The sequence below is a fragment of the Schistocerca americana genome, chromosome 2 (assembly GCF_021461395.2).
Source record: "Schistocerca americana isolate TAMUIC-IGC-003095 chromosome 2, iqSchAmer2.1, whole genome shotgun sequence".
In the NCBI taxonomy this organism is placed as follows: domain Eukaryota; kingdom Metazoa; phylum Arthropoda; class Insecta; order Orthoptera; family Acrididae; genus Schistocerca; species Schistocerca americana.
Genome location: NC_060120.1, coordinates 533,180,414 through 534,333,846, shown reverse-complemented (window position 1 = coordinate 534,333,846; position 1,153,433 = coordinate 533,180,414). Strand labels below are relative to the sequence as shown.

At 40.4% G+C, this 1,153,433-nt stretch overlaps 6 protein-coding genes and 1 pseudogene across 7 annotated transcripts in view; 4 read left to right on the top strand and 3 right to left on the bottom strand.

The window, feature by feature from the left end:
- The window catches only part of LOC124591951, a 4,938-nt gene extending 3,522 nt beyond the window's left edge, over positions 1–1,416 (top strand). The window contains exon 1 of the mRNA XM_047131783.1: positions 1–1,416. This exon is cut by the window's left edge and continues 3,522 nt beyond it. Within this exon, the coding sequence (XP_046987739.1) occupies positions 1–765 (765 nt within the window). The 3' untranslated portion in view covers positions 766–1,416.
- Positions 1,417–48,115: 46,699 nt separating this feature from the next.
- Positions 48,116–89,154, bottom strand: LOC124595111. Its single transcript, XM_047133708.1, has 6 exons — positions 88,776–89,154; positions 72,383–72,479; positions 66,217–66,376; positions 65,334–65,489; positions 63,274–63,434; positions 48,116–50,628 (listed from the first exon to the last, which is right to left on the bottom strand). The coding sequence occupies exons 1-6, from the start codon at positions 88,922–88,924 to the stop codon at positions 50,284–50,286; spliced, it is 1,068 nt and encodes a 355-aa protein (XP_046989664.1). The 5' UTR covers positions 88,925–89,154; the 3' UTR covers positions 48,116–50,283.
- Positions 89,155–201,411: 112,257 nt separating this feature from the next.
- LOC124593747 (mitochondrial uncoupling protein 4) lies at positions 201,412–633,381 on the bottom strand. The gene is made up of 8 exons (XM_047132083.1): positions 633,225–633,381; positions 632,905–633,132; positions 401,841–401,932; positions 361,676–361,863; positions 342,257–342,379; positions 302,524–302,721; positions 226,195–226,287; positions 201,412–201,880 (listed from the first exon to the last, which is right to left on the bottom strand). Exons 2-8 carry the CDS (start codon positions 632,999–633,001, stop codon positions 201,706–201,708), a joined length of 966 nt encoding a protein of 321 aa, XP_046988039.1. The 5' UTR covers positions 633,002–633,132; positions 633,225–633,381; the 3' UTR covers positions 201,412–201,705.
- Positions 633,372–679,071, top strand: LOC124593748 (growth factor receptor-bound protein 2). Its single transcript, XM_047132084.1, has 5 exons — positions 633,372–633,927; positions 634,979–635,076; positions 644,697–644,816; positions 658,969–659,134; positions 677,466–679,071. The coding sequence occupies exons 1-5, from the start codon at positions 633,850–633,852 to the stop codon at positions 677,637–677,639; spliced, it is 636 nt and encodes a 211-aa protein (XP_046988040.1). The 5' UTR covers positions 633,372–633,849; the 3' UTR covers positions 677,640–679,071.
- A 100,988-nt stretch (positions 679,072–780,059) lies between these two features.
- Positions 780,060–780,176, top strand: LOC124596821 (annotated as a pseudogene).
- Positions 780,177–803,257: 23,081 nt separating this feature from the next.
- On the top strand, positions 803,258–837,025 carry LOC124595977 (40S ribosomal protein SA). 2 transcript variants are annotated; one of them, XM_047134919.1, is made up of 7 exons: positions 803,258–803,403; positions 803,597–803,760; positions 803,888–804,093; positions 806,904–807,062; positions 819,984–820,112; positions 827,064–827,288; positions 836,889–837,025. In XM_047134919.1, exons 2-7 carry the CDS (start codon positions 803,628–803,630, stop codon positions 836,970–836,972), a joined length of 936 nt encoding a protein of 311 aa, XP_046990875.1. In that variant the 5' UTR covers positions 803,258–803,403; positions 803,597–803,627; the 3' UTR covers positions 836,973–837,025. The 2 variants fall into 2 exon arrangements, with proteins under 2 accessions (XP_046990875.1, XP_046990876.1); XM_047134920.1 differs by having other exon boundaries at positions 803,346–803,409.
- A 139,635-nt stretch (positions 837,026–976,660) lies between these two features.
- Positions 976,661–1,152,918, bottom strand: LOC124594150 (nuclear migration and anchoring protein unc-84-like). The gene is made up of 10 exons (XM_047132506.1): positions 1,152,793–1,152,918; positions 1,146,002–1,146,112; positions 1,145,737–1,145,889; positions 1,078,778–1,078,861; positions 1,078,410–1,078,693; positions 1,055,959–1,056,001; positions 1,013,209–1,013,295; positions 998,375–998,487; positions 976,819–976,986; positions 976,661–976,699 (listed from the first exon to the last, which is right to left on the bottom strand). Exons 1-10 carry the CDS (start codon positions 1,152,842–1,152,844, stop codon positions 976,661–976,663), a joined length of 1,134 nt encoding a protein of 377 aa, XP_046988462.1. The 5' UTR covers positions 1,152,845–1,152,918.
- Between the last annotated feature and the right edge of the window lie 515 nt (positions 1,152,919–1,153,433).

Here is a 1,153,433-nt window from a genome sequence, read left to right as displayed (position 1 = left end):
CCGCCACCTGCTGCGAGAAAACCTTGTCAAATGATTATTCCCAAAAATGTTTTTACTAGCTCTCCTAACTCAAAAAGTTTGTATACTTCTAAATCTTTCACAGACCTGAAAATTGTGTGTGTTGATGAGGATGCTTTGTGTAATGAATGTGAGGGGAGAGTAATGGAGGACAACCATTTTGCAACTGAAATATCTTGTGCATGTTGTTCGTATGCGACTTGTTGTACAAAGGCAATGATGGACCATGTGTTGATATTTCACCAAGACTCAATAAAGAACAGGTCACAGTTCAACATGGGCCGAGTAAGTAGATTAGAAAAACCCATGTACTGTGTGTGTGGGTTCACATCCTCCAGTGGAAATTGTTTAGCACGGCACTTAGCACTGTGTGATGAGAAGACAGCGTACCCAGTGCCATACTGCCCAAAAATTGTTGAATTGTCTTCTGCTTCTTTCCCTCCTCTTGTCACCCTTGATGATACGGATAATGTAAGTGAAGACCCAAGTGACCGTTGGCTTAAAGCATTTGTGCCCCCAAGGAAAGATGACAGTGACAATTCAAGAAGTGCACCAGATAAAAAATTACTAGAACCGCAAGAAAAGTTTACAGAACATAGTGAGCCACCAAGTGTCCTCAACATTTTAGGGCTGATGCAGAAACCATCCTCTGATGTAACTGTTGTAAACAGCAGTGCACCGAATTCCCCAAAGGTGGATGACAAACAGTTTGCTGACCAAGAAGAGAGAGAAACAGATCCTTCTTAAGACAGATGGGAGTATCTCATAAAGAAGTTGCATGAAGAAGGTAAATTTCCTTAGAAAGTGAAGTATGATTCCATAATAATATATGGACACACAAAATTACTTACAACCTCAGCTAGATATAGTGTCAGGTACCATGTGTGGTGTAATTTCATTTGTATTGTAATGATGTGGTGTCACTGAATTCAGCACAACATATGTTATGTGAGTTCTGTGTTGGTGTTAATTTTCATTGTGAATAGTTTTTGTATGACTGCATACATGTTCTACAGGACTTGAACCCTTTAAAAGGACCTCGCATGACGGCAGTGGTGTTATGTTGATTGTCTTTGTAGCGACAGAGAGGTTTATCACATTAGTGGATTAAATTCATTGCAGATTGATGTTGCTCTGTGCATAGTGTTAGTAGTGCTTATATACATATGTTCGATGAGTGTATTAGACTAAATGAGGCATCTTTTGTAAGTTTTTGTATGGTGTCATTCATTTGCAATTATTTAATATGAAGAGATATTTGAATCAGGCACATTTCTAATACAAATGTTTATTTTAGTTACAGTGCAGCTTTCTGCCAGATATTTGTCACTTTCATGTTTGAGAACATAAGGGGCAGTATTTATATATGTCAGTATTAATGTACAGATATTTTGTATGATATGTCACTTTTTACAATAAGATATTGGTAAATATTCTTATACAGTGTTTACATTCATTCATTTTGTCACACATCATGTTCTGTTAAATTAATCATGTGGGAGATGCAACAAAATTAAGCAGCTTCTTTAGAATATTTTCTATTAACAGCCAACTATTATTAACGTTAGGTGACTTTTATATCAGTATGTATGAATGACAAATTTTTGCCCGTATTTACTTTATATGTGATGCCATAGACTGAAAATAGAGAAGCTACAGCATTTTGAAAGGAAGGTATGGACTCAATTTGCCGTTGATGCCAGAGACAGAACACTGCTCCCTTGTAGCAAGGATGATGAAATAATTGCCTATAACATTTGTGGATGAACCAACCCAACATTCATCCCAGTGATTTAGTGAAACCAGTGTAATGCTATCATCATCATCAGTTATTTTACATCCAATGTTATATAAAGGCATTTGGACTTTTCCATCCTTTACAGTCTTCAGCTGTGTGCATCAGGGTTGTTCCTACATGTTTTTTAATGTACCGTACCCAAAATTTGTTCCAGTGTGTTCTCGTTCTTTTCTTATTTCACAGAATGCAGCAAAGAATATCCATGGTCTATCTGCCATGCATTTTCCTGGCTACACATCTCATCCATCTCCATTTCGTTTCAGTCACAATAACATGTTTTATCCCAGTCTGTTCCCTGGTTGTTTTGCTGCTTTTCTTGTGTTTTGTATTAACTGTCAGTGTATATTTTTCTTTTATGTGAAAACCTAAGTTTTATCACTAGACACCTGTGTCTCCCTGCCATGATTCAAAACTGATAATACATGAAATATGCGTCCTATTCAGAAAATCTCCTTGATTAAAATCTATTTTTATTTATTTTTTGTGGAAAGTTTTGGTCCATATCTTGTACTTCATAGACAGAAAGTGGAGTGTCTAAAGTTTCTTAATGCATGGCATGTTTATTCCCTATGAAATATAACAATTACTTCCTCTGAAGAAATTTTTAAATAATTTTGCAAGTGTCTTTTGGACTACTTTGCCTCTCATTTTAACCATTACAATTTAAACATGCTTATCTTCTGTGCCATAGTTTGTTTAATTTGGCGCAGTGTATCATTTCCCTATACCTCTTCAATATTTGGACTATTCTGTTAGTTTTCTTTTGTTTTGATTTCTTTATACCTGCATCATCTTTTGTTGTTTTCATATTTTTGTTAAATAATTGCTCTCTTTTGTCTATATGTATTGTTGTTGTTGTGGTCTTCAGTCCTGAGACTGGTTTGATGCAGCTCTCCATGCTATATGTATAAGCTTAATATTTTATTCATAAATTATAGAGGGCAACAATCAGTCGTCCTTTTTTTGCGGGTTCTGTTTGGCAAATCCACATTTCGGCTAGTGCCTAGCCATTATCAATGCACTATTTTCTAGTCTAGATGCATGTCAGTTCCCCCGTTGTTTGGGAATCAGTCACAGTTCTTTAAATACTACTGTATAAAAGCTTTTATACAATAGTATTCAAATAACTGTTACTTTTATATAGTAGTATTCAAAGAACTGTGACTGACGCCTGAACAACAGGGAACTGACATGCATCGAGACTAGGAAATAGGGCATTGATAATGGCTAGGCAAATAAAACCTACAAGAAAAGGATGACTGATTGGTGCACTCTATAATTTATAAATGACATCGCAGTCGCTGACTGCACCCACTTTCCTAATGGAAGGTAACCTCATTAATATTTTATGTTGCTGAACGTTTTACTTAATGGGATCCAATATACTTCCCTATTTTTGAACAAATTCTTTTTAACTATGTATATTTTTTCACATCTTACAAGTGACTTATCATTTGCAGTTTGAATGTGGTTTAGAATTGTCATATCCGAATAATCTCTTTATTGTTTGACAAAATATAATCAGTTTCACATTTGGTTCTTGGAAACTCTTTCCTAGAAGAATGCACCAGAGGCAAACGTGTTTTGTTGCTATTACCAATTTTTACGATTTTGTTATCTCATCAATGTTATATCAGGATGGGAATTAAAATTCTATTCATACCTGTTACAGCTCTAGAGACATAATAATTTTTTTGTCAAGTTTACTATTCAGTTACAAAGAAAGTTGTCATAAACCTGAAGGTTAAGGGGGACCACCTATGGTTTAGTGTGGACTCCAATTCATGGTGAAAAAAAGCCCCATTCACAGTAAGAAACATTGCCAAAGGCAAAGACATGATAAGTGACACTTAAAATGTGTAGGGCGACAGGGGAGGAGGGGTTCTTTTTCCAGGCCTTTAGCTCGGAGGTGTAGCAATCAGTAAGCTGCCAAACCATACCTTTACTGTTAATTACGTACTTGACATTTCATTGAATATGATAAATACTGCTTGTTAAAAGTTACAGCCAGTATGAACTACATAAATGGAGTTTTATTTATAACTGACATGATTTCTTACAGTGCTTATTGGATTATACAAAACCAGGTACTAAATATTCAGGGATAATGCAGGAATATCTATATACTTACTTTATTTTTCTGGAGGTTCCCATTTTCTTGTGTATATCTATGAAGACCTTGAAAAAAGACATTTTAATAGACTAAAGAAGTCCACTTTGTACCCAACATACGTATGCAGAGTAGAATCTTATTTATGTACGTTGTAGTGTAGTCATAGTACAGTGAAGACAAAAAGTGTGTGAGAGGGAGCAGATAAAGATGGTAAAAAATACAAGCTGAACATGACTTTGGAGCAGCTCATCATAGTGATAATTTGGTTTTAATTTTTTTCTATTTGGTATTTCCAGGACTATGGCAGTTGTTATTACTCTGCAAAATCCTTAGCTGAATAGTATGAGAAGAGTTGCAGCTTTCTTCTTCCAGCATACATATATAACATAGTAAATCCCATAATAAGTGTCTGTGGAAGCAGCTTAGCAGTAGTCATAAATTATTGTTACTGAAGTAGCCCGGAGTATTAGCTTCTGTCTTATAATGTGTAGCTTGACTTGTTCCACATTCTTGAAGGCCCTCCATCATTATGGATTGACAGAACATGATGTGTGATTGAATTCTAAATGGCCACTTTGTTAAAGAAAATGAAATCTGGTAGATAGATGAATTTAATATCCCTTTATTGGTAAAATACTGAAAAATAATCCATATTTGAACACCAGTAACAGTAGGTTCACAGGAACTGCCAAAGAGTCGACAGTGTAGCAGGGAGTACTATATCTACAAAAATTATTAACATATTATCCAACTGTGTGGCAAATCTGTACATGGCACTAAGAGCAGATTTTTTTTTTTTTTTTTTTTTTTTTTTTTTTTGAGACCCTGAGTTTCCAAGGAGCTGTATGGCAAATGACTCATTGAGATATAGAAACAGCAATTTGATTATTTCCTTTTATGTATAGCAATTACCCATTCCCTTTGCAAAATCTGCTGAGTTTTATGATGTTCTGACACACTATAGAATTATCGTATGACCCCTTTTTTTATATCTGATTGTAATAATATAGTATCACACAGTAGCTCAGAAAAGGGCATTTTTGGAAAAGAAAAAGCGAGTTTGTAATATTTGTTTAGATATGAAATAAAAAGAAGATAATATTGTAAAACTTAATACCTGCATATAGCATACTCTGCTAGTAAAGTAAAGAAAGAGAGCTGTCTAAAAGACTTCTTATATCCTCACTGCATAAGACCCTGTGGAAGAGTACCATTTTCACTCAGAATATCAGCATGCAGTCTGATGATCAGCAATTCGTCTCCTTACCCCACAGGTTTTATGGTGAAAACTATTTCCACCACCAGTCTTTAAACATGATGCCTTCACTAGAGTCCCACCTCCCTTAGGCATAACAATGCAAAGTATAGTTTTGGTCCTCACTTGATGAGTTACTGTACTTCACTACACTCATTAATGTGTTTAAAAATGCACCATTTAATTATAGTTGAGAGAGTGTACTACCATGAACCTTCTTGTTGTTGCGGTCTCTAGTACAAAGACTGGTTCTGACTCAGCTCTCCACATTAGTTAAGTTGTGCCATAAATTTCTTTTCTTCGTAGTTTGATACAGTACTTTCTCATTAGTTGTACGATCCACCTGTTTAATCTTGAGCATTCCTCTACACCACCACATCTTAAAAGTCTCTATTTTTTTTCTGAACTGCTAATCATCCATGTTTCACTTTTGTACAACACTACACCGCAGGCAGTGTACTTTCAGAAACAATAACTCTTAAATTTATATTTGATGTTACCAAATCCCTCTTCATAAATTCTTTCCTAGCTATAGGCAGTCAGCATTTTATTTGGTCTCTACAACAGCTGTCAACAATTACTTTGGTGACCAAATAACGAAAGTCACCTACTACTTATAGTGTCTCATTTCCTAAACTACTCATTTCCTAAACTAATTACCACAGCATCACATGATTTAATACATCTACACTCCATTACCCTTGTTTTACTTATGTTGATGCTCATCATATAGGCTAATCTCTTTTCAAGACACTATTCATTCCATTCAACTGCTCATGCAAGTCGTTTGCCGTCTCTGACAGAATTACAGTATCGTGGGCAGACCTCAGAGTCTTTATTTTTTCTGTATGATCTTTAATTTCTGTAAGACACTGCTTTCATTCAGTTTAGTGCATATGCTAGGATAAACACACAATGAAACTCATATACACTCAGACAAAAAATAGGATGCACCACAAAAGGAATTATCCGAATGGACCGGAAATCAGTAGATGTGATTCGACACGCAAGTCGCCAAAGTGGCATCAACTTGAAAGACTTGACCCAGGCGAACGGTATACCCAACAGGAGGCCTAGCCACACGGCATTTCCATTTTTTAGTAGATGTACATGTACAAACAAACAAATGAATGATTACAATTTCAGAAAAACTGGATGATTCATTCAAGAGAAAGTGCTTCACAAGTTGATCAAGTCAATAACACAGTGTTCCACCTCATGCCCTTAAGCATGCTCCATTGGTCATCGAAGCTCAATTCGAAGACCTGTATGGAGATGCTCCAGACAACGGTGGGATACCACCCTGACTGTCACCCACCGGGTGGCCTGACAACAACTTTTCATAGCGCGACCCCTCTGGTTGTCATCCACAGCACCCTTACACTACAGCATATGTTGACAATATTCCATACCTCGTTTTGTTACCCTTCATGGTAAGCCATCCTGGGCTCACATTTTAGAAAGATGCCCTCCCACACACAACGAGAGTGTTTACTGCTTGTCATTGTGCTCGTCAAACCCTGCCTTGGCCAGTGAGGCTACCGGATCACTACCCAATTGACAATGCTTGGACCATTGTGGTAGGGGTGACAACCATCTTGGGATTTTGACAATCTAACATGCCAGTTGGACAGAATTTGGCATGGTATCCCTTAGGAGGACATCCAACAGCTCATATCAATCAATGTCGAACTGAAAGACTGCTTGCATATGGGCTGGAAGAGGACCAACATGTTATTGACTTGTTCGGTTTGTGAAACTCTTTCTCTTGATAAACCATCAGATTTTTTCTGAAATTGTAATAATTTGCTTGTCTGTACATGTAAATCACATCTACTGATTTTTGGTCTATTAAGATAATACCTTCATGATACATCACCCACCCCCTCCCCTTTTTGAGTGTATTTACGTCCTCTAGAAAATTTTAGAAAAAAAATATTACACTTGCAGCAAAATATCACTACTTCATGGATTCCTCTACCATACTGTTTCTCCTTGTATATATCCAGATGAAAGATAAATGTTCTTTTTCAGAAATGACACTGTTACTTGACTTGGAAGTACCCAGTTCTAATCCTGCTGGTGGCAGAAATAGTTCATTACTGGTATATAGCCGGCAGGTGGAGAAAAATGGTGGCATAAAATTCCGGATCACCACACTGTGTTCCAGTATCCTGTGTTAAATTCCAAGCTAGTGCAGTGTGTCATGCAGGAATGCATGTGACACTGATACTTCGGTGATTTACTTGTTGCTGTTCGAGAGGAGTAGCATATATTCTGACAATGAGTTGTCCCCAATCCCTTCTCTCATTTTCATGTACTGCAAACATGACATTACACTGTACATGCACAATTCACAGTCAACTTAAACACTTATGATACAACTCACATTTTGCAAAGGATAGATGCTCACATTTGCAAAGAAAGAGAACCTACCCTAGAAGAGGCTGAACCTATCCCTCATGGTCTCCCAGTCAACCATCCCATATGACTTTACGAATGAAGTCATTTTTCTTTTTCCATTTAAGCATGCAGCTTTACTGTATGGTTAAATGATGATGGCATCCTCTTGGGTAAAATATTCCGGAGGTAAAATAGTCCCCCATTCGGATCTCCGGGCGGGGACTACTCAGGAGGACGTCGTTATCAGGAGAAAGAAAACTGGCATTCTACGGATCGGAGCGTGGGATGTCAGATCCCTTAATCGGGCAGGTAGGTTAGAAAATTTAAAGAGGGAAATGGATAGGTTAAAGTTAGATATAGTGGGAATTAGTGAAGTTCGGTGGCAGGAGGAACAAGATTTTTGGTCAGGTGAATACACGGTTATAAATACAAAATCAAATAGGGGTAATGCAGGAGTAGGTTTAATAATGAATAAAAAAATAGGAGTGCGGGTAATCCATTACAAACGGCATAGTGAACGGATTATTGTGGGCAAGATAGAATCGAAGCCCACGTCTACTACAGTAGTACAAGTTTATACGCCAACTAGCTCTGCAGATGATGAAGAAATTGATGAAATGTATGATGAGATAAAAGAAATTATTCAGGTAGTGAAGGGAGACGTAAATTTAATAGTCATGGGTGACTGGAATTCGGTAGTAGGAAAAGGAAGAGAAGGAAATGTAGTAGGTGAATATGGATTAGGGCTAAGAAATGAAAGAGGAAGCCGCCTGGTAGAATTTTGCACAGAGCATAACTTAATCATAGCTAACACTTGGTTCAAGAATCATGAAAGAAGGTTGTATACATGGAAGAACCCTGGAGATTCTAAGAGGTTTCAGATAAATTATATAATGGTAAGACAGAGATTTAGGAATCAGGTTTTAAATTGTAAGACATTTCCAGGGGCAGATGTTGACTCTGACCACAATCTATTGGTTATGAACTGTAGATTAAAACTGAAGAAACTGCAAAAAGGTAGGAATTTAAGCAGATGGGACCTGGATAAACTGAAAGAACCAGAGGTTGTACAGAGTTTCAGGGAGAGCATAAGGGAACAATTGACAGGAATGTGGGAAAGAAAAACAGTAGATGAAGAATGGGTAACTTTGAGGGATGAAATAGTGAAGGCAGCAGAGAATCAAGTAGGTAATAAGACAAGGGATAGTAGAAATCCTTGGATAACAGAAGAGATACTGAATTTAATTGATGAAAGGAGAAAATATAAAAATGAAGTAGGCAAAAAGGAATACAAACATCTCGAATGTAAGGATGTAGAGGCTTATCTCACAAGGGGTAAGATAGATCCTGCGTACAGGAAAATTAAAGTGACCTTTGGAGAAAAGAGAACCACTTGCATGAATATCAAGAGTTCAGATGGAAACTCAGTTCTAAGCAAAGAAGGGAAAGCAGAAAGGTGGAAGGAGTATATAGAGGGTCTATACAGGGGCAGTGTTCTTGAGGACAATATTATGGAAATGGAAGAGGATGTAGATGAAGATGAAATGGGAGATACGATACTGCGTGAAGAGTTTGACAGAGCACTGAAAGACGTAAGTCGAAACAAGGCCCCGGGAGTAGACAACATTCCATTAGAACTACTGACAGCCTTGGGAGAGCCAGTCCTGACAAAACTCTACCATCTGGTGAGCAAGATGTATGAGACAGGCAAAATTCCCTCAGACTTCAAGAAGATTGTAATAATTCCAATCCCAAAGAAAGCAGGTGTTGACAGATGTGAAAATTACCAAACTATCAGTTTAATAAGTCACAGCTGCAAAATACTAACGTGAATTCTTTACAGACGAATGGAAAAACTAGTAGAAGCTGACCTTGGGGAAGATCAGTTTGGATTCCGTAGAAATGTTGGAACACGTGAGGTAGTACTGACCCTACGACTTATCTTAGAAGAAAGATGAAGGAAAGGCCAACCTACGTTTCTAGCATTTGTAGACTGAGAGAAAACTTTTGACAATGTTGATTAGCAGTTATAAGAGTCGAGGGACATGAAAGGGAAGCAGTGGTTGGGAAGGGAGTGAGACAGAGTTGTAGCCTCTCCCCAATGTTATTCAATCTGTATATTGAGCAAGCAGTAAAGAAAACAAAAGAAAAGTTCGGAGTAGGCATTAAAATGCATGGCGAAGAAATAAAAACTTTGAAGTTTGCCGATGACATTGTAATTCTGTCGAAGACAGCAAAGGACTTGGAAGAGCAGTTGAACGGAATGGACAGTGTCTTGAAAGGAGGGTATAAGATGAACATCAACAAAAGCAAAACGAGGATAATGGAATGTAGTCGAATTAAGTCGGGTGATACTGACGGATTAGATTAGGAAATGAGACACTTAAAAGTAGTAAAGGAGTTTTGCTATTTGAGGAGCAAAATAACTGATGATGGTCGAAGTAGAGAGGATATAAAATGTAGACTGGCAATGGCAAGGAAAGCGTTTCTGAAGAAGAGAATTAACATCGATTTAAGTGTCAGGAAGTCGTTTCTGAAAGTACAGGGCTATCCACAAAGTACATTATGTTTTGGAATTAAAAATAAATAAAGTATTGGAATTTTTTTTATTATATACAGACGAAAGCCACACTTAAATACTACTCTTCTACATAGTTGCCATTTAAATTAAGGCACTTATCATAGCGATGGACGAGCTTGGAAATTCCTTCGTCGTAAAATTCGGCCGCCTGCGCCTTCAACCACGTAATGACTGTCTTTTGGGACAGAAAAGGTGTGATTTTTGTGGATTTCCTGGAAAGAGGCACTACAATAAACTCTCAAAGGTATTGCCAAATTCTGCACAACCTCAGAAGAGCAATACAAAACAAGCGCAGGGGGAAGTTGGGCTCAAAGATCTTGCTGATTCACGACAACGCCCGGACCCACACGGCAAATGCCACTCGTGAAGTTCTCGAATCTTATAAAAAAAAATTTCCAATACTTTATTTATTTTTAATTCCAAAACGTAATGTACTTTGGGGATAGCCCTCGTATTTGTATGGAGTGTGGCCATGTATGGAAGTGAAACATGGACGATGAATAGTTTAGACAAGAAGAGAATAGAAGCTTTCGAAATGTGGTGCTACAGAAGAATGCTGAAGATTAGTTGGGTAGATCACATAACTAATGAGGAGGTGTTGAAAAGGATTGGGGAGAAGAGAAGTTTGTGGCACAACTTGACTAGAAGAAGGGATCGGTTGGTAGGACATGTTCTGAGGCATCAAGGGATCACCAATTTAGTATTGGAGGGTAAAAATCGTAGTGGGAGACCAAGAGATGGATACACTAAGCAGATTCAGGAGGATGTAGGCTGCAGTAGGTACTGGGAGATGAAGAAGCTTGCACAGGATAGAGTAGCATGGAGAGCTCATCAAACCAGTCTCAGGACTGAAGACCACAACAACAACAATTTAATGTTTTACAGGTTGGTTGTGAATATTTGTGATGAATATAGTGAGCAATTCCTAGGATAAAAATAAGAAAATATTCCTCAGAATATATGTCCTACAGTGTGTCAAAAGTGAAAAGGAGGCATTTGCACAAAATGTGCTACAATATATCCAAACGGAAGCAAAGGAACACAGCAGTCAGTCGCAATCCCACTGGTTCATTATTGTTCTTGCATATCCATATTTCAGCTATAAATAGCCATCTCCAATGCTAAAATACAAGGAAATTACAGATTCAGAACTGATTTACATAAAACAAAAAATAAACCACCACATCAGCCAATGTAAATGATCCATCTTCCACCAGTCCGCCCCCCAGTAGCTGAGTGGTCAATGTGGCAGAATGTCAGTCCTAAGGGTCCGGGTTCGATTCCCAGCGGGGTCAGAGATTTTCTTCGCTCAGGGACTGGGTGTTGTGTTGACCTAATCATCACCATTTTGTCGCCATTGACGCACAAGTCACCAAAGTGGTGTCAAATAGAAAGACTTGCACCCGGCGAACAGTCTACTCTACGGGACGCCCTAGTCACACGACATTTACTTTTACATTTTCCATCAAACAAGTAAAACTTCATTCATCTATTAGTCTCAGGGGCTAAGTATAAAGCAATGTATTATATCGTTCTTTGCAAGCAGCGCACCACAGTTGGAGCTACACCATACATCACGTAAGAAATTTACATCAGTAAGGGCATTAGTATATTTTCATTAATTGCACCTGATTAAAGTAACCTTGTCATGGTGATCCACAGTATTTTGCTATGATGTTAACGGATCTGCAAAAAATGATTTTATGAACTTTTATTTTTTTAATTAATTGTTTAGTGCATTGCTTAATCCACTAAGGTAGTTTTTGTGAATTCCAATTGGTATGAACTATATTTTATCAAGATGATTTTCAAAGATATTTTTATTTCGAATATGATGTAGGTAACAATTCTGTAGGGGACTGTTGTATGAACCATACACCAGCAGTTATTTGGTGACATGTACTGCTGGGAGTTTGTTGGATTATAACTCACTCAAATGGTATATTGACTAAAATGAATCATTTCTGTTGGATGACATGGTATTTTACTTTTTGTTTTATGTAAATCAGTTCTGGTTCTGTAATTTCCTTGTATTTTAGCACTGAAGATGGCTACTTATTGCTGAAATCTGGATATGCAAGAAGTTTCCTTGTAATAATGTACAGTCACTATGCACAACAGTTCCATATGGAATCAAAGTTGGCATACTGCCATCTATGTCGCATACTACTCTAGTGATGAGTTTGTTGCATCTAATATCCTATACATAGTACAATATCATATACATTGACCCTGCTGTTACAAAAATTAAATACAGAAGAACTACTGAAAATTATTTCTCTGGTCATACAGCTTCTAGTGAGTAAAAACATAAAATAAAGTAAAAATAAATAAAAACAATTGTGCTAGGCAGTAAGGAAAGAGGCAAGCATCCTCAAGCACCACTGTAGTTTTGGCAGATGGCCTCTTATTTGGTATGCAGAATCAGCAGTAATACACAATGGTTGATGTTGAGTGCTGTCCAACTATCAGAATATTTTTGAATGAACAAGAATCTACAGATGCAGTAGCAAATTAAGCTTTACTTTGGAATGCTTTTAGAAGAAACATTTTTGGTGAGTATTTTTTAGCATGAAAAAGAGTAATGAATGTTACTAGCAAATAATTTGATTGGTAACACAAAGAATTTGAGCTTATCAGTCAAATGCAAGGATAAACCCAGGAGAAAGATCTGTGTTCTTATTGTCTGGTGCTTCGTCACTACACTTGATTTGGGAGACTTCTACCTCGGCTAGATCACTCAGGACTAAGGTTGTAAGTACAATCGATGAAATCAGAGTCTTTGCTGTTAAAACACATGTTTCAAGGGAACCCAGCTGTAACTAAATTGAAGCAACACCTGGAAATGATGTTGTCTTACATGATGTTTTGTGAAAGCCATTAGTTACTCAATGCCAACACGTCACCTGGTAATTGTGTGCCCTAAAGAGCTCATGTGAAAGTACAAGCCGTTGTGCCATTTGTCTCAAAGAATGAGGGTTATTTGGATAGTACGATAAGATTTCTTAAGAAACAAACCATCACAGATGTTTTCAAAAATCTTTTTATTTCAGTTTTTTAAAAGATTTACAAATTTATTTGAACATTTGTCACAACATTCTACAAGCTTTTGTATCCCTAAGTCAGACAACTGCTATCTGTGAGCATATCCAGTCTTCAACTGCTTCTTTCACCTTGTCATCTGTTCCAGAGTACTAGCTGCCAAGAAACTTCATTAGGTAGTGGAACAAGTAAAATTCACTCGGCACCAAGTATGGACTGCATGGTGGGTGGACAGTCTGTTCCCATCCAAGATATCTGATCAAATTTTGGGTGTGACTGGAGTCTGGCATTGTCATGCAGCAACAGAATTCCAGATGTCAAAAAGCCACATCACTTTAGTTAGTCAGGGTAGCAAAGTAAGTGGCTGTGTTTGTTGTTGTCACTTGCTGCATGAACTCAACTAAAATGCCTCTGTGTCTATCCCGAAACATGGGTGCCATAATCTTCAATGTTGATATTGTCTGATTGGTCTTGATTTTTGACTGATGATGATGTGACGCCATTCCACAACTGACATTTAGACTATGGATCATGTGAGAAACCTGCAGCTTGTCCCCAGTGACAATGTTCTGTAAAAATTGATCACCTTCCTAATGAAATTTCTCCAAAAAATGAAGAGCACAAGCAGTTCTTTCAATTTCATGTTTCTCAGTAAGCAGCCTGGAAACACAATGTATGTACAATTTGCTAAATTGCAAATTTTCAGAGAATTTTGTGCAAACAAAATTACAACATTAAAGTTGAAATTGTGAATCGCCAGTCTTCACAGATCTTTTCGTTTATGGCTTTGACCAAATCTGAGTTGAGTGACAGTCAGCCTGTTCGCAGTTCATCATGGATATTTTCCCATCCATCTTAAAAAGCTCTCACCCACTTGCATTGGGACCATACACTTGACGAATTTCCACTGCTGCAATGTTCCTTGCTGTCAAAAACTAAATCACTGACCGTATTTCACATCTGTCAAGCTGATTAATTGTTTTAATCATTGTGAACTGACACTTAAACAGCACATTGTGACAATACCAATTCAAATGGAAATGTTTAAGGAGCAAGTCATGCCAGGAGTAGGTGTGCATGCATGTTTCAGTGCTCACGTGATGGTCGATTATCTACAGTGATTCGGACTTTACTTTCTGAATAACCCTCGTAATAACAGTCACAGAAACAACTGTAAGGATGTCAATAAATGGATGTACTGTAAATCATGGTGTGTAATGGGAATATACAGTGTGTTTCAAAATGAATATTTGGGTTTTAAGGCTTTGTAACATTTATTATATTTAACTTACAATTATGAATAATACATCATGTGAAAGAGCAACTACAACAGTTTTTCTTAAAAGTTTTCAATGTCAGCACCATTGTCACATTGAGTTGATAGGCAAGTTCTTCCAAAACCTTGATCTCTATGTCTGTAGCAACTGTTACAACACTGCTGTTTCTGAAGTCGGATAGCTCAGCTGGTAGCAGAGACATATACACATCATCCTTTATGAACCACCAAAGGCATGGGGTCAGAACGTGTGTGAACATGAAAGTTCACTCAAACAGCAATACAATTAAAGACAAACAAAAGTTAACAGTGTTTCATCAGAACATAAGAGGCCTATACTGCAAGCTGGATCAGTTCACAGCAAATATAGAAGACACAAAAGGTATAAACAGTGCCCAAATTCTGTGTCTAACAGAACACCACATCACTGCTGGTATTGAAGTGGTCCCTATTCCCAACTATGTTTTGGCAACGTCTTATTGCAGGAACTATATGGACAAAGGAGGAGTAGCTGTATATGTAAAAAACAATGTCTTGTTCACGGCAATAGATGTACAAAGATTCTGCTTTGAGCTACATTTTGAAGTATGTGCTATAGAGGTGCCAGACACTGTCTCCAGATTAACAGTTGTGGCAGTTTACAGGGCACCATCTGGTAATTTTAAAGTGTTTGTTAAACAATTAGATACTCTTTTGTTGTACTTAAGTAGAAAAAATAGGGGCATGGTAGTTGTTGGGGATTTTTAATTCTCCCTGCAAGGTGGAGTTTGAAAATCTCATGGGCACATACAACCTTGTTCCTGTGGTTAGCTCGCCCACCAGAACCACAACCTCTTCCAGTACTCTCATTGATAACGTTTTTGTTGATCAGAGTAAAGTCAACCATATTAATATTGAAATGGTTATAATAGAGGGAAACATTCCACGTAGGAAATATATATCTAAAAACAAAGATGATGTGACTTACCAAATGAAAGTGCTGGCAGGTCGACAGACACACAAACAAACACAAACATACACACAAAAAATTCAAGCTTTCGCAACAAACTGTTGCCTCATCAGGAAAGAGGGAAGGAGAGGGGAAGACGAAAGGAAGTGGGTTTTAGAGGAGAGGGTAAGGAGTCATTCCAATCCCGGGAGCGGAAAGACTTACCTTAGGGGGAAAAAAGGACAGGTATACACTCGCACACACGCACATATCCATCCACACATACAGACACAAGCAGACATATGGATATGTGCGTGTGTGCGAGTGTATACCTGTCCTTTTTTCCCCCTAAGGTAAGTCTTTCCGCTCCCGGGATTGGAATGACTCCTTACCCTCTCCTCTAAAACCCACTTCCTTTCGTCTTCCCCTCTCCTTCCCTCTTTCCTGATGAGGCAACAGTTTGTTGCGAAAGCTTGAATTTTTTGTGTGTATGTTTGTGTGTCTGTCGACCTGCCAGCACTTTCATTTGGTAAGTCACATCATCTTTGTTTTTAGATTAATATTGAAATGGTTATAAATGGTCTGTCTGACCATGACGGACAACGAGTTACTTTCAACAGCTTGGGAATTCCTCTGAGTGATACCTCACTTAGATGGAAAACAGTAAGGAAAATAAGTGAGGAAGCTATTCAAACATTCAGATCATGTCTTCAGCATACTGACTGGACACCTGTTTATCTAACAGAAACTGCTAATTCAAAATACAATTTATTCACAAATGAGATAGCAGGTACCTTTGAAAGTGTATTTCCAAAAAAGTCAGAGTCCAACCTGCTAAGTCTGCAAAAAAACCATGGCTCACTAAGGGCATCATAGCTTCCTGTCAGAGAAAAAGACAACTCTACATAGCATCAAAGACTTCTAACAACCCTGCTCAGCTAAAACATTATAAACTCTACTGTAAAATTCTTGCCAAAGTAATTAAAAACTCTAAAAGTATGTGTATAGCATCTGAAATTACTAATTCTGAAAATAAAATTAAAACAATCTGGAATGTGATAAAGAGAGAAACAGGGACTGTAAACTACACGAAAGACAAAAATATTGTTTTAACTCTTGACAACTCAGAGATAACCAATAGTGAGGAAATTGCTGAAATCTTTAACCAACATTTTTTAACTGTCCCAACACAGATAGGTTGCCATGGTTCTGTAGATAAAGCTGCCTGTATAATGAAAAATAATTTTCCAGAACCTTTCAGTCAAATAAGTGTGCTTCCCATTACTGCCAATGAAATAAAAAAAATCATACAGTCTTTGAAAAATAAACATTCTGCTGGTATCGACGATATTCCAAGCAAGCTGTTGAAGGCTTGCTGTAGTGAAGTGGCCGAAGTTTTGTCTCACATCTGCAACACATCCATGCAACAAGGAGTGTTTCCAGACAGAATGAAATACTCTGTTGTCAGGCCCCTGTACAAAGCAGGGATGCTACAAATGTGTCAAACTATCGCCCTATCTCTCTATTAACAACATTTTCAAAAGTCCTAGAAAAAGCTCTGTACAACAGGATTGTGGCACACCTTGGTGACCTGAACATCATTAACAGTCAGCAGTTTGGTTTTCAAAAGGGAGTTTCAATAGATAACGCAATTTTCTCATTCACAAATGATGTTCTAGAGTCTATAAACAGCAAGAGGCTGCCAATTGGTGTCTTATGCGACCTATCAAAGTCGTTCGACTGTGTAGATCACCAGATACTCTTCAAGAAGGCCTGTCATTATGGAATTACAGGACCTGTAGGGAACTGGTTAAAATCGTACCTCGAAAATAGGAAGCAGAAGATTATTCTAGATGTTTCAGATAGTGTATCACAATATATAGTGGACTCTGAGTGGGGAATTGTGCAGCATGGAGTGCCACAGGGATCAGTGCTTGGGCCCTTGCTGTTCCTCATATATGTTAATGACCTGCCTTTATCCATCAATAACCAGTGTAAATTTACAATGTTCGCTGATGATACGAGCATTGTGGTGGATAATGTGTCAACTACTGACTTAGAATCCGAGGTCAATGATATCCTTAAAGAAGTTCTGGGTTGGTTTAGTATTAACTCCCTTTCAATAAACCTGAAAAAAACTAATTTTATCCAGTTCCAGACAACCCACAAAAACCCAAAAGAAATAGTTATCACACAGAATGATCAGATGATAAAGCAAGTGTACTTATCAAAATTCCTGGGCGTATACGTGGACAGTAGGCTGAACTGGGAACATCACATTCTACAAACACTAAAACGGCTGACGTCGGCAACATTTGCTTTACGAATTTTGTCACGCTTCAACGACATTACCATCTCAAAGTCAGCTTACTTTGGCTATTTTCATTCAGTCATGTGTTATGGCATCACCTTCTGGGGCAATACACCTGCCGCAAAGAAAATCCTCACAGCACAAAAAAGAGCAATAAGAATCATTTGTGGTGTACCCCCACGAACCTCATGTCGAAATCTTTTTAAACGACTTGAAATACTGACAGCAACATCTCAGTACATATATTCACTGATGTGCTTCATAATAAATAACCCCACTCTGTATGAAACGAATTGCCTACATCATGAACATAACACCAGAAGAAAAGAGGATTTCCACTGTGAGTTAAAGAACTTGACACTTATTCAGAAAGGGGTAAAGTACGCTGGAACGAAAATTTTCAATTCCCTACCCAACAGCATCAAAAGTATAAGGAGTAGTACATCAGTATTTAAACGTAGCTTGAAAAATTATTTACTTGAGACCTCACTTTATGCACTAGAGGAATTCTTTCACAGAAATAAGTAAAACCCAGATTGGAAAGATGTTTTTAAATTTTTTGACACTGTTTACTGTTAAACTAATGTAATAATGCCCTAATGTAAAAATTCCTGTTTTTCTCATTTCCATTTTTGGGTCACTTTTAAACCCAAAGTGGGAAGTTTTGATTACTGTTCAAGGTTAAAATAAATGCAATAATGCCCTAAATATGAAACTGCTATCTTCACATTTATGTTGACTAGTTTTTAAGCTAAAAAGTATGACTTTTGTGCACTGTTATTAATACTATAACAATGTCTTTATTCTATGTATTTTATTATGTATATTGACACGTTCCACATCTGAGTGACTTGCTCACATGTACAGATCTATGGAACAAGTATATAAATAAATAAATAAAAATAAATATAAAACGAACTCTGTCATCCAGTGCCTTGTGGCCAGTCCAACGATCGGGTACAACGTCGTTTAACCAGTCACATGCTGAGTTATGCCAGTGAGATGGCGCACCATTTTGCTGCCAAATAAAATTCTGCGGTTCAGCTTCTTCCATTTGAGGAAAGCGTCATAGTTCTAGAGCATGAAGATGAGTAACACCAGTTACATTTGTTTCGCTGAAAAAGTCGAGAGGAGTCTTGTTGCAACTGTACCATCTCATGAGGATTTGCTGATCCCCAGATACACACATTATGTGTGCTCTCATTTCCATTTAGGTGAAATGTCAGTTCACCACTGAAGACGACACGATCCAGAAAATTTTCATCTCATGCAGAAAAATTTCGTTTGCAAAGTTGTCACATAAACCTTAGTCTATAGACTTTAAAGCTTGTGACAACTGTGAACGGCAAGGACAATTTCTTGGGACTGTGCGTGATAGGCTCTCACTTGTTCATTATGTTTTTTATTCATTCTTGGTCATTTCATAATCTTCCCTTTGTGCACAGGTATACAAACAAATCTGTTTGAGTTGCTTTTTCATTTGATGTATTATTTATAATTGTAAGTTGGATGTAATAAGTGCTACCGAGCCTTAAAACCCGTATATTAATTTTGAAACGCCCCGTATTACTTGTTTTGCTTTACTCAAACTGTGGAAAATCCAGGATGGAATGTAACAATATTGTGAAAAGGAAAGTTGCTACTCATCACATAGCGAAGATGCTGAGTCGCAGATAGGCACAGTATTGCACCTATCTGCAACTCATCATCTCCGCTATGTGGTGAGTAGCAACTTTCCTTTTCATATTATTGTTTTGCTTTAAATACTTCAGAGTGAGTTACTAATTAATATTCTAAAGGGTGACGTTCACCATTTTTGCCGTGGTTCAAAATTTGTGGAAATAAAAGCAATTATGTTGTACTTTAATTCCATTCTTGCAGTCAGCACACCTAATCCTTCTATTTTATTAATTGCAGTTTGCCACAGTTGGGTGCAGTTTTGATAATTAATAAATTTAAATAACCTGAAAACTATATTCAGTGTCTAATGCTTCCCAATGTGGTGCTAACAGTTTGTTCACCACACACATTGCCTCGAGTAATTAATAAGGGAACTGGACAAAATATTATGTCATCCACTTAAAAGATCACTCTGATTACTTTGGAGTGTGGTAGGTTATGTAGAACTGGTACCAGTTGGTTATATGACCCACTACTGAGGTAAGTCATGGCAGTTAAGCGCACATATGTTAATTGTATGGAGTCAGCACAGTAATATGGATTGGTACGAAGACATGACGGAATAGCCGAAAGGAGCTATTGTGTTGGGACCTGCAAGTGCACCAATTCAGTGAATTGTTTAGCCAGCAGTGTTTGGAAGCGGTTGTTCAGGCTGGAAGTGGCTGTGTTATTTTGGAGTGTGTTTTCTGTACCATGATAAGGCCTACTCATTCAGGTCACCAGAATTCAGTATTCTCGGTGACCAAGTGTTTTGCTTTCTCTTATATATTTATATGAATAAAATGGGGACACTCCTGTCTTCTGATGACAACGGCATGCCCACAGGGCTGCAGCCATATGTTCTTGGTTTGACAAATCCTTGAGACTCCCAATCACAACTTGACTGGCTGTCTCAATGACCCGATCTTAATGCCACAGAAAATTCTTAGGACTATTTTGAACAACAGTTGAAACAACACTCAACATCCTCGTAGTATGGTAACTCTACATGATCCAGTCATCAATGAGTGGCTTCAGCTGAGTGTAGCATACTCAAAGAAATATAAGGACACCTTTTCTCAGTAAACTGAAGTCATAGGGATTATTGGCGGTGTTAGGATGATGTCTCCTGGAGGTGACAATTTTTTTTGCCCTGTGTTCTTGCTCACATATAAAAGAGAAACTGATCATAATAAATTTAAGGAGGTCTTTGCACACAAGAATCATGGAGCCCCATAGTAACAAAACTAAGAAAATCAGCCAATTTGAAAAATCATACATTTTGTTCAAAAATCATGAAAGATAGGAAGATATGAAGGATCTACAAGTTCAAGATATGAAGGATCTATAAGTTCTATTTGGGGACACCAAGTTGCAGCATTTCCAAACAAAATTTGCAAAAAAGTACAACAATAGTATTATTATTAAAAAAAGAAAGCTAGGTTTATGGTGACCATGGAAGTGAGTCCAGCAAAGTGTAGTAAGACAAGTGGGGGAAAAGAGAATATCTAGGCTAGTGTTATACACTAGTAAGAGGAAATGGAATTTTGGTAAGTGGGTAAAGACTGTATGTGAGATGGCAACTCATCCAGTGGCTAATTCATTTTCCCTGAAGAGAACACAGAAGTCAATTAATATAGTTATTAAGGCATTTAATAAACTGTTCACTTGGTCAGGGGAATGTTAAGTATCATTCAAATGTGACCATTGTATAAGAATCAAGCAGCAACTGACATGAAGCATTACAGACAAATATTATTGGCCTCAATTATTGCCAGAGTGCTCAAGAAAATTGTCATCAAATTTAATTGTTATTATATAAATATAACGTGCTAAACAATTTTTGGACCCTTTTCTTTCTTGTATATATTAATGATATAACACAGCCACAAAATGTGAAGTTAATACTGAGTAGTTAGTAACACAAATCATTGCTGTGGCCATGCAATACACACACAATGAATCACAGTATGGCATGTGTGTAAGACGGGCTCAGTGGTCAAGTGCTATGTTATGGAGTGAAAGGTGTTAGTAGAATGTATCCAGTCTGTAGGAAAGGGAAAAATTTACTTAAGTCACAAAACAGCCCACAGTAAGATTAGTGTGTCAGCACAGACATAAATAGTAAATACCAATACCAACACCTGTTCATGTGCCTGCACAGGCCAAATTACAGCCTCCGGTAAGCCAATGCCTTTCAGAGAAGGAGCTCCAAAGGCTTCAAAGACCGCCACTGTGCCGCCAGTAACCCCAAAAGAAAAGTTCTCACCTGCAGTGGTCCACTGAGTCACAAGTCATCCTTTCCCTTTTTTTTTTTTTTTTTTTTTTAAAAAAAAAAAAAAAAGAAAAGAAAGAAAGTTACCACAACAAGCAAGTCAAAGTCCAGGAGAGCAGAGGCTAAAGCAATATACATGAAATCAGCACTCGTGGGCACTCCAGCTTTCACAGTGAGCTGCAGACAGTAGAAGTTTTAAAAAGATTTTCATTGAGTTTACATAAAATTTGATCATAAAGTATTTTACAAATAATAATTATTATATGCTTTAACTTACTGTAAATCTGCTTTAAAAAGTAAGTTCCTTTCCTTCTTTATAGATTACCATTACTTTTGAACCAGTGGACAGTTACAAAATTTCACTGCTAAGAGAGATACAAAAGTGTACAGTAGGTAAAAAAGGTTGATTACCCCTGCTTTCAAGGATGTTTCAAGTCCCTCTAGCTCACCTCCGGTTGCAGTGGGCTCCCCACCAAGTTACAAGGGTAAAAAAAAAAGGAAGATTACACCAACAAACAATGGGCAGACCACAGTGGAATTTAAATGGCTCTAGAAATCAGGGGGAAGAACTGAAGTTCTTAGCAAAGGCTGAACTTGCATGTATATCCCTTCAAGAAATAAATTTCAAGGCTACTGACACCCTTGTGCTACAAGCTATCAGCTACATAGAAAATATGAGTGGCAAAAGGGCTTTGGAAGCTGTGGCACTGCTCATCATTGAAACACTTTACTTCTCACCTGTCACCCTACCACATTACAAGCAGTAGCTCTCACAGTACATGCAGTGTCATTCCAGGTCACAATTTGTTCCGTTTATCTCCAACCACAGGAACCCCTAGATAGGAAGACACTTCTCAAGCTGATCACCCATCTTTCCCTACTGTTCCTCCTTTTCAGACATTTCAATGCACAGAGTACTATATGGGACTGTAACTTGACCTGTTTCAGAATTCAAATGATTGAAAGTATATTCAGATCACAGAACTTATGCCTCCCAAAACAGGGAAAATGACACATTTTTGTCAGTAACAGGGTCATTTTTTGCCATTGATCTCACTGTTTGCTCTCACAGATTATGCTCAGTGGGAAATTATAGGCAACCAGTGACCACTTCCCAGTTACTGTCTGCCTTATACAAAGAACAGAGCCAGAAATGAAAACATCCAAGTGGATGTTCAGCAAGGTAAACTGGACACTAAAGACAGTTAGCTGTAGTTGAGCAGTGAGGCAGCATCCAGGATTGGGTAGACTGAATTACAAATAAGATCAACTGATTTATCCACACCAAAATCCTCAGGCTATCAAAGGAAAATAACCTGTTCCTGATGTAATGATCAGTGTCATTATGCAATAAGAAACAGGTGCAAAATGCTTGAAGATTCAGTCACATTCTATCTGAAGAAAATCATGTAGATTTTCAGCTAGCAATAGCCCAACAGACAGACAGTGAGAGCAGGAAGCAATCATGTTGTGAACTTCTTAAGTCTGTTAACTGGTCAACATCCACCTTCATAGTGCGAAAATCATTAAGGACGATCTCTGGGAAAAGGATGCCATGTCCATTAGCTGCCACATGAAACAATGGAGCCCTGAAAGTCACACTAGTGGAGATAGCCCAGATTGTGGCGCAGCTCTTTTATGGCAAAACATTGTCCATGAATCATGTTCCAGGTTTCCAGACCTACAGAGAGCAAGGGAGAGTCTACAAACCAATTTTAACGCCAACAATGAAGATACCTATGACCTACTCTTCTCAATGTGAGAAATGGACACAGTACTATCTGCAGCTTGTGTTGCCATCTATTGGTCAGACTTAACACATATGACATGCTGTAACATCTTATCCTTGGATCTAAGAAAATATTTCTTAACTTTTAAAGTCAAATGTGGAATGATAGTCAATATCCTGAACCTTGGAGGGAATCAATAGTGATTCAGTTCCTTATGGGAGAGAAGGACTGAGCTACTATTGTGTTGCTCTTACCAGCTGCATAGGAAAGACACTAGACTGGATGGTCAACTCCTGCATGCATGGACTCTAGAAAACTATTAAGCTGCTACCAATGTGGGCTCAGACAATATAATTCCACTCTTTAACAACCAAATCCTAATGGAGGCAACTGTGTGCATCACTAAGTAAGCAGCATTTAATAGCAATCTTTTTCAATATTGAAAAGGCGTATGACACTATTATCGTCTGTCAGTTGCATGAATAGGGATTTCATGGTCAACTCCCCATTTTTCTGCAGTCCTTCCTTGTTTAAATTCGGGTTTATAAATCTCAGTCCTACCATTATTAAATCTACCTGAAACCTTCCTTTGTCTCTAGGTATACTCTGTGTATGCAACAGTCTTTCACAATTTTTAAAGGATATGCTACAATGATTACATTGTACTCTGTGTAATATTCTACCAGACAGTTTCCCTTTTTCATTCCTTTGCCACAGTTAATTTTCTCCAACTATTTTTTTCCTATTATTGAATTCCAGTCCCCCAAAGAATTTAAAATGAGTTTTTAAAATTGCTTTCTCCAAAAACATTGTTTTTCCTCAAACATGTTTCAACTTCTTTCTGACACCTTCAGTGGATCTCATGTTATTTCTGAAAATGCATTAATTTTAAAAATGGAATTGTACAGGTGGATTTGCATTTAATCATTTTATGGATTGACAACATTACACATTTTCCATCATATTGTACATCTGTAGTGTGTTATTTGTGGGCCATAATTATACACACTGTTTTTTTTCCTCTTTTACTTCACTTTCACGTAGAATGGTAAACTTCCTTAAAGGAAAAAATTACAAAATACATTATGTCAAGCCATAAAATGATTAAAAATGGTTCAATCCTATCTTTAAAAGAAGCTACCAACCCCAGTCAGACGATCCATCAAATTACATTGTCATCTCCCTTAATCCTCGGAGTAATTTCTTTAACTATTTATATATTCTTTCAATCTCTTCAGCAACTGCGGAGATAAAAGGATATATAGTTCCTGGTAGTTATGAAATATAGCTTTTAGGGCCAAATAATGTCATTTCAGTGTCCGTGGAGGAGTATGCTTACCACCAAAGTAGTTTCTCCAAAAAGCATCGGAAACATATGTGTCACAAAATTAATTCTTCTTTTGTGGGCCTTTGGAAGTATACTTACCATCAACTAAGTGGTTTTACAAAAGTTTCAGGAATACATCTTACCACCTCTGGATGTGCCTGACACTGTACTAGGTGTATCAAACTTCTAAAACAACCACATTCTGTTTATTGTGAGACCACTGCTGTTGTCACTTGTGAGTTTAGCATACACTCCTTCATTTCTTCAGAGGGAAGCTAGGAAATCCACTTACCATCATACTTCTAACAGCTCACAGATGTTCCGTGAGAGATATACAAGGTCTGTTAAAAAAATTGCAGAACTTTGTCCACAATTTTTTTCTGCACTTACCGTTTACTTATTGTACATGGTCTTCTTTGAAGTACGCCCCTATACAACTCATACACCACTTGCTGGATCACATAAAGTGCCATCTGCAAATTTTCTTTTACTTCTGCAAATTTTTGTTCTTTCAACTGGGTTTTCAACTTTGGAAATAAAAAATGTCCCAGGGGCCGGGTCTGGAGAGTATGGAGGATGAGGCAGCACAGTGATTTCGTTTTGTGAGCAACAGTCACACACCAACAGGGATGAATGTGCAGATGCATTATCGTGTTGCACGAGCCATGAATTGCCTTACCTCCTTTCAGGCCCTTTCCTTCTCACATTTTCTCACAGGCATTGCAACACATCCACATAATACCATCGATTAACAGTTTACCTCTGTGGCACAAATTCATGATGAACTAATCCTTCAGAGTCAAAGGAAACTATCAGCATGGCTTTGACACTTGACCTGACAAGCTTTTTTGGTCTCTTTCCGGTCTTCACTCATGAGCTGTGGGATGAATTTGGTAGCAACATGATGCTTTCCAAGATGCTGTGTCATGACTTCATAACATGATATCCAAGTGAAATGTTACATTCTTCCAATGCAATCTCTCTAACAGTCAGTCTTTGATTGGCATGCATAATTTTGTCGACGTTCCTGACAACGGTAGATGTTGAAGGGTGTCCTGAATGAGGATAATCTTTAATTTCCATCCAGCCATTTTTAAACCATATGAACCATTCGTAACACTGAGTTTAGCCCCTGAAGCACTCATCACCATAGGCTTCCTGCCTCATTTGGTGTTTCTCCGTAAATGTTTTCTTGAGTTTCGCACAAAATTTAATGCAGACGTGTTGCTCCTCCAACTCTGCCAATTCAAAATTTGCAAACTGGTTGATACAACATACTACTCAGCACAGCACTGAACAATAACTGACAGACATAAAACAATGAAACTTCTGGGAGTTACACATTAAATACAGGAATGTGCAGGGGCACCAACCACATTTCATTCCAACCCACCATTGGCACGAAATTATGAATGTTCTGGGATTTTTTGAACAGACCTTGTACATACCGCCATAGTACTTGGTTCTAAATCACAAAAATATAGTCAGTGGGTCACAGTTCCAAGATGAAGAAAAAAAATTAATTTCAAAGATTAGCTACAAAAACTGCACCAGCAAAAGGGTTAAATTTCAGTTATTATGTATGGCAATAATTTTCTTTCAAAAAAATCAGTTACACATACCATACATAACAGATCGTGCTACACACACTAAATACTCAAGACCATTTACTCACAAAACTATAATCAATAACCAGTATCCAAATCTTAAAACAGGTCACTTAGTAGATTATCATTAAATATATCACTCAGTTTGAAGCTAAACTGGCAGCTTTTTATGCAGGTTGCATCTTCATTCATGGCACACTACTAAATATACTGTAGTAGACTTCTGCATCTATACACTTACTTTGCAAGACACTGTGAAGTACATAATAGAATGTACTTCCCATTCTATCAGGTATTAAGGTTTCTTCCCATTAGATATGCATATTGAGTGGAGGCAAATGACTAATTAAATGCCTCTATGCATGCTATAGACTAATGGATACATGGATTTAAAATTATTGGATCAATGGTCATCAGCGCCCTTTCTCCAGATTGTGCTACTGAAGTGTGAGCAATTATTCTTGTTAACACAAAAAGTAAACACCATATAACTGCAGCCATGTAATAAAAAATTTCATATAATATCTCCACTATGTAAATAGTACTAATAAAACAGTGGATGCCATTAAAATGGCTGGTTGAATGAAGAAATAGTAAGATGAGCCAGCCACTCAAAAAGACATTAAAACCATTGTCCAATTAAATTGGGGCAGAGTCCTGATGCCACACAAAATATCAATAATTTCCGTAACATTGTTTTGTCATTTCCTAAAATTGAGGGCAGGCCTCTCAGTAGGTCAAAGTCTTCCCCGTACAAAACACATGATGTGAAGACATGGTGCACCATGTGTGTGATGCTGCAAACACTGCATTCTGGTGGATCTTTCTGTCATTGGGCAGCGTCTGATATGAAAGCCCACGAGGACCACTTCATCCCTTCTTGGACGAAAGGCGGTGTGCCATGTTCAAATAGTTAGTTTGACCTACCGCAGCTTGTTGTTGGCCATTCCAGCCACTGTCTTTCCCACTCAGCCAGCACACCTTTGTTACTCAAGACATGATAGACTGTAGGGGAATGTTAAGGTGAACAGTGGTATTTTCTTGGCAGACTGCGTTTGCTACTCTGTCAGCATTCTCCTTGATTCTCATGTGTCCAGGGGACCCACCAGAAGGCCAACAATAACGGGCAGTCAGATGGAAATGAGACAGATGGGAAAAAGTATTCACCATAACTGTTAATAGGTTTATTCCACTGTCTGACAATCATTGCTTTCATGGGAAAATGTTTGCAGTTGGCTACAGAACCATGGTTGCACCACAGTGTGCACCTCTTTGTCCAAAGCAAACTGATAGCCACAGATGCCTTTCTTCAGGTCTCCAAAAATATGGAAATCATGTGGGGAGAGATCATCACTTTATGGAGGATGTGTAATAGCTTCCCAGCAAAACTTCTACAACATACTGAAAACAACCTTGGCAACATGGGGGCAGGCATTTTGTTGGCATGTTGTTTCAATTATGCTGATGAAGTTTTGTTTGGAATCTCTTACACATCCTCTTATACAGTCCTGATCTCTCCCCATGTGATTTCCATATTTTTGATTCCCTGAAGAAAGACATTTGTGGTGTCAATTTGCTTTGGATGAAGAGGTGGACAATTGTGTACAGGCATGCTTCTGTAGGCAACTGAAAACATTATTCCATGAAGGCACTTACCATCTTGTCTCACTGTGGGATAAATGTGTTAATAGTTATGGTGATTACTTTTGAAATAATAAACAGTTTACTTACTTTTTAGGATTCCATACCTTAGGCGGTAAAAACAGAACCCTTATAGGATCACTTTGTTGTCCATATATCTGACTGTCTGTCTATCTAACCTTTTTCTTGTGAATGGGTGTAGGTATCAAGTTGAAATTTATGTCACATGCTAAGGTCTACAGTCTCTTGGTAGTGTGAAAAATTTAAGCTTCTAAGTCAATCAAAAAATACAGGCATTTATGTCATATATTTCAAGACTCACAAACTCAATTATAAAAGTATATAGTGTGTTCCCCATTGACCTAGAATCATGAAATTATGCAAGAAGCACGATTTCACAGTACAAGTAAATTAAAAAGCCAGAAACTGGTTAATTTGTAATTATATCACATAAAAATGACTTTTTTGTGATTTGTTGGCCATCTGTCTGGGAGTGTAAATAATTTAAGCTTCAAAGTCAATGAGATAAAAAATGTGGCCATACACACAGTATAACATATTTTGATGCTCACAAACTCACTCATCAAAACTTACAGATGGACTTTCTATAGACATGTCAGCCTGGGTGGTTGAGCGATAAAGCACATGCCTGGAAATTGATAGGTCTTGGTATTGAATCTCACTCATACCACAGCTTTTTCAGTTTTTCTTTTAACCTAGACTTCATCTCTCAGCAATGTGAGGAGTTACCAGAAACAACACATGGTTCAAATTCCACATTCACAGTATGTCCCCTTTCCCCAGTTGGATAACTGGGGTACATTAGGGACATGCAAGCCACCAGTCTCATCCAATAGAAAGCTCATACCAGGCCATTGAGCCACACAAAATCATTATTATTATCTATATACATAATTAAGTTTGTCTCAAACCCTCAAAGCATGAATCCTACTTGTGCTTGTCCAGTTACATTTCCAACTGTCTTATTGTCATTTGGCTGCCCATTATATTTGATGTGCATATGCAAAAGGTGAATAGTGTCCTGGAACATCTGACTATCCTATCCACTGGGAACATATGCTGAATAGCCTATAAAGCACTAAGAGATACTGTGCAGACAAGGAACATCCTCCTCCAAGAAGTCTTGTGCACCAGTGTGTTCTTGACTGACCACAGCTCTGCATAGTACACAGAGAAGTGGCTTGGTATACATATTTTAATGATACAATGAGGGAAGATAATGGAACACCCAACATTATCCCCTTGCTTTCATCCACCAGTAAAAATCCAATGTGCTCACTACACTCTGGTAAAATGCTGTTAAAAACGCTTTTTAAAGCTATAGGCAGAGTGCTGATCTTGTTGTACTCTGCTATGTCCAAGTTAAGAGTATGCCTGCCAGCCATCCATGGAGGGTATTTGCTCAATCCCTGTTTAAGAACTGATGTGTCTGCTACATCAAGTTGCTCAAGATAGTCCTTCGCACAAACAGAAAAAGGCTTAGTTGCCTGGAAATTGGTAAACCTTGACCAGATGGATTGTTCAGCCCAGATACCAGCAACAGCATGTTTGGAGATGGACCTCACTTTGTATACTAATCATACCACGAGGAGAAGCAAGCTCACCACACTCAGCTAGAAATGGGACTGGTGTGGTAGGCTCTTGTGACCATTCTAATGCTTGCATGATAGACTACATCCAATATCTTTACATGGGAAGGTCTGTCTGAGCCATACATTGTGCTGCCTTAGTCAAATCCTGTGCACACATAGGTTCTATAGAAAGTGAGCAGCCAGGTCTGATGGGCTCCCCAATCTTATCGCTGACATTTTAAGATGTTTAGTGCCATCAGACATACACATTTTAGATCACTGAGATGTAGCAACCATGTTAACCTCTGCTTAAAGGTGAAGTATGTGACACAGAAAGTGGATTCTTCCCATTTCTTACATTTTTTTCCACTCCTATAAATAACCATTTTTTCCCACTGCATTCATCTGTTGGTATGTAACACTCACATAAATATCTCAAGTTCTTATTTAGACACGATTTCACTGGAATTTGTTGTTCAGATTATCATTTTAGTTGTTCATTTTACACTGATGTAATCAGTTTTCATTAGGGCACTCATAATTAGAAAACACTATTAACTGGTATTAGTACTGGTAGTCCTACTTCCCTGTTAAGAGTATTGAATTATAAGAAACTAATTAACTGAGGAGGTAATTAGCATTCAGGTTCTTAAGCAGTCCCTTTTTCCATAACAAATGTTGTCATAATCATGGTTAGATGTTGAACTTTGACTACATATTTTTGTCGCTTCAGTCTTTCTGTACAAAATTACATACAGCATTGATTAGTTAACTCACCAATTAATAATTTCACAGTTTACTTTAATTTGCAATATGACATTCATACATGTAAATATGGGGATCCACATGGTGTAAGAACAATTGTGACCATGTATTTTCCTAAATTTAAGACCAGCAAAATTTTCTATATGCAAAAATCACATTAGTGTTTGTAGTTCATACAAAACAGTAAAATACAGCCTAGCCAATTTTCAAAGCATAATGTAGTTCACAAAATAACAGTTTATTCTTACGATCATCTGCAAGTAGTCAAATGTCACACAAAATTGACAGTTTCCAGTTTGAAGGTTTACGAGTAAGACCTGTGTTGGGTATGTTCTCAGTGTTTACTCACTCCACAACTATGCAGATCATGTAAGCAAAAATGTGTGCACCAACATTTTCAAAACTCAAGACCTTTTATGTTTCAAGACTTTTGAGTGATTTCAGTAATCTAATTTTAACTGAACTGTGTTATGATTGTTGAGAAGTGTGGAATGTCACTGTCACTGAAACAAGTGATCGTTGGGCACGGCAGTGTTTATTATGGACTGAATTAAATGGCCTACCAAAGTTTAATCCACTGTAATAAATTACTATAGAATTGTTCTAAGAGTGAACTGTAACTTTTTCATGTAACTAACTTTGTCGCTGTAATTGTAGGTCCTGATCCAGTTCAGTGCACTAATAAATTTTTGGTCATCATTATTAATAATCAAGCTTTGTAAGGAATAGAAGTGTGTTATGCAGTCTAAGTGTTTATGTCATATATATTTTTGATCAAACACAATCCTGTACTCATTTAGACTTTCAGCAGTGTGGTGATCACGAGTGATGTTACCAAAGAGATACAGTGTGGTGATCAAGAGTGGTGTTACCAAAGAGATACTACAAAAACTAGGCCAGTATCATTACAGGCTCAAGAACAGCACTTACGTCTTAAAATCCAAGATGGTGCCCCTCAGTCAGCGTTCTGAGAAGGTAAAGGACTGCTGTGGATGATTAAAATACACGAAAACAGTTTTTTGCACAGAGAACTTAAAACAAACTTTATCAGCCCAATCCTGCAGCCTCTTAAAGGTCAACTGTAGTCTAATCTTGTCTTTGTGATCACTACAAGATGATCGATTATTAACACTTTACTTAAACAGAACTTGAAAAGTAAGGAAAATGTAACTGTAGATCAGAGAGCAAGTAACAAGAACTTAGTAATACTGTTTGTAATGATGCTAGAGTTATTAAATTAAAGAAATGACTTTAGGCTGATACAGCACCCCTGAATATGGCTATTAAATAAGAATGTAAAGAAAGATAGGCTGTTACTCCTCATTAGCAAGTACAACATGATTTCAGATTACCTGAGAGGTCAGCATGAAACTTTCATTTCTGAGACTGTTATCATTAACCATAAGTGGGCAAAGTTCAGGAGTACTGAACAAAACACTACAGACAGATGCTGATCAATGTTCTGTGGAATAAGAAAGAACTGCTGTGGTTCAACAGCTTTGTTAGGAAGCTGCTCCACAACCAAGCAGAAGTTAACTGCAAATTTTAAAAAAACCTAATAGAAAATGGATGGAGGGATGGACTTGTTGGGTGCTAAATGACTTGTTGATCAGCATTCTTTCACAAGATTGTAATACTGGCAACTGAGGAACACTGTTATGAAAATTAAAAGCAAAGGTCATATAACAATAGCCATTGTTGTTGTTGTTGTGGTCTTCAGTCCTGAGACTGGTTTGATGCAGCTCTCCATGCTACTCTATACTGTGCAAGCTTCTTCATCTCCCAGTACCTACTGCAACTCCATCAAACTATGTAATTAAAAAAGTTGTAGATCCCATAACATACCCTCTTTGCATACTGATAAACTGGATGCTCTCGAGTGGACACTTTCCAGAATGTCTCAAAAAAACAGTTGTCATACCATTATACAAAAAGGGTGACAAGTCCTGTATCAATAATTATAGACCAATTTCATTTGTGCCTATTCTTTCAAAAATAATAGAACATTGCATAATGCAGCAAATATGCATACACCTATCAGACAATAATATATTAAATGATTCTCAGTATGGATTCAGGTCAAACTTATCAACAGTCAAAGCAGTTGAAAACCTTATCTCTTTTGTACTAAGCGCATTTGAGTCAGAATTATCTGCTGAAGCCATTCTAATTGACTTGAGTAAGGGTTTCGACTCAGTTAACCACAAATTATTATTATATAAACTGTGTTGCTATGGAATCAAACACTTGGAACTCTCACTAATTGAATCATACCTCAGCAATAGAAAACAAATAGTAAAGCATAATGATCAACAGTCACAGACTTTAAGTATAAAACGAGGTGTTCCTCAGGGCTCAGTGCTTGGCCCTCTACTATTGATATTGTTTGTAAATGACTTTCCGAACAACTTACCCTGTAAATCTATCCTCTATGCTGATGACACAACATTAGCTAATTCTGGAAAGGATATAAACATATTGAAGGAGGAAAGTGAAGAGTGTCTCAAAATATCTAATATCTGGTTTAAAGCTAATGACTTATCTATGAACCATGAAAAGACTGTCAAGATAATCTTCAGTTTATCAAACAGTAACATGGAGTTATCATCTGTTAAACTACTAGGAATACACATTGACTCAAAATTAACTTGGGACACACATACAGATTATGTATGTCGAAAGCTATCACGAGTTATCTACCTACTAGCCAAACTACACACATGTGTTACACAAGATTTATTGCTTCAGTCATACTATGCCTTCTTTCATTGTCATCTACAATATGGCATTCTTTTATGGGGTAACTCTCCAGGAGCCAAAAAAATTTTCACTTGGCAGAAGAAAGCAATTAGACGTTTGTACGGAATCACTGACAACAAGACCTCATGTAGACCTTATTTTAGAGACTTAAAAATTCTCACAGTCCCATCTCTTTACATATATTGTTGCCTATTAAACATAAAAGAAAACTTAAACCACTATACTATAAGGAAATCAGTTCATCAACACAATACTCGACAAACAAATATGATTGATATACCCACAACCAGGCTTAAGAAAACCCAATGTAGCTATGAATACATAGGCATAAAATTATTCAACACTTTACCCGTACAGGCTCAATTGGTTTCAATGGATATTTTCAAAACTAAAACCAAAGTGTGGATGAAGAAAAATACTTTCTACAGTGTAGAAGAATTTCAGAATAGTTGTAAAGATGATCTAATTTATTGATAAACTAAGGCTTACTATTATGTATAGTTATGGATGTAGAGGCAGCTAGCTATAAGCTAATAGGGTACAACACTATCTTTTTTTTCCCATGTAATATTTTTGCTATATGAAACATAATGTACAAATAGCTATAATACTTCTGACAACATTGATTGCATGTTAATGCTGATAAATTATGGCCTACTGTTATGTATGGATCTAGGTGTAGAGGCTGTTGTAAGCTAATAGTTTACAACATTGCTATATTTTTACTATGTAATATTTTGGTATGTAAAACATAATGTACAAATAGCTGTAACTCTTCTGACGACATCGATTGCATGTAGGTGCTGAAAGATGGATAAAATAAATAAATAAAAATAAATAAACCTACATCCTTCTGAATCTGCTTGGTGTATTCATCTCTTGGTCTCCCTCTACGATTTCTACCCTCCACGCTGCCCTCCAATACTAAATTGGTGACCCCTTGATGCCTCAGAACATGTCCTACCAACCGATCCCTTCTTCTAGTCAAGTTGTGCCACAAACTTCTCTTCTCCCCAATCCTTTTCAACACCTCCTCATTAGTTATGTGATCTACCCATCTAATCTCCAGCATTCTTCTGTAGCACCACATTTCGAAAGCTTCTATTCTCTTCTTGTCTAAACTGTTTATCATCCATGTTTCACTTCCATACATGGCTACACTCCATACAAATACTTTCAGAAACGACTTTCTAACACTTAAATCAATACTCGATGTTAACAAATTTCTCTTCTTCTGAAACGCTTTCCTTCCCATTGCCAGTCTACATTTTATATCCTCTCTACTTCGGCCATCATCAGTTATTTTGCTCCCCAAATAGCAAAACTCCTTTACTACTTTAAGTGTCTCATTTCCTAATCTAATTCCCTCAGCATCACCCGACTTAATTCGACTACATTCCATTATCCTCGTTTTGCTTTTGTTGATGTTCATCTTATATCCTCCCTTCAAGACACCATCCATTCCGTTCAACTGCTCTTCCAAGTCCTTTGCTGTCTCTGACAGAATTACAATGTCATCGGCGAACCTCAAAGTTTTTATTTCTTCTCCATGGATTTTAATACCTACTCCAAATTTTTCTTTTGTTTCCTTCACTGCTTGCTCAATATACAGATTGAATAACACCGGGGAGAGGCTACAACCCTGTCTCACTCCCTTCCCAACCACTGCTTCCCTTTCATGCCCCTCAACTCTTATAACTGCCATTTGGTTTCTATAAAAATTGTAAATAGCGTTTCGTTCCCTATATTTTACCCCTGCCACCTTCAGAATTTGAAAGAGAGTATTCCAGTGAACATTGTCAAAAGCTTTCTCTAAGTCTACAAACGCTAGATAGCCATAGCAATAGTAAATGTCACATACAAGTTGAAGTAAATCTAGTCATATTTTTATCACATGTAAAAATAATTAACAAAACATTGGAGGTTAGTGAGAAGGGTGGCTGATCATGCAACTAAAAGAATGAGCCAGCCTCTATAAAACACATTAAAACCTCTGTCCAATTAAGCTGGGTGGGAGTTCTGATGCCTCACGAAATGTCAACATTTGTTGTTCCATTGCCTAAAATGGAGGGTCTAATGGCTTTTGATGACAATTTAAGTGTGAAGTAGATACACAGACTTCCACTTCTTTTATGAGATGACTTACCTGAGATGCTCGGCCGACCTTCTTTGCTGGCTAGCCTGCTGCTGCAAACTCTCTTTCTCTTTTTCTCCAAACCATGCTGCTAGGTACAGGAATTTCTTAAGACACTTTCTACTTATAAAAATAAGTAGACATACTAATTTTCATTTGCTTCAATTATCGATATATATTTAACCTTCAGACCTGTTACAAATCTCACTCTTCACATAAATACATACTCTGTAGTAAGTCTCTTGTGTCTCCAAACATCAGAAACAAAATAATTTACATGTAAGAGACAGGTGGCTTATACACCCTGTCCATTCTCAACATAAATCAGAAACACATCTTCCCTTCAACAAGGCTAAGACAAGAGTTTTTCTCAATAGTACCTTCTCAACTGTTCTCATTATTATAACAATTGTCACTGACACAATTAGCATAGAACAACATAGAAGCTCCATGGTTCTTCCATACACTTTCACTAAGACTTCCATGGATTGCCCGACAAGTACTTTTCGTTGCCGTTTGACCACCATGTCTACATTTTTCTCGCGACTGAATTTCACACCTGCACACAAAAATGTCATGCGCATTAGGTAGGATTCTATCATCCCACACACTTCCAAAATATCATGTGTTCGAGATGGTAGAAGGCTGAGTGGTTCTACAATTTACACTGAAATTCTCGAATCACTAAAAGGGTAAGTAAATGCCTTACCAAAAGCTTCCCTCCTATCAGCATACAATACACGTGGCATTAAAACATTGTGTACCAGACGTTTGATGCTGCACACACTGCATGAACAGGGAGAGCCACATGTGAAGCGTTCAGTGAATTTGAAAGTAAACTTCTTTATGTTGATCCGACAAAATCATAAGAACTTTTGATCTTATGTTAAATCAGTATACAGATCAAAGCCATCTATCCAGGCATTCTGTGGCCATAGTAACATAAAAAAGGACGACGACACAGAGAAAGCCAAAATATTAAATTCATTTCTCCAAATTACTTTCACTGAGATTTTCCCTTTATACTGTCACATGAAAGTCAAAATGGCACATACCAAAATAAGTGACTACAGGATAGGACATCAACATCATTCAACAGAGGAAAGGTAACTGGGCCTGATGGGATAACTACAGGATACTCCATAGAATGTGCAAGAGTACTTATTCCTCTTCTAGCACCAGTGCACTGTAGGAGCAAAGCCTTTCCTGCTATTCTAGAACACTTCTATTTTCAAGAATCTTCTCCAAACAAATGCACTAAACTATTGGTCTACATTACTGACATAAGTCAGTTCCAGAATTTTGTAATACATTTTATGCCCACATATTATGGCATTCTGGGAGATATCTCCTCTGTAGAAATCAACATAGATTCAGCAAACAACTGTGTGAAACCCAGCTCATTCTTCTCATCCATGAGACCCAGAAGACAGCAGATACTGGGGCCCAGGTTGATGCTGTGTTCCTTGGCTTCCAGGAGGCATTCAGTACAGTTAAAGTCACCTAATGAAAAAGTGCAAGCATACAGAATATCAGAACAGCTTTGTGACTGGGTGAAGAGTAACTAGCAAACTGAACACAGCTTGTCATCCATAACAGGGGGCAATCTTAAGACGCAAAAGTTCACTATGTGATCAAAAGTATCCGGACACCTGGCTGAAAATGACTTACAAGACAAGTTGATGCCACCCTCCATTGGTAATGCTGGAATTCAGTATGGTGTTGGCCGACCCTTAGCCTTGATGACAGCTTCAACTCTCGCAGGCATAAGTTCAAACAGGTGCTGCAGGGTTCCTTGGGGAATGACAGCCCATTCTCCATGGAGTGTTGCACTGAGGAGAGGTATCGTTGTCTGTTGGTGAGGCCTGGCATGAAGTCAGTGTTACAAAACATTCCAAAGGTGTTAAATAGGATTCAGATCAGGACTCTGTGCAGGCCAGTCCATTACATGGATGTTATTGTCATGTAACCACTCTGCCACAGGCCGTGCATTGTGAACAGGTGCTCAATCGTGTTGAAAGATGCAATTGCCATCCCCAAACTGCTCTTCAACAGTGGGAAGCAAGAAGGTGTTTAAAACTTCAATGCAGGTCTGTGTTCTGATAGTGCCAAAACAAGGGGTGCAAGCCCCCTCCACGAAAAAACATGACCACACCATAACACCACCGCCTCAGAATTTTACTGTTGGCACTACACACGCCGGCAGATGACTTTCACCAGGCATTTGCCATACCCACACCCTGCCATCGGATTTCCACATTGTGTACCGTGATTTGTCACTCCACATAATGTTTTTCCACTGTTCAATCGTCCAATGTTTATGCTCCTTACACTAAGCGAGGCATCATATGGCATTTACCGGTGTGATGTGTGAAATCCAAGTTTTCTCACCTCCTGCCGAACTGTTATAGTCCTTGCAGTGGATCCTGATGCAGTTTGGAATTCCCGTTACACATTACGACCCTCTTCAGCTGTCAGCGGTGTCCGTCAGTCAACAGACGAAGTCGGCCTGTATGCTTTTGTGCTGTACGTTATAACAATGCAGCCTCCCCCCAAGATTATTATGAAGTGTCCGATACCACCTTTTTTATATGCATCCAGGTTGTTATCGGACAATTACCTGCTTCCTAAGGCCTTGTATGTGCACCTATATAGGTATGAATTAATCCAATTTGCTAAAACACCAAATAGTCTTTGTAAAAACATACAGAATATTCTGGAAGGACATACCATTATCAACATTGTCAATAGATTGTTGTTGTTAACAAAATTATGTACAAACGCTAAATTAAATATCTAATTGAGAAATTAAAGCAATAAGTGTTTAACAATAAACAACTAGAGACTGCAGAGATGTTAGCATGAAACATCAAGGCTTCTAATTAAGAAAATGGTAATCTAAAACCCCAGTAACAGAAAACCTCACTATCTTGAGAAACAGCTTAAAAGTTATTACCAAGCGATGTATTTTCATTTGTTATCTATTTTATGTCCTCCTATGTCATAAATATTCTTTGTAATTACAATTCTAATTAACTCTGCAGTTGTTTACATCACACAACTTCTCGAATTCCAGAATTTGAGGCCTTATTTGTGAATTTTAAGTATGTAATTGAATAAAGCATGAGTTCTGTACTGTCATTGAATGTTAGTAACCAAATCCAAACTGTAATTAATTATGTAACTAAAATAATACAAGAGACATTATTGTAATTAAAGTTCAGATTGATTTTCTTATGGAACACTACAGATAATACTACAAAAATTATGTCATTCGATATTGTATTTTATACCTTATTCGGCTGTAACATCAGTTTTCTTAAGCTTTGTAAATTTTAATTGTAACATCAAAATTGAACACAATTAATAATGTGTTATTTTGAAATGTATAGTTAAAATTCTATATAAAGTGATGCAGCAATGCTGCGAGAGGTCGGTCAGTCAGTGTTTTGTTTATGTGTGGTATGTGCAGTTTGGTTGTCAACTAATGTAAATAAATTTTGTGAAGCTTGAAACTGTAGTGTTCAATCATCAATTAACCTCAGACAAACAAAATTGAAGTTAAGTGTTAATGATCCGAGGAGAAAGTTACAATGTGACCCTTCACTTTTTCACTTCACTATCACATTGGAAACAGTGGACCTAGGGCTGTTTAGGAGTGTGGAAATCTTGCATACAGATGTATGACACAAGTGACACCCAGTCACCTGACCACATTCAAAGCCCGTGATTTGCACGGAGCACCCCATTCTGCCCTCTCACGTTGTCTAATGACTACTGAGGTCGCTGATATGGAATACCTGGCAGTAGGTGTCAGCACAATGCACCTAATATGAAAAACGTATGTTTTGGGGGATGTCCAGATACTTTTGATCACATAGAGTAACTTCAGGGGTACTCCAAGGAAGTGTTATAGCACCATTAGTTTTCACAGTACATACAAATGATCTAGTGGATGATGTCAGAAGTTTCATGACGCTTTTTGCGGATGATGCTGTTATATGTAGAGATGTTGCAACACTAAAATACTATACTGAAATGCAAGAAGATCTGCAGAGAATTGACACTTGGTGCATGGGTTGTCATTGACACTCAAAATAAACAAATGAAACATGTTACAGATAAACAGTCACAAAGAGATATTTCAGTGTGATTACATAATTGCAGAACAGTCACTGGAAAGAGTCACATCCATTAAATGCCTTGTAGTTTCTGTATGGAGTGATCTGAAGTGGAACAACCACGTAAAACTAATCACAGATAAGGCAGATGCCAGACTGAGATTCATTGAAATAATTCTCAGGAAGTGTAGTCCATCCACAAGGAAAGTACCTTACAAAACTCAAGTTTAACCAATACTTGAATATTCCTGGTCAGTCTGGGATCAGTATCAGGCAGGATTGATAAATAAAATATAGAAGATCCAAGCAAGAGTAATTTCTGTCATCACAAGTTCATTTAGTAAGCACGGAACCATTAGAGGTATGCTCATCAATCTCCGGTGGCAGATACTAAAGGGAGCAGCTGTGTGTCAGGTGTGGTTTACTGTTAAAATTTTGAGAGTACACACTCTTGGAAGAGCCAGTCGATATATCGTTCCTTCTTACTTATATCCCACAGAAAGGGCATGAAGGTAAGATTTGAGACTTGAGCTCACACGTGGTTATCGACAATTGTTCTTCCCGTAGACCATTTGTGACTGGAACAGGGATTGTAGTACATAAAGGATCCTCTGCCAGATCCAGAAGACAACTACAAGAATATGGATCTATCAACACTCGTGTATTTAATAACTTACAAATTTGAATACTGTTTAGTAACAGCTGAAACCTGACTGCCAACAATAGTTTAGTCAAAATACACACATCGAAAAAGTTTTGCATCAACCTGTTCCCAGAACTCCTGAAGATAGACGTTGACAGTGGATGTTGTATCACAGACACAGTCCCTTTGACTGTTCAGAGATGTCACTAAATTTGCCCAAAGATCTAAACAAACATGCATGAGCAGTGCCTATTAGACGGAGGGGATCTGACAGCCAATCAGTTCCAGTCATTCCACCAGGAAGGAGGTACACGGCTCGTGTTGCCTGTAGTTCAACCATGCCTAGACGGTCAATACCATGGTTCGATAATGTCCACATTGTTACTTTGTGCCAGGAAGAGCTCTCAACAAGGGAAATGTCCAGGCACCTTGGAGTGAACCAAAGCGATGTTGTTCAGACATGGAGGAGATACAGAAACTTTCAATGACATGCCTCGCTCAGGCTGCCCAAGGGCTACTACCGCAGCGGATGACCGCTACCTACAGATTATGGCTCGGAGGAACCCTGACAGCAACGCCATTATGTTGAATAACACATTTCATGCAGCCACAGGAGACGTGTTATGACTCAAACTGTGCGCAATAGGCTGCTTGATGCGCAACTTCACTCCCGACGTTCATCTTTGCAACCACGACATCATGCATTGCGGTACAGATGGACCCAACAACATGCCGAATGGACTGCTCAGGGTTGGCATCACTTTCTCTTCACCGATGAGTGTCACATATTCCTTCAACCAGGCAGTTGTCGGACCACGTGTTTGGAGGCAACCTGGTCAGGCTGAACACCTTAGACACACTGTCCAGTGAGTGCAGCAAGGTGGAGGTTCCCTGATGTTTTGGGGAAGCATTATGTGGGGCCGATATAAGCCGCTGGTAGTAATGGAAGGCACCGTAACAGCTGTACGATACATGAATGCCATCCTCTGACCAATAGTGCAACCATATCGGCAGCATACTGGCAAGGCATTCGTCTTCAAGACGACAATTCGTGCACACACTGTGCACATCTTGTGAATGACTTCCTTCTGGATGACATCGCTCAACTAGAGTGGCCAGCATGTTCTCCAGACATGAACCCTATCGGACATGCCTGGGATAGATTGAAAAGAACTGTTTATGGACAACGTGACCCACCAACCTCTCTGAGGGATCTAAGCCGAAAAGCCATTGAGAACTGGGAACGAGGTGATGCAAAACTTTTTTTGATGTGTGTATGTTTCTCCGTATCCACCCTTGATACACTTATTTTACCAGTAGTGACTACTTACAGTCAGGAAATGCCTTATTTGAATGAAATGAACTGGCAGACTGCTGAATATATACGAAAGCTATCCTGAGAAAGTCAACTAACAAAGCTTCAATAACCAGCTTTAAATGACAACTCTAGGAATGTGTTACGAACCCCTATGTATTACTCACCTGGGGGTTGTGAAGATAAGATTAGAATAGTTACCGCACACACAGAGGCATTTTAAAGTTATTCTTCCTGTGCTCCATAAGAGAATGGACTGGGAAGAAATCCTAATAATTGATACACTGAGATGTATCCTCTGCCATGCACTTCATGGTGGTTTGCAGAATATAGATGTAGAAATAGGAGCACCAGGATAAGGCAAGACACCTGACATTGATCTGCTCATACCAAGATAATAACCCTGTTTCATAATACTTTTGCACAGAATGCCATAATCAGAAGTGCCCTTATGATAACAAAGGATTCCTTTCATGCAGATTACATCGTGATCTGTTGATTTTCAGCTACTCCTACTACTACTACTACAACTGCATAGTTCCACACATCAGAACTCCCATTACTTGCCTGTAAGGGAATAGAATGTTAGGTGATCCTCCTCCTGTATCTCTGTCCTTAATGACTGGAGTTGCTACAGGGTCATAAAACTTTTTTACACAACTGACTGATTTGCATACCACCTTCCTTATGGTGGGTTTCCAGTCCCAAGTAAAATGACACTGGCTTTGAAGTAATCTTTCTTCAAATCACTTATGAAATTCATACTCACACTAAAGAATGGCTCACCTTCATTTCTTGGAAATACCAATTCAATTATGTTGTTGCTGAATTTTTTTTATTCAGACATTGAGAAGCTTATTTTAGTTCTTAAATAACATACATGTATCTTATTAGTGCGATGATTAAATTTCTCAGGTTGTTTCAGCTAAACTGTTTCTTCCAAGTCACCTTTCAATTTAAAAAAAAAAAAAAAAAAAAAAAAAAAAAAAAAAAAAAAAAAAAAAAAAAAAAAAAAGCGCAATACACATGTCTATGTGGGCAAGTTTCATTTGTAGCAACATTTGTATGTGCAAGGAGCAGTTCGAAACCTTTTTCCACAACACAAGCGACTCATTCACCCTTTTCCCCCACCCCTCCCTCTTTTTCCTTGTAAATTTTCATGATGATAATTTTTGCAACTAATTATGGTACATCTGTATACTGAGAACCTCAAATGACCTTTACTAATTGTGACAGTTCCTGTACAGATACCTTATAGTTGTGGTGCCTCTGGTTCCCAAAGTGATGGATTGTGACATATGTTTAAGGCCCGTGTGTCACAGGACTAAAATTCTTTTCATAATTAACACATTTCTGGTGTGAAAAAGACTTTTAGATACCAGTCTAGCCTTAAATTGTCAGATGACCATCAGCATTACTTTTTATTTTGCAAGCTCATTTACACAAATGACACTTTCTCCTGGAAGGTCTAAAATTCAAGTCTCATTTTCTTTTAGTGCTTTTATTTCTTAATCTATTGGTTTCTTTCCACTTACCTTCTTGATCTTTGAAAGCACAAGCTACATAATCTTCAGGTCTTATTGGACGATAGAATGTTTCTCAGTCACATATGTATATTTTACTAAATTCTTCTCTCATAGAATCTTCATCAGTAATTTTGCAGTTCAGTATTAGCTCAGTCTTATCTTCAGTTTGAGTTGCCGAGTCTTTAAATGCTTGTTAGTGGAAGAGCTTCATCTTTCTTCTAGAGTAATTTTTTTTAAGTGACAACTTTTGGCCAAACATCATAGCCTTCCCTGACATAGCCACTCACAATTATTTCATAGCTGTCTCACCTGTCTTCTTTCCCCTTTGCAAACAGATACTTTGTCTTATATTTCTTGCCATATCACAATTCATATGGATGTCTTGTCCAATTTAAAACACATGTAGCTGAATTTCAGCCAAAAGATACTGTGGAATATTGCTGTAGAATCCATCATGACTAGCTGTTTCCACAATGGTATGATTCTTCCACTGTTGCCATTTTTCTGTTGTGTGTAGGGCATAGATGAACTATGCCCTCCTTATGAAGAATTTCTCTACACTTTTTCTTGTCAAACTCTCTTCTGTTATTGCTCAGAGGAATGTTAAACACAATGTTGACCAGCCAAACCTATATTCCCCTCTGATGGAATGAATATATCAAAATGTTGTATAATCTTTAAAAAGAACGATAAGTAGTACACAGATAAACAACTGTGTAAAGTAAAACAAACATCTGCAAAAATCAACTGTATTGGCTTGGTAACCACATTTCTTCGGGTGAAAGGAGTTTGTTTCACTTTGCTGTTCAGCTCCACATGACTATTTTGATGTCCAAATCTTTTATGATGCAACTTATGTCTTGATTGATTGCATTTACTACAACATGAAATTGAGGTCCAACACTTATTACAGGTAATTTGATAAGCTTCCAAAACAATATTATACCTTTACCGGTACAATATTTGAATGAATTTTAAGCCTACATTTTTCATCTCACTATAAAAATTCAATATCTGAATTTTAATAGTGAGCAGCAAGAAGAGAAAATAAAATCCTTTAAGTTTTTGGTACACACCATACATTCCACATACCAGTATATGCCAATTTACACATACCGTTGTTTCAGTATCTGTAGCTCCTTTATCACTTGCTTCAACAGTAGTTCCATCCATAGTTGTCCCAGTATGTGGAGGCAAAAATGGCCCAAATGCATTAAAATTTCTTTTGACATTGGTAATGTGACTTGTTGCTCCATTATCCACATACTGGCCTTCTTTATTGGAGTCAAATACAACCCAATTAATATTACAGCAAGCAGCCCCCTACACTATTTTTAACTTAAGATTTAGTCTTTGGTGGCCTTGCAATTCCTACCCACTTTCAACATTTTTTTATTGCAAGAGTTGTTTTTTAACAGTAACTGCTGATTATTTTATTCTTCAGCTTGAATTCTGTAGAACAATATATCTGTTCTTTGAAACAAAATGTGCTTGAAAATACGCTTATTTTTTTTTTATATTTGATAAAGCCCTTTCATAAGCTCACAATTGAATCACTTTTAGACATAAGCAGCCAAATGGATCTACACACAAAATATTCTTCCAGTAAAATATCCACAGTCCTTAATTCTCAATTATTCGTAACATCCTTGCTCATTTCTTACTTAAAACCATTATCCAAAGTTTTCAGTTTAAATACGTAAGTAACAATATGATCATAGGATTCTTCCCTTAAAATGAAAAAATTGCAAAAGTCACTGTATCTTCAGAAATACCATCATATTATTCATGCAATTTCATTGAAACTTCTCAAGCAGAAGCAAACCACACAATCTGTTTCAAAGTTTTTCAGTCATTTTTGTCATGAAAACATGTAATGTACTGTTAGCAGCTTCAGACACACTTCCAGAGTAATTTTATGTAGCATTTTTTCAGCTAAACTTGCATCTTATGCAACTGTATTTGGTTTCACTAACCTACATGCAATGTCAAATCCTCTTGCAATATCTCTGAAGCACACATTTACCTTGTAATTCCATGTAATTTCGAGATAGCCTTGATACATCCATTTCTGTGCCATCACCAAAAATGCAGCTTTATCACAAATTATGAAAAGGGAACCTTCTTTTGACTTCGTAAATCGCAGACACTTACATTTTAAATCAGTATGTGACAGGGTCCGTAATCTGTTATAACATTTGCACAGGGACCAAGAGGTTTCTTGTGAATAATGTCTTAAACACTTACCTGGCAAGGCACAGAAAAAAATAAAATAAAAAAGAAGAAAAAGTAATAGCTGCAGAATACAAAGTAGACCAGATGGACAGAATTCGTAATCTTACAAATAGAGTTTTAAATTTAATCCTAAGTATGGTCCCAACATATGTTGATCTTATGGTGAACCTGATAATCTATCTCTGTAGCCCCACACCCTATACATAAATATTCACATTATTTTGTTTGCTCTGCTCTCCAATTCTCATTTGTTATTTAGGATTGACAACATAATTTGGTGCGTACATCAGGAACAAAGTAATAATACTTCATAATCAGAGGTGTATCAGCAGTTCTGTGTGTGTGTGTGTGTGTGTGTGTGTGTGTGTGTGTGTGTGTGTGTGTGTGTGTGTGTGTGTGTGTGTTGCACTTAGTATCCGTTCTTTATGTTCCAATTCCAGTTCCATACTAATTACAAGCTTTACAGCTGTCAAATGACGCTATTGTCACTAACCCATGTGCAGAAATTTTGTGAATTAACATTAAAAAATATGATTTTAAACATTAATTAACATTTAATACACAAAGAGGGTTTATTATTTTTCATAGGAAGTATAGGATGCTGAGACTTGGTTAAAAACAATTCATATCTATGAGACTATTGTTTAAAGCAGAGTGTATGTCTGATCTGCTTCCAAACCCCTGGATTTACTTCAGCCAAATTGGCACAGAAACAGCAGGCTTCCCAAGTATCAACACTGTGCTACTTATCACAAAGATTTTAAACAAATTAAGTATTAGTTCAATTTTTAAAAAAGGTTGGAAAGTTAATGATTATGTTTGTGCTGGAAGAGTATTCCTGTAATCAGTCAAATGAAATAGGTAAACTAGGTTCTAGACGGGACTTCGACATACTATTCATTTTTCATATCGTATCAAGAACATATTACTTTCAATTTCCAGCACCGAGTCTAAAAATCTGCACCTCCTGATTTTCTGAATTATCATCCACCTTCCACTGACTGAGAAATACTAAGTATACTGGCAATTATCCATTACAGTACCACAATTTCCATGTGCAATAACCACACTTTATGACTATATTGACAGTATTTTCCTGATGCCTTATGATGGTCTAAAATTTAACTACAAATACTAATTGGCAAGTCCAGCTTTATAACAACAGCACATGTATGTAAAACCAGAATTATATTATTATTACATAAAACATATCATGTATGTCAAGTGTGACAATCACTGATATTTGGGAAACATGTTATTTCATTAAAAATGGCAGGTTTTCAAATGCAATACAGTCAGCTCGCACCAAATTGAAAAGTTTAACTGAATTCAATTTGTCTGGCTTCTCAGTCAAAACCCACACCTACTTCAGGAATGCCATATTATTAAAAAACAATTCTGTGTCCTATTAAGTAATTCCCTCCACAAGTTTACTTTTGCCTGCAAATTAATTCATATGGAGCTTCAATTTATCTCTTGATGATGGAGACTTTCCTGATAGTTCTTCAAGTGGTTTCAGGTACACAAACCATGGTTCCCGTTGTCAGGATCACATCATCTGAAGTTGTGTTTGAGTGCCTGCCACATATAGGTTATTGAAACAGCATCAAGTTTCAGTCTTGCTTTGCTGTAGCTGGAGTTGAGAAGAAAGGTTGATGATTTTAGCATTGTTAAACACTCCATGACACACGTTCTGACAGAATAATTGCTTAGTTGCTAGCTAAGTTCTTTGCTTTAGAGATTGTCATTGGAGACTTCAACATTATTATGTTATCAGTAAGTTATTCTGGATGAAACTGTTGTCCATAGTCATGCATTCTGATGGTAACAATGATACTACATAAACAATGACAGAAATCAGTTACGGAACACACACTTTCTTCAGGCAAAAAGCAGAAAACTGCAGTCGGATTATTAGTTTTGCCACATCTCACAAACAAACAGAGCAGCTTTTATTAGAAACTGGCAACACTAAGATCACTGTCTGTGTGCAAAACACATTCTGTCTTCAATACCAGTCCAAATATTTTACCACAGTGCCTGAAATGCTTTTGTGTGTGTGTGTGTGTGTGTGTGATATTGGTTTCATTTGAATTCTTGGGTGTGATGCAGGAATTTAAAAAAAAATATGTTTTAACTCAAATGCATTGGGCTTTCATGTGAAACAGAAAATCTTTTGCTACCACTGAAGTATATTCTGGCAAAAATGTGAGCAGAAATTCATCCCATTAAAAATGGGAGATAAAATTTTCAGTCATGAAATGTGATGATGTAACAATTGGCATAACGTGGGGTATTTCAGTCACACAATTTAATGACTGGTTGCTTGTAAAAGTGCAGCACACTTCAGTAGGCTTGGCGGAACAAACATTACAGCAAAATTCTGTAGCTGGTACTTCAGTACAATGTGAGTAAATTACTGACAGTTATTGATCTGGTTTTAAAATTTAATCCCACAATTTTGATTTACTCATCAATGATATCCTAACTTCGTCTAGGCACATATTCCAGCCCCCCCCCCCCCCCCCCCCCCAAAAAAAATCCCTCTGAATGTACACATTATAAAAGCTACAGCACAAGGAATCAAGGTGCTACTGACATATAAACACACTTGCAACAGTGATAAAGTAAAATCAAATGACGGATGCACCAGTAAGATTAATGAAAATTACACTCTAAAAATGTTGCACAGAGGCAGATGAGGAAAAGTGTGTTATGTGTGGAAGAAACATATTCTCCCATTACTACTTTATTTGGGTTTTTCTCCATGCCTCAAGTGCACGTAGATAGCTTACACACATTCCATAAGAAATGAACTATTGACATGCTGAGTTCACCAAAAATTAATATGCCCTGGAAGTGTGAGAAACTGCCACTGTGTGGACATTATGTTTTATCATAAGACATTATAAAGTGACTCATCGATAGTTTTGATTACTCCTCGTTTCTTCTCTCTTTTTTTTCTATTAATTTACATTCCTGTATGACAAATGTGTTGGAATGCTAACAGAATATAAAAAAAAATTTCAGTAATTTTCTAAAATTCATTTCATCACACAATTCTGGCTTCATAATTTTACTCTCTGCTTTCAGCAAAAAATTATAAGCTAATTTTGGTATTTTTATAATTCTTAAGTACAATATCATAAATAAAAAACAAAACTCTGTGTACTGACATATATACAATGATTCAACACCAAAACCATGTATCTTCCAAGTGGGTACATTTGTATTTCAACCGAGTTGCACGTGATGGAGTGATCTTGAACCAACCTTGCTTACTTGCTGATGAAAATATTTCATGTATTATTACCAATCAGGCTGGTGTTTAATAATTAAAACACACATGAAAATTAATCTTAGTTGCTGTTTCAGAGGAAAAAATAAAATAAAATAATTGCAAAGTATTGCTGATATTTGAAGATTAATGTTTACAAGAAAATTTTCAGAACTCGCCATAAAATTACAATCAACATGAAAGACAAAGTTTACAAGTGTAGCTGTAAATGCTGATTTCAACAGAACAGAGAAAAGAATGCAGGAATTGTGACAAACACTGGCAACCTATAATTACCATAACATTACTATTCTTATTAATATCATTATTCAGCTAGTCAATTCTAATTCTTTTTTTGTGTAATGCACAAGCTGTAGTGAAAGGCTTCTCAAATGTTTGACTGGAAGTGTGAAAAGTGAAAACAGCAATGGTGTGTGTGTGTGTGTGTGTGTGTGTGTGTGTGTGTGTGTGTGTGTGTGTGTGTCACACACATGAGCACGTAAGCATATGGGCATCCAGACCACCACTCTTTTTTTACATCAAAAATGAAAAACTACACAGAAACATCCCTGATTTGCGAGAAATTTTTGCAATGGTAGAGAGAGGGGGAAAGGGGGGGGGGGGGGGTAGAGAGAGAGAGAGAGAGAGAGAGAGAGAGAGAGAGAGAGGGAGGGTGGGGGGATACTTTGCAGTTTTTTAGATATTAGATACAAAAAGATGTATCAGAACACAGGCAACATGTGATATTTTACTTATCTCACTTAACTTCCAATATTTTTACAATACACAAAGTGAACTGTATAAACTGCAATGGTTTGCTGTAAAATTACCAATGAAAATAATTTATTTACAACCTTTTTATCAAATATTATAATACGTAATGCAGGTCTATTAAGTGTAACGTTGCAAGTGGTTCTCAATATCTGATCTCTTAACAAATTCATATTCACTTGAACAACCAAAGAAATTTTAGGAAAGGACACACAGCTCCACAATGTAATGTAACTGTTGAACATCACGACAACATGGTTGTAGCTGGTGCATCAGAAAATGAATTTTGTTTTTGCAATTGTTCATTTACATCAACTAGGATTTCGACTAGACCATTATGAAACATTTAATGTAACAACGGAATTGAAAAGCAATGTGTGATTTCATCCTGGCTGCAGGAACCGTTTTAATAATAATAATTATTATTAACTATTTTAACACACAAAACATGAAAAGTGGCTTTTTTCAGACATTCACCTGAAAAGGAAATGGTAGAGTGAAAAATAATAATAATAATAATAATAATGGACATGCAGATAAAATACTAAGAATGCTGGAATGTATAGTACACACACAAAAATAATTACTACTCTTCATGCATCATAGTTTTCTTTCCGACTCCTTGCAATGCGTTAACAACTGCATAAGATGGGTTTCCAACAGTGAACATAAAACACATCCATTTTAATAATACAGTAGCGTGCAGCTCTGCACAGGGCGCACAGTAGGGAGAAAATCCTCTGCTCCTTTACACCTCATTCACAACGTCCACCATATTCAAAATGTTAAAAAACTATCTGAGGAGTTTCATCATGCACTTTTCTGCACCATATTTTACACATTACATAAACCTATCGATCTGATGCCTGATGAAAGAGAAAATGACACTAACATTATGTACGGTGTATGTGACTGTTCCTTCTTACACCAATACGAGAAAGAAACTCAGGTAGAGATGTTTTGTTTTTGTGTGCTTTTTCTTTTACTTCAGTCTCTAATTTGATTTTATTTAGTAAGGTACTAAAAAAATCACTTTACTGTATACTGAGATAATGAAACCACAATGGTACATTTTCCCTTGATACTGTGATACAATTAGAAAAGTTTACTTATGATTTGTGACTGGAACACTGTCTTACTATGAGTTTCAATAAAATTATTAGAAAATATTATACTTGTGTCACTTTTCTTCTCCAATTTTCGTTTTTTTTGCAGGAGGTTCTTCAAGACTGCTAGTTGTCTCATCTCCCTCCTCTGTATCTGCTTTAGAAATGCTTCCTCTCTTGTTGTTACAAGCTACAATTGCTGTTGCAATTGCAGCAGAATCGTTCGTGCCTGAATCTGTGGTAGCAACCGAGTCATTGGTTGTTTCATCACAAAGAGGTCCAACAGTTGGTGTTGAGGGTTTGTCTAGTGAGTCTTCTGTGAACGATGTAGTAGTGTCATCCAGTGCATCAGCAGGCCCAGTTAAGTTTTTTCCGTTAGTCGAGTCTTGCGTGCTTTCATCAGAACTATTTTCTGGGTCCTGAAACATATACATCACATTAAATTTCTTTACTTTGGCAATTTTTCCACATCAAAACATGTACAGGTATGACGCACAACACACACACACACACACACACACACAAACTGTGTGTACTGAATGTAGACAAGTGTAATGTGTTGCAAATACATAGAAAGATAGATCCCTTATCATTTAGCTACAAAATAGCAGGTCAGCAACTGGAAGCAGTCAATTCCATAAATTATCTGGGAGTACGCATTAGGAGTGATTTAAAATGGAATGATCACATAAAGTTGATCGCCGGTAAAGCAGATGCCAGACTGAGATTCATGGGAAGAATCCTAAGGAAATGCAATCCGAAAACAAAGGAAGTAGGTTACAGTACGCTTGTTCACCCACTGCTTGAATACTGCTCAGCGGTGTGGGATCCGTTATCAGATAGGGTTGATGGAAGAGATAGAGAAGATCAAATGGAGAGCAGTGCGCTTCGTTACAGGATCATTTAGTAATCACGAATGCGTTACGGAGATGATAGATAAACTCCAGTGGAAGACTCTGCAGGAGCTCGGTACGGGCTTTTGTTAAAGTTTCGAGAACATACCTTCACCGAAGAGTCCAGCAGTATATTGCTCCCTCCTCCGTATATCTCGCGAAGAGACCATGAGGATAAAATCAGAGAGATTAGAGCCCACACAGAAGCATACCGACAATCCTTCTTTCCACGAACAATACGAGACTGGAATGGAAGGGAGAACCGATAGAGGTACTCAGGGTACCCTCCGCCACACACCGTCAGGTGGCTTGCGGAGTATGGATGTAGATGTAGATGTTCTCACACGTCCAGTAAAAAGTGTCCTTTCTCTCTCTCTCTCTTTTTTTCCCAATGCTCCTTTGTACAACACAACACAAAATAATTAATTATCTGCAAGTCTGTGCAACAGAGATGACTGAATCCGTAAAACAACTATGTAAATAGGTCAGCAATTTTACAGTTAATAAACTGTGGTGAAACTGAATTATTATGCAACTAAAGTAAAGGTGTCACGGTTGTTAAACATTTTTATGTGTGATTTTGAACCATTATCTCTCCTATGAGAAAGGCTGTATTTTCTGATTTCTGCCAACACGGTTCTCTACAACGAAGATGCTAAGAATGTGGCATCACAAATATACATACATTTGGGTGATAAAGCAATGTCGCCAGTAGTCAACGGATGGCAGGGCAATGCTCTTTTACCTGCGAAACTGCAGCTTTTAAGCACCTGGCCGAGTTACCGCCAGTGCGGACACTCATGGTCTGTTGGTGTGTACTAGAGTTCCTGGTTTGAAAGGTTAACACAATCTCTCCAAGGAAAATTTCAACTTGTCAGCACAAATAATCTGCGTAAGATGAAACTGAATTATCAGTGGGGGTGTTGTAATTTAACATAGACCAATTACATAATGAAACGTTTATAATGTTTTACAGTTGTTCACTCTTACCCTGCCCGCAGGAGGGGGAAAATCCATGCACCCTCCTAACACAGCCAACTGTAACTGTAACAACAAAGGGAGAGATGAGTTATGTAGCTCATATCAGTACCAAGGTGCCAATACAATACACTGGTACTTTCAGTACCACAGTGGTGGGAAGTAAGATTTTATTTTGGAAAAAAAAAAAAAAAAAAAAAAAAAAAAAAAAAAAAAAAAAAAAAAAAACACCACACACCCACACTGCTCATAGATCTGGCAGCAGCCCTTAGAATCTCTTTACTTCCTGATCTTGGTGTCATTTCTTACAAGGGAATAGTATTCCAGAATCAACCACACAATAGTCTTATAAACAATATCTTTCGTATGTATCCTGCGCTTACCCAGAATTATTCTCTGAAACCTGGATGCCCCATCAGTTTACTTACTAATAATTCTACGTATTGCTACCATCGCAGGGTACATACTTATCCTAGTATTGCTGTACTAACTTTTTCAACTACTTAAAAACACGGGCAACGAGCTGTTTGAGAATACTATGCCTTTGCTATGTAAATGAAATAGCCACAAATACAAGCTACATATTACAGTAAGTTTTTCCAATTTCTTTCTCATGGGATAATGGAACTGAAAAACTTATATCAAATGAATGCTGTTGGAGACCCATTCTTTCAGCACTGCACACTTTCACATATCACAAATAAATGTTTCTTACACTTACAATTAAAACAGCTCCCACCACAGTATGCACTACGCAATGGCCTAATGCAGTTTCGGCATATAATTAATTACTGAATATTAAGTATTTAAAGGCATTTCAGTCTGAAGTGTTTTATAACTTAATAGTCTTCTGTGATTGTAAATGCATAAAGGCTTGAATACTTCTGCTAATGTGTACCATCCTCAGTCATCTCAACGCTTGTTTGCATATACCTCCGGGTTTGAAAAATTGCCCAATATTTAAAACGAAATTGTTCACTTGTATTGCTTTCTGTAATTACACCAAATTTCAGATGTATAACAATCAACGAAATTTTGAAGAAATTTGGAGGAGAGCCTGAAAATAAAATTGTGACAGAAAAAGAAAATTAATTTTTCAATTTTGAATCAGTTTCATGAGTTGAAACTGACACAGAACCAAAATGGAGTTATTCACCAAAAACTAGAGTAGACTTCTCAATTTTTGCTGAAGGAGGTCATGATCTGAAGGTCTCAGATGGTTGGTTGGTTGGTTGGTTGGTGGATAGATGGACTAAACCACAGGGTCATCAGTTGCTTTTTCCAAATTCAAACAGGTTGTGGAGTAAAACCATTCCCCAAAGGAGTCTGGGAAGTAAAAAAGACGGAAAACTAACTGGGAAACACAATGAAAAAGAAAACACAATGAAAAAGAAAACAAAAGAGGCAAGACAAAAGGGGAGAATGTGCAAAAATAAGAAAAAAGCAGTAGGAGGTATTAAAAGATTGTGGCAGATGGCCAAGGCTGCCTGATCGCAAAAAGAAAAAAAGGATGAGCCAGCCACTCTGCAACACACTAAAATCTCCACCCTAAAAGACAAGGTTAGAGGAACACAGGTTGGGAAAAGACGAACATTAAGGCAAACAAAAAAAAAAGTGACTTTCAGAATATATAACAACTCTACCTTATTTGCAACATGAGGAATTTTTTGTAATATGCAACAGTAGCACTTCTTCACAAATAAAAAAAACTTTCTGAAGACACATTTGAAAAAACAATTGTTCTGAAAATTAATGTATAAACAATTCATCCCACATACGTTTTACAAAGAATTTGAGCAACAAAGGTTTTTGGATTTATGCAGTGCTTATTTATGTAGTAACAGACCAGCAAAATGATAGTACTTTTATATGCAATCATTTATTTGCAGGAAATATTTCTCACTAGCACCTCACATAGAAGACTTCAAGGGTAGTCACTATGAAAACTGTGCTCTAGTCTGAGGGGTAGTTAAACAGTTTGTAATAGAAACCAGCAAACTTTCTGGCATGGAAGTTCAGAACTTTCAAAGATAGTTACATCCTTCGTGAGTTAATGTTGAGTAACTTAATACAGCAGGAAAGTGGAGACTGGGGTTCTAATTGCGTATTTGTTTATAGTTTGCCCACATTCACGCAGGATAGACAAATGACAGGAAGACACAATACCATTATCCGTATCAAACAAGAAAACTGTGCAAGAGAGAAATTTAGACAGTATCATGCAAAAAAACTCAACCCAACACAACTAGTACATTTAAACTTCTCGAAAAAAGTTTTACGCTACCCTAATGATTTTAGTTGTTCACTGTTCCCAACTGGGCATGCTTGGGACCAGTTGTTGTTGCAGGAACACTCCTCCCCTTGCTCCAAAAACCTTGCTTGGAATCTTACCCCAACTTATTCTGCTGAGCCCTTACTGGAGAGTGGGAAGGCTTGAGAAGCAAAATCGAAAAGATCACACAGGTGGATGTTACAATTTTGCAATGCACGGGGTAAACCTACACAGTATGTTATCTTGTGCTAGATTTTAATTTCACGCATGAGCAGCTGCTAGATTTTTGCCCCCCTTTTCAGTTTTGATTCCATGCACCACCCCCCCCCCCCCCCCAAATCTAAGACCACAAACGTTTAAAGATATGCGGGCGAATATTTACTGTCTTGCCTTTCCATGTACCATGGATACTTAAAACCATAAATAGACTGAACAGTTTATTTTCACCACACCTTTTACTGGTTGTTTTCATGGGTGATTCTGTTACTTATTGTTGTTACTGGTAAGCAAAAGCTTTGTCCCAGTCTTCATTTGACTGTAGTTACATATAAAACTTTCAAGATAGTCCAGATATAATGGCTGACTAAGTAGTGAATGAAATTCAAACTAAAGTTTGTCTCACTAACATGTATAGTAATGTACATTGGTATGAAAACTTATGTTACTGGTAAAGGAGAATCAATTTTAATGCAGTCTGTGCAATGTAGCCTATCACAAAGAGAAAAATGAGAGGGTAAATTGAAATAAGTTTGATAATGTATAAAATGCATGTTTGACCATAAAATGCATGTTTGACCATCAGCTGACAGTCAAGCATGCATTTTATACATTAGTTGACAACTGATCGTAGTCACCTTCCAAAAAATATTCAGGATGGGATAAGACTGTAAGGAAGATTTTTGGAGCAGCAGGAGGAATATAATGTTGTTGATGTGAATCCATTGGTATGTTTTAACACACTCAATCAGTAATCTGTAAACAAACTGAAATGAATTTGGAGAATACATTTCAAAACAAATATTAATGATTGTACAAGACATGACTGAAAATGATATTTATTGTGAAACTTAAGCATTGCAAGGATTTGTCCACTTGATGGTAATAATTAAATCAATGTCATATGTTTAACTTCACAGTCAACACCCACCACAGTTGTAGAACTTTACACGCTAACAAGCTCTGCATCTGGGTAGAGTGTGAAAGAACGGATGACAAGATAAAACGAACAAGTCAGGTTGTTTATGGCAACAAAAATTTAACTGTGATGATATTCTCGGAATAAATAGCATGAAAAGGAAAAGAAAGAAATATAGTAGGAGAACATGGACTGGAAGAAAGGAATTAAATGGGCAGCCATCTGGAAGAATTTTGTACGGAGCACCATTTCATCATTGTTTAATTTAAACTTTGTTTAAAAAATCATGAAACTAAGTTGTATACTTGGAAGACTCCTAGAAACAATGCACAGCTTCATGTAGATTATACAAAGCTAGAATCAAACAATGGAAAATCCAGGATGGAATAACAAAAATATTATGAAAACAATACATTGCTACTCACCATATAGAGATGTTGAGTTGTGCAGACAGGCACAATAAAAACACTGTTATACAGGTACATTTGAGCTTTTGCTTAAATGTCTTCTTCTGAAGTAGAAACACACACACGCACACACAAAAGAGCACATCTCACACACACATGAGCACTGTCTCTGGCTGTTGTGCCAGATGGAAACAGCAATCTATGGATGGTGGGTGTAAGAAAGAGGCTGGGGCGGGGACGAGGGTGTACCAGGATTGGGAGGGGAAAGGTAAGTGCTACTTGTGGGAGCATGCAGGAACATAGTGGGCACAGGTTAGGCCTGCTAGGTGCAGTAGGGAGGTGTGACGGAGAGGGGGGGGGGGGGGGTCAAAGGGAGTGGAAAAGTAGAGGACAGTAAAAAGACTAGTGGATACGTTGGTGGAATACAAGGCTTTGTAGTGCTGGAGTGAGAGCAGTGTTGGTGATAGGAGGATAAGGACAGGAACTAAAAAATGTTGAGGTCAGGAGGATTACAGGAACATTGGATATATTATGCTTCCATAATTCCCCTGTCCTTCACCCACCCATATAACTTTACCTACTCCAACTCCATCACTACACAGACTTCTTTTACTCCATCAACACACCCACCAGTCTTTTACCCCCTCTGCTTGTCCCTTTTTCGCTCACCTCCCACCCACCATACCTATGACCTGCACCTAGCAGCTTTACCCTGTCCTACCAAGTCCCTACATGTTCCCACAAGCAGCTCTGTACTTTCCTACTTTCCTCCACCCCTGACTGGCCACCCTCCCCTCTTCTGCCCCTCTTACCCCCACAACCAACAGATTGCAAATCAGGTGCAGTTGCTGTATGCAGTCCAGCCTCAATGGCTGGAAATTGCTCATGTGCAAGAGTTACATTTGTGTGAATTTGTGTTTTCTGCTTTAGAAGAAGGCCATTTGGCTGAAGGCTCCAATATTTAACAGTCTTCCTGCTGTGCCTGCCTGCAACTCAGCAACTCCAATATATGGTGAATAAGCAATCTATACTTTTCACAATATTGTCATTATGCAAGGATAGGATAGACATATAACAACCACAAATAAAGCTGCAAACTATTTCCAGGGGATTTAATTTTACTGATCATGAACTGCAGTTTAAAACCGGAGAAATTGCAGAAAGGCAGGAAATTAAGCTGACGGGACTTATGTACTGAATTGAATTGACACGAAGAGAAAGTATAAAAGAGCATCAAATGAAGCATACGAATATAAAATACTGAAAAAATTACAGCGGAATGGATAGAGGAAGAAATGCAATGTTTTACAAGCAAGCATGACTATGGGATGCTGTCTGCAGCACAATTAGAAAGACCTTTGAAGGAAGAGAAGTATCTGTATGAATATCAGGAGCTCAGTTGGCAAGCCAGCACTATGCAAAGAAAGTGAAGCTGAAAGGTGGAAAGAAAGTATAAAACAGTTACACAATGGAAACAAATCTAAAGACAATATTATAGAAAGGGAAGAGTAAGTACAAGATGATAAGGTAGGAGATACGAACACGTAAGAAGAAACTGACAGAGCTCTGAAAGACCTAAGTTAAAACAAAGCATCTGGAATACATAAAATTTCCTTTGGTATTACTGAGATTCTTGGAAGAATATACCATAGCAAAATTACACTACCTAGTATGCAAGTTAATGAGTCAGGTGAAATATCCACAGACTTCAGGAAGAATGCTGTAACTCCAACTGAAAAGAGAGCAGGTGCTGACAGCAGGGCTGTAGCCAATCCCCATGTTGTTCGATCTGAACACTGAGTATGCAGTAAAGAAGACCGAACAAGAAATGAGGAGTTACAGTTCGAGAATAAAAAATAAAAACTTTAGGATTTATTGACGACATTGAGAATGCCAGAAATGGCAAATAATCTACAGGCAACTGGAATGAACAGTATCTTGAAAAAAGTTTGAAGATGAAAATAAAGAAAAATAAAACAATGGAATATAGGCTAACAAGGAGAGACCTGCTGTGGTGTGATCGAGTTTTTGAAACTATCTATATGGTGATGTATCACACTGCAGCCATTGACCCTGTTGGGCCCTTGTTTGTGAGTAATTGAAAAAAATTAATAATAATAATAATAATAATAATAAAATAAATAATAATCAGAAGTTTGTGTGACATTCAGCAGCGTTGAAAAAGTTGCATTATAGAGTCTGGTTGCATGGTATACTGGATAGGATAACAGCTATGCATAAAGGAGGTTATGGGTTCAAATCTCTTTCATCTGCGTTATTTTGTCCATAGTGCAATTAAATATTTAGGTTATGTTTTAAATTCTCGTATGACTATTACTGTGCAAAAAATAGCACATCTGGTAACAAAAATACATTTTTTTAGATCATTTCACAAACAGATAAGTTATTAAGTGTTTTGTTTTTTAACTGATTTGAATTTTCAAATAATTGGATATTGTAATAGATAAATATTATTGAATTCATATTCACAAAAATTCCAATTGGAAAAAGAATGATATAAAGAAAAAATGGAACAAATGAATATGTTCATTCGGTGATTAAAATGATGTGACAAAGGAATAGAAATAAAAAATTACTTTTAAACCAGTAACTGAATAAAAATAATAATTAAAGTAATTTCGATAAAGATTTAAAGAAAATTGTGCATCTGACAACATTAGAACCTGCAACCTCCAGCATGTGAAGATGTTATCCTATCCATTATACCACACAATCAGACTTTGTATTGCAACTTTTTTAACCCTACTGAGCGTGACATACAATTCCGATTTTTTTTTTTTTTTCATCAATTACTTGCAAATCAGGCTGAATGGCTACCGTGTGGTACCCGGGTTCTCAACTCACATCACCATAGTTTAAAAAAGTCGATTGCACCACAGGGGACTTCTTTTTGTAAGTAAATCTGGTGATGCTGCAAGAATTAGATTAAGAAATGAGACACTAAAAGTACAGATAAGTTTCTTATTTGGGCAAGAAAATGACTGGTTATGGCCAAAATACAGAAGATATAAAATGTAGACCAGCAGTAGCAAGACAAGCATTTCTGTAAATGCTGAATTTTTGTATGAATGTTAGAAAGAAAATGCTATGGGTTGCACTGCAAAAATGTGTAGTTTTGTTTTCTTTCTAGCAGTTAGATTTAACTATGATAGCAGACATTTAAACCAGTAGACAAATTTTTTCTCCCTTATATATTATTTCTCCTTATATACAGTTTAAAACAAAAATTCTATCCACAACTATATGCTGTTCCGTCTTTTTTCTCACAGTTGGTTTTAGCAGAAAACATAATTGTATTTATGGCTTATCAGCTTATAATTAGAATACTACTACAAAATCTGAATTGTTCACTAATTATTAACCCTATCCACTTGCAGATTAAAACTATGCAAAATACTGTCTATGAAGTTACTATCCCCACAGACCCAGCACCAGGAGAGGTCTCTCATATCCTGTATACCAACAAACCCAACCAATTTACCTATTTATTTTAAGCAGCTTCAATTCCCAATCTAGGTTTTGTTGGAAGTAATGATAAACAAGTCATGATTAGGGAGAGGGTGAAGGAGATGGACAAAGAGATGGGACAAAGGAGACTAGGACGTATATCCACTTACCATACATATCTAGTCATTGCAAAGGATTACCAAGTTCAGTAGTTTAATAAAAACTGCAAGTGTTAGGAAGTCTTTTCTGGAGGTATTTATCTTGTCATTGCACGGAAGTGAAACATGGACAACAGACAATTCAGACAAGAAGATACAAGCTATTGAAATGTGGTTATACTGAAGAATTAGAAAGACTGGATGTGTAGATTGAATAAAAAATAAGGAGGCACTGAAATGAACTTGTGACACAACTTGACTACAAGAAGGAGTCGCTTGATAGGACACATCTGAGGCAGTAAGGATTTGTCAATTTGGTAATGGAAGAAAGTGCTGGATGTAAAAATTGTGGAGGGAGACCAAGGCAGACTGAATACTGTAAGCAGGTTAAAATGGAAGTAGGCTGTAGTAGTCAGAGAAAGTGCAAAAGGCCTGCACAGGGTAGATTAGCATGAAGAGCTGCATCAAACCAGTCTTTGGACTTACGACCAGAACTACATCATCATCATTCATTAGACAAAGCAGTCCACCAAATATAGACTTCGTTGAATTTTAAATTTGATAATGGAAGTTAATTTGAAGTAGAATAATTAAAGTAGCAACACAGTTTGTTCCAACACGTAACAAGCATACTGAAACACAAGAGTAGAATACAATGTTAAGCATGTAACATTTCAAATTAGCTACTGGCATGATAATCTACTATACAGGATGTATATGCCGATAAAGGAAAACAAAAAATTACCAGATTTTTCCTGGATTTCCCAGTTAAAAATATACTTTTTCCTGGGTGAAAAAACATTTCTCCAGTTAGGCGACAATATACTTACTTTCCCTTGGAACTGTAAAACTTACCATCCTTTGAACAGTAAAGGCTTTATACACCGGCAAAGAACTTCCCCGTGCTTCAGGAACCAAAACCCAGCAGACAGACAAACATTTCTTGTAAAGATATGATGTGTAACAACATATACGCTGCATGAAAGTATAAATATGAATTCCCCCAAATCCAGCACATTAGTTTCCGAAGCACTGAAATCGAGACTGCGATGCGCTTTTATCAGCCAATCATAGCTCATGCCATCTATCTCGCCAGCAAATGACAGCAGATATTCAGAGCATATGACACTTGATGATGTCAACCAATAGCAACATCACTATTAAATAGCTTGAACACTCAAATAGGAAAGGTTCATGGTTTAAATTAATATACACACAGTATAGCTACAAGAAAAGCTAAGCTTTCACATATAACATCGGGCTTTTTTGTGTATGTAACACTTTAGATGCATCAAACACAAATGTGCCCATAAAATTTTAGGTGATGACATAATTGTCTGGTCTTCTAAGCCATTATTATTATTATTATTATTATTATTGAAGTGGCTCGTCCTCGAAGTGTTAAGTTTTGAATGAGAGTCGTACTTTTGTGACTAAGGAAATTCATTGCATGTTCTCACACACTTAACATAATCCATCTTGCATAAAAGAAAATTTACCTTGAAAGTAATGCTTCTCAAATCACCATTCACAATATTTCCCCGCAACCTGTTAGAAATAGGTTTGTTTGAGCAATTTCCAGAGTTCACCAAAAGACAGGCATTACTGCGTATGCGCAGCTACGATGACATAGGAAGCCAGTGTTTGCTGTTTGTTCTGCTCATTCATCCTTCGCTGCATTTCTAATTTGGAATTTTGTATGTAGTGGGACAACATACATCACATGACCCTATGCAACAGTATGCTGGATTGTTTGGAGGAGTACTTAGGATAATTGTTTTAACATATCCTATCCAAATAAGGAATGCAAAGCTAGAAAGCAGTCCTTGGACTAGTCTCCCCCCCCACCCCCGAACTCTGCTATACTGTTATGTAGCATTTCATGTCAAATTTACATTCACACAGTACTGCAAAAAGCTAGTAAGAAGGAGTACAAATTTCTTGCAAAAATAAAAAAAAGACAAGTTAGTTATATACACCAGAACGAAGAACAGTAAGCTCTTTGTGACTTTGTCAAAGTGCGCAAAAATTAACAATGTTACTTGAGAAGTCAAGAAACTGTATAACTGGCAGTTTATATTCTACTCCAGAAGTGAATATAAAGCCTTGTGGGAAGTTACAATGATAAGACACAGTGTACTCTCAATTTATAATTTGCAGAAGAATGTCATTCTGCAAATGAAGAAATAATGTCAAGTCTACAGGAGAAGATAGATACATGAATTCTGCTAAAACTTTTCAGTGGGGTTTTTGGGAAGCCAATTTTCTTTGAATACCATTACTCTATCATCTCATGTTTGGTTCTTTATTATGGTGTAATGCCATTCATGGAAGATGAGAATGCACATTTGAAATTCAGCAACAGTTGCAATTAGCTAATAGTATGCAATAAACACTTCATTTCAAATAAATTTACTACCTCTGCAGAAAAGATTAATGAAAGCCAAATTTCTCTCGCGAACCAACAAAAGTAACTTCATTGTTCCACAAAGCAGTTAATGTTTGACTACCAACAACATGAAAATAAAATAAAATTGGAAAACTGAAACTGGTAACATGTTTTAGTCTTCTCTAATTATATGAATGTATTTTAATTCATTTGGTAGCTCCCAGCCACTGAAATCTCTCGTTTTCATTTAATGTGAGAGCTGTAAACTAAGAGAGAACAGCAAAATCGTGACATGTACATGCAGGTCACATGGAGAATATGCCCTACCACCTCTGACTGCTCCGTGCATGTGCGAATCTGACACTTTGGATACGCCAGAAATTTTTTTTCCAAATGACACCTGGCTGCTCATTGCTACTGCTCAAATGGCCAACAGCCAAACTTCCAGTAGCAAGAAGTGGGAGAAGGCCCTGCTCATACGCAACTTCAGTTCTGTGCATGCACGTAAGCCCACTGGCAACTGCTCCAATCAATCTACTTTAAACAGTTGTGACACCACACTCTTCAAAATCAGTTTGTTATTACGAAGTATTGTATAGTCTTCATCCCAAAGTTTTTGACATATTTTGCCGTTGGCGGGTGCTTGTACATGCACTGTGTTTTATAGTTGTAAATGGCGCATTTTCTCCGTAACTTATGTTTTACATTCGTGATTTCCTCTCGTTTATGTTTTGCTGCTGCAGTATTATTCTGCAGAAGCAGGTTAAACTAACATTCTTTGTTAGAGTATCAGTTCTTACCACTCAAAATTATAAAAATTTAACTCAATACTAAAACAATGAAAAAATTCCCTGATTTATCCCTCTTTTCTCCTAGATCAAAAAATTCCCAGGTTTTTCCCAAATTTCCCAGTTATCTACGGGCAAATACACCCTGACTATAGGAATCTACTGTTCTATCATGTGCATCTGTTAGTTCACCTATAGCAACCAGCAATTGACCTGTATCTTCAGTAAAGCAATGCACCTTTTCATCACTCCTAAACTGTATCAGATTGGTTTGAGAGAAACACTAAATATGTAAGTGTGGTTGTCGGGCACCTCAGTTCACCTGACCTAAATCATATTGAGAACACCTGGAAGGTCTTCAGCAAGATCAAACTTCACACATTATGGGCAATTTTTGTTTTCGTGTGCTGCCTTGATAAGAAACAGACATGCCATCTGTAGTTGCAATACATATTCTGCTGTACAATCAATCCTACATCAAGGGTAATGTGAAGAGCATTAATGAGGAATTATACGGGAGAATAAAATTATCACTGCACATAAATGATGATCTGAAATATGACAAACGACATGTACCTGTGTTTTAAGAGTATCCCCATTTTTTTCTTCATGATTCGTAGTTCCATTTTCGTGTGGACCTGGCATCCCATCTAGAAGCTCTGGTTTCATTTCCGAAACAACATAGTGTGTCCATAGGGCCAGTTCTACTTGATGTGGATTCCAGGTACCGTTATTACCTGCAACAAAGATGTAATAGAAAGGTAACATTGAGTCACAAATATGGTATTTGACTGTTTTCTGGAAATTATCTTACATGGTTAATTATGACATTTTTGCTCCTAAAATTCTTTTTTCCTTCGTGAATTTCAATTTTTTAAAAATATTTTTAAGATATTCAAATATTTTGAAGGGCCACAAACACACTCCCTTTGAGTTATGCGACTGTGACTTTACTGGCTAGCACAGTGCTCCTATTGTCATAAAGCTCATTCACAACAATAACTTTTTTTAGAATTTACATTTCTGGGTTACAAATGGTTCATAGTACCATACAGTACATCTATAAAAACTTCTGAAAAATTGTTTTTGAGTATTCCAAAGAATGAGAAGATTCATTGAATCTGGCTGCAACTCACTTGCAGAGATCCAACTGAGATAGTGGTCACTATGTTTGTTTCTGTGAGGATAACATTGATATAAGTAAACACTCCATATGAACACATCACTTTTAACATATTAGATAGCATGCTGGACTGCTACTGTGACATTCACAAGATCATTCGTTATTATTATTGTTATTATTATTATTCATGTTCATTTTGCTTTTTGTACTACTGTCTCCTTACTTTATTCACAATAGGGTTAGGTAAGAACTTTAAATTATAGACATCATATTACATTATAATATTTATTTTCATCAATTAACTGCAATTTAAACTTGATCAATTTGAGAAGAATCACAAGTATGGTGTTGTGAAACCATAGTTCATACATGATATAACTCTTATTCTGCAGAATCTGGGAAATCATTTAATAACTACCAACTACATTATTCTTTCCAAACAAATTGTTGTAAACAATTTGCCACTTCCAACTGTCTCCATTGAGACCGTTGTAAAGCTGTACGATTTTTACGAAAGAAAACCTGAACACTGCTTGGGATCTATGAGTAAATGTTAGAAGACCAGGGAATTATAATACAGTGAAAGTTGGTCCCATTTAAGCACTTTTAAATCATAGAATTTTAGTAGCAGTTACGTATGCAGCAGAACAACAAACACTTTAAGGTTCTGTTGCATCAACTGCATATTTTACTGACAATTTCCTGGTGATATAATTAATGACCTGAAGTAACAGAAGAATTGGAATGTACAAAGCTGCTGAAGGCAAACTCAATGATGCTCTGCAGTTCCACGAGTGTTACTACGCTATCTGAAAATTTTAAAACAGAGGAAAGTAGTACCTCAAAAACAGTAGTAGCACTGGTAACAACCACAGTAGTTAACAATCAGAATGATCTTCTGAATCTTTTTGTTTTATTGAGCAGGCTCTCATAACTTACATGGTTGTTCAAGCAAATAATCCAGTTCCAGATATCCCCAATCTTAAGACAATTCTGTGGGTTATTGATGTGTCACAGTACTTCTGTGCAGTTTTCACATGTCTTACTTCTGGCATACAAAAATTCCAGGTAGTTTTCGAAGAACAAAGAGGCCATAAACACATCTACTTCTGGAAGGTTTTCACTATCAGCCTTCACAAAATTCCTTTCCACTGTTACAAGTTGTACATGTGGTTTTCATTACTAAATAACTAAACTGTGTCCAGAAAAAAATATGGACAAATCACTAGAACTTCAGCTAACACTCCAACACACATATAGCTTCGTCTTAATCCTAGCCTATGACATCACTATAGCTTCAGCCAATAAAGGAGTGCTTGCAATCAATCACGCTGTCAAATCTTTAATTACACAAAAATAACATTTTGTGTGAATATTGACCAAAAATGCTATTGGAATATTATAATAATTCAGAATAATAAGAATCCAAACCATATTTTTAAGAGAGGAAAATATCATACTGACAACAGTCACAAAATTGCTATTAGGATATGTTTCTCCAATTAACACATACTTTCTTTATTCAGCCTTTCAACTGCATTCTGTATATGTTGGACAAAGTTGAGGTACTCCTTCGTTGTGTAATCAATTCCTTCAATTTCAGGAATTGCCATTAGACATTCATCTGCCATAAAGGGAGCCTGGTCTGGAGCTACAGCTGCTAACAGAGCTATAACAAAAGCAAAATGGAAAACAGATTAGGGACAATTTGAAACATTAAATTAATGGAATGAAATTGCAGCAGAGTGCTCGAACTGTGACTTAGCTCAACACATTCTTTTTTAATAATTCCAAATTGAAATAACCCATAATACAGGAAAAAAAGAAAACAAGATAACTATTCACAATGTATTTTGCACTAGGACAATCCTACAGGAACAACTCACCTCCCTGTATACATGCAAATGAGTCTATTAGTCATTACTCACAACTAAACAGAATGTTAAAGTGTGAGGTGGGCTGGTTCAGTACAGATTAAAACCAGATTCGAGTGCAAGAAATATTTGACATGTTTCAACCCACTACTGATTCTGCTGTTTTGCACACAGTTTGGTGTCCATTGTCCAACAAACAAAAACCAATACCATCACAGTTTTTCTTTCTCCAGTAAAAAAAAAAAAAGTAACAAGTTCTTACATAAGATGCCTCTTTTTTAAATCCTTTCTATACTGCTTAAGGAAATATTTCTTGTGCAGCAATAAGTCACCATCTTCTCACACGACTTTGGTGAGAACTAAAAACAAAAACTTAAACTGACTAATTTGTGGAACAACTTCTAGGACTGAGGGAGGTACATATTTTGACATATTTGTTCGACAATTCTCATGCACAAGACACAAGGAGATAAAGAATGACATCTCACTAATCTAAAGATTGACTAAAAAAATTACACATACCTGAGGCCATTGTTGTCCCTACCCCCTTCAAGTTACTCAATGTTGTAATTGCAGACTCGAGATTAGGCAATTTCCGAAATGCCTTTCTGGTTTCCAGCATGACAGCACGTGGAGTGTTAACTTTCACCAGATATGACAGTTGCGGGTAGAATTTTCCCCGCTAAAAGAAAAAAGTGACATATAAAAGTATGCATATTACATGGCATGCAAAAGTCTTATAGTTTCATGTAATACATTACAAAATAAGGGAACACAGTGCATCTTTGCCACAAACACAAGTGCACTTTCACTTTAAAACACTGCAAATGCTTGTGGTATTTCTAAATACATTATTTCAATGTCCCTCCATTCATAATGCATGGAGGAGGGAGGGGGAGGGACAGGGAGAGGGATGGAGGGGAAGGGAGAAAAAATTAAAATTTTATTACCTATGAACCAAAACAACACTATTTCTCAACAAAATTGCCAAAAATTATATGTTGTTAATCACAATTTCTTGAGAACTAGAAACTTTTTATATTAAAACCTATTTTTTGGTATCTTGTATCAACCAAAAAAAAAAGAAACAACACTTCAGTGTTCAACTTCTTTAACACTACAGCAACACCCAAGTAAATGAATAGGTGCTTAGGCAATTCAACTTCCTCTTGGGAATGAATCAATAGCAGCCTCAAATGTCTTAGGATAGGTACTGGTAGAATGAAATACTTTTGGATTGAAGGAGACCCCTCACCAAAAAACATTACTCACAGAGCCATTGATAGCTACACACACACACACACACACACACACACACACAAAAGAAAACATGCTAGATTTTTGAGTAATATCTCTCTCTCTCTCTCTCTCTCTCTCTCTCTCTCTCTCTCTCTCTCTCTCTCTCATGCCCTACATAGATGGTGCCACATAGACACACCGGCTAGCCGGCTAAAGCTGCAATTCAGCAAGTGGGCTAGGTTGTGTTCAGTGGGTGGGGTTGGTAGTGGGAGAGACAGGCAAGAAGTAGGGAGAGTGGTTGGAGTGGGTAGCTAGCAGATCGGGGAGGGGGGGAGGGAGAGCGCGCAGCTGGTTTGCCAGCTAGTAATGTGAGAGGAAGGGGTGAGAGGTGCACAGGCTAGACATGTGATGCACGGTTGTCAGAGCTGGTGTGGAGCAGCGCACACTGAAATGATCTGGAGACATGAAATGGGAGGAGCTGAGACGATGGAGGAAGGGGATACTGTTAACAGGAGGGTGCAGGGACTACAGGTTTCTGGAGATTGAGGTCAAGACCATTATGGGAGCAAAGGATGTGTGGCAAGGATAATTGCCATCTATGTAGTTCAGAGAAACTGGTGGTGAGAAAAAGGATCCTGGTGGCTGGAATGTGAAGCAGCCATTGAAACAGAATCTATTATGCTCAGCCACATTTAGTGTCACTGCTTGATCAACTTTGCTTTTGGCAACAGTTCGGTTGTGGCCATTCATCCAGGTGGACAGCTGGTTGGTACTCGTGACATAAATGCTGTGCAGTGTTTGCAGCAGAGTTAGTGTATGACATCGCTGCTTTCACAGGTGACCCGGCCATGATGGGGGTAAGATAAACCTGTGACGGGGTCGGAGTATGAAGTGCTGGGATACGATTCTTGTGGCAAGGGGTTGGCATAGGGATGGACTAGGATGCTGGGTGTAGTTGAATTGGCGTAAGTTAATCCCTGACAGGGGCTGAGTGTGGCAGCTTCACGGATCTACCTCAACCAATAACTTGACACTATTTTGTAAACATCTCTATGGCAAAGCCTCCTATTGTCATAGATCTATACATGGCTGCTGTTTCAGCCTGCAGCTGTTAGCACTTCGCAGCCGAAAGCTGACAACATCAGTACAAGCCGTCGGGATCTTCTTATGCCATCTCAACTACAGGCTGAGTTGGTGACAGAACACAAATTTAGTAGGGGTGAGAAGGATGTTGGGTAGGATGTCCTTCATTTCAGGGTATCTGAAATATAACAGCCTGATGAAGGACGTGGTTCAGCTGTTCCAGCCCAATGTGTGATATTATTGGGTGATGAGAGGGGCACTAGGACAAAGCTGATTCTTGAGGACAGTGACAGGATTGGTGGCGTTTGTGGATACCCACCTGTGAAAGCCTTTGGAAGACCTTCAGCCTACTGGGCAAGAGAGTTATCGTCACTGCAGATATGTCGTCCATGGGTAGCTACTCTGTGTAGGAGGGATTTTTTTCGTGTGGATGGGATGGAAGCCATTGAAATTCAGGTACTGTTGATGGTTAGTTGCTCTAATGTGGACAGAGATGTGAATCAAGCCATCAGAGAGGTGGAAGTCAATGTCCAGGAAGATCGCACGTTGGGTTGAGGAGGACTAGATGAAGTGGGTGGGAAAGGGGTGTTGAGGTTGCGAAGGAATGAGGGTAAGGTGCCTTAGCCATGCAACCACAACATGAAGCTATTGTCAATGAACCAGAACCAGACTAGGGGGATGGTAATTTAGGGAGGCTAGGAAGGGTCCCTCGAGATGGCTCAAACAGATTAGCATATGAGGGTGCCCTGCAGTTGCCCTTGACTTAAACTTCCCTTCGGACAGAAAAGTAGTTGTGAGCCTGGACAAAGTTTGTAAGGTGTATAAGGAATGAGGAAGTGGGTTTGGAGTCCAAACACTGTTGGGATGGGTAGTGTTCGATAGTGTCAAAGCAAGGGGTATGAGGGATGTCTGTGTATAGAGAATTGGCATCAACAATTATGAGTAGGGATCCAGGAGGTAAAGGGGTGGGGATGACAGAGGTTGGAGAAGGAAATGATTAGTACTTTTGAAGTGCAACGATAGGTTCTGGGCAATTGGTTGGAAGTGTTGGTCAATGAGAATGGAAATTCTTTCAGTGGACAGCTATAATGGTGCATCCAAGATTATTGGGTGGGAAGTTTGGTGAGCATGTTGACAGTGGGTGTGCAGGATGTTGTTGGGGTGAGGAGGGAGATGGACTCAGGGGAGAGATTCTGGGAAGGGCCCATGGATTACAATAAGGACTGGAGGTTATATTGGGGTTCTGGGATGGGATGACTATGGAAGAGCTTGTAGGTGGCGAAATACAATGTTCCATTAAAAACATACTATAGGAAATCATAGGGGTCCCTTCATCATAAATGTTGACATTAAAAAGGGTTCTGCTTCTGAAAAAGATTGAGACACACTGTCGTACTTATATTAATAGATGGCACTAATTGTACATCAATAGATGGTACTAATTGTAAGTATGTGAAATGGGGCCTATAATGCAAACATGACCTCTTTGCATCTGCGATTCGTATGTTTCAGAGAACCTATATAAAGTAAGAAGCTGATAAAATTACCCATAGTTTGAAAGCATATGACTGGTGATGAAAGTGTTGATAAAAACAATGAAAACTATTTATTTAAATGAAGATCCAGAAAGAAGCAATCACAGAATTTTTTCACAACAAAGAAGCAGATTGTGGTACACTATTAAAAAAATTGTTACACTAAAATGACAAAATGAGCTCAATTTAGGAAAGATGAGTGAAAAACTGTGGCCATGTAGCTAATAAATCCTAATACTCAAATTTACAACATTAACCCTACTGTTCTGTTTGGGTCTTCAAAACCCAAAATTGTTATAACTTTCGTTTATCATCACTTAAATACCAAGGTAAGTTTATGAAATTCGGTGACTTTGGGCAAAAATGTACAAGCAACACACATATGAAAATACTATAAAATATTTTACGTAGTTTGGACATAAACCACAGTGAAATGTGTGACGTTCAAGTCATAATGACCCAACATAAATAAGCTGAATTAATTGAATCTTTACTGTTTCTGCTCAATTTGAATTGTGACAACACCACAATCGGATCAGTGACTGAGCAAGAAGAATTAGAAAATTCCTCCACAGATGATGGAACACTTTCCAATCTTCCAGTGTCACATCAGTAATGCATCTGAAAGCACATGTTCTGAAGACAGTGACAACACTAAAAACTGTATAAAATCGTGTACAGTCTTTTCTTTCTACTAATGGGAATATGGAATGGCAGTTACACCTAGCAGCATAACATGACCGCCTATCAGCTTAAAATGTCATCAAGAGTACCCCAAGAGTTACCAGGTATCGAACCGGCTGAATAAGTGATGTAAGAAGTTCATTTGAAGTAGCATTTTGTACGGTGCTTCAAAATGAAACTACAGATATACTGAGCACTGAGGGGCAGCGAGTATATGGTCGACAAGTGACTAATATTGATGATATGTGTATTTATGACTGCTATTCCTTGTGGGCTTATTTCAACCACATGGGGACTCTACAAAATATTTGGTGATAAGGATACAGGGCGGAACATATTTTGAGCAACCATATTCAATAAAACATTCTGTAAGGCATTTTGTGTCCGGTGTTTTGATAAGAAATCCATTAGAGAGAAAATACGAGATATTTATAGAATTGTTGCAATTTGTAGTATTTTAGAGACATGGGTAGAAGTCCTTTCCAAACTCTGTACTGTATTTACCCAATTGTAAGATGAGGTTCTCTCCTAAATTCATATTTAAAAAAACAGGGTCATCTTATATTTGCAGATTAAAATATTGCTGCTGAGGTCAACAATTTACGTTGTTCAATGGAGTGATTTTTATTTACAGATGAAGCTTTGAATTTTGAGGTCACATGCAGATTTATTTTGAAGCATTTGGAAGGCAGGTGTAAACAAATGATATTCATAATACAGGTTCAAGATTTCTTGATACAACAATGTGCTTGATACAGTATTGATGTTGCTCGAACAATCATGTGACATATGACTCACATGGTGCTAGTACAAGGGATACGCGAGAAACTATGAAATAGCCCAACGAAAGCGCTGGCAGGTCGATAGACACACAAACATACACACAAAATTCAAGCTTTCGCAACCAACAGTTGCTTCATCAGGAAAGAGGGAAGGAGAGGGAAAGACGAAAGGATGTGGGTTTTAAGGGAGAGGGTAAGGAGTCATTCCAATCCCGGGAGCGGAAAGACTTACCTTAGGGGGAAAAAAAGGACAGGTATGCGCGCGCGCGCACGCACACACATCCATCCGCACATACACAGACACAAGCAGACATTTGGGGGCAGTAGAACATGGTTGTGACTGATGCACAGTGAAATATAAACACTGTTGAAATTATATTGGAGTAACTAGTCTTTTGTTTCTGTTTACCATTTCCATTTCAACGCGACTAAAAATATTTGTGAACTTCTTACAGTTTGTGTTTGTGGTGCTAAATAAATAGTTATTTTAACAAGATCATAACACAGATATTCAGAAACCAACTGGAATTTACTTTAACTACCAATTATCTAGCAAAATACTTCCTACTTCCTAAGTTTCAAGAATCACCAACAGGTGAGGAATCTAGCAATATACTACAATGCCCAAACATTGCCCACACAGGGACAACTGTAATTGACAGATCCTAGACATGATTTTATGCAAATAATGTATTTGTCAATTATAACTGAGCACATTTGCTCATCATGAAAAGTTTTAGCAACAGCTGTGTATGTCCCACAAAGAGTATGTTAATTACAGAATTAATCAATCATTATTTCAATGCTCCGTATAGAAACAAAATGGAAAGTAGCCCTAATAAGTTTGACATTGGGAAGCATCCTCTGCCATGCAGTTCACTATTGTTTGCAAAGCATAGATGTAGACATTCAAATATAGAGAAATACGTTGAAATGTATCAAGATTTATTTCTACTTGGCACACACAGCAATGAGGATGCAAGAGCATACAGTGAACCCATGATAGAGAGAGAGAGAGAGAGAGAGAGAGAGAGAGAGAGAGAGAGAGAGAGAGAGAGAGAGAGAGAGAAAGAAGAAGAATTTAGCGGAACCACTACTGACTATATTTGTCCTTTCTCATTGAAAACATGCAAAGCACACCATGTTCCTTTACCTTCTCTGTTAACCAAATTGATAGAAATTACTTGTGTTCATAGTTAACACCTGAAAGTATTGAGAATATACGACGGAGATGTTTTTGAAAATACAGTAACTCTAATTTTCTTATACCTCTGAGTGTTCCTCATATTTGAGTAAGTGTCGACAGTACATCTTTACCATGAAGAAACTGTTCAAAAGCATGAATAAATTTCATTTGCAACTTACAGTTTGCTTCCATTTCATTGTCTGCACCAATTCTTCATGGATAAGGTAAGTGTCCTTTCCTCTTGCCTTTAGCTTCTTTGGGAGTTCATTCTGATACCTTGAAAATAAGACTGGAGTTGAATTGACAATTTCTTTCACATAAAGCAATATGAGGCCTACTGTAAATGTTTTAACATAATGTTTCTGTAACATGTAGTATTTGTCAACAAGTAATAATACTTTTGTAGGTTTGTTTGAACATGAAAGTTTCTTTTCAAGTGTATCCCTACTAATTAGTGGTGTCTGTAAATTAGTCCTCTTCATGGTTAGCACTCAGCATAAAAATAGGAACTATATATAAAATGGAATGCTTGCAGTTCAAAATGCATATCCCGAAGACTAGATTGTGGAACAGTATTCAGGAATCACCAATATCTAATCCCCCATAATGAAACTCTTGTCTTTTAAAGATGTAGTGAGGAAAAAAGGCGATGCAATGCTTGAAATGCAAGCAGTCTAAGAGGAGATTTTTCACAACAAATTTGTGCGAGCCATCTTAGAATACAGTTCAATTGTGTGGGACCAGCACCAAGTAGGACTAACAAGGGATATTGAACATCTACCATCTTCCCACTACATCTAACTTCAATCCATCCATTTCCCTTTTTAAATTTTCTAACCTACCTGCCCGATTAACACTTCAATCTGTAGAGCACCAGTTTTGTTTCTCCTTATGACGACATCCTCTTGCACGCATTATTGCAGCCAACATAGACAAGAAGCCCATACTTACCATAATAACACGAGTTTATATATGCCAACTAGCTATGCAAATGATTAGGAGATTGAAGAAATGCATGACCGGATAAAAGAAATTATTCAGATAGCTAAAAGAGATGAAAATTTAATTGTGATGGGGGACTGGAATTCTATAGTAGAAAAAGGAAGATAAGGAAAGTAGTACGTGAATATGGACTGGGGGAACAAAATGGAAGAGGATGCCACCTGACAGAATTTTGCACAGAGCACAATTTAATCATCACTAAAACTTGGTTTAAGAATCATGAAGAATGTGGTATATATGGAAGACTTCTGGAGACACAAGAAGACTTCAGATAAATTATATAATGGTAAGCCAGCAATTTCAGGAGCAGATTTCAAATTGTAAGACATTTCCAGGGGCAAATGCAGGCTCTGACCACAATTTGCTGGTTATGAACTGTAGATTAAAACTGAGGAAACTGAAAAATGGTAGGAAATCAAGGACGTGGGACTTGGATAAGTTGAAGGAACCTGAGAGTTACAGAACAAGCATTGGGCCTCAGATGACTAGAACAGTTGAAAGGAATACAGTAGAAGATGAATGGGTAGTTTTGAGAGGTGAAATACTGAAGGCAGCAGAGAATCAAATAGGAAAAAGACAAGGCCTAGTAGAAATCCTTGGATAATTGATGAGAGGAGCAAATATAAAAAGGCAGGACATGAAGCAGGTGGAAGGGAATATAAAGGTCTAAAAATGAGATTGGCAGAAAGTGCAAAATGGCTAGGCACTAACAGCTAGAGGACAAATGAAAGGAGTTAGAAGATAAGTATCACCAACAGTAAAATTAAAGAGGCCTTTGGAGAAGAGAGAAGCAGCTATAAGAACATCAAGAGCTCAGATGGGCAACCAGTCTTAAACAAAGAGGGGAAAATTGAAAGGTGGAATGAGTATATAGAGGGTCCATACACCCGAGGGATAAACTTAAGGAAAATATTACAGAAATGGAACAGGACATAGGCGAAGACAGTTATTTAGTTAGTTACACTTTCCATAGATCACTTGAACGATACTCTTATTGAAATTATCTGGAACAGACCAGTTTATAGGATACATATACACAATTAGTATTAACATTAATGAAAAAATGATCATTCCTAGTCCTACTAATGCGACTACACTTAATCTCTCACTGGTTACCAGTTTTTAAGAAGAAATTCATCAATGCAATACGAGTTGTCCAAGAAAAATGATTTTAAATTAGATTTAAAAATTGCTTTGCTACCTTTCAGACATTTTATATTACTGGGCAAATCAAAAATTTTTGTTTCTGTACACTCCTTCCTGAGCCACAGACAGCTTATCAAAGGGTAATAAATGTGTTGCAGGTATGCACATTACTGTTCTTCTCAAATTGTGAGGGATTATTTATGATTAACTTCATTAACGAATATGTGTATTCTGATGGTGCAGTTAAAATGCTTCGCTTCTTGAAGGGATACATACATTATGTCCATGAGTGAACACTATGTATTATTCCCCTGCTCACTTTTGTGCAATCAGTACTTTCTTTCTAAGTGATTAGTTACCCCAAAAATTCTTTCGTACAATGCCACTGTGTGAAAATATGCAAAATATGTCAAGCTGCTGTTGTTTCCAAGATAAGTAACTGCATGAAACACAAGAGTAGCTGAACTCCATTTTTTTCAAAAGCTCAGTAATATGCTTCTTCCAGTTTAAGTTGTCCTCAGTACGACCCAAAAATTTAGAGCATTCTACCCTGCTTACTGACTCGTACTCGTGTGCAAGATTAATTGTTTGTACGACTATTTTTTTTGTACAGAACTGAGTGAAGTGTTTTTTCTTTTCTTTTTTTTCCCCCTCCAAAATCTAGGAATAGTCTGTTATTAGAGAACAACTTAAAAATTCTTTTGAAAATATTGTTTACAACTCTTCTGCTGCTTTCTCTCTAGTGGTATTCACTATAACACTAGTACCATCTGCACCAATTTTCTTGTTGAATATTAAGTGGAAGGTCACTCATGTGTATAAGGAATAGGTGTGACCCAAAACTGAATGCTTGGATTTTTTCCCCAGTCACTAAAATTTTCTACCTTTCTGACATTGTCTGAATTATTCAGCATAACTTTTAGGATTCCGTTTGTTAAGTATGATTCAAATAACCTGTGTGTAAAGCCATCAATTCCGTAAAACATGAACTTTTGTAGGAGAATATCATAATCTACACAACCAAACACCTCAGAAAGAGCAGAATAAATACCAATTGGAAATATACTATTACTTAAGGCTTGTACCATTTGATGAATGAATGCATAAATAGCATCCTCACTTGAGCAAGGTGAGGGGAGAAGAATCTGACAGAGCACTGAAAGACCTGAGTTGAAACAAGTCAATGGGAACAGATGACATTCCACCAGAACTAACCACAGCTTTGGGAGAGCCAGCCAGGACAACTATTTTATATGGTTATATTAAAGCATGGTGTTAGTCCAAAAGAATAGACAATACACAGAATCTATAGCCGCGAAACATTATATGTAAATTGAAGGGGGATCACTGCATTCAGCTGCAACGAGATATTAAGAGGAATCGGCGGCGATGAGCAAAAATGTGTATCAGACCAGGATTCGAACCCCAGATCTCTCACTTACTAGGCAGGTGCGGAAATCACTGTGCCATCCAGGACACGGCATTATCACAACTACACGGAATATATGGTGTGCAAGATTCATCAGAAAATCTGAATACTAAGATTTCAAGAAGAATGTAATAGTTCCAGTTTCAAAGAAATCAATTACCGACCGGTGTAAAAATTATCAAACTATCAGTTGCAAATACTAACATGAATTCTTTATAGAAGAATGGAAAAAATTGGTAGAAACCAACCCTGCGAAAGATCACTTTGGTTTCCAGAGAATTGCATGAAAATTTGAGGAAAGACTGACGCCACGACTTATCTTAGAAGACAGGCTAAGGAAAGGCATACCTATGTTTATAGCCTTGTAGAATTAGAGAAAGCTTTTGTCAACGTTGACTGAGATACTCTTTTGCAAATTCTGTAGGTAGCAGGAAGAAAATACAGGGAGCAAAAGACTCTTCACAACTTCTACAGGAAACAGATGGGAGTTATAAAGAGTTAAGGGGCATGAAAGGGAAGCAGTGGTTGACAAGGCAGTAGATATGGTTGTAGCCTACCCCCAATATTATTCAATCTGTACACTGAGTAAAGATACAATAACGCGTGTGCTGATGACACTGTAATTCTGTCTGAGATGCAAAAGGATTCGGAAGAGCAATTGAATGGAACGGGCAGTGTCTTGAAAGGAAGATATAAGATAAACATCAACAAAAGCAAAACAAGGATAATGGAATGTAGTCCAACTAAATCTGGTGGTGCTTGCTATTTGGGCAACAAAATAACTGACGATTGCCAAAGCAGAAAGGATACAAAATGTACATTGGCAACAGTAAGAAAAACATTTATGAAGAGAAATTTGTTAAGAATTGAATGTAGACTTCATTAATGCTGTAGGAAAGTTCTTGTTGTATGTTCATACTTTAGGATTAAAGGAGATCACTCATAGAAAAGTAGAAGCATTGAATTGTCCATAGGCATTCACCAAAGAAGGAAAACTTGCCAGCTTTTGGAGATATCCTTTGAACACACGTGCGCGCACACACACACACACACACACACACACACACAAAATGAGTGGCACAAGGCGTTTGTCTGGAGTGTAGGAAGTGAGACATGGGATGATAAATAGTTTAGAAAAGAGGAGAAAATAAGCTTTTGAATTGTGGTGCTACAGGAGAAAGCTGAAAATTAAATGAAAAGACCTTGTAACTAATGAGGCGGTACTTAACAGAATTGGGGAAACAAGAAATTTGTGGCGAAACTTGACTGATGACTGAAAGAAGGAAGGTTGATAGGACACATTCTGTGGCACGAGTGAGTTAATATTCAGTGTGTTTATTAGTCAACCACGATATTATTGCACCTGAAAGTGAGCGTTATGTAGTTAGATTATCATGAGTCAACACGTAATTGAGGTTGACAGTATTTACACAACTGACCTGAAAGCATTGACAGTGTGATGTGTTTTCCTTAAACATTGCTGTACTTTATTACTGTAATGCCACTACATGTTTCCGAAAGTGACCAATTGCAATAGTGAGTTATAAGTATTATATGATGACTTGGAAAGAAGCTCAAACGGTTACACCACTATTTGTGTGACTCGGGGTGAAAAATAAAATTATCTTGTTTCTAAGAATGCGAGCAGTTTATTCAGTCCTGTTTAACTGATAGTGCTGGCTTCTGTAACTCTCAACGGACAAAGATAGTAACAGATGCCACTTGAATGCTTACTATGCTTCACGCCAGATTAGTTTACTTTTGAGATGGCCATTTAAAACTCATTTACTAACACACTGAATTTTACGAAGTTAAGCTCCAAGCGAACTCAAAATGCTGTTAAACTTTTCACACATTTCATCATATCAAGCTGAATCTGTGATAGAAACCAATTTGTACAGAGTTCCACATAACATACTATGTGCAACTGAACCCACTTGAGTGCATTTTTGTAGCTGTTCACCAGGATTTAATTAATCATTCCGATGCTTTTTCCCCCCTTTAATGTGATATTTTTTATTTGCAAATAGATTACAGCATTATCTTTGCTGATACTAAAATGGCTTCATGATGATGACAAATTCTCGATTTATGTCATAATTGCACACCAGAACAACTCAACAGCAGTTCTCTTTTCCCACCAGAAAAGGATCTAACAAACTATATATAGCCTTCACTTGTAATTACAGGTAAGCAAATGACAACTTGCAGCAACCAAGTTATCGAAACTATACTTTAAAATGTCATCTTCACCTTCTAAAACAATAGATTTTTACAGCAACAATACAAAACAACATCTGTAAAACTAAAATTTGACTAAATTTTGTAACAGTTAATTATTTTTTTCTTCTGCAAGACAATAAAAAAATGAAAAATTACACACTAAGCCAAATGCTATCCATATACTACAGACCAATGTGAAGTGTACTGCACTGCAGAGGGTGGCAAGTATTAGTATTTTGTCCCACTCAGTGTCTGGAGTGTAGAAAGAATGAATGTTTAAATCTCTCGGTGTGGTAATTAATCTAATCTTGTCTCGTCTTTGAGGCTCTCTGGAAGAACAGCATAGGAGTTAGTAGTATATGCCTAGAATCGTCACTTAATTTTTATTTTTGAAATTTTGTAACTAGACTTTTGCAGGGCAATTGGTAACATCTTCAAACCGTAATGAAGTATGTTAAATAAACTTACCAAACCTATCTTGAAAATTAACACTAAATATTCTATGGCTACTCTTGCACTAAAGTGCAAGCCACAGACTTGGGAGAATGGTGTGTCACATGGTACAATGTCCCTTGCTACTGTGCATCATCCCATAATCTACCTCCTCCCATATACACGACGACTATACTGTCCAAGATTCTTGTGAATGACACCCCCCCCCCCCCCCCCCCCTTAAACCAATCAATCTTGTGGATGACAAACTGAAATTGAGAATAGCAAGGCAAATGTGGGAGATGCTAAATTCATTTTCGAATGTTCTGTTACAAAGGAAAATAGAGTATAATTCTTGCACCATTGCAAATATGAGTGATAACTGATATTAACCTCAATGGTGTTGAGAAATAGCTGCAATCACTAAAACAGAACACGATGCCAGGGCAAAATGGAGTCCCTGTCAGGTTCAATACAGAATTTGCAACTGAGTTAGCACCCCTTGATTCATAATAAACCACAAACCTATCACGCAAATAAGGTAGCATAAATAATCCATCAAACTACTGCCCCTTGCTACTGTGCATCATCCCATCATCTACCTCCTCCAATATGCCTTAGAATTTCAGAACATATTCTTTGCTCAAATATAATGACGTATCTCAAACAGAATGACCTCCTCCATGCCATCCCATGTGGATTCTGTAAACATTGGTCACACAAAACCCAACTTGCCCTTTTCTCACACGATGTGCTCCTCAAAGATTTGAACCAAGGCAATATGTCTTTACTTCTGTAAAGCATTTGACTCTCTCCCAGTCAACGTTTACTAATGAAAGTATGATCAGAAGAGGCATCAAAAGAAATCTTTGACTGTTGAGGATTTCTTGGTAGAGAGGACACGGCATGTTCCTTTGATGGAGAATCACTGATAGATTCAGACCTGCCCAGAGAAGTGTACTGAGGCCCTAGCCATTCTTCTTGTGTGTTAATGACCTGGCAACAATATTAACAGCAACCTCATGCTTTTGGCAGATGAGTTACATGAAAAAAGCTGCATAAATATTCAGGCAGCTCATGATATGATTACAAAGTGGTGCAAATATTGTCACATGCTTTAGATGTTCAGAAATGTAAAATTGTGCGCTTCACAAAATACAAAAACACAACATCCTACAATTACAATATCAATGATCCACTACTGGAAATATTCAACCCATACAAATACCTGTGTGGGACACATCAAATAGATCTCACAGGAGTAACTCCATGTGAAATGACCTTCGTGTCCAATCTTTACCACACTTGCACTGTAAAAAATTTGTGCAGAAGGGACCTGCATGATTGTCTGCCAAATTTCAACCTTATCTGTAATTTGGTCTAGGTATTAGAGCTGTTTTCACAGGGCCACTTTTTCCACAACTAGATGCATTTGAAACAAATTCTTAAGCTTGGTAAACCTTTGTCCTGAGCTGATAAGAGCTAGGATCCCACAAAATGGTATCCTGATACAACTTTTTGTTCAGAACATGGAAACAACAGAATGCACTGCTCATAGTACAATCTCTCTCTAAACTTGCAGAAAAATTTTCCCATGACAAATCTTCCCTAAATAAACAGCAAGTATAAGGCTTCAGTTGTCAGTGCTCTGTCTGTCTGCCTGTCAGAAAACTGGCAAATCAAACTTTTCTGAAAATGTGTTCACTAGGTTAGTCATCTGTAAAGCATCAAAAATAGCAAATGTACCAAATTTGCCTATATTTGACTACATGTATCTTAAAACTGACACCTATGATGGTGTGATCATTGACACCACTGAAAAAGAGACAACTTAAAGACTTTTTTATTTTGGCGCCATTTCAGTTAAACACAAAAATGTGGCCAATAAACTAGTTGAAGCTGATGAAACCAATATTTCTCAAGCTCTGATTACAAGCTAATCAGCTGTTGGAATTTCAACCAATTGGTCATAACAACAAAGAAAGGCCATGGAAAGCAACAGATTAATTATTAAGAAAAATGCATCAGTTGGTGGATGCACAAGTGAGTAATGCAGTGGAAACAATGTCTCGATCACTTAGAACACCCGATCAAAGAAATTAAGAAAATTGAATGTAACCAACCATTAAGGGAAAAAAAAAAAAAATCACATTTTGATCTTACTTCTACACCTACATCCACACACTGCAAGCCACTGTATGGTGCATGGTTGAGGATACTTTGTGCCAATGTTAGTAATTTCATTTCCTGTTCCATTTACAAATGGAGTGGGGAGGAAAAACCACCTAAACGCTTTCACTTAAGCACAGATTTCTGTTCTCGTCTTTGTGGTCCTTATTGTCCTGCCGCTTGTCACAAATGCCAGTTCTCTAGACCTTTTCACTTAACTTTTGCGAAAAGGATGTCTTCTTCCCTTCAGGGACTCCCATTTTAGTTCATGGAGCATTTCCGTAACACCAGATGTTGACTGAACCTACTGGTAACAAAGCCAACAGCACACCTCTGAACTGCTGCTATGTCCTCCTCTAATCTGGATCTGGTGGGGCTCACAAACTCTATAGCACTACTCAAGAATGGGTCGCACAAATGGTCCATATGCAGTATCTTTTATAGATGAATTACAGTTTCCAAGAACTCTGTCCCTACAATTGACCTTCTGTGCTCACTCCACTTCAGTACCACCACCTCGACGACAATGACCACCACCACCACCACCACCACCACCACCACCACCACCACAGATCTCATGTAGCATATATGCTACACCCAACTCTCTTTTCTTTATATCTCAGGCAATTAACTAAACTTGCTGTGCCTGATTGTAGTGGGTGTACTTTTTTTGGATCACTTGTTTTTGTTTCTGCAAGCTCCTATTAGATTTCAACATCTCACTGAAGAAAGCTAGTTATTTTAGTGTAAGCAAAGCTTCAAGAAATACAGGTTATTTCTCCTTGGTTTATGCGATTTTAAAATAGATTGTGTTTAGAATATTCTGTGACACGCTGATATTCCGCACTGGGTCTACATTCAACAATTAACCATACTTTCACATTCACAAAAGCGAGTATCTGAGGAAGAAGAGTGAAGAAGAGGAGGAATGTGATAAAGAGGACGCATTTTCAATGAGGTGACACCTCAAAAAACCTAAGCCTCTTCCATCACTAACATCAAAGATGTTCCACACCATGCCTCTACCTGATATGATGAACAGATCCCACAAAACTTCATTTCGAATGTGGATTGCCCGGATATAAAGGTTCACATTTGTGTAGTGTACTAAACGCAAAATAAATCTTTGTTTCAAAGATAAAAGGAACTGATTTTTGCAATTCATAAAAAATAGCAGAATGGCCATACTCGAAGTGATTTCACAAGTAAATCATTCATGTTGTCCCACGTTAAGACATTTTTGAAACAAGATTGGCTGATTTTCACAGATAGAAGATGCACAACTGTGCAAGAGTGAAACTGTGCAGCAGTTGGAAATATACTCCAAAGATGAAGTACATGCGACACTATGATTCTTGAGGCAAACTGTCTAAATTGCACACAGTGAAATTCTAGCGGTACATGGACTGAATGCAATGTTGAGTCCAACTGTAGTGAAATGGAGTCAGCTATATAACAAATCCTGCACAGGTGTGGCAAGACATCGCGAGTACAGACTACATGTCCACGCAATCAAGGCACTGATTAGCAGCAATCTCAAATTTTCAGACGATTAACAAGTTCACACAGCAGTTATCGAATGGCTCCACGGTCAAAGAGCAGGTTTCCATTGTTGAGGAAATGAATGACTGCTAGGATTCCAGAATGAGATTTTCACTCTGCACCGGAGTGTGCGCTGATATGAAACTTCCTGGCAGATTAAAACTGTGTGCCCGACCGAGACTCGCACTCGGGACCTTTGCCTTTCGCGGGCAAGTGCTCCACCATCTGAGCTACCGAAGCACGACTCACGCCCGGTACTCACAGCTTTACTTCTGCCAGTATCTCGTCTGACGGGACGAGATACTGGCAGAAGTAAAGCTGTGAGTACCGGGCGTGAGTCGTGCTTCGGTAGCTCAGATGGTGGAGCACTTGCCCGCGAAAGGCAAAGGTCCCGAGTGCGAGTCTCGGTCGGGCACACAGTTTTAATCTGCCAGGAAGTTTCACTGCTGGGATTGTTTAGAGAGATTTGGTGACCATGTTGAAAAATAGTATAATGAGCCTGTGGTATTTTGAAGTGTAGTGCAACATTCAATAAAAGTTACTTGGCCTGCCACAACACTGCATAATTTAACTTTTGAAGTCCCCCTGCACGAAAAGTGTTCTGCCTACTTTCTGATATAGCACGATATTGTGGTAAATACATAAGGATATTTACGTGCTTTAACTGTCAGCTTGTAACTAAATGCCATCAAAAGAATTCCTGAAAACAAAAAGAATCTGAGAGACCTGATGTAGCATAGCCTACATGTGAAAAGCCCTAACATCTCGGTGCATCACAATGGTTTTTAAAAAAATATTTCTCTCTAGAAAGTGCACTGACAAGCAATATAAACTTTTGAGTCACATAATCTAAGCTCAGGAACAAGGAAGATACTTGTTTGAAGATACTGTATTCGAACTTGATCAGAGCTTATTCAATAAAAAAGACAATACGTAAAATTTTGTGTTTATGAAAAAATGGCCTCTACCAGGCACTTATGTGTGATTTGCAGAGTATCCACGTAGATAAATGGCAACAGTGGCATGGATGTTGCCATTGAAAAATATATTTTAACAGAATGGGAAAAAAATATCCATAAAAAGAAGCTTGCTGGGAATATAATGCAAGACTGCCACAACACAGCATAATTTAACTTTTGAAGTCCCCCTGCATGAAAAGTGTTCTGCCTATTTTCTGATATAGCACAATATTGTGGTAAATACATAAGGATATTTACGTGCTTTAATTGTCAGCTTGTAACTAAATTCCATCAAAAGAATTCCTGAAAACAAAAAGAATCTGAGAGACCTGATGTAGCATAGCCTACATGTGAAAAGCCCTAACATCTCGGTGCATCACAATGGTTTTTAAAAAAATATTTATCTCTAGAAAGTGCACTGACAAGCAATATAAACTTTTGAGTCACATAATCTAAGCTCAGGAACGAGGAAGATACTTGTTTGAAGATACTGTATTCGAACTTGATCAGAGCTTATTCAATAAAAAAGACAATACGTAAAATTTTGTGTTTATGAAAAAATGGAATCTACCAGGCACTTATGTGTGATTTGCAGAGTATCCATGTAGATAAATGGCAACAGTGGCATGGATGTTGCCATTGAAAAATATATTTTAACAGAATGGGAAAAAAATATCCATAAAAAGAAGCTTGCTGGGAAGATAATGCAAGATAACACAGAATTTCTTGAAAATGAAGAATTAGTTTAGAATGTAAGGGCAATAATGAATGTTTTCCCACTTGAATATATGGAGAAAAAGTTCAGAAGTACTTGTCACTATGCAATTTGAAAGAAATGTATTGGTATGGCCACCATGGACCAATGCAAGGATTAATAGCTCTTTCTTTAAATATAAGCAGTATTTTTGCATTAAGTGAAATGAAACCAAAATGAAAATAGATGTATCTAACAGACTTAACTGTAGGCCATTTTTTTCAGTGGTGTCAACGATTAAATCATCAGGTGCCAATTTTAAGATACATGGTTTCAAATCTACGAACAATTAGTTGCATTTGGAATTTTAAGTAACTTCAAAAGCTGATAATGTAGCGAATAAGTTGTATGGAAGCTCATAATTTACTAATTGTCTGTTCAGCGGAGCATGTGCAACAGTTAGAAGTAGAGGAAAAACAATGGCTTGAAAGATGGTACAGGACATGTTTACTCAGTTTTGAATTCATAATTTAGATTCAGAATTTTTTTTATCAATCTACTAATACAAATCATTTGGTTGCACAAATTTTCACCATGAAACTGATTTGAATCTGCGGAATACTTTATATTAATGTGAATTATAATCAAATGGTGTGTTTTAGTAACTATCAAAGTTCAGCAGCCTCAAGAGCCAATGAACAAGAGACTAAAACATTATAATTAATGATGCACTAGTACATAGCAATTTATTTTAGCACCACCTAAGACAGTCATCCATCTATGATTTTCCAATTACTACTACCATTGACTTCCTCAGTCATAAATGATTAAAGGACTTAAATAAAGGTCTGAATTTAATGTCAATCAATATATCTACTTAGCTGAACTCCGAGTCAGAGGGTCCCATCATCAGATAATGTGTGCCATATAGAACTTTGTAAGGCTACCACTTGGTCTGAATAATTCCAAGCTTTATATTCTAGCAACCATTATTTTTATAGCTTTTTTTTACACTACTAGTTTCACCACCTCAACAGAATCATTTTCTGGTCCTGTAGCTTGAACAACAAAAATAATCCAGTCACACACAAACACAACAAGGAAGCAACACACACATACATAACAAGGAAGCAACACACACGCACACACACCAAACTTTCGAACGTGCTGTACAAGAAAGCAGGCCCTCTGCTCCAACAATGTGATGTGCAGCTTATGAATACAATTATATATTCAACAAACCTTAAAAGGTATGTTATGTATGGAGCAGAGGACACAACCTATGTCTCACAACAATAAAAACAGAGGACTCTTATGTCACTGCTTAGCATTGAAAATCCAAACTGGTACCCACAAGTGGACTGCCTTAGTAACATTAAAATTTCATGGCAGATTTGGAAAATTTTCAGTTGGCTACAAGAAAGAGTAGTGCTGGTGAATACTAACATAAAATTGAGCCCAAAGAGTGGGGATGAGATGCTTTGCAATTGCGATAAGTCTAATATACACAGAATTTTCGAGTGTCCTTCACCGAATCAGGAAGTGCTACATTTGAAGGACTAGGAGATTAAAATAACTGTGCTGCTGATGTAGTTCAATACTGAAAGAAAATTGTAAAAAGTTGACGACTGTCAAACACAAAAAAGTTAAGAAAGAATGCATAGTATTTCAGTTAAACTGCACATACAATAAGGGTTCAACTTCCTTACAAAATCTTCACGCAAGTAGGCCTATCTTCAAAATAGAGTATGGATTGTGGCCAAAGTAAGATACACCACTAGTCAAATTTCTGAAGCAATAACAGTCTAAATATTTAACGCTGTCTTCATGCATGCATCACATTTAATGTCAAACACAGGGTGTCACGGTTGGTTGAAATCCATGTGTTTAGTGTTATATGAGATTTCTATATAAACCTTGCATTGCAAAGGGTGTACAATTGGAGGCATAATATAAGCTGCCATACTCCACTTGCCAACACTGTACCGAAATTGAATAAAGAACTCTGATTCAACTGAATGCACTGATCACTTACATAACAACACGGCCTGAAGAGGACACTTCATTTCCTAATGCACAACATAGTTTATCATTTATAATTATGAGAAGTAAGATTAGGAACAGAATATCCTGTGAGCAACATGGGCCACAAGCTTAGCTTGGGGAAGGGATAATTTCGTGCTTTAAAAACAACACAAAAACCTTTTGCTGTCAAGGCAGCTACACATGTATCTGCTAAGATAACAGACATGTATGATCAAGCATCATTTGAACAAAACAAATTGCTTAATGTTTGACTAATTTTCAATTAAGCAAGCTTGTAACAGCATAGCAATGACATGTGTACCAGTTTAGTGCAGGACTTTACAAGTCAATGCAAGTTGTGAGGCAGTCTTTGCAGCAACAACATGTTCACAGATACAAAGAAAATCAATTGTGAATTGCCAGTAGAGTTTAAGTTTTGAAAATCAGAGATTCTCTAGAGCATTAAATCCAAGGCCAACCATGACAAAATAAAACAATACTGCATAAAATATGTTTATACTAAAATATACAGCAAGTGACCCAGTTGCAGATGTATGTTATTCAATATGTACAGTACTCGATTACCAACTACAGCAAGGGGGGGGGGGGGGGGGGGGTCGCAATAAATGTACAGCTAAGAAGACCTTTGAAGTAAGCTAACACTAGTACTACAGATGTGTAAAAATATGTAGCCTATCTATTGTCTTCACATATCCTTCCCCTCACAAGAATTTGCTGTCAGTTCACCCACAAGTACTCCGTTAAAAGGGCTTAATGAGTGATACGACGTTAAAATTCACTTATTTGTTCAACCTGAAATGCATTAATGATGCTGATATATTCCCAACTCATCATAGGTTACAATGGTAGTAAGTTTTTTGTTACAGTAACTGGTCTTAACACCACAAACCAAAGTTTCTTTCCCTCTTTTCTTTGAGGCACAATCAGCACATTGTAGTCATCCAGGCAAGGCATACTTGAAACATTCACCAACACACTGACATCATGGAGGGAAGAGGGAGTGTTGCACATGTATGACGCCTGCAGTTAGTTACTTGGACTGAAGGAGAATGTCCTTAGATAACTCTCTGTAAGTGTTGTAAACTTTTTTTTTTATTTGCTTTTGCAAATGTTATTCAGGTATTTTCTTAAAATGGATCAGTACTCTGTTAAATGCTTTAGTTGTATTTCCCTGTAATGGACCATAATTGTTGAACGGCAGACAAAAATAGCGTTGATATGTTGAGCTGAAGTGTTCGTGTGATACAATGGAAATTTAAATCCGATTTGGACGCTCTGGGGACAATGCATAATATAAATATGCACATTTAGCAAACAAACAATTACAGTAAATCAGAAAACTGATCAGCAGCAATGCACTCCCTTCCGAACGCTACACCACTGCACAGTCATTCAGAGAGAATGTGTGAAGCTTACATGATAGATTTTAATGAGAATACATTTCTTGACAGTGCTTAGGATCTCTGGGGCTTAAAGTTGTTCCAACAATTTATTTTTATTGTAAAAGCTGAAACACTGTGAAAAAGAAAGGCGATTACGGTATATTGTTTAACTGTGATGCGAGGACGAAATCACTGCACATGTTTATACCAAAGTTGAGTTTCTGTGGCACGTAAATGTTCTGACACGTCCATGAAGTAAACAATTTATTTGGTGGAAAAAGCCTACCGTAAATTTCAACGTAAAGGGCACAAATCTGAACTCTTCGAAAAAAAAGAAAAAGAAAAAAAAACAACACACTTTGGTTTAAAATGATTCCCTAATTTCCACTGACTAATGTCCCAAGCATCCGATAGCAAAATTTGATTAATTACAGGGGAAAAAGGCCGGAAATCTGTACAGATAAATGAATTGTCTAATAGAAGTTGTAACGTACATAACCGTTACGATGCAGAATACAAAACAGAAACATAAAAAAATAAATATTGTTCTGCAACTAGCTGAAACCACATTCTAAAGAACGTCACATGGCCGTAAACGGTCAACCTCTAACAATGTCTCCAAAATGCTAAACATATCGCAACTTCAAGGCGAGAATGTTTGATTACTGCTTTCACTGACAAGAGACTAAAGGCTAAGAGTGTTAGAAATTAACCATTGACACTAATTTTCACTTAATACTCTTAACAGGGCCCTATATAATGTTAGGAACGAAGAATGGCTCTTACCAAACGACAAATTTAGTATCAATTTTGACGATGTTAACTTGCTTTTATTTCGGGATTAGCTGACACGCAGTAACTAAAGGTAAATGGCACGAATAAAATTATAATTTCGTTGTGGCTATTTAAAAGCCATCAGCTCTTTCTCTTTCAAGCTCGAAATGTTGCTTGTAAATATAGGTAATTTAAATTCTCTCTCGGAGCAAACATATTTAATCACGAACACGTTTACAGATGTCCAAAATAGATTTATTTCTAATAGCAATTTCATTTTTACAAATTCTTTGTTCAGTCTCCATTTTGGTTTGATGCATAAACTGTTATCAGGAGGTCAATGTTTAAGACCTTTTTACAAGTTGAACGGCAAACTACTTTCGGTCTTACAATTTACGATCAAGTACATAATAAATATAAGGGGTTGATACATGTTAATCCACGAGCATTCTAGAAAATTCAGCAGAAAAAGTGATTGTAACTTCAAGGCAAACGTCAGCTCCGCAGTCGACATGACGCTACCAACACCCGACCGCATAACGTAACTAACACACTGCGTCCTAACAACCCTTTAAGCGAAAATTGGTGATGCACGCCAGTTGACACTGATTCCCACGTGACACGGTTGGCATTTAATGACCGCGCTGAAGATCGAGACGTCCGGAGAGCATTCCTTGATCGAGAGTAGTCTGCTACGTGCAGCGTAATACAAAGCAAGGTTCAATGACATTGTTTCCTAAATATCAGCCAATATTTCTGTAAAATCGTACTCACCAGTTATCCAATTTTATCATCTCTTCAGGTTTTTTGTTTTTACTATCCGCCTTTGCCTTCAAAGCTTCCGGGTAGAGCTTCAAAACATGTGCAAACTGATTTGAAGTTCCCTTAGCGAAGAAAGTTGCTGTGTCTTTTACGGAAGCCATTGTGATAACTATAGTACACCAAACGCACGCAAGAGCGCACTACATTTACTATGGCAGCTGCCTTTTTACAAAATTGTTTTAAAATTCGAAACCATGCATCAAGTTGTGTACTCTGAATTAACACGGTCCCCAACAACGGCAGACATGAGGCGCTTCGAACACTTAACTAGCACAGGTTCTAGCCACGCGGCCGATGTCCGCAGCACTGCTTGAACTGCGCGTGCAGTAGAACTGACGCATCCTCAAAGAATTCTGTGATGATTTCGGCTGAAACTTGTAAAATAACCTAAACAATTGTAATATACTACTGTTCTATAGTTCATCCGCAAATTATTATATTAAAGGTATGCAAGGTCGGAAACGTAAAAATTAAGTTTTTTAAAAATTTGTGTAAAACGCAGCCTTCGTCATAAAAGCTCAGGCGGTTACGACAGAGAGAGAGCCCCGGCCACTCATATTTCTGTTGCATCGAATGTGGAATATGAACGCTAAAGGAGGAAAATTACATGAATCGCCTCATTTATCTATATCCTGACACTTAAGTAGAATAAATAATGAAGAGACTAAAATTACAAGACAAGTTATTCGCTGTCCAAATCGTTTCTGTTCAGTGAATTATATAAATAATGAGAAAATTAGCGCACAGAGATCTCAATTAAAGGTTGAATTAGTGTACAGGACTAATTTAAATTGTACGTTTATGAGTTACGTATGCATATTAACAAATTTGTTACTGCAACTTGAATAGTTTTCGCATAATTCACAAATGGAAATAAACTTAATTGTTTTAAAAGAGCTGTTGCCATGAGTATGTTGATAAACCAGTTTGACCATATGACGAGATTCGTTTGATAATCAAATTCAAGAAAATGATAAATGAACAATCGTAAATACAGACGCTGTTATGTGGAATCCGAAACTTCACACTAAACATCACAGATTAATAAATGACAAACTAAACAAATACAGCATGGTATTTCGACCAACGACAAAACAGTTGTGGGGGAATCATTAAGAAACGAAGCGAAACGAAAAAGCACCTCCAGTTTGAAGATATCAGTTTAGCATTGAAGCAGATTCCTTAGTTTTAGACAATTAGTAAGAACTTTATTCTCTTGTTGCCATTTGTAACGCTGGCTACAGTACTTTCATTCTAAACACTGTAAACGTACCGGTACCGTTTTTGGAGAGAGAATCTTGAAGTAAAAAAAAAAAAAATGAAAAAACCCTGTGTCTCAATTCGTGCTCCCATACCCTACATTTTCAAATAAATATAAATCTAAAACCAGGAGCGTTTTTTAAAAATGAATACCGTTAAGAACTAATATAAAATCCGAGTGAATAAACGTTTTGTGTTTATAAAATTTATTACTATGCCAATCATCGACCATGTACGTAACACGATCTCTCTCTCTCTCTCTCTCTCTCTCTCTCCCTCTCCCTCTCTCTCTCTCTGGTTCAGAGGACCAGTAAATAAATGTTCATTATAAATAAGGCCTTAGTGTGTCTGGTTCAGAGGACCAGTAAATAAATGTTCATTATAAATAAGGCCTTAGTGTGTGTGGTACCGTAGTATGGGACGTAGCCTACCCTCTGCTATGCAGATCAGTGATCTGTACGTGCTCATTTTCTCCCCATTCTATTCCCCTACGGAGTATGAGAAGAACAACTTGTTAAATTCCTCTGATCACTCTGTAATTAGTGCAGTTTTGTCATTATGGCCCCTTTGGGAGCAATTCATATGGGAATGTAGTGTCTCCTAGATTACTCACTTAATACTACTTCTTGAAGTTTGGTAAGTAGGTTTTCACAGAATATTTGGTCTGTATCTTCAAAGTATCCCCCAGTTCAGGTAGGCCCACTTCAACATTTCTGTCACACAGATAACCTGTCACTATCTATACTCCCCTTCTATGTATACATTCAACACTGTCTACTGGGGTTACTTTGGGCCAGTTTTTCATGTTTTCACTTACATATTAATTAATAAAAACATATAATAAATGGATTTTCAACATCAAAATTGAGTTTTAACCAATTAACAAAGTACAAAGCAGTAGCCTGTACCAACATTTTTAAAGAAATTCTCTTTTTTTATTTTTTCAATGTTTTTTAATGTTGGAACAAAGTAACCCCTGCTCAGGGCTACTCTGGACCTCTCACATATTTTAATACAAATTGAATACAGCTCACTTGTTAGACTACTGTAACTCGTTACACAATAAGCAGATAATGAAATGGCAAAAAAAAAAAAAAAAAAAAAAAAAAAAAAATTAAGAAAACAAAATTTTAGGCTAAATTTTATTTGAAAAACATGAAAAACCTTTATTTTTGTTCTACAGACTTTTTTTTTTAATGCTATTTTCTTATACCAACTCAAAATCAGCCATCTCAGGAACATTAAAGTGTCCTTGTTTCATGAGCTTAGGAGGGTTGATTTTTTTTTCTTCATGTTAGTCCACTCATAAACAAGAATATACTTTTTGTCAGGCCACTTCCAGGACTTTTTGGTTTTGCTCATACAGTCTACTGTAGAGCCTAACTCTCCCCCGTTACGTAGTTTTGTATCAAACTCAGATAGTGCTTTCCTTCATACATGACAATAACAAAGTCACCTTCTTTCAAGTTATGTTTTAATTATTCTAGGTCAGGTGCCAGTGGTTGATAGGCTCGATGGTACTGACTTCTTCATCGAATTCTTCAGATTCACTTTCAGTTAAGGAAGGTGTGAGCCATCATCAGAAGCACTGTCATCATGAAGACTGTAAGAACTAGAGTTATCTGGTTCTCTTGCTGGTTCTTGCTTTCTTTGACAGGCCCTTTTTTTCATCTTGGATGTAGAAGCTGATGCACCTTCAAAGTCCATTTCATTTTCGCTTGACTCGTCAGCCAACTTTGAACAAAAACTTTTCCCAGCTGGAACATCCAACTTCTTACGTTTCTGAGTTGGCCTAGCACTTTTTGTCACATTCGTCCTTTCTTCTGCAGGGTGTTGCATGAAACTTTCTCCAATTCGACTTTTCATAGGGTTGTTGAAGTTACCATGTTTAAGCAAGCACTCCAGTACTTTGGTTCATCAAAAGGTATGATATGTTTTTTTTTTTTTTTTTTTTTAAATCCAGATATCATATTTTCCTTCTTCTCTGCATACAAACAATCAACCAGCTGTTTTAGCAGTTTAGGAAATTGATCTTCAGGCAAGCCTGTCATTGACTTGGTTTTTTCCTTCCGCGAAGTCAATATCTTACACCACTCCCTTTTGATAGGGCCGTAGTAGGTGACGTCCAATGGTTGAATGATATGTGTCGAGTTTGGTGGCAGACACACAAACTTTACATCATTATCCTCACAAGCTTTTACAATTTCCGAGTTGATATGGGAACTTAAGTTGTCCCCAATCACAACCTTGACACCAGGCAGCTTTTTCAACTGAGGAAGTAAGGTGGTCATAAACCAGTCTTCAAATGTCCTGAATCAAACCACCCACTTTTTGTTCTGTTGTACTTGCGTCCTGCGAGACCACCTTTGGTCCATGTAGACCATAAACGCTCAGACTTGTACACCACATAGCGTGGTAAGATCTCCCCACAACCACTTCCACAAAACATTGAAGAAATACAAGACTTTGTTGACTCCATTATGTGTTCAACATGCCATTTTACAAATGATCTTGCTTTCTCCAGGATCATCTTGCAGGTTTGTCTCTTCATAAGTCCATATGTTCTCATCTGGAACATTACTGAGAACAGTTTGTTTGTTGTCAAAATAATAATTGACTACCAACTCATCAGTAGCAGCCCTTACTCATTTAATGTTGCTTGCTGTATGTGCTGTTAACTTAGGATGACGTTTTCTAAATGATGCTGCCCTATTGGGACATGGAAAGTTGTTTTTAAAACTCTTTACTGTATGCCCTTGTTTCTCAAGATAGTATTTTGTTGATTTTCTTAAATCAAGATGAGTGATAGGAAATCCATATATAGTTAACTTGTCAATATGTGCTTCAAAGGCTTGTCCTTCTTCTTGATTGAAGACTGTAGGATGGTCATGTTTTTTTGCAGGTAGGCCTACTGGTACCGGTAACCCATAGGTTTTAAGCTTATTTATTATTGTGCTTCTAGGTACATTGTAATACTGACTTGCACTTCATAGTGTTCTTACTCCACTTCGTATGTCCTTCTAAGGTCTCAGCATTATAATCAGCGTACTTTCTTGAACCTGGCTTTCTCTTGTAGGTTCTCATCATTCTGGATCAGCAACTGGAACAAAAACAACCAAAATAATATTGCACAACAGTAATGTATACAACAATGTTAGTAAAAATATTTTTGTTTTAATTTGGAAGTAAAAAACATGTAACGCAAATCGATGGGGCTACTTTAGTCCAAATTAGGCCTGGTAAAAAGTAGCCGTGAAAAACTAGTTTTTAGGTGAAGTTTACAAAAAGTTAAACATGTAATGTTAAAAAAAAAAAATAAGGAAAAACAATTATCACACATTGGCAACAGATTACGAAAGATGATATTTTGACACATACCTTGTTTTTATCTTGTTACTGAATTCATCCACGATGAAAATTTTGGAGGTAAACAAATCACACATCAAAACAAAAGTTTACAAAAATTCCAGTGTTGCCAATGGTAAAAATTTTAAATTACCCTGAACTATTTAAATACCCTCAAGTAGGGTATATATTTTAAACCCAAAAATACCAATATACCTTGTTTTGTTTGTTCAGCACAAAAATTTAAAACTTTTTTTTTGTGTTGGACTAAAGTAACCCTACAAGGACCAAAGAAACCCCAGTTGATGGTACACCTAGTTATTCCTATTTGATTTGGACCCAACACACTTGAGCAAAATTCTAGGATGGGAGTGTTTCGTAAGCAATCTCTTTTGCGAGCTGATTGCATTTTGCCATGATGCTACTAATGCATCAAAATCTGTTCTCTGCTTCACCTATGACAATGCCTATGTGGTCATTCAATTTCATATCGCTATAAATTCTTGCACCCAAGTGTTTGTATAAGTTAACTGATTCCATTTGTTACTCATTGATGTTGTAATCACAGGAAACAACTTTGTTTTCTTTTTGTGAAATTTACAGCTTTATATTTTTGAACTTTGAAATCTTATTAAGATCAGACTGAATACTGTGCAGCTTTTTTTTCAAACATTGCTCCACTGCAGATAACTGCATTATCTACAGAAAGCCTGAGACTGTCTGTCAGGTCATTAACATACATCATGAACAGCAAAGGACACAACACATTTCCCTGATGCATATCTAAATACTTGCACATCTGATGATGATTCTACATCCAAGGTAACATGCTGTGTCATCCCTACCAAGAGATTGTTCATTTAAACATAGATTTTATCTAAAAACAAAGATGATGTGACTTACCAAACGAAAGCGCTGGCACGTCGATAGACACACAAACAAACACAAACATACACACAAAATTCAAGCTTTCCCAACGAACTGTTGCCTCATCAGGAAAGAGGGAAGGAGAGGGAAAGACGAAAGGATGTGGGTTTTAAGGGAGAGGGTAAGGAGTCATTCCAATCCCGGGAGCGGAAAGACTTACCTTAGGGGGAAAAAAGGACGGGTATACACTCGCGCACACACACACATATCCATCCACACATATACAGACACAAGCAGAATATGTCTGCTTGTGTCTTTATATGTGTGGATGGATATGTGTGTGTGTGTGCGAGTGTATACCCGTCCTTTGTCTGCTTGTGTCTGTATATGTGTGTGGATGGATATGTGTGTGTGCGAGTGTATACCCGTCCTTTTTCCTCCTAAGGTAAGTCTTTCCGCTCCCGGGATTGGAATGACTCCTTACCCTCTCCCTTAAAACTCACATCCTTTCGTCTTTCCCTCTCCTTCCCTCTTTCCTGATGAGGCAACAGTTTGTTGCGAAAGCTTGAATTTTGTGTGTATGTTTGTGTTTGTTTGTGTGTCTATCGACATGCCAGTGCTTTCGTTTGGTAAGTCACATCATCTTTGTTTTTAGATACATTTTTTCCCACGTGGAATGTTTCCTTCTATTATAAACATAGATTTTGTTTGATACCACACATGATTATACTTTCATTAGTAAGCATTAGTGTGGTATGAGACTAATGCTTTTCAGAGGTAAAAAAATTCTTCATGAACTTGATGGTTTTGATCACAGGTTTGTTCAAACCATGGATAAGTGTCACAGAAATGCTGAGAGAAATGAACTGGCAGACACTTGAAGATACATGCAAACTACTTGCTATGTCTGTAGAACCAACTTCAAGTGATGAATATAGGAACATTTTTCAGCCACTTATATAACACTCACATAGGTGTTGCAAAGACAAAATTAGAGTAATTACAGCGCACACAGATGCATGTAAGCAATCATTCTTCCCACAATCCATATGTGAGTGAAACAGAAGAAAACCCAAATAATTGGTACAATGGAATGTACCCTCTGCCATGCACTTCACAGTTGTTTGTAGAGTGTAGATGTAGATCCATGACTTTCACAATGACTTGTGATAAAACCTCAAATTGATTTTCATATGACTGATGTTTTCAAAACCCATGCAAATTGGCATGGAGAAGGTCACTCTGCTTGAGGCACCAATTATGTTGTAATATTCTTCATCAAGTTGATGTCAGTGATATTTAACAGCATTTTTGTGGATCACTTCTGCTTCATTTGTTGTATACAGTTTTGAATTGTGCTTTCTTTCAACCACTGAGCACCATTTTATAAATGGGTAAAGTGTTGTAAACAACTTTGTACACAATGGTAAGGAGAGGTGGGCTACAGAGTGATGCAGCAACTGCCATTGTAGGGATGCTGGACAGGAGCAGAAATGAATAGTGAACACATAAATACAGTAAGCAGAAATTTTGTTTAACTTGTAGCTCTCTCCAAGAATTTTGAAGAAACTTTACAAAAGAACAAACAGCAATAAATCCCAACTATTACAAGAAGCAAACTGAAGCATATTCTGCAGTGTGAGGCTCCCCATACTGATGCACAAGCAAATCCTTGAAGGATGACTAAGACTCAAGACTGTGACTGAGACTTGTAGCTGCCGCAGCAGTAGAGTCACCGCCAATGAAGGCCTAGCTCAGTGGGCATGGCTCATTGGATCCACCAGGTCCCAGCACAACCATTATCGTTGTCTGTCAGAAATATGTTTCTGTTGCCAACTGTGAGATGCTGTCAATGGTGGTATTGATCTATGATACCACATAAAGTTATGAACAAGATTTAGAATCAACAGGGCAGAGACCAGTCACACCAGGGTCATGTGGTAGTTAGTGGACTGCATCGTCAGTGGCTTCGCAGCCACCTCTCTGCCAACAGACTACATGCACCAATGCTGAGCAAGCCTTCAGGGACATATTGCAGCCAAATTACAAGAACTAGATCATTGGCCCCAGCCCAGAATTTTCTGCATGACCCATTAATGCAGTCGTTACCCTGTCATCAGCACAGGGAAGCAGTATTTAAGGATGTGCAATCAGCTTGTCATTGTCAAACAGGTAGGTAGTAATGTAACATCAAGCCTTTGCTATTCCGCATTGCCCTTATTGACACAGATGCTTCTGCCTCAGCTGGGACACAAACTGCTACCTGCTGCCCAATGTCAAGGGAAACCCCACACTTGGCCACCATATCCAGAGCATGATGAGAGGATCCAGCCATCTCTACTCTCACTGATGTACCAACAAAAGACCACTACACTCTGAGCCTGATGTACTTGCAGCGCCAGCCAATGACCACAATGTCACCATGAGCACACTGATGTAAGAGCACAGCAGCGGAGGTGTGCAGTCAACAGCCAGAGACCACCACACCGGGGAAATACTGTCATAATCACTGCACCAACCACAATGATTGTAAACAAGTTTCCACTAAGAAACCATTGTAACCATCATCACTCCTTCTTCAGCTACACAACATTCTTCCTCAGAAAAGAATCATAGCCTGCTCTAAGCCATCAGAGCCATCCTGCTAGTGTTGTTGACTTCTGGACCTTCTCCAACTGCACCAATGTTATAATTCGTGTCAGAGCAACTGCTGAGGATAAAGATAAAGATTTAGATGGGCAACCAGATGACAGCAGCCAGAATAACGGATCTTCTACAGCAAGGGCTTCCTATGTAACAATATGGGTAAGTGTCAAATTCAAAGTTTTGTTTGAGCCTGTGTGGTTGTTTTCCCATCCTTTCTTCTTCACTTCTTTTTTTGGCTGTGCTGATATTTGGTTTGGTGTAAGTAGGCAATATTAAGAAGTTTTGATTCAGGACACTGTTCAGCAGTTAATAAATCAAGTAGCTCACTTACTGGCAGAATTAGAGCAGTTGAGGGAGGAAAGGAGGGATCAGTCATATCCTATACTCCAATTAAAGTAATTTTGTGATTGACAGATTGCAGTTGTGGGGATCAGTGTTGCCTTTGTGCAGCCAACTACACTTCACAATGTGCTGCATCTAACCTAGAAAATAGGGAACGCAGTAAGCAAATGGTGCTCGAGAAAGAACTATGATCGGATGGTGGCTGGACCCCTACCACTCGCTCGCTAAAACATCAATCACAAAGTAATTTTAATTGGAGTATAGTACACCAATCCTGGATAACAAAGTTGTGCATTAGCCACACTGATTTCAGGAAAATGGGGGGAATCTCTTTCGGTAATGTGGACACAGCTGCTAGGTTGGGAAATGGGAGCAATGAGCAGTTGTTGAATGTAGCCAAGTCCAAACTAGCAGGAGTTGCTAGGATATATGTAATATGCCATGAAAAGTTAAGGTAAGCACAGTTGTTCAGTATCTTCAGGGAAGGTCTGGTAGACAGATACGGGAGGAAAATACACTGAGGTACTGACAGAATGTTTTAAAAGCATGGGGAATCATAGAGAATGTTGTAGACTGTATTCAAGAAATTAATGTAAGTTCATATGAGCTCTCAGAAGATGATAATGCTAACTAGGCCATCTTGTAGGAAACTGAGCAGAGAGCTCTTGACACACTTTTACTGGGTTTGTAGCCAGAGAGGTTACAAAGAGTTCATGTGGAATTACTAAAAACTCTGAATGAAGCAGTAGAAACTAAGTTAGTGCTCACTGAAACTGATGTGCTTACCAAGCCACAGGAAAAAGTGGTCACATTTAGTGCACATGTTAAAGTTTTTAGATGTGGATGTATAGGGCATATGACATGTAATTGCAGAGAATAGCAGTGTCTGATTTGCAGACATGTTGGACATTCTGAGTGGGATCATAATAACAGAAACTTGCAGAGCAAGAAAGACAGTCACAAGATGGCTCATGCAATTTGCAGTTAAATTGGACAGGGAGTGGTGTGGTGACTGTGTAACACTCCCACTAAGAGTCAGCATAAGTTAAAAATCGGCGGAGGACTTTTTTCTGACCAGTTACATAAAAGGAAAATTGTATAAATTTGTATAAGATACTAGATCTTGGGTATCTGTGGCAAGTAAGTAAAATTAAATCATTAATTTAATTAAGTGATGTAGATGGGGAGTTGTGTAGATTCACTCTGTTCACCAGTAGTAGGTTCCACGTAGGAGAAGGTAACTTCCACATTGAGGTAGAAGCTATTCTTGTGCTCGGCAATAGTTATAAAGCCTTTCTCAGTTTAGATTTCCTGGTTGCACATCAAAGTTGACTTGGTATGGCATATAGTAGAACTGGATGGAGCACTGTTTCACCTATGACTGGAATACTATTACTGCTGCAAGGAATGCCCAAGACAATGGTTGGGCCATCTAAACTGCGTACAGGGGCCCTTAGAGTCAACTTGTGGGATATCATACCAGACAATACTGGAAACATAATCTGGATTGATGTATGAGCTTATCTGCTAGTGAATTGTCTGTATAGTGTTGAACTTTTTCTTGAAAATGAATAACTAGACAAGGAGAAATGTTTTGCATGGCTCAGTTTATTCTGTGTAAGGACAATTGCACGAAGCAAAGCAGTACCAGTCAGTACTGATAACTTTAGTCCTGAGGAGCTACAGTTGTCACATGGCACCCTGATAGCTAATTTACAACACATAGGGCTTTTTGAGTCTCCTGGTCCATTATCTACCACTCCACTAGCTCAACATCATATTCCCACTGGAAACAAAGTGGCTGTGTTCCTCAAACTCTACAGCCTGTCACTGAAGACCTTAACTCAACAGCTTCAAAACTGGACTATACAAACAAGAAGCACCTGTTGTCATTGTACTGAAAGAGATCATGTGCTGGCAGCAAAGCATTCTGGTTCTCTTGCGACTATTGCTACTTAAATCAGAAAACAGTGTTAGATGCCTACCCGAAGCCAAATGTAATAAAAATATTAGATAATCTGGACCAGTGGCAATATTTTACAACTATGGAGCTACAGAATTGATACTGTCAACTAGAGAAAGTCACTAAGATCATCCAGAGAGGATACTCAACCCCTTCTGATCGTTAGCAATATTGTCATATGCTGTTTTGGCTGAAAAATGCACCAGCTGCTCTGATTGTTAGATGGTGTATTGTGAAGATGAAAACCAAAGCTATGCATAGGCTACTTGATGATATAATGATATTTCCTGAAGATGTCTAGGAGCATATAGTGTTTTTATGTACCAAAAATGGGATTTACGTTTATCCTTGACTTGTTGGTGCCATAAAAAAAATTGCAGCGTCCACAACAGTAAAGAAATTGCAGTCGTTTCTAGGCCTAGCAGCTTTTTTTGAAAATGTTTTCCAAAATTTGCTGAATCTGTGAAACTCCTCATGCAGCTGTTAAGGAAAGGGTTAAAGTTCCATTGGTTACCAGACTGTGAAGCAGCATTTCTAAAACTAAAAGATTTGGCGAAGAGTTCTCGGGCTTCCAGCCAGGTGGCGGTGTCTTCAAACTGCGACATTTCGACGAGTGACATACTCATCATCTTCTGGCTTCGAGTATGTCACTCGTCGAAACGTCGCAGTTTGAAGACACCGCCACCCGGCTGGAAGCCCGAGAACTCTTCGCCAGCTGCATATGCCGGGAAAGCATACATTCACATTTACTAAAATATTTGTTAATATCTAGCCCAGTTCTTGTGTTTCCAGATTTCCAGGAGCAGTTCATGCTGTTCTATGACTCCAGCAGTTTCACCTTATGTCACGGGAGCATACAGTTCAAAAATCCCTGAGCGCTCAGGATTGTCCCTGCATGAATTTTTTGGTCAGAAGATGCTGTCTTCCTTTGAGTTTCATAAATCTCTCCCCTGGAAGTGATTTTTCGGCAGTCAAAATTTCTTTAAAAGTTTAAAAAGTACATGGTGACAGGTGAAAAAAACTGAAAGCCGAAGTTTTGGAATGACAAGACAGGATACATGCTAGAAAGTAGTATCATGTAGGTCAATGGGCTATGATGACCAAATCATATGTACCAAAAGGAAAAACTAAGAAAATTGTGACACATTATCAGTCCTCTTCCATGTGATAGAAATAGCTTTGCTACAGCACCTAACTTGCCTCACAATAGCCTACATCAGTCAAATTTGTCCTTTTAAGGTGACCACTCTTGACAGTATCTTTCGAAGAGGGGAGGAGAGAATCTTGGAAAAAGGGAGAAAGAGGAAGGTTAGTCAAGAAAAGCGAGACAGTTCTGTAGTCGCCCTGACACATCTCTACACACTTAGGCCACAAAAAAGAATAATGAACTAACAACAGGATTCCCTCTTCCTTTAGGGCACATGGTTGTACCCTGGATGAAGAGAAGTAGATTTTCAAAGAGTGGGTCTGCACTGGTTATACTCCATTACTCCATAACAAACAAAGCAGTCATTATTTGTGCTTGTTATGGGCAAGGCTTCCAAAAATCAAAGTATGGGAACACCAGAAAACAGAGAAGAGACCTGAATTTCAGAACTGGATAAAATCCCTGTTACTAAGAGATGAAAGGAAACACATTGGTAAAAGAAGCCAGCAAAGTTTGTGGAAAGACAAGTATAATGACAATAGAGCAGGAAACATCTTGGTGGAATGAAAGTGTGAGAGCAGTAATCTGGGAAAGAAATCTCTCCAGGAAACAGAGGGATCAGGAGAAAAATAAACCAGAACTTATTAGAGATGAGGCAAAGATCAGAAACCTCGAACAAATGTACCAAATCAAGAAACTGGAAGTTAAAAGAACAGTTGCAGAAGAAAAGACCAAGGCTTGGAAGATATTCACACAGAAACTGGAAGAGGACACTAGAAAAAAATAAGAAGCTGTTGTATAAGGTTATCAGAGGTCAAAGGAAACCAATGAATACCATGAAAGCACTTGAAGATGAAAATGGAAACCTGGTTAGGACAGAAAATGACGTGAGAGAAGTCATGAAAAATCATTTTGACCACCTATTAAATAGATCAGTTGAAGAACCAAATACAGAACTGGAAATCCACACTTACAATGAGGTACCTCACGTCACCTGGACAGAAACAGAGGCAGCCTTAAAATCTATGCCTAAAGGAAAATCTTCAGGTGTAGATGAACATAATACCTGCAGATTGGAGCATGGGTGTAATAATTCCCCTGTTTAAGAAAGGCAGCAGAATGAAACCCACCAATTATAGAGGAATAACCCTATTGTCTCATGGGCTAAAAATACTTGAGAAGATCATAGAAAAGAGACTGAGAACTATCATAGAACCACAGCTGGAGGTGGAACAATATGGCTTCAGAAGTAACAGATCAACAATAGATCTAATTTTTAGCACCAGAATGTTGATGGAAAAGTATTGGGAGAAAGGCAAGAACCTGGTCATTGTATTTATGGATTTAGAAAAAGCGTATGAAAGTGTTATAAGAGATAGGATCTGGGAATGCCTGAGGAAAACGAATCTGCCTGAAGGACTAATAAAAATATTCAGATGTTGTACAAAGACTGCACTAGCTGGGTACAAATTGGGGAAGCATTATCATCATGGTCTGAGACCAAGAGTGGAGTTCAGCAAGGAAATGCACTGTCCCCACTACTATTCATCAGTGTTACAGATACCATAATGAAGAATGCCAAGGAGAAGTCAGGTGAACTGAAGGCATTTGCCTTTGCTGATGACATCATGATTTGGGATGAAATGGAAGAGGAAGTACAGATCAGACTTGATGAATGGAAATTTCAGTTCCTGAAATATAATCGTAACATCAGCAAGACCAAGACAGTGGTGATGGCAGCCAACAGAGATGGGTAACCAGCAAGTGTAAAACTAGGAGATTACCAACTTGAGTGTGTGGACATTTTTCCTTACCTTGGATGTGTAATTTCCGGTGATGACTTGGTCAGAAATGAAATCACCAACAGAGTGAAAAAAGGATCTGAATTCTACCAACAAGTAAGATCCCTTTTATAGGAAGACTTGATCCCAAAACTGGCCAAACTGATGGTGTTTAACAGCTATTTCATATCAATACTGACCTATGGTATTGAAACATGCACCCTCACAAAAAGAGAATCATAAAGGCTGCAAGGAGCAGAGATGTCCATCTTGGTCTTCTGGGTGGTGGATCTAAGAAAGTTCAGGTTAAGGAATGTGGAGGTGAGGAAAGAAGCTGGAGTAAAAACATCCCTATTAGATCAAATTGGTGCATCTAGACTTTGATGGTACAGGCATGTGATGAGAATGGAGTCAACTAGAACAGCCAAAACAAATTTGGAAACACAGGTGGATGGGAAAAGACCTCGAACCTGATGGATGGACTTGATCAAGGATGATCTAGTGACCAGAGGATGTACAGTGGATGATGTTCTCCATAAACATGTGTATCTGGACAGCACGAAGTGGAAGAGGCTAATAGCAAGGCTGACAAAGTGGCACACAGTGAACAGAACTACATGGTCAGGGTTGTTAATAAGTGACAAACCAGACCATCCTTCCAATTACCCACCACCATAACAGTAAACATCACCCTCAATATATCCCACACATTGGTTTATGTACCTGATCTACCCATTTAAATTTTACCCACTGAAAACCTAACCTTCTGAAATAACATGTTAGATACAACCATGCTCAGCTCTGTACATCAGATGTTGACTCCTCAGCATGGTTTCATGTCACAACAGCACCAGCCAGAAGCAATTTGACAAAGGACAAAGTGCACCATGAACAAAGACTTTTGTGTAGAGTTAAAAGCTAGTAAAGTTGGACAGATAATGTAAATAGTGCAAAGGACAAAGTGATGCATGAAAGGAAGTGGAAAGGAGGAGCATAAACAAAGTAGTGTCTGTAATGGACAAGATGATGCATGAAAAGAAGTGGAAAGAAAAGGTGTAAACAAACTATGGTCTGTATTTAATTAAAGTGATGCATGAAAAGAAGTGGAAAGGAGAAGTGTAAACAAACTTTCTTCTTCTTCTGGTTCCTATCCACTCCAGATGTTGGCAACCATCTTGGCAGTGCTTTTCCTGTCACTTGCAGCTATAAATAGCTCTGTAGATGTTTTAGAGGTCCATGTTCTGGTATTCTTAAGCCAGGATATTCTTCTCCAGCCAACACTTCTCTTCCCTGGTAGTTTTCCTTGCAGGATGGTCTGGAGGAGATGGTATCTGTTGTTGCTCCTCATAATGTGTCCCAGGTACTGGATCTTTCTTGCTTTCACAGTGGACAGTACTTCTTTCTCTTTTTTCATTCTTCATAGAACCTCAATATTTGTGACATGTGCTGTTCATGGTATTCTTAACATTCTCCTGTACAGCCACATCTCAAAAACCTCCAGCCACTTACCAAACGATTCTGTCAGATTCCATGTTTCAACACCATAGAAGAGGGTGAAAAATATGTAGCAGCATAGAAGTCTGATCTCTATCATCATTGCTAAGCCATGATTCTTGAAAAGGTTACTCATCTTATTGAAGACAGCCCTGGCTTTTCCAATTCGAGTTCTCACCTCATCAGAAAGATCCCACTGGTCATTTATTGTAGAGCCAAGGTATGTGTATTTATGTACTCACTCTATATGAATTTGGCCTATCTTAATGTGACATGCAGGGACTCTGTTTTTACTGATTATCATTGTTTTCATTTTTAGAGTTGACATCTAGACCATATTCAGAAATTTTTTGTGCAAGTCTATCGACAAGGTACTGCAAACTATTCTCATTATCAGAAAATATTAGTGTGTTGTCAGCATATTGGATGTTGTTGACATATTTTCTGTTTAAGAGCACTCCCATCTCTACTTCATGAATAGCTTCCTTAAAGATGTGTTCTGAATAGATGTTGAAAATCAGTGGAGATAATATACAACCCTGCCTTACACTGTGTAGAATGTCTATGTCTTCTGCATTTTCTCTGTCCAGCCTCACAGAAACCAACTGGTTCCAATATAGGTTCACAATCAATGCTTCTTAAAATGTCAACAATCTTCTGGTGTTTTACTCTGTCGAAAGCTTTCTGATAATCAATAAGGCAGGCATAAATGTCACAATTCACATCTCTACACCTTTGAAATAGTACCTGGATACTAAATAATGCTTGCATATGCCAAATGCATTTCTGAAACCAAACTGTGTAGAAGAAATTTGCTCTTCATAGATCTTGTAAATTCTATGGTGAATGACCCTCAGAAAGATCTTTAGCAGGTGACTCATGAGGCTGATGGTCCTGTATTCACCACAAGTTTTAGCTCCAGGCTTTTTGGGCTATGTAATAAATTTGGATTTAAGCCATTCCCATGTTACCAGAGTCATAGATGTCATTGAATATTGCAGTCAACCATTTTAAATTATCCTCACAGAGCAGCTTGAGAATTTTGGCATTCACATTGTCGGGACCAGGTGATTTACCATCTTTCATTCCATTTATCACAGCTTGTACTTCTTCCAGCAGAATTCTATGTCCTGTTTTGCAATATATTTGAGGAAGTTCTGGCTGGCTGTCATAAAATAGTTGTTCTATGTATGTTTTCCATGTTTTTTTAAGCTCATCATGTCCAACTATTATTTTGCCTTCATTATTCACCAATCTGTTTCCTGTCCTTTTCCTGTAATTTCCTGACACTTCCCTGACTTTTTTTATGAATATTGAAACTATCATGCTTTAATTGTAATTTCTCTATTTCATTGCACTGTTCATGTATTTCTCTTCCCTAAGCTTCTCATATCCATTTCCTGATCTCCTTGTTGATATTCTTGTATTCATAAGGTTACTTTTTCACTTTCCTCCTTCTGTTCACCATTTTAAGCATCTCTTCAGTCATCCATGACTTCTTTTTGGTGACACTGGATTTCAGATGTTCTTCTTTAACTGATTCCACTATAGAGTTTATCTTTTTAATTTTCTCTTCAGTGCACAAGTTACCTGACAGACTCCGCATTTTCTCTTATGGGAGATTCTTTCGGTTTGTGGATATAATACATATTGACTTTTTTTCTTTTGAACACTCTTCATTCTGATTTTAAAGACACCAACTAGGGGAACGTGGCCTGAGTTAATGTCAGCACCTGGATAGGTTTTCATTGAGAGACAGCTTTTTCTATATCTTTGATTTATCAAGACATAATTGATCTGATTCTGGGTAATATTTTCATCTGAAGCTCTTGGGGGCTTCCAGGTGTAGAGATGTCTGGGTGGTAGTGTGAAGAATGTGTTAGTTATTACGAATCTCTACTCTCCTGCAAAAGCACTGAGTAGTTCACCTCTCTCATTCCTTACACCAAGTCCATAATGAACTATAATGTCGCCTTTGGATCCCCTTCCTATTTACGCATTAAAACCTCCCATAACTATTGTAAGACCTTTCTTCGGTAGTTGCTGCAAAACAAATGAGATTTGGGAATAAAATTCTGCAACTTCTTCATCATTATGGTCTGTTGTTGGAGCATAGACCTGAATAATGTTCAGTTGTATGGGTAGAGCACTTATTTGGAGTAACATCACTCTCTCTGAAACAGGTACACAATTAGTGACGCATTCTGTGATTGCTTTCAATGCTATAAATCCTACTCCAGACTTAAACTGTCCATCAATAAACTTCCAGCATCTGCTCGGTCACTGACCAGTAATATTTTCAAACATAAGATTTATGACTGGTTACTCAAACACCCATTTTATAAGATAACAGAATATTTTGAAATAATCATCGACATTAGTATATAAGAATATTCCTAAAAGAAAAGGAATTAAATTGTAAAAACTTTACTGTAAAGTTATTGTTAATTGTATATTTAATGTTCAGACCTATTCCGCTGTTAGTGGTCAATGGTGAATAAACTGAATACTGAATTACTAATTCCCATGATCTTAATGCTCATCCTTTCCATTTCTCAGAATGCATTGTTGGTTTTTCCAGCCTGAGCCACTGACTTCAGATTCCATGTGCTTATCTATATACTATCTTTCAGTGATAATCTCTTCTTTGTGACAGCATTGCTCAAAGCTGTCCCCCTCCCCCTGAGATCTGATTGGGGGCTTGAAACTCTGGAAAATTTGGTTTTGAACACAGCCAAAATGTGTAACTAGAGAAATCCATTCTTTAATGTGGTGGTTTCTCATTGCGTCCCACATTCTGATGCCATTGACCAATCTGGTTCTTCTGCCTTCAGAGATGATTTCTCATCCTAAGGACAACAGAGTGCCCTATCCTTTACCTGCTCATCCGCCCTCCACGGAGGCTATTGGCATTTGGTAGAAGGGGACCACTTATACTGGTAGTCACTTGATTTTGGACACAGTTTAACGTCTTGCCCAGGACAGACAAACTATGGTCTGTATTTAATTAAAATTGAGTGTGAACTTTCTTTGTGGAAGGGACGAATGTAAAGTGGTAAAGTTATAAATGAAATTTAGTTAGGTACCAGGGGACAATCAGCTACACCAGAGTTGGACACTGGTCAGTGGACTGTGTCATACATGGCTTAGCAACTGCATGAGGTTTAACAGACTACACATGCTGACACTGAGTGAGCCATCAGAGAAGCATTTCAGTCTACAACAACTGGGTCATTGGCCCCAGCCCAGATCTTTCTGAATGACCCCCTAACATGGACCTTACCATGACATCAGCATGGAGAAGTAGTATTTAAGGATGCTTGAAATAGCTCATCATCATCAAACAGTTGGCAGTAGTGTGACTTTGAGCCTGTGCTACTCTGAGTTGCCCCTATGATGCAGACACTTCTGCCTCATCTGACTGCCTACCACCTAAGCATCAAGGCACCAGGGGCAGCCCCACACTTGTCTACTGTCCTGAGAGTATGACGAGAGGATCCAGTCATCTCTGCCCTCTCCAGGGTACCAACAGAAGACAATTATACTCTGAGCCCTGGAGCAGGATGCAGCCTGACATCCTTGTAGTGACAGCCAATGGCCACACCATCACTGTAAATACAGTGATGCAACAGTGACCATATAAATGGAGGCATACAGTGAGCAGCCAGAGGTCACCACATCAGGGAAACACTGTCACAATCACTGTGACACCCACTAGTGATTGTAGACATGCCTTATTAGGGAAGTAATTGTAACCATAAGCAGTCCTTCAGCTACAAAACATCCTTTCTCAGCAGAAAATCCTAGCATTCACTAAACCATCAGTGCCATCCAGCATTGGTGTCCTATGGATCCTCTCCAACTGCATCAGTGTTATAGTTTTTGGTAGAGTGTTCTGGGATATAAAAAGGTTGAAATTGTGACAAACTCAGCCAAAAATTCTATTTAGAATCTGATATGGATTCCACCAGGTCAAGGGTTTTGTTCAGTCTAATGTTTTAGCTGCTTCTTAATGCTTCTGTTACTAATATCAGTATCATTCATTACAGTGAGAAACTGGGGTAGTACCCCCATATTTTGAACTGTAAAGGGCACCATCTCTCTCAGACCTACCACTCCCTGCTCTCCCACATGCTTCTACAAGCTTCCTAAAATCCATAAACCCAACCATCTAGGACACCCTATTGTGTCCGGCACCATCCTATTCATGGACCATCTAGAGGAATCCTTCCTAAACACCCAGAATCGTAAACTCCACACTTATTTCAGATTCATTGATGACATCTTTGCGATCTGGATCAAGGATGAGGACGCTCTATCCACATTCCTCCAGAATGTCAACAGCTTCTCCCCCATTCACTTCACCTGGTCCAATTCAACTCAACAAGCACCTTCCTAGATGTTGACCTCCCCCTCAAAGATAGCTACATCAGTACCTTTGTCCATATTGAACCTACTAACCACTGGCAAAACCTCCACTTCAACAGCTGCCACCTGTTCCATACCAAGAAATTCCTTCCATACAGCCTAGCCACCCATGCTCATCACATCTGCAGTGACAAACGATTCCTTTCGAAATACATCAAGAGTCTCACTGAGCCCTTTACAGACCATAATTATCCTCCAAACTTTGTACCAAAACAGATCACACATGCCTTATCTTTCCAGTCACCCACCATCTCCTAAAGTCTCACCGTCCGGCCACCGAGGAGCATTCCCCTCATAACCACCCTGGACTGGAGCAACTGAATTACATTCTGTGCCAGGGTTTCGTCTACCTCTCGTGGTGGCCTGAAATGAGAAGTGTCTGGCTCACTGTCCTTGGCACCCCTCCCACAGTGGTAGTCTGATGTCCACTGAATCCACACAGTATACTCATCCATTCCCACACAACCCCTGCTCCCAACCCCTTACCTCATGGCTCATATCCTTGTAACACACCTAGATATAAGACCTGTCCCAAACATCCTCCCACCACCACCCACTCCAATCCGGTCACAAACATACTTATCCCAAAAAGGCCTGTGAAACCGGTTATGTGATCTACAAGCTAAGCTGCAACCACTATGCTGCATTCTACGTGGGCGTGATAACCAAAAAGCTGTCTATCTGCGTGAATGGCCAAGAAACAATTGGACCACCCTGTTGCTGGCTAAGCTGCCCATGACATCCCTAAATTTCAATGACTGCTTCACAGCCTGTGCCATATGTATCCTTCCCACCAAAACCAACCTTTCTGAATTGTGCAGGTGGGAACTCTCCCTGCAATATATCCTAGGTTCCCATAACTCTCCTGGCCTCAACCTTCATTAGTCATTGTCCTCACCCATCTAGCCCTTCCCTGTTCCCATTCCAGCACAAACAGCTCTCTACTCTGCCATCACACCCAGTCTTTTTATTTCTCTCCTTTTCTGTTTTGTGAAACCAAGTGCTAGCCTTAGCCAGGTGATAGAAAACTTAGATCAGCTATGCAGGGACTTTTAGAAGGAAGTTCAGTAATTATAGTTGGGGGAGGAGGATCAGCTTGCCTATGAATCCAAGATAAAGTACTAGAAGAGACTTCGATAAAATAGGAGCACAAACTGGGCACACAAATGTGGGGTTTGTGGAGGTCTTTCAGCACCTAGATCGGCCCTGGGTAAACATTGCTGTAAGGCATGTTGACACTGATCTGAACAGGATGCTCTAGACACTGGCAAAATCTCACATAAGTGTTGTTCCAGTTGTTGGTATTGGTAGGTGGGGATACACTACACATGGCCTGCACCTAAATAGGAAGGGGAAAGATAAGTTAGCTCCTCTGTTAGCAGATACTATAAGGGGGGCCACAGTTACACAAGGGGTGATCCCTGTGGCTAATGGGACCATGGAGACAGGTTTTTTAGGTTAAAGCCTAAGTCCAGACAGACAACAATAAAGAAAATAGAATAAAAGAAACTTCATATACAGTAAATAGGGATAAAACTAAGGGTAGTATCAATTTACTTCACCAAAATATCAGGGGAATAAAAATAAAGTAGATGAGCTGTTGGTATGTTTAGATGATCTCAGAGATAAGAATGAGATTGATATACTTTGTCTATCTGAACACCATGTATTACTCCAATGACTTCCGGAAGTGTTGAAGCGGCAAGAAGAGGATCCCCATCTAGCCTAGTTGCAGTTCCTAAAATTACAACTCCAAAAATTATAGCAGAAACGCCATCACACTACAAGTCAACTCGCCCAACACGAAACAGGAAAGAACCACAACATTTTTTATGGCAAGTGATTCCAGAGAAATGTTGATTTCATCTTCTAAAACATCGCCCTGGAAAGAAAACTTCAATTGTAAAAGTGTTAAAAATGATATGTTATGTGCAGCTGTCGAACATAAGGTAGGCCAAAACAACCTAGTAAATAAGTCATCATCAACATTTATGCTCCTGCACCAAAATGTACAATCCTTATCAAATAAAGTTAGTGAGATAGAAATATTGTTATCAGATGAACTAAAAGAGGGCTTTACCCTTTCATCTTTTTTTTGTAGGAAAACCTCCATGCATGGAGGAACATGCATATATGTTAGAGAGGACGTCAAACATGATAATTTAAAGTTCACTAACCAGCTAGGGGAAGAGAAAAACTTCGAAATTTCTGCTACACAACTGACAAATTTAAATATAATTGTTATTTGCACATATAGAAGCCCAGATGGAAACATTACTACTTTCATTGAAAATCTTGAGAAGACACTTAACAGTATAAAAATAATTAGTAAAACAACCATCATATGTGGTGACTTTAATATAGATTTCAACAAGAACTCAAAAGACAGATTAAACCTTGAGGCCTTATTAAAAACCTACAATATACATACAACTATCAAATCCCCCACCAGAGTCACCAAATCGTCAAGCAGTGCTATAGATCAGATTCTAATAAATACAGATAAATATTTATACAAATCTGGAAATATGAAAACAGGTTTCAGTGGTCATTATGCACAGTTTATTGAATTCCCAGTAGAGACTGCAGGAAATACTGAACAACAAATGACAAGAAAAGGTAGAAGTTTTAGCAAGCACATTCTAGAACACTTCAGACACTTACTAAAAAAAGGAACATTGAATGATATAGACAACTATGAGGACACGTGTAAAAAGTTTGACATGTTCATGGAAATATTCTCCCATTATTTCAATATTTCTTTTCCAGTTAAAAACCAAACATTAAAAAAACTAGAAAAAGAAATGTTACATGGCTGACAAAATGCATTAAAATATCATATGCTGAAAAGAGGAGACTTTATGAAATCTCAAAAACACTAAATGTTACAGAAGAATTTCTGGTGTATTTCAAGAATTATAAGAGAGTGCTTCACAAAGTCTTAAAAGAAGCTAAAAAAACAACAAATGATCACCATATAAAAATGGCCAGGAACAAAATGAAAGCCATGTGGAAGATAGTCAGGGAACAAGTAGGAAATGAGACCTCCCAAAATGTAAATCTCCAGGTAATCCAAGATGGCAAAAAAATTACAAATCCAGAAGAAGTAGCCAATGCTTTTAATACATACTTTGCAAATATTAGTGAAAAATTACTCTCTGACATAAAATCTTCAAATAAAAAATCCTGCTACAACACCATCAAATCAAAATAGAAACTGCAACTCCCTATTTCTTACTCCAACCAACCCTAAGGAAATTCTACTATCAATTAGAGAGTTAAAAACAAAATGTTCAACAGGTGTGGATGAGATTCCAGATTATGTCATTAAAAATGTGGGTGACCTCATTGCAATACCAGTAGCCCACATTTTCAACAGTTCATTAACAAATGGAGTCTTTCCTTCCTGCTTAAAGACAGTGAAACTGAAACCACTGTTCAAAAAGGGTAAGAAAGAAGACACAGCCAATTATAGACCTATTGCCTTGCTATCTACATTTTCGAAAATACTAGAAAAAATTTTTCATAGGAGGTTGCTAGATTTTCTAGAAAAGAGCAAAATATTATCCACAACCCAACATGGCTTCCAGAAAGGCCGATCAATAGAAACAGCAATATATGAATTTCTGGGTGAAGTACTTGAAAACATTGATAGTGGACAAAAAGTAACTGGCATATGCCTTTATCTGTCTAAGGCTTTAGACCACACCCTATTGCTGCAGAAGCTTGAAAGAATTGGTATCAGAGGTATGCCTAACAATTGGCTTAGATTATATCTTACTGACTGCAAGCAAGTAGTAGAAATACATTTTCACAAAGAAAATAAATCAACAAGACACTATTCTGATTATAAAGCATTAAAATATGGAGTACCGCAGGGCTCGGTACTGGGCCCCATCCTATTTTCGATATATTTAAATGACCTAACATCAACCAACCAGTACCATAGCACTATCCAGTTTGCAGATGACACAAGCATATTAGTCAGTGGGAAGACTGCAGAGATACTACAGACAAGACTGTCTGAGGCACGAACAAATGTTGTAAACTGGTTCAACCAAAACAAACTAATAATAAATAAAAGTAAAACAGTAGCATTAAATTTTCATAATGTCAAGAGAAACACTGAAGAGGATATAAAAATTCAGATGTCAGGCACAGATATTGCAAGTGTGCCTAATACAAAATTTCTGGGGGTCTGGCTACAGGATAATCTTAGATGGGAAACTCACATTGACAACATATTAAAGAAGCTAAGTACCATGTGTTATTTAATGAGAGTGCTAGAAAACTGCTGTCATAAGGACTGTCTAATGACAGTTTACTATTCTAATATACATTCTATCCTAAAATATGGGATCACTTTCTGGGGTAACTCGCCATCCTGCCTAAAACTCTTCAGGATGCAAAAAAGAATTGTGAGAATCATGGCTGGAATAAAAAGGAACTAACCATGTAGACCATTATTTAAAAGGATGGGGATTCTTCCCCTTCCATGTATTTTCCTATTTGAAAGTGCAATGTTTATAAAGAAATATACAATAACAAATCCTAGTATCCTCTCCAAAAATGAATATGTTCATCATCATAATACAAGACAGAAAACTGACTTTCACGTACTCCGTACAAAAACCAGTTTGTGCCAAAAAGGAACATTACACCATGGAAAAATTATCTACAATAAATCTATAGGTATAAATAGTAGCATTTTGTGCCATTTAAGGGATTTCTTACACACATGTTCCACATTATAATGATCACTGTGAGATTGATCAATGGAACACATAACTAACTGACTACACTACTGGGCATTAAAATTGCTACACCACGAAGATGACATGCTACAGACGCAAAATTTAACCGACAGGAAGAAGATGCTGTGATATGCAAATGATTAGCTTTTCAGAGCATTCACACAAGGTTGGCACCAGTGGCGACACCTACAATGTGCTGACATGAGGAAAGTTTCCAACCAATTTCTCATACACAAACAGCAGTTGACTGGTGAAATGTTATTCTGATGCCACGTGTAAGGAGGAGAAATGTGTACCATCACGTTTCCGACTTTGATAAAGGTCGGATTGTAGCCTATCACGATTGCGGTTTATTGTGTTGCAACATTGCTGCTCATGTTGGTTGAGATCCAACGACTGTTAAAAGAGTATGGAATCGGTGGATTCAGGAAGGTAATACGGAACGCTATGCTGGATCCCAATGGCCTTGTATCACTAGCAGTCAAGATGACAGGCATCTTATCCACATGGCTGTAATGGATCGTGTAGTCACGTCTCGATCCCTGAGTCAACAGATGGGGATGTTTGCAAGACAACAACCATCTGCACGAACAGTTCGATGACGTTTGCAGCAGCATGGACTATCAGCTCGGAGACCATGGCTGCAGTTACCTTTGATGCTGCATCACAGACAGGAGCGCCTGCGATGGTGTACTCAATGACGAACCTGGGTGCACGAATGGCAAAACGTCATTTTTTCGGATGAATCCAGGTTCTATTTACAGCATCATGATGGTCACATCCGTATTTGGCAACATCGCGGTGAACGCACATTGGAAGCGTGTATTCGTCATTGCCATACTGGTGTATCACCCAGCGTGATGGTATGGGGTGCCATTGGTTACACGTCTTGGTCACCTCTTGCCCGCATTGACGGCACTTTGAACAATGGACGTTACATTTCAGATGTGTTATGACCTGTGGCTCTATCCTTCATTCGATCCCTGCAAAATCCTACATTTCAGCAGGATAATGCATGACCGCATGTTGCAGGTCCTGTATGGGCCTTTCTGAATACTGAAAATGTTTGACTGCTGCCCTGGCCAGCACATTCTCCAGACCTCTCACCAACTGAAAAGTCTGGTCAATGGTGGCCGACCAACTGGCTCATCACAATACGCCAATCACTACTATTTATGAACTGTGGTATTGTGTTGAAGCTGCGTGGGCAGCTGTACCTGTACACTCCATCCAAGCTCTGTTTGACTCAATGCCCAGACGTATCAAGGCCGTTATTATGGCCAGAGGTGGTTGTTCTGGGTACTGATTTCTCAGGATCTATGCACCAAAATTGCGTGGAAATGTAATCACATTGTCAGTTCTAGTATATTTGTCCAATGACTACCCATTTATCATCTGCATTTCTTCTTGGTGTAGCAATTTTAATGCCCAGTAGTGTAACTAACTAAATTATTGGAAGATCATTTATGTGAGTTAAATTCAAGAGCAGACTCAGGACCCAGTGCTAACACATATTGAAACTGCACATTATGTCCCCCTCCCCTCCCCACCCCCCAACCCCACCCATCACTCCCCATTCTGAAGTTAACTTAGTGTGTGTGACACAGTCTGTCTATGATGCACTCATTTATCTCTTATGAAGGTAAGACTCCATCCATGCAAGAGGAATGGCACTAATACCAGAACAGTTTGATCTGCCAGGCAGAAATTTGTGATCTGTGCACTCAAAGGTTTCATCAACAACACAAAACATACCAACAGGATGATTTTCCTTGTTTATTTCTGCTACCACTTTATTTGTGAGGTACTGGATTTGCTCTCTCTGTGGATAATCTTTAGTGAAATATTTACTGAGAGGCAGTTAACAAGTTGTGCTCAGTTAAATGAGTCAGCAGTCTATCATAAGCTACTTTTTCAAATATTTTTGAAAAGACTGGAAGGAGGGGTATAGGTCTGTAATTACCGTTGGTTTTCTCATCTCCCGATTTGTATGTGTGTGTGTTATTGCAGCATTACATTCAGTCTGATGGAAAATATGCTGTGAGTGATTAATTGATTATAAAAATAGCTTAAGGTGAATCTTATCAATGCAGTACAAGATTTTACTGTTATGCTAAAGAGACTACCATAGCCAGCAGAATTACAATTTTTTTTAATAATCTGATGAATCTGAATTTAGTAATCTTCTTACAGGATCACATTTTTGAAACAGATGTCATCATATCTGACACCTGTTTTCTAGTGGCCCGGCTAGCTGCATGGTCTAACATGCTGCTTTCCGAGCAGAAAGGCATGCCGACCCCTGGCACAAATCTGCCCGGCAGGTTAGAGGCGTGGTTCAGTGTGCTGGCCAGCCTGTGGATGGTTTTTAAGGCAGTTTTCCTTCTGCCTCAGCGAATGAGGGCTGGTTCCCCTTATTCTGCCTCAGTTACGCTATGTCGGCAATTGCTGCGCAAACAGTCTCGACGTATGCGTACACCATAATTATCCTACCACACAAACATTTGGGGATACACTCATCTGGTATGAGCCTCTTGTGGGATTGTGAACCACTGAGGGATACGGCGGGGATGAAGCCTCTCCGTCATTCCTAGGTTCCCAGTTCCGTACACAATACACAAATGTAGTGCTACGCCTTGAATTACAGTACAGCTTGTCTACCTTCCCTGCAAGAAAGGTCACAAACTGAGCACAGTTTCAGATGGAAAAGAATGGGTTGCATTTCAACTATTTGCATACAGCACATGTTTCAGGCAGTTGGAACAACAGAACCAACAGCAATTAGTACAACAAGCATCTTTGGACCAGGTCTAGGATCATCAAAGGCTCAAAGCAAAGAGTAAACAGGAAGAATGGGAGTACTGGGAAAGTGAGGCTAAGCTTCTGGAAGAACTGCAGAAATAGGAAAATCTGAAAGAGTTGAAGATAAAGCTCAGCAGCAGCACATGGATCACATTGGTATAATAAAGGAGAAGAAAGAATCACAAGTATTAAAAAAGCAAGAAGCAAAATCAATAGAAATCAAGCTAAACTGGAAGAACTTTGGTTGCAGAGACAGTGAACTGAGAGAAAATTCAAAATCAGAGAGTATGTATGTTTCACAGACAATAGTATCAGCTTAAGCTGAAAAAGAGGTTCATACATTATTAAAATGAGTGAAGGAATGTGTTAAATCATGGAAAGGATTATTGCAATGGAACAAAAGAACAAAAGAGCAGAGGAAGAAGAGAGTCAAAGAACAGCATTAAAACTATAGATGTTTTGAACCTGGCACCATTCAAATGAACATCTGGTAGAAGAGGAGAAGAGAGCTGCAGAAATGGGGTTAATTTTGATCAGGATGCACAGTTTATGTGGCGGAAAACAGAATTTTCACTGGAAAGGAGAGGAGAAGGCCAGAGAAGTGCTCCTATTACAGGATGGCCAGGCTGTACGTGATGACTCCAAAAAGTAAGTTGCACGTTATTATAGTACACCAAGTAACTCTTATTGAATGCTGCACTACGCACCAAAATGACGCAGATACATGACACTATTTTTCAACACAGTCACCAAGTCTCTGCAAACAACATTTGAAATGTTTAGACATGTTTCCCACAAGTATCATATGTTCTCGTGTACTTCAACTTCGAGTATGTTTACAGTTGCCATGCCATTTCACTCTCTGAGGCATCTGTTATCTGCCCCACAGCACAATTGTGTCTGTTGGAAACCAGGAACATGTGCTCTCTTGTGACAATCCATCACTCTTGTCTTGTGATGGTCTTAGTATGAGACAATGCTTGTTTCTTATCTTCTGAAGTCTGTACATATGTCAGCAGTTAGAAGAAAAAATATTTTTTATTTAAGATATTATGCTTCAGCCAGAAATCAAGACTTTTCATTTATATTTATATTTATTTCATTTCGTTTCATTAGAGAAAAGCCACACTTATAATAATTTCAAACACTGATTTAATTTGATTAATGTAGGGAGACAAAATTAGCAGTGATGTGAGTCAATTGTTGTCCATAACAATACTGAGTTAACTGTGTGGTTTTGCTCCCTGTGACTCTAGCAAACCCAACAGGTACCCTTAAAAAGTCGTAGGAGATCCTTTATTAGTTCCTTACTAGATGTGAGTTCTTCAGGACTTAATGAACTTAATATTCTGTGTCATTTGCTCTCCAATGCTTTGCACTGGAAAATTAGGGGTGGTGTGGTTTCATACTTCCCATCACAAAGTCTACACTTACAGGCTTCTTCCTGTATACTCATCATGTTCAGACGTTTCTTAAAGTTCCCATGGCCAGTTGTAAATCCTGCCATTAGTTTAATCTGTCCCCTGTCCATATCTAGGATAACAGAATTTCTCTTAGAACATTGGCTTGCCATGTTTTTGTTTTTGGATCATATATCAATATTCTACATACTGCCTAGCAAGATGGTAACATAGTTTTGATTTTATCATTGTGTTAGTGATAATTAGTACATGTTCCAGACCAATAAATAAAGTTTTCGGGCTGTTCTACCCAGTCTGTCACCTTGTTAATCGTCACTAATTCCTGAGTGACCAGGGCCCATCACAGTGGCTTCATGACATTCTGCAATGATCTTTGATCTCATTGCAGGGGCTGATAGAGATTTCAGAGATGCTTGGCTGTCTGAATAAATGTAGATGCTACATTGCTTGTAGCATCTATGCAAATTCTCCTCCATGCATATTCTGATAGTGAATATTTCCACCTGGAATACCATGGTCAGCATCCCTAGAGATATTGCTCTCTCTAGTCTATACTGTACACCGTACGCTGCAGGCCTGGTGTCTCCATCTGTTTTCGAATCATCTATAAACCACACTGTGTTTTCTGAACAGTATCATTATTGATTCTTCCACTGCTAACTTCTTCTAATTGTTATGCTGAAAAGTATTTTGAAGCACCTGAAGGTTATTGCATGGTTGGCTGGCCTTTTCCTGACCATTCCTGTATTTACCACACTCCCTATATTGGTGTGAGATTATTTCCAGTTTTTATCCTGTATGCCACTGCCACTGCCCCATTGTAACCCAAAGGTGTAATGGGGTCATGTCCAGCATGGTCTCCATCTCAGCAGTGGTGTGGAACAGTGAAATATATCAAGTGCCCCAATTTTTACCACAGGCACTTCTAGTGCTCGTAAGAGTACTTTTTGTTTTGAAACATATAGTCTTTATATGAGGGATCTGTGATAAATGTGCTGCATCTTACTTTTCAATCTTGGTTTGCTCACTGGACTTGTTATTCTGTTGTGCCACCTCTTCTTTCTCCTGTATTCTCCACCTGTTACTCTCTGGTGGCCAGTCAGCTAATCTTCGCTGGTTCTCGGGTCATTCGTAGTTTTTTCTGATTCCAGTTACTGTAATTGGTGAAGAAACAAAAAGGTTAGCACCATTCCATGGCATTCCAAAACCAGTTTCAGCAACAGCAGTTCCAACAACAATTTCAACTTTTTTTGGGTTGCCAAAAGGTGCAGGGTTCCCATCCTATCCAGCCTGTAGTCACTTCCCAGGCAGAGTGCTCCTCACCCCCATTTCCATCATTTATCAACACAAAGAAAGACTGGTACATGTATTTGCAATGGCTGAAACAGCACTTTGTCACTTTTCAGGTTTTGGATGACATTCTCCAATGGTCACTCTTCCTTTATTGGGCTCCCACAAAGATGTTTTTCTTCTTAAGTTGGCTCCACTCTCAAATTTGGTTGTTCATTGCTGTCCAATTATTATTTCATTATTATTATTATTATTCCATCTGTTCACATCACACCTCGAGTTCCAGCAATATCAGAAGCAAACTGGTTAGTCATACCACTTGCGGGTGACGTATTTGTAAGGCTTCAGTTGATGTCATTTCACTTGTACAAACCCATCTTTCAATAATTAATACACAGTCTCTGATCCAAGATATCATGGTCTAATTGGCTCCTGATCCAGAAGTTTTCACTGCAGTCCTCAAAATGGACAATCCTTCCTTAAGCAATATTCTGAAAATCTCGCACTCTATTGAGATTTCACAGGCAGCAAACGAATGCCTCATGGCTCGACGACATGTAGCAGCAGTCCATCCACCACCTATGGAGGGCTGGAGTGGGTGGGGGGAGAATGGGGAGCAGGGTGCCAGAGCAGGGGATGGGGTGATGGAATTCTCATAAGTCTTTTTCCCACCAGCGGTGTCGTAATTAACCAATTTCGGATGAATCCATGGCCTCTGGGCAGCCTTTCACACCCTTTCAACATAAGCAGTAGTCTCCCATCATGTCCTGACTGCTTCACAGCACACTCACATGTAGACTGCTCAGACTACTGGGTGCACTGCATCCATGTAGGAAAGATGGGCATCTCCATGCTGTCTGTCATCAACTTTCAGTACAGTTGGATGCCACCTGCACACACGCATCACGGGGTGGTGCATGAACTTCAGGCAGTTGTTTCTCAGGGCGATCCTTCCACCACTAAGTTGTTTATTGACTGCTTGATTGCAAACCAGGATGTCCACTTCCAGGGTGGACATAAGAGATACCGTTTCTTTGTTTAACTCCAAATGTATGCTTGTCTTGGCTCCCCTAACTTGGCCCCACCCTCCCATATATTGGTCCCTATGGTGACAGTTCAATTGTTCTCTGGTGTCAACTCACAGTCAGTGATACATACAAACAGGTCACCCAGCTGGTAACTCTGTTTATTGTCAATAGTCGCTCTGCAATCAACATCTTTAGCTCTCAGTACCTTCTTGCTTACTGTTCGGATTCCCCAAAACTAACAAGGTTCAGATCATCTCAGACAGGGTTCCTTTCCAGGAGCTCAAAGACCTCTGTGCTACTTCTGCACCTCTATTTGAACCTGTCCTGGGATGTGCCATGGATTTCCAGATCCATATACCCATACATCCAAATTCTGTCCCCTGTTTCTGCAGATGTGACCTCTACCTGTCTTTTTATCGGTAGCTATTAAGCAAGAATTTGATTGCCTCCTTGAATCTGTGGTAATTGAATCTGTCAAAACTACTGCTTCGGCCACACACATGGTAGTGGTCAAGAAACCCAGTGGCTCTCGCTGGCTATATGACAATTTTAATTTGACAATCAATACTGAGGCACAAGACGAATCCTACCCCATAGTGTTACCAGAGGACCTCCTCACAAAGTTCATTGGAGATGAATATTTTTCTAGAATAGACCTTGCCGACACATATTTGGAGAACCCTGGATGAGGAATAACAATGCATTATGGTCATCGATACCCCCTTTGTCTTATGTTAAAACCGGTGCTTACTCTTTGGGATCTCTTCCACTTCAGGGATTTTCCAGAGGTATCTAGAATAGTTAACCATGGTCATTCCTGCTTGTACTAAGCACCTCAGTGACTTAATTGCCACAGGCACTATGAGTCAGGACCACTTGCAAATTCTTCATACTCTCTTTACTACATTGTGTGATGCGGAGCTTAAGTGCTGCTAACACAAGTGTCTGCTTTTTCAAGAGCAAGTGGAATATCTTGGCCACTTGCTCAACAAAGGCGGGATCCAGCTCACTTACCACAATATTTCTGTCATTGTCTCTCTACCCTACCCTCAAAACTTAATGGAGCTACAGGCTTTTTTAGCAAAGGTCAATTATTATTCTAAGTTCCTTCCACAAGAAGCCCACATTATGCATGAGCTCTGTCAACTGCAAAAGATGGGCATTCAGTACAGGTGGACTGCTGCCTGTGAACATGCTTTCACACAGCTGAAGTGTCTGTTGCACTCTCCTCCCTGCCTTTCACCATTTACTTCATCCTGTCCACTGATTTTGGCATCGGATACTTCTCCCTCTGGCATTGGTGCAGTACTGGCACATAGAAATGGTGATAATACTGAACAACCAATTGCCTGTGCATCAAAGATGCTGACACCTGCTCAAAATAATTATTTGCAGGTCGAAAAAGAGGCTTTGGTGATCATCTTTGCCTTTAGGAAATCTGACATTTACCTATTTGGGACCAAGTTCACCTTCATTATGGATCACAAGCCACTAGTAGCTCTCTTTGGGCCCCACTCTCGGCTTCCACAGTGGACTGCATAATGACTCTTCCTCATCTCTAACATTTATGATGTTATATAAAAGCCCACAGCACAACACATAAATGCAGATACTCTTTCTTTGTGCCCTCAGGGTACAACCCAGAATTTGGCAGACAGGTATCTCTTGTTTCCAATTCATTGAGCAATGACAGCATGCCTTGAATGGGTTTGCCATTACAGCTACTCATATAGCTGCAGAGATGTGCTGCAACCTGAAATGTGACAGTCTAATAGAAACTTATTAAACATGTAAATTTAAATCATTAACAGTAATTTTGACATAGAGGTGTATGTAAATATGTACTTGTGAAAAAGCTGCAAAGAAAACAATTACGGAATTTTAATTACACTAATGTGTAGAAGTCCTTTAATTGGTAGTAATATTTTATATGATATGAATCTTCTGTAATTAGTAAATATAACAAGGGTATTGTTAACATTTGATACCTAGGCGTTTATACACGATACAAGTTATATAAAGATTAGAATTCACTTGTGTTTAATATATAAGAGTCAAGGTAATCATTGAAACATATCATTTGTTTTAGGATGAGAGTTCTAATTGTTAATTAATCAAAAATGTTTCTAAACAATGTCGAGGATTGTTCGGGATTGTTAAGAAAGTATAAATAGTTACAGCTATGTTGGCAAAGGGAGTCAGTCTGGTTTTGGTTTTTGAACAGTGTGCATGTAGCTGCTCCTTTTGTATTGTAAGTATTGTTTGCCTTTGTAATAATACTTTTATTTTGTTTTGAAAGTACAATAAAAACGAATAAACTTAAGACAAGATTAAACTAAATCAACTCTCCAGTAGTTGTGTTATAGTGACTGTCAATGTACTCAGGACGATGGCTTCGGCAAATTATGAGTAACTATGAACAACTACATTATTATGAGTAGTTAAGACAAGTTATAATTGGTGGAGGAGCTGGGATGCAGTGTAATTCTGTAAACTGATTTTGTATTTTGTTTGAGAGTTAACTCGCTTGTTGAAATAATATTCTACTTTTTTGAGAACAGGACAAACAAGAAAGTGAGTAACACTAGAAAGGACATAATGAAACTTATGTGAAAACGCAATTTTGACAACCAACTTTAAGTACAAAATTTACTGAATTTTTACATTCGGAAATTGTTTTTCATCTGAATTGTCATTATGGGGGGCAATAGGGAGGTTAATAACAATAGGGAAGCTGTTAGTACCGGGCGTGAGTCGTGCTTCGGTAGCTCAGTTGGTGGAGCACTTGCCCGCGAAAGGCAAAGGTCCCGAGTTCGAGTCTCGGTCGGGCACACAGTTTTAATCTGCCAGGAAGTTTCATATCAGCGCACACTCCGCTGCAGAGTGAAAATCTCATTCTGGGAACAATAGGGAAGTTGATGATAACAGGGGGATTAATGGAAATTTGCACAACAGTGTAGATATTACTGATAATAATGTAGTTAATCGAGACAATGAAATTGGAGAGGATAGTGATCACAGTAGTGTATGTTCACCCTTCTGTGGTTTTGAACCTAATGTATTAGCCTTGGATAGGTTAGTTCAATTTATGCAATAACAAAAACGATTGTTGGAAGAACAAAAACGGTCAATTGACGGACATAGAATCACTCTTGATCAAAAGCTTGATTGATTGATAAAAAATCAGATAATCAAGGAACTCAAATTCGCGAGACAAAAGAGAGTTTAGAAAAATGCTGGGAAGAAGTAGATGAAAATACCAGAAATGTGTCAACTATAGAAGGGGAAATTGTCACCTTGAAACAGGAATACAAAAAATTCGAAGAGAGACTCGATTCCATATGAAATTTCGAAAAAGTTGCTACTGTTGAAGTGTTACAATTAAAAAAGCTCAACAAAGATTTTGTAAAGAAATTCAAAGAAACAGACCACAATATACAAAATTTCACTAAAATTGCAAATGATAATTTCACAGAGTCAAAAGAAGATGTAGGCACTTGTTTAGGTGAAATTTTGAATTTCAAATCTAAATTTCAAGAAATCGATGACTCCGTTGCTGTGAAATCTTTCTGTAGTTGCAGCACATTGTGGAACAATATAAACATAAAAACATTTTCCTGGGGAGGGCAATACACATTCAGTTGATTTCATGTACATCTACATCTACATCTACATCTACATGATTACTCTGCCATTCACATTTAAGTGCTTGGCAGAGGGTTCATCGAACCACAATCATACGATCTCTCTACCATTCAATTCTCGAACAGCGCGCGAGAAAAACGAACACCTAAACCTTTCTGTTGGAGATCTGATTTCTCTTATTTCATTTTGATGATCATTCCTACCCATCAGATTACGCTGATACAATAGCTCCCTACTTAGAAATCATATACAACTGCTCGCTCACCGATAGATCTGTACCTACAGATTGGAAGATTGCGCAGGTCGCACCAGTGTTTAAGAAGGGTAGTAGGAGTAATCCATCAAACTACAGACCTATATCATTGACGTTGGTTTGCAGTAGGGTTTTGGAGCATATACTGTATTCAAACATTATGAATCACCTTGAAGGGAACGATCTATTGATACGTAATCAGCATGGTTTCAGAAAACATCGTTCTTGTGCAACGCAGCTAGCTCTTTATTCACACGAAGTAATGGCCGCTATTGATAGGGGATCTCAAGTTGATTCCATATTTCTAGATTTCCGGAAAGCTTTTAACACCGTTCCTCACAAGCGACTTCTAATCAAGCTGCGGGCCTATGGGTTATCATCTCAGTTGTGCGACTGGATTCGTGATTTCCTGTCAGGAAGGTCGCAGTTCGTAGTAATAGACGGCAAATCATTGAATAAAACTGAAGTAATATCAAGTGTTCCTCAGGGAAACGTCATGGGACCTCTGCTGTTCCTGATCTATATAAATGACCTGAGTGACAATCTGAGCAGTTCTCTTAGGTTGTTCGCAGATGATGCTGTAATTTACCATCTAGTAAGGTCATCCGAAGACCAGTATCAGTTGCAAAGCGATTTAGAAAAGATTGCTGTATGGTGTGGCAGGTGGCAGTTGACACTAAATAATGAAAAGTGTGAGGTGATCCACATGAGTTCGAAAAAGAAATCCGTTGGAACTCGATTACTTGATAAATACTACAATTCTCAAGGCTGTCAATTCAACTAACTACCTGGGTGTTAAAATTACGAACAACTTCAGTTAGAAAGACCACATAGATAATATTGTGGGGAAGGTGAGCCAAAGGTTGCGTTTCATTGGCAGGACACTTAGAAGATGCCACAAGTCTGCTAAAGAGACAGCTTACACTACACTCGTTTGTCCTCTGTTAGAATATTGCTGCGCGGTGTGGGATCCTTACCAGGTGGGATTGATGGAGGACATTGAAAGGGTGCAAAAAAAGGGCAGCTCATTTTGTATTATCACGTTATAGGGGAGAGAGTGTGGCAGATATGATACGCGAGTTGGGATGGATGTCATTAAAGCAAAGACGTTTTTCGTCGCGGCGAGATCTATTTGCGAAATTTCAGTCACCAACTTTCTCTTCCGAATGTGAAAATATTTTGTTGAGCCCAACCTACATAGGTAGGAATGATCATCAAAATACCTGATAAAAGATAATTTCACTGATAAAATGAGCGATGGTTTGAAAATTAAATTTTTAAAAAAGTTTTTAGATGGGGAGGCTTTGTCATGGGCGAACCAGTCAATCAAACCTGAAATGTCGTTTAATGAAGTAGAACGAGCTTTCATGAATAAATTCTGGTCAGAAACTAAACAAGCCAGAATTAAGTCAGAATTTTTGAATAGGCCAAATTTCAAACCGGGTAGTGGATGCATGAAAACCTTTTGTGAACAACAGTTAAGAACTTTAGTACATCTTGATAAACCACTCGATGAAATGATCCAAATAGATGCTTTAAAACGTAGATTGCCGAACAGGGAAGAGTGGAGTCTTGTCTACGGACCTGATGATGCAATTGAACAATTTCTTAAATATATAGATTAATTGGACTTAGCATGGGAGAGGAATGATAGATGTAATGACAAACCTGATGATTGCAGGAATAACAATAACAGAGCTGTTAATGATCATTTTAATAGCAGGTTTAGAAATGATGACAGAAGAAATGGGGAGAGGAATGATAAGCAGAGATCTGAGAACAGGAATTTCGAACCAAGAAATAGGCAGTGGGGGCAAAGTAACAAAGTAAGGGAAACAATAGTAACAATTTTGAAAACAGAAGAAATGGTCCAGTAAACTAAGACCTGCCTCTTTTGGAGCCTGGTGAAATGGGACAAACAGACATGGAAATTACAATCAGGCACATCGTAGTAATTTCAGAAGGGGAAGGGGCAGAACAAATAGAATGTACTAAAATTTTGTACCCAGAATACTACCTGAAGTGTATAGATTGAAGTTTGATAGGGAATTTTGGGAAATTTTTTTATCTGAAAACAAAGGTGAACAGAAAAGTAAAAAATCTGAATTTGAATTAGAAGAAAACATTTTGACAAATTTCTTTAACAGTAGTAATGCAATAGTAGCTGTTGATAGTGATGAGAGCAGATCTGATGAGTCTGGTTTAGTGAGAATGTTGAGTGACTGTGAAATGAGTGAAAATGCTGATACTGGTGCTGTATGTGTGGAAGATGATGTTCATGTGCTTGGCAATGGAAGTGAGAATGACAGAATAATTCCAGATGAAATTGCAGTAGATAATAAACAGGAAAATGTGGATGTGGTAGAACAAAGTAGTAACAGTATTGAGGTTGTTGAAGAAGTGTGTGAAGAGAGAAATGAGTTTGGTATTAAAAATAATATTTAACTTTACCTGACAATGTGCCGATCTTGTCACACTACCACTGACGTTCTCAGACCACTGTATTGTTGGTGTTGTACAGGCTACAATTGGATATATATAATAGAGGGAAACATTCCACGTTGGAAAAATATATCTAAAAACAAAGATGATGTGACTTACCAAACGAAAGTGCTGGCAGGTCGATAGACACACAAACATACACACAAAATTCAAGCTTTCGCAACCAACGGTTGCTTCTTCAGGAAAGAGGGAAGTAGAGGGGAAGATGAAAGAATGTGGGTTTTAAGGGAGAGGGTAAGGAGTCATTTCAATCCTGGGAGAGGAAAGACTTACCTTAGGGGTAAGTGTATACCTGTCCTTTTTTCCCCCTAAGGTAAGTCTTTCCGCTCCCGGGATTGGAATGACTCCTTACCCCCTCCCTTAAAACCCATATCATTTCGTCTTTCCCTCTCCTTCCCTCTTTCCTGACAAAGCAACCATTGGTAGCGAAAGCTTGAATTTTGTGTGTATGTTTGTGTTTGTTTGCGTGTCTATCGACCTGCCAGCGCTTTCGTATGTTAAGTCACATCATCTTTGTTTTTAGATATATTTTTCCCATGTGGAATATAAAAACAAAGATGATGTGACTTACCATACAAAAGCGCTGGCAGGTCGATAGACACACAAACAAACACAAACATACACACAAAATTCAACCATTGGTTGCGAAACCAATGGTTGCTCTGTCAGGAAAGAGGGAAGGAGAGGGAAAGACGAAATGATGTGGGTTTTAAGGGAGAGGGTAAGGAGTCATTCGAATCCCGGGAGCGGAAAGACTTACCTTAGGGGGAAAAATGGATATATAAAAAATAGAGGGAAACATTCCATGTGGGAAAAATATATCTAAAAACAAAGATGATGTGACTTACCAAACGAAGCGCTGGCAGGTCGATAGACACACACACAAACACACAAAAATCAAGCTTTCGCAACAAACTGTTGCCTCATCAGGAAAGAGGGAAGGAGAGGGAAAGACGAAAGGATGTGGGTTTTAAGGGAGAGGGTAAGGAGTCATTCCAATCCCGGGAGCGGATAGACTTACCTTAGGGGGAAAAAAGGACGGGTATACACTCGCACACACACACACACACACACATATCCATCCACACATATACAGACACAAGCAGACATATTTAAAGACAAAGAGTTTGGGCAGAGATGTCAGTCGAGGCGGAAGTGCAGAGGCAAAGATGTTGTTGAATGACAGGTGAGGTATGAGTGGCGGCAACTTGAAATTAGCGGAGATTGAGGCCTGGTGGGTAACGGGAAGAGAGGATATATTGAAGAGCAAGTTACCATCTCCGGAGTTCGGATAGGTTGGTGTTAGTGGGAAGTATCCAGATAACCCGGACGGTGTAACACTGTGCCAAGATGTGCTGGCCATGCACCAAGGCATGTTTAGCCACAGGGTGATCCTCATTACCAACAAACACTGTCTGCCTGTGTCCATTCATGCGAATGGACAGTTTGTTGCTGGTCATTCCCACATAGAATGTGTCACAGTGTAGGCAGGTCAGTTGGTAAATCACTTGGGTGCTTTCACACGTGGCTCTGCCTTTGATCGTGTACACCTTCCGGGTTACAGGACTGGAGTAGGTGGTGGTGGGAGGGTGCATGGGACAGGTTTTACACTGGGGGCGGTTACAAGGGTAGGAGCCAGAGGGTAGGGTAGGTGGTTTGGGGATTTCATAGGGATGAACTAACAGGTTATGAAGGTTAGGTGGACGGCGGAAAGACACTCTTGGTGGAGTGGGGAGGATTTCATGAAGGATGGATCTCATTTCAGGGCAGGATTTGAGGAAGTCGTATCCCTGCTGGAGAGCCACATTCGGAGTCTGGTCCAGTCCCGGAAAGTATCCTGTCACAAGTGGGGCACTTTTGTGGTTCTTCTGTGGGAGGTTCTGGGTTTGAGGGGATGAGGAAGTGGCTCTGGATATTTACTTCTGTACCAGGTCGGGAGGGTAGTTGCGGGATGCGAAAGCTGTTGTCAGGTTGTTGGTGTATTGGTTCAGGGATTCCGGACTGGAGCAGATTCGTTTGCCACGAAGACGTAAGCTGTAGGGAAGGGACCGTTTGATGTGGAATGGGTGGTAACACCAACCTATCCGAACTCCGGAGATGGTAACTTGCTCTTCAATATATCCTCTCTTCCCGTTACCCACCAGGCCTCAATCTCCGCTAATTTCAAGTTGCCGCCACTCATACCTCACCTGTCATTCAACAACATCTTTGCCTCTGCACTTCCGCCTCGACTGACATCTCTGCCCAAACTCTTTGTCTTTAAATATGTCTGCTTGTGTCTGTATATGTGTGGATGGATATGTGTGTGTGTGTGTGTGTGTGCGAGTGTATACCCGTCCTTTTTTCCCCCTAAGGTAAGTCTACCCGCTCCCGGGATTGGAATGATTCCTTACCCTCTCCCTTAAAACCCACATCCTTTCATCTTTCCCTCTCCTTCCCTCTTTCCTGATGAGGCAACAGTTTGTTGCGAAAGCTTGAATTTTGTGTGTTTGTGTGTGTGTTTATCGACCTGCCAGCGCTTCGTTTGGTAAGTCACATCATCTTTGTTTTTTTATATATATATATATATATAGACACACACACTTCAAATACATGTATAACAATTGAAAGGCATGTAAATTTACTTATGAAACGTACTGTTTATAAAGTTTTTTTGACATATTCCATCATTGTGTGTTACAAACATGAGCGGAGGAGGAACAACGAAATAAGAATTAAAAAAACTACAAAATTTTTTATTTTACCAAACACTGTTTAAAACAATAAATTATAAGGCACTCTGAGTAACATAACATGCTAATGACATATTTCAGTCTTATAATTAAAAAAATTGCAATAGCACCACATTAGCTGCAATTTTTACATGCAAATGTTGCACATTGTAGACAAATAGCCTTTTTGCATGTGTTACACGAATAACCCATGTTTCTCTTTAGTTTTGAAGGGCAGGTGTAGCAGGTTCGCCTATTTTTAGCTCCTTCTTCAGGGTCTGGTGCTTGTTCTTCCGGTACATCGGGTCCAAGAACTCTGATGATGGTCGTTCTTAATTCCTGTGGCAACTTGTTGTTCACAGCATGTCGTTTCATTTGAGGCAACGCTGAAGCTCATGCTAACATTTTCAGAAAAACTCCTCTTTCTATTGGCTTGGTAAATTGTGTGTTGTAGATCACATACGCATTTACCCCACTCAGATCGAAAATTCTGTAAAAAATTGCCATCAGCCATCGTCTTGTCCTTATGCTCGTCGAGCAAATTGCGCAATCCTTGTCGAGCTCATCCACATCTCCCTTCGTGGAATTGTAATAGGCAATAATTTCAGGTTTGTTTGTATGCCTATCTATTTCATTTGAATGGTGCATTGATGAAACTAATGTTTTTGTACCTGTGAAACCAAATAACGCAGACCCTTCTTCACGGTTTCTGTTTGGAAGAAATTAATTAGGTAATTCTTTTTTGTTTTTTTTTCATGGTTCTACCAACTCAATAGATGAAAACCAATTGTCAGCAGTAACATTGTGATGTGAGCCATAAATTGGTTTACATAAGTGGATAACAGATTGAGATGGTACCAAAAATTTTTCTTCTTCAGAAGATAAATTTTGACCATCGGAACCTTTTCCACAATAGATGTATCCATTGTAGAATAGCTGGTTTTGCTGTCTCACATACTCATAATTGTGATGCCGTATTTGGCAGGTTTTTGTGGCATGTACTGAAAAAAATAAGAAAGGTCTCAGAGAGGCACCAACACATCATCCACAGTGACACTTTCTCCTAAATTGTACAAGCTTTGGGAATTGGAAACAAATTTTTCAAATATGAATGATACAACTGCAAGCTTATCACTCAACAATATTTCCCTCCTGTCTGTTGCATCGTCGAATCGTAAACAGTGCAGTAGTACAAGAAATCTATTTTTGCTCATAATACACCTGAAAATTTCACGGCCAGAACCATCAGATGCCAAAATGTAGTCAGCATTTTCATGATTTGATTTGAAAACTGCCGAATAGAATAATATACCAAAAAACGCTCTCAGGTCTATAGAGTCTATTTCAGCGAGTTCAGGCCGATTTTCGCGTAAGAATTTCTTTTTATAAGCAGCTAGTTTTTCATTTGTCCATTTCAAAATTTCATTCATCATTTCAGTATCTATCAACTTGCACCAAATGGAAAGAGGATCATGCTTTTCATTTTTAGGCAACTTGGATGAGGGTAATTTCACAATAATATTATGCGCAGGAGCTCTAACTGCTCTGTTCGGTGGATTTTTCGACCACTTGTACCGCTAATAATAATAATAATAATAATAATAATAATAATAATAATAGGAGGAAACAAAACCAAATATTCAACACAAACCAAAAGAAATTTTACCAGACAATAGATAACACACACATTAAAATAGACAATCCACCAAACATAACAGACATGGAACACTTCTGGAGCAACATATGGTCAAACCCAGTACAACATAACAGGCATGCACGGTGGATACAAGCAGAAACAGACACATACAAGATGATACCACAAGTGCCTGAAGTGATAATTTTGCAACATGAAGTCACCTGAGCAATTAATTCTACTCACAACTGGAAAGCCCCTGGAAAAGATAAAACAGCAAATTTCTGGCTAAAGAAGTTCACCTCAACACATTCACATCTAACTAAATTATTTAACAGTTAGGCCTACATTGCAGACCCATACACATTCCCTGATACACTTACACATGGAATAACTTATCTGAAACCTAAAGATCAAGCAGACACATCAAACCCAGCTAAATATCACCCCATAACATGCCTACCAACAATATACAAAATATTAACTTCAGTCATTACACAGAAATTAATGACACATGCAACACAGAACTGTCATAAATTTAAGAACATAGACATTCATAAATTTTGCCTAGAACAGCATATGGAAGCATGTGCAACAGAATTAGAATTTCACAAAAAATCCTTCATAATATTAAGAGTATATCGAGCACCTGCAGGTAACTTTAATCTGTTTGTGAACCACCTTGAAGCTGTACTGGCCCATTTAACAACCAAAAACAAAGAAATAGTGGTTGCTGGTGATTTCAATGTAGATTTCCTTAAAGACTCTCCCAACAAGAACTTATTTGAGTTAGTAACACTATCATTCAACTTAATTCCCACTGTAAAGTTCCCCACTAGGATAGCCACTTGCTCACAAACAGCCATTGATAATATCTTTATAGAAAAGTCCAATGAAGAAAATTATATTACAAAACCAATAGTCAATGGCCTCTCAGACCATGACATGCAGTTCCTTCTGTTAAATGTTAATACTGAACAGGATATAAAATCTGTTAAATCTGAGCTCAGCAAGCCAAAAATTGATTATTTTAGGACACTCCTCAGAGACATTCACTGGACTGATGTTTACAGTGCTCATGGCATGAATGAAAAATATAACATTTTTGCTAATAAAGTGCTTACCTTATTCGAACACTGCTTTCCCCCAAAACTTACCAAGGTTAGAGCAAAGTCTACAAAGAAGCCATGGATTACTCAAGGAATAGGGGTATCTTGTAAAACAAAAAGAAAACTGTATCTGTCAATCTGAAACATTTCCAATGTTGATGCTATAGCACATTATTAGAAATACTGCAAAATATTAAAGACTGTAATACGGATGTCAAAGCAAATATATTACAAGGAAAAGATAGTCATATCAGATAACAAAATAAAGACAATATGGGATATAGTGAAGGAGGAGACCGGTAGAACCAGACATGAAGAGGAACAAATAGCATTAAGAGTAAATGATACATTGGTGACAGATGTGTATAGTGTTGCAGAACTTTTTAACAAACATTTTATAACTGTTACTGAAAAGATGGGGTTGTCAGGTTTGGTAGATGCTGCTATGGATTACCTTAGACCAGACATTTCAAGTAACTTCCATAATATGAATTTGACCCTCACTACCCCAACAGAAATAATGTCCATCATAAAATCTTTAAAATCAAAAACATCTAGTGGGTATGATGAAATATCAACAAAGTTAATTAAGGAATGTGATTCTGGGCTAAGTAACATATTAAGCTATCTGTGTAACCAGTCGTTTATTAGTGGAATATTTCCTGAATGGCTGAAATATGCTGAAGTTAAGCCACTGTTTAAGAAGGGAGATAAAGAAATAGCATCAAATTTCTGTCCAATTTCACGGTTGCCAGCATTCTCAAAAATTTTCGAAAAAGTAATGTACAGTCGTCTTTATAACCATCTTATCTCAAATAACATACTGTCAAAGTCACAGTTTGGATTTCTAAAAGGTTCTGATATTGAGAAGGCTATCTACACTTACAGTGAAAATGTGCTTAATTCATTAGACAAAAAATTGCAGGCAACTGGTATATTTTGTGATCTGTCAAAGGCATTTGACTGTGTAAATCACAATATCCTTTTAAGTAAACTAGAATATTATAACAGGAAATGCTGCAAAATGGTTCAAATCTTACATCTCTGGCAGGAAACAAAGGGTGTTATTAGGAAAGATACATGTATCAAGCTATCAGGCATCATCCAACTGGGAACTAATTACATGTGGGGTCCCACAAGGTTCCATTTTGGGGCCCTTGCTTTTTCTTGTGTATATCAATGACCTTTCATCAGTAACATTACCAGATGCCAAGTTTGTTTTGTTTGCCGATGATACAAACATTGTAATAAATAGCAAATCAAGTGTAGTCTTAGAAAGATCAGCCAATAAAATATTTGTGGACATTAATCACTGGTTCCTAGCCAATTCTTTGTCACTAAACTTTGAAAAAACACACTACATGCAGTTCAGAACTTGTAAGGTGTGTTCCAAGAGTATATGTCTAACATACGATGACAAGAACATAGAAGAAGTGGACAGTGTTAAATTCTTGGGATTACAGCTTGACAATAAATTCAACTGAGAGGAGGACACCACAGAAATGCTGAAGCGTCTTAACAAATCTCTGTTTGCAATTCGAATTTTGTCAGACATAAGGGATATAAAAATTAAAAAAGCTGGCATACTATGCTTACTTTCATTCCATAATGTCATATGGGATTATTTTTTGGGGTAATTCATCAAGCCAAGCTAAAGTTTTCCGGGCACAAAAACGTGCAGTGAGGGTTATATGTGGTGTGAACTCAAGAACATCCTGCAGAAGCCTGTTTAGGGAACTAGGGATACTAACTACTGCTTCCCAATATATTTATTCCTTAATGAAATTTGTCATTAAAAATATATAACTTTTTCAAACCAACAGCTCAATTCATGGAATCAATACTAGAAATAAGAATAATCTTCACAAGGATTTAAAGTCACTTAGTCTTGTACAAAAATGTGTGCATTATTCAGGAACACACATTTTCAATAACTTGCCAGCAGCCATAAAAAGCTTAACAACCAATGAAATTCAGTTTAAGAGAAGCCTAAAGGATTTATTGGTGGCCAACTCCTTCTACTCCATTGATGAATTTCTTAGTAAAACCAACTGATTTGTATATAAGTACAACATAACTTCTGCACAATTTCAGTGGAGTAATGTGTTCATTGAAAATTTTGTGTGTGTGTGTGTGTGTGTGTGTGTGTGTGTGTGTTAGTATAATCTAACTTCTGCACCATTTCAGTGCAGTAATGTGTTCATTGTAAATAAGTATTACAATAGTTGTATTACCTTATAAATAAATAAAAAACTTTTTTATTTTAAATTCGGTGCATTAGTATTTGTAAAATGACTCTTAGTGTTCATTAGAAAATGACGATCATTCCACTTGGGACCTGTGGAATGGTACATTAGCTTATTTGTTTTAGTTGTAAATATTTGTCATGTATTGTTGTTTTTCTGACATGTTCCACATCCTGAAGGACCTCCTCACTACGGATCAATTGGAATGAAAGTAAATCTAATCTAATCTAAGTTCAAAATTATAAATGAGGAACAAAAAGGCTGTTGCAAAGGAGCACGAGGATGTAAAGAGCAACTGATAATAGATGCAGAGGTGACATATGAAGCTAAAACTAAACGAAGGTCGCTACACTATGCATACATTGATTACCAAAAAGCTTTTGATAGTGTACCCCACTCATGGTTACTACAAATATTGGAAACATACAAAGTAGATTCTAAATTGATACAGTTCCTAAACATAGTAATGAAAAATTGGAAAACCACACTTAATATCCAAACAAATTCAAATAATATCACATGTTCCTAAACATAGTAATGAAAAATTGGAAAACCACACTTAATATCCAAACAAATTCAAATAATATCACATCACAGCCAATAGAGATTAAGCATGGAATATACCAAGGAGACTCGTTAAGTCCTTTCCGGTTCTGCCTTGCTCTGAACCCACTATCCAACATGCTAAATAATACAAATTATGGATACAATATTACTGGAACATACTCACACAAAATCACACATTTGCTATACATGGGTAATCTAAAACTACTGGCACCAACAAATCAACAACTCAACCAATTACTAAAGATAACAGAAGTATTCAGCAATGATATAAATATGGCTTTTGGAACAGACAAATGTAAGAAAAATAGCATAGTCAAGGGAAAACACACTAAACAAGAAGATTACATATTGGATAACCACAGCGACTGCATAGAAGCAATGGAAAAATCAGATGCCTATAAATATCTAGGATACAGACAAAAAATAGGAATAGATAATAGAAACATTAAAGAAGAACTAAAAGAAAAATATAGACAAAGACTAACAAAAATACCGAAAACAGAATTGACAGCAAGAAACAAGACAAAAGCTATAAATACTTATGCTATACCAATATTGACCTACTCATTTGGAGTAGTGAAATGGAGAAACACAGACCTAGAAGCACTCAATACACTTACATGACCACAATACCACAAATATAGAATACATCACATACATTCAGCAACAGAAAGATTTACATTAAGCAGAAAGGAAGGAGGAAGGGGATTTATCGACATAAAAAACCTAGATTATGGACGGGTAGACAGTTTAAGAAAATTCTTTCTAGAATGAGCAGAAACTAGCAAAATACACAAAGCAATCACTCATATAAATACATCGGCTACACCACTGCAATTTCATAACCACTTCTACAACCCTTTAGATCACATAACATCAACAGATATGAAGAAAGCAAATTGGAAAAAGAAAACACTACATGGCAAGCACCCGTATCATCTAACACAGCCACACATCGATCAAGACGCATCCAACACATGCCTAAGAAAAGGCTATATATACAGTGAGACAGAAGGATTCATGATTGCAATACAGGATCAAACAATAAACACCAGATATTACAGCAAGCATATTATTAAAGATCCCAATACCACATCAGATAAATGCAGACTTTGCAAACAACAAATAGAAACAGTAGATCACATCACAAGCGGATGTACAATACTAGCAAATACGGATACCCCAGAAGACATGACAATGTAGCAAAGATAATACATCAACAGCTTGCCTTGCAACATAAACTTATAAAACAACATGTTCCCACATACAAGTATGCACCACAAAATGTACTGGAGGATGATGAATACAAATTATACTGGAACAGAACCATTATAACAGATAAAACAACACCACATAACAAACCTGACATCATACTCACCTATAAAAAGAAGAAATTAACACAACTAATCGAAATATACATACACAATACAACAAACATACAAAAGAAAACAGGAGAAAAAATTGAAAAATACATCCTACTGGCTGAGGAAGTCAAGGACACATGGCATCAGGATAAAGTTGACATTATACCAATTATACTATCAACTACAGGAGTCATACCACACAATATCCACCAGTACATCAATGCAATATAGCTACATCCAAACTTATATATACAACTACAGAAATCTGTAATTATTGATACATGTTCAATTACCCGAAAGTGCCTAAATGCAATGTAACATATACCGTACAGTTAAAAGGAAGTCACGCTTGATCAAGGTCTGCTTCACTTTCCACTTTTGACCAGACATAATGTCTGAGAAAAGAAAGAAGAATAATAATAACGTTTATTTGTCCATGTTAACCTTACAGTCTTGGACGTCGTCATTTTTTGTACAATTATGTCAATATTATGTCATTCCAAGAATGAATATATGCATCAAGTAGTACATTGTATATCATTCCATGCAATAATGTTATAAACACATTATATATCACTCCATACAAATAATGATTATGTACATCAATTAGCCAATTATAACAAACCACCACTAATATACTGCAGTATGTAAAAGAATAAACTAACAGTACTGCAGCTCAGAATTCTTTTAATGAGTATAAACATCTTTCTATTAAAAAATTTTTCAACTTGCCCTTGAAAAGATTGCCTTGGAGTTGCTTTATATTTTTTGGCAACTTATTATAGAATTGTCTCCTAGTTACATATGGACTGTGGTCTGTAGCTTTCTTGTTAGCCCATATCCTATGATAGTCACTTTTGGCTTTAGTGTTGTAATTCTGGGTGTCACTGTTCTTTACACTATTTTCCTCATTCTCTTTTACAAACATTATGGTCTTAAATACGTACAATGAGTAACCAGTCAGTAATTTATAATTTTTGAAATAGTCCCTACAGGACTGGCGTTTGCTTTTATTAGCAATTATCCTAACTGCTCTCTTTTGAAGACTGAAAATGCAATCCATATAGACAGTGGGTGCCATAAAAACTATTTGAAATTCTTTGTATGGGATCTAGGTCTTTCTCTTCCTTTTCTGAAACAACCATTTCTGTATCATCATCAGAGACTATTTCTTTGTTCTCAGAGTTGTCTGGGGTCTATCCCACAACACTGAAGTCCGAATCTTCAGTTTCCTCTAACCAACGTTGCACAGTTGTTTCAAAATGTTCATTAGTAACACATATGTTTTGCTATTGGTCTTTTTTCGACCTTTTACTGCCAGACGGACTGGCTATTTCCATTTATTTATGTGTACAGTAACTATAAAGAAGAATGACAAAGTAACCCCTACGTTGTAAATAATTACACTAACGCTGATGTGCGGTCTGACAGACCGCCGTGAGCATTTAATTAGTTCTAACTCACCTGTCTAGTGGAAAAGCTGTTTCACTCACAGTTACGTGAGTTGCCTTGCACTTCTCAGAAGCTACTGAAATGGTGGTGTGATGGTGAGCGCGGGAAGTATTTAAATCACGTGACGGAAAACGCTCGCGGTCTCACAGACCGCACGTCAGCAGTTCCAGGTTAAGTGTGATGGTGATGTTTCTAATGAGAGTGATTCAGATGATGATGATAATGATGTTGATGATGATATGTTACTTACAGAAGCAGATGGGATGATATATGTAGAAGTTAAAGTTGATGATTTGACGCTGAATGATTCTGGAATTTCTGGTGTGTGTTTGAGTAACGAGTTAGAAACCAGTAGAGCAGTGCCTGATAGATTAAAGTTACCAGTTGATGTTAGTGATGATGTGTCTGAATGTGTTTGTGAAAATGGAAAAGAAGATCTAATTAGTGATAGAGTACTAAGTGTAGTCAATGACTATAGTAACAAATGTCAGTATGGTGATCAAAAGTGTAAGGTCTTAAGTGAAATTTGTCAAAGCGTGTACTCAGATGATAAAATTGCCATGAAAAATATGGAACAGTCTCCTGGTGGTAATGTGATTAGTAAATGTGTAGAATCTGTAGTAAAGGATAGGGAGTGTGATAAAGGGGCGAATTTTCGGGGACATAGAAGAGGATTTGTTATTTGAAAATGAGGTCAATGAAATAGGTAAAGAATTTGGAAGTCCATATAATGTAGTACAGATTAATGATTGGATAGGAAACTGTCTTCTGGATACAGGCAGCTGAATTACAGGAAATTCAAGGAAGCTAAGAAACAGGATCAAAAATAATTTTTAAAAAAATCACAGAACTTCCAGTAACAGAGGTAAGGATAAAAGGGGCAACAGGAAAAAGCAGTAAGTTGATTACCAGACAAGTCTTACTTGAATTTAAGATTAATGATGTACAATTTATACAAGGATTCTTAGTAATTGATGATTTGAATGAAAACTTGATACTAGGTATGAACTGGATTGTTAAGGCTAATGTAAATTTTATCTGGGGTGATATGAAAATAACATTTGTTGAACAAAAAGTGGAATTCATAGGGAAACGAGTATTGTAATGGAAGATCATGGTCTAAGTAGTCCGATTAGAGAGATGCAAGAGACTAAGGGTGATGGTTATTGTGAGGAAGGGGAAGAATTTGGTATTGATGAGGGTAGTGTTAATTATTACAGTAAACTAGTAGTTAAAAAGGTATCTGAAACTGAAAGCCTTAATGCAGATAACAGGAGAGAGCTTGAAAATTTTTTGTGGGATTACAATGACATATTTGATATAAAACCAGGTAGAGTAAAAGGGTAGCAATATAGACTAAAATTGAAAGCTCATGACCATTTTTTCATAAAACCGTATGCTCTCCCTATCTGTAAGAGAAAGGAGGTAGAAAGAGAACTTCAGAAAATGGAAAGGTGGAAAATAATAGAAAGAAGCTGTAGTTCTTACAATAACCCGTTAGTGGTAGTTTCCAAACAAGATGGAGGTATTCATTTAGTGCCCGACTCTAGACACCTGAATAAATATTTGGAGAGAGAAACTGATCGCCCTGAAAGTATAGATGAACTACTAAATAAGTTTGAAAATGTAAAGTACATGACTAGCCTTGACTTGACTTCTGGATTTCATCACATTGAATTAGAAAGAGATTCTAGAAAATACACTGCATTTTTGTTTAATGGGAAATGTTTTCAATATTGTGTTGTTGTACCATTCGTTTTAAATGTATCTGTGGCGGAATTTATTAGGGGATTGGACTTTGTTTTTGGTAAAGAACTCTTGGAAAAGTTAATTATTTATGTGGATGACGTTTTGGTATCAATTAAGACCTGGGAGGAACACATTCAAGTTTTAAAGGAAATTGGAGAGAAAATGAGACAGGGGGGTATGACTTTGAAATTAGAAAAATTTAAGTTTGCAATGAAGGAATTAAAATTTCTTGGTCACTGCATAAATGAAAAAGGGATTTTGCTTGACAGAGAAAATTCCCATAACTAGAAATAAAAAAGATTTAAAATCTTATTTTGGATTAGTAAGCTTCTACCGAAATTATGTGAAAACACAAGCACTTAATGCACCATGCTTGAACAACCTGTTAAGAAAAAATGCAGTGTGGGATTGGTCTGATGAATGTCAGATAGCTTTTGACAGAATTAAGAAATAATTGGCAGAAAGTGAAATCCTCCATAGACCTGATTTATCTTTACCATTTTGTTTGATGACAGACAGCTGTGATTATGGACTGGGGGTGCATTGATGCCAAGAGAAAGAAATTAATGGGAAAATTGAACATCATTCTATAGCATTTGCAAGCAGAACCTTACAAAAACATGAGAGACATTACATGATTACTGAAAAGGAACTTCGGCAATTCTATGGGGATTTAAAAAACTGAAAAATTATTTGTTTGGGCATGAAGTCAAATTTTATACAGACCATAAAGCATTAACCTACTTACGAGAGTGTAAATTGTATCATGGGAGAATTATGAAGCAGTCAATATTCTTACAGCAGTTTAAATACACAGTTCATTTTATAAAGGGTAAGGAAAATGTCATTGCTGATGCCCTGTCAAGAATGTCAGTGGGGAATGGAAATGATAATGGAAACAATAGTCAGGAGGGAAAGTTTAAAATAAGGTATTTTAAAAATGTCAAAGAGGAAAGTGAAATTAGAAAAATCTGTAATTTCAAAATGGTGATGATCATTGGAAGCTTGTTAAAAGTTATTTGGGGAAGAAAGGTCATGAGAAAGTACAAATGTATTACCAGGTCTTCAAAGATATTCTGTTTTATAGACATAGCACAGATAGTAATGCTTGGAAAGTTTGCTGGCCAGATTCTCACATAAATACTTTGATAAAGTACACACATGAAAGCTTCGGACACTGTAGCGCATTGAAATGTATTAAAAAAACACAAGAGTGTATATATTTTCATAATATGTCCACGAGGGTTAGGACCTTCCTCATGTGCTGTGATAGATGTCAAAGAACAAAAGTTAGTAACAAAACCAACAAGGGATTTTTACAAAATGTGGTACCACATAAACAGTTGGATTTGGTAGGGACAGATTTGCATGGTCAACTTCCAAAAGCTAAAGGGGGATTTCAGTATATTTTCATCATTGTAGATTTGTTTTCTAAATATGTGAAATTTTATCCTTTAAAGAAAGCAACTAGTAAAAAAATAGCTTCTATATTTGTAATGGACTACTTCATTAAAGTAGGTACACCTAAGGCCATTTTATCTGACAATGGGAGCCAATTTACTTCTAAACTTTGGAAGTAATTTGTAGAAGATCATAACCTCAGACATATCTTAATATCATCCTATTCACTTAAATGCAACCCAACTGAAAGGTACATGAGGGAAATTCGTAGATTGTGTAGAACTTACTGTCAGAAAGATCACACAAATTGGTTATGTTATGTATGTTACTGAATTTGTAGACATTATGAATAGCCTCCTCCCCCCATGAACCATGGACCTTGCCGTTGGTGGGGAGGCTTGCGTGCCTCAGTGATACAGATAGCCGTACCGTAGGTCCAACCACAACAGAGGGGTATCTGTTGAGAGGCCAGACAAACGTGTGGTTCCTGAAGAGCGGCAGCAGCCTTTTCAGTAGTTGCAGGGGCAACAGTCTGGATGATTGACTGATCTGGCCTTGTAACACTAACCAAAACAGCCTTGCTGTGCTGGTACTGCGTACGGCTGAAAGCAAGGGGAAACTACGGCCGTAATTTTTCCCGAGGGCATGCAGCTTTACTGTATGGTTAAATGATGATGGCGTCCTCTTGGGTAAAATATTCCAGAGGTAAAATAGTCCCCCATTTGGATCTCCGGGTGGGGACTACTAGAGAGGATGCCGTTATCAGGAGAAAGAAAACTGGTGTTCTACGGATTGGAGTGTGGAATGTCAGATCTCTTAATCGGGCAGGTAGGTTAGAAAATTTAAAAAGGGAAATGGATAGGTTAAAGTTAAATATAGTGGGAATTAGTGAAGTTCGGTGGCGGGAGGAACAAGACTTCTGGTCAGGTGATTACAGGGTTATAAACACAAAATCAAATAGGGGTAATGCAGGAGTAGGTTTAATAATGAATAGGAAAATAGGAATGCGGGTAAGCTACTACAAACAGCATAGTGAACGAATTATTGTGGCCAAGATAGATACGAAGCCCATGCCTACCACAGTAGTACAAGTTTATATGCCAACTAGCTCTGCAGATGATGAAGACATTGAAGAAATGTATGATGAAAGAAAAGAAATTATTCAGATAGTGAAGGGAGATGAAAATTTGATAGTGATGGGTGACTGGAATTCGTCAGTAGGAAAAGGGAGAGAAGCAAACGTAGTAGGTGCATATAGATTGGGGGTAAGAAACGAAAGAGGAAGCCACCTGGTAGAATTTTGCACAGAGCACAACCTAATCAAAGCTAACACTTGGTTCAAGAATCATAAAAGAAGATTGTATACATGGAAGAAGCCTGGAGATACTGACAGATTTCAGATAGATTATATAATGGTAAGACAGAGATTTAGGAACCAGGTTTTAAATTGTAAGACATTTCCAGGGGCAGATGTGGACTCTGACCACAATCTATTGTTTATGAACTGTAGATTAAAACTGAAGAAACTGCAAAAAGGTGGGAATTTAAGGAGATGAGACCAGGATAAACTGACTAAACCAGAGGTTGTACAGAGATTCAGGGAGAGCATAAGGGAACAATTGACAAGAATGGGGGAAAGAAATACAGTAGAAGATGAATGGGTAGCTTTGAGGGATGAAGTGGTGAAGGCAGCAGAGGCTCAAGTAGGTAAAAAGACGAGGACTAGTAGAAATCCTTGGGTAACAGAAGAAATATTGAATTTAATTGATGAAAGGAGAAAATATAAAAATGCAGTAAATGAAGCAGGCAAAAAGGAATACAAATGTCTCAAAAATGAAATCGACAGGAAGTGCAAAATGGCTAAGCAGGGATGGCTAGAGGATAAATGTAAGGATGTAGAAACTTATCTCACTAGGGGTAATATAAAAACTGCCTACAGGAAAATTAAAGAGACCTTTGGAGAAAAGAGAACCACTTGTATGAATATCAAGAGCTCAGATGGAAACCCAGTTCTAAGCAAAGAAGGGACAGCAGAAAGGTGGAAAGAGTATATAGAGGGTCTATACAAGGGCGATGTTCTTGAGGACAATATTATGGAACTGGAAGAGGATGTAGATGAAGATGAAATGGGAGATATGATACTGCGTGAAGAGTTTGACAGAGCACTGGAAGACCTGAGTCGCAACAAAGCTCCGGGAATAGACAACATTCCATTAGAACTACTGACAGCCTCGGGAGAGCCAGTCCTGACAAAACTCTACCATCTGGTGAGCAAGATGTATGAGACAGGCAAAATACCCTCATACTTCAAGAATAATATAATAATTCCAATCCCAAAGAAAGCAGGTGTTGACAGATGTGAAAATTACCGAACTATCACTTTAATAAGTCACAGCTGTAAAATACTAACGCGAATTCTTTACAGGCGAATGGAAAAACTGGTAGAAGCTGACCTCGGTGAAGGTCAGTTTGGATTCCGTAGAAATATTGGAACACGTGAGGCAATACTGACTCTACGACTTATCTTAGAAGCTAGATTAAGGAAAGGCAAACCTACGTTCCTAGCATTTGTAGACTTAGAGAAGGCTTTTGACAATGTTGACTGGGATACTCTCTTTCAAATTCTAAAGGTGGCAGGGGTAAAATACAGGGAGCGAAAAGCTATTTACAATTTGTACAGAAAGTAGACAGCAGTTATAAGAGTCGAGGGACATCAAAGGGAAACAGTGGTTGGGAAGGGAGTGAGACAGGGTTGTAGCCTATCCCTGATGTTATTCAATCTGTATATTGAGTAAGCAGTAAAGGAAACAAAAGGAAAGTTCAGAGTAGGTATTAAAATCCATGGAGAAGAAATAAAAACTTTGAGGTTCGCCGATGACATTGTAATTCTGTCAGAGACAGCAAAGGACTTGGAAGAGCAGTTGAATGGAATGGACAGTGCCTTGAAAGGAGGATATAAGATGAACATCAACAAAAGCAAAATGAGGATAATGGAATGTAGTCGAATTAAGGGGCTCCGGAACGCCCTATACTTGCAATGTTAAAATAACGCTTATAAATTACATCTTTCCTCACAAAGTATTTGAGGTAGGAAGTTGAACTTTTTACAGATTATTTATTGGAATATGGGCTACAACTTAACACAGGGATTTTACAAAATTTTAGTTCAGTTATTAAAGATGATTTTTTTTCAATTGTAATGAAAATTCACAACATTTTTTTTGAATTTTTTATTTATATATTCAAAAATATACAGTTTTTTTGGAAAAAGGCTGTGTTAAATTATGCAGAATGTACTGTGTAACATTTACTGAAAGTTTGAAACAAATATGTTTGGAAGATCCTTAGAAAACATGTAATTAGTATGAGAAAATAAAAGTTTTGAGAATCGAGCGACAAAGATTGGATTAACTTTTTAGTGCATTCCAGGTCCATAGGATGGATTATCTTCATCCTCTGCAAACTCCTCCTCCAGCTTCCTCTTGTTCCTCCTCCTGTTTACTCTTGCTTGTATTTCTAGACTCTTTACAGCCCTGTCTGCAGCCCGAAGGCATTCCTTGTCTAAAGCAAGCATCGCTCGTACCATGTTAGAACCTATCTTCATTCCCATATTTCTAAATACCTTGCACCTTACAATGTTGCCATCATTGAAAGTCGCAACAGCATCATACACACCAAAGTGAAGTGTTTCTATTCCAACAAATACAGTCTTGGGGATTCTCGACCATATAACACTATTTACACTTTCATTGGGGTTTTGAGTTTTTCCGTGAATACACTTTTTCAACAGTTCAGGTGCTGCTAAGTCTCTGAAAATAGGTTTTATCTCCTCCATTATTGCATGAGGCAGACTAAAATGTACCTGATGAACACGGACGTTAATAATAACACCATTTGACAGCAGTTTAACAGCGCCACAGTGGGTCACGCCCATGTAGAACACATTTCAAAAAAAATTTAAAAATAGTTGTAGTCTTCGGAATTGAATAAATTATATATCTATTAAAAGGCAATAGTCTGCAGATTCAGAAAATGCAAAAAAGTAAAAATTGAACTTTCCATGATTTTGAGCCTTTCCGGAGCCCCTTAAGTCAGGTGATGCTGAGGGAATTAGATTAGGAAATGAGACACTTAAAGTAGTAAAGGAGTTCTGTTATTTGGGGAGCAAAATAATTGATGATGGTCGAAGTAGAGAGTATATAAAATGTAGACTGACAATGGCAAGGAAAGAATTTCTTAAGAAGAGAAATTTGTTAACGTCAAGTATAGGTTGAAGTGTCAGGAAGTCGTTTCTGAAAGTATTTATATGGAGTGTAGCCATGTATGGAAGTGAAACATGGACAATAAATAGTTTGGACAAGAAGAGAATAGAAGCTTTTGAAATGTGCTGCTACAGACGAATGCTGAAGATTAGATGAGTAGATCACATAACTAATGAGGAAGTATTGAATAGGATTCAGGAAAAGAGAGGTTTGTGGCACAACTTAACTAGAAGAAGGGATTGGTTGGTAGGACATGTTCTGAGGCATCAAGGGATCACCAGTTTAGTATTGGAGGGCAGCGTGGAGGGTAAAAATCATAGAGGGAGACCAAGAGATGAATACACTAAGCAGATTCAGAAGGATGTAGGTTGCAGTAGGTACTGGGAGATGAAGAAGCTTGCACAGGATAGAGTAGCATGGAGAGCTGCATCAAACCAGTCTCAGGACCGAAGACCACAACAAACAACAACAATGAATAGCCTACAACATACTACCCCAGGATACTCTCCTTATGAGATCATGTTTGACCAAAAACCACCTTACTTAATCAAAGAACTTATAGTGTTTCCGGCTTGTAAAAGTATAACAGCAGCTGAAAGAGAGGAGATAGAAGAACTATGAAAGATTATTATAAAAAAAAGAAATGGCATGACAAACAGATAAAAAACACAGAATTCAAAGTTGGGGATCTAGTTTTGACAAAAAGTTACACCAAATCTAAAGCACTAAATAGAGAAGTAAAGAAATTTTTTGATATTTATATAGTACCATTTGAAATTGTTGAGAACCCACATCCAAATGCTTATCGACTTGTATATCCTCAGTCTAAAAGATTATTTGGACTCAGGAATGTTAAGCAGCTGAAATTATACAAACAGCCTTCGTCAGTCATTTACCATCACAAGAATAGTCTTTCCTCAGGAGGTTGCAAGCTCTTTTTACAATTTGGGGGTGGCGAACCCAAGGCTCCGAGCTGGTGTGGCTCTTTCCTTTTCAAGTCACATTCTCTCTTACTTATCTGTACAAACTCACCCTTTTCCATTATCTGATTTGGGCAAATAGTTAGAGACTGTATGCTAAAAGGAACTGGTGCACGTATTTTATACTAAGCAAGCTGCCTTTTTCTGGTTATCTGGATACGAGTACAAACTTTGGGCAGGTTTACAATGTGTGGTTTAGTAATGCAACATATGTATGAATTTTGAGGAGAGTTGGTGTAATATTCACTTATCATGTCTGTACAGTTACTCTCACTATGCTGATAAAGTTTTAATCTTATTGTGCTGATGATTTTGTGAAAAGTTGAGAAAATGTTTAGAGTGACTGTGAAGTTTACTTAAGATATCTGAGATATATAGAGGCAATTTACTACTTTACAAGTGAGATGTGATTACAATTAGGTTAGACTGTTTGTAGCCCTATATTTGTGTTCTCATTTGGTTGGTCCTGTTACGATACCTATTATGTGAAAGTCACTGGATAGCCATTGATTTACTATCAAGTATGAAAATACTTTGTCATGATCTTGTCCTTAACATGTATTAGATCTAATATGTAATTGGAAAAGGAACCTTTATCAGAAAGAAATTTATTACTTCTGTAATTCATCTGTGGAGTATGAAGAAAATGGAATTTATGTTGGAGACAGTTACTGGGACAGAAGTGTGCTGATTCCCAGGATTTAAGACTCACACAGTTTTATTTTCATGTAATTTTCTACCGCTTCAATGACCAAACCATTGGTAGTTTTATTTAATTATTCTTTTGCCATCTTAGTACAATAAAACAGGGATAATGTTTGCTAAGTACAATAAGATGGGGATGATGTTTGCTACATGTCTGGTATCTGTATAAGTCATAATTTCTCCTCAGTATAGATATGAGATGTTCTTTATTGCAATGTCTACACAAATCTGAACTGTTCAATACTGCTGTATGTTACAGCAGGTCAATGCTTTTCAATATATCCAAATGTTAGCTTACAATCTGATTCTTAATGAAAACTGATTAAATTTCTCCAATATCTCATTGAAAATATTCTGTTGACCTCTAATGATTCATGTGTAATGAGTAGAAAGGAAAAACTAAAGATTGAGGATTCGTATTCATAGTATAGTTGTGGTTCTTGCAGACATCTACTTTCAATTGATGTCTAGTTGATTCATTAATATGTAACTGATGAGGAAATATATATTTATCATACCTTTAAAGTGGCTGAACTAACCATTTTACTCCTAATATTAACCCATATTTAACCACTAGTACTTCACCCTATGCCTTAAGCTATGTTGGAATTTACCGTATCAGTGCCCAATTTTATTTACTGTCTGATCAGATGTTGCTACAAGTCTAATGTGGTGATGACCAACGAGAAATCTGTCAACTAGTTGTTGAGCAGTATGTATTCTGGAAGTAACCTGCTGGTACTTAATTGCCAATATAAATCTGATTCTACAGTGGCACGTGGCCATGGTGGCTCTCAGTCTCTACAAGAAGATGCTGAAAAATTTGAGACGACGACTTTCAAGCTACGAGAACAAGGTGCCTTTGACAGTTATTGTGGGCAAATCCCATTATCTGTCCTTGTGGTTTCCTGACCTGAAATTTTCATGTCGGTTCAGTTGTTCTAAAGTCTGAGTTTGACTTGTAAAGAAATGAGGACGTTTGGTCCTACTAGTGGTACAGTCATTATGTCTATGTGCATTTCAACAGTTGAAAACTGACATAATTTTTCCATGAAAATAGAAGTCTGAAAGGCTAACAATTACTATTTCTTGTAAATTGCTTGGCAACTACCTTTACATGGTACGACGCATACTATAATCATCTGTTTAATCTGGTCTGTCTAGACTTAATACAATGATATATTGTTACATGCAATATATTCATTTTTAATCACCTATTGTCAATGTGATTTCAAACTTATGAGTGTTTTTTCACACGCACTGCTGCCAGTAATATTATCTGCCTTTACTTAATACATTGATATACTGTTACATGCAACATGGTTCTCAGTAATCACTCATTATCAATTCTCTATTCCTTTCAAAAGAGACGCACTTACTGTAATTAATCTACAACTTACAGGCACAAAATTAGTACTACTGATGTATTGACATATACTATGATGTGCTGTCACAAGCAACCTAATTCTCTGTAATTATTCATTGTATTTGTGGTAAACTGCTCTCTTGTGGCATACAGCCTACCCCAGGTATTATTAACAGCAATAACATAACTATAATTGATTCTATCACTCTACTAATGTCTGTTTATTTATAAGTACTGCCACTTGAAACTTGCTTAATTTTGAAAATGTAACAAAAATTTCTTTTCTCATTATCACAGTTGACTCTGTGGTGTTTCATTAATACACTCCTGGAAATGGAAAAAAGAACACATTGGCACCGGTGTGTCAGACCCACCATTCTTGCTCCGGACACTGCGAGAGGGCTGTACAAGCAATGATCACACGCACGGCACAGCGGACACACCAGGAACCGCGGTGTTGGCCGTCGAATGGCGCTAGCTGCGCAGCATTTGTGCACCGCCGCCGTCAGTGTCAGCCAGTTTGCCGTGGCATACGGAGCTCCATCGCAGTCTTTAACACTGGTAGCATGCCGCGACAGCGTGGACGTGAACCGTATGTGCAGTTGACGGACTTTGAGCGAGGGCGTATAGTGGGCATGCGGGAGGCCGGGTGGACGTACCGCCGAATTGCTCAACACGTGGGGCGTGAGGTCTCCACAGTACATCGATGTTGTCGCCAGTGGTCGGAGGAAGGTGCACGTGGCCGTCGACCTGGGACCGGACCGCAGCGACGCACGGATGCACGCCAAGACCGTAGGATCCTACGCAGTGCCGTAGGGGACCGCACTGCCACTTCCCAGCAAATTAGGGACACTGTTGCTCCTGGGGTATCGGCGAGGACCATTCGCAACCGTCTCCATGAAGCTGGGCTACGGTCCCGCACACCGTTAGGCCGTCTTCCGCTCACGCACCAACATCGTGCAGCCCGCCTCCAGTGGTGTCGCGACAGGCGTGAATGGAGGGACGAATGGAGACGTGTCGTCTTCAGCGATGAGAGTCGCTTCTGCCTTGGTGCCAATGATGGTCGTATGCGTGTTTGGCGCCGTGCAGGTGAGCGCCACAATCAGGACTGCATACGACCGAGGCACACAGGGCCAACACCCAGCATCATGGTGTGGGGAGCGATCTCCTACACTGGCCGCACACCACTGGTGATCGTGGAGGGGACACTGAATAGTGCACGGTACATCCAAACCGTCATCGAACCCATCGTTCTACCATTCCTAGACCGGCAAGGGAACTTGCTGTTCCAACAGGACAATGCACGTCCGCATGTATCCCGTGCCACCCAAAATGCTCTAGAAGGTGTAAGTCAACTACCCTGGCCAGCAAGATCTCCGGATCTGTCCCCCATTGAGCATGTTTGGGACTGGATGAACCGTCGTCTCACGCGGTCCGCACGTCCAGCACGAACGCTGGTCCAACTGAGGCGCCAGGTGGAAATGGCATGGCAAGCCGTTCCACAGGACTACATCCAGCATCTCTACGATTGTCTCCATGGGAGAATAGCAGCCTGCATTGCTGCGAAAGGTGGATATACACTGTACTAGTGCCGACATTGTGCATGCTCTGTTGCCTGTGTCTATGTGCCTGTGGTTCTGTCAGTGTGATCATGTGATGTATCTGACCCCATGAATGTGTCAATAAAGTTTCCCCTTCCTGGGACAATGAATTCACGGTGTTCTTATTTCAATTTCCAGGAGTGTATATTGATGCATATGAAAGTGTTTCACATAATGTGAACATTGTGACACTTGGATGATCTGCCCTTGACTTTGTTTATTTTTTTTATACAAGATATTCTGTAATTCGATGCATTTGGCTACCTTATTTCCATATTCTCATGTTTATGTAATAATTTATGTTTGAGTGGCAACAGATATCAGAGGAACATAGTAATTCTGTACCTCGTTTAGGAATTTACATGTATATGTCTCAGACATATCACAGGTTTCAATGTTATATCTTTATGTAATTGATTATGTTTGATTAAACACAGATACTAGAGGGACTGCTTGTAAGTCAGCTGATAGGATCTAGCATTTGTTACTTGGTCAGCCAATACAGCTTTATATTTGTCATTTGCTCTGGCCAGCAGAGTGCTATTTGTTCACCCTTCATTGATCAATGAATAGGGAGTGTTGGGATTAATTTTCAGGGACTGGGAAGGTGAAGCTGTGGCAAGTTCATTCTGCAGGGAATACTGAACACTCTTCTTGCACTGGCACCACAATGAAGTACTGGAACAGTGGAGGTCCTGGGTAGGGGATTTCCTGTCTTTGGGGTCCGTCATCTTCTCTTCTTCAACTCCAACACCCCAAACCTTCTATTTCATTTCTTACTTCTCATTAGAGTACCAAGCTATCCTTCCCTCTGCCCACACGCATATGTCTCTATTGCTGAGACCCTTCCAATTTACCGTGTGAGCTTTATTAAGCGACTAAAGCCTATTTTATAGGAGGATTCGGGGAACAAGCTTGCATTTCTGCGTTATTAGATGTAACGATACTCTGTCATACTGCATTATTTTTTATGTCTGATTTTGTTGTATGATGTCACCCAAACAGTAAATATTTACTTATGTATTTACTTTGCTATATACTAGCATCTGAATCTTCTATTTCATTATTATTTCTCATTTGAGTACCAAATTATCCTTGTCGCTGTTCACATGCATATGCCCTTATGGCTGACACTCGTCTCATTTACCTTGTCAGCCTATTAAATGACTAAAGCCTGTTTTATAGGAGGAACCAGGAAACAAGATTGCATTTCTGTGATATTAGATGTAACTATTCTCAGTCATACTATATTATTTATTTATGTCTGATTTTGTTGTATGTTGTCACTGAACTGATAAACATTTTACTTGTGTATTTATTTTGCTACATACCAGCACTCAAAGTTGTGAACACTTATTAATATTTATAATTATTGTGAGGAATGGCTCACTTATTAATATTTGTAATTATCACGAGGAATGGTTCATTTATTAATATTTGTAATTATCGAGAGGTATGGCTCACTTACACTACTCTCTATATTTATCGATGTCTAAGGCTGTTGTACGTAATTTTTTTTCCTCTTGCTATGTACCAGCACTCGAAATTGTGAACACTCACTTATGTGCAAGTATGCTTTGTCACTATATTGTCGTGAGGAATGACTTGCTTAAACTATTCTCTGTCACATAATTAATCTGTGAGGTGTATCATTTTTTCTTCTTCAACTGCAACACTCCGAATTTTCTATTTCATTTCTTACTTATCATCAGAGTAAAAAGCTATTCTTTCCCCATCCACATGCATATACCTCTATTGATGAGCTCATTCTAATTTACTGTGTCCAACACTTGTCATTGTTGACTAAAGCCTATTTTATAGGAGAATCTGAAAAACAAGCTAGTATTATTTCTGCACTATTGAAGATACTGAATTTACTTAACTATCTTTTATATATATAATAGAGGGAAACATTCCACATGGGAAAAATATATATAAAAAACAAAGATGCTGTGACTTACCAAACGAGAAAGCGCTGGTAGGTAGACACAATAAAAAACACACAAACACACACACAAATTTCAAGCTTTCGCAACCCAAGGTTGTTTCATCAGGAAAGAGGGAAGGAGAGGGAAAGATGAAAGGATATGGGTTTTAAGGGAGAGGGTAAGGAGTCATTCCAATCCTGGACATATGTCTCCCTGTGTCTGTATATGTGCGGATGGATGTGTGTGTGTGTGCACGAGTGTATACCTGTCCTTTTTTCCCCCTAAGGTAAGTCTTTCCGCTCCTGGGGTTGGAATGACTCCTTACCCTCTCCCTTAAAACCCACATCCTTTCGTCTTCCCTCTCCTTCCCTCTTTCCTGATGAAACAACCTTGGGTTGCGAAATGCTCAAACCAACTTACCAATTTATAAAACCTATTCATATTTTGTCATGATGTACCAGTCATTTAGGATTCATTTATTGTGTATCCACACCTAAGTGGTGAACACTTATCAATGTATAATACCTAACCAGGTTTTTTCATGATGTACCAATCATTTATAATTCATTTATTGTGTGTTTTCACCCAAGTGCTGAACACTTACGTGTATATAAGGCCCACCCACATACTTGTTGGTGCTGTTTCAATTACTTATAAAACACAACTAATATGATGTATTAGTCACTTATTCAAGTTATTGTATATTGTCACTCAAAGTAATATGTAACCGCACTCTTATGTCTCATTCTGTTATTGTCAGCACTTACTGTAAAGGGAAAAGCAATAACTGTGTTGTGCAAATATTCCTGAAAAATACATTAATTAATGTTTGGATGATTGGAAAGGATGGGGGTGAAGTATCAGAAGTGTCTTGACAAATGAAAAATGGAAAGATTGGACATTGGTCAGACATTTCGTTCTGTATATGTAGGGTGAATTATGTTAACTGCTGAGGAACTATACTCTAAGAATTTATCTGTACTATATTATAATATATTTGTTATTCAATACTATACGTAAATGTCAATATAAATTGCAGAGAACAGTGCTGTAGCACTTTAAAAAAAAATTTGTACTAGTATGATTTTAGTGATATGTTATGAAAGAGCAAGTTAAAATTACAATATGAGATTTAAGACAGGAAATCTTTTATGAACAGTTGGAATTTTGCTGAATTGAACTATTCTATTCAAAACAATCAATTACACAATATATATGATAGTCATAAGGATTGGAGTATGAGTCACATTTCAGGTTTTGCAATGAAGAACTTCCAACGAGCAGAGATCTAGAGTGTACTTCAGTTCAGCGCTCTTCATTGCACATAGAGGAGACTGAACACTTTGTTATATTATGATCTAATACTTGGTGTACTTTCCAAAGACAGGAGGTGGCTAAATACAAACCAATATGGATTTTGAGTATTGTAGTATCTGGTACTAACATTCGTTCCACAATGCATCGCCAATATTGAGAAATTGTTATTCACACCAGTGTCTCCATTGCACTCAGAAGAACCTGGAGGATCTAATGACAGACATAAATATACAGAAACAAGGCCAATTCAGATAACTTCCAATAGATAATTTTCTGACTCAAATAGATCCTCATATTCATGCTGTAATACAAGCTGCAGACAAATTCTGCGAATTAACTTGTTCTTTCTTTGTGCTATTAATTAATATTTTGTTTAATCTAGTTGAATCTTATACAAAATAATTTATGATAATTTTACATATTTGGTTGCACATATCTTTCACGAATTGTTTGTTAATCCAGTTGATTGTAAAATGAGGACTGTTACCTAGATCTGTCAACTTTCAGTTGGACAAATCCTTTCGGGGGTTGTTGAAACATAACCATCTAATAGAAACTTATTAAACACGTAAATTTAAATCATAACCAGTAATTTCTGTCATAGAGGTGTATGGAAATATGTACTTGTGAAAAAGCTACAAAGAAAACAATTACGTAATCTTAATTACACTAATGTGTAGAAGTCCATTAATTGGTAGGAACATTTTATATGATATGAATCTTCTGTAATTAGTAAATATAACAAGGGTATTGTTAACATTTGATACCTAGGCATTTATACATGATACAAGTTATATAGAGATTAGAATTCACTCGTGTTTAATATATAATAGTCAAGGTAATCATTGAAACATTTCATTTGTTTTAGGATGAGAGTTTTAATTGTTATATAATCAAAAATGTTTCTAAACAATGCCAAGGATTGTTCGAGATTGTTAAGAAAATATAAATAGTTACAGCCATATTGACAAAGGGAGTCAGTCTGGTTTTGGTTTTTGAGCAGTGAGCATGTAGCTGCTCCTTTTGTACTGTAAGTGTTGTTTGCTTTTGTAATAATACTTTTGTTTTGAGAGTATAATAAAAATAAATAAACTTTAAACAAGATTAAACTTAATCAACTCTCCAGTAGATGTGTTACAGTGACTGTCAATGTACTCAGGACGACAGCTGCGGAAAATTATGAGTAACTATGAACAACCCCGTTATTACGAGTAGTAAAGACAAGTTATAGACCCTATCTAGTAATGTATCATGAATTATGTGCTCTGTGGGTGGCCCACCTCTTTTTCCCAGTCCACTGAGCTCCAGGCCTTGGCTCACCTCTCCCATTATTTTTCAGTTGTCTCTAATGTTCTCCTGCTTGACACGGAGCTGGATTCTTACCACATCATCAACCCGTCTACTCTGCATCAAAGGTTCTACAACTACTCCATCATGGCCATTGGGATCTGTCACAGATGAAGCCCTTGCAAGGTGACATGCCTACTGGCTGAAACTGAACAAAACTGTGGAGGCCATGGTGTACAACTGTTTTGCTTGTGCCTTGCACCAGGCTGTTCCACCCCAGTCTTTCACTCCTCTAGCCCACTCCCTGTTACTTCTGGGACCACATTCATCTGGTCTTTGTTGACCTCTGTTGGGGATCTATGTGGCTCATTGTTGAGCATGCTTTCTTTAACTACCCATGTGTGGTGAGCTTGGCATCCACCACTGCTGACACAACTCTCATGCTCTCTTCCAGATTCTGGCCATCAAAGATCTCCCCATCACCATTTCACCACTCTTCCAATGGCAAAGTGTAGTGTACAGTGCATACATTTAAGCAACAAATGTTGAAAACACTGGATACATCCACCACCACCACAGCTGTGCTCACACAGTTTCTGAGCACCTACAGGACCACCCCTGGCCATGACTGTTGCCCAGCAGAGGTCCTCAATGGGTGGCAGCCACATACTCTCTTACATCTCCTGGCCCCATAGCCCATGGAACCCAGGACTTGGCATGTCAGGTGCTTTTTGCCGGGCTTAGTTGTGAGGGCAAACACTTATGGGTTACAACCCTGTGGATGCCAGGCATGGTGGTTGCTGCCCACAGGCAGTGCATTATGGTAGTGGACACTCTGAGAGGTTAGGAATGTTGGAATACCAACCAGCTCCATCCACACCTACCAATTGTACCAGCACTGCTGATTCAGTCTGTCCTGGAACACATACCTTTGCTGCTCCTGCGCCCGCACAGTTACAGCTCGCACTCTTGGACACCAACAGCAGTTCCTGAGGACACAAGAATGGATGTGGAGGTCTTATTATGACCTTTGCCCACTCAGCCATCATCACCCAGGCCATCGCTGCACCCCAGTGCAATGCCAGGCAGCCCAGTTTTTCTTCCCAGCTGATGGGATTCTGTGCCAGCCCTCAACCTGTGCAACCTATTCACCTTTTCCGGCATTGTCCAGGGCAGATCCAGCCCTACATGCCCATTTCAGGCAGAGGGATCTGGTACCTAGCCAGACAAGTTTGAAGGCCCATTGGACAGAATGGAAGTTGATGACAGCTGCTAGGTGGTGTGGCTGCATCTCCAGGCACTGTTGTCACCCCTCTGAGTGCTGGCCTATCAGCAACCACTACTTCCCTTTAAATCTTGCAGTGTAGTGACTCTGCAGGCAGTTGTGATTTCTGTGTGCTACAGTATTGATCTTGCCACACATCATTGTCTTAGTTCTGAATTTATTAGATCTTTTGCCATCTCCATTGTTTGTCATTCTCCTGTGTTGTCCACCTGTTAATCTCTGGTGGCTCACAGTTGAAGCTCTTGGCCAGTCAGCCAGTCTCCACTGGTTCTTGATTGTTCCCAGTTTTATGTGATTCTGGTCACCATAGTGTCGCATCCAGGGCTACTCCTAGATATGTCAGTGTTTCCTGTACTGGCAGAGTTTCATCAAGGATCTTGATATTCCAGCATGTATGCTGAAGTTTTACTTGGCCTCTAGTGTGTAACTCTTCAATGACTTTGTTCACCACTAGATTCCAAAGTAGTGAGGGCAAAACTCCTCCTTACAGAGACCACCTTATGATGATGGTCCCCATTTTCTCATTCGGCATGGCGGCTTCTACCTTTCCACTACTTAGCATGATCTTAATCCACTCTGAATGTGGTGGTCTCAATGCCATGCTCTTCTGCAACTCTAACCATGGATTTGAAGGCTCTATTGCTGAAAGTCTCCTCAACCTTGAGAAAGATGCAGACAGCAATTTTCTGAAAGTGCAGAGATTTCCCACCTTCCAAACAAGCTCCTCATGACTTGAATGGTTGTAACATTCTCACCATCAGCTGAATCCTTCCTTGTAAAAAAAAAAAAAAAAAAAAAAAAAAAAAAAAACAGTATCTCTTCTGGTCTGTATTACCTCCCAGGGTGCATTGAGGGAAGTGAGTCTTGAGAAGCACAGCCAGTCTCTCACTTGCTGTCCTTGTATACCCACCATCCTCCTTCCTCAGAGTGCCTGCTGGATTACATGGCATTCTAGTGAGGATTTTATGAAGTCTAATGTAAGTGGTTGTACCTTACACTTCTGCACAGAATACCTTGATTGCTTGATTGCAAGGTTGTATTTGACAAGGACGTCCCAATATTTTACTCATTGTCCTTCCTTTCTTGCAAGATTGAACAGTCTTCTTACCTGCTTCCTTTGCAGTTCCAGAGTTTTGTTCCACCAAGATACCTATTTTCTGTTTGTGCACTTGGAACTTGGTGATTTCCTCATTATCTGTTGGAATCTTTATTGAAGTTCTGACTTCAGATACACATGAGTTTAGGTCTTTCCTACATGAGTCCCAGTCTGTTTTCCTTGGACTTGTATAGGTAATGGTGTGTTTAAGACCCTTTTCAACCTCAAACATAATATACATATGATCAGATAAGGATGGCTCCATTGCCACATGCCATTGTTTGATGTAAGTAGCCCAGAAATCACACCAATTATGTCTTCCTTTCCACAATATTAAGAGAAGGATAGATTGCTATTCACCATAAAGATGGAACATTAAGTCGCAGACAGGCACAACGAAAACACTGTTACACATTAAACTTTTAGCCAAAGCCTTCTTCAGAAAAGAAAACACACACACACACACACACACACACACACACACACACACACACACACGTGCACGCGCGCGCGTTCGCGCGCACGCACACAAGCAAGCATGTCTTATGACCACAATCTCCAGCTGCTCCAGTCAGAATGCAACTGTTACGTTGAAAGAAAGCAGAAATCCAGAGTGGGGCAGGAAAGGTGATGAATCGCAGGGTATGGGTGAAGGGAGAGAAGAGTGCTGTATGGTGGGGCACACAGGAATTAGATGGTGGCAAGACAAGGCTGCTAGGCACAGCATCAGTTAGCTGTGGGGAAGGGAGGGGAGAGGGGGGATGAGGAGTGGAGAAACGGGAAAGACTGGTGAGTGTGTTGGCAGAGACAACACGCAATGAGGGGGAATGATTGTGAATTGGGAGGAGTGGAAACCATTGGGTGCAGATTGTAGGGATAGTAGGTTACTATAGGTTGAGGCCGGAATAATATTGATGGCAGAGGAAGTGTTGTAAGGATATCTCCCCTCTGTGCAGTTCAGAACAGCTGGTGGTGGAAGGGAGGATCCATATGGCCCAGGTTGTGAAGCAGCCAGTGAAATCAAACATGTTATGTTCAGCTGCATGTTCTGCCACAGGGTAGTCCACTTTGCTCTGGATCAGAGTTTGGCAGTGGCATTTATCCTGGCGGACAGTTGATTGGTAGTCATATCAATACAAAAAGCTGTGCAATGATTGAAGCAGAACTAGTATGTAACAAGGCTGCTTTCACAGGTGGCCTGGCCTCTGATGGGGTAGAATAAGTCTGAGACAGGACTGGAAGTGCTGACTGAGTGGACAGTGCAGGTCTTGCACCTGGGTTTTCCACAGGGATATGATCACTGCAGTTGGGATTGGGAGTGTCATAGGAATGGACTAGGATGTTGTGGAGGTTGGGTGGGCAATGGTACACCACTTTAGGAGGGATGGGAAGAATTTTAGGTAGGACATCCCACATTTCAGAGCATAATATATAATCAAAGCCTTGAGGAAGGATTTGGTTAAATTGTTCCAGTCATGGTGGTGTTGGGGAATGAAGTGGGTGCTACTTTGCAACTGGATCTTTGGGGTGGTGGGAGGATTGGGGATATGTGGGAGTATGGTATGGGAAACCTGTTTGTGGACTAGATCTGTGGGCTAGTGCTTGTCTGTGAAGGTATTTGTGAGAAACTTCAGCATATTGGCAAGAGTTTTCTTGTTACTGGAGGTACACTATCCCTGGGTGGCTAAGCTGTATTGGAGGGAGTTTTTAGCATGGAAGGGATAGCAGCTGTTGACATGCAGGTAATGTTGGTGGTTGGGAGGGCTTAATGTGGACAGAGGTGTGGATGGAGCCTTGAGAGAGGTCAACATCCAGTGCCATGCTGGGCTGAAGAGTACCATGTGAAGCAGATGGGAGAGAAGGTGCTGATGTTGTGAAGGAATAAGGATAAGGTGTTTTGGCCCTGAGTTCAAATCATGAATATATAATCAATGAACCTGAACAATGCCTGGAGTTTGGGGTTTTTGGAGACTAGGAAATTTTCCTCTAAATGGCCTATAAACAGGTTGGCATAGGAGGTTGCCATGCCACACCCCTGTCCACATTAAACCCCCCAACCACCAACAGTTCCCGCATTTTGACAGCTGCCATCCCTTTCACACCAAAAAATCCCTCCCATACAACCTGGCTTTAAGGAGGTGGCATACCTGCAGTGACAAGAACTCCTTCGCTCAGTATGATCAAGGTCTCATACAAGGCCTTCACAGACAGTCACTATCCCCCAGACCTAGCCCACAATCAGATTCCCCATGCCATATCCCCTTACATCCCCAATCCTCCCACCACCACCAAGAATCAGCTACAAAGGAGCACCCCCTGCATCACCCGATACCATCATAGATTGGAACAACTGAACCACATCCTTTATTAGGGCTTTGATTATCATGCCCAGATGTGAGAGACTCCCTATCAAAGATCCTTCCCACTTCTTCTAAAATGTTGTTCTGTCACCACCTAACCTCCACAACATCCTAATCCATACCTGTGTCTTTTCAAATCTCAATGCCTTGCTATAGAGATCATATCCCTGTGGAAGCCTCATATGCATGACCTGCCCAAACTACCCATCCTGCACTTTGTATTTCAGTCCTGTAACAGGCTTATCCTACCCCATCAGAGGCTGTGTTACCTATAAAAGCATCTGCATCATATACCGGCTCTGCTGCAATCATTGCGCAGCTTTTTGTACTGATATGACTACTGCCAGCTCTCCACCAGGATGAATGGCCACTGCTGAACTGTGGCTGAGAGCATAGTGGACCACCCTTTGCAGCTGAATATAATATGTTTAATTTCAATGACTGCTTCACAGTTTGGGCCATCTGGGTCCTCCCCTACACAACAATTTTTCTTGACTGCACCGGTGGGAGTTACCTTTACAACACATCCTCCAGTCCCAAAATTATCCCAGCCTCAACCTACAGTAACCTACTGTCCCCCCACCCCCATCCATCAGTTTCTGTTCCCTACGTCGTATCACTTCCTCCTAATTCACATTCCCTCACCCTCTTTGTGTGCCACTCTCTGCCAACACACCCACCAGTCTTTTACCTCTCTCTGATCCTCTCCTTTTTAGCTGTCTGTTGCCCCCCCCCCCCCCCTCCCTCCCCATCCAGTACATCCTCCTGATAATGCACCTGGCAGCCCCGTCAGGCCATCATCTAGTTCCTATGTGCTCCACCAGACAGTGCTCTTCTTGCCCCCACCCTCTTTCCCTCCCACCTGTACCCTGCTTTCCATCCCCCTTTCCCATCCCTCCCTGGATTGTTGCTTTCACTCAACACAACAGTTGCATTCAAGAGATGTGTGCATGAGGTTTACTTGTTTGTTGAATGGGTGTGTGTGTATTTTCTTTTCTGAAGAAGGCTTTGGCTGAAAGCTCATGGTGTAACAGTCTTTTCATTGTGCCTATCTGCAGCTCAACATGTCATTTTTATGGTGAGTAGCAATCTTTTGTTGCCATGATTTGTTGATATTCTGACCTGGACTTTTCACTGTTTGACTTCCTCCCTTTGTCTATTCCCCAAGGAAGGTTCCCCTATTCAAGATTTCCAGATTAATTTCTAGATGATATTCGAGTTCGAGTAGGTGCTCACCTCTGCTGTTCGTATCACTGCTTGACCACTCCAGGTTGTGGGCATTGGCATCATAACCAACTAACTTTAGTTCATTCTGCTGTGAACTGCTGTCTACTCATGTCGACAGTTCCTGGAAAGAAGGAGTACTGCCCTTGTAAGGAAGGTAAGTTGAGGCTAATAAAATTTCCCTCATGCTTTCTTCCTGATGTTGTTTCATTCTGATTGTCACTAAACCCTGGAATAGTAGTCTGCCACCTACATCTACATCTACATACATACTCCGCAATCCACCATACGGTGCGTGGCGGAGGGTACCTCGTACCACAACTAGCATCTTCTCTCCCTGTTCCACTCCAAAACAGAACGAGGGAAAAATGACTGCCTATATGCCTCTGTACGAGCCCTAATCTCTCTTATCTTATCTTTGTGGTCTTTCCGCGAAATGTAAGTTGGCGGCAGTAAAATTGTACTGCAGTCGGCCTCAAATGCTGATTCTCTAAATTTCCTCAGCAGCAATTCTCAAAAAGAATGCCTCCTTTCCTCTAGAGACTTCCACCCGAGTTCCTGAAGCATTTCCGTAACACTCACGTGATGATCAAACCTACCAGTAACAAATCTAGCAGCCCACCTCTGAATTGCTTCTATGTCCTCCCTCAATCTGACCTGATAGGGATTCCAAATGCTCGAGCAGTACTCAAGAATAGATTGTATTAGTGTTTTATAAGTGGTCTCCTTTACAGATGAACCACATCTTCCCAAAATTCTACCAATGAACTGAAGACGACTATCCGCCTTCCCGACAACTGCCATTACATGCTTGTCCCACTTTATATCACTCTGCAATGTTATGCCCAAATATTTAATAGATGTGACTGTGTCAAGCACTACACTACTAATGGAGTATTCAAACATTACAGGATTCTTTTTCCTATTCATCTGCATTAATTTACATTTATCTATATTTAGAGTTAGCTGCCATTCTTTACACCAATCACAAATTCTGTCCAAGTCATCTTGTATCCTCCTACAGCATGAATGAAACTCTGTTATTGAAACAAAGGGATGTTCTTGAGTTCTTTACATTTCTAGCACAAATAAACTTACATCCAGTTACTCTGAGGCCTTGGAAAGCCTCTTTTGTATAGATAGAGTTCCTGGTTAAGGGCCACATATTCCTCCTGTCTTCTAAGAAGGTGACTCAGTGTGGCAGTTGCTCCTTTACTATATTGCAGGTTTATGTGCAACAGTTGTACCCTCCAACTTGCCACCATGGTTGATTCCGATGTGTCTGATTATCTTGATGGAAACCTGAAAGACTCCCAAGCAATGGTGGCTCATAGATGTACATTCTGGATGTTCACAAATTTTTAAATTCGGAAAAATATGAGAGTGTGAAATTAATAGCATCTGCTGTATAACAGTTAGGCTTATCAACATATTTATACAACTTCAGCCACTGTCAATAATAATAATAATAATAAAAGTAATAATAATAAATAATAATAATAACAGTAACAATAATAACAATATGCATCACTTGTCTGAAAAAAGGAAGAATTGTTTATGTGGAATTTTGCTTTTTGTACTTAATTAAGTACAGTTTATGGCAAGAATGAAATAATGTTTAAGCTTTTGCTTCTCTCCATTTTATGTTTTTATGTAACTGGGAGTTTTGTGCTTTTTTATTTTTTGGAGGAATGTACAAGATCCCTATTTCACATATTAGCTAACGAATAAACTTATGGGCTGAAAATGAGGCATTCTTATGTTGCACCAACACAACAACTTGTGCTTATTATTCAATTCTTTGTTAAATGTTTGTCTGTACTCATGCTTATTTGATTTTGACACTTGATCAGACAATGGATCTGGTCTCGAATGCCCTAGTTTCTTTGTGACTGTCTTTCCCTAGTAATTTTATTTTCTGTTAGCATTGGATACAATTTCAACAAAAGTTTATGTTGACAGTCCACAGGAAAGCTGATTACTGCACAGTATGCAACCAATTCCAAACACAAATTGCCGTTTGCAGAAATGGTGAAATTCAAGTAGTACTATTTACCAGCAAGGTCACTTTACTAGAAAAAAAATGAGGCACTGAGAGTGGTAAGGGCCAAAAGCACGCGGTGTTTGATACCCAATTTTTAACTGTATGTCAGAGAAACCATTGAGACAGCTTTATGTGAACATACAGATATACATGCAATGTGGGCCTACAGTCCTGATAAACCTGGCTCACTACAAGATCAACAGACATCAGAAGCATAAATAAATGCTAAAGTCTCACAATTGACAATGACATGCTTTATGGTTCTCAGCACCTCAAATGGGTTACTCTATGATAAAATCAAAAACTTAATATACTATAGCTCATTCAGAAACCCACAAAATATTTCTATTGGTATAACTATAACATATACTAATGTCCAACCTAATTTTACTATATAGTGAGTGAATTTGCATATCTGTAGAGTGTACTACTACCTAGAAAGATTAATGCCAACTGAACATGGATAAAAGTCTGCTGTAGTGTGCTACCACTTGGTGGCATTGACATGAAGTTGTAGTTGAGTGGTAAGGGCTAGCAGTGCATGCCGTGAACCATGCACATTGTTTATCAAATCCATGCTTATTTGTCCTGTAAGTCAATTATGTCATTCGAGTTGTGCATGCACAATAGCTCCTTAAAACATGCACAAATGAAGGTGTGCTTGCAACCCTGATGTCAAGTTTCACAGAGTCTAAAGGAGCAACATGTAGCATAGCATGGTAGATTTAGTGCCATGTATTTCAGATTACCACATCTACATTACGTTTAATAGCATTCAAAGGAAAATAGCCAATAAATCTGTAATGTGTCAAAAGTCAGGCTCTTGTGGCCTTACACAGCAGCCACCACTGCTCCCAAGTACAATTTCTGGTTGTAATGGAATTTCTCAACACACTTTCTTTTCCAAGAAGTATGGAAGTATGTGGTATACCATAAATTAAAGTAATGACTATTATGAAACACTGTTGATAAAATACTTTGTGTTTTGTATAACAATTCACAAAGATAAAACTGATAAAAAAGATGCCTATGTTAATGAAATAACTGTTTGTATGTCTTTGGTCAAGAAACATCTATTGTACATGTACATCTTTGTAAATGTATTTATGTATATTACTGGATCTGTAAACAAGTAGTTGGACTGGCAGTGGAGGAAGTTGTGTAGTTATGAAGTAACATGTAATACATATTTTGGAATCTGTATGTAACTGGCATGAGCTGTTAAACAGCAGATTGAGTTGGTTTTGTCTGGAACAAGTATGATTAATGTTTATTTTGCAATGGAAGTTTACTTTGTGATTTGGAAAAAAAAAAACAATGAAACAATTGACGAAGAAGCAGATGTCCAAATCATTTTGCCAATCCTAATCATACTCACTAGAAATGAGCAATTTTACTTACCTTGAGCCACAGTATTATATGAGCAAGAAATTCATCAGTGAGCAGTGTGAGGCATTGAGCACTTATCATTCTTCCACAAAAATTAACTGCATACTTAGCGATAAAAGCTAAATAAATGCAATAGTTTGGAACTTTATTTCTGTCTATTGTTCACTCGAGTAGAGAGAGGAAGTTGTTCAAGGTCTTGTTCTTGCAGTGCCATCAAGGATATTTCTCCACCTTCCACTGCAAGAGTTTGGCCGTTCAATTCAATCTTTCAGCTAATAACCCTCCCATCCTCTGTAGAGTCCTTCCGGTTCTACATCCATACTTTCTTAAACAGAATCTTTGGAGAAGCACCCATAAGAAGTTTCAGTACCCAAATTAATATCTTTGAGGTCTTGAAGAGCTCAGCTGCTGTCTTGATCTCCTTAAGCCAATCCACTGTTCTCATTCCCTTCAAAGAAAAAGAGACAGCCTTATCTGGATAGACCCTCCTGAAGTTGAGGCCTTGGCTTGCATCATCCCCAATCCTCATGAGAGAGCTGTCTGAGCAAGCTCTACCAACCACGAGGCGATGTTGACCAGTAGATATCCCCGTCGAACAACTGCCAGTGACGGTTTCCACTTCTTAGCCTCATCTACCAGTAGATCCAATTGCAGAAACAGTTTCCATTGCTTTCATTCCCAATGCTTGGGTGTTTGAGGTCTCATAAAGTATCTCTGTTTATGTTTTATTTTTCTCCATGTTCTCCATTTTGGTCCCATGAGAAAGGGCATTTATTTGGGCAAAATTGGAGAACCCCACATGGTGCAAGGCTAATTACACTGGGATGTCGCATGGTATCCCAGAGGCTCTGTTAATGATGCATCTTCCCATGTGCCGTGCAGCCATCAACACAGGCTGCATCACACTTGGGTTGGGTATCTGGAAAATTGGGGGAGAATTATAGGAAAGCATATAAGAGAGATGGGATTTTGTAGGACACTTTTCATCTGGTTCACCTGCTGAAGCCTGTCTGGCATAGGAGAATCTTCCAGCAATTGTGCTGCAGCTGGCATAGCTTTCAGCTTCATGTGAACATGTAAGCCTCTCCATTTGCATGGTCAGTACTTTGACAAGATGGTGTTAGTCAGGGATGATTTGTAACATTAAATATATCTGTGTTGTTCAATATCTCAAAACTCTCACTGTGGCTTCATGAGTATGAAATTACACAATTATATTATTATTTAGCTTCATTGTTGACTTGTAACAGACAAAGGAAGATTTTAATGGCTTTCTCCAGAGATTCTTCATCATTATAGGTGTTACAGGACATACTGTCTTTCTTATACACACCTATCATTTCCCTATTCTCTTGCCCACAGAAAATGAATTACATATACATCTTCTTCACAAGTGGATGAAAATAACGGTTGCACAACCTGTGATGATGCCTACCTCTGTTGTCCATTAAGCCCTAAGACTTACTGATCAAAGTCTTGTGGAACAACTGTAAATTGATTCCTAGGAAGTGTGCTAATGATGTATGCTACACAAATTTTCAAGTTAAGTGACTTTTTTCCACATTTGTTGTCACCACAAACATTACGAAGACCAAATCCAGTTACACGTAAAATGTTATATGCAAATAGATACTATCAATTTACTATAGAAAAAATAATATTAATGACATAATCATGCTATCAAATCACAGATACTCCTAAGCACAGTGTTAACAGAACACAGAGCCTGTGCAGTACTGAAACAGTACGCTCATTCAAAAGAAGTTTGTATAAAACCGTATGCTTTATTGAAGCTGACATGTTGAGTCACGTGTATATCTTGAGTGGTGGCTGATTTTTGTGCAACATTATGAGTTGGGACTCTTGCAGATATGTTACAGAGGTGTTACTTGATTGCTTGCTGGTCATGGACTGACTATTTTAGGGTGGTATGAGTGATATAAAGATAGGCATATGAACATGTTGTGATTTCTTAAACTATATTTTATTTGATAAGTGACTAAGTTATATTTTGCTAATTCAGATGGACTATATGTATAACAGCAATCTTCAAATAACTTACGGGATTGCTGCCAGGTGACATCGTTGACCACCGCCGATATTTTGGCAGGAGCACACCCTGCCATTATCAAGGCATTTGTGCCTTGATAATGGCACGGTGTGCTCCTGTCGAAATATCGGTGGTGTTCGACAACATCACCTGGCAGCAAACCCGTAAGTTATCTGAAAATTCAATTCACCGGAAAAAGTTAAGGTCTCAAACAGCAATTTGTTTACAAAATATGTTGTAGTTTAGAAAAATACAAAAGATCATTGAACCATGTTAAGCATCCATACTGGGAGTAGCCCATTTACAAATACAGGTACCTTTTTTGATTTATGCCAATTTAAGCTAATTCTTAGTTAATGGCTCAATTACCTATTGAATGGTGTCATTCATTCCTGGAAATTTAGAGCGACCAAAGCATGGTGGTAACAGTTGGAATTTAATAATCACAGTGGCTAAATTTGCAATGAAAAACGTAGGTATGTTTGAACTTTAACATTAATTATCTGTTACGTTATTTAGTTTCAGTAGACTCAAAATGTGTTTCTATGAAATCTGAATGTCGATCTTTCTAGTGAGTGGTGTCATCATTATTAAATCTATCCATCAGCTCAAATGTTTTTCCCATTACATACTGACATAGACTTATCAATTAGGCATCACTTTTGATAAGCATGGCTTTAAACAAAACTAAATACATCCTTGTAATTAGCTGCTCTGAGACTAACTGGAACAATGAAATTGAATGAAGTCTGGTCTAGGTAATAATGGAATGGATTCATCTCTACACTACATACAGGGCTACGTACATGGAATAGAAAATTAGAACCAAACAGCAATTTAAAAAATGATTATTAGTAGGGGTGTACTAGGAGCAGATGAGAGTTTCCAGCTTGCTTTGTTTCATCACCACCACATTGGTCTATACGGGCAGATATTGAGATATAGTTGACTTGTTAACTCATTGTCACAGAACTGGTTTTTAAACTCTTGATCATAATAAATAAGGGCAATTCTATTAATCAGACAGTTATTAGACTGTCACATCTATGTATGCTATCAGAACTGTCACTGGTTGAGCTATGGATCCATTTTCCAGCCACTTTTCTCAGTATCTGTGGGTTTACTTGTCCTCAGCACTCAGATACATGGAAAAAGATACAAAACATCTGAATTACCACAGCAATACAACTTATTTCTAAACCTGAAACAAAATGAGTCAGCTCCTCTTCTGAATGAAGTAAAGAGTACTATTACACACAACAACTATATTTACGGTACTGAGAACTATTTTCTGGCTTATAATTTTTTAAAACAAAGATCAAAATGATCAGAGTTACCAGACTGTACCAAAAGTCTCTGAAATTACGAATGATTGTTGCTCATTCCTGTCAGAATACCACAAATTCAGTTCATTCATTGTCACTGGTTCATTATCTGTATATTTTTCTTTAGTGTTTTATTACTAAAAACTATTAGTACCAAAGACATAAACAGTAAGTTTTAATACTATAGAAAGTAAAATATGCAGAACCATATAGTTAACAGCCTGCCAAAGTATTAATATTTTATTTAATGCCATGAATTGCAGGTATAACTCCAATGCCGCATTAGCTCACTCAGACGTTTTATCACGAAAAAACCATGTTTGTTTACACACAGTTACACTTCATTATCTGCTGTGATGTTTCTATGTCATAAAAAAATTGTAAAGAAAATGGAGATCATTGTAAAAATTTGTTAAATGAAATCCATATTTATTGGAGGAACATACCTGTGACTTATATAACAGAGTAGAATATTTGAAGTTGCCAGAGAATCATTGCTGTGATATTTAATGATTCTGTTTTCTCTCACTCTCCCCTGTTCCTTTTGCTCAAGATAGTTCCTCATTCTTCTTCTTACAAATGTTTGAGTGAGCAAAACTCTTGATTTGTGTGGGAAGTGGAGCTCAATGTTACACAAACTACAAATGAAAAATATGTAGTGTGAAGTAAACAAATGTTCGTGTGTTAATGAATTACTGCAAATAATAATCCACGACAGTTTTCAAGTCAAGAAGATTTAGCAACGAAAATGTTCAATTTGCCTCCATTATGGCTGTACAAGAGTAACTGCTGGAAGTTGTGTGATGCCATAGACTGCATAGGGAAATCACAAGTAGATACAAAGTAAAAGGTCAAACTTTACAGTATTTATAAGCACTGCATCATGTGAATGCATTAAGAACTGATACACAGAGCTTCTCAACATAGACAACTTACCAATCTTCATAATATTACATAAAATGTGAACATTTTATCATTAGTAATTAATGTTTTTCCCTGTTGCAATTATTAATATAATACACTAATCATATCTGATTTCTTATTAAATTCTTTCCTTACAAACCTATTGACTGTACATTTGAAAGCTTAAATTACTACAAAGACAGGGTCCCTAACAACTTCTTCAATTGATGCTGCTTCACATAATACTACTTCATAACCTCATTACAACTTAATTAACTCATTATTTTCTTATTTACTCATATTTTGTCATTCCCTTTGACACCATTACCTTCTAACTATTTATTACTCCATTATTTCATTTGGCTACTTCTTTACTACACAACTCAGTTCATTACCTCACACTTCTTTATTACATTATTACACTTTGCACCTGTGCTTTGTTTCTTACACCAGAAAAAAAAATCTACAAAAATTACATTTTACAGCAACAGACTACCATTATTTAAGAAAACTTTACTGTTTATTACCTTTTTACTACACTTCAGTGCACTATGTGAGGTTATCAATTCCTTTTGTAATACTTATTTTGCTCTCATCATGACTAAAGGCTCTCTCATCACAAACATTTCTTTTCCATAACCCTTATTTCCTCCCCCCATGAACCATGGACCTTGCTGTTGGTGGGGAGGCTTGCGTGCCTCAACGATACAGATAGCCGTACCGTAGGTGCAACCACAACGGAGGGCTATCTGTTGAGAGGCCAGACAAACGTGTGGTTCCGTTTCTCTTTTCGTAAAAACTCTTTTCTCTTATTTTGCTTTGTTTTATTATTATTATTTGCGTAACAACGCATATACGAAAAGAATCGCGAAATACCTTTTATTAATGCTGTGCCATGAATTTCTTTATAATCATTAATTTTCAATAAAACAGAATATATCGGGTTCTTATTGTTCTGTAACTGGCTTTCTATTAAAGGAACATTTTTCGTTACTGTAACTCACTATAAAAGTCAACATATCTTCCCTACTTTATAGTTATTGAAAATGAAAAATTATTTTGTTATGAAATATTTATGTTACAGTTCGGAAAGATTGTTCATCATCAAAATAATTTTGCAGTGGATTTTTGTTAAGAGTAAAACACCAATAATTACCACGACTAGCACAAGAACATGAGACTATTGTCGGAAAAAAATACGTTTTCACTATAAGGTTTGCCAGACAAGAACTAAGCACAGCGAAATTCCTATTATGTTACGAAGGTAAATTATCTTTTTTGTACTGTTAGTAATATATTATCAGCAGCCCGCGTCAACCTGCAAAATACGTCAAATCTGCTGCTCTGCTCTGCAAGTCCGGAAGCTGAAAGAGATGATTTTATTTCACTATTACCTTCCCGCTTCTTTGCGGTATGATCGATTTCTTTTTATGCAGTTTGAATGCGTCGCGGCAGCGGCTCGTTCGTTCGTAGCGCAGCTCTGCACCACGGATAATATTTAAATAACTGAAAATATCTCAAAAGGATGGGATAATATTCCAAGCAAGCTACTACAAATAATAATGCAAGGCTTCATTAAATAACTCTATTCAAAACATTCAAATATGTTAACTAATACACACCTTTTACAATGAGTACGTAATGGCGTACATCTATCGACCTTGACGAAAGAAGACTACGTTAGCATATACTACAGCGTCACAGGCTATCTTACTCGTACAACTCCAAGAAGACAGAGAAATTAATGTTCGTTCTGTATTATTTATACTAGTGGTATATTCTTATCTTTGTATGATATTTATCGTCTGTGCGGTTTCAGTACTCGCCGACACAGATATTATCTAAAATAAATAATAATAAAAAAAATACATAATTCCATACAATAACAGAATATGATGCACTATGTTCTCTCTTTACTACAAAATATGTCCTTTGCTAATAGACGTTACAGAGGCCAGACAAACGTGTGGTTCCTGAAGAGGGGCAGCAACCTTTTCAGTAGTTGCAGGGGCAACGGTCTGGATGATTGACTGATCTGGCCTTGTAACACTAACCAAAACGGCCTTGCTGTTGTGGTACTGCGAACGGCTGGAAGCACGGGGAAACTACAGCCGTAATTTTTCCCGAGGGCATGCAGCTTTACTGTATGGTTAAATGATGATGGCATCCTCTTGGGTAAAATATTCCGGAGGTAAAATAGTCCCCCATTCGGATCTCCGGGCGGGGACTACTCAGGAGGACGTCGTTATCAGGAGAAAGAAAACTGGCATTCTACGGATCGGAGCGTGGAATGTCAGATCCCTTAATCGGGCAGGAAAGTTAAAAAATTTAAAAAGGGAAATGAATAGGTTAAAGTTAGATATAGTGGGAATTAGTGAAGTTCGGTGGAAGGAGGAACAAGACTTTTGGTCAGGTGATTACAGGGTTATAAATACAAAATCAAATAGGGGTAATTCGGGAGAAGGTTTAATAATGAATAAAAAAATAGGAGAACGAGTAAGCTACTAAAAACAGCACAGTGAACATATTATAGTGGCCAAGATTGACACGAAGCCCATGCCTGCAACAGTAGTACAAGTTTATATGCCAACTAGCTCTGCAGATGACGAAGAAATTGAAGAAATGTATGATGAGATAAAAGAAATTATTCAGGTAGTGAAGGGAGATGAAAATTTAATAGTCATGGGTGACTGGAATTCGACAGTAGCAAAAGGGAGAGAAGGAAACATAGTAGGTGAATATGGATTGGGGCTAAGAAATGAAAGAGGAAGCCGTCTGGTAGAATTTTGCACAGAGCATAACTTAATCATAGCTAACACTTGGTTCAAGAATCATAAAAGAAGGTTGTAGACATGGAAGAATCCTGGAGATACTAAAAGGTATCGGATAGATTATATAGTGGTAAGACAGAGATTTAGGAACCAGGTTTTAAATTGTAGGACATTTACAGGGGCAGATGTGAACTCTGACCACAATCTATTGTTTATGAACTGTAGATTAAAACTGAAGCAACTGCAAAAAGGTGGGAATTTAAGGAGATGGGACCTGGATAAACTGACTAAACCAGAGGTTGTACAGAGTTTCAGGGACAGCGTAAGGGAACAATTGACAGGAATGGGGGAAAGAAATACAGTAGAAGATGAATGGGTAGCTCTGAGGGATGAAGTGGTGAAGGCAGCAGAGGATCAAGTAGGTTAAAAGACGAGGACTAGTAGAAATCCTTGGGTAACAGAAGAAATATTGAATTTAATTGATGAAAGGAGAAAATATAAAAATGCAGTAAATGACACAGGCAAAAAGGAATACAAACGTCTCAAAAATGAGATCGACAGGAAGTGCAAAATTGCTAAGCAGGCATGGCTAGAGGACAAATGTAAGGATGTAGAGGCTTATCTCACTAGGGGTAAGATAGATATAGCCTACAGGAAAATTAAAGAGACCTTTGGAGAAAAGAGAGCCACTTGTATGAATATCAACAACTCAGATGGAAACCCAGTTCTAAGCAAAGAGGGGAAAGCAGAAAGGTGGAAGGAGTATATATAGAGGGTCCATACAAGGGTGATGTCCTTGAGGACAATATTATGGAAATGGAAGAGGATGTAGATGAAGATGAAATAGGAGATACGATACTGCATGAAGAGTTTGTCAGAGCACTGAAAGACCTGAGTCGAAACAAGGCCCCAGGTGTAGACAACATTCCATTAGAACTACTGACGGCCTTGGGAGAGCCAGTCCTGACAAAACTCTACCATCTGGTGAGCAAGATGTACGAGACAGGTGAAATATCCTCAGACTTCAAGAAGAATATAATAATTCTAATCCCAAAGAATGCAGGTGTTGACAGATGTGAAAATTACCGAACTATCAGTTTAATAAGTCACAGCTGCAAAATACTAACGCGAATTATTTACAGACGAATGGAAAAACTGGTAGAAGCCGACCTCGGGGAAGATCAGTTTGGATTCCATAGAAATGTTGGAACACGTGAGGCAATACTGACCCTACGACTTATCTTAGAGGTAAGATTAAGCAAAGGCAAACCTACGTTTCTAGCATTCGTAGACTTAGAGAAAGCTTTTGACAATGTTGACTGGAATACTCTCTTTCAAATTCTAAAGGTGGCAGGGGTAATATACAGAGAGCGAAAGGCTATTTACAATTTGTACAGAAAGCAGATGGCAGTTATAAGAGTCGAGGGGCATGAAAGGGAAGCAGTGGTTGGGAAGGGAGTGAGACAGGGTTGTAGCCTCTCCCCAATGTTATTCAATCTGTACATTGAGTAAGCAGTAAAGGAAACAAGAAAAATTAGGAGTAGGTAATAAAATCCAGGGAGAAGAAATAAAAACTTTGAGGTTCGCCGATGGCATTGTAATTCTGTCAGAGACAGCAAAGGACTTGGAAGAGCAGTTGAACGGAATGGACAGTGTCTTGAAAGGAGGATATAAGATGAACATCAACAAAAGCAAAACGAGGATAATGGAACATAGTCGAATTAAGTCGGGTGATGCTGAGGGAATTAGATTAGGAAATGAGACACTTAAAGTAGTAAAGGAGTTTTGCTATTTGGGGAGCAAAATAAATGATGATGGTCGAAGTAGAGAGGATATAAAATGTAGACTGGCAATGGCAAGAAAAGCGTTTCTAAAGAAGAGGAACTTGTTAACATTGAATATAGATTTAAGTGTCAGGAAGTCGTTTCTGAAAGTATTTGTATGGAGTGTAGCCATGTATGGAAGTGAATAGTTTGGACAAGAAGAGAATAGAAGCTTTCAAATGTGGTGCTACAGAAGAATGTTGAAGATTAGGTGGGTAGATCACGTAACTAATGAGGAGGTATTGAATAGGATTGGGGAGAAGAGAATTTTGTGGCACAACTTGACTAGAAGAAGGGATCGGTTGGTAGGACATGTCCTGAGGCATCAAGGGATCACATATTTAGCATTGTAGGGCAGCATGGTGGGTAAAAATCATAGAGGGAGACCAAGAGATGAATACACTAAGCAGATTCAGAAGGATGTAGGGTGCAGCAGGTACTGGGAGATGAAGGAGCTTGCACAGGATACATTAGCATGGAGAGCTGCATCAAACCAGTCTCAGGACTGAAGACCACAACAACAACGACAACAACCCTTATTTGTATGCAACAGAACTTATTTCATTTCAAAATTATTTAGCTTAGGCTGAAGAACCATATGGTGATATCCAGAATGAGATTTTCGCTCTGCAGCGGAGTGTGCGCTGATATGAAACTTCCTGGCAGATTAAAACTGTGTGCCCGACCGAGACTCGAACTCGGGACCTTTGCCTTTCGTGGGCAAGTGCTCTACCATCTGAGCTACCAAAGCACGACACATGCCCGGTCCTCACAGCTTTACTTCTGCCACTATCTCATCTCCTACCTGTGAGGACCAGGCGTGAGTCGTGCTTCGGTAGCTCAGATGGTAGAGCACTTGCCCGCGAAAGGCAAAGGTCCTGAGTTCGAGTCTCGGTCGGGCACACAGTTTTAATCTGCCAGGAAGTTTCATATCAGCGCACACTCCGCTGCAGAGCGAAATTTTCACTCTGCAGCGGAGTGTGCGCTGATATGAAACTTCCTGGCAGATTAAAACTGTGTGCCCGACCGAGACTCGAACTCGGGACCTTTGCCTTTCGTGGGCAAGTGCTCTACCATCTGAGCTACCAAAGCACGACACATGCCCGGTCCTCACAGCTTTACTTCTGCCACTATCTCATCTCCTACCTGTGAGGACCAGGCGTGAGTCGTGCTTCGGTAGCTCAGATGGTAGAGCACTTGCCCGCGAAAGGCAAAGGTCCTGAGTTCGAGTCTCGGTTGGGTACACAGTTTTAATCTGCCAGGAAGTTTCATATCAGCGCACACTCCGCTGCAGAGTGAAAATTCTCATTCTGGAAACATCTCCCAGGCTGTAGCTAAGCCACGTCTCCACAATATCCTTTCTTTCAGGAGTGCTAGTTCTGCAAGGTTCGCAGGAGAACTTCTGTAAAGTTTGGAAGGTAGGAGACAAGATACTGACAGAAGTAAAGCTGTGAGGACCGGGCGTGAGTCGTGCTTCGGTAGCTCTGATGGTAGAGCACTTGCCCACGAAAGGCAAAGGTCCCGAGTTCGAGTCTCGGTCGGGCACACAGTTTTACTCTACCAGGAAGTTTCATATGGTGATATATTTTAGAAGCAGTGGCACATTACTACAACAATCTGATTTTATTTTTTACTTTGAACTAAACAAAATGACTGTAAATTTTGTTTTCACTGCTGCTGTGTTATTGGCGTAACTTCATATATCATTAAGCTGGAATTTTTTACCATTATTCATGCAAATTTTTTAACATCATTAAATCAAAACATAGATAACACCTTTCTCCACAACGTTTAATTGACATAGTATTTAAACAACATATGCTTCCATCCTGTGACATATTATTGGCCTACATTAACACAGAAATGCAATAATATATGTAAGAAATAAACATATTATAAAATTATGATATTTTCATATATTTTAATCTTAATACGCTTGAAAAGATACACAAATGAATTCCTCTTTCCACCTTGTGTAATTTATCATACAGACATGTATTTTCCTGGACAAAAAAATATGCTATAAGAAATTAATTTCTCCCATAAGCTTACCTAGACCTCAATTTCTGCACTTACTGAAGGCTCCCTCAGCACTAAATAGTTACTCGGTGATGTAATTACACTAAACCCCGGAGTTAATTCTTTCTTCACCAGGTGTACTAACAATTATTAACTTGTGCAAAACACAAAAAGTGAAAGGAATAATATCCCTGAGTTTTGAAAAATAACAGAAACAATAAAACAATCAGTGTAGAGATTATCACCTCAGGCATATTATCAGTCAAGAGGGAGTGAGAACAGATCCTCATCTATATCTAATTCTACATGTACATGTACATCTGCATCTACATTCTGTAAACCAACATGAAGTGCAAGCCAGAGGGTACATCCCATAGCACCAGTTATTGGGGTTTCTTCCCATTCCCTTCACATATGGAGTGTGGGAAGAGTGATTGTTTGAATAGCTCTGTGCATGCAGTACTTAGTCTAATATTATCCTCACGATACCCATGTGAGTGATTTGTAGAGGGTGCTAATATATTCATAGAGTCATAATTTAAAACCAGTTCTTGAAACTTCCTTAAATAGATTTTGTCAGGATTGTTCACATCTATCTTCAAGAGCCTTCCAGTTCATTTCCTTCACTATTTCTGTGACTCACTCCCATGGATAAAAAAAAAACCTGCAACTATTCGTGCTGCCCTTCTCTGTATGCATTCAATATCCCCTGTTAGTCCTATTGGTATGAGTCCCACACTCTTAAGAAATGTACTAGAACTGGTCGCATGAGTGGTTTGTAAGCAATCTCCTTTGTAGACTTATTGCACCTCCCCAGTATTCTACCAATAAACCTGCTTTTCCCAGAACTGAGTCTATGTGATCATTCCATTTCATATCTCTACAAAATGTTATGCCCAGATATTTGAATGAGTTGGCCGATTCCAGCATTGACTCATTGATATTATATTCATAGGATATTACATTTTTTCATTTGGCAAAATGTGCAATTTTACATTTCTGAACATTTAAAGGAAGTTGCCAATTTTTGCACCACTTTGAAATCTTATCAAGATCTGACTCAATATTTATGCAGCTTCTTTCAGACAATACGAGGTGCATTCAAGTTCTAAGGCCTCCAATTTGTTTTCTCCGGACTGGAAAGAGATAGAAACATGTGCATTGCTTTAAAATGAGGCCACGTTCATTGTCAATATGTCCCAGAGATGGCAGCACCGTACGGCAGATGGAATTTTATCGCCAGCGGCGAGAATGAGAACTGTTTTAAATACTTAAAATGGCGACGTTTTCCTTACTTGAACAGCGTGCAATCATTTGTTTTCTGAATTTGCGTGGTGTGTAACCAACTGAAATTCATCGACAGTTGAAGGAGACATGTGGTGATGGAGTTATGGATGTGTCGAAAGTGCATTCATGGGTGCGACAGTTCAATGAAGGCAGAACATCGTGTGACAACAAACCGAAACAACCTCGGGCTCGCACAAGCCGGTCTGACGACATGATCGAGAAAATGGAGAGAATTGTTTTGGGGGATCGCCGAATGACTGTTGAACAGATCACCTCCAGATTTGGCATTTCTGTGGGTTCTGTGCACACAATCCTGCATGACGACCTGAAAATGCGAAAAGTGTCATCCAGGTGGGTGCCACGAATGCTGATGGACGACCACATGGCCGCCTGTGTGGCATGTTGCCAAGCAATGTTGACGCACAACGACAGCATGAATGGGACTTTCTTTTCATTGGTTGTGGCAATGGATGAGACGTGGATGCCATTTTTCAATCCAGAAACAAAGCGCCAGTCAGCTCAATGGAAGCACACAGATTCACCGCTACCAAAAAAATTTCGGGTAACCGCCAGTGCTGAAAAAATAATGGTGTCCATGTTCTGGGACAGCGAGGGCGTAATCCTTACCCATTGCGTTCCAAAGGGCACTACGGTAACAGGTGCATCCTACGAAAATGTTTTGAAGAACAAATTCCTTCCCGCACTGCAACAAAAACGTCCGGGAAGGGCTGCGCGTGTGCTGTTTCACCAAGACAACGCACCCGCACATCGAGCTAACATTACGCAACAGTTTCTTCGTGATAACAACTTTGAAGTGATTCCTCATGCTCCCTACTCACCTGACCTGGCTCCTAGTGACTTTTGGCTTTTTCCAACAATGAAAGACACTCTCTGTGGCCGCACATTCACCAGCCGTGCTGCTATTGCCTCAGCGATTTTCCAGTGGTCAAAACGACTCCTAAAGAAGCCTTAGCCGCTGCCATGGAATCATGGCATCAGCGTTGTGAAAAATGTGTACGTCTGCAGGGCGATTACAACGAGAAGTAACGCCAATTTCATTGATTTCGGGTGAGTAGTCAGTTAGAAAAAAAATCGGAGGCCTTAGAACTTGAATGCACCTCGTACTTCATTGTAGATAACTGCATCATCTGCAGATAACTGCATCATCTGCAAAAAGCCTGATACTATTAATATTATCTGCAAGGTCATTAACATGCAAGATGAACAACAAGGGTCTTAACATGCTTCTCTGGGGCACACATGAAGTTATAAACAGGCAGAATACCGTGCTGCATTCGCCGATGACTATATAAGTCAATAAGTGTCTGACAAAGTTGTTAGATCGGTTACTGCTACAACAATGGCAGATTATCAAGATTAAAGTGAGTTTAAATGTAGTGTTATAGTCAGCACACGAGCAATGGGATACATCATCTCCATGGTGGTGATGAAATGGGGATTTCCTCACACTAACATTTCACGAGTTTACCGTAAATATCACGAATTCGATAAAACATCAGATCTCCAACATCGCTGAGACCAGAAAAAGGTCCTGCAAGAACAAGACCAATGATGACTGAAGACAATCATTCAACATGACAAGTGCAACCCTTCTGAAAAATGCTGCAGATTTCAATGCTGGGCCATCAACAAGAATCAGCATGCAAACCATTCAATGAAACATCATCAATATGGATTTTCGGAGCCAAAGGCCCACTCGTGTATCCTTGATGACTGCATGACACAAAGCTTTATGCCTCACCTAGGCCTGTCAACGCTGACATTGGACTGCTGATGACTGGAAACATGTTGCCTGGTTGGACAAGTCTGGTTTCAAATTGTATCAACTGGATTGACACGTACAGGTATGGAGACAACCTCATGAATCCGTGGACCCTGAATGTCAGCAGGGGACTGTTCAAGCTGTAATTGTGTGGGGCATGTGCAGTTGATATGGAACCCCTGATATGTCTAGATACTACTCTGACAGGTGACATGTACATAAGCATATTGCCTAAGCACCTGCATCCATTCATGTCCATTTTGCATTCTGACAGACTTGGGCAATTCCAGCAGGAAAATGCAACACCCCCAACTGTCCCGAATTGTTACAGAGTGACTCCAGGAACACTCTTCTGAGCTTCAACACTTCCGCTGGTCACCAAACTCCTCAGATATGAGCATTATTGAATATATCTGGGATGCCTTGCAACGTGCTGTTCAGAAGAGATCACTCCCTTGTACTCTTACAGATTTATGGACAGCCCTGCAGGATTCATGGTGTCAATTCCCTCCAGGACTGCTTCAGACTTTAGTTGAGTGCGTACCACACTGCGTTGTGGCACTTCTGCATGCTAATGGGCGCCCTACATTATATGAGGCAGGTGTACCAGTTTCTTTGGCTCTTCTGTGTATGTCTGACAATGACTCTTCCATCCAAGATAACATGCTGTGTCTTCCGTGCCAAAAAGTTCTCAGTCCAGTTACAAATTTCGATACCTTGTTACATTTGAGCACAGAATAGTTTCTTAGATTCTGCATCAAGTTGTTGTCAAGGATACTGAACCGTAGTTTTGTGGATCACATTACTACCCTTCATGTAGATGGGTGTGACCTGTGCTTATTTCTAAGAACTGGGCATGGTTTTTTGTTCAAAGGATCTATGATAGATTATAGTAGAAGAGGGGCTAAGTCAACCTCAAATTCAGTATAGAATCTGACAGGGATTCCATCAAGCCCTGGAGCTTCGTTCAATTTTAATGGCTTCAGCTGTTTCTCAACACCACTAACACTAGTACTTATTTCATTCACCTTTTCAGTGGCTTGAGGATTAAATTGGGGCAGTTCTCCTGGGTTTTCCTTTGTAAAGAAACATTTGAAAACAAAGTTAAGCATTTATGCTTTTGCTTTGTTACCCTCAATTTCAGTTCCTGTCTCATTCACTAGGACTGGACAATGGCTTTGATACCATTAAAAGCCTTTATACACAACCATAATTTCTTTTGGTTTTGTGAAGTACTATTTGACAATATTCTACCACGTTAGTCACTGAGGTCATCATAAATTGCCCTCTTGACAGCCAAACACATTTTGTTCAGCATATCTTTATCTGCAGCCCTATACTTTGTTTTGCAGCTATTATGCTGTAATCTCTGCTCCTTCTGTAGCTTCTTTTCAGTGACAGTATACCCTAAAGGTTCACTCCCATATTCTGAACTGTTCTACTGAGCACATATCTATCCATATGTGGTCTATTATTCTTTTAAACTTGAGCTATAGTTCCTCTACATGATCCTTCCCTGCTGTAAGTTTCAAGTTCCTTATTGAGATATGACATTACTATTTTTTATCTAGTTTATGGAACTTATATATCTTTCTGCTCAGTTTAGTTGACTATCGTAATTTGGTAATTGTTGTTATCCCAACCACATCATGGTCACTGATACCAGTTTTAATGTGGACATCCGCAAAGAGCTCAGGTCTTTTTGTTGCTATTAGATCAAAATATTTCCATCAGGAGCAAGGTTCCAAACTATCTGTTCTAGGTTGTCTTCAGAGGAGGCATTTAGTAATGTTTCTCAGGATGTCTTATCATGCCCACCACTAACAAAACTATAATTTTCCCAATTAATTGTTGGCTGATTGAAGTCTCCAATGGAGCTTACAGTATTATTAGGGAACTTATGAATAAGTGAAATGAGATTTCCTCTCGGGTTTTGGTCACATCTGGAGATAAGTCTGGTGGGCAATAGATGTATCCAGTTACCAATTTATGCCCACCTCTGATACTGAGTCTTGCCCAAACAATTTCACATGCAACTTCAGTTTCTATCCCAGTGGATTTGAGTTTCTTATCTCCAGCAACAAATACTCAATCTCTACTTCCCATTCACCTATCCTTTTGATATTCACCTAAATTTCCCCCCAAAATCTTCCTGTTATCAATTTCAGGTTTCAACCAGCTTTCTGTACCTGGTATTATCTGAGCTTCACTTCTACTCAGGAACACTTCAAACTCTGGCACTTTGTTGTGAATGCTTCGGCCATTAACCATTAGGATTTTAATACTCTCACCTGTGGGAGGCATATCTTTTGATCTTACACTGATACTTCTGTTTTTCCTAGAGCTGTCATTATCTGGATTGGATGGTGAGTCACCTAATCTAAAAAACACTTGCGTGCACTCCACACAGTGTCAACTGCCTGAGTAGCAGCGTCTGCTGTGTAATGCACACCTGACCTATTTGGGGGACACTACAGTTCCCAAACGTATGGCACAAGTCCAGGAAGTTGCTGCCTAGCTTTCCACAGAACCTTTGAAGCCTCTAGTTCAGTCCTTCCATTTGACTTGGAACCAAAGGGCCACGATCAGTTCTGGGAAAAGACAATGCTGCAAATTGTGAGCTTTGTTGAAATTCCAGGGACAAGGCTGGACTTCTCAACCTTCTCTGCCAGTCACTGAAATGGCCAAAGTATGACCTCAGAGCCCAGATGACAGGCATCATTTGTTCCAATATGTGTCACAATTTGCAGTTGGTTGCACCCTGTGAGTGCACCTGGTGTCTATTCCTGTCCCTTGCTGCCATATTCCTAAGGAGTACCATCATCCACTGTATGTTTGAACTGCTGTCAATTAATAGGCCCCTATCCTTTTGTGTTTGCCTCCTCTTGACACCAGACAAAACAGGTTTCCTCAAAACAGGGGAAGTGAGTTTCATTGGCTCAGTTTTGGTTCAGTGAAAGACAGGATATCAAACTTGTTGGTTAGGCAGATCTTTACAACATGCTGAGTCCTCCCTGGTCTCTGTCCACCCAGTACAGGACACCTAAATCTATCACTGACACACAACTCACAGTCAAGTGGATGAGTAATGACAGATCCTGCACTTTCCACAGAGGAGACGGGATACACCGGAGAGGATAATATTTTAGGTACCTCTGGTACCGCTGTCACAGGTACACAACTGTCAAAAGCTCTTCCAGTATCAGACTTGCAGCAACTGCCAATTCTTTGACAGTTGTCAGGGTGTTTTCATGCTACTTATGCATGTCAACCAACTCATCCCATGTTTGAGAACAACATGCACAGTGGAGCTGCATTTTGGGTGGCGCAATGAATTACAGGGAAATGAACAAATAACTTTAAATTAAGCCTGCTGATTATCTTTTAACCTGTTGAGCTAAAAATTTGCTAATTTCCTATAAGACTTGGTGCAAATACACTAAACAAGATTCCTGTTAAGGCAACACAAAAACCTGTGGAAAAAAATGACTAGTTTCCCCAAATGTTTTGAGGTTAAATATAGTTGTTAGCAAATTTGAAGACCAAGTCATTTTATGATAAATCTAGGTAATATACGGGACAACTCCTCTTTAAGGGAAAACTAGATATAACACAGTATGTTAGTTAGAAATTTACTACAGTAACTCAATCACATATGGTGATTCACTACAAATTTCTCTTAGATTATTCAAAGGGCAATGGTAGCTTCTAAAAATCCTAAAAAATGCATGTTTATTTGCACTGATGTACAATGAAATTCAGGGATGATGTATTCTTTGGTACTAAATGTGAACCACAAATGCTGATTTGCTATGAAATAAGTTACATATTCAAAACATCCATACCATTGACTTAAGAAAATATAGTTTCACGTCAGCTGTGCATGATTTTGCAACACCGTGAACAACAAAACAGTTGCAATCATTTATTGGCTTATGTAACTATTATTATAAATTTGTAAAGTGATTTGCCGAAGTTGCACAACCATTAACTCAGTTACTTTGGAAGGGAGTTAAGTTTCAGTGGACAGCAGAATATCAAGAAGAATGTTAGAAATTGAAGGAAAAACTTATGTCAGATCCTATGTTAGTGTTCACTGAGTTGAAGAAGGAATTCATATTGTCCTGCGATGCAAGTGACAGTGCATTAGGCTGTATTCTGAGGTGGAATTACAACATTAAGGAACATCCGGTGGCAAACACATCTAAACAGTTGAACAAGGCTGAATTAAATCATTCAGTATCCAAAAAAGAGATACTGGCAGTAATATGTGAAAGTTCTAATTTTTGTTGTTATTTGTATGGTTGGAAATTTAAAGTCATAACAGATCATGCATCTGGGAAGTAATTTGTTATCCCTAAAACACGTAAGTTGGTTAACAAGATGAGCACCCAAGTTGAGCAAGTCTGATTAGAAGTGGTTCACATGCCAGGAGTAAAGCATTCAAATGCAGATACTCTAGGTGGAAAAGTAGCCATATTACAGGAATAAGGTAGGAGTCAGAAGATTGGGAAAAGACACAGACAATGGTTAGTGAATGCTAAATGTTTAACTCTTGAATGGGTGCACCATTTTTCATAACACGAGCAGGCACGCAGCGCACTTTGTGCACATGTGAAGAATAGCTGTCTTTATATTACCAACATAAACATGAATGAGCAAAATCACAGTTTAATCTTAAAATAAACTTACATAATATAAGCAAAAGCACTGTTTTATTAAACAATAATGAACTAAAGTTTAATTATATAACTCTGTTGCCATGGGCAGGTGATACCGAGACAATAATGACCCACTTGAAGCAGTAAACAGTGCAGTTGCATCAGATCTGAGCCAACTATCTATTTGATTACTAATTATCTCATAGACAACAGCCTCATTGTTGGATTTTGCTGCTAGCTCATAATCTGAGTCATTTTCTTGCATGGGTCATAAATTTGTTCCTGGTCTAGCTTGCTTTTTAGTTTATATTAATGCTGCTTACTTGGACGTATGAGGACACAATTTATTACTGTGTTAGCCAAAGCAATAATGAAGGAATAAATGTGGGTTTTCAATTGTGAAATAACAATGAAACCACACAAAATTGTTTTATTTGTGGTTGGCGCTCTTTATACACAGGAGCACCTGCTCACGGGATAAGGTGCCTCCTCACTTAGTAAACCACAGGGGATTACATTGCAGGTTGATGAAGTGTGGTCTGCACATTGCCATTCCTGTAACACTCAGAACTGAAGTCATGGGGAAGAAGCACAACTGATAAACGAGGTGCAGAAAGGGTTTGGTGGAAAACATGGTGTAGTGATGTAGAGCAATACATAAAAAATGGCATCCCGTGTACAGAAAGAGAAGATTTAAGTTATCAGAAAATACAATTACAGAGGTTACCAGAAGCTGAAAAACCATTTCAAATAATACAGCTTGATGTATTAGAACCTTTCAACAGACCTCCAGCTGGTAATAAATCATGGTCACAATTCCAGATCAGAAAGCTAGTACTATGTCATTGGCAACAGTAAACAACTGATTACTAAAGTTTGGTGTACCAGAGAGCATAATCACAGATCAAGGGGCTAACTTTATGTCCATTATGGTAAAAAAGTTATGTCATTTACTGTGAATCGATAAGCTACATTCCAGGCTGTTCCATTTACAAGAGTATGGATGAACAAAAAGTGATCACCACACAATATCAAAAACAATAAGCTATTACACAAGTAGCAGACATATAGACTGGGACACCTACTTAAATTTTGTAGTCACCACATATAAATCGAAAGTCTACACAGGAACAAGTCTTTCATCATACATAGTAGTGTAATGCCAGAAAATACAATAACCTTTTGATGTGATTCAACAAAAATTGTGGACACATAGGGAACTGGTAAAACAATGTGCAAAATGGTTAAGACAAGTTTGACAAAGGATAAAATGAGACAACACCAAAGCTTTGGAAAACTAGAAACATGTTTGACATCACGCGAGTAAACTGCTGCAATAACGGACAGGATAGGGCTGTTGAAATTGCTAGCAAATCCTTATATCCTAAAGTGCAAAACAAAAAAGTTTTTAATAAAGTATCAGGAACCATACCAGGTCATCAAAGTGACTTCACCAGTAAATGTAAAACTACGTCTACTGACTAAGACATCTGTAGTCCATGTCGATAGAGTAGAGCCATTTAAAGGAGTGATAAGACAATTACTGCAGGTACCCTCACCATTACCAGAAAAGGAGAAATTGCCTAAGAAAGGAAAAGGTACACATAAAGTGCCATATAAACTTAGATTTAAGGGAAAAATAGGGTGAATCTACAAGTTTTGGTTAGTGTTGAAACTGTTTTCTGCTTGTAAGCTCGAGCAATTGGAAACTGGGACTATGAATGATTTATGGTCATAAATTTTTGGAAGATTTCACTTTGTTTCAAAACCTATCAAATCTGTCAACATTTTCCTACAGGCTGACAGAAGCGTAGTGCTCAGTTGTATGTTACTTGGATTGTATGTGAAAGAGGTATATTTATATCCATTATTATCTCAAAAAGTAAACTTACGTAATTAATTTTTTGTTTATTTGCAGATACATTTGTGCAGTCAGAAATGAAGTCTGTTTAATACAACCATTTAACATGCTACAGCCAACCCTCACTATCTTGTTATTTCAAATGTACAATCATGATTACACAATAAGTGTATACAAATTTATCAACTTTTTACATTTGGTAAAGGATTTCACATTTTTTTATTAGAGATATACTTTTTTCAATCATTAACATTGTGGTGTGATTGTTTCCACTCAAGTAGCTTAATAGATATTAGAATCTGAAGCTATTATCATTTCATTACCATGCAAAAATACTGAAGGGAAGCATGAAAACAGAAGTGATGAATTCAGATACCTTGAAAGGACCAAACTGCCAACTGTACCATCTGTACACAACTTTTGTCGCCCATGGTTTCCGTGGGAAGATACGCAAGAAGGGATCACATCACAACCACAAGGAGGGCTGCATTTGTGACCTATGCCACAAGACATATCCCAAATACAGGGTGTAAATAAAGCCTGGGAACACTTTCAATTATTTATTGTGCAAGAACCAAACATTGGACCGATATCATACATATGTCATTTTAAAGAGAAACCCTGAAAGTTTTTTTTCATGTATACCACCACACCGTAGTTAAGTAATTTGTTGGTAGTCAGCGCTAGTTGCAAACATGATGAGTTCAGTTGTGAAGCAAACTTTCTGTGTGTTGTAGTTTGACAAAAACAAGCTACAGCTGTTCAACAGATTTTTAGAACCAAGAACAGTAAGAAGCCACCAACAAGGAAGGCCATTTAAAACTGGCACAAAAAATGTATTATGATAGGTTGCTTGTGCCCGGGAAAGAGAAGTAGACGTCCCAGTGTGAGTGAAGTGAATGTGGAGCACATATGAGAGACATTCATAAGGAGTCCAAAGAAATCGGTGTGTCATGTACCCCTTAACTCAAAGTGGCTCCAATGACAGTGTGGAAAGTCCTGCGACAGAAGCTGTCTATGAAACCATTCAAATTGGAGCTAGTGCCGAAGCTCAATTATGACCTGAACACAGAGCTGCTGCATCAATGGATCGGTGGTGCTACAGAAAGGGACAACTGTTTCATGAAATGGCCCCCCCCCCGATCACCAGATCTCACTTTTTTCTGGGGGGACACATTAAAGATCTGGTGTATGTACCACCTCTACCATGTGGTGTAGCAGAGCTCCGGGAGAGAATATGGGAAGTGACTGCCACAGTCGATGATGCCATGCTGGGACAGGTATGGCAAGAATTCAATTACTGTATTGACGTCTGCCAGGTCACTCGTGGTTCGCATATCTTGGAGTTCCTCTTCAAAATGCAATATGTATGACATCTGTACAATGTTTAGTTCTTGTGCAATAAATAATTGAAAGTGTTGTGTTCCCGGACTTTAGGTGTGAAAACAGTACTCAGCCACTAAGCACGTTAACAAAATACTGGTGGAAGCATATGTAACCATTGTACACACAGTGTTTTGTAAAGTTATTACTATCAAAAACACATGTGTTAAAATTGTACTCTAAGAACCAACAACATACTCAGCTTTGTACACGGCCTGTTCCTGATTCTGAGAATGCGATTTGTTCAGGTTAATTTCTGTTATTCAGAAGTTATTAATCAAATAACATACAACTTCAAGACACCATCCATTTTTATACCATCTAATATTTCAAAATTATGTTCTAATAATATTCTAGCCAAAATTTTCTGAACATGGTGATGTCCTCAGATATCCCATATACTGATTTTTAAAGGAAATATTCAAACTTCAAACTTTGGTTAACAAAATTATGAATGGTGGCTCTCTTAGAAGCCAGGGAAGTTTTTTTAAATTTAAAGGTATAGTATCATTATGATATCAAAAAATAGTGCCTTGTGTTTCTGTAAAATGCAAGGATACAAAACATTTGGTACATGAAGTAATTGGTTCTAAAAATCCGACCTGGTGGTCTTTATATATTCTCTCATTTATATTATTAATTAATGTATCATTTTCTTATAATTGACTAAAAACTGTCAAGTGACACATTGCTGCCAGAGGGTAAGACTATAAATAGCTGGACATGAGTGATGAATCTGTGAACTCATGAGAGCAAAACCTACTGGAACATTGCAAAGTTTGCTGTGCAGAATTGTTGAGAACTGTGTAATGACAATGTTGGGGAAGAAAATTAACTGCTGAACCACTAACTGTGCGCATCTACTCCTGTGAATGAGTATCGAACAGTAAACTGTTGTGGTGTATGTATTTTGAGAACATTTTAGGGCATTGTCAGGGGTATATATGTTGTAGGAATAAATTGCCCATAAAATTGAAATGCCATGTGTCTGTGTTTTTAATGGACATACCTACAACTTTACAATTCAATGCAGTTCTACTAATGAGATTTTGCATTTGGAGTTCACAGCAACAACTGGAAGACAAAGAAGCTTGAGATGATAACAAATGCCCAGCAAAAACTTTCCAAGTACACACTGAAATCGCCACATCACAGTACTGTAGTACACCACTACAGGAGCCATAACAAAATGGCACAGTCCATTGAAAAAGTGAAGAAAGTGCTGTAATTTGTTTTCTGCATTTGAAGGGGAATAATGCTGCAATAACTCATGCCAAGTTGGTGGAAGTGTACTGAAATAAGCACCATCATATGACAATGGTTACATGGAACATAAACTTCCAGTGTAGTCAAACATCTGTATAATGAAGAACGAAGCAGCAGAACATTTCTCTTTGCTGTGAAGAACTGGGATTTACAGGAGGAGTGGAGGCCCTGGGGCTCCAGAATGTTTTATCATGACCAGGTGGTAGTGCAAAAAATTAAAATCAGTCATGGATCAGTTCTGGACATCTTGCACAACATTTTGAACATGAACTGTCGAACTGAGGCAGAAGTGGAAATCTTGCAGCTGTGTCAGTCCAGTCCAAGTGATTTCTTTAGCTGCCTAATAACTACAGATTATAAAGGCACATTTGCATGCCAAGCGTGAGTTTCCTCGGAAACGCGAAATATTAATTAAATAAATAATCAGTGACAAATAAATAAAGCCTATGGCACACAACTGCAGCGCTGTGTCGCTGATAAAACAAAAGCACAATTACGTTACTCTTATGTTTGATTAAGAAAGGGAGAGCTCTGGTTGAAGTGGTGCGAGAAGCACGTATTTTATTTTATTGTCTGGCACACCGCCATATTTCATGTTATAGAAGAATACTGCGAGTTGCAACCACACTAGGCACTCGATTCTGTAAAGAATTTATATTTATAAAAGTAAGTAGGATTATGAACTGTAGGCTTATTCATTGAATATATCTGATTTAACTAACTGTGTAACTTTTTTATGTTTAGTAGACAATCACCTCTGTACGACGTATTGGCATGGCTGGCAAATTATTGTAATATTGAGATTTAGATTATGAGTCCGCACCTACCGCAGCAGTCTTTGGAAACGATTTAATTACGAAGTCCGATTATTCAGTTTTATTTCACGGTCAACTACGAGTAACATTGCCTTTACGAAAAAGCCATTGTCAAGCGTCTGTTACCGAATAATTAAACGTCCACATTCCAGATAAGCAAATACAATTGCAATCACAATCACCATCATACAGATAGAATAATTAACATATTTAAAAATAATTAATATTTTATTTTATTTTATTTATTTTATAAGATGAGTGCTGGGTGTACCACTAAGAACCCAAGACAAAGGAGCAAAGCAAGCAATGAAAATGTGGTTTCATCACCAATGAAAAAGATGAATGAACCATCATGAGGCAAAGGCATGCCGAGAGTTTTTTACGACTACCGTAGTATGGTTGTAAGGGGCTAACCATCGCAGGAGCATAATACCAAAATCTTCTGATGAGATAATGGGAGACTATCAAGACAAAAGCTGCAGGAACACATTGAAGGGAATGTATTTGCTTGCCAAACGTGCCCCCAGGTGAATCTGCACAGGGCAGATTCACACATGTTGCTTCCTTTGGATATAAAATTTTACATCATCTCCTCACATTCTCCTACATTGACAGCTACTAACTACTTTTTCCTTCCTCCAATGATGAAACCACTGTGTGGAAAGCGTTTCCAGATTAACAAGTTGGTTTTCAAGGTTAAACATTTCCTCAACAGCAAAATGCACATCACGTCATCCAGTGTTGGGAAAAATGTGTCACACTTAAGAGTGAATATACAGAACAGGATTAACACCAACACCAAGCTTCATAGCCATAGCTTGATTTCTTTGAGATGATAATTACAATTATTGGGTTCAGCTCTATTTTTGGCTGACTGACTTTTGCTTGACATGTCTGTTGTGACTAAGTAAATGACGCTTATACTGACTCTCCCCCCATGAACCATGGACTTTGCCACTGGTGGGGATGCTTGCGTGCCTCAGCAATACAGATAGCTGTACCGTAGGTGCAACCACAATGGAGGGGTATCTGTTGAGAGGCCAGAAAAATGTGTGGTTCCTGAAGAGGGGCAGCAGCCTTTTCAGTAGTTGCAGGAGCAACAGTCTAGATGATTGACTGATCTGGCCTTGTAACACTAACCAAAATGGCCTTGCTGTTCTGGTACTGTGAACGGCTGAAAGCGAGGGGAAACTACAGCCGTAATTTTTCTTGAGGGCATCCAGCTTTACTGTATGATTAAATGATGATGGCGTCCTCTTGGGTAAAATATTCCGGAGGTAAAATAGTCCCCCATTCGGATTTATGGGCAGGGCTACTCAAGAGGACGTCGTTATTAGGAGAAAGAATACTGGCGTTCTATGGATCGGAGCGTGGAATGTCAGATCCCTTAATCGGGCAGGTAGGTTAGAAAATTTAAAAAGGGAAATGAATAGGTTAAAGTTAGATATAGTGGGAATTAGTGAAGTTTGATGGCAGGACAAACAAGACTTTTGGTCAGGTGAATACACAGTTATAAATACAAAATCAAATATGGGTAATGCAGGAGTAGGTTTAATAATGAACTAAAAAAATAGGAGTACAGGTAAGCTAATACAAACAGCACAGTGAATGCATTATTGTGGCCAAGATAGACACAAAGCCCCCACCTACTACAGTAGTACAAGTTTATATGCCAACTAGCTCTGCAGATGACGAAGAAATTGATGAAATGTATGATGAGATAAAAGAAATTATTCGGGTAGTGAAGGGAGACAAAAATGTAATAGTCATGGGTGACTGGAATTCGAGAGTAGGAAAAGGGAGAAAAGGAAACATAGTAGGTGAATATGGATTGAGGCTAAGAAATAAAAGAGGAAGCTGCCTGTTAGAATTTTGTGCAGAGCATAACTTAATCATAGCTAACACTTGGTTCAAGAATCATGAAAGAAGGTTGTATACATGGAAGAACCCTGGAGATACTAAAAGGTATCAGATAGATTACATGGTAAGACAGAGATTTAGGAACCAGGTTTTAAATTGTTAGACATTTCCAGGGGCAGATGTTGACTCTGACTACAATCTATTGGTTATGAACTGTAGATTAAAACTGAAGAGACTGCAAAAAGGTGGGAATTTAAGGAGATGGGACCTGGATAAACTGACTAAACCAGAGGTTGTACAGAGTTTCAGGGACAGCGTAAGGGAACAATTGACAGGAATTGGGGAAAGAAATACAGTAGAAGATGAATGGGTAGCTTTGAGGGATGAAATAGTGAAGGCAGCAGAGGATCAAATAGGTACAAAGACGAGGGCTAGTAGAAACCCTTGGGTAACAGAAGAAATATTGAATTTAATTGATGAAAGGAGAAAATATAAAAATGCAGTAAATGAAGCAGGCTAAAAGGAATACAAACGTCTCAAAAATGAAATCGACAGGAAGTGCAAAATGGCTAAGCAGGGATGGCTAGAGGACAAATGTAAGGATGTAGAGGCTTATCTCACTAGGGGTAAGATAGATACTGCCTAAAGGAAAATTAAAGAGACCTTTGGAGAAAAGAGAACCACTTGCATGAATATCAAGAGCTTTGATGGAAATCCAGTTCTAAGCAAAGAAGGAAAGCAGAAAGGTGGAAGGAGTATATAGAGGGTCTATACAAGGGCAATGTTCTTGAGGACAATATTATGGAAATGGAAGAGGATGTAGATGAAGATGAAATGGGAGATACATCTACATCTACATTTATACTCCACAAGCCACCCAATGGTGTGTGGCGGAGGGCACTTTACGTGACACTGTCATTACCTCCCTTTCCTGTTCCAGTCGCGTATGGTTTGCGGGAAGAACGACTGTCTGAAAGCCATCGTGCGCGCTCTAATCTCTCTAATTTTACATTCGTGATCTCCACAGGATGTATAAGTAGGGGGAAGCAAAATATTCGATACCTCATCCAGAAACGCACCCTCTCGAATCCTGGCGAGCAAGCTACACCGCGATGCAGAGCGCCTCTCTTGCAGAGTCTGCCACTTGAGTTTATTAAACATCTCTGTGACGAAACGCGCCGCTCTTCTTTGGATCTTCTCTACCTCCTCCGTCAACCCGATCTGGTACGGATCCCACACTGATGAGCAATACTCAAGTATAGGTCGAACGAGTGTTTTGTAAGCCACCTCCTTTGTTGATGGACTACATTTTCTAAGCACTCTCTCAATGAATCTCAACCTGGTACCCACCTTACCAACAATTAATTTTATATGATCATTCCACTTCAAATCGTTCCGCACGCATACTCCCAGATATTTTACAGAAGTAACTGCTACCAGTGTTTGTTCCGCTATCATATAATCATACAATAAAGGATCCTTCTTTCTGTGTATTCGCAATACATTACATTTGTCTATGTTAAGGGACAGTTGCCACTCCCTGCACCAAGTGGCTATCCGCTGCAGATCTTCCTGCATTTCGCTACAATTTTCTAATGCTGCAACTTCTCTGTATACTACAGCATCATCCACGAAAAGCCGCATGGAACTTCCGACACTATCTACTAGGTCATTTATATATATTGTGAAAAGCAATGGTTCCATAACACTCCCCTGTGGCATGCCAGAGGTTACTTTAACGTCTGTAGACGTCTCTCCATTGATAACAACATGCTGTGTTCTGTTTGCTAAAAACTCTTCAATCCAGCCACACAGCTAGTCTGATATTCCGTAGGCTCTTACTTTGTTTATCAGGCGACAGTGCAGAACTGTATCGAACGCCTTCCGAAGTCAAGGAAAATAGCATCTACCTGGGAGCCTGTATCTAATATTTTCTGGGTCTCATGAACAAATAAAGCGAGTTGGGTCTCACACGATTGCTGTTTCCAGAATCCATGTTGATTCCAACATAGTAGATTCTGGGTTTCCAAAAACGACATGATACTCGAGCAAAAAACATGTTCTAAAATACGATACTGCATGGAGAGTTAGACAGAGCACTGAAAGACCTGAGTCGAAACAAGGCCCCTGGAGTAGACAACATTCCATTAGAACTACTGACAGCCTGAGGAGATCCAGTCCTGACAAAACTCTACCATCTGGTGAGCAAGATGTATGAGACAGGCGAAGTACCCTCAGACTTCAAGAAGAATATAATAATTCCAATCCCAAAGAAAGCAGGTGTTGACAGATGTGAAAATTACTGAACTATCAGTTTAATAAGTCACAGCTGCAAAATAGTAATGCAAATTCTTTACAGACAAATGGAAAAACTGATAGAAGCTGACCTCCGGGAACATCAGTTTGGATTCCGTGGAAATGTTGGAACACGTGAGACAATACTGACCCTACGACTTATCTTAGAGGAAAGATTAAGGAAAGGCAAACCTACATTTCTAGCATTTGTAGACTTAGATAAAGCTTTTGACAATGTTGACTGGAATACTCTCTTTCAAATTCTAAAGGTGGCAGGGGTAATATACAGAGAGCGAAAGGCTATTTACAATTTGTACAGAAAGCAGATGGCAGTTATAAGAGTCGAGGGGCATGAAAGGGAAGCAGTGGTTGGGAAGGGAGTGAGACAGGGTTGTAGCCTCTCCCTGATGTTATTCAATCTGTATATTGAGCAAGCAATAAAGGAAACAAAAGAAAAGTTCAGAGTATGTATTAAAATCCATGGAGAAGAAATAAAAACTTTGAGGTTCGTCGATGACATTGTAATTCTGTCAGAGACATCAAAGGACTTGCGAGAGCAGTTGAACGGAATGGACAGTGTCTTGAAAGGAGGGTATAAGATGAACATCAACAAAAGCAAAACGAGGATAATGGAATGTAGTCGAATTAAGTCATGTGATGCTGAGGGAATTAGATTAGGAAATGAGACACTTAAAGTAGTAAAGGAGTTTTGCTATTTGGGGGAGCAAAGTAACTGATGATGGTCGAAGTAGAGAGGATATAAAATGTAGACTGGCAATGACAAGGAAAGCGTTTCTGGAGAAGAAAAATTTGTTAACATCGAGTATAGATTTAAATGTCAGGAAGTTGTTTCTGAAAGTATTTATATAGAGTGTAGCCATGTATGGAAGTGAAACATGGACGATAAATAGTTTAGACAAGAAGAGAATAGAAGCTTTCGAAATGTGGTACTACAGAAAAATGCTGAAGATTAGATGGGTAGATCACATAACTAATGAGGAGGTATTGAATAGAATAGGGGAGAAGAGGAGCTTGTGGCACAACTTGACTAGAAGAAGGGATCAGTTGGTAGGACATGTTCTGAGACATCGAGGGATCACCGATTTAGTGTTGGAGGGCAGCGTGGAGGGTAAAAATCGTAGAGGGAGACCAAGAGATGAATACACTAAGCAGATGCAGAAGGATGTAGGCTGCAGTAGGTACTGGGAGATGATGAAGCTTGCACAGGATAGAGTAGCATGGAGAGCTGCATCAAACCAGTCTCAGGACTGAAGACTACAACAATAACTACATACTGACTCACTGAAACTTTAGTAGGAATGCATGCCTTATGTCTCTCTTATAAATCGATAGGACAGAAATGCCAGAGTTTGGGACTCCAATCCTTGACATAAAAAGGAGTTTATTACAGGCTACATCTTAGTAACACCATATAACAGCATGCTGGTGAGGAGTGTATGTTACCAACAAATTCACAGGAAACAAAGAATACGCATAACACATTGGAAAACATATAAAAGCATAAAAACACAGGCTGCAATGCACTTGCTAAGAACACTGCATTGCACCATATACTACGCAACTGATTTTCACTTTAGCATGTGGTGGCTGACATGTTGGCTGCTACACCACTGCTGGGTGGAAGCAGAGCTTCGGCATCAAGGGATCAGACTGGGCTATGTGCTCGGTGGCCAGAGCAATTCGCCCGTTTTGGAGGAAGAACAGTGTGGGGAAGTGGGTGCTATAGTGCCACCAGTGCTATACTGGTTGGGCATCTTCGTTGAGGTGCTGTCAGTGATGTGTAATGGAAGATATACACTGATTTAATGTGGATCAATGAGACAGTTGTAGCCTTACTGTTCATTAGAATGCCCATTGTTCATGCATATCATTGGAGAACTTTATATGGGGCAGAATATGGGACTTGCAGTGATAGTTAAGTGCCTTCCATACAGAGCATAACATGTGAACAATTGCTTGAGATATTAGTGCATGAAGAAGGCCAATGTGCCACTCCACGAAGCTTTTGGAGGGCAGATCTCTCAAATGAAACAAAAACTCTGACTGATCTTGAGCAGCTGTCTCTGTTGTGTGTGTGTGTGTGTGTGTGTGTGTGTGTGTGTGTGTGTGTGTGTTTGTTTTGACAAAATCACCAGGCTAGCACAGTGTCTCACCATAATGCAATTCTGCCACTGACAAACCAAGGTCAGCCTTGAATGTTCTTCACAAGCTGAGTAGTAACATTGGTAGTGTCAAAAATCATGTCTCTTCATGGCACATTAGCACTGCCTTCAAACAATAGTGTCAGCATTTGATCATCTTGTTGCTTGCCGGTTGGTAGTTAGTAGTCTTATGGTGGGTATAACATCAAACCTCAGCCAGCTGAGTAAATAGATCAAACTGAAACTGAGATGCAGCAGATATCAGAATCTCTCCAACCATGTTGAAGCAAAGGCAGAAGATACTGTCCCACCTGTGATATTATCAATCAATAATGCTTCAGGTCAATGGTAATAATGGTCAATCATTGTTAATAATTACCTCTTCTTGTTAAATGAGGGAAGCGGTCCAACAAAGTCCAAATGTACAGGGTGTCCCAGCTATCTTGTCCACCCAAAATATCTCTGGAACAATAACAGCTATTGGAAAATGACTTTCACCGGTATCGATGTAGGGCTGGGGCCCATGAATGTACATATTTGGAAACATTCTAAAACGAAAGCATATGTGTTTTTTAACACAAACTTATGTTTTTTTAAATGGACCTCCTATATTTTTTCTTCAGCAATCCGTAGCATGACAAAGCACATACACAATGTACAGTCGTTCTGCCTGAACAGCATTTCGTCCACCTATAACAGGGTACAGTACAGGTATGTAGAGTAGGGTAGAAAACAGACATATTAACATAATAATCATAATGTTCGCTAACAGTACTATCAACAAACAAGCAATCTCATAACGTATTTCCCGTCAACGTACATTCTCCATAGATCAGCAGCATTTCTACCATATCTTCATGTGTGTACATTATACTGTACAGTATAAGTTCCACAACACAACGTTTATTCACAATGTGTACTACCTCCGTGCCGTCACTAGATTACTCTGATGCATGACTACACTGGCAAGTGCTGTACTGCATGCCAAACAACAACAAATGGGATGCTTGAAGGGTGGTGGAGTACAGGAGTTTGCATGGGTCACAAATCATAAATAAGGCGAAGTGGTAACTGTGGCAGTAGTGGGAACTACGTTGGACACTTGACTAGGTAGAGCCAGGCCCTGCGCGACAGGCACAATGGATCATATAACGCATTGGATAAACCTTATTTTGGGTGTGCAGGATAAATAAGACAACCTGACAGGTGTACCCCGATCGGTACTGGTTCATATTGTGTACGTAGATACGTAAACCGTGCAAGAGGGAAACCATTATGTGCTTATGAGAGTTGATGGCAGCAGACCGTATTATTCGTTTTGGACCTATGGAGGTGTGATTACACATGTCAATCACATCACGATTCGGGCAGCATGGGGTTCACGCATGAGCCTCAGGACGTGCGTTAGCAGTGCATGTCGGGTGTTTCAAGCGTCAACTTCGCATCTTAATATCTCGGGATGTAATGGGAATATTGTGATGCAATCAACGCCATTGTGTATTGCTTTGTCATGCTATGGATTGCTGAAGAAAAAATATAAAAGGTCCATTTAAAAAAAACATAAGTTTGTGTTAAAAAACACATATGGTTTTGTTTTAGAATGTTTCCAAATATGTACATTCATGGGCCCCAGCCCTACATTGATACTGGTGAAAGTCGTTTTCCAATAGCTGTTATTGTTCCAGAGATATTTTGGGTGGACAAGATAGCTGGGACACCCTGTATATGGGCAAAGTGAGTGTTGGTATCTGAGCCATTTGGGGCTTGGACACAGCAGGCAATCATGCAGCGTTGACACAGGAGACAAGATCTGATCCATTCCCAACAGTCTTTCTGCATGTCCAGCCACATGAAATGCTGAGACACTGGATGAAAGGTTGGATGCCACCTGGATGGCACAACTCGTGGACACTGTTAAAAGCTTGTCTTCTGAATGCTGTTGGCAGAAAGGGGTGAAGTCAGTTGGGAGAGACATAGCAGTACAGTCATGTCCCTCACCTGGAATATCAATTAAGTGTAGCTTCAATGCTGATGTGGCATGATTGACATACATATGGAGTTCATTGTCTTTCCACTACACTTGAGCAAATATGGAAAAATCTATCAAACTGGAGACACTGTTGACCCACGATAAACAATCTGCAATGATGATGTTGATCCCAGATATGTGCTTAATGTCCTTTGTGAATTGAGTCACGAATTCCAAATAAACTGTCTGCTGAGTATTTAGTGCTGTTCTCCCTGAATGTAAATGTATAAATTGTGAACACTCTTGCTTCAACTTGAGGACAAAAATATGTTATCACTTGGTACACAGCTAGGAGCTCACAATTGTGTGTGCCCCATTTCCTCTATGATTTGTGTGAGTACAGCACTAGTGGTTTTGCAGAATTGTCCAACCACTGCTGTAGTGCGGTGTCGATGGCAGTCTGGCTTACATCCATGACTATACCTAGTGGCGTGTTGAGCCGTGAGTGTGCCAGAAGTGCCGCATCGGCCAAGCTTTTCTTTGTCATCTCACATACTGAGTACTTATCGTTTGTTCACTTCACCAGAGACTTGCTGATAATGTCACCATCTAAAGTTCCTGTAACTCTCCCCCATGAGGAAAGTGTTGTCTATAGAAATTCATTACAACCAAGAAGCATTGTTAATGCTTTGACTGTAGATGGCTGGGGTAGTTGTAGAACAATGTGCACCTTCTCAGGCAGAGGAAGGAAGCCTGCAACAGAGATATTATGATCGAGGAACATCACCTGCCCAAAGAGACACTTGGCCATGATTCAGGATGAGTCTGTATCATTCCAATCATTTGAATACCTTCTACAGATGCTGTCAATGTCACACTATAATATCACTGAGGTACACAAAACAGTGTGGTAGCCCTTGGAGAATGGAGCCTATAAATCTTTGCTAAATTTCAATGGCATTATGTGACCCAAATGTCAGGGACACATTTTAAAATATAAAATAAACCAACCGGCATTATTATGGTAGTATTGCTATGTCTTGGCTGGCTACCGGTATCTGAGTATATGCCTTTGCACAGTCCAGAATTCTGAATATAGCAGCACCAGGTAGTGCATAATTATAATCCCTCAAAAGCAGTATAGGGTATTCATCAAGACTCTTAATGAGTTAAGCATGTGATAATCATTCCACAGGTCCCAGGCTCCACCTTTCTTTGGCAACAAGTACAATGCTGAGGACCATGAACTTTTAGATGGCCACAATATGCTTTCATGTATCATAGAATCAAATTCAGCTTTCACCATTGCTAAGCAGTTCAGAGTAAAACATCCTTGCTGACACTCTACAGGGGGTCCATCTGTCATCTTTATGTGGTGCACTGTGACATGCAGTATGTGCTTAGGAGCACCAGGCAGCCTGGTCAAGTTTGTGTAGTTACTCAAGAACTCTGTGTACTCAACCCCAGAAGACTGCGTCAATTTGGCACTGTGAATTGCTACACTGCAGTGGAAACTGTTGACTGCTAAGCCAGTGACAACCCCCACCATGTGAGTGTTCACGTCTGAAAGTAGTTGGTCGTGCTACAAGAATTGTCTTAGTGATGTCCATGATGGTGAAGTGCCACATGTACAGGCAGCACAGTCTAAGGTTGATCTCCGTCCACTGAGAACCATACGTTGTGACTGAGGAGTTGTTAGCGGCCATCAGAAGGAAGGCAGTTGATGGCTGGCAATGAAGCATGAACATTTGAGGTAGGATGCTCAAATCTGATCCAGTATCTACTAAGAATTTCATGCTGGAACCTCTGTTAGCGACAAGCAGGCAGTTGGAGGACATTTGGCAATTGGTTGCACCTGCTACTGACCACCAGTTGCATTTGGGTGAGAGCACGGTGATGAACACTTCTGAACAACTGGCAATTGGTTGCACCTACTACTGACCACTGGTTGCACTTAGGTGAGAGCATGGTGTTGAACACTTCTTCGCCTGACAGCGGTGGTACCAGCACATCTACATGTCACCTTATTGAGTGGTGACACCAACCGTTTGACCTTTGCTGCGAGTGAGTCATGGTTAGCCCATGCTACTGCACTGTTGTCCTGCACTGACTACAATGACCTGAAAGTTGCAATTGGGTCTTGTATTCGATTAGCCTGCTGCACCATGGAATCCAGCAGCACATCAATCTGCAAGGGAAGTATGTATTTTATATGCAGTGGCAAATGACTGTTCCATAGCGTGTGCAACATGTTATCCAATACAGTGATTGTGTCAACCTTACTGCATGGGTGTCGCAGGTACTGGGATGGTTTTCTGTTGCCAATCTCATCCTGAGTAAAACCTTACTTTATGTGATCCTCTTAGAATGCAGCCACTTGTTGTATCAATTCTTACTTGAGCTTAGGGTACGAGTCTATTTCCGGTGGCACCGTAATTATGTCTTGCACGCCAGTAGCAAATCAATGGGCGAGCTGGCTTACTATGGGTGTGAACTTAATCATGTTGGCTGTTATCTCTGTGCAACAAAAACTCATTGGTGCTTGCATGGACCAAAGAACAGGGTTATCTGACCAGAATGTTGGAAGGCAGACTGCTCTTCTCGATGCTTTTGGTTCTTTGGCCACTGTGCAATTCTTCTGAAATTCCGCTGATCACATTGGGGCCACCAATTATTGGGTTCAACTCTGCTTTTGACTAACCAATTATCACTTGATGCTTTAATAGTGACTAAGTGCATGACACATGCACTGATTCTTTGAAAATTTATTATGAATGCAAGCCTGACGTCTCTCTTCAAAATGGGCACGACAGAAATGCTGTACTTCAGAACTCTAATTCTTCACATAAAAAGGAGTTGATTACAGGCTACAAGTCAGTAACACCAGGTAACAGAAAGTGGGTGAGAAGCATACATTAGCAACAAATTCACAAACAAACAAAAAAAAGCATAAAAACATAGTACCCTTGGCAACTGGGCATGGAACTGCTTAGACAGCTACAATTCACTTGCTAAGAACACTATGTATCACTGTACACTACACAACATTGAACTTCGTATCAGCACATGGTGGCTGATATGTACTCATCACATGTCTGAACTTGTGGTTGTGCTCAGAACGCACCTGTCAGTGGCAGTACAGCTGTTCAGTGGAAATATTGCTTCTGTTTTAAAAAGAATTAAAAATTATTTCCAGGTTACTACTCTGCAAGGAAGACTTAATACATTACCTGAATTGCAAACATGCATAATTTATTGAGATGACATAACTGATGACTTGTGCCAGTTGATGATCTCAATATTTTATCTGATACTGCCTTATTCTCAATAGGAAGAGTAGTTGTAGTGAAGACAGAGACACACAGGATGTATAATGATGTTTAAATCTGATACACAAATGTCAGAAAACAACATGAGATGAAGTTGCAGGAATAATCTCCTAGCACTTGCTGTAAGAATCAAAATTAACTCCGAAGCAGCCAAAGTGGCCAAAAGGTAATCAAGATGTGCACCAGCTTAATAAGCAGATTTGTCTTCTGGATTGCATTAAAACTGTACTGCTGGAAAAACTGAAATGTCTGTGCACCTATAATATTACCATCTAATTCTGTACAACTTGATTTATTACATCTTATCTTGAAGTTCTTTGTAGATTATTTTGCATCATGCACTGGCTTCAAATGCCAGAGACTGTGATCATCTGTGTGTGAATTGCATTTGCATGAGTGTGTGTCTGTTATTTTTTTCAATAAAGGCCTTGTTGGACAAAAGCTCATTTTGTGGCAGTCTTTTTGTCTCCGCCATATGGTGAGTAGCAACTATCCATTTGAAAATATTGTTAAATTCCATCCTGGATTTTCCATTGTTTGATAAACATACTTTTTATGTATTTCTAATTTTTGTATATATTTGCATTTATAAATATTTGGAATGAATAAAGAAATATGAGCTACATTCCTCACCTGTCTACAGTACATCATGGGATGAGTGTATGAGAGATCATTGATAGTGATCCACTAGTTGGATGGGTATGTTAAGTTCTATGACCACCTCGCTGCTTCTTAACAGGAGCGAGCTATATAGAAGCTTCAGCTTTCACTCTCCTTGTTTTCATTCCCCATCTACCCATAACAAATTACACTAAGGAAGCACTCATTATAATAATCCACAGGGTCATTATACATCTGGTACATCATTAACATGATGGAAGAAAACAAATGCCAACTAATGTAGTCTGTGACAATGACCAGTACAGCAATGCATGGTTACTACATTCTCTTCAATGCTCATTCATCTTGATACTCTTACTGTTATGTCTGATCAAATATATTTGGAGTGTATCAGTTTTTAAGAATGTTTTTAAATTCTTGTAGAGAGCACAAAGTACAGTGTCATAATGTTTCTACTTCAGTGATTGAAATAACTTCTAGAAATTTTATTGCTAACTGCATTTTCACATTTATTTTCATTAATGTATCTGAAACCATGTAGCTTTGTTGAAAAGCCTGCACAGAGCACTGAAAGTTTCTATTTTTTCTTTCTAACAAGATATTGTTCACATTCAGCATCCTTCTCACTTTCAGTTTTAGTGTCATCACCCCCCCCCCCACCCCCCCCAACCTCCAACCTCCCACCTCCCCCCACCCCCCATGACTGTATTTTAAAATATATGCTCACATCCATAAGGAAAAGATTTTTCAGTTCACCAAAAACATTGTATTATGATAAATTCGTTGGAGCTAAACCATTCAAAATGTTTGGAGTGTATTCTGATAAAAAATTTTAATGAGAAGAAACAGTTATTGAATTTCTCAATTTTTTTCACATAATTGCAATTTTGATGAAACAAAAACCACTTCAACTGGAGCAAGGGGAGAAACTGTTGGCTGAACATTTTTGAAGGAACAGATTAAATATATTTGGGTGACCAGAAAGATGTTTGAACCTTGTTCTTCCTTAATGAAAATCTATTGTATTGATTACCCTGCCACCAAATTTGGTCATTTTGCATAAATAGAAACTTCTGAGTTAATACAAAGGATATCAAGATGACAAACTGAAAACAATTCAAAATGCTTATACTGTATTAAAAACAGAGCAATACTGACATTTTAAATTGACTTCTGGGAAATGAATAGGATACTGAATCAGTACATGATTTCAAGCAAATAATTACTCTCACAACACTCAAAATACTAACATGCCAAAATTGTATTCTTTTTTAAAGCCCAATAAAAACTTTCATTATATGAACTGAGAAGAGGAAAGTTGATAAATTTGAATTTTTTATTCATCTATCAACTACAAAACAAATATATATATATATATACACATATATATTCATATTAAAAATACAACAGAAGCAACAATGATATAAAAACAGTTCTCAACAACACACAGGCTGAGTCAGGTATAATGTTGCTTACAATTTTCTTACAAATAGCAAGCAGTCCAATAAACATTCACATTCAAATAAACTGCAAGAATATCTTGCCAGGTCACAACAAGTACTTAATAAAAGACATATTAAAATAGCTATCTGTGAAATTACTTTATGATATACAAATTTCCTTTTTGACAGGTGAGCTTAACCACACACTAAAATTATAATGCTGTTGCATTTCAATCTCCCTTTTTTTTCTTTTCTTCATTTTGTAGCGATTAATGAATTTTAAAGGATATTTTATCCTGCCTGAGATTACACAATGACGTGAAACATGCAGACACAACATTCAGTGATGAGAAAAAAAAAAAAAAAAAAAAAAACATGGAAGTATGTTACCCTCTGGGAGCAGAAATCCCTATACACTGTCTATGGCTGTACCATAGTTCTCATTATATGATGACCACGTGTTTTTCTAGTACTTTTGAGGAAACCAACACTTGTATTTATACTTGCAATAAAAAGTTAAAAATAACAACTGTAACAGAATGTTGGCACTAACTTGTGATTTGATACAAATCGGATCATATCTAATAGTACACACCAGGAATGTCCAGAAAAGTCTCTGTTCATTTATTTATATTCCTGGAGAAAATAATACTACAGATTATTTGATCACTCAATATTCTCAGACATTGGACCCTGATAACAATAATTTTGCTTGGAATTCTACACCAGATTTATCTTTGTAGTAGTATTTTATACACAGTAGAGCATAAATCAGGTGCAACAGGTGAAGTGTGGTTGTAACATCCAGTTCAGTTTACCTTAAGAGATTAATTTACAGGAGTCTTGTGTATTAAACAGGCAAACTGTTTACTGTGCTCTTATTTACATTTTTTCAAATAATAAATACCTCCTTGCATTATTTTGCTGCTAATGAATAATTATGAAAATTTGTATTTGATAAATGATACCTATAACTTTTGTAATTTTCTGATACAACTGATGAAACTCTATGAAGAGTAGTGTCTGCAGCTGGGGTAGCTGATACTACTTTACAGAAATATTTTGTGGCCTTCACAGCCTGTATGAACTTTTGTGCAGAACATACTAAAACATAATGTAACTATGAACAAAGTTATGAACAAAATTACTATTGTACAGTACACACAAAATAATGAAAGTTGTAGAGAGTGGTAATAATACACTGCTTTCTTATTCAGAAAGCTGAACCACCTATGGTATGTCGTATTTGCTCAAAAGACAACCAGAAAGTTAAGGACCATGGAGCCATGCGAATCCACACTGGAAGAAAACCTTTGTAGAGTGCCAAAAATCCTTCATTTTGAACTGTTTTCACCAAGCAATCAAGTGAAGACTTGTAGACTATCCCTCTGAAACAAAAGAAAGTGAAACATTTAATTTTAGGTGCTGAAATATGTTATAAAGCCAGGAGTTTTTTTCAAGACACAAAGATGGCCTCCAAAAAATTCCTGTACATTACAATCAAAATGTATTTTTTAAATTTCTGTTCCAATGAGTGGTTATGGTGTAGGAAGAGTGGGTGAAAGTAATATAGGCATGTGGATGTGTATGTTACTCAGACCAAAATGTGACTAGTAAGTTCAATTGATCCCACCTCAAGGAAAACCAGTACCTCACAAAACTGCAGAATAACTGCTGGATAAAGTCAGATGTTGGTATGCACTGCTGAAAAAGTCTATGTATGCTGATGAATACATTTAGGAAAAAGTGATTGTCAAACTATAAATAAATCCAAAGTATTCTGTCCGGAGAACCAAGAGTAAATCAAAAGTTCTTCAATAAAGCATTCAAGACATTCTGAGGAAGGATAAATTTCATTAATTCACACTATAACTTACATGTCCCTATCAAAAAATGCTCCTGGCAGCAGACTGTTAATGTGTGCTTTGTTTTCAAAGTAGATAAATGATTACTTTTCTCTGTTGGCACTAATTTTCATATCACTAGAGAGGTCAACAGACAGCAGCTGTACTATTTGTCCAAGAACAAACCTTCTTGATACAAACATCACAAACAGTAGAGGTCAAACTGAGTTACAGACTGTTGTAGTATAGGGGATAATCATATCACTGGCTCACAATTTTCAAAGACACTATGGATGGTAAAACTATCTGATAATGTTGAGGGAAAAATTGATAGCTGAAGTTAGACAAGACTGAAACATATACAGTAAGATATATGCCCATACAGTATGATACTTTCTAGACAACACATCAGAATAAGTGTTAGTCAAAGATGAGCTTTTAAATGGACCCTATCCTCATCAGATTTGAATCTGATAGATTACACTTTCTGATATTGTCAGATTCTCTCACTTACAGCATAAAGATTTAAATGTAGATCATTGCGGTAAAAGCACTGAAGATTTATGCATATCTCTTGGTCTACTCATTTGTGGAATTATACAGACAGGACATTGAACACAAATTGCACTTTAATATATGGTGGAGGACACAGGCATCTGTGGAGTGGGGGTGGAAGTGGTAGGAGGGGGGGCAGGGGGGGGGGGGGGGGGGGGGAGCAAAACTAAAATTGCCATTTTGAATTTAATCGGTTGGTCAGTTTTGAGACTAAGATAACATAATGCTACAATTGGCTAGACAAGAGATTTAGCAGAAAAACTGCTACACATGTATAAGAACTCTGAAATGAATAAAATAGACTTCACAGCATATGTGCAGGCGAATCAGCTCACTCCAAAAACCACCTGTTCTGTGAAATAAAAATGTGGATAAGCGTCATATACTCTGGAATGGTTTATGATTCTTGAGGGACATTCTACACCAACACACTAGGTTTTGCTCTTCGCAGGCTTCTTCCTTCCTAAACAATTACAGTATACAACTGCAAAACTACAGACAGCAAACTAAACTGTAGAGAGACTACATTGCAAGACAGACCAAGTGCAAATCTTGTCTACAGGACAACATTATCAAATAAACACATCTATTCTCAGCTAGTCTTAGGATCTTCTTTCTGTCATTCATCACTGCTTTTACCTATGGCAGTGATTTCTGTATATGAAAAATGACAAGTTGACTTGTGTTTCAGAGTCACATCAAACTGCAGCTCACCTATAATTGGCTGCAAGTCATTTCAAAGGTCAGAGGAAGACAAGAGCATATAATCTGCAATAGGACTGTAAGTAGTAAAGCACCACGGTGTTCAAACCATCCATAGGAACAAGCACAGCTTTACTTTCTTAAATTAATTAGAGAAGCCATTCTGCAAGAATACAACATATTAAAATAAAAAAAACTAAATAAACGTGATAAAACAAGAAGTGCTGGAGTTCAGCAGTCCTGCAGTGTCAGATTGAAATCTATGGAACAAAAACATGTCGTTATAGCAATGTGTGTGTTTTGTTAGTACTATAGCGCCCTGGAGCATGGGAGGCAATGTTAGGTGATGACAGTAGGTCTGCATGGTCAGATCTAGCTGATTCACAGTGCATGTGTGGTTGAGCAGTGGCTGGGAATGACGGCCTGTGGGATGCCCAGAGGTGCCAGTGAAACATTATTAACAAAATACATCTTTATTACTGAAAAATACACAGTTGTCTGGAGTCTCATGCTGCTTCCTGCAGTGAAACAGAAGTACACCCTGCCAGGAATGTGCCAATACCAACTCATGGCATGCAGTCTCGTCCTGCAGGGGAACAGTGGCATCAGCACCAAGTGACATGAGGGGGCCACTGGCGATGCCAGTGGTGTGGCATCACGTGTTCTGGCCATGGCTTTTAGCAGTTACAGAAAAAGAGTACTGGGGATTGCCTGATCACACCATAGACTGTGTGCAAACTCAAGGCAGGACAACAACAGTCAGCATTGAAGTCTGCTCATAGGAATAGAGGGTGGGCGGTAGCAGTTCCAAGTCCCCACGATGATGAATGATAAAGTGCTCCCTGGATCCAGTGGTTAGGCCCCAGGAGGCACATTGGATGATGGTGCCCACAGCTTCCCATCAGTCTTGAATAGGATGGTAGTGCTGCAGCTCACAGTGGTTATGTTCCCTTGGGCTCACTATTCCATCAAAGACTGTAGATGTAATGTAAATGGATAGATTTAAAAAAATTATCACCAAGGAGTGGCAGGGGAAAACATGAACACACACACACACACACACACACACACACACACACACACACACACACACACCACCACCACCTGGTGAGGAATGACTACTAGTATGATACACACACAATGTGTGTAATATCAATGAGCATGCTGTCCGTGTGTAGAAAGGGGAAGGCACGTGATCCATCTAAGTTTGACCGAGGGCAGATTTTGATGGCCTGGAGGCTCCCCACAAGCATTTCCGAAACTGCATGGCTTTTTGGGTGTTCAAGGATTGCTGTGGTGAGTGTCTTCAACACATGAGGAAACCAAAGTGAAACCACATCCAGACATCATGGGGTTGGGCAGTCACCACTCATGACAGATGTTGGATGTCTTAGGCTGGGTGGACTGGTAAAACAGGACAGGTGGTGAACTATGGCAGAACTAACATCAGACTTTAATGCTGCGCAGAATACAAGTGTGTCTTAATACACAGTGCCCCAAACACTACTAATGATGGGCGTCCACAGGTGACGACTCATGCATGTGCAAATGTTAACGCTACAACATTGGCAACTCAACTGAAATGGGCATGTGACCATTGGCACCGGACATTGACACTGTGGCAGAGCATTGCATGGTCTGATGAATCCCAATGCCTTCTTCATCATGCCAATGGGATGGCACAAATCTATCATCTTCCAGGGGAACAGCACCTTGAGCCTTGCACTGCAGAACAGAGACAAGCTGATGATGGCTCCATTATGCTCTGGGGAACATTCACATTGGTATCCACGGATCCAGTGGAGTTCGTGCAAGGCACCATGATGGCCAAGGAGAATTGCACACTGGGTTGCATACCACGTACACCCCTTCATGTTGACCATATTTCCCAACTGCAACACCATTTTTCAACAAGATAATGCGTCATGTCATAAGGCCAGGAGTGTGATGGAGTGGTTCAAGGAAAACAGTGGTGAGTTTGAATTGATGTGCTGGCCCCACAACTCACGAGATGTGAACCCAGTCAAACACTTTTTGAATGTGATTGAAAGTGGCATCACACCTCATCAGTCCTTCCATGGAATTTATGGAAATTAGGTGACTTGTGTGCACAGATGTGGCGGCAACTCTCTCCAGCAGCCCACCAAGGCCTCATTGCTTCCATGCCAGAACACATCACTGCTATTATCTGTGCAAAAGCTGGACATACTGGCTATTAGTTCTGGCTGATCAGTGTATGTGGTAGACAAGTGAGGCATGGCTGTTATGTTCTAGAGCATGCTGTGCAACAGGATATTGTATACTGCCAGTGTACACCCTCTATCTATGCCCATTCATCCTAACCAGTAACTTGGTGGTAATCATAGCAATGTAGAAGGCTCAACAGTGTTTACAAAACAGCTGGTACATGATGTGTGAGATTTCACAGGTGGCTCTCCATTTGATAGTATGTTTTGCTAGTTACAGGGGTGCTGTAGGTGGAGGTAGAAGGGTGCACAGGGCAAGACTTACATAGGGGATGGTTACAAGAGTAGAAGCCACAGGGTAGGGAACTGGGTGCAGAAGGAGCATAGGGTCTGACCAGGATATTGTGGAGATTGGGGGACAACAGAAAGCTATTCTAGGTTTGGTGGACCTGATTTCAGGGCATGATTTTAGTAATTCATAGCCTTGTTGAAGTAGCTGGTTAATATATTCAATAGAAGGATGGCACCAACTGACAAGAAGTGTGCTCCTAAGGTTCTTTTTTTTCCAAGGGATGAGTTGTACCAGGATTGGATGTGATGGCCTGGGAAATTTGCTTTTGAGGTAGGCTGGTGGGGTAATTGCATCCAGTGAAGGCTGGTGTGAGAATGGTGGTGTTTTGCAGTAAGGAGTTTTCATCTTAACAAGTATGTTTGCCTCAAATGCCAAGGCTGTACAGGAGGAAACATTTGATGTTGCAAGAATGGCAACTGTTGCTTGCTAGTAAGTCAATTAGTAAGTGAATTGTGTGTCTGGCCCTCTGCAGGGGTGAGGTCAATGTCATGGAAAGTGAAATGAGACTTGGAATACAACCATGCGAAATTTAATTGGGAGAATGTATTTACATATTTCAAAAATTTTAACAACTCAGCATCCTCATGCGTCCACATCGCGAAGATGTCATCAATGTATCTAAAACAGAACAGTGGTTGAAGGCTAATGGAACCCAGAAAACTCCCTTCCAAGTGACCCATGAAAAGGTTGGCACAGAAAGCAGCCGTCCATGTTCCCATGGCTGTGCCCCTGATCTGTTTGTGTATCTGTCTCTCAAAGGTAAAGTAGTTTTTTTGTAAATATAAAATTGATTAAGGGAATAATAGGTTTGGAATCACGTAACTGCTGGTTGAGGTAATGTTCAGCAGCAGACAGGCCATGTACATGGGGAAGATTGGTATTAGGGAGTTAGCATCAGTGGTGATAGGTGTGGTTTTGGATAACTTGTAACTGTATGGCTGAAATGGTAAAAAGAGATGCAGGAGATTTAATGTTGTACGGGGTGCAGATGAAATGTTGGATGTATCCAGTTTGGTATTGCAGCTGTGGGATGATGGTAGGTATTTGATAGGCAAGGAGAGGTACTGAGAACACCAGTGACTAAGAAACTGATGAAGTAAAGTAGAGCATATCATGTTTCTGGTTGAATCCAACTTAACTAATTACGGACAGGATTGATATTGTCACAGAAGAAGCTGAGTAGCACAGTCACTGTGGTGTAGTGGTTATGATACTAGACTGTTGCATGGAGGGTTGTGAGTTCAAAACTCACCTGAATTGTTAAAATTTTAATCTCTATATTTAGTTCGAGTACATTCTAGAAGTATCCACAAATGTAAAGAATCAGTGTACAGGAATGTTGTGTAACTGTATATATACCGTATGTGTTCTGGCTGGAGGCAGTTCGCTCTCCGTTCTTGTATGTGCAAGTGATGGATAAACCTTTGTTAAGTGAAGTTAGTGTTTGTCATTCACCTAATTACACCTTCTTCTACGTGACATTATTCTGAAGGAGACTCTGGGTATTGGAACTTGTGATAGCACACATTATTGACAACACAGTGGCTCCCATCAGGCCAAGACAGAGCCACCGTATACGTGGTGAGGAACCCGAGTTTAGCCACATTCAACAGACTGCAATCTATCGGAGACAGAAGAAGAAGAGGATGTCACAATGATAGCAACTGTGTGGCACCACATGAGACATCCTTCCAGGTTCTCTGGTGATGATGGCCAAGATCCAAACAAGTGGCTGAAGGTATATGAGCGTATAGCCAAATTTAACAAATGGGATGACACCGTGTGTTTGGCTAACATATTCTTCTACTTGGAGGGCACTGTCAACAATGGTATGAGAACAATGGGAAGAAGTTCACAAGCTGGGAAGCATTCCAGGCAGAACTGTGCAAGTATTTCGGTGACACACAACGACAGAATTGCAAGGCTGAAGATAAATTAATGTGCAGGGCACAGCGTCCAGGAGAAACAACAGCATCCTACATTCAAGAGGTCTTGGAGCTGTGTAAAATAGTGGATCTTTGAATGAAGGAGGAAGATAAGGTTGCACATCTCATGAAGGGTGTTGCTGAGGACATGTATCAAGCCCTACTTCTGAAGGAAGTTTCGACAGCAGCTGACTTCATAAATGATGTCAGTATATTGTGACAATGCACAAAAATGAATTACACACAAGAAGTCTGAACAGTTTCCAAATGTCGTATCAATGTCTGTGATGGAGGAAGCAACTGGTTCCACTAGTGTTCTTCATCAGATAGAGAGAGAGGAGGTTCAGAAGGTACTTGGATTGAACGGCGAGCAAACAGACCGAGATGCTTCAAGAGGTCATAAGGGAGGAAGTGGAACAGACATTGAACCTAATCTCTCATCCTTAATTTCCCTTTAAAACAGTAAAAAAAGTCAAGACCCAGGCAAAGTTACGTTCCTACAATGCGACATGAGGACCTGTTTGGCAACCAAGGAAGACTGATGTCAGGAGGACCCAGGATAATCAATCAGTATGTTTCCACTGCGGATGACTGGAACATCTGGTGTGCTATTGTCGAGAAAGCCAGTGGATATTTGATGATGCCTGCGCCAGAAGACAGCAGACCGATTGTAGCCGAAGCCAATTCTGAGATGATGAAGATAAACTGGAAGATGTAGGTGCAGGACGATGTAGGTCACCATCGCCGCAAGATAGCCACTGGAGAGGATGCTCCCCAAACACACCGATCAAGGTCCCCATTGCTGTTTAGAAGCTCCAGCCGATCACCGAGCCACCACAACCTGGAAAACTAAAGGGTGCGACCTTCCTTGGATGTAAGGCTGCTGAAGAGAAAAATCCTCTGCCACCGATCTCTAGAAAAACGATAGGAAACTATGTTGATATCCTCATGGATAGCTGACCACCCCAAGCTCTTGTGGACTCTGGAGGATCATATTCAGTCATTTCGGGGAAGTACCATTGCCAGTTGCAGAAAACCATATTCATCAACAACAAAACATCTCTGCTGAAGGTGGCTAATGGGAAATATGTAAAACCTACAGCAAGATGTGTCACTCATGTGGGTATAAGTGGCCGTACACAGCCTTTAGAATTCATCATCTTACAAGAGTGTAGTCATGACGTCATTCTTGGATGGGACTTTTTGAAAGCTTCTCAGGCAATTATAGATTTTGGTCGCTCAAAGATTATGCTGTGGACAGGAAGATGTGCATCCGAGTGTGTGGAAACTGTGTGCTGGATGAAGTGATCATTCCTGCAGTCAGCGCTAGAAAGGTAACAGTCATATGTCATGCCATGCATCAACCCATGGATCTTATAGTGGAATGTAAGAGAAGAATATCACTGAAGAACAGCTTGGTCATCCCAGCCTCTGTCGTCTCATTTAAGAACGGATTCGGTGAATTGTGGATAGTTAACTGTCAACGAGAACCGCAGAGCCTTCCAAGATGCATGTGCCTAGCAAAAACTAAGCCATTAATTGCAGAACAGCTGAGCATCATAGAAACCTCCCATGCCTAGTCTGTGGGTGAAATTAATGCTACCACTAGGAGACAAGATCTTCAAGCTTGACTATCACCAGAGCTCATTACGGAACAACAGAAGAAGCTACTTGCCATTCTTCAAGAGTTCTCTGAATGCTTCAATCCACAGGTGAAGAGCAAATTAGACAACTCGATGGTGAAACACTGGATTACTACTGGAGACCATCGAGCAATAAGCCAGAGAGCATACCATGTGTCAGCAACAGAACGTCGAATAATTCGCGATGTGATACAGAAAATGATAAAGAATGACATCATTCAGCCTTTGCAGAGCCCACGGTCATCACCAGTGGTTCTCGTCAGGAAGAGGGATGGCAGTTGGCACTTTTGTGTTGATTACAGGAAGTTTAATAAGATAACTAAAATGGACGTTTACCCCCTTCCACAAATTGACAATACACTAGATTGTCTGAAGGGGGCTAAGTTTCTCTCAACCATGGACATGTACTCAGGATACTAGCAAATCGAAGTAGATGAGGCCGATTGTGAGAAAACTGCTTTCATAACACCTGAGGGCCTGTGTGAGATTAAGGTAATACTGTTTGGTTTATGTACTGCACCGGCAACTTTTGAATGGACGATGGATAATCTTCTAAGTCACATAAAGTGGACGATGTGTCTTTGTTACTTAGATGACAGTGTTCTCAGAGACATTTGATGAACACATAAGTAGACTGAGAGCCATTCTTAAGTGTCTCCAACAAGGCAGACTGAAACTTAATCCAAGAAAGTGTCTCTTTGGAGAAAAAGAAATCAAAATACTTGGACACCTTGTGTCAAATGAAGGTGTGCAGCCAGAGCCAGAAAAGGTGAGATCTATAACAGAATTTCCTATTCCTAAAAGTATTACAGATGTGAGAAGCTTCCTTGGATTATGTTCTTATTACCGTTGTTTTATCAAAGACTTTTGTATCAAAGCCAGGCCACTCCAAGAGATGTTAAAAGTCGATGCTAAATTTATCCCGGGTGGTGCTCAACAAGATTCTTTCGATATGCTGCAAAAGCTCTGATGATTGATCCTGTAATTGGTCTGTGTGATGAGAGAGCACCTACAGAACTACACACACATGCCAGTGGGTATGGGATCAGTGCTGTTCTAGCACACATTTCTGATGGAAAAGAGAAGGTTATATAGCCTATGCTTCTAGAACACTTACAAAAGCCAAGATAAACTACTCAACTACAGAAAGAGAATGCCTTGCTGTGATCTGGGCCTTGTGCAGATTTCGACAGTATCTCTATGGAAGGCCATTCACAGTTGTTACAGACCATCATTCACTTTGTTGGTTGACAGATCTTAAGGATCCAACAGGACAACTTGCCAGGTGGGCACTACATCTTCAAGAGTATGACATTACCACAGTGTACAAAAGTGGAAGAAAACACCAAGATGCCAACTGCCTCTCAAGAAACCCAGTGCAAGACCATCAAGACTTTGATGAAGATAGTGACTGTCTCACTGCACTCTAGGATCTCTCTGCTAAGCAGAAGGATGCTAAGATTTCTCAAATTATGCTTGCCATTTATCAGTCAGAGGATGCAAAAGGACAATTTAAGGTAGTTTATGTATTACTTTGCAAGAAAAACTGATCCGTTTGGAAAGAGATGGCTACCAGTGATTCCTAAACACATGCGCTTATATGTTCTACAGAAATTCCATGATACACCTGAGGGCAGACATTTTGGATTAATTAAGACATACAATAGGATCCGCAAGAGATTTTTCTGGCCAGGTTTATTTAGGAGTGTCCATCGCTATATGTCGCACTGTCGAGAGTGCCAGAGGGACAACATGTGCTAGTGGCAATAGATGGATTATTGTTTGCACTGATTATCTGCCATGCTATGCCATTACAAAAGCCGTGAAAACAGCAGAAGCATTCAAGGTAGCCAAATTCATTGTGGAAGACATTGTATTAAAACACAGTGCCCCAAGGTCATTAATTATGGATTGAGGGAAAGTTTTCCAATCAAATCTTGTGACAGAGATAAACTGTTGGTGCAACATTACTCATCACATGATGACTGCCTACCATCCGCAAACTAACGGGCTTACTGAAGCCTTAATAAGACCTTGGCCGACATGCTATCAATGTTTGTCAATGTTGAGCAGAGCAACTGGGATGAGGTGCTACCTTTTGTGATGTTTGCCTACAACACCACCAAACAAGACACCACAGGATATATGCCATTTTTCCTGGAGAATGTATGTGAGGCGACTACAACATGGATATTGTGTTTCCGTCACATCCTGATGATGTGGACAACAACTACATCAGCCAGGTGTTAACCAGAGCTGAGGAAGCTTGGCAGTTAGCTCGACTCTGCATGCCGCAGGCTCAAGAAAAAGATCGCCGAAGGTATGACGCCTGGTGACCTCATCAGGATCTTCACTCCTGTTCAGAAGGTTGGTCTCTCTGAGAAGCTCCTCAGGAGCTACTTTGGACCTTATAAGGTTGTAAAACAGTTTTCTGATGTTACTTATGAAGTTGAAGATTTCAACCTCGACGCAAGACGATGAAAGATCGGAGATACGGTCCGCATCCTTCGAATGAAGCCCTATAAGGATCCTGCAACCCAGTGTAAATTCAAAGATCCAGTAACAGGCAATAAGCAGACAGGTGATGAAGAACAAACGGCTAAGGAAGTTCTACGAAGATCACCGCCAGAGTGAACATCAGTCATCAGAAGTCGGAGTATGAAGGACTGATGACTCACTTCTGGACTAGAAGGATGTAGCACTGAGACGCTGTTCTCTTAAGGAGGGAGCAATTTTGTAGAAGAAGCTGAGTATCACAGTCACTGTGGTGTAGTGGTTATGATACTAGACTGTTACATGGAGGGTCATGAGTTCAAAACTCATCTGAACTGTAAAATTTTAATTTCCATATTTGGTTAGAGTACATCATTTATCTAATTACACCTTCTTCTACATGACAATATGATCAAACAACTGAATGTTGCACACATACCTTACAAGATTCATCACTAGTTTGAGTCATCTGGCGTTTTCACTATTTGTGTCACACTGAACTACACCACAGAAGTAAAGATTTGACAGGTCAAAAGACTGGACTATTTTTTGTTTGATTTAAGATGTAAATATTTCTCTAAATTTTTGGATTGTACATAAGCAGGACAGAGATTTCTTGCAAGCTGCAGCAGTTTGTTCTGCCCAATTTAGATGCTCATACAAGATTATGCCAAGGCCTTTAACTATTTTTAGAAATGAGAAACACTGGAGAAACTGTTTCATGAAAATATCTGCTGATCAACTTCTGGTGAGGCATTAGGATGACATAGTTTAAATGTCAGTTTTTAGCCCATCAGTTTACAGAACAAAGACTTTCCTTTATATCTGATAAGCGGAAGCAATGATCTTAAGATTGGCACTTATGTGCAACTGGATGTCATCAGCTTATAAGTGGTAGTTACAAGAGTAAAGTACAGGTGAAAAATCATTCATGCACAGTGAGAAAGGCAATGGAACAAGGATAAAACACTGGAACTCCAGAGAGCACATTTTTCCATGATGACTTCTCCAATCCAAAGTGACCTATTGACATGTGATTTTTAGGTAGCTGTCAAACTGCAGTATTATACTGTTTGAGAAATTCAGTTTTTTCATTTTAATAATTAATATATTATTAACCACATCAAAAGCCTTGTTGAAATCAAGCACACTGGTCACTTCTTGTCTGTCCATGGTGTGTTTGATGTTGCCAGTCACTTTGATTTATGTAGTAGTTGTACTATGGAGTTTTTAGAAGCCTGACTGATATCTATCATGGAAGTTATAAGTTTTCAGGTAATCAGTCAGCTGTTCATGAACAATGTAATCCAGTGCTGCAGATAATATGCTAATCAGCCTATAGTCATCTTGTGATTTAGGATTATCATTCTTGAATACTGGTTTCAGGAATACCAGTTATCATTCTTGAGTATTGATTTCAGAAATACCAATCTCTTGTTCAAGCTATCATGTGCTCGTATGTGAGTCAGTGTAACATAGGTGGGAACAGTAACTTTGGTAGCTTTATCTGTGCAAGTTCTACAATGAATGTGTTGCATTGGTTGAAATTTTCTGTTTCCCGAAGTACAACAACAAGAAGAGAAAACATTCATCAGGAAGGTGAGTTCTTGACAAGATATTGCTCTTTGCAGTGTACTTCTGCCTGAGCAGCATTACACCTGCCGGCAACCCCAATAAAAGAAAAGTAATAATGATGCAGTTTTTAATCAACAATTGTACTGTAGTGTAATGACCATATATGAGCATATTAGTGTGAGCCTGAGAAATGTATTGCAGTAGTGCTTACAGGAGGCAAGCATAGGATGACGTTCAATAAGGTTGTTGCAATGTTATGAGCCAAGTAAGCTTGTTGAATCAGTGAACTCAACTGTACTGCACAGACTAGCACAGCAAGGGGCAAGGACTATTCCCACACTAACACTGGCAGTAGTGTTTTAGGATACATGCATATGCACAAGTGTGTCATTCATTTTTAATAGAATTATTCTGAGTCTTGCAGTGCAATAAGGACAGTAGGGCTGTGCCAGATGAGGATGCGACATGTACATGCCAGTGGGACTCACCAGTTTGAGGCCACAGCAGGGTAACAACTCTATGCTCTAAATCCCTCCCCAGACATAGTATTACAGTGCAGCTGGTCATCCTGAGTCATCTCCAGCAGCATGGCCAATTCCTGCCCAGGGGGCAGCAGGTCACAACCCATACACACGAGCTGGCATCTACTATTACCTGACACACATCTAACAAGGGAACCTCCCCATCGCACCCCCCTCAGATTTAGTTATAAGTTGGCACAGTGGATAGGCCTTGATAAACTGAACACAGATCAATTGACAAAAGAGGAAGAAGTTGTGTGGAACTGTTAAAAAATAAGCAAAATATACAAACTGAGTAGTCCATGTGCAATATATGCAACATCACGGAGAAAGGGAGCTCAGGAGCGCCGTGGTCCCGTGGTAGCGTGAGCAGCTGCAGAACGAGAGGTCCTTGGTTCAATTCTTCCCTCGAGTGAAAATTTTACTTTCTTTATTTTTGCATAGTTATTATCTGTCTGTTCATTCATTGACGTCTCTGTTCACTGTAATAAGTTTAGTGTCTGTGTTTTGCGACCGCACCGCAAAACCGTGCGATTAGTAGACGAAAGGACATGCCTCTCCAATGGGAACCGAAAACATTTGATCGCAAGGTCATAGGTCAACCGATTCCTCCACAGAAAAACACATCTGATATATTCTATACGACACTGGTGACGGCATGTGGGTCACATGACAGGAATATGTTGTCGACCCACCTAACTTGTACACTTGGCAAATGGGTAAAAAGATTCTTCTACCTTGCCCGATTTAGGTTCTCTTGTGGATGTCATAATCACTCCCAAAAAAGTGATGAAAACATAAGAGTTTGTCACATAAACTGAAAATAAAAAATTAAACTTTTCACCCGATGGAAGATTTGAACCAAGGGTCTTTCGTTCCACAGCTGCTCACGTTACCACGAGACCACGGCGCTCCTGCGTTCCCAGTGTCCTTGATATTGCATATCTTCCCATGAATTACTTAGTTTGTATATTTTGCTTATTTTTTCACAGTTCCACACAACTTCTTCCTGTTTTCTCAATTGATCTGTGTTCAGTTTTTCAAGGCCTATCCACTGTGCCAACTTATAACTAAATCTGAGAAGGGTGCGATGGGGAGGTTCCCTTGTAATTGTGCTGGGAACCCACTGATGTGACACAGCTAGGCAGCACTCGGGACCATGGGAGGTACAGGATCCTCAAAAACATGCCCTTGGTATGGACACGGCATGGCTGCTTATGTAATGAGTTTGCCAGAGATCAGTGGAATAACCAGGTCAGCCAGTCCAGCAGAATTCAGTGGCCAGTCGGCCACTGTCCCGGTATATCAAGCAGTACAGATAGGTCAATAAAAGAACTTGTTACATTTGCAGTTGCTTTTCTCTGGAGCCTGGGCTCCTACCTAGCTTCAATTACCTGCTCACACAATCCTGGCTCATAGCCAACCCACCCTGCACCAGGGGACACTATAATTTGGAGGAGTCGGATCTTTGAGCCTATCTCAGTAATGTAGGGATGCAGTTTCATCAACACATGGTGCAGTGAGTGCCGTCTTCCTAGCCCCCTCCCCCCCACCACCAGCTATGACATGGAAAGTCAGTGGATATTGTAGTTGTAAGTTCAGTGTGTGACAGGTAAATGTAGATGGTATTTTGAGGAGGTGTAAATGTAATGTTAGTTTTCACATGGTTGATGTGGGAAATGTGAGTCTCACGGGTAAGAAGTATGGCTCATTATCTAGTAGTATATAACATGTTAGCCATGAGTAATGATTGTGGAGGTGAAACTAGGTTTAGTTATTGTTTCAGTGCGTAGTAGTCATTACGATCAACCACTCAGGTGTGAGAAGTTATGGTAAGAAGTAATATGTTAGTGTTACAGGTAACTGTTCTCATAATTTGTTTTCCACAGAGCAAGGAATATGGTTTGGATTTAAGCATGCAATGTAGTGAGAAGTGTTGAGACAGTGGTGTGTCTAAATGTTTTTTTATTTGTGTTTGTGTGTCAAGAATGGTGGGGTCAGGCCAACACCAGAAGTTGTGGCTACTCTACAAGCACAGCGCATGCTGGGGCTTGTTGTCCACTCCATCACTGGTGCTGTTACTGCTGCTGTGACTGAAAAAATACTGCAAACTCTGGAGGTGAATGCGAGCAAGGTCTGTGCTCTGAACAAATCATTAAAAGAAACTGAGGATAGGGTATGAAACTGGTCAAGAAGGCTGCTCATTAATAGTACACTCTGTTTTTATTCTGTTGATCTTGCTTTTGGTACTATTGTGCATGTACTAGCACCTCCCAGAAAAAACCACTGCTCAGTACATATTGAGACTTCATATTGAGACTTCAGTCACATTAATCTATCTGAACTTGCAACTGAGATGCAAGAAATAGTCTGAGGGACATCTTCTATTCCTGCTCAGACATGAGCAAAAACTTCATGGATTTACTAACAAACTTAAACAACTATATGACAAATATCCTCACTCAAAGACTAGCAAAGTAAGACAGAAACCTGGACCTTGGCTAACTGAACAACTAAAATAGCTCATGAATCTCAGAGCTGCATATTGGGCATAAAAACAGTGCCCCACACCTAAAAACCAGACAGTTTACAAGCAGAACAGGAAAAGAGCTGTTCTTTGGAAAAACCTATGTGATCTGGTGTAGGCAAAGTAAAAGCTGCAGCTGATCCAACTGTCCCAGCTGAAGAAGTGCACCAGTACTTTACATTACCTACAACCACAACTGAGCCACAAATGAATCAGCAACTCATGGGGCTTAATAGTTGTAGCCACAGTACTTGCAATATGATGAAAAAAGCCATCATGCATATCAGATCAGCATCTACTGGACATGATGGCACCACAGTCCAAATGATGGTTATTACTGACTCACTATTGCCATCCACTACAACACATAACTTCAGCCACTCCTCAACCAGAAGTGTTTTCCCAGAGACAGGGAACAGGAATTAGTGAAGCCACTATCTGAAAAGGATATTGTCATTGCACCCTCTGATTGGCAAAATATTTGCATTCTTCCTTAACTGTCCAAGCCCTTAAAATATATATTCCATGAGAAACTAACAATTTATCTAACCACAAACAACCTACTGGACAGATACAAACAGGTTTCTGTAAACATTGCAGCACCACTTTTGCCTCATTAAAGATAACAGATGACCTGAAGTTTCCATGCATAAAATGTGACTATCATGTGCTTCTTAGACTACAGGACTGTCGATTTCAACATTTTACTTGTCAAACTTAGCAGCCTAAATTTCTCACCAAGTGCAGTGCAGTAGTTTTGCACATAACTGGCATCTCATCTGCAATGCATCATGTCTGACACCATGAAGTCACAATGGAGGCAGGTAGTATAACACATCCATCAAGGTTTTGTATTACATCCTACACCCTTTTTCACTGTATGTCAATGATGTGTCATAAGCTTTTTCCTACTGTAAATACCACATGTACGCTGATGACCTCCAGTTGTATCTAGCAATAAGTGCAAAACCAATAAATATGAAAACAGTTATTGAGAATCTCAGTGCCAACCTATGTACACTATTAAAATGGTTGCAAGATACAGGGTTAAAGATCAACACATCCAAAACACAAGCTGTATTGGTTGGTCATCTTAGGCTCATTAGCCCAAATTATCAGGAACCCCTGCCATCTTTAACCCTAAATGGGACAAATATCAATGCTCTCCTTCACCAAAGAATCTAGGAGAAATAATAGATGAAAATCTAAATTGGACTGAGCATGTAACTGTACTGTGCAAGAAGGCATCAGCAACTCTCTGTGCCCTACAAAAATATAAAATGCTCTTCCTTCTTGACCTGAAAAAGAAACTTGTATAAATACTTACACTTTCCATTACTGATTACAGCAATTTTATCCTGCAAGGCTTTTCACAGAAAAGCTCAAGGTGCCTGGAACTATGGCTATGTCATTATATCTGTGACATTTGACTCTCTGATTGTATTTCACCATCATATGCACAGCTACACTGGTTGCATGCAGACAAGCACAGATTTCCACACCCTCTGTCTTCTGTCTTATCAACGTACACTGTCCCCTATCTCTCTCCTTGACCTCACTGCTCTTGTCTGAACAACATGACAGAAACCCCCATTTTCATCAGATCAAAAGTCTCTCTTTCCCACTCCATTGTTCAGTCACTTTCTCTAAGTCACTCTCAGCAGGAGGAACCTCACTCTGAAATACTCATTCACATTATATTAGATAACTGAATAACATCTCCAAATTCAAAAGAAAGTTAATAAAATATCTACTAAAGCAACAATAAATATTACCATCTCTGGTAAACTCTTGTTATCCCTGTACATCAGGGACGGCCATGACATGCCGAACTACACATATGCAGTGGGTGGACCACGGACAAGCCAAGGCCCAGTCTTTCACTTGGCTTTGCTTGGATTTCACAAAGAGAGGCAGTCTGGTGATCTAGCACAGCAATCTTTTAAAATGAATGGGAATGACAAAAGAGAGGGATGAGAATTCTCAGTTCACACAAGCAAGAGGTATTGCCTATTTGCTACAAAATGACATTACAATACCATGCAGAAAAAAATTTAAAGGTTTAGTTGACAATGAAAGAGCAGAAATTTACAACAATCAACAGATGGGATTCAGTGTTTCACACATCAAAAAAGCAATTTGCACTAAATTTGCAGGTGTGGAGCACATGAAGAAATCGGTCGTATGAACAGTAAAATTTCTGAAGGCCCATGTCAGCTGCAACAGTTTTCAATGGAACTGAATGAAGAGTATGGAGACTTTATGCATGGTGTCTCACCCTAACTCTGCCACCTCAAATATCTCTGGAACAACAATAGCTATTCAAAAACAGTTTTCACCAGCATGAATGTATGGCAGGGGCTTAGGAAACCAAATACTACATCTACATTTACATCTACATCTACATCTACATCTACGCGAAATTTTAAAATATAAACAAATGCTATTTTCAACACAAACTTGTGTATTTTTAAATGAACAACCCCTATTATTTTGTATGCAAACAATAGCATGAAAAATCACAAAAATAATGGTGTTGGTTGCATCGCAATATGTCACTTACATCCTGGGCATAGAAGCTTTCGAAATGTGGGGCTACAGAAGAATGCTGAAGATTACATGGGTAGATCACATTACTACTGAGGACGTATTGAATAGAATTTGGGAGAAGAGGAGTTTGTGGTACAACTTGACTAGAAAAAGGGATCGGTTGGTAGGACATGTTCTGAGGCATCAAGGGATCACCAATTTAGTACTGGAGGGCAACGTGGAGGGTAAAAATCATAGAGGGAGACCAAAAGATGAATACACTAAGCAGACTCAGAAGGATGTAGGCTGCAGTAGGTACTGGGAGATGAAGAAGTTTGCACAGGATAGAGTAGCATGGAGAGCTGCATCAAACCAGTCTCAGGACTGAAGACCACAACAACAACAACATCTTGAGAAGTTGCAAAGTAAAGTTGATGCTTGAAATAAATGAAGTGCACACTAGTGCACATCCTGAGATTCAAGCGTGCACCTCACGTTGCTGGCATGGGCGTACCCAGTGAGGGGTAGGGGGCGCAGCTGCCCCTGCCCCCCCTAGAAGATATTCGCAATTTTTTACTAGTTTACTGTTTTATTTAATAAGAAATGCTGCATGTTTTCTCAGATTGTACAAGGGCATTCTTGCATTTAAAATGTTTATTAAAAGCAGTTTTTCACTGGTTTACTGTTTTATTTAATAAGAAGTACTGTATGTTGTCTCGAGTCCTTGTTTCTTGAGACTAGTATGACCTGCCCCCCCCCCCCCCCCCCCCCCCCATTTCAGATCCTGGGTACGCCCTTCGTTGCCGGTAATCATGATGTGATTGATGTGCTACATCAGTGGAATGTTAATGTATAGTGTGGTATTGTATGACAACATTTCATTGATGGTACTCCTAAAGGGGGATAATTTAGCCCCTTCTTGAGCTGCACCTTACTTGACCTGGTCCACCTCTTATAATGTGTCAAATAATGCAGTATCAGAATGATGGATGTCCTGCGCATATTGTTTATTGTTGCAAAATGACAACTAGAGGTACAATTAGTGGTAACACACTTGGTTTCATGTGTCTAAACCTCATAAGTTCTGAAATATGTGGCTTGTAAAGGATAGCAACAGTGTCACAGTTTCTGACGTAATGCATCACATGTAGCACTGTGCTCAGAGCAGGGGTTGCCTGCACTGGTGCCTGTATCCTGCTGTAAACATACCAATATCACCATGGCACGCTCTACCTTCAGTGTACAAGTGTCTCCTAATCTGGTCTGCTGAACTGCTCTCATACTATAACATAATTCACATATGTTGCTACATTAAAACCTGTTTTCTTGTGGCTCATTACATTTGCCATCATCTAGTCAATACACCAGCTTTCAGTAATGAAGAAAAACTAGATATTATTTTAATTTATGGCGAATGTCACAGAAATGCAACCACAGCTGTGACACTGTATGCTGAAAGCTACCCAAATCAGCTGGGTCTGTCACATCGAACCATTGGCAACATCTGCAAGACACTCAGGGAAACAGGAAGCTGGGCTCCCACAAAATGTCAACGTACAATGCCAGCGACTGGCAATGGAAACAAAATTGCATGAGGTGTAGGAATAAGCCACAGTAGTGTGTGCAGAATCTTGTATCGGCATTGGTTTCACCCATTCCATATCTCACTGTACCAAGAACTGTATGGGAATGACTTTGAATCCTGCATTGCATTCTGTCATTTTCCCTTTGAACAGTTGCAAGGTAATCCAGTATTCCTAAGCAATACGTTGTTTACGGACGAGGCTTCATTTACAAATGTAATGTGAATCTGCAGAACACGCACTACTGGTGCATGCAAAATCCCCACTGGGTTCGCCAAGTTGCTCATCAATGACAGTGGAGTGTCAATGTTTGGTGCGGTATCATTGCTAACTGTAATGTAGGTCCCTATTTTTGCTGTGGAACATTGAATGGACAGCAATATGCATTTCTTCAACACACACTAGTGCTCCTCATGGAGGATCTGGGATTGGAAACTTGTCTATCAATGTGGTTCCAGCATGATGGATGTCCTGCACATGATGCAAAAGTTGTCAGAGACATTCTAGATGTGACATTTCCAAATACGTGGGTGGGGCGGGGAGGTACTGTGCGATGCTCAGCACGGTCCCCCGACTTGACGCCATTAGACTTCTGTCTCTGGAGCACAGTCAAAGGCAGTGTATCAAGACCCCCAGTGACAGTAGAGCATATGCAACATTGTATTACTGTGGCACGTGCAGCAATATCTGTAGAAACCCTGCAATCTGTGCAACGCTCTCTTGTTACCCATCTGCAAATGTGTATTGATGCAAACGAAGGGCACTTTGAACATATGTTGACGTGACACAGTTTCATTGGTCAAGATGTGAGTGTGTTTCCTATGCTGGCTGTAATGCACAACAATACAGTTTCTGTGGGTGACAGGGCACTAGTAAATGTGTTTAGCAAAGTGATTTCAAATGTGTTATCTCTAATTGTAGCTCTAGTTGTCATTTCACTAGAGTAAACATACATTTACAATTTGAAAAACGTAACTTTGCATTGGATGTGTTACTTGTTTATTTTTGTGGACTGTGCATACCTTCCCATTGTGTAAGCCCCTAACACAGGCAGTGTGAGGTGCACACTTGAGTCTCAAGATTTGCGCTAGCTCTTTGATTCATTTATTTCAAACATCAACTTCGCTTCACAATTTCTCTGGATGTAATTGACGTATTGTGATGCTACCAACACCATTATTTTTGGGATTTTTCATGCTATTGATTGCATATAAAATTATAGGGGGTGTCCATTTAAAAATACACAAGTTTGTGTTGAAAATGGTATTTGTTTACATTTTAAAATTTCACATAGTATTTGGTTTCCTAAGCCCCTGCCATACGTTCATGCTGGTGAAAACTGTTTTTGAATATACTGTTGTTCCAGGGATATTTGAGGTGGCAGAGTTAGGTGAGACACCCTGTATATTACTACAATGTACATTGGTTAAGTCAGGGGCATGCCTGGAATGATTTTTCAATTTAAAGCTCACTATTGTTGAATTTATGAAGGAAAAAGGAGTTCAGGAACGAAACGTAGGGCATCTGGAACGGAGTGCAGACTTCACATTTTAAGTGGACTTGACTGCATACTGCCCACAGTAAGAGACTGCATGGTAACTTCTTTAGAGACTGCATGGTGTGCTGTTAGAAGGCTTAGGCCTGTCCCACCCCTCATTAAATCGACCAAGACTTATACGAATAATTGTAAGAACAGTTATTATTATTATTATTATTATGTTCTTTAAGTTTGTTTTTGGGTTTTCAGAAATACTGTGGGAAGAAAGTTTATTTATGTTGCAGATAACATGGAAGATGTTGCCCAATGATCACCACAAAAGTTCGACATAGCGGCAAGTGGGCAAGAAATAAAATGAAGAATGAGATTTTCACTCTGCAGCGGAGTGTGTGCTGATATGAAACTCCCTGGCAGATTAAAACTGTGTGCCCGACTGGGACTCGAACTCAGGACCTTTGCCTTTCGCGGGCAAGTGCTCTAACATCTGAGCTACCGAAGCACAACTCACGCCCGGTACTCACAGCTTTACTTCTGCCAGTATCCGTCTCCTACCTTCCAAACTTTACAGAAGCTCTCCTGCGAACCTTGCAGAACTAGCACTCCTGAAAGAAAGGATACTGCGGAGACATGGCTTAGCCACAGCCTGGGAGATGTTTCCAGAATGAGATTTTCACTCTGCAGCGGAATAAAATGAATGTTGCAAACTACCGCGAGCCATGGAAGAGCCTGGGCTGTGAGGGCATCGAGCCTCCTAGGTCATTGTTGGACAACGTCAAAGGAAGAGATATTGTGCTTTCTCTTTGTAAACAGATCGATCGAGTCTTGATAGGTTCATGTAAAACGTATAGGCGGGTGACACTTTACATGGGACCCAATGCCTGTAATACTTCCAAAGTTATTAAAAAGTTGTTAAACGGCAAAACCAATAGTTCATCATTTATATAGATATAAAGTAGTAAAGATATAGGAAAGGAAGAGTTTCGGCATCAGAACAAAAAGTGATACATCGCTCAGCAACGAAGAAGGACATAAACGTGGTGAAAACAAATCAGTTGATAAAATAGTAAGTCTGTAATTAAGCATAAAGCCACGTAACACTGCAATGGTAACTTCTATCTGATTTGATAGGGATGCATTTAAATAGAAAACTGTATTGTAGAAGGGACACATTCTGCGAAAGACAGCCCAGTTCCCTATGCTCATTGGCATTAAAGAAAACACAAGGTTTGAATAATTCATTGTTTCCTTGAAGGAATTACAATGACAGTTTTATAAAGATTTTGAGGACATTGTCAATCTTACATCTGTCCCAAGACCATTTGAGTCCCCATGCATGTGCAGATCTAACTGGCTGGCCTTCAAGATAATTTCAGTTTCCATGACAAATCTTTTTTCATTAAAACTGTTCAGGACATCTACATTGCTTTCCTTAGGAAGACTTTCCAGGTTTCCATATTGAGGCTGCAGAAGTACTATAACATTTCAATCAATATTTTTGTGTGAAAGACCTTTGTTTGATTATGACAGTAAATGTCACAATCATGTGGCAAATTGAGTCCAAAATTCTGTGAAATTGTCTGTGTATGTCCGTATGTCAACAATTTGTAGCAGATAAAAATTATATTATGTCTTCAGCACACCAAAGATAATTAAATAATACTGAAAATTTGTTTTGTTTGTTACCTATATTGTTGAGAAATGTGAAACATAAAATCAAATAGTACACTGTGTGACTGCACTGTCATTTAAATGCAGTGCATTCACAGTCTTCCCTTGTTCTCCCTCCTTACACTCAGACAGCGTGTCTTGGCAGAGGGGGAAATAGGAAGCAAGGCTGGGTGCTTTGGCACTAGTTCTAGGGCCGAAATCTTGGCCTCCCTTGTTGTGCAACCTTGTTTCTGACCAGATCTTCCTTATTTCCCAGTATTCGTAGCTGGTGCAGTCTGTATTCATAGCTGGTGCAGTCTCCTTAAATTTTCTTTTCCCATAACTAACTTTATCAGAAAACATCTATTTTGTACACATGTAAATTCTTTCTATACCTGCCCTTTTATTGTTATTATTATTACTACTATTATCACCAATGCACACTACCATGCACATCAGCCATCATTTGACATTGCTGGACAGGCAGGTGTCTCAGCATGTTGGGCATCCGCCACTATGATGCACCCAGGAAGTGCCTGGGACAGTAGCAGATACAAGACACTGCTGGTGCAGACAATGAAAGGTCAGCATACGTAATGAGTCCACCAGTTCTCGGTGAAATGACTGCATCAGCATTGTGGTGTGTGCAAGCAGCCAGCCCAGCAGAGTTCAGAGGCCAGCTGCCACTGACTCGGTCAATCAACCAGTACATATGTGACAATAAAAAAACTTGTTGCAATTGCAACTGCCTTTCTCTGGTGCCTCCAGGGTGCCCTCGCCATCTTCTTCACTCGCTTGTGCCATCTTGGTTTGTGGTTGCCCACTCTGCATCAAGGTACGCTATAGCACAAAACATATTATTTGAAAGTACTACAGTGCTGTACCATGATGTAAGTAAGAAAATATTATAGCAATTACTATTTCGCTAACTTACATTCTTCACAGGTGAATAGATTTTGTACTTTCTTTTTGATGGTATACATTGTGCTCATATGTGCCTTCCACTTCAGACTGTTGACTATGTGAGTGATGACCCTTTTCCTTATGTTTCCATTTGTTTACTGTCAACTTTAGCCAGTGGATAAGTTATATTACTCTGTGTACTTCCACTGTGTGATAGTAAGGAGGGGAAATAGATTACCGAATAAATAGTGCAAAGTGTTGTTTAAAATGACATATTACTCCAGACAAAGTTAAAAGTGAGGTAATTGTGCTGGTTAACATCCCCCTGGTAACTAAAGAGCATCTGTTTAATAGATTTTTTATTTTGCCTCTGTACAAAAGTCATTTTGAGCAGAGAGAATAAATTTATATAAAGTAATTTAGAAGCAACACCCACAACTATCAGTATGTGTAGATTAATACCAGTCATAATTTGTCATTAATGTACTTTACAGAAGTAGTCTGCAAAGGGTGCTTCTGTCTGTTATGCATAACCTGAATCATTCCACATTCTTAAAGCCTCTCCTTCATGATGGGTTTTACAGAATACAATATGAGAATGAATAAATGAATTTACGAATGAAAGCAAAAGAAGACCACTGCATGGAGCCAAGTTTTATAGGAGGTAGCTTGGAACAGTACTTACTCCAAGATCTCTAATACGTGAGAAATACAGCCCCATTTCAGAAATTTTTAATGTTCCTACAAACCTTTCATAAAAGTTTTCTTTGTTTGATACTCAGGCACAAAAGTAAATCCCAAAAACAGAATTGCATTCTGGAAAATCAGCTTTCAGAGTGAAATGTAAAAACAATAAGTTCTCTTACCACGAACAGACAGCAGCAAAATGGGCCACAAAAAGTTTTAAAACAATTAGGGTAATTTATGTGTATTCCTGGACACTGAACAATCCAGCTGACTCTGCAACATTGATGTAGAATCACTTAACAGTTACAGTGGCAACCCCATGTTGTATTTCTAACAGCTCTTCCTTTATAGTTGGCATAAAGTATTATCTCCTTTACTTGAGGGGCCCATCTTTTAGACCACCACAAAGGCAGATGTTACAGATAAAGTACATCACAAAAGTTAGGAGATATTATGATTATAACATTGTGCAGGGACAACAATATTATGATGATTATATATAATAGTAAATGAAATATAATCATATACTTACTTTCCACTTGCATCTGTAGGTTGATTCATGATACGTGTCTTTACAACATCAGCTGGTGTGCCCATAGTAGCAGCCACAAGTCCAGCACATCCACTAAAAGTAAATAAAGATGTTGTCTGTTTGACACTAAGTGACAATAAAAATGCCCTTGAAAATAAATTCTGAACATGAAAACATCCAGCAATTAATAAAGACTTCAGTCATATACAGGTTGGATTCTCTATTGATCCACACTTGGTGAAAACAACAGAATCAGCTCATATCTACAGTCACTACAAGCTGTGGGAGTATGCATAAGAAAGATACGCATTAAGCAGTACTTAAAATTTCTACACTGTTTCTTCCATTATTGGTCAGCATTAAACTGCATTAACGGATCTTACAGGCAATATAATCTTAACATATAAAATAATAGATGAACTGCATAGTATAGTACTTATGAAAGAAAAAGTTTTTGTGTTCTGAAATAGTACCTTTGTAAAAGTTATTCACCACTTCATTGACCAACCACTTTTTACAAATAAATACTATCTTCCAAAATGAGATTTTCACACTGCAGTGGAGCATGCGCCAATATGAAACTTCCTGTGTGACGGACCAAGACTTGAACTCGGGGCCTATGCCTTTAGCAAGCAAGTGCTCTACCATTTGAGCTACCCAAGGATGACTCATGCCCCTTCCTCACAGCTTTACTTCTGCCAGTACCTCGTCTCCTACCTTCCAAACTTCACAGAAGATCTCTTGTGAAACTTGCAGAACTAGCACTCCTGGAAGAAAGGATATTCTGCCTGGGGGATATTTCCAGAATGAGATTTTCACTCTGCAGTAGAGTGTGCACTGATATGAAACTTCCTGGCAGATTAAAACTGTGTGCTGGACCAAGACTTGAACTCGGGACCTATGCCTTTCACGGGGCAAGTGCTCTACCATCTGAGCTAGCCAAGCATGACTCACATCCCATCCTCACAGCTTTACTTTTGCCAGTACCTCATCTCCTACCTTCCAAACTTCACATAAGCTCTCCTGGTCTCGAGTTCAAGTCTTGGTCTGGCACACAGTTTTAATCTGCCATGAAGTTTCAAATACTATCTTATAAATTCATATGAAAGAAAGTGGCTACTCACCTGCATTTATTAACACAAACAAAATCAAAGGCTTAGAACATTAGGAAAAGGATAAGATTTCAATCACTGGCAGAAACAGTTAAATAGTATACTTTGGCTCAAGCAGATTCATATTCACAAAAACTGAAAAAAAGGAAGGAATAACTTTGTGCTTGAAACTGAGGTGAAGGCAATAATAAATTGTGCCATTATGATAGAAGTACAGACAATGAACCTTCAGACAAAACCATCTCCATATTATCAGCACTGAAATTCTTTATTTAAAATTACAATCAACAGTCAACATGGTTACCAAACAGTGCATCCAAATGCTGCTGTGACCAGGTTAATCAATCAAAAGCCAAATTCAGGAAACATGCCAAAGTGCAGGAAAAAATAGACAGAATGCAACAATGGCAAAGATGGTCACAATATGTAAGACTCTGATCATAAAGAAACAAAAAATAATACAACATAAGGAAAACATATACTTGCTAACATAAAACTGACGTTGGGCACTGAAAGAAAGTAATAATAATAATAATAATAATAATATCAAATCTGAATTCTACTGACTGCCAGTTGCATTATCATCTTACTGCAAGCACAACACAAAATAGGGAAAATTTTATTAATGAGCAACAAACACTAGGAAAGACAAGGAAATAAAACAATGTATGCAATTGTTATTTGTCTCCTAATGTTTACCTTGAATCTCTTTCCATCTCAAAACTGAACAATGTGTTTCTTTATTCATAAAATGTCAGTCCAATTCCCTTCCTTCTCCCATCCTACCTTTATGAAGAAGCTATTAGCTAAAAATGCTAGATTTTCTTGTCTTCAGTAGTTTCACATTTCCTTCAGAGCTAATCATGAATCTGGGTTTACCACTTGGTAAATTGGCAGTTTTTCACATTATCATAATATCTTCTTTCTCGAGTTCCTCATTTTACAATAAAAAGCACAAGATGACATTGAAAAAAGACAGGACTTCATAATCTGATAAGAATACCAAAACCATGCAAAAAATATAAAAAGAAGCAACTGCTTACACAAAGCAAAGTTTTGAAGAGAGGAAGAGTAAGCAATAACAAGGAAACAGAAAGGGACAAACAAGAGCAAAGAAAAGAAAGAATAAAATCTGTAAATGATAGAAGCAGATGGGAGAGAACAACAACTAAACTGGCTATCGAGAATAAACAACAAACAAAAAGAAGATGTGTAGAAGGGTGATAGCCAGAGACAACAACTCAAGACAAAGGCAAAAGACAACTTCCATTTTTGTGTCCCTCTTTAGAGGCTCTGATATATCATTTCTCAGTCGGACTATTTGGTATGGTAATAAAAGGTCATTTCAGACTTTTTAGCAACTAGAGCAAAATATTCTGTTACTGTCTGTTTTCACATGGATCAGGCATACTGACTGTGGGGAACAAAGTGAGCACCTTATTAATGAAAATTCTTTTACTACATGTTTCAGTCCAGGGTCACAGAAATGGTATCACAATCAGTTTCAACTCCTTAGACAAGTCATCATCGGATGGCAATGAGACTCAGATCTGCAGCTGCTTCTACTACCACCTGATGATGATTTCATATGAAGCTGGAACAAGTTACAATACCGTTTGCGTGCACCAAACCTGTCAAAATGTAATGTAATCATTTTGGTTAAATTTTTATTTATTTGTGTGGCTCATGGACTGGTGAAAGACTTTTTAGTTGGTGCAACTTTGCAAGCTTGTATGTTAAGTGCCTTAGGTGTAATTCTTTTTGGGTACCCAAGTGCGATATACATGTGCAGATTGTAATGTCACAATTTTTGGTGATTGGCTGGAAATACCTGGTGCCACTTGGGTTCTGAACACATTTCTGTCATGAAGAGAACTGGGCTTGATTGTGGGTGGTACATGGTGGCGCACATAAAACTGGCCCCTGCGCTGAATGGAATATGAATGAAGAAAATCAACATCCATCATCACTTTCTTACATTTTTATTGTACTGTTTTGTTATTAACTATGTAATTAACAGTTTAAGTAATGGTTTTACTTTTATTAGTTTAATAAGCATATTTTAGAAAGGAATTTAAAGCCTGTGTTCAAAATGTTCTCCGCCAACATCCAAGCAAAGTTGTGCATGTCGAGGCATGTTAATGAAAACTCTTTTCACTACTTTTTGAGGAATGTTAAAAAATTTTAATGTGTCAAGTGTTCTGGGATTGTTGTGGTAGACTCTAGCCTTTAGAAATCCCCAGAAGTAAAAGTCAGTCACATGTTGACAAGTCGGGAGAGCGGGATGGCCACAAGCCCTTACTAATGGTACTCTCTTCTGTAAAATCTGTACGTATATGAACTAAGGACAAATCCGACGTATGAGAAGTTGCCCCCATCTTGCTGTAAATATGCACAACATTTTTCGTTTGGAGTTAATAGAGCCGAAAATTCATTGTAGAGTTGCAAGTAAACATGTGTGTTGACAGTTTCGTTGAAGAACAATGGCCCAATAATTCTGTTACCAGATACAGCACACCATACACCAATTTTTAAATCATGTAACAGCTTTTGAAGTATGCCATGGGGATTCTCTGTGGCCCAGTGTCTTGTGAATTAACATAACCCAAAAAATGAAACCAGGCTTCATCCGTCGAAAAAAGGAAGAACGGATCACGCTGTCCCCCAGCGATGTTTTCCAACAATCAATTAGAGTAATGTGTACGCTTACCCTTGTCCACTTCTTTTATTTGCTGAACAACGCTCACTCGGTAAGGTTTCATTTTTAAGCCATGAAGGATGCGTTGACATTATCTCTGAGATATTCGATATTGCTGTGATAATCGTCGTGTTGATTTGTAGGGGCTTCTTTCAATGTGTGCCGTCACGTTTGCCACAACTTCAGGTGTACGTACAGTCGGTGCCTTATTTCTCTTTGAATTAACAACACTGCCAGTCGAACACCATTTTCTCACTAGATTCTGAATCATTGATTTTGCAGGAATGTTACTTTCTGGAAACTTTTCATGAAAAGTGTCATGAACTACTTTAATGAATTCAGACTACACATATTCTTCAACAATGAACACATGTTCTTCAATGGTGTAAGGCATGACAATGACGTATGTGGTTTATAACTACTACTTTCCATATGAACTACTCACACGCTACTGCTGTTGGAAGGTGGCAAAGGAACTGACAAGTTAGTAATGCTACTCACACGCATTCGCATTCCAGTTCAGGCCAGTTTTATTTGTGCCACTCTGTACAATCTATTGGGATCAGCAGCCTCTGACTGCAGATTGTGTTATGTGCTATATGATGAACTCACTCTTATGTGTTCTGTGGTTGCTCCCTTTACATTAGGGAAGTGCTGTGGTTACCTGCTTATGTCTGGATACAGGGAGTAACCTGAAACAGCCAGTTATTAAATCAATGTTGACAACGATCAGACGGAAGAGAGAGGATGGCACCCAGCACTGGTAAATTAGCCTATTCCACCACAATAATGGGGTCCAATAGATTTAATATCCCCAACCATTAGTGGTATCACCATCAATATTGTCACAGTCCCTCATGCCCTGACACATTAGAGGGAGGTCTGGAAACCAATCCCAAACGTTGGGTGCAGCACCGTTATTAGGACCTTCATGTCAACACCTCTTTTCCTTTTGCAAACCAAAACAGTTTTTAATCATATCAAAAGTATTGTACATTAAAATTGTTCCAAATGTGCAAATCCACAACCACAATTTTGTGCAAAACTAATCTTGTAAGTATTTCAAGGTAGACACTATCTTCAGTATATGTACCTTACATAAGTACACATCATGTCAAAAGAAAACTGTAAAAAAAACATAATTAGAGTATGTGTAAGTGCTGACTTGTCATTTGCATAGGTTTGCAACTTTATTCAGTTTAGCACATTCACATTCAAACAGAAAAGTCTAATTTAAAAAACAAAAGAATACGTACTGCACAAGTGGCTCTATACAGTGCAACAACTGTTGAAGCATTGTCATACATTTAGTCTTTGCATCTCATAAGCACTGTCTAACTGTTTCAGTTCAGAATATTTTAGTTACTTATATGTTCTACCAGTCATATTTCTGACAGCTCACTAACGCGCAGAGGTAACTTATTTTCTAAGAAAAAAAAAATGGCTACATACTAACAATTTATATGACTGGCATTTACATTACTTGTAATCCAGATTTAAATTTAGTACCCAAGTCTCTTCAAAAGTCCCTCAAGGGAATAGGCTGCTTTTTCTACCTGCACTGTTAACTCACAAGAATGAAGATAAAAACAGTTTCTTTTTGCAAGCATGCTTCACTCCATTCTGTGCAGAAATAATTTTAAGTAGTGAATAGAGGACACCATTTTAATTCAGATATTGTCGACAGCATGCTACCAATTACACCGTCCAACCACATCTTGCTGACAACAGACACAAAGTGTCAACTTGTCACAGGGTCCCTTCATCACAGGGTATCACAGGGTGTTCCTCACCCCCCCCCCCCCCCCCCCAACACTTTCCATTCCAAATTCTGCAAAGATCTCAGCAGTTCTATAATATTAGCGGCTCCGACAAAGTCAATATAGAGAGGAGCTTGACTTATCCACAGCTTTGTAGTTGTTGCTGTGAATGAAGTCTCTTACTCTATGCAAAGTACATGCGATGGGTTGATTGTATGTGACAGGTTAAACATTTCAGCGTACTGGGATTTGAACCTGGACCCTTGTCTTAGCCAAGCAGCATGCTACCAATTATGCCCTAACCTACATAATTTCTCCTGCAGGTCCTAGTCTTGCAACAGTATGGGAGTGTTGAAATGCACTTGACAAGCTGAAACTTTGAGTCAGTTGTGGAAGTTCAGTGTTATGGTCTCTGTGCTCAACTGAACTACAACCCCCAGATTTCTTCCTATGGAAGTAGTATAATTATTCTTCTCAGCCTATGAATGTGGAAAAACTGATAGCTGCTCTTGCAGCTATGGGCACAGCCGTATTGCAAAGAATTCAGTGATGCTGGGTCATGAAAGTCTTACTTAGCGCACCTTCTCAAAAGGTAAGATATGTTTTGTGAAAGATATGCTCTCACTGTATGTGTATTTATGATATTGTAGCACATTGCTGACATATTATATGTAGCCACTCACAATGAACGTAGTGTGAATGAATGGTAGGCTTTGAATGAAATCATGGTAAACATCTCCATTTTGATATGTTTTGATGTTATTTATGGTCAAAGAACTGAAATTTTAGTTAGCATTCTTCGTGAATGTTTCTGACTTAACTGAACAGTCATTGTTATGACCACTACTAAAAATACGAGGCGTGTTTTTTAAATAAGTACCGTTTTGCCACACTGCGGTCGCAGCGCTGCGGTCGGCATTCTGCGCATGCGCACTGGGTACCTACATCTGTTGTCTATGCACTGGTGCCATTACAGTCTGATTCTTCCTTGTTTCTGTTGTGTACTGAGTGTTTAAGATGCCTCCGATAATCGTGAGTCCCACCGACTGTGAAGTAAGAGCTGTTATAATATTTCTTAGTGCTAAAGGCCTAAAAGCGATCAATATTCATCATGAGATCTGTGCTGTTTACGTAGAAAACTTTATGAGTGATGGAATGGTAAGAAAGTGGGTGAGAGCATTTAAAGATGACCTCACAAATGTGCACGATGAACAACGGAGTGGGCATCCTTCGGTCGTTAATGAAAGTTTGGTGCAGGACGTGGACAATAAGGTGAGAAAAAACAGACGCTTTACGATTTCCTCCTTGTGGGATGACTTTTCTAATGTTTCTTGTAGTGTTTTGTATGGCATTGTGACCGAGCAGTTGAATTACTGAAAATTGTGTGCACATTCGGTACCGCAAATGTTGATGGATGTGCACAAAACCAAACCTTTAGACAGTGCATTGACTTTCCTTGAGCAGTACCACACAATGATGATGATTTCTAAAGCCAAATTGTTACAGGCAATGAAACATGGGTGGCATACGTCACACCACAATCAAAGCGACAGTCCATAGAATGGCGGCATGCAGATTCACCCAGAAAAGTGAAGTTTAAGCAAACAGTTTCTACCCGGAAAATCATGTGCACAGTTTTTTTGGGACAGAAAAGGAGTATTGCTTGTGGAATTTCTGCCTCGTAATGAGACAATCAATGCAGCAGCTTAATGTAAGACGTTGCACAATCTGCAGCATTCAATACAGAACAAAAGACGTAGCAAGTTGAGCAAGGGCATTGTTTTGCTGCAAGACAATGCCCGTCCGCATGTGGAGAATCAGACCAAAAATCTCACCAATTACATCTTTTTGATGGGAAACTCTAGATCAGGGCCGGCCAAACGCTGCACAGTGTGCAGACGTGCGGAAGTGCTGCACATGTGCGCATGCATGATACAGCGAGCGACAGCGACATCTGTTATTAGACATGTGTCCTAAATGAACGGCAGTGGCTCCACTTCTCTGTTTATGTGGTACAAGCAAGAGCGCAACATACTCAGTCTCGTTTACCCCTGGTGACCGTAACCTTAACAGAGAAGTACTGAGAAATGGCAGGTACTGTGAAAAAGCAAAGGACGGGAGATCTATGTTCTCAGTTGTTTAAAAATGACTGGGAACTGCAATTCTTTTTTGTAGCCATTGGCGAAAACTCACAGTGTTTGCTGTGCCGCTGAATAATAGGCAGACAGCGTAAGTTTTCAATTGAAAATCACTACAATACGTATCACAAAGACGAGTGTAATGTACTCAACAGTGAAGAACGGCAAGCAGAATTAAATGTCCTTAAGAAAATGGATGAGACACATCTACTCGATTTTACCGTACGTCAAAGTAACTGATACTTCTTGAACTCTTAGTTTCATGTGTTACATTTATGTCTGTTTTACTGTACGCTGTACAATGTACTGTTTTCAATTTTCCAGAATGACAACTACACTAAATCTTCACTGCGAGCAAGTTTTAAAATCGCATTAAGAATTGCACAATCTGGGAAACCCTTTTCCAAAGGGGAGTTTGTGAAAGGGTGTCTGATTGATGCTGCAGAACTTGTGTGCCCCATGAACGTTAGCAGGTTTCAAGAAATCAGTCTATCCAAACAAACAGTGACAAGACGTATCAGTGCTATGGCCGGCTTTGTGTACAGACAGCTAATAAATAAGGCTAAAGACTTTGTTGCTTTCTCTGTTGTGCTCGATGAAGTAACACATCTTACAGATACAGCCCAGGTTGCGATATATATACGTGGTGTTGATAAAGCACTTTGTGTAACAGAGGACATTCTGCACTTAGTACCTTTGAAAGGGACTACTATAGGTGCGGACTTACTCCAAGCTGTCGAGCAAGCGATTGATGGTGTCGGTATGGACTGGAATCGGTTAGTCTCAGTGACCACAGATGGAGCGCCATCAATGCAAGGCCATCAGAGACGACTCATAGCATGGATGTGCAAAACCTAGGGTGCACAGATGAGACGTTGTATGGAATTCACTGTTTTCTGCATCGAGAGGCACTTTGTGCAAAATCAGTAACGTTAGCAAACGTCATGCAAATTGTTGTGCGTACTATAAACTATCCGAAGACACATGGGCTTACGCATCACCAGTTTCAGCGGTTCCTGGAGGAATTAGGAGCGGCGTACGGCGACATACCTTACTATACTGAAGTACGCTGGCTCAGTCGAGATAAAATGCTGAAAATATTTTTTGATTTACGTTTGGTCATAGTAACATTCTTACATGAGAAGGGAAAAAGTGAACCTATCTTGGAACACCCTTGTTGGATATCAGACCTTGCATTTCTCGTGGACATTATGCCTCACATGAACAGCCTGTACGTCAGTTTGCAAGGTGAAAATAATTTCATTTCTGACATGTTGGAAAAAGTAAATGCCTTTGAAAGGAAGCTTGCACTTTGGGAGAGCCAGCTATTGACAGAAAACACTGCACATTTCCCGACTCTTGGACTGGTCCATGAAAGTGCTAGATTTCAAGAATACGTGTCAATAATTGTAAAAATTAAGGAACAATTTCGAGCACGATTTGCAAATGTTACGAGTTTGTCTCCTGTCATTCGCCTCTTTGCTCGACCGTTCTCATCGTCAGTTGAAGAGGCTCTGAATGATCTACAGATGGAACTGATCGACCTACATTACAATACAAGACTGAAGGACAAGTTCCTTGCAGTGCGAAGTACAAAAGAATTCTACGAAACTTTTTCACAACAAGAATTTCCATGCATGCACCAAGAAGCCGCAAGAGTTATGTCCGTGTTCGGGTCGACATCTACATCTACATCTACATGACTCTTCTGCAATTCACATTTAAGTGCTCGGCAGAGGGTTCATCGAACCACAATCATACTATCTCTCTACCATTCCACTCCCGAACAGTGCGTGGGAAAAACGAACACCTAAATCTTTCTGTTCGAGCTCTGATTTCTCTTATTTTATTTTTATGATCATTCCTACCTATGTAGGTTGGGCTCAACAAAATATTTTCGCATTCGGAAGAGAAATTTCGTAAATAGATCTTGCCGCGACGAAAAATGTCTTTGCTGTAATGACTTCCATCCCTATTCGCATATCATATCTGCCACACTCTCTCCCCCGTTACGTGATAATACAAAACGAGCTGCCCTTTTTTGCACCCTTTCGATGTCCTCCGTCAATCCCACCTGGTAAGGATCCCACACCGCGCAGCAATATTCTAACAGAGGACAAATGAGTGTAGTGTAAGCTGTCTCTTTAGTGGACTTGTTGCATCTTCTAAGTGTCCTGCCAATGAAATGCAACCTTTGGCTCGCCTTCCTCACAATATTATCTATGTGGTCTTTCCAACTGAAGTTGTTCGTAATTTTAACACCCAGGTACTTAGTTGAATTGACAGCCTTGAGAATTGTACTATTTATCGAGTAATCGAATTCCAACGGATTTCTTTTGGAACTCATGTGAATCACCTCACACTTTTCGTTATTTAGTGTCAACTGCCACCTGCCACACCATACAGCAATCTTTTCTAAATCACTTTGCAACCGATACTGGTCTTCGGATGACCTTACTAGACGGTAAATTACAGCATCATCTGCGAACAACCTAAGAGAACTGCTCAGATTGTTACCCAGGTCATTTATATAGATCAGGAACAGCAGAGGTCCCAGGATGCTTTCCTGGGGAACACCTGATATCACTTCAGTTTTACTCGATGATTTGCCGTCTATTACTACGAACTGCGACCTATCTGACAGGAAATCACGAATCCAGTCACACAACTGAGACAATACCCCATAGGCCCACAGCTTGATTAGAAGTCGCTTGTGAGGAACGTTGTCAAAAGCTTTGCGGAAATCTAGAAATATGGAATCAACTTGAGATCACCTGTCGATAGCGACTATTGCTTCGTGCAAATAAAGAGCTAGCTGCGTTGCACAAGAAAGATGTTTTCTGAAATCATGCTGATTACGTATCAATAGATCATTCCCTTCAAGGTGATTCATAATGTTTGAATACAGTATATGCTCCAAAACCCTACTGCAAACTGACGTCAATGATATAGGTCTGTAGTTAGATGGATTACTCCTACTACCCATCTTAAACACTGGTGCGACCTGCGCAATTTTCCAATCTGTAGGTACAGATCTATTGGTGAGCAAGCAGTTGTATATGATTGCTAAGTAGGGAGCTATTGTATCAGCGTAATCTGAAAGGAACCTAATCGGTATACAATCTGGACCTGAAGATTTGTCCGTATCAAGCGAGTTGAGATGCTTCGCAACCCCAAATGTATCTACATCTAAGAAACTCATGCTAGCAGCTGTTCATGTTTCAAATTCTGGAATATTCCATTCATCTTCCCTGGTGAACGAATTTCGGAAAACTGCGTTCAATAACTCCACTTTAGCGGCACAGTCATCGGTAATAGTGCCATCGGCACTGTAACTGAGGGCACCGAGAATTATTTATAGGAAACCTTGCATTAGTTTAATGTTATTTGAAATCATGAATAAGGTTCATTGGAAATCGCTAAGTGCTCTCTTTCTTAAATACTAGATCAAAAACATTTTTCGTGTTTACGTGCAGTCAGTCAAGCTGCCTTAATAAAAACCTATGGTTGTTAACTGTATTACTTGTCTTACTGGGTTAAACTGTTAAAACTAGACGTCTCAATGAGTAGACTGTGACAGTATTTTAAATGTTTAATAAGCGAAATACCTTCCCATGGTTGACTTGCAAGCTGGGGAAAGAACACTAGAATGCACCGGTACAGAGTATCCCAGCAAGTGGATAAAGCGCCATCTGTGCGTAGAAACATGCACTACATGGACGCTGACCACTGCGGCGTGCCACACTGTGACCCGGAAGTTGCACACGTGCAGGAGCACCGAACGCGTGCAGAATTTCTGGCCGGTCCTGCTCTAGATCATCCTCCGTACAGCCCCGATCTTGCACCAAGTGACTACCATCTGTTCCTGCTCTTGAAGAAACACCTGGGCAGTCAGCGTCTTCAAGATGATGACGAAGTCAAAACAGTGGTGATGCAGTGGTTACCAAGTCAGGTGGCAGCCTTCTATGAGGAGGGTATTCAAAAACTGGTACAACGTTATGACAGGTGCCTCAATATTGACGGAAATTATGTAGAAAAGTAGATTAAGGTACAGACTTTCATGTAAAAATAAAAGTATTGAAATATCGTAGCATGTCTTTCTTAATTTCAAAATGGTACTTACTTAAAAAACACACCTCGTATGTAGCTGTAGGATATCCATGGTTTAAGGAACATTGTACACTACAGTATTATTGGGCATAAATAAATCAGCAAATAAAAACAGATATCGCATCACACAGAAGCAAACCCCAAACATCAAGAATTCCAACCGAAAATTCTACTCACTACACTAACTGGCCAGTGCTATGACAGTGAATGTAGATACTACTCATACAGCCATGTAATTACAGTACTGACACTGAGCACATCTTACATAATTGCTTTATTAGGTCACTAAAATCAACAGGTCACTTGTTAAACATTACATTTGGCAACATGTTTTGTGCATAGTCCATCATCAAAACACCTGGCAAATGAAACACAATTGTATACATGAAATTAAGAGTAAAATAATTAAAAACATTCACAACTAAGTTTACATACCACATAAAATGTCTTAATACATAGTATTGTACTAGAAAATTACATTCTCGACTCCAGTGCTCAACTGATGGGATATTGCCATTTCCAAAGGTGACCACCAATGCCTGCCACAAGGTGGCATAGTTGTACAGGTACAATGACATTGAAAGTATTCATTATAATAGAGAAACAAATTAATATTAAAAATAGTATCAGAAAAAATGTAAAGATAATATAGGAAAATGCCTATAAAAATTAAAATCAATGGTAAATAAACAAAAGGACATCAAAGAATCATTTAAAGTTATGAAGGGAGGAGCATATTGGGAGAATCATAAACAAATTGTAATTCATACAAATGATACCCAATAACATACAGCATTGTCAAGTCTAAAAATAATCATCTAAGGTTCTTAGGAAATGCACATAAACAAAAACGGGGTGAGGGAGGAAGGAAGACATCAGGAATGGGGAGAAGGATCTTTATTAACTAATTTCCGATGATTACGGTTCATAATCATGTAAAATTTTGTACAAGACATCACAGTCACCTTTGAGTGTAAAAATTATTTATTTGCACTGTTGCAATTTTGGCTGTATGGCCATTACCAAGTAGTATCATTGTGCTTCAACACGTATCATAATCTTCTGACACACACACACAGAGAGAGAGAGAGAGAGAGAGAGAGAGAGAGAGAGAGAGAGAGAGAGCAAGGGGGGGGGGGGGGGGGGGGGGGAGAAGATTTTTAGATTTTTAACATGCGGTGAAGCACAGTTGTACCAATTTATAATGGACATACAGTCAATAATTTTTAAATTCGGAGGTGACTGTGATGCCTTTTACGACATATCTTTATTGAGTTATGGTGCTATGTACTAACAAACTTCACAAAACAATGAAATATCTAAAATTGTTACATAGTACATGCAATTAAAAAATGTCAGTAAAAATGCAGATAATATTAAACCTATAATGAAACTGTAGAGAGGACAGATACTGCGGATTTGTTAGGCAATGAACCACATGTATACAGTGCAAAAGTGAAAATATTGCAACATCAGGGTAGGAGGGAACGCAAAATAAAACGTACCAAAAACTAGGATACATGAGGTATGGCAGGCATAGACTGAAGCATCTTTATTGACTTAAATGATATTGCATTAACAAGGTTAATATACAACACATAAACTTAAAATATTTATAAATCTGTTTACAAAAGACAAACCGGTAATGGATGTCATAATGTTTAACAAGCCTTGTACAACATAACAGATAAGTACAGGGAAATTATATTCATTTATGAAATCTTGAAAAGCATTCTACAATGAAAAACAATCCCTGGTTGGTCAGAGTTCAAAAAGGCATCAGTAATCAAAGAGGCCAAAAATTGGAGGGTGTTTCATTTTGATGGGATGTATCATAAGCCATGTAGGATCAAAGGGTATGTTAGATGCTGATTTAGCTGACCAATATATGCCTTAGTATCTAGCAACATAACAGACTTACTAAGCATGAATAATTAAAATATAACACTGATGGAAGGCATGAAAATGCATTTAAGAACCAGTCAGATAAAGTGACAAGTCCCCTATGTGATTAAAGTTAGCCAAAATAGTGAGGTGAAACATCTCCAAAAATTTTGTACAACTAGTGGATCCCATGAACTTGGGCATTGATCAGTTATAGATACTCATGCAAAACGTAAGCCTATCACATCATCTCTTAGTTGGATTACAGAACAGAAAATAGTTGGCACTAGCTATGATACACACGAGCACTGACACAATTGAGCAAGCATGTGTGTCATTGGTGAGGACATATTTTTGTCCAAATCTTATCAAAGATATTAAAGAATAAATGCCAACTGGAGCCTGTGTGACTGTTAGTAAGTGGATGATGGCAGGTTGATTGATGAACATAAATTTGATTATTCAAGAATATTTAGATCCATCCACTAAGACTCAAAATGCACACTTTTCATACTTTCATCTGTAGGATGCATCACATAGTGCTTGTCCTTTAAGTGGCACTCAAGAGCACTGTTATTTTTGTATGTGTGCTCTCTCCATCTGGGTGTGAAATCTCAACTCATTTGGCTGACAGATGCTATTGTAAAAACCACAGTGAATACTAGAGATCTGTGAATGTTTAAATTTATCTATTTTATCATCAGGGCTATGGGGAAAAATCAGTGTGAGTTTTTTGTGGATGAAAAAACCTACTCATCCCTACTCTTTTCAAATGTTTATGCAGTTTTGTCACAACATGGGCCATAGCACAACATGGCTACGTGTTTAAACTTGTCACTGGCTATTGAGGCTTGACACTACTTCTACTAAGTATGTTCACTCCCATCTTCTGGATATGTTTTTCTTCAATCCATTGGCTATCCTCACTTGAACAATTATATCAATTTCTTTATTAGTAGCTTCCACAGTAAGTCGCAATTTAGATAAACCTTAACATGAAATAAAAATATGTGCTCTTACGAATGGTACGCTGGTATGAATCTTCACCAATAATTACGTTATTGGCTGCAAATTTATGGAAAAGTCAACACCAGTTTTGATTGTTCCCTTATAATCCACAGACTGAGATAATTCAAGCATCCTTCCTCCTCAATTACTCATACATTTGATTAAGGATATATGCAAGTCCTTCAATCTCTTCATTATTGCCACAGTAAAGGATGAAAATTTGATCAACATATCCACAATTCATAGTAAGGTTTTTCTAACTTTTTTGTGGCACTCATAAAACTTATTCTCAGGGTCATTTACAAATTGATAAAGATACCTATCAGAATGTCTGAGAGGCTACAGCCCATAGCTAAACCACCATTCTGGTGATAAATCTTGCCATTTAACTGTGCAGGAGACCAGGAGCAGAATGAGCGTGTTGGAAGGGAGGCCAGCTTGTAATGAAAGAGAGAATCAAAACAAACTTTTGATTGTATTCTGACAGTGTAGTGCACATGGGGTCTCACTGTGGGGGCAGAGCTGAAGGATAGCTGTTTTTCTAGGAGTTGGGCCATAATAAAGGAACAGGGAGCTGGCAGTTCATATGTTGGTATCTAGTGCTGATGAGCAGAGAGACAGAGCTAGACAGAACCAGCTGTCTGCTCTCTGTGGCAGCTAGATCACAATGGGGAGTCTCCTCTGAATGACATATGGATTACAGATAGCGAATCAACTACTGTGCCCAGGACCCTCCAATGACTGAACACGTGACCCACCTCTACACTACCTGTTGACTGAAGAGTGACATGGAACCACCAGTTTATTCAGAAGAGACAACAAAAAAGTGACATGATGTTGGATTCAGCAACTTAAAATCAGCTCTCTCCTGAAAGGCAGGTAGGCTTGAATGCAGGCACAGATTGAAAGCTACACAGAGAGTGAAGTCTTAGCTAAGATTGTTTAAACAAGTTTTTTCTTAAACTAAATCCTAACTATTCCTGGGCTGGCAAGGTCATCTTGCACAGAACTTAAGACAAGGTCAGCTGCATAAGCTCAATAAATTCCGAAGTCTCAACCAAGATTGATAGTGTTTCTTCAGTAGGAATATTGGTACACAGGTTGGTTGTGTCAAATGATGTGAGAAAGCTCCCTCTGGTAGAACAACACTCCTTAGAAGGGCTGAAATTTCATAACTGTTTTGAACACTTTAAGACTGAAAGAATATAAGTCGACTTTAAATAATTTAATTTGGCATTGAAGCTTAGACTACTTTGGACTCACTGTACTAAGCCTTGTCTTACTGAACTCTGAATCAAACCAGAAATTAGAATCACTTATACATTTCATAAAGTCATTATTAAATTCATGCCTATTCCAGTTTTTTGGTGCATTTTAGTCTACAACACCTCCTATCCTGACACTGAAATATTTTAACTTTTAACCTACATACATGTGATTCATCGTGGCCCCTTCCATACTTTCATTATAGGCTTAATAATGTCAGCCTCTTTTAATGACATTTGTCAATGCATGAACTACTTAACAATTTTAGATGTTTCATTATTTTGTAGTTTTTGCTATCACAGTGGCACCATAAGTCAATAAATATATTCCTCACCATACCTGATGTATCCTCTCTTTCCTCTTCCTATTTTGGTTCACCTGCATTGTTAAAGAACCTCAGGTGATTGCTTCTTTATTATGTTAGAATCAACAATTTTGCATGTTATTGGCTCTCATCTGTGCTGGTCTGTGAGTGTCCCAATATGCTTCACCCTGTCACCCTTTCGCTATCAGCCCTCAAATCAAACATGTGAATTACTAATGTACTTTTGTTCATACATGTCTGACTATTGTTTTTAATTTTTCTTATAGAATTTGCACCTACTGTCTACCCACCTGGTGGCAGGCATTGATAGTTTTTGAAATGGTTGCCTGACATCATTTGAACATTGATGTTTAGAATGCAATTACATGACACAGCAGAGCAAACTTAACAGAGAGTGTTTTTAAATATTTTTACTCTTATTGGCATGCATATGTTGTGCTTGCACTTACATGGCAATTATGTTACATTTGGTAGATATGCTGTTGATTGGCTACTCCTGAAATACTGAGAGTTTGCATTATGGGTGACAGACACCCTGTGTTACTTTATTTGTAAATTTAAGATTAGAGTGTAGGCAAATTTCTATTCTTTGATGTCAGTTTTCTATACAGACAAGCAAAAGTAAAATGCATTCCTGTCCACATGTAGCAGCAATATATTGTAATGTAAAATGAGGCTGGCAGCTTAAGATATGTGCTTCAAAATGACTTAAGGTTTATATTGGCCAGTCACATAGATAATAAACAGAATATAGCTTGACTGCACCATGTTTTCATTCTCAAAATTTTCTATAAAACAATAGGCATGAAACAAAATTTTCTTAGAGACATTTTTGTACAGCTAGAATGCGTTTTAAGGGCAATTCATATCCACGTAATTTAAATAAGTTGGAATTGAATAAAGGCAGGGTGTGTAGGGGGATTTGGGGGCAGGGGGGGGGGGGGGGGAGATCCAGAGAGAACAGGTTATAAAGCAGCCAGTGAAATGTTGGGTATTTTCTTTACATATATAGTAGTTACACAATGACTGAGAATTATACATAGGTGAGGTAGTAAACAAGGCATGTACCAGTCGCGCACTTTATACTGGCCCTTCTGTGGTCGGTGGAAGTTGACCCACTTTTTACCCATCCATAATGTTTATAGTTCCTGCCAACATTAGCTTCATGCAGCATTATTGTACACCATAAAAATAAGTAGCTGTTGTGAATATAATGTTGATCCGTGAGCCGTGTTGCGCATAGTGATTGTCAATATTATTTACAAAAATGGGTGAAAATGCTGTAATTGATCATTTTAGTGACTCACCGTAAACAGTTATGTCACTTCTAACCTGCATTAACCTGTTACATATTCATTCCTTTTATAAGCTGTAAGCTGGCTTCTCTGGGACAAAGAGTCAAGACTTGCCTCAGTGGCGAATGTGCTACGAGCTGGTCAAAAGTATATGCTTCCAGTGTCCTCGGCTCAGGGCTGAGGTAAAAGTGTGCAGTCAGTAAGTATCTGCACATTTTAATGATGACACCTTACAATGCAAAAAAAGGGTACACAGGAGATATCCTGCAAACCCCAATTGGAGTATGTAGAAATGATATGGCACCCCCAGTGACAATATCTGTTGAAGCAGACAGTAGGCCAACAGAGAGTAGTTATGTATGTAAAGGAAGACTACAGAAGGACATTACAGAAATGGCTAGAAAACTCACACACAAAGATGAGTAAGAGCCAAACATGGGGGAATTTACCAAGTATATGTGGGTGAGGATGAATGGGAAGACATAGGACACAGGGTGTTCATTGATAAAGTTTTATGGGTAGTGAAGATCAGGAGTACAAAATAAAAGTGAAATCATGGAACAATAATGGAGGGAAATACTCTTATGTTGGGAAAGGTATAAAGGAATGGAACAACTTTAATGGCATATCCTTAGTCCATCCCAGAAAGCATTACAAAATTTAAACACTTCCTCTGACAGTGGCACAACAACCAAGAATATGAGCAACAGGAAAAGTATAAATTTCATTTCTCCTATTATTGTATAACAAAATAGCGATGTAAAGTAATTATGACACGACAAATTTTGTGTTACCATCTTGGCAACAGTCACATTTGTAAGCAAATAAAAATATCTACCTATCTAAGTAAATGAAATGACTGTTCCTACGATCTCTCCAAGTAATTCAGTGCTGATTATCTTCTCTGCAGGTTAGTATGATGGAGGACAGAAAAGTGGTAGTCAAGACCAGACACTTGAGTGAAGAGGAAAAAAAGTAAAAATGCTTGATCCTATTCTGGGTTAGTAAATTTCCTCCTGTTTCAGCTGGTGGAATTGGTATGAGTCGGCCAGGTGGTTTCTGATGAACTGCCTTTCTCCTCTGGCACTCTTGACAGTGTGACACATAGTGACGGACACTCCTAAATAACCTGGTCAGAAAAATCTCTTGTGGATCCTATCGTATGTCTTAATAAACTACTGGCCATTAAAATTGCTACACCAAGAAGAAATGCAGATGATAAACGGGTATTCACTGGACAAATATATTATACTAGAACTGACATGTGATTACATTTTCATGCAATTTGGGTGCACAGATCCTGAGAAATCAGTACCCAGAACAACCACCTCTGGCCATAATAACAGCCTTGATACGCCTGGGCATTGAGTCAAACAGAGCTTGGATGGTATCTACAGGTACAGCTGCCCAAGCAGCTTCAACACGATACCACAGTTCATAAAGAGTAGTGACTGGCGTATTGTGACGAACCAGTTGCTCGGCCACCATTGAAGAGATGTTTTCAATTGGTGAGAGATCTGGAGAATGTGCTGGCCAGAGCAGCAGTCAAACATTTTCTGTATCCAGAAATGGCTGTTCAGGACCTGCAACATGCGGTCACGCATTATCCAGCTGAAATGTAGGGTTTCTCAGAGATCGAATAAAGGGTAGAGCCACGAGTTGTAACACATCTGAAATGTAACGTCCACTGTTCAAAGTGCCATCAATGCGAACAAGAGGTGACCAAGATGTGTAACCAATGGTACCCCATACAATCACGCCGGGTGATACGCCAGTATGGCAATGACGAATACACGCTTCCAATGTGCGTTCACCGTGATGTCGCCAAAACACGGATGTGACTATCATGATGCTGTAAACAGAAGATGGATTCATCTGAAAAAATGACATTTTGCCATTCGTGCACCCAGGTTCGTCGTTGAGTACACCATCGTAGGCACTCCTGTCTTTGATGCAGTGTCAAGGCTAACCACAGCCATGGCCTCCGAGCTGATAGAACTAGATTCTAACATTTTACATAAAAAGCTTAACATGTCCTTAGTGGTATTTCCTTATTATCTTCCACTCATTGTAATGAAAATTGTGAGTGTGTCTTTTTGAATATCGAGTGCTGTGATAAACATAATTTGTATATCATCACCAGTTTAACACTGCAGTTACATTAGTGCATTCTATAAATTTTGGCAGTAGTATCCTCACTCAGAAAATGATTCTCACTAATTTCAGTTAACACCTACATGAATAAAGGTGTACATTTGTGAAATTTCTGAGGTGTGTAAGTGTCATGCCAAATGTATCTTATACTAAATCAATGGTTCTAAGCTGCAGTTGTGCATACTACAAATTTTGGCACAAATATACAGGGCTATTACAAATGATTGAAGCGATTTCATAAATTGAAGTGTTTAAATTCTGTAATGCTTTCTGGAATGGACTAAGGATATACCATTAAAGTTGTTCCATTCCTTTATACCTTTCCGAAATAAGAGTATTTCCCTCCATTCATTGACATATGGTCACGACACACTACAGATACGTAGAAAAACTCATAAAGTTTTGTTCGGCTGAGGCCGCACTTCAGGTTTCTGCCGCCAGAGCGCTCGAGAGCGCAGTGAGACAAAATGGCGACAAGAGCCGAGAGAGAGGATGTCGTGCTTGAAATGCACTCACATCAGTAAGTCATAACAGTGCAACGACACTTCAGGACGAAGTTCAACAAAGATCCACCAACTGCTAACTCCATTCGGCGATGGTACGTGCAGTTTAAAGCTTCTGGATGCCTCTGTAATGGGAAATCAATGGGTCGGCCTGCAGTGAGCGAAGAAACGGTTGAACGCGTGCAGGCAAGTTTCATGCATAGCCTGTGGAAGTCAACGAATAAAGCAAGCAGGGAGCTAAACGTACCACAGCCGACGGTTTGGAAAATCTTACGGAAATAGCTAAAGCAGAAGCCTTACCGTTTACAATTGCTACAAGCCCTGACACCCGATGACAAAGTCAAACGCTTTGAATTTCCGGCGCGGTTGCAACAGCTCATGGAAGAGGATGCGTCCAGTGCGAAACTTGTTTTCAGTGATGAAGCAACATTTTTTCTTAATGGTGAAGTGAACAGACACAATGTGCGAATCTGGGCGGTAGAGAATCCTCACACATTCGTGCAGCAAATTCGCAATTCACCAAAAGTTAACATGTTTTGTGCAATCTCACGGTTTAAAGTTTACGGCCCCTTTTTCTTCTGTGAAAAAAACGTTACAGGACACGTGTATCTGGACATGCTGGAAAATTCGCTCATGCCACAACTGGAGACCGACAGCGCCGACTTCAGCTTTCAACAGGATGGTGCTCCACCGCACTTCCATCATGATGTTCAGCATTTCTTAAACAGGAGGTTGGAAAACCGATGGATCGGTTGTGGTGGAGATCATGATCAGCAATTCAAGTCATGGCCTCCACGCTCTCCCAACTTAACCCCATGCAATTTCTTTCTGTGGGGTTATGTGAAAGATTCAGTGTTTAAACCTCCTCTACCAAGAAATGTGCCAGAACTGCGAGCTCGCATCAACGATGCTTTCGAACTCATTGATGGGGACATCCTGCGCCGAGTGTGAGAGGAACTTGATTATCGGCTTGATGTCTGCCAAATCACTAAAGGGGCACATATCAAACATTTGTGAATGCCTAAAAAAACTTTTTGAGTTTTTGTATGTGTGTGCAAAGCATTGTGAAAATATCTCAAATAATAAAGTTATTGTAGAGCTGTGAAATTGCTTCAATCATTTGTAATAACCCTGTATGGTTTGGAAAACTTTTCCCTTTACATGCAGTGCAGGCAGATACTTATTGTAATACTTCCACCTTTTTCTGTTTGTTGACATGTATATTCTGTGGAAGTGGTTGAAAGTTTATCATCACAATGTGAACAGTTTACAAGGTCTTCTGCTGTGGCATAATAGTGTGTTCTGCACAGTTGTAACAATCACATACTGTTCACTAACTTTCCCCCTTCAAAAGCATTTTATGTTACTTGAATTTGTCAAAAATTTCCAGTTTTTTTCATGTTTGATAGTCATCACAATCTCAGTCAAGGGAAAGGGTGGAGTACTTTGAGACTCAAAGTCTCAAGTAGTTTCATGGAATCAGTAAATTTTATTCCATAGTTTGCTCTTGACATAACAGGAATTGCTTCATTGGTGTTGATTGTTTCAGTTGTTAAAGGGAACTGGTAATCTTTGTAGCATGATATATCCAGAAATTACAAGGGAATCAGTAAGTTTTGTTCAATGTTATTTGTTTCCTGTTTAGAAAAAACTTGTCCAAGGCACAATGCAGCACCACTGTGAATACTGTTCTCAGGCACAGTATTAGTTAGTTGCACTTCATAATCAGCTGAAATCTCCCAGTTAGTTGGAAGCTGCTGTGAGAGAGTGTGATTGAGTACATTACTGAAAGATTTGTACCAAAGCTACTGCAAGGCACTTCAAGTACTATCCTCCTTTGGATACCATCTATTCTCCAGGAAATGCAGGACCTACACAAACATGTCCACTTGATTTTTAGTGGCAAGTCTAGTGGTCCAGTATAAGGGAGCGAGGGACTACAGAGAGCTCACAAACTACAATCATCCCTCTAACTGGTAATTATGAGATGTTGTTTTCCAAAGAAGCAGAAACACAGTTAGTGTGACATACAACAAGATGACATAAGCCGTGGTATAGCAATATGCACATATGCAGGTGGTGGTAATATCATGTACTCAAGGTATATTAGGGCAGTGCAATGGTAGAGCTGGCATTTGTACTCAGGTGATTCATGTGAAGAGGTTTCTGACATGTTTATGGATACATGATGGGAATTAACAGACTGAATGTGGAATGGCAGTTGGAGCTAGATGCATGAGACATTCTAGTTTTGAAATTGTTAGGGAATTCAGTATTCCTAAATCCATAGTGTGCCGAGAATACCAAATTTCACGCATTGCTTCTCAACATGAAAAGTGCAGTGGCCAACAGATGCGTTTACTTGGAATGGACTGGGTCCTCTGGTCCATCTGAACCAATCATTGACTGGAAATGGTTATTTTTGGCTACTTGGAGACCATTTGTAACCATTCTTGGACTTCATAGTACCAAACAACAATGGAATTTTTACGGATGACAATGCGCCTTGTCACCAGGCCACAACTGTTTGCAATTGGTTTGAAGAACATTCTGCAAAATTAAAGTGAATGATTTGTCCACCCAGATCACCTAACATGAATCCCATAGAACATCTGTGAGACATAATCAAGAGGTCAATTTGTGCGCTTTTGCAAATGCAGACAGCTACAGCAGCAGCATGGCTCAATATTCATGGCTTCCCACGACTTGTTGAGTCCATGTCACACAATGTTGCTGCACTACACTGGGCAAAATGAGGTCTGACTCAGTATTAGGACATATCACACAGCTTTTGTCACATCAGTATTTGCCTCCTGTTGGAAAGCCTGCTGTGTACCTTGTCAGGAGGAACCAAGCAAAAGCACTGTTAATCACCAGTCATAGGAGAATCGCATTTATGGTGAAGAGTGGTATATTAAAAGAAATGACAGTAGAGGATGAGAAGAATTACTTTTTGCACCCAGTGAGTATGCCTGGGAGGGGCCTCACTCAAGAACTGAAGAATCTGCTCATGCAGCTACTGAGGGGAGAGTGGGCATACACTTATGACTGGTTCCTTCTGCTGACAACCAGATTCACTTCCAGGTCTAACTGAAAACTTTTAAAGAAAACGCTAGCTTGCTAATACGCCTGTTCCCTAGCAATACATTCATCATTGTAGGAGGCTTTAATTATCTATCATTCAAATGACATAATTACTGTTTTGTTGTGATGAGTGTCAAGAGACTTCTAAGTGCATCATCCGAAAACTATCAAGAACAAATAGCTTGGAAGCAGCACACCCAATCTTTTTGAGGAAGTTCACACAGAAACCGGTATCAGTGACCATGAGGCATTTGTAGGGACACTGATTACCAAAGTACAATGGGTGGAGATTACACTCAACAACCGAGCTAGGTTAATAGTTGGCTCCTTTTACCGAACTCCCGACTCAGCAGCATTAGTGGCAGAACAACTGAGAGAAAATTTGGAATACATTTCACATAAATTTTCTCAGCATGTTATAGTCTTAGGTGGAGATTTCAATTTACCCGATACAGACTGGGACACTCAAATGTTTAGGACGGGTGGTAGGGACAGAGCATCGAGTGACATTATACTGAGTGCACTATCCGAAAATTACCTTGAGCAATTAAACAGGGAACCAACTCGTGGAGATAACATCTTGGACCTACTGATAACAAACAGACCCGAACTTTTCGACTCTGTAAGTGCAGAACAGGGAATCAGTAATCACAAGGCCGTTGCAGCATCCCTGAATATGGAAATTAATAGGAATATAAAAAAAGGGAGGAAGGTTTATCTGTTTAGCAAGAGTAATAGAAGGCAGATTTCAGACTACCTAACAGATCAAAATGAAAATTTCTGTTCCGACACTGACAATGTTGAGTGTTTATGGAAAAAGTTCAAGGCAATCGTAAAATGCGTTTTAGACAGGTACGTGCCGAGTAAAACTGTGAGAGATGGGAAAAACCCACCGGGGCTCAACAACAAAGTTAGGAAACTACTGTGAAAGCAAAGAGAGCTTCACTCCAAGTGTAAACACAGCCAAAACCTCTTAGACAAACAGAAGCTAAACGATGTCAAAGTTAGCGTAAGGAGGGCTATGCGTGAAGCGTTCTGTGAATTCAAAAGTAAAATTCTATGTACCAACTTGACAGAAAATCCTAGGAAGTTCTGGTCTTATGTTAAATCAGTAAGTGGCTCGAAACAGCATATCCAGACACTCCGGGACGATGATGGCATTGAAACAGAGGATGACACGCGTAAAGCTGAAATACTAAACACCTTTTTCCAAAGCTTTTTCACAGAGGAAGACCGCACTGCAGTTCCTTCTCTAAATCCTCGCACAAACGAAAAAATGGCCGACATCGAAATAAGTGTCCAAGGAATAGAAAAGCAACTGGAATCACTCAACAGAGGAAAGTCCACTGGACCTGACGGGATACCAATTCGATTCTACACAGAGTACGCGAAAGAACTTGCCCCCCTTCTAACAGCTGTGTACCGCAAGTCTCTAGAGGAACGGAATGTTCCAAACGATTGGAAAAGAGCACAGGTGGTCCCAGTCTTCAAGAAGGGTCATTGAGCAGATGCGCAAAACTATAGACCTATATCTCTGACGTCGATCTGTTCTAGAATTTTAGAACATGTTTTTTACTCGCGTACCATGTCATTTTTGGAAACCCAGAATCTACTCTGTAGGAATCAACATGGATTCCAGAAACAGCGATCGTGTGAGACCCAACTCGCTTTATTTGTTCATGAGACCCAGAAAATATTAGATACAGGCACCCAGGTAGATGCTATTTTCCTTGACTTCCGGAAGGTGTTCGATACAGTTCCGCACTGTTGCCTGATAAACAAAGTAAGAGCCTACGGAATATCAGACCAGCTGTGTGGCTGGATTGAAGAGTTTTTAGCAAACAGAACACAGCATGTTGTTATCAATGGGGAGACGTCTACAGACGTTAAAGTAACCTCTGGCGTGGCACAGGGGAGTGTTATGGGACCATTGCTATTCACAATATATATAAATGACTTGGTAGATAGTGTCGGAAGTTCCATGCGGCTTCTCGCAGATGATGCTGTAGTATACAGAGAAGTTGCAGCATTAGAAAACTGTAGCGAAATGCAGGAAGATCTGCAGCGGATAGGCACTTGGTGCAGGGAGTGGCAACTGACCCTTAACATAGACAAATGTCATGTATTGCGAATACATAGAAAGAAGGATCCTTTATTGTATCATTATATGATAGCGGAACAAACACTGGTAGCAGTTACTTCTGTAAAATATCTGGGAGTATGCGTGCGGAACGATTTGAAGTGGAATGATCATATAAAATTAATTGTTGGTAAGGCGGGTGCCAGGTTGAGATTCATTGGGAGAGTACTTAGAAAATGTAGTCCATCAACAAAGGAGGTGGCTTACAAAACACTCGTTCGACCTATACTTGAGTATTGCTCATCAGTGTGGGATCCGTACCAGATCAGGTTGACGGAGGAGAGAGAGAAAATTCAAAGAAGAGCGGCACGTTTCGTCACAGGGTTATTTGGTAACCATGATAGCGTTACGGAGATGTTTAGCAAACTCAAGTGGCAGACTCTGCAAGAGAGGCGCTCTGCATCGCGGTGTAGCTTGCTCGCCAGGTTTTGAGAGGGTGCGTTTCTGGATGAGGTATCGAATATATTGCTTCTCCCTACTTATACCTCCCAAGGAGATCACGAATGTAAAATTATAGAGATTCGAGCACGTATGGAGGCTCTCAGACAGTCGTTCTTCCCGCGAACCATACGCGACTGGAACAGGAAAGGGAGGTAATGACAGTGGCACGTAAAGTGCCCTCCGCTACACACCGTTGGGTGGCTTGCAGAGTATAAATGTAGATGTAGATGTATGTAGGAAGATTTATATGCTCATTAAACTAGATAAAAAGGCAGCAGTGTAATATCTCAAGCAGGAGATAGCTCTGGGCAGCAGCATTTGTGGGACCTGTGGCTTAAACAGTTACACCACAGCATCATCAGCAAACTGCTGCAGATTGCTCTTACACAGTCTGTCAGATCATTTATGAACATAGAGAATAATAGCAGTCCTATCACACTTCCATGGGACAAGCCTGATGATACGCTTGTCTCTGATGAACACCCACAATCAAGGACAACATACTGGGCTCTATTACTTAAGAAGTCTTCGAGCCTCTCACGTATCTGAGAACCTACTCCAGATGCTAGTATCTTCACTAACAATCCGCAATGGGGCACCATGTCGAATGCTTTTGAGAAATCTAGGAATAAGGAATCGGTCTGTTATCCATCATCCATAGTTCACATAGGATATCATGCAAGAAAGGGCAAACCTAGTTTCACTTGAGTGATGCTTTCTAAATCCATGCTGATTTGTTGGCAAAAGTAAATCACAAGGCTGTGGAGGAGCTATAGGTAGAGATATGCCAAAGGAAATGCGTTTGGTTGTCAAACATCAATGACTATCACAACAGGATCTTATCTGAGGAACTCTCACAAAATCCAAAGAAATTCTGGTCACATCTAAAGCCATTCAGTGGCACCAAAACTAGTGACCACACACTCACACATGTCACAGAAACTGTAATTCAGTAGAGCAAAATCATAAATACTGAACTCCATTTTGAAACGTTCCTTTACAAAGGGGGATCAAGGAGTACTGCTGTACTTTAATTCTTATAGTAGTGAATAGATATTGCTGTCAATTTTAACATTTGAAGCTTTGTGTCAACAAAGCTTCAAATGTTAAAATTGAGCAACATCCCAATGTACAATGGAATCACACTGTAAGATTTTGTGGCTGACTTAGTGTCTTTCTTGACCACAATATATCACAGACTTTTCCACAAAAAATTGTATTCGAGAGCTGTAAGAAAGCAAGGGTCACACAGACACACCTGACATAGAATCTTAGAACATATCATATGCTCAAATGTAATGAGGTATCCCAAACACAGTTTTCTCCTCCATGGTAGCCAGCATGGATTCCAAAAACATTAGTCAGATGAAACCCAACTTCTGCCTTCCTCACATGAGATTCTGAAAGCCATGGACCAATAAAATCAGGCATATGCAGTATTTCTTGACATCTGAAATGTATTTGGCTCAGAATCACACCAACAATAAGGTGGTTAAGAATCATAACAATGTATCTACAAAATTCGTCATTCAGAGATACCTGCTTCACCACTGTCTTAATGTTACATCTGGGAAACTTGAAACAATGTAAACACAATAAGTATCATGACGTATCACAATTATCTGCAACATGAACTTTGGTGGTAACAATGAGAGCATGTATTATTATTATTATTATTATTATTAACAAAAAATGATTGTGTGTGGCATCAAATGAAGCTTGCAACAGAACTGAGGCTTTCTTGGTAGGGAGGATACAGAATGTTGTCTTGGGTAGGCAGTTATACACAGATGTAGAAGTAACTTCATGCATACCACAGGGAAGTGTGTTAAAACACTTGCTTTTCATGTTGCATATTATTAGCTGGCAGACAATATTAACACTTGTTGTTGTTGTTGTTGTTATCATCATATATAGTCCAAAAATTGGTTCGATGTAGCTCTCCATTCTAATCTGTCCTGTCCAGTTCTCCCCCTCTCTACATAACAGCTACAAACAATAGAATTCTCTGCAGCTCCTAGTTCTCTCCGTTACCAGGATGTGTCTATCAACTGATCCCTACTTTTAGTACAGTTTTTCCATAAATTCTTTCCTCCCCAATTTAATTCAGTACTTCTGCATTAGTTATCTGACCTACACATCCAATCCGTAGCATTCTTCTTGACGTGGGAGACTATGTTTTGCATTTTATGAAGTATACAACTTTAAATTTTTCAACATTTAGAGTGCCCTTTTCATCATCCAGTACCACCCCACACTGGACCAACTGAACCACATCTTTCATCAGGGCTTTGGCTGTGTATCATCATGGCCTGAATGAGGGACATTGTATCCAAAATCCTTCCCAACCCTCCTAAAGTAGTGTTCCATTGGCCACCCAACTTCCACAATTTCCTAGTCCATCCTATGACACTCCCAACACTAACCTCTTGCAATAAGGATTATATCACTTAGAAAGAACCAGGTGCAATACCTGTCCAATACCACCACCCCCCAGCCCCCCCCCCTCCCCGCCCCCCCCCCCCCCACAGTTTCTATTCCAGTCATGTCACTTATCTTACCCCATCAAAATCTAGGCCACCTGTAAAGCAGCCATGTTTTATACCAGCTCCACTGAAATCATTGCACAGCTTTCTATATCAGTATAACTACAAACCACCTGTCCATCAGGATGAACAGACACCACCAAACTGTGGCCAAGAGCAAAGTAGACCATCCTGTGGAACAACATGCAGCTGAACATAATGTGCTTCAGTTCAACTGCTGCTTCACAAAACTGTACCCTCTGGATTCTGTCCTCTAACACAAGCTTTTCTGAACTGTACAGATCAGAGTTATCTTTGCAACACATTCTCCACTCCTGAAATTACCCTGACCACAACCTACGATAACCCTATGTCCCCACATTCTCCACCCAACACAGTTTCCACCCCCTCATCCTATCACCTCCTCCTCTTTCACATTTTCTCACTCTCTTCGTGTGCCACTCTCTGTCAGTGCACCCATCCATCCTTTCCCCTTCCCTGCTTCTCTCCTTTTCCACCCCACCAATTCCCTGCTATCCCACCACCTTCCCCCGCTCCACACTAGAATGCTATTCACGTGACAGTTGCATTCCGGTCCAAGCTGCCGTTGGTAATGGCCATGCGTGCATGAGGTCTGTTTGCTTGTGTGACTGTATGTCTTTCATTTTTTTTGCTGAAAAAGGCTATCAATGTGTAACAGTCTTTTCATTGTGTCCATCTTCTACTCAACATGTCAGCTTTACAGTGAGCAGCAATCTATCCTTTTCCTAACACTGTTGAATGTTTATACAGCATTTATCCAAAAGTACTTCATTATGGATACCTGCATCATCTGCATAAAGTCTGAGTCTCTGATATTAATAGTAAGCTCACACTTATTTCAGATGATGCCACACATGTAGCTTAACTAAGAGAAAATAAGAGAAAACACACACACACACACACACACACACACACACACACACACACACACACAACATACGATCTGAAATGAAATACTATCTGAAAGTAGCAGCTCAAATATTCCATCAGATTTTGACAAACTTCCAAAGCGACACAAAGACTGGCAACTTACCTTAAATGTTGAGGAATATAAAACTGTGCCCTTCTCAAAATGCAAAAATGTAGTATCCTATAACTACAGTACCAGTTACTCATAACTCGAATCAGTAAACTCATTCAAATACACGAATGTAGCAATTTGTGGGGATATAAAATGAAGTGATCACATAGACTCACTTATAGGTAAAGCAGGTTGTAGACTTTGCTTCATTGGCAGGATGAGAGGAGTTGGGCTGTGAGGTAAAAATACAGCATTGTGCAGAAGAGACAGAGGCTGTGCTGGGCTGAATCCTGGTCACTCTGGGGAAATCAGCTATCTTGGAAGTGAGCAAAAGGGGGCTCACTAAGTGACGTGTAGCGGCTCATTAGAGATGCGGAGCTTTTGGCTAGACCTCTGCTAATTTGGAATTGTGGAATGCACCTTGGCTTGAAACTACATAACCAAGTGCAGATAGCATTTGACTGTGCTGCATTACTTGTAACTTGTTGCACCATACTAGTCTTGATGCATGAAATAAAATCTGGTGTGCAGTAAATGTATGACTCTAGCACACAAGTACTAGCATGAATGTGAATACATCCCATACTCAACCATTAAGTGAGTAAATTATTGATTGGCTTATAATTGTAAAGGCACCCAGGAGATTGCAACATTTAACATCTCGATAATAATGTCAATCAGTAGAATAAATTAATGTTTAATTCATTGGTTTGCTATTATTCCAAACAATTAAAACAGAATCCCATATTTATAATGAGAATGAAAATCAGAGAAGTAATTATCAGAGAAAGAGAGAATGATAAATAAGCTAGAAGCATTAGAAGGAGAAACTTTTTATTAACCCTCAACATGACTAGGAATCTTTCTACTTGTTCCACTAGCAAAGATATTTTAATGAAATGAACCTTCCCCGTAACAGGAGCCTTTCAAGTATGTACAGGAATCACTCACCATATCGACGATGTTTCATTGAATGGTTCACACAGTGACACTTGTTCATGGCACAGCATCGAAATCTCTAGCAAGCAGCAGAAGGATCACACTTCTGTCACACTAATGATTCTCTTCAGTCATCATTGGTCCCATTCTTACAGGATCTTTTTCTGGCTGCAGTGATGTGAGAGATTTGGTGTTTTACCGGATTTCTAGAATTCACAGTACACTCGTGAAATGATAGGATCATACCAACTTCATTGCAATCTCAGAGATGCTGTGTCCCGTCACTCATGCACCAACTATAACACCACGTTCAAACTCACTTAAATCTTGATAACCTGCCATTATAGCAGCAGCAGTAACCAATCTAACAACTGCACCAGACACTTGTCATCTTATATTGGTGTTGCCAACTGCAGCACCATATTCTGCCTGTTTACGTATCTCTGCATTTGAATATGCATGCCTATACCAGTTTCTTTTGTGCCTCGGTGTAGTTGTATATTCATCCTAACATGAATTCTCAGTTATCCCAAAGTTACCCCAAAAATGTACAAGGGGCAGTCATAAAGTTTTAATAATTATCTTGGGAAAAAAACAAGCTGTGACCGTGAAACTTAGTGAAGATGTCAGTCCTCAGCTACATATTCAACCTTTAAATTGGCATTTTTCTCAACAATCAATGACTTGGCAAAAAGCTCATGTCCAGGATGAGCTGTGTCACTGTCATGGAAGTAAACCAACTCCTTGGACAGATTCCCACAATGATTCTTCTTGACAGTGTGTGTCATCAGTATGTGTCATCAGGAGATTTCAGCAACTTGCTTCTGTGACAGTTCATCCCATACCAACACAATCTGCTAATACCACACTATGGTAGTCCTAAAAGACATTTGGTATCACTGTGCATGATGATGGTTGGCTCTTTGTCTTTTTTGGAAGTAGTGATTTCACATGTTTATCCTACTTACTTTGTTCCTTTGTCTTGGGATCACAGTGATAAACCCAGCACATACCCATGGTGATTAGGTGGCTAATGACATATCCACTGTTGTTCAGTTTGGAGGGTTTCTTGAATGGGTTTGACCAGTCATGGAACCCAGAATCCAGTGGGAAACATCTTTATCACGTTCAAAATGTAATGCAAGATGATGAAAACACATTCATGATTGGTTTTCACATTTTCAACTATTATCTCAATTAATATACATTGATTTTCAAGGAACAGGGCATCTACTTCTCTTACAATTTCTAGTTTCACCACAGAGAGATGGTCTGCAATTTTGTTATTCACCATTTGAGCTTATTTGACTGCACAGGAAACATCTGTGCCATGTAATCACTGAGTCACTGATGATGCATTATTGCCATATACTTTCACCAACTCAGCGTGGATTGTTGCAGCATTGCCTCCCACCCTTTCTTCTTCTTCTTCTTCGGCATTTTCCTCTAGGACTTAGCCATTTTCGTTCTTTCATTCCAATCATCTGGTCTTAGATTTCTGTATTCTGTTGCTTTCTGTGCATATTTTTTTTCCATCTTAGCAATGGCCTTCTCCTTCTTCTTCTTCTTCTTCTTCTGTGCAGCACCCAGTACAAAGTCTTCCTTGGCCACCTATAGTTCAGTAGTCTCTGTCCGTGGCCATATCACTGAAGTGCTCTACTCTCCTCATTCCACATACTATCTGGACAAATTAACTGTAGTCATCTTCTCACACAGTCCATTTCCACTGTTCTAATTTTCTTCCTAACTTTCCTTCTTTGATGAATTACCACTTAATACACCACTTTATGATTGTGCTATGTCATTTTGTTTTGGTTCCACTAGCAGCATGAGGATTTACTATGGTATGAGAATTTAATTTTTTACTAAGACTGTAGAAATGTACCTACAAATAAACAAAAATTTATTTACATTACTTTGTCTTTTCAAGGTGATGAAAAAATTTTTTATTACCCTTGTAAGATTCTCTATCTCATCAAGATAACAGTCAGATTTTTCTAATCACTTGTCTTTTTCAACTTAAGCTATTGCTCTGCTAATAATGGTTTCACTGTTAACATCATAATGAACTTGTGTTGTTTGCCTGCTTTACTTCTTTGTTGATTGTCCTCGGTGTCAACATACTGCATAGCTATACTCGCTCAAAAATAGGAGGATGGAAGTTTAACACTGACTACTTTAAATGATGTATCCGACAGTTGCACAGTTGTGTTTCACTTCATTCTTTACTTTCAGTGTTCACAACCCCACAATATTACATGGTTAATATGGCCAGTTAACTATTGGCAAATTTTGATAAGCCTCATTAATAGGTTGCAGGCAAACATCAGCCTAATGCTACAATAGTTTAATGTTGAATATCTATGAGCCATAAAAACCAAACTACACAGTTCACAGTTCTTGCAGAATAATATGGTACTTATTGAACAGACACTGTCATTGTTTTAACACATGGCCGATTTGTTTTACACTTATTTCACAGTTAAGTTGATGCATTGTTGTTGATCTAACCAATATGGGTTCCTCGCCTGAAACTTGGCTGTGAACTGACTGCCTCAGAACCAAAAATCGGGCCTTTATATATCATCACAATAGGTACTGAAACTATACCTTGTTTGATGTTTAATTTACAGAAATTACAATTAAAATATAACTCATTAAATTAACTGAATACATAGAAAAATTGGTTCTCTTTAACAGTTTCTTCTACCACAAGGGTTAAGTAGAATTATTTGTTTGAATGATGAAATTATTGACAAAACTGGTAATTACTTAGGAATTAATCAAGGGCTGGCTTAACTAGCATGTTTTCAAATAGAGCCAAATAAATACTTAACGAATGCCAGTGTTCCAAATGTTTACATTTAGTAGAGAATTTACATTTGTTTATAAGTCAACAACAGAATTTGAGTTACAAAACAATTACTGATTTTGCCCTATTACAAAAGATATTAACTAGGAATAGTCAAAATAAATTAGGAAATTGATGAAATACACAAAGCTAGATCCGGTGTTATATTGTTTAAAACTGAGGACCAACCTTTCTCTTTCATGAAAACGCAGATTATACTTACGTATGTTAATGGTAATCAGTTAAAATGAAAAAAAATGAATTTAAGAAGGCAGATGGCAAAACGAGAGGAAATAAAAATATCCCAGCTTGCTTCATCACAAACTGTACACATGAAATTATGCATTCTGATCAGTATTTTGCGTGAAATCTGAGACAAAATTCCATCATATCTTATTACATTGTTGTTATTTACTAATCTATCATCTTTACATAGTTGAATAGGTTATTTTTTGGCCTTTTCAGTCTGTGAAATAATTTAACAGAAGGATTAATAAACAGTTGACACTTATGAATGAGTTTTGGGAACTGGAATTCATGACAGCATTTAATTTTACATTACCATTTATTTACCACAATTACCAACAGGAAATTAACATTACTTTGACTCATTAATCAATTTTACAAGAGCCATGAGCTTTCTGATGTGTGTGTGTGTGTGTGTGTGTGTGTGTGTGTGTGTGTGTGTGTGAGTGAGTGTGTGTGTGTGTGTGTGTGTGTGTGTGAGAGGGGGGGGGGGAGGAGTAACATTATTCAAATAATTCTGACAATTCATTAGCAGTAAGGTCATGCATTGTTTTGGTGAAAGCAGAGACCATCTCTATAGTGTTCATGATGTAAGTTCATGTATCATTCACCAGTCACACATGCTGGTGGAACTCCAAGGAGTGAATTCCATCTTGTGTAAATATTCACCACATTAGAATACTTTCATTACTTGCTTAAGTGATAAATTATTGAGAGAGGGAAGAATTGTCTAATTTTTTTATATATTCTGTAACCAATTCATGGGGGTATGAATGTGTACAGAGACTTGTCAGTCTGTTCATCTTTCATCCATGGATTAATCCCCCACAATGGCTAGTTGATACTTGTGCCCTGTGTCATGTAGTGAGCGAAGGTACATCAGTGTCTGGTTTCAGTATCCTGGAGTGAGATGGTGCTTCTGAATGATATAGCTGCTTATTAGTTGCAGTTGTCCAGCATTGCATCAGACAGTGATTTAACTGCACTGTGGCTCATGTAACCACCTACAATGTGCTACAGCCAATGGCTCTCCTGTCCTCAACACATTGCTACTAATGCACTTAACACTGGTGGCGTTTTCCCTAAACAGGCACACTGACATCCAATATTTTTGGTTCAGTATAAGAGAAATCCCCAACTCTATTAGTGAGTTTCCTGGAAAAAATGGAGGAACTGCTACAAGATGTCTGTTTCTGGCTCATTTCTGTTGCAACCTGTTCAGCAATGGAGAGAGCAACTGCAGCTTGCTTGGTAACTAATTATCAGTCTCATTTTACCTTAGCATGAATGTTTCACCTAAATTTACATCAAATAAATGTGTCACTTGCAACTCAGAATACAGCTACTAATAATATCCACTTTCAGTGAGCTACTAGTGCCTTAAATATATGCCTGCAGTTGTTGTCGGGGAATAAAAATAATTCATATACATTATCACAAAACCTCAAGTATCCAAATGAAGTCTACTACTCAAATAACTGCAACTCATGTGAAATTTCCCTCTCATTTTAGTGTTCAACAGTGTGAGGTAGCACAGTGGTTAAGACCCTTAACTTTGTTAAGGTACACTACTGACAAGTTAGTTTTTATAAAATTTCCTTTAAATTTAAATAGTTTACAGAAATATGACATCAGAATTCAAAGAACAGTACTCAAAAACTCTTAATTTTAACACAGTTAACCTGTAGGGTAAAGCCATAGCATCATATATTACGATTTGGTATGTTCATTCCTTGTTTGGAAGTTCAGTGTTAGCTGTGAGGAACGAAGCCAATAGTAGCACTATTCCTTGTGGTATAGGGTGAACCTCTCGAATCTTGTGATGCCAAACACAGTACTAAATTTATTTCACCTGCCTGAATTAGATGGTACAACAACTCTCCCTGAATATGTTGCTGAAAGTGCAGCAAATAGAATCAGCATTCAAAAATTACCAAAAACTTCTTAAACCAGTAATGAAAGTCTGTACCATCTTTCATATCTGAAGGTATTTATGTGAGTGATTGGGGAAGAAAACCATAGCTGCACCGATTACATTAATGAGAATGTAATGTTTTAAATCAAGTGTTTCTTTTCTGTAAGGCCAATTGATGTGGTGAATCAGTATTGTACTGGGCAGAGAACTGTGGCTACATGTAAATGAAGAGTTTTAAGATAGACTTGTAAATTGTTGGCAAACAAATAAAAAGTTATACACAGGTAGAACTATTCAATTTTGAAAAATGTATAACACAAAGCTGTACTATATTCGTTTGTTATTACTACTGCTTTCAATCAAACTGACACATCGGTATGAATGCAAAACAATAGCTTGTTTTTGAATGGGCCTCACCTTCATATTAATGAATTTTTATTTTGCTGGATGTGTGCAATTCTAATGAAATGTGTTCCCATTTATCAATTACTATGACATGCGAGTAATATTGTTCATTCTTTCATCCCAAGATGCAGTTTTATGACCAAAACCAGTAGTAGTAATAGATGAATACAATACAGCTTTGTGTCATGCATTTTTCAAATCACATTACTACTGTCAATAACTGCATGAAGAAAATGTTTGACAATAATTCAAGTCTGTAAAGTCTGAGACAATGACTTTTTAGGTGGAAATTTTTAACTAAAATGTTGTTGTTGTTCTGGTCTTCAGTCCAGAGACTGGTTTGATGCAGCTCTCCATTCTACTCTATCCTGTGCAAGCTTCTTCATCTCCCAGTACCTACTGCAACCTACCTCCTCCTGAATCTGCTTAGTGTATTCATCTCTTGGTCTCACTCTATGATTTTTACCCTCCACGCTGTCCTCCTACACTAAATTGGTGCTCTCAATGCCTCGGAACATGTCCTACCAACAGACAAATCCCATCTTCTAGTCAAGTTGTGCCACAAATTTCTCTTCTCCCCAATTCTATTCAATACCTCCTCATTAGTTATGTGATCTATTCATCTGATCTTCAGCATTCTACTGTAGCACCACATTTCGAAAACTTCTATTCTCTTCTTGTCCAAACTATTTATCATCCATGTTTCACTGCTACACTCCATACAAATAGTTTCAGAAACGACTTCCAGACACTTAAGTCTATACTCGATGTTAACGAATTTCTCTTCTTCAGAAACGCTTTCCTTGTCATTGCCATTCCATTCAATTGCTCTTCCAGGTCCTTTGCTGTCTTTGACAGAATTACAATGTCATCGGTGAACCTCAAAGTTTTTATTTCTTCTCCATGGATTCCTACTCCAAATTTTTCTTTTGTTTCCTTTACTGCTTGCTCAATGTACAGATTGAATAACATTGGGGAGAGGCTACAACCCTGTCTCTCTCTTTTCCCAACCACTGCTTCCCTTTCACACCCCTTGACTCTTATAACTGCCATCTGGTTTCTGTACAAATTGTAAATAGCCTTTCACTCCCTCTATTTCAGAATTTGAAAGAGAAAATTCCAGTCAACATTGTCAAAAGCTTTTTCTAAGTCTACAAATGCTAGAAACGTAGGTTTGCCTTTCCTTAATCTATCTTCTAAGCTAAGTCTTAGGGTCAGTATTGCCTCACATCTTCCAACATTTCTACGGAATCCAAACTGATCTTCCCTAACGTCAGCTTCTACCAGCTTTTCCATTCATCTGTAAAGAATTCGCGTTAGTATTTTGCAACCATGACTTATTAAACTGATGGTTCGGTAATTTTCACATCTGTCAACACCTACTTTCTTTGGGATTGGAATTATTATATTCTTCTTGAAGTCTGAAGGTATTTTGCCTGTTTCATACATCTAGAGTTTTGTCAGGGCTGTCTCTCCCAAGGCTGTCCGTAATTCTAATGGAATGTTGTCTACTCCCGGGACCTTGTTTCAACTTAGGTCTTTCAGTCCTCTGTCAAACTCTTCACACAGTATCATATCTCCCATTTCATCTTCCTCTACATCCTCTTCTATTTCTGTGATATTGTCCTCAAGTACACCGCCCTTGTATAGACTCTCCATATACTCCTTCCACCTTTCTGCTTTCCCTTCTTTGCTTAGAACTGGGTTTTCATCTGAGCTCTTGATATTCATACAAGTGGTTCTCTTTTCCCCAAAGGTCTCTTTAATTTTCCTGTAGGCAGTATCTATATAACCCGTAGTGAGATATGCCTCTACATCCATACATTTGTCCTCTAGCCACCCCTGCTTAGCCATTTTGCACTTCCTGTCGATCTTATTTTTTAGACATTTGTATTCCTTTTTGCCAGCTTCATTTACTGTATTTTTATATTTTCTCCTTTCATCAATTAAATTCAATATATCTGCTGTTACCAAGAATTTCTACTAGTCCGCATCTTTTTACCTACTTGATCCCCTGCTGCCTTCACTATTTCATCCTTCTTGCACCGTATTTCTTTCTCCCATTCCTGTCAATCGTTCCCTAATGCTTTCCCTGAAACTATCTACAACCTCTGGTTCTTCAAGTTTATCCAGGTCCCATCTCCTTAAATTCCCACCTTTTTGCAGTTTCTTCAGTTTTAATCTACAGTTCATAACCAATAGATTGTGGTCAAAGTCCACATCTGCCTCTGGAAATCTCTTACAAATTAAAACCTGTTTCCTAAATCTCTGTGTTACCATTACATAATCTATCTGAAACTTTCCAGTATCTCCAGGCCTCTTCCAAGTATACAGCCTTCTCTCATTATTCTTGAACCAAGTGTTAGCTATGATTAAGTTATGCACTGTGCAAAATTCTACCAGGTGGCTACCTCTTCATTTCTTACCCCCATTCCATATTCACCTACCATGTTTCCTTCCTTTTCCTACTATCGAATTCCAGTCACCCACTACTATTAAATTTTTGTCTCCCTTCACTATCTGAATAATTTCTTTTATCTCACCATACATTTCATCAATCTCTTCGTCATCTGCGAAGCTACTTGGCATATAAACTTGTACTGCTGTGGTAGGAATGGGCTTCATGTCTATCTTGGCCACAATAATGCATTCACTATGCTGTTTGTAGAAGCTTACCCGCACTCCTATTTTTTTATTCATTATTAAACCTACTCCTGCATTACCCCTATTTGATTTTGTATTTATAACTCGTATTCACCTGACCAGAAGTCTTGTTCCTCCTGCCACCGGACTTCACTAATTCCACCTATATCTAACTTTAACCTATCAATTTCCCTTTTTAAATTTTCTAACCTACCTGCCTGATTAAGTGATCTGACATTCCATGCTCTGATCTGTAGAATGCCAGTTTTCTTTCTCCTGATAATGATGTCCTCGTGAGTTGTTCCTGCCCAGAGATCCAAATAGAGCAGTAAAGCTGCATGCCATCAGGAAAAATTACAGCTGTAATTTCCCCTTGCTTTCAGCTGTTCACAGTAACAGCACAGCAAGGCCATTTTGGTTAGTGTTACAAGGCCAGATCAGTCAATCATCCAGACTGTTGCCCCTACAACTACTGAAAAGGCTGCTGCCTCTCTTCAGGAACCACACATTTGTCTGGCCTCTCAACAGATTCCCCTCTGTTGTGGTTGCACCTACTGTATGGCTATCTGTGTCACTGAGGCATGCAAGCCTCCCCATCAACACCCACCAGGGTAGCTGAGAGCGCTAATGCACTGCTTCCTGGACTCTGGTAGGCGCGCTGGCCCTGGATCGAATCTGCCCTGTGGATTTACAATGAGGGCTGGCATGCCGGCCAACCTGGATGGGTTTTTTAGGCAGTTTTCCACATCCTGCTAGGTGAATACCAGGCTGGTCCCCACATTCCATCTCAGTTACATGTCTCGCAGACATTTGAAACATGTTTGCACTATTCCACGGATTACACTAGACACAGACAGCTGGGGTACACTCATTCCATTGTGGAGGGGGGCAGGGGAGTGGGGGGGGGGGGACTTTGTACTGGGTGCTGCACAGAAGAAGAAGAAGAAGAAGAAGAAGAAGAAGAAGGAGAAGGCCATTGCTAAGATGGAAAAAAATATGCACAGAAAGCAACAGAATACAGAAATCTAAGACCAGATGATTGGAATGAAAGAACGAAAATGGTTAAGTCCTAGAGGAAGTGTAGTGGATGGTAGTGGGAATATGTATGGGCCAGGTCTTACAGCTTTGTATTTTACAAGGATATGAGCCATGGGGCAATGAGTTGGGAGCAGGGTAGAATAAAGATGGACAACGATACCTCATAGGTTGAGTGAGTGGTGGAATAGCACTGTGGGATGAGTAGGGAGGATAGTGGGCATGTTATTTCTCATTGCAGGGCATGACAAGTGATAGTCAAAACCTTGCTGAGAATGTGAATCAGTTGCTCCATTCCTTGGTGGTACTGAGACCCAGGGGAAGTGCTCCTTTGTAGCTAATCAGTGGGTGTTTAAGGGAGGGGACTGTGACTGAGGAACTGAGGAAACAAGACATAGGAGGTCTGTTACTGAACAAGGAGGAGAGGTTAATTTCGGTCTGCAAAGGCCTCAGTGAAACCCTCAGCATATATGGGGAGGAACTGCTAATCAATGCAGGTATGATGAGCATGGGTGGCTAGTGTTTATGGAAGAGACTTCTTGGCTTTTAATGGATGGCATCTATCAAAAAGGAGATATGTTGATGGTTAGTATGTTTCATATTGACTCCAGTCTCACATACATCTTCTGCACCACAGCTCACCTGTATAATTTTCCCCCCTGTCTGCTTCCTTCCCTGCTCCCCCCCCCCCCCCCCCCTCCTCTCAGCACAATTCTCCTGATGTTGCATCTAGCATCGTCCCACCATCCTGCCCCAACCATGTCTCTGCACACTCCCATAGGTGGCACTAGGGCATTTTCCCCCACCCCAACCATGCTCTCCTTCCCTTTTACCATACCAAAACTCTTCTGTACCCTGTTACCCACCCCCAGCCAAAACTGCTACTCACCACAGTGGCACCAGAGCACCCAGAGATGAAAATGGCTCTCTCTCTCTCTCTCTCTCTGTGTGTGTGTGTGTGTGTGTGTGTGTGTGTGTGTGTGATATGATGAAGTACTCTGTCTGAAAACCAAGCTGGTTCTGGAAGGTGGCACAAGAGATATGCTGAAGAATTGTTTTAAGCACTGTCTTTTATTCTTAAGATTAACTGTTGGATCTGGTGCACAAGAGATTCTATGAAGTATTGAATTTACACTAAATTACAGCAACTGGCAGTTGCTGCTTTCACTTTATTATACCTGCCTCAAATGCTAAAAAAAGTAAATACTGAATTCACCAGGAAACTACTCACTGGCCCAGAAATATAGCAGAAACTTGATATAATGGCAACCAGTTTATAAATTTTGTACACCTGTCTTGTAAATTCAACAATGTTTGTACTTCTTGATCATCATTGTGGAATAGTTTACCTAAGTTTTCTCACTGTTAAGTAGTAACAAGAAAGATCCAATTTTTTTTAAATTTCAGGTTATTAAATAATTAAGACAGTGCCCCAGTGTTGTGATTTTCAACATACCAAGCTGATAAAGACTATGAAACACTCATTGTTATTAATGAAACAAGTTAACTGTACAGTACTATGCACTGCAACTCAAGCAAAGGACTACGGTAAATGGAAAGCACAGCCTACCAGTAGCGCATGTGCATAAAACATGTAAAACACAGTAATTTCAAGTGTGGCACTAACTAATTTATGTTTCAAGACTTTGGCTGAAGCAACCTTCTTTTTAGCCTAAGTAGATATTTGAGTATGGACAGTGACTGAGGAGACTAGTACAATGATGAATGTCATTATAAAGTTAATGTATGAATGTATATTTACATTTGCAGTAAACTTTACTTGTGTAAATGTTCTTTAAATAATGTGGTTTGCAAACTTTATGGTAAGGATTCCATATTTAAAAATGGTTAGTACTTTGTTTGTTCAGTCATGTAAATAGTATATTAATTGCTGATTATTAAAAATTTACTTCTCCTGTAATAATTTCTTTATTTACTTTATTTCACAGCACAACTGGTTGTGAAATATCAAACTTAATTATCAAATGATATGGGTGACCTATAAGATAAAAAGTTCATTTTGACTGATTTAATGGAAAAAAGAGAAAAGAAAATGAGAGAGAAACAAAGATGTTAGGAAATGAAAGGCGAGAGGATAAGCAAGATTCGTAAGTATGACTTAATAAGTTAACAGAGAATGTCAATAGTCAAATTGCTCAGATGTTGACATTTACCAAAAGAAAATTAATGAAAAAGCTAGGTACCCAGTTCTAAAGATAAATTTATCATAAAATATTAACACCAAATGCTTTGGTATCAGAACTGATTGTAGAGCACCAAAACACAGATAAAATAGATTACAAAATATTGCTGAAGCATTTACTCAAGAGGTCAAAAAAAGTAAAGTCAGTGCATTCAACAGGGACTTCATTTTTTACATTGAAGAGTAGATAGTGTTATAACAGAAGGGCAAGATTGGATGATCAGATTAATGAAAGAATGTTACCTATCAGTTGATAATTTAATGTCGTGAGTGTCATATGTAGAAAAGTAGAAAATGGATTTCTGCACAGTGTAGATCGGCACCTCCACATAGTGTTTGTGAAGATGGAAACAAATTATAACCCACAAATTTGCGGGAAAGGATCAACAGGTAGCCAAAAGCACATAAATCAAAATGGAAACTATCATTGATGGGAAGAATTTTGTTTTCATATGGAAAAATTATTTACTCAAGAATTTCCAAAACTTCAAGAACAAAGGAAGAATTCTCTCATATTATTGTTGTGAGCTTTTCAATGTAATATACTACATCATGAGTTTTAGCTTGCACAAACCATTCACAAAGGTTTTGGCTGCAAGGTGCTCAAAAATATTTAAATATTGGGACCAGATATTTCTTCAGTCATAGTATGTATGTAGGAATTTAGCTGAGAGGCATCTTAACAAAGCTCATTCTCTTGATGGAATAAATGAGGCTCCCCTTATTATTTTAATTCAGTGATGATCATGAGAGGCCAGAGAATAACTTGAGAAAATGTTAAAACTGGATGAATTTCTAGATCAGCTTCACTATATGGATCTGTTTAATGGTTGTGTAAATAGATGGGATTAGATTAATAGTATTCTGGTGCCGCAAGTGGCAAACAGTGAGGCATGTCCAGGAAATTAGTTGTGGAGAAAAAAAGTAACAGAAGGAATAGTCAGATTCACCCTATATGGCCTGAAAGACATGAGACAGAAAGCAATTACTGTCAGAAATGTTAGAGAATATCATACCTCCAGAGAGAAGAGACAGTTGGGAAAGTGAAGGAGTCACAGGTTGAGACTGTATGTGATTCAACTCTTAAACATAGTTCAGAAATATGATTTAAACCATGACCAATTGCAATTCACTGATTGTCTCAGCAAAAAAAACTCTGTCTGCAATTTGACCTTTATATGCTGCCAAGGAGGAAACAAATGCTTACAGAATGGAAATAGATAAGAAGGCTCCGTCTAAACATACCATAATGAGTTAAGTTCACAAGGGTGAACTTACTTGTAGATATGAGTTGTATTAATAGCTCAATATATGCAATCTTTTTAACCAGATAAATGGCACTAATTTTATATACACAGACAAGGCTGCTTTCTTTATTGTTTATTTTTATTTTGGCCATACTGGTACTAGCTACAGACCTGTCAAGAGCAGCCAAATAATTTATTATTGTGCCCTCATAGAATTTACGTTCTTTTTCTTCGAATGTTGTCATTGTGTTACAGATAAGCCAGCTGCTTCAACTGTAACACAAAATATAGCTCTGCAGAAATTCTACAAAGGCACAATAATAAATTTTTCAACCAATGAAGACAGGATGCAGCCCAACATTTGTCCATCAAAATAAAAAATAAACAATAACAGAAACAGCTTTCTCCATGTGTATATAAATAATGTCATCCATTAATTTCATACTGGCAGTAGAACTTTACAAACACAAAATGTCTTGGATCAAAGTTAAAAACCAGAGGATGTAAATAGGTTTCAACTTTGAGTAACTAGGCTAAAAAACATTTTAAAAATATGAGATGTGTTCAAAAAGTAGGTGACTTTATATTTTTATGAAAAAATATTTATTTATTCATCAATATTCATGTTGTCCTCTTCAAAGTAATCCCCCTCAGATACAATACACTTGTGCCAAGGCTTCTTCCAACCCTCAAAGCACTTCTCATAAGCACTTTTTGGTACAGCCTTAAGTATTTCCAGTGATGCAGTTTTTATTTCCTCAGTCATTGAAAATTTTCATCCTTTCATAGGTATCTTCAGTTTTGGGAACAGGAAATAGTTGCAGGGGGCAAAATCTGTTGAATATGGTGGCTGAGGCATGACTGTCATGTTGTTTTTCGCAAAAAAAATGTCTCACAAGCAACAATGAATGAACAGGTGCATTGTCATGATGCAAAAGCCATGAACTGTTTTCCACAATTCTGGACATTTTTGCATATTGCTTCTCACACACAGCGAATAACATCAATGTAATACTTCTTATTGACCGAACAACCTTGAGGCAAAAATTCCTGGTGCACTATGCCACAGTAATTGAAAAAAACAGTGAGCAAACGTTGGTATTTGATCAAATTCGGCTTGCTTTTTATGGTCTTGTCTCTCCGGGATGCTCACACTGGGTGATTGGGCTGAACAGAACTGCAACACCACAAGATGATTGGGCTTTGGTTCCAACAGCACAACCCTAAACCCAAGTTTTGTCACCAGTTATGACCCTTTCCAGCAAATCAGGATCATCATTGATATCATTAAAGAGCTCCTGAGCGATGCTCAAGCGATGGTTCTTCTGAACAAAATTGAGAAGTTTAGGAACAAACTTCACCAACACATGTCTCGTTTCCATAATATCCATAAAAATTGCATGACACAAGCCAACTGATAAGCCATCATCCTCAGCAACTTCTCTTATGGTAACCTGACAATTTTCCGAAACAATTTTCTTCACAGATTCAACATTATTATCTGTTGTTGATGTGCCTGGATGTCCAGAGTGAGATTCATCCTCAGCATCTTCATGGCCACCTTGAAAGAGCTGTACGGCTCATAAACTTTATTTTTTAGCAGAGTAATCATATGCCACTGTCAATATTTCAAATGTTTTAGAGCACTTGGTTCCATTTTTCACACAAAATTTGATGCAAATTGTTTGCTCCATTTTTTTATAATAATCAAAAATCACCAAGTGCACTAAAACATGTCCAACCTTTCTATCTGTCAAAAACAAACAAAGTATCTTCTGGTAAACCTTCCGGGATGTAAGGTCATCCGGTCGTGAAAGCCTTCATACTACAAACAAAGTATGCTGTAGACTTGAAATTGCGAACATATGTTTGGGACATGTGTACCAACATAACAGAAAAAAAGATTGATAATCAAATGTACGTCACCCAGGCAATTTTAAAATTCACCTTACTTTTTGAACAGCCTATGTATATCTGAAGCAGGCTGTATAATATTCTAATTAGGGAATATGTGTAAAAATATACAGGAGGTGGACAAAAACATGGAAACACCAAAAACATATTACCAGGCTTAATATGGTATACCATTCTTCCTAGAAAACAGTGGCAAATTCAGCTAATGATGGTGGAAGTGCACAGCAATCATTCACCCTTCTCTCCTAAATAAACCACACATGCTCAAATAATATTGAGATCTTGTGACTGTGATGCCCAGAGAGATGTGAAAATTTATCCACATTCTCACAAAATCAGTCCCAGAAGAAGTGAACTGTGTGAAGAGAGTGCCCTTCATCTTGGTACAAAGCATCACCACTAGCAAACAAATATTGCGCTGTGGGATGGACCTCATCAGCCAAAACAATCCATCACAATAATGTGACCTCATAGAGTACCCATGGGACCCATGGAATACTGTGATATGACTGCCAAAATCATGACCAAAAACCCCCTGTGTTTCACTCTTAGGACATATTCACTCTTAGGACATACACTCAGCCTGAGGTCGAAAATGATATGCAATAAGACTTAAACATCCAAATGATTTTTTCCATTGCTCCACAGTCCAGATTTTATGGCTTTAGCACCATGTTTTCCTGTTATGGGAGGCATTTTAATCACAGATGGCTGGTTTTGAAATTCAAGCTCACCCCACAATTCTTTGCTTTTGGAGCTTCCTTCATGTTGTTTTGGCACTGAAGTGTTTGTGAGTGTGACATTCAGCTGTTGCAGCTGTTGTCCTCTTATTTTTCTTCACAATCATCTTCAATGACCATCTGTTATGGCCATTCAGCATGCACCTTTCTCTGGATTATGACATAGTAGATGATGTTTTTCTGCTTTCCCAGTACGTAGTATAGATTTTGGTATGGTTCCTCTTGAAATATCAAACATTTCAGTTACCTACTGAAGCACCCATTATATGAACACCAACAATTTTCTCAAGTTCAGATTCATTTGGCTCCAATACAATGCACTCACAACCATACAGAGCACTGTTCTGACCACGACTGATACAACATATTGAAGACATTGCACAGATGTTGCTCATGATCAAATACAATAGTGCAACTTACAGGCTTCGCTAGCATCTGCATTTATGTTCAAGCATGGATTTATCATGCTGTTTCCATATATTTGTCCAACCCCTGTATACATTTTACCTTAATTAGTGGTACACGTCCAACTTGAACTAATTTGGATGGTGAGGAATGAAGTAAACATATTATTTGGGAATGAGAAAAATAGAAAAACATGTGAAGGGCAAAACGGAGAAGTAGGATTCAATTGCAAGTGTAACGAGATTCTACAAGGGGCTGCAGAAAATTTTGAAGACCACAAAGTGGCATGCACAGAAAAATCAGGAACAAAATTAATCCAAAAAAGAATGTATCACCGAGGATCTAATGGAGAGTGCAAAAGCCAACCAACTAGAGTGACTTATGAAGGCATTCCATCAATATGAACTAGTATTTACTGATAAACCAAGAAGAACAGCTACTATGAACATAAATTAAAAAATTGAAGGAGAATACAAAATTTTTCATATCATCCTATCCAAAACAACTGAGCAATAAAGAGAAAGTATGGACCACATGAACAAACTCGTGGCCTGGAACACACTGGAAAGATCCAAAAGGCCTTCTTGCAATTCTGTAGTTCTGGTGAAAGAAGATGAATGAGAGTTTTATTTAGTGTTAGAAGCACAAATCTTAAATCAATTTGTTGAAATGGAAAGAGATCAGCCAAAAGTTAAAAGAACTGTTACCAAAGTTTTCAGAGGTTAAGTGGTCAATGGACCCTCCTGCTGGCGATTGGCAGGTGCTAGATGTATTTTAGTTTGTAGAATTCTACATAATTCTTTTTCAAGGAAAAATGTTATAAGTTTAAAGTTTTGCCTTTTGGGCTCAATATCGTCATCACAAAACTCATATGAGCACTACATGGGTCTTTGGCAGAGTATATATTATCAAGAGCCATCTTGCGCATATATGATGTCCTTATCACAAAAAGGAAAAACAAGAAATAAATAAAACTTACAAAGAACATATCAATACACTACAGGTGACATTACGTAGGTAGGAAGAAGATGATAAATATTACAGTTACAGCAGAAAAAGTGAACTTAAGTTTTTGGTTCATGTAATCAGTATGGGAAGAGTAAGGCTGAAACCAAAGAAAATGTAATCAGTTGCTGATTATCCTTCATCATAATCAAACAGACTTTCTAGGTTTAGTTTGTTTCTGTTGTACGCACACAATAAGAAGACTCTCAACAAAATGGCTGATGGGAGTACCTGAACCAATGGAGATCCAATGTTGGCAGCTATAGAATCCTTTCCAGTTGCTACTTACTTAGATGGTTGGTGACACTGTTCAGTGCATCTAACAAGACAAAAAATAAGATTATTTCAAAATCAATTACACATAATATCCCAAAAATCATTAATTCTGTGAGTTACTTCTGGTTCTGTAAACACAGCACCCTAAACTTAGTGCTGTCTGCTAGTTACTGTTGGGAGCAACCACAGAGCAATCTATAGCATTCAGTGTCATCTGATTGTAATCAGTTCAGATACTCTCATCATCAACCCCACAGAATGTCTTCAGAGAGAGTACATACAGTATCATCTATTTATACCAACCATATATTAAATTTGACACATATGACTCAACTTGTAAAGAAAGGATAACGCTGGAAATAACTTGAACAACATTAGGAAAGTATGAATCATTGGTCTTGCAGCAAAAGAAATTAATAAAATCTTCTTGGGCTTCCAGCTGTGTCTGGTAGCTGACATCCCATGAGCTTTCGACTGAGCTCTACTTGGTCATTTTCAAGTGGTAAATGTTATTTACCATTAGGTGATGGCTGAGAAGAGCTCAGTTGAAAGCTTGAGGAATTTTGACCACCAGATGCAGCTTGATGCCCAATAAGATTTAATTAATATCAGAAAAACTGTAAAAGGACTGACGGAATATTACAGGACAACCAAATTTTACACTGATCTAAATGAATAAATCTGGCTACATGATGAACTGGTGTACAGCAGCTTCCTATTAAATAAAGCTTGCATTTCAACCTTGAGCATGGTCAAAGCACTACAACAGTCATACCACAGAAAAAACAAGTGAGGACTCTTGAATTAGAGAAATATTAGAGAAGGTAGAAACATAAAATAATCTTAGGATGAAAGAAATATTTAAAGTGAAGTAGTTACTGTTCATTAAGTGAAAAAATCTCTTGGATGTTCTGTACCCCTAGTAAAATGTAGAGCTCTTGATTAAATATGTACTGAGGGTGGGTAATTTGGTGCAAATAGTTGCTAAAAAGAGTTTAGCATGCAAGTTAATAAAAGAGTGTGAGTTATGTCAAGAAGGGGAGTGCACATTAAAAATAATATTACAGATGCTCCATTGTGTCAGAACATCTTTGAGGCCTTGAGACAGTAGTTTTGTATTGATCATTACCAAACAATAAGGGATAAGTATTGTATATTCTTCTAATGCTGCAAATAATTTTGAAATTAGAGAAATTCTATAATTAAGTTAAAGCAAGTAGTAAAATCATAGTAGGAGTCCATATGGATAAGTACCTTAAGACAACATATTATTGTCATGTAATAAGTCACATTTTGAAATGGAGAATTCTCAGAAGCATGAATGCCATTCCATTGATTTGGTAATTGTAAATTGTGAATGTTTACATTTGTGAATGCCATTCCACTGAAAACAGACTTATATTTCATGAATGCCATCCCACTGATTTATTAGCAGTGAATTGGAAGTGTTTATATTTTTAAATACCAATCCATTGAAAACAGTGTACACTAGACAGTTGCTCCAGCCAGTCTAGCCAATAGCCCTACATGAGAGGGGTGGGCAGAGACAATAGGGCAGCAAGCTATGACTAAAGTACAGTAGCCTCCTGCCAATCTACAAGTGAATAGCTCCTAGGCGGAACATAAGGCTTAATCTCTTATGTGATCCTGTTTGACTAGGTTAATCATTATGGGACCAGAGTTTGATAGACGGTTCTTTAGAATTAATTTGTAAACAACACTAAAGATTATATTAATTTTCTGGAACTTATGAGTTTAAAACAGTGTCTGTTGTGAAACATTACAGTACACTGTGAGCAACTTCTTATTCGATTCTGTTTGACTGGGTTAATCATTACAGGACTAGAGTTTGTTAGGTGGTGCTTTTTTGTGTGTGTTCTCCTGCTGCCGCTTGGTGAGTAGATATTTTTATCAATCCAATTACATTATATAGTCAAAAATTCATTATTTTCATTGTTATATCTACAGGGGAAAAGGTTAGGAATACTAATTTTTAAATTTAACACTCAGAGTATTTCATTCAAGAAGTGTTGTGTGTGAACATTCAATGCTGTTTCATATGTATAGTAAGAGCAGACATACACAATGATCACAACAAGTAAGAAGCTTCGAAATTCTACTGGATGACCTACAGAAATCGAGTACCAAAGTCTCACCATTTGAGACCATTGGAAGGAGTATAGGAGAGCCAGAATTGAAACTTATTAAATTGGCAGGAAGTGATAAATGAGAAATAATCAAGTAACAGATGCAGGGTTAATCAAAAAGGACTAGACAACTTTGGAATGATATAGAATTATTAAGATAACTTTCAGAATAAGTAGATGTGTCATTTTGGGGCAAACAACCTCAAGTTTGATTCAAATATTGCGTCAATACCCCATTCTGTCACCAGGAGTGCCAGTGTACTACACAGTTAAAATGACTACTTTCACTGGTGTGGTGCATGCTCACGAAGTGTTTTGGTTTCATGAAACAAGCTCTGCAACAGCTGTTCAGAGAAATTTCATATGAAATATGCTAAAGAACCTCCAAGCTGGCGTACAGTTTACCCTTGGCACAAAGATTTTGTTGAGACAGGCCGTTCACTGCAACATGATAAATCACTAGTCGCCCATATGTCACTGGTACTGTGTATCTGGATATGGTTGAAAACTTTTTAATCCCACAGATCAATGAAGATGACCGAGATGGGATGCTTTACTACCAGCAAGGTAGTGCACTATCTCATTTCCTCGTGGAAGTTTCCTCGATAATCGCTTCCCATGTCAGTGTATTGGTCATGAAAGGTCAATTGCATGGCCACCTTGCTTTCCAGATTTGACACTATTGGATTTCTTTCTATGGGGCTTCAATAAAGACCGTGTGTATGTTCGTTCCCAACCAAACAACTTAGCTGACTTGAAAATTCGAATCTACACTGCCATTGCACAGGTTGTGCCCAATTTGCTGCAATGAGTGTGGGAAGAAACTGATTACCATTGGGATGTTTGCTATACCACAGATGGTAATCACAACATAACACAATGCAACAATTCAAAGAACTAAAATGACACTTGACACTCTTATGTGAAACTTGAGGTTGTTTGCAACAAAATGACACGTCTACCCATTCTATAACTTATCTCAATAAATTTCTATATTGTTCCAAAGCTGTTAAATCCTTTTTCATTCTCCTTGTATAATAAAGACAAATCTAAAATGGAGAGCTAATGAGCATTAGTAAAAGTGTAACCATAAAGGAAGAAGCACCAGCTTGCCAAATAGATGACAAAGTACTATAAAAATTACACAAGCAAGATGATTAAATGTGCAAATGTTTTTAAACATTCTCCCTCTTGTACCATTTGCAGTTGCTGAAATCTGACTCCCAAATCCATTTATTCTATAAGAACCAGTGACAAGACAGGCCTCGGTTTATAAAGTACACATGATATATGAAAATATTTGAAGGCAATGCAACTGAAACTTTAACAGAAATGGAACAGGCAGAACTGATGTGATGCGAGAAGACCAACTCATGTTGCAGCATTGTGAGCATTAGAATGAGAAGGCAGTGGAGATAACTGGTGAATCTAGGACAAGAATGGAAGCTGCCTGACAAGGATCTTGCAAGAAGAAAATATATTTTTATGTCTGCATTCCTACAGCATGCAGCAATGGAAATGCATATAGATATGCACATGGGACAGTAAGAGGAACACTGACCTATGCTTGAAGGGAAAGTTGCATATGACAAATGCAGTTTAATTCTCGATTCCAAGAGCACGTTTGGCCTGACTCGGGACAGAATTTGGGTACCAAATGGATTAACATACATTATTAGGTGGGTGTACAATGGTGAAGAATGTGGAAAAAATAGGTGAAAGAAAAGTACTTATTTTTGTATAAAAAATATTCATTTTTCACAATGAATCACAGTGATAGGAGGAATAAATACAGACTTTTTATTGGGATTAGACTGTTTGCTCAAGCATGAGCAGTGGAGCATTAGTCAGGATGCAAGAGTTAGCAAATGCAATGAGCTTGGCACATTAAGGAATCACACACCTGGGTGCAAGAAAATCGATCAAGTTAGATATGAATGGTGTCCAAATTTACAATGAGTAATAATAGTTTTAGCTCATTTCTGAAATGAGTGCTTGCAACATCATACATTATGTGATCCTCCTTCTCCATGACTGATAAGTATGAAATATTTCATGAAGACAACAGATAATGCTGTCTGTGTTCCTGATTATTAATGTGGAAGATGAGGTCTGAATATCAATGGATGACATAATCAATAAGTCTAGCTGCTATTTTGACTGAAGAATGCGCCATGTGCAAATCTTCAATAGGTTCAATAGTATTAGTAGTTGGTTAATTGGTTAAGTGTTTTATTATAATCTGTAGTGGTAGAAAGTAGTGTAGTGAAGAAAAAGTGAATGTTTTGTAACAAGTGGTTGAGAACACAGGAGAAACATGATAGAGCCTTGTACTTTAGGATGAATAGAGAAATAAGAAAAGACATTAGCAAAAGGAAAAGTGAAACACTGGAGGATAAATGTGGAGAAGTTGATCAGGAAAAAACCAATACAAACGTCTCAAAAATGAGATCGACAGGAAGTGCAAAATGGCTAAGCAGGGATGGATAGAGGAAAAATGTAAGGATGTAGAGGTGCATATCACTACGAGTAAGACAGATACTGCCTACAGAAAAATTAAAGAGACCTTTGGAGAAAAGAGAACCACTTATATGAGTATCAAGGGCTCAGATGGAAACCCAGTTCTAAGCAAAGAAGGGAAAGCAGAAAGTTGGAAGGAGTATATAGAGGGTCTATACAAGGGCGATGTTCTTGAGGACTATATTATAGAAATGGAAGAGAATGTAGATGAAGATGAAATAGGAGATATGATACTGCGTGAAGATTTTGACAGAGCACTGAAAGATCTGAGTCGAAACAAGGCACTGGGAGTAGACAACATTCCATTAGAATTACTGACAGCCTTGGGAGGGCCAGGCCCAACAAAACTCTACCATCTGGTGAGCAAGATGTATCAGACAGGCAAAATACTCTCAGACTTCAAGAAGAATATAAAATTCCAATCCGAAAGAAAGCAGGTGTTGACAGATATGAAAATTACCGAACTATCAGTTTAATAAGCCATGGCTGCAAAATACTAACACGAATTCTTTAATACTAACACGAATTCTTTACAGATGAATGGAAAAACTGCTAGAAGCCGACCTCGGGGAAGATCAGTTTGGATTCCGAAGAAATGTTTGAACACGTGAGGCAATACTGACCCTACAACTTATGTTGGAACATAGATTAAGGAAAGCAAACCTAAGTTTCTAGCATTTGTAGACTTGGAGAAAGCTTTTGACAATGTTGACTGGAACACTCTCTTTCGAATTCTGAAGGTGGCAGTGGTAAAATACAGGGAGCGAAAGGCTATTTACAATTTGTACAGAAACCAGATGGCAGGTATAAGAGGCGAAGGGCATGAAAGGGAAGCAGTGGTTGGGAAAAGAGTGAGACAGGGTTGTAGCCTATCCCTGATGTTATTCAATCTGTATATTGAGCAAGCAGTAAAAGAAACAAAAGAAAAATTTGGAGTAGGAATTAAAATCCATGGAGAAGAAATAAAAACTTTGAGGTCCGCCAATGACATTGCAATTCTGTCAGAGACAGCAAAGGACCTGGAAGAGCAGCTGAACGGAATGGACAGTATCTTGAAAGGAGGATATAAGATGAATATCGACAAAAGCAAAACGAGGAAAATGGAATGTAGTCAAATTAAATCGGGCGATGCTGCGGGAATTAGATTAGGAGATGAAATCTTTAAAGTAGTAAATGAGTTTTGGTATTTGGGGAGCAAAATAACTGATGATGGTTGAAGTAGAGAGGATATAAAATGTAGACTGGCAATGCCAAGGAAAGCATTCCTGAAGAAGAGAAATTTGTTAACATCGAGTATACACTTAAGTGTAAGGGAGGCGTTTCTGAAAGTACTTGTATGGAGTGTAGCCATGTATGGAAGTGAAACGAGGACAATAAATAGTTTACACAAGAAGAGAATAGAAGCTTTCAAAATGTGGTGCTACAGAAGAATACTGAAGATTAGATAGGTAGATCACATAACTAATGAGGAGGTATTGAATAGAATTGGGGAGAAGAGGAGCTTGTGGCACAACTCGACTAGAAGAAGGGATCGGTTGTTAGGGCATATTCTGAGGGATCAAAGGATCACAAATTTAGTATTGGAAAGCAGCATGGAGGGTAAAAATCATAGAGGGAGACCAAGAGATGAATACACTAAGCAGATTCATAAGGATGCAGGTTGCAGTAGGTACTGGAAAATGAAAAAGCTTGCACAGGATAGAGTAGCATGGAGAGCTGCATCAAACCAGTTTCAGGACTGAAGACCACAACAACAACAAATTGGTCAGTGCACTAGGGGGGGTGGGGGCACAAAAGTGACAGCAGCATGGATAACGATTGAAGGACTGAGGAAAGAAGTAAAAGAATGAGCAAATATGCTGATTATCAGTCTGGTAGAGTGGGAGATCCAATCAGAGGCCTGTTAACAGAAGACAAGACAGAGAACAAGGAAATGAAGTAGGAGAAACAGGAGGGTCAATAAGTAGAGAAAATAACTAAAAAAGAGTTACTGAAGGCAGCTACACAAATGGAAATTAGAAAATCACTAGGGTCTGGAAACGTACCTGTGGCAGTAAAGAGATATGAACCAAGCATTCTGTATGAATATCTAAGCAAGTTATTTAATAAATGTATGTAAGATGGGGAGGAAATTCCAGCAGAGTGAAACTTAGTGTATCTAAGCCCCACACATAAAAAAGAAAGCAAGAAAGTATGCAGCAATTATTGTGGCATAAGTGTTACAAGTACAATTAGCAGGCTGTATGGGAGGGCTTTAAAATCAAGAATGGAGAAGTTTGTAAATGAAGTGGAAGAAGAAAGTGGCTTTAGAAGAGGCAGGTCATCTGTAGATAACATCTTTACCCTGAGACAGACCGTGGAGAAGAGATTAAAAAGGAATGCATGAAGTTATTTGATTTTCATAGATATCAAGTAAACATAAGACACAGTGCAACTAAAACTATTGTTCAAGGTGCTGTGGCCAGGGGAACTGCCAAAACTTTCTTTAAGAGACATCATAAACCTCTACAAGTCAGCAGAATGTCTCATTAAAGTAGGGAAAAAGTTCCTAGAGAGGCCTTCAGAATAATTAAAGAGCTGAAGTAATGGTGCTGTCTGTCTCCCACACTCTTTAAGATGTATGTACAGATGAAGCTGGATCTGTACTGTAGAAAGTGCATGGGCATAGTGATTGAAGTAGGGAAGCAGTGTATGGACACACTTTCTACGCTGATAATCAGATCACTGCAGCAAATAATGAACAGGATATATCTTACATACTTAGGAAGTTGTTGGAGGGGTATAAAAAGTGGGGTTTGAAAATTAATTTAGTCAAGACAGAATATCTAAGTTGCAGAGAAGAGGGTAGTAACCTGCATCGCGGTGTAGCTTGCTGTCCAGGTTTCGAGAAGGTGCGTTTCTGGATGAGGTACCGAATATGTTGCTTCCCCCTACTTATACCTCCCGAGGAGATCACGAATTTAAAATTAGAGAGATTCGAGTGTGCACGGAGGCTTCCCGGCAGTTGTTCTTCCCGCGAACCATATGCAACTGGAAGAGGAAAGGGAGGTAATGACAGTGGCACATAAAGTGCCCTCCGCCACACACTGTTGGGTGGCTTGTGGAGTATAAATGTAGATGTAGATGTAGATGTAGATGGATGCCTTATTAAAGTGTGTAAAGAGTTTGAGGGCCTGGGTAATATCCTATCAGATGATGGAAGATGTGACAGAGATATTCAATAATGGAGCAGACAGGGAATGGTGACTATTCAAAAATGAAACCCTATACATTGGTCCTCAAAATGAGTTTACAGGTTAAAATTCATTTACATATACCCATCACTGAACCAACAAAAAGCTATGGGAATGAGTGCTGGGAACTCAAAGAAGGAAATATAAAGGGACTTAGCATTAGACATGTACCACCTGAGGATAGCCCATAGAATTTGCTGACTTGACCATTTAAGAAATGAGGAAGTAAGAGAAGGTACACATTATACACCCTTTGTCAGAAGAGCTCCAGGACAGGTTTTTTTGAAAAAATAGAAAATTGCACCTGCCAAGTAATGATAGTAGCTCCTACTGAAGTAGTCCTTCTGGCTATCTATACACAGTTGCCAACGTTTCTGGAGGTCTTGAAAGCAAGCAAGGAAGTTTTCAACTGTGATGCTTGTAAGATCATTTGTCACAGTCCATTGGAGGTCTGCAATCTCTTGAGGAAGCTTTCCTTTCAGTTGTCTTTTCACTCAGAGAAACAAGACAAAATTTTAAGGTGAGAGGGCAGATGAACATGGCAGATGTGGAATATCAGTAGCAGAATATCTGGTCAGATACTCAGTAGCAGATAAAGTAGTATGGGGTCTTGCATTTTTATGCAGTAAGAACCAGTCCTGAGAATGCCATAAATCAGGTTGGTGACATCAAACTGCTTGTTGCAAATATTTCAAAACTTTGATGTAAAGAGTTTGGTTCACTGTTTGACCTGGAGGAACATACTCATGGTGAACTATCAAAGAATATAATCAACACTGTCTTTGTTTTTGAAGGCTGTCGTTTGGCTTTTTTCAAGACTGGTGTTCCAGGACTCCGGCAATCGGCACTTTGACGCTTCATGTGAGGGTCACACTGGTATCACCATCTTTCACCCCCAGCAATAATCTTTGTCAGAAATGTGAGATGACATCTAGCTCTTTCCAGTAGTTAAAAAAAAATCTTCATTTTTTCCTCTTTCTGTTCAATCTGTTAGCGTGAGTGAGGACTAGTTTTGCAATAAGTTTCCATATCCCTAAATCTTCATGTAGAGTCTTATGACAGGCATCATGATTCAAATTAAGCTTCCTGATGTTGTATGCACAGTTATGTGATGGTCTTCTAGCAATACCTGCCTTACACATTTCACATTTGCGTTGGTATGTACTGCAGATGAGCAACCAGCTCTAGGATCATCTTGCACTGAATCTTTGCCTTCACAAAACACATTGTGCCACTCAGAAACACAATTTCTTGAAAGTGTCTTGCCTGCATATGCTTGCATAACCATGTCCAGATTTCACTAAGAACTTTCCTGAGCTTAATGCAGAAGTCAATTTTCACCCTTTGTTCACAATCAGCATCCATTGTGTCACCATAACTAATGTGCCAAGAACCCAAAAAGTGTATTGCTAAGCACAGCCCTGTAACCTAGTGACTTTGTGCAGAAACATGGCCAAGGTCATTTCAAGGATGCACACATACCAGGTAACATAGAATCAACACTTGTTCCTTTTTAGTATTGCAAATGTGGAAATAAAAAAAACCTGCCCTGGAACTTTTCTGACAAATGGAGTAGTATTGTGGATAAATAAGAAGAATGACTGCTAGGATGGTTTTGACAAGTCACAAGAATGGATGAAGACAGACGGCTCATGAGAGTACTTTCATGGCAACCTTCTGTAAGATCAACAAGAAGAAGAGGAAGACCAGGGAAAGCATGGCTGAGTGGTTTCCTAGAACTGATGGAGAGAAGAGGAATGGAAGGGGATGAGGAAGAATGGTGAGGTTGAGGCATTTGGTGATAGGGGCGTGGGATGCAGTGACAGCTTTAGGACTCCCACAACAAGGAAGAAGTGGTAGAGGTAGTAGCTGTATTAGCAGTTTTGTGTCCACTGATTATGAATACAAAAGTAATTAATTGGTACAATATTTATTTTTATAAGTTTTCTATTACAATCGTTTGTTCATTCTATGGTGCATTTATTTTTCTTACAGCACTTTTGATATGAAATATTGAGAGTGAAGGCTGCTTTCTTGTTGGTGAGTTATTGGGATATACATCAAAACATGTTGTTGTTCAATGGTTCCTGTGTTTCTTTTTTATTATAATTTCTTTCCCAGTCATTGTGGACTAATAGGATACAATACTACTTTTAAACCACAATAGAAGAGAGTAAAATATAAGTTTATCTAGTGATAGTTAAATTTGCTGATGGGTAAATGAAAAGCACATAAGCCGATTTGTTTCATTTATATACAAAATGGATTAATGTTTTAAATGTTTGTATGATGATAACAACCCATGAAACTGTGCACATTATTTTGAAAAAACACATGGCAGATATACAGTCTGTAAAACTTTTAGTAAGCCAAGATGCCCTTGTTTCATTTACTAGGTGTTGGACGAATTCTACATATCATGTTACTTCTTGTGGCTGCCCATCTTTGCATAACTGAAGTGCAGACATATTCAGTTTAGTTCCCTATTCATTACTATAAATAAGTACCACATATGAACATGAGCATCTTTGTAATGTGCTTTCATGAAACTTTGTAAATTTCACATGACATTTCTACCATAGCTGTGATCACCAAAAAACTCCAAGTTATCAGTCCTGATGCAACTGCTTTCCATTGCCCCCCCCCCCTTTATTTTTTGGAGAAAATGTCAATTTGTTATTTCCCTAATCACATCATGATCATTGGACAATACTTCAATCATCCAATAGTCGACCAGAATAATCGTAGTTTTGATAGTGGTGAGCATGACAAGACAACCTGTGACACATTACTAAATCCCTTTTCTGAAAACTACCTAGCACAGATAATTAAGAACCCCAATCAATGGTGGAAATATATCACATCTGATGCAACAAACAGAACTTTCCTCTTTCAGTACGTCCACATCGAAACTGGTAACAGCAACTATGAGACAGTTGTAGCAACATGAATACCAAAGTAAAAGGGCAACAAAAAGAAGTAGAAAAATTTATGTTTTCTGAAAACTAGACAAAGAAGCAGTAGTGTCCTTTCTCAGTGAGGAACTTGAAACTTTTAGCTCAGGACAGGAGCATTTGGAGGAACTATGGCTCACATTTAAAAGAATGGTTGACCATGCACTGGATAGATATATATGCAGTAGAACACTACATATTGAGAAGATCCTCTGTGGTACACAGTCACCATAAAGAACCTTCTGAAGAAACAGATACTACTGCATAACCGGTATAAAACAAAGCATAGGTCTACAGATAGATAGATGCTGAACGAAAAACATTTGGCAGTCAGGAAAGTAATGTTTAAAGCCTTCAATAACTGCCATAGCAGAATATTGTCAAAAGATCTTTCACAAATCCCAAAGAAATTGTGGTTGTCTGTGAAGGCCGTTAATGGCACCAAAGTTAGTGTCCAGACACTCATGGATGAGCAAGAACTAAAACTGAGATTAGCATCACTCAAGCAGAAATGCTTAAGTATGTTCTCAAATGTTCTTTTACAATGAAAATTCTGGAGTGTTGCCCCTATTCAACCTTCATACTACCAAAAAGATGAGTGAAATAGACATTAGTGCTAGGGGCAATGAGAAACAACTGAAATTGTTAAAACTGAACAAAGGCCAGGGCCCACTGGAATTCTTATCTCTTTCTATACCCAATTTGCAGCTGAGTTAGCCACCCTGTTAACTATAATCTATTGTAGATCCCTTGAGCAAAAAATAGTGTCCAGTAGTTGGAAGAAAGCACATGTCACACTTGTCTACAAGAAGAGTAGCAGAAATGATCTGTGAAACTACTGTCCAACAGCACTGACATCCATTTATTGAAGAATCCTAGAACATATTCTGAGCTCGAACATAATGACGTACCTAGAAAAGAATGACGTCCTCCAGGCCAACCAACATGGATTTCAAAAACAAAGATAATGTGAAACCCAATTTGCACTTTTATTACAAAACATCCTGAAAGTAATGGATCAAGACAGTTAGATAGTTGCAGTATTTTTTTATTTCTGAAAAGCATTTGACTCTGTACCATACTTATGCTTATCACCAAAAGTATGACTCTATGAGGTATTAGGTGATATTTGTGGCTGGGATGAGGATTTCTTAGCAGGGAGAACATGGCATGTTATCTTGGATGGAGAGTTATTGACAGATGTAGAAGTAACTTTGAGTGTACCTTTGGGAGGTGTGTTTGCTCTTTTGCTGTTCATGTTGTATATTAATGATGTTGCAGACAATATTAATACTAATCTCAGACTTTTTGTAGATGCAGTTATCTGCAGTGAGCTACAGTCTGAATGTAGCTGTACAAATATTCAGTCAGACTTTGATAAAATTTCAAAGTGGTACAAAGATTGGCATTTTGCTTTAAACATTCAGAAATGTAAAATTGTGCACTTCACAAAATGAAAAAAAAAAAAAAAAAATGGTATCCTCTGAATATAACATCACCAAGTCACAGCTGGAATTGGTATATGCATAAAAATCCTGGGTGTAACACTTAGAAGGGACATGAAATAAAACAATAATATAGGCTCAGTCATGAGTAAAGCAGGTAGCTGACTTCAGTCTATTGGTAGAATAACAGGGAAATGCATCAGTCGACAGAGGAGATTGCTTGCAAATCACTTCTGTGGACCATCCTGAATATTGCTCAAGAGTGTGGGATCTGTACAAGATAGGACTTACAAGGGATATTGAATGTACACAGAGAAGAGCAGCACAAATGGTCACAGGTATGTTTGACCCACATGAGTGTGTCACAGAGATGATGAAAGAACTGAATTGGAAAACTTGAACGGATGCAAGCTATCCTGATAAAGTCTACTAACAAAGTTTCAAGAACCAGTTTTAAATGATGACTCTAGGAATATACTACAGCTCAATACATATTGCTCCTATAGGGATCATGAGGACAAGATCAGATTAACTACAACATAAACAGAGACATTTAAGCAATCATTCTTCCTGGCCTCCATACGTGAATGCAATGGGGAAAAGTCCTAATAACTGGTACAGTTGGATGTACCCTCTGCCATGCACTTCAGAGTGGTTTGCAGAGTACAGATGCAGATGAAGATGTCATCATGGGGTTTTACATATGGTGCTTGTTTTTGGAGACATTCAACAATGACATCACTCTACTAGAGCACTGAAAAGAGCAAGTTACTCCTATTTTCACAGTAAAAGCAAATAAAGAAACAAATTAATTTCTGATAGGTTTTACTTTTGTATTTTAAACAGTTACTGACACTTGCTCTCATAAATTCATCTGCTTTGTTCTCATAACTTCAAGTGCTTTTTCTCCTGCCAAGAACTTTGTTTTTATTTGTACATGTTAGTGACTGGGTATATCTCCTTTCTTTGCAAGGACAATGTTCAATAAATATAATTTTCACATAGTTTCACTGCAGTACACTGTTTGTTCAGAATGCATGAACACAGTGTCCATGCTTGTGTCACTGCATCCATGTTAGACTGGTTCTGCCCTTTGTTCTCTCCTGCTGACTGTTCATTCAAACAAATTTTTCTATAACATTACTGCCTGTGTACAGTGAGAGTATGGCAATACTCAAGGGTCTACTGTATCAAAAAAAAATAATTATTTGTCATAAATTTTTCACAAACATGGGCCGACCAGGATGAACAGTTGAAGACTGTCAAACCGGGGAACCAAACTTACACCACTGTATTGGTCCAGTATCACCGCTTTCTACGATGTACAAGCCAGATAGCCAGGAACACGGAAACTGACATCCACGATCAGAGCAAACTAATAAACTACTAAATGGCTGTATGTCAATGGATCAGAATCAGGTGGACATAGGGATCCAAGTCCTGAATGGTCAGTGAAGCCTCAGCTCCAGTTTCTGCAAATTCCTGGAACATGGAACATGACCATGTACTGTGAAATACTGGTCTGACTTAGTTACAAATTCAGTCAAGGGTGTGGTTTTCATCACCATAAAATTATTTGTGTTCTGATGACAAGAACATTAAAAGAGAGAGGAAGCGGCTTGTTAATCCCCAGGAAATTGGTCACTGTTTTGATTGCCCTGTCTACAAGGTTTTCTGCTGTGAAATTATTTAGATTTATTAGCTTTAATATGCAAATTTGACAGTTTTCTTGCCCAACATATACATATTGACAAAAATAAAGGAAAGGGACATACGTCATTTTTGCCAAAAGCAACATGCAAGGAAGTTACTCATCCTACTGTATCAAGTACAAGGGGCTACATTATTTGTGAAAGTAAGAGATGCAAGTGCTATTCGGTTTCATTGGATTCCACTTCTGACAGATCACACGTATACTGACTCTGATAGCGTGCTTAGCCCTGCCATCTGGGCCAGTGGAAATATTTGTAAGTTTCTTGGAAATGAAAGGCCATAATGCTGAGCAACTTGCACAAATCTTACTAGATTTTTTAAATGAGAATGGTACTAATATTAAATATTGTCATAGATAAAGCTGTGACAGTGCCAGCAACACGAATGGGAAACACAGTGCCTTAGAAACACAAATTAAGAAGATAAATAAAAACACAGAATACAGTCCCTGATTTGCACATTCATTGAATTTGGCTGCCAAGTGCGCTGCAGAATGCTGTACAGAAACATCCACTTTCTTCGATTTTGTTGAAAGCCTGCACACATTTTTTTCTGCTTCTACCTATGGGTGGGGCATTCTTTTGAAAGCATTGAAAGAAACTAGTTCAAAAATTCTAATTTTGGAAAGGTTGTTTGGCGCTAGTTGGTAATTAGGCTTATGGACTAGTTTTGAAGAGGGTTAGTTGGAAACAGTAATAATACCTATTGCTTGGAATGAAATCCTAAAATGCTTGCAAGCAATTAGTGCTTCACTGCAGTTGCTGGATCAAGACCTTAACCTTTATAAATCATTACATGGGTATGTCCAAGCAATGCAGTCCACATTTTCAGATGTGGAAGCAAAAGCCTAAGTGCTGACCAGCTGTGAAGAATGTAAGCAACAGACATCAAGGTGGCACAAGCAAAATACAAAGTATGACCATTTCAGCAGCTTTACTATACTCAATGAAGTTGAAGAAAATCAAAAATCTGGAGAACATTTTGAAATTCAGGTTTTTATTATCATACCTAATATTGGGTATTAGCTAAATGCATGGAAGCATACCATCAAATGACTAGTGTATTTGGAATTCTCTGGCAATTTAAGTCTTTAACAACAGAATATAACTTGAAAAGAACTCCAATTATAGTCAGTGCTTACCCAGACAATTTGAAAGAAAGTCTAGGGGATGAATGGTGCAGTTTGCCGAGCTGCTAAAAACAGATCTGACTGCTGCTATTGACAGCATAAATCACGAGCACCTGAAACTGCAGTTTTATATACTTTTAATAGAATATTCATTAGAATTGTGTTTTCCATATGTAAACATTTACTTGTCTTTGATGATCACCAGTTGCAGTGAAGAATAGTTGTCCCTCCCTCCTTAGAGAAAATTATTCAGTACGTGTTAGCTCTAAATTTTCCCAAATTAAATTGAGAAAATATTTTTTGTAAAGTGCTGTTTTATTTTATATTCTAAACTTTGAGGCCTAAAGCAATCCAAGGGCCTCTTCTTAGCATTTGCTATGGACCCCACACTGGCTTGATTCTGTGATGAGCATGAGGTGGAATTTTTATTCAGTTCACCAAAAGATACTGCTCGAATACTATGTAATTGAGTGAGAGTTAGATCTAGATATAATAACTGATGATGGAGGGGGTCAGCTGGTCAAAGGAGCAATGAGTGTGTGAGTTTAGGTTTTCTAAGCATATCATGATTTTGAAATGTTCTCTGCTAGTCAGTGGGGTGGCATTGTCCATATGGAGTGATTTACTGATTTTTTGCCATCTTCAGGTGGTCCTGATGACTGACTGTCTTCTGTTGGGTGCCATCTTATATACATCCTCCATCTACTGTCTAATTTGGGCTGCCATATCTGGGTGCAACTTTACTGGGGATGGAATAAAAGAAGGGGGAAGTGTTTGGCTGGATAAATCCATAGATCCAGATACATGAGAAGCTGATGTACAGTGGATTCCTACTAAATAAAGCTTGGGTCTCAACCTTGAGCATTCTTAGTGCACAACAACTGTCTGTGGGAAGATCCACTCACACCATTCCAATTGAGGAGCTGAGATCACACCATGTAGATGCACCTCCTCCACATGACTTCATCCCAATCCATGCAGTGGCGGTGTAAAGATTTAAGCGATCCTTGTACTGGATGTTAAAGCAATCATGGACTCTGAGCTATTCAACTTTTACAAGGTCACAGTGTGGGATTTCATGTTCCACAGCTTTCTGATGTGTAAAAGACTGTGTAAGCAAAGTCAGATTTTTTGCTTTGTGGAGAAGAATGTGGCTAATGAGGTGTAAGATGGCATTCTACGTCATAAGTGGAACTTTGGAGGCACCATTGTGGATTATACTGTTTACAGATGAAGCCGATATTTGGAGGGTTTTATATTATAACTCATATCCTATGAATATATGCTGTTTCAAAGCACCAGCACATTCAGAATGTCACAAAAACATTTTGTTTTGGGTATGACTTACAAAATGTCAGGAAATGTTATACTGGTTGTTAAAGTATTTTCAAATTTGGTTGGTTGTGTGTTATGGAACTACGCTGTTTCAAGAAAACAATGTCTTGCAGATTTATCAAAAACATGTTGATCTTAGTTCAGTTTGTTATAATTAAATGGCATACTGGCAGTTAAGGTCTTCAGGATATTGTAATATCAAAGACATAGTCATAATGATTATAATGATTATGCAATGTTAAAAGTTCTCAACATAGTCATACATGACACCAGTTCTCCATCTTACAATGAATGAAGTCATGTGGTTCTGAAGTCACATATAACTGGTTCCCATCCTGCTATCTACAAATATTTGTTTTGCTCCTTTTCCTGTTTTCTAAAAGATTCTGGGACTACTGTATTAATCTGATAGAAGTATGTTCTGTAATATTCAGTGTTACATACATACAAGAGCACTATCTCTCAGAAGTGAGGTGGTTTGATTTTGTGAATGTGCCTAGGAACAAAGATTGACCAATTGAAAGCTTGCTTCCTATGTCACTGCCTTATCTGATCACAATTCAGTGTGTTTGTATTTATTTATTCATTTAAAAACTTTACAACTTGGGGTATTCACGTTTCTTTTATAAGCAAAGTATCTACAAGAGAGCTCTCACAACATGCAGTACATTTCATATTACATACATTTGTGAATGTTGCACCCCATTACTCATGATATGTCACACAAAAAATATCCATGCAGACATAAAGTCAATGAAGCCTTCTATAAAAATGGAAATACACTGCCTCACAAAAAAAGTGAAGTGCCTAGAACACATGGTTGGATGTCAGTATAACTTTGTACACATACACACCATCAATGGGTATGTAAATGAGTAACAGTTGCAATTCTCTCTGACAGATTAGAACAGTCATCAGACTGCATTAGTGTTGTTTGTGTTTAGTGTTGTTATCTGGCATGGTAGAGTATACAGTATGGTCAGAAACAGTCTGAGAAGCTTGGAAGGGTGTTCCAGGGCAGGTTGTGCTGAGAAATAATTGTTAAGAAGAAAATTCAATATGTTGCAAGTTAGCCAATCAGACCATTGTGCATGTAAATTCAAGCAGCCCACGAGAGACAGTTAGTTTCAGTTGTTTTCATAGAGAAGACAATAGTGCACGAGACTACTCAGCTTATGGCTCAAGTTCAGTCTTTACTGCCATCCCATGTCCTGCTACTGTATCACTCTCTTGTTCAGTTTTAGAAAAAGAAGAATACATTTGGCAACACTGTCTCTGGCAGGCTGTTTGAATTTTTGTGTGCATGGCTGGCTCACTTCAATGTTAATTAACTCAGAAATGGTGCAAGATATCAAATTTTTTTCATAACAATTATTTTTCAGCACAGCTTGCACTGCAACAACCTTCCAAGCTTTTCAGACTGTTTCTGACTACCCGGTGTAAGGGATGTGAACAGCGCCAGATGTCGAGTGGTCAGTGCAACAAACACGAAATGCTGTGTACTCACATGAGACAGAGTAACCAAAGTTTGAAAGGGGTCTTATTTTGGATCTCCATTTGCCCAGCTGGTTGAAGTGTGCAGTATCCAAATTTTTGGGGAATTCTGATGTGACAGTGGCCTGATGTTGGACTGCATGGCAATGTAAGGGCAGTCATACTTGTAAAAAACTGAGCACTATGGGACTTAACTGCTGAGGTCACCAGTCCCATAGAACATAGAAGTACTTAAACCTAACTAACCTAAGGACATCACACACATCCATGCCCGATGCAGGATTCGAACCTGCGACCGTAGCGGTCTCGCGGTTCCAGACTGTAGCGCCTAGAACCGCTCGGCCACTCCGGCTGGCTACAAGGGATGATTTCTGTATTGTTCACCAAGCATGTTATAAGCCCTTCACATCTGTGCCTGCCATCAGAGAATATATAAAGGACTTCCTGCAACATCCTGTGTCATTCCATACCATTGGCCAGAGACTATCATCAGCCCGACTGGGAAATTACTGTCCCATGTGTAGGTTGTTGTTAATATCACAACACATACAGCTTGATTTGGAGTGGTGCCATGATGGGGGTGTTGCCATTATGTAGAAGTATGGACTGCTGATGAATAGTATCACATTGTGTCATCGATGAATCACAGTTCCGCTCTACCCCAGATGACCATGGTTGGTGCATATAGCAGTGACCTGGTGAGAGATCTCATTCTTCAGTGTTTTGGAAAGGCACAGTGGTGTTTCTCCTGGCGTTATGGTGTGGTGAGCCATCAGGCATATCAGGTCACAGCTGGCAGTGACTGACAGAACTCTGGCAGCACAACACTATGTTATGAGCATCCTGGATCCTCACGTTACCTCTCATGCAACAGTATCATGGCGCCATTTTTAACAGAACACAGAACAACACTTGTCCACACATGGCACAGGTCTCTTTGGACTGTTTGTGTGATGTTGAGGTACTCCCATGACCAGCAAAAGACACAGATTTGTCCACGATAGTTCATGCATGGGAGCAGCCCGGACGTCAACTCTGTCTCAGTGTCATTAACTATGACATACAGTGCCATTTACAACAAGTCATCTTGCTTCAGGAGAGGATGCAACAGTTTTATGACCCCTTTCCCAATCAGGTCAGTACATACATCCATGCCAGAGAGGAAACATTGTTATAGTAATACCTAGGTTCACACTACAAAGTTCCTTGGTAATATGGCTCAATTTTATAGCCACTGAAATAGTATTACCTACCCTCTTAAACTGTGAAGTTTCATTTTGTTTCTGCCTCCTCTTCTGGGTGGTTTTTTGTTTTTATCAGGTAGTGCATATTGTCTGACCATTAAAGTTTAGGTTAATGTAGGAAAGAAATATGGACCCCACATGCAATTACTAATCTCATTTTCACTTAACACATTCATCACATCAAAAATTGTGTATTGGCCATCAGTCTGGTCGCGTCTACTTATTTTATGTGTCACCTTGGTCAACAGATTAAGAAATATTCTCTATTCCATTGTTTTTCTTACTGTTGTTTTAATGTTCACCATGGGTACTATGTGACGTTCATAACTGAAGTGGGATCAAATTTTAGATCAAATATGGGCTCTTGGAATAGCTTTCAGAAACAAACCTAAATGCAAACAAAATGGAGCGCTGTGAGACAAGTCAGACTATTTCACAACCTCCTTCCCAAAAAGTGACGTAACCTGCAGCTATGAGGACACATGTGCATAATAGAATATCATCACAACTACGTGTAAAGTATCCAGATTGATACAAGAAGAAATTTACCAAATTTAGAGATTTGTAAGGAATCTGAGACTCTTCAAGGGATTTAAATCTATCAAAATTATCTGAATTATATTGTGCTAAAAAGTAAGCAGTATTTCATTGCAGTATGTAAAATGTAGCAAACAGCACATAAGTGTTTGCTGAAAAATGAAATTTGTCAATTCCATGCAAAAGATCTTGAACTGCACATCTATATAACTTACATTACCAAGTTGCTACAGACCTCAATAATCCAACAGTTCTCAGTCACCTAACAGGAAAAATAGAACAAACAACAAAGGAAATGTCAAATGAAGAACATAAATGGACATAAAGAAAATAGCTGCTCTGGTACTGAATCAATACACAACTCTATACACATAGCTTGCAAATTAAAAAAAAAGGAGAGAGAGAGAGAGAGAGAGAGAGAGAGAGAGAGAGAGAGAGAGAGAGAAATGTACATTTTACTTCATGACAATAAATCTAACATATACGGTACTGGAGAAAGCAGAGCACAAACTGTTAGAAGACTAGATTTGAATATTATTTTACCACACACAGAATATCAGGTAAATGAAAACGGAAGAGGAAAAGTCTTGTTACAAACCAAAAAATAAAAGCAATATGTTGAATTCAAGGGCGCTTTGACAAGAACTGCAAAACAAATCCTGTAATTAAAGGGCTTATTACTAGAAGTGATATATATATATATAAAAAAATAAGACAAATATGCCGTAAGAATAATACCACAGGTATCTGACAGAGAAGAGAAATTTAAGAATTATGAAGATGCACTTATTTTACTCTAAAATGACCTGTTTGTAGAAATGAAACAGGACTAAAATATTCATTTGTGGATCAGTCATGTGTACACAATTTGAGTTCCATTCCTGAAACTATTTGGACACCACACATTTCATGCACTGAACAAGAATACTCCTGTGCTCTCTTCATATGTCTGTTCTGATGTGTTATATGCTGGCACATCTTGATTTAAGTAGCAAGAAACGGTGGAGAACACAAAATTAACAAATAATAATGATTTTTCTGTTCCATAAAGGCAATAAAAGGAAGGAAAATAGAGTACAATGTCTGAGAAAGTGAAAAAAATTCAAAAGTCAGGCTGTAGTGCTGGGACAAAGTAGCTGTGTGTGTGTCTTTGTGTTCTGAAAAAGACATGTTTGTAAGTAGAGTTGCTGTGTTTCAGATCTTGTTTATGTGTGTATCTACTAATCTGTAGAACTACTGCATGATAAGTGGTAATCTTTCTTCATTTCTATCTTCATTTTGGTACTTAGATGGAATCAAATACATAGTAAGCTAATTCCAATAAAAATAACCCCAAATTTCATAATTACATTGTTTCATAGTATGGAAATAAGACGATTATAAACAAAAAAAAGTGTCACCACACAGCCTACTTGATAGAGCTGCTCCATAAATGTACGAATGTAGGATACAAATACAAGAAAATTAGTTGTACTATACAGCAAGACTTGCCTAGATATCTGTTATCACTTACAGTAGAGTGTATGCTGTTTTGAAATTTCCTTGCAGATTAAACTATATGCCAGATTGGAAATAAAACCCAGAATATTGTCTTTTGCAGGACTTGCTCTTTCCGACTGAGCTACCCAGATACCACCCTCATGGCTTCTCTTTTGCCAGTACCTCTCTCTCGCCTTCCAAACTTCAGAGAAGCTCTCCATCCTATCTTGCTGGACTGGTGTTCCTGGAAGTAAGGACATTGTGGAAAAATGGCTTAAGACACAGACTTGGATAGCAGAAGGAGGATTCTGGGAGAATTAAGCTGAGAGAGCAGGTCTTAAAATCATACCTGCGTAGTTTAGTCAGTAAGAGAATTGCCTGCAAAAGGTGAGGTCTTGGATTTGAGCCTTGCTTGAGCATACAGTTCTAATCTGCCAGAAAGCTTGAACTGTAAAGGATCTGTTATCAGATAGGTTATGATTTTCTAGTGTAAGGGTGTTTTTGAATAGGTGCTCTCCTTCAGTTCAGATAAAGATATCTGGAGGGGACACCACAGCATTAATGTGAGACCCAAAGAAAGGCTCCCACAGTTGAGACAACTGCCAAAGCAGATGAGTTCACAAAATAGTAAGTACAGAAACTGGCTAAACTGACCTGCCCAGATACCCATGAATGTTAAAGCACCCTTCCAGGATGGGTAGGTGCATCAGTTCCACATCAAATCCACCCAGAGGATCATGGGCGAGGGTCATTGTGGCAGCTAGTCTGAACTTGGTTTTTAGACATTTTCTCACAATCCATTAGGTGAACACTTGGTTGATGCACGGTCTCACCTCAGTTACACAATTGACAAACATCTCAAAAACCTTTGCTCACTTGCACATGAATACCACTACATGCCGAGAGTTGGGGGTACTCATATTCTGTCCCAGGGGGTAAGTGGTGAAAGGAAGGGCATCTGACCACCCTTACACCAACCTTGCAAAATCTGTACATAACAAAGCTGAACCTGTGCCAGTGCAGGACAAATGCACATGCAGAAAAAGAAGACAGAAGGATGGCTAAAACTCAAATTTTACAGTAATTAGATATTTGGGGTAAATCTAAATGTATATCAAAAAGATAGATTGAAATCAAGCAATGGAAAATCCAGGACGGAACGTAACAATATTAGAGAAGGAAAGTTGCTACTCACCATACAGCGGAGATGCTGAGTCGCGATAGGCACAACAAAAAGATTCACACAATTATAGCTTTTAGCCATAAAGGCCTTTGTCAGCAATAGACACACACACACACACACACACACACACACACACACACACAAGAACGAAACTTGCACACATGTCTGCAGTCTCAGACAACTGAAACCACTGGCAGGGTGGTTTCAGTTGTCTGAGACTGCAGACGGCTGTGCAAGTTTCATGTGTGTGTGTGTGTGTGTGTGTGTGTGTGTGTGTGTGTCTGTGTGTGTGTATCTATTGCTGACAAAGGCCTTAATGGCCGAAATCTATAATTGTGTGAATCTTTTTGTTGTGCCTATCACAACCCAGCATCTCTGCTACATGGTGAGTCGCAACTTTCCTTCTCTAAAAAGATAGGTTGATGACACGTGAAAGTGGTGTTTTCTTCACGGGAAACAGGAAATTCAAATCTACTGAGAAAATAACAGAAGCTACATATGAGATCATTTGGGCCAAACTCAGTATCAACAGTGGGCATAAACTTATGATGGGTTCTCCAATTGCCAATTAAATTCACCTCCAGATGTAAGATAAAAACCTTAAGGAAGACTTTGGCTTGCTAATACATATGTTCCCCAAACATATTGCCATCACTGAAGGAGACTTCAACCAACTAATAATCAAACGGTATAATTACAGTGGGGCATGACAAAACATTGAAAAAATGGTACTTATCAAAAGACATCTCACAAAACCCAGAGAAATTCAGGTCATATGCAAAGTCACGCAGTGGCATGAAAGTTAGTATCCAGACACTCATGGAAAACAAAAGGAATGAAAATTAAGGGTGTCACAGCAAATGCTGAAATTCTGAGCTGTTCTTTTACAAAGGTGGATCAAGGAGCAATGCCTCACTTCAGTTCTTGCAGCACTGCAAAGATGAGTAACATAGATAATGGTACCAATAGCAATGAAAAACAGCTCAGATCACTAAAATTGAGAAGAGTCCAAGGAGCAGTGGAGTCCCTGTCAGATTCAAATCTGTGTCTGAATTGAGGATTTCTTGGTAGGAAGGAGGCAGAATATTATCTTGGACGGAAGTCATCAACAGATGAAGAACTTGTCTTGTTGTATATTAATGACTTGATTGACAATATTAACAATAAATTCACATCATACAATGTAGGCTTTCACGGCCGGTGTTGTCTTCAGTTAAAACTTCTGGGCTGAGAGGCCGTGGTCGATGTATAAAATTTCCACCTGACATTTCGTCTCCATCTGCGGGAGACATCTTCTGAGGTCGTCTGGCTACTGCCACTGAGGCTCCAGGTACTCTTGTATTTGTAGAGTGTATAGAGGGCACCACCATTTGTCACATGATGCTGACGGTATGCCTATCTTTGGAAGGCATCATCATTCTCGATTAAGAGTAATCGATTGTCATTCTGCTGGTGCAACGTCGACATCCATATTTTGTCTAAATTTAAAACTTCCTCTTTCCTGTTAAAAGGATAAGATACAGTAAAATGGACAGAGAGGCATTTGAGTAGACATTCTTCCCACACTCCACACACGAGTGGAACAGGATGAAACCTCAATATACGGCAAAATTGGAAGTGCTGTCTTTCCTGTCATGTACTTCTCAGTGTTTTTCAGAATATGATTGCATATGTAGAATCCAGATACACATTCCTATTCCTAGCTAAAATACAACCCAACATCCTGTTCCTTAACTGCTGCCTAATACATGGAATTTCCCTTCCTCAAATTGCCTAACCAAATTCCCTTCTTGGCAGGCAACCATCCTTTCTCATTGATCTCCTGATTCTACCAAGCTCTATCCCTCATAAATCTAATACTAGAGAAACAAATTTCCAAGAATCGTGCACCTATGAAACATTCTTTATCCCTCTATAAAATACCACTATTGTTCTATCTCAATTACCTACACCCCATCTCTCAAACTGAAATCCTTGCTAGCAACTGAAAGTGTATTCTAAAGACCAGTTCTCAGTTTTCTCGAATTAACTATCAACCTACTTCAACAGCAAAATACTAATGTCCAACATTTCTTGTCCTACTCATAATAAACTGGAGACAGGGTTGTAGCAGCATAACGTGATAGAAAAGCAGCAATGGTTTATGAGGCTTGCAGGGAAAGTACATTGGGTATGTGATGAAATAAGAGGTTGGAATTAAGAGGAAGGGGATAGTGGGTGGGGGGACAGAACAGGGGAAGAAGGAAACAGCAGGGGAGACTATGTGGGGGTGGATCAATGGATACATGAATCAAACTAGGCTGATGAGAAGGGATCTGTTGAGAAGGGTTGGATAGGAGGAAAGGCACGGGACAGGGTTGGAGATGGATGTGGGTGTAAGTGTAAGGGATGGAGTAATAGATGACAAGATGACTGTCTAATCAAAGGAAGTGTTCTGATGTAAGTTCAAATCTACACAATTTAGAGAAGCTGGTACTTGAGGGGGAAATTCAGATTGTATTTAATGAAGTCAAATAATCAAGCCTGCTGTGCTCAGCAACTTGATCTGCCACTTGGTGATCAGCTGTGCTCTGTTCGTCTGTGGACATTCATGTGGGTGGATAGCTGGTTGAAGTACATGTACACATAAACACCTGTGCAAAGTTTCATACATAACATGACTGGTTTCGCAGCTGGGGCTGTCTCTGAATCAAGTTGCTTTGTAGACTGAATGGTCATCGGTAAACTGCTTTGGAGATACTTGAAAGATTTTGAAATAAATATTCAATCACTTTTATGTAGGCAATTTCACTTTACAGGTGACTATTAATATCTACTTCTGGTACATGTATGGCATGTCATTTGTCTCAGATAGCTTTTGTATGATTATTAATAAGATGACCATCTGCTAAACTTTCCAGCTATTATCTTCATTATGATTGGTATGGTTGTGTCTGCACCCTGGATTTCAATGCTCTGCAGACATTTCAGTCTTCAACAGCCCTTTAAGTCCTCAGTATACCATTTGTGCAAGTCAAAAGAGTAGGAGCAGGTCAAGCCATGGTTTGTGTGACTCCATACAAATGAAGTTACTCATCTTGAGTTTAATATTACTCCTGCAGGTTGTAAGGTGTTATATTGGTGGTATCTTCATGAAAAAGTGTGATGTTTTATGTATTCCTCTACCGGAATACTCAATAACAATGTGTATTTCCACACAAAAGGAGAAAACGCACACAAAAGGAAGGGACAGTTAAATTCTCATAGCGCTGCAGCACAAGGTGATGAGCTATTGCCTTGGATGGTTTAGACAGGGTGAATGTGAATAGGCAAGTAGTAGGGACAAATGAGGGCTAGGGAAAATGTGTAACAACAGGTGAAGACTAGGGATTAGAGACAATTTGTGAGGATTTTGGTCTAGGGTACGGGATACAGGGGTAGGGGGAGAGCAGAATAAAAGGAGACTGCTGATAAAAGACTGTGCAGTGTGCTGTATTGACTTTTAAATTTAGCAAGATTAATGTGCAGAAATTATCAAAAATAATCTATCCAGACCATTAAAAAATGTTAGACTAAATAATCATTTCATATAAAAGTGCAGGACACAAGAATATTAAAACATTAAAAACAGCCTACTGTAGCAGAATATAATAACTTAACACAACCAGACACACAAATTCTTTCATTTATCCTGACTCTCTCAATAAGAATTATAAACAAGCTACGCAAAACCAATAAGCAAAAAGATTAATAGAAAATGTAGTTTAATGAACTTAAACAAACAGGCCAGTAGTTGTAATCCTTGATGTGAATGATGATGAAATAAACTGGATAATTGTTCTCAGAGCAGGACCGTACCCCTCTGCACTGGAATTTTAAAGCAAAGTACAGCAGAGCGTCGATTATCTGAAGTAATTGGGGGACATGGGTGTTCGGAAAACTGGTTTGTTCGGATAATCGAACTGTACATGTTTATTTGCCAAAAAGAAGTACTGTACAGTAAATTTATTCATAAAAACAGGCATCTCGTACTTGTCCCTCATAGAAAGGACAACACGTTTACGTTTAAGCATTTTGTATCGTCAAGTTCACTTCTTCATGCAGCAGCACACAAGTGGTCGTAACAGAGAACAGAAGGTGACTGTTTGCACCGTGAGAAGCTCTTCTTGGGCGCGCCCAATCCTTCAAACTGCGCGGAGCGGCACGCCTCAACTCTAAGCTGGCATAGCTGTTGCTGTGAACAGCTTTGATACTGCCGCTACTTCTACTGCCAGTGCCAAGCCGACAGAAGTGTGCTGATTGTTGAAACACAGCGACTGGCGGCTTGGCCGGTCAGCAGCGCCTTGTGAAAGCCCCATTAGAAGCAATGCTACGCCAAAGGTGGCCCAGTGGGGTGACTACTGTGGGGAACTTGGTTTGGGAGTCAGGGGGATGATGGACAGTAGGGTGGGAGAGTAGCAAGTGCGAGCGAGTACACAGTTCGGTTAAGCGGTCGTTCCGTTGACCGATGTTCGGATAATCGACGCTCTACTGTTGTTGGTGCCTCCAACTTTTTTGTCTTGCATCTTTATGCCAAATGGTATGAGGGAGACATCTTAGATAGATTTAATACATATTAAAAGTCCTCCCTACCTTAATCAATATAAGTGCAGCTATTAGACAGGTAAAGTGGGGGAGGGGGTTCAAACAATGATCACTGGTGGGAAACAATTCTTATCATATGCCTATCATCCAGCCTGTGCTCTGCTTCCAGTAATAGAGTGTAACAGTTGATAACTGTTCATAATAAAATTGAGAGAAATTGTACTGTTTTACTTTTGTTTATTGTAATTCATGAAATGAATGAAAGTTACTAATATTCCCTCAAATTACTATAAATCATTTCACAGCCCTAGGCACTTAAAATATTCCACCAAAAACATTTACGACCTCTAATTATCATCACAGCAGGTGCGAATGAGCCATGTCCGCCTTTTTCAAGATCCCATCACTTCATGCTGACTGAAAACCATGCACAGTCCCAACTGCACTAATTATGGCACCTGACAACAGTTGCAGTTGGCATAAAGTGCAAGCATCCAAAATGTTCTAGGAACTCAGCAATATTTGCAGCTCTAGATGTGAGATCCTGAGTTGGTCACTGGTAAGGACATTCATACTGCTATCCTTACAATATGGCAATTTACCACATTACAAAATATACCCATTTTACTTTTTTATGTAATTCTTGTTCTGTCCTGGTCAGATAAATTTTAACAGTGTTTCAATAGTTTTTGGATAGTTATTCAATGTCTTCAGTCTGACAGATCTTTTAACAGACAGTAGAGATGACTAGTGACGTGAATATCAAACCCCAAACAAAACCCATGGTTGTAAATAAGCCAATGTCTGTCAGTGCACAGTGCACAACTCTACACAAACGTTTTGTGGGGGATATGTAACTGAGAATTAAACTGTGACAGTACAAAAATGGATAATCAATGTATGGTCATCAAATCACTCTAAGTGAAAGACATTACCATTCTAATTTTGATTTTCAGTTAATTGTAAGTCCTCAATGTCACATGGCTAGTTTGTCTCCAATGGAATTTTTTGGATTTGCTGTTTCATACAATGTGCCACAACAAACAGTAGTTAACTAGAAGGGTCAAAGCAACACACTCAGTCCATAACAGCACAACTCCTGCTTTTGCATAAATTTTTTTTTTCTTTGCTTAACCTTTCTCCAGCTCTGGATACAAGTAACTGTTCTTTACCTTCTGTTGAGTGCTCAGAAAATGTTTTGTTTCTGAGAACATCTGTGACATTGTTTTTAATAGCTAGTGTATGTTTTCTTTCCTCAACAATACTCAGTTTCAACTCTTCTGGATGTAATATGAAATCTTTTAACTACTCTACAAAAAATTCTTACCTAGTCTAACACCTGAACACATTCACAAAAACATCTTGCAGTCAAACATTGAATAATAATGCAGGAATAACAAAACGAGCATAATGAAAAATCAAAGACTGCTGATAAGCTGGTTGGTTGGTTTGTAGATTGAAGGGACTAAACTGTGGGTTATCAGTCCCTGTTGCTAAGTGTTTGAGTCACAGTCATTGTGTGACATGAGGGAATTTATAAACAATCCAGTCCATGAGAAGAAGAGAAACTTGTTTCTAACATAAATGCAAAACACTCTTGTGCCTACTTAACTTTAGTTATTTTCACAGTTTTTGTTGTAATCCAGTACAAGAATCCAGCCTCACAAAAAGTTCTGTTGTAGAGCCCTCAACTGATAGTACTAAAAATGAATAAATCCATGGATGGTAAAGAGCACATACAAAATTAGTATCTATAGTAAGGTAAGTCCCTGCAGAATGTAAATACTTTAGGAGCAAAGGAGACCTTTCACCAAATAGCAGAATGTTGAGTCATCAATGACTCAAGACTCCAGCTATTCAGTCAGTGGTCTTCTTTACTCTTAAAGTATTTACATACAGACTCTATATTCCCACTTAAAGATTGTGCCATAAAAAGAAAAGACATTAAACCTGTATTGTATTTTAAACATTATGATTCTCATAATTCATTACATTTTTTATTAAGTTACTAATTAACAAATACCTGGAAAGCATGTGAGTTAGATGGCTATCTGGTAGTGATGTGTGAGTAAGTATAAACTGCTTTGCAGAATCATATGTTGTGAGATCACCAAGATTTACAAGAGCTGCTCTCTGAACATTTGGTATTGAGCCTTTCCATAGACCTCTGATGCCACCTTTTGCCAGTATCTTCTGAAATGCGTGCAGTGTGCCATGAACTCTGAAAATAAATGTGAAGCATCTTGCTTTGTACAATGATTATACTTAAAAATAATAAATGCCATACTAATCACACACTTCTACTTGGCCCCTGAGAGGAGGATGCTGGGAGTGGAAGCTTGCAATCGGCTAGGAGCACATGGGCTACTGAGACAAGCCTCGCATTCTCCTCCCAGAGCAGCCATTTTACAGTTTATATAAGAAATAAATTTGTAATAAGTTAATGCATCGTAGAAGGGACACAAAAGTTGCTGGTGAGTTGCCACAAGAATCAGGCACCAGGTACAGCCTCTTTACTCATTTTGGTAAATAATATTAACAATCACTAAGCACACTACCACACATGGATCAACACTATATTCATAATGGCTACTTATTGTTATGTTGCACAATACTGTTACCCGTATGTAGCTAATGTTGGCAGTGACTGTAAATATTCTGGAGCAGCTCGAAGTCAGCTGACTTCCACTAATCACTTAGGGGTCAAGTAAAAATATGCAATCAGTACAAAGCATGCACCCATCTTATCTACAACACACTTCAGTTTAATCTTATCCTAAACAATGTTACACAACAGTGACTGAATTTTTCATTAAGTTACAAACCTTCAACATGTCCATCACACCACAGAAGAATGTAATGGTATTACAAGCAAAAAATCTATCGGTCATGCATTGGCAGCAGTAAAGCATGTTTGAGTGAAGAGAAAACTGTTTTCCATATTCCGAATCCAGATTTCAAAATCACTGATATCTAAATGTGAGAAACATTTTAAATATAGTTGTGGCAACACTGACGTGCCATAACATCTCTGGCATGCAAAAAATCTTTGGGCCAAGGCGGCCATTATGTTCTGTCTATGTGATACTTTCGATGTGTAATGACATACATCTGAGGAAGTGTGACAATAAATGTGCTCATTGCTTTAACAAGTGGATTAACAGGTTGTTATTTATAATGATAAGGACCCAAATCCTCACACTGGTGACCCCGCTGACAGTTTGTGACACTCTTCCAGTGTTCTACCTGAGTTCAATAACAATAACAATCGTGTGTGTACGAGTGAACCGCCTGTATCGTCATGTGGCATACGCTACGAGGTGTACCGCCATACAATTTCTACGGTCAGAATCCGACCATGCCACCCACCTGCACTACGCATGGACTCTATACATCAAACATTTCGAGGCCATCTGACCTGCGAGTGGATTGCAGTACCACAACACTCAAAAGACAATGCGTACGTACCACCCACCACCTTGCCTCAAGATCGTTCTTTCGAAGATACAGGACAAAGTGTGAAAAGAGATCCAGACATTCCACTGCTAATTTCGCACGCTCAGGAGTGCGCAACCCCCCTCAGAAATTTGCATCAACTTTTGGAGCAGTGCCACTACACGGTTGCTACATCATCCGCGCTGCAAATCGGTTCCACGCCTGGCTACGCACAGCCTCAATTTTCTGATCGAACTGAACAGTGTATAGTCAATATGACCTCTCCTAGTACCTCGACCGATCCGAAGGGTGTAACAGATTACGAGACCCTGGGCCTACACCCCCCCTCCCCCCCTCCTCGGCAGACGCCATATTGACTGCTCCCACACCTGTGGCTCTTACACACCTAGTGGTCATGGATTCCAAACCAACTAAGTTACCTAAACTGCCAACTTTTGCAAAAACGTAGCCCAACACATGGTTCGCATTAGTCGACTCTATATTCACCACCACAGGCATTGACTCACCCTTCGTGTGTTTGGTGGGACATTTGCATGACCATTTGGATTTGATTAGCGACATTGTGATCAGCCCCCCCCCCCCCCCCCCCCTTTCTTCACCGAAATACACGAAGGCGAAAAGACTCATTTGTGAAAGACTTTCTTGAGCTCTGAACAACATTATTCATCATATCATTCACGAGGAACACCGGCATGACCTCACCCAATCAGGACTATGGCGACGAATCCACGTCCTCGCACCTGTGGATTTGCTACCCGATACAGTGTTATGGTCGATGTGGCTCATCAAAATGCCAGAAGCACTATAACTACAGCTCCTGCCGCTCACCAACAGCATCTTGGACGAGAAGCTTTCGGTTGCGGATCGAGCTTTCAGGATTATTAACAGGCGAGCACACAGCATGAAGAATGGAGGTAGCAATCTCAACAGCACGCCACCCCTCCTTCCCCCTCCAGGATTCGAGCGAGCTCAATTCCTCAACAATCACGCTATGGCAGTGGTGACATCTGCCTGCCATCACGGGGAACCAGATACAGCCTCCATGGCATCTGTCATGACAACCGACATCGCACTGCAGCACTCCACAACAGACACAGCCGACACCAGGAGCTCTACATCACCCCTGCCTAACGCAGCCTGGCCGCTGTGTTGGTTCCACACCAACTTCGGTGACGCGGCCAGGAAATGTCGCAGCCATTGCACAGCGGGAAATGTAGCTCATGAGGTGCCATAGGTGCAGCATCTCGCACACAGGAAAAAAGATGCCTTACAGCAGCAACAGCATCTAACACGGTAAGCGCCGACGGTTGTCTATTCGCACTTGACCTCGTCTCAGGAACTAAATTCCTCGTTGACAGTGGTGCTGATATGAGTGTAATACCCCCGGCTCTCACACCTACCATGTTAACTTCCTCACCCAGACTGTTCTGCGCAGCTAATGACTCTCATATCAAAGTGTTAGGTACAACACCCTTAACGCTCAAACTGTCAAAATTGAAGCTTTCGTGGACTTTTCACGTGGCACAGATGACTTGTTTGGCCTTAGGCATTGACTTTCTGTGACACCATAAATTTTCTCTAGACATTCTGCGAAGTACATTAGTCCACCAACCTTCACAAAAGACTACCGCCCTCATGGCCACTGTGTCTGTATCACCCATTCGGTCAATAAACATTGACATTTCCCTATTGCAGACTGCCAAGTTAACTAGTAAAAGTTGCGACGTGCTACTACAATGACAAGAAATCAGTGAACTCAAGCAAACGCAGGCCAAGCTCACCTCCCTTATCAAGCGTACCAAACAGACATTACAGAGCATGAAATCTGAACTCGCCTCACTTCGAGGTATTCGCTCTTCGCACAAACTGGCATGCGCTCAAATCATTGACTCATTGCATGAGTGTTTGAATGCTAATGATGCACCCCGCGTGCGTAGCATGTTATCAATCACAAGCGGTGCATGTCACAAACTCAATACGACTGAGGGCCCTCTGGTCAGACACTGACCATGACGCCTGAATCCACACAAATTCAAAGTGGCGAAAGCAATCATCTCGGAGCTATTAAAAGCAGGCATTGTACGCCCATCCTCCAGTGACTGGTCGTCACCAATTCATCTCACACCAAAGAAGGATGGTTCCTACAGACACTGTGGTGACTATAGACATCTCAATGACCGCACAATCATGGACAATTATCCGGTATCGAACATTCAGGACTTCGCTTCTCAGTTGGCAGGCGCTAAAATTTTCAGTGTGGTATACTGTGAGAAAGCGTATCACCAAATACCAATGTACGAACAAGATATCCCTAAAATGGCCATCACCACACCCTTCGGCCTCTTCGAATACATTTATATGCCTTTCAGATTGACAAACGCTGCCCAAACCTGGCAGATGTTCTTAGATACAGTGTTACGACCCCTACCTTTCTGCTACGTGTACCTGGCCGACATTTTGATCTTTTCTTCCTCTCCGAGTGCTGTTTGACACATTACAATCCCACGGTGTGATTGTCAACAAATACAAACTGAGACAGGATTCTGTTGTTTTTCTGGGACACATAGTTTCAGCCGATGGTATCCGGCCCACACAAGAGAAAATAGACATTATTAAACGGCTGCCGATACCAGAAACATACCATGAACTCCGCCGGTTCTTAAGAATGATCAATTTTTTCCGCTGCCACATTCCAAGAGCCACCGAACTACAGGTCCCCCTCTCAGATGCACTGCATGGGCCACAAACGTCAGGTGACAGGCGCATGCCGTAGACAGAGGTTGTGTGAGCGTCTTTCAAAAAACTCAAAACCACACTCGCGGAAGCCATCACGTTTGCCCACCCACACCGGGATGCTACACTTTCGCTCACCATGGACGCTAGCGAAATATCTATTGGCGCAGTACTTCAACAACACAGAGGAGAGGTGGTGCAACCTCTTAAGTTCTTTTAAAAAAAACTCTCTCTCTCTCAGTGCAAATGGTCCGCTTTCGACAGAGAGCTCTTAGCTGTCTACGAAGCCATTAGATATTTCCACGAAGACGTTGAGGGACACCCCCCTCACGAACTTTACAGACCACAAACCTCTCGCCCAAGGACTCACAAACCTTCCAGCCGACCCACCTCCTAGGAGGTTCCGTTATTTCAACCTCATTTCACAATACACAACTAATGTACAATGCGTTCGGGGATCCAACAACATAGCCGCTGATTATTTCTCCCACATCTAGGGCATATCTTCCTCAATTAACTTCAATGCTCTTGCTCAAGTGCAAACAAATGATGACTCCTTGGCGAGCCTTTTATCTGACAATAATCACTCTCTGTGCCTGGCGCACAAGACGATCCCCGGTACATGCTCGGAGCTATGGTGTGACACTTCCACTCGCGTGCCACACCCCCTCGTCCCCTCCTCTTTGCGTCGATCAGTGTTTGATGCACTGCACAGTCTCGCCCACCCCAGCATTTGCGCAACTACACGCATCATCATTGCCGAGCGTTTCGTATGGCCTTCGCTTCGCAAAGACTGTCGGGACTGATGTCACACTTGTATTTAGTGCCAGCGGTCCAAAGTCGGATGCCACTGCACGCCCCCCTCAGACGTCTTCCGCTCTCCTTCTGGCCGACATCCACATCGACATTGTCGGCCCCCTTCCCCAGGTGGATGGTTACTGATACTTGCTTACTTTTATTGACAGAACAACTAGATGGGTCGAGGCAACCCCTCTAGCCAATATTTCGGACGAAACAGTTGCCAACGCTGTCCTCTCCACATGGGTGGCACGTTTTGGCTGCCCCGAAATCATTACTACAGACCAAGGCCGTCAATTCAAGGCTGTCCTCTTCACAAAAATGTGCGAGCTCTTCGGTGTAGGCCACATTCACACGACAGCCTACTACCCCCAATCAAACGGCTTAGTGGACCGATGGCACAGCACATTAAAGACATTGCTAATGTGCCACAATGAACGGTGGTTACACACCCTCCTGTGGGTACTGCTAGGCCTCCGTTCTGTATATAAAGATGACCTGCAGTGCTCGGTGGCTGAACTGCTCTATGGTGAGCCGTTGACTCTACCAGCCAAGTTTGTTGAGCCTTCACCGCTCCAAGATACCATTGAATACCCCGTGCTAATCGAGAACAAACGACAGATGATACGAGTGCAGAGAGCACCTGCTCCAAAAGCACACACCCCACCTAAAACATTCGTGCAGCAGCAGTTAGCCACATGTGAAGCTGTGACGCTTAGGGACAATACAGTGCGTGCCGCCCTGCCCGCATACACAGGCCCTTACAGGGTACTTAGGCACTCATCGAATACATTCAACATCTGTATCAAAGGCAAACCCTTGACAGTGTCAGTGTCTCAACTCAAGCTGGCTTGGGTCACTGCAGACGACAACACCTCCAGCAACCCGATGCCACCGACCACGACTGATAATAACCTCCACACCGCTGCTTCCTCAAGGGACGACACGCCGGCCACGCCCCCTTCCCCAATGCTGGGAACCCTCACTGGGCAGAGTCCAGGGTCCACACCCTTCACCCCACCCTCTCCTGCTATGCCCGTCACACACTTCTCACCCGACATTCAACAACCAACTACCGTCTCCATCGACATCTCACACTTTTCACCGTCTGACATCTGTATAACTACCACAAATGATTCTCTCTTAGTCATCCACGCTCCCCCCCACTCGGCCGACAATGACACCTTCCAACTTTCCGTTCTCCATTCCTCACCAATCCCCGATTCCTTAGATCCTTCCCTCATTGAATCTTTCATTGACGCCATGGGGACACTGTACGTGTTGTACCCCTTGACTCCGTCTATTCCCCCCCACCCCTGTCACCTCACAAACCGGTCGCCGCATACTCCCACCGATGTGGCACTGTGATTACATTTTTCCATCCAAAAGGGCTCGAACCCCGGCCCCGCCCTGGCCAGTTACCCCTCCGGATGAAGAAGGCGCGACACCTGCACACTCCCCCCACAACAGCCAGAGCCTCGTACTCCGCACAGCAGGGGGGTGGGGGAGTGCCTCTGTGGCAACACTGACGTGCCATAACATCTCTGGTGGGCAAAAACTCTTTGGGCCAAGGCGGCCATTATGTTCTGTCTATGTGATACTTTTGATATATAATGACATATATCTGAAGTGTGACAATAAATGTGCTCATTGTTTTAACAAGTGGATCAATGGGTTGTTATTTATAATGATAAGGACCCAAACTCCCACATAGTTATAATTACTAAAGATGATTATACCATGCAGGATAACTAAACCCTATAGTCTCTGAATTTAAAACAGTCATTTAGCAAATAAGTATATCACATGATATACCTCCATTATTATTCCTTTCATTATTATTCCATTATTTATGTTGGTATGAGTTAGAAAGTGCTAAGAGAAAAGATAGCATTCTGATTTACTGCCTGCTATCTTACTGCAAATCATTTGCAGCTCTACATTCAATGAGTGGCACACACAATTATCATACATGTAAATTTTAAAAAATCTTCACTTGCAGCTGCAGGAGATAAGGAGATGAGACCAAAAAGATATTTTTCAGTGCACACAAAGATGAATAGATACAAAAAATAATTGTTAATAATAGAAAAAAAGCAATAAAAGATTCAGGAAAGAAAAGAGAGAAAAATAAACAATAAAGAAAACAGACCAAGGAGAACTGTGAGAAAAGTGATACAAACAGTGCTACCAACCCGTTTCAGTCATCCCAAGTTTCTTAAAAATATGTTAATATCTGATGTATGGGCAACTATGCAACTATTTTGAAAATTGTGACCTGGTCTTTGATAGTCAACTTAGATTCTGGCAAGGAAAAAAAATGAGCCCACTGCCCTAAAATTTGTTAACAAAGGACTAGCTGCTTTTTGAAAATAAGAAACAATGTCAGTGGTGTAATACAGTTAGAGTAAAGACTTGATTGTATTTCCATGACATATTGTTCATTAAATCTAACAATGGAATATCCAGGATGGAATGTAACAATACTACATCTACATCTACATCTACATCCATACTCCGCAAGCCACCTGACGGTGTGTGGCGGAGGGTAGAAGGAAAGCTGCTACTCATCATGTAGCAGAGACGCAGAGTCACAACAGGAACAACAAAAAGATTCACACAATTATAGCTTTCAGCCATTAAGGCCTTTGTCAGCAGTAGACACACACACACACACACACACACACACACACACACACACACACACACGTCTGAGGCTGCAGACGTGTGTGCAAGTTGCGTTTGCATGAGTGTGTGTGCATGTGTGTATGGGTGTCTACTGCTGACAAAGGCCTTAATGGTCGAAAGCTATAATTGTGTGAATCTTTTTGTTGTGCCTATCGTGACTCAGCGTCTCCGCTATATGGTGAGTAGCAACTTTCCTTCTCTGTTATTGTTCATTTAATCTGAATTTTATGGTCTAGATGACTTACTGTTGGTTGTAATTGATTCTTATTACATAACAGGAGCAGTTAGTCTTGGTTAAAAGCAGACAACATGCTGTGGCAGAAAAGGTGTGGCACAAAGTTCAGTCCTTGGATCAAACTTCTTCTTAGTTGCAATAAATGATTTGTCTAGCTGCATAAAGCTTCAGTCAGTTATCTGCTAGGTGAATGATATTATACTAATTAACATACACCATAACACTACAGAGCTGCATCTCGCAATGCTAAAAACAATGGACTGAGTAATGAACTGGTACGTATCAAATAAACACCTGCTCAATCTTGGAAAAACTCAAGAACTCCTGCTATGATTCATAGAAATAGACAGGAAACTGGTAAAACACTTAGCAATTTGTGTCAATTTCAAACTAAATTTACATTAAAGTTACAATAATTGTCAATGATATAAACCATAGGAAAATGCATCTACAATAATGTGTAAAGTGGACCAAAGGAACACTGTTACACTCTCTTTAATACTCACTGTCATAAACTTCTCTCTTTAATTATTTTAAAATTTTGTACATGGCTGGAGCAGCACTGTAGGATGAAATCTTCTTGTAGAAATAATAAAACAGCCAATCAGCTGCAAACAGAGTGGCTGTTTATTATTTCTGCAAGAAGATGTTTAATTATTGTAGTCATAAATCTCTACATACATCTCAAAATGCTTAATGTAAAGAGCAACTTAAAATGGTATGACACCAGATATGACAGCCACCAACACAAGGAACAAAGTAGAGTCACACATACCAAGATACAGACTGTTGGTGATAGGAAAAGGTAGGGGTTCATATGTTACCTATATATGTGGTGAATTGTGGCTGAAGAATCTTGAATTCTGTGATTTTTAAAAGTACATATTTAAGTAAATTTACACAAACAAGCAGACACAACAGGACACGAACAGTGATAAAATAAGAGAAAAGGTGTTCAAAAATGGAAAAAAGACTAATAATCCAGTCATTGACAATAGATTACAAGCTGTTGGAGCCAGTGGCTCCTTCTTCTGGCAGAAGAGTTGAAGGTGAAGGAAGAAGGTTGAAGGAAAAGGACCGGAGAGGTTTAGGGGAAGGGGTACAGTTCAGAAAAGTCACCCAGAACCCTGAGTCAGGGGAGATTTACAGGACGGGATGAGAAGGAAAGACTCATTGTTGGGGACAGAACTGGACCCTTCAACTCTTCTACCAAAGACTACTGGCACCACCACCAACAGCCATTAGTTTCAAATATACAACCAGAGATTACTAAATTCATCATGTCACTAAAAAGCGTTAATTCTACTGGCTGTGACGATGTTTCTAGGAGAATATTAATATCATTTGCTGACGTTATGGGACTACCCTTTGTAATCATCAATGATTCGGGGCACACTTTCTGGCAAACTTAAGAATTTTGTGGTAATACTCATTTACAAAACTGAAAATCAGCTAATTAGTCTACATTTCACTGAAGGTTACCCACAGAAAAAGCAATACATTACCTCACAACTGAAGTGCTAGGTGACCTAAACGAGAAAAATTACCCTGTTGGTACATTTTATGACCTTGTCAAAGTCTTGGACCACAAAATTCTACTTGTCAACTTAGGTGCTATGGCATTAATAGCACCCTTCTTGCATGTATGGAGTATTCCTTCATAACAGAAAGCAGAGGGTATCAAAATAGACAGTATCTCATGTCAGGCACAAATATAACTTCAGAATGAGGGACCATAACATACAGAGTGCTACAAGGACTGATATTAGGCCCACTCTTGTTTCTAACCTACATCAATAATCTTTCAGTGACTTTAAAGGTTGGTTCAAAAGCTATAATGTTTACTGATGGCACAAGCATACTACTCAAGGGTCCAAACTCAAACCTAAATGGCACAGCCAAAATGATGGCTGAACCGGCCTATAAGTGGTTCACAGCTAAAGTCTGTCTTAATCTCATAAGGACTGACATAACACAACTTAAAAATAGCAGACTATTAGTACCAAAAATTGACATTAGTACTTATCTACTAAATGAAAGGCGCTATGAAAAATTCTTTGGGATAGAATTGGAAAACAAGTTAAAATGGAGTCAACATACAGATAAATTAATCAAGAAACTCAGTTTGCCACACTATGCCTTAGAGGCATCTCTCATTCTGTTGGCCTAGAGACAAGACAGTTAGTTTATTTTGTATATTTTCTTATTGTCTTATGGAATTATCTTCTGGAGCAGTGCACCTAAAGTAAATAAAGCATTTATTCAGCAAAAGCAAGCAGTAAGAACATTCTGAAAAGTAGAATGTCTTTTTAAGGATCATAGTATTCTTATATTCACTTCCCAATACAATGGCTCCTTAGGTGTTTTTGTTACTTACTTACTTACTTATTTTTACTCCTCAGCTCTACAGCCCTTGAAAGGCCTTGGCCTGCATCACAATATCCTGCCATTCTATCCAGTCAATGGTTTTCAGTCTCCATCCTCTGACACACAGTTTTTTTACGTCTTCTTCAATTCTGTCCACTCATCTCTTTCTGGGATGTATCTTCCATCATCTGTCTCCAGCCTTGTCACGAAAAATCTTCTTACATGTTCTGTCTTCCTCCATTCTGAGCAATTGTCCTGCCCACCACAGTCTTCTCACTTTAATAATAGTGACAAGTCAGGTTCTTCAAAAAGTTGTTCTAGTTCTGCATTCGTATGGATGTGCCAACCTTCTTGATTATATATTGGGCCAAATATTTTATGAAGAACCTTTCCCTCCACAGATGCTAAGGACCCTTTCCTCACCTGCAGTCATGGTCCATGTCTCGGCACCATACATAACAACTGGCTTTATAATTGTTTTGTAAATGATGATTTAAGATTTTCAGGATATAAGTGAGCTCTAAGCATGGGTAGTGTGGCAAAGTAGCATCTGTTGCATGTTGGTATTCTAGCTTTCTCCTCACTGCTGATGTCATTTGTCTCTGTGATAGTCAATCCGAGGTACTTGAAATCTCTCACCCTTTCAAACTCCTTGTTGGCTATACTGAGATTTGGTAGGTGTCACTGGTTGGCATTGCCACATATTTAGTCTTTTCAACATTGACTACCAGGCCAAGTTCCTTTGTACCTCTCTTCAGCTGTTGATAGGCATCAGCAAGCACAGCAGTGTTTCATATGAGTAACGCCACATTGGCTGCAGAGGCTAGGTACTGCAGTGAACAATTATAAATGGTTCCTCCTCTGCTTAACTCTATCTGACTTATGACTTTTTCTAGGCAGAGGTTGAATAGCAGTGAGGAGATATTCTCAACCTGTCTCAATCCCTTCTTCACTTCTACTTCTCTGGAGGTTTTTGCCCTGTATTTTTACTTTACAGTTGGTTTCAGTGAGCGTCATCATAGTAAGTTTAATGAGCTTCTAAGGTATTCCAGCCTTTTGCATCACATTTTGCAATGGCACTCTTGAGATGCTATATAGGCCAGTTTAAAATCAATACAAAGCTGGTGTATGTTTATTTGGTGTTCACAATATTTTTCAAGTAGTATGTATAACATGAATATTTGGTCAGTAGTTGACCTATTTCTTCTAAAGCTACTCTGATAGTCTCCAATTCTCTTTTCCATATAGGGAGCAAGCCTTCTAGTTGGGATCTTGGTGAACACTTTATATGTAGTATATAGCATGGAGATTCCTCGATAGTTCTGGCAGTTTAATTTCTCTCCTTTTTTATGTATGGGGCACATAATAGCAGTTTTCCACTCCACCAACATGCCCTCCTCCTGCCAGATGCTCAGTATTACTGTACGCATTGGTTTCCACAGTGTTTCCCCACCTTATTTGAGAAGTTCTGCCTGGATCTGATTTTCTCCAGGCGCCTTATTGTTCTTTAAGGTCTTAATGGCTTGTATCACTTCCTCCAATTTGTGTTCTGGTGTTAAGATCTCTAGTCCATAATAAGTTATTTCCACCAGCTCTTCTTGTTCTAATCCTTCTACTTCTGGGTTCAGTAACTCTTGGGGGCACTCTGCCCATTTGTCAAATATTTTATTACTCTCCCCTATCGAATCCCCTTCCTTACTCCTACATATATTTGTCCTGGCTTGAAAGCCGGCCTTTCCTTCTCTAATCCTCTGTTAATTTCACATACTTACTTCTGTTCTCATATCTGTTCAATTTCTTCCAATTTTTTTCTTTTCTAGTGCTCTTTTCTTCTGTCTGCAAACCCTCTTAGCTACATGGTGCCCTCATTATATTCATTCAGAATTGCTCTAGTCCTTCTCTGAAATAATTTCATTCATGAAACTTCCTGGCAGATTAAAACTGTGTGCCCGACCGAGACTCGAACTCGGGACCTTTGCCTTTCGCGGGCAAGTGCTCTACCATCTGAGCTACCGAAGCACGACTCACGCCCGGTACTCACAGCTTTACTTCTGCCAGTATCTCGTCTCCTACCTTCCAAACTTAACAGAAGCTCTTCTGCGAACCTTGCAGAACTAGCACTCCTGAAAGAAAGGATATAGCGGAGATATGGCTTAGCCACAGCCTGGGGGATGTTTCCAGAATGAGATTTTCACTCTGCAGCGGAGTGTGCGCTGATATGAAACTTCCTGGCAGATTAAAACTGTGTGCCCGACCGAGACTCGAACTCGGGACCTTTGCCTTTCGCGGGCAAGTGCTCTACCATCTGAGCTACCGAAGCACGACTCACGCCCGGTACTCACAGCTTTACTTCTGCCAGTATCTCGTCTCCTACCTTCCAAACTTAACAGAAGCTCTTCTGCGAACCTTGCAGAACTAGCACTCCTGAAAGAAAGGATATAGCGGAGATATGGCTTAGCCACAGCCTGGGGGATGTTTCCAGAATGAGATTTTCACTCTGCAGCGGAGTGTGCGCTGATATGAAACTTCCTGGCAGATTAAAACTGTGTGCCCGACCGAGACTCGAACTCGGGACCTTTGCCTTTCGCGGGCAAGTGCTCTACCATCTGAGCTACCGAAGCACGACTCACGCCCGGTACTCACAGCTTTACTTCTGCCAGTATCTCGTCTCCTACCTTCCAAACTTAACAGAAGCTCTTCTGCGAACCTTGCAGAACTAGCACTCCTGAAAGAAAGGATATAGCGGAGATATGGCTTAGCCACAGCCTGGGGGATGTTTCCAGAATGAGATTTTCACTCTGCAGCGGAGTGTGCGCTGATATGAAACTTCCTGGCAGATTAAAACTGTGTGCCCGACCGAGACTCGAACTCGGGACCTTTGCCTTTCGCGGGCAAGTGCTCTACCATCTGAGCTACCGAAGCACGACTCACGCCCGGTACTCACAGCTTTACTTCTGCCAGTATCTCGTCTCCTACCTTCCAAACTTAACAGAAGCTCTTCTGCGAACCTTGCAGAACTAGCACTCCTGAAAGAAAGGATATAGCGGAGATATGGCTTAGCCACAGCCTGGGGGATGTTTCCAGAATGAGATTTTCACTCTGCAGCGGAGTGTGCGCTGATATGAAACTTCCTGGCAGATTAAAACTGTGTGCTCGACCGAGACTCGAACTCGGGACCTTTGCCTTTCGCGGGCAAGTGCTCTACCATCTGAGCTACCGAAGCACGACTCACGCCCGGTACTCACAGCTTTACTTCTGCCAGTATCTCGTCTCCTACCTTCCAAACTTAACAGAAGCTCTTCTGCGAACCTTGCAGAACTAGCACTCCTGAAAGAAAGGATATAGCGGAGATATGGCTTAGCCACAGCCTGGGGGATGTTTCCAGAATGAGATTTTCACTCTGCAGCGGAGTGTGCGCTGATATGAAACTTCCTGGCAGATTAAAACTGTGTGCCCGACCGAGACTCGAACTCGGGACCTTTGCCTTTCGCGGGCAAGTGCTCTACCATCTGAGCTACCGAAGCACGACTCACGCCCGGTACTCACAGCTTTACTTCTGCCAGTATCTCGTCTCCTACCTTCCAAACTTAACAGAAGCTCTTCTGCGAACCTTGCAGAACTAGCACTCCTGAAAGAAAGGATATAGCGGAGATATGGCTTAGCCACAGCCTGGGGGATGTTTCCAGAATGAGATTTTCACTCTGCAGCGGAGTGTGCGCTGATATGAAACTTCCTGGCAGATTAAAACTGTGTGCCCGACCGAGACTCGAACTCGGGACCTTTGCCTTTCGCGGGCAAGTGCTCTACCATCTGAGCTACCGAAGCACGACTCACGCCCGGTACTCACAGCTTTACTTCTGCCAGTATCTCGTCTCCTACCTTCCAAACTTAACAGAAGCTCTTCTGCGAACCTTGCAGAACTAGCACTCCTGAAAGAAAGGATATAGCGGAGATATGGCTTAGCCACAGCCTGGGGGATGTTTCCAGAATGAGATTTTCACTCTGCAGCGGAGTGTGCGCTGATATGAAACTTCCTGGCAGATTAAAACTGTGTGCCCGACCGAGACTCGAACTCGGGACCTTTGCCTTTCGCGGGCAAGTGCTCTACCATCTGAGCTACCGAAGCACGACTCACGCCCGGTACTCACAGCTTTACTTCTGCCAGTATCTCGTCTCCTACCTTCCAAACTTAACAGAAGCTCTTCTGCGAACCTTGCAGAACTAGCACTCCTGAAAGAAAGGATATAGCGGAGATATGGCTTAGCCACAGCCTGGGGGATGTTTCCAGAATGAGATTTTCACTCTGCAGCGGAGTGTGCGCTGATATGAAACTTCCTGGCAGATTAAAACTGTGTGCCCGACCGAGACTCGAACTCGGGACCTTTGCCTTTCGCGGGCAAGTGCTCTACCATCTGAGCTACCGAAGCACGACTCACGCCCGGTACTCACAGCTTTACTTCTGCCAGTATCTCGTCTCCTACCTTCCAAACTTAACAGAAGCTCTTCTGCGAACCTTGCAGAACTAGCACTCCTGAAAGAAAGGATATAGCGGAGATATGGCTTAGCCACAGCCTGGGGGATGTTTCCAGAATGAGATTTTCACTCTGCAGCGGAGTGTGCGCTGATATGAAACTTCCTGGCAGATTAAAACTGTGTGCCCGACCGAGACTCGAACTCGGGACCTTTGCCTTTCGCGGGCAAGTGCTCTACCATCTGAGCTACCGAAGCACGACTCACGCCCGGTACTCACAGCTTTACTTCTACCAGTATCTCGTCTCCTACCTTCCAAACTTAACAGAAGCTCTTCTGCGAACCTTGCAGAACTAGCACTCCTGAAAGAAAGGATATAGCGGAGATATGGCTTAGCCACAGCCTGGGGGATGTTTCCAGAATGAGATTTTCACTCTGCAGCGGAGTGTGCGCTGATATGAAACTTCCTGGCAGATTAAAACTGTGTGCCCGACCGAGACTCGAACTCGGGACCTTTGCCTTTCGCGGGCAAGTGCTCTACCATCTGAGCTACCGAAGCACGACTCACGCCCGGTACTCACAGCTTTACTTCTGCCAGTATCTCGTTCTGGAAACATCCCCCAGGCTGTGGCTAAGCCATATCTCCGCTATATCCTTTCTTTCAGGAGTGCTAGTTCTGCAAGGTTCGCAGAAGAGCTTCTGTTAAGTTTGGAAGGTAGGAGACGAGATACTGGCAGAAGTAAAGCTGTGAGTACCGGGCGTGAGTCGTGCTTCGGTAGCTCAGATGGTAGAGCACTTGCCCGCGAAAGGCAAAGGTCCCGAGTTCGAGTCTCGGTCGGGCACACAGTTTTAATCTGCCAGGAAGTTTCATATCAGCGCACACTCCGCTGCAGAGTGAAAATCTCATTCTGGAAACATCCCCCAGGCTGTGGCTAAGCCATATCTCCGCTATATCCTTTCTTTCAGGAGTGCTAGTTCTGCAAGGTTCGCAGAAGAGCTTCTGTTAAGTTTGGAAGGTAGGAGACGAGATACTGGCAGAAGTAAAGCTGTGAGTACCGGGCGTGAGTCGTGCTTCGGTAGCTCAGATGGTAGAGCACTTGCCCGCGAAAGGCAAAGGTCCCGAGTTCGAGTCTCGGTCGGGCACACAGTTTTAATCTGCCAGGAAGTTTCATATCAGCGCACACTCCGCTGCAGAGTGAAAATCTCATTCTGGAAACATCCCCCAGGCTGTGGCTAAGCCATATCTCCGCTATATCCTTTCTTTCAGGAGTGCTAGTTCTGCAAGGTTCGCAGAAGAGCTTCTGTTAAGTTTGGAAGGTAGGAGACGAGATACTGGCAGAAGTAAAGCTGTGAGTACCGGGCGTGAGTCGTGCTTCGGTAGCTCAGATGGTAGAGCACTTGCCCGCGAAAGGCAAAGGTCCCGAGTTCGAGTCTCGGTCGGGCACACAGTTTTAATCTGCCAGGAAGTTTCATATCAGCGCACACTCCGCTGCAGAGTGAAAATCTCATTCTGGAAACATCCCCCAGGCTGTGGCTAAGCCATATCTCCGCTATATCCTTTCTTTCAGGAGTGCTAGTTCTGCAAGGTTCGCAGAAGAGCTTCTGTTAAGTTTGGAAGGTAGGAGACGAGATACTGGCAGAAGTAAAGCTGTGAGTACCGGGCGTGAGTCGTGCTTCGGTAGCTCAGATGGTAGAGCACTTGCCCGCGAAAGGCAAAGGTCCCGAGTTCGAGTCTCGGTCGGGCACACAGTTTTAATCTGCCAGGAAGTTTCATATCAGCGCACACTCCGCTGCAGAGTGAAAATCTCATTCTGGAAACATCCCCCAGGCTGTGGCTAAGCCATATCTCCGCTATATCCTTTCTTTCAGGAGTGCTAGTTCTGCAAGGTTCGCAGAAGAGCTTCTGTTAAGTTTGGAAGGTAGGAGACGAGATACTGGCAGAAGTAAAGCTGTGAGTACCGGGCGTGAGTCGTGCTTCGGTAGCTCAGATGGTAGAGCACTTGCCCGCGAAAGGCAAAGGTCCCGAGTTCGAGTCTCGGTCGGGCACACAGTTTTAATCTGCCAGGAAGTTTCATATCAGCACACACTCCGCTGCAGAGTGAAAATCTCATTCTGGAAACATCCCCCAGGCTGTGGCTAAGCCATATCTCCGCTATATCCTTTCTTTCAGGAGTGCTAGTTCTGCAAGGTTCGCAGAAGAGCTTCTGTTAAGTTTGGAAGGTAGGAGACGAGATACTGGCAGAAGTAAAGCTGTGAGTACCGGGCGTGAGTCGTGCTTCGGTAGCTCAGATGGTAGAGCACTTGCCCGCGAAAGGCAAAGGTCCCGAGTTCGAGTCTCGGTCGGGCACACAGTTTTAATCTGCCAGGAAGTTTCATATCAGCGCACACTCCGCTGCAGAGTGAAAATCTCATTCTGGAAACATCCCCCAGGCTGTGGCTAAGCCATATCTCCGCTATATCCTTTCTTTCAGGAGTGCTAGTTCTGCAAGGTTCGCAGAAGAGCTTCTGTTAAGTTTGGAAGGTAGGAGACGAGATACTGGCAGAAGTAAAGCTGTGAGTACCGGGCGTGAGTCGTGCTTCGGTAGCTCAGATGGTAGAGCACTTGCCCGCGAAAGGCAAAGGTCCCGAGTTCGAGTCTCGGTCGGGCACACAGTTTTAATCTGCCAGGAAGTTTCATATCAGCGCACACTCCGCTGCAGAGTGAAAATCTCATTCTGGAAACATCCCCCAGGCTGTGGCTAAGCCATATCTCCGCTATATCCTTTCTTTCAGGAGTGCTAGTTCTGCAAGGTTCGCAGAAGAGCTTCTGTTAAGTTTGGAAGGTAGGAGACGAGATACTGGCAGAAGTAAAGCTGTGAGTACCGGGCGTGAGTCATGCTTCGGTAGCTCAGATGGTAGAGCACTTGCCCGCGAAAGGCAAAGGTCCCGAGTTCGAGTCTCGGTCGGGCACACAGTTTTAATCTGCCAGGAAGTTTCATATCAGCGCACACTCCGCTGCAGAGTGAAAATCTCATTCTGGAAACATCCCCCAGGCTGTGGCTAAGCCATATCTCCGCTATATCCTTTCTTTCAGGAGTGCTAGTTCTGCAAGGTTCGCAGAAGAGCTTCTGTTAAGTTTGGAAGGTAGGAGACGAGATACTGGCAGAAGTAAAGCTGTGAGTACCGGGCGTGAGTCGTGCTTCGGTAGCTCAGATGGTAGAGCACTTGCCCGCGAAAGGCAAAGGTCCCGAGTTCGAGTCTCGGTCGGGCACACAGTTTTAATCTGCCAGGAAGTTTCATATCAGCGCACACTCCGCTGCAGAGTGAAAATCTCATTCTGGAATTTCATTCATGCTCTGTTACACTCCACAATTCTTCTCATATATTCTTCATCAAATCAATCTGCCTTCCTTTGAACCCGTGTGTGTCCCAAAACCTCTCCAGCTGCCTCAACAATAGCAGTCTTACATCATTTCCACATTATTTCTATATGTTCATTTGACGTGTTGGTATTGTTCTTAAACTATTCTTCAATCATCTGATATGCTCTCCAAATTTCTTGTAACTTCAGTTTCTTAATGTCAAAACTCTTTTGTTTGTGGCCTTTCTGTTTACCCAATAGTGAGGTCCTTTGCCTGTACTTAATTCTCAATAGATAGTCAGCTCCACGTTGGCTCCCAACATCCATTATGTCTGATCCATCCCTCCGATCAATCAATATATGGTCTATCTGATTTCTAGTTTGTCCATCTGGTGACATTCATGATTCTGTATGTATCTTTTTATGTAGAAAGCATGTACAGCTGACAGTCATGTTTTAATTTGTAGCAAAATCTACAACCCTAATTCCATTATCATTTGATATTTCAGGGAGGCTATGTCTTCCTATAGTTGGCTGATAGGCCTCTTCTTTTCCTATTTTTGCACTCCAGAAGCCTGATCATATAACTTCTCTACCTTGCTCAAAAAACTCATCGTCCTGTTGTTCAACTGCCTCCTCTGTGGCTGCATGTGCATTTCTAATTGTTATGTTGAAATACTGTCCCTTTAATCTTAATATGGGCATCCATTCACTGAATGGTTTGAAGCATATCACAACATGTTTCAGTTCATTAGCAGCCACGAAACCTGTTCTAAAGGTATTCGTCCTCCTGCCACTATAGAATATAGTGAAATTTCCCCAGTCCATTAAGTCACTTCCAGTCCACCTAATTTCCTGTACAGCAAATAGTTTTATATCATTGTTGTTTACTTGCATTATCAGCTGATGTAATGTAGAGCTCCAGCTTGGTACAGGCTCCACACATTCCATGTTAGTAGGTACAAATCTCTTTTCCTTTATTGTTTGCTGGGGTCATCAAAATATCTGTCTGGTTTATTCCTTTGTTAGCATCCACAACAACTGATTTTTACAGGGAAAGACTGTTAATATTCTGCCCAAGCATTTGAGGTGTTGTCCCTTACAGCTCGTTGGGTAGCTGGTTCCATTTTCAGTAGATCCTTCTATTGACTGCAAGGTAGCAGTTGATGGTTGGGGGCTCCTCTGCCTTTCTTCCAAGCCATTGGCCCTCATACCTGCTGGTTTTGGTCCGCCTCAGGTATTTTATTTATTTCACTGGTCCCCTCCATATCTGAAGAGCATTCCATGATCTGCCACTTTGAGAGGTGGCTGATGGGGGGACCAGCAACCCCACATGGGAGGGTTTTTTGTTGCTGATAATAAAAATCAGTTTCAGCTGAACTGCATTTTAACAGTCACGATACCAGGCAAAAAAATAATTTCCTTGTATACTTGTCCTCCCTGTCTGGGGCTATATACTTCAGTGTGGAGATTTTCAACAAGCTCCAGTCTAACAAAGCAAGAAACTGGGAATCCCTAACAATTTAAATAAAACAAAAAAAAACATATCTCACTAAATACTCTTTCAACAAATTATCTGAATGTTTAGATTCAAGGACTGAAAAGTTCTGTTAACTACATGTCAATTAGTTATGAAGCCACATGTCAAGTAGTAATGTAGTGTACAGAGCACTAAGTACTTGTAGACATTTTTTTTAAGTACCATTTTAATCAAGTAAATATTACAGTACGTAATGATAGACTGCTACTCACTGTAAAGATTACATGTTGAGTTGCAGACAGGCACACTGAAAATATTGTTACGCACTGAGCTTTCAACCAGAACATTTTTCAGAAAGGAAACACATGCACATTCACACAAGCAAGCACACCTCACACACACATGATCACAACATCCAGCCACTATCGCCACAGTGCAGCTATGTCATGTCAAAAGGAAGCAGCAATCCAGAGTGGGGCAGTGTAGGGGGAGATACATCAGGGTACAGGTGGGGGGAGTGTAGTCAGTGACACAAATTGAGGGGAGAGGGTGCCAATATAAAAAGCTGTCAAATTTATGTAGCAGAGGTGGTGTATGACATGGCTGCTTTCTTTCACATGTGGCCTGATCTCCGATGCAGTAGGATAAGCCTCCAGAAGTGTGTATAAAAAGGGATCTCAGTAAAAGTAAAACAGATTTATTCCACAGTAAATTAAGTATAATAAGCTGGCCTGTAGACCACAATAGTTCAAGCTCAATAAACTATGACAAATTCTTAAATTGTTTCTTAGAGGTATTTAATTAATCATTTCCTCATAGATATAAGCAAAAGAAAGTAAGTGGTAAACTCAAATGGATTACAACAGGAATAAAAATTTCTAGTGCCAGAAAGAGAGAGCTCCACAATAAGTTAAAATCAAACGGAAATCCGGATTTTGTTATTTATGTCAAACAGTATAAAGCTGTATTTAGGAAAGTTGTAGTGACAGCTAAAAAAATGGCAAATAATAAATTCATACAAGAACATAGAAATAAAACAAAAGCAGTGAGGTCAGTTGGTCAGTCTGAATTAGGAGACAAAGTAAAAATTCATGAGATTTTGAAAATTAGACATGAAAATGAAATTATAGTAAACCCTGTTCAGATGTCAAGTTGTTTCAATGAATTCTTCCTAAATGTAGTAAGATCGGATGTGGATATGACATTCTATCACAGCATCACAAACTTGGAAACAGCCAGAACACATATGTTAAACAATTTGAAAAAATCACCCAAAGAGATGTGGAAAAGGAAATATTGTCTCTAAAAAACAAAACCTCACATGGGTGGGATGAAACAACATCATCTGTAATCAAGTATGTGTACGATATTATTTCTCAACCACTGTCAACTATTATAAATCAATCTTTTGAACAGGGATGCTTTCCAGATGTATTGAAATATGCTGAGATCAAACCTCTATTCAAGAAAGGACCGACAGAAGATATGGGGAATTACCGCACTATCTCTCTCTTGCTGGTCTTCTCTAAAGTGTTTGAAAAGTTTGCAGCAAAACAAATGAATAACTTTCTTACCGTAAATGATATAATTTTTAAAGACCAATTCAGATTCCAACAGGGTAAAAGCACTGTGAATGCTATAAATGAGTTTATTTAAAAAATATGCTCCACGTTAGATAAAGGTAGAAAGGTCACAGGAATATTCTGTGATCTAACTAAAGCTTTTGATTCAGTGAACCATGCATTACTCCTCCACAAATTACAGATGTATGGAATCAGGAACACTGCTTTAAAATGGCTTAGCTCTTACCTGTCAGGTAGAAAACAAAGAGAAATTTTAACTTCAAATGGAACCAATTATTCATCAGACTGGAAAACAGTTCCCACAAGGTTCGATATAGGGTCCCTATCTGTTTCTTTTTTACGTAAATGACCTTGCTATTGATGTTCATTCAGTCTTATTTGCTGATGATACATCAGTTCTAATTGAAAATGAAGTATCTGAAAATATTCCAGAAAAAGCCAAAAATACTTTAGAAAAACTTGAATCTTGGTTCTATCAAAATGGACTAAAACTAAATGTAGCTAAAACCAAAATGATGCAATTTGGAGCTAAATCAGTAGAAAGGAGTGAAATAAAGATAACTTTCAATGATCAAGATATCACAGAAGCAAACCAAGTGAAGTTCTTAGGCCTAAATCTTGCAAAAATTTAAATTGGAAGGTACACAAAGTTGTCAGGTGCCACAAACATGGATACCAGAAAGATAGTTTATCACTGCTACTTTGAGTCAGTTATTCATTATGGCATAATCTTCTGGGAAAATTCAGCAAATGTCACTAGGCTCCTAGTATTACAAAAGAAAGTAATTAGAAACATGTGTGTTGCAAAAAAACGGGAATCCTGTTGACCACTGTTAAAAAATTTAAAAATACTATCTATCTCCTCACTTTATATATATGAGATGGTGGTGTTCCTATACAAAAATCAACATACACTAGACCCTTTCCATTTTGACCACAACTACAGCATTTGCCACAGAGATAACTTCAAACTTCCAACACACTGTTTAAAACTTTATGCCCAAACGCCAGAGTATAAGGGGTTAAAAATTTTCAATAAAATAAAAGGCAGTAATAAATTTAAAATGGAGATTGGTTCACTGAAAAGATTGCTCTTTACTCTTCTGGTGGAAAAATGTTGTTATTCTGTTGATGAATTCATCGAGTGCAGCTTCACAGTCTGAACACAGGGATTGCATTACATGTATTATTTTATGTACATGTGTAGCTGTAACTTAGAAATGTAAAATATAAAGTAAACTTTTGTATTTCTCTTAAAAAAGTGAAAAAAGTTTCTTTTGTAAACCTTGAGGTGTCTCCTGTACATCAAATCAAATGATTTGAAAATTGTACGTAATGAGATGAATAAATCACATATAATATATCACAGGACTGGAACAGGATGTGCTGGATGGGTGAATTGGACAGGTCATGCATCTGGGTCTTCCACAGAGATATGATCTCTGGGGCAAGGGATTAGGATTGGGAGTGGCACTGGGATGGATTCCAAAGTGCGCATCATTTATGACGGCGGCCGAGTTTAGGTTCGTTCTGCGCATCTGATATCACAAAACACAGTCAGCCAATGAACAGAGAATGATGTTGCCAGAGCTCGACTGCAGTACAGAGCACGGACAAGTGTCTTCAGTTTTAGAAACGTTCAGTTATAAATAAAGTAACTGAACGAAAGCAATGTCTTGATAGCAGTATTTATTTTATAGAAAGTTTGGAAAAAGCATTCTTTATACCAAATGCTAAGCAATGTCTTGATAGCAGAATTTATTTTATAGAAAGTTTGGAAAAAGCATTCTTTATACCAAATGCTAAGCAATGTCTTGATAGCAGTATTTATTTTATAGAAAGTTTGGAAAAAGCATTCTTTATACCAAATGCTTCATATTCTATTAATTAATTAAACCAAACAAGCAATAAGTCTCCTAATACAGGCAATAGCAAGGAAAGGTGTTTGTATCATTCTCACTAACCGCTTTTTCGCAATAAAGAACAGTGGTAATTGTTTATTTCCTATTGTACTTCGATGAAACATGAGTAATTCATAGTCATACCAACAGTGTTTGTCGGTATTTTGCATCCTAGTTTAAAGTCCTCCAGGAACTATGTTGAATGGTGAACTGCGTTAGCATAATGGTTAAAGTGTTTGGCCGCTAAGCGAAAGGTTCCGAGTTCTAACCTTGTTCTGTGATTAATATTTTCTTTATTTAAAAACAATATCGAAGTGTCTTACCTCATGAATTTTATTCGTTTGAATGTAATTTTTTGAAATTTCTAGTGGCAACTGAAATCAACCATACGGAAAGTATACACTATGGACTTTTACCTCTGTAAACTCTTCAAAATTTTGTGCAGCGGTTTACTACATTTAATGCAGCACATCTCGTGGTCGTACGGTAGCATTCTCGCTTCCCGCGACTGGGTTCGATTCCCGGCAGGGTCAGCGATTTTCTCTGCCTCGTGATGACTGGGTGTTGTGTGATGTCCTTAGCTTAGTTAGGTTTAAGTAGTTCTAAGTTCTAGGGCACTGATGACCATAGATGTTAAGTCCCATAGTGCTCAGAGCCATTTGAACCATTTAATGCTGCACAATAACTGCGTTGAACATCGAAACAAAATTAAGTCATTTATGGGGGGAAGGTAACAGTCAAGAAAATGTGTAAAAATCAAATTTTTGGGCCAAATGGTTTTTGTGAAATCGAATGACAAGTGTGTCAAAGCAGTCGTAACACCATGTGTCTGCAGTGCAGTGGTGACAAAATCGCGCACAGTGCGGAATGCGGGGAGCACGTCTCTGTAGCAGCGAAAGGGTTAATGCGGCTGTGGTGGCTTTACTTCATAAATTGCGTGCTCCCCCCTAAACATAAGTTTGCTTGGCGCGTCCAACTGGCAACGCAGCTACCTCCCGCGTCTGGGCAGGCATGCGCGAACCGCCAAGATAAAAGAATTGAACTATAGGATGTCATTGAGGTTGAGTGACTGATGGAACACCACCTTAGGAGGGGTGAGAAGGATCTTGGGTTGGATGTCCTTCATTTCAGGGCAAAGTCCATGCAAAAGATGGGGCTCAACTGTTCCAATCTGGGGTGGTTTCAGATGATAAACGGGACACTCCTTTGTGGCCAGTTCTTGGATGTGGTGGGAGGATTGGGGATGTGAGGAGAAATGAGACATGAGATCTGTCTGCAGACTGGGTCCTGGGGATAGCGGCTGTCTGAGAAGGACTTGCTGAGACTCTCAGCATATGGGGCAAGGAAGTTTTTGTCACTACAGATATGCATGCCATCCTCAGGAGGCCAGGCAGTATGTGAGGAATTTTTTGGTGTGGAAGTGATGACAGCTGTCAAAATGCAGATACTATTTGTGGTTGATGGGTTTAATGTAGACAGAGATGTGGATGGAGTATCAGAGAGGTGGAGGTCAATGGCCTGGAAGGTGGCATGCTTGGTTGAGGAGGACCAGGTGACGTGGGTTGTGGATTGGAAAGAGGGTGCTGAGGCTGCAAAGGAATGAGGATACGATGCCTTGTTCGTGATTACAGATCATGATGATATTGTCAATGAACCTGAACTAGACCAGGGGTTTGCAGTTTTGCGAGGCTAGGAAGATTTCTTCAAAATGGCACGTAATCAGTTTGGCATAGGAGGGTGCATGTGGGTGTCCATGGCTGTGCCATGGATCTGTTTGTTGCATTCTGGCTGGAGAAGCCAGAAATAGCAGTTGTGTGTGTGTGTCCTTTCTAAAGAAAACTTTGGCTGAAAGCTCAATGGGTAACAATACTTTTGTTGAGACTGTCTGCAACTCAAAGTGTCATCTTTACTGTGAGTATCAATCTATCCTTTTCATAATACTGTTGATATTCCAACCTGGACTTTTCTTTCTTTGAAATATTAAGCTACTAACAGTAGACAAACAGTAGCTACACAGCAAAATTGAGGACACAGCAGCTTTTTTCAGTGTAGCATCTTCATTACTAATTGACTCAATAAAATCTAAATGGCATAGTATAATTAGCATTAAGCAGTAATACTGACAGTTTACTGTTAATGCAGCGCAAAGAATAAGTTCTACAATTTTCTTGTCTTTTGTTAATGTATACCATGACCTGTTCCACATCTCTGAATATCCTTTCTGTAGTAAGGATCTATGGACACTAAGAGTGAATGAATAGCAACAGTACAATTTATTCATATGCAACAATGTATTACACAGGGCAGTATTTCCTCTGGCAAGAAAGTTTGGCAGGTGGTGAAGTAAATCTCGTTAAGACAGGAGAAGATGCCATGGTCCTTGAAGCCTGTATAAAGCAGTAGTAGTATGTAAATGAACAGTTACTGAGAGAAACGGAGCAAGTAATAGTTCACAGTGCTTGTCAGGAAATGCACAATAACCAAGCGAGATGGTGTGGTGGTTAGTACACTGGAGTTGCATTTGGAAGGACAATGTCAAACCCATGTCCTGCCATCCTGATTTAGGATTTCCATGATTTCCCTACATTGCTTCAGGCAAATGCCAGGATGGTTCCTTTGAAAGGGCACAGCTGACTTCCTTCCCCATCCTTCCATAATCCAATGGGACCAATGACCTCACTGTTTGGTCCCCTCCCCCAAATCAACAAACCAATCAAAGGTACAATAATGAGAAACTGATTCTGACTTACATGCAGTGTGGGTATGATGTTCTCAGGCTAACACATAAACTAAAGCAATTGCTTATGCCACAATTTGATTTTATGTGATGGAGTGACTTCTCATGCATCAAAAAAATCTATGAAAGCTGCTAATCACAAGGCGCTATTATGTTATCAAATTGATACTTCACAGCATGGCAGTAGCCAATTGGATAATCTGGGTACAGATTTAGATGCACTTGACACTGAGTACCACCTAGCATGTCTTAAAACATTTCACCAATCCCCCGTAACTGGTTAAAAAGGAAAGTCACACCATGTATGTGTTGACAAAGCAATGTAAATTATTTCTTGCAGAAAATAGCAAGGAATGCCATTTTTGAGTATGGAATTTACTCAGTCTGGTAAATGAAGACAATCATACAGATATGAGATCTGCAAAAAGGCACCTGAAGGAGAAAATGAGAAAATAAGAAAAGGTTATAAGTTCTCCAATTCACCAAAAGAGTGAACCATCGCTTTCAGGAACACTGACCACAAAATGCTATAAGAACGGAAGGATGAGAGGCCTTCATTAATAAAGGCTTAGACCTGTGAAAATTGCTGGAAAGATCATTTTGGAGGATATTCTCTCTCAAATTTTCAGTGGTTACGTTTACCCCTCATTCAATAATTTCTTTTTTTTGGGGGGGGGGGGGGGGGGGGGAATGGGAAAGGGGGGGGTCCAGGGTCCATGATCTGTTGTCCTACAAACACTGCTTCCCTTACTTTGCACTATTATTTTGACAAACTGGATCCACTAGGTTCATCTTTGCTCAGGTGCACACCATTATGATAGCAGTGTGGTCAAAATCTTTCATCTACCATTGTGATTGCAGTAGCCACATATATCTACAAACGTTTGTATCCAAACTTTTTCTGAATATTTTAGCAACTTTACAATTTGCAGTTCCTTATGATGAAGCTGCTAGACTCAAAATATACTACATTCTGTGAGTTAAGAAGGCTACAATCAAACAGTCAGCCAGTCCATTCAACCAGTATATCTTTGACAATGCTGACTTTAATGTTAACTTGCTGGATGGGTATTAAATTTTTCACACCATGGTTGTAACAATGGGCATGACCCCCTTGGAGTTGCAGTAATCAGTGAACCAGAAGTATGTTGTTTGAAAGTGAACTCAGTATCCAGTTTAACATTTTTATGACGGAGTGAGTGTCGTAGCGGCCCCTTAGCAGTTAGAGGGCCCACACAACAAACAAGCAAGGTGGGCTGCCGACCTCCCTTCAAGAGCTCATATCAAAACATCACCAGTGAATGTAAACATCAACAGACTTTCCGCATAAACATGGCACTACTTTGTGAAAAGCCATGTGACAGAGATCCACCAATTGGAACTAATGTGACTAAGTGTAGCACTCCGGAGAATTGGTGTTATAAGTATGCCAGCAGAGTCACACCAGCAGTGCGTACTTACAGCTAGGACAGCTCCGGCCAATACCTAAAAGGGCTCTATCCCAGTAGACACTCGCCATAGTCTTCCATAGAAATTTGTATCTTGTTGGGCATAACACCATTTGGGAATTGTGTAGCATAGTATTTTGGTTGTTGTTATTCCTTTTCATTGTCTTGTAACTTTCATCTGGCTTTTGCCACCACAAGAATTATTGTGTTTCTTGTTCTTCTTGAGTTTGGAGAATAGTGCACATCAAGAAGGCATTTTAGTTAAATAAGGTGTGTTCAAACTTGATCATTAGTCCTTTCCTGCCAACTGCAGGACACTACAGTGAGACTTGTGCTCTACTATGAAAGGGATAATTGGTATGGCTTGCAGTTTACAAGTAAAGCCATATCACATACTGACCAATAGAGGATTAAAAACAATCAAATGTATGATGGCTTAGGTTTAGGTTTGAAACCAGTACATATCTGCTCAGCTGCTGACTTGCTAGGCCTAACGCAGGTGAGGTTCTTCTTTCACTGTTTATTCCCTTAGCCTTTGAAGATCCCTTTTTCTCCACAAGGCACTGGAGTCCCCTTCCTCTTCTAATTATCCCCAGGAAGGATGGGTTGCCTCATCCATTCTTCTGAAGGCCTTCTCCTCTGCCCAAGGTGCCGTTTAGATCTTCATCTGTAACCCTGGTCATGGGTTCCATGTTATACCCCGTGAAGCTGGGTCCCTGCCTGAACTTAGCCATCCTTTCACACCAACCTACTGATGTGGAGGATGTCCACCCTTGCAGCATGGATGTGCCAGGCAAGAATTATTCAAGTGGTTGACAGGGAAGGTGTCCTATCTCCCTTGAGCTGGGTTAATGGTTGTGGGAAAGTTTGGAAGACCTAAAAGGGCCAAAGTACCAAACTGATAAAGTCAAGATGCTATACCAAAAGTGTTACAGCTGTGTTCAAGTAGGCAACAGATGATCAGAACGGTTTAAAATAAAGAGAAGTGTGCAACAAGGAAGTGCCCTATCACCACTCCTGTTTGTAATAGTAATGGACAAGATCATAAAACCTATAAAGAAAATAAGACAGTGAACCAAATGCCCTGGTTTTTGCTGATGATTTGATAGTATGGGGAGAGAGAGAAGCTGAAGCAGAGAAGAAACTTAATGACTGGAACAAAACGTTCAAAAATTTCACACAAAAAAATAAATAAAACACAGACAGTAGAAATTACCATCAACATGCAAATAACAACTTCAAATATATTCCTAGAAGCAGTCAAAGGAGAATCTGTTTCACATTTCACATTCCTAGGAAGCATGATCTCAAAAGACAACACCATTAAGCAGGAAATACTCAGCAGGACACAGAAAACATCTAATTTTTAGAGTCAAATCAGAAATATTCTCTGGGATGGTAAAATGCCATGAAAAGCAAAAGCAACCATGTATCACACCTATTTCATACCAATCCTAATATATGGTTTAGAAACATGTACCCTAATAAACAAAGACCTCAGCAGAATTCAGGCTACAGAAATGAGATTCATTATAACTGTGACCCAGACAACTAGAAAGGACAAAATCGGGAATGAGGTGAATAGAAAAGTACCTGGTATTGAGGTTCCTGTTACCAGTGTCATAAAGAAATGCAGGCTTCATTGGTATGGGCAAATAATGAGGATGAACAGCCAAAGACCTGCCAGAAGGTATTTCAATCTGAACCTTGTAGGAAGCAGACCACAGGGAACACAAAGAAAATGCTGGATAGAGACTGTAAGATCAGACATGGAGGAGAAAGGTCACAAATGGGAAGGTGTCTTGGAACAGAAGTGTATGAACACAGAAGGAGATGGCAAGCACTTGTACACCACCCCCAGGAAACTGGAATTGGAAAACTATGATGATGATGATGATGATGATGATGATGCATACAATATCAACATCATATCTTCACAGAATATTGTGCCAGCTGCCTCTGATTTGTCTAGTAAATTAGATAAAAAATCAGTAGTGACATATCTCAATGAGGAACTTGAAACTTTCAGCACAGGTCAGGAGCATGTAGAGGAACTCTTGCTCAAATTTAAAAGAATAGTTGACCATGTACTGGATAGATATGTACCCAGTAGAACAGTTCATAGTGGGAGGGAACCTCCTTGATACACAGTCACTATAAAGAAACATTTAAGGAAGTAGAGATAACTGCGTAATAGGTGCAAAGCAAAACATAGGGCTATAGATAGAGAGATGCTGAATGAAACATGTTTGGCTGTCAAGAGAGTAATGCATGATGCCTTCAATAACTACAGTAGCAGAATATAGTCAAATTACGCTTCACAAAACCCAAAGAAATTCTGGTCGAATGTAAAGGCCATTAGTGGCACCAAAGTTAGCATCCAGTCCCTAGCAAATGAGACAAGAATTGAAACTGTGGGTGGCAAAGTAAAAGCTGAAATGCTTAACTTCATTTTCAAATGTTCCTTAATGAAGGAAATCTCAGGAGAGTTGCCCCAACTTAATTCTCACACCACTGAAAAGATAAATGAAATAAGTATAAATATCGATGGTGTTAACAAACAACTGAAATTATTAAAACTGAACAAATCTCCAGGCCCCAATTGACTCCCTATCAGGTTCTATACTGAATTTGTGGCTGAGTTAACCCCTCTTCTATCTATTATCTACTTTGGATCCCTTGAACAAAAAACCATGCTCAGTTCTTGGAAAAAGGTACAGGTCACATCCGTCTACAAGAAGGGCGGTAGAAGTGATCCACAAAATGGTAGAAGTGATCCACAAAACTACTGTGCAATATCCTTGACATAAATTTGTTGTTAGTTAGAACACATTATGAGCTTAAACATTATGAGGTATCTTGAGCAAAATGACCTCCTCAATGCCAACCAGCATGGAAACCCAACTTGCACTTTTCTCACATGACATACTTGAGCTTTGGTCAAGAAAACCAGATAGATTCATTGTTCTTGATTTCCAAAAAGCATTTGACTTACTACCATCTACGCTTATTGTCAAAAGTATGATAATATGGGGTATCAAGTGAAATTTATGACTGGATTGAGGACACAGCATGTTATTTTGGATGGAGAGTCATCGTCAGATGCAGAAGTAACTTCGGGCATGCCCCAGGGAAGTGTGCTGGGACCATTTCTATTCATGTTCTATATTCATGTCCTTGCAGGCAACATAATAGAAAAATCAGGCTTTTTGCAGATGATGCAGTTATCTATAATGAAGTAATATCTGAAACAAGCTGCATAAGTATTCAATCAGATCTTGATAAGATTTCAAAGTGGTGCATAGATAAGCAACTTCTAAATGTTCATAAATATAAAATTTTGCAGTTCACAAAATGAAAAAATGTAGTATCCTACAATTATAACATCACGGGATCACTGTTGGAATCGGCCAACTCATACAAATACCTGGGTGTAATACTTTGTAGGGATATGAGATGAAATTATCACATAGGTTCAGTCGCGCATAAAGCAGGTGATAAACTTCGGTTTGTTGGTAGATTACTGGGGAAGGGCCATCAGTCTACAAAAGAGATTGCTTACAAATCACTCATGTGACCTGTTCTAGAATATTGCTCAAGTGCGTGGGACCCATACCAGATAGGACTAACAAGTAATGTTGAACGTATACAGACAAGGGGATCATGAATCGCCACAGGTTGTTTAATCCATGGGAGAGTGTGACTGACATACTGAAAGAACTGAACTGTCAGACTCTTGAAGACAAACATAAACAATCCTGAGAAAGTCTATCAATAAAGTTTCAAGAACCAGGTTTAAACGATTACACCAGGAATATCCTACAGCCAACACAAACTGCTCACACAGGGATCATGAGAATAAGATCAGAATAGTTACTGCATGCACAGAGGCATTGAAACAATAATTCTTCCTGCTCTCCATACATGAATGGAACAGGAAGAAACCTTAATAACTGGTACAATGGGATGTACCCTCTGCCATACACCTCATGGTGGTTTGCAGAGTATAGACGTACATGTAGATGAAATGACCTGGATTTATGGGAATATCTGTATTCTAATCATCAGTACTAAGATGGAATAGTTTTATGGAGGAGGAACATCTGATAAGAATTATGAACGTTCCAAAATAGTATGTTCCCTTTCTTTCATCAGCACACCTCCAAGCAAAAGCAAAATGAAACTTCCTGGCAGATTAAAACTTTGTGCTGGATGTTTGCCGGACCGAGACTTGAACTTTGGACCTTTGTCTTTCGCAGGCAAGTGTCTACCAACTGAGCTATCCACGCACAACTCATGACCCGTCCTCACAGCTTTATTTCTGCCAGTATCTCATCTCCTACCTTCCAAACTCCACAGAAGCTCTCCTGCGAACCTTGCAGAACTAACACTCCTGGAAGAAAGGATATTGCAGAGACATGCCTTAGCCAAGGTAGGAGATGAGGTACTGGTGAAAATAAAGCTGTGAGGACAGGTTGTGAGTCGTGCTTGGGTAGCTCAGTTGGTAGAGCACTAGCCTGTGAAAGGCAAAGGTCCTAAGTTTGAGTCTCAGTCCAGCACACAGTTTTAATATGCCAGGAAGTTTCATACCGGTGCACATTCCATTGCAGAGCAAAAATTTCATTCTGGAAGTGCAATATGGTATTTACATCCATCCTTGCTACAAATAACAAATGCAAGTAAATAAATCAGAAAACTCGCACATTAATTTTGATCAACCAGTCTACTGGAAGGATTCAGATGTGGTAGCAGACGTTTTACTTCCAAACTAAGCAATGTCATTATGAGATTAGACGGTTTCCATCTGTCGATGTCTTTTATGGGTGCAATTGTGACAATTATGGCTGTGAGTGAATTGAGAGAACTTTTCTGCATGATTTACACTGGAAGCAGTATCGATAAGATACTAGGGCTGTTTGGGCACACATCCTCACACAGGCTGTTTGGCTGGTTTAAGCACTGAATGCCTAGATTTGACTGAAGGAGAGTTTCCTGCACTGGACAGAGTTATCACTTGTCCTTATAAATCATTATTCAAAGAGTTTCATGTTGTGACTGTCAAATTGTCAGAAACATTGTTGAAAACTGAAAATGGTGGTGCTTCAGCTATGGCATAGCATGTAACCCTGTGAAATAACTTCATTAAAACTGAATGTATGGGAGAATGGAACCTGCACATCAAATTTATTAAAGAATATTTTTACTCAGTATTTAAATAGGAAATTTAACATTCTTAAGAAAGATCCAAGGGCTTTCTGTTATAGGATGCAAGGGAAAAGTATATAGACAAAACCTGGAAAAATGCTAAAATTTCATTGTTTTGTGTCTCCCTCAGAGTTAGCACAGAGTTTGCAAGGACAACAACTTTTATTCAAGACTTCAGATCATTATATACAGCATACTAAAAAATTCTGAAAATGCAATTTTTTAAAGGTTCATTGTACCTGTCAACTTGACTACACGGGATAACAGTTATCAAGACAAACTAAAGCACAGTGTCTGACATAGACAACAACACATATCACATCATGTCTATTCTGTAAGATGATTTTACATGTCATTCAAATACACCTCTTTTTTTTACTTTCAGTTAAATATACAACTGACATCAAGATATATATGTTGGGGCACTACTACTTTTTCCCTGTCTTGCTGTTGTAGAAAACTTGCCCATCCTTTGTTATGTCTTAATATGGCTGTATTATGAGGGCATCTTGAACAATGCTTAGACATGATCTCACAGAGATATGTCTAAGCATTGGGAGACTCCCAATGTGAAATAGCTATAAGACTTAAACAGGTAACACTTGATGGATGCATTTGATACTTTTTTCCAGGTGTGTTTACCTCGGTATCATGAGGGTATAGGAATCATGTAGCACAAAATAGGGTATTGATCTGTTTCTCTGTCTATCTAGAATCCTAAATTTTGTATACAGTAACTTTCCATTGTGTATTTAAACCCTCCATAATATCTGTTATTATTCACAGTGTTGTATAAAACACCTCAAACAAATGTTCCAAAAACACAAAGCAATTATACAGAACAATAGACAGAACTATTCAAAGGGAATTTTTTGCAAGTTCCCCCCATCTAGCAGAGAACCTACTTAATTGAAAATAAAAACAAGTCAAAATAACCACGCTTAGTATCAGCTGGAGTGATCTATGAAAAGCTGAAAACCATATTAAATAAAAACAGAAAAGTTGTCAAACTGCAAAAAACGACATTGGAAGTCAAAATGAATTTAAAAGGAACCAAGTGTCACTAACTGAGGAAGACTTTCAAAATGACACTATCAGGAACTTCCATTAAAACTTCTGAAAAAAACCTCCAGACTTACCAACCGTCTCAACTGTGCTTAAGAAATGAAAATCGAAAAATTACATGTACATGCATGCTCCGCAAGCCACCTTATGGTGTAAATTCCCTTCTTGTTCCTCTCAAACAGAGCAAGGAAAAAATGACTTTCAATACATCATAATATGAGCTATAATTTCTCTTATCTTTTTGGTCCTTATGTGAAATGTACGTTGACAGCAGCAGAAAAATTCTGCAGTCAGCTTCAACTGCTAGTTCTCTAAATTTTCTCAACAGTGTTCCTCAAAAAGAACATTGTCTTCCCTCCATGGATTCCTATTTTAGTTACCATGGCATCTCCATAACACTTGCATGTTGATCGAACCAACCAGTAAAACATCTAGCAATCTGCCTTCGAATTGCTTCATGGGGATCCCAAACACTTAGGCAGTATTTAAGAATGGGCCATGCTAGTGTTCTATATGTGATCTCCTTTACAGATAATCCACACTTTGCTAAAATTCCCCCAATAAACTGAAGTCCATTAATTGACTTTCCTACTATTATCTTTACATGCTTGTTTCATTTCACATCACTCTGCAATGTTACACCTAGATATTTAACTGACATGACTGTGTCAAGCAGTGCATTACTAATGCTGTATTGGGATGTTTCAGTATTATTTTTCCTACTCATCTGCATTAACTTACATGTTTTTACATTTACAGCTAGCTGCTTTTCATCACACCAACTAGAAATTTTGTCTAAGTCATCTTGCATCCTCCTACAGTCAGTCAATGATGACACCTTCCTGTACACCACAGCATCATCAGCAAACAACTGCATACTGCTTTCCTGTTCACCACAGCATCATCAGAAAACAGCCACAGATTGCTCTTACCCCATCTGTCAGATCATTTATGAACGTAGAGAATAATAGCAGTCCTATCACACTTCCAATGGGCAATCCTGATGATATGCTTGTCTCTAATGAAAACTCACTATCTACTACATCTACATCTACATTGATACTCCGCAAGCCACCCAACGGTGTGTGGCGGAGGGCACTTTACGTGCCACTGTCATTACCTCCCTTTCCTGTTCCAGTCACGTATGGTTCGCGGAAAGAACGACTGTCTGAAAGCCTCCGTGCGCGCTCTAATCTCTCTAATTTTACATTCGTGATCTCCTCGGGAAGTATAAGTAGGGGGAAGCAATATATTCGATACCTCATCCAGAAACGCACCCTCTCGAAACCTGGCGAGCAAGCTACACCGCGATGCAGAGCGCCTCTCTTGCATTATCAAGGACAACATATTGGGCTCTATTACTTAAGAAGTCTTTGAGCCTCTCATATTTCTGAGAACCTACTCCAGGTGCTAGTATCTTCACTAACAAACCTCAATGGGTCACCATGTCAAATGCTTTTCAGAAATCTAGGAATATGGAATCTGCCTGTTGTCCTTCATCCATAGTTTGTAGGATATCATGTGAGAAAGGGCAAACCAAGTTTCACACGAGTGGTGCTTTCTAAATCCATGCTGATTTGTGGACAAAAGATTTTGTATCTCTACAACATTTATTAATTCAGACTGAGAATGTGTTTCAGAATTCTGCAGCAACTGATGGTAAGGATATTGCTTTGTAATTTGCAGATCTGTTCTTTTACCATTTGTATATAAAGGAGTCACCTGCACTGCTTTCCAAGGTGCTTGGGACTTTACATTGGATAAGAAATTCACAATAAATTCAAGATACATAATGGGCTAATGCAATAGAGTACTTTTTGTAAAGCCGAAATGCAGTTCCATTCAGACCTGGCAACTTATTTATTTTCAACTCTTTCAGTTGTTTCTCTATACCATGAATGTGTATTACTACGTCCTCCATATGGATATCTATGCAATGCTCCACCAACGGTATGTTTGTACAATCCTTCTGTGTGAATGATTCCTTAAATGCAAAATTTAAAACTTGAGCTTTCCTTTTGCTATCCTCTACTGTCATCCCAAACTAGTCGATGAGTAACTAGATAGAAGCCTTCACCCTGCTTAGTGATTCTAAATAGGTCCAGAATTTTTTTTGCATTCTCCATCAGATCTTTTGCTAAGACACAATGGTGGTAGTTTATGCTTTGCGTATCGGTCTTTTTACAGACACACAAATCTATACCAACATTTGGCTGTCATCATTTGCACACCCTCTTTTTAACCAAGAGGAATTTCTAATTTTCATTATAAAACCATGATGGATCTGTTCCATACTTAATGCACTTATTCAGCACATACTTCTCCAGGGCACAATTTACAATCTCTTTACATTTTGCCCATAACTCCTATACATCCATCATACTAGAACTAAATGATGTCCATTCTCAGTCTAAGTGGTATGCTGACAACCGCTTATCTACTCGTTCTAGCAAAAACACTCTCCAAGCCTTGTTGAGTGATTTATTAACTTTAGTGACCATTGATGCTATGGTGACATCATGATCACTAATCCCTGTCTCCATATTGACAACATCAATAAGGTCATGCCTATTTGTAGCTACAAGGTTTAAAATATTTCCATTGTGTGTGCGTAGTCTAACTATCTTTTCAAGACAGGTTTGGAAAATGTATTTAAAATTACCTCACAAAACTGCCTGTCCGTACCCCCTACACTGAATCCATAGACTCCACATCTATACCCAATAAATCAATATCGTCTCCAACTGACATATGGGTATTTCCGCACTTCTGAGCATGGACATTCTTTCAATGACTGTAAAATTGCCATGGCCAGATTGGGTGGTCAGTTAAGACATTAGACAGTTAGTCTGATTTCACCTAGACCTGACAGTCACATTCAAATTCAAACTCAACAGAGAAAATATTTTTATTGACTGCAATAAACATTCTCCCTCCTATGGCATCTCATCTGTCTTTCCAATATACATTCCATGACTCACTAAACATTTCATAGACTTTTACGCTGGTTTTCAATCAGCCCTCAGTTCCGAGAATAATCTGACTGCAACCAGTTTTGTGGAGGGCAGTAAATTTGGGACTTCGTTATGAATACTTTGACAATCTACTGATATAAAATTCTGGCAGGTGATGTGTCTTTACTTTGCATGTTATCTAATTTCACTATCCATGAAATTAACCCTGAACAATATAGCATTGCTTCTTGAAAAAAGTAATGTAATTCAACTTATCAATATGTAACTACAATGGAACCGCTATACGTGCTCATAGAATTGTATAAGAAAAAGATTTCTTTGTTTCACATTCTTGTCTCCTCCTTTATGTTCCTGGTCTTGTTGGTTCTGATGTCCTATCTGATGATCACATAGAGATCACAGTCGATAAATAATTACTATAATTATCTGTAGTATTATTATCAATTTTGTCAAATATATATGCAATTATTTATGGTAGAATGTGTTTTTTGTTGGTAGCAAAATGTACCTTCTCTGACCCATAATCATCATTTACGTAATAATTAAATGTTGCCCTGGCCATTTTGTCTAAGTTAATTGTTGTAGCGATGCCATTAATGATAAAATGATAAAAATGCTTTTAATAGTCATTCCTTGCATGGAGTATTAAAGATAATAATCTTAATAATTACAGAATGGCATCTTGTAATATTTTCCATTTCATTTTTTAGGCCAGAGGTACAGTTTTATGAATAATAATTTTTGTTAATGTATACGCTGACATTGCACATAGGCAGCTATACTGGAGCATCAAGCCTCACAGAAAAAGAAATAATTAAGCAGTTTATTTAACTGGTTTATGCATAACATAAAAGAAAGATTTTTTTTAATCCATTGTGAGTAAGATGGATGTCTTCACATTGGAATACGTATGATATTTCTGGTGATAGCGCCCTGAGAAAAAATTAGCCATGTCCTTTAACCAACAAAAGAGAATTTTTAACAAAACATTTTCATTTCCAATTATCAGAATAATTTATTCCATTCTCTTTTGAAAAAAGCTTACGCATTAGCAACCGTGAAAACTGTGGAATATTAGCAAGCTATTTTAAGATGATGTAAAGTTGTGACAAACCAAGAGCAAAATTTCTAGAAAGAAATACAGGATGCACTTACACAAACTGAGACCACCTGCCAGAATGGATGAAATCTAGAATATCATTAAAGATTTAAAGAATGATGATGCCCCATAGGGAAGATTCAGTAACAGCTGAAAGATAGAAAATTGCATGTGCTGGAACAGCCAAGAAGATACACAGAGTCTTTCAAAAAGTCTGGGAAATAGAAGCTACACTGAAAGATTGGAAAACAGCATTAATTCATTCAATCCACACAAAAAAGATATAAAATGGACCCCAAAAGCTGTAGAGGAATTTGCCTCATTCCAGTGACTTACAAAGTTCTTTCGAAATCAGTCTGGAAAGCCAACTGGATCAGCAATTATGAGAGTACAAAGGAGGGTTTAGAATAGTATGATTCTGCCGAACAAATTTTAAACCTTACATTTATAATCAGGTAAAAAAGAATGAGAACCAAAAGCATTTTAATATAACATTTGTAGACTTAAAAAAAAAAAAAAAAACGTGATTTGACTGACAAGGAAACATTAATCAACACCTTAAAAGAGTTTGGAAACTTCTGAGGCTTTTAAGATCAAAATTGATGTAAGACAAGGAGATGGGTTGTCCCCAGTGCTGTTCAACTGTGTACTAGAAAATGTTATCAGGGAATAGAGGAAAAGAACAGAAAAAGAAGATGGAATTTTAACAAGCATAACCAGGAGAAAAGGGGTACTCTGAGTATTGATTTTTTGGCTTTTTCAGACAATCCTGCCATCTTAGCTGAATCTATAGAAAATGGAACAATGCAGATAAATCTCCAATAAGACACAGTTTCAAAAACTGCATATTTTTTTGAAAAAGTGAAGTATACGGCAGATGCAAAGGAGGCACCAAAATACAGGATAACTGATTGTGGAAGATTAAAAAAGGCTACAAAATTTTAACATCTAGGTGAAATAATACAACCAAATGTGCTTGACAACAAAGAAGGTAATTGAGAAAGGGCAAGGAATATTGAGGTGGCCTTTCAGTTAACAAAAAGCCAGTATAACAAGAAATTTATTTCCATAAATGAAAACTACAGCACTACAACAATGTCATTCGATCAAAATGGCTTTATACATCACAAATACTTCTGTTAAATAAAGCCACACAATTAGGTGAGATAGAAAAGGAACGAAAAATAATCAGGAAAATTTTGGGACCAAAATGTGACAATGGGAAATTAAGAAGTACTAATGAAGTTCATGAGAAAATACAATGTAGATTAGACACAATGAGGGAGAGAAGAGTTGTATTCCATGGACATTTACAAAGGCTAGAAAAAAAGAATAACAAAAAGAATTTTTAATTTTTTTGACAGAACCTGACAACTTTGACAGTCAAAGAAGATTACGCAGAGCTGAGGGATGTGGAAATAATGGAGGAAGAAATAGGACAGAGAGAAAAGTTCATAACAAAAGTAAAAGGTATCAAGGGCTCCCAGGAGAAAACAAAGAAAAAGACAGGTGCAATGCAGACAGAAGAAGAAGGAGAAAAATAGGGAAAGAATGAAACACTGCAGGAAAGAATTAAACATTACTGGAAAGAAACAAAGGAGAAAATAAAGAAGACTTAAGTTACTTCATGTGCTCCTTAGTCAGCCAAACCAACAAAAAAAGTTAATAATAATAAGACCATCATATAATTGTTATCAGAAGTGCTGCAGTTCACAGATGTTTCTCTAGTTTGGTAGCTAAAAATGTAATGAGCTTAGAAATTGCTTTAAGAAATAAAGTAACAGACTACTGTTGTGAAACTATAAAAAAAGAGTAAGATGACAAAACAAGACCAATATGAGCAGCATAGCAAAGCAAATAAGACCATTTACTTCTATAAGAAAGGAACATTTACAAGCAATACTATGCTTGGTATTAAGTAAAAGAAGAACTTCATCTGTTCATCACTATTGCCCATTCTAGTAGTGGTCTGAATATGTAACAAAAACTGGTGCTATCACATGCAATTACTATATCAGACAGGTGTTCCACTGAGTATTACAGTTACTTTTGGTTATGCCAAGTCAAGTTCTATGGCTTGTGACACAAGAGTAACCCTAAGCTTGTCTATCAACTTTGCTTGTATGTGCTTATAAAGCACATGAACTATCAGTTAATGCAGAACATGGTAACTCACCTTGGTGGTTTACCGAGTAGTCTTCTCTTCCCTTCCATTTGGATCTGTACCTTTACAAGGTCTGTAGGGCTAGCGACAAATTGTGCCAATGCTCCAGATGTAACACCACTAATGGCTGATTTCCTTTAAACAAATCATACAAATAATGGAAGAAAAATAAAAAACCATATTAAGTAGGATATAACTCTTGGGGGAAAACACAGTAACAGATGAAAGTAAATACTGAACATATTACTTCAGAATTCGATATTTTTCTTGGGGTCACTATACTATAAATTAAAGAAGGAAAAATTTTGGGAAATTAAAAACATGATTCTTCCTGGTTTATACATATATGAATCTCTAATCTTCCCTAAGTCATCTCAAGACTTCTCTACACTAAATATTGAAGTTTACAACTATGAAACAACAAATAAATATTATTTTCATATAATGGAAAGTCCAGGTTGGAATCTATCCTTTCCATAATTGTTGACTTTTTTAATGTCATTCACACAAAAGCCTTGTACCAGAAAAGTTTACTGCACCTTCGAAAACCTCTGTTCAGTGCTATGCCTACCTGACATCATTATTTATCTCAAAATGGACATCCATTTTAACAACATTAACATATAAAATGTTTTCTGTCAACCATTTGTAGACTTACTTGGTTATCCTCTTGACTCTGTCTGATATCCTTTAGTTTAGCCTTTAATCTTAGGTTAACTTGGTTGTGTCCAAGAACCAGTTAATGTGATATACAAAATTTGATGTTTCCATAATTTTGAATATGATTTTGTTCCTGTGATATAGTCTGTAATTATGTCCTTGAATTTCTGTCATGAAAATAAATGTCCATTCGTTTATAGGGGATGACAATTAATGGAAAAAAAACTGCTTTAGTGTCCCTTGTATAATTTTACAGCCTACACAGTCTTAGGCCTTGGTCAAGTTGCAACACTCCTTATACAGCTCTGACTCTTCATTTCTGAGGTCATATTACACTTTCCTTACAAAGAATCCTTCACTGAAGCCAAACAGGGAGAAAACAGACAAATTATTCTTAATAAAGACCATCAGTTTTCTGTTGACAGCTAGTTCTCTATTTAAGGAAATAAACACTGAAAGAAATAACATATATTTGCAATTACTGATTATTTGCTTAACCCCATTTCTATTGAGAACTGCTGCTTCTGCATATTTTGATCTGTCCAGAAATATGCCTTGAGCCACTTGTGGATTACAAAGATAGCAAAAGTGGGAGACAGTGTCCTGTCAAATCAGCATAAGATTCCCTGCTAAAATCATGTTGGAGCTGGAAGGATTATTTTTTTCCCACATCATCATGAATTTTTGCTTGGTGTGAGACTCTAATGTATCCATGTTTGGCAGTTTGAAATTAGTTCCTATCACTGTTCCCATGTTGCTGTTATAAGTAATCACCTAGGTTAGTGAACAGTGACTTTAATATGTTTTCATTTCTGCACTACTATTGCCTTGATACTGAAACTTATTAATGTCACTTTATTATTTATTTCTTGTTTAATAATGCTCCAGGTTATTAATACTTTAGGATTAGTTATTTCATTTCTTGTTGTTACAAGAAGAAAATGGAGAAATTTGTGGTAATGTTTCAATTCTTGATTAGAACATATTCTCTGAACAAAAATGAACTCTCTCAACCTATTACAAGACACTTTAATTCCACATGTTTATTTATGCCTTCATCTACTTCTGTCCAGTCTTACCATTAACTGTTTCCAGGATGCACAGGATTCAGAGTGCTGTAGAAATATGTATAAGAGGGAAATAAATTTCTATTCTTCACAAATCTCTTTCTGTTCATCTTTCTATAAATTATTTATGTAAAGTATTTTCTTTCTGTTATCTAAAACTAGTTGGGCAACACATTTACTGGTCAATAAAATTCTTCTGGGTATGTGACTGCATTGTCACTGTATAAAGTTTTCCAACATTTTGGCCGCTGCCACAAATGGCCTTTCAGAGTATTTTTGCTAATTTATTGTTGATAACAAGTTCATTATGATAAGGCAATTCACTGTGTATTGTTTTAAATGCAAAATCTGAAAGTAATTAAATCTAAAATTATGCTCTAGGACCTCCTAAAATCAGCTGGAACTTTAATATAAAATTATTGCCAAGTATCATGATGAAAAACACCAGCTGTCCAACTGCTTCAAGAAAGTAAAATAATTGCCATTAGTAGTATATATGCAATCAATATCCCTAGTTTGCAGGTTTCTGCTATTTAAAGAGCTACAGAACGCAGTATCAACTAGACTCTACAGTCAAAGATTTAAACTACTTTTTTCTGTATATAGCCACAGTCCATTTCTTTCCACTAGTTTTCATCCATTTTAGTGTATCAGGCAAGTTTCATATGAGAATAACATCTCTTATTTTGTCGTATTGGTATGAGACCGACCCTCAGACTCTGATGATATAGTTGCTGAACAGTTCAGAGAAAATTTGAGTCTCATAACAAATAAATACCCCGCTCGTATGGTTATAGTTGGTGGGGACTTCAACCTTCCCTTGATATGTTGGCAAAAATACTTGTTCAAAACCGGTGGTAGGCAGAAAACATCTTCCGAGATTGTCCTAAATGCTTTCTCCGAAAATTATTTCGAGCAGTTACTCCACGAACCCACGCGAATTGTAAATGGTTGCGAAAACACACTTGACCTCTTAGCCACAAACAATCCAGAGCTGATAGAGAGCATCATGACTGATACAGGGATTAGTGATCACAAGGTCGTTGTAGCTAGGCTCAATACCGTTTCTTCCAAATCCACCAGAAACAAACGCAAAATAATTTTATTTAAAAAAGTGGATAAAGTGTCACTAGAAGCCTTCCTAAGAGGCAATCTCCATTCCTTCCGAACTGACCATGCAAATGTAGACGAGATGTGGCTCAAATTCAGAGATATAGTAGCAACAGCAATTGAGAGATTCATACCTCATAAATTGGTAAGAGATGGAACTGATCCCCCGTGGTACACAAAACAGGTCCGAACGCTGTTGCAGAGGCAACGGAAAAAGCATGCGAAGTTCAGAAGAAAGTGAAACCCCGAAGATTGGCTAAAATTTACAGACGCACGAAATTTGGCACGGACTTCAACGCAAGATGCCTTTAATAGGTTCCACAACGAAACACTGTCTCGAAATTTGGTAGAAAATCCGAAGAAATTCTGGTCGTATGTAAAGTACACAAGCGGCAAGACGCAGTCAATACCTTCGCTGCACAGTGACGATGGTACTGTTACCGACGACTGTGCCGTTAAAGCGGAGTTATTGAACGCAGTTTTCCGAAATTCCTCCACCGGGGAAGATGAATGGAATATTCCAGAATTTGAAACACGAACAGCTGCTAGCATGAGTTTCTTAGAAGTAAATACCTTAGGGGTTGCGAAGCAACTCAAATCACTTGATACGGACAAGTCTTCAGGTCCAGATTGTATACCGATTACGTTCCTTTCAGATTACACTGATACAATAGCTCCCTACTTAGCAATCATATACAACCGCTCGCTCACCGATAGATCTGTAACTACAGATTGGAAAATTGCGCAGGTCGCACCAGTGTTTAAGAGGGTATTAGGAGTAATCCATTGAACTACAGACCTATATCATTGACGTCGGTTTGCAGTAGGGTTTTGGAGCATATACTGTATTCAAACATTATGAATCACCTTGAAGGGAATGATCTATTGATACGTAATCAGCATGGTTTCAGAAAACATCGTTCTTGTGCAACGCAGCTAGCTCTTTATTCGCATGAAGTAATGGCCGCTATCGACAGGGGATCTCAAGTTGATTCCGTATTTCTAGATTTCCGGAAAGCTTTTGACACTATTCCTCACAAGCGACTTCTAATCAAGCTGTGGGCCTATGGCGTATCGTCTCAGTTGTGCGACTGGATTCATGATTTCCTGTCAGAAAGGTCGCAGTTCGTAGTAATAGATGGCAAATCATCGAGTAAAACTGAAGTGATATCAAGTGTTCCTCAGGGAAACGTCCTGGGACCTCTGCTGTTCCTGATCTATATAAATGACCTGGGTGACAATCTGAGCAGTTCTCTTAGGTTGTTCGCAGATGATGCTGTAATTTACCATCTAGTAAGGTCATCCGAAGACCAGTATCAGTTGCAAAGTGATTTAGAAAAGATTGCTGTATGGTGTGGCAGGTGGCAGGTGGCAGTTGACGCTAAATAATGAAAAGTGTGAGGTGATCCACATGAGTTCCAAAAGAAATCCGTTGGAATTTGATTACTCGATAAATAGTACAATTCTCAAGGCTGTCAATTCAACTAAGTACCTGGGTTTTAAAATTATGAACAACTTCAGTTGGAAAGACCACATAGATAATATTGTGGGGAAGGCGAGCCAAAGGTTGCGTTTCATTGGCAGGACACTTAGAAGATGCAACAAGTCCACTAAAGATACAGCTTACACTACACTCATTTGTCCTCTGTTAGAATATTGCTGCGTGGTGTGGGATCCTTACCAGGTGGGATTGACGGAGGACATCGAAAGGGTGCAAAAAAGGGCAGCTCGTTTTGTATTATCACGTAATAGGGGAGAGAGTGTGGCAGATATGATACGCAAGTTGGGATGGAAGTCATTAAAGCAAAGACGTTTTTCGTCGCGGCGAGATCTATTTACGAAATTTCAGTCACCAACTTTCTCTTCCGAATGCGAAAATATTTTGTTGAGCCCAACCTACACAGGTAGGAATGATCATCAAAATAAAATAAGAGAAATCAGAGGTCGAACAGAAAGGTTTAGGTGCTCGTTTTTCCCGTGAGCTGTTCGGGATTGGAATGGTAGAGAGATAGTATGATTGTGGTTCGACGAACCCTCTGCCAAGCACTTAAATGTGAATTGCAGAGTAGTCATGTAGATGTAGAAGAGAGAATTTCGCCAAAATGAGAATTCACTGAAGACAACTATAAAATTATGAAGCAGAAGTTCTGGCCATTTCCCACCTTCAGGAGGCAAAACAGCAGTACAGCTGACAGGCATATATAAAAATATATGAAACAACCCTAGCTTTTGGAGAGGCAGTTTCTTCCTCAGTGGGGAGAGAGAAATAGGTTGGAAAAGTTTAAAAAGTAAGAACAGATCATTTAGACCACAGGATGAGAGGAATTCACGTGTTGGGGGGATGGTTGAAGACAGACGAAAGTGGGAGGGGGGGGGGGGGGCAGTCAGAAAGAATAGGAAGCCAAACGCAGCCCTAGCTGTCCAATACTGCTACATGAAGTCTCCCATAAAAGACGCCAACCATTTCCTACAAACAAATCAGCCAGACTGTTATTGAAATCACAATGGCCCATCCCATGTCAATCTTTTCATGAGCACATACAAGAGGCATCTGTCAAGACCCAGAAGCTGGGTATTGTTACATTCCATCCTGGATTTTACATGTTTTCAAAATATTTTCGAATCATGGCACTGAAGTGGGACATGGGCACCAGTCCAGTATTCACCCAGTTGGATGTGGGGAAACCACCTACAAACAACATCCACATTGGCCGGTACTGTGGCTCTCATCATGAGTCCATCAGACAAATTTGATCTAGAGATGGCACACCTCCATGAATCTCAGAAGCAGTATGCTAATAAATCCTACAATATCAGAGGCAGGGCAACTTCTGAAACCATGCACGTTGTTTATCAATTGCCTTGTGTCCACTGTACATCATTTTACACAGGAATGACTATCACTAAAATGGTTGAGTGCACAGTGACATCAGAACCACCTGCCTAGGGGACACCCAGTACGCATTTGCTGAACATGTTCTATAGCATGACAGGTGAAATGAGTGTCTGCTACACTGCATGTGCTATTTGGATCCTCCCATGCTCACTAGTTTCTATGAGCTCTGGAAATGGGAACATGCCCTGCAATACATCCTTGATCCCAACACCCTTATGGACTTAACCTCTGTTAACACATTTTCCCTTTCTTCATTATCATCATGTTTGAATCATATTTCTACATGCTTTTGCCTGCATGCACATATTTTTAGAGGTCTTTTCTGTTACCCAACACTCCTCACAACCACTAAATGTCTTCATCTGCACATTTCTCATGTCATTTCCCTTTTCCCCAATGCCATCACTGTCACGATGGTCCCCAGCTCCATCTTTCTGCACCAGTCCCGAAAAGCATCCCTTTCCTTGCCTAAAACCCAGTACCACATCCTGTTCCTTAAATGTTGCCTAAATCAAGGAACCTCCCCCTCCCCACAACTGCAAAACCATGCAAGTCCCTGGCTCTCACAAACTCGGTACGGCAAAAACATGTCTCCATTCACAGGCAACTCAGAAACACCTATGCTCCTTCTGCAAGAAACTGCTGCTGTGCAATCCCCACTACATATATCACATCTCTGAAATTTAATCACTTGCTTTCCATTACCTGGAAGAGCATTCCAGACACCACCTCCATATGTTATCCAACCTGCTGACCCAACTGCCACCTTGGGGTGCCACTATCCATGCCCCTATCCTACCCACTGTGTTTCTCCTCATCAACCTCTCATAACACCAAGAGCCTGCCTAGCAGACCTTTTCAATTTGCCACATCCCTCCAAACTCCCTACTGACACTCCACATGCAGAGCCCAAACAATTCCAGAACACTGTTGTTAACTTTTCCACCAAAATCCTCAGCCCCACAGAAGTTTCAGTTCCATCCAAAGACCTCAGATTTAGCCTTGCACTCAAATTTAACCTTGCTGGGCTTATCCAAGACCTATTCTTCTTCTCTCAATCCCTGCAATGGAAACACATCTTTCCCACCAACACCTTCAACCAAAGGCAAACTAATTTCAACAATAAATCCTGCCTCTCCCAATTCATACCACCATCTAACTGTGATCCTCTCCCACCCTCATCTGATCACACCATGATCACCTTCCATAAATTCCTTACTTCCAACTTGGCCTCGCTACCATTCCTCTGATCCCTTCCTAAGAACACCAACTTTTCAGCAGAGGAAAGGAGAGCTATAGACAGTCTCAAAAGAGATCCTGAGCTAATCAGCCTCCATGCAAACAAAGATTCCACCACTGTCATGATGAATCACAGTGACTAAATGGCAGAAGGCCACTGCCAATTGTGTGAGTTGTTACCTGTCAGAGTGATCCTGTCCCAGAAGTCAAACATAGCCTCCAATCCCTCCTTCAAGCTTAGGGCCTTCCCAAAACCTCTCCTCAAATCTACTTCCCTACTCAACCCTGCAACACCCTGCATACCCACTTTCGATATGCTCCACTAAATTTACAATCCAACAATTCTGGACACCCCATTGTAGCTTGTTACTGTGCCCCACTGAAAAGATTTTAGTCCTCATAGATCAGCACCTTCAACAAATTGTCTGTAATCTAGCCTCCCATGTGAAAGATACCATCCATTTCCTTCACCGACTCTCCATCATCCACACCCCTTTACCTTCGAGTTCACTACTGGTCACTGTTGATGCCTCTTCCCTATACACCAAAATCCCTCATGTCCATGGTCTTTTTGCAATTGAACAATATCTTTCTTAAGATCCTTTTGACTTGAAATCTACTACCTCATTTCTCCTACACTTTACTAAATTTATCCTATCTCACAACTACTTCTCGTTAGAAGGTAAGGTACACAAACAAATCCATGGCACAGCTGTGGGCACCCGCATGGCATTGCCCTATGCCAACCTGTTTATGGGACATCTAGATGGTGATTTCCCTAAATCGCTTTACACAAATCCCTTTGAAAGGGCATGGCCAATTTCCTTCCCCAGTCTTCCCTAATCTGAGCTTGTGCTCTGTCTCTAATGACCTTGTTGTTGATGGGGTGTTAATAACTAATCTCTTCTCCATTTATAGGACATTTTCCTTGCCTCCCAAAACCCCAAACCCTTGATCTGGTTCAAGTTCATTGATATTCTCATTTCTTCACAAACTCAAAACTTTCTCTCCCATCTGCTTCTCCAAGTCCTACTCAGCCAAATATACCACATTTCCAGGTGTTGAACACCTCCTCTCTGATGGCTCCATCCACATCTCTGTCCACATCAAACCCCCCCAATAATACCTACATTTTGACAGCTGCCATCGCTTCCACAACAAAAAATCCCACCCATATATTCTTGCCATGCAGCGATGGCATAACTGCAGTGATAAGAACTCCCTTTCCCAGTATGCTGAATGTCTCATCAAGGCCTTCACAGACAGGTAGTATCCCCAGGACCAAATCCACAAACAGATTTCTCATACCATTTCCCCCACATTCCTAATCCTCCCATCACCCTCCAACAGCCAGCTAAAAAAGAGTGCTCTCTTCGTCACTCAATACTGCCCCAGACTAAAACATCTGAATTGCATCCTTCATCAGAGTTTTGATTATCTATGATCATGCCCTGAAATGAGGGACATCATACCCAAGAGCCTTCGCACCCCTTCTGAAGTGGTGTTCCGTCAACCACCCGACCTCCACAACATCCTTGTCCCTCCCTATGCCACTCACAATCCCAATCCCTTGCCACAGGGATCAAATCTCTGTCTAAGACCCAGGTGCAAAACCTGTCCAATCCACCCACCCAGCACTTCCTATTCCTGTCCTGTCACAGGATTATCTTAACCCATCAAAGGCCAGGCCGCCTGTAACAGCATCCATGTTTGTACTAGCTCTGCTAACAAGCACTGCACAGCTTTTTTATATTTGTATGACTGCCAACCAGATGTCCACTAGGATGAGCGGCCACTGCCAAACTGTGGCCAAGAACAAATTAGACCACCATGCGTCACAATGGCACACCATGCAGTTGAACAAAACATGGTTGATTCCAATGGTTGCTTTACAACTCAGGCCATCTGGATCTTCCCCTCTATCACCAGTCTTTCTGAACTATGCAGATGGAAGTTATTCTTACAACACATTCTCCACTCCTGAAATTATTCCTGCCTCAACCTACAGTAACCTACTGTCCCACACTCTCCATCCAACAGCTTCTGCCCCCTCATGTTATCGCCGTCTCCTTTTTCACATTCCCTCATCCTGTTTGTATGCTGCTGTTTGTGAATCTTGCCACCTGTTCTTTCCCCCTTCCCTCCTCTTCTCCTATTCCATTCCCCATTTTGCCCCCTCCCCCCCTCCTTTCCCCTCATCCCATCTTGCAACACTGAGCCTGGCAGTCTCTAGTCCCTGCACACCCTGTCAGACAGCAATCTTCTCTCTCCCCCCACCCATACCCTACTTTCCCTCCCCCTTCCACATCCTACTCCAGATTGCTATTCACATGACAGTCGCATTCCGGTTGATGCTGCCGGTGGAAGCAGTCATTTTGCATAACATATGCTTGCTTGTGTGAATATGTATATGTTTTCTTTGCTGAAGAAGGCTTTGGCTGAAAGCTATAGTGTGTAACAGTCTTTTTGTGGGCCTGTCTGCAACTCAGCAGGTCATCTTTATGGCTAATAGCAAACTATCCTCTTCCTAATAATAAATGTCTTAAATGTCTAAAAGACAAAGGTGTTATCACATAAAAGTCACAGGAAAGTTTAATATTTGTAAGTACCCATTATATAATGTAATTGAATAGATTAAAAATCTACCCACCAAGCCGTGGCAGAACACACACATAAAAGAAGGTTATAAGACAGTGGCTCCTCCTTCAGGCACAAGGGTTGAAGGGCAAGGAAGAGGGTCAAAGGAAAAGGACTGGAGAGATCTAAAAAAAAGGGGTAGATTTTGGGAAAGTCACCCAGAACTGCAGGTCTGTGGTGACTTACCAGACCGGGTGAGGAGGAAAGACTGATTGTAGGCACTGCACCAGATGACATTTGGAAACCTGAGAGCTTAAAGGTGGAAGACAGGGTAATATGCAAGAGTTAATAAGAGCGAAACGCAAAGTTCACTGTGTGAAACAAGTGGAAGGGGAACGGCGAAAAATAGACAAGTCAGTAAATGAAAGATGTACAAAACTAAAACAGAATGAAGAAAGGTGTAGTTACTGTGCAGAAAGGCCGAGACTGAACGAATTAATGTAAATTAAGGCCAGGTGGGTGGCGAGAACCAAGGATGTGTTGTTGTGCTAGTTCCCACCTATGGAGTTCTGAAAAACTGGTGTTGCGGGAAGAAACTAGATCGTGCATGTGGTGAAATGGGCACCAAGGTCACAATTCTAATGTTGTAGAGCATGTTCTGCAATAGGATATTGTATGTTGCCAGTATACACCCTCTGCCTATGCCTATTCATCCTAACTGATAATTTGGTGGTAATCATGTCGATATTTGGCCTTTTATATTGGCATGACTACCACCAAATTATCAGTTAGCATGAATGGGCATAGGCAGAGGGTATATACTGGCAAAACACAATACCCTGTTGCAAATCATCCTCTACAGCATGACAATTGTGACATCAGTGCCTATTTCACCACACGTGCCATCTGCATTCTTTCCCCAGACACCAGTTTCTCAGAACTCTGCTGGTGGGAACTAGCGCTCCAACACATCCTTGGTTCTTGCCACCCACCTGGCCTTAATTTACATTAATTTGTTTGGTCTCAGCCTTTCTTCACAGTAGCCATACCTTTCTTCACTTTGTTTTAGTTTTGTACATCTTTCATTTTCTGACCTGTCTATTTTTTGCCATCCCCCTCCAACCTCTATCACATACAACACACTTAGTTTTCTTTGCTTTTGTTAACTCATGTATGATGTTTTAGCAGTAACGTCTGTCTTGCATATTACCCTACCTTCCACTATTAAGCTCTCAGATTTTCAAATCTCATCCAGTGGTCTTTCCTTATCATCTCATCTGGTAAGTCTCCCCTGACCTGGGGTTCCAGGTGACTTTTCTGAATGCTACCCCTTTTCCTAAACCTCATCAGTCCTTTCCCTTTGGCCCTCTTCCTTCCCCTTCAACCCCTCTGCCTGAAGAAGGAACAGTGCCTCCAAAACTTGCCTAATTATAACCCTTTTTATGTATGTGTTCCACCATTGCACGGTGTGTAGATTTTTTAATTATCCGATAATCTTCTTCTTCTCCTTGCGTTACGGCTTCTGTAGGACCATGGGTAGGCCCTTCGTGGACTGCATTTTCCTCTTCTTCTCCCACAACCTCTTCATTCTTTCTCTTCTTCTCTCCCACTCTTCTTCCGAGATCTTCGGTTTCCGTTTCTCCTGGCGGCTCCACTGGTGACATTCTAATCTTTTCCTGTATCCTTCTCTGTCACTGATCTCCGGCATATTTGTTCCTTCAATTTTCCTTACCTTCGACCTTGATCCCCAATCTATCCAATTATATTATATATCTAAAAACAAAGATGATGTAACTTACCAAAAGAAAGCGCTGGCAGGTCGATAGACACACAAACAAACACAAACATACACACAAAATTCAAGCTTTCGCGACAAACTGTTGCCTCATCAGGAAAGAGGAAAGGAGAGGGAAAGACGAAAGGATGTGGTTGAAGAGCATGTTCCGCTACAGGCAACCACCAAGTGAAGTTTTTGGATACCGAAGTTTTATCTACAATGTTAAATTACTATCCACGGCTATATAGAGAAGCTATTGAAATTTATAAACATCACGATAATTTTAATAGGAAAGAGGAGGCTATGAAACTTAGCGATATACGGACAGTGGCTCTACAAAATTGCTAACAATTTTTATCTTTGACAAGGTGGTAATCAATAGTCAACCTTGTCTTTGCTATGGATTATCACTGCTCATCACGTGTCACCTGAACCACGCCCCCTTTCTTACAATATACAAATCGCTCTCAGACACCCGACCAGTCAGTCGGCAAGACTCAGCAGAGCAGCGCCTCTGAGGAAGTCCAGCGCAGCCTGAACGAAACGTAAGGAGCAGAAAAGTTCTTGGACCACGACTTCACATCCCGAAAAGTATATCAACAGCTATCCCAGAAAATACTCCATGGCATTACTGAGAGGAAATATTCATTTGATTCCAAGACAAGCAATCATATGAAGAGCAAAAGTAGCTGAACTCAATTGTTTGAGCAGCTTGGAAATATGTTTCTTCAAGTTCAAATTTTCGTCAGTATTTGCACATGAAAATTTCAAACATTCTACCCTATTTACTGACTCCTGCTGGCAAGCTACATTGATTGCTGGTGTGACTCTGTTTGTTGTACAGAACTGAATATAGTGTTTTGTAGTTACTCCTGTCGATGCCTTTCAATCCAGCCAGCAACTCCACAGCAGAGTGCTGCAGGCTGCCATCCCGCCAGGGCACATGCAACTCAACTGCACAGCACAATCATGCCTGTAGCAGCTGTTGTGTTATCTTGTGGCATCACATCCTATGGCTGCAATAGCTTGCCTCCATGAGCCATGTGACATTATTGTAATTTCCTGGTATTCTTCCACTTGGCAGCTTTATTGAGTGCTGCCCAGCCAGTTCCCATTCAGTCAGCATTGGAGGGCTCTTAGCTGAAGTGCTCTGGGGTAGGATCTAACTGCATAAGTGGACCCTCAAGCAGAGTTCCATTTGTTGGAGCACATCACACACCAGTTTGAGCCTACAGCCTCACATACTGCATTCAAACTGCCAAGTCCTAGCAAGTGCTTCGGCCACAGACTATAACCATGTATGGATGTTTCCCGGCTTTGTCACTGCTATCTGATTTAGGACAGACAGTGTACTTAACTCAGTGGCCATGTTAGCATAGTGGAGCGGCTCACTCATTCCAGAAACTGTCACTGCGTTCGGTACCAACCCCTATCAGACCAGGACAATATTTAGTGGTAATTAGGCCATAAGCTGTTTTCTCTTACACTTCCATGAAGTACTGTGTAATAAAGTTCAATTGTTCTTTTGGTTACCTGGGCACATCTGTTCATTGTACGATGCACCTCCCACAACAGGATTCGCTAATGGCAGTGAAATAAAAACTTATTTCCGGTAAGGCTCTCGTCTCAGCAGTGGCATCTAGGGTACACTTTTCAGCAATAACGGTTTTGGTTCTGGGACTTCATACCCTATGTCTTTCTGTTCAAGTGGGTAGCCTTCCTCTGTGTGTTTGTGTGCCCCTGCATGGTATTTTGCATGCTTCTGTTCCACATTCAGACATAGACCACTTGTTGTTGGCCATTTACTTTGACTTATTTGCATTTGTACATCCCTTGCCACATGGAGTGGCCGTGCAGTTTGAAGCGCCACGTCACGGATCGCGCAGCCCCTCCCACCAGAGGTTCATGTCCTCCCTCAGGCATGGATGTATGCGTTGTTCCTGGCATAAGTTAGTTTAAGTCAGTTTAAGTAGACATTTGAACATTTTTTGTACATCCTATCCTTATGTTCTGTGGCACTTCAGCTAGTTGGTTTCACTATCTGTTGCTTTTGGGCCACAAACAGTCACTGCATCTGCCATGTTTTCAAATTCTTTGTTAACGCAATTTTTTGCGAGAAACACTGCTTTGTGTGCATTACTATTTGGTCTTAGGTTAGAGTGCTCAGCTCTTCAATTGTGAGTTCACAATTTTCATTCTGTCAGGTTCCATGATTATATGCCTTTTATTACTTTTTTTCCTTGTTTCTGTCTAGTGGACATGCACATTCTTTCATTTGTAACAGTGTTTCTCTCACTTAGACACCTGTGCTGTTAAAGTCTCCATTCTGTTTCTATTGCCTTCCTGTAAATACTGGGGACTCTTTCACATGACTGATGACTTGACTCAGTGAGTACATTTTTGGATCTGAGTGGTCTGCATGGACATGGATTACCTAGTGTTCTAGTTGCTGTGGTCTCCTACTGTGAAAAGATATCTACACTCTTCACCAAAACTAACTATCTGAATTAACAATTCTCAACGTGAAGATGATGGTGTGAAACATCGAAACATGTAGTGACAAAATAAACAATTGACTGACAGAAAACAGTTGTATTTGTAATTTCAAATGATCACAGAACACAAGCTTTCACAACCAGTATTTGCATAGTTGTTGATATTTGTTTCAGAGGCATAAGACCATCATCCAAGGTATAATTCTCTGCCTAGCATTTCGTCTTCCAATACTGGAGACATCATCCAATGCTTTAATGATACAGAAATCAGTTAAAGACCTGAACAAGCTCTTTATACACTCCTGGAAATTGAAATAAGAACACCATGAATTCATTGTCCCAGGAAGGGGAAACTTTATTCACACATTCCTGGGGTCAGATACATCACATGATCACACTGACAGAACCACAGGCACATAGACACAGGCAACAGACCATGCACAATGTCGGCACTAGTACAGTGTATATCCACCTTTCGCAGCAATGCAGGCTGCTATTCTCCCATGGAGACGATCGTAGAGATGCTGGATGTAGTCCTGTGGAACGGCTTGCCATGCCATTTCCACCTGGCGCCTCAGTTGGACCAGCGTTCGTGCTGGACGTGCAGACCGCGTGAGACGACGCTTCATCCAGTCCCAAACATGCTCAATGGGGGACAGATTCGGAGATCTTGCTGGCCAGGGTAGTTGACTTACACCTTCTAGAGCACGTCGGGTGGCACGGGATACATGCGGATGTGCATTGTCCTGTTGGAACAGCAAGTTCCCTTGCCGGTCTAGGAATGGTAGAACGATGGGTTCGATGACGGTTTGGATGTACCGTGCACTATTCAGTGTCCCCTCGACGATCACCAGTGGTGTACGGCCAGTGTAGGAGATCGCTCCCCACACCATGATGCCGGGTGTTGGCCCTGTGTGCCTCGGTCGTATGCAGTCCTGATTGTGGCGCTCACCTGCACGGCGCCAAACACGCATACGACCATCATTGGCACCAAGGCAGAAGCGACTCTCATCGCTGAAGACGACACGTCTGCATTCGTCCCTCCATTCACGCCTGTCGCGACACCACTGGAGGCGGGCTGCACGATGTTGGGGCGTGAGCGGAAGACGGCCTAACGGTGTGCGGGACCGTACCCCAGCTTCATGGAGATGGTTGCGAATGGTCCTCCCCGATACCCCAGGAGCAACAGTGTCCCTAATTTGCTGGGAAGTGGCGGTGCGGTCCCCTACGGCACTGCGTAGGATCCTACGGTCTTGGCGTGCATCCGTGCGTCGCTGCGGTCCGGTCCCAGGTCGACGGGCACGTGCACCTTCCGCCGACCACTGGCGACAACATCGATGTACTGTGGAGACCTCACGCCCCACGTGTTGAGCAATTCGGCGGTATGTCCACCCGGCCTCCCGCATGCCCACTATACGCCCTCGCTCAAAGTCCGTCAACTGCACATACGGTTCACGTCCACGCTGTCGCGGCATGCTACCAGTGTTAAAGACTGCGATGGAGCTCCGTATGGCACGGAAAACTGGCTGACACTGACGGCGGCGGTGCACAAATGCTGCGCAGCTAGCGCCATTCGACGGCCAACACCGCGGTTCCTGGTGTGTCCGCTGTGCCGTGCGTGTGATCATTGCTTGTACAGCCCTCTCGCAGTGTCCGGAGCGAGTATGGTGGATCTGACACACCGGTGTCAATGTGTTCTTTTTTCCATTTCCAGGAGTGTATGTATTGTCTTGGTAAGACAGATAAATCAGCAGTAACAAATCAAGTGCCAGAAGCGAGAAACCCCAAATTTGTTTCCCTGATGCTGTGGTTTTAGCAAGAGCTATTAATTACTATGCTGGGGTGTACAAAGAGGCCATAGAAATTGGTAATGTCTCCAGAACTGGATGATGAAATGTTATGCAGAGAATTACGTCTGTGTGTGTACTCAGTAATCATGCAGGAAAATCCCTGTGGTGAAGCTGGCTGACATAATTTGCCCATTTGTCATGACTGATCCAGCAGCAGAACCCTCATTGATTCAATTTGTGCTATCATGGGGTTATCTATACAGCAGTTGCTCCACGCCTTTACTCATTTGTTTTATTGTGCGATGGCAGCACCTCTTCAAGTGCAGGGCATGTAATCAGAGCATCTGCTCCCATTACAGCTCTAAGGTGTGCCTCTGAGCTTCCCTTCCAGCAGCTTGACTGTCCTAACAGCACCTCATCCCCAGTGTGCATGGCACAGACTTCGTCTCCTCTGGAGTGCAAAGGTGCCCTGGATTCATGGCCCACCTCCTTCACATAGTTGAGACATTTCCTCCAGGCCTCTGCATTCCCTGTTGATTGTCTTCTGCCCTCCACCAGCAGTTCAGCCCCCCGCACTAAACCTGCAGGCTCTGGTACCAACACCTCTCCTGCCCCAATGCCTCCCTGGCCCCACCACCTCTTCCGGTTTCAGCACCATCAGTGTCTTCATTGCTGATGACAGCACCCTTCAGGTTCCAACACCACCAGCACCATCAGGCCCTGGCACCCCTTCACGTTCCAGCACCATGGGACCCATTGCCTCTTCAGGGTCCAACACCACAAGTGCCCTCATTTCCCAGCCCTCAAGTTGCTAGCCTTCTGTCAGTGCTCCCTCCATCAGACCTCTTGTGCTTCTTGTGCCCTCGGCTCCTGCCCCCTTTGTGACCTCCCCTTCTCATCCAAAGGGGACATCGCTCTGTCCTCTATTGACTCCTCTGTTCACCCCTTGTCCCCACCAGAGATATTGGTTCAGCCCCCTTTTCTGCCTATTGCCAACGTTCAGCCTGCATCTTCAGAGCCTTGCTTCCTCTCCCGAGATTTTCCGTTCACAGTGTGGGTCACACTCACCTCATGCACTTGGCTTCTCTTCCAATAGGCAACTCTGTGCCACTCAACATGCCTTCCCCTGCACCCTGCTCTGCACTACTCCTTCCTGGTCTTTGGCCCCAGACGTCTCCAGTCCTGGTTATCTCTACTGACCTCCAGAGGCTTCTACTCTCCCCATAATGTCCACCTCTTTGGGATTTCAATTTGACTTTCCCAGCACTCCTGTTCTCTGGTCGTAGAAGTGTTGTTGCAATCCTGGTGGCATGTTCGGCCTTTTTCCAACAATGATCTTGCGTGATTCCTGTTTCCCAGGTTCATTTCCACCATATCCTCCTCAGGAAAGAGGGAATGTTGTATCCTTGACAGGTACCTCTGTCACCACCATAGACTACACAGCAAGATGGCTACACCCCCTCCTCCATAGGGAAGAGGGATGTAACAACTCTGGCCAATGCCTTTCAATCCACCAACTACACAGCAAAGCCTGCAGCAACTGTTGTGGTATCTGATGGTGCCACATCTGCTGGAAACAGCACTAATTCACATCTGTGAGCCACAAGACATTATCACGATTTCCTGGTACTTTTCCACTGGACAGTTCTAAATGACACCACTCAGCCGCTTGCCAGTCACCAGTCAGTCAACATCGCGAGTTCACAACTATGCTGCCTTGAGCCTTGAGCCAGGAGCCAACTGCACTAACAGTGCCACAGTCAGAGTTTCATTTGTTGGAGCACAGTGCACACCAGTTGCAGCCTACAGCCTCATATAATGTATCCAAAACATCAAGTCTTGAAGAGTGCTTCAACCATGGACCACACTCATGTACAGATATTTCTGGGCTACATCAGTGCTAACAAATTTAGCACAGCCAGTATGCTCAACTTAGTGGCTACATTAGCATAATGCTGCAGTTCGTACATTCAAAAAACTGTCATTGTGTTTGGTCAAACTTCATCATGCCAGGACAATCTTTACTATTAATACTTCAGAAACAGTTCCATGTAATAATTGCTTGAGGTACAGTGTAATGAAGTCCTATTGTTCTTTTGGCTACCTGGGTACATCTAGTCATTGTAGCATGCACCTCCCACTATGGGATTCAACAGTTTTTCCAAAATTTATGGAGAGTCCATTTACAGACAACCATTTAATGATTCTTTGAAAAACAGCATTAACATATCTTTGGTTGCTGTATTTCTTATGTGATTTATTATAACACTATAATCATCTGGAAAGAGTATCATTTTTGCTTGATAAATATTAAGTGGAAGGTCATTCACAAATGTAACAAAAAGAAGTTTTAATTATTTAGCACAATGTTTTGCCATCTGTTTGTTAAGTATGATTCAAACCCATCCCATGAAACCTCAGTTTTTCTAAGAGATAACTTAATCCGTACAATTAAACATCTTTGAAAGATCATGTAAACCACCAACTGGTGATATTTTATTATTCACGGCTTGTAATATTTGATGAGTGAATGATATGAAAAAAGTTAGATGTTATGCAGTTGATGATGTATATGTGTATGTACAATGTACAGAATATAATTATAAAAGGTCTTTGTACACTATTCAAGAGTAATAGAATATATCAAGAGTGAAGTCACTTGTATAATTTAAAGATACAGAATTATGATCAGAAAATGGAAAAACTGTCACATTGTGATTCTTCTGTAGTCTAAAAATTGATACAAGTATTTTCTAGACACTCTTGTTCTCATGTGGGCCTAATTTTCACTTATTACAATATCATAAAGTACCCATCTATTGTCTCAATACACTTAACAGTTTGTTCAGTTTTTCTAAAACTACACTGAATATTATAGAAAAATAACTTTATGCTCTGTTGGAACTACACCATAAATTTTCAATCTATTCTAGAGTTGTGTTTTAATTTTTAAACACGTGATGCATGCTTAAGGAAAACTTAATGCAGACATTCAACTTTGAATCTGAAGTAAGATACTTGTAGGTTAGAGTTTACTGTCTTGTGGATTTCAGGGTCATTACCCTTCAGGCTCTTGAATAACTCTTGCTTGGTCAGGCAAGGATGGGGTGAAAATTAGCTGTAGCATTTTTCAGGGAACCAGCATTGTTGTCATCTTGAATGAGCTAAGAAAACTAAGCAAATAGAAAATCTGCACTCATCCAGAATGTTCTTCTGAATACTAAAATGAGTTTCTAAATGTTCTCCTATTCGCCATGGTATGGCCATGTCTTCCCTAAGCTTGTGAACTCATTTACCCTGACAGCTGAAAGAAAACTCTTATTCGTGGTGTAGCTTTCCATTTCTCATAAACCCAAATCATTGCTAAAGTTTAAAGAATACCACCTACAATCGACTGGAGATTTAACCCCAAACATTTCAGTTGATAGTTTTATACTTACCCATCTATATTGTTGGACATGTCAATATGCAGTGAATGTGACTACAGCTATAAGAATTATTAAACTAATCACAACTGTGTCAAAATTAGTATCAACAAAGCTTTTCATGGTATCACATTAAATATAAATAAGTATGGTCCCTGAAGCATATTAAAACAATTCATGGTTGCTATGCAACTAACTGCATGTGGCATTTCCTCTGAGCTTCAGTAGTCATGTTAAATTTTAAGTTTAGTAAAAATAAAATAAAAAGTAATGCAAAATGTACACATTACTTTATGAACAAATGCAACAGTTCAGTTTAAACTACAGCTTTTTTGGCCACATCACAGAACTGTCAGTTTACTGTAATGACTTTTATATCATTGTAATTAACATACCAAACAGGAAAAGATCCGTCCAGATCTTTGTGAAAAAGTTGATCACGCATTTTCTCATATGTGACAATACGGATGCCAGAGTACACTACATGTCTGTAGATAGCTGGTGTTACTCCTTGCCACAGTTTCAAAAAGCCCTCTTCTCGAACAATTCCAACACCAGTTTGCAGCATTCCCCTGTAAGGGCCCTTAAAATTACAAGAAAGGGTAATAGTTATCTTCTGATTGTAACATGAAGTGATATGGAGACATGAAAACATCATGACACAGAACATACTGCACTGACAGGGGGAAACTAACAAGGGGAAAAAGACATATTAAGCATCACGAATGTTTTGACATAAAGGCTTCCTTTGTTAAAAGAGATTTTGTCAAAAGAGGGCAACTTTTATAAAAAATACTGAGCCTTTGGTGACAGTAGAATATCTTGTACTCTTAAATGTACAAGTAGTTAACAACATCATGTCTCTTCATTCACAATCAAACAGCATTCATTTACTTCACTACTTGGGTATTCCTTCCTATTTGTATGACATATGATTAATATGTCAGCTGATTAAAGCTTTAGTATTAGACTGATGATGACAACAATGATTACAATCATAAGTGTTATGACAGTAGTAGTTGTTTGCTAGGCATATGGTCCCTAGTTTCTACACTTAAATATTTACACTGAATGGTGTAAAAACACATATACATACATTAATATACATTTCAAAAGTATCACAATAATAATTTTCTAAAAATATTATAAAACAGAACTAATAGAAAAAGAAAAGACATTAAAATACTGTAACTAGCAAAAAATACAGAAAGACAAGTTATCTATGACAATTATAGCTATAATAATCAACTATAGTTGATGCAGAGACAGAACTAACATCTCACACCTCACACATCAGAGGGAGAGGGAGAGGGAGAGGGAGAGGGAGAGGGAGAGGGAGAGGGAGAGGGAGAGGGAGAGGGAGAGGGAGAGGGAGAGGGATGGTGGAATACAATATACAGGGTGTTTCAAAAATGACCGGTATATTTGAAACGGCAGTAAAAACTAAACGAGCAGCGATAGAAATACACCGTTTGTTGCAATATGCTTGGGACAACAGTACATTTTCAGGCAGACAAACTTTCGAAATTACAGTAGTTACAATTTTCAACAACAGATGGCGCTGCAGTCTGGGAAACTCTATAGTACGATATTTTCCACATATCCACCATGCGTAGCAATAATATGGCGTAGTCTCTGAATGAAATTACCCGAAACCTTTGACAACGTGTCTGGCGGAATGGCTTCACATGCAGATGAGATGTACTGCTTCAGCTGTTCAATTGTTTCTGGATTCTGGTGGTACACCTGGTCTTTCAAGTGTCCCCACAGAAAGAAGTCACAGGGGTTCACGTCTGGCGAATAGGGAGGCCAATCCACGCCGCCTCCTGTATGTTTCGGATAGCCCAAAGCAATCACACGATCATCGAAATATTCATTCAGGAAATTAAAGACGTCGGCCGTGCGATGTGGCCGGGCACCATCTTGCATAAACCACAAGGTGTTCGCAGTGTCGTCTAAGGCAGTTTGTACCGCCACAAATTCACGAAGAATGTCCAGATAGCGTGATGCAGTAATCGTTTCGGATCTGAAAAATGGGCCAATGATTCCTTTGGAAGAAATGGCGGCCCAGACCAGTACTTTTTGAGGATGCAGGGACGATGGGACTGCAACATGGGGCTTTTCGGTTCCCCATATGCGCCAGTTCTGTTTATTGACAAAGCCGTCCAGGTAAAAATAAGCTTCGTCAGTAAACCAAATGCTGCCCACATGCATATCGCCATCATCAATCCTGTGCACTATATCGTTAGCGAATGTCTCTCATGCAGCAATGGTAGCGGCGCTGAGGGGTTGCCGCGTTTGAATTTTGTATGGATAGAGGTGTAAACTCTGGCGCATGAGACGATACGTGGACGTTGGCGTCATTTGGACCGCAGCTGCAACACGGCGAACGGAAACCCAAGGCCGCTGTTGGATCACCTGCTGCACTAGCTGCGCGTTGCCCTCTGTGGTTGCCGTACGCAGTCGCCCTACCTTTCCAGCACGTTCATCCGTCACGTTCCCAGTCCGTTGAAATTTTTCAAACAGATCCTTTATTGTATCGCTTTTCGGTCCTTTGGTTACATTAAACCTCCGTTGAAAACTTCGTCTTGTTGCAACAACACTGTGTTCTAGGCACTGGAATTCCAACACCAGAAAAATCCTCTGTTCTAAGGAATAAAACATGTTGTCTACAGCGCACTTGCACGTTGTGAACAGCACACGCTTACAGCAGAAAGACGACATACAGAATGGCGCACCCACAGACTGCGTTGTCTTCTATATCTTTCACATCACTTGCAGCGCCATCTGTTGTTGAAAATTGTAACTACTGTAATTTCGAAAGTTTGTCCGCCTGAAAATGTACTGTTGTCCCAAGCATATTGCAATAAACGGTGTATTTCTATCACTGCTCGTTTAGTTTTTATTGCCGTTTCAAATATACCGGTCATTTTTGAAACACCCTGTAGGACTGTTGATATTTTTGAATATAGATATTTAAAAATATATCATTATCGAGAGAAAAAGCATCAACATATTGATGGAAAAAAATATCAACATATCAGCCCATAACAGTATTGGCTTCACATTGTAAATATACTGAAAGTTTTAGAGCTGTGTGTTTAAGTATTGATTTATTATTAGATATTCTATACATCAACATACTAGCAGCCTGCTTATCCCCCTTAGAGCAAGAATTGAAAAAAAACAACAATGCATGTGCATGTTTGGTGATAACTACTTTGCTAACAATGTTAACTGCATGAAGGTGGCACATATCAGATTTGTGTGGAACACTTCACGTCCACTTCCCTAGTTTTTCATTTTTGCCAATGCCAACTGCCAAACTGTATGGTGAAGCTAAATGTTCAGCTTCTGTTGGTAGCGCCAAGCACTGATTACATCGGCATTTCCCCTCATGTGTCTCTGCCCACCGCAATGACCAATCTAGTCGTTTAGATTGTGTTCATCATTTTCAGCATCTTTTTTGAAGAATGCCAATGTGAAGAAATAGTACACTAGTTGCATTAAAAATTGTTTTTTTTAACAGAACTGGTGTGCTATTTCTTTACATTGGTAATCTTGTTATCCAATTCACACTGCCACACCCATTGCAATTGGACTACTACTTTTGTGCCACATACACTTGCTTCACACATTCAAAGAAAAGACTGGATGTGATGAAAGCTCAAAAAGTAGTATGTTCTACTACAGTTTCAAAAGAACAACTTCAAATAAGCACAAAAAACTGTGAAAGAAGGAGAAGCAATTGTGAAGGCAGAAGGGTGCAGGGGAGAGGCTCCTGAGAAACAGATCCAGCAGAGGTTCTGGTGGTCCAGGCAAGTGAAATTGCATTAACAGAAGATGTGGTGGAATGAAAGTTAAAACCTACATAGTTCAGAGGAGTTGGTACTGGAGGGATGATCCAGCTAGTACATGTATTAAATTCCCTCTTGCTGGAAATGGTATTTTGGTTCAGTAAATGGGTGACCGAGTTAGCAGTTAGTCACAGCACAGTTTGGTGGTAGCCATTCATGCATGTAGATAGTGGGTTGGCTGTCATAGCCAATGCTTCATGCCAATTGTGGCACAGCTTGTATATGGCAGGGCAGCTTTCACACATGATCCAATTGCTGTTCAAGTAATAAAGGCCTGTGACTGATCAGCCACAGGGACTGGTGGGCTGAGGCATATTATTCACCTGAGTTACTCACATGACAATAACCTTTTGGATACAGGACTGGAAACAAGACTGGACAGGCTCGGGTAATGTATAAGCAGTGTGCTGTAATAAAGTATTTCATACTATAGCCTCATGTAATAAGATAGATAAAAAATTTACTCACAAAGTGCCAGCAGGAGAACACGCATATAAAGATATTGAAATCTGCAAGCTTTCAGAGCCAGTGCCTCCTTCTTCTGGCATAAGTTCAGAAGAGTTACTCAGAACTCTGAGTCAGGGGAGACTTACCCATCTGATAAGTCTCCCCTGACCTGGGGTCCTGGATGAATTTTTTTCAACTCTCCCCATTCCTTAAACCCCACCAGTCCTGTTCCTTCACCCCTCTTCCTTCCCCTTCAACACTTCTGTCAGAAGAGGGAGTCACTAGCTTCAAAAGCTTAAAAATTTCAATATCTTTGTATGTGTGTTCCCCTGCCATAGCTTGGTGAATACATTTTTTACTCTACACAATTACATTATATTTTCAGAAATTAATTATTTTTCATTAATATATGATAGCATCAGTCATCATCTACATTTTTGGTTCATACTATTCTGGCAGTAGTATCCTCATTCAGACAATCATTCCCCTAATTTCAGTGTATGTCTATGTGAATAAAGTTATATTTTTGTAAGCTTATGAGTGTTGCCCACAACATGTTTTGTTGTAAATATACATTTGATAGTTACAGTTGTACCTTCTACAAATTTCAGCAGCAATAGCTGGTTTGTGGAAGCACTTTTTCCCTTAATCACAGAGCAGCTGTTACATAATTAGTGCAATAATTCCACCTTTTTTCCACTCACTGACGATTGTGTTCCAAGGAAGTGACTGACATATATGACTGTAAAATAAACATATCTCTTAGACAGCCAAAATTTATGGTGTAACACTGTGTTGTGTGCCTGCTGTAACTGCCATATGATGTTCCATTTAGTTTTCCCCTTCCAATTTCACAGAATGAAGGGGCTGACAAGTGTGAATATACCTGACTATTAGTGTAATAAGTCATGTTTGCAAAATACTGACACAAATTATTTATAGAAGAACAGAAAAACTGGTAGAGGCCGATCATAGGAAAGATCAGCTTGGGTTTCAGAGAAATAGGAACACATGAGGCAGTACTGACTCTACAACTTATCTTAGGAGACAGGTTAAAGAAAGGCAAACCTACATTTATAGTATTTGTGGATTTACAGTAGACTTTTGACATTATTAACCAGAATATACTCTCTGAAATTTTTAACAGTTGCAAGGGAGTGAAAGGTTAGTCATATCTTGTATAGGAATCAGACTGTAATGACAACAGTTGAAGAACATGAAAGAGAAGTGGTAGTTGAAAAAGTAGTAAGTAAGGGTTGTAGCCTACTCCCTATGTTGTTCAATCTATACCCTGAGCAAGAAGTAAGAAAACCATAGAGAAATTTGGAGGGAGGATTAAAGATCAGGCAGAATAAATAAAAACTGTCATTTGTTGGTGACATTGTAATTCTCTCAGAGTTGGCAAAGGACATGAAGAACAGATGAACATAGTGTGTAGCCTCTTGAAAGGAGATTATAACAAGACTATCAACCAACACCCATGAACCATGGACCTTGCCATTGGTGGGGAGGCTTGCGTGCCTCAGCGATACAGATAGCCATACCGTAGGTGCAACTACAATGGAGTGTTATCTGTTGAGAGGCCAGACAAACGTATGGTTCCCAAAGAGGGGCAGCAGACTTTTCAGTAGTTGCAGGGGCAACAGTCTGTATGATTGACTGTGCTGGTACTGCAAATGGCTGAAAGCAAGGGGAAACTACAACCATAATTGATTCTGAGGGCATGCAGCTTTACTGTATGGTTAAATGATAATGGCGTTGTCCTGGGTAAAATATTCCAGAGGTGAAATAATCCCCCATCGGATATCCAGGCAGAGACTACTCAGGAGGGTGTTGTTATCAGGAGAAAGAAAACTGGCATTCTACAGATCAGAGGGTGGCATGTCAGATCCCTTAACTGGACAGGTAGGTTAGAAAATTTAAAAATGGAAATGGATACATTGAAGTTAGGTATAGTGGGAATTAGTGAAATTCAGTGGAAAGAGAAACAATACTTCTGGCAAGGTGAATACCGGGTTATAAATGCAAAATCAAGTAGGGGTAATGGAGGAGCAGGTTTAATAATGAATAAAAAAAGTGGAATAGGTAAGCTACTATGAACCTGCATACTGAATGAATTATTGCAGCCAAGATAGACACAAAGCCCAAGTTTACCACAGTAGTACACGTTTATATGCAAAATAGCTCTGTAGATGATGAAACGACTGAAGATATGTATGACACGATAAAAGAAATTATTCAGATAGTTAATGGTCATGAGGGACTGGAATTTGATAGTTGGGTAAGGAAGAGAAGGAAAAGTAGTAAGTGAATATGGACTGCCGATACGGAATGAAAGAGGAAGCTGCCTGGTAGAATTTTGCGCAGAGCATAACTTAATCATAGCTATCACTTGGTTTAAGAATCATGAAAGAAGGTGGTATGAGTGGAAGAGGCCTGGAGACACTGGAAGATTTCAGACAGATTATATAACAGTAAGACAGAGATTTAGGAACAAGATTTTAAATTGTAAGACATTTCCAGGGGCAGATGTGGACTCTAACCACAGTTTAATGGTTATGAACTGCACACTAAAACTGAAGAAACTGCAAAAAGGCAGGAATATAAGGAGATGGGACCTGGATAAACTGAAAGAACCAGAGGTTGTAAAGAGTTTCAGAGAGAGTGTTAGGGAATGATGACCAATATGGGGGAAAGAAAGAATAGAACAAGAATGGGTAGCTATGAGAGATGAAACAGTGAAGGCAGCAGAGAATCAAGTAGATAAAAAGACGAGGGCTAGTAGAGTTCCTTGGGTAACAGAAGAGACAATGAATTTAATTGATGAAAGGAGAAAATTTAAAAATGAAGTAGAAAGGAATACAAATGTTTAAAAAATGAGATTAACAGGAAGTGCAAAATGGCTAAGCAAGGATGGCTAGAGGACAAATGTAAGGATGTAGACGCACATATCTCTAGGGGTAAGATAGATACTGCCTACAGGAAAATTAAAGAGACCTTTGGATAAAATTAACTTGTATAAACATCAAGACCTGTGATGGAAAACCAGTCCTAAGAAAAGAATGGAAAACAAAAATATGGAAGGAGTATACAGAGCGTCTATATAAGGGCAATGTACTAGAGGACAATATTATAGAAATGGAAGAGGATGTAGATGAAGATGAAATGGGAGCTATGATACTGCCTGAAGAATTTGACAGAGCACTGAAAGATCTAAGTCAAAAAAAGGCCTGGGAGTAGATAATATTCCATTAGAACTACTGATGGCCTTGGGAGAGCCAGCCATGACAAAACTCTACCATCTGGTGAGAAAGATGTATGACACAGGTGAAATATCCTCGGACTTCAAGAAGAATATAAGAATTCCAATCCCAAAGAGAGCAGGTGCTGACAGGTGCGAAAATCTCCAAACTATGGCTACAAAATACTAACATGAATTCTTTACAGATGAACGGAAAAACTGGTAGTAGTTGACCACAGAGAAGATCAATTTGGATTCCATGTTGGAAAACGTGAGGCAATACTGACCCAATGCCTTATCTAATAATACAGAGTAAGGAAAGGTGAACCTACATTTCTACCATTTGTAGAGTTAGAGAAAGCTTTTGACAATGTTGACTGGAATACTCTTTTTCAAATTCTGATGGTGGCAGGTGTAAAATATTGGGAACAAAAGGCTATTTATGATCTATATAGAAACCAGATGGCAGTTATAAGAGTCAAGGGGCATGAAAGGGAAGCCGCAGTAGAGAAGGAAGTGGGACGGGGTTGTAGCCTATCACCAATGTTATTCAATCTGTATACTGAGCAAGCAGTAAAGGAAACAAAAGAAAAATTTGAAGAAGGAATTAAAATCCATGGAGAAGAAATAAAACATTTGAGGTTTGCTGATGACATTGTACTTCTGTAAGAGACAGCACAGGACCTGGAAGAGCAGTTAAATGGAATGGACAATATCTTGAAAGGAGGATATAAGATGAAGATAAACAAAAGCAAAACGGGGATAATGGAATGTAGTTGAATTAAATCAGGTGGTGTTCAGGGAATTAGATTAGGAAATGACACACTTAAAGTAGTAGATGAGTTTTGCTGTTTGGGCAGCAAAATAAATAAAGATGTTAAATGTAGAGAGGATATAAAATGTAGACTGGCAATGGCAAGGAAAGCGTTTCTGAAGAATAGAAATTTGTTAACATTGAGCATAGATTTAAGTATGAGGGAGTCTTTTCTGAAAGTATTTGTATGGAGTGTAGCCATGTAGGGAAGTGAAACATAGATGATAACTAGTTTAGACAAAAAGAGAATAGAAGCTTTTGAAATGTGGTGCTACAAAAGAATGCTGAAGATTAGATGGTTACATCATGTAACTAACGAGGAGGTACTGAACAGAATTGGGGAGAAGAGGAATTTGTGGCACAACCTGATTGAAAGACAGGATCGATTGGAAGGACACGTTCTGAAGCATCAAGGGATCACCAATTTAGGATCAGAGGGAAGTGTGGAGGGTAAAAATCGTAGAGGGAGACCAAGAGATGAGTACACTAAGCAGATTCAGAAGAACATAGGTTGCAGTAGTTATTTGGAGATGAAGAAGCTTGCACAGGATAGAGTAGCATGGAGAGCTGCATCAAACCAGTCTCTGGACTGAAGACCACAACAACAACATCAACAATAGTACTGGAATGTAGTCAAACTAAATCGACCATTGCAGAGGGAATGAAACTAGCAAGTGAGGCACTAAGTGTAGTAGATGAGTTTAGAGTTGTTAAGTCTTTTGTAACCACTTTTTGACAAGTTGCCTATTGGCTTCTGTTTTGTGTTCCTCAGCCAACGTTTGTTTGATAATTTTTCTGATGTTTTGCCAGCACAAGTGGCTGGCATTGCCGAAGTTTCACCGTCCATTGGCGGTTGTGGACTGGAGTCACGCCAACATCAAGGGCTCTCGTGTGGTTAATTCCGCTGCTGTTCTCCTGATGCTACCTGCAACAGTCATTCTCTGCAACACAGGAACCCAGGATCCATACGCCCTGAAGCTTTCTTCTTTTGTCTTAAAGCTATTGCCTTGCTTGTGTATTTCTATAGCTTCCCTGAACAATAAGGTGTAATGGCTCTCCTCTATCGCAAGACATCCTCATTGGTGAGTTTCATTATGTGCTTGGTCTCACACAGCATGTGCTCCACTGTGGCCAATTTCTCTACTTGCCCCAACCTGCAATGCCGCTTATGTTCAGGGATCCTGGGTTTCACTGATCATCCAGTCATTCCAACATAGACTGAGTTGTAAAAAGTTTTAGTTTCTTAGCTTATCACTCAAATGTCCTGAGTCCTTTATCAGGGTGTATACATGGACAAGGAAAAAAAATTCCTGGATTTCCCGGTTAAAAATACATTTTCTCCCGGGTGAAAAAACACGTTTTCCGTGTTAAGTGACATTATATTTTCCATGCGAAACTTATCAATTCTTTGAATGGTTATGATTTTATACACGGACGTTGAATTTCCCAGCACTATAGAAAACGAAACTCAGGAAAAAAGACACGTTTTGGAAATATCTTTGATGTACAACAACATGTACGCTGTGTATTTTCGTATTACGAAAGTATACATTGGAATTCCACCAAACACCGCATGCTACTTTGCGAATCATTGAAATCGAGATTGCGATGCGCTTCTGTAAGCCAGTTATGGCTCATGTCACGTGATCTCGCCAGCCGATGACAGCGGGTATTCAGAGCATAGGACACGTGATATATTTAGTCAACAGCAACATTACGTTGCACGAACACACAAACAGAGAAAGTTAATAGTTTAAATTAATATACATAGTGTTGCTACAAGAAAAGCGGGTCTAGTGTAGCAGGGGATACAACCCGTCGGCTTTGAACAATGACGTCACAAGTCGCCAGAGAGCATGTATTACAAAGATGAAAGAGCTGAGGAGAATGTTGAGAAACAAAGGAATGTAAGAGAGATAAACATTGATCTTGTCAAAAGCCGAGAAGCGATTCTTCTTAGTGTTGTAGCTCCCTTCAGAGAAGCTTCTCGCGGAACCTGAGGAATCATGACGTCATATCATGGCATGACGTCGTCTCTCATGCAAGCCAATATCGCTGGTAGTTTTCGAAATGCGGATATTCTTTGAACATGGCATGCTGATGCCTTGTGGATTTGTGTATGATGGGGGGATTTGTGTGCGTTAAAGCTTTCAATCACGGAAAAAAATTGATAATACTTGCTGCAAAAGGACGTGTTTGCAGACGAGAAAGGATAGTTTATATTCCAGACAATGGACGGTAAGTAACTTCCGTTAGTAATCTTATCATGCGCAAGAAAAGTAAAATGTATGGTAAATCTACAGAAATTTCATTCTTTGTGCCTATAGTATTCTGATGCATTATGTTACTCAGTAAAGTTTCTTTCAATGCATCTGTGTGGATTATTTGTGGTAACGGCGTATTCTCATAACAAATGGCTTCGGTATTTAAGTTGCAATCATCGTAACTTTTTCCTGATCAAAAATTGTGTAGTAACTGTATTCTAACAGTAACCTGCACATTTAAAAACTTTTGAATATTCACAATTAATCATTGATCATAGTCAGTATTTTTGACAGTAAAATAGATATGAATTGCAGTGACTGAATCCAGATTTGTGAGTGGTGTAATGTGTTTTTGTAATGGATGTTTCAGAGTTTCTGAAGTGAAAGTCCAAGGAAGAGAAGACAACGAGAAGTAGCTTTTTTTGTCTGTTTCATGGTTTATAGGCCTACTGGGGAAACTCGCCATGTAAAAAAACGAGTAACGCATCCAGCTTGGTACCTCCATGGTGATGTGGAAATCCGAGCATTGTTAACAAAGAAATTAAATCTGTGTGTGTCTTTCTTTTGATTCCTTTATCATGTTGCTTATAGTAGACCAAATTTAATTAAAATACCCAGGTGATAATTTCAACATAAATTGGACTATGTGCATAGCTGCTTCTCACAAGCAAAGTATAAATATTCACCATCCTATGGCATGCGTGTTCACTAGTCAGTTATGGCAAAAGAAATCACTGACTCAAAGCATAATTTGCTTGGTAGACATAATTGGAAATGGCCTTTTTAGTTATAAGTTTACATTATTAGATTATAGTACTCCCTGAGAGATTATCTTCTGCATTTCTTGGCCCTGACATGATTAGGTCTGGAATACAGCATTAAGTGTGCTGCTCTGCTGTCAGCAGCGTGGTAGTCAATGTATTAAGCAGTCGTTTAGGAACTAGTGTGAAGTATATGCATCTCTACAGCCTTGGCTAAAAAGATACAGCTAGAATGCTAATTACTGTTTCAGGAATTATCCTTTACACAGTTAAATATATTATGTTAAATATGTATCTAAAACTGAATTCATGAATAACTTTGTAGTCATTTAAATAAAAATACTGCAAACCGAAAAATTGTCTTGAAATGGTAAGGGATATCAAATATAAGTAAATATTTTTCCTCGGTAAGATTAAAGTGTAAAATTGCTGATACCTGGTTGTTACCATGAGATCAGTGCTGGCCCCAGCAGAGCAATCTGCTGTGACCACCGGCACCTTCATGCCAGCCAACGGGTTAATACACAAAACAGGGCAGTGCAAGACTGGTCCGTAATTGTCATTGGTTCAAGCAACTAAAATTAAATTTCTGAGGTATGCTGCAACTGTGTTATTGGTATATTCCCCAGCATGATTTAAAATCTTTGCATTGAAATGGCACTGACAGTGTGTAATATATTTTGCAACCGAGAATAGATAAAAATTTATGTGGGAATTTATTTCAAGAACCCCTTTCAAACCAAACCTGACAATTATATTGACACACCAGTAAACCCACCTGAATGGCACATTGGGTTGCACAAGCATTAGCTGTAGAATAGGTAATTTACACAGAAAACTTTTCATACAAATTTTATTGTAAAGCACACTGAAGTTAAGGGAAAGATGCAATGCCTAGATGAGATAAACATGGACACACAATAACTCGTTTTGCTCAGATATATGGAAAATTAACTGTAGTATTATATGATATATGACATATAACACATCTGAGGTGCAAATTTGTGGAGAGGAGAGATTACATTGAACCTGTTGTGTATGGTGCATATTTTTTTGCAGTGCTGGGATGATGTCATCCAGATTTCAAAATTAGGGGTCTTGTAATGAAACTCTCATCAGTTTTAATATTTAAAAATAAACACGCCTGAAAAAGGAAGCTGAATAGGACTTTAAATTAAATAGCAAAAATTTTCTTGTTTTGCACATTCACTGCAGCTGACACTTAAAAGCTCGTGGCTAGTAGCTCTTATTGACCTTTGTGTCAGCCACAGTGAACATGTTGAAGATTTCGAAGTAACAAAGTAGTTGTTGACATTCTGGTATTAATGGATGGCAGCAGGAAACACAGCAATGAAATAATGTGAATGACTTAAACCAGGAATTAAACAAGTCTACATAGCTTTGAACACAGTCATTTCACACTTCTTAGTCACTGCATATTTGTGTGCTATAACTAATACAACAACCTTTCATTTTCTTATCTTTCATCTGGGACACATGTCACATCTTACTTATTTTCCTAGAGCAACTCTAGGTTTACTAGATCCACATTTCAGAATTCTGGTAATTGTAGTCCTACTTCATGCTGAAAGTGTGGGTTGATAGCCGTCTCTTCAGATATGATCTCATCAACTGCCATTTCAGAAACTTGAAGGAAAAATGTGATTATTAAATTTTCTGTCAGTGATGAATGTATCACTAATGTATATACCACACAAATATTCATGATGCTATAGAATAGTGCAGGGCCATCTTCTGGAACACCTGCTGGGTAGACTAAACAGTGCACTTCGCATCCAGTGCATCAATTTCTTCATATGTAGTATCATAGTACACTACTATCTCAGGCTTGATTGTTGCGGTGCTCAGTGAAACAGCATTATGCCTTGAAGACACTAAACTAACAGCCTTCTTAAGTTTTTGAATGAAGGATATAAGTAAGTAATATATCCAAAAACAATTAAGTTTTACATTTTGCTGTAAGAAACTCGTTTTGAATCTTTCCTTTTATTATTATTTTGTACATGTGTGACCTTTTTGTGTCCTCTTCCCAGTTTGACAAGTACATCTGATTTACTTAATGAGGATAATTATGGTTACAAACAAAAAAAAAGAAAAAAACATGTGGTGACAATGCAACCTGCGAACAAAGATCATCTTCCAAAACTTTACGAGCCTAGGAAGTAAGCACAATGATTTGGACATAATAGCATGTTTTAATAAACCAGATGTTTCAGTTATTACTGAGCACTGGTATACCAAAAAAGAACCTTATTACGCACCAATTAACAAAAAATTTCTGCTCGTCTTTCAGTAGGGATATCAAACCTTATGGTGATGTTGCAAAAGTGCCAACAGTTGGTGCTCAATTCCTTATATGTTGAAGGTGTTACTGAACTTTCTGCGATAAGCTATAGATGGGAAAGCTAATCTCTATCAATTGCTTGTAGAGAGAGATAGTAAATACTCTGGGAAAACAGCTGGGTAATAATGCTGATAATTGTTCACAGTTTAATAAAACCTTATCTAACACAAATCAGTTTTCACTCTTAAGAATGGCGAATGGCATACACTGATCTAAAATTACTGATATGTAATACGGGGTACCCAGGACTTTGTACTGGGATACTTTCTTTTGTCGATTTATGTAAATGACAAAATACTGCTCCCCAAATTCAAGGATAGTTCTGTATGCTGATGCTACATCTATTGCATGCAAGTGTAAAGGTCATGAGCAACTACAAAAACTATGAAACTGTATTACAAATGAAATAATTCAGTATTTCTATGAAAGTCATCTCATTGTCAGCACAAGATAGCAGCAGTAATGGATTTTCACCCCACAAGACAGATTTTGAAATTCAGTTGTGCACTGGAACTGATATTGTCATCAAAGAAAACTACTGCTTGGTTACAGTTAAACTTTCTATATTTAACATGTTATAACATAGAAACTAATTACTGTACAAGAACACAACATGGTAGCATTAATGTCAAGGACATGAGCAAGAGAAATAATGCAGAATCAATTCAATTTTAATGTTTCCAGAATGAGAAACATCCCCCAGGCTGTGGCTAAGCCATGTCTCCGCTATATCCTTTCTTTCAGGAGTACTAGTTCTGCAAGGTTCGCAGGAGAGCTTCTGTAAAGTTTGGAAGGTAGGAGACGAGATACTGGCAGAAGTAAAGCTGTGAGTACCGAGCGTGAGTCGTTCTTCGGTAGCTCAGATGGTAGAGCACTTGCTCGCGAAAGGCAAAGGTCCCGAGTTCGAGTCTCGGTCGGGCACACAGTTTTAATCTGCCAGGAAGTTTCACTTTTAATGTGCTGCTACAGTACACCACACCAGTACCATTACTGGTGACGGTGATGGAGGCTGCTATGAAAAGCTTGCGATTTTATTCAAATCTGATGTGGCAAGTTAACAAAACTTTTTATCCATGTGAGTAAAATTATTGTGTAAAATTGATAGCGCAGCTTCTTACAGAAGTCTTTTCAGAGCCCTTCGGAGTCTTTCACTTACATGTCAACATATTTACTCCCTAATAGTATTTGTTGTTCATAATAGGGGTAATTTTACTCTGTTCAGTGAAATGAACTTGCAAAATACTGGAAGTAAAAACAATGTCCATGTAGGCTATACATCCCTGCCTACGATTCAGAATGGAATATCACATTCTGATTGAAAGTCTTTAACAGGTTGCTGCTAGACGTCAGGCAGAAAACTGAAAATCCTAAGGTAATAAAAAAATACAAAGTAAAAAAAATATTTTATTACCTTCTCCTTCTATAACTATAATTAAACATAATGTTTCGACTCACGAATGCAATTGCTAGTTAATGTTAACACTAAGGTTCAAATTAACAGGATTTTAACGTTACCATTATATGAACTGCTGACAGTACTCATTGTAAAATTATGAAATGACTTGTGCAAAGTATGAGAGAAAAAGAGCACTTAAAAAAAAAAAAAAAAAACCAACCTTTCTAGCTTTCAGGGTTGTTACTTCCTTCCTCTGGGAAGATGAATATAGTTTGTGACTGGAAATGAGGGGAAGATCACTTACACCACCCGTATAGAACAATTATGTGACACATTCATGAGTACTGCTCCAATGTTTGAGATCCAGGTCAGATTTAAGCAACACATTGAAGCAACTCAGAGTCTGGATGCTATATAGGTTACCAGTAGTTTCAAACTATGTGTGAGTATAATGAGAATCCCTGGAGGGAAAATAATGTTCTTTTTGTACAACACTATCGAGAAAATTTAGAAGGCATGAGAAATCTGGGTTCGGATGGTAGATGGCCTTTCTTCCCTCTCTCTGTTTGCGAGTGGAACAGGAAAGAAAATGATTTGTAGTGGTACAAGGTACCCTCCACCAGGTACCATTTGGTTGCTTGTGTAGTATGTATGTACGAGGATTATTCCAAAAGTAAGGTCCGATTCGCCGTAACTATTGAAATTTGGCGCCAATGACAAAACACGCATTCGCGCCGACTCCCGGCAAGCCTTGCGCGTCAAACGCCGCCATTCGCTTTGTTACTGTTGCTGAGTGTAGTTCACAGTGTCACTTTACAATGTTTAAGACAATTGATCAGCCCGCCGATTGTGAAGTAAGGGCAGTGATACGGTTTTTGTCTGCAAGAAACAATTCAGCGGCGGAAATCCATCGGCAGATTACTGAAGTGTACGGTCCTAATATAATGAGCGACAGTAAAGTGCGCAAGTGGGTGCGAGCTTTTAATGAAGGACGGGATAATGTGCACGATGAACCACGGTGTGGCCGACCATCAGTGATTTCAGACGATTTGGTCAATACGGTTGACAAAAAAATTCGTGAAGATCGCCGATTCACTATTACAGACGTAGACATGCATTTTCCGAATGTGAGTAGAACAACTTTGTACAGAATTGTGTCTGAACATTTGAAGTTTCACAAATTGTGTGCCCGTTGGGTTCCCAGGCTGCTTACTGAGCCCCAACGAATGAAAAGAATGGCTTTTGCTCTTGATTTTTTGGAGCGATATCATAAGGAAGGTGACAGTCTTTTAGACAATGTTGTCACAGGGGATGAGACATGGGTTTCTCACATCACTCCAGAGTCTAAACGTCAGTCAATGCAATGGCGTCACACGTCATCGCCAGTCAAGGTCAAGGCAAAGCAGACAATCTCAACACGTAAGGTTATGGCGACTGTGTTCTGGGATAGACGTGGAGTATTGTTAGTCGACTTTATGGAGAGAGGAACAACGATTAATAAAGCCGCCTACTGCGCTACCCTGACTAAACTTCGACGTGCAATCCAGAATAAGCGACGTGGTCTTTTGTCGTCTGGAATCTTGTTGTTGCATGACAATGACAGACCCCACACTGCAAATGAAACGCAAGCTCTGATCAAGAAATTTGGATGGGAACAGATGGACCATCCTCCTTACAGTCCGGACCTGGCGCCAAGTGATTTCCACCTGTTCCGTTACTTAAAGGAGTTTCTCGGCGGCAAGCGCTTCGACACAGATGATGAAGTGAAAGAACCAGTTAGGGACTGGTTATCGTCACAGGCGGCCGATTTCTATAACATGGGCATTCAAAAGCTTGTTGAACGATGTGACAAATGTTTAAATAAGTATGGAAGTTATGTAGAAAAATAGATAAAGATGTAAGGAATGTAAATAAAACAATTGTTTTGAAAAAACATTTTAGTTTTGATTTTTTTTTTATAACCGGACCTTACTTTTGGAATAACCCTCGTACATCAAAATACGGAAGAAAATTGTGACTGCCTACTACATTAAGAAGTAATAGTTGAACTAACCTAAGCTTTGTGATTTACTTCAAATGTTTTGTCCCACTGATACACTCTGACAATCAGTGACTTGCATCTATAGCAGTCTTACAATTTGGAGATGTCAGTAGGCTTACTGCTTGGATCTATTAATATTCCCTCATCGAGCTCTTTTTATCTTAAGATCACATAAACTGGATTTTTGAGAAACTACATACAGGGAGATGTGATTGGCATATAGCTGTTTGTTTACAGAAAAACAGCGATCAAAATTTAAGCATATCGGTAACACACACTGGGCAAGAGCACATATCTGGGCTAGAGCACTATACTGTATTTCGCCCCCTTCCCCCCCTTTCCCTAGAAACCATGGCTGGAGTAATAACTATTTGTAGCATAGTCTGACGTCTACATTAGGTTGAAAAGCGATAATTTCGTCGACAGTTGTGGAACACAGCGAATGAGAAATAACGGTTGTGATAACAGACAGACGTGTGGCTTTGCCTAATATTTGTTTGCGGCGTATTTAAATGCACTTTCCCACATTTAATGCATTTCTCATAATAAAAAAATAAAACTACTGGGTCATCCCCAAAAAACATATATTAGAAAATGAACAATCATCCGACGTGATATTGTACACAAACTGGAAAAATGCAATGGGCGTTCCACTACGTATCCTTTACCATATTTGATTTGTTTTTCCGCATTTGCTACTGCTGGTATGGGTTCAAAGACAAATTCGTGCTGCAAACGTCTCAGTGGTAGTTAGCCTACATTGGTAAGCTGCAGTTAATGCGTTAAAAACATTTATACACATTGTCCTCAATGCGTAATATGTGTTATGCTATAAATCACTCTGCCTTTCGACCAATAATTTGTTATCAATTGGCTTCAATCAATCACGTAAGACTCTAATGTGTAACTTTGACTACGCTGCGGATTATTATGTCACCATAATCCAGATTATTCGCATTCAAACCTTCTTTCTACATTTAATTCTGTTAATGGAAGCTTCATTCAAACAATCTGGATTGATTTTACGTTCCAAAACAATAGCTGATGGCAAGTCTGTACAAACCATGGAGGTAAATATATTCTACCTCCATGGTACAAACGCTCTGGCCACCGTGTGACGTCACTTACGTCAACAGAGTTGTTTACAGGTCTAGTCACCAGGCAGCGCTGTCACGCTTTCAGCCTTACTGATGACGTCATGAAGCGATTCCTCGGGGCCCGCGAGACGCACGTCTCCCTTCAGTAGCTGATAAGTGTTTTTTGGCTTAAAAAAAAAAATCTCACGAGCTGGAATAAACTGATCCTACTTTATTAAGCAATCAATAAAAAAACTAAACTAAAACATAACTGCAAAAGCTGTCATTGTTCAAAGCCGACGGGTTGTATCCCCTGCTTCACTAGACCCAGAAAAGCAAAGCTTTCACATATAATTTTGGTCTCTAAGGTTAATAAGCTGCAAGAGAAGCTAATCTTATGCATATAATGTTGATCTTTTTTGCGAGTGTTACATTTTAAGATATATCACACAAATGTGCCAGTAAAATTTTTAATTGTGACATAAATGTCTGATCTTCAGGGTACGAAATTCTTCTAAATGGGTCGTCATCAAAGAGTTGATTTTTAAATGAGAGTCAAAAGCTCTGTGATTTAAGAAATTCATGGAACATTTTCGCACATAGTTCAACTTACGTAAATGGATATTTACTTTGAAAGTAACGCCTTTCAAACCACCATTCACAATATTTTCCCGCGACTTTTTAGAAATTGGTTCGTTTCAGCAGTTGCCAGAGAGCGCAGCAACAGGCGACAACGCGCTTGCGCAACTACCATGATGTTACAAGCCCGTATGTACGTACGTGTAAAACATTGAAAGATCATACATTATGTCATAAAAGAAACAAGACATCAGAGGATACTCCAAGAGCATCGGAATTTCGTGAACCATTCTGAAAAGTGCACATTTAAAGTGCATAGCCTACTTAAAGTGCACATTCGTATGTCCAGATTCCCAATGAAGTAGACCTCGACCTGATATTAAGTTTTTTAGTGTGGTTTTCGGGATTTAAATTTTCCTGGAGCACCGTACTGTATACATCATGTTTGGGTCTTTTTTTTATTATGGCATAATGCCATACGTGCTAGAAGATGAAAACGTACACTTTAAATGCCGTGAACAGTTGAAACCGTGGAATTAAACATTTCGTTTCAAATACATTGACTGCCTCTGCGGAAAAGGTTAATAAAAGTCAAATTTCTTTAGCAAACAGACAAAAATAACTCCACTGTCCGAAAGTTGAGAATAAAATAAAATCTGAAACTAATAACATATTTTAGCCTTCCGTAATTATGTGAACGTATTTTAATTCACTTGATAGCCCCCGGCCACAGATATCCGTTTTGTTTTCATTTGACGTGAGAGTAAACGAAGGAGAAACAGCAAAATCACTAAATGTAAACACGGGTCACGTGGAAACTACCCACAATAACTCAAGCTGCTCTGCGCATCAGTCCCGGATCTACGATATTTACTAACCGGGTCAATACTAAAAAAAATCGAATTTTCAAAAATATGTTCATCTTGTAGCGCACACATCTTTCTGAAGAGTTTGAAACATCGAACATAGGTGGTCGAGGAAATGTAAGACACGTTGTTTGGTCGTAAGTGTGCCAAAGTGCAGTGCCACGTCTCTTCAGACAGCGTTCTTCTATCGCACGTCACTGAATTTCGCTCTGTGGTATTGAAACGTGTATATTTTGTAATGGATACCATGAAACTATATTCAGGACAGTGGAAATTAAAACGTCCTGTGGTGCCCCTCCTTCTCCCAGTCAGCCGGTTTGACAGCCCGCCCCTAAGGGAAAAAACATTCGCAATTAATAGCGAATGGGATTATTTGTAATCGGGAGAACAAGAACTCTTCAGAAAATTTGCACTCTTTATTGCCTGTTAACTAACACCTTGCTGTTTTGTGTGACATAAAATTAAATATAGGACACACAAAACCAATAAAGACAAGAGGCGAGCATGAAAGTACAGATTTCTTCATTCTTAGCTTCTAGCATTTTTTTCTCTCTAATCGTACTGCAGCTTTCCTTTCTGCGAAAGAATCTATTACCTCATCAAAGTTCATCAAACGTTTTGCTACATGAAAAATCGAAATGTCGTTACCTAACACTGAAAAAGCTGTTAATACAAACAATACCCAAGACTGGTGGGGTTTCTCGATCTGATTACGTCTATTTTGTCACTGTCTGCTAGATAAAACAAAATAGGCCTTTCTAATATTGCAGCAATTTTGTAACACACATCTAATAAACGAGACTGTTTTGGCACAAATGGTCATTTTTATAACACGACAGAATATACCAGAAAGTACCAATGTCAAATGCCTATTAGGCCTACTACAAGCAAAAAGCTTTATATTAGGGAATAGTTTCACATTTCATTCATACGCACCAGTGTCTCAAGCATGAGATCGAAAAGTAGTATTACGCAATTTTTATATTAATTTGGAATTGTCTTATTCTTCCATAATTTGTGTGATGTCACCGTTTCTTCTCCTTCCTCATTCTAACAATCAATCTTGTCATCACCAATTCTGTAGCTATTCCTGCCACTGTCAAATTTTGTTCGCCGATTAACTTCACTAACCCTAGCAGAATCACAGGTTTAGTTTTAGTTATCCCGCGATTATTCTCCGGTTAGGCGTTGTTACATTTTCGTACAAGACGTTTTCCGCGTTACTTCCTGAATATAACTTAAACGGCTGACAACTGGTCCTTACTAGTGTAACGATCTGGCCAAAAATTTTCTGTAAAAATTTCATTTTTTTGGATACACCGAGTAGATAATACGTAATCTTTCTCGCCTGTTATTCCTGTTAGCCGTTTATTTCCATTCTGGCTGGCTCTGAGCACTATGGGACTCAACTGCTGTGGTCATTAGTCCCCTAGAACTTAGAACTACTTAAACCTAACTAACCTAAGGACATCACACACATCCATGCCCGAGGCAGGATTCGAACCTGCGACCGTAGCAGTCGCACGGTTCCGGACTGCGCGCCTAGAACCGCGAGACCACCGCGGCCGGCTATTTCCATTCTGGTAGTCTGAATCTATGGATTTCGCTAGTAATGATAACAACGCTGATCATTGGCAAACCCAATCAACCACATAATCAGACAACGATTGGCATTCATCCGTTCGGCTTTACTCCCTCAGCTCGTATAGCCCCGTCCCCTTTTGTCTGCGGAAAGTTTATTTCTAGATGCGACGAGGATTCTCCTGACAGACACATCACATACACTATGCACGCATTCAAAAATCAACTTAAGATTCATTCAGAAATCAACTTAAAATGTGTTCAAAAATTTTCAAAAACCAACAGGGATGCTTTTCAAAATTATATGAATCTTTGTTAGACCAACGTGCGCTGGATGCTAAGCGCTTTGTGAAACAAGTTCTTTTTCCCTCGCGATTATGAATTTAGCTCCCCTTTACCCCGGTAGCATCTGGTTGCTTGCTGCGACTGCTTGCACAGCCAATAGCCACATTCCTGTAGCCAGAAGTGGGAGAATCTACAACTCAATCGCGGCTCAACTGCGTATGCGCATGAGCACGCTCGTAACTGCTAAAACGAATCTAAAGCCCGCTCCACACACAACGATCTGTCTGCGCAGACACTGGCGCAGATGACTGTACATGCAAAAGATCGCTGCAAACGTGGTGTGTTCAAACGACACAAACCCCAATCTACTACTCGCCCGCCATCTGTCGGTGTAGAAAAGAAATATCAGTGACAAGCGACAACGCTCCCCGTAAACGTCAAAAATTTAATTCAGTTATTCTGAAATATAGACATGGAGGAAGTTCTGTTGTGGACTGTGTTCGCAACTTGTATTGCAAAAAACATTCAGATCAACCGCAGGAAACAGAGAAAGCGGTCAAAATGGTGTAGACAGTGGTTGCTAAAGCGAAAGCAGTTTTCTCACGTACATTTACTGAGAGAGTTGCAGGGCGAACCTGTTTTGTTTTACATTACCCTGTGTTCCATTTCCTGCCACATTGACACTCCAATTTCATCTTCAGTTGTACTCCTGCTTGATCACTAAGAAAGCCAAGAAGATCAAAATATCATAACGTTGGCTGGTATACTTGATCTACTCTTACACCAGATCTTCTAGATTTCTGAACTTTGGATAACTCTTTTCGGTAAACAGTTCGCTGACAGACTTAATTTACTTGACTTGCCTTCATGTACTCATCCTTCAGGACAGCGTAAATAGCTTCACATGTGTTGGGTATTATTTTACTCAACGCTTGTTTCGATATTGCAGTTGAAAATTCCAAATCCTTGTAGCTCCTTCCTGTTGCTAGGAATCTTAGTGTTACCACCAGCCGTTCATGAGGAGAAATTGCCCTTCTCGTGCAAGTATTTTTTCTCATAATATGAGGGGTTACAAGCTTTAAGAGATAATTATAACTTTCGACATCCATCTGCAAATAATTTCGCCAGTTCGCAACGAATTTATTTTTTTTATTACCGTTTCTCTATTTGACGAGGCGTCAAGTGCCCGCAATTTTTCAATTAGAGCATTGTATGCTGCTGTCTTTTTGTCTCGGTCACTATATTCTTTACTTTTAATCTTTCACAAACATGGGTGGTTTCTATATATTTTAATGAATTCACTTACTAACTCTCGAGAACAATGACGAGTATCAGCCATTTTAATTCACTATGCGCACAAATACAAACACTAGACTGAGCAAACAGCTGTTTCGCGCCAGATTTGCGGCGATCTCCTGTCCATACGCTCCAACTTGTCTGCGCAGATGTGGTATGAACCCACAGATTTGAGAGGTTTCGCTCAAACCTCCAACTCCAACTTTCAGGTTTGCACACACCTCAGGTTGGTGCATATCTTCTGTCCACACGCAACGATCTGTCTGCGCAGATGTGATGTGCGCAGACATCTGCGCAGACAGATCGTTGCGTGTGGACGGGCCTAAATGTAAACAGTTGTGACTTCACGCTCATCGGAGGTAATTTGTTGTTATGAAGCATTGCACAGTCTTCCTAAAGCCTTTGACACATTTTGCTGTTCGCACACGCTTGCATGAGCACTGTGTGGCGTCGTCGTATATGGGCACTGTGTGGCGTCGTCGTATATGGAGCATTTCCTTTGCAATTTAAGTTATTTTCGTTTTTTTCTCTCATTTATGTTTTATTGATGAAGTATTATTCTGCAGTAGCAGGATACAGTAACATCCTTCGTTAGAGTATCGGTTCTTACCAGTCAAAATTACAAAAATTTAACAGAAAACTAAAACAATGAAAATATCCCGGAATTGTAAAAAATTCCCGGGTTTTTTCCGGATGAAAAAATTCCCGGGTTTTTCCCGGATCTCCCGGTTGTCCCGGGTCGTATACACCCTGTTTATGTATGTATCAGCCTTTCCTACATGCAGTTGGAGCAGAGGGGGCAACTTTATATGTTGGTGAGCCAGGCAGGCTGACAATCAATCTTAATGGAACATTATTCTTATGGATCTTTGGTAATCCGTACAGCCAAGGTGGCAGGGCTTTCGTGTTGCATAGATTCCTCTGTATGTCTGCTGAGAAAGAAGACAACTCGATTAGCTGATTCATATTCCATGTGAGCTGCTGCTTTGTATCTGAGCTTAGTTTTCAGTATGTCTCTGGATCTAATAGGTCCCAGATCTTTGGCTCATAATCTTCTGTCTTCATTACAGCAATTGCATTTACCAATATAGTCTTGTTAGCATTAAGACTCTTGATAGTTTGTAACTCTTCTTTTTTCAGATTGCATGCTGTTGGTTTCACTTAGTGCAGCATACCGGGGGTTCAGTGCGTATTTCCTCAGTTTCCACACAAGAAAGGGGGCAAATGGCCACTTTCTATTATCAATGATATCCTCCATATGCAATGTTCTCAGAATGATAGATAAATTCCCTCCTTTTTGAAGGACAGACTGTCCCTCTTTAGTCAACTATCTGTCATTGAGACTGACCACCATGCATCACATGTCAGAAATCACCTTGTCAATCTGCTTCCCGCATCTTGCAAACATTTTCTTCTGTCACTCGGTGCAGAAGTCAAGTTTGTTCTGCATGCTCCTGTGAGTGATGCTGTCAGTCCCATCTCAGATGTCTCCATGCAAGCTGCTACTTAGTCAGTAGAAGATGTCCAAACGTCCCCACCTGCTTTTGCCAAGTATCTCCATGTTTCATGAATTCACTCGTGAAGAAAAGCTCGTTCCATTCTTTCATAGATGTGATGTGCTTGGATGGTAGTGATTAGGCACTTACATTTCCTGACAAGGTAAAAAGGCGAGAGAGGACATCACATGTGCTTTCTTCTCCCATCAACAATCAAGGAGTTGGTACAATCTGCAAATCCCCTCCCTGAAGAGGCATAGTACAAAATTTGTTGACAAGTTGCCCATTGGCTTCTGTCTCGGGTTGTTCGGCCAACGTTTGTTTGATCTGACATTTTGCCTGCAGAAGTGGCTGGTATTGTCGGAGCTTCACCATCCATTGCCGTTGTAGGAGTGGACTTGTGCTCACAGCTGAAGATTTATGTACCTGGCACACAATGTCCAAAGGCTTTCCTGTGGTCATTTCTACTGTGGATCTCCTCTTGCTACCTGCAACATTCGTTCTCTGAAGCACAGGAATCCAGGATCCATTCAACTTGAGGCTTTCTTCTTTCTTGCTGAAGCTATCACCATGTTTGTGTATTTCTACAGCTTCCCTGAACAAGCCAGTGGAATGACTCTTCTCTACAGCACGGACTTCCATATCAGCGAGTTTCGCTATGAGCTTGGTCTCTCACAGTGCATCATCTGCCTGGCCAATTTCTCTACCTGCCTAAACCTGCAATTCTGCTTTTGTTCAGGACCCTGTTGTTAACTGATCATCCTGTCATTCCAACTTATGTTTTTCCACATGTACATGGTATTCAACATATTCCTGACATTGCAAGTGGGTCCCTTTTCTCCTTCACTGATCTGAGACACTCTTTGATCTTCTTCGTCAGTTTATATAAATAGTCTTTATGCTGTGTTTGCAGAATATACAGCTGATTGTGTCCATCACTCTGGGAATGTACGGTAGAAAGGCCATACCCATCATTTGTTTTTCTGATGTGTGTAATTACATGACACTTCTTATGTAATTGATAGAGCACCCAATGCTCCTCAGCACACTTTGTAGGTGGTGCATCTGGCAGCTGAGATGCTGTGGCTCACATATTCATCTTGCTCATATTATGTGTGTGTTAATCATGCCTCTTTTCTAGCTCAGGTGGTGATTTGATAGTCTGTGCAGATATCAGTGCATGTGTATTGGTTTTTGATTCATGCTATGTCCCAGGTTTCCACAATCCCTCATGACCAGCACATCTATAAGGGGTAGCTGTTGACCCCTTTCTACCTCCATGGTAAATTTTATGTTGGCATGGAAACTGTTTGAGTGTCTTAGGAAGTCACTAAGCTGTTCCTCACCATGGTTCCATACAATAAAGGTTTTGTCGACGTATCTGTACCACACTTTAGGTCACAAGGTGTTAAGTCCAGTGCCTGTGCTTTGAAATGTTCCATGAAGAAGTTAGCCACCACTGGGCTAAGTGAGCGACCAATGCTCATGCCTTCCAGCTGTTTGTAGAAGTTGCCATTCCACGTGAAATGGCTCATAATAAGATATCTTGCCAGAATATGGAGCCAATGTGTGCCAGAAAATCATTGATCACCCTTTAGTAAACAAAGAAACAACATCAAAGCTGACCAGGATGTGCTGGTCACAAGGGACAATGAAAACTTGGGACACAGCATGTATCAAAAACTGACACACATAGACCAATATCTGCACAAGCTATCAAACCATCACCTGAGCCAAAAAAGAGACATGATTAACACACTCTTAACACAAGCAAGATGAATATGTGAGCTGCAATATCTCAGAAGCAAGATGCAACACATGGAAAGCATTCTGAGGAGCAATGAGTACTCCACCAGTTACATAAGAAGTGTCACAGAATTGAACTCTTGGTGACGTGACACATCAGAAAAAGAAAAGTTGTTCATGGCCTTTCTGCCATATATTTCCAGAGTGATGGACAGAATTGGCTGTATATTGTGTGAAGATGGCATAAAGATTATTTAAAAATTGACAAAGAAGAACAAAAAGTATATCAGATCTGCAAAGGAGAAAAAGGACCCACTTGCAACGTCGGGAATACACCGAATATCACGTAAATGTGGAAAAGTCTATGTTTGAGTGACTGGATGATGGATTAAAGCCAGGATCACTGAACATAAGTGGTATTGCAAGTTGGGGCAGGTAGAGAGGAGGTGGAGGATGCTCTATGTGAGACTTATCACATAGTGAAATTCACCAACAAGGAAGTTATGGCTGTAGAAAGCGAGTTATTACATCCACTTGGTCAGGGAAGCTCTAGAAATACAAACATGACACTAGCTTCAATAAGAAAGGAGAAAGCCTTTAAGTGAATGGATCCTGGATTCCCGTGCTGAAGAGAATGACCACTGCAGGTAGCAAGGGAAGAACTGCAGCAGAAATTACCATGGGAAAGCCCTTGGATGTTGACTTGTCAGGTATACACAATCTGTGAAAGTGAGCATGACTGCGGTCCACCATCAGTGATGGAGGGTGAAGCTTTGATGATGCTGGCCACTCATGCTGGCAACACGTCAGAAAAATTATCAAACAAACGTCGGCCGAAGAACTCGAGATAGAAGCCAACAAGCAATTTGTCACAGTGGATGAGCTTTGCTATTTGGACAGCAAAGTGACTGATGATGGCTGAAGTAGAGAAGATACAAAATGCCAACTGTATATAGCAAGAAAAGTATTTCTGAAATTTGTTAACATCTAATATAAATTTTGGTAGTGAGAAGGCTTTTCTTAAGATATTTGTCTTGAGTGTAGCCTAATGCTCAAGTGAAATGTGGACAACAAGTAGAAAAGAACAGAACGTAAGCTTTTTAAATGTGGTGCTACTGAATAACGTTGACAATTAGATGGGTAGGTGGAATAACTAATGAGAAGGTACTGAACTCAATCTGATAAAAATAAATTTGTGGTAAAACTTGACCAATGAAGTGATATGTTAATGTTTCACGCCCTGAGTCATTAAGCAATCTTCAGTTTGGTAATGGGAGATAAAAAGTGGGGGGGGGGGGGGGGGGCAACATCAAGGTTTGACTACAACAAGCAGTTCAAATTGATATAAGTTGCATACTTATTTACTTATTTGGAGATGAAGAGTCTTGCAGAGGATACTGTAGCATGGAGAGCTGAAGGAAATATGTCTTTGGACTGAGGACCACAACAATAATACATTAGATTAGATCAGATCAGATTTACTCCCATTCCAATTGATCGGGAGTGAGGAGGTCCTCCAGGATGTAGAACATTTCAGAAAAGCAATAATACATGAAAAATATTTTCAACTAAAACAATTAGCTGATCTACCTTCCACAGGTCCCAAGTGGAATGATCATCTCTCTCTTTGTTTTTTTATGAACACTGTATGAAAGCATCATTTTACAACACTAAGATCGCATTAATGTACTGAATTTAAAATTTTAAAAAATGTTTTTTTTTTATTTATAAGGTAATAAACATATAATAGAACTACTACAATATTTATTTACAATGAACACATTGCTGCACTGAAATGTTGCAGAAGTTAGATTGTACTTTATATCTATATGGTACACACACACACACACACACACACACACACACACACACACACACCATCGGCAAACAAAACGAACTTGGCATCTGGCAATGTTAAAGTCATTGATATACACAAGAAAAAGCAAGAGCTCTAAGATGGAACCTTGTGGGACCCCACATGTAATTAGTTCCCAGTTGGATGATGCCTGATAGCTCAATACATGTCTCTTTCCTAGTAACACCCTTTGTTTCCTGCCCGAGATATAAGATTTGAACCATTTTGCAGCATTTCCTTTTACACCATAATATTCTAATTTACTTAAAAGGATATGCCTTCGACAGATCACAGAATATACCAGTTGCCTGCAGTTTTTGTCTAAGTAAATTTTCACTGTAAGTGTAGATAGCCTTCTCAATATCAGAACCCTTTAGAAATCTGAACTGCCTCTTTGACAGTATGTTATTTCTGATAAGATGGTTATAAAGCCGATTGTACATTACCTTTCCTAAAAATTTTGAGAATGCTGGCAAAAAAGAAATTGAATGGAAATTTGATGTTATTTCTTCATCTCCCTTCTTAAACAGTGGCTTAACTTCAGCATATTTCAACCATTCAGGAAATATTCCACAGATAATTGACTGGTTACACCGATAGCTTAATCTTCATCTTCTCTTCAGGTATTAGGCAGGAATCGCCTGTCACGGTACCCATCCCTGCTGCGGTCTTCCTCTGTCTCTTCTCCCTTGACATTTATAATTTCTTGCCTTTAAGGGAAGGCTCCTCACTCTCAATTCCTAGTAGACGTTCATTCCATTTTCTTCTGTAATCTCAAATTTTATCATTGAGGCAAAAGATTTGCAGTTCTTCTCTAATATCTTGATTTCTTAGCCTGTCTTCTCATGTGCAACCTTTAACACCTCTAAGGAATTTCATTTCTTGTGCCTGAATCTGGCTGCCTTACTGCTTGGTAATCACCCATGTCTCACTTCCATAGAGCAGTGTGGGAACTGCAACAGTTCTGTGAAATTTAATTTGAGTGTCTTTCCTGGTTTTGTTTTTTAGGTTCCTGTTGATTGTTCCACATACCCAACTGAATTTCACATCCAAGGTAACTGAAATGGTTTACTTGCTCTAAACTCTTCTAATCTATTTTGGTTCTGATTGGTTCTTTCCCCCTGAAGGCCATTGTCTTAGTTTTTTCTTTTGAAATTTCCATGTTAAATTTTGCAGTTATTTGTTTTAGCAAGTAGATTCCTTTCTGAAGGTCATCTTCCTTATCTGCTAGGATCACTGCATCATCAGCATATAGTAAATTATTTAAAAGAATGTTCCTGTCTAAGTAGATGCCTTTCTGAAATTCTGATTTCCTTGTATGTATTATTTCATTAATGTAGATATTGAACAAAGTTGGAGAGATGCAGCAGCCTTGTCATACCCCTTTGTTAGTTGGTACCTCATTAGTTGTTTTCCATTGAGACCTAGAGTGATATTTGTGTCTTGATATAGACTTTTTATCGTATTTATTAGATGCTTTGGATATCCGCGATTCGTCATTATTTCCAAAAGTTTCTGTCTATTGACATTGTCAAAAGCTTTTTTAAAGTCAATAAAAGCAATGTGCGTTTCTTCATTATACTCTCTCCATTTTTCTATTATTTGCTGTAGAATAAAAACTGTACCTATTGTGGAGCATCGTTTCCTAAAACACATTTGTTCCTCATGCAGTACTGCTTCTGCTATGTTTTTAAGTCTTGTATTTAAAATCTTAGCATATACTTTCCATGACAAGTTCAGTCAACCTATTCCTTTGTAATTACTGCATAGGCTTTTATTTCCTTTTTAAAAAATTGATATTACTCTAGCTGTTTTCCAGTCTTTGGGAATACTCTTCTTCTTCCAACATTTGTTGAAGAGATGTAGCAGTCGTTGGTGTAGCGTCATTGCTCCATATTTTAATAATTCAGCATTAATGCTGTCTTTTCCTGTTGCTTTTCTGTTCTTAAGTGATGTTAGTACAGATGTTAATTCATCAGACTGTATTTCACCTAATCCTTTCTTGTCTAGTTGTTCAATTTCAGTTTCTTGTGCTGTATGATCATACCACAATTCATTGTAATGATTTGTCCACTGTTCTTCTTCAATACTATTTATTTGTATCTCCTCTCTTTCTGATGTGTTTAAGGTTTTTAAAACCTTATATGCCATTTGTTGTCTTCCGTGGTTATCATGTTCAATATTAGAAATAAACCTATCCCACTGTTGACGATGTGCTTTCCTTACTATACATTTAGCGTTATTTCTTTTCTCCTTATAGTATTGTTTGTTCTCAAGAGTGGGGTTGCTTAAGTGTTTTATATATGCATCCTGTTTTTCTTTGACAGCTTTAACTATATCCTCAATCCAAATTTTTAGGCCTCTTCTTTTCTGTATTCTTTTCTTTTTACCAAGAGCTTCTCCTGCTGCTCTGCATACAATATTCTTTAGAGTATGCCATTCTTCTTCTATATTGTCTTTAGTTCGTAAGTTTGCTAGTTCTTCATTTAATCTCCTTTGGTACAGGTGTCTGATACTGTCCTCTTCAAGAAAGTATACCTTATAACTGCTTTGATCTTGTTGGTTTGTTACCTGTTTAGTTATTTTCTTCCATTTTGTAAAAAGATCTATTCTGGAGATAAGTAAGAAATGATCTGATCCTATATCTTATCCACTATACACTCTTGCATCCCTTACTTGGCCCACTAGATTCTCATTTACTAAGATTTAGTCAATTATTGATCTAAGACCTCTGCTGGCCCAAGTATACTTGTGTATAATCTTTTTCTTAAAAAGTGAATTTGTGATATTTAAATTGTTGTAAGTGGCAAAATCTCTTAGTAATTTTCCATTTTCATTACATATTGGTTCTCCAAATGGACCTATAATGTTTGTTACTGGTATATTTCCTATTCTGGCATTGAAATCACCCATCATAATAATCTGATCAGTAGCACTGTATTTACTCAGAGTCTTCTGTGGTTCTTCACAGAAGCATTCAGACTCATCTTTTTTCCCTTTTCATGTGCATAGCTTAATATGTTACTTAACTCAGAATCACATTCTTTAATTAACTTTGTTGATATTTCATCATACCCACTAGATGTTTTCAATTTTCAAGATTTTATGATGGACATTACTTCTGCTGGGGTGGTGACAGTGAAATTCATATTATGGAAGTTACTTGAAATGTCTAGTCTGAGGTATCCCATGGCAGCATCTACAGAACCTGACAACCCCAACTTTTCAGTAACAGTTATAAAATGTTTGTTAAAAAGTTCTGGAACACTATACACATCTGTCACCAATGTATCATTTACTCTTAATGCTATTTGCCCCTCTTCATGTCTGGTTCTACCGGTGTCCTCCTTCACTATATCCCATATTGCCTTTATTTTGTTATCTGATATGACTATCTTTTCCTTGTAATATATTTACTTTGATGTCTGTATTACCGTCTTTAATAGAAGTTATGTTAATGTGTGTCAGGCAATGGGAACTTGAATTCTTCTAGCATAACAGACCAAGAAATCAAAAGAGAATCAGAAATCTTATTTCAAGTTGTTTGTTTACTGTTCTGAAAAATCAATGCACCAACAACGATGTATCTCCACTGTGAATGGTGTTCGTGGGCTAGCTGTAGCTCTGCATACCATTATGAAGTGCATGGCAGATGTTACTTCCTGTACCATATACTACGGCTTCTTCTCATTCCATTTGTGTATGAAGCACGGGAAGAGTCAAAGCTTAAATGCCTTTGTGTTTACTTAATTACTTGCTCTATACAGGCAATATGTAGGGGTTATAGTATATTCCTACATTCCTTAGTAAATTCTGGTTATCAAAACTTTGTAACTAGGCTTTTGTGGGATGGTTGATATCAATCTTCATGGACGTGTAAAAGTAAAAACAGATCAACTTTCAGCTGGTTAGACAGTGTTGATTAGTGGGTCTTTTCTTACATGACTGAAAATGCTGGTGGTGTCTTTTCCACTATTTGTTTTTGGACACTCAGTATATCTTGCAGACTTTGCAACACAGATGCCCACAGTGTAACACAGCTGACCAGGTACCAGTATTTGTATCCTAGCAACTCTGTCTGTCGGTTTCTCTGCTTATCCTCTAATTTATTTCCTGGTTCAAGGACATATGAAGAATGAAAATTGAAAGGTTCTGAGTGCCAAATCTCACATAATACATACAACGGACAACACAGTATAAAACATAATCCAGCAGGATTCACAAATTGTGGTGGGTGATTCTCTAAATATCAGGCATATTTCAGTACAGCAGAAAAGCTTGGCAAAGAGAACTGGTTATATACTAGTGACTGCAGCTTGATTATATTGTTTCTCAAGTGGAGATTGACATCATAAACATTCAACAGAACTAGATCTGAAAGCCTTCTTCCAAAGTTCTTCCAAGTTCAAAAGCTATATATGTGCAGGAGAATAAAAAAATAATTGTACATAACTTATTTGTATCCAATAAACTGAGAAGGTATCCTGAGACCATCATGGAAAAAATAATACGACAAATTAGAAAACACTTTATTAAGACTGTTCTAACAGCCATACCAAGAGACCGAGTGTTTCTGTGTAATAAGGAAGTTTTTACAAGATAATTCTTCTAAAGAAGGAAATAACACCCAGCTACTCTTAATAATACAAATAGCATTTTTATCAGTGGTTGTTGGCTTTTTTTTTCAGTGACTAATGTAAACAACAATGACAGCAATATTCAAATGAACAGTTGTCTGAAGATGAACCTGTCAGCTCGAAACCAATAGAGGCATTACTTGTGCAAGTAAACAGCATTATTAACAGTGGCTGGTTGCTGTTTCTGTGCCTGCAGGAATCAACTTTTATTTTTTACACAGTCACAGTCTCAAAACTGTCTTATTTTGATAAAATAGTAGTTACAAATTTTTTGTTAAAGTGCCATTAACACTGAGGCAACACATTTTATTTGTGACAACACAAGTACAGAAATACAGCATTAAGTTTTTAATTGGTACAGCTGTGGTCAGGAAAAATTAGTTGTCACATCTTTCAGATTTTGGCACTTCAAAGAGAAGCACAGCTTGGCACAAAGATTATGCACCATCTACTAACACATGTTTTAAAGACTTCCTCCATGGTTTGGCACCTGAATCAAATCGAGGGACATGCAACAGAGTACTGAGACCAAAATAGCACTGAAAGTACCTTTAGTGAAAAAAAAAAAAAAAAAAAAAAACCAGAACCTTTTCAATTTCCACTCTCCACATATCCATTTTCTTTTTTAATAGATCTTTTTCAAATCTTTGAAGGACCACTAACAGGCATTCGGTACAAACTGAGGATGACCAGTCTTTCAAGTATTCAGACCATTTTGTATCACAAATGTCCATGCATAATGCAAATTTCCTAATTGTTAATGTGATACAAATTTTACTATTCTGCTGTCAGAGAGATAAACAATTTATCAATGTGATATACATCAGTTGTTTTTGACAATAAGGTCAATACTGCTTTCTCTAGTAGTACAACTTGTAATCCGATGAGGCCAACTTAACACAGAGGGATGCGTGCTGTTATATCATTCTCAACATGCCTTGACTTGCAAAAATCAACAGCACTTAAAAATTACAATGACTCAGATATATCTAATGGTAGTCTGTGATTGCTATCTTATTACAGTTGTGGCAACACATATCTGTTACTATTACTTGCACTGCCACTGCTATTTAGTCTCAAGGAAGGAAAAAAGATTCAGATTTACCATCTGACATGCAATGAGATAATTTCTCCTTTGTGCTTAGTATTCCCAAGAATAACTGTAAGTCAAAAATTTTCTAACACTATAGTCATTTCGATGTACAATGAGATAGGAATGATGATGGAAATAGGATCACATTTGAGGAAGTGGAGAAAATGGTCAATAGATTGCAGTGCAATAAAGCAGCTGGGGTGGATGAAATTAAGTTGGAAGTCATCAAATACAGTGGAATGTCAGGTCTTAAATGGCTACACAGGATAATTGAAATGGTGTGGGAGTCAGGAAAGGTTCCATCAGACTGGACGAAAGCAGTAATCACACCAATCTTTAAACATGAAAACAGAAAAGATTGTAACAACTACAGAGGTATCTCTTTAATCAGCATTTTGGGTAAAATCTTCTCAGGTATTAATGAAAGGAAAGTGCGAGTATAAGCTGAGGACAAATTGGATGAAAATCAGTGTGGGTTTAGGCCTCTTAGAGGTTGTCAGGACTAGATCTTTAGCTTATGGCAAATAATGGAGAAATGTTATGAGTGGAACAGGGAATTGTATCTATGCTTTATAGATCTAGAAAAGGCGTTATGACCAGGTTCCTAGGAGGAAGTTATTGTCTGTTCTGCGAGATTATGGAATAGGAGGCAAACTTTTGCAAGCAATTAAAGGTCTTTACAAAGATAGTCAGGCAGCAGTTAGAGTTGACGGTAAATTGAGTTCATGGTTCAGAGTAGTTTCAGGGGTAAGACAAGGCTGCAACCTGTCTCCACTGTTGTTCATATTATTTATGGACCATATGTTGAAAACAATAGACTGGTTGGGTGAGATTAAGATATGTGAACACAAAATAAGCAGTCTCGCATATGCGGATGACTTAGTTGTAATGGCAGATTTGATTGAAAGTTTGCAAAGTAATATTTTAGAGCTAGATCAGAAATGTAAGGATTATGGTATGAAGATTAGCATCTCCAAAATGAAAGTAATAACAGTGGGAAAGAGATATAAATGGATTGTGTGCCAAATAGGAGGAACAAAGTTAGAACAGGTTAGAACAAGTACTTGTTGTTGTTGTTGTTGTGGTCTTCAGTCCTGAGACTGGTTTGATGCAGCTCTCCATGCTACTCTATCCTGTGCAAGCCTCTTCATCTCCCAGTACCTACTGCAACCTACATCCTTCTGAATCTGCTTAGTGTATTCATCTCTTGGTCTCCCTCTACGATTTTTACCCTCCACGCTGCCCTCCAATACTAAATTGGTGATCCCTTGATGCCTCAGAACATGTCCTACCAACCGAAACATTTCGAAAGTACTTAGGATGCATATTCTCACAGGATGGCAACATAGTGAAAGAACAGGAAGCGAGGTGTAGCAAAGCTAATGCAGTGAGTGCTCAGCTATGATCTACTCTCTTCTGCAAGAAGGAAGTCAGTACCAAGACTAAGTTATCTGTGCACCGTTCAATCTTTCGACCAACTTTGTGGTATGGGAGCAAAAGCCAGGTGGGCTCAGGTTACTTTATCAATAAGGTTGAGGTTACGGATATGAAAGTAGCTAGGATGATTGCAGGTACTAGTAAATGGGAACAATGGCAGGAAGGTGTCCACAAAGAGGAAATCAAAGAAAAACTGGGAATGAACTCTATAGATGTAGCAGTCAGAGTGAACAGGCTTAGATGGTGGGGTCATGTTACATGCATGGGAGAAGCAAGGTTACCCAAGAGACTCATGGGTTCAGCAGTAGAGGTAGGAGGAGTCGGGGTAGACCAAGGAGAAGGTACCTGGATTCAGTTAAGAATGATTTTGAAGTAACAGGCTTAACATCAGAAGAGGCACCAATGTTAGCACTGAATAGGGGATCATGGAGGAATTTTATAAGGGGGACTATGCTCCAGACTGAATGCTGAAAGGCATAATCAGTCTTAAATGATGATGATGATGTTGATGATGATGATGATGATTGTAGCCATGATTGTTTGTGAAACGTACTATAACTAATCTTGGAATTTTAATCATTGCAATTCCCAAGACACATAACACTCACAAAAAACACACATTAAACAGCCAAAGGTTCAAATGCTGTTTCCTTTGTGGGCGAATTTTAATTCTTAATTATGTTTGCATTGAATGTATCGCCAGAAATTTGAATTTCAAGCAGCAAGATTTATGTAATATTCCATTTCTGGATGTACATCCTGTTATATTTGGTGGATGTGACGTAAATCTGAAAAAATCCATCTGAAGCTAGGGTCATATTATTCTGACATAATTGTTTATGAGGGGCATTGCCCATTTGCTACAAGTAGTGTAAATACCAGAATATGTCTTGCATGATGCAAGCACAGTGTCAGTCCCCATATTCAAGCACATAGGTATCAAATATTATTTTTTTAAAGAAAAAAATTGAGACATCTTTAGTCAAAGTGCTATATTTTCTAAATTTGTTTATCTAGCTATCTAGCTTCCTTCCTTCCATCCATCCATCCATCCATTCATCATGTTCCACAGATCCTGCTGAGAAAGAGAACCTTCAAGGATATGGAATGAATCAAGGTATATAATAATGAAAGACAAAGACCATGGTCACTTTAAGGCCCAAGTAACACAAGCAGCTGCTTAGGGAGGCAAGCTGAAAGGACCACCACAGATGCACAAGTGCAAGATTTGTATACAGTGTGTATCATAATTAGCAGCAAAAACTGACATGATTGGAGGTATACAATGACAGAAGTAAATAGAATACCCTCTAGTAAAAATGACCCTGCAAACAAGTCATTTGTGAGATAATTCTGAATATATACTTACAAGCTTCAATTGAGTTCAGCATCAAATATAGTCCTAGTTAGTATAAATGTATTTGAAATGTAAACTTTTTGATTAAGTTTCCATCTAATTGGGCTTGAATTTTTTTTTTTTTTTCAAGACATGTCATAGCATAGCCATATCTAGAAGGATCAAAAAGTACAGACTTCTGATTTTCTTGCTCCCACACTTTCCAGTTGTGCCTGATTATCAACTTTTCACCTGTACAGTAGGGATAAGAACACCTTATCAGTTTATTTAACACTTTTAAAACTGAATTTTGATTGCAGGAATGGCCATTTTCCTCAAACATTTTTAACTGATTTGCTGACTAATAACATGCATCATGCTCTTGTACAAAGAGCCATAGCCAAATAACTGATGTTACTTCCCTGTAAATAAAAGAAGGAAAAGATTTACTCTTGCAAACTGCAAATGAAAATTGTCTAACAAAAGAGAAATCCACAAAGAATGGCTCATTTATTCTGTTTAAAAAATTTGATTCCTTTTATTAGAAACTTTTTAATGCCGATACTATCTCACCTGCAGATATGTTAGGGCTTACAGACTTGAAAAACATATCTGGAATTCTAGTCCAATACAAAAAAATTCAAACCATATTAATGCATACTAACATGTTGAGAGTTATGCTTGCATTTGTGTCCTGACAAATGCTTGGTGACGCAAATCAGAGACTCATTCAGCCTGAGACTCAACACCAATATGAAGTATGAGTGTCATTCAATAATTCACAAAATCCCTTTTTTGTCAAAGCAGGGTGGTTTTATTTACGATTTAAACACACTAAATTGTTCCCCAGTTCTTTGGTTATTTATCAGTGTAGTTTCTGTTCAGTTCTGTAGCCTTCATCCACCGTAATGTAAGAGCCCATGCGCCTTTATGCACCATTCTACAAGCAACCATCTCAACCAAGCTCATGTGCAGCAACAATTTTCCCATCATTGTGACAGTGCTCCCCATGGAATCCATTCTTCAGTGGGCCAAAGAGATGGAAGTTTGATGTTGCAAGATCTGCGCTGTAGGACCGATGTGGAAGAACAGCCCACCGAAGTTTTGTGCTCTTTTGATCTCCTTTTGTGCTGGCTTGGTGTGTGGCCTTGGGTTATCATGGAGAAGTGGAAATTGTTTGCATTTTTGTGACCATAAACACATTGTAATTGTTTTTCCAATTTCCTATGAGTCTCACAATAGAATTCATAGTTGGTCATTTGACCATGAGGGACGACATCGAACAGAATGATCCCTTTTGAGTCCCAGGAGATTGTAGCCATAACTTTACACCTGAGTGTGCTGTTTTGAACTGCTTCTCAAAGGACATGTGTGTTGACATTCCATGGTCTGCCAGTTTGTTTCAGTCTCAAAGTAGTGAATCCATATTTCATTGCCAGTGACACTGTTTGGCAAGAAATGATCAGCATCGGCTTCATAATGAGCAAGCAAATTGGTGTACATTTTCCTTCTTTCATCTTATTCCATATCTGCTTTTTGCTTGGAATGCACCGTAGTTGCAGATTCCATTATGAAGACTGCTTATAACAATGCCATCTACTTGGAGTCACTGGGAATATATGAGATGACACAGGAATGTTCAAGGATGTCGCAAACAAAATCACAATTTTTTAAAATCCAAATGGCCAAGAAAAAATGTATGTTACATTACTTATTGAATGTCCTTCATATTAAAAGGCTGCTGTGCCAAAAACAGTTCCTGTGGGCACAGGAGTCTGCATTGCTAGGAAGAACAGATATTCTCTGTAAAGAAAATAGATGAGTACTGTCTCATGAAACAAATGTTCAGTATCTCAGTAAAGTCATGCGAAATGAATTCATCACTCTGTTATTAACACTTATTAAGGATTACCATTTAGATTAGATTGTACTCCTGATGTGAATCTCACAGAACAAATGTCAATGGCCATTTGTTTTGTCCGGGCAGAGCCTTATGAAAAATTAATTATCCAAGAACATTTAATCTAATTACAGAAACTAGTGGTGAATGTTTAATCACAATTCTCTTAAATGAGTTGATAAGATAGCAGATTCGTTTGAAAAATATGTGAGACCAAGAATATGATAACAGTTCAGATATGAATGGGAAAATATGTCAGTTCAAAAAATAATTAAAGACACTAATCCTCCAGCATTTTTTTTTGCGTGTGAGTCTCATTTGTTAAACCTTGTTGTGAATGATTCAGCACTGTCATGTCATGTTTCTGACCTCCTTTTTTCAGTCAATAGTGAATCAATGAATAAACTATAGAATTAAAAATTTATATTGGTAAACTAAAAAAGTATCATAAATTTTATGTACTCATTCTTTCCATTCCATTTAATAGGTGCCCAGTTTCAAGGTATAATAATACAACAGATCTAGTTCTTTCTGTTTTTATTTAAAGCTTTTATGGCACTAAGGAATTTCTTTAAAAGAAAATGATTTTTTATAATTTTAATATTTATCATTGGAATAAGGTTCAGAAATCTATTTGTTGCAGAGGAATATCTATATAGTACGTATTTTAAAAGAAAAATCTGTTTCCACAGTCACTTGATTTAGACTTATTTTTAAAGTTTTTATCAAGAGAATAAGGAAAGAGAAATAATGTCTGAATGAGTGAGTAAGGTATCAGAGATACAAATGATATGTAGCTTGTCTGGGAAAATGTTCTTCAACCAGCCCTGACAGTAACATAAAAGAAACTTCACCTGTATTGGTCTGTTAACAATAATCTATCACTATACTACTTAATGCTATTTGCACTTTTGCCATCTAGATTTAGTTGAGTAAATTAGTAAGGAAGCTGTTGCACTGAAAAAGCTACTTCATCCTCAGAAACACTACAGAGCCCCTGTTTAACCTGTTATTAATATGTATTCAATTTCATTTGTATTTTTCACGGAAAATATTTTTACATTAAATACTGAAACCTATCAACAGTTCATTATTACTTCTCATGCAGCTTCATAACAAATATTGCTACTTGCCACACAACTAACAGAGCTAAACCTGAATCTTGATATTCAGATATTTTTTTGGAAAATTTCAAGAAATTGTAAAAATCTAAAAACTTGTATTAATTTATCTTCATTAATAATCTATGGGAAGAAATGGGTAGCTGTGTGACATACAGAAGTTTGGCTCAGTCCATGGAGAACTTTTGGATAACCTAAGTGGTAAGGCGACGACTTGCAACAAGCAGGAAATTCGGGTTCGAGTCCTCGCCTGGTACAAATTTTCACTTGTCACTTTAGGTAGTACATCTATACATATTACAGTCATGTTGAATTCCATGAATTAATTTCAAGCATAAAAGTATTGGTCTGGAATGGTCCTTAAGGAGTCTCTTGCTCAGAAAGAGAAATAAAACAAATGTGTGAGGTCAATTATGGGAATGGTAAAATAGCAAAATGGAGTTTTTCAGCATCTTGCAATCGATAAATGCTTGTTTTAAGATTACAACTTGGCAATGAAAGAGAGAAGTTAGTAATGGAAATGGATTGGCTCACCTTTAATAATGAAGGACAGTATGTTACTCTGAAACTGGAAAAATTATGCTGACATGAATGACGTAAATTTTCCTCTTAGTATTGACAAAATCTAGTGGCAAGCATGCCACTAGGCAAGATCACGTAATATGGCATAATCTCAAGAAATAGCACATGCTGACTATTCAGGCTTTTGTGCAATGAAAGAACTACTGCAGCGGAAATGTTTTCACAATCATGGCAAGAAAATTGCTGAACTCTATTAATTTTTTTAAAAATCTGAACGCCAGAATTTCTACAAATAGTTTAACAATTTCATACATCAAACATATCTTATGAGAGGATTGCACATAAATATGCAGATCTCAAGTCTCCTATATTTTCTTTCTGTTAAAATATACATATTTTATGGACTTGCATACTATTCTAGGTGATTTCTCTTTAGTGAACATTCCAAGCATATGTAACATAATCTATATTTTTAATCCTCAAAGGAAACCTATAAATAAATGTAGCAGTATACTGTACATTCTAAAATATTGCATATAGCCACTTACATTTAAGTTTCCGTTTCCTGCTGCTGCTGCCGCTGCCGCCTTTTCCCCTTGTATTTGCAGCCTGGTTTTAGTTAAGTCCAAGGGGTATGTGACTGATGAAGAGAGAAATGATAAACTGTTTTAAATACACTGAATAACACCATGTTGATATCAAAGACATAAAGCATTTTAAAAATTTCAGGTTGAAAGACTCACTCTCTCTCTCTCTCTCTCTCTCTCTCTCTCTGTCTGTCTGTCTGTCTGTGTGTGTGTGTGTTTTTTTTTTTCTTTCTTTTTTTTTTTTTTTTTTTTTTTCAGAAAGTAATAACTTGCACCGAGGTGACAAACATCATGGGATAGCGATATGTACATACACATATGGTGGTAGTTTGCACACACAAGGTATAAAAGGGCAATGCATTCGCAGAGCTGTCATACGTGCTCAGGTGATTCATGTGAAAAGGTTTACAATGTGATTATAGTCATGTGACAGAAATCAACAGACTTTGAACACAGAATGGCAGTTGGTGTTAGACGCATGGGACATTCTGTTTCGGAGATCGTTAGGGAATTCAATATTCTGAGGACCACAGTGTCAAGAGCGTTGTGAGAAAAACAAATTTCAGGCATTACCTCTCATCATGGATAACACAGTACCCGACAGTCTTCACTTAACAACCGAAACAGTGGTGTTAGCGTAGAGTTTTCAGTTCTAACAGAAGGGCAACACTGTGTGAAATAACAGCAGAAATCAATGTGGGACATACGATAAACACATCCATTATGACAGTGTGGTGAAATTTGGCATTAATGGGCTATGGCTGCAGATGACCAATGTGAGTGCCTTTGCTAACAGCATAACATCATCCGCAGCGCCTCTCCTGGGCTTGTGACCATATTGGATGGACCCTACATCCGGAAAACCATGGCCTGATCAGATGATTCCCAATTTCAGTTGGCAAGAGCTGATAAAAGTGTGATGCAGACCACACAAAGCCATTGACCCAAGCTGTCAGCAAGGCACTGTGCACGCTGGTGGTGGCTCCAAAATGGTGTGGGCTTCATTTACATGGAATGGACTGGGTCCTCTGATCACTGACTGGAAATGGTTATGTTCAGCTACTTGGAGACCATTTGCAGACATTCATGGACTTCATGTTCCCAAAGAATGAAGGAATTGTTATGCATGACTATGCACAATGTCACTGGGCCACAACTGTTCACAATTGGTTTGAAAAATATTCTGGACAATTCAGGCAAATGATTTGGCCACCCAGGTCACCCAACATGAATTCCATTGGACATTTATGGGGGATAGTTGAGAGGTGACTTTGTATGCAAAATCCTGCACTGGCAACACTTCTGCAATTATGGACAGCTAGAAAGGCAGTATGGCTCAATATTTCTGCAGGGGACTTCCAAAAAATTGTTCAAGTCCATGTCATTTCAAGCTGCTGCACTATGCCAGGCAAAAGGATGTCCAACACAATATTAGGAAGTATCTCATGACTTAATTGTCCCCTCTGTGTAGATTGAAGCAGACTGCTATGTTCTCTAAAGAATGCAATAAATGGAAAGAAAGGCCAAATGGCATCTGCATACAAATGCAGAGACAGTAAAATAATCGATTTTGTTTCATGAGAAAATGAAAGAAAGTCTGTAGTAATCTTACACTAAAAAGAACAAATGTATCAAAACTGGCAAATTCAGAGTATAGCAGTGACCTTCCACATAATGATTTAGACATGTAGTGAAAATTCCCTTGATGATAGCAACACTATAATCACACATAAAACTTCTAAAGTCCTAGCAGAGAAGGCAAATAGAACCCTTAAGGATGTTTACAATTGGTCAACATGCAATAATCCAGCTATGAACTAACAGATAACTAAACACATAAACTTCAAAATGGGGAAAAATACACTGACAAACTCTTTGGGGATGAATACTAAGTGACAGTTGAAATGGAATAAGCACACAATAACTCCAGTAAAAGAGAATGTCATCAGCATATTATGCCCTTACATTCCTGTATTCAGAGTATAACAGCAAGTAGTCTGTAGATACATACGATCCATTTACAGGGTGTTTCTGTAAGAGTATGCAAAAATTTAACGGGGAATAGAGGATGCTCCACCGAACAATCTGAGGTAGGGAACCTGGGCTCAAAGAAGCCAACTTAAGGAGATAATATGAATAAATTCAAATTCTTGTGTACTTTTTTATTTATGTTAGTTACAGTTAACTGCAAATACCATCACTGACACAATGAATGTACCATTTGTACTGTATCTTACAAAATGTGCTGAAACCCTTGGCTATCAACCTCAATGCAAGCGTGACATTGGCAAACAAGATTCTGATGCACCCTGTCAAATACCCCCGGTCTGTTTCAAATTACATCAAAGGCAGCTACTATTCTGGTACCGTATTTACTCGAATCCAAGCCGCACTTTTTTTCCGGTTTTTGTAATCCAAAAAACCGCCTGCGGCTTAGAATCGAGTGCAAAGAAGCGGAAGTTCTGAAAATCGTTGGTGCGTGCCGCCACAACTTACTTCTGCCGTCGAATATGTGTAACGCTACAGAGGCATGCTTTTTAGGCACAAAGATAAATACTGGCACCAAATCCTCTGCGTCAGTAAATAAATTACAAAAATAGGTGGAAGACGAGCTTTTTTTTCTCCGTCCCGAATTTCGACCACTGCATTTTCATTTTCATACATTATCCAACAAAGTAAATACAAATTGTGTATTGTTCATCTTCGAATGTAGCAGCTTTTCAATGTACTACGTAAATCCGACTGGCAAGACTGTTTGCAATGTTTGTCAATATGGCCAATTCTACGTTTTGAATTTTTTCCTACCTGTGAGAAGAGATGGTTGCTAATGGGAACTTTTATGAATTGTGAATCACATGCAGTATTCTCTTCACCGTAGGAATAGTACGAATATAAACATTTTGCCATGTATTCTTTCGTGTTTGCTGCTATCTCATTTAAATCCTGTCTGCCTAATAAATTACGAAACTAGGGTGAGACAACAGCAAACGCGGGAGTATACACATATCATGTCATGTTTATATTCGTACTATTCTTATGCCTAATAGTGATACAGTCAGAAATGAAGCACAGCAATTGACTAGATTTTTAAATCTAAGATGACTCTAATTTCTGTGCAGAATGTAATGTACTAAAGAGGCGCCTGCAAAGATTTTCAAACGGAGAAAAATTTTCGCTAACTCTCGATCAGAACATCTATCATGCGCAGTAGTAGTAGTAGTTTATTCATCCAGAGACAATGTACATTGCATGGATTATTAAGGTTCTTGTTGATCATTATCAAAGAAAGCAGCAGTGTAAGTAACAACAAATAGCAATCTCTTGCCATTGTTTCGCTAATGAGACGATTCCTCTCTTTTTTTTTAATTGTAAGCGGCGTTAGTGCGCACAAAAGCAAGCCATGCCGCGAGCGGCGACAGGCCGTAAACACGCACTATCTGAATGCGACAAACAATGCATGACACCGTACTGTAATGCATTTTCAGCTTAGAGTGACGTAAAAACCTATAACAAAGAAAACGGCGCTTATCAGATCAAAGAAAAATAAGCAATCAAACCAGACGAAGCACGTGAAAAAGGAAGGGTACCCGTATAAATACGGACGGAGCGCCTGACGCATAGCAATGGCTACCTGCTAAAGCTTAACTGCTAAGGTTACGACTCGAACCAAACTACTGTAGCTGTATCGGCATACATTCGACCTAAATTGTGTCTCATATTACAATGGACCAACTTTGTTTCGATTTGGAGACGCGGCCTAAAACTTCTCTCTCCCCTTGAATTTCGAGTCTCAAATTTCAGGTGCGGCTTAGATTCGGGAATTTTTTTTTCCTTGATATCGAGTCTCATTTTTTCTGGTGCGGCTTAGATTCGAGTGCGGCTTAGATTCGAGTAAATATGGTAACTAATTCTATCTCCATACCCATTTGGATCTCAATCACAAGTGATTTTAAATATACCCATTATTTTCTATGAAAAATAATCAAGGGGATTCAGGTCAGGTGACCTCACAGGCCATGGAATAAGTGCTCCGCTTCCGATCCAGTGACCAGGAAATACAGTGTTGAGATGGTTGCGGACATCCACAGTGAAGTGAGACAATGCACCATAATGTTGTATCCATGTCCTCTCACAAACAGCGAAGAGTACCTTCTCCAACAACTCGGGTAGAACCTCAAGTACAGGTGGCCATTCAGATGGCCAGGTACAGAATATGGCCCAATATCAGCCCTGATATTCACAGCGAAACATACTTAATGGTGTGACTCTACTACAGTGTTACAGTTTTCCTCATTCAACTGTAGTATTTCAAACAGTTGTTTTAAATACCATTGGATCAAATAAGGCCTCATCAGTGAACAGCATGATTTGGAGGAAATCTTGTCAATCAATACATAGTTGGAGCAACCACTGACACAACGCGACTCTTTGTGCAAAGTCATCACAAGCATTGCATGGACTTATTGTAGGTGATATAGATGCAGTTGTTCATGGAGTACTCGCCACATGCTAGTATGTGCAGTGTCCATTTAATGTGCGGTATGAGTACTTCTAGTGGGGTCTGCTGCAATATGACTGGCTAAGTTTCACGGAAGCTCAAAATTTAGCGTACACATCAATGTGAGATGCTTTTAATAATTTCCACACTGAAGTATTGTCTCAAAATATGGTAGAAAACAGAAAGAGATTCTGGTCTTATGTAAAGTACACCAGTGGCAAAAAACAGTCAATACCGTCACTGCACAGTAGCAATGGAAATGTTACCGATGACGGTGCCACTAAAGCGGAGTTACTAAATACAGTTTTCTGTAATTTCTTCAGGAAAGAAGACGAAGTAAATATTCCAGAATTCGAAACCAGAACAGCTGTTAGCATGAGTGACATAAAAGTAGTTATCTTAGGTGTTGCGAAACAACTCAAACAACTTAAGAAAGGCAAGTCTTCCGGTCCAGATGGTATATCAATCAGGTTCCTCTCAAAATATGCAGACATAATAGTGCCTTTCTTAGCAATCATAAACAAATGCTCACTTGACAAAAGGTCTGTTCCTAAAGACTGGAAAGTACCACAGGTCACACCAATATTCAAGGAGGGAAATAGGAGTAACCCACAGAATTACAGAACCATATCACTGACCTCAATTTGCAGTAGGATTTTGGAGCATATACTGTACTCAAACATTATGAATCACCTTGAAGAAAATGACTTATTGATACATAGCCAACACGGATTCAGAAAATATCGTTCTTGTGCAACACAGCTAGCTTTTTATTCCCATGAAGTAATGAGTGCTGTCGACAGGGGATCTCAGATCAAGTCCATATTCCTAGATTTCCAGAAGGCTTTTGATACCGTTCCTCACAAGCAACTATTAATCAAAGTGTGTGCATACGGAGTATCCTGTCAATTGTGTGACTGGATTCGTGATTTCCTCTCAGAGAGGTCACAGTTCGTAGTGAAAAATCACACAAATCTAAGGACTGTCAATTTGACTAAATACCTAGGAATTACTGTTATGAGCAACTTAAATTGGAAAGACCACATACATAATATTGTGGGGAAGGTGAAACAAAGACTGCGATTTGTTGGCAGAACACTTAGAAGATGCGACAAACCTACTAAAGAGACAGCCTACATTACACTTGTCCATCCTCTGCTGGAATATTGCTGTGTGGTATGGGATCCTTACCAGGTAGGATTGATGGAGGACATTGAAAAAGTGCAAAGAAGGGCAACTTGTTTCATGTTATCGCACAATAGGGGTGAGAGTGTCACTGATATGATACGCGAGTTGGGGTGGCAGTCACTGAAACAAAGGCGGTTTTCTTTGCAGCGACATCTATTTACAAAATTTCAATCACCAACTTTCTCTTCTGAATGAGTAAATATTTTGTTGACACCCACCTATGTAGGGAGAAATGATCATCACAATAAAATAAGAGAAATCAGAGCTCGAACGGAAAGATTTAGGTGTTCCTTTTTCCCACGCGCCATTCAAGAGTGGAATAGTAGAGCAGTAGTATGAAATTGGTTCGATGAACTCTCTGCCAGGCCCTTAAGTGTGAATTGCAGAGTAACCATGTAGATGTAGATGTAAACAGTGTCTGGGACGAATGTACAAAATATGGATACAACTTTTTATTCAGAGAATTTGGCAATATAAGAACTAAAACCAATCATTACACATATGAAAAAAACTGTTTAAAGAGTTGTTTGTCCTAACCACAAGTACTATATTGGAGATCTATGCAAAACGGAACAGCAACACCTCAAGCACCTTGGGCATGCTTACTATCTACATGGCCCCTGCATGCCTCAGTATCACAAGTTTTCCATGTTTAGTCAGGAATGGACACTAGGCAGCAGTACGATGCTGGTAGAAGCCACCACTTCTGAGGGACCTATTCACATCTGCACAACATGTGATGAGAAAATAGTATCATGAGTATTCTGCCATTGATAGCTATAAAGGCCAGTGCATGGACTGCATGATCCAGTTCTTTCGGCTTCAGGAGCCTCTCCTGGCCTCCAGGCTGGTGCTGATCACCTCATCGTCTCAGTATGCTCTCAAAGTCCATCCTAGGGACAAACTCTGCTGTTCTTACTTTCATCATTATTTCCTCTGTGGATTTAGACTGCATTAAGGACAGAGTTTTTGCGTCGGTGTTGGACCTAATAGGAAATATACTAGAAAAAGTCATGCAACTTTTAGATAGCAACTTTGTCAAGCCACTGTAACAATACCTAGTGAGATGTGTTTCATGTGCCTTTTGTTCTTACCATCAAAGCAGGCATATTTTGTTGTCAATAAACTTGTTAAAACTTGATCACTGTTTTCCCTGTGTCCTCATGATGGATATTTCAATAAGTATATCTAAGAAGCCATTATACACATTAAGAAAAATATTAGTAATTATTATGCTAACAGCTTGATCCATAATCATGAACTAATAGCCAAAGCTAATTTATTCATATAGCACATGCTACAGGTCCTGTGCTGTCAGATGCCCCACACCACAACACTTATTTTGATGGAGGAAAATTAACCACTGGCAGTTTTGAATAAAAAATTAAACTTTTAAGGATTGTGTGAACATGACTGTGCTGCATTTTCAAAGCACTAGAAACATAAATTTGATGCAATTTTTAACATTTGAATAACACATGCGACATTAGTGTTCCGGAACAATAACAGAAGAAAATTACAGGAATCATCACAGTTACAAACACTGGAGAGAAATGTGGAAACAGTTCGGTAATTGTTGTAATGCAGAAACAGAGCTATTTATCTGATGTGCAAAAGAGCATGATCATTGACTTTCAGGCCAATGGAGGAAACATTTCCAAAACCACCAAGTTTGTAAACAGTTTGTGCCACTGTGGTTAAGGTATACCATAATGGTGAAATGGTGCTATCCAAACCCGGCACTGAGGCAACTGGGGTGAACTGTGGCCCCTAAATGATAACGGTGAATGAATGCTGTGGAGATGTATCCAGAATTATAAACTTTCTAAGTTCCATTTCGCTTTTTGATAAAGATCTGGATGAAAAAAATCAATTTTGAAACAGTCTGCTTTAATCAGCACACAAAATGTTGGCCAAATGTCAGTTCAGCTTGCCAGTAATTACACCAGCAATAAAAATCTGCAACACAAGCTACCCTATTCTTCTCACATAGTGAAGACAAGGAACACATTGCTCAGATGGCCAGTATCTGTTATACACAGCCTAAATAGGTGCTGGTCCAAACATTTTACTTCTGTAAAATCAAGTTAGAAACAGAAAGGAAACTGATGCTGCTGTCCTGTATAAGAAGAAGAAGCAGCAGCAGTAGTAGTGTACAATCTTGCCCCAACAATGATCTGCTGTTGCAGCACCCACTAGAAGAAATAGTGATTCCATTGAGTACCACGTGCAGAAGGCTCCATACATTTATTGGTGTTCTTTTGAGTGTTCAGCCAAGTTAGTGACTCCATTTTATGTACAATACAGGATTAATAACTTGGTTGAACAAAAAAAGAATCCTAGAGATGACATCACTCCAAGAAGTTTTTATGCATATGAGGTGATGAGGCAGGTTTGTACTGCTCAATGCTTGTCATGGGAGGAAGTGTCTGCAGTGTGTTTGCCAATATGAACATAGCACCACAGATCAATGGAGATCTGATTTCTGTAGAGAGGTGATGTTACTGGCTTACTTATCAATTTCAATGCTTATTTACGGCACAGTATCTCATTTGGCTGTATAAGGCTGAGTGAACCATGTTCCGGATCTTTCCTTCCCAAAAAAAAATCCAAGGTGAGCATCGAACCCAAGATGTTCATCTTTGAAGCAAACAAAGCTGACCTCTAGATCATTGATATGGTTTTCACATAAATAACGACATGTGGTAAGAAAATTCCGCTAATGTTTATGGAATTAAAAGTTCCCTAAAATCCCACTCCAAATGAGGGCAGAAGCAGAAGAAATGAAAACCTTAACAAGAGCAACATTTGCTGAAGCACTAAAAACATCATCATCTGCTATTGTAAATATTAAAATGTCATCAGCTGCCACAGCTAGTATAAACAATCAATCAGCATCATCCACTTCAAGTAGGAAAAGCAAAAGAAACAAGAAACCTGTGGTACAACAGGATTTTTGGTATCCAGCCATAATGAAAACTCCAAGATAACAGTGTTAAACAAAAGGAGAAATACCACCCGTGCTCACTCCCCTGTTCTAAAGATTATGACTCTAAATGTGCAGTGCCTCAAGAACAAATATTGTGAACTTGAAATAGCAGTAAGTAACACCCAACCTGATGTCTTGTGTATTACTGAACATTGGTGTAAGGACCAAGAAATTAGTAGTATTCACATTAATCCATTTAAACTGGCAAATAATTACAGTAGGAAAATTGCAAAAGGTGGTGGAGTCGGTATTTACCTTAGACAAGAGTTAGAATTTAAGAAGAGATGTGAAGCAGAGAACTTAAGTATTGAAAAGTGTTTTGAAGCAGGTGCCGTCCAGCTATATGGCCTGATGAAAAAAGTCATAGTCATAACAGTGTATAGATCACCATGTGGAAACATAGAAGTCTTTTTTGATAAATTAGAATTGTTGCTAAATACTATTTACAAAAAAGAAACTGTGATTATTCTTTGTGGTGATTTCAATATTAATCTTCTAGTTGAAAGTCAACAAAAAAGGCAATTTTTGGACATATTAAAGAGTTTCAACATGTCACCACACATAAACAATTCAACTAGAATAACAAACACCTCCAATAGCCTCATAGATAACATTTTCTCAAATATGTCAGAAACTGACATAGAGGTAACAAACATAGATTTAGGATTGTCTGACCACAATGCTCTCACCATTGAAATCCCTTTAAGGTCGAAGGAAGATAAAGGTGTAAATAATATTTACAAAAGAAACTTCTCTGTGGACAGCTGTAATCAGTTCATAAGTATCTTAGAAAATGAAAATTGGTTAGATGTTATGAAACAGTCAAGTACAGATGAGGCATATAGTGTATTTGCATCGATTTATATGATGAACTTTGAGATGTGTTTTCCAAAGAAACTGACCAGAATCAAGTCTACTGGATACGTAAAATCAAGTTCTTGGATGGCTCTTGGAATTAAGAAATCATGTGAAAACATGAAAAAACTGAATTCAGAGTTGAGGGAGTGTACAAATATTGATTTTATAGAATATGTAAAGAGGTATAGGAAAATATACCACAGAGTAATTGCAAATGCAAAGTTATTAAGTAATAATATGGAAATAAAACAGTCCAGAAATAAAACTAAAATAGCATGGGAAATTGTGAGAAAAGAAGCCGGGGTACCTACCAAAGACAAGGAAATTATTCTAAAAGATGAGGAGAATAAAATGGTAGATAAATATGCCATGCCTAATTATATAAATAATTACTTTTTAAATGTACCCCAGACATTAAGCAGGAATCTTGGGGAGCAGATTAAGATTGAAGCACCCAAGGCAGCCAGCAGTATGATGGCAGTTCCAACAAACGAAAAGGAAGTTTTAAAAGTGATTAAAAGTCTGAAGTCCAAGATGTCAGCTGGAGTAGATGAGGTGCCAATAATATTAGTAAAGAAAACAGCTAATCAGATAGTGAAACCATTGGCGCACATAGCAAACTTGTCAATGGCTGAGGGCGTGTTTCCACAAAAACTGAAAATTTCTAAAGTCATTCCCCTGTTAAAAAAGGGTGATAAACTTAAAATAGAAAACTACAGACCTGTCTCACTCCTCTCAACTTTCTCTAAAGTTTTAGAGATACTAATAAAATATAGAGTCACACATTATCTTAATATGCACAACCTGATAAACGGTAATCAGCATGGATTTCAAGCTGGGAGAAGTACCGAAACAGCTGTACTAGAATACACAAAAGAAATAATCACTAAATTGGAAGAGGGAAATAGTGTAGTTGGGATAAATCTAGATTTGTCAAAAGCCTTTGACACTGTTGACCACAGCATACTTTTGAAAAAGCTTGAAGCTATAGTTATCAGAGGACCGGTAAAAAAGTGGTTTGAGTCTTATCTGGAAAAGAGGATGCAGATGGTTGAAATTACAGCACCAAATATTAATCAAAAAATTAAACTAAGATCAGATCCAAGGGAGGCCACAGTAGGAGTACCCCAAGGAAGTGTATTAGGCCCCTTGCTGTTCCTCATTTACATTAACGATATTCAGGTGTCAGAGAGAAAAGCTAGAATCATGTTATTTTCTGATGATACTAGTTTAATAGTTAGTGATACGAAGCAGTCATTGCACAGTACTGTGAACCATGTCCTACAAGATATACAAAAATGGTTTAGTGCTAACAAGCTAACACTGAATGCAAAAAAAAAACTAATTATGTGCAATATGGAAAAATAAGTGAACAGGACGACCTGAATCCCACCATGGAGGGCAAACAACATGAAAGAGTACAGTGTGCAAAATTCCTGGGTATGCACATTGATGAGAAGATTAATTGGAAGGACCATGTGGTGAACTTAGCACTAAAACTAAATTCAGCATGTTTTGTGCTTAGAATAATTTCAAGAGTTTGTAGTAATGACTGTACCAGATTAGTATATTTTGGCTATTTTCAGTCCATTGCATCCTATGAGATAGTATTCTGGGGAAAAACAAATTGTTGTCTAAATGAGATTTTCAAATTACAAAAACGTGCTATTCGGATAATGACCCACAGCCCACCTCAAACACATTGTAGGCCCATTTTTAAAGCATTGAAAATTTTAACAATTCCATCATTATACATTCTGAAATGTCTGTTGGTGATCAAAAGAAATCAGGACAAAATGAAAGCCAATACAGACTTCCATAATTACGATACACGGCAATGTAAAGATCTCCACATACAAGCTGTAACAAGGACCCGAAGCCAGAAACATGTATGTAATCAAGGCATCAAACTTTTTAATGCACTACCAAAACATATCAAAGAGCTGGAAAATGAGGATAAATTTAAAACTGTTCTAAAGAACCACATGCTTGACATATGCTATTACAGCATAAGCGAATATCTCTGCGCAACTGTATAAAATATATGCTTAAGTTAATGTGACAAATGAAATTACATCAGTGCATAATAAATTATGTTATAAAAACACTTATTAGTTGTATATTGTATTAAACATAAGATAAATTAATATGAATTCAGCACAGATACAAATTTTGTAAAGTTATTATATAGTTGTTAAAATGTACCCTGACAAATCCTATATCACAAATGTGATCATTGGGATGATAATAAATAAATAAATAAATAAATAAATAAATAATAATAATAATAATAATAATATATGAGAACAGGGTTGTGCTTTGCAATTTGTAAAATGTGAATCAGTTGTTAAGTTACAATGTCCATTCCGTGGCTCATTAAACACACAACTGGCTCACCAAATAAATTTATGAGTGGCTTTGAAAACTGATGGAAGATACTGCATGCAAATTTAATTTTCAGAATAATGAAAGGAACTAAAAAAAAGGGAGAACCTCCCCATTCAGTCCATGTTTCACTACCATACAATGCTGTGTTCCAAACATATGTTCACAGAAAGTTCTTCCTAAAATTGAGACGAATGTGTCATACTAGTGGATTTCTATTGGCCAGGAATGCCCTTTTTGTCAGTGATAGCCTACTTTTTATGTCGTCTTTGGTCATTTTGCTACCAAGGTAGTAGAATTCCTTAATTTTGTCCTGTCTTGCGATCCCCAAGTCTGATGTTAAGTTTTTTGTTGTTCTCATTTATGCTACTTCTCATTGCTTTTGTCTTTCTTTGATTTACTCTCAATCCATCTTCTGTACTCATTCTACTGTTCATCCTATTCACTATGTTCTGTAATACTTCTTCAATTTCACACAGGATAGCAATGTCATCAGCGAATCTTATCACTGATATCCTTTCACCCTGATTTTTAATCCTTCCCTTATGACTTTTTCTTATATTTCAATATGTCTGTGCTTGCGGAAATAAAACAAGAAGTTAATTTCATCCATTCTAGTTAGGTATTGTTGGAGCCGAGACTGACTTGCATTCATAAAATATGAATGGAATGTCACAAATCATTGTTTGTATTAGAAGGCACAGTGTATTCCTGATCCTGAAGATCCCTCTGCAGATTTTTAATTTCATCATCTTCAGGTGCTCAAATTCATTATCTTGTTATTACTCGTATTTGTACAGAGCAGCTCCCCCCATTCTGCTCATATTATCAGATATACAGAATGAAGCACCATACGCATAATTTATGTTGTAAAACAGAGTTTCCACATTAGAATTCTTTGTGTTACACTTTTTAATATTCTGAATATCTATGTAACAAATAAACACAAATACCATAACAGGAACAAAATAGCAACACCAAAAAATACTTAACATAGAGCAGTGGTTCCTAACCTGGGGGTAATTACCTCCTGAGGAGTAAAATGAAATTTTCTGAGGAGTAAAAACTAAATGGTTCGATTCTGTTTCACTCATGGAACTAAATTATTTTCAAAAGATCATTTCTACTATCGCAGTTTTGTATGACTAATATTAATTACATGAGTTATCAACAATTACATTTTCTCAATTAGTAGCATTAATCTGGTGCAGATTACAGGTTCCTCACATAGTCACCCCACCCCCCCCTCTCCCCCGCTACAGATGTATGTTGTGCTTTGTCCTGTGCATTTCTGATGGTAAAATTGAGACATATATGTAACAAATGCTAAATATGTCAAGAAAATGTCTTCTCCAAGTTGTAGTCATCCTGCAGTCATCCAGAAATTGGTTCATTACTCACTTCAAAACAAAACAAATGGATTAATAGATAGCACAACACAACAGTAACTATATAAGGCCGTGGACAATATTATTATTAGATTGGTTAGAAATAAAGCATTAACAATCTTAAGTTGTCCATTTGTGCCAGTTCAGAAGTAAGGAGTCCAGCAGTCAAGTGATTCACAAACAGTAAGTATAATGCACACATCTGAACTTGTTTGATTTTAAATGGGATTGCTGTGTGCAGGTAAAGCAAGTGCCACAATGGAGAGGAGTATGTTTTGTTGCAAGTGTCTACCCTCCTGTGGATAGTTAGCTTTCTTATCCAAGAAGGAGTTGTGGGTAGCACTTGTGATGCACCACAAATTGCTTCATCATTCATTCATTCATTCATTCATTCATTCATTCACACACACACACACACACACACACACACACCATATTCTAAAGCTAGCTAGCGCTCTCTCTCATATATATATATATATATATATATATATATATATATATATATAACACACATTCCGTGTGTGTGTGTGTGTGTGTGTGTTATATTATATATACATGAGAGAGAGAGAGAGAGAGAGAGAGAGAGAGAGAGAGAGAGAGAGAGAGAGAGAGCGCGCTAGCTAGCTTTAGAATATGCTAAATGAAACGACACGTGGGAGTGTCTGTCGACACAACCATGGAATTGATAATGACCTACTGTGGTGTATTTTAAAAAGGAATGTCTTGCGGCTCTTTAAATAACATGTGCGCGGAAAAGCTACTCCTGAGGAGATCCGCTTGCAAGAAAAGGCGAGCCGTAAAAATAACGCGCCCCGTTTACTCACTACTCAAAATAGCCGGTGTCCATTGATCGCGTCCTCATCCCGTAAGTTGTACCCTCAGTTACGGATCATTTACTCCAACATCCATCACGGTGCACATCGGCAGGTTCCATCGCAAGGAGCACTCTCCCAGTAAAACATGTCCTCTGAAAGTCTGATGAACTACGTTTCGATCACAAAGACCGCTCTGCGAATAAAATATGTTCTCTGAAGCTCCGATGAACTACGTACAAGGGTCCCCTTGTTGTGCCCAGAGTGGTCTAGGGTGAATCAAGAATATTAGCAAATGCTAATTTTTCAGGCGCTTCATTATGCATGACGTCATATCTCCTGAACTAACAGTCGTACAATGATATACTTTTTGCAAGTACATTCAGTGTTGCGCTGCGGCTATTTGTTTATACCGTCTGCAAAACGTGCCGCGGACAGAATTAGTAGTAAAGGAGTAATAAATTAAAACGTCACATCGAGTGCTAAGTGCTCTCACCCTCACTCTCTCTCTCTCTCTCTCTCTCTCTCTCTCTCTCTCTCTCTCTCAAATACTGAGTGAATACAGTCTAAGAGGTACATGAAACGTATTCACAGCTGCAAATATGGACAACCATCAGCTATATAATGGAATGACGGCAATAAAAAATTGTGCTGTACGAGGACTCGAACCCGGAATTCCATTTATCACGAGCAGTCGCCTTACCACTACGCTCCCCGAACATGTTTCACAGTCATCCCAAAACTTCCTTATGTCGTCAACCATGTGTGTACAACCTGCATGCGTACATCCATTATGTATGCACGCATGTCCGAAGGTACAGACACTGGAGCGACAGCAGCCGTTATGAAATACTGGGAACCATCAGCTGTAGAATGGTATGAAGACAATGAAAATTTGCGCCGGACCTGGACTCGAACCCGGATTTCCTGCTTATTGCGAGCAGTCGCCTTACCATTAGGCTATCCTAGTGCGACACACAGCCAGATGCAAACCCCCAAACGTCGTCAACCATGCGTCCACACCGAGCGAGGTGGCCCAATGGTTAGCACACTGGACAACGGTTCAAACCCGCGTCCGGCCATCCTGATTTAAGTTTTCCGTGATTTCCCTAAATCACTCCAGGCAAATGTCGAAATGGTTTCTTTGAAAGGGCACGGCCAATTTCCTTCCCGTTCCTTCCCTAATCTGATGGTCCCCTTCCCCAAACCATCCAACCAACCATGTGTCCATAACCTGTACTCTTACATCCATTATATAGATCTCTGTACAGCGGAGGCATTTTATTTGTATGTCGCAGACCTGGTATGGACCGATAAATATTGTATGTTTGAGCCCTACTTTAAATATTATGATGTGAATGCACGATGCGAGACTGGCGGGCCTCCTTCCATTAAACTGTACTGTGTTCGTCGTAAAATGGAAAATAATAATAATAAATGATTTTTTCTACTCAAAGTATATTTTTAAAACAATAGTAATATAGTTTGTAAACACAATTATTAAAATGAGATACACTTGAGCCTCGCTGCACCATTACCGAAGAGCCAAAGAAACTGGTACATCTGCCTGATATCGTGTAGGGCCCCCGCGAACACGCAGAAGAGCCGCAGCACAACGTGGCATGGACTCGACAATGTCTGAAGTAGTGCTGGAGGGATTTGACTCCATGAATCCTGCAGGGCTGTTCATACATCCGTAAGAGTACGAGGGGATGGAGATCGCTTCTGAGCAGCACATTGCAAGGCATCTCAGATATGCTCAATAATGTTCATATCTGGGGAGTTTGGCGGCCAGCGGAAGTGTTTAAACTCAGAAGAGCGTTCCTGGAGGCACTCTGTAGCAATTCTGGACTTGTGGGGTGTCGCATTGTCCTGCTGGAATTGCCCAAGTCCGTCGGAATGCACAATGGACATGAATGGATGCAGGTGGTCAGACAGGATGCTTACGTATGTGACACGCAGGCCTATCAGGGGTCCCATACCACTCCAACTGCACACGACCCACACCATTACAGAGCCTCCACCAGCTTGAACAATCCCCTGCTGACATGCTGGGTCCATGGATTCATGAGGTTTTCTTCATATTCGTACACGTCCATCCGCTCGATACAATTTGAGACGAGACTCGTTCGACCAGGCAACATGTTTCCAGTCATGAACAGTCCAATGTCGATCTTGACTGTCCCATGCGAGACGTAAAGCTTTGTGTCGTGCAGTCATCAAGGGTATACGAGCGGACCTTCGGCTCCGAAGCTCATATCGATGATGTTTCGTTCAATGGTTCGCATGCTGACGCTTGATGGCCCAGCTTTGAAATCTGCAGCAATTTGCGGAAAGGTTGCACTTCTGCCCCGTTGAACAATTCTCTTCATTCGTCGTTGGTCCCGTTTATGCAGGACCTTTTTCCAGCCGCAGCGACGTCGGAGATTTGATGTTTTGCCAGATTCCTGATATTCACGGTATATTCGCAAATTGGTCGTACGGGAAAATCCCCGCTTCTCCGCTGCCTAGGAGATGCTGTGTCCCATCGCTCGTGCGCTGACTACAACACCGTGTTCAAACTCACTTAAATCTTGATAACCTGCTATTGTAGCAGCAGTAACCTATCTAACAACTGCGCCAGATACTTGTCGTCTTATATAGGCGTTGCCGACCGCTGTGCCGTATTCTGCCTGTTTACGTATCTGTATTTGAATACGCATGCCTATACCAGTTTCCCCGGCGCTTCAGTGTACATGAACCGCCGTATACAGGCTCCAGTGGTCAATTATAGGCCCCAATGAGCTGCTAGTCTGCAACTGTCAACCATGGCTCCATACCAAGACAGTCGTTTGGACACGTCGGAGGCAGCGGTGGTGGCGGTGACGTTGGGGGCAGCACCAGGGACGGTGGCGGTGGCACAGCAGGCGGTGCATGAGCGCTCTGACTCCCGTTAAGAAGCTATATATTCTTTTAATTGATGGTTGGTAGTGCATGGGTGGGAGCCTGACAAACAGTTCTGTAGAAAACACACCATGTTTTACAGAGTTTTCACATAAAAAATTCGGAGGCATTGGTTTTCAGCACTCCCTCATACAACCGCTCGACGAAAGATCAGTACTTAAAGATTGGAAAGTTGCTGAGGTCACACCAATACTCAGGGAAGGAAATTGGAGTAATTCGCTGCATTACAGACCCATATTTCTAACGTCGACATACAGTAGGATTTTGGAACACAAGAAAAATTTCTGGGTTCGAACGTTAGGAATCACCTCGAAGATAACGATTTACTGACATGATTCAGAAAACATCGCTTTTGTCAAACACAACTAGCTGTTTATTTGCACGAAATAACGAGTGCTGTCGACAGGGAGTCTCAGACTGATTCCATATTTGTAGGTTTCCAGAAGGCTTTTGACACCGTTCCTTACAAGCGACTTCTAATCAAATTGCGTTCCTACGGGGTATCGTCTCAGTTGTGCGACTGGATTTGTGATTTCCTGTCAGAAAGATCACGGTTCGTAGTAACCGACGGAAAGTTACTCAGCAAAACGGAAGTGATATCTGGCGTTCTCGAGGGAAATATTATAGGCCCCCTGATTTTACTAATACATTTAAAAGATTTAGGAGACAATGAGATCAGCCCTCATAGATTGTTTGCAGATGATGCTCTCATTTAACGTCTTGTTAAGTCATCAGAAGATAAAAAACCAACTACAAAATGATTTTGACAAGATATGTGCGTGATGCGAAAATTTGACTCTAAATAATGAGAAGAATGACGTCATCCACATGACTACTAAAAGGAAACCGCCAAATTTCTATTACACGATAAATCACACCACTCCAAAGAATGTGAATTCCACTAAATACCTTGGGATTGCAAACACGAATAACTTAAATTGGAACTATCACATAGATAATGTTGAAGGGAAAGCGAACCAAGTACTGCGATTTATCGACAGAACACTTAGAAGATGCAGCACGTCTACTAAAGAAACTGCCTACTGTACGCTTGTCCGTCGTCTTCTGGAGTGTTGCTGCGTGATGACGGATATGAATCAGATAGGACTGACGGAGGATATCGAAAAACTTCGAAGAAGGGCAACTCGTTTTGTACTATAGCGAAACACGGGTGAGAGTGTCACGGATACGATATACGAGTTGGGGTGGCAATAATTTAAAAATGCGTTTTTCGTTACTGCAGGGTTTTCTCATGAAATTTTAATCACCAACTTTCTCCTCCGAATGCGAAAATATTTTGTTGGTGGCCATCTACATAGGGAAAATGATTGTGATAAAAAAGAGAAATCAGAGCCCTCACGGGAAGATTTAAGTTCCGTTTTTCCGTCGCGCTATTCGAGACTGGAACGGTGAGGAAGTAGCTTGAATGTAGTTTGATGAACACTCTGCCAGGTACATAATTGTGAATTGCAGAGTAGTCATGTAGATATAGATTTTATTTTGAATCTTAGTCTCTAATTTATACAGTTACGGCTTATGAAGTTTGCAATTATGTGTCTTCCCACCGTTATACAGAACACTGCCTCAAAATTTGCAAGAAGTCAACATTACTTTCTTTCAGCTACTATAAAAATGGGAAATATTCATACAATTGTTCCGAACATAAAACTCTTGTACAGCACGGACGTAAAATTAAGCAAGATATTTGAGAGCCCTAGCAGTCGCGGACTACCTTCGAAGTTTTCTACACATGGCTGGACGGATTTATCACTGACGTCCACCTAGTATCCACACACATCAAAAAAATGTTTTGCATCACCCAGTTCACAGAACTTCTGAAGATTGACATTGACTATGGATATTGTATCACAGACACAGTCCCTCTGACTGTTCAGAGATGTCACTAAACCCGCCAAATATGAGCAGCGCCTGTTAGACGGAGGGGGTACGACAGCCGATCAGTTCCAGTCATTCGACCAGGAAGGTGGTACATGGGTACACGACTCGTGTTGTCTGTAGTTCAACCATGCCTAGACGGTCAAGTACCGCGGTTCGATTGTGTACGCATTGTCACTTTGGGCCAGGAAGGGCTCTCAACAACGGAAATGTCCACCGCAACTTCACTCCCGACGCCCATGGCGAGGTGCATCTTTGCAACCACGACACCCTGCAGCGCGGTACAGATGGTCCCAACAACATGCCGAATGGATCGCTCAGGATTGGCATCGCTTTCTCTTCACCGATGAGTGTCGCATACGCCTTCAACCAGACAATCGTCGGAGACGTGTTTTGAGGCAACGACCCGGTCAGGTTGAACGCCTTACACACACTTTCCAGCGAGTGTAGAAAGGGGGGGGGGTGGCATTTTGTGGGCCCGTACGCCGCTGGTGGTCACGGAATGCGCCGTAACGGCTGTACGATACGTGAATTCCATCCTCCGACCGATAGTGCAACCATATTGGCAGCATATTGGCGAGGAATTCATCTTCATGGACGACAATTCGATGCCCCACCGTGCACATCTTGTGAATGACTTCCTTCGGGATAACGACATCGCTCGACTGTAGTGGCGAGCATGTTCTCCAGACATGAACCCTATCGAACATGCCTGGGATAGATTTAGAAGGGCTGTCTATGGTTGACGTGACCCACCAACCACTCTGAGGGATCTATGCCGAATCGCCGTTGAGGAGTGGGACAATCTGGACCAAGGATGCCTTGATGAACTTGTGGATAGTATGCCACGGCGAATACAGGCATGCATCAATGCAAGCGGACGTGCTACTGTGTATCAGAGGTAGCGGTGTGTACAGCAATCTGGACCACCACGTCTGAAGGTCACGCTGTACAGTGGTACAACATGCAATGCGTCGTTTTCATGAGCAATAAAAAAGGTGGGTTTATGTTGATCTCTATACCAATTTTCTGTGGAGGTTCCGGAGCTCTCGCAACGGAGGTGGTGTAAAACTTTCTTTGATGTGTGTATATGAGGAATGTCACGCACATTTCATCATGTTATTAAATTGCAGACAGGAAAACTGCTAGCGTACTGCTGACTGCAACTTCAAAATAATTTCACGATGGTAGCCATGAATCTGTTATGTTCTGCCCGCTACAATTTCGGAAGCATCTTCTGTCTTAACATATGAAGTACAAACGCCGTAGTAGTTGGACTCTGAAATGTCTGTAATTATTTGTGAGGGTGACATTGAAATGTTGGCAACAATTATCCAAAATTTTTAAGCCCTGACCAAGAAGGTTCTTAGAATAGGGGGTTTGAACTCCGCTCCTCTTGAATGCGTACCAAGTTGCTTGACCACTGCGCCCAGCGCGAGTTGTAATGTGTGACGATTTATAAGAACATATTTCGCTCCTCCTTTTCTACATTAACACGACTGTTCCACTCAGCTACGAGTCAGCAGAACCTGGGTAGCGTTTCTACGAGTGCTCTGTGGTTTCTGGCAGCAGCAGCAGCAGCTTCCAGAAAAAAACTGCGAAGTATTTAGCACAGAACATCCTAAGACATTTCACTAGACCGAAAAATTTCCTTAAATCAACATGTTTTCCGTGGAGATCGGGTCACATCGGAATTCGGGGCAAAGAATACGTTGACTGGCTTGCCAAAAACGTGTAATGACGTACTATCAGCTGCTAGCATTTAAGGCAAATGCCAGCGCTATTTTTCTGATCTCAAGTGAGAGAACAACAAATTAATAGCAGACCAAACGGTTACAAACAAAACGAGACACCTGTCGAAGTTACCACCATCGTCGAATTTTGTTAGGAAATTTGTGGTAAGATCTTATGGGACCAAACTGCTGAGGTCATCGGTCCCTAACCTTACACACTACCAAATCTAACTAACTTACGCTAAGGACAACACACACACACACACACACACACACACACACACACACACAAACGCGCGCGCGCCAGAGACTCGAACCTCCGACGGGGTGGAGCCGCGCGAACCGTGGCAAGGGGCCTTAACCCGCTCGGCTATCCCGCGCGACGAATTTTGTTTAAAATGTAACAAACAAATGAAAAACATTACATTAAAACCTCAAAATTGTTGATCACTTGTAAGTTCTTTGAACAATCAAGCTTGTATAAGTATTAGTAACTTCATTAGAATTAGAAAAATGGATCTTTAATTGTGATTTAATGTTTATTAGTAAAACATAAAGTAGCTTCAATTTAACTTTGTCTCGTGCTTTCTGACTTTTCTAACTGGCGGACTAGACACTGCCTGGATTTATTTTAAATAAATAAATAAAGTATTAAACAGGTAACAACCACCCAGATTGCTCACGAGAATTATTGGGATTGAACTACAAATGGCACGAAGTAACTGGAATAAATAGTTCATTAATGAGTATTTGCAGTTTTGTATTAGGTAGTTATTTACATTAACCCTCAGTTGTTAGACATACAATGCAGATTAAATGTTTGCTCTAGGCTTTTCCATTCATTAGGTCTTGTGCTAAACAGATCCACGTTTTACCTGGATGTTTTCTAATGTATAGGTTGATTATAATTAAACTTTCGCTACTTGAAAACGCCCCCATGAAAAATGTGTGATCGTAGGACAATGAAACTTTGTGAAAAAATTTGCAAGGACATGCGGAAGAGAAGTAACGAATAAACCTCTGAAAGAAATACATTTTCATTTTCACATCAGAGAGCAACACTTGTTAATTGCGTATTACGTTTACGTTCCAGGTTACAAACGTTGCTTAATGTGACGACCGTCGGCATAAACGGCAGCCTGGAACTCCATTAGATATATCATTTCTCAACTGTTCGCAGCACTTTCCGATCGGTGGGCATGGAATGTTCAACTGTTGTGACACAGATCGTGCGCTCCTTGAAGATCGCACATTGTGTCCGGCATGCTCAGCCATGGCAACAGCAAATTTTTAAACAATTTGTGGCGCAAACAGCCGTCAGCATCTCCCAAGAGCAATTCCCAAATTGTCAGTTAATTCGAACTTCCGAATCATGATCTTCAACCCCGGTGGGGAAAAATAACCTCTCCGTATTCCTCTAACGAGTGGAGCAGTAGCATTATTGATGTTGATTTAAGGAAACAGCTTTACGAGTAAAACCTCGCTTACCTCGTCCACACCCTTGTTGACTATTTGCAACTGTAACGCACATTGGTGCGTGTGTTTCAATCGTACATGAGTTACGTCGCCATACCAGTACCGGCGTCAACGGCAAGTCGTGACGCTGACACAATTAGCAACGCAAATCCTGCAGCGCACAGTCTGAACATCATTCTTGTCAAGTTGGATCCCATACGATAAGTAGTTTTCCGTCCACACTGGCTCAAGCAGCGAAAGTTTAACTACTATCACCATGTAAATCATTCACAATCTATTAGGTCCTCGTCTCTCTGTTGTCGTAACTCATGGAATCCACAAAGGCCTTCCATAACCAATCTACGATCCATTCGCGTGGCTACATGTTTTGCCCAGACTCATTTCATACTCATAACGATCAAGATTCCGTCTTCAGTTCCAGTCTATTCCCTAACCCTTTGTCAGTTCTTCTCCTAACTATCACAGTAATTATCACCATGCATCTTTCCATTACTAACTGAGCAGTCGACAACTTTAGAATAGGCCAAAAAGATTTCGGGTTTGCAGCCGGTCGTCGTAAACTTCATTGCACGATATTTCGGCTGGACAACTGCCAGCCATCTTCAGGTGAGCCGATCAGTCCTTGCCACGGTTTGGATTAGACTTCGTCAAGTCTAATCCAAGCCGTGGCACTCGATCTGTCTCTCTGTTTTCGAGTGACAAGTTCTGCAGAGGAATAGCTGAAGTCCGAAGATTTGACAATTAGCATCTCGATTGCCCAAGGGGGTACCGCAGACATGAAGAAACCTAGAGTTAGCCATCAGATGACTTATTTCAAAGTCTTAGGTAAGGGTGTGTCAAATTTATTTTTTAGGAAAACCTCCCCATTTAATTTTTAAATTGATATGGTTTCTCAGCTTCGAGTCTTATGTCAACTGATAACTGAGTATAATACAGACCCCATTGTGGGTTCCATAATTAATAAAATTATTATTTTGTGTTGGAGATGGATTTTTATGATTTTTTTTTTTGTTTTTTTTTTGCCACACTGTCACTAAGGAGTCGTACATGTACTGGACTGCAACATGCAAAAGGCTTTTCCAAATTTTATGAACGATGCTCGGATCATAAATTCTGTGAATTAATTTTTTAAGTTTTATGATGTATGTACAAGAGGTTTGCCGAAATAAGATGAGAGAAGCTGGATGTTTACACTGAAGGTACACATGTTCTACCATTATTAATAACAGTCAAAAATAATTGACATCGAATAGCTGTTTAATCCAGCTACGTGATAGTCACGTACATGCAGACATTGACTCCGAGTGAGCAATCGGCTACGTATTTTTTCTTTTTTTTTCGTTTGAATGACAGCACTCCTTATATATCTTTTCAGTTCAAAACTAGGCTGATGTGTAGTGCGTACGTGAGGCTGACTAAAACCAGAGATTTAATTTCTTTTATTTGTAGCAAAATCGTCAATATCACTTCTCTTTTCAGTGTTTTTCTGAGTACTAAATTTTCTTTTCTTCCTAAATATAATTTTATGAGATTCCTTGAAGCAACTAATCCCACGGAAGAATGCAGGAAGTTCTTTTCGTCGTATATCGTTAATAAGCCATAGTCATTCAGGGTAATACAATCGACCCAGGTGAAAAGAAGTTCCAGATTGTTTACTACAAGCTGTGCATAAAAATTACAACAAATATGAATACATAAAGATCTATATCAGACAGTACACAACTGCCGCAAGCACGCTCAATAGCGCCAAGAGGCGAACTGCCAGCCAAGCACTGCAACATAGTAATGCATCACGCCCTGAAATGCAGCCAAACTTCCCAACGAACCATATATTCACCTAAGCTGGCAGCAATGATTGCTAGCAGCTGGCAGCAATTATAAATTGCATCATTTGTACAGAACAGCACTGGAGGATATTGTAATGAAATGAGAGCAAGGACACACAGTTTGTGAAAATAAACAAACACGTTACTGGTTATTTGTAAAGGACGAAAAAGATACGAACTCAAAACAAAAGCGTGATAATAGCATCGTACGCATAAATGGGCGTCTATAGTCCCAGGGTAATGGGGAATGCTGTGAATTGATTTTCTGCAAGATAGTCTGTTCGTTCCCATCACGTTTATCAAAGGTCGGTTATCGCTATGTTTACCTTTCTCATTCTGGTCACGCTATTCCTGCCATCGATCCGTTAATGATGTATTGGTCGATATCTCTATTGACACAGTGACTTCTTCACTATTTGTAAAACGTCGGAGAGGGCACTGGGTACGCATGGCAGGAGCTGCATTCGGCCTCCGTCCAGCCATCCAACTTTTCATGGGTTCTGTAAGTCTATGAAGAGGAGTAGCGGGGTGGTTGCTTTGACAAGGATATACCTGATTTTCTTCCCCATCATTATCTTAACCGACTTTGTGCGCAGTCTCTAACGACCTCGTCGTTTACAATACGTTGACCCTAATCAATTTTCTTCAATCACTTACCAGTTTTTTCTCATACTTTTCTTTATTTCTAATTACTACCCCTTTTCTACAATACGTACAAAATTTTTCAGTGTCTGTCAACAAATATGCCGTGGTTGCAATTCATTAGACATTTAATACGACTAGAATGAAAACTTCGTTCATGTGTCACGAGGCTACAACTCAAGATGACGCCACTTTTTACTGCGAATGTGTCAGTTCCTCGGCGACGGATGACATTAACAGTCTACGCCGAGCGATATATTGGCAAAATCAAAGCAACGGTTTGCATTAGTCTCATCATTTCTCATACACGGCTTTATCTTCGCAAACGCATATCACTTGGTCTTTAACCGTTCCTATGCGGCGTTTCAGAGTAACTCGTGATTTTCTGTTATTTTTGTCTCGCTCATCGCAGTAAATAAAATAGCATTTTCTTTCGATGTTACATATTTGTTGATTTATTTGGAATATGTCGTATTCGAATAGTAGCAAACTAAAATCGTGAAACAGTGTCTGTCTCGTCATTGACTAATGAAAAGGGGAAACTATAAAGTCACTCACGTTATTCAATAATTTGGAGTCTGTTCCCTAGCAAAGAATCACCAAGATCAATTAAAATTACAGGCCCTGAAAGAATGTGAAATAATTTTAAAAAATCGGGTATTTAGCGATTTACAGATTTCACTTAGAGCACGGTACTTTCACATTCTGTACAACTGTCTTCCTTATACCGTCAACACTGACGAGATCAGCTCATCACTTGACGAAGTTGACAACTTACTGTTATTGGCCTACTCAGCCAAGAACAAAAGAGATCGCACAGGGGAAAAATCATGCAGTCGCAAATTTTTGTACAGTGGTAGTGGAAGGAGGGAAGTTTTAAAGACCACTATTTTAGGTTTCTCTTGAATGAGCCGAAAACCGCGGCTTCTAGAGAAAATATTCCCCAATACAAGTTTAAACTACACTAAATTTCCTACAGAAAAGAACCTACTCATTTTTCTCTAGGACTAATAGTTGTCGCGTTGAAGGGAAGGAAAAATAGCCGATTATTAAAAATGCTGTTTGCTGCTAAATGAAGTGGGTTAAGAACAAGTATTAAATGTGCATACCACGTATAATCTCCCCCCAAGAACCATGGACCTTGCCGTTGGTGGGGAGGCTTGCGTGCCTCAGCGATACAGATAGCCGTACCGTAGGTGCAACCACAACGGAGGGGTATCTGTTGAGAGGCCAGACACACGTGTGGTTCCTGAAAAGGAGCAGCAGCCTTTTCAGTAGTTGCAGGGACAACAGTCTGGATGATTTACTGATCTGGCCTTGTAACACTAACCAAAACGGCCTTGCTGTGCTGGTACTGCGAACGTCTGAAAGCAAGGGGAAACTACGGCCGTAATTTTTCCCGAGGGCATGCAGCTTTACTGTATAATTAAATGATGATGGCGTCCTCTTGGGAAAAATATTCCCCCATTCGGATCTCCGGGCGGGGACTACTCAAGAGGACGTCGTTATCGGGAGAAAGAAAACTGGCGTTCTACGGATCGCAGCGTGGAATGTCAGATCCCTTAATCGGGCAGGTAGGTTAGAAAATTTAAAAAGGGAAATGGATAGGTTAAAGTTAGATATAGTGGGAATTAGTGAAGTTCGGTGGCAGGAGGAACAAGACTTCTGGTCAGGTGAATACAGGGTTATTAATACAAAATCAACTAAGGGTAATGCAGGAGTCGGTTTAATAATGAATAAAAAAAATAGGAGTGCTGGTAAGCTACTACCAACAGCATAGTGAACGCATTATTGTGGCCAAGATAGACATGAAGCCCACGCCTATTGCAGTAGTACAAGTTTATATGCCAGATGACGAAGAAATTGAAGAAATGTATGATGAAATAAAAGAAATTATTCAGATAGTGAAGGGAGACGAAAATTTAATAGTCATGGGTGACTGGAATTCGGTGGTAGAAAAAGGGAGAGAAGGAAACATAGTAGGTGAATATGGACTGGGGCTAAGAAATGAAAGAGGAAGCCGCCTGATAGAATTTTGCACATAGCACAACTTAATCATAGCTAACACTTGGTTCAAGAATCATAAAAGAACGTTGTATACATGGAAGAAGCCGGGAGATACTGACAGGTTTCAGATAGATTACATAATGGTAAGACAGAGATTTAGGAACCAGGCATTGAATTGTAAGACATTTCCAGGCCCAGATGTGGACTCTGACCACAATCTATTGGTTATGAACTGTAGATTAAAACTGAAGAAACTGCAAAAAGGTGGAAATTTAAGGAGATGGGACCTGGATAAACTGAAAGAACCAGAGGTTGTACAGAGTTTCAGGGAGAGCGTAAGGGAACAATTGACAGGAACGGTGGAAAGCGATACAGTAGAAGAAGAATGGGTAGGTTTGAGAGATGAAGTAGTGAAGGCAGCAGAGGACCTAGTAGGTAAAAAGACGAGGGCTAGTAGAAATCCTTGAGTAACAGAAGAATACTGAATTTAATTGATGAAAGGAGGAAATATAAAAATGCAGTAAATGAAGCAGGCTAAAACGAATACAAACGTCTCAAAAACGAGATCGACAGGAAGTGCAAAATGGCTAAGCAGGGATGGCTAGAGGACAAATGTAAGGACGTAGAGGATTATCTCAATAGGGGTAAGATAGATACTGACTACAGGAATATTAAAGAGACCTTTGGAGAAAAAAGAACCACTTGTATGAATATCAAGAGCTCAGATGGAAACCCAGTTCTAAGCAAAGAAGGGAAAGCAGAAAGGTGGAGGGAGTATATAGAGGGTCTATACAAGGGCGATGTACTTGAGGACAATATTATGGAAATGGAAGAAGATGTAGGTGAAGATGAAATGGGAATACGACACTGCATGAAGAGTTTGTCAGAGCACTGAAAGACCTAAGTCGAAACAAGGCCCCGGGAGTAGACAACATCCCATTAGAACTACTGACAGCCTTGGGAGAGCCAGTCCTGACAAAACTCTACCATCTGGTGAGCAAGATGTATGAGACAGGCGAAATACCCTCAGACTTCAAGAAGAATATAATAATTCCAATCCCAAAGAAAGCAGGTGTTGACAGAAGTGAAAATTACCGAACTATCAGTTTAATAAGTCACGGCTACAAAATACTAACACGAATTCTTTACAGACGAATGGAAAAACTAGTAGAAGGCGACCTCGGGGAAGATCAGTTTGGATTCCGTAGAAATATTGGAACACGTGAGGCAATACTGACCCTACGACTTATCTTAGAAGCTAGATTAAGGAAAGGTAAACCTACGTTTCTTGCATTTGTAGACTTAGAGAAAGCTTTTGACAGCGTTGACTGGAATACTCTCTATCAGATTCTGAAGGTGGCAGGGGTAAAATACAGGGAACAAAAGGCTATTTACAATTTGTACAGAAACCAGATGGCAGTTATAAGAGTCGAGGTGCATGAAAGGAAAGCAGCGGTTGGGAAGGGAGTGAGACAGGGTTGTAGCCTAACCCCGATGTTATTCAATCTGTATATTGAGCAAGCAGTAAAGGAAAGAAAGAACATCGAGTATAGATTTAAGTGTAAGGAAGTCGTTTCTGATAGTATTTGTATGGAGTGTAGCCATGTATGGAAGTGAAACATGGACGATAAATAGTTTGGACAAGAAGAGAATAGAAGCTTTGGAAATGTGGTGCTACAGAAGAATGCTGAAGATCAGGTGGATAGATCATATAACTAATGAGGAGGTATTGAATAGGATTGGGGAGAAGAGAAGTTTGTGGCACAACTTAACTAGAAGAAGGGATCGGTTGGTAGGACATGTTCTGAGACGTCGAGGGATCACCAATTTAGTATTGGAGGGCAGCGTGGAGCGCAAAAATCGTAGAGGGAGACCAAGAGGTGAATACACTAAGCAGATTCAGAAGGATGTAGGCTGCAGTAGGTACCGTTAGATGAAGAAGCTTGCACAGGATAGAGTAGGATGGAGAGCTGCATCAAACCAGTCTCAGGACTGAAGTCCTCAACAACAACAACAACAACACGTAAGAGTGCAGTAGCGCCGAATTAAGGAATAAATTGTGTTCTGAGGGTGTAAAAGGGCGGAGGGAGCGGGGACAGTGGGTAAAAGTGTGAGGGAAGATAGGTCGCCCGATTGTGCTCAAATACTCGTACTTTTCTCCTCCGTAGGTCTGTAGACTGAAGAGGGAGAAAGTGATTCCCCACTCTACCTATCTCAATACGTCACAAGACGTAATTACAGGGTGTTTCACAAAGTTAAATCGGCCCTCTGCGGCGTGTCTTACGACGTGGTGTACGGTGGTCATGCAAGTCGAATTGTCGCTCTCGGCGTTCCAGAGACCTACCGGTACGAACATGGTTACAGACTCTTTACATTTTACAATGTTGGCCATAGACAGGCTTAACTGTGAAATGTGTAAATATCAATAGTATTTCTTCATACCTGTGGTATAATGTATCTTCTACTTTTCACAGGCTGTACAGTGTACAAGGTTTTTTATGGATGGTTGTGACTGTGTACGTACGTAGTCGGTGACGTAGCTTTCTGTCCAAAATACTTAACTTCCACGCCGGCCGAAGTGGCCGTGCGGTTAAAGGCGCTGCAGTCTGGAACCGCAAGACCGCTACGGTCGCAGGTTCGAATCCTGCCTCGGGCATGGATGTTTGTGATGTCCTTAGGTTAGTTAGGTTTAACTAGTTCTAAGTTCTAGGGGACTAATGACCTCAGCAGTTGAGTCCCATAGTGCTCAGAGCCATTTGAACCTTTTTTTTTTTAACTTCCACAAAAATAAGGCACTGAGTTAGATTAATGTAATTTTTAATTTATGGAGACAGTTTCAGGTTTTCAGTGAAATGTACCCCTAAAGAACTTTCACGCTAGACTTTGTAACCCAAACGATATGTCACCTTAACTGATTACGCCTCAGTTACATCGCGAACAACTTAATCCACAGCAATATATTAATCAGGTTTAAATGATGAAAAGAAGGTAAGTCTATTCAGTAAACAATTAAAGGAATAATGCTATTTTAACTTTGGCTTACTCCCTGAGATGTCTTACGTACCTTCAGAGGTTGGGGAGTACTCACATGGAGTATGCGTGCGGCGGTTGTATACGACGACTTTAGTTTTAAAATGAAAGTACAACAGACTGGCTTCACTTACAAGACCGAAAGATCCATTCAGTCAACTAAAACACTAAAGAGTGGTTTCAGCTGAAAGAACGAATACATGCTTCAACCAACAGAAAAACTGCAGACTGATTTCACTTGAAGAGAAAGAATGAAGAATTCATTCAATGTTTCATACTAGATCCACTACTGTTTCTTGTGTATATTAATGACCTGTCATCTGTTACATTACCAGATGCCAAGTTTGTCTTATTTGCAGATGATACAAACATTGCAATAAATAGTAAATCAAATATAAATTTAGAAAGGGCAGCTAATCAAATTTTTACTGACATTAATAAGTGGTTCATAGCCAATTCACTGTCATTAAACTTTGAGAAGACCCACTATATGCAGTTCAGAACTTACAAGAGATTTCCTTCTGGTGAGTGTATAAAATATGATGACATGGAAATAGGAGAAGTTGAGAGTGTAAAATTCTTGGGATTACAACTTGATAATAAATTAATAAATTCAGTTGGGAGCAACATACTAACGAACTGCTACAGCGCCTAAACAAGTCTGTGTTTGCAATGCGAATGATGTCAGACATAGGAGATATAAATATAAAAAAATGGCATACTTTGCTTATTTTCTCTCTATTATGTCATATGGTATCATATTTTGGGGTAACTCCACAAACAGAGAAAAAAATTTTAGAGTAGAGAAGCGTATAATAAGAGTAATGAGTAGTGTAAATCCAAGAACATCATGTCGAAACCTATTCAAAGAATTGGGCATATTAACCACGGCTCCTCAGTATATTTATTCCTTAATGAAATTTGTTGTAAATAATACATCTCTTTTCCAACTAACTGCTTAGTACACAGTATCAATACTAGGAATAAGAACAATATACATAAAGATTTAAAATCACTTACTCTTGCCCAGAAAGGAGTCCAGTATTCAGCAACGCATATTTTCAATATGTTACCAGCAACCATTAAGAGTTTAGTTTCAGACAAGGCACAATTTAAACATAATTTAAAAGAATTTTTGGTGGCCAACTCCTTCTATTCCATCCATGAGTTTCTCAACAAGTGCAGTAGACTATTTTAATGAAAATTTATTATACTTTAATTTTTGACAATACTTGGTTGTAACACCTACTGTGTGATTGATGGATGTATGGAAAGCAGATGTAAGTCTTAAGTCTGTAAATAGTGGAAGTTTAATTTTAAATTTTGTGCATAATCTGACAGTTCTTAAATGAGGATCACTGAAATGAATAATTTACTTTAATTTTTGACAATACTTGGTTGTAATAGACAAGAAACTAGCAAATGTCTGAAAAATGGATTTAAAGAAAGCAGATGTAAGTATTAAACCTGTAAATATTAGAAGTTTAAATTTAATTCATGTACATAATTTTACTGTTTATTGACTGAGGATCATTAAAATGAATGAAACTCAAGTTTTTCTAATTACATTTTTGTAATGTGTTTATCTGACATGTTCCACACCCAGGATGATTCCCTCTTTTATGGGTCTATGGAATGAATAATTAATCTAATCTAATCTGTAAAACTACAGCTGACCGTGTCGATCATTTTCGTTCGGTTTTTCCCGTAGACTGGTCTCACTCAAAAGAATGAATAAATAATTCTCTCGTTCCGCAAAACTGCATCCGTATGAGACGATTGTTTTCCAGCAACCGACTAAGTCAACTGTGGGGTTGTTGCCGTCACTATCTGTAACCAGTTGTGTAGACTACAGCGCTGTTCGTTCTCCAGTCACAGCCGCCCAGGCATACCGGCAAACGGGCACAGGACGTTACACAATATCTGTGTAGATCTCCCAAAGGTCGACCAGCTAGTAAGCCGGAAATAAGTGGCAGCACGCGAAGTGTGTGCTGCGCCAAGTTCCAAATAGAAGGGCTCGCACTCAGTTGCGCCAGGCGTCACTACGGAGGAACACGCAGCCAGCACCGACGCACGAAGCACAAACCGAAATTCCATCAGGTCTGGGAGCGCGTGATGACTCCGGCACCGCCAACGTGCATCCACAGGCTTGCGCATACTGAGGGGCGTACTCTGTCACTAACACAATACATTGTGTCTACATACAAAACCTGCAAATACATGACGAGCATGATCTTGTTAGGGAGGATGCAGCATGATATCTTGGACAGAGAGTCGTCAACTCATGTAGAAGTAACATCACTTGTGGTCCCAAGGTAGTGTGTTTGGACCCTTGCCATTCATGTTGTACATTAAGGACCTGGCAGACAATATTAACGGCAACATCAGACGTTTCACAGTTGAAACAGTTATTTATAGTGAACTCTAACTTCTGACCGAGTTACATCCAAGAATGAAACAAGACTGGGGCCTGTTCATGGTTTGGTCAGTCATATCATGGTATTCCAGGGGGCCCATGGGTGCTCTGCAAGGTCGCATTACTGCCAAAGATTCTTTTACCATGTGCGCTGATCAGGTCCATCCTATGGGACAATGATTGTTCCCCAACGGTGATGCTGTGTTTCAAGCTGAGAGGGCCCCTGTTCACACAGCTCGCATCGTGCAGGACTAGTTTTGTGAGCACAAGAACGAACTGTCGCATCTTTCTTCCCCAGGCTCAATATTATTGAGTCTCTGTGGTCTACTTTAGAGATAAGAGTGTTTGACTGCTATCCACCTCCATCATCCTTACCTGACCTTACTACTAATTTGCAGGAAGAATTATGTAAGATTTCTTTGAAGGTCATGCAGGACCTGTACTTTTCCAGTCCAAGAGAGGACTGGAAGCTGTTTTGAATGCCAACGGTCTTCGTACACAATATTAGATACGGTAATGTGTTCTGTCTGTGGTATTTCCTTATTTTTTTGCCCACCCCTGTATATGAAATGCAATGATCACATAGGCTCACTTGCAAATAAACCAGGTGGTCGATTTCGGTTCACTGATAGCATGTTTGGAAAATGCAGTCAGTCTAAAAAAAAAAAGAAAAAAAACTCTTGCGATACATGGTAAATTGGGTTAGATGTACTTTTTGTTCCAATAGACCCATAGTTTGAAGAGCTTGTGGGACGCAGAACACGTCAGAAAAACAAGAATACACAATAAATATGAGGGTTGGATCTTTAATAGTGGCAACTATTTATTTAAGCTCGTACAAAATAGATACGTGTTTCAAAGTTTTACTGACCTTCGAAGTAATCACCAGCATTGTGTATAACCCGCAGCCAGCGATGTGGAAGTCGTAAGATACTCTTAGCAGTGCCAGTTGTGTTGACAGTTCGAGTTGCGCGGTCTATTGGCCGATGAATTTGTAGCAGTTGCGAAGCGAATGCCGTGAAGTGTTTTCTTCAGTTTAGAAATCGAGTTGAACTTACGAGGGCTCAAGTCAGGGGAGTGCAGTAGGTGGTATAGCACTTAGCAGCCCCATCAGTCAAACAAATCAGTAACAACTTGCACTGTACGTGCTTGAGCATTGTCCTGCAAAATGATGGTCATGCCCTGCAGAAAGTGTCATCACTTCTGTCTCAAAGCTGGTCGTAGGTTGTGTTCCAAAAATGAACAGCATAAAGACAGAAGTGATGACACATTCTGCAGGGCCTGACTATCATTTTGCAGGACAATGCTCAAGCACGTACAGTGCAAGCTGTTACTGATTTGTTTGACTGATGGGGCTGCTAAGTGCTGTACCACCTACTGCGCTCCCATGACTTGAGCCCTCGTAAGTTCAACTCGATTTCTAAACTGAAGGAAACACTTCACGGCATTCGCTTCAGAACTGCTACAAATTCGTCGGGCAATAGACGGCGCCGCTCGAACTGTCAACACAACTGGCACTGCTAACAGTATCCTACGACTTCCACATCGCTGGCAACGGATTATACACAATGCTGGCGACTACTCTGAAGGTCATTAAAACCTTGAAACACGTATCTATTTTGTACGAGCTGTAAATAAACATGTAGTTGCCACGATTAAAGTTCCAACCCTCGTATTTACAAAGAAAAAAACATATTTTATTCAATCTTCCACTGAACCCAAGTGAAATGGTCCTCAAGGATCTAAAATAAGCCAAAAAACCTTCAATTTATTTTCACGTGAAAGGTGATAAATAAATTATCACAAAGAATGTAAATATCCAATACATTGTGGCATGTATGACAGTTATTAGGCTATTGTAACGATGCATCATCAGATAGAAAAATCATTATATACTACTTATTTTGCGATTTCATTACTGCACTGAATTTGTGTAAATGAAATTGTACTAATGTACACTACTGGCCGTTAAAATTGCTACACCAAGAAGAAACGCAGATGATAAATGGGTATTCATTGGACAGATATATTATACTAGAACTGACATGTGATTACATTTTCACGCAATTTGGGTGCGTAGATCATGAGAAACCAGTACCTGGAACAACCACCTCTGGCCGTAATAACGCCCTTGATACGCTTGGGCATTGAGTCAAACAGGGCTTGGATGGCGTGTACAGGTACAGCTGCCCATGCAGCTCCAACACGATACCACAGTTCATTAAGAGTAGTGACCAGCGTATTGTGACGAGCCAGTTGCTCGGCCACCATTGACCAGACGTTTTCAATTGGTGAGAGATCTAGAGAATGTGCTGGTCAGGGCAGCAGTCGAACATTTTCTGTATCCAGAAAGGCCCGTACAGGACCTGCAACATGCAGTCGTGCATTATCCTGCTGAAATGTAGGGTTTCGCATGGATCGTATGAAGGGTAGAGCCACGGGTCGTAACACATCTGAAATGTAATGTCCACTGTTCAAATTGCCGTCAGCGCGAACAAGAGGTGAACCGAGACGTGTAACCAATGGCACCCCATACCATCACACCGGGTGATACGCCAGTATGGCGATGACAAATACACGCTTGTAATATGTGTTCACCGCGATGTCGCCAAACACGGATGCGACCATCATGATGCTGTGAACACAAACTGGATTCATCCGAAAAAATGACGTTTTTGCCATTCGTGCACCCAGGTTCGCCGTTGAGTACACCATCGCAGGCGCTCCTGTCTGTGATGCAGCGTCAAGGGTAACCGCAGCCATGGTCTCCGAGCTGATAGTCCATGCTGCTGCAAACGTCGTCGAATTGTACGTGCCGGCCGGGGTGGCCAAGCGGTTCTAGGCACTACAGTCTGGAACCGCGCGACCACTACGGTCGGAGGTTCGAATCCTGCCTCGGGCATGGATGTGTGTGATGTCCTTAGGTTAGTTAGGTTTAAGTAGTTCTAAGTTCTAGGGGACTGATGACCTTAGAAGTTAAGTCCCATAGTGCTCAGAGCCATTTTTTTTTTTTTAATTGTTCGTGCAGATGGTTGTTGTCTTGCAAATGTCCCCATCGACTGCTAGTGATACGGGGCCGTCGGGATCCAGCACGGCGTTCCGTATTACCCTCCTGAAACCACCGATTCCACATTCTGCTAACAGTCATTGGATCTCGACCAACGCGAGCAGCAATGTCGCGATACGATAAACCGCAATCGCGATAGGCTACAATGCGACCTTTCTCAAAGTCGGAAACGTGATGGTACGCATTTCTCCTCCTTACACGAGGCATCACAATAACGTTTCACCAGGCAACGCCGGTCAACTGCTGTTAGTGTATGAGAAATCGCTTGGAAACTTTTCGCATGTCAGCACGTTGTAGGTGTCGCCACCGACGCCAACCTTCTTTGAATGCTCTGAAAAGCTCATCATTTGCATATCACAGCATCTTCCACCCGTCGGTTAAATTTCGCGTCTGTAGCACGTCATCTTCGAGGTGTAGCAATTTTAATGGTCAGTAGTGTATCATTACTTGGTATTATTAGTAAAACACACACACCATATATATAAAATCAGCTGGTTCTACGAAGACGTTAATAAATGGAGTAAGAGGAGTTAGCCACGAATAAATCCTTTAAGCTCCTCTTAAACTGACATTTATTAGTTGTCAATTTTTTTATGGGTGCTGAGAAGTTATTGAAAATGTGTTTTATTGCATAACAGACCCCTTTCTGGACCAAAGTATGTGACTTTAAATCTTTGTGAATATTATTCTTATTTGCAGGAGTCTCTTAATTCCATCAATTGTGCTGCTAGTTTGAAAAGAGATATACACTGACGGGAAAACAATCCTAACACCAAGGAAGTGTCGTACGAGATGGATGAAAGTTGGTAGGTGTGTTTCTGCACCTGAGAAATGGCATATTCAAATTTGGCGCAAGACGCATAAGAGTGGCGCTATTAGCGCCACTATAACGATGCAAATCAGGTTTGCTTTAAATATGCGCTGTAATGAGCGTGAGGGTTGTGATGAGTTGTTGATAGTCGAAAATGTCTTTAAGACAGCACAGACTTCATTATCAACAGCTCACCGTGTTTCCACAAGGTCGTGTAAAAGGGCAATGAGAAGCTGGATGTTGCTCCCGCGATATTGAAAAGAGACTTGGCAGGAATGTAGACACTGTATATGATTGCTGACAGCAGCGGCCACGGGAGTGTACGGTGGCAAGAAGAATGGGCTCTGAATGGCCACGTGACACTATCGAGAGAGAAGACCGTCGTGTTCGACATATAGTTGTGGTGCATCAGACTGTGTCTGCAGCAGTAATTTGAGCAGCTCTTGGCACCGCAGTGACACAACGCGCTGTTACAAATCGGTTACCTCAAGGACAGCTCCGTGCATTCTGCTGACCCCTAACCACATCCGTTTGCCACTTCAGTGGTGTAAAGTGAGAGCTTGTTGGAGAGCAGAGTGTGTTGTGTATTTTGATGAGGCAGAAGCCTCCGTACCACGATGGCTGTGTATTGGTTACAAGGAGGTGTGCGCCTGCAACCAACCTATCTGCGTGCTAGACACACTGGGCCTACACCTGGAGTTCTGGCCTGGGGTGCCAATTTGTATGACAGCAATGATTATCCGACGCAACCCGACTGCAAATCTCTACGTCAATCTGATGATTCGACCTGTTGTGCTGCCATTTCAGGAGGTGTTTTCCAACAACGCTCGCCCGTATACCGCTATTGTAGCCCAACAGACTCTACAGTGTGTCGACATGTTGCCTTGGCCCGCTCGATCACCAGATCTGTCTCAAATCGAGGCCGTATGGGACATCATCAGACAACTCTAGCGTCATCCACAACCAGCACTAACGGTCCCATTATTGACCGACTAAGTACAACTGGCATGGAACTGCATCCCACAAAAGTGACATCCGGCACCTGTACAACACAATGCATGCACATTTGCACGCTTGCATTTAACATTGTGGCGGTTACAATCACATACAACCGCTCACTCGACGAAAAATCCGTGCCCAAAGACCGGAAAGTTGTACAGGTCACACCAATATTCAAGAAAGGTATCAGGAGTAAAATCCACTGAATTAAAGGCCCATGTCATTAACTTCGATGTGCAGCAGGATTTTGGAACATACATATATTGTGTTCGAGCATTATGGCTTATCAAGAAGAGAACCGTCTACTGACACACAGTCAACATGGATTTAGAAAACATCGTTCTTGTGAAACATTAGCTCTTTACACACACGAAGTGCTGAGTGCTATTGACAAGGTTTAGATTTCCAAAAGGCTTTTGATACTGTACTACACAAGCGGCTTGTATTGAATTTACGTGCATATGGAATATCGTCTCAGTTATGTGACTAGATCCGTGATTTCATGTCAGAGGTCGCAGTTCGTAGTAACCGACGGAAAGTCATCGAGTTAAACAGAAGTGATCTCTGCGTTCCCCAAGATAGCGTTATTGGCTCTTTGCTGTTCCTAATTGAATCGCTTCATGCAGGAAGGGCTTCAGTCACAAAATTGTTAAAATGAGATTATGATAGAAATCGTATCTTTATGGCTGTTCCCACCATTCTGAGCAAAAATATATTCTGTCCAGTGCTTGGAAATACACAAACTGAAGCTTCTTGTTTTGAGTTATATGCAGAAAAGAATTCAGTTCAGGACTGAAGCCCTTGGAAAGCAACTGCATTTCAGCCACGAAGTTGGACACTTCACATGGAAATATTAAATTCAATGGGAAGGGCATGTTGGTTAAATGTATGTTGTCCAAGACGCGACGCACACTAGCGACTGCGACGGGTCGCTACGTGACGTCAGAAGTTGCCTGCTGGCGCATGCGCAGTTCGAGTTTGGGATGCTACGCGCGACTGTTGCGGCAGCTGCCGCAGCACTGCACCAGTGAGCAGTGTTGCGACGGAAGTCGGACAACACAAAGACGTACGGCTGCCAGAAAGATGTCGAGCCAGTCAAGGAAAACTGAAATGAGCCACTCACAGGATGTGATGCTCTGTGAGCTGGTCTCGCAACATCCTTGCCTTTACGATTTGAAGAACCCTAAATATAGAGACACTATGTTCAGAGACAGAATTTGGGAAGAAATTGGTGCACAGTTGAAACTGGCAGGTGAGTGAAATATATAATATTTTCCCATTAATGCAAATTTTTCAGGCCTGTTATGAAAATCAGTATAATCCATGCAGATGTAGAATTAGAATGATGAAAATGAACTTGAAGGTCAATTTTCGCATTACTCTTTTTTGTGACGATAAAAATAGAAAACGGCAGGTACATTATAAAATGAACAATGTAAAGTACAACGAGAAAGTTACATTTTACAATACCTTCACTTTGAAAGTAAACGGTAGATTGGTGTCTTGATGATACCTTCTAGTTGTGAAAAACCACCACCAGATTGTTGTACAGCTTTCTGTAATCAATAGATGTTCGTTTTTGAGGAAGGCGTTTCTCAACAGATTGCGCAAACAGTATGCTGCAATAAGTAATTTGTCACATTCACTTCAATTCATTGGTAGAAGATGGTGCTCAAAAAACTTGTGCCAAAAGTGCACTACTGTTTTACAAGGCCCTTCTGGTCTGACACAGTTCACAATTGAAATTCGTCTTTTGTAAATCCTGGAGTCATCTTTTGAGTGCAGCTTGGCAAGATTAAATGTTCATGTCATCCATAACGATGTATGCTGTCAGAAAATAAGAATATGGAAGTTCATTTGGATGGGAATAAAGAGTCAGTCGGCTATGAAAGTTGCCTTAGCTTGTTAGCTTGTTTCTGCATGGGAGAAACTAACAAGTATAATTTGGGGAAATTTTGTGAACAAGCACGGACATTATTTCTTCCACATTTCTGCCAGTGTATACTGCAGACGTTCAGAATGAAAATTCTAGAGATGTTTAGGGTGTAACCCTATCTTGTTGTCAAGAACTTGAAACAATGCAATGACGCTATCGTGCGCTTATTGTTAATAAACTTATCTTTCATTGGAATTTTAGGTGAAATGTGCAAAAACAGATGGAGGAATATTCGGGGCTCGTATCAGATAAATAAACGAGAAAGAAAGCTTGGAACAGGTTCAGATGCCTCAGCAAAACCAAGAAAATGGGTTCTGCTTGATCACTTGGCTTTAAGAAACCTACATTTCGTGGCTTTTTAAATGAAATTGTCAAGAGCATATGGAGAAATATTAGTAACTCATACCGGAGAAATATATGACATAAAATGGTTTCATTAGCTCCAAATGTCAGCGAAACAAAACAAATGCATTCTCTATCGTGTGATGACCACACGATTCTAGTTGCGCGTCGACAGAACTGGCGGCTAGTCGCGTCGCTCCCGGAGATATATGAGCCCAAATCTCGGAAACGGAGATCGATATCATTCTGATCTCAACTTTAAAAATAATTTCGATATGTTAGCTTCTTTTCATCGGCAACGATGTATGACCTAACGTGAACCATACGTAAAGTAGCCAGCGACCACATTTTTCACTGTACACAATTCAAATTTTATGCAGTAGGTTACTTGTAAATTAAGTATCGAAATAACTGTGACGAATATCGGAAAAACAGACACCTCATTATCAAGCTGTGATGTGAAACTGTAAGATACGCAAACATCAATTTTTTGTGCCTTTTACTTTCCTCACAATTGATAGAGAAGTAATATACAGCGAAAAAAAAAACACGCAAAACCGGAAGAGATACTTTTCAATTTTTTAAAGTAAAAGGAGAATCTGTATCGAAAAACTAACTCTGGGAGCCGATGTAACCTTGTTGCATTAACATACAGTATTTTTTACAGCAAGAAAATCGGAATTCTTATTTTTCTTATGTATTTGAATCCGCCGCCGCCGACCGGAGCTTGGGAAACAGCGACGACTCCAGTCGTGTTGCGGCCGTGTCGCGTCTGCCAGGGTGGGGAAAGAGGAGGGGGCAACGTCGCAGTCGCAGCCAACTGTCGCGTCTTGCACAACGTAACTTAACCTGCACAACTTATTCAGTGGAGGGAAACAGCTGAAACTGTCCGTTGTTAACCTACACATTCGTTTATCGACAATATTTCTAGTTCTATTTCCTAAAGCGATGGAAGGCGCCACTGTATCACGATAAGAAGAAAGTAGACAAGGGAAGAAAAGGAATCATTCAACATGGAAGAGGAATATTTCAAAAACAGCAAAGCTAAAAGGCAAAGAATATATTAATTATAAAGGACGACGCATACCAGCTAAACTTACAAGATGTGACTGCAGGTAATTTTTAATTATATTAGATGTTACTGACAGTTTTTTGAACACTGTAACTAGTGTTTGGGCTAAACTTTATTATGGATCGTCCATGACGCTGCTCTTGTTCACCGTGCACATTTTGGCATCGCCTCTGCTAGTATGGCAGTCAATTGAGACTATGTTTCTATATAGGATTCCTTTATGTTTTCACGTGCAAGAGGTTCAAGTGCGCTTTCAAGACATCAGAGCAGATGAAAAGGAATCTATTTTAGTACGGCTTCATAACTTGCCTTCTAAGGCATATGTTTATATTGTTTATATTCAGTCACTTACGGACATACATAACGTCAAGCGACGTCGACCTAGAAAAGACGATTCAATTCGACAAGTCGACAAAGTATTTACCTACCATGTAATTGTGGGTAACACTAAAAGGAGGTATGTTACAAAGCATTTCTGGCTCTTCTAGCCGTGATGACTGGGTGTTGTGTCGTGTCCTTAGGTTAGTTAGGTTTAAGTAGTTCTAAGTTTGATGACCATAGATGTTAAGTCCCATACTCAGAGCGATTTGAACCATTTCTGGCTCTTCTAGCTCTAAGTGACAAGAGAGCGAAACGACTCAGAAAGCTGTCTACATCAGATCAGAGTCCACATGATAAAAGAGGGAAAACTCCCAGTGTAAACGCTTTGTCAGCCGAAGTCAGACAACTCATGAGAGAACACATTAATAGCTACCCAGTAAGAGAAAGCCACTACAGTGGTACAACAACTAAGTATTTAGACGCAAGACTCAATATTAAGTTGATATATAAAATGTTCAAGCAGAAACATACTGACGTTAAATATAGTTACCAGACTTGTGCTTTGTTTTTCAATGGAAACTACTCCCTGTCATTTGGGCGACCTCAGGTAGATGCATGATGCTTGCGCGAAGAATTAAGATTCTTAATCCCCATATTAATGATGCGGCAAAACGGTGTACAGTGGCTGAGTTGATGGTGCACAAGAGATGGGCTACAAAATTCTATACTAAACTTGAAGCGGAAACTAAATGAAAGATAAACATCATGTATTATCTCCTTCAATAGATTTTATGCAGAACATTCAGTTACCAGCGATACCTGTCCAGGAAACTTTTTACATGCGCCAACTGACTACTAGTGTGTTTTGCATTCATGATATCGAGTAAAATAAAGCTAAAATATACATTTATCACGAGGAAATTGACAGGAAAGGATGTAATGAGATATGTTCTTTCTTGTATAATTACCTGCAGGACATTCTTGCTGAAACTACAGAGCTACATTTGTATACCGATAACTGTGCAGGGCAGAACAAGAACCATACTTTAGTAAGGCTGCTTATATTTTTAACAGACACTGGCCGATTTAAACAAATCGAGCAATTCTTTCCAGTCAGAGGTCATTCTTTTCTGCCCTGTGACAGGGATTTTGCTACAATCAAACGCACCCTTAGAAGGCATGATCGACTATACTGTGTGCATAAAATAACCAAACTGATCATAGAAAGTATACCGATAACTGTGCAGGGCAGAACAAGAACCATACTTTAGTAAGGCTGCTTATATTTTTAACAGACACTGGCCGATTTAAACAAATCGAGCAATTCTTTCCAGTCAGAGGTCATTCTTTTCTGCCCTGTGACAGGGATTTTGCTACAATCAAACGCACCCTTAGAAGGCATGATCGACTATACTGTGTGCATAAAATAACCAAACTGATCATAGAAAGTAGAACATCTACATCTACATCTACATCTATACTCCGCGAGCCACCTTACGGTGTGACGGTGTGTGGCGGAGGGTACTTATTGTACCACTATCTGATCCCCCCTTCCCTGTTCCATTCACGAATTGTGCGTGGGAAGAACGACTGCTTGTAAGTCTCCGTATTTGCTCTAATTTCTCGGATCTTTTCGTTGTGATCATTACGCGAGATATATGTGGGCGGTAGTAATATGTTGCCCATCTCTTCCCGGAATGTGCTCTCTCGTAATTTCGATAATAAACCTCTCCGTATTGCGTAACGCCTTTCTTGAAGTGTCCGCCACTGGAGCTTGTTCAGCATCTCCGTAACGCTCTCGCGCTGACTAAATGTCCCCATGACGAATCGCGCTGCTTTTCGCTGGATCATGTCTATCTCTTCTATTAATCCAACCTGGTAAGGGTCCCATACTGATGAGCAATACTCAAGAATCGGACGAACAAGCGTTTTGTAAGCTACTTCTTTCGTCGGTGAGTCACATTTTCTTAGAATTCTTCCTATGAATCTCAACCTGGCGCCTGCTTTTCCCACTATTTGTTTTATGTGATCATTCCACTTCAGATCGCTCCGGATAGTAACTCCTAAGTATTTTACGGTCGTTACCGCTTCCAATGATTTACCACCTATGGCATAATCGTACTGGAATGGATTTCTGCCCCTATGTATGCGCATTATATTACATTTATCTACGTTTAGGGAAAGCTGCCAGCTGTCGCACCATGCATTAATCCTCTGCAGGTCCTCCTGGAGTACGTACGAGTCTTCTGATGTTGCTACTTTCTTGTAGACAACCGTGTCATCTGCAAATAGCCTCACGGAGCTACCGATGTTGTCAACTAAGTCATTTATGTATATTGTAAACAATAAAGGTCCTATCACGCTTCCCTGCGGTACTCCCGAAATTACCTCTACATCTGCAGATTTTGAACCGTTAAGAATGACATGTTGTGTTCTTTCTTCTAGGAAATCCTGAATCCAATCACAAACCTGGTCCGATATTCCGTAAGCTCGTATTTTTTTCACTAAACGTAAGTGCGGAACCGTATCAAATGCCTTCCTGAAGTCCAGGAATACGGCATCAATCTGCTCGCCAGTGTCTACGGCACTGTGAATTTCTTGGGCAAATAGGGCGAGCTGAGTTTCACATGATCTCTGTTTGCGGAATCCATGTTGGTTATGATGAAGGAGATTTGTATTATCTAAGAACGTCATAATACGAGAACACAAAACATGTTCCATTATTCTACAACAGATTGACGTAAGCGAAATAGGCCTATAATTATTCGCATCTGATTTATGACCCTTCTTGAAAATGGGAACGACCTGCGCTTTCTTCCAGTCGCTAGGTACTTTACGTTCTTCCAGCGATCTACGATAAATTGCTGATAGAAAGGGGGCAAGTTCTTTAGCATAATCACTGTAGAATCTTAAGGGTATCTCGTCTGGTCCGGATGCTTTTCCGCTACTAAGTGATAGCAGTTGTTTTTCAATTCCGATATCGTTTATTTCAATATTTTCCATTTTGGCGTCCGTGCGACGGCTGAAGTCAGGGACCGTGCTACGATTTTCCGCAGTGAAACAGTTTCGGAACACTGAATTCAGTATTTCTGCCTTTCTGAAGTATGTGAAGTGAAAACAGAGGATATCAAGGACTGGTGGCCAATTCTTTATAAAAGAAACTACATATCAGAAGAAACTATACCGAAGTCAGTACCACGAGACCAGAAAGTACATTTTGGAATCAGTACAATGATGCACTTTTCATAAAGTAGCCAACTCTGTGGATGTATAATAACACCCCAGTGTATTGATAGTATTGTGAAACACGCATTCCATCTGTCTCAACTTGGCCATATGTCACATTCTACTTTTCCACCCAACTGTGCATATCCCATGGGGAAAGTTCCAATAAAAGCAGCAAAAATAAAGGACAATACTAGATTACTACCTTATATACCAAATGAGCATGAAGAACTCTGCCACGAACTGACACATTGGCCCACAAGTGACGTTGTAAACAGTGAAGATCAAGATGACTAAAGAAACTCAAAATGATGTATTGAATTGTTTTTCTTCTCAGTTATTTTCTCAATAAATAATGATTGAAAACCAGTTGTTTTGCTTTATCTAATGCTCATGATCCTTTCACATTCCTAAACTATAAGCATATCCTCAAAGTTATAAAGGAATCATTATATTTTCCTCAAGAAACTACAAAAAGCGTGAAAATCTATTTTGGTCCATGCAAAAAGGACCTCAGTCCATCACCTAAAAACATTTTTTTCCTAAATTGAAACACTTTAAATGCCTGTAAACTCTGTAAGTACCTTGATACTCGGTCGATAAATAACATATATTTTTTCTCGTAGCTTTGATCTTATACTATAGTGTCTAGATTGTTTTTTATTTAGTTTTCTCAAAACTAGGTATAATGGACTGAGGCCCCTTCTGCATGGAGCGATTCATACATATAAACGATTTAGGAAACAATCTGAGCAGCCCTCTTAGGTTGTTTGCAGAAGATGCTGTCGTTTATCGTCTAGTAAACTCATCAAGAGATCAAAACGAATTAGAAAAGATATTTGTATGGTGCAAAAATTGAAAATTGTCCCAAAATAATGAAAAGTGCGAGGTCATCCAGATGAGTGCTAAAAGGAATCCGTTAAACTTCACTTGCACGATAAATCAGTCTAATCTAAAGGCCGTAAATTCAACTAAATACCTAGGAATTACTGTTATGAAAAATTTAAATTGGAAAGAACACACAGAAAATGTTGTGGGGAAGGCAATCCGAAGACTGCGTTTTATTGGCAGATCACTTAGAAAATGTAACAGGCCTATTAAAGAGACTGCCTACACTACGCTTGTCCGTCCTCTATTGGAGTACTGCTGCGCGGTCTGGGATCCTTACCAGGTAGGATTAACGGAGTACATCGAGAAAGTTCAACGAAAAGCAGCACGTTTTGTATTATCGCGAAATAAGGGAGAGACTGTCAGGGGCAAGATACAGCAGTTGGGATGGAAACCATGAAAACAAAGGCGTTTTTTGTTGCGGTGGAATCTACTCACGAAATTTCTATCACCAACTTTGTCATCTGAATGCGAAAATATTTTGCTGACGTCGACCTACGTAGGGAGAAACGATCATCACAATAAAATATGGGAAATTAGAGCTCGCACAGAAAGATATAGATGTTCGTTTTTTCCGTGCGCTGTTCGGGAGTGGAATAATAGAGAACTATTGTGGAGGTGGTTCGATGAACCCTCTGCCAGGCACTTAAGTGAGATTTGCCGAGTGTCCATGTGGATGTAGATGTAGACACCGGTTATTAATGTACCAGCAGTTCACATTTACAATGGCTTATCTCGCGCTTACATTAACCTGTAATCTTGCAATTTTAATCACTTACGTATGTTACCTAGGCAAATGTAATCCAGAAATTTCATTACTCTACATTAATTATTTCTTGGTGATGGGAATTTTTTTGCATCAGTGTACTTTTAATGACAAAATTCATTGCGGAATAAATATACTGGGATTATTATCACATTTTGTCACACATAAGACTGACAGAGGATACTGAACGTATACAAAGAAGAGCTGCACGAATGGCCACGGGTTTATTTGACCCAGGTGCAAGCGTCACGGTGATGCTGAAATAAGTGGCAGACGCTTGAAAAGAGGCGCAGATTATCCCGTGGAAGACTGCTTACAAAGTTTCAACAGTCAGCTTCAAGTGTGGAATATAGGGATATTCTACATACTGCAACCTCCTGCGTGTCACTGTTGTAGGAATCACGAAAACAAGATTAGATTGGCTACTTCTTCCCTCGCAGCAGACGTGAATGGAACGGTAAGAAGCTGTAATAACTGGTGCAATGGAGTGTACGTTCTGCTATGCACTTCACAGTGGTTTACAGTCAAGCCGTTATACATACTACGTACTGTAAACGACAATTGTTTGTTACTTAGACAGCCATGTCCAAGATTAGTGCTCCTGCACTTCAGATACGACGTTTTAAAGTAGGAGTTTCGATAAGATAGTGTTGTTGCCAGGTACGGACAAACCAGTCAACAAACAATAGTTTTTGTATTCTAGCAATGCCTGTTCTACATCGACAATTTTCTTCTGGTATACTTTAGATCTGACCAAAATGACATAAAATGCCTGTTATAATGGGCTCGCTTTCGGTGGGAGGTTAAGCCACAAGGACTCGTTAAACGTATTGAGAGTGGTGGCACGAAGTTACGGTAGTGTGAAAAACACCGAGAACATAGTACATATACTCTACATTCAAAAATTGTTGCTGGTGTAGCTCTTAGTTTGTTTATTTATCCACAGAAAATTTTACAATGATGTCTTACAATCTTATCAGCTTAATACGACAATGAAACATAATTAAAAATTAACAAACATGCAGGCATATAATTATTTACAGATCTTGTTGATACTAAAACTAATGTTATACTATTTATGCACATATCACACACATGCCTTATGCTAACATCAGGATCATGATGACTTTCCCACTTATCCATTATACAAGTATACTTTGTGCTTTCCCACTTGCCTGTCAAATACTGAAGCACGATCCCGCTATAATAAAATTATGGATTCAAGAATGCGATAGGAGGTTAGCATTTTGCATCATAGATTTTGGCTATACAATTTTCCAACGACATGCGTCATACTCTTACAGTATATTGTGGAAAGACGTGTGTGGCATATTTTGACCGGGAGTCTGTTTGTGGGAGTTCGGCCGCATGGTGCAAATCTTTTTATTTGACGCCACTTCGGCGACTTGAGTGTCGATTATGATGAAATGACGAGGAGGATTACACGACATCCAGTCCCCGAGCGGAGAAAATCTACCCAGCCGAAAATCGAACCCGGGCATCACTCATTGCATTCGGCGACGCTGACCATGCACATAAGGAGGCGGATTGTGGAAACGTATGGTTTATTTTTAATTTTTCCTAACATTGTCATCAAAGCCTGCATTGTAGTATTAAAATAATGTTTTACTGCAGTGTATGTGTTACTGTAAAAGTAAGATGAGTGGTAAATCCTAGAATTAACTGGTGAAACCTAAGATGGCGTGGTAAAAGTCAGGAATTTCTTATTATATGCATCGATTTCGAACTTTTACCAAGAGACGTTGGTAAATCTTAGGATGTAGCCAAACCAACAGGTATTCATTTTAAAAAATCAGCTTAGCAGTTTATTGAAATAGTTCGTATTTATTGTAAATTTGTGTATTTTAAAATTCTTGCAATCCAATATGATTACAATGAGCAATATTCCATATTAATGAAAAGTGTTGTAAGAAATGTTACCTTGTGAACCTTAATTCTTGTTGCAACCAGGCTGTCTATTGTGACATTGCTAATTACATAATATGGAAGACGACTTACACAAGCACTTTTTAGCTGAACACTTTTTTAAGCAATTGTACTTTTTGAACAATTATCCTCCAACAATTGGCAACCATTTCCCGTAGACTAATTTCTGCTCTTGCTACTTCTTCAACGTTGATAAAATTTTCCTTGCACAATGCAAATTGGTTCCTAGTGAACAATGACTTCAGTTTACCAGCTTTGGTACCAAGGTCATAAAATTCGTCATCCTGAATGTTTATCACTACTGCTATTACAGATTTTGCATCAATTTTTTTTCCCCTGTGTACATCCGGTGCTTTAATTCTCCGGTTCTGTCCAACTGAAGGTTTTGGAATTTTGTTACATGAGGCTGCTTTCATTTTCTTTGCCTGCAATTGAAGCCCTTCTTTGGCAGCTTCTCGGGTCCGTTTCACTTTATTAATACTGTTGGAAGCTGTCAGCGTCTCCTCACAACCATCAGCTGGTACCGGTGTCTCGTTGTTAACTGTCGTCAAATGCTGCCTCTCTGGTGCTTCCTCACATGCTTTCTACCCCCGTTCCTTCTGTTCCAGTACTTGAATCACTGGCATCAATTCCCCGGCCGTCATTTTCTGTTTCTTGTGAGTCAGTGGAAGCGGTATTTAACATTGTTTCCAAGTCTTCTTGGTATACAAGTATGAACTTCGACTTATTGTCTGGGTTTGCCTGCATGTCGATTAAGTCGACTTGGCATCGTGAATTCATTTCACTGAGTATGAGAGGTATCACTACAGCACCCCTTTTCAGTGTTTTTTGCTTTTTCTGACATGGTTCACGTAATCTCAAACAGGTAACGATTGATTCAACAGTCACATTCTTGTACTTAGATCCAGTTCGACAATCATCCGTGTTCGGCCCCCTTGGCCTATAGCAATGTGGATCTCATGCAGTACGTTAAACAGTTCATCAAAACGAACGTAATAGCGAATTTCTTCTTTTCCGGCACACACTGGTGCTATGAGTTTCTCTTCACCTCCCATGTTGAGAGCATCATATCGCTTCAAACGTCTGTAGTGAACAGATTTTTTTATTGGAAATGATTTTTGCATTTTTGACTTCACTTAACAGAATATTATATCACTTAAAAGTTCGTAAAATTTGTTACGCATACTCATTCTGATGCAAAACTGCAGAAGAAACACCACTAAAACGAATTGCAGAGATGATCATACTCACGAAGCACGACACTGACTAAAACTACGCTGAGGTGAGAAGACAGAACTGGATCTTCGATCCACTGTTTACCAGTTTGCATTGGCAAATCCTAAGATTTACCAATGTCTCTTCGTAAAAGTTCGAAATCTATGCACATAATAAGAAATTTCGGATTCTTACCACACCGCGATGGCGAATATTAGGTTTCACCGACTAATTCTAGGATTTACCAATTACCTTAGTTTTACAGTAACATATGCATTATTTTAACACCTATGCTTCAACGTCCTTTTCAAACTTCATTTTTAATCCTGTTAGTTTTACTTACTATTTTCATCTCCTAGTGTAGTCTAGTACACAATTTCATTCCTTGGTACAAAAGACTGTTTTGAGTCCGTTGTTTAATTTTTCACGTTATGAGTAAGTTCAGATCAGCTCTTTTTTGACGGTTATGAATAGACCTGTTAATCTAATAATTATCAATATCTTCCTTAACTTTCTGACAGGCGCGCGTAATGTCACTTGAGCAGGCGCGCGTTGTTAACTTTACAACACGGATATTTTTAAGAAAAAGTAAGCCCGTACTGGACAAACTATTAAGTGCGGACGCACAGGAAAACGACCAAAATTGTGAAAACAAATTATTGGTCCTTCATTTGCCACATTGTAGTGAAATTTCAATTCCTGAATATTACGTTCCAATTCTGTTCCTAAGTGTGATAAAAATAATAATTGGCAAAAGCTTGCATGGTGCCACACCCCTTTCTTGCTCGGTATTTCCTCGTATTATTTATTACTGCGGCCTTTTCTTCTCTTTTTGTGCAATCGCCTTGCATGAAATGTTCGAGCAGTACATGATTAAGACTGTGGAAATCGTCACTGTAACTGATTTTGTATTCTTTGGTTTACGGTCTTTGTTTACAAGAGCCTGCAAAGGAGTCAAGTTTACGAAAGTTGTGTGTGCATCTGTTATTACAATCTCCAGCATTCCTCGTTCGAGAAAAGTGTAATTACTACACTTTTTATAATCTTGGCAGACTACGGCCTCCACAGGGGCTACGATTTGATCCAGGAGCTTTCACACTGTTAATATTGAAGGAAATCGATAACAGGAGAATTGCTGCAGCTGGCCTTATTGCTACTCAGTTTGAAAATCAAATTACCCAAAAGAGACAAGCAAAGAAAATACCGCTTCAGAATGAAAAGAAGTATGCCTATGGTTTGCACTTGTTTGTCCACAAAAGATAAGGCCTTATACAAACACTGTCAAGTCTTTGATTCGGGTTTCCCGTAGCTTACATTTTGGATAGTTTATATACCTTTTTCCTTACGAACCGCTGACATTAGAATACTTAAATTTTGTATACAACTAGTCAATACTATAGTGAAATATTCTATGGAAGGAATTTTCATTTAATACAATAGTAAGGCATTTATGTAAGAAGTAAGCCCTACGGTTGGGTAAGTTTTTCTCACCGATATACACTCCTGGAAATGGAAAAAAGAACACATTGACACCGGTGTGTCAGACCCACCATACTTGCTCCGGACACTGCGAGAGGGCTGTACAAGCAATGATCACACGCACGGCACAGCGGACACACCAGGAACCGCGGTATTGGCCGTCGAATGGCGCTAGCTGCGCAGCATTTGTGCACCGCCGCCTTCAGTGTCAGCCAGTTTGCCGTGGCATATGGAGCTCCATCGCAGTCTTTAACACTGGTAGCATGCCGCGACAGCGTGGACGTGAACCGTATGTGCAGTTGACGGACTTTGAGCGAGGGCGTATAGTGGGCATGCGGGAGGCCGGGTGGAAGTACCGCCGAATTGCTCAACACGTGGGGCGTGAGGTCTCCACAGTACATCGATGTTGTCGCCAGTGGTCGGCGGAAGGTGCACGTGCCCGTCGACCTGGGACCGGACCGCAGCGACGCACGGATGCACGCCAAGACCGTAGGATCCTACGCAGTGCCGTAGGGGACCGCACCGCCACTTCCCAGCAAATTAGGGACACTGTTGCTCCTGGGGTATCGGCGAGGACCATTCGCAACCGTCTCCATGAAGCTGGGCTACGGTCCCGCACACCGTTACGCCGTCTTCCGCTCACGCCCCAACATCGTGCAGCCCGCCTCCAGTGGTGTCGCGATAGGCGTGAATGGAGGGACGAATGGAGACGTGTCGTCTTCAGCGATGAGAGTCGCTTCTGCCTTGGTGCCAATGATGGTCGTATGCGTGTTTGGCGCCGTGCAGGTGAGCGCCACAATCAGGACTGCATACGACCGAGGCACACCGGGCCAACACCCGGCATCATGGTGTGGGGAGCGATCTCCTACATTGGCCGTACACCACTGGTGATCGTCGAGGGGACACTGAATAGTGCACGGTACATCCAAACCGTCATCGAACCCATCGTTCTACCATTCCTAGACCGGCAAGGGAACTTGCTGTTCCAACAGGACAATGCACGTCCGCATGTATCCCGTGCCACCCAACGTGCTCTAGAAGGTGTAAGTCAACTACCCTGGCCAGCAAGATCTCCGGATCTGTCCCCCATTGAGCATGTTTGGGACTGGATGAAGCGTCGTCTCACGCGGTCTGCACGTCCAGCACGAACGCTGGTCCAACTGAGGCGCCAGGTGGAAATGGCATGGCAAGCCGTTCCACAGGACTACATCCAGCATCTCTACGATCGTCTCCATGGGAGAATAGCAGCTTGCATTGCTGCGAAAGGTGGATATACACTGTACTAGTGCCGACATTGTGCATGCTCTGTTGCCTGTGTCTATGTGCCTGTGGTTCTGTCAGTGTGATCATGTGATGTATCTGACCCCAGTAATGTGTCAATAAAGTTTCTCCTTCCTGGGACAATGAATTCACGGTGTTCTTATTTCAATTTCCAGGAGTGTATTTGGAGAGCTGTAAAAATCAAAAAAAGGCATCAAAATCCTGTTCAATCAGTATTTGTAATAATAGTATATCAAATTTTGTACAAAAATGCATTAATTTGGTTCTAACAGATTTGTCGAGAAAGAAACATGTGCACGCACCTTGTTAAAAAAATTTCAGTTGTTTATCATTAAAAAATGTATGACGCCAATGGGCATGAGAGCTTATGTATATATGTAGATAACATTTCTTAACAACTCTGCCAAATATAATAACTACATCTTGAGAACTTTGGCCTTTATAACGGTTTTTTTTTTTTGCTCTTCGAAGTACTGCAATTTCGCATACGTCCCCATTAAACGCTAGCTGTTACCCGCGACTGTGTTCGCATACACACACACACACACACACACACACACACACACACACATATATATATATATATATATATATATATATATATAGGGCTATTACAAATGATTGAAGCGATTTCATAAATTCACTGTAGCTCCATTCATTGAGATATGGTCACGACACACTACACATACGTAGAAAACTCAAAGTTTTGTTCGGCTGAAGCCGCACTTCAGGTTTCTGCCGCCAGAGTGCTCGAGAGCGCAGTGAGACAAAATGGCGACAGGAGCTGAGAAAGCGTATGTCGTGCTTGAAATGCAGTCAGTCATAACAGTGCAACGACACTTCAGGACGAAGTTCAACAAAGATCCACTAACTGCTAACTCCATTCGGCGATGGTATGCGCAGTTTAAAGCTTCTGGATGCGTCTGTAAGGGGAAATCAACGGGTCGGCCTGCAGTGACCGAAGAAACGGTTGAACGCGTGCGGGCAAGTTTCACGCGTAGCCCCCGGAAGTCGACGAATAAAGCAAGCAGGGAGCTAAACGTACCACAGCCGACGGTTTGGAAAATCTTATGGAAAAGGCTAAAGCAGAAGCCTTACCGTTTACAATTGCTACAAGCCCTGACACCCGATGACAAAGTCAAACGCTACGAATTTTCGGCGCGGTTGCAACAGCTCATGGAAGAGGATGCGTTCAGTGTGAAACTTGTTTTCAGTGATGAAGCAACATTTTTTCTTAATGGTGAAGTGAACAGACACAATGTGCGAATCTGGGCGGTAGAGAATCCTCACTCATTCGTGCAGCAAATTCGAAATTCTCCAAAAGTTAATGTGTTTTGTGCAATCTCACAGTTTAAAGTTTACGGCCCCGTTTTCTTCTGTGAAAAAAACGTCACAGGACACATGTATCTGGACATGCTGGCAAATTGGCTCACGCCACAACTGGAGACCGACAGCGCCGACTTCAGCTTTCAACAGGATGGTGCTCCACCGCACTTCCATCGTGATGTTCGGCATTTCTTAAACAGGAGATTGGAAAACCGATGGATCGGTCGTGGTGGAGATCATGATCAGCAATTCATGTTATGGCCTCCACGCTCTCCCGACTTAACCCCATGCGATTTCTTTCTGTGGGGTTATGTGAAAGATTCAGTGTTTAAACCTCCTCTACCAAGAAACGTGCCAGGACTGCGAGCTCGCATCAACGATGCTTTCGAACTCATTGAAGGGGACATGCTGCGCCGAGTGTGGGAGGAACTTGATTATCAGCTTGATGTCTGCCGAATCACTGAAGGGGCACAAATCGAACATTTGTGAATGCCTAAAAAAACTTTTTGAGTTTTTGTATGTGTGTGCAAAGCATTGTGAAAATATCTCAAATAATAAAGTTATTGTAGAGCTGTGAAATCGCTTCAATCATTTGTAATAAATATATATATACACTCCTGGAAATGGAAAAAAGAACACATTGACACCGGTGTGTCAGACCCACCATACTTGCTCCGGACACTGCGAGAGGGCTGTACAAGCAATGATCACACGCACGGCACAGCGGACACACCAGGAACCGCGGTGTTGGCCGTCGAATGGCGCTAGCTGCGCAGCATTTGTGCACCGCCGCCGTCAGTGTCAGCCAGTTTGCCGTGGCATACGGAGCTCCATCGCAGTCTTTAACACTGGTAGCATGCCGCGACAGCGTGGACGTGAACCGTATGTGCAGTTGACGGACTTTGAGCCAGGGCGTATAGTGGGCATGCGGGAGGCCGGGTGGACGTACCGCCGAATTGCTCAACACGTGGGGCGTCAGGTCTCCACAGTACATCGATGTTGTCGCCAGTGGTCGGCGGAAGGTGCACGTGCCCGTCGACCTGGGACCGGACCGCAGCGACGCACGGATGCACGCCAAGACCGTAGGATCCTACGCAGTGCCGTAGGGGACCGCACCGCCACTTCCCAGCAAATTAGGGACACTGTTGCTCCTGGGGTATCGGCGAGGACCATTCGCAACCGTCTCCATGAAGCTGGGCTACGGTCCCGCACACCGTTACGCCGTCTTCCGCTCACGCCCCAACATCGTGCAGCCCGCCTCCAGTGGTGTCGCGACAGGCGTGAATGGAGGGACGAATGGAGACGTGTCGTCTTCAGCGATGAGAGTCGCTTCTGCCTTGGTGCCAATGATGGTCGTATGCGTGTTTGGCGCCGTGCAGGTGAGCGCCACAATCAGGACTGCATACGACCGAGGCACACAGGGCCAACACCCGGCACCATGGTGTGGGGAGTGATCTCCTACACTGGCCGTACACCACTGGTGATCGTCGAGGGGACACTGAATAGTGCACGGTACATCCAAACCGTCATCGAACCCATCGTTCTACCATTCCTAGACCGGCAAGGGAACTTGCTGTTCCAACAGGACAATGCACGTCCGCATGTATCCCGTGGCATCCAACGTGCTCTAGAAGGTGTAAGTCAACTACCCTGGCCAGCAAGATCTCCGGATCTGTCCCCCATTGAGCATGTTTGGGACTGGATGAAGCGTCGTCTCACGCGGTCTGCACGTCCAGCACGAACGCTGGTCCAACTGAGGCGCCAGGTGGAAATGGCATGGCAAGCCGTTCCACTGGACTACATCCAGCATCTCTACGATCGTCTCCATGGGAGAATAGCAGCCTGCATTGCTGCGAAAGGTGGATATACACTGTACTAGTGCCGACATTGTGCATGCTCTGTTGCCTGTGTCTATGTGCCTGTGGTTCTGTCAGTGTGATCATGTGATGTATCTGACCCCAGGAATGTGTCACTAAAGTTTCCCCTTCCTGGGACAATGAATTCACGGTGTTCTTATTTCAATTTCCAGGAGTGTATAAACACACACACACAGTGCTTAGCAGAAAAAATACGACGCGTCTGGGAATCGAACTCGGGGCTCCGTTAGCAAGGGTCATCACCGCTAACCAAAAGACCAATAGCTCTCGAAGTTTAACACTACATTTGTTACTATGAGTGATGGTAACGGTACTTTAATAAAATGAGTGCTTCCTAAAATTATTTAATAGCATTAAAGAAGAAAAAGTAAATAATTTGTAATTCGATGCAGCGTAACGTTTATAACATTTGTACGCGCATCAGTGGGAGTTGCCTCAGGTTTCTGCTTGTTACTCGCGGCTGTGCTCGCATATCATAACCAAAAAGAGCCTCACGAAAAGCCTCCCACGTTCTACATGTAATGGCACGTCTTTCTCCGTTTGTCATGTAGCTTTTAAAGTTCGTTGCTATTGTTGTGAGTCTTTTATGTCGGATGTCGTCATGGCATCCCTGACTGATGAGGAGGACATCGTCATGGATTTTGATACCTCTTCCCCAGAACCTGGCAGCCCCTCTGCTGCCACTCGCTCTACAAGTGCCTCACCAGCGCGGCGCAAAGACAGGGGGGAATCTAAACCGAAACGCTGATATGGCTCCCATACTTCAGTGGAATCTGAATGGAGTCAGACCTCGCCTTGCAGAATTGCGGCTGTTAGTACAGGCAAACCCCATTTGCATCTCTTTGCAAGAGACACATTTTAAAGAGACTGACACGCCTGTACTTACGGGATATCGCATGTACAGGAAAGACGACCTGACTGGTAATAGGGCTCAGGGTGGGGTGGCAGTGTTCATTAAGGACACATTCCACTCCTCACCTGTGACCTTAACCACGACGCTACAAGCGGTTGCAGCTCGGATCCTGGCCCAGGTTCATGTTACAGTGTGCTCCTTGTATTTACCACCCACTGAGCTCCTTGACAGTGAAGCCCTTTCACGGCTCATTGATCAGCTGCCCCGTCCCTTTCTCATTTTAGGAGACTTTAATGCTCATAATGCATTATGGGGTTCCAACAAAACCTGCCCCAGAGGCCAGATGATTGAGCAGTTGCTCAAGACTTCCGACGTCATACTGCTGAGCACAGGTCAGGCCACGCATTTTAGCACCGCTTCAGGTTCGTCTTCTGCCATAGACCTCTCTATTTGTTCGCCTGTGCTTGCGGACATTGCTCAGTGGGTCGTCGACGACGACCTTCATGGCAGCGACCATTACCCTATCTGGCTCCATCTGCCAGTTGAAATGGGTCGTGTCGCACAGCCGCCGAAATGGTTGTTCCGGAAGGGAAACTGGACGCTCTACCGGCAGTTGGCTGTTTTTGAACGATGTGAAGGCGTCCAGGATTGGGTGGATCACATTACGGCGGTGATGCACCATGCCGCTGATGTATCCATACCAAAGTCAAAGGGAACACCTGTGAGGCAGCCTGTCCCTTGGTGGAATGACGACTGTCGTACCGCCATCAGAGACAGGCGGGCGGCTTTGAGGAGATTCCGTCGGTGCCCCACTGCTGCGCATCTGACAACTTTCCGGATAGCACGGGCGCGGGCGAGGAAAATCGTTCAGGAGAGTAAACGGAGGTCTTGGCGCGAGTTCCTGAACTCCATCAATAGGTCCACATCTTCAAGCAAAGTATGGGAAGCCATTAGGAGGATCTCAAGGCGATACTCTCGACCGCCACTAGCCGCTATACGTGAGCGGGGGTGTCTCCTAACATCTCCGAGAGACATCGCCCGGGCGTTGGCAGAATCTTTTCAAACTATTACGGCCGATTCTAGTCAGGACCCCGAATTTCTGCGCTATCGGGGTACACAGGAGAGGGCTGGTTTTGATTTCCGTTCACAGAACACTGAGGAATACAACCAGCCTTTCTCTTTGTGGGAGTTGGACTCTGCACTGTCCATATCTCGGGATACCGCACCTGGTCCAGACCTGATATCGTATAGCATGCTGCAGCAGTTGGATCTGCGGTCAAAGGAAGTCCTCCTTCAACTTTTTAATGAAATTTGGAAGACAGGCGACTTTCCTAGCTCGTGGAAAGAATCGATTTTAATTCCGCTTTTAAAACCAGGGAAGGATCGGACCGAACCCAGTAGCTACCGTAGCATTAGTCTCACGAGCTGCGTCGGAAAGACATTTGAGCGTATGGTCAATAGGCGCCTGGTGTGGGTTCTCGAATCTAGATCCTTACTTACCCGCTGCCAGTGTGGATTCAGGAGGTATCATTCCACCCTAAATAACCTGATCCTACTCGAAACAGCGATACAAGCTGCTTTCCTACGTAAGCAACACCTTATCGGGGTTTTCTTCGACCTGGAGAAGGCGTACGATACTACCTGGAGGCATACCATTTTGCGGCAGCTTTATGAGTGGGGTTTCCGTGGGCGTTTACCCACACTCATCCGATCCTTTCTGTCGGACAGGTATTTTAAGTACAAGGTTGGGAATGTCCTGTCTGACCGTTTTAAGCAGGAGAACGGTGTCCCTCAAGGAAGTGTCCTCAGTGTGACAGCTTTCGCAATTGCCATCAATAGTATTGCGTCCACAGTACGACGGCCCGTGCAGTGCTCCTTGTTTGTGGACGATTTCTCCATTTTCTGTGCGTCTTCCTCCGTCACAGCTGCTACACGCCAATTACAGCTGACACTCGTGCGATTGGAGGAATGGTCTAAGACCACGGGCTTTAAATTCTCTTTGGAGAAGACCATTTGTGTAGATTTTAACCGTTCCCGTTCTCTTTTTAATCTCCCTGTTTTAAAACTAGGAGACACTGTTCTCCCCTTTATGGAGAAAGTGAAATATCTCGGGCTTATTTTTGATGAGAAGCTCACATGGTTGCCACACTTAAAGGATCTAAAGGTCCGCTGTTTCAAGGCTTTAAACGTCCTTAAATGCGTCAGTCATAGATCCTGGGGCGCTGACAGGGCACGTCTGCTCCAACTTTATAAGGCCTTTGTGCGACCTCGACTGGAATACGGATGTCAAGCTTATGGCTCTGCAAGACCTTCCTACCTCAAAATGTTGGATGTGATTAACCATGAGGGTATTAGGCTTTCAACGGGGGCTTATCGCACGAGTCCGGTTGCTAGTCTGTGTGTCGAGGCGGGAGAGCCTCCGCTGTCCATTCGGCGTCTTCTCCTCGTGGTACGGCACGCGTACAGGACCAAGTCCACTCCTCTTTCATTGGCGTCCGACACTTTTTCCCAGCCGGCACTGGCACGTCTCTTCCGCCACCGTCCGGCGGCAACAAAGCCGTTTGGCATCCGTGCAAAGGAGAGTCTCGAGTCGGTACACCTGGAGGGCATTAAGGTCCTCCACCAGGAATGGAGTAGGGGATCTCCCTGGCGACTACAAAGGCCAAGATTACTTCTTGATCTGGCTGCTTACAGGAAGTATTGTACCCCGGACCACCTTTTTAAAATTAAACTTACTGAGATTTTAGAACGCCATTCCGATTTTACTACTGTTTACACGGATGGTTCTAAACAGGGGGATTTTATAGGCTGCTCTGCTGTGTTTCCCGATACTGTCCATCGGATAGGGCTCCCAGAGCAGTTCTCAGTTTACTATGCAGAACTGTTTGCCATTCTGCAAGCATTAGAGCATATGCGCCGACATCGTGGCACGAAATTCATCATCTGCTCCGATTCCCAAAGTGCTCTACACGCTCTTGAACAGATGTACCCAGCAGATCGGATGGTGCAAGAGGTGCAGGACGCACTCCTGCTCTTGCAACAGCAGGGTAAGGATGTGATTTTCTGCTGGGTTCCAGGGCACATAGGGATTCCTGGAAATGAACTTGCAGATGCGGCTGCCAAGGAGGCTTGCTCCATCACACCTCCTGCTCGCTGTTCCGTCCCCCTGCAGGCCATTACGTCTTTCGTGACTCGGAAGGTCATGCGTTGGTGGGAGGCTCAGTGGCTGGACGTGAGGGATAATAAGTTGCGAGCGGTGAAGGATTCTGTCCGACCGTGGCTTACCTCCTTCCGACAACGACGAGCTGAGGAAGTAGCCCTTACACGGCTTAGAATAGGACATTGTCCATTGACACATGGTTTTCTGTTACGTCGTGAGGAGCCACCAACGTGTCAGACATGTGGGACACAGCTGTCGACACGACATATTTTAACTGAGTGTGTTTTATATGCGGGTTTGAGGGAAGATTTAAGTTTCCCACCAGACCTGCCCTCTATTTTAACTAATAATGAGGCGAGTGTGGCTAGAGTTTTACGTTTTTGTGTGATGTCTGGACTTCTTCCCAAAATATTGGGATTGAGATCTTAATGTGCTGTCCAGTGGTTTGGTCACCCATTATTTTTAAGTGGTCACTCAGCCACCGTTTCTTCCTTTTCCCTGTTTGTACTGCTCTTTTATTTTTAGTTTTATCTCCCTGTTTTGATGTGCTGTGTCCAATCTTGCAATTTGAACAATACCACTTCTCTCACGATTCGGCTCTGAATTGAACTTTTGGGAACGGGCGCTGATAACCTCGCTGTTGTGCGCCCTAAAACACTAATCATCATCATCATCATCAAGAAGTTATAAGAGACGCGCGACGCTCAGCGGCTGAAATGGGACAGGATTGTGACCGATATTTGTATACGTCCACGCATTAAACATTTGTAGGACTGTAAAAGTTTTGTAGTCATTACGTTGAATCGTACTATATAGAACATGTCAAACAATAAGATCATGTTCACAAACATTGTGAAGTTCAACAGTTAAAGAGTAAATAGCTTTTTCTCAGTGTAATTATTGTTCTACGTTTCCCATCAGAGTTTCGAACCAATAAATATCTACATACTTTTTAAACTAGCCTATGTTCTTTCTCAGTGTTCAAGCTATTTCCACGCCAAATTTCAACATGGCTTCGTCGTAAAAGCTTAACAGACAGTTACTTTCGCATTTATAATATCAATATGCATATTGAAGAAAACATTTTACACATACTATCAACACCTACTATAATAAAAACTTTAGCCCTTCAGTTTCTTTTCATAACATTGTAGTAAAGTTTGCAATTGTTACAACAACAGGCGCGCGTTGTTCCTTTTATAACACTGAACTCTTCGTTGCGTACAATTCAGAAAACTAACCGAGAAGGCTAAACAAAGAAACTTGAGCCGTTTTAGTACAGTCCAGTAAGCATCAACTATGGAATACATTACAGCGGTTGCATAATAGCTCAAGTTTAACCACCGATAAGGCATAAAAACCGCATCTGGTGTACTTTTTACAAAACCGCCCCCGCCAGAGGGTTGTGCTTAATTTCTTGGCATATGTACCCAGATTGTCTCGAGAGTCCCCGTCAGTATAAAGCGATTTTTCCAATGAGCCCGATTATTGTTTAAAGTTATTAATTCTTACAGCCCTTTTCCTAGTTTAAACATTACAGCCATATGTTGTGCGACTGATCCCAAAAAAATGTTACGGAAGCTAAGGAGAGGGTGTAAACAGAAGTACTGGGTGTACATAAAGTCCGGGAAGTTTCAATTATTTATTGAACGAGAACATTGTACAGATATCATACACATGTCATTTTGAAGGGAAAGCCTGAAAGTTTTTTTCATGTATACCGCCACAGCGTAGTTTGGTAATTTGCCGATAGTCAGCGCTAGTTGCAAACATGGCGAGTTCAGGTGCGGAGCGAGCTTTCTGTGTGTTGGAGTTCGACAAAAACAAGGGTGCTACAGCTGTTCAACGGATGTTTAGAACCAAGTACGGTAAGAAGCCACCAACAAGGAAGGCCATTTACCACTGGCACAACAAATTCGTTAGGACGGGTTGCTTCTGGCCGGCAAAGAGAAGCGGAGTCCCAGTGTGAGTGAAGTGAATGTGGAGCGCGTACGAGACACATTCATAAGGAGTCCAAAGAAATCGGTGCGTTGTGCTTACTGTGAACTCGAAATGGTTCCAATGAAAGTGTGGATAGTCCTGCGATAGAAGCTGCCTATGAAGTCATTCAAACTGGAGCTAGTGCAGAAGCTCAATGACGACGACAAAGACAAGAGTTTTGAGTTTTGTTCGTAGTTGCAACAACTGAATGAGGAGGGGGATGGTATTGTTGATCACTTAATTTTTAGCAACGAAGCCACTTTTCACACTAATGGGAAAGTGAACAGATATAATTGTCGAATCTGGGGTACAAAGCATCCACACGAATGCACTGAATTTGAGCGTGATTCCCCAAAGGTAAATGTTTTTTGGGCCTTGTCACGTCGAAAACTGTCAGGGCCATTCTTCTTCGCCGAGAGCACTGTCACTGGATATTCCTCCTTGGACATGTTGCAGCAATGGCTGATGCCTCAAAAGTAATTGGACTCTCTGTTCATATTTCAACAGGATTGGGCTCCACCCCATTTTCATCGTGAATTTCTTGGGTACCTAAACACGGAGATGCCGCATCGATGAATCGGCCGTGCTACAGAAGGGGACAGCTGTTTCATGAAATGGCCTCACCGACCACCAGATCTCACTCCGTGTGACTTTTTTTTGTGGGGACATATTAAAGATCTGGTGTATGTACCGCCTCTACCACGTGATGTAGCAGAGCACCAAGAAAGAATACGGGAAGTGACTGCCACAGTCGACGATGCCATGCTGGGACGGGTATGGCAAGAATTCGATTACCGAGTTGACGTCTGACGGATCACCCATGAGTTTCTCTTCAAAATGCAATATGTATGACATCTGTACAATGTTTAGTTCTTGTGCAATAAATAATTGAAAATGTTCCGAGACCCTGTATTATAGGAGTACAATACATTTGTTATTTGAAACTGATGACGGAACTGTAGGGGCATACCATGCTGACGATATTCTCTTTGCTCTTCGCTAGTATCTTCGTGTACTCATTTCACTTCAATAGACAATGAATATCCACTCCTAAAAATGCTATTTTTGTCACACAGTTCATGGAATTAAAGTGATAGTATTATTTTCACGCTTTCAAACTAAAATTTTGCCGTTTCTTTAGTTAACGCACAGCATTCGTTTATTTGTTAGTGATCGTGATTGGAAAAGAGAGCAGATTACTACTGTTTACAGACAAGAGAAAAAGAACGTGTGTGAAAAGTTACTGGCCACTACCAATGACGTCCATTTGTTGCAGGATCATAGAGCATGCACTATATTCAGCTCAAAAGTTATGACATTCCTGGACGAAAACAAGTTTCTCTTGATGATTCAGCAATTATTCTAGAAAAACCTCTAGTATGGAACACTAGTTGTTTTATTCATTCACGACTTAACGCAAGCAGCACATGCAGATGATCGTGTAGGGTTTATCTTCCTAGATTTTGCGACTACTAACCAGGATATGATCATACGGAGTATCTTCGAAAGTATGTGACTAACAGCCCAGTACGTTACACTGGACAGCGAATGCTCCATCTAAAAAACATGAAGCACCCAGATGGGGCGCGGAAACGAAATGAATCTGATGTTATTGAGTGATTACAAAATCGAGTCAAATTGACGAAGAATGTGGCAGTACGAACAGACTTATCAATATGACGTTGCATCATTTATGGCCTGGATGCAAAAGCTGTTGTATCCTCTCCTGAGGCAAGGCAGCCCACAACTGTTGTAACTGGAGCTTGATACACTGGAGACTGGCGCAGGGACAGTTTTGACCGAGTTGGCTCCACAAATGCTGTATCGAGGACAGATTTGACCGAGTTGGCCCCACAAATGCTGTATCGGGGACAGATATGGTGATCTTACTAGCCGTGGAAGTCCCTGAGTATCACGTAGACAATTCATAGTGCCACGTGTGGACGAGTACTGTCCTGTTCAAAAATAGTATGAGAGGCTACACATGACGACGCTGAATGTCTGTCACGTACCGTTGCCTCATCAGAGTTCCCTCAGTCACCATTACCTGTGATCTGAAATCATACCACGACGCTAGAAGTAACCCGGCTGTGCCTCTCCGGAACATTGGAAGAAGGGACCGCTTCCCATGTCGCCGCATAACTCGCCGACGATGTTCAACTGAGGTAAGCAAAACCCACGCCAAACGCATCCGTTTGCGTTGTAGTGCTAATACACCACTGGCCATTAAAATTGCTACACCACGAAGATGACGTGCTACAGACGCGAAATTTAACCGACAGGTAGAAGATGCTGTGATATGCAAATTATTAGCTTTTAAGAGCATTCACACAAGGTTGACGCCGGTGGCGACATCTACAACGTGCTGACATGAGGATAGTTTCCAACCAATTTCTCATACACTAACAGCAGTTGACCGGCGTTGCCTGGTGAAACGTTGTGATGCCTCGTGTAAGGAGGAGAAATGCGTACCATCACGTTTCCGACTTTGATAAAGGTCGGATTGTAGCCTGTCGCGAAACGCGGTTTATCGTATCGCGACATAGCTGCTCGCGTTGGTCGAGATCCAATGACAGCTAGCAGAATATGGAATCGGTGGGTTCAGGAGGGTAATACGGAACGTCGTGCTGGATCCCAACGGCCTTGTATCACTAGCAGTCGAGATGACAGGCATCTTATCCGCATGGCTGTAAGGGATCGTGCAGCCACGTCTCGATCCCCGATTCAACAGATGGGGACATTTGCAAGACAACAACCATCTGCACGAACCAGCAGCATGGACTATCAGCTCGGAGACCATGGCTGCGGTTACCCTTGACGCTGCATCACAGACAGGAGCGCCTGCGATTGATGCACTCAACGACGAACCTGGGTGCACGAATGGCAAAACGTCATTTTTTCGGATGAATCCAGTTTGTGTTCACAGCATCATGATGGTCGCATCCGTGTTGGCGACATCGCGGTGAACACATATTACAAGCGTGTATTTGTCATCGCCATACTGGCGTATCACCCGGTGTGATGGTATGGGGTGCCATTGGTTACACGTCTCGGTCACCTCTTGTTCGCACTGACGGCACTTTGAACAGTGGACATTACATTTCAGATGTGTTACGACCCGTGGCTCTACCCTTCATACGATCCCTGCGAAACCCTACATTTCAGCAGGATAATGCACGACCGCATGTTGCAGGTCCTGTACGGGCCTTTCTGGATACAGAAAATGTTCGACTGCTGCCCTGACCAGCACATTCTCTAGATCTCTCAGCAACTGAAAACGTCTGGTCAATGGTGGCCGAGCAACTGGCTCGTCACAATACACCAGTCACTACTCTTGTTGACTGTGGTATCGTGTTGGAGCTGCATGGGCAGCTGTACCTGTACACGCCATCTAAGCTCTGTTTGACTCAATGCCCAGGCGTATCAAGGGCGTTATTACGGCCAGAGGTGGTGGTTCTGGGTACTGATTTCTCAGGATCTATGCACCCAAACTGCGTCAAAATGTAATCACATGTCAGTTCTAGTATAATATATTTGTGCAATGAACACCCGTTTATCATCTGCATTTCTTCTTGGTGTAGCAATTTTAATGGCCAGTAGTGTAGTAGCCTACGCAAGTGACGGTAATTTCCTAACCCGGCTATTACTAGTCTCCGACCAAAGGTGCGGGATGACACTGAATGTTTTGGGGAGTCCATTACCTGTCCTAGGGCGGCCGATGCAGATGCGAAAGGGTTACAATGTGCTTGATGCACAATACGCCTATCCTCCCTTGTGATCAGACGTGGTCAACGCGTGTGCCTGCCGTCACTTTTCCATACATTCCAGCATCGGGCCACCGTACCTTCGAATGCTCGCTAATATGACGACTGCACGATTCGGCCAATGGACACTGGCAATGAGCTCCCTCTGAAACTCTGCAAGGCGCTGACAGCGCTCCCACATACTGGTACGTGGCACCTTTGTGTCATTGACAGTGATCACTCGATATGCAACGCTGTTCACGCCCTTTATATAACCTACCAGGCTCGCTTACAACGCTAAAGCACTCTGGTGGCGGTTCTGTCACAGAGAACTGTAACTCTACAATCTTTTATGTACCCGTCGAGGGACTGCACCTGTACGAAGTTACATGATGTCCGACCGTGTCTTCTGTCTCTTTTACTCTTTTTTTTTTTTGCAAGGTAACATATACAACCGATTTATGAGATACGATTAGTTGCGGTATAATGTCGTTCACTCACGATGCTTTTGTCGACAGAAGTATCGTCGTTGGACGATGTAATGAAACGCTTAATGAATGGCTCTGACTTTAAAAGTGGACAGATGTAAAATAATCCCTATAACAAAGATACCCTATTAGAAGATCAATGTGAACTTCTGGGCGAGTCACGTCGTCTAAGTATTTAGGGATAATACTATGAAGCGATATTAAATAGGCCGATCATGTAGAAACAGTATTAACGAAGGCGAATAAAATACTTAGATTTGTTGAAAGGATTCTCGAAAAGGGCAGTGCAGCTGTAAAGGAAACAATACGGAAGACGCTAGTACGACCAATCCTGGAGTACTGTTGCAGCATTAGGATTCCCAAGTAGGCATGCCAATAGATAGCGAAAGTACTAGCGTCCTAACAGAACGGTGTAGCCCTTATAATGTTTAACAGCAATGCTCAGGGAATTTAAATGTGAAGAAAGTCGACGAAATTCTCGTGAACTCCTGTATTAAGGACCCCGTATTCGAGGTAGACCGTGCGGACATTCTGCTATCATCACAGTATATTTAGAACAGGGATCAACCACAAGAGTAAGATAAGAGAGATTAGAGGACTTACAGACGCATAGGTTTCCCTGGCTCAATAGGCGAATGGCACAGGGAATCGCTAGTATTGGTACGAGATACCGTGCGCTATGTTCTTTAGTGTGCGCATTGTAGATACACCAACTGTTAACATCTTTCAGGATTTCATTTGCTTTCTCTACTAGAACTACAGGTCTTTTCATTTCTAATTACAACGTTTGATGTCTTCCGCCAAGAGAATGACGACGAATGTCCGATTCTGAAGTTCTCTTGAGCAGTCATTTGGAAAAAAAAAAAAAAATGATTCCGCGTCTTCTGTCAGATCGAATATTACGATCTTGGATCTTGGCTGCACAGTGAACTTTCTCTCAACCAGCAGTCACACACAGCGAAAGGCTTTACGTCGCGTGGAGATACAAATCAATTCACGTAAGCAACTGTTACGTACGTACGAGCAAAAAATCGTGTGGCCAACACCAAGACATCGTAAGATTCACTCTGTGAATTGGTTAATAAAAGGGACAGTATCTCTCCACCATCGACTTATGGTAGAAACAATAAAAGAAATTGTAAGGCGAAAGAGCGTTGTAAAGTTGCCTCTGAGAAAAAGGTTGGTTGGTTGATCTGGGAGAGAGGACCAAACATCAAAGTCATCGGTCCCATCGGATTAGGGAAGAATGGGGAAGGCAGTCGGCCGTGCTTAATTAAAGGAACCATCTCGGAATTTGCCTGAAGCGATTTAGGAAAATCACGGAAAACCTAAATCAGAATGGCCGGACGCGAGTTTGAACCGTCGCCCTCCTGAATGCGAGTCCAGTGTGCTAACCACTGCGCTCTCTCGCTCGGTGAGAGAAAGGCAAAGAAACCACTCGTGTTGTGCGGAAAACCTGTTCTTTCCAGACGTCAAGACGCATATAATACCATTAAGCTCATAACAGTATCGAGGCAAATAAACGTTACCGCGAAGGCGCATGGGCCATTAAAACTCCGACAAGAGCAAACTGAGGCTTCGATACGTTAAACTACGACACAACACGTGTGATGGAGTTTTTTCGGTCTCGTTGTTGGTATGAATGCGCTGCAGGATTTGCGTTGTTATTAGTGTTAGTGTCATGACTTGCCGTTCGGCGCCGGTAATGGTACGGCGACCTAACGGCTGAAACAATTATCAGTGCGCATTATATATGCAGACAGTCAAAATGCGTCTGGAGAAGGTGGACCTGTTACATCAAAGCAACAGCAATAGTGCTGCTGCTCTCCGCATAGTATCGACGCTGTAAAGGAATACGGAGAGGTCCTCTTCCCGCAGTGAGGTTTAAGAACACGATTCGGAGGTTCGAATTTACTGGCGATTTGGAAACTGCTCCCAAGAAAGGCCGACGGTCAATTAAAAACTGAAGTAATTACTGTTGCCATGGTTGAGTATTTTCCTTGAAATGCACGATCTTCACGCAGTGCACGAGCTGTGTCACTATCGTGCGAAAAGTACTGCAAACAATTTGTGAAATGGTGTCTCTAGAGTGGTTCCTGGCTGCCGTGGATACAGAAAGTAGTCACATTGAGTAACGTTTGTAACCTGGAACGTAAATATGGTACGCAATTAACAAATATTACCTCTCATGTGTAAATTAAAACGTGTTTCTTTCAGGGGTTTATTCGATGTTTCTTTCAGGGGTTTATTCGATATTTCACTTCCGCGTGTTCTTACAAAGGTTTCCACAAAAAAGCGAAAATTTAATTCTAATTACCCCGTAAACAAAATGAGCTAGGAATGTCCAAGTGAGCTCTCTGACAGTGACAAGTCTAATGTAAGTACTGCCCTAAGTCAACGACTCCGACACAAACTTCCATATAAGACACTCGTATTCGTGAGGATCGCGGTTCAAATACCCCTACGACCATTAAGATTCAGGTGAGCCATGGTTTCCTTAAATCGCTTAAGGCAAATACTGGGAGTTCCGGCCAATTTCCACCCACTTCTGTTCAGTATGCTGTACCTTCCTTCCTCATAGAAAAAAGAAGGAAGCAACTGTATAGTAACTCTTTATTTAATTTTTCAGAGATGTCCTTTAACAAACCACCTAGTATAATTTATCTGTTACTGAGCTGTCTAAGAAGGAAATGCTGTATGAGAAAAGCGAATAGACGATGAGAGTTTGCAGTTTTCGTTAGAGACATTACCATTTTTCTAAGAAGAAGATCGCTACTATTTCCTATATGGCGAGTAAAGAAACAGGATGGCTGAGAACAACAGAAACTACATAGAAGTGAAAGGAAGGGACGTTAAATGCGACTGTACTGTTGGAGTTCTATTCTCGTGATATATGGGAATAGCAGAAGTCAATGCTTCGGGCACGAACGCTTATTGAACCGTCTGGGCTGGTGACGTCAGCAGCTGGTAGCCGGACTGAATTACCTTCGGATCGAAGGTAGTTGGGAAGTCGGGTCGGGGTTTTATCTCAGCGTTATCAGTCATGCTTCAGATGTAGATGTAAATGAAATGTGCCATCTTTCGGAAATTAACCGTACCTCTGTTTTTAGAAGAGCTGATTACACTTATTCAAAATGATTCATCCAGCAAAAAAAGTTGGCTCGCGTTGTCAGCTTGATAAACTCCAGAAAACAATTTGCTACCTGTGCCATAATGGTTACAAGCTTGTAAGTAATAGTTAGCGAACCATTTGAGTAACGCCTTAGCTTACTATTAAAAAACAGAAAGACACAGAACGCTTCAGATATAGAATTTCGTAGTTTGAGTAACAAATCTGGAATTTCGCGTCGTGTAACGCACGTGTGAGGAAAGATGATTTTGTGTTGTGTTCGTAAATACGAAGACTGATTTGATGCAGTGTCCACGCTAGTCTGCCGTATACAAGGCCTGCGTCAGTTTCAATCTTTTATTGTAGCGTAGCTTTTGTCTTCGACTACAGCTTTTATATTCATTTTTCACATGGATAATTCCTTGATGCCTCAGACTGTGACGTATTTCTTCTTTTAGTCAAGTTGTGCCATAACTTTCTTTTTTCTCCAAATTCGATCCAGGACCTCAACATTAGTTATACGACGTACCCAGTAACCTGTAGTCTCTCATTTAAAAAAAAAAAAAGCTTTTTTTATCTGAACTGTTTATCTCCACATTACACTCTCGTACAAAACTATACCCCAGGTACATACCTTCAAAAAATACTTCTTAACATTTACACTCTGTCTTAAAAATTTCTTTTTTTCATAAAATCACTTTTTCTGCTATTAGCAATTTGCATTTTATTTCCTTTCTATTTCGGCCATTTGTCACTTATTTTGTTGCCCAAATACCAAAAGTCAGTTACTGAATTTGGTGTTTTCTAATCTAATTCCTTCAGCGTTAATTAACTTAAGATGACTGCATTTTATTACCGTTGTTCCATATTTGTTATGTTCATCCATTCCGTTCAAAAGTTCTTTCACATTTCTGACAGAATTACAATGTCATTTAAAACTTCCCTGAGCTTCAGAGTGTGTGTGTGTGTGTGTGTGTGTGTGTGTGTGTGTGTGTTTGATAAGAGCGCTCAGCGGTGAGGTTATCAGCGCCCGTCCCTGAACTTTAATTACCTTTCCAAATTTCTCCTTAGTTTGCTTAGGGATCACTTTGCGAAGAGGAATTTTTGAGAACGCTGCAACGTACACATTTCGGGTTAGAGCTTCTAAGTTATTTTCTGTAGCCGTTCCAAGTAAATGATCGACGATGACTACGTCTTGCGACCCGTGTAACGATCATGATAGTGCCATGTTCACTGTGCTTTTTGTTATTTTGTCGTCCTTGGAAGACTTTCGCCTTTAGATTTCCTCTCCTTCAGCAGCTTGTGTGCTTATTACCTAGTGCGCTGCTGTTTAAAGAGCAGTGTCGGCTGGTGATGGGAACAGCCGTATGAAAACAATAGATTTGGTTCTAGATTTACGTACCGTTTGGGTTACTGATTCATTCTTTTGAGTGGAAACAATCTGTGGAAGCAACCGAATGGAAACAGTCGTCGTAGTCCGGCGCATTCAGTTTTGCTATCGTTAAGCCAGTATTTTTTAGAAACATAATTTTGATTCGTCTCTGCCTGAAATAAGATTCGTGTATAACTGAAAAAAAATCTATGTAAATGAAATCACTCAAACTCGGAGATTGATTTGAGTGAAAACATTCTTATAGCTACTAACTCTCAGAGATCTGTCGGTCGGTTGTCTCACATTAAGCGAAATCACTCAGTTCCGGAGAGTGAATGAAAAACATTCATACAGCTGACGTAGCAGCAGAGACAAGTTTCATTCGGCTAAAGAAAACTAATGTAAGAAAAAACGATCGACAGGCCATTCCGTAATTAAAACCAGTCAGGTTTTTCGTCAGGCTTTTCCATCGAAAAATATGGACTAACTTACAATGGATCCTTGAATAGTGGGTAGCGTGTTATCAGATACTCACTGTGCGAGAGCACTGTTGTGTGGGCACTACTGACTACGCTACCATAGTTTGCCACTTCTATTTAATTTGATACAGAAACGCCATCAGCCGATTCTAAACAATTGCAAAAGTTGTCAATTTTGATGACGCGCAAATACACCGTTTGCAACGCGACAAACATCAATGCGATAGTCGAACTCTTGCCATACAACCCATCGTCGACATTAGCGACTGTTTCACTTACCCTTCGTGGCAGTTCTTCTAAGTTAAGAAACAGTGGAAGCTGCAACACAGAGTCTTTCAGATAATCCATATCGAGACAGTCATGTAAATGCAGTATTTCTCGGTTTCCGAAATGCGTTTCACTCAGTACCACATCTACGCTCATTATCAAACGCACGATCGTGTGGGTAATCAAACGATGATGAATTTTTTTGGTAGGAAGAACGCAGTAAGTTATCTTGAACAGTCATCGACAGATGTAGAACTTCGGGTGTGCCTCAGTGAGGAGTGTTGGGACCCTTGCTTTTCATGTTCTAAATTAATGACCTCGCGGACAATACTAGTATCACCCTCAGACTTTTCGTTAATGATGCAGTAATCTATAATGAAGTACTATCTCAAAGATGCTGCATAAATATTCAGTCAGTTCGTGATAAGGTTTTAAGTGGTACAAAGATTGACAACTTGCTTTAATGTTCAGAAATGTAAAACTGTGCACTTCACAAAACGAAAAAACGAAGTATCCAATGATTATCATGTCAATGAGTCACATTTGGAATCAGCCAACTCATAGAAAAACGAAGGTGTAACATTTCGTAGGGATATAAAGTGGATTGATCACATAAGCTCAGCCGCGAGTAAAGTAGATGGTAGACTTCGGTTTATTGACAGAATACTGGGGAAATGCAATCAGCGTGCAAACGAATTTGCTTATAAATCACTCGTATGACCCATCTTAGAATATTGTTCAAGTTTATGGGACTCCTGTATTAACAGGAGATACTGAACGTGTACAGAGATGGGCACGAATGGTTGTAAGTTTGTTGACCTGCAGGAGAGTCACATAGACGTTGAAAGAACTGAACTGTCCGACTCTTGAAGGTGCCAGAAAAGCAGCCTGAGCAAGATAACTTGCAAAGTTTCAAGAATCGGCTTTAAATTATGACTCTAGGAATATACACAGCCCCCTACATATCGTTACTGCAGGTGTCGTCTGGTCAAGATTAGACTAACTACAGCGCGCACAGAAGCACTTAAACGATAATTATTCACGAACTCCAGTCGTGAATGGAATGGGAAACAGCCCTAATAACTGGTATAGTGGGACGTACCCTCTGCCACGTATTTGGCAGTGGTTTACAGCGTATAGATGTAGATGTAGAAGAAGAAATTATATGGAGTTATGTCAAGTGACATGAGGGGTCCTGAAAGAAGAGGAGAGTCATTGTACCAATAATGGTTTATTTTGTCTGTTGAAGCTTTTACCTGAGATTTGGCGAGAAATCGCCACCGAATCGTCACAATTGACTCACATCTAGTGCATTTAACGACACACGTCTCCCCTCTATACGCCATGTACTGACACGTCTGCCCCCTCCTCGTGCGCTCTGCTACTACGCCAAGACAAGTATTACTAATCGAAACTTGGAGAGATGTTTTATCCACTAATACGTTTTATACTTTTCACGCAGTCGTCTTCTGAAATCCCGGAGCTATTTATGTTGGCTCCACACACTGTAAAGAAAACAGTCAAGTTAACAATGACGTTACATTAGCAGTTTATAAGTTTGTGTATTATGGGAACTAAAGACGACTGGGGCCGGCCGAAGTGGCCGAGCGGTTCTAGGCGCTACAGTCTGGAACCGCGCGACCGATACGGTCGCAGGTTCGAATCCTGCCTCGGGCACGGATGTGTGTGATGTCCTTGGGTTAGTTAGGTTTAAGTAGTTCTAAGTTCTAGGCGACTGATGACCTCAGAAGTTAAGTCCCATAGTGCTCAGATCCATTTGAACCATTTTTGAAGACGACTGGACGGACTGGAAAATAAACGAATAGTACAGCAAAAATTCCTCTAGTGCTTGCGGTAAGCTAACTAGGGTATTCAAAAGAAAGAATTCCAATGTACCTGATACGGAAAATTCACGATCGTTGCGTATCACCATTTCGGATCTTTGGCAGTGATTCAAGAAATTTTAATGGGAAAATCCTTTCAAAAGCTGAGGATTGTTCACTTACGAACGGAATGACACATGTTGCGAATTACTGATAAATATAGGAAAGGAACAAGTGGATTAGGGAACGGAATACAGAGGAAAATGAAATGAAGGTACGTGGGAGATGTGTCCAGACTAATGGATGGTAGATGTACCACAGAAGTACGTTGTTGGGTTCCAAGAGATAAAAAAATACGGGGATGATGAACTAACTTGAGGTGGCAAAAAGATATTAAAAACCATATAGTAGCAGGAGGGACGTGTGCCGCTGAGGTCAACAGGAATAGCTTACCCAGCAGTGGACGTCAAATTATGAAAGTAACTGAATGGTACTGATGTTTCACTTTAAGTCATGCGCTACACTTGCGAAACGGCTGAAAAAGAAATTTGTAATACAAAACTTGAGTTGGTCGAAGGAAACATGCTTTGAACTTATAAAATATCTCCCATTTGAAACGTTGCGTTGAAGAATAACTGGCACGGGAAGCCGAAGCCATAATTTATTACCAAGAGAGGCAGATAAAACGGGAGGAGCAGTCGTACTGAAGAACGAAAGTCGAGTTTGTTGCAACTGGTCTCTACACAAAAAGTGGACTTAATACAAATAACACTCCTTTTGTAACACTAACTTATCAATACCAGGGACGATCCAGAACCTTTCACAAAGGCAATTGCTCACGAACTTACAGAAACATACTATCCTCTTTTATATGATCTTTAATTGTTCACTTTTTTTGCGGCTCTAAATTCAGGCCAAGCATGACAAATGTTGCCTGCTGTGGCACGTGACGGTAAATGTGTCTGCAGGAAGAGACGGCCTCGATTTCGTAAGGTGATTATGACAAAGATAAGGCGGCTACCAAGCAGTTAACCGTCTTCTGTCCTCGTGCATTAAGCAGCAGCTGACAGTGTATACCATTTAAGTGCATTGGTCTTGTCGGTAGTCGATACCTAATTTTGCTCTCTTGATATCCTCAGTGTGCCCCCTGCCGCCGTTGGATAAGCAGCTGCAGCAGCAAGTCGTATACTCCTAGCTCACTCATTTGTTACATAGTTTAATTCTTAATTTCTTTGCGTGTTTTTGGTTCTTGCATTGTTTAATTCATAAATTTCGGGCGTATTATAGTATTTGAGAGTTGTAGCATCGCGTTTTAGTACCTGAATAGTGTAAATTCGCGTAGTCGTTTGTCTACTGTTTTGTTTTGAACGGCCAGTGTCGGTTGGTCGCAGTCAGTGTGCCCCCTGCCGCCGTTGGATAAGCAGCTGCAGCAGCAAGTCGTATACTCCTAGCTCACTCATTTGTTACATAGTTTAATTCTTAATTTCTTTGCGTGTTTTTGGTTCTTGCATTGTTTAATTCATAAATTTCGGGCGTATTATAGTATTTGAGAGTTGTAGCATCGCGTTTTAGTACCTGAATAGTGTAAATTCGCGTAGTCGTTTGTCTACTGTTTTGTTTTGAACGGCCAGTGTCGGTTGGTCGCAGTCAGTGTGCCTCCTGCCGCCGTTGGATAAGCAGCTGCAGCAGCAAGTCGTATACTCCTAGCTCACTCATTTGTTACATAGTTTAATTCTTAATTTCTTTGCGTGTTTTTGGTTCTTGCATTGTTTAATTCATAAATTTCGGGTGTATTATAGTATTTGAGAGTTGTAGCATCGCGTTTTAGTACCTGAATAGTGTAATTTCGCTTAGTCTCCTTCCGCCGCCGAGCAGTGTCAGCAGTGCGCAAGTAGCAGCATTACTGGATTCACTAGGCAATCTTGTATTTTAATTACCGTTTAAATTTTGTCGATTTGTTTGCGCTCTCTGTAGATTAGTTCAGACGTTCTTAGCAAAACAGTTTTTAGCATGGATAGGGACTGCAACTGCTGTGTTCGGATGCAGGCTGAGTTGGCATCCCTTCGCTCCCAGCTTCAGGCAGTGTTGGCTTCGGTCACACAGCTTGAGGCTGTTGCCAATGGGCATCACTGTGGGGGTCGGGATGGGGGTTTGTCGGGGACGGCCAGCTCGTCCCACGCATCCCCTGATCGGACTACGACTGTGGTTGCCCGGGATACTGCCCGCATTGAGGCTGATCCCTCACCTGTGGTAGAGTGGGAGGTCGTTTCAAGGTGTGGCAGGGGGCGAAAGACATTCCGGAGGGCTGAACGGAAAGCCTCTCCAGTTTGTCTGACGAACCGGTTTCAGGCTCTGTCTCAGGCTGATACTGATCTTCGGCCTGACATGGCTGCTTGTCCTGTTCCAGAGGTTGCCCCTCAGTCTGCAAGATCCGGGCAGTCGCAGAGGGTGGGCTTACTGGTAGTTGGGAGCTCCAACGTCAGGCGCGTTATGGGGCCCCTTAGGGAAATGGCAGCAAGAGAGGGGAAGAAAACCAATGTGCACTCCGTGTGCATACCGGGGGGAGTCATTCCAGATGTGGAAAGGGTCCTTCCGGATGCCATGAAGGGTACAGGGTGCACCCATCTGCAGGTGGTCGCTCATGTCGGCACCAATGATGTGTGTCGCTATGGATCGGAGGAAATCCTCTCTGGCTTCCGGCGGCTATCTGATTTGGTGAAGACTGCCAGTCTCGCTAGCGGGATGAAAGCAGAGCTCACCATCTGCAGCATCGTCGACAGGACTGACTGCGGACCTTTGGTACAGAGCCGAGTGGAGGGTCTGAATCAGAGGCTGAGACGGTTCTGCGACCGTGTGGGCTGCAGATTCCTCGACTTGCGCCATAGGGTGGTGGGGTTTCGGGTTCCGCTGGATAGGTCAGGAGTCCACTACACGCAACAAGCGGCTACACGGGTAGCAGGGGTTGTGTGGCGTGGGCTGGGCGGTTTTTTAGGTTAGATGGCCTTGGGCAAGTACAGAAAGGGCAACAGCCTCAACGGGTGCGGGGCAAAGTCAGGACATGCGGGGACCAAGCAGCAATCGGTATTGTAACTGTCAACTGTCGAAGCTGCGTTGGTAAAGTACCGGAACTTCAAGCGCTGATAGAAAGCACCGAAGCTGAAATCGTTATAGGTACAGAAAGCTGGCTTAAGCCAGAGATAAATTCTGCCGAAATTTTTACAAAGGTACAGACGGTGTTTAGAAAGGATAGATTGCATGCAACCGGTGGTGGAGTGTTCATCGCTGTTAGTAGTAGTTTATCCTGTAGTGAAGTAGAAGTGGATAGTTCCTGTGAATTATTATGGGTGGAGGTTACACTAAACAACCGAACTAAGTTAGTAATTGGCTCCTTTTACCGACCTCCCGACTCAGCAGCATTAGTGGCAGAACAACTGAGAGAAAATTTGGAATACATTTCACATAAATTTTCTCAGCATGTTATAGTCTTAGGTGGAGATTTCAATTTACCAGATATAGACTGGGACACTCAGATGTTTAGGACGGGTGGTAGGGACAGAGCATCGAGTGACATTATACTGAGTGCACTATCCGAAAATTACCTCGAGCAATTAAACAGAGAACCGACTCGTGGAGATAACATATTGGACCTACTGATAACAAACAGACCCGAACTTTTCGAATCTGTATGTACAGAACAGGGAATCAGTGATCATAAGGCCGTAGCAGCATCCCTGAATATGGAAGTTAATAGGAATATAAAAAAAGGGAGGAAGGTTTATCTGTTTAGCAAGATTAATAGAAGGCAGATTTCAGACTACCTAACGGATCAAAACGAAAATTTCTGTTCCGACACTGACAATGTTGAGTGTTTATGGAAAAAGTTCAAGGCAATCGTAAAATGCGTTTTAGACAGGTACGTGCCGAGTAAAACTGTGAGGGACGGGAAAAACCCACCGTGGTACAACAACAAAGTTAGGAAACTACTGCGAAAGCAAAGAGAGCTCCACTCCAAGTTTAAACGCAGCCAAAACCTCTCAGACAAACAGAAGCTAAACGATGTCAAAGTTAGCGTAAGGAGGGCTATGCGTGAAGCGTTCATTGAATTCGAAAGTAAAATTCTATGTACCGACTTGACAGAAAATCCTAGGAAGTTCTGGTCTTACGTTAAATCAGTAAGTGGCTCGAAACAGCATATCCAGACACTACGGGATGATGATGGCATTGAAACAGAGGATGACACGCGTAAAGCTGAAATACTAAACACCTTTTTCCAAAGCTGTTTCACAGAGGAATACCGCACTGCAGTTCCTTCTCTAAATCCTCGCACAAACGAAAAAATGGCTGACATCGAAATAAGTGTCCAAGGAATAGAAAAGCAACTGGAATCACTCAATAGAGGAAAGTCCACTGGACCTGACGGGATACCAATTCGATTCTACACAGAGTACGCGAAAGAACTTGCCCCCCTTCTAACAGCCGTGTACCGCAAGTCTCTAGAGGAACGGAGGGTTCCAAATGATTGGAAAAGAGCACAGATAGTCCCAGTCTTCAAGAAGGGTCGTCGAGCAGATGCGCAAAACTATAGACCTATATCTCTTACGTCGATCTCTTGTAGAATTTTAGAACATGTTTTTTGCTCTCGTATCATGTCATTTCTGGAAACCCAGAATCTACTATGTAGGAATCAACATGGATTCCGGAAACAGCGATCGTGTGAGACCCAACTCGCCTTATTTGTTCATGAGACCCAGAAAATATTAGATACAGGCTCCCAGGTAGATGCTATTTTTCTTGACTTCCGGAAGGCGTTCGATACAGTTCCGCACTGTCGCCTGATAAACAAAGTAAGAGCCTACGGAATATCAGACCAGCTGTGTGGCTGGATTGAAGAGTTTTTAGCAAACAGAACACAGCATGTTGTTATCAATGGAGAGACGTCTACAGACGTTAAAGTAACCTCTGGCGTGCCACAGGGGAGTGTTATGGGACCATTGCTTTTCACAATATATATAAATGACTTAGTAGATAGTGTCGGAAGTTCCATGCGGCTTTTCGCGGATGATGCTGTAGTATACAGAGAAGTTGCTGCATTAGAAAATTGTAGCGAAATACAGGAAGATCTGCAGCGGATAGGCACTTGGTGCAGGGAGTGGCAACTGACCCTTAACATAGACAAATGTAATGTATTGCGAATACATAGAAAGAAGGATCCTTTATTGTATGATTATATGATAGCGGAACAAACACTGGTAGCAGTTACTTCTGTAAAATATCTGGGAGTATGCGTACGGAACGATTTGAAGTGGAATGATCATATAAAACTAATTGTTGGTAAGGCGGGTACCAGGTTGAGATTCATTGGGAGAGTGCTTAGAAAATGTAGTCCATCAACAAAGGAGGTGGCTTACAAAACACTCGTTCGACCTATACTTGAGTATTGCTCATCAGTGTGGGATCCGTACCAGGTCGGGTTGACGGAGGAGATAGAGAAGATCCAAAGAAGAGCGGCGCGTTTCGTCACTGGGTTATTTGGTAACCGTGATAGCGTTACGGAGATGTTTAATAAACTCAAGTGGCAGACTCTGCAAGAGAGGCGCTCTGCATCGCGGTGTAGCTTGCTCGCCAGGTTTCGAGAGGGTGCGTTTCTGGATGAGGTATCGAATATATTGCTTCCCCCTACTTATACTTCCCGAGGAGATCACGAATGTAAAATTAGAGAGATTAGAGCGCGCACGGAGGCTTTCAGACAGTCGTTCTTCCCGCGAACCATACGCGACTGGAACAGGAAAGGGAGGTAATGACAGTGGCACGTAAAGTGCCCTCCGCCACACACCGTTGGGTGGCTTGCGGAGTATCAATGTAGATGTAGATGTAGATTCAAATGTAAGGTTTTTGAGGAGAAAACAGAAAGAAACAGACATGCACAGTGTCGTGTGCAGATAGATGTACAGTATACGGCTGCAGCCATTTTCAGTAAACTACCACAAGAATTCAAACATCTTGTCAGAAATCCACGCGTTTTCAAATCGAAACTGAGGAGTTTTTTCATGGGTCACTCCTATTCTGTGGAGGAGTGCCTTGAAAAATTAAGCTGGTTCTTGTTGTATTGTTGATTGCCTTTACTTAAACTTATGGCTTGACTTTTTTCGGGTTCATAAATATTTTATTTTTATCTATTATTACTTTTATGTTGTAATTTCATGTACGGACGCGTTCCATGACCTTGGAGATTTGCTCCTCAATTTGGTCCTACGGAACATGACGTGTAAATAAATCAATCTTGAAACACACGGAACTTACATAGGATCTTCAAACTAATATCGCGTCGTTTTCTTTCAACCTGAAAAATAATTTCCGATCAGCCACAGCTTATTGGGTTTAATTATTACTTAGCTGACATCGTAACGCTCTGTTCCTCATCACACCACTGTAAGATTTTCTGCTATCCTCATCTGGAACATTGGCAACAAGCGAGATTAACGGTTACACAGGAGCAGTCAGTTGTTATAATACAGCTTCGGTTGTGATTAGTCTTTCAAAATATAAAAAATGTTACTGGTACTACAGCGATTATCCCGAAATCACTGACCGCCCAGAGTGGTATCATGTTGTCGAAGGAACGAGGGGCACGTGACTCTCAAACGTCCCGTCGATGTTATCAGAAACGGCATGTCATTAGGGACCACCCTAAATTTCATCTGAAGAGATTTTAGAAATCAATGAAAATTTAAAACGGCATGCGCAAATGAAGATTTGAAGTTCGGTCTTGCAGAATGTTAGTCCGGCGCCTCACTGCCACCTTATGCGGCTGAGTTATCGTCATATTCTTCATATAAAACTGCAGTGTATTTTTTCTTACATTATACCTATGGCTGCGCTATTTCACATACCTTTAAACACAGATCTTTGTAATGACACAGTTAAGCCAAGACATCAAAATATTTCTAACACACACACTTTCAAAACATAGAGCCAAACCATAATTTTTATTCGTTTATTTGTTAATTTCATTTGATAATTCAGTTTGAGATATTTTGATGTTTGCGCCAATGTTCTTTAAATTTAACAAGTAACATCATCTGTTAGTGGCGTAGGAAACTGTTCATATATACGTTTTTATTTTCACTCAGAGCGAAGTTGTAAATGTTATTATTTTTGCGATAAATTCTCTCAAAGTTTAAGCAATACAGCAACAGAAAACTGTGTAGTGAGTAAATTAAAGCGTGTAAACATTTTTCATCGCGGTTGTAAGAGAGCTGCAATGGCTAGGCAAAGACTTCATTTAATTTTTTGTAACCACGGAGTTATACCTCCACGATTGTAACAGCCTCGGGCAGCCTATGTATGGCTCTTAATGTTGCTTAAAATGCAGTAGTATGAAGACGTAATATCTGGAAGAAGAGCGCGGCTTATAATTGCTGAGGCGATGTATTAATGAGAGAAGTAGTAGTTTGTTGTCCTGGATGACGAGATGTGCGAGTGCGTGCTGAAAATTAATGCCTTCGAATTTTGTGTGTGAAATGTCTAAAAGCTTTTTAAGTAAACAAACGTTATTAACATTCTACATATCAATCTGTCTCTGGAGGGCTCCGAATTGTAGCGTGCAACAAGGCAGTACACATATAACTATGTCGGTGCACGAGAAACAGCATGCTGTAACCGAGTTTCGGATTCGAAGAGTTCGTCCACACATGTAGCACCCTCTCCTTCAGCATGACAATGTGGTCTGGCATATATTCGATGTTTGCAACAGGTTAGAATATAAATTTCTCGGCCGGGCACAGAGACGGCGTATACAGGGAAAATTTATTTTTTACTATCTTAGTACGTGTTTTGCAATGACGCACGTCAAGTGCCAGTTGTGTCTGAGGAGCTGTACCGTTTAGACGGTTTTAGATGTAGTCGCTCGAATCGATTAACTGAATCTTTAATATTAATCGTTTCGAAAGGTCTATAGATAGTGTACATTCACAAAAAGTAAGTGTTGGTTCATGTGGAGTCTACTCATTATGCGGATTCAGGTCCGCCCATTACAGCTAACCTCTCTATGTCCGAACACGTATCAGCGCAACTGTGAGATTAATTAGCGAGTTAACAAATCATTTTATAGACGAAAGTCTTTTTGCTGCGTGAAAATGCTGATCTGTTGCAGAGATATAGACAGAAACAGGGTACTGACTACCCGTTCATTTTCAACAGTTGAGTAACGGGAGGCTGGATTTAACATGCCATCTTTCTGAGATGTGATGAACGTCCGAAAGTTCCAACCCCACATCCAAACTTTGAGAAAGATTAAAATATGATAGAGAGCGATTAAAATTCTGACAGAAGGTACTAGGTAGCCTCCCACTGTTGAACACTGGAAACGGCACCCAGCCATCTATCCAGCATCTCACAAGACTCAGGCCGAACGCTGCCCCGTCGCTCTGCCGCCTCCAGGCCGTCGCCCCTCCCCGCAGTCCGCTCGCTATATTTGAAATCGCCCGTCTGCTGATCCTGGCCGTGCTTCGGGATTTCCGGGCTAAATTGCGAAGCAGCCTTAGGCCTGTCCCACATAGCCGGTTTCCGCTGTATGGTGAACTGCACCGATGCCAAGGCTGCTGTTGACCACGTTCCAGCTGTGTAGCGGATCGCCCAGCTAGATACTGACTTGCATGCAGTCATTAGCGACATGCACGCCGTCATTGGCGTAAGAACACTTTTATAAATGACAGTATTTCGAAGATGCTATTGGAGTGTTTTAATAAATACCTTATTTCTCGTATGAAAACTTCAAATTTTCAATTCGCGCGGTTTTTACCATCGTAATGTATCTCAGTCGATTTTGAAAGAAATATTCTGAACAGAAAAAACCTGATTACTTTTTTACACATGACAGGTTAACACCTAATAAACATCTTTTCGTATTTCATCATTGGCAATGTGAAAACTCACCTTCAGTCGAACTTACGCACTTGATTCACAAAAGATGGTGTATTCAAAATGTGTGATTGCGTTTAACATATTGGTCGCTACGTTTTAGACCATGCATTGTACATGTAGCTCAAGGTTCGAAAAGGATTATAAACTTGGAAATATATAAATATCTGCCTCCGTTTATGAGTAAGGCGAGGCATCGAGGGTCGGCGGTGGGCTTCCTCAGCTGCAGAGCAACTGTTGGCTTCAGCTCTCCACTGTCATTTGTTCGTTGCGACATTCGTAGCTGAGCGTTCAACGAAGGTGAAATTATAAGTGTTCAACTACTTTATGTGTTCTTTATCGACGAAACAACATGAGAGAATACATTCGATTTATTCCACTGATCAAAAGGGAGAATTGTTCGACTTTCATACATTCTCTGTGACAAAGTGTGAAACCAAGTGCAGATAAATACTGTGTATGTGTGTGTACAATTTCAAAATGTACATTATAGGAACGGATTTGCCATGGACATCATGGTGCAGTGCACCACCACCACCACCACCACCACGACCACCACCACCGTCCGGATAATGTTCTTGTAACTCCATCTGATGATCAGCCTTCCGTGGCTCGAAAGCTAGATATTGGTACAATAAATCGTATCAAAAGTAAAAAAAAGACTGGTTGCATATTTACATCCAAATAAATCGCCAATTTAAATCACAGTTGCACTTCGTCATCCATTATGAATATACTCAAAATATTACCTTTAAGATGCAACGACTGATCTTTTCTACATGCAGTGGACATGTTGCAGCTCAAACGACATAAATATTTCGGTTTTTTATTTTATTTATTTTTTTAATCTAGTTATCATAGAGGCTTGGAGTCGACTTAAATGAAGTTGTAGATATCACTACACGTTGGTACTAGTCCACATAAAAATCAGTCAATACATTCAGTTAGCTAGAAGTAACGATTTCTACATCTTATACAGAGTGAATATTGCTGTTGTTGTTGTTGTTGTTGTGGTCTTCAGTCCTGAGACTGGTTTGATGCAGCTCTACATGCTACTCTATCTTGTGCAAGCTTCATCATCTCCCAGTACTTACTGCAACCTACATCCTTCTCAATCTGCTTAACGTATTGATATCTTGGTCTCCCGCTACGGTCTCCCGCTACGATTTTTACCCTCCACACTGCCCTCCAGTGCTAAATTTGTGATCTCTTGCTGCCTCAGAACATGTCCTACCAACCGGTCCCTTCTTCTTGTCAAGTTGTGCCACAAACTCCTCTTCTCCCCAATTCTGTTCCATACCTCCTCATTAGTTATGTGATCTACCCATCTAATCTTCAGCATTCTTCTGTAGCACCACATTTTGAAAGCTTCTATTCTCTTCTTGTCCAAACTATTTATCGTCCATGTTTCACTTCCATACATGGCTACACTCCATACAAACACTTTCAGAAACGACTTCCTGACACTTAAATCTATACTCGATGTTAACGAATTTCTCTTCTTCAGAAACGCTTTCCTTGCCATTGCCAGTCTACATTTTACATCCTATCTAATTCGAGCATCATCAGTTATTTTGCTCCTCAAATAGCAAAAAATGGTTCAAATGGCTCTGAGCACTATGCGACTTAACTTCTGAGGTCATCAGTCGCCTAGAACTTAGAACTACTTAAACCTAACTAACCTAAGGACATCACACACATCCATGCCCGAGGCAGGATTCTAACCTGCGACCGTAGGGGTCGCTCGGTTCCAGACGGTAGCGCCTAGAACCGCACGGCCACTCCGGCCGGTCCCAAATAGCAAAACTCCTTTACTACTTCAAGCGTGTCATTTCCTAATCTAATTCCCTCAGCATCACCCGACTTAATTCGATTACATACCATTATCCTCGTTTTGCTTTTGTTGATGTTCTTCTTATATCCTCCTTTCAAGACGCTGTCCATTCCGTTCAACTGCCCTTCCAAGCCTGTCTCTGACAGAATTGCAATGTCATCAGCTCCAGGTATAGATCCAGTGTGTCTAGCACACACACAGGTCGCCTGCAGGCTCTCAAGTGGCCTCCTCCTAACCAACAAAAGGCCAACGCTGTTACCAAAGCTGAACCAGCTTTCGTCACAAAACAAAACAGACCTGCCTGCACCCTGTCCTCCAATCAAATCTGTAACCTGCCCTCCAATGAGCTCTCGCTTGACACCACTGGAGTCGCAAATGACGGTGGTTAGGGGTCAGTTGCATGCCCGCTACAGGGCGTCTGGCTCAGAGTTGTCCAAGACGCAACCGATCTGTAACAGTTCACTGTGATGGTAACTGCTGCCCAAATTCCTGCTGCAGATACAGTGCGATGCGACAGTGCACACTCCGAACCGATGGTCTTCCCTCTCGGCAGTGCTACGCGGCAGTTCAAATGGCTCTAAGCACTATGAGACTTAACATCTGCCGTCATCAGTCCCCTAGACCTAGAATTACTTAAACCTAAATAACCTAAGGACATCACACACATCCATGCCCGAGGCAGGATTCGAATCTGCGACCGTAGCTGCCGCGTGCTTCCGGACTGAAGCGCCTAGAACCGCTCGACCACAGTGGCCGGTTCTGCGTGGCAGTCCGGAGCCCGGTTTGTTGCGAACGTACTTTCTCGCGACCACCGCTGCCGACGATCAGTACATCCCTGCCAAGTCTTTCTGCAATATCGCAGCGAAGTGCTGATGGTGCCGTCGTTGTCGCCTTACAGGCATTCTTGACGGACGTCAACTCTCCACGTCCAGTCTCAAAGGCAACTAACGCTCACGACCGTTACAGCGCGTATTTAAAGCAGACCTGATTTTCACCCTCATAATAGCGATCCCAGCGCCACAATTATGCGACTGGTGCGAAATTTGCGAAATCTGATTAGACATCGTCTTTCTGATGTCGAAACACGACTACTAACTTTCACTTATGTCGCACAACTCCTTGCTGGTGTTGCGAATTTTTTCCGTCAGTGTATTTACTGTTCTTTCTGGAGTCGCACTGTGTAAAACAGCGGCGAATCAGACATTTGCCGATTTGAAATACATGCGACATACGGACCGCGGGCGTAGCCGCCGACAAGAAACTCTTGTACGACACATTTTTGATGCGATCTAAGTGTTCGGGTTATACAATATGCTGACTTGAAAAGGGGATATCGACTACACAAAGAAAGGCAGCACGTATTGTCTCAGGCTTTTTGTGCTCAAGAAAAGGTGTCAGAGAATGCTAAACAGAAGTATTCGATCGAAGACAGGCGCAAAATATATTGTTAAACTTTCCTGCATAATTTTATCAAATAGTTGATCGTGAAATAATTCGGAAAAATTTCTCACCGTTTTACAGCCATTGCAAATCGCATAAGAAACTCGTGTATTATCGGAACAAGAAGTACCATTAACTTAGTCTTATGACATGTTTTCTTTTACACTTGTTACGCCATATTCACGATATCACAGAGTTCTCACGAGAAAATAAAATCCAAATATTTTAGTCGTATTTGTTTGTAGCTCTAATGTAGTTTTGTATATCTGTTTCATTCTCAATAAATAAGACTGTCGTCTTTAATGGTCACCATCCCGTAGTTAGTGAGGCACAGCGAAGAAATCTGCAGTCGCTGTAGTAAAATTTAACTGTCGCTATAAGAGAAAAGCAGAATCAAAATTGAAACAAATGGCCTTCCGATTACGAAGACGTCTTAATATTGTCTCCCACAGTTAATCAATCCTCTAACTGAATACCTTGTCAGAAAGGCTGTCAACCAGTACAGGATTACTTAAGCTCCCTAGTAGTGATAAGTTGCTTATGGAAGTAACTCATAGATAAATAAACAACACCAATGAGATTGCGTGGCATTCACGTGTTGTGGTGCACAATCAGTTTAAGCAAGGTCGAGATAAATTACGGTAAATTAAAATCGAAAACGGAAAAGCCGATTTTCAAAGACTTCGCTTGGTTTTTGTCTCCATTCAGTTTGAGATTAACGTCAAATGTTGCCTCATAAAGATATCAGCATGAACACTTGTTTTTCAGAAGAATGTCAATATTTTTCACACTTCTGGTGGCAACGTGGATAAAGATAGTATTAACATCTTTCTCTCAAGTATCGCACTGACAGAACACAACATCCGTCTAGAACGGACCCATTCGTCCAGAGACCACTCTTGTGTTCTGACGTCACTGAATCACTCTGTGTGGAAATTATGTCGCAAACACGGCTCGTCAGACGCTTTTACAGTTTGCCTGTTGCTCTTATGAAGTAAAATGTGTTACAAATTCACTACGACAAACTGCACTTGACATGTCCCAGATAGTCGAATAATACACAAAGCACTGCATGTAATTTTATAAAACAAGTACACCAAAACGTTAAGTAAGTCTCGTGTCGAGGAAGAAATGGTTTGAGCGGGAAGCCCTCAGTATTCACGTTCGCAAACTAAAACCCAGGCGACGGATAGAAAAAAAAGAAACATATTTCCCCATAATGCGTAAAGATGTTCATGTCAATCACCGTTGAAATAACTGTTGCATATGTGGAATGTACTCCCATGATAAATTTAACCATTCACATTTCTTTCTGGTTCTGTATAATGAAATACCAGTCTGTAAATAAGCGCACACAGGAAACTCGGAAATCCAAGACTTCGAAAATAAATTTAAAACTACTTCGTTTGACTACATAAATCGCAATATCCTTTCAAGTAAACTACTTTGTAATATTACTTCGTAACACGAGACGCTGCCAAATTTTTCAAATCACATCTCTCTATGGTAGGAAACAAAGAGGGTAAAGAGTCCTAGGCTATCAAGCATCATCCACTTGGGAACTGATTACATATGGTGTCCCTCAAGGCTCTGTCTCAGGGCCCTCACTTTTTCTCGTGTAAATCAGTTACATTTGATCACTAACTTTACCAGATGCCAAATTTGTTTTGGTTGCAGATAATAAATGCCTTGCAATACATAGATAACGAAGTATAGTTACAGGAAGGTCAGTTAATCAAATTTTTGTCGCTAAACTTGGATAAAACAAATTTATGCAGTTCCGAACTTGCAAGAAGCCTTCCCCCCCACCCCAGTATATGCCCAAAATAAAACGGCACGCTGATAGAATAGAGTAACTTTGTTAAATTCTTGAGATTTCAACTTGAGAAAATTCAACTACGAGGTACATTCACAGCCCTACTGAAGCGACTACAGAAATATTTATTTGCAGTGCGGATGCAATGCGGAATTTGTCAGAAATGTGTGATGTAAAAATAGAATAAAAGTTAACATACTTCGCTTACTTTTATTCCATAAAGTCACATGGGGTCATTTTTTGCTATGGCTTATCAAGCCAAGCTAAAGCTACCCAAGTCCAAAAACGTCTGGTGTCAAAAGCGTACGGCAGAGTTCTGTTCAAGGAACTGGGGATCCTAACTCTGCGTATTTCTTAATGAAATTTGTCATAAATCATGTGTTTCCTTTTTCAGACCAACAGTTCAGGTCATGGAATCAGTACTACAAACATGACTAATTTTCACAAAGATTCAAAGTTACTTACAGTGTTCCAGAAATGTTTCCATTAAAGAAGATGAAACACTGCCAGCAACTTCAAAAAGCCATAAAAAGTTTAACTACTGTAAAAATTTAGTGCAAGAGGAGACTAAAGGATTTATTGATAGTCAACTCTCACTCCACTGACGAATTTCTTAGTACAACCGACTGCTATGCCTACACTATTAATAACAGTGCTACGAGCTGTACTGCAAGCAGTGTGATGTAGCAGCGTCACTGGCTGACATGCTGCGGGTCGCCAGTTCAAACTCGCCCACTCGCACTTATTCGTTATTTAGTATTTATAAGTTCTGGAAGAGTCTCGAAATTTGTAACGGTTATATATTCTGGATTATTCTAATGTTGTATACATAGCGACACTCTCAGTCCAGCAGTTCAGTTCTGCTTTGGCTGTATGTTGATCATTGCAATACAAGTGTGTTTAGTGCTAGGTGTTATACTTCACGGATGATTCTGCTTTTCGATTGGGATTTGATTCTGGTTACGACGTGGCATTGTATCATGGTGACACCTAGTACTTCATAACATCTACATCACCGTGGTTCCAATTAGTCAACGTAAAAGCCATTGCCTCTACAGATGGGAACAGTAATACAAGCAATACATCTTTCCCATGATTCATATATTCAGGAGACCGATGGATTCCGAAACATCAGTAACTCAGTTGCAGATCAGTCATCGATCACTGTTTTCTGGAGACGCTGGTCCGGACCTGACGATATGGTCGAGAGGATTCGATCTATTCGCCAAATAAAACATGTGGGATGACTTGATGTACTTGACGAAAGTGTACTTTTACTTGGACAGACAAACCAACAGTGGTGCAAGAACGACGAAGATAAAACTCAACAGCTAGAATAAATTCCAGGTCGAACTGAAGAAACCGTTTAGTAACACTCAGCAGTAAGTCCACTTAGTGGAAGAACAACTGAAGAACATGGCCCAACGTCATGGGGAAACGACTCAGTCCTACATATGGAATGTTTTAGCCGTTGCCACATTGTGAAGACAAAAATGATAAAAGCTGACAAAACATCACACCTGCTAAAAGGGGTCACTGAAGACATGTACCATGCCCTCTTGGTAAAGGATGTCATATGACAGAGGAATTCGTAAAGTGCCGTCACTGTATCAGGGAAATGCAACAGAAAGGAGTCAGACGAAACATATATGGCCAACAGCTAAATGTGGTCCCCATGGTAGTCGTGGAAGACAATTATGATCTATCCTCTCTCAACGCCAGATTGTAAGAGAAGAGATACAGCATTTTATAACAGGCAGAACTGGTGGATCAAGTAAGCAAGAGTTAGAACCCATGAACGTCGACACTACACGGCTTGAGGTGACAGAGAATTTTGAAGAAGACCAGTAGAAATCTAAGCATCAATCCGCACCACCAGTCGACAGCGTCATGAAAAATGGACTTGGCCCACTCATACTTAACTTCATGCTTCCATCCTTCCCTTTACCGCTGCTGGCATCTGAACAAGAAATAAAAATATTGGGGCACCTAGTGAATGGCGATGGAATCTATCCTGATCTATGAAAATGGTTGCTCATCATCCCAGCTCATCTATAGCCAGTTATCCTGAAGTTTCTCCGCGGCACTTGGGATCAGTGAAGACGCTATACAGAATCCGACACAGGTATCACTGGCCAGGATTTTACCGATCCATTAGACACTATGTGAATCCTAGCCAGGGATGGAAGCAGGTGCCGTGTTTACCTACAGGGAATATGATAACAATTCTGTCTGCAGCAGCACCACTCCACCAAATTGGAATCAACCTCTTGATTAGGTTCCCGCAGTTGACAAATGGGAAGCGACTAGTAATAGTCTGCGTTGACTAATTTATCCACTACATTGTCACCAAAGCTGTGCCGACTGGAAAAGCTCCAGAAATTACAAGGATCCTCGTAGAAGACACCAATTAGATGTGCAGAGCGCACTGTGTGATAATTTTTCATTGTGGGAAAGATTTGCAGTCAAGATTAGTACCAGATCTAATTTCATGTTGTGAGATCACTCACAGCTGACTACTGTCTGCCAAGTACATACGAGTAACCTCACAAAATATTTTAAAAACACGTTGGAAGATATTTTCTCAATGTACACTGATGTCGAATAAAGAGACTGGGTAGAACACCGTCCATCATGACATTCACATACAACACAGCCAAGGAAGACACTGCAGGATTCACATCATTCATTCTGCTCTACTGTTCCTAGTCCGAAACAACAATGTATACACTGTCCCCATTTCAACCACACGAACTCATGACTATGTGAAACACCTGATCACAAGGACAGCAGAATAAAGACAGTTGGCGTACGTACAGATCATGGACGCCTAACAGAATGACCAAGAGCACTATAACACTAACACCGGCCAGTGAGACACAGCCCGAGAGACTTGGTACGGATTTTTACACCTGTGCAGAAAGTGAGACTACTGGAAAAGTTACTAATCTGCTGCTATGAGCCGTACCGGGTCCTTCATCACTTGTTTGACATCGCATACGGTGTCAAGGATTAAGACACTTCACCAAGACGACAAAAACGCAGAGATGTTGTCCTTGTTCAAATGACTCTGAGCACCATGGGACTTAACTTCTGAGGTCATCAGTCCCCTAGAACTTAGAACTACTTAATTCTAACTAACCTAAGGACATCACACATCCATGTCCGAGGCAGGAATCGAACCTGCGACCGTAGTGGTCGCGCGGTTCCAATTTGAAGCGCCTAGAACCGCTCGGCCACTCCGGCCGGCTGTTGTCCTTGTCCTCAACATGAAGCCCTACTACCGTCCCGAAGCGCACACCGACGATGAGGGCTTCTCGCTCAAGCAAACTGAAGACCCACTCGATGATCGTGATGCTTCAACAAGAGGGACTACCATAATGCTCGTCATAGTGAAGAAGATGCGACAAGACGACCAGAACACGGGGATCTGACACGCACAGCCATATAGAAGAGCACTGAATAGATCTAAAACTGGAGTGCTGTAGTTGCCTCCAACGAGAAACTTCAGAAACAAGAGGGTCGCTGTTTCTCCAGGAGAGGGAACAATGCCACGAGCTGTGCTACATCCATTGTGGCATAGCAGGTAGCGTCGCTGGCTGGTGTGCCGGGGACCACCAGCTCAAACCCGACCATCTGCAGTTACACTAGCTGGCAAAAAAGTGAAGCATCCAGAAGGGTAGGAGAAAACGAAATGAAACTTCGTGGTTGAAAGGTTATGTGATGTTAGTTTGGTGATCACACGATGGAGTCAAATTTATGAAGAACTTGGCAGTATGAGTCCATTTATCAATATGACATTACACACCCCCTGGGCAGGAGGAATGGACTGATTCAGTTAGGAAGATGTCATAAAGCCATTGTATCCTCTCCTAGGCAAGCTGGTCCACAACTGTTGTAAATGGTCCTCGACATTCTGGATACAGACATGGGACAGAATTGATGTCTGAGCTCGTTCCAAGGGATGTGCTGCTGAGGACACACCAAGGAATCTTGCTGGCCACAGGAGTACTTTAACATCACGAGTGAAGTTCATAGAGACACATGCTATGTACGAACTTGTTCTGTTGAAAAAGGGCATCACAATATTGTCGGATGAAAGGTAAGACGTGAGGATGTAGAAACGTCGGTGATGTATCTTTGTGTTGTCAGAGTTTCCTTAGTCACTGCCAGTCGTGACATGAAATCATTGATGGCTTCCTATATAGTGATTCCAGGAATAACACTGTTGTGCCTCTTCAAAACGTTGTAAGAATGGGACGTCTTCCCTGGTTGTCACTGTACTCGCCGACAATGGTCATCTAGGGTAGCGTATAATCTCTGAACACACGCCATTCTTCAGCAGTCCTTACTACACCGTATAACAGCACTACTATAAACACCGCATTTTGTGTTGTGGTGTTAATGGTAGCCTACGTGTCTGATGGTAATTCCCTAGCTGCTGTTAGTCTCCGTCCAATGGTGGAAGATCACATAGAATGTCACAGACAGTCTGTTACTTATTCTCGAAGGACAGGAGCAGATGTGGTTACGATGTGCTTGATGTACAACACAGTGATCCATCCTTGTGGTGGATATACGAAGTCGACCAGAACTTTGACGACGAGTATGCCTGTCCTTATGTTCTCATAAAGTACAAAATCAGGCCACTGACAACATCCGAATGCCCCACAAATCTGGATATTGCACAATTCGACCAGCGGCCAAATTCACAATGAGGCCACTTTCAAAATTTGTGAGGAGCTGATAGCACTGTCTCTTACGAGTTCACGGCATATCGGTGCTCAACGGCCCTCACAGTGATCACTCAACATATGGCGCTGTTAATGCCCCTTATATACCCTACCAGGTCTGGTAACAACGATAATATACTCTGGTGGCGGTTCGGTCGCAGAGAACTGTTACTCTATAACCATTCTCGAAATTTGTAATGTTTGTATATTCGGGAATATTCCTTGTTTGTATAAAAGGTTCAAATGGCTCTGAGCACTATGGGACTGAACATCTGAGGTCATCAGTCCCCTAGAACTTAGAACTACTTAAACCTAACTAACCTAAGGACATCACACACATCCATGCCAGAGGCAGGATTCGAACCTGCGACCGTAGCATGTTTGTATAAAGAGCCGCAGTCTCCACCCAAGAATTCAGTCCTGTTCTGGATGTATGTTGTTGTTTTTAATAAATGTTCTTTCATTATTACGTGTTTTACTGCACTGATAACATTGTTTTCGGATTTGGACATGATTTTGATTACGACGTGGCAATATCAAAAACTAGTTTTCCTTACAATTGTACCATTACTGCTCTGAGGATAAATAGAGGTGCTGCAATACTATTTTCTTTTTGATGTTGTGTGGCTACAGCTCGAACTGCTTGCTGAAGACAAATAAAAATTATTTTGAGGTACAGAGATGGGTTTGTTGAACCACCCTTCTGTAAAACTCTGCAATGTTAATCACTGTAAATATTTCAGAAGAAATGGTACAATGTAAAAGCGAATTATGATCAACAGATCCGCAAGAGTCTTAAATGAGCTATTATTTAACAAAAAAGCAAAAGCTGCTCGAACAATGTATGTTCAGACATGCAGTACGCATGTGGTTGTATTTCCAAAAACTGAAGTAGTTTTGTTGTTCTCCTATTCGCCATGGAAGTTAAAATGTGAAGCTTCAATGATGTGACTAAAACAGAGCAGACTGCAACAACATGCACAGGTTATAACGGCAACATGTGAACATTCATTTTCAGTGTTTCTGCATTACAGTAGCCAAATATCAAAAGCCAAAGTGACCACATAATGAAGATGTTTGCCATGAGCTGTTCTATTCAGCTGTATTTTAATGCTTTCATTGAAACTCTATATGTCAACTTCCATTACGAATAATGGAAGAACGTCGACAACTCACAGGGGAATGGCCGATCCGATAAGTCGAACCCGCTCGTGAAATTTTTTTGTACGGGAAGATCATACTGAAAGAAACACAATATCAAAATTTTAGCTGCTAACATACACTGCAAGTATTTTTTTAAAATGTTGAAAATTGCCAATTTGCAGCTCGCCAGGCGGCTGGAGAAGTGTGCACCCCTGCCGTAGCTGCAACAGACAGCGTATGCGCAACACTGCGGGCACATATCCTTGGTTGATGGCACGTCGGTGAACAATAACCTGGCACAAAGGGATCGAAATTTGTAAGGCGAATTTCAGTTTCCGTTGATAGTTTCACTGACACAATAAATTGCTGACCGTTACCATTCGCTCGAATTTGCAACTCTTTAATATTAATAACAATTAGCCGTTACCTTTGTGACATCGGTAAAGTGTTAACAACTTAGACAAAACTGAATTAATTTTCTTTGTGATTTCTTCGTTTATGCTTCCTAATAACTCCTGTCTTTGTGCAGGTTCCAGAGCTTCACAGTAATGTGTATGTTTCAACCTAGATGAAATATGCAGAACGTGGTATGCAAACGAAATCACTTGCTCCTGCTGAAGACCTACATGTCTGTTATTTATTGGTTAATTTCTTGTACATTAAAACGAATGATGTCAACATTTCCTTAGAAATTGCGGAACTATTAGAAGTCCGTGAATTGTGGTTTGAACGATGATGCGCTAATTAAAGTCAAGAACAAAACTAAAGTACCTTCCCAGCCTAAGGAAACCGTGTACAGTAACGTTTTCAGTGAAAAAGAAAAGATGGTAACTTTTTTGGTTGAACGAATGAGGTAGAAAACGGTTATAAGCAGTCCGAAAAGCCGGTTTCATTTCGTAAAATCTGAACATGAACTGTATGAATGGAAGAATGATTTATATGAAGTACGAAATACGCACCAAACCTGAAAATCGCAAAAGCGTAAAAGAAGAACTATTCGAAAGCTTTAAAACTGCTCTTGAGAGTCGGTGCACAATCACCTTGGGAGGTCTATGAGACTGGTCGGTCTGATTTCCAAGTGATTCGAACATGATATATTTCCAGGCTTCTTTGAGCAGGTTAAATAGACTCAGGAAATCATACGAAAAGAAAATCGCTGAATTACGAAGTTCATCTCTACATCTACTACATCTACAGACATACTCCGCAATCCACCATACGGTGCGTGGCGGAGGGTACCTCGTACCACAACTAGCATCTTCTCTCCCTGTTCCACTCCCAAACAGAACGAGGGAAAAATGACTACCTATATGTCTCTGTACGAGCCCTAATCTCTCTTATCTTTGTGGTTTTTCCGCGAAATATAAGTTGGCGGCAGTAAAATTGTACTGCAGTCAGCCTCAAACGCTGGTTCTCTAAATTTCCTCAGTAGCGATTCAGGAAAAGAACGCCTCCTTTCCTCTAGAGACTTCCACCCGAGTCCCTGAAGCATTTCCGTAACACTCGCGTGATGATCAAACCTACCAGTAACAAATCTAGCAGCCCGCCTCTGAATTACTTCTATGTCCTCCCTCAATCCGACCTGATAGGGATCCCAAACGCTCGAGCAATACTCAAGAATAGGTCGTATTAGTGTTTTATAAGCGGTCTCCTTTACAGATGAATCACATCTTCCCAAAATTCTACCAATGAACCGAAGACGACTATTCGCCTTCCCCACAACTGCCATTACATGCTCGTCCCACTTCATATCGTTCTGCAATGTTACGCCCAAATATTTAATCGACGTGACTGTGTCAAGCGCTGCACTACTAATGGAGTATTCAAACATTACGGGATTCTTTTTCCTATTCATCTGCATTAATTTACATTTATCTATATTTAGAGTTAGCTGCCATTCTTTACACCAATCACAAATCCTGTCCAAGTCATCTTGTATCCTCCTACAGTCACTCAACGACGACACCTTCCCGTACACCACAGCATCATCAGTAAACAGCCGCACATTGCTATCCAACCTATCCATAAGATCATTTATGTAGATAGAAAACAACAGCGCACCTACCACACTTCCCTGGGGCACTCCAGATGATACCCTCACCTCCGATGAACACTCACCAACGAGGACAACGTACTGGGTTCTATTACTTACCTCAAGTAAATGTGTAGTGGAAATGCCATTAATAGCTGATACTACAGAAAAAAATCGTAGCTAAAGTGACGACGAAGCTTCTTCTTATCCACTAAGATGTGTATAAAGCCAGTCAGTCAGGTTGTGCGCAAGAAATGCGTGCAGACCACACTTCATAATTTTGAGCGATTTTTTTTTAAAGCCAGAGTCGCTTGTACAGTCGATGAACGCTATGACATATTCTTATACAACAATGTCAGTAATGAATATCATTCGATTACTGTTTCCACATCTTTTTGTCTGTCTTCGGTAACATCAGACCAAATTAGGGCAAAAATTAAAAAACAAGGACGGTTTCTATGCAAAAGTCTTGCAATCGACGTAGCAAAATCTGGCAGATTTGGACAGAATAATTTTCAATGTCACATCCCAAAGTCGTGTTACCAGTCGCAGAAAATAATTCACTACTTTTGTTAGACTCTTGGCCTGGACATAATGACACCTATGTCTTTAGGACGACGACGAAAAAATTGTTAATATAATTCGGATCCACCCGAACTAAGTGTTCTCACGATGAAAAATTTTCAACATTTTTATGAAGACTACAGAGCATAAACAAGGAAATGTTTCATTGTTAATAAAATTTACATTATTCAAAAATTACCACGAAAACTACGCTAAAGGAATTGCTATAATATATTTGACATCAACAAATTAAAGTACTGATTGATGGAAGTCGTCTGTAATGAAACATCATACACTGCCTTGATTTTTTTTTGCTTTGTATGTCACTTGTGTAACATCTACATCTGCAGCAGTTCAGCTGCCGATATGGACTGCAAGCTATTCAAGAAATTAATGATTAAGGGTTTTTGGTATGGTTTAATTGCTTAAAATTCGCGCGCGTGCACTTTGGACTTCACGCTACATGACACAACGTTCGCTTGTCACAGCTACGCCAGCTTATTCACCGATTCACGCGCTAGACAGGAAGGACTGCACAAATTGTTGTTACAAGCGGTTCTTCGCGCAGCGAAAATGAGTAACTTCAACATTTCATACAAAATACGTGCAGTAGTAGTTGTACCCCAACTGTTAACAGCCCCCCTCCTCTCTGCTAAATTGGCGTTGGCGTCGGCATATGGCTACGGCCACTCTTACGCTTATCTCTGTCGTACACACGCACACACACACACACACACACACACACACACACACACACACACACACACAGAATGGGATAGAGAACCTGTCGTTAATCTCAGTCACTCAGTAATGGCACATTTAACACTTGCAGACTTTCCCAAAGAGGGGCTAAATCCACGATGCCACGATGCAGCGACGCAGTTTTGAGATCATATAGCAAAGTGAGGGTTCGAAGGGGAAAGGGGGGACTGTGATGAGGGTCATGAAACACATCCCTGCCCCCGAGAGAAAGAAATTATTGAAAGGTCATATTTTTACACAGCTCAACGTCCAGATTTAACAGTTAGCCATCGGGAATAAAATGGTATGAAAGACACGAATCTCGAAAATCTCAAGGAATTATAAAAACTACAAGCTATGTTTAACACAGGATGATTTTCAATTGTTTAAGAGAGGGTCTGCCCTGACTGAGAATATTAGGGCCAGCGAAAGGCTTGACTGAGATGCTGACTATACCTTTTGTCAGAGGCCGGATGTAGTAGGTTCTCCGGTGCCCGGGGCAACATTTTAATCCCCGCACCCCCGCCTTATTGCCGCAATGACAGAGTATGAGACCTAATATGCTCAAAAAAATTGTGATTATATTAAGTTCTTTTATTAACGAACAGGAGAGGAGATTGATACGAATTAAATCGTACATTAATTCAGATACAGATGTAAATTTTAAAAAGCCGTGAAAGCCAAGCCTTAAGTTAAAAATCAACTTGACCAATCAGTATTTTTAAACAATTCAATATATTAAATGCTGAATAGAGAAAATAAACGCAGATTAACAAAGTCAGATATAATTTTAAAATACCCCGGTTTTCTCAACATTCACGAATGAGCCAAAACATTATGACCTCTGCCCATAGCGAGGTTTTACGCTGCCTGGTGGCGCTGCGGGCGCGTGAGAAGTATATTACCGGAGCAGAGACGAATGGGAAATCATTCTAGCAACGATAAGTCGCGCAAATGCTGAAATCCGCCAACTTGAGCGAGTTTGACAAAGGCCAGATTGTTGTGGCCCAGTGCTGGGATCGAGCATCTGGGAAACGGCGAAGCTGGTCTGCTGTTCGCGTTCTACTGTAGTGACGATCTATGGAAAGTGGTTGAAGAGTACTGAAACCACGAGTAGGTGGCAAGAAGTTGAACGTTCATACCTCAACACAGAACATAGGGATCGGAGGCTTGCACGCTCTCTAAAATAGGATAGGCGGCGATCTGTGGCAGATCTGACGACAGAGCAGGGTTGGCGCAGGCACAAATGTTTTGGAGTACATAGTTCAGCGCACAGTACTGAACACGGTTTTCTGCAGGAGAGGACGCCTACGTGTTCCCATGTTGACTCATTAACATCGTCAGCTATGATTACGGCGGGCACGGGATTATCGAGATTGGACTGCGGATCAATGGTATCGTGTCGCCTAGCCGAATGAATCCCTTTATTGTTAAACAAGATTGATAGTCGTGTCCACATACGCCGTCATCCAGGCGAACGGCTGTTCGAAACATCCAGCACGCCACGGGCGCAGGCCTGTAGGAGCAGTATTACGTTGTGGGGGACGTTCACCCGGGCTTCCACGGGACCTGCCGTAGTAATCGAAGGCACCATGACAGATGTGGACTACGTGACCCTTATGAGGGATCACCTGTAACCCCTCAGGCTTGATGTATTCCCCAGTGGCAATGGCACCATGCAGAAGGATGACTGCTCGTGTGACAAGGCCAGAATCGTGCTGCAATGGTTTGAGACGCATGATAGTGAACTAATGTTGATGTCTTGGCTATCAAATCCCCGTTATCTGAATCCGATGAAACCCAACTGCGACGCTCGGCTCCGAGCCCACAAACCAACTCCCGTAAATTAAGGGAAGTGTATGACTTGTGCGTAGGCGTCTGGTACTATAAACTTCTGGAAACCTATCAAGTATTTGTCGAATCCATAGCACGCACACCCACTGCTGAATTGTGTTCCAGAGGTGGACTAACAAACTTTTAAGTAGGTAGTCATAATGTTTTCGCTAATCAGTGTAAGCATTTCATTATTGGCAAAATAAATAACGCCCAGAGTTAGACTTAAGGCCTTAGATAAATATAATTCCTACAAATAATTAGTATGAACTCTCCTTTAGGTAGACGATTCAACCATTAATAAACAAATAAAATTATACCTCCACAGTAAAAGAGAAATAATTAAAAAGATTATTTTGTAATATGTAATTTTAGTAACAATCTTCTAAGTAAAATACTTGAAAAATGACATCTCGATATATTTACTGAAACAAAGAAGCAATGTGAATCAAGACTGTAACCCAAAACTTAATTTTACGAGCATTTCTTTCTGCAAAAATATTAATAATAGCTTCGTATGAGATCTTTAACTGATCTTCACCACTGATAATAAAATTGTGAGTTGTTGTGTCATCCTGTTTCTGTTTCCAAAACTTCTTTCATTTGATGAATCTGAAACAGGCGTTGTTAAAAAATTCCAAAGTGCTGTTGTCGCATTTGGATATGTATCCTGCAGTCCATTTTGACAAATTAAGGTCAAAATTTTTGCAGGAGTTGCTGCTTCCATGGATGGTATTAAATTAAGAGCATGGTACTTGAAATTGTGTAGTTTTATTATTAAGTTCCTAAGGCCCGGCGTTGTTCAAGCACATGGAATATCAACACGAGTCAGACGCCATCAAAACGGTTAGTTGCTCACCAAGAGTGTGACATTAACACTTCTGTGTCTGAGTGCGAGCGAGCTCAGCAAAAAAGTGTAAGACGAGAACAGACCAATCTACCTACTTTACTCTCATAACATTATGTAATAGGCACTATGTAGAATGCAACAATGTATATCAGGGATCTGATGAAACAGTTATGATACCGAAAAAAACTGAAACAGCAAAACTGAAGACTGTTGACAAGTCATGATGTAGGACAACAATTCCGTCATTACAAATGACATCATACAGCAAAGCTGCTCGCCCCACTAGCCTAATGCCTGTTGATAAGTAGAATCAATGCTGTTCATGTCGCTTGCACTCGATTCCCTGATTATTATACTGTAACATCTTGTGTGTGGCTGTTCCAGTATTTGTCACACTCTTGCTGCCTGATGTGATGACCACTGATCTGTAGCCACAGATGACTACATACCAACATCCAATACTGAAGAAGCCAGTGATTAGTAGTCCACAGGTCTACCAACACTGTTCCAGTTCAGGGCATGAATTGCTCCGAAACTTCAGCATGGTTTGGGTCAGGCGGCCTAATGAACTGGCGGGCCATGGTCAGCATTCAACATGACATCAAGGCATCCGAAATCGTGGCCAGTCTGATGGGACAACACAGGCAGTGTCCTGAGAGGGACAAACTACTATCAGGACAGCATGTGAGCCAAACGCAGGCGATACAAGTTCGCGTCCACATCCATACAGTCCATTTGATGGGGAGTGCTTTCCGAACCAACGAGCGGGCAACCCGGCAAATCCAAGTCACCAGCCTGGTGTCTTGGCTGCTGCGGCAACTTTGGCAACCCTCAGTCTGCCTCTGGATTCAGCAGATTCCATTTTGGCTTACGAAGCCACCAGCCACTGCGGAAGACGCGGTAACAATATGCATTCTGAGGAATAAAAGTAGTAATATTTAATCTTGTTTTATTGCGTCTGACGACGCCACACAGGTTCCTCGGCCTTCTTCTTAAGAAGCAGTAGAGGTTTGCAGCCTGCAAGTGGGTGACCTCTACAGTCTGTTATTCCGACGTCCTTGCTGTGGAACTCTTTTTTCAGCTACCCTATCCCAGTTATCATCTCCACAATTTTCGTTGATTATCCTCCTCCTTTTTGTTTCCACATGTCTCTGAAATGAGGATCCACATTGAGTTTTTCAGCTCTAGTCTTAGCTTCCAAGATAATATCTGTTACAGTTGTAGCGTTTGTTAGAGTTTCCTGAAACCCCTCGATAAGCTGGGTGATTTGGTTAACAGATTGGTCAATGGTGATATCTTCTTTTGTAAACTTTTGTTTGCAATATCAAACTGTGTTAGTTGCTTGAACTAAAAACAAGAAGCTGTAATAAACAAAAGTACTGACTTTTTCAAAAGGTTTGCAGCTTCTGTTTTGGTCTCATGAGTGGATGTTGTACTAGGTAGTTCGATTAAATCGTAGATTATCTCTTTGAGATGTTTGTACACAACTGTTACAGCTTTCCCCTTTGTTGACCGTCTAGTAGAACTTCGTAGTTCCGAGACAAGACACACATACGAGGTGTGGCTCTAAAATAACGGGGCTGTTACTATAAAAGAAATTATTTGAAAACCATAAATATTTAGCTATTGTCACACTCAGTATACCCCACTCCTCTAGCCCTACAACGCTCCATGCGAATCTTCCATTGGTGGAAACAGTGCTTGAAGTCTTCCTCCGTGAGCTCCTTGATGATGCGTGTCGGTATTTCTTTCAGTTCCTTTTAACGCAGAGTTCACCTTGAGGAAGAGATAAAAGTCACACAGTGCTACATCAGGCGAATAAAGTGGGTGGTCTAACAGTGGAATGCTGTACTTCGCTAAAATACTACTAACAGGCAATGCGGAATGAGCCGGTGTATTGTCGTGATGCAGAACCCGTTGCCTGTTCTTCCATAGTTCGGATCACTTTTTTCTTATTTTCTCCTGAGTTGAGAAGAACTTCAAGATAGTAAACTTAATTATAGTTTGATCTTCAGGAACCAAGGGAAGGTATACAATTCCATTAATGCCGAAAGAAAAAAAAATCACCTTCACTTTGAATCTTTATTTGTTCATTCGAGCCTTTTTTGTTCCAGTTGAAGTTGGGCTCCTCCAGTGTATGGACTGGCGCTCAGTTTCTGGATCATAAGTTAACCCCCTCCCCGCATGGACCTTGCCCTTGGTGGGGAGGCTTGCGTGCCTCAGCGATGCAGATAGCCGTACCGTAGGTGCAACCACAATGGAGGGGTATCTGTTGAGAGCCCAGACAAATGTGTGGTTCCCGAAGAGGGGCAGCAGACTTTTCAGTAGTTGCAGGGACAACAGTCTGTATGATTGACTAATGTGGCCTTGCAACATTGCTATGCTGGTACTGCGAACGGCTGAAAGCAAGGGGGAAACTACAGCCATAATTTTTCCTGAGGGCATGCAGCTTTACTGTACAGTTAAATGATGATGGCATCCTCTTGGGTACAATATTCCGGAGGCAAAATAGACCCCCATTCGGATCTTCGGGCGGGGACTACTCAGGAGGGCGTCGTTAACAGGAGAAAGAGAACTGGCGTTCTACGGATCGGAGCGTGGAATGTCAGATCCCTTAATCGAGCCGGTAGGAAAGAAAATTTAAAAAGGGAAATGGATAGGTTAAAGTTAGATATAGTGGGAATTAGTGAAGTTTGCTGGCAGGAGGAACAAGACTTCTGGTCAGGTGAATACAGAGTTATAAATACAAAATCAAATAGGGGTAATGCAGGAGTAGGTTTAAAATGAATAAAAAATACGAGTGCAGGTAAGCTACCACAAAAAGCATAGCGAACGCATTATTGTGGCCAACATAGACACGAAGTCCACGCCTACCACCACAGTACAAGTTTACATTCCAACTAGCTCCGCAGATGACGAAGAGATTGATGAGATAAATAAAATTATTCAGACAGTGAAGGGAGACGAAAATTCAATAGTCATGGGCGACAGGAATTCGATAGTAGGAAAAGGAAAAGAAGGAAAGGTAGTAGGTGAATATGGAATGGGGGTAAGAAATGAAAGAGGAAGCCGCCTGGTAGAATTTTACACAGAGCATAACTTAATCATACCTAACACTTGGTTCAAAAATTATGAAAGAAGGTTGTAAACATCGAAGAGACCGGGAGATACTGGAAGGTTTCAGATATTTAATGGTAAGACAGAGATTTAGGAAGTAGGTTTTAAATTGTAAGACATTTCCAGTGGACTCTGACCCAATCATGAACTGTTAAAGCTGAAGAAACTGCAAAAAAGTGGTAATTTAAAGAGATGGAACCTGGACAAAATGACAGAACCAGAGGCTGTAGAGATTTTCAGGGAGAGCATTACGGAACGATTGACAGGTATGGGGGAAAGAAATACAGTAGAAGAAGAATGGGTAGCTTTGATGGATGAAATAGTGAAGGCAGGAGAGGATCAAGTAGGTAAAAAGACGAGGGCTAGTAGAAATCCTTGGGTAACAAAAGATACATTGAATTTAATTGATGACTGGAGAAAATATAAATCTACAGTAAATGAAGCAGGGAAAAAGGAATACAAACGTCTCAAAAATGAGATTGACAGAAAGTGCAAAATGGCTAAGCAGGGATGGCTAGAGGACATGTAAGGATGTAGAGGCATATCTCACTAGGGGTAAGATAGATACTGCCTAGAGGAAAATTAAAGAGACCTTTGGAGAAAAGAGAACCAGTTGTATGAATATCGAGAGCTCGGAAGCACAGTTCTAAGCAAAAAAGGGAAAGCAGAGAGGTGGAAGGAGTATATAGAGGGCTTATACAAGGGCGATGTACTTGAGGACAATATTACGGAAATGGAAGAAGATGTAGATGAAGATGAAATAGGAGACATGATACTGCGTGAAGTGTTTGACCGAGCACTGAAAGGCCTAAGTCGAAACAAGGCTCCTCGAGTAGACATCGTTCCATTAGATTTACTGACAGCCTTGGAAGAGCCAGCCCAGAGAAAACTCTACCATCTGGTGAGCAGGATATATGAGACAGGCGAAATACCCTCAGACTTCAAGAAGAATATAATAATTCCAATCCCAAAGAAAGCAGGTGTTGACAGATGTGAAAATTACTATCAGTTTAATAAGTCACGACTGCAAATACTAACGCGAATTCTTTACAGACGAATGGAAAAACTGCTAGAAGCCGACCTCGGGGAAGATCAGTTTGGATTCCGTAGAAATATTGGAACACGTGAGGCATTATGATCCTGCGGCTTATCTTAGAAGCTAGATTAAGAAAAGGCAAACCTACGTTTCTAGCATTTGTAGACTTAGAGAAAGCTTTTGACAATGTTGACTGGAATACTCTCTTTCAAATTCTGAAGGTGGCAGGGGTAAAATACAGGACGCGAAAGGCTATTTACAATTTATACAGAAACCAGGTGGCAGTTATAAGAGTCGAGAGTTATAGCCTATCCCCGATATTATTCAATCTACTTGCTCAATATATGAGCAAGCAGTAAAGGAAACAAAAGAAAAGTTCGGAATAGGTATTAAAATCCATGGAGAAGAAATAAAAAATTTGAGGTTCGCCAATGACATTGTAATTCTGTCAGAGACAGCAAAGGATCTGGAAGAACAGTTGGACGGAATGGACAGTGTCTTGAAAGGAGGATATAGGATGAATATCAACAAAAGCAAAACAAGGATAATGGAATGTAGTCGAATTAAGTCGGGTGATGCTGAGGGAATTAGATAGGAAATTAGATCAGGAATTGAGTAGCAGATGAGTTTTGTTATTTGGGCAGAAAAATAACTGATGATGGTCGAAGTAGAGAGGATAAAAATGTCGACTGGCACTTGCAAGGAAAGCGTTTCTGAAAAAGAGAAATTTGTTAACATCGAGTATAGATTTAAGCGTCAGGAAGTCGTTTCTGAAAGTATTTCTATGGAGTGTAGCCACGTATGGAAGTGAAACATGGATGATAAATAGTTTGGACAAGAAGAGAATAGAAGCTTTAGAAATGTGATGCTACAGAAGAATGCTGAAGATTAGATGGGTAGATCACATAACTAATTAGGAGGTATTGAATAGAATTGGAGAGAAGTGAAGTTTGTGACACAACTTGACTAGAAGAAGGGATCAGTTGGTAGGACATGTTCTGAGGCATCAAGGGATCACCAATTTAGTATTGGAGGGCAGCGTGGAGGGTAAAAATCGTAGAGGGAGACCAAGAGATGAATACACTAAGCAGATTCAGAAGGATGTAGGTTGCAGTAGGTACTGGGAGATGAAGAAGCTTACACGGGATAGAGTAGCATGGAGAGCTGCATCAAACCAGTCTCTGGACTGAAGACCATAACAACAACAAGTTAAAAACCAAGAGTCGTCAAATGTTGTTATTCTTTCCAAGATATTAGGATAATGTTGAGTGGTACTCAAAGAGTCAGTACAAACATCTTCACGAGCTCCTTTTTGTTCGATCTTGAGAATTCACGGCACTGATTTCATGCACACATTTCTCATGTTTAACTGGTTACGTAAAATTTGCATTACACATTCTTTGTCAGTTCCTACAGTTACAGCAATCGATCGAATACTCAACCGACAGTCAATCAGGTTACCTACTTTTTCGATATTTTCGGTCTTTTTTGATGTTGAAGGGCGTCCCAGGACGTGATTCATCTTTAACGCCTTCTCGGCCTTCTTGGTAACGCTTGAACCACTCAGGAACTTTTAGTACTAGATCGGTTTCAGTAGCAGTTTTTCCAAGTGTCATGTGAAACTGCACGACAATTCGTTGCTCTATTATTACACTTATCACTTTTCTTACACAAACGAAGGCCACGGCCAAACCGATTTGTCTACAGGCACCAGATATGCCGCATTCGACTAAGTAGGCTTCACGGTTCACAGCTATTTGGTCGTTCATCTTTGTCATTCTTACTATGTGACATCATCAATCCCGTTATTTTATTGCCACACCTCGTACTTCAGCATAATCTCCCATCTGTTAGTAGGCGACACAAAGAATAAATGGAGGCTGCTCGGTATTACAAAATAAGTTTCTGCCTCGTGCGATCCACTTGCAGCATTCACTCCCAAACAAGTTAAATGAATCCCCAGCGCACTGCACAGAGTATGCTAACTTATTTTCTTCTTGTAAACTAGACTGAACATCTTTGCACTTTTCGTGAGCACCATTATCTAAAGACTGGCCTTTTGGCCTGGATAATCTTCAAACTCGAACCTATCATTTTCGATTTCCTGCAATATTACCTCAGAAAATGCCTATCCTGTCGTTTCACTAATCGTTAGAAGGTTTATGAGACTTTCAAAACTCTCTCTACCACTTTCATTGAATTTTACATATCTGATTAATCTTCGACATCTGCTCAAAATGACTTACATCAGAAGTGCAGTCAAATATGATACAAAAATATTTTGCTTCTTTAATATCACTCACTGTTTGTTCCATTATTTTGGACCAATTATATCCAACAATTAATCTTTGATGACTGATGATAAATAGAGGACTTGACCTTTTTTGTGACGATTTACGTGCTCTCTCCGTGCAGGATGACAGTGAGAACTTCCCACATATTGGATCAGCAAAGTCAAGGCTTTCATCTGAACCTGTAAAAGAACTGCCCTGTTTTGCCAAAGCAGATCACATTAGCATGACAACCAAAATCGATTTCCAATGCTTCTTCTCCTCAGATATTTGTTGTTGCAACTCTTTATCAATACCACTTTTATTTAGAAAAGCCTCTTAATTTCTTCCAAGAACAAAACCGTATTTGGGGCTCAATGAGTTTTCCTGTAACGGAATCCTTTCATTTTACTTTTTCCACAGAGTGAGACCCACGCTTAGCCTATGAGAAAGGTTCTTCTGAAATAATTTATCATGAAACAGTTTGCATGGTATGAAAAACGAAGCGTCTCTCGATTTACTATAGGCTTACCAAGATCCGTACACCGTTTGTCCATTAGTAAGCTGTTTATAAAATCACAGATTTCTTTCCTCATTAAGAGAACTTACGACTAGTTCAGTTTGCCTTCGCTTAGTAATTTTTCGACAATCAGGCATCTCTCTATGAAACCCTTACTGACCAGGTCCTTGGATCCTCATACTTGATACTCCTCTGTTGATACGTATTCGAACATAGTTTCACTAACTTCCTGTGTAGCTCCGCAGACATCTGAAATAAAAATATAACCGAAGCTCAACTTCCATTCGACAAGCTAAAAGCCCTGCGACAAGGTATTTATATTTAAGAATTACGGGAAGCAGAGTAACGAAAGACGGAGCGATTAGTGCTTCTCTTAGCTGCGAGTGATAACCAGCTGCCGAAAGCAGCCGAGCTCTTACGTCCGAAGCCGAATTTGTGCACACATTTCTCACAAAGCTTTCAGCATCCACTATTGAAAGGTTGCCAGATTGACAAAGCATACTAAATTGAGTAAAAAAAGAAAAAAACATTAATGGAGTGGATGGAGAAGAAAGAAAGACTGTTTTATGATACATAAGTAATTGTGAGGTTTAAAATGCTAATAAGGACAATATTTATAAGTAGGTACTTGTTTGTTTGTTTGTTTTGTTTTTGGGGAAGGAGACCAGACAGCGAGGTCATCAGTCTCATCGGATTAGGGAAGGACAGGGAAGGAAGTCGGCCGTGCCCTTTGAAAGGAACCATCCCGGCATTTGCCTGGAGCGATTTAGGGAAATCACGCAAAACCTAAATCAGGATGGCCGGACGCGGGATTGAACCGTCGTCCTCCCGAATGCGAGTCCAGTGTTTAACCTTTACGCATGAATATGACTGTAACATCTTCACTGACACTTGATGGCTGATGTAACTACGTCGTGAACTAATGTTGCCTTTAAGTTAAATTTACAACAGTCAACGAAATGGCGAGGTATTTTACCTGTTGATTCATGTTAAATGGATTTTTGCAAAGCTATTTCAACCGTATCTCGATTAGTATTTCCATAACATAATGCAACTGCAGCATTTCATATATATTTGGGAAAGTGTGACCACTTCACGAATATATCAAACCCTTGTAATATGAGTATAAATAAACTTAACTTGACTGACATCAAATATCTGACTAACAATTCACTCACGTTCTATATTTCATATCAACCTAGTTGATTTTAATGACGAAGATTTTTGTGCCTCCTCTTCCCTTTCGTTGGCTTTCCTGCAGAAAGCTGCTCCCGATAGCTTTTTTTAATTCTTTCCACATACCACAACAAATAATATTCTAATATTTGTTACTGATTTATTGCTGTAATTGAAATAAATAATCAGCATTAAAACTGTTAGGGCTACTTTAACTTAAAACACCAAGAATGCGTCACCTCAACAGCAAAAAAACAGAAAAAAAACGAAACATAGAACAAAGAACGAAACACTGCCAGACTGATTACGATTGCAAGAATCGATAGTATACGCAAAATAAATTTACAGTTTGTGTTCCTGCCACTGTAGCGTGCATGTCGCAACAGTGTTGCATAGACAAATTTAATGTCAGTGGTCGGTAGATGATAGGAAACTCCGTCAGTAATTGTAACCTAAACAGTGAATACGCAACCGAGGCGATATGTCTCTATTTAAAAGTTGTAAAATGCTCAGGAATACTAATAACAGTACTTGCAATTATTACTAATATAACGTTTTTTATGCTGTAACTTACACTAAGGTTAGTAGTGTTCGTTTGTGTATCTCTTTAAAAAAACCATAATAATTATTCTCACTTCTGCCCTTTCTGCCCCCCCTTAACTTTGAGCTCGGGCAACACGCCCGCCTCCCTACCCACTAGATCCCCCACTGCCTGCTGTTAATAACAAATTCCACATGGATCGTGAGTTGACAGGTGAAACCAGCAAACCACGGGAAGCGGAGTATTGGACGACAGGAAGGGGAAGCGCTAGGTTAACTTCCGAACGTATGAGGAAAAAAAATGGTTCAAATGGCTCTGAGCACTATGGGACTCAACTGCTGAGGTCATTAGTCCCCTAGAACTTAGAACTAGTTAAACCTAACTAACCTAAGGACATCACAAACATCCATGCCCGAGGCAGGATTCGAACCTGCGACCGTAGCGGTCTTGCGGTTCCAGACTGCAGCGCCTTTAACCGCACGACCACTTCGGCCGGCACGTTTGAGGAAAGGAGTAAAAGAAACGCCATTAATATCAATTAACAAGCAAGCATAGTCACAGTCGGCAGGTCTGTGCTCATAATGTTTGTGCTTGGCGACATATCGATAATGATGAGAATACAATTGGATTTTACACTGTGTAAAGTATGAAGTTCTGAAAGTTGACAAAATTTGTGGTTATCATAGTTCTTAAATTAATTGCACGGAACATGGACATCATGAAATTTCGGGCGTACTCTTTTTAAATGCAATATTTCTCTGAACTGCAGTTTTTATAAAGCTATGTATAGAGCGCTAACGTAAACAGTTTATTATAATAATAGAACGTTTCACATATTTTATTGTAATCAAACCATTTATCATTGCTATATTAAAAATTTTAATATATTTTATTTTTATTATGTTATTGCTAGAGTCGTAGACATTAGTGGCAAATCAGAAGTGTGGGTGAGGGGAAGTTATTAAGAGTTGACGGGGTGGGTGGCGGGGGGGGGGGGGGGGAGGAGCAGAATCACAATCTGACACCCCCCTCCAGCAACCGTGTCATTAGCGCCTGCCATGAAATCTACTGAGAGCGCTGTGTTTGAACACACATGACACGACAGAGGACGAAGGTGTAGGGCGATGCAGAGCGGAAGGTGTCGATTAGTCAGCTGCCGGTCTGTGTCAGAGGGGTCCGATGCGTGGCTGCGGTCGTTGGCGCCTTCCGGGAAGTGCAAGCAGCTGAATGTCAAATTCGTGGTGGTTCTGCTCACGCTCTCTCCAAGTCTTCCTTGTAATTAGAAAAATAATAGGTTCACTTTCTTCCTCTCACTAGAAAGCTTTATTCCGTATACGTGAAGTTCACAGAATACAGGCTACCTTACGCGAACTGTACTTTATAATTACTCATTCATGTACAGGAGTGCATACGAACTGTGAATGAGAGAGTTACACACTGTCTGAGGTAATACTCTTCAAAAGCTACGGCGTCAAGAACTATACTTTTCATCCATCTGGCCATCGTTTTTCTTCAATGCGTTGCTGTGATGATCAGAAAAAGAACTGTTGAAAATAATACCAATTTCATAGCTAGAATGAGTGTTGTTGTTGTTGCTGTTGTTGTGTTTATTACCCATTCCCTCCATAGGCTGCCATCTGTTATCAAAATGGCGATTTCTTAATGATTGAGGTTGTGTCCTATCAACATGTCCCTTCCATTAGTCAGATTACATCATAAACTACTTCTTTCCCCAATTCGATTCATCAGCACATTTTCATTGCTTATTGCACCCACACACCAACTTCAACCTTCTGCTGCAGCGTCACTTTTCAAAAGCTTATATTTTCTTCTTGTCTGAGCTACTTAAAATCCACGTTTCACTTCCGTTCAATCCAGACACACATGTTCAGAAAGCACCTGCTAACATTTAAAATATTAGAAGCTAACAAATTTCTGTTTTTAGTAATGTTTTTGTCGCTATTGCCAGTATGCATACCATAGCTTCTCCACTTTGGCTATGGTCAGTTACTTTGCTGCCCAAACACCAAAACACATCTGCGGCTTTTAATGTTTCATTTCTTAATTTAATTCCCTCTCCAAAGCTTGATTTAATTAGATTACCGTTGTCTTGATTTTGTTCATTTGTATTGCCGCTTTTCAAACCGCTATCGATTCCCTTCAACTGCGCTTCCAAGAATTCAACGATAGATGGTGTATGTCGAGTTGTGCTGTCTTAACAGAAACAACAATTTATGATACATCGTTTCATCCCAAAACAGTAGCAGAACTATTTTCAATTAATAATGCATTCTGCAGTTAAAATTTATGTGTTGTATTGTATGTTAACCGGGGACCTAGAAACGACGGAGAGGCTCCGTCTCCGCCGCAGCCGCAGTGGTTCACAACACCAAGGCGACTACCGCAGTCCACTTCATCCCTCCGCCGCCCCACACCGAACCCAGGGTTATTGTGCGGTTCGGCCCCCGGTGGACCCCCCAGGAAACGTCTCACACCAGACGAGTGTAACCCCTATGTTTGCTTGGCAGAGAAATGGTGGTGTACGCGTACGTGGAGAACTTGTTTGCGTAGCAATCGCCGAGATAGTATAACTGAGGCGGAATAAGGGGAACCAGCCCGCATTCGCCGAGGCAGATGGAAAACCACTGAAAACCATCCACAGACTGGTCGGTTCACCGGACTTCGACACAAATCCGCCGGGCGGATTCGTGCCGGGGACCAGGCGCTCCTCCCCGCCCGGAAAGCCGTGCGTTAGACCGCACGGCCAGCGGGCGGGCAAATTAATGTGTTAGTTACTTATACATAAGGACCTGCAAAAGTGGAGGCGAAGGGAGCGGGAATTACACTGAAGGCCCAAGGAAACTGGTACCCCTGCATAATATCGTGTAGGGTCCACGCGAGACGCAGAAGTGCCGCAACACGACGTGGTATGGACTTCACTAATGTCTAAACTAGTGCTGGAGGGAACTGACACCATGAGGCCGGCGAGGCTGTCCATAAATTCGTAGGAGTTGGTTGGTTGGTTGGTTTGGGGAAGCAGACCAGACAGCGTGGTCATCGGTCTCATCGGATTAGGGAAGGATGGGGAAGGAAGTCGGCCGTGCCCTTTCAGAGGAACCATCCCGGCATTTGCCTGGAGTGATTTAGGGAAATCACGGAAAACCTAAATCAGGATGGCCGGAGGCGGGATTGAACCGTCGTCCTCCCGAATGCGAGTCCAGTGTCTCGTAGGAGTACTAGGGGGTGGAGATCTCCTCTGAACAACACGTTGCAAGGCATCTCAGATATGCTCAATAATGTTCATGTCTGGGGTGTTTGGCGGGCAGCGGAAGTGTTTGAACTCAGAAGAGTATTCCTGGAGCCACTCAGTAGCAATTCTGGACGTGCGGATTGTCGCATTATCCTGCTGGAATTGCCAAAGTCCGTCGGAATGCACAATGGACATCAATGGCTGCAGGTGATCACACAAGATGCTTTTACGTGTCACCTGTCAGAGTCATATCTAGACGTTTCAGGGATCCCATATCACTTCAACTGCACACGCCCCACACCACTACAGAGCCTCCACCAGCTTGAACAGCCCCCTGCTGACATGCAGAGTCCATAGATTCATAGGTTGTCTCCATACCAGTACAAGTCCATCCGTTCGATACAATGTGAAACGAGACTCATCCGATCAGGCGACATGTTTCTAGTTATTAACAGTCCAATGGTGTTGACGGGCCCAGGGGAGGCGTAAAGCTTTGTGTCGTGCAGCCATCAAGGGTACACGAGCGGACCTTCGGCTCCGAAAGCTCATATCGATGAAGTTTCGTTGAATGGTTCGCACGCTGTTACTTGTTGATGGTCCAGCTTTGACATCTGCAGCAATTTGCGGAAGGGTTGCACTTCTGTCCCGTTGAACGATTATCTTCAGTCGTGGTTGGTCCCGTTCTTGCGGGATCTTTTTCCGGCCGCAGCAATGTCGGAGATTTGATGTTTTACCAGATTCGTGATATTCACGGTACACTCGTGAAATCGTCGTACTGGAAAATCCGCACTTCATCGCTACCTGGGAGATGCTGTGTCCCATCGCACGTGTGCCGACTATAACACCACGATCAAACGCACTTAAATCTTGATAACCTGCCACTGTAGCTGCAGTAACCGATCTAACAACTGCGCCACACGCTTGTTGTCATATACAGGCGTTGCCGAACGCAGCGCCGTATTCCGCTCGTTTACGTATCACTGTTTTTGAATACGCATGCCTATACCAGTTTCTTTGGCGCTTCAGTGTGTATTATAATAGGTTGCTACGATGGAGGGACAAAGTGAATTGAAGCGAGGTTATGTAGAAAAATAATGTATCTTTCTGTTTTATGTCATTAGAATAAATATTCTTTTTCTCAAAAGTTCCTTTACTCTCTGACTTCCCCTTGTACATTTCACTGTCCCTGAGATTACAAGCTAGCTAATTTCTCTTGGGAGATTCCAGGAATATAAAATTTTAGCCTTCGAGTATTTATTTTTTCAATTACGTACTACCAAAATAAACATCCTCGAAAATTTCAACTTCAAATACGTACATCTGTGCATTCTCGTAGTTCGGGATCTAATGGAAGATACCATTTCTTCTCCCTCCGATAGACGCTATAAGCTGGGTTTCAAACGTAATTACACAAAAAGTTTATGTAACGCAATATTTACAACTCTGTGACATTAACATTATATTTCGTCTGGTAGCTGTAGTGGACCCTGCGTGTCTATAAATTCCGGTATGAATTGTGGTTTCGATCCTTCGTTAATGAACCAATATGGCGCACATAAATTGCTCCAAAACTGCTTTCCACCACCCTGATGACTTGCATGATATATATTTTTTGATTGGAAATCTCCTTCCTCAGTAATATTTTACCCTGCGCTGCGTACCTGTGTTACGAAATAAAAATAAACCGAAGCCAGTGTCGTTCAGTATAGGACCCAGTGTCACCAATCGTGAACGGAACAATGTGTTTACAAATGCTGTTCAATGTGCTGGAAGGGTATTTTCAAGCTTACTTATCAGACCGTATCCGGATTGTAATTTAAAAACAAGAAATGTTGTCACTTCCGAATATTCAGTCGCTATAGTGACATACATATGCCGATATGCAGGTGATCCAAAACTTTATTTTAGTATGATGCAAAACGACAGCTGGAGTTGCGAATAAAGTACATATTTATTCAGTGGGTGACAGGTTTCAGGTTAATACCTTTTTTGAAGTAACCAAGTCCTAGAAAGGTAAATTTACATTAAATAATGCCAAAACATTGATGCCCGGTCCCAAGTGAACATTCACGTTCATTAACATGAATTTAGCAGTTACCCATGAGAGACAAAGCACTGAAGATCTGCCTTTTAGTGGTCATTCGTGGTCTACAACGCTAGCTAATGGCTGCTACTCGCAAATTACGACTCCCAGGGTCCGCAACTCGTGGTCTTGCAGTAGCGTTCTCGCTTCCCGCGCACGGGGTCCCGGGTTCGATTCCCGGGATTTTCTCTGCCTCGTGTTTACTGGGTGTTGTGTGTCTTTCATCATCATTTCATCCCCATCGACACCCAAGTCGCCGAAGTGGCGTCAATTCGAAAGACTTGCACCAGGCGAACGGTCTACCCGACGGAAGGCATTTCCATTTATGACTCCCAGGAACCGGTAACAGATTTAAATAGAACTGAGCGCTATTTTTTGGAGGCTACCGGGAGGACTGTATAGACGCAGATTGTATGCAAACGTCTCCGCACGATCAATTTGGCCTGTAAGAGTTCGTTACGAACAACAGTGTAAAACCACGAGCACTCTTGAGGACAGAGGTGGGTGAGTGAGTACCTGAAATTGAACCGGTCCACTGGCATCGGGATCACTTCAACAAGTATACGTATACGACTTGTTTCAAACCGAATGAGCAACATAGAAGACTGTAGATGCGGCCACGTAACAATGCACTATTCCGATGTGCAACCCATGGGCTCAACAGGGAGGCGCTGAGTCTTGTTTTGGGAGGACATGTAAGGCCGTCGGACGCCTCTAGGCGGAGGGTGATTTAAGGCTGTGCAGGGCAGAGACAGGATCCGCCAATTTATCTTCAAAGCCTATAGGCAGCATTTCGACTACGGGTTCGTCCTTCAAGACGATAATGTGAGACACCCTGCTCGCCTCTCGAACGCCTCGCTCCAGGAGGCAGAAATAATACGAATGGAATGAATGGCCCTCGGTATATGCTGATGTGAACCCGATTCAGCTTTCTTGGGACCGGCAGAACCTTGTAGTGCGTCATCGCAGGAACTCGCCTCACACAATGGATTATTTCAGTGCGGCCACCGTTGAAGAACTTATGGACAGCTTGCGAGGGAGATGCCAAGCAATTTCCAACACACAGAGATGAGCAACACTGAATCCAAAGCTACTTGGCAACACGTTTTGATTTCACGGAAGCTCCATAGCTTCAAATATATTGTCTTCGTTTAGGTTATTTTTTTTATTTAAAAGTACAGTTATTTTTTACTATCTCAAAGGGTTTGTTTCTCAGTCCCTGCGCACTTTCAAACTATCCCACCCCCTCTCACCTCCTCCCCTCGTTCACAGTACACACGTGGTGCAAAATGTTTTCTGAGCAGTTTACCTTTCGTTGCTGGTTATACACAGGGCACCCCACGTAATATGAACGTCTCAACAGCTCAAGATATCTTGTAACACTGACGAGTATTTCTTTGTACGTTAATACATGTTTACATCCACAGAGATGCTAAAGCAATTACAATTATTGAAATCTAACTATACATGAAGTGTCTAATATCGAAATGGGCCAAGCTGCAAAATTTACAAAAATGAGTTAAAGTTATCAATTTAAAGTGCAAGTATATCACTGTCCGGTGAAACAAGGATATGCTTCAAAATCGTCCATGCTTTCATGTTACAGAACATTGAATTATTGGTCGTGCAAAAGAGTGAGTTAAGTTTTGCAAGCATTGAATTGATATCTGGCCACTTGAAGAAACAAGCATCAGACTTAATGTCGTAGCATTTTTATCTGGAATCTTGTGTTGTTAGATTACGCAACAATGAGACCATATCAGCAGACAAAATAATTCCTTATACTGGACATCTTTTGGAGTCATAATATTTCACTTGTAAACTGGTAAAAATAAAAATAAGAACAGAACGGTTGTAGAAATGCTCTCAAATTAGTTCCTGACTAACGCTTCCGACTCGGTCCAATATACAAATGCACGTAATTTTCCAACTTATAGGTCAATAATTTCTACCTCCAGACAGTGGTTTTAGATGTACTGAAAAAGAAGTTAGGAGGCATGACATTTGCACAGACCCAGATTAATATGAGCAAATGTTATCTAACCATGGAACTATTTTCGTATGGGTGTGAATTGTGAGTTGTGAGTTGAATGACTGGAAATCTCAGGCTGCTGATGTATTGAAGGAGCCTCCTTAATTTCATTTTCCATTTATTACTATCAAAAGAATTATTATGAAAAGAGGCGAGGTATTTTACTATGATGATATTGGGAAGTATCAAAATTTGTGTAAAAGATTGGCTGGTTCAAAAGGCATCTCAGACAGTGACAAAGGCATTGTATTGTATTGCATTGAACTGGGGACCTAGAAACGACGGAGAGGCTTCGTCCCCGCCGTAGCCCTCAGTGGTACACAACCCCACAACAGCCTACAGCAGTCTGCTCACCCCACCGCCACCCCACACCGAACCTAGGATTTTTGTATGGTTCGGTCCCCAGTGGACCCACCCGGGAACGTCTTACACCAGACGAATGTAACCCCAAATAGTTGCGTGGTTGTGTACGTATGTACGTGGAGGCAGTGTTTGCGCAGCAATCGCCGACATAGTGTAACTGAGGCGGAATCGGGGGAAACAGCCCGCATTCGCCGAGGCAGATGATAAACCATCCACAGACTGGCCGGCACTCCGGACCTCGGCACTAATGCGCCGGGCGGATTCGTGCCGGGGACCGGCACGCCTTCGCGTTCGGAACGCGAACCGGCGGGCGACAAAGGCATTACTCTTCCGAAACAAAAAAATTACATAAATATGCTTCTTAGAAACATTTTGGCCCCACATGGTAAGATTTTCAATCAGGACAGTTTTATAAAACAATATTAGATAGTGAAACAGTTTGTACTAGTAATGAGAGTTCCGAAGTCTGCGTCAATGCTCCACGTTGCTTCAGGAGCAATGCCTGATATTGTAATCTAAAAGGAGAGCAAATTGAGGACCCAAAACAACAGCATCACTCAGTGTGACAAGTGTCTATCATAATAATGATTCTATTAACATACTCGATTATTTGCAGATCATTTTCTTTATATTGCGTTCAAAATCTAAGCGAACTACAAACTTTTAGTGAGAGGAATCCTGTTTTGTATTCTCAGTTTTCTGGTCTTGTTCTCGGTATGTTATTATCCAGTTTACGTTGAAATGCTACATGTAGAAGCAAAAACTGGACTAAATAGTTCAGCTGAAGCAAGAGAATATATTAAAATGTCATTCCACAAAACTTTAAGCAACTATGTAGTTGTAGCACTAATATACTTCAATGAAATTAGAAGATTTATAAAATTTCTAAAACATATAAGCTCATGTGACGTTGACGGAATTTCAAACAGAATTTATAAACTTGTTCCAGCTTAATATGAAATGTCCTTAGTGATGTATTCAACGTTACATTGGCACAGGGAATTTTTCCAGATAGGTTAAAATACGAAGTTATTAAACCTCTTCATAAGAAACGTGACATGACAGGCTTAAACAGTTATCATCTAATATCCTTACTGACATATTTTTCCAAAATACTCGAAGAAGTTATCTAGTCAAGAGCTGGCCCACACTTAAGTGGAAACAATTTACTTAGCGTATCAATTTTGGATTCCAGAATGGTTGCTCGACTAAGAATGTTAGTTATACGTTCACTCATCAGGCAGTACAAGCCATAAATAATAATATAATGACCGATGGTATTTTTTGTGACTTTTTCAAGGCATTTGATTATGTAAATCATTTACTCTCTTACAAAAACCAAAGTTTTATGCAATTGATGGCTTTAAGCACAGCTGGCTTCAATTACACTTAAACAGAATGCAAAAGGTTGTGCTGAATAATTTAAATAGCGAAAGGGTAGGAAGTTTCAAAGACTGTGGAGAAATCTTAGAGAGATTCCCAAGGGGTTTAATTTTGGGTCCACTCGTATTCCTTGTACAAGTCGTTCATTTAACAGAAGACCTCGAAATTTCTCGAAAACTACACATCGAATCAAAAAAGTCCTGATTACAATTTGTTTGTCTCTGACTGGGACGTCCAACGTCACCACACTCGACGCCACCACACACCGTGCGTGTGTGGGTGAGTGGCGGGAGGCAATTTTGAAATCTTCAACGGGAAGCCCCGTCGTTTTCTTGCAGATTAAGATTCTACAGCAAACTCTACGTACGTTTTGTATGGAGCATATTCTTCGTTTCCCCACAGAAGGCGCCCCAATCGAAGAAATAGAAATGGGAACTCAATCGTAATTTACGACATGCTACTCAATGGCCCTTGAATATCCAAAGGTATGTGGACCCCACCTCAATGCCCCGATGGTAGGACAGGCCAGTTTCATAACTTGTGATTCGAAACTCGACTCGCAACATTGTGTTTCCCCGACATATCGAACAGGGGACTGCTTGACCCGCAGCCGTAACCGTGTAGCAAATTTCGACTTATCATAACAGAAGTACACTGCAATCGGAGCTCACATGTCGTGCAGACATAGAATGGAAAGAGGCTCCAAACATTACAGTACTTGCGCAGTGTTTATTGCCAGCACACCTACCTTTCATTCGCATTCGGGAGGATGACGGTTCAATCCCGCGTCCAGCCATCCTGATTTAGGTTTTCCGTGATTTCCCTAAATCGCTCCAGGCAAATGCCGGGATGGTTCCTTTCAAAGGGCACGGCCGACTTCCTTCCCCGTCCTTCCCTAATCCGATGAGACCGATGGCCTCGCTGTCTGGTCTCCTTCCCCAAAGAATCCAACCCCCCCTACCTATCATTTGGAGAACAGACGTGCAAGTGGACGATGAATGTTGCAACCACAGAAGAAAAATGATTCTTATTTACACTGTTGCCTCATATGCCGAGTGTCGTTCGTTCTTTTACAAGGTTGTCAACGCCTTTATGTTTGACGGCAGTGCACAGACCCCGCAAAAGGGAAAAAAGCAAACGTGTTCCAGGAAAACCTAATAAAAGAGCTGTGCTAGCGGCAGTGCACCACAACCCACGGATACGCGTCCGGCAATTACACAGCGATTTCGGTATGTCCGTAGGTAGTAGCGTCACAATACTGCATCGTCATAGGTATCATCCACATCACGTGTCACTGCATTAAGAACTTCATGGCGCCGATTTCCATAACCGGGTAGTGTTTTGCGAATGGGAACGTCAACAAATGCAAACAACCCCCACGCTCTTTACCGAGGTACTGTTTTCTGATGGGTATACATTCACAGATCACTATGGTGTTAATAGGCGTAATACGAGTTACTGGAGAGCAGACAAGGCTAAGTTGACGATCGACGTCCTGGGTCGGATAACGTATGGTGCTGCATCAAGGGGAACAAACTCATTGGTCGGTATTTTATCGATGGCATGTTAAATGGACTTGAAATAGCGAACGTTTTTGGAATAAGAACTACCGGTACTGTTGCAGAATGTTGCCCTGGACGTTCGACGACGTGTGTCTTTTTAGCATGACGGTTGACCAGCGCAATTACGCAATTGAAGCACGGTGGTATTACACCGTGCTTACACTGGTCGGTAGACAGGCACAAATGGCCCTGTCAATTGGCCCGCTAGCTCGCAGGATTTGACGCCGCCAGATATCTTTCTGTGGGGAATTGTGGACCAGCAAGTGCCAAAAGGCCCTGAAGACTTGGTCGGCCGCATCAGAAATGCCTGTGTTGACATCCCCGTAGATATGTTTCTGTCCTGTGTACGGTCATTTGAAAAGCGGACCACTAAGTGTATTGAAGTTGGCGGAGCTACATTCGAACACTAACTCCAACTGGAAAAGTAGGGTAGCGTTCGCCTCGAGCCACGGTCACAGTGGCGCGTCGAGTAGTCCTCCTCCGATCTGTCGGAGGAATACAACGTTGCGAATGGGGTTTCTAATTAGAAGTTACGAAATACTGGCACGTCCTACCCTCGCACTATGGAGGTAGAGTCCACATGCCATTGGATATTCACGGGCCATTGAGTAACAAGTCGTAAATTACGATAGGGTTCCCATTTCTATTTCTTCGATTGGGGCGCCTTCTGCGGGGAAACTAAGAATTTACTCCAGGCAAAACGTACATAGATTATGCTGTAGAATCGTAATCTGCAAGAAAAAACGGGGCTTCCCGTTGAAGATTTCAAAGTTCCTTCCCGTCACCCACGCACAGTGTGGGATAGGGTGGGGTTCGAGTGTGGGATCACAGACCAACAAATTGGAATTATAACTTTTTTTGATCCGATGTGTAGTTTTCGAGATATTTCAATGTTCTCAGTTAAAATGAACACCCTATATATGTAAGTTGCCTTCCAAATAAGCACAGCTGGTACATTTTGCAGATGACGCTAGTGTTATACTAAATCCCATTAGAGAGAAAGCAACGGTAAAGTAAATGATGTTTTCCGAAGAAGTATAAGTGTTTCTTAGAAAATGGACCCTCTCTAAATAAAAAAAACCACACTATATTCTGTTCTGTACACAAATGGTCATACCAACAATTGATGTAGCACATGCGCAGGTGTCGTTATACAGGACAGAATGCTCCAAATGTTTGGGTGTACATATTGATGAAAACTTGAATTGGGAGAGGCACATTACTGAGCATCGCAAACAACTGCTACTTTTGCCCTTCGTATAATTGCTGATCTTAGAAACAAACAGATCAACCGCCTAAAATATTTTACAAACTTGCTCTCAATAATGTCTTATGAAATAATCCTCTGGGGTAGCTCATCACTTAGAAAGGAAGTAATGATTACACAAAAGCAAGCCGTAAGAATAACATGTGATCTTCATCCATGGACTTCACGTAGATATTCATCAAGGATCTGAGCATTTCAAGTGCGCTGCCACAATACACATATTCACTAATGAAATTCATGCTAGATAATCCATTACAATTTAAGAAGAATAGTGAGTTCATACCAACAACGCCTAAGTAAAAAAAAAAAAAAAACATCTTTATTACCGATTATTAAAGTTGTCAGTGGCTCAAAAAGGAGTTGAATATACAGCAACAAAAACTTTTGGTCATTTGCCCAATAACAAAGTGTCTGAGACGTAGTAAAGCACGTTTTAAAACTAACTTAAAATCATTCCTCCTGAACAATTCTTTCAATTCCATTGACGAATTTTTACTCAAGAACGGTAGCAGTTTCTAACGAAAAGTTGTGTAATTGCACGCGTAGGACCAAAACAATAGTGTGTTCATTAATGTTAACTCTCATCACGTATGCATATCCTGTAAACTGTTCCATATCATTTCAATGAAACAATCGTTCACATGAAGTATGTAAGTTACTAACAAACTAACTAATTTATTAACAGAGTTTCTTTATGCCTCTACTATAACTGTCACATTTCCATACTACTTGACTGACACATGATACCACGTAAACACAGATCGCTTCGAAGACCAAAGTGCAGAATATTTCACTAAGTCAAGTCGATTTAGGCACATTCATGTTATTCAAATAAGTTACGTTTTATTAAAATAGCTTTCGTCGTAAAGTTATCACGGTAAGTTGTAATTCATTTGTTTTAGTGTAGTGCGTACTTTAATGGTGCGAGGGAAGACTTCCCAAACAAAATGCTAGATAGCTTTTATTTGCGAAATCATCGGGCGGCAGGTAGGAGTTATAGCGCAGTAGCAACACTTCATGTAATTGGTCGTTTTCCTGAGAGGTGTCTCGGCTGTTGGCAACACATTTCAGCTGCGATGGACACAAACTTGGGGCGCAGTTCGTAGCGCACAATACCATTTTTATCTGTTCACACCGCCCTTTGCTCGAGGAAATGTCTTTTGTTAGGGCTAAACATCTAACATCTTCTTAAGAAGTTAATACACGGGCATCATATTCCGTCATCAGTTACAATAACGTCTAGGAATGCTCAATGAACGAACGTTCAAGCAAATGAAGTAGTAGACACCCCTTTGATTTTTGTTGTTTTGAATTACAGCATGTAGTGCTGCTACACTCAAACACTGTATCTTGGCTTTCTAATGTGGATGTTGAACAAGGTTCAATTGTCGGAGTTCATTACATACACTCCAATGGGAAAAAAAGACTACGCACCACGAAGGGATGGAAGTTGGTAGCTGTGATGTAAACGCACAGACAAACAAATGATTAAAATTTCAGAAAAAAAGGACGGTTTATTCAAGAGAAAAAGCTTCATAAATTGAGCAAGTGAATAACGCGTTGGTCCTACTCTGGCTCTTCAGTAAGCATTATTCGGTTTGACATTGATTGATAAAGTTGTTTGATGTCCTCCGGAGGGATACTGTTCCAAATTCTGTCCAATTGGTGTGTTTGATCATCGAACTCCCGGGCTGGTTAAAGGGCCCTGCTCATAATACTGCAATCGTTCTCAATTGGGGAGACATCCAGCAAACTTGCTGGCCAAGGTAGGGTTCGGCAAGCATGAAGGCAAGCAGTAGAAACTCTTGCGTGTTCGGGCGGGCGTTGTGTGGAGGTCTCCAGACCTGAGACTGGTTTGATGCAGCTCTCCATGCTACTCTATCCTGTGCAAGCTTCTTCATCTCCCAGTACCTACCGCAACCTACATCCTTCTGAATCTGCTTAGTGTATTCATCTCCTGGTCTCCCTCTACGATTTTTACCCTCCACGCTGCCCTCCAGTACTAAATTGGTGATGCCTTGATGCCTCAGAACATGTCCTACCAACCGATCCCTTCTTCTAGTCAAGTTGTGCCACAAACTTCTCCCCAATCCTATTCAATACTTCCTCATTAGTTATGTGATCTACCCATCTAATCTTAAGCATTCTTCTGCAGCACCACATTTCAAAAGCTTCTATTCTCTTCTTGTCCAAACCATTTATCGTCCATGTTTCACTTCCATACATGGCTACACTCCATACAAATACTTTCAGAAATGACTTCCTGACACTTAAATCTATACTCGATGTTAACAAATTGCCCTTCTTCAGAAACGCTTTCCTTGCCATTGCCAGTCTACATTTTATATCCTCTCTACTTCGACCATCATCAGTTATTTCGCTCCCCAAATAGCAAAACTCCTTTACTGCTTTAAGTGTCTCATTTCCTTATCTAATTCCCTCAGCATCACTCGACTTAATTCGTCTACATTCCATTATCCTCGATTTGCTTTTGTTGATGTTCATCTTATATCTTCCTTTCAAAACACTATCCATTCCGTTCAACTGCTCTTCCAAGTCCTTTGCTGTCTCTGACAGAATTACAATGTCATCGGCGAACCTCAAAGTTTTTATTTCTTCTCCATGGATTTTAATACCTACTCCGAATATTTCTTTTGTTTCCTTCACTGCTTGCTCGATATATGGATTGAATAACATCGGGGAGAGACTACAACCCTGTCTCACTCCCTTCCCAACCACTGCTTCCCTTGCATGTCCCTCCACTCTTATAACGGCCATCTGGTTCCTGTACAAATTGCAAGTAGCCTTTCGCTCCCTGTATTTTACCTCCGCCACCTTTAGAATTTGAAAGAGAGTATTCCAGTCAACATTGTCAAAAGCTTTCTCTAAGTCTACAAATGCTAGAAACGTAGGTTTGCCCTTCCTTAATCTAGCTTCTAAGATAAATCGTAGGGTCAGTATTGCCTCACGTGTTCCAACATTTCTACGGAATCCAAACTGATCTTCCCCGAGGTCGGCTTCTACTAGTTTTTCCATTCGTCTGTAAAGAATTCGTGTTAGTATTTTTCAGCCGTGACTTATTAAACTGATAGTTCGGTAATTGTCACATCTGTCAACACCTGCTTTCTTTGGGATTGGAATTATTATATTCTTCTTGAAGTCTGAGGGCATTTCGCCTGTTTCATACATCTTGCTCACCAGATGGTGGAGTTTTGTCAGGACCGGCTCTCCCAAGGCCGTCAGTAGTTCCAATGGAATGTTGTCTACTCCCGGGGCCTTGTTTCGACTCAGGTCTTTCAGTGCTCTGTCAAACTCTTCACGCAGTATCGTATTTCCCATTTCATCTTCATCTACATCCTCTTCCATTTCCATAATATTGTCCTCAAGTACATCGCCCTTGTATAGACTCTCTATATACTCCCTCCACCTTTCTGCTTTCCCAGCTTTGCTTAGAACTGGGTTTCCATCTGAGCTCTTGATATTCGTACAAGTGGCTCTCCTTTCTCCAAAGGTCTCTTTAATTTTCCTATAGGCTGTATCTGTCTTACCCCTAGTGAGATAAGCCTCTACATCCTGACATTTGTCCTCTAGCCATCCCTGCTTAGCAATTTTGCACTTCCTGTCGATCTCGTTTTTGAGACGTTTGTATTCCTTTTAGCCTGCTTCATTTACTGCATTTTTATATTTTCTCCTTTCGTCAATTAAATTCAATATATCTTCTGTTACCCAAGGATTTCTACTAGCCCTCGTCTTTTTACCTACTTGATCCTGTGCTGCCTTCACTACTTCATCCCTCAATGCTACCCATTCTTCTTCTACTGTATTTCTTTCCCCCATTCCTGTCAACTGTTCCCTTATGCTCTCCCTGAAACTCTGTACAACCTCTGGTTTAGTCAGTTTATCCAGGTCCCATCTCCTTAAATTCCCAACTTTTTGCAGTTTCTTCAGTTTTAATCTACAGTTCATAACCAATAGAGTGTGGTCAGAGTCCACATCTGCCTCTGGAAATGTCTTACAATTTAAAACCTGGTTCCTAAATCTCTGTCTTACCATTATATAATCTAGCTGAAACCTATCAGTATCTCCCGGCTTCTTCCATGTATCCAACGTTCTTTTATGAGTCTTGAACCAAGTGTTAGCTATGATTAAGTTGTGCTCTGTGCAAAATTCTACCAGACGGCTTCCTCTTTCATTTCTTAGCCCCAATCCATATTCACCTACTACGTTTCCTTCTCTCCCTTTTCCTACTACCGAATTCCAGTCACCCATGACTATTAAATTTTCCCCTTCACTATCTGAATAATTTCTTTTATTTCATCATACATTTCTTCAATTCCTTCGTCATCTGCGGAGCTAGTTGGCATATAAACTTGTAGTACTGTAGTAGGCGTGGGCTTCGTATCTATCTTGGCCACAATAATGCGTTCACTATGCTGTTTATAGTAGCTAACCCGCATTCCTATTTTCCTATTCATTATTAAACCTACTCCTGCATTACCCCTATTTGATTTTGTGTTTATAAGCCTGTAGTCACCTGACCAGAAGTCTTGTTCCTCCTGCCACCGAACTTCACTAATTCCCATTGTATCTAATTTTAACCTATCCATTTCCCTTTTTAAATTTTCTAACCTACCTGCCCGATTAAGGGATGTGACATTCAACGCTCCGATCCGTAGGACGCCAGTTTTCTTTCTCCTCATAACGACATCCTCTTGAGTAGTCCCCGCCCGGAGATCCGAATGGGGGACTATTTTACCTCCGTAATATTTTACCCAAGAGGACGCCATCATCATTTAACCATACAGTAAAGCTGCATGCCCTGAGGAAAAATTACGGCCGTAGTTTCCCCTTGCTTTCAGCCGTTCCCAGTACCAGGACAGTAAGGCCGTTTTGGTTAGTGTTACAAGGCCAGATCAGTAAATCATCCAGACTGTTGTCCCTGCAACTACTGAAAAGGCTGCTGCCCCTCTTCAGGAACCACACGTTTGTCTGGCCTCTCAACAGATACCCCTCCGTTGTGGTTGCACCTACGGTACGGCTAACTGTATCGCTGAGGCACGCAAGCCTCCCCACCAACGCCAAGGTCCATGGTTCATGGGTGAGACGGCGGTGGCCGGGGGAGGGGGGGGGGGGGGGGAGCGGGCGGGCGTTATCTAACTGAAATGTAAGCCCTGAATGGCTTTCCATGAAGGGCAACCCACTGGGGGCATAGAAATCGTCGACGTATCGCTGTGCTGTAAGTATGACAACGAAAGGGGGCTTGTTATGAAATGAAATAGCACCGCAGACCAACACTCCTGGTTGCCGGGCCATATTTCGCCGTTGTTTGGGGCGTCTCTAGGCACGTCTACGCTGGTCATCGGGGCTCATTCGAAGTGGGACTCATCACTGGAGACAATTCAATTCCAGTCAATGAGATTCCAGGTCGAAGACATGTCTGGAGACGCCCCATACAGCAGTAGAATACCAACCTGGCAATTACAGCATAGCGGCACATTGACGATATTCTACGCCCCGTTTTGTTACCCTTCATGGCAATCCACCCTGAGTTTACATATGAGCAAGATAACGCCCGCCCGCTTACAGCGAGAGTTTCTACTGCATGTCTTCGTGCTTGCCAAACCCTACCTTGGCCAGCAAAGTCGCCGGATTTCTTTGGAGCAATGTGGTCAGGGCCCTCTAACCAGCTAAGGATTTTGACAATCTAACGCGTCAATTGGGCAGAATCCCTCAGAAGGATATCCAACAACACTACCAATCAATGCTAAGCCCAATAACTGCTTACATAAGGGCCAGAGGTGGACCAACGCGTTATTGAGTTGCTCGGTTAGTGAAGCCCTTTCTCTTGAATAAATCATCTAATTCTTCTGAAATTGTTATCATTGGTTTTTCTGTACGTGTACATCACATCTAAAGATTTCCGTCCCATTATGACAATTCCTTTGTGGTGCTTTTTTTTGTCCTAGACTGTATGTCAATTATCGAGACTTCCTGAATGTCGAAGTCAGTCATCCTAAAACGATCTTTCTGGAGGGAAGGAAACCTTTCTCTAACGCAGTTTGTCCGATAGCACTCGCCTCACATTTGATACAAATGTTTGTAGCTGCTTTTGCTGTTGTCACCCTTCTATAAAACCAAGAGTGGACAGTATATCGCAAATGCTAGACCTTTTACGACTTGTGCCTCTGTTTTGCAACGCTTTGCTAGCATTCATAGGATTCAAGTATGCAAAATCCAGCACGTAACTACAAGAGAAATACTAGGACTTCAAATAACAAAAGGTACTTGGTAAATATACTCATAGCATGATATGCGTGTTGTGCTACTGCATAGTGCTTACTCACCTTAACAAAATTATTTCCTGTGGAAAATAAAAAGACAACGATAAAAAATTTTATGCTTGCCACTGTGAGAGAAGAATCGTGCCCTGCGTGGGCCACGTCGCGGTCACCTAGGCCCAGACGGACAATGGCTCGCGTCAGGCAGTCACCGGCAGTTTGTCACGGTAAAGTACGGAAGCGCTGGAGCATAAAATGTTCTGTCGTGTCGTAGATAAGATCTTTTGGGGAAATGATCCTGGAAAGTCTTGCTATTACTGGTGAGTTAAAATGTTAAACTGTTTTTGAGGTTGCATCAGACTGATACTTTTAGCAGACAGACGAGTTGCGGATGAAGAAAAAAGGAAGCAGCTAGCTGGAATTCTGCGTCTACACTGCCCGACCTTTACCACTGCACCAGGAGCAGACACAGCACTAAAACATCTCGAGCGGAATTCAACACTTCCTTCAGAAACTTCCACATCTTGAAGTGCTGCCATATTGTACCGATGTCTCGGCTTGGAATTCTGAGGGGAAGGCAGTTTTACTGGCATCTTAAGTGAACGACTCGACATAGTCTCTGCGATAGCTGGCTGGCGGCCAGGTTTTATTTCAAAGACTGTACTTCACACAGAAAGGAATAATTTACCACTTTTCATAAACTACCTTTAACATTCACGTCTTCTGTGTTAACTGTAACTGCCCACTGTTTGCGTCTTTCTTCAGTTATAGGAAAGCCTAGCGCTGTGATACCACCTCCACTACAGTTTTTATAGTCAATAGCAAAACAGTGTTGAATTGCTGTTTACAGTTCTTAGAAATTATATATCATGTATTAGTTACTTTCATTAAATCCCTAAAACGTAATTCTTTTATCTGTGTTACATTACATAAAGTGAACCGACAAAGAACATGTAAAAGTGCAACAACACTTGTCGTATTTCTATCTGCAGATAATTATGCCACGGAGCCGGTACTGAGAGAATTAAAATAGGTCTACAACAGCACTATGTTCACTGCTGTAGGTACAGTAAAACACAAGGCAAGTAAAAACATGGCGCCCTGAGTTCTCAGCCAAACATTGTCAGTATCAACATTCACCACTATTTCTTTATGTGGGTTCTCCATCGGCAATCCATGCTCAGAGGCTTTCAATGAATGAGAGGCCTGGAGAAGGTGCTGGCCAGGGCATCGATGAAATACCCTCTTTATCGAGGTTTATTTGGACATCACGGGCAACACTTGGATTCTGTTATGTTGTTGAAAGATAACATCACAGAGACCTCGAAGATATGGCATTGTCACTGCCCTTAACACGTCAGGTATATAACGGCTGCTATCCAGATCACCGGATATTTGCACCAGAGGTGATCGTATTGTGTACCCAATGCTACTTCATGTCGTTACGCTATTACTATGACAGTACGACAATACTGAATGCAATCTGGCAACATTCCTTCTCCTCGGAGTCTACAGGCGGATATACTCATCGTGATAATGCTTGCAGAACCGAAACTCGCCTGAAAAAACGAAATGGTGCCACAACTGTGTCCATGGTTGTCGGACGCGCCACTGCTGGCGCGCCTCTCTCTGTTACTGCATCAAAGCAAGCCACAACAATAGTCGCCGTGCTGACAGTTCGTGGTGTCCCAGACGACGTCGCCTGCGGCAAGCTTATTTCCTAACCCGTAGGTGTCGTGGCTGTACAATGCCGGACGGGTGAGCGATAAATACGAATACTAATGTGCTCTCAGGCAACAGTCGAGTGTGGGCACTGAAATCCTGAACGGTCCTTTTGGACCGATGAATTCAATATTCGCATGACAACGTGGAATCTCGGTCAACGAGAGCAGCAATATCGGGGATCGATAAAGTGCAGTCTCTAAAGGCAATGGTCCTGGCACTGTCGAATTGCGTCACCTGGAGGTAGTGCCAGGATCATTGCCCTTCTTACAAGAGGCTTAACACTATATTCTGCCGGCCGAAGTGGCCGCGCGGTTCTGGCGCTGCAGTCTGGAACCGCGAGACCGCTACGGTCGCAGGTTCGAATCCTGCCTCGGGCATGGATGTGTGTGATGTCCTTAGGTTAGTTAGGTTTAACTAGTTCTAAGTTCTAGGGGACTAATGACCTCAGCAGTTGAGTCCCATAGTGCTCAAAGCCATTTGAACCACTATATTCTGACAGACAACCAACCTTCAAATGCGATTAATGAATGAGAGACGTGCTGCCCGATCTTTCCTTATATGTTGTTGTTGTTGTTGTTGTTGTTATTGTTGTGGTCTTCAGTCCTGAGACTGGTTTGATGCAGCTAACCATGCTACTCTATCCTGTACAAGCTTCATCATCTCCCAGTACCTACTGCAGCCTACATCCTTCTGAATCTCCTTGGTGTATTCATCTCTTGGTCTCCCTCTACGATTTTTACCCTCCACACTGCGCTCCAGTGCTAAATTGGTGATCCCTTGATGCCTCAGAAAATGTCCTACCAATCGATCCCTTCTTCTAGTCAAGTTGTGCCACAAACTTCTCTTCTCCCCAATCCTATTCAGTACCTCCACATTAGTTATGTGATCTACCCATCGAATCTTCAGCATCCTTCTGTAGCACCACATTTCGAAAGCTTCTATTCTCTTCTTGTCCAAACTATTTATCGTCCATGTTTCACTTCCATACATGGCTACACTCCATACAAATACTTTCAGAAATGACTTCCTGACACTTAGGCCGGCCGCGGTGGTCTAGCGGTTCTAGGCGCTCAGTCCGGAGCCGCGCGACTGCTACGGTCGCAGGTTCGAATCCTGCCTCGGGCAAGGATGTGTGTGATGTCCTTAGGTTAGTTAGGTTTAAGTAGTTCTAAGTTCTAGGGGACTGATGACCATAGATGATAAGTCGCATAGTGCTCAGAGCCAACCTGACACTTAAATCTATACTCGATGTTAACAAATTTCTCTTCTTCAGAAACGCTTTCCTTGCCATTGCCAGTCTACATTTTATATCCTCTCTACTTCGACCATCATCAGTTATTTTGCTCCCCAAATAGCAAAACTCCTTTACTACTTTAATGTCTCATTTCCTAATCTAATACCCTCCGCATCACCCGACTAAACTCGACAACATTCCATTATCCTCGTTTTGCTTTTGTCGATATTCATCTTATATCCTCCTTTCAAGATACTGTCCATTCCGTTCAGCTGCTCTTCCAGGTCCTTTGCTGTCTCTGACAGAATTGCAATGTCATTGGCGGACCTCAAAGTTTTTATTTCTTCTCCATGGATTTTAATACCTACTCCGAATTTTTCTTTTGTTTCCTTCACTGCTTGCTCAATATACAGATTGAATAACATTGGGGATAGGCTACAACCCTGTCTCACTCCCTTCCCAGCCGCTGCTTTCCTTTCATGCTCCTCGACTCTTATAACTGCCATCTGGTTTCTGTACAAATTGTAAATAGCCTTTTGTTCCCTGTATTTTACCCCTGCCAGCTTCAGAATTTGAAAGAGAGTATTCCAATCAACATTGTCAAAAGCTTTCTCTAAGTCTACAAATGCTAGAAACGTAGGTTTGCCTTTTCTTAATCTTTCTTCTAAGATAAGTGGTAGGGTCAGTATTGCCTCACGTGTTCCAACATTTCTACGGAATCCAAACTGACCTTCCCCGAGGTCTGCTTCTACTAGCTTTTCCATTCGTCTGTAAAGAATTCGTGTTAGTATTTTGCAGCTGTGACTTACTAAACTGATAGTTGAGTAATGTTAGCATCTGTCAACACCTGCTTTCTTTGGGATTGGAATTATTATATTCTTCTTGAAGTCTGAGGGCATTTCGCCTGTTTCATACATCTTGCTCACCAGATGGTGGAGTTTTGTCAGGACTGGCTGTCCCAAGGCTGTCAGTAGTTCTAACGGAATGTTGTCTACTCCCGGGGCCTTGTTTCGACTTTCCTTGTGTAAAGAATGTAAATGACGTTACTCCTAGCTCCTTTGTGCAGTTGCACAGAAATGCCTAGGGAAAGGAAACACGGCAATTTGACATCTGTTACATGAGGTCTTCTTGGTGTTTTAGTTTCAACTGACAGCAGTGAAGGTTAGGTGTTAGAGCCGATCGTTTAATTTCAGCCGGCCTGTGAAACGGCAGCTCAGGTGGCGGGTTTCTGTGGGGGAGGCGCGCTGAGCCGTTCCGCGCTGGATAGCAGCAGGGGGACGCCTTCCTGTGGTGCGGCGCTCGATAAAACGGCGTGGCGTGGCGTGGCGTGGCTGGCGACGTCCCCAAAGCTTCGGGCCGCTCCCCTGCCGTTAGGACGCCAGTCTGCCCACTCCTTTCCAGTACGGCTAAGCTGCCTCGTAAACACCACCGACTGGGAGAAATCACGCTTGTGTGGTCGCGGGTCTGGAAGAATCCGGCGCTACTTTTTGCGCTTATACATTCAGGCTGCAAGCAAGCTTCAGTTCCTCCAGCGCACAAACACACAAACAAAGGCGCCCGAGCGAAAACATATGCTTCTACATCGCTTCAAATGTGTGCATACTTTGGCTGCTAATGAATTATTAATAATTATTAGCTTTAGCATGCGCCGAGGCATTGATAGCAGGAATAATTTTAAAAGAATTTATATTTCTGTCAGAAAGTACGGGTCAGTTAACTGAACACAGTGACACATACGGCTATTGTTATTTAATGCATAGAGACATCATTGATAAGAACTTAAAACAAAGATCGAAAAAGTTTTTAACTTACTTTACAGGCGTACTATATGAATCCCCTAGGCCACACAAACATCATTTACGTGATCATCCGGTTCACGCCATATATCCTGAAGCTCATGAGCAGTTAGTTACCGACGCGAGGGCATTGCAGATGTCTATTTTAGAATTCTGGAATTATTATCGGAAAAGGAGGCACACGCACAAAGTGTTTCGCATAACCCCATAAAAAGAAAAAGCTATGGGTGTCCAGATGGCTAGGTGGTCGTCATGTCCAGCATGATCGATCCAACTGTTTGGAAGATGTTGAATTACAAATGTGCGAAACTCCCCTCCCCCCTCCCAGTGTGTGTAGGTGGGTATTCAGTCTTACTGAAAGATGTAATCTGTGAAATGAGTCTGAAGTTAAGGCATCAGAATCGAATCGGCGAGGAAAAAGCTTCATCGTACAATTTGACTAGGAAAAGGGATAGGTTGATCGAACACGTCCTGTGGCATCTTCCTTTGGTCATGGTTGGAAATGTGGCGGCTAAACTTTGTAGAGTTACACCACGCCTTGACTACAGCAAGAAGGTTCAAGAGGATGCAGGTCGCAGTAGTTACACGGAAATGAGATTTCAATGGTACGGAGTTACGCCAAACCATTGTTCAATGTGATGAGCCTTTGAATCCAAATTTCTACGCATCTCTTTGATAACTAGTCTAGTCACCTTTCTTTTATATTTATTCTTCATCTTTTATTCATTAACAACGTTATTAATTAACATATTACGAGTGTTTATTTTCATACGTGTCTCACAGTCAAAAAAAAAAACATAGTGTGCAGAATATCTTCGAAGGTCTTAGATCGGACGCGATTTTTCCTCGGAACAGACTTTCTTGGTCTCTGTTGTTTCCTTTTCTTCCCACTGCCTGCCTTCAACGGAGTTGTTCTCAGGCTGTATGTAGATTGCATTGTAATTGTGGAAGTCTTTCCGATCAGAGAGGAGGGCATAAAGCTGTTGCTGCTCTCGCCCTATATGTAGCTCATGCAGTTTCAGGTTTCGGAGCAGATTAAGGAGTGGAGTACATTATATGCCGCTTTTATTCGTGAACAAAAGGTCTGATTTTTTTGAAGAGGTATATTTATAGGACTAAGCATGGTCCTGCAGAATTAACAGTTGCACGAAATTCTTTGAAGTAAGCCTGCAAGTCACAATGAGTAATGCTGTGTGGTTTTTCTTCCGAATATCGAATTTCTTCCTTCTGTAGGGAGGCGGTCATTCTCATTGTTTAATCTGCACATTCCATCTGGCTTCTGTACTGGGACTACACTCATCAGAACAGTAAAACTCCTTGTTCTTGCTGAACAGGTCCTTCGGCAAACCAGTACCAATGTCACCTTTTATTCGTAAATATATATTTTTTGTAACGTAACTTACATACTGTATTTTACAATTTCGAAAGCCACAAAAAATGAAAAAGCATCAATTTATACTCGTATCTGGATTTTTAAGGATTTTTCGGAAAGTAACCGTCGACAAATGACACCTTTTCACATGAAAACAAGAAATATTTCTTTAGGAGTTATGTACTTGCAAATAAATACCTTAAATATCGTGCCAACAGGAAAGCAGGTCACAACTAGTAAAAAATTCTAGATACAAAGATGGTAAGTGAAAATTCAAACACACCTTCACTGTTCATAAGGAAAACCATATGCCTCAAAAAACAAAGTGTATAAAATTATCTTCATGCGCAGGGAACGAAGCTGACACAGTGATGAAAGTAGATCCTAAACTGCGAGCACGTTCAACAGTAAACGTATAGGAAAAGAGGGAATTACTACTAGTTAACAGTGTCTTACACCAGGACTCGCTAACATATGCGTTGGCAACAAACTAGGACGGGCTGCAAAAACATAAAACAAGGTTGACTTGGGCCAGAAAATACTTCGGCAGTAAAAACATAACTGGTTGCACATGGCACTCTGCATTACGACAGCGGTGTGATCAGCTGACATCGAGTTGCTCCCAGTTTAAAGAATGTAAGCATGCATTTCATTCCCGTAGCAGGAGGTATACACACAGCAAAAAAAGATTTGCGTCACCTCGGTTCCAAGAGTTCCGGAACCTGCACAGAAAATGGGAATAGAGATCACATAAACATCATTTCCGCCGTTTTTATTGCTCATGAAAACCACACATGGCATGTTGTACCTTCCTGTACACACCGGTACCTCTAATACCAGTTGCATTGATGCATGCCTGTATTCGTCGTGCCATACTATCCAGAAGTTCATCAAAGCACTGTTGGTCCAGATTGTCCCACTCCTCAACGACGATTCGGCGTAGATCCCTCAGAGTGGTTGCGTAACGTCGTCGATAAACAGCACTTTTCAATCTATCCCAGACATGTTCGATAGGGTTCATGTCTGGAGAACATGCTGGCCACCCCAGTCGAGCGATGTCGTTATCCTGAAGGAAGTCATTCACAAGATGTGCACGATGGGGGCGCGAATTGTCGTCCATGAAGACGAATTCCTCGCCAATATGCTACCGATATGGTTGCACTATCGATCGGAGGATGGCATTCACGTACCGTACAGCCGTTGCGGAACCTTCCATGACCATCAGCGGCGTACGTCGGCCCCACGTAACGCCATCACAAATCAGGGAACCTCCACCATGCTGCACTCGCTGGACAGTGTGTCTAAGGCTTTCTGCCTGAGAGTGTTATTGCCTCCAAATACGTCTCCGACGATTGTCTGGTTGAAGGCATATGCGACATTCATCGGTGAAGAGAACGTGATGCCAATCCTGAGCGGTCCTTTCGGCATGTTGTTGGAGCCATCTGTACCGCACTGCATTGTGTCGTGGTTGCAAAGATGGACCTCGCCATGGGCGTTGGGTGTGAAGTTGCGCATCATGCAGCCTATTGCGCACAGTTTTGAGTCGTAACACGACGTCCTGTGGCTGCACGAAAAGCATTATTCAATATGGTGGCGTTGCTGTCAGGGTTCCTCCGAGCCATAATCTGTAGGTAGCGGTCACCCTTGTTGAGGCCTCTTCCCAGCACAAAGTAACAATGCGGACGCGATCGACCCGCGGTATTCACCGTCTAAGGCATGTTTGAACTGCAGACAACACGAGCCGTGAACCCCCTTCCTGGTGGACCCGACTGGAACTGATCGGCTGTCGGTCCCCCTCCGTCTAATAGGCGCTGCTCCTGCATGGTTGTTAACATTTTTGTGCGGGTTTAGTGACATCTCTGAACAGTAAGAGGGACTGTGTCTGTGATACAATATCCAAAGTTAACGTCTATCTTCAGGAGTTCTGGGAACCGAGGTGACGCAAAACTTTTTTTGGTGTGTGTAAATATCATTAAATTAGCGATTACGGAGTGAGGGAAAATTAAAACGATAACATCCATCATGAGTGCTCTTTTTATGCACCTGAGAAATTTACGGGGACAGTGGCTTCATACGTTCAACATGCTTCTGAAAATGGACCGGACCGAGTAAAAAAAAAAAAAAAAAAAAAAAAAAAATAGATAATCGGAAAGTATTGTGAAGCGTTCACGGAGAAAAACCATAAGAAATACTTCTGCTAGCTGTTTATTCTTAAACTACAGTTAGATCGTTGCTGCTGTAATGAATAATTTGATAACATTGCACACTCTACTCTATAGAGATTGGTTCGGCGAATCTCACCTTTCCACACGAACATTCATGGGTGGGATGGATGCGAATGAACTGTTGTAAAGTTACAGGTATTGGCTAGTATTACTTTATTGATACGTAAAACAGATAAATTCAAAAGAATTATGGCTTTTTTAAGTTGATGTGCCTAAATTGTTTCTGTAACGCCATATCGGAGACTCATATTGTTAACAGGATTCAAGGAAGACATGTCATCATTTTAGCTGAGATTTAAATGTTAGAAATGGTTTTAAGAACAGGAGCTATTTTGTCAAGTGCGAAAAATGTTCAAAGTTGTTACATCCCCCCACTGAAAGGTAATTTCTTCGTACAACACTTCTGCTACGCCATGAAAACAGGCAGACGACGAATGTTAGCCAAAATCAGATTGAAGGGTGTGAAACGTATGCCATGAAGTGAAAAATCAGTTCTTCCAAAACTCAGATTTTGTTTCAGTGAAATCTATTCTGTCGCTCCACATCAGAATTTTGTTTTCAGTATACTCTGCGGTGACTAGGTGGGATTGCGGGTTGGAGGAAGAGACTACGCACCATTGAATAACGAGCTTGGCTATTGAGCCTCGCCGGCCGAAGTGGCCGTGCGGTTAAAGGCGCTGCAGTCTGGAACCGCGAGACCGCTACGGTCGCAGGTTCGAATCCTGCCTCGGGCATGGATGTTTGTGCTGTCCTTAGGTTAGTTAGGTTTAACTAGTTCTAAGTTCTAGGGGACTAATGACCTCAGCAGTTAAGTCCCATAGTGCTCAGAGCCATTTTTTTATTGAGCCTATTGTATCGATAAAAGAAATTCATCTGGTAGAAAGGCTGCAAGGCCGCAATTCAATTTGTATAACCTTCCACGCTACGCCAGTAAGCTGTGGGATTTATTTCGCTTCCAGGCCCCGGTGTCTGCAAATACAGCATGTCTATTTCTCTTCATATAACACCCAAGATAATCCTTTACAGATGGAACCAGCTTATAATTGGTCCTAGAATAACAGGCAATAAGTTATCTTATCAGAAAGTCACCATACTTGTGTCTCACTACTGTTATTTTCTTGTTTACATCTAAACCACACAAACCATCACAATTTAAAAAAAAGAAAGAAAGAAATCGTTACCTGCTTCTAAACTGTAAGTTCCTGCTCATATGAAATCTAACGTGATTTAAAATTATTAACGTTTGATGTTGCGTATAATACCACGTACAGAAATTTTAGATCCCCACGAGTAAAATAAAAATGATACAATTTAACAATTATACTATGGGCTTCTAGCGAAGTTTTAAAATGATGGCCGGCCGCGGTGGCCGTGCGGTTCTAGGCGCTGCAGTCCGGAACCGCGGGACTGCTACGGTCGCAAGTTCGAATCCTGCCTCTGGCATGGGTGTGTGTGATGTCCTTAGGTTAGTTAGGTTTAAGTAGTTCTAAGTTCTAGGGGACTGATGACCTCAGATGTTCAGTCGCATAGTGCTCAGAGCCATTTGAACCATTTTTAAAATGATAACTGTTAAATATTTGAACATCTGTTGTGATAGACTGAAAAAAGTTCCGCTTGCACCGAACACATTAAATGAAACATAGTAGCTACTATCCTATACAATAGATGTTGCTCTCGTCAAAAAAACTGCTCGCAGACCGTTCGTGACGCGCTCGGCTTACTGAGAAATGACTTCAAAATGACGAGTCACTCGATGCGACCACGTCAGCCGACAAATTTGAAAGCGCCATACTGATTTTGTTGTAGTTCGTTGTATTTGCAATATAACTTGCTTTTTATGACAGTATACCATTCCAAGGCAACGGTGCATTAAAAATTTTTCACAAATATGTCACCTTTGGCTTGTTTTCTTACAATTAAATGTCAATTAATAAGTGGTAAAAGCCTTCAGGAGACCCCATGATTAACGATAATATTGTTGGGAGTTGCGAGTATTCACTGTGGTAATGTGGTTAGAGACAAGTTATTGTGTCAAAGGGAGTAGGTTTGCACCCTGCTGTATGCTTTTTCTTTTCTTTTTTTCACTTTCGCGTTCGTAACTGATTCTGGGACTTTCTTTTTAACGTAATACTAGTACGTTCTGCAATATTCGATGTTGTTTACAGACCAGAGCGTGCTCGATCAGGAGTAAGCTTCTTCGATTTCGTGACTTCAGTCAAATTAAAAAATGAAGGATTAAATTTTGCGAGTGAAACGACCAGATATGATATATGTATTCTTCCTTGTTGAATATATTTAGATTTTTGCAGCAGATATGTTGCAATTTCCAAGGGTCCACTCACCATGGGAGAATCTTGCGTCAATGTCACACTCGGCTTACTGGAAGTGTGCTGCTGGACACGTACACATAATTTTGACGCCACTTCAGAGTTGGCCGAGCTCTTCACGAACGCGACCCTACTTGCCCCGCACAGCACTTCACGTACCCACTGCGTGAGGTCACATCCATCTGCTACAGAGGGTGCGTTCACCATAGATCATAGATAACGTAGACCGAGTTTTTTTTTCATTTATAGCTGAAACGAAACACTGCTTTAACAATTGAACGAATTGTAGATTACTATTACACATACATTAACACAATAAACCTAATTTCTCCGAAAATCCTGATATTAATGGGGTGGTATCGTTTTTATATGTGGCCCGGTATAACGTATTTATAATTCCTTTTACCAGCAACAGAATTACATTTCTTCAGTGAGTATCTGATTTTGTTATGCTATAAGTCTTCTAGTTGACCTCTTCCACAGCAGTAGAAGACAAAATACCAATCTGGTAGGCAGCATTACTTTTCTGACGTTCCCTCAACGTTACATGTGAAATGAAATCCGTATCTATCCACAATGTCCGGTTTTTACCCAAATGAATCGTTTATATTTTATGCATTTTGCTTAATGTAGTACAAATGGAATGAAATTATAAGTAAAAGTGATTGAAACTTGTGCATAATAATTTTTTTACAGTCATATCGATAACAGTACAAACAAAATGAATCTTACAGATAATATACAGAAGTAGACGATGTTTCTTGGGCATTTCTCTGAGTTGGTCGTTTTCTCGTTTTTCCTTTACGTGCTAAGGGCACAGGAAAATCAAAACGAGATGGTACAGTATCTGACTTCAATTTCCTTCAGATACCAAAGACCTCAGTATCAAAACATTCCGGCTGAAGTGTTTGCTACATAATATTGCGTGTGGTCGTTCGGTTTAAAATTCTCACTTTTCAAAACAAAAATTCAAACATTCGTTCACAATTCGTCTTTAGGGAAACTGTAACCAGTTCTGAGACTACTTAACAACGAGCTATGAAAATGAAGGTTGCAATTAATATTTCATAAATTTCCGCACGTATTTTTACAGGACAGGTATACGGTATAGTGACCTTTATCATTCACTTCGTGATATTTAGGCACAAATAAATCCTGTCCAATAGAAACCGATTCGCAAATGTATTATAAATCTTTTTGGTTTACTAAAAGAACTTTAGCTGTGAAATACAATATTGCTTCCTTTTACGTATCTTTCGGTACAGTCAAACATTGTACAAGCTCTCACCATTCTAATAAGGAAACCGCAACTAAGAATACTACAGTTAAGATAAATTAAACTGTATTCCAGAAGTCGAATCCAAATACATATAGAGAGCGCACGCAATCGCAGAAACTCGGCTTCCTGATTGGAGCTTTCTGCCTCAGTCATGTAACGTAGACATTGGTTTCAGTATAATGACGTCATGCGCAGTACATGTTATATATGGTTTACAGAGTGCACTACACTACTTCAACTTAAAATATATCTCTGACCACATATTTAACTACTTGTTACATTTCAGTGGAGGTTGTGACTCTTATTGCCACAAAGTCAAAGCTATTTGTTGGGTTTTTGTGTTTATAGCAGAAGCGGACACGTGGAGGACAGAAGACCGACCACAGTGCTTATAGTAACCTAAACAGGATAGTCAGAATTGAGTTTCCAGTGCGTCTAAAGTGGAAGTTTGTACCCATTGTGTATTGTCAGTCTACAATTGAGCATGAACTTTTAATGTGAAAACCATGCAAGAACAGAGGGCTTTAGAGCGAGAACAGATGCATATTGAGAATTACTAGGAGACACAGGGAAACAAACAAATGGGTCATCGAACAGCCCGCAGTGGAAGTTATTGTGACTGGAATGGAGAATGATATGGAGGCCGGCAAGACATGTAGCGAGGCAAATCACGGCCCTTTGGACATTCTTTGTTGGATTCCAAGAAATAAGGAAAGATGGAAGATGGGTAGATGGCATTAGAAAGAATGCGGGAGCAATATGCTGGTAACTGTAATGCTTAGACAAGTGTGGAAGCGGCCTCTATGCAGCAGTGGATGTTAAATGGGTAATGATACAAGATCTACATAATTTTTCATGTCTCGTTACATACGTTCATATTTCCATACTGTTGTTTGGCAATTCAAACTGTAAAAATATCACGCAAGCATTGATAATTGTCGTCTTGAGGAAATTTGGATGGGCCAATAGGACTGTTGCTAGATCAGTCCTATCGCCAGAGTTAACGTCCCACTACCTTTCTCCCTTCATTTGGAGGCAAAAGCATATGTCACTCCAATTGCCACCTTAGCTGAGCTGAAAAAACGAACAAGTGATGCGTTTGACGACGTGAAACAGATTCCTGCAATGCTACACAGATGTGGATGGTTATTACTGCTAATGCATCAAGCATTTAATAAGCCGGGGACAGAACGTTTGACATCTGTTGTAACCACCTTGAAAACTGCTATAATTCAGCATGATATTTCCTAGCATCCCACTTAGTAAACGAATCGACTTCATTTACTTCCGGTATGATGGACGTGGAAGAATTATGGGCAAATTTTAAACACATTATAAATCACGCATTGTACAAGTATGTGCCGAAAAAGTGGGTGACGGACGGAAAAGACCCACCATGGTGTAACAGCGCAATTCGGAGAATGCTCAGGAAGCAAAGACAGTTGCACTCGCGGTACAAGAAAGATCGGGAGAATGAGGACAGGCAAAAGTTAGTAGAGATTCGTGCTGCTGTAAAAGGAGCGACGCGCGAAGCATACAACCACTACCACCGTCATACCTTAGCAAAAGATCTTGCTGAAAACCCAAGGAAATTCTGGTCTTACGTAAAATCGGTAAGCGGGTCTAAGGCTTCCATCCAGTCACTCACTGATCAGTCTGGCCTGGCAACGGAAGAGAGCAAAACGAAAGCTGATATTTTAAATTTAGCATTTGAGAAATCTTCCACGCAGGAGGATCGTACAAACATATCGCCGTTTGAGCCTCGTACAGATTCCCATATGGAGGACATAGTGATAGATATCCCTGGGGTTGTGAAGCAGCAGAATGGGTTGAAAATAAATAAATCACCAGGTCCTAATGGGATTCCTATTCGGTTTTACAGAGAGTACTCCACTGCATTGGCTCCTTACTTAGCTTGCATTTATGGCGAATCTCTTGCCCAACGTAAAGTCCCGAGCGACTGGAAAAAAGCGCAGGTGACGCCTGTGTATAAGAAGGGTAGAAGGACGGATCCCCAAAATTACAGACCAATATCCTTAACATAGGTTTGTTGCAGGATTCTCGAACATATTCTCAGTTCGAATATAATGAAATTCCTTGAGACAGAGAAGTTGCTGCCCATGCATCAGCACGGCTTTAGAAAGCATCGCTCCTGCCAAACGCAACTTTCCCTTTTTTTCACATGATATCTTGCGAACCATGGATGAAAGGTATCAGACGGATGCCATATTCCTTGACTTCCGGAAAGCGTTTGACTCGGCGCCCACTGCAGACTCCTAGCTAAGGTACAAGCATATGGGATTGGTTCCCAATTACGTGAGTGGCTCGAAGACTTCTTAAGTAATAGAACCCAGTACGTTGTCCTCGATGGTGAGTGTTCATCGGAGGTGAGGGTATCATCTGGAGTGCCCCAGGGAAGTGTGGTAGGTCCGCTGTTGTTTTCTATCTACATAAATGATCTTTTGGATAGGGTGGATATCAATGTGCTGTTTGCTGATGATGCTGTGGTGTACGGGAAGGTGTCGTCGTTGAGTGGCTGTAGGGGGATACAAGATGACTTGGACAGGATTTGTGATTGGTGTAAAGAATGGCAGCTAACTCTAAATATAGATAAATGTAAATTAATGCAGATGAATAGGAAAAAGAATCCCGTAATGTTTGAATACTCCATTAGTAGTGCAGCGCTTGACACAGTCACGTCGATTAAATATTTGGGCGTAACATTGCAGAACGATATGAAGTGGGACGAGCATGTAATGGCAGTTGTGGGGAAGGCGAATAGTCGTCTTCGGTTCATTGGTAGAATTTTGGGAAGATGTGATTCATCTGTAAAGGAGACCGCTTATAAAACACTAATACGACCTATTCTTGAGTATTGCTCGAGCGTTTGGGATCCCTATCAGGTCGGATTGAGGGAGGACATAGAAGTAATTCAGAGGCGGGCTGCTAGATTTGTTACTGGTAGGTTTGATCATCACGCGAGTGTTACGGAAATGCTTCAGGGACTCGGGTGGAAGTCTCTAGAGGAAAGGAGGCGTTCTTTTCCTGAATCGCTACTGAGGAAATTTAGAGAACCAGCGTTTGAGGCTGACTGCAGTACAATTTTACTGCCGCCAACTTATATTTCGCGGAAAGACCACAAAGATAAGAGAGATTAGGGCTCGTACAGAGACATATAGGTAGTCATTTTTCCCTCGTTCTGTTTGGGAGTGGAACAGGGAGAGAAGATGCTAGTTGTGGTACGAGGTACCCTCCGCCACGCACCGTATGGTGGACTGCGGAGTATGTATGTAGATTTAGATGTAGACATCAGAACATCATGCAACTCACAAGGAAAATGGATATCTTCCTCAATAGAAAATTATCCTATGTGTGTGTAACCCGTCGTTCCTCTAAGTTTGTCATTACTGTTCTCAAAACCACTTTTTTTTTTTCTTTTTCGTTCATTACTCTTCTGACTGTATGGGGCCGGCATAAATTCCTTTCCTGTCCTAACATCTTCATCTCAGAGTAGCACTTCCAGCCTACCTCCTCAATTATTTGCTGGATGTAGTCCAGTCTCTCTCTTCCCCTACAGTTTTGTCCTCTACAGCTGCCTCTAGTACCATGGAAGTTATTCCCTGAAACATGTCCTATCATCCTGCTCCTTTTTATTGTCATTGTTTTCCACATATCCCTTTCTTATTCTCTTCTGCAGGGAACCATCTTATTTCTTATCTTGACAGTCCACCCAATTCTGTAACAGCACATTTCAGCGCTTTTTATTCTCTTCTTGTCTGGCTTCCTCACAGTCCACAACTCATTAACATAAAATGTTATGCTCCAAACGTACATTCTCATAAATTTCTTTAGCAAACTGAGGCCTATGTTCCTTCTTCTTTTGGCCAGGAATGTCATCTTTTCCTGTGCTGTTCTGCTTTCCGTGTCGTTCTTGCTTCGTACGCCATTTGTTATTCTGCTTCCAATGTAGAAAAGATCTTGCGTTCGTCTACTTCGTGGTCACGAATTCTGCTACTCCTCATTAGTTTCGTCTTTTTCGGTTTACTCTCAATCCATGTTCTATACTCATCAGATTGTCCATTCAGTTCAGTGGGTCCTGAAGTTCTTCTCTTTCACTGATGATAACAATGCCATCAGTGAACGTTATAATTCATATCCTTTCATTCGGTATTATAATTGCACTGTTTCTGAACCACCTTCTATTTTCGTCATTGCTTCTTCGATACCCCAATACAGAAGGTAATTTATAGTAGGCAAGAGCTTACTTCAGGTTGAAGAGCAAGAACATCAAAACAGAAGCTTTACCTCTCATCCAGGAGCACGACGCCACAGCGTTATTCCACTTCACTTATTGTTGCTAAACAGAAATGGCCTTCTGTGAGAGTTTCAATAGACACCGTTCTCGTCACTTTCTTCAGGCCTTCGCACCCTCTCATACGTCTTCGAGTACCCACGCATTTGTCTTTCAAATAGCCGCGCGGGATTAGCCGAGCAGTCTAGGCGCTGCAGTCGTGGACTGTGCGGCTGGTCCCGGCGGAGGTTCGAGTCCTCCCTCGGGCATGGAAGTGTGTGTTTGTCCTTAGGATAATTTCGGTTAAGTAGTGTGTAAGCTTAGGGACTGATGACCTTAGCAGTTAGTCCCATAAGATTTCACACACATTTGAACATTTCTTTCAAATATTAGGTCACTATCTCTGACCTACACCATCAGTTTCGCTGTCGTGCAGTGCAGCAAGAAAAAAAGAAATAGGGATTTTACGTCTCGTCGACGACCACTAAAAGATATCAAACAGCTGCCTTCCTTTGAAGATACAATTTCCACTCTTCTCTATCTTTACAATTTCAATTTCTATACTGAAAGAAGTCACGGTCTTGTTTGTGTCTCTTTTTTATGGCTTATACTCCAACACTAAGGTGCAGCCTAATTTATGAGCAGGTGTACGCAATATAAGCAGAAGTGTACGTAACGCTTTGTTTCTCAGGCGCCGGCCAAGTAACTGTAGACGTATAGTATGTACTTTTGCTTATGTGTGCTTTCCACATCTCCTCCTAAACCACTGGACCTGTTTCAACCAAACTTGGTAGACATACCTTGTACTAGTAGGCGTGGGAGTAATAACCATGTGTCTGTCTTAATTCAGGAGATATGACGTCATAAACAATTAGATTTGTCAAAAACCGCTGCACCATGCATGACGTTTAAATTTATTACTTCTGTGCTACTAATCCTATTCGCAATACATTTCGCAGACAGTATCCACATATGAAGCAAAATTCACCTAAAAACTTATATCAAGGTAAAACACATACTTCAGGAGATATGACGTCATAAACACTGAGATGCGTGAAAAAATTTCGTACCATGCATGAAGTTTTCATACATTTATTCTTTACTTCTAAAACACTCCTACAGCTGAGTCAGCTTACGGAAATACCTGACACCCGACAGTGCTTTTGACAGCTTTTTGACTGTGAAGCGCAAACGGCCTTAGGCAAAAACAACAGCCGTCTATAGAGCTATGAAGAGGCGTAGGCACAGAGACGTTTACAAATCGCATTGTAGATACGCGAAGCAGCTGCCCCCAGCGTATAGAAACTGCACATTTCTAACAGAAAATTGATAAAATGAATACACGGACAATGCCGGGTTTGTCATTTGAAACTCTTTGAATGCAGTGTATCGCCAAATTGTACATTTTGCTTTCTGCTCCGTTAGATGGGCTATTACAACGTCCTAGGTGGGCTGCCTCATACTACTACTTAATGGAAATTGCTTTCCGTAAAGCACGCCAATCTTGATCCTAAAGTTCTTTCCAGTTCTGCTCTTCGGCGAGTACTGGAACTTTTTTTTCTCCTATTCTGGTCACTGCCCGCTAACAAGCCTCATGATTAGCATGGGGACGCTGAGAGGTATCTTGTTGAGAGATTCCTTGGTAGCATCCTTGAAACGAGACCACTGCTCCAAGGTGATGTCTAAGCGTCTTCTAGAAACGCATCACGGGGTACATTTTTGCTGCAGCCAACGAACAAAATAAAGTAAATTACAATATAAACTACATACGAATTTTTGCCTTCGTTTCACAGTGCTGTTTATATCTTATAATACTACGGGCTTCAGATTAGAAGCGCAATATGTGGGGTACGACGCAGCGAAAGATGTAATATCCCACGTTCTTTTGTACGATATCGTAACGAAAACAAAGCCAGTAAGATTTTTACTATCATCATGACCATTAGTTCGCCGTAGCCCCTATAGCTCTGTGGTCAGCAAATTTTACCATGAGCTACGAATGCAGGCGACGTAAATTTATTAGTTGAAGACTGACTTTTCGCTCAGTTGGCGCGTTGGAGGGAGGGAGGGAGGGAGGGAGGGAGGGAGGGAGAGAGAGCTCCGTCATTACATGCTGGCACAGCTAAGGTACGAGGCTTTTGTTACAGCTAACAAAAGACGCACGCATTTAGAGCTTTACCAAGCTCAATAACGCTGTAGACGCTTCTGCGTACCACAGAGAGCGCCACTGACGCATGCTAGCAACCTGTACCTGTCACCGTTGCGTTATGACATTCTTGCGGAAGCTCCTTTTCTGCATTTTATTCATTTTCCTTGCGGTTCTCTTCAGTGTTCCGCGTTCATCCTCAACTATATTAATTCATGTAGCCAGTAACAAGGGATTACTTACATTACATTATTGACGTTAATCCTTACACACATCGAAAATTTAAAGGCACCCACTCTTCTTTAAGTAGGAGATGTGGGAGCCAGTCCTTAAGATATGATGTAATCGAAAGCTATGACCGCATTTGGATTTCACTTAAAACATCAAATTAATTCAAAATCAACTTCATTTTGGGATATACGAGGAAGGTTGACAGAACCCTGGGCGATCACTGCATTCTTTTATGGCTAATATTGTGTCACGCTTGAAGAAAAAAAAAAGTAAGTAAGTAAGTAAGTGTGTTACGTTCTCGCTACAATTTCACTTTATCGGTCCCCCAATTTTAAGGGTGAAAAGCCTGGTAACCGAAATGTCATCGATCTATCACTACAGGAAGCTTTTGATGAGGTACTACTAGCATATTCTTTACTGCAGACCAGTCCCAAAAAAGTCTTCTCTGCGTTATTTTGTCCATGCTGGGTTTTTTGTCATTTTTCTGCTAGATCTTTACCACTCATCTAATTATCGTAACCCATGTCTGTCACAGGATCTGATTGTTGGCATCTGTCATTGGAAAACCTGGGAACATAGGAACGAGTACTTTTTCAGTCAAAAGAAAACAATAAGGTCACTAGCGCAGTCAAGACACATCAGGAAAAGTACGTATAAAAATGCAGGCTCGAGAAAGAAGGTTATAATTTATTTTCCGTCGATATCGAACTCATTACAGAAGGGGAACTGGCAAAGCTGCACAACGATGACCAGTCATGTAGGTATTTCAGTGCAGTTATTAAGAGAAACTATGCAAACCTTAAATCAGGCTTTATTAACAGCAGCGCCCCTTCGCTTGATATGCATGATCGAGTCAACAAGATCCTCTTGACGAACTTTACAATTAGTTCCATGGAGATGAGAGAATTTATTAATTAATCGACGTTTGTCTCCAAGGGTGACACGAAACTAGTTCAGAAAGACGCAATCACACCGTTTGTTAGCTGGCCCCTTTAGAGGCGAAGATACAGTTCCGTCGATACAGTAAGTCTCACTACCACGACGTAATGTTTAGAACATAATGGTCTATATGAATCCTATTTTTTTATTCTTTAAGGAAGTATTTTCCCATAATCGCACTCAAATTTCTTCCTACTTTAATTACCCACCAACATATTTTATGCGGAAACCATTCAATAAACTCATAGTTTCGGCTAAAGAACAAAAGATTCACTTCAGGAATTATTACGAGGGACGAAAAAATGGGTTCAGGAACATAATGGAAAGGAAAACATTAGTACGACAGTAACGAACACGAAATGGAGTTGCGCAGGACATATTGCCATACGAATGGATGGCAGATGGACCAATGACGTTATTTGCTGGATTCACACACTTAACGAACGACCGAAACGAAGACCTAATGAAAGGCGGATATATATTGGGAAACCAATGAGGAGCGATGTTGATGCATGGCGGCCGTTATCCAATACTGAACGCCTAATGGCAGTTGCATTGCGTAGTTCGAATGTTTTCAATAAACAGTAATTGTACTGAGGTATTCCTCATCATAAAATGCTTATGTTCACTCTCTTGCAACTAGTCGTTACGTCGAGAATTTGTGCTCTTGACTGGTTAAGATAAACTTGCACAACGACTTGTCAAATGACGTACAGTGGACCCTGGCTTTAACTACCTTCGTGGAACGTTCTTCTGAGCTCCATGTACAGCAGTATACTTGCGTTCTCCGTCACTGGCCAGAGCGAGAATCTGACATCAATATTCGGTGGCTAAGAGCCTACAATTTGTACTGCTATTGGGGCGACTGGACGGCAGTTACCAAACGATTCATCAGCCTTTCAATAAGTACCGCAGTTTCTGAACAGTTGATTTCTCACCTGGGAATAGTCAGTTGAGAGAATGCCATCCGATGAAGAACTTTTCTCCTTGCACTTCAGCTAAAAAAAGAAAATCGAAGGGTTCGGAACACGGAAAAACATGCTACGTATACTACTCGACTGATTAGAGGTCAATATTACACACTGACGATCTGAATGCATACCCCAATAATTTTTCCAGTTATCTTCGCATGTCAAAATTGTCCGCAGCTCGTGGTCGTGCGGTAGCGTTCTCGCTTCCCATGCTCGGGTTCCCGGGTTCTGTTCCCGGCGGGGTCAGGGACTTTCTCTGCCTCGTGATGACTGGGTGTTGTGTGATGTCCTTAGGTTAGTTAGGTTTAAGTAGTTCTAAGTTCTAGGGGACTGATGATCATAGATGTCAAGTCCCATAGTGCTCAGAGCCATTTGAACCATGTCAAAACTGCCATTTTATGACTACCTAAAGCAAGATGTAACGGGAGTCAACGAGAAAAGAAGCAAGTGTTTTGAAGCAGAAGAAAAGTTTATGCTCCTACAAGTAATTCATGCCATAGTCGTTACTTTTTTTCTCCTAATACATCTTCTGCAGTTATCTATGATTTTGAGAAATATTCGTTAACGACTGATAGCAGCTCCATAAGCTCGAATTGAGAAAGTATGGCAAAGGAAAGTGACTAATACCATCCAAAGCAAGCATTTGCCTTAAACGATCACGAAAATCTAGATGGCTGGATCAGGATCTGAACGGCCGTCGTCCGAATTAGGAGCCCAGTATGTTACAACCTAAGAGATAGAATACCATAGAGAGGCAACACCGCGACCAGAGCGAAGCAAAATGAACAACCCTCCGCCATGTTTTCAGAAGTGAAAACAAAGGGGCATGGTACATGATAGTGCGTAAAGAGATTACGAAACCTAGGGTAAAGCAGTAAATTGACATATTCATGTAAAGTTAAACATGTGGCAGTTCTTTCTGTGCTGGTGCATGATACAAATGTACAAAACCACAATAAGTAATATTTTTAAGCAGTTCTCATTTGAAATAAAAAACATTCATAGTTCTCTCACTTCTGTGCGTGCAGTTATGTGCTGCGTAAGCGTTAGGCATGTTTTCAAAAAGGAATTTAGCAACTACTTATCTTACAAGTTGGCACACGTACTACTCGATTTCAAAACAACCACAGAATGCCTTCCGAAAATATGGTTGCTGGTGGCACATCGAGGCACTGCGGAGAGCGCTAAATACCGTGCCACAGCCTCTCTATGTATTCTTTACCTCTTTGGTTACCACTCTGCCATCTCTCTCGGTTATGACAAGAAGAGATTCTTGGAAATGGAATACCTGGTTATTTGTCGGCAGATTGTGTGAAATACCCCTGTAAGCAACTCGCCGTCCACTTGGACACAGGAAATGTCGGTCTTTAGAGAATGACTGCGATAGGGCTGCATAAATGCTCCAAGGACGAAGCTAGGAAATGGGGAGACTAAATGAATCTGACATCCTTGAAGGAATTTTCCCGCTGCCAGAAACGTGTGACAACGAAGCATGGAAGTTCTGATCGGAACGTGTTTATGGATAAATAGTTTGGCAGACGAACGATGTGACACCAAGATGACTTAGCAGAAGTCACGAATTATAACCCAAATCCCAATTGGCTGGAGAATGTATGACGTGATATCCAAAAATTTCCAAAACATAATAATTAAAATTATTAATTCTTATCTAGATCTGATTCCACATTATCACCTTCGAAGTAGTTTTCTTGAGAACGAATATACCAGTCCCAAGGCCACAAACATTTTCAAATTGCATCCTGGAAGACTTTATTTGTTAGGGTATGTGAGTACCCTCTGCAAATCTCGGCCCCTTCAACGTGTTTTTCATCTTCGGGAACAGCAATAAATCACACTGATAAGTACAGCTGATGGGGAACACGTGTTTTTGGTAAAAAAAAAATCCTGAATAGCATAGTACGTATGCGGTCGTAGTCATCCACACCCCACTTCTCTTGAGGTGCTCTGTTAATGTCCTCCCTCAAACGTCTTAGAACATGTCGGGAGAACTCATTATTGACCGCCTGACCAGGTGGGACCAACACTTTATGAACAATCCCGTCAGTGTTTAAAAAAGAACAGATCAACCAGGATCTAAGGTTTCTTTTGAACTATCGAGCTGGATCGGGCCCAGGTGAAGGCCTCTATCACGACGATTGCTGCTTACTTTCAAGGTCTTATTTCAGGAAGCCAAACCAAAGAAGTGAAACTCGCGGTCTGCCGCCGTTGATGAGTCGACGGCTACATGCAGAGCCCACGAGCTAGAGTCCTTACTGAATATGGTGGCGGATGTGCAGTGAAGGGAAAAAAAATGGGAGCATAGGTTTCAGTTTGGAACGGCACTTTCTTTCCAGTGCTCGGCTTTTCCCCCAATAGCGTCTGCCTGTGCGCGACTCCCACCACTATTGCACTCCCACACTTGCCCTACACCAACTGCTCCTCTACCAGCCACGATATTCTACGCGCACTCTACCGGGTTCATAGCGCGTCATCAAACGAGTGGAAATGGTTGTAATCGTCTACCCTCTGTAACTCTCGTCCCACTACGGACCAGAACTTGTAATTCTGTATAACATTTATGTCTAGTGTATTATTATTATTATTATTGTTATTATTAGTTGTTGTTGTTGTTGTTGTCGTCGTCGTCGTCGTCGTCGTCGTCGTCTTTAATCCGAAAACTAGTCTGACGTAGCTCTCCACGCTATTTCTTCTGTGCAAACCTCTTCATGTCAGTGTAACGACTTTAACATACACCTATTTGAACCTGATACACTCCATACAAATATTTCTCTTGGTCAGAAATGCTTTTCTTGATATTGCCAATAAGCATTTTATATCCCCTCTACTTCGATCATCGTTAGTTATTTTGCTGTTTAAATAGCAAAACTAATTGACTACTTTTAGTGGTTTATTTCCTAACCTAATCCTGTCAGCATCACCTGGTTCAATTCGACTGCATACCATTACTCCTGTTTCAGATTTGTTTATTTTCATCTTATAACATCTTATCAAGACACTATCTACTCATTGTAAGAATTTTGTCATGCTATTTTATGATCATTTTCAATGGGTCAACACATGTACTTGCAAACATGACATTTTCATTGCTTGATCTTCCAGGCTTCCTGTCATGTTCTTATAGTCTTTCTCTCTCAATTTTATCCACACCATCACATTTTTTAACAAGCTTCTAGTAACCAGTCTGGCTTCCATATCAAAGAATTAAATGAATCTTTTATCACAGGCAAGTAACAAACAAATGTAGGGACTCAATATCCGTGTTAGTAAACAGAAATAAATACACTTGAGTTTTCATTGAAATTTTATAGATTACGTATATTTATCTTTTCTGCATTTATTGGGACATAGTATAATGAAATGTGTGTCCCATTTTATATCATCACCTTACATATTTAAGAAGCAACATACCCTAGAAATATTTACTGTCAAATTTTTTATTAATAATTATGAATCCCTGAGATGAAAAATGACAATAATAATATATAACTTGCACTGATAAAATTGTATAAACGTCAACTCTCTAAATTACTAAATTAAACCAGAAGAGAGTGAAGAATTTTCCATATTTATTTACATTTTCTTATAGAAACAATGGCACATGTAAACGCAATCAATCACAATTATTACGAATAAAAAAACAGCTGGTACAAAAGCAAAGGAATGTGGCTTTTGGCCATAAATATGAGCCGTTTCACTGTGGGAAGTCATTACAGTCTGTAACTGACTAACAACAACATCAAAAGTGCCAACTGAAACACCACAGACGAAACTTCATAATAGAAATGATGGTTCATAATGGCCTTATATGCGATCCTGGTTTGACCCCAATGATCCTAGAGATATGGATTTAAGACGCTTGTTTTACTTTTTTCCCGTCATGTTGGTGTGTGCTCATTATAGCTGCATTCTGATGAATAGTTTTTTCTTCCTTCTCCTCTTCCTCTTTTTCGGCTGTTGCAGATGTGATGGGTGTATGTGGACTTGAGGTAGCACAGCTGATCCATGACATGCTTGCAACTGGGGTGTGGGATGTTCCTCAGAGGTTACCCACTAGCGACTAGTTTGTGTCAACAACCACCAATCCACTAGCATATTGTACATCTTGAAGCTAATGAGGTTTTTTTTTTTTTTTTTTTTTTTTTTTTTTTTTTTTTTTACATATGGTTATACGAGAATGAATCAGAAAGTCTTTGCCACTACCTTTTGGCCAAATTATGGCTGTAAATGCGAAGTCAACAATCCATTCCCAGTGATGACCTTTCTTGGATCGGCCTAGTCTTATCTGCGAGTAGTTCTACAGTACAGCGCTGCTGGCAATTGTTGAGGATAGCGGTTGTGCTTCCCAAGTCCATGGCATACGAACAACGAAGTGTGATTCGTTTTCCGTGGAGCATGGAGCAAGGGACAAGTTCCCATCGAAATGCACAGAGCAATGCAGCCCACCTATCGGGAAAAGTGTCTTCTTTCAAGGAGTTGAGGTGGTAGTGGTGGTGGTATGAGTTCACAAAAGGCCATGAACACTTACTTGTGAATGAGCATTTAGGGAGGCCATGATCGGTTCCCACTGCTGACATGTCCCATGCGGATGCAATGAAGAAAGTGGACTCGCTTGTGCACCTCAAAGAAATTTTCTGGGAGCTCGGTCTCTTGTAAGATGTGATTACGAAACTGTTCATGGGTTGTTAGACTATAAGAAAGTTTCATGTTGGTGGATGCCTGAGCTGTTGGATTACATGATGAAAGACAAGCGAATGATTGCTTCGCTGAATCACGCGCAACAATATATGGAGGGGGATGACAGTTTCCTGGACAATACTGTTACTGGCAATGGAACGTGGATACTGTATTTCATGCTGGAATCGAAGCAGAAGAGCACTGTGTGGAAACATACAGGTTCGCCTATGACAAAAACATTTCCTTCAGTGCCATCGGTCGGGTAAGTGGCATTAACTGTGTTCTCGGATCACCATGGACTGCTCCTGCTGGATTTCATAGCACTATACGTAACAATCAATGCTAAGAGTTATTGGCCGGCCGTAGTGGCCGAGCGGTTCTAGGCGCTACAGTCTGGGACCGCGCGACCGCTACGGTCGCAGGTTCGAATCCTGCCTCGGGCATGGATGTGTGTGATGTCCTTTGGTAGGTTAGGTTTAAGTAGTTCTAAGTTCCAGGTGACTGATGACCTCAGAAGTTAAGTCCCATAGTGTTCAGAGCCATTTGAACAGCTATTGTTCCACACTGTCATGCCTGCGGGCTGTAATCAGATGTGGAGAATGTGATTGTCCTCCATGACGAAGCGAGGCCACATGTGGCAATCAGAACTACCAACAAGCTCTAGTAATTTCACTGGGGAATCTGGACCACCTGCCGTACGTTCCATACCTCGCCCCCTAGTGATTTCCACGTTTTGGCCTGCTGAAGAAGTTCTTGACAGAACAGCGATTTGCATGCAATGATAAGCCAAGAAAGCACTACAATGGTGATTCCACAGTCAGCTGGACGAATTCTACCACAGGGTCATCTCAAATTCAGTTATGTGATAGGGCATTTTCTGAACCTGTGTGGGGACCAAGTCGAAAAATAGTGTGAAGTACATACAATAGTACATATATTTGTAATTACCTGTATATACCTTATTTCAGACAATAAAAAAATAGGAGCAAAAACTTCCCGATTCTCCCTTGTACGATCGACGTGATATGCACAGTTAAACCAAGATTCATACTCCCTGTGACACACAACTATCCACCACCATAGTGCACAATGATCACTTACACATGCACAGAGTTTACTGTTACAGAGGACTGGCAGCACTCTAGCCCCAGCTCAGGGACCCTGATTTTGTCAAACCATTACTCAACCAAAGGCTGACCGTCATATGGTGCTGGCTATTTGACGCCATATGATGCTGGTCCTCAGGGCAAGCCTCTGCTAAAGCAGTGCAAATGTGAGTGTAGAACTGTAAAACGAGAGGTAGAAGCGGGTCATATGTGGTGATGAATGGGTTCTGGACCAGAAAATTTTTCCACAGTACTTAATTATAGCTATGTTTCTATGTGGACAGAGTGGACGATACTGTTTCGTCTTCAATACTGACTCAGTGCTGGATGACTACAATTTCGGTTGGTTTGCGGTTAAGAGACTATTTTGGTTTGTTGGGGGTTAAGAGGCTAAACAGTAATGTCATATGTACTTCGGTCAAGAGAGAGTTGGCTCTCAGCACTATGGCACTCAACTTCTGAGGTCATCAGTCCCCTAGAACTTAGAACTACTTAAACCTAACTAACCTAAGGACATCACACACATACATGCCCGAGGCAGGATTCGAACCTGCGACCGTAGCGGTCGCGCGGTTCCAGACTGTAGCGCCTAGAACCGCTCCGCCACTCCGGCCGGCTCAAGAGAGAGTTGATCCATAGTTAGTGACATCAGCCAAATATTTGATCGACTTTTGAAAGTATGTAGAAATGGTAAAATTGACGTGTTAAAAGTAATATTGAAGTCACAACTGCGAAATAATTTAAAGAGAAGTAATGGGTAGGGTCGACGTGTAGTTCAGAGCAGACGATGGGTCTCTCAGTGCCCATCTGTGGAGAGAGAAAACCCCTGCCATCGCAGTTAAGCACATAGGTAGTTAAGAGTAAAGAATGTCTTCTACCTTGCAGATTCGTAATAGTAAAACAGGGAAATCTAAAAACTTAATGGATATCATTTGGACTGACAGTAATAGAATAAGGCGAGAGAAACAATTATGTCAGTAGATGGGTGGAGCAACGCAAATGTCCCTTGGTACTCAGCATGCAATTGGGGCCGTCCCTACCACAGCCATCCCATTCTCAATACATTATACTCAAAGTATTAAAGAGAGGAACAGAATGCACTATTCATCATAGTGCTACCGCTAAAATGCAAAACAGGATGTTACAGAAAAAAGGGGTAAATGCATCTAAAGCCAATTAAAATGGACTAAAAGAGAAAGACCAAGGCAGCTGGCAAACACGAAGTACCACAGACACAGCATGCAGTGAGAGATGACCCAACCCCAATCACTTTGCCCCCACTCCGAAAATAGCTTAAAATGTTATATTTCAGAATAAAAACCGCTTTCACAGAGAAAACAGAGAACCAGTTCAAATGACCTTGAGTTGAGAAATCCGCCAATATTAGAGGCAAAGAATCTGAAAGCCCTGACCTGGGATGCAAAGAAAGACAACTGACGGGCAGTACAACAGAGTTCAGAGAAAAAGTCATGAATAGCAGATAGCACAGAGTCACAAGAGTAACAGTGAGCAATATCCTGAGACTGCTCACTGAATCACTGCAATTTTAAATACATTCAAGAGAGGCCTGTTTAATCAGATGTAGGGTTCTCTTAATGACCATCAGACCCACCATAAAAATACTCCACATTCCCGGCAACAAATTTTGTTTCTGACTGGCAGGAGATTCAAGAGTGTGTCCTGCCCATAGATGGTTTTAGGGCTGTCAATGTAAATGTTAGTAGCGTCCTGATGCTCCTGAAGAACTGAAAAGGTACCCCTTGAGCGCGAGGTCGCAAAAGGCCAATGATGGTGACAGCATTGAATGCCCCAAATATTGTCTACCATGCAACCACAATATTGGCTGTTCATGACAACATGGAGCAGGGACTGGAGATATCCAATGGTAAGCACAGCATGAGGTTATGGAGCGTAGTCAAACTGCTTAGTTAATAAGTAACTCAGGACAGTGCTACAGTGCTCGTCGTGTTGATACAAAGCAGAGTGATGGCAACGATAAACAAAGCAAATATTGCGTTATATCTGCAACAACAGTTATGGAAGTAGTTATTTCGTCAAAAAGGAACACAAGGAATTTCACAGAGAGAGAAAGAAGTGGCAGATGAAATGTTAGCCTTTCTGCAAGATGAGCCAGTGGAACGCGTGGTGTTGTATACACTCAACTGTGTGGGCAACGTGCATGAGGAGTACAACGATGGTGATATGTGCTTAACAAGTGAAAGTGATACTGAAACAGGTCTTGAACCGTGTAGTTCATCATGCTTATCACATAACGAGCCACAAATCCCGTCTCCAGTGAAATAAAGGACAATCATTTCGATTGTCGAAGGAGATGGTACTAAATGTATTTATGTACATGGAAGATCACCGCAGCATAGTAAAAATCCAGTTACAAACACTTTTTGAAGCAATAGGAGTGCTTAATGCATAAGAAGAACTATGGGTATTTAGGGGAGGACTAGGCACAATTGTTACAAAAACTGGTGTTTGCTCGTTTCAAGGATGCTTGATACAATTAACATGATATGCATGATAGTGACCTACTACGTTATGCACATCAAATTGTGTGCGACATCTGTTGCAGTGATTTCAAGGGTAGCAGTGGACTGTTGCATAACTTCAAACAGTGCTACAGAATTGGAAGAATTAAGATAACGAAATTTCATAGAAAGCATCAAATTGACGATGCACTGGGAAGTGCGGAATCGGCCCGAAAATTTGTAGATGAGATAAACAAACTTATCCCAGCATTCAGTAAGAAATTTGTTGTCACTCTGACCAAACGGGATTTGGAGAGGAAATGCATATGAAAGAAACCCTGCGAATTAGAGGTGCCTAGAGTGTTGAATGAACATCAACGAATATCAATACCTTAATGCACTTGTATACAATTATGTCAACTGTTAATCTGGATGGTAAATTGGCTGGAAAGGTATTTACCATACTGCAAGAAGTTGGAGGTGCTTTGCCCCCAACGATTCATTCTCATGAGTGGGATCTAGCGGGGAAATGGGCATAGATAACTACAATTATGGTATGAGCACTGCCTTTGGCCAATAGCAGGTTAAAATAACTTATTTTTCCTTGATTTTTGGTCTGCATATAAAAATCATGCTCCTTTAGAGCAAACTACCCCTCCTGATAAGCATTTGTTTCTGCAATTCATACCACCTGGAACCACTGGACAAATTCAGGGTCTGGATGTTTGTTTTCTCCATGCCTATAAAACATTATTGCGCTATCTACAGCTATGCCTTAAATGATAGCCAGTTTCATGATAAGCTCCACGACAGACTGTTTCACATTCAGATGCATGCCATCACAAACCATCAGTCCTCATCACCCCGTTGCTCCAATATGATTCTATATGCATTCTTTAAGAGTGGTTACCTAGCTGAACGTACTGCATGGTTTTTAACTCGGAAAGAGTTTGCCTTTGATCTTGACGGTGTACACGTTTGGAGTCACTGTGCCACGACATTTTTCTTTTGGTGTTCATGGTGCTAGTTAATCACTTGCTTTGAATATTTCTTGAATGTGGAATGCATACATCCCATAGACGGTTGATCTCTGTACTTCCCGGACACTCATTTTCTGTCGCCCTCCTGATGCACATGGTGAGTCATTAGCTGCTAATATTTTTCCTGTCATAACTCCTAACCGACACTTTCAAAGGAGTCTTATTAGAGACTGAACTTGAGACCTCACGCTCAGGGACTCCTTGTGAGAGGAACCGACGCGAAAAGGTCATGGGGGCGACAAACTTTAGGTCCTTCAAATCAATCAGTCCTCATTCGTGGTTTGAGTACTAACCATCAGAGAATCTTGAGATGCATTCCAAATGGTAATTCCACCTGAGGTGTCAGGGGATCGAACTTGATGAATTGGATGTTGAGAAAATTGTTAGCTGGCGATTCTACAAGTGAGAGAGAAATGGTACCATCATGACTGTCTAAGTGTGGGAGAGAGAGAGAGTGCCATCAGAATGGAAAACGAAAGATCCACACTTCTACATGGAGACTGTCTACAGGACTAGTTCTGAAGATGTCAATGGATTTTATTACTCAATGATGAAGGTCTGGGCACAAAAATTTCAAAATTGAGGGTGTCGTCGAGTTATAAACCTGGCAAGTCGGGACGGAACCAGTGCCCAATAAACACAAAGGAGAGCTGAGCAATAGACACCCACAGAGGTGTGTGCAAAGAATCAGAGTGTGCTAAGTTTTCACACACATTTAATGTTTAAATGACGAATACGAAACATCCATTTCAGTTGTTTACCAAAGATGAATCCCAATAATCGGATATATACAATAATGTCCATTAGCTGAGAGTTCTAGGTCAGGATGGACTATGGTATAACGACAGAAATGCATGAATCATACTTTCAGCTGAGAGAACTGGAAGCTATGGGAAAGGGTCCGAGAAGAGCCCCTTTGGATGACATCTTGGGGCTGATGCTGAGCCAAAGCTCTTGACTGGGAGCTATACCGCATCCAAAATTCATCGACAAACAGCAACAGAAGTCACTAGCCCACTGAAGGTGACGAGGAAAAGTGTAACGCTCATCACAGAGCCCTGGGGGCTGCTGTTCACATGGACCCATCAGGACACAACTGGCGTATTGACTCTAATCATATACAACTACTTACTTACTCCTTGGCGTTACAGCCCTTGTAGGGCCTTGGCCTCCCAGACAGTCTCCTCCCACTCTTCTCTGCTAGCTGCCTTGGCTCTCCATCTTCTAACTCCCATGCTTCTCAAGTCCTCATCCACGTTGTCTAGCCATGTGGCCCTTGGTCTGCCCCCTTATAGTACGTCCAACGGGCTTTCCTTTCAAAACTTTCTTGAATGTGCTGTTCTCCACCCTTCTTTCTACATGTCCCAACCAACGTAGTCTATTACTCTTTATTTCTGCCACAATATCAGGTTTATTGTACAACTCTCTGATGTCATTATTTCTGATTCTCCAAAAACTTCTATCATTCAATGGCCTGTAGACTTTCCTAAGTATCTTCCTTTCCCATCTCAGCAACAACTCCGCATCATTTTGTGTCATAGTCCAGGTCTCCGAACCATACATCACCACAGGTCTAACTACTGTACGATACACAGTCAGCTTCAGATTCCTGCTAAGGCTCCTTGCTTTAAACACTTTAACCAGTGCAAAGTAGCTCCTGTTACCAACTGTGATCCTTGCATGTATTTCCTCCATCATATCATTATTCTCAGTTAGCAGTGACCCAAGATATTTATAGTTCTCACAGCATTCGTATTCTTTTCCATTCAAAGTCATGCTTCTTTCTCCTTCACTATATCTTTTCCTAGATACTACCATATATTTGGTCTTTGACTGATTAATGGTCAGCCACATCTCTGTACCATATCTTTCTACTTTTTCAAGCTTTTCTTCCAGGTCCTGTTTCCTACTGGATAACAAATCAATATCATCTGCATAAGCTGAAACTGTACTGGGCAGAAAGAAGCAGTCGAGAACCCAGAGCTGGTTTGATGCAGACTGCAGGAGGAAGACAGAAGACAGAAATGAGGCAAGAAAAAGAATGCTGCAGAGGAGAACTACAGGTACTGCGAAGAATACCAGGAGAAGAGAAGGGAAGCAGATAAGGAATGTATGAGGAAAAAGGGAGACTATGAAAAATGGTGGATTGATGAGTTAGAAGAAAGAAATACTGCTTAAGAAAAAAGAAAATTCTATATGAGGGTTAAAGATGTAAGTTTTCTGTAAAGATAAGGAGGGAAATCTGATTGGAGCAAAAGATCAGATTTTAGACAGATGGGTGGAGTATTTTAGTGAACCACTGAGTGCAGAATTGGAAAACGAAGGTGGAGTTGATGCCGATATGGACAAGAGGTGGAGCAAGACGTAAACAGAGATGAAGAACACCAGGGATCAGTAGCAGAACCCACACTGGAAGAACTTAAAGTTAGTATCACGACTCTTAAAAACAATAAAGCTCCAGAAGAAGACAATATTACAGCAGAAATGATAAAATATGGAGGAGAAAAACTAGTAAGGGTTTTACGTGAGATTATGGTGGGAATATGGCGGAAAGAAAATATGCCGAAACAGTAGAGTACAGCAATACTCTGCCCTATACACAAGAAACATGACAAAGCTGACTGCAGGAACTGTAGAGGAATTACACTGCTCTGTATAGTAATCAAATATTGGGAAAGCTCATGGCTGGGCGGTTAAGAACATATGCAGAAGACTATATAGGAGACTACCAGTGTGGTTTCAGAACTAATAGATCCACTACACATCAGATCCTCACTATCAGACAGATCATTAAAAAATGTTATGAATATAACATCGATGTCCACCAGCTGTTCATTGATTTCAAACAAGCTTATTATAGTATCAAAAAGAGATCAACTTTGGAAGGCAATGAAAGAGGCAAGAGTCCCTAACAAACTGATACGATTGGCTCAAATGACTTTGAGAAGAACAATGTGCAAAGTACAGATCGAGGGCACTTTATCAAAGGCATTTGAAGTTAACCAAGGACTGTGGCAGGGTGATGTGCTCTCCACTATTTTGTTTAATATCGCCTTGGAGAGTGTAATGCGAAAGACACAAAGCAACAAACCTGAGGGAACACTGTTTAATAGAGCGCGTACGTGGAATCATATTCAACTAGGGGAATAAAAACTGACAGAAATTGGCAGAGTGCCTCGAAAACACCACTCATGGAGTGTAAGTAGAATGTGAGGCTACCAAATGTTGTTGTATGCCTTCCATAGGTCAGAAAAGACTGGAAAGATATGTTGGTATTTAGGAAAAGCCTGTCGGAGTGCTGTTTGCAACCTAACCAGATGGTTGGTTGTGTATCGTTCCTTCCATACACCACACTGATAGGGGAACAAAAGGCTCTATGATTTAAGAATCCAGCGTAATATTTAGGCTTCCGTCTTTTCATGTAGTTTGCAGAGCATATTGGTGAGGCTAATCGATTGGTAGCTGGTGGTGCATGTTAGGTTTTTGCCTAGTTTAAGGATTGGGATGATGATACTATTATGTCATTGTGAAAGGAAAATACATATAAGCCAAATACACTTGCAGACCCTGAGTAGTCTTCCAGTAACATTCAATGGTTGAATCTTCTTGTTTTTTGCAAATATAATCACGGTTTGGTGCTACATTGTGTGATGAGTCAAGAGCCTGAAGCAATACCAAATATCTGAAAGGTTTATTATATAATTAGGCATAGTAGGGGTACAGGATAGGGGGATATCTTCAACCTGTCTTACATGCATTAAAAATGGCGCCGATGCCATTACAAAATGGGTTGCAAATTATTTGGCCAGAACTGACGCCTCAGTAGATGCTTGAAGGAGGTGGTCCAGAGCAGTTGTTGAACTTTGGCAGCCCAGTGGACTATGGAACTTGGGTCATGCTTGGGACCAAAAGGCACACAATTCCATGAAGGAGATGTGGTGCACTCAGCATTCCTTCTTACTATGTTCAATTAAATAGCGAGTCTTAGAACAGATCCACATGAAAGTGATGAGGATAGTCTGAAGGGTGTCACTTCAGATGTTACAGGTACCAGTGACATCCTGAATAGCTGTTGCCAAGTCTTTGGCCCACCATGACACTGGCCAGCTGTGGAGTGTTCCTGTAGAAAGAGGGATAACAGTTCCAGCAGCATGGGTGATAGCACTGGAGGCATCTCTCATAACCTCGCTAATGCAATCTGACAGATGTGGGGCAAAGGTGATAGCAGAGATATGCAACTGCCAGTTGGCTCATCTAAGAGCCGAGTGACATAACTGGTCCATGGGGAGGTAACAAGGCACTGACAGGATCACCATAAAGGGGACACTGTCACAGAGATCGTTGCACATTGATCTTTGCACTGAAGTCATGGGCTTGGGAAAGAGACTGTAAATCCGATAGCCAAAAAGGTGCTGTGGATGGCACTAATGTGGGTAGGAGTACTGTCACTGAGGACACACATACCTAGACAGGAAACTAGCTGGTCAATTAGAAGGCCCCTACTAGGCAACAAGGTACTTCCCTACACGAATTGGTGCACATTCAGATCTCCAAGTAGGAGAAAATGTGAGAGATAATTGCTTAAATAAGGTGGTTTCTCAAGACAAGTGCCCTGCCTGGGAGTAAATTAAAATTACAAATGAAGATCACCTGGGTTATTTGCACTCTAACTGTTGTTGCTTCTAACATGGTACAGAAGGGAATACACTCACTCACTGACATCTTTCCAAAGCACTGTACAGACCCCTCGTGATGGTCTTTCAAGGACAGTACGGTTCTGACTATGCATGGTAACTTCAGTTGTTAGAGAATGATCATCAGTGAAGCACATCTCTTGGAGAGCAACACATATCACAGAACAAGAAGAAATTAGTTCTATCTCTGGCAGGCGACAGTAAAGTCTATAGTAGTTCCATTGGATCGTCACATTGAGGGTGTCCTGGTTAGGTGTGAAGGGGTCAGGAGGACAAGTCAGACCCCATATTTGATCACTGTGTCACTGATATGATTGCAACAACACCAATGAATACTGGTTTGGAGTCTGAAGATGTGGGGGAACCCGGCGCTTCTGATGTCATTATAGATGCCAGTTCCTGAGATTTTTTCCTCTTTCTCTTTCAAAACTTTTAGTGGTCGACTGTCTTGTTATGGCTTATCCGTTATGGGTATAGAAACTGAAAAAGAGCAGGCAGTACTGGAACCCATAGTCTGTGGCTCCTTTGTCTACTGGTTGGTGTCAGGTTGCTGATCTGTGGATCACTGTGTTGAGGAGTCCCAAAAGGGAGCATTGTCACATTTATGTGAAGTGGCCAGCGACAGTCTCCACAAAGTGGTCATACACTATGTGATCAAAAGCATCCACGCACCCCAGAAACATACGTTTTTCATATTAGGTACATTGTGCTGCCACCTACTACCAGCTACTCCATATCAGCGACCTCAGTAGTCACTAGACATCGTGAAAGAGCAGAATGGGGTGCTCTGCAGAATTCACAAACTTCGAACGTGGTCAGGTGATTAGGTGTCACTCGTGTCATACATCTGTACTCGAGGTCTCCACACTCCTAAACATCCCTAGATCCACTGTTTCCAACGTTATAGTGAAGTGGAAACGTGAAGGGTCACATACAGCACGAAAGCGTACAGTCCGACCTGGTCTGTTGATTGACAGAAACCGCTGACATCTGAAGAGCGTCGTAATGTGTAATAGGCAGACATTTATCCAAATTATCACACAGGAATTCCAAACTGCACAAGAATCCACTGAAAGTACTATGACAGGCAGGAGGTGAGAAGACTTTGATTTCGTGGTCGAGCAGCTGCTCATAAGCCACACATCACGCCAGCAAATGCCAAAGGACACCTCGCTTGATTTAAGGAGCGCAAACATTGGAAGATTGATTGGATGATTGGAAAAACGTTGTGTGGAGTGACGAATCACGGTACACAGTGTGGCGATCCGATAGCAGGGTGTGGGTATGGCGGTGAATGTCATATGCCAGCGTGTGTAGTGCCAACAGTAAAATTCGGAGGCGGTGGTGTTATAGTGTGGTTGTGTTTTTCTGGGAGGGGGCTTCCACCCCTTGTTGTTTTGCGTGGCACTATCACAGCACAGGCCTTCATTGATGTATTAAGCACCTTCTTGCTTCCCACTGGTGAAGAGCAATTCGGGGATGGCGATTGCATCTTTCATCATAATGCACGCCCTGTGGCGGAGTGGTTACACGACAATAACATCCCTGTAATGGAGTCCCGCACAGAGTCCTGACCTGAATACTAGAGAACACCTTTGGGATATTTTGGAACGCCGACTTCGTGTTACGCCTCACCGACCGACATCGATACCTCACCTCAGTGCAACACTCCGTGAAGACTGGGCTACCATTCCCCATGAAACCTTCCAGCACCTGATTGAACGTATGCCTGCGAGAGTGGAAGCTGTCATCGAGGCTAAGGGTGAGCCAACACCATACTGATTTCCAGCATTACCAATGGAGGGCGCCACGAACTTCTAAATCATTTTCAGCTAGGTGTCCGGATACTTTTGATCACATAGTGTATATATACCAGGAAGACATATGGCCAAAGCACTGGCATTTAAAGCACTGAATTAGGGGTTGGAAATACAGTGTTGTATCACAGTGGTAACATGATTTTCACATTTTCTGGAAGCGAGTCCCCATATAAAGCGACTATGAATGCGCCAGTGTCCAATTTGTTTTTGTCTGGCAGGCCTCGATGTACATGACATATGAAGTAGACCACTCACCTCAACAAAAGTTCGCGTAGTTCTTTGTATATCTGCAGTATTAGATCCCAGTGATACATTAATCCCCATACCATGTTTAGATTCTTATGGGTGTTATGGTAGCATATATCACCAAATTGTTCACATGAGAGTAATGATCAGAACTGGGTAGGATTTTCCATTTTACTTAAGGCAGATCCATTTACAAATTTGCTAAGGGAAGAGAGTAAGCCAAATGCGATTTCATTTTTTTCTTTTAATCCGCGCCTATTTGGGTGTGAACCAGGAATTGAGGGGAGCAACTGCTTGCAAGTTGCTTGGTTTTGTTTTACGTCCATCGCGCTGCCAGGGAGGGAAAGTTCTAGGATCGTAACGATCTGCACTGAACTGCAGTCAGTCTGGAGAGACTGCTGGAGCCTCATGGCCACTGGTTGATAACTTCAGTCGTTTCAAAAAGCCAAATATTCGCCACGATATCGCTTAATCCGAACAAGGGCTCCACCATGAACACCACACGGTCAGAGTAAATGCCACCTGGTGTGATGGCCAGTGCCCGAAGTCCCAGAGTCCCAAAATGGACAGGCATCTAGTCCTTGGCATGTGCATCGAGTGACAGCTCATTCGTCAATAGTAGGATCGCAATGTGGTCAGCGAACTACCAACGTCAGGTACAGGATGACCCTCTACTCTGACTGGCTACCATGCTGGGTACTGGAAGACCTTCCCCATACTACCTTTACACTCTGTAAGAGAATTTGGAGAAGGTTGGGATCAAACTCAGATTTGCCAATTGAACATAAGTTAACCGAAATATGACATGTAAAATAAAGGGAAGAAAGTCAGAAAAGCTACATTCAAACTTCTACACGCAAGCTAGCTTGTAAGCAGCACATCTGTCGTACAGAATGAGTCTGAGGAAATATATAGTCGAAAGGTAAAATTTTAGTACAGAAAAGGAGAAAGTATTGCAATGGGTTGGGGCCAATTTCTCACCATAACGAGTCCATTAAGTAGGAGGATAACAGTTTCTGTGGATGGTTGGACATCATATGCTGCAGGCTGGACTGGTGGCTTCCACTACCCACAAACTTCTCGAACTGCAGGTGTCACATGAGCCGAACCTAGTGACTGATGTACTGACTGGCAAAAATAGTGTTCTTGGGCAAGTCCTGCTTCGATTTGTCCATGATAATTTAACGCCACCCAATAGTCATTCGATCCATATGTTAATTTAAAATCAATAGAGCAGTACGAGACTGGTCTGTACAGCACACGAAAGTTCAGTCATCTCTCCTATAAACAGAAAGCAATCTAGTACTGAGGCACTTTAAGCTATTCCACACACAAATTATAACTGCTTTATATTGTACGTAGAGCATCCAACATCTCCAGCGGATTTCTTCTGGTACTGTCTTCTGTAGTTTAACATCATGTAGACCTGTGATCCATTGAGCTCAGTGTCATTGTAAAGAAGACCAATATAGGTGCTCTGGCTGCGTGGCGCCCATGGAGAAGCCCTTGTTCGGATTAGGCTATATCAAGGCGAATATTTGGCGTCATAAAACGACCAAAGGTATCAGCCATTGGCCATGAGGCTCCAGCAGTCTCTTCAGACAGATCTGTCGTATTGTCTCCTGCCTAATTTCACTGAGAGATAAATTTCGTTTTCGAAGAGAGTCACCCACAAAGTTACACTGCAAGTAGCATTAGGTTCGTTGATGATGTAGCTTTCAAATCTCTGTGAGTATCGATGGTGGAAATACGTCTCAACTGCATAGGTTTTTCAAACATGCTTTGTTTTGGCCATTTTGTACGGTAAACTACCAACATTTCACAACTTATAGCCAGTTACACTTACAAAAAACCGACTGTTATGAATACATATCTCAGCAGCCAACGCAGTAGCCAAGATGTGACAGGAAAATGGTGTACTTCACACTATCACAAATGTATCTTCGTTTTATGGGGTCTAACGTCTAGAGGGGATGCAAATTCATTTTTCAGTTGCTTCTATCTAACCCAAAGCAATCGACGCCCATGTAGTGGCTTTTCTCAGGTTTTACTTTGTAGGTTAGGAGAAGTAGCGTGAAAGTCTTGCACTTACAAACAGTTGTAGACATGGCAGAGTAGAACTTTTGATTTGGGCTGCAAATGTCCTACAGCTGAATATACATAAACGACCGACATATACATCAAACATTTACAAGAGATTTTAGATCGTTTCTGATGAACTGTAAGGGTGCATGCACAGGAAAATTTGCTATAACAATTCATAAAGACGCGTGAGTCGATGTGGCTCAGTTGGCAGAGTACTTGCAGTATTAGTAGTAGTAGTAGTAGTAGTCATAGTAGTAGTAGAAGAAGAATGAAACGGTATGTTCCATGGCGAATTCAGTAAGGTGCTGGAAATAAATCCATACTACAGATTTCAATCGGTTCCCAACAACTGTAGCAGTAGATTCATAACCATGGATTCTTGGGTAGCTGTACCACAGTGACCCACTCGTTCTTTTGATGGATGACAATAGTGGTGGCTCGTGTAAAATTATACCAACAACATGCAGTGTGGTGGCCTGTAGCCTTTAACTTACAATGGTAGCAATAGTAACTAAATTGAATATATTAATTTCAAATGTATAAATTTAAATTGTTTAAATATATTTAAATTTTATAATTAATAGTTCAGCACTGTGAAGAATAAAATAAGATGAAAAAATTGGTATCTGCAGGAATCAAACCATGGTCCACGAATTACTAGTCTATGGTGGTGGTGGTAGTTAGTGTTTAACGTCCCGTCGACAACGAGGTCATTAGAGACGGAGCGCAAGCTCGGGGTAGGGAAGGATTGGGAAGGAAATCGGCCGTGCCGTTTCAAAGGAACCATCCCGGCATTTGCCTGAAACGATTTAGGGAAATCACGGAAAACCTAAATCAGGATGGCCGGAGACGGGATGGAACCGTCGTCCTCCCGAATGCGAGTCCAGTGTGCTAACCACTGCGCCACCTCGCTCGGTACTACTAGTCTATGCTTCAGACCACTTGCCCATGGTGGAGTCATGACAACAATGCTTTAAAAATCTGTTATATTCTACACTTGCAAAATGCACTTCACGCAATTTCAAAGAAAATTACTATCTTTTGAATTCAGTACAGTGTGACAAATGACTGACTTCAGGTTAAATATTTGGTCAGATCATTTTCTGACCTACCTAAAATCACCTTGATATTCAGCTCAATTACACTCCAGTTTTGTTTCTACCATGTTTAGTGCAATCTTGGCAAATACATTACATGCTAATGCTTGCAAAGAAATTCCTCTGTCGTTGTTAACATCTTGTTTATTGCTTCCATGGTTCTCAGGTGTACTGTTGGATCCAATTGTCGAAGGTCTACAGAATTTTGGCAAATAATTGTTCCACCATCTGCACCAGCTGATGATGGTGGAATGGTTATTCGCCGAAATATCATGGACCTTCGACAATTGGATCCAGCAGTACACCCAAGAACATTAGAAGCAGCACACACGCAGGGGAAACCCCAGATCACATATTTTGTTTATTGCTTTTCTTATGTAGTGGATGTATCAAGGCCATCTTCAACTCTCCTGGGAGTTTTCCTGTTTCCAAAATTTTCTCAAAGATTAATTTTAGCTTATTTTTCTTTTATTTTTAGCAGAGACGCCTCAAACGTTCTGCTGTAGTAGAGTCTTCTCCACTGGCTTAATAAGGTTTCAACGATTTATTCGATTTCTTTGATAGTTGGAGGTAAATCTAGATACTCATAAATGTTTGAGTATTCGAGCTTATCTTTTTGTTCTGGACAGTTCAGAAGCTGATGAAAATATTTCACAAGTATTTCGAAATTTTCAGTGTTAAGTAAGGCAAATCAGTGAGCTTCATCCCATACCCCTCTGTTGTTAGATTTACATTTGAAATACATCTACCTAACTCTTTAAATCTCACTTTCTCCTCCAAAAATCTACTGGAAAAGGGCCTCTTTAGCAGGTCGTCTACAGAAAACACTTTCATACTAAATTTCTTCGTATACTCGCTTGTTTTACCACCATCTAGCCAATAGCCTTTCCACTTACAAGGGTAGTAATCTTCATTAAATCGAATATAATAATGTTATGTATGTAAACTAAACAGTTATTTTTAATTTTTATAATAATCGGTTTAACATTGCGAGGAATAAAATAAAATGAAAAAAATGTTGGAATCAATGGAAATTAAACACAAGTCCACAGTTCACCAGTCTGGGCTTTACACCACTCGACCATGGTGCCAGCACAACAGCAGACATATAAAAAGTCCTCATACTCTACACATGCATAACATGCTACACGCAATTTAAGAGAAAAACACTGCCTTGGTGCTGTGAGCAATATAGCACTTCTAGCGCCAGAAGGGATGACATGACATCAGAACATGTGCAATAGGAATACAGACAGCTGTATCGCTTCTCTGAGTTGATCGTACCATGGCTGACTGTCATTTCAGAGTTCGACACTGGTTTCTAGTTATTGTAGAGACAGTGCTACAAAACATGTTTTCGTACATTTTATTTGCGTAGCAGCATGGATTCGAAAAAGAATGGTGTAATATTTGTGTGATTTCCGGCTCGCATTCGAAAAGAAATGACAAAATTTTAGTGTGATTTCTGGCTCGCATTTGAAGCGAAATGGTATAATTTTAGTGTGATATTTACAGTGTGCTGTAGCACATAACAGCCGGCGCCACGGGGCACTATATTATTTTTTAATCAACACTGATTTTCACTGTAGGTACAGCTTGGTGTGATGGAAATTTGATACCAATGTAGACAAAACATTAAACTCCAATCATCCTTCTTATAAACAGAATGTGATCAAATGTCCAGGCTAGCACTGCTGGTCGTGGTGGCCGAGCGGTTCTAGACGCTACAGTCTGGAACCGCGCGACCGCTACGGTCGCAGGTTCGAATCCTGCCTTGGGCATGGATGTGTGTGATGTCCTTAGCTTAGTTAAGTTTAAGTAGTTCTAAGTTCTAGGGGACTGATGACCTCAGAAGTTAAGTCCCATAGTCCTCAGAGCCATTTGAACCAGGATGAACTGCATTTTTAAGTGACTACTCCCCCTAGAGTCCAGTCTTACTTACCATCAAGAATATATTGAAGCAGTGCGCAGAACTGCCTCCAGACACGCTCAATGATACACACAATTGTTCCCAGACTTTGACTTTCCATTACTTCCAATATCTACGCCAGTAGCATCACATAGTGCACCAATGAATATCTTGTTATAAGACTGTCATGAAACAGAGAGTTCAATTTAGTATTAGTTTACGAAAATCCATGATTTGCTGACATGGGAGTAGTGCTGTCAGATTATGATTGATATCAATTACATCCGAATACAGCACGAACTGCGATGTTCAACTCTTAGGCACTGATAGTGTTACTGGATTACACTTCGTAAGAATTAAGAAAGATTAGTGTAAACATACTTCAACAACGAGTATACTACGCAGTACATTCACTTTCAGAAACCTAATGCATGTCAGCAAAACCACCCAGCATGTGATATCCTTACATGTACAGATTTTATGGAATCGTCTGGTAAAATCCTATACAGCTCACTCATCAAAACACTTCAGAAAAAGTCTCTGCTATGAATTTCTAGTGTGTTATTCACATGTGACATTCCAACACAGTAACCCTTCTTAGTAGCATAATGGTATTTTTATGACACTGTCCGCCCTACAGGTACTAACCTGCATGGTTCTAAGTTTAGAATCCAGGATGGCGATTTATGACATCAGAATCCAATATGGCCATCAAAGATGGTGGATTAGGGGATAAGGGCGCACCCTGCAACGTTACCTGTCCAAAATAGTTCCTTCATTCTTCTGTGCCACTGTAGTCATCTACCCCCACCACTCATCTTCCATGTCTAGGCTTACTAGCTCTCAAGCAGACCCACCACTCGTGCTATCTAATTCATAGTGAAAGGCTGATCATCAGAAATGCACTATCTCCATACTGAAAAAAAAAAAAAATACTTGTACAGTTGATTATAAGTACTAAACCTTTCCTCTCCCTCAATGTTTATTATTCGTTTGTGTGTGTGTGTGTGTGTGTGTGTGTGTGTGTGTGTGTGTGTGTGTGTGCGGGCGCGCGCGCGTGTGTGCGGGCGCGCGCGCGTGTGTGCGGGCGCGCGCGCGTGTGTGCGGGCGCGCGCGCGTGTGTGCGCGGGCGCGCGCGCGTGTGTGCGCGGGCGCGCGCGCGTGTGTGTGTGCGTGCGTGTGGAGGTGCATGTTTTTCATGGTTTTCTTTTAGTCCTCCCTTATTTCAGCAGCCCCCTGACATATTCAATGCAGTGCCTGGTACGTTTGAGTAACAGCAGCAGCTGCAGAAATCAGATCAGCATGCAGACAAGTTCTTTGAAGCAACACTCAATATATTGGAGCAGAAGACAGAACTATTTCCAGACTTTGAGCTCCCGCTATATCCAACACCTGTACCACTCATTGAGCCTCGCCTAATTCATTACACAGTGCTGTTGCTCAACATTGCTTACCAACTGACCACCAATAGATTGAAGCTAGTATATGCTGATTTAGGACGCGACACAGACTTCAAAGTTATAGTACAAAGAGAGAATGCCTGACAAGGTCCAAAGTTCAAGTTCAGTGATATGGAGTGGGATCAACTGAGCATTAAGCTGAAATATATCAAGCATTGCATGACAGCCAAGTACAATCTAGTCCCTCGAGGCATCAAACTTCACCAGCAACAATGCAGCCATCGTCATCATGATTGGGGGTGATATAATGAAGTTAACATCTCAAGAACAAACACGATGTGTATAGTTAAAGCGGCCAATTATCATGAACCTGTGTGGTCTGTACAATGCAAAATGAAGCGCCACGGAGAAACTTAGCCTGTGGTAAAGGTATGTTAAACCATTCTTTGATTATAGTGTCTAGCATCTATTGGAACATGAAGTTCATGATGGTTATGAGGAGCAGGGGGAGGACTAGCAGTTAAATGCATGTATAAGTGTATGTATGTGTGCTATACCTAAGTCTTCTAGTGTTACTCCTACAGGCAAAAATTCCATACAAGAGGAGTTTACAGATGGAATTCCTAACAAGCAACCCCTACAATGTCCGCTTGCGAAAGGCCAGTGATGTTTACAGCATTCAACGCCCCACATATTGTCTACCACGCCACCACAATATTGGCTACTCATGGCAGTAGGAAGTGGGACTGGAGGTATCCAATGGTGAGTAAAGCATGAGGCTACAGTTGTACTTAGTTGACAAGTATCTCGTAACAATGCTGCAGCGCTCATGGTGTTGATACAAATCAGAGCGATGGCAACGATAAACAAAGCAAACATTGCATTATATCTGGCAACTGTTTCTGCAGAGTTGATATTTCGTCTGGAAGGAACTCAAGGAATTTCACGGAGTGAGAAAGAAGCGGTAGATAAAATATTAGCGTCTCTGCAAGATGAGTCAGTGCAACGTGTGGTGTCCTATACTCTCGACTGTGACGAAAATGTATCTGAGGAGTATAAGTATGACAATATTTACTTAACAAGTACGAGTGATACTTAAATAGGTGTCGAGCCATGTAGCTTAACATCCTTGTCAGACAGGGAGCCACAAATCGCATCCCCAGTGAAACACTGTAAAAGGCAATCATTGTCCAAGGAGCAGATATTAAATATGATTACATACATGGAAGATCGTATGCAGCATAGTAAAAAACAATTCTGAATTTTTTAACAAGTCCGCAGCAATATGAACGTGTAGTGCATAACAAAAATACAGGTATTCGACGGAGAAAAAGACGCAGTAGTTAGAAAGACTGGTGATTCCGCATTTCAAGAATGCTTGATATAATTTACAGGATGTTCATGACACAGATTACAGTGATTTCAAGGGAAGCAGTGGATGGTTGCGCAGCTTCAAACAGTACTACAGAATTGGAAGACGTAAGATAATGAAATATATATGTTGTTGCTGTGGTCTTCAGTCCTGAGACTGGTTTGATGCAGCTCTCCATGCTACTCTATCCTGTGCAAGCTTCTTCATCTCCCAGTACCTACTGCAGCCTTCATCCTTCTGAATCTGCTTAGTGTTTTCATCTCCTGGTCTCCCTCTGCGATTTTTACCCTCCACGCTGCCCTCCAGTACTATATTTGTGATCCCTTGATGCCTCAGAACATGTCCTACCAACTGATCCCTTCTTCTGGTCAAGTTGTGCCACAAACTCCTCCCCAATTCTATTCAATACCTCCTAATTAGGTATGTGATCTAACCATCTAATCTTCAGTATTCCTCTGTAGCACCACATTTCGAAAGCTTCTATTCTCTTCTTGTCCAAACTATTTATTGTCCATGTTTCACTTCCATACATGGCTACACTCCATACAAATACTTTCAGAAACGACTTCCTGACACTTAAATCTATACTCGACATTAGCACATTTCTCTTGTTCAGAAAAGCTTTCCTTGCCATTGCCAGTCTAATATTTTATATCCTCTCTACTTCGACCATCATAAGTTATTTTGCTCCCCAAATAGCAAAACTCCTTTACTACTTTAATGTCTCATTTCCTAATCTAATTCCCTCAGCATCACCCGACTTAATTCGACTACATTCCATTATCCTTGTTTGCTTTTGTTGATGTTCATCTTATACCCTCCTTTCAAGACACTATCCATTCCGTTCAACTGCTCTTCCAAGTCCTTTGCTGTCTCTGACAGAATTACAATGTCATCAGCGAACCTCTAAAGTTTTTATTTCTTCTCCATGGATTTTAATACCTACTCCGAATTTTTCTTTTGTTTCCTTTACTGCTTGCTCAATATACAGATTGAATAGCATCTCGGAGAGGCTACAACCCTGTCTCACTCCCTTCCTAACCACTGCTTCCCTTTCATGTCCCTCGACTCTTATACCTGCCATCTGCTTTCTGTACAATTTGTAAATAGCCTTTCGCTCCCTGTATTTTACCACTGCCACCTTCAGAATTTGAAAGAGAGTATTACAGTTAACATTGTCAAAAGCTTTCTCTAAGTCTACAAATGCCAGAAACGTAGGTTTGCCTTTCCGTAATCTTTCTTCTCAGATAAGTCGTAGGGTCAGTATTGCCTCACGTGTTCCAATATTTCTACGGAATCCAAATTGATCTTCCCCGAGGTCGGCTTCTACCAGTTTTTCCATTCGTCTGTAAAGAATTCGCGTTAGTATTTGCAGCCGTGACTTATTAAACTGATAGTTTGGCAATTTTCACATCTGTCAACACCTGCTTTCTTTGGGATTCGAATGATTATATTCTTCTTGAAGTCTGAGGGTATTTCGCCTGTTTGATACATCTTGCTCACCAGATGGTAGAGTTTTGTCAGGACTGGATCTCCCAAGGCTGTCAGTAGTTCTAATGGAATGTTGTCTACTCCCGGGGCCTTGTTTCGACTTACGTCTTTCAGTGCTCTGTCGAACTCTTCACGCAGTATCGTATCTCCCATTTCATCTTCATCTAAATCCTATTCCATTTCCATAATATTGTCCTCAAGAACATCACTCCTGTATAGACCCTCTATATACTCCTTCCACCTCTCTGCTTTCCCTTCTTTGCTTAGAACTGGGTTTCCATCTCAGCTCTTGATATTCATGCAAGTGGTTCTCCTTTCTCCAAAGGTCTCTTTAATTTTCCTGTGGGCAGTATCTATCTTAGCCCTCGTGCGATAAGCCTCTACATCCTTACATTTGTCCTCTAGCCATCCCTGCTTAGCCATTTTGCACTTCCTATCGATCTTATTTTTGAGACGTTTGTATGCCTTTTTGCCTGCTTCACTTACTGCATTTTTGTATTTTCTCCTTTCATCAATTAAATTCAGTATCTCTTCTGTTACCCAAGGATTTCTACTAGCCCTCGTCTTTTTACCTACTTGATCCTCTGCTACCTTCACTATTTCATCTATCAAAGCTACCCATTCTTCTTCTACTGTATTTCTTTCCCCCATTCCTGTCAATTGTTCCCTTATGCTCTCACTGAAACTCTCTACAACCTCTGGTTTAGTCAGTTTATACAGGTCCCATCTCCTTAAATTCCCAACTTTTTGCAGTTTCTTCAGTCTTAAACTACAGTTCATAACCAATAGATTGTGATCAGAGTCCACATCTGCCCCTGGAAATGTTTTACAATTTAAAACCTGGTTCCTAAATCTCTGTCTTACCATTATATAATCTATCTGAAACCTTCCAGTATATCCAGGCCTCTTCGATGTATACAACCTTCTTTCATGATTTTTGAACCAAGTGTTAGCTATGATTATGTTAGGCTCTGTGCAAAATTCTACAAGGCGGCTTCCTCTTTCATTTCTTACCCGCAATCCATATTCACCTACTACGTTTCCTTCTCTTCCTCCTCCTACTGTCGAATTCCAGTCACCCATGACTTAAATTTTCGTCTCCCTTCACTACCTGAATAATTTCTTTTATCTCATCATACATTTCATCAATTGTTCAAATAACGTACGGGTTTGCTGCCGAGTGACGTCGTCGAACACCGCCGACATTTCGACAGGAGCACACCCTGCGATTCTCAAGGCACAAATGCAAGGAAGAAAAAATGTGCAAGCAAATTTAATACCTCGGTTCCTATAGGAGAAACAAGGAATATACCACACACAGAACAAGTGTCAACACAACCGAAGATAACCAACATCAGAAATATCGATGGTTACTATTAATCAACAGATGAGGTAGCACTAATTTTGTCCCTCTGTTTTTTGATGAGAGACAGAGCCAGATTCCAAGCAGCATTTAAACAAAATCCACCATCTCTGTTAATAAGGTTGCTTGATAGTCTGATTTCAACAGCTTCCTTAATAACACTATCCCAATAGCTTGACGTGCAAGCCAGAATCTCCGTGTTCTTGTATTCCATAGGATGACCGGTGTCAAGGCAATGTTCTGCAATAGCGGATTTGCTCGGCTGTTGTAAGCGTGTGTGACGCTTATGTTCAATACACCGGTCTTCCACAGTCCTGATTGTCTGACCAATATATGACATGCCACAACTGCAAGGAATACGATAGATCCCAGCCTTACGCAAACCAAGATCATCTTCTACGGACGCCAACAGGGCCTTAATCTTGGAAGGTGGTCGAAAAACACATTTCACATCATATTTCCGCAAAATACGGCCAATCCTGTTGGAAATGCTTCCTGCGTAAGGCAAAAAGGCCGTAGACTTAGGTGCCACTTCGTTGCTATCGTCACTCACCCGTTGCACAGAAGACTGATGGCGGAACGCACGTTTGATCTGCCTCTCACTATAAACATTCCGACGAAAGGTGACTTCGAGATGTGCTAGCTCAGCTGTCAAACTTTCAGGGTCTGAGATAACGTGGGCCCTGTGAACCAAGGTGCGAAGCACTCCTTCACGCTGAGCTGGATGGTGACAACTATCAGCTCGCAGATACAAGTCAGTGTGGGTGGGCTTCCTATAAACAAAATGTCCCAACGTACCATCAGTCTTCCTTTTGACCAACACATCAAGGAAGGGAAGGCATCCATTCTTTTCTGCCTCCATAGTGAACTGAATATTCGGGTGTATTGAATTCAGATGTTCCAAAAACCGGTTTAAATTCTCACTACCATGAGGCCACACAACAAAAGTATCATCTACATATCTGAAAAAACACGCAGGTTTCAAGGTCGCTGACTCCAATGCACGTTCCTCTAAGTCCTCCATAAACAAATTGGCCACAATAGGTTACAACGGGCTTCCCATTGCAACTCCATCAGTCTGTTCGTAGTACTGACCATTGAATAAAAAGTAAGTGGAAGTCAGCACATGTCGAAACAAATTTGTTAACTCGACACCAAACTTAACCTCAATTAGCTGCAACGAGTCAGAGAGAGGAACGCGAGTGAAAAGAGAAACCACATCAAAATTGATTAAAATATCAGAGTCATTCAAACGCAATCCCTGCAATCGACGTAAGAAATCTGCAGAGTTCTTAATGTGGTGTTCACACCTACCTACTAGTGGGCTCAACAAACTAGCAAGATGTTTAACTACACGATATGTCGGAGCACCAATATTAGAAACGATAGGCCTCAACGGGACAGCCTCTTTATGGACCTTAGGGAGGCCGTATAATCTAGGTGGTACAGCACACTAAGAATTAAGACTCGGAAGGTAGTTTATAAACAGCCTGTTCGATAGAACTAATAAAATCAACGACTGGTAAACTCTTAGGCGTCGGTGCGAAGTTCAAAGATTTGTTTCTCCTCTATGAACCGAGGTATTAAATTTGCTTGCAAATTTTTTTTTTCTTGCATTTGTGCCTTGAGAATGGCAGGCTGTGCTGCTGTCGAAATATCGGCGGTGTTCGACGACGTCACCCGGCAGCAAACCCGTACGTTATTTGAACATTCGATTCGCCGGGAAAAGTTAAGGTCTCACATTTCATCAATTTCTTCGTCATCTGCAGAGCTAGTTGGCATATAAACTTGTACTACTGTAGTAGGCGTGGGCTTCGAGTCTATCTTGGCCACAATAATGCGCTCACTATGCTCTTTGCAGTAGCTTACCCGCACTCCTACTTTTTTTATTCATTATTAAACCTACTCCTGCATTACCCCTATTTGATTTTGTATTTATAACCCTGTATTCACCTGACCAAAAGTCTTGTTCCTCCTGCCACCGAACTTCACTAATTCCTACTATATCTAATTTTAACCTATCCATTTCCCTTTTTAAATTTTCTAACCTACCTGCCCGATTAAGGGATCTGACATTCCACGCTCCAATCCATAGAACGCCAGTCTTCTTTCTCCTGATAACGACGTCCTCCTGAGTAGTCCCCGCCCGGAGATCGAATGGGGGACTATTTTACCTCCGGAATATTTTACCCAAGAGGACGCCATCATCATTTAATCATACAGTAAAGCTGCATGCCCTTGGGAATATATATATATATATATATATATATATATATATATATATATATATATAGGGTGAGTCACCTAACGTTACCGCTGGACATATTTCGTAAACCACATCAAATACTGACGAACCGATTCCACAGACCGAACGTGAGGAGAGGCGCTAGTGTAGTGTAATTGATTAATACAAACCATACAAAAATGCACGGAAGTATGCTTTTTAACACAAACCTACGTTTTTTTTAACTGGAACCCCGTTAGTTTTGTTAGCACATCTGAACATATGTTAATTACATCTGGAGATATTGTAACATAAAGTTGACGCTTGGGTACCACTCCTCCGCTGTTCGATCGTGTGTATCGGAGAGCACTGCAACATACATCGCGTTTCTACAGAATGATCTGCCAACGTTGCTCGAAAATGTCCCACTGGAAACGCGTCGATGTATGTGGTATCAGCATGATGGTGCACCTGCACATTCCGCAATTAACACTAGGCTGACCCTTGACAGGATGTTCGACGGACGTTTCATACGACGTGGAGGATGCATATGCATAAATTGGCCAGCCCGTTCTCCTGATCTTACACCTCTGGACTTCTTTCTGTGGGGTACGTTAAAGGAGAATGTGTACCGTGATGTGCCTACAACCCCAGAGCATATGAAACAACGTATTGTGGCAGCCTGCGGCGACATTACACCAGATGTACTGCGGCGTGTACGACATTCATTACGCCAGAGATCTCAATTGTGTGCAGCAAATGCTGGCCATCACATTGAACATCTATTGGCCTGACATGTCGGGACACACTCTATTCCACTCCGTAATTGAAAACGGAAACCACGTGTGTACGTGTACCTCACCCCTCAGGGTAATGTACATGTGCGTCAGTGAAAAAGACCAATAAAAAGGTGTTAGCATGTGGACGTAATGTGCTGTTCCAGTCTCTTCTGTACCTAAGGTCCATCACCGTTCCCTTTGGATCCCTACGTAATTCGGTGCTCTCCGATACACACGATCGAACAGCGGAGGAGTGGTACTGTGTGTGTGTGTAGCTTATGGGCGGCATTGTTTTCAGCGCCCTTACACTCACTAAAACAAACAAATATGGTTAAAACCTCGAAAACTGTTCCACACTCGTACAATCGAATCGACCACAATACAACTCAATCTCACATGTGCTAAAACAATGGAAAAAGAGTAAAAATTGCTGTACATGACGTTACAAACAAGCAAACGACAAAGGAGCTAAATAAAGGCACAGGGATATATCACTGGCTGACCACTTACAATCAATATGGGCGAGACAGTCACCCTGTTAACACATTAAAACTATCTCCCTAAAATCATGGGAAAAATGTAGGACAACTCACAAAACTTTAAAACTAGAACATTCATTTGAACGTGACTTAAAATAGAGGGCAGATTCGTTGGCAAATTGGCCATGGCCCCCTGATTGGAAATTAAAAAAACAGTCCAAAAAAAATGGCGCACAATGACTTGCACGCCACAAGCACCTTACACTGGAGGGTCCTCTTGCCAGAGGAAGAAGCCGTGCACCATACTGCTGTGCCCTACGCAGTCGAACTAAGAAGGATCTTGTTCCATTGATATGGCTGGAACGAGATATGCCATGGCTGCATTGCGGGCCTAATTAGATGGAGCTTATTATCTGTCATTTTCAGCCACTCATCCTCCCACCAATGCAAGACTTTGGAGTTCAGCAATGTGGTTACAGCATGCAGAGAGATGGCACACTGAAATAGCTGAGGATGACATACCTCACTGGCTGCTAGATCTCCCCTTTCATTCCCACAAAACTAACATGCCCTGGTACCCAGCAGAAGGACACGTCTTTTCCCAGTCGTTGCAGCTGGAAGAGGTCATCCTGGATATGCTGGACTACTTTATCTGCTGGGTGAAAACGTTGAAGAGAGTGAAGGGCACTCAGAGAATCGGAACAGAGAAGAAATTTAGCACTGTAAGAACGTCTCATCTGCTTCAATGCCCACAAGATCATACATAATTCTGCATCGAAGACAGTAGAGCCTTGAGACAGTTGGACCTTGAGGACACGATATGGGAAAACAACAGGGCAACCAACTGATTCCCCCTGTTTAGACCCATCTGCAAAGACAGCTACATAGTTGTGGCGCTCACATAAAATGACAGAAAATAACGGATTAAAAACAGAAACAGGAGTGCAATCTCTCTTGCCCTGCACTACACCTAAATTACTCTGGGCCTTTGCAGTAACCAGGGCGGCAGATGGTTAAAACCCCGGATTTGGGATTGTACCTGCTCCACATCAAGTGGCTCCAGCACACACTGCACATGGATCCCAAACTGCAGTTTTGCTTGTGGATGGTTGGAGAAAAGGTGTTCCACAGGTAGACAAGCCTGGTATACAATTGAAGTCGGAGCTGTGAGGAACTTACATCCCCAATCCACCATCAGGCGCTGCTACCAGATGGCGAGTGTTGGTTGCCTGGTCTCAGTACAGAAACTATGAGACTGGTCCTATAAGCACCGACAGCCAGCCGGATCTCCTCACTGTGGACAGCGTCAGTAATCTTCAAGTAAGAAGGCTTCACCAATCCATACAAAATGCATATTAACAGAATCTTCCGTCGGTTCTTGGTAGAACAACATTATAATAATAAATGAAAAGCACCAGTTTGCTTTTGTTCTACAATATTATTTTTATTGCTAACCGGTTTTCGGCTTACAAGGCCATCTTCAGCAATAAAAATAATATTGTAGAACAAAAGCAAACTGGTGCTTTTCATTTATTATCATACAAAATGCACTCATAGTCCAAGTGTGAAAGCACAAAAGCCCTTTAAAACTGGAGCAGACGCGCCTTATCTGCTCCCCAAGTCAGGAGGTTAAAGCACTTTATGATGTTCAGTGCCTTGAGGATTCTGGCTTTCAGGTCTCTCAAAAAATGGCTCTGAGTACTATGGGACTTAACTTCTGAAGTCATCAGTCCCCTAAAACTTAGAACTACTTAAATCTAACTAACCTAAGGACATCACACACATCCGTGCCCGAGCCATGATTCGAACCTGCGACCGTAGTGGTCGCGCGGTTCCAGACTGTAACGCCTAGAACCGCTCGGCTTCAGGTCTCTCAGGTATGGCAATCACGACAATTTGGAGTAAAAAATCAGTCACAGTAAACTCACCAAGTCTCTAAAGTGAATGTTGAAGAATATGCCGATACAGTGATGTTTATGTAGGAAAGCCTGCTCAATAGTCGCCTCTAGCAGGGTCAGGTTGTCGACATTGGACCGAAATCTCCGGAATCCACACTGAGAATGTCTAAGGAGTTGCCTGATCTCTAACAACCAGATCAGACGACCACTAACCATTTGCTCAGGGTCTTTCCTACACAGCTCATTAACTCTCCGTTAGAAAGATGAATCCTCTACCACCAGCACAAATGCGGGGTGCAGTACACCCCAATACCTACAACTATCCTGCCTTATAGATTTTCCGTGTAAGACCTCTACTGCATTATTGTTTTACGTTTCGTTTATTTTTCGCACTTTATTATAGCTTCAGAACATTTTACAATGAAAAAATTGCGTGTCTTGATAATATTCTACAACGAACAACTTATTTATCTTTATAACATTTGACAATGAACACATTAGTGCTTACATAATAAACCCAACATATAATAAACGTCCAAATTCTATAACTGTGCCTGTGTTCGTTCTTCACAATTGCCTTCAGGTCGGTGGCAGGTGATGGCAGGTGTTTCATCTTGAGAGATGCAGATTGGACAAAGGAAGCTCGCATTTTTGGCAAAACAAATGTACTGACTGCATGCTTTCATATGTGGTTCGTCTTTCTGTCCCTCTTGCGGCCGCACGGTCTACATCTTGAATTCTTCTTCACCCTTTTTTGGCGGAGGGGGCGTCACGGCTTGGGTGCTGGAACCAGGAAAGAAGCCATTGAGGCGCTGCTGCAATGGTTTAGGAAGCTGCCTGGATACCTCCTGGAGCTTGTAAAGGTGACCTCAAAGAACGGCGAGGACGAGGGTTTTGAGGAATTGTGGACATGTAAGGGTTGCCCAAGGTAAACTGCAGAAGTAGATTCCTTGCACATTGATTCCAGCGACGTCGAGTAGCGAGCAGAAGATTCTGAGTGGCCATCTTCTGCACGTTGGCTCACATCGAAAGTTGCGCACAATTGATTGACGTGTCGATACTGCCTTTGGTGTTATTGTAGTAGGCGGTCACCTCAGGCTGCTTCTTGTTCCCAGTCGACTAGCCTATATGATCGTCATGGTGAAAGATGGAGAGAAAAATCACAACCTCCTCCTTTTTTGGAACATAGAACACCAGTGTGATCTGGTTACTAAATCCGAACATGATGCTGCATACTGGGTGACCAACGGTCTGAGCGAATGCCCTAGGGATTTCTTTTTTGTTTTTGTCCTAACCATTTCACTGAAGGATATCTTGTGCTTGTGTAGCAATGTAGTGGGCATTGGAACACTGGTGTACCAGTTGTCCACCATTAGGTTTCTTCCTGATCCAGATATCTTGGCTATGAAGCGTTCAATCACAACAGATAGGGAGTTGCTCTTGGGGAAACCTCCGTCAGGTAGCCTTCCGACGTACAGCTCCATGCAGGAAGTGTAGACAACCTTGCAATCACACATGGCGAAGATCTTGATGCCGTACTTGACTGGCTTTGTTGGGATGTGTAGAATGAAAGAGCACTGGCCAGTTTCTCATCGGCTGCAACATTGCTACTGAGGATGTAGCTGTCCTGGCAGTTCTTACTGAACTGTTCGAAGACTTCATGGGTTGGACAGAGTTTATCCTGTGCACACCAAGACTGTCGAGTACTGAAAGAATCAAACCTGAGACAGCACAGGAGGAATCTGATTCCTGTCATGGTCATTGTCAGGGGGAAGGTCTCAACACCAGTCCCATCGGTGGGCCAGAAGTTTGCCTGATTCATTCACCAGCTTTGAATCCCACCATTAGACAGAGAAGCCCAAGGAGAGCCATGACCTCAGGTATGTCCATTTTCCGATACAGGCTATATGTCTTGGTCTCGTAGTTTTCAGTACATGTCTCTATCTTATTGTTAGTGCAGGCGACAATGATCATGGCAATCTTTGGTGTAATGTAAAGACGAAGGGCTTCCTCGGGAGTCTTTGCATTCCTTGCATTTCTCGCCAATCCAAGAGCTTCTTTGATGATGCTCCAAGAGCTTCTTTGATGATGTTCCAAGACCTAGTCCTAACCTCCATTCAGCCTAGTGGATTCTTCATCCACTTGGTGATGCCATCCTTGCCAAAGCAGAAGTCGTCACACCTGATATGGTCGTCAGTTCCATCGTCACTGGCATCCTCATTTGAGTCAGTGTCGTGTTCACTCTCTGCAGTTTGACCATCAGGCTCCTCACTCCCATCACGCTGTTGGTGATCCTAGACATTCTCAGCATCGTCCTCCTTTTCTTCCACGTTCTGCAGTAGCTTCTTCAGCCCACCGCTTTCTCATCCATATGACGACATCTAAAATATAATATAATATGCACAATTGTAATATACTATAGTTAGATAATTATAATGCAGTACAATGTAATACAATAGACGAATACCAGTGGCCCTCTTATAAAACAATTGTTATTTACATCAGAAATTATAAGAAAGCTGTAATAATATTTTATGATATAGTATTACGGGACTACAAAGTGTATGTCACTTAAATCTGGTGCACCAGTGATGAAAATCCAGGCAACAAGCTTGGGAAGGTGGGCTACAGTAAACCCCAACAGAGTTTACAAGGATGTTTACCCATCACGTTCTAGTGCATGAATGAGGAAAACGCATGGAGCCCACTTTGGTAAATGCCACACACAGCTATCTGGAAGCTCAGCAGTGCCCATGACCCATCTCTGTTTTATACATGAAAGTTGGTGGGGCCTGCTGCACCCGGCTTTCTACCGCAGGGTTAATGCAATATTCCAATAACTACTGGGGCATGTGCGGTTCTTTCCTGGTTTGAGGAAGGGTATCAAAATTGCCTATCTCCATGGGTCTGGGAACTGACCTGACTGTCATATCACATTAAAACATTCGAGGAGGATTTTTTTAACACTGCTGGAAAATGTCAAAGCATGCAGTATCAGATCCAATCGTAACCAGGTGCAGTATCAAAAGTTTCAGACAGTGCTGATTCTAGCTCCGACATAGAGAAAGGGCAGTTATAAGACTGAGAACCATGGGACCTGAAATCCAATTTGCCCCACTCTACAGTCGCATGGTAGCAACGAAACACCGGATCTAGGTGGGCATTGGCAGTAGATTTCACAAAATGCCCTGCCAGCATCTGAGCAATGTCTCTGGGCATTGCTTGAAGACACCCCTGTTTCAGCACTGCTGCTATCGTTAAACGCTTGTGTTTACAGGAAATTCCCCATACAGATTCCCATACTTGTGTAGAACAACTGGAATGGTTGATACAGCCCATGACCTTTTCTTCGTCTCCTTAATTACACATTGAGCCTTGGTTATTGTGACTCAAGAGACTATGAAGCTGTCTGCTGTTGGTCGGGATTTAAACTGTCTACGAGCTGCACACCTGTCCCAGATTGCTGAACAGCACTCATCTGTGCACTAAGATACACGTTGCCTCCTACGATGACCTGAGGACTTTGCGATGGATAAGCCAGTGACATGATGGATCACTCGTGTAATGTGGTCCATCCATTACTGGGCACTGTCACAATGTTCAAACAAAACTAGCTGGGTGAACAGTGTCTGTTTCGCCCTGCTGACCATACCTTTTGGTGGCTTCTCTTCAGGTAATGCTCCATTCAAAAGGTGAATGCGGACTGGATAGTGGTCACTGGAATGAAGGTCGTCAATGACTTCCCCCACGAGAGTTGGAGAGCAGAAGGAGATGTTGATGGCTGAGAATGGCCCAATAGCAGCAAAAAAAGGGGGGGAGCTACCTGTGTTGAGGATACACAGCTCATGAGACATCTTGAGGCTCTCCAAAACCCAACCCTGAGGGTAAGTATATGATGGGCATCGAAGTCTCACAGTACAAGAAATGGTCATGGGAGTTGTTTTACAAGATCTGTGGGAGCCTTTGAGTGTGCAGCATCTTGTGGAGGCAGACATAGGGAGCAAACAGTGATCCTCTAGCACAAATGAATTTCAGCAGAAATGGATTGCAGGTCAGTAGCCAGGGGGAGAGTAGAGGAGTGGTATGCATTATGGACAAACACAGCAATTTCTCCCTTGGCTCTGTTCCCAATCAGGCCATTTTTTCGGTGAAGGGTATAGCCCCATAGCACAGGGGTCATTGGCTTTAAAATGTGTTTCTTGCAAACATAGGAACAGGGGACATTCGTGTGCTAGCAATTTCAGTTCCTCCACATCACGAATCCAATAACGTTCCATTGTAATACGGGAGTCATCTATCCTAGAGATTATACTTTCACACTGTCTTTCTACCGGGGTGGGGAGTACATAACGGATGGATTCTCGGTCTTGGGGTCAGATGGTTTCCCCAGCCTGACATCAAGGTCCAATAGCTCTTCCAAAGAAACAAGAGAGACGTCAGGAAGATGACACTGACATCACCTGATTGTTAATTCCTCATTCTGCCGGTAGTGGACGCTTGGGTTTTGATTTTTTTGTCCTGGTTTGGCTTTGGAGCCACAACCACAGGAGCGATAGTGGCATCACTGCACGGTGAACCCCATACTTGTTTGATGTTTCGGGAGGAAGTATAGGCTATAAAGTTGCAGTGCGGTAAAGCAGATCCTATGGCATTTTGTTACTGCAGGTTGCATATGTTCAGCAGCTAACTTGATTGGTTTATGACCCTTCTCCATCCTCTTAATCTATTGTTATTTGACTTATCTCCATGGGATGATTTATGACCCTCTGGAGACAATCTATCCTTCTGAGAATACCCCACCCCCTCCCCCTCCCTTACCTCTCTGGGTAATCCCCAACAATCCTCCTCCCTCATCGCCGATACAAGCACACTTCTGATAGAAAATTAATCGACTAATAATTGACTAATTACTTGTTCTGTCCCCTCCTGGGAAATCTCCAAGTCCTCCTCCCCCCATCCCCACCCAGTACCGTAACTGCCGTTCTGCGAAGACTGTTCTGTACCAATCTTACTCAAGTCACCTGTCCAATGACACAGTCTCTCTCTAGATGCTTTCATGTGAGGAGTTTAGCACTCGTTATTGGTGCATAGTAAATAGTAGCTTGATACATTTTTGAGTGTTATGGTGATGCAACAGACGATTAAGAAGAAGGTTTGCTAGCATGGGAAATATCTAGCAGTGGCATGATGGTGTTGCAAATGTTGTCTTAGTATCATGTTTCTCACTGAAATCACTTTTTAAATTTGGTCAGATGGGCGATTTTTATATCGAGCTTACAATACTGGCGATGTGCACCTGTACTTCCGGTCTGTTAATACTCACCACCATGATTACCGTCTGCATTGAATGTCACAGTATTTGCGTGGATCGTGATGCAACAGACCTCTGCTTTCACTCCCTCAACTGTGGAAGTTCTGCAGATTTTTTCAGATCCGCTTCCGCATCTGATTCCCCGTTTTTATATCGGAAGTTTACCCAAACTTTCAGCAATGGCGAGATTTTTGATCCACGCACTTGTTGGCCCAATGTGCCGTCTGCTGTGCAGACGGGTGTTCGTTGGGTGGGACGTGTAGCAAGCCAACATGTGCCCTTAGTGGTTGTTGCGTTTACTGGATTATTGCACAGTGATCTCTGCCGATCGCCATTGAAGTACAGTGTTTTCTCGCTCGTCAGTCTATTTTGTATTGCTGTATAATACAGTATTACTATGGTGTACAGTGTTTTTTAGTCAACAGTTCTATGCTGTAACATTAGTTAATTTTAATTATTATAGGGTGAGTTCTGTCCACTGCTAGTGCAAAGCTGTTTTATCCAAATGATTCACAATACGATAACATTTTAAAGAGCTCACCCCACCCTTAGTTTTCGTTTGGTCATGTTGGTACAAGTCAATATATAACGTGCCTTTTCTCGTTTCTGCCAGAATTTAACAATACAAGCATGCAACAGTATGTATCATGTAATAAATACACCGCTGTAGTACATGAGCTGCACACGAGTGTATGTTGACAGCACTGCACAAAATTTAAACTGGTTTTACATCCCTGCCCCTCATACGATCTGAGGTGAGTCCTTAAAAAAGTTATCGCACTCTAACGTTTCTAAGTATATTATCTTCCATTCATTTATGGAAGAGTGGTGGTACTCGCGTAACTGTTTACAATTTGAAGCAATATCAGTCACATTACAATTACTTAGTAAAATGTTAATTTGTTTATTGCATTTTATTCTCCATACTGCATACCAGTTGTTAGTAACTGTTCTAAAATAAACACTAATGATGGTACATAAATTACTCAAACCTAGTAAGCAATAGGAAGAATAAAATCCAATATTTATGAATTAACACCATACTGAGAAACTGGGGCATTATACATTATTTATACATTGATTCAGAAACGTTTCTTTTACAATTGTCGATTTAGCTGGGCGCACTACGAATTACTGATGAGTTCTACTTAACAATTTGGAATTTTATTTTTGTATTACTTTTTATTATTTAGTTTCTTGGGGTATTTCACTATTTTTATTGTGTCGCTGTTATAGGTTTCTTTTATTCCAACCAAAAGGTGCTAAAGAACAACTTACATTGCTACAAAGTCTGCAAGTAAATGATTATTCGGATTCCTCACACTGATGTCTCAACAAATGGATCATGTTATTGCTAAAATGATGCCCTCTAGAACTTATCGTTTAACGTTGTCAAGGGTACCCGCTTTTGCAGAATAGTGAATGCTGCTCTTCCAATGTATCATTTAAAAGGTCGTGCTTTTTCTTTTTACTTCGTATTTGTGCAATAACTTGTACAATAAGCTGGCAAGAAAAATCATAAATTTACTTGAAGAATCTGAAAAAATATTTTTCACAACTGACATATGGTCTGATTACATTCTGGAACTTCATTACTTAGTTTGATTTCTCGTGTTATTTCTAAGGATTTTCACAAGGTGTCTATAATTCTGAAATGTGAAGTCATGACTGGGCGCCATACCGGCGACGTAATATCGACAGAATTTGAAACGATACTTCAAGAATGGGTATAAATCACCAAGTAGTGCACGGTCTTATTCGTGGTCGTGTCTCTAACATGATTAAAGCATTACAGTTGTCTGCCTTTGATGATGTGAATCGTGTAATATATCAAACACAATTTTGCATACGAGCTGCTGTGGAATCACAGGAGTGGCTCCTACAGCTCACTCCTAAACACAAAAAAATTGCCACCCATCCCTTGGTCGTACAAACCAAGCTGGAAAAATGCAAAAGGGAACACCTTAATCAGCCAACCTTATCTGTCATTCAGGATTGCCCAACATGGTAAATATTATTAAATATATAAAAATGAATTATAATTTTATGGTATACCTTCGGTGTAAGCATATTGCGTTTTCTTTTTATGAAAAATCCTGTCTGTTAATTTAATTTCTTCTATTTCCAGCTGGCACACCACGTTCTATATGAGGGAACGATTTTCAAAGATCAAGGATTCGCCAATTTTGTACTTATGTTCAAATCCGGTCATGAGGGCCTCCACTAGGTTTGAATAAATGTTCAAATATTTGTAGAAGTAATGAAACCATTCGAAGAAGTTACTAGAATCTTAAGCAGTTCTCAAGTGAAAATTGCATCAGTTATACCGCAAAATCAAGTTCTTGAGACTTCTTTACACCCAGAAGAAACAAAAACTAATACTTCAGAACAATTGCAAAATTAAGTGATGAAGTGAATTCAAGCATAATATTTGGAAAACTGTCCCAAAACGATAAGTACACAATTGCAATGTACTTAAACCTGTGATACAAGACAAAATTTTTCAATGGCAGCATCACAGAGCAAGTTGAGTTCCAAATACTTAATTTGATGAGATGAAGCCAGAGATCCAAACTCATCACAAGGCGACTGCATACCTAGTAGCTCTAAATGATGTAGCTTTGAAATTGACAATCATCCTTCAACAAGTTGTGGCTTAATAATAGAATTTCAATTAGAAACAACGTTGCAAACGTTAGAATTCATGTCAAATGTTAACAAAGATCAGCAAGACCTGACGATGACTAATGATAACAGCAATCTGCTTTTGATGCGCAATCAAACCTACTGGTGTACAAAAAGGAAGAGAGAGTGAAAGTAATATAGTCATTGCAATCGTGTTTTTAATAGCTAGTCACATAAAAGACGATTACATCTCTCTTCCTAAGACACACTGGTACCACTCGGAAGAGAAATAAATGAAGCATGTCCATCCATTGCGGAGTTTTGCTAAATATTGCTTGTTGCAACCAGCATTCAGTTATTGGTGAAGTATTACACTTAGTAGGCATTGTGTGATAGATTCACTGTGATCGGTGGCTTTTAAAATGTGTGTTCGGGTGTAAAATTAATGTGGTTAGTGTTCTGGCCTGTGCAAAGAAAACGTCTATGTCCAGTCATAAAGCAGGTATGGATCTGGAAAATTGCCATTTCAGCGCATTGATTACCGTAAGAGGCATAAACGATTTTATGTGGAAAATTATGCCCAGTCATAAGGAGGGTATAGATACTGCAATGTGAGATTCATCCCAGAACCACAGCCATCAGGAGGAAATATTTCCAATACTTCGCTCCATTATCGAATGTCGCCAGTTTGGGGCTGCAATCGTAATATTTAATTGTCATTACAGTGATAAATATGTGACTGGTTTCCTAGGACGACTCTCCTACTGGTGACACCGCCCTCTGGACAGCTGTATATTGAACTAATACTCCATATGCGTTCGGCGTTCTTTGCGATCGCATGTGTTGTAGTATTCTCAATGGAAAATTGAGCAATTCAGTGTCAATCACTGCCAAGTGTTGCCCTGGGACGTATTGATAAGAGCCAAATTCCTAACACTCGAATCATTCTTGGGTGCCATCTATGGGCGAGCTGGTGCATCCTGGCAGACATACACATCCACGAAAGCAGCTGCAATCACAGCGGCAGTTTTCTCCGGCCCCTGAGCGTTGGCGCTGACAGTGTAAGAGGGTATGGGTGCACTGCATGTGGAAATCTGGGAGTTGAGTAGGTCATATGGATGAGTGTTTTCAGTTATCTTGTGCATCTGGCCGTGACAACTACTAGGACTGTGGTTTAGTGCTTCTCAATAGATTGCAATGCGTGCTGTCTTGCAGTGGTATTTTTTGTTGTTACTATCCTATCACATGGTACACACTTTACTCCTCCTTATTTGTTCTGGTATAGCTGAGAGAATAAACTTAGGAACTCTATATTGCTTTATAAAATACACTTAGCAGATCTTTAATGGTCGGGAATTCCACTACTGTGACAGTACAAATTCACGCTGAAATTTGAAATTCCAAATATCATTTTATACAGAACTGATTCCAATCAAGATGTCAAATTCCCGATTGGTGAACTTATTGTTTCCAGGAGTGTTACTGTGAGCACAGACATGAATCCAACCCATCCACAAATTGTTTAAGGACATAGCATGCAACTGAGCTGAAATTTGAAATTCTTAGCTACCTCCAACATAATGGACTTCCTACCAAACGGTGTAATTGTGTCAGTATCCACCAACAAGGGGCAATAGGGGCAAGGGAAAAAGGCAAATCCAAAAGGGTTTGGAAACCAGGCACTTGCAGGATCGAATTCTCCCAAATATACCAGTCCTAGTATCCACGAACAAGATGCAAGGAAAAACTGTCCCACACAGATGGGATCGATTTAATTACTTAGTCAATCAATCTGATAGAGATTACTTTGTTCAGGACAAAATAGGAATAGTGTGGCACACAACAGTCACTGTCTGGACAAGAAGTTGGGGCAGGGAGGGGGAGGGGGGGAGGGAGGGAGGGAGGGAGGGAGGGAGGGAGGGAGGGAGGGAGAGAGAGAGAGAGAGAGAGAGAGGGGGGGGGGAAGGGGCATATGCTTCGACAGGAATTTCTCAGGTGTCAATATCAAAAGAGTTGCCACCACCTAATGCTTAGTTCAGAATCGTGAGATCAAAGGTGGCCAACATCCAGTCCGTGGTTGGTAGTATTTAATATCATGATCTGTAATTAGGACATTGTGTGGTTTTTAACCTCTATGGCAGCATCTGCCGACAGACTTGTGGGATGTCCCATACAGTGGCTACTACACCACTCTTCTTTCCATTCCTTGGTGCTTACAGTTATCATGTGATGGGAAGCTAGGGTAGGAGTGTGCAGACATGATTTTTACACAATTAGGAGAACCCTGTCTTCCACGAACTGATTACATAAAGAATATGTATCAATATAAGTACAGGGCCCTCTGGGTATTGGTACCTACCAGCAGCCCATCCATTCCACTGGGAAGTGGGAGAGAAAACTTGAATTTCATGTTGCGAGGTCCTTCCTCTCAAGTGCAGAGTGAATCTTGTTCCCAACTGTTTCTGGAAAGGGTTGGATGGGGCTAGGGGTGGGGGTGGGGGGATGTGGGATATCATCTGGTGGTGGCACTGTGAACTAGCTTAGCCAGTAACTACACTGATGGTGAGTATGTAGAGCAGCTGGTGTGGAAGGTGTGGGTCTGGGAACAAAACAGGAAGTGATCTGGTATCAAATTTCAAAGGAAGCCGATATCCAGTATCATGCATTCCTCTGTGGGCGATTGGCACCTCCCAGTCATGTGAGCGAGGCTCAAAGGGTTGCCAGCAATTGGGTGCATGTGGTGTAGAGTGGTGCGCATGCGAAAACGCGATCATCACCACTGAGTTGAGCCAGCAGACCAACCCAACTCAGTGCACGATCTCACATGCGATGTGTGCTTTCTTGTGTGATCAGAAAAAGCGCCATCATAAGCTATATGTGAGATGTGTGATTATCAAAATTGTTGTAAGACCTCTGTTTTGCCAGATATGATTATTGTAATCTGTACGGGTTAGGATCAAGACAATCAAAAGTGTCAATATTTCCATAAGGGGTGGAGTGGGTAACTCGGGGACCGAGGGTTCAAATAACAAAAGAGGCAGTATTCCAACAAAGGATTTTAACTTAACTGTGTGAGGAAGAACACATGACATCAAAAGAATGGATGATCTGTTTCCCAACGAATTTTTGATTAGTTTCATTAATTTGATATTAGGAGTGGTCCAGAGTTTCCCAGAGAGGAGGGGGATGGGTGGGGTCCTATGTTCTTCCACACCAACAGCTCAGTGACTCTTCCATCAAATTTTTTGTGGAAGGGGTGGGGAGGGAGGGGCCGATGGGTGGGATGTCCTCTGGTGGTGGCACTGTGCACTATCTCAGTGGATCCCTGCACATCAAGATTAGCACACACAAACGGAAATTTTCCAACATGACAACATGTCCAATCTGCAGCAGTTTAATTACATAACCAGGATATATAGTTGCTGAACATGGTAATACTTGCACCTTCAAAACCAACAGCTCTGCACAGACTGAGCTATTTCTCCACCAGTTTTTTTTCTGGGAGATTCGCCTAGAGAGGAGGGGGTAGTTAATTGATCAGTTTATTTAATTAGTCAATTAATTTGATATCAGAAGTATTCTTTTATCAGTGAGGGTGTGGGGGATGGTTTGGGATTACCCAGAGAGGTGAGGTTGGCGGAGGAGATCTCTCAGATGGACAAATATCCACAGTGGGTCATAAATCAACCCTCAGGCTGGTCACAAACCAATCAAGTAGACACCTGAATGTATGCAATCCGCACTAACAACATGCCTCAGATCCTACTTTGCCCTACTACTTGAAGTAACTGCAACAGCACAAGTACACTGACAAACGCAGGTACCTGTGCTAACCGTAGCTACCTCAGTTCGTGTACTGGCTGTTTAACAACTGACACAAAGGAGTAGGAAAAGTCAGGTGCTGCGTGGGATTTTATGAATCTTTTCTTCACCATAGGTGATCTGCTTGTGGTTTTAATCTCCTGTTCTTCAAGTAAGACACAGCGCTCCTTACTCTAGGCAAGGCATGTCGCAGAACAATTCACACACTTTGGAAGAGATGAACATTAGACTCCTTCATGGAGGGGCAGCCTTACCACAGTTGCCACAAGTGGCTTCTCCGTTACGTCCAAGAGTGGACTGCCCAAAGTCATATTGTGTTGGGGACATAGGGTCACACAGTTAAGCGAAGAAAACCTGCATTAATATGTTCTCAGAATTTTGTGCTATTAAAGGTGATGATGGATGAGTCAGATTTAACCAGATGCTTCCACCCTTTTCATAATATTCTGCACATCTACAATGCCTTCTTGGGCCCATTCGACTTTCAGGTCTTCTTTGGGGATGTCCTCCAGGTCTTGCATGTCACAACACCTTTATTGAAGTTTAATGTGGTGTCAAGCTCAGTCTGAATGGCACACTCTGCGAGGGTTTTGGCCTTCTGCAGGTTCGCCACTTGTTGGTAACCTGACATTTCCACCCAATGAGTCAAATTTCGTAACTGTTTAACTAATTTTAAAGCACCTGCAATTCCTCTAAACCATTTTGTATGTAAAATGGTGACACTTTGTCGAAACTTCCCTGCTTACTTTTAAACAATAAAAACACATTCTGGCATCGTCGCAATCCGGGCAGTCAAGCAAAGATCCCCATTCCCTGTGACACACAATGTTCCACTGTTGGACCGCATGATGGTCGAGCACGGCCAGAGATTATGGTGACAAAGGAGTGGCAGTGCTTACCAGTTCACAGCCCAGAAACCCCAACGTCGCCAATCCCTTAGCCAGCAAATAAATGGTGAGCCCCTGGGGGTTCAAAGAAGCATCAACTTGATGATGCACAACAAACTGCAGAACCGACCCAAAAATTTGTAGATGAGATAAACAAACTCATGTCATCGTTCAGTAATGAATTTGTTTTCAACTTCGACCAACTGGGACTTGAAGAGGAAGTGAGTATGGAAGGAGACTGGAAATTAGAGGTACCAAGTGAGTTTTATGAAGATCAGCTACCATCAATGCCTTAATGCGTTTGTATAGAATCATGCTGACTGTTAATGTGGATGGTAAATTGGTTGCAAAGTTATTTATTGTGATGCAAGAAGTTTGAAGTGTGCTGCCCCTTATGATTCTTTCTTGTGCGTGTGATCTTGCTCGGGCAGTAAGAAATATATACATCACAGCAACCAAGAGTGGGAATATGGGCGTAAGGGAACTACAACTATGGTATGAGCATGTTTTTGGCCAATAGCTCGTCAAAATAACTTGCATCTTCTTGATTCCTGGTCTGTGTATGAAAATCATACTCCTTTAGACCAAACTATCCATCCAGAAAAAAAGAGTATGAAATTGCAATTCATACCACTTGCAACCACCGGACAAATTCAGGATCTGGATGTTTTTTTTTCCATGCCTATAAAACATTATCACACTGAAACTTCCTGGCAGATCAAAACTGCGTGCCGAGCCAAGACTCAAACTCGGGACATTTGCCTTTTGTGGGCAAGTGCTCTGCGAACTGAGCTACCTGAGCACGACTTGGGCCCGCCTTCACAGCTTCAATACTGCCAGTACCTCGACTCCTACCTTCCAAACTTCACAGTAGCTCTTCCGTGAACCTTACAGAACTAGCACTCCTGGAAGAAAGGATATTCCAGAGACATGGCTTAGCCACACCCTGGGGGATGTTTCCAGAATGAGATTTTCATTCTGCAGGGTAGTGTGCGCTGATGTGAAACTTCCTGGCAGATTAAAACTGTGTCCCAGACCGACTCAAACTCGGGTCCTTTTCATAGCTAAGTTGGTAGAGCACATGCCCGTGAAAGGCAAAGGTCCCGAGTTCGAGTCACGATCCGGCACACAGTTTTAATCTGCCAGGAAGTTTCATATTGTCACACATTCTGCTGCAGAGTGAAAATCTCATTCTGGAAACATCCTCCAGGCTGTGGCTAAGCCGTGTCTCTGCTATATCGTTGCTTCCAGAAGTGCTAGTTCTGCAAGGTTCGTAGAAGAGCTTCTCTGAAGTTTGGAAGGTAGGAGATGAGGTACTGGTGGAACTGAAGCTGTGAGGACAGGTTGTGAGTCATGCTAGGATAGCTCAGTTGGTAGATCACTTGCCTGTGAAAAGCAAAGGCCCTGAGTTCGAGTCTTGGTCCAGCACACAGTTTTAATCTGCTAGGAAGTTTCATGTCAGTGCACATTATCACACTACCACCAGCCATGCCTTAAAGGATAGCCAGTTCCATTATAAGCACCACGACAGACTGTTTCGCATTCGGATGCATGCTATCACATTCCATCAGTTCTCATCACTCCATAACACAAATACGATTCTATATGCATTCCTTAAGAGAGGATACCAAGTTGAATGTGCTGCACGGTTTGTATCTCTCAAGGCATTTGCGTTCAGTCTTGATGGTGCAAACCTTTGTAATCACTGTGGCACACCATTTTTCATTCAGTGATTGTGTTACAAGATAATGGTGTTTTTTCAACATTTATTGAATGTCAACAATGTCCACTCTGTGTAGTACATACATCCCATAGAGGGTTGATCTCTGCATCCTCCCAGACACTCATTTTCTGTCGTCGCCCTGGTGCACATGGTGCGACATTATCAGTGAATATTATTTTCTATCATAACTGTTAATAACACTTTCAAATGAGACTTAGTAATGACTGAACTTGAGATCTCTCACTCAAGGAGTTTCTTGTAAGTCTATTACTGCTCCAACTGGTTTTTATGAAATACATGCTGGAATCAAAGCATATAAAAGCAATTATTTGGACAGTATTGCAGAAAGATGAATAGGATTGACGGAGAAAAAAAATAGAATTTTTTTAACAATGTAGATTTATTTTTCACAGTTCACAAAGTACTACTGTATATTAATAATGTACAAAAGTTGTATCAAAATACATAATAATAAATATTTCTTATGAGTAGTAATATGTTTTATACCAACATACACATATGCTAAGAGACTTAACAATTACGATATTAGAGAGAGAGCCTTAGTAGATCATACATATGCAATATCAGAGATAACTTACAGATCAGTTGTTGCTATATCAAAGATACTTTGAACATTTACGGCCTTCACAGTCACATACTATTCAGTAGATAATACACTTGATGCATCAACACTAAGAACCATTACACATTCCTTAAGTTTAATATTAGCTGTGTCCCTTACTGTAATTAATATGTCTTTGTTCCAACATACACTCCTGGAAATTGAAATAAGAACACCGTGAATTCATCGCCCCAGGAAGGGGAAACTTTATTGACACGTTCCTGGGGTCAGATACATCACATGATCACACTGACAGAACCACAGGCACATAGACACAGGCAACAGAGCATGCACAATGTCGGCACTAGTACAGTGTATATCCACCTTTCGCAGCAATGCAGGCTGCTATTCTCCCATGGAGACGATCGTAGAGATGCTAGATGTGGTCCTGTGGAACGGCTTGCCATGCCATTTCCACCTGGCACCTCAGTTGGACCAGCGTTCGTGCTGGACGTGCAGACCGCATGAGACGACGCTTCATCCAGTCCCAAACATGCTCAATGGGGGACAGATCCGGAGATCTTGCTGGCCAGGGTAGTTGACTTACACCTTCTAGAGCACGTTGGGTGGCACGGGATACATGCGGACGTGCATTGTCCTGTTGGAACAGCAAGTTCCCTTGCCGGTCTAGGAATGGTAGAATGATGGGTTCGATGACGGTTTGGATGTACCGTGCACTATTCAGTGTCCCCTCGACGATCACCAGTGGTGTACGGCCAGTGTAGGAGATCGCTCCCCACACCATGATGCCGGGTGTTGGCCCTGTGTGCCTCGGTCGTATGCAGTCCTGATTGTGGCGCTCACCTGCACGGCGCCAAACACGCATACGACCATCATTGGCACCAAGGCAGAAGCGACTCTCATCGCTGAAGACGACACGTCTCCATTCGTCCCTCCATTCACGCCTGTCGCGACACCACTGGAGGCGGGCTGCACGATGTTGGGGCGTGAGCGGAAGACGGCCTAACGGTGTGCGGGACCGTAGCCCAGCTTCATGGAGACGGTTGCGAATGGTCCTCGCCGATACCCCAGGAGCAACAGTGTCCCTAATTTGCTGGGAAGTGGCGGTGCGGTCCCCTACGGCACTGCGTAGGATCCTACGGTCTTGGCGTGCATCCGTGCGTCGCTGCGGTCCGGTCCCAGGTCGACGGGCACGTGCACCTTCCGCCGACCACTGGCGACAACATCGATGTACTGTGGAGACCTCACGCCCCACGTGTTGAGCAATTCGGCGGTACGTCCACCCGGCCTCCCGCATGCCCACTACACGCCCTCGCTCAAAGTCCGTCAACTGCACATACGGTTCACGTCCACGCTGTCGCGGCATGCTACCAGTGTTAAAGACTGCGATGGAGCTCCGTATGCCACGGCAAACTGGCTGACACTGACGGCGGCGGTGCACAAATGCTGCGCAGCTAGCGCCATTCGACAGCCAACACCGCGGTCCCTGGTGTGTCCGCTGTGCCGTGCGTGTGATCATTGCTTGTACAGCCCTCTCGCAGTGTCTGGAGCAAGTATGGTGGGTCTGACACACCGGTGTCAATGTGTTCTTTTTTCCATTTCCAGGAGTGTATAATATCTATAAAGAGTCCTTTTCACGAAATTTACTGTATATATGACATCTATGGCATTCATTCAGTGACAAAATTTTTCACAGGTTTTCAGTATGTCTATGGAAGTGACTAAGATCACCGGTTTCAATGGACCATAACATGCAGCATGAATTATTATTATTTCTTTCTTGTCTCAGACGTTATGTCTGGTTAAAAATGGAAGGTGACGCGGACCTTGATCAAGCGTGACTTCCTTTTAACTGTACGGTATATGTTACATTGCATTTAGGAACTTTCTGGTAATTGAACAAGTGTCAATAATTACAGATTTCTGTAGTTGTATATATAAGTTTGGATGTAGCTGTATTGCATTGATGTACTGGTGGATATTGTGTGGTATGACTCCTGTAGTTGATAGTATAATTGGTATAATGTCAACTTCATCCTGATGCCACATGTCCTTGACTTCTCAGCCAGTTGGATGTATTTTTCAACTTTTTCTCCTGTTTTCTTTTGTATATTTGTTGTATTGGGTATGGATATTTCGATTAGTTGTAAATCAGACTAAGAGCAGCCGACCAGTTGCAAAGGATAAAGTAATCTTTACCTAGGTTTCAATAGATATAAATCTATCTTCTTCAGAAGACGGCAGTATTATAACAACATGAAGTGATATGTCCTTATCGTTTAGGCAAACATCTGCATAGTTACATTAATTATATAAAATATAGCCCTGAAAACAGGGTTTGTCAGACAAATAAAATAGGTACATAGAAGTTGCAGAGCGCCTTAGGCAGATGTTTGCCTAAACGATAAGGACATATCACTTCATGTTGTTATAATACTGCCGTCTTCTGAAGAAGATAGATTTATATCTATTGAAACCTAGGTAAAGATTACTTTATCCTTTGCAACTGGTCGGCTGCTCTTAGTCTGATTTACGTGGAACCGTTGCTGTAGCGCAGCTATGTTTAAAGTACTCGATTAGTTGTGTTAATTTCTTCTTTTTATTGGTGAGTATGATGTCAGGTTTGTTATGTGGTGTTGTTTCATCTGTTATAATGGTTCTGTTCCAGTATAATTTGTATTCATTGTTCTCCAGTACATTTTGTGGTGCATACTTGTATGTGGGAAAATGTTGTTTTATAAGTTTATGTTGTAAGGCAAGCTATTGATGTATTATTTTTGCTACATTGTCATGTCTTCTGGGGTATTCTGTATTTCCTAGTATTGTACATCCGCTTGTGATGTGATCTACTGTTTCTATTTGTTGTTTGCAAAGTCTGCATTTATCTGTTGTGGTATTGGGATCTTTAATAATATGCTTGCTGTGATATCTGGTGTTTATTGTTTGATCCTGTATTGCAATCATGAATCCTTCCATCTCACTGTATATATTGCCTTTTCTTAGCCATGTGTTGGATGCGTCTTGATCGATGTGTGGCTGTGTTAGATGATACGGGTGCTTGCCATGTAGTGTTTTCTTTTTCCAATTTACTTTCTTCGTATCTGTTGATGTTATGTGATCTAAAGGGTTTTAGAAGTGGTTATGAAATTGCAGTGGTGTAGCCGACGTATTTATATGAGTGATTGCTTTGTGTATTTTGCTAGTTTCTGCTCGTTCTATAAAGAATTTTCTTAAATTGTCTACCTGTCCATAATGTAGGTTTTTTATGTCGATAAATCCCCTTCCTCCTTCCTTTCTGCTTAATGTGAATCTTTCAGTTGCTGAATGTATGTGATGTATTCTATATTTGTGGCATTGTGATCGTGTAAGTGTATTGAGTGCTTCTAGGTCTGTGTTACTCCATTTCACTACTCCAAATGAGTAGGTCAATATTGGTATGGCATAAGTATTTATAGCTTTTGTCTTGTTTCTTGCTGTCAATTCTGTTTTCAGTATTTTTGTTAGTCTTTGTCTATATTTTTCTTTTAGGTCTTCTTTAATGTTTGTATTATCTATTGCTATTTTTTGTCTGTATCCTAGACATTTATAGGCATCCGTTTTTTCCATCGCTTCTATGCAGTCGCTGTGGTTATCCAATATGTAATCTTCTTGTTTAGTGTGTTTTCCCTTGACTATGCTATTTTTCTTACATTTGTCTGTTCCAAAAGCCATATTTATATCATTGATGAATACTTCTGTTATCTTTAGTAATTGGTTGAGTTGTTGATTTGTTGCTGCCAGTAGTTTTAGATCATCCATGTATAGCAGATGTGTGATTTTGTGTGGGCATGTTCCAGTAATATTGTATCCATAATTTGTATTATTTAGCATGTTGGATAGTGGGTTCAGAGCAAGGCAGAACCAGAAAGGACTTAATGAGTCTCCTTGGTATGTTCCACACTTAATCTGTGTTGGCTGTGATGTGATATTATTTGAATCTGTTTGGATATTAAGTGTGGTTTTTTTCATTACTATGTTTAGGAACTGTATCAATTTAGGATCTACTTTGTATATTTCCAATATTTGTAGTAACCATGAGTGGGGTACACTATCAAAAGCTTTTTGGTAATCAATGTATGCATAGTGTAGCGACCTTTGTTTGGTTTTAGCTTGATATGTCACCTCTGCATCTATTATCAGTTGCTCTTTACATCCTCGTGCTCCTTTGCAACAGCCTTTTTTGTTCTTCATTTATAATTTTGTTCTGTGTTGTATGTGTCATTAATTTCTGTGTAATGACTGAAGTTAATATTTTGTATATTGTTGATAGGCATGTTATGGGGCGATATTTAGCTGGGTTTGCTGTGTCTGCTTGATCTTTAGGTTTTAGATAAGTTATTCCATGTGTAAGTGTATCAGGGAATGTGTATGGGTCTGCAATGTAACTGTTAAATAATTTAGTTAGATGTGAATGTGTTGAGGTGAATTTCTTAAGCCAGAAATTTGCTATTTTATCTTTTCCAGGGGCTTTCCAATTGTGAGTAGAATTAATTGCTTGGGTGACTTCATGTTGCAAAATTATCACTTCAGGCATTTGTGGTATCATCTTGTATGTATCTGTTTCTGCTTGTATCCACTGTGCATGCCTGTTATGTTGTACCGGGTTTGACCATATGTTGCTCCAGAAGTGTTCCATGTCTGTTATGTTTGGCGGATTGTCTATTTTAATGTGTGTGTTATCTATTGTCTGGTAAAATTTCTTTTGGTTTGTGTTGAATGTTTGGTTTTGTTTCCTTCTGTGTTCACTTTTTTTGTATCTTCTAAGTCGTTTGGCCAATGCTTGTAATTTCTGCTTCTTTTCATCTAATTGCTCTATCACTTATTATTATTATTATTATTATTATTATTATTATTATTGTTGTTGTTGTTGTTGTTGTTAAACAATGCAAAATGTGTATACTTCATACACATACTTCAAAACCCAAGATGACAACACCACCTGTGCCATGTGCTTTATGTCGTGTACTGTAGTATGATGAACCACAATCATAATTCCAGTTATACATAGGCGTTGAACAAATTATGAACAGTGAACCACATAAGGCGTTTGTGGGAGGAAGGGAGATTGCCCCCTCACAAGTATCACCTATCCCAGCTGTGTAATTCCAGAATCACACTTGTGTACAGCTCTACATTATACCATCCAGCTAATGTGCTGTACTACCCCTTCCAGAACTATGATTTGGTACAGCATTATACAGTCTGGATAATGGGCTGTACTGCCCCATTTGAAATCGCATTCAGGAACACTTACTATACCACATATTATACCATTTGGCTATTGCTCTGTAGTATCCTGTTCGAAATCATGTTCAAGTACACAGCCCAACCACTGTGCTGTACTACCTGTACGTAAGGGAGGTAGGATAAGGCCTCCCATGGGAAGGTGACAAACAAAATAATGTAACTCAGCTACGTATGTGTTTACAACAGAACAGCATAAACACTCAACCTCCACAGCAGTCCATGTACATTTGTGTCTTTTTTAGAATTGATTTTGTCAGTATTATGTGGTGCTGACATTTGGAAGAAGTATAGCTTTTAGGTTTTCTGGCTGGTTTGAAGTTCTGTATCACTGTTGGATTATAAGAAAATGGCAACCCATATATGGTAATGCAGCAACAACAGCATACATACACTTTTAGATTTCCTTGTGATACCAGGAAAAATATGAAAAATACATAAAAAATGGAAAAAACGATAAATTGTCAAAAAAAGTTGTAAAAATGTCAAAAATGTAGTAAAATCCCGATATGGCATTGTCATACATGACGGATTAGCACTAAAAACTACTGCTCAGTGTTTGTCTAATTTTTAAAACCATATAGTCTGCATTTAACCATTTTTTCAAATGTTCTCACTAGCAGTGATCAGTTGTGGGAAATTTACTGCTTTTGACACATGCACAATTGAGTGCTTGGGAGAGTGAATGTATGTTGTAGAGACACAATCAAAGACACAATCAGTGCAGATATTGCAAATATCTTGTCATCAGTGGGGCCCTGTGACCTTCTGTTGCCATTTGGTGGTTTAATGTTTAACATTTTATCACCATACTTTTTTTAAAACAATCAAAAATGGTTCAAATGGCTCTGAGCACTATGGGACTTAACATCTACGGTCATCAGTCCCCTAGAACTTAGAACTACTTGAACCTAACTAACCTAAGGACATCACACACATCCATGCCCGAGGCAGGATTCGAACCTGCGACCGTAGCAGTCGCGCGGCTCCGGACTGAGCGCCTAGAACCGCTAGACCACCGCGGCCGCTAAAACAGTCAATTACACTCTTGCTATAAGTGGACCTGGGCGACTTTAAAGTGAGTTTCCTCCATTGTTGTGTGTTTCAGGCAGCACCATGCACACAGAAAAAAAGCCACATCCACACAACCCTTGGAGCTGGAGTATCCACACCACATCACATCACATACATGAAATAGTGTGTAATTACATCCACACTCAGCGGGTACGATCGAAAGTGCTGCCATCTTCGATCTTTACTGTTAAGGTTTTTTTGCTTCCAATGCAAATAATCGATTAAACTATGTTTGACATGTGTGGTCTAATGCAAATTTTATCTATTTGTCTACAATTTTAATTATTTAACGTGGGTATTGGTTATACAAACTCACGCTGTTGTGCTTGTATAAAATAATGTATTCTGAGATGTTTATTACTCCAGATGATGCACAAGTGCTGAATTGGGGACCTAAGTCTAGATTGTGCATATTATTTTATCAAAATACATGTCTTAATTCTCCTTAAAATGATATTAAAGTCACCCATACATTATGATGTCCCTCCATGCTAGGATAACATATGGTTGTCATGTTTGAGAGTGGCATCTCACATTTTTATAGACATCAGGCTGATAGTTAAATAATAAATATATGTTACTAAGTATGCATCTTTGGTGCATACAGGGTGTTACAAAAAGGTACGGCCAAACTTTCAGGAAACATTCCTCACACACAGAGAAAGAAAATATGTTATGTGGACATGTGTCCAGAAACACTTACTTTCCACGTTAGAGCTCATTTTATTATTTCTCTTCAAATCACATTAATCATGGAATGGAAACACACAGCAACAGAACGTACCAGCGTGACTTCAAACACTTTGTTACAGGAAATGTTCAAAATGTCCTCCGTTAGTGAGGATACATGCATCCACTCTCCGTCGCATGGAATCCCTGATGCGCTGATGCAGCCCTGGAGAATGGCGTACTGTATCACAGCCGTCCACAATACCAGCGCGAAGAGTCTCTACATTTGGTACCGGGGTTGCGTAGACAAGAGCTTTCAAATGCCCCCATAAATGAAAGTCAAGAGGGTTGAGGTCAGGAGAGCGTGGAGGCCATGGAATTGGTCCGCCTCTACCAATCCATCGGTCACCAAACCTGTTGTTGAGAAGCGTACGAACACTTCGACTGAAATGTGCAGGAGCTCCATCGTGCATGAACCACATGTTGTGTCATACTTGTAAAGGCACATGTTCTAGCAGCACAGGTAGAGTATCCCGTATGAAATCATAACAACGTGCTCCATTGAGCGTAGGTGGAAGAACATGAGGCCCAATCAAGACATCACCAACAATGCCTGCCCAAACATTCACAGAAAATCTGTGTTGATGACATGATTGCACAGTTGCGTGCGGATTCTCGTCAGCCCACACATGTTGATTATGAAAATTTACAATTTGATAACGTTGGAATGAAGCCTCATCTGTAAAGTGAACATTTGCACTGAAATGAGGATTGACACATTGTTGGATGAACCATTCGCAGAAGTGTACCCGTGGAGGTCAATCAGCTGCTGATAGTCCCTGCACACGCTGTACATGGTACGGAAACAACTGGTTCTCCCGTAGCACTCTCCATACAGTGACATGGTCAACGTTACCTTGTACAGCAGTAACTTGTCTGACACTGACATTAGGGTTATCGTCAACTGCACGAAGAATTGCCTCGTCCATTTCAGGTGTCCTCGTCGTTCTTGGTCTTCCCCAGTCGCGAGTCATAGGCTGCAATGTTCCGTGCTCCCTAAGACGCCGATCAATTGCTTCGAACGTCTTCCTGTCGGGACACCTTTGTTCAGGAAATCTGTCTCGATACAAATGTACCGCGCCACGGCTATTGCCCCGGGCTAATCAATGCATCAAATGGGCATCTGCCAACTCCGCATTTGTAAACATTGCACTGACTACAAAAACACGCTCATGATGAACACTAACCTGTTGATGCTACGTACTGATGTGCCTGATGCTAGTACTGTAGAGCAATGAGTCGCATGTCAACACAAGCACCGAAGTCAACATTACCTTCCTTCAATTGGGCCGACTGGCAGTGAATCGAGGAAGTACAGTACATACTGACGAAACTAAAATGAGCTCTAACACGGAAATTAAGCGTTGCCGGACACATGTCCACATAACATATTTTCTTTATTTGTGTGTGAGGAATGTTTCCTGAAAGTTTGGCCGTACCTTTTTATAACACCCTGTATACAAAACGCCTGTGTGTTTAATCTATGCTTCCACACTATTTGTTGCATGATGTGCACATTGTATATGTGTAACTACTTTAGTAGCATGAGGCATAGATGCATGCTCCTGACCATGCCCCTGTGTATGCCCTGCTCGGAAGCAGTGCTGTGCAAACTGATGAATCATGCATTGGAACAGCTGGGGAGTGGGGAGAGCAAGGCACACACTGAAAGCTATACATACCCAAACAGGCAAACACATGAGGGCAGATGATGTTCTTGTACATATTATAGCTTACTTACTCCCCATCAGCCCTCATAACAAAACTACTGGTGTGTGTGTGTGTGTGTTTTGGGGTTGATGGAAACTCAATGGCGATGTTATCAGCATCCTTACAAATATTAAAAGAAGGAACTGTGGATATAAGGGCTAAAAGCGTTCTCTCACTCACTCACTCCTACCTAACTTGCACTGACACACACAATAGCTCCATCTCACATGTCGTAAAACAAAGGTGCTACATCTGAGATGAAAATGTAATTAAAATGACAGGGGAGCTAAAATAATGGCACATGGAAATGTGATTGGCTGGCCACTTACAAAAAAACCTGAATGAGCCAGTCACCCTCTTAATACATTAAGAACATCTCCCTAAAATTTTGCAAACAAGTAGGATAGCTCACAAAACCTTGAAACTCTAATCATATTCATTTCAATGTCACTTAAAATTGAGGACAGATCTGTTGGCAAATCTGCTGTTGCCCTCTGGTCTGAAAATAAAACACAGTCTAGGAAAATGTGGTGAACAGTGAACTGTAAGCAACGAGCACCACATTGGAGGGCCCTCTCGCTGGAGCAAGATGCCACGTATCAGAGGGCTATGGCCTATGTGAAGACGAGTAAGGAGGACCTCATCTCGTCCTTGTGGCTGGAAGGAAGTATACCATAGCTGTGCTGAAGGCTTTACGAAACACAGTTCATTACCTGTCACTTCCAGTCAGTCATCCTCCTACCAATGCAGGACTCTGGAGCTCAAGAGTGAGGTTACAGCACGCAGAGTGATGGTACATTGAACTGAAGATCACAACATGCCTCCTTGCATGTTACATCCACCCTTCCATTCCCGCAATATCCATGCACCCTGGTACCCTGCAGAAAGACACCACCTTCCCCAGTCGTTGCAGTTGGAGGAAGGAATCCTGAATATTCTGGACTGCTTTATCTGCTGGGTACAAACGTTGTAGGGAGTGAATGGCACACAAAAGAATCAGGACAGACAAGGAATTTATCACTCGAAGCATGACTCATCTGCTCCAATGTCCGCAAAATCACATATAATTCTGTGTCATGAGGCAGTTGGACCTTGACAACATGATAAAGGAAACAACAGAGCAACCAATGAAGTCCTCCTCTTTAGGCCAAACCATAAATACAGCTACAGAGCTGTGGTGCTCAGTAATAATGTCACAAAAATGTAAACACACAAGCAGGAGTGCAATCTCTCCTACACTGCACTACATTTAAATGACTCTGGGGCTCTGCAGTAACCAGGGTGGCAGGCAATTAAAACTCTGGATTTGGGATTTTACTTGCTCCATACCAAGTGACTCCAACACACACAGCACATCGATCCCAAACAACCTTGTTGCTCATGGATGTTTGGAGAAAAGACATTCCAGAGGCAGATGAGCGGCAGTGCAGTATGTAGGTGAATTTGGAGCTGTGAGAAATTTACATGGCTAATGCACCATGAAGAGCTGCTGCCAGATGGAAAGTGGTGGATCCCCAGCCTCAGCATAGACACTAGGAATGGGACTGTTCCTATAAGAACCTGTGGCCAGTCTATTCCCCTCATAGGGGATAGTGCCAACAATCTTCAAGTAAGAGGGCCTCGTTGATCCATATACTGTGCATGAAATCCCCATAAAACTGGATCAGACATGCCCTGTCTCTTCCCCAAACCTGTGTTTAAGACAGTTTAAAATATTCAGTGCCATCTGTGTTCTGGCTTTCAGATCTCTCAAGTGCTTTAAGTACGAAATTTTGGATTAAAAAGTGAGGCTCAGAAACCTCGCTGAGTCTTTAAAATGTAAAACGATGTTTCTCTTATGTAAGCCAGGCAAATTAAAAATATGACGAGAATGATTAAAATGAAAACACACATATTTATCTGCAGAAAATTTAAAATCCATCTTTGCAGTCCACTCATCTAACCTCTGCGCTGTAAGTTGCAAGTGATTAGTAGCTGTTGCAACACTAGAGGAGTCTGCAGCTCATGGTCGTGCGGTAGCGTTCTCGCTTCCCACGCCCGGGTTCGATTCCCGGTGGGGTCAGGGATTTTCTCTGCCTCGTGATGACTGGGTGTTGTGTGCTGTCCTTAGGTTGGTTAGGTTTAACTAGTTCTAAGTTCTAGGGGACTGATGACCATAGATGTTAAGTCCCATAGTGCTCAGAGCCATTTGAACCATTTGAACACTAGAGGAGGAACAGATAACTGCAAAATCGTCCACAAATAAGGAGCATTGTACAGGACTCCTTACCATAGAAGTGATATTGTATACACCTGTGGCAAAAATGGTAACCCTTAACAACACGCCCTGTGGGACACTACTCCTGTTCAAAATGATCTGACAGTGTGTCACCAACTCAGCATCTACCAAACAGCTTTAACAGTAAAGACTGTATGAAAATAGGGAGGTGGATACGATAGCCCCATTGATGCAGCTGTGCAAGAATAGTGTCTCCAAGTAGTATTGTATGTCTCAATGATACCAAAGAATACATAGAGACATTGATGTTTACATAATAAAGCCCGCTGAATAGCCGCCTTTAGCAGGAGTGAGGTAGCAAAAGTTTGTTTGTTGTGTTGTGGTGGGTTAACAGTAATTATGTGTCTTTCTTATTCTGCCTGGGAGCATTGGATGATCCCTGCTGTTGCCAGTGTTTCATGGAGGTCCACTCCTGATGGTGGACAGAATAAGAAAGATGCTACCCATGCACAGGCTCTAGTATTAGAAAGGGGATGGTTGGGGTGAGCGTATTTCTTATTGGTCCAGAAAGAAACGGGAAGCCGAGGGGGCCTGCTTGGCTCTTAAACTGTAGGCAACACTTATCTGCAAAGTCGTCCACATATCACCTGTGCCTGCGAGTTATGAGTGGTTTGTTGTGGCGGAATGCCCCCTCTCTGAATGTCTTTTGTGCCACGCAGCAGGTTGGTTGCATCAGAGACTGTTACACATACATATTGTTAAAATAATGAAGGCGTTTCTACTGTTCCTGGGGAAATGATTTGGTCTCATTCATAGTCAGGGATTCAGTGGTAACCACAGCTGCTCAAGGAGTTGCAATCGCTGCAAGCATCCCACTTGGTGCATTCGATCCACATTATCTGGTGACTACAGGGGCGAGTTCCTCGTAATCTAGATGTACATCTGTAGCAGTGTGATAACTGTTATATATACAGTATTTACACATGTCTTTGGTTGACAGTCTTGGGAACTGATAAACCTCAAAATTTTCATATGACTTCCCACACTAGTGTCGTACGTTTTGTTAACATTTACTGGAACTTGTCATGACATCATTATTTGTACATGCACACACACGTGCGCGCGCGCACACATACACACACACACACACACACACACACACACACACACACACACACACACACACACGCACGCGCACACACGCACGCGCGCGCGCGCACGCACGCACGCACACACTTGTAATGCAGGGACGACTTAGCATGAGTTTGTATATCAAGTTTTGGTATTTCTAATAATTCACCTCGATGCGTGGAAAGACTAACATTTGCAGAACACCTGATAATTCACAAGATTCACATGTGGAAACGATGTCATGCTCTGCAGATGCATATTTTTAGCGCTGTGCTAATTCGCATACAGTGTCTTTGGTTGGAAATTGGCAGTCAACACGACATTACAGCGATGTGACATCAACGCAATGTTGTGACGTGACTCGACGCAACATGGCACGATGTTGACACACCACGATTTGACGTGATGTGATTTTGAAGTGAAATCGAAAGCAGTGGGGCAGAGCTTGCGTAACTGGATAAAATAAATAAAATTTTCGCAAAATTGTGGAAAATATGTAAAATTGTGGAAAATATGTAAAATTGTGGAAAATATGTAAAATTGTGGAAAATATGTAAAATTGTGGAAAATATGTAAAATTGTGGAAAATACGGAAAAATGGAAATACTTACATATCAGTCTGAATGAGGTCTCTGCTGTCGCCTCGAATCACGAAAATCAAATAAATTTAATATTTTATTAACAAATAGACCTTGTGCGACATAATTTAATGTAACTACAATAATTCGTTATTAACGAAGACACACATGCCAATATTTTCCATATGATGCACAGCTCCATAGTGAAGCCACCCGCTAAAGTGCCTTAATTGTGAAAGGCTGATGACCTCGATGTTGAGCGCCCATAAGCCCCAATACACACACACACACACACACACACACAGATGAGGACGGGGGGGGGGGGGGGGGCGTGCTGTAATCTCACTGACCCAGGGGGTGAAGGGCCGAGGAGATGGAGGGTTTCACTGGATGACCTAGATCAATTGCCAGTTGGTTCCTGGGAGGGAGAAATAGAGGGTGACCTTGAATATTAGTCGCCCAAATATGTAAACTGACACCATAAATCCTTATCCGTGACCTTGAGTTAATATTGTTATTGTGGCGAGAAATCACGCCGATTACCTGTTCCCAATTGGCTGGCACTGTCAAATTTTCACCCTCCACTGTCCTCCCCCAGTATTGGACAGCTATTCTTTGTAAATGCCAGCAACTTTTATTGGCGAAACATCAGAAAAATCATTAATGAAACGCTGGTCGAAGATCCCGAGATGATCACCCTTCACTCTCTGAAATGTGATCTTGGTCTGCTACAGTATATCGTCCTCAATTGTGCCGAGCAATCTAAAGCACTGATCAGCCAATAACATCGCCTACCAGAAGGAGCAAACGGTATATCCAGTAATCAACACATTGCTTCTGGCAATGGAACCTATTTCACGTTTGAGACTAGGAGTACTTATTGTGATTTGATGTGGCGAGAACAGTATGGGTATTTTATTCATGGACGAACAAGTTAGTGACACAATCAATACTGCTGAAGAGACGAAGTCAGAAAAAAGGAAAGCTATCTTTTTCATCCTTCAAGAACTGTGAAGCACCAACATGCTGTTTCGAGACAAAAATGACAAGTTTCAAATGACTTTTGACATTGTTTTTTTTCTGATCGTCCAGGTTTCAGGCACCACGAAAATCTGACGCAAAGGCCAGTACAATAGCCATGGTAGTCCAGAGAAATTGATCCAAAGGGGGGCACGATACTAAAATTGCATTTCTGATATAACTGATTCCTCAAGTTTGAGACCACAATGTATCCTAAGAACTAACCTTGATAGGAATAACACAAAACTTATTGTGTTTCAACCGAGTGATAGGCATCCATCGAAACTGTAAGCGTTAGTATACGGTAAGTACATATTTTGCACTATTAATATGGGTATATGTATGCCACTATTTTTTATTCAACTATCTGAGATTATGTCCTTATTATGATTCAATTCGAGTCATTCACAAGAAATATTTTGATTCATATAACAAAAATTTTATGCTGTAAATAAAAATTTTGGAGAGGAATCAAGAAAACACGCCAAATTAACACTCATCAAAGAGAAACACAAACTTGAAACATACACATATTTCCATCACGCTCGACAACGCTACTAGAATCGCAGACAACCACGCTAAAAATACACATGAATTTTGTAATACGTACGAAAGTCCATACAATCATATTCCGAGAGGGTACAAGTGCCCCTTCCCCGTTCGAAAATGCCTATGAATATAGGTAGCATAACGTATAGGTTTCCCAACATACTACGAGAATTAAGTGCAAAAGTCATTTACTCAGGAAAATGAGCGTAGGAGAGTAGATGCAGGAATCTTGTATGGCCAATTTTTCCAGGTCAGAAAAACTGGCGACCTGTTATGCAGTGTTAAGTGCGTATCTGTGTCGTGTGTACGACTGTGATCAGTGCTTGTACAATGTAGTGTCGGATTAGTGTTGTTATGGATTAAAGGAATGGAGAGGGTGAAACTCTGTGCCGCACTCAGCCTATTATTCTCGAATAACACCACGGGGGACTTGGAGCTTATCATCCCCATCCGATGGAGGATAACAATCAACATGCCCTCACTCCACGAGACACCGCGAAGAGGTTTAGAATTTAATCCCTGGACATTAGATGCAAAGCCTGGGAATTTATGGAATCATCTCTGCTTCCCTTGCCATCCAAATACTTGCAGTGGAAATTTTCCACTGTCAGGATTCGAACCGGTGTACCTTCAAGTCGAGCACCACCGTGTACAAGCGTATGCTAATGACCTCGTGTAGGGAGAGCGTGCCACGAGAGTATTAATAGCAATTCAAATGTAAGGGGTAGTCGAATGAAAATAAGACAGATGGAGAAAAATAAGTTCTGTATACTGCTCATTATTTCGAAAGTAATCGCCACTGTGAGGCAAGACGGTCAGTGCCTTTATGGAAAAATGTTTGGAGCTGCCTACAGAGCCATGATTATACACAGGCGTGCACCTCTACGTCCTAAGTAAATCGACGGCATTGAACGTCTTTTCTTCAGGGCCCCAAACATGTAGAAATCACATGGGGAAAAATCGGGACTGCATGGAGTATATGTAAGAGCTTCCCAACGAAACTTCCGCGGAGTAGACGAAGCAACCTTGGCAACAAGTGCGCCCTCCATACAGTCCAGATCTCTCCCCGCGCGAATTCCATACTTTTGGAACCCAGGATAAGAAATTCGAGGCTGTTGATTTGTTCGTACGAAGAGGTTGTCGCCTGTGTACAATCTTGGTTCCATACGCAACTGCGAACATTTTTCCGTGAAGGTACTGACTGTCTTGTCTTACAGTGGGATAAATGTACAAATTATTATGATGAGTACTTTTGGAATAATAAGTACTTTAATTTCACGCTCAAGAAACCGTTTACGCAGGAGAATCGTACAAACATACCGTCGTTTGACCGTCGAACAGACCTCGGTATGGACGACATAGTAATCAGCATTCGTGGCGTAGAGAAACAAAGAGTACTCTATAGCATTGGTCCCTTACCAAGTTTGCATATATCGCGAATCTCTCATCCAGTGCAAAGTCCCAAAAAACTGGCTCTGAGCACTATGGGACTCAACTGCTGAGGTCATTAGTCCCCTAGAACTTAGAACTAGTTAAACCTAACTAACCTAAGGACATCACAAACATCCATGCCCGAGGCAGGATTCGAACCTGCGACCGTAGCGTGCAAAGTCCCAAGTGACTGGAAAAAAACGCAGAAGGTCAAAAGGACAGAACCGCAAAATTACAGACTAATATGCTTAGCATCGGTTTTCTGCAAAATCCTTCTCAGTTCAAATACAATAAATTTTCTTGAGACCGAGAAGCTTATGTCCACGGATCAGTATGGTTTTAGAAAGCATCACTGGTGCAAAACTCAGCTTGTCCTTTTCTCACATAATATACTGCGAACTACGGGTGAAGGCCAACAGGCAGATTCCATTTCTGGATTTCCGGAAAGTGTTTGACATGGTGCCTCACTGCAAGGTGGTAAAGAAGGTACGGGCATATGGAATAGGCTCACAGATACGTGAGTGGCTCGAAGACTTATTAAGTAATAGAACCCAGTAAGCGGTCCTTAACAGTGAGTGTTCATCAGAGACCACGGTATCGTCAGGAGTGCTTTTGATAGGACTGCTGTTGTTCTTTATGTATATAAATGATTTGGTAAACGGGTGGGCAGCAATCTACGGTTGTTTGCTGATGATGCTGTGGTGTACGGTGAGGTGATGAAGATGAGTAGCTGTATGAGGATAGAAGATGACGCAGCCAAAATTTCTAGTTGGTGCAATGAATGACAGCTAGCTCTAAATGTAGAAAAAGGTAAGTTAATGCGGATGAGTAGGGAGAACAAACCTGCAATGTTCGGATTTAGCATTATTAGCGTCCCGCTTGACACAGTCACGTCGTTTGAATATCTGGGCGTAACGCTGCAAAGCTACATGAAACGGAACGAGCATGTGAGGATTGTGGAAGGGAAGGTGAACGGCCGACTTCGGTTTATTGGGGCGGTTCTACGAAAGTGTGATTCATCTGTAAAGTAGGACGCATACAGGACGCTATAGTGTGACCTATTCTTGAGTACTGCCCAAATGTTTGGGATCCGTACCACGTCGGATTGAAGGATGGCATCGAAGCAATTCAGAGGCGGGCTGACAGATTTGTTACTGGTAGGTTTCAACAACATGCAAGTGTTAGGTCATGCTTCAGAAACTGAAATGGGAATCTCTGGAGGGAAAGCTACATTCTTTTCGAAGAATACTATTAAGAACATTTAGAGAACCGGCATTTGAGTCTGACTGCAGAACGATGCTAATGCCTCCAACATACATTGCGCCTAACGTCCATGAAGATAAGATGCGAAAAATTAGGGCACATAAGAAGGCATATAGACAGTAGTTTTCCTCTCGCTCTATTTGCGAATGGAACAGGAGAGGAAATGACCAGTAGTGGTACGGGGTACCCTTCGGCACGCACCGTACGGTGGATTTCAGAGCATCTATGCAAATGTTGACAGAGTTTACTTTTTTTTCCATCTGTCTCTTTTTCATTTAACTGTTTCTCATACATCAGTTCTTTTTTTCGTGGAATAAGTACTAACACTCAAAGACATTTTCTCTATTTTCTCTCATTTTCTTAGCGTATCTCTCAAAGGTTAATAAGCACTTAAAGTTTCTGGGATTGTCAGACGATAAAGTATGATAATATATGTAATAAAAATTAAACTTAGGTTTCATGTTGTTGCACGAGAACTGAAAATGAAGCTTGAAATCCAAAATCGGATGTTTAATAACTTTTACAGGGCGAAGAGAGACTGTATACCACATACTACAGTATTTTCTATTTAAAGAAGTTATCTATAAAATATATTACAAAATTTGTATGAGAAATAGAGACAGATTTAGAATATGAGTGATTTTACGTTTCATTGACATCAATGACGACTTCATGTAAAAAAAGAAATGGTTCCGAGGTGTCAAAAGCCTCTCTGAACTTAAGTCTATGATATGACAGCCACACAAAAATTATTATTCCATCACTTCTTTCAGTAAATCTGGTGTAACAGTTATTTTACAACCACCAGCGCTCATATTTTCCTCTTGAAATACCGCTGAGTCCGGATATTTGATAAATCGCTGTACACAGTTCTTGAAAGGTAATAAAGACAATAAACAGTGTAGTACAGGCTGTATTCGGCGGAACTGCATTGTAAAGAATATTACTGCTGCTTCTATATTTTTTTACAAATATAAAAGGCAATCGAAAAGTTTCGTTCAAGGGCGTTGCTCCTGCGTATATGTAACACGGCGCGACTCCGATGTGCGTGTATGAGCACGAATATGTAGCCAAGGGCACACTTCGGTAATCGCGTCTTTTCGACGTGCATGTGGAAACGTGAACTATGGCGACGAAATTACCAAATGCGTCCAAAAAGGGCCAACGTGCTGGTACGGATCCCACACCGCGCAGCAGTATTCTAAAAGAGGACTGACAAGCGTAGTGTAGGCAGTCTCTATAGTAGATCTGTTACATTTTCTGAGTGTCCTGCCAATAAAACGCAGACTTTGGCCTTCCCCACAACATTTTCTATGTGTTCCTTCCAATTTAAGTTGTTCGTAATTATAATACCTATGTATTTAGTTGAATTTACGACCTTTAGATTTGACTGATTAATCGTGTAACCGAAGTTTAACGGATTCCTTTTAGCACTCATGTGGATGACCTCACACTTTTCGTTACTTTGGGTCAATTGTCAATTTTCGCACCTTACAGACACCTGTATATTTTCAAAATCGTTTTGCAATTTGGTTCCATCTTTTTATGACTTTACTAGTCGATAAACGACAGCGTCATCTTCAAATAACCTAAGAAGCCTGCTCAGATTGTCTCCCAAATCGTTTTTATAGGCAAGGAACAGCACAGCTCCTATAACACTACCTTGCCAAACGCCAGAAATCACTTTCGTTTTACTCGATGACCTTCCGTCAATTACTACGAACTTGGGCTCTCTGACATTAAATAATGAATCCTGTCACATAACTGAGACGATATTCCATAAGCACGCAATTTCACTACAAGCCGGTAGTGTGGTACAGTGTCAAAAGCTTTCCGGAAATCCAGAAATACGGAGTCAATCTGAAATCCCTTGTCAATAGCACTGAACACATCGTGCGAGTAAAGAGCTACTTGTGGTTCACAACAACGATGTTTTCTATGTCCGTGTTGACAGTGTGTCAATGGACCGTTTTCATCGAGGTAATTCATAATGTTCGAACACAATATATGTTCCAAAATCTTTCTGCATATGGACGTTAATGATATGGGTCTGTAATTTAGTGGATTACTCCTACTACCTTTCCTGAATATTGATGTGGCCTGTGCCGTTTTCCAGTCTTTGGGTACGGATCTTTCGTCAAACGAACGGTTGTATATGATTGTTAAGTATGGGGCTATTGCATCCGCATACTCTAAAAGGAACCCCATTTATATACAACCTGGACCGGAAGACTTGCTTTTATTAAGTGATTTAAGTTGGTTCACTACTCCAAGGATATCAACTTCTAAGTTACTCATATTGGCAGCTTTTCTCGATTCAAATTCTGGAATATTTACTTTGTCTTCTTTGGTGAAGTAATTTCGGAAAGCTGTGTTTAGTATCTATGCTTTGGCAACACTGTCTTTGGTAGTATATCCATTGCTTCCGCGCAGGTTAGGCATTGTTTGTGCCTTGCCGCTCGCATACTTCACATACGACCAGAATCTTTTTGGATTTTCTGTCACGTTTCACGACAAAGTTTCGTTGTAGACACTATTATTAAGCATCTCGCATTAAAGTCCGCGCTAAATTTCGAACTTCTGTAAAAGGGCGCAAATCTTGGAGATTGTGCGTCCCTTTAAATTTGGCATGTTTTTTTCGTTGTTTCTGCAACAGTGTGCTGACCCGTCTTGTGTACCAACGAGGATCTCAGCTACGTTGTTTGTTAATTCGTTTGGTGTAAGCCTCTCAATTGCTGTCGTACTATTTCTTTGATTCAAGCCACATCTGGTCTACACTACACTGTTAATTTGGAAGGAGTGGATATTGTCTCTCAGGAAGGCGTCACGTGAATTTTATCTGCTTTTTTGAATAGATATATTTTTCGTTTATTTTTGGAGAATATGGGGGTTACAATATTCAATCTCGCTACGACAATCCTGTGTTCGCTAATCCCTGTATCTGATGCTCGTTATTAGCTCAGGATTTTGTTGCTAAGAGGTCTAGCGTGTTTTCACAACCGCTTATTATTGGCGTGGGCTGATGAACAAGCTGTTCGAAATAATTTTCAGAGAATGCGTTTAGCACAATTTCGGATGATGTTTTATGGGTACCTCCGGAATTCGCTTCTACATTCTTCGTCATTTTAATCCCGTGGTCCCACCAGCAATTTATTGAATTTTTATTTGTCACCTGTCTTTCCAACCATCAAGCACAACAAGTACGTTAACTCCGGGCGAGTATTACATCTTCCATTCATAATTCACTCACACATTATTTTGTAGGTTTCATCGTGACAGAAGAAAAACCTGATGGATGTGAAACTCGTACAAATATACACTGCTACTGAGATGGAGTTTCGATGGACTGGAAATGGAAATGTCGTGTGGCTAGGGCCTCCCGTCGGGTAGACCGTTCGCCTGGTGCAGGTCTTTAGATTTGCCGCCACTTCGGCGACCTGCGCGTCGATGGGGATGAAATGATGATGATTAGGACAACACAACACCCAGTCCCTGAGCGGAGAAAATCTCCGACCCAGCCGGGAATCGAACCCGGGCCCTTAGGATTGACAGTCTGTCACGCTGACCACTCAGCTACCGGGGCGGACTCGATGGACTGATTCTGTGGACAACGATAACTCAAAAGTGAAGTCACATAGCATGAATGGCTGGGAGATCCCGAAGGGCAGGTTCAGCCTCCTAATTGGAAACGTTTTTCCTATCCATCCTGCCCACAGGCAGCTTTCCGTCGCCAAGTATGAATGCCGTGTGCGTAAGTATATATGTTAAATCTAGGTGACTAATGTGCGTGTGTGTATAATCCGTTCATCATAAGAATAAAGCTGATGTAAACAAACACAATCGCGATGATTGGTCAGAAGGCGTGGCACACGTACACTCGTGCTGTTACGCTTTTCAAAGTAGGTCCTACTTATGCATCAGATATATTATTACTAAATTACGTTAAATGATACTTTTAAGATATTCAAATGTATTAACATCCATCAACGATTTTTTAATCACGCTTTAGCTACGTAGCTTTTATTTCAAAAATCGTGTACACAGTCTTCGTTCTGTTGTGCTCTGATTGTCGCGCTGTTAATGGGCAGTATGAAAATGGTTGAGGCTGCTTTCTGTTCCGCAGTGAACCACGCGTATGGAATGCGGTTAAAAAGTGCTGAGAAATAGGCTGTTTTTAATGTTTTTCATAAATTCACGGAGATAATCGGCTTTAAAAGTTTCCCCAGCCACTGCATGTACTACAGTTAATACCCACAACTCGTAATTAGAAAACTCGTCGTTATTTTTTATGAATAATGCACGTATTTTTGTTTCTAATTATATATTGGACGCGAAATTCCTGTTTTCATTTACAATTCTTATCGATGTTTTATGAAAGACTTCATAAAAGTTTCTGAAATTAAGAAAACATAATTTTTAAGGCAAAAATGATCCTCTTTATTTGGTCTACGTCCACCGTTTTATACGAGAGGTAAATAAGTATCGTAGAAACATGAAATACAATCATTTTTACAGCATCTAGCACATGATACAAATGCTGCATATTTACATTTGCTACTGTACCATTACAGTATGAACCCAACAGAACTGATCTGGAGCAAAGTTGCGGGATTTGCCCGATAAGTAATAAGACTTAAGTTCCCAGACGTACTGGAACTAACGCACGCTGCTTTTTCACGTCACTGCCGTATGCTAGCGGGATATACAGGGCTATTACAAATGATTGAAGCGATTTCAAAAATTCACTGTAGCTCCATTCATTGACATATGGTCACGACACACTACAGATACGTAGAAAAACTCATAAAGTTTTGTTCGGCTGAAGCCGCACTACAGGTTTCTGCCGCCAGAGCGCTCGAGAGAGCAGTGAGACAAAATGGCGACAAGAGCTGAGAAAGCATATGTCGTGCTTGAAATGCACTCACATCAGTCAGTCATAACAGTGCAACGACACTTCAGGGCGAAGTTCAACAAAGATCCACCAACTGCTAACTCCATTCGGCAATGGTATGCGCAGTTTAAAGCTTCTGGATGCCTCTGTAAGGGGAAATCAATGGGTCGGCCTGCAGTGAGCGAAGAAACGGTTGAACGCGTGCAGGCAAGTTTCATGCATAGCCTGTGGAAGTCAACGAATAAAGCAAGCAGGGAGCTAAACGTACCACAGCCGACGGTTTGGAAAATCTTACGGAAATGGCTAAAGCAGAAGCCTTACCGTTTACAATTGCTACAAGCCCTGACACCCGATGACAAAGTCAAACGATTTGAATTTCCGGCGCGGTTGCAACAGCTCATGGAAGAGGATGCGTCCAGTGCGAAACTTGTTTTCAGTGATGAAGCAACATTTTTTCTTAATGGTGAAGTGAACAGACACAATGTGCGAATCTGGGCGGTAGAGAATCCTCACGAATTCGTGCAGCAAATTCGCAATTCACCAAAAGTTAACATGTTTTGTGCAATCTCACGGTTTAAAGTTTACGGCCCCTTTTTCTTCTGTGAAAAAAACGTTACAGGACACGTGTATCTGGACATGCTGGAAAATTGGCTCATGCCACAACTGGAGACCGACAGCGCCGACTTCAGCTTTCAACAGGATGGTGCTCCACCGCACTTCCATCATGATGTTCGGCATTTCTTAAACAGGAGATCGGAAAACCGATGGATCGGTGATGGTGGAGATCATGATCAGCAATTCATGCCATGGCCTCCACGCTCTCCTGACTTAACCCCATGCGATTTCTTTCTGTGGGGTTATGTGAAAGATTCAGTGTTTAAACCTCCTCTACCAAGAAACGTGCCAGAACTGCGAGCTGGCATCAACGATGCTTTCGAACTCATTGATGGGGACATGCTGCGCCGAGTGTGGGAGGAACTTTATTATCAGCTTGATGTCTGCCGAATCACTAAAGGGGCACATATCGAACATTTGTGAACGCCTAAAAAAACTTTTGAGTTTTTGTATGTGTGTGCAAAGCATTGTGAAAATATCTCAAATAATAAAGTTATTGTAGAGCTGTGAAATCGCTTCAATCATTTGTAATAACCCTGTAGAATGGCTCGTCATAAAAGAAGAGAAAATATGGCGCCTGGTTGGCTTCGTTGATTCTGTTGTTGACAGGTTCGTTATCAACGTAGTAGATGACACTTCCAGAACTCAAAATGTATTTCTCGGATTCGGATAAGGAAGGAGCTGAGAGATTACCAGACTACTAATTAATACCTTCAGTGGCTTCAGTATTCACCAGGACGGTGAAATCCTGCAATATGATTTTGCACTACACACAGCTCGCTGTGAAAAATTACCCTATGTTTAACTTAGAAATTTTCATCAATCTCGTTTGCAATCAGAGTGCTATGTCAGGTGAGAACGAGTGAATTCCGTCTGGTCACATAAGCGTGCAGTAGTGTTGGAGTTTCTCTGAATATTATTTCATTCTCTTTAAAAATTAAATAACATTTGAAGCTATATTGCTTCTTTGTTCATCTTTTTTTACGTCTGAACTGCAACTGCTTACATCACTGCAGGTTAGTTGGACCGCTGGATCGTACTTCACTGTACTGGTCACAGCTTGGCTACCTCTCCACTGAAACGAAATCCAATGAGATTCAAGCAAACGCGGAAGAATACATGGTGTAATGTTTACATCAGTTTTATTCTTATGATGAACAGATTATGTCTACATGTCGTGTTGATGTTGGAGATGATGAGAAAAGGAAGAGATTGAAACCCGGTGGCTATTCCTCTTGAAGGGCACCAAGAGGGCCTCGGAGTTTAATGTCCCCTCTTCGACGGACGTATCACCATCAACAGAGGAAAATTGTCCACAGCACGCGGCGTACCTGGACGGTCGCCAACCCAATTACTGACCACGCTCGACAGTGCTTAACTTCGGTGATTCGACAGGAGCCGGTGTATCAACTCGGCACGGCTCGTGTATCAACTCGGCACGGCCGTTGAAATGACAGTGCCATTAAACATAGGTGGCTTATGTTATTTGCCAAAGACACTTCCTACTTCGAAATAACTACCGCTATTGTGATTTTGTTATTCAGATATTATAAACAGTGGGCAATTTGATTGCTATTATGTAGTAATTATGTATCATATAATGGTACACTTGTTTGAAATGAACAATGCTTTCTACATTGGGGACTAGAATTTGCAAATCTATAGCTGAAATAACTTATGAAGGGGTGGCTAATGAAACATAACTACCCAATTACTTTTAAATCTACGCCGAAACTCAGTTCTCTGTCTTCTGTTTGTGTACTTAAAAAAAAATTATTTTCAAATCTAGTATTGTTTTCGTATATACAAATACAGTTTATTTGAAAGTGATTTACATGTCACGTCTAATACAAAAAAGTGTATGTACTAATATGTACAACTAACTGCCCAAAAATTGCCATATATTGTGGTTTTAGGAGGGTTGGTCCTTTCCGTGCGTTTACATCTCTGCAACACGGTTGTGGTTAACATGATCTTTTCGGTATCTCATGATGAAATAAAGCAGTGGGAAGTGTGGGTGAATTAAGGAGAACCGCATAAGTCAAATGCGACTCAATTATAAACTAGTTTGCCGCTAAACAGCAAGTTAATCGCAGCTCAGCACCAGTGCGCAAATCTGTCGCCTGCATGTCCGAGTTCACACCATGTTCAAGAGATTTTTTTTCTTTTTCTCTCGTCGTAAATCAACAAGGGAAAGAAGTGTAGAGAACAGCATGAAACACACACTCCAGAGCCAACATTTTTTACGTATCTCGTGTCAATTTATGCAAACATACCAGACAAATATTCTTATTACACTGGTTTCATCTTCAAACACACGTTTTTGGCACGTAAGTTTCGCATACGTGATGCTGGATATTTAGGCATATGACAGTGTACAACTAAATAGTTGTTTGAGGGTCTTCACGTAAGTGACCACTACACACATCAAAATAATTTTTGCATCACCTCGGTTCCGAAACCTATACAAAAAATTAGAATAGAGATCAACACAAACATCATCCCCGCCGTTTTTATTGCTCATGAAAACCACATATTGCATTTTTACCACCATACAGCGAGACCTTCAGAGGTGGTGGTCCAGATTTCTGTACACACCGGTACTTCTAATACCCAGTAGCACGTCTTCTTGCATTGATGCATGCCTATATTCGTTGTGCCATACTATCCACAAGTTCATCAAGGCACTGTCGGTCCAGACTGTCCCACTCCTGAACGGCGATTTGGCATACATCCCTCAGAGTGGTTGGTGAGTCACGTCGTCCATAAAGAGCCCTTTCCAATCTATCCCAGGCATGTTAGATAGCGTTCATGTCTGGAGAACATGCTGGCCACTCTAGTCGAGCGATGTCGTTATCCTGAAGGAAGTCATTCACAAGATGTGCACAATGGGGCCGCGAATTGTCATCCATGAAGACGAATGCCTCGCCAATATGCTGCCAATATGGTTGCACTATCGGTCGAAGGATGGCATTCACGTATTGTACGGCCTTTAAGGCACCTTCCATGACCACCAGCAGCGTATGTCAGCCCCATATAATGCCACTCCAAAACAGCAGGGAACCTCCACCTTGCTGCACTCACTGGACAGTGTGTCTACGGCATTCAGTCTGACCGGGTTGCCTCCAAACACTTCTCCGACGATTGTCTGGTTGAAGACATGCGACACTCATCGGTGAAGAGAACATTATGCCAATCCTGAGTGGTCCATCAACTTGGACACGGAAAGAACTAAGTGACAGGAAATTCTGGATAAAAATCAGGAGCGGGGCTCTGATACCCCACTCATCTAATGAATCAAGGACATGATGTCGCCAGGTGGTGTCACATGCTTTTCGTAAATAAAAAGAGACTGCAACAAGGTGTCGGTGCCTGGAAAAGGCTGTTCGGTTGGCAGACTCAAGGGACGCAAGATTATCAGTGGTAGAGTGACCCAAATGAAACTAGCCCTGGCACGGAGCAAGTAGGCCATGTGACTCCAGAACCTAACCCAACTGCCGACACACAATATGTTCCAGCAGCTTACAAAGAACGTAGGTGAGGCTGATGGGCTGATAGCTATCCACATCAAGCGGGTTTTTGCCAGATTTGAGCACTGGTACGATGGCGCTCTCCCGCCACTGCACCAGATCCGGTTGCAGAGGATGAGGAGATATCGCTTGCAGTCAGATGAGAGATGTTTAATCATCTGACTGTGGATCTATTCTGGCCCAAGAGCTGTGTTGGGGCAACGTGCAAGGGCACTGAGGAGCTCCCACTCTGTAAATGGGGCATTATAGGAGTCACTGTGGCGTGTAGTGAATGAGTGCAAAAGGCTGGGGGGTAATTCTCCGATGCAGAGGCTCAAGCTTAGTGCTCGGCGTCGTGTTTGCGTTGGTAGATAACATGCCATTTATATTAACACCAGGAACACCTGTAGGGGCCTGGTACCCGAAAACACGTTTGATCTTTCCCCAGACTTGGGAAGGTGACATATGGCACCCAATGGTCGAGACAAATCTCTCCCACCACTTCTGCTTCCATCGTTCGATACTGTCAGGGTTCCTCCGAGCTGTAATCTGTAGGTAACAGTCATCCACTGCAGTAGTAGCCAGAACAACATCGCTTTGGTTCACTCTGAGATGCCTGGACACTTCCCTTGTTGAGAGCCCTTCTTGGCACAAAGTAACAATGCGAATGCGATTGAAGTGTGTTCTTGACCGTCTAGGCAGGGTTGAACTACAGACAAAATGCGCCGTGTACCTATCTCCTACCTAGCGGAATGACCTGAACTTATTGGCTGTCAGACCCCCTCCATATAATAGGTGTTGCTCATGCAAGGTTGTTTACATCTTTGGGCAGATTTAGTGACATCTCTGAACAGTCAAAGGGCCTGCGTCTGTGATACAATATCCACAGTCAACGTCTATCTTCAGGAGTTCTAGGAAATGGGGTTATGCAAAACTTTTTTTGATGCGTGTACTTAGAGAGGTGACAGCCATTCTCGTTATCTGGAGAAGGAAGGACGATTAGGGTTTAAGGTCCTGTCAAAATGAAGGCCACTGGAGACTGATCACACGCCCATATTGGGTAAGGATAAGAAGAAACAGTGTGTGTTCTTTCAAAGGAACAATCTCTACACTCGCCATAATCGACTTAGGTAAACCAGGGAAAACCTAAATCTGGACGGTCTGACTGGGAATGCAACAGTAGTATCTTGACCATTGCACCATTCTAATTTGTATTCGTTTGGAAAAAATTGAAGCACAACAGCGTTCTGATGACAGCATTTGCGAATTAAGTTCATTATGATAGCCACAGACCCATGTGAGATTGTCTGAGGCAGAATTGGTATGCTTCTTTGCAGAGGGCTAACAACCCATTCTAATCAGTACATCACCATGAAATGTTACCCAGTATTTTCGTATGCTACACAACAGGTATTAACCAATTTCAGCAGTGTCGCTAGGACAATCTTTGGTTATACTACGATCCTGTGAGTGTCTGCAATCGAATTCCCAGACTGGCCCTCAGCAAATGTCTCACTGAAATGAGGCAGATTATGAGACGCGGTTTTCTGAAAGTATATGTATGGAGTGTAGCCATGTATGGAAGTGAAACATGGACGATAAATAGTTTAGACAAGAAGAGAATAGAAGCTTTCGAAATGTGGTGCTACAGAAGAATGCTGAAGATTAAGATGGGTAGATCACATAACTAGTGAGGAGGTATTGAATAGGATTGGGGAGAAGAGGAGTTTGTGGCACAACTTGACTAGAGGAAGGGATCGGTTGGTAGGAGGTATTGAATAGGATTGGGGAGAAGAGGAGTTTGTGGCACAACTTGACTAGAGGAAGGGATCGGTTGGTAGGACATGTTCTGAGGCATCAAGGGATCACCAGTTTAGTACTGGAGGGCAGTGTGGAGGGCAAAAATCATAGAGGGAGACCAAGAGATGGATACACTAAGCAGATTCAGAAGGATGTAGGCTGCAGTACGTACTGGAAGATGAAGAAGCTTGCACAGGATAGAGTAGCATGGAGAGCTGCATCAAACCAGTCTCAGGACTGAAGACCACAACAACACAATGAGACGCGGTTGACTATGTGATTCTCCATAAACAGTAGATGCAATCTGTGAAGGTGTTTTCACCTGGGGAGATATTAATGTTGGGTATGACCTATTTTGCCACACCTAAGGTGTCAATAGTTCGTCAGTTGCACTACGTAGATCTCACTGGTAGTGCGTGGACTATTCTGATCTACAGTTCAACCTAGCCCTTTCAGGGGCTAAAAATACTGATAAAAGTAAAAGAAAGAGGAAGGTAAATTGGGGCCTAACATGCTACCACGAAGAAGTCATTAGAGAGAGAGCACAAGCTCATATTGCAGAAGGAAGTAAGACGTGTCCTTTTCAAGTAACCATGCCGGCATTTTTCTTAACTGGTTTATAAAAACCACAGAAAACCTAAACCTGAATTTGGGATTCAAACCACTGAACTCCCAAATGCCAGTCCACTGTGCTGTTTCTTTGGGTACAAGCTGTAAATGCGGTACCAGAATATTCAGTACTTGCAATATCATGGGATATATAAAGCTCATGAGCACAGAGCAACAGGAATGTATTTTCTTAGTATAGTCATTATCTAAATGTTCTATTTAGAGGACTAAGGGCTTGGTGATAAAATGGTGGAATGCTTTACATTGTAGTGTAAGCAGGGCTGGGCCTCTGCATAGTCGGTCACTCCTGTTTCCATCATAGCATTTGCGCCCTGCTGGCCCTTGGCCACACCATGACTTTACACGCCATGTTTGGCTTCAGCGCTGGTTACAAACATTCTATTTACAGGCTTGATGCCAGCAGGCAATACCAGGAACCATTATCATTCACAGGCAGCGCATGCAGTACCTACGGAGGCACTGCTGTCCTGAGGACTACCTCACGTCTGCGGGTCACTTGGTCATAAAGGACCCGAGGATATTCTCTGCCTACAGTGTACTTAAGCTGTGGTGCAACATCCAGTAGGAAGTTGCAGTCACGACTCAACTCACGCCAGCCACTATGGTTTCCCATCTGTTGGACATTTTACCAAGTCTGTACCACATCGCTTCACTCTACTACACCGCCGAGCAGCTACCAACAATCTTCCAGGGCATTCACTGCTACTGTGTTGTGCTACAGTGATTATTGGCTCAATATGTCTGTGGACTTTGATTTATACTTACCTCTGATCAAGGATCATCATTTCTGTATTACTGTCTTATATGGGACTTAATGTTCCTGTGGTGATGCTGCAATTATGTATATTGTCAGAGTATCTTCGTCGTGCTGTTTACTGTCATCATACTGGGCTGCACCTGAGATTTGGATATGCTACGTTATCTGGACTTCAGTCTCAGTTATGCTACAGATCTACAGTGCTGCACTAGGCCATAAAGTGCAGCTGACTTGGTATTGTCTCTGGCTGTGGCTTCCCTGTTATCATATTCTGTGTTGTCTTGTGTTTGGCTCAATAAACAAGGTAACTGTCCAGTAGCCATTTATACTGTGTGTCACAATATACATGATCTCTTTACATTTTTCTACTATCAGCACAATTTCTGTACTTCGCCATTACTGTCAATATGACAGGTTCGAGAGAAACAAAAAACTGTAGTGTGCAGCCTGAAGTGTTCATTGGATGTAAGTTGAAGATTTAAGAAAGGGACTTCTTTGGATTCTAAGCAGTTATTTGTGCATTAAACAGCCAAAATATTGTAACCATCTGCTTAATAGTGAGTTCGTTCATCTTTGTGATGTAATACAGCAGTGATTCTAGTGATATGGATTCACCAAGTCCTCGGTAGGCTTCCAGAGATACGTGGCACCACACGTCTACACACAAGTCACATAATTCCTGTAAATTACAGACCAGTGGTTTGTAGGCATGAAGCGGCGCCCGATATCATTCACGATGAGTTCCATCAAATTCAGATTATATGACTTTGATGGCCAAGACATTAACCTGAATTCACTTTGATGCTCCTCAAGTTTCTGTAGCACGTTTCTGACCTTGTGACACAGCCAGTTATCCTGCTATAAGATGTCATCGACATTGGGCAAGACATCTGTGTAGCATGAAGGGCTGCTGGTGGTCCACAATGATGTGTACATGGGCCACAGCTGCCCTGGTGCCTTTGAGTACTACCACAGATCCCTTGGCAGCACAAATGAATATCCTCTAGAGCATAATACTGCCTCGTATCTGCAGCATGGAGCAGGTTTCGAGCAGCCATTCACATGGCTGACAGTGTATCCGGACATGACCATCAACCCGCTGTGACAAGAAACGTGACTGATCGAAAAAGGCGACACGTTTCCACTGATACATGGTAAAATCTCAATGATACGGTGACTCATGTCGATTGAGTGACACAGGAACTACAGGTCACTTGCTGTGGAAAATTGTGTTCAACGATGTGAACAGTGTGCTCCAAAACACTTGTGCCTATACCAGCATTGTACTTTATCGTCACATTTGCCACAGATCGCCACCTATTCTGCTTCATAGAGTGGGCAAGCCTCTGGCATCACCTTTCAAGTGTTATGGACCTGCAGAAGATGATGAGGATGAAGTGAAAGATGAATCTTCTGGTCGACTAGAACAGAAATTAGAAAGTATACAAAGGCAAAATGTGAAGACAGCTTAGGGGGAAAGTGGGAAAAGAAGACGCCTTTAGACAGACAATAGGAAAGGAAAGCCTGCACGGTATGTTGAATAAAAATTGGACAAAGACTTACTGACTCTGCCCAATCCTAATGAAGAGTACATGCCTCCAGAGAAGAATCCTAAGTGGCGTGGTGTTCAGCAGATGTTACCACCTGCAATAAAATCGACCATGTAGTAATTAACAAGGGATGTGCATCTGACATCTTTAAGGTTGACATTGTCATATGTTAAGAGTAAAATACAGGTAATGCATTGCAGTCTTTAGATCTGGATTGATAAGGAAAACGTCATAAGATACAATGTTTCCAAATTAAAAGAGAAGGAGGCATCTGAAACGTGTCAAGCAGAACTGCAGAAGACATTTGAGATAAACAAAACTGAGACTGGAAAGAAATCAAAGGAAACTGGAGTACAATGACAGATGTCCCACAAGAAACTGAAGATGATGTTTTGAACAGAATACATGGTGGAAGGGACAGGATGGTTTGACAAAGATTGTAAAAAGGCAATGACAGAGGGAAATGAGGCAAGAAAGAAAATGAAAACAGGGCAACACAATCTAATACAGAAGAATTCACAAATAAAAGGAAAAGGCAGACAGAATCTGTAGAAGAAAGAAATGAAAAGCAGAGAAGAAATGGATTACAGAGCTAGAAGAAAAGTATAACGACCAAGATGTAAGAAGTTCTACAAAATAGTTTAGGAAGAAAGACTTTCAACTACATACTGTATTCTGTGCACATGTAGGAAATTTTGTAGGGGGTGGAGAAAAGATTCTAGACAGATGGGCTGAATATTTCAGTGAACTGCTGATCTTTACTTCAGAGACAGTAATACTGAAAGAAAATTAGAGAGAGTAATCAACCATGGAAAAATATTAGCCATGTTGAAATACCTGTACCCACACTAACAACAGAGGAAGTTAGGTTGGCAATCAAAAGCACCCAGGGAATGATGACATTTCAGCAGAGATGATAAAGGCTATGGAATTTCCACATAAACTAATCAGACTGATACCAGGTGGTTGTATGCAAAAGTGCAAGTACTCACAGAGATTATGGGGGGGTCATAATTAATGTATGACACCGAAACTTGGTAGACATTCTAATGCTTTAATGCAGAACCGATTTACGCTGGAAAAAATTAGTCCAATTTTAGTCACCAGGTGCAAATCTGGCACTGTGTATGCAAGAAAGATATAATATAGAAATGTTTCCATATGTAATAGATTAGGGACAGGTGTGGGCAGACAAGGTCAAGCAAGTGAGAAAAGCATAATGTTAATTTCATTATTTACTGCTGCTCATGCAATTTGCTCAACATGAGCACTGGAGACAGAAACAAGATGCTGCACCCATTAACACGACATGATCAAAAATTGCTCGCAGCAGTTATGGTGGAATATGAGCAATGTGTTCCTGTATAATGGCCTTCAGACAGGGTAGGGAGCAAACATTTCCCTGGTAAATGCGCTCATTTTGATATGCTCAGAGCCAAAAGTCACATGGATTCAGATCAGGCGATCTAGCAGGCCGCGAATCTGGACGACCTCTGAAAATAACATGTTAAGACGATCTTTCACTGGGGGAGCGACACGAAAGGTTGCCCCATCTTGCACGAAAACTGTGGCTTCCACACACTTGCGCTCATTAGAAGCAGAAATTGCATACTGGACTAGGAGGCCTCAATAACATGCAGATGTCACAGTACATCTGACAGGCCCTCTGGTGTATTCTCTTCAGAGAATGGACTGAAAATAAAGGTAACTGTGAATCCACACCACTCAATCACATACAGCAAGTACAATGGTTCTTTGTGTACAACACGTGGTTTAGCAATACCCCAAATTCAGCAGTTCTGTGTTTCCAATGCACCCTGTAGTGTAAAATGTGATTTGTCACTCCATCTTGTATGGGTACCAGTGCAAAATAGACTATATAACTCTCTATACTGTTGACCTTGGGATGACAAAAGGCCCTCATCAGCATGAAATGACGAGTGAAAGTAGAAGGACAAACCCACTAAAGAATTTGAAATTAACCAAAGTTTATGGTAAGGGGTGTGGTATCCACACTACTTTTCAACACAGTGTTACAGGGGTAAGAAGGGTGTCATTCTGTTCAACTTGTGAAACAAAAACCGGCATAAGCCAACAATGCTGTATACTGTCTAGATATCCGAAGTACTAGAAGAAGAGTTTGGTGGACTAGAAAAGAGGCAGGAGAATTGGAGTTTTAGGTACATGACACCAAAACACAGTATCTTTCCACTTCCAGAAGAAATGCTGCTGTTAAACAGAAATACATGTAGTTGAATGATGTAAACAATGACAGATGTGAGAAGTTCCAGTACTTCAGAAATCAAGTGGAGCGGATTAAAACGGTTGAACTATGTAGAGTGAATGTTACAGGACAGGGCTGTCATAAAGGTCTGCAGATGAAATCCAAATGGCAGAAGGTGCAGATGGACACAATGGAAATGATGGCTCAAAGACTTGAGAAAGATGGGAGTAAGAAGATGGAGGAAACGAGCAGATCATCAAGATTTGGCTTTGATCATCAGAGAGCTCAAGACGCTACATGGACTGTAGCACCTAGGAGCAGTAAGCAAGTAAGCCTCCGATGTCCATGTTCCGCAGTGAGACGTGCCTGCCCAATCCATGGTGCTAGGTCCTAACCATCAGCAATTTATTAAAATCGCTTATGTCAGCAGACATCCCAATTTGCTGCCTGCATCATCAATAGAATGATTTTCCATTCACCTATGGTCACTTCAATACTATCCTTATCGCATCATGTGCCCGCAACACCACCAGGGTGCATTCAATCTCGTGGTGCGCAGCAACCATAACATTTTGATTCACCGGAGTAGGTGTAAGAATTCTAAGATCTTTAAAAGGGTAAGTCAAACTGGACTATTAGCTCAATAAATTATCCTAATAGCTCATTATTGCAGAGTAAATATTGTATAAAACTGTAGCTGCATTGTCCCATCAGGTAGTTGCTTCAGTGACTGGCCACATTTGCAGTAAAACAATATATCAGTATCATAGCAGAAATTGCTGGGACCCTTTTATTTATGATTACTTATACTGTAGCCTCGTATGCAGCTATGTTCATCTTTCAGTAGATGAGACAATATCAACCCTAATTAGTTGAAGTATTTAACTGTTTGTCCACCTGTAACTCATTGATTGGCTTTTTTGTGTCCTTTGAACTAAGCACAAAACCCTACTCTCATCTCTCTTCTTAGAAAGACAGAGTTTATCCACGTACTCTGCTCTGTGCCATCCTATTGCCACTAATACACTCAATACAGAGTGATTCCTTTGCTCTCAACCCGCCTTGTGAAATTAATAAAGAATTTACCTTTCAGGGGCATTTATATCGAAGTTTCATATTTTAATTACATCACTGATCTAATTCTCATACATAATTCACTTGCAATGTAGACCAAGTATTTGTGACTCCCTTTACAATCATGTACTGAGCAGGGTGGCTACACCAGTCTTCATGTACTGCACACGCATTAAGGAGGAGTAGACTTTATTTCCTATCTAGCAATCCTGACAGGTTTTCCAAAGGTTCCTCAAGTTGCTAATGTGAACACTGGGATGGTTCCTTTGATTAGGCCATTGCCAGCTTCCTGCTGTGTCCTCACCTGATCGTATCCTTCTTTGTTAATGTTTTATGTTTGTATAAATATATGTGATCCATAATGTGTTGGACATGCTCAGTACTGTTGTAGTGAACAGACTATGGGAGAATAAATAAATAAAACACAGTTAGGTAGCATTGAAAAATTACTTAATCATTACTTCAAGATGGTTACCAAAGTTCAAGAAAAATTCTGTAATACACAAATTCTAATAACCATATTCATTCTACTACAGGTTCTGTAAGACACTTGCAAGGTCAACATTCTGAAATGATGACAATGTTATAATCAGTGACGACCTGCTCACTTGTACTAAAATATTGTGGAAATCATTACTATTATATCTACTTTGTCAATCAAGCAATAGGTACCACACTATCACTAAAGCAGTTTGCAACACTGATGGTTCATAGTGGTTATCGCCTAACTTTGAGGTAGACCTACATTTGAATGACATCATTTCTGCAATGGCTCACGCAAATTGTGTGACAACAGAATCAAAGTCCCACTGTTTTAAAACTGAAAACATTCTTGAAATCACGGTTTGGAAATTGTCACTGCCCAACAATCTGCAACAGTTGTTACCCCTCGTCTGAAATTATCATCATGAAACCTATTTATTAATGCAAGAGTAAATTATTGTTTGTGTGAAATTTTAATGTTTTAAAAAATATCTCTCATCAGTCCCTCTTGGTGATTTTGATTGTCACTGGATGTAGCTGTCGTGGCTGACTCACTTGGGAGCATTAGATAACAGACATATCACACTTCAGTTGGATTAGTCCAGGTGTGGTCCATCACAATGAAAGAACATGAACAACCTCAGTTTGAAAGAAGCCTTGATACATGAATTCAATACGATCCAATTTGTCCTGATAGCTACCAGTCACACTACAGTGCATAGTGATGATGATAAAGTATCTTAACAGCAGCATATGATAATAAGAAAACATACTGAGTATTGAAAAATTAGTGGCAAATTTTATGCTCCTTCATTGAGTGGGTTTTCAATCTTCCCAGAAAACACAAAACTTGTTTATTACTAGATTACGTGAGTAACATGGGCTGTCTAGATTACTCCTGGAATTTTTCCCGATGAAATAATACACAATTATATACCCTCGATTCAATTTTGGATGAAACTTTTTACCAAGGACACTGCCTGTAAATGTTTACTCCAAACAACGATCATCTAAAAAAACTAAAAATAAGTAAAATCTATTACCATAGGGGTACAAACACCATAACATATTGCTTATACTTTACAGAAATAATAATATGGTTCCTTCAATAGCAACCCAATTTCCACATTAAAAATACTGTCTCAGTCACATTTCATTTAACCCATCAGTTGTTGTAACTCACTCATTCCGGAAGACTGTCACCACCAGATTCTCTCTTATAGACAGTAACGACGGATGTCTGCTGACATATGTTATAACAGTTAATGTAGAAAAGTACAGTGCACTGCAGATAATCTTGAGTGAACAAATTCTGCCAATATATTACTACATTAAATTGCGCCAGAGTGCGGCAATTGCATATTATATAAAAGGATTACGAACACCACCTGCAAGAATGTAAAGAAATTGGTCATAAGTATTTATTTTTAGAACAAAAATGCCACTGGACCATGGTTACTCAAATAAGTTTGCAAATTACATTTATTCATAAGAATAGGCTATAATAATTTGCCTGTTATCAATTGCAAAATTCTCATCCAGTCATTTGCTAGGATGTTTAAATTGTGGTTGCTACGAGACAAATAGAACTGGCAGGCAAATGTATATGAGAGAGACACCTGTAATGCATTTTGTTTGGGCAGTGATTGTTCTGTTGTCGGTGAAGCTGATTGTGCACTGTGGACTGTTAGTGGAGCGTCATAGCAGAATGAAGGGAATGGGTGTGCATACTGCAGATGGCTGGCCTTATCTCTGGTGGCGCATATCCGGTCAGCAGTGTGTGTCTTTGGCTGCTACTGGCACTCTATGTCCATCTCAGATGCCCACTAGGAAGTGTTGCTGTTGCCGCCTCGACCACAAATGTCTCCAAGGTGATCTCTCTGAATTCTCCTGAGCTATATCCCTTGGTGTGGCACAAACTGCTGACACTTATTCTTCTTCTTGACAATCATATTATTGTTCACTATCATTGTTAAACATTTTTGTACTCTCCACAATTCCCAGATTCCCCATGATAAGAAGGGAGGACCACATGCAGACCTTACTGTGGATACAATTTCCTCACTGGGCAAGCTCCATGTTGCCAGTTACGAATAGATATCCTATGTCCCGTACATTTATCACCATCAACTCCCCCTCCTCTGCTAAAATCTCCTTCCGCTTCAGTGTGACCATTCCCATACTTCTTCTCAACAAGAGAGACATGGAGACAGTAAAAAGGCTTGTTATAGCAAGCATTCTTTTCCTTAGCAAACTGGGTACCACACATTTCACATAAGCATCTCACATCCTGTAGAGGCATTCAATTGCCCCCTTTGGTCTGATGTCGCGTCCCTTCTGCTCAACAGCACTGAAAAATGTTGTGGCCTACAGTAGGGTGTATATCCAGGAGGGATGGGGGTCTCTCTTCGGCCCATCGGCTGCCTGCCACAGAAGATCAGGTGTGTGGGTGGCTAGGTTGCTATAATTAGGTGCAATACAATCTCTCATTTTATAAATGCACGATTTCTATCAAAATAATTAGGATTAACCGAATTTATTTTTCAAACATGTCCAAGAAAATGCACGCTCCGTACTTAATAGCATTGATATCAATGATATACTAATGTGTAACCCTCTTTTCACATTGCCAATAAAATCATCCTGTATCCACTGAGTGAGGTGGTGCAGTGATTAGCACACTGGACTCGCATTCAGGAGAATGACGGTTCAAACCTGTGACCAGTCATCTCGATTTAGGTTTTCCGAGATTTCCCTACATCACTTCAGGCAAATGCCAGGATGGTTCCTTCAAAAGGGCACAGCCGACTTCCCTCACCATCCTTCCCTAATCCGATGGGATCGATGGCCTCACTGCTCGGTCCTCTCCCAAGAACCAACCAATCAACGAACCAATTATCCTGTATCCTTTAAGAATATTCTCACATGTAAGCAAAAGGAAGTTAGGGCACACATGAAAAACAACAGATTATTATTTAATAATCAATCTAATGATAAAGTGGTGGCTATCTTTTTACAGTTTTCAATTAAACAGTGGTAATTATGGAGAATAATAATCATTTATTATAGTCGTGTCACAAAAAGGCATTAGGAGCATTGTACAGAAAAACATTATTTTAGCAATATATTGAGTAAATCAGCTACTGTTAAGACTTTTAACTATGAATATGCCCAGTTTCAAGACATTAAATATCGATATCCTTTGATATGTGCCTCATTACGTCTGATGGCTAAAAAATCAGGCAAAATTATACAGTTCAGTGAAGCACTACCATTTTTTTTTTTTTTTTTTTTTTTTTTTTTTTTAAAAAAAATGTTACAACCACAGATGATTGTCTCTAAACAGATTGTGTGGGTAAATGAAACAAAAAAGTCATAACGGTAAATATAAAACGATTTATTCAATGTCTTTCTGAATTACTTCAACTACTGACCTTCATAGCATCATCAAGCTGAACAAAACCTGGGAAGACTACATTTTATTTATTTTTGTTTATCCAAAGTTCATATCACAATGATACATGAATTTTCATGGCAATAAAATGGAACGCTATAGCTCAAAATATGTACACAGAATACATAAATATCCCCTATGAGGGTAGAACTGGTGGACATCTGTGAAAGGATCATTTATGTACTGTGTGCCCAGCATATAAGTACGATCTGTGTGTTTATTAGCAAAACGGACATGCTTGCTACATATGCCGAATAAAAAGTGGTGAAAAGAGAATACACTTATTGTATAGGTATTGAACCGATGTTAGTGAAAAAATGCTCCTGATGTAAAACTTAAGCACCCCACATAAAATTAATTTGTTTAAAAAACATATATACTGTTTACCTTCCTACTCAATAGCATTTTTTCTTTTCCTCAAACAGACAAACATTTGTTTTGGATGTCTTCCATTAATTTATCTGCTATTAGCTTCGTGGTGTCTTTACTCTAAAACTTAAGATTAACTGTATTAATGATTTTCTTGTTTAAATTCCTATTACATATAACGTATTGTAATCTTTATCACTGAATGCAGTTTCCATCTTCAAGACCTTCTTACGGAACTGTAGCATAGTCCAGTAGATTCACATCAATTTCTTATTTTAGTATTAAAAACGATAAAATTGTAAGTTACTGAAAGAAAACTTACCAACTTCTGCTATACTGGCAGCAACAACTGACACGATGTATGTGCACCAAAAGGTATCTGCATACGACGTTTTCGGGGGGACGGGGGGAGGCACCATTCTGCGGCGATCATGTATTCAGCTGAGTTATTCAGAAAGCGTCACACCGTAGAACATACGTGTTTACTACTAGACGCCAAGTTTGTTTTTGTGTTCACGATCAGCTGATCAACGCCCGGTGTGACCCATCACTTGTAATAAAAATTATAAACCACATATTTAGATGTATTTGAGAAAAGTATTTAAACGGAATAACGACAACGTGTCTGTAACTCTCGCTTACCATTTCCTGTCGAAGACGTACTAATTTGTACCTCAAAGCTACGGAGCAGAAGTACAGTACTTCGACACTCGTTTGTTCTATTCCAAAGCCCTTCCAGCCGTACTACAGAAATGAAAGGCAACACAGCCCCGACCAAAGTATCAGTGTGACAATTGAAACATCTTTGAACTTTATTTCTGACAGTTATCAAAATACATATTAGTTTTAATCGCTAAACAGTTATAATACTGGCCTTATTTACATAACAAACTTTCGATTGCGATAATACCACGTCCATCAACAGAAGTCTGTTGACGGGCGCAAGGTATTCCCTTTCGATAGTTCAGGAATGGTAATGGATGCCAGTGGGGGAATAAGTGATGGCTGAAGTATTGTTTTTCAATTAGCTGTATGAAAATATCTTCGGTACCCAGTGTTATGGGAATTCAGAAACTGTAAATGTCATTACTTTCAGTTTCTGCAGTGTCAAATAGTATCATTGTGCCAGGTTTGTAGTTAATGCCTAAAGCACGCTTTCAAGCGTTGGAAGGTTTAGTTCCATGAAGTCTTAGGTACAGTTGTACAGTGAACGCACAGGTGGTATTTTAGTATAATTAGGCTGACGTGATTTGAAAATTCTTTTGCAATGGAAGCATTAGCAAAACATGATTTCAATGCCACTGCAGACGACGAACTGAGCTTTCGAAAAGGACAAGTCTTGAAGGTTCGTATATAATTATTTTTTTAAAAGACTGAATAGTATTTTAGGATGTGTATGTTAGAATTTGTTTTTATTGAAGGTACGTCGACAATTCAAAGGTGTTAGACCGACGCTGCATTGAAAGTTAAGGCAATTCCGTAAAATGAGGAATTTACTGTTTCCTGCAAATACTGTTAGCCCCTTTTATGTAATTCCAACCCCTCTGTCGGGTACTTACTTCACAAGTTATGGACAGTGTTAAAACAGGTACAGAGAGACTGACCCATCAAGGAGGACGTCAACAAAAACTTGTTTTAACGATTTAAACTAGATCCTTTGTCACTAGATTTATTACATATTTGATTTCTTTCATTGTCTCTTACATTTACATGTTACGAATGTTATCAGGGACCTGAATGTCAACATGAAAGTTTACACATAGTATCATGCTCTAGGTAGTAGTTTTCTTAAAATGGTTATTAACGATTCTGTCAACACTTTCAGTATTTATATTAGGTGACAAGTTTCAAACCTCACAGTTTGATTTTCAAGCCTAGCCTACTGAGGCAGCAATGACAACTTGATCTTAATAATAAACATCAAAGCGGCAACACATATTTTGTAAATGTTTTCAGAATGAATGCCACAATCCACATGTCTCTCTTACCAACTCAAAATCAAACAAACATCAGTTTGATTTTGACTCAGCAAGATTCATGTATGGATTGTGGCATTCATTCTGCAAACATTTATAAAGCATGTGTTGCCACTTTGATGTTCATTAGTAAAATCAGGCACTGTCAGTGCAGCCTCAGTAGACCATGCTTGAAAATGAATCTATAAGTGTTTAAACTAGTCACCTAATATAAACCCTGCAAGTTTTCACAGAATTGTTAATAAATGCTTTGAGAAATTTAATAAAGTTGCTCGTTCCCTGTCAACAAAATACTGAAACTGAAAAAAAGGTAGCATAGTAGTTTTATTAGCCCGATTTTAGTCATACCATATATTAAGTTGTATTGAAGTTCTCACAGGTGTTTATTAAATATTTTGTTTTATTGCTTCATTTTCACAGATCCTAAATATGGAAGATGACATGAACTGGTACCGAGCTGAACTAGATGGCAGGGAAGGATTAATACCAAGTAATTACATAGAAATGAAAACTCATGAGTAAGTCGGATCAGTTAAGATGACATGGCTGCCATTTGGGTTTTACTCCTCATAATACTTACTGAACTGCCTCTTTTTCTCCTTGCTTTTGTTGTGGTGCAAGCTCATATATATTTGTGCTGTGTTGTGAAGGACTTCATTCTGTACATTTCACTAACTCTTTTTCCCTAAATATCTTCATATATAATTGTATACAGATTTGGCATGTAATGAATACTGATGTGATGGTGTGAAGTACACAGTTCCTTGGATTTATTAGCACTATTTCATTTAATTGCAGGCTTTCTAAATTGATATTAAGTTTCATGGTGCAGTGTAACTGCAATTTATCAATCTTGTTTAACTATATTTCAGTGTCTGTCAAATCTGGAAATGTTAAGAGAGCTAGTACTTTTCTTGTCTGCTATGTTATATGCCTACACAGTTGTCTTAAAAATGTCTTTTACGTTACCTGATAATTCGTTGAGCAGCTACAACATTCATAAGTTTACCACATGAAATGAGTTTGCTGTTTGGAGGATGACTTTTTTGTGTGTTTGGACGTTTAATTGCAGTGCTTGTAGTGAAGTGGGAAATGAACTGTTTCACAGAAAAGTATTTACATGAATTCAGTGGCTTGTGCTATTATGTATCTGATTTCAAAACGAGAGAATGTATGTTGATGCATCAAGCTGGCACATTGACTCAGTAACAGACTTGGTCTGGAGGACTAAGGCTTAAATGGAGATCTGGCCACCCCCTTCTCAGTTATTCTGAGATTTGGCAAATTGCAGCAAATTACTGTCAGTGTCTATATTCTTGGGACATAAGTGTGGTTAGCATGATTGAGTTATCACACCTGGGTTACAAGTAATAGCTATTTGTTTGTTCAGCATATTTTACTGCCACACAATAATAAAGTATTGTAATGAACTGTGCATTTGTCCTTCCTCCATACTTTTTAAATGAAAGTGACACAGTATGTGCTTTTGTCGCTATTTGATATACTCACTATAAATATGATCAGTGAAGCCAGTTCAACAGTGTTGTTTAGAAGTCTCCCATATTATATTTAGAACCAGAGGAGCAGTAACTCTTTACATTGAATGAGACGCATCTGTTCAAAGATAGGGCTGTATTTTGGCAGTACTTGATGAATGTGTAGACATTTAGTGGATATAGGTTTAGACATCAGTTTGTGAATAAAGTTATTTGGGTATTTGTTGCTTATTTCGTAGTAGACTCTGCTTTCAATAGAAGGATATAAGTCATATTTTCACAGTTCTACAGGAAACAAAAAACAAACTTCAAATGACACCAAACTACATTTTTGTGGCAGGTTTGACATTTTTCCTGTCTATGGTGTAGTTTTATAAATCCGTCTGATTAGTATCTCTTCAATCTCCTAGAATGTGTATTAGTAGAAGTGCTACACTTATGACTTAAAGCTTTTGGATCAATTGTATTATAACTTATATCCATTTTTAAGAGAACGGGAAGGTGTAATTCTACACTTTGAAGAGTTTCACAGGAAGGAGTAGACAATGTTTTCACTACTGCTGATCTTTAAAGAAGCGTACATCACTTACACAGATGTTCTGTTGTGTTGTACGGAAGAAAAAAGAAATCATTTTTATGGTGTATAACACTAAGAGAACTCTAATAACATTATAAGGGGCAACTAGAAAACCACAAGTTAAATGTGCTTTTAGATCTGCTTTAAGTTTTCATTTAGGGTAAGTTCATAACATTGTTCTCAATAGGTTATTTGAACTTTGATTCTGGCACACACTCACCCTAACAAACTTCTCCAGAATTGTATGATGGGTTGTCTGGGAAAGCATTACTAGTATCATCTGTTGACAACATGTTATGGTAGTATGAATTGAATTCATCAAGCACTAGAAGCAGCAATTCAATAGGATCTTATTTCTTCTCTCTGTTGATAGAGCCAGGGTTGTGCATAACAACCAAATCCTCTTCACAGAATACCCATCCTCTTAAAGGCCTGTGACACTTTCAGTGTTCCCCATATTTTCTTTTATAACTCTTATCCAGTTCACATTCTTCATAATAAAATTTTCCCCATGGTCATCATATATCTACATTTATAATGAGCATTTAAAATATCTTGCCTCACTAGTTGGAGGCGGTCCTGAAGTTGGGAAATAGGGAGTTTCAAACTTTCCTTTGAGTTTTGAATTAAAGAATGATCAATGTTGCACTCCATATGCATGTAGCCTTCCACTAAAAATTTGTGGCCAATAACGTCTAGTGATGGGTGATGTTTAATAACTGATTATAGTACTGTAGTTGCATGCCGTTTTCATGCTCTCATCACCACATGTCAGACAGCATAGTGCACTGCGTAGTGTCTGAAAGTAAACCATGATGTCATCAGGTCAGTTTCTTAGCCAGCCTTATTTTCACTTCACATGGGACATGGTTCTTGTATTTTCTTGACATCGTGTACTGTCAGATTGGAAGTCCTCAGAAGTTGGTTGTAGGACACAACACTTTCAAGCAGAGGGTAGGCAGACACTGCTGCATGTGACAAGTGGCCACTACTGTACTATTAACAGTTAAAATACTTTCTTTTATCTTGTATGCCACGTCATGTAACTTGCGGTGAACAGTCATTTCATTCTGAAGCTCCAAAATATCTGTTGTTTTGAAGAAAGAGAAATCCACATAACGAAGTTTACCACGAGTATGACAAGTATTCTTCATTGGTTTCTTTATACAACTTTTCATCTGCTGAAACAGTAACTTCTGGTACACATTTAAACTTTCAGGCGGTTATTATTCAATACACATGCAGGTGTAATCTTCATACATTTCTTTGTTAGTGTTTCGTAAGGTGTGGGGTACCTTTCGTTAAAGTTTCTCTTGCATAATGTCTTGAATGATGGTAGCGTAAGCTTGTGTTGCCTAACTTGTTTGATTTGCATTTAGTAACAACAGTGGCTATAAACATGTAACTAATATCCAGAGTCCTAATCAAATATACTTTAGAAATGGGAAGCATTTGACCTTTGGCCTGCTGGTGATGCCAGTGGATTAAGAATCTCCTTCTCTGCTTATTACTATCTTCAATTCTCTTTCTGTCTGCTTTCATACAGTTTTGATGAGTGAACAACATAGACAGTATATTTGAATAATCAAACATATCCCAAAATTTAAAAAATTCTGTCCCTTTTATTTTCTGTAAAACATTCTGTACATTTATATCGACATTAGTAATAAAATTATCCTCTGACCACATATTGCATTGTTTCTGTGCTTCTTAGCCTTTGGACCTTCTGTTTCAGTATCACCTTCTGTAGATTTATCAGACATGCACCCTTGCTCATACTGAAAAAGAGTCAATTAACTGGACTAATTATTGCCATAAGTCAATCAGATAATTGAAAATCTGGATAACTGAATGTCTGAAGAAAAGTGATTTTTGTATTATTAATTCTAGAAAGTTAATGTATGTCACATGTGAATGGTTTTCTTTTAACTACATTTTCATATGGTTATCTTTCCAAGGTTAATACATAATGCTAGGTGTTTATTCTAAACAATAAAGACTATTTAAACTTATTAAAATCAACAGAAATCAGTGTTTATTAAGAGTTAAGAGAGACATTTTTATGTCTCTATGTATATGTTCTTAAAATTAACTAACACGCTGAAACGTTAATTGTGAAATACCTGACAAAGGTCTCGCAAATAGTCATTTGACACAAACAGTGTTTTATTTTAATTGTAGTAAACTCGTGGTATTACACTTTGTCTGTTTCTTGAACCATTTGAAAGCTTTTTCCAGGGTTTCAAATGCTTCCGCTTGAGATGATCCTGCTTTATTATCTGCATCTATTTGTATGTATTCTTCTGTTTCATATTCTTGCAAATCCTGCTGTTCATTTGCCTGCATTAGGGCTTCAACAAGTTTGTTATCTGACACGATCTGAAAACCTTGATAATTACTGTCACAAGTGAGACTGTATTTCCTATTAGCAGCATCACATTCCTGGAATATTTGTGTTTGTCATTAGCTCACTTACATTCTCCAAAACAGAGTCATCCATATCGGTTATTGAATTTCCATATTCCTGTTTTAGTATTCTATTTATAATTGTGTTCAGAGTCTTCCTTTCATTCAAATCCTACAAATCTATAAATGTGTAACAACACTCCTGTAAAAGGATGTCACATTAGGAGCCAAAAGTTTTACTGTAAACATTCCATTCTCTCTCTCTCTCTCTCTCTCTCTCTCTCTCTCTCTCTCTCTCTCTCAAAGCTGAACCAAAGGATGGTTTGGTTGGTGCATTATCCAGGAAAAGTAGAGCTTTTCCATGTTTACCAGTTGCATTTTTAATTTTTTTTGACTTCAGGAAAAAATATGTTCTCATGTCAGTCAGTGAATATTCCAGTGTTCATCCATATGCTTTTTTAAAATTATTTTTATAAACTAAAGGAACTCTGATATTTTTTGAAGCATCTGGTAGCATTTGCACAAACTAATATTGTTACTCAGTAATTAAAACTTCCAGGCTAAGAGGCCGTGGTCCAATAGTAGAAATACTTCTCCCTGACGTTTGGTTACCAGCTGTGGGCAACGAAACGTCAGGGAGAAGTATTTCTACTATTGGACCACGGCCTCTTAGCCCGGAAGTTTTAATTACTGAAGACGCCGGCCGTGAAAGCCTACACGCTATGATTAATATTGTTACTATATATTGGAGCTGGAAGCTAAAGATTTTGACAGTAATGATTTCCCATTTAATCTGGTTTCATCAGCATTGCAAACAAAGTGCAAGTTATGGTCATTTTTATCCATCTCTGTTTTAAAACCATCTTTAAAAGAATTTTTTGCATCTATTTCAGCTGATTTTTTTCCACCTTATACTTCCAATTCATGAATTCCATGATGAGATTTAAATCTGTATGACAATCCATTACGTCCCACAAATGATTCACTGCTACCTGATTTTTCTTAAAAAGAAAAAAAATCTGCATTGCCTTTTCACATAGCAAGGAACCAGATACTGTTGCCCAGTTGACTGCTTTTGTAAAAATCAACAATACAAAGATCGTTACAAAAGTCCATTTTTTCCCCTCCATCATGTTTACTTCCGTCTTCTTTATCAAGTTTGCAGATGTACTTCAAAATTGGATTGGTTTTCTTCTTAATATCGCTTGTCATAGAAGAGCCTACAACATATTTACCAGCTAAATCATGACCAGTTTATCCTTTTTGTAATGAATCAATGTTTATTTTATCTCTAAGCAATGACACAGCCCTCCCACACTTTGACATTTTCAAGCAAAGTCGCAACACGACACAGCAGCATAATGATTGGCAACCTAACTCAAACAATAATGAAATGTGTAGGGCAGAGACCGAGTGGCAGCGTGACGTGTCCGTGTACACTTGGACTAGACTGCAAAGATATTTGCTCACATTTGACTATCCAAATAATTAAGATCTTGATGATGGCCATATATGCTTTTGCTGACATTAAGTTATCACTATTCCCTGTAAGAGACCAGTGTTACCTCAGTTTTACCTATTTTTGGACTTAGGCCGTTTTACCTGAAGAAGAGTTTGTTGAATGTCACTCTTTAACGTTATTCTAGGAACAGTGTACTTTTTGCTTACAAAAATGAGTTAGAAGATTTTTTTTTTTTATTGTGCTTATAGTTTAGAGTATGTTGAACTCAGGTTTTCTCCAGAATCCTTGGGGACAACTTTTTGTGGTTAAAAAAAAAAAAAAAAAAAAAAAAAAAAAAAAAAAAAAAAAAAAAAAGAAGTGGTGCTTTCTTAGGTTTTCTACTATTACTCGAAAATTATGTATCATACTGAAAATTTTATTCTTACCTGAATGAAAGTGCATTAAATATTGTGTCGAATGACCTACTTAAATATCTAAATCAGTGCAGCTGTTTTGCCATAATCAGTTGTCAGAGTTCATTCGTTTTTACCAACTTGGCTAAAAAGTAGGCTCCAATGCTTGTAACTCAAAAACGGCTACTCCAAATGAAGTATGTCAGGTTATTAAAGTTGTACAGCATGAAATTTCATTTTAGGTACTGTTAAGCATTCGTACACTTGAAGACCAACATAATTCAATTTTGTTGTTCTCTTTTAAGTCAAAGTTATTCAATGAAATTAAATTTCCAGTGGGAAGACTGCTCCCTATGAGCACATGTGTGTTCTCTATGCATATCGTTCTAATTTTCTTTGTTCAGGTGTAGTTTTGTTCATTTTTATCCAAGTCTTAATTGCTAAGAGTGGGTTGCTAAAATGAAAGCCAAGTAGATAGTAATGGCCAATACATATTGAGGTTTGGGTAATATAAAAATTGTACAAATGAACAAATAAGAGGGCATGACAACATTAAAAAATAAAAATAAAAAACAATTTAAATATCAGAGATTAACATTTTATTAAATTTCAGTTCCATCAAGGTCATTTGGGAGGCTGCAGCAGATGTCAATCCAACATCCAATCTTTGGGATCCGTTGCGGCACCTTCATCAACTTCCTTGTCCTGGAACAAATGTTCTCTCCTTTCCTCATCCTTGACAAGCCCAATTTCTGGGGTGTTCCCTCAAGATAAGCCACAACAGTGTTCAAACATCGAGGAGCAGTTCACTCCAGATCTGTGACATCCACATACTGCTGTGAATCCTGTTTTGCATGTCCAGGAAATGTCTCCAGTAACATGTGTTTTTTCCCCCCAGCCCCGGTGGCATGGATCAGTTCTCTTCCACAGCCAAGATTGTACCTGATGGTTGGATCACAGTCAGTGCCACCTCGCTGAGTCCAATGTTGGCAGTAGCCTTCATGTCTGAAAGATTTTCTCAGGGCAGACTTTAAAAAATGTTGTACCTGGGCTTGTCCAAAGTCATGCAGCTGGAACTCCCAGACAGTGCTAACATCGGCTGTTCTTCTGCTTGTGCTATTAAGTCTTGACAGATTGGAGGTATAATAAATCCAGCAGCTTGCACTTTGAGGTGTGGCTGTTGCTCCATAATGTTTACTATTTTCCATTTTCCTTGGCCAGGAAAAGAGGATGGTGTATCACATCCTGTGAAGGCATGGCTGAAAAGTGCAAATGCAGGGTCGAATTTGACAGAATTACAGGAGTATCACACTCCTGCTGATTACCCTCTCCCCGGTTTATGTTAGTACAAGTTGTTGTTGTTGTTTCCTTGACCAATTAGTAGAATAAACACACCAATGTCCTCACTTAAGATTGCCGTCAGATTCAGCAGCTTGGTAAATAGCTGTTTCCGCAATTAATGAAGCCACATCTTCTTCTGCCTGTAGCACTTGAATACCCCCCCCCCCCCCCCCCATCCTCAAATTTCCTCATGAGTATAAAAATCAAATGCTTCATGTTGCTCCATTTGTGAGAAACTTTTCCTGTGCAGCTGTAGTATTCATATCTTCATTAAAAATTATATCTGTTGAAGAGACTGGTGTTTTAAATCTATGATATCATTCAGAAGATCTTGTTCCCCTTTGCAAAGATTCACTTGGGTAGACAAAAATTCAGAAGTTGAACATCTTCTGTCTTGATCAGTATTCTTCTCAGACTCCATAGCTGTGAGGGAGGGAGATTGCGCCGCGCGGGATTAGCCGAGTGGTCTAAGGTGCTGCAGTCATGTACTGTGCGGCTGATCCCGGCGGAGGTTCGAGTCCTCCCTCGGGCATGGGTGGGTGTGTGTGTGTGTGTTTGTACTTAGGATAATTTAGGTTAAGTAGTGTGTAAGCTTAGGAACTGATCACCTTAGCAGTTAAGTCCCATAAGATTTCACACACATTTTAACATTTTTGAGGGAGACTGCATGATTCCTCCCTTGGAATGGGAAGTATTCAACCCTGCAATCATGCAGGAGTTAAATTCATAGATATCAGAGATGAGCTGGATGTATCCTTCACTGGTATGTTAGGTTGCTCAGGTTGTGCAAATGAGGACGTCTCTAATAGGGAAGCCTTACTCAATCAACAGTGAATATAGAAATGGCCGTGGCCTTACTGCAGAAATGAATATGACAAAGCAACTCACTTTTTTCCACTTATCTAAGAGTTCATAGTTTGTTTTTCAAAATGAACAGGCCATAGAAATCGAGCAATGATTCAGGGATCACTGATTGGACATCTGACAAGAAATCATCAGGTGGGGTTTGGGGGGGGTGGGGGGGGGATATTGCACTGATCATAGACCTGTGTACACATGTCCTCAAGAAGCATATTTGCAGCAGCATGTGCAATTCTCAAACACTCTTCATATAGATCTGATAGCATACTGTGATTGAAACTATAGACTGAATCACACTACGGTGCTCCTTTTATCTCTGTCAACAATCATTATTTCTTCACCATAATTCCGGAAGAGTTGAGTTTTTATGGTCCTTACATCTACTTCCCAGCTATTCGTGATATGGTTCTTTATCACCTGCAAAGTAAACTGGCGCCCTTGTGATTGTTCGATGTAGGAAGAAATTATTTCCATTTCTTCATCTATCTGTGTGGGTCCAGGGCTTCCTCATTTTCCTCCATCCATCGTTGGCCAGTAAAAATCCCCCTGACAAAACCTTTGATACTGAGCATTTTTAGCTCAAAGGTCCTCATTGCAGATACATTACACATTTTGTGAGCCCAGTTATCACATCGTCTCTCAGCAGCCTCAATAACAGTATCTGTTAATTCAAGTTTCATCACTTTACAAACAATATTTTGCTTTGTGTAGGGAAGTCTGCTAAGTTTCTCCCAATTAGCACTGGTCTTTGCCACAGTAAAAGCAGTGTTTATTAAAATCAAATACCTTCTTGTATGATTGAAGATTCGATGTTGACGGTGCAGGGCCATACTGTACTTCTTCCAACAAGCAGTGTGCACTTCAGCTTCAGTCAGAACAATTAATAACTTTTGATGTGATTCGATTTTTCCTGTCTTACTGGATTGTAGTAGCATTTTCAGTCCTTTCTGTTTCACTTTAACCACATCCATCTGCTAAATGGAATTACTATGACTTTCAAGTGTATGAACACGCAGTAGTGCCAAAAACTGAAAAACTAGATGCTTTTGTAACATGAAATTTCATGCTCTGCAGCTTTGACAGCTTGACACTTTTCATTTGGAGTAGCCATTTTTGAGTTACAGGCATTGGAGCCGACTTTCTAGCTATGCTGGTAAAAATGAATGAACTTTGACAGCTAATTGGGACCAGCAGCTGCACCAATTTTGACATTTAAGTAGGTCATTCAACACAAAATTTAATGCCCTTTCATTTTGATAAGAATAACATTTTCAGTAGGATGCATAGTTTCCAAGCAATAGGCGAAAACCTCAAAAAATTGGCAAAATTTCTTGCCCCCCCCCCCCCCCCCCAACAAAAAAAATTGTTCTGAGGGTTTTCGAGATCAAAAAGTTGGATTCGACGACTCTCAGCTATATAAACAAGATAAAAAAATCTTCTACCTCATTTTTTACAAGCAAAACGCTTTTTTGCAACATCGTTACTGGACTGCGTGAGTTGGACAGCTTCCACTTTCACTTTCATGTGTAGCTATCCCAAACTTGAATGTTTGTTTATTTATAAACTTGTGATGTAATTACACCTGAACTGTTCTGTCTTTCAGCTGGTATTATGGAAGAATAACAAGAGCGGATGCTGAGAAGCTTTTACTAAACAAGCATGAAGGAGCATTCCTCATTCGTGTTAGTGAAAGTTCTCCAGGAGATTTCTCTCTTTCAGTGAAGTAAGTTTCTCATCAACCTTCTCATGTTTCTCACAGAATCAGTTCTGTATAACTTTTTATATTCTGAAAAGAATTAGGAATTGAAATGTAAATATTACCCAGTTTGTATGACAAAACCGTTATTGCCCTATAAGTTATATTTATATGCTCTTCACTGCTCACATTACACACCCCTTTTCTTTTATTAACTAGTATGTGAGTATAGTCCTGATTATGGTCTTTCCTCAAAATAATAAATTGATTTATTGGGTGTCTTCTTACAACTGATTATGTCAGTCTAAGTTAAGGTATATTTTTAGAGATCCAGGAGCTAGAAGAATGGGACATGGATCACTATTTCTAGAGATGAATGTTTTTGTATTATAGTTTATGTATGTGCTCACTCTGTTTCAGTGTATTTGTGACTGATTAACCCATTTCTTGAAAGTTAGATTGGACAGTTACTATTTACTGTATATTTATCAATATATTTGTATTGAAATTTGAAAGATAAAACTATATGTTTAGTTTTCATTTCACCATTTGTAAAAAAGCAACTCCTCGCGCAAGCAGCAGAGTTTATTCACAACAAGAGATGCATATACAAGATGCTACTAGGAACAGTGCAAGCTATCTGCAGTTTGTTTTCCCAAGCAAAGTCTAGTCCAAACCATATCCACATTCCGTATATTGCAACCAGTGGCCACAAGAATAACACCTGATGATACCTGGTGCTCACTGCAGTGCTCACATCATCATGCACGAAGAAGGCAGTCAGATTGTCCCTGAGCTGGCTTCTGTGCCAGAGTCTGGAGTGACCGGTGCAGCTGAGTATCAGTAACATCTTGAGTAATGATGCTGTAGTTGTCGTTAGTAATCTTGCGCCAGCTTCTTAGTTTCCATGATAATATTGGGTAATGTCATCGCATTGTCATAGTGTCCTTAAGTATACAACAACCATAAATAAACATTGTCAATGTCAATAAAATTCACCAGCAGCAAGTACTTTAAGATATTATTTTATTTTATTATGAAGGCTATGTGTTTCAGCATTTCATTGTGTCATCTTCAGGCCCCATATGCATCCATCCAAATAAACGAACTTGTTGTACAGCGCCATAAATCACTGGATATTGTGAATTCAATCGTTAGACAATTGCTTCATTCAAAAATGTGATAAAACAAGTTCATTTATTTGGATATACCCATATGGGGCCTGACAGTGGTAGCCTTCACAATAAAATAAAATAATATCTTAAAGTACATGGCTGTTGGTGAATTTTATTGACATTGACAATTACTTAATCAGTTGATGTCCCCTGGCCATGATAGACCAACAGAGATAAATGACCATGTTATCAGCAATATAAGGAAAAGATAGATTGCCACACATTGTAAAGATGAAATGTTTAGTTACAGACAGGCACTCTGAAGAGACACTTACACATTAGCTTTTGCCCAAAGTCTTCTGAAGAAAAGCAAACACACATACAGATTCATTGACACAAGTAAGCACACCTCACGCACTCTTGACTGCCATCTCTTGACAGCTTGGACCAGAATGCAACGGTCATGTAGAACGGAAGCAGCAGTTTGGTCTGGAGGGGGCAGAGAAGGGGAAGGGACAGTAGGATTGGGGGAGGGGGGGGGAGAGAAGAGTGCTGTTTGGCGGAGGGTGCAGGGATTAGACTGCCAGCAAGCACAGCGTCGGGAGGCTGTGGGACAGGGAAATGGGGAGTGAAAAAGGAAGCAGCGAGGAAGGGGAAAGATGGGCGGGTTCGTTAGCCGAGGGCAGCACACAAATATTGTGAGGGGATGAGAATAGGGAGGTGGCGATTGGACAGACAGGGTGGAAACTGTTGGATGTAGGATGTGGGGACAGTAGGTTATCATAGGTTGAATGCAGGATAATTTTGAAAGTGGAGAAAGTATTTTTAGAATAACCCCGATCTGTGCAGTTCAGAAAATCTGGTGGTGGGAAGGAGGCTCCAGATGTCTTGGATAGTGAAGCCATTGAAATCAGGCATTTTATGTTCAGCTGAATGTTGTGCCACAGGGTGGTCTGCTTTGCTCTTGGCCACAGTTTGGCAGTGGCCATTCATTTTGGACGGGTGGTTGGTAATCATGCCAATATAAAAAGTTGTGCAGTGGTTGCAGCAGAGCTGGTAAATGATATGGCTGCTTTCACAGGTGGCTCATCCTCTTTTGGGGTAGGATACACTTGTGACAGGACTAAAATAGTAATGCAGGGTGGGTAGATTGGACAGTCTCGCACATTGGTCTTCCACAGAGATATGATTCCTGTAGCAAGGGCTTGCAATTGGGAGTGGCATAGGGATGGCTATGGTGTTGTGGAGGTTGGATGGGCGATAGAATGTCGCTGTAGGAGGGGTGGGTAGGACTCCCTCATTTCAGGGCATGATGATAGGTAATAAAAGCCCTGATGAAGGATGTGGCTCAGTTGTTCCAGTCTGCAGTGGTATTGGTTGACAAAGGGGGCACTACTTTGTAGCTTGTTCTTGGGGGTGGTAGAAGGAGTGGGGGTTGTTTGGGGAAACAGCATGGGAGATCCAATTAGTTCTGTCCGTGAAGGCATTGGTGAAACCCTCAGCATTCTGGGCAAGAGAGTTCTTGTCATTGTAGATACACTGTCCCTGGATGACAAGGCTGTATGGGAGCGATCTTTTTGGTGTGGAAGGGGGCAGCATCAGTCAAAATTCAGGTACTGTTGGTGAGTTTAATGTGGAAAGAGGTGTGCATGGAGCCATCAAAGACGAGGTGGTCAGAGTCCAGGAAGGTGGCAGTCTGAGTTGAGGAAGATCAGATGAAGCAGATGGGAGAGCAGGTGGTGAGATTGTGAAGCAGTGAGGATAGGATGTATTGGCCTTGAGTCCAGATCATGAAGATATCATCAGTGAACCTGAACCAGACTAGGGAGTTGACATTTTTGGAGACTAGGGAGTTCTCCTCCGGATGGCCCATAAATAGGTTGGCATAGGAGGCTAGTAAGCAGATGCCCATGGGTGTGCTGCAGGTTTGTTTGTATACCTTCCTTTCAAAGGAGAAATAGTTATGAGTTAGGAGAAAGTTAGTAAGGAGTATGAGGGACAAGGTAGTCGATTTGGAGTCTGAAGAATATTGGGAAAGGTAGTGTTCAATAGCAGCGAGACCATGGATGTGAGGGATGTCAGTGTATAGGGAAGTGGCATCGACAGTGATGAGTAGGGATCCAGGAGGTAAAGGGATGGGGATGATGAAGAGTCAGTGAAGTAAGTGGTGGTATCTTCAATGTGGGAGGCTTTATTATGGGCAATAGGTCTGAGCTGTTGGTTAGTGAGGGCCAAAATCCTTCCAGTGGGGGCACAATAATCAGCTACAATGGGGTGCTCAGGATTGTTGAGTTTGTGCATTTTGAGGAGCATGTAGAAGGTGGGTGTTTGGGGTGTCATAGAGGTGAGCTGGGAAATGGATTCAGGGGAGAGGTTCTGGGAAGGGCCTAAGGATTTAAGCAGGGACTGGGTCACTGTGACAGAGGTTATAGGTGTTGGGGTCAGATAATTGGCAGGGATCTTGTGCCAGGTAGTCACTGCGTTTAATAACAACAGAGGTGGAATGTTTATCTGCAGTAGAATGATTAAGTCAGGATTTGTTTTGGCTGCCCTTTCTTCTGCTGAAAGATTGGTATTCTGAGGAAGGGATTTGGGGAAGGGTGGTGAGGCCAAGTTGGAGATAAGGAATTCCTAGAAGGTGACCTGGTGGTGGTTAGGTGGGAGGGGGTGAGGATCATGGTTGGTTGGTGGTATGAACTGGGGGAGGCAGGGTTCAGTGTTGGGATTAGGTTGGCTCTGGTTGGAGGGATTTATCTCAAAGAAGTGTTTCCATTGCATAGGTTGGGAGAAGGAGAATAGGTCTTTGACAAGTCAAACACAGTGGAATTCGGGTGTAGGAGTAAAGGACTGAAACTTTTGTGGGGCTGAAGGTTTTGGTGGAAAGATTAAAACAGTGTTAGGGGACTGTTTTGGCTCTGGATTTGGTGGAGTGTTGATAGGGTTCTTTTGGGGATATGGGAAGTTCAAAAGATCAGTTAAGTAGGGTCTGAATGCTATGAGGGGTTGATGAGGAGGAGCACAGTGGATAGGATAGCAGTTGAAGAGCAAGGGATTCAGTTTCCGAGATGTGATGTATGTAGCAGGGACTGCTCAGTAGCTGTATCTTAAGGATGGAACAGCAGTGTTTTTTAGATGCCTGTGCCATGGAGATGTGTTTTTGCTGTATCAGATTTGTGAGGGCCAGGGGCTGGCAGAATCTGAAAAGGTGAATGTCATAGGGAAAGGAGGGGTAGGATCCAGAGAAAGGAATTTTTATAGTTACCCTCTTGGGGTAGGGGGCAGGAGATTCAATGGTTTAGGCAGGGTTTCAGCCAAGAGAACGGGTACTTTTCTAAACTGGTGCAGAAAGGTAGAGCAGGGTCGGTGTGTGGACAGAGGAGTGATGCAGAAATGGGCAAATGAAGGTATTAGATGGTTGTAATGGGAGCTGGATAACAGAAAATATGCCTAAAAATTATGGAAATACAGTATAACCCCACTTTTACGTTACCGGAATTAACATTTTCCCGCCATTTACGACATTTTTTATCGGTTCCATCAAATTTCCTATGCCCACAGTGTTAATTTGCACCTGATTTTGCGTCAACATATTAATAATTTTCCCGCAATTTACGCATCACAAAAAAATGTTTGTGGAGAAAATATGATGCTGGCATAATGTTGGCTGTCCAGTAGTGTTTACAAATATTAAGTGGTTAAGTTTCTTGACACCAGGGCACTCTATTCAGTGGATTTGAACAGGTAAATGAGTAAAAGTTGTAACAATTCGTGCTGTATCTCCCGCCGCTGCCAAGCTCTACTTGGCATGGTGGCTGATGGGAGTAACAAGGTTCATTTGGATGAAGATATCGGGACCAATCACGACCATTTTCAGACTATCTCTATTGCGGAAATGCAGTTTCGTCATTATTGTGGTCATCGTGACACCTTTGTCGAACCGTATTTAGCGTGTTTTGGCGTATGGCCACCTGAAGTGCTAGTTGACACCGTCACCCACTTTGTGTTGTTCAAATGTTTTAGTGTAAACCACAGTCTAACATGTTAGACTGTGGTGTAAACACAGCGCCGCTTACATATTGTATTGATGCTGAGCAAAACATGTTTCAAGACTTTATTCTTGTTGTCATGTGCAGTATTTACTTATGTATTTTTTGTAATGTTACACAAACAAACAATGTGAGTGATAGTTTGCATATGTCTGTGTGGTTTTCTACATAACTGATGAGGCACAGTACTTGATAACCTCAAAAAGGCGAGTACAGTGCAAGAGACGCAGAATAACACATATTCAAACATCATACAAAATACTTATTTACATATTTGCACTTGATAATGATAAAAAACTCTCGAAACGCATCGTTAAGCATGAAAAAATACATAACTAGTGCAATATTTAAATAATGAATGACAGCTGCTGGCTTTCCAAAAACATCGATTATGATGTCTGAAATTAAATCAAACGTTTCCACTTCCCAGACAGTTATCAATTCCAGTTACATCAGTGGTTTTTATTAGATAATAAACCTTTATTAGAATATAAAGTCCCTGAAAACTCTTTCGATGCCTGTTATGTACATATATCATACATAAAGTGCAAGGGGGTATCCTATACGTAACTTTTACAGCTTAAAACATTATTTCTCACATTTTACAGTTTCCCGCTTTTTACACCATTTTTTGAAGTCCCTTAAAAAGTGTAAAAGTGGGTTTTCACTGTACTCACACCAATACATAAAAAGTTCACACCAATACATAAAAATGCTTAAAAATATGTATAAATGCATAAAAAAATGTATAAATGTAATATGTACAAATACACACAAATATGTAATAATGCATAAAACTGTGTAAGAATATGCACAAATATGTTGAAAATGTACAGAAGCACCAGAGAAAAGGGACGGATGTGGTATGGGGGATCATTTAGGTTGAGGATCACCAGTTCGTTTGGCTTGAGTAGGTGCAGAAAATGAAATGCTAAAACATGGGATGAATGAGGGAGGAAAAGAGCAGTTAGGGGAAAGACGGACAGGTGCATTGGCAGAAGGCGGCACACAATGAGGGTGAGGGGTGCAAATAGGGAGGAGGTGATAGGGCAGAAGGGATGGAAACTGTTGGGTGGAGGGTGTGGGGACGGTAGATTACCATAGGTTGAGGCTGGGATAGTTTTTGAAGCAAAGAATATATTTTAAGGATAATTCCCCTCTGCACAGTTCAGAAAAGCTGTTAGTGGAAGGGAGGATCCAAATGGCTCGGGTAGTGAAGCAGCCATTGAAATTGAGCATATAACGTACAGCTGCATGTGGTGCCACGTGGTGGTTTACTTTGCTTGTGGCCACAGTTTGGTGGTGGCCTTTCAACCTGAAGGAAAGCTGGTTGGCTCATTGACCGAGATCTCCAGCCAACTGCCTATAAACTAGCCTTCCATGTCCAAGATACCAACTACTAAAGCTGGTTGGCTCATTGACCGAGATCTCCAGCCAACTGCCCATAAACTAGCCTGTGCTGCATTTCCATCTCCACCCCTTCCTCTCATGGATCCCTACTTGTAACTGTTGACACCAATTCTCTGGCCATGAACATCCCTCATGCCCATGGTCTTACCACTATTGAAGACTATCTCCCTCAGCATCTTTCAGACTCCAAATCACTACCTCATTGCTTATACATCTTACTAACTTCATCCTAAGTCACAACTACTTCTCCTTTGAAGAGAAGGTATACAAACAAATCTGCAGCACAACCATAGGCACCCAAATGGCACCCTCCTATGCCAACATGTTTATAATCCATCTAGAAGAGACCATCCTAGCCTCCAAAAACACTAAAATGCTAGTCTGGTTCAAGTTCATTGATGATATCTTCATGGTCTGGACTAAGGGCCAATACATCCTATGTTCACTCCTTCACAACCTCAACACCTTCTCTCCCATTTGCTTTACCCGGTCCTCCTCACCCCAGCGTGCCACCTTCTGGACATTGAGCAACACCTCTTTGATGGCTCCATCCACACCTCTGTCCACATTAAACTCAGCAACCAACACTATGTGCATTTCAACGGCTGTCATCCCTTCCACAACAAAAAATACCTTCCAAACAGCCTGTCTACCTGGTGTATGTGCAGTGACAAGAACTTCCTTGCCCAATACACTGATGATCTCACCAAGAGGCCATCCATAAATTACGCCACACGAATTTCGTACTTTTTGGAGCCTTCCCCACCCAACAACACCCCCCTCCCGACCATGTCATAGGCGGTCACATTTGTGTGCCCCCCCCCCCCCCCCCTCCCTCCCCTAGTGTGATGTAACATATTTTGCAGTTTTAAATTTAGAAATAATTAACTTAAAACAGAATTTCCAAAATTATTTATATATGTCTACATAAAATATTTTTTTTATAAAATCAAGAATAAATAAAACATTTTAGAAAATTTTAAAAACATACCAAATCAAATGAACGATACCAAAATTTAATCATCTTGCGTCCAAGGACTTTGAACCCATTTGTTTATATTATTTATGGTTGGCATTGCAGGCACTTCGTTCTCAGTATGGGTAATGTTAGGAACGTTTGATATGTCCACATCATTTTCACCCAACTATATAGCATTATCGTTGTTTATCAAACCAATAGCTTCCGTGATACACGTAGCTACAATTCTTTGAGGAAGAATCTTCATGATGGGCAAAGCCTTTAGTTGGCTGTTATATGTTTGAATGTGTTGGTTAATGGCTTTGTATGATGAAAAGTATGTGCTACAGATGTCACAAGATCATTTAAATAAGTATGGAGCGACCTCAGGGCAATAGCCATTATGCAGAACTTGCTTCAAATGTGATGTGTGACGCTTGGAGATCTGAAGATAGCTGTAGTAACAGCAGAGTAAATTTACCTTCAGAGTCATCATTTCTTTTGGTTTCATACAGTCTGATGTCTGTTTAATGAAAACAGGTGATGGTGAAAATCCCTCTCGTAGTATTCGTCACAGGCTGGACAGTGGTACCCTGCAACATGCGACAAGCTTACATTTTACAGTTTGTAAAAAATATTGTGATTCACATATGTGATTTGTGTGACAAGTAGCATCATTTTACAAGTCCTAATCTGTATGATATCCAGTCTGGTATCTGTTGACACAATGTACTCAGCAACCACAGGAAAATTATCAGTGGCTCCAAATATTAGCCAGCACAATGCCTGCACTCTCAAAGCTCCATTTTTCTAGCTCCAAGCTAGTAGTTTGATTACTGGAATCAAGATGAGAACTGAAACTGTCATATTTAAGCACAACACCAGTAATTTTGTGAGTAAAAGGCACCATTCGCCACTCCACTCTGTTAAATGTGCTTCTCCTTGGAGCATTTATGGCAGTGTAAACAGGATCCAAGTCAAAATCTATTAAATGCTCTGATAGACTTTCCTGTTTATTGCACAATGTGCTCACTCTGATTATTTTCTACACTTCTCTCTTTCTGCTACATGATTTTTAACACTTTGTCCCCAGCTTTCAGTGTAGGGCAGACTGTTAATCAAAATGTTCATTTACAAAAAGTAGTTGTCAACAAAATTGATTCTGTCTGTTCCAAATAGTGATTAATAGGTTGTAGGAAGAAAGACATAAATGAAATTGATTAAAGGATTCAAATGAACTTGCAGTTGTAGAGTGGTGCTATCAGAGGTAATGGAAAACTAAACGGAGGTTAACTTGAAGTGAATCCAGTCAATTAAATGTAGTTTGCAGTCAGATGTGAATAAATCATTAGACAGTAGCAATGAGGAAAAGCGAAAAGAACTATTTAAAAAGGGAAAATCAAGGATAGTTAGTTATCTGTTCCATTGATCAATAGCACGGAAAAACCATTATGATGTGGAACGTGTCAGATTTACTAGAAGTACACGCAGGAAACAAGTTTTTTTCTCTTTCTTTTTGTTTACATTATAGTGTTATACCTAAATATTTCTGTTATCTATCTCATTCCCTTAAATGGCACAAAATGCATATATTATATCTCCAGATTTATTTACTCATATTCAGGAATTCATCTGTGGTATAGAATGAGTTGTCAAGGAGGTATGATTTCAATTTCTTTTTGAAACTATTACTGCTGTCTGTCAGACATTTTATTTCATTTGGTAATTTATCAAAAAGTTTTCAAGCAGCATATTTTACCCGTTTCTGTGCCAAAGATAGGTTAAATAAAGGATAGTGTAGGTCTTTCTTTTTTCTGGTACTGTAATCATGAATGTCACTGTTGATTTTAAACTGGCCCATATTGTTGAGAAAAAATTTTCATTACTGAGTAAATGTACTGTGAAGCAGTTGTAAGAATTCCTAACCTTTTAAACAGATGCGTACAAGATTTGTGACTATGAACCCCACACATTATTCTAACTACTTTCTTCTGAGCAGTGAATACCTTTTGCCTAAATGTTGGGTTGCTCCAGAATATTAATCCGTATGACATCAGAGAGTGGAAGCATGCAAAGTATGTTAGCTTACTAATTTCTACATCCTCAAAATTGGCAATTATTCTGACTGCAAAAGTTGCTGAACCTAGTCGCTTTAGGAGATCCAAAATATGAATTTTCCAATTAAGATTCTCATATATATGTACACCCAAAAACTTAGTGTGCTCTACCCTGGCTACTGACTTCTTTTGATGTGTTATGTTTATTGAAGGAATTATACTTTCTGCTGCAGAAAATTGGATATACTGTGTTTTTTCAAAGTTCAGAGCAAGCCCATTCGCAGAAAACCAATTAATAATTTTTCCAAAGACCTTATTTGTATCATTTTCTATCAGACTTTCTTTTACTGGATTAATAATTATGCTTGTATCATCAGCAAACAGTGTCAGTTCAGCATCTTGTTTCACATAAGAAGGGAGGTCATTCACATATATCAAGAACAGGAGGGGACTCATGATCGAACCTTGTGGAACACCTAGTGTAGTTTCAACCCAGTTAGATGAAGTGGCAAACTCCTTTGAATCACTTGAAGCATATAAAGAGACATTTTGCTTCCTGTTCTGTAGATATGACTTTAACCACTCATATTCTGTTCCATTTATACCATAGAATTGTAATTTCTCTAACATAATGTCATGGTTCACACGATCAGATGCTTTGGCTAAGTCACAGAATATTCCTACTGGTGACATTTTACTATTTAAAGACTCTATTATGTGGACAGTGAAATTGTATATTACTGTCTTAGTGGAACAGCATTTCTGAAATTCAAATTGTGATTTACTAAGTATCCCATTCCTGTTGAGATGGCTAACTACTCTTGAGTACATTACTTTCTCAAAGATTTTTGAAAATGCTGTAAGCAAGAATACTGGCCAGTAATTATTGACATCTGTGGTTTCCCCCTTTTTGTAGAGAGGCCTGACAATGGCATATTTTAACCTGTCTGGAAAAATACTGAGTCACTGATGCATTACATACGTGACTCAAAACATCAGCTGTAATTGCTCCACATTGTTTTAATAACTTGTTAAAGATGTCATGTACTCCAACAGAACATCTATTTTTCAAAGATTTAATAATTTTCCTTATTTCACAAGAGGTTGTTAGATGAAACTTAATCTGACTAAATTTTTTCAAAACTGACTCCTCCATGTACTGGCTGGCTTTTTCTTTTGAACTATTCTTGCCAATTTTTTCTCCTACATTTAAGAAATGATTGTTAAATACATTGGCTACGTGTGTACTGTTGGTTACGACGGTCTCATTCTCTTTAACAGTAATACTACCTACCCCAGTGGTTACTTTTCCTGTCTCCCTTCTAACATCATTCCATATTGATTTGATTTTATTGCTGGAGTTGTTAATTTCTTCTCTAACATACATATTTCTTGATTTCCTTACAACTTTTCTCAGTATGTTACAATAATTTTTGTAGTGTAAAACTACTATTGGATCTTTATTAGTTCTTGCTGCCTCATACAGTTTTATTTTTCTTTCTGAAGACACTTTAATATCTGTAGTAATCCAAGGTTTCTTTGAAAAGTTTGTGGTGTTACATTTAGTAATTTTCTTTGGAAAACAATGTTCAAAAAAGGATGTAAATTTATCAAGAAATATGCTGCATTTATCATTAGCATTTGGCTCCTTATGTACGTCTTCCCCGTTTACATTTCCTAAACTTTCTCTGAAGTGATCTATAGATAGTGGGCTGAGCACCCTCACACTCTTACTTAATGATTTCTGAAGTGTACACCCTGAGAGGTTTTGTAAGTTAATCAGTTGTGCATCATGGTCAGTTAATCCATTTACCACAGGGAGAGTATGTGTTTGTTCTACATTCTCTTGCTGTACGAGAGATTTACATTAAAAAATTGCAAAAAGAAGTTGTAGAACATTAAAGGTATGGAGAGCAAAAAATATTTTTACTGTTACCAGTATATTAAAAAACTTATGTACAGGATAGAGTTTTATAGTGCAGAGTTACAGTTGGGAAAATTGCATCATAGACTAGTATATGAATCCATAACTGAAAAAGTCAAAAAGTACACCAGATTCATTGTATTGAAAATGAAAGCCACACAAAAGGAGAATACTAGCTAATATTATGAAACAGTTACCTCCCAAATTGAACCAAAACAACCCAAGGAAACACACATTCTACACATATCCTTTATAACATCGAAATAATAATCACTGCAGAAGAAGAGGCAATTCTCAGCAAATGATTGAAGCATGAGGTTCAAGCTCCACTGGACCAAAAGAACTGAGAGAAGCTCATCATTAATGTATCACAGATTTCGACAGACACGTTTAAGAAGAAAAAATTACAGAATAGCTGACTAAACAGTGACTAGTAACAGTAAACTTGTTGCTTCATTCAGTATAGATAACAGCCACCGTAAAGTCTAACCTAAAATTTAATATAACTTGTTTGGATCACAGAGCTTCAATTAATGTATTTCATTTAAATCATGTACTTACCAGTTTCTTGATTCTCATTTTCTTCACTGTGGTGGTGCTGTCCTGTGTCAATGCATTGTGCAAGCAAAATTGCGAAATGGTGATGCTTAACATTTTCAGGTTTTTCATTTGAGATTGTTGCTAAAAATTGTTCTGGTTTTAGCAGGTTTCATTCTCAGGTTAAAGATTTCGCTCTTCTGACAGAACACAAATTTATTTGTATCCTTAGATTTTACACACCTGTCCTTTCTATTTAATTCATTAGTTTTTCTTTTACTCAATCAGTGACTTCATTATAAATTTTCATACTGTTACACCAAACTATCTATTGAGTTCTGTTTCACTGCTGTCATTTTTAATGATACCAAACCTGTATTGATTTGGCTTGGATGTGTGCCATCATTACCAACTCAGATAGTTTCTTTATTGTTTTTGAACATGAGGACAGTTGATAACAACTTAGAACGTTTTGCATTATTGCTACATAATTTCTCTTTTAAGTTTATATTGATACTGCTCCCTTTCCCCATCCTCCTAAATGTACTTAATCAAGGCATGCTTTTGCGTTATAATACCCTAAAATTTTACCACCTCCTCTTGTGATTACTGAAAAGTACATTTGCTATTACTGGTTGAAATCTATTGCAGACCTCAAGGAGAATTTCTCCTCTGTGATTTCTACTATCTGGCTTGTAGAGTGCACACGGAATAAGATGGCCGGTAGGTGGACAGTTGGCGGGGCCTGCGTGACGAGAGAAGTAGTTATGGTGTTGCAGACAGCTGCACGGAAATGGTGACTACTGGAGGGGCAGTACTATTCTAAACTGAACCCTGCATTTACATTTTTTGTAAATACGTAGTGGAGCCCCTACACGACCACAAGTGCATGGTGGCCACTCAAAAAGCTCTACTGTCACATCTGCTTTGGTTGGTACCAAAAAACAATCCCACTGAAAATGCAACAAAAGCAGCATTTCATTTTCGCCTGGCTTTTTAACCATTTGTAACTTACAAAGAAGCAAAAAGGAATTTTTTTTTTTTTTTTTTCCTGTAAAATCATTCAGAAAGACTGCAGGGCTTGCACCTCGATTCTGTCTCTGCGATGTGAATGCTACTCTCCTTCAGTCCCTTCCTCTTTTATAGCATTACAAATCTCCATGATTATTAGATGTTAATTTTCTTTTAAATACCCTCTCCCTCCCCTTCCCTCTCTCCCTCCCTCCTACCCCTCCCTCCCCCTCCGCCACTCCCTCACCCTCCCCCTCCGCCACTCCCTCCACCACTCCCTCACCCTCCCCCTCCATCATCTGATTGTGACATCAGCGTGTATACCCGAACTACACATGTTGGCATTAATTTGCTGTCCATTCTGATGAGAATAATGCTGTCACTGAACTTTTCACAGTAACACACTCTTTGGCTTATTTTGTAACAAATCTTCATCTCTTTATATCATTTTTTCTGCTATTACTATGACCCTATACATTTGTCTGGCCATAAGTCTTCAGTCTTTTCATTTCATTTCACTGATTTCTACTATATCTAGATTGCATCATTGAATTTCCCTTTTATGATTTTCTAACTTCTCTGCCATATTCATACTTCTGACATTCCATGCTTTGTGTCTCGGAATGTTACTGTTTTATTGATTTTTCAGTATTTGGTTCATTTTCATCCCCCCCCCCCCCCTCCCCCTCTTGTTGACCCCTCTCTGGGATCTGAATGGGGGGCCTAATCTAAAATAGTTTTTCAGGGAATATATAACCATGACTTTCTTTTCAGGGCACAATCCCTGTGTCTTGACTGCAGTGATTCCCATAACCTTCTACAGCCACATACTGTTGATAATTGCTGATCGTTACATCTTTAGGGGCTGTTTACCATCTGAAGGGCAAGAGAGTGCCCTAAAATTCTGTAGTCCACTCTCTTTGTGACCATCTGCTTGTATTATAAATGGTTAATGTACTTCAAGAAACATTACTTATTATTGAGATATGCATACCCACTAGCCCTCTCCTCTTCCGTCACTCCAATCCATGACTGTATCCTCCTTCCCCTCTGTTCTGCTCAGCAACCCATCCTCTTGATTTACAATGTTCCTATAGATTTGTAATAAATATTTTTTTCAGGTGTTCGGATGGAGTTCAGCATTTTAAGGTACTTCGTGATGCTCAAGGGAAATTTTTCCTTTGGGTAGTTAAATTCAACAGTTTGAATGAGCTGGTGGAATACCATAGAACTGCTTCTGTTTCGAGATCTCAAGAGGTGAAGCTCAGAGACATGGTTCCAGAAGAGGTAGGAATCCATATTACCATCAGTTTTCCTCCAATCATTTCTTGAACATGTAGACACAATGTTTTATGTTAGAGTTCTTTCATCAAATGATGAATGAGTTGAAGTGTTTGGGCATTGCAAACAACATTTTGTATTTGTTGTAAAACACTAAGTCTTACTTAAGAAAATTATTTTAGTACATGAATTTCAGAAATGCCTAGCAAATTAGCTGTCAATTCTCAGTTTGTGTAAATGATTATCTTCTGTTTGTGCTTCTGACAAGGGTACAAAATAACTCACTTCGCTTCCACATGATGGTGTACCACACTACTCCATAGTTCGTTTTGGTTGTATGTTACTTACCAGAAGTGATACAAGATCTAGAGAAGATCCATAGAAGTGCAGAGCATTTTGTCGTAGGTTCATTTAGCAACCACAAAAGTGCCGTGGAGATGCTCAGCTAACTCCTATGGCAGATCCTACAAGAGAGGCATATTCGTCATCATGTGGTTTCTTGTAAAAATTCCAAGTGGGTACACTCCTAAAAGAATCAACCGACATGTAGCTTCCTTCTACATATCTTACAAAAAGACCTTGGAGGAAAGATTAGAGAAGTTTTAGTTCGCACAGAGGCTTGTTCTTCTTGCAGACCATTCATGACTGAAAAAGGAAGAAGGGGGAGGGGAGGGGCGTGACTGGTACACAGAGTACCATCTGCCACACGTCATAAGGTGTCTTGCAGGGTGTAGATGTAGTAAAGTTTGCACAAATGAAAAAAGTATAGCCATTATAGTTGCTGCCCCTTACTATATTATCAGGATAATTTCTGCATTTAGTGATCATTGCCAGTAACATAAAATTGGCGGCAGTTCTGCTGTAACCCTGTGATATCAGAATTGAATAGAAACTCCATCCTGTCAATTAACTACTGCTTGATCTTCCTACTTTTATGCATTTTGTCACATTAAGTATCAAGGGAGTTGGACACCCACTTTTCACTTGTTTCCATTTCTTAAAAGGCCTGCATTTAATACAGGGTATCCCGCATATAACCGGTATGCCTGAGATTCAAGTAACAATGAACCAACTAAAAAGGAATAGATAAGAGTAATGTAAAAAAAATTATGGTTACCTGTTTATAAGAGATACTGGAAGTGATGGATATGGGCATTTAGGCATTGCTGACTTCATATGATGATGTTACCAGCAACACTATGTAGTTCTGCAGGTGTAATGTAGTTAATTTCTCTAGTAGTGTTCCATTTAAGATTGTCTAGTGTTCAAGGATTATCAGCATGCACTTCGCTTTTTAGTGTGCCCCAGAAATAAAAATCACATGACATGTCTGGGAATCTTGGGGACCAGAGGGTCTACTGACAAGTCCGTCTTCAGGGAACACGTTGTTGATGTGAGTTATGCTTTGGTTGGATACGTGTGCAAAGAAAGAGTCAAAGATCTCTAGATATCTATCACTGTTTAAGGTGTAACTGAAAATTGTGGGACCAATAATGTGTGTGGTGGAAACACAATTATGGGAGTTTACATAACCTGACAAATGAAACCATCTGACATGAAATAAAAAGTGTCCAAGTAACTGTTACAGCAATTTATGTTAACAGCCAGTTACAGTAATGAACGCTTTTCTCCTAATTATCAAATTTCATCTCTTGCATGTAGTCATGCAATAGGCTTTTAATTTTATATCGTTTAATACACAATGACATGAGGTACATGATACGCAAGCCTACTTTGATAACCTTCTTACTGATTTGCGGGGACTTCTTGTAATGTTCATGCGAATTCTGTCTGTAGTTTCAGGCGTCCTCACTGTTGGTCACCTATTCCTCTGCACATTCTGAACAAATCGTATAGCCCTCCATTTCTTGTACAGATCTCGAATAGTGCTGGCCGTAGGATTTTACTACCTGGATACTTCGCTACGTTCTTGATGGAGCCTCTCTTTATGTAACACTCCACAATATCAATTCCCTGTCCTGATGCAGACTGCCCTACTTACTGGTATGCAAGGTGTACCGATATTTTGTTGGACACCCTATGAAAGAATTTCTTCTCATTTTCCAGTAACAGCCTCCCAGCCTTTTTTCTGCATAGATACACAGGTACTTTAGTAGATAATCTGATAGAAATCATTTTTATCATTTCCCTGTCAGTGATATATAAGTGAGACACAATACTGTAAAAACTATTCAGCTTCCTACAGTGATAGAATTCAGCTCAGTGTCCATGGCTTATGTCAGCAGCCTGTAAGTTTCATGCATTACTCTAATGGCTACAATTTTAGTGACATCCAAAAATTTCTAGTTTTGAGTCTTTTACCTCTGACGTGATGTGTTGACCTTTATTAATTTATAGACAATTGCTGTTGTGTAATATTGAGTATCTCAAATCTAATGCAAAAGTGTGCAGATTCTGTCGCTTATCATAAATTGTGCAGTTGAGTTATATTGCTTATACACAAATGCAGTCTCTAGAAAGCACACTCACATATTGTGGTTAAAAATTGTATCTGTTTATTATGATGTTTTCACCTTCCTGTGTTTATCTTGTTAATGATTTTTATCATTTAATTGAGAAAATAATGATTGCAGAACTGTAAGTACCACCCACAAAACTGCTTTCCCTGTTGCCTAGTGTCACCTCCCACCCCAACCCCCCAAAAGCAAAGGACTGTTTTCTGGCTAGATTTATTTGGTCCACAACAGTTTCCTCTCCTGTGTCAGTAGCATCTCCAAATATTAGTAACCCCCCCCCCCCCTCCCCCTTCCTGGGGACTCCCCAATATGTGGCAGGTTTGTGCTTTGCTACCACTGGCCCCTGCCTGTGCAGATTCATTTCCCTCCCATGCTGCATGTCTATCCTCTTGACTATTCTTTTTTCCCTCCCTTGGGGAACATGTCTCGGATGTTGTGGAAATGTTTTCTGCATATTCAGTAGCCGATATCAGATCTGTCTCTCCACTGGTTTTTCATTCCTTTTTTCTTTCTTCGTTCCCCTTCTCCTATCCTTCCTCAGCTTTGTCATTCGCGGTTCCTCCTTTTCCTCTTCTGCCCTGTGTGTTACAGAAGGCCAGCCCGTGCACCTGACCCTTGCGTCTGACAGGTAACAAGTGACTGGGTAATTACAATTCCCAGCCCTGAGTTGACAGGAAGGGTTTGCACACCCCCTAGTATGGGCCAGGCCCAGGGAGGGATGATTGCCTGAGCTGCTACCTTCCCAAATTGCCAATTGGTCTCTCTGTCAGGTGTTCAGGAGGTGTTGTCTGAGGTGTGGACAATCGCCTAAAGCTGGTGCTTCCCACTCTGATGGGGATCCCCAGTTGGAAGAAGTGCGCCATCGGAGACGCTGACGGTCATGGGGAATTTTCTCACAATGAGCCTATCATCTTCTTCAGTCAGTGTCTACCAGACGTAAATGGAGTGAGGCTAATGATTCAAAGACCGTCCCAGCTGCACCATGGTTCAGCGCAGTTTCATGTATTGAAGACTGTCTGTCTTTTTCTACAGTAAATCCGTTTATTATTCAGAAAGGTGTTGATGCAGTTGCTGGCCCCGTGAAATCCTGCTCTCATTCATGAAATCACACTTTGCTTTTGGAGACTACATCTGATTCTCAAGCACAGCAACTGCTTGCAGCTTTGCTCCTCCACGGCTGTCCTGTTCGTGTTTAGGCCCATCAAATGCTGAATTCTTTCCATGGTGTTATTTATACTAGGCTGCTTGATGGTCTTACTGAAGCAGAAATCCAAATGCGCATCTCTGATCAGGTTGTCATTGCAGTCAATCGGGTGATGAAAAAGGCAGATGCATCGTTAGTGCCCACACGCACTCCTTTTCTCACATTTGATAGAGTGGTGCTTCAGTCAAAGATCAAAGCAAGCTATGAAGTCTGACTGCACATTCTGAACCAGATGCGCTGCTACCAATGTCATCATTAAATCCAAACTCGAATGTCCTGTCGACATCCGGCCAAATGCGTAACCTGTGGTAGGGATGCTAACGAGCGATTGTCCGCCTCCTCTTCCTCACTGAATCAACTGCAGTGGTGACCATGCTGCCTCCTTCCTACATTGTCCCGTGTATCTCAATGTATGGGCTGTCCAGGAGATCCGGATCAAGGAAAATGTGCCTTATCCGGTCGCTCGCAAGTTGTTGGCTAGTCGGAATCCCTGAATTCTACCATCCGGCACTTACAGTACTGTTCTTGCTGCATCTTACTCCAAGAAGGACATGTGACCTCAAATTCAGCACTGTGGTTGTGAAATTGCCCAGTGTGATGGTAGCATTCCCATAGACTCCTCCAGCTGTACAAGTCACCAAACCTTTGCCTCATGCGGCGAAGTCACCTGCTACACAACTGGCAGACCAGATAGGACGGAAGGAATACTCCCGTGAAGAATTTCTGACATCCCTCCAGCCAACGAACATCTGAGTCTTTGTCTACCAACTGGAAAGCGCCCAAGAAGTCAAGTGGTTTTCTCCTTCGCCGACTTGAAAATCCTCTTCGATGGTGTAGGCAGTGTGCACCACCAACAGTTTTTCTGTCCTGGACTCTGCAGATCGACAGAGGAAGAATGCCTATGCCTCTGCAGATCTCATGGAGCAGGATCTTCCAGTCTCTGCACTCTGCAGCAGTGAGTCTTAAAAGGCTGGCACTCGGCAGCCATCGAGGTGACGTCCTTTCATATTTTTCCCTCCGCCCCTTTCCACATTGTGACTCTCCTCCAACGGGATGTTCACGGCCTTCGATCACACAAAATTGCATCCTCACAACTGCTTTGAGCTCTCACTTTTCTTCCGAGTCCGCTTCAACCTTCCCCTGAGGACGTCACCCATCTCGTGGGGGAATCATGTTACTCATCCGGGATGATGTTCATAGTCAACCCATCTCCCTGACTACCCGGCTTCAAGCTGTTGCAGTCCACATTTTCCTTCCTCACTTGAGCTTTTCCCTTTGTGCCGTCTACATCCCTCCGTCATTCAGTATCACCAGGGTACTTCCTCCAGCTTATTAGGCAACTCCCTCTCCACTCTCTGCTGTTCAGTGGCTTTAATATGCACCATCCCCTTTTGGGCTTGCACAGAACCTCTCAGAGAGGTGCCCTGTTGGCTGACCTTCTCAATCACCTCAATGTCATCTGCCTTAACATGGGAGCACCCGTGTTCCTATCAGACTCCACTCACGCCTATTCCCATTTGGACCTCTCCTTTGGCACTGCCCAGCTTATCCATCATTTTGATTGGTCTGTTCTTTCTGACACGAACTCGAGTGACCATTTCCCGTGTGCTACCTGATTGCTTACTCCTACTCCACCTTTGTACACACTCAAATTGCAGCTTTCTAAGGCCAACTGGAGGCTTTACTCCTCCCTGGCGACCTTCGACAAACCACATTTCCCTGGTTGTGGTGAGTGGGTAGAATATCTTACAAATGTTATCCTTACCACCACAGAATATTCCATTCCTCACATTTCCTCTTTGCCACATCATGTCCTGGTTCCTAGGTGGACTTAGGCGTGCTACGGTGCAATTCACGTGCGAAGTCGTGTTCTCCATGTTTTTAACCATCATCTTACGGTGGCCAACTGGATTTATTACAAATAGTTGCATGCACAGTGTTGTCACAGTCTTCAGGATAGCAGAAAAGCTAGCTGGGTCTCTTTTACTAGTTCTTTTAACAGTTCCATACTGTCTTCTGTCATGTGGGCCAACCTCCAGTGGCTGGCTAGGACCAAGGTCCATTCCCCAATTTCTGGCCTGGTAGTAGCAGACGATGTCATAGTGGACCCTACTGCTCTCTCCAACACATTGGGCCACTATTTTGTGGAGATTTCGAGCTCCACCCACTGTCACCCGGTCTTTCTCCATCAGAAACAAGTGGAGGCGGCTTGGGTGATACCCTTCTCTTCTCAAAATCATGGGTGCTACAATGCCACCTTTACTATGAGGGAGCAAGATCATGATCTCACTTCATCCTGATCCTCCACCCCTGGGCCAGATGAGGTTCACATTCAGCCGTTACATAACCTTTCTTGGGCAAGGTATTTCTCCAACATACGTACAGTCTCATCTGGGTAGAGGGCACGTTTCCCAGATGATGGTGTGAAGCCATTGTTATACCCATTCCTAAGCCTGGCAAGGACAAACACCTTCCTTCTGGTTATCGTCCCATTTCTCTCACCAGCTGATGGAACGCATGATTCATGCCAGGCTGATATGGTGGCTCGAGTCTTACAACTTACCAACCAGTGGACAATGTGGATTTTGAGCACGCTTTTCTGCGGTTGATCATCTCATCACTTTGTCAACCCATCTCATGAATGGTTTTCTGTCGAAATACCAGATTGTGGCCGTATTTTTCGATTTTGAGAAAACCTACGACACCTGCTCGAGGACTGGTATCCTCTGTACTCTCTACATGCGGGCCTTCCATGGCCACATACCCCGTTTCCTTCAGGAATTTTTAAAAGACCGAGTTTTCAAAGTATGTGTGAGTTTTGCCTTGTTGGACACCTTTATCCAGGAGAACGGTGTGCCTCAAAGTTCTATCCTTAACGTCATCCCCTTTGCTGTCACCATTAAACTTTTATGGCCTGTCTCCCACTGGGCATCTCCGGCTCCCTTTTCGTTGACAGTTTTGCGAATTATAGCAGTTCTCCACAGACTTGTTTCCTTGAGTGGCATCTTCAGCGATGTCTCGATCGTCTATACTCATCATCGACAGTGGCTTTAGATTTTCCACTGACAAAACCATTTGTATGAATTTCTGGTGGAGCATTTGTCAAACAGTGTAAGGTCCAGGATGGATTGTAACAATATTATGAAAAGGAATGTTGCTGCTCACCATATAGTGGAGATGCTGAGTTGCAGATAGGCACAACAAAAAGACTGTCACAAATAAGCTTTTGGCCAACAAGGCCTTTGTCGAAAATAGATGACACACACGCGCACATATGCAAACGCAGCTCACAGACACGATTGCAGCCTCTGGCAGCTGAAGGGTGGCTTCAGCTGCCAGAGACTGCAGCCATGCGTGTATGAGTTGCATTTGCGCGCACTCTCGTACTTGTTTGTTTGTTTGTTTGTTTGTTTGTGTGTGTGTGTGTGTGTGTGTGTGTGTGTGTGTGTGTGTGTGTGATCTATTTTTGACCTTGTTGGCTGAAGAATTATTTGTGACAGTCTTTTTGTTGTGCCTATCAACTCAGCATCTCCCCCATGTGGCGGTGCAATTGTTTTCTTCCACCGTCTTTACGTATTGGGCTTGTTGCTCTTCCGTTTGTTGAAACTACAAAATTCCTGGGACTCATGCTCGATAGAAAACTTTCTTGGTCCCATATGTCTTTCTTGGCTGCCCGCTGTACGCGGTCTCTCAATGTCCTATGTGTCCTCAGCGGTACTTCCTGGGGAGTGAATCAGACCACCCTCCTCCATTTGTGTCAGTCCCTTGTCAGTTAGAAACTAGACTATGAGTGTTTCGTTTATGCATCTACACGCCCGTCCCTCTTACGCTGTCTCAATACTATCCACCATAATGGTATCTGTTTAGCTATTGGCATCTTTTACACTAGCCCGGTTGAGAGTCTGTATGCCAAATCAGCCAAACTACCTCTCAATTCCCTTCAGAGTTCTGTACGCCTTTAGCCCCATAGAGCAACGGGTACAGGGAAGCTGTCACTTGCCCACTCTTGATGGAGCCACTGTGATATTTATGTGAGTTCCTGGTCACGTCCTTCTGACGGGAAATGCGGCTACTGATGCTGCTCCCAAGGCTGCAGTCCTCATACCTCAGCCCACTAGTTCTTCCACTCCCCCGATGAGCTTTGTTTTGCCGTCTGTTAGCAGGTGGTGTCACTTTCGCATTACCATTGGTCCTCCCGTGATGGGAACAAGCTCCAGGGAATTAAGCCAACAGCTTGGATGACTTCCTCTTGGCCCTTTTGCTGCAAGGAGATCATTTTTGCTAGGTTGAGTCTTTTTAGCCATCGCCATTTTTTAAGTAGTGCTCCGCCACCACTATGTGCTCATTGCTCTCAACTTCTAACAGTTCGCCATTTCCTGACGGAATGACTTTTTTTTTTAACAACTTACGTTCTCATTTATGTTTGCCATCTGAGTTACTAGCCATTTTAGCGAACGATGTGTGGGCTTTCATCAGTGTTTTACTTTTTATCCATCGTAGCAGTATGGTGAAGGACATTTAATCTTCAGTTCTGGACATCCGGTGTGTGTGTGTGTGTGTGTGTGTGTGTGTGTGTGTGTGTGTGTGTGTGTATGGGGGGGGGGGGGGGGGGGTTTATAGACCTCTCTCTCCACATCCCTGATTTTAGATGTCTTTCCTTCTGTCAGTTGGGCTTAATGTGCAGTCATTTTTAACTCCTTTTTTTCTCTTCATGTTCTATGCTTGCGACATGGGCACATAAGACCTTAATAGTTTTTGTGCACTAAAACCAAACAAACAAGTATTGGTTACATCCTAAATCCTCAGTCATTTGTTGTTTATATTCCAATCTCTGTCTTACCATAAAAATTTTTATTTCTACAGCTCCCTCTTGTGCCGTGGAGGTCATTCCCTGATGTCTGTCATCCTCCCCTTACCATTTTTCCACGTATTCCTTTGCTCACCAATTCTGCAGTGCTCGACCTATTTCCTTATAGACCAGCCTCTTTAACCCCAGTGCAGTGTCAGGAGCTAGAATAGACCCATGGCCCTTCCTTGCCTGTTGTAAGGGAGCAATTAACAGGAATCTTTTTATTTGGTTACTTTTTACCTTGGTATTTTAACTATACTTTGAACTTGCAAAGGTTTTGGCTCTTTTCACTTTTTTATTGGTTTTTCCCCTCACCTTTTTTGGCTTTTTAAATTCTGGTCTCCATGTTAGGTTTGATGTCCACATTCCAAATTTTACAGAAGTGTGGACCGTTTGGGGAAGGACGCCTTACTGTGCGATGTTCTTTTTTGCACCTACCAATTAAGTGGACCTACCTCTGCACCCAAATCCAGTGCAGTAGCTAGTCTGTCATCATGGAGTTGTCATGTACCGTCATGATGGTAGCCCCTACAACGCCGAGATTGCACTGAGCTGTAACCTCCCCGTCAACCAAGTAAGGTGCCTATCAAATTTGGGGTACTGGGACTCTGGGCAAGGGCTACTTTGCCAGGTGGCCTTGGACTTGATGGGATGGCACCTGTGGGGACAGCCTCTGATCGGAGCGAGTGGCATCAGGGCGAATGATCCACAATGAAATGGATCAAACTTAATGGTGGCCATGCCAACACGGCCGTCTCAGCAGTCAGGAACAGAGACTTTAATGCAGGGATTAACAACCAGTGGCATTTCTGTCTTTGACCATGCCTCAAGACAAGAGCCACATAGGAGAAATGGAAGTGGACAGTTTGCCAAATTCATGCTTTGTTCCCGGACTGATGGTGGATCTTTCGCTACAACGAAGACACTGTTTTTTGTTGAAAATATTGAAGGCCAGTTTTGGGAGATAGCAGCAGTAGAAAAGATGAGAAATGGATCTTTGCTGGTAAAAACATCGCATCCCAACCAATCACAGACACTTCAGGCCTGTGTAAAGATAGGAGTTATACCAGTCACCATCTCTTCTCATAACAAGCTCAATAGAATTCAAGGTTTTTATCTTCCATCGGGACCTAATGCCATAAACTGATAAAAAGCTGCATACTAATCTGGTGCGGTATGGAATCCATTTCGTTTGCCGCATCCAGAAGAGATCCAGTGGTAGTAGGCACTGGATCTTTTATCCTGCCATTCAGCGACAACATCCTACTGCTGCTACAGGGTTAAGGTCATGGTTTATAGGTGTGATGTCGGGTCTTATTTTCCTCCTCCAGTGAGATGTTTAAGGTGCCAGAGGTTCGGACACATGTCGTGCTGTTCTAAGGAGGCTACCTGTGTGGCATGTGGACAGACAGCTCATGAGGGCAGCCCTAGTGACCAACCCCACAATGTGTCAACTGTCTGGAACCACATCCTCCCTGTTACCTCAATGCTCAGTGTTTGAGAAAGAAGAAAATTTAATGGTACAAAACACTTGACTACCTGTCTTGTAAAGATGCAAAGGAAAAGTTTGAAAGACTTCATCTGACTATATGATCTCAAATTTTGCGATTGTTGTGTCACAGTTCACACCTCACGTGATGACAAGGTCTCGCATGACACGTCCTTACCCTTGTCATATTCCAGGGCCTGCCTCAGAGTTGAGGGAAGGAATGTCAGATCACTGTACCCCTGTAGCAGCAGTGGTTCCCAGAGATGCCTAGTCATCCTCTAGGGTCGTCAGGGATGAGGACACCGGTTAAGGTGCCCCCTCTGAAGACAAGGACCAGCAGCTGCAGGCTGTGGGTTGAAGAAAAGTATGTTCCTCTATACTCCCAGAAGATAAAATGGAGAAATCTTCACAGAAGTTGAAGTCTCACAAAGATAAGAAGGATAAGCAGAAAGATAAAACTACAGGGCTATTACAAATGATTGAAGTGATTTCATAAATTCACTGTAGCTCCATTCATTGACATATGGTCACGACACACTACAGATACGTAGAAAAACTCATAAAGTTTTGTTCGGCTGAAGCCACACTTCAGGTTTCTGCCGCCAGAGCGCTCGAGAGCATAGTGAGACAAAATGGCGACAGGAGCTGAGAAAGCGTACGTCGTGCTTGAAATGCACTCACATCAGTCAGTCATAACAGTGCAACGACACTTCAGGGCGAAGTTCAACAAAGATCCACCAACTGCTAACTCCATTCGGCAATGGTATGTGCAGTTTAAAGCTTCTGGATGCCTCTGTAAGGGGAAATCAACGGGTCGGCTTGCAGTGAGCGAAGAAACGGTTGAACGCGTGCGGGCAAGTTTCACGCGTAGCCCGCGGAAGTTGACGAATAAAGCAAGCAGGGAGCTAAACGTACCACAGCCGACGGTTTGGAAAACCTTACGGAAAAGGCTAAAGCAGAAGCCTTACCATTTACAATTGCTACAAGCTCTGACACCCGATGACAAAGTCAAACGCTTTGAATTTTCGGCATGGTTGCAACAGCTCATGGAAGAGGATGCGTTCAGTGCGAAACTTGTTTTCAGTGATGAAGCAACATTTTTTTCTTAATGGTGAAGTGAACAGACACAATGTCCGAATCTGGGCGGTAGAGAATCCTCACGCATTCGTGCAGCAAATTCGCAATTCACCAAAAGTTAACATGTTTTGTGCAATCTCACAGTTTAAAGTTTGCGGCCCCTTTTTCTTCTGCGAAAAAAACGTTACAGGACACGTGTATCTGGACATGCTGGAAAATTGGCTCATGCCACAACTGGAGACCGACAGCGCCGACTTCATCTTTCAACAGGATGGTGCTCCACCGCACTTCCATCATGATGTTCGACATTTCTTAAACAGGAGATTGGAAAACCGATGGATCGGTCGTGGTGGAGATCATGATCAGCAATTCATGTTATGGCCTCCACGCTCTCCCGACTTAACCCCATGCAATTTCTTTCTGTGGGGTTATGTTAAAGATTCACTGTTTAAACCTCCTCTACCAAGAAACGTGCCAGAACTGCGAGCTCGCATTAACGATGCTTTCGAACTCATTAATGGGGACATGCTGTGCCGAGTGTGGGAGGAACTTGATTATCGGCTTGGTGTCTACCGAATCACTAAAGGGGCACATATCGAACATTTGTGAATGCCTAAAAAAACTTTTTGAGTTTTTGTATGTGTGTGCAAAGCATTGTGAAAATATCTCAAATAATAAAGTTATTGTAGAGCTGTGAAATCGCTTCAATCGTTTGTAATAACCCTGTACTTTCTGAGGCTTTGGATATTCCAGTCCCTACCTCTGCGAAGGTTGAACCTATGCTGTTTGATGATGTAACAGGCAATCAGGTGGACTGCGACCTGGTAATGAAATAATTAGACCCATTCTTTTCTTTTGCACTTTCTCAGACCTGCAATGGAACTGTAACAGCTACTATTGCCATCTGACCAAACTCCTTCATGTACTGGCTACTTACTCCATATTTGGCATAGTACTTCAGGAAACATGGTTTACGGTAATGCATTTCCCTGCTCTAAACTACAAACCTTTCTGTACCAATCACATTAATGTCGAGAGAGCTTCTGGTAGGGTACGCCTCATACAATCTGATATTTTTAGGGAGTAGGTGCCTCTTACCACTGAACTAGAGGCCTTGGTCGTTAATGTCTACCTGTTAGTTCAGTTAACAATATGTAATGTTTATCTACTCCCAGGTGGACCTTTCCTTCATCATGAGCAGTTACCTTCCCCCCTCGTTTTACTGGGGGGCTTAAATGCCCATAATCCTCTGTGGATCGGAGACACTAGGTCTTGCAGAGGCTGGGTACTAGAACGCCACCTTTCATAACCGGATGTCTGCCTACTCAACATTGGAGCCGCAACACATTTCAATGCAGCTCACGGAACATACTTGACTGTTGATCTTACAGTTTGCACCCCTGATTCAGTGGTTTGTCCTCGGCGATCTTTGTGACAGCAAGCATCTTCCTATTATTCTCTCCCTCTCCACTCAGACATCTGGAACATGCTCCATGTTGGTTGCTTTGGAAAGCTGACTGGCAGGCTTTCTCCTCTACAGCCACTTTTGCAGCCAGTCACGCAACGGATATTGACAAAGTGCTACAAGTTACTATTGATACTGTTATTCGTGCTGCAGCAGCGATCCCCTACTCCTCTGGCTCAACCCGATGACCGCTGGTGCCATGGTGGTCTGAAGATACAGCCTCAGCTATCAGGGAACGCTGCAGAGTGCTTCAACAGAACAAACACCATCCTTACGTGGATTTTAATAGCATTAAAGATACTCCAGGCAAAAGCACTGTTTGTAATAATAAAAAAAAGAAGCAGGGGTGTTGGGAGCAATCAATATGTATCAGCCATGCGATCCCATCAACTCTGTCGCTTATGCAGCCATCCACCACACACAGCACTTCCTGGCATGCCTTGACAATGGTAAGTCCTGCACTGATCCCTTGTTCTTACCAGCTGTTTTGCAGCTCACTTCGATGAAGTGTCCGTTTGCAGTAATTACCACTCTCATTTCCTGACCCTGAAACATCTTACTGAGTGCCACCCGCTATCCTTCCATGCGCATGGCTTTCTATCAAACAACACTCCTTTTAGTGAATGGGAGCTACACAGCACTTTGGCATACTGACAACATGAAACATATCCTCGGACTTTTTAATCATATTTGGCAGGAAGAAGAATTTCCCTCTCAATAGTGGGAAGGCATTATTATTCTTGTCCTGCAACTGGGAAAGGACTCACTTATTTTAACTAACTGCTGGCCAGTCTCTCTGTTGAATGGGCTGTGTCAGCTATACGAACAAATGGCCAACCGCCGTCGTCGTTGGTGCCACAATTCCAAAGTGGCTTTCGAACTTTCTGGTCCATCAAAGATCACTTGGTTCATCTGGAATCTGCATTGTATCACCAACATTTGATTGCTTCTTTAGTCTTGTATTCCTAGAGCTCCCCTTCAACACACTCCGTGGTCCATACCCAGTCCTGTGGTACGGATGGACCTATTTTGTGGCGCCAAGAAGGATGCTGATCTTACACATCTCCGACAACTATTTTGTTTGATCCTCTACAATTATTTTAATTCAGTATGCATCTACACAGACAGATTGAAAGTCAGCAACAGGGTTGGTTACACTTTTGCACATGCAAGGGGACACAAGACACACACGTTCCCAAGTGGCTGCAATGTATACACTGTAGAGTTGGTTGCCTCTCTCAGGCTGCGCAGTATATCAAATCCCTTGCCAAAACAAACTTTCTGATCTGTAGCGACTCCATGAGTTGCTTAAAAGGTATATTCCTGTGCTGTCCCAAAAATCTTCTGGTCACTAACATCCAGGACCTACTGGTTAACCTCTGCAGTTCTGGATAGAAGGTGACCTTCATATGGACACCAAGCCACATAGGCATTCCAGGAAATTAACATGCTGAGCGTCTAGCTAAAGATACCACTACAGGAGATCAACTTGATGTCAGAATACTGGGCCCAGACTTACAGTTACAACTTAAACATAATATTTTGAGGCTCTGGGAATTGGAAAGGCAGGCTCGTATGATCCACAATGAGTTAACAGCAATTAAGGAGCCCACTAAGGTGTGCATACATCTTTCTAGGCGTATTGGAAAGATGCCATTGTGTTGTGCTGACTATGCATTGGCCACGTGAGTCGCCCATGAGTTGCTTCTGTGTCGGAAGGATCATCCTTACAGCAGCAGCAGTAGTAGTCTACTGATGATAGTGCATGTTGAGTGTGCCCTGTTGGCCGATATGCGGCATGCTCTGCACTTGCCTACCTAACTCCCTCTGATGCTTACAGATGATGAGACAGCCACTGCCAAAGTGTCGCATTTCCGGAGGGAAAGCAGATTTTACAGTGAACTATAATAGTCCCCCACGTTCAGTGTGTGTGTGTGTGTGTGTGTGTGTGTGTGTGTGTGTGTGTGTGTGTGTGTGGGCGCGCGCGTGCAGCGGGGGATTCCCGCTGTGGCAGATACCCCCCGTGCGACTGCTGGTTACTTTCTTCCCCCTTCACCTTGTTGTGCCTTTAGACCCTCTTGTGCATGATGCTGCCTGGGTTATCTCAATTTTCTTTTACCTGTCATGTTACACCTACTGTCATGCCCTTTTTTTTATTTTTGACTTGCTTAGGTAGTTGTAGCAACCAAGACCTCACTTTTTTTTTTTTTTTTTTTTACGTGTTTCACAAAATGGAGGGTCTGATGAACTAATAGTTTAGTCCCTTTAATCACACAATCACCACTACCAGCCTCTTTAGTTTTCCTTCACAACACCACATAGCAAATGCTGTGTTTTCTTTTCCAGTTTTCCCTCGTGTGTTACTCCAGATATGCATTCTTGGAAAATATATGTTAGTTTGTTTATTTTCAAATTAAGGACTATGTTTGAGATTTTTTTGTTGTCAAAGAATTATGTGTAACCCTGGGCTAGTCTGTTGCTTCTATAGTTCTTGTTTCATATGGTATGCACTACTTTGATTCTAAGGTAGCAGAATTCCTTCTCTTTGTCTACTGTGTCCCAGATGATGATAAGTTAGTCATTAATCTCATTTCAACTCCTCCTCATTACCTAATCTTTCTTTGATTTGCTCTCAATCTATATTCTGTGTTCAGAGGAATATTTACTCCACTGAACTGTGCAAGATCACCATTGCTGCATCTTGATCAATATGAGAACAAGTACGACCTCTATGATATGCAGCAACAGACAGTTAAGCATCTCGGGGCTCAACAATGAGTTTTATGGTTGCTTGTTTTTGAACATGCACCAGCACAGCAGTCTTTCAAGTGGAGTCTGCAGATGTGGACTGCCACGAACACTCGGTCAGCAGAAATATTCGAAAAAAAGCCAAGTGGTAAACTGAATTTCATTGTCACATGTCACTAGAATATTGAACAGTAAATTGCAATTAAGGATTGTCACCAAAGATTGTAGCATTCATAAGAGTTGAACTTTATGATTTTGTTGACATAATTCAATAATATGTTTCAATAAGGTGTATAATTAACTAATAGTCATCTAAATGATGAAAAACTGCACCAGTTACTTTTTTTACGCTTAGCACAAGGTGTTTTGGAAATTTTGTGATTTTTCAGTTGCATTTGTTTACATAAATACTTCTTACGATGTTTGCATGTGTGATTTTCTGCCTGTCTTCCACTGTAGTTGTCTTTTTGAGGTTAAATAGCAGTCAGAGAATCAGATGAATGAATGATGGAATGTTTTTTATATGCTGATGTTAGAGGTAATGTTTCTGTTTTTCTACTTTGCGTATTCTGTCTCTTCCATTACACAGATTCTCTCTCTCTCTCTCTCTCTCTCTCTCTCTCTCTCTCTCTCTCTCTCTCTCTCACACACACACACACACACACACACACACACACACACACACACACCATCACTTACATTGTTTGTTTTTGTAATCATAACTTGCTATAGAGATACTGTGATAGTACTGTCCCAGCATGATCCTGTTGTACTTGGCCCCCCTGTGGCCGTTACCAGAAACACACGGTGACTTTACAGTAAAAAAGTACAGTGGTGGTGCCTAAGGAAGACATACTGTGCTGCGAATGATAGCAAGACAGTTGTGCATGCATTATCAAGTGTTTCAGCGTGTCCTTGTGAAATATCGTGATAGAAACTCACATTAGCAAATTGCCCTCGCTCCCAGGTGCAAAAATATCATGGTCGACTAATGTGATTTCACAAAGAGGTGTTACATTTTCTGTGGATTCATTAGATACATAACGCTGTAGTTATAATTTTTTTTTTACCATTTTTGACTGTTTCCATTTTTGTCGTAGATGTTGAGTAGAGTCTTTGGGGTAGTGTATATATTTACATAATTACTACAGTTATCAGATGCGGCAGAGAAATTTGAGGAAAAAAAAACTCTATCTAGTTTGTCACTATGTTTTTCAAATGTTTCTCCCATGTATGATAACTGTAGTAATTCCTTAAATATGTACATTACTCCATAAACTCTACACAACATCTACAACAAACATAACTGACAATTCCAGTGTCAGTAATGATGAAATCTATTTTATAATTTACAACTACATGTATCTAATGAATCCACAGAAAATGTAACATCTCTATGTACAAACCCTTTGTGAAACCATAAAACCATACTGTCATAATATCTGTATAGCATGTTTTGATTATAAAAATGAACAGCGTAAGTGATGATTTGCATGTGTGAGATATTCTGTGTAATGGAGGAGCCACAATATTTGTGAGTACAAAAACAGTGACACTACATCTAACATCATCAGTGTATAAAAATCATTCCAGGATTCATTTGTCTGATTTTCCAACTGCAGTATAACCTCATAAAGACAACTACAATGCAAGAGAGGTATAAAATCACACATGCAGACAACACAAGAAATATTTATGTAAAACAACTTGAAAATGAGAATAAATTCTCGAAATGCTTTGTGGTAAGCATGAAAAAATAAGAAAATTGTGATGTTTTACGTTATTTGAATCATGAATGATGTAGTTGCAGGCTTTCCAGAGAATCTTGTTATTGATATCCTTTCAACCTGTATTTTATTCCAGCTCCTGAAACTTACTTTTATTGCCTATTGTGCTTCTCCGCTAAACAGGTGGAACAGCAGAGAAGAAAGACTGCATCCAGTCCAACTTTTGATTTCGAAATCTGTCTCTCATCATTATGTAATCGTACAAGTATATTCCAGTGACTGACATTTTCCAAGTATACATTCTCTTGTTTATTTTTGAACAATTTACATGCTATTACAGGTACTGCCTGAAACTTATTTCAGAACTCGAGGAGCCTTTTGTGGTCTCATTCCTACTGCCAAACCCATATTTTCCAAAATCTAGCTTCTATTCTTCCCCCTACTGTAATGATTAGGTTGCCTTCTCTTTACATATAATAGGTGAATAGAGCTGAAACTGCCTTCTGTTTTTGTCAAAAGTTGCCGTTTCTTTGTATGTATATAAAAACCCTCAAAAATTGTGCACGGCTTCACTCAGAACATCTCTGTCACCTCTAGTATGCCCTTGTTTCCTTTTGACCTTAGAAATGTCTTAACCAGTTTAGTGTGGATTCTGTATTATGTAGCAATGCCGCATTTTTCACTTTAACAGGAGTGAAAGGTGCTCCTGATCCTTTTCAGCTATTCCTCTGCCGCCTCGCTAGGTCATCATTTGCAACTTATAGTTGGCTTCTAGAGTCAACACAAAGACAACTTGATCCAGGACTTGCTGATAGTACTGTCTTGAAAGAACAATCTATATAGCAGTTCAGTAGTATTGCCTCATCCAATTAAAAATATAGGGCATTCTGTTACGTTATTGACAACAGATTGTCTTAAGTGCATTTTGAGTGATTTTAATAATCTGTAGAGCTTGGTGGCTAAGTGAGTGCCAGACTACAAATCCAGATGTTAGCATTTCAAGTCAGTCAGTCCTAAGAATTTTTCCTGCCACTAATTATTTCTTTCTTCGGCAATGATCTTTGTGTGAAACTTGCCAAAATTCACCTTAGTTTTAAGTGCATGTTAAACTGTAGCTCCACCTGTAATCCATACTATCTGCAGTAGAACTGTGTGTAATAAAGCACTGCAGCATTGAAAACGTTTTAATTCATGAAAGATTTAGTTTTTAGTAGTTACTGAATGTAGATCTGTAGTTTGCCATAACAATTTCTTGCCCCCAGCTTTGTCATGTGTTTTACGTAAGTTATGTTACATTACAGTGCCTGGTGCAAGCATTGTATGACTTCACCCCACAAGAACCAGGAGAACTGGAATTTCGTAGAGGCGATGTAATAACTGTGACGGACCGTACAGACCAGCATTGGTGGCATGGAGAAATTGGAGCACGTAGAGGCCTATTCCCAGCTACTTACGTTGCTCCATACCATTCATAGCTGATTTTATACATACGTCTAGCCTACAGGCTATAACTCTCCTTATAGGAAAGTAATATGAACATTGTAAGTTGTGTGGAAGATGTAAACTTGCATTATTATTAATTTTATTTTATTTTCATAAGCTTTATGTTGTCATTCTAATTTCTGTCATAATTTTATATGGATTGTTAAATATTCATAAAAACCATGTGATTCCTAAATATACATTATCTCTGAAGTGGCCTTTGTAGTTGTCTGAAAGTGAGCTTTTTAATCATTGAACTAATCATCAGAAATATTCTTAATTTTCACAATCCAGAAATGTTCCTTGGCTGTTTTACATGATTAGGCACAAGAAACATACATACCGTGCTGCATTCTGCATTCCTTAAATTTTAAAATGCTGCCCTTATATTACGACATTGAAAAACTGTCATGAATCTTGTAAATTTCTGCCAGTTTTATTAAAGTATTTTGTATATTTTTCCCAGACCTATTGTATTTGTACTGGAGTACTCTGTCCAAATATTTAGGACGTTATTAATATAAATTTTAGTCTACGCGTGTATGTGTGTGTGCGTACTTTTGTATATAATTCCCTTCTGGACAGTAAACATTGAACGATCATGTAAACTTGTTGTTGATATCAGTGATACTGTAAGTGAACAGATGGCCTTAATTGTAAGTGCTTGTGTGTGTGTGTGTGTGTGTGTGTGTGTGTGTGTGTGTGTGTGTGTGTGCGTGCGTGCGTGTGTGTGTGTGTGTAAGAGAGGCAGAATAAGGTGTTAATTGACATCTACATAACTTCTGTTATAGACTGATAAATGATAAAATTGTGAAAGTGCTTGTTGTACACATGTCATCCAATTGAGGCTAAGCCCAGTTCAAGTACTGTATCAGTGAAAGCAGATTGTAATGCTGTATGTTTAAGGCAGTCTCCCATGTGAATATTTTATTTTTCTCTCTTTAATGACATCCTTTTTACTCTAGTGGCAGGTGGTTGTGTTTTAAAGATTGCAGGTTTTGTTGTGTTAGCATGTGCTAGTAACTTGAGAACCTTATGTTGTTTTAATGTTTTAATTACTTTTGCATAGTGTTCCAATTGGTAAAGTGACAATTTACTTTTTAAAGGAAAGTTAAATGTGTGTGGAATATTTTATGTTATATAAGTGACTGCAATGCAAAGGACACATCACTATGCAGTATACATACTTCTCACCATGCAGTATACATACTTCATATTGCCCTATAGATTTTATCATCATACAGTTTTTTTCAGCAACCCAGCCCTAAAGCTCTTTTTTGTTTGCAGGTAACTTGCCTGTATCCCCAATTTGAAGCAGTAGTTTATTGTATCTTTTGTACACAGGATTTAATATGCAGTTCTCCACCAACTTCCCTACACTAATTTAAATTACTGAAGTTCTTGATAATTCTCATTATTTTCATGTGTTGGATTTCACACACTTTTATGTTCTATCTTTTTTTTTTTTTTTTTTTTTTTTTTTTTTTTTTTTTTTTTTTGTGATTTCCTTCTCCCTCCTTCTGCTGAGACTTTGTATATACATCTTATATTATACACTGTGATACTTTTTCCAGCCATTCCAGTGCATCATCCTGGCAGCAGTGTAAATGAGTAGCAGTTCTTCTTTTCAGAGAAATTAAAAATTTCTTTTATTTTATTTCCTGGGATAAATCAGTGTCTTGTGTTGCCCCATCATTGTAAATTGTGTAGAGAATCTCTTGCATCTTAGTTTCCTCTGCATTGTTACTTACCTTGTGAAGAGACCTTGTTAGGAATATCTTTTGTATACAATTCATCATGCTCATTAGTTTGCACAATTTTCAGTTGTTATTTTAGTTGAACGATACAGGATTTATGTACAATGCCTACACCAGAGTCCTTGTAAGTGCAATATATGTTGTTTCAAAGCAATCTTGTTACAACTGGTGTGGTTTAATATTCAACAATGTTAAATACTACCTGCAAGGTAGAAGATACAATTCACCATGGTAAAACGACTTTTATTATGGACACTTTTGTGCAGTTCTCTCATTAGCTGGTTTATTTTAAGTAATCAGTATTATTACAGTTGATTATACCAAACTGAAATATTGATACATTAGAAGAAGATCAGGTCTGACAGAATCAGCTTAACTTGCAACTCATTTAAGTAACAAACTTGTGCAACATTTTCCAAATTGGCAGTTAATGACATTTGATGGCTTCCAAAATTCTCACCAAATGGAAAATTGTAGTAATATTGATAATTTAAAAGAAAATACATCAATTTCTTCTTTATGACTGATAACAGTTTTTAAATTTACTCTCTAAAATGTTGAATCTGAGCACAATCCAATAACATTATGTGCAGTGCTGCAGGTAAAATCACATATTTTGTTTTTTAAGACCTCACTTGTGGTGATTGTCCCTAAACTAGGTTCTGATTTCACACTAAAATATGTTCCACGCCCTTCACTGGAGCTATTTCATGAATAATTTCAGTGTATTGCTATGTCAAAGCAAAGTGTGTGAGGGATCAATATATGAAAGGGGTAAATTGCTACTCATTGTAAAGATACAATGTTAAGTTGCAGACAGGGGCAACGAAAAGACTGTTACACATTTAGCTTTTGGCCAAAGCCTTCTTTAGAATAGACCCTACACTGCTGTCTCTGGCTGCTTTAGCCAGAATGTGTAGAAGTCTTTTCATTGTGCATGTCTGCAACTCAACAGGTTGTTGTTACAGTGAGCAGCACTGTAACCTTTTCATGATGGTTGATATTCCAACCTGAACTTTCCATTGTTTGAAGAGTCAATATAGTTAATCCCAAGGACAAATACAAGTTACAGACAAAAAGATACCAGTTTGTGGACTGTGTTTATTTATATTGAGAGTTTCATTTAATTTGATTTAATTTTTTAGTAGTGCTAAGCCACTGAGAAAATGATTTCAGTCTAAACTTAATTTCAATATTTGTTTTGTAGGTATGTGTTTGTTTTATGAGAGAATAATACACTGTTTCTTGATATCCTATTAATGATAGCAAATTTTGTTAGATTAATACCCATTTGAACACCTTTCATATTATTCAGTTTGTAGTTGAATCTGCTTTCAGTCTTCATTTGCCTGTAAATGTTTAATTTTTAGTTTTGGCAGTTAAATTTAGTATTTGTTTTAAACTGATTTGTAAAAGTAACTACTTTGGTTACACTTTATATGTACATAGTGTATTGCTTGATATTCAACAACAAACAAAGCTGGTCATACAGTGCATACTTTCATAGCTGATATTTTATTCTCTTGGGTGATTGGCTTGGGAGAAAATTATACCTACAATTCTCCCATGAGTCCCAGAAGACCACATGTTGCCAAGAAACAAAGGAAAACGTTTCTGATAATTGTGTGATGTTCTTTGATTAATGTAGAATCATGGGCACATTTCTTGCTTTTGCTAACACTGATAACAAAAACCTATGAGTGCCATGTACAAGTAGAAGTCAAACAAGAATGTTAAAAACCAATATTTTTGTACTGATGTACAAGAAATTCATTATTTTTTACTGTTTTCCATTGTATTCGGGATAAGTTCTCCAGTGTATATAAAATGCTTGAATTACTTACAAAATGTGCTTAACAGTAGCTTATGTTTACATTGGCATACTCTGTGATCAGAACTGCTCCTTCCAGTTACTCTTTGAGTAGCCTAAATATGGAATCACTGGTGGTGATGTGTAATGAGTATTGCGGATACAAAAAGACTTGGTTATTGCAATTAATTAATGGGAAATACAAGGCCTTACCTGTTGCAAAACTACTTTTTCAGAAAGTAATTGAAATTTTGTTTGAGGCCAAAGATGGACATTTATGAAATCAGAATAATGGTGTAGGTTTAACCATTCAGCACTAGTACTTGAAGTACGTGCCTTGACCATATTCATAAAATTTCAACATAATAGTCACTGAAGACAATGGTTTTATATTTTGAAAAGGAGTAACATCATATTTTCCTTGGTTGGTGGATGTGAAAAAGGGGGAATCCACTTTTCTCCAGTTTTCACTGAGTTGTATTTTTGAGAATGTGATTGATAGAATGCATATCTGAAATTGATCATGCATCTTTACACTGGTGTAATGAATACATTTGCATGTCAGTGCTCTGTTGACACCTTTGGACAGCGATGTAATTAAACACTGTGAACTTAAATAATAATTACATGATATTTTGAATTTTTATTACAAGCTTGAAACTTTTTCTTGTGTGAATAAATCTCAGCAAATTGTATTTTCAGTAAAGTTTTATTCATTGCTGCAAGTGAAATTTATTGGGATCTACTTAGGATATGGAATAATCAAGAGTATAGGTCTAAAATTGTTTTATTTCTGTATCAATGAACAGAATAGCTTTCTTTTATTTGTGCTCATTAATCCTACTGTCACTAGTTACTGTCACTGCCAGTATGTGGATGAATAAACACAAAATTCATGTATAGGGGCTCAAGTTAATGTATCAGTGATAATTTTTACACATTATTTGAAGGTGGTGGTGACATCAATTGAGAAAAATGGGCATGCACTGTGAACAAGTGTATATCTGTAAGACTATGGTTTCTTTAAGTGAAATTTTTAATAATCACAACAATAATTGTTGTAGTGAATGTAAAACTCAAAAATATTTCAACTGCAACAGCTCTGAAGTACATCCAGATGCTATTCTAGAAAACCCTTACTAAATACTTCTATCTATCTCTTATTCTCTGTAATCTGTTAATTGATTACTATACTAATGTAGCAGTGAGACTTTTACACACACTAATGCCCTAAATTTATTAAACAATTTCAACAAAAAACTGATCTAATATATAAAAACAGTAAAATAAATTTATTAAGAGCAACAACAGCATGTCAAATTCTCATATTTCATGTTGCAGCTGTAGTTGACAAATTTATGTGACAAGTTCAAACTGTCTGCCAGGCCAGGGTTTGAATCAAGATCCCTGCCTATTGTCAACACAGTGTTGCCAACACAGTGGTGGAATAACCCACAAACCTCTTGCACTCTTACTCAGAGTTCCAACTTGTCACATTCTCCTCCCCTAAAGTTACCCTATGATCCTGTGTGACTAGAGCATTCAAAACAAATGATGTTGCAGTAGTAGTTTAGCTTTCGCACAGCACTATATATTTCATTTCCAAATGCACTGTGGGCTTAGACTTAATGGTATTTATGAACTTCATGTATCAAAAATTTTAACTTCTATGAAGCTGTGCATATGTGGACAGAAGCTGTATCACAATACCAGTGAGCTTTTTTTGGTACTACAAACTGCCTGTCTACATTTCAGGAGTCTTGTGACTGAAAATCATAATGTACAACTCTCACCCTGAACACTTAATAATATGATAGTGGTTTTTATTTCTGTCTATTTGATATAATAAGAGAAACTGGCCTACAAGTGTATCTTCATTTACCACCATAAACTCACAGAAGAGGACATGATGTAGGTCTTTGATTACTCAGAAGTAAATAGAAAGAACTTTTGCAGCATCTACTGAACCAATGTCATTAATGCTTTCAGATAAACCTCAAAATACTTGACCCAGCATTAAGTACATGGCAGTTAATGCTGCTTCTCTATTTTTGTGTGTTAAATTCTATACAATTGTTGCAAGTGATCAAATTTACCATTATCATAATTAACAAGCTGTAATGCTTGCAGTGAAATAAAAATTATTGTTTTAACTTAAAGCACAAGTGGAAAACTTAGGAGTTTATTAATATACAGAGCTGACGACATAATTTCGTATAGAAGTGTTTTAGCTGCCTGATATAGATGTATAACAGTGTATGGGGATTGCTTGTGTTTAAATTTTTTCTTTTCACAAATTCTTGCAATATTTTTCCAATTTCCATCACTTAATATGTTTTAAGTCCTCAGTGTTAAAACATAACCATTTTCAAGGAATATCATTGTAAGTTAAGATCACCTCGTGGAAGAGAACTGTTACACTAAAAACAAATACATGCAGAAGTTGTCATAATAGCCAAATATTTATGTCTTTCTCATGTGACTGCACCACATAGTGAAGGAACAGGTGTAAAATACATATATGATTCCTAAGACTGAGTGTAGTCCTTCATGGCCTCAGTGGCTTGCTTTCTTATGTGAGAGTTGAACCAGCTGGCATGGAAAGTGCCCATTTCCTCATAAGTGTCATAGATTGCAATGTGTTTGTGAACTTATGAACGACTTGTCTTTTTCTAATAAGTGACAGTGGCTTCAAATGTGCATTGCATAACTGAAGAGATTTTTATGTTGTTTGTTTATGCACTCTTGGGAGAGAGAATGGTGCCATTACTGTTTCCTTTGCTTAAGGCTTTTTTTTCCAACATTAATGGATGCAAATACTCCAGATGAATATCAATAAGTTAATTTGAAATGAGCAGGTATTTAATTTTCTGCTCTTAGGCAAGGTGTCTTATGTTAATTGTAACAGCAAATAAGAGATTACTTTAGACTTTTAACGGCTTAATACTGGAATAACATGCTTGCTTGTAATTGCTGTGGCCTATGTTACCTAATTCATCTAAGTGTAGTTTATTAAAAATTTGACTGAATGGTTATAACATTTTTGTGAGTTTATACTGTACAACTTCTTTTTGCTTGGAGTATATCTCATTATGTTTATTACATAATTGTTATTTCTCATAGTTGTATAAAGTGTTTTAGCTATTTATATATTTTTCATTGTGGCAGTATTGTTGTTTCACTTTTAAAATAATCACAGTGTAACATTTTCTCGCAGTAATTCAAACTATTCTTTGTGCTTGTTACACTGAGTTCTTTTTAGCCATGCGAGATCTACATTTAACTGATCACTGCTGAAATGTTATTTTTATGTCATACTTGTACAGAAAGGCATGAAGTGGTGAGTGTTTTATTGTTAAACATGGTTATGTCAGTTGAAAAACATAAAATTTTGGTCACTGCTATATAAAATACTACTTCTAGTTTTGAACCATATGAGGAATGTACAAGTGGTTTTCTGTGCTGCAGATAAGTATTGCTGATTTGAAGCAGTTTTGGCATGTGAGACATCATTTTTTAACATAAATGTCATCTTGATTAAGTGGTGTGTTGAACCGATTTGTTGACTGAGAGAAAATTTAAAAAAATCAACTGGTGCTTCCTGTTATCAAGAGCTATGTGAACTGATTTTTAATCTGTTGCAGTTGTGTAGGTGACGGGTACATTATAATGCTGCAAAAATTCATTTGCATTTAAGAAATTTCTCTTTTGTGTATGTTCTTTACATGCACACACACTGCTACTAATGTCAGACAGTATTGTTTATGATGTTAGTACTACAGTTTACAGTGTTCCTGAACCAGAATACGCATTTCTTTTACTATAGTAATTTCTGTCAAATTTATTGTTTATGTTCACAGCTTTCTCGTAACTGGCGCAAAGTTAATATGGTTGAATGTGTGTACCTCCTAATTTGCAATAAAACTGAATGCATTTATGATTAGTTTAACTATATGTGTACAATTGATCCCTCATTACCATTCATTGTGTCTTGTCTTTTACTTTATCACCGTATCTTCTCCTACTCCAGCCAGTCTCTCAGATATCATCTTGCCCCCCCTCCCCCTTTCTCCCTGTGACTGATTAAAGCTATGTGCTGGATCAGGTCTCTTAACGCAAAACATTGCTTTCCTCGGACAATTGTCTTATCAACTGAGCTATCTAGGCACAAATCACAACTTGCCTTCACAGCTTCACTTCTGTCAGTACCTCATCTCCTACTATCCAGACTTCACAGAAGTTCTCCTGGAAGAAAGGTCTGGCAACGCAATTTTAATCTGCTAGGAAGATTCAAAACAGCATACACTCTGCTACAGAAAGCACCCTTTGTTCTTATTTTGGATTACACATAAGTTTTGATGAGTTCATCGTATTTATTCAAATATTTATCGTTACTTGCTGGGTGGGTCACAGACATAGCACAATAATTATTTCCCACAGTGTTGTTGTTGTTGATGACTTTTTCTATAGGGAATTTCAGTTGGTACACAACTAAATATATGACTATATATCTGAAGTAAAGAAAGCTTAATGCATGTGAAAAATTACTATTCTTGGTAAACAAAAAATTCCAAACTAAACAATCCCTGAAGAAAGTTCAATATTCATGAGAGTTACTCAGGAAGTGACAGCAGAGAATTATAAAAGCTACAGCAGGACACTGGGAAAGGGTATGAAATCTTGATAAGGGCCATAAAATTAATGTCAGATAGCTCACATAATGTGGTGGCTTCTGCCTGTAGAAAAAACTGCTGGTGGGTTATGTTTTAGGATTCACCATCAAGTATGTTGTACTTTTGCTAATTTCACCCAGTGACTTATGTATGGGAAAAACATTAATTCATATGCATAAATGAAATAGGATTTACATAAATGCTTGGAAGCACAAAAATAGTGTCTTTTGAATGATATACATTGAAATAGGTATCAATGTAGGAGGAAAATGGTGATTGATTTAATCATATGCTAAAGAAAACCTGGAAGATGAAGAATGACATTGTTGTGTGGATCTGTAGCAGTAATATCCTTGAAGAGTGAGGGAGGAATTGTTGGTCTTTGTTTGCAAATGATACATGGATGGACAAATCATTGTGTCATAAAGGTATCAAGTTTGCCTTATTGGATTATCTAACTATAAGTAACTTGTGGGATGATGGGCACTAAAGAAGATACCACATACTGAAGGACAGAGATGGTTTCTAAATAGGGCACAGTCCTAATAAGCACAGTGGAAAAAAAAACTGACATTCAGAAGGCATCATACTAATATGGTGTAACATCACCTCTGGCCTTGATGATGACCTCGGTTCAGTGGGGAAGACTGATTGAAAGGTTCTTCAGGTATGTTATATCCAGATGAAGCACTGACTGATGATTAGATTCCATAGAGCTATCACTGAGTTCTTTTAAGTATTATTATTCTGTTTCACTCAATATTCCAAATAGACCCTGACGCTCTTTGTGTGCTTAAGATTGGGTGATTTAGCAGAACAAATGAGATTTGATGAGGTATATGGAACTAAATTTCAGAGACAGGAATACACTGACAAAACTTTTATTACATCTTATGACATGCAGCAAAATGTAAAGAAAGATAAGCGGATACACAAAGAATAAACAAAAGGGGTCACACCCATGGAACATCTGCATAAATGCAACTTCAGCACCATCAGATGTCTTATGTGGGGAGATGCGAAAACAAAATTTCAACATTCACACTGTGTGAGCATATTAAAATCAATTTTTGGCTACATTCGAACTTGTACGCAGCATCACAAACATATCCTTGCTTAGTTAAAATTCCTGCATATTGTTTTTCTATAGGACTGTACTAGATAATGATTACTCCTTCTTCATAGTTCTCTCGTATGAAATGATATCTGATATCAATGTGTTTCGATCTTTCATGAAATTACGCATTTTTTTTATGAGTCTTATTGAGCTCTGATTATCCACATAGATTTTTGTTGCTCCATCACATTGATTTCTAAAATGTCTCGGAAACTTTTGCAACCACGTCAGATCTTTTACAGTCATGCTGGCTGCCACATATTCCACTTCTGTGCTACTTAAAGTCACAATTCCCTGAGGCTGAGAGCACACCACGGTATCGGTCCACTAGAGGAAACAAAGCCGAAAGTAGATTGCCTTGTTTCAATATCTCAGGCATAATCCGCGTCGCTATACCTGAACAGAATCATGTTGTCTCCACTCTTTTTGTACAGGATACCAAAGTCTTTCGTGCCCTTTAAGTACATGAAAATGCATGTGACGGCATGACAATGACTCTCATCATAATTGTTCAAGTATTTGCTGTTAAAGCCAGAACTGGTTGAGTAACTGTCGCAAGAAATAAAAATGAACCAACTTCTTCTCCGAATGGAAATTTCGCGATAATTGGCACTTCACATTTGGATCCACCAGAACAGATACGGGATTCAAATTTTCCATTTTAAAACGTTTCTAGATTCGCGTTGCATGTGCTGTTTAGTGCACAAACAATGTTTTTTTCTTTCCTTTTTCGCTCAATGTCCTTTCCACAAAAGACTCTACGTTGCTCTCTTTGAAATCAAACTCCTTCAAGAATTGATGAAAGATTGATTCCAACAACGTGAGGCCTGCTTTAAACTGTACATTGACTTTTTAAGCTTGCATACATATTTGTTGTCGTCCAACATTATACCTAGTGATACCATCTTAACAATTTCCTCATTCAGCTTTCTGTATGAAAGGCGGTTTTTGCATCAAACTGTAACTTTTCAAAATCTTTGGCCGGAGTCACTAGCAAAGTGCATTGTGTGTCGTATCTCGCTACTGGCAAGAAAGTTTCGTTTTAGTGCAGTCCAGGACGTTGACTAAATCCTTGAGTGACTAGTTGAGGTTTGTATCGGAGACAATTTTTATTTTTCACTGCTTGAATTGTGAAAACACTAAGGGAGCCGCCAAGCTTAATGCCCCCACCCGACGGACGGATCACCATCAACAGTGACATGTCCTCACTTCAAGAGAGAGTACGGAGAGGTTTGGCGCTTAAACCAGAACATTGGCACAAAGTCTGATGATCGGGAACTTTACACCACTTCTCTTCCTCTTGCCAACCAAATACTGGCAGTGAAAATTTTTCCCACCACCAAGATTTTTTTAACGATTTTCGGTAATTTTATTTTAATTTTTTTTTTTTTTTTATATTTACTTTTTTTAAAGTTCCATGTACTTGAATCAAACGAAGAAGTTAAAGTGGAATGCTTCAGTAGTGAAAGAAAAAGAAACAAAGTTTTTAAGACAATGTCTCCCATTTTATTCAAGTAGATAACAAGAATTACAACAGGACTAAAGACACTATTATAAAAAAAAATACATTTTTAAAGATAACACTGTCCAGATGAAACTATGTTTGAAAGTGTCACTGAGAGAGTGGATACACTGTACACAATTTTCATTTGGCGTCTAATGTCTTCATATCATTATTCTTTCTTATCTTTTCATATTTCCGTTTATTGTAACAAATCTGAGTATGAAGTTTAGTCACGTGGAAAAATTATGTATATACTACAAACAGCCAACAATTTGGTAATAAATCATCTAGTTTCAGTGAAGGTAGACATAAGAGTCGAAAACTTAAAGAGGGAAATTTCTGACTGATACTTTCTCAATTTAGAAAGACCCTTACATAATAGGAGTAGTTTGAGTGTCAATTTCAAAGTGTCTTTCTGTATCCGTAGTCTAAAGCAGCTGACAGAAAATTTTGAAATGAATATAGGTAGCTGTTTACTGATTGTATTTTATTGTGTTGTATTCAAAAATAGAAAGGTATGAAACAGCATCACTATGTTGTTGGTCTATTACGGCGAAGACCACGTGGCCTAACAGTCGCACCATCGTGTTGTGTTTCGGGCTCGGGAGCGGTTTAAAGTCAGGCCCAAGGATACTACTGACTGTCACGAATGCAGGTGTGGTTCGATTAATGATGCCACCATTACGTAGCATATTTCCCAGACTGTTGATACATCAGGGCATTGGAAGCGGTGCTCTCATGTGTCAGGCCTGTTACATTTACCACAGTTTGCTGAGATCAGTAGTTTAATGTCTGCGAGACGCTTGTTCGTTGGTATCATATTATTTACTAGTTAGCACCAAAGTGCATTCACATCTGATAACAATATTGGATTGTTGATGCTGGGCCACTCTTGTCGCCAGTTCACAGTGAGTAGTCAGGATTTGAAGCGGCTTGCCCACAGGTTGAGCGCCGAGGCACAAGCTTGCGTTGGCGACCTCGGGTACGGAGTTTCCTCTGGGTCTTCATACACAGTCTGTTCAACACAAACTTCTCGAATTCCTTAAAGTATTTGCTACTCGACTACGATACTTCACTGGAAGCTTTGACTGTTCACTCGAATTATTTTGTGTGTCCAAATTACAAGAAATATCTGAGATCCTAGTATTGGAAGTATCAGTGGAGCTAAAAATATAAGCAAATGTATTTTAACACACACAAAATGATCTCACATCCTAAATCAAGAGCAGGTGTGTATGTGTGTAGCATATGTCTTTTGTATTAATACAGAACACTCACATTTACTTTATCCTGTGTAGTAGTACAGCGTTCTGGCAAAAACTATCAAAATTTAATTTTCTTGGATACATTTCACGTCATTCTGGGCCTATTTGAGTGGATTATTACATCGGTAAGATAACACGTAATCTTATCAGTTATTCCTTTTAAATGTTCGCTTTCGTTATTGAAGTTTAAATGTACAGATTTCGCAACTAAGTATAATAATGCTAATTACTCTCAAGCCCAAACAACCACATAAGCAAACAGCAATCGTCGCTCGACGTTGAACCGTTTGGGTTTATTTCACCGTGTGTTGCTCCGTCCCATTTTTGTCTGTGGGAAAGCCTTTTTTTCTAGATGCGACGGGGATTCCTCTGGGAGAGACGTCACGTACAGTATGCACGCGTTGAAAAATCAACTTAGGAAGTGTTTAAAAACCAACTAGGATACATTTCAAATCAAATGAACAGACGATAGAACAACATTCGACGAAGGGCGTGTTGTGAAACAATTTTTTTTTTTTTTTTTTTTTTTCAGAAATACGAATTTGGTCTTCTTGAAGTTGCCACCCGAGGCACACATCCCGGTTTGGCCCCTATAAATCAAGGGCTGAAGTGTAGCATGGCATAGCGCTGTTACGTTGTTTCAGCAGACTAATCGGTACGCATGAGAAAGCATGCGCTATCTAATATGTTCAAAACCGCCGCGCATAAAAACAGGATTCTTGTGGCGCCATGCTTGGGGTTCTATTGGTGATAGAAAGGTAGGGTCTATTGCAGGGCCGGCCAAACGCTGCACAGTGTACTGTAGTGGTGGGCAGGAAATCGCGTATGTTAGAAATCACAGTGACTGAGAAGTCACAGATATCACAGTAGCAACTTTGCAGAATCTAACTGCGATTTCAGTCACAGTTAGCAGTCGCAAGTGGTATTTCACATTCAACGACGTGAGCCATCTATTGGTCGAATTTAGCACTGCTTTCTGCGATTTCAGTGACAAGTCGCAACTAAGAGTCGCAAGTAGCAACTAAAAAGCGCAGTTAACAGTGCCATCTGTTGGCCAAAGTTCGTACTACGTCCATCTCTGCGATACGGTATCGAGTCTAACTGCGATTTCCGTGACAAGTCGCTACTAGGAGTCGCAAGTAACGTGCGTCTCGCGGGCCCCGAGGAATCGCTTCATGACGTCATCAGAAAGGCTGAAAGCGTGACAGCGCTGCCTGGTGACTAGACCTGTTAACAACTCTGTTGACGTAAGTGACGTCAAAACAGCGTTTATACAGACCTGCCTTCAGCTGTTGTTTTGGAACGTCAAATCGATCCGGATTGTTTGAATGAATCTTCCGTTAACAGAATTAAATGTAGAAAGAAGATTTGAATGCGAATAATCTCGATTATAGTGACATAATAATCCGCAGCGTAGTCAAAGTTACATATTAGAGTCTTACGTGATTGATTGAAGCCAACTGATTACAAATTATTGGTCGAAAGGCAGAGTGATTTATAGCATAACACATATTACGCATTAAGGACAATGTGTCTAAATGTTTTTAACACATTAACTGCAGCTTACTAATGTAGACTAACTACCACTGAGACGTTTGCAGCACGAATTTGTCTTTGAACCCATACCAGCAGTAGCATATGCGGAAAAACGAATCAAATATGGTAAAGGATACGTAGTGGAACGCCCATTGCATTTTTCGAGCTTGTGTACGATATCTGTACGTAATATGCATCAAAACACGTCAGATGCTTGTTCATATTCAAATATATGTTTTTGTGGATGACCTAGAAGTTTTATTATTTTTTTAATTATGAGAAATGCGTTAAATGTGGGAAAATACATTTAAATATGCCGCAAACAAATATTAGGCAAAGCCACACGTCTGTCTGTTGCCACAACCTTTGTTTCTCATTCGCTGTGTTCCACAACTGTCAACGAAATTATCTCTTTTCACCCTAATCTATACCTTAGACTATGCTACAAATAAATTTATAACTCCAGCCAAGGTTTCTAGGGAAAAGGGGGGGAGGGGGCGAAATAGCCAAGGTTTCTAGGGAAAATGGGGGGGGGGAAGGGGGCGAAATCCAGTATAGTGCTCTAGCCCAGATATGTGCTCTTGCCCAGTGTCTGTTACCGATATGCTTAAATTTTGTATCGTTGTTTTTCTGTAAACAGCTATATGCCATCTACCTGTGTGTAGTTTCTCAAAAATCCAGTTTACGTGATCTTAAGATAAAAAGAGCTCACTGAGGGAATATTAATAGATTTAAGCAATACTGACATCTCCAAATTGTAAGACTGCTATAGATGCAAGTCACTGACTGTCAGAGTGTATCAGTGGGAGAAAACATTTGAAGTAAATCACGAAGCTTTAGGTTAGTTCAACTATTACTTCTTAATGTAGTAAGCAGTCACAATTAACTTCCGTATTTTGATGTATATACATACTACACAAGCAACCAAATGGTACCTGGTGGAGGGTACCTTGTACCACTACAAATCACTCTTTCCTGTTCCACTCGCAAATAGAGAGAGGGAAGAAAGGCTATCTACTATCCGAGCCCTGTTTTCTCATGCCCTCTAAATTTTCTCAATAGTGTTATAAAACAAGAACATTGTTTCACCTCCAGCGATCCTCACATGAGTTTGCCAAGCATCTTCATAATACTCGCACATAGTTTGAAACTACTGGAAACCTATCTAACGTCCAACCTCAGAGTTGCTTCAGTGTGTTGCTTAAATCTGACCTGGATCTCAAACATTGGAGCAATACTCATGAATGTGTCAAATAAGTGTTCTATACGGGTGGTGTAAGTGATCTTCCCCTCATTTTCAGTCACAAAAGATATTCATCTTCACAGAGGAAGGAAGTAATGACCGTGACAGCTAGAAATGTTTTTTTTTATTCAAGTTCTGTTTTTCTCTCATACTTCGTACAAAGCAATGAGTACTGTCAGCCCTGCATAAAATGATAAAATTAAAATCCTGTTAATTTGAACTGTAGTGTTAACTAGCATATGCATCCTTGAGTCGAAACATTACGTTTAATTATAATTATAGAAGGAGAGACTAATAAAATAATTTTTTTATTTTGTATTTTTTTTAATATCTTAGGATATTCAGTTTTCTGTCTGATGGTTAGCAGCAACCTATTGAAGACTTTCGATCCAAATGTGAAATTCCATTCTGAATCGTAGGCATGGATGTATAGTCTACATGGACATTGTTTTTACTTCCAGTATTTTGCAAGTTCATTTAACTGAATGGAGTAAAATTACCCCTATTATGGACAACAAATACTATTAGGGAGTAAATATGTTGACATGTAAGTGAAAGACTCCGAAGGGCCCTGAAGAGACTTCTGTAAGAAGCTGCGCTATCGATTTTACACAATACTTTTACTCACATGGATAAAAAGTTCTGTTGACTTGCCACATCAGATTTGAATAAAACTGCAAGCTTTTCATAACAGCCTCCATCACCATCATCAGTAATGGTACTGATATGTAATGGTATGGTGTACTGTAGCAGCACATTAAGTGTTTCAATTGAATTGATTCTGCATTATTTCTCTTCCCCATGTCCTTGACATTAATGCTACCAAGTTATGTTCTTGTACGGTAATTAGTTTCCACATTATAACATGTTAAATATAGAAAGTTTAACTGTAACCAAGCAGTAGTTTTCTTTGATGACAATATCAGTTCCAGTGCACAACTGAATTTCAAAATCTGTCTTGTGGGGTGAAAATCCATTACTGCTGCAATCTTGTGCTGACAATGAGATGATTTTCGTAGAAATACCGAATTATTTCATTTGTAATACAGTTTCATAGTTTTTGTAGTTGCTCATGATCTTTACACTTGCGTGCAATGGATGTAGCATCGGCATACAGAGCTATCCTTGAATTTGGGGAGCAGTATTTTGTCATTTACATAAATCAACAAAAGTATCCCAGTACAAAGTCCTGGGTACCCTGTATTACATATCAGCAATGTTAGATCTGTGTGTGTCACTCACCATCCTTAAGAGTGAAAACTGATTTGTGTTAGATAAGGTTTTATTAAACTGTGAACAATTATCAGCATAATTACCCAGCTGTTTTCCCAGAGTGTTTACTATCTCTCTCTACAAGCAACTGATAGAGATTAGCTAAAAAAATATCTGTACTTTCAGATGGAGGTCTTTCTATATCTAAAATTATGTTTCCTTTCCCATCTATAGCTTATCGCAGAAAGTTCAGTAACACCTTCAACACGTAAGGAATTACATCTTTGAGCACCAATTATTGCCACTTTTTGCAACATCACCATAAGGTTTGATATCCCTACTGAAAGATGAGCAGAAATTCTTTGTTAATGGGTGCGTAATAAGATTCTTTTTTGGTATACCAGTGCTCAGTAATAACTGAAACATCTGGTTTATTAAAACATGCTATTATGTCCAAATCATTGTGCTTATTTCCTAGGCTCGTAAAGTTTTGGAGGATTATCTTGGTTTGCAGGTTGCATTGTATCCACATATTTCTTTTTCTTTTTTTTTTCTTTTTGTTACCATAAATATCCCCATTAAGCAAATCATATGTGCTTGTCAAGCTGGGAAGAGGAAACAAAAAGGCCACACATGTACAAAATAATAATAAAAGGAAAGATTCCAAAAGAGTTCCTGACAGCAAAATGTAAAACTTAATTGTTTTTGGGTATTTTACTTACTTATATCCTTCATTCAAAAAACTTAAGAAGGCTGTTAGCTTAGTGTCTTCAAGGCATAATGCTGCTGAGCATCGCAACAATCAAGTCTGAGATAGTAGTGTAATATGATACTACCTATGAAGAAATTGATGCACTGGATGTGAAGTGCACAGTTTAGTCTACCCAGCAGGTGTTCCAGAAGATGTCCCTGCACTGTTCTATACCAGCATGAATATACCTATCATTAGTGATATTCATCACTGACAAAAAATTGAATAATCACGTTTTTGCTTCAAGTTTCTGAAATGGCAGTTGATGCGATCATACCTGAAGAGACAGCTATCAACCCACACTTTCAGCATGAGGTAGGACTAGCAGTTACCAGAATTCTGAAATGTGGATCTTGTAAACCTAGAGTTGCTCTAGGAAAACAAGTAAGATATGACACGTGTCCCAGATCAAAGATGAGAAAATAAAAGGTTGCTGTATTAGTTATAGCATACAAATATGCAGTGAATAACAAGTTTGAAATGACTGTTCGTCGGCTGGAGTGGCCGAGCGGTTCTAGGCGCTACAGTCTGGAACCATGCGACCACTACGGTCGCAGGTTCAAATCCCGCCTTGGGCATGGATGTGTGTGATGTCCTTAGGTTAGTTAGGTTTACGTAGTTCTAAGTTCTAGGGTACTGATGACCTCAGAAGTTAAATCCCATGGTGCTCAGAGCCATTTGAACCAACCATTTTTTGACTGTGTTCAAAGCTATGTAGACTTGTTTAATTCCTGGTTTAAGTAATTCACATTATTTCATTGCTGTTTGCTGCTGTCATCCATTAATACCTGAATGTCAACAACTACTTTGTTACTTTAAAACCTTCAACATATTCACTGTGGCTGACACAAAGGTCAATAAGAGCTACTAACACCGTGCTTTTAAGTGTCATCCGCAGTGAATGTGCAAAACAAGAACATTTTTGCAATTTAATTGAAAGTCCTAATTCAGCTTCCTTTTTCAGGCATGTTTATTTTTAAATATTAAAACTGATGAGAGTTTCATTACTAGACCACTAATTTTGAAATCTGGATGACATTATCCCAGCACTGCAAGAAAATGTGCACCATACACAACAGGTTCAATGCAATCTCTCCTCTCCACAAATTTGCACCTCAGATGTGTTGTAAGTCATATAATACTACAGTTAGTTTTCCATATATCTGAGCAAAACCAGTTCTTGTGTGTCCAAGTTTATCTCATCTAGACATTGCACCTTTCCCTTAAATTTAGTGTGCTTTACAATAAAATTTGTATGAAAAGTTTTCCGTGTAAATTACCTATTCTACACCTACAGCTAATGCTTGTGTAACCCAGTGTGCCATTCAGGTGGGTTTCCTTGTGTGTCAATATAATTGTCAGGTTCGGTATGAGAGGGTTTCTTGAAATATATTCCCACATAAATTTTTTAGTATCTATTCTCATTTGCAAAATATATTACGCACTGTCAGTGCCATTTCAATGCAAAAATTTTAAATCATGCTGGGGAATATACCAATAACACAGTTCCAGCACACCTCAGAAATTTGATTTTAGTTGCTTCAACCAATGAGAATCACGGACCAAGTCTTGCACTGCCCTGTTTTGTGTATTAACCCGTTGGCTGGCATGAAGGTGCTGGTGGTCACAGCAGACTGCTCTGCTGGGGCCAGCAGTGATATGGTAACAACCAGGTATCAGCAATTTTACACTTTAATCTTACTGAGGAAAAATATTTACTTATATTTGATATTCCTTGCCATTTCCAGACTATTTTTGGGTCTGCGGTATTTTTATTTAAATGTCTTACAAAACCAAACGATTAAATGACTACAAAGTTATTCATGAATTCATTTTTAGATACATATTTAACTGTGTAAAGGATAATTCCTGAAACAGTAATTAGCATTCTAGCTGTTCTTTTTAGCCACGACTGTACAGATTCATATACTTCACACTCAAAGTTCCTAAATGCCTGCTTAACACATTGACTACCATGCTGCTCACAGCAGAGCAGGACACTTAATGCTTTATGCCTGACCTGGTGGTGAAACATCCATTACTAATCATGTCAGGATCAAGAAATGCATAAGTTAATCTCTCTGGGAGTACTGTAATCCAAAAATGTAAAATTATAACTAAAAAGGCCATTTCCAATTATGTCTACCAAGCAAATTGTGCTTTCAGTCAGTGATTTCTTTTGCCATAAATGACTAGTGAACACACATGCCTGAGGAAGGTAAATGTTCATACTATGCCTCTGAGAAGAAGCAAAGCCATTAGAAACAGCTGTGCCCTTAGTCCAATTTATGTTGAAACTATCACTTGGGTATTTTAATTAAATTTGGTCTACTATAAGCAACATGGTAAAGGAATCAAAAGAAACACACACACACTGAATTAATTTCTTTATTAGCAACGCTCGGATTTCCACATCACCATAGAGGTACCAAGCTTGATGCGTTACTCGTTTTTTTACATGGCGAGTTTCCCCAGTAGGCCTATAAACCATGAAACACACAAAAAGCTACTTCTCGCTGTCTTCTCTTCTTTGGATTTTCACTTCAGAAACTGAAACATCCATTACAAAAACAGATTACATCACTCACAAATCTGGATTCAGTCACTGCAATTCATACCTATTTTACTGTAAAAAATACTGACTATGATGAACGATGTAATTTTGAACATTCAAAAGTTTTCAAATGTGCAGGTTACTGACGTTAGAATAGTTACTACACAATTTTTGATCACGAAAAAGTTACGATGATTGCAACTTAAATACCGAAGCCATTTGTTATGAGAATTCGCCGTTACCACAAATAATCCACATAGATGCATTGAACGAAACTTTACTGGGTAACATAATGCATCAGAATACTATAGGAACAAATAATGAAATTTCAGTACATTTACCACACACTTTACTTCTCTTGAGCATTATAAGATTACTAACGGAAGTTACTTACCATCCATTGTCTGGAATATAAACTATCCTTTCTCCTCTGCAAGCATCTGATTTTGCAGCAAGTATTGTCAATTTTTTTCCGTGATTGAAAAGCTTTAACGCACACAAATCACAAAACCCGCCATTATACACCCACAAGGCATTAGCATGTCATGTTCAAAGAATATCCGCGTTTCGAAAACTACCAGCGATATTGGCTAGCGTGAGAGACGACGTCATGTCATGATGTGACGTCATGATTCCTCGGGGCCCGCGAGACGCTTCTGTCGCAAGTAGCAACTAGAAAGCGCGGTTAACAGTGCCATCTGTTGCCAAAGTTCGTACTACGTTCATCTCTGCGATACGGTATCGAGTCTAACTGCGATTTCCGTGACAAGTCGCAAGTAGCAACTAAAAAGCGCAGTTAACACTGCCATCTGTTGAGCAAAGTTCATACTACGCTATTCGCTACCGAGTCAAACTGCGATTTCTGTGACAAATCGCAACTAAGAGTCGCAAGTAGCAACTAAAAAGCGCAGTTAACATACTTTTCCTAGTGTCATCTGTTGACCGACGTACGTACTTCGTTATGAGAGCCTTGTGCCTCACGAGATCGGTGGGCTGTGTGTGCATATGAAGGGCTTATTTCAATAGTGGTACAAGTCCATTTTTGATCATTTTGAGATACAGAGTCGTAAAGTTAAATGAGCGCTGAAAAATCTGCAGTTGAGATACCAGAAATATTCAAGCATATGGCTTCTTGCTAGAGATGAACCTTTATTTATGTTTGTTTGGATCACTAATTTCAGAAGCATTATAGACAGAAAAGTGGAGGTAATGGACTTGTACCACTATTGAAATAAGCCCTTCATATTATATGACGACATGCACATTCAGCATCAGTTATGGTTGGTCAAATACTGCTGTGACTCTGAATGTATTATATTAATAAGAAGCAACATTGCCTTTTTCTCCTGAAAATATCAAGTAACGTAACAAATGTGTTTGATTCTGCTTCCAATATGACAGTTTTGGTTAATACTCCACATGCCTACAGGACTTTGCAGTGTTAACACAGCAGAACTCAGACATCTGTATAAGTGTAGAGAAATGAAAACAGTCATATGAATGCCTCACTTTTGTTCCGACACAGTTCAAGACTCGGGAGAAAAGTTTACACCTGGTGTTCTACATGGCAACTTCACACACAAGAACTTTTTGCTGACACTACTACCACCTACATAAGTAAGCTTTTCCTGTGTTACTTTCAAGTAATGCACTTAAGCTATTCCTGATTTAACTGGAAGATCTGTACTTCCCACTTTCATATCAACAGCCTGAAAATGCATATTGTAGACGTCGGGATATGTTACAGGTCAGTGTCACACCAAGATTGTGGACAAAGGGGGAGGGGGGGGGGGGGGCGGCATGTCACTCTCCAACAAGTGTTTACCAATAAGTAAGTGGCGGAAAATTATGGGTATAGGACGGCTTAAACATGTGGAAAATGAGATTTTTATTATTCACTCACTCTATTTGACATTTGTTATTCCTTTAAAATCGCACAACAACTTCAATAAAACACAGTTTAATCATTCACACACTTATTTCACAATTATTTCACTTTTAAACTGCAAATCCTCTAAGAGCTGTCTTGAATCTTCACGAGTCTCTCTCAACAGCCTTGATGTGGATAGATACGTACAGCAACCAGTAATCAGAGTCAGAACTGTGTCTGCAAAAACACAAGGATTATTAAACAATTTTTGCTGTCATTAATTACTAGCAATATAATTGACAGAGTAGATTGCTAATATTTGCTATAATGAATATCACATTTGCAAGAACGATCTCACTGAAGTAATTAAGTCCATCGAAACGCTTAGAAACTAACTTCTCGTCTGACGAAAACGGTCTAAAGACGCAGTGGCAATTTCTTCAGATCTGTTGACAATGATATTTTGAGTTATCACTTTACTGAGTGACTGAAATGTAGTTCGGGTACCTGTGAACATAACAATATGTTAGAATTCATTTTCTAAATACGAACTATTACGGTACTGTACGGCTACTTACATATTAATTACACTATTAATATTTTCACAGTTGTTTCTTTAATACAAAATTAAAGCCAACGGAAGAAAAAACGTAAAACATACTTGCCAATGACAGGACTGTACAGACGTGCGGAAGTGCTGCACGTGAGCAACAGTGAGCGACAGCGACATCTGTTATTAGATGTATGTCCTAAATGAACGGCGGCGGCTCCACTGCCCTGTCTATGTGGTACAAGCAAGAGCGCAACATACCCAGTCTCGTTTACCCCTGGTGACCGTAACCTTAACAGAGAACTACTGCGAAATGGCAGGTACTGTGAAAAAGCAAAAGACGGGAGATCTATGTTCTCAGTCGTTTAAAAATGACTGGGAACTGCAATTATTTTTTGTAGCCGTTGGTGAAAACAAACAGTGTTTGCTGTGCCGCCGAATAATAGGCGGCCAGCGTAAGTTTTCAATTGAAAGACGCTACAATACATATCACAAAGACGAGTGTAGTGTACTCAACAGTGAAGAACGGCAAGCAAAATTAAATGTCCGTAAGAAAATGGATGAGACAAATCAACTCGATTTTACTGTACGTCAAAGTAACTGACACTTCTTGAACTCTTAGTTTCTTGTGTTACATTTATGTCTAATTTACTGTACTGTACTGTTTTTCAATTTTCCAGAATGACAACCACGCTAAATCTTTACTGCGAGGAAGTTTTAAAATCGCATTAAGAATTGCACTATCTGGTAAACCCTTTTCCGAAGGGGAGTTTGTGAAAGGGTGTCTGATTGATGCTGCAGAACATGTGTGTCACACTAGAACATGTGTGTCACACGAACGTTAGCAGGTTTCAAGAAATCTGTCCATCCAAACAAACAGTGACAAGACGTATCAGTGCTTTGGCCGGCGATGTGCACAGGCAGTTAATAAATAAGGCTAAAGACTTGCGCTTCATGCGCTCTATGAAGCAACAGATCTTACAGATACAGCCCAGGTTGTGATATACATACGAGGTGTCGATAAAGCACTTTGTGTAACAGAGGACTTTTGGACTTAGTACCTTTGAAAGGGCCTACTACAGGTGCGGACTTACTCCAAGCTGTCGAGCAAGCGATTGATGGTGTCGGTATGGACTGGAATCGGTTAGTCTCAGTGACCAGAGATGGAGCACCATCAATGCAAGGCCATCAGAGAGGACTCATAGCACGGATGCGCAAAAAGCTAGGGCGCACGAGACGTTGTATGGAATTCACTGCATTCTGCATCGAGAGCGCTTTGTGCAAAATCAGTAACGTTAGCAAACGTCATGCAAATTGTTGTGCGTGCTGTAAACTATCTGAAGACACATGGGCTTACGCATCGCCATTTTGGGGGGTTCTTGGAGGAATTAGGAGCGGAGTACGGCGACATACCTTACTATACCGAAGTACGCTAGCTCAGTTGAGGTAAAATGCTGAAAATAAGTTTTGGTTTACGTTTGGTCATAGTAACATTCTTACAGGAGAAGGGAAAAAGTGAACCTATGTTGGAAGACCCTTGTTGGATATCAGACCTTGCCTTTTCTCGTGGACATTACGTCTCACATGAACAGCCTGAACGTCAGTTTGCAAGGTAAAAATAATTTAATTTCTGCCATGTTGGAAAAAGTAAATGCCTTTGAAAGGAAGCTTGCGCTTTGGGAGAACCAGCTATTGAACAAAAACACTGCACATTTCCCGACTCTTGGACTGGTCCATGAAAGTGCTAGATTTCAAGAATACGCGTCAATAATTGTAAAAATTAAGGAACAATTTCGAGCACGATTTGCAGATGTTACGAGTTTGTCTCTAGTCATTTACCTCTTTGCTCGACCGTTTTCACGTCAGTTGAAGATGCTCCGAATGATCTACAGATGGAACTGATCGACCTACAGTGCAATACAAGACTAAAGGACAAGTTCTTTGCAGTGCGAAGTACAAAAGAATTATACGAAAATTTTTCACAACAAGAATTTCCACGCCTGCACCAAGAAGCCGCGAGAGTTATGTCCATGTTCGGGTTGAGTTATGTTTGTGAAAGGTTTTCCTCAGTCATGAAAATGTATAAATCAAGGTTTCGATCAGGCATAAGTGATGAAAATCTTCGCAACTCCTTGCGTTTGTCAATGAGCCGTGCGTATGTGCCCGATATTAACTATATCATTTCTCACGACCAGTGATAAACGTGTTTGAATTTATTCCTTTCGTTATTAAAAATTATTGATTACTGACTGTGTATTATTGCCTCATTCTTCTCCATGTTACATTATTATCAGGAAAATTGGTCATTAAACCAATTGTTCCAATGTATACTTACATTAGGGTTTTTTTTATGTGTGAAGGGCTACACTGAGCTGAAGCCGTTAAAACATGACATTCATCTAATTGTCGGTTATTATGCAGATTTCGGACGGAACTGATGAAAGATGTAGCAATAATGGTATTGAAATAACAGGTGATCATCGAGAGGTTTGCGGTTATCACTCTGTTCAGAGGTCAGTGAGACAAAAATAACGTGGGTGTAACTGAGGGCACCGATAATTTGTTATAGGAAACCTTGCATTAGTTAAATGTTATTTGAAATCATGAATAAGGTTCGTTGGAAGTCGCTAAGTGCTCTCTTTCTTAAATGCTAGATCAAAAACATTACGCATATTTACGTGCAGTCAGTCAAGCTGCCTTAATAAAAACCTACGGTTGTTAACTGTATTACTTGTCTTACTGGGTTAAACTGTTAACATAAAAGTAGACGTCTCAGTGAGTAGACTGTGACAGTATTTTAAATGTTTAATACGCAAAATACCTTCCCATGGTTGCCTTGCAAGCTGTGGAAAGATCACTAGAACGCGCCGGTACTAAGTATCCCAGCAAGTGGATAAAGCGACATCTGTGCGTAGAAACATGCACTAGATGAACGCTGACGGCTGCGGCGTGCACGCTGTGACCCGGAAGTCGCACATGTGCAGTAGCACCGCACCCGTGCAGAATTTCTGGCCGGCCCTGGTCTAGTGTTTTGGACAGCCCTTGGGCTAGGGACCATCTGTATACCCAGCAGAAGGATCGTCTTAGTTAGAATGACCAGATGCAACTGTTTAAAAAGGAGGACAAAGGAAGAAAAAAGAGGACACATCAAACGGGTCAACTGCAGATGAGGATACAACCAGTCAACTTTGGACTAGTCACGTGACTGCCGGGAATTATCGGTAAAGCTAGTAGTTAATTGTTACTGATGGTCAGTTGGTGGTTAACTGAGCAATATAAAAAAATTAAAAACATTGATTTTGGTGACAGTGTGGCGTCAATTGTTTTGTTATGTCAACAACACGGAATTGTTTACAAAGCGAAAAACGTAAACCCATTCACCTCCCTTCATTCGACGCATCGCTACCAACCTCTACAATTCAAGCAGCAGCTGACGACATGTAAATTGCACTTTAACCTTCCGAAAACAAATAAATTGAATGACTATGAAACAATGAAATAAAACCATGACAGTTAATCAGTCGAGTTATTTCTTACCTTTATTGGCCACTGAGACGAACGTTCCAGATCCACATATCTTACATTCCGCTTCAAATTCATTTCTCACTTTCTTAAAGCCGTATTTGCAGAAAAGGACATCAGAAAATGTACACTTTCGTTTAGGCATAGCCAAATATTTTACGTAACTCACTCGGTTAAAAATTACACTCACAAAGCACACGTGCACTACAGGAAGCCTTGCCAATACAAAGCGAAGAAACGAAACGAAAATTTTAAATAATCGATATTTTCATTTGCTTATAGGTAGATCAACGACAACATCGACGATCCTGGTGCCTTCTACTAACACCGCCTTCGTGGTTGTTTATCACGAAGGCAGTGCCAATACTTGAAGTATTTAAGAAAAGAGCAATAGAACGGGACGAATTGTAAATTTAACTGTATTACGCTCAACTTTGCGAAAAAGCCGGACACTGTAAAAATCCGCCCGGACCGCGGACAAAGGGCTAAAAAGGAGGACATGTCCGGATTAATCCGGACATCTGGTCACCCTAGTCTTAGTATCGCTGTCATACAGTACAGGGTCAAATTATGAATATCTCACACTTCCTCCTGTTTAGGTAAATTGAGCAAATCGGTTGGTTGCTTTTGAATTTGATGAGGACTATGGTGAAGGCATTAGTCCATGAGCGGTTCTGTACCATTTTTTCGTACCAAAATCAAGCCGCAAAGTCCAAGACGGTTACCCACAGCAAATGGCTGAAAGTTTTACGATGTATTCCAAAGATCCCAACCTCGATTAACCTTGAAATTTTTTTTTATATTTTTATCCGTTTCCGAGAGTTCAAAGCTACTTTACGTGCATGCGTAAAATACGTACCCAAAATCCGGTGTGAGGCGAAATCAAAATAATAAGTAACCGCATCAAATTGCTCGAGTTTTAATGTTATATTCTCTAGACATTTATCTAGAAGTGCCATCTTCCCGTTTTCAAATATCTTCGAGAAACACCTGAAAAAGTATCATTTGGGTACGAAAACCGAGTCGTATTTTCCAAGAGGGCTAAACACAGCTAATGGGTGCAATTTTTACGATATATTCCTAAGATCTCGATCTCGAATATTCTTGAAAACTTTCTTGATATCTTTATCCGTTCCGAGATATAAGGGTACAAAGTTACACTACTTGTAAAAGTAAAATTTGTGAAATTAAAATCCAGTATGAGGCAGAAACGCAGTTTATAGAGTGATGCAGCAGACATAAATATGCTGTAAAGTACATCCATTATCATCAGAAGGATTCTGGGAATTCCAGTTGTAATACTGAAGCATATACAAAACTTTTGCGCTTGTAAAATCTGGTCTGACGTGTAAAATTAGGTTTTGTTTAATTTCAGTTCCACATAAGAAAACTTTAAAAATTTTACTAATCCAAAAAAAGATCTTTTCGTATGAGTGACATGCCAGCTGCCTCAGGGAAAAGAAGGGAACCAGCAGAAAAATGTTCCCATCGGAGCACAAAAAGGTGAGTATGCATTTTTCCACTCGTATCTTCTTGCTAGAAAGTTCATGTTCTACATCATTATTTGTGTGCTATTATTAAACTAAAATACGATGATTTAGTCAAATGATTTCAGCCATCTCTGTGTTATGGCAAATATAGGAAAATCTGTAAAAATGTAAAATGAAGCACATAATGATGTATAACTATATGCCGAAGCTAGTGAATTTCTGATACGGCTATTGAAAAGTTGACACTTCAGCACGCAAAACGGAGTCGCAGACTGAGATTCAAGAAATTACTCCACCAGCTAGTAGTACTCAGCAATGACGAAAATGAATTTTGAACACTTGTCGGTATAGCAAGATAAAATATCGCCATAATGAGATACTATGTCGTCTAAACTGACAAAATTGTCAACTGATCTATCAAATTAGTCATTGCAACAGGATGCCATTACAACTGAAATTTCGGAAAGGAAAACCGCATATCAGGACGTTGCTAAGGCCATACAAAAAATAACAGATGAACAAACTAATTTTAAATAATATGCTTGGAAGCTAAATGCAAAAGTAGGTAATTTTTCTGCTGAACAGGAGGTTACGGGGAAAGGAACAGTTTGAAATGTAGAGGGAAGTTTTTCACAGGACTTTTCCAAGTGTATTTCTTATAAGACCACCCAGACTGTTTTAGCGATCTGATCTTTATACCGTCCTGGGCCCGATGGCTCCCAAAATATGGGCTTCCTGCAGGATGCAGGGCACTTCAGTACTACACTCGCCACAACTGTTAGCTCACAACATGTCTCCTTGGTGCCAGCAGATGCCCCACATAAAAAAATGTGCAAATAGCTTTCCATCGTTTAGGATGCAAAATAGACGTTGCCTCTTCAGTGGAGCTTGGGCTGCACATAGTATACTAGTCGAAACTTCTACCTGGCTTCTCCTCCCCTTTTCTTAGTGGCAGTGCTTGCCCTTTGAAGAGGTCTGCAGTCCCCCTAATGGCCAGACACTAACTCGTTCTCTCCTGTTTAGCTGGCCTCTGTGCTGAACGTGTAGTCAGTAGGATTCTCTACTACATATTTAAACAGTGTTCAGGGTGGCACATAGCAGACAGAAACACTTCAATAATGAAGGGAATTGCGCGCGGAGTCAGAATAGAATGAGAGTGAGCACCTGGTGGCTTGTGGTGCTGAAGGCATCTGCGCAATTGTCATACACTGTCACTAGGTCACTGTGTTTCCTCCTACAACTGCTGTCGGAGATCTTGGCTGGCACCCAACACCTAAGTGGTAGTCCAGTAAGTTACCAAGCCCCTTTGTCCATGGGGGAGTGACAAGCTACATCTCAAGATGGCAAACCCCATCTGGCTGGGCATGGTTGTCTGCCAACATCCAATCACTGCAGGCAGCCTACAAGCAGAGCAAGGTGAGTGCAGGGCCATGGGTCTTATACAGAGAGGTAGAAGGCGTGAACAGCTCAGGAGCAGGAGGGGATGGAGCAGAAGGCACAATGGAGGAAAAGTAAAGGTCAGTGTTGACGTTGTGGTTTGGTGACTGCTGGATGGCCTGGTCGAGGAGCAGCCTGGTCCCCTGCTGCAGCTACAGCTGATTTTGATGGCGAATCTCTGTCCTTTCCCCTGTGTCTAGAATGAACACATGAAGGCGCTGCTGCCACTGGATGACTGTAAGAATCCACCTGTCCTAGTGTCCAAACCTCCACACTCACACATGGTGTCCAGCTGTAAACAGGGAGACAGCATCACAGACATCCCCAACAGGCAGCATGAGGTGGAGAAATGTGAGAGGCTGAGGGCCATGGAGGAATTCCTCTGAACTCTTCTCCCCTATTGTTGTCGACCTGTATGAACTGAAAAAAACGTAACGGCATTAACTGGAGAAGCGTTGACCATACATTTCTGCATCTGTGTTGTGAACGTGCTCACAAGCGTCTTGGCCTCACTATTTCACTAGGGGTAGAAAGGCAGTAACAAAACTTGGTGAATGCCTCTGTGGTGGCAGAACTCACTGAAAATCTGGAAATAGTGTTGCTTGTCAGTATTCAACATCAACATTAGAAGAAGACCTTCAATAGCAGATTCTGCTGATTGCAGTGACTGTAGCTTCTGCACTAATGCACAGACAACTGACCATGTATGGAAAGTCTAAATATGTATTACTGGCAGTCAGCCAAGTATTACCCAAGATGGGTCCCACAAAGCTGATTGGAACCTAATCCAGAGAGCAAGAGGGCCTTGGGCAGGATGAGAACATCTACTGGGGCACTGCCGGCTGTTGTTCACACTGAGAACAGCTGTGAACAAGATGCTCGAGCTGCCAGTCTATGCCCGGCCAGGACACATGATGCTGGGCAGACAGTTTATTGCACTCCCTAGTGACCTTCATGCAGGAGCCATAGTATTGTCAGGCACAAAGATTCTGGTCAGGACGAACTGGTGGCAAAGGTCAAAATAATGGCGCTATGAATTGGAGTTCCGACTGGGAATGTGGTTGGGCCAGCCGTGTTGGATGTACTACCACACCTATTGTAAGATGGTGCCTTTCGCCGTTGCTGCCACCATATGTCTTGCTGTGATACGGAAAGCATCCGCAGCCTGTTGAGTTTTGTCCAGATGGAAACACAAGATCTCATCTTGATTGAACTCTAAGTCAGATCCCACTGGGAGATGGTCGATGCAAAAATGACTGGATGTTCTGAGTCATCTGCATATCTATAAGCCATGGTGGCTGCCATGCCCCTTTCAGAGGCATCAAATGCCACCATCAAATGTTTACCCAGTTGAAACTTGAGAAACGTTGGGCTGATAAAGAGGCCTGCTTCAAAGCCTTGAAGGCCTACGCACATACTTATGATCAGATGATAGGGGCGCCCTTCTTCCACAGTTCATTTAGTGAGTGTGTAACCAACACTACAGCTAGGATGAATTTGTCATAATATGCGATTTTCCTGAAGAAAGACTGGAGCTTCTTGATATTACCAGGTCGAGGAAGAGTGATGTCGGCTACAACCATCTTCTTTCTGGGTTGAATACCATCATGGGCGATAACGTGACCTAGGTATGCCGCTAATGGTTGGAGAAAAACTGATTTCTCAAGGTTGTATTTGAGGCCTGTGGACTGGAGGGCATGAAAAAACCAAAGCAATTTTGCTATGTGTTCTGTTGTTGTTGGCCCCATCACCACATTGTCATCAAGGTAATGTATGCATCCTGGGACATTTTACAGCAGCTAGTCAACGAATGTTTGATAAATGACAGGAGCACTGGCCAACCCTAAAACTAAACATTTGAACCTATACAACCTTACTCCGTGTTTACTATGAAGACATTCTGTTATTCTTCATCTACAGGTAATAAGCAAGCTTCAGAGAGATTGATTTTTGGAACCTGCTGTCCTCCCACGAGTGCAGAGAAAAGTTTGTCTGGTTTTGGAATGGGACACAGGACTATCTGTGACTGGGAATTCACTGTAATCTTAAAATTCCTACGCAGGCGCAGTTTTCCCGATGGATTTTTTACGATATCTAACAGTCATTGGGCTGTCTGTGCACTCTACTGGACAGGGGTTGGTGGACTGTGCTTGCGTGTGTTGATTGCATTATTTCGAGAGCAGGTCTGTAGGCTGGGCCATGCGCTATTTGGACAGTTTACGAGTACTGAGCATGTCTACACATAAGTGTGAAGAATTATTTAGGAGCAGTTTGGTATTGTGTACTGAAATTAGGAGTTCGTTGCGTGTGTGTTGCCTGTGCAACATGGCCCCAGGCACATCAGGGTGGAAGTTTTGTATAAGTGTGATAGATATATTCTATCCCTAAATAAGTTGTTTCAAAATAAATAGAGTGCACTCCATCCTTACTCTCCCCAACAGCCCAGAGCAGGCTGAATCGTTTCCCACCATTTTCACTCGCCATCTTGGATTACATCACAGGACACAAGATGGATGACATTGCTGTCTGGTGATGGTGTTGTGTACTAGGCCAGTTGGAGTCTAGATCTCACGGTGGAGAAACTGCCTGCAAAATAAAAACTTGTGTCCAGAGTAGTTTTCCCACCATTTACACCCACACTCATGGTTTATGTCACGAAACGGATGACAGCGTCCTCTGCTGGTGGTACTGGGTGCTAGACCTCGTGGAGAACACGCTGTTTGACGCCATCATGGATAACTGTACTTGTGTCATCACTTGGCACCACAGTAGCGCTCTCTGGTGGCGACGATATGAACTAAGCCAGTTGGGCTCTGGAGCTCATGGTGAACCCACTAGGCGGCGCCGTATTAGGTTATTGTACTTGTGTCATCGCCTGACGTCACTACAGTGTCCTCTAATGGCATCGATATGAACTAAGTCAGTTGGGCTCTGGACTCAGTGGCGAATACACTGGGTGGTGGTGCTGCCTCTAATTGTTTAAATAAAGGCTGGTGTATGATTTCGACAGTTGACGATTAGCAAGCAGAGTCTTTTACATCAGTTATTATTTTGACAATTTACGAGTTGTTTGGCTATCTGGACGTAAATGTATTGCATTATTTACGAGTGGTTCGCATGTCTGTAGGCTGTGCAATGCGTTATTTTTGACAGTTTACAATTAGCAAGAGTGTGTGTAGATCCTTATACATGAGTTATGTAGGAGTAGTTTGCAGGTCTGTATGCTGTGGGGCATGTCAAAGCATGTGTTCTGTGATACATATACTCCATCCCTAAATAAACTCCTCCCAAATTAATAAAGTACACTCCTTCCTCTGACCATCAGCCTAGTGCAGGCTGAGTCCTTTTACCAGCAACCCCTAGGAAGAGGTTGCGCCGTGGAGGCTTAGGTTAGTGGTGGTGAGCTTCATTTGCAACAAATTTCTTAGGTTGGTAGCGAAAGCCCAAGTGACCTTTCTTTACTGCCAGAATTCAAACTCAGCGCTGGTTCCTAGGAAGAGGTGGAGGTCTGGACCTTGAAAAGTTATTGAAACTAGGTAGTTGAAAGTATAGGCAACCCCTTTTCTTTCTTATATAAAATTGGCTCCCACCATTTACCATGCTTAGTGGAGATGCATCTTGTCGGAATTTGTACTTCGAGCAATTTTTTTTTGGGGAGGGGGTTAGGTTAGTGGAGGTAGCCCGATTGACCTATCTTCCCACCAAAATCCACCATCTTGATTGACGTCACAGCCACCATCTTGATTGACGTCATGTGCTGTTGCCAAGTCTACACGACGCCGTCTTGGATGATGTCATCGCCGCCATTTTGAATATATCTGGCAACAATGGAATGTGGGGCAGCGTCCTTGTTGCCCCACTACTAGTGTCGCCCATTAACTCGCAGACGAAGGGTCAATGATGAGGAAGGTTGTCATCTTGCCTACTTCATTTTTGACAGCATCCCACAATGCGAGGGTCATGCATTGCACATGTAAGAAGTGGGGTGTGCTGACATCTTTAAGATGATGTGTACTACAAATTTCCTCGCTTTGCCAAGACCCTCAGAGAAGATCTCTGAGCACTACTTGCTGAAGTCATCCAATTCTGGAAATGGTGTTTGTTCTAAGAACTGGTGGATAGAGACTTTAATGACAAATCCCAAAGCTCTGTAAAGTTATTGAGACCGAAAAGATTCTCTATATTCGTGCTGTGAACCACAAGGTATGTGAGGTGGTGTATGATCTGTTTGTACGACACTGATATCGTGATCTGCTTATTATATACCGCCAAGTAGTGAGCTGTGAACTTCAGGGGACTAGCTACTTTCTGGACAAATGTTTGGTATTTTAATAAGGATGCAGAGGCCCCTGTATCGACCTGTAGCCGAACTTGTTTGTCACAAAAAGTGAGTGTAATTAACAGTTTCTGAAGAGACACTCTTGGGTTGAGGATTCCGACGAAATCACGTTAATGCCCAGACAGTCCTGACATGGTGTATGTCATTTACCTCAAACATGACAGACTGACATGAGATGTGCGTCCTACTGGTATGCCTCACACTGTGCTCACCTATTGGGGCAGTTGTCTCTGAGGCTTTCTAACACATTCTGGACATGATGGAAACAAGTACTGCTTGAGGGGCCGAGTTTGCTTTATCTTGTTTACGAGACTGAAACATAGGATGACGGTGTTTTACTATCTGCAGTTGCCTCATTTGCTACTAGGCCAGATTCCTCTTGTGATTTTGAAGCAATGGGTGCCACCTCGCCCCCAAAATCTAACCGTAGTGTATGTTAATGTAAAAGAGAAATGCGGAGTAAGTCATCTGACTTGAACCCCATTGAGCCCTTATGGAATGAACTTGACAGGGAGGTTGGAAAACTGAAAGCATCTAATAGTGAAGTCTATGGAATAATTTACAAACATGTTGGAGTGCAAATCTGCATTAACACTATAGAAGCTTATCTTCAAAATTCCAAGGGTTTGCATAACTGTTTTGAGTGCAAAGGGTGGGTACTTTGAAGAGTTTAAAGTCTAGAATATGATAGAAGGAGAAAATATTTATTTTGTTGATCCATTTAGTTTATATGATGAGTTTGTACACAGAAATAAAATATATACTTTTTATCATGGCTGATCAGAAACTTTTGACCAGTAGTGTATAAGTATGTAAACATAAGTAATCCAAATACATATGTACACAGGTTATCAAAAATCATCTTTGTTTTATGTGTTCACATGCATAACAAACAACACGTACATTACTGTAAAATGGTGACACATAAGAAGTGTATAACAATTATACTGAAGCATCAAGTAAGGTTTATTTCCTCCACATTGGACTCAAGATTACATAGTGTTACTGATCAGTGTGAGATGTTGCTGCTAATAGTCAATGGTTAGTGCATTTACACTTCTGATGGTACTGTTATTAATTCGCCATCAGACAGACAGTTTCTTTGTATTGGGAATGTAATATACTAATTGTTCATTATTAAGTCCAGTTCCTGTGAATATTAATTTACAACACTTTAAATTTTGTGAATCAGTCCTTATAAAAAAAAAATTAAAAAAATGCAGATCTAACAATGGTTCGAAATCTCTTAGTCTGTTCATCATATGAAATAGTTTCTAGGATAAGCATGTCATGACAAAAAGCAAGTAAGGCTACAACTTAAAGTTCAATGGCATGGTTGTATGTTTATTTGCAATGAAGATTTGGTTTCATATAATTGTTGGCCGAACATGTGAGATTCATCTCAGCTTAAAGTTCTCCTATCCTCTTCTCTTCATAATCAGTGAACATTCGCTCAGCTAGACATTCATATTGTTTATGACCACATACTATCTACAAAGCATGGCTGTAAAATAATGGGACTCATGCTGTTACAGAGTAAGTGCATAAGTGCCAAAGATGAACGAGCTATAACTGTGAAGTGTCAAGTTCTCAGTCGTATACAGCATCTCTGGTGTCTGTAGGCAAATGAGTGTGGCCGTGGTCTTCGTTTGTGTAAAACTTGTTATTTTGTTTTGCTAGAAAAATTATACGTGTAATAGTAGAGCAACAAACTGACGTGAGGTTTCACATGATACTTGGAAAAAACTGCTAATGAAACCTATCTTTTATTAAAAGATGTGTATACCGAAGACTGATCATCACACACGTGAATTTTACAGCGGTTCAAGCGTTTCCTAGAAGGCCTAGAAGACGTTGAAGACGACTCGCACCCGGGACGCCCTCTAACAACAAAAACAGATGGAAATATAAAAAAAACAGGTAATCTGATTCGATATGACCCGTCAGTTGAGTATTCAATCGCCTGCTGAAACTGCAGGAATTGACAAAATGTGTGTACCGTTAAGGCAAATTTTACATAACCAGTTTATCATGTGAAAAGTGTGTGCGAAAGTGGTGCCGAAGATTCTCACGATCGAACAAAAAGCAGCTCCTGAAAATGTTTATACTGACACTTGACTACCATTGAAATGTTCTTAATTTCTTGGAAAGAGTGATAACATGTGACGAATGTTAATTTTTCGCTTGTGGTCCAGAATCTAACCGCCAGTCCATGCTTTGGAAGGACACAACTTTACCGAAAGAAACGACCTGAATTGTAGGAGAACAAGTCATGGTTTATGCATCAAGACAACGTACCGGCTTATAACGCATTGTCAATTAAGAGATTTCTAGCGAAGTACAGCGCCCCAGTGTTAGGCCACCTACTTTATTCGCCTGACCTAGCACCATGCTACTTTTATCTGCTCCCAAGATCAAATCTGCGTTGGAAGAAACAAATTTTCAGTCTGTTGAGGCAGTAAACCAAAATGCTGCAAATGTCATCAAAGAGCTAACAGAGGTAGACTTCCAGCACCGTTTCCATCAATGGAAAATTCGCGTGGAGCGTTTTAGGGATAGAGGAGGGGAGTATATTGAGAGCGACAATAAATAAAAATGTATGTTTTTTTAAATAAAATGTTTTACACAAGTGTTCCTATTACTTTACAGCCGCACCTCATATATTCAAATTGTTCAAGTCTATGATTTGGTCAATATTGTTCTTGTCTGTTTTAACTACGTACATGTTTATGTTGTCTGATGAATGTTCAGTCTTTCAATAATGCCGTAAAATTCCTATAACCTTTAGCAGATATAGTGTCCTTCTGCTTGCTCGAGAGTTCGAATATTATTACCTGATGGCGAGATGAGCTACCCTATCCCTTCTCAGTTAGCAAACAACTTTGGCTCAAGATAAAATAGTGGCCATCCATGTGTGCAATTTTCCTGTGCCACACATAAGTACTTTGTATTCATTGATCACAGTCATCATTGTTCAAGGTGAGTTTGTTGTGTTACATGGGCAACATATTAAGAGTATCTATTTAGAGTCCACAAGCAGACCCCATTTAAACATGTTTATCCATCATACCTGCTGAAGCATGTCTGGTTTGTTTGTTGTTGGTGTTGGCAGGCAGCTGAATGAGTGCTCTTGGTGTAGTGACAGCAGGTCTCCAAGATAACTCCCTGCAGAGACAGCTTACGGTAGCCAGCAAGTAGTCAGTCAGCTCATAACCTCAGGTTTGGATGGTTTCTTGGGGTGTTGGATTTGAGTCAGCTGCGTGCAGTATGGTGTTGTGTGACAAGCAACGTTATTATTATGCCAAACTCGTTTCTGGAATCAAGACGTGTTCTAAGTCTTCAGACCTGCTCTGTGTGGTATGCCAGATGCCTCATGCCCTGTGATGAATATCTCGGCTTGGCTGTCTCCCTCTCTCACACTTCTACTCGAAGCATAACTTGTGCAACCTTGGAAAGTGTTATAAAACGCCCTACAAACAGATAATAAAGAACAACATTACATCCTTCCGTCATAGGCTATTCATTTTCCCTACAATTGTCTCATGAGAATTACAGCACAATATTTGTTATGAAGTTTAATCTAATCATCTCCATCTTATAATTATTCTGACTATCCTTAATCCAAATGCATAATTTACTTTGGCTTCGTTTTGAGACAGATCAGTCATGAACAATGTGATGCAAGTTTTTTGTTTAATATTGAGTAAAATATGTAACAATTTTTACGTATTCCTAGGAAGTGCAGGTTGGGTTATCAGGTTGGTTTGTTAATATTTTAGTTAGCAACGGTTATTCATTCTTTCATGTACTAGAGGGTGTCCCAAGTAAATGGTCAATATGCAGGAATAAGATGGGAATGATCACTCGAAGCCAAAGAGTCTAGGAAACAAGGGCTCTTAAATACATACCTCAAGAGCTGTGAGCACTTCTTCATCTTCGATACTGTGAAACAAATCTCTTCTGCTGTGGGCTCGATACCTCTGCCAGGGGTCACTTCCCCACTTTCGCCAACTCAGAGCGCCACCGGCCCAGGACGAGGAAGAAGGCAGACCCCATGCAGCGATCACCTCAGACGTGGACACTGGAGCCCTTCTGCAACCACACAGAGGGTAGGTGGAAGAATCCCTTATAAATCACAAACGCCAGCAGATTTTGGGAAGAAGAACAAACTACAGACTGCTCAGGCCTCACACAGAGATAGCGTTTACAAAGAAGTGTTGTGTGGCTGCTTTCACAGCAACTTCAGAATGCAGAGAAACATCGGAAGAATGTGCGGCCAACGCTGATGAATTCTCGAGGCACAGACCAGCTCACACTAGATAGGAAATTTCCACCAATGTGCAGCACTGCAAATTAAGTCTACCAATGAGAATGCCACGAGAGGTGTAAATTTCGAGAAACCGTTGAGATGAGAAATGGACGAGGAGTTGGCGCATATTTAAAAAAAATGCAACAGGACAGCAGACAGAACGAATAAGTTTTCTAGAAAGTATTCAGAGAACAAAGAAGATTCCGAAGGAAGGGCGTTGGTCTGAACGTCGGCCGGAAATGTTACATAGACTCACGAGGTGTCACGTGAACTCACGTGTCGAGCCGTGAGGCGTGGCAGAGCATTGACGGTGAGAATTTAACGGTCATACACGAGGCCCCGCGGGGTGGTGTCCAGAAGCGCCAATGCGAAAGGGGTGACATGGCATGGACTGCTGCACAGTATAAAGGCGGAGGCGGCGTAGTCTGTGGGAGAGTTCAGCACAGACAGCGATCCAGTAGGGACGCCTGTGTAGGTCAGGCCCTAGGTTGTATTCGCTCTGGCTCTGCACACTCTCATATTTAGCCGTGTACCTCCCTCCATGGGAGTTTGCCATCAGTGGCAGTGTACTTTCATTCAAGTCACTATCCAATTCGTGCTCAAACGAACAATTAAAATTTGTAGTTATTCAAGTCTTGGCTTTGTTCGATTATTTCCTGACCGAGTTCCATAACTCTTTCAAACTTCCAGTAAGCCGTCTCCATGTTAGCTGACTGGACAGACCTCCTCCATTCTCCATTGTCATTGAGCTTTTAGACCGCTCACTGGACGCCACAGAGTGAAGAAAGGCAGTCAGTGAGACATTCGACACCGTAATATCGCAGCTTAGGCCACGCAAATCACAAATGGCAGACAACGCGGAGATGGCACTTGAGCCTCGCAGCAAAGCCGCGGGTGCCGATGAAAGCCGCCGACTCGCGCCGCACAGCTACGAGGCGATCCGCCGTACCGACGAAGTGCCTGCCACCGACAGCACTACATGACGAATGATCGCAATTAATAGTGAGATGATTCGTCCCTCCCTCCTTCCCCTTAATAATTGAGTCGTGTCCACGCCGAGTCAAATCAGCGGTGAGATTTGTAATTTTGCTTTGATTTTTGTAAACGGTACTGAAACGACTGCTTCTTTTATACATCAACCTCTTAATTTCATAACCTTTTGTGTTTGATTTCGTTTAATTAATGATGTCACTTAATTGTTGGCTACCAGTGTGGAGTGATCTGACGTAATTTTCATATTATGTGATGTCACAAACATTCTCTCGAGTTCGCCACAATAGATCACGTGAAACCCAACTCTCACTTTTCACATGTGACATCCTGAAAGCCATGGATCGAGGCAATTAGATAGATGCAGTATTTCTCATTTTCCGAAAAGTATTTGGTTCAGTACTACACCTATGCTTGTTATCAAAAGTACTATCGTATGGGGTATCAGACGAGATATGTGACTGGAGTGAGGATATCTTGGTAGGGAGCATGTAGCATATTATCTTGGATGGAGAGTCATCGACAGATGTAGAACAAACTTTCGAACTTTGAGTATACCACAGGGAAGTGAGTTGGGTCCCTTGCTGTTCGTGTTGTACATTAATGATCTTGTGGACAATATTAATAGTAATCCCAAGCTTTTTGAAGATGATGCAATTATTTACAATGTAGTACAGCCCGATTGAAGCTGCCAGATCTTGATAAGATTTCAAAGTGTTGCAGTTATCGGCAACTTGCTTTAAATGTTCCAAAACGTAAAACTGAGCACTTCACAAAACAAGCAGCATAGTATTCTGTGATTATTATATTAGTGAGTCACAGCTGGAATCTGTAAACTCGTACAAATACTTGGGTGTAACATTTAGTAGCGACTTGAAATCGAGCGATCACATAGGCTCATTCATGGGTAAAGCAGATGACAGACATCTGTTTATTAGTAGAGTACTAGGGAAATTCAATCAGTCTACAAAAGAGATTGCTTCCAAATCACTTGTATGACCCACCCTAGAATATTGCTCAAGTGTATTGGGCCCATACCAAATAGGACTGGCAGGGCATTTTGAATGTATACAGATAATGACAGTACCATGGTCGCAGGTTTGTTTGTCTTGTAGGAGAGTGCCACTGAGGTGTTGAAAGAGCTGCACTGGCAGACTCTTGAAGATGATGGAAACTATCCTGAGAAAGTATTCAAACTAAGTTTCAAGAACCGACTTTAGATGATGACTCAAGGAATATACCACAACCCCTACATACCGCTCCCATAGGGATCGTGATGATATGACTGGAGTAATTACAGCATGCACAGAGGCATTTGAACAATGAGTTTCCCGCGCTCCATACGTGAATGGAACAGGAAACACGCCTAAAACTGTTACAGTGGAACATATCCTCTACCATACACTTCACAGCGGTTCGCAATGTATAAATGGAGATGTATATATGTCACGTCTCTACTTCCAAGGATGGCTACTGCACGGCATGGCAGGTGAAACGCCAGTCATCAAAACGCTGTGCGCACACACACACACACACACACACACACACACACACACACACACACACATACAAAAAGATTTTTTTAATGCAACTTTTCTCTTAGTTCCAGAAATGAAACGTTATCCCATCACTATGGCACATTTTTCACGATAGCAAGACATGTACAGTGAGCTTTGTTCGTTTTTTGCAGAATATTCTGTAAATGAGTAATGACGTCAATGCATGAGTGCACAGTGTATCCCTAATACAGTTTAGGATACAACATAATTTCTATGTTACGTAAAGCATTTTTGTCTTTCCATAGCTGTATGACTCCATATGTTTTACGAAATTCACGTTCAAATTCGATGTGACAATCCCAGTATTTATTTTCCCTGATTTTGACAGATTGTGTTCCAGTTGTCTTGCAGTTATGGCAGATGGTTCTCCCTTCGTTTTTGTTCCACTAATGCCGCGATCAGATGTGCACAGTGTCACTCCTAGGAGTCATCAAGCACATTTGTTTTTCGTCTGGAGCTAGAATGGTTCAAATGACTCTGAGCACTATGGGCCTTAACTTCTGAGGTCATCAGTCCCCTATAACTTAGAACTACTTAAACCTAACTAACCTAAGGACATCACACACATCTATGCACGAAGCAGGATTCGAACCTGCAGCTAGAATCATTCCTGAATTACACGCTGGAGGAAAGTCAGTAAAAACTTTTGAGTTGCAGAGTAATTTCATAGCCTTATTCACTGCATTTTATCTACAGGTCAACCACGTAAATTTAATGTACCTAATAAGATGTCAGTCCATCCATTTATAGACAACAAAACTCATGGAAGACTGTTGTCTCTTGCTGCATGATCAGCACCTTCTTAAAAGAACCTATAGGTGTGCAGTTTCTTTGTTGCATTCAGTAAGTTACTTGCAGGTTGTATAGGTACATAATGAAAAGCACCAACAAGCTACGATAAAAATTTAAAACCAATGATAATAATCATTAGTGCGGCTACTGTGAGCGCCGGAAAAGATGTAATTTGTTACGCCGGAAGGCGAATGACTAATGATAAAAACTCCATTCGATTTTTTGTCAATTATTACATAAACTCTGTCTTTAGTTCTCGTGGCGAGAATGTGTATTTCTTGTGATACAATGTGTTGTCTGTTTAATTGTATATATATATATATATATATATATATATATATATATATATATAAATTTGCACAAGGTACAGAGGAAGGGAGTGCCCATCTCATTAACAGCTGGTTGTGCTAAGCCAGTCGGACATTTTATATGAAAAAAATAAAAAGGCAGATGAAAAAAGAAGCATTTATTGTTTATTCGATCCTTCTTAACAGGAGGTGGGTCATAATATATAAGTGGATAACACCACTTTTGTTCTTTGGCTTTTAACAATTCACAGCGATAACATCACCTTTCCTTCTTTCTTATCGCACCTTAACATATTTATCGAAAAAAGAAAAGACAGAATATCTACTGCTGGATGTCTCTCAGTAAAAACCTTAGTATTAGCCTCAATTTTCTCATTCCAGGCATTTCGCGAGACATATGAGGGAGGGAGGAATATGTCTCCTCACGTTACTTAGAAGAAGCTGTATAGAAATCATTCCTCAGCCCCCCTTTCATTCAAAGTATAGCTTCCCCCATATTTCCACAATTCATAGACCTTCCAGTCATTGATATATGGATTTGCATCTACCCGATTTTCATGAGTAAGGCTGGCTCTAGATAGTCCACTCAAGATTCCTTAAGGGAGAGAATATAGGGGAATTGATCTCCAGTGAAATGGCCGAGGAAGCCTTACTCCTGCATCTTTAGTATATGAGGACTGCGCCAACAAAATCTGATGCACAACACTTACAATTCATGGCCATGAAATGACTATAAATATATATCTATATCTGTCCTAATCTCCTTTATCTTTCTAATGGTCAATACGCTAGTAGGAGCGTTTTTGAAGAAATCAGCGATTTTATAAGGAATGCAATTAGTTATGTAAATATTTTTATGTTGTGGCTAACACACATTATGAAAAATAAAGTGTTATGTAAAAATGTATTTTTTTTTCAATCCCTCATACTAAGGCGTCTTCTTAAGTGATAGCTACGTTTACATTGTAATCTTAACACCACCTGACATACATAGAAAAATCGTCACTTTTTAGTGTCATAATATAGAACTCACAGACAATACCACCATTCTTTCAATGTCAGTCTGTAACATGTAAATTACAGATCTCTGCCTACAGCACTGTGTCATATTACTTTAGTGAAAAAACGTTGCATAACAATGTAATCAGAATTGGCAGTAGAAGGTGCTTAGTTTTGTAAGGTATGCACTGTATTTAAAATTGAAGGATGGTTTCATATATCAGTACTTTAACACGGAGAAGGCTATGCATTCTATGGGCATTGTACCATTTCCCATAACTGGGAGCAGGAGATGTATTAGAAGAAATTGTTACGGAGGCAGCAGAAATGTACGAAATCCAACTAAAGCAGAACAAGTTGACATTAAAATGGAGCATCAGCCTGAGCTGTTGCAATGGTCTTCCACAGAAGGCTATTAGTTTACGGATTTGTATAAAACGTGAGCTCTTTTTTAACAGAATGGATATACAGGGTGTTTCACTAAACGTGTTTGCCTCTGTAAGTTACGAAGTAATATTTATTGTGGTAGGTCACCATAAGAAACGTTACACTGCCCGAGCTATGAACATAGTTTATTGTGTCATTATCCAAAGAGTTACAGCAAAAAGATACAATTTTTTAAATGGAACAATAGTTGTTTCTATCATGCACTGGGATGAGTAACACCAGTTATGTATACATCAATTTACATTACATTCCTATCACTTTTAGTTTGGGAGTTACAACCCTTCAAAATTTCAGATCATCTGGGGATGTTGGCCCAGTGACATAAACACGATCCTTTAGATATCCCCATAAAAAGAAATCTAATGGTGTTAAATCGGGCGATCTTGTGGGCTATGAATGAGGACCATGGCGCCCCAACCATCTCCCTGCAAATCTGTTGTTTAGTTCTCCCACAATAGCACGCGCAGAATGGGCTGAGTGACCATTGTGCTGCAGCGACATATGGACTCTCGTGTGTAGACACATGAGTTCAAGGCGACCACCCAAACTGTCGACTATAAACGCGTGATATAACTCACCTATCAGTGTACCTGGGAAGTAGTGTGGATCGATGATTTCATCCCCAAGTATTCCACAGCATACATTAACAGACCACCTACGTTGTTGGTTGATAGGTCGTACCCACCGAGAATTGCCTGCGGCCCAGTAGTGCACGTTATAGCAATTCACTGCACCATAATTTGTGAACGTGGACTCATCAGAGAACATAACACATTGTAAAGACTCCAATGTAAAATTACGCATGGCCCATTCACAGAATGTAACTATTGCACGGAAATCGTTCCCATGCAACTCCTGGGTCAGTGACAGGCAGTACAGGTGAAACGTATGGCCGTGTACTATACGCCACATAGATGTGAGACTGACACCAGCGACTGCAGCAGCAGCTCATAAGCGGCATGAGGATCGTGGTGTAATGCAGCTAAAACAAACACCTCCGTCTCCTCACTTCTTGCAGTTCTTCGTCTGTTACTGCGGCGCATTACCTAGCTTCCTGTTTCCCAATGTCGTTGTTGGCACATAGGAACGTAATGGCTGCCGGAGCTCTTGGCTTAGGATATCTCACAGCGTACGCCATTGCTGCTTCAGTGACATTGTGTCAGCACTCGCCAAGCATCAGCAACATGTCAATGTACTCGTTGTTCGTGTATGCCATCTTCATCTGATGTTGGCAACTGTGGTATATTGAGACCTGTTTGTATGTGTGGGTCGAACTGTCGGGTATACAGCCTTGTGTGGCGACAGTCAGCAGTCTAACAGCACTTCGAGGAAAATTCTCACTCCGTGATACCGGCGACGTTACAACTCGGCCGCACCACATTTAGAAGGCACATTGCGTTGTGTGCAGTGTGTGTGGTATCTGCCCCTGAAACTTTGAAGGGTTCTAGCTCCCAAACTAAAAGTGATAGCAATGTAATTTAAATTGATGTATACACAGCTGGTGTTACTGATTTCAGTGCATGATAGAAACAACTATGGTTCCATTCAAAAAATTGTGACTGCATTAGGTACCGACAGACTTAATATTTGCCGAGCATTCTCAACCAAAAACAATACGTATTTTTGTAGCTATTACGTTTTCGGGAAATGCAACACCATAAACTTGCTAACGTGAGTGATAGGGATAGTGAGTGACTGCGTTAAGACTAGCACGGGCTTGGCAGTGATACTTGTTCACCTAAGTTTCAGAATATATTAATTAAGGACAAAATTTCCAACTTTTCATTTCGTGTGAAAACTTTCTCCCGAAACGTAGATTAGTGACTTTAATTGCAGCCTGGTTTATGTCGAAGTACAGTATGTTTCGCTCGGCTTTCCTACTGATAATCTGCTGAGACAATATTCACAGATAGGTGCAGGTACGTCATAAAAGGACGGAAAGACCCGAGCCGCCGCTATAGGTCCACCAAATAGTTTCAAATCTACGTTTCCTCGTGTAATAGCAAGTGCTATGATAAATACAGGATGGTGTAATAAAAATAATAAACATTTTACGTTTGTATAATTGCGTAGGCTTCAGCGACCAGAGTCAGTCGACATAAACGTTTTCTGGGTTTTGTACCATGTCATAATTTAAAAACTACTGCTGCTGTAGAAAAACCAATGTTTCGGCCACGATTGCAACGGCCTTCTTCTGGGTCTAATAAAGCAGTAGTTTTTACATTATGATGCAGTACCAAACCCAGAAAACTTTTATGTCGATTTTACGTTTTGGTTAATGGAATGTGCTAATAAACATTTAACACGTACAGATGATCCAAATTTTGATCCAGGATTATTTGATCAATTAAAATGCATTTTTAGTGAAGATTCTACTAATATTCAAATAAAGTTTGAAGGAGATTTTACTCTAGATAAAACCCCTGTATTTGTATGTTCTAATATTGAATATTTCCAAAGAGATGTATGGGAACAAAGGATTTGTAAATATTATTGGACCACTTGGGATATAAAATTAGACAAACAATTAAATCCATTTTCTTTGTAAAGTTTGTTTATTGAATATAAACTTTTACAAAAATAATACATATTGTCGTATCTTAAATCTTCAACATCCTTTTCACCTAAAATCGGTGATCTACTGCTATCACAGTTCCTACCTCTTTTTCTTTATTTTTTGGTACATTTAAATTACTAGTAACGTGTGCAGTGGATCCAGGTAATATATCTGTGCTATACATTGCATTAGAGACAAAACAAACACCTCTAAAATCATCTACAAAAGATGTGGTAGAAGAAGTCATCCACATTTTGTCAGTATGACTTAATGTAAGTGTTTGAGAATTATATGTTTCATAATTAGTACCTTTAGTAATTCTAGTCATCATTTGGATTACCATTTTAGCATTCACAAATGAATTTCCTTCTGTAGGAATATTATTTGGCACAGGATTAATACCTAAACTAAAACTAGGTATTTGAGGTGCTTGATGAAATTCATTAAATTTACCTAGTTCCTGACCTTTTTCAATACACTGTTCATACATAAATAATGTTATATTATTAGATACTGGTTTTAATTTTTCACTTTCTTCTTGTATTGCAAAACCAGATGGACTTACATTTTTCATTACAGTTGAAAAAGCAGGTCTATTCATTGAACATAACATGTATGTATCATCTGCTAAACCGATACCATGAGCACGCCATGCTGTTTTAATTATACCTATTTGTGGCTTGTAATCCTATGAAAAAATTTCTGAATTATCAACTGCACGACTTGCTATACCTTGTGAATATATTTTATTTAATAATACTGGTCCTCTTACTTCATTTTGTATACTCAACATATTTTTTCCCCTGAACCATTATTATCAAAAGGTATAATTCATGAATCATAATTAGGCCAATAATGTAACACTGTTGTACAGGAAGGATAATCGTTATATCATCTCCCCACATGATTTTTGTTAAATCTTTTTTTCCTTTGATACCACTAATTAATCTTGGATTAGTAGCTGTACTATTTATTTCAACTATTTCATGAGCAACAGCTAAATTTCCACCTTGATTATAAATAATAAATGGTACATGTGTTATGGATCCCAATCCACTTTATGTACTACTTGTTGAAAAAGAAGCTTCTAATCCAACAGGTATTAAATCAATAGAAATAGATTTAACATAACAGTAATCAGGTAAACTATGAAATTGAGCTGTAGATAAAAATTGACTTAACTGACTAGAATATCATTGAGCTGCAGACGTTACATAACGTTTAGCATAATGATTACGTTGAGCATCTTTAACATCTTGCCAGCTATGTCCATAACCCCATACTTGAAGCAGATGAGTATTAATAAAATGTATATCACCATTTTTAATAGCGTCTACACGTTTCCACATAAAAAACTTTGATGATTGATCCACACTGTTAGCACCAGCAACAGTACCACTATCATTATTCAGAGAACGAATTTGTGCAGAACGTTCTCCAGTCATTTCTACTTTGTTAACTAGAGTTTTTTCACGTAGTTGCTTATGTTCTCCTGAATCAGGACGAAGATCTTCTTCAGCTTTGCGTTTTATTCAAAAATGTTTATCTGTTTCCTCAATAGGTGGAGTCTTTAATTCACTATCATATGCTTCTTGAATAATGTCCCATGGCTCTTGTGGCCCGTCGTCTAAATTAGAAAACAAATCAACAATGACGTCAAGCACTTCATCTGCATCACTAGCAGCACATGTCGCAGATGTAGCTGCTCTTGTAGCATTAATTTTTCTTATTGCAGCCCATGGTAAAGAACGAGTTGCACCTGTCTTTTTGTCCTTGCATGTTTTCGACTTAGGCATTATGTTCCCATTGTCACTGCTATACAACTGAACATCTGTCGCATACTACAGTCCTTTTATACCTATATTTGTTTGGATAGCCTTGATTGATCACTTACCAACAGCAACCCATGACCCCCCCTCTGTGGTGTCTGATGTCAGCAGTGTTCAAAGAATGAGCAAAGTGCACTGCTGATGGTAAATAAGATTGTCTCCTATATCGTTAATATAGATAAGGAAAAATAGAGGACCTATAACCCTTCCTTATTACTTCTGCTTTACTTGATGACTTCCTGACTATTACTATGAACTGTGACCTTACTGACAGGAAATCACGAATCCAGTCACACAACTGAGGCAATACTCCATAGGCAGACAGTTTGGTTAAATGACGCTAGTGGTGGGGCAACATGGATGCCAGTGCATTTTGTTAGTGTGTGTTGCCTACATCAGGGGCAGGTATGCACTCAGGGGCAAACCTATTGTTCTCCTTTGATTGACAGGTACTTAACCTATTGTTCTCCTAAAAGGATCCTTCCTTTTGATTAACAGGCACTTAACCTATTTTTCCCCTTGTTCCCCCCGCTCCCCAAACCCCTCTCCCCCCTCGATTATACAGGTACACTTTCAGATCTGAGTTATTGGAATAGGCACCCCTCTCACTCTTATCAATTTGATTGACTACTTATTTAAATTGATCAATTAATTAACCTTTCCCCCTCTGTTAATCTCCCCTCCTCTCCCACCCTTCCTCCCAGAAATTGGCTGGAAAAGGACTCAGCTTGTGCAGGATAGGGTGGACATAAGTCTTACTTAACCTATTGTTCTGTTAAGTGGTTTTCCATATCACCCCCACTTCCTTAAACTATTGTATCACCTTTGATACCAAATTAAGTAATTAGTTATGTCCTCCCACGATTTTCTGGTACACTTTTCGAATTTCACGTGATTTTGAACGCCATTTCTGGTGCATTCTTCTTTGTCATTCACCCCCTTAAACTATTGTACTGTTTTTTACATAAAAATTATGCAAATTAACCTAGTGTTCTGCACTTTCCTACTGTTCTACTCCATGTCACCCACTCATGCACCCCCTCCCTTAACTACTGTACAGCTAACACCACATTGATATAAAAAATTATGCAAATTAATTAAATCAATATTTTTCACATGTATGGGATAGTTTTTTTTAATTCACAGAATCCTATTGGTTGGTGAAATCGACGGAACACAGTTTAAACAAAAGATCGCTAATAAAAGACACATCCCTCCAGACTCGATAAACGACGCCGCCGCCGCCGCCGCCACCACTGTCATCAGTTGCCAAGCGATGCATAGGTGTCGGTTCGGGTTCTGAAATGATGAGGCGGTGACATCTCTTTCGTACATGACACCTGACAAATTCCTGTCGAAACATGTGTTCACTTAAGGTACCGCTGCTGGCGCAATGACACATAGCTGCAGTGTGGCTCCAGCGCCGAGATAGATGCTCCAGTGTTTCCTCTTTCTAGCGATCCTAATGGGACAGCCCGTTTGTCACTGAATTTACCCGTCAAAATGCTGCTTCTGCCAGTGTGGGAGCACTGTCTCAAATGACACTAGTTTTTGCTGAAGATGAGTGCCATTAAGGAGGTGAAGTTTAAGATGGGAGATAACCAAATATATACATAATGGTTGCATGGAATTACGTCTATCATGCAGTACAAATTGGGTTGTGGAAGTAGGAGGCATGTGACAGTGACTGCTTCCAAAAATATATAGCAGACATGTCTAAAATTATATCTCCTGCGCTTGAAGAAAACCACAGACATAGCAGGAGCAGAGTTAAGAAAAAAGAACACAGAGGTTGTGAGATAAAAATTCATTTATTTCTGATCGAACTTAAAAGTAATTTTACATTTTCATAAGCGGACACAGGAACACTTTTTTCATACATGTTCTTGAGTCGATGGAGAGAAGGACACCCGTAGAATTCACAGGTCTTGGAGAGCAGCAAACTTAAAGATTCGATGCATCCATGAGATCTTCCCTTCCCCTTTACATACACTCCTGGAAATGGAAAAAAGAACACATTGACACCGGTGTGTCAGACCCACCACACTTGCTCCGGACACTGCGAGAGGGCTGTACAACCAATGATCACACACACGGCACAGCGGACACACCAGGAACCGCTGTGTTGGCCGTCAAATGGCGCTAGCTGCGCAGCATTTGTGCACCGCCGCCGTCAGTGTCAGCCAGTTTGCCGTGGCATACGGAGCTCCATCGCAGTATTTAACACTGGTAGCATGCCGCGACAGCGTGGACGTGAACCGTATGTGCAGTTGACGGACTTTGAGCGAGGGCGTATAGTGGGCATGCGGGAGGCCGGGTGGACGTACCGCCGAATTGCTCAACACGTGGGGCGTGAGGTCTCCACAGTACATCGATGTTGTCGCCAGTGGTCGGCGGAAGGTGCACGTGCCCGTCGACCTGGGACCGGACCGCAGCGATGCACGGATGCACGCCAAGACCGTAGGATCCTACGCAGTGCCGTAGGGGACCGCACCGCCACTTCCCAGCAAATTAGGGACACTGTTGCTCCTGGGGTATCGGCGAGGACCATTCGCAACCGTCTCCATGAAACTGGGCTACGATCCCGCACACCGTTAGGCCGTCTTCCGCTCACGCCCCAACATCGTGCAGCCCGCCTCCAGTGGTGTCGCGACAGGCGTGAATGGAGGGACGAATGGAGACGTGTCGTCTTCAGCGATGAGAGTCGCTTCTGCCTTGGTGCCAATGATGGTCGTATGCGTGTTTGGCGCCGTGCAGGTGAGCGCCACAATCAGGACTGCATACGACCGAGGCACACAGGGCCAACACCCGGCATCATGGTGTGGGGAGCGATCTCCTACACTGGCCGTACACCACTGGTGATCGTCGAGGGGACACTGAATAGTGCACGGTACATCCAAACCGTCATCGAACCCATCGTTCTACCATTCCTAGACCGGCAAGGGAACTTGCTGTTCCAACAGGACAATGCACGTCCGCATGCATCCCGTGCCACCCAACGTGCTCTAGAAGGTGTACGTCAACTACCCTGGCCAGCAAGATCTCCGGATCTGTCCCCCATTGAGCATGTTTGGGACTGGATAAAGCGTCGTCTCACGCGGTCTGCACGTCCATCACGAACGCTGGTCCAACTGAGGCGCCAGGTGGAAATGGCATGGCAAGCCGTTCCACAGGACTACATCCAGCATCTCTACGATCGTCTCCATGGGAGAATAGCAGCCTGCATTGCTGCGAAAGGTGGATATACACTGTACTAGTGCCGACATTGTGCATGCTCTGTTGCCTGTGTCTATGTGCCTGTGGTTCTGTCAGTGTGATCATGTGATGTATCTGACCCCAGGAATGTGTCAATAAAGTTTCCCCTTCCTGGGACAATGAATTCACGGTGTTCTTATTTCAATTTCCAGGAGTGTAGATGATGGTATCCATGTGATTGAATGATTTCAGCGCTGTCACCATATCTTTATAGGGTATGCCAGAATCATCCTAGTGAATTCTGTGGTAGAAATGTGTTGACCATTTGGCACTCTTCCATGTCTTAGCACACTTCACGTACTTGAAAAACCTTGGTGATGCAATGTTTGCTGAGAATGTCTCTATTATTCCAGCATCTCGTGTGTACACTACAAATGCATCATCTTTAAATACGAACTGTCTACACTCACAATCATAGAAACCCTGAGTGTTTGCAATGATATTCACACCTTGAGACACCATTGTGATATGCTCTAGGTATGGTGCAGCACCTATTCATTTATACAGCTCATTCCACAACACCGGTGAGCGGGCAGTAGTTGATCACCTGATCATGTAGAACTAGAGCATACGCGGCAGTGTGTTCTCGGAAATTTGTCGAAGATTCAAATTCAATTCACACATCTATAGATCCACTCGTTCTGTTTCAAGCAGTCTATTATGATGACTGGTGAAAGCTCCTTGAACTTACATGGACTGAGTAGACATGCTCCTCCCTCTCCCTCGGCAATTTCATAGTAAGAAGCACGAAATCTTGCATACATGTCATAAGCTAGACTGTATAGATTTTGATTCCACTGCAGATGTAAATTGTCATATGGGTAGAATTCTGAATTGAGATAGACTTTGGTATTAGTTAACTTGCAGTTGTCAAACATTTGCCTCTTCTATCAGTCTGAAACGCAAGTATGATGAATCTAGGTGTCTCTAGCTGCGAAGAGGTTTTAATAGCCCATGTTTGTCTGCTCGCAGTGGGTAATACTGGGTACTCGAAAACGTCCCACAAGCGAAATTTCAGTGACAGAAATGTACCGGAATTCAGGACTTTTAAAAGCTTCAAACGCTCCTCATCAGATAAACTGATGTAAGACATTTTCCATATTATCTTTCTCATTGAGATTATATTCTCCTCTAGAGCTCCTTGTCCATCGCACTCCACACCAGAATGAGTTCCTGTTTAGTGTTCATGATAATCTGTCTCATGTCCTCAAAGTTTTGCCAACAGTGCGTGCAATCTTTTAAAAATAATTGTTATCATCCTTGAAACTTCCTGGCAGATTAAAACTGTGTGCCCGACCGAGACTCGAACTCGGGACCTTTGCCTTTCGCGGGCAAGTGCTCTACCAACTGAGCTACCGAAGCACGACTCACGCCCGGCACTCACAGCTTTACTTCTGCCAGTACCTCGTCTCATTCTGTTATCATCCTTGGTTTTTGGTATAAAGAATAAATACTCTGAGCTCTACAGTAAGTTCATCGCTGCCGCTCTTGAAAAGAAGAAAAAAAAGAACAAGATTATAATCCTCAACAATAAACTTCATAAATGCAGGGCGACAATTCTCATTGTAAACTTGTGTTGTGGTTGGAACGTATACTGCAAGTTATGACCATTGTTGCATGAGCCCATAGTCTAAAGACATTCATTAATCGTTCTTAACAGTGAAAGCTGACTGCATGACACAAGGGTATTCAAGAAACCTACTTAGAACGGATATTCTAGAAATCCCTAAACTAACTATCCCGGAATGTGTCATGCTGATTCTGCTGGAGAACTATGATGCAACAAGAAAAAAGAACAACATCATGTTACTGCATATTACATTTTAGTGAGGCTGAAAGCTGCAAATTTGTGTAAAGTGCTTTTAGATATTTATAGGAAACTTACCGACAGATGCCATAGTTTAAACACTATTGACAGTTATATGTTTCCTATGCAACTTATACATTTGCTATGTTGTATTTCATACACATGTAACTAGCTGCCTTAAGTGTTTAAGAGTGATGCACCTCTTTCTAAGTATAAACGCTTCTACAGATATTATGATGTGAATGCATGATAGACTCATGGACCTCCTCCTATTGAACTGTACTGTATTAATGATATTAATATGTGTAGTCATTACAGCTTAGTAAGTTGGTTGTTTAGGAATCAAACATCTTGCTGACAACAGTAACTATGTCTTTTTCTTGATTCATTATCGACACTTGAGTACTGACTACTGTTGCTGTTAGAGTACGAGTGGTGCACTGTGTGTGCATGACACAGTTATTGCAAATCAATACATACTTGGGTAGGTCTCAGCATAGGTCAGAGACACCAGAGGCAGTGGCAGTGGAACCTTGTGTGTGAGCTCTGACTAATGGTAGATAGCAATTGTTTGATTATTTCTATCTCTCTTCAGCTAAACATCTTTTACAAAAGCATTTGACTGATAGGAATTGGAAAAAACAGCAATTTTTGAAGGAAATATATTTTTTATTTACTTGTATATACTGTCACAAATATTTACAGTCATACAATCCTTGTTTCACTTACATGCATCGCTACACTCCAGAAAACTATTTCCAGAAAATGCTTCCAAACACTTAAATCTGTATTCGATGTTAACAAGTTTCTATTCTTGAGAAGCCTTTCTCTTTCCATTGTCAGTCTCCATTTTATACCCTCATTGCTTTGGCTATTTCCTGCCCAAATAACAAAATTCGTCTACTACTTTTAGTGCCTCGTCTCATAATTTAATTTCCTCAGGATCATCTGATTTAATTTGACTACACTCGATTATCCTTCTATTGTTTTTGTTCATATTCATCCTGTAACCTGCTTTCAAGATGCTATCCACTCCGTTTAACTGCTGTTCCAAGTCTTTTGCTGTCTATAATAGAGTTACATTGTCATTACAAAAACTCAAAGTTTTTATTTCTTCTACCTTATCTTTAATTAGCATTTCAAATTGGTATTTTCTTTCTTTTACTTCTTGCTATATACAGATTGAACGTTCCACATCATTACGAAATATCGTATTCATGATCCATGGAACTAGTATTAATCTAATCTAATCTAATCTAATCATCAGCTGTGGGCTACAACCCTGTCTCACTCCCTTCTCAACCACTGTTTCCCTTTCATGCCTTTTATTTATTTCTTTACACATTTAGTTCCACAGGATAAAACTGAGGAGCAAATCTCCAAGGTCATTGAATCTGTCTGTACATGAAATTACAACATAACGTAATAACAGATAAAATAAAATATTTATGAACCCAAGAAAAGTCCAGCCATATGTTTAAGTAAACGAAATCAACAATATAACATAGGAATCAGCTTAATTTTTCAAGAAAATCCTTGACAGAATAGGAGTGACCTATGTGGAAACTCTTCAGTTTTGATTTGAAAGCGCATGGATTACTGCTAAGGTTTTTGAATTTTTGTGGTAGCCTACTGAAAATGAATGCAGCAGTATACTGCATATCTATCTGCACAAGAGTTAAACAAGTGTGATCCAAATGCAGATTGGATTTCTGTCTAGTATTAACTGATTGAAAGCTGCTAATTCTTGGGAAGAAGCTGATATTGTTAACAAGTAATGACAGTAAAGAATATATATACTGAGAGGCCTTGTCAGAATACCCAGACTAGTGAACAGAGATCGAGAAGAGGTTTGCGAAGTTACACCACTTATTGCCCGAACTGGCCGGCTCTGAGCCAAAAATATCCTTTGAGAATGGTAATCGTTACCCCACAATATAATCCCACATGACATAAGCGAATGAAGATAAGTAAAGTAGACTAATTTTCGCATCGAACTATCACTTACTTCAGATAGCATTCAAATAGTAAAAGTGCAGCAATAAGTCTTAGAACAAAATCTTGAACTTCGGCTTTGCACGACAGTTTACTACCTATCTGAACACTTAGAAATTTGAACTGTTCAGTTCCATTAATTGTATGCCCATTGTGCGAAATTAAAATGTCGGGTTTTGTTGCATTGTGTCTTAGAAACTGTAAAAACTGGTTCTTACTGTGATTTAGGGTTAGTTTATTTCCTACAACTCATGAACTTATGCTGTGAACTGCACTGTTTGAAACTGAGCCAATGTTGCGTACAGCATCCTTTACTACCAAGCTAGTGTCAGCAGTAAACAGAAATATTTTAGAATTATCTTTGATACTAGAGGACATATCATTTATATAAAAAAGTAATGGGAGTGGCCCCAACACTGATACCTGGGACACCCCTAATTGACTGTGCCCCACTCAGACCCCACATCACACTGTGAATAATGACCTTTTGCTGCCTGTTGTTAAAGTAAGAGGTGAACCAATTGTGAGCTACTCCCCATGTTCCATAGTGGTCCAACTTCTGAACCAGTATTTTGTGATTGACACAATCAAATGCCTTGGTTAACTCAAAAAAGTCCCCTAGCATTCGAAACTTTTGTTTAATCCATCCAGTACCTCACAGACAAAAGAGAACATAGCATTTTCTATTGTTAAATCACTTCTAAAGTCGAACTGTACATTTGACAGCAAATTATGTGTTATAAAATGTTCAATTATCCTTACATCACAGCCTTTTCAATAACTTTAACAAACACTAATGGCGTAGAAACAGGTCTAAAATTGTCTACATTACCCTTTTCTCCCTTTTTATTAAGTGGTTTTACTGCTGAGTACTTTAATTTTTCAGGAAACTGACCACTCTTAATGAAAAATTATAAATATGGCTAAATACAGGGCTAACATGTGCAGCTCAGTACTTTAATATTCTGCTAAGCACTCCATCATATCTATGAAAGTCCTTAGTCGTCAATCATATAATTATTGACTCAATCTTGCCCTTGTCTGTATCACAGAGGAGTATTTCAGACGTCAATCTCAGAAAGGCATTCGCCAAGAAAGTTATATGATTCTCTGTAGAAACTAAATTTGTATTTAATTCACCAGCAATGCTCAGAAAATGATTCTAAAATACTGTACATATATCCGATTTTTCAGTAACAGAAATATTTTTACAACAAACTGATTTTATATTGTCGACCTTGTGCTGCTGACCAGACACTTCATTTACAACTGACCATATCGTTTTAATTTTATACTGTGAATTAGGTACTCTATTTGTGTATCACAGACTCTTTGCCTTGCAAATAACATTTTAAGCAGCTTACAATACTCTTTGTAATGGACTACTGTAGCTTTATTGTGATTACTTCTAATATTTTGACACAATTCCTGCTTTGTGCTACATGCTATCATCATCCCACTAGTCAGCACCCATGTTGCCTTTTACTGCTATTACCCTGTTTAGTAAGTTCTAATAGAAAACAACTTTCAAGGAGCATGAGAAATGTGTTAAGGAAAGCATTATATTTATCATCTACCTTATTCGAACTATAAACATACTGCCACTCTTGTTGCTTAATGAGGTTTAAAAATCTCTCTATTGCTGTTGGATTAGCTTTCCTACACATGAGTAGTTTGTCATTATATGTAATATTTGTTGAGCACAATAGCCTTTTAGTGTCAAAATTTGTGTATCATTGTCTGAAAGGCCATTCACCTTTTTACTAACGGAATGCCCATCTAGTAATGAAGAATGAATAAAAATATTGTCTATGGCTGTGCTGCTCTTCCCCTGCAGCCTGGGTGGAAAAAACACGGTCTGCATCAGATCATATGAGCTTAGAAGATCTACCAACATCATTTTTCTTGAACAATCATATACAAAATTAATATTCAAGTAATCACATATAACTAATTTTTGGCACTTCCTATAAAGTGAACCAGAAACCCTCTCTAGCTTGAGCAGAAATGCTCTGAAGTCAGAGTTAGAGGACCTATAAACAACAACAATTAAAAGTTTAGTTTCACTAAACTCAACAGCCCCTGCACAACATTCAAATACCTATTCAGTGCAGTGCCATGACATGCCTACGGAGTTTCAACAATGTCATAAGGCTTCTCTAAAGTCTACAAATGCTGTAAACCTAGGCTTGCCTTTCTTTAGCCTATGTTCTAAGAGAAGTCATATGGTCAGCATTGCCTGACATGTTCCTGCATTTCTCTGTAATCCATGCTGATTTTCCAAAGGTTGACTTCTACTAGTTTTTGCATTCTTCTGTAAAGAATTCTTGTTATTATTTTGCAACCATGACTTATTAAACTGATAGTTTAGTAATATTCACACCTATCTGCACCTGCTTTCTTTGAAATTGGAATTACTACATTCTTCTTGAAGGCCGAGGTTATTGCGGCTGTCTCATATACCTTGCACACCAGGTGGAATAGTTTTGTACTGGCTGCCTCTCCTAAGGCTATTAGTAGGTCTGACAGAATGCCATTTACTCCAGGGGCCTTGTTGCACTTAGGTCTTTGAGTGCTCTGTCAAACTATCTCAAAATGTCATACTATCTGATCTTCATATACATCCATTTACCTTTCTGTAATATTGCCTTAAGTTTCTGCCTTGTATAAACCCTCTTATAATCCTTCCACCTTTTAGCTTTCCCTTCTTTGCTTAGTACTGGTTTTCCATCTGAGTTCTTGATACTCAAACAGCTGTTTCTGTTTTCTCCAAATGCCTTTCCCATACATATCCATTATCGAAAAATTTGCTCCAGTATGTTCAGATGTCAATTGGTGTATGGCATGTGTTGTACTCTGTCGTCACCTTTATCCCTATTAAATTCTTCGTGTTGCATAGAGAGCCCCATTTGTACCATGAACAGTGTCTTCTAGTCCCAACATGGTGAACTTTTCTGCTTCATCTATGATAATGATAGAAGTTGAAGAAATGAATTAAGCTTTTGCCAGGATCAGGACTTGAACTGGTGTGTCTCTGCTTAGGAAGCAGGTGTTCTAGCCATTACAACACAGTAGCAATACAGATAACTACAGCCTATTTTCCATTTCTCAACTTGTCACTATTGCCATGTTTTCTGATATTGGAATAGCACCCCAGCTTTGGACGTAATGAGGAAATCATGCCTGTAGTTCAGGTGTAGATGTTGTACGGGTCTCTCTATAGACGTCTTAAGGAAAATTTAATTATATCAGATCTATTTTCTACTTCAGATACTACATAAAAGTTACTGTCGGGTGCTATGCCAACATTCAGGCATTTAGGCCAGCTATTTAGTCAAGCTCTTTGTGATAGTGAATAGCAGTATTCAGCTATCACATGACTGGGGCTCTTTGAGGTAATGTACACCCAGCTGAGGGAGGGGGATGGGAGGTAAGGGGAAGTGACCTCGAATATAACAAGATCTATTGTGTCAGCTGTAATCTTACATCAATGATCTTGAAGATAACAACAATGGCGCCCCAACTGTAACCTGAGAATCCGTTATAGCCAGATAACAGACGTATAACTGGGTAGAATTGGTAGTGCTACCTTACTTAGAATTGTTAGAAATATCGAGGAGTACCTACATGTCAGGCAAACAAAGACGGAGAAGGACACAGCCAATGTAAATCGAATACTAGAAGAAGATTGGGAACTACATTATGAGAGCTTTTGGTGCAGTAAAAAACAGGAGCTAGTTGCAGAGAATGTCACAGACGAACTTTACTCAGACATATGAAGAATTTGATGACTCTATGTCAAGAATAAAAAATGAAAAGGTGATTAGGAAGGATGGAATAAATGCTGAGCTTATAAAATAAGGAGGTTCCTTTCCAAAATCAAGAATGCTCTGTCGGTTTAATAAGTGCTGAATAATGGAAATATACCAAGTGCATGACGGATGTAATAGTCATTCCTCTTTTTGAAAAAGGAAACAGAATAACTATGATAATTATAGATGAATAAGTTTGATAGACACAGCGTAGAAACCTAGAAGAGATATGCTAGAATGAATGGCAAGAGACTGCAGGCTATACCTGGAGCACTCTGTTTAGAAGAACATAATGAATCAGGAAGGGAAGGATGTGCCAGAAATTGCATTCATTATAAAACAACTAATAGAGAAGAGGGTTGAATTTAATACAGAAACACATTCATCTACTATTAATTACATTAAAGTCTTTGATAATGTGAATGGGCAAATACTATGCAGCATACTAAAATAAAAGAGCTATCCTAAACACACAATAGATTTTCTGACAAATATGTACATAGACACGAAAATAACCATTAAAACAAGTGGAAAACTTTTAGATATGATACCTGTGAATCGTGGTATCAGACAAAGTGCAGTTTACTACTGACATTATTCGATATACACATTGACAACATTTTAGGAAGATGGAAAAAAGCACAGCTTAGTTACATATGTCACAGTATAGAACCATAAACACCAGCCTTTCTGCATATGATCAGTATGCTGTATTTGATGATGAAAATAAATTGCAATCTGGTATACATAAGAAGTTCCTGTTGGGAAAAGAATACAACATGGAAATATCAATAAACTGAAAATAATGGCATTTATAAGATTTGAACCAATCAGATAAAAAATCATTGACAGAATTGTATGAATCAACATTTTTAATTATTTAGGTAACCAAATAAGTTACCAACATAAAAGAGATATAGACAAACAACTTGCAATAGTAGAACCTTAAAGATCAGAGTCAGAAAGGAAACAAAATATTATAAAACTGTAATGGCAGGAAGCTGGTTGGGGAAACAGAACGTTACTGGGCCAGAGAATATAAATAATTCTAAACAGACAAACTTTATTACAACACAATCCAATGTGATAAGAAATACAAATGATACACAGACAATGAGTAAGACCTTGAAGTATTGGTTGGTAGAGCAAATAATAATTGTTTAAAGTCAATTACAAAGAAGAAAACATGTTAGCATACTCTTAATCTCTAAATATCCACTTGAGTGGCAATCCAGAAAATGACAAACTTATTAACTTTCAAAAGCACTCTGGTAACTTAAGCAAGTGAGATGGGACACCCAATATTTAAGAACTATTTATGCCAAATGCTAAAAGTGACTACAATATTTGTGCTTTTCAGTTTGAATTTAACTGCAAGGTACAAGACACCAGAAGGAATGTGCAAGATGTGATTACTATGAATAGCTCCCAACAAAGATTACTTGCATGTACATGTTCTCCATAGTTACTTGGAGTAAGCATTTGTGTAATTTATGCTTCAATCACCATTTGAAATATCTATTAAAGTTATCACACTTAACCATGACTAATTCCGAATACAGAGCCTTTAAATCATCAGAGCCTAATCTGAATGTAAAAGTTTAGTGATAAAATTTGATGTAGTAGAATTACAACAAAACATGAATAATAAAATTCATGAAACACTTACAGTGGAATTAAACATTGATAGTCAAAATGGATAAAGCAAAACAAGCGCTTACCAATTTATAATAAGATATATCATTTTACTCAGCTAGCCAGCCACATAAATCAATGAACAGATGTATCTATCCATTGGCTTCAAGCATAACAAAATGGTTCGTGAACATGAATAGGAGTGACTGGGCAAAGGCAAGATATTATATCATACATGTACCATCCACTCATTATGGTGGAAACACATGAGTACCAACTTTGGTGACATGCCTACTTGGAAGTAACACTCATGCATGAACTAGGTACTACTAACGGACATTACTACCTAAATACATGCAAGATGGAAACAGTGAAGTACGAGGGTGTTGTGGCACCTAGAACAAGAAAAAACAATTTTGCAGTATTGTGCTACCACTGGACATTACAACAGTAACATGTACAACAAGTAAATAGCACAAGTACCAGTGTGGTGGCGTTCCTGAAATTGGGAAATGACAGTCACTCACTGAAGTAGTATGGACACAAATCAAACAACAGAACAACACACTAAGAAAAGAATAATACTCGTTACATACCAAACAACAGACCTACCATAGTCTATAATGACTCCAGACATGGTGCACTTTGCAGGATATAGAAATTAAATACAAGTTGCTACTGGTGGACACCTTACACAAATAAATATCAAAAAACATCAGACGCTGTATAAATGATGATAGGTAATCGCTCAGGACACCTAACCTGACATTTAAATTCTCTGTACAGCCACATGACGACTCACAATGCGTGGTTCCAGTAAGTACAGCAGCAACATTTCACAACTGAAGTGGCCACACACTATGGTCAGAGAGCAAAAGGCACATATAACTAACGTGCGTCTCGCGGGCCCCAAGGAATCGCTTCATGACATCATCAGAAAGGCTGAAAGCGTGACAGAGCTGCCTGGTGACTAGACTTGTAAACAACTCTGTTGACGTAAGTGACATCACACGTTGGCTACGGCGTTTATACCATGGTTTATACAGACTTGCCTTCAGCTGTTGTTTTGGAATGTCAAATCAGTCCAGATTGTTTGAATGGAGCTTCCGTTAACAGAATAAAATGTAGAAAGAAGGTTTAAATGCGAATAATCTGGATTATGGTGACATGACAAATCCGCAGCATAGTCAAAGTTACAAATTAGAGTCGTACGTGATTGATTGAAGCCAACTGATTACAAATTATTGGTCGAAAGGCAGAGTGATACATAGCATAACACATATTACGCATTGCGGACAATGTGTCTAAATGTTTTTAGCGCATTAACTGCAGCTTACTGATGTAGGCCAACTACCACTGAGACGTTTGCAGCACGAATTTGTCTTTGAACCCATACCAGCAGTAGCAAATGCGGAAAAACGAATCAAATATGGTAAAGGATGTGTAGTGGAACGCTCATTGCATTTTTCCAGTTTGTGTACGATATCTTTACGTAATACGCATCAAAACACGTCGGATGTTTGTTCATCTCCTAATATATGTTTTTTAGGGATGACCTAGTAGTTTTATTTATTTTTTTATTGTGAGAAATTCGTTAATGTGGGAAAGTGCATTTAAATATGCCGCAAACAAACATTAGGCAAAGACACATGTCTGTCTGTTACCACAATCTTTATTTCTCATTCGCTGTGTTCCACAACTGTCAACGAAATTATCGCATTTCAACCTAATGTAGACCTCAGACTATGCTACAAATAAAGTTATTACTCCAGTCAAGGTTTCTAGGGAAAAGGGGGGGAGGGGGCGAAATCCAGTATAGTGCTCTAGCCCAGATCTGATATGCGCTCTTGCCCTGTGTGTGTTACCGATATGCTTAAATTTTGATCGTTGTTTTTCTGTAAACAAACAGCTATATGCCAATCACATCTTCCTGTATGTAGTTTCTGAAAAATCCAGTTTATGTGATCTTAAGTTAAAAAGAGCTCAATGAGGGAATATTAATAGATCGAAGCAATACTGACATCTCCAAATTGTAAGACTGCTATAGATGCAAGCCACTGACTGTCAGAGTGTGTCAGTGGGACAAAACATTTGAAGTAAATCACGAAGCTTTAGGTTAGTTCAACTATTACTTCTTAATGTAGTAAGTAGTCACAATTTTCTTTCGTATTTTTATGTATATACATACTACACAAGCAACCAAATGGTACCTCGCCGAGAGTACCTTGTACCACTACAAATCATTTTCTTTCCCATTCCACTCGCAAATAGAGAGAGGGAAGTAAGGCTGTCTATCATCCGAGCCCTGATTTCTCATGCCTTCTAAATTTTCTCAATAGTATTATACAAAATAAAACTCGCACATAGTTCGAAACTACTGGTAACCTATCTAGCATGCAGCCTCTGAGTTGCTTCAATGTGCTGCTTAAATCTGACCTGGATCTCAAACTTTGGAGCAGTACTCATGAATGTGTCACATAAGTGTTCTATACGGGTGGTGTAAGTGATCTTCCCCTCATTTCCAGTCACAAAACGTATTCATCTTCCCAGAGGAAGGAAGTAATGACCCTGAAAGCTAGAAATGGTTTTTTATTCAAGTGCTGTTTTTCTCTCATACTTCGTACAAAGCATTTCAGAATTTTATAATGAGTACTGTCAGCCCTACATATAATGGTAACACTAAAACCCTGTTAATTTGAACCTTAGTGTTAACTAGCATATGCATCCTTGAGTTGAAACACTATGTTTAATTATAGTTATAGAAGGAGAGGCTAATAAAATAATTTTTTTTACTTTGAATTTTTTTAATATCTTTGGATTTTCAGTTTTCTGCCTGATGTCTAGCAGCAACCTGTTAAAGACCTTCGATCAGAATGTGAAATTCCATTCTGAATCGTAGGCAAGGATGTATAGTCTACATGGACATTGTTTTTCCTTCCAGTATTTTGCAAGTTCATTTCACTGAACAGAGTAAAATTACCCCTATTATGAACAACAAATACTATTAGGGAGTAAATAGGTTGACATGTAAGTGAAAGACTCCGAAGGCCCTGAAGAGACTTCTGTAAGAAGCTGCACTATCGATTTTACACAATAATTTTACTCACACAGATCAAAAGTTCTGTTAACTTGCCATATCAGATTTGAATAATATCGCAAGCATTTCATAATCACCACCACCAGTAATGGTACTGATATGTAATGGTATGGTGTACTGTAGCAGCGCATTAAAAGTGTTTCAATTGAATTGATTCTGCATTATTTATCTTCCCCATGTCCTTGACATTAATGCTACCAAGTTATGTTCTTGTACAGTAATTAGTTTCCATGTTATAACATGTTAAATATAGAAAGTTTAACTGTAACCAAGCAGTAGTTTTCTTTGATGACAATATCAGTTCCAGTGTACAACTGAATTTCAAAATCTGTCTTGTGGGGTGAAAATTCGTTACTGCTGCTATCTTGTGCTGACAATGAGATGACTTTCATAGAAATACTGAATTATTTCATTTGTAATGCAGTTTCATAGTTTTTGTAGTTGCTCATGATCTTTACACTTGCATGCAATGGGTGTAGCATCAGCATACAGAGCTATCCTTGAATTTGAGGAGCAGTATTTTGTCATTTACACAAATAAACAAAAGAAAGTATCCCAGTACAAAGTCCTGGGTACCCTGAATTACCTATCAGTAATGTTAGATCTGTGTGTGCCACTCGCCATCCTTATGAGTGAAAACTGATTTGTGTTAGATAAGGTTTTATTAAACTGTGAACAATTATCAGCATAATTACCAGCCATTTTCCCTTGGTATTTACTATCTCTTTCTACAAGCAACTGATAGAGATTAGCTAAAACAAATCTTTACTTCCAGATGGAGGTCTGTCTATATCTAAAATTATGTTTCCTTTCCCAAATATAGCTTATCGCAGAAAGTTCAGTAACACCTTCAACACGTAGGAATTACATCTTTGAGCACCAATTATTGCCACTTTTTGCAACATCACCATAAGGTTTGATATCCCTACTGAAAGATGAGCAGAAATTCTTTGTTAATGGGTGCATAATAAGATTCTTTTTTGGTATATCAGTGCTCAGTAATAACTGAAACATCTGGTTTATTAAAACTTGCTATTATGTCCAAATCAGTGTGTTTATTTCCTTGTTGTTGTTGTTGTGGTCTTCAGTCCTGAGACTGGTTTGATGCAGCTCTCCATGCTACTCTATCCTGTGCAAGCTTTTTCATCTCCCAGTACCTACTGCAACCTACATCCTTCTGAATCTGCTTAGTGTATTCTTCTCTTGGTCTCCCTCTACGATTTTTACCCTCCACGCTGCCCTCCAATACTAAATTGGTGATCCCTTGATGCCTCAGAACATGTCCTACCAACCGATCCCTTCTTCTGGTCAAGTTGTGCCACAAACTTCTCTTCTCCCCAATCCTATTCAATACTTCATCATTAGTTATGTGATCTACCCATCTAATCTTCAGCATTCTTCTGTAGCACCACATTTCGAAAGCTTCTATTCTCTTCTTGTCCAAACTATTTATCGTCCATGTTTCACTTCCATACATGGCTACACTCCATACGAATACTTTCAGAAATGACTTCCTGACACTTAAATCTATACTGGATGTTAACAAATTTCTCTTCTTCAGAAACGCTTTCCTTGCCATTGCCAGCCTACATTTTATATCCTCTCTACTTCGACCATCATCAGTTATTTTGCTCCCCAAATAGCAAAACTCCTTTACTACTTTAAGTGCCTCATTTCCTAATCTAATTCCCTCAGCATCACCCGACTTAATTAGACTACATTCCATTATCCTTGTTTTGCTTTTGTTGATGTTCATCTTATATCCTCCTTTCAAGACACTGTCCATTCCATTCAACTGCTCTTCCAAGTCCTTTGCTGTCTCTGACAGAATTACAATGTCATCGGCGAACCTCAAAGTTTTTATTTCTTCTCCATGAATTTTAATACCTACTCCGAATTTTTCTTTTGTTTCCTTTACTGCTTGCTCAATATACAGATTGAACAACATCGGGGAGAGGCTACAACCCTGTCTCACTCCCTTCCCAACCACTGCTTCCCTTTCATGTCTCTCGACTCTTATAACTGCCATCTGGTTTCTGTATAAATTGTAAATAGCCTTTCGCTCCCTGTATTTTACCCCTGCCACCTTTAGAATTTGAAAGAGAGAATTCCAGTCAACATTGTCAAAAGCTTTCTCTAAGTCTACAAATGCTAGAAACGTAGGTTTGCCTTTCCTTAATCTTTCTTCTATGATAAGTCGTAAGGTCAGTATTGCCTCACGTGTTTATTTCCTAGGCTCGTAAAATTTTGGAGGATGATCTTGGTTTGCAGGTTGCATTGTCTCCACATATTTTTTTTATTTTATATATATATATTTTTTTTGTAACCATAAATATCGTCATTAAGCAAATCAGATGTGCTTGTCAAACTGGGAAGAGGAAACAAAAAGTCCACACATGTACAAAATAATAATAAAAGGAAAGATTCCAAAAGAGTTCCTGACAGCAAAATGTAAAACTTAATTGTTTTTGGATATATTACTTACTTCTATCCTTCATTCAAAAACTTACGAAGGCTGTTAGTTTAGTGTCTTCAAGGCATAATGCTGTTTCATTGAGCATCGCAACAATCAAGTCTGAGATAGTTGTGTACTATGATACTACCTATGATGAAATTGATGCACTGGACGTGAAGTAGAGTTGCTCTAGGAAAACAAGTAAGATGTGACACATGTTCCACATCAAAGACGAGAAAATAAAAGGTTGCTGTATTAGTTATAGCACACAAATATGCAGTGAATAAGAAGTGTGAAGTGACTGTGTTTGCCGGCCGGGGTGGCCGAGCGGTTCTAGGCGCTACAGTCTGGAAAGGCGCGACCACTATGGTCGGAGGTTCGAATCCCGCCTTGGGCATGGATATGTGTGATGTCCTTAGGTTAGTTAGGTTTACATAGTTCTAAGTTCTAGGGGACTGATGACCTCACAAGTTAAATCCCATAGTGCTCAGAGGCATTTGAACCAACCATTTTTTGACTGTGTTCATAGCTATGTAGACTTGTTTAATTCCTGGTTTAAGTAATTCACATTATTTCATTGCTGTTTCCTGCTGTCATCCATTAATACCTGAATGTCAACAACTACTTTGTTACTTTGAAACCTTCAATATGTTCACTGTGGCTGACACAAAGGTCAATAAGAGCTACTAACACCGTGCTTTTAAGTGTCATCCACAGTGAATGTGCAAAACAAGAACATTTTTGCAATTTAATTGAAAGTCCTAATTCAGCTTCCTTTTTCAGGCATGTTTATTTTTAAATATTAAAACTGATGAGAGTTTCATTACTAGACCACTAATTTTGAAATCTGGATGACATCATCCCAGCACTGCAACAAAATGTGCACCATACACAACAGGTTCAATGCAATCTCTCCTGTCCACAAATTTGCACCTCAGATGTGTTGTATGTCATATAATACTACAGTTAATTTTCCGTATATCTGAGCAAAACCAGTTCTTGCGTGTCCAAGTTTATCTCATCTAGGCATTGCGCTTTCCCTTAACTTTAGTATGATTTACAATAAAATTTGTATGAGAAAGTTTTCTGTGTAAATTACCTATTCGACACCTACAGCTAATGCTTGTGTAACCCAGTGTGCCATTCAGGTGGGTTTACTTGTGTGTCAATATAATTGTCAGGTTTGGTATGAAAGGGTTTCTTGAAATATATTCCCACATAAATTTTTTAGTATCTATTCTCAGTTGCAAAATATATTACGCACTGTCAGTGCCATTTCAATGAAAAAATTTTAAATCATGCTGGGGAATATACCAATAACACAGTTCCAGCACACCTCAAAAATTTGATTTTAGTTGCTTCAACCAATGAGAATCACGGACCAAGTCCTGCACTTCCCTGTTTTGTGTATTAACCCATTGGCTGGCATGAAGGTGCCGGTTGTCACAGCAGATTGCTCTGCTTGGGCTAGCAGTGATATGGTAACAACCATGTATCAGCAATTTTACACTTTAATCTTACTGAGGTAAAATATTTACTTATATTTGATATTCCTTGCCATTTCCAGTCTATTTTTGGGTGTGCAGTATTTTTATTTAAATGTCTTACAAAACCAAACAATTAAATGACTACAAAATTATTCATGAATTCAATGGTAGATACATTTTTAACTGTGTAAAAGATAATTCCTGAAACAGTAATTAGCATTCTAGCTGTTCTTTTTGGCCACGACTGTGCAGATGCATATACTTCACGCTCAATGTTCCTAAATGCCTGCTTAACACATTGACTACCATGCTGCTCACAGCAGAGCAGGACATTTAATGCTGTATGCCTGACATGGTGGTGAAACATCCATTACTAATCATGTCAGGGTCAAGAAATGCAGAAGATAATCTCTCAGGGAGTACTATAATCTAAAAACGTAAAATTATAACTAAAAAGGCCATTTCCAATTATGTCTACCAAGCTAATTATGCTTTCAGTCAGTGATTTCTTTTGCCATAACTGACTAGTGAACGCACATGCCATAGAAGGGTAAATATTCATACTTTGCCTCTGCGAAGCAGCAAAGCCATTAGAAACAGCTATGCACATAGTCCAATTTATGTTGAAATTATCACCTGGGTATTTTAATTAAATTTGGTCTACTATAAGCAACATGATAAAGGAATCAAAAGAAACACACACACAGTGAATTAATTTCTTTATTAACAACGCTCGGATTTCCACATCACCACAGAGGTACCAAGCTTGATGCGTTACTCGTTTTTTTACATGGCGAGTTTCCCCAGTAGGCCTATAAACCATGAAACAGACAAAAAGCTACTTCTCGCTATCTTCTCTTCTTTGGATTTTCACTTCAGAAACTCTGAAACATCCATTACAAAAACAGATTACATCACTCACAAATCTGGATTCAGTCACTGCAATTCATACCTATTTTACTGTAAAAAATACTGACTATGATGAATGATGTAATTTTGAACATTCAAAAGTTTTCAAATGTGCAGGTTACTGACGTTAGAATACAGTTACTACAGGAAAAAGTTACGATGATTGCAACTTAAATACCGAAGCCATTTGTTATGAGAATACGCCGTTACCACAAATAATCCACATAAATGCATTGAAAGAAACTTTACTGGGTAACATAATGCATCAGAATACTATAAGCACAAAGAATGAAATTTCTATAGATTTACCATACACTTTACTGTTCTCGAGCATTATAAGATTACTAACGGAAGTTACTTACCGTCCATTATCTGGAATATAAACTATCCTTTCTCCTCTGCAAACATCTGCTTTTGCAGCAAGTATTATCAATTTTTTTCCATGATTGAAAAGCTTTAACGCACACAAATCACAAAACCCGCCATTATCCACACAACACCCACAAGGCATTAGCATGTCATGTTCAAAGAATATCCGTGTTTCGATAACTACCAGCGATATTGGCTAGCGTGAGAGACGACGTCATGTCATGATGTAATGTCATGATTCCTCGGGGCCCGCGAGACGCTTCTAACGGGACTATAACTGAAGTGGCCACACACTATGGTCAGAGAGCACAGGGCACATATAACTAAGAAGCTAGAAAGGAGACACACGTTGAAACCTTCACACAACACCAAATCCAACGCTTACCATTAAATTTCCATTGTTTCGAGAAAATAACATTGTTGTGGAGTGCAAGGCTGTAAGTTGCATGGCTGGTCGAATCCAGATCACTGACTGGCAGAAATGAAAGAAAGTACAGGCCCTGCTACTTTATCTGAACTCAGCTTTGCACTGCCAAGGGAAACATGCCACAGCCAACACAGCTCAACAACGGCATCGAGAGCCTCCAGTCAGTCACTTCAACAGCCTCCAGAAACCAGCCAGCACACAACCTTAAACCAGAGTGCGACAGCTTACCAACCTGCCAACACAAGTCTCTAGCGACATCGAAACACGGGAAGTAACGTAGTTCACAGATGTTGATACATCCAGTTGAAGGCATTGCGAGTATTATCTTTGAAGACTAAATTTTTTGCGGGCAGAAATATCTGTGTTCGTTATTGTTTTCGTCGAGGTGGTAGATGCTGCAGGGAACTGTTGTAGTAGCTCAGCAATAGGCTTTGTGCTAATGTGATTTCTGAGAGACAGAAAGCGGAACGCAAAATTGTTGGAGAGAAAACAGGACACGAAAGAAAATACTCGCAACGCCTTCAACTGAATGTGTTAACATCTGTGAACTACGTCACTTCCCGTGTTTCACTGTTGCTAGAGTCTTGTCCTGCCAACTGATGGGATGATACAGCCTTGTTCTTACACCACGACCAAAGACATGCAAAGCAAGGCAATGTGTATGACAGAAAAATGGCATGTACACAGCTCAGAAACTATGGTTGTGACATCCTGTCTCTAAGATGGAAACTTGGGATCTCACAAAGAGGAATAAGAGCAGAATATAGGCAGCTGAAATGATATTTGTAAGAGCAGTGAAAGGTTGCACGTTCCAAGGCCAGATTGGAATGATTAAATTAGAGAACTATAGATTTAAGCGATAAACAGCACATTAGAGAAATATAGAAACAAGTGGAAAGAGTATGTGAGCAGAATGCCAGTAGGAAGACTGATGAAACAACTGTTGAGACACAGTCTGAGATGTAGAAAAAACTCTGGTAGTCCCACAATGAAATGGGCTCAACTAAAACATTTGAAGAAGCTAGACGAAACATGACTTTGCCCAGTCATAAAAATTGACAGCAGGAGCATGGTGAAGTCTCAGAAAGAACAGTGTAACATGCTAGCATTATCGCTGCTTCTTCAAAGGCTGTAGGAGTGAGTGCTGTCTTCAATTCGCCACAAAAGGCGAAACAGGAACGTGAATTTATTCAAATGAGTGAATTTGATAAAAAAAGTGATTTGCAGGACTTTGCTACAATGCTACAGCAGAGGAGAGTATCCTACTGCCAGTAAAATCTTTGAAACTTCCTGGCAGATAAAAACTGTGTGCCAGACCGAGACTCGAACTCGGCAAGTACTCTCTTGGTAGAGCACTCAGTGCCACTCATGGGGGAAAAATTCCCATTGCTGTTCGCATCTACATTACAGTCACTTAGAAAACAAGAGAACTCCTTACAGAGAAATCAAATGAAAATCTTGAGGAAGTTTACCATTGGTCAATATACAAGAAAGTTACATTGAATATATATATAACAAATGTCATGAATTTCAGTTTGAAGAGGGAAAAATCACACTATTGAAATAGATGTAGAGGGCACTTCTATACAGTATGGTACAAACACAAATTTTCTGAGCATGAATACTAGTTCTCCATAGAAGTGATGTGAAGTTGTAAATGTACTTGCAAACAGAACATTGTCAGCATGTTGTGACCTTAGAGCACTGTCATCACGCATAGGGTAGGAAGTTACCATATATAGGGCAGTCTAGGGCATCGAAAAACTTAAAGAAAGTGGGCAACGGTGATGCATCTTATACTCAGTCACTGTGTGGTCATGGGGCACAGAGCCAGCGGCTCTGCCTCCCGAGAAAGACGTCTGCTCCCCCTCCCCCCCCCCCCCCACGAGGCTCACAGTTCTTACATGAGTTTCTGCTTGGTGCACACTGGGCCCCGAGCGATTGCAGCTCACTCTTCATTCCCTAGTTGCATTTCCTTCTCCCTGCCCCCTCTCTCCCTACCCCCGCTCCTTCCCTTCTCTCGGTGTTCTGATTTATGTTGACCTGGCTATTCCCTGGTTTCCTGTATTGATTGCAATTTTGTTCCTTTTGCCTGTTTTTTCACCATTTGGCGTTTCAGTATCCACTTGAGGTTTGGCCTCCACTTCAATATTACCTGTTTTTAGTGTGAGCCATATGAGGAAGAACTCCCTCCCTAGCATCTACGGCATGGATGCTCCCCCCCCCCATCCCTTCCCCTCTCCCTTCCCCACTGTAGCCCTCTTTCACCCTGCGAGGTCACCAGCACTTGTTAGCCTGTCTGTGTGGTGGGGCTGTTATATTCCCATATGACTGAGCCCCCTGGCAACACAGGGATCACACTACTGTTATATGAACTATTTCCTCCCAGTGTATGCCAAGGAGTGGTTGCTTGTCTTCTCGGAGCATCGTAACTCCCGGCAACAGCCACTGTGCCAGACGACCCTTGCTGTGGCTGGGTGGCGCCCATGGGGAGAACCCCTTGTTGGAGTGGGTGGTATCAGGGCGGATTCATGGCGCATGAGCGTATCAAGCTGCAAAAATCTGGTCGTTATCACCCGGCCGTCTCTTCAAATGGTGAAGGATCCAAATGCTGCCTCATATGACCTGGCAACCTTCCCTTCCTGGGCTACGCCATGGGAGGAGGGCCAGGCTCGCCATCTTGGGCTGAAATCCTTTCCCCATTACATCGTATGTACTAAGACGGATGGGGGTACTTTCATCGCCACAAAGCCATTGTTTTTCGTGGAAAATATCTAGGACAAGTTTGGTGAAGTGGAGTCCATTAGTAGTGTGTGATCGGGTTCCCAGTTGATCAAAGCTTCTTCTGCCACCCAATCCACAGCTCTTCGTGCCTGTGATCGCCTTGGCAACGTCCCAGTGCCTATCACTCCTCACCAATCTCTGAATATGGTCCAGGGCGTCATTTTTCATAGGGACCTCATACTGAAAACTGATGAGGAACTCCAGGCCAATCTGGAGTGGCGTTATGATCATATTGTTCGACGTGCGCAGAAGGGACACAAAAACAACCACACTGATACTGGCACCCTCTCAGAGAAGGTCAAGGTTATGTGCTAAAGATGTGACGTGAAGCTGTACATCCATCCACCTAAGCAGTGCTTTCGGTGCCCGTGTTTTGGGCGTATGTCTTCCTGCTGTACGGCGGACCCGTTGTGTGCTGACTGTGGCCACCTAGTCAATGAGGGAAGCCCTTGTGTTGCGCTGCCTTTGTGTGTCAACTGTGCTGACCGCCACTCCCCTCCCTCGCCGGATTCCCCAGCTTACAAGAGAGCAAAGAAGATACAAGAAAACTAGTCCCTCGATCGCCTTTCGTATGCTGAGGCTCGCCAAAGTATTAGAGACTCAATCTGGTGTCACTAACTTCAACTTTTGTCTCTGTTGCTTCCATTCCTCCTCCTCCACCTCTCCCCTTATCTTTACCCCAGCCCTGCCCTCTCTCCCCTCTACCTTCCTTGCAGTTCCTATGAACTGCAGGAAGTCGCTCCCCTTCCCCAGCCAAAGAAGTGCCCCCCTTCTTCGGCATCTGCTGGTGATCAGGCTCCCTCCCAGGAACCCTCTCCCCAGCGTCTTTCAGACCAAAAGGCTCTCACCACTACTCGGCCATGAGGTACACTCTCTTTTGGTCGCCGATCTTGCAGACACCTTTACTCCCCCCTGTGTCCTGCCCCCCTCCACCTCAGAAAAAGAAGAAAAAGAAACATTAATCCTACAACAAGGCGCCCCCAGTGCCCATGTAGGTGCCAACTCCCCTCTCACATTCTGAGTCTGACATCTTATTTAAGGATGTCACCCCAGCAAGGGGTCCCAGGTTCGATTCCCGGTAGGGTCAGGGATTTTTCCTGCCTCGAGATGACTGGATGTTGTTTTGTCGTCTTCATCATCATCATTCATCCCCATTACGGTCGGAGGAAGGCAATGGCAAACCACCTCCACTAGGACCTTGCCTAGTAAGGTGGCGTTGGCCTCCCGCATCTCTCCCCTACACTCTATAAAGAAGTATGGGACTCATCATCATCATCATCATCATCACCCCCTCCTTGCCAGTGACAACTACTGACAAAGTGACCTGACATCCTTCTTGACTCCTTCATGCCTACCTCGGACTCAGTCCACATGATCATCCAGTGGAACTGCAACTGATACTATCGTCACCTACCGAAAACGCAACGTCTTGTCTGCTTTTATTCTGCGTTCTCTCTTGTTCTCCAAGCAACACACTTCCGTGATGACCATTCTCCAACTTTCCGTTGTTATCGGGCGTTCTGTCGGAACCGTACTGACCCTGGAATAGCATCTGGTGGGGTCTGCACTTTGGTTCGCTCCGATGTCCTTAGTGACTGGATCCTCATACGTACCACCTTGGAAGTGATAGCGGTTAGACTGCAAACGACTCTGGCAATCGCCCTTTGCAATGCCTACCTCCCTCCAGGTCAGCCACTTGCTTATGTTGCACATCTACCTTAATCCATCAACTCCCGCCCCCCATTTCTCCTCCTTGGGGATTTCAGTGCCCACCATCCACTGTGGGGGTGTCACTTCAATGGGTTGGGGTATCCTAACGACCAACTTATCATGGACTTTGATTTGTGTCTCCTCAATGACGGTTCCACTTCCCACTTCAGTGTCACTCATGGCACCTTCTCCGCTATTGATATCACGATCTCCTCCCCTGCCTTCGTGGCTTCCCTACATTGGTCGTCCCATGATGACCTTTGTGACAGTGACCACTTTCCAGTGACACTGTCTTTCCCCTACTGCCACCAGGCAGACAGGCCCCCACAATGGGCATTCCGCAGGGCCAATTGGCCTTTATACATGTTTGCTGTCCGCTTTAACAACTCCCTCTCAAATTCCATTGATGTAGTCGTGCAAGGCATCTCTGTCGCTCTTCTTCAGGCTGTTGGCACTGCTGTCCCCCTATCCACTGGGCCTCGTCATCGACCGGTACCACAGTGGACCAAGGACGTCCCAGTCGCTGGCAAGGACCACTGACAGGTGCTGCAGCGATTTAAGTGGTGCCCATCCCAGAACAATGTCCTCACATTTAAGCTTCTCCGAGTTAAGGCTCGTTACCATATTAAGTTGAGTAAAGAGGAATGCTGTGAACTCTATGTTTCCTCCCTGGGGACGCATGCCTTTATCGCAGGTTTGGTCAAAGCTTCCTAGCGTTCTGGGCCACCAGCAACAGTCAACCTCCAAGGAGCACTGTCCACTGATCCATTGGTCCTCACAGAACACCTTGCGACACACTTTGTGATGGCATCGTTGTCCGCTTCCTACCCTTCTATCTTTCTCCAGCAGAAACGCATTTCATCCTGCAACACTTTGAGCCCTATAATGCGCCTTTCACTGAATGGGAATTGGTGCAGGCTCTTAGCTCTTCACGAGACAAAGCCACAGGGCCAGATTCCATTCACAATTAGATGATTCAACACTTAGACGTTCTCCAGAGGCAACAGCTCCTCAGGGCCTTCAATCACATCTGGCTTTTGGGTGCTTTTCCATCACAATGGCGAGACAGTATAGTTATCCCCTTCCTTAAGCCCAGGAAGAACACAACATCTCTAGACAGTTGCCGCCCTATTAGCCTTACAAATATGCTTTGTAAACTGCTCAAAAGGATGGTCAACTGCAGATTATGTTGGGTACTCGAATCTCAGGGCCTTATATCACCATACCAGCGTAGCTTCCGGGCAGGGCGATCTCCAACTGACCATTTACTCCAATTGGAATCCGCTATCCGCCAGCACCTTGTTGCAGTTTTCTTTGACCTGCATAAGGCATATGACATGGCTTGACGCCATCATATTTTAGTTACCCTCCATGACTGAGGCTTCTGTGGTCCTAGAGTTTTTATCTTACCGACTCTTCCAGGTTCTGGCTGGCACTTTACTCAGCTCCCCTCAGATTCAGGAGAATGGTATCGCACAAGGTTCTGTACTAAGTGTCACTCTCTTCCTCATTGCCATAAATGGGCTTGTGACCTCTGTTGGGCCTCTGGTTACCCCAGCGTTGTATGTTGACGATTTTTGCATCTGGTGCAGCTCCCACTCGGTGTCGTCTGCTGAGTGTCAGTTCCAAGGCGCCACCTGATGGGCCTCTGCGTGAGCCACCGCCCATGGCTTCCAGTTTCGTCCCTCCAATACGCGGGTTATGCATTTTTGTTGTCAACCCACAGTACACCCTTATCCAGAACTTTATTTAGGGAACCAGCTCCTCAATGTTGTAGCACAGTCCCGTTTCTTGGGACTTATTTTTGATGACAAGCTGCCATGGCTGCCCTACAATCGCCACCTAAAGCCTATATGCATGCAGAAGCTTAATGCTCTCTGCCTCCTGGCCCACACATCTTGGGATGCGTTACAAGATGCAGACTGTCTAATATTAAAGTAGGACAATCTACCATTAGCCAAGTAAGTGCATTTAAATACCTTGGAAGCACAATAACTGAAGACTTGAGATGTCACCAGGTGGTGTAAACTCGAATTGCCATAGTGAAGGTGGTGTAAACTCGAATTGCCATAGTGAAGGAGGCATTCAACAGAAAGAGGAGACTCTTATGTGGAAAATTAGATATAGGTCTAAGGAAAAATCTTGGCAAATGTTTTGTCTGGAGTGTGGCACTATATGCGGTAGAAACATGGATGCTGAGACATGACGATGAAAAAAGGTTAGAAGCATTTGAGATGTGGATGTGGAGGCGAATGGAGAGAATAAACTGGATGGAAAGAGTGAGTAATGAAAGAGTATTGGAAAGGGTTGGTGAGAGAAGATGTCTGGTGAAGGTTGTAAGAGAGAGGAAAAAGAACTGGTTGGGACATTCATTGAGAAGGAAGGGCTTATTAGCAGATGCTTTGGAAGGACTGGTTTGTGGGAGAAGACAGAGGGGAAGAAGGAGACACGAGATGATAGATGACATAAAGGGAAGAGGAAATTATGCAGACCTGAAGAGGATGGCAGAAGACCGGGCAGCCTGGAGAACTACCAAGTGAAAACTTGCCTTTTGGTAGAACAGTGATAATGATGAAGAGACCGTACCACTCTTCTCCATCTTTTCCGTGCTCTGGTCTTGTCCAGACTCGATTATGGTAATAAGGATTATGGCTCAGCAGCTCCTTCCACTTTAAAAGTCCTTCACCCTGTCCATTAGTGTGGGGTGCCTCTGTCTATTGGTGCCTTTCGCACTAGTCCTGTTGATAGTCTCCTCACAGAAGCAGGGATTCCCCCTCTACACATCTGACGGAGCTAACTCCTTGTTTCTTACGCAGTCGCCATTCGCCAATTCCCTGACCGTCCTGTGTACCTTGTGCTTGTCGCCAATGAGGAATGTCTCCCTCCTAACACCTGCCCACAGGTGGGATTGCTGGTTGGCATGCGTCTCACTACCCTCTGCCATGATCTCCATCTCCACTCATTGGACTACACCCCGTGTCTTTCCTCCCATACACCCCCTCCCCTCCTCCCCCCGTCCCTGGACAGTGCCTAGACCAGAGATTAGGACCGATCTCTTCCAGGGTCCTACGGCGTCTCGTATGTGCCATCCTTCCAGGGTTCCAAGGTGCCACCATCTTTTACACTGATGGTTCTAAGACAACTGATAAGGTGGGATACGCTTTCACGTCTCCTACCGGCTTTGCCAGGATCATGTAGTGTATTTACATCAGAGCTTCTAGCCATCCACAAGGCCCTCCTGTCTATTCTTTTATAATTTGACTCCTCTGACTGAATCTGTCCACTTTTAGCAGACCGTCTTTCTTATGTAACCCACTTTGGTATTGTGGGACTGGTGACCTCTCCATTTGGTCCCATACTCTCTCAATTAATCAATCAAAGACATCTTTTCTATGAGGGGTGTGGATCAGAAGAGAGAGAGGCAACTGTGTTCTGCTCTACAGAACCTTCCAGCATCCACACACTTGAGCTGTCTTCCACACTTCCTATTGGCTAAACCGATGGCGTGAATTCGTTAACAACTTCAGCAAAGGGCTGAAGACATCTCTTGTCAACAGATTTAAATGTCAGAACTGCCTCAGTTCTTCGGGGCAGGCAGCTTGTGTCATAGAGGGGCGGATGAAGTTACTCTGGGAGAAAACTAGTAAAGACTTGACTGGGGCGTTTGAAATAAAATTTTTAGAGCTATTCTCTAAAATATTCCTTGACTGGTTGCCGCCCTATACAAAAAAAGAATCTGTTCAGCAATTCATTCTATGTAATGAAAGATTACTTAGATATCAAAGATGGAGGATTTGATAAAACATGTAACACAAAGAAATGACAATAACGATAATAAAACATGTATAATTTGGCGTATCAGTTTCACACTATGTTTTTTATTTTCTTTGTTTCTGGGAGAAACTACTCTCAAAGATGTGCAATGTGCGGCACTTTATCCTCTTTCTGAACTCAACGTCCACTCATTATAGAAGGGATTCTGACTCTGTTTTTCAAACTAGAGACTGAGGAGTTGCAGTACACAAAATGGGAACCAAACATCGCAATGTGTGTGTACTGTGTGTAATGTGTGCAATGACTGCGAGTGAAAACTGGGAGATCAGTATAGCACTAGTCTTTTACAACATTAAAAAAATTCTCTGCTAAGGAATATTCTGCATTAGGGATAAGCCGAATTAAATAGCTATATTTTAAATAGACTGGCTTTGTATTCAGGATGAGGAGGAGGAGGAGATAAGTGTTTAACGTCCCGCCGACAACGAGGTCATTAGAGATGGAGCGCAAGCTCGGGTGAGGGAAGGATGGGGAAGGAAATCGGCCGTGCCCTTTCAAAGGCACCATCCCGGCATTTGCCTGAAGCGATTTAGGGAAATCACGGAAAACCTAAATCAGGATGACCGGAGACGGGATTGAATCGTCGTCCTCCCGAATGCGAGTCCAGTGTGCTAACCACTGCGCCACCTCGCTCGGTTGTATTCAGGATGGGGAAGGCTACAGTCTTCATATGTCACCCTAATTTAGGTTTCTCATGGTTTCCTAGGTAAACGCTAGGACGGTTCCTAATTTACGGTCACAGCTAACTATTTGTCACATCCTTGTAAAACAGGTCTGTAAGTATGTAAATGCCTATATATATGAGTTAGGTATTTTTGTTACTTTTAAATTATACAGGGTACGGCATGTAAAACCAGCCTGTGAAGACGCTCCTCTAATGTCAAGTTTGGATAAAACTCCTCCTGGTTTCCTAGATACACGCCTCTGTTCACTGTTGTCTCAAAAAATATGGGCCCCATAACGCAAGTGGCCGAAATGGCATACAAAACACAAATCTTCTTGTCATGCAAGGATACCTGGTGGATGGCGTGTGGATTTTCAGTCGACCAGTATCGGTTGTTTTGGGAATTTATGTACCCAGATGGGTGGAACCACGCCTCGTCACTCATGATGAGCCTTAGTGGGTCCAAGACACCACTGGCAACATTTCTCAAGAGCCATGAACAGAAATGCACTTTCTTCTGCAGGTCCAGCTCCTTCTGTTCTTGCACAACACTTATCTAGTACGGTTTTAACTTCAGCTCCTTAGAACACGTCAGCAACTTCTCTCACTCTCATGAACATGTTGACTCAATCTCCTGGTTTACTTACGAGGACTTCTTGTCATTATCTCCTGTACCTGCCTCTTTAATTGAGGTGTGCAGACGGGTGATGGTGGTGGTCTGTTCCTGGGATCATTTTGAGCCCATCCTGTACGCCGCCATTTTTAATCAATTCCTGTATCGTACTTTTTGCCGGCACAGAACGCCCTGGAAATTTCTTCTGAAATAAATTCTTTGTTTTCACAAAAGATCCAGTGCGAATGAACGCTTCAACAATGGGAACACCCTCGGTTAACGAAAACGACATTACCACACACTTACACTAACCCGGCTTCTCACAACGAAACCTTTGTCTCAACTGGTTTCGACAAGTTTCAGTGGCTGTGGCTAATACTAGAACCATCCCCTTTCATTTGCAGGTGGTTCCGCCGCCAGCAGAGGAGTGTTCCCAAATGAAACCTGATACGGAAGAGCGTACGAAACAGTGATGTGCGATTGAATTCCTCGCTGCTGAAAAAACTGCTCCCACTGAAGTCCATCGACGCTTACTAAAGGTGTATGAAGACGATACAATAGACGTGAGCAATGGCATTTTCAAACTGGTGGAAAGGGTGTGCACGACAAGCCACAGCCCAGTCGACCCTGCACTGCTATCATCCCTCGCAATGAAGAGCGTCTTGATCAACTCATCCGTGCCGATCGGCGGATAACCACCAGAGAATTGTGTACAAAGTTCAATGCCGTCTGTAACGCCTTGGAAACAATGATGGAACATCTTGGTTATCGCAAGGTCTGTGTGAGATGGGTCCTGTAGATGCTTACAGAGGAACAAAAAACACATCAAATGGAAATTTGTTGGGATCTGCTGGACCAATATGAAGCTGAAGGTGACAATATTCTGAATAGCATTGTCACCAAAGATGAGACGTGGTGTCACCACTACGAGCCAGAAACCAAAAGACAGTCATGGAATGGCAATATGCGAAATCTCCGTCGAAGAAGAAATTCAAGGCATAGCCATCTGCAGGCAAAGCGATGTGTACAGTCTTCTGGGATGGCCTGGGTGTGGTTCTTTTGGATGAAATGGAGCCTGAAATGTGCACAGTCTTCTGGAATAACCAGGGTGTGGTTCTTTTGGATGTCCTGGAGCCTCGAGAAACTGTCAGTTCAGTATGCTACAAGACGACACTGTCTAAGCTGAAAGCCCAAATTTCCAGGATGAGGCCAGAGAAGAAGGCCAACTTTCACCTGCAACATGATAATGCCAGTGTCCACACCACTTTTGCGACCGCGCAACTCATTGCAAAATTTGGCTGGACTGTCTCACTATGTCCACCATACAGTCCTGATTTAGCGCCTTCAGACTTCTATCTCTTTGGGCCTCTGAAAGATGGTGTTGCCACCTACGTAAGGAGCAATATCGAGCATGCTCGTTTCATTTCAACAAATACAGGAAATGAGATCCATTATGTCTCTGCGCAAGTGGAGGAGACCATTATAAATAATATCTACAAGCCACCAAATGTGCCATGGCCACTGGATGTCAGGCCATTACTGCCCACCCATCGACCTATGCTGGAGATTTTAATAGTCACCATTGTCACTGGAACTGTGCATATGACAATGAGTGTGGTATTGCTGTCAACGACTGGGTTGAAAATGAAAATCTATACCTGGTTTATGATGTCAGTGATTTGGGAACTTTTAGATCGAACGCTGGCGAAGCGATGACAACCCAGATCTCTGCTTTCTGTCAAGGGACTGCAGAGGGCACCCAGTGCCTGTATCCAGAGAGGTCATACCCAATTTCCCACACAGCCAGCACAGGCCAGTAATCCTCAATATGGGGCTCTCTGTCCCAATAGCGAGATCTGTACCACGAACGAGATGGAATTTCTGGAGGGCTGATTGACGGAGCTTTGCTGACCACCTACATAAGTATATCTATTTTATTCCACTAGAACCTAAAAACTAACCTCGATTCGTTGGGGCTGTTCTTACTGCTGCTAAGAAGTTTATTCCTCGTGGGTACAGAAAGGAATATATACCAGGATGGAGTGAACATTGTGAACAACTTTATGAACAGTATAGCGAAACTGGCGAGAGCCATATTGCAGACAACCTCCTCCAAAGTCTTGACGCTGCTAGAAGAGTACGATGGTGCGAGAGGTGGTAGAAAAAGTAAACTTCAAACATTGAAGTAGAAAGGCATGGAGCCTTCTGCGTAAGCTTGGTAGAGCCTCCAATAAACCAGGGCAGAAATCTGGTATTTCAGGTAAGCAAATCGCTAATCATATAACTTAAACATCTAGATCATCCTGTGACAAACAACTTACTTCTAAAATAAAATAATAACTAAACTCTCTAAAAGCTCAGTGCCCAAACGAATGCAATTTCTCTTCACCATTTACACTGATGAATTGGATGAAGCCATGAAACAAACGAAACATGGTAAAGCAACTGGTCTGGATAATGTACACCCCGAATTTCTGATAAACATGGGCAATAATGAAATAACAATGGCTGGCCCGCTTCTTCTCCAACACCCTAGACAGTGGCTCACTGCCCAACGGGCTAAAGAGAACAAAAATAGTAGCAATTTTGAAACCAGGTAAACCACCTGACCTCCCTCAAAGTTTCAGACCAATTTCCCTTCTGAGCTGTACTTATAAACTCTTGGAGAGGCTCATCTATAATAGAATTAGTGGCTTCATTCTGTAACATATGCCAGCTGAGCGAGTGGGTATCAGTCCACAGAGAAGTTGCTGCAACCAGGTACTGGCCCTAACAACTTTCATTGGAACTGGTTTCCAAGAAAACGTGAAGACATCTGTCACTTTCGCAGACCTAACAAAGCCATATGACACAGTCTGGAAAGAAGGGATGATATACAACTTACAAAAAACAATCTTATGCCAAAAAACTGTAGCTCCCATCAACACCATGATAAACAATAGATATTTCCGCGTTTACTTGGGAGAAAATGTGAGCAAGGAGAGGAAATTAAGTAATAGTGTACCCCCTAGTATTCAACCTATGTATCTCCGATTTCCCCAATACCAGGTCAACAAAATTCTGCTACGCAGACGATATTGCTCTTGGTTGTAGAACTAAGGATCATGGACGAGTGGAGACAGTTCTCACAGAAGATCTAGCCATTATGAGCGCCTATTTTAAAAAGTGGCGACTTAAACCCAGTACAAGTAAAACTAAATTAGATAAATTCCATCTGTCCAACAAATAAGCAAATGCGGAGCTCAGAGTGAAACTTAACGGAAACTCTCTTTGCCGTAACAGGTGCCCTAGTACTTTGGTGCCACCCTTGACTGCACCCTTTCATATAGGAAACATCATGAAAGTACTGCTGCCAAGATAAGACCTCATAACAATATTATAAAAAAATTGTATGGGATGAGATGGGGAGCTTCAGCAGATACCTTGCGCACATCATCCATTGCACCGGTCTTCTCAGAAGCCGGGTATTGTGCCCCGGTGTGGCTAAACAGCTGCCACACCAACTTGATTGATGTCTAGTTGAACCACACTATGCGGTTAATAACTTGGGCAATCCGACCAACACCGATTTATTGGCTTCCTCTGCTGAGCGACATCTATCCACCCGCAATCTGCAGAGCTAGGCCTTGCTTAAGGAATACCGCAAGCTACAGAAGAACCCGAAATTAACCATACAGTAAGACATATCAAGTTTCTGACGAAATAGACCCCGTTAAAGAAACCCACCATTATGGCAAGCAGAAGAGTTAGATGCCTGTAACACTGGAGTGAGAGATCTGTGGAACCAGAGCTTTCAACTTACTTGAAAATTCTGAAGAGCGCGAATGGTTTCGGAAGTATAGTTGTGATACTGCTGGCACAGAACTCGACAGGAAACTGTGGGTCAAACTGAAAGGAGCTCGCACTGGGCATGGACGATGTGCAGACTCTCTTTACAAATGGGGTGCTACAGAGTCTGCAGTTTGTGACTGTGGGGCTCCGAAACAGACAATCAAGCACATTAGAGATGAATGCCCCTTGCGTTCCTACCGGGGGAGTTGGAGCGACCTCATGAAAGCTGATGATGCGGCTCTTACATGGATTAGAAACCTAGATATCGACATTTAGTTAGTTTTGTACTTTCATATTCCTGTTATATATAGCATCACTAATGTTATATACCTGTAATTTTGAACTGAATGTGAGCCATACGATTAAATAAATAAATAAATCTGAAAGATGGATTACATGGCGAACATTTCCAAGACTTGGATGCTGTTTTAAAAGCTGTAAGGAAGTGGTTATCCTCAGCTGGTTCCGATTTTTACAAGCGCAGCATGCAGGCTCTGGTTCATCGTTGGCAAAAGTGCATACCGAATAGAGATGACTATGTGGGGAAAATGGCAAGCTGTAGCTGAAATATTGCTCTATTTAGTTGTTCTGCTGCGACTTATGTATCTCCTGCAGTTCCCATGAATAAAAAATAGGAGGCATTTCTTTCAGAACGACCCTCATACAGTGACATGTGCAACATCCTTATGAGTGTGCTCTATTGATGAATAAAACTACTGCCACTACTACTACTACTACTACTATTACTATTAATGCACCATTGTTAGCTCTTTCTTCTCTGATATCACTCTTCTTAAGAAGGGTACAATTCACTTATCACAGCGGCATCAGAATCTATGAAACCATTTTATTATAGATATAATCACATTTGACTGCTCTAAAGTAAAGGGGGATGTGCAGGTTGGTCCTAAACCATATATCAAAAATGTAACGGCAGGTAAACAGAAGCGAAATAAGCAGATGTCGTGTAGGAATGTGTGTGCGGTAATGCCACCTTGATCCGGTAGAGACTGCTGACAACTGCCACGTATAAAAGCGTTTCACCAGCTGGATTAATCATTTCAAGCATAGGTCTTGAGCAGCATGCATCGTTTCACCAACACAGAGCTGGCTGACGTGCAATTCATGTATGGGGCCGGACAAGGAAATGGATTAGCTGCTCGAAGGATGTACAGGGAGCAATTCCCAGATAGGAATCAGCTGGATTGCCAGACATTCTAGCGTCTTCAGCGGTAGTTAAGCACGAGAGGATCATTTTATGCTTCCAGGCATGGAACTGGCATTGGAAGATATCGCAGAATTTCTGCATTGGAAGGAACACAGTAGAGGATAATAGTTTCACAAGCTCAAGAGCTGTAGGACGTGCGTTGGGTGTGGGTCATCAAAGGGGTTTGAGGACTTTACATGAAGACAGAATGCATCTGTATCATTTACAGAGAGTGCAAGCAATGACCCCTGACAATTATCTTCCAGCTCGGCTTTGCTCGTTTGTACCTGCAGCAGATTGCAGCCAATGATCCCTTCCCTGTGGATGTTTTATTTATTGATGAGGCTACCTTTATGTTGTTGGGTATGTTGAATATCCACAATTCTCACCTGTGCATTCACGGTAACTCACATGGCTTAATATCACACACCTACCAAGAAAGGTTTTCCATTAATGCTTGGGCAGGCATTGTGCACAATAGTCCGTAGGACCGTACATTCTATCTAGTCATTTAACTGGCCACACATGCAACATCGTTCTGAACTTCTGGGTGACGTTCCTCTAGCTGTCTGCAGAGGAATGTGATTCCAGCATGATGGAGCCCCAGCTCACTTCAGTCGAAATGTCAGGAATCACCTGGAACACTGTCTACTGCCAGCAGTGGATAGGACAAGATGGTCCAGTTCCCTGGCCACTGCAATCTCCAGATTTAACCTGCGTGGATTTTAATTTGGGATCAAATCAAAAGTCTGGTATACGAGAGTCCCAGCACATCTGAAGAAGGTCTAGTTGCCCTCATGTCTGTTGCTGCTGGACATGTGATCGACATACCTGACGTTTTTTCGAACGTACGCCAATCCATGTGCCGAGAATCGTGTATCACTGTTGGCGATAATCCCCTAGGGATAATCCATCCTTGCGAGAAACCCCCACCCTATCGCCATCCCCCTCCTCCTCCTCCACTAATTGGGAAATCCCTGATCCATCTCCCCCTCCACCTCGCCGATACAAGCACATTTATGATAATTAATTGGCTAATCAATTAAATTGATCTATTAATTAACAGGATACGGCCTTGCCGCAGTGGCTACACCGGCTCCCCAGAGATCACCTAAGTTAAGCGCTGTTGGGCGTGGCCGGCACTTGGATGGGTGACCATCCAGCCGCCATGCGCTGTTGCCATTTTTCGGGGTGCACTCAGCCTCGTGATGCAAATTAAGGAGCTACTCAACCGAATAGCAGTGGCTTCGGTCAAGAATACCATCATAACGACCGGGAGAACGGTGTGCTGACCCCACGCCCATCCTATTCGCATCCTCCTCTGAGGATGACACGGCGGTCGGATGGTCCCGGTAGGCCACTCGTGGCCTGAGGACGGAATGCTTTTATTAATGAACATCCACCCCTCTGGGAAATCCCCCAGCCCTCCCGTCCCCATCTGGAACAGTGGTTAGCACACTGCACTCTCATTCGGGAAGACAATGGTTAAAACCCACATTCAGCCATCCAGATTTAGGTTTTCCATGATTTCCCTAAATTGCTCGAGGCAAATGCTGGGATGGTTCCTTTGAAAGGGCACAGGCGATTTCCTTCCCCATCCTTGACACAATCCGAGCTTGTGCTCCATCTGTAATGACCTCGATGTCGACAGACATTAATCCCAATCTTCCTTCCTTCCAGTCTGCAAATTAGTGCGAAAAAATCTCACGATGTGAAATTGAAGACATTGTCAGTTACATAGCAGAGGGTATACGGTTCATTTATAAAATTTGGTTTTCAAGGGATGGGTCTCTTTACCATATCCAGCAATAGCATGTCCTAATTGTGTAATTACACTGCTGCAGGTTGGAGGTGTTGTCTTGATGCAGAATTTTCGTGAGTGTGCTCACATTGACGTGGAGGCATTGACTGAGCTACTGTACAGTGCTACCACAAGAGGATGACCCACCCCCCTCCCCCCAACCCTTTCAGAAAAAAATGGTTGGAAGAAGAAGGATCTCATAAAACGAAATTAAAATTAATGTCAATGATATATTTATGTAGATTCTTTATGTAATCAGCTTGCAGGATACAGGGCTCCTCCACTTGGGCAGAGCTTATGTCTGCACACCCCACCCCCACTTCCCATGATGTAATAACTGCAAACACCGAGGAATGGAATGAAGTGGGGTATAGTAGCAGTCATTTGGAGTTGTACTCGAGCTTGTCCGTCGTCTGGGCACCGCAACAGAAGACAAAAACTGCTCAATGTCCTAATCACAGATCACGATACTCAATACCACTGACCATGGACCGGATGTCAGGCTCCTTTGATTTCAAAGCCCTGAACAAAGCATCAGATGGCGGCATTCTGTTGATCGGGAAATTCCAGACTCGCTTCCTGTCTATGTCTCTGTCAAGTGGCTACTTCCTGTTTGTGTGTGAACCAACATCTCTAAGCATACAGACAGAGGTTTCCATCTCTCCTCAGAATACTGTGTTCGTATTGGCTAATGCTGGCGACAAAGAGCTGACACAATTTCAGGATCAAAAGTAGAGGGAGATAGTCTTTTAGCACTGCCCTATCAAATTAATTGTTTAACATCTTACAGGTGTCAAACAGATCGCCTAAAACAATCCCCAGTATGTTATGATATATGATAATTCATCTTCACAATAAAACATATTTTCAACGTTTGAGAATTTCGCACGAACATTTTGCAAATCAAGTAATTAAATTTCTACCACAAATAGATCGTATCACTGATTTTATCTCAGACCTTGTGTGCACCGACATTTGACAACACAAGCATCCTCCTGCAGCACAGCGTTTCCACCAAACATATCTGGTGAAAAAATCCCACAGATCACGCACACTCGCAACCGCGAAAAGCGCACTCTCCACCAACTGCCGGGAGCCGCGGCCGCACCGGCATCAGGGCATCGTATGGGAGACAGAAGCACAAGCTTCTGCCGTGCTGGCAGCTACACGACCATCACCCAGCATCCACACGCCGGCCCTACCGAACGCTCGGAGGTCGGAGAGACCGTTACCAAGGAGTCAACCGATCAATTTACATGAGGGGAATAATGGTACAGCTAACACCCGTCATATTGAATTTGCTCAAGCAACACACATCTCTGCTCATCCAGCATACTGATTATACGAGTTATTGTCGAAGACAGAAGAAATCGGGGAATACATGCATTATCAAATATCTAAAGTATCGTTAACTGCTGAGAAAATCTATTAACAGTAGGGCATAGGCTGTATTTTCTCTAAATATTCTCTCATCATGTAACAAAATCTGTTCTAATCATCTTAACATCTGTTACATCCTGCAACACAGGACTAGAGTATTAAACCCATTAATGGCTTACGACGGAGTGCCAAGAACATGCTCTACTTCTGTCACTAGATGCTTCCTCACTCTTAAGGCAACCAAATGCTTCATCACGTATGAAGTCTCTTAAGGAAACAATACAGAGAAGCTGTAAATATGAGGTTTCTAGTACGTATCACTTTACAATTTCGGAAGTATAGCTCATTTTAATACGATGGTCCTCCCTCCCTGTGTAGATGGGAGATTGATGTTTCGTTAAAAGATCTCGCTGCCACTCTTACAACTACCACAACACATCTGTGCTACTCTAACTCTCGCTTCCATCCATCCAGCGACCCATAATTGATATCAAACTGATAGGCTAATTAATTAAATTGTTCATGCGAGTCACTTTGCACAATGAGTAACTTTTTCCAGCAGTCGCACTACACTCGCCAGGTAGCTCAAATAGGTATCCCTGGAGAAAAGACAATGTTGTTTTCGTAGAGCGCTATAGAGAAACAACATTTTAAGCTGACCACAGAAGGATTCTGCCGCCGCCAGCGTACATTTCGCATAAGGATCATGAAGATAAGACACGAGAAATCAGTGCTCATAAGGAGGCATACAGGCACTCTTTCTCCCTCGCTGTATTTGTGAGCCAGCCGGAGTGGCCGAGCGGTTCTAGGCGCTTCAGTCTGGAACCGCGAGACCGCTGCTGTCGCAGGTTCGAATCCTGCCTCGGGCATGGATGTGTGTGATGTCCTTAGATCAGTTAGGTTTAAGTAGTTCTAAGTTCTAGGGGACTGATGACCTCAGATGTTAAGTCCCATAGTGCTCAGAGCCATTTGAACCATTTTTGTATTTGTGAGTTGAATAGGAAAGGGAATGACTAGTACTGGTACAGTGTACACTTCGCCACACACCATACGATGGCATGCGAAATAGGCATATAGATGTAAATATAAATTTAGTCTACGTATTAAGATGTCAGTACATCCATTTATAGGTACACAAAACTCACGGTGGGATGTTGTCTCATATTTAATGAGAAAACAAAGCACGGAACTACTGCTGCTGATCCTCTCTCAGTAAAAATCTTCGTATTGGCTCGTAATTTACTCGGTCAGTCACTTTGCGAGACGTATGTGAGAGGTTGTAATATTTTTGCCTGCGAATCTTAGAAGAAGCGGTATAGAGCTCACTTCTCAAATCCCCTTTCGTCAGAGTAGCGCTTATCTGCGTATTCTCATCGATTTTCCACTCTTCGATATATAGTATCTGAATCCACATGACATCCACGAGTAACAGATGTCCCCTGCGAAGTCACAGCCCCCTGCTACATTTCTGGAAATTCCATCACGTTCCAGCAGCACTGTCCCATTGCTTCGAAGGCTGTATAGGCCTCCAACCATCACTGACTAGACAGAGAGCTGTCACAATGAGAAAAACACCATACAAATGTAAAGGAGGAAATTCACAACGGTGCACAGTATAGACAGACTGCACAAAGAAATTCAAAAGCATAGTACAGACAATTAATTGATATAAAAGGACGGTCTATAAATGTCACCCTGACATGTCCTGAACTCCTTTATCGTATTTCTATGGTTACGACGTTAGAAGTACAACAGTGTAATGGCATCAGGGATTTCGTTGACAGCATAATCGCTCCCCTCCCTCCACCCTCTCTCTCTCTCTTATTTTTATAACATCCAAAACGAACTACAAATACTTTTCTAATGCCATCTGGCAGAGAACTCGATATTACTGCGTCCCTCTCTTCTAGTGTATCGAAAATAAATGCTGTCTGCGTGTTGACATCGAGTGTATGTGGTGGTCCTATTAAATATACACCTATTTGTCCATTGGAGGAGGTGGCCGGTGATCGAAGTCGATTACACAGACCAGTGTAAAATTTCCTCGTCCCTACTGTAGGAGTACCGAATACAACAGACTATGAATGACGGGAGAGGGTTCCTATGTTGTTCTTTCTTAAGCATCTTGATAAACCGTTTTTCTGCTGTAACGTAACCAAGTAGGTTGTGACTGCACCTTTGTACACCGCCATACATTTTGTTTTTCCACCATGATCTGTCAAGTTTTAAACTGGCACTTACAAATTTTGATCCATCGACTCTCACAGAAAGCTGGACGTTGCATGGTGTAAATTGAGCTGCTCCCACAACACACAGGTTGGTTGACATAAAAGGCAGAGGCGATGTTTCTCATTTACAAAATTGTGGAGGACATTGTAACATAAGGAAACTGGAAGAGTTTGCAGCATAGTGGAGCACTTCCAAACAGGTCTTTTCAGGTGATGACATCTACTTTCAAATTCATGTTCCAAATGACAGGCTAACAGATCTCTCAGTGTCCCATTTTCGAAAAGACCTTGAGCACTGATTTCTCATATTGGCAGGGCATATCGCATCCAGGTATATGAACACTGTTTCAATGTCCTGGGTGGTGGTTATCACGACTGCGACATCTTTGGATAATGCTATTTCATTTTCATGGCTTATAATGTATAACCGCATGTGGAACATGTGGGTATTCTATAGGATTTAACAGTTCCAGATCTACGATATTTACGAAATGAGGCCCCCTTCTTCCCCCTCGAGAGTTTGAGATATGTAGTCAAAAATTTTAAAAACATCGATTTTTCAAAAATATGTTCAGTTTGTAGATCACTTCCTTCTGAAGAGTTTGATTTATAAAACATGTATATTCAAGCAAATTTAAGACATGTTATTTGGTCTTAAGTATGCCAAAGTACAGTGCCACTCCTCTTAACACAACATTTTTCTGCAGCATGTCACTGTATTTCGCTCTGTGAAATTCAGTCATGTATATTTTGTAATGGAGGCCATCAAACCTATATTCAGGACAGTGGAAATTAAAATATCCGGTGGCGCCTCTCTTGTTCCCAGCTGGCCTGTTTGATGTCCTACCCCCTCCCCATTAAAAAGAACTCACACTTAGTACTGGGTAGGATTATTTGTGACTGGAAGAATAAAATCTCTTCAGAAAATTTGCACTCTTTGTTGCCTATTAGTTAATAATTTTCTCTTTTATGTGACAAAAAATTAAATACAAAAAACTTAAAACCAGTAAAGACAAGAGATATGCAAGGCAGTACTCATTTCGCAACTCCTTAGGTCTCTAATCGTGCTACAGCTTTACACAGCGTGCTTTCCTTTCTGCGAAAGAAACTATTACCTCATCAAAGTTCGTCAAACCTTTTGCTACACGAGAAATCAAAATGTCGTTGTCTACTACTCTATTTTGTCACTGTCTCGTAGATGAAACGAAATAGGCCTTTCTAATATTACAGCAGTTGTAACACACGCAAATAAGCGAGACTGTTTTGCCACAAATGGTCATTTTTATCTACCTCATTTACATAAATAGCACGACATAATATAATTCATGAAGTACCAATATCAAATACCTGTTAGCGCTATTACGAGAAAACGTTTTATGTTACGAAACAGTTTCACATTTCATTCATAACCGCCAGTTTCTCAAGCATGAGATCGAAAAGTAGCAGTAGTACGAAATGTTTATATAAACTTGGAATCGTCATTTTCTAACGTATAGTTTGTGTGATGTCCCCGTTTCTTCTTCTTCCTCGTTCTAACAAGCAATCTTGTCGTCACTAATTCCGTAACTAACGTTGCTATTGTCATAACTTATTCTCCGGCTATTTTCACTAACCCTGTCGGAATCGCCGATTTAATTATGCCTCGTTTATTCTGTGGTTAGGCGTTATTACGTGTTCGTGTAACGTGTTTTTCGCGCCATTCCGAGAATAGAACTTAAATGGATACTAATCAGGGACTGTACAACTAGCCCTTAGTAGTATAGCGATCTGACAAAAATTTTCTGTCAAAATTTGATTTTCTTCGATTCAGCGAGAAGATTATTATGTAATCTTTGTTACATGTTATCCTTGTTAGTCGCATGTTTCCACCCTGGTAGCCTGAATCTACGGATTTCGCTAATAACAGTGCTTATCATTTGTACACCCAATCAATCAGATAATCAAACAGCAATTGATATATTCACCCCTTCAGGTTTATTCGGCTCAGCTCATATAGCCCCATCCCCTTCTATCTGCAGGGAAGTTTTTTATTTCTTGATGCGACTGGGATTCCCCTGACAGAGATATCAGGTACACTATGCACGAATTCAAAAATCAGCTTATGATTCGTTCAGAAATCAACTTAGAATGTGTTCATAAATGTTCACATACCAACAGGGATATGTTTCAAAATCATATTGTCGCAGAACAAGCCGAGTAGCTCCTTGGTGTAGTGGTTGTGATACTATACAGTGACATGGAGGGCAGTGATTTCAAAAACCCCTGGACTGTACGATTTTAATTTCTATATTCGGTTCGAGTACATTCCAGAAGTATCCACAAATGTCAAGAATCATTGAACTGGAATGTTCTGTAGCTGTATATATACTGTATGTGTTCTGGCCAGAGGCAGTTCGCTCCGCGCTCTTGTAGATGCAAGTGCTGAATAAATCTCCGTTAAATGAAGTTAGTGTCGTCACTCATCTTCGATATTTTGCTTTCGGAAAGAGCATAACACGTGTTACAAACTTGCACAAGTGACCGTTGCCTCTGATATAGACTGCTATTCTCATTTCAATACCGTAACTACCATATCGCAAAGAATGTTCTGCACCAATCTTACACATGTCCTTCATCCAATTACAAACAATCCCTCTAGATGCACGCTTGCTGAGGAGGTTAGCACCCCTCATTGGTATGAAGTAGATACAAGTCTGATTTGAATGCGTGGTAGTAATAAAACAAACGAATAATAATAAGAAAAAACGCGTGGTTTGTGCATGATGGAGCTCCAGACGGAAAAGTTTGAAACATTTTATGTAAATTACGTGTGCTATCAATTCTGTAGTATCGTTGTAATGTTTGGATTCCATGCCAAGAAGGTATTGTTGTTGTGGTCTTCAGTCCAGAGACTGGTTTGATGCAGCTCTCCATGCTACTCTATCCTGTGCAAGCTTCTTCATCTCCCAGTACCTACTGCGACCTACACCCTTCTGAATTTGTTTTGTGTATTCATCTCTTGGTCTCCCTCTATGATTTTTATCCTCCACGCTGCCCTCCAATACTAAATTCCTGATCCCTTGATGCCTCAGAATATGCCCTACCAACCAATCCCTTCTTCTAGTCAAGTTGTGCCACAAATTTCTCTTCTCTCCATTTCTGTTCAATACCTCCTCATTACTTCAATAAAATTCTTCAGGGTATCAGACCGCATCGTCATAATTTAAAATGCGCCAACGTTTCAGCCAGTGTTGCAGCTAGCCTTCATCAGGGCCTTATGTTAACTGCTAAATAAACACACTTGGTTCCTTAAATAGCTGCACGAGAAAACCGTGTCGTTACTTGATTGGCTGGAAAAGGAGGGGGAGGAGGGGTGAAAGGTATGCTTTATTGGTGTTTCCTTTATTATTTGTCATTGGCTGAAACAGCTGTTTTTCGTCCGTCTCCTCCAATGGGGTGGATTAGTATAAAGACCAATAGAAAACAGCTATTTCAGCCAATGACAGATAATAAAGGAAACACCAATAAAGCATACCTTTCACCCCTCCTCCCCCTCCTTTTACAGCCAATCAAGTAACGACACGGTTTTCTCGTGCAGCTATTTAAGGAACCAAGTGTGTTTATTTAGCAGTTAACGTAAGGCCCTGATGAAGGCTAGCTGCAACGCTGGCCGAAACGTTGGCGCATTTTAAATTATGACGATGCGCTCTGATACCCTGAAGAATTTTATTGAAGAAGACAACGGCCGCGGAAACCTACGCTTACACCTCCTCATTAGTTACGTGATCTACCCATCTAATCTTCAGCATTCTTCTGTAGCACCACATTTTGAAAGCTTCTATTCTCTTCTTGTCTAAACTATTTATCGCCCATGTTTCACTTCCATACATGGCTACACTCCATACAAATACTTTCAGAAACGACTTCCTGACAGTTAAATCTGTACTCGATGTTAACAAATTTCTCTTCTTCAGAAACGCTTTCCTTGCCATTGCCAGTCTACATTTTATATCCTCTCTGCTTCGACCATCATCAGTTATTTTGCTCCCCAAATAGAAAAACTTGTGTACTACTTTAAGTGTCTTATTTCCTACTCTAATTCCCGCAGCATCACCCGATTTAATTCGACTACATTCCATTATCCTCGTTTTGTTTTTGTTGATGTTCATCTTATATCCTCCTTTCAAGACACTGTCCATTCCGTTCAATTGCTCTTCCAAGTCCTTTGCTGTCTCTGACAGAATTACAATGTCACTGGCGAATCTCAAAGTTTTTATTTCTTCTCCATGGATTTTAATACCTACTCCGAATTTTTCTTTTGTTTCCTTTACTGCTTGCGCAATATACAGATTGAATAACATTGGGAAGAGGCTACAACCCTGTCTCACTCCCTTCCCAACTACTGCTTCCCTTTCGTACCCCTCGACGCATGTAACTGCCATCTGGTTTCTGTATAAATTGTAAATAGCATTTCGCTCCCTGTATTTTACCCCTGCCACCTTTAAAATTTGAAAGAGAGTATTCCAGTCAACATTGTCAAAAGCTTTCTCTAAGTCTACAAATGCTAGAAACGTAGGTTTACCTTTCCTTAATCTATTTTCTAAGATAAGTCGTGGGGTCAGTATTGCCTCACGTGTTCCAACATTTCTACAGAATCCAAACTGATCTTCCCCGAGTTTGGCTTCTACCAGTTTTTCCATTAATCTGTAAAAAATTCGTGTTAGTATTTTGCAGCCGTGGCTTATTAAACTGATAGTTCGATAATTTTCACATCTGTCAACACCTGCTTTCTTTGGGATTGGAATTATTATATTCTTCTTGAAGTTTGAGGGTATTTCGCCTGTCTCATACATCTTGCTCACCAGATGGTAGAGTTTTGTTAGGCCTGACTCTCCCAAGGCTGTCAGTAGTTCTAACGGCATGTTGTCTACTCCTAGGGCCTTGTTTCGACTTAGGTCTTTCAGTGCTCTGTCAAACTTTTCACGCAATATCATATCTCCTATTTCATCTTCGTCTACATTCTCTTCCATTTCTATAATATTGTCCTCAAGAACATCGCCCTTGTATAGACCCTCTATATACTCCTTCCACCTTTCTGCTTTCCCTTCTTTACTTAGAACTGTGTTTCCATCTGAGCTCTTGATATTCATGCAAGTGGTTCTCTTTTCTCCAAAGGTCTCTTTAATTTTCCTGTAGGCAGTATCTATCTTACTCCTAGTGAGATAAGCCTCTACATCCTTACATTTGTCCTCTAGCCATCCATGCTTAGCCATTTTGCACTTCCTGTCGGTCTCTTTTTTGAGACGTTTGTATTCCTTTTTGCCTGCTTCATTTACTGTATTTTTATATTTTCACCTTTCATCAATTAAATTCAATATTTCTTCTGTTACCCAAGGATTTCTACTAGCCCTCGTCGTTTTACCTACTTGATCCTCTGCTACCTTCACTATTTCGTCTCTCAAAGCTACCCATTCTTCTTCTACTGTATTTCTTTCCCCCATTCTTGTCAATTGTTCCCTAATGCTCTCCCTGAGGCTCTCTACAACCTCTGGTTTTTTCAGTTTATCCAGGTCCCATCTCCTTAAATTCCCAACTTTTTGCAGTTTCTTCAGTTTTAATCTACAGTTCATAACCAATAGATTGTGGTCAGAGTCCACATCTGCCCCTGGAAATGTCTTACAGTTTAAAACCTGGTTCCTGATTCTCTGTCTTACCATTATATAATCCACCTGATACCTTCTAGTATCTCCAGGCTTCTTCCACGTATACAACCTTCTTTCATGATTCTTGAACCAAACGCTAGCTATGATTAAGTTATGCTGTGTGTAAAATTCTACCAGGCGGGTTCCTATTTCATTTCTTCCACCTAATCCATATTCACCTACTACGTTTCCTTCTCTCCCTTTTCCTACTATCGAATTCCAATCACTCATGACTATAAAATTTTCGTCTCCCTTCACTATCTGAATAATTTATTTTATCTCATCATACATTTCATCAATCTCTTCGTCATCTGCGGAGCTAGTTGGCATATAAACTTTTACTACTGTGGTAGGCGTGGGCTTCGTATCTATCTTGGCCACAATAATGCATTCACTATGCTGTTTGTGGTAGCTTACGCGCATTCCTATTTTCCTATTCATTTTTAAACCTACTCCTGCATTGCTCCCGTTTGATTTTGTATTTATAACTCAGTATTCAGCTGTCCAGAAGTCTTGTTCCTCCTGCCACCGAACTTCACTAATTCCCACTATATTTAACTTTAACCTATCCATTTCCCTTTTTAAATTTTCTAACCTACCTGCCCGATTAAGGGATCGGACATTCCACGCTCCAATCCGTAGAACGCTAGTTTTCCTTCTCCTGATAACAATGTCCTCCTGAGTAGTCTCCGCCCGGAGATCCGAATAGGGGACTATTTTACCTCCGGAATATTTTACCCAAGAGGACGCCATCATCATTAAACCATACAGTAAAGCTGCATGCCCTCGGGAAAAAATACGGCTGTAGTTTCCCCTTGCTTTCGGCCGTTCGCAGTACCGGCACAGCAAGGCCGTTTTGGTTGGTGTTACAAGGCCAGATCAGTCAATCATCCAGACTGTTGCCCCTGCAATTACTGAGGCACACAAGCCTCCCCACCAACGGCAAGGTCCATGGTTCATGGGGGGGGGGAATGTACTGAAAGGAGAGAAATGCCTGTAGAACATAAACACACACTCCTAAGGCTACACGGTTTTGCTCTTAAACATGCTGATACATTTAGCTGCATGCAGTACAATGCTGTTAGTACCCCAATGCAAGAAATACGAGGGTTGGAACTTAAATAGTGGCAACTATTTATTCACAGCCGATACAAAAGAGTTACATGCTTGCATCTGCTACTGTCCTTCAAAGTAGTCACCAGAATTGTGTAGAATCCGTTACCAGCGATGTGGAAGACGTAGTACACCGTTAGCAGAGCCTGTTCTGTTGATGGTGCGAATGGAGCGGTCTAAAGTTATGATAATTCTCGTGTACGACTGTGATGGTGTTATCCTAACGCATTATGTTCCTCCACGGCAGACTGTCAGTGCACAGTATTACTGTTCGATTTTGGAGCACCACCTGCAACCAGCTTTGCGAAAGAAGCGGCGACACTTTCTGCGCAACCCACCCATCATTTTTCACGACAATGCGCTGACGCATACAGTGAAAACTGTGGTTGCTCTGTTCGATCGACGGGACTGGGAAGTTACTGTACCGTCCACCATACTCCCCGGACTTAGGTCCTTGTGACTTTGATTTAATTCCGAAGATGAAGGAACCACTTCATGGCATTCACTTCAGAACTGTTCCAGAGATTCAACAGGCAGTAGACCGCTCCATTCGCACCATCAACAGAAGAGACTCTGCTAAAGGTATACTAAGCCTTCCACATCGCTGGCAACGGGTTCTACACAAAGCTGGTGTCTACTTTGAAGGACAGTAACAGGTGCAAATATGTAACTCTTTTGTATCGGTTGTGAATAAATAGTTGCCACTATTTACGTTCCAACCCTCGTGTATTTCCAATGCCTGACGTACATTAAGCCTCCAAGTTTTCTATCCCACTCACTATGGTAAGGAACTTTAAGATGGTAAAACTACTATCTCCTATACCAAAGAAACAAGAAACATACACTCTGTGTGATCCATGCACTCAATAACTTTTCAGATGTGTGTAGTTCTCACTGTTCACATCCGGTTATGGTCCGGGAATTATGCTTCACTTGCATCAGTCGTCAGCAACGGAAAATGCATGACTCAACGACATCTTATGAGGAAATAGACGAATGTATAGCAGCGGTGTTTGACAGGTGAAGGTACACACCATGCTGCCCTAACTGCACGAACAGAACACAGTCTCTTCCATACAAAATATCTGTCGAGCAGATGTATACCCAATGAGTGCAGTACCTCACAAACTTCTGACACTGATTTCGAATCATTACTGTTATGAAACTGAAGACTGGATTTATGTCCAAGATGTGGCAGAGAAATGGAGTACTTCGCATACCTCTTCATTTGTCTAGAGGAGGGTGCCGAAATAGGTTTTCCATTGCCACATGCGCTGGGAGTCCTCTGTTAGTTGCAATATGGAAAGGTTTGCTATTTAACGATTGTAGGTAGATAGCGCCCAAAGTCACACACAAAACATGCAGTTGAATACGAGTGGAATGCAGATTATACCAGATAACTGATGCATCCCGATTGGAAAACGGAGAAAATGGTTCAATGTGTGGTAAATGACCTGCCTCAACAACTGCCTCTCTTTAGAATGCATCATCAGTCTACCATTAAGTCATACCTCTCAATCGATTGCTCCAGCTACTTTCTATCATGCTTTAACGCAGATCCATTTCAATTTAGAGGCATATGGCTCTCTCTTCCAGGAAAGCATCAAATGAAGCAGTCAACTCGTGTATATCCCTATTACCTCAACAGCAAAACAACGGAATATTGTCAGAAACTGTTCTGCAAGGTATTTGTTAGCTGATACAGCATGGTTGTAATTGGTAGCAAGCACAGAGAAGCACATTATAAATACTGCTTGTTAGAGTTGTATATTGCAGTCACTCCAGCTGGTAATAGAACGCTCTTTAGATAAGGACACTTTTTGTAGTCTATAAGGCGGTTGTCAATAGCTTTGGAGTCACACCTGGACTTGTGATCCAACATATATAAATTTATTACTCTACATTTGGTCGTCACCCACGTTAAACATTCTATTCCAGCCGTCTTATCGCTGTCGACGGAAAAAACGACTGTTTCTCTGGTTCCTGGTGTTTCCATGTCAACTTTTTCTTGTATTCGCCTCGCTGTCACATGCTCGTTCCCACGTACAAGAATTTTCCTGCACCAAGCAAACACGGACGTTCTCCCTCTGTTTCCCCCACATTCTGGCGTATTTTCCCTGAAATTATATGTATTTTCCACCTATTTTCGTAATTTTAAGGCTATAAAATCTTGTCGAATTTATAGTAGAAACGTAGTGTTTGCACCTCCCCTCTGCTGATGGCTATTTCCTGCACTAAAAACCGGAATTTATATTATGTGCTGTAGGTGGTGTAACAGGGTATGTGATATGTCCACATGTTCTCTCTTCCAGGTCTCTGAGTGGTGAAGAGTGGTGGTTTAGCGATGATACAGAAATCGAGAATCATGTTGCATTGTCATTGGCTGACATCAGAAGACCGACCCATAAGATGTTTTGTTGCTGTGAAAGGTCGTCAAGACTGGTAGTTAGGAAACCCAAGTAACTGAATAAAATGCATTTAAATTACGGGAATCCTAATAAAAATACGAAAATTTGAGCGAAATCCGTAAAAATGAGGTAAATATGGCAAAATGTGGATGAATGAGGGTACTTACAACCTCGGCTGGGCATATGAAAATCATTCCAATCTTCCAACAGTTTGACTGGCAACTGATAGTCTGTATTATGCACGCTCTATTGATTTAAATTCTGCAGAATACCCCCTTGTTCCACGTGCGGCTATGCATTGTAAACTATTAAAATGAAAGAGTAGTGTCCAAAGATATTTCGGTCGTCATGATGACACCTAGGACACCAAAACAGTAATCATATCCCTGTGGGCGATATGCCCTGCCAATATGAGGAATTAGTGCTCTTGTTCTCTTCGAAACCGAAACACTGAGATATATGTTACCCTGTCATTTGGAACATGAGTTTGAAAGTAGATGTCATGACCTTCAAAGACCTGTTTGGAGGTGCTCCACAATGCTGCAAACTCTTCCAGTTCCCCTATATTACAATGACCTTTACATTTTTATCAATAAGAAACATCGCCTCTGTCTTTTATGTCAACCAATGTGGGAGCAGCTTAATTTACGCCACGCAACGTCCAGCTTTCTGTGAGAGTCGATGGATCAAAATGTGTTAATGCCAGTTTAGCACTTGACACAAACCTCAAAATCATGGTGGAAAAACAAACTGTATAGCAGTGCACAAAGCTGCAGTCACAGTCTACTTGGTTATGTTACAGCAGAAAAACGATTTATAAAACTGTTTATGAAAGAATAACATAGGAACCCTCTCCTGTCATTCATAGTCTGTGATATACTGTCCTCCTACGGTAGGGACGAAGAAACGTTACATTGGTCTGTGCAATCAACTTCGATCACTGGTCACCTCCTCCAATGGACAAATAGGTGTATATTTAATAGGGCCACCACATATGGTCGATGTCAACACACAGACAGCATTTGTTTTCGATACATTAGAAGAGAGGGACCCAGTAATATCGAGTTCTCTGCCATGTTAGAAAAGTATTTGTAGTTCGTGGTTTTACTCCGTTGTTGGATGTTATAAAAATAATGGGGAGAGGGAGAGTGGGGAAGAAAGAGAGGGGGGAAGGAGGGAGAGTCATTGTGCTGCCAACGAAATCTCTGACACCATTACACTGTCGTACTTCTAACATGGCAACCATTGGAATACGATGAAGGAGATCAGAACATGTCAGGGTAACATTTATAGACCGTCCTTTTATATCAATGAATTGTATGTGTTATACTTTTGAATTTCTTTGTGGAGTCTGTCTGTACTGTGCATGGTTGTGAATTTCCTCCTGTGAGTTGGTATACTATTTTCTCGTTGTGACAGCTCTCTGTCTAGTCAGTGATGGATGGCGGACTAGACAGCCTTCTAAGCAATGGAACAGTGCTGCTGAAACGTGATGCGATTTCCATAAATGTAGCAAGGGGGCGTGACTTCGTAGGGGACATCTGTTACTCGTGGAAAGCATGTGGATTCAGATACTAAATATCGAAGAGTGGAAGATCTATGAGAATACGGCAGGTAAGCGGTACTCTGACGAAAGGGGATTTGAGAATTGAGCTCTATACCGTTTCTTCTAAGTGTTGTAGGCAAACATATTTCAACCTCTCACACACATTTCACAAAGTGACCGACTGAGTAAATTAGGAGCCAATACGAAGATTTTTACTGAGAGAGGATCAGCTGCAGGAGTTCCGCCTTTTTTTTCTCAATAAATACGAGACAACATTCTACCATGAGTTTTGTGTACCTATAAATGGATGTACTGACATCTTAATACGTAGACTAAATTTATATTTACATCTATATGCCTATTTCGCAAGCCATCGTTTGGTGTGTGGCGGAGTGTACCCTGTATCACTACTAGTCATTCCCTTTCCTATTCTACTAACAAATACAGCGAGGGAGAAAGAGTGCCTATATGCCTCCTTATGAGCACTGATTTCCTGTACTTATCTTCATGATCCTTATGCGAAATGTATGTTGTATGCGGTAGAATCCTTCTGCGGTCAGATTAACAGTTGGTTCTCAATAGTGTTCACCAAAAACAACATTCTCCTCGCTCGTATTTGAGCTACCTGGCGAGTGAAGTCCGATTGCTAGTGACTCATATGAACAATTTAATTAACTAGCCTACCAATTTGATGTCAATGATGTGTCGCTGGGTGGATGGAAGTGAGAGCTAGAGTAGCACGGATATGATTTGGGAGTTTGAGACCTAATCACGCGTTTTATCGTTGCAGCGAGATCTTGTAACGAAATATCAATCTTCCACCTACACAGGGAGAGAGGACCATCGTAATAAAATCAGCTATATTTCCGAATTTGTAAAGTGATACGTACTAGAAACCTCATATTTACAGCTTCTCTATGCTGTTGCCTTAAGAGACTTCATATGTGATGAAGCATTTGGCCACCTTAAGGAGAGTTTGAAGTGAGGAAGCGTCTAGTGACAGAAGTAGAGCATGTCCTTGGCACTCCATCATAAGCCATTAATGAGTTTAATACTCTATTCCTGTGATGCAGGATGTAACAGATGTTAAGCTGATTAGAACAGATTTTGTTACATGATGAGAGAATACATAGAGAAAATACAGCCTATGCCCTACTGTTAAATGATTTTCTCAACAGTTAACGATACTTTAGCGATGTGATAATGTATATATGTCGCCATTTCTTCTGTCTTCGACAATAACTCGTGTAATAAGGAGAAATCTTCTTCTCGCGTGAGAAATTCGAGGTGTATGGTCAACAACATCCCTGCCTCACATTGTGTGAAGTAAGTTTTTTAAACTGGGGAGAGTCTATGTCAGGTTGGAATTTCATTAGAACTATATGCCCAAGCCATACGTGCTCATCTCAGTGCGGTGTGGCCAGTGGCATGAGTGGAGACGAGGCTTCGGTCGACGGGAAGCCGCAGCTTAGTCTGTGACGTGCAGTTAGTCACACGGAATGCTCCGACCTGTAGGCTCTTGCCCACGGTCACAAAGATGACTGACTGACTAGCGAAGTAACCAGTAGGCTGGGTGAGCATCAGCAGAAGCGGACATGTGTGTTGCGTGAGAAGATTCAATATGGTGGGTGTTTGCACTGGACGATTATGCCCTTCATGGGAATTAATCGACTGAATAATTGGTTACAGCCTCTCGAACTCTGAGCATTCGGTACAGCTGGTGTGTGGATGCTGGGTGATGAGCGTGCAGTTGCCAGCATGGCATATGCGTATGTGGGTCTCCTGTCTGGCACCCATGTGACGATGCGATGTCTTGGCCAACTAAACAGCAGTGGCTTTTAGCAGTTGGTGGATGGTACACTCTTCATGATCACTATTGTGGGTGATCAGTAGGATTTTTTCACCAGATATGTTAGTGGAAGCCAAATGACATTGCACAAAATACGTCGGATGTATTTAGCACTATGATGTATGTGTGAAGTTAATTTAACTACTTGATGTGCAAAATGTTGGTGTGTGGTTCTCAAACATTGAAACTATGTTTTATTACAAAGGGGAATAATCATAAGGTGGCATTTAGTTTTTTAAGTGATCTATCTGATTCCTGTAAATTTTTATACAATTAATTTGATAGGGTAGTGCTAATGGATTATTTCCCTCTATTTATGATACCGAGATTGTGTCAGCTCTCCCTTTTTCCCCAGCATTAGCCAATAGGAACACAGTATTCTGAGGAGAGATGAAAACCTCCGTCTGTATGCTTAGAGACGTTGGTTCACACACAAAGAGTAAGTAGCCACTTGGAAGAGACATAGACAGGAAGCGAGTCTGAAATTTCCCGATCAACAGAATGTCACTACCTGATGCTTTGTTCAGAGCTGCGAGATTGAAGGAGCCCAACATCTGATCCATGATCAGTGGTATTTAGTATCATGATCTGGAGTTAGGACACTGGGCAGGTTTTGACCTCCTTGGTGGGGCCCAGATGACAGACACATGCAAGGGCAGTCAAAACAGCTGCTACTATACCACACCTCATTCTATTCCTCGATGCTTATAGTTATTACATCATGGGAAGTGGGGGTTAGGATGAAGATGAGAGCTCTACCCATGTGGGGGAACTGTGTCTTTTGCAAACTGATTACATAAAGAATGTGGATCACCATGTTACTGACGATGATTTGAAATTGTGTCGTGGTATCTGCCCTCACCAGCACAGACTGAGTCTTTATCCCACCAATTTTTCCAGGGAGGGGTGCAGAGCGTGGGATGGAAACTCCTCTAGTGGTGGCATTGTGCACTAGCTCAGTCGGTCCCAGCATGTCAAGATGAGTGCACACACAAAAATTTTCGAACAAGAGAACACCTCGAATCCGCAGCAGTGTAGGAGCGTAATTAGGACATGTGGTTGCTGGATGTGATATTTTCCTGCCAAGAAAATAGATCCAACCATGAACATTGAACCATATATCCTCTGCTATGTAATTGACACTGACTTCAATTTCATATTGTGAGACTTTTTCCCAGTAATATCCAGGTGGGAGGGGGAGGGCTGGGGGATTTCACAGAGGGTAGCTGTTAATTAACAGTTCTGTTTAAGTAATTAGCCAATTAATTTGATATCAAAAGTGTCTGACAACCGCAATTACCCTACTACTTTCGATGCTCTGTAAGTTCACTTTCATAATGTGAAACAGAAAAAGTGTTGTGATCCCTTGGGTTGAGAATTCTTGATTGGTGCTTTTCTGTTTATTTGTTGACTGAATGTATTGTAAGTAGGGTGTTTATGTTTTCTTTATGTAAGTAGGCTGTTTAGGTTCTTATATTGGTAACGCCGCCGCCACGTAGCGCTCCCTGTATGAAAATGAAAATCACTGGCTGTGCTGCTGTGGCTGCTTTGCATTGTTGTAATACTCGCCATTGTAGTGTTAGGCAGCTGGCTGTGAACAGCACGTAGCGTTGCAAAGTTGGAGGTGAGCCGCCAGCAGTGGTGGATGTGGGGAGAGAGATGGCGGAGTTTTGAAATTTGTCATGAACTGCTATATTTATATATGATGATATCAAGGTAAATACATTGTTTGTTCTCTATTAATATCTTTCATTTGCTAACTATCCCTATCAGTAGTTAGTGCCTTCCGTAGTTTGAATCTTTTATTTAGCTGGCAGTAGTGGCACTTGCTGTATTGCAGTAGCTTGAGCAGCGAAGATTTTTGTGAGGTAAGTGATTTGTGAAAGGTATAGTTTAATGTTAGTCAGGGCCATTCTTTTGTAGGGAATTTTGAAAGTCAGATTGCGTTGCGCTAAAAAATATTGTGTGTCAGGTTAAGCACAGTCATGTATAAATTGTTCAAAGGGGAAGTTTCAGTATTGTTTTATTTAATGACAGAACTGTAGTTTTCGTCTTAGTAGCTGAATGTTTTAATCTTTATCCTTATATTGAATGAGGGTAACGGCCTTGCCGCAGTGGATACACCGGTTCCCGTAAGATCACCGAAGTTAAGCGCTGTCGGGCGTGGCCGGCACTTGGATGGGTGACCATCCAGCCGCCATGTGCTGTTGCCATTTTTCGGGGTGCACTCAGCCTCGTGATGCCAATTGAGGAGCTACTCGACCGAGCTACTCTAAGAAAACCATCATAACGACCGGGAGAGCGGTGAGCTGACCACACGCCCCTCCTATCCGCATCCTCATCTGAGGATGACACGGCGGTCGGATGATCCCAATGGGCCACTTGTGGCCTGAAGACGGAGTGCTATATTGAATGAAACTTAAGTGATTTAATATATAGTATAATCATGTATTTTATGTAGTGCATTAGTAAAACATAAGGTACAACACAATACAGCCATACATAAGAAATTGTGATGATGTTGAGGGCTGATTGACACTGGACATCAACAGAATGGAAAACAACAGAACCATCAAATAGTGGTGTATTCATTCTAGACAGAACGTCAACACAGTGCCACCTCAATTATTCCAGTAGTGAACAGTGAAAGCGATTTAATGAGATACAAAAAGTCAGGATATGGTATCTGAATTAAGGAACTAGCAATGTCAAAATATACAATGGCCAAATCAAGCTTAACAATGGATATTCTTAATCATCTAGTATGTTAAACCGCTAAAAAATGAGGCAATAGGAAAATGCCATCGAGACATTCCAAAATACCACCATTTATTTGTTCAAGGAAACATTTACATGCAAATACATTCAATAACATTTAGAACGCAATACATGTGTCATTTTTGCTTTATCTGTTGTTTTTCTTTCCTTATAATAAACAAAGAAGGTCAAAAACCATATGTACTTTGCTGCTTCAAGAACCATTCATGTTGGATGTTACCAGTATGGAATGGAGCAGTAGACAAAGTCATAGCCAACTGGTAGTGAAAGGGATCTGTTTGCTCATTCTTACTACTTAAAAGAGACTATAAGGCCAGGATGCATTAGATTGTTTAATTTTTCTGACTAACATAACAAAAGCAGTAAAGATTCTACAACTTATTTACATCGTAAAGGATCATCTGAATATTAGTTAACATCTTCAAAGAATGTAAGATATGGACATGGTACATTACTGATAAGGCCACAAACAAAACTAGCAAGTCAGAACAAAAGATTTCACTTGGTATGAGTTTGACCAAACCCAACGCAACCTTAAAAGGACAAAAAAAATGCTTGGATCATATTGATCAACAGAAATGTATGAGATGAAATTACATCTGCCCAGCAATGAAAAAGTAATCTCGAATCTGTCATCCACTCAGGTGTTAAAGAGAAACAGCTAGTTTTGATTTAACGAATGAAACTTAGTGAAACCTACACTTCTGTAATTTCTGTAATTTCCGGTATGCTTGACAAGCTTGGCTTTGGCATAGCGCCCTATTTTTTGGAGCCATGCTTACCAAATTTAAAATATGCCATCGTAGAGGGGAGGCATCTTCAGCAGCTGACAGGCACAGCTCCCAGATACTCAGAGTCGCAACACTCAGGATGGGGTGGCATATCTAAAGCCTCCACACCAACACCCCATCTGCCCCAGTCGGAGATTCACGCCAGAATGCTTTTTGTACCTCCCACCTCAGTTTCACTTAACTCTCATAAGAAAACCTATACTGTGCTTCATTCAATCAAAATCGTACAAACACTGATTGGCCAGACAGGCGAGAGAACTTCTCGTTTCTCTCGCCTTCCATGCGAAATTTCGTGTGTAGCCAATCAGTTCTTTTTCCAGACGTGAGTGTGTAAGTTCGTTGTTTATAGAATTCGATAGTGCCAGTTTGTTGCGACAATAAATATTATGTGAACAGGAGTATGCATTCACCAGTTATGCCTCACCATACAGCGACTAGGTGTGGAGCATGGTGCGAGGGTGATGTTCTGAGGAGTAGCTTGGGAAGAATAGTTTTGGCTAGAGAACAAGGGCCTTGTTTCCCATTAGCATGTGACCAAGTAGGCACATCACGCTGGACGAATTGTGGAAACACCACCTAGATTGGCTGTTCTAATCCTTTCTCTACCAGGATAGCATAAGAAACATAATATGAAACCAGTCTCTCTATTAACTGGCAGACACTAATTGACCAATTGTTTTCAGTCACCTTGCTTAGTCTGCTACCAAACAGTGGAAGTTAGGTTGTGTGAAATCTTCCTTGATTCAAAAAGTTGGAATGTAATTTCTGAATTAAAAAACCAACTACAACAAAATTTAGTAATTGCCAAAGCAAACTGCATAAAAAATATTTTTCATGAAATTTGTACTGCAAACTGCTGAGAGCTGGAACAACAGGAAAAATATCATCAAAACATTTCAAAACAACAACATTTACTTGCTAACGAAATTATATGGATACAAATATGTCAAGCCACCACCCCCAGCCAACATTAAAATATTCTTCTTGAGAAACCTTACTTTGAGAGCAAATTCCTTTCTGCTGATGGACTGTGTGAACAACACCATTTGCAATACGCTGTAGAATCTTTTGGAATTCCATTTCTTTCCATTCTGTTGCATCAAGTGCGAATTGGCATTCAACTGAACTGACTTTTTCTCTGTTAAAAAATTTTAGGTCACTTTTCATAAAATATGCTCAGGTATCACAAATTTTACTCCATTATTTTACAAATATTTCTATTGTTTTGCAATAATATGATTATGAGAGATGTAACAGAACACATAACGCCCACCTTCAAATTACAGCTATTTCACAATTGCCAATGTTTAATTTAAAAAAAAGTGACACTTTTTCACTTCCACATGGAGTGATATTGGCTTGAGATAAGAAATATATTAAATAAATGGTTAGAAAGACGGGTGGGTCAATATAATCCTGCTGTTACTAAACAGTGATGAATATATTAGATGTAAAATAGCTATAAATAGCTCTACAGCAATTTTTTTGCTGAAAGTCAAAAAATTACATTTCATTAGAAACATGTTTTTATAATTCTCAAATTTCTTTCTTTATATATTTAAATTACAAAACTTTCGCTCAAAACAAAGTTAATTCCAACAGAAAACACTTCTAAAACGCATTAATGAATGTAGCTACTCAGCTCTGGAACCACAAAGCCTGCCACAGAGGTTCAGTTTTCTTCACGTTTTTTCCATTCATACTGCAAGATGTCATTCTTCTCAGGTCAATGCCAGTAATGCTTCCCTAACTCCAGTCAACTGTTGGACCACATACTGAAATTTTAACAATCTTCCCCAGATATGGTGATTCATTATATTTAATGATGACAAAATCATCAACCATACATAAATCTTTTAAGGATGTAGGCTAATCTGTAGTATCTGACTGTATATCTGAAATAGAAAATGTTTTTAGATCCATGTCTGAGTAACCAAGAACTGTATTTACATCACTGCCATCATCTGCAGAGAATTCTTCATGAGTTGTAGAGCACTTCAGTCGCTGATTGAGTTTGTCAGTCTTCTGTTTGAGTTGATTAGTTTGTGGCACCTGGACAACATCTCTCATGATGGCGCTCTTCCCAGCCAGAACATTGATCTTCTTTCTCTGCGTAGACTGATCACTCCCAGCCATTTCATTTCTACCAGCAATCAATGATTCCATAAAAGCTTTCAAAATGACCTCAGAATCTGCATGTTTATTTGGAAGTTGTGCTGATACAGCATCTTTATCAACAGGAAGAATCCTACGCTTCTTAAAACCTGAAACCAAATTTTGTTGTCTGTTAGGCTCAATAGCAACTACCAATACTCTTAAAAGACCAGGCATTTGATCCTTTGGAATCAATGGAAATTGTGATGCAGCAGCAGAGTTTCTCCAAGTGGATAAAACTTTACGCTAAGCTCGCTTGAATGGCCCATACAAACTGACATCCATGGACTGGAGTAGATTGGCTGCATTAGGTGAACTTCATTCGCTTTTTCTCACACAGTTCTAACACTTTGGTGCTAATGTGTGCGGACAGGTTGTTTCCAATGAGGACAGCATCTCCTTGCAAATTACACACTGCATATAGAAATAGGTTTATAAACCAGTCTTTAAAAACGACAGCATCGAACACCCTCTTTTGGTGCGATTGTATATAGCTTCAAGTGGACTGTTCTCTATCTAGGAAACCCAAGATGGTCAGCATTGAAAACCACATAAGGTAGCAAGAGTTTACTTTCAGCATTGCCGCAAACATTGCGATATTGAGGTCTTGCTGTAGTTACATTTATGTCCCAGATATTTAGCTCCCTATTTAAAAATTGTAAACTTATTTCCAGGGTTATCTGCCTCGTCATAGTTCAGCATGTTGCTGGGATGGATCCCCCAAACTCTTTACGCAGATTCTCCATGAATGCGCAAATGGTTTGTTCTGACAGACCAGCCCTCACTCTCTTTATGTTTTATTACCTCCCTGACAATTCAATATGATCAAATAGAAACCTTTTAATCCAATCACAGTTTGGTGTATTGCCTTTAATTTTGTTACTGCTATTACTCTATGTTGTAAGTAGCTTCCCACTATTGACCTAAACTCACTTTCATCTACAGAAAAACCAAACTCTGATAGCTTGATGAGGTGGGCAACTAATGATTGCTCTTCTTTATTATTAAAAATTCGCTGACTGCCTGTCTTCTTGTTGTGCTGGTTTTTTAACTTATTTTTCAAAGTAGTGATAGGAATTTTGTACGTGGCTGATGCTTTTCTTTGGCACAATCTTTTGTTGGTAACATCTCCTGAACCTCTGTTCAACGTTACATTGTCGTAATTTTTGTTGAGCCGACTACCCACTGATCGAATATCCCTTCAGGACATCATGAAAGTCACTGAGCGAGAAACGAAAGTATCTTATTAATTTTCCAAAGACTAGGTTAACCTAAGATTAACACTGATTAGAAAATATGAGTGAGACAAAATCACTCCAAAGTACTGCAAAAATGCAGGTATCTAAATTTTTCAATTTACGCAATGAAATGAAACACATGCATCAATCGTTTTGCTGTAATTTTAATATATTGCAACCAGTTTTGTTGACTCAATACACGATCTTCAGGCCATAGCAGACGCTGACAGGGTATGTGTACATGACCTGAACAGTGGCCAACTTTTATGAGCTGACTTCCATAGAATACTGTAAGAGAGATGTTGTGTCTACGAACATCACCTTGTGGTAGGCAAAAACCACCCCAGTTTACAAAATATAGGCCTATTGGAAATGCTTTCAGAAATCTATGTTGTTTGTCATGCACACTGGGCTCTTTGTTGTAGTTTTGTTAAACATAAATCATTGTTTGCTTGAAGATATCTGACCTGTTATGTGGATGAACAGTATTGGATAAAACATCCAAATCATTAAGGCCAAGAAGAGCACCACATCAAAACATTCCACAATTCGTTTCAAGTGGAAGTAGACACAGGCTGTCAACAGCAAGGAATCTGACAGAACAGAATGGAGTGTCATAATCAAAGTTTAGCAAGAATAACATTTTGACGTTGACTTTTGAGGGAGGAATTGTGTAGTTGTGTACTGATATCGAAAGTTAACCTATTTTCAGCGCTCTGACTAAAGTTACAGCATTGATTTTGCTCCATTGCATATTTACCATTTCTATTTTATAATTTTGCTTCGTTTTGGCCACGAATTGCAAATATTCCACAATGAATTTGTGTTGTGACTGTTGATAAGACCTACCACAAGTTAGTAATGCAGTTTTATAAATAAGTATAAGCAAACTAAACGTAGCAAGTCTGTCTGTCAACTTGATGAAGGCCTGTTCACGCTGGACGTCACAGCACTGTCACGTCATGCCACCATTCTCAATTGTTTTCAGGCTATAGTGAATAACAAAAAACAACCAAAACCAAGGACATAGAAAACAACTTATATCAGCTATTAAAACCATGACTCAATGAACCCGCAATGAAATGAAGTATGGAGGATGAGAATATATCTGTGTATCAGGAAAAATGTGCTGGGACAAAGTCATAGAAAACAACTGATATCAGCTATTAAAACTGTGACTGAATGAAACCACAATGAAATGAAATATGGAGAATGAGACTATAGCTGTACATCAGAAAGAAATGAGCTGGGACATCACATAATCAACAATGGATGATGGTGTCAGTCATCAAAACTTTGTTCCTAAGAAACCTTGATTGTGTTGTGACATGACGTGACATAACATGACGTGATGGCCAATGTGAACGCCGCCATTTGAAATCTATTGTGGATGTTTTCATCTGCTGTGATGTGATGTGAAATGACTTGATGGTCAGTGTGAATTGGCCTTGGCAGTATTGTACTGCTATGCTAGAATGTCTATTGAATCTTATACTGAGGTTGACCTTTCTCCAGTAAATTTATTATGCACTTTATAGGCTAGGACATAAAGATAAAGAACATTAGTTTCAAATGTGTAAAGATCACCTATTGTATTTCAAATAAAATCAGAACAGCTAGTATCTCTGATTCATTTATTAAATATGTGAATATTTGTTTAGATTCTAACCTTACCCATTTATTATCACAGACTATATGTATGGATACAGAAAGATCACAAGAATATTTAAGTGAAAACAAACTATTTGCAAATGAACAGAAAACAATCTGGATGGAAATACTTGCAAACAAACGAAGAGAAACTAAATATAAGACTACGGGACACCCTGCTAGTAGAAGTTGACAGTTGGAAGTTCCTGAGATTGACAATAGACAGACTTATGATGCAGGAAAATCATATAGAAAAGATCAGCTCAAACACAAGAAGCAATGTATTTTTAATGAAGAAGTTGTCCCAGAAACACTGCTAAATATGTGTTATCGACCAATTCACTCAAATTTATCATACTATATAATAATATTGGGAAGGGCAGCAGATGTGTAGCAGAGAACTGCCAGTCCATCTTCACCAAAGCAGTTATAATCCCATTAGTAATCAGTATCAGTTATCATTATTACACCAGAACATTCCGAGACTCAGAAATAAAATTGATGAACTACTCATTTGTATCGGTGAAATGAATTCATCTAACCAAATTGATAGAATCTGCCTCTCTGAACATCAAGTGACCACTGGTATACACTACTGGCCATTAAAACTGCTACACCAAGAAGAAATGCAGATGAAAAACGGGTATTCATTGGACAAATATATTATATTACAACTGACATGTGATTACATTTTCACGCAATTTGGGTGCATAGATCCTGAGAAATCAGTACCCAGAACAACCACCTCTGGCCGTAATAACGGCGTTGATACGCCTGGGCATTGAGTCAAACAGAGCTTGGATGGCGTGTACAGGTACAGCTGCCCATGCAGCTTCAACACGATACCACAGTTCTTCAAGAGTTGTGACTGGCGTATTGTGACGAGCCAGATGCTCGCCCACCATTTTCAGGCGTTTTCAATTGGTGAGATATCTGGAGAATGTGCTGGCCAGGGCAGCAGTCGAACATTCTCTGTATCCAGAAAGGTCGTGCATTATCCTGCTGAAATGTAGGGTTTCGCAGGGATCGAATGAAGGATAGAGCCTCGGGTCCTAACACATCTCAAATGTAACGCCCATTGTTCAAAGTTCCGTCAATGCAAACAAGAAGTGACCGAGACATGTAGCCAATGGCACCCCATACCATCACGCTGGTGATACACCAGTATGGGGATGACGAATACACGCTTCCAATGTGCGTTCACCGCGATGTCTCCAAACACAGATGCGACCATCATGATGCAGTAAACAGAACCTGGAGTCATCCGAAAAAATGACGTTTTGCCATTCGTGCACCCAGGTTCGTCGTTGAGTACACCATCGCATGCGCTCCTGTCTGTGATGCAGCGTCAAGGGTAACCGCAGCCGTGGTCTCCGAGCTGATAGTCCATGCTGCTGCAAACGTCGTCGAACTGTACGTGCAGATGGTTGTTGTCTTGCAAACGTCCCCATCTGTTGACTCAGGGATCGAGACATGGCTGCGGATCCGTTACAGCCATGTGAATAAGATGTCTGTCATCTCGACTGCTAGTGATACGAAGCCGTTGGGATCCAGCACGGCGTTCCGTATTACCCTCCTGAACCCACCGATTCCATATTCTGCTAACAGTCATTGGATCTCGACCAACGCGAGCAGCACTGTCGCGATACGATAAACCGCAATCGCGATAGGCTACAATCCGACCTTTATCAAAGTCGGAAACTGATGGTACGTATTTCTCCTCCTTACACGAGGCATCTCAACAACGTTTCACCAGGCAATGCCGGTCAACTGCTGTTTGTGTATGAGAAATCGGCTGGAAACTTTGCTCATGTCAGCACGTTGTAGGTGCCGCCACCGGCGCCATCCTTGTGTGAAAGCTCTGAAAAGCTAATCATTTGCTTATCACAGCATCTTCTTCCTGTCGGTTAAATTTCGCGTCTGCAGCTCATCATCTTCCTGGTGTAGCAATTTTAATGGCCAGTAGTGTAGATATGTTAGACATTTCAGGATTTAAGTTAGCTTCCTACTTCTGCAGAGTAGATATGTATGGAGGAGGAGTTGCCACATTTATTAAAAACTGCCATAAATTCAAGAACATTGGCATTAATAAATTCTGTTCAGAGATGCATCGAGAAGCATGTGCAACAGAAGTAGAGTTCCATAACAGATCCTATATAATAGTAACTATTTACTGAGCACCTGCAGGAAATTATAATCTATTCATAAATCATCTAGAAGCCCTTTTGGGTTATTTAACAGGAAGAAACAAAGAAATTTTAATTGCTGGTGACTTTAATACAGATTTTCTAATGCAATCTTCCAGTAAACATTTACTGCAGTTAGTAATGTTGTCTTTCAATCTAACTCACACTGTAAACTTTCCAACCAGGATCACTAAATCATCAAGGACAGCCATTGATAACATTTTATAGACAAATCAAAGGAACAAAATCATATCATAAAACCTGTAATAAATGGACTATCAGATCATGACATGCAGCTCCTTGTTTTAGATGTAAGTTCTAAGCAGATTATCAAGACTGCTAAATCTGAGTACAGGAGAGTAGTCAATCAACCAAAAATTGAGAGTTTTAGAAAATTTGTGAAAGATATGAACTGGAAAGATGTTTATAGTGCTCATGACATGAATGAAAAATATAACACATTCATGAACAATGTCAGTACCATGTTTGCAAACTGTTTTCCTCTAAAAGTTACACAAATTAAACAGAAGTCTATAATAAAACCATGGATTACACAAGGAATAAAGATTTCCTGTAAGACGAAAAGGAAAATGTATCTGTCGACCAAGAATAGCTCCAATTCTGGTGATTTTGCTAAATACAAGGAATACTGTAAAATATTAAAAAAGTAATTTAGACATCTAAAGAAATGTACTATGAGAAGAAGATAGCAATGTCAGGGAGCAAAATAAAAACAATATGGGATATAGTGAAAGAGGAGACTGGTAGAACCAGAAAGGAACAGGAGCAAATAGCACTAAGGGTAGATGACACATTAGTAACCGATGGGCATAGTGTGGCAAATCTATTTAACAAGTACTTTATATCTGTTACTCATAGAATCGGATTGTCAGAATCAGTAAATAATGCCCTTGAATATCTGAAAGTAGCCTTTACAAATAGCTTCAGGTACATGAATATGTCACTCACTTCACCAAAAGAAATAACTTCCATAATAAAATCTTTAAAAACAAAGCATTCTAGTGGTTACGATGAAATATCAACAAAGTTAATTAAGGCATGTTCTTGTGAGTTTAGTACAATTCTAAAATACTTGTGTAACCAGTCAATTACAACTGGGACATTTCCTGACTGGCTAAAATATGCAGATGTTAAGCCTCTGTTCAAGAAAGGGGATAAAGAGATACCATCAAACTACAGACCGATTTCACTTTTGCCAATATTCTCAAAAATTTTCGAAAAAGTAATGTACAGGCAGCTTCTCGACCATCTGACCACAAATAACATATTATCAAGAACACAGTTTGGATTTCTGAAGGGTTCTGATATCGAAAAGGCTACTTACACCTACAGTGAAAATGGACTTAATTCATTAAATAACAAGTTACAAGCAGCAGGTATTTTCTGTGATTTGTCAAAGGCATTCAATTGTGTAAACCACAACATCCATTTAAATAAATTAGAATTCTATGGTTCAATGGGCAGTGCTGCAAAATAGTTCAAGTCATACCTCGCTAACAGGAAACAAAGGGTGTCAGTGCAAGGGACTAGTGAATTAAGTCATCAGTCATCATCAGAGTGGGAAGAAATTACATGTGGTGTCTCACAAGGATCCATCTTAGGGCCATTGCTTTTTCTTGTGTACATTAATGATCTCTCATCAGTTACTCTGTCAGAAGCAGAGTTCGTTTTGTTTGCAGATGATGTAAGTATTGCAATAAATAGTATGTCGAGTGTAGTTCTAGAAAGATCTGCTAATGATCTGACATTAAACTTCGAAATGACTCACTATATGCAGTTCAGAACCTGTAAGAGGTTTCCACCTAGCATATGCATAAAGTATGAAGAAGAGCAGATGGAAGAGGTTGACAGTCTTAAATTCCTGGGATTACAACTTGATAATAAATTCAGTTGGGAGGAGCACACCACAGAACTGCAGAAGCGTCTTAACAAATCTGTATTTGCAATTCGAGTGTTAGCGGACATAGGCGACATAAAAATGAAAAAGCTTGCACAATTTTCCTACTTTCATTCCGTAATGTCATATGGCATAAAATTTTGGGGTAACTCTTCAAGTCCAACAAAAGTTTTCAGAGTCCAAAAGCATGTAATACGTATTATTTGTGGAGTAAATTCACGGACGTCCTGTAGAAACCTCTTCAAAGAACTGGGTATATTAACTACTGCATCTCAGTATAATTACTCCTTAATGAAATTTGTCCTAAATAATATATCTCTTTTTCCAACAAACAGCTCAGTTCATACATACAATACCAGGAACAAAAATGATATGCACAAGGACTTAAAAACACTTACTTTAGTGCAAAAAGGGGTCCACTACTCAGGAACACTCATCTTCAATAATTTGCCAGCAAGCTCAAAAAACTTAGTTACAAATAAAGGTCAGTTTAAAAGCAGCCTGAAAGACTTACTAGTGGCCAACTCCTTCTACTCCATTGACGAATTTTTTAATAGAAACAAATGATGTATTGTATATATTCATACTATTAGTACTGTTATTTCATATTTTTTAAAAAAATTGCATGTTCCACATCCACGAGGATCTCCTCAGCACGGATCTATGGAACGAAAAACTAATCTAATCTAACAGACAGCTTAAACTGCAAAATATAAAAAAAATCCAGATGTATCAGAAAGCTGTTACCAAGAGATTCCTATAAAATCCAATTCAAAGAATTTTCAATTATGACTGTATAGTCTGTGCATATATTCAAAATGATCATGTACGTGTATGTCAAATTAAACTGTACACAAACGCTAAACAGAGAATTATACAATTACAGCACAAGAGCAAAAGTATAAATTTATTTAAGGGCAATTACAGTTTGATAACTATTAAAACTCTCCAGTGTTCGATGTTTGTTCATGAAACAGTAATGAGGTGACATTTGAGAATATGATGAGCATTCAAGGCAACACCAGAATCATTCCTGGGAAGAAACGCCTACACTATGTATAAATAAGAAAATATGTTGATAGAGCAATTTTTGTTAAATAACTTTTTATTACATGAATAAGCCAGTTTTATTTATGGAGAAAAATACAGTTGCTTATTATGTTATTTCTTATGTAGGATACAAAAACATAATGGATAAGGTAAATAGACTCTACATACTTCCTTGAGGCGATTTCACACGGTCCATCATGTCATGCAACATCAATTTGCTTACCACAGTACCCAAGATGGAAAGTGAGGTTATGAGTTGCCACTAGTGACACAAAAAGTCTGACTATAGTATCGGAATTGAAGACCTAACAACGATAAAGATTATTAATAGTCAAAAGAAACTTCATAACACATGCTTCTGATCAGTTTCATATGGTAAAGTGAGCAGAAGTGAAACATTTCAAAACATCAACATTTATTTGCAAGAGAACGAATATACATACAAAAATAGCAAACAATTTTTGTAAGGGAATACCGTAGCACCTGTTTACCTTATCCATTATGGTTTTTTTTCATTCTTAACTCATAATCTCATAAGCAACAGTATTTTTTCCTTCATTAGAGCTGACTTTTTCACTTCAACTGTTACTTAATGAAAACTGCTTCACCAACTTATATTCTTATTTATATTCAGTGTGGGCATCAAAACTTTCTTCTTGCGAAATGCAGACTTGATTTGATGAGACATGATGGTCCACTGAAGGCCAGTCTGAATGCCACTATTTGAAATGTATTGTAGAATGTTTTGACAGGACATGACGGTTAGTGTGAATTGGCCTTTAATGACAATTCACACTATCCACAGCATCACATCATGTTAGGGCTCCTTCGTGTCATGGTGTAGTCACACTGCCTGTCACATCATCTCATGTCATGTCATGGCAGTTCACTTAGCCCAGTACGTAATAGTGAAAGTGAGGATATACACTCCTGGAAATGGAAAAAAGAACACATTGACACCGGTGTGTCAGACCCACCATACTTGCTCCGGACACTGCGAGAGGGCTGTACAAGCAATGATCACACGCACGGCACAGCGGACACACCAGGAACCGCGGTGTTGGCCGTCGAATGGCGCTAGCTGCACAGCATTTGTGCACTGCCGCCGTCAGTGTCAGCCAGTTTGCCGTGGCATACGGAGCTCCATCGCAGTCTTTAACACTGGTAGCATGCCGCGACAGCGTGGACGTGAACCGTATGTGCAGTTGACGGACTTTGAGCGAGGGCGTATAGTGGGCATGCGGGAGGCCGGGTGGATGTACCGCCGAATTGCTCAACACGTGGGGCGTGAGGTCTCCACAGTACATCAATGTTGTCGCCAGTGGTCGGCGGAAGGTGCACGTGCCCGTCGACCTGGGACCGGACCGCAGCGACGCACGGATGCACGCCAAGACCGTAGGATCCTACGCAGTGCCGTAGGGGACCGCACCGCCACTTCCCAGCAAATTAGGGAAACTGTTGCTCCTGGGGTATCGGCGAGGACCATTCGCAACCGTCTCCATGAAGCTGGGCTACGGTCCCGCACACCGTTAGGCCGTCTTCCGCTCACGCCCCAACATCGTGCAGCCCGCCTCCAGTGGTGTCGCGACAGGCGTGAATGGAGAGACGAATGGAGACGTGTCGTCTTCAGCGATGAGAGTCGCTTCTGCCTTGGTGCCAATGATGGTCGTATGCGTGTTTGGCGCCGTGCAGGTGAGCGCCACAATCAGGACTGCTTACGACTGAGGCACACAGGGCCAACACCCGGCATCATGGTGTGGGGAGCGATCTCCTACACTGGCCGTACACCACTGGTGATCGTCGAGGGGACACTGAATAGTGCACGGTACATCCAAACCGTCATCGAACACATCGTTCTACCATTCCTAGACCGGCAAGGGAACTTGCTGTTCCAACAGGACAATGCACGTCCGCATGTGTCCCGTGCCACCCAACGTGCTCTAGAAGGTGTAAGTCAACTACCCTGGCCAGCAAGATCTCCGGATCTGTCCCCCATTGAGCATGTTTGGGACCGGATGAAGCGTCGTCTCACGCGGTCTGCACGTCCAGCACGAACGCTGGTCCAACTGAGGCGCCAGGTGGAAATGGCATGGCAAGCCGTTCCACAGGACTACATCCAGCATCTCTACGATCGTCTCCATGGGAGAATAGCAGCCTGCATTGCTGCGAAAGGTGGATATACACTGTACTAGTGCCGACATTGTGCATGCTCTGTTGCCTGTGTCTATGTGCCTGTGGTTCTGTCAGTGTGATCATGTGATGTATCTGACCCCAGGAATGTGTCAATAAAGTTTCCCCTTCCTGGGACAATGAATTCACGGTGTTCTTATTTCAATTTCCAGGAGTGTATGTTGCCATCGTTGATACAAAAAGTTGGAGTATAGCATCGGAATTGAGGAACTAACAACAATAAAGTTTATAAATGGTCAAAGCAGACTTCATAACGTACAATCTTTATCAATATTGTATGCTTAAGAACTGAGAAGCTAAACGGCATTTCAAAACATTGACATTTACGAGGGCTGTTCAGAAAGTAGGGAAAGTTTCCGTCTGACGCCGCTAGGCGCGAGCCGCTCGCGTATATTTTGGTATGTGCGTGCTCGGCAGCTCAGTCCGCATCCATCCGTGACAGCCGTAACGGCTCTGTAGGTCTGGTTTTTTCGATATTCTAATTTGAAATGCGCGCTGCAATCGAAAACCCTACCAGTTGTGAGGTGCGGTCTGTGATACGTTTTTTATTGGCAAAAAACCTAAAACCTGTAGAAATTTATCGTGAACTGTGCGAAGTGTATGGAAAAAATGTAATGAGTGAATGTTCTGTCTGGTGCATTCTGTTTAAAGATGGCCGAACCAACGTTCGTGATGAAGAGAAGAGTGGACGTCCGAGCACTGTAACTGACGATATTGTCGCTAAAGTTGATGGAACGATTCGTGAAAACGGTCGCTTCAAGATAATGGAGCTTTCACTTACTTTTCCTAAAGGTTCGCGGACTGTGTTGTTTGAAATTGTCACTCAAAAGCAAGGCTACCACAATGTTTGTGGATGATGGGTGTCCAAAATGCTTACAGAGCACCATAAAGAACAGCGAATGGGGCAACATTGACATTTCTGGAGGCCTACCATGAACATTGTGATTCATTACTGGATCTAATCGTAACTGGTGATGATACTTGGGTGAAACACTTCAATTGTGAGACAAAATTACAGTCCATGGAGTGGGGGCACACGAGGTCCCCACAAAAACCAAGAAAACGTTTGCAAACCTTGTCAGCAAGGAAGCTGATGGCGACAGTATTTTGGGATGGGCAAGGTGTGGCTCTTATTGATTTTCTCGAACATGGAGCAACCATAAATTCAGCCCGGTACTGTGAAACTTTGCACAGCCTTAGAAGAGAAGTTCAAAACAAATGCCAAGGAAAGCTGTTGTCCAAAATTTTGTTTTTGCACGACAATGCCCAAACCCACACAGTAAACTGCACTAAAGAACTCCTTAATTTATTCAAATTGGAAATTTTCCCTGATCCGCCCCGCAGCCCCCATCTTGCACCAAGCGACTTCCACTTGTTTCCCAAGATGAAGAACTGGCTTGCAATGCAGCGCTTTGATGACTACACAGAACTCCAGGCAGGTGTGACTCACTGGCTGAAGTCTCAGGCGGCAGAATTTTACGACGAATGTCTTTCAAAGCTTGTCCACCGCTATGATAAGTGCCTCAATGTGTTTGGTAACTATGTTGAAAAGTAGTATGTCAGTCGCTCTTTCAGATGTATATAATAAAATGTATTTCTTGTACATAGTTTTTTTATGCCAAACCGTTTCCTACTTTCTGAATAGCCCTCGTATTTGCAAGCCAAAACGTATACGCACAAACACATCAAACAATATTTATAAAAGAATTAGTAGAGCGTATTTACCTCTTGCATCATATTTTTTCTCATGTAACTAATAATGTCATAAACAACTGCATTGTTCTCCCTCAACAGAGTTGACTTTTTCACATCAAATTTCATACAACGAAAATTGCTTCATTAACTTATATTCGTATTTATATACAGTATGGGTGTCTGTTACTGCAAAACTTGAATGATTTTTCGCTTTTAGATATCTCACCTCACTTGTGGAAGAACACTCAATGAAAAAAAATATTCAAGTCATCATGGAACGTTTATAATTCCCCATAAAAAGAAAGTACAATAATAAAATAATGACGCTGTCAAAGATTCTTCTCGAGAAACTTGATGTTATGTGATTTGACGATCTGTTGACTGCCTGCATGAAAGCTGCCATTTGAAATGCATTGTCGAATGTTTGAAGAGACATAATGGCCAGACTTTCCTGGGAACACTTGACACTGAGGGCCCACTCCGTGCTGTCCTGCTCTGTACTGACGACTGTCTATCTGAATGCCTCCATTTGAAACGCTTTGTGGAATATTTTGATGTTCCACACTGTCAAGAGTGGTCGATCGTAAAACCAGGTTCCCACAACCATGAATTTCTTGCATCACACCATCACTACCCTTACATGCCCTGTCATTACACTTACTCCCTGTGCCTGAGTTGGAAGTGCTACTTACAGTACTTTCAAGATGGTGGCAAGTGAAATTATTCGTATGGGAGTTGTGCAGCTTTCAGCCGAACAGCTTATAGTGACGATGACGAAGAAAAAACGGATCCACAGATGTTGAATATAGAAATGAGCATCTCATAGGAATCATTTTAGTTTACCATATACACTAATAAGGTAGTTATCTGAAGAGGGCTAGGTTTCGTTTGAAAATCGTTTTCTAATGAGTAAAATCAATTTTCAAATCTTTCTCTGTACAAAAGCCTAATACAAATGAGCAAGATGCTGTACCAGCTCGCATTAAAATACAAGTAACACTTAAATGTATGGTCAGTGGACTCATTACAATACATATTCAAAGAAATTCGCAATCTGATACGAAAAAAAAGGAAAAGGAGAAAAAGAATCAGAAGCATGGGATTCACTACTGTACGGTGTGTGAGCACGGCGAAGCCAGGTTAACTTTCGATGTTGGCAGATGTCGGCGCCGTCAAACGTTTCTTCCTGAGAAACCCTATACTTTTATGTTATCTATAGTGCTGTGAAGGTACATCAGAAAGTAAGATTTTCGTCTCAGCAGCTCAGCTTTGTTTTTATTTTCACTGTTAGTCAAGATTGCGACAGCTCATAGGTGTAGTAAATGTACATTTGTTTACCGGTATGGTATTTGCATTTATAACCAAACACTGTACTACTGTGCAGGACAGTCATTACTCAATGAAAATGCCAACATGAAAAGTGTTATATTTACATAGGATTTTAACGAGGGTCAAGAGTAATTTTAAATCTCCAAACCCACAAATTTTTATTTCATGGTAATATTAATAAAGACTAAAGCAAAAAATTTTATCATTGAACAGAAATTAAAAAAAGTATCTGTACAGCAAATGGTGTTCGGCAGTTATGTGAGTCTTAGCAAGTTCATACTATGTTTTAATACTTTTTTTCCATTTCATCACTTCAAATGTTGGTGTGTTACTCTGCTGCAGATAACTGATTCCAAGGAGTTGCTGAATGCCATAATGATATTGTTGGGTATGCCAGTTAAGGACAGCAAATGAAATGTTAATTGCTCTTTGGCAAAATGGCTGACTACTTTGTATTCATTTATTCTTTGTTTTAAAATGTTCACGACGTGGCAGTTTATTGGTTGTCAAGGTAGGTTTCACTTGTGGACAAGAGCAATAAGAACAGTTAATATTTCAGCATTTGTGGGTGTTCTGATCTGTACGCTTCATTATGAGTTACGCCTAGAGATGGAGAAACCGCTTTCATGCTTACAAGAAGAGCTGCAAAGGCAGATTAAGGAACGGCAAACACGAGACGCTTCACAAACGATGGGAAAGTCCATAGAGAGATGATGTATATGGCGGATGTTGGAACTACAGTCTCTAGTGAGATCAACGATGACTGCACAAGTGCCGACGTTCCTACTAGACAAACCCGAATTTTGGTTTGGAATGTTAGAATTAGCATTTATACAGAACAAAATCACAAAAGATGATACGAAGTTTGTGGTGGCAGTTAACAGCCTGGACACATGAGTGGTAGAGACAGTTGAGATGTCATTTTGAAGCCACCTTCACTTGTGAGACATGTTGTTCAATGCATGGAAAAGTCGTTAGAGCAAGGGGTGCAACAAATCCTACAGTTTGGATGTATTGGACACAGGAAGCCTTTGGAATTCTGGTGACATCTCAGGAGCGCAGTGGTAGAAGCAGTGATGTCGGATGAGATCCTTTGATATGTGTGGCACATGCAGCTGCCATTGTCACTGACGCAGTCAGTAATTTCTTGTGGGAAAGACGACATTAATTCTATGCCGACAGTAGCTGACATGATGCACGCAACAGTAGGGCAGGAAAGCATCTTGGCAATAAAACAAGAAGCCGACGACTGCAGTATGGCTAAGACTGCAACTATATGACAGGAATCAAGCAATTAAAAATTGACAGCAATGCAACAGCAGTTATTGGCGTTAGTGTTGAACAAAGTAGACAAAGTATTGGGTGGTAAATTGGAAGGACGTATATCAGTACAATGGAGGCAAGGTCCTGAACTGGTAGATTGTAGAGTTCACTGGTACCACGAAAGGTTTGGCGTGTGAGTCACGAGGTGCACATTGCTCTGCCTATTCTTAAACGGATACAGCGGCCTGCAGTAGCCACAGCTACAAAAAAGCAGTGAAAAAGAGACAGACATTACACCAAAGATAGGACTGGTTGAATGACTGAAGGCAATCATGTTGCAGCACTCAAGTTTGGCCCATCATTCAAGGCGTCTCTTTTGTGCACACGCAGATGTCAAAGTAAGTTTGCCCACTTACATTGTCACATCATTTGTATGTGACAGACAGGAGGACGAATCGGTGCTACCTGATCGATTTTGGCTCTGACGTTAGCGCACTACCAGTCGAGTGGAACCAAGAACAGGTGGTAAAGCGAATCACTACACTTAAGCACCGCTAACAACTCGCCCATCACGACGAGTTGAGAACAAGAGGCGACTGTGGATATTGGGTTCAACAAAAGTTTTAAACAGACATTCGTGCTAGCTAATGTGCACCAACTGACCCTTATGCCAGCTTTCATCCACTTTCAGGAGCTGGGGTTACAGCTGTGCATGGGTTCTTTCAGACAGACGAACGTGCAGGGATGCGGCAGACTGTGTATGCACCAGATTTGAGGACTGGGTTCTACAGGATATTGAGTCGAACCTTAGTAAAAGCTCCATGCAGGTGGCCTGCCAACATGGTGTAAACCAGAGTACGATTATGTGTATCTTGCTTGATAACCGCTACTATCCCTATCACCTGAAACAAGTGCAAGAATCATCAACAGCGGATTTCCCTTTACAGGAAGAACTTTGTTGACGGTTTTTGCACCGCATCATCTTAATTATGGGATTTCTGTCATCAGTCCCCTTTACCAACAAAGAAACCTTTGCCAGCAATTGCATCATCAATCTGCATAATCGTCATCTGTGGGTTACAGATCGTCCTCAGGGAGTGGTTAAGACGTCTCAGCAACATCGATTCAGCATCAATTTTTGAGCAGGGATTCTTGGCGACCATATACTTGAAACGGTTAGTATTCCACAACGCCTTGGTGGAGGAATGTACCTTAACTCCTATGGAATACTCTGCGAGGGTGCCTCCACATCTTCCTCCGGCGTTGGATAGGATGTGGAGGCACTGTAGCATGATCTGTTAGATCACAGGACTGGATGTGCACATCGGAGGGCATCTGAAAAGCGTTGTGTATGCTCAACCAGTTCCTGGTGTGCAGACCCTTCAACAGTGTGTTCACGGCGTCTATGACACTATTCAGAGAGAGGCTGGAAGTAGCAAAAGAGTGCAGAAATCTATGATACGACGTGTGAACGCGTGCATTGCTTCCCAGTTTCAACATCTGTTGTGACATGAATGTGTTGTAGCTCTGTACTACGTTCTGGGATGATTTGTTGTCCTTGCGCGCACAGCGTTCATTTCTGATAATATGTTCATAAGACCTTTTTTCCTCCATTTTCAGTCAGGAATCCGTAATATCCGCGATGATAAATTATGACCAGTTAAGAGCTGATCAAGCCACAGATGAGCATCTACAACAGCTGTTGCGAAACAAACCCATATTCCTTAAAACCAAGCAAATGCAGTTGCTGGAAGGCTGGAGGCCTAATTTGCCAAGATAAGTCCAATGCTCTACTGAGACGTTTGTGAGCCAGTCGCTGTGAAATTCAGCCCAGCGTGAACGCCACTGTCTAGCTGAGGACACAGAAGTTTGTATGAGCAGGTATGAAGGAGGATTGATGCATGTGAGGAAAGTTGTGTGGCCTGTCATAGGTGCAAATTTGGCAGACATGTGCACCAATCTGTAGGAGGCTCTCCAGAAACGATAAGTCGTTTCTCTCACGTGCACATAGACCTTTTGGGCCCACTTCCACCATTGGAAGGATACCATTATTTACTTATAGCTGTGCAAAGGTATACACATAGGGCACAAATGATTTCCATAGAGGATATATCATATGAGATGACAGCAAGGGCATTCATGACTATGTAGATTTCACGATTCCATTGTCCTGGACATATCACAACAGACCAGGGATGACAATATAAATCAATGATATTTCTGGAGCTGTCTAGATGATTTGGATTCCATCACCATCATACACCAAGCTATCACCCCACAAACAATAGAACAGGGGAGAAATCTGAAGGCCACACTTATGTGTCATGATATTTGTTGGACAGCACCATTACCACTAGTTTTGTTAGGACTACACACAGCACTTAAACTGTTCATTGGGGCACTGACAGCTGAAATCGTTTATGGAGAAAAGTTGCGGCTGCTTTCAAAGTTCTTTTCAGAAAAGCAGATGCATATGGAACCAGAAATGTTGTACATGTCACAGCAAGTGAAGCTGCATATAGTCAAGCTACACCTGGCCATGGCATTACATCACGGAGTAAGAAAGTTGTTTCTGCACAGGCACATTGTGACGTGCTCACATGTGATGTTTCAAACTGATGCTGTGTGTGTGCTGCTGCAATCTTGGGACCTTTCCACAAGTTAAGATGTGGTGAACACATGTTTTAAACAGAGTGGAACGACTAGCCCCTGATAGTGTATGGAAACAGGTTAAACCTGCACATGTGCTTTCACAACAGCAAGAGGAGAGGGCTACTGCACTAATGAGTGACTGGCAGCCAAGATACCCCCAACAAATCAGCCAAGACCGCAAAGGAAGAAAGAGAATCCAGTGACACATGCAGCAAGAGACACATAAGATCTTGCACATTCTTGGACTTCTGCATAGTTGCAGAGGGACCTCATGGGAGGTGCCAGTTAAGAACACCAAATTAAATCTTAATTATCCTTTGGTCAAATGGTTGAGGTCTTTGTATTCATATATTCTCTGTTTCAAAATGTTGATGACATTGCACTTTATCAGTTCTGAAGTTAGTTTTCGCTTGTGAACTAGGGCAATCAAAATAGTTACTATTCAGCATCTATAGGCTTAATTATGAGCTATGCCTATAATATTTATATCATACTGTTTCAGAACTTTTGTCATTTTAGTTGAAGACCAGGCTCATTATTTTAGCATTGCAGAAACTTTGCACATACATAAACAAACGGTTCTAGATATGTGCCATCGAAAGAACCAGAGAAAAACAAGAGGTGATCCACCTATTCGCAATTATTGTAGATCGTAGGTGATGTTGGGGGTAGAAACAAGAAATTAGAACGCCTTTCAACTTTCATTCTTACGCGTAGGTTGGCATTACAATGTGCAAGAAGGGTGTTTCCACATGTAAGTTAACTTATGCATGTGTGATAGGGGGATGCATGTCTATAGGCTCTTCCATACACAACAGTCTGTCTGTGAAGACATCTGTGCATGCAATCAATCGCTGCAAACGTGATGTGTTCACATGACAATAGTTCCAATCTACTGCTCGCCTGCCATCTGTAGGTGCAGAAAAGAAAGTTCAGTGGCAAGTGACATGTGTGACTAAAAATTAGAAGTATGTCTGGCACTCAGCTTACATCGGAAGTTAGTCACATTACGTCCCTCACTCGCTACTTTTGAGGTGCCATATCGAATTCATAATATTTCGATCGTTCCTGTATTGTAGCTTGCGAGCTATGATCGGTTGTTTCTGCATTACAACTCGCAAGTTACGACCGATATCATTTTAAGGCAAAGATGCAATGAAGATGTATAACTATAAGTTCAATTTATCATAAAAAGTGTCAATACCATAGTGTCTGTAAATGTCGTAAGAAAATTTAGTAGGAACAATTTTTAAACTGTGTTTTCTGTGCATTTCATGAGGTTATGTGGTTAGACATGTGTTGTTGAGCAGAAGAACGTAGGTTTGAAACTAGATACAAGCAATTTTCTTTTCCTTCTTCATGTTTGTAACAATTTTGGGAATTTCTTATTCATGTAACAGAAATATGTTCTGCAGTATGAGATGTTATTTATACATTAGAGCATGCGATTTCAGTAATGTGTTCCTTCAATTTTGTGATTTCACTCAGATTACAAAATCACAGGAATCAAAACTCTCTCCAACCTGGCACCAATAGAAGCAGAAGTACCTGTTCTTGCAATGGCAATTCTCAACCATCCATTACCAAGACTAAAAGTATCATTATTACTGACACTCAAAATAAATACACATTCAACAAAAACACATCGAAGATCGCGGTTAAGGCAACTCATTTCAATTTATTTTTTGCGACACTGACTCCAGTGCCGCTATTCACTTCAGTGTTCTCAGTACCCTTGAATACTGGCAAGGCCACTCGACATCTATAACATCTTCTCCCATAGCGCTACATCACTCAAAAGATTGTGGCATAGCGCGGTACTGAACAACAGTATACTAGCAATCCCTCAGATTGAATAAATTTCGCTACTTTGCTTAGCTCTTTGTGGTAAACAGTCAGCAATGATTTTTTATCACCGTTTCCCAGTTTGCCATAGCGTCAATCACTCGTAATTTCTCTGTTAAAGAAACATGAGTAAATGCCTTCTGATATCTACCGCCGTATTCACTGCTCATAATTCTCCATGAGTGTGAATGATCCCTACACATTTTGATAAATTTGGCAATGAACTCTATGGAGAACTGACGTGTATCTGCTATTATAAAATTCAGTATGCACACACTGAGGAAAAACACTTTACTGAACAAACAGCTGACTGAAACACGTTTCGTGCGACAGATTTGCGGCGATCTTCTGTCCCCACACTCCATCTTGTCTGCGCAGATGTGATTTGAGCAACTTAGCTCCAATCTTCAACTCCAGCTTACAGGTTTTTGGCGCATCGCACAAAACTCCTGTTCCCAAACAACAACTTTTCTGCGTGAATGTGATTCACGCAGACATTTGCGTCGCTATATCGTTGGGAGTGGACGAGACTTCTTGCTTTAGCCTGTGGAAACTGGGCTTAACTTGTCAAAGAGTTTCATTGTCTAGAACAAGCCCTACGTGTGATATATCCTCGTGTATATTCTTTGACCAAAATCCTCGTTGTATTCATATCCGCTTCCTTTTCACATGGAGGTGTCTCCCAGGTGGCATTGATTCGCGTAAGAGTGAGATTTATTAAGGATGCTTGTCGCAGCGTTATTATTTCAGAAATATTTTAATAAATAATAAGTATTGAAATATTTAATTGTAACACAATACTATATTTCGTAACAGCAGAACCTTAATTGTCGTATAAGTTGTTAATCACGTGTGTGTACTGTTTTCACATTTACGTTCAAGTTTTTTGCGCAGGTTTAATCGTTGCTCTTATTAAAACGTGAAGATGTCGGGAGGTTTAGAAGTTTTGAGCTTAAAAGAAGACGATGTCACGAAAATGTTGGCTGCTTTTACACATATTGGTACCGAGAACGTAGATTATCAGATGGAGCAGTATGTGTATAAGCGGCGAAGTGATGGTAAGTAAATTGTTCTAAAATATTTCATTGCAATTTGAAGATATTTGTTGCGAGTAATAGTTTTGGTGCATTTGTGGTGTCGTACAATTTTTCTCTTGATTGAGATAGTATTTGTGTTTGCAAACAGGTGTGCACATTATCAACCTGAGGAAAACGTGGGAAAAATTACTTCTGGCTGCTCGTGCCATTGTTGCAATTGAGCATCCGTCCGAAGTGTTTGTAATTTCATCTCGTAACTACGGCCAGCGTGCGGTTTTGAAGTTTGCGGCTCACACCGGTGCAACACCTATTGCTGGTCGTTTCACCCCAGGAGCCTTCACCAACCAAATTCAGGTCTTTTTCGTGATCTCTGGAATATTATAGCTTTCAAAACTGTATGATACAGTCAATACATATTTTGTCATGTGGCACTTAACATTTTCTGCGTACAGAATACTTTGTTAATGCTGTTGCTATATTTCCCTTTGTTCTTTGTTATAGTTTCAGAACAGTGAATGTTGTCAACTTTGTAATGCGTGTGATAAACTAAAGCTCTCAGTGTACGACTTAGGATTTGGGGGGGAGGATGTCAAACAGGCCTGCTTGGAGCAGGGAGGAACCATATGACATTTCAATTTCCACAGTGTGTGCTTTTACAAATTCATAAAACTTTGTGAGCATGACCAGGAAGGATTCAGGATTCACACTTGTAGCAGTGAAAGTACAAAACAAAATAACTTTTTTTTTTTTTTACTCGTGAAATTTCATCTTTTTTTCACTTCTTGTTGGCTGCATTTGTTGCTATAGGTACACTTTTCTTCGTAAGTAAGATCTTCTTAGATAAATTTTGCACAGCATTCAAACCATACTTAACAGGTGTATGAAACCCTACAATTTAATTAATTTATGAAAAAATGAGTGAGCTGTTACATTTAAAACTTCATGTTTAGAAATAACTCAAATTTTATAGATAATTATCTAAATTTTTACCACAGTTTTTAATAGCTTTGGAAAATTTCAGTTTTGTGTTAAGGAGTTTGCGTTTAATAATCATACCAAGTTTTAAAGTAATAGGATATTTATTTAGGATGTTACATGTACCTAAGTGTTTTGTGGAAAGTGGCTGTTAAACTTTCTGCTTGTACTTGTCATACTATGAGAACTGTCCAGCACCAGTAGCACTTCCTTTTTCATTTTCGAAATAAGTTTTCGTCCTTTTCACATTCCTATGATGCATTCTTCTTGATTTTACCACCTCCAAAAATATTATCAGCTTTCACTACACGCTCTCTCTATTGCATACAAAGCTTTGACGTAGTTCACTCCGGGTTTAATTGCCATCTTCTCTAAAACTTATTTCCTGCTTTGTACACCATCATTAAAACATCAAACTGCATCAGAAACACCAATGGCAAGTGCATTTCTTCCCACAAAAATGGTTTTTGGCAATCTTTCCCATACCCATTGGTTAAAACATACGGGTTTTGGGTTCTGCCATGAACACATTTCTTTAATAAGTTTTCATTAACAAGTTCCCTGAATATAGATTTTATGGCTTTTATTACAGCAGTTGGTAGAGAATTCATGTGATATTCACCACCAGCAATTGACCTTTGGTAGCCACATAATGATTCACTTCTTTTTGGGCACAAGTTGTGGATAGGGTTATTGTCTGTAGACATTTTGTGGAAGTACACGGCCCAGACTGCTTGCTTCATATATTTCAAGTCCTCTGTGTTCATTCTTATTGTCAAGCCATAATATGCCCATAGCTTTTTAATTTCTGCATCTATCAGTTGCCCTCTCCCTTTTATTCCCTTCCCATCAGATAATTTTTTTTTTTTTTTTTTTTCCCCTGACAAATCTTGTCTTGGGGTGCTAAGTTTAGCACCGAGTCTTTTCTGTACGTGTCCCACACATTCTAACTTCTGCAGAAGTCTCAGCTCGATATGAACCACATTTTTGAACCTCAAGGAAAGCTTTACTATCACCATCACCAAGGTACTTCACATATCACAGGCCATGGGAGGCAACAGATCTGATAAAGAAGCTGACAACTCCCTGCACTTTGTAGCTCATATTACATTCATGATCTCTAATCCCTTTCTCCCAACTATGACAAAATTTGTTCAACACTTCAAGTACTTCGCCAGTGCCTACAGATTGTGTAACATCACCATTCAGTGAAGTGTCCTCTTATTTGCCAGGTACTAAACATTGTCCAATATTTACTGTGATAGCATGTTAACATCAACAATACTATTATATGAACCTTCAGATTCACAGCCTCCATTTTCATCAGTACAAAAAACAAGTTTCCTTCTTGAAGCACTCGGTGGTGGTTTGTTTGCCGGCACTGAGAGGTTGCTGTCTTGAGCCACTGGTGTAACATTTGTTGTAGCACCCTTTGCTGTGTATCTGTTGCCCTGGTGACATTGTTTAAAATTGAAGCGACAAATTCTGGGCACCTTGTGACGTAAAATTACACAAGCGAGCACAAAACACAGCCAAATGAAAATCGTTCTGAAATTCACACCACCACATTGCAAGCCTTTCAAAATGGAGAAAAACCAAAATCTGCGATCAAAACAATGCACATTGATACCAGCAGAGAAAGTATTGATATGAATAGTCCTTTGTTTAGCGTATGACAATCTCTGGTGCAAATATAAACATTTGAATTCTACAGATCGAAATACACTTGCATATGACAGAAAAATGCTTTGCAGAAGGGTGTGGTGCTGAATCTTGGTACACTTAAGACCAAATAATGTGCCTTATAATCTCTCAAGTATATGTTATACATCAAACTATGCAGGAAGATGTGCACTACTAAGTAGGTATATTTTTGAAAAGTCAATTTTTTAAATTTTTGACGTTCTTCCCCCTTTAAACCAGACTAGCCATAACCAATCAATGCTTTTCCAATTTGTCTTGAATGTGATAACACTGCTTAGTAAAGGCAGAGTGTTTGTCCCTATTCGTTTAAACCAGCCACAATGATTTTTGGATGGTTGTTAATCCAGTGTGTCTAGTGCACGCATTCACATGTGGATTATGAATTACATGCTAATTATAGTATTAGAAACAATCTTTTCATGTCTTGTTGAACACTGTTTTAATCACGAAGTACCAAATCGGAAGTATGATCTTTTTTCTTCCAGGCTGCCTTCCGTGAACCACGTCTTCTGATTGTAACAGATCCTGCAGTTGACCATCAGCCCATAACAGAGGCATCTTATGTCAATATTCCTGTTATAGCCCTGTGTAATACTGATTCCCCATTACGTTTTGTGGATATTGCAATACCGTGTAACAACAAGGTGAGTTCATTGGAATAATTTGTTAGATTAGGTTATCAGTAGTTATTGAGTAGCTTCACATGAAAAGGCAGTACCTCCAGGATTGTCAGACAAGTGGCATTTGCCTTGGGAGAGTACCCTTTCTGGTACAAGTTTGTAAATTTTATGCTTCACATGCCTGTTTTATCGTGAATATTATAATCCGTTCATCATAAGAATAAACCTGATATAAACAAACACAAACACGGTGGTTGGTCAGAAGCCGCAGCGCACGTACGCTGGAGTTACGCTTTTGGAAGTAGGTCCTACTTGTGTATTAGATATCTTATTACTAAGTTATGTTAAATCAGACATTTAAAATGTTCAAATGTATTAATAGCAATCAACATTTTTCTTAATCGCGCTTTAGCTACGTAGTTTTTATTTAAAAAATTGTGTACAGTCGCAGCCTTTGCGGCGTTGAGCTGATTGTCACACTGTTAATGTGCAGTATGAAAATGGCTGAGGCTGCTATCTGTTCCACAGTGAGATACACACGTGGGAACACGGTTAAAAAGTGCCGAGAAATAGGCAGTTCTTAATGTTTTTCATAAATTTACGGAGATAACTGGCTTTGAAATTTTCCCAGTGTTGTAGACAATGCAGTTAATAAAACAGTCGAGACAGTGTGCAGTGCAGTTGATAGCATTATTGAAATCTGCACTGCATGGTAGTGAAACATGACTGTCAGAGCAACAGAAAAGATGAGAATCTCAGTGTGTGGTATATGATGCTATGGGATGGTGTTGAAAATTATGAACTGATAAAGAGATTAAAAAAGGAAAAAAAAGTGAATAAAATGTGGTTATTCATTCGTTGGTTCAAATCTCTCCAGTTACAATTTATTTATTTATTTTTTGTTCAATTTAAAATACGTACATCTCATAATCATAAAACTCACCATGTTTTATGAATATTGCACGTCGTCTTGTTTCTAATTACATATTGGATGCGAAATTCCTGTTTCCATTCCAAATACAAATTCTTAATTATCGATTTTTTAATTAAAAACTGTTCATAAAAGTTGTTTAAATTTATAAAACAAAACAATTTAATTTTTTAAGTCAAAAATGAAAAACCAACTCCTCTTTATTTGGACTATGTCCATTTTATACCACAGAGGTAAACAAGTATCGTAGAAACATGAGGAACAATCATTTTCACATTATTGAGCACATCATACAAAAGCTGAATTTTTACATTTGCTACTGTACCATTACAGTATGAACCCAGCAGAACAGATCTGGAGCCAAGTTGCGGGATTTGGCGTGAGAAGTATGACTGTTAAGCTCCATACATACTGCAACTAACACACACAGATTTTTCACATGTCACTGCTAAATGCTGGTGGGATATAGAATGCCTCGTCATAAAACAAGAGAAAATGCTGCGCATAGTTGGCTTCGTGGATTCTGTAGTTGATAGGTTTGTTATCAGTGTAGCAGGTGTCTGTAGGTAATACCTTCAGTGGATTCAATATTTAACTATACATCGAAATCCTTTAAAACTCGTGCATTACACACAGCTTTCACAGAAAAATAACCCTGTGGTTAAGTAAGAAATTTTCATCATTCTTGTTTTCAATTAAAATAGTAAGAGTTGTGGTTTTCCCACTGTACCATTGCAATATGAATCCAACAGAACTAAGATAAGGGGTTTGTCAAGAAAAGAAGACATTTAAACATAACATGAACGGATAGATGAAAAGATCTACTCGCCAAGTGGTGGCAGGGGGACACACACACACACACACACACACACACACACACACACACACAAAGGATTTAACTTTTACAAGCTTTTGGAGCCAGTGGCCTCTTCTGGCAGAAGAGTTGAAGGGTAAGGAAGAGGGGTGAAGAAAAGGACTGGAGAGGTTTAGGGAAAGGGGCACAGTTCAGGAAAGTCGCCCAGAACCCTGGGTCAGGAGAGATTTACCAGACGGGATGAGAAGGAAAGACTCATTGTTGGGAACTGCATGGGACGAGATTTGAAAGCCTGTGGAAGACAGGATAATATGCAAGACAGTTATTACTACTAAAACATCGTGTATGAGTTAGTAAAAGTGAAAAGCTCAAGAGTTAATAATAGTGAAAAGATAAGTGCACTGTATGTAACGCGTGGGACGGCAAAATGAAAGATGTAGAAAACTAAAATGGAGTGAGGAAATAGTGTGAATAAATGCTGACACGGGAGGAATTAACGTAAATTAAGGCCAGGTTGGTGGCGAGAACCAACGACATGCAGTGCTAGTTCCTACCTGCGGAGTTCTGAGAAAGTGGTGTCGGGGGGGAGAACAAAGATGGTGCGTGTGGTGAAACAGGAACCAAGGTTATGTCTGATGTACAGCATGCTCTGCTACAGGATATTGTGTGTTGTCTGTATACACCCTCTGCTGTCCCCGTCCCAGCTGTGTTACGTACAATACCCTTAGCGTTTCACTCTTAACTCATGCATGATGATTAAGTAGTAATGTCTTGCATATTACCCTGGCTTCCACCTTTAAGCTCTCAGGTTTTCAAATCTTGTCTGGTACAGTCTCCAACAATGAGTCTTTCCTTCTCATCCCATCCAGTAAGTCTCCCCTGACCTGGGATTCCGGGTGACTTTTCTGGACTGTACCCCTTTCTTTAAACCTCTCTAGTCCTTCCCCTTCACCCCTCTTCCTTCCCCTTCACCCCTCTTCCTTCCCCTTCACCCCTCTTCCTTCCCCTTCACCCCTCTTCCTTCCCCTTCACCCCTCTTCCTTCCCCTTCACCCCTCTTCCTTCCCCTTCACCCCTCTTCCTTCCCCTTCACCCCTCTTCCTTCCCCTTCACCCCTCTTCCTTCCCCTTCACCCCTCTTCCTTCCCCTTCACCCCTCTTCCTTCCCCTTCACCCCTCTTCCTTCCCCTTCACCCCTCTTCCTTCCCCTTCACCCCTCTTCCTTCCCCTTCACCCCTCTTCCCTCCCCTTCACCCCTCTTCCCTCCCCTTCACCCCTCTTCCCTCCCCTTCACCCCTCTTCCCTCCCCTTCACCCCTCTTCCCTCCCCTTCACCCCTCTTCCCTCCCCTTCACCCCTCTTCCCTCCCCTTCAGCCCTCTTCCCTCCCCTTCAGCCCTCTTCCCTCCCCTTCAGCCCTCTTCCCTCCCCTTCAGCCCTCTTCCCTCCCCTTCAGCCCTCTTCCCTCCCCTTCAGCCCTCTTCCCTCCCCTTCAGCCCTCTTCCCTCCCCTTCAGCCCTCTTCCCTCCCCTTCAGCCCTCTTCCCTCCCCTTCAGCCCTCTTCCCTCCCCTTCAGCCCTCTTCCCTCCCCTTCAGCCCTCTTCCCTCCCCTTCAGCCCTCTTCCCCTTCCCTCCCCTTCAGCCCTCTTCCCCTTCCCTCCCCTTCAGCCCTCTTCCCCTTCCCTCCCCTTCAGCCCTCTTCCCCTTCCCTCCCCTTCAGCCCTCTTCCCCTTCCCTCCCCTTCAGCCCTCTTCCCCTTCCCTCCCCTTCAGCCCTCTTCCCCTTCCTTCCCCTTCCTTCCCCTTCAGCCCTCTTGTACCTGAGGAAGAAGCCATTGGCTCCGAAAGCTTGTAGAAGCACTTAACTGGAACTGTGCACAAGGGTTTGTCACACTTCACTGCCCAATGTTGAAATTCAGGATGGCACATCATAAATCCTCCCCCCATGGACCTTGCCGTTGGTGGGGAGGCTTGCGTGCCTCAACGATACAGATGGCCGTACCGTAGGTGCAACCACAACGGAGGGGTATCTGTTGAGAGGCCAGACAAACATGTGGTTCCTGAAGAGGGGCAGCAGCCTTTTCAGTAGTTGCAGGGGCAACAGTCTGCATGATTGACTGATCTGGCCTTGTAACATTAACCAAAACGGCCTTGCTGTGCTGGTACTGCGAACGGCTGAAAGCAAGGGGAAACTACAGCCGTAATTTTTCCCGAGGACATGCAGCTTTACTGTATGATTAAATGATGATGGCGTCCTCTTGGGTAAAATATTCCGGAGGTAAAATAGTCCCCCATTCGGATCTCCGGGCGGGGACTACTCAGGAGGACGTCGTTATCAGGAGAAAGAAAACTGGCGTTCTACGGATCGGAGCGTGGAATGTCAGATCCCTTAATCGGGCAGGTAGGTTAGAAAATTTAAAAAGGGAAATGGATAGGTTAAAGTTAGATATAGTGGGAATTAGTGAAGTTCGGTGGCAGGAGGAACAAGACTTTTGGTCAGGTGATTACAGGGTTATAAATACAAAATCAAAGAGGGGTAATGCAGGAGTAGGTTTAATAATGAATAAAAAAATAGGAGTGCGGGTTAGCTACTACAAACAGCATAGTGAACGCATTATTGTGGCCAAGATAGACACAAAGCCCATGCCTACTACAGTAGTACAAGTTTATATGCCAACTAGCTCTGCAGATGATGAAGAAATAGATGAAATGTATGACGAGATAAAAGAAATTATTCAGGTAGTGAAGGGAGACGAAAATTTAATAGTCATGGGTGACTGGAATTCGTCAGTAGGAAAAGGGAGAGAAGGAAACATAGTAGGTGAATACGGATTGGGGGGAAGAAATGAAAGAGGAAGCCGCCTTGTAGAATTTTGCACAGAGCATAACTTAATCATAGCTAACACTTGGTTCAAGAATCATAAAAGAAGGTTGTATACCTGGAAGAATCCTGGAGATACTAGTAGGTATCAGATAGATTATATAATGGTAAGACAGAGATTTAGGAACCAGGTTTTAAATTGTAAGACATTTCCAGGGGCAGATGTGGACTCTGACCACAATCTATTGGTTATGACCTGTAGATTAAAACTGAAGAAACTGCAAAAAGGTGGGAATTTAAGGAGATGGGACCTGGATAAACTGAAAGAACCAGAGATTGTACAGAGTTTCAGGGAGAGCATAAGGGAACAATTGACAGGAATGGGGGAAAGAAATACAGTAGAAGAAGAATGGGTAGCTTTGAGGGATGAAGTAGTGAAGGCAGCAGAGGATCAAGTAGGTAAAAAGGCGAGGGCTAATAGAAATCCTTGGGTAACAGAAGAAATATTGAATTTAATTGATGAAAGGAGAAAATATAAAAATGCAGTAAATGAAGCAGGCAAAAAGGAATACAAACGTCTCAAAAATGAGATCGACAGGAAGTGCAAAATGGCTAAGCAGGGATGGCTAGAGGACAAATGTAAGGATGTAGAGGCTTGTCTCACTAGGGGTAAGATAGATACTGCCTACAGGAAAATTAAAGAGACCTTTGGAGAGAAGAGAACCACTTGTATGAATATCAAGAGCTCAGATGGAAACCCAGTTCTAAGCAAAGAAGGGAAGGCGGAAAGGTGGAAGGAGTATATAGAGGGTTTATACAAGGGCGATGTACTTGAGGACAATATTATGGAAATGGAAGAGGATGTAGATGAAGACGAAATGGGAGATAAGATACTGCGTGAAGAGTTTGACAGAGCACTGAAAGACCTGAGTCGAAACAAGGCCCCGGGTGTAGACAACATTCCATTAGAACTACTGACGGCCTTGGGAAAGCCAGTCATGACAAAACTCTACCATCTGGTGAGCAAGATGTATGAGACAGGTGAAATACCCTCAGACTTCAAGAAGAATATAATAATTCCAATCCCAAAGAAAGCAGGTGTTGACAGATGTGAAAATTACCGAACTATCAGTTTAATAAGTCACAGCTGCAAAATACTAACGCGAATTCTTTACAGACGAATGGAAAAACTGGTAGAAACGGACCTCGGGGAAGATCAGTTTGGATTCCGTAGAAATGTTGGAACACGTGAGGCAATACTAACCTTACGACTTATCTTAGAAGAAAGATTAAGAAAAGGCAAACCTACGTTTCTAGCATTTGTAGACTTAGAGAAAGCTTTTGACAATGTTAACTGGAATACTCTCTTTCAAATTCTGAAGGTGGCAGGTATAAAATACAGGGAGCGAAAGGCTATTTACAATTTGTACAGAAATCAGATGGCAGTTATAAGAGTCGAGGGGCATGAAAGGGAAGCAGTGGTTGGGAAAGGAGTGAGACAGGGTTGTAGCCTCTCCCCGATGTTATTCAATCTGTATATTGAGCAAGCAGTAAAGGAAACAAAAGAAAAATTTGGAGTAGGTATTAAAATCCATGGAGAAGAAATAAAAACTTTGAGGTTCGCCGATGACATTGTAATTCTGTCAGAGACAGCAAAGGACTTGGAAGAGCAGTTGAACGGAATGGACAGTGTCTTGAAAGGAGGATATAAGATGAACATCAACAAAAGCAAAACGAAGATAATGGAATGTAGTCAAATTAAATCGGGTGATGCTGAGGGAATTAGATTAGGAAATGAGACACTTAAAGTAGTAAAGGAGTTTTGCTATTTGGGGAGTAAAATAACTGATGATGGTCGAAGTAGAGAGGATATAAAATGTAGACTGGCAATGGCAAGGAAATCGTTTCTGAAGAAGAGAAATTTGTTAACATCGAATATAGATTTGTCAGGAAGTCGTTTCTGAAAGTATTTGTATGGAGTGTAGCCATGTATGGAAGTGAAACATGGACGATAACTAGTTTGGACAAGAAGAGAATAGAAGCTTTCGAAATGTGGTGCTACAGAAGAATGCTGAAGATAAGGTGGGTAGATCACGTAACTAATGAGGAGGTATTGAATAGGATTGGGGAGAAGAGAAGTTTGTGGCACAGTTTGACTAGAAGAAGGGATCGGTTGGTAGGACATGTTTTGAGGCATCAAGGTCTCACAAATTTAGCATTGGAGGGCAGCATGGAGGGTAAAAATCGTAGAGGGAGACCAAGAGATGAATACACTAAGCAGATTCAGAGGGATGTAGGTTGCAGTGGGTACTGGGAGATGAAGAAGCTTGCACAGGATAGAGTAGCATGGAGAGCTGCATCAAACCAGTCTCAGGACTGAAGACCACAACAACAACAACATCATAAATGCAGAAAAATTGGTGCGTGGTTGGTTTTGTGAATTTCGTTGTTTGATCTACTCATTATCAGTATAGGAGATGACAGTTCCATTACTGAAATGTTTCTCAGATTTGGATATGGAAGGAATTGGTTGAAACCTGAAGTTGATAGTAGTGAAATCTTTGGTGGCATGTGAAGGGTACAACAAAACAATAAGGGAACGGGAAACTGGGTGATAGATTTGTTGCAGTAGGCAAACTTAGATCCACAGATAAAGATTGAAGCTACATGTTACAGTTTTAGTGGACCTGACAAGATATCCTGTAAATTCCTTCTCTGAAAACTACATATGGCACTTTGCGGGATAACCAGTACTTAATGCCATGTACTGTAGAACAGGGGGTAGTGACAAATAACAATCAATTATAGGGAAAGTTTTTGAAAACCAATCTTTGATGGCTATCATTGACAGAGGAATACTTTGATGATATTAACTGAAACAAAATGTTGTGATTGATAGATGTACAGACCAGAGATAGTTGATGTGTGATGAAGTATTGTCAGGAGAGGTATCACAGTGAATGGAAGTAGTAAAACTGATGTAATAGCAACGATTGCTGTCTTCAGAAAAGTGTACTCCATGCTTCAGTGTCTCTGGATATTAGGAAATGATTCTTAGTCATATGTGGAGTGTGTTCATGTGGGACAGGCTTGGACAAGGAGGAAGGTGGGTGATACTGCACATTCTTTGAGCTACAGTACTAGAAAAGAATATTGAAGGTACAGTGGACTTAAAGTCTAAAACAAAAAACTGAGAAGAGACAAGGACCCTAATCAAAATAATCACTTACAGAAATAACATTGTTAGCCATTTCGTCATTCAGTAGCCTTATTGGGAATGATTGTGGGAAAAGGCAAAGGGTGAAATGATTGGAGGTCAAAGTTTACAGCAAATGTGAGAACAACCACAAATGACGTAAGTCTGGAGATCAGTTGGTCTCATTCTTGGCAGCTAATTGGTCGTCAAAGTATTGTTATGTACACAATAAATGTTTGCTGCTTTCAGAAGTTATTCAATTATATTTTAGCTTGCTTATTATAGGTAATATACGCGGGAGTGCGAAAACTGCTTGCACGGGAACAGTTTAAAATTTTATTGAATCTAACTACTTGGAATTTGATTTTTTGTTTTCCAAAGACTTTATCAGAAGAATGTTACCTAGGGTAAATTCAGAACAGTGAGAACCTCCAAGAATATCACTACCCATCAAACTGTCTGGTGCATCATAGTCCACTCTGTGAGCTAATTTACACTTCACCTGTTAAGAGATGTGAATGTTGAAAGATTAGACAAGTTATCTATCTGTTTTCGTGCAGCTACCAGATGGATGGAGAAATCTGCCGACAGGATATGAAAAGTACTATGACTTGCGTAAGTACTATGATTTGTATGTTAAGCCGTTGGACCAGTAGCTAGCTTTGGAAGAACTGCTGTCAACGTGAGTAACTTTGGCTTAGATACCTTGGTGCACCAAAGCAACTCGTAGTACTTACTAAAGGCAAGCTTTTCAATCCAGATTGTGTACCAGCTAGATTCGTTTCAGAGTATGCTGATACAATAGCTGTATATTTAGCAATCATATACAACTGCTCACCCAACAAAAGATTGATACCTAATGATGGAAAAGTTGTGTAGGTCACACCAGTATTCAAGAAAATAAATGAGAGCTATCAGGTGAATTACGGATGTACCACTGACATTGATTTACAGTAGGATTTTGCAAAATATACCGTGTTGGATCATTATGAATTACTTTGCATAAAACTAATTTGACAAAATCTGCAGGGATTCAGAAAATATGATTTTTCTGAAATACAGCTAGTGCTTTATTCACAAGTAATGAGTGCTGTAATCAAATTAATTACACGTTTCCAGAAGGCTTTTAATACTGTTCCTCACAAGCAACTTGTAATCAACAGGGTGTATATGACCCGGGACAACTGGGAAAAACCCGGGAATTTTTTCATCCGGGAGAAAACCAGGATAAACCCAGGAATTTTTCAGAATTCCAGGAATTTTTCATTGTTTTAGCTTTCAGTTAAATTTTTATAATTTTGACAGCAGAATTGATTCTCTAGCAAAGAATGTTATTGTATCCTGCTACTGGAGAATGATACTGCAGCAATAAAATATAAACGAGAGGGGAAAAAATAAAAGTTTAGTGGCAAAGGAAATGTGCAATTTACAACAACAAAACACCATGCACGCACAAGCTTCTGCAAATAGCAAAAATATGTCAAAGGCCGTAGGGCGCAGACTGTAATTCTTCGTAACAATAAACTGCTTGCTATGAGCATGACGTCACAACTGTTCACATTGTGTTCGTTCGAGGAATTGCCAGCGGTCTGTTGCGCATGCGCGTTTAACTTGCGTATAAGCAGTACCTTCTCCCGCTACTTGAAGTTTGGCTGTTAGCTGTATCGGTAGTAGCAGCAAGCAGCCAGATGCAAACAAGAAAAATTTTTCTCGCGCACCCTAGCTGCCAGATCATGCTTGCACAGTCGTAGTGGGGAGGGGGTTAACCTCCACGTGACCCGTGTTAACGTTGAGTGATTTCGCTGCTTCTCTTCATGTACAGCTCCCATGTCAAATGAAAACAAAATGGTTTTCTGTGGCCGGGAGCTATCAAGTGAATTAAAATACATTCACATAATTACGGAGGGCAAAAATATATTACTAATTTAAGTTTTCTGATTTTATTTTATTTCCAAGTTAGTAGCAGTCAAGCATTAATCGCCTTGCAGAACAGTGAAGTTATTTTTGCAAGTTCGCTAAAGAAATTTGGCTTTACTAATCTTTCCGCTGAGGCAGTCATTTTATTTGAAATGAATTGTTTCATTCTACAGTATTGGCTAGTTCCAACTGTTCGCTGAATTTCAAGTGCACGTTATCATCTTCTGCCATATATGGCATTATGTCCTAATAAAGGATCAAAAATGAGATCGTAGAGTACTGGTGCTCCAAGAAAATTTACATCCCAAAATCCACACTGAAAAGCTTAATATCAGATGGAACCTACTCATTGTGAATCTGGAAAAAGCCAATTTGCACTTCAAGCCGAATTATGCGTTTTAGTATGGTTTATGAAATTCCGATGCTCTTTGGAGTATCCTCTGATGCCCTGTTTCTTTTATGGTGTAATGTAAACTCTCTTAGTGCTTTATACACACGAACATAGGGACTTCCTACACCACTGCAGTTGCACACGCACAATAATACCCGTTTTCTGGCTCTCTCTCGCAACTGGTAAATCGAACCTATTTCTAACAGTCTCCGGATAGTATTGCGAATGGTGGTTAGAAAAGCGTTACTTTCTATGTAATTTTCTTTTTACGCAAGATGAATTATGTTACATGTGAGAAAGTGGGATGGATATCTAAATCACAGAGTGTTCGAAACTGATCAGTTTGAGGACCAGCCACTTACAAGAATTTCGAACCAAGACGTTTATGTCATAATTTTAAATTTACTGGCACGTTTGTGTGGTGTATCTTAAAGTATCACACACGCAAAAAAAGATCAGTATTACATGTGAAAGCTTAGCTTCTGTTGTAGCGTGTTAATCTTAGAGACTAATATTATATGTGAAAGCTTAGCTTTTGTTGTAGATATATGGTACTGTGTACATTAATGTAAACCGTTAACTTCTCCTCTTGCGTGTTCACGCTATGTAACCAGTGGTCTTGCTATTGGCTGACTGTAACACGTGTCCTATGCTCTGAATAGCTGCTGTCATCGGCTGGCGAGATCTTGAGGCTTGAGATATGACTCGCTTACAAAAGGACATCGCAACCTCGGTTTCAACGCTCCGGAAACTAACGCGCTGCGTTTGGTGCAATTCGAATTTATATTTTCGTAATACAAAAATATGCAGCGTATATATTGCTGCAAATCAAAGGTCTTTCCAGAACTTCTCTCCTTTTCTTTATTAAAAGTCTCTCCAAAACTTCTCTGCCCCATCTTTCTTTCTTTTCCGGGAAGTTCTATGTGATTGTCTAAAACGTTAACCATTCAAAGGATTGATAAGTTTTACAGTTCTGAGGGAAAAATCTATGGAAAACCTACTGTCAACTAGCACAGAAAAAGTGTATTTTCGCCTGGGAAAAAGCATATTTTTTAAACGGGATATCCGGGAATAACCCGGGAATTTTTTTTCCTTGTCCCTGTATACACCCTGAATCAAATTACTTGCCTATGGAGTATGTAGCAGTTGTGTGCTTGTGTGACGGCATTTGTGATTTCCTGTCAGAGAGGTCACTGTTCGTAGCAACTTAAGAAAATTCATAGACTGAAACAGAAGTGATACCGAGGGTTCCCCAGTGAAGTGTTTTAGGTCCTCTGCTATTCCTTGCCAATAAACAATGTAGGGGCAAAATGAGCAGTTCTGTTTGCTTTTACCATCTTTCAGAAGTCATCAGAAGGTCAAAACCAGTTGCATAATTATTTAGATAAAGTATCTGTATGGTGTGAAAAGTGGTTGGTTGATCCCAAATAATGAACATCCATGAGTACTAAAAGAAATTGGTTAAATTTCAGTATACGATTAATCACACCAGTCTAAATGCTGAATCAATAAAGGGAAATCCATCGTGGAATAACAGAAGTATTCTTGGAAAGGATTGATTGCCACTCTCTGTATAGAGATGTCGGATCACAAACAAGCACACCAAAAAGACTACTGAGCATGGGAGCTTTGGACCAAAGAGGCTTTCTTCTAATGTACACATTGATGCAAGCACAGTTGGTGCACAGACGTGACCACTGTCTCTGGCCACTGAGGCCGGACCAGTAGCCAGAGATTGGTCGTGTGCTGTAGAAGGAGGCCTTTTGGCTTACATGTACACCTGTCTTTTGGTGTTTCTGTCTGCAACTCATCTCTATGTGATGAGTAGCAATCCATCATTTTCATTATATTGTTGTAAGTATGAAGGCATACAGTTCAACTTAGTACCTAGGGATAAGCTATGGAAATAGAAGTCCCTCGCTTCTTGACAGAGCGTGGGGGAACGATGTGGGAGACTCCCACTGCTGTACAAGGCAATGTTCCAGTGGAGGTGGTTTGCCGTTGTCTTCCTCCGACCATAATGGGGATTGATGATGATGGAGACGACACAACACCCAGTCATCTTGGGGCAAGTAAAAATCCCTGACCCTGCCGGGAATCGAACTCGGGATCCCATGCTCAGGAAGCAGGAATGCTACCACGAGCTGCGGACAGGGATAAGCTATGAAAAACTTAAATTGGAACAGTGACATACTTAATATCGGTAAGGCAAGCCAAGCCAAAGGGCTGCTTTTTATTGACAGAAAGAACTCTTAGAAGATGTAACAAATCCACTAAAGAGACTGCCTGTGCTTGTCTGTGCTGTGGTGGAATATTGATGTTTGGTACTAAGTACTTTCCAGATAGGGCTGGTGGAGACATTGAAGAAATTCAAAGAAGAGCAACCCGTATTAGTACAAACTAGGGGGAGAATGTCACGGATGTGATGCACGAGTAGTGGGTGGCAGTGATTAAAACGAAGGCATTTTTTGTTGCAGTGGGATCTTTAATGAAATTTCAGCCTCCAGCGTTCTCTTCTGAATGTGAAAGTAATTTGTTAATCCTACATGAGGAGAGATGATGATGATGATAAAATGAGATAAATTGGAATTCACGTGGATAGATGTTAAGTGTTGTTTTTTCCCATGTGTTGTTTGTGAGTGGAATTGTGGCTTAAGTTGTATGAAAGTGGCTTAATGACCCCTCTGCCAGGCACTTGAATTGTGAATCGTCGAGTTGTCATGTAGATGTAGAAGTTAGGTATGATAATGTCGCCTTACAATAATAGAGGCAGATATGGAATCAGTTCTCTTGCAGTATTCAGTTTTCATATGACTTCAGTGGAAATATAAACTTGATTAGAATGATTTATTCTAGTTACCTTTTGTCTTTTGTTGACAGAGCACACATTCCATCGGGCTGATGTGGTGGCTGCTTGCAAGGGAAGTTTTGAGATTCCGTGGTTCCATACCTCGCGACGGGAAATGGGATGTTGTTGTTGACTTGTTCTTCTGGAGGGACCCAGAGGAGGTATGTATTCTTGAGTATGTAGAGGTGTGTTGAAAAAAAGATCTACAAAACATTGGAGGAAAAACAAGTGTATTGTGGTGTAAAATACTGGATAAGAAAAATAAACAGAAGTAAGACTTGGTAGTATTTGTTATAAGTGATACTGGGATCTAGTTCATTTATAATTACTGAGTTTGTCATTCCACTGTGTTTTTGAAATAAACTTCGTGCATGGTAGTGGATATTGCAATTGGCTGTGCTGGGCCATTTTGACATACAAAAATATGCACTTAGCAACTTCCTTTTTCATAATATTATCACCATATAGCAGAGATGCCGAGTCTCAGATAGGCACAATAAAAAAGACTGTCATAAATACAGCTTTCGACTAGTGAAGCCTTCGTCAAAATTAGACAACAGACACATACACACTCATGCAACTCAACACATACAACTGTAGTCTCGGGCAACTGAGGCCACTCTGCGAGCAGCAGCACTAGGGTGTGTTGAAAAGTGGCGACTGCATGGGAGTAAGGAGAAGGCTGGGGGCAGGGTGGCAGTGACATGCTGTTGGGGAGCGTGCAGGAATAAGGAGGTGGAAAGAGGGTAGGGAAGCTATGTGCAGTCAGGTGGTTGATAGAGGGGAACAGACAGGTAGGGAGAGGGGATGAGGATAGTGGAAAAGGAGAGAAGCAAGAAAGGTTGGGCGCAATGGTGGAATGAGGGCTTTGTAGGGCTGGAATGGGAACAGAGAAGGGGTAGATGGGAGAGGACAATGACTAACAAAGGTTGAGGCCAGGAAGGTTACGGAAACGTGGGACATACTGCAGGGAAAGTTCCCACCTGTGCAATTCAGAAAAGCTGGTGTTAGTGGGAATGATTCATATGGCACAGGCTGTGAAGCAGTCATTGAAATGAAGGATGTCGTGTTTGGCAGTGTGTCCAGCAACAGAGTGGTCCACTTGTTTCTTGGCCACAGTTTGTCAGTGCCCATTTATGCCAACAGCCAGCTTGTTGGTTGTCATCCATATAGAATGCAGCATAGTTGTTGCAGCTTAGGTTGTAGATCACATGACTGGTTTCACAGGTAGCCCAGCCTTTGATTGTATGGATGGTGATTGTGACTGGACTGAAGTAGGTTGTGTTGGGAGGATGTGTGGGACAGGTCTGGAATCTGGGTCTATTACAAGGTTATGAGCCATGAGGTTAAAGGGTTGGCCTTTGATTGTATGGATGATGATTGTGACTGGACTGAAGTAGGTTGTGTTGGGAGGATGTGTGGGACAGGTCTGGAATCTGGGTCTATTACAAGGTTATGAGCCATGAGGTTAAAGGGTTGGGTGCAGGGCTTGTGTAGGGGTGGACGAGTATGTTGTGTAGGTTCGATTGTTGGTGGTATATCAGTGTGGGAGGGGTGGGAAGGATAGTGGGCAGGACATCTCTCATTTCAAGGCATGATGGGAGGTAGTCGAAACCCTGGTGGAGAATGTAATTCAGTTGCTCCAGTCCTAGGTGCTACTGAGTTAAGAGGAGGATGTAGCCGCACAGTGGGGGTTTGTGAGGTGGTGGGAGGCTGGAAAGATAAGATCGGGATATTTGTTTTTGTACAAGGCTGGGAGGATAATTATGGTTCGTGAAGGCTTCAGTGAGACCCTTAGTATATTTCGAGAGGAACTGCTTGTCACTGCAGATGTGACGATCACAGGTGGCTAGGCTGTAAAGAATGGATTTTTTGGTACGGAATGGGTGGCTGCTGTCAAAGTGGAGGTATTGCTGGTGGTTAGTAAGTTTGATATGGACGGAGGTACTGATGTAGCCATCTTCAAGGTGGTCAGCATCTTCAAGGAAGGTGAGTGGAGTTGGACCAGGTGAAGCAAATGGGGGAGAAGTTGTTGAGGTTCTGGAGGAATGTGGATAGGGTGTCCTCATCTTTGATCCAGATAGCAAAGATGTCATCAGTGAATCTGAACCAGGTGAGGGGCTTAGGATTCTGGATGTATAGGAAGGATTCCTCTAGATGGCCCATGAATAGGTTAGCATAGGATGGTGTAAGGTGTATCTGACAGCTGGCAGAGTCCGTATGCCAGCTAATTCCTGCGGTTCAAAACAGTGGTGGTGGAGCCTTAATCCACTGGTAGGGTTATAAGGTCGAAGTTTTTAGGTGGTGGGTTGCGTTTCTTTCTGTAGGTGTAAGGTTAGTCTGCATGTTGAGGGATTTTGGGGACTGATGCTGAGGCAAGATCGAGATTAAGAAATTCTAGAAAGTTAACAGGGAGTGATTACAGGACAGTGGGGGTGGATCGCAGTTGGATGGAGGAATGAGCTGAGTTAGTCATGGTTCAACACTGGTCTTTGGTTTGGTGGTGAAAAAATGTTTCCACTGTAGGGACCAGGGGAGGGAGAGAAGGTTAACAAGTCCTGCTTTAATGAAGTTGGGAGTGGGGCAAAAGGTGCAAAATATGCACTTGTTAGAACCTCCTCCCCTCTTCATATCTTTATGCATGCTTTTGTAGTTTTAAAAAAATATATGTCCTAGCCTGCACTTCACATGTTAAAGTGGCTGTATGAAAGTGATTAGATTATTTTGTGCAAAATGTTTTGTATATGTAACATATGCCAATATTTCATAAGATACAAAAAAGTTAGTTGCACATTTGTTCAATTCAGTTTAGATCCGACAATATTATTTGAAGTTAAGTGTTGATCATGGTCTTCCAGATTTGTGGGAATGAAGTGGTGGGCCAAGGTGCTTTTTTTTTATTGAAATATTCTGTCCTCATTAAGTAAGAAATAACGTAAGGGAAACATAATGTCCAAAAATGGATTTGTAACTAGTTTTTGCATGTTAACATAACATAAAGGAAGAACAAAAAGATTTTCCCAGACCATGCTTTTGTGTCCAATCTGTGCACTTGTTTTTCAAAATATGAGATGCAGATATTTATCAGGCCTATGAAGCAAGACATCCCTCTTGAGAAGACAGCAGCAGTCCAATTTCAATAACATCAAGCAAATTTGTCTATGCTCATACTTTCCGTAAGCAAGAGTGAAATGCATTCATGTTTATCCAAAGTTTTCACCATAGTTTTGGTCATCGTTCTTACCCAACGGTAATGTTTATTGCTGACATCGGTGTTGCTGAAACTTCCATGTTTTCTCTGGCAGTAATTGGCAGTCATGGCACTGGTACACAGGATACATTACCACTCACAAGTGCTAAGTTATTTTAAAAATTGTTTTCTTCGGTCCAAAAGCTGGCTGTGATACTTGGTTAGTGCAACTTCTGTGTGTTAGTAGTTTATTCAGGGTGTATACGCCTCAGGACACCCAGGCATTTTTCGTTGTTTTAGTTTCAAGTTAAATTTTCGTAATTCTCACTAGTAAGAACAGATTCTCTACTCTAGACCACTATTGCAGCAGTAAAACATGAACGAAAAAATAACACCAAAATGAAACTTAAGTTGCAAAGAAAATGCACCATTTATGATGACAACACACAGTGCACAATCAAGTACCTGTGTCAAAGGCTTTAGGACAAAGACTATGAAATACTTCACAACTATAAACTGCTCTTGATGAGCGTTACGTCACTACTTTGTACATATTTGAAGGACTCCACACACAAGCGAAGTATTACAGCAGTCTGTCGCATGGATGACTGATCACTTCATAGTGTGTGTGTGTGTGTGGGGGGGGGGGGGGGGGCAAATCACAATGATCGGTTGCTGGTTGCCGATCGTGTGGGAATCCCAGGCATTCTGACAGATGGTGTTCAATTTGTGCATGCAGTATGGCTGCCTGGCTGATTAGAAGAGTTGTTTGACAATTGGCAGTGGCTCATTTATCTGTTTATTAAGAGTGGTTCTGTAATTTTGTTTTGCTTTGCCCATGCTGAATAAGAAGTTTGTTAGTATTTTAAGATTTCCAGGGACCATAAGCTACTCAGAGAAGTGGAAGCTGAAGTTACCATTTATATTAAAAAATAGTGCAGAATACACCCTCTGATTTTGCAGTGATTAGCATTTTGAAGCTTGATCTATAGAAGTAGAATTAATAGGAAGTTCATAATTGTGATACAGTGGGGCTTCTGTTATGATTTTGGGTTATTTATGAGATAATTATAATTAAAAACTTTTAAACTTCTGAACAGAATGACATATGTACCTATGGTAATGTTAAGAGGACATTTGAATTTAAACCTTCAGGGTAGATCTATCATACAGTTGCACTCAAATCCCTTGAGATTTCACATAAACTAACTTTTGTTCATACAGTTTATAACAAGTGCTGCTGTTAACATCTCTGTAGACACACAGAATAAATAGTGTAAATACTTGGAGTTAAATTATAAGACCAATGAATAAAATGGAATTGAGTTCTAGCTTGAATAGAAATTAGTACAAAATATAACAGAATGCTTTAAGTAAATGACAAATATATTTCATAGAACTTGATGGAAGATGCTGATTGTGTGTCTTCCATAATACATAAGCATTCAAACACTTTTGTGTTGAAAATTTGAGTAATAAAGTGAAGTGATGTGGTTCTTTTCACATAGTATTCATTGACCATCTTGTTCATTGTATTGAAGCCCACCCCCTTGGTGGTGATATATTCCAGAATTAAGTTTTGTTTGTAGCTTTCAGTGTCACCTACCTTTGTCGTAATGCTTGGTACTAAGCAGGATCGGAGAACGATTATTCTTTGTGGCATAGGACTAATGTAAGATCATTATGAAAAACTAAGATGGGTGACATTGCTTTCTTTATGGGGTTAGGCAACAAAACTTCAGGTATTTAGTCCTTGTTGTTCCATGTAGTCAAATTTCTTGTGTGAAGTTAAATTACTTGTGGAAGAGGCAGACAGATTCAGTGGTGATGTAACCAGCTAGTTGGATCCAGCACTACACTTTTTCCTTGATTTTTCTCTAGGAAAATCTTTCTTTTCCAGTATACTCTTGTAAGTTCAAAGCATAATTTGATTTTACATCAATCAAAATCCCATACTTTCACTTAGCTGGCTTTGACTTCATATAAACAACAAACGGTCAATGCCCCCAGAAGGAAGCAAGTTCTTTGTATACTAAGAGATGTTAATGAGAATTGTAATTGACCTACAGTTATTGGCAATGTACAGTCATCTCTGATAGCATGATGATGATGATGATGATGATGATGATCATAACAACACACCAAATATATAAAAAAATTATGTAACTAAAAATGGAATATCTTGGTCTAGAAATCCACCAAAACCTTTAGTTTCTTGTAGTGTCATCAGATCTGATGAATGTAGGTAATTGTTGGAATAGACATTGAAGCAGGAAATTTTTTTATTGTACATAGGATCTGCAGTTAACAATAATGCTACAGGCTCCCATGTTTAGCTTTCAGTGCACACGAGTACTCATCTACATCTTTTGCCAACCTTGGTTTCTGATTTTCTAGGTATGTAGCATCCCACTCATCATAATATGCCTGTGCTTTTTTATCTGCATCAATACTCTGCAAACTACCATGAGGTATGTGGCAGAGGTACATTTCACAAGGATTTCTAAAATACTGTCATGAAAGAACAACTTGAAAGCATCACTTACTGATCCGGTTCCACTAGATCTACTGTAAGTCCTGGAAGCACTTAAAAGAACACCATAAACAGTTAGACACGTAGCTTTTGGTGGAATTTTTAGACCAAGATATTCCATTTTTAGTTACATATTTTTTTTTATATATGGTGTGTTGCTATAATCATTATCATCATCTTCAACAACAGTGTTTTCTATTTCATGTGCTATTTTTTTTTTCTCTTGCCTCTAACACAGTCTCATTTTCTGCTGATTCTGATCCATTGTCACTATTTATTTCCTCAATGTCACCATTTTCTATAATGGAGATTACTCCACTAAGGTATTCTGGTTTGTTTAAATCACGTCACAGTACCTGTCATTTTGTCACTAACACACAGTACTTGTAACCTGTTAAATCAAGTCCAAATAATACACTAAATGAAGTGAGACAAAACAATGACTATTCATGCTCCAAACAATGAGCATACTGAAATCTTTATTAGTTGCATCATTATTGCCAGTGTAACAAAGAGAAATCTTATCTTGAAAAAGAAATTTTTGTTAACTCTATCGTGTGTGTGGTCAACAGAGACCCCATTCAATAGAAATATTGTTTTCATTTTATTTGCTTAGTTACGTAGCCAACACAAGAGACATGAGGTAGCTATGTATCTGACAGTAAAGAGTGTCATTAAGTATATCTTCTGACTAAAACGTCAAAATAAGACAGAAAAAAATGTTCTTTTGTGCTCTTGACTGACCCTGCTAGGTAACCTGAAGGTGAACTCAACAACTCGTGTATATCTGAAAAGTGTTGATAACGTTGGATGTCATGTCAGTAGCCCATAGTCATCCTGATGTATCATAAGAGTGAGCAAATTACTTCATGCTGTCTGATAAAAACTCTACTGAAAACCATCTGCAATGTTGCCAGTGAAGATATTACTACCACAGAAATTATGTGACTGCAAATTCACCTCAATATTTCACATGGACATGTTAAGGCATGCACTGGCAGTGCATGCCTTAACATGTCCATGTGAAATATTGAGGTGAATTTGCAGTCACATAATTTCTGTGGTATATAATATCTTCACTGCAACATTGCAATGTTTTCAGTAAAGTATGCACTGCAGGCTGATAACTACTAGATATTTAATGTCAGCACAACTTTGATAGATTCCTTTGTCAATATGCCCGTAGTATAGCGAGTTCACATGTTTTTGCTAATAGCACATTGGTATCCTTGGGGAACTAATAAGCAGTTAAAATAGATCTGTGCACTGACAAGTTGTTGCCATTATTATAAAAATGCTATCCCTTAAGCTTTGTTTGTTAGTGTAATTATCTAATTTGATGTTAGGTTTTCCAGCAAAAATAAGGCTCTGAGTTCATCTTAATTTCAGGCTGAGAAAGAGGAGGTAATTAAGGAAATGCTGGTCCCTGCGAAGCCAGAGATTCCAGACTTCACTGCTACTGCCACTGCAGATAGTTGGGCTCAGGAACCAGTTGCTCCAGAAGCAGCAGCTGCTGCTGCCACTACCTGGAGTGAAGATGTTCCTGTGGCACCAGCTGTTCCAGGTGCTCCAGCACCAGCTGCATTTCCTGCCAGTGAAGATTGGGCATCACAGGTAAAATTCCTCATACCTGGCAATACAGTGATACTGCTGAACAAATCTTGTTGTATGTAGATACATTCATGACTTATTGATTGGTATTGAATAGGTGAATTCACACAGATACTGTGATTAAGAAATTTTGCTTGATGATTGCGGCCCTCGAAAGTGCTAACAATAATGAAGATTTTTCATAGTAGTTGATGGTACAAACAAGTTACTGATAAGTAACTACAAGGTGTGGGGCACTGAACACACAATTTTCTACGCCAAAAAAGAGATTAAGTTACTTTTATCCATAGTGACTGTTGAAACTGAGTGAGAAAAATGTAAAGGAATGATCAGGCTCTTACCACCAGCTTGCAACCTGAAGAAAGAAGAGGTACAAGCCATTAAGAATCTCAACGCCGACAAGAGTATATTGGTACTGCCTGCTGATAAGGGGAATGCGACCGTCGTAAAGAAGACCGAAGATTATGAGCAAAAGATCCGAGACCTATTAGATCCGACGACGTACCGAAAACTAAGTGCAGATCCGACGCAGCGTATCACTCGGAATACGAATCGATTAATCAAGGCGTCTTCTCTGCCAGTGGACATACAGAGAAACCTGCGCAACACAGAAGCCGTACCACCTCGGCTGTATGGATTACCCAAGATCCATAAGAACAACGTTCCACTGAGACCGATCGTTAGTGCTCCTGGCTCAACGTATAAACTGGCAAAACACTTGGCCCCTCTGCTCCAGCCACACGTGGGGAAGACCGACACATACATTAAGGACTCGGGACATTTCATTGAGAAGCTGAAGGAACTGAAACCTGCACCAAATGACATACTGGTCAGCTTTGATGTTGTTTTGTTATTTACGAAAGTGCCACTCAGTGACGCTCTGGAGCACATCGGTTCCATGTTCCCGCAAGACATCAAAAAGCTCTTCCATGCATGTCTCACCACGAGCTATTTCACGTGGAATAGTGATTTCTATGAACAGCTGGAAGGCGTCGCCATGGGTAGTCCTCTCAGTCCAGTGGTGGCCAACTTCTTCATGGAACAATTCGAAGCACAGGCACTGGACTCGGCGACTTGCAAACCTAAGGTGTGGTACAGGTACGTCAATGATACTTTCGTGGTGTGGAGCCATGGTGAAGAACAGCTCGGTGACTTCTTAAGGCACTTGAACAGCTTCCATGCCAACATAACATTTACCATGGAAGTAGAAAAAGACAAGAAACTGCCATTTGTAGATGTGCTGGTCACAAGGGACGGTGAAAACCTGGGACACAGCGTGTATCGAAAATCTACACACACGGACCGATACCTGCACAAACTGTCAAACCACCAACCGAGCCAGAAAAGAGGCATGATTATTACGCTCGTAACAAGAGCAGGACGAATATGTGAGCCACAACACCTCAAACGAGAAATGCAATACCTGGAAACTGTTCTGAGGAGCAATGGGTACTCCACAAATTACATTAGAAGTGTAACAGAGCCAAACACTCGGCGAAGTAAGGAACCATGTCGGGTACGGCCTTTCTACCGTACATTCCCAGAGTGACTGACAGAATCGGCCATATATTGTGCAAACATGGCGTAAAGACGATTTTCAAACCGACAAGGAAGATCAAAGAGTGTCTTAGATCGGCGAAGGAGAAAAGAGACCCACTTGCAATGTTGGGAATATACCGTATGCCATGCACATCCCCCCTGCGGGTCCGGGGTAAGAATAGGCCCCGAGGTATTCCTGCCTGTCGTAAGAGGCAACTAAAAGGAGTTTCAACCGTTTCGGCCTTCCATGTGATGGTCCCCCTTGGGGTTTGACCTCCATTTTTCAAAATTCTACAGAAGTACGAGCCTTTTGGGGAAGGATGCCTTACGTGGTGTACCACTGATCCTCAGTGCACTAAGACCTTGGCACTCAGCATTGTACCGGCGTTGTAACCATACCCACTATTCCTCAAATTGGGCCTAAACGCCTGATGGGTTGTACAAGTTACGCCCATAGTGCGTCCCCATCTGCACCTACGATCATGATGGACTTTCCATGGCACCAGAAATCCAGCACGGTAGCCAGCCCGTTGTGGTGGGGTCGTCATGTACCCTCTAGGTTGTAGCCCCCTGACAGCACAGGGATCGTACTGCCGATACCTGAGCTGCACCCTCCCCACGTCGGCCAAGGAGTAGATGCCCGTCTCCTTGGGGCATCAGGACTCCCGGCAACGGTCATCTTGCCAGGTGGCCCTTGCTGAGGCTGGGTGGCACCCGTGGGGAGAGCCCCTGGTCGGAGTGCGTGGTATCAGGGCGGACGTTTCGCAGATGAAACGTCAACATGTATCAGGTTGCTCTGCGGCTGAGTCTTCCAAAAGGAAAGGTACTGTCTCTGGTTCTGGTTCTCCTGCCCTTTCCCCCTTGGCCACTCCCTGGGAGGAGGGACAGGCCCGTCGGCTTGGGGCTAAGTACTTCCCCCGCTATTGGGTCTGTTCTCGAACCGATGGGGGGACGTTCGCCAGCTCCAAGCCCATGTTCTTTGTTCAGCACATTGAGGACATCTTCGGAGAAATCGAGGCTCTCAGTAAGATGCGTTCGGGGTCCGTTCTTATAAAGACCACCTCCGCCACACAGTCGGCGGCGCTCCAGGCGTGCGACCGCCTAGGGGACATCCCAGTGTCCATTGTCCCGCATCTGGCACTAAATAGGACGCAGGGGGTTATTTTTCATCAGGACCTCCTGCTGCAATCTGATGAGGAGCTCAGGGCCAACCTGGAGCACCGCGGCGTGCATTTCGTCCGGCGAGTCCAATGCGGCCCCAAAGGCTGTTGCATCGACACCGGGGCCTTTATCCTCACCTTTGAGGGGGCGTTCTCCCGGAGAAGGTAAAGGTGACGTGCTACCGGTGCGACGTGCGACCTTACGTCCCGCCTCCTATGCGCTGTTTTCGGTGTTTGTGCTTTGGGCACATGTCGTCACGGTGTGAGGCTGAGCCCCTTTGTGGCGATTGTGCACATCCTCTTCGTGAGGAACATACATGCAGCCCACCACCTCGGTGCGTTAATTGTCCTGGCATCCACTCGCCTAGATCCTCAGACTGCCCCGCATATCAGAAGGAGAAGAAGATACAAGAACTCAAAACTTTGGATCGTCTCTCTTATTCTGAGGCCAGGAAGAAGTATGACCGCCTCCATCCCGTGCCGTTGCCCACTTCGTTTGCCTCAGTTGTGTCCACTCCTTCCGCGGTATCCTCACCCCTATCCTGTCCCCCCTCCGCCTCCTCCCCCCCATCCGGGGTCTCTGCCTCCGCCTCCCAATTCCCTCCCTTCCAAATCCTCCTCCCCCGTGGCCCCCGCCCCCTCTGCCCAAGGGGCCACACACACACACCCCCATCCTCCCCCGCCGCTGCCTGAGAAGCGATCCTCTTCTCAGGCGTCCATCGGGGAAACGTTCCGGATCCCAGCTTCCGAGGTCCAGCATTCCAAAACGGACCCTGCGCATGAGGACCTTGTTCGGGTCCAGCCCACCATCCCTGTGCCTCCTCGGACTTCCAAGAAGGCCTCCAAGAAGAAGTCTATCCCCCTCTCCACCCCGGCGCATTTCGTCTGACGCTCCATCCGTGAGTCGCTGCTCCCGGACGTCCTGTTTCGCCGGGACGCTCTGCTGCCAGGCGCTCAGCTGGCCTCGTTGGCAAATGATGCTGCCCCTCCTACACAACCAGGGACAGCGGCCGCAGCTGGCGACGACTCGATGGAACAGGATCCGGCTACCGCCGGTTGTAGCATTGTTCCCTCAAAACGTGGCCCTCCGCGGCCGTCGAGGTGACCAGCTCTTCCCCCGTCTCGTTCCCCCTCTTTTTTGACTAGCGATGGCCTTGTTACATTGGAACATAAGAGGTATTCGATCTAATAGGGAGGAATTACAACTGCTCCTCCGCCTGCACTGTCCGCTCGTCCTTGGTCTCCAGGAAACCAAGTTGCGCCCGACTGACCATATTGCCTTTACCCACTATACCTCGGAGCGGTAGGACCTCACCCCTGTGGACGGTATCCCAGCTCATGGTGGGGTCATTTTGCTCGTTCGGGACGATGTCTATTAGAATCCCATCCCATTGACCACCCCACTTTTTCAGTTTGTACCATCTACACTCCATCGTCATCCGCAGGTAGTCGGGCTGACATGATGCACCTGATTGTTCAGCTTCCTCCGCCATTTTTATTGTTTGGCGACTTCAATGCCCATCATCCCCTTTGGGGCTCTCCTGCATCCTGTCAGAGAGGCTCCCTCTTGGCGGATGTCTTCAACCATCTCAATCTTGTCTGCCTCAATACTGGCGCCCCGACTTTCCTCTCGGACTCTACTCATACCTACTCCCACTTGGACCTCTCGATCTGTTCTACCACTCTTGCCCGTCGGTTCGAGTGGTATGTCCTTTCTGACACCTATTCGAGCGACCACTTCCCCTGTGTTGTTCGTCTCCTGCACCACACCCCATCCCCACGTCCTTCGAGCTGGAACATACCGAAAGCTGACTGGGGACTTTACTCCTCCCTGGCGACCTTTCCGGACCATGATTTTCTCAGTTGTGACAATCAGGTCGAATACCTCACGGCTGTTATCATCAATGCTGCTGAACGTTCCATTCCTCGTATTACCTCTTCTTCACGTCGCGTTTCCGTCCCCTGGTGGAACGAGGCTTGTAGAGACGCTATCCGTGCTCGACGACGTGCTTTACGCACCTTTCGCCGCCATCCTACGTTGGCGAATTGTATTGGCTACAAACGACTCCGAGCGCAATGCCGTAGAGTCATCAAAGACAGCAAAAAAACTTGTTGGGCCTCTTTCACCAGCTTCTTTAACAGTTTTACTCCCTCTTCTATCGTATGGGGTGGCCTGCGCTGGCTGTCGGGCATTAAGGCCCACTCCTCGGTACCTGGCCTGACCTCCTATAATTAGGTCCTCGTTGATCCTGTGGCTGTCTCCAACGCCTTCGGCCGGTTTTTCGCGGACATTTCAAGCTCCGCCCATTACCACCCTGCCTTCCTTCCCAGGAAAGAGGCAGAAGAGGCTCGGCGACCTTCCTTCCACTCGCTGAATCTGGAAACATGCCCCCTTTACTATGCGGGAACTCGAACGTGCGCTTGCACTGTCCCGGTCCTCTGCTCTGGGGCCAGATGCCATTCACGTTCAGATGCTGGCACACCTTTCTCCGGCGGGCAAAAGCTTCCTTCTTCGTACCTACAATCGCTTCTGGACCGAAGGTCAGGTCCCCATGCGTTGGCGTGACGCCGTCATTGTTCCTATACCCAAACCCGGGAAGGATAGACACCTTCCTTCTAGTTACCGCCCCCATTTCTCTTACAAGCTGTGTCTGTAAGGTGATGGAGCGCATGGTTCATGCTCAGTTAGTTTGGATTCTTGAATCTCGACGGCTACTTACCAATGTCCAATGCGGCTTTCGACGCCGCCGCTCCGCTGTTGATCACCTTGTGACCTTGTCGACATTCATCATGAACAACTTTTTGCGAAGGCGCCAAACGGTAGCCGTGTTCTTCGATTTGGAGAAGGCTTATGATACCTGCCGGAGAGGAGGTATCCTCTGCACTATGCACAGGTGGGGCCTACGCGGTCGCCTGCCTCTTTTTATTGATTCCTTTTTAACGGATCGAAAGTTTAGGGTACGTATGGGTTCCGTATTGTCAGACGTCTTCCTCCAGGAGAACGGAGTGCCTCAGGGCTCCGTCTTGAGCGTAGCCCTTTTTGCCATTGCGATCAATCCAATTATGGAATGCATTCCACCTAATGTCTCAGGCTCTCTCTTTGTCGATGACTTCGTGATCTACTGCAGTGCCCAGAGAACATGCCTCCTGGAGCGCTGCCTTCAGCGTTGTCTAGACAGCCTATACTCATGGAGCGTGGCAAATGGCTTCCGGTTCTCTGAAGAGAAGACGGTTTGTATCAACTTTTGGCGATATAAAGCGTTCCTTCCGCCATCCTTACATCTCGGTCCCGTTGTTCTCCCATTTGTGGACACAACTAAGTTTCTAGGGCTCACGTTGGACAGGAAACTGTGTTGGTCTCCGCATGTCTCTTATTTGGCGGCCCGTTGTACACGTTCCCTTAATGTCCTCAGAGTTCTTAGTGGTTCATCTTGGGGAGCGGATCGCACTGTCCTGCTTCGCTTGTATCGGTCCATAGTCCGATCGAAGCTGGATTATGGGAGCTTCGTCTACTCGTCTGCTCGGCCATCCCTCTTACACCGTCTCAACTCCATCCACCATCGGGGGTTACGTCTTGCGACCGGAGCCTTCTACACTAGTCCTGTCGAGAGTCTTTATGCTGAAGCTGCCGAATTACCATTGACCTACCGGTGCGACGTACTGCTGTGTCGGTATGCCTGCCGATTGTTGTCTATGCCCAACCACCCCTCTTACCAGTCCTTCTTCGCCGATTCTCTCGACCGACAGTATGGGTTGTATGTGTCTGCCCTGCTGCCCCCCGGAGTCCGCTTCTGTCTCCTGCTTCGACAATTGGATTTTGCCCTCCCTACCACCTTCAGAGAGGGTGAGAGCCCGACACGACCTTGGCTCCAGGCTCCGGTTCATATTTATCTCGACCTCAGCTCACTCTCGAAGGAGGGTACTCCGGCTGCAGTGTATTGCTCACGGTTTGTCGAACTTCGTGCTCGACTTGCCGGTCACACCTTTATTTACACCGATGGCTCCAAAACTGACGATGGTGTCAGCTGTGCCTTTGTCGTCGGGGCCGCCATCTTTAAATACCGGCTCCTCGACCAATGTTCCAGCTTTACGGCCGAGCTTTTTGCTCTCCATCAGGCCATTCAGTATGCCCGCCGCCACCGCCATTCATCGTATGTACTCTGCTCTGACTCACTCAGTGCTCTTCAGAGCCTTGGAGCTCCCTATCCGGTCCATCCCTTGGTTCAACGGATACAGCAGTCCCTCCATTCTTTCGCTGATAATGGTTCTGTCAGCTTTCTGTGGGTTCCCGGACGTGTAGGAGTGCCTGGGAATGAGGCTGCGGATGCTGCAGCCAAGGCGACAGTCCTCCTGCCTCGCCCAGCCTCCCATTGCGTCCCATCATCTGACGTTCTTGGAGATGTTTGTAAGAGGCTTGTGTCGTTGTGGTGGGATGCTTGGTCATCCCTCCAAGGAAACATGCTCCGGGCAGTAAAACCGCTCCCAACTGCTTGGACAACCTGCTCCCTGACCATCTCGGCGAGAGGAGGTCCTTCTGACCAGGTTGCGGATTGGCCATTGCCAGTTTAGCCACCGCTACCTGCTCTCCGGTGACCCAGCCCCGCAGTGCCCTTGTGGTCAGGCATCAACAGTGCGCCATGTTTTATTGTCGTGTCCCCGCTTTAGTCAATCTCGTGTTGTCCTGTCCCTGCCATCTACTTTACCGGATATTTTAGCTGATGACGCTCGAGCAGCTGCTCATATTCTGCGTTTTATAACTTTGACTGGCTTGTCCGAAGACATCTAACAATTTTACTTGTTTTATCTGCATCTTTGTCAAGCCTTTCTGGTGTCCCCCCCTCCCCTTGAGTTTTACTAGATTCCATGTGCTCTAATAACTGTGACTGGGCGCTAATGACCTCAGTAGTTGAGCGCGCTTAAACACCAAAAAAAAAAAAAAAAAACCATGCACATGTGGGAAAGTTTGTCAGACTGACTGGACGATCCATTAACAACAGGATCAAAGAGCATAAGCGACATTGCAGGTTGGGGCAGGTGGAGAAATCGGCCGTGGCAGAGCACGCACTGAATGAGACCGACCACGTAATAAAATTCGCCGACACGGAAGTTCTGGCTGTAGAGAAGCACTATCACACGCGCTTGTTTAGAGAAGCTGTAGAAATACAAAAACATGTGAACAGTTTGAACAAGAAAGAGGAAAGCCTTAAGGTAAACGGATCCTGGCTTCCCGTACTGCAGCGAACGACCGTCGCAGGTAGCAAGAGGAGAACCGCACCGGAAATGACCGCGGAGAAGCCCTCGGACGTTGGCGTGCCAGGTACATATAGTCTGCGGCCGCGAGCTCGGCTCCAGTTCACCACCGGCAATGGAGGGTGAAGCTTTGACAATGCCAGCCACTCGTGCTGGCGAAACGTCAGAAAAATCATTAGATGAACGTCGGCTGAAGAACCCGAGACAGAAGCCAATAGGCAGTTTGTCTTTTCCTTGATATCAATAAAATTATTGTGAGATTAGTAACTGAAAACAAGTTTTCATCAGGAACTGGATGTTGAAAAATTGAATATCCACAGGTGCAGATTCAGGATACTGAACATTCATTTGCACTAGTGAAACCATGCTTGATATCTTTTTGCATTAAAGTCTTTTAACTTGTTCTTTCAGCAATTTGTAAAGAATTAGATGAATGTACATTAGTGAAAGATGGATATTCCAGGCAGTTTTTTTGGAGATAATCAAAATATCTGTAGACAAGAGCAGTATGGGTGAGAGACTCTATTGATGACTGATTTCTGCTATGAAGCAAGTTCAACACCACATTACAGAGAACCAGCCCTTTATGGTTGCAGACCTTAACCTTAATTTCCTGCAATTGTGAACAATTCTGGAAATTGAAACAGATTTGAAGTACTGATTAATGAATTGAGTGTTTTGCACACACAGTTCAGCAGCCAACATATTTTATTGAGGAATTAAGTTAAATTGTTTTTAATCAAGCCTCCTATATACTGTTTATTGTAGCCCAAATTATTTCAGTGTTTAATGATGGAATTCCTGGATGGAAGAATATTAAAATGAAAGGCAACTACTCACCTATAGCTGACAGCGATGGGTGACTATTAGAGAAAGAGCTAGAGCTTGAAAGCTGGTGTAAATATTGTTTTCTGTTGCTTGTGCCTTACCTTTGTTTTATGTATTTCCACATTTTATATGCACCTGACAATTTTTGTCTGATGTGTGTTTTCATAGTTCCAAAATATGCAGACACCTGTAATGCCCAAGCTGCAGTTAGGGATGGGATTTGTGAGAAAAATTTGTACTGTGCTGCCTAAGCATCTATATGAACAGGCTAATTTCTAAACACACCAGGAGCTCTGACTTATGAAAGTGTTTGTGACATTTAATTTAGCAATGCAAATAAGGCTTTGATGCTTAAGAAATTCTTGATGTGTTTGTGCTCCCCCCCCCCCCCCCCCCCCCCCCCCCTTAGGAATAGCCCCAGGCAACAGTTGAAGTACTTGAGTTGATCTCGCACCCTGACAAAAGCACCTGAACACCTTGAGAAGTAGCTGATTGCTGTGTGTTTTCCAGCAAAAGTTTTCATTCCATTTTTGGCCATAGGAAAATTATATTCTGAATAATCATAAGCAACAGGACCTGTAAATATTTAAATATTTCTACTTGCAAATCATGTGATTTCATTTATTAAATGGGCACTGTGAAATGTCCAGTAAAAAGATAGTTGCCTAGATTTATCTGTTTTATTCTTGGTACAGGTTTAATTTGCATTTCAGTTGACTTACGTGATGGTCTTGAAATTTGGGAATAGGTTTTTCTATTTTTCAATGGCCGAAGGAAATAAGATTTTATATTTTCCAGAATCACAGTGAGGTGCATATCTTTCCAGGTTCCTGAAGACTGGGCACCGCAGGCAGCGGCAGCCCCTACTGCTGGAGCTGCTGAGTGGGGAGGCTCTACTAATTGGGCATAATTTCTGTATGGAATGTGTACACAATTGTAATAAAGGTGGAAAACTTTGATAAAGTTTTGAGTTTCGTATCTTATTTCAGACCTTTCACTGAAAGCTGAAGGGTGGAATTGCACCCCTGTCCATTTCTCTTCCCTTTTATTTATTCACTTCACCTAGTCACCCACCACTTCCTCACTCATTCCTGCAACAGTGGTGTGTGTGTGTGTGTGTGTGTGTGTGTGTGTGTGTGTGTGTGTGTGTCCACCTTTAAGATGAGAATGTTTTAGACAGTTGTGTCCTGGATTGAAACAAATTATATTCAGAGGTTAGACTATTTTCCCCTCTCCCTTAATGGTAACAGATATACCCATGAAGTTAACCCTTTTGCTGCTACAGCTATGGTCCATGTTGAGCCCGGCTTTGTTGTGGCTGTACTGATAGAAAAGTGCTGCTACCTCTGATGAGATACGGTGTTCCAGCCACTATGAAATGCTTATCGATTTTAGTAAACTACTTACCAAAAAAATTTGATTTATGCTCGTATTACAGTCTGATATCTTTGCATGACAAAGGAATAAGTTTCTTTTTCGCTATTCGTCCTAGTTATTGTGCTCCGTCAAATTAAGCAAACAAAATGCTGAGGTAAAAAGACATTGCATAAACTTCATTTTAGCTCATACATAGCAGTATATGAAACTTGGGTAGAATATTGAAATTTTATTTAAAATGGAGTGCAGAATGGTATCTAATTTTGTTTTCACATACTGATTTTTATATCTAATGGATGGTTGCATGTGAGATTTCCAGTTCAGTCAGCGTGCATTGGGCATTGTGAGACCATGACAGTCGTCATATAAGTTCAAGATACCGAAGTGAGGTTTTTTGCAAATGATAGCACACAGAGGCACACAGTTTGCATGACAAACATCCAAGATTTTTATTTGCAAAAATTTGGAAGTAACTTGTCTTCAGCAATTGTCAGTGGCTTAGGACACACACACATTTCAGTAGCACTGTGGGAAAACTTGAGCAGCGTGCATGTACATGTCCGTAGCACCTGGGCAAAACCACTGAGTTTTGTATCCCTCGCTTTGAGTTCACTTGTGTGAAACGAGCATCCAAAATTTTTCAGTTCTGTTTTTTATTCCCTTTTTCACAGTAATGGTTACCAGATTCCAGAGTCAGTGCTGGTATACAGGTTAACAAATCTTGTTCTGTGTCCTCTCATAACTGTTTAAAACATCTGAGTCTTGGTGTGTATGATGATAGGTTCCTTGATTGCCTCATCTTTGTGCTGTTCCTCTTCTCACCACTCCTGGAATATTCACCTACGGTTGCTTCATCAGGAAAGAGGGAACGAGAGGGAAAGACGAAAGGATGTGGGTTTTAAGGGAGAGGGCAAGGAGTCATTCCAATCCCGGGAGCGGAAAGACTTACCTTAGGGGGAAAAAGGACAGGTATACACTCGCTCGCTCGCCCACACACACACACACACACACACACACACACACACACACACACACACACACACACACACCTATTTGTCTGCAGACAAGGCTTTTTGCCTTTACAAATGTCTGCTTGTGTCTGTGTATGTGCGGATGGATATGTGTGTGTGTGTGTGTGTGTGTGTGTGTGTGTGTGTGTGTGTGTGTGTGTGTGTGCGCGAGTGTATACCTGTCCTTTTTTCCTCCTAAGGTAAGTCTTTCTGCTCCCGGGATTGGAATGACTCTTTAGCCTCTCCCTTAAAACCCACACCCTTTCATCTTTCCCTCTCCTTCCCTCTTTCCTGACAAAGCAACCATTAGTTGCGAAAGCTTGAATTTGTGTGTATGTATGTGTTTGTGTATCTGTCGACCTGCCAGCGCTTTCGTATCACTGTGAGTGGCTGCACATGATGAGAGAGGCAGTCAGATGGTGGGGGTGAGGAGGAGGCTGGGGCAGGTAGGAAGAGGGATAGCAGAGTAGGTGAGGATGATGGTAAAGTGCTATTTATTTGGAAGCACAAAAAGGGATGAGGTGGAGAGAAGGTAGGGTAGCTAGGTGCAGTCATGATATTAGACGGAGGATGAAGGGTTAGCACAAAAGGAGAGAGTTAAAATGATTGGGTGTGTTAGTGGAATAGAGGACACTGTAGTGGTGGAATGGGAACAGGGAAGGGACTAGAGAGTAAGGGCAAAGACTAACAAAGGTTGAGGCCAGGAGCGGGAATGTAGGATATATGGCAGGGAGAATTCCCACCTGCGCAATTCAGAAAAGCTGGTGTTTGTGGGGAGGATTCAGATGGCACAGGCTGTGAAGCAGTCATTGAAATGAACACTGCATTGGACAGTGTGCTCTGCACTGGGGTGGCCTAGCCGTTTCTCGTCAACAGCTTGTTGGTGGCCGTTCAAGTGTACAGACAACTTGTTAGTTGTCATTCCCTCATAGAATGTGACACAATGATTACAGCTTAGCTTGTAGATCACATGGCTGGTTTCCTATCAAAGGCAGGGCTACCTGTGAAACCAGTTGTGATCTACAAGCTAAGCTGCAAACACTGTGCTACATTCTATGTGGGTATGTCAACTAACAGGCTGTCTGTTTGCATGAATGGCTACCAACAAACTGGCACCGAGCGAGGTGGCGCAGTGGTTAGCACACTGGACTCGCATTCGGAAGGCCGACGGTTCAATCCCGCGTCCGGCCATCCTGATTTAGGTTTTCAGTGATTTCCCTATATCACTTCAGGCAAATGCCGGGATGGTTCCTTTGAAAGGGCATGGCCGATTTCCTTCCCCATCCTTCCCTAACCCGAGCTTGTGCTCCGTCTCTAATGACCTCATTGTCGATGGGACGTTAAACACTAATCTCCTCCTCCTCCAACAAACTGGCCAAGAAATGGCTGGACCGCTCCATCACTGAGCATGCTTCCCAACATAGTGTTTTTCATTTCAATGACTGCTTCACAGCCTGTCATCTGGATTCTTCCCACCAACGCCAGCTTTTCTGAACTGTGCATCTGGGAACTCTCCCTGAAATATATCATACATTCCCGTAACCCTCCTGGCCTCAACCTTCATTAGTTTTTGTCCTCACCAACACACCCAGTCATTTTACTTCTCTCCTTCTCTGCAGCACTTTACCATTGCCGCCCCTATCCTGCTATCCCTCCCCCTTCCCATTACAGCCTCCTCCTCACCCGCACCACCTTGTTGCTTCTCCTATCTGACTTGCAATGTGGCCTCAGCAGCCGGGCACAGTGGTTGTATGTTTGTGAGTTGCATTTGAGTTTGTGTGTGTGAATACAGAAAAACCTTACTGTATGCCTATTTTTTACTAAATTGTGCTACCCAATCACCAGCATATTCGTGCTTAAGTTGTTTTGTATTATATTTTAAGGTATCTTCAAAGTTTTAGACCAAAAGTTTATTGTTCTTGACAGAAACATGAAAATGGTTCTTGAAAGCCTCAGCATTACAATGCCTTATCAGCTTATTAATTACAGGCAGCATGTTCTTTAAAATAGTCTGGAGTCATGTTGACTCTTCTGTAAGATAATACATTTCATCTAAAGAAATGACCTTTCAGTATCTACAGAGGCGATTGGAGCAAATCTAAAGCTTTGAAATATTGTAATATCCATTTCTTCAGAAGTAGACTTATAACTGTGTACAGTTCTGGAAGTGTGTTGAGATCAGGATTTATTGAAAACATTTTACACCTTTTCCCAACAAATGAAGTCCATTTCCATGCACACTCTCCAGTCTTTGTACTACAGCATCCACAGTTTTCACTAACTTTGCCAAAGGCTGCCCTGTTTCTTAAAGCTGGCAGATCACTTACGGCAGGAAATAGAACTAGACCTCAATGAAAGTTGAGTATTTCTTTCTTCCTAAGATTTGGCAAGTTTCTTTCCTGTTGCAACTGAAGGTGCTTCATCCTCCAGAGTGATGACCATCTTAGGTATTATATTCTGGAAATTTGAATTTTTGTAAACTGCTGCTGAAATCCATGTGCCCCCTCCCCGTCATATTTGTTGGGGCGGTGATTTATACGGTGCAATGTCTGAATCCTTTACAGGTTTTCATAAAGATCTTAATGCTGGAAATCAGTAAAGTTATTGAGTCTTTTAAGTATGGGGCAATTGTGAACTTTTCCTGCCACTGTTCCAAGCAGAAATGTTTTTATTGAATTATCTGCTGAAAGATGTAATGGTCCCAACAATGACATTGACATTAAAACAGGCTGTAGGATCAGTTGACTCAGTGATTAAAATGGGTCTTTTTTATTTTTTACTTCATCTTTAATACTTTGTTGTAACCTTTTTGCAAACTTGATTTGCTGGGCACAGATCAATCTATTGTTTCTCCAAAACCTATCTTGATGTAGGATTCTGTTTCCACAAAGGGATTTCATTATCAGTAAAAGCTTAATGTAACTAGAATGAAAGTTGTAGTTCTTGACTTGATGTGGGCGTTACCAGTGAAAGCTGTAGAGGACAAGGGGTTATTTTAGGAAATATGGTGCGAAATTGTGATTTAGTGTCTTTCAGTGCGCAATGCGCCAGCCTCACGGCAAACAGCGGACAAAGGCTGGCCTGCGCGTGACACAGTTTTGCAAGCGTCGGTATGTGTGTGTGTGTGTGCGCGGCAGCCATCAACACTTGGAACGCAGCATTAGCAGAATTACGCAGGCGCGGTTGCGTTAGCCAACTCATCGAGAACATTGTAATAAAACAGCACCGCGTAACCATCGAATTCAGCAGTGGTCTGCACTATTTAAGGGCATCGAAGGTGGGCGTCGGCACCGGTTCAACCAATTGGGTGTTCAGTTGCTGTTATGTCGTCGAGGACCGGCCGGCGGAGGGCGTTGCCCGCTGCTGCACCAGCAACTCCCGGTGTCGTCAAGAGCCGCAGCGTCTGCAGTAGGCTAGCTAGGCCGGCCTCGTGCTGCTAACCTACCGCCTGCGCAGCCCCTGACCGAGCACGACGTCGCGTTCCCTAGGCTGCGTGCATCAGCACGTCTCTGCAGGACACGAGCGGTGGGGCTGAGCTACCGGAAAATGTATTGGAAGAACCAACAATAAAGAAGAAGATTGCTAAAAACAGCCACCTTCTTCTACCCAGCCACACCCTACAACCCCAAGCGTGTCACACGCTCCGGTCATCCTATTACAAGTGGTGTCAGTCGAGCAACCTTCGCATCACGCACTCCTGTTACAATTGGTGACAGTCTGGTTTTCTCCCTGGATTTGGAGGAAATTGCGGCTGGTAATCGATGAGGATATGTGGCACCTGAGAAGGGCAACAATGGATCAGCAACTCCAGCAACATGACATGTGCCAATTTTTCGTTTGGTGGTTTGTCTGAACATGTAGCATAGTCCGTCTTCCCTTCCTGTTCTTCTTTCTGGGCTTACTGTAGTCTTGATTCGATAGCTGGTAGTGATGGAGCAGTCTGTGTCAGTCGAGGTGGCTATTCAGCAGCTACTTGAGCGAGCATTGGAATTAGAGATAGAGCTTGCTCGGTCTAAAGAAATGCAAGGAACGGTTTCCTGTTTATGCAGTAATTCTTGACACTAATGCTGCGTCACCCCTCACCCCTTTCTTGGGAAAAACAGGGAGGATGTTAAGATTTTTTTTTTTTTTTTAACCTTAGCACGGCCACTAAATTTGAAAGTAACTGGGGATGCCAGAGCGTATGTAACCTGCCATGAAGAATTAAGGGATGCTCGGACATTTGAAGTATTCAAAAAAGGGTTGCTGGAAAGGTATCAGAGGTAAAATACGTCTAGATACAATTGAATAGAATGCATCAAAGGAATGGGGAATCAATAGAAGCTTTTGTAGATCGAATTCGAAAAATTAATGTTGATACCTATGAGCTAACGGATTCCGATAGGGTTAATGAAGCCATTCTGCATGAAGCTGAGCAGAGGGCACTAGACGCATTTTTGCGGGGAATACCCGAATCCTCCCGCAAGATTAGGATAGAATTCCCTAAGACTCTCAATGAGGCAGTCGGAATTGCTGTGGCGTTAGAGGAAGTTGAAGCAGTAACAAAGACGTAGGACAGGAAAGCAGTGTTTAATGCAGAAATAAAATGTTTCAGATGTGGTTGGATGGGACACATTAGACGCGATTGCAAAGAAGTGCAGTGCAGGAAATGCGGACATTGGGGTCATCGGGAGCGTAATTGCAATGGGTCCTGGCAGAAACATGATAGGAAACCACAAGGTGGGCCTCAGCCCCCTCAGTTAAATGGGGCAGGTGATATGTCCACTGTGCAACACCCCTGGTATGGATTATTGCTAGTGCAGAATCAGTGGCAGACTTTGTTCTGACCGGCTTGATGAGGGGCAGACTGTGCAAATTTTTATTGGATACCGGGGCTCAGGTATCCGTGGCGAGTAGAAATGTACTCAGTAAAGTAGAATTAAAACCACTACGCTGGGCGTTAAGTGGCGTGGGTGGAGGACAGGTGGAGTCACTCAGATCAGCGGTGTTAAACTTCCGAGTGGAAATGAGGAACTTCCAGGTGAAGGTAGAAGTTCTTCCAGTTGTTGGCAGCAGCTATGATGTCATACTCGAATTGGATTTCCTGGTTGCGCATCAAGCAAAAGTTAACCTAGAACGGTGTACAGTAGAACTGGACGGAATACAATTTTGCCTAGGTTCTGCGGCTGAAAAACCATTACTGTTGCAAGGAACTGCCCAGACATCGGGTGGGCCACCTAAACTGCATACAAGGTCCCTTTGGGTTAATTCACGGGATACTATACCGAAGGGTACAGGGAGAATAATCTGGGCAGATGTTGGAGCTAGCGTGCCGGTAAATTCGTTGTGTTGTTGAACCTTTGTCTGAGAATGAGCCGCTGGATAAAATGAAGTGTTTTATGCATCTTAGCATGTCCTACGTGTGGGAGATAGAAGGGAAAAAAGGTTTTGCCTGTCAGTATTGATAATTTTGGCCTTGAAGAGGTGCAGTTAGCACGGGGTACTGTAATAGCGAATCTGGAGATAATAGGGGAAGATGAACTGGATAAGGCATACACAATGCCGGGAGAGTCTGTCAGCTGGTCCGCACTGAGGGGTAAAGTGGCACATTTAGAAGGGCAAGACAGAGAAGTCATGGAAAACCTTTTGACAGAATATAGTGTGTTATTTAATTCTCATGGTCCACTGCCTGCCACACCGTTCGTTCAGCATTACATCCCCACTGGGAATGAAGCACCGGTGTGTAAACGCCCATATCGTGTTCCAAAAAGTTTACAGCCTCTCATGGAAGAATTAATTAATCAACAGCTTAGGGATGGGATAATAGAAACCAGTATTAGTCCCTGGTCTGCTCCTGTCATAATAGTGGGTAAAAAATCACCTGATGGGGGCAAGGCATCAAAAAACTGTATTGGATGCATACCCAATGCCTAATATCACTGAAACTCTGGATAATTTGGGTCAGTGTAGGTACTTCACGACCTTGGATCTTTGAAGTGGGTACCTCCAGTTGGAGATCGCCCCGGAAGACCGACCAAAGACAGCTTTTTCAACACCTACAGGTCATTTTCAGTATCGGTGACTGCCTATCGGACTCAAAAATGCTCCGGCAACCTTCCAACGGTTACTAGATAGTGTGTTACGAGGGCTGAAACCTAATCAGTGTATGGTATATTTGGACGACATAATTGTTTTCTCAAAGGACGTGGAAGAACATGTGCGCCGTTTGCGCGAAGTTTTCGATCGTCTGAAAGCAGTGTGGTTAACTCTCCATATGGAAAATTGTCATTTTTTGTTGCAAGAAGTCCGTTATTTAGGTCATATTATAGAACTGGAGGGTCCCCGCACGGATCCAAAACTTGTAGAGGCAGTAATGAATTTTCCGACTCCTACAAAAGTAAAGGAGTTGCAGTCTTATTTAGGTCTCGCCAATTTTTACAGGAGGTATATTCCAAAATTTGCGGAAATTGCAAGGCCCCTCACGCAGTTTTGAAGAAGGGAGCAAAATTTCACTGTCAGCAGAATGCGAAGAGGATTTTCAAAAGGTAAAAAATTTGTTAACGTCTAGTCCGGTTTTGGCTTTTCCAGATTTTAGTATACAGTTTATATTATCTTGTGACTCTAGCAGTTTTGCTTTGGGTATTGTATTATCTCAGGAAATAGATGGGCAGGAACACCCTATAGCATATGCTTCCAGACAGCTAAACGCTACAGAAAAAAATTACTCAACAACCGAGAAGGAGTTATTGGCATTAATTTTCGGAATAACCTATTTCCGGTGTTATTTGTATGGAAGACGTTTCAAGTTGATTACTGACCATGCAGCACTTAAGTGGTTGTTAAGGCTTAAAGACCCAACAAGTAGATTAACTAAGTGGGCTTTGCGTCTTAGTGAGTACGCTTTTGAAGTGATTCATCAACTGGGTAAATCGCACGGTAATGCGGATAGTCTGAGTCATAAAGTATGCGCTATGGAATGCACAGGAATAAACGAGAACGAATGGGAGGAGGCACAAACTGCCTACACAGATTGTCAACTATTTACCTCGCAGTGACAGTTTGTCTTGGAATACGGGATATTGTACCGTAAAACTAGGAATGGTCCACGGATAGTCGTACAAGAAAAATTGCAAAGCGAAATTTTAAGGCAAGCACATGGTTCAATGTTTTCTGGTCATTCGGGTCGAAGAGCAACGGAAAGGAGGGTAGCATGGAGTTACTGGTGGTCAATGCGTAGGCAAGATGTCGACCAGTATGTAAAGAATTGCATTCCGTGTGCTCAACGGGCAGAATTGAGTCATCAGAAAATTGTGTTGCAACGACTACCGGAAGCGGGTAGACCTTTTCAATTACTTGGCTTAGACGTCTTGGGACCGTTTGTGCAAACACCAGTGGGTAATCGCTATGTTTTAACAATAATATATCATTTTTCGCGCCATGTGTCTATTACAGCTGTTCCGGACCAGCGAGCCGAAACAGTTGCTCACGCCATGGTACGTCAATGGAATTGAAATTCGGAACACCTGAAACTATAATTACAGATCAAGGGACAAACTTTATGACCGATTTGATGAAAGAGTTATACAAGTTGTTGCATGTAAAGAAATTGAGAACGAGCGCATTACACCCGCAGGCTAATGGTTGGACCGAGAGAGTTTATCGTACAATAGCAAAGATGTTGAGTTGTTATGTAAATTCGCAACACAACAATTGGGATATCCTATTGGCATTTGTAACTGCGGCGTATAACTCAAGTTTATGAAAGTACAGGATTGTCTCCGTATGGAGTACTGTTCGGTCGGAAGATGCCGTCTCCATTTGAATTGCTCAAGACCCCCACCAGGAATTGATATTTCGGCTGTTAAGGATTTATCCGCAAAGTTGAAAACAATCTGGCGACAGGTGAAAAAAAATGAACACTAAAGCCTTAGACAGACAGGACAAAGTTCACAATAGAAAGGCGGCTTTACCCAAATATGTAGGACAATGGGTGATGATGAATAATTCGTATGTGCCAAAAGGCAAAACGAAAAAATTTGTATCCCGTTATCAAGGCCCTTTCCAGGTGATAGAGATGACATCGCCAGTGAATGTAAAATTACAGCTTCCAACTCGCCCTACTATTGTGCATGTGAGCCGAATTAGGCCTTTCAAGGGGAATTTTGAGGAACTTCCTTCATTGTCTGCAGTAACTTCTCGTGGAGAGAAAGATGAATCTGAGAAAAAGAATAAGTAAGGAGTAGATAAACAAGAGAACCAAGTTAATTGTGGAAGTGATCAGACATGCTGTTGTGCTCTTAGGCCACGCGTGAAAAGGAAGAGCTAAAGTGAGTTGTTTTTCTTTTGTTTCTCAGGAGGCGTGACGTTCAGGTAAGACCAGCAGTTCCATGGGTTGCGCTGAAGAGGGAAGGTGTGTACTATTGAAGACGAAATCTGTAAATTAGAGGATAAATTTAATGAACTTCTTTCCATGGTGACTAATCAGTCAAGGTTTAATGACACACAGGGGGAATATCAGCTACTACGATCAGCTTTTGCATGCTTACAAGCTCAGTTGCAACAAACTGCAGGGCTAATCCCGCACGTCCGTAGGAAAAGTGGATGGTTAGATGCAGCTGGCCGTATCCTAAAAACTGTTTTTGGGACCGCTGACAACGGAAGATATTAAAAGTATTAATGAAACGCTACAGCAGGTACAGGATAATGTGAATAACAACCAGGGAATGCTAGATCTGCACACAACCCAATTACAGAGTTTGGAGAAAGATGTAGTTAATAATACGCGCCAATTGCGAGCTTTGGCTGCGACCTTGATGTCCCACGTTAAGGCCACAGCCTACACAACCAATCACGACTTGGGTATAATCAAGTACCGGTTGGATAACATTGATTCACAGCTGATAATCACTAAGCTGCTCCATTTTCTTGCTGATAGTATTATGGAAGCACGCATAAAAGCCACGGAACTACAGGAGGCTTTGTTGCATGCAATGTGCGGGCACCTAACCCTGGTACTGTTACCTTTGGAACAACTTCGGGAAGGATTACGAGAAGTTCAGTCGGAATTGCCAACATCCCTGGAGCTACTGACTACATTAACAGACGAACACTTATCTCTGTACTACAAAATGGCCACTGTTACCAGTACGCGGACGGGTATCCTGCTGAGAATTCATATCATAATACCATTAACATATAAATATTGTAAATTTGAATGTTACGCCTTGCATACGTATCCAGTGATGTGGGAAATTTTGCAGGAATTCATACAATTAACTGTACGGGAAATACTGTTAGTGGCACGTAACAGACAAGCTCATGCGTTCCTCACTGCACGAGACTTGCTGCGTTGTCGAACAGGTCCAGTTTCCATCTGCCCTGCGAAATTGGTTCACACTGTTCCCAAATCTTGTGAGTATTCTCTTTTCCACTCTCAAGAACCAGTCGCGGAGTGCCCTAAGGAAATTATAGCAGCCACGGCGCAGTTCTATCAGCAAGTGGGTCCACATTGGGTATTTTCAGTAATGGAAAACGCAGTCGTTATTTGCGTTTGTTACGAGCAAGGTAAGCAAGGGAGTACGCAAAAAATTGTTGCAGGGTCAGGGACTGTTAATTAACGGCACACAGTGTGACATTTCAGGGTCAACTTTCCGTTTACCAGCCGTGATTACTGGAGCTACAATCATGAACATAACACACACAGTGATCTATGTACCCGACCAACCGGTGCAAATCGTCACGAAAGAAAATCTCACTCTTGAATAGCACATTAGACCTGACTTTGCTCGCCTCTTTGGACCGCATGCTAGCAGCTCAGGATGGAACATCTTTTTCAACGAGTGCATGAGTACCACTCTCTTGTTCAGTTGGAGGAAACCGAACGAAGAATGTGTTTGGCGACACCATATCTGGTGGGCCTCTTTAATTTGCACATGCAATGGCCTGATTCGCCAATAACCTTCCAACTGGGTGTGTTGTATCCTCTGCCATAATTGGCTAAGATATGTATTTTCATTAATACTTTGTCATTGACCTTTTCACAGGAATAAAATATAGCAGCCATTCATTTTCCAACAGTACTGTGTTTGTGCTCCATTGCAGTGTAAGTTGAAAGTTTAAACATTGTGGCCTAAGACAGTAATGGGAAGTCCTAATGCTCTGTTCCTGATTATTGTTGAATATGGTGTGCATTAATTACTGTGGAAAATGCAGTGGGTATCCTCTCAGGAACTCCGAAGGTCACATCACAACTTTTTCCTCCACATAGCAGCACTTGGCTGCTCCCAGGACTATGTATTCAAATAAATTACATATCACATTCAATAAGGAACTCACTCTTGAGCAATACCAGATACCTCCATACTGAATAAAATACTTGTACTCTCAGGGAAAGATTCCAGGGAAAAACACAAAAAGCATAGGCCACAAGTGGGGCTGTTTGCCCTCACTTTTCTTCCCAACACAAAAATATTGGAGAACCTTAACAACGTTTATTTGGCCATGATGATACTTCCTACTGACCACCTTTAGTCAAGTTCATCAACTGTCCTACGCTCCTTAAAACTGAAGTCCACCCATAAATCTTACTAGAAGAGAGCTTAATCATATTCAACTATACACTACCCAATATTACTATTTCAGCTCATTACAAGACCTGTCCCTATACCTTAAAACCTGAACCAGTACAGAGCTTTAAAAAAATGAAAACTGAGGTTAATAATTTTGATGTACAGTCAGCAGCTCTTCTGTTGCACTTGGTGCTGTTAGAATTTCTCCAACATACCTCTTGATCTGCTCTACAGTATACAGTTCCTTTTCAGTTATGGGATCTTGCACAACCAGTACTTTAGGGTGTGGGTATTTTTATCATCTGGTGAGATTATTTCTGAAAGAACTTTCCAATATCTTGGAATCCACTCCTCTGAATGGGATTGGTGTAGTTGTCTCCCCAGTCTGTAACACTGAACTGTTTGTTCGTTGTCCATCTTCTGTGCTGTCTGGCATTCCGTAAGGTCATTCCACCTATTTGTAACACTACTACTTTCATACTTTCTCAGGTTATTGTATGACCTCAAAACCAAACTCATCCAGTTGTACTGCCCATCATGTCAACCAACTAGGCCCTAGGGGAATCCACCAACCACAGCATGGCATGATTCATTATCACTTGAAACTTTTTCCAATAGAGATTCCTCTCTTGAAGTAGCTGAGTCCATACATGAGGTTCAACATTTCTTTTCCATCGTGGATTAATTCCTCTCTGCTGAGTTCATGTGCCTTGATGCATAGGCTGCCAGATGTTATATGCCCTTTATTTTTTGAGACCACACACAGTCACATGTGTGGTTGGATGCGCTGCATGATGAAACAAATTTCTTACTGAGATTTGGAAACACCAAGATTGGACTTGACATAAACTGTTTCTCAAAAGCACATTGATAATCCTCTAACCAAACGAACTTTGAATCGTTCTCAATAATTCCATCAATGGTCTGGGAACCTTCACAGATCCTTTATTAACCTTCTATAATAATTTGTGACTCCAAGAAATTATTATAGTTCCTTCATTGATACATGTACAGAAAATATACGTGTGATGATAGCTGAATGCAGGATCTCTCTTAACCCTGCCATTACTAATTTTGTGACCATGCCACCTGCCCCAACACAAAATAACACTTCTTTGTACTGAACATTAAATTCATAGCTCTCAGTCTCAGGAAGCATTGTATGTGCTGCTCTGCATCACTCGCAAAGACGATTATGTCATCAAGATGCACCATGCATTGATGTGGTTTCTATCCTCTGAGAACTCCATCCAACAACCTCTGAAATGTCAAGGTATGTTCTTCAACCAGAAAGGCATCCTCCTCAACTGATAATGTCCCCACGCTGAAGAAAACACTGTTTTTGGTTAGTCCTCCTTAGTGACTTCAGCTGATAGTAGCAACTCTTTAAGTCCACTATTGAAAATTACTTGCGATGAACTAAACAGACTATTGCTTTTTGTAATGTTTGGCCAAGAGTAGACATCCTTTACAATTTTGGCATTCAGGTGTCAATAACCGAAACAAAATCTATATTTTCATGATCCATCTGCTGATTTCATGGGCACAATAATTCCACCCCCCCCACCCCCCCTCATGGGCTATTACTTTCCACAAAAATCCTATCCTTCATTTGCTGATAGATGAATTCGTACAGAATTGGCTGCAAGTACTGTGGAACTCTGTAGGGTTGGCGGTAAACCATTGATACATTTCCCATTAGCACCCAGTGCTGCGTTGCTGGCAATGGCTCTCAGTAACTCTTCCATCTCTTCTTTTCCACTCCCGTTCATAGCCCACTTCAGGTAGGATGGCGCTTCCACGCGGAGAGCGGGCAAACGAAGTCCGTCTTGCCGAACTGTGTTGCTGCGGACAACAATAATGTTCATTTGCCTTCGGTACATCGTATTATACGTTCAAATCTTGAAGGAATAATACATTTTAAAACTTGTTTCGATCATTCGTCTTCATGAGAAATCTTACTTGTCTTGAGGTTGTGTCCATTGCTCCACAGCAATTCACAAAGCTGCATTGGCTGTTCCCATCTTCCGACGTCACACAGGAATTGTCTGTGTGACGTCAGAAGGTGGGAACAGCTAATGCAGCTTTGTGAAGATGTGAAGAACAACGATTGCAGAGCGATATGAAGTGGGACAAGCATATAATGGCAGTTGTGGGAAAGGCGGATAGTCATCTTCGGTTCATTGGTAGAATTTTGGGAAGATGTGGTTCATCTGTAAAGGAGACCGCTTATAAAACACTAATACGACCTATTCTTGAGTACTGCTCGAGTGTTTGGGATCCCTATCAGGTCGGATTGAGGGGGGACATAGAAGCAATTCAGAGGCGGGCTGCTAGATTTGTTACTGGTAGGTTTGATCACCACGCGAGTGTTACGGAAATGCTTCAGGAACTCGGGTGGGAGTCTCTAGAGGAAAGGAGAGGTTCGTTTCGTGAATCGCTACTGAGGAAATTTAGAGAACCAGCATTTGAGGCTGACTGCAGTACAGTTTTACTGCCGCCAACTTACATTTCGCGGAAAGACCACAAAGATAAGAGAGATTAGGGCTCGTACAGTGGCATATAGGCAGTCATTTTTTCCCTCGTTCTGTTTTGGAGTGGAACAGGGAGAGAAGATGCTAGTTGTGGTACGAGGTACCCTCCGCCACGCACCGTATGGTGGATTGCGGAGTATGTATGTAGATTGTCTAACAACAAGATCATCGAAAATAGCTGCAGTAATTGCAATTTGCACTGTATTGTAAATAAAAACGTAATACATAACAAAATGAACTTCGAAATCATATTTATTTGACAACTGCTTCTACTCCTGTGTGGGTGTGTTTCACTGCTGTTCAATGTAAATCATTATGCGTAAAAAAGAATTACTGGTTGCAAAAACAAGTGCAAAAGGACTATCGTAAAAATTGTCAGTATGTTATTTTTCGGAGCCAACAGGCAGTACGAGTTTCAAGTAACTCGTTCGAAATTACAGTGGGAGAACACATTTATGATCCATTGAACAAGCTAACAACCATCTTTTGTGAATAACTCGACGGAATGCTGACGTATAACGTCGAAAACCACCTATATCTCGACAGGTAACCCTCCCTTTCATTTTTAGGCGTTTTCCAATTTGTGCCACGAAAATGACAGGGATTTGCGAGTCGAAATACTCTAGTTTTTGACGAATTTATCCAGCCGCATTCTCGCAAGAAATTCAAGAAGCTGGAAAAGCTTTACTTCTTGGGCAATGTGTTGAACATTATAGTCTGAATACTTTACAGGTTACATATTCCTAATCAATAAAAGCTAGGAAGTTCTCATGTACAGTGTATGCTATTGATGTGTTGACAAATACGTTTTTAAACAATGAGTCTTTAAAACCAAGAAAGATCATTCTTTACTTTGTTTCAAAGTCTACATCGTAATACCATCTGCTATCTGAGTCCATGTCCGAACCATCCGATTGCAAATTTAGGATTTCAAGGCTTTTATCCATCTTCACCTCCCTGTGAAAGTCTTATTTTTGAAACTTTTCAGCGTGCCATGCACAGTGTGCCCACGTTGAAGGGGGACGCTGTCTATTGCGTCACGCACATGCCTTTCAGTGTCTGTTATCTTGAATGTTATTTTTTTTCTCTCCCCACATAGCTCGTATCCTGCGCGCAAATTCTTTCTATTGGATTATAGTGGCAATAATATGCGGGCAAACACAAAACTGTGTGCCCACATTCACATGCAAGAAAGTCAAATTTGTAAATTCTGTGGTGTGACTTTTATAAATTAACGAGCTGCGAGAGTTCAGAACGAGTCTGGCGTATATTGTCCGGAATAGTTTTATTTTTCAGCCAGAGCACAGTATCCCCTTTCCATGTGCTCCTACCTGGTCGTTTCTCTGTAACAGTTGAATGATAACTGGCATGGTAATTACAATTACCGATTTCTAAACTAGGTATTGCAAGAATACAGGGTGTGTAAATAAAGTTTCAAGACTGGTCTCAGAACATAAAATTTATTGAATACTTAAATACATAAGATTAAAATTCTTCAGAATAGGCGCCTTGAGAATCCACACACTGCTGCCAACGAGATTTCCACTGCTGGTAAGCTCCCTGGAACTCCTTAATCGGAATACTACGGTGCTGTCAAATCGCTTTCCTTTCAGGTCTCTCTTCATCCGGGGGAACAAAAAGAAGTCACTGGGGGCGAGGTCGGGGCTATAGGGTGGCTGCGGCAGCATTGCCACGTTTAACTGGGTCAAAACTTCAGTGACTGCGAAGCAGGTGTGAACAGTTGCATTGTCATGGTGATCACCCAGTCATCTTTCTTCTCTTTGTGGATAATTCCTTTTGCGTCAAAGAAAGCAATGAGCATGCTTCTCACACGTGCTTTGCTCATGCAGGCTTTCTCCAACTTGGGTGATGCGGTGGTGTGCCACTCCAAGTTTTGCCTCTTCGACTCTGGATCGTATTCGAAGCCCTAGGTGTCATCACCAGTGATCACTTTGTTCAAAAAATCAGGTTTGGTCTGTAAACGTTCAAGCATTTCCTGCGAAAAAGCCAGGCGCCGCTCCTTCTGTTCGTCCGAGAGCACTTTAGGGACAAATTTTGTGCACACTTTTCTCATTAGTTCTTGTGTCACTAGCTGAAACACAGTTCGGCGATTCAAACCCACTTTATCTGCACTCATTGTGATGCTGTTATGTCGGTCACTGTTTAAAACTTGATGCACTTTGTCCAGATTTTCGTCAGTTTTGGTCGTTGAAGGTCTTCCAGACCGTTCATCGCCCTCCGAGTCTTCGAGGCCATTCTTGAACCTCTTTTGCCACATAAAAACCACGGCACTTGACGTGGCGAATTCTTTATAGTCCTCTTCAATCATTTCGAAAGTTTCCATACCGGTTTGTTCAGTTTTAAATGAAATTTGATTGAACGCCGCTGCTACTAGAGGCGCTGCATTTCGGACGCTCCGATTTCTCGACGACGCTTCGAAACAGACACTCCCTGCACTCGCGATGTTTTCACTCCATCATTTCGTCGGCGAATGCCGATGCTTAGCTCGCTTAGCCAACACCCCTCACCTCCTGGCGCAGGTGATGAGACCGGTCTGCGCGCACACCGCTACTCAGGAAAAAATCTGCGTTGAAACTTTATTTACACACCCTGTATTTCAGTGAATCACTTCTTGAAAGTGACAGCGTTCATTCCCGAATGGTAGTCACTGCCGTTTTTCTTACACCTAAATACAAGTTTATTCTCAGGAACTAAAATAGAATAAGAGCCAACATGCAGAATAAGTATCCGAAAACCTTTCCCGAAAGGAACTTTAAAACCGCCAGTACCGTCACTCATTTTCCAGCGCGTATGCATGGGATGATTCCGATTCACCCATGTTTCATCAAGGTAATGTACTGTAGAACTACCTCCTCTTGTCACGTGCATCTCTATAATGGACGTGCTTCGTGCTGCTTCTATGCCATTTCTTTCAATTAAAAGCTCTCTTCTTAAGATGTTTAAAACCAATGTATTTTCAGATTATTTGACGAAGTGCTGCCTTTGAAGCCAATTTGCTCAGGCATAACTGTAACAAGTTTTTGTGATGTTGGGTATTCCGTTCTTATATACATTTCAAACACGGAGCGCTTTCAAACGTCGTTTCAAAACCATCTATTTGGGTTACAGGTTTCTTGCAAATTTAGATGATTTTGAGGCGTCACTTTTCTTTATGATTCCCTGTACATTTTCTCTTGCTGAAATGTGCTTCTGCAGTTCGTTCTTGAGTCTTCAGAATGTCAAAAATGGAAGTATCATTTTCAGATTAACGTTTGAAGAAGTTATAAATGCATGACATAAATCTCCTTGACTGCTTGCGAAGCTTCTACATCTGCATGATTACTCTGCAGTTCACAATTAAGTGCCTGGCAGAACGTTCATAGAACCACCTTCAAGCTATTTCTCTACCGCCTACCCTCCCCCTCCCCTCTCAAACTGCGCACTGGAAACACGAACGCTTGTATCTTTCCTTGCGAACTCTTAATTTCTCTTATTTCATTATGATGAACATTTCTCCCATGCAAGTGGGCGCCAACGAAGTACCGTATTTATGCGAATCTAGTGCGCACTTCTTTTTACCATTCACTCCATCATTTCGTCGGCGAATGCCGATGCTTAGCTCGCTTAGCCAACACCCCTCACCTCCTGATAATTGAGATGCGCATAAGATTCGATGACACATTAGTTTTGATTGCAAACTTGAATCGTTCACCGATATTTGTTACCCTACATGGAAGCTGAAAAATATGGTAACAGAAGGGCAGGAAGAGAGTAACTTCCGCTTATGGAAGAAACAGAAATTGGGATTATTTGCAACTACCGCTACTGGAATGAAATTCACTGGACCTCTCAAAGGAAGACATCCTGACGTTGAAGTAAATGTTTTGGAATTCATACGAGAAAGGGGCACCCTGTGACCAGTGACACTAATGGGCGTACCCAGAGAGGAGCGGGGGGGGGGGGGGGGCAGGTGACCCCCACCCCCCCCCCCCCCTCTAGAAGATATTCGCAGTTTTTCACTAGTTTACTGTTTTATTTAATAAGAAGTGCTGTATGTTGTCTCGAGTCCTTGTTTCCTGAGACTAGTATGACCTGCCCCCCGCCGTTCAGATCCTGGGTACGCCCTTGGACACCATAATAAAAATAAGCAAAAGAGGTGGCTGCAGCTCTTAATATAACGAAGCAAGACGTTAAAGCTAGCTAGGAATTAGTTGATCGCTTTATGAAAGGAACAGGCTTATCTCTGCAAGGCTGTATAACAATATGCCAAAAGCTTTCATAGGATTTTGAGAAGAAACTTCAAAGAATTTCAGCAGTATGCAATGTTGATGATTCCAGTTTGGTTTGATATGCCACAATTACATGATTGATGAGAACAGTACAAAAAAGTTACCATCAATACAACTGGGTGGGACTAACAGCACATTACAGTATGCCGACAATTGCAGCAAAAAACAAGCCCCAAGACTCCAAAAAATGAAAAAGCTATTTCCTGATGACATCTTTATCGGAATCAAGAGAAGGGATGGATGACTTTGATGCTTGGCTGGCTCCAAAACGTGTGGGAATGCTGTCCTGGTGGGCTTTCCAAGCAACCGTCAATGATAGTACTGGGGCAAGGGCAATACAAGCGCACTCTGCATTGTTGCCAGATGTATCCAAGATGGCGTCCTGTACACTTGGCAACAGTGCATGACGTCATCAAAGATGACGGCGATGACGTCATTCAATATGGTCGGTTTTGGCGGGAAAGTGCCACCCTCCCCTTCCCCAGAAAAAGTTGCGAGAAGTTCAAATTCCAACAGGATAATGCATCACACCAAGGTTATCTCTACAAAGCAAAGAAAGTCATGGGAAATAGCTCACTTGGCCTACCTCCGCTAACCTAAGTCACTCGACCACCACCTCCTCCTAAGTATTCATGGACTTGGACATTAGTCTTTATTTAAACAATTTCATGCAGGTGTGTTTTCCACGAGGTCCAGAGCCCAACTGACTTAGTGCACATTGCCAGAGGGCGCTACTGTGATGTCAGGTGATGACACAAGTACCGTTATCCAAGATGACGGCAAGCAGGGTGTTCACCATGTGGTCTAGTTCGCACTGGCGCCACCAGAAGGCGCTGTCATGACGTCAGCTGATGACATTCTGAGGTGGGGGAAAGGGCAGGAACCAACTGGAACCCCTAACCCAGTCACATGTTCGACTTCAGCCAGTAGGATGGGAAGTATCTGGTGACATGATTATAGGAGATATAGGTGAGACTCAGCAAATCCAGGTCCTCAGTCTTTTTCAGTCAGTCAGCAGAAGAAGAAGAAGAAGAAGAACCATGAAGCATGAACAGCAGTAGCACTCCAGCACAGTCATGCAGAATAGGATTAAATAGAAAAGTAAGTATCCCATATCACATTAATCTCTCAGGTTAGCCTTATTACTATTATTATTCAAACTTTTCACATATTTGTCAATGTCTAATGCTTCCTCGTCTTTGTTCAACAGGGTCGAGTGCCAACATGCCTAGCTCTGCTGACACGTCCGGACCTGTAGCAACCTCACCTGCCATCTCATCAAGACCTACAGCAACAGCCTCCAGCACGTTTGAACCAGTAGCAACCTCTTGCGATCCAGTAGCACACATGCCCACTTGCTGGATCAGGACAAGGAGTTGCTGCTGTCTGTCCCACTCATTGATTTATATGATGAGGACACATGATCTGCCCCTGACACATCGAATGCTGTCGCTGGGCGTGTTAAACAACAAGATGGAGGTCAGTACTGGTCACTGACATGTGATCCATCCCAGCAGAATATTCCTGTGATAGCGCACCCACAGAGTACCAATTTCCGAGTTTGACAGGGATGAAATATGTGGTGCAGAATGCTACATCAATCAGCAGATGACTACTGAATATTATCCAACTCATTCTCCCTCAGACATTTGCCTTACTGGTGTGCCACTTTCTATTACAACAGTGTATGATGACTGTGCATTATGTGTGAAATCGGGTGACAACTGTGTTTATCTAAGAAATCCCTCAGTTATGAAGTTATACGATCTGGACCCTGCCATACGTCTTGCACTGGAGAGACTGAATCGTTGATTTCCTAGCATAGACTCTGCATACAATGATGTTGTAAACTCCCTAAGTGTACATAGTATACATGTTGATGATCTTAAGCAACACTTTTGTCCGCACATGAAGCCCAAACATAAAGACAAACACATGAAATGTGTGTGTGAAAAACCTGAGTACTGTGAGTCATCTACTGGCTTGAGTGAGATACGTGCTGAATTTATTGCTTACCAAAAAGCTTTATTTGGTAAATACTGTACAGGTGCGAAGAAGAAGAAGATACATACAGATTCTAATGATAGTCCTGGAATCTACACCCCATGTATGATTTTTAAATATATAATTTATTTATAATCTCAGACCGAGTTTGTGTTTTATTTCATACATCTCTCTCATTATTATCAAACTATTTCAGTTTTTTTTTTTTTTTTTTTTTTTTCTTGAATGATGTAGGAGTTACTCAGATGGTCAAGTTACTCTTCACAAGTAAAATACACTACTGGCCATTAAAATTGCTACATCACAAAGATGACACGCTACAAACGCAAAATTTAACCAACAGGAAGAAGATGTTATGATAAGCAAATGGTTAACTTTTCAGAGCATTCACACAAGGTTGGTGCCGATGGCGACACCTATAACGTGCTGACATGAGGAAAGTTTCCAACTGATTTCTCATACACAAACAGCGTTGCCTGGTGAATCGATGTTGTAATGCCTCGATTAAGGAGGAGAAATGCGTACCATCACGTTTCCGACTTTGATAAAGGTCGGATTGTAGCCTATTGCGATTGCGGTTTATCGTATCGCGACATTGCTGCTTGCGTTAGTCGAGATCCAATGACTGTTAGCAGAATATGGAATCAGTGGGTTCAGGAGGGTAATACGGAACATCGTGCTGGATCCCAACGGCCTCGTATCACTAGCAGTCGAGATGACAGGCATCTTATCCACATGGCTGTAATGGATCGTGCAGCCATGTCTCGATCCCTGAGTCAACAGATGGGGATGTTTGTAAGACAACCACCATCTGCACGAACAGTTTGACGACGTTTGCAGCAGCATGGACTATCAGCTCGGAGACCATTGCCGCAGTTACCCTTGATGCTGCATCATAGACAGGAGCGCCTGCGATGGTGTACTCAACGACGAACCTGGGTGCACGATTGGCAAAATGTCATTTTTTCGGATGAATCCAGGTTCTGTTTAGAGCTTCATGATGTTCGCATCCGTGTTTGGCGACATCGCAGTGAATGCACATTGGAAGCGTGTATTCGTCACCTCGGTCACCTCTTGTTAGCATTGACAGCACTTTGAACAGTGGACATTACATTTCAGATGTGTTACGACCCGCGGTTCTACCCTTCATTTGATCCCTGCAAAACTCTACATTTCAGCAGGAAAATGCACGACCGCATGTTGAAGTTCCTGTACGGGCCTTTCTGGATGCAGAAAATGTTCGACTGCTGCCCTGGCCAGCACATTCTCCAGATCTCTCACCAATTGAAAACATCTGGGCAATGGTGGCCAAGCAACTGGCTCATCACAATACGCCGGTCACACTCTAGATGAACTGTGGTATCGTGTTGAAGCTGCATGGGCAGCTGTACCTGTACACGCCATCCAAGCTCTGTTTGACTCAGCGCCCAGGCATATCAAGGCCGTTATTACGGCCAGAGTTGGTTGTTCTGGGTACTGATTTCTCAGAATCTATGCACCCAAATTGCATGAAAATGTAATCACATGTCAGTTCTAGTATAATATATTTGTCCAATGAATACCCGTTTGTCATCTGCATTTCTTCTTGGTGTAGCAATTTTAATGTCCAGTAGTGTACATAACTGTTTTCTCTGTGTAGTCAATATAGCTCAGTTGGTTAAGTGATGGAACTATTATTATCCCTTTAACTGTACTTTTCTATATATAGTCCAACTACTTGTTTGTACCTGGTGCATTTAGTATCATGGTGGGCTGGGTGAAGCACCCTTGGCACAAGGACTTTGTTGTCGGTGACTGGTCCTGTGAAGATGCAAATGAAGACTTGAAGAAGAACGGAATTCCCCTTCCTGATAATATACGAGCAATTATTGTAGGTCCATCCAGTTGTGGGAAGACCAATGTCCTCACGACTCTGCTAACACATGGGGTTCAATTTGAACATGTTTGTGTATTCTCAAAAACACTGCTCCAACCCAAGTATCAGCTATTGCAAGAGATATTAAGCGGTGTAGATGGTGTTACATACACGACACTCAGTGAAAGTGGTGATATCCCTCCACCTGAAAAAGTAAAGCCAACACAGTCTTCACATTTGACGATGTTGCTGTGGAAAACCCCAAGACCAAATTAGAAAATATTTATGTTTTGGTCGTCATATGGGCGCTGATATATTTTATCTAAGTCAAACATATTCCAGACTCCCCAAACAGCTGGTTAGGGACAATGCAAACCTCATTATAGCCTTCAAAGAAGACAACCTGAATTTAAAACTCATTTACCAGGCACATGTTGGAGCAGACATGTCGTTCAATGATTTTGTAAAGATACGTGAAGATTGCTGGAATCATTCACAGTATGGTTTTCTCATTATTGATAAAACATGAAAACTGAGTGATGGTAGGTACAGGTGGAACTTTCAAGAGTTTTTGCATATATAGTACCGTAAGAGAGGTTAGTAGGTCTACGTCAGTCTACGCTACACCATGGACATATTCACGAGTATGTCTATCTCTCAACCCGAGAGGATGAGTGTACACAGACAGAACATTCGCCTGTACTTGGATGCTAAAATTCAGGCTATGGCGCATAAAGTTGCAGGTATGCACAGGGAACTAGAGATGTATTACCAGACTCTTCTGACAATGGTGAATGCATTAAATGAGCTAGTTAATCAAGTCTGTAAGAACTGAAAAGGTCGATGTTATTCAGGTGAAAATAGATATAGACTTCCATGTTCTTGAGAAGGGCGATCAGGATAATAGTAAGAGGAGGAAAAAATCACCGGATTTATAAAGCCTCACGTTGCACAGATGTCTGATTAGTATACACCGAGATGTCGACGAAGCAGAAAGTGATTCAGGCGGGTAAAGCAGTTCATGAGAAATTACAGCTGCTGAAGTTATGGCATATGGACCGACAGCAAACACTAAGAGAGACCTTTAAGCCGATTTCTGAGTCTCTCTGACAGCTCTCAGCAAAAACAAAAACATATGATAACGAGGACGTTGCCATTGATGAATTCATTATTCCTCACACCCCAGGTCAGATAGATAGGACATTCGGTGTTAGCATGTAGCAATGTGTACCGTCTCCGTACTTATTCGATGATACCTCTCTCTCTAAGCTCTGGTATTATCGAAACAACCTCATTCAAATGAGCTGTATTACCTGCAGCAACTGATGCCATGAGCAGCTGAAGTCGCTCTTGTTGTTGGGTACACATCCTATAACTGTAACTGAAGACACAATACAGATTGGTGATGGATGGTTTGAGAGAACACAATGCTTATTTTCCTAAGACCAACCAAAAAACCTATAAATTATTCAGTTAATGATAGAGAAACGTACCGTGAAATACTGCACAAGACTCATGTACACAAGATCACGAAAAGCCTGAACAACAAGAAATATAAAACCATTATAAAACCAATACCTGAAGGCAAAAACAACAACAACAATGGCAGCAGCAGCGGTGATGGTATTGACATTGAGCATAAAGCAGTGAACAATCGAATCCCTCAGTATATATATTATGACGACCCCAACGAACTTATAGAGCGACTGCGGCTGCTCATGGCATCAGCTGCTGCAGGTAATACAACTCATTCGAATGATGTTGTTTCGATAATCTCGGAGCTTAGAGAGAGGAGTATCATTGAATAAGTATGGAGACAGCAGTTCGAGAACTGCACAAGCCAGCACGCAAAGCATTCCCTCGCAGGCATGTTATGATTAAAGGGTTGGATGACTTGTGGCAAGCTGATCTTGTTGATATGAGACAATATTCACAAGAGGATACATTACTACTTGACATTCACTCATCTGAAGGCGAATATCGTGAAGCGCCTGACAGAACAATAAAAGGTCGAATGTGGATTTGTTTTAACCTTCACAGCTCATACAAATGGACAGACATCCTTCCAGAAATAATTGCTCAGTATAATAGAACCAAACACAGCACAATAAAAATGAGACCAATCGATGTTCGCGATAATGGACTCATGGATACCATGTACTATCGCATTAAGATGCTGGATCCATGCAAACAGAAATTTAATGTAGGTGATTTGGTACGTATCTCAAAACACAAGATGGCATTTGAGAAATAATACCTACCGAACTGGTCAACTGAGATATTTACAGTTTCAAAAGTGCAACGAACAAATCCTAGAACTTATATATTGAAGGATAGTTAAGGTGAAGAAATTGCAGGCTGCTTCTACACCGTGGAGATGCAGAAAAGCTCAGAACCTGATGTTTTGCTCATGCAGAGAGTCATCAGATGTCGAGAAAATAAAACGCTTGTCAAATGCTTGGTTTTCCTGCTATACAAAACATCTGGATCGATGCTGGCAATTTGCCATATAATGGGCGTGCATTGTCCACAACCACCACAGTAGTGTACGGTAACATGCGTGCTAGGAGATGCATTAGATGAGGTGGTGGTATTCTAGACAAACTACCGCTGGAATTACGCATCCCTGGGTATAACTACTGTGGACCTGGGACAGAGCTTCAGAAACACTTGACGCAAGGTGATAAGGGAGTTAATCTGCTCTACGAAGTGTGTGTGGAACACAACATTGCATACGCTGCAAATAAAGATCAATCAAGTCGTCACATTGCAGATTGGATTTTAGCTGATAAGGCTAAGGTGATACAGAGAAGAAAGAATATAGGTATAGGTCAACGCATCACAGCATTTGCAGTTGATAAAACCATGCATGGAAAAATCAAGTTGGGTTTAGGAGTGATGAATTTCAAGCATGCTATGAATGCTGCAAGTTGTGCACTAAGCAAGAAGAGTAAGTACAAGAAGGGTTGTTTGAAGAGCTGTATCCTGACAGTGATGTATGCAGCTAAAAACGCACTGAAGCAGAAAGATGCAGGAAAAAGAAGAAGAAGAAGAAGAAGAAGAAGAGGATCTGTTAAAGCACCTTGAGTTCTACCAATACCCAAGACATCTGGCGGTTTTATTCCTTTCCCCATCCTGGCCCTCTCCGCACTCTTGGCGGTAGGTTCCCTCGCCGGTGATGCTGCAGCTGTTTCTTGAATGGTCAAGAATGCGCAAAACTCCCAAGCACAGTTAGAAGAGGCGAGAAGACATAACGGCATGATGGAAGCCGCAGCCATTGGAAATGGACGATACTTGAAACCATACAGGAAAGGGCTTGGTCTATTCATAAATAAAAAAAAAAGTTCATTAGCGGTCCTACCAGATCGGCCACTCACAAATATAGGTCTTCTTAAGTTTGCTAGAGATAAATTCAAGATAGCAAGATTCCATGGTGCATTTATGTGGGATACATTACCGAAGACTATGTGGAAGACTGGTGAATGTGGTATTGTGGATTTAGATGTTGCTGGAGGGTCCGGCACCGACTGGGTGTCATATGTTATAAAATACAATAAAATAAGTGAATTTATTGTTAAATTCAGATTTAATACTGCTTGCGAAATACAAGTTTACAAATACGTGATTCAGATTTAGAATTTTTTTTGAGAAATGTCATCATTCTGCTCAGACACGTGATTCAGACTTACATTACATCAGTTTACAGGTACATGATTCATATTTACATTATATCAGCTTACAACTAATGCAGAGGTACTACTAAAACTAATTACACTGTCTTACAGGCTAAATATCACCATCAGTGAAGATCCACCCGAAACAGAAAAAACTTCTAGGTAAAGGTAAATCTGTTTCTTTGAAGTGGATGGCTCTAAACATATTCCAGTACCTTAAGCAAGTGAACATATATTTATGAAGTGGGTGGCTCTAAACATTTTTAACATTTTTCATTACCACAAGCAAGTGAAAAACACACACACACACACACACACACACACACACACACACACAAATCTAATCTATAAACATGAACACACATGCACATATGAAGTGCAAAAACTTGGTTTTTTCCTTTTTTATTGGCATATTAATTAATAATAAGGATCAAATATATTTACATAGAGACTTTTTTCTTGACAGTTTTTTTTCAGTATTTAATTTTTTTCCCTTTTTTATGATTTTTTTCTTTGGCAAATTAATTTGTACTAATTATGATATACTTTTACACAGACATACACTTATTTCCTACACACAGGCTTCTACACTCATTCGCACATTCAGACGTACTTGGAAGCACACAGACTGATACACACCACACAACACACTCATCCATTATTTACTCTATCATAAAAGAGCCATACTATTCGATGCATAAATAACCCATCACCTCATTCCCATGCTCATTCTCTCTCTATCTGTTGTTGTTGTGGTCTTCAGTCCTGAGACTGGTTTGATGCAGCTCTCCATGCTACCCTATCCTATGCAAGCTTCTTCATCTCCCAGTACTTACTGCAACCTACATCCTTTTAAATCTGCTTAGTGTATTCATCTCTTGGTCTCCCTCTACGATTTTTACCCTCCACACTGCCCTCCAATGCTAAATTTGTGATCCCTTGATGCCTCAGAACATGTCCTACCAGCCGATCCCTTCTTCTTGTCAAGTTGCGCCACAAACTCCTCTTCTCACCAATTCTGTTCAATACCTCCTCATTAGTTATGTGATCTATCCATCTAATCTTCAGCATTCTCCTGTAGCACCACATTTCGAAAGCTTCTATTCTCTTCATGTCCAAACTATTTATCGTCCATGTTTCACTTCCATACATGGCTGCACTCCATACAAATACTTTCAGCAACGACTTCCTTACACTTAAATCTATACTCGATTATAACAAATTTCTCTTCTTCAGAAATGCTTTCCTTGCCATTGCCAGTCTACATTTTATATCTTCTCTACTTCGACTGTCATCAGTTATTTTGCTCCCCAAATAACAAAACTCCTTTACTACTTTAAGTGTCTCATTTCCTAATCAAATTCCCTCAGCATCACCCAACTACTTCGACTTCATTCCATGATCCTCGTTTTGCTTTTGTTGATGTTCATCTTATATCCTCCTTTTGAGACACTGTCCATTCCGTTCAACTGCTACTCCAAGCCCTTTGCTGTCTCTGACAGAATTACAATGTCATCAGCGAACCTCAAAGTTTTTATTTCTTCTCCATGGATTTTAATACCTACTCCGAATTTTTCTTTTGTTTCCTTTACTGCTTGCTCAATATACAGATTGAATAACATCGGGGATAGGTTACAACCCTGTCTCACTCCCTTCCCAACCACTGGTTCCCTTTCATGCCCCTCAACTCTTATAACTGCCATCTGATTTCTGTACAAATTGTAAACAGCCTTTCGCTCCCTGTGTTTTACCCCTGCCACCTTTAGAATTTGAAAGAGAGTATTCCAGTCAACATTGTCGAAAGCTTTCTCTAAGTCTACAAATGCTAGAAACATAGGTTTGCCTTTCCTTAATCTTTCTTCTAAGATAAGTCGTAAGGTTAGTACTGCCTCACGTGTTCCAATATTTCTACGGAATTCAAACTGATCTTCCCCAAGGCCGGCTTCTACCAGTTTTTCCATTCGTCTGTAAAGAATTCGTGTTGGTATTTTGCAGCTGTGACTTATTAAACTGATAGTTCAGTAATTTTCACATCTGTCAACACCTGCTTTCTCTGGGATTGGAATTATTATATTCTTCTTGATCTCTGAGGGTATTTCACCTGTATCATACATCTTGCTCACCAGATGGTAGAGTTTTGTCAGGACTGGTGCTCCCAAAGCCGTCAGCAGTTCTAATGGAATGTTGTCTACTCCCGGGGCCTTGTTTCGACTCAGGTCTTTCAGTGCTCTGTCAAACTCTTCACGCAGTATCGTATCTCCCATTTCATCTTCATCTACATACTCTTCCTTTTCCATAATATTGTCCTCAAATACATCACCCTTGTATAGACTCTCTATATACTCCCTCCACCTTTCTGCTTTCCCTGCTTTGCTTAGAACTGGGTTTCCATCTGAGCTCTTGATGTTCATGCAAGTGGTTCTCTTACCTCCAAAGGTCTCTTTAATTTTCCTGTAGGCAGTATCTATCTTACCCCTAGTGAGATAAGCCTCTACATCCTTACATTTGTTCTCTAGCCATCCATGCTTAGCCATTTTGCACTTCCTGTTGATCTCATTTTTCAGATGTTTGTATTCCTTTTTGCCTGCTTCATTTACTCCATTTTTATATATCTCCTTTCATCAATGAAATTCAATATTTCTTCTGTTACCCAGGGATTTCTACTAGCCCTCGTCTTTTTACCTACTAGATCCTCTGCTGCCTTCACTACTTCATCCCTCAGAGCTACCCATTCTTCTTCTACTGTATTTCTTTCCCCCATTCCTGTCAATTGTTCCCTTATGCTCTCACTGAAACTCTCTACAACCTCTGGTTTAGTCAGTTTATACAGGTCCCATCTCCTGATATTCCCACCTTTTTGCAGTTTCTTCATTTATAATCTACAGTTCATAACCAATAGATTGTGGTCAGAGTCTACATCTGCCCCTGGAAATTTCTTACAATTTAAAACCTGGTTCCTAAATCTCTGTCTTACCATTATATAATCTGTCTGATACCTTCTAGTATCTCCAGGCTTCTTCCATGTATCCAACCTTCTTTTATGATTCTTGAACCAAGTGTTAGCTATGATTAAGTTACGCTTTGTGCAAAATTTTACGAGACGGCTTCCTCTTTCATTTCTTACCCCCAATCCATATTCACCTACTATGTTTCCTTCTCTCCCTTTTCCTACTCTCAAATTCCAGCCACCCATGACTATTAAATTTTCGTCTCCCTTCATTACCTGAATAATTTCTTTTACCTCACCAATTTCTTCATCATCCGCAGACCTAGCTGGCATATAAACTTGTACTACTGTAGTAGGTGTGGGCTTCGTGTCTATCTTGGCCACAATAATGAGTTCACTATGCCGTTTGTAGTAGCTTACCTACACTCCTATTTTTTCAAATGGTTCAAATGGCTCTGAGCACTATGGGACTTAACATCTGTGGTCATCAGTCCCCTAGAACTTAGAACTACTTAAGCCTAACTAACCTAAGGACATCACACACATCCATGCCTGAGGCAGGATTCGAACCTGCGACCGTAGCAGTCACACGGTTCTGGACTGAGCGCCTAGAACCGCTAGACCACTGCGGCTGGCTCCTATTTTTTTTTTTTTTGTTCATTATTAAACCTACTCCTGCATTACCACTATTTCACTATTTGATTTTGTATTTATAACCCTGTATTCACCTTACCAGGAGTCTTGTTCCTCCTGCCACCGAACTTCACTAATTTCCACTATATCTAACTTTAACCTATCCATTTCCCTTTTTAAATTTTCTAACCTACCTGCCCGATTAAGGGATCTGACATTACACGTTCTGATCCATTGAACAGATCTAGCAACCCGAATCCCCCAACCCTACTTTTGCTTCAAGTAAATAGTGTGAGTAAGGGAGGGTTTCCACCCCATCTTCACAACTGACTCTTTTATCGTCGTGAGGAGACAATCCAACTTTAGATTGCAGCACAGTGACCTCGCAATTGAATGCTAGTTTGCTTAACGATGTTTGGAGGAGAGCCATGAATGCTGTGACCATACAAGCACTGCAAATAGTCTTCAACAGTAAGAGCCTGAGATGCCACACGTCTAACACCCTTTGCTCGCCTCTGGGTGCTTCTGTCTATTGTACGATAAGCATACATTTTGGACCTCAAAGCCACAAACTCTACAATTGATAAACCATTCACCTTGTCTTTCATGAGACTGATAACCTTCTTGTTCTTAGGAACAATACCATAAGGATTATCGACCTCATAAGAAGACGTGTTGAATTCTTTACCGATGCACCTAATTACTTCATATTGTTTGCAGTTCTTGATCCAGTAGGTAAAGCTGTCTGTATCCATATAAAGCAACTTTGGGTCTACAAAATGAGGTTTCGCAAACTCGTAGTGGAAGTGGTACATGTAGAATTTGGAGATGCCCAGTATTCAGATCCCCAAATAAATAGGCTTCATAAACTCTACTGCAGCCTTCGACACCTCCAGAGCAACAAAATTTTCATTGAAGATGGTGGTACACTTAAAATTTGGCCTGGAGATACACATTCCCACACCATAACGCCCTTCCCATTCAGTTCTAATCAAAATATCATGTTCATTTCTTACATTATGCGTTGTTTTCCCGAAAATGGAATTGTTCATTAATTTATAAAAATCTTTTTCAAAATCATTACTCGCGACTGCCCTCTTTTCGGTATTTAGTTCAATGTACTTCTTCAACCAGGGGGATTGCTTGAAGGAGATTGCCCAGGTGATTCTAACAAGCTTCATCCCTAATCTGAGGCACTGCTGGAGGTTATGATAACGAATAATATACCTCTGTTTGTCTCCGACAGTAGCCAACAGTTTAGGGATGGTGCTTCCTCTTGGAATTTGTTGCCTGGACATAACACAAGTCGCTTGTCTCTCCATGCAAATTATTAGGATACGTGATGTCTGCGTCAAGCACATACCCTACATCAGAATCGGCCGCAAGACCCATTATTTGTCCACCTAATCCCTTCAATTCTTTATCGGACACCCATCGAAACCCACTGCATCATGGTGTGCCAGTATAAGTTGTTCACATCTAAGTACATAATGTAACTAGAATCAAGGGATGCGTTAAATTCGACACCCATCCACGGATTATTTACCTTGGTGTGCCTGTGAACACATTGACAAACTCCCCCACAGATCCCTCGCTTAAAAATAGAAGCATTGCAGCATCAGTCAAAAGTTCGATGCTGCACCCGGTTTCTCTGAGCGTAGCATCCCAGGAGAACCCAGGTGCCGTGTAATAAAAGGCGGGGTCCAGAGAGTATGTGGTCATACATACACTCCGGAACTTTTCGAAAACATCTGCAAGCAAATGCATGTTTGTGACCATGTATAGTCTTGCATATTCTCTGAAATGGGGATGTTGAATTCCCACCAGACATTCACGGCATGCACATAATCTGCAAGTTGGAACTTTTCCTCATCAGAAAATGCAGATCGAGTGATATGCATATCATTCCGAGGTAAAGTTTCAACAAGTTTCTGGAGTGAAGACTGCATAAAGCATAAAGAGTTAAGGAAGCAGAGCATAATTTTTGGCGTCATTCGTTTTGAGAAAGAAATGTACTTTTCAACACTTTCAGGGAGGACACTAACCTGATCATTCTTCATACCAAAATTAGCCAAGTGCTCAACGAGAAAATGAGCGTCATACCACTCAAATTATGAAAATAGACGGGTATGTGTCTAGGTTACTTATACTTCAAACTGCATGCGTTGTGAGCTGCACCGCAGAACTTATCCGTAAGATGACAGTGATCCCATGAGGAGCTTCCACTTTTCTATCTAAGGCTAGCTTACAAATATGATAATTAACCGCCTTTTCATGCAATTCATCATCTTCCTTTGATTTGGTCATGGGAATGTTGGTGCTATAGAGCTTATCAACTTCCCATGAAAGCTTTACAAGCTGAGTGAGGAGTCAAACCGCAGGATTGTCCCCTACATAAGACTGGTACCGGTTATGTTTAGAATCATATCCACAAAGAACTTGGAACACTGCCGCATAAGGTATGTGTTTTTGTGTGAAGTTTGTGTGAGACTAAGGGGTTCCCTTCACAACGAGTAATAGGAGCCAGCAGGCATTCAAAGTCAGCATACACTACAAAATGACATCGCTGCTGGTGGTGAGCATTATGAAATTTAATGAAGTTATTTTCCTCTGTGGGTATAATCACACGTACAGGGTCCTTGGAAGCACAGTCTAATAGATGTATCGCTAATAACTCTTGAGACAAAAAATAATTCAGACACCTTAAACAAATATACGTTTTATGCTGATGGCTACTCAACTGGGAATAAATGAGTTGGGACATGTCTTTGATCCAGACATAGTGATAATGATCACTTTCAGAGAAGAGCAGCATGTTTACATGCATCTCACGCTCGCCTGCAAATTTTGAGAAATGGCGGAGGCTGACTACAGTGGCTTGTCTTGCTCATCTGACTTGTCGTTATTCTTCTCCAGGCCATAAACATGAACTGATATTCCAGTATTCTGTGCCTCAAATTTAGGTATGTCCTTGATCTTTACGGGGGACTCTATACCATCAAAGTTATAATATGTCTTAATATCACTGACTTTGTAACGGCTTGGATGTTGCGGATCTTTCTTGTAATTTCTCTCACAAGCCAGGACTGACCATGCAAAACAAGCTTGATCTTGATGTGAATCTTCAGGTTTTCGCGACGCAAAGACTGCTCCATTAAATTTCGGGAATGCAGCCGCATAAATTCTGCTTCTTCTTCTAATATTTCGGCTGTATATCTTTCAGCCATCTTCAGAGAGAGCCGCACGACTGACGCTCCAGCGCTCGCTCCATCCTTTTAAACTCGCGGACCGCGCCACTGCGCATGCGGCCACAGATGAACAAGGCGCCAGTGATGTTGATCGGCGGCAAAGACGTAACATATGCATGAGTTACGTCTGTGGCTGCGCATTCGATCCATGCTGGGAGATCGATGTATTACTGGGAGCTGAACTGTAGCGACGTCTTTGTAAGTTCAATATTGAAAGTGCCGGATTCCATGATCTATCTAATGTGAAACCGCTGTCTCTATTAATTAAATTCTTCGCCAAGCGGATTTCAATGGCCTCTTTTACTACGGAGTCCCAGAAAGATGAAACAGAAGTCAGAATTTCGACATTTTCATATACCATAGAGTGACCTGAATCAATACAATGCTCTGCCACGGCCGATTTACTGGGTCGTCAACGTACCTGGCCCCATGGCGAGGACAAATTGCAGGACTTCTTAAACCATCTGAATTCCATCCATGGACAAATTCAGTTTACAATGGAAGTGGAAAACGAGGGATGTCTTCCATTTTTGGATGTCTTGGTTCGGCGTAAAGAAGATGGCACTCTGGGTCATGCAGTATATCGGAAACCGACCCATACGGACTTATATTTACATGCAAATAGCTGTCACCATCCTTCGCAGACGAGTAGTGTTCTAAGAACTTTGGTACACCGAGCACACGTCATATCTGATGAAAGTAGTTTAAAAGACGAACTTTTACATTTGAAGAGAGTTTTTGAGGACAACGGGTATTCTCCACAACAGATACGTAAGGCACTACAAATAAAACCTAAGGTGTCCGTAAGGAATGCAGAAGATGACGAGGAAACATTTAAATCCATGGCTGTCCTGCCGTATGTGGGAAGCCTTTCATCCAAAATAGGACGGATCCTCACTAAACATAAAGTAAAAGTGATTTTTCGTCCACCGGCGAAGACGGCTGCACTCCTGGGTTCCGTTACAGATGACTTACTACTCCGCAAACCTGGAGTTTACAAAATACCATGTGAATGTGGCCTTTCATATATCGGACAAACGAATCGTACAGTCCAAGAGAGGTGTACGGAACATCGCAGGTACACTCGGCTCTTACAACCCAGTAAATCGGCCGTGGCAGAGCATTGTATTGATTCAGGTCACTCTATGGTATATGAAAATGTCGAAATTCTGACTTCTGTTTCATCTTTCTGGGACTCCGTAGTAAAAGAGGCCATTGAAATCCGCTTGGCGAAGAATTTAATTAATAGAGACAGCGGTTTCACATTAGATAGATCATGGAATCCGGCACTTTCAATATTGAACTTACAAAGACGTCGCTACAGTTCAGCTCCCAGTAATACATCGATCTCCCAGCATGGATCGAATGCGCAGCCACAGACGTAACTCATGCATATGTTACGTCTTTGCCGCCGATCAACATCACTGGCGCCTTGTTCATCTGTGGCCGCATGCGCAGTGGCGCGGTCTGCGAGTTTAAAAGGATGGAGCGAGCGCTGGAGCGTCAGTCGTACGGCTCTCTCTGAAGATGGCTGAAAGATATACAGCCGAAATATTAGAAGAAGAAGAAGAAGCAGAATTTATGCGGCTGCATTCCCGAAATTTAATGGAGCAAGCTTGATCTTTTTTATTTTGGACATTAATGCATGGCTGCTTCTTAGCTATATCTATAGGTAGTTTAATATAACTGGACCCTCCATTTATTGGATCATAGACATGTATATGGATGTCGAGGTGTGGTATACAGCTGAGCACTTTAGCGGACCCGTGTACTTCCACCTCAGAAAATCGGGCCATAATAGCCCTCAAGGTGGATTCTCAATACCACTCAGCAATGGATGTACTCCAAGAAATAACGCCATTATCACCCCATATATAGTGCAGAGTCGTAGTCTCTGCATCACCTGGATGTTTGGGGGGGGTGATTCAACTCACAGCATAGTACTGTACGGCACTTAATGGCATTAAATCTCGGATCATCTAGGACTTTGTGGAGCTCGGTCTCCAAGACAGGGAGGAACACCTCTAAAAACCCGACAGGGTCGCGGTACCTCCCTCCCGGATTCTCAATCCTTGTGAATGAGATGCACCCCTCAAAAGCCCTAGCAACTGCTGAGTATTCTAGGAGGGTTATTATGCCATTATTCTGATCCACTTCACTATTAATAGGACGGGGGAGAGCACTACCGCTAGCCACAGGATAATCACTATTACTATTAGTACTACAGCTAAGTGTCCAGCCCGTCGAAGGTGGGCTGGTGACAGCACGTCATCTGTAGGGAGGGGTATATGGATGGATACACACACCTTGGGTTGACGTTGGGGGGGAGCTGGATGAGGAGGCAGCAGAGGCAGTGATTGCCAGCTGGAGCAACCGGGCTGCAGCGATGGCCCTCAGGGAGGGATGTTCCCATTACCGACTGGTGGGGTGGGAGACCGATGAACCTGTTGTTCTTCTTCTTCAGCCGGCTGAGTTGCCCATGGGCGCCAGAAGGCTTGCGGTGGCACGGGGGGGAGGGGGGGGGGGAGGTGCTGTGGCCGCTTCTCATGCAGCTCTGTTGGGGCTACACATGGTGCAGCGTGCCTCTGCAGTTGTGTGGCCCTGATTCCCACCCCCACAACCACTGCTCTAGGTATATGGTGCGCACCATGTGATATACCTGTAACATAAATTAGAGAAAAAAATAAGTTTAATGATCTAGATTTAAAAGAGCAATAAATAAGAAGACTAAATAATGATAATTATGTTCTGTAATGATAAAGTTAAAAAATATTCACCTTCTCCACTCTGGCTCCATGGCTTGAGCAACTCATTGGCACATTCACTGAGGTCTCCCATCCACTCGGGAATATTGACCTCCTCCTCTAAGAGGACCATAATATGACGCCTTTCAGATTCTTGTTGTTGTTGTTGTTGTTGTTGTTGTTGTTGTGCAGCGGCCACCATCTCTTGTACCCAGTCAGGGATTTCACCCCCATCTTGCACACCATCCTCAGTGTTCCTCTGCCTATGGGTGGAATCGTCTAGAAAGAAAAGAAAAGAATATGTGTAAGAAAGCTCACTCTAGACACTCGGAAAACCACTACATATATATTACAGGAAATTATTTCATCTAAGAATCACGTTTTTTGCAAATGTACTTACTTTCGCTCTGTGCTTGAGCCCTCTTGACCTCTACCTGCTGGTCTAGCTCGGCCAGCGTTTGCCATTGAATCCGTTAAAGGGCTCAGCAATCTGGGTAGAATGCAGTCCAAAAACAGATATAACACATAACACAGACATAAAACCCGTCAAAGGGCTCAGCAATCTGTATAGAGTGCGGTCCAAAAACAAATACAACACATAACACAGACATAAAATCCTTTAAAGGACGCAACAATCTGTATAGAGTGCGGTCCAAAAACAGCTATAACACATAACACAGACATAGAATCTGTTAAAGGACGCAGCATTCTGTATAGAGTGCAGTCCAAAAGAGATATTTTACAAACACAAAATCCGTTAAAGGACGCAGCACTCTAGGTAGAATGTGGTCCAATACATATATAATACATAACAAAGACATAAAATCGGTTAAATGGCTCAGCAATCTGTATAGAGTGCGGTCCAAAAACAGATATAACAAGCATACAATCAGTTAAAGGACGCAGCAGTCAGTGGACTGTGGCTAAAACAGATATTTGAACACTGAAAATCTACTTACCAGCTAATTGAACTTCATCTACTCGGCTTCGTTTGCTGCTGCTGCCACTGTCACTGCTGCTGGTGGATCCTGATCACTTCATGGTGAAACAGAAAGTATGGTAATGTTAAATGCACTGAATCAAGTACAGAAGCAGAGAGAGGGCGAGTTGGGTTGTGGTTTGGTTTATATAGGTTCTATGACATCGAATCACGTCACTACTGCAGTAGCCAATAGGAGTGCAGCATTTTAGGGGTGGGGGGTGCTACATCATGAATGAATGAATGAACACTGCGCTGCTTGTGGGAAAACCTCAAACTTCTCATTTGATCATTGAATATCAAATTGGTGCATTCAGTTATTGAATATTATTAAAATTGAATTGGAATTAAGTACTTAGCTAGTTCATACGTTAGAAACGCGATGTGAGTGTCATATGTGTTCAGTTACATTCGTTAGGATATTTCCAGAAGACTATCTGTGGCACCCATATGAAAGTGCAGGCTAGAGGCTGTGACATCAGCAGTCACGCGCTCGAGGCACATGCCATTATAAACGCATGAGAGAGAAAGCTTTACAGCACCTCTCTCTCTCACCACTTGACTACATAATGACGTATCTTTCAGAAGTACGAGTTACGATCTTGGATTACGTAATGGGACCGTGCAGTGGCTGTGTCCTAGAGCACATGGCGAAAAAATATATGCAGCCTTCTTGGATAACTGTACTTGCATCATCACCTGTCACCATATTGACCTCTGGTGGCGGCGATGTGTACTAAGTCAGTTGGAGTCCAGATCTCATGGTGAACACACCTGCATGAAATTGTTTAAATAAAGACTTATGTCCAAGTTCTTTTTTCCCCACAAATACTTTGGAGGAGGTGGCGGTAGGGGGAATTAGGTTAGTGGAGGTAGACTAAGTGAGCTATCTTCCTGCGATTTTCTTTGTTTAGTAGAGATAACAGTGGTATGATGCACTATCCTGCTGGAATTTTTTCTGGGTGAGCGGGGTGTGGCACTTTCCTGCCAAAATTCGAACTTCCCGCCAAAATCAACCATCTTGAATGATGTCATCGCCACCATCTTAAGATGTCATGCACTGTCGCAAGTCTAGACGACGCCATCTTGGAGGACGTCATCGCCATCATCTTGGATACATCTGGCAACAATGCAGAGTGCGCTCGTACCACCCTTGCCCCAATACTAATGATTTGTATTGATGCATTTTGTGGTCATCTCACTGACGATCTAAAAAAGAAGATCCACAGCCTACCCAGTGACCTTGTTATCTCTGTTACAACGCCCGGACGTTAGTGTAAATAAACCTCTCACAGGCTACGTTCAGAAGACTGCAAAAAATGGTTTTGCGAACCAAATCGTGAACTGACTCCAACAGGAAAAATTAAATCTGCTGCATCCTACATTATTGCACACTGGGTTTCGGCTGCCTGGAAATGCATTGAAGCACCAATGATTGTAAGACCAAGAAATGCTGTGATGGCAGTGAAGATGATGTGCTCTGGAATGACACCAAGGATGGTGGGAAGGAGGAAATGAATATATTTCTGGTGTTCAAAATGGTTCAAATGGCTCTAAGCACTATGGGACTTAACATCTGAGGTCATCAGTCCCCTAGACTTAGAACTACTTAAACCTAACTAACCTAAGGACATCACACACATCCATGCCCGAGGCAGTATTCAAACCTGCGACCATAGCAGCAGCGCATTTCCGGCCTGAACCGCCTAGAACCGCTCAGCCACAAAGGCCGGCTATTTCTGGTGTAGACTCTTCCAAAGATTCCAGCAATGATGACCTTAGCAAATACTGATGAGTAACGCCTGTAATTTACAATATGTTTCTTTGTATGTCATGTAGGTAATCAAATTAGGCGTTCTTTTTTAATAACGAAAATATCACTTATTACCATAATATTAGCTTAAAAATAAATTATTATTGTGTTTTGTAGTTCATGTGTACATTCACTATAGTTTGAAATAATGTTAACCTTGTAAAAGAAATTTCAACAATACAAAAATGATGTGCCAAAATTCCTATTTTATTAATTTAATTTTTAAAATTGGTGTGCACATTACATTCGATTGCGCATTAGATTCACGTAATTATGGCACTTTCGCATTCTGAGGAGAAAGTTGGCAACTGAAATTTCGTGAGAAAATCCTGCCACAAAGAAAAACGCCTTTGTTTAGATGATTGCCACTCCAATTCGCGTATCATATGCGTGACAGGCTCTCTCCTATTTCGCGATAATATAAAATGAGCTGCCCTTCTTTGAACTTTTTTGATCAATTCTATCTGGTGGATCCCACACCTGACAGCAACACTCCCAAAGAGGGCGGAAAAGTATAGTGTAAGTAATCTCCTTAGTAGACCTGATGCATTTTTTAAGTGTTCCACCAATAAATGGCAACTTTGGTTTGCTTTCCACACAACTTTATCTACATTTATACTCCACAAGCCACCCAATGGTGTGTGGCGGAGGGCACTTTACGTACCACTGTCATAACCTCCCTTTTCTGTTCCAGTCACGTATGGTTCACGGGAAGAACGACTGTCGGAAATTCTCCGTGCGCAATCGAATGTCTCTAATTTTACATTCGTGATCTCCTCGGGAGGTATAAGTAGAGGGAAGCAATATATTCGATACCTCATCCAGCAACGCACCCTCTCGAAACCTGGACAACAAGCTACACTGTGATGCAGAGCGTCTCCCTTGCAGAGTCTGCCACTTGAGTTTGCTAAACATCTCCGTAACGCTATTACAGTTACCAAATAACCCTGTGACGAAACGCGCTGCTCTTCTTTGGATCTTCTTTATCTCTTCCGTCAACCCGATCTGGTACGGATCCCACACTCATGAGCAATACTCAAGTATAGGTCGAACGAGTGTTTTGTAAGCCACCTCCTTTGTTGATGGACTACATTTTCTAAGGACTGTCCCAATTAATCCCAACCTGGTACCCGCCTTACCAACAATTAATTTTATATGATCATTCCACTTCAAATCATTCCGCACGCATACTTCCAGATGTTTTACAGAAGTAACTGCTACCAGTGTTTGTTCCGATATCATGTAATCGCACAATAAAGGATCCTTCTTTCTATGTATTCGCAATACATTACATTTGTCTATGTTAAGGGTCAGTTGCCACTCCCTGCACCAAGTGCCTATCCGCTGCAGATCTTACTGCATTTCGCTACAATTTTCTAATGCTGCAACTTCTCTGTATACTACAGCATCATCCGCGAAAAGACGCATGGAACTTCCAACACTATCTACTAGGTCATTTATATATATTGTGAAAAGTAATGGTCCAATAACACTCCCCTGTGGCACGCCAGAGGTTACTTTAACGTGTGTAGATATCTCTCCATTGATAACAACATGCTGTGTTCTGTTTGCTAAAAACTCTTCAATCCAGCCACACAGCTGGTCTGATATTCCGTAGGCTCTTACTTTGTTTATCAGGCAACAGTGCGGAACTGTATTGAACGCCTTCCGGAAGTCGAGGAAAATAGCATCTACCTGGGAGCCTGTATCTAATATTTTCTGGGTCTCATGAACAAATAAAGCGAGTTGGGTCTCACACGATCGCTGTTTCTGGAATCCATGTTGATTCCTACAGAGTAGACTCTGGGTTTCCAAAAACGACATGATACTCGAACAAAAAACATGTTCTAAAATTCTACAACAGATCGATGTCAGAGATATAGCACTATAGTTTTGCGCATCTGCTCGACGACCCTTCTTGGAGGCTGGGACTACCTGTGCTCTTTTCCAATCAGTTGGAACCTTTCGCTCCTCTAGAGACTTGCGGTACACGGCTGTTAGAAGGGGGGCAAGTTCTTTCGCGTACTCTGTGTAGAATCGAATTGGTATCCCGTCAGGTCCAGTGGACTTTCCTCTGTTGAGTGATTCCAGTTGCTTTTCTATCCCTTGGACACTTATTTCGATGTCAGCCATTTTTTCATTTGTGCGAGGATTTAGAGAAGGACCTGCAGTGCGGTCTTCCTCTGTGAAACAGCTTTGGAAAAAGGTGTTAGTATTTCAGCTTTACGCGTGTCATCCTCTGTTTCAATGCCATCATCGTCCCGGAGTGTCTGGATATGCTGTTTCGAGCCACTTACTGATTTAACGTAAGACCAGAACTTCCTAGGATTTTCTGTCAAGTCGGTACATAGAATTTTACTTTCGAATTCACTGAACGCTTCATGCATAGCCCTCCTTACGCTAACTTTGACATCGTTTAGCTTCTGTTTGTCTGAGAGGTTTTGGCTGCGTTTTAACTTGCAGTGAAGCTCTCTTTGCTTTTGCAGTAGTTTCCTAACTTTGTTGTTGAACCACGGTGGGTTTTTCCTGTCCCTCACAGTTTTACTCGGCACGTACCTGTCTAAAACGCATTTTACGATTACCTTGAACTTTTCCATAAACACTCAACATTGTCAGTGTCGGAACAGAAATTTTCGTTTTGATCTGTTAGGTAGTCTGAAATCTGCCTTCTATTACTCTTGCTAAACAGATAAACCTTCCTCCCTTTTTTTATATTCCTATTAACTTCCATATTCTGAGGTGCTGCAACGGCCTTATGATCACTGATTCCCTGTTCTGCACTTACAGAGTCGAAAAGTTTGGGTCTGTTTGTTATCAGTAGGTCCAAGATGTTATCTCCCTGAGTCGGTTCTCTGTTTAATTGCTTGAGGTAATTTTCGGATAGTGCACTCAGTATAATGTCACTCGATGCTCTGTCCCTACCACCCGTCCTAAACATCTGAGTGTCCCAGTCCACAGGGTGTTACAAAAAGGTATGGCAAAACTTTCAGGAAACATTCCTCACACACAAAGAAAGAAAATATGTTATGTGGACATGTGTCCGGAAATGCTTACTTTCCATGTTAGAGCTCATTTTATTACTTCTCTTCAAATCACATTAATCATGGAATGGAACCACACAGCAACAGAACGTACCAGTGTGTCTTCAAACACTTTGTTACAGGAAATGTTCAAAATGTCCTCCGTTAGCGAGGATACATGCATCCACTCTCCATTGCTGGAATCCCTGATGCGCTGATGCAGCCCTGGAGAATGGCGTATAGTATCACAGCCGTCCACAATACGAGCACGAAGAGTCTCTACATTTGGTACTGGGGTTGCATAGACAAGAGCTTTCAAATGCCCCCATAAATGAAAGTCAAGAGGGTTGAGGTCAGGAGAGTGTGAAGGCCATGGAATTGGTCTGCCTGTACCAATCCATCGGTCACTGAATCTGTTGTTGAGAAGCGTACGAACACTTCGACTGAAATGTGCAGGAGCTCCATCGTGCATGAACCACATGTTGTGTCGTACTTGTAAAGGCACATGTTCTAGCACCACAGGTAGAGTATCCCGTATGAAATCATGATAATGTGCTCCATTGAGCATAGGTGGAAGAACATACTGACGAAACTAGAATGAGCTCTAACATGGAAATTAAGCGTTTCTGGACACATGTCCACATAACATCTTTTCTTTATTTGTATGTGAGGAATGTTTCCTGAAAGTTTGGCCGTACCTTTTTGTAACATCCTGTATATATGGTAAATTGAAATCTCCACCTAAGACTATAATATGCTGAGAAAATTTATGTGAAATGTATTCCAAATTTTCTCTCAGTTGTTCTGCCACTAATGCTGCTGAGTTGGGAGGTCGGTAAAAGGAGCCAATTATTAACTTAGCTCGGTTGTTGAGTGTAACCTCCACCCATAATAATTCACAGGAACTATCCACTTCTACTTCACTACAGGATAAACTACTACTAACAGCGACAAACACGCCACTACCGGTCGCATGCAATCTATCCTTTCTAAACACCGCCTGTGCCTTTGTAAAAATTTTGGCAGAATTTATCTCTGGCTTCAGCCAGCTTTCTGTACTTATAACGATTTCAGCTTCGGTGCTTTCTACCAGCGCTTGAAGTTCTGGTACTTTACCAATGCAGCTTCGACAGTTTACAATTACAAAAATTTGCTGGTTGGTCCCTGCATTTCCTTTATCCATATGATAGCTGCATTTTAAGTTATTCATAATTGTAATCCCTAAGTATTTAGTTTAGTTTATAGCCTTTAGAATTGTGTATTTTACCCTGTAAACCGAATTTAGCAGATTCCTTTTAGTACTCACGTGGATGACTTCAGACTTTTCATTATCTTATTTAAGTCGTTTTCTATTTTGTTTTAATCTCTGATGACTTTATAAACCGGTAAATCACAGCATCATCTGCAAACAGTCTAAGAAGGCTGCTCGGATTGTCTCTTAAACCGTTTCTTAGATCACGAACTGAGGAGCACCTAAAACATTTCACTTATGTTTAACACAATGATTTTCCATCGATTACTACATACAGCGGTCTTCCCGATAGGAAATCACGAAACCAGGTGCACGACTAAGATGATACTCCATAGGCATGCAATTTCATTAAAGTTACTTGTGAGGAAGTCCACTTTTATTGCCTTCACATGACATTTCATTTGGAAATCACACTGAAATGTTTAAAGATACACATTCACAGCTATAGCGCTACAAGAAAGTATCATCAACATCTGAGTGAATAATTTTGTCGCTCAGTGAATGAAACTGCATTGTTGCAAAGTACGGCGACAGCGCAACATGTGGGACAGAGTTCTCACAGCCCACTTTGTAATTCGCGGCTAACAGCTCATAAAGAGAATGAATCTTATTGGCTGCTAGCAGTTGCTGGTGAGGGATGTGCAGAATGACTGAAAATAGGGCTGCCTTCCAACATGATGTGAGCCATAGGTGCTCCACTTTCCCTCATAGTGCAGTTTCAATGGTGTTTGGTGACTGTTCATCACCAGCACCCCTTGTGTACCACCCTTCCTCCTCCAGGATATCCATGTTAGCGATCACCAAACCCCATTTTTTCACCACATACCTTTTGTATGTATTCAATACTTCTTTTCACTACACAGTCCACCTGATCAAATTCTTCATTTACTTTCAGTGGTTCCACCACACACACATCCTTACTGGTAAATTAGACTTAATATTAAACAGAAGTGATTTTAGTCCCTTTGGGTACACAGCTGTGTGAATCAAGTCTTAATATGAGTGTTCCCAGTTCAAATGGTTTGTCACACTCAACAGACTCAACTCACGACATTGCTATTTGCCCAACTGAAACATTTTCCCATCAGGCTCCATCACGTTCTGCTGAAGATTGATTTGGCACAATGCTCATGTAAAAAAATTGAACCCCTGAATCATGTCATAGCCCTCACTCACATGTGGCACAGTCTTTATACATTGTCTGAACTGAACCATATCCAGGCAAAACGTTATATTCACCGAGTCCAACAGTGTGACATCTCTATATCCCACTCCATGCTATCTATACTATGGTGGAGTGCATTGCTTATGTTCCACCATATCTCCACTGGCAAACAGCATGTGCACTGTGTCCAACAATATCCTGCAACTCCTTTTCCCCCACTTTTCCTTTGACAGCTCCGTCCACCTCAGCATACAACTTTGCAGCTTCTCATTTTATTGGGAATGCCCATAGGTGGACCTTGTGTTCTCCTTGGTTTGCCTCTTACCTAGTCCCCTACCCCTGAAACTACTGTTACCATTATGCTGACCCTGCCTCTACTTCACTGTCCCGTGGCTAGCAACTTTGCTTCCACGCATTCCCCATCTGTCCACATATGTAACATCTTATAATGGCTGAAAAATTTGTCTGACTAGCTTGTAATATGGTTGACATGTCAATTTTCTTGGAGTCTACTGCCAATCTGACAGTTGTGTGCAATCCATCAGAACCCTTGCCTCTGCTCTTCTCGACATTTCCAAAGGCAACCCTCTTAAAAATGTGTCAAGCACCCTCTGCTCAGCCTGCTGTAAAATTACTTCATTCACTATAACATTCTGCCCCATCTCGTATGTTCAACCATTGACCTTCCTTATTTGATTCACAAATTCTTTTGCCAATTCTGTACGCCTCTTTGTTACCATGTCCAAGTGCTCCCTAAAATGCCTGGCATGTTCTGCTTTGTATACCTTTGAATCAACTTTTTTCTAAATTCCTCAAATGTCCCAGCTCCTTTGAGAGCCTGCATATAACCTGCATTAGGTTTTGTTCCCCCAGTTAATTTTGCTAACATCTAAAGCTCTGTGTCTGACCACCTTTCCATCTCTGCCAAATTCTTAAGATCCTCCACAACCACTCATACATCCTCACTTGATTTCCCAGAGAAAGGAGCAACTAAACTTGCAGCTGCCAAATCTATATTTCTCTGTGGCAGCTGTGCTTCTACCAGACTATGTAACTTCATATTAACAGCTGTCAATTGTGCTAACCTTTCTGACAATAAATAAACTGCCACTGGTTCTGATATTCCTTGTGTCCTTGACTCTGCCATAGCCTTGCCTTTCTCACACACAATAAAATAGATTAACTTAATTCTAACATCTTACCTTCAGCCATTTTGATTCTTGGCTCTGTCTAGTCATAAGCCCATAATGATTACACATGGTATGCACCACTGATATTGATTCTGCAAATGGTGCTGAATGATCTTTCAAGTTACTCTGCTTACATCTGACAGGTAATAGACAATGATGACTTCTATTACCTCTAGAGTACAACAAATCTACAGGCTCCTAACTTTTAACAAAATTCAAATTACAAAGAGCACAGCAGTCAAGCTTTTTTTCTGTGACCAAGACACTTTGACAGCAGCAATTAAATTTCTTGACTGACAGTACCATAGGCCATAGGCTCAGACACTCCACTGAAAAGGCAACATCAATACTCTAGTACCAGTGAAGGAGTGTGGTGCCAGAGGGGCACATGGGGATGCCATGTGGTGCCAGTGAAACAGACAGAAGTTCCCAAGTTGCTTTATTATGACTGCCCACCATTGTTTAATAAAGGAAGCAGCAGTGTGGCTGAGACACCCAGCAGCCTCCTGAAAGTGTCGGCTGAGCAGCTACTCACAACACATCTTCTTGTGTCGGCAATGGTTCCCTTCCCAGTGACCTCGATTAACTAAAGGCTTTGAGTGTGGTGGCATGACTCACACCACCAGCCACATCTAGCAGGTGGCAGGCAGGTGACATAACGGCACTGACTATTGCCCTGGATTGATGGCTGGCAAACTGCTTCCCAGGGCCAGTGCTGGTTCAATGAGGTGGAAGCTCCAGCCAAATTGTGGTCCACAAATGGCATTCTGGATGTTGCTCCAAGTATCACTGCCTGTTGTAGTAGAGTTGCGATGCCAACACAAGGGGATTTAGTGTAAAATGGCTAGGTACTTATATGTTTTCAGGCTGAGCCTTGTGGCACATATGCTGAACTCTTCAGCAACTGCTGGTGCAGAAAGTCTTCTGCTTACATACTGTTGTGTCAACTCTTTCCACACCTCTCCAGGCTGACTTGCACCAGGTCAACATTGTGATAGCTGTGCTGTATTTTGTAAGGTATAGGACTCTTGATTACCTGCTTCTGGTGTTTCTGCAATCTGCATCCCACTCTGTCTGTTTCTGACCAAATATGGTATGTGCACTACAATGACAACAAAAATTAGAACTTTACAGACTCAAGGATGCAGTAGTACTATGAAAAATTGTCAAGAATACTACAAGTAAGTTGTGAAAAATGTGACATTACAAAATTATGGATTAATCAGGGGGGGTGGGGCTGGAGGGGGAAGAGATACTTTCTGACATCTCTCTTCATGGAAAACTTTGAGAACATGAGGAATAGTGGCAAAGTCATACAGGGAAGACATAACACCAGGTTAAATTTCAGCAGAAGTAATTCACAAGCTAATGCATTAAACTCCTCTCTTACTGAGAAAGTTTTATAATGAATGCTTTCCCATGGGCATATCCTGAATCTTTGTTATTATGTACATACACTTAGGTAACAAAGGTCATGGGATAGCAATATGCACATATACAGATGACAGTAGTATTGCACATGCAAGGTATAAAAGGAAAATGCAGTGGTAGAGCTGCCATTTGTACTCAGGTGATTCATGTGAAAAGGTTTTTCTTGTGATTATGGCCATTCTATGGAAATTAGCTGACTCTGAGCACAGAATGGTAGCTGGAGCTAGACGCATGGGGCATTCCATTTCAGAAATCATTAGTCAAGTGAATATTCCAAGATCCACAGTGTCAAGAGTGTGCCGAGAATACCAAATTTCAGTCATTACCTCTCTTCATTGACAGTTCAGTGGCCAACGGGTTTTACATAATGACCAAGAACAGTGGAATTTGTGTAGGGTTTTCAGTGCTAACAGAAAAGAAACACTGTTTGAAATAACTACAGAAATCAATGAGGAATGTACAATGAACATATCCGTAAAGACAATGTGGCGGAATTTGGCGTTAATGGACTATGGCAGCAGATCACAATTGCGAGTGCCTTTGCTAAAGGCATGGCATCATCTGCAGTGCCTCTTGTGGGCTTGTGGCCATATCAGTTGGACCATAGATGAGAGGAAAACCATGGCCCAGTCAAATGAGTCTCAATTTTAGTTGGTAAGATTTGATTGTAGGGTTTGAGTGTGGTGTAAACCCCATGACACCATGGACCCAGGTTGTCAACAAGGCTCTGTGGAAGCTAGTAGTGGCTACATTATGGAGTGAGCTGTGTGTACATTGAATGGACTGGGGCCTCTAGTCCAGCTGAGCTGACCATTGACTGGAACTGGTTATGCCTTACTACCTGGAGATCATTTGCAGCCATTCATGGACTTCATTTCTATGGATGACAATGTGCCATGTCACTGGACCACAACTGCTCACGATTAGTTTGAAGAACATTCTGGACAATTCAAGAGAATGATTTGGCCACCCAGATTGCCTGATATGAATCTCATCATTTATGGGACATAACTGATCACTTTGTGCACAAAATCCTGCGCTGGCAACCAAAACTTTTGCAATTAGGACAGATATAGGGACAGCATAGTTCAATATTTCTACAGGGGACTTCCAACTTGTTGAGTCCATGCTATGTCAAGTTGCTGCACTACACTGGGCAAAAGAAGGTCCGACACAATATTAGGAGGTATACTATGAGTTTTGTCACCTCTGTGTACACTTGTTTCTAGTCACTTAATTCCATATTCCACAAAGAATTGTTGCAGTTTCTATTGAAATTATTTCTTCTCATGGCTATTGTCAACAATGTGCAGTTTACGCATTACTTATGCACACAGAGTTTTGTAATTATTGTAAATTATTTGTTTCATACTCCACCCTGTAGAGCAGGTTAATATTATGTTTATTACTGGGACAGGATTGTCACTTATATTACTATTCACATTAATTTCAAGTTGTGTGGGCATTTCAGAATAAGTCTGCTTAAATCACATATTAAAAGTATTTCTAGTCAACATCTGAAGATCATTTAGTAGCAAATTATAAAAAATGACTTCTTTGATATAAAAGCCTTTTTACTGTTAATGCTAATCTTCTGTCAATCAAATGAAAATCTTATTTATGATTTGTATTGTGATTGAAGATTTTCATGTTTCTGTTACTGATCTTAGTGTCATCTTTCACTTACATAATACTTTGTAGTATGTTGTTGTTGTTATAGTCTTCGGTCCAGAGACTGGTTTCATGCAGCTCTCCATGCTACTCTATCCCGTGCAAGCTTCTTCATCTCTGAGTAACTACTGCAACCTACATCCTTCTGAATCTATTTAGTGTATTCATGCCTTTGTATCCCTCTATCATTTTTACCCTTCGCATTTCCCTCCGATACTAAACTGATGATCCCCTGATGCCTCAGAACATGTCCTACCAACTGATCCCTTCTTCTAGTCACGTTGTGTCACAAACTCCTCTTTTCCCCCATTCTATTCAGTACCTCCTCATTAGTTACATGATCTATCCATCATATCTTCAGCATTCTTCTGTAGCACCACATTTCAAAAGCTTCTAGTCTCTTCTTGTCTAAACTATTTATCGTCCATGTTTCACTTCCATTATGGCTACACTCCATATAAATACTTTGAGAGAGGGTTTCCTGACACTTAAATCTATACTCGATGTTAACAAATTTCTCTTCTTCAGAAATGTTTCCTTGCCATTGCCAGTCCACATTTTATATCCTCTCTACTTCAACAATCATCAGTTATTTTGCTCCCCAAATAGCAAAACTCATCTACTACTTTAAGTGTCTCATTTCTTAATCTAATTTCATCAGCATCACCTGATTTAATTCGACTACATTCCATTATCCTCATTTTGCTTTTGTAGATGTTCATCTTATATCCTCCTTTCGAGACACTGTCCATTCTGTTCAGCTGCTCTTCCAGGTCCTTTGCTGTCTCTGACAGAATTACAATGTCATCAGCGAACCTCAAAGTTTTTATTTCTTCTCCATGGATTTTAATACCTACTCCGAATTTTTCTTTTGTTTCCTTTAATGCTTGCTCAATATACAGATTGAATAACATCGGGGATAGGCTATAACCCTGTCTCACTCCCTTCCCAACCACTGCTTCCCTTTCATGCCCCTCGACTCTTATAACTGCCATCTGATTTCTGTACAAATTGTAAATAGCCCTTGGCTCCCTATATTTTACCCCTGCCACCTTTAGAATTTGAAAGAGAGTATTCCAGTCAACATTGTCAAAAGCTTTCTCTAAGTCTACAAATGCTAGAAACGTAGGTTTGCCTTTCCTTAATCTTTCTTCTAAGATAAGTCGTAAGGTCAGTATTGCCTCACATGTTCCAATATTTCTACAGAATCCAAACCAATCTTCCCCGAGGTCAGCTTCTACAAGTTTTTCCATTCGTCTGTAAAGAATTCGTGTTGGTATTTTGCAGCTGTGACTTATTAAACTGATAGTTCAGTAATTTTCACATCTGTCAACACCTGCTTTCTCTGGGATTGGAATTATTATATTCTTCTTGATCTCTGAGGGTATTTCACCTGTATCATACATCTTGCTCACCAGATGGTAGAGTTTTGTCAGGACTGGTGCTCCCAAAGCCGTCAGCAGTTCTAATGGAATGTTGTCTACTCCCGGGGCCTTGTTTCGACTCAGGTCTTTCAGTGCTCTGTCAAACTCTTCACGCAGTATCGTATCTCCCATTTCATCTTCATCTACATACTCTTCCTTTTCCATAATATTGTCCTCAAATACATCACCCTTGTATAGACCCTCTATATACTCCGTCCACCTTTCTGCTTTCCCTTCTTTGCTTAGAACTGGGTTTCCATCTGAGCTCTTGATATTCATACAAGTGGTTCTCTTTGCTCCAAAGTTCTCTTTAATTTTCCTGTAGGCAGTATCTATCTTACCCCTAGTGAGATAAGCCTCTACATCCTTACATTTGTCCTCTAGCCATCCCTGATTAGCCATTTAGCACTTCCTGTCGATTTCATTTTTGAGAAGTTTGTATTCCTTTTTGCCTGCTTCATTTACTGCATTTTTATATTTTCTCCTTTCATCAATGAAATTCAATATTTCTTCTGTTACCCAAGGATTTCTATTAGCCCTCGTCTTTTTACCTACTAGATCCTCTGCTGCCTTCACTACTTCATCCCTCAGAGCTACCCATTCTTCTTCTACTGTATTTCTTTCCCCCATTCCTGTCAATTGTTCCCTTATGCTCTCACTGAAACTCTCTACAACCTCTGGTTCTTTCAGTTTATCCAAGTCCCATCTCCTTAAATTCCCGCCTTTTTGTAGTTTCTTCAGTTTCAATCTGCAGTTCATAACCAATAGATTGTGGTCAGAATCCACATCTGCCCCTGGAAGTGTCTTACAATTTAAAACCTGGTTCCTAAATCTCCGTCTTACCATTATGTAATCTATCTGATACCTTTTAGTAACTCCAGGATTCTTCCAGGTATACAACCTTCTTTCATGATTCTTGAACCAAGTGTTAGCTATGATTAAGTTATGCTCTGTGCAAAATTCTACAAGGCGGCTTCCTCTTTCATTTATTTCCCCCAATCCATATTCACCTACTATGTTTCCTTCTCTCCCTTTTCCTACTGACGAATTCCAGTCACCCATGACTATTAAATTTTCGTCTCCCTTCACTACCTGAATAATTTCTTTTATCTCGTCATACATTTCATCAATTTCTTCATCATCTGCAGAGCTAGTTGGCATATAAACTTGTACTACTGTAGTAGGCATGGGCTTTGTGTCTATCTTGGCCACAATAATGCGTTCACTATGCTGTTTGTAGTAGCTAACCCACACTCCTATTTTTTTATTCATTATTAAACCTACTCCTGCATTACCCTTATTTGATTTTGTATTTATAACCCTGTAATTACCTGACCAAAAGTCTTGTTCCTCCTGCCACCGAACTTCACTAATTCGCACTATATATAACTTTAACCTATCCATTTCCCTTTTTAAATTTTCTAACCTACCTGCCCGATTAAGGGATCTGACATTCCATGCTCCGATCCGTAGAATGCCAGTTTTCTTTCTCCTGATAACGACGTTTGTAGTATATACAGGTATAAATTGTGATAATCTTAAAATTAGTAAGTAGGCTTTTAAAAGATGCTGCTTGTTTCATTTTTGCTGTGAATCTCAAGGCTCTCTTCTGCAATATGAAAACCTTTTTCATACTAGTTTGGCAGAGCCTATCCCACAGAATTATTCCATAAGACAAGAAAGGACACAATAATCCAAAATACATAGTTGTTAGGGTTTCATGTTTAAGGTATGGTTATAACCTTCTTAATATACAAGGGTCATTCAATAAGTAATGTCCCTCAACATTTTATTTTATCCCCCCATGCCACACATATTTATTCTTGAGAGTTAGAATTTGGTGGCAATATCAGTCAACATTTCTTTTCCATGTACTGTTTTTCTTCATAGTCTCCATCACACTTTATGATGTCATTGTGTAAGAGCATGTATTTTCTGCAGGTAAAATCTCTTGCCCCGTGCTTGTTACATAACAATCACTGTTTGTTAAGTGGTGTGGTAGCGCGTTGGGTACAGCGCACATGCGTGAATATGGCCACTACAGATTACATCAAAAGTGGAAGAGGAGGAGGGGGAGGGAGGTATGTTTACCATCCCCAACTAAGCTAATTAATCCCCTCGTGCTGCGCCAAGTGCAGGCTTTCTGACTGTATTGCTGTCGTTCATATTCACTATTTCCAAAAATGTATGCAAACTACAGTTTGTATACTATCATTTCACTCTGAATAGAAGAACAAAATTTTCATAACCAATTTCAAAGAATTTTCAAACTTACCTTGGATTATATCTAGTCTAACATTCATTATGAGATTCTCCAATTTCTTTCAAAAGTATTTTGTTTGTAGTTAAGCGAAAATGTTTATTGTGTCACAGGTCACAGCCTAAAGCTTTCTATAAGGGTTATAGAGTGTTGTATTTTCTGTAAGGGGTGTAGGTGCCGAAGCAGTTAAGGTGCATTGACCTCTTATGTAGTGTGGTATTCTGTTTATAATGTATCATCCTGTGTACAACTGCTATTTTTTGTTGACCTCTTTGTGTTTAGTAGACTGAGGATGTGTGCGCAGTAGCATCTCCTATCCAACATGAAAAGCAGTAGTACGACCTATTCTTTTATCATACTGTTTTTTTCCTAGCTTTTGTCTTTGCTTCCAACATTATTAAGGCTTGTTTAACTTTTGTTCAAATGATATCTCTTTCTCATGAAATTGAGGTAAGGGCTTAACCCAGTCGTCTATTTTATATTTCTCATACATTAATCTGATTGGTGTGAAACCTGTTGATGAGTGTGACAAATTATATACTATTTGCTGAAAAGGCATCATGTATTCCATCCACTTACTGTATCTAGGTGGTCAAGAAATGCTTGATTATAGGACTGGCCTTGGGATGAAATTTGGATACATAAATACGTTTTATGTTATGTGACTTGGCAAATCCTTTCCAAGTTCCTTGTGAAATTAACTGCATTATCAGTCAGAAGAGCTTTTGGTTTTTCAGTCGATTATAAGCCTTGCCGTTAGAATTTTAGTGGCATATGTCTGCAGATTTTTGCAAAACACATCAAACAAGATTATTATGTGTTTTGCTCCTCCTTTTGCTGTCGGAAAAGGTCCTGCGGTATCAGTTGATACAAGGCCAAGGACCTTAACTGGTATAATAGGATTGGCTAGTGATCTATTGAAATGTTTGGTCTTTTGAGAGATTTCACATTTCTTGATGACCTGTTGTATTCCACGTCAAATGTTAGCAAAATAGTAGTTTGACATTATTTTCTGAACACACTTGGTTACACCATAGTGACCCCACTAGTTATGATTATATCTGATAAAACCGTGTACATATCCATCAGGTAAACAAACACACCAGTTACCAGATTGAGGCATTCAACAAAAAAGCAAAACTCCTTTTTCACATAACGGGTCCTATATGTACCACCAATTCTGCATGTTCATTTAATCCTTGTGGAAGTCTAGACAGGACATCTGCCAAAATAATCTGTCATAACATTGCTCATTCATGTAAAGGACGTCTGGATACATCAGATGGATACTCACTTTATCTGCTAACTGTTTTTCACACAAGACTTAATTTTCATTAAATTAATTGAAATTACATTAGTGCCTGAGTGAAGATAACATTTGCCATTGTCTAGGTGAATTTTCACTTGATATTGCCTGAAAAATCCATTCCTAGGAGACAGTTAACTGTTATTTTTTCTACCACTAGGAAATATACAAGTAATTATGGTTCCAGCAAAAGATTTGTAACTTGATGCCTTTTGACTTATATCCTATAGCTGTTAAAAGATGACAATTCTGCACAAGCAAAAGATCTAGGCTTAGTTTTCCTTTTCTTTCATTGATCAAGTTGTATGAAACAAGATTTGTAGCCATTCGTGTGTCTAGTATCACATGTACATCTATTGTCCCTATTTTGCCATTAACCATTGTCTGTACTTCATCATTTATTCCTTTTATATCATTTGTCTTATGTGTACATAGGTCATCTTGCGTATCAATTTCTTTGTCGTACCTTAAAAAATAATTATTTATTAATGTCATATCCCCACTCCCATTTTTGGTCAGTGGTGGGGAGTCTAGGTTGACCGATTGCCATTTATTGTCTGAGGAAGTGGAGAAATGCTGCTCCTATCAGTCAATTCTACAATGTTTACAACATGATTGGTATTTTGCCATGTTATATTTGAAGGTTAATTGGGGGTGGCGGTTTGCTGGTTTTGGTTTATGCTGCATTTGTTCCTTTTATATCATTTGTCTTATGTGTATATAGGTCATCTTGCATATTGATTTCTTTGTTATACCTTAAGAAATAATTATTTATTAATGTCATATCTCCACTCCCATTTTTGGTCAGTTGTGGGGAGTCTAGGCTGACTGATTGCCGTTTATTGTCTGGGGAGGTGGAGAAATGCTGCTCCTATCAGTAAATTCTACAATGTTTACAACATGATTGGTATTTTGCCATGTTATATTTGAAAATTAATTGGGGGTGACGGTTTGCTGGTTTTGGTTTATGCTGCTCCCATAGCCGTTGTTTTCATACTTGTTGTTTATGCGTGGATGTACATTCCTGCTCCTATACCTTTGTTGTCTATTATCACTGGGACTGCGCAGTTATTCCAAACGTTATGGCGCCGTTATTCCAAACGTTATGGTTATTTTGTGATGGTGAGCCGCAGTACCCTAAATTGTAATTTCTATTACTTCTCTTTTCAAAACTGTTACTTTGAAGATTTCCAAATCCTCCATTACCATTATATCCCTGCAACAGTGTGTATGCCATTCTGATTTCTGCCGTTGTTGTTCTTGTTGTTGTAACCATTACCACGATTAGAAAGTCCTTTGTGTTTTGGTGGACTAGACTGATTTCTGTTTCACTCATTTGAGTTTCGACTGCTCTCATAAATGAGGTCAATCAATTCCATGACCATGAGAAAGTATTCTAGGCAATAAGTTGGCACAGTTACCAGTTTCTCATGAATGTTATTAGGCAAACGATTCTGTAATATTCTCAAAAAATTGATACTGGATTGCTCCAGTATTTCAACTTGCTCAAGTATCTTTTGAAACACCAGTGCAGTCTGCTTATTTTACATTAAATGGCATTGGGTCAAAAACTTACATTCGTAGTCTTTCATGAATTCTCTCTGACCAGTATTTCTCTAGGAAGGCCAGTTCAAATTCTTCATACGTTTGACAATGACCTGCCTCTTCAGCTACCCATAACTGTGCATCACCTAGTATGAAACCACGATGAACTGAATCTTTTGCGTTTTTGACCAGTGCCGAGATAAAACATTTCTGGAAGCTCTAATAAAGACAAAGTGGCGTGTTTTCTTGGATTCTTGTGAGAAGACTGAGATCTGTCTATGTTTTATTAGACCCTCATCTGTTATAACTGACGATAGGCCAGGCATTACATCATCATATTGTAACACTCTCCTACGCCTTTTTGGAGATGGCAGTGCTGCATATGATGAGGGACACTGGCTTATATGTTTGATTGTTTTCAAGCTGTTATTCTTTGGCTTTTCTCATAATCTGATGCTGGAAAAAAACTGTTCAAATGAATGCTGTCTAGTTCTGCTTTTCTGGTTCGATTAGCTGCAGAATGTGGTTTGTTTTATCTATATATTTTACTGATAAGTGCCTCGTGATGACTGGGTGTTGTGTGCTGTCCTCAGGTTAGTTAGGTTTAAGTAGCTCTAAGTTCTAGGGGACTGATGACCATAGATGTTAAGTCCCATAGTGCTCAGAGCCATTTGAACCATTTTTTTTACTGATAAGTCCGGAATGGATCTTACCTTCTATTGCTTTCCTATCACTATCCATTTTGGTGAGAATTTTATGTTCTCTATCGTTTATGATCTCTTCAACCATGTCAACATAGGTTTTTAGTTCCCTGACGCACTTTTCAGCTAGTGTAGAATCACTGTCAAAAGTGCCAGCCTCAGTTCTCTCATTTAATCTTTTTACAACCTTATTGATATGTTTGTACTCAGTTATCAAAAAAGTTTGTCCCGAAGTCAGAAATCCTACATCTTGCATGAGTTAAGTGTACATCATCCAGTAAATTTTCATGCAGACTTAATTTCAAATACATGTGTTTCATTGTTGTTACCACTACAGCTAAGCTTTCATGTGTGCTTTGTAAACTACCGTGCACCACTGCAGGTTCTTCAACTAGATGTGCCCCTTGATCTTCATCTTCACTCATATTACAAAGTTTTTTGTCTACCTGATTGTAGATATGAGGGTTGGAACATAAATAGTGGCAGCTGTTTATTCACAACTGATTCAAGAGTTACATGTTTGCATCTGTTACTGTCCTTCAAATTAGTGTTATGTAGAACCCATTGCCATAGATGTGGAACGTGAAGTATACCATTAGCAGAGCCTGTTCTGTTGATGGTGCGAATGGAGTGGTCTAAAGTTATGGTGATTCTCGTGTACGACTGTGATGGTGTTATCCTAACACATTATGTTCCTCCATGGCAGACCGTCAATGCACAGTATTACTGTTTGTTTTTGGAGCATCACCTGCGACCAGCTTTGCGAAAGAAGCAGTGACACTTTCTGCACAACCCACCCATCATTTTTCATGACAATGCCCTTGCATATACAGCGCAAACTGTGGCTGCTCAGTTCAGTCGACGGGACCGGGAAGTTACTGTACCATCCACCATACTCCCCAGACTTAAGTCCTTGTGACTTTGATTTGATTCCGAAGATAAAGGAACCACCTCATGGCATTCGCTTCGGAACTGTTCCAGAGATTCAACAGGCAGTAGACCGCTCCATTTACACCGTCAACAGAAGAGGCTCTGCTAATGGTATACTACACCGTCCACATCACTGGCAATGGGTTCTACACAATGCTGGTGACTACTTTGAAGGACAGTAACAGATGCAAACATGTAACTCTTTTTATTGGTTGTGAATAAATAGTTGCCACTATTTAAGTTCCAACCCTCATATTAGTAAATTATGTATCTAATTTATTGGTTGAATTGTCAACTGTGTTTCCAATTTTTGAAGTCATTTTAAAGTGTCGTGACTTTTTGGTCTAAGCTACTGTGACTTTGATCTAAATTTGCCAAGACCAGTGGGCAAGTTTGTGATTTTTGAACTCAAGTCTATTCATTTGTATTAATTTCTGTAAGTATTGTCCTGTGTGTGGGACCTGCGAATGATGATAGCCTGAATAAGTGTGCATCCATTCCATTCACTCATCATCAAACTGAGCAAATTTTCTACATCTGTTGCATTATTTCTATCCAAATTATTGGGAGAAAGACATTTCTTATTGAGAACTGCGAATTAACCTCATCAACTGTTAGCCATGTGACATCATTTGGACTAACAACCTGTTCATTCATTGCAGTTAAGTTCAGTTGTATATTGTTTTCAACTGTGACACTGCCATGCTGTTGTGATGCACTGTCATTTTCATTATCTAATACATTAGGACCTGTTTCAGTATTTTCATGATCACTACCATTAGTATTGATTTTCTCACTGACACCTGATTCCATTTTTACTGATAACAAAAGGGTGCACACTGAAACTGAATTATTGATATATGACAGAAACTCAACAGTTGTGAAAAATTTCACTTGTAATATACATTTGTGATAAGATGGCTTCTCATTATGTCACTGTTATGTACATGAAAATCGTTTACTATTGCAATGAAAAATTAACTCTAATAAATATTCTTGCTTGCAGATAAGTTTTAAGCAGGTTAAGGATCAGGATATTGTGACGAAATTGCTTTTGCATGCTCTGATCAATGGAATATTCTTGATTCTACCATTTGTTGAAACACTTCAGTTTGCGTTCCTGAAAGTTCAGTTACTTGTCTCTGAACAAAATTTTCTACAGTTTCCATATTTTTACTCTGTTTTTACTGTTAACATTCTCCTCATTGCTGTACACATGCAACAAAGACAGAATACAATCAGTATTTCAACAGTCACTGTTACAATTACATTACTTAATGATCCGAAGATTGCGAGATCTGTCTCTCTTCCTCCTCCCCCCCCCCCCCCCCCCCCTCCCCCTATAATGAATCAGTTTTTGGATTAGAAATGTTTTTTGACTCTTTACTGTGTAATAAATGGAAGTTAATGAAATGCTTTTTAAAGCCGGCTGTCAAAAAGGCGTCATCAAACAGATCTGAAATAAACTTTCTAGAAAATTAATAGTAAATGTTCTCAGTTGTAATTTCTTCTGAGTGGAAAACTTTACCTCTTCTTTCTGCAACAGTGGTCATCTTGAATACAGCAGTCCTAGCAGCTGTTAATTGTAGACAGTGTTGCCTAATGAAAGAAACTCATATTTGAATGCGGTGAGATGAACTGTCTGTCAAATAAATAGTCAGTGGACACACAGTTGACAGACGCAACTGATAAATTAGATACAAAATAGACAGGCACTGTAATTCACTTCACCTTCTTTATATTAACCCAAAATTGAATCTTATTAACAAAAGTGTTACAATATGAAGACTTATTTGGGAATAAAGGAGTCTACTCACCGAAAGACAGAAGTGCTGTGTCATCGACAGATACACAAACAAAAGGTACAGAATTTTACTTTACAAGTTTTTGGAATGAAATGCCTTTCTTAAGCTGTAGGACACACACACACACACACACACACACACACACACACACACACACACACACACACACGTGCGTGCGCGCACGCGCACTCAATTGGGTTGTGAAGCAGCCATTGAAATCACACATGTTGTGCTCTGCTGCATGTTGTGCCACTGGGTGGTCCACCTTGTTCCTGGCAACAGTTTGACTGTGGCCATTCATTCTGGTTGATAGCTGAGTGGTTGTCATACCGATGTAAAATGTTGTGCAATGATTGCTCCAGAGCTGGTATATAACATGGCTGCTTTCACAGGTGGCCCAGCGTCTAATGGGGTAGGATAAGCCTGTGATGGGACTGGAGTAGGAGGTGCTGGGTGGGTGGATGGGGCAGGTCTGGCATCTGGGTCTTCCACAAGGGTATGATCCCTGTGGCAGGGGAGTGGCATAGGGATGTTGTGGAGGTAGGGTGGGTGGCGGAACACCACTTTGGGAGGGGATGGAAGTACTACGGTATGATATCTCTCATTTCAGGGCATGGTGATAGATAACCAAAGCCCTGATGAAGAAAGTGGTTCAGTTGTTCTAGTTCCAGGTAGTACTGGGTGACAAGGCGGGTACTTCTTTGTGGTTGGTTCTTGTAGGGATGTGAGGATCAGGTGTGTGTGGGGATATGGCACAGGAGATCTGTTTGTGTGTTAGGTCTGGGGGGTATTGCCTGTCTGCAAAGGTTTTTGTGAGGCCTTCAGCATACAGGATGAGGGAGTTCTCATCACTGCAGATGCTTCTGCCATGGGTGGCCAGGCTGTATGGGAGGGATTTTTTGGTGTGGAAGGGGTGGCAGCTGTCAAAGTGCAGGTGCTGTTGGTGATTGGTAGGTTTGATGTGGAGTGAGGTGTGGATGGAGCCATCTGAGAGGAGGAGATTGACATCTACGAATGTGGAATGATGGGTGGAGGAGGACCAGGTGAAATGAATGGGAGAGTAGAGTTGAAATTGTAGAGGAAAGAGGGTATGGTCTCCTGGCCTTGGGTCCAAGTTATAAAGATGTCATGAATAAACCTGAACCAGACCAGGGGTTTGGGGTTTTGGGAAGCTAGGAATGTTTCCCCTAGGTGGCTCATGAAGAGACAGGCATAGAACATGCCATGCTGGTGCCCATGGCTGTGCTACGAATTTGTTTGTATACCTTGACTTCAAAGGTAAAGTAGTTATGGGTTAGGATGTAGTTGGCTAGGTGTATGAGAAATGAAGTGGTGAGTTTGGAATCTGCAGGGCGTTGGGAGAGGTAGTGTTCAATCGTTGCAAGGCCATGGGCATGATGGATGTTGGTGTCTGAGGAGGTTGCATCTACAGTGATGTGCAGGGACCTGGGAGGTAATGGTGGACAGCTGGTGCTGGAAGTAATTGGTATCTTTAATGTGGGAGGCTAGGTTTTGGACAACTGGTTGCAGATGTTGATCAACAAGGACCAAGATTCTTTCGGTGGTGGCGTTGTAACCAGCAACAATGGGGTGACCAGGATGGTAAGATTTGTGGATTTAGGGGCACATGTAGAAGGTAGGTGTGCGGGCTGTTGCTGGGGTGAGCAGGGAGATGAATTCAGGGAGAGGTTCTGGGAGGGGCCTAAGGATTTCAGTAGGGATTGAACGTTATGTTGGACTTTAGGTATGGGATCACTTTGGAAGAGATTTTAGGTGGATGTGTTGGACAGCTGGCGGAGGCCCTCCGCCAGGTAGTCGCTCCGGTTCATCAAAGCAGTGGTGGAATCTCGTCACTGTAGATGCAACCTCCTTATACACCAATATCCTTTCCCGCGGTTGAACTCTACCTCTCCCAATGCCCTGCAGATTTCAAACCCACCACTTCATTCCTTGTACACCTAACCAACTGCATTCTAACCCATTACTACTTCACCTTTGAAGGGGAGGTATACAAACAAATTTGTGCAGCCATGGGTATCCGCCTAGCACCCTCCTATGCCAGCCTCTTCATGGGCTGCCTAGAAGAAACATTCCTAGCTTCCCAAAACCCCAAATCCCTGGTCGGGTTCAGGTTTATTGACGACATCTTTATAATTTGGAACCAGGCCAGGACACCATACCCTCGTTCCTCTACAATCTAAACTCTTCTCTCCCATTCACTTCACCTGGTCCTCCTCCACTCATTGTGCCACCTTTCTAGACGTCGATCTCCACCTCTCGGATAGCTCCATTCACAGCTCAGTCCACATCACCAACAGTACCTGCAGTTTGACAGCTGCCGTCCCTTCCACACCAAAATTCCGCTCCAATACGGCTTATCCACCCATGGGAGACACATCTGCAGTGATGAGAACTCCCTTGCCCTGTATGCTGAAGACCTCACAAAGGCCTTCACAGATATAGATATGCAATGCCCCCCCCCCCCCCACCCCAGACCTAATACACAAATAGATCTCCTGTGCCATATCCCCACACCCACCTGATCCTCACATCCACCCCAAGAACTATCCACAAAGAAGTGTCCCCCTTGCCACTCAGTACCACCTGGCACTGAAACGGTTGAACCATGTCCTTTGTCAGGGCTTTGATTATCTATCATCATGCCCTGAAATATGGGACATTCTACCCAAGAAACTTCCACCCCCTCCCAAAGTGGTGTTCTCCCACTCACCCAACCTCCACAACATCCTAATCCATCCCAATGTCACTTATACCCCCAATCCCCTGCCACAGGTATTGTACACTTGAGAAAGGCCCAGATGCAAGACCTGCCATATCCACTCACCCAGCACATCCTACTTCAGTCCCATTACAAGCTTATCCTATCCCATCAGAAGCCGGGCCACCTGTGAAATCAGCCACATTATATACCAGCTCTGATGCTACCACTGCACAGCATTTTACATTGGTATGACAATGAAGACAGGTATCAATAAGAATGAATGGCTACCATCTAACAGTTGCCAAATGCAAGGTGGACCACCCAGTCGCATAACATGCAGCAGGCCACAACATGTGAGATTTCAATGGCTGCTTCATAACTCAAAACCTCTGTACCTTTTGTTTGTGTGTCTGTTGACGATGCAGTGCTTCTGCCTTTCGGTGAGATGTCTCCTATATTCCTAAATAATTCATTATTCTCAAGCAGAACTTATGGACATTACAATAGGAAGAGTGACAGAAATTTTCATGTCATCTCTTCCTTAGAACACACCACAGACTCCTCACTTTCTGCCGACTTAAGTGTCAGCCACATTTTTCTCACCTAACAGCATTTTTGCTGCAGTGTATCACTTCCTTTTTTACCTTACAGATACATCGTCCGAAACATCTAGCAAGTTTTTGTGTGTGGCTACATGGTAGCCATTCTCAGATTATTAAATGAAACAGAAGCTAAAATAAAATAAAAATGAACACATTGTTTTTGTCATCACTGACTTCTTTGTCCACCATATATAATTTTAACAACAAAAGTAACATATTTGTCTTCTGTGCTGCTTTTGCTACTAGTGTTTAGTAAAAAATTATCCATGGAATTGAAGGAATTCTCTAGCAGAAACAAGACAGTTTAGTTTTAAAATTTGCTTTGGTAACAATCACACACTGTATGTTATTGAGTATACAACAATTTAAAGCCATATTGATTGGAAATCAACTGTGACTGTTAAAAAAATATGAAAAGGATTTTAAATACCAGTACTGATAACAAAATTTGTAGATTACTTAAATTGTTTAATGAAGCAACAAGAAGTATAAACCCCTTCTTCAGGCTACAAAGACAATACGAAAACATTTAACAAAAGTTCACATAGAGATTGAAGTTGTTCAGTATGGGCTTAGCTTGTGTTGTGGTCATCCTATGAAGAAGAGAGGGATAACCTAATATGATGGGATATTTGCTTCTTATGTTGTTTGTATGAAATGGCCAGCTTCTTTTGGTCTATTCAGTTATCACCATTGCTGTGGATCCTTGGATCTTGTTGACCCCTGTTCAAAAACTTGCAAAGGGTACTTAAAACAATGACATTACAATCAATTCTGCTGCATAGCAGGAAGAAGATGTTGGTCAAAACTAAGCTTGTTTCAGTTCAACCACTGATGTGTTGAGCCTGGTGTTGTCAGGCCCTTGCAATGTCTTTCACATATCTTACTGTCAAATTTCGAATGTTGGTCAATGACAATTTGATGTTAAAAATGACAGTATAAAAGTTATTTTAAATAATCACAAAGATATTGCTGGAACACAGATCCATATATATTCTTAACATTTATGTATTTTCTTGTTTAACAGTAATGAATTGAAGTTGGTGAAGAAAAAAATGGAGATACCTGAATGCGCAACAAGTTGACATGCATTTCATATGAACAAAGCGAGTGATTATTTTAAAAAGAAAGTTTTACGTGAACAGTGTACCAATTCATGGAGTGACTATTCCCTCATATTATGTTACCATTCTCTTTCTCTACAGAATGATGACAGCACATGCCAAGACTGTATGGAACACTGTTAATATCTATAAGTACTTTGTTATGTGTTTATTGTATTGCAGTTGTAGCCTGAAGATGAGGTTTATTCTTTGAAACATGTAACTTCATTACATAATTTTAGTAGCCAACAAATTTTGTGACTCCAAAAACATTTTCATGTTGGGTGTATGATCAAAGATTTTTGCAGAATTATACTGGAAAACTTTGTGGATCACTGAAAGTTTATGTCATGAGTAATGAAGATTACAGAAAAGGGATGAATAAAGTTCTTGTGTACCTTATGTTGCACAAACATGCATGATATGTAAACAAGCACAATCGAAAACAACTCATAGAAATTTCTGTGAGAGACAGCCTCAGGTCATTTATCATTGTGTGCAATGTGTGAGGGGAATTTCAGATTTTGCTAAGGTAAATTAATAGAATATGTGATAAACCAGCTGAACTGATCCATATGCCAGCATATAAATATATTGCTCGAATAATACTATTGTGAAAAGGATAGTTGCTACTCACCATATAGCACAGATTCTGAGTTGCAGACAGGTGCAACAAAAAGACTCGGAAAATGAGCTATCAGCCAACAAGGCCTTTGTTGAAAACAGAAGATATATTCACACACACACTCACACAAACGCAACTCAATGTGTGAGTTGTGTTTGAGTGTGTGTGTTTTTTGTCTATTTTCGACAAAGACCTTGTTGGTCGAAAGCTCACTTTTTGACAGTCTTTTTGCTGCGCCTATCTGCAACTCAGCATCTGTGCTATATGATGAATAGCACAGATCACTTTCATAATATTGTTACATTCCATCCTTGATTTTCCTTTGTTGGATAATGGCAGATATAAAAAGCTTTATTTCCTTTTCTTCCTGATGTTGCAGTTTTAATAGCCAGAAGTGTATAAGTTTACGCCAACCTAAATACTAAATCTATCCAAAATGGTCTCGCATACAGATTAAATTTCTGTCTTAATGGATTTGAGTTTCTTATCTATTCATATGAATATACCACCTTCATTTCTCATTAGGGTACCCATTCAATATAGTTATATTTACTCCAAAAATCTTACTGCTGTGTCTATTTCAGGTTCTAGCCAGCTTACTGTACCCAGTGTTATGAGAGCTGAACTCCTGCTAGTAATAATATGGCTACTTTGCATTTATGCAACAAACTACATGACACTGGTTAAAGAATGGGAAACTCAACTAAATTAGACAGACAGATAATCAAAATGACAACCACACAAGACTGTGTGGAGACTGCATCTCATACAACATTAATTGTTGGATATAATAGAGGGAAACAATCCACTTGGGAAAAATATATCTAAAAACAAAGATGATGTGACTTACTAAACGAAAGCGCTGGCAGGTCGATAGACACACAAACATACACACAAAATTCAAGCTTTCGCAACCAACGGTTGCTTCACCAGGAAAGAGGGAAGGAGAGGGAAAGACGAAAGGATGTGGGCTTTAAGGGAGAGGGTAAGGAGTCATTCCAATCCCGGGAGTGGAAAGACTTACCTTAGGGGGAAAAAAGGACAGGTATACACTCGCACACACACCCATATCCAACCGCACATACACAGACACAAGCAGACATTTGTAAAGGCAAAGAGTTTCGGCAGAGATGCCAGACGAGGCAGAAGTACAGAGGCAAAGATGTTGTTGAAAGACATGTGAGGTATGAGCGGTGGCAACTTGAAATTAGCTGAGGTAGAGGCCTGGCGGATAACGAGAAGAGAGGATATACTGCAGGGCAAGTTCCCATCTCCGGAATTCTGACAGGTTGGTGTTAGTGGGAAGTATCCAGATAACCCGGATGGTGTAACACGGTGCCAAGATGTGCTGGCCGTGCACCAAGGCATGTTTCGCCACAGGGTGATCCTCATTACCATGTGGCTAAACATGCCTTGGTGCACAGCCAGCACATCTTGGCACAGTGTTACACCATCCGGGTTATCTGGATACTTCCCACTAACACCAACCTGTCAGAATTCCGGAGATGGGAACTTGCCCTTCAGTATATCCTCTCTTCTCGTTATCTGCCAGGCCTCAACCTCTGCTAATTTCAAGTTGCAACCGCTCATACCTCACCTGTCTTTCAACAACATCTTTGCCTCTGTACTTCTGCCTCGACTGACATCTCTGCCGAAACTCTTTGCCTTTACAAATGTCTGCTTGTGTCTGTGTATGTGCGGTTGGATATGGATGTGTGTGCGAGTGTATACCTGTCCTTTTTTCCCCCTAAGGTAAGTCTTTCCACTCCCGGGATTGGAATGACTCCTTACCCTCTCCCTTAAAGCCCACATCCTATCGTCTTTCCCTCTCCTTCCCTCTTTCCTGATGAAGCAACCGTTGGTTGCGAAAGCTTGAATTTTGTGTGTATGTTTGTGTTTGTTTGTGTGTCTATCGACCTGCCAACATTAATTGTTGGATGGACATGAATGGCAGGAATGTTGAGTTTAGTCTAGAGCTGTTAGAAATGGAATGGATCCAACTGTTTAGCACAAAGCATGATAATTTCCACTGACTTATAACACTTTCTTGTATAGTAAATGTATATTGTTTCTGCATAAGTGAGTTAGCTTATGTAAATGATAAAATGTAGTGATAGTAATCAGTAGAAAAAAACCACAATTTTTCTGAGCTTATGTAAATGATAAAATGTAGTGATAGTAATCAGTAGAAAAAACCACAAATTTTCTGAGCATTAGATGTAGATAAATATCTATTAGATGGAAATAATTTCAGAAATAAAATAGAAATATTACCTCAATGTTCATAATGTGAGGCACCCTTCACAGTATACAATCTCCATAAAGACACTTCTAAAGAAACAACAGTCTCTGTAAAGACACTTTAAAGAAACGGCAGTTTCTGTAAGGACACTTCTAAAGAAACAGCAGCTACTGCACCAAATGTGTAAATTAAAGCTTAGGGCTGTTGACAAATGAAATGACTGTATGCCATTATTGACCAGGAGACCCTATCTTGGGTTATTCAGCAACCTGGAGTAACTTCTTCTATTTGACACTGCATCTGTGACTTGTGCATTTATGAATAAGATGAAATAATGAGAACAACACAAACACCCAGTCACTTGAGTGAAGAGAAATCTCTGGCCTGGCCAAGAATCAAACCCAGGACCCCATGATCAAGAGGCAGTGATGCTAACCACTAGACCACAAACTGAGGACAGGGCTGTAAATAGGAAGATGCTAAATGATATGCATTTGGCTATCAAAAGGTCAATGCTTGAGGCCTTCAAGACTGTAGCAGAATCTTATTGAAAGACCTCTCACTGGGCTCAAAATAAATTCGGGTCACAAGCATAGATTGTCAGTGGCACTGAATTTTGTGTATGAGAGAGGATCTGAAAATTTGAGGGTACCAGACCAAAAGCAAAAGTTCTGAATTCTATTTTCAAGTGGTCCTTTACACACGAGGATCCAGCCAGTAGTAATTTCTCAGGTTAATTCTTACACCTCTGCAAAGATGTATGATATAGATATCAGTGACATTAAGAAACAGCTGAAACTGCTAAAAATTGAATAAGACTGCAGGACCCGATGTAATCTCTATCAGATTCCATACAGAATTTGTGAATAAGTTAGCTAGTGCACTGAAGTCCATCTGTTGAACAATCTGAGAACATATTCAGATCTCAGACATAATGAGGTCTCTTGAACAGAATGGCCTGCTCCATGCCACCTACCATGGGCATCGAAAACATCAAAAATGTAAACCTAACTCACATTTTTCTCATATGACATCCTGCAAAGCATAGGTGATCGTCAGATAGATGAAGTATATCTTGACTCAGGAAACATTTGACTCACAAGGAGACCACATGCCGATTGGGTTTTTCTATGAGCATTTCCATGCTGTGCAAAACACATAAACATGATGAGGGGGAGGGGGGAAATGGTTGCATTTGAGAATGGCAATTGTTGGTCTGAGTCACATTTTGGTCATTTTTTCGTTTTTTGTTTCATTCAGTTAGAAAACCTATGTCATTTAAATATAAACTTCATCAAAGATATGCTAAATAATACATCTAATCATCATTTTTATGGCAACTGAAAATTGAGTTGAGGTGAAACGCAATAAAAATGCAGCATTTGTATGGTGTGCTTGATGACATTAAAGTTTTTATTTCCCTTGTTTTTATGATGCTTATCACTCTAACCCATGTGTGACGTGTGATATAGCACTATGGACACAGTCCAGATAGAGTATTTGATTTTTGATCCAGAAGTTTACTTTATAATGCTTCCTTTTTAAAATTTAAACACCATTTATTAACAATCTTTAATAAAAAGTCAATGATTAAGAATTTACATTTGCAATGAACACTGGAAGTTTGCATGTGACATGTAATTCGAAGAAACATGATCTGCATTTTTCATTAAAATAAAATGTCATGTGACTAGGGCTTCCCGTCGGGTAGACCGTTCGCCTGGTGCAAGTCTTTTGATTTGACACCACTGCAGTGACTTGTACATTGATGGGCATGAAATGACGATGATGAGGACAACACAACACCCAGTCCCTGAGCGGAGAAAGTCTCCGACCCAGCTGGGAATCGAACCCGGGCCCTTAGGATTGACATTCTGTCGCGCTGACCACACAGCTACCGGCGCTGGACTGCATTTTTCATTACAAATGATAATTAGTCATGTGCTAATTAGGATGTATTTGATGCATTTTATATTTAAATGATGTAGGTATTCTAACTGGAAGAAAAATAAATTTAAAAAAATAACTGAAATGAGACTCTAATCAGCAATTAATAATCTTGATAGGCATTTTTTTACATGTTTATATATTTCATGGATGAGATGAAAGAGGCGCTGCAGTCATGGACTGTATGGCTGGTCCCGGCAGAGGTTTGAGTCCTCCCTCGGGCATGAGTGTGTGTGTTTGTCCTTAGGATAATTTAGGTTAAGTAGTGTGTCAGCTTAGGGACTGATGACCTTAGCAGTTAAGTCCCATAAGATTTCACACACAATTTTTTAGGATTTCACACATATTTTTTTGAGATGAAATTGGAAGGAAAGAGACCAAGAGGAAGACCAAGAGACAGATGGCCTAAAGGAGTGGAGGAATGCGTCCAGAAGAAAGGAGAAGACTGACCAAGGTAAAGAAGGAGAGATGGTGGCAAGACAGAAGATGATGAAGAGGCTTATATTCAAAACAGACCTGGCCACAGGCTGGAAACTGTCCAAGATGATGATGATGATGATGATGATGATGATATATTTCATGGATATACTCACAGAATGTGTACCTTTATTTAAAAGTTCACATCAACTAGAAGTTGAACTGGGCTGCCTGTGTGGCAGGCAAGCACTCTTCCACAGAAGCACGTGGCTCATTGAGAAATTGTTGAAATTTTAGTGAATTAAACATGCTCAGAAAACTTCAAAGTTGATTTTCTTGAAAATTTTCGAGAGTTGGATGAAAATGCTTTGGTTGATTGATATTTGATCTCTGAACTTCACATAAAAAAAAAAAAAAAATAAAATAAAATAAAAAAAAATAAAAAAAAAAATAAAAAAAAAAAAATCCAAGTCCTGTATGATCCCCTTGTCAGTATCACACCAATTCTTATTAATTAAAGTACAGTCATATGAGTTATCAATTGAAATTTTGATCATATTGAAAGTTTAGTGTTAGTGAGGAATCATCATGTTATTTTGGATGGAGACAGTGGTAGATTAATGAAATCTTGTGGGTGGGCACAGTTGCCTAGAATAGAAAGAAGATCCAAGTCCCTCCCCTTGCTAGTTAATGAAAACATCCTTCAAAAACTTCTATTTTACGCTGGTAGATCCTTAAAAATATCAAAGAAGTACATAAGTGCTTTACAATGACAAAAAATTTATTGAAATGTGCAGCATTCACAACCTTTTTTCAGGAACTTCATTTGTATATTTGTTAACATCCAACCAGTAGCTCTATAAGCCTTTTGTTAACACAGAGTTGCTAAGCAGATGAAAAGTGAATAAACTAAAAGTTAGAATAAAATACTTTTAAAACTGCAGTTTTTTAATTTGTTGATAATAACGTTTTTGCCAGTTTATTTCATAAATACATAACTTATATTTTTAAAGTTATATTTGTGAAGTCTTGAACAGATACTCAAATGTTTTTTCTAATTTTTATTTTCAGTGCAATTTACAATGATGCTCATTTTAATACAAATATAATAGGAATATAAATACACTTTCCATATTAATTACATAAGTAAAACAATGTTTGAGATGACTCTCTCCAAAGAAGTATAGAGTAAACAGTAACAATGATGTTACACCATTAAAGTAACTCATAGCTTACTTGAAGGTGCATAAAACCGTAGTTTTGAACGTAATATGGTATGTTTCTAATGCAGTGGGTGTTTGAAATCTGCCATATGACACCTTTTTACGAAAAAATATCATGTTTATATATTTCAATTCTATTTTAATTCTCTACCAATACAATACCTAAATGGTCTGCATCTGATTTGCACTTTTTACCAGATTTTATATAAAATTGTAGAGAGTACTCTAAGTGTGTGAATGCTAATTACTCTATTTTTTATGTCATAGAAGAACAACGCTCATTATATTATCTGTGCTTAAGAAACATATCTTTTCTGTTATTTTCACACTTCTCAATATACACTATTTGATGAAAAGTATCTGGACACCTGGCTGAAAATCACTTACAACTTCATGGTGCCCTCCATCGATAATGCTGGAATTCAATATGGTGTTGGCCCACCCTTAGCCTTGATGACAGCTTCCACTCTTGCAGGCATACATTCAATCAGGTGCTGGAAAATTTCTTGTGGAATGGCAGCCCATTCTTCACAGAGTGCTGCATTGAGGAGAGGTATCAATGTCGGCCGGTGAGGCCTGGCACGAAGTCAGCATTCCAAAACATCCCAAAGGTGTTCTATAGGATTCAGGTCAGGACTCTGTGCAAGCCAGTCCATTACAGGGATGTTATTGTCGTATAACCACTCTGCCACAGGCCGTGCGTTATGAACAGGTGCTTGATTGTGTTGAAAGATGCAGTCGCCATCCCTGAATTGCTCTTCAACAGTGGGAAGCAAGAAGGTGATTAAAACATCAATGTAGGCCTGTGCTATGATAGTGCCATGCAAAACAACAAGGTGTGCAAGCCCCCTCCATGAAAAACATGAACACACCATAACACCACCGCCTCTGAATTTTACTGTTGTCACTACACACGCTGGAAGATGACGTTCATCGGGCATCCGCCATACCCACACCCTTCCATCAGATCGCCACATTGTGTACTGTGATTCGTCACTCCACACAACGTTTTTCTATTGTTCAATCGTCCAATGTTTATGATCCTTACGCCAAGCGAGGCATCGCTTGGTATTTACTGGTGTGATGTGTGATTTATGAGCAGCCGCTCGACCATGAAATCTAAATTTTCTCACCTCCCGCCTAACTGTCATAGTACTTGCAGTGGATCCTGATGCAGTCTGGAATTCCTGTGTGATGGTCTGGATGGATGTCTGCCTATTACACATTACGACCCTCTTCAACTGTTGGAAGTCTCTGTCAGCCAACAGACGAGGTTGGCCTGTACGCTTTTGTGCTGTATGTATTCCTTCACATTTCCACTTCACAAACACATCAGAAACAGTTGACCGAGGGATGTTTAGGAGTGTGGAAATCTCCATACAGACATATGGCACAACTGACGCCCAATTGCCTGACCACGTTCCAAGTCCATGAGTTCTGTAGAGCGCCCCATTCTGATCTCTCCCACGATGTCTAATGACTACTGAGGTCGCTGATATGGAGTACCTGGCAGTAGGTGGCAGCACACCTAATATGAAAAACATATGAGGGTGTCCTGATACTTTTGATCACACAGTGTACCTAGCTATAGTTTTTTCTTTGTTAACTATGGTGCCTGTATGAACATACAAGACGTCTTAAGCAGTTCAGCCCACAATGGTTTCTCAACCAAGCCTTAATGACTTTCAGTGTTGAGAAAGATGTTTCTGCTGCTGTAGTTGACAGAGGAAGAGAAGAATGGATCAACACTAAAGATCTAAATGAAGAGAAAATTTCTAAAGCACAAAACTGCAAACACTAGACTGCATAGCCTGGCAGAAGTGTTTTGTTTCCATCTTTCCTTTTCTATTTCGCCACACACAGCTTGATCACTGCCTTCAGATCAGAAATGCAGTCACATTCACCATCCCCACTCCCCTAATTGCTTTGTAGTACTTTGTAGCAATAGTTCCTGCATCCATAACCACTGCCTCCATGAGGTTGGAGATGAGCAGAGATTCAGACTGTCTTAAGAATATCTCTTTCTAAATCGGTGTTTATTGTGTCAAGAATGGGGATAAAGAGATTCACCCTGAAGTAACTTCCCATACTTGTTGGAGCATTGTTAGGTCTGTTAACTTGACAAAATGTGATCCTGGGTGTTTGAATGATGATTTCTATAACATCTGCCAGTTTTTGTCTTGATCATACAGCAGGCTGAATTTTGCAACCACATTTTCACGTTTTGTTTTCAAAACAGAAGTATTGGTTGAGATCTTTATTAATTTGATAACATCCATAGTCTCCTTTTGGAAAAACTTACAGACAGGTAATGTTTGGCTGAGCACATAAGCAAGACACACAAGGGTTACAATGAATTCTCCATTAGTGATTGCATATTAAAGGGTCCTAGCTATTATGTTAGAGATGTCACTTAATAGTGTGATGCTACAGACAGATGTCCTTTGGCCCACCTTGTGTCACACATGGAGACTAGCTGGTTCCCTACATACTTTATGAGCACAGCATTTCTTTTTGGTGAAGCTGTAATACAAAAAAGACACAACCTGTTTAATGATCCTAATTGAGTTTTGCACTAATTGGATGACAGAGCACATAGGAATATACAACTTTAAAGAAAGATTAAGACAAAGGGTTCGTTCAGCATTATTACATTTTTACTTTATTGTAGTGAATGCTCCAACCACCTCAGAACTCATAACAGAGCAGCCATCTGCTGCAATACCAGTGCATTTACTAAGATCGAAATTAAGACTTATCATAGTGTTTAACGTAGTTTTACATAATTTTATTACAGTTATTTGGGGATCTTTATACTTTTCATCTGCTTTATCTTTGTCACAAATACTGGCATTTTTTTGTCTTCAAAAGACTTTGGTTGATCACTGTCACTTTCAGAAGCTAAAGAGAAATCCTCACTTACATTTGTGGTGAACTTTGAGAATCTGTTTCCACAAATTTTCTTCTGGCTCTCATGGATTGATACCTGTGAAATCTTCTCTGATCATATCTCAGCAAATATCTATAAGGAAAAATGTCTCCTGAGTTTTGCAACTAATATCGGTGTTCTCATCATACCCAATACTGTAGACTCAGTTTTTTTGGATTCTGTGTAGATTGTGAAATAATTTATCTGCCACAATCAAGTAATTTTGTACAGTTTTACTGAGAAATGTACCTCTTTTAGTATCAGAGCTACAGCATCGCTAAAACAAAACCTTCACATTTTTTTGACATGATGTTTCATCAGTTCTATAAAGTCTGGGCTCTTTTGAGAAAACAGAGCCAGCATTATGAGATCTTCTCAAAGCTATGTTACCTGCCAAGAAATATAATGTTTTGGAAAGAAAAGACAATATTTTTTTGGTTTCATTTTTCTCTTTTCATTCTGTATATGTCCACTGGATTTTCAATGTATTTCTTGAAGTTTTGTTAGAAACCAGAAATCTGTTAGCATGTTCTAAAGCTTGTTGATGTCACAGTGTTTTGCTGTAGCATTCCAAGTCACCATCTGTTCCTAGCAGCTTAGAGAATTTTGTTAGGGGTACCATCACTAATATGTGTAGTTCATTCCTCCATGATGACTATCCATCCATAAGAGAAGGAGCACAAAAAACACATAACATCACAATACAGGACTTGTTTTGATGGTGACAAAACTAACCAGGGTCTACATTCATCTAAGTGCTGTTCTATTAGAAACCATTTTACAACTTTCTCTCCCTTGTGATTAGAATATGGAAATTTGGGTCCATTGGGGGATTTCCAGTGATTTTTGAAGCATGGTGGCAAGTACTCTATCTGAAGGCTCAGTCCCAGTATGTAGAACAGTGTTGTTTCCATTATTAATACCTGAAGCTGAAATCTAATCTGTAGGTAATGAAGCTGAAAAGCAGCTAATCTGACCAGCTTGGACTTGGGAACAGCTGCTCAGTGGAAGCTCTGTGTCTTCAACATTTTCTTCTGGTCTGGAGCCCGAGAAGCATTCAAAGCACTATGAGGGTTGCCCAGAAAGCAATGCACCACATTTTTTTCTCACCTGAAAACAATGCTATGAACATGAAATGTTACATACATATTATTTGAAGTCTCCTGAGTGAGCGCGCAAAGTTTCTGTCACTTCCGACACACAGCGTAGCTGCAAGGCAGTTTCAAAATGGCGTCTGTAGGTGATGTAGGTTACAAGCATTGCAGAAAAAGAAACTGTGGGGAATATTCACAAATGCATGTGTGAAGTGTAGTGTTGACAGATTGCCAACACTATGCACATTATTTAAGGGAGGCGGCCATTAAGCAAGCAGGCGGACTTGATGGTCTGAAACATGACGCTCAATAAATGCTATAAAGAAAAGTACGTTGCTTTTGGAATACTTAACTTTAATCTATCCTTTTGTATACAGCGTTCTTGATGAGACATTTCATACGATAACTATCAAACTATGTAAGGCTAATGGCGCCTTGCTAGGTCGTAGCCATGGACTTAGCTGAAGGCTATTCTAACTATCTGCTCGGCTAATGAGCGATGCTTCGTGAGTGTAGTCGCTAGCAATGTCATCCGTACAACTGGGGCGAGTGCTAGTCCGTTTCTCGGGACCTGCCTTGTGGTGGCGCTCGGTCTGCGATCACACAGTGGCGACACGCGGGTCCGACATGTACTAATGGACCGCGGCCGATTTAAAGCTACCACCTAGCAAGTGTGGTGTCTGATGGTGACACCACATTCCTCCCCCGCAAATCGGCGAACGGTCATGTTATAAGGCTTCTGCCCGCTGTGGGGAGGACCCCATGTTGACGTATGCGATGAGGTGGGGAGCCTAACAACAGGCAAGGCTGTGCCACCCGCACCCGGCCATTCGGTCCGAGGGGAGCTAGGAAACGCCTGAAAACCTAGTCCAGGGTGCACGTCAACATGCGGCGTATGCGCCCGTAAAGAGACAGGAGGGGCCGAAGGGTCGACCTCCATTGCGTCGGGGTATCCGACGCGCGATGACGTCATGTGGTCCGGAGCGGGCAAGAGTTCCATGGCGGAGGACAGCTGGTCACGGGAAGCGATCGGCGGCACGTGACCCAGGGAGGCGCTTGGCGGCTGCAGCGAAGCGTCCACTACGGGCGGCGCCGGCTGGAGGACAGGCGGCGGCGGCGGAGGTGGCATCGGCGCATCGCCATGGGGCAAAATGGAAGGCATAGTCGGTAACACCTGGGGATGAGGCGAGCCAGTAGATGGGTCCCTAGGGCGCTGACCGGACGGCACCGTCGCTGAAAGCAGACGGGGAGCGGCAGAACCCGTGCGACGACAGAGGTGCAGCTGATTGAGATGCCGACGCACCTCACCAGAGGCCCCCAAAACCAAATACATCGCGCGGCCGAGGCAGCGAAGAATGCGCCCTGCGAGCCAACGCCGTGAACCGCGGAAGTTGCGATTAAATACAACGTCGCCTGGAGCAAAAGCAGAAGTCTGGCGCTGCACAGGAACCTGATGCGGCGGGTGCAGCAAAGACATCAAGGTTCGATGAGGACGACCGTGGAGCAACTCAGCCGGCGAGCGACCATCTCGGGGCTGAGAGCGATACGATGACAAAAAGAGCAACAACGCATCCTCCCGAGAATGCGACTCTTTCAACTTCAACATCTGTGACTTGAAAGTCCGGACCAATCGTTCAGCGGCACCGTTTGACTGAGGCGAAAACGGCGTGGATGTCAGATGTTGAATACCATTGGCCTGGCAGAATGACTGAAATTCTGCGGACATGAATTGTGGGCCATTGTCGGAAACAATAGTCTGCGGAAGACCTTCAATGCAAAAGATAGCAGACAACGCTTGGATGGTGGCGGAGGACGTCGTGGAAGACATCCGGACAACAAAAGGAAAATTACTGAAGGCATCTACCAGAACCAACCATCGAGCATTCCAGAATGGACCAGCAAAAACAATGTGCAAGCGTTGCCAAGGGGAAGTGGCTTTCGGCCATGCAAAGACTTTCCGCGGCGGTGCGGAGTGTTGTTCGGCACACGCCATGCAAGAAGAACACATATTCGTAATCGCAGCATCGATTCCGAACCAAGTACAGTGCCGACGAGCAAGTTGTTTCGTTCGCACTATACCCCAATGTCCTTGGTGAAGAAGCCGTAAAGCAGAGGACTGTAACGAACGTGGGACCACGACTCTGGACTGATCATTATCAGAACGCAACAACAAAACACCACGTCGAACAAAAAGTTTCTCCTTATGAGCAAAAAATCGGCGAACCAACGGATCATCGATCCGTGACTTTGACAAGGGCCATTGCGTAGCAACAAAATGCAAAACGGTAGCAAGGACCGGGTCAGCAGCTGTGGCTGTAGCGACACGAGGAAAATCAATCGGAAACGATTCGACCACATCATCAGTTTCCGCATCAATGAACATGCAAGCAAGTTCGGAAGAATCGAATGCTCTAACCTCAGCAACAGGCAAACGGGACAACGCATCGGCGTTTCCGTGCTTAGCAGTGGACTGATACAAGATACCGTAGCGGTACTGCGAGAGGAAAATAGACCAGCGAATGAATGTCTGCGCTGTACGCGGAGGTACGGGCTTGTACGGATGAAAAAGCGACGTCAAAGGTGTGTGGTCTGTGATGATGGTAAAGTGACGACCATACAAGAAATCATGGAACTTAGTAACACCAAACACGAGAGCCAAAGCTTCTTTCTCTATCCGTGAATAATTTCTTTGCTCAGACGAGAGCAATTTGGACGCAAAGGCAATAGAGCGATCATGCGATCCATCTTTGTGCGCAAGCACAGCACCAATCCCGAAATCCGATGCATCTGCCATCAACAAAAGGGGTTTCTGGGGATCGAATGGCGTAAGGCAAGTATTAGAAAGCAACGCCGATTTCAACTGGCGAAAGGCGCGTTCGCATTCTGTCGTCCAGACGAACGGAACACCTGTACGGCGTAAGCGATGAAGCGGAGCTGAAATGGAAGAGGCATTGCGCACATTCACTCACACCTTGTGATTCTAAATCGAGTAATGTTCTTGCGACCTCATCACGCAATGCGTGAGGAACATTGCGCGCTCGGAAAAATTTCGGTTGCGCGTTTACTTTCAGTTCCAAATGTGCTTCATAGTTTTTAGCGCAACCTAACCCCGGTGCAAAAATGTCTGCAAATTCTTCACATGGCCGAGAAACACTGTCTGAAGGCACAGTCTGATTCACTGATAGGACCTGAGTTACTATAGACATGTTAAACAACTGAAATAAATCTAAACCAAACAAGTTCACTGCAGTCCAAGAATGAAGAACGTAAAATGACACAAGTTTTGTTTGTCCCTTGTATGTTGCAAGAAGAGTACACTGTCCTAACACAGGGATCTGCTGTCCTGAATAACTTTTTAACTGAACATTTGCGGCACGCAACGGAGGTTTGCCCAGTTGTTTGTACGTGTCGTGATTGAGCAGTGAAACTGCAGCTCCGGTATCGAGCTGGAATGGTATGACCTTGCCATTAAAGTCCAAATCTACAAAAAGTTTATTGTCCTGCTGATGACAAGAGCGACTGTCTCGTGCAATTTGAACTGATACAGGTACAGCATCACTTGCTAATTGACGTGATTTCCGGCGACGTCGACGCACACTTTTTGTGGGACAAACACAGTCACTGTTAGAGAAAGTGGCACCGGACGAAGTGGAATTAACTACAAGAATGTCCATGGGCGAAGATTCACGAGCCTGAGTGTCCTTGGTTCGATTCCGGCGTGAAGCAAAGGGCCTGGAATGATGAAGAGTGTCTGATCTGAGCTTTTTCTGGCAAACACTTTGAACATGTCCTTTCTTATGACAGTAAAAACAAATAGCTTGGCGTGACGGGCAATTGTCACGCGAATGTCTAGTTGCACACCGCGGGCATGATTTCACTGCATTTGTATGCTGGCGCGGCACACCTGGTTTAGAGCGTGGCGGCAGCTGAGTGGACGTGCGCGAGGGCAGTTTACCGGGCCGCGCAGCGCGCCCGGCGGGCCGGTGAATGTGACACACGGCCGGCGAAGTTTCAAATGATTCCTGAGCAAAGTCAAGCGTGTCTTGTCTATCCAATATGTCTATCACTTGCTGAAGGGAGGGATTAACGAGTTTCAAAATTTGCTCCCGTATACGAACATCAGAAATGTTCTGTGCAATTGCATCACATACCATTATATCTGAATAAGGGAGTCCACATTCACACTCAAAAGCACAATCCCTTGTAAGGCCTTGCAATGTTGCAACCCACTCCCTATTAGTTTGACCGGCCGTACGTTTTGTACGAAAGAAAGTATACCTTTTTGCAACGACATTGACTGTTTCTTTGAAATAGGCGTCCAATGCCGACAAAATTTCTTTGTGGGACAGAGTTGCTACGTCGCGTCGGGGAAATAATTTCACTATCACACGGTACGTTTGCAACCCTACACATGACAATAAATGAGGCTGCCGCTCGTTACCTTGGATCCTGTAGGCGGCGAGATGAAATCCAAACTGGCGTGACCACTCGGTCCATGTTTCTTGCGCCGCGTCAAAGCTGCGAAACGGCGGTGCAACTGTATGTTGTGGCTGCGGTAGCGGTGAAGCGGCGGCTGCCGCATCGTGCTGCAGTGCACGTTGACCCTGGACGAGCTGTCCCAGGGCATCCAATAACGCCTGCGTCTGCTGATTCTGCAAGCGATAAAATTCGGACAGTACATCTGGAGAATGTGGCGAAGCCATGACACAAGTAAATCAATCAAAGAGAAAGAAGGCGGTTTGTAACGGCGCCAGAAATTAGAGCAATACGAACGCGAAATCCGCTTTTAATCCCATCCTTGTCGCCATTTGTAGTGTTGACAGATTGCCAACACTACGCACATTATTTAAGGGAGGCGGCCATTAAGCAAGCAGGCGGACTTGATGGTCTGAAACAGGACGCTCAATAAATGCTATAAAGAAAAGTACGTTGCTTTTGGAATACTTAACTTTAATCTATCCTTTTGTATACAGCGTTCTTGATGAGACATTTCATACGATAACTATCAAACTATGTAAGGCTAATGGCGCCTTGCTAGGTCGTAGCCATGGACTTAGCTGAAGGCTATTCTAACTATCTGCTCGGCTAATGAGCGATGCTTCGTGAGTGTAGTCGCTAGCAATGTCGTCCGTACAACTGGGGCGAGTGCTAGTCCGTTTCTCGGGACCTGCCTTGTGGTGGCGCTCGGTCTGCGATCACACAGTGGCGACATGCGGGTCCGACATGTACTAATGGACCGCGGCCGATTTAAAGCTACCACCTAGCAAGTGTGGTGTCTGACGGTGACACCACATGAAGTCTATGGACCACCTGTTGTTGACAGAAGTAGAGTTAGTTGTGAGGTCATCAGAAGGCAGTTCGGTGGAGCTCCACGATTTGCAGCAGTCAGGGAGACAATCCATGGCTGTCACACCTGACCTAACCCACTCGGACTTCCACTTCTTTAGGCCATTAAAGGATGACATTTGTGGAAGACATTTTGAAGATGATGATGAGGTGATTCACAGAGTGAAGCACTGGCTCCACCACCAGGACAAGGATTGGCACCTACAGGGCATACATGCCCTGGTTTCGCACTGAAGGATGGCCATAGAACAGAATGGAGATTACATAGAAAAATAGGGTGTGTAGATAATGCACCATTCTTTTATGTGTGTAATTCTCATTATGTTCACTAAAGAACTGTTGAAGCAAAAAAATTGCAGTGCATTACTTTCTGGGCAACCCTAGTGAAATCATAAACATTATGTGTTTGACTCTTCTGCCATACATGTACATGCAACTATTGGCATAAATGAACATTTAACTGCTAGATGGCTACTTGCCAACGAGAATGCCCAGGGTTTACTACAAGTGATTGAAGGGGAACCCAGAACTTTTTTCCTGCAGAGGAGGTTAAAGAAGGTATGCTCTATACCTTATGCCTTTTGAGAATATTATGCTTTCTGTAAAAAAAAAGTAACTTACTAGTTAACTTTCTTATTTAGAATAAAAAGTATACCAGGATGTAATATTATTTGAATTCTAATTAAAACTGTGACTAATTTGGTTTCCCAAGACCAACTGTAAAAATGGCAATTATGAATATCCAGTGAAATGAGAACAGAATTAATGAAAGCTTTTAAGCTACTATCCCAGCACCCAGTGCCAGCAGCAGGTTGCCTTTCAAATGGCTGCAGGGACCAACAAAAATTTGAATTTCAGTATCTCACATAATTATAGACCGAATTTAAAAATTTAAAATGCTTTCATTATCTGCTCATTAAGAGGTATAATCCTCCATTATAAGTTCAGCACAATAAGACAAGTACTACAGTTAGAAACCCTGTGTATATATATGTGTGTGTGTGTGTGTGTGTGTGTGTGTGTGTGTGTGTGTGTGTGTGTGTGTGTGTGTGTGGCATGGAAACACCCAGACTTAATTCATCCAGTATTTGAGAATGACAGTACTTAATGACTGTCAAGAAATTTTTCATATAATTTAAAACCTTTACAAAACTTTTTCTTGCTGACACCCCCACAAAATGATTAAAGCAAAAAGTTCATCACATACTACATTTTCGCTGTTCACGCAGTGAAACTTCAACATCAGAAATAGCATTTTAATTTATTACTTCTTTATTATCATCTCTATTCACAATATAGTCTACTGACAGTTTCCACGTATGCCACTGAATATACCTGCAAGATTATATTGTTGTATGACATAGAGTTCAGGAGGTGTGACATCATAGATATTTTGACATGCGAAACCTAGCTTCTCCTTAAAGTGGTCACATACTACCCACACCATATTTATGCAGTGTTTCATAATGAAAGCACTTAATGACTTCCAACCAATTTTAGGCATCATCTCAAACTTTTTCTAAATTTTTCCCACTTACATGCTTAATGTCAAATATTAAACACTTTAACTCCCTTGTGTAGTAATCGTATGTTTGAAGCTGTTTTGCACATGTGAGTTAGATTCTTTAAAGAACTGGAGATTTACTGGTAAAATAATTATTTGAATGTAGGAGACATACAGTGACATGGGCATATGTTGCATGTAAATACAGATAACCATTCGCAGATGTGCCAGAAAATTTCCGCACACTTATGGAAGAATAGGAAATTATCAGAAAAACAGAAACATTCAAGGAAGATAGCTCCATTTTACATAGGTATCTGCAGCTGTATTTATGATGGTTAAAGAAAGAAAATCATGTACAAGCATCAGACTAAATGAGGCACAGTCATAATATAGATGTTCAGAAAAGTTCTAGGAAAGATATGCTATCATTGGCTCAAGAGGACACATTACATCATCAAGCATACCTACCCATGAAAGATCACTTATCACTGCCAAAGCAATGAAAACTAGTTTAGTTTGATCCATTTACCACCTGAAGAAGAAGGGGACAATCAAAATACTCAGTGCTTTCCAAATAAAGCAGCTGGCACAGAAGTACTCTTTACAGTCTACTTTAATTTTACAACCACAGCATCAAAAACAGTTCACTGTGGATGAGAACTGGTGAATAATCTCAAATAATCTAATCTCACCCTCAAATAATGTTACTTTAATAACCTAAATTCCAAAATTCAGTAAGAGAGGAACAAAAAACACTGGTCCATGGAATGTTTAAGGAGCCGCTTACATGTTATCTTCTGTTTTTTTTAGAGAAGAAAGTTGCTATTTTTGAAACCAGTTTCATGGTGCGTGAAACTGAAAAACTTGACACTGACAAGATGAACTGTTTGAATAGGATAATGAATTCTGTGCAAGCAGTCCAACAATAACAATGAGGGCAAAGCAGATAGTGCAGTACAGACAACTTGAAGCACGTGCTGCTGAGGCAGATCAGGAAACCCTCCTAAAATTTGGCAAACACAATTCAAACATGAGGGGTAGCACTAGATGCTGGTACAGGTAGTACATTCTTCCAGGCACAAAAAGTAAGGTGGCTTGGGGAATATGGAAGTAAATGAATAATTTGCAGACCAGGGCTCTAAATTTGTGTGCATAACTTTGTCACAGATTACAAAAAAATACCATTTGATCTCAATTCAGTTTCACCTCTCAGTGGCAAGAGAGGGGTAGGGACCACATCTCCCACAGTTAATCCACCACTGAATGGAAAGTCATTGACGGATTTAGCAGTAACTACAGATGTGATGTAGGAAAGCATGTTGGGACTATTGGTGTTTACATTGTAAATTAAAGGCCAGACACAATATTAATAATAACCTCAGACTTTTGCAGATGATGCAGTTATTAGTAATGAAATACTATCTGAAAAAAGTGACACAAATTTTCATTCACAGTTTGATCAGATGTCACAGTTGAGATAAGATTAGCAACTTGCTTCAAATATTCGAAAATGTAAAATTGTGCATTTCACAAAATACAGTATCCTGTGACTACAAGGTAAGTGAGTCACAACTGGAATCAATAAACTGGAATAATGACAATGTAGGAGAGGATAGATTGCTACTTACCGTAAAGGTAACATGCTAAGTTGCAGACAGGCACAATTAAAAAACACTTACACATAAGCTTTTGAACACAGCCTTTGTTGAGAAAAGAGGAGGACTCACTATTCAGTCACACAAGCAAGCACACCTCACACATACAGAACCACCAACTTCAGCAACTTAGGCCAGAATGCCAACATTCTGGCCCAAGTTGCTGGAGTTGGTGTGTAACGTGCCCTTACGTCTTTTAATTGTGCTTCTCTGCAACTTAGCATGTTATCTATCTTTTCCTACATTGTTATACAATGGACGCAATCAGTTACTGATAAAATTATTTAATTGGATAGATTAAAAAATCTACTCATCAAATGGCAGCTTGTCCTATATCCTTGTAAAAATAGATCTACAGATGAATAAAGCTACTACCACTACTACTAACACATATAAAAGACTGTTGTGATTGGCAAGCTTTCAGAGCCAGTGGCTCCTTCTTCAGGCAGAAGGGTAGAAGGGGAAGGAATAAGGGTGAAGGAAAATTACTGGAGAGGTCTAGGAAAAGGGTTAGACTTTGGGAAAGTCACCCAGAACTGCGGGTCAGGGGAGACTTACCATAAGATAAGTCTCCCCTTCTTCTGCCTGAAGAAGGAGCCACTGGCAACGAAAGCATGCCAATCACAACAGTCTTTTATGTGTGTGTTCTGTCACCGCTTAGTGAGCAGATGTTTTATCTTTCCACTTAAATAATTTTCCTAAATTGTTGTTATTCCTACATGGAGTATCCATTGTTTAATGATCATATTGGCTCAGTAATACATACAGCATATGTCAGACTTTAGTTCAAGGGTAGGATGCTGCGAAAATTCAACCATCTACAAAAGAGACTGCCTACAAACCACTAACACAGTTCATCTTAGAATATTGCTCAAACATAGGACATCTATATCAAATGCAGCTAACAGAAGATATTTAATGTACACAAAGGAGATCAGGATGAATGGTCGCAGGTTTGCCTGACTGATGGGAAAATTCATGGAAATGCTGAAAAGTCTGAATTGGCGGACTCTGTAACGGTTTGGACGATTTAAAGTGTTGAAGTATATATGCAAGCTACCACTTCTTTAACAAGATGACTTACTTGAGCTGTTCAGCCAATCTTCTTTGCTGGTTAGCCTGCCGCTGCAAATTCTCTTTCTCTTCTTCTCCAAAGTTTGTTTCTAGTAACAAGAATTTCTCAGAACTTAACCAAAAATGTATATTTGAACTTCAGAAATTTTACAAAATCCCATTCTTCACATAAATAAATACTGGTTAGTAAGTCTCTCGCGTGTCCAAACATCAGAAACAAAGTTAATTTACATATAAGAGAAGGTTGGCTTAATCATGTCCATTCTCAATATGAATCTTAATACATGTCTTCCCTTCACCAAGGCTAAGACAAAAGTTTTTTTTCCCAATTATTCACGTTACTATAACAATGGTCAAAACACAATTAGAACAGAGTAGCATAAACACTCCATGGTTCTTCTGGCCACTTTTACTAAACTTCCATGGACTGACCAACAAGTAATTGTCGGTGCAGTTCGACTGCCCCATCTACATTCTGCCTGCGACTCATTTCCAACCTGCACACACAAACATGTGACGCGCAGTAGGTAGGATTCCACTTTCTCACACTCATATCTAAAATATAGTGTGTTCGACACAGTAGAAGGCTGAGTGGTTCTAGAATTTATGTAGAAATTCTTGAATCACTACATATCCACCCCCACCCCCCCTCAGATCGAACATGCAATATTTTATACACAATCATTATGTACATAATATCACACATGATAACATTTTACATTTTAGCAGTATACATTTCTTACATAGGTTTATCTATCCATGTTCCACTTCAATAATAGCCCTTTGTTTTCTCTAGAACAATCTTTAGCTGAGCGTTTCTTTATTTTATTCTCACTTTACTTTGATAGCAAGACCTGAGTATTCATTCTTGATTTAGTAAGCTTGACTAGTATTTAGGGATCGTGAGGACTCTTTCCTTATTTCCAGTTGTAAACTTCAGGTGTTCATGACACATGAGTAATCTATTTTCTATTCTTATTCTTTGTACAACCTTTTCATTAGTGTGCACTAGTTTTATTATTTTTCATAGACTGGAGGAACTTTGGGCAAAAGGAAAGTGTTCTTTTTGACACTCATTTATTTATATGAAACATAATAATGCTAGTTTCGTAAAGAATTCATACTTTCCAGAATAATTCCTATAAAATGTGTGACTTCTGTTATGATACTGTCCCCTTCTACTAGGATCAGTACTTATACCTTACTTGAGGGTTGACCTTATGAATGCTCTTCCTTTTTCCATTCTGGTAGGTATGCCCCTTTATAAAACATTCCTATTTTTTAGGCCACACATCGTCCCATCTGCACGTAGGTACGCCTGCCCTTTATACTCAGTAAATGCTGGGATGCCACCCCCCCCCCCTTCCTATCCATTCTGAGTAGGCCTCATGGTTCATGTTCATTACCCCGTTATACACTTCTATGTATAACCTAATTAAGTATTCTCTGGTTAAGATGCAAATCTATCTCAAACTTCACATTCACTTCTTAATACGTCATCTATTCCCTAAAGTCCTCCTCTACTTCTCAACTTCTATACTCTTAGTAGATACTATGTCTACCCATAATTCCAGTCTCATTATCCTACAATTCACCACTTTGTAGCAGAGTATTTATTATACTGACTTTTCTTTAATGACTATCACGATCAATGCCACTCCTGCTTACATTCTCCTTTGCTCATGCCTTTTCCTTGCCCCAAACTCACATGCTGTTGTCTCTCTTTGCACATGAGTTCATTGCCATTATTTTTTCTTTATATACACCTCTTCTTGTATGTATATACATATGTAGAACCGTCATAAAAACAATGTGTGCATATTCCTGGATGTAAAGTTGTCACAAAAATGATGTGTGCATATTTCCAGATGTACACATATCTTTCCCCCTATAATACTTGGCAGTTCCTCAAATGAGAAGTAAGAAAGGAGAAAAATAAATAAATATGGTTGCTAAGATCTAAAAAGAGAAAGAAGATAGCCCCAAAAACAGGAAACCCTTCCCACCCCCCTTCCCCAGGATCCCTACCTCTCAGGTACTTGAGTGAGACGCTGGAGGAGGTTTGGTGTTAATTCGTCTCTGACAGAACAGACATTCCCACCTTCACCCTTGAGGTCTCTGAAGGAAATCTTAGCAACTCTATGGAAATGGCAAGTGATGAAGAATCAGACACACTTGTTTGTGAAGGTTGTTTGAAAGGTGTGATGTATGTTTTGCGTTAGCCATGATTTATGTGTTCTCGTAAACCATGCTTATATCTATGTTAGCCATCCCTTTCAAAATTGATACAAACCCTCCCATCTATATCACATCTCACAAAAGGTATAAAATATTCTATAAAAAACAGAAACTCTATACACTACGGTACATTAGTTGTTCAACTAGTCATACAATATATTTTCTACAAATGTAAAATTCCATTCATTTTATTTTCATGCCAGTACCACTTTCCTTCTTATTCTGTGATTCACCTGGATAGTTTTCTACTTGATTGGCATATCTGGTTCTCTAACTACTAAAATTAGAGGATAGATTTTAGGAATAGATGACAGAATAGTTTAAGATTTTAAAGGAATTCGGTGCAGGAAAACTATTTTGGAAGAAACACCGAAAACAATTCGGGATCCAATGGTCATCACTCCGCCTGTTAACACAGAATGTTAACGTCCCTGGGGGATATATGGCTCCGCCCGGCTCCCATGGATCTGATATTAACTTTTCTTGTGCACTGGCAGACTAGTATTTCTCTTTAAATTTATTTTGGAAGTCTTCCCAAGAAGAAAAATTCTCAATATTTACGGTTCCCCATTCTGAGGCCTCTCCTGGTAGGTTGTTGTTGTTGTTGTTGTTGTTGTTGTTGTGGTCTTCAGTCCTGAGACTGGTTTGATGCAGCTGTCCATGCTACTCTATCCTGTGCAAGCTTCTTCATCTCCCAATACCTACTGCAACCTACATCCCTCTGAATCTGCTTAGTATATTCATCTCTTGGTCTCCCTCTACAATATTTACCCTCCACACTGCCCTCCAACGCTAAATTTGTGATCCCATGATGCCTCAGAACATGCCCTACCAACTGGTCCCTTCTTCTAGTCAAGTTGTGCCACAAACTCCTCTTCTCCAATATTCTATTCAATACCTCCTCATTAGTTATGTGATCTACCCATCTAATCTTCAGCATTCTTCTGTAGCACCACATTTCGAAAGCTTCTATTCTCCTCTTGTCCAAACTATTTATTGTCCATGTTTCACTTCCATACATGGCTACACTCCATACAAATACTTTCAGAAACGACTTCCTGACACTTAAATCTATACTCGATGTTAACAAATTCCTCTGCTTCAGAAACGCTTTCCTTGCCGTTGCCAGTCTACATTTTATATCCTCTCTACTTCGACCACCATCAGTTATTTTGATCCCCAAATAGCAAAACTCATTTACTACTTTAAGCGTCTCATTTCCTAATCTAATTCCCTCAACATCACCCGATTTAATTCGACTACATTCCATTATCCTCGTTTTGTTTTTGTAGATGTTCATCTTATATCCTCCTTTTGAGACACTGTCCATTCCGTTCAACTGCTCTTCCAAGTCCTTTGCTGTCTCTGATAGAATTACAACGTCATCGGCGAACCTCAAAGTTTTTATTTCTTCTCCATCGATTTTAATACCTACTCCAAATTTTTCTTTTGTTTCCTTGACTGCTTGCTCAATATACAGATTGAATAACATCAGGGAGAAGCTACAACCATGTCTCACTCCCTTCCCAACCACTGCTTCCCTTTCATGCCCCTTGACTCTTATAACTGCCATCTGGTTTCTGTACAAATTGTAAATAGCCTTTCACACCCTGTATTTTACGCCTGCCACCTTTGGAATTTGGCAGAGAGTATTCCAGTCAACATTATCAAAAGCTTTCTCTAAGTCTACAAATGCTAGAAACATAGGTTTGCTTTTCCTTAATATTTCTTCTAAGAAAAGTCGTAAGGTAAGTATTGCCTCACGTGTTCCAACATTTCTATGGAATCCAAACTGATCTTCCCCGAGGTCGACTTCTACCAGTTTTTCCATTTGTCTGTAAAGAATTTGTGTTAGTATTTTGTAGCTGTGACTTATTAAACTGATAGTTCGGTAATTTTCACATCTGTCAACACCTGCTTTCTTTGGGATTGGAATTATTATATTCTTCTTGAAGTCTGAGGGTATTTTGACTGTCTCATACATCTTGCTCACCAGATGGTAGAGTTTTGTCATGACTGGCTCTCCCAAGGCCGTCAGTAGTTCTAATGGAATGTTGTCTACTCCCAGGGCCTTGTTTCGACTCAGGTCTTTCAGTGCTCTGTCGAACTCTTCACGCAGTATCATATCTCTCATTTCATCTTCATCTACATGCTCTTCCATTTCCATAATATTGTCCTCAAGTACATCACCCTTGTATAGACCCTCTATATACTCCTTCCACCTTTCTGTTTTCCCTTCTTTGCTTAGAACTGGGTTTCCATCTGAGCTCTTGATATTCATACAAGTGGTTCTCTTTTCTCCAAAGTTCTCTTTAATTTTCCCGTAGGCAGTATCTATCTTACCCTTAGTGAGATGACCCTCTACAACCTTACATTTGTCCTCTAGCTATCTCTGCTTAGCAGTTTTGCACTTCCTGTCGATCTCATTTTTGAGATGTTTGTATTCCTTTTTGCCTGCTTCATTTACTGCATTTTTATATTTTATCCTTTCATCAATTAAATTCAATATTTCTTCTGTTACCCAAGGATTTCTACCAGCCCTCATCTTTTTACCTAGTTGATCGTCTGCTGCCTTCACTACTTCATCTCTCAAAGCTACCCATTCTTCATCTACTGTATTTCTTTCCCCCACTCCTGTCAATTGTTCCCTTATGCTCTCCCTGAAACTCTCTACAACCTCTGGTTTAGTCAGTGTATCCAGGTCCCATCTCCTTAAATTCCCAACTTTTTGCAGTTTCTTCAGTTTTAACCTACAGTTCATAACCAATAGATTGTGGTCAGAGTCCACCTCTGCCCCTGGAAATGTCTTACAATTAAAAACCTGGTTCCTAAAGCTCTGTCTTACCATTATATAATCTATCTGATACCTTTTAGTATCTCCAGGGTTCTTCCATGTATACAACCTTCTTTCTTGATTCTTGAACCAAGTGTTAGCTATGATTAATTTATGCTCTGTGCAAAATTCTACCAGATAGCTTCCTCTTTCATTTCTTCCCCCCAATCCATATTCACCTACTATGTTTCCTTCTCTCCCTTTTCCTACTCTCGAATTCCAGTCACCCGTGACTATTAAATTTCCATCGCCCTTCACTACCTGAATAATTTCTTTTATCTCATCATACATTTCATCAATTTCTTCGTCATCTGGAGAGCTAGTTGGCATATAAACTTGTACTACTGTAGTAGGCGTGGGCTTCGTGTCTATCTTGGCCACAATAATGCGTTCACTATGCTGTTTGTAGTAGCTGACCCGCACTCCTATTTTTTTTATTCATTATTAAACCTAGTGCTGCATTACCCCTATTTGAATTTGTATGTATAACCCTGTACTCACCTGACTAAAAGTCTTGTTCCTCTTGCCACCGAACGTCACTAATTCCCACTATATCTAACTTCAACCTATCCATGTCCCTTTTTAAATTTTCTAATCTACCTGCCCGATTAAGGGATCTGACATTACATGCTCTGATCCGTAGAACACCAGTTTTCTTTCTCCTGATAATGATGTCCTCCTGAGTATCCCCCCCCCCCCCCCCCCTACGGAGATCCGAATGGGGGACTATTTTACCTCCGGAATATTTTACCCAAGAGGACGCCATCATCATTTAGTCATACAGTACGTACATCGCAGTAGGTACGCCAAAGCAAATTCAATCTTTTCAATCTTTTTAGAATCTTCCCAATTCTTTGGCAAAACTTGATCGAATCTTTCCATAAAATGGGTCAGATGGAGATCCCCATCTGGCTTAAATTTAGGAAATTGCCTGGATAATCCTGAATTAGCCTCCCATTGTAGATCAGTCATTACTTCACTAGTTAATACTACATTATGTGAAGTTACCCCTTTGTCTAATTTATTCTGGATAAGTTTAAATTCTTTCTACAGGTCATCTATAACTTTCTTGTTATCACTAAGTTCAGAAGATAGAATAGGAGATACATTTTTGAGTGTTACTTTCTCGGAAACTTTCCAATCTATAAGTTCTTCCACCTGTTCCTCCAAACTATTTATATTTATGACATCAGATTTCGATAATTTCTCTTTGAAGTTCTTTTCCACATTATCTACTCTTGTGTTAACACCTGTAATTTGTGACCGCATAATTAGCATTAAGTTATCTTGCTTATTGGCACTCTCTTTCAAAGTACTCAACCCTTGATTTACAGCACTGAATTTTACATTGCACTCATTTTTAAAGGATCCCAACTTTTCATTAATCTCTGATTCTACACCGTTACATTTGTCTTCAATATTCAATTCTAGCCTCTTTGTTAAATCCTGAAACTGATCATTCTGTTTCTGACTAAAGTCAGTGCACAGTTGATTTACATGAATGTTCAAGGAATTAGTTAATTCATTCTTTAACTCTAATTTCATATCCTCAACCTTACTATTTAAGGTGTCAAATTCAGTCTTTAAAGCCTCCATGCCATCACATATATTACTAAATTCTTTGCTCTGTGAGTCAACTTTGGCACTTAACAAACCTATATTGGTTGCTTGACTATTTAAGGTTTCACTCTGGTTATTTACAACTTCACTCTGAGAATTTAAACTAGACTCACTAAACCTAGCTCTTTATTGAGAGCTGCATTTTGAGCATTTGAAGCTTCACTCTGGGCATCTAATTTAGAATTTAAAGTTTTGATCAGATTTACTAACTCAGACCAGTCAGGTCCTTCTTTGCTAACTTTCATAGCCATGGGTGGTTTTGAAGTTTCCATGACTTGCTGTACGTTATCCATACTCCTACAGGCTTTAGACCTTGAGGCATTTAATGCCAGTTGTAATTATACTTCCGGCCGGTGTGGCCAAGCAGTTCTAGGCGCTTCAGTCTGGAACCGTGTGACCGCTACGGTCGCAGGTTTGAATCCTGCCTGGGGCATGGATGAGTGTGATGTCCTTAGGTTAGTTAGGTTTAAGTACTTCTAAGTTCTAGGGGACTGATGACCTTAGATGTTAAGTCCAATAGTGCTCAGAGCCATTTGAACCATTTTGTAATTATACTAAATACACATGAAAGGTTCACTCCACAATATTCTGTCACACTTCTTATTACAGTAGTTAAGTTTTGCTTCACGCTCACCCGGCATAGAGTTCTCGCTGCGTAGGTGAGCAGATGTGGAAGCAGGTCAGCACCTGTGAACAGTAACTGGTGCCTGCGGCGCTGGATGTTGGTTTCTGCATCTGCATCCCCGTGATGCATGTGTCTGCATCCCCGTGATACGTGTGAGAGCTGTATACTCTCCCCACTGAATCTTCTTAGTTGGACTGTTCTAGGCATATTTCTTCTTTGTCTAATATGTCGAGATTTCCTCCTTATTATGCTTGGTTGCTATGTCAACACATGATAGCTTTTTCTCTCGGTTTCATCTCAGAATTTCTGTTTTCTTCTGTCCTTTCACACAGGTCGCCACGTTCTAATGGTTTGGACTACTTAAAGTGTTGAAGTATCTATGCAAACTTCCACTTCTTTATCGGGATGACTTACTTGAGATGTTCGGCCGACCTTCCTTGCTGGTTAGCCTGCTGCTGCAAACTCTCTTTCTCTTCGTCTCTGAAGTATGTTGCTACTTACAGAAATTTCTCAAGACTTTTGCTACTCATGAAAATAAGTAGATGTACAAAGTTTCAATTGATTCAACCAATGATGTATATTTGAATTTCAGACATTTTATAAAATCCCAGTCTTCACATAAATAAATACTGGTTAGTAAGTCTCTCGCGTGTCCAAACGTCAGAAACAAAGTTAATTTACATATAAGGGAAGGTTGGCTTAATAATCATGTCCATTCTCAACATGAATCTTAATACACATCTTCCGTTCACCAAGGCTAAGACAAAAGTTATGTTTTCAACTATTTATGTTACTATAACAATGGTCAAAACAAAATTAGAACAGAGTAGCATAAACACTCCATGGTTCTTCTGGCAACTTTTACTAAACTTTCATGGATTGACTGACAAGTACTTGTCGGTGCAGTTCGAACCGCTGCATCTACATTATGCTTGCAACTCATTTCCAACCTGCACACACAGACATGTGACGTGCAGTAGGTAGGATTCCGCTTTCTCGCACTTATATCTAAAATATCGTGTGTTTGAGATAGTAGAGGGCCGAGTGGTTCTAGAATTTATGCAGAAATTCTTGAATCACTACGTATCCACCCCCCACCCCCCACCAGATCGAACATGCAATATTTTATACACAATCATGAAGAAATTCTCAAATCACCACAATTCTTGGAAATGGGTGTCAACTATGTCACAAAAGCCTACATACAAAGTTTCAAAAAACAGTATTAAGTGAATATGCTACGAATATACCACAGCCCCCTATGTATTGTTCCTGTAGGGGCCACAAAAACAAGATCAGACTAACTACACCATGCAATGAGTCATTTAACCACTCTTGCTTCCCACAATTCAGTAGAATTTGTCACATTTGAATGGCGTTTGCTTCATATTGTTGCTGTTGTGATATGGTTGATCTCTCTACATTATTTGATAATGAGAGAAATGTAATATGTGAATTAAGTATGAACTGGTAATTTAAACTGGTTAAAGCATGTTACTTATACAATTAAGAAAATATAGCACATTATTCACAGACATGTCATTGTAATGTTTTATTATCCTTTGCCAGAATCTGTAATGTCAATTTCTGACACATCTCATGCTCACAAACCAAATAGTTTGTGAAAGCACTTAAAATGATGACTAATAACAATAATGTGTTGTGCTTAGCCTCTGCAGCAGATTGTAGTGTGCCTCCTATATGTCTCTCATCTTTTTCCTTTTCCAACTGATCATTTCACCAAATTTTACTGATATACTATTTCAGAGTTTACTGATACTATGTCTGTATTTTTAAAAAGTGTTTCAACAAAGGGACTGTTTTAATAACATTAACTTTTGAAAGCTTTGGGAACTTAGGTATGTGAAGTCTCTTAAGATTTTCTACAATAGTTTTTCAACTGATTTTAACCAAATCCATCCCTGAATGTTTTAGTAAGGTCATCATCAGTAATTAGACTTTTAAGAGCCTTGAATTTACGAGAAGGTGGTAGGTTAATTCATGGATTAGATCTTACACTTGAGTTACTTATTGGGGAATACATCTGGGGGTGTCAGGAATTATGTATCCTAGAAAGAGGGAAAGGTATAACTGCTTGGCACCTACATCTGCCATGATTGGGCTACTAGAAGTTTTTAAAATATTTTGTTTTGGAGGCTATTTCTTTTATACTTATCATTTATGAATTATTTAAATAGTGTTCCTGTTCCTGGTGACCACATTATTAATGCTGTATAAGAAGATGAAGTGTCCCACCTAAATCATGAAAATGTGGTATTCTTCAAAATTTTCATTTAAACTAAAAGCTTAATTGGAAAAGAAATTACACTTTAGCCACAACATATGTACGAATACAGCTTCATTTGAGCAACAAAGCAGGGAGGAACAGATTAACAGCAAATAACAACAAATATTTCAACTTCAACAACACTAAGTTTAATAGCAGAATATTAAGTAATGATTTTCCTTTCTGAGTATAAAGTACCATGAACACGAAATCTGTAGACACATGTATATTCTGGATTACCATGGTTGGATGTGATCCATAGCTTCACAGCACTGAAAGGGCCCTGTTGAGCTGTAGTCTGAAAAAAGATAAATACATACCTGCTGTCACCTCTAACAATGAGATTAAACACCTTGCACTAAAAATATGAAGCAATTAAAATTCATTAGTTACTTATGATTTTCCTCATTACATCATATCACAAACAATTTTTAATTCTGCTCATATATTATGTTGTACAGTTTTGATCATGAAGGTGAACCTTCAGAGACGTGAAAGAAGTCAAGGTATACATTAACAAAAGAAAAGCAACTAATAGAAACTTCATAAAGGACACTGTATTAAAAATAAACTATCACTCTACTGCTTATTACAACTTGTACTAACACCAACTGAATGTAACCTGTTAAATTAGGAGCAACCTGCTTAGGTGGGTGAGGGGAGAGGGGGGATGAGGGACAGGAATTGTTAAAGGAGATCGGTGAAAGAACAGTGCGAGAAAGTTGTTTAATAGCAGCATGAGTGGTGGGGCAGAAAATGGAGCAATCCGACACACCATTGACTAGCGAGATCAGGGGGAAATTAACATGGGAGACAAAATGTGCTCCACGGCTAGGGTTGGTGCGATCGGCCACAGTGATGTCCAAAGAAACTCTTCACAAGGCTAAGACGCACGCAACCAGAGGATGTGGATACTGTAGGTAGTGACGGTGCCATTTGCAATAGTGAGGAGGATGGGAGAGAAGTGCAAGGGGTGGAGCAGAGTGGTTAGTGCTGAAATGGGTCTCACAGTTCAAACATTCCATGATTTTTGCTAGGTGTGATTGTGCTCCTAAGGCACAGGCTATAGGGCCACCTCTACTAGTTGTGCTTAAGGATGGCTGGGGGACTTGTTGCCATGGTGGTGGGAGGTGGGTGATGGCTGGGGCAGGGGACTCAAACACCAGATTTGCTGTGACAGTGGTGGCATTGATGTCTATATGCTCTTGTGCAGCAAGTGCCTTACAGATCATGGCAGGCAAGCAAGAATTCCAGTTTTGGAATAAAAGCTTGTCTGGCAAGACATAGGTTTTGGCTAAGGCATGGAAGTGCTGGCTGGGCCTCCTGTGGGAACACTCCTCCAATAAAAATAGTGCCCAGGAGGGCTGCGTTTTGGACGATGGCGATCACGTGATTAGGTACTCTTTTAATTTATGGTAGCTGTTGGGCAGCAAATGTCTGGTGATGATATCATAAGCTTAAGCTTAGCAATAGTAAGGCAAACTTTGTTGTGTCACTCATAATTCCTGACCTGGTGAAGACAATAGGAATGGGTTACTTGTGTCAAAAGTGGGATGAGGGGACAAGCTCTGTTTGAGTGATGGGTCAGTGACGGGACTGGTGCCTGAGGTGTAGCAGTGCGCAAGAGTTGTGCAAAGTGAGTGGGAAACTGATTTAAACCAGCTGCCTGAGTCAGTGGTTTGGATGGACTAGGTGCAGGGATTTGATTGGACGAAACGCCCTCCATCACAGTTGACATTTCAGGTATCAGCTCGGCGGTACAGCCTCCTGACATAGGTTGCATCTTGTGCAGGAGTACGGGATGAAACCGACCAGGAGGGAGAGGAAATAAAATAAATAAATAAACATACTGTTGGTGCTCGATTGTGAAGCAACACAGAGATACACGAAGGGTAGCTGCATGGAGCATTTGAGGAATGGAGGCGATAGAAGGGGGCTGCTTAAAGATCGGGTCACCAGTGCGACAAAGCTTAGTGCCAAAAATATTTCACTGCACAACATACATCACAGTAATCGAGTGAGGAAAATTCAGGGGAAAAAAATGAGATTGTGGAAAACGACATGTAAAGCGGATAGCAATGAAGCAACAAAGAAAGGAGGCGGGAAAATTTTCAGCAACACAATCCATTTATTAAGGCAGACACTATTACATTTCATCTGACAAAAACAAAAAGCTAAATATGCGATCTGTACATAACTTAAGTGTGACTTGCATAGCAAAAGTCCTCAGTTTATCACTACCGGCACAGGACAAACATATATTTCAAGTTCATTGGCAGGAGCCCACTAAGATTTACACAATGTATGAAAGCTCAACTTAAACACTAAATATTTTTCTGGCAGAGACCACAAGTAATGACAAATTAAAATGAAGGGGATACTGTGGTGAGGCACTATCATGCACGAATGAAGATACAAGCCTATTCAGGAAACTCCTTTCACCCATAAGTCCACAAACTAGCTTTCTTCCATTCAGCAATCAACTTTCTCCTGAATGTTTACAGAAAGAAATTAACTTGATCTAAAAGATTATCATCATCTTCTTCTTCTTCTTCTTCTTCTAAGGATTAAGTGGTGTAATCACTTCCTCCAGTCTCTTACAAGCTCTACCTAGTTCACTCTTTCCAGTCAGCTGCTAATTCATTATATTTTTTGGCAATCTGTTTTCTGTTATACTGTCGACATGATCCTTCCATTTCATTCTATTCTGTTCTATTTTGTCATTAACTGAAGAGATATCTAAATTTGATCTTATTGTTACATTCTTTATTTTATCCATTTTACTACAGTCTCTTACATATCTCATGAACTTCATTTCTGCTGCTCGTATACATGATTGTTCTATCTTTGTTACTGTCTATTATTCAGAACAATATTCTTTTCTTCCCAAAGTTCTTCCAGTTGTTCTACAGATAGCTTGCTATTTATTAACCCATTTGCACCGTGCATTGCCATACGGCAACGTTTGTAACACTTTCTTAAAATCGTTGATTCCACGACATCAACGAAGCGAGAGTGTTGGCAGCTCTGGATTCTGTTCCGCAAGACTGTAAAGGTCACTACAATGCAACAGTTTTAACAATACATTTAAATTCTGTGGCGTAAGCAGTATTGGAAGTCGGCGTTTACTGAATGATGAAGAAAAATGGAGTATAAGTTCAAGTAATTATGTTTCACACAGTAACTTACGATACATAATTTGGTTTTTTAGTATGGTCGTCCTTTAAATACTCAAATATATATTCTTTGGAGGTTACTGCTTGCTGTGAAATAAATTACGTTCATTTAGGCCGTTTGAATGGTGGTGTTGCCATAGGGCAACGCTAGGCGCTTATACTCAGTAAAAGGACGAATTTTCTCTTTTTTGTTTTAGAAGAGGTTTCTCACTTGCTGAGGTGCTGTAGATTCTTTATAATGACGATATTGAAGGTGATGTGTTTGTTGAGCCCCCCAGATGGATTATTGTATGTACGGTGGCCAGACAACTCACTTGTCACAATGATCTTTTCTTCATGTGGTGCACAAGAAGTTGGCCAAGTCAAGAGATTCACGCAACTAAAAAAGTGAAATATAATGATTCCCAGACCAAAACTGGAAGCCAAATATAATACATATATGGGAGGTACTGATCAGATGGATCAGAATCTAGCATGCTATCGCACTGCAATAAGAAGCAAGAAATGGTACTGGTGTCTGTTTACATGGATGTTAGATGTCGCCATACAAAACAGTTGGATTTTGTCTAAAATTTTGCAACAATTCTTTACTGAACACAATGAGAATTACACACACAAAAGAATGGTGTATTATCTACACACCCTATTTTTCCACGTAATCTCCATCCCATTCTATGGCCTTCCTCCAGCTTGAAACAAGAGCCTCTATGCCCTGTTGTTACCAATCCTTGTCCTGGTGGCAGAGCCAGTGCTTCACTGTATAGATCACCTCCTCATTATCCTCAAAATGTCTTCCATGAATGGCATCCTTTAATGGCCCAAAACAAGTGGAAGTTTGAGGGGACTAGGTCAGTGCAGTGGGGTGGATGGGTAACACTGTCCAACCCTGTTTTGCGATGTATTCAGCAGTACTCAGACTTGTATGGGGCCAAGCGTTACCATGTTGCAGCAAAACACGGGTTGCTGTGGTGCTGAAGTTGCTGGAATCATGTCTTGAGTTTCGTTAATGTGTTGACATATGCTTCTGAATTAATGATACCACCTCTTGGCATCACATACATGAGAATCACACCTTCACAGTCCCAGAACATGGTGTTCATGACCTTACAAATGAAAGCAGTTGCTTTGAATTTTTTCTTCTGCGGAGAGTGGGAATGGCACCATTCCATCAACTGTCGTTTTGTTTTGAGCTCAAAATGGTGAACCCAGATTTCATCACCTGTCACAACCCGGAACAAGAAGGCCTTCCCTTCAGCTTCAAAACACTGCAACAGATCAAGACAAATGTTTTTTCTGTACGATTTATGATCCACCATTAGACACTGTGGGACCTATCTTGCACACACTTTTGAATATCCAACATATCAGGTGTGACAGCCATGGATAGTCTCCCTGACCACTGCAAACCGTGGAGTTCTGCCGAACCGCCTTCTGATGACCTCACCCTGTGTATCCAGAAACTAACTGTACTTCTTTCAACAGCAGATGCTCCATAGACTTTGCACAAGCATTTGTGCATACTCCCCACAGTTTCTTTCTCTGCAGTGAGAAATTCAATGATGGAATGTTGTAATGTACATCACTTACAGATGTAATTTTGAAACTATGCTGCAGCTATGCTATCTGTTGGAAATGATGGAAACGTGGTGCATTCACTCAGGAGACTTCAAATAATACATAAATATTTCGCATTCATAGCACTATTTTTGGCTGTGAAAAAAAAAGTGATTCATTACTTTCTCGGTAACCCTTATAAAACAGATAGGAATACCACTCATGGTGTAGATATTTTGGATCTAATGGAAACAAATAGACCTGACGTCTTTGAGGATGTCCACATCAAAACTGGTATCAGTGACCATGGTGTGGTTGGGGCAACAGTGATTACCAAACTACAAATAACAACTAAAACCAGCAGAAAGACATAAATGTTCAGTAAACCAGATAGAAACTCAGTAGTGTCATAACTCAATGAGGAACTTGAAACTTTCAGCACATGTCACGAACATGTACACGAGCTTTGCCTCAAGTTTAAAAAGAAAAGTTAACCATGCACTGAATAGATATGTACCCAGTAGAACAGTTCGTAATGGTATACAGACACTGCAAACATACTTCTACAGAAACAGAGATTACTGCATAACGGGTGTAAAATAAAGCGTAGGGCTGAAGGTAGCCAGATGCTGAATGAAATGCCTTTGGCTGTCAAGAGAGCAGTGCCTGATGTCTTCAATGACTACCGTAGTGAGTGAGATGGGAACTGAAATTGAAGGTTGCAAAGCAAAAGCTGAAATGCTTAACTCTGTTTTCAAATGTTCCTTTACTAAGGAAAACCCAGGAGAATTGCCCCAATCTAATACTTGAATTGCTGAAAAGATGAATGAAATAAGTATTAGTGTCAGTGGTGTTGAGAAACAGCACAAATCGTTAAAACTGAACAAAGCTCCAGGCACTGATGGAATTCCTGTCAGATTCTGTAGTGGATTTGCAACTGAATTAGCCCTCTTCTAACTATAATCTGTCATAGACCCCTTGAACAAAAAACTGTGCCCAGTTCTTGGAGAAAGGCACAGGTCACACCTGTCTACAAGAAGGGTAGTAGAAGTGTTCCAAAAAAACTACCAGCCAATATCTTTTACATTAATTTGTTGTAGAATCTTAGAACATATTTGAATCTCAAATATAAGAGGTATCTTGAACAGGATGACCTCCTCAGTGCCAACCAGCATGGATTTCAAAAACATTGATCATGTGAAACCCAAATCACACTTTTCTCACATGACATACTGAAAGTTTGGATCAAGGCAACCAGGTAGATGCAATGTTACTTGATTTCCAGAAAGCATTTGACTCAGTACCACACTTAAGCTTATTGTCAAAAGTATGATCATATGGGGTATCAAGTGAACTTTGTGATTGGATTGAGGACTTTTTGGTAGGGAGGATACATCATGCTATCTCGGATGGAAGTCATTGTCATATGTAGAAGTATATTCAGATGTGCCACGGGGAAGTGTGTTGGAACCCTTGCTGTTCATGTTGTACATTTTGTCGACACTATGAACAGTAAATCAGGCTTTTTGCAGATGATGCAGTTATCTATAATGAGGTACTTTCTGAGAGCAGCTGCATAAATATTCTGTCAGATCTTGATAAGATTCCAACATGGTGCAGAGATTGGCAGTTGGCAGTTTGCTCTAAATGTTCAGAAACTTTTGCGCTTCACAAAATGAAGAATGAGAATGAGAATGACTATAATATCAAAGAGTCACTGTGTGAATCGATCAACGACAGAAATACCTGGGTGTAACAGTTTGTTGGGATATGAAATGGAATGATCACATAGGTTCAGTTGTGGGTAAAGACAGTGGTAGACTTTGGTTTATTGGTAGAATACTGGGAAACTGCAATCAGTCTACAAAAGAGATTGCTTACAAATCACTTGCGTGACCAATTCTAAAATATTGATGAAGTATGTAGGACCCATATCAGGTAGGACTAACATGGGATATTGAACATATACAGAGAAGGGCAGCATGAATGGTCACATGTTTGTTTAATCCTTGGGAGAGTGTCACAGAGATACTGAAGGAACTGAACTGGTGACTCTTGAAGATAGACATAAACTGTCCTGAGAAAGTTTATTAACAAAGTTTCAAAAATGGGCTTTAATCAGTTATTACTGTAGGGATATGCTGCAATCTCCTATGTATCGCTCAGATAGGGCTTATGAGAACGAGATTAGAATAATTACTGCATGCACAGAGGCATTCAAGGAAGAAACTCAAATAACTGGTACAATGGGACATACACTCTGCCATGTATCTCACAGTGATTTGCAGAGTATAGAGGTAGTTATAGATGTAGACTGATGGCACGCTAGATTGCTAAGTATTTCTCAATGATGGACATGCAGAGAGGCTACTGGCAAATCGATGTTAATTATATTAATGAGGCTGACTGGGAGAAGTCTGGCTTCATAACTCCTAATGGCCTTTATGAGTTAAAAGTTATGCTGTTTGGACTACATAATGCTCCAGTACTCTTGGAGTTTATGATGGACAGCTTGCTTTGACTGTTACCTGGGTAACAATGTCATTTTTTGAAGACATCTGACAAACAGCTAAGCCTACTAGCAACCATGTTGAAGTTTGTTAAGATTCCAGGCCTCATACCTGAATCCAAAAAAGTGCCTCTTCACTGCTGAAGAAATAAAAATCTTGAGGAACCTAGTTAATGGTGATGAAGTCCATCCTGATCCAGAGATAATAAGAACAGCCACCAACTTCCTGATTCCTTGGCACATTTGGCATGATCCAAGAAGTTTTCTCGGAACGTTCTTGTACCACTGGCGATCTGTAAAGGACTTCTGTAGCAAGCCAGATCCACTGAAAAAGTTATGCAAATAGATGCCAAATTTTCCTGGAACAAGGTGCAAGAAACACTTCTAGTTATCCTTAAGGAGGTGCTAACATCTTCTTTACCTCTATTTATATGACAATACATTCACCCCTGTGAAGGACCACCATTTTCTTTGTTGGCTGACTACCATGAAGGATCTATCAGGTCTACAGACAAGATGGCCATTGTGGATTGACGAGTAAAAAGTCACAATGGCACACAAAAGTGGATGCAAATGCAAGGATGTTGACTACCTTTAAAGGAATCCTGTGGTGGAGTACAGCAGCTTGGACAAATCTCTGTCGTTGGTGCATTAAATGACATTCCTGTTGTACAGAGAAAAGACTCAGCATTGCTGAAATCCATAGAAGCATTGAAGGAGGGGAACCAACCACAAGAGGATTCCAATTAGTAACTGGAACATTGTATAAGAGGAACTATGATCCAATGGGCAGAAATTGTTGCTCATAATGCCAGCTGATCTATGGCCAACCATCTTGAAGTATTTCCATGACGTTCCATCATCAGGTCACCTGGGACATGTGAAGACTCTTGATGGAATCAGATGCATGTATCACTGGCCCAGCCTATAGTGATCTTTTAGACATTATGTCAGCAACAGAAACACATGTCGCATCTACCTCTGGGGCATCTGGTACCAATTCCACCTGCAGCAGCACCATTCCACCAAATTAGAATCAACGTCATGGTGGAGGTCTCAAAGCTGACAAATGGGAATCAGTGTCTGCACTGACTATCTCACCCACTTTGCTGTCACTAAAGCTTACATATGACAGAAGCTCACAAAATTGCAAGGTGACTGTTAGGAGACATCATTTTGAAACACAGAGGACCCTGGTCATGAACTCCGACTAGGGGAAACATTTTCATTCAAGACTAGTATCAGAAGAAATTTCATGTCGCAACATCACCCACAGGATGACAACTACCTACCACCCACAGATGAATGGCCTCACAGAATTCTTTAATAAGACATTGGCAGTAAACTATTGATGTATGTTGACAATGAACAGAATGATTGGGATAGAATCTGACCGTTGTGATATTCGTATACAGCACAATGAAGCTAAACACTACAGACTTCAAACTGTTATTTCTGATCCATGGTTATGAGGCTGAAACGACAACAGATACACTGTATTGGTTTCACCTAGATGATACTGGATGACTGCATGATTTTTCTCATCACCTGGACCAAAGAAAAAAGACAGCTGGCTCACATATAGACCCTGGACATCCAGAAGGAGGACTCAAAGAACTATCACTTCAAGCAACGGCAAGTGAAATACAGTGTGGGAGATGTGATATGGATTTTTATGTCTTTGTGGAAAGTGGGACTATAGGAAAAGTTATTAAAGTGCTACTTTATACCATATCATGTTCTTTGTTGCTTATCAGATGTCACATGTGAAGCCGAGGATTGTGACAGTTTATCAAGAAGTCAAAAGAGCAGAGACATTGTCCACATCCTCTACATGAAGCCCTATGCCAGTCCTGAGGCATAGATCAACATGGGGGTTTCTTGTTCACGGAAACTGAAGCCCCACTTGATGATTGCACAGGTTCAACAGGGGAAGAGGTGGGAACGGGTGTAGGGGTTTACCTACAATGGTCATACTGAAGAGGATGTGACAACCTGACCAGAAGACAGGGCTCTTCCATTACTGCCACACAGAAGACTCCTGACAAGATCTAGATCCTGAATGGTACTTTCAGCTCTGACGGGGACCTCTGAAACAGTGGGCTGCTGTTTTTGTTCGAGAGAGGGAGCACTGACACGAACTGTGCAGCACTCAGTGTGGTGTAGTGGTTAGCATTGCTGGCTCGCATGCTTTGGCCCACCAGTTCAGACCTGACAACCAGCAATTATTTATTATTTATCATTTATGGAAATTTCTTGTAACTTCTGATGTTTGTAACATTTGCAAATTCTGGAATATTATATGTTTGTAGAAATAGCAGCATTATCCCTTCAGGAGTTCCGTTTGTTCTGGCTGTATGCTGGTGTCTGTGATAAATGTACTTTTAATGCTAACTGTTGTACTTCACTGATGAGCCTGCTTTTGGATAAAGACTTGACTGTAGTTATGAATTGACAGTATGACGTTAAAGGCTTTCATCATGCAGGGATGAAGTCCAATAGAAAGACCATGAACAAGTCTTACAATAGCAGAAACAATATATTCTGATTGGGAAACATTACGTATGGTATCCCTGCAATGTTTAGTGATTTGCCTGCTCCTTAACAATTTGTCTGTGACACTGTAACACTCTTAAAAAAACTATGATATTTGCTGATGTCACTAGTGTGGTGATGAAGGGCCAAGACACATCCACACCAGTCAGCCATAGAATAATGCAACACACTTACAATTGGTCCACAGAAACAGTTAAACATTGTAAGATCAAGACTCATATTACACTGAAGAGCCCAAGAAACTGTTACACCTGCCTAATATTGTGTAGGGTCCCTGTGAACATGCGGAAATGCCGCAACACAACATGGCATGGACTCATCTAATGTCTGAAATAGTGCTAGAGAGAACTGAGACCATGAATCCTGCAGGGCTGTCCATAAATCAGTAAGAGTATGAGGGGGTGGACATCTCTCCTGAACAGCACGTTGCAAGGCATCCCAGATATGCTCAATAATATTCATGTCTGATGAATATGGTGGCCAGTGGAAGTGTTTAAACTCAGACAAGTGTTCATGGAGTCACTCTGTAGCAATTCTGGACATATGGGGTGTGGCATTGTCCTGCTGGAATTGCCCAAGTCTGTCGGAATGCACAATGGACGTGAATCGATGCAGGTGATTAGACAGGATGCTTATGTACTTGTCACTTCTCAGAGTTGTATCAGTGGTCCCATATCACTCCAACTGCACATGCCCCACACCATTACAGAGCATCCCCAGCTTGAACAGTCCCCTACTGACATGCAGGGTCCATGGATTAATGAGGCTGTCTCCATAACCATGCATGTCCATACGCTCAATACAATTTGAAATGAGACTTGTCCGATGAGGCAACATGTTTCTAATCATCAACAACCCAATGTCGGTGTTGACGGGCCCAGGCGAGGCGTAAAGCTTTGTGTTGTGCAGTCATCAAGGGCACATGAGTATGACTTCAGCTCTAAAAGTCCATATCGATGATGTTTCATTGATTTTTTCACATGCTGACACTTGTTGATGGCCCAGCATTGAAGTCTGCAGCAATTTGCAGAAGGGTTGCACTTCTGTCATGTCAAGTGATTCTCTTCAGTTGTTGTTCGTCCTGTTCTTGCAGGATATTTTTCTGGCCGCAGTGATGTTGGAGATTTGATGTTTTACTAGATTCCTGATATTCACAGTGCACTCTTGAAATGGCCTTATGGGAAAATCCCCACTTCATCGCTACCTTGGAGGTGCTGTGTTCCATTGCTAGTGCACCAACTATAACACCACATTCAAACTCACTTAAATCTTGATAACATGCCATTGTAGCAGCAGTAACCGATCTAACAACTGCGGCAGACACTTGTTGTCTTATATAGATGTTGCTGACCGCAGTGCCATATTCTGCCTGTTTACATATCTGTGTATTTGAATACGCATGCCTATGCCAATTTCTTTGGTGCTTCAGTGTATGTAATTCCATCAAATCAAAATGACCAAAGATACCAGAAATACAGATCAATGTGAATGAGGCTCAACTGTGAAGCTGTCAGGCATCCATAAGGACAATAAACTACCAACTTACAATTGGTTCACAGAAAACAGCTTAACTGTGTAAGATTAAAAGACTCATATTATGTAATTCCAAACAAATCAAAATGACTTACAGGTACCACAAGTAGAAATCAATGGGAATGAGGCTGAACTGTGAAGTTGTCAGACATGCAGATGGATAATAAACTGAAGTGGCACCAGTACTTAGATGTGTTAATGACAAAATTCAGTTCTATCTGTTTTGCATTTAGAAGCCTCTCTCATTCTGTTAACCTGCAGACATGATTGATGGCATATTTTCACTCAGTACTGTCCTATGACATATGCAGCTAAAGTTTTGATAACATCTTATAGAAGCCTCTTTAGAGACATGGGCATTATTTATGTGCCAACAAGTATACTCTAAAACGGTATTTGTGGTCAATACTTTGAGTGAATTTAGGATGAACAGTGCAATTTGCAAGCACAGTAGTAGAAATAAAATTAGTTTCAATATGTCTTATGCCTCCCTGTGTATGGTTCACAACATAATTTTAGATTCTAGTGCAAAAAATTTGTAACAGGCTACAGACAAACATCAATCAGGAAACTGAAAATCCACAGATATTTAAAAATTAAGTATAAAAAGTTGATAGTGGTCAGTGTAAAATTATATAAATGCTTTGTTCAAAGAATTATATAAAAACAATAGTTGGGTCATTTAAGAGGAAGGATAGTCACTGTTATCAAAGTAACTGCTTTTCTCTTAATATAAATAATCACATATAAAGCACTGTAGTAGTAATGCCCACAATTTATTGCTATAAGTAGATTAGTACTAGTCATAGTTTGTTGTCAGTACAGCCGACAGGGGCTGATTCTTCCTGTTAATTTATAATATAACTAATTCCACATCCCTGAAGGCTTTCCATGATAGAATTTATGGAACATTATGTGTGAATGAATGAATGAATGAATGAATAAATATAGAACAAACAAAAAAGCTGTCCTCTACCACACACTTCATAATGAATCTGAGTACAGATGTAGATCTAGAAAGTTTTTCTGATTATCATTACTTACTATTTTCTTGCATCTGTGGCATCGATAGTTCGTATCCACCACGAAACTTAATATCTGTGAACTCTAAGTGCTCTGTCGAAGCTCCATCTTAACTTTACTTTAGTCAGTTCTTTGTTATACTTCATTCTGTATGGATGCAGTGTTAAGTGTAAATATATATGAGCTATGACATACATGGGAATCAAGTTTTCTACATCCCGATTACTGATCCCGTTCCCATAGTGGTGACCGCAACTATTGTCGCCATCTGCCTTCTGCCGCCACTGTTCAGGCACCCCTGACAGACGTGCTATCAAGCAAACTTACGTTATCAAACCCGTCTCTTGGGCTGCTCCGATGCTAGAGGCCTTCAAGGCTCTGAAGACTTCTTTAGCTCACATTGTGACACTCGCCTACCCCAACCCCTCGGCTGAGTTATTCATCACTACAGACACCAGCAACATCATGGTGGGGGCAGTGTTGCAACAACGCAAGGGCAACACGGTTTCTCCCCTTCATTTCTTCTCCTAGAAACTATCTACAGCTCAGAGAAAATATTCTGCATTCAATAGAGAGCTGCTTGCTGTTTACGAGGCAATCAAACATTTCCGCCCCGATGTTGAGGGACGTTCGTTTTTTGTCCTCACCGATCACAAACCACTGGCAGAAGCATTCTACAACCCACCTGAGGACCCACCCCCTCGATGTTACCGCCACTTTGACCTGGTTTCTCAATTCACAATGGATGTCTGTTACATCAAGGGTGCAGATAACGTCATTGTGGATTTCTTCTCACGGATCAGTGCTGTTTCCCGCATTGTTGATCTTTCCGATCTGGCCTCCCTCCAAGCTTCTGACGAAGACTCTTAGGTTCTCGTACGAGACCCACAAATATCACTTGTTTTCATAAAGGCTAAATTTCCTGGCGTTTCCAATGAGGTGTGGTGTGATTCTTCAACCGGCACCCTACACCTTTTGCTCCCACCCAGGCTGCGCCAACAGGTTTTCGACACCCTGAATAACCTAGCCCACCCGGGTGTTCGAGCCACCACACATCTCATGTCAGAACATTTTGTTTGGAAGAATATCAAATGGAACTGTCAAACCTGGGCATGCAGCTGTGTCGCTTGCCAGTGGAACAACATCAGCCGCCACACCTCCCTGCCTCTGGGCAAATTCGACATTCCTGCAGGACGATTCCGTCATGTACACATTGATCTGATCAGGCTTCTTCCTCCTTCAGGGGGCCATAGATTCTTCCTCCTTTCGAGGGCCATAGATATATCTTATCAACTATCAACCATTTGTCTTGCTGGGTTGAGGCTGTCCTTCTCTCTAACATTACTGCCAAGACAGTAGCCACGCTTTCATTGGCTCGTGGATTGCTTGTTTTGGGTGCCCGACCACTATCACCACCGATCTGGGTCGACAGTTCGAATCCACCCTTTCCACAATCCTCTTCAATATCTGTGGTATTAAAAAAATACATACTACTGCCCATCACCCACAAAGCAATGGGTTGGTGGAGAGATGGCACCACACATTCAAGACAGCCCTTCGATGCCATGATTGTCTCTGGTTGGAAGCTCTCCTATAGGTGCTACTTGGTCTACGCTCGACCTATAAACCTGACCTACAGGGGACTACATCCGAATTCGTTTTTGGTGAGAATCCGGTCCTACTGAGGGAACTTATTCTTCCCTAGGTTAGCGAGGGTCTTCCCCCCTTGCCAGATTTCATTAGCAGGATGCGCACGCATTTTCAACAAATGCGTTTGCACCCGCCCATCAGTCACTCACCGCCTGAGACTTATGTTCTCACCGCACTCTCCCACTGCTCCCATGTCATGCTGCATGATAATGTGGTTAGGCAGCCTCTTCAACGTCTTAATCTTGGCCCCTAGAAGGTCCTGTGGCGGGGGGCATGACTTTTGATATCATGATTAAAGACTGCACACAGACAGTTTCTCTGCATTGCCTGAAACCGGCTTTTGTCGACCCTGATGGTCTCACACTGCTGCAGTCGGACTCTGCAGACAATCCATCCTTGATCGAGAACAAAGACGTGCTCCCATCAACCTCACCGCACGCCTCTTCCGCCGAAGACTGTTCGCCACCATTCGCTGGTTTCCTGACCTTGCCCCTGTTCGCCCTGCGTAGGTCTCACGCCCTCACCTTCAAATTCGGAGACACACACACCTACTATCAGCTTGTCCTGCAGTGTGCTGCCGCATCGCACTGTGTGAATGATGTTTCTATAGTGACGTTCGATGACCAAGTGCTCATTCTTTTGACAGATACCGAGGTCCCACCATTGGACTGTCCCTTACATGTCAACATTGCACACTACCTCACACTCCTGCGCAAGTGTGACTGGGCATCTCTACGTGCTTTCATTTCTACAGGTGGCTCAATCCACTTAAGGGCCACACACACACACCTCCACCACGCCGTCAACTGCCCCGCCTGTTTACTCCCGGGCCGGCCGTCATCTCATCTGGCCACGTTGGCTGACCAACTACAAAGTGCACCTGCCTCTCGCCCCTCCACCTGCACAACCCACCTCGTTCGAGATGGAAGCGCGTTTGATGCGCCTGCCTATGCTCACAATTTCCACCGACGTCGACGCCCGCAAACCCTCACCCTTGGATATCTGTTATACTCTGTACTGTGGAGGGGTGGGGGGGGGGGGGTGGGGGGGGGGGGGGGTGGGGGGGGGGTGCTGTGTGGCTTCGATAGCTCATATCGACCACGAAACTTAATATCTGTGCACTCTAAGTGCACTGTCGAACCTCCATCTTAACTTTACTTTAGTCAGTTCTTTGTTATACTTCATTCTGTAAAAACACAGTATTAAGTGTAAATATATACAAGCTATAACATATATTGGAATTAAGTTTTCTATATCGCAATTACCGATCCCTTTCCCATACATCAATAATTACTTACCTGTTGATTTATGAAAAAGGTTTGCAGTGCAGAATGTGATATATTGTAATAGAAAGAGCCAAGAGCAACACCTTCTTCGTTATATGAATTCAGACCCTGAAACAAACGAAGTCAAATCAGTATTAAGTTCTAGTGGAGACATTCTGAATTAGTTTTTATTTTCTGTAGATAGTGACAAATGTGGTGCTACAGAAGAATGCTGAAGATTAGATCGGTAGATCACATAACTAATGAGGAGGTGTTGAATAGGATTGGGGAGAAGAGAAGCTTGTGGCACAACTTGACTAGAAGAAGGGATCGGTTGGTAGGACATTTTCTGAGGCATCAAGGGATCACCAATTTAGTATTGGAGGGCAGCGTGGAGGGTAAAAATCGTAGAGGGAGACCAAGAGATGAATACACCAAGCGGATTCAGAAGGATGTAGGTTGTAGTAGGTACTGGGAGATGAAGAAGCTTGCACAGGATAGAGTAGCATGGAGAGCTGCATCAAACCAGTCTCAGGACTGAAGACCACAACAACAACAACAACAACAGTGACAAATATCAACTACAGTGTTATCATCATATAGTTTTGGAAAGAAGAAGACTCTGTAAGGCAAAAGAAGGCATGCAATACATTGTACTTGCAGAGATTAAGATACTAACAATGTTTTTCAAAACACAAATCATGACAAAGACAGGCAGCATACTGCAGTGTGAGAAGTATAATCCAATGTACGAGGGACATCCAGAAAGTATGTTTCCCTATTTTTTTTAAACAAAGAAAATGTAGTTACATGGAAAACTTTATTGGCAACAGGTACAGCAATATTTGCGCTATTTTTCTATATAGTCACTAAAAGAACTGAGGCCTTGTCATATCATGGGATCAACTTTTATATTCCCGTGTCATAGAAGTCTGCCACCTGTGAATGGAACCAGCATGTGACAGTCGTCTTCAGCTCTTCATCATTGTCAAAATGCTGGCTGGAGGACAGGTACTGAGGTGTAAGAAAGCATGGAAATCACTGGGAGCAAGATCAGAACTGTATGCTGGATGATCAGACAGCTGCCAGACGAACTTCTGCAAAACAGTTGCCATTTGCTGAGCTGTAATGGGACGAGCATTGTCATGGGGTAGCACAACAACTACAGTAAGCATTCCATGCCTCTTGTTCTGAATAGCACATCACAGTTTTTTTATTATTTCAGCATAACGGCCAGGATTCATTGTTGCATACCTGGGCAGGAATTCAATGAGCAGAATGCCCTTCCTGTCCCAGAACTTTCTGCACTGACATAATTTGTTTGAATTTCATCTTGATTGGAGATCCACTGTGATGCCAATGCATTGACTGCTGCTTGGTTTCCAGTGTCAAGTGAAAAATCCACATCTCATTGCCCATGATGATCCTGTCAAGGAAGTTGTTGCTGGAATTATGATACCACTGCAGAAATGTCAGTGCTACTCCAAAGCGTTTTGTTTTGTGCTTGGGTGTCAGATTTTTCAGCACCCACGTGGCACACAATTTCTTGAACAGCAGGTGCTTAGCAACAAGGATCGCGATATCTGCAGAAAAAGGCTGCTGAGCTCTGTATAGGTGAAGCAACAGTTCTCCAGGAAGTGCTGCCACATCAGCTCAGCAAGGTGATCATTGAGCTCTTTGTCATGGGCATTTTGACAACCTACAGAAAGAAGCCTACACCAGCAACACACCATCTGTATGCTCACAATGTTCTGCCTGTAGACCTGGCAGAACTGATGATGAATTTTGATGGGATGTTCTGTGCATTAAGGAACCTTATCATTGACCAAACCTTGCAGGTGATGGGAGAATGAATACGACATGCCATTTTGGGGCACTGCTGCCACAGTTCTGGCACCAGGCGGCATGTGTCCAGCTAGCATTTGCTTGTCACATCATAGATTTGTTGTGCATATGCAATTTTCCTGGCTATATACAACTACTTTAAAGGAAACACCATTGGGAAACTTACTTTCTGGATGCACCTCATATTGTTTAGCACACAGTTATAAAGTAAATTTGAGTAACAAACTGAATTGATCAGTTTGCAATAAGTATTTCAGTATCCCCTCTGGACTGACCTCGTGCACTTGTGATGTCCTACTGTGTGCTGGATTCTGTGTCTAGCCAGCCTTTCTCTATGTGAACTTAGTCATTACTGACCACTTGGAACTGAAATTTATTGCACCACATCACTGTGTGAGGAATGATATTGAACTTTCACTACCTGTGGTGAGCATGCTAGTAAAGTGCCGATACGGATGTTACTCTCGGATACCGAGTTTTTGAAGTTATGGCAACAGCAGATGAAAATGCAGCAACAGCACATGGAAATGCAGCTGCATCTCATCTGCTCACAACAGCAGCAGCAGGAGCAGGAGCAGCAGGAGCAGCAGCTGTATCACCATCTCTGCCCCCTCCTCCCTTGCCACTCAGACCGAGTGAGGTCATGCAATGGTTAGCACACTTGGCTCACATTTGGGAAGATGATGGTTTAAATCCCTTACTGGCCACCCTGATTTAGGTCTTCTGTGATTTCTCTAAATCATTCCAGGTGAATGTCAGGGGGGTTCCTTTGAAAGTGCATGGCCAGTTTCCTTCCCCATCCTAGAAACAACCCAAGCTTGTTCTCCATGGCTAAGGACCTTGGTGTCAATGGAATGTTAAAACCTAATTATCCTTCTTTCCTTCCAGTCAGTCATATCTGTGCAAAGGCTTTATAAATTATCTTATTCAACATTGAGTGAAGTGAATTAAAACCGCTAAAGCCCATGACGTTACAGCTTCAGTCCATGCTTTCTTTGATGAAAGTGTTAACAAAAGATATCTTTTTAGTAGTTGATGTTGAGTGCATCAGTCAACTGGCAATACTGATCTGATTCAAAAATACCCATCCGGTGTAATAGTTGTTAATGTAATGACTATCACAAGGCTGCAGGTCAACCCACCAGAGGTACACGCCGTATGCAATGTGATTGCTGGCAGCCACACACAACTCTATGTTAAGTACAGTATGTAATGCAAAAATGTGGATTAATTTGTATTTTTTGACTGAGATGACATTGGTGTGCAGGAACTCAGGTACAATACCTTGTTCAATGTTTTGGACTTGATTTTTGGCGACCTTAGAGTGAAGCATGTGTCTACCAGATGGCACAAAGTGTCAGATGTGAACCTCTGCTCACCAGCCAATGACCTCAGGGCAGTCAGCATGTTAAGACATTTAGCAATTCACTTTCCTCACCATTGATACACCATGCACAGAAAAAAGTGCTTTATTCACCATCATTCTGTCCAAAAGCGGGAGATGCCTAATGCAAATGTTTCTCCCACAATGGCGCTGAAGTGTGATATGTCATTCTGGGAATGAGATGTCCCATTTTCTGCTCTTCATCAGCCGATGAAAGATGTTCACAAATTAAGATAGTAAGAAGGAAGCACCCCACTTTTGGCACGTGTTTTATGGTTTGCACAGATCAGAGTTGTACCAATCTTGTGATATTGGAGAGGTGGGCCATGAACTTGCAGTTCTCTTTGCTGGGTGGATTCATTTGTTCATTGGTGCTGCAGGTGAAGGGCACAGAGAGAACGTGATCTCCATGATGTCAAAGAAATGCTCGCCAGAGACAAATGCTATTGAAATATTTTTCTACCAATTGTTATTGTCTTGATGGACTCTGACAGACATACATTCTCTTGTTTGAATGGAATACATGCAGTTGTAATTGCTCTGTAATCATCTAGAATTGTATATTAGGCAATACATTAAACTATCTTGGTGTGTTATTCCGGTGGATATATAGAACAACAGAAATCTCAGCAGCTTTTGATGCAAAAGGAGAAGAAGTCCACTGAGAAGAGTTGTTCCACAGTTAAAGAGGCACTGGCTAGCAGGACCCATTCATGAGAGAATTATGGTGAATGATAAATATATTGCAAGTACTCTGAGGGATTAACCCACAAAAATTCTACAGATCGACTAATGAACTGTTTTAACTATCAACACCTAACACCCAAATAGGAAAAGTAGGAAGAAACATTTCATTTGGCAAACTTAGTGAAGGACATGAAAGAAAAAAAGTGCAAAGAAGGGGAGAAAAAGATGATTAAAAATTTATTTACTTTATTTTATTCTATTTTTTCTTAAATAATGAAAATAAGCGAGAAGATATGTCATTGCTCAGGTCAATCGAAGTCAACAGCAGAAAGTCTAACACTGCACGTGCTGTATAGTTGGATTTAAATCAGTAAAATATTAAAAAATAAGATACCTTGTTGGTTGTAACTAGAAAAAGAAGAAATAGTCTTAATAGCAGGAAGGTGTGCATTGTGTTTGTTCTTAGCAACAGAGTCAGTCGTTACAACGTTACACATGTTTATAGAATAACAGACCCAAGTCACATATGTACGTTTGGCGCTGCAACACAGAAGAGTTATGTTGGGTTTGAAGAAGAAGAGTGTCACCTTCATAGCAGTGGACAGACCTCATGGCAGCAGTTTAACTTAGCACATGGTCTATGCACCACCAAAAAGTACAGGAGAGGATTTGTTCCTCTAGTATTACACCCAGTCACCAAGCTTTACAGGGATTACGGACAGAATAAGAAAAGACACAACTAGACTTCAAGAGAAAAACTCAAGTAACCAGTGAAAGTAGTCGAGGCAAATCGTTGGAAGAGCCACAGTTAGAGACAGGAATGAATTTCTCAAAATAATTTCTGAAGTTTAAATCAAATGTGAAAGAACAGCCCACTACTTTTTACGTATATTTTTGCCTAAAAACTGAGAACACCATAAGAAAATATATTTTACTCTTTGTTCCTTGATTAGAGATGCAGATGAATGGGGAGCAGCCCATTCCAAAGATTTTAAATCATGGGAGGACTTCATGGAGAAGTTTAAAAAAAGTACTGGTCCACAAGTAAACAGGAACAGCTAAAATTTCAACTTCTAGGCCCAAAATATTGTAATAGTTCATGGGGGGGGGGGGGGGGGGTTGTAAAAAGTACACTGAATGGCATTTAACCTGACTGAAATATTTATAGAATGTTCTTGAAGCCATTGGAAGAGAAATATCTAGTAAAAATATTAATTTGGTGACTTCCTTAGCACATATGCAAGGAAATTCCATATAGTGGTTGGAAAAATCTTAATGAACTGTTAACTTTTGCTGAAGAAAAAGATACATTGAACAACAGGAGAAGCAAGTACACCAACAGAGACAACGCTGTAAATAGCAATAGTGAAGGTAATAGATACTCAAACACAAACATAAGGAGGAAAGAAGGTAATTGCTGCTGCATATCTAAAAGTAAACAAAATAACTAATGCATGACATCAAGGACCGTAACAAACTAAAACTCCAAGTGTTTACTCTCAGAACTAATAAGGTCATAGACGGCAGCAAAAACCAAAGTATGTTGTACTTGAATCAAAATGTAGGGAAGGCCGATTACCCTATTTAAAGTGACAGAAAATGGGAAACATCCCAGAATAGGGGCCAGTATCCAGGATGTAACATTTCAGCTGTAGGCCTACACATGAAAAAGGTTGATTGCTTTTACACAAATAATGTCAATAAGAGAGTGGTTACTGAATGAACAGCAATTGGCAGAAGAGGAACAGATTAAACTGGTAGTAATAGGAACTGTTGGAGACAGACAAATATCTTCAGGGAGTGAAATCTCTTTTGTCACAAGACCTAAGATTCTATTAAAAATAAATGTTATTCTCCTATACTGCTGACAACTGGAGTACATGTTACTGGTATCACTGGGAATACAGGCACAGTAATCACAGAGGAGACAAGATTATCATTGAGTATAAGTAATTTTAGGTTCATCCAATCCTATTAGTGATACCTAATGTAAATTTACATATATTGTTAGGGACTGGCTGGCTGATAACCTATAAGGGAAAGTTAGATTTTGATAACAAACTATTATATTGGAAATAAGAACAACATCATTATGAAGTACCAGTCAAGATAAATCAGTCACTTAATACAGAAGAGGAAGGATCAATGTTTATTTAGTAGTAAATATTGCAATTGTCAGCAAGGAAGAAAATGCAGCAGGATGTGAGATAAGGGATGATCCCTTGCGTCATAAAAGTTCTGAATCAAACTTATTAACCAAGAAGCAAAAGAAGGACCTACACAATATTTTACACTTTTTTTTACAGTGATGTATTTTCAGATAAACTGGGAGTGATTGGGGACTACGTGTGTCATTTTAAAATTAAGGCCAGAAAACCATTCTTATGTGAACCCTATCCAGACCCATTAGTTTTAAGAATGACAGTTCAAGATGAAATAGATGAAACGGTCGAAAATGAGATTATAGAATAGAGTCTCAGCATTTACAGCAATCCATTTATAATTACACAAAAAGTTACGGGAGTGGTATGCTTAGTGTTCGGCACACATATGCTAAATAAACACATAGAAATGGAAAGAGATATTGCTCTGTATGTATCTATGGTTTGTTAACGAAATTTGAATAAGGAAGAGATTTTAGTTTAATGGCTTTAACTGTCGCCTACTGGCTATTTGGTCTACATGAAGAATCAAGAAAATATACAGCATTTCTATATAATGGTAAATCATCCCATTTCATGTTTTACCCTTTCAACTGAACATCTCAGTTTTGGTGTTCATAAGAGCACTCAATGGAGAGCTAGGGAAGGAATTTCTACAAGAGTTAATACACACATCAAAAAAAGTTTCGCATCACCCTGGTCCCCAGAACTCCTGAAGATAGATGTTGACTGTGGATATTGTATCACAGACACAGTCCATTTGACTGTTCAGAGATGTCACTAAACCCACCTTAAGATGTAAACAACCACGCATGAGCAGTGCCTATTAGACGGAGGGGCCCGACAGTCGCTAAGTTCAAGTCATTCCACCAGGAAGGTACATGGCTCATGTTGGCTGTAGTTCAACCATGCCTAGATGGTTGATACCATGGTTAAATCATGTCCACACTGTTACTTTGAGCCAGAAAGGGCTCTCAACAAGAGAAGTGTCCAAGTGTCTCGGAGTGCACCAAAGCAATGTTGTTCGGACATGGAGGAGATACATAGAGACAGGAACTGTTGACGACATGCCTCGCTCAGGCCACCCAAGGGCTAATACTGCAGTGGATGTCTGCTACCTACATATTATGGCTCGGAGGAACCCTGGCAGCAACGCTACCATGTTGAATAATGCTTTTCATGCAGCCACAGAATGTTGTGTTACGACTCAAAATGTGCGCAATAGGCTGCATTATGTGCAACTTCACTCCTGACATACATGGCTAGGTCCACCTTTGCAACCACGACACCATGCAGCATGGTACAGATGGGCCCAAAAACTGCCAAATGGACTGCTCAGGATAGGCATCACGCTGTCTTCACTGATGAGTGTCGCATATGCCTTCAACCAGACAATCGTTGGAGACATGTTTGGAGGCAACCCTGTCAGGCTGAACACCTTAGACACACTGTCCAGCGAGTGCAGCAAGGTGGAGGTTCCCTGCTGTTTTGGGGTGGCATTATGTAGGGTCGACGTACGCCGCTGGTAGTCATGGAAGGTGCCGTAATGTCTGTACAATACGTGACTGGACGACATGGACGACAATTCACGCCCCCATCATGCACATCTTGTGAATGACCTCCTTCAGGATAATGACATCACTCAGCTAGATGGCCAGCCTGTTCTCCAGAAATGAACCCTATCAAACATGCCTGGGATAGATTGAAAAGTGCTGTTTATGGACGATGTGACCCACCAACCACTCTGAGGGATGTACGCCAAATCACTATTGAGGAGTGGGACAATCTGGACCAACAGTGCCTTGATAACTTGTGGATAGTATGCCATGATGAATACAGGCATGCATTAATACATGAGGACATGCTACTGGGTATTAGAGGTAGGTACCGGTGTGTACAGCAATCTGGACCACCACCTCTGAAAGTATTGCTGTATGGTGGTACAATATGCAATGCTAGGTTTTCATGAGCAATAAAAATGGCGGAAATGATGTTTATGTTGATCTCTATTCCAATTTTCTGTACAGATTCCGGCACTTTCGGAACTAAGGTCATGCAAAACTTTTTTTGATGTGTGTAATATATGTTTATGACATTTTGATAGTATCAAAAATGTGGGGAGATTATTGTAGAACATTGGTTAAGACTTTAAAGAAATTTAAAGGAAAAGTATTAAAACTAATCTTGTAAAGTCTCACTTCAGAAGGAAAGAACTCAAATTCCTCAGTCATCTGGTGGTGCGCATGGGATAACACCTGATTTGAAATGGATCAAAATGATTAAAGACTGTCCAGAGCTATGAAATGTAAAGCAGTTATGTTCATTAATGGGATTAGCAGGATTTTATCATAGAGACATACAAGGACAATCCATGAATGATCCTTGATTGTTATCCTTATTGAAGCACAAATCGAAATGCATATGAGGTGAGGGAACGTCGAAAGCATTTCAAAACATTAAGCTATCCTTGGTGATTGCATCCATATCGAAACAACCAAGATTAAATGAACTCTTCAACCTACCAACTGATGCATCAGATTGTGGAATAGAATGTGAACGTGTTTCAAGGGGAAATGGAAATGAAGCCCCATGTTTCTTGACAGAGTGTAGGGGAATGATGCGGGAGACTCGCACTGCCATACTAGGCAATCCTAATAGAGATGGTTTGCTGATGGCTTCCTCCGACCATAATGGGGATGAATGATGATGATGAAGATGACACAACACCGAGTCATCTCATGGCAGGTGGAAATAACTGACCCCGCCGGGAATCGAACCTGGGACCCCATGCTTGGGAAGCGAGAACACTACTGTGAGACCACGAGCAGTAGCGGACTTTCAAGGGAAAGGGGACACTAATATAGATGAACATAATATAATGGATTTTGTGAGCTGCAGTTTGAATAAACATAAGCTAAATCACACAGCAACTGAGAAATAATTATGTGCAATTATATGGAGTATTCAAAAATTTCAAACATTAATTTGAGGATCTAAATGACGGAGATTTGATTGTTGCATAGACAGTTATTTCGATGGTTCCTATTCTTGCAAGAATATTGTATAATCTCTTATATTAAAGGCTCAAAATTGCAATCCCATGCATATTATCTAGACTACCTGAGGTATGAGTGAAATGATGCAAACTAGCAGACCAGGGGTGATTTGCACTATAAATTTTCTATGCTTAAGTTGCACTGACAAGGAAGCAAGAAAACTGGCAATAAAATTACACAAGGTATTAAAATGGAGAGCTATTTTAGTCACAAAATGAGCAATGCTAAACTGACACTAGAAACAACAGAGGATAAGTCAGTGTGGTTGTGGAAAGAGGATACATTGTTCTGGAGAGCAAATGAAGGTAAGTCAACCTGGGGGATATTTATTCCACAAACAGTTGAGGATGATTTAATATGGTTTATTCATAGATGCTATGGACATTATGACATAAGAAAATGTATACAGCATATGAATAAGTTCTATTATTTCAAAAATCTAAGCTGACAAATAAAACAAGTCAAGGTGCTGGGAAGTGCGCCAGAAAGTGAAGGAAACTTACTTATAAGTTGTACTCTATAATACCAAAGTCATTACATGATTTAACTGCAGCAGATTCCTATGGTCCACTGCCTTGAGATCAACGTGGGGTGATAATGTTTTTGTATTCAAATAGCTGGTCTAAGTATGTTAAACTTTACCCAGTTAAACAAGCCAATATACCAACGTAATACACTGTTACATAAATTAGAATAATATGGAATAAATGGTAATGCTTTGAAATGGTAGAAGGCAAAAGGTAGTTGTAACATTAGCTACAGGAAATTGTTCCTCAGAATGCAAAATTATTTCACAGGGTGTCCCACAAGGTTCCATCTTAGGCCCAGCCTGTTTTTATTTCCTGTAAATGATTTACTACTTAATATAACGTCAAACTCAGTTTAATTTGCAGACAACACATCTATACTCATTGAGAATGTGACAACAGAACAAATTCCCCAAAGAGTCATTAACATCCTAAATAGTTTAGAGGTTGGTTTCATGTAAATGGATTAAAACTAAACATAAAAAGAAAAAAAGCCTCACACATTTTAAAACTAAATAGTCAAAATCTAGTAACATCTAAATGATCCATAAAAATCAGGAACTTAGGGAAGCAGAATCTGTCAAGTTACTGGGGATATTTTAAGGAAAAAAAATCATCATGGTCTTTGCATATAATTTACTTGGCAAACAAACTAAACAGTCTAGCATTCACAATGACAATATTGTCCTATGCAAGTGACATTGACAATAGGAAAGTTGTTTACCACAGTTATTTTGAAGTCATTTTAAGATATGGAATAATCTTTTGGGGAATCCAAGTAGTGTAAATGGAATATTATTACTTCAAAAAACTGTTAATAGAAATATGTGTAATATTAAGCCTACAGTCACGCCAACCTTCATTCAGAAATCTAAAAATTTTAACTATTCCATGTACTTACAGTTACGAACTGTTTGTTACTATCCATACCAATTATTTATAGAAAACTGTTTTCAATGTATGTACAACACAAGGAACGAAGATATTTTCAAGTTGCTGTCTCATAGGCTAAAACTCTACTCCCAGAATCCTCATTACATGGCTGAAAATTTATACTAAATTAAAAATGAAAAACTTTCACAGTATGGAACTAGGTTTACTGAAGATAAGGTTATGCATCATCCTAGTGCAGAAATGTTATTATGGAATTTTTAAATGAGTATGAAGATTTATTTGTAGAGTAATCAACAAATCTGTAATTATTTTTGTAAATTATGATTTAGTTCTCTGTTTGACATACTGTATGTCTCTCTGGTACATCATCTGTACTGATTTATGTACAAGACAATAAACTCTTATTCTGGGATACAGGAAAACCACGTAACTGTTAACAGATAATGGCCCACAATTTATGAACAATAATTTTAAAGAATTCCTTGCATGGGAAGGAGTGAGACATGCAGCTATCTCAAAGTACCATTTGCAATCCAATCCTTGTGAATGCATCATGAATTTCAAGTAATAATAAATGAGTTGCCCCCTATGGTTACAGGATTATCACCAGTTGAAACTGTGGATAAAAATTTCATTGGGGAACCATTATTAAAATTATTTAAATGGCCACCTACACCCAAAGAAGATACAAGTGAAATCCAAAAGACGGTAGCGCAGTGTTTGCAAAAACATGCCGATGTAAGAGTACACAAGTTTAATATACATGCATAGACTCCAATATTTAATATACGTGAGTTACTTATAGTTCAAGATCATCATTATAGTTCAAATATCTAAAAAGAAACTAGAAATTTTTTTCCGAGACATTGTGGACCATACAAAATAATTGATATGCCACACACAAATGCTGTCTATCTTGCAAACCCTATAATAGGGGCAATATAAAGGTCTATACATTGTAGACATGGTAAAATGATTTAAACTCTAAGGTGAACTTATGTTCTGTACAGGTCTGGCGGGGTGACGTCTGCCAGGCATTGAGTTAACTGTTTCGTTATTTCCTTTTAGTTTATGTGAAACAGTTTGTTCTCTCTTTTTCAGTCCTATCATCTTTCTGATATCTCTTATTATCCTGTCTACAAGTGAGTGTAGGGCAGTGACCATTGGAGAGAAAGAGACATATGCATGGGTCCTTGTGTTAGATATGTCACATGCTTGGGGAGAAGAGAACAGGAACTTTACAGCATGTGCTGCAAGTCAGTTGAGAAGCTTAGGTACAAACATGGGCACAATTAGCATTTTAAGAAGAGAAGAAGGAAATCAAGAAAGTAGTACTGTATTGACCATGACAGGAGGAAATAACATAAAACAATTATATCATATTATCACAGGTTAGAGTAAATTTGTTGGTGGGAGGTATTGCGCCAATGAACCCCCACATGAACCATGGACCTTGCCGTTGGTGGGGAGGCTTGCATGCCTCAGTGATACAGATAGCCATACCATAGGTGCAATCACAATGGAGGATATCTGTTGAGAGGCCAGACAGATGTGTGGTTCCCCAAGAGGATCAGCAGCCTTTTCAGTAGTTGCAGGGGCAACAGTCTGGATGATTGACTGATCTGGCCTTGTAACACTAACCAAAACGGCCTTGCTGTGCTGGTACTGCAAACGTCTGAAAGCAAGGGGGAACTACAGCCATAATTTTTCCCGAGGGTATGCAGCTGTACTGTGTGGTTAAATGATGATGGCGTCCTCTTGGGTAAGATATTCCGGAGGTAAAATAGTCCCCCATTCGGATCTCTGGGAGGGGACTACTCAAGAGGCCATCATTATCAGGAGAAAGAAAACTGGCATTCTACGGATCGGAGCATGGAATGTCAGATCCCTTAATCGGACAGGTGGATTAGAAAATTTAAAAAGGGAAATGAATAGGTTAAAGTTCGATATAGTGGGAATTAGTGAAGTTCAGTGGCAGGAGGCACAAGGCTTCTGGTCAGGTGAATACAGGGTTACAAATACAAAATCAAATAGGGATCATGCAGGAGTAGGTTTAATAATGAATAGGAAAATAGGACTGCAGGTAAGCTACTACAAACAGCAAAGTGAACGCATTATTGTGGCCAAGATAGATACGAAGCCCACGTCTGCCACGGTAGTACAAGTTTATATGCCAACTAGCTCAGCAGATGATGAAGAGATTGATGAAACGTATGATGAGGTAAAATAATTTATTCAGATAGTGAAGGGAGACGAAAATTTAAAAGTAATGTGTGACTGGAACTCGATAGTAGGAAAAGGAAGAGAAGAAAACATAGTAGGTGAATATGGAATGGGAGGAAGGAATGAAAGAGGAAGCCGGCTGGTAGAATTTTGCACAGAACATAACTTAATCACAGTTAACACTTGGTTCAAGAATCATAAAAGGAGGTTGTATACATGGAAGAAGCCTGGTGATATTGGAAGGTCTCAGATAGATTATATAATGCTATGACAGAGATTCAAGAACCAGGTTTTAAATTGTAAGACATTTCCAGGGGCAGATGTGGACTCTGACCACAATCTATTGGTTATGAACTGTAGATTAAAATTGAAGAAACTGCAAAAAGGTAGGAATTTGAGGAGATGGGACCTGGATAAACTGAAAGAACCAGAGGTTGTAGAGAGCTTCAGGTAGAGCATTAGGGAACGACTGACAAGAATGGGGGAAAGAAATACAGTAGAAGAAGAATGAGTAGCTTTGAGAGATGAAATAATGAAGGTAGCAGAGGATCAAGTAGGTAAAAAGACGAGGGCTAGTAGAAATCCTTGGGTAACAGAAGAGATACTGAATTTAATTGATGAAAGGAGAAAATATAAAAACTAAGTAAATGAAATGGGCAAAAGGGAATACAAATGTCTCACAAATGAGATTGACAGGAAGTGCAAAATGGCTAAGCAGGGATGGCTAGAGGACAAATGTAAGGATGTAGAGGCGCATATCACTAGGGGTAAGACAGATGCTGCCTACAGGAAAATTAAAGAGAACTTTGGAGAAAAGAGAACCACTTTCATGAATATCAAGTGCTCAGATGGTAACCCAGTTCTAAGCAAAGAAGGGAAAGCAGAAAGGTGGAAGGAGTATATAGCGGGTCTATACAAGGGCGATGTTCTTGAGGACAATGTTATAGAAATGGAAGAGAATGTAGATGAAGATGAAATAGGAGATATGATACTGCGTGAAGAGTTTGTCAGAGCACTGAAAGACCTAAGTCAAAACAAGGCCCCGGGAGTAGACAACATTCCATTAGAACTACTGACAGCCTTGGGAGAGCCAGGCCTAACAAAACTCTATGATCTCATGAGCAAGATGTATGAGACAGGCAAAATACCCTCAGACTTCAAGAAGAATATAATAATTTCAATCCCAAAGAAAGCAGGTGTTGACAGATGTGAAAATTACCGAACTATCAGTTTAATAAGTCATGGCTGCAAAATACTAACACGAATTCTTTACAGACGAATGGAAAAACTGGTAAGAGCCAACCTACTGGAAGATCAGTTTGGATTCCATAGAAATGTTGGAACATGTGAGGCAATACTGACCCTACGAATTATCTTAGAAAATAGATTAAGGAAAGGCAAACCTACATTTCTCGCATTTGTAGACTTAGAGAAAACTTTTGACAATGTTGACTGGAATACTCTCTTTCAAATTCTGAAGGTGGCAGGGGTAAAATACAGGGAGCGAAAGGCTATTTACAATTTGTACAGAAACCAGATGACAGTTATAAGAGTCGAGGGGCATGAAAGGGAAGCAGTGGTTCGGAGGGGAGTGACACACAGTTGTAGCCTATCCCCGATGTTATTCAATATGTATATTGAGCAAGCAGTAAAGGAAACAAAAGAAAAATTCAGAGTAGGAATTAAAAACCATGGAGAAGGAATAAAAACTTTGAGGTTTGCCGATGACATTGTAATTCTGTCAGAGACTGTGAAGGACCTGGAAGAGCAGCTGAACGGAATGGACAGTGTCTTGAAAGGAGGATATAAGATGAACATCAACAAAAGCAAAATGAGGATAATGGACTGTAGTAGAATTAAATCAGGTGATGCTGTGGGAATTAGATTGTGAAATGAGACACTTAAAGTAGTAAAGGAGTTTTGCTGTTTGGGGAGCAAAATAACTGATGATGCTCGAAGTAGAGAGGAGAATAAAATGTAGACTGGCAATGGCAAGGAAAGCGTTTCTGAAGAAAAGAAATTTGTTAACATCGAGTATAGATTTAAGTGTCAGGAAGTCGTTTCTGAAAGTATTTGTATGGAGTGTAGCCATGTATGGAAGTGAAACGTGTACGATAAATAGTTTGGCAAAGAAGAGAATAGAAGCTTTCGAAATGTGGTGCTACAGAAGAATGCTGAAGATTAGATGGGTAGATCATGTAACTAAGGAGGAGGTATTGAATAGAAGTGGAGAGAAGAGAAATTTGTGGCACATCTTGACTAGAAGAAGGGATCGGTTGGTAGTGCATATTCTGAGGCATCCACGTATCACCAATTTAGTATTGGAGGGCAGCGTGGAGGGTAAAAATCATAGAGGGAGACCAAGAGATGAATACACTAAACAGATTCAGAAGGATGTAGGTTGCAGTAAGTATTGGGAGATGAAGAAGCTTGCACAGGATATAGTAGCATGGAGAGCTGCATCAAACCAGTCTCTGGACTGAAGTCCACAACAACAACAACATAAAGTATTGTAGGATAACTAATAGTAAGTACCATCACAACACGGAAACAGTAGGGTCATAAATATTAATATAAAATCTGAGCAAGGTGGAAATGCACGGCTAGTAATAAATCAGAAAGTGTAAATGATAAAGAAGTATAATGTATTCTAAAAATGATATTATAAGTAGGATACAAGACTTTATATAGAAATGAAAAATGACATTTCTGTGTACCTGATACATGGCAAGTTCAGGGTTTTATGGATAAGTAGACCCAAAGAATTGAGGACTTACACCCACGTCATGTGTACCCATGGGTGGAATGACCTGTTCTGCTTTTTATTAGGTAACAGAGGGCAAGTGGACCTATAAAGAGGATGATTTACACCTTAGGTCAGGTGGATCGACTGATGACCTCAGATGTTAAGTCCCCTAGTGCTCAGTTAGGTGGATCCAAAAGAAGAATGACTCATACCATTGTAGTGAAGGGACACATGGCACCTCAATGGAAAGGCAATTGCTAAATATCTGCCAATAGAAGAGGTATACACAAACGTCTATAAGGAATATGTTCAAAAAGAAGCATTCTCCTGAACAAAGTAATGTGGTGACCTGATTGATTGAATTTGCATAATCCGAGTACCTTTCTACTGCAATTTAAAGACAAGAGTTTCTTAGATTGGTTATAGATAAGCATACTGTTAATCCCAGTGTCAGAAGTAATTTCTCAGCCAAATAAAAGAATCATATGAAATAATTTACTAGTAAGTCCGCACAAAACAGATACATTTGCTGAGATTTACAATAAATGAAGTATGATAATAAACATGTGGCCAACTATGTGGCTAAGCTGAAATAAAATAATTTGTTAAATGTATTATCTTAGAGGAAATAAAGAAACTTGGAAAAATGGAGATAAATTTTGGATAAGGAGCAAAGCTCCAAGTGGTGCATGCATAAGGAAATAACAAAGAACAGATGAATAATTTTATATATTATAAAGGGATAGCAAATTCGAATTAGAATAGTATAACTGATAATTACAAGAAAGGTAGAAGAAAGGAGTATGGTGATCGTAATGGTTTCACGACAAATACAAACTGAATTGAAAGAAATGTTTATGCGAGTCCCAAGAGGACATAGACTGACAGTATTATATATTGAAGGAAAAAAAAAGGTTGAAGAATCATCTGATTGTGAAGGTGTTAAATTCTAGAAGCACATCACCTTTTGTCTCAGTGGGAGAAGGAGGGGGGCATTGAAGTCTGACATGCCATTATGGGAATGAAATGTCCCACTTGCAGGTCTACAACAGTTGATGAAAATGTTGATGAGTTAAGATAGTTAGTAAGTAGGAAGTACCCCACTTTCCAGACGTATTTTATGGTCTGTGCAGATCCATGTTGTACCGATCCTGTGATAATGGAGAGGTGGACCTCGAACGTATGCTTTACTCTGCTGGGTGGAGTCATCTGCTCCGTTGTGCCACAGGTGAAGCACATTGAGAGAATGTGATCTCCATAACCTGAAAGAAATGCTCAGCAGTGAACGAATGACGCTGAAATATTTTTGTAACAATTGTTTTTGTCTTGATGGACTCTGATAGACAAAAATGATCTTGTTTGACTGGAAAACAGGCAGATGTAGGTGCTCTGGTATCATCTAGAAATGTAAGTTAGGCAATATATGAAGTTTAAACTACCTTGGTGTGCTATTCCAATGGATACATCAAACAACAGAAATTTCTTTCAGCATCTTTTGAGGCAAAAGAAGAGGTTCACTGAGAAGAGCTGATCGATGGTTAAGGGGGCACTGATTAGCAAAACCCATTTAGCACAAGAAATATGGCAATCGATAAATATATTGCAAATACTTTGAAGAATTAATCTATGAAAATACTATGGATCGAGTAAAGAACTGTTTTACCTATCAACACCTATCACCAAAATAGGAAAACTAGGAAGGAATATTTCATCCCCACAACCTCCAGAGAAGCTAGCCATAATAAATTATGTCCGGAATGTGGGAGGAGGCCTAAAAGATCACTGCCCATGCTGTGATCAAGGCTGTTTTGCCTGTAGCAAGCTTGGACACTTGAAGCTGGTCTACCATAGGCAGAAATCAACAAAATTGTTTGTTACATTTCTGTGTGTCATCTGGCTTGTGGTCTTGTCACTGTGTAGGCCACTGCTGCAACTCTCAGTAAGGCTCAACATAAACATCAATGGGAACAGTTGTGTCTTTAGTAATCTGGAGACATGCCAGCTCAATGGGTCCCCACTGGCGCAGGATACTCAACACAGAATGTGGTGACTGTGCCTTGACCCTTTGCTTTCGAGAAGTCTTCTCTGTCCGAAGGATATGCTTTGTGGCATGCTGGTTGGTGATTGCCCCCTTGATATGCAGGGCCTGGCAGTCTGCAGGAGGCAGAAGTATGGAGCAAGTATGCATGAGGTATAGCAGGGGATCAGTTGACACAGGGTGTACTCCCTGCTGTGCCACACTGGTGTTGTCATTCTGGTGCCAGTTGCTGTTGGCGAGCAGAACTGGAGTGCAGTTGCAATGACCAGTAAACACAGACTCTGTTCAAAAGTTGTTCTGCCTTTGCACTGTAACAAGACTCTCGGAGTTAGCCTGGCTTGTATATCTACAGTTAATCCCTGGATAAATTTTCAAATTGTTAATTATTGGTCTGGTGGATTGTTTGTCAAACCATGTTTGCTCTATGTGGCCACTCTGTTAGTACAAGGTGTGTTCCTGTGAATCGAGTTTGCATCACTGTTAATTGTGAATGGAATTAACTGCCTTGTGCCCTGCTTGATATAGCTATCACATCTTGATTGTTACCATTTGTGGCCAATATTCAGCAAATTTGTTTCTTATCTGAGTTCATTCATGATTTGTCAATGAATTCCTCCCCAGCACGCTAAAGATTACATTCCAACTTAAGTTGGATTTCACTGTGCTCTTTCTGCCTGTGGACAGTTTTAGCTTGGTGAATACCTTGTGCCGTCAAAGGGCGGTATTCTTGGTAGTTAAAACTTTGTGGAAATTTTCATTCTGTTCAAGGTCAAAGTCCTGAATGGCTCTGCAGATTACCTTTCATGAATATTAATTTGATTCTAGTTGTCTTAACAACAGAATTTATATCAACTGTATCTGCAGTTTATTACACAATATTGAATCTGAGAAACTTTGAGCTGAATTTTATCTCCAGTTCAAACTGCTCTGAGCACTATGGGACTTAACATCTATGCTCATCAGTCCCCTAGAACTTAGAACTACTTAAACCTAACTAACTGAAGGACATCACACAACACCCAGTCATCACGAGGCAGAGAAATATCTCCAGTTGTTTTCTTCTTTAATGATCCTGTATTTTACTGTTGTGGTAAATTGATTGAGTGAATTGTATATTAATGTTGGTTCTGCATGTGTTATAGAAGCTGTTGTCATTGTACAGACCATGCTGGTTGTTGTTTCTGCTTGGGTCTCATGTATGAAATTGAGACATGCAGCCAATGTTGAATGCCAACTGTCAGTAGTGTGCTAATTTGTGTTTACCCTTTTCAGGGTACTGCACTATGTAATGATCATGGATACTTGTTGTTATGCTTTTCTCTGTAAGCTGCAGTTCTTTTTGGTTATTAATCAGGTTGCTCAATTGTGATAGATTTTTGCTGTTAAGATGCTTTACATTTGAATAGTTTGAAATCTTACTTGCTATAAACTGTGTTAATGATATTTGTTGTTATACTATTCTCTGTAAGCTATAGATTTTTTGGTCATTAATCAGGTTGCTCAATTGTGATGGACTTTTATTGTTAAGAAAATATATATTTGAATAGTTTGAAAGCTTGGTTGCTACAAGCTGTGTTACCGTATTGGTGTTCATAAGATACTATTATTTGCCTGGGGCAAAATTCGTTCATTCAACTTACATCAGTACCTAAGATTTTTTTATTTTAATTGTGAAATTAATTCTATGCATCATTAATATTGTTTTTATCAAAGTTTTGGGTCACAAGGGTGTTTAGCTTGCACACCTTCAAGAATATTGTTTGCTTAAATGGGTGGTAATTCTTTTAAAATTTTGTTTTAATTAATTCTGTAACCAGAATTAACCCACCAGCTGCTTCTGATAGAATTATCCTGTAACTGTGTTCTTAACAGTGTTTGCATCTTGGTTTTGTCAATCTACTTTTTTTACTGTATTCTCAAACTGTGGCTCAGCATTCCACTCTAGCAGCCTAGTGCCCTGCTCCCTACCTTGTAAATGGTAGCAGTGTGCGGCGATTTTCATGTGTGGGGGATTCTACTTGAAATTCACTAGTAGCAGCATAGTGGCCAGTGTAAAACTTTTTATTTATTTTTATTAATCCTGTTACTGCTTATTGTTTGGATCTTGTTCTGTTGCATTAGAGATTCTACAATGGCAAGCATGGTCTTGAAATTGGTATAGCCAGTCTCAGAAAACATTGCTTACAATATGAGCTCAGGATTCATAAGTAGGATGAGGAAGGAAGCATAGCAGAACTTGCTCAATGCTTGTGGGTGTAATACCACAACCCTTTGGGATCCTACATCCTTTTACCAGACTCACTCTCACTCTTCCAAAGAGGGCATATGTGTAATATCAGTAAGCTGCTCTGATTTTGTCTTTTCTGGTTATCTGGATTCAAATACACTGAAGATTTTCTTTAGAGCAAATTAATAATTTGCATTAATTTAAGCTATTCTTTTGACACTGTTTATGTTAGGCCTCACCAATATGCAGAATGAAGGAAACATGTTGGGTTAAAAGCTAATGTACCGTCACAATTTGTACATTATACAAACTTCAGGCACAAGGTAGGAATACAATTGCTATTGTAATTATGGAGTAATTAACGATTAAAGTTCTGATATTTCTAGTCATCGAGAGACAGTTATTTTTATGTTTTCAAACTGAAAAACAAATTGTATCCGTAATAGAAATATGACATAATAATTTTTCAGTCAGAATTAAGCATACTCAAGTTTTGATTGGTGTTAGTTAATAGAATTGTAATTGCGACTAAATAGAAATGTAAAATTTTATTCATACAAAATTTAATTAATTGAATTTAGGCCTTTCCTTCATTAAAACTAATCCCTCTGATCATCTGAAAATGATAAGGTGATTATCTTTTAAGTAAGTAAAATAATATATGCAAATTAATGAAATACATTGTTGTAATGATAAAACATGTAATTTGTAGTCTTAATAGAAAAAGATTCTTTCCTGTATTTGTGTGGAATTATTAAATGGTATTTCATGCAAATTTCTATGTAATTTGGGAAGATGTATGTAAAAGTTTTAATTGTTAAACCTAAAAATTTGTCAGTAATTGTTTAAAATCATATAAATAGAGGCAATTCGTACGCCATCATATCTCAGTTGGAGTTCAGTTTGACGTCAGTTGTGAGACAATGTTAAGTCAATTTTACATGTAGTTCGCCGCCGAACATCTAGGAGTCGAAATAAAACTCGTTGTGAACACGAATTCCTGGAGCTTATTTCTACCATTGCACAATTTCTGAGTGGCAATGCAGTAACACCAAGATGAACCTATGGCAGCATTAAGTAGCAGCACCCTGGATTACACCAGATACACATTATTTATTTGGTGGAGGGTATCCGTAATATGATGTGGTATTCTGTTTTCTTGTGTTAAGTAATGATACACATCCCAAACCTCACCACACAAAAATCATTTCTCACCACATTATATTACACAGGCTACCTTGAAGATTAGATGGGTAGATCACATAACTAATGAGGAAGTATTGAATAGAATTGGGGAGAAGAGGAGTATGTGGCACGACTTGACAAAAAGAAGGGACCGGTTAGTAGGACATGTTCTGAGGCATCAAGGGATCACAAATAATCTACCTGATCATTTAGTCAATTGAATGCGCTATATGCATGGTGTTAGTAAAGATCCTCCGGTGTTAACCAAGATTCAAAAACTGCATGATGAAGTTTTAGACACACAACAGCACATTATGTTAAACTGGTTTGAGGATGAGCAAAATGTTGACACTAATGTTAATCAAGAACGGCCAGCACTAAACGTAGTGCAATCGGGAGATTACCTAACCCGATAACGGCTATTCTTAATGGGCTATCAAAGTTGTTTGTGGAAAGTTCTGACAAGTTACTTGACTCTTGTGATTGTTACTTAGGTCACACGAGCAGGCCCAAGGTGCTATGCATCAATCAGAGTGTAGTATTGCAATTTATTTACCCAGTTGCTGTGGGATGTTTAGCGAAGATAGTTGCAGAAGCATTAGAGAATCAGGAAACAGTGTGGGATTTTCGGAAAATGCTCCTAAATAAGCGTTGGGTACTCTTGAAAAGAAAGACATAACCAATAAACATGTTTATCAGATACAAAGGAAATATGAAACACTGTGCCATTATATTAATAAGGTCCATCTTGCCATCTTGCCTTGTGTGTTTTTTTCTCAGAGGTTGAAGTGGTCACAAATAAATTGAAAGGTAGCTGTCCATCAATATAAGCAAGATTTCCTTTTGTGATAAACCATAATGTTTTGCCAATTTAGACAAATTCTTGAATAAAACTGAAAACATTCATGGTGATAGCAAGCATGGAAGATTAGAAGCTGGTGTTAGTGAGGGTAGGATAAATAATGTTGACATTCAGCATCGTCAACTGAGTTCAGTAGTTAAAGGAGTGTGCTACCACTGTAACAAACCAGAGCACTTTGTTAGGGACTGCCCGATTCCAAAGAGTAGGCAGATAAGTAGCTGACGCCAGAAAAAAGGGGCTCCATCAGCTCTCAGTAAAATGCTTCTGATGGACTACCGTAGAATATGTGCTATAAAGTATGAGTGGCTCCCTTATGTGCATGAAACACTGGGTATGAAACCTGTTTGTGCTCTAATTTATGCAGGCAGTACATTTCCCTGATTCATTATGATTGGTATACCAGACACTGACGTGTAGCTAGGTTACCAGAGTTGGGTCTACCCAGTCAACCTTGTCATTCTGCAGATGGGAAGCCTCTTGAACCAGTACATCAGACCTGATTTAATTGAGTGTTCAAGGCTTTACATGGCCCCTCGAATGTCTTGTTGTTAAAGGGTCATCAATTAAAGTTATTTTGGAGTGTATTATTTGTGCTTAAAGCAGTGTTTTGTGAATTATGTGGGTGATTGGTTTTGTTTCAAGTTTAAGCCAAGTGAAAATTTTAGCATATGTTCTTATAATGGCAGGGTAAGGGCTTGCAGGGTGGGCATTGAGTTGAACAGGGGAGACATCAGCCAACTTCCTGAAACTCATGCTTCTACGATCTTTGAGTTATTGGATGAATTCCCAGAGGTGTTTACAGATTGGTTGGGCATTAACTAACAAAATCCAATATAATATTCAGCTCACAGATCAGGACTCCATGCACTAGACACCATACTGGTTGTCTCCTCTTGAGGTGCAAAAGCTGTGCGAAATCATTGATTAGCCTCTTGCTGATGGCATAATTATACCTTCCATTTTGCCCTATGCTGCACCAATTTTCCTGGTTTCCAAGCCCCATGTGGGGCAGATTACCTTTTATGAATGTTAATTTGATTCAAGCTGTCTTCACAGTGGAATTAAGTGGAATTAACATCAACTGCAGCCGCAGTTTATAACGCAATATTGAATTTAACAAACTTTGAGCTGAATCTTATCTCCTTTTGTTTTCTACCCTGATGATCCTGTATTTTGCTGTTATGGTGATTTCTTTAAGTGAATTGTATATTCATGTTAGCTTTGTGTGTGTTATAGAAGCTGTTGTCAATGTACAGCCCATGCTGGTTGTTGTTTCCAGTCGGGTCTCGTGCAGCCGATCTTGAACACCAACCGTCAATATTCTGCTAAGCTATGTTTACTCTTGTCAGGCTACTGCATTATGTAATGATCACCGATACTTGTTATTATGCTTTCCTCTGTAAGCTGTAGATTTTTTGGTTATTAATCTGATTGCTCAACTGTGATAGACTTTTGCTGTTAAGACAATTTACATTTGAAGTTTGTAACCTTGTTTGCTGTAAACTGTGGTATCATATTCGTAAGAGACTATCATTTGCCTGGGGCAAAATTTATTCATTCAGCTTACATCAATAGCTATTTTTTTTAAATTTTAATTGTGAAGTTAATCTATGTAACAGTACTGCTGTTTATATTAAAGTTTCAGGCCATAAGGATGTCTATCTTGTACACCTTCAAGAATTGTTTGCTTAAATGAATGGCAATTTTTTAAAATTTTGTATTAAATAATTCTATAACCATGAGTAGCCCACCAGCTACTTATGATAGTATTATTCTGTCACTGTGTTGTAAACTGTATTTGCATCTCAGTTTTGTCAAATAAATCTCCTTTTTTTACTGTATCCTCAAATTGTGGCTAAGCTTTCCACTCCAGCAGCCTTGTGCCCCACTTCTTACCTTATCAGTGACATATAACAGCCAGTCCCATTCCTAGCCAAACAATTGTCTGAGCAAAGAATAATAATATAGTTAGACAACTAACACTTACAGTGGTGAATTCCAATACAGGCACTAACATTTTAGAACTGGTTGCATTCACATTTTCTGGTTTCTGGCTCGTCTTGGTCTATAATACAAGCCATTTGTGAAAGATGAAGTTATAACTGAGACTTGGAACCAGCAGGGGAATACCATCATGAAATCAGGCCATGGCCAATATGATTGCAGCTGCTGAGGTGACTGATGACAGATCACACACTTGCTGTTGACATTTTACCCAGCCTACAGGAGTACTGCAGCTTAATTATGACAGCTGTAGGTCTCTGACACGCTCCATGTTATTTGGCATGACACGCTAACCAGTGAGAACAGTGGAAATCAGCAGGGATAAACAGTATTTGAGAAGCAGTATTTAACCACAATAGTGCCACTCGTCATCATTCAGCCAACTGGGCAGTACATGAAGCCCAGTCCACGTCAGTCATATCCTGTAATTCTACTGATATGGGTTGCAAACCAATGACTGCCACCTGTCTGCCCAGCCCGGACAGCCAACACTCTGCCAGCCAATCGCCCCTGCACTCTAGTTGTTGGTCTACAGGAAAACCCGGCCAATGCCATTGCTGTCCCACTGGGATGCCACAGCCTCCCTTAAAGACAAAAGATGCTACTGGGTGGCCTTGCTCTGTGCTACAGCTGTATGGAGCCCCATGCAGTGTCTGTGTCACTGTCGCCGAGTCAGAGCACTGAATCGATGCTTCACTGAGTAGCAGCTTGACTCTCTGCACCAATGGCCATTAACATGCTGCTTTGTGTGGAATATTACGTGAAGAAGGAAATGGATTGCACCGACTGTACTAGGCAGATGGAATAATTAAAGGGGTGGTAGTGGAGCAGAAAAAAGATTGTAGCCCACAATGTGTGAATATCTGAACTTTATTCATTAAGTACTTGAGAATGAAAGCACTTAGTGCTTTGCAATAAACTTTACACATAATTTCATACCTTTGTGAAATTTCTTATCACTGATAAGCTACACAAAATGATGAAAGGAAAAATGTTTAGGCTTAGGCTTACTACATTTTCACTTTTCATGTAGTAAAACTGCAGCATGAAGCATTATGTTTTAATTTATTACTTCTTTACTACTATTGAATGTACCAGCTAAATTATATCATTTTTCACATCCAGTTAAGAAGATATAGTGTCATAAACACTGAGATGCATTAAAAACTGCTGCATCATGCATGACATTTAAATTTATTAGTTCTTTGCTACTAACTCTATTTTAAACACATTTTGCAGACAGTATCTGGATCCTGCAGACAATATCTGCATTCACTGTTGAATGTACCTATAAAAATATATCATTGCACGACACATAGTTCAGGAGATATGGCATCAAATACTGAGGTGCATAAAAAACTGACACATTGTGCATGATATTTTAATTTATTACTTCTTTACTACATAATATATTCACAGCAAACTTCTCAGACAGTAGATACACACACTACTGGATGCAACTGCAAAATTATATTGTTGTACAAAATATAGTTCAGGAGATAAAACATTATAAATATTGAGATGCATGAAAATGAAACTGTAGGTGAAAATTTGCTAGATATACAGGTGAAATATGTGTAAAAATATGTGTGATGTACATTAAATATATCTGACCATAGTGAACACAAGCAAAATTATGGGTAAAATGCTCATTCCAAACCCCTCAAACGATTTCAATTAAATTTGGTTCACATAGTATTTATGATCTGGAAATTAATGCTATGAGGGTAAGAACCACAAACCTCTCATTTGGCTGGGGGTGGTAATATAGAGAGTGATGGGGGAGAAGGAGTTGGACAATTACAGAGGGAGAAGGAGAAGATGGACACAGATAGGGGGAGAGGAGATAGACAAAGAGAAGAGTTGGGGACATGGACAGAAAGTGGGAGAGGAGCAAATGGACAGAGGTGTGGGGTGGGGATGGAGATGGACAGAGAGAGAGAGGGAAGGAGGAGATGGACTGATAGAAGTCTCAAATAAAGACATAGCCAGACAATGCCAGGTACTCAGCTAGTGATTAAATAAAGGACTGGTGTTTATTCACTGCTTGTCTGCCTTCTGCTTCCCCACATATCTCCCCTATCTCCTGAACCATGTACGGTCCTTACAGTTTCCACAGGAAGACTTGAACCCATTTTGACAAGCAAGAACTGCTCACGTTTAACTCCAGTTTTCCCACAGTCATCCCTATCCTGCTACATTTTGGTGCCAAACAAGGACACACTTCTATTCGCCTTCTATACATTCAAGGAGCTCAATTTGTTATGTCTTCAGTGTAAACAGGTTTTTGCAACCACCTTAGAGTACACTGTGAATTCTGAAGTGTACATTTAATTAAAACAATTAGCAGTACTCAATTTCTGTAGAGCATATCCATTTGCTACACTTGAGCAAGTTAATGCAGAATTGGACAGGTTTGGAGATCATTTCACCTATATCAGAGATGGTGAAGGAGGAAATGGCCAGAGAGAGGCCACAGACCATAACAGCAGAAAAATTTCCTTTAAAGATACAAACTTTTTCTATTTGCTGGTGGATTATGAGGGGCATTCAAATGAAACCTGGTCACTAGTGTAAAGTAATGGTAATGATTTTATTAACTCAAAATGTAGTTATACACAGTACACATACTCAAAAATAGTCGCCACAACTGTTGGCATATTTATCCCATTGCGACACTAGCCGGTCGATTCCATCCTTGAAGAAGGTAGTAGGCTGCTGTTGGACCCAGGCCTGAACCCACTCAAACACTTCATCGTCCACTGCAAATCAATGTCTGCAAATAGCTTGTTTTAGAGGTCCAAACACATAAAAGTCACACGGTGAAAGATGGAGACTCTACAGTGGATGTTCCAGCATATCCCACCATAACTGCTACAATGTCGTCTTCACCGCATTGGCCATATGTGGGCGGGCATTATCATGCGTTCCATAACACTTGAAAGACTCTGACTGTACTCACACATCTGTCGATACATTTCAAGCCTCCAGCTCCCTCTGCCACCAAAAATCGAATCACTCCTTGTTGTTCCTGCTTACTCGCCTGCATGTTCAGTAGTGGACGATAACTTGTGTGACCACCTTCTCTTCGGCATGAAACCACACTGGTGCTATGCAACATCAAATTGTGCTCACTTGTCAGTCTCTCTACCAATAGATGGTGCCACCATACCCGGAGTTATGTGATGCCACATTACATGTAAGGCAAAAGTAGACGCACTGACCAGGTTTCATTTGAATGAGCCTCGTATGTTATTTTCTGATTAGTCATTTCATCTGCATAATGGCAAAAAGCAAAATGCTGTGATTGAGCTTACAGATGTAGCTGTTGTGATGGAGAAAGCACATGTGTAAAGCTTGATCTTTTGTTACTTACATCACATGTCATTACTAATGAATATGCCCCATGTTTGTCAGTTAAGACTTTGTACAGCAATTGTGTTATCAGCTGCAATGTATGGAAGGAAAGTAATTGTCATGACAGCATGCTGCCACGATAGTAATGCCATTCATCAGCAAAGAATGGCAATTTTGTAGTCACATTCCAATATTGCACTGCCACATTCACTTTCTGTTGTGAGTGGAGGGCAATAATTTGTGAAATTGTGAGTGAGCACTTGATATACGAGCAACTCTCAATAAACAATTGCTATTGCAGTTGTGCACTTGGATCAGCAATGGTTCTATTGCAGTGTCAAAACTGTGGGCTCTGCACAACTGTTTTCAGATTTGTCCATATGACTCCCTGAATTCCTCCACACACTTGGGGGAACACTTTCTAGAGTGGAGTGACACAACTCTAAAAATATCATTTATCTTAACATTCTTGTTCTCCTTTGTTACTTTGTTCCTGACAAAGAGCCAAATAAGTTCAATGGCACTGAATTGAGTTTAATTTCCTTGTCCGCTGAGCACAATATACTTCCCACCCCCGAAGTTCAGTTGCATGTTTCAGTAGGCCTAACTTAGTAAATTCCTCTTATGACGTGACACTCTACATAATGACGTAAATCTCTACATAATTGCTTTCCGTCCATTCAATAACAGAATCCTTCTTCTATTTCACACATGGATTTGATGATACTAAATTTATCACCATACAGTATGGAGACTTATGTATGAGTATAACAACCACAGATTTGTTTGTTAATTTTTTGAGAATGCTCCTAAACCACTTTTTGTAGTGACTGGTATTCATCTCAGAATGATAATCTGCACTTCCTTTTTACCCAGTAAAAGATAAGCTGGCATTTTGTATGACTCCATCATCATTTGCAATGAATACTGTGGACTTTTCACAACTCTGTAAATGATGCAAAGTTCCTTAGTAGTACAAAGCAACTAATTATAACACGAAGACTATCTCCCATGGTTACAAGACAGAGATTGGTAGTATGATTGTTTCTTATCTAATGAAAAGCCCTGATGTAAACACTGCAACAATGAACAATGAAATGGAAATACTGTTCAGAGGTCTGGCAACATAGCATATGTGAGCACACAATGCATAAGGACACAAAAGTAAATAAATGCTTGATATTAGCACATTTTAAAGAGTTATGTGCATAAAAATGTAGCAGCTCTGAAAGGCAATAACAGAGTTAGCATTTACATTTTCGTCTTGCCCATACATATCAGTGTTAGGTGAACTGCGGCAATCTACATCCGCCATTATTACAATGAAAATCAGCCTGTAAGTGGAGAATGGAGTATCTTTAAAATGTGCAAAGGAAATTGGTAACCTAATTATGGCCTTGCTTCTGCGACCCTTCAAAGTTGATGCTCAGGTAAACATGCAATAAAAAACATGCTTTCTCTTATACAGTATGTTGCACCCTTTTCAACTAACACATAATACTCATACACCCAATAAAAGTAGACATTTCCAATATTCTGGTAGTTATAACAAACTGATAGTTGTCATGTGATATAACCAGAATATGAGCTCAAGGCCATGGATTGATCATTATGAAATGGATAACAGACACAGGCATTTCCTAACCAATAAAAGGCAGGCACACATGTGAAAACATCCATGTTATATATCAGCTATGCTGTGGTTACTGTACAGCATTCTATGTGGGAATGTCAAATAACCAACTGTCTGCTCACCAAACTGTGGCAAACTTGACTATTCATTTGCCAACAATGGTGCTTATATCACAACACAAATGACTCCAACAGTGGCTTCACTATGTGTGCTATTAGGATATTCCTTTCCAGTACAAGTTTCTCTGAACTATGGAAATGGAAATTGTATCTCCAGCATGTCCTGCAAACCATCTGGCCTAAACCTCAGCTAAGCTGTTTCTCTTCTTTCTACTGTCCACACTGCCCCTTCCCCATCCACATCATATACTGCCTTCTCCCACACCATCCCTCCCATAAGGATATTCTCTCTCTTTCTCTCACCCCCCCTTCCACTTTCAACCCACCTCCCTTTCTCTCAACTATCCTCCCTGTCTCCTTCTTCATCTCCACCTTATCCCCCCCCCCCCCCCCTCCTGCTCCCTCTCTCTATACAGTGGAACCTCACCTAACGAGCCCCTCCCTTAACATGCAATTCGCATAATGAGCAAAACAAATTGGAAAGAAATGATTTCCTTGACGAGCAATGTTTTGCATAATGAGTGACAACGATTTAGTGTACGGTGGGTGAACATTCAACAATATGAATACCTTTCATTGTCAGCAGCAGCAAATGAACAATGTCTCTAATATGTAATACAGTCTGGGTTTAGTGCTCTTTCTGCCACCATCTTAGTGCAGCTTGTGATCACATATTTTTTTAAACTTGTGTTCACACAATGTTTTTTGTGTCCAAATTTTAATAATATTCGTAGAAATATCCCCAAAGATAAAGCCGCAAGAAGATGACCATAAGAGAAAGAAAATGACCTTAGAAATAAACGGTAAACCCACTGAAAAATGCAAATGTGGTGTGAACATTGCTGATTTAGCATGACCATACAATTGGTCTACATCAATTATTTGCAGTACCCTTAAGAACAAGGACAAGATTAAGGAGATAGATGCTTCAGAGGGAGCGACAAGAATATCTAAACAATGTTTTTGTATTCTGGATGGATAGGGATCCTTATATGGATAAATGTAAATCAATTGCAAGGTGGCACTATTAACGAGAACATCCTTTGTGAGAATGCAAGAATGATTTTTGCCAACCTCGTTAAGAAGATGCTAACATCATCAGTGACCAAAGAAGTGCTTAAGGAAAGCCATGGGTGGTTCGAGAAGTTTAAGAGAAGAACCAGGCATCCACAGCATTGTGAGGCATGGCGAAGCAGCCAGCTTCAACACAAAGGCAGCAGAGAACTTCATCATCAACATCAAGATGTTCGTAGATTCTGAGGGTTATCTGCTGTAACAGGGCTTTAATTGTGATCAAAAAGCTGTGTTCTGGAAAAAGATGCCAAAGCATACCTTTGTAAGAGCAGAGCAGAATGCACAAGTCAATGGATGACCTTCTCACATCGCTATTCTGTGCCAATGCAGGAGGCTATTTGAAAATTAAACTGCTTGTTTACCATTCACAAACTCCAGAAGCCTTCAAGAGGTGTAAAGTCCAGAAGACCACGTTAAATGTAAGGTGTAGGTCCACCAACAAGGCTTCGGTGACACGTGATCATTTTTGTGATTGGATCAATGAAGTGTTTTGTCCTTCGGTGAAAAAAATATTTGGTTCAAATGAATCTGCCACTCCACGTCTTGCTTGTCATGGACAACACTCTTGCCCTATTCCAGGCCTACAAGACCACCTCCTTAAAGAATTTCAATTCAAGATCCAATTTATGCCTCCCAACACCACTCCGTCACTCCAGCCTTTGGACCAGCAGATATTTCTAACTTTATGAAGCTCTATGCTAAAGCACTCTTTGAGCACTGCTTTGAGTTGACTGAAGCTACCAATCTCACTCTTCGAGAGTTTTGGAAATATCACTTTGACATTGTTGTCAGCATCAAGATGATCAAAGAGGTGTGGGAAGAGGTTATCACAAGAACTCTCACTTCTGCTTGGAAGAAGCTTTGGCTGGAGTGCATTGTCGAATGTGACTTTGAGGAATTCGAGTCAGTACCTGTGGAGCCTGTAATCAACAAGATTGTACCTTCAGTTAAGACCATTGGGCTAGAAGTGGATAACAATGATATCAATGAGTTTGTGGAAGATCATAGGCAAGAGTTTATTGAGTTGCAGTGTGTTTCACAGCAGGAAGTTGTGGAGAGTAGTTCTTCAGAGGTGGAGGTAACAGCAAAGCAGCAGTCTTCTGGCACAATAAGAGAAATGCTAAAGGCATGGGAATTGGTTGCATCATACACTGAAAATCATCATCCCAAAAAGCAGTGGCTACATGTGCTACAAATTTATTTGACGATAATGCTGTGTCGCATTTTCGTCAAGTGTTGAAGCATAGGCAGAAACAAGTGACTATAGATAGCTTCCTAGTAAAAAAAGAATTAGTTATATATCGTGAACAGTCAAGTACACAATACTTTATGTATAATTTCCTTTAAATAAATGGCATTAATAAGATAAAACTTCTAGTACTCTTTCTGCACATAACACATTATCATATTTTACATTAATTTATATGAGATAAATTGTTTTGATTAATGAGTGTTTCTATCTATGAGTAAGGTTCTGGAACGAATTATGCTGCTGTGTGAGTTTCCACTTTATCTCTTATATGCCCTATCTTCTGTATTCTTTTCATCTTGTTGTGCAGCCACTGAATCATCTGCTGAAAGACTTGTCTGTCACTATCCTGCTACCTCTTCTTGCCTTGTTCATCATCCCCTACCCCTCACCATCACCATCAGCCCAGGCCATTGCTCTTGATAATCAATAATCAGTCTTTCCATGGTTACTGGAGTGTGCATTTGGATGTCTGTGGGTGTGAATGTGTGTAGCTGTGCTACAAAGAAAAACAAGTCTGAATAATCATTTCTGTTACGTGTGTCTATGCATCAGTTCACTATAGGTTTGTGGTTCCCTTCTCTTATTTTATGTATTGCTCCATCCAGAAATTACCATTATTGTTTTATATGTATAAATTCATTCTGTTTTCTTACCTGAAATTGTAATTTAGAGACTCCTATGTGTATTCTTCTGACTCGAGTAAATAAATAAATAAATAAATAAATACTACTTTGACAATTTTTATGCCAAAATATTTTGTTTCAGAACTTACAAATACACTGAATGTCTTCGGTGCTGAATCAACCTTCCCTGTTAGAGACATGGAAGCTGATATATGCTCCATGGACACAGCTGTGATAGTTATACGAGCAGCTAGCTGTATCACCACAGATCCAATGGTGCCCCGAAAAGGCCAGCATTCACCTGGAGCAACTGAATTCTACATAACAAAAATAGTTGCATGAATTTGTTGTTCAGTGCTAACAAAAGAAATACATAAATGTATGTAATGCAAAAAAATTAGAAAATAGTCAAGTTAACTAAAATAAATGTGTGGTGATGTGAGCTATTATCTTAACAGAAATAATGTTTCTATGTCTGAACTGAAATATTAGCAACAGTTGAATAAAATCTGTCAAACACACAAACTGAAATACATTCACTGACACTTTCATTTTCAGAACTGAGCAGTTTCTTGTAAAGGTTAAGGAAATAGAAATTATAAGATTTGCAGATACTAGAAAGGAGGAGAAATTTGCTTCAAATAAGGAATCATGATATGCACAAGTTTCAGGAGAGGAGCAAGAAGCAACACATTCCTTCAGTCCATTATATGTCTCTTTTACATTTCCTTTTTCCTTTGCCACCATCTCTCCAACTGAAGAAACTTTTTTGAAGTTCTACAAGCTAAAGTTTCAGTAGTCACAAGTTCAAGCAGAGAAACCACAGTGGCATAAAATGGTAGAACTTGACACAGCCAAGCCAGCAAGTAAATGAAGTGATCAGTAGAATAAGCAGAGACAAGAAACAAATCAAAGTAAACATGACCCAAATTCATTGTACTAGGACTGATTCTACAAATTTAGTCCAAGAGAGTAATGTTGCATCATTGTACTAGGACTGTAATTATACGTGAGTGAAGTCCAACACCTGCTTGCTAAAGATTATAGCCAGTTTACCCACTGCTGGACATGGAAATGATCTGAAAACTGCACTGTAGGACACTAAATTTTCTCCCCCTTTAACCAGCAAATAGGGATGAAAATGTCCGAGACGGTGTCGGAACAAATGACGAGGAAGAGGAGTGATGCTGGTATCCTCCTCCATCACCTCCTGCTTGATGATGTCAGAGGTAGAATCACATGGTGGTGGTGAATGTGTGTGAAATGGCCCTGGCTGGTCAGTAAGTGTGACAATACTTGAGCCCATATCCAAAAGAGTGGGTGTCAGAGTCTGTTTGGAGAGCCCTATCTCTATCATTGTGCAGGTGTTATTCCCTTTGATAGGGCCACTGTGGTTTGCAGTGAACTTGGGGGTTATACACCGGTGCAGAAAGGGCACTGGTATAGATGGCAGAGGGAGCAACTGGGCCTGCGCCTACTGACTGGGCTAAGGAAGTCTTCGGCACCATGCATGTGTCTGTTACTGACTGGCTGAGGTGGGAGTGCTGTCTGTGACAGAGGTTATAGCTGATGATACGCTGCACCAGCCACTTTCATGCAGGCATGGCTTTGAAAGGCTGGCACTCTCTATGACCAGCTATGATACACTGAATCCGCCCCAGAACTTGGTCAAAGGTGCAAGAATTGACATGGATTCCTGCACAATAGTAAGGTGTCTTGTGGTGATGGCTGTGGGCTCACTATGCTGGGCACAGAAGGTCTAATAACGTACGGAGTCTGCACTCATGCAAAATTTTGGCTGGGCTAAATTTATTGATGGCTTGACAGCTTCCTCAGACAATGGCTTTAACATAATCTTCTGCATTTGTGTTTTAAATACCCTGACCAGCACTCTTCCTTCAAATTAGACACTGAGTGAAAGGAGGTGGTAGTTAGGTGCGCTATTCCATTTTTTTGGCAGAAATGTTTAAATATGGAAATGTAAACTGTGAGCCACTATCAGAAACAAATGTGTGGGGTGTGACTTCTATTGCAAAAATTAATATTACCCAGTTGTGGCTGTTCCATGGAGTGGGAAATGCTTACCATGCATGGAAAATTGGAAAGTGTGTCAATCATGAGCAACCACATTAGTCCCTGAAAAGGCCCACTAAATCTACAAGAATTCTCTCCCAGGGTAGCTCAGGTATAAGCCACACCATGTGATCAAAATATTTCTAATGTCTTACCAAAAATTACCATAAAATTGTTGAATCTATCAGTTAATAACAGTATTCTGTGAAGAACTTTAGTGAAATGAATGATTTCATAAGATTGTCGCTAAACACAGCTATGTTTGCTGCATCATACAAGGCAGACTGGATGGATTAATTTTGTGTGTGTGTGTATGTGTGTGTGAGCATTTCAGAAAAGGAGAGTCATGTGACGTTGATTTGTGGGTGTGTGAAGGTAGAAATGGTGTGTGGAAAGCTGGTAGAGTTGTGGAGGTGCTGGATATTTTTTACGGGTATCAAGAATGGGAAATACTGCACAACACACCAATCAAGATACGTATTTTTCTGGTAAGTCAGACTGTTTTTCAAGAGAAAGATTATCTTTTTGGCAGCGAAGTGGTGGTTAAAACAAGACATTTACTATCTTTTTTGATGTAATAAATTAATTCTGTACAAAATGTACCACCTGTATCTACTAAAATATGGACTAGAAGCAGCAGTAGCAGCAATTACTGATTCAAATAAGAACCGTCTCCTGGAAAGAGAAATGAAGTTCCTTCATTGTTGCCGATAGAAAAGTATAGGCAAATGAAAAAGATGGGCTACTACAGGACTCCTTAAGTTTAATTGGACCAAAAGGTTTCAAGGAAGGGACCAAAAGGAAAATTTTTGTATTAGCTGAAAGGTACAGATCGTCATGTAACTAAAAATTCAAGGTGACAACTGGCATCAGATGAGCAAGAAACAGCTATGGAAGAACAAGAAAAGAAAAGGTGGAAGAACCTTATTTACAGCCACATCTTCTATATTTGAACAAGTGTGTCTATAGTTAATTTTATTATAAAGGTTCTGAGACTCCACCCCCTTATCTAGGTTCTAGACCTGGCTGATCTGACCAGTCCAGTCTAATTATGGCAGCAGATCACTCCACAGGCGCAAGCGCTGATTAATAAAGTTACATGACAGAATTTAACTAACACAATCTACAATAGAGGATACTAAGCACTGTATCCTGAGCGACTCACATTGAATTTCTATTACTACTTTCTGAAACATCAGATTTGCTGACTATGAAAGTAAAATCATATCATATCATGGATAAGAATTTATTTTACAAACAATATATTACTACTTGCAAGGAGTGAACGTTCATTATTCATATTCTCTCTTCCAATAGTACACACTAGTGACTGTAACTAGTTACTGGCAAGGTTTGGAGATAAGTAAGAATGTCAATTTTGTTATGACAATTCCCTATCATGATTGTAGAATCATGAAGTCTTATGGTGGGTACACAGTGACTGCAAGGCGTGCAATTGACAGCGAATGAAGACAAATATGTTACTGGGGCAGAGTGAACATTAGAGGGGTCACTGCTTCAATCTGAATCAACAAGTTATTGTGCCAGTTGGTCCCTGTCATGCTGGTGCTGAAATGTAATCCTACCCTGAGCTTCGATGGTAGGTGTCAAATTGAAATAACTTGAAGGGGTCCTCCATCACTGCTGGTCAAGCATGCACTCCTCTGAGCCTGTCCAACTCTGAATCTCCAGGTCAGCAGTCTTCTTTAAACACAACAATATGAATCCTAATATTTCTTCCTCCATGGCCCAAGCCTTAATCTCCTTACTCAAAAGCCCAAGAGTGGATCTCTCTCTCAAAAGACAGAACACAATAGGGGCAGCTTCTGAGGTAGTGCCGCTGTGCCATGGCACCACTTGTATGAAAAAGAAAGAAAGAGAAATCTATGCGAATAGCTAATAAAAAATTGTTTTGGAGTACGTATTCTCTGATTTGAAGAGGTGCATTTTGCCACGCGCACTCTCATGGTAGTTTTCCGAAGCTTGGAGCCAACTGCAAACTGGCACCGTCTGCCCTCACAAGCACTGTGTGAAAGGCTCGGCCATCAGTTTCTACACGCTTCTTATGGCAGAGGTTTATGTTCCTTCTGCCAGAGAGTAGTAAAGTGCAGAACCCATAAAGCACAATCTGCCATCTAGCGACCATGTTAGACTACGTCGGGACTCAAAGTTCTTGTAATCTTTCTGCACGGTAATGCTAATGCTTTCGTTAATGCAAAGTAATGCTTAATTAAATCGAATACAGAAATAATACACTTAAATACAGTTATATGTTTATACTCATTACGTTTGTGTAATACAGTTCTGTACAAACACATTGTAATAATTGTGTGGTCGGATAATTGACTGTATATAGGTGCATGCACAGTGTTACCTGTAAGTGTAAATTCAGTTGACTGTGAAAGTAGCAATCATGAACAAAATATGTAAGTTATTAAAAATGCCATTTAGTGACAGGACGCCCAGTGAAAAAATTCAGATAAAAACTCTAGGTAGGCCACTCACAAACCTGAATCTGTAGCAGCACACAAAAAGTCGATGCTGTAAGTTCAATCCAGAAATATACCAAAACAACGAATGGATTTGTGTTATTTGTGGGAGATGTTCATTGTTGTCAGACTGGAATAGATGATATTGCGCATATATGGACTAAACTGAAAGTACGTGAAATGTCAAAGTGACACATGATAATGTATCTAGTATTTCATTTTTATGCCAAATCAACATTCAGTAGAAATTAGATTAACATTATGGACAAACAACTGACAGCCACAACAAACATGTAGAAAAGAATAGATATTTATTGAATTTAAATGTAAATGGTAGTCGGTTCTGTGGCGCTTTGGAACTGGTTTTCCGGGCTGACAATGAAACTGATGCCTACCAAAATAAGGGGGTTTTTCATGAGCTATTTCAGTTCAGTGCAGAACTGGATAAAGATGTTCAAAATCATCAAAGCAAAAACATCAGTGTTCAAGGGCATTTCTAAGACTGTTCAGAACGAACTATCAATGCATGTGGGAAGTGTATCATGATGAAGTTCATAAAAAAATAAAACGTGTCGATTAGCTGCAATAATCACAGATAAAACCACAAATGTGTCTTGCGAATATCTATTGGTTATTGTCTTTGTGTTATGTTGTTGAGGCAAAACCCATTGAAAGATTTTGGAGCTTTGTCAATCCAGGAAGTCAGAATTCTCATACAATATCTGAGAGTATTCTGAAAGAAATTGAACCATTAATTGGTGATGTCTGAGCAAAACTGATAGCTCAGAGTTATGATGGTGCTAATGTGTTGAATGGCAAGTCAAATGGCGTTCATAAATTAATTAAACACAAATACCCAAATGTAAACTACATCCATTGTTATGTGCATCAATTGCAGCCTCTGTTAATCGCAAAACTTGCGTCTTTTATGCACAGCTTTCAGTTATTTCTTCTTTCTTTTCTAAATATGAGGTCAGAAGTGGTGTATAGCATTATTAAAAAAAAGCTTACCCTGTATGTGTGTCACGAGATTGAATTACCTTTTTTGAAACTTCCTGGCAGATTAAAACTGTGTGCCGGACCGAGACTCGAACTCGGGACCTTTGCCTTTCGCGGGGAAGTGCTCTACCAATTGAGCTACCCAAGCATGACTCACGCCCTGACCTCACAGCTTTACTTCCACCAGTACCTCACCTCTTACCTTCCAAACTTTACAGAAGCTCTCCTGCGAACCTTGCAGAACTAGCACTCCTGAAAGAAAGGATATTGCGGAGACATGGCTTAGCCACAGCCTGGGGGATGTTTCCAGAATGAGATTTTCTCTCTGCAGCAGAGAGTGTGCTGATATGAAACTCCCTGGCAGATTAAAACTGTGTGCCAGACCGAGACTCGAACTCAGGACCTTTGCCTTCCGCGGGCAAGTGCTCTACCAACTGAGCTACCCAAGCACAACTCACGCCCCGTCCTCACAGCTTTACTTCCGCCAATACCTTGCCTCCTACCTTCCAAACTTCACAGAAGCTCTCCTGCGAACTTTGCAGAACTAGCACTCCTGAAAGAAAGGATATTGCAGAGACATGGCTTTGTGTTGAGAAGTGATATTCATAGCCACAATACTAGAAACAGAACATCTGTAGACATACCATATCACAGATTATCAAAATTGCAGAACTCCTACCTAGTTTTTGGACTAAGGATGTTTCATAGACTAAGTGCTGACTTTAAAGAACTGCCTGTAAATATTTTTAAAGCTAAATTACACAAGCTACTAGTGAACAATCCGTTTTACACCACTGATGAATTTTTTGAACATGAAAATACTGCATTCTAATGTGTACCTATTTTATGTAAACCAATTTACATAAATATTGTAGAAATATATGCTCTTCTCTTTGTCTATTGCTGTAATCAGCCGAATGACAATAAAATTTTATTGTTATTATTTTCGATTATTCCCATTTAAAGAGAGCATTTGAACGTGAATTCCTTTATGATGATTGTTTATGTTTTTTCTGAGCCCAAATTTTCTTCATGTGTTCACTGTGTTGTTTCTTTCACTCCACTGTCCATCTGCATCCTGGTCTCTTCTGTGTTGTGGTGTCAACTTTATGTTTTTTGATGATGTTCCTGAATTCTGTTCTATTTTCTGCATCGTTTACTGTTAGTGTGCTTGTCTGAGGTCCTCTTCAACTTCTTTTATCCATTTTGCTTTTCCCCGACCTGAGTTGATGACTTTAAGAATTCGCTTTGAAATTCTGTTTTCATTCATCCTGTGGATATGTCCGTAGAACTGCATTCTTCTTTTCATTATTGTATCCGCAATCATGTCTGTGTATTTATATAATTCTGATGTTGCTCTCTTCTTCCAGATTCCTTGCTCTTGTATCAGGCCAAAAATTTTCCTGAGTATTTTCCTTTCTTCTTTCTCTATTTCTTTCATTTTAGTTTGCCCACCTATTTGTGTTGTTCCAGATGCCTGCAGTGCCTCCGGAAGTTCGACAGAGTTGTAGAGCCTCAATTTTGCGTTAATCGATATGGACTTTTTGTCATAATAGTTCCACGTGAGTTCATATGATTTCTGTAGTTTTTTTTTACTCTTTCCTCATTGGCCTTTAGGTTGATCCCTGATGGCTGGATGATTTTTCCCAGGTACTTAAAATGTGGTACTTGTATGATTTTCCCATGGGTTGTCACATTAGGCAAATTGTCTTGTGGCACTCTTTCTATGTGCTAGGTTTTCTCATACGAAATTTGTAGACCAGTTCTTCGTGCAATTTCATGTAACTTCTCTATGGCATTTGTGGCTTCTTTTCTATTACTTGTGAGGATTGCAAGGTCATCTGCAAAAGCTAAACACTTCACATTGAATCTATTATATTTTCTAATGCCAATTTGGATTCCTTTGACTTCTTTTTCCCATGTCCTGATAATTTTTTCAAGAATGATATTAAAGAGTAATGGTGAAAGTCCGTCACCCTGTCGCACTCCAGTTTGGATTTCAAATGGTTCAGAGATATCCCCCATAAATTTAACCTCGGAGACTGTGTCAGTTAATGTTTGCCGAATGATTGCTCTTGTCTTTCTGTCAATGCTGAATTCTTCCAGCATGTTGCAGAGCGCTACTCTGTTATTGAGTCGTAGGCCTTTTTAAAATCCACAAAAGTGACCACTGTGTTTTGGGTGTTTCTCATCTGGAGAATCATTTTCAGATTCCAGATCTGTTCTATGCATGATCGTCCCTTGCGAAAACCAGCCTGGTATTCTTCTATTTGTGGGTCAGCTTGTTCTTCTAATCTATTCATGAGAACTTTTGATGGGATTTTATATGTGACCAGCAAGAGTGAGATACCCCTGTAATTATTTGGTTCAGTTTTGCCTCCTTGTTTTGTAGAGTGGATGGATGAGTGCGCATTTCCATTCAGAAGGGATCTGTTCTGTTTCCCAAATGTTTAATATGATTTTGTGGATTTTTTCTGTTAATCTTTCATCATTTATTTTCCTTAGTTCTGCAATAATTCCATCTTCTCCTGGGGCTCTATTGATTTTCAGTGTCTTGATAATTTCTACTATTTCGTTGATGGTTGGTGGTTTAGCGTCGGGATTTGGTGTAGACGTCTGGTTGTGAAAATCCTCTGTAGGTCTTTTGCAGTTGAGAATTTTGTTGAAATAGTCTGCGAGGATTTGACAGTTATTCTTTGTGTTAGTTAGTAGACAATAAACTTTTATTATTATTATTATTATTATTATTATTATTATTCATAAATTTTGCCTAGAACAGCATATGGACGTATGTGCAACAGAAGTAGAATTTCACAAAATACCCTTCATAATATTAAGTGTATATTGAGCACCTGCAGGTAACTTTAATCTGTTTGTAAACCCGCTTGAAGCTGTACTGGCCCATTTAACAACCAAAAACAAAGAAATAGTGGTTGCTGGTGGTTTCAATGTAGAATTCCTTTAAGACTCTCCCAATAAGAACTTATTTGAGTTAGTAACACTATCATTCAACTTAATTCCCACTAAAAGTTCCCCACTAGGGTAGCCAATTGCTCACAAACAGCCATTGATAATATCTTTATAGAAAAGTCCAATGAACAAAATTATATTACAAAACCAATAGTCAATGGCCTCTCAGACTATGACATGTAGTTCCTTCTGTTAAATGTTAATACTGAACAGGATATAAAATCTGTTAAATGTGAGCTCAAGATGGTAATCAATAAGCCAAAAATTGATTATTTTAGGACACTCCTCAGAGACATTCACTGGACTGATATTTACAGTGCTCATGGCAGGAATGAAAAATGTAACACTCTTGCTAATAATGTGCTTACCTTATTTGAATGCTGTTTTCCCCCAAAACGTACCAAGGTTAGAGCAAAGTCTACAAAGAAGCCATGGATTACTCAAGTAATAGGGGTATCTTGTAAAACAAAAAGAAAACTGTATCTGTCAATCCGAAACAGTTCCAACGTTGATGCTATAGCACATTGGAACAAATAGAAGAGTAAATGATACATTGGTGACAAATGTGTATACTGTTGCAGAACTTTATAACAAACATTTTATAACTGTTACTGGAAAGATGAGGTTGTCAGGTTCGGTAGATGCTGCTATGGAATACCTCAGACCAAACATTTCAAGTAACTTCCATAATATGAATTTGACCCTCACTACCCCAGCAGAAATAATGTCCATCATAAAATCTTTAAAATCAAAAACATCTAGTGGGTATGATGAAATAACAACAAAGTTAATTAAAGAATGTGATTCTGAGCTAAGTAGCATATTAAGCTATCTGTGTAATCAGTCGTTTATCAGTGGAATATTTCCTGAATGGTTGAAATATGCTGAAGTTAAGCCACTGTTTAAGAAGGGAGATAAAGAAATAGCATCAAATTTCCATACAATTTCATTGTTGCCAGCATTCTCAAAAATTTTAGAAAAAATAATGTACAATCGGCTTTATAACCATCTTATCTAAAATAACATACTGTCAAAGTCACAGTGTGGATTTCTAAAAGGTTCTGATATTGAGAAGGCTATCTACACACAGTGAAAATGTGCTTAATTCATTAGACAAAAAATTGCAGGCAACTGGTATATTTTGTGATCTGTCAAAGGCATTTGACTGTGTAAATCACAATATCCTTTTAAATAAATTAGAATATTATAGTGTAAAAGGAAATGCTGCAAAATGGTTCAAATCTTATATCTCTGGCAGGAAAGAAAGGGTGGTATTAGGAAAGATACATGTATCGAGCTATCAGGCATCATCCAACTGGGAACTAATTTCATGTGGGGTCCCACAAGGTTCCATTTTAGGCCCCTTACTTTTTCTTGTGTACATCAATGACCTTTCATCAGTAACATTACCAGAAGCCAAGTTCGTTTTCTTTGCCGATGATAAAAACATTGCAATAAATAGCAAATCAAGTGTAGTCTTAGAAAGACCAGCTAATAAAATATTTGTGGACATTAATCACTGGTTCCTAGCCAATTATTTGTCACTAATCTTTGAAAAACACACTACATGCAGTTCAGAAGTTGTAAAGGGTGTCCCACGAGTATATGCCTAACATACGATGACAAGCAGATAGAAGAAGTGGACAGTGTTAAATTCTTGGAATTACAGCTCGATAATAAATTCAACTGGGAGGAGCACACCACAGAACTGCTGAAGTGTCTTAACAAATCTCTATTTGCAATGCGAATTGTGTCAGACATAGGGGATATAAAAATGAAAAAGCTGGCATACTATGCTTACTTTCATTCCACAATGTCATATGGGATTATTTTTTTGGGGAATTCATCAAGCCAAGCTAAAGTTTTCCAGGCACAAAAACGTGCAGAAAAAGTTATATGTGGCGTGAACTCAAGAAAATCCTGCAGAAGCCTGTTTAGGGGACTAGGGATACTAACTACTGCTTCCCAATATATTTATTCCTTAATGAAATTTGTCAATAAAAATATATCACTTTTTCAAACCAACAGCTCAATTCATGGAATCAGTACTAGAAATAAGAATAATCTTCACAAGGATTTAAAGTCACTTAGTCTTGTACAAAAAGGTGTGCATTATTCAGGAACACACATTTTCAATAACTTGCCAGCAGCCATAAAAAGCTTAACAACCAATGAAATTCAGTTTAAGAGAAGCCTGAAGGATTTATGTAAATCTAATCTGTACTATTGGCACTTGTGTAGTAGGTCCATGCATGAGTCCACCTACACTCTTTGATATGCCTGAGTGTGCATAATTACCATGCAAACAGTGGAAGATACTATAAGGCTCATAGGAGAGCAAATAACATATAATAAAATCAGAGTAGTGCTACCAGACATGTTACTGTTATCCATCGGTGTTGAAGACAGAAGATGAGTTGCTGTTCGCATCTGCAATGTGGTCGAAAGCATGTGGGTAGTTCTTATGGGTCCTTTCACCCCTACGCTTATTGTGGTATGGCTGCTTTTTTAACCAAATGGATTGCTGATGCTGTTGCACCTCACTCAGGTCGCAAGGGTCAAACTCCGCCTCCATGTTGTGGTGTGAGTGCAGCTGATGGCCTTGAAGTGGTGGCTGTACAATAGTAGCCAACTGGCCTTGTTTCACTGCTCACTAGACGTGTAAGGTGGGCAAGTGCTCTGTTGTTAGGCTGTCGGCTGACTCAGAGTTCACCTTTCCACATCTGCTCATGCCTCCCTCTTGTGTGCCAGTGTTTGCAGTGCTGCCCTGGACATCCACTGGTTGTCCTTGCAAGCTCTCATCTGCACAGTGCTTATGATACATTCTTCTATTCCTTAGTGCTACACAAATTTCTTGATTACAATTACATTTCCTTTTTCACATTTACTACTATATAAGTATTCATTATGTAGGCTCCATGTTTGTTTTGTACATTTTCTGTTGCAATTATTAATCTATACCTCACCGTTATTTTATTTCTATATGCTTTAATATTACCTCCATTTACTTTTCATACAGATCTCCGATTAATATGGTAGTCATTGGTACATTAGTTACTGAATAATAAACCACATGGTGGTACCAGCAATCTTTTACATACATGCAATTCCAATTTCATGCATCCCTTGTTAGTTATTCTAGTTCTCGATACCTACATGAATTTTCATCTGTTAAAATCAAGGTTGGAAGAAAATACTGTCACCTGGTCAAACTACTCTTTAATGTCAAGCTTGGCCTCCTCCTTCTGTGTGGGTCTCCACACTGCCATCTTTTCTCTTTCCATTCCATCCAGCATCCCACTGTTTCTGTCTTATCCTCGGTACCTAGCATGGGACTGTCCCCTTTCTCAGGGTTGGCTCCAGTGCAGCTACCTCATTCTGTGAACATCTTCAAAAGAAAGCTCCAACACACTATGCCGTCTTATTGAATCTCCTTACCTGGATTTATCTTTTAATGGTAGGGACTAGTGAGATGCTTGTCTCATAATTTATTCACGAAATAGTAGAGAATGGTCTGTATGGTGTATGGAGTTGATTACCGCTGTCATCCTTAGATTTCACTATGGCTGTCCACGGAGTCGTGGACCATATACATGCTTCTATCATCTTTAGCAGGCCTTCTTTTCTTCTCCAGCATGAGTATGGCTACTCCTACTTGTATATAATAAAGTAAAGTAAGTGAAGTATGATAAAAATAAATAATCAATATATTTATCTTCTAAGAAATTATCATCACTTCGATTTTAGTCCTCTGGTTACATGTATATTTGTGCATATTACTTATAAGTCTGCTTCTTCTTTAACCCTTCATTTCCCTCAACCACTTTTTCCCTATCCTCAACAATTACTGTGGTGTGACATAAGCACTATAAACTTCACTCCTTCTTCCTTCCATACAAACCATTTACCATACATACTTTTAACGTGGTTCACACTACTTACCCTTTTTGCCAGGGCTTACACTCTCTTGGCATGGCGGTTCTAGGCACTGCAGTTTGGAACCACGCGACTGCTATAGTCGCAGGTTCGAATCCTGCCTCGGGCATAGATGTGTGTGATGTCCTTAGGTTAGTTAGGTTTAAGTAGTTCTAAGTTCTAGGGGACTGATGACCACAGATGTTAAGTCCCATAGTGCTCAGAGCCATCATCTCTTGGCGTGGGCATGTACACAGTCACTTATTCATTAACCTACCAATTCTGCTCTTATTTTTCATTTACTTAAGTGTCACATCAATTCCAAGTGTCCCTGAAGCCATGTGCATTCCTTTAACACATGAGTCCTGCATCTCCATGATGCTGTATCATAATGCACCTTTCTGTTGTAGAGTTGCGAGAATTTTGGCATAAATTATAGACCCACTCAGCTTTCTACCGTCTCGAACACACGATATTTTAGATGTGAGAGTGGGATAGTAGAATCCTACCTACTGCACGTCGCATGTTTGTGTGTGCAGGTTTGAAGTTTGTCATGAGAAGACTGTAGACACAGCGGTCGAATGGCACCGACAAAGTACTTGTTGATCGATCCATGGAAGTCATAGTGAAAGAGCAAGGAAGAACTATGGAACTTCTGGGTTATTCCATGTTAATCGTATCAGAGACCATAGTTAAAAATAACATGAACATTTGAGATTTGGAATTCTGTAAAAACTCTTATCTTGGGCTTGCTGGAGGCAAGATGTTTTTTACAATTTGTTTGTAATAGAGTTATGGTTGTTAAGCCAACTCTTTTCTAAAATGTACTTAAATTTGTTTCTAATGTGAGATGATACGAGTGACTTACAAGAAGTCAAATGTTTATATGCGAAGTGTGTATTTTGTTCTTTATGAAGCTCAAATATATTGATAGCTGTTGAAAAGTATTCTTCGAGTACCTAATTATGTCGCAAGTAGAGAGAGAGTCTTTAAGGTTCCTGTAACTAGCATCATTCTTCGGAGAAGAAGTTTATAGAGATTCCAGAAGCCAGCTATCCAGAGAAGAAGATCGGCTGTGTACACCAAGTAAGTCGACTTGTATAAGAGAAGTGGGAAGTTTGGAAATACACTTCACACACTCTTAGTTGTCTAACGTGTTAGAATGTGGCAACCGTGACTGGACAGAAGAAAACAGGAATTTTGAGATGAAAACAAGATAAGAAGATAGCGTATGTTGCCATAGCAACTGAGCATAATGAGACAAAAGCATCATTCCAAGAAATTGAATTAAGCTCAAAGTATCAGAGAGAGAAAAATTTTGTGAATGTAGAAAAGGAGAAGATGTAAGAAAGTCACAACAAACCAGAGAGAATATTTCGACGTATTAGACTAAGAACAGATACTCCTAGAACTATTTGACCAACTAGATGAGCGGGGAGTATACAGCTCTCACACGCATCGCAGGGACGCAGATGTGGTAACCAAACTACATCCACCACCACCGGCACCAGCTTCTGTTCACTGGTGATGACCTGCCACCACATCCCGCCGGGTGAGTGTGAAATAAAAACTTTATTACTCTAGTAAGAAGTGTTACAAAATTCTGTGGGGTGAACTTTTACTGTGTAATTGGTATAATTGAAATTAGTATGAAATGCTCCCAAGAGCTAAAGCCTACAGAAGCATGGACAGTATACAACAAGTTGGAGAAACCTCAGAACCAGCCATGGCTATGAAAATTACCAAAGAAGGGCCTGACTAGTCTGAGTTAGTAAATCTAATTAAAGCTCAGAGTATACAATTAGGCTTGATGAATTCTCGATTAGAAGATCAAAGTCTTAAATTAGACTCAGTAAATACTCAGTTAAATAATAAATTAGATGATCAGAGTACAATTTTAAATGCTCATAGTGAAGTTCTAAATAACAAAAGTGAAACCTTGAATAGTCAAGCAACCAATCTAGGTTTATTAAGTGCCAATGTTGATGCACAGAGTAGAGAATTTAGTAATCTATGCGAAGGCATGGATGCTTTAAAGACTGAATTTGACACTCTAAATGGTAAATTTGAAATTAGATTTAAAGAAGGAACTAACTGATTCTTTAAATGTACATATAAATCAAATGTTTACTGACTTCAATCAAAAACAGAAGGATAATTTTCAGGATCTGACAAAAAGATTAGAATTGAATATTGAGGAGAAATGTAATAGTGTAGAATTAGAGATTAATGAAAAGTTATGATCATTGGAGGATGTATGTGATGCTAAGTTTAATGCTGTAAAGCAGGGATGGCATGCTTTGAAAGATAGTATTGATAAGCATACCGAATTAATGCCTGTCATTCAATTGAAAATTACAGGTGTAAGTACATGAGTGGGTAATGTAGAAAGAAACTTTAAAGAGAAAATAGCAAACTCTGATATCGTAAATGTAAGTAGTCTGGAGGAACAGGTAGAAGAAATTATAGATCAGAATGTCACTGAGACAATAACATCCGGGAATAAATGGCCTATGGCTTCTTCCGAATTTACTGATACCAGGAAGAGCATAGATGAACTTATCAGAGAATTCAAACTTATCCAGGAACAAGTAGAAAAACGAGTAACTTCACCTAATGCTGTGTTACCTATTGAAGTGGTTATTGTTTTCCAGTGGGGAGACTTTCAATCAAACTTTAATGAGAAGTACTGGTCTGCACTTGCTCAAGTGAAGTTAATATCAGATTCATGGGATTTGAGCGGAGTCATCTATCCTCCAGGAACATTAACATTCTGAGTTAATGGGGAGTGATGACCATTGGATCCTGAGTTGTTTTTGGTGTTTTTTTCCAAAATAGTTTTTCTGCAATGAATTCCTTGGAAATCTTAAACTATTCTGTCATCTACTTCGAAAATATTAAGCTATCCTGTAATCTTTGCTTGGAAAACTGGATATGTCAAGAAAACAAATACCAATTTAGACTAAATAAATTGAATAAGAATATTATGTCTGTGGAAAATATAATATAATATGACAAACTGAATGACTGTTAGGCTGTAGTGTATAATATTCTATTTTATATAGAATATTTTATACCTTTTATAAGATGTGATGTAGACAGGAGGGTTTGCATCAGTTTTGGAAGGGGTGGGTATTGTGGATAAAAGCGTGATATCCAAGAACACATAAATCATGACTAACACAAAACATACATCACACCTTTCGAACAACCCTCACAAACAAGTGTGCCTGATTCTTCACCATTTGCGATTTCTGTAGGGTTGCTAAGATTTTCTTCGGGGACCTCAAGGTCCAAAACAACCTGATAATGCCAAATCTCCTTCAGCGTCTCCCTCCTGTAATTGCGAGGTAGGGATCCTGGGGAAGGGGGGTGGGAAGGGTTTCCTGTCTTTGGGGCTATCTTCTTTCTCTTTTTCAATCTGAGCAACCATTTCTATTTATTTCCTTTCTTACTCTCATTTGAGGACCTATTTTTTTTTCCCCCTCTTTCCATAGTCACATACTTCTATTGCAGAAGTCCTTCCTGGTTTCTGTGGTTTCCAATAACCTACATCTTATCTTCAAATAAGAAGGCCAAAGAATCAGACTACATGAACACATATCCGCATACACACAAGTTGGCGACGATAGAAATTTATCATTCCTAGGAATTGTCGGAGTTCATGGTAGTTCTGAGGCCGTGGTAGGGTACAAAACAGCTCCAACTCTGGCAGTGGGAAAATGCCCTGGGCTGACACTTTATAACCCAGGAAGGTCACCACGGGTTCCCCAAACACGCACTTGTCCTTGTTAAGTGTTATTCCATGAGCACTATACCTGCTTTGGACCTCGTTTACGTGTTTCTGATGGTCAGAAACATTCCCCGAAAACACCAGAATTTCATCTAAATATGCGAAACAATATGGTAGCCCTCTTAACACGCTGTCTAGAAACTGTTGCCATGTTTGGGCAGCATTTTTCAGCCCGAATGGCATCACCAAAAATTCAAACAGCCCGAATGGGGTTGTCACTGCTGTCTTTGGTATGTCCTGCTCTGCGATTGGGATCTGATTATAAGCCTTACGGCAATCTAACACACTGAATATGGTCGCCCCAGCCAGTGAATGGGTGAAATCCTGTATATGTGGCACAGGGTATCTGTCCGGAACAGTTTGGGAATTCAAAGCTCGATAATCACCACACGGGCGCCATGACCCATTCTTTTTACGGGCGAGGTGCAGAGGAGAGGACCATGGACTGTTGGATGGCTGTATAGTTCCTTCTTGTAGCATCTCATTGGAAATGGTCTTGGTTTCCCGCAAACGATCAGGTGCAAGCCTGCGAACACGTGAGGAGACTGGTGGGCCTGGAGTTGTACGGATGTGGTGCACCGTCTCATGCTTCACCCTGTTCTTACTTGTTCCATGTTGTGGCTTGGGTGTCACCTTTGCGGTTGAGACAGCAGGAGCCTGTTGTTGTGCCGTCAACTGTTTTGATGTGATTTGAGTCATCTGCAGGTCAGATTCCTTCGTCGCTATGGTGTCCTTCCAGGTGGGTGCAGTGAGGTTATCTACCCTTGGGCATGCATGAGAAGTCGGACGTCCTTGTATTCCCGGGATAACCCATCCATTGGCAGAATGGACAAGCTGTGACTTGCGTAAATCCATGGACAATGCATGTTTTACCAGGAAATCAGCACCTAGTATAGGTTGGTCGATATCGGCCATGACGAAGGTCCAGTTGCATTTTTCTGGTAGCCCAATGTCCACTGCCAGTGTTTTCTGTCCATATGTGTGGATGACTGAATCGTTAACTGCCGTCAAAGTGGTCTCTTCAGCCGTTTGTCTGAAGGGAAGAAATTTACAGGCAGAGTGCTGACATCTGAGCCGGTGTCAACCAGAAACATCCATCCTGTAGACCAATCAGGAACGAAAAGTCTTTGTGAAGCTGCGTACCTTACAGCTGTGGGAGAAGTCGATCCGCATAATGTAGGCTTGTGCTGAAATGGGGGTGTTCTCCTCCCATGCGTCTGTGAGTTTAGGCGCAATTGCTTGTTGTCACGGTTGGCTGCGCCTAAAGCAGGCCGTGGGATGCCTCTGGGTGTGAGCACTGCACCTTACACTTCGTCGCTCGCACGCTGAAACGCTGGTGGAACCAGCAATAACCGGTGCCGCTGTTTGCATGATGCGGCGGGTGCATCAGCTGGCGACGACGCATGTGTGTGTCAGCCGCTGCAACGTCGCATGGCTCTAGCCGCTGCACCTGGATGGTCAGCTGATCGATGGCAGCACGAGAGATCGGAAATCTTCAGTCGCGTCCGGCGCTCATCGTGCGGTCATGGCAGCACAAGCTGGAGGTGCCGCGTCGATCAGCTCTGGCCTTGCTCGATTGGTGTCGTTGGCCGAGGTGGTTGTGGCGGCGGTCACTGTGGCGCGCGATTAGTTGAGCAGGGAGTGCGCTCTATCGGCCACTTGCGGCAACTCGCTTAATGGCCGGCCCTCGTAAGCAATTAAGGTTACGCACACCTACAGAGGTAACTACTGTCGCCAGATGTGCACAAGTAATGTGTCTGAGAACACGGAAGTGTCCACCATAGCATGTAAATGCCGGTAAAAGTCTGAAGGTGACCTGTCACCGCATTTCTCATGGTACAGGAGGTGTAATATCCGCTGGTCCACAGGTTTTGTGCAACGCGAAATTAACGCCGTCTTGAGTGTGGCATAGGCTTCTTATGGTGGGGGTTGCATAATTACATCCGATACCACTGTCGACGCACATTGGTCCAGGTTGCATATCACTAGCGTGAACTGTTCAAAACCATCGATAATATCGACTGTTTGTTGCTGCACGAAAATGTTCTCCATAATAATGAACCAAATTTTCAGACATTCAGGAATGAAAGGTGGGGGCCGAATTTGTAACTGTGACGCGAGTAGGCCACGATAACCGGCGAACGGATAGTGTGAAACTCGTGGGAGTGGCACTGATACGGGTGATGAAAACGCGACCATATTTGGTCTGATCTCAGCGTGTCCTGCGGGCTGGTTGTACGAGGCACTATCCTGTGGCGGCGGCATGGGAAGCGCTGGCACACGCGGCACGGTTGGAAACGTAACGTCATGGACGAAGTCGGTATGAGATGTAGGAATCCGCGACACTGTGAACTGAGGGTTTGCTGCATCGTGTCGAGCTCCTTCTTGATATTCTGGGTGACGCCGTCGATGTCGCGGAAGAGGTTCTGTGCAGATGACATGTCGATACGAGACGTCGTGGAAAATATCTGAAGAAACTTGTCTACTGTCACACTGCTTAGTTACGGGGTCACCACTTATGTAGGAGTAACTTCACTACATAAAGGAAAACACTTGCATGGATTTTATACTGTGAATAGCCACTTTTATTGTACCCCACAAACACCATACATACGTACGTTGATGCGGGAAACGAACACTGGTTGTTTTCTCCATAGAACCTCACTCGCAAAGAGAATGTATCAGTGTCCTGTCGACTATCGACTTGTCACTCCCACAGATAAATGGGAACTGTTCTCGCCAGAATGCCGACAAAAAAGACACTACAACTGTAACAGTTGAAGGTCAAAAAGTTGTGAAAGTGAAGAGTACATGACTCACAGTATTAAACTTTTGCAATTTATAAGAGCAAATATACAATTTCACATACTGGAAGATCAAAATTTTATGCACTACGACCTAAGTGGGTAGTTCCGCACCCATCTAGAGATGTCTGTTTATGTGTGTACTGCACAAATTTTGAACTTTGTGTGGTAACTTTGAAGAACTTACTGGAGCACATGGCATATGACACCTCGTTTGGGAAAGTGAAGTCATTAGTAGTCTGTGACGTAAAGTGAGAGACTTGTTTTTTTTGAGAATATGGTGACTGCCCTGGAAAGGGAGGACTGTCTTTACATACACTTGGCCTGCAAGACGTAGCAGATAACTTTGCAGAAATTACATATGAGACATGGGAGGAAAGTACACTAATTAAGAAAACTGTTGCCTTTGACAGTTTTGTTGATGAACTTGGTAAATGGTCAGTGAAAGCAGTAACACACCAGCATCTGAAGAAATTGCAACAACACATTGCAGAAGTGAAAGGGTGTGTACAGGCTGAAGAACTATGTTTAATGCTTGACTGTGATTTTGCTGAGAACTTGTCTGTAATTCTCCCACAGGAAGTACAAGGGTATCATTAGAGCAATGACCAGGTTTCAATTTTTACAGGAGTGACATATTTTCAAAACAAGACTACAAGTGTTGCAGTTATAAGTGATGACACTGGACATGACTCAGCACATGCTTTGCTAGCAATGTGCAATATTCTTCAACTGCAAACAGGGACGGAGAAGATCATCATTATTTCTGATGATGCTCCAAGTCATTTTAAAAATCCATACCAACTCTTTGAATTGAGTAAGTCGCTTGTGGCAACTGATTGGGTATACAGTGCTACAAGTCATGGGAAGTGGCCTTGTGATAGTGTAGGCTGAAGCACCATGCTGCAAAACATAATCTTTCCATACCAAATACAGCTGTGATTGAGAATGCTGAGAATTTTATGAGAGTCATGAAATCTTACATATCCTCTTTTGTCCTAAGAGGAAATTCAAGAATTCCGTGAGCAGAAAAAAGAAGAATGGTTCAAACAGACTACTCCTGTGAAAGGAATTCAGAAGACACATTTATGGACTCAAAATGATGGGTGAACTCATACTGCACGCACTTTAAAGGGCAAGAAAGAAGAAATTTTGTTCATTTGGCCAACACCTCAGAAACAGAAGGATAATATTCAGATTAACAACCTGAGAAGGGAGACGTTTGTGGCGTGTGTGTATGACTGTGACTAGTGGATTGCAGAGATTATTGACAACAGTTATGAGTTAAATGAAACTGTAGTGAACTTTATGTTAACACAAGGACCAGCTGCTGGATATAGGTTTCCAGCTGAAGGACATCAACAATGCCATCAATGCTCACTTCCCGTTTATAATGTTTTGAAGATTGTAAGCGCTCCAGTTCCTATTGGTTCAACAGGAAGGCATCACTTTATATCAAAGGAAGATAGTGATCAGTAGAACACATTTTCAGTTCATTGACTGGCTAATTTCAGTATAAAACAGAGTGCACAGAAGTTTTATAAATTGAAAACTTTATGTCTTTGGACCTTTCACATACATTTTGGAACCATTTAAAATGGTTGAAAAATGAGACAGACTCTTACTCATCTTTAAAAACTAAAATTATGCTAAATAAGGCTAGGTTTTGATTTTTATGAGCCTCTTATGTGATGATGTGGTAACAAAACAGGTTTTATGTAAGGCAAAAATTTCAATTGTTTATAAAACCTGTTCAACTGAAAAGTTGAAGCTCTCCTTTTCAGGGAATGTAGAACTATATGGTACTGATCAACAACAACAAAAAAAACCAAAATGTTATGGGTTGGCATTTTTGGAAAAAATAGAAAGAAAGAAATTTCATAAATTACAAAAAAGTTCAGAATGTTACAGTAAAAGAACTTTGACAGATAAGTCCAAATGGAGGATTTCTTTGTAATCATAAAGAAATTATCTTTCAAATAAAAAACATCAAAATATCTAGAACTGTTCCAGAGATAAAACTTTTTCCAAAATTCGCATTTTCAAAATGGTATCTGCAGGGTTGTATTTCGGAGAAGAAATTTTTTTGGAGGGAAAAAAAATGTGTTCCTTCATTTTAACATATTATGCTAAATTCAATAACATCCAAGACTACGATGGTAAGATTTTTTCCTAGTCTGCCTGAACTGATATGGACTATGCCTCAAATTTTCCTTGGTCTATTCATGAGTGGAATGGAAAGAAAAGTGCTAAAGTTTCTTCAATCGAGAAGCATGATGTAGATATCATCAGATTATCTCCATGCTGCTGCAGGACCAGCATACAAAGAGTTAATGACAGATGTGACCAAGAAGACCAATACTATTCTGAAGAATGCAAATCTGCCACAGGAAAATATACAATAACTCCAAAAAAAGGCACTAACAGCTTTTCACTTGTATAGGTTTCTGAAAGTGCATTGCAAAGGAAAGCACCTACATAGAATACTAAATGCCATCACCTCTTGAACCCTTTTGGAATGCACAACAGCACCAGGAAAGTCACTGTATGCTCCTATATGCAAATTTAATTACAACTGAAATTCTAAAGAATGAAACATAAGAAGACTTTTTGATCTACAGCACAAATGTCTACAGAAAGAAAATTAATGTTTAGTGGCTACCTGAATTATTGAACGAGGTGATTTGGTATGCCTCCACACAGGAAGGCCAAGTACATAATACCAAGAATCAGGCTGAAGAGTCTCTGTTTGGGGTGTTGATATAATATTTCCACCTGCAAAAATAATGTTATATATAAAATACATAGTCATATTACTAAGGAAATTAAACACTTGAACAGGCAGCCAGTTTCAAACTACTTACATTAAAACTCATACTGAAAAGTATTTTGAGGAGGAAAGTAGCAACTCACCATATAGCTCAGATGCTGAGTCACAGATAGGCACTACAAAAAGACTGACAATTACAGCTTTAGACCATTGGCTTTCATCAACAATAGACACACACACACACACACACACACACACACACACACACACTCAAACAAACACAACTCACATACACGACTACAGTCTCAGGCGACTGAAACCACATTGTGAGCAGCAGCAACAACGCATGATGGGAGTGGCAACTGGGTGGGGGTAAGGAGGAGACTGGGGGAGGGATAGTATGGTGGGGGTGGTGGACAGTGAAGTGCTGCAGGTTAGACGGAGGGAAAGGGAGAGGTAGGGAGGGGGGCGGGGGGGGGGGGGGGGGGAAGTAGCAGAAAAGAAGAGAAATAAAAAGATTGGGTGTGGTGTTGGAATGATGGCTTTGTAGTGCTGGAATGGGAGCAGGGAAGGGGATGGATGGGTGATGACAGTGACTAACGAAGGGTGAGGCCAGGAGGGTTACGGGAATGCAAGATCCACTGCAGGGAAAGTTCCCACCAGTGCAATTCAGAAAAGCTGGTGCTGGTGGAAAAGACCCATATGGCACAGGCTGTGAAGCGGTCATTGAAATGAAGGATATCGTGCAGGAGAGCTGGTGTTGGTGGGAAAGACCCATATGGCACAGGCTGTGAAGCAGTCATTGAAATGAAGTGTATCGTGTTTGGCAGCATGTTCAGCAACTGTGTGACCCACTTGTTTCTTGGCCACAGTTTGCCGGTGGCGATTCATGCAGACAGACAGCTTGTCGGTTGTCATGCCTACATAGAATATAGCACAGTGGTTGCAGCTTAGCTTGTAGACCACATGACTGGTTTCACAGGTAGCCCTGCCTTTGATGGGATTGGTGAAGTTAGTGCCAGACTGGAGTAGGTGGTGGTGGGAGGATGTATTGGACAGGTCTTGCATCTAAGTCTATTATAGGGGTACAAGCCATAAGGTAAGGCATTGAGAGCAGGGATTGTGTAAGGATGGACGAGTATATTGTGTAGGGTCGGTGGACAGCGGAATACCACTGTGGGAGGGGTGGGAAGGATAGTGGGTTGGACATTCCTCATTTTGGGGCACAACTAGAAGTAATCAAAATTCTTGTGGAGAATGTAATTCAGTCGCTCCAGTCCTGGATGGTGCTGAGTTACAAGGGGAATGCTCCTCTGTGGTCAGATTGTGGGACTTTGGGAGGTGGTGGGAGAATGGAAAGGTAAGGTACAGGAGATTTGTTTTTGTAGAAGGTTAGGAGGATAATTAGTGTTGTAACGGCGACCGGAACGGTTGTGGGGTAATAGTGACGGAAACGTGATGGGACCCGCAGAGCGGCCCGCAAACAACAACACAACAGGAGAGGACAGACACGACCAACGGAGGACCTAACGACACAACAAGAACAGACAACAGAGTAACGAACCAAACAAGACAATCACATCCACTGGAATAGAAACACGAAGTCAATACACTGTCTGAGACGATATGCCCTGAGACACAAGGCAATGTCAGACTGCTGGCTGAGCGCAAGGCAGGTGCTTAAGTAAGCTATCTGGGGCATCGCTATTGGCCGCTGGGAACATGTGTTCCACTGTGGCGCCCTCACACTAAAAGTGGGCCAGGAGGTGTGTGTCGCCACAGCTTACGGCGTGATGGTGCAGAGACCTCTATGGGTGTTCAACGTCCATGACGTCTGGTGCGGATTCAAATTCCGCAGTGCATAGTACCAGACACCTCCCTCCTGAAACTTGCGCGTAGGGGTGGAAATGCCACGGATGGTACCGAGGTGGGCGGCAGTGGGAGGAGGAACTGGGAATATCAGCTGCAATTGGCGGGGAAGAAGGGTCGCCCAAGGTATCCATGACATCCAATCCAGAGTCCAGGGCAGGGGATGGAGCCGCCGATCCACCCGGAGGTGGAGAGGGCTGGCGGCAGGCCCGCAGGGAGACGATTACGGGGGGCTGGGGTTTTGACTTGAGGACCACGTCCGCACCCGAAGCAGATAGGGAAAGAGGCGGTGGCGCGAATCCCAAGGCAGCATGAGGGTGGAGCTGATTATGATGGCGGCGCTCCAACCCTTTTGACGTCTGCACCGATGTCACATGCCGCCCATAGGCCATGACGACCATGGCGTGTGTCCAACACGCCTTGCACCTGTACTCGCGGGTCCACACGGCCGTGCCAGAGGCATACCGCTGCAAGGGCCAGGAGTGGGGGCGGGAGGACAGCATCAGCGAATGTAGCAGGTTGGGCGGCTGTCGCCCATGAAGGAGCTCTGCCGGACTGCATCCGTCACCGGGCGTAGTGCGATAGGTGCTCAAAACCAGGGTGAAGATCGACGTGGTTGGGGAGGCATCGACCGCCCTAGTCAACTAGTGTTTAAAGGTGCGGACAAGCCTCTCCGCCGCGCCCTTGGATGAAGGGTGGAAAGGGGGGCTACGGATATGTTTGATACTGTTGGCCTGACAGAAGTCGTGGAAGGAGGATGCTGTGAACTGGGGACTATTGTTGGAGACCAACGTGTGGGGCAGGCCCTCAATGGCGAGAACCTGTACCAGAGCCATGGGTGTAGCCTCCGTGGTGGTGGATGCCATTCGGACAACATATGGGTATTTGGAGTAGGCATCAACGGTGAATAACGACATGGACCCAAAAAATGGGCCCACAAAATTGATATGGATGCGATCCCAGGGCCGGTGAGGCACAGGCCAGGGGGCAAATGACTGAGGGGGGCTTGCCTGGTGATGCGCACAGACAGTACACCCACGGACCAGGCGCTCAATATTGCCATCGATGCCGCGCCAATACACATGCTGGCGAGCCAAAATTTTCATATGGAACATACCCCAGTGCCCGTGGTGTAACAAACTGAGCACCCAAAGCCGCAATTCCAGAGGGATGACCACCCAGTGGGCATCTGACTCCGAGGCCAACAAAAGCCATGGAGAGCCTGTGGTATAGGTGGCGCCAGGGGCTGAAATCGGACTGCATCCGATGAGTAATATAGGACGCCCACCCGTGGACCACATAGTTGAGAACCTGCTGCAAGGCAGGGTCGCGGCGGGTAGCCGCAGCAACATCAGCAGCCATAAGAAGAAGACTGTCTCGCACATCCCGGCGGGCGGAATCAATGTGAAAGCAGAGGACCTCCTGTTGGTCAAAGACATGGTCGGTGCCTGCTGGGAGACGCGACAAAGCATCCGCATTAGTATGCTGGGCGGTGGGCTTATACCGGATGGTGTAAGCATAATTACATAAAAACAATGCCCAGCGCAGGAGACACTGAGCCGTTTGCTTGAGAAAGTGAGAGTGGGGCCCAAAAAGTGTAACCAAGGGTTTATGGTCCGTCAGGAGGGTGAACTTTGCCCCAAAGAGATAGGTGTGAAATTTTTGGACGGCCAGAGCCTCCTTTTCAATCTGGGAGTAGTTCCGTTGTGCTGAGGTTAATGTCTTATAGTCATAAGTGATGGGCTGTTCGGAGCCATCGGCATCCCGGTGCATAAGGACAGCCCGAATGCCGTATGCCAATGCATCAGCTGCCACAACCAAGGGGCAGTCTGGAGAGAAGGGAGTAAGGCAAGGGGCGGACTTCAGCATCGCCTTTAAACAGAGAAAAGCCTGGTCCCAGGCAGGAGTCCAAACAAAAGGCACCCCTTTGCGACGCAAGTGATTGAGGGGTTGAGCAACAGAGGAAGCCTGTGGCAAGAACTTTAAGTAATAAGTAAACTTTCCCAAAAACACCTGCAGTTCAGATATTTCCATGGCACGAGGAAGGGCCTCAGTGGCCACGACATTATGACCCAAAGGGCAAATGCCATCCTTGCTAAGCCAGTGGCCTAAGTATTCCACTTCCGGTTGAAAAAAACAACATTTGTCCAGCCGACAGCAGAGACCAGCAGACTGCAGAGCGTAAAATAAGGCGCTGAGGTTTTGCATATGTTCCTGGCGGGAACACCTGGTGACTAAGATGTCATCCAGATAATTCACACATGCAGGGATAGGCTGTGTAAGCTGCTCCAGGAATCGCTGGAAAATAGCCGGCGCCAAAGAGACAGCAAAGGGAAGGCGCTTGAACTTATACAATCCGAAAGGCGTGTTGATAACCATGATGTTCTGAGATTCGGCATCCAAGGGCAACTGGTGATATGCCTCAGCCAGGTCGATCTTGGAAAAATACTCTAACCCGGCAAGCTTGGCAAGAAGGTCTTCCTGCCGGGGAATAGGGTAAGTGTCAGTGAGGGACTGAGCATTGACTGTAGCGTCGAAGTCCCCACACAGCCGAAGGGACCCATTGGGATTCCGTATGACCACCAGTGGTGTCGCCCATGCACTGTAAGTTACAGGTTCCAGCATGCCAGCAGCCTGGAGCCGATCAAGTTCCTGCTTGACCGCTGGCCGTAAGGCCACCGGAAGGGGCCGGGCCCGGAAAAAGCGAGGCTGTGCATCCGGCCGTAGGGTGATGTGTGCCTGAAAGCCGGAAGCACATCTGAGATCCGGTGCAAACAATGACGCAACAGCGGAGCACAGATCGTCCAAGTCCTGAAAGAGAACAGCCGTGGAAACGACCTTAACTTCGTCGGAAATTGAAAAGCCAAAGAGTTGAAACGCATTCAGGCCGAAAATATTCGAAGCCGACGGATGGTCGACGACAAAGAGGGTAAGGAGCCATGGAACCTGCTTGTACGTCGCCTGAATGACGAACTGCCCACTAACGGGAAGGAACCATCTCTGTAGGCGACCAGACGGCGAGAGGAAGGTGACAACACAGGAGAGCCCAGCCGCATATACGTTGCCATATTAATCAGGGAGACAGTGGCCCCAATGTCGACCTGAAAACTGACATCCCCTGTGAAAATGCGGAGCTTGAGGAAAAGCTTCCGCACTGATGGGTTATCCAGTGGGATGACCGATTGCAGAGCATGGACGGTATCTTGAGGTCCAGGAGGGGCAGGACTAGATTGAGTTGAGCGACTACGACAAACTGATCAGATGTGGCTCTCCTTGAGACACAGCGTGCACGTTTTCCAGCAGTGGGGACAATCAGCCCACGAATGGGCAGTAAAACACTGTGGGCAAGATGGAAGTGGGCCACGCGACCGGCGACGAGGGGCAACTGAAGGCGCCGATGCCATAGAGACATCGCACAACGGAGAGTCCCGACGGCACTGGCCTCTGTCGGCCAGGCCACGTCGACGTCGCAAGGGCAAAACCTGTCGAGACGCTGCGATCGCCACCACCTGCACTCGCGCCATAAGATACTCATTAGCCGCTTGAGCAATTTCAAAGGAGTGGGTAATGCAGAGAATCTCTTCCAAGGAGGGGTTGTCTAGTTCCAACGCCGCAGTACGGACCTCAGAATCGGGAGCCAGCTGAACCACCACATTCCGGATCAGGGAGTCCGCATATGAAACCTTACACTGCTGATTGGCGCACGTAAAATCGCATCAACAGCTGAGACCCTACAAGTCCGTGACCCAGGAACGATACGATTGACCAGGCTGTTTATGGTACTGGTGGAACTCCAGCGGAGAGGCGACCACATGGTAGCGTTGGGAATAATAGTTTGTCAACAAAAGACAGATCACCTGGAAAGAGATAGCCACAGGATCGGACAACAGTGCCAACTTGTGGAGAAGAAAGAATGTGCCCGGAGAGGCCCACGACAAAAATAACAATCGCTGCAAGTAGTCGTCTGTGACTTGGAAAGTAGGTTTCCCAGTCCTCTTTTGCATCATTAAAGGGTGGAAACAACAGTGGACGAGGGAAAGCATTGGACACCAGAGGACTCAGAAGCTGTAGCGGTAACATGTCCCGGGCATCAATTTTGTCAGTTAGCAACTGCAGCGACTGTTGTAAGATGCCTAACTGGAGCTGCTGCTGCTGCATGAGCTGCTGCTGTTGCTCCAGCAGAGAGACCAACTTTGCCTCCATACCAACAATGACCGCCATTTACCTCGTCACCAAAATGTTGTAACAGCGACCGGCATGGTCACGGGGTAATAGTGACAGAAACGTGGCAGGACCCGCAGAGCAGCCCGTGAACAACAACGCAACGGGAGAGGACGGACACAACCAATGGAGGACTTTACGACATGACAAGAACAGACAACAGAGTAGCGAACCAAACAGGACAACCACGTCCACTGGAATAGAAACATGAAGTCAATACGCTGTCTGAGACAATATGTCCTGAGAAGCAACGCGATGTCAGACTGCTGGCTGAGTGCGAGGCAGGCACTTAAGTATGCTATCGGGGGTGCCGCTATTGGCCGCTGGGACCACGTGTTCCACTGTGGCGCCCTCACACTAAAAGTGGGCCAGGAGGCGCGCGCCGCCACAGCTTATGGCGTGATGGTGCAGAGACCTCTATGGGTGTTCAACGTCCATGACATCTGGCGCAGATTCAAATCCCGCGGCGCACGGTACCAGAATTAGGGTCAGTGAAGGCTTCAGTGAGACCCTCAGTATATTTCGAGAGGGACTGCTCATCACTGCAGATGCGACGACCATGGGTGGCTAGGCTGTTTCGAAGGGACTTCTTGGAATGGAATGGGTGGCAACTGTCAAAGTGGAGGTATTGTAGGTGGTTATTAGGTTGGATATGGACAGAGGTACTGATGTAGCCATCTTTGAGGTGGAGGTGAACATCGAGGAAGGTGGCTTGTTGGGTATAGTAGGATGAGGTGAAGCGAATAGGGGAGAAGTTGTTGAGGTTCTGGAGGAATGTGGATAGGGTGTCTTCATCTTCGATCCAGATAACAAAGATGTTATCAGTGAATCTGAACCAGGTGAGGGGTTTAGGATTCTGGGTTTTTAGGATGGATTGCACCAGATGGCCCATGTATAGGTTGGTATATGATGGTGCAATGCAGGTGCCCATAGCTATACCCCGGATTTCTTTGTAGGTAATGCCTTCAAAGGAGAAGTTATTGTGGGTAAGGATATAGTTGGTCATGGCGACTAGGAAGGAGTTTGTTGGTTTAGAGCCATCGAGCATTAGGAAAGGTAGTGTTCAATAGCGGTAGGGCATTGGGCATTAGAAATGTTAGTGTACAGGGAGGTGGCATCAATAGTGACAAGCAGGGCACCTTGTGGTAAAGGGGCAGGAACCTTGAAGAGTCAGTGGAGGTAATCTGTAATTTATTTGCATGACACATATAATTACCTGCATAGCAATTGGTAGTACAATATAACAGTATACAATCTAATTTTACTTAATAACAGGAACTTAAGAATGTAGTCCAAATTATTTGACATAATAATACTTTAGATTTTAGTTTCTACAATAGGCTATAGAACCACTGCTCAATGAGCCACGATTTTAGATGTTTTTTGAATGTCTCTTCAGTTATTACCTTCAGATCATTTGGAAGTGCATTGAAGTATTTTGCTCCATTAATATATGGGCTGTTTGCAGTTTTTTCAGTCTTCTGTGTATCATATGGTAATTTTGTACTTGTCTAGTATTGTGATCATGAATTTATGCATTACGACATGTATATTTCTTATCTTCTACAGATAATACCATTATTTCAAACATATACATAGAATAGGTAGCCAGAGTTTTAAATTCTGTAAACAAACCCTTACATGATGTTCTAGTATCTTTTTTGCCTACTATTCTCAAGGCTCTTTTCTGTAGTTTAAATACTCGCTCTACATGAGTTTTGGAAGCCCTGCCCCACAATGCAAGACCGTATGCTATAAATGGATGTATTAAAGCGAAATTCATCATCCGCATTGTTTGAATATTGACATATGAAGCTATTCTTCTTAAAACATATAGGCTAGGTGATAGCCTTGCACAGACATTGTCAATTTGTTGTGTCCATAGTAGTTTGCTATCTATGCACATGCCTAGGAATTTACACTCACTGCAGATTTTCCCTAAAATATTACTATCTTGAGACTCAATACAAGTTTGCAAGTCACCAACACTGAAGGGGATTATATTTGTTTTTCAAAGTTGACTTTTAGATTGTCATTTTCAAACTTTTCCTTTGCAATATCTATAATTTTTTTCTACCTCTATGCTGAGATTAAGAATATCATTTCCCCAACAAAGGCCTGAAGTGTCATCTGTATACATTGTAATGAAGGTATAATTTTTTACTATCTTTGGGAAGTCATTAACGTAACATACAAAAAGGAAGGAACCAATTATCGATCCCTGAGGCACACCAAATTTAATATTCCTGACCATTGACGTATAACTTTTTAATGTTTCTCCATTATTGTGTGAGATTGAGATACACTGTCTTCTGTTTTTTAAATATGATGTGATGAGGTGCAATATTTTTCCACTTATGCCATCTCTGGCCAGTTTTGACAGAAGTACCTTATGATCAACCTGATCAAAAGCCTTTGATAGGTCTAGGAAAACTCCAGCTACTTGCATGCATTATGAATAGGATGTGGACAGAAAACTTCAAAGAAGTGCATAATACTGATTTTATTATTAACCGCTGCTTACACAATTTGTTCAATATGAGCGGCAGAGTCATTGATGAGATGCTGCATCCATAAAATGACCTGGTCAACAGTTGCTCAAGCATTTCTGGTGGAATCTGAACAACATGTTCCTGTATACTGGCCTTCAGATCGGGTAGAGACCAAATGTGTCCATGGTAATTGCATTGTTGTACATATCCTGAGCCAAAAGTCATATGGATTCATATCAGGTGACCTTGCAAGCTATGCATCTGGGAAACCTCTGGAGGTAACACACTCATGAAAGGTTGCATCAGGCAGATCTTTCGAAGAGCCACATGAGTTATTGCCCCATCTTGCACGAAAACAAAAGTTTCCAAACAGTTGTGCTGTTATGTAGAAGCAATCGCATGCTGTACAATGAGATCTCGATAATGTGCAGACATCACAATACACCTGACAGGCCCTCTGGCGACATTCTTTTCAAAGAACAACAAACCGAGAATAAAGGTGCTTGTGACTTCACATCATACAGTCACATACAGCAAGTACAATGGCTCTTCATGCACAACACATGGTTAACAGTACTCCAAATTTGGCAGTTCTGTGTATTCCTTGGAACATTGCCTGGCCATGTGTCATCAACTTCAGTCTGTGCCAGAAACCAAAGAGCAAATTCAGACGGTTGCTGTGAGTCATGAGATTTTGGATGCTGAGCCATCTGGATCTTGTGTGGATAGCAGTGTAAAATAGATTGTAAGATTTTCTGTACTGTTGACTATGGGATGGACAATTCTCATAACATTGCATGAATACTAGCCCCGCCCTGGGCACACGCTACATGGTCAGTTACAGCAACAGTGACCTCGTCTATAACTTCCACTGGAGCAGGACGCCCTCCTTTTCCAGGCGCCACACAAAGCTCACCCATGTTTTCAGATTTCATTATCATCTTGTTTAAACCATTTAATGACATTGGACCTCTCCTCAGATATTTCAGTCAGTGATATTCTCGCAATGCAGTACTGTAATTACTAACATTCACGTAAAACTGTTTCACTACAGCACATGTTCTATATTCTTGATAGCCATATTGTTCACTCATGTTATGGCTTGTCAAATGACAGCATTTATATCATACCATCATACAGACAGTGTACAGTGCCAAATTTTGACCCAGTGGTCACAGGTGGAGACACACGACAAGTATCTGACTGCTTGCTGCCTGTGCACTGAGGGTTATTGCTTCAAGAAGAAGCATTCACACTTTATCCAGGGAAGTTCCAAGAATTGAAAAATGAAGGAAAAGGCTCTCTATGGATTCTTTTTGCTGTTCAATGAAAAACTTTATTTTGTTGTTGTTGTCAATTTGAGCTGTCTATGTAATAAATATTCAAGTCGACAGTAAGTTTTAAATTCGTAACGTCTCGTTTCAAGTTTTAAACTGTTTTCCCTACTCTCAGCTCATAAGTTGGTAGGCTTGCTTAGAAAGACCAAAATTAAGGGATTTTTAAGGGTTAATACTATACATATGTACTGCAGAAGCAAAATGCATATGTTAAACAATGGAAAGTTCAGGACGGAATAACTACCGGTATGTCACGATGAAAAAGACAGATTGCTACTCAAAATGTAAAAGAGAAGCTGACCTGCAGACAGACACAATGAAAAGACTGCTATACATATAAATCTTTGGCCAAAAGGCTCTATTCTGAAATAGAAAACATATACACTTTCACACGAGCACAACTCACACACATGACCACTGTCCCTGGCCTCTGTGCCAGATTAATGTTATTATAAATATATGTAGTTTATATTAGTAAATTGGTAAATAAAAATATGCAGTTTGATTATCCAAATAAATTAGTTTTCCAAACCTCCATGTCCATGCTCTGCTGTATAGCAATTTAAACTAACAGATACTGGCTACAGAAAAGATCATTCTTCATGGGTATCACTCACTCAGATCTTTTTTTTTATGGATTAACTGAGGTTCTGAACAAAGTTTCAATGCCGAGAACAACAGAATCTTAAGTGGAGACTTAAATACAAACACAAACATCGTGGATGAAATCAGTAGCAGCTTAAATATTCTTCACAGTTTTGGCATGTCAGTTGGTCAACAGTGCAACATAAACCTCAGTATCAGTAATTGAACATGCTGTTACAAATATAAACACAAACACTGTGTTGTGAATATAAAAGATCTTGAACTCTATGCTTATATTTGCCAATTAATAAAAGTGAAAGGTGCATTGTATAAGTCCACAAGACTGCAAACCTATGAAAAAATCTTTCAAACCCCAAAATTCAAAACTTTTCACAGGTATTATTAGACCAAAGCCAGGCTGAAGTGTACACAGAAAACAATGTAGATGAAAAATTTTCTACATTCTTTACAATATTTAAACTTCCGAAAGTACCCACATTAACAGCAATGATCATTAAAAACAAATAGATAACAACAGACATAAGAAAGTCCTCCCAGGCCATAAGCATCTCATTTCTGTAAAACTCCATATTGAACCACAGTCACTAAACTATTAACAAATATCTAAAATATTAAAACTGAAGGAACAACAAGGTAGGAACTTAAAGAGATAAGACCTGGGTAAGTTGAAGGACCAGAGATTATTGATAGTTTCAGAGAGAGCATTAGGTAACAATTCACTGAAACAGGGGAAAGGAATACAGTAGAAGACAAATGGGTACCTGTAAGAGATGAAATACAGTAGGCGACTGAGGACGAGACAGGCCAAAGACAAGGCTTAGTAAAAATCACTGGATGTCAAAGAAGATACTGAATTTAAGTGATGAAATGAGAAAATATAAAAAAAAAGCAAATGAAATAGGCGAAAGGGAATGCAGAAACCTAAAAAAAATGAGACTGATAGTAAGTGCAAACTGGCTAAGTAGGAAAGGCTAGAGAACAAATGCAAGGATATAGAATCATGTATAACTATGGTAAAGAAAGATACTGCCTACAGCAAAATTAACAAGGCTTTAGGAGAAAAGAGAAGCAGTTGTCTGAATATCAAGAGCTCAGGTGGAAAGCTAGTACTAAGCAAAGACGGGAAAGCTGAAAGGCAAGAGTAGTGTATAGAGTGGCTTTACAATGGAAATGAACTTAATGGCACCATTATAGAAAGGGAAGAGGACAGAAATAAAGATGAGATAGGAGATATCATACTGCGAGAATTTAATGAAGCACTGAAGGTCCTAAGTTGGAACAAGGCCCCTGGAGTAAACAACATTCCATCAGAACTACTGATATCCTTGGGAGAGCCAGCCATGACAAAACTATTCCACCTGGCATGCAAAATGTACGACAGAGGTGAATTACTCTCAGACTTCAAAAATAATGTGATGATTCCATTTCCAAAAAAAGCAGGAGCCAACGTATGTGAATATTACCAAACTTCAGTTTAATAAGCCATGGTTGCAAAATACTAACAATAATTATTTACAGAAAAATGGAAAAACTGGTAGAAGATCAGTACGGATTCCAGAGAAATATAGGAACACATCAAGCAATACTGACCCTATGACTTATTATAAGTTTCGAAATGTGGTGCTCCAGAAGAATGCTGAAGATTAAAAGGGTAGATCATATAAATAATGAGGAGGCACTGATTACAACTGGAGAGAAAAGAAATTTGTGGCATAACTCAAATAATAGAAGGGATTGAGACCTTAACTTTTCCCATCGAATTGAATGTTCAAATAACTCACAGGCTTGCTGCCGGGTAACATTGTCTACCACCACCGATATTTTAACAGGAGCACACCCTGCCATTCTCAAGGCACAACTGCAAGAAGGAAGCAATGTGCAAGGGAATTTAATACCTCAGTTCACAGAGGAGAAACAAGGAAGATACCACGCACAGAACAAGTAACCGTAGAGTCAACACACAACCAAAGATAACCAACATCAGAAATATCGATAGTGACTATTAATCAACAGGTGAGGTAGCACTAATTCTGTCCCTCTGTTTTTTGATGAGAGACAGAGCTGGATTCCAAGCAGCATTTAAACAAAATCCACTATCTCTGTTTATAAGGTTGCTTGATAGTTTGGTTTCAACAGCTTCATTAATAACACTATCCCAATAGCTGGACGTGCAAGCCAGAAGCTCCGTGTTGTATTCCATAGGATGACCGGTGCCAAGGCAATGTTCTGCAATAGTGGATTTGCTCGGCTGTTGTAAGCGTGTGTAATGCTTATGTTCAATACACCAGTCTTCCACAGTCCTAATTGTCTGACCAATATATGACATGCCACAACTGCAAGGAATACGATAGACACAATGTCATCAGTATGCTATGCCCATAGTGTCTTGTCATCATTGTTTAACAGATGATGCTTTATAGTCACATATTATTCCAATATACACTATATCTGTATTTTGACAAAGCCAATTACGTGGTAAACATGCTGGACGGCTAAGAAATAAACATATGGAATCATTTTTGGGGGATTCCCATACACAAAACATGGACACAGTTTTCAAACTACAGAAAAGAGCCATTACAATAATAACTAAAATTAGTAATCAAGCTCTGAAAATGATCTGTTTAAAAACCTGGGGAATCTAACTACACCATTATCTAGCAATCTGTTTTGCACATCAAAAATAATGTCAGCAATTATCTCATGAACAACAGCATTCATGATCACGGAACAAGAGCCATTCTAAACTTACATTTACCCAAGTGCAAACTAAGACAAAACAGTATTTTCTACAGGGGGGGAAAAAAACTAAACTCCTCCTGAACAGGCCATGAAGGCCCAATGGTACCAACCGGCCGCTGTGTCATCCTCAGGCCACAAGCGCCACTGGATGCGGATATGGAGGGGCATGTGGTCAGCATACCACTCTCCCGGCCGTATGTCAGTTTCTGAGACCGTACAGGGGAATAAAACTGTACAATAAACTGTCCCAGATAATTAGAGAGACAACTATTACCCAAATATTTAAACAGTCAGTTAAAGCATCCCTCTTAAATAATTCCTGCTAAGTCAAGATTACTTAAGTAATAAGTCATAATCTAATAATTCTTATTGTAAAATCCTATGCCCAGGATCTGTGATGGGCAGTTCTTACCTATTACCATTTCCTTGAGCTCAAAATCTCATTCATCGTGGTGAGATGCCGACTCAGTTTTTCAAACGGATCACAAGGACAACATGAAGAATTCAATAAACGAAGTATCGTCAAAATCCCCGTGCGTGCGCACTTGTGTGTGTGTGTGTGTGTGTGTGTGTGTGTGTGTGTGTGTGTGTTTGTGTAGCATAGTGTGCTCGTGTGCAGTGACCAGTGATGGGATACAAATGAACATTTTTACTGATACTTTTAAATGCCTTTAAGGAAGATTTTTCTGAAGGTATTTTCTTGGAACACAATGCTGTATAAAAGAAAAATGAAGACTGTAAAAAAAACTGGAGAAAAGTGAAACCTTTCAGAACACTGTGTCCACAAATAGATGTTAAAAATTAAGCGGGTAGACTGAGTATGAAATGAAGAGTAACAAGAAATAATATGCATGCAAATAAGTTTGCAGAAAAAAGCGACACATTAGTATAATATGATAATGAAATAATAAGTAACCAGCTGCATAAAAGAAATTTAATTTTTTTACTGGTCTTGGGCACTTGGTGCCCTTCTTCAGAAGATTATTAAGGCGCTCAGGAACAGTTATCTTACCACTGGAAAGAGGGATTTTTTTTGATTTTTTTTTTATTTTATTTTTTTATTTTTATTTTTTTTTTTTTTTGGGCGGGGGGCGGGTATTGTAGCAGAAAATAATGTTAGTAATATAATTATGTAAACCTCAGTGTTCACAGTGTGTTATGTACTGGGCATATGCAGGTGGAAATATTCTGATAAGAAGAAATGGATAGTAGCACCAACTCAATGGAAAGACTCATGACTACATTTAGAATGTTTTCAAAGCAGACAGTCTAAACATATTACGTCATATGCAGGTAACATTGTTCTGAGAAATAAGTCATAAAATGAAGTTCAGGAAAGTAGTACAAAAAAAGCACTTTAAATTATACAGCATGACACATTCTTTGTTAAACTTATTTAATTTAGATTTCTACTAAATGTATGCACTCAGGTATTGCCTGGAGTTATCTATGGCTGTACCTGAAGACTCAAGAGCAAAATCAGGCATTTCCAACTCATCACAGGAACACAGACAGCAACTGCTTGACTGCTCCTTAGAGCTGGAGTCTGTAAACCCAAAACAATATACTCTTAGTACCAGAAATAATTAAATGAATTTTTTACCAAGTAATATAATAGCATTTATGTGGATTACTACTGTTACTAATATTGGCTCTAATTTTTAAACTGGATGTCTCATTACACACTAGATATAAGAGGGACTGAACAATACACAGCATTGGATGCTACTTGCTGTGACATGTTGAAGATCTTGTTAACACCTCTGTCTTGTCAAAAAATAAATCTCCCATGCCTTACCTACACAAACTCTTAAGACACCATGTACATCTTCTCACCACCCCCTTCATCACTCTCTACCATCCAGAGTTGGAACAACTAAATCAACTATACCAATTGTGTCCTGAAATGATGAATATCTTCTGCATAATGCTTCTCACTATGGTAAATTGGTGCCACTTATCCACCCAATTTAATTAACATCCTTGTCCATCCCAATGTGCCTTCAACACACGACCAAAACCCCATGGGTATACCCTTGTGGAAGATTTATATGCAAGGTCTGTTCCATACATTTACTCACACCTACCATTCTAAGCCTGCCATTTCCAACCATGTAAGGTGGTGCATTTGTAAAAGACACTTGACTAGATTTCCAGAGAAGTGAGGTTCAAATCTCCATCCAATTTTATATGATTCTCCTAAATTTCTTAAGGCAAATGACAGAATGATTCCATAGAAAACAATGCAGCCTGCTTCCTTCTCCATCCTTATCTGACATAACTCTGCATTACATCTCTAATGACATTGTTTCAACAGGATGTTAAATCTGAATCTTCCTTCCTTCTTTTTTCGCTATTTACCATCACACAAAGATAGGACCATTGGTGAAAGCAGCCACATTATATAATTTCAATAAGGCACAACATCTTACATGGATAGCACCAAGAACAAATTATCCATGTGAATGAATGAATGGCCATTCCCAAAAAGTAGTCAGAGTCCAAATAGTTGTGGTGCCTGCTTTGCAGCATAAGATGATTAACTTCAACAGCTGCTTCACAACTCAAGCCACATGGATATTCTCACTCTGTTTCACCCTCCTGTCCCTACACAAGCCTCTCACTTTCCCTGTGATTTTGTTACATATTCCATATATATATTATGCATTCTAATCTCTTTCTGCTACTTTGGATTCTCTGTATTCCCCCTGATCTCTCCTGTTTCCTTCAGTGTTCCTCCCAATGGGACCATAACCTGACTTTGCATATACCTACATGTTCCAGCCCAACACAATCTTTCCTAACATCACCCTGTCCAGTTCCTCCCTCTCTCTACTTCATGTCCTTCCCCTTCCTTCACTACCCATCCTAATCAAAACTGCTGCTTCCCCCAGTCAGATGGTGGTGGTGTTGAGAAGCAGTAGCGGCTGTGTGTACGTGAATTTTGCATACGTTAAGTCTGAGGAAAGACATTCTTGAAAACATAATCAATTTGTCACATTTTCTATGAGCATGTCCACTGTTGAATGCATCTTTTACTTGAAAAGTAGCAATTTATGATCACTTACATATAAAGTATTAAACAAATAGGTAAAATAATCTTCTTTATGAAACAACACTGAAATAAGAAAATGGGAAGCTAATATTTAACAAAAGGCAAGCCAGCAAATGTATGACACATTCCCATTCTTTGCTAAAATTGTAGAAAAAACTCGGGACATGACACATAACTTCAAATATTTCACTTGTTCATTAATCTTAGGTAGTTTCTCATGCAAGAAACTAGGACACAGTAAGAGGTCTCTTAGGATGCAGGTGTGACTATTTTTAAGAAATTCAAAAGAGTGTTGAAAAGAAACAGTTTCACAAATAATCTATATTTCTCCAGAATTAATTCTCACTCTGCAGTGGAGAGTGTGCTTATCTGAAACTTCCAGGAGATTAAAACTGTGGGTCGGACTGGGACTCAAACATGGAACCTTCCAACTATTGATGCAATTTATAAAAATGACCAACCATCTTACATGAAATTGTAGCTTTAGGTATGACAATCCAAATTAACATTGCAAAATACTGGAGAGAAATTCCACCTTCTCCAAGACACCATTTTATAGTTTTGCTGTTATCCAGACATGTTTCAGCACTTTACATACTACCTTCAGTACAATTTATGTTTACTTTCTTTCTGAAAAATTATGTTATATGTTAACCTCTTGCACGAGTTACATGAATATTTGGCTCAAAATTTTTACATTTGATTGATTCACTGACTGGCTGATTGATTCAGCCGTAGGACAATATACATTGTATGGATGTTATCAAATGTTAGTACAATATTTATTATTACAATAAACATTCCTTACAGCATTTATAGCTATACTTAGTTACACTTTTCTAATTATATCATAAATTATTACATATACAATGATTATGAATAATAATTTATAATCTATAATTATTTTAAATATTCATTTACAGCGTAGTAGCTATTACTTAGTAAATATTTTTTTAGGCTTTCCCTACAGATGTGGGGATCATTCATGTCTTTTATTTATTGTGGTAGCCTATTGTACAATTTTATTCCACAGAATAATGCACTATTTTGAGCTTTTGAGTTGTTTATTCTGTTTAGACGTAAACACTGTCTGGATCTGGTTCCATGGTCATGTATTCTGCTGTTTGTGGTAAACAGATTAAGATTTTTTCTTATATGTGTTATGTTGTGATAGATGTATTCACATGAAACTGTCAGAAATTATAGCTTTTTGAATAATTCTTCACAGTGTGTCCTGACACAACAATTTGTTACTATTCGTACAGCTCTTTTCTGTACCTTGAGAAAAGTATGAATGTTCCCATTACTTATTCCCCAAAATATATCCCATAACTGAGGACTGAACGCATACAACTGAAGTAGGCTACTTTGAGGCATGAAATGATGCACAGTAGTGCAAGGATTCACAGGGCATAACATGCTAAGGATGGCTTCTTTGTCAAAATTCTCGTATGTTCTGTCCATTTCAACTAACAATCTACATTCATCCCTGCTGCCGTTGGATAAGCAGCAGCCAACAGCAAGTTGCACTCTTAGCTCACTTATTTGAATTATAGCTTAATTCTTAATTTCTCTGCATGCTGTTGGGTACTTGCATAGTTTAATTCACAAACTTCTGGCATATTATAGTATTTTAGATTGTAGCATTCCGTTTTAGTACCCGTATAGTGTAAATTCACAAAGTCATCAGTCATCTGTTTGTTTTGAACAGCTTGTGAGATAAAAGAGAGGAAAAAAAATTGTTAGGGATGGATAGGGACTGCGTCTGTTGTGTACAGATTCAGGGGGAATTGGCCACCATCCATAAACAACTGGAAGCAGTGTTGGCCATGGTTGACAGGCTCCAGGCTGTTGCCCTGGGCTATGGTAACATTGGAACAGCCAAGGTGAGCGCTTTGGCGCCTCTGAAACCTGTAGCATCGCCTTGGATCTCTGATGCCACTGCACCCTCGGTTTGGGACATCCCTGCCGGTCATCAATTGCCAGATGGTGATTGGCGAACCGTGGCGGGGTCACGAATCCCTGGGAGAAAGGCAAAAGTTGATATTGGCCGCAAACTTGTACCCTTACACCTCTGTAACAGGTTTGTAGTACTGTCCACTGCTGAAAGTACTTCTGAGCCAGCAAGGGTGGCCTCGTTTCTTGCAGCAGTGGCCAGTCTTCCTGAGAGGTCCGGACAAGCGCAGACGGTGGGATTGCTTGTCATTGGGAACTCCAATGGCAGGTGATGGAGCCCGTTAGGTATATGGCAGCTAAGGACAGGAAGAAAGCCAATGTGCACCCTGTGTACATACCGGGGGGAGTCATTCAAGATGTGGAAAGGGTCCTTCCGGATGCCATGAAGGGTACAGGGTGCAGCCAACTGCAGGTGATGGCTCATGTCGGCACTAATGACGTGTGTCACTGTGGATCGGAAGAGATTCTCTCTCTGGTTTCTGGTGGCTATCATCTGAGTTGGTGAAGACTACCTGTCATGCTAGCGAGATTAAGGCAGAGCTCACCATCTGCAGCATCGTCGACAGGACCGATTGCAGATCTTTGGTACAGAGCCAAGTGGAGGGTCTGAATCAGAGCCTCACATGGTTCTGCAACCGTGTAGGCTGCAGATTCCTTGACTTGCGCCATAGGGTGATGGGGTTTCGCGTTCCGCTAAATAGGTCTGGTGTCCACTACACACAGGAGGTGGCTACATGGGTAGCAGGGGCTATGTGGGGTGGATTGGGCGCTTTTTTAGGATAGACAGTCTTGGGAAAGATCAAAAAGGACTCCAGTCTGAAAGAGTACAGGGCAAAGAAAAGACGAGAATCGACCAAGCAACAGTCGGTATTGTAGATGTAAATTGTTGTAGCTGTGTTGGAAAAGTACCCGAGCTTCAAGTGCTGATAGAAAGCACAGAAGCTAAAATGTAATAGGAACAGAAAGCTGGCTAAAGCTGGAGATACATTCTGCAATTTTTACAGAGGTGCAAACCATGTTCAGAAAGGACAGATTAAATAAAGTAGTTGGTGGTGTGTTTGTTTCTCTTGGTAGTAGTTTATCTCGTATTGAAGTTGAAATAGACAGTACCTGCGAATTACTATGGGTAGAGGTTATACTCAACAGCTGAACCAAAATAATAATTGGCTCCTTCTACCGACCCCCTGACTCAGATGATATAATAGCTGAACAATTCAAAGAAAACTTAACTCTCATTACAAATAAGTAACCCACTCATACAGTTATAATTGGTGGAGACTTCAATCTACCCTCGATATGTTGGTAAAAATACATGTTCAAAGCTGGTGGAAGACAGAAAACATCTTCCAAAATTGTACTAAACGCTTTCTCTGAGAATTACTTTGAACATTTAGTTCATGAGCCCACACGAATTGTAAATGGTTGTGAAAATACACTAGACCTCTTAGCCACAAATAATCCTGATCTAATAGAGAGCGTCATGACGGATACTAGGATTAGTGAACACAAGGTCATTTTTGCAAGCCTTAAAACCATATCAAACAAAACCATTAAAAACAAACGCAAAATATATCTATTTAAAACAGCAGATAAAAATTCGCTTGATGTCTTCCTAAGAGAGAGTCTCCATTCCTTCCAAGCTAATTATGTAAGTGTAGACCAGATATGGCTCAAATTCAAAGATACAGTATCGACAGCAATAGATAGATTCATACCACATAAGTTAATAAGAGATAGGACTGATCCACCATGGTACACACGTCAGAACACTGTTGCACAAGCAACAAAAAAAGAATGCCAAATTCTGAAGAACGCAAAATCCTCAAGACTGGCTTAGTTTCACGGAAGCTCAAAATTGAGTGCGGACGTCAATGCGAGGTGCTTTTAATAATTTCCACAATGAAACATAGGCTCAAAATATGGTAGAAAACCCAAAGATATTCTGGTCATATGTAAAGTACACCAGTGGCAAAAAACAGTCAATACCGTCCCTGTGCAAGAGCAATGGAAATGTTACTGATGATGGTGTCACTAAAGTGGAGTTACTAAATACAGTTTTCCGTAAGATGACAAAGTAAATATTCCAGAATTTGAAACCAAAACAGCTGTTAGTGTGAGTGACATAAAAGTAGATATCTTAGGTGTTGCAAAACAACTCAAATCACTTAAGAAAGGCAAGTCTTTTGGTCCCAGGTTCCTTTCAGAGTATGCAGGTACAATAGCGTCTTTCTTAGCAATCATATACAATCACTCACTTGACAAAAGGTCTGTTCCTAAACACTGGAAAGTAGCAATATGCAAGAAAGGAAATAGGAGTAACCTATTGAATTACAGACCCATATCACTGATCTCAATTTGCATTAGGGTTTTGGAGCATATACTGTATTCGAACATTATGAATGGATGGCTCTGAGCACTATGGGACTTAACATCTGAGGTCATCAGTCCCCTAGAACCAAGAACTACTTAAACCTAACTAACTTAAGGACATCACAAACATCCATGCCCGAGGCAGGATTCGAACCTGCGACCGTAACGGTCGCGCGGTTCCAGACTGTAGCGCCTAGAACTGCTCGGCCACTACAGGCCGGCTGAACATTATGAATCACCTTGAAGAAAATGACTTATTGATACATAACAAACATGTATTCAGAAAATATCATTCTTTATTCCCATGAAGTAATGAGTGCTGTCGACAAGGAATCTCAAATTGATTCCATATTCCTAGATTTCCAGAAGGCTTTGGATACCGTTCCTCACAAGCGACTATTAATCAAATTGCGTGCATATGGAGTATCATCTCAGTTGTGTGACTGGATTCATGATTTCCTCTCAGAGAGGTCACAGTTCATAGTGATGGACAGTAAATCATCGAGAAGAACAGAAGTGATATCTGGCGTTCTGCAAGGTAGTGTCATAGGACCTCTGCTGTTCTTAAACTCTTCCCGCACAGGTCATGAAGGCTAAAGATACCAACTGGCCGCCATGTCATCCTCAGCCCACAGGCGTCACTGGATGCGGATATGGAGGAGTGTAGTCAGCACACCGCTCTCCCAGCTGTATGTCAGTTTCCGAGACCAGAGCCGCTACTTCTCATTCAAGTAGTGCCTCAGTTTGCCTCACAAGGGTTGAGTGCACCCTGCTTGCCAACAGCGCTCGGCAGACTGGATGGTCACCCATCCAAGTGGTAGCGCAGCTCAACAGCACTTAATTCCGGTGATCTGACGGGAACCGTTGTTACCACTGCACCAAGGCCATTGGCTCTGCTGTTCCTGATTTACATAAATGATCTAGGTGATAATCTGAACAGCCCCCTTAGATTGTTTGCAGATGACACTGTAATTTACCATCTAGTAAAATAATCAGATGATCAATTCCAATTACAAAATGATCTAGAGAGAATTTCTGTATGGTGCGAAAAGTGGCAATTGGCACTAAACAAAGAAAAGTGCGAGGTCATATACTTGGGTACTAAAAGAAATCTGATAAATTTTGGGTATACGATAAATTGGACAAATCTAAGGGCTTCAATTCAACTAAATACCTAGGAATTACAATTACGAGCAACTTAAACTGGAAATATCACATAGATAATATTATGGGGAAGGTGAAACAAAGACTGCACTTTGTTGCTAGAACACCTAGAAGATGCGACAAACCCACTAAAGAGAGAGCCTACATTACACTTGTCTGCCCTCTGCTGGAATGCTGCTGCGCAGTATGGGATCCTTACCAGGTAAGATTGGCAGAGGACTTCGAAAAAGTGCAAAGAAGGGCAGCTCGTTTCATGTTATCACGCAATAGGAGTGAGAGTGTCACTAATATGATACGCAAATTGTGGTGGCAGTCACTGAAACAAAAGGGGGTTTTCTTTGCGGCGAGATCTATTTATGAAATTTCAATCACCAACTTTCTCTTCCAAAGGTGAAAATATTTTGTTGACTTCCACCTACGTAGGGAGAAATTATCATCGTAATAAAATAAGAGAAATCAGAGCTCAAACAGAAAGATTTAGGTGTTCCTTTTTCCCACACGCCATTCAAGAGTGGAATGGTAGAGAAGTAGTATGAAAATGGTTCGATGAACGCTCTGCCAGGCACTTAAGTGTGAATTGCAGAGTAACCAGGTAGATGTAGATGAATTTTGTATCCGTCATACAATCTAGTACATCGTTTACTTTCAATATAGTATCATTGGGTTTTTTATTTAGTCAGAAGTTTATACAGTTTGTCTTTTACACATTTAAAGTTACTCTGTTTTTTAATGACCAGTTGTGGATGTCTCCTAGAACTTCACTGGATTTTTCTGCTAACTGAGTTGAATTTTTGTCTGTAATCTCCATGGTGCTGTCATCGGCAAATAGTATTTTTGCTCTGTACCTGACACTCTGTGGGAAATCATTTATAATACAAGGAAGAGAATTGGGCCCAAAACACTTCCCTAGGGAGTGCCTATATTAATGTAATTTGTATCTGAAAAGTGTTTTACTAGTAGTCTATTAGAAATAAATTTGTGTAGTAAAATTCTGTGGTCAACTGTGTCAAAATGCCTTTGATAGGGGTAAGGGTGGGGAGATAGAACTGAATTGTTCATTGCTTAGAAGGTTGTATTTATTTAAGTATTTCATTATTCTTTTTTTTATTATGGTTTCTATTGTTCTGGAAATGCAAGATACTAAAGAAATTGGGCTGTGGTTTCCTATATTTTCTGGATCACCAATTTTTAGTACTGGTATTACTTTTCCTTGTCTCAGCTATTCAGGAAAGCAGCCAGATCCAAAAGATTTATTAATTATTATTGTTAATGGGGTTTTTATATTGTTTCTACATCTCATAAGGACACTGACTGGGATCTCATCAACACTGCTGAATTTTTATTGTTTAATTGGTGTGTTATCTGTGCCACCATTTAGTGTGGTGGCTGGTCCTGGTGGTGTAGAACATGTGTGTCTGGCCAATTCTCTTGTGGTTTCTTAGCAATGCCACTGAAGTATTCCTTCACAAAGTTTCTAGTTCCTTTGATTTGAGGATTTGAACATCCTTGTTTTTAACCTGTGTTTCCGGCTGTTTTGATCCAATATTTGCTGTCTCCTATTTGATTATGTTCCAGATTGCTTTTCTTTTGTTATCTGCCTTCAGTAATGTTTTACTGTTTGCAATTTTTTTTCAGCAGCCAATACCTTTCTATAAGTTCTCCACCAATTTTTGTAAAATGCTGAAAAAGCTGGGTCAGTCTGGTTATTTTTGATGGATGTGAGATACCCTGGAGTTTCCGACTATTTTTTGGTATCTCTGGTCACCCGTATAATTTCTTTGGAAGCTCCAATGGAATGCAGTGTTTTGTAAAATGCTTCCTCAAATTTTGGTTTAAATATTGTCATGAACTTATTAAACATTTTGTTTCTGCATACATTTCCTCCCACTTTTCACGCTGTAGCTTGAATGAGAACTGAAGACTGTTTTGTATGCATTCAATTTAGAAGACTTTTCTACATAAATATTTGCTTTTTATATCTGACAGAGATGATTCGACAGACCCAGATTTTGAAGAAGTAACCTCCACTGCTATCTTTCAATGTTTGTTGTCACATGGTCTATTATCAAGGAAGATTGTTTAGTCACTCCAGTTGTACAGCTTACGAGTGACATTATGCCATAGCTGCAGAGGATATTCAAGTATGTAATACTAATATCATCTGATTTCATTGTGTTGATATTTAAATTCCCACATATGAGAATGTTCATTTTTGGACTAGGCACCATGTCCAAGTTCTGGTTGAGTTTGGCATAACAAGCCATTATTAGGTGTTAAATATCTTAAATTGCTTCTCATGCAGTATACACTTAAGACATAAGTAGCTCAATCAAGGCACTGTATGTTGTTCAGTTATGCAATGCTTAAAGTTTTTGGTTTTCTATAAAATTTGGAAATAATGTTTGTTTACACATGTCACATTACATTACTAGCTTTCTATCTAATATACATCCTTTCCTTGTCATATGCAAACAAGCAAACCATTTTCTATTTTTCCATTTATTATTCGTTTCTGACTGAGAATCATTATACATTGTGTTATTCCCTGTGTGTAGGTACATGATGAAAGACCACCATATCATCATGAAGTTTGTATTTACAAAGGGTGCTCAAAAGGTTTCGCACAATCGTCTCTAATTTTTTTATTTTTTGCAGGAGAATGAAATTTTTGTGAACATATTTGGAACATTTTGCTATAAGTTGGTATATAAAAGTATTTTCTTTTATTTACAGGTGAGCCATAATGGACCATGAAGTAGATGTCAGGTTGCGACAATGGTCGGTGATGGAGTTCCTCTTCAAGACCGATGATGACTCTGCCACATCGATTCACAGGAAGTTGCTCCCTATTTATGGGGAGGACACAGTGGATCGCAGCAGTATCCAGCGGTGGTTGCAGAGGTATAAAGAAGATGATTTCTCTCTACTGGACAATCCACAATGCGGTAGACCATCAACAGCAATGAGCGATGTGAATAAGGGGATCATTGATCAAATCATCCAAAATGACAGATGTGTGGCAACACGACAGCTTTCTGAAATTACTCATTTGTCATTGGGTAGCATGGTATCACTGGTACAGTCACTAGGGTACAGAAAAATCTGTGCACGTTGGGTGCCTAGGTTATTGACAAGAGAAATGAAAACGATGAGGAAGAATGTGTGTGAGGGTCTTATGAAGACCTTTACTGAAGAGTGGAAACAGTGATTTGATGGTGTCATTACTCAGGATGAAATATGGTTGTTCTTGTCTGAACCTGAGAGCAAAGCCCAATCCATGGAGTGGCGTCATCCGGGTTCCCCTTGGAAGAAGAAACCAAGACTTTCATGAACAGCATGCCAAAAGGTGATGGCCTCTTTCTTCTGGGATCAGTGGTGTCATTTTCATTGACTTTTTGGATCCTGGATCCACAGTTAACTGGGACCATTACTGTTTGTCTTTGGACAAGCTGCGATGTGCCATCAAGACCCACAGACCACAGTTTTAGGGTCAGCTCATCATACTACACCATGACAATGCCAAACCCCATACAGCCTTTATGATGCAGGAGAAAATCAAGAAAATGTGTTGGAAAATTGTTCCTCATCCTCCCTACAGTCCGGACTTGGCTCTGTCTGATGTTTACCTCTTTGGTCATCTGAAGGCCAACCTGTGGGGTAAACCATTTGTTAGAGAGAAAGACCTTATTTCCTGTGTCAAGCAATGGTGAAAGTCAATCCCCAGAATTTTACCACAGCGCATTTCCATCATGGAAAGAACGTTGGGCCAGATGTGTCACAGCTGATGGAGGCTGCATTGAGTAGGTTCAATGTATAGTTAATGTTCCAAGTATGTTCACAAAAAAATTCATTCTCCTCCTGCAAAAAATAAAAAATTAGAGACGACTTTGTATTAAAAAAAAAAAAGAATAAAAAAGAAATGGAACACCAATTGAACATAAGAGTTGGCAGAGACTAACTGTGAATGCGTGGTGGAGTGCAGACAAAAAAAGGGAATTTCATTCAATTATTTGTACATGATTTTGTTTTTTACTCCTATACTCCCTTGTATGCAGGACGATGAAGATGTGAAACTATAGATATGAAGTATTGTGAGCTTTATGTATCACATGTGTGTGTGAATAATATTATACGGAAATACAGTATCAAGTATTTTTTATTTATTGAAATGAGTGAAGGAACATATAAGGAAGATTCTCTTGATTACGACAAGTGCCGGTGTTCCCAGAGTCCGCCACCTGCAGCTACAATTGAAGAAGTAAGAAAGGGAGTCCGATGTCCTGCAGAACATTTCTAGTAGTGCAAAGGTTCTTGCGGTAGCTGCATTGTCTTGTTTGAAGTCTTTAGTGTCTTAAATGATCTAGAAATTCTGCTACTGAATAGAACCAATGATCCAATAAGAATGCCCTTAGGTTTTTACAAAAGAGTAAGAATGATGTTATGTCTTTTACTTTATATGGGAGACTATTGTAAATTTGTATAGCTCTGTTTACTTTGGAGATTTTATAGGCTGATGTCCTTATTGACCGGACATGAAACTTTTCCTTTTGTCTTGTACCATGTCCATGGATATTAAAATTTTCATTTACATCTTTAAATTCTTTATAATATATTTTCAGATTTCTAGTATATACATACAGGGAAGAGGGGGAACTGATGAATTTTGGAAGATGGGTTTGCAAGAATCTGTCTGTTGAGTGTGTTGCATTTCTCGTGCAGTTCTTTTTTGAGTGATGATGATGACTGAAATAGGTGGTGTATTTCCCCAGAATATAATTCCGTACAGTAGGAGGCTGTGGAACTGGGCAAAGTAGGCAGTTCGGACAGTGCTATAACTTGCTTTGACAGAGAGTAAGTGCAGACTGTAACATATTTTACTTAGTGTTCCATTAATTTTGTTTATATGTGTGTGCCATTTGAAATTATTTTGAAGCCATACGCCTAAAAACTTTGTTTCCAGAGAAGATGAAATTTTGTTGGAGTTTATTGTCACACTGGTGCAGCATGCATTAGCTTTTAAACAGAAATTTAGGAATGTTGTTTTTTTGCTGTTTATCATAAGTTTATTCCATTCAAACCATCTATTTAACTGTTCTGTAGTCTTATTAACAGCTGTTTGAAGTTGACTTGTGGTATTTCCTGGAACTGGGATGCTTGTGCCATCTGCAAAAATGTGTTTGCTTGTGACTCAATGTTCAGGTCTAGATTGTTTATATACAGGAGAAAGAGAATTGCCCCAAGAATGGATCACTGAAGGAGTCCTTTATTTAGAACTTCTCCATCTGAGAAGCATGTCCTCGTGGTTTCCTTTAATTCATGTTTCATTTGTATTTTTTGTTTCCTGCTCATCAAGTACGAAGTGAACCATGAACCATTTTAGTGCAGTGCCACTAATGCCATATACTTGGAGCTTCTCCAATGGTATGTTGTGGCCCAGTATGTCAAAGGCTTTACTTAAGTCTACAAAAATGCCAGTGGCTCTTTGTTTTTTGTCTATTGCCTGCAGGGCATTTTCTATAAAATCATAGATTGTTGGTTTTTTTTCCTGAATCCATGCTCAGAATCAGCGAGAATTTTGTTTTTCTCTAAGAATTTCATTAACCTGTTATACATCACTTTACCTATGATTTTACTAAACCTTGATAATAATGAAACTGATCTATAGTTTTCTATATTTGTTTTGTCTCCTTTCTTATGGATAGGGACCACTTTAGCAATATTTAAACTGTCTGGAAAAGATGAATTTACCATATTTGCAAGAAGAAGTCAAATGTTTTTAATACATTGCTTTATGATTTTGTCAGGAATACCATCAATCCCTGACGACATTTTCCTATGAGCTGATGAAGCACTGATGATTTCATCTGGGGTTGTTCCATCAATGTAGATTGAAGAGGAACATGAGTGCACATTGTTCTTCTGTTTCTTTCTAGTATATGTTTTGTCACTGACTTAAATTACTTGTGATCTCTGCAAAGTTGTTGTTGTTGTGGTCTTCAGTCCTGAGACTGGTTTGATGCAGCTCTCCATGCTACTCTATCCTGTGCAAGCTTCTTCATCTCCCAGTACCTACTGCAGCCTACATCCTTCTGAATCTGCTTGGTGTATTCATCTCTTGGTCTCCCTCTACGAATTTTACCCTCCACAATGCCCTCCAGTACTAAATTGGTGATCCCTTGATGCCTAAGAACATGTCCTACCAACCGATCCCTTCTTCTGGTCAAGTTGTGCCACAAACTCCTCTTCTCCCCAATTCTATTCAATACCTCCTCCTCATTAGTTATGTGATCTACCCATCTAATCTTCAGCATTCCTCTGTAGCACCACATTTTGAAAGCTTCTATTCTCTTCTTGTCTAAACTATTTATCGTCCATGTTTCACTTCCATATATGGCTACACTCCATACAAATACTTTCAGAAACGACTTCCTAAAACTTAACTCTATACTCGATGTTAACAAATTTCTCTTCTTCAGAAACGCTTTCCTTGCCATTGCCAGTCTACATTTTATATCCTCTCTACTTCGACCAACATCAGTTATTTTGCTCCCCAAATAACAAAACTCCTTTACTACTTTAAGTGTCTCATTTCCTAATCTAATTCCCACAGCATCACCCGACTTAATTCGACTACATTCCATTATCCTTGTTCTGCTTTTGTTGATGTTCATCTTATATCCTCCTTTCAAGACACTGTCCATTCCATTCGAATGTTCTTCCAAGTCCTTTGCTGTCTCTGACAGAATTGCAATGTCATCGGCGAACCTCAAAGTTTTTATTTCTTCTCCATGGATTTTAATACCTACTCCGAACTTTTCTTTTGTTTCCTTTACTGCTTGCTCAATATACAGATTGAATAGCATCAGGGAGAGGCTACAACCCTGTCTCACTCCCTTCCCAACCACTGCTTCCCTTTCATGTCCCTCGACTCTTATAATTGCCATCTACTTTCTGTACAAATTGAAAATAGCTTACTCGCTCCCTGTATTTTACCCCTGCCACCTTTAGAATTTGAAAGAGAGTATTCCAGTCAACATTGTCAAAAGCTTTCTCTAAGTCTACAAATGCTAGAAATGTAGGTTTGCCTTTCCTTAATCTTTCTCCTAAGATAAGTCGTAGGGTCAGTATTGCCTCACGTGTTCCAACATTTCTACGGAATCCAAACTGATCTTCCCCGAGGTCAGCTTCTACCAGTTTTTCCATTCGTCTGTAAATAATTCGCGTTAGTTTTTTGCAGCTGTGACTTATTAAACAGGTAGTGTGATAATTTTCACATCTGTCAACACCTGCTTTCTTTGGGATTGGAATTATTATATTCTTCCTGAAGTCTGAGGGAATTTCGCCTGTCTCATACATCTTGCTCACCAGGTGGTAGAGTTTTGTCAGGACTGGCTCTCCCAAGGCTGTCAGTAGTTCTAATGGAATGTTGTCTACTCCCGGGGCCTTGTTTTGACTTAGGTCTTTCAGTGCTCTGACAAACTCTTCACGCGGTATCATATCTCCCATTTCATCTTCATCCACCTCCTCTTACATTTCCATAATGCTGTCCTCAAGAACATCGCCCCTTTATAGACACTCTATATACTCCTTCCACCTTTCTGCTTTCCCTTCTTTGCTTAGAACTGGGTTTCCATCTGAGCTCTTGTATTCATGCAAGTGGTTCTCTTTTCTCCAAAGGTCTCTTTAATTTTCCTGTAGGCAGTATTTATCTTACCCCTCGTGAGATAAGCCTCTACATCCTTAAATTTGTCCTCCAGCCATCCCTGCTTACCCATTTTGCACTTCCTGTCGATCTCATTTGTGAGACATTTGTATTCCTTTTTGCCTGCTTCACTTACTGCATTTTTGTATTTTCTGCTTTCATCAGTTAAATTCAGTATCTCTTCTGTTATCCAAGGATTTCTACTAGCCCTCGTCTTTTTACCTATTTGATCCTCTGCTGCCTTCACTATTTCATTCCTCAAAGCAGCCCATTCTTCTTCTACTGTAGTTCTTTCCCCCATTCCTGTCAATAGATCCCTTTTGCTTTCCCTGAAACTCTGTACAACCTCTGGTTCTTTCAGTTTATCCAGGTCCCATCTCCTTAAATTCCCATCTTTTTGCAGTTTCTTCAGTTTTAACCTACAGTTCATAACCAATAGATTGTGGTCAGAGTCCACCTCTGCCCCTGGAAATGTCTTACAATTTAAAATCTGGTTCCTAAATCTCTGTCTTACCATTATATAATCTATCTGAAACCTTTAATATCTCCAGGGTTCTTCCATGTATACAACCTTCTTTCATGACTCTTGAAACAAGTGTTAGCCTTGATTAAGTTATGCTCTGTGCAAAATTCTACCAGGCGGCTTCCTCTTGCATTTCTTAGCCCCAATCCATATTCACCTACTATGTTCCGTTCTCTTCCTTTTCCTACTGTCGAATTCCAGTCACCCATGACTATTAAATTTTCGTCTCCCTTCACTACCTGAATAATTTCTTTTATCTCATCATACATTTCATCAATTTCTTCATCACCTGCAGAGCTAGTTGGCATATAAACTTGTACTACTGTAGTAGGCGTGCGCATCGTGTCTATCTTGGCCACAATAATGCGTTCACTATGCTGTTTGTAGTAGCTTACGCGCACTCCTATTACTTTATTCATTATTAAACCTACTCCTGCATTACCCCTATTTGATTTTGTATTTATAACCCTGTATTCACCTGACCAAAAGTCTTGTTCCTCCTGCCACCCAACTACGCTAATTCCCACTATATCTAACTTTAACCCATCCATTTCCCTTTTTAAATTTTCTAACCTACCTGCCCGATTAAGGGATCTGACAATCCACGCTCCGATTCCTAGAACGCCAGTTTTCTTTCTCCTGATAACGACGTCCTCTTGAGTAGTCCTCACCCGGAGGTCCGAATGTGGGACTATTTTACCTCCGGAATATTTTACCCAAGAGGACGCCATCATCATTTAATCATACAGTAACGCTGCATGCCCTCGGGAAAAATTACGGCTGTAGTTTCCCCTTCCTTTCAGCCGTTCACAGTACCAGCACAGCAAGGCCGTTTTGGTTAGTGTTACAAGGCCAGGTCAGTCAATCAACCAGACTGTTGCCCTGCGACTACTGAAAAGGCTGCTGACCCTCTTGAGGAACCACACATTTTTCTGGCCTCTCAACAGATATCCTCCATTGTGATTGCACCAGTTGTATTACTCTTCTGTAGATCTGAATGTATTCCTGTATGTAACTGTTTATAAGAGGTGAGTATGTTATTGTTTTTCCTGTATTTGAGTAATTCTCTTTTCCTTACACTTGATATTTTGATCCCTTTTGTTACTCGTAGCTTTGCTTTTTTAGTTAAACCTCTTATTTCTTGTGTTTTGAGAGGGAATGGAATTTCAAAGAAATCAATGCAGATGCTAGAGAATTTCTCAAACTTTTTGTTGTTGTCATCTATTTGCAAAACTTCTTCCCACCTTTCTCCTGATAACAGGGAGTTGAATGTTTCGATATTGTGTGTATTAAACTGTCTTTCTGTTATAGTTCTGTGACAACTTGGGCTTGTACTTATACAGTTTACAGTACAATTTATATCCACAAATACCTGATCCAAGGCAGTAGCAGTAGTTTTTGTGATTTTTGTTGGGATTGTTATAGTCTGCTTTAAGTTGAAAGTATCTGTGAGGTTGAGCAATATTTCTTTTCTTTTGTTGGTTCCAAGAAAATCAATGTTGAAGTCCCCACAAAGCACTATTGACTTTTTGTCTAGATGAATCCTGTTTAGTCCATATTCAAGCTTATTTAGAAATGAGTCAAAATTTCCATTTGGGGAGTGATAAATACATGTTGCAACTGCATTTGCCTCAGTGACTTCAATGAGTGCCAGCTCGAAGTCTCTTTCTGCACTGAGATGTTGAAACTTATTGTTTGATTTATATTTTAACCCATGCCTGATGAAAATTGTGGTACCTCCATTTTTATAGCTGTTTCTACAGAAATAATTTGCTAGTGTGTATCCTGGTATAGAAAAAGAGGCAATTTGGTCGTTATTTAGCCAGTGTTCTGTAATGCACAGAACATTAATAAAGTTAAGTACTGTATTTAGCAAGATCTCTACATCTGAAACTTTGTTATTGACTGAATATTTTAATGGTAAACCGAAAGATGTTTGTTGCTACAATTTATTTGATTACCAGTACCGGGATTTACATTAACATCTGAGATTCCTAAGTGCATTTTTATTATATCACTGACCTCATTCTTGCTTGGTAAAGATCTGACCATAAAAAAAATCTGTGTGGGAGCCAGGAGTCTTCTGCATTGATAGAGTCTGCTTCTTTTCTTGCAATGTTCTGTGCACCACTTCTGCATAGCAGGGAGATGATTGCTGTTTTGGCGAACAGAGAAGATATGATGATGTATCTGTTTTCTTTGATGTTGTATGTCTTTATCTCAAATTTTTTGACAACACATGTTTATTTTTCCACAACAAGCCCATTTAGGTGTAATCCATGTCTAGTGTGAAATCTACAGCCTATGCCACTCAGATCATTGGCTTCTACATTTTTATACTGTGTGCATATTTTTGAGAGTAACACGTTTGCAGCACTTACCTCTCTGTTTACACATGACCATGGTGGTAGGTCGTATCGGTATGGAATAGTCATTAACAGGACATTTGTATGAGTCAAGTGTCCTAAGCACTTCTTTAATTCATCAGTAACTTTTGGAGATTCATTTTTAAATTAGATGATATGAAACACAATATGAACACCAATTTCAGTGATATGAAACAAGATATGAATACCAAAATTGATAATTTGACACAGAATCTGAACACCACAACACAAGATATGAACAGGTAAAACAGAACAAATCACTGTTACACAAGATCCAAATATGATGAAGCAAGAACAAAAACAAGTATTCAAGGATTTACAAGACACAATCTCACAGAAATTCAATGACTTAGCAAAAATTTTCAAACTGAAATCGATGAAAAATTGAATGATATGAAAAAAAAAAACAGGTAAAGCGTGAAGTACTTTATGAAGTTAACAGTAACATCATGGAGTTGAAACAGAAGGTAGATTCTTTTAATGACCATCACAACCTAGCAAAGCAACAGATAAAGAGAATCATAGACAGACACAAACACAAACATTGAAGCCACACAAACCAGTTGGTTTCGACAGCTTGAAGTTTACTCACCATGTGCTAAGAAGGAGAGAGACAGGATCAATGAAAATCTGAGTGAATCATCTGAAACAGGTACGCTAGATAAGGGTAATACCATTGCGAAGAAGTTACTAACTGATTGTAAGTTATACACAGATGTAGTAGAAAAGGCTATTCAGAAAAAAGAAAATGAAATAGTGAACAAGGTAAACATTCATCTACAAGCTGCGGAAAATAGGATCCGCCATCATTTAGAAGAAAATATTATTGGATCTCAAAATATGCTTGTAAATAATACACAGGCTACAGTGAACAAACCACAAGCTGTCGGTATTTATCCACAAATTGTCACAAGTCCCACAGCAGGTACCAGTGACAGTTGTAGAGTGCCAAATGTAAACATACCCAAACTCCAATACCTGGACAATTACCAGCCGGAATTACAAGTAACTACAATAACAACATAAATAAAACCGAAAATACCACATGTCTATCAACTATTTTTGCAGACAAAGGTTTGCTGAGACATCAACAGTTTCCTACATTTACTGCTCAATGTAAAAGAATGAACCCCAGTAGTACTTATCGGTCCTTTTCATCATGTATTTCCACGCAACTGGACAGAAGCACAAAAAAATCAGACTTCCCGAAGTATATACGCAAGGTGTGCTTTTATGAGCAACTGAAGTGGTGGAACGTTGCAGCACTTATATCCAATTTGAATGAGCTTTCCTCGACAGATACTGGTCTGAAGCAGTGCAACAAAGACTCAGACGTGAAGTTTTCAACCCTGCACCATTCAATGGCAAATACGGTAGTCTACGTGGATAATTTGAAAAACACCTGAACAAGACGTGCTACTGGATGAACCCAACATCACAGGTAGATGTGTCAAAAATTCTGAAAAGTCGTTTACCATTGCATATTAGAGAAAAATTAGTCACAATGCCAGAGCACTGAATATTTTCAGTCAGTGCTCAAGTATATCGACTTAATCTATGAGGAAAGAGCTGCACCCTATAGAGCAACAGAAAATCAGGCACAACAACAACGTAGTTATGTAAATCAGTCAGTAAAACATGATCTAAATACACAGCAAGGATGGTACACACAAATTGGCGAAGTACCCACACAGTAAATTAACTGAAATTTCTCCAGGTAACAAATTAAGTCACACTACGCCATCAGAAAACACCAAAAGTCGTAGTTAAGCCACAGGCTATTGACCCCTCAGGGAGTGGGGCAAAGCTAAACTACAAAAATGTTTCATAAGGTTTGACAAACAAGGTGACACCAGGGATGATTTGTATCAACATGAGTTAGATATAGTAGATCAAGTCAATCATTACGGTGAAAATATTTAATATTGACACACAGTTAATTTTAGATACAGGTTCAACTACCAACATAATGTCAAATGCATTTTTTTGTGAACTGAAGAAGAGAGGCAAGTTCCCAACATTTCCTGTCCAAAGCTGCAAGATGCAAATTGCTACAGGCAATAAGACTAAATTTGTTAAACATAAGGCACTTATTCCAGTACAAACTGAACATTTTACAGTGAAGTGCAACTTTCTTATAATTGACAAACTTATAGTTAATTGTCTTATTGGCATGGACATGTTTAGAAAATACAGAACACAGATTGACACAGGTAGTGGTAAATGCCACCTTTATGTAAAGGATCAGATTTTTCTATCGATTTAGTGAAAACACCTGATGAAAGTAACAAAAACAAACTAGAGTCAAAAGTAATAGTACAGTATTCCCTTCCAACCGTATATTTCAGAAACAAATCTGATATCGAACAAGAAGCAAACACTGAGGTTAGTTACGAAATGGTAGAGCAGAAACTAAATGAATCACAGGTACTAAATGAGATGCAAAGACAAGAACTTTCTAACTTGTTATTTAAGTATGCCAATGCTTTCAGTATGGAGCCAGGCATAATCAAACACTATGAATATAATTTTGAAGTCTATCCACATGAAACATTTTGTGTAATGCCATATCCTATTCCATGGAGAAAACGAGAGGCAGTAAGGGAAGAGATCAATCATATGATTAAATGGGGAATTGTACAACCTTCAGTTTCACCCTATTGTAGTCCAATATTACCGATAAGCAAACCAGATGGTTCTGTAAGATTAGTTCTTGATGCTAGAGGTATCAATAAGATCATAGTACCAGTATGCATAAGACCAGACAACTTAGACGAACAGCTTCTTAAGTTATACAGTACAAAATATTTCAGTATACTGGATCCCAAGAATTCCTACTGGCAAATAAAGCTCCACAAAGGAAGTCAAAAATATACAGCATTTGTTTGTGGTGGCAGAAGTTACAAATTCCATGTTCTACCTTTTGGACTGAAAAATAGTAAAGGAGTGTTCATATCTGCATTGGACAAGGTTTTGGGACCAGAATTGCTTAGCAAAGTCACTGTTTATGTGGACGATATGCTAATAGCTGCACCTAATTGGTTAGAACATATCAAGCCCATTGAACAGGCAGTTCAACGATTTGCAGATTATGGAGTAACAGCCAATTTAAGAAAGTCTACTTTTGGAAAGGAGCAAGTCAAATTTTTAGGACATATACTCCAGTATACTCGATCTCAAGGCATCCTATTGGAAAATAAGGCTCCACGAAGAAAGTCGAAAATATAAAGCATATGTTTGTGGTGGCAGAAGTTATGAATTCCGTTGTCTACCTTTTGGATTGAACATTAACGCAGGTGTGTTTATAGGTGCACTGGACCAGGTCTTAGGACCAGAATTGCTTAACAAAGTCACTGTTTATGTACATGACATGCTAATAGCCATACCCACTTGGTTAGAACATATCAGGCTGATTGAACAGGTACTTCAACCATTTGCAGATTACGGGATAACAACCAATTTAAAAAAGTCTAGTTTTGGTAAGGAGCAAGTCAAATTTTTAGGAAAAATTGTCTCAGAACAAGGTATATTACCTGATCCCAAAAAACTTGATGACATACACAATTGTCCAGCTCCGAGGAACAAAAAACAACTAAAGGCCTTTTTAGGACTAGCATCCTTTTTTCGTAATTTTGTACCACAGCAACTGATGAACAGTGAGGCATTGGTCATCTTGTTACGAAAAAAATAGGCTTTGGTTATGGGATGATAAGTGTCGAGAGGACTTTAATAACATTAAGTAGGCATTAGTCAATGCAAACATTCCTAGCCAACCTGAGATGGAAAATGATTTTTGTCTACACACATCTCAAGGGCTGGGGGCATGCTTGTTCCAGATGCGAGAGGAAGAAGGTAAGGAAGTACCCAGAATCATCAGTTTTGCTAGTTGCACATTATCAGAAGCAGAAAGATCTCACTCCTTGTCAGAATTGGAAAGTAATATGGGCATTGAAGAAGTTTGAATATTTTTTGTGTGGCAAGAATACAAAAGTTTACTGTGACCATCAGTCACTGTCATTCCTTTTAACATGTAAAATATTACACCGCCGATTAGCTAGGTGATGTCTATATTTACAAGAATTCAATTTTGAGATCATTTGTATTAAATGAAGTCAGAATGTTATTGCAGATGCCTTGTCTAGGTTACCACAAGGTTTAGAGGAATTTGGTGAATTAACAGGGCAGGATACAGAACTCAGAACGTTATTGATGCGAGGTACAGCACAACAGTCAGATTACCATAAGTTTTGTAAGCAAGTGAAAATTATACAACAGCAAGATCACAGATGGAGCACGGTCATGCAAAACCGTAAGCAAGATGAAGGTGGAAAGGTAAGTAAATTGTATCAGGAGTACAAGGGCATTTTGTTTCATAGGAAACATGAAAAATCTGATCAATTGTGTGTGTGTATTCCTGAAGATTACATCAACAAATTTATGACACACACATAAAGTATGGGGACATTATGGAGTAGGCAATTGTACTGAAAAAACTGCAACACCATGTAATTTTGAAAATTTCTGAAGGTGAGTCCTACAGCTATTAAGAAAGTGTGCAATATGTCAAAAGTCAAAACAGTCCAATGTGTCGAAATATACTGAGCTACAACCAATACTCTCAAAAAAACCTCTACATATTGTATCCCTGGACATAGCCGATAGTAGCACTATATGATATTTTCCCCAAATATATCAAAATGCATGCCATTAAAAATGCAACAGCCACAAATCTCAGAAAAAGAATTGAGGGAGACTATTTGAGAAGATTAGGTAACCCAAAGGAACCACTAACTGATAATGCTTCATATTTCGTTGCGCGAAAGTGGAAATAATTTATGACCTCACAGGGCAGAAAGCACATATTAGTAAGCCTTTTTCACCCAGAAGCAAGCCCAGTAGAACAAGTTGTTAAAGAATTTAACCAGTTTATTAGGACATACACCAATCACAAACACACCCGATGGGTAGAATACATAACTCCTTTCATTCAATTAGTCAATAACCTTCCACATTCTTCAATAGGTTTCACACCAAATGAACTGATGTTCTGGACAAAACAAACGAATGAGTGGGAGTGGCCCATACCAAAGGTACCCACTACAGAAATGACACTACTAGACAAAATCAAACAAGCCATAGTTACACTAGAAAACTGAAACTACACAATTTTTTGAAGGGCAACAAGTCCTCTTATGGACGCACCTTGAATCAACAAAATTTGGCAAAGTGAATAAGAAGTGGCAATTACTCTATTCAGGATCAGATGTAATTTCCAAAATACCATATCCTGGGACATACAGGTTAGTTTGTGAGAATCCAGGAAGAGACAAGGGTCTCCATCCTCACTAACATATAAAAGCCTTTATAAAATGACGAAGCATGGTACCATTTTTTTTATCACAAGATAATTGTACACAGTGTACATAATTCTAAGCGTAATTTTTCTTCTGAAGTGTATTTTAAGACAAAGCAATGTGTATAGGCATAAGTAATTCTTTTGATTTGTACACTTAGGCATAAAAATTAACAGCAATGAGAAGTAACACACCATTTCATGCGAAACGAAAGTATAAACGAAGTTAGCTTATGCGGTCGCAAGTTCGAATCCTGCCTCGGGCATGGATGTGTGTGATATCCTTAGGTTAGTTAGGTTTACGTAGTTCTAAGTTCTAGGGGACTGATGACATCAGAAGTTAAGTCCCATAGTGCTCAGAGCCATTTGAACCATTTTGAAAACTATACGAGGCATGTAAGCTAAGGACTAACGACAAAATACTGTGAGAAATGTCGAATAATTTTCTTTGCAAAATAAATTATCATAATGGGTGACAGAATAATCGAATGTCTATGAATTTACAGTGTGTGCAATGGCCTAATGTATCAGTAGCCACCAATTTACAAAATGCAATTAGTTTTAAGTTTTTGTTTCAGCGACCAATGCATCGCCACAGCGCAGAAGAAGAGAATTACATTGAGAGTAGCAGGTACCAAATGAAGAAACAGGCCACACATTGAGTAAGCAAATTTAGCTATAAGGATATTTATACAAGGATCATAAGGCAGATTAAAAATGAAATATGCATAATCGCAGTGTGTCTCCATGACAATTATCAGTACCTATTCACTGTAGAGTGCACATACACATTTAAGCATGAGATTTTGAAAAAACCAGTTAATTTTTATCATGTCACATGAAAGCTTGAATAATGATATTTCCAGGTATTTGAGAAAGATAATGGTTAAAACATCATGGTTCACACTAAGCTACAGGTGAATTGAAGTACACAACACTAAAACATGAAGAAACAACATGATACTACTTGGATGATTAGTCGGTAGACATTATTTCAATGAAGCAAAAGTTCCTTGGCAGCTAGTCCATCATTGTAGAGGCAACATTTACTCATAAATCCTGGAACCAGTAGATGAGTATTACCCTTTTTCCCTCCCAAACAAAGGAGGCGGCGCCAAGCATAGCTAGGCCAGCAATCCGCAATGATTTAGTCCTATTTTCAGTATTTTTCTCCCTCTTCTACCTAAGGAGGAAATGATCTCCCACATAAGTGATAAAAGCCTATCTATAAAATGAAACATATATGCATCATAATGAGTCATAATAATGTGATATGCAATTAATTTGTACATGGGGTGTGAATGAAGAAAAGTTGAAATTAACAAACCAACTGTAGTAATAGAAAACGGTTAATCAAAATTTTATGACATTTTAGAACTTCAGAAATTTATTTTCATAATATAAGCCATGATGGAATGTCAGCCATGGGTATGAGCTATCATATTCTGTATATTGTCGTAACTCAATACTTGTATGAATTTTCATTGGAAACCAAACTCTATATGAAGAAATGAACTTTAAATACAACCAATTTATACATCGTTTTGGATGACTATATGTGTCTTTCAACAAGTTCACGGTCAAGTGTGGTGACATGAACATGCGTGTGCAATGAAATAACTTCTGAGTATCGTGGCTCACAACGTTGAGATATTAACAAGTGAACTATAATTGTTCAAGCCGGTATGTACCTCATCGACGGACGCCTTTACATTTGTCTGCTTGTGTCTGTATATGTGCGGATGGATATGTGTGTGTGTGCGAGTGCATACCTGTCCTTTTTCCCCCTAAGGTAAGTCTTTCCGCTCCTGGGATTGGAATGACTCCTTACCCTCTCCCTTAAAACCCACATCCTTTCGTCTTTCCCTCTCCTTCCCTCTTTCCTGATGAAGCAACCGTTGGTTGCGAAAGCTTGAATTTCATTCAATTATTTGTACACGATTTTGTTTTTTACTCTTACACTGTTTCATATGCAGAAGGATGATGAAGATGTGCGACTTTAAATATGAAGTATTGCAAGCTCTATGTATTACATGTGTGCAAGAATAATATTATATGGAAAAACAGTATCAAGTATTTTTTATTTATTGAAGTAAGTGAAGGAACATATAAGGAAGTTTTTCTTGATTATGACAAGCGTCGGTGTTCCCGGAGCCTGCCGCCTGCAGCTACAATTGAAGAAGTAAGAAACTAAGTGAAGTCGGATGTCCTGCGGAACATTTCTAGTAACACAATCATGTTGTATCAGTTTAAAGAGTGTTTTCATATGCATATTTAGTAATATTTATTTATTCACTTTTTTTATTACAACACAAGTTTCTTATGTACAATTTTTTGATGTGGTCTTGCTTCTGTTGCTATAACACATCACAAACATGGGAAAAACAAATATTCAATAACCCTGATTTCTGATGAGATTAATAAAAATGAAAAAAAAATTATAACAAAATCCTAAATAAATAAACTACAGCCTACACTATAGAGCTGTATATTGTTAACAATCTTGAAAAAAAAATAATGATTGATATATGCACTAACGAAATCGGTAATGCTTCGCAATTGCTAAATATGTATGGGAATTGGCTATAAGTCTGTATCTCCTTCCTCTCTGTCTACCTCCTTGTGATGTCCCCCCTCTTAATGTCCATCACCTTCTCCCCTTCTCCTTGTTCTCCCTGACCATCTCCTCCTCACGTCCTCTCTCTCTACATCTCCTCCTTCCCCTCTCTCTGTTCATTTCCCCTTTTCCCATCTCTATGTCCAATTTCTCCCCCTTTTCTGTCAATCTCCTCTTCCCCTCATACCCTCTGTCTGACCTTGAGTCTTGTTTGTTGGAATTATGTCCATCTAAATGTTCATTTGAGCATCACAAAATTTTTTAAGTAAACTGGATAAGAAATTTGCGCGACCTTTGGTAACATGTTCACTGTGGGTATCACACATATAGGGTGTTTCACAATTCACGTCACACACTTACAGAGGTTGTAAAGGGAACTTAGTAGATCAAGTTTTACATCGGAAGTCACATCCAGAAATGCCATCCAGCGACTCTACAGAACGTCAAAGTTATAGATGCCGGCATCTGTAAATGTGTGCATCTACAGGGTGATTCTGTGATAATGTTACAAACTTTTAAGGATAATATTATTCCATCCTCGATTTTCCATTTTTTTATTTAAACTTTCTGAGATGATGAAGAAGAATAAATGTATCAATTTGAGGTAAGGGTCCTTCTACTGGAAACAAATGAAAGTTATAAGCGAAGACATTTGATACCTTTGACAGTGGAATACATGTATTGGTAATGCTGTTGCTAAGACTGTAGGGCAGGCAACTTTCAGAGGCATTATTGTGGACTATAACAAGGAAAAATGTCTAGTTAACATGGGCTCTTAAATGCTTACCTGAGGGGATAGTCCACAGCTCGTGGCCTAGTGGCTAGCATTGCTACCTCTGGATCACAGGGTCCCAGGTTCGATTTCTGGGTGGGTTGGGGATTTTCTCTGCCTGGGGACTGGGTGTTTGTGTTGACCTCATCATTCATGAAAGTGGCTAGACTGGACTGTGCACAGATTGGGAATGCGTATGGGCGCTGATGGCTGTGCAGTAGCATGCCCTATAAAGCAAACATCATCATCATCATCATCATCATCATCATCATCTTCATCATCACATGAGGGGCTGGGTGCACTTGCTCATCTGAACAGAGGTAGGAGGTGATGGGTAGTCATATGGGACAGCTCTTGCACCTGGCCTGACCATAGGGGAATGACCCTCGGGGGGCAAGATTGGAAGCAGGATTTGAATAGGGATGGACAAGAATATTCTGTAGGTTGGGTGGGCAGTGGAGCACTACTTAGGGGGGTGTGGGTAGAATTTTGGGAGGGATATCCCTCACATCAGGACAAGATGAGAGGTGGTCAAAGCCCTGGTGGAGGATGTGGTTGAGTTTTTCAAGACCAGAGTGATACTGGGTAATCACAGGAGTGATGGTCAGAGGCTGGTCAACAGGTTCACTAGTGTCAGAGGAACAGATGGCACAGGAGATTTGTTTACAGATGAGCTGAGTAGGATATTGTCTGTTAGCAAAGGCTCTTATAGGGTTATCAGTACACTTCAACAGCTCCTGTAGACGCAGTATCCATGGATGGCAAGGCTGTAAGGAAGAGACTTTTTAACATGAAACGGGTGACAGCTGCCAAACTGGAGGCACTATTCGAGGTTTGTGCACTCGATATGGACAGACATGTTTATGAGAGGTGGAGATTGATATCTAGGAATGTGGCTTGATGAGTTAAGAAGGTGAACGTAGAGACAGAGAAGAGAAGCATAAAGACCAACAGTGCAAGAGTTGGAGGTGATGAAACACAAATAGGAAAAGAGATGCACTCCTGATGAGATGGGATAGTGTCAGAACTTACAAAATTTGGTTGCCAAATGCATGCCCTAATAAATAATATACAGGAATGTGAAAGCATCCCAGAGGGCTGGAAAAGTGGAATAGTCTGACCTATAATTAAGAAAGGAGGAAAGTTAGGTGAAAAATATAGAGGCTTGACTTTATTGTTTACAGCCTATGAGATATTTTCAGGGGTGCTGAATGAAACGATGAAAAGGTGCACTAAAAATATCCTTGGAGAACACCAGCAGGGTTTCCAGCTAAATGGGGGCATTTCTGAGCACACGTTTGTTATTAGACAAATAATGGAAAATTTTATAAATGTGACACAGATACCCAATTACTGATGTTGATTTTAATTAAGCTTTTGACAGTGTTAACAGGCCGGCATTAATCAAAGTACTAAAAGAAATGGGCATCTGTGATCAGCTAGGAAGGCTAGATGTGTTACCAATGAAAGACATGAAGGCAAAACTAAAGATGTATAACAAAATGACTAAGAACTTTAATTTTACAAATGGGCCGAGAAACACAGTGATGGTCTCTCTGCAGTTCTGTTTACCTTAGCACTGCACGGTCCGACACAAAAAATAGGTAAGGAAGGTACAGTAAGGATGAAATCCATTCATATATGAGCATATGTACATGATATTGCATCTGTGTCAAGAGATATAAACATCTTAAAGGAAATGTATGAAATAATAAAAGTGGAAGAAGCGAAAATTTTTCTTACTGGAAATAGAAACAGCACAACATTCTAATGCTAGAACACCACATACAATGATGATCTATTGTTTTGAAGATGTCAGTTGCTTTCAGTAGTTTTGAATCCTTTTAACCAGTCATAACAACATGAGGCAATATATAAAAGCAGGAAATATTGCTTATTAAGCTAACTTACAGGTATGTAAGAACTATCTAATAACAGCATCAGCAATCTTGTGCTACAAAAAGAACTATTGCTCAAAAGCTAATATGAATGCTGTTTTCTGTAACATGTTTCTGTGCTCCACCCATCGACCTGCTACAGTGAGTTGTCAACTTCCCCTTATTTTACAAATTGCTCAATTTGTGAATTTATAGTTAAGAGTATATTATTAGCTTGTATGACCTGTTTTTAGGGGAATAAATGTGTATGGCAAAATAAAGAGACAGAAAGAACCTAAGGACATCTGAAAGAAAAACCTGTGAAAATGTATGGGTCTGTGAGAGAGACAGGGGGCTGTAGAGTAAGATACAACCATGAGATACAACAGCTTTCACAAGGGAGATTTATTAAATCTCAGCACTCACTGGTTAGGATGTATGGAATGGATGGCAGATGACAGGATGTGCGCATTAATAATGAAAGACAGACTGTATTCCACCAGAACTACGGGCTGAGCGATAGCAAGATGACTAGACAATGTGTTGGCTGATATTACCAAGATGGAGATCTGAAGATAGAAGAGAACAGCAGAGTACAAAGATGAAGGGAGGTACATTGTTGATGAGACCAAAGCTGATAAAGGGGTGTAGTGCTGAAGTAGGAGGAGGAGGAGGAGGAGGAGGAGGAGAAGGAGAAGGAGGAGGAAGTATACAAAGAATCTCTCAACACTCTTTCCTGAGACACATCTGAAATTCCTTTTACACCTGTCAAGTAATAACAGAAATTCCTAAACATAAAAGTACATAAAATAAGGGAAAGGCAACCACTTACCTATAGCAGACTCATGTGTGGTTCATAGAAACACATAACAGCAAACACTATTTACACTATATTTCAAGTTCTTGCTCTTTCTGTAGTAAAAGTACACACATTCACATGCAACTTCTGTAGCCATGGGTTGTGTGTGTGAATGCGTATACGTTTACTAGAAAAAAAGAGCAAGAATTAGAAAGCTAGTATGAATAGCGTGCTTCTAAGCTCCACACACCAGTTCACTGTAGGTGAATGGCTGCCTTTCCACTACTTTACGAGGGCTATTCAGAAAGTAGGGAACGTTTCCATCTGATGCCGCTAGGCGTGCGCTGATCATGTATGTTTTGGTACGTGCATGCTCGGCAGCTCAGTTGGCATCCATCTGGACAGCAGGAACATCTCTGCACATCTGGTTTTTTTCAATATTCGAATTTGAAAGGTGCACTGCAATCGAAGATCCCACCAGTTGTGAAGTGCGGTCTGTGACACAGTTTTTGTTGGCAAAAAACCTAAAACCTATAGAAATTTATTGTGAACTGTGCAAAGTGTACAGAAACAATGTAATGAGTGAATGTTCCATCCGGAAATGGTGCATTCGGTATAAAACTGGCTGAACCAATATTCGTGATGAAGAGAAGAGAGGACGCCCAAGCATTCTGACTGACGATCTCGTCGCTAAAGTTGATGAAACAATTCGTGAAAACCATCATTTCACAACAATGGAGCTTTCGCTTTCTTTTCCACAAGTTTCACGGACTTTGTTGATTGAAATTGTCACTCAAAAGCTGGGCTACCACAAATTTTGTGCACAATGGGTGCCCGAAATGCTTACAGATCATCATAAAGAACGGTGAAATGGGGCAATGTTGACATTTCTGGAGGCCTAATGCAAACATGGTGATTCATTACTGGATCAAATCATGGCTGTCATACTCACACAGGAAGCTGATGGTGATAGACGTCCTGTCGCCTATGCTTTGCGTTGCCTTTCTGAGACTGAGAACAAATATTCCATCCATGAATTGGAAGCCTTGGCCGTCCTCTTTGTTCTGGGGAGGTTTAGATTTTACCTGAAGCATCAAGAATTTTGTTTGGAAACAGATAATCCAGCCTTGAGTTGGGTGCTGGCTCATCCCACAAAGACTGGACGTATCGCACGTTGGGCGGTGCGAATTTCAGCATTTCGGTTCCAGGTCAGGCACATATGTGGAGTTGCTAACCAGGTCGCGGACGCTCTCAGCTGTGTGTTTAATCATGAGCAAGAAGAGCTACAGGGTCACAATCAATTAATTGTAGGAAGTGTTCTTGGTGAAATCCCAGCATTGTTTGTTGACATTGCTAGTAAACAACATGAAGATCCTAGGTGGGCTCCCATTAGGGAGGCCCTCCTTTCTGGTAAGCACATTCTGTGATACAGTTTAAGTAAAGGTATCTTATGTAAGCATGTTGGTTTAAGATCGGCCAGTCCAAAATTTGTCTTCCTCAGCTGTTGGTGAACCCCATTTTCCAGTATTTTCATAACTCTGTTACGAGGGGCACTTGGGGGTGACTAAGACTCTGGAGAAGATTAGTCAGCAAAAGAAAATTTTTTGGCTGTGGTCCTTCTGCAAGCCATTGTTTTCCCACGGCCAGTGTAGGTCACTATTTGGATAAGCACGTTGTAAAATGTTTAATACCCTTGTACTGTCTGGCGGAGAGATAGAGCCAATTAATTTCATGGATGTCTGAAATGCGAGATTATGTTAATGTTCGCCAATATCTGTTTTAGTACGTAGGCATATTTAACTTTAGTCATTGTTATTGTGTATATATTCTATGTTAAGGAGTTTAGTCCCCGTGGCATTTAAGTGCTCTATTTCACTACATTTAAGGTAGTGCTAGAGTTTCTATTTGGTAATCCGCCTAGCCACGACTGATGTTGGTTGCTCGGTCTGTCTGAAATGTTGGGCCTATTGGGTAGAGACCGTTGCTGAATTGCTCTCCTCAACTCTGAAGTCCCGTATTGATACTACAGCCGTAGCTCTACCAGAATCTTATTTGCAGAAGTTATCAATTCTTGTGAGCACAAATAAAGCTACCTTTGCCTCTGTAATTTTCGACCACTGGCCAGCAAGCTTTGGTTAATGATTAAAAATCGCCAACTGGTCTTCGTCCAACCTAATGGCTCATGTTAGACGAGTTCCCTTTCTAGTTCGGGTAAATGTTTTCTCCTCCTGGTGGAGCCATCCTCTTTCCCGAGCCACGTTGGGGTAATAGTTGCCTGAGTGTCTATTTCCGCTCAATGTTCCAGGAGAATGAAATAAAGAGGTTAATTATCTACTCCCCCGTTATGCCCAAGAAAGGCGAGTTAGAGTAGTTCTGGATAACGTAAGTATTGACCACTATTAAGATAGTTCTAGGTTTGGAGAAACTGCTGTTCGATAAAATTTAGCCTTCTGTGTTGGTAATCCGGCGTATTCCACAATACAATATTGTTATAGAACTGAAAGATTTGGTTTTGATACATTTGCGGAGACGTGACTTAATTATTTGCTATTGATGTTAATTGCTTTACATGAATCTTCTTTTATTTGAGGTTATAATTCTTAATGAGTGGTCATCCTTAATGGTGTAACATTTAATGTACGTCTGATTATCCCCTATGTCACCTACTGACTTCATTCAGAAGTTTATGGGACCTTATTAACCATTGATCTTTATTGTTTATGGTCTTAAAAAATTATATAGAATAATTTTAGATTCCTTTGTTTATTAAGTAATTCTTAAGTTAGATAGCAAATATTACTAGAGTAAATATTCTCTCATTGTCACACTTGCTTGTTCTGTGGTTTACACTGAAGGGTGTGACAATAAATGCAAAATCTAAAGTGGAGTGTTGGGGGGAATTAATCATTTCCCTTAACATTACCATTAAAGATAACTGATTGTTTGTTGCTTGTTATTGAAATAGGTAGGGAGAATAGTTTATTGATTGACCCCGTAGAAAGAGTATATCACCAAGATGAAGAACTGGCTTGCAACGCAGCACTTTGATGTTGACGCGGAACGCCAGGCGGGTGTAACTCGCTGACTGAAGACTCATGCGGAAGAATTTTACGACAAAGGTCTTTCAAAGCTTGTCCACCAGTATGATAAGTGCCTCAATGTGTTTGGTGACTATATGGAAAAGTAGTATGTCAGTCGAGCTTTCAGATGTATATAATAAAATGTATTTCTTGTATTTAGTTTTCTTTAATGCCAAAATGGTTCCTACTTTCTGAATAGCCTTCGTACATATTCTTAGGTCTGTAGACACTATCTAAAATAACATATGTGTCTTCCCTACCAAGAAATACCCATATGAATGTTACTATCATTAATAAATGTTGGTGTGGTAATGAATCAAATGCTTTTTGGGAGTGATGAAATACTACATCCATCTGGTTATCTTGAACCTTGCCATTCAGAACATCGTGTGAGAAAAGCGTTAGTTGGTTTTGCAAGACTTTCGCCAAACCCCCCCCCCCCCTCCTCCACCCTCACTTCCACCCCCCACCCCCCCACCCCCCCTATAGAATCCTTGTTAGTTGGTATGGAGGCAATCATTCTGTTCAAAATTGCTATTATATCAAATTGTTTACGACTGGGCTAGTGGCCCCACATTCTTCTTCTCATCAACAGATGACAGTACTCTTGTCACTCTGGTGTACCAGTTTGTTTCCTGTTTCACATACGCTACTGTATGCTCTGTGCTCGCTGGTAGCAAACTGCATCTTGCACTCGTCCACCACGGCTTGTGAAGTCACAGCACCAAGAGTAAGTTTCCTGGTATTCTTGGCATATTTCTCTAGGCAGGCAGTCATCTGTAGTACTGTCTGGAGTCACTTTGGCATCGACGAAAGTTTCACAGCATCTAGTCCGACTGGTAGTTATTTAAATTTTTTATGAAATCTTCTTTTTGTTTTTCATGTGTATTGTTGCATGTAAAAGTTGACTCACACCTCTTGCTATTTTCAGTACGACAATTGAAGATGAGCGTATAAGAGCCCAAAACCGGTCATGTCCTAAATAAAATAACCTTACAACCGTAGCAGTAGAATGTTACAGTTGATACAATCAGTGGACTAACAACATGACAGAAGAAGCTAAAGGATAAAATTTTCTTGTTTAGTTCCACCACAACAGAGTCTGTGAGATTATATCTGTTTCCTGTCTAGAGAACTATTTACAAAAGCCAACCTGACCTGTTTGTAAAATGTTATTCTCAGAAAGGAATGGTTTTAATATGCCATCAACAATGAAGTCATAAGAGATAAAGAACAATTCAAACTGGACCACACCATTTCAAAGTAACTGCCTCAGCATTTCCTTAGGCAGTTTAAGGAAATCAGAGAAAATCTAAATCTGGATGGATCGCAATACAAATACAATATTTCACCACTGTGCCACTTCGTTCAATAAATGGCTACAGAAATATGGTTCCATGTTCTACTGTAAATTACTCTACAATAGTTTTGAGATCATGGGATCAAGGAAGATGGGCCTATAATTAGAAGTCATGTGCATATCTCTACGTTTATAAATGGGCATCACTATCACATACATAAACTCTACTGTGAGCTGGCATAAGCTGTAATTTGATTTGCCTTAAGTTCCCCTTTCAGTTGGAGTGAGCTGTTACTGGTATGGTCATAATAGTTGCATCTGCTGCTAAGAGTTACAATACATGTTTTCTGCTTAAAATAAATTGCAGTGTTATTGGATTTTTATCTTTGCCAGTATGACAGAAATTTTATAGATCTGTAAACTCTGCACCTTGCTTTGAGTCAGTCTCTTATTTCTTCAAGATACACTGCATACATACATCAATCACTCACAACATTATGACCACCGACCTGTTGTTGATATACACCAGTCCAGGTGATAGCAGTGTTACCTGGTGATGAACGACTGCCAGTCAGACACATGCATGGTGCATGTAGTATCAGTGGGCGTGGTGTCTGTGTGTAGAATGGGACAGGTGTGCGATCAATCCAACTTTGACTGAGGGCAGATTATGATGGCCCAGAGGCTCATCCCATGAGCATCTCATCTCAGAAATTGCAAGGCTTGTCAGGTATTTGAGGATTGTTGTGTCTTCAACACATGGCGAAATGAAGGTGAAAGTACATCCAGACATCATGGGGTTGGGTGGCCCTCCTCATTACAGATGTTGGACGCCATAGGCTGGGCAGACTGGTAAAAGGTGGTGAACTGTGGCAGAACTAACATCAGACTTTAATGCTGGGCAGAGTACAAGTGTGTCTGAACACACAGGGCACTGAACACTGCTAACCCATGGGCCTCCGCAGCTGATGACCCAAGCACGTTCTAACGCTTTGGACAACTTAAAGTGGTTAAGTATGTGTGTAAACTTCCACTTCTTTAACGATACGACTTACTTGAGATGGTCAGCTGACTTTCCTTGCTGGTTAGCTTGCTGCTGCAACCCCCTTTTCTCTTCTTCTAGGAACAGGAATTTCTCAAGACTCTTTCTACTTATAAAAATAAGCACACATACGCAGTTTCTTTGCTTCACTTCACAATGTATATTTGAACATCAAACTTATACAAAACTCATTCTTCACACAAACAAACACTATCAAGTAAGTCTCTTCGAATGTCCAAAGGTTAGAAACAGAGTTCATTTACACATAAGGAAAGGTTGGCTTAAAACCCAAGTCCATTCCCATTCTGAATCTGAACACGTCTTATCCTCTCCATGTCCAAAACGAACATTAATTAAAAGTCTTTTTCCAACTCCATTGTTCTTTTGTCACTACCACCATCAAAGTTACAGAACAGCACTGAATACATAAACATTCCTTGTTCTTTCACCACGGCTTCCATGGCGCGACCAGCAAACACTTGTTGGTGCCATTCAACCACCATGTCTATAGCAGTATTCATCTATTACATAGGTTTATACACATATATTTTTTCTTTTCTTTTCTTCACCTATAAATATTTTTTTAATTAGAACATAAGCATTTATTTATGATTTCAGTCTGCATTATTATTACTTAGGAATTGTGAGGACTCTTTCTTTAACTCCAAATCAAACTTCAGGTGTTCTTGATACCTGAGTACTTTATTCTTTATTCTAATTCTTTGTACTACTTCTCTAATTCTTAATAGTCCCAATAGTCTCATTATTTATAGAGAGGAACTCTGGGCAAAATTAAAGTGTTCCATTTGACATTCGTAAACTTACCTAAAACGTGATAATGTTAGTGTTACACAGAATTCAAACTTAGCAGAATAATCCTATAAAACAGTGACTTCTGTCATGATACTGTCCCCTCCTGCTAGGAACAGTACCTAAACCATACTTGTGGGTTGACCATAGGAGTGGACTTCCTCTTTCCATTCTGGTAGGTACGCCCCTTTATTCAGTATTCCTATTTTGTAGGTCACAGGTAGTTCTATCCCCATGTAGGTACACCTTCCCTTTATATTCAGTAAATGCCGAGTACAACCCCCCCCCCCCCCCTGCCCCCGCCCTTATCCTTTCTGAGTAGGCCTCACGGTTCATTACCCCCAGTATACATTCCTATGTATACTATAATTACATATTTTCTCTAAAACTACAAATCTATCCTACACTTCGCATTCATTTCTTAATTACTCATCAACTCCCTAGAGTCCTCCTCTACTCATCAACTTCTATACCTGTAACAGATACCATGTCTGGATGTACTATTCAGTAGATAATATGTTTACTTAGGTTATACAAGTCCCTCTACCATTCTTTGGCTTATATTCTCTTTCATTACTCATGCCCCCTTCTTATGTACACTCATTGTAGAATCATCATAGTTCATAGTTCTTTTCTCTCTCTCTCTCTCTTTCTCTCTCTCTCTCTCTCTCTCTCTATTAGGTCCTCATATGAGAAGTAAGAATGGAAATAAATAGAAATTGTTGCTAAGATTGAAGAGGAGAAAGAAGATAGCCCAAAAGACAGAAAACTCATCTCCCCCCCCCCCTTTCCCCTGGATCCTTACCTCGTCAGTACTTGAGTGAGAAGTCTGAGGAGGTTTGGTGTTAAATCGGCTCCTACAGAACGGACATTCCTACCTTCACCCTTGAGGTCCCTGAAGGAAATCTTAGCAATGCTATGGAAACGGCAAATGGTGAAGAATCAGACAATCAGGCACACTTGTTTGCGAGGGTTGTTTGAAAGGTGTGGTGTGTGTTTTGTGTTAGTCATGATTTATGTGTTCTCGAGACGATGCTGTTATCCACAATACCCACCCCTTTCCAAAACTGATACAAACCCTCCCATCTACATCACATCTCATAAAAGGTATAAAATATTTTGTACAAAGTAGAAAATTTATACACTATGGTATAACAGTTGTTCAAATTTTGACCTGATATTATTTTTTTCCAGATCCTTAATATCCCATTCAGTTTATTTTGTCTACAGATCACCTTTTATCCGTGATTCTCTTAAGGCAGTCCTTGGGTTACAGTCATATCCCATTTCCTAGGTAATCAGATTATAGGATAGTTTAAGAATTCAGAAACAGATGAAAGAATAGTTTAAGATTTGAAGGGAATTCAGTGCAGGAAAACTATTTTGGAAGAAACACTGAAAACATCTTGGGATCCAACAATCGTCACTCCACCCATTAATTCAGAATGTTAACATCCATGGGAGATATTCAACTTTACGTCTTTCACATTGTAATTCCCCTTTTCTGATCCAGTTGTAGGATCCACTACAAATAATGTCTTGGGATGGATTACCGTTTGTACTCGATATGGTTCTTCATATTTTTGGAAAAACTTCTGTGTTTCTTTCTTCAAGGCAGAGCTTTGAAGATACTGTTTTATAAGAACAAGGTCATCGACCTTGTACTGAAGTTCTACAGCTTTCTCATTATGCTTACTCACCCTCTGTTAGGCCTTGTCAACTAAATTCTTAGAAACGATTTCCTGGCTCAATTCGTAATTGACACTTGGTTGTTCAAGCAATTAAAACATTTAATTAGAGGTTCTACTACAAAAGGTTTGCCTATTACTTCTAAAGGTGTTAAACCTGTTGACAAATGTGATAATTCATTTAGAATAAGTTCACAGTCTTTAATTTTCGTTGCCCATAAAGTATGTTTTTCATGGCAGTATGTACGCCATAGTTTTCCAGTTTCTTTCATAACTCTTTCACATGGATTCAAGGACAGGTTATAGTTGGATATTAGTACTTGATGAATACCTTCCCAAGCTAGAAACTCTTTAAATCCGCCACTCACACACTGTAAATCATTATTGGTGAGAAACCATTTTTGTTTACCTACCCCCAGAAAGTATTGTTGTAAACAGTGTACAACTGTCTGCGTATTTGGTTTTTTGATGGGATATAGCTTAACATACTTTGACCAGCATTCTATGATAACCAAGATGTATGACATTCCTCCCTTCTCTTTTGGAATTGGTCCAAAAAAATCTGCTGACAATTGTACGGTAGCTGTTACTTGCAGACACTCAGTTGTTTGCTTACCAATGTAGCTGTCTGTCACAAATGGTATACTGTATCTACTGTCCCCTCTCCCAAAACATATAAGATTTTCCTCAAAGTTTAAGATGACTTTAAATTCTAATAACCAATCTAAACCAAATAAAACATCTCTATTTATATTTTCTACTATCAACAGCGTTTGATGAACTAATACATTTCCAATGCTGCAATTCACTTGTGTTTCGTGTTTCGCATCCTTAATTTTCGTCCCTGTTATACCGACTATGTAAACTCCAGTTACTGGTAACAGCGGTTAGTATTATTTAGTCTTTAATGAGTTAAAGAATATGCTAGATGTGAGTGATACTTCACTCCCTGAGTCTCTAAATATGTTAACTTCAGAAGTCTCCACGGTCCCTGCTATTATAGGTTGCGTATTGTTGATAATTATGTTTTGTTCTTCCAGCAGTAACCATTCTTTTGTCAATATTTTGTGCGTGAAATTAACATACTTATCATTAACTAGGACTCCTAGTGTATCTCTACGACCTGGGCCCCGGCCCTGGATCCAGATCACACTACGTTTTCCTCATTATCAGTAATCACAGGTTGGTTGCCGAATCTAGAAACTACCTTACCACTTTGTGTTCTACTCCTACTCGGTACAAATTCCTGAACAGTTACTGGACCTAAATTCGAAGGCGGATGTTTCTTTTGATAATTGTCACTACCATTTTTTCTGTTGCATTGGTGCACTCTAGCCTCATGTTTTTATTTTATTTTTATTTTTATTTATTTTTTTTTTTTTTTTTAAATTATTACCACTATTCCTTTTGTAGTTCGGATTTTCCCCTTGCTGTGGAGTTTCATTATGGTCTTTATTTATGGCATCTAGAGCACCAACGAAAGATAACAATTCTCCAACCATTTTCCAGCCACTACACAAGATGTCTTTCCTTGCATAGATGGGTAAAAATCTAATTAAAATTCTAGCCAATCCCTCTTCCTCCATTGGTTTATCTAAATACTTCGCCCGTGTTAAATGCCATTCGAAATATTTTCTCATAGTACCCCATGTATTATTGTAATATTTTGGGTCCCACAAATCTGATATTAACTTCTCTTGTGCACTAGGCAACCAGTATTTCACTTTATATTTCTTCTGGAAGTCTCCCCAAGAAGAAAAGTTCTCAATATTTACAATACCCCTTTCTGAGGCTTCCCCTAAAAGGTACCCCACAGCAAATTCAATTTTCTTAGAATCTTCCCAGTTCTTTAACAAAGCTTGATTGAATCTTTTCAAAAAATGAGTTGCATGTACATCCCCGTCTGACTTAAACTTAGGGAATTGTCTCGATAACCCTGAATTCACTCCCCATTGCAAATCAGTAACTACTTCACTAGTTAACACAACATTCGGTGAAGTTGTCCATTTTTCCACATTGTCCTGGGTAAGTTTGAATTCTTTCCAGAAGTCATCTATAACCTTTCATGTATCTGAAAGTTCGGAAGAAACAGTAGGCGATACGTTCCCGTAGGTTACTCTCGCGGCAACTTTTCGATCTATCATTTTCCTCCACTTGTTCCTCCAAACTACTTACATTTATAATGTCTGAATTCGCTAGTTTCTCTTTAAAGTTTCTTTTTACCTTATCTACTTGTGTATTAACGCCTGTAATTTGCGATTGGATTATTGGTATTAACCTATCTTGCTTGTCGACGCACTCGTTTAAAGTGTGCAACCCTTGCTTTACAACATCAAACTTATTTTCAAATGAGCCTAACTTTTCATTCATTTAAGATTTGACTATATTACGTTTTTCCTCAACATCAAAATCTAATTTCTTTGTCAAACCCTGGATTCTTTTTCTGAATAAAGTCAGTGAACAGTTGATTTACATGGAGGTTTAAAGAGTTAGTTACTTCATCTTTAATTCTAATTCCAAATCCTTTACTTTATTATTTAAATCATCAAATTCAGTCTTTAAAGCCCGCATGCTTTCACATAAATTACCAAATTCTTTGTTTTGCGATTCTACTTTGGCATTTAGCAAATATGATTGAGAATTTACTGAACCTAGTTCTTTCTTTAGTGTTTCATTCTGAACATTAGAAGCTTCATTTAATTGTAAAGTCTGGGCTTCTAGTTTATCATTTAGTTCCTTTCTTAATGCCACTGAATCTGCACCCTGTGCATCTAATTTAGCATTTTGAGCTTTGATTAGGTTTACCAACTCAGACCAGTCTGCCATTTCTCTACTGACTCTCATAGCCATAGCTGCTTCTTGAGTTTTTTCCATTTGCCCTAAGTTATCCATATTCTTATTAGCTTTATACCTAGTAATTATTAAAAAAAATTCAACATTGAGTATAATAACTACAGTAATATTGTTCACTTAACAGTTCTCACTAGTTTGTACTAAAACAATAAAGCTCTGTTTTACACTCAACCGGCGTAGAGTTTAGGCTGCGTTGGCAGCAACTGGTGCTGGTGGCATCGATTGTTGGTTTCTACGTAGGTGTTGGTGAGTGGATGTGGAAGCAGGTCAGCACTGGTGGACAGCAACTGGCGCCGGAGGTATCGGATGTTGTTTTCCACATCTGCGTCCTTGCAATGCATGTGAGAGCTGTCTACTCTCCCCCCCCCCACCGGATCTTCTTAGTTGAATAGTTCTCGGTGTATCTCTTCTTAGTCTAATAAGTCGAGGTCTTCTCCCCGTTCCTTTAACATTATTACTTTCTTACATCTTCCCTTTTTTTGCATTTACTAATTTTTCACCATTTGAATTTTTAGGCAGAATCCAATTCTGTGAACTGGTTCTTTGGTCTTGTTATGCTTGGTTGCTATGGCAACACATAACTTCTTATCTCGTTTTTGTCAGTTTTCTTCTGTCCTTTCACACAGGTCAACATGTTCTAATGCTTTGGATGACTTAAAAGTGGTGAAGTATGTGTGTAAACTCCCACTTCTTTAATGATACGACTTACTTGAGATGGTCAGTCGACTTTCCTTGTTGGTTAGCTTGCTGCTGTAACCTCCTTTTCTCTTCTTCTCCAAAGTATACCTGCTAGGAACAGGAATTTCTCAAGACTCTTCATACTTATAAAAAAAAAAGCACACATACACAGTTTCTTTGCTTCACTTCACACTATATATTTGAACATCAAACTTTTACAAAACACATTCTTCACACAAACAAACACTATCAAGTAAGTCTCTTCGAATGTCCAAAAGTTAGAAACAGAGTTCATTTGCACATAAGGAACGGTTGGCTTAAAACCCAAGTCCATTCCCATTCTGAGTCTGAACACATGTCTTATCCTCTCCATGTCCAAAACGAACATTAATTAAAAGTCTTTTTCCAATTCCATTGCTCTTTTGTCACTAACATCGTCAAAGTTACAGAACAGCACTGGATACATAAACATTCCTCGTTCTTTCACTATAGCTTCCATGGTGTGACTGGCAAACACTTGATGGTGTCGTTTGACCGTCGTGTCTACAGTTGCCTCACGATAAACTTCAAACCTGCACACACAGACAGGTGATGTGCAGTAAATAGGGTCTCTCACACTTATATTTAAAATGTTGTTTGTTCAAGATGGTAGAAGGCTGAGTGGTTCTAGAATTTATGCGGATATACTCGAAAGGCTACAATGTGCCAATGTTAATACCACAACACTGGCAACTATGAATGAAATGGGCATGTGACCATTGGCACTGGACGTTAGTGCAGTGGCAGAGCATCGCATGGTCTGATGGATTCTGATAATTTCTTCATCATGCCAATGGGAGGGCATGACTCTCCATTATCTTCCAAGGGAACAGCTCCTCAACACCTGTACAGCGGGACAGAGACAAGCTGGTGGCAGCTCCATTACACTCTGCGAAACATTCACGTGGGGCCTCCATTGGTCCAGTGCAGCATGCAAGGCACAATGATGGCCATGGAGTCTAGTACACAGATTGCAGACCAGGTACACCCTTTCATGACGAACATGATTCCCTATGGCAGTGGTATTTTTTAATAAGATAAATGCACCATGTCGAAAGTCCAGGAGTGTAATGGAGTGGTGAGTGGTTTGAGGAACACAGTGGCAAGTTCCAATTGATGCACTACCCTACCCCATACAACCCGACCCCCCTGCAACTCGTCAGACCTGAACCCGTTCGAACACATCTGGGATGTGATTGAATGTGGTGGCAGAGCTTATCACCCCCCTCCCCCTCCCAGAATTTAGGGGAATTAGGTGACTTGTGTGTGCAGATGTGATGCTAACTCCCTCCAGCCACCTACCAAGGTCAACTGCTTCCATGCCATGACAGGTCGCTGCTGTCATCTGTGCCAAAGGTGGACAGACGGGCTGTTGGGTACATGGTCATAATGTTCTGGCTGATCAGTGTATGTGCGTTCCATAATTTCTAGTACAGGCTCATCGAATTTGTAGAGGGGACTTAGTAGATAAAGTTTTGATAAGGAACTCATGCCTAGAAATTTACTGTTTGGATTTAAAATAAATTTGATGACTGGGTCACTTCCAACTCTCCACTTCATGACATACACACAAACCGAGAGGCGGGTGCCATTGTCAGTCCATATAGTATTTTTGAAGTTATTTATTTACCATTTCCATCCAGCTACGACAACAGTTGCAAGGAACTGGTACATTCACAACCGGGAGGGTTGGCTGTGGTGCTCCACAGACAGACTGCACTCATGGCTTACGAGAATGTCAATTAACAATACGGGAGATGATAGATTGCCACTTACCGTAAAGATAACAAGCTAAGTTGCAGATAGGCACAATTACAAGACAATATGTATTCTTTAGGCCACAGTCTTCATTGACAAAAGAATAACACACACCATTTATTCACGTACTTCAAAATTATGTTACATCCAAATGGTACATTTCCTGACAGGGGTTCCCAAACAAAATTTCATCTACTAATTCCCCTCTACTACCCGTAAAAGCCTGTAATAGAAATTGTAAAATGGCCTGTATATTTGTATATACTAGTTAGTTTAAGTTGTAGAAAAAGTGAGAGAGGAAGCTATTTGTTACTGAAGTAACTAATTCATCTGTAGCTTAAGTTAAATTTGGACATTATTCAACCAGAAGCAAACAGAATACTTACCTTTCTTCTTAGCCATTGCCACAGTGACATCATCCTTCGGCTGCTGAAAAGAGGGAAACAAAATTTTACAGAACCAATAATAGGGGATATTATTACAAGGGTGATTTGAAAAGTTCTCGCAATCACCACAAGAGGTCAGCAGTAGTGCAATGAGTTGTTCACTTGATATTCATTGGACTGTTGCCTGCAAACACATGCCACATCAGTGCTCTTGGAAGAGTGCTGTGGTGGTGACGTGGCTCTGTTGTTGTTCCTGCGTAGTGATTTGTGAAGATGGAAAAAGTCGAGATTCGAACAGTGATAAGTACTTCATAAAGGAAGGTATGAAAGCAAAGAACATTCATGCCAATTTCCAGAATACACTGGGGGATTCTGCTCCTTCATATTCAACTACTGCCAAGTGGACAAATGAATTTAAATTTGCTCGGGAGAGCTTAGATGATGATGCATGCAGTGGTCAGTGAAGATGTGTCACTACTCCAGAAATCATTGCAAAATGGTCATGGAGGATCACTGATTGAAAGTGCGTGAAATTGCTCATGCTTGCCAGATGTCACTTGAAAGGGTATATCACATTTTAACTGAAGAATTAGAAATGAAAAAAATCACCTGCAAGATGGGTGCTGCGGCTTCTGATGCGCAACCACACACATGTGCCATTGCCATGGCAAAATTACAAGAACTAAGGCATGAATTGTTGCCACAGCTGCCTTATTCACCTCATATGGCTCTGTCAGACTTCCATCTCTTCGCAAAATGGAAAATTTTTCTTGGTGGACAAAGATTCACTTCAAACGAAGAATTGATAGCCAGAGTTGACAACTATTTTTGCAGGCCTGGAGAAAACTCATTTCGGAGATGGGATCAAGGCACTGGAACATCGTTGTACCAAGTGCATTAACCTACAGACTACATTTAAAAATAAAAAAAGTTTCAGTGATGTACGTACTTTTTTTCTATTCCATTCCGAGAACTTTTCAAACCACCTTTGTAAAATTAACAGTTGATATAACTATGTATTCATTTAAACAATGATATGTGTAAACTAAAGTGGCAGTTATTTCCATTTTCGCCATAGCAGCATGTATTTAATGTTAATATGAACATTTTAGCCCAGTATTTGCTACTTCACACTTCCCAGTTCACAACATTTTCATGCTGATATTGACATGAGCAATACTAATGAACAGGTCTTGTATCTCTATCACCACAAGCAAATACAGTTTACCGAGGAAAGACATCATGCTAGATGGGAGCAATTCTTTTTAATGGGTAGTTTCTACTGAAGAACTGACTTCACAGAATTGGCTTGCTTGTTGGAGCTTTCCCATCAAATACATTGTTTCAAAAACTTATGGGAGTACATCTGGGACATTATTACTTTTTCTTCCTGCATTTTGACTGACTTTTGAATGTATCATTGGACATATTTATTCCATCTGACATCATCTAATCTACAAAGTTACATACAACATGCAGTAAGTGTCATTCATAAACAAAATTACTACCAGGAAGATGCAAATCCATAATGATTATGTGTCAGATAGTTGGTCATTCAAATTGTGCGGTGGTAAAGACTCATAAAGAAAATTCTTATGGAAGCTTATAAGAGATATGTTTGGAATTGGCATACTGGCTAAACTGCAACTCTCTCTCCAGTTGATTATGTCATCTGCTAGTCATATATCCACTGCCTTTTTTAAACCACTGTTCAAGTAAAGAAAACAGACAGGTATTATAAGCATTATTTTCGTACATTAAGTAAGTAACTCTGTGTGTGTGTGTGTGTGTGTGTGTGTGTGTGTGTGTGTGTGTGTGTGTGAGTGTGTGTGCGTGTGTGTGTTTGTAGAACATCTTTAATTCTTCCTAGACGAATAAACAATGTGGTCAGTGAAAGAAATACCAGCAGAAGAAATAATAATTTTTTGTTACAGAATGCAAGCTTTCATGGCCAGTGCTTGTGACATTGCTAATATTTGTACTATGGGCATTAGGCCATGGTCCTAGGCATAATTCCCTGCCTAACAATTCGATTCAAATGCTGCATATACCAGCTGAGGCTTTAATGATTCAGAAATCAGCTCAGGACACTGAACTGTTCGAATGTATCCAAACAACAGTTGGTTCATGACATCATCAGACTACTGCCTAGGATCGTGGAGTTAAGTCAATGTATGTTAAGGAGCTTGTTGAGAAGAGTTGGTGACATTTGTTCTATTTAGCACTAAGGCCCACTAGGATCGTGGAGTTAAGTCTATGTATGTTAAGGAGCTTGTTCAGAAGAGTTGGTGACATTTGTTCTATTTAGCACTAAGGCCCACAACTTGTCGAACTTCAATCCTTCTTCTATTTTGTTGAAACTGTTTTTGTACTTTAAACAATGGAAAATCCAGGGCAGAATATAACAATATTAGGAAAGAATAGTTGCTACTCACCATACAGCAGAGATTCGGAGTTGCACATAGGCACAACATAAAGAGTGTTGGAAAGTGAGCTTCCAGCCAACAAGACCTTTACCAAAATAGACAACAGACAATGTACACACACACACACACACACACACACACACACACACACACACACACACACAAAATGCAACTCACACACATATGACAATAGTCTCTGGCTTCAGCTGCCAGAGACTTGTCATGTGTGTGTGTGAGCTGCGTTTGCGTGTGTGTGTGTGTGTGTGTGTGTGTGTGTGTGTGTGTGTGTGTGTGTGCGTGTGTGCGATTTACCAACAGTCATTTGGTTGTGCCTATCTGCGACTCAGCATCTCCACTATATGGTGAGTTGCAACTATCCTTTCCTAATACAGTTTTTGTGCTTTTGTATTTCTATGGCCTCTCTGCATGTCTCAGCAAAGTAATTATTAGATCTTGCTAAAACTGCAATGTCAGAGAAATGAATTTGGTGGTTTTCTGGCCCTTAAGCATGATCTGCTACTGCTAATTTATTCATCTTACCCGGAAGACAATTGCTCATCTTCCTTAAGGTGGGTGTTATTGTTTCTTTTTGCAGTTCCTATGTACATTTGTTGCATGTGCAAGAGATTTTATACACTTCTGCTGTGGAAAGTAGTGGGCATAGGGTCATTGCTGTGTTCAAATACTAGGGTACCTTTCTTGTTGGTTTAAACGCTGTATCAATATCATGGTTTCTGAATACTTTGCTGATGCGATCCGTGACAATTTTTACAAATGATGGAAAACTTTCTCTTTAGTTAGTTCTTTTTTCATTAGAAGCACTAGACCTTTTAGGATGGAACAGACATGTTTGCCGAAGGTGGAAACTATGTGCTTGCAACTTCTAGAATACCATGACATTATTGCTAATATCAAAACAGTAATACATTTTTTACCTAGACTAGTAGCAGGAGAAATGTGCATAGGAACAGACAGGATATTGCTTAGGAACAAACCACCCAGTACTAACTTCATGAAAGGTGAGAGGAAAGCTCTCGGAGATTAAAATTCTGATAAAGACACTCTAATTCTTACAGCAGATAAAGGCAATGCTACACTTGTAATGAGAAATGATGTCTACCATAGTAAAATTCAGGACTTATAAGAACAAATAAGATATAGAAAACTTATGGGAGATCCCACAACTTCTTTTCTCAGGATAATGATTAAGCTAATAAAGCCTCTTTCATTTCTCCTATTGAAAAGAAGGTTCTCATCAAATCAGAAGTATTGCCTCCAAGGTTCTGTGGTTATTGAAGTTGATTGTCCAAACTTTGGGATCCTGTGGTTCTCCGTCACTCAAGTATTAAATTTACTTTCTTGTGCCTCTGTTCAAAATCATCTGAGTGCCATATCTGATGTATTTTAAAATTTCTTTTAATTGCGACATGTTCAGTGTCTGCTTATCTTATCATCTGGGCCTGAAATTAATTGTGTCATATGTTCTAGGCCGCCACATTTATTAGTGACCACTGAGATTGAAATCAAGTCTTATTTACATTGGAAGTTGTTGCTTCCCTGACTGGGGTTATGACTATAAAATTGCCTACTGCCGTGGTAAGCAAACACTAACAGCCCAGTGAATCTTGGCTCATTTAGGTAATTAAGTTCCATAACTCTGGTGATATTTTGCTCCTTTCAAAAAAATTAATATTAATTGTTCTCAATACAATTACTATTGTAGTTGTTTGAGTGTTAGCCCTCAAGACTTGCCTGTTACCTTTTAGTCAATTAAGTTAATGTGTTTGAGCAGCCCTGTGATTTCTTGGTTATTACATTTAGTTGTTGTTATATTTTGTTGTAAGGTTAATCAGTCAATCCCATTAGTAATTTTTATTGTAATATTCTTGTTGTATTACATAAGATTTGGTTGGGGCTTGAGGCCATGCTCACATTGAGTTTCTTGTCTTGGTTTGAGCATTTTCATATGTTCTATGATTGTTATGCATAAATTATACGTCTGGTTGTTTGCTCTCAGCTTTCTGAGCTGTTCACAGCATTTGAAGGCGCTGCACTAGGGTGTGATATCTGTTACCAACTAGTTCATTGGAAATAGACTGTCCATGTGGGTTGTGTACGTTCACGCAGGCGGCGCCGCTTACCATCTCACCATAGCCTCTGAGATGTGGCCTTCTGGTTTTCTAAGGCATCTGTCATAAGTTGAATTTCCATCTCATAGTGATCAGGCATTAACTTAACCTGAAGTGCTCATTATATTCTAAACCCTCTTAGTGAGGCCTGGCCAGCCATACCTGCCCCTTCCATGTTTTCCTTGTTTGAAGTTTGGTTTTAACATAATAGTCTTAATATTGATGTAATGCTCAATTTGTTAAATGGTATTTTATTATTTTTCTATGTCAGTATCTTGATTATGACCATGGTATTGAATATTTCCGTTGAGAATTGTTCCTGTGTCATTGCATAAAATATTAGTACTTAAAGGGCGTCAGCTCATCAGGCACCAGACTTGTAAAATTTTGTGCTACTACACTTCCTGTAAGTTATATTCATTAATGTCAAGCACCTCCTCTGATCAGCAAAATGGTGGAATTGTACTGTAGCATCATTGCTGTCGCTCTTTGCCCAGCACTAAGTGTGTGTTTGAGTTGTATTTAATTGTACTACTTGATTGTTAGTCCTTCCTAAATTGGAGCACTTTACTCATTTAAATTGCCTAATTAATCATTAATTGGCATAACTGAAGAAATTTTTGAGTAATTGCTCGAATGCCTTTCCTTAATTGTTTTATCTAATTTTCTGCCGAAGTTTGAGCTGCTATCAACATTTTAAATCTGTTGTTGGCACTAATTATTGTCACTCGTTAGTTGTGGCTTCTTAATTACATTCATTGCAAGCAGCTATTGTCATTAGTATTTTCTTAGTGTTTTTGGTATATGTGCAATAAAAGATTGCTGGACTCCTGTGAGGTAACAAATGACTTGTGATAAATGGTCTGCACCTTTCCTACGCCTGTTTAGTTGTTACTTTATCCTGGGGCATCCACTGATATTCCACCTTCAGGCTGAGCTCAAGTGATATGATGGTCAGTTTTGATGTTGTATCTCTGTTTAGTATACTTCCTCTTAATGAGGTGATGTCACAGTGGGAAGGTATTTTCGCAGAGTATATGTTAGATCTCTTTAAATATTGTCTCACATCAATTTACTTTCAGTGGGATTACGAATTCTATGAACAAACTGATGGTGTGGCTATGGGAAACTCACTCAGCACAGTTGTAGCCAATTTTTATATGGAAAAAATTGAGGAAGCAGCCTTTCTATGGTGAAGAAGAAACCCTGATGTTGGTTTCAGTACACGTATGATACTTTCATTATATGCCCTCTTGGAGAGAAAAAAAAAAGCTCTGAATTTCTAAATAATGTTAATCCCCAAAAAAAGCACCCGACAGATTTCAGCAATCAGTCACGAATCCAATGTGTATTTATTGCAGGTCTAAATTTCAGCTTCTGAATAGCTATCTTCATTGCATTTAAATCATATCATTTAGACTCATCAAGCCTTCTAGAATGCATGTTACTATATGATTCATACATGGCCAGATTCTGAGATTCAGGCTGCTGAATTACTTTTCCTTTTTTAAAATGTATGACAGTAACTGTGCACAACTGCTCTGATGGAACTTTATATTAGAATTAATATTATTCATTATTAATTCTAATATAAAGTTCAATTACAGAAAAGAAAGAAAGAGAGAAGAGAGAGGGAGAGGGAGAGAGAGAGAGAGAGAGAGAGAGAGAGAGAGAGAGAGAGAGAGAGAGAGAGAGAGAGGAGGGAGGGTGGGAGGGAGGGAGGGAGGGAGGGATGGAGAGAAAGAGAGAGAGAGAGAGAGATGGACATAAGTTCAAATTTCTTTTTTTGATGTACAGGTACTTAGAAAATCTGATGGAACTTTGGAGCATAAAGTCTACAGAAAGACCACTCACACAGATAGATACCTTCACAGAAATTCCAACTGTCATCCCAAGCAGAAAAGAGGAGTGATCAAAACACTGGTAGACCAGACTAAAAGAATGTGTGAACCATAGTACCTGGAAGGAGAGCTCGATCAATTAAGAATGCTTCAGAAGAAATGTTTCTTCTGATAAAGAGATAAATAGGGCACTACATCCTAATAAGTGTAGAGCTTCTAATGAAAAAAGAGCCAACTAATGGGAAAGTTTTCCTTCCATTTGTAAAACCTGTCAGGGGTCACACCACCAAAGTACTCAGAAACACTATATTGATATAGTGTTTAAATCAACAAGAAAAGTATGCAAATATTTTGACACTGCAGAGGACCACGCTCACCACATACCACAGCAGGAGTTTATAAAATCCCTTGCACTTGGGGCCAAGTGTACATAAGAACTACAAAAAGAAGCATTAACACCCACCTCAAGGACCACACCTGGGCAAGACACAAAAATAAACAGCAGTAGATCATGCATTAAGACCAGGAAACCATCAAATTCAGTTCTCTGACACTGTGGTTTTAGCAAGATCTAATAATAACTTTACTAGGATGTACAGAGAGGCCATAAAAATACAAACGCACAAAAACAGTTTCAACAGAAAAGAAGTTAGACAAGTTGTGTGCATTAGTGCTAAGTAAAACAAACAGCACCAACTCTTCCTCACAAAAATCTCCTTAGCATACATTGACATGATTCACGATCTCAGTCAGCAGTCTGATGATGTCATGATCGACCACTGCAAGGATACATAAAAACAGATTGCATTGCTGAATTTGCTTGAGTCTGTAAGTGCTTCCCGAGTCGTTAAAGCCTCTGATAATGTCTCCAGCACTGGAAGATGAAATGTTGGGCAAAGAATTATGCCTTGGACCATAATACAAATATTAGCAATAACTTTTTGGCTGCATTACCAAAAGATGCTGAAGTATATGTTTACTGATAGCTCTTTTTCTCCCCATGATAGAATCAAAAACTGCAATTCCCAGAGATGGGTGAATGAAAATAATAACACTACAGTTAGTAGTTATTGCCAGTATCATCTCCCAGTTAACAGTACCACTGATAAATGACTTAGTCATCGAGCTGTTGAAGGCAACTATCTCAATCAATTAGGGTATGTGCAATTTCAGTAGTCTGTTGTTAGAGTACTTACACATTTGTCTGTTGACAAGGCTACAAATCCACTTGCAATAAAATGCAACTGCTTCATGTTAGTTGCAACCGGCGATACATTAACTCAATCAAATCTATCTGGATATGGGCTGTGTCGGAGTAGTACTGTTGCATAGGCAATCTTTCTCATTTGATTATAGCTTATATGGTGTATTAAAGACTAAACTCTACAAACAAAAAATACAGTCCAGAAGAAATTATGTTTTAAATATTGGTTTCCATCTTATCTTATTAATAGTTGTAGAGTCAGATCCAGCTTGTGAAACACGTTGAAGTTTTTTGACTTTAGAAATATGAGTTGTAACAGGAAACTGATGATAAAACAAAACAAGTACTAATTTGCTAATTTACAGTCACTCCTACCATGATCATTCCTGATAGGTCCAAATGCCTACATCCTGGAAATAATGTGAGCAGACCTGCAAAGAACATTTACATAATGTTTTCCCTTTAACTGGGTCTTTACTATCACCTATCAAAACTATCCCTATCCTCTTGAAACAACTACTATTAGCTATTCACTCTCAAACTGCTGCTATGCTCATTTCATGTCATTGTATTATCCTCACCAATAAGAGGTAAGTCTCCCTTGATCTAGGCAACTTTTCCTGTATCCTTATGCAAATGATTTTACACCATTCATCTGCTGTCACTTGATGAATAGATGTGTATAATATGTTTATTAGCAGTTTGACTGCCCTATATGAGGCATGGTGACCATACCTTGGATTTCACACTCTCGCACTACTTGTTGCAGACTGTGTGCTAAATATTTCTGATGCACTTGCAATTTCTCAGTTTTTGGTTTCGTTCATGTTATAGCTTTGGGGTGACATTGAGAGTGTTCCCTGATTTACAATCATCATACTATTTACTATGATCTCCAACAACACTACAATCTGACAGCACATTATGAACATGCAGGATCTTTCTATAGAAATTGTAGTCTTTTGGCACTGGAGAGCCCTTGTACATAAACACGTAGAAAATTTTCTAGTTCCAGAAGTTTCAATTCCCTTATATTTCTTTGCAGTGAGGATACCATTTATAGCTCACGTTCCAACTTTCCTTTTCCCATCAAATTTAGAGGACCTTTGAGACTGAATGTTGGAGGCTTATTGACTCTCTGTACTGAAAATGTCACCATCTGAAGTTACTGATTTTTGGAGTTGCAAGATCTGACAGCCTCAACTGAGTTTTCTTTCTTTTGCAGTTGTTCATACTTTCCCACTCTTTCATTGTCATTGTCATCAGGGTACTGCTAATGTGAGTGAAGTTAGATTTGGCAGTTCATTTGAAGCAATCACTATTTATTTTGTAATGTTTGAACTCATCTTCACCATTCTAGGAGGGAGGAGGGGCAACAGAAGATTTACCATTATCCACATTCTTGTACTGCACATTCTTGTACTGCACACTCAGTGGATTCTCCTATTATATCTGGATTACCATGATGACCTTTGGAAAAGTTTCACAAGGGCTGTGGCAAATGATATAAATGATAGAAATTGTAATACTTTATACACTTCCTTGAATTCAGCAGAGGAAACAGGTATGGTTGCCATCATCCTTTGAATTAATTTTGTGTCTTTGAAAACATGGACACACTAACTCCACATGGCATGACTGCCTATGAATGGTCCCAAACATTCAGTGTCTGGTTCATGCACATGAGCTAAATTTTCCACATGGTGCTCAACATTAACTGTATCCTAGTATACTACCACAAAATACTTGACACCACTTGAGGCAGGTGTAAGATCTCCTGATAACTATTAAAATGTCTGTGTGTGTGATGCCTGTTCTGGGAGATAAACAAAGCCTACCTCAATATGTGTAAGCACATGAGATTAATTGAAGTCAAGAAACCCTTCGTTCAATCTTTCTTTCTAGAATTGTGCCAGTTCTTGACACATGAGGTCACTTCAAGACACAACACCCTTACTAAAATTAAGGGAATTTTATGGTTCAGCATGATGGTCAGCATAGCAGACACTTTAATTTTGTTTTGTTTTGTTTGGAAGTAACCTCTTTGGGTGAACTTCTAACCCACGCACTCTTGCTGGTTTGGGTCTAAGTTTTTACCAATGGTCCATCCTGTCCACTAAAAGTTTCAGTCTGAAAGATTCATTAGATCCTATGAAAAGTTAGAAACTATAGAGTGCATCCAAGCAGAATCCCATATGACTAGGCAAGCTTAGTATACCTGGGTTATAGAAGATGCTCCAGAGGTTGCCCACTATTCACCTCATGAGCCATGCACACTAAGCATTGCTTTGCACATCTTATGCTTGAGGTTTTCCCTGTAATAGTGACCATTAAATCTACAGCACCAGGAAGACAGTGTGCAACATATGTCAAACTGGTATAAAGTGTACTATATGCTTAGTTACGCAAATGACTAGCACTTCAGCACAATTGGACAAAATAATTATGATTAATGCCAAGTACATTCTGTATATAAGAATAGATTATGCAATGGGTTTCCCATCCAGACAATGTATTTGAATGTTCACTGTTTGAAAATCATTGCACTTGGTGCAATAAGAAGAAATGTCTACCAGTAAGTCAAGTTAGAATTCGGAAATGGCATCATTGTAGCCTATAAAGACAGCAGTATACTGTTCTGTGATATTACTCTTTGCATTCTTTGCAGTCCCAAAACTGTCATGCAAATATGGAATCGAAGGGTTCACAACGGCCATACTCAATGTCATTTAGGATCACAGTATTCCACGTAACTAGTGGCCAAGTGGACAGATATACACTTCACTTGACTGAGCAGGAGCTTACAGTCATGTTATGTACTCTCAATACTGAAATCAGCTTGTTTGAAGCATGACAAGTATATATACAGACTGTGTGATGACATCTAATGCACCACTGACTGTCAGTACAGCAGCCATTTCCATAATTTCCCTTGACACAGCAGCAGAATGAAGTGTACTGACAGTAGTGCACCCGACGCCAACACTGGGCTCAGGAGTGGGAACATGTCATCTTTCCAGATGAGCCTCTGTTCTGTGTTCGGTAGCATGGTGGACATACTGATGTGTGGAGGCAGCAAAGAGTGTGAACACTGCCAAGTTGCATTCGTCACCATACAAGCCCAGCACCTGATATGATGTATGCCATTTGGTTCACAACATGATCACAACATGATCTGAACTGGTAAACTTGTTCAAATACTTGGGTGTAACACTGCCGGGACATGAAATAGAACGATCATATAGGCTCAGTCGTGGGTAAAGCAGAAAGCAGACTTCAGTTTACTGGTAGAATACTAGGGCAAAGGAAATTGCCTACAAATCATTTTGGGAGCCACCCTGGAATATTGCTCAAGTGGGTGGGATCTCTACCAAATATGGCTAACCAGGGATATTCAATGTATACAGAGAAGGGCAGCACAAATGATCACAGGTTTTTGTGACTCACAGGAGAGTCACAGAGATGTTGGAAGTACTAAACTGGCAGACAATCAAAGACAGATGTAAACTGTCTCAACAAAGACTACTTTCAAAGTTTCAAGAACAGGCTTTAAATGATTACTCTGTGTTCCCACACGGATCATGAGGACCATATTACATTAATTACACCACACATGAGGCATTTAAACAGTCATTCTTTCCACACTCCATACATGAATGTAATGGGAAAAAGCCCTTGTAAATGGTACAATGGGACATTCATTCTGCCATTCACTTCACAGAGTATAGATGTAGATGTAATTTCAACAATGCCCATATAGTTATTATATGTTAAGGATGATGGCTGAACACTCTCTTTGAGGTCACCATGACACTCTCTTCCAGAAAGATAACCACTTGCTAGCAGCACTATCCTGACCTACTTCAATACAGAGTATGGTCAACTGTTGCCTTGGCCAGTGCACTGTCCAGAGCTTTCACCCATTGAAAACATTAGATCATGTGTTGCCAAGAGACTGGCTCAACATGATTCACTAGCTAATATGATTGATAAATTCTAGATAGAGCTGAAGCAGCAGGAAATGATGGACTATACTATCATCCAATTCAGTTCAACCCTATGCTCATCTCAGTCAGAGCAGTTGTTGATGCCAGAGATGGTAGTTCTGTGTTCTAAATTTAACACCCCGTATACCCTCAAATCACCTGCAGATTTAATTATATTTTCTGAACTACTCATATACAATTGTATTGAGCTGTGGCACACACAAAAGAGAATGAATACTTGCTAGCATTCGGAAGAAATGCTTTGATGAGTATCCACGCACACATTGATACACCCACACACCCACCCACCCACCCACCCACACACACACACACACACACACACACACACACACATGCCCCTACATTGTGCCAGTTAGACACACAATGCAGGGATTGCACTCAGCAGGTGACTAGGATGGGATGGGGGTTGTGTTGTGTCAGATGGGGGGGGGGGGGGGGGGTTAGGTAGAGGGAGAGGCAGGAAGGAGGGCCTACGTATGTGTAGCTAGCGGCTTGGAGGGAGGCGGCAGGTGTGCTGGCAAAGTGTGCAAGAGGAAATGGTGGCAGCTACATGGGCTACGCATGTGATACATTGGATACCAGGAGTGGGGTGCATGATGAAGATGATGTGGAGGTGTGGACTAGAAGCAGAAGACAGGACAGAGGAAGATGGAACTTTTGGGTAGATGAGGGACATCCTCCTAAGTGGTACTCTTTTGCCCACCCAACCAACACAACTGACTGGTTCATCTCTATGCCACTCCCATTCCCAACCCCTATCCTTGCAACACTCCTTCGATCCCACAATCCTGACCTCAGTCTCCATTAACCCACTGTTGCCACACCCTCTACCCAGCAGCACATTCCCTCTGTTCTATCAACACCTCCCAATCCACAGCTCCTTGTTGTCTTCATCATGAGCCGCACCTCACCAACTCCAGTAGCCATGTGTCACATGCATAGCCCATGCAGCTGAGCTGCCACTCCTCCCTCCAAGTCACTAGCTAACAATCCCCAATCCCTCTTCCAGCTCTCCCTCCTCCTATCCACCCCACACGATACAATCTCCACCCTACCCTAATCTACCTGTCAAACTGAAATCCTGGCACTGTATATCCAGCAAGCACAGTGCAGAGGAATATGTGTGTGTGTGTGTGTGTGTGTGTGTGTGTGTGTGTGTGTGTGTGTGTGTGGGAGGGGGGGGGGGGGGCTGTTTCTGCATGTGTATCCATACTCCAGCTGGTTGAAGGATTTCTTCTGAAAGCTCTAGCAAGTTTTCGTTCTATCTTGTGTGTGCCTTTGACTACCCTATGCTTCTGCTGTTTGGTGAATGGACAACTTTACTTCTAAATTATTGACATTCCACCAGAACTTTCCTTACTATATTTGTATCATCTACAATTGGTTTTGACAATATATCATCCACTTGTTCCTCAGAGCTGATATAATTCACATTCATACATTCATTACAGCAAATAAAATTTTACTTATTGTCCCAATTTGTGGTCACAAATGTGTCCATTTTTCTAAGAGGCTTATGCATGACTAATCGATTTCAAAAAATTGTTGAAGTTTGTGCAAATATTCTAAAATCTTCAACAAGTTTTTTCAGTAACAGAATTTCTGTTGCAGTAGTGCCAAAACAAAATATTCTGCTTATGAAGATCAGTACTGTCTTCTGGCATTACTACTTTCTTACAGGCAACCATATCATCTGCGAACACTCTTAAACAGCTTCCGATACTTTCTACTAGATCATTTATATACATTGTAAACAATAACAGTTCTATTACACTTCCATGAGGTACTCTGGAAATTACATTTACAACTGAAAATTTTGTTTTGTTAAGAGCAAGGTGTTGCGTTCTGTCTGCGAGTAAGTCTTGAAACCAGTTACAAATTTGGTCCGATTCTTGGTAAGCTCTCTCTCCCCCCCCCCCCCCCTCCCCCCCCCAACTAAACAGCAATGCGGGACAGTGTCAAATGCCTTCTTGAAGTCAAGGAGTATGGCACCAAACTGAGTGCCATTATCTACAGCATTATGGATCCCATAGAGGAACAGAGCAAGCTGAGTTTCACAAGATCTATGTTTATGGAATCCTTGTTGACTTTTATAGAGAAGATTTTTGTTCTCCAAAAAGTAATAATTCTTGAACTTAAACCATGTTCCATAATTGTACAACAGACTGACATCAACTATATAAGCCTATAATTATGTGCATCCGTCCTATGATCCCTTTGGAAAATGGGAATGACCTGCACTTTTTTCCAGGCACTAGGTGCCTTTCATCGTTCCAGTGGCCCACTATAAACTGCTGCTGGAAAGGAAGCAAGTTCTTTTGTCTAATCTTTATAGAATCTTGTAGGTATCTCATCTGGTCCTGATGCCTTTCCACTACTGGGCAACTGTAATTGCTTTTCTATTCTGTGATTGGTTACCTCAATATCTGCCATTTCAGCATTTGTACAATAACTGAAAGGAGGGACTGCATCACAATCTTCCAAGGTGAAACAATTTTGGAGGACTGAATTCAATATTTAAGCCTTCTTTTTGTTATCTTTCAGTTTGGTGCCAGTATGGTCACTGACTGAATGAACAGAGGATATCGAACTGCTTACTGATTTTACGTAAAACCAATACCTCTTAGGGTTTTTACTCAGATTGGTTGACAGAATTTCACTTTCAGTCATTGAACATTTCTCTCATTGCTCTCTTTATGCTCATTTTTGCTTCATTCAGCTTTTATGTGTCAGCTAGGTTTGACTTACCTTGAAACTGTGATGAAGCTCTCTTTGTTTATGTAGCAGTTTTCCAACACAGTTATTAAACCACAGTGGGTCTTACCCATCCCCCAAGACCTTACCGTATTTACTCGAATCTAAACCGCACTCGAATCTAAGCCGCACCTGAAAAATGAGACTCGAAATCAAGGAAAAAAAAATTTCCCGAATCTAAGCCGCACCTGAAATTTGATTTGAGACTCGAAATTCAAGGGGAGAAACAAAGTTGGTCCATTGTAATATGAGACACAATTTAGGTAGAATGAATGACGATGCCGCTACAGTAGTGTGGTTCGAGTCGTAAGTTTAGCAGTTGCACTTTACCAGGTAGCCACTGCTATGCGTCAGGCGCTCCGTCCATATTTAGGTACCGATACCCTTCCTTTTTCACGTGCTTCATCTGGATTGAATTGATTGCTTATTTTTCTTCAATCTGATAAGTTCTGTTCTCTTTGTTATACTTGTTTACGTCACTCTAAGCTGAAAACGCATTAGTGTACTGTGTCATGCATTGTTTGTCGCATTCTGATAATGAGTGTTTACGGCCTGTCGCTGCTCGCGGCATGGCTTACTTTTGTGCGCGCTACAGCCGCCCTTTTTTTATTTAAAAAAAAAGAGAGGATCAACAAGAACCAGATAATAGACCGCGTATGATAGATGATGTTCTGAACGAGAGTTTAGCGAAAAATTTTCTCCGTCTGAAAATCTTTGCACACGCCTCTTTAGTACATAACATTCTGCACAGAAATTAGAGTCATCTTAGATTTAAAAATTTAGTCAATTGCCGTGCTTTATTTCTGACTGTATCACTATTAGGCATAAGAATAATACGAATATGAACATGAAATGATATGTACATTCTTCCGCGTTTGCTGTTGTCTCATCCAGTTTCGTAGTTTATTAGGGAGACAGGATTTAAATGAGGTAGCAGCAAACACGAAACAATACATAGCAAAATGTTTATATTCGTATTATTCTTATGATGAAGAGACTACTGCATGTGATTCACAATTCATAAAAGTTACTATTAGCAACCATATCTTCTCACAGGTAGGAAAAAATTCAGAACGTAGAGTTGGCCATATTGACAAACATCCCGAACAGTCTTGCCAGTCGGATTTTCGTAGTACATTGACAGACTGCTACATTCGAAGATGAACAATATGGAATTTGTATTGACTTCGTTGGATAATGTATGAAAATGCAGTGGTCGAAACTCGGGGCGGAGAAAAAAAGCTCGCTTTCCACCTTTTTTTTAAATTTATTTACTGGCGCAGAGGTTTTGGCACCAGTATTTATCTTTGTGACTGCAAAGCATGCCTGTGTAGTGCTACATAAATTCGACGGCAGAAGTTAGTTGTGGCGGCACCTACGAACATATTTCAGGACTTCCTCTTACGTTGCACTCGATTCTAAGCTGCAGGCGGTTTTTTGGATTTCAAAAATCGGAAAAGAAGTGCGGCTTAGATTCGAGTAAATACGGTACTCAGAACATACTGTCTAAAGCATAGTGAACTGTGCTTTCGAATTTTTCCATTTCTGCTCTGCATCATCATCTCCAACACTGAATGTTTGATGCTGACTACTGAGATAGTCTGCAATTTGTATCCTGTTGCTCTTGCTAAGCGAAAAAACTCTCCTACTTTTCTTAACAGTTCTTGTAAAACCTGTAGTTATAGTTGCTGTCACAGCCTTATGATCACCAATATCTTCTTCTACTTTAACTGTTTCAATAATTTCATGTCTGTTTGTTCTTCACTAACTATCTGCTCAAAGTAATTTTTGAACAAAACACTCATTATAATGTCACACAAATCCCTGTCTCTGGCATAGGTTTTGACAGCATGACTCTCCCAATCTGTACCTGTCAAGCTGAAGTCATTCCCTATTACAATGGCACGATCACGAAAATTATTAACAATATTGTGCATGTTCTCTATGAAGCACTCTACTACAGTTCCTGAGCCAGGCGGTTTATAAAAGCATCTGATTATAATTTTTGATCGATCTTTGACGCTTATATTCACCCATATTAATTAACATTTAGAATCCATGATAATCTTGTTAGATATCATCAAATTCTTCACTGCAATAAATACATCAAATACGACTAACATATCCTTCCAATCAATATTCTAATCTGAACTTAGGATTTCATTGCTGTTCACTTCTGGTTACAACCAACTTTATGGTCCTAATGCAATTTGGGCATTATAACCTTCAACAAGTGATACTAATTCTGAGATCTTTCCGTGGAAACTCCTGCAGTTTACTAACACCATATTAACCTGCTCTATATCCAATTTGCAATGACAAACATTCTCTGATAACACTGTGGCTGATGTAACTTCGATTCTGGAGGCAATTCATCTCTGATCCCAGGGGAGTGCTTTCTTTAACCTAAAAAACTCCCATGTACGGGCCACTTATGCCCCGCTACCATTGTGGCTACTTCTTGCATGTATTGCACACTGACCTATTAAGTGGAACCTTACAATTCTGCACTTGATAGTGGAGGTCAAGAAATTCACATCCGATACCATTGCAAAGTTGTCTGAGCCTCTGGTTTAGATCTACCATTCCACTCCAAACCACAGGACCACAATCGACTCTGGGTACTACACTACAAATAGTCAGCTTAACCTGCACCCAATGTGTGATGCTAGTTCTCTTCACCAAATAATCCATTTGCCGAAAGCAAACTGAGGGCGGCCTAAGAACCCAAGCAGCAGGCATCATTCATGCTGAGATGCTCCACTATTTGCAGTCAGTTGCATCCATTGTGCTTGATAGCTGCCTGCAGGATATCTTCTACATCACGGATGAGACCCCTGGCAAACACACCGAGTGCACACTGGCATTCTTTCCTGCCATGCATGCTGTTTCTCTGAGACACTCCATTACTCGTCTAATGATGGAGCTCCCAATGACTAGCAAACCTGCCCTCTGCAATTGTATGGACTGAGCAAGAAAATCAGTTGCTGACCTGACCCAGAAGGAGAGAGACCATGTGCTTGTTCAGTAGTACTGTCAGCACCAGATAGTACCTTGTACCTGTTGCTAAGGTGTAAGGAGACAGCCACTTGCTCTGTTCCCTCTTTTGCCTTTTACCCAGTGACACGTGAAACCACCACTGTCTGCCACTCACTCTTGAGTGAGGATGGAGTGGTGAGGAGTTGTGCATCAGAAGACACAGCAACAACTTGGACACCAGGGAATTCCAATGGCACCAAGGGTGTCAAAGGTCTCATCACCAGGACACTGATGCTGCCACTGCCTCAAGCAGTAGCCAGAAGCCACTTAAATGTGGCCAATGCGGCCTCCAGCTGTTTATAGACAGCAAGCAATTATCCTTATGTCCACAAGCACAGTCCCTACTTATCCCTATTCATAACTTGCTCTGTGTGTGTGTGTGTGTGTGTGTGTGTGTAAACTGAATAGGATCTCAAAAATACAAAGCAGTGAGGAGCAACTGGGGGAAGTACAAACAGATACCTGCAAAAGAAAAAAATTAAACAGCTGTGGCGCTACTGAGGTTGGAATGCAGACAAAATATAAGTAAGAGAATACACAAACACTAAAATCTACTGTGTGGACTTTTCACTACAGCCTAAGATTAAAAGATCTGCTGGATCTCTATTGAAACTTAGTATATCAACAGTACTTTTTAATAGAAATTCTGCTAACATGAAACCTATTGCACTAACTTTAAAGCACTGACATAACAATATGCTGGGTACTAATGCGAGATTTAAACAGAGTCAGGTGACATGGCTCTTCAGAAGGTGGATTGCCTCAGACAGATATTCATTAAGATTCTTTCACTAAGATTTAAAAAAAAAAAACTTAATAGTAAGATACTAACCAGAAGTCTAAAACAGTGAAATAAACGAGTAGAATTCACTTCCTCACAGAAATACATGGGAAACAGAAACTAAACTAGATTACTGTGTCATGCACCTGGTACGGCTTTCCGTTCCATGACAGCAGCACTGTATGCAATAGTTACAGGATTTAACACATTGGCTGCTATTTGAATCAAATTGATACACAAGGTGACTTCCCTGGCAGCCCACACGTATCACATTCATAACCATATTCCAAGACAGGTGTCAAATTCAGATACACAACTACACTGTATTCCAATGGATATATAGTTGCCCTGGCCTCATGGAGAGGCCATGCACTTTTGGTTCTGAAATTCGTTGATGGATAGTATGACAACTGACTCTTGCAGTCTGCCCTGCAGTCAACTATTTACTTGCATTTACAACCTCTATTACACTAATGGTAACTCACACAGGAATGTTGCTACAAGTTATGTGTGGTTTGAACTCAAGTTTCTGTGACAATTTGAGTTTGTTTTCTTGTGAGTTTGTGGCATTGTCTGACATAGAGGCAACTGTGAGTTGGTTGGACAAGGAAAGTGAATTCAGTGAGATTGAGGCCAGACTGTTTGGCAAAGTGCCTGATGGCAATGATTCTGAATATTCTCCTGAGAGTTCTGATTGTGATTTCAATGATTCTGACGCAGGAGGACCAAGAAAAAGAAAATGACCAACTGTTGGAGAATCAGCAAATGTGCCTCCCAGAGACATCTCTGAAGTTACTTAGCATGATGTAACTAGAAATACGAATGATTTTACCACAACCTGGAATGAGCAAACTGCTGATCACGTGACAATGAAAATAATTGGAAGGTGTGATGAAATGGATGTTTACTTGTTTTTTGATGATCTAGTTTTGGTAATGATTATCACTGAGACAAATCATTATACCAAGCAGCAAGATATTGACAGTACTGCCAATAAAATATGTACAGAATACAGCAGTGGACACAAATAATAAGACATGTTATGTTTTTGTGGATTCATTTTGTGCACTGGTTTCAATCAAAAACCTACACTCCAAAACTATTGGTCAAGGAATGTACTATACAAAAATTAAATAATTAAGGCTTTGCCTCACAACAGGTTCGAGGCTCTTTTGAGTATGTCGCATTTTGTGGACAGTTCTAGCGAAAGAAGGCAAACTGTACAAAATGTCACTGTTAGTTGATCTAATAAACAACTTCACAAAGTGCATTGTCCTGGTGAGAAAGTGTGCACTGAGGAAACTATGGTGCCATTCAGAGGAAGGCCAGGGTTTCACTGTTATATTTCAGGGAAATATCATAAATATGGTATCAAGCTGTGTGTTTGGGGAAGCTATACTTGGCATTTGAAAGTGTCTGCAGGAAAGGAGATTGCCCCACAGATCATGAAGTGTGTTTCTGTGTGATGACAGAGTTGATGGGTCCATTGTTGAATGCCAGACAACTCTGTTTGTTCACAATCATTACACAAGCATTGCCTTATCCCATAATTTGAATGAATGTTCAACCTACCACACTGATTCACTGATGAATAACAAGTACAATCTACTGACTGGGGTGAAAGGCAAGGTCAAGGAAGGTGAAATATTAACATGCAGAGTAACAAAAATGTTATTGCAAGAAAATGGAAGGACAAGGGAGATGTCTTGTTTTTGGCCACTAAAGAAGTTCAAGAAATGGTAGCAATCACCTCAAGAAAAGGAGCAACCAAAAAGCCATCCGCAATTTTGGAATATAATACCACAAAATCCTTCATAGACATTTCAGATCAAACGGCATATTATGCTTCAACTTCACGAAAAGGAGTGAAGTGGTGCCACTAGATCGTATTCGAGCCCTTCAGAAATATGGCAGTTGGCAGCACGCATGCTATCTACAAGCAAATAATTGATGACAATGTGCACATAACTGAATTTTGAGAAAAGTTGTGCTTGCATTGATACGCACTGGAAACCCGAAAGATGTACCAAGATCACCAGGATCACAAAGTTCATGGAAACAAATCTTGCAAGAGAAACTGGTCCACATCATGATACCAAAGATACTCTCAAAATGTTTGGTCGAGCTGAAGTTAATAAAGAAATCAAATGAAACAGACTCTTAGGGTTGTCCGAATGAAAAGTTCATGTGCTCGTAAAGTTTTTTCATTATCCACACTTGTAAAGTAAAGCGCACAACCTATTAATTAATTCAAAGATGTTGTTATATCTGCTGTGAAGCTGTAAATTCTTCCACAAAACAAAAGTCATTCATCTGAAATACTGAAAGGAGTCTTGATTTGTTATTAAAGGTTGTATCTAATTCCTATGCACATGGCTCAGCAGGAATGATACTGAAGAAATATACTTCACAGGCCAGGTACATAACCTTGGGTGATTCAGATCCGGCAGACAATGTGTTAAATGGGGTCATGTAACGTGACTCTTCAGACAGTGGATTGCCTCGCAAAGATATGGAAGTACGTGAAAACTGATACTAAACATAACTATTATGTATAAGTCAACTGCTGCAGCTACAGGCGTGACAGCAGCTACACTAAGCACCATATGCAATTGTCATGAGATTTATATGGAGTCTCATGATGTGGCTCTTCAGACAGCATATCACCTCATCATACCAGTATACTAGTGTAGGAGCATGCATGTGACTAGTATGAATTAGCTTTATGTAATGCTATAAATTGGTGTAGCATGGATATGTATTTAGCTAGGACATTGATTTGGGTGTCATTGTTCAGAACTGGCAGAGCACTATTAGGATTCAAAGTGAGATAGTAAAAATATTTACAGGAATGTAATTGAAAATCAGTATTTAATTGAAAAATATAAAACAATGAAACATGTTGTCCCACATGACTCATAAATATGCTTGGAATTATAGAAAACGCCAGTCAGAGGAAAGCTTGTTTAAAAAGGAATCCAAAAAAGTGGAGAAGTCGAGCGTCAAGTGAATGCAAGAGCCACGGCATTGTTGAACGGAAAATGAAAAACATAGCTGGCCCATCAGGCATACAGTGGCCAGGACAGCTGTCATAGAACTGATCAGTGCTCCTATCTCCCTCTCACATCGTAGAATACAATAATCACATTAAATTGATGACATCATCTAGAGGAATCAAAATCATAAATCTAAAAACGTAATTCATTTTTACATTTTTTCATAGACAGCGTAAATATATAAAATTGACTAAAGACTTATTTCTAATTTATTTTGAAATGTAATTTAGAATTATTGTCACTATTCTTATTTGTATAATTTATTCAGAAAATATTTTATAAATAGTATGTAACTGACAAAGAATCACTCTGGATGTAAAAGATCGATGTATCAAACAACAGAAACTCCAGATTGGACTATCAACAATATAAGGAAAAGATAGAGTGCTACTTGCTGTAAAGATAAGATATTAAGTTGTGGACAGACACGACAAAAAGACACTTACACATTAGCTTTTGGCCAAACCCTTCCAGTCTATGTGACAACTGCATTCTGGTTCAAGTTGCTGGAGATGGTAGTCATATGTGTGAATGAATCTGCGTGTGTTTCCTTTTCTGATGAAGACTTTGCCAAAAGCTAATGTGTATCTTTTAATTGTGCGTGTCTGCAACTCAATGTGTCATCATTACAGTAAATAGCAATCTATCTTTTCCTTATATTGAAGATCGATATATTCTTTTTGTATACAATCCTCAATTTTGATATTTGTTTACATGTGAATGTATCTTGGTGTGTATTTTTTTCTTCTTCGTTCTCCAGTTACTTCTAATCCCCTACTTTCTGCTTGTTTCCATTGCCTTCACTAACAACAATTTCTTCCTCTATGCTTCTGTTCCCAGTTCATCTCAAACCTCTCACATTACTTCAAATCATTTGTTACTAACATACTACCGTTGATTTCCATTTGTCATTCACTGTCTGTTTTGACACAGAATCATTGTTAACTTTATAATTAGTTCCTAAATAGTTTCCTTTCCTTCAACACTTTTGCTTCTTATCCTTGGTGAAAGACCCTCTTGCTCCAAATGAGAATGATTTTTAACTGTTTTTGGATGGCCTATATGTACTCCCACTTGGTAAGTATAAATATCCTTTATCTATATTTAACAACAAAATTTTGGGCATTTTAATGTAATACTGCCTAATCTGCTTATATGTATCTGGTCCATAATGTTATTTGCAGTTTGGTTATAAATACGTTTATTTATCTTACCTTCATTAAATTGAATAATAACTTCAGCTTTGATAAATCTGTTTTAAATGCTAACTGTTGTCTCCTCCAAAATTCCACTTCTTTATACAGTCTTTCATTGACAACAAGAATACTTTTAATAGCAGATTTCATAACATTGTCAGCGTGGTTCTCAGCTATGACTTTATCTGTGCCATCAACAGGAACAGCGCTCTCCTGTGCAAACGTTTTTCTAAAATATTCTGTTAAAGGCCGAATTTCTGATACGTTCTTCCCAAAATTTGAGATACCATAGTAAAGAAACACTGAAATAAGAAAGTTAATTAGACACAATAATACGAACATAATAGTATAACATTCTACAGCAACTAAATGGATATAAAACATACTTATAATCAACAACAAGAAAAGTGAACTGATGCAGCTGGTTGCTAGTTTGCATTTCACAGTGTCTCTAAACCTTCCTTTCACACCTGGAACAAAAATATGTCTTATCAGGACATGTAAGTCAGACACTAAAGCAAGGATGGAACTAAATGAGATCCATTTCAGTTTTTCTCAGTAAATAACTCATGAAAACATTTTACAACACAGTAGCTTCGTAGTCCTTTTTTATGGAATGTAAATACACTGGTGAAAAAAAATAATGATAATGAAATTTTGGGAATATAGTTGTCTAGGTAACATGTTTAAGTGATTGACATTGCAAGATCACAGGTTAATGTATGTGTGAGATAAGCTGTCGCAAATGTGGAATGCTGGTACATTAATAACCAGTGTAATTACCAGAGTGTTGAGTGCAAGCACACAAATGTACTTATGCTGTGTTATACAGGTGTGACAGATTTCCGTGCCTGTTGCACATGGTCAGTCAACACAGGGATGGTTAATGCTGTTTGTAGACAATGCAGAAGTTGTTGTTCTATGATGTCCCATTACGTGCTTCATTGAAGACAAATCTGTTGATTGAGCAGACCAAGGCAACATTCGACATTCTGTAGAGCATGTTGGGTTACAACAGCAGTTTATGGGAGAGTGTTACCCTGTCGGGAAACACCCCCTCAAAAGCTGTTCATGAATGATAGCATAACAGGTCGAATCACCAGACTGACATACAAATTTACAGTTGGGGTGGCTGGGATAACCACAAGAGTGCTCCTGCTGTCACATAAAATCAGACCCCAGACCATAAATCCATGTGTAGGTCCACTGTGCCTAGAATGCACACGACAGTTGTGGGCACTTATTTGGCCTCCTAATCCACAAACAACCATCACTGGCATCAAGGAAGAACCAGCTACTGCCAGAAAACACAACAGATCCCCACCCCACCCTCCAATGAGTTCTCATTTGACACCACTGAAGTCACAAATGACAGTGATTTGTGGTCAGTGAAATGCAAGCTTCAGGGCATCTGGCTCAGAGCTGTCCTTGAAGTAACCTATTTGTAATAGTTCGTTGAGTCACTGCAGTGCCAACTACTGCTCAAATTGCTGATGCAGATGCAGTACAATGTGCCAGAGCAATACACCAAAGATGATAGTCTTCCCTCTCGGTAGTGCCATGTGGCAGTCTGGAGCCTGGTCTTCTTGCAACCGTATATTCTTGTGACCACCGCTGCCACCAATCATGTACAGTGGTTATATTCTTGCCAAGACTTTCTTCAGTATCACAGAAGAAATATCCAGCTTCTCGTAGCCCTATTACACGACCCTATTCGAACTCAGTGCAGGGTTGAAAATGGCATCTTTCTCACCTTAAAGGCATTCTTAACTAACACCAACTCATCTCCTCCAATCTCGAAGGCAACTAATGCTCACAACTGATACTGCTTGTATTTATAGCAAACCTGATTTGCATCCTCATAGTGGCGGTACTAGCACCTCTCTTACATGACTAATGCAAAATTTGAACAGACATTGTCTTTCAGATATAGAAATACATCTTCCAACTTTTGTTTATGTTGCACAGCTCCTTCTTGATGTTATGACTTTCTTTCCCGTTAATGTATATGTGGAACAACTTACAGGTACTTGCCTCATTACTTTACAGTCATACAAAAATCCTAATTTTTGGGATAGTTAAATGTACTTAGCCTTTTCAATAAAACATTAAAAAAGCTCCAGAAAAAAAATTATAAAAGATCACTGACAAGATACAGCATTACTTAGAACATACGCAGAGTCATTAGGCATAAAATAGTCAACTGGATATATCTATCTGCTCATAAATGATGGTTGCCAAGGCTCTGAACATGACATTTTCAAATCATGTAATTACATTACATCCACAGTATATAATAATTTGCTTAAAACAACATTTTCCCTTTACCTATTTTCCTTAAATTTTTGCATTTGTCACTGTTAGACCAGGTAAATTTAGTGACACATTCTAGGAATGAACAGAGGATATCACCTGCTAAATTGTTCCACTCCTCTGCCAGCATAAGAGTATTTACCTGCATGTTTGTGCCACAATTTCACACTGATTTTGTACTGATTTCTTTCCCTTATGCACTCCTTGAGTGACCAGCCTTTTTTTTTTTAATCATTTGTGCAACACTTTTTGTTCTTCTGTAGCCTTATGTTATATACCTGGCTGCACTCTGCTGAACTCCGCATATCTGCTGTGACTTGTATCTTTGCTGGCGATCCCACGTTCCTGAGGCATACTCCAGCTGGGGTCTTACAAGGGAGTCCGCAGCTGGTGGTCGTGCGGTAGCGTTCTCGCTTCCCACGCCCGGGTTCCCGGGTTTGATTCCCGGCGGGGTCAGGGATTTTCTCTGCCTCGTGATGACTGGGTGTTGTGTGCTGTCCTTAGGTTGGTTAGGTTTAAGTATTTCTAAGTTCTAGGGGACTGATGACCATAGATGTTAAGTCCCATAGTGCTCAGAGCCATTTGAACCATTTGAATCTTACAAGGGAAACATTGGCTTTTACCTTTCTATGCTTGCATGCACTATTTAGAACACTCATTAACATGTGAAGAGACTCATATGCCATGTTTAATACAAGGTCTGTTCAAAAAATTCCGGAACATTCGTAATTTTGTGCCAATGGTGTGTTCAAGCGAAATGCGGTTGGCATCCCTACACGCACCTGTGTCTAATGCGTAATTATCAGAAGTTTAATTGTTGTATGTCTGTTAGTTATTATTAAGTGCTGTATTGAGTAGAACATTGTGTTGCGCAGTTTGTGAATTTCGAGATGGCGGAGTTAGAGGAGTAAAGTATCTGCATTAAATTTTGCATGAAACTCCAAAAAACCTTTACAGAGACACACAAAATACTGCAGGAAGCCTATGGTGATGAATGCTTTAGAATGGTTCACATGGTTTAAAAATGGTCGGACGGAAGTTAAAGATGACCCTTGTTCAGGACGCCCTTCGACTTCTACTGACCTCATGTCAGGAATGTCAATGAAATTGTGTGTGCCAATCGAAGACTGACTGTCCAAGAGATTGCAGAAGAATGTAACATTTCATTTGGATCATGTCATGAAATCCTGTCGCAGCAACTTGGAATGCATTATGCTGCTGCCAAGTTCGTCCCACAGTTCATGGGTCAAGACCATGAAGACCTCTGCCTCACAATCTGTGAAGAGCTTTTGGATCACACAAATGAGAACAAGAATGAGACTCATAACTGGTAATGAGATGTGGGTCTATGGTTATGATGTTGAGACTGAGGTTCAATCTTCACAATGCATCTCGAAAGGTCCTCCAAGACCAAAGGAGGTCATCAGGTCAAATGTCAATACTATGCTGACAGCTTTATTTGGTTTTGAAGGATTAGTTTATCACAATTTGTGCCACAGGGAGAACTGTTAACCAGTGGTACTATCGGGACATGTTGCAACATCTGCGAGAAAACGTGAGAAGGAAACAGCCTGAAATGTGGTGAGACAATTCATGGCTATTGCATTACAATAATGCACCCACACATTCACCCCCATTGGTGCTTGACTATTGCACAAAAAACTAAAGCACTGTGCTGTCCCATAATCTGTACTCTCCAGACTTGTCCTGCTTTGCGCAATCCAGCAAGAGGCGCGCCAAGATTGCTTCCAGAAGTGGAAACTGCCTTGGGAGTGGTGTATCAGTTGTGGAGGAGAGTATTTCAAAAGAGAAATTGCACAATAAGTAAAAGATAAGTGTAGAAAAATTCTGTAGACAAAGTTCTGGAATTTTTTGAGATAACCTTGTACTTCAACTAAAATCCCCAGCATAGTTTCACAGCACTCAATCTCACATTCTGATATTGGCATTGTCTGGCTCTGAAGGCAGATCCCAGCTTGGACTCATGTCTTACAGCACTCCTCCTACTTGAGGAAGTGTCTGCAAAACTGCTTTTCTTTCTCTGTACTCCTTGTCATTACTTTGTTCGCTACTTGTAAGTTTGGAAGGGTTCTTTGTATTCTTTTATGGCTTCTCCATTTCTCTTGGTAATTCTTCCCCTACAATCACCTACTTCAAAAAAAATATTTTGCTTCTCTTTTAACTTTATTTAACTCTTCCTATTATAACGTTTTCGGAAATGTATTGCCACTCTTTCCCTTCCTCATCTTATTCCTCTGCATTCTCAACTTTCTTTTTATTTGTAGAGGACAGTGTTCGATGACATCTATGGTAGGTGTTGGAGCTGGGCTGCTAGAGGTCAGGACGAACTGCAGTTCACCACCATAGGTGTGGTTACAGTGGTGTCGTGGCTGGATTTTGGGCGGTTGTCCACCATCTAGTGATAGAAACAGCAATGCTAAATACTGTTTTTATTCTATGACAAAATACAATAGTCATGGTACTACTTGTTGGCAGTCAACACAACAAAGTGCAGGCTGGAGGACAGTGAAGCATGCTCAGAGACTGCCAGAGGGTGGCAGTCAAGGCTCCGTGGACAGCAACACACCGGCAGTGCCATGCTAACTCAGGCCCCTGGTTGGGTGCTGGTGGCAATCAGGGAAGGCAGCCATGCCAGTAGGCACTGATGCACAGCTCAATTGCAAGATGCACCTGGCATGAAGCATCACACTGTGGTTCCTACAGTGGACAGCGACAACTCACGACGGAGACGTGCACTTGCACACGTGATGGCGGATAGTGACAGCGTTTGCTCACACAGGGCAATGATCAGTGAGTGTGTTTGCCTGCACAGGCAGTGACAATTAGGCATAGATGACCCGGGCTCTAGTCATGGACCACCACAGTAGGATGCCAGCAGTGGCTGGAGATAAGTCACGAGGTGGCCCACCAGCTGGAAGTTGCAAAGTCAGCAGCACTCAGACTTAATGGAGATAGCAGGCCTGTAGCCAGTGAAAACCATGTTTGGCAGTGACAACTTGCTGACCCACTTCAGTTAGCACATTGCTTAGACCTCATCTCGTAGCTGGCAGCTGGTGAACAGCACACTGCCTGTCTGTGAGCAGTGCATAAGTTGGTAGCATTTTTCCATAAATTTAATAAACACAACAGTAGACATGACAAAGAATTTAGTTGTCAATAAAATATTCTCCTTCACTATTTACAATAGACTGCCAATGCTGGGGTAAATTTTCGATTCAGTGACTATAGAAATCACATTGTTTTGAGGTGAAGAACTCATTGAACCATGTTGAGAGTACATTTTCATATGGAAAGGAAGTTCCTTGATGGCTGTTCAATAGAAACTGGAAAAGGTGAAAATCTGGGGCTTAAGATAATGTAACTGAAGTTTCATGAAAAGATCTCACTGCAGCAGAAAACGCCTTTGTTACAATGATTGCCATCCCAACTTGCATATCATGGCCTTCGCTGAACGTTTTTTACGTCCATCAGTCCTATCTAGTAAGGATCTCATACTGCAAAGTAATATACTCTGACAGAGAACTGGGAAGTGTAGCGTAGGCTGTTTCTTTACTGGATCTGTTACATGTTCTAAGTGTTCTGCCAATGAAATATGGTACTTGGTTAGGCTCACCCATAACATAATCTATGTGATCTATCCAACTTAAGTTGTTCGTAATTGTAATTCTTAGGTATTTAGATGGATTGACAGCCTTTAGATATGTCCAATTTATCATGTAACCAAAAGTTAAAGGATTCCTTTCAGTACTCATATGGATGACCTCAAAGTTTTTATTACTTAGGGTCAACTGCCACTTTTTACACCACACAGATAGCCTGTTTAAATTATTTTGCTATCGGATTTGATCTTCTGATGACTGCCCAAATTGTCTCCTAAATAATTTATATAGATGGAGAACAGCAGAGGGCTTATAACACTTACTTGAAGAACAATAGATGTAACTTCTGCTTTTCTAGATGAATTTCTGTTAGTTACTACAAATTGTGACTTTTTGACAGAAAAATCACAAATCCAGTTGCACAAATGAGACAATACTGCATAAGCATGCCATTTGATTAGACGCCACTTCTGAATAATGGTTTCAAAGGCTTTCTGGACATCTAGAATCATGGGATCAGTTTGAGATCCTCTGTCTGTAGCACCCATTACTTCACGAGAATAAAGAGCTACTTTGTTGCATATAAGTGATATTTTCTGAATCTGTGCTGACTATGCGTCAATAGAAAATTTTCTTCAAGGTAGTTCATAACATTTGTACACAGAGTGCATTCCAAATACCCACTGCAAATTGACATCACTGAGATCAGTCTATAATTCAGTGCAATACTCCTATTTCCTTTCCCAGTTGTATGCGATTGTTAAATATGGAGCTATTACGTCAGTGTACTCTGAAAGGAACCTAACAGTTATACATTCTGTGCTGGATGAATTGTAGTAATTAAGTGATTAGAGTTTCCTCATTACACCGAGGTGAAACATACCAATGTATGATCATTAGAATGACATGAAACACTGACCTTAGGTCTCAGGCTGCCACATTTATGGGCTTATATTATTTCGTTTATCTCTCTGCACTGGTTGGACTGTTACTAATCAATAACTGAACATAAAACATGGGCAATACTCATACTGGAATTCCATAAAACCTTTTAGAAGCAATGAAACAATCTTTTCATTAGTATTTATAGAAGAAACTCATGCAACTGTTAGGAACATTTTCCAACTAATAATCTTCAAGATATAAGCATCTTAGTAAGAAGCACTGTTGTCAATCACACTTTATGTGCCTCAATACTAAAAGCCTTGTAAAATTATGCTGCAATGTGAGAGGAACAAATTAATATGAAATTGGATGAGACCAGTCAATATACAACAACAACTTTTTGATTGTAATCCACAAATTTTCTGTTTCTAATAATAGATGGCATAAGCAGTGATTGTTACAAATATATGCAAGCAGTGGAGAATCAGCCATCAGACCCTCAGTTTTCTAACAGTTTTTGTGAGCCCGTTTTGTTACAGTTTTATGCCACAAACATGTAATTCTAAAAAAAAAGTAATCAACATGAATTTTTTGAAATTTATTTTTGCACTACCAAATCATTAGCTACTCTGTCCACACAGTAAGTTGCAGCAAATTTTGGTGATGAAGATACAAGAAAATTCATTGACAGCTACTGAAGCTTTGAATATTGCCAAGAAACGAAAATAATATTTGCTAATTAATTGTTTCACCCTGTTTTATTTCAGAGGATATCTACTTCTAAGTTACTCATGTTGACAGCAGTTCTTGATTTGAATTCTGAAATATTTACTTTGTCTTCTTTGTTGAACGAATTTCAGAAAACCATTTTTAGTACCTCCACATTTGTGACACTGTCTTTGGTGACATTACCATCACTATCGTGCAGTGAAAGTATTAATTGTGTCTTGTCACTGGTATAATTGACATATGACCAGAAATTCTTTAGAATTTTCTACCAGATTTTGAAACAGAGCTTTGTAGTGTAAATTACTAAATGCATATGAGAGCAAAGTCAGCGGTAAATTTCGAGCATTTGTAAAACTTAGCCAATCTCGGTGATTTTATTTTCTTTTAAATTTGGCATGCTTTTTTCACTACTTCTACAACAGTGTTCTGATCTGTTTTGTGTACCATCGGGGATCAGATCTGTCTCTTTTTAATTTATTTGGTATAAATTTCTCAATTTCTGTTGACACTATTCACTTGAATTCAAGTCCCATTTGGTCTATGCTTACACAGTTTGGAAGGAATGGAGACTCTCTCTTAATAAGGCTTCAAACAAATCTTTATCCACTCTTTGAAGCAGGTAAATTTTTTGTTGGCACTTACCTGCTGGTTTGACAAATGTGTGCAATACATTCAGGCTTTTCTTATACTAATTCAACTTGAACTACAAGAAGTAATTCTTACTTCTTAAGATTAACCAAGTCTACTGGTAACTGATATATTGCAAGTTCACGTGTATGGGCAGATTTCTCGATAAAACAGATTCAGGCTGGATGAAGTCAAGTCAGAGCCATGAAGGTATCAAAAGTTGACACACTCATCATTACGACTTGCTGGTGTTGACCATCATGGTTCTGTTGCATGTACTGGAGCATATGCTGAGCAGTAATGTGTTCTTCTGTGTTGCTGTTATCACCCTGAACTTCCCTCTTTTCTCCCATACATATCACTAGACTGAACCATTGCATGACAGAGACGCAGAACAAGTTAATATAATAATACTGCAGAACTCTTTCTTCACAAAAAATTCACTTATCAAATCATCTTTTAAAAACAAATGGTCCTACTCAACTGATCCCTCATGTTCTCCAGGGTTCCCCCCCCCCCCCCCCACCCCCACCCCCACCCCTTAATTCACTGTTTCAGTAGAGTTCTTGTAATTTTGTCTCCCAGGAAATTCGTCCATAAAACTATACTCACACAGAAACCACATACAATATAGAAACAGCAATGTTAAATACTCTTTTTTAATCCACATCACATATGATAGTCTTGGTACTATTTATTGATGGTCAGCTCCCCAACTTACAGCCTGGAGTCGATTGGCAAAGCATGGTTGGCTCAGCAATGGTCAGTGGATGGTAGGCAAAGCTGCTTGGACAGCATGCTTGCAATGCCACACTTTCTCAGACCTGGGACCAGGCAGCGGGTGGCAACCACAGAAGGGAAGCACATCATTAAGTGACAGTGCACAGCTCAGTCCAAGATGCACCAGACGGGCAGAATCGAATTGTGGACCCCAGTACGGTGACAGTGGCTCACAGCAGTGATGTATGCATGAACATGCAATGGTGGACAGCAACAGCATTTGCCCACACAGGGCAATCATCAGTGACAGTGTTTCCCCATACAGGCAGTGACCATTAGGCAGTTAGATGGTCTGGGCTTGAACCCTGGACCACTAGAGCTGGCGGACAGCTGTGACTGAAAGATATCGAGCTGGTGGCCTGCCAGCTGGAAGAAGTCAACAGCATTCAAACTTAGTGTGAACAACAGGCTTGTAGCTAGTGAAGACAGTACCTGGTGGGGACAGGTGTTTGATCCATTTCAGCTTGTAGACTGGCATAGACTTCCCCTTATAGCTGGCAAACTGTATACTGCCTGTCTAAAATGAGTACTGTTTATATGGGCTTGGCATGTCTCTGTTTTGTTAAGGCTTCTTTTGCAGCATGTAAGTCACAACAGAGCCACAGCTTAGTCGTGCAGCAGTCAGGTCATCAACATCACAGTGACTTCTGCCTTCCTGCTGTGATAATGATATTACAGCTCTCATTTCACCATTGGGACCAGAATATATGGTAACGGCCATGGAGCCTCAGGCAGCAGTACTTGCAATATCAGCATATAGTCCCTAGTGTACAGGCACTCAGTCAGCATCTGACCAACATACTTCCACAGTGCTTCTTTTGTTAAGCCATGACTGACTCCTTTACTTTTATTTAACCATGCCAAGTAAAGCATTTGCAGAACAAAATATTATTCTAACTGCTCTAGTGTAATGAACTGTATCTGATGATTGCTTTATGACTCTTTGTGGAGCGAGCTTTGCTTCACATTCCGTATAATCTATCTCAGTTCTGCCCATAGTATGTTAACACTTTTTCCTGTATTTATCCATCTATTGAACATCTCAGCTAAGTACTTTTCTATTTCCCTCACATTTGCTTTGTGGTATTTTGCATCTGTTATTTTTGTTTTTCTGGTAGTGTTGTATGCTCCAAGTACACTTCAACTACTGCAGCCTTCTGGGTACTTATCTCCTCAGTTATGTCCATTTACAAAGATGTATCTCCAGGCTTCATCACAGAAATATCTATTAAATTATCACTCCTTGTATTGTCTGTAACTAACTACTTGTAGCCTCCAACCCACATCAGCCTGTTTGCTATGAGTTAATTCTAACCTTGTGACTTCTTTTTCACTTCTCAATGCACTCCTGGCATATTTGGACATCAACCAATATTTCGACTTCTCCCCTTCTTTTCAGTCAGGTTCCCACAGTCTCACAATTCCTTAGATATACTGTCTCCCTTCTTCAATGTCCCATCCTAAATATACCTACTGCACCTATCTCAGGCTAAAATTAGTCATATAGTTTGACATACCATTGTTTTATGTCAGTGTATTTAAAATTACGAGCTTAATTTCAGAGGAATCAGTTTATGGCTACAGTGCTACAAAATTGAACAAGCATTAATAAGTCACATAAGTTACAGACGAACGGAAAAACTGGCAGAAGCCGACCTCGGGGAAGATCAGTTTGGATTCTGTAGAAATGTTGGAACACATGAGGCAATACTGACCCTATGATTTATCTTAGAAAATAGATTAAGGAAAGGCAAACCTACGTTTCTAGTATTTGTAGACTTAGATAAAGCTTTTGACAATGTTGACTGGAATACTCTCTTTCAAATTCTAAAGGTGGCAGGGGTAAAATACAGGGAGCGAAAGGCTATTTACGATTTGTACAGAAACCAGATGGCAGTTATAAGAGTCGAGGGGCATCAAAGGGAAACAGTGGTTGGGAAGGGAGTGTGACAGGGTTGTAGCCTATCCCCTATGTTATTCAATCTGTATACTGAGCAAGCAGTAAAGGAAATAAAAGAAAAATTTGGAGTAGGAATTAAAATCCATGGAGAAGAAATAAAAACTTTGAGGTTCGCCGATGACATTGTAATTCTGTCAGAGACAGCAAAGGACCTGGAAGAGCAGCTGCATGGAATGGATAGTGTCTTGAAAGGAGAGTATAAGATGAACATCAACAAAAGCAAAACGAGGATAATGGAATGTAATCGAATTAAATCTGGTGATGCTACGGAAATTAGATTAGGAAATGATACACTTAAAGTAGTAAAGGAGTTTTGCTATTTGGGGAGAAAAATAACTGATGATGGGCAAAGTAGAGAGGATATAAAATGAAGACTGGCAATGGCAAGGGAAGCGTTTCTGAAGAAGAGAAATTTTCTAACATCGAGTATAGATTTAAGTGTCAGGAAGTTGTTTCTGAAAGTATTTGTATGGAGTGTAGCCTTGTATGGAAGTGAAACGTGGGCAATAAATAGTTTACACAAGAAGAGAATAGAAGCTTTCGAAATGTGGTGCTACAGAAGAATGCTGACGATTAGATGGGTAGTTCATATAACTAATGAGGAGGTATTGAATAGAATTGGAGAGTTGGAGAGAAGAGAAATTTGTGGCACAACTTGAATCAAGGGATCACCAGTTTAGTATTGGAGGGCAGCGTGGAGGGTAAAAATCGCAGAGGGAGACCAAGAGATGAATACACTAAGCAGATTCAGAAGGATGTCGGTTGCAGTAGGTACTGGGAGATGAAGAAGCTTGCACAGGATAGAGTAGCATGGAGAGCTGCATCAAACCAGTCTCTGGACTAAAGGCCACAACAACAAGAAAGTCACATGTGGAAACTTCTTCTACATTAGTTTTAATTTTGATAACAATGCAGGAGAGGCATCAAGGAACATCAATAAAGCACCTGACTAATTCAAATGATAAGAATATTACCTGCAGAAGTTACTTCAGTACTTGACCTAACACAAACTTTGTCTTTATTATAGTGTAGAATCCATTGCAGAGTGAAATATTCAGTTTCACACATCAAGTTGTTGTGCTTAAGAATATAATTGGCCATACACTACTGCACTAACAAGATTCTGGTATGCAGATATGATCTGTGACAGTGAATTCTTCATATTCATACATATAATCGACATAAGCATTGACAAACGTCAAGCTATTGTTGAATCTAACACTCAGTTGATTGCCCTTTCAATTATTATTTAACATTCCTATAGTTTACAGAGAACCCCTGAATTAGCCCAGTGAACAATATAACACTTTTTAAATGTGGCATTCACTATTCTCAATGCAAAGAAGCATTCTACGTATCCACGGAAGTTCATAACACAGGGCTGAACAGAAATTTCATTTGAGTAAATAAATAGTAACTTATTTGAAGTGCTAATGATATTAACAGTAACCATTTTTGAAAACAAAGCTGAACTGTTACATCTCATAAGTCACACTTTGTATAAACTATCTTATTATCTAGATTATTCAATGACTGATGAATTACATTAGGTGTGTGATACATGAGAATGTTCATTTGAAATAGGTCTTTGCTCTTTCAGACATTCGTCACTGTTACTCTCTGATAAATATCGCTGTGGACACATAAATATTAAGCTATCAGTAGGAGATAAACAGCGGCTATTTAACATAAGTGACGAAGGAACAGCTTTTTTTATTTATTACTTATCTTTACTAATCCCTACCAAACCTTATTAAATTTAATATGTGAAATTACGCCTGTCTAAAATTAAATGTGCATAGCAGAGTAGCAATGGTTTACTGTTAATACAGTGAACAGAATTAATTTCTGACTGCTGCTTTTCTTTGTCAGTAATACCTTGCCTCATTCCACATCCTTAAGAGTTTCCCTTCACGATGAGACATACAAAACATGAATGAATGAATGAATGAGTGAATGAATGAATGAATATGTGCTATATGATCTGGAGCAGTTATGTCGTGAAAACTATACAGTTTGCATTTAGTGTGGTATTAGGATCTAAATCTGACATAATAGTAGAGTTGAATTCTCTGTTGTAGGTACAACAGCCACCAGAGAGCATAAATTTAGTTCATGTTTAGTGTTATATTTACCAGGCCTAGTATGGTATATAAGGGATGTAAAAAGCATCAAGTGTTGAGTGGTCACAGTGGAGGACACTGACATGCTACATACTCGCATGAGATATTGTTTCCAGCACCTGACAGAGTTTGAAAGGGGTCTCACTGTGGGTCTCCATTTGCCCAGCTGGTCGAATCACACAATATCCATATTTTCGTGGCATTTGGATGAGACAGTGACCCAATAATAGACTGCATGGGAACATGGGTGCAGGCATACTCATTGTCATGGTCAGATACTAGCTACCATTAAGGCCACAACACAAATGTCTGCATTTGGAATGGTGCCATGACAGGGAAGAATGGGGTGCTGAGGTCAGTGATAAATCACAGATCTGCACTACCCCAAACTATCATCGTCAGCAGTATATTGATGATCTGGAGATAGGTCTCATTCTACCAGTGTTTTGGAGTGACACTATGGCATTACTGATGGTGTGAATACTCATCTGGTGTGACTTCTCACAATGGCTGGAAGTGATGGAGTGAACTCTTGACAGTACATCACAAACATCCTGGATCCTCATGTGTTACTTCTCCCTGAACAGTACATAGCACCATTTTTCAACAGGTCTAGGCTCATACGCACATGGCGCATGTTTCTGCGAACAACCTGCATGATGTTGACATATTCCTGCAGCCAGCAAGATCCCCAGATCTGTCTCCAATAGACCATGGGTGGGTCCAGCTCGAACACCATCTTCATCACAGTGCCAGTATACAGGATACCAATGAGCGGTTACAATAGTTGTGGACAGCTTGCCTCAGGAGACAAGGCAAATCAGTGCCTGCATCCCGGCCAGAGGGGCTGTAATATAATACTTATAAGTAGGCTTGAACTACCAAGATCTTTGTCAATTTGACTTTAGTTTGTAATGGCTGCAATAACATCACCCACTTTCTCAACCTGTGAAGTTTCATTTTGTTTTCCTCCTTCCATTCTGGCATTTCGCTTTTTTGGTTAGGTAGCGTATATTTGTGTTATAAATACAGAGAGCACACGGACATAAGTGAGAACTGTAAATCTTCATTTACTGCACATCTGTTCATTTATTTTTATTTACATGCCAAGTCCCGTAGGACCAAATTGAGGAGCAAAACCCCAAGGTCATGGAACGTGTCAGTACATGAAATTACAACATAAAAGTAATAACAGATAAAAATAAATGTTCATGAACCTGAAAAAAGTCAGTCCATAAGTTTAAGTAAACGCTATCAGCAATACAAAAAGAATCAGCTTAATTTTTCAAGGAGTGACCCATGAGGACACTCTTCAGTTTCAGTTTGAAAGTGCGTGGATTACTGCTAAGATTTTTGAATTCGAATGGCAGCTTATTGAAAATGGATGCAGCACTATACTGCACACCTTTTTGCACAAGAGTTAAGGAAGTCTGATCCAATTGCAGGTTTGATTTCTGCCATGTATTAACCGAGTGAAAGCTGCTTATTCTTGGGAATGAACTAATATTGATAACAAGTAATGACAATAAGGAATATACATATTGAGAGGCCAATGTCAAAATACACAGACTCGTGAACAGAGGTCGACAAGAGGTTTGTGAACTCACACCACTTATTGCCCGAACCGTCTGTTTCTGAGCCGAAAATAGCCTTGTAGAATGGAAAGTTACCCCAAAATATAATACCATACAACATAAGCGTATGAAAATAAGCAAAGTAGGCTAATTTTCGTTTCGAAGTATCACTCACTTCTGATACCGTTCGAATAGTGAAAATGGCAGTATTAAGTCTTTGAACAAGATCCTGAACATGGGCTTTCCACGACAGCTTACTATCTATCTGAACACCTAGAAATTTGAACTGTTCAGTTTCACTAATCATATGTCTGTTCTGTAAAATTAAAATGTCAGGTTTTGTTGAATTGTGTGTCAGAAACTGTAAGAACTAAGTCTCACTGTGATTTAATGTTAGTTTATTTTCTACAAGCCATGAACTGAGGTCATGTACTGCACTATTTGAAATCGAGCCAATGTTGCACACAACATCCTTTACTACCAAGCTAGTGTCATCAGCATACAGAAATATTTTAGAGTTACCCATAATACTAGAGGGCATATCATTTATATAAATAAGGAACAGGAGTGGTCCCAACACTGATCCCTGGGGCACTCCCCACTTGACAGTACCCCACTCAGATCCCACATCACAGCCATTATCAACATCGTGAATAATGACCTTTTGCTGCCTGTTGCTAAGGTAAGAGGTGAACCAATTGTGAGCTACTCCCCATATTCCGTAGTGGTCCAACTTCTGGACCAATATTTTGTGATAAACACAATCAAATGCCTTAGTTAAATCAAAAAATACGCCGAGCATTCGAAACTTTTTGTTTAGCCCACCCAGTAGCTAAAAGAGAAAAGAGAATATAGCATTCTCAGTTCTTAAATGACTTCTAAAGACAAACTGTACATTTGATAGCAAATCGTATGATATAAAATGATCAATTATCCTTATATACACAGCCTTTTCAATAACTTTTGCAAACACTGATGGCATAGAAATAGGTCTAAAATTATCTATGTTATCCCTTTCTCCCTTTTTATAAAGTGGCTTTACTACTTAGTACTTTAATCGCTCAGGAAACTGACCATTCCTAAAGGAAAAATTACAAATATGAATAAATACAGGGTTAACATGTGCAGCAGAGTACTTTAATATTCTGCTAGACACCCCATCATAACCATGAGAGTCCTTAGTCTTCCAGTGATTTAATTATTGACTCGATCTCCCTCTTGTCTGTATCACAGAGGATTATTTCAGGCATCAGTCTCGGGAAGGCATTTGCCAAGAGAGTTATATGATTTCCTGTAGAAACTAAATTTTTATTTAATTCACCAGCAATGCTCAGGAAATTATTGTTAAATACTGTACATATATCTGATTTATCAGTAACAGAAATACTTTTACTGCGAACTGACTTTATATCGTCAACCTTGTGCTGCTGACCAGACACTTCCTTCACAACTGACCATATGGCTTTAATTTTATCCTGTGAATTAGCTATTCTATTTGCATACCACACACGCTTTTCCTTCCTATTAACATTTTTAAGCACCTTACAATACTGTTTGTAATGGGCTACTGTAGCTGGATTGTGACTTCTTCTAACATTTTGATATAATTTCCATTTTGTTCTACATGATATCCTTATCCCACTAGTCAGCCACCCGGGCTGCCCATTACTGCTAGTATCCTGTTTAGAATGTTCTAATGGAAAACATCACTCAAAGAGCATGAGAAATGTGTTAAGGAAAGCATTGTATTTATCATCTATGTTATCGGCACTATAAACATCCTGCCACTCTTGCTCCTTGACAAGTTTTAAAAAACTCTCTATTGCTGCTGGATTAACTTTCCTACATAGTTTGTAATTAAATATGACATTGGTTTGAGTACAAAAGCCTTTTAGCGTTAAACTTTGTGCATCATGGTCTGAAAGGCCATTCACACTTTTACTAACAGAATGCCCATCTAGTAATTAAGAATGAATAAAAATATTATCTATGACTGTGCTACTGTTCCCCTGCACCCTAGCTGGAAGAAACACAGTTTGCATCAGATCATATGAATCTAGGAGATCTACCAACATCCTTTAGCTTGCACAATCATATAAAAAATTAATATTGAAGTCACCACATGTAACTAGTTTCTGGTACTTCCTACAAAATGAATCAAGAACCCTCTATAGCTTGAGCAGAAATGCTCTTAAGTCGGAGTTAGGGGACCTACAAACAACAACAATTAGAAGTTTAGTTTCACTAAATTCAACCAAACTGCAACTGTGAAACTGCAATCATAACAGCAGCAGCACCAAGAGTTCTTTAAAGGTGCTACACAGGGTAGAGAAAGGCAGATTAATGGACACCCTACAAAAAACTGAAATTTATGGCGTTTTCAAAGAACAATCACCATATACACTTGATGAGCGAAGAGACCTCAGAAATAAAAATTTTCTCAATTGCTTGAGACTTTACTCTAATGTACTACAAGTGAACACTTTTAGTGCCAGTCTGTCACGATACATTCAATCCATTGCAGTATATAAAATGGAATACTAATTACTACCGCTGTCCTTTGATGTGAATATTATGTTATCTCAACACCTAATGTAAATCTATCGGCCAAAATCTTGTATGTGTATGAATGTCAACAAACTACACAATTGGTTGAACATGATGTTAATCCCACTCGACATTGTTGTCGTTACTTTGTATTATGTTTCGTAAATGCTTGAAAGTGGCTTAATGCTGACACTGAAATCGTACAATAAAACACTAACAGCTGAAAGTAAGATGACATTGTTTTAAAAATTTATACTGATTGTGGACCCATATTACAAGAAAGAAAATTGATAATTACATGAGTTGAGAAGATACAGACTTAGAGGTCACTAAGACTTTCGTTTAATACAAGATGTGTTCAAAAAGTACGGTGACTTTATATTTTTATAAAAAAATATTTATTTATACATCAATATTCTTGTTGTCCCCTTCAAAGTAATCCCCCTCAGGTACAACACACCTGTGCCAATGCTTCTTCCAATCCTCGAAGTATTTCTCATAAGCACTTTTTGGTACAGCCTTGAGTACTTCCAGTGATGAAGCTTATATTTCCTCACTCGTTGAAAATCTTCGTCCTTTCATAGGTCTCTTCAGCTTTGGGAACAGTAAAAAGTCGCAGGGGGGCCAAATCCAATGAATATGGTGGCTGAGGCATAATTGTGATGTTGCTTTGGCCAAAAAATTTCTCACAAGCAACAAAGAATGAGCAGGTGCATTGTCACGATGCAAAATCCATGAATTGTTTATCCACAATTCAGGAGCTTTTTGCATATTGCTTCTTGCAAACGGTGCATAACATCAAGGTAATACTCCTTATTGAATGTACGACCTGGAGGCAAAAATTCACGATGCACTACGCCACAGTAATTGAAATAAATAGTGAGCAAAACTTTGACATTTGATCAAACTTGGCGTGCTTTTTTCGGTCTTGGCTCTCCAGGATGCTTCCACTGGGACGACTGGTCTTTGGTTTCGACATCATAACCATGAGCACATTTCGTAACCAGTTATGACCCTTTTGAGCAAATAAGGATCATCACTGACATCATTCAAGAGCTCCTGAGTGATGCTCATGCGATGGTACTTCTGACCAAAATTGACAAGTTTTGGAACAAACTTCACTGACGCATGTCTCATGCCCAAAACATTCGAAAAAATTGTATGACACGAACTAACCGATATGCCATCATCCTCAGCAGCTTCTCTTACAGTAATTTGATGATTTTCCAAAACAGTTTTCTTTGCACCTTCGATGTTATAATCCATTGCTGACATGTTGAGGCATCCGGAGGGAGGTTCGCCATTGGCATCTTCTCGGCCATCTTGGAAGAGCTTGTACCACATGTAAACATTTTTTTTTTTTTTACTTAGAGCAGACTCAGTTTATGCCCCATCAACATTTCAAGTGTTCTAAAGCACTTGATTCCATTTTTCACACAAAATTTGATGCAAATTCTTTGCTCCATTTTTTATAATAATCGAAAATTTCCATTTACACTAAAACACATCGAACCTTTCAATCAGTCAAAAACAAACGAATTATGCTGTACACTTGAAACTGTGAACATAAGTTGGGGACATGTGTACCAAAACAACAAAAAAAGTTCGATAATCGAATGTACACTCCTGGAAATGGAAATAAGAACACCGTGAATTCATTGTCCCAGGAAAGGGAAACTTTATTGACACATTCCTGGGGTCAGATACATCACATGATCACACTGACAGAACCACAGGCACATAGACACAGGCAACAGAGCATGCACAATGTCGGCACTAGTACAGTTTATATCCACCTTTCGCAGCAATGCAGGCTGCTATTCTCCCATGGAGACGATCGTAGAGATGCTGGATGTAGTCCTGTGGAACGGCTTGCCATGCCATTTCCACCTGGCGCCTCAGTTGGACCAGCGTTCGTGCTGGACGTGCAGACGGCGTGAGACGACGCTTCATCCAGTCCCAAACATGCTCAATGGGGGACAGATCCGGAGATCTTGCTGGCCAGGGTAGTTGACTTACACCTTCTAGAGCACGTTGGGTGGCACGGGATACATGCGGACGTGCATTGTCCTGTTGGAACAGGAAGTTCCCTTGCCGGTCTAGGAATGGTAGAACGATGGGTTCGATGACGGTTTGGATGTACCGTGCACTATTCAGTGTCCCCTCGACGATCACCAGTGGTGTACGGCCAGTGTAGGAGATCGCTCCCCACACCATGATGCCGGGTGTAGGCCCTGTGTGCCTCGGTCGTATGCAGTCCTGATTGTGGCGCTCACCTGCACGGCGCCAAACACGCATACGACCATCATTGGCACCAAGGCAGAAGCGACTCTCATCGCTGAAGATGACACGTCTCCATTCCTCCCTCCATTCACGCCTGTCGCGACACCACTGGAGGCGGGCTGCACGATGTTGGGGCGTGAGCGGAAGACGGCCTAACGGTGTGCGGGACCGTAGCCCAGCTTCATGGAGACGGTTGCGAATGGTCCTCGCCGATACCCCAGGAGCAACAGTGTCCCTAATTTGCTGGGAAGTGGCGGTGCGGTCCCCTACGGCACTGCGTAGGATCCTACGGTCTTGGCGTGCATCCGTGCGTCGCTGCGGTCCGGTCCCAGGTCGACAGGCACGTGCACCTTCCGCCGACCACTGGCGACAACATCGATGTACTGTGGAGACCTCACGCCCCACGTGTTGAGCAATTCGGCGGTACGTCCACCCGGCCTCCCGCATGCCCACTATATGCCCTCGCTCAAAGTCCGTCAACTGCACATACGGTTCACGTCCACGCTGTCGCGGCATGCTACCAGTGTTAAAGACTGCGATGGAGCTCCGTATGCCACGGCAAACTGGCTGACACTGACGGCGGCGGTGCACAAATGCTGCGCAGCTAGCGCCATTCGACGGCCAACACCGCGGTTCCTGGTGTGTACGCTGTGCCGTGCGTGTGATCATTGCTTGTACAGCCCTCTCGCAGTGTCCGGAGCAAGTATGGTGGGTCTGACACACCGGTGTCAATGTGTTCTTTTTTCCATTTCCAGGAGTGTATGTTGCCCACGTAATTTGAAAAGTCACCTTACTTTTTTAAACAGCCCTTGTATATATAAAGCAGAGTCTCTCTCTCTCTCTCTCTCTCTCTCTCTCTCTCTCTCTCTCTCTCTCTCTCACTTTCTCACAATTATGTGAATATCACACTGTTTCATGAAGATGAAAATTAATATAATTGTTTCTTATTTCATTAACACAGTTAATTATGAATCTATATTCTTCTTCTTTATGTGCTACATTACAAAGAATTGTATTTTTTCTAGCTTATATTAACCTAGTCATAAGACCTATCAGCACCAAACCAAATGTAGACACAAAGGAAACCATGTACTTGCAATGAAATTTATGCCAAATGGATCCAAATCTATTATACAAATGAAAAGAAATGAAGCTGTCGCTGATGCCATATCAAATTTCACAGTCACGGTTCTACAACATATGCAGAAAATATGAAGTCAAACATGTCGTCAACATGTCATTTAGTAATTCAGTTTGACAGTTTCTTCTGAAAGCAAACAGTCAAGATTAATAAAGGCAAGTAAAACAAGTGAATCACTGACAGGTAATAACTCTGTTCAATGAGCAAAATGTCAGATGAGTTTGCAGGCCATGATGAAGGCTTGAAACTGTATTGCAAAATGCATTTGAGAACTGTATGGTTTGAGCACAGCTCCATCCAGGTGCTGAAAGAAAAGTAACATTAAGGGTCTCCATCTTCCCTGACCTAACAACCATAGTTGAGACAGTAGTAATTCAAAGTAACTAGAATTGCCCACCTATCCAATGGTGCCGCAGATTATCACACCAAGCATCCATCTACTATAGTGTTTGGAGATGCAATCTGGCAGACAGAACTGATTCTGCAGAAATGCTCATATATAGGCACATAGACAGTCATTTTTTCCTCACTCTCTCTACTGCTGGAACAAGAAAGGAAACTATCAGAAGTGGTACAGGGTACCCTCCACCAAACACCGTATGGTGGCTTGCAGAGTATGTATGTAGGTATAGATGTAGATGTAGACATTATAGTACTCAGCTACCCCTGTAGTTCAGACCAAAGCAATAAACATAGAGAAAGTCATCAGCTCTCTTGAAAAACCCAATTTGGTTTGGTATTATGGACATGCTAAGCACATAGTCTGCAATCCAGTTAAACAAAGAAATGTCATGAGGCTCTTAGTCTGATGCAAGCCTTACACCCCTTTCACCATTTGCATGTTAATTTTGTTGATTATTTATTGAAGAAAGTTCTCATCAGCCCCAGCAAGGCTAAGTGGGTCCCATTCTTGACCTCACATCAGAAAAATCTGAAATAAGGGATGACCATCAAGATTTTTTTTAAGTGTCCAAAGCCAGCAGCACTAATTGCTAGACAATGAAGGTTGGCTGTGGTGAAAGCCTAAGACACTACATAACAAGTGGCTTGGTGCTGTTTTTCTTCCATTCTGACAATAAAATAGATGTAAATGGTTCCAAACTATCATTTCTACACTTCTGTATCTTAAAGATGCAATCGGCAACAGAATATATCAAGTTACTTGCAAAAGTTACTGCTGTAAGGGACTTCACTCCTGACGAGCAGTTGTGGGGTAAGGGGGCATGAAGAGGCAAGCAGGTGATCAACACCAATATATAAAATCAAATTAATCCTGTATGATTTAATATATTGCCATGATATACAAATGCATGATCACCACCTTGGCTTGCCTACTGACTTAACTGGATTGGCATGGACATCATTGATGGGGCAGTAATGATAAAAGCACAAAACACACACACACACACACACACACACACACATGGACAGCCCTTTCTTCACTGCCTGCACCCTCACACAGAGTTAGCTGATTCTGAAATACGCACACAGTGCCACTGCAAATGAAAGCTTTCCTACCCTGCTTCTACAGATGGAGGGGCACTTACATCCAACTTCCCCCATAAAGATGAGCAGGTGGAGTGTCTCTTTTAAGACAATAACTCTAGTGCATTAATGCTAATACTGTAGTGAAATTAACTGACTAGTTACACTTCATTCATAATAGATTACGACAGGGCAGGTTGCTCTCTCTCTATCCTTTAAACAATCAGTCCACCCTACTGGATAGGTTTCAGGTTGTATAGCCCTTCATTCTGCAATGGTAGATACTGGTTTATCTAATAAAAGCAGCATTGATGAGAAGTCAGATAAATACTTACCATGCAAGGCCATATAACTACAATCCATGGGCAGCATCTGAAAGTTGGTTAAACTAACAGGCGTTCGAGATTCTTGCACGACTCGTTTGAAAAATGTCTAAAATTTCCCATAAGCTGGTTTATTGCCTTTAAAACACAGAAAACAGCTATCAAGTCCTTATTTAATATCCCAACACTAATTATGCAATTTTACTGACTGTCTCTGTAACAAATTCACATCCAAAAGCAGTCAGAAGTTCTTTAGTCCACACCCAAAAGCAGCCAGAAGTTCTTTAGTCCTACTTGATATTTTAAACGCCCTGGAAAGTCACTAACCCATGGCTACTTGTGAGTTAACACATTCAGTGTGCTTCTGGTACAGAAGTCCTAGCCATAATGTCTTGTAATCTGCACAAAACACACCATACGGAATTTATATACAACATGAAAGGTTCAACGTGAGTATCTCATTAAATAAATGACTCACAAGGCTCAAACTTTCACAAAATACCCAGTACCATTGTTGCTCTTCTTTAACAACTCGGGAAATGATCAAACACCGAATTTCTTCATTTTGGGACAAATTTGATCAGTGTGACTTAACAAAGATGTTTTCCGGAAGACGGCTCCCAAGCGACAATCTCGACTCAGAGTTGAGGCACAGAGCCCTACTCAATGGCACAGGAAATGGTAAATTCCTATTGGCTAGTATGTTAAGCAGCCTATCAGATCATCTCACGCACTTCTACACTTGCAGTATTTCTAATGTCACCCAATCAGATTACCACAAGTAATTTAGACTAGAAATCTCATAATTCTGAAACTAAACAAAATTTAATGAAAACAAAAGATGATACCTTCACACATAATAAATTACTAATAAATTTAATACTCACTGCCCTTCTGGCTGCCCTTTACAAAAACAAGCTCCCTCGGACATGTGTCACAAATTCCCCTATTGCATGACAACTATCTCATGCTTACGTTTATATAGGTTTAATAAAATATCACATTCTCACTTAATGTATGTCCTACATTCACTCTCTCAGTCTCTCCAAAACACTCACACAACCAAAACACAATGAAATAGACATTTTCCTATGTACTATTGATGACATCTGAAATCAGTGGCAATGAAATTAAAAACAAATTTCAGAAAATTAGATTATATGAACCCATCCTCTTAGTTGTAGTGTCATCCAGTGTGTCCTCCCCATAAACAGGGAGCAACTTCCTGTGAATCGATGTGGCACAGTCATCACTGGTCTTGAAGAGGAACTCCATCACCGACTGTTGTCACAACCTGACATCTACTTCACAGTCCATTATGGCTCACCTGTAAATAAAAGAAAATACCTTTATACACTAACTTATAGCTAAATTTTCCAAGTATGTTCACAAAACTTTCATTCCCCTCCTGCCAAAAATAAAAAAAAAATTAGACGACTGTGCAAAGCTTTTTGAATGCCCTTTGTACAGATTAATACATTACAGTACCTATTTATACCTCTGTGGCGCCGATGAGGTCGACACCAGCATCGATCTGAGTATCATCTTCGAACTAAACTAAGATTATCTTTGGGCGAAACCGCCATGTTTGTTCTGTGAAAGCCTTGCTTGTGTAAAGAGGTGAATAAATGAACTACTGTAAAATGGGAGTGTTGTTTGGCGTAACCGACCCGAACCTCCTCCTCACTGGTGACCCCGAGTTGTAACGTCTTCCGTTTCCGCTGTTTTACTGTGTCCGCGGCCTCTGCATCGGTTATTTTCGCGTGTATTACATCAACACAACATTCAAACAATGACTTCGGCCCAACGCCTAACGCCGGATTTTGTGATCGACATGCATCGCGTTGCGGGCAATGTACACCTGCCAGGACTGCAACACGATGCCTCTGACTCGACGATTACGCCGATTTCGCCAGACGTTTTAGAGCATGCAACAATAAGGGAGGTTAGGAGTGTGCATGACACCGGCTATCAAACGCCTTTGTTCCCTCCACATGTGTCCTCCCTCATCGACTGTGCAGTTACCTCTTACGGATCTCTTTGCAGTGCGGGACAAATGCCGATTTCTGCAAATGCTTCGTTGGACAACCTACCACCGCCAGGACAACGATTTGCTATGCCGCAATCTGTGCCATACCACGCGGATACCTGCCACGTGATCGGAACTGCTTCGTTCACAGGTCAACCTCCTCAGCATCCGACCACGCCCGCACCTGCCTCGGTTCAGCATCAGCACATGCCTTCCTACTTCAATACCTCGGACTGCAACACGTCCGATGTCCCATGTCTATGCCTCAGTGCTTTGTGCCACGACATTCACCTTATCTGCACACCGTTTTGAGTGAAGTGACTATGAACAGTGACTGGACATGCATTCGGGAGGACGACGGTTCAATCCTGTGTCTGGCCATCCTGATTTAGGTTTTCCGTGATTTCCCTAAATCGCTCCAGACAAATGCTGGGATGGTTCCTTTGAAAGGCCATGGCCGACTTCCTTTCCCGTCCTTCCCTAATCCGATGAGACCGATGACCTCACTGTCTGGTCTCTTTCACCAAACAACCCCAACTATGAACAGTGAACATTAGCACATTCCGTCCTACGTTCGACATCATTTCCCACACTGTGCTTCTGGACAGCCCGCACCTCCGCAGCCTCCCTGCAACACAGGTGGCCCTGGCTCTGATCAAACATCGAGTTTTTCGAGGACCAGAACTTTGAACTTTTTCTCACCTGTCGCCCATGCGCCGGCTCCAGTCGAGCTTCTGCTACCGTTCTCGGCACATCTCGGTGCCTCATCCACGTCGGTCTTCCGCGACACGTCAATTCGAGCACACCCGCAACGTGTTGAGCTTCCGAAACCACAATCGACACATTACGGTGTCTCACCCGTGTCGGCCTTCCGTGACGCGACGGATCACACTCAACCACAACTTGTCACCTTCACTCTGCCACCCGAACAGCTGTCGTTGCCACATCCCCTGGAGGCACACTCTCCTGGAAAACTACTGCAACAACAGCTCAATTCAGGCAGTGCCCCGATGAACTCAACTCAACCTGTTCTTCCGAACATTCTACAACGCTTAGCGAGGCTGCCGCTGTTTAATCCCAACAGAGCAACAACCTGGTTCAAAATTGTGGACGAAGTGTACGACCATTACAAACTCAACGAGTCAACCAGGTTTCTGTGCCTCATCACCCACCTGCACGACCAGGTGGACTTGATTGCTGACCTGGTCGACACCTGGGAGTCATCTACCTGGTACACTCTACCCAAAGAGACAGTTCTACGTCGGCTTGCACGCTCAACGGAGGCAGCAATACTGCAAGTGCACCATGTTGAGCAACTAGGCAACGACAAACCTTCCCAGCTCGAGACGGCTATATGCCCTGGTCAGTGTCGATCTATTCTCTGACACAGCTCTCCACGCCATCTGGTCAGATAAACTATCCCCTCACATCCGCTTTTCTCTGGCTCAAAGGCCTCCTGATCCTGTAGAGCAAAGAATGACGATTGCTAACAAGCTACACGATGCATCACTGCTCTATTTTGCCAGCCACTGCCTACCTGACAAGTCTCAGGTTCAGGCTCATCGCCCTGCAGCCAGACACAGCAGGGGCCGTACTGTGCCGACTGTTCTGCTCGCCCTGACAAGCAGTAAACAAGCAACTGGGACGTCACCGGCTCTTCCCGCAGTCACGCCCCCTTCTGCAACCGAACCTGCTGTGGCCACCGAACCTCGGCCACCGCCACTGGCAACGAACTTTCCGCAGGAAATGCAACCGCACTACCCGTACTGATACTTCCACACATGGTTTGGTGAGGCGGCACCGAACTGCAGACCACCCTGCTACTTCCCAAACGCCAATCGCAGGTAGGTTTGGGTGCCTCCTCCCGCGCACAACATGACAGGCACCCCCCAGTGCTCCATTCTGTCCGGGAATGACCGGATGATTGTGGACAACTTTACATTAAAGACATTTCATCGGGATACCTTTTCCTAGTGGACACAGGCGCCAATGTTTCACTGCTGCCCACGTCCATAGCCTCGTCGAACATCCACCCTCATCATACTTCACTGCAAGCCATGAATTCCACTAAACTACAATGCTCAGGTTCAACCTCACACGTCGTCTCACTCTCCGCAAACTGCAAACTCAAGTGGACTTTATTAGTGTGCAAAATTGACGAACCTATACTAGGCATTGACTTCTTGTGACACCACAAACTTTCACCAGACCTAGTGCGAAACACTGTGTTTCACCATCCGTCCAAGACTCGCTTCCCCTGTGCTCCATCAAGCAACCCACCCCATGACACATTGGTCCGGGCTCATCTCATGCGTACATACTCGTCTCTGTCGACGCCGTTACAAGAAATCATGCATGAGTGCCTTGTCGGGCTTGAACACGTCGCTTGCCTATGCAAGAAAAACTTCAAGCTCTCCCTCCGGCTCCATGAAACACAGCTCCAGCTCTCCGATGCAGCAAAGGAATTACAGACACTACAGCAAGGACAAAGCAAGGTCAGTAAGTGTGCCAAATCTGCTTGCAATCCCAGCAATCGAGCTTCCATGTGTTTACCTCCCGCTACTCCTCGCAACTGTGCTATCAAGATTGCAATAACGTGTACTGACAGTTCCGCAGGGCCATACCCTCCTAACACGGCAGCGTTTGGCACTCGGCCGGACACAAGTGTGCATGCGCAACGAGTGTCACGTGTTCCCAAACTGACAGCTCCTACCCCGCGCCTCACGGACAACACCTCAAACAATGCAACTTCGGCTCATGCACACCGCCGTGCGACCGCCACTGACAACGCAAACAGTGCACTCACGCCAAGCGTTTCGCCCACAACCGTGCTGCCACAGGCCGCGCCCTCGGACAATGTACTCACTAACGCTTCACGAGCTCTACGGAGCTCACCTGACCATGCTGCCACTGCTTCGGTCCGGTGGCCATCTTGTCACATTGACTCCTGGGACACTTCGCTGCCTCGGCTCCCATCGGATCCACCGAGTGGCTCCGAACACCACGACCACGCCTCGCTGCCCCGCCCACCACACATTGTAAACAATCCACCTCCCGTGCCACCAGCAACGTTTCCGTCATCACCAACAGCCGGGTCACAAGCTTTGTCTCACACCAGGCCCCCCGATCTCCAGTAAACCACATCGACTTTGTCCCGAGTGCCTCTCCGACCTTAAAAAGCAGATTTCTGAACTTCTAAGCTCTGGCGTCGTTGAATCCTCTGCCAGCAGCTAGTCTACACCCATTCACATGACACCCACGAAAGACGGGTTCTGCGCATGTGCGGAGACTACCATCGACTAAACGCACGAACAATTATGGACACCTACCCCATACCCAACATTGCCGATTTTACCAGTTCCCTCGCAGGTGCGACCACATTCTCTGTCATTGATTGCAAATGGGCCTACCACCAAATCCCCATGGCTCCTGAAGTCATCGAGAAGACAGGAATCACCACCCGAATCAGGTTATTTCAGTTTCAAAAAAATGGTTCAAATGGCTCTGAGCACTATGGGACTCAACTGCTGTGGTCATAAGTCCCCTAGAACTTAGAACTACTTAAACCTAACTAACCTAAGGACATCACACACATCCATGCCCGAGGCAGGATTCAAACCTGCGACCATAGCGGTCGTGCGGTTCCAGACTGTAGCGCCTTTAACCGCTCGGCCACTCCGGCCGGCATTTCAGTTTCGATTCATGCCCTTCGGTCTGAAAAACGCAACCCAGACCTGGCAATGCTTCATCAATGAGGTGCTATTCGAACTAAAATTCTGCTTTGCATAGCTTGATGACATTCTTGTGTTCAGCTCCTCCATCGAGGACAACATTCGACATGTGCAAACTGTTATGGACACTATCGCGGCAGCAGGCATCGAGACCAACCAGGACAAATTGCAGCAACATCAACCCGCTGTCACTTTTCTTGGTCTTCGGGTCTCTGGCGATGCCATTTCACCGCCCCCTGAGAAAGTACAAACAATACTAAACCTACCCAGACCTTCGTCATTCAAAGAGCTCCGGCGCTTTTTGGGGACGGTTAATTATTATCGCCGACATCTACCTCGGGCTGCGGAGATTCAGGCTCCACTGAGGGACGCCTTGGCAGGCATCAAGACTTCTGGATCTCGGCCCATTCCATGGACCCCTGCTATGACTGCCTCTTTCACTGCCCTCAAAAATCTTCTCGCCGAGGCTGGCACCATTGCGTATCCTCTTCCCAATGCGCAGCTTTTAATCACCATAGACGCGAGTGATACTGCCATTGGCGCTGTCCTTAGCCAGACAGTCGACGGCCAAATTTCGCCTCTGCAGTTCTTCTCACGCAAGCTCACCAATGCACAACGGAAATATTCCGCGTATGACAGGGAGTTGCTCGCGGTCTACGAAGCAATCGGAGTTGCTCGCGGTCTACGAAGCAATCAAGCATTTTAAGACTGACATTGAGGGATGCCCTTTCTACGTTTTAACAGACCACAAACCCCTGGCTGCGACCATTACAAACCTGCCAGCTGACCCGCCTCCTCGCCGCTTCAGATACATGGACTTCATATTTCGGTTCACCACCGATGACAGACACATAAAGGGTGCTGACAATATAGTTGCTGATTTCCTTTCACGAGTCGACGCTGTTCATTTGCTGTTAGACCTCTCTGAACTGCCTAACCTCCAACCCGCTGACGAGGACATGCAAAACCTTATTTCAGACTCTTCATCTTCACTACACTTCGTCCGCACCACCTTCCCTGGCATTTCTGGTGAGATCTGGTGCACTTCAACGTACTACATTATTTAGCCCACCCCGGTGTTGGTGCATCCGCCCACCTCGTAGCGGAGTGCTTTGTGTGGAGAAATGTCAACAAGGACTGCCAGCAATGGGCACGCTCCTGTGTCGTGTGCCAACACTGCAACAAATTACACAAGCACACTTCAACAACGCTTCCCCCCCCCCCCTCCCCCCCCCCCTCTCGGCGCCTTTTCAATCCCTCCTGGGCGTTTCCAGCATATTTATATTGACATTGTCAGCCCTCTCCCCCCCTCTAACGGCTTTCGTTATGTTCTCTCGTCTACTGACCGAACAACGCACTGGGTCGAGGCTGTCCGCCTCCCCAATATCACTACAGTAACTGTCACTCGAGCTTTCGACGAGTCATGGGTATCGCGTTTCAGATGTCCAGCTATCATCACGACTAACCAAATACAATTTGAGTCGGCCCTGTTCAACAAGATTTGTAACATTTGCAGCATCTGGCGCATCCATACCACAGCACATCACCCACAAAGTAACAGGCTAGTTGAGCACTGGCACCGCACTTTCAAGGCGGCTTTTCAATCCCACAACTCTGTGGACGGAGGCCCTTCCCCTTGTGCTACTTGGCATTCGTGCGATCTATAAGGAAGACCTCAAAGGAACAATAGCCGAGTTCGCATACGGCCGGAACAGTGTTCTCCCTGGCGAACTTGTGAGCCCTTCCGCTTCTCTCCCTCAGTCTGACTTACCTTCCTTTGTGCACCACGTCAGACGCCACTTCATCAACCTCCACATCCCTCCGCCCACCAGTCATTCCCACCCTAAGGTTCATGTCCCGAAATCTCTGGACAATTGCGAGTATGTCATGCTCCGAGATGACACTGTCCGTGGTCCCCTCCAACCTCCATATACCGGCCCGTACCAAGTTCTCCGGCGCTCAGCCAACACCTATGACATCCAGATAAAAGATTCAGCTGTTACAGTCTCTCTCAACAGACTTAAGCCTGCTCATGTCAGACCCGCTTCTACCCCCATTCAGGCCACAATCACGCCACTCACTGTCGTGGATCATGACGCTCCGACCACTCCCTCCACGTCGGACTTACATACTCGGTCGAGTGACTTCCAGCTCCAATCGTCGAGCTCTTCTCCGACCTCGCCCTCTACTCCGATCTCACGCACTCAGTCGAGTGATCACATGCTCCCCACATCGAGCTTACCTATAATACGCCCTCGCCGCCGCGCCCTTCCCCAGTCAGACTCGCCCAGTTGAGGTTTCTCACGCCCCCCCATCTCGAATGTGCCCTCGGTCGAGGTGTTTGTGCCTGTCCCCCCGGACATAATCCATGACATCTCTATAATACTACGCGATGACACACTGTTTGTCGTGTGTTTCCCTTCAAACGGTGCTCATGACACAACCTCCGTCATTCCCCTCCACCTGGTGAAATGTGTTCCCCTCTTGCCCAACGTCGACCTGGACATGCTTCGTGTGTTCGCCACACCCACCGGAGACATCGTCGTCACACCATTCCACCCAAAACCCACCAGCCTCCCTGTTGCTGCAGGACCAGCACGCCCAGTACAATGCCCAATGCCCGGCACGCTTCAACGACTTCCAGGTTCGGTGGCCGAACCTTCCTTCACGACATCTACACCGACACAGCTCCCCGACGACGCTGTTGAGCTGACACCGTGGTCCGGCTCCCGCGGACCACCCCTGCTGACGCCAACATCACCCCCACCCCCCAACTTCTCAAGAGTACAAGAGTATTCTGTACTGCGGGGTGGGGGGTGGGGGGGGGGGCGATGAGGTCGACACCAGCATCGATCTGAGTATCGTCTTCGAACTAAACTAAGATTATCTTTGGGCGAAACCGCCATGTTAGTTCTGTGTAAGCCTTGATTGTGTAAAGAGGTGAATAAATGAACTACTGTAAAATGGGAGTGCTGTTTGATGTAACCGACCCGAACCTCCTCCTCACCTCCAAAAGTATTGAAGTTATAGGTCTCAAATTTTAGCAATATGGTTCTGCTATCCATAGAATTTGATACACTAAGTACGAAAAAGATGACTTAATATTTAACAGTACTTCTTCAGATACATAGAGTGTACGTGTAACATACTGCACGCAGCGTTAAGCAAAAACGGCTTGCTCAGGCCAGTAGCCATGTGACGAAGCAAGCTGGGATAATTTTACTTCCCCTCTTGTTTTGCCATCTGCCTCTTTAAATTTATTTTGTTCTTAACCAATTACCATTAAAATGTGAGTATAATCTGCATTTTCATAAAAGAGGAAGGTTGGCCCTCAGTTTTAAAGAATATAACACAAGATCTAATTTTGTGCTTAGTTTTATGTATGTAATTAATTTTCTAATTTATTTCAACTATTTCTAGCTAATGCTATTGTTATAGGGTGAAATCAGTAATTGTTTTGTAACTTAAATTCGAAAGTAATAGACAGTTTTGTCAAAAGTATTGATTATGTAACTATATATTTTAATTTCATCATTTAAACAAATAATTCGGCTTAACCCTTGTAGTAGAAGAAACTGTTACAAAGAACCAGTTTTTCGATGTATTCAGTTAATTTAATGAGTTAAGTTTTAATTGTAATTTCTGTATATTAAACATCGAACAACATGAAGTTTCAGTACCTATTACTGTGAGGATATATAAGGGCCCAATTTTTGGTCCAGACACAGTCAGTCCACAGCTGTAATGGTTAGATCAACACTGTCTGTTTCCATACGTACCTTTTTATTCTTCAAGACCTGTGTGGTTAGGTTTCTACTGCTCATAGATGTTCAATAGTAAACTATGGTAGCAGTATGTGGATGTTCGCCTGCAACCCATTAATGAGGATTATCGGAAGTTAAAAAATAGTGCACTGGCCATATAAATGTGTATATGGGGGGGTTGTGAAAAATGAAAGTAAATAATTGAGAAACACAAATGTGCACCTGTCAGCTACTCACTTACAGTAGACAGTACTGCACTTCCACCTCCTATTTTTTCAGCCAGTACGTCAACACTGAGAACAATCAACAAAGAAATAAAGCAGTGAATGTCATCACAGCCGGTGTCAGCTGTGCGAGCTTTAGAACCAAAATCCACTCTCCTCCTGGCTCTACGGCAAACTATGCTTTCGATGTAAGATGACAACTCAAAATAATTTGCTACATTACAGTATGACAAATCAGTCACTAACTGTAATGGTTTTATATTTGGGAGGCATAGACGACTTTGGACATTTTAGCTCTAAGAAACCAAATGTGAACAAATATAACAAAACAATTAGGAAAGTTGTTCATAAAACAAGAGAAAGCTTAAAGGTAATGTAATGGCAGTCAATATAGCCCAATGATAATGGTTAACAATGTTAAATGCATGAACTAAATTCAAATCATTGCTATTAGTGCTTATCGCTTGCACAAACTGGCTGTACACTTCATCTGCTCCACTGACACAATATTTGAATGAACTTATCAGTTGAAATAAATAGGTATTATCATGGAATACAGTACAAATTGGAGTTAGGGATTTTTTTTAAATATATATATATATATATAAAAAAAAACAAAGATGATGTGACTTACCATACGAAAGCGCTGGCAGGTCGATAGAAACACAAACAGACACATACATACACACAAAATTCAAGCTTTCGCAACAAACTGTTGCCTCATCACGAAAGAGGGAAGGAGAGGGAAACACGAAAGGAAGTGGGTTTTAAGGGAGAGGGTAAGGAGTCATTCCAATCCCGGGAGCGGAAAGACTTACCTGTCTGCTTGTGTCTGTATATGTGTGGATGGATATGTGTGTGTGTGTGAGTGTATACCCGTCATTTTTTCCCCCTAAGGTAAGTTTTTCCGCTCCCGGGATTGGAATGACTCCTTACCCTCTCCCTTAAAACCCACATCCTTTCGTCTTACCCTCTCCTTCCTTCTTTCCTGATGAGGCAACAGTTTGTTGCAAAAGCTTGAATTTTGTGTGTATGTTTGTGTTTGTTTGTGTGTCTGTCGACCTGCCAGCACTTTCATTTGGTAAGTCACATCATCTTTGTTTTTAGATATATTTTTCCTACGTGGAATGTTTCCCTCTATTATAACTATATATATATAAAGTGCCTTGTGACTTTTTAGGTGAATTTAGTAAGTTGCTGAAATGAAAGAGTTGATGATGCCATCTGTAAACTGTTGCAGGTTAATGGTTTCAGCTTCCTGGGCAATAGTTTTGCGGTTAAACTTTTCTGCAGAGATATTTCTCCAAGTTGTATTCCTGGCTATCACAAAATACAATATTCGAAGGACAAACAAATGTTTTTACATACTCACATTTGTATAAAAGAGTCTGTGATAAAGGTAAGAAATACTGTGCCTGACAAAAAAAAGTGAAGACAAAACCAGATGTCAATGTAACTTTGTACACATACACACCATCAGCAAGTTTGTAAATGATTATAGCTGCAATTCTCTGTGACAGATAGGACGGCCCCCAAGTTCTTTGGTGTCCTTTGTATTCAGTGTTGTTACCAGGCCTGGTAAAGAATATAAGGGGTGTGAACAATATAAGATGTTGTGTAATCACTGTGAAGGACAAAACATCAGGCCAGTAAGTCATGGGATGGGAAACATGAGGCTTCCCTAGATGCAGGCACCACAGAGGAGGTACATGCTTAGCACTATCACCCACTGACACCAAACCGAAGACACCGTGACATATATTAGCCTCAACATCATCGCTAACAGCTTCAAAATCCAATTATTGTAAACAAACACTAATAAAGAAGTACATGTATTTACAAACTGTCTTATCTCGAGCACCTGCATCCATCCTCAGCTGAGAACTGCCACTCAGTCCCAGCCATCACTGAAACCCGATTGCAATTGCTGTCAGAATTGTGTCTCCTCCTTATATCTGTTGTGACTCGCCGATCATTCAAAGCGCCACCACGCAATTACGTGCGTCCTCTACGTGCGGCACTGTCTGCCAGCCATGCAGCAGCTGCGCCACCTAAGCGGCCAGCCGAGCAGCGGCCGCTAGACTGGGACTCAGCGCTCATTCGAATGCTAACGTGTACACATGTCTTGCTTGTCAACTTACTCTATGACTTATATGTGTTGTGCCGTTCTGAAATATATTTGTTAAACTTGACGTTATAACAATATCCCATTACCACTAATTATGATGAGCAGCCACAACTTGCCCCTAAAGGAATCTTTGTAGGGACAGTCAAACCATTCTAGGAAGGGCACCTTAATGCCACTGAGGAAGGACTGTGCTTCACTATAATTACAGACAGTGCAAGTGAGGAAGCTACTATTGAAATGCCAATAGTATCGAGCCTGATAGGAACAAAGTAGGCAAGTGTTAGCAGTTTTGTGCCAATTTATGGACACTTTCAGATCCTTAGTGTAGATACAGCAGACCAAGTAGCTCATGGTAAAACACCATATCAACACTGTGGATCATTTACCAATTAGTCAGTATTCATATAGAGTGTTGCCTGCTGAATGACGGATAATCCATGATGAAGTGGAGAAGATGTTGCAAGATGACTTCACAGAATTTTCAGACAGTCCTTTGTCCTCTCCAGTGATCCTTGTGAAGGAAAAGATGGTAACATGGCATTAATTGTCAACTGAATAAAATCATGAGTATGACATCTATCCATTACCATGTATTGATGACACCAAAGATTGCCAGAAAGGAACAAAGCATTTTTCAAGTATGGATGCTGCTGCATCAACTATCAATGACTGAATAAAATCATGAAGCTATCCATTGCTGTGTATTGATGACACCAAAGACTGCTTGAAAGAAGCAAAGCATTTCTCAAAGTATGAATGTGAAGACAGGCTGGCAAATTGAACTTGACAAGTCTGACTGGAGGGACTGTCTTCATAACTTCTGGTGGCCTCTTATAGGTTCAAAGTTAAGACCTTTGGACTCAGAGGATAGTTTGACAAGTCTGGTAAATTTCCATGAAAGGATGGAATATTTTTGTTGCTCCTTCATGGCTGGTAAACATGATTATCTCAAGGATCATACAAAAGAATTTTAACAATGTACAGCAAACAGTTCATTTTTGACAGCCATCATATTTGGTCAGTGTGTCAACTGCAATTGAAAATGGAGGAAATCAGGTTTTATACTGTTATTAAATATTTTCATTTTAAGGGTTGGACTGCCACACACGTCAAAACAAAATTGGATGGGGTTCATGCAGACTCTGTACCGTCATTGAAGACCATTTACTTTTGGATTAATGAATTTAAATATGGTCGTACAAGCACCAGAGATGAAGTGTGTTCCAGCTGTCACCAAACAGGAAACCACTGACAAAACCCAAGGCATGGTAATGCAAGACCACCGAATAAAAATTTATGAGACTGCTCAGACTGCAGGCATCTCAACTTAGTGAATGCATGATATCCTGCACAGTGAATTGGCTATGAAGAACCTGTGTGCCAGGTGGCTACCACAATTGCTCAGAGTCGACCAAAAGTGCATCCATCGCAGCATTTCAACACAATGTCTGGCAATGATTAGTCGCATTCTGCAAGACTTTTTGCACCGATTTGTGACAACTGATGAAACCTGGATCCATCATCACACACCAGAATCAAAACAGAAGTCAAAACAATGCAACGGAAAAGGCAAAGACTATTTTGTCAGCCAGTGCAGTGGTGGCCACAGTTTTTTACGATTCGTCAGGAATAATTCTAAAGGATTACTTGGAAAAAGGCAGGAGCATAACTGGAACTTATCATGCTTCATTGTTGGATCATATGAAACTTGCATAAATTGAAAAAAGACTAAGGTTGGAATGCAGAAAAAGTATCTTTCAGCAAGATAATAAATGTCCCACACAGAAAGTCCATGAATTGGGCTTTAAATTGGTTGCTTGTCGAGCCTATTCACCAGACTTAGCTTCAAGTGACTTCTACCTGTTCCCGAACTTGAAATTTTGGCTTGCTGGTAAGAAAGTTTCATAAAATGAGGAAGTGATAGTTGCAGTCAACGAGTACTTCACAGAGTTTAATAGCACCTATTTTTCCAATAGGATGAAAAAAAATCGAGGATCAATGGATGAAATATAGATTCCTCTCAGGAAACTTTGTCAAGAATTAAGGTCAGTTGTTTAAAAAACAAACATTTTTTCTTACTTTTTACCAAACTTATCAGACCACTCTTGCATGTAATGCTCCAGCCACCTTCAGACATGTGATGGATAACCTGCTTAAAAACCTTAAATCAGGGCCAGCCAAGATTTCAGATCATGGGCTGTGCCCTGGCAAGAGTGCCATAGTGCTCAGCCTCACTGCATGTTTCCCCCACCATCACAGCACTTGGAGGGGGGAAAAGGGGGAAGGAAACTGAACACAGCACACTTAAAATGCAATGAAGTGGCACTGCATATGACTTTGTTTTATTTTTCATATTTCTCAACAAAAGGTCTTTCACACGAATACGTTGATCAAAATATGAGGGTAAGTCAATTATTATCCGCAATTTAGTTATATTTTTGTTTATTTTGGTAGTCCTCTGGTTTTACATTGATTACACATGCTTTGTTTATTTGTTGTTGTATCTTTGCAATTTTTAAGCTGCTAGGTAGTTTCGTTATTACTGCTGTGTTGTTTATCATGGCTGCTCCACTGTCTATTTGCACCAAAGAAGAGTCCATTTTTTGTGGTCTGAAGGGATATCAGGGGCTGAAATTCATCGAAGACTTTTGGTACAGTACAGGAACAGTGTTTTGCCACAACAAAGTGTCTACAAATGGATTGAATAATTCCAAAATGGTCACACAACTGTTACAAACGATGAAGGAGCCAGACAACCATTTACTGTCACAAATGAAGAAACCATTGAGCATTCACATTAAATGATTCTCTTAGACAGATGATTAACTATTGACAAAGTGGCACATCATCTGCAAATTACTCATGGTTCTGCCTATGAAATCATCCACAACAGACTTGGGTTTCATACAGATTGTGCAAGATGGGTCCCAAAACAACTCACTCAGTTGCATAAACAAACGTGCTTGGACATCTGCAAAAAACATTTGGATCACTATGGTAACGAAGGGAACAACTTCTTAGACAGGATCATTACTGGTGACAAAACATGGATCCACCATTACGAGCCGGAGAGTAAACGGCAGAGTATGGAATGGAAACATCCAAATTCGCCATGCAAGAGAAAGTTCCAGACCCCAACCGTCCACAGCAAAACTGATGTTTACAGTTTTTTGGGACGCACAAGGTCCAGAAATGGAACGTTATGGGGAAAGGGGCACAACAATAAATGGTATATGTTACAGTGAGATGCTTGCTGCCAGGCTAAAGCCTGCAATTCAAAGCAAATGCCGAGGATTGCTGTCAAAAGGCGTTGTGCTGTTGCACAACAATGTCTGTCTGCATATGGCTGCCCACACTGTTGAAACGCTCCAGAAACTCAAATTTGAAGTACTGGATCATCCTCCATATGTCCGCCCCCGGTAGCTGAATGGTCAGCATGACAGATTGTCAATCCTTTGGGCCCAGGTTCGACTCCTGGCTGTGTTGGGGAATTTTCTCTACCCAGGGACTGGGTGTTGCGCTGTCCTCCTCATCCTCCTCCATTCATCCTCATCGACTGCAAGCGGCATCAAATTGAAAGACCCGGCGAATGACCTGCCAGACAGGGGGCCCTAGTCATACAATTAAATAAATAAATCCTCCATATAGTCCCGATCTTGCCCCCTTCTGACTATCATTTGTTTGGTCCACTCAAACAAGCATTAAGAGGCCATCAATTTGCCTCAGATGAAGCAGTGAAAAAAGTGGTGCCTTCCTGGCTCGCAGCTCAACCGAGGCATCAGGAAGCTCGTACAACGATAGATCAAGTGCGTTGATATGCGAGGAGACTATGTCAAAAAATGATGTTCTTGTACGTTTCCTATTTGATTACAATAAAACTTTATAACTACTTTGCTAATAATAATTGTCTTACCCTCGTATTATAGGACTTTTGCAAGCTCATTATGGAGAAGTGAAAATTCTATCTTAGGAAACCAATATAGACATCCTGAACACTTTTAACATAAAAGGATTTGTCGTTAAAGTGGGAACTACTTTGTAAGTCAGTCAGTTACATATGCACGTGCACAGGGTACTTTCATCTGAAATGGATAATTGTCTTGAAGACAGCTCAAAAACAGATACAAGACTGGTAGTGCCATTAAAACATTTAGAAAACTATCCTGGTAGTTCTTTCAAGGGCACAGTGAATTCTTCAAACCTACATTTTTCTTTAACGGCATTGAGCTTAGGAAGCAGGACTGTGTGTCAGAATGTGTCACTTCTATAATGTGCTTTTCTTTTTAAATGCATCCTCATCAAATCAGAAAGAACCTATTTCTCACCTTGCAGGATCTTACTGTGCGCAGTGTTTTGTCAAGACCAGTTAAAATGTGAGGTCTGCAATCCATTCTGGGCATTCTAATTTTCGTACCTGCGCTCCATTTTCCTTCATGAATTCTACGATAACAAGTTTTAGATTGAAAAATCATTCCAGGCATGCCACTAGATTTAAACGAAGTACTTTGCAGTGATATATAAAGTCTCCATACTCTTCATTCAATTGTGTCAACTGCGGTTGCAACTGACAGTGGTAGTTTGTTTATTAGTCACCACCCTTATCATATTTAATTGTTGTGCTGGTTACAAGTGTTTTTTAAGCTGCACTGACCATTCAAAATAACCATGACCATTCAAAATAACCAAAGTGACAGATTCTGAATGTCTTCCATTCTGGAACAGGGTGTATACGCGGAAAGGAAAAAAAATCCTGGGTTTTTCCTGGATTTCCTGGTTAAAAAATACACTTTCTCCCAGGTGAAAATATGCTTTTTCCTTGTTAAGCTACAGCATACTTTTCCTTGGGATCGTAAAACTTATCAATCCTTTGAATGGTTAAGATTTTGTACACCGCCGTAGAGCCTCCCGCCACTTTAGGGGATGAACCCCAGAAAAAAAAAAATCTGTTTTGAAAGGATCTTTGACATGCAGCAACATGTATCCTGCATATTTTCATATTACAAAAGTATATAGTTAAACCACCAAACACAGAATGTTAGTTTCCGAAGCATTGAAATCGAGATCGTGATGCGATTTTGTAAGCCAGTCATAGAGCTCATGTCATATGATATCGTGAGCCGATGATCGCAGATATTCATCGCGTTTACATGGGGCTCCCAAAACTGGATTCCGTAAGCTGATCTCCCAATACAGCTCCTGTGTGGTCATGCAAACACTTCAAAATCGATTCTGGAAATACACTTCCGGTTGCCAGTTTTCCATTTCCGCAATCTATTCTCGCTGCATGTAAATGCAGCCGGTATTGAAACGTGCTTGGGCTGTCATGTTTTGTCTTGTTTTTAAAAATTTTGGTTAGTATTGATGGACTGGATTTTTGTACAGTGAAGGATAAATAGAAATATTAGACTGAAGCTGTTTGCACCTTGTCTAACTGAAGAGAAATAGTGATTGTGCTGACTAAAGCATAAATTGCATCAGCTGTTTTCCAGACGCCGCAGTTCACTTGGCTAGCAAATCCACTTCAGACCTGCACATTTAAACAAGACAACGAAAAACGGTTTCCAAAATTCAGTTTTCATCTTTCGGAAGATGTGTCGCATGTAAAAGTAGTGATTCAGAGCATAGGACATGTGACGTAGTCAGCCTATAGTCACATCACTGTTAAGTAGCACAAACACACAAATAGTAAAATTAATGTACATAGGGTAGCTACAAGAAGTGTTAAGGTTTCACATATAATACTTGCCTTTTTTCGTGTGTTACACTTCAATACATCACACAAATGTGCTGGTAAAACATAACTCATATTGTGTAAAATGAAATGTACCTTGAAGGTAATGCTTTGAAAATGACCAATTGCAATATTTTCCTGTGAACTGTTACAACTCGTTTCCGCAGTTGTCAGAGAGTGCCAGAAAACGGCATTACTGTGCCTGTGCAGCCACGACGAAGTAGGTAGCCTGTATGTTCATACATATATGGAATTAAGAGATCTTACATTACATCAGAAACGAAACAGGACATCAGAGGATACTCCAAGAGCATCGGAATTTTGTAAGCCATATTAAAATCCATAATTCGAAAGAGCATATTCGTATGTCCAGATTCACAAAGAAGTAGGCCCCAAGCTGATATTAAACTTTTCAGTGTTGTTTTTGGAATGCAAATTTTCTTGAAGTACCAGTATTGCCTTATCTCATGTTTAGTCCTGTGGCATAATGCCATCCATTGCAAAAGATAACAACGTGCACTTGAAATACTGCAAATAGCTGACACTAGCCAATAATGTTTCAAATAAATTGACAACCTCTGCAGAAAAGGTTAAATAAAGCCAAATTTTTTTTAGCAAATCGACAAAAATAACTTCATTGTTCAACAAGGCAATTAATACCCGACTGCCAAAAACCTGAAAATAACTGTTCACATGGAGACTACCCGTCATCCCACAAGAACTCAGACTACTCTGCACATGCGCTAATCTGACAACTTGGGTGCACCAGAAAAATGTTTCCACATAGCATCTGGCTGCTTGTTGCTACTGCTGATACAGCTCGTGCCTAGTTACCTAGGATACAGCTAACAGCCGCACTTCAAGTAGTCAGAAGCGGAAGAAGGTATTGCTCATACGCGACTCAACTGTGCATGCGCTTAAGCCCACTGGCAACTACTAAAAAGAACCTAATGTTAACCGTTGTGACGTCACGCCCATCAGAAGCAGTTTGTTGTTGTGAAGTATTGCATAGTCTTCGCCCTAAAGCCTTCGACACATTTTGCTGTTGGCAGACACTTGTGTGTGCGCTGTGTTTTGTTGCTGTAAATGGCGCATTCCCTTTGCAACTTCCGTTTCATTTTTTTCCCCTCATTTATGTTTTATTGCTGAAATATTACATTGCAGTAATGGGCTAAAGTAAAATTCTTTGTTAGAGATCAGTTCTTACCAGTCAAAACTACAAAAATTTAACTGAAAGCTAAAACAATTCCCATAATTCTTAAAAATCCCCGGTTTTTTTCCGGTTTTCTCCTGGATGAAAAAATTCCCGGATTTTTCTTGGTTGTCCCGGAGTGTATAAACCCTGTGGAAATAAATGTTTCCAGTTCTTATTTTAAGTTACAACCCAGTTCACTCCCTCAGCAGCTTATTCAGTGTTGGTGAACCTTCCAGCTACTTCCTGGAGTGAACCTTGTGACTAACAGCTAGATATAACTATTTTATCTGCATTTTGCTGTCTTGGCTTGATAATTTCATGTGCAATTCAATAGCTGCCTTGCTAAAAGTATCACATTTCAATAAAGAGCTGGGAAAGCATAGTTATGGAATAATTGCTTACAATAATACAGATTTAAAAAAAGTTCTTGGCCAAAAAGCTAAAGAACTGTATCTACATGTTCATCAACAAACAGTCTTAGCTGACATATTGTCATGTTTTAATCAAAATCAAGTTCAAATTCAAAATCAGGGTCATCAGCAAAGCACAACATTCAGCTCTGAAAGCATGTTTATTATAAACACCAACATACAGCCTGGACAGAATACAACAAAACGGAATTCCTGGGTGGAAAGTACAGCTACTTATACAAACATTGAATATTCCAGACCATACAAACATTAGAAACGTCAGAAATCTTGAGAACCTTCTGGAAATGATAAATACTGAATACAAGTAATTGCTAGTTATCGGGATTGAACTGGCAACCCACAGCACACCAGGCAGTGACACTAACCACTACGTCACACTGCATGCTGCTCAGCTCGTGGCATTGCTACCGCGCCTGGAGAAACAGTGGCCCGCTGCTTCAGAAGTTCTAATTGGAGACAACTGCATCATCATGGATCTAGATCTTATCAATGATCCACTGGATGGAAGCATCGGTGGATCATGTTCTGGTTATGCTGTCACATCCTCTTCAGTATAAAGCGCACTGAAAGTACCGTGAAGTTTCATGCTCTTCGAGCAAGTCTTCAGTTTCCTTGGATGAGAAGCCCCCATCACCAGTCTGCACCTCAGGACTGTAGTGGAAGTCGAGAAAATTTTTGGAAATGCAGTTGACACAAAGAATTGTTAGGACTAGACCCCAGGAAGAAGACACATGTAGCCAAAGATCTTAAACTGTAGAAGGAATTATTAATAGTAGTCATGTGATGAATCAGGTAAATATGGATCAATTAGATCAGTTGCAGCAGAAAATTGCTGTGCTAATAGTAGAAATCCAACTGAATGAAAGTTTATACCAGGCAATTGCAGCTGCAGCTGTAGCCAAGGGGGTGAAAAGATGCAAACCAATCCCCCTGCAGTAAATGCAGGTGGCTTCACCACCTGTGGCAATACCAGTTGATCCGGCCATAGATGTTTTCTTAAGTAATTTTATATAGCATTTTATACAAAATACTTGCCATGTGGATCATATGTGCACATTGTTGAGCGAGTTTCAACTGAATATTATTCAGCTCTAATTGTTTGGTTATGCCAGGAACTACAATGAGTCAGCAGATTCACTTTGAAGGCTTCCTCTTTTGAAACACTTGCATGTGATTTTGTGGAACATTTCACAGTCAAAAAAGTGTTAGTTTTTATCAGGGTAAGTTGTTTATGTTAAGAAAAGCTACTCAAGGACTTTGAATCATTTACAGACAGAATCTGGGCGCTCTCCAGCCTCTTGTCGGACATATGTGTTGACATAATGCCTAACATCTTGCTTCACTAAGTGGACACTCATGCTATAGACGTCTTTGTTAAAGGGACTGACCCTAGAACAGAAGGAAAGGTCAAGTTTGCATCTTCTGGCACCTTACAAGAAGTGGTACAACTCACTCTAATAAGGAAGTAGGTAAACCAATTTGTGACAGCTGTGAGCCATGTGATTTACGTGCACCATGTCTTTGCAACTGGAACCTGGTGCAGTCATTGCCAATTACCGGGACACTGTGTGCATGACTGCCGAGCACCATGCTGCACGCATTGTAGAGAAATAGGCTATATCCAACAGGCATGCCCTAGGCTATGGAACTAGCAGAATAGGAGCTTGCCAATGGTTAAAGATGGCCACAGAGGAAATAATAGAGGCTGAAATTTGGGAAACGCATCAGGAGCCAGAGTAGTCACCAACCCCAGCTGCCATTGACTGAGATTACTCTGGTGAGAAGCCAAGGATTAAAAAAGGAGGAAAATGTAACATTGATCCGAGAATTAGATAAGAAAAAATTTGTAGATATTTTTTTTATACTGGAGTGCAGCTGAGTTTAATATTTGCCCCCTTTAGCAACAGGCATGCCTTGTGGCAACCTTGCTGTCATCTGAGTGAACTAGTAAGTGAAATAATACACCATCTAGGTTCACGGAAGATTAATTTGGGGATTGGTAAGCAAGTATTTGCATTTTGAGCAGGTTTACTGTCACAAGAAAATCCAGATTTTGATGTGCTGCTAGGGAGTGATTTCCTGCACAGTGTTCACAGTGTAGCTGACTTTGGATCAAGTACTGTTTGAATAGGCACCCAAGAATTCCTATAAGGCAGCGACAGTACTCTACAAGTGTCTGAGAAGGGCAGGACAGGATCCATCTTATCATTGTCAGAAGATTGGCATACTTCGGTGCTTAAGTCAGCTAATTGCGGAACTATACATGGTGGAATGGAAATGCTTCTCTGGGTGAGGTCAAATCTAAATTCCCCACATATTCAGTTATTCTGGTGGATCCATACCCATGAATGACTTGCTATATGAGATGCAAGTGCTCTTGAAAATAAATATATGTCAACCCACTGTACTGAATGAAGAAATATTTTTCCCAGTAAGTACCGATAATTTTGGCAGAACAGATGTAATGACATCCATGACAACAGCTTTAGTGAGTGTGCTAGAGCTGCTGGCAAATGAAATTGTGCAATGGGAACACAAAGAAAAAAAAAGGAACAGGAGGAAGTTAAGTTGTAGAAGAGCATGTGTAATTAATGTAGAAAATACAATTCCTATGAAAAGGAAGTTACAAGAAAATTTGGTGCATCTGCCTGAGAAGGATAGAAATTTGCGGAATTCAGGATTTGCCTGCTACAAATTTGATGTGTCATTAGATTCCCACCAGAGATTCTATGACAATCAGTCAAAAACCTCATAGAATACCATATCATTTGCAATCTGTGGTTCAACAAAGCATTCAAGAACAATTGGATGATAGGATAACACAACTGTCATGTTGTCCCTGGGCTTCATCTATTGTCAATGTCCCTACGCATACATGAAAATATACCAGATATGTGCAGACATTACAGCTCAGCAGATCATAAGAAAACTGTATTTGTTGTACCATCAGAGCGGTTGAAGTATCTGAGAATGCCTTCTGAATTACCAAATGCACCCACAACATTCCAACACTTTGAAGATGTATTGCTGGGGGAACTGAAACCTTCCATGTGCCTAGTGTATTAAGATGACTTTGTTCTGTTTTAAAATTCCCTACAGGAACATGTTGTAATGCAACCTTTTCAATGCTTAATATTCAATTATCTATCTCCAAACCAGATGCTGATCATTGTTTTGAAGTAACCCGCATCGAATCATGCATCCACATATAAATTCTAAGTTATTACTTCTACAAAAGAAAATAATCAGTTTTTGAAAATATAATGTAATTCAATAGATAAAAAATCTACTCAGCAATCAGCAGCTGGAGAATACACATATAAAAGGTATTACATATCCAAGCTTTTGGAGTCAGTGGCTCCTTCTTCTGGCAGAAGGGCTGAAGGGGAAAGAAGAGGGGTGAAAGAAAAGGATTGGTGAGGTTTAGGAAAAGGGGTAGAGTTCAGAAAAGTCACATAGTACCCCAGGTCAGGGAAGACTTACTGGACAGGATGAGAAGGAAAGACTGATTTTTGGGGGCTTCACCAGACAAGATTTGAAAAACTGGGGGCTTAATAGTGGCAGGTACGGTAATATGCAAGACAGAGATTACTGCTAAAACATCATGCATGAGTTAAAAACTAAAATGGAGTGAAGAAAGGTGTAGTTACTGTGGAGAAAGGCTGAGATTGAACAAATTAAAGTAAATTAATGCCGGGTGGGTGGTGAGAACCAAGGACATGTTGTAGGACCAGTTCCCACCCTTGGATTTCTGAGGAACTGGGTCTCTTAGGAACTGGGTCTGGGGGAAGAATGCAGATGGCACGTGTGGTGAAACAGGCACCAAGGTCAAGACAGTCATGTTGTAGGGCAGGTTCTACAACAGTATACTGTGTGCTGCCAGTATACGCCCTGACAGTATACACCCTCTCCCTATGCCCATTCATCCTAACTGATAACTTGACAGTAGTCAAGCAGGTGTAAAAGGCCAAACAGTGTTTACGTATGGCATATGGCATATGGCATATGGCACATGACATGTCATTTCACAGGTTTCTCTACCTTTGATAGTATATTTTGCAAGTTACCTGGTATAGGTGGTGATAGGAGGATGCATAGGGCAAGTCTTGCAGTGGGGACAGCCACAGGGGCAGGAGCCACAGCATAGGGAGATGAGTGCATTAGGAACATACTGTCCGACAAGGATATTGCAGAGAATGCAAGGGTTATGAAAGGCTACTCCAGGTGTGGTGGGCAAAATCTCAGACAGAAAAGACCTCATTTCAAGGCATGATTTTAGGAAGTCAAAGCCTTGTCAAAGTAGCTGATTAAGACATTCAAGTTCAGGATAATACTGAGCAACAAGTGGTGTACTACTAGGTTGTTTTTAGGAGGGATCAGCCATACCAGGATTGGATGTGATGGCACGGGAAATCTGCATTTGAACTAGGCTGGAGGGGTAATTACGTCCAATGAAGGCTGGGGTTAGAATGATAATGTATTGCTGTAAAGAGTCTGTGTCTGAAGAAATACATTTGCTTGAATGCCAAGGCTGTATGTGAGGGAATGTTTGGCATGGAAAGGATGGCAATTGTCAAAATGTAAGTACCACTGTTTATTAGTAAGCTTAGTGCGAAGAAAAGTGAGTAGCTGGCCTTCAGTGAGAATGAGATCAACATCACGGAAAGTAGCGAGGGATTCAGAATAGGACAATGTGCAATTTAATTGGGGGAATGTATTTAGAAATTCCAGTAATTTTAACAGGTCATCTTCATCATGAGTCCATATGGCAAAGATGTCATCAATGTATCTAAACCAAACCAGTGGATCCCAGAAAAGCCCCTTCCAAGTGACCCATAAAAAGATTGGCATAGGAAGGAGTCATCCTGGTTCCCATGGCTGTACCCCTGCTCTGTTTGTATGTCTGCACCTCAAAGACAAATTAGTTGTTGGAATGTATAAAGTTGACTAATGTGAGCAGGATGGATGTCATAGGTTTGGAGTCAAGTGGGCACTGACTGTGGAAATGTTCAGCAGCAGACAGACCATGTACGTGGGTGATGTTGGTATAGAGGGAGGTGGCATCAATGATGACAAGCAAGGTGTGTGGTGGTAGTGGGATGGGCATGGGTTTCAGACAAATTAAGAAATGGTTGGTGTCTTTAATACAGGAGTGGGGTTGCAGGTGTTGAACAACTAAGGCAGATATGCATTTTGTGGGTGATTTGAAGCCAGTAAGTAAGAGACAGACAGGGTGATTGGGTTTTTGAATCTCAGGAAGAAGGTACAAGATGGGGGTCAGTGGTTTGGGTGGGGTAAGAAGTTCCATGGATTGAGGTGTTAGTCCTTGTGAGGCAACTGAGGTTTTAAGAAGGGACACATATGCTGTATATAGAGGTGTCAGACACCTGGTGTAGACCTCCTCTTATATAATCCTGTCGGTCAAGTACCGCAGTGGTAGATCCCTTGGCTGCTGGGAGGATAACCATGGGGTCATCAGCTTTTGGGGAATGAAGAGCCTGGATTTGTGCAGAGGACAGGTTAACATCTTGTTGTAGGGACCTGAGGATGGTTGTGAAAGCAATGCTGAATGTGAGGAATTCTTGGAAGGCTTGTAAGGGACAATTTTGAGGTAGTGATAGTGGATCAAGTTGGGATTGTGGTCGGAACTGGTTAAGGCAGGGTTCAATGTCAGGTTTGCTGTTGGAAAGGTTTTGGGATTTGGCTGCAAAGTGATATTTCCAGTTGACATTACATGTGAAGTAAAGTAGATCCTTCACCAAAGCAACATGATTAAATGCAGGTTTAGCGTAGGAAGTGGGGCCCTTGGATAATAAAGATAATTCAGGAGGGGAGAGTGCTTTAGACGAGAGGCTGAGAACATTGTGGGATGTAAGTTATTACTTAGATGATTATCTCATTGGTGGTCTCATTGCCTTCTGTAACAATGCGATAATGGTCACAGATCATGTTCTAGAATGAAGAAAATTAACCAATGAAAATGTTGTGATAGTCAGGTGGGTTCCAAATACTATTGAATGAAATAAAGTTCTGTACCTTGAAACATTTATTTTCAGCAATATTTCACACTCTGAACTAGTAACACAAAATACATCTGCCTTCAGCATTTCTATAAAGGCACACCAGCTCCACTTGTAACAACTTTCCATCAAGACTGACCATTTACAACTACTCTCCCACAAAGGCTGTGTTCAATGAAGAACAGAGATGTAACACATGAACCAAAAAGTTTAAAAGTATGAAATAACTGGTTTTTAGGAATATGTGTTTAAACAAAGTCATTTATAGGTTAGCAAAAATACTGATACTAGTATCTCAGGATTCTTCTTGTTTCATTGGACTGACTGCATTACAATGTGTAATGACTAAGAGCTGTATTTTTGTGCATACAAAATGAAAATCTCAGCCTGATATTGTGGAAATGCCAATTTGCAGAACTGCAAGATAACTATTTGGGCCACATAACTTCAGCCAATAGGTGCAGCCCAATCCACAGCTATCTAAGGCATAAAAGACTTTTTTTCCCCTTGTAATGCCAAAGAATTTCAGTCCTTTCTCGGTTTGGTGAATTATTCTCTTTGTTTGGTGCTGGAATATGTCACTATCGCTAAACCTCTTACCAAATAGCTAAAGAAGGGAGTAATGTTTACATGGATTGCTGAGTAAGGAACAGTAATGCTCACATTAAAAGAAATTCTACAACAGTCACCTCTTTTGGCAAACTATGATTTTGAGAAATCATTTATACTATCCTGTGAAACAAGTGATTTTGCAATTGGGTGTGTTCATCGTCAAGTGCTTGGGGAATCTGAACGCTGTATTGGGTACGCATCTAGGTAATTAAATTAAGCTGAACTCAACTATAGCATGACAGAAAAGGCACTATTAGTTCTACTGTAGAGAGTGAACTATTTTAAATGTTACTTATATGGGGGAAAATTTACTGTTGTGACTTCCTTACTGTGGTTGGTGAGCCTCAAGGATCCTGCGAAGATCCTTTAGTTGAGCATATATGGTTACTTATTAAGGCACAAGCCAGAAAAGATTCATCAAAATGCTGACACCTTGAGTCAAAAAGTTCGGTATATACTGGCTGACCAAGTCCTGCTTGTTGAACTACAGAAAGAACCAAAGGAAGCAAGCAATCTGCAGCATCCCCAGAATTCATGGGCACTGATGAAATCCTTTATCATAAAAAGCCACAGGACAATCGGTTGGTAGTTCCGAAATTCCTTAAATAAGAATTTTGCTGCAGTCACTTGATAGTACACAGGCATGTCTCTGTGATAACAAGGCAACTAATGCAAGAATACCCTTGCATTTCCAGTGACCTACTCAGAAGAAGGATGTCAAATGTTATTCATGGTCTTGCATATCAACTGCATGAAGGGCAGAATAAAGTCCCCCTTCAGATTCTTAAGTCATTAAACTGTGTGAACTAGTTACCCTAAACATTTTGGGACCATTCCTCATTTCAGCTCAACATATTTTTTCCCCATTTTATTTATTTATTTGTTTATGATGCCTCTAGCAAATATGACTGCAGAAACAGTTGTTAAAGCTTTCAAGACACATCTTATTTTGTTACATGGAAGGCCTGAGCCATCATTCTTATGCACGTTTGCAAGTAATTAAATATCAAGAAGTGGTGAACTACCCTCTTGCATCCTAAAAGTAAATAAAGGCTGTGTAGAGCATGTACATAAGTCTATACTTAAAATACTATTGTATTATGTGAATCAAAGCCATACAGACTGGGACAGACTGCTTCCTTTCACTGTGCACTTACACAATGTGTGAGAGCATTAATCTATCGACTGCAGTCTATTTTAGGTTGAACACAGATGCAAAATGTGTCGTCATTCAAATTAGATAAGTTTCCCCCTAGGTGTTGATGCAACAACAGTAAAACGGCTGTCCAGACACTTGAGAACTGTCTAGCAACAGTTACAGAAAAGCGATGCTGCTGCTGTCACTAGGCGAGTTAAATAAATTCAAACGAATGCAAGACTTCCTGATTATCAGCCTGGGGAGTAGGTGCTGCTCACAAATCCAGCTGTAAAAAGACGCTAGGAATGTTCACATCTCTCTGGTAATCTCACTTAACCCCACCAGTAAACGCAGAATTACAGCTGCTAGGTTGAGTAGTAGTGGTGCACTTTGACTGGCTGCAACTTTACCAGGAACAACATGACAGTTATCAACAGAAGTCAGCCAACACAGCACTCCAGACCTGTAAAGGCCAACCACAAATTCAGAAACAGCACCCTAGTTGGCAGCATAATGTTATATACTGGTATAATCTACAACTGGCACCTACATATCAGTTTTATTCTAATTACTGAACACCTACCAGGCATGACAGTAAAAAGATGCTCACTTGCAGTGTGATCTCGTGTCCTCAATGAAAGGAAAAACAGCACAATTGGACAACGACACTATCTTAATAGCCCATTAAAATTCCACATACGCATTGGATACCTTCCATATCTTAATAGCATTCCTAGTACAATGTATCTATTCTCATTTCCAAAATATGTTAATCTTTAAACCAAAACCCATGTTTCTATATTTATATTCTGTTGATCACATCTGCTACAGTCGGGCTAATCAAACCATTATCATGTAGAACAGAGGTAATCAAGCTTCTTTACCCCACCTCCCACTTTTCTACCTCTGTTAGTAGTAAAATTCTCTAATAGTCCAGCAGTTCCACACTAAAGGTAAGCTATAAAGTAGGGATGCAGCACTACTTTTACAAAATATATAAAGCAGAGTTACAGCACGCTAAACCATTTAATAATACACTCCTGGAAATTGAAATAAGAACACCGTGAATTCATTGCCCCAGGAAGGGGAAACTTTATTGACACATTCCTGGGGTCGGATACATCACATGATCACACTGACAGAACCACAGGCACATAGACACAGGCAACAGAGCACGCACAATGTCGGCACTAGTACAGTGTATATCCACCTTTCGCAGCAATGCAGGCTGCTATTCTCCCATGGAGACGATCGTAGAGATGCTGGATGTAGTCCTGTGGAACGGCTTGCCATGCCATTTCCACCTGACGCCTCAGTTGGACCAGCGTTCGTGCTGGACGTGCAGACCGCGTGAGACGACGCTTCATCCAGTCCCAAACATGCTCAATGGGGGACAGATCCGGAGATCTTGCTGGCCAGGGTAGTTGACTTACACCTTCTAGAGCACGTTGGGTGGCACGGGATACATGCAGACGTGCATTGTCCTGTTGGAACAGCAAGTTCCCTTGCCGGTCTAGGAATGGTAGAACGATGGGTTCGATGACGGTTTGGATGTACCGTGCACTATTCAGTGTCCCCTCGACGATCACCAGTGGTGTACGGCCAGTGTAGGAGATCGCTCCCCACACCATGATGCCGGGTGTTGGCCCTGTGTGCCTCGGTCGTATGCAGTCCTGATTGTGGCGCTCACCTGCACGGCGCCAAACACGCATACGACCATCATTGGCACCAAGGCAGAAGCGACTCTCATCGCTGAAGACGACACGTCTCCATTCGTCCCTCCATTCACGCCTGTCGCGACACCACTGGAGGCGGGCTGCACGATGTTGGGGCGTGAGCGGAAGACGGCCTAACGGTGTGCGGGACCGTAGCCCAGCTTCATGGAGACGGTTGCGAATGGTCCTCACCGATACCCCAGGAGCAACAGTGTCCCTAATTTGCTGGGAAGTGGCGGTGCGGTCCCCTACGGTACTGCGTAGGATCCTACGGTCCTGGCGGGCATCCGTGCGTCGCTGCGGTCCGGTCCCAGGTCGACGGGTACGTGCACCTTCCGCCAACCACTGGCGACAACATCGATGTACTGTGGAGACCTCACGCTCCACGTGTTGAGCAATTCGGCGGTACGTCCGCCCGGCCTCCCGCATGCCCACTATACGCCCTCGCTCAAAGTCTGTCAACTGCACATACGGTTCACGTCCACGCTGTCGCGGCATGCTACCAGTGTTAAAGACTGCGATGGAGCTCCATATGCCACGGCAAACTGGCTGACACTGACGGCGGCGGTGCACAAATGCTGCGCAGCTAGCGCCATTCGACGGCCAACACCGCGGTTCCTGGTGTGTCCGCTGTGCCGTGCGTGTGATCATTGCTTGTACAGCCCTCTCGCAGTGTCCGGAGCAAGTATGGTGGGTCTGACACACCGGTGTCAATGTGTTCTTTTTTCCATTTCCAGGAGTGTAATTATTTAGCAAGTACTTTATGTCAAAATTTTACAAAAACCTTATGAAAATGTTTATAAAACCACTACCAACCACCATGAATACTGGAATGCCGACTACTGGGTGGTAGTAACCAGATTGACTACCACTGATATAGAACCTTCCGGCCATACAATAATGTCACTATGGTTCCCCTACTACTGATATTTGTTCTACAGCATATTCCCGCATTTCCAATTGAAGACCGCAAAACCAGTGCATCAAATAGCAGAAATTACTGATAATATAGCACTGAAAGACCTGAGTCGAAACAAGGCCCCGGGAGTAGACAACTTTCCATTAGAACTACTGACGGCCTAGGGAGAGCCAATCCTGACAAAACTTTACCATCTGGTGAGCAAGATGTACGAGACAGCCAAAATACCCTCAGACTTCAAGAAGAATATAATAATTCCAATCCCAAAGAAAGCAGGTGTTGACAGATGTGAAAATTACCGAACTATCAGTTTAATAAGTCACAGCTGCAAAATACTAACACGAATTCTTTACAGACGAATGGAAAAACTGGTAGAAGTTGGCCTCGGGGAAGATCAGTTTGGATTCCGTAGAAATGTTGGAACACGTGAGGCAATACTGACCTTACGACTTATCTTAGAAGATAAAGAATGACAAACCTACGTTTTTAGCATTTGTAGACTTAGAGAAAGCTTTTGACAATGTTGACTGGAATACTCTCTTTCAAATTCTAAAGATGGCAGGGGTAAAATACAGGGAGCGAAAGGCTATTTACAATTTGTACAGAAACCAGATGGCAGTTATAAGAGTCGAGGGGCATGAAAGGGAAGCAGTGGTTGGGAAGGGAGTGAGAGAGGGTTGTAGCCTCTCTCTGATGTTATTCAATCTGTATATTGAGGAAGCAGTAAAGGAAACAAAAGAAAAGTTCGGAGTAGGCATTAAAATCCATGGAGAAGAAATAAAAACTTTGAGGTTCGCCGATGACAATGTAATTCTGTCAGAGACAGCAAAGGACATGGAACGGAATGGACAGTGTCTTGAAAGGAGGATATAAGATGAACATCAACAAAAGCAAAACGAGGATAATGGAATGTAGTCGAATTAAGTCGAGTGATGCTGAGGGAATTAGATTAGGAAATGAGACACTTAAAGTAGTAAAGGAGTTTTGGTATTTGGGGGGGAAAATAACTGATGATGGTCGAAGTAGAGAGGATATAAAATGTAGACTGGCAATGGCAAGGAAAGCGTTTCTGAAGAAGAGAAATTTGTTAACATCGAGTATAGATTTAAGTGTCAGGAAGTCATTTCTGAAAGTATTAGTATGGAGTGTAGCCATGTATGGAAGTGAAACATGGACAATAAATAGTTTACACAAGAAGAGAATAGAAGCTTTCGAAATGTAGTGCTACAGAAGAATGTTGAAGATTAGGTGGGTAGATCACATAAGTAATGAGGAGGATTGGGGAGAAGAGAAGTTTGTGGCACAACTTGACTAGAAGAAGGGATCGGTTGGTAGGACATGTCCTGAGGCATTAAGGGATCACAAATTTAGCATTGGAGGGCAGCGCGGAGGGTAAAAATCGTAGAGGGAGACCAAGAGATGAATACACTAAGCAGATTCAGAAGGATGTAGGTTGCAGTAGGTACTGGGAGATGAAGGAGCTTGCACAGGATAGATTAGCATGGAGAGCTGCATCAAACCAGTCTCAGGACTGAAGACCACAACAACAACAACTGATAATATTTGAAGCTTTTTCCCACTGGAATACTCAACGCTGAATTCAACTGATGTCTTCATGCCAATCCCACAAGTGAGCTTTGCAACACCATCCACTCAGTGCTGCCGTGTGAACCAGCTAACTGTGAATGGCTGCACCCACACATGCAGAGTGTTGGGTGCCACTCTCGCATTAGCGCACCTCATTTCAGCTCAGCTCTTCTGTCTTTCTTATGCACTCTTCTGCTATCACTATAGTCAGCATCATATAGGAAGGCACATCCATGCATAGAGACTGAGCAACAGGGAATTGTGGAGCAGATGAGGTTTGCATAAGTGTGATGGCAGAAAGTGGACAAACAAATTCCACATTGTCAAATCCTGTTGTTACGGGCAACAATGAGGTTCATTTGCCGACAGTACATCGTATTATACATTCAGATCAATGAGGAAAACAATAAATTTTAAAACCAATTTCGATCAGTTGCCTGCACGGGGAAAATCTTAACTTCGTTTGTTGATGATTCTTGCATCAGTTGCTTCATAGTCTTAGAATGTATCATATCAGATGCAGATTTTTTAATGCGTCAAGTACAATTGTGGAGTGTAGGCTTTCATCACCCTTGCAATCTCTGCATCAAGTACAATTGTCCAATGACAATGCCATAAAACCTGTTAAAATATTTGTCACTCTGATTGGATTTGGACCGTATTATTAGTAAAAATGTAATACACAGTCACCTGTCGATAAGAATCTGATATGGAATTCACATTTTACAGATCTTAACCATTCACGCCCTGCAATGTTTCTGTTACTCTTAATAGCAGACTTTACAGGTGAAACTGTCAAAAAGCTGGTAAACATTTTCTATTTTCGTTCACTAATTTGTTATGTCAACATATTCTTTGATAAGTCTTCATAGGGGGAGAAAGAGTTCATTGCATACAAATGTATAATAAGGATAATAGGTGATGTGCACACTAGAACCTATTGAAGACGGTTCATTAAACAGTTAGGCATAATCAGAACCACCTCACAGTACATTTACTACCATACGATGTTTGTTTTCATCAGTCAATTTCAATTTGAAAAGAACAGTATAAACATGCATCATTACAATAGTAGGAAGAGAGATTCTTTACACTAATCATGAATCATGCATAATTGGACATAAAAATGAATCTACAGCTACATCAACATCTGCATCAATACTCTGCAATCCACCTTACAGTGCATTTTGGGTGGTACCCTGTACCATTACTAGTCATTTGCACCTGCAAATAGAATGAGGAGAAAATGACTGGCTCTATCCCTCGATATGAGCCTCAATTTCTCATATCTTGCCTTCCTGGTCCTTATGCATAATGTATGTTGCAGTCAACTTCAAATGCTGGTTCTCTAAATTTTCTCAGTAGCACTCCTCAAAAATAGTGTCGCCTTCCCTCCCATTTGAGTTCCCAAAGCATCTCCGTAACACTTGTGTGATGTTCATACCTACCAGCAACAAATCTAGCAGCTCGCCTCTGAATTGTTCTATGTCTTCCTTTAATCCAGTGTAGTATGGAACCAAACATTTAAGCAGTACTCAAGACTATGTTGCTCTAGCATCCTATATGTGGTCTCTTTTACATGTGAACCAAACTTTCCTAGACTTCTAATAATAAACCAAAGACGACCATTCGCCTTTCCTACCACACTCCTCATATGCTCCTTCCATTTCATATCGCTCTGCAACATTACGCCCAGATATTTAAACGATGTGATTGTGTCAAGTAGGACACTACTAATGCTGTATCTGAACACTACAGGTTTGCTTTTCCTGCTCATCTGCATTAACTTACATTTTTCGACAAATCTGTCGAATTCATCTTGTATTCTCCTACAGTCACTCAATTTCAACAACTTACTGTACACCACAGAATCATAAGCAACAAACAACTGCAGATTGCTGCCCACCACATTTGCCAAATCATTTATGTATATAGAGAACAACACCAGTCTTATCACACTTCCCTGGGGCACTGCTTACGATGCCTTGTCTCTGATGAACACGCGCTGTTGAGGACAACATACTGGGTTCTATTACTTTCTTATGTCTTCAAGCTACTCACATATGTGTGAGCTTATTCCATATGCTCGTTTCTTCTTTGACAGCCTGCGGTGGGGTGCCATGTCCTTCTGGAAATCTAGGAATACGGTATCTGCCTGTTGCCTTTCATCCATAGTTCGCAGTATATGAAACGGACATCTGGAATCTGGCACCTTGCAAATGGTCGCAGCTTACAGTTGCAGAAAAAGCTATACATTTTAAGTGGGCCAAACAAAACAGACACTGGACAGTAGCTGACTGGAGATGTGCAGCGTGGTCCAAGGAGTCACGATTTTACGTCTTTTTAAATAATGCATGACCGTGAATGCACTGATTAACCTTCTGTGTGTGTGTGAAGAGAGTATAGTTCAAGCTGGAGGTGGTTCTATGAGGTTGTGGGGGAGTTTTTCATAACACAATTTGGGTCCACTTATTCAGGTAACCATGAAAATGAACTGGGATATTTATTTCAACTTCTTGGTGGCAGATTGTTTCTCTTTCTTCTAAATCTTCAGGATGAGTATGATGTAAATACTCATATCTTCCAAAATGACAAGTCATGTTCTCAGCACTGCACACATAATCTCTGGTTTGATGTATACTCATGTATCCTACCGCACCTCAGATGGCCCGCAAAATCACTCAGTTTCAGTCCTGTAAAAAAAGTCTGAGACTATTTGGAACAGAAGGTGAAATGTAGCAATCAACGTCCCAGCAATTTGGAAGTTCCATACAATTTATCATCAATGATGAGCTACAGCTGGATATTGCACACCTGCAGGACTTGTGGACACTCTTCCTCACCAAACTGAAGTCATTATCAAGGCTAGAGACAGTGTTGTAAGCCATTAATGTCAAGACCCCTGGGTGTGAGTGATTTTTTGTCCATTGTGCTTGCCAAAAACCATCACAGAAACTATGTACAGTATATGTGGTTTTATTAAATGATATTGATAGTGACTGGATATCTGCCTGTGTTTCTTGTAAATAAGAAATGCTCAATTATCTGTTTGCTCAGGAGCAGTAAATGCACACTTACTTTACAGGGTGTATAACTAATAGTGATAGATGATGTGGTTGAAAGCCTACATTAATAGAAGCACCGAAGTTCCAGTAAAAATGGGTCTCGAAACAAGCTGTTTGCAAGAGCACTGGAGATGTGTGATTAAAACTCACCACTGTCTTCAGTATAAAACATTGTTCGTGTTATTGTGGTCTTCAGTCCGAAGACTGGTTTGATGCCGCTCTCCATGCTGCTTTATCCTGTGCAAGCCTCTTCATCTCCGAGTAACTACTTCAACTTACATCCTTCTGAATCTTCTTACTGTAGTCACCTCAAGGACTCCCTCTATCATTTGTATCACACTTCCTTCCCTCCAATACTAAACTGGTGATCCCTTGGTGTCTCAGGATATGTCATACCAACTGATCCCTTCTTCTAGTCAGGTTGTGCCACAAATTTCTTTGCTCCCCAGTTCTATTCAGTACCTCCTCATTAGTTACGTGATCTACGTATCTGATCTTTAACATTCTTCTATAGCAATACAATTCAAAAGCTTCTATTCTCTTCTTGTCTAAACTGTTTGTCGACCATGTTTCACGTCCATACATTATTACACTCCATACAAATACTTTCAGATAAGACTTCCTGACACATAAATCTATATTTGATATTAAATTTCTCTTCATTAGAAATACTTTTCTTGTCATTGCTAGTCTACATTTTATATCCTCTCTACTTAGGTCATTATCAGTTATTTTGCTGCCCAAATAGCAAAACTCATCTACTACTTTAAGTGTCTTGCTTCCTAATCTAAATCTCTCAGCATCACCTGTTTTAATTCGACTACATTCCATTATCCTTGTTATGCTTTTATTAATGTTCATCTAATGTACTCCTTTGGAGACGCAGTGTAATCAGCAAACCTCAAAGTTTTTATTTCTTCCCCTTGAACTTTAATTCCTACTTCAAATTTTTCTCTAGTTTCCATTAATGCTTGCTCAGTGTAGAGATCGAATAAAATCAGGAATAGGCTACAACCCTGTCTCACTCCCTTTTCAACCACTTCTTCCCTTTCATATCCATCAACTGTTGCAACTGCTGTCTGATTTCTGTACAAGTTGTAAATAGCCTTTCACTCCCTGTATTTTACCTCTGCTGCCTTCAGAATTCCAAAGAGTGCGCTGCAGTCAACACTGTCAACAGCTTTTTCAATGTCTACAAATGCTATAAACGTAGGTTTGCCTTTCCTTAACCTACCTTCTAAGATAAGTCATTGGGTCAGTATTACTTTGCGTGTTTCTATATTTCTCCAGAATCCAAACTGATCTTCCCTGAGGTTGGCTTCTATCAGTTATTCCATTCTTCTGTGAAGAATTCATATTAGTCTTTTGCAACCATTACTCCTTAAACTGGTAGTTTGGTAATATTCACTCCTGTCAGCAATAGCTTTCTTTGGAATTGGAATTACTACATTCTTCTGAAACTCTGAGGGTATTTCACCTGTCTCATACATCTTGCACACTGGATGGAACAGTTTTGTCATGGCTGGCTCTCCCAAGGCTACCAGTAGTTCTGATGAAATATTGTCTATCCCAGGGCCTTGTTTCCACTTAGATCTTTCAGAGCTCTGCCAAATTCTTCTTGCAGTATCGTATCTCCCCTCTCATCTTCATCTATGTCCTCTTCTATTTCTATAATATTGCCCTAAAATACATCTCTCTTGTACAGACCATCTATATACACCTTCCACCTTCAAAGTTTCCCATCATTGCTTAGGAACAGTTTTCCATCTGAGCTCTTGATATTCATGCATTTGCTTCTCTTTTCTCCAAAGTCCTCTCTAATTTTCCTGTATACAATATCTACCTTTCCCATAGCAAAATATGCTTCTAAATCCTTACATTTGTCCTCCAACCATCCTTGCTCAGCCATTTTGCACTTCCTATCAAACTTACTTTTTAGACATATGTGTTCCCTTTCATCCACTTTGCATTTTTATATTTTCTCCTTTCATCAGTTAAATTCAACATCTCTGGTGTTACCCAAGGATTTCTGTTAGCCCTCGCCTTTTAACCCACTTGATCCTCTGCTGCCTTCACTACTTCACCTCTCAGAGCTACCCATTCTTCTAATGTATTCCTTTCCCTTGTTCTTGTCAACTGTTTCCTAATGCTCCCCCTGAAACTCTCAACAACCTCTGGTTATTTCAGTTTATCCAGGTCTTATCTCCTTAATTTCCTACATTCTTGCAATTTCTCCAGTTTTAAACTACAGTTCACAACCAATAAATTGTCTTACAATTTATAACTTGGTTCTGACATCTCTGTCTTACCTTTATAAACAGCCTGAAACAGTCCTGTGTCTCCATGTCTCTTCCACGTATACAGCCTTCTTTCATTATTCTTAAACCAAGCGTTAGCTATGATTAAATTATGCTCTGTGCAGAACTCTACCAGTCAGCTTCCTCTTTCATTTCTTTCCCCCAGTCCATATTCACCCACTACTTTTCCTTCACTTCCTTTTCCTACTATCGATTTCCAGTCCTCCATGACTATTAAATTTTCATCTCCCTTAGCTATCTGATTAACTCCTTTTATCTCATCACACATTTCTTCAATCACTTCACCGTCTCCTGAGCCAATTGGCATATAAATTTGTACTAAAGTGGTTGGTGTGGGCTTCATGTCTATCTTGGTTACAATAATGCGTTCAATATACTGCTCATAGTAGCTTATCCATATTCCTATTTTCTTACTCATTATGAAACCCCCTCCCGCATTAGCCTTATTTGACTTTGTATTTATAACTCTCTATTCACCTCACCAGAAGTCCTGTTCCACCTGCCACCGAAATTTACTTACTCCCATCATATCTAACATCAACATATCCATCTCCCTTTATAAATTTTCTAATCTACCTGCCCAACTGAGGGATCTGACATTCCATGCTCCGATCCGTAGAATGCCTTTTGTTTCTCCTGATAACAACGTCCTCCTGAGTAGTCCCTGCCCGAAAATCAGAATGGGGGACTATTTTACCTCCGGAATGTTTTACCCAAGAGAATTCCATCTTCATTTAACCACTGTAGAGCTGTATGCCCTCGAGAAAAATTACAGCTGTATCTTCCCCTCAATTTCAGCCATTTGCGGTACCAGCACAACAAGGCCATTTTGATTGATGTTACAAGGCCAGATCAATCAATCATCCAGGCTATTGCCCCTACAGCTACTGACAAGACTGCTGCCCATCTTCAGTAACCACACATTTGTCTGGCCTCTCAACAGATACTCCTCCGTTGTGGTTGCACATACGTTATGGCTTTCTGTATCATTGAGGCACTAAGCTTCCCCACCTACAGCAAGGTCCAGGGTTCATGTGGGGGGCACTATAAAATATTGTTCTAGAAAGAACAAATGCACTTGAAACATACGGATTTTGATTAAGACTTCAGAAGAAAAATATTGTCCTTGAAATAACACATTCATTTGAAATGTAAGATTTTTCATTAATTCATCACCTAATTGAGCTTAAACTTCGTCCTTGGCTGTCATTTGGAGAATGTGGTAGGTACATGATGGAGCACCAGCAAATTTTGCTGCAGATATAAGGCAACATCTAACTTGCCAATATGGTCCAAAACGGTTAGGTAGGGCAGGATGTGTACATCGGCCACCACAATCCCTTGACCTCAAATTTCTGAATTTGTCTATTTTGGATCATTGCAAAAGTGAAGAGCACAGCACTCCCGGTGATATGGTTAAAGAACTGAAGCAGCAAATTGATAAGCAAATTTATAAGATGATTCACAGTTGTGTGGAACAATTTGTAACTCACAGCAAAGACAAGTGTAGTGCTGCATCTAAATGAGAGCATGATATGTGAGATACCTCTTTAAGGCTACAGGGTATTTTTCTGGCTCAATATTATGTATAAATCAACACCTATTTCTGTCAGGAACTTTTTATAATGTATATGTTTTACAGATTTTTTTTTGCTGATATCAGGTAATGCAGCACACTTTCTAAACAAATTAGAAGTATTTTGAAACTGCTTAGGGTTATTAAAAAAATTACACAGAAATTGATACTTTTTTTTCCAAGTTCAGGTACCATTTAATCCAATGTTATAAATTTGAAGGAGACCAAATTTTTACCAGATATGCATGACATGATGGCTGAGGCACTAGACCTATTTAATTCCACCTATTATGTATATATGTGGTGCTACAGAAGAATGCTGAAGATTAGATGGGTAGATCACGTAACTAATGAGGAAGTATTGAATAGGATTGGGGAGAAGAGGAGTTTGTGGCACAACTTGACAAGAAGAAGGGATCGGCTGGTAGGACATGTTCTGAGGCATAAAGGGATCACCAATTTAGTATTGGAGGGCAGCATGGAGGGTAAAAATCGTAGAGGGAGACCAAGAGATGAATACACTAAACAGATTCAGAAGGATGTAGGCTGCAGTACATATTGGGAGATGAAGAAGCTTGCACAGGATAGAGTAGCATGGAGAGCTGCATCAAACCAGTCTCAGGACTGAAGACCACAACAACAACATTATGTATATTACAAGGATAAAAAAAACATCACATCTAACATTTTAATTTTTTCCTAATAAAAATGTATGATAAGTATGTACATAAGTATGGACTATTGCAAATTGCACAAAAAAATTACAGTAACGCTTTATAAACTTTAGGAAATATTTGTACCTGAATTCTGAAAAATGCAACTTGCGGGAAATTGCGAATGAAGATATGAGTCAAATTAAACTGTGCCTCAGAACATTCCTGAAGCATAGTCTTCATCCTGCAGCATTTCTTCATCTTCAACCTTCCTCTTGGCATTCCTTTTAGCACTTCTTGCTTCTTAGGTAACATGAAGAGCAAATCTTTCAGCTTCATGCACCCGTTGTCTGTCACACGCAAGCAATTGAGCTTCCATATTCGAGCCACATTTTATGCCTAAATTTCTCAGGACTTCCAACCTTCCTATCACTCCATCACTGAAACATATCACTGCATCTAGTACACCAAATTTTAATGTGTTTAGTACTACAAAAACATTCCTGGGTAATGGTTGAAACTTTCATTTGTATTCTGAGTGCCCCCATGAAGACATTTACTAAGCAAAACAAGGACACTCAGGTCTCTAAAAATTGGTTTTATTTCATTCATAACAAGCTCAGGAAGAGAGTACTTATGATGGTATATTTGACCACTTTCTTTTGCTTTTTGGCAACCACATCTAGAATCTGCTCCTTTAGGGCAAAGCCCATTAACAGGGTGGTCATGTGTGGACAACTTATGAAAGTAAGTGGCCCATACAGCTTTTCTCATTGCTGTAACATCATTCAGAGGTGCAGTTCATCTAACGGCCAGTCTTTAATAACTCTGAAGAAAGTCGATTTCAGTTTCTGTCAATCTGCCTCGGCCAGACAGATATTTTCCATCAGACAGCAACTTTCTTTTCATTTCTCTTCGTAGCTTCCTCAGTGTAGCACCCATCCACTTTGCACATGTTCGCAACACTTCAATTTTGTTACCCAGGTACCACCATAAACATTGAACTCATTAATTTTATTGAAAGCTTTAGAGTCACCATCATCTAGGTACTTCTTATATCTAATGTTATAAACAAGCACCAACCTCTGAAATATTTTTAGAGCTCCATCACACTCCATACCTCCACTGAAACCATCATAATTCGTAGAACACTGATGTTCAATATCTCCTTCAGTGTTACCATGGCACATGTGGCAGTACTTAGATACGCACTCAACATCAACAACTTTTCCATTCTCCAGAGAAGTAGCACTTACAACACCATTCAAGGAACAATGTCCTTGACGTTGCCATTGCCATGTCCCATCAAGTGCAACAGCAATGTCCCCAGTTCCACTAACATTTCCAGTTTCTTCTACTGCACGTTTCACAGATGCTTTAGACACAACCATCAAGGCACCTAAAAGTATTTTTGGAATAATTGCTGAACCTACTGGCAGGAGGAGGAAGGTCGATAAAATCACAAAACCATTTAACAGCCTTTTTTTCCTTTTCCTATTGCACATGTTGCATACACTAACTTCAAATTCATGTCATATGAATTATGCATAATGTTCGAAGTCATTTTTGAGGTAGATTTATTACAGGATCTACACAGAACAACTAATTTTGACGCTAAACCCTTTCTACTACTTTGTAGTTCAGTTATTTCCAGACAGCCTACACCATCACATTGCTTACATTTCGCCGCTTCCTTTATCAAAGAAGATAAGATGCCCACATCAACAACAATAAATCCACTACAAACAATGTCATTGTTAACACAAATTTGAATCACCAAGAGGGGTGCCATGTGGGAATTTCTTCCCTGAAGAACTGATACATAGGTTACTTTCAACAGTGTGGTTTGCTTTGTTTGTGAACTGGTTACCATGGAATTTCTTAATGTGTGGTATAGTTCGTATTTATTGCACACTAAAGGATATGTACTTCCATAAATATATGTAGCACTTTGGTAATAAACATTCAGTAACATGTGAACAAACTGCTTCAGCGAAACAAAAGTAAATATTAGTAACGATAATCATTTACAGACACTAGACACCTGCATTGTTACCAACATATACAATGTATCATACGTATAATCACTGGAAACAGAAAGTTCAGAGTTCTTTTCAAAATAATACTGTAACAGAAATAAAGGGGGCATGATGGCATACATGACCGTAACTTTAAAATTTGGTATATATAGGTCATTTTTCATCTGAAACCCTATAATGTATACAGGATGAAGCGGAATTCCCACACTCGGGCTCCACAGCACGACTCCTCACGTGCCATCGATAAAAAAAATGTATCACAAAATTTCATCCGGCAAGTACATCCAGCATAAAAAGGATGTTAAAGAGTAGCGATCTGGCAACACAGGAACTACATGTATGGTAACTACCTCTGTTAGCATATGCTAACTATGCTGTACAGTTGGTGCAAGGGACAGAGTTCTGGGTTAGCATGCAGGAGGTCGAGGGTTCGATGAGGGGTGGGGCACTTTTTTTTTTTTATTTATTTGCTTATTTCATTCTGACATTTCATACTGTAATATACAGTTTCTTAGGTCGCCTGCATCCTAAATTTACAGCATTTTGTAACAATGAATACATGGATAGGCAAATGACTTGTCATAGGACAGTATAACTACAAAAACAATATCAATTTAAAAAATGCTAAAGATGTTAGCACAGTACAATAACACATCATCTACTAGTCATTTATACTACATGTAATGTGAGCACTCAGATGTCGCATGTTAGCAACCAGTGACAACATTAATGTCCATATTAATAACTGCACGACCTTCACAACAGAATATGTTGTCCTCAGAACAACAAATGCTCAAAGCGACATCTCTGCTGGTCCAAACATTGCGCAACCCGTCAGATCATACAGCTCTGGACCCTTCACAGCAAAACTATGTCCACAGTAATGGGAGCAGAATGCACATATGCTACCAATTCTTCCACGTTCGTCAGCAGAACAGAGTACACATGCTCCTTCAGGTGTCTCCACAGGAAAAAAATCCTAGGGATGTAGGTCATGTGAACAGGGTGGCCATACAACTGAACCCGCATGTCTGAGCCATTCACCTGAAAATGTTCTGCCCAAATACTGTCACACATTAATTCCAGAATATGGAGGTGCACCATCATGCTGGAACCATATCTTCTGCTGAACATGTAGTGGAACACGTTCCAGGGCATCAAGCAGATAGTTTGAGAAGAATGCATGATCCCTTCATGCAGTCAGGCAACATGTAGGGGCGCAAACACCTGTCGCCCAATTTTCCCAGATATTGAAACCAAAGAAAACTTGATACCCACGGTCGTGGGTGACATGTGGGTTAACCTCACACCAATGGTGGGCATTGTGCATATTGAAGACACCCTCGCGAGAGAATGCTGCTTCATCTGACCATATTATGGTGTTCATGAAGTCATTGTTGGCTTCCTGTTGTTGTCGGATCCATTCACAGAATTGCATCCGCTGATGGTGATGGGCAGGAGACATGCAGTTGCCTTGCTACGCTACGTGAACTTCGCTGAGGTTCTTGGTGTATGACCTCCAGAATACCTTACTCAGTAGCTGGAGTACGGCGAGTCCATGGACGACCTCTGTCAAGCGACTGTGGAAGAAGAAAACCTGACTCCCAAAGGTGCAGATCTAGACGACAAAACACATTTTTATCTGGATTGCATTGACAAGGATATCTAGCAGCATATTCACGAGCGGCAACACCAGCCCGGTTATCAGACACACCAAGGACCAGAAGCACATCCACATATTCATCGTTTGTGTACACCATATGCCTGCCACACTGGTTTAGAGGTTTACGATGAGAAAATTCGATATGTGTATGCATGTACATTGAACTCTGTCATGAGCGCGTTATGTCGCTCGCTACTAGTTCCTGTCTGGTGGACAGTGCTTACAGCATAAACAAGCCGTCAGTCCTGAGCGCTGTTCCACCTAACGCGCATTACCCCTCTGACAGATATTGTTCTGCATGATTCATCCTGACGCCGCTAATTGTCCTATGACAGTTCATTTGTTTCAACTGTCTATTTCTTATTTGTCTAACCAAGTATTTGTTATGGTAAGTGTTACAAAATGTTGTAAATTTAGGATACATGTGACCTAAGAAATGGTGTGTATTACAGTATGAAATCTCAGAATGAAACTAGAAAAAAAAAAGTGCACCCCAACCCCGGATCGAACCCTTGACCTCCTGCATGCTAACTCAAAACACTATCCACTGCCCCAACTGTACAGCAGAGCTAGTATGTTCTGACACAGGTAGTTACCATACATACGGTTACAGTGTTGCTAGATTGCTACTCTTTTTAACGTCCTTTTTCTGCCGGATGTACCCGCCGGATAAAATTTTGTGACAGACATTCTTTTATCGCTGTGAAGCCCGAATACGCGAATTTCACTTCACCCTGTATATCAATGTAATTTGGAAAGACTATAGAATTTAATAAAGTCATAAAAAAATTTCGATTTTTCCACCATTTATGAGTACCTTGTATCCTTAACATGTCGACTGCCACAAGCTTAACGGTAGACATTTCAGCAACAGGCCATGCCAGTCACATGGTGTTAGGCATGATGTTCTCCTGTGGCTGCCAGCACCCACATGGTAGTCAATTTGTTAAACAGATACAGGTGTACAGTACACTTTAACATGTAATATGCTGGAATGACATTATATTTCATGTTAAGGCAGGTCACTGATGAAATGTGAGCGCGATGAGATGGGGACAAAATCAAAAACTTCACTTTTCAAATGCATATCACATCACTTCCTTCCAAATCTAACTTTTCTTTGATATCTGGGTAAAGTATCCCCCCCCCCCCCCCCAATTCTTATCTGACTGTCTTGCATGCTGATAACTACATTTTCAACGGAGTGTTCTCAAAGTTTCTCAGAATGTTTCTCACTAACTATTTTATTTATGATTCTTTGCCTTTAACATGTCTAAAATTCTACTTTTTACTTCAATCATTATTATTAGTGGTCTTATATATATTCCCTAAAACCTGAGAAATTCTTATGTGGCAAAAATAGCAGGTAATAGAGACACAAATATAAGAAACAAATCTGATAAAAAACAATCTGCTTAGGCCGCACTTTCATTAATATGTTAGTACAACTAGTTCTCTTTCTGAGATATTTTAATAATCTTGGAATGGAATCATATATATTTCAATAAAAACAAGGCAACATACAATGATGGTTCTAAACTGTCTTTAGTTCCACTTTCATTTTGGACTGAACATCAGCCTAGTTACTAAGAATAAATTTTAGCATTGCTTTTTTACATATAGACCTACACGATGTAAACTGAAGTGCATGGTGAATGGTACTTCTCATTGCGCCTGTATCACATGTTAGGGATTCATCTTGTACCATTCAGTGTGTCTGCATTGGTGCATAATGCAATTAATCTTGTCTTTGCACTCTCTGTGAGGCTTCAGGCGTCTGCCAGTTTAGTTTTTCAGTATCTCTGTGATGTTCCTCCATGGTTCAAAATACCTGTGAACATTTGAACTGCCCTTCTTATTCTGTATCCCCTGTTAGTCCTCTTTGGTGAGAGTCCCACACACTTGAGCATTACTGTAGGATGGGTCACATGAATGTTTTAAAGACTGACATTTTCCTAGTATCCTACCAACAAACCAAAATCCAATTAGTGTCTGAGACCATGTGACCATTCCATTTCAGATCCCCTTTATTGGTTGACTGATTTCAGCTATGACTCACTGACATTTTATTCATAGAATAGTATGTTTTACTGTCTTGCGAAACACACGATTTTACGCTTCTGAACATTCAAAGCAATTAACAATATTTACACCACTTACGAAACCTTATCAGTATCTGACTGAACGTATGTGCAGCTTTATTCAACTCCCTATTCAGATCTGCTGTACTCTTCTTTTACTTCCTTTCCTGATCAAAACATTACAATGAAAAGTAATTATTTCATTCATTATAATGAAGAATTACAGTAATGAAGTGCTGTGCACCATTAATGGTCTAAGATAATGCCTCATGTCTGACAAGATCTTTGGCAGTATTTTTTTCATTTACTCCAACTACAAAGAAAATATGCAACTACCGTTAATTCCAGTTATTGCTTGCGCTGTTACTTTTTCTTTCCTCTGTGTCTTCTCAGCAAAACATGCTTCTTTATAGCTATAGACTATAGTGTCATCAGCATCAACTAACATAAATTTTTTATCACGATTTAGATGCTGTATTTGCATCCCACCTGGAAGTAAATGCAGAATATTTACACACAATAAATTCATATTCACTCATTGATAACAGTCTTTACATATGATGTGTTATAATAAAATATTCATAACAGGGGGCTTACATACCTAGAGCTGCGGTAACCTGCGTGCTGGATAGTTCTGGCTTTTTAAACAGACTTTCATTTGTGGATAATGGCGTAGACTTTGTAGACGCAAATGATATGTCAGAAAGTGTACCTGCAAAAAATGACTTAATTGATAAATTAGCTAAGATTATGCTTCATAACGTCACAGAAAAATGTATGATATTTGAAGAACTTGCACATGTGAACTCACGATTAATTATTCTCAGATTCAACATTTAAAAAATATTTTACTCAATTGGATAAAATGAAGAAAAGAAAAATGACACAAGTAAGTTAAACATGGGCAGTGCAGTGTAGATTACTCCATATGACATTCACAGCCAATACAAAATTAGCATCAACTTAATATACAAATTCCAACATCTACCTTTTGCAGATAAAAAGAATAAAATAAAAAGTTTATCATATATTTATGGCAACAAATTTCTGAGTGAGATCAAATGCTGCTCTGATTACAAAGCAAAAGGACATATGTACACATTCTTTAACATGCCTGAGCACATGTTTCTATGTCTGAGCAGGTGTTTCTATATGAATAGACATCATCAGGTAGCCTAACAGCACTAAGGAAGAACATATAATATTTTCTCTTTAAATAAATATCCCTTTGTGGATCTAAAAAAAGATAAACAATCTGTGTTTGTACTCCTCTGAAATACATGTAACATTAGAATAAACTGACAGAATAATAAACTAATGGACTATGTAATAATGACTAAATTTAAACTGCACTGTTTTTGTTGTTCGCACTTTATGTCTGCTTTTTGAAACCTGATTTCTTTCTTGTTCTCCTTCTCTCTCTGTCTCCTTCTTTCTCAAATTTGACAGTGCTATACTCAATATACTACTTAAGTATGCAATGAATCAAAATGGACCAAATAATGAAATGAAATAAATGAAGCTGATACTGGTATGTTGAGTAAACAGAAAGGTTGAATAATTTCTATAAATGACTCAAATTAAGGAGTTGGAACAAATCAACTTGACAAAGCAGCTGAAGGTGATAAGTAGGCCTATATGTAGACTAAGTCTTTCAATGATTAAAAATACAAATGTTATGAAAATTTTCATATTGATTAACCCTAAGCTAAGTGACATGGAGCACTTACATGGCTGAAACTGACCAAGAGTTGTGGAAGAAATAAATTTAATCTGGTTTACAGTACTATGTCTGAATTTAATTAATGGAAAGAGTAAAGATAAACAGCTACCATAAAGTTGAGGTGTTGAGCAGTTGATAGCCACATGAAAAGCTGCACGGTGGGCTACTTCATACCTTTCATTACTAGCACTCCAGTCAAGATTTCCTAGTATCACATTGTGGCATTTATGAGGCTCAAGAATAGCACAGTATCAGTTTCTTTCCCCTTCAATTCACAACCCACTGAGCATAAAGTGTTGTCAGAATAGCAATGTTGCATATTCTTTCTGTTCATCTACTAATACACAACATCGTCTAAATGGTGAAAGTGGCTCGAGCAGATTTAGATTACATTAGGTTATATTCAGTTTTCCTTCCACAGACCTAAAAATTTGATCATTCTCATGAGTGTGGAACATGTCAGAAAGTATAACATAAAAAACATAGAACATTTTAATATAATACTCAATTCCCCAACATCTGTCAGGAGATGGTCAAAATATATGAATACATTACAGTGAACTGGAACTGCTATTATTTACATAACGAATAGACTGTCGGTATGGAACATAGTTATGCACTTTTAATAAATTATCATACACAAAATACCTAATTTTGACGTGGTGACCAAATGTCAAAACTGAAATGTAACAGATATTTTTATTTAAGCTGGTCTGACAGTCGCTGTTAAGATATTCATCTATAGGGTAGGAGGAGCTGCCTACCAAAAAGTCTTTCGAACTCTGTTTAAACCATCCTTTACCTGAAACCAAGTTTTTAATGGTTGCTGTACATTTCTTGAAAAGGCTTGTTTCTGAATATTGGACCCCTTTTTGGACCAATGTAAGATATTTTTAGATCTTTATGTAAATTGTGCTTATTCCTAGTATTGAAACTATGTACTGAGCTACTGATTGGAAATAGAGATATTATTTGCAACAAATTTCATTAAGGAATAAATATACTGAGAAGCAGAACATCCAGTCCTTGAAAATATTTCTACATGATGTTCTCGAATTTACACCACAAATGAGTCTTATTACACGCTTTTGCACTTTAAAAACTTTTTCTCAGTTTGATGAGTTACCCCAGAATATTATTCCATATGACATAATAGAAAGAAAGTAAGAAAAGTATGAAGTTATTTTGAATATTTATTTCCTATGTGTGACATCTTTCGCATTACAAATGCAGACTTGTTCAGGCACTTCAGCAGTTCTGTGGTATGTCCCTCCCACCTGATTTTATCAGCGAGTCGTTACTTCAGAAATTTAACACTGTCAACCTCTTCTAACTGCATATCATCATATGCTATACACATGCTAGAATGAAATCTCTTAAAAGTTCTGAACTGCATATAGTGGCTTTTTACAATAACAGTGAATTAGCTTTAAACCCTTTATTAATATCAGTGGAAATTTCTAAATCTTTATTTTACTTGGTATTTACTGCAATGTTTATATCATATGCTATTAAAAAAAAACCCTAAGCATTTGACAATGAAACATACAAGAGGTCATTAACGTACACAACAAAAAGCAATGGACATGAGATGAAATCTTGAGGAACACAACTTGTAGTTAATTCCCAATCAGATAAAGACTGACTGCTTACTCCACAGGTACTTTGCAATGATATCCTTAGTTCCCTGTCAAATCAGTCACGCGAGTGATTTGTAAGCACTCTTTTGTTGGCTGATTGCACTTCCCCAGTATTCTAGTAATAAACTGAAGACTACTGCCTGCTTTACTCATGATCAGACCTATGTAATCATACCATTTCATACCCCTACAAAGTGTTAAACCCAGGTACTTCTATGATTTGGCCAATTCCAGCAGTGACTTATTGGATTTATGGTCATAAGATACTACATTTTTTTATTTTATTTTTTTTTCATTTTGTGAAGTGCAAAATTTTACATTTCTGAACATTTAGAGCAAGTTGCCAATCCCTGCACTATGTTGAAATCTTATCAAGAGCTGACTGAATATTTATGCAGCTTCTCTCGGATACTACTTCATTATAGATAACTGCTTCATCTGTAAAAAGTCTGAGGTTACTATTAATATTGTTTGCAGTGCCATTAAATACACCTTGAACAGCAAAGATCCCAACACTCTTCCTTAGGGCAGCACACGAATTTAATTCTACATCTGACAATGACTCTCCATCCAAGGTAACTTATTGCATCCTCCTTACGAAAAGTCCTCAGTCCAGTTACAAATTTCACTTGATACCCTATATGATCATACTTCTGACTAAAAGTGTAGGTGTGGTACAGAGTCAAATGCTTTTTGGAAATCAAGAAATACTGCATCTACCTGACTACCTTGAACCAAAGTTTTCAGTATGTCGTGAGAAAAGTGTAAGTTGGGTTACACATGGCTGATGTTTTTGGAATCCATGCATGATGGCATCGAGGAGGTCATTTTGTTCAAGATACTTCATTATGTTTGAGATCCGAATATGTCCTAAGATTCTACAACAAATCAGTGTCAAGAATATTGGAAGGTAGTTTTGTGGATCACTTTTAGTACCCTTCTTGTAGGCAGGTGTGACTTGTGCCTTTTTCCAAGAAGTGGGCAGGGTTTTATTCAAGGGATCTGCAACAGATTATACTTACAAGGGACCCTCCCCATCGTACCCCCCTCAGATTTAATTCTAAGTTGGCACAGTGGATAGACCTTGAAAAACTGAACACAGATCAATCGAGAAAACAGGAAGAAGTTGTGTGGAACTATGAAAAAATAAGCAAAATATACAAACTTAGTAGTCCATGCGCAACATAAGCAAAATCAAGGAGAGGGTGAGCTCAGGAGCGCCGTGGTCCTGTGGTTAGCGTGAGCAGATGCGGTATGAGAGGTCCTTGGTTCAAGTCTTCCCTCGAGTGGAAATTTTAACTTTTTGTTTTCAGTTTATGTCACAAACTCTTATGTTTTCATCACTTTTTGGGAGAGATTATCACATCCATAAGAAAACCAAAATGGGGAAAGGTAGAAGAATCTTTTTACCCATTCGCCAAGTGTACAAGTTAGGTGGGTCCACAACATATTCCTGTCATGTGACGCACATGCCGTGACCAGTGTCGTATAGAATATATCAGATGTGTTTTCCTGTGGAGGAATCAGTTGACCAACGACCTTGCGATCAAATGTTTTCGGTCTCCATTGAAGAGGCACGTCCTTTTGTCGACTAATCGCATGGTTTTGCGGTGCAGTCGCAAAACACAGACACTATACTGATTACAGTGAACAGAGACATCAATGAACAAACGGACAGATCATAACTTTACGAAAACAAAGAAAGTAAACTTATCACTCGAGGGAAGACTTGAACCAAGGACCTCTCGTTCCGCAGCTGCTTACGCTAACCACAAGACCACGGCGCACCTATGCTTACATTATCCTTGATGTTGCCTATCTTGCGCATGGACTACTCAGTTTGTATATTTTGATTATTTTTTCATAGTTCCACACAACTTCTTCCTGTTTACTCGACTGATCTGTGTTCAGTTTTTCAAGGCCTATCCACTGTGCCAACTTAGAATTAAATCTGAGGGGGGTGCGATGGGGAGGTTCCCTTGTTAGACGAGGGGTTACTCAACCTCAAATTCAGTATTTCCGTTTTAACGATCTCAGCTGTTTCTCAGCACCACTGACACTAATATTTGTTTCATTCATCTTTTCAGTAGTACAAGGATTAAATTGGAGCAATTCCCCTGGGTTTCCCTTTGTAAATGAACATTTGAAAATGGACTTAAGAATTTCATCTTTTGCTCTGTTTCCCTCAATTTCAGTCCCTGTCTCATTCACTAGGGATTCGACATTAACTTTGGTGCCACAAACAGCCTTTACATACAGCCAGAATTTCTTTTAACTTTGGTGCCACTAACAGCCTTTACAAACAACCAGAATTTCTTTGAATTTTGTGAAATGTTATTAGACAATATTCTGCTACGGTAGTCACTGAAGCCATCACACATTGCTCTCTTGACAGCCAAATGTGTTTCATGCAGCATCTCCCTATCTATAGCCCTATGCTTTGTTTCATACCTATAATGTAGTAATCTCTATTTCTTTATAGTGACTGTATACCATGGAGGTTCCCTCCCATTATGAACTGTTCTACTGTGTTCATACCTGTCCAGTGTGTGGTCAACTATTCTTCTATTCTGACATGGCTTCCATCAAGGCTGGAGTGTTGTTCAATTTTAATGATATTAGCTGTTTCTCAACACCATGACACTCACTTCTCCCAAAGTATCATCTGTCATAAAATCTTTGCAGCCAAAGTATTCTAGTGGTTATGATAACATAACAATGAAGTCAGTCAAAGAAAGTTCATGTTAGCCAAGTTGTATCTTAAGTTATTTGGGTAATCAATCTCTTATCAGTGGAACATTTCCAGCCTGTCTGAAATATGCTAAAGTTAAGTTTGTTTACAAGAAGGGGGATAAAGAGAAACCATCAAACTATTGACCAATTTCACTTTGGCAGCTTTTTCAAAAGTTTTTGAAAAGGTTGTGTTCAAGTGTTTTCTCAAGAATCTGACAGCAAATAATATATTGTCCAAGACACACTTTGGGTTTCTTAAGAGGGTTCCGATATGGAGAAGGCTCTTTAAACATACAGTGACAATGTACTTAATTCACTACAAAACAAATTAGAGGCTAGTGGCATTTTCTGTGGCATGTCACAAACGTTTAATTGTGTGAATCACAGCATTCTCTGAAGTAAATTGGAATGTTATTGTGTCACTGGAAATGCTGAGAAATCGTTCAAGTCTCGCTACGGTCGCAGGTTCAAATCCTGCCTCGGGCATAGATGTGTGTGATGTCCTTAGGTTAGTTATGTTTAAGTAGTTCTACGTTCTAGGGAACTGATGACCTCAGAAGTTAAGTCCCATAGTGCTCAGCCATTTGAACCATTTTTTTCGTTCAAGTCTTACCTAACCAGTTGGTTAGAACTAGAATATTGCTCATGTGTGTGGGACTCGTAAGAGGAGGCTAAAATTTCCAAAGGTGTTTTGTACATACTTATTACCATAAAGGATTTATTACGAAATACTACTTCAGTTGCAAAGCTTATGAGTGATACTCTGAGCCAAATTTATTAATATCAATATTATTGAAATAAAAGTTTCTGGCAAATCCTCCTTTCTCCACATTATCTCTACAGCTACTGCTAAAGGGCTAACTTATGGCCTGTAACATTTCACATACCTATACTTGAAATTAATCGATAGAGACATTATTTATTTTTAATTCACGATGTTGTAATTGAATTTTTGTGGTTTATAAGGAACACAAGGTAAAGCAAACTTGCATCTTTAAGAAAAATTAATGATCAGAAGACCTATGTAACATATCGTTACTTCTGGATTGTTAAATTTCGTGAAAAACATCTATTTTGATTATAGAATCGTTTCATCAACACTACAGTATTGGTGGGACACAGGCATCTACTTTCATTGTGTAAGAACAAGTTAAACTGCAGCTCACACATTAAATACCCTCTCCGACAGTCTAAATCTATAGCACTACAACGTATTGTGTATTCGCCGACAGTGAGGTGCCAGGAAGGCGTTTCAGTGATTACAGTTATTACAGCATAATAAATATGCGACTTAACCTTCAGAAATACACGATCTACACGCACTCCGTCGGCGTGGAGTTCTCTTCATCGTTATACAAGTCACTAGACAAATGCAATGTACAACAGTCAGTCATATATGGCGCCATTTGAGCTCGACCAATGATCCTCCGAAATACTCGATTGTATCAGCGATGAAAGTATAGACAAGTTGTCAGCGATCTCTAAATAACCAATGATAACAAATCAGTAAAAGTAGCAAAGTAACAAAACGAGAACATCAAAAAAATATGCTAATTTTAAGTCCGATTCACACAATATGTCAACCACGAACGCCTCTGCTGTGCGTCAACGCAACAGAACGAAGCGCCATCTGACGTCTTCCTCAAATCTTGGTGATAACAGAATAGGCGGGTCGTACACACAAAGTACCATGATCAGAATTACAGGGTGGCTGAGCTTGGAATTGTGGGATTTTGTCAGTTTGCCATTTCGTGAAAGCGCAAAATGCCTCCAGTAGCAGAAGCTGTATAGTTCCATAACACAGTCTTATATTAGACTGTGTCCGTACTGAGTAGGGTCTTTAGAGGCCTCATCATCGGTGATGTGAAAATGACATAAATAGAACTCTTTCACCTCGTTTATATGGGCCTAATCATCGATGATGAGAAATGTTGTTG

Bases quoted from the DNA above. Each gene is read 5' to 3' on its own strand.
- LOC124595111 (XM_047133708.1), bottom strand. From the start codon at position 88,924: ATGGCTTCCGTAAAAGACACAGCAACTTTCTTCGCTAAGGGAACTTCA. The intron at 72,480-88,775 runs GTGAGTACGATT...CTTATTTTCAAG, and splicing joins ATGATAAAATTGGATAACTG to GTATCAGAATGAACTCCCAA. The intron at 65,490-66,216 runs GTATGTGTAATT...CTTTTGTTATAG, and splicing joins AGGGACAACAATGGCCTCAG to CTCTGTTAGCAGCTGTAGCT.
- LOC124593747 (XM_047132083.1), bottom strand. From the start codon at position 633,001: ATGGTGCCTCCCCCCGTCCCCCCGAAAACGTCGTATGCAGATACCTTT. The intron at 361,864-401,840 runs GTAAGTGGCTAT...TGTAATTTTAAG, and splicing joins CAGGAAACGGAAACTTAAAT to GGCCCTTACAGGGGAATGCT. The intron at 201,881-226,194 runs GTAAGTATATGA...CTTTTGTTTCAG, and splicing joins CCTACAGATGCAAGTGGAAA to AGGGATAGTCTACAAGTCTT.
- LOC124593748 (XM_047132084.1), top strand. From the start codon at position 633,850: ATGGAAGCATTAGCAAAACATGATTTCAATGCCACTGCAGACGACGAA. The intron at 633,928-634,978 runs GTTCGTATATAA...TCATTTTCACAG, and splicing joins GAAAAGGACAAGTCTTGAAG to ATCCTAAATATGGAAGATGA. The intron at 659,135-677,465 runs GTAGGAATCCAT...GTTACATTACAG, and splicing joins GAGACATGGTTCCAGAAGAG to TGCCTGGTGCAAGCATTGTA.
- LOC124595977 (XM_047134919.1), top strand. From the start codon at position 803,628: ATGTCGGGAGGTTTAGAAGTTTTGAGCTTAAAAGAAGACGATGTCACG. The intron at 804,094-806,903 runs GTCTTTTTCGTG...TTTTTCTTCCAG, and splicing joins CCTTCACCAACCAAATTCAG to GCTGCCTTCCGTGAACCACG. The intron at 820,113-827,063 runs GTATGTATTCTT...TCTTAATTTCAG, and splicing joins TCTGGAGGGACCCAGAGGAG to GCTGAGAAAGAGGAGGTAAT.
- LOC124594150 (XM_047132506.1), bottom strand. From the start codon at position 1,152,844: ATGAAGAGAACTCCACGCCGACGGAGTGCGTGTAGATCGTGTATTTCT. The intron at 1,056,002-1,078,409 runs GTAAGATAAATA...CCCTCTTTTCAG, and splicing joins TATTATTCAATTTAATGAAG to CAGCCGAAGGATGATGTCAC. The intron at 976,987-998,374 runs GTAGCCACTAAA...TTTGTTATGTAG, and splicing joins CACCTCGTTCAATAATTCAG to AATTCAGTTGCTCCAGGTGA.